Here is a 1,153,433-nt window from a genome sequence, read left to right on the forward strand (position 1 = left end):
AGCGAAACACTGTGTCAGGGGTTGCTTTTAATCATTTCAGGTTGGCTTGAGTTGGTATTTTACCAATTCAAAGCTGTAATATTGTGCCTGGAGTGATAAATGGCTTTTGTTATTTGACAGCTCGGCAAGGACTGCACTGTACTAGTCCTATGCTTAAAGACTTTGCTGTTTAAATGGCGAAAGACTTTGTCATTTTCTATCTCGGCATGGATAGCACTGTCTAATCCTATGCTTAAAAACTTTGATAGAAAAACAGACATTTGAGGTGAGCAGATCTAGAGTGTCGCTGGTGTTGAGAGTGCTCCAACAGGAGCTGCTTTCCACCTAAACTGAGACCTACCCAGAGTTCTCTCCTTCTTTTTTGCATAATTTATGCGTCACTCTATGCCTGAAAGGGTTTTGTTTTGACTTAATACTGGGTGCTCCCTTGTGTCTGGACAAAGCTATACCTCTCTGAAGAGCTCTAATTAGAGCGAAACACTGTGTCAGGGGTTGCTTTTAATCATTTCAGGTTGGCTTGAGTTGGTATTTTACCAATTCAAAGCTGTAATATTGTGCCTGGAGTGATAAATGGCTTTTGTTATTTGACAGCTCGGCAAGGACTGCACTGTACTAGTCCTATGCTTAAAGACTTTGCTGTTTAAATGGCGAAAGACTTTGTCATTTTCTATCTCGGCATGGATAGCACTGTCTAATCCTATGCTTAAAAACTTTGATAGAAAAACAGACATTTGAGGTGAGCAGATCTAGAGTGTCGCTGGTGTTGAGAGTGCTCTAACAGGAGCTGCTTTCCACCTAAACTGAGACCTATCCAGAGTTCTCTCCTTCTTTTTTGCATAATTTATGCGTCACTCTATGCCTGAAAGGGTTTTGTTTTGATATATATATATATATATATATATATATATATATATATATATATATATATATATATATATATATATATATATATATATATATATATATATATATATATATAAAATTTCTATGGCAAAATGAAACCCCTCATTTTGTTCCTTTTCAGACTAAATGTATTAAGTGTTACCACTTTATTCCAATCAAGATGACTTCAGGTGTGCCATACTTTTGTCATAAGTAAGACTGTTAGCGTTCTAGTTGTTCTTTAGAACACTCTGGGACATTCTGTCATTGGGCTATAGTTGGGCTACATCTGGCTGATATTTGGGCTACATTTGGGCTCTTTTGTCTCTGGTGGCCATCTTGGGAGACTGCATATCAGAATTTTTTTAATGAAATATAAGAGGATTTGAGAAGTCACTCAAAATGTGCCCTAATTTTTCTTTCTTCAGCACTCATCATAATTTCTATGGCAAAATGAACCCCCTCATTTTGTTCCTTTGCAAATTAAATGTTTTAAGTGTTAACACTTTATTCCAATCAAGATGACTTCAGGTGTGCCATACTTTTGTCATAAGTAAGACTGTTAGCGCTCTAGTTGTTCTTTGGAACACTCTGGGACATTCTGTCATTGGGCTATAGTTGGGCTACATCTGGCTGATATTTGGGCTACATTTGTTTTTTTTTGTCTCTGGTGGCCATCTTTGGGCTACATTGGGCTACATTGGGCTACATTGGGCTACATTTGGGCTCTAACATATATATAGCCCAATGTAGCCCAATATATATTTTTTTCAAAGTTAATTTTCGTAAAAACCACTGGAGCATATATCTTGAGACATAGCAAAGGCACATCGGGGTACCAGTCCCTACAATTTTGCCAAGTTTGGTGAAAATCCATTCAGCCGTTCGAGCTAAAAGTGCGACAGACCGCCCTATGGAAATTAACATGGGGAAAACACGTTTTGGAACCCCCCTTTTATCTCGGCCCCCGCTTGACGAATCCCCTCCAAACTGTCAGGGAAGGACCGGAGCGCCGCGAGGCAAGGTTGCTGAAAAATTCAGGCAAATTCCTCAACCGGCGCCACAGTTAATCCCAATAGAATGTTGCGATTTCCCTATGGAAATCAATCCTAACTATATATACCTACTGGCGACCGCCAGTAGGTAATATATATATATATATATATATATATATATATATATATGTATATATATATATATTACCTACTGGCGGTCGCCAGTAGGTATATATAGTTAGGATTTTTTCTCTATGGGTTTTTTGAAAATTCTATGTCTAATAACTTTGGCGTTTGTGGACGGAATTGGCTGAAATTTTCAGGACAATGGCACATTTTGTTTCTGAGCAGCCCTTGAAAATTTGGGGGGGGTTCGTCAAGGGGGGGCCGAGAAAAAAGGGGGGTCCCAAAACGTGTTTTTAACATTGAGTTTTCCATAGGGCGGTTGGCCTCACTTTTAGCCCGAACGGCTGAATGGATTTGCACGAAACTTGGCAAAATTGTAGGGACTGGTAGCCCGATGTGCCTTTTGTAGGTCTCAATATATGTGCTCCAGTGGATTTTGAGAAATTAACGTTTAAAAAAAGATATATATCTGTAACAGCGGACCGGGCAGCGCTCTGGTTCGCGGACTTTTCGCGCAACGGAGCTTTGTGAAGCGAAGCTGATTGGTTCTCCGGCGTCTGTCAACATTCCAAACAGTCCGTAGCGGCCGCCATCTTGTCTCTCGGTAGGATCGAGAGACAAGAGGAGGTCAAAACAAAGGGGGAAATAACTATAAGGGGGCATAGTAGATCCTCGCTGACCCCCTAGGTTTGATGTGGAGGTTTTAAAAGGGCCCCGCGGGGCAAAAAAAAAACAAAATAATAATAATCGAACGGCTGAATGGATTTGCACGAAACTTGGCAAAATATTAGGGACTGGTAGCCCGATGTGCCTTTGCTAGGTCTCAATATATGTGCTCCAGTGGATTTTGAGAAATTAACGTTCAAAAAAAGATATATATCTGTAACAGCGCTCCGCTTCGCGTACTTTTCGCGTTACGGAGCTTTGCGAAGCTGATTGGTTCTCCGGCGTCTGTCAACATTCCAAACAGTCCGTAGCGGCCGCCATCTTGTCCCTCGGTAGGATTGAGAGACAAGAGGAGGCCAAAGCGAAGGGGGAAATGACCATAAGGGGGCATAGTAGATCCTTCCTGACCTCTTAGGTTTGATGTACCATGTTGCCAAGTTTGGTGTAATTCCGTTCAGCCATTCAGGCTGTAGACGTATGTAAATGTCCTATGGAAAATTGCATGGGGAAAACACATTTGAAAGTGTTGAAATTTAGAACCAATTAAAATGTTACTTTGGTTTTGTATTTGTGTGTGATGAAAGTTAATTGGTTATGTATATATGTCAAATGAGAGGAAACCACAGCCATTTTGTGATACTACTGTCTGAGGTACATTTGTGAGGAATTTTTGGTGGTGAATTTCTGGTGTTTGATTTACACAGTACTAACACTTCTGCTACTTTTAAAAAGGTGAGTTGTTAATTTGTAAGGGGAACTATGTTGTACACTTGAAGATAATTTGAAAAATGTTTTCTGTTATTTATTTGCAGTCCTTCTGTTATACTAAATACTTGATAAAGTTAGTTTTATATTATGTATTACTAAAAACGATAAATGAAAGTGATTATTTTTTTCTGCAATTTACAGCAAGCAATTTCAAAATAAAATGGCTCACAATGAAGAGACCGTGGCAATTTCTTTTGAATTGTCCAACACATTGATTGAAATTGAGAGCGCCAATAATGGAATATTGTCACAAGGAGGACATGACTTGTATGATTCCATTAGATTGATTGAAATGGACAGCACCAAGAATGAAATATTGTCACAAGGAGATGACTTGAATGATTCCACTACATTGATTGAAATTGAGAGCACCAATAATGAAATATTGTCACAAGGAGGAGATGGCTTGTATGATTCCATTAGATTGATTGAAATGGACAGCACCAATAATGAAATATTGTCACAAGGAGGAGATGACTTGAATGATTCCACTACATTGATTGAAATTGAGAGCACCAATAATGAAATATTGTCACGAGGAGATGACTTGAATGATTCCACTACATTGATTGAAATTGACAGCACCAATAATGAAATATTGTCACAAGGAGGAGATGACTTGAATGATTTTTTTGATCAATCTCTTGATGGCGAATTTATCGAGTGTTTGGAGACCATAGAGTTACAAGAATCATCATTGGAGACTTTTAATGAGGACATTGCTGATGAGGACATGTTACTAGTTCTTTCAAATTTAGAAAATTCTGAAGAATAAATGTATATTTAGAATTCAAAAATTGTTTGAGACATTATTCATTTTTATTTTTAATTTATGAGGTTGTAGCGAAGTGATTGTAGTATAAAATGAGACTTATAGTATAGAGTGCAACATTTTTATGTTACATGGTAAGTTTACTCATATTTACTTCCCTTCTGCCACTATATTATCTCCAATGTGTATTTGACATGTCTTCTTCATCTCCGGCCTCCTTTCTCTCACTGTGTGTCTCCGATGCATCTTATCGCTGCTATTTTGTGTAATTACAGAAGAGAGTAAAATAAAATAGTTCGGAACGTGAAAAGGGGGCAAAGTAGAGTACTCCTCACCCCCTAGGCCTTTTTAGGCGGTCCCAAAAGGATCAGTTTCTGCTTTCCTGAGAGATTATGGTATGAGTTCCATATACCACAATAACTTGCATTACAACATGCAAGATATCTATCTCCTATTACCAACTTTTGGAGATATTCGCGCTAAGCGCGAATATCTCCAAAAAGTAACACCTGCCCTGAGCAGTTCTTAGCCATGTTATCCAATGGGAGGTGGATAACATGGCTAAGAGCATTAGCTCGGTAATGCATGAATATCGCTGAGTTTTTAGCGATATTCATGCATTGCGGCCGTTTATTATCGCATTTGCGATAAACCTTGATAATAGTAAGGTTTATCTTCGATAATTTCTGACGATGCTTAGTGGTAAAAAATTGGTTGGTAAGCATCGTTAGCGATAAATATCGCTTAACTTTGGTAATATGCCCCAACGTCTGTTAACGTTCGATTCGAAGGAAATGAGGAAGTGTTGAAAAACATTGTCTGCGCCATCTTGCCTTTTTTGAAATGCCACACTTTTGTCGTGCACGGCAGCCATTTTAGATGTCTTGACCAGACCCACTCTCTGCACGCTGTCGATTCGTAGCATGGCTCCTCACCCACGCAAGCATCTTCCCTAGGCACTGGTCACCACCGCTCTCTGTCTTATGCATGGGCAATAAACCTCTCCCCATCTGCGCTGCTCTTCCCTGAGAATCACACTCTGTGCCCGCCCGACACCTCCCTTTCGCCCTATTCACTACCGCACCCTCTGACACTCCTCTTTCTCTGTGTCCGATTGTCCAGGCTATCAGCTAGCCCTGCAGATGTAGTTTATGGCCCCAGCTGTAAAGAATCACCCCTCTTCAAAGGAGTTATAGTAGATCAAGGCCCACACCCGATGAGATCCGTCACACCACACGTGTTCCTACTATCTGAAAACCATCCTGTATTGTGATTGGGGAGGGGACCGAGCCTGAAGCGGAAGATTCCAGGAATGACTCTTTGTACATCAAAGTTTTTACAATTATGTGTCACATTAAAAATATATAGCACTCCAACAAAGTAGTAGGAATATAAAACTTTAATAACATATAAATATATACAACAAAACAAAAACAGTAAAAACATTTAAACAACGAAGAGACCGTGGCAATTTCTTTTTAATTATCCAATAGATTTATTGAAATTGACAGCACCAATAATGAAATATTCTTGTCAGTAGCGGTCTGTTGTGCGAATAGTTCCAAGGCAGCAGAACGCGCTGAAATCTAGATGGCACGAAAGTGATGTCTAGTAAGTTGCCGCCCAGCAAAAAACGGCGTGGGGCGCCGCGGGGGTGAGTGAGTCCAGTAGGCACCACAGCTATTCTTACCGGCATTGCAGAATTACTGCTGGGGACAATGCCTGTGCTGTAGCAGGGTCACAGCAGAAACAAAAAGGATTCTGTTGAAGATGTTGTTGGTTTTCAATTTGAAAACAGTTCTGGTGTCAACTGCTATGCTAATGTAGTGGTTAATGTTTTGTTTTCTCTAGAAAATGTAAAAGAGGGGGAGGCAGTCCAAAGTTCCGTTAAAAGGGCAAAGGAAAGGATCGGTGGTTTGAACTATCAGTCAAAAAGGGGAGGGGGTGCAATAATTTTTCCTACCGGGTCACACTGTGCTTTCACCGGAAGTGAGGTCTGCAGGATGCTAGTAATTCAAAGTGAGGCTGGCGCCAGCATGGGAGCGCCGACGTCCCGCGGATACAGTTTCGTCACTCCACGGGCGATCATGGCAGTCATTCCCCATCGGGGGTCGGAGACTCCCGCGGCTCCTCTAGAATCTTCAAGGTCGTGGAGGACTACGGTGGTGGAGTCAACCAGTGACCGGGCCATTTCTTTATGCTGGGCCCGCTCTTGCCAGGTCGACCGCCATTTTGAGAGTTCGGCAGCTACCGGCGATCGCGGGGTCACATGAGCGGACGGGCTCCACCCTGCCGGGCGAGACGTTGCAGCATGGCCACAGTGGAAGAACCGTTTTCCGGGCGCCTGGAGCGCTGAGGGTGCAGCTGGGAAGTCTCCACCTGGGGAGGCGGGAGAGGCCTGTTCGCACCGTCTCTCCCTCCCAGTGCACCCCACGGCGTCTCGCTTGAGATTTGTTATGGCCGGACCAGGCGATGAGGACGAGGGGGGGGTCGGAGGCATGTGCAAGACATCCCCCCCCAGTGTTGTCGCAGCCATTATAAAAGAAAGAAGTGTCCCGTCCGTCTTCGGGCCGGGCTTCCGGTGGATGTCGGCCGGACGCCCCTGGCTCTGGCCCCATGAACGGGTTTCTTGGTTTATCGGCTGCAGCCGGATCCCGTCGGCCTCGGCCCCCCGACCGTTGGTGGTCGGACCGGAAGAGCATGTGGCGGGACTACCTGCAACTCTCAAGGGCCACCGCGGCCGGACTGGGAGAGAGAGGGGAGGGTCGAGGAGACATTCCCCCCCCCTGCAACTGTTCAGCGTTGTAAAGGCAATCCCCTGGCCGGGTCCCGCTGGCCTCGGCCTCTCCTTCGGCTACACCCTACGTTAGGATCTCCTGGCCGAGGCGTGGCAGCAGGACCTGCCTTATATGGGCTGCTCCCGGCTGGGCGTAGCCGGAACCCTGCCACACCTTGGAAGTTTCCAGAGTGGGGGTGGATGTTCTACTGACTTGCATTTTCCCTAGTCTATCGATTTTTTTGGCGTGGCAGGCGGTGGGACAGCGAGGGGTGATTTGGTTTCTCTTACTGTTTTTCTGGTCTCTCACCACTGGCATATTTTAACGTTTTCTTGTTTCTAGGACATTAATAGGTTTTATCATTACGTTATGTTATCGTTTCTTTGTTCGTTGTTTAATAAAAGTTCATGTTCATCAGTGGCCTACTGATTTTCGTTTTCCTATTTTTTTCTTTCCAGGTTGTTTCATGGTAAAGTTTCTGTTACAGGATACAGTGATCACTTCGTTATTATTGCATATGTCCTTTTCACTAGGGGTGCTCTCTGGTCGGGCCAGATGACGTATCTCTAGTAAATGGTCCGGGTGAAAAAGGTGCATCAATCAGTGGGGAGTAGATAGGCATGACAGATTACAACGGGGGAGAACGGTCCGCATTACGTACCCTTTCACTACTTGCAAAGATTTTCCTACGTTTATTTGCAAACAGGGAATACCTCCAAAAAGAACTAATTCCCAAACAGTCAATGTTCGGACAATCAATCAATCAATGAGGAATGAAATAGGTACGACGTGTTAAAGGCTTGCGTTACCTACCCTTCACTATCTGCAAAGGGAGATAGAATATTCCTATTCTTCCTCGTTTGCAGGTAGAGAAGATCCTTAAGAGAATTAACTTCGAACAATTCAATGCTCGATTGAAACAATCAACAAGGGGTACTGTGAACACAAATGAACGCCGCTTATATACATACGCATTGCTATTTTCAACAGGTTGTTCCTAATGTTTCTATTTTAGCGAGGTCAAAAGAGATCCCATTAGTGGCCTACTGATTTTGCTCGATTCCTTTTGTTTTTTTACACGATTTTTCGCTATCTGCAAAGACTAAACAGAGTATTGCGACTCTGTGCTTGTTTGTAAATAGAGAATGAACCAAAGAGAACAATCAATCAAATGGAGAGAGAAGCAGGCACGACGGATTACAAAGGGGGCAAAGGGCTGCGTTAACTACCCTTCACTATCTGCAAAGAGAGAGTACTCCTAATAGAAATGAGGGGTGGGGGGCAGCAATCAAAGCAGATCAGTGTGCATAAACACGAAAATGTTTTTACTTACCACGTACTTGACATTCGACAGCTTATGATATTTGCTATTAAAAAACCATTGAAATTCACTGAAAAAACCATAGGTTATAGACCATATATAGTTAGGAATTAGCATTTACAAAACCTTGAAAATTCACTGAAAAAACCATAGGTTATAGACCATATATAGTTAGGAATTAGCATTTACAAAACCTTGAAAATTCACTGAAAAAACCATAGGTTATAGACCATATATAGTTAGGAATTAGCATTTAGAAAACCTTATTTTACTCACACAAAACCATTGAAATTCCATATATAGTTAGTTGCACTAACTATATATCGCGCACCCGCAATCCACTGCTGATGATGTCACATATTACATCATTCATGACATGGTCAGTGACATCACTGATGACATCACTGATGACATCTCAAATGACATCACTGATGACATCACTGATGACATCTCATTTGACATCAATGACCACATCACTGATGATATCATTCATGTGACAATACAATGCATCTCCTCACACTTTAATATAACCTCTGTTACACCCAGTGTTAAATACAGAGTATAATTTTTGAAACCATTGACACACCAATACTAGTTACTACATACGCACTCAGTGATTCCTATGTTTACACACACATTCACTCATTTACCCATACAATCATTCATACATACAATCACTCATCTTTACAACACTATCATATGCACTCATACACCTATACAGACTCTCACACTCTGTCACTCATCCATGGAGTTACTCACACACCTAGTCAGTCCTGTAAAGAATCAATGACACTTCCATTTTCTAATCTATACAGTTAAACATAGAGCACCTTACATTTTGAAACATATACTAACACATAATTACTCTCTTATACAATCATTGATACAAGTACACATTGATCTGCACAGAGTCACACACCTCCCAGCCAGCCACACACACACTCAGTCTCCCATACAAATACTTGGGCAATCAATCAATAACCCATATAGTTACTCATATAGCTACTGATCAACACATGCAGCAGTTTACAGAACAACAGACATAATGATGCACAAATTAAGACAGTTTAGTCACTAACCCATGCACTCAGTGAGACACATTTAATCACTCACTCATACAGTCAGTCACGCACCTACTAAATCCTTCATCCAGACACTTCTACATCTACTCATTCTTCAATATGTAAAACATATTTAAACTTTACAGAAACACACAGTCACTGGATGATGTCATCAGTGATGTCATCAGTGATGTCATTTGAGATGTCATCAGTGATGTCATCAGTGATGTCACTGACCATGTCATGAATGATGTAATATGTGACATCATCAGCAGTGGATTGCGGGTGCGCGATATATAGTTAGTGCAACTAACTATATATGGAATTTCAATGGTTTTGTGTGAGTAAAATAAGGTTTTCTAAATGCTAATTCCTAACTATATATGGTCTATAACCTATGGTTTTTTCAGTGAATTTTCAAGGTTTTGTAAATGCTAATTCCTAACTATATATGGTCTATAACCTATGGTTTTTTCAGTGAATATATATATATATATATAAAATTTCCATGGCAAAATGAAACCCCTCATTTTGTTCCTTTTCAAATTAAATGTATTAAGTGTTACCACTTTATTCCAATCAAGATGACTTCAGGTGTGCCATACTTTTGTCATAAGTAAGACTGTTAGCGTTCTAGTTGTTCTTTAGAACACTCTGGGACATTCTGTCATTGGGCTATAGTTGGGCTACATCTGGCTGATATTTGGGCTACATTTGGGCTCTTTTGTCTCTGGTGGCCATCTTGGGAGACTGCATATCAGAATTTTTTTAAGGAAATATAAGAGAATTTGAGAAGTCACTCAAAATGTGCCCTAATTTTTCTTTCTTCAGCACTAATCATAATTTCTATGGCAAAATGAACCCCCTCATTTTGTTCCTTTGCAAATTAAATGTTTTAAGTGTTAACACTTTATTCCAACCAAGATGACTTCAGATGTGCCATACGTTTGTCATAAGTAAGACTGTTAGCGCTCTAGTTGTTCTTTAGAACACTCTGGGACATTCTGTCATTGGGCTATAGTTGGGCTACATCTGGCTGATATTTGGGCTACATTTGTTTTTTTTTGTCTCTGGTGGCCATCTTTGGGCTACATTGGGCTACATCGGGCTACATTGGGCTACATTGGGCTACATTTGGGCTCTAACATATATATAGCCCAATGTAGCCCAATATATATTTTTTCAAAGTTAATTTTCGTAAAAACCACTGGAGCATATATCTTGAGACATAGCAAAGGCACATCGGGGTACCAGTCCCTACAATTTTGCCAAGTTTGGTGAAAATCCATTCAGCCGTTCGAGCTAAAAGTGCGACAGACCGCCCTATGGAAATTAACATGGGGAAAACACGTTTTGGGACCCCCCTTTTATCTCGGCCCCCGCTTGACGAATCCCCCCCAAACTTTCAGAGAAGGACCGGAGCGCCGCGAGGCAAAGTTGCTGAGAAATTCAGGCAGATTCATCAACCGGCGCCAAAGTTATTCCCAATAGAATGTTGCGATTTCCCTATGGAAATCAAGCCTAACTATATATACCTACTGGCGACCGCCAGTAGGTAAAATATATATATATATATATATATATATATATATATATATATATATATATATATAGAGTCATCTTTATAACAATAATTCATTATCAATATTGCCTTTTAACATATATTTAAATAAAGTAACAATTTTGTTGGAGTTTGGATTTGAGTGGTCTGTGAGGGTTCAGCAGGAGGTATTACTCTTCTGAGAAGCACAAGCTCTTCAATATTTCTTTCAAGGATTCATACCGTTTCCCATTGTCTCCTAATAAATTTGAAGGGCTGGCTACAAGTCCTCATAGAGGAGATTAACGGCATTTCAAAGGATCGACTTATCTTTGTAATAGCCCAAGAATAAAACTGAAAGAAAACAAATGTGATCAACAGACGCTTTAAGCTTAACTGATAGAATTAAAATCCTGAAAAGAGATTAGCGCACACAGAGACAACATTCTCGTGTATTACAATTATAATTTCCACTCATTTTATTAAAGAAAGGTTTCTTAGCACATGGCATCAATATGCTCACCACACCAGCTATAGTAGAAATCAAGTAAATATGTGCACCCTCTTCAATAAGCAAGAATACCTTGCAAGCAGAATCATTAACTCTTGAATAGAAAGGCATTCATCTTTCTCTAATAGTTAGCTTTGTGTAGAGGGACAAGAGTCATAGGTGCTGTAAGTGGGGGTGCTGCAGCACCCCCCCCCTCCCGAAATAACCATTCTGGAGTTCAGAAGGTCAATGAGTAATGAAGATGCCTTTAAATGTTGAGTGTATCTACTTGCATTTGTTTCGCCAAATTGCTGCTGATTCGGAAATTGGAGTGTACTTTTATTTGTGGGAATGCAAAGTGAGAGCATTTTCGAAAAGAAAAGGTATCTAGGTGATAATCCTGCTGGGGTACAGGAAAGGAAAGGCTGTAGCATGTCAGTGTTTTGCGCCACACAGCAACATTTAAATATCGGGAAATAGACCATACACATATTTTAAATTATATCAGCTATTAGGAAAGCACAAATGAAGCACTTTTTTGTGATTCTGAAGTGTGATGGAAACAAAGATTTGAATAGGATCAAAGGAAATCAAGACACTTTACTTGGTGATGCACAAATCATAAATGTTCTCTGAAACCAAATTTCCACACATTCGTTTTCGAGCTATGCATTTTTACCATTAAACAGCATGCCTATGCAATTGACTGCCTATATCAACGGACAATGTGTTCGCTGTAAATGACAGTGGGCTACCTCACCAGTGCTCCAAAATACATCACCAGATACATACCACACCCTCACCACTCCCCTGCTGAATTGGTGCAGCACATTTGCTACACTTGGTTTTTTTTTAGGATGCTTGGATCTTTCATGCTCTCTATGACTTCAATTATATAAAACTAATGGCATCAACCCCACTCTAAAAATAGTTCCAGCAACACTGCAGGAAGTATGTCACTTAAAACATGCCACTTTAAATCAAGGCCTGAAAGCAGTAACAGAAGGTATGTCTCTGCTCTTTAACTTGGTAACTATGGGGCATATTACCAAGGGCCTTATTACTTTGGGAAATAATCGCGCTAAGCGCGATTATCTCCAAAAGCTAACGCCTGCCCAGAGCAGTTCTTAGCCATGTTATCCAATGGAAGGTGGATAACATGGCTAAGAGCATTGTCACGATAATGCATGAATATCGCTGATTTTTCAGCGATATTCAAGCATTTCGCACGATTTTTACCGCTTTTGAGATAAACCTTGATAATATCAAGGTATCTCAGCGGTAAAAATCGTCGGAGCGCAGCAATATTATTTTACCCGCTAACCAAGCTTAGCGATAATTATCGCTATTGCTTGGTAATATGCCCCTATGTTTTATTGTAAATATGTCCATTATAGCCTGTACCATAACATAAAAATGCAATGCCTAGCACGTGTATGCCAAAGTAAAGAAGTAAAATGTGTTTAATGTTTAATACTGGAGCAATCATAGGGTTTATCAGAGTAGTTAGCAGTCATTCACAGTATAACTATAGCGAATGTAAATTTCCACTGATCTGATGTATGACGGTATTTGCAGACTTAATTTAATTTTAGCCAGTGGATTTATTTTTGAGGACCAGCGCTTATTTTTCTGCAGCAGACATTTGCTGAGAGCAAGAGAGGGAAATACACACAGATCAGAAAGACGGAAGAAGAGAAAGATGGCAAACCTTTTACAAAGGGAGGAAGCAGGAACCTTGTGGGAAAAAGGGCAGAGATTGTCTGGTTGTGGATGAAGCAGGCATCAGGTGGATTTATGCCTACGTAGCCTTCTGGAGGAACGCTCCAGAGGATAGGCAGGAAAGTCAAAAAACAAGTGGAGATCTTAAAGTTGGGCAATCTAATGTCAAGAAATTCTAAATAAAATAAGGAATGCTTTGGAGCCTAAAGAGAGTACTCAAAACCACAATGGAGCATGTGTAGATATCACTGGCGATGTTGCACCTGTTGTTTTATGACCATTTCGTACAACTCCAGAATCCTGGTGGATCACAGATGGACTTCCAAATAGTTTAAAGCATGAGGATAGGGTAAAGACTGTTGAGCAGTATGCACTTAAGGTGAGGAAGGATAGGGGCATGATTGAGACATTGAGGGTATTGCTGAAATGACTTCTTAGGCAGTGTTGGACTGGCCTGTAGAACAATCTGACTCTGCCCAAAGGGATGGTCTGCCAAGTTAGTGTATGGGCTGGATTTTTCGCTGTTAGTGGACCTGATTCATGGTCTGGTGGTCTTGCTTTTACTGTTGATTCCTCTGATATTACCACAAACATTACCTGCAGCAAGTACAAACATATGCAGTCTCCCATACCTGCAAAATACCTATATAGTGGGTCTTTACAGGTTTAAAATTGACCTGATTTTCAGAAGTGACCCACTTTTTTTTTAGCTAACTGGCTAATGGGGGCAACTTGTAATTTGATGCTCAGGGTGATTTTTTTTCCAGTCCGGTGCTGTTCTTGGATGGAGTGTCTAACCACATAAACAATGCCACCTGCTCTTCTTTCAGTTCTGCTGGCATGCAACAGGAAAAGTGCATGGGGACTAGTGGTGGGGGATACCACTAATGGAACCTGAGAGAGGAGAGGCTGATCCTCTGTTCACTAATTGGTGACCCACAAGAGCATCCAACGCTGGCGTGGTGAGATGGTTTTCAAACAAAATTATTTGATGTCTGCCTTAGTGTCTTGAAGGTAGATAACTTATCATTGTTGTCAATAGTGTATGACAGTCTAGTGTATATGCAGTTATTATAATTTGATGATTTGTAAAAGCAGCAAAGTTTACGTTCCAAAAACATACAATTAAAATATATGTCAACATGTCGTTCATTCCTGAGCACCTTGATAAACATTTGCCTAAAACGTAAACTTTAAAATACATAATAATGTTCCCATTCTCTTTCTGTAACAAACCTTGACTTATCCTTGTTCCCAGGAAGTAGCTAATTATTGATCTGTGCACACAAAGAGTTCTGGCACCACTGGAACTGTGTAAACAATTAACTGAATAATCCATCAAATTACAGGGTGATATGTCTTCTGAACTTGATGGGGAAGATGTTTGGTGGACTGATTTTCAACAGAATCCAACGTGTGTGCGTGAGAAAGGAATATATACTTTTACTTTGCATGCGATATATCGCATGCCTTTACAACCTGAACTATTACATCACAAGTCATTTCAATGACTTGCTGTAGGGGGCGCACTGGATTTAGGAATAGTATAATTTACTATTCCAACTCCAGTTTGTGCAACAGCAGGGAAGATATTGGATTCTAAATCCAACACCAGTGCTCCCCCTACAGCAAGTTGTTGAAACGACTTGCGATGTAATGGTTCAAGTTGTAACAACGCGGTCGTTGTAACAACCGCATTGTAAAGGCATGCGGTGTAGGGGCATGCGTTGTTATGACTGTTTCTCGTGAGGAAGGTATCATGATTGGCTGCCAATCTGCTTTTTGAGGTGGAACCAGTACTATTGGTCGCTGTTTAAAGTTATGTGTCATACTAGCGCTTTGTGATAAAGAAAATGCCTATATATTTTTACATATAAAAGCAGCATTTAACTTAGTCAAGAGCATTCTGCAGCACACTTAGAAAGAGGAGAAAGCCTCTCAGCATTGTTTTTGTGGAAGAATGTGCCCTTCCTGCAAAACAATTATCCTGCATGCAACGGAAGCACCCTTGCACCATGGTCCAAGGGTGCCAGTGTTGGCACTAGGCTGGTTATATAGAGTCAGAGCAGGAGGAAAGGCTAGGAATGCATCGTATTGGATAAATACAGCGCACCCCTGCCCTTTCCCAGTGAAGCAGGGCAACGCAGCAAGATGACTTGCTGTACTGCCCTGCGCCATTAATTTCATACATCTGCCCCCGAGTCCATACTGATATCTGCCTAGGTAAGACAGGGATGTATTATGGTCCCTGCACTATTCAGCTTGTTTTTGAATTACTAGAACTGCACTTACTTGATCTAAAGCTTGATCATCAGTTAATAAATTGCATCATTCAGTTTTATTATTCTAAGATGATGTAGTACTGTAAGCACGAACAGAAATATTTATGTACAAAACATTTTACTGGGAAATAACCCAGTGTTTGATAAAAGAATAAATATAAGTGAGTCCAAAATCAGGGTAATGATTGTTGAAGACAATGGAAAACCTAAAACTCAATTTGGGATTAATGGGTCAGTACTGGAACAGAGAAAATGTGTTTGGCATTTTAGGCACATGGATTGCCAGTTCATTAAATCAGTCTTCACAAATTGATAATCTGTTATGGTATTAATCCAGGTAAAAGGTGGAACCAAAAAAGTTAAGGTGAGACATGGCTGTTCCTCCTTAAAGATTGAAAAGGATATATATAATAATACTAAGGCAGTAACCTTTGCATTTTATGGAAGTGAACCCTGAGGCCAAAGCAACACAGACAAATTACAGGGTGCTGTTAAAGAATTTTGCTGAGAAAATATGCTGTTCGGTCTGATGACGCCACTCATGCAACTAAGAATTAAATAAGATTTTCAGGCAATTAAGGGTACTGTAATATTGAAAGTCTCATTTGGATGAAACTATGCATGACAAAGCCAACATCTGTGACAAGGACTGCACTGCTGGAATTCATTTAAATTCAAGCGAGCCACTAAAAGACCATGGGTTGCATATTTCAAGAATATGCTGCATGTACTTGAGTTAGACAAACGTAACTGGTTAGAACCAGCTGTTGTTTTAGCAAAATCTACTAAAGGAAGCTAAGGAATGATATTGTGAACTACAGCTTGAAAGTATCATAAAACATGCTCTTTCTGGAATAAAGCCATACACAGATCTGGAAGTGAAGGATGATGTAGACATTGGAATATAGAAAATATAAGATCCTTTCTGATTTGCTCATTGTACATCACATTTAATCTGAATAAACGTCCACTAAATTGTTTTGCCCCCAGATGCAAGACAAAATATGTGTACTTAAGTTAAGTAACTGCACTTGTAATCAGAGGTGGCTGGTGACATTTGAAAGTGGTGAGGCGTAAATACTGCACTGTGGCGAGAGAACAAGCCCGAACCACGTATGGGGTATTCCGGGGGTCACCCCCGAGAAAATTTTGAAAAAAAGAGAGGGCAAATGTTACATTCTCAAGCAAGTTTGAGAAAGAAAATAGGTGGCTTGGCGAACACATCTCTGGAAGTAGCCAGACAAGTCTCTTTGCACTTGCACAGATACATCACTCTCCCTGCATTGACATAGGCACAGTCACCCTGCACTCATAGACCCATTACTCACCCTTCTCTGACAGATCACTAAGCCAGCATTCACCCATCCACATCACTAACCCTGGACTCACACAGGCACACTGCTCAACCTGCAGTCACACAGACATCACTCACCCTGGACTCACACAGGCACATCGCTCACCCTGGACTCACACAGGCACATCGCTCAGCCTGGACTCACACAGGCACACTGCTCAACATGCACTCACACAGACATCACTCACCCTGGACTTCCACAGGAACATCACTCACCCTGGACTCACACAGGCACACAGCTCAACCTGCACTCACACAGCCATCACTAACCCTGGACTCACACAGGCACATCGCTCCCAAGCATGGGTTACCAAAAAAGGAATCTGCGATCTGTGTGCGTGAAAAAATAAAAAAAGACGCTAAAAGACCATGAGCTTCTCTGCACTCAATACCGCGCTGTGGCACGATGTTTAAAAAAAAAAAAAACATTTTGTGGTGGAAAAAGTTGAACAAAGATGCACTAGGCTTTGCGGGGATCGGGGGCTTGTCCTGTTATGTCTAATTGTATCTTACAATGGGCGTTTCAACAAGAAGCTGCGTATTGTGTGAACGCACTTTTGAGAGGAATAGGTAGACTCTCCAGGCACAACGAAACCTTCTGCCAGCCGGATGATGTTTTTTTTTCTCTTTTTTTTTACAAACATATCATTTAGTCTATGTGAGGTTCCGGATCTGATATTTAAGGACATTGATAGTGAGTTATGTTTACTCCTCTGGGACGGGGCTCATCCACATATTGCACTTTCAACTCTGCAGCGGAATCCCTATAATGGGGTGTTGGCTTTGCCAGACATTCGGTCTTATTACAGAGCAGCTCACCTTATTGCCATTAAAGAATGTCTCCATTCGCCTGGGGACCATCCAACATATAGGCTCAAAAGGCTGCAGTTTAGAGGCCACTCCCATCTTCACTATCTGTATGGGGTAAGGAATGTAGTAGATTACTCCAAGTGACCCAGAGAACGGTGGAGGCATGGAAGAGTGCAGAGCCACAAATGAAATTGGATAAAAAATGCTACAGGTAAACCCCAATGTGGGAACAGACAAGGCTGAAAGAGATTGGAAAGTTGAATGGCTTTGTGCAGTGGGATCTGATAGGGATCACTAGAATTGGCGATGTCCGTCACCATGGTGTATTGGCCTCCTTCCCCACACTCCAAGATCGGTACCAGCTACACGACACTGAGACATACACATACCTTTGTTTGCAGCATGCCTGGAGGGCGGAGCGGTTGGCGGGTATGACGCTGCCGGAGTGTGCCCCGCTAGAAGGCCGTCTCCTCCAAGAGGACATCCTGGCTAAAGCTCTTTCTTTAACCTACAAAACACTACTCAATAATATGCCGACAGTCTGGGCCCACTTCGTGCAAAATGGGAAAGGGTCAGTGGTGAGCTAGAGTACATTGATTGAGAAGCAGCCCTAATGCATCCAAGGGAAGTGGCAATTAAATTAAGATTACGCCTCATCCAATATAAAATACTACACCACCCATATTTTGACAGAGCCAAATTGCATGTGCCGAGAGCCGGAAGTGTTTACAATGTCATACTGATTTGAGGACGTTCATACATACCCTATGGGGGTACACTGAGATACAGGCTTATTGGGGATTGATCGTGGGGGTGCTCAATTGTATATTGGAAGTCCAAAACGAATTGGAGCCAAGGTTTCTCCTTCTGGGAATTCCAACAGAGGTAGACATCCTGAGCGCAAACTTGTCTTAGGATATAGCTAAATACTGGGGGGTTCCACAAATAGCTACTGTTGACGAATGGCGGGCAGGCCTGGACCTATATATGGTCGCCAAAGAAGTGACATATAAAGCCCGGGGCTGTCCCAAAAAAGTTTGGTAGATTTGGGCTCCGTGGATCAAATATTATGGTTTGGAGGTGGGGGAAGAAGAGGAGGATGGGATTCTGTTGTACGAAAGACCCGAGGTAGAGCATTGACCAATATACTGCTTGTGTCAATTATGTGTAACACTGTGAATTGTTCTATTGCTTCTGACTTGTCTTTGTGCCTGGTCTGTTTACACATATGTGTAGATTTGATCAACAGAGACCCTCTGCTCCAGGCCTACCCTGCGTGGCCAATGTGGATTTCTATGCAATGTGACTTAAGTATTCAAGCCTTGTTTTATGTTTTGACTCATTTGAAAAATTCAATTTAAAAAGTTTTAAAAAAATAGATAAAAGCCATTACTGTGTTACCACAAGTGCTCCATTTACTTTGACACAAAATAAACCAACGCACCAGCAACAAACCTTGAATTTAGAGGGTGGACTGCAGCAGAGGTGGCCCCACAGCACTCAGGAGGCCCATGTTCCAAACCATAAAAGAGACCCATAAACACTAAGGGGCCTATTTACCAGGAGGTCTGTGCCGCGTTTGCACCATGAAAATTGGTACATAGACAATGCAAAACTCAAGTAAGATTTATGAAGCCACTTTGAGTGGCCGAGTAGCTTCATAAATCTGGGGTAACACAACGCAGCACTAATCTCTGTGTTGCATAACTCTGCCCTGGGAAGGCATTCCTTAGGTGTTGTGTAGGTGTTCCCAAGCAACTCCCATGGTTTTTGATGCATTCCCAGATTTACCAGTGTTGGTAAACCTGGAAATGTGCCAAAAAGATACATCTTCCCAGGGGAAGCATAACAAGGAGAAATATCTCTATTTCTCCTTGTTTCTTTCACTTTCTACTTGTGTTGCATTAAAAAAGCAAAACATAAATAAACGGCATTGTCATATACAATGCCAGTAGCTCAAACTTTCGTAAATGGAGACCTATTGCATTGCAAATGCAAGGCATCATAGACAATGGGAGGGGAGGGAAGGGGACGGGGAGGGAGAAGCACGGACAATGGGCATGGGGGGAGTTAAGAAGACACCAATGCACGTTGTGCCTGCAATAGGAGAAACTAAATAAAGAAAATATTGCTTATAGCCTAAGTAACAGGTACTGTGTATCAACCGAAGTAAAGGGGCCAGTCGCCATGGGAGGTGGCAAATGAAGAGGAGGTGATACTAAGGAGCCTATTTCCAAATAAGAAGCCAGCATTTAGGACAGACACTGACACTAGCCAATGGCAAATATGGGCAAAGAGAGTGCAAGGCTTCTATTCCCTACTCCATCACAACAAGTCTCGCAGAGCAGCACATGTGCACTGCCTCTAGGCTTGACCTAAAAAAGGAATATGCCTCCCAGGATTGTTTTTGTGCAGGAATGCCCCTTCCTGCACATAAACAATCCTGCATACAACACCAGCACCCTTGTACCATGGTGCAAGGGTGCCTGCGTTGGCTCTAGGCAGTCCATTGCGCGCCAGCACATTGGAAAGCGCAGGAATGCACTGTATTGCCTGAAACGCAGCCCATTGCTGGCTGCCCTTCCCCTTTTAGGCAGCACAGCCCTGCATTGCATTGCGTGATTTACTCCGTAAAAAGGCCCATAAATGTCCTCATTGAGGCATGTGTTGTGTTTCATTAGCATTCCCTTTGCGGAACTCACATTGCTTCATTGCTGACGCAGTTTTGGGGCTTTTTTTTGCATAAATCTGTACTTATTTCTAGCAAAGTCAAACTGCAAGAAAAACCTTGAAACATCATAAGCCTTGCCCGAAACTGCAGATTCTAAGGGAATGGGACAAAGACAAGACTCTTTAATCAAAAGAGACATTGCAGAACAAGCAGCCACAATTTGTGGCTGGAGGAGTGAATTCAGGTGAATTACTCTCTTGAGTCTCCATCATGCGACTGCACTACCCACTAGCTGTAAGGTCCCTCTGCCCCAACCTACTCAAGTCCATTGTAACACCTTCCTCCCACTACTGCTGATTCTTGCCCGTAATTGTCCACCTACTTATTACATTTATGCCACACGAATTCATTCTGCAGACAGTTTACAGAAAGTAGTAACTTTATTCGACAAAAAAACACGAAATGCTTACTTGTGTAAATTTTTGTGAAGTCATTGGAATGCTGTTGTTCTACATTTAAAGGGGAGTTTTGCTCTAAAATAAAGACCCATAGGATTTTGCAGCAGTGCAAGGTAATCCTGTTGCCATCCTTGAGTTGGCGTTTGCATCAAATAACATAAAGATTTCATTTTATGTAACGTGGCTTAGTGCTAATGTTCATTCGGTTTTGGCTTTGAGCGCAAATGTCACTGCGCCGGTACAAAATCATGTTGTGCTGGTGCAATTCATGTACATAGGTGTAGACACTAATACGTATCTTTAGAGAAATGGGGTACTGATTTTACATGCAGTATCTGCTTTACTTGTCTAGCAACACCTATAGGAATCCATATGCCTCAAGGAAATGGATCATGTTGTAGCTGTCTAAACCTACCACATTGAGTCAAAAAAGAGCGCCCACATTGAGCTATGCAGCTAAGCAGTTTCTACAAACAAGCACATCACACCAGAATCATTGCTGGAGCAGAGTTTTTGCGACGTGATCCTAAATTCAAAGCACTTTTACAATTCAAACAATCAAAAATAATGCTAGATACACTTGGAATCATTGTTACAAGAAATACAGTTTGATTACCAAGCCATTCTGGCATGTGCCATTGCCAATGCGCAGAGAGGTATACACAATGTATGTCAGCATGGAGTGTGTATCAGTAGCACAATGAAGGGATTTTGCTCTATAACTTACTACACTGCTTTTCCCTTCACCATATGTGCCTCATACGGGGACCGTGGACGAGTTCAATCTTAACAACTATTAATTTCTATATATAATAGTCTACTATTTTCTTGTTTCTTAACACAAGAAGGCTCAGCCCCCAAAAACTTTATTGAAGAATATTTGCAGTGATTATTTCAAATGATTTTGGTGAATGTTGTGCTTTGTTTCACAGACAGTTCTTTGAGATTGAAACCGACTTTGACAGGAATCCATGCACAATTTTCAAACGTGAGTACAGTTGGTCGAGACTCCTGTTGTGTCCACGCGACTTTTAGTTTCTTTTGCGTCATTCTGTGGCGAGACATGGCCTATTTGGCACTTGAACACTTGCTTGTAGGACTTTCGGAAATTCTCAGAGAGAAAGGCATAAATAATGGGGTTCACGGAGGAGTTGCTGTACGCCAAGCAGTGCGCCGCTATCCTGAAGAGGAACGAGGCTTGTGTGAGCGGGAAAGCGCCGAATTCGACCCAGAGATGGATCACGTGGTGCGGCAGCCATGATATTCCAAAAACGATGACAACCACCAGCACAGTCTGGGCAGTCTGGGTAAAAAGAGAAATATTTACAAATTATTATCCAACGTAAAGATTGTAGAAACTTATTTGAAGATTATAGATTGCAAACTGAAGTTCAAGAAAAGTTCCTAGAATATTTACAGTTTGAACAGCTTTGAAATTGCTGTCATGACAGAAAAATTCTGATCTTAAATTAAATTCCCAAATACAGACAATAGCAGGAGAACTCGCAAAAATAACAATAATGGTATAAACATACTGGGAACAGAAAGAGGCAGTCTTCTCAGAGACCCAGCACTTGCTTGTGTCCACATGCATTAGAACGACAGAGACGGACATTTTGACTTTGTCAGTGCTGGAAAGAATGTAAACACATTACTGGAAAGAAAGATCTTAAATACTTTCAGCAAGTTCCTGATGTGCACAACCTTAAATAAATGAACGTTCTCATAGATTGATGTATTGCCAACTGTATTTTGTTCTGTACCATTTGGGAGGACCTTCTGGTCTGGAGTGCGAAGAACGCATCAGTGCCATGAGGTGTATTGTACACAAAGTCCCAGAGATACACTGTTGGCTAAGCAATTAGAATGCTACAAAAAATCATTCATATTAAATCTTCCCCTTTCAAAATATTGCTTTTACTATTGTTTTTATGAATTTCCACATTTTCATAAAATGTAAAGCCACAAAATTTCAATGTTAGAGAGCATATATCCTTCTCATGACTGGGATTCTCAAATCGAAGGTCATTTCTTTATCATTTAATAAATCCCCAATGCATTTTGGTCAAAAAGTCCTTCATAAGGGCTATATTTAATACATCTTGCACCAAATACTATTGAAAATGCATTCACGTTTTAGAAGCCAACACCATGCAAACAAAGATCAACGTGGTGTTCAAGAGTTGACCATGTCACTGAAAAATCATTTTCCTCCGGTCTTGTCCTCATGACCTGGAAGGCAAACCTGGCAAAACTCTAGCTAACCAATGCAAGAAACGGCAACATGAAAATGCATGCCTTATTGTTCTGCATTCCAAACTGTCCACCCCACCTTCTAAATCTAGTCCCCTCATTCAACACAATCAGCAATTAAAATAAAACCATACCCTTTGACCACTACTTCACTGTCCTCCATAATGCTAATCTACCAAATGCCTGCTCCGCCTTGATCTTGTTATTAGGTTGACCTGTCTGTGAGGGGTGTGGCCTGGGAGGATATCATGGCAGACCCATGAAACTAGAGCTCATGGCTCTTCAATCCGTCCAATGACTCCGACATCAGCTGAGGGCAAATTTTTACCCAGAAAAAATGTGCATAGCTCAGAATGAAGAAGACATCCCAGGTGGGAGTTAGAGGAGAGGCATGAATTAAACATGGAGAGAGACAGAGCTCTGACCCTGGGAACTCAACAAGAGAACAGAGCAGCACACCCTCCACCTGAGGAGGGTGGGGGTAGGTATAGAACATTTCTGAACTAGAAGGGAGGTTTCTGTGTGGGGTCCAAGCCTCACCATATCATCAACATAGGAGAGGGTCCGAACAGGTGATAAAAGATCAAGAGAGCCTGGTGCAGACTCAATTAATACACAGGAGAAGCAACATGGCACCTTTACGTGCACATGAGGAGAGCAGCGAAAAAGATGTCTGCTGCTCCCCCTGAATATGACGTATAGACAATCTGACCCCAAGAGAGACAGTGAACAATATGGAAGGCAAGGCCTTCATGCAACCATTTTGCCTCATGCTAGCCCTTTGAACTGAGTGGGAGGGCCTGTATGAATGGCCCTGATTGAAGGAAGGATCCTTTGAACCAGAGGACAAAGCTATTGTGAAGGACTGTATTTGTCACGGAGGGGGAGAGCCCAAGTAGAACTTTCCCTACATGCATGACTGCCTAAGAAAATGGAAGCGCTAGGTTAGAGAGAAACCAGCAGCGCTGCCCCAAGCCAAAGTGCGCCCGCTACTGTAGATGGGCACATCAGGGATCATCTATGTCCCATGGGCCCAGATGTATAAGGAAGGGCTCAGAACCAAACTGCCACCACTGATGGATGAGGCAGGGAAATGGATATCTGTTTTGAGAAGATCACCACAAGGATAAAAATAGCAATAGGCAATGTCAAAAGTCTGCTAAGCAGTCTCATCAGAGAGCATACTAACAGCGTTAGTCCGCATCCCAGCAGTCACGCTGACAAATGCAGAGCATGACGGTGCTGTATTCAATTCATACAGGCACCCAATATGGATGGCCCTGAGGGAAATATTCCCTGAATGCCTAGATGTAGAAGGATTGATGGCAGAAAGTATGAAGCCTGGGGAGGACCATAACCGACTTTGTAGACAGAATGAGGGAACGATGGGGACAAGAGGCAGGACTGCAAAGGTCTATGCAATATGTACCACCAAGTTGCATTTTTTCGACAACATCCTCAAAAAGTGGCTGCCCACAAAAATATAAAGTAGAGTGAATAGTGTAGTAGTGTTAGACACCAAACTCTGCCAGAAATTACAGGCCCACATACTACATTATTGCAGGAAACGGACAAGGAAAAACAGGTGAAAGCCCAGAGAGACACTGCCACGTCAGTCCAACACAATTTGAAAAAGACCTCCTTCGATGGGGCAGTGTAGGCCACCAATGTACAAATGGCACCTGTCTTGAAGGGGACTCCACCGGAAAACCCCAGAGTATTTCAACCCAGTTATAACGGCAGAGGTCAGGGAGGGTGGCAATAACTGGCCCTCAGAGAATGTTTTTATTGCCACTAAATGAGCCACTTAAAGGCATATCACGAGCAGAGACTGATGAATCTGGGCCAGTCTCAACAAATTTCCCATTCGTAAAACCAAGCCCAAGGTAACCCGAATGTATTGAAAACTCAGCTGCACGGAGGTCAGACAGCCACTGCACCACTGCAGCAGGGAGCACGTGGTTGGTCAAACACGTTGCAACAGCAGCAGCACACAGGGACCCCAGCCCAGCATGGATTGCAGCAGGAAGCTGTAACTGTCTGGGAAGACAATGACTTAACACAATCACAAAATGCACCTACGCAGTAAGTTTTAACCTCCAATGCAAAATACACACTTCACGCACACCTCAAAACACATTTCGAAATAAAGGCTAATAAGACATTAATAGGAATTCTCAGTGTTTACTTGCGTTCAGGAGACTCAAGACTCCGGTACATTGTGTCAATCGAGAATACGCACTAGAATTTGCCATATGGGTGCCTGCAGGAGCCTGGGCCCCACTCTGCTGCTGATCCCCGAGGGTAGGTTTGGTTGGTCATGCCTGAGGGGTGTGCAGTCTGATGAGGGGGCAGAATGGCTCCCATCCAAGCCCTTAAAAGCAGGTACGCAGGTCTGCTCACTCAAGTCCAATTGGAACAAATTACAAAAATCAGCTCAAATGGATCCTTCTCTCGGAACCCCGTCCCATAATCAAAATCTTTTCATGGCTTGAGGTCCCAAGTTCAGCCAGCATCCTCCAGGACAATGGAGGCCCCTTCTCAGTTCCAAAATGAGACAATGTTCCAATGTCAGGAACCAGGTTTCCTGCAAGTTAGACCTCGCACCTTGTCGTGGGTCTCCCTTCCATATTTTTCTGTTGCCTCATGTGTTTTTGCTGGTGTTTAATGCTTTGGGCACTGGCCACTGCTGACCAGTGCCACAGTGCTCCCTATTGTAAATTGATGTATGGATTAGTGATTCCATGATTGGCTGTTTTGGTTTACCTGTCAGACCCTAGTACAGGTCACCAGGAGTGCCCAGAGCTTGTAAACCAAATGCTGCTGGTGGGCTTGCAGCACTGGTTGTGCCACCCACAGAAGCAGCCTGGAAAATTGTGTCTATGCTTTGCCATTGCAGAGCATGTGTGCAGTCTGGTACTGCCATGTTGACTGAGCAAGTGCACCCACTTACCCGTCCCCAAACCTTCCCTTTTCTTCATATCAGACACCCCTATGGTAGGCCCAAGGCAGGGTGCATTGTAAGTATGAGGTAGGACAAGCCCTCATGTGTGTGGCATGTCCTAATAGTGAATTACAGCCATTTTTGTTTTTCACTTTTACAAGGTTACCTATTCCTCATAGGCCAGCATGGGCAGTTTGATTATTACCTCCTACAATCCTAACTGACTCAGGGAACTATGTAGAAATTCGAGTTTAGTATGCCTGAACTCAGAATGATAAAATATATCTTTTAGTGAAGTTGGTTTTAACATTCTGTGTTTAAAAATACCACTTTTAGAAAGTAGGTATTTTTTTTGTCTAACCATCCAAGCCTGCCTCTGCTAGGATGTGTATTCCTTGGCTGGAGTTTGAGTGACAGGGGCTGAGGGATTCCAGGAGACAGAGTGAGTCAGCCCAGTGGTGAATAGATGAAAGGGAGGAGTTGCACCTGGGACCTGAATAGGGCTGTTCATAGAAAAAGGAAGGTGCACTCCGATAAAGTCAGTTGCGCGAAAAGATTTTTGGGAAATTCTTCTCTTTATTCATTCTTTTTATAAATATGGCACAGCCAACGTGTTTCGTTCCCTCTGTGCCACGGGAACTTAGTCAGGGCTCGAGTAGAGAGCACCTTGTTAGAGGTGATCTGAGTTAGATAGATCTGAATCTTCACTATAATGCGACACCAGAATTAAATCGTCCCGAGTGTTCGCGTTCTTGAACTAATCACAAGGTCGGCAATCGTCCTGTATTTCTGGAAGCCGGCTTCCAAATATACGGGACGATTGCGCACTATTACAGGTGCTGGGACTCGCGTTATCGGCACCACAGACGTAACACTGATAGGGTGTACGTCAGGCTGCATTACGGGTGGAGGATACTGTTTATTTACCTTCTCCTTCTGAATGGTGCCCTACTTTACGCAACAATGATAGGATAGCCCTGCTATGGCGAATATTGGAATGGGTGCTTTCTTATGACCAACCCCGCTCTTTTGGAATATTATCTTGAGATACGGTTTACTATTATCGAGGCACTCTATCCGTGAACTTTATTTCTTCCATTCAAACTAGGAGCCTGCAATAAGGAGGCCTACCTTTGTATGAAGAAACTATCTATTCATGAGCATCTTACTGTTGGAACCATCGCTGTTGCTGACCTTGTGATTAGTTCAAGAACGTGAACACTCGGGACGATTTAATTCTGGTGTCGCATTATAGTGAAGATTCAGATCTATCTAACTCAGATCACCTCTGGGAACGAAATGCGTTGGCTGTGCCGTTTTTATGAAAAGAATGAATAAAGAGAAGAATTTCCCTAAAATCTTTTCGCGCAACTGACTTTATTGGAGTGCACCTTCCTTTTTCTATGAACATTCTGTTTCTTAAACATCCTTTGGCAGCGGGTGTTGGGAGAAGTTGCACCAATGTATATCTTTTGAAACAGACATAATTAATGTGCTTGACCTTGGTCGGCTGCTGTTCTTAGTTTTTGTACCTTTCCTGAATAGGGCTGTGCCTTCCCTCCACAATGCTGGCTTAACATCCTGTGGTGCGTCTGATGTCTCTGCCCTGCACTGTGAAAGGAAAGAAGGAGTCATATAAACAGAGTGCTCCAGGACTGACCAGAACTGGTTTTGACTAGGCAAAGGCGTCTCTGCCTTCAGAGAACAAAGAGAAACTGTGTGTAAAAGAGGGGACCCAGGCCCCAGAGAATTAGATCACTTTTGGAGAACAAGAAGAAACCTTTGCTGAGGAGTGGAACCAGAGAGACTGAGGAGAGACTATCCCTAAGCTGAAGTGCTGCTTGGGGGATTGGCCTGCAGTAAATATAAATGTAAATGTAGTTGAGCTTATATAGCGCACAGCTACCCGCAGTGGGTTTCCCGGCGCTTGCTTAGGGAACCCTTCCTGGTATTCCCCTGTGAGATAGCAGGGTATCCACAAGGTGAAAGTCAGGCATCCCGCCGCGAGGGGCCGTTGTGGAGATTAAGCAAGCTATTGCCCAGAGTCGCAGAGTGTGAACCCGTGAGTCGAGGAGGCACCGGGGCGAGAATTATCGAGTCCGTGGAATTTTTAGCCCAAGACCCGCCGAGGCGGGGAATTGAACCCTGGTCCAGGACTGATCTCAGCTTCCGGGTCTGCTGCCTCTAACCCCTGAGCCACACTTCACACTGCAGTGGTTGCCTGACTGCCAAAGAAAGGAGAGAGGAACTTTGTGTGTACTTTCATCAACTTGTGTAAGGATCTCTAAGGGCTTGAGAACAGAGCTTGCCTCTTGCTGAAGTCTCGGGGACAAGAGACTTCACCCACCAGCTCCCCAGGAGTTCTCTTGAAATACCTGCAGCTGTGCTGGACTTTTTTGAGGACATGCGTGTCGCAAGGAGCTGGAAGCGCGACTCAAGAACAGGAAGGGTGTCGCCGAACTGCTGCTGTGGCTTCACAACACGAAGCGCCTCGCATTGCCAGAGAAGAGGATCGACGTTGCAGCAGACGCCACCGCATCACCGGGAAGCATGTCGCAGGAGAAGAGGATTGACGTTGCATCAGATGCGGCCGCATCTCAGAGAAGCGTGTCGCAGGGCCTGTTGCGGCTCATCGCCGGAGGAGAGAATCGACGTCACAGCAGACGCCGCCGCATCACTGGGAAGAGTGTCGCAGGGCCTGTCACGGCTCGCATCTTTGTGGAAGCAACTCGCATCACCAGGGGAGAAGATCGACATTGCAGCAGACGCCGCCGCATCACTGGGAAGCGTGTTGCAGGGCCTGTCGCGGCTCGCATCATGTAAAGCATCTCGCATCGCCGGAGAAGTGGATCGACGTCGCAGCTGACAGCGCTGCATCACTGGGGAGCGTGTCGCATCAAGGAGAAAGCGTCATCTTTGTTTCTTTGCACCAGATCTTCAACGCATCACCATCCTTGCGTGTAAGGGAGTGCCACATCACCTTTCCTGCAACACTTTCGTTGCCCTGCTTGTTGTATTTTAAGGTACATTGACTCAAAGTGTCCCATTTTAAGATCCAAAAAGAACTAAACAAATTCTACCATTTTAAGTACAGTATTGTGGATTTTTGTCATTTATGGTCTTGTGTTAAATCTATATAAAGATTTACTTATTTTTTAATATACAACTGTGTGGTGTCCATCTGTAGTGTTGTCACTAGGTTACTGTATGTGTTCACAAATGCTTCACACACTGCCACTGAGATGAGTCTGTCTGCTTGTGCCAAGCTACCAATGGGGTGAGCAGGGATTATTTTAGGAGTGTACCCCCTTACCCTGACTAGACGCAAGGGTCCCTATTTGTCACAGGTACCTACCTATGCCAACTAGAGACCCCCAAATCCAACATTGGTGGTCCGCTGTGAGGATTCTGGACTTGCATTTGTGACTCATGTACAGTGATTGGTGAACACTACTAGTGAGTGCAGACCAAAACGCGACCACATACTTTTGGTAAAAAAAAATTCTGGGACTTTCTATTTTTGCAAAGAACTGCCAGGTTTAACAACCATGGAGAAAGCAGCATCCATTACATCAGTTGATAATGATTGGGAGGAGGAGAAATTGGAATGCTACACTGTTAACCAGCTCAAGCACTTCTACAGGAGGGTCAACATTTCTATGGTTGGTATAACCAGAAAAGAGGATTTCCAAAAGGCGCTGAGGGCCTGGATCGAAGCTAGGAATACCCCTGAGAATGAGGAAAGGGATGAGAATGCAGATGGACAGCTGGAAGGGCAATTGGGTCCAGGAGGGAGGAGATTAGTCTCCCCAGCAGGTAGCAGAATTTCTGCCAGAGGACTGTCTCTAGAAGAGTTGAAGGACAGGAAAGAGAGTAGGATGCATGAAATGGAGCTGACCAAGCTCAAGTTAAATGGGCAGTTGGAATTTGAAATGCAAACTAGGAAATAAGCCCTGAAAAAAAAGAAAATGCAGTTTGAACATGAGAAGGTTTTGAGGGAGTTGGATTTGAAGGCCAAGAGCTTAGAGATTACTCCCTCTGGTGGCAGCACACCGTCAGCTCCTGTAGAAGCTAGGGTGTATATTCATAAGGATGTGGTGAAAGAATTTTATAAGAATGATGATATTGGGCAGTGGTTCAGAGCCTCTGAGGTAGCCATGTCCTCTCACCGGGTCCTGGGAGAGATTGGGGGGCGGGGTTGTGGGGGCGGTTTTTTAGTGAGGGGCGGGATACACTGTTAGACTTGGCTTCTGAAGTCCATAATTCTTATATCTACATAAAAGATGCATTAATGTCGAGGTATGGTTTGACCCCTGAATTCTATAGGTAGAGGTTCAGGAGTTGCAAGAAGATAGAGAGCAGTACCTGGGTGGAATATGCCACTTTCTTTTGCAGAGCATTGGATGGCTGGGTAAAAGGCAGCAAATCATTTTCAGGGGCTCTTTGATTTGATTGCATGGGAGCATTTGTTCAGTAATTGTTTTCCAGAGCTCCACCAGCACCTGATTGATAGTATGCTGACTAACCCTAGGAAGCTTGCTGAAGAGGCGGACCGCTGGGTGAGCACCCGGGTCCACAAGGCTCACATGGGAGATTCAACCAAAGGTGGGCAGGGTCCCCAGCAGAAGAGTGAGGGGGACAAGGGTAAACAGAGGGAGTTCCAGAAAGGGCCCAAAAGTAATTCCCAAGGGAACCAACGGAAGGGTTTGCAGCCTCCCCCTGAGAGAAAGTAAAGGGCCCAACAGGTAACTCTGTTCACAAGAGACCCCTGAGGTGTTACAAGTGTGGGGACCTGGGTCATAAGGCAAATGATCCACCGTGCCCCCAGTTTGGAAAAACAGCACCCCCTGGTGCTCTACCCCGGCAGATGGCGAGTGTAGCCTTTGTGGAGGAGATTGGTGTTCAAGGTGGGTGGGGTCCCGCACAGTAGTCCTTTGTCTCTTTAGGAGACTGTGAGGTGGTCCCTGGGACACAACCGCCCAACAACACTAAGAAATTTGGGCAGTGGGTGACCATCAATGGCCACAAGATGGAGGCTCTTAGAGACACAGGAGCCAGTGTGACAGCTGTCAAGTGTCACCTGGTGTCTCAAGAGTAGATTTTCCCTCATGCATTTTGTCGAGTTGTTGCCACCGACAACACAGAGAGCCATTGTCCAATGACTCAGGTGCCCTTTGAGTGGGGGGTCTCTGGTACTCTTCAGGTAGCTGTGAGGCCCGCCATACCTGTTGACTGTTGGGGAACGATTTGGAGAGCTCACATTGGGGAAAGGTGGATTGGAGTACTCACTTGGAGATGTTGGGTCTGCCTGACTGTGTGTGTGTGACCACCGGTCAATGGCAGCCCGTAGGGGTACTCAAGAGGACCTGGAGCCTGAGAGGGAGGCCCAGGGACCTGCCTTAGAGAGAAGAGGCAGGGGACATGGGAAACTGTCCCCCGAAGTTCCCACAGTCCAGGAGGAGGTAGACCCTGAGGGGGATGCCCTGTAGCCTACAGGGGAACAGGTAGCTGAACTGGGGGACCTGCCTGAGCTGACCCATTGGCAGCAGGAAGGTGGACCCTCAAGGGAAGAATTCTGCAAGGAGTAGAAAGAATGCCCTTCTCTTGCGGCAACAGGCTGCAAGCCAGGCAGCAGGTGATCAGTCTGGATCACATTGGATATACTGGGAGAATGGTCTCCTGTATAGTGAGCCTAAGGTTGCTGAGCATGGGTCAGCCCATGTGCTGGTGGTACCCCAGCGCTTCAGAGCCTTCCTACTGGGGCTGGCTCATGATGTGCCATTGGGAGGATATTTGGGGCAGGACAAGACCGTTGAGATGCTTGTCACCCACTTTCATTGGCCTCAAATGCGCAAGACTTCAGACACTCAATGCAGGACATGTCATACTTGCCAGGCAAGTTGAAAGAGTGGGGGGAAGCAGAAGGCTCCTCTCCAGCCATTCCCAGTGGTCAGCGCCCCCTTTGAGCGGGTGGGTATTGATATTGTGGTGCCACAGGACCCCAAGACAGCCATGGGCAACAGGTTCATTCTTGACTTGGTGGACCATGCTACCCGGTACCCAGAAGCCATACCTTTGAGGACAGTGACGGCCCCCGTGGTGGGAAGAGCACTGATGGGAATTTTTTCCTGAGTGGTATTCCCTAGAGAGGTAGTGTCTGACCGGGAGACCAACTTCATTTCCAAGTATATGAAGTCCCGGAGGCAGGAGTGTGGTGTAACATACAAGTTAACCACTCCTTACCACACCTTGAAAGGCATGATTATGGGTCTTGAGGAACCTATGAGGCGTAAGTGAGACGTCCTCTTACCATGCCTGTTGTTTGTATACAGTGAGATGCCACAGAAATCTCTAGGGTTCAGTCCCTTTGAGCTTCTCTATGGTCACCCAGTGAGAGGACCTCGGAGTCTGGTCAAGTAAGGCTGGGAGCAATCTCCCAGGAAACCTCCCCAGGATGTATATAGCTACATGCTGGCCTTATGGGACCAGACTAGGTATTTCAGACAACTCGCTAAAGCGAATCTGGAAACCAGACAGAAGGAGATGAAGCAGTGGCACGACCAGAATGCCACTCTGGTAGAGCTTCAGCCTGGTCAGAAAGTGTGGGTCATAGCCCCAGTGGAGCCCTGCGCACTCCAAGATAAGTGTACCAGACCATTTGAGGCTGTGGAGCGCAAAAGTACGGTTACCTACTTGGTGGACTTGTGCTCTCCCAGGAACACCTTGCGGGTCCTGCATGTCAACCGCCTGAAGCCCCACTTGGACAGGTCCGAAGTGGGCATGCTCCTAGCGACAGATACTGGAATGGAGGAGGAGACCGAGCCTCTTCCTGGCCTCCTGTCTGCAGCAGAGCAAGATGGGTCAGTGGATAGTGTGAACCTCTCTTCCACCCTGACCCCTGAGCAACAGAATGACTGCCGCCAGTTGCTGGGACAGTTTTCTGATCTGTTCTCCCTGGTTCCTGATGTCACTGATTGGTGCGTCCATGATGTAGACACTGGGGATAGTATTCCTGTGAAGCACAAAACATACATGGTGACTGACAGGGTCAGAGCTTGCATCAAAGAGGAGGTCTCAAAGATGCTTGCGTTAGGGGTGATTGAGCTCTCTAACAGTCCTTGGGCCAGCTCAGTGGTCTTGGTCCCAAAGGCTGCCGCACCGGGTGCCACACCAGAACTCAGGTTCTGTGTGGACTACCGATGACTCAATTCAGTCACGAGGACTGACGCGCACCCCATCCTCAGAGCTGATGAGCTCATTGATCGGCTAGGGCAGCACGGTACCTCAGCACACTTGACCTAACGACTGGGTACTGGCAGATCGCCTTGACTGATGGGGCAAAGAAGAGGTCAGTATTCTCCACACCAGATATGCACTACCAGTTCTGGGTTATGCCCTTTGGGATGAGGAATGCCCCTGCCACCTTTTAGAGGTTGGTTTAACCAGGTGTTCATTGGACTGGACGAGTTCAGTGGATGACATTGCAGTGTTCAGCACCATTTAGGAAGAACATATGCACCACCTCTGAGAAGTGTTATTAGCACTGCGGAAGGCAGGCCTCACGATCAAGGCGAGTAAGTGCCAGATCGGGCAGGGTTCTGTGGTGAACTTGGGACACCAGGTTGGGAGCAGCCCAAGATTGAAAACATACTGGCTTGGGAGCCCCCCAAGACCCGGACAGAGGTGAGAGCCATTTTAGGACTCACTGGGTATTACAGGAGGATTGTCAAGGGGTATGGCAACATTGTTGCACCCTTGACAGAGCTGACTTCCAGGAAGCAGCCCAAGGAAGTGAGTTGGACTGAAACCTATCAGAAAGCTTTTGAGGCCCTGAAAGCTGCCATGTGCACAACACCCATGCTCCTGGCACCCAATTTCTCCAGAGAGTTTATCATTCAGACAGACGCTTCAGAGCATGGTGTGGGTGCCGTTTTGTCACAGATGAATGAGGAGGGCCTAGATCAACCTGTAGCCTTCATCAGTAGGAGGTTACTTCCACGGGAACAGAGGTGGAGTGCTATTGAACGTGAGGCATTTGCTGTGGTCTGGGCACTGAAGAAGCTGAGACCATACCTGTTTGGAAATCACTTCCAGGTTCACACAGACCACAAGCCCCTCATATGGCTGATGCAGATGAGGGGTGGGAATCCAAAGCTGTTGAGGTGGTCCATTTCCCTACAGGGGATGGATTTAACAGTAGAACACCGCCCTGGTACAGAACACGCCAATGATGATGGTCTGTCCAGAATTTTCTGCATTACTGAAGAGAACTTCCAGGAGGTAGGGTAGTTCTCCCCACATTTCAGCTGAAGGGGACACATGTTAGACCTGGCACCTTGGCGTGGGTGTCCCTTCCATATTTATGATGTTGCCTCATGTGTTTATGCTGGTGTTAGATGCTTTGGGCACTGTGCCACTGCTGTCCAGTGCCACAGTTCAAGTGCTCCCTATTGTAGATTGATGTATGGATTAGTGATTCTATGATTGTCTGGTTTGGTTTACCTGACAGACCCTAGTACAGTGCACCAGGAGTGCCCTGGGCTTATAAACCAAATGCCGCTGGTGGGCTTGCAGCACTGGTTGTGCCACAGACAGAAGCAGCCTGTAAAAGTGTGTCTAAGGCTTGCCATTGCAGAGTCTGTGTAGTCTGGTACTAAATGTATATGGTATTGTGTGGCACTCTTTGCTGTACGTGGATGGTTTGCACACGGTAAACGAGTTTATCTCTTTTGGGTATTTGGTTGCTGGTAGGTTATCCCTCTGACCCAAGGGAGTTTAATATGATATCCAAATGCAGTTACACTGTTACCTCAATAACACTGTGCCTCCTTGTAGAGCGTATTCTTTCCAATTACTCAATGTTTCTTTGTGTCTTCATAAAATATGAATATAAACCATGAATCTCTGTATATGTCTTCTTTTTTATTTGATCAAATTCACCATTAAACATTTTTCTTACGATATCCTTAATTGTTACTTCACAATTATTGCATTCCAGGTTTTTTCATGAAATCAATCTTTGTTCGCCAACTGGAATTGTCAATCATACGTATTGACTGTATCAACCGCTGTATATCCCATTCCTATGCATTTCGGGACTGAGCCTTTCATCAGGGGAGGTAGATTAAATCTATAAATAAAAAGGAGGGTGTTGGATTGTATAAGGGGTATGTCTTAATGACCACAACTAGACACAATCAGAGAATGTGAGTGACGTTCTGTGAAGTCGAAATAAAATGCCCTATTGACGTGCATTGGTGATGTGTGTAAAATCTTCCAAGAGTCTTATTGTCAAAATACTGTATACAACTCTTTCTGGTGATAGATAACACGTGGTGTTATCTTGACGGTCTGAAGCCTGTGAAGGAGGGTGAGGAAACCAAGTATAATCTGTAATTAAAGCGTAGTGCCTAAAACGGGCTGGTGATAGACGAAAAACGAACGTTAAAGGTGATACTGAAAACATGTTCGTGAAACATGGTGCTCTTCAAAATGTTTGACCGACCGATAAAAAAGACCGCAGCTTATTGTGAGCGAGAAGTGCTAGAGTCTATGTGCAGAAACAAATTTAAACACACGTAAATTGCATGGGTGGCGATCAGTAAACGTGCTACCGTACAGTGCATTTACGGGGGTTTAAGACCCGTGGATTGCGTGTCTTACCGGTTGATAGTTTCATCTGGCACTGTCCGTGGGAGCAGTAATATTGATGTCGTTTACGTTCGTGACGACCGTTGACAACGTATGATTTAAGCGCGCTTGTGTGCTCAACATCAAAATGAGACTGGGGCATGTGTCGGCCATCTTGAAGAGGTGTGTAATGCCGATATTGGTTTCACGGCATAAAAAAATTTAAATAAACGAGCTCTCAACAGGTTGTGTTGAAAAGAGTATATTATAGAAATATATGTGAGACGTGGTGTGTGAAGAAGCCTTGAAAAAGGGAATATTAGTACACTATTCAGGAGGAAAAAACAATGATTGTGAAAGGTACTAATGTCAGGGAAACATAAAAAATTTCACAGAAATTGTAACAAATACAAAACATGTTGATGTAACTGTTCATAGGAAGCAACTGTATTCCATCCGTTCGTTGAGACCGTTTGGATGACAAGCATCCAATTATTTAATCCAAAACATTTCTCGTTGTAAGAGTTTTTTGCTGTTATCCATGCCCTGTTTCACAGGGACAACCTCCAAAACCATGAATCTTAACTGGCTGATGTTGTGTTTATGTATTGCGAAATGTGCAGCTACGGGTTATTTCATGACTTGGTTTCTAATGGTACTCTTGTGTTCTGTCAAACGTACTTTAATTTTCCTTTTTGTCTTGCCCACATATGGGAGGCCACATGGGCATTTGAGTAGATAAACAAGGTTCTTGGTGTCACAGGTGGCATTCGTGAATAACTTCATTTTTTTACTGGTTGTAGGGTGGTTCAAGCTGTTACCTTGTATGATGCTATTGCAATGGCTGCAATTTAAGCATGGTTTCGTGCCATGGTATATGGCTCCTTTTTGACGTGGTGTTGAACCTTGAGGTTCTTGGATCTTTGATACGCAAACAGAGGGGTGTAGTTAAAAATCCACACAATCAAATAAAGTTCAGCAAATTGTGAGGAAACATTGGGCAATCCTCAACACAGGGACGGACAGACTACCTCCACCACTTTTTTCTTGGAAAAGGGGTCAGAACCTGAAGGACCAATTGGTCCACACAAGACCAAAAATGACTATTCCACGAGTGGTGGGAACACTGTGGGACATGCCAGCAGTCAGGGGTCACCATCCTTGTGGCAATTGTGCTGCCTGTCCACAAACCTCGAAAACAACGAGCATCGATATAGGCACAGACCGTCCGTGGTTACAGCGACGGTTCACAAACTGTAATAGTTTCAACCTAGTGTACCTTATTACATGTCCCTGTAATATGAGGTACGTATGGGATGACCACAAGGAAAATAAAGGTTCCAATTTCAGAGCACAAAAGCTCAATTAGGTGCCAGCGACAAGCGACCAAGATGACGAACCATTTTTTGGAAATAGGTCATGGGCCTACCGATCTAAAGTGGACTGTGATCGAGCAGCCAATAATCCCCACTCATGTATCAGATGTGAATACGTTTCTGTTCAGGCTTGAGCAGAAATGGGTATATAAATTAAACTCGGATAAAGTTGGATTAAACGAGGACATTCCATAGATGTCGCTGTGAGGAACGTGTTCTTTGGCATTGAGATATTCATTTCTTTTTTCTGACGTTCTGACAGTTATGGTAGACCAAAGGTATATATGGGCCCATGAGTAGACAATATGTTCACCGTTTGAGGTGTTCATGACAGTGACATTACTGAGAGTGACGACATATTGAGGTGTCCTGTGTACTTCTAATACATAAGATGTCCATCTAGAGTCCTCTGTATAAAAGTGGACTATCAACTTTATATCCACATCTTTTATTTAACACTCAATGAAGGGTATGCAAGAAAACATAGAGCTGCGATATACACACAGCACTCCCCACAAGCCGCAGTCATAGTACATTTGTGACGTGGCTGTCTTCTTCATGCTGCGCTTTATTAAAGAATGACTGGGCCTCCGTGGAGATATATTTCACACAACAAGTTCTAATTATCCGATACCTACATAATATAACACCGATGAACATCAATATAGATGACACATATTGTATATCACATACATTCTCCAAATTACGATGAGGAAACACTACTCTGTAATGTTATAAACTACATTTCCCATAAACCCCGGAGACGGCACACGGATGTGACGCGCCTCACGCGACCAATCTGAGGGGAAAGCGAGCTTTAAGACCCGAAGTTTGCTCCGGTCGGTACCTCCCCAAGACAGCCCAGAAGGACTTCTGGAGTACCGACCGGAAGGTAAGCCTGAGCGTACGAAGAATCAATTTACGAACTATGGCTTAGGTTGCAAATCCCGAGTTTTGACTTAATTTGATTTTTTAATGAGTGCGCTATGGCGCTAGTAACTCCATCGCAATACCAGCTAGTGATGAGATTTTTTAAGGGAGATCGAGTCCCTGAATAGCAGTAACAGGGGTGAATCTGTCTAGGTTAGCGGGCGGAGTTGCGGCCTCAGTATACCACCTTTTCAGTGAAATTATACATGAGTGATTTTTTGAAGGGGTGAGGCGTATGCACATAATTATTAATAAATACCTGTGAACAGTGGTATGATGCTTTAAAGGAGGATTAGCCACGGTGATCGGGAGAGCCATAGAATATATATTTTGAGACACTGTGTTGACAATAAATATAGTACATGAGATAAAATCATTCAACTGTTTGCTGCCTTGGGTTGGTGTTATGAAGTCAGTTCTTCTGACATGTTGGAGTAACCCTTCAGTTTTAATGTTTCCCTTTTTGCTCACCAGTGCGGGGCTCAATTTACCTGCGCTGTGGCCAGGTGGGGAGGAGTTTTTCTCTCCTACAAATTAGGTAAGTGAGAGTGGACACACTACCGTCGTGAGAGTGTTGGTGTCATTTAAAGACACTGGATAGGTATTTTGTAAACCTATTATTGGTTCATATAACTAATGGATCGTGTGACCAAACTCACTTTTTGTCGTTTTGGTTGTCTGTCTCCTTTTTTTTATCTGTTTGTGTGTATTCTCATGCTTGTGACGATCTGGAAATCACATAAGCGAGGAGAATGAAGACCTACTGAATATCCAGGTGATAGTTTTCCTTTTTTTCACCTATTTATTGAGCAGTTGCGATCATGGTCCTGAAGAAAGCAGCAGGATACCTTATAGGCTCCACTTTAGTCTGCAGAAACATGTTGACCGCATACAAGAATTAGTGGTTATTTGTTGAAGCCACTACTATTGCACGCATTTTATTGATTAATAAAGTTCTTTATCCTTTCTACTACCCAATTTTACTGTCTATATCACAGTTCACTTTTTCACTTTTTATTTGCACTGCTCTACAGTTGTCTGTTCATACCTAAGCACAGGATAGGATTCACTGGGCCCCACTGGTTAGACAAGTTGTTATTTCTGGCTGTCTACAGTGGGTACTTAAATCTTACCTTCCCAGTGTGACGGAACCCAGATGATGAACAGGGCGGCAAGAATCGACAACTGATGGGTATTTTTCCACAAAAGAAAGGTACCTGTATGTAGATAGCGTCCCTACACCTAGTATTGGGTTTAGGTTCACTATTTTCTGTTGGGTTTCACATTTTTCAGATACATAGTTTGAGTCAGTTAGTTAGTGACCCACTGCTACTCTTTGTTGTTATATCCCTGACATTGGTACCATTCAAAATCATTGTTTTTTCCTCCCGAATATTGTACTAATATTCCCTTTTTTAAGGCTTTCCCCTTTTTCAAAGCTTCTTCACACTCCAGGTCTCACACATCTTTCTATAATATACTCTTTTCAACACAACCTGTTGAGAGCTCGTTTATTTACATTTTTTTATGCCGTGAAACCAATATCGGCATTACACACCTCTTCAAGATGGCCGACACATGCCCCAGTCTCATTTTGATGTTGAGCACACAGGCGCGCTTAAATCATACGTTGTCAACGGTCGTCACAAACGTGAACGACATCAATGTTACTGCTCTCACAGACAGTGCCAGATGAAACTATCAACCGGTAAGACACGCAATCCACGGGTCTTAAACCCCCGTAAATGCACTGTACGGTAGCACGTTTACTGATCACCACCCATGCAATTTACGTGTGTTTAAATTCGTTTCTGCACATAGACTCTAGCGCTTCTCGCTCACAATAAGCTGCGGTCTTTTTTATCGGTCGGTCAAACATTTTGAAGAGCACCATGTTTCACGAACATGTTTTCAGTATCACCTTTAACGTTCGTTTTTCCTCTATCACCTGCCTGTTTTAGGCACTACACTTTAATGACAGATTATACTTGGTTTCCTCACCCTCCTTCACAGGCTTCAGACCGTCAAGATAACACAACATGTTATCTATCACCAGAAAGAGTCGTAAATAGTATTTTGACAATAAGTAAGTAAGTTTATTGGCATAGTTAATTAAAACCATTGCAAAAGGTTACACTATAAAATTCATAATCCATGGTTAAAAACATTTTAAGAATTAGAATAAAATACTGCATTGTGATAATACATGGTCAAATTACGGTGTTTGGAGTAGTCAATGGGTCACGCGTGCTTGGATATCATGGCGAGATTGTCTCTGCTTGTTTCGGTTAAGTTCCCGCCATAGCTCCTTGTCCACTTCCGGTAGCTGTTTCACACGCAGTCAGAGAAGAGACTTTAGCCCCGTTTTTTTGTTCGGCCATCCTTAGATATTTTACCAGTCTGCAATTTAATTGGATGTTCGCTGGGTTAAAGCAGGCCAGCACTGCTTGCCTTCTGGTGCGGATCCCTTTCTGGTTGAATGAATCTTTTAGAAATTGAGACCGTACTTGACGCAGTTCTTCACATAGGCAAATTACGTGCAGAATGTCACCATTCTTGTTGTTACACAGTCTGCAGGCAGCTTGGCCTTTGGTCCTCAACCATGGTGGTAAATGTTGAGTACATGGAAGCATCCCCAGTCTGTACTTTAGGAAATTCATTTTTGTCACCCTCGAGTAAGGCTGATTGAAATATGGTTGTGGGGTGAGCGATTTGTACGAGCTGAGGGTCATCCAGGCGTGGGATCTTTTCGAGAAGGCTGCCTTGTCGTTAAGTAAGGAGGATAGTTTTATGCTTTTCCACACCAATTTTTTGAAATTATGTTGGCCGAGTTGCGCCTCCCATAGTCCAGACAATTTGGTGGAATCTATGGCTGATTTAAGGTAGTTTCTTGCTTGGGAAAACTCCCTATGTTGTAAGTCTTGCCAAAGCAGATAGTTCAATGTGTCTGGATTGGCCTTGCTTATCTTATGCCAGCATATGATGTAAGCCCCGTATCTAGCCAAGGCTTGTTGTTGGAGGCCAAACTCCAGCCTTATTTGTGCTGCTGACGTATAAGACGGAAGACAAAACATAGTTCGATAGGCTTTGACCAACGTCCTATCCAGCTCTTTAGCATCTCTACCCCTCATTGCCTCACTACCATAAGTTAGCGAGGGAAGAAGTTTAGCCTGAACTGCCTTCAATAGTGGGGTCAATGTCGGTCCCATTAGTTTGTTTGCCAGATTTTTCATCGTTAAGGCAGTTAGCAGACCTTTCCTTTTTATTTCCTCTTTTTGGCGCCAGAATGAGCCTTCTCTATCGAATACAACCCCTAAGTACTTGTACTCGCTTACATGTTCGATTTTGATGCCACCAAGGAACCAGTGTTTCTGTGAGCTTTTTTTGCTGTTAATTGACATTGTCTTTGTTTTGGACAAGTTTATTTTTAAGTTGTTTTCTTTTGCGTAGTTTTGCATTTCAGTTAGTAGATGTTGCAGGCCAACGTGAGTATGACTTAGCAAAACTACGTCGTCAGCGTACATGAGGTTGGTTATAGTTTTCCCTCCCAACCTGGGGGCGTGGGAGTTACAAGCATCCAGCCGATTAGGAAGGTCAGCCATGAATAGATTGAACAAGGTTGGAGCAAGCACACAACCTTGCTTCAATCCCCTCGTAGTTGGTACTTTCGAGGAGAGATGAGTCCCTCCACCTAGTTTTACCTGCACCCAGGTGTCCGTATGTAGGAGCATTAAGATGTTTAGAGTAGACTGCGGAATGCCCCATCGTGTCAATTTCTCCCAAAGTCTGCCTCTCTCGATGTTGTCAAAAGCAGCACTAAAATCAATATAACATAGATGTAATGGTAAGTTGGAAGTTTTTGCTGCGTCAATTGCTAGAGAAATTGCGAGGATATTTGTAGCTGTGCTGGTTGCTTTACGGAAACCAGTCTGATTCAGTGGTATCATATGAATCGTCTCTGCCCAAAGTGTAAGCTCCTCTAGAATAGTTCCCGCAAAGTACTTCGCTTCGTTGTCAATTAGCGCAACTAGGCGGTAGTTGTTAGGCTCGGCCTTGTCTCCTTTTTTATGTATTGGAACTATTGTTGAGCCCTTCCATTTTGACAATAAGACTCTTGGAAGATTTCACACACATCACCAATGCACGCCTATAGGGCATTTTATTTCAACTTCACAGAACGTCACTCACATTGTCTGATTGTGTCTAGTTGTGGTCGTTAAGACATACCCCTTATACAATCCAACACCCTCCTTTTTATTTATAGATTGAATCCACCTCCCCTGATGATGGGCCCAGTCCCGAAATGCATAGGGATGGGATATACAACTGTTGATACAGTCAATACGTATGATTGACAATTCCAGTTGACGAACAAAGATTGATTTCATGAAAAAACCTGGAATGCTATAATTGTGAAGTAACAATTAAGGACATCGTAAGAAAAATGTTTAATGGTGAATTTGGTAAAATAAAAAAGAAGACATATACCGAGATTCGTGGTTTATATTCATATTTTATGAAGACACAAAGAAACATTGAGTGATTGGAAAGAATACGCTCTACAAGGAGTGCTGGTTGGGCACAGTTTTATTGAGGTAACAGTGTAACTGCATTTGTAGTCTGGTACTGCCATGTCGACTGAGCACGTGCACCCACTTTCCAGTCCCTAAACCTTCCCTTTTTTCATATCAGACACCCCTATGATAGGCCCAAGGGCAGGGTGCATTGTAAGTATGAGGTAGGACAAGCCTGATGTGTATGGCATGTCCTAATAGTGAATTACAGACATTTTTGCTTTTCTTTATTGCATGGCTACCTATGCCCCATAGGCCAGAATGGGCAGTTTGATTATCACATCTTATAATCCTAACTGACACAGGGAACTAGGTAGAAATTCAGGTTTAGTATGCCTGAACTAAGAATGATAAAATATATCTTTTAGTGAAGTTGGTTTTAACATTCTGTGTTTGAAAATACCACTTTTAGAAAGTAGGTATTTTCTTGTCTAACCATCCAAGCCTGCCTCTGCTAGGTTGTGTATTCCTTGTCTGGAGTTTGAGTGACAGGGACTGGGGGATTCCAGGAGACCGGGTGAGTCAGCCCAGTGGTGAATAGAGAGATCTGCATCTAGATGGAAGGGAGGAGTTGCACCTGGGACCTGAATAGGGTTATGCCTTCCTTCCACAATGCTGGCTCCACCTCGTGTGGTGCCTCTGATGTCTCTGCCCTTCCCAGTGAAAGGAAAGAAGGAGTCATGTAAACAGAGTACTCCGGGACTGACCAGAACTGGTTTGGACTAGGCAAAAGCCTCTCTGCCATCAGAGAACAAAGAGAAACTGTGTATAAAAGAGGGGACCCAGACTCAAGAACAGGAAGTGTTTCCCCGAACTGCCGCTTCACAACATCAAGCGCTTCGCATCACCAGAAAGGGAAGCGTGTCGCAGGAGAAGAGGATCAACGTCGCAGCAGTCACCGCTGCATCACCGGGAAGAGTGTTGCAGGGCTTGTCGTGGCTCGCATCATTTTGGAAGCAACTCTCATCGCCAGGGGAGAGGATCGACATCGCAGCAGATGCAGCCGCATCACTGGGAAGCGTGTCGCAGGGGCTGTCGCAGCTCGCATCGTGTAAAGCATCTTACATCACCGGAGAAGAGGATCGACGTTGCAGCAGACGCTGCCGCACCACCGGGGAACATGTCACATCAAGTCCTTGTGTTTAAGGGACTACCGCATCACCTTTCCTGCAAGACTTTCATTGCCCTGCGTGTCCCATTTTAAGGTACATCGACTCAAAGTGTCGCATTTTAAGATATAAAGAAAACTAAGCTATTTCTACCATTTTAAGTACAGTAGTGTGGATTTTTGTCGTTTGTGGTCTTGTGTTAAATCTATATAAAAAAAGACTTATTTTTAATATACAACTGTGTGGTGTCCATCTGTAGTGTTGTCACTGGGTTACTGTATGTGTTCACAAATGCTTCACACACTGCCTCTGAGATAAGCCTGTCTGCTCGTGCCAAGCTACCAAGGGGTGAGCAGGGGTTATTTTAGGAGTCTACCCCTTACCCTGACTAGACGCATGGGTCTCTATTTGTCACAGGTACCTACCTATGCCAACTAGAGACCTCCAAATGTAACACTGCACACTTGGGATGATATAGATCACAGAATGTTCACAGCTTGCATAAAACTCTGACAGATCACAAACCACCGCATGACACTGAGTCAGTAGGGGAGCTCACCAGAACAATCGGTCATCCCATTTCATTACCCGTATTAGGGGCAATTTGAAGAATTCTGGCCTCACACCAGACTCTCTATTTAGCAACATTCTGCCTCCTCTTTTCCCTCAAAGTTCTCGAAACAACCACAGCCTGGCCATCCAGTCATGTCCCTCCAAAACAAAGAAGGTAGCATTTCCCCATTTGGAAGTCCGACCATAGCCCGGGAGAGCAGAATCAAAAATTCCTGGATAGGATGCAGTTGAAGGGAAAAGAAGGTGCCGAGAAGGAGAGAGTCTTCAAAAAACCATCACAGCTCCATGCAGGATACTCAAAAATAGGCTCACTACAGTATCCAGCCTAGCGATCAAGCTGACAACACACAAGGCCTTACGCACACCATTTAGGAAAGTAAATAGGCCCAATCTCGGACATCACCACTTTAGAAACAGATGGGGCCTCGGGACAGCTCTCCGATCCCCTTCGGTACACGACAATAGAAATAACCAAATCACATGAGAACCTAGGAAAACACCCAGGATGCCTGCAAAAAGAAGCCCAAAGCTATCCCAAAAAGAGCCCTCTAAAAAAAGTATGTAGTCAAGATACCTGGCACTGTTAGGGAGGGTCCCACTGCACACCACATGCTGGGAATAGAGGGGTATACACATGACCCTAAAGCATGTTGTGATCACCCACAACACTTAATTACATCACGCCCCATCTTTTCACATCACCCTGTGCACACGTAGGTCAAAAGGCATGCCTGCACTCCCTTACTATGGAAGGTAGGATATTAGACATCTAGCGACACCCATAAAATGTTAGTTAAAGAGCCCAGACCATCCAATGGCACACAAACACCACAATAACAAAATATTTCCTTTCCTGTCATGGTGAGGGGAGAAAACTGATGACCCGTAAGCAAGAATTAAGGCGACCCATGAATAAACACCTATTGTCTACAAAAAAGTAGACACTCTGGGCCCGATTCACAGAATGAACTTAAGACTAAATCCTAAACTTACTACTATTTGGTATTCACAGAATGCACTTACTACTTTCGGGATTCACAGAGTGAACTTACTACTTTCGGGATTCACAGAATAAACTTACTACTTTCGGTATTCACAGAATAGATTTAAGACTACTAACTCTAAGTCCGAAATCGGGGAGTAAATTACGGCCCGGAGGCGGAGCTTACGGCACAGAGGCGGAGCTTACGGCCCGGAGGCGGAGCTTCCGGCCCGGAGTCGGAGCTTGCGGCCCAGAGTTGGAGATTTCAGCATGGCAAAAATCCCCACCTCCGAGCCGGAAGCTCCGCCTCTAAGCCGCAAGCTCCGCCTCCGGGCCGTAAGCTCCGCCTCCTGGCCGTAAGCTCCGCCTCCGGGCCGTAATTTACTCCCCGATTTCGGACTTAGAGTTAGTAGTCTTAAATCTATTCTGTGAATACCGAAAGTAGTACGTTTATTCTGTGAATCCCGAAAGTCGTAAGTTCACTCTGTGAATCCCGAAAGTAGTAAGTGCATTCTGTGAATACCAAATAGTAGTAAGTTTAGGATTTAGTCTTAAGTTCATTCTGTGAATCGGGCCCTCTGATTGTGGGCCACCTTCCGGTGCCACAATAAAAACTAAATATATGAATGTAAAAGAACACCCCTAAAAAAGAAAGGCAGAGGAATCCCCAAGAAAGGTTGATGATGATACGTAAGGATCCACATTTTTTTCAAAACTTAACCAGCAAACAGCAGCTCTTATCCTACAGGTCCGGACCTAAATTGCAAGTACTAGACCTCAAACATTGATCATGAACTTTTCCACTGAACTCTTTTGTACCTCTCCAAAGTAATGATATACCCCAATCACCAGAGCACCACAGACATCTTCCCTGGATCCATCCCCAAGACCTGCAATGTTCCACAAAATATGCATTGTTTTTCAATTGTATACCCTCTGTTTACTATGGGTGGGGCCCCATCCAAATGTTGCCAAAGATCTTTCTAGTCAAATGGAGGCTACCCCAGCATTTGCACTGTGCTTGCGTAGGGACCTCTCTCATCTCACTAATAATTACACTGAACCCATCGCTAGTATTCCACATGCACTCCACAGTGCACTCTTAGACAACACTTGGTATCAGTCTTTGACTGCTGTGGGTGCCCAGGCATCAGCCAAGTCATGCTGCATCTGTTCACTGACACCACATGCGGGAGGTGCAGACAAGCTTTACTTGTCCCAATAGATAGCTTCTGAAAAAGCCAAATGCCTTCACCACATGTACCTATGTAGGATTAGGGCCAAGATGCAACCCAACAGAGTAAAACACCATAGAGTAGTAGGGAATGTAGCCCAATAAAAGACCAATCAAACAGCACTGTGCCTCTTCACTGATCCTAGCGAGATTCAAACATAGCTAGATAGGATGCACAAGCAAGCACTATAGGGGATACTGTTGGCCCCAAGACTATCCAGAAAACATATTCTTGGTGGTAGCAATACTACTGCACAGGTACATAAACACATCTCCTCCTGCTTCCGTCTGTGGTCCCAGGGTGGCCCTTAGCATGTCTGGTGCAGTCTTCTTTAATAACAAATGGACACCTGACATGGAGCTCCAGTGTAGGGCCATCGACCTCAATGGTACAAAGGGAAATGAGTCTCCTAGTGGAGGGATAAACTCCACCATAGATAGCCCATGAGACACTGAGATAGATAGGTACACGTGGTTGGAAGGAAAGGGCCAAGCCCTAATTGTACTGAAACGTACACTGTATACCTTGTGTTTTTGGGTAAAGGAACAATTACACTCAGTACAAATGAAAACTGTGGCACAATACTACACGTACTAGACATGCAGTGGGGCACCTCCATGCTGATGGATACCTTGGGCAGTGCAGTAAATTTGCCTACACCCAGCTCATTCACAGATGGTGGGGTTTGTGCTCCTGGTCACCATACAGACCCATGCCTTGGTCCTTACTAGAGAAGATCTGTCAGAGTTGCACCAATATCCGCTACAGAAGAAAACACCTCTATTGCATCAGGCTCGAGAAAAAAGAACTGCTGATTATTTTGCTGGGCTCAGGTTAAGGACATTCTAGAAGAATTCAGATTGTTTTCTGACATACAAGTCAATGTGGGAGGGTTCACTGTGCAGATGAAAGCCTGCGCTCACTGGTTGCAAATAACCAAATGAGAAATGATGAAAATGATGAACAGTACTGGACTCTGCCTTAATGCAATCAAGGAAGAACGAAGAGCCATCCGCCTCATGTTTATTCAACATCAATATGTGTTGGACTTGATGACTGCAATGGTGGGAGGGGTGTGTGTCAAGATCTGTGCATCCTGTTGCACGTTTGTCCCAGAAATAGACAGTAGGATTCTGACTCTTGTTATCCAAGCACTGCATGTTTTACAAACCGAAATGCATAAGGAGGGAGGTACCCCTAAGCAGGACTGGTAGATCACTTGGTTTTCCAGGCTCCCCCGCTGGATGACAGGACTGTGCACGTCCCTGCTGCCCATTCTCATTTTTGTACTGTTTTTGTGTTGTTTCCTACAAGTAGGGGTTTCCTGCTGTAAAATTGCAGTCCTCAAGAAGAATGCAATTAACTAGGAAGTAGTAATAGTTTAGAATGAAACACGACAAGCCCCTAACCATGTGACTGTCTTGAAGTATGGGTTAAATGATGGAGTTGAATATTCAACTAGAGGGTTGAATTTTAATATTGATTTCAATATATGCAATTATACATGTCTATTTGAAAACTAAATCAAATCACTGTTATCGAAATCTCCAAATATGACCTCTCCATCAACCCAAGTCAGACATACGTGGTCAGGCAGGCCCGGCGACATAGGCCTGAGGCTACTGATTGACAGATCACAGGTGGGGTAGCACATAGCCAGCAGGAAAATACACAAACAAGAAAAACCCAGATTAGTCCCACAGATAAACATTGACACCACAATGGTCAAGGGAGATTGCCCCAATAAAACGCATATCGCCAGAGGGGTGCTCATTCCCAAATACCCTATAGCAGTGGTTCCCAAACATTTTTGACCCAATGCTCCTTTGATCTATTAGCCATTGCCCGTGGCTCCCCACTGTTACTTTTTTTGGAGGGTGGGGTGGATGTAAGCCCGGCTTCAGGAGTACTTGCATTTTTCTCCCTGAAAATAATTGAGATGAAGATGATAAAGGTATTATAATCTTATACGCAGGGTGTTTCACATTACTAGGGTGGAGCCTCTAATGAAATAATACTAGTTACACTTCTTTGCCCATGGTAATTTTAGAGTACCCTCTCAAACTTTTTCACCCAAATTACAGTGCTAGATAGCACCCCTATGCATGAAGGCCCATTGCCAAAGTTTGTGCGCTTGAAGAATGTTTGCATGCACTCCCATTTCTCCCCATGTTGTACGTGTCAACACACCTGTCTCAGCAGGGTGACTCACGATTTTTTAAACCACATACAGCTTTATTTTTGCTGTCTCCTCCCTAAAAAGTAAAATTAATTCCTCAGGTTTATTTTTTGCAAAACATCCCCTTTTTCTTGCTTCCAAATGTTGGCATTATGCTGTATATGGTGTTTTACTATGGTCAAGGAGAGAGCAGGCCTGTCTGGAAATGTGTGTGTACTGATAGAAATGTATACGGGAAGTACCTATGATTTAAGTACAAATGTCAATACCTAATAATACTTTGTTCTTAATAGACAGGACAACTGTACTTTCCTGATAGCTTGCATTGGTGTAAAATGCATTTGGAAAAAAAAAAACTATTAACGAGTCTAACAAAATTATTCAGGCCTCTTCCGCTTACTTTAGAAGTGTTGGAATGTGGGGATCCAGTGAAATATGGAGGTCATCTCCCTCAACATGCATGTCTAATTAGTTTACCTGAAGCCAACAGACCCTTCAACATTAAATGCATTAAAGTGATTGGTGCACGGCTCCCCTGGCTAGGTTCAGGGCTTCCCAGGGAGCCACGGTGCACAGTTTGGGAACCTAAGCCAGATAGCTGGATGCCACATGAAGTTAGGAATACCCAGCCAATCAGGACACAGCACACACAGCACATGCAGTGCTCCTGCGTTCACCATGCCGGACATCTGGACATGTTCGAGACTCACCTGCATTTCTCATCCGGTGGGAGTTATTTATGGTTTCTTGACTAGGCCACATTCCTCTCCTTAAACAGGATCTATGAATTTTTTATGATGCCTCAAGAAATGTATAAAAAATGCTGAAATCTATTGCACTTTGAGACAGTCCTCAGTCTTCAGACTAAACCAACTGTTCTTGTTTCCCCACTTTGGCAAAGTGTCCTGGTTAGGTCCTCAAATGCAAAAACAACAAGGTGATGGATGGAATGCTTAAATGAATCTCAGCCACAGGCAATTGCCTGGGCCACATTCCAAGCAATCAATTTTCACCCATCATGCCACCTAATTTTGGACCCAGCCAATTGCAAATCAGTCTTGGCCCTGTTCCTCATGCCATGCCAGGTCCTTCCTGAACCAGAACACAAGCAACCCAGAACCAGTTACATCCTTGCTATGGTCTCTGAAGCAGGGTATAGCTTAGCTCCAACGGCACTGTAAGCCTTGACCCAAGTCTGGGCATGCCCAGCACGCCTAGGTCATCAAAGGCAAAAAAAAAAGGTGATAGGTTGCTTGTGTTCTGGTTCATGGAGAACTTGGTTTGGAAGTGTGGGCTGGACAGTTCCCATTGGAGCAGGGTCAAGAATGAGTTGCTTATTGCTGGGTCCAAACTGTTGTGGCATGGTGGGCAAAATAACAATGGATTATGATGCGGCCCAAGTAATTTCCAGTGGTTGAGATTAATTCAAGTGCTTCATCCATCGCTTTTTGTATACTGTAGTATGATGCCCTAAGAGGAATGGGTTTGCCCAGATGTGGGTCCCGTGCATACTGTGTCACTGGAACCAAGCTATCCGCAAACGATGAGCATATAACAAGGGCCCGGGCCACATTCCAAGCAATCAATTTTCACCCATCATGCCACCTAATTTTGGACCCAGCCAATTGCAAATCAGTCTTGGCCCTGTTCCTCATGCCATGCCAGGTCCTTCCTGAACCAGAACACAAGCAACCCAGAACCAGTTACATCCTTGCTATGGTCTCTGAAGCAGGGTATAGCTTAGCTCCAACGGCACTGTAAGCCTTGACCCAAGTCTGGGCATGCCCAGCACGCCTAGGTCATCAAAGGCAAAAAAAAGGTGATAGGTTGCTTGTGTTCTGGTTCATGGAGAACTTGGTTTGGAAGTTTGGGCTGGACAGTTCCCATTGGAGCAGGGTCAAGAATGAGTTGCTTATTGCTGGGTCCAAACTGTTGTGGCATGGTGGGCAAAATAACAATGGATTATGATGCGGCCCAAGTAATTTCCAGTGGTTGAGATTAATTCAAGTGCTTCATCCATCGCTTTTTGTATACTGTAGTATGATGCCCTAAGAGGAATGGGTTTGCCCAGATGTGGGTCCCGTGCATACTGTGTCACTGGAACCAAGCTATCCGCAAATGATGAGCATATAACAAGGGCGATACCAGTCATGTGTTGCTTGTGTTCCGGTTAAGGGAGGGCCTGGCTTGGCAGTTCGGGCTGGACTGTTCCCATTGTCGCAGTGTCTAGACTGATTTGCACATAACTGAGTCCAAACTGAGGGGTCATGATATGCAAAATAACTATGGATTGGGATGCTGCCCAAGTAATTACTAGTGGCTGAGATTAATTCAAGCATTCCATCCATCACTTTTTGTAAACTGCAGGATGCCACCCAAGGTGGGACGGGTATGTTCAGACATGGGACCAAACTACAGCCATCTAATGAGCCCATAACATGATCAAAACTGGTCCTGGGTTGCTTGTGTTTCTGGTTCAGGGATTAGCTGGCTTTTCAGTTTGGGCTATACTGTTCCGATTGAAGATGCATCAAGAGTGATTTGCATATTGCTGGGTCCAAGCTTAAGTGACATGGTGTGCACAATTGTGATTGATTGGGAAGTGGCCTGATTAATTACTAGTGGCTGAAAGTAATTCAAGCATTTCATCCATATATTTTTGTATACTGTAGTATGTCACCCTAAGTAGGTTTTGGTAGACATTTATTCCAAGTGGTTGGATGTAATTTTCATGAAGGATGTGTCTACTAGGAGTACTGTTAAAAACTTGTGAGACATTTTTAGGAAGGATGGTTTTCCTCATATCATGATAACAGACAATGGTACTCAATTAATGTCTTGTGAAATGTAGGAGTTGTTATTGATGCAAGGTTTCAGCATCATCACACAGCTTTCTATAACACTTAAGGCAATTGTATTATGGACCAGATGAATCGCATGATCAAGGGGACTATTCAGTTAGCCATGCAAAGTGGATCTGATGTGGGTGAGGCAGTTCAGGAAACTGTCTGGGCGTATCGCACCACTACAAATAAAGCACTTGACAGTGCTCCTTCTGAATTGATGAGAGGTCCCAAAACATCCAGGACTAAATTGGATCCTAGTTGGTTGAAAGATAGTGATGAACCTTATATTGCGTGGCAAGGGCATAAAGATTAAAATATTTAGGTTGGTGATTCGGTGAAAGTGAAATATGTACGTGTAGGAAGAGGCCTTTTTAAGTTTAGCGGTCCATTGAAAGTCAAGCAAGTGTATGAGTGTATGAGATTGGAAATAAGTGGAACTGACACAGAGTAGCTTTATATCAGAAAGGAGGCATATGTGAAAAGTCAGTACTGGAGAGTAGTGAGGGATGTAGTGGATTTATGCTTGCTGGAGATGATGTGTCTAGTTCCATGGATAAGCGAGGCCAAGGACGTAGTGGTCTGGGATGCAGGAGTGTGGCAGGGAAGTCGGTGATGAAAGGGTGATGAAATGTGAAAGAAGGGTTGGTTGTGTAATGAGAGTGAGAAAACGCCCCGCTTATGTGCAGGACTGTGGGAGAATCAGCTTGAAACTTGCTATTTTTATTCTTATTATTATTCTACCGTGATCAGCTGTATATTGCAATTTATTTTTGAGTAGCATGTGTTTCATGATTTAAAAGATTTGTTTGTGGTTTCTTAAATTCATTTGTACTTTGTTATGTACTGTATTATTTCTTTATATGTGGGGGATTTAGTTTAATATATTGCTATGATATTATTGTTTTATTAGAGGTGAAAGATGTGTGATATTAATAATGGTGTAGTTGAACCTATGTTACAAGGTTTCTTTGGAATTGTAGGAATTTAACTTCTGGTCAGTTGATGTGAAGGCTGGCAGGAGAATGTTGTGTTGTTGCAGGCTGATTAAAGATATCCTTCGTTCAAGTTAAATATTCGGGCTGTGAGCTGAATCTGTGAGAAGGGAGCCTTCATTTACAATACATCTTCAGCTTTAGGGAGAAGAGCTGTGCTGTGGAGCCCTCATTATTTTTTTATTTGGGTCATGTGACAGAAATCTGCAGGAATCTCAGACAAGTGGACATGAAATGTTATATCAAGGAGGGTCTTGCAAGGATCATTATGAGATGTATGAGACAGCAATGACAAAGTACTTCAAACACCTAAATGATTTTTTTTACCTTGCTGGGAGGTCTGCTGACCTGACAGGTCACTAGATGTAAGAAACACTGTCTTGTATGCTAGTCCCACGCAGGGAAATCTAGAGATGGCCACCTTGACCTAAATAGTGCGGAGCAATCATCAGCGTGATCTGATGTCACTGTGACAGAACAGCCTTAGGCCAAGAGTTCCCAATGGTCGAGCCAGCTGATGCTCCGCCATCTGAAACCATGCGGTTGCCCACAACTTAGTGAGTTGAATAAATGTTGTTCTTCCATCTGAGTCCTAGGTCTACCCCAGAACCCGTGGCCTCCCTTACCTATGGGACTCCGTGGAGTCCGCTACTCCTCTTCCCCTTCCTCGTCCGATGTTGTTTGATCGTCTTCCAGTAAGGGCTCACAGATTTCCCCTCTATACACATTCCATGGGGTCCAGATTTTATTCCACTTCCCCGGACAGGCCCGGCCAGAGTATACCGCCCTTTCTGTCACCATCACTCTATCCATGTTTAAGCACCATTGTGCCTTCGTTGGTACTTCTGCTGCCCCCCAGCGCTGCGCAATATCTCTCTTAGCTATTAACATACCTAAGGTAACTCAGAGTCGACCGTGCCTGGACAGATCGTTGGGGTCCCATATATTGAGCAGACATTTTCGTGGCTCGGGAATCAGGGAGGTCTCTAATGTCTGTGACACTGTACGCAGTATTTGCCTCCAGTATTCCTGGATACGTGGGCAATCCCATATTGTGTGGAAGAATGTGCCCTCCTCCCCACACCCACGAAGGCAGTAAGGATGTTGTGCTCTGTGAATGCGGTGCAGTGTCGTTCTGGTGTAGTACACCCTATGTAGGACTTTTAGCTGTATGAGTCTTAGTCTTGCGGAGATACCAACTTCTGTTAGTGACGCCATCGCCTCATTCCATTCGTGTTCATCCATAGCATTTATGTCACCTTCCCATTTTTCCTTCAATAGAGTCATTGGATCCGGTAAGTTGTTAAGTAGTTTGCGGTATGTAAGTGATGTCGCACGTTCAATCATGAAATCTGTGAGGAGGCGATCTTCAAGCGGGGAGGATTCCGGTACTTCCATTTCAGGGGGGGTGGCAGCAAGCAGTGCGTGCCTTATCTGAACATATCGGTACGACTCCCTCACTCCCGGGTCGTATAGTTCTCTCAAACGGTCAAATGGAACCACCTCTCCCCGCTCCCACAGGTCACCTACCGTGGATATCCCTATAGCATCCCAATGTGAGAAGCCTCTACTGTTCCTCAAGTTTCCTAGGGCTCGGGAGTCCCACAATGGCGTAAGCTTTGTTATTTTCCCTTTCCAGCCTAGCGCAGCTGTCGCTGCATGCCATAGCGCTGCAGTAAGTCTAGTGGGACCCTCCAATTTGCGCACCTTTCTCTGGTCTTACAGCGGGGCCAACAAGCTATTTGTGCCGACTTGTGCCCTATCAGCCCGGAATGCCGGGTCGTTTTGCGGAGCATATATCCATTGGTAATGGGTTTCAGTTGTGCTGCCCAATAGTAGAATTTTAGATTAGGCAACGCTATTCCTCCGTCAAACCATCCCCTATGTAGTTTGGCCTGTGCAATGCGTGCCGGGAGGTTTCCTCACAGAAGATTGGACACCAATGCCGCTACCTTCTTGAAGTAGCCTGGCGCCACCGGATATGGCGTGTTCTCAAGTATATATAAGAAGCGGGGCAAAGACATCATTTTATAAAGTGCTGCTTTTCCCAACAACGTCAGAGGTAGCCCCGCCCAGAACTTAACGTCCTGCTTAAGGCGCTCCAGGGGAGGCGTCAAGTTTTTTAGTATAAACGCCGTTGGGTCCCTTGTAACATGAATGCCCAAGTATTTAAAGGAAGAGCCAGCTGCTCTCAGGGGGCATTCCGCACTCAATGTCGGGACAGGGCCCTTCAGGACATACATCTCCGATTTGTTCCAATTCAACGTGTATCCCGATGTCTCGCCGTGGGTATTACAGAGAGTCAGGAGTGCCGGCACCCCGTGTTCTGGGTCTGTTAGGTACACCAGCATGTCGTCCGCCTAGAGGGAGAGCCGGTCCTCCCATCCCTCCGCCCAGCGTATTCCTTTCAGTAGCGGTGTAGTTCTTATCAAAGTAGCTGATGGTTCCAATGCGATTGCAAAGAGTAATGGTGAGAGGGGGCAACCCTAGCGGGTGCCCCTCCCCAGAGGGAACGTTCGCGAGATGTGCCCATTGGCCACTACCTGTGCAACCGGGCTAGTGTACAGCAGCCTAACCCATGCTATGAATTTGGAGCCAAAACCCAAACAGGCAAGGACTTCAAACAGATAGTTCCATTCTACTAGGTCAAAAGCCATCTTTGCATCCAGGGCCAGTATAACCGCTTGCTCAGGGATCGAATCTGCCCTTGCCAGCACTCCGTGCACTCGGCGTAAATTCAATGCCGTATTTCTGTGAGGCATAAATCCGGACTGGTCTGGGTGTATGAGGTCGGGCATGAGCGGTGCAAGTCGGGCAGCGAGGAGTTTGGCCAGGATTTTAACTTCTGCATTGAGTAATGAGATGGGGCGGTATGAGGAACAATTCCTTGTACATTGCCAGGAGGTGTTTACTTAACCTCTCCGGCGTTGCCTGGTACCACTCAATAGGAATGTCATTTGGCCCAAGTGCCTTGCCGGGCTTCAGTGCACTTATAGCCATGTGGATCTGCATCTAATTCGGCTGCTGCCTCAGGACTTAGTGTCTGTACCCCGATCGGCTCGAAAGCTGCCCTAGCCACATCTGCTGTTACTTCCCGCCCTGGGGTATATACCTCTTCGAAGTGTGCTGCGAGCGCCTCTACTATTCGTTCAGGGCTCGTGTGTACCTCTCCCAGTTCGTCCTTCACTTGTTGGATACCTCTGGAACTTCCTCCCCTCTTGTCAAACCAGGCCAACATCCTACCCGCCTTATCCCCCACCTCATAAATCCTGTTCTGTGTGTCAGTTATGTGTCCCCTAACTTGATTCCGAACATGGTCCGTGTACATTTGTTGCTGGAGGTGTAGTGCGTGGGACGTGTCTGGGGTGGGGTGGGCCTCATGCGCTGCTGTCAGATCTCGCAATGTCAATTCTAGTCTAGCTAGCTCGGCTGCTTTCTCCCTTTTGTAGCCCGTGATCGAGTTTATGGCCTGCCCCCTTAGTACGGCCTTATATGCTTCCCATAGAACCTCCGGGGAACGCACCGAAGCAACATTTTCCGTGAAGTATTGTGTTGTTGCCTTTTTGAGGGCTCTCCTAACCTGAGGGACCTTAAGATACGCGGCTTGCATGGGGTAAATTCGTTTACGAGACGTCTCTTGAGTGGAAATTGTTAGGGTGATTGGGGAGTGGTCTGATATACCCCTCGGATGAATGTCTATGGCGTCTACGTGCTGTACACCATGGCCCAGTGCCAGGAAGTAGTCAATTCTCGACAGGCTGCCGTGGACGATGGAGTGGAAGGTGTATTGTTTCATCTGAGGGTGGGCATGTCTCCATATGTCGACCAGCCCCATAGCTGTCAGGAAACGTTGGAGACGGGTAGGCCCTCCCGTGGGTGCTGTCGTCGGGAATCTGTCCATCTGCGTATCTATAGTGGCATTAAAATCTCCCCCGATAATAACATCTCCCTCGGGAAGGGTCAGTAGAAATTCTCCCAGTGCTGGGAGCTTCATGGAGTGGAGCGCTGGAGGGATGTATACTGAGACTAGGTTCAGGAGCCGCCCCTCCCACTGTCCCTGCAGGGCAGCGAAGCATCCCTGTCCGTCAGTCTTGGTACTCAGTGGAATGAACTGTGAGGATTTCTGTATTAAAATGGCAGTACCCCGGGACCCTGACGTAAATTCTGAATGAACTATCATTCTATACCCTCTCCTATCCAAGGCTTTGGATGCCTCCCCCCATTAGGTGCGTCTCTTGCAGGAGTGCTAGGACAGGCTTCTGCCTCTTCAGCGCGGTCAGTACCAGTCCGCGTTTCACCTTATCTCCCAGGCCCCTTACATTCCACGTCAAGATACACAGTGGGGAGCCCTGCGTTCGTGCCTCTACCCCTTCCGTTCTACGTACCGGGTCTTCCGCCATATGCAGTTATGTAGTCATTTGTGTGTCTAACATGGATCGTGACCTGAAATCTACGCTTCCTCCTGTTAGCTAAGTGGTGCCGAAGGAAAACAACATATCTCGACCTTACTTGTGAATTCCGAAGTAATGCTAAACATCTCAAAGTTAAGACAGTACATCTTGACCGTACATGTGTGATTCCAACAATCCCAAAACATCCCCACCCCTCTCCCCCCCTCCCTGACCCCCTGCCTAACAGACTTTCAACTGCCCACCACCCAAACTGAGCAGAGTGCTTAACCCATCCCAAAACCAGAGTACTTGCGTGTTGGGGGAGAGTGTCTCCCCGAGCAGGCGGCATCCCTGCTCTCATCTGGGCTACCCGGGCCAGCGTCCAGCCGCGACAATAAAGTACTTAGATCAACTATCAAGAGACAGCGGCCATTTTCTCCCCCGTCGTTCTGAGTCATTCTCCTCCTTCGGCCTCAGCGAGTTCTCGTGTTGGTGACCTGTTCCCGCCCCCTCTGCCTGATGTCTGTGATCCGGTCCGGCTGCCGTCGCAGTGTCCGTGGTTCGACCTATGAGATCTGCGTGAAGGTTCCGCGATGCGCCACCCCTCAAGCCAGTCCCTGGCCGCCTCGGGAGTGTCGAAGAACCAGACTTTCTTGTCAGCTACCACCCGAAGTCGGGCTGGAAACAGCATTGAGTAGGGCAGTTCTTTTTCTCTTAACGTCTTTTTAACCTCGAGAAAAGTCCTCCTTCTCCGTGATACTTCCGCCGTATAGTCCGGGAAAAAGGATACCTTAGAGTTTTGGACCTGGATGGCCGGTGCCACTCTAGCCGTCTGCAAAATGGCGTCACGGTCACGAAAGTTAAAGAGTCTCGCTAGGATCGGCCTCGGCGGGCCACCCGTTTTCGGCTTCCCTCCCGGCACTCTGTGGGCCCTTTCCACAGAGAAGAAATGCGAGAGACCTTTGGGTTGGAGCTGGTTCTTGATCATATCCTCCACATATAGGTCCATAGCTCCCCTGGTTTCCGAATCCGGTACTCCTAGTATTTGGACGTTGTTCCCCCGGTAAACGCCCTTCCTGATCGTCCAGCTTCTCCCGGAGTATTTTGTTGTCCGCTTGCAATTTTCCCATTTCTATTTGTAGCTCAGACACATCTTCGACCAAGGATTTAGTCACAACCTCGACTTGTTTCACCCTTTCGTTCATCTTCTGGAGGTCTGCACGTATAAGGATTACTTCGGTCGCCGTCGCCCCCACCGTCTCTTGCACCTGAGCCAGGGCAGTAAGGACATCCTCCAGCGTGGCTTTCTTTGCCCCTTCGGTCTCCACCGCTTTCCCCGTCGACTTACGTTGTTCCGTCAGGGGGGGATTCTGTTTGTCGTAGGCAAATTTATCAAGCTTGGCTTGCGTGGAGTTGTGTTTAAAGCCTCTGCCCGTCATGTTTTATGATCTAGGACGCTACTCGTCCCCAAGGGGTGTGCTTGTTGAGGTCTGCGCTTCCTTTTGGGTCCTGCGAGTCCACCCCCAGGAGTTGGGTGCAACGAGCTTCCCTTCGTATGTGCACGCACACCGGCCAAGCCGCCGTGGTCAATGTTTGTCCTAGCCGGGCCCCTCAAGAGGTTTCTGTTGCTATGGTGGCTCTTCCTCCCCTTATGGCGCGTCCAGCATGGTGCACTCCGCCCGCTGCTCTGCAAGGCGGCCCGGGAGCCCCAGGCCTATTATTCAGAAGAGGAGGGTGGGCGCTATCTCACCACCCTCTTGTTCATCCGTTTGCCCCCACAGGCCGATGCACGTGTTGGTGTACTCGCACGTTGCCGGTGTTTGTAGATGCACTGCGGGCCGTCACTTCGTATGACCAATGCGTGCCCCCCCCGATCCCCTCTATCTGCTGCCACGCGGCCGAGCGCCGCCACGCTTACACCAACAGGGGGGGGCGCTTGTTATTACTACTCACAGCCAGTCCAATGCCCGCCTCGCCCTCTCTTCGTTTGGCCGATGATGTGGCCCGGTGCTCAGAGGGGGGGGCGCACCCTTTATTGTTTGCCACTATGTCCGGTAGTTATAAACTATTCCACATCAGGGTCACCAACACAAGGATCCAGTGCTTGCCTCCCTGGGTCGTCTTACCCGGGATGTCTCCTCCTCTCAAAATGGCGGCTCCGACACCCGTGTTGCGGTGTATGTCGGTTCGTCTCTTTGCCGCCCCCTGCAGTGGTTCGCAGCAGATCGGTCGCCCGCAATCCCCTCCTGTGGATCGCGAGGCCTCCCGGGCTTTCTTTTCTTTTTTTCTTTTTTTTTAATTGTTTTTCCCCGATGCTCGCCGATGTTCCCCCACTTCCGGTGATCGGCGCCCGCCGATCCCGCACTTCCGTCCGGGTCCCGTTCACAATTTATGCCGCTGCACGAAGGAGGATACTAGGCCCCTCCCTTCGCGTCTGTTCCCCGCTGGTTGCCAAAGCGCCGCCGTCCCCAAAACCGCTCTTCCAGCTGCCGCTCGGTCACCAGACCCGGTGCGCCTCGTCCGAGTTATCAAGTGTCGGATTTTGCCTGCGGATTAATACGGGATGCCGCCTTACGTCAGGAGCCTCCCTAGGTTGCTGCCGCCATCGTTGGCTGCTAGCCACGCCCCCTCTTGAATATATGTTTTGTTACATTTTGCTCACAATAAAAATTATCTAAAGGGCAAGAAACTTTCAAAAAGGAATGTAAAACAGAAAAGGCTGAAAAGGTGACTGCAAAATAAAAAGACACATGCATGATGTTTCCAAATGCTACCTCCTTCCGAATGCCTAACTGCTCATTTTTTAAACCAAATTAGTAATTTAAAATATGAGACCTATCTATATACTTTGTCCAATACTTTGTTAATGTTTTACAATGATAATATGAAACGTCCTTCTTTGCCTTAAAAGTATCCCTATATTTAGATGTTAAAACCTAGAGGGTATAAAGGAGGAGAGAATGCATATGCTGAAGTAAGGTAAGGTAAGAGTAGAGCATTAACAAAAAAAATGCAGTTCATTTCAGCTGTGCTCTCATCTTGCATTTCCCTCTCAACGAAGTAAATGAAATGCCACAGATCTTATCCCAGCACATGGCATTTGGTCTGGCTTATTTTCACCAATATAGAATATTAGCACTCCAGACCTCAAATAGAGGACTGCAGTGATCTACGGTGGTCCACATTTTTACTGACAAGTGGTTGATGAAAGTGTATGTATTATTTACAATGGCAGAGTTCTGAGAGTAGTTAGAAAGTGTTTAGAACTTTACAGATAATGGAGTCAGTTCATAAAATTTACCTTAGAATTTATAAATGAAAAAAAAAGATATGAGCATCAATAATCCCATTTTATGTCACAATCTATAGCTCTATGATAAACACCAATCATATACTTAGGTCAGGGACTCTTGTCATTCAGTTTCACTGCTTGGATCCCTAACAAAATCAATGTGGATACGTTGCAGCATAGGGGCTGTGCATTTGCTAATCGAAATGGCAAAACCTCCCTTACTTCAGTCGTGCATATTTGGAGCTACCTCTGTCAAGAAGGAAGAGAAATCTGAAGTTTCAGAACCTCTGCTGGCCAAAGTTTCACCTAATTTTAGGACACATATTGAAATAAATATCAGCTTGTCAGATTGTTCAAATCAAGCAATGATTTATGATATAACTACATCGCTCCTTCTGCCTGATTTACCATATTTTCCTGTCTCATTGAGTAGCTAATCAATGATAAAATTGTAACTGGTAAGTTGATCATATGATTGTTTCTTTTTTGAGTAATGTCTGTTGTATGATATTTTGGTTTTGCTGGTCTCAAGAATACAGATCTTCCCAGACAGGGGTGGCTCTTCCGCTAAGGCGGAAGAGCGTCGTCCAACTGCATTAAAGCATCGCAAAGAAGGAAAAAGGAAAATGATAATAATGAGATGATATTATCATTTTATTTTTCTGTCCTTGGGCAGTTTTGTGGCGAGGGGCTTGGCTGCGCAGGGGGAAGGAGTAGTGGAAACCTCTTAAGTGCGGTTGATTGTTTCACTGGCCCTCTGGGGCATTCCCGCCTGGCTGGAGAAAATGCCCAGGCTTCTATTCCTCATCTGAGTGCCGTACCACAGCGCTCAGACTAATCACAATGCTATATTGCAGCATTGTGATTGGCTTAGGGGAGCCTATCTTGCTTCCTGCTCCAACAGAAGCCAGGAAGAGGACGGCAGAGAAGTGTTTTTTGTTGTATTTTCTCCCCCCTTCCCCACCAATCCCCTCCCTGCCCCACAACTAATTTGCGGAAGCAGCCGCGGCTAACTGTTTCACTTCTAGCTTCCTATAACCAGATCATGGTACTTATGTGAGCCTCATTGTATTTAAATGATGGCTCTTCTGGATTCACTGATCACCAGTTCACGGGCTCTTCTTGTATTTGCGATATATAGAAATCCCTGATTTCATGTCTCATTGGTATATATTCCTCGTTCTTCAACATGTATCTCTACTTTGTAAGAAAAACATCCAGCTGAGTCACTTTCAGAACGAAATGCATGGACTTCTAATTGAGTTACTTTGTAGCGTGGGAATGCCCTTAACTGCTGATATTTTTGGGAGAATGGAGATTTAGTACCAGCTGCAAACAATTTTTGACAATTGCCTGAAACATCTCTTCCTTGGATCGTGTCTCCAAGTCTGGCGCACCCATATCAGAGTGAGTCAAATGTAAGTGTTTGTAGAAATTGCTGGGACACAGACACATTAATGGTTTCTGGGCACAGCCCATCCATCAGCACAGATGCTTCAAAATGTTAGATGTGACATACCTATGCTACATAATTTTAACTCTTAGATAAGCAAGCAAATGCCATCTTACTAATAAGGGTATCAAATACAGTTGTGGCCCCATGGTGAGAAGTGCTACTGAATTTGAGATCGGTAATTCTCATCATATAATCTTTCACTACATTTTCGATTTGGAATTATTCGTTCTGATGGGTACCCTAGATGCTTCTAAAGGTGTTAATCCTCTCCCATATAAGTGCAGTTAGATTCTAAATGCTCAAAGAGCTGATGTGGCCGGATACAATGGCGTCCCTCTGCTAGTCTATATTCACAAGAAGCTCCTATGCATTTTCAGACATCAATTTTCAATGTCACCCCTGAAGGATATGAGAACATCTTATTATTACTGTGCAACCGCCATGTGACCCAGGATTGCTGCCTTTATCGGGGATGTTGAGATTCGACACCTTGTTAATCTGAGCTTTAGACCGATGATTGGCTGCAATTTCCATTACCATTACAGAAGGCCACTTTAGTACTGGTTAGGGCCACACAGACAATGATTTGCTAATGCCTTACAGATAGGTTTGTGGATGGGCTTCTCCATGTCCCTTTAGCTGTCATTGTTGAATGCTCAAGGAAGTCTGGGGTGCCCTACTATTGGTGGCTTCTAGCAAAAATTTAGATTTTAAGAGTCCTTATCTGGCAGTTGTTGTCTAATGATTCCGTTTCAATTTGCAAAAAGTGCTTCACTCTTACTTGTTTGAAATAGTTTGCAGGCTCGTGCCAGGGCTAGCAGCTAAATGGAAGGCAGTCAAAAAGGATTATGAATAGTCTTGCATCAGTACCTTACACATCTTCAACAATAGATACTACTAGTGCTGGTGATACTGCTGCTAGGGGCTGCATCAATTATTGTATGTCACATAGCTGTGCAAATATACAGACAGCAAGGCTACAATGAAAGCCTTATGAAAACTGTCATGTACATCAGGGTGCCTCACTTGCTTGTTCATGAGCCACAAGGCTTTTCTTCTCCTTCACAATGTGAGAGAGAAGGGAGAAATTGCAGTCAAGATCTCATAAAAACACTATTTTCATTATTCTTTTTACAAGGTGTTTAGTTGTAGGGCCTTCTCGCTGCCAGCACATTCATTGAAGTGTACCTAAGGATTTTCATCTCGAATTTGAATGGATGCTGTCAGACCCCATTCAGGGGGTTCCGGGGCAATCAGGGGCTACTAGCCCTCAAGTGTGGGTGTTGAGGTAATTTACATTTAATGTCCCATGGCATTTTCCACTGCGGCTCTGTAAATTGGGCCAAGTACACTCCTTTCAACGCTGGAGTGCCCTTCATAGCAATGACGAGCAGTCACAGGCTTCTCAGAGAAGTAGTGTGGGGGGTTTTAAGTTCAGCACTCAACAAATAAACTTTAATAAATGATTATCCAACCTTGTGCTTGATTTAAAAAAAGAAACATACTTTAATGTACACTATAACTAAATGCTAAACATAGGAAAATGAACACTATGACATTTTGTGTCATAACATTACAGTAGGTGAATGCCTCTTCTATTATTGACCATGGTTCCCACCTTATAGCCGCTGCATTTCCCTCCCTTGGTATGCTACAAGCATGATTTGTCTGTGATGAAGATTATAACTGTATAAGTCTCAGGTGCACATTATATCTGTATTCTTGTGTTAGCATATAGTCTTTTGACTAAGATCAATGATTCTCACTATATGAGTCTCTTTCAGTCCATGAATAGGTCTTCTGGAGCAGGCGCATTACTTCTCCGATGTTCACTCATTCAGCCTCATCTGGGCAGAGCACGAAGCTGCAGTTCCTATATGCATCCTGGGTAATGCCGATTGCGAGCTGATCGACTTGTCCCCGCAGGGGACCCTCATAAGAGGGCGGCCCCCTTAGTGCCACAAGATGGCACGCGAGACAGCCCAGGGTCTAGGTCGCCCCTTCCGTGAAAGCGCATCACTTCTGGCTGGGTGGGGGGTGGGGCGGAAGTATTTAAGGCCCCCCCCCTTACTTGTGGCCTCTTTGGCCTCTTCACCTCTTCGATGTTTGACGTGCCGAGGAGTGCTGCTCAACTCGGTGAGTTCGTGATTCGCACCCCCTCGTGCCTGCTCCCCCCCTTCTGGGGGTCGCAGCTGGGCCGGGCGGCCTGCTTAGCGGGCCGCCGAGGCTGGGGCAGGCCTGCGGGCAAGCTTACAGGGGCTAACAGTAGCCTGTGAATTGACCTCTAACTTGCATCTCTCAGGAAGCGTGTCTTCATCAAAGCTGCCTGCTGTCGCATCACCGGAGAAGCGTGACGCCATCGAGAGAGTCGCCATCACATCACCAGAGATGCATGTTGCAGGGCCTGTTGCGGCTCCAAAGTACAGAGTCATCGCAAGGCTGCCAGGGCGCCTACGCATCGTCATCGCATCATCATCGCATCGTCGCATCAAGGGCGCCATCTTCTCGCATCGCACCAGGATCATCGCATCACATCGAGGCGCCATCTTGCACATCGTAACCGGACCGCTAGCCGAGAATCTGCGCATCAACCCCGCACCGGTGAGGATCACAACGCATCATTTACCCCGGATCACGGAACCAACGCATCTCCCCATTTGCAAGCCTTTTGTTCACTCTACGTTGCGCTTCCAGGTACTTTGTTGAGAACTGTGTCACATTTCTCATCAACTTGAACTAAGCAACTTTTATCATCTTTAAGTCAACTTTAAGTATAGTATTGTGGACTTTTGTCGTTTGTGGTCTTGTGTTAAGTCTATATAAAGAATACCTATTTTTATTAAACCTGTGTTGTGTCCATCTGTAGTGTTTTCACTGTATTACGGTGTATATTCACAAATGCTTAACACACTGCCCCTGAGATAAGCCTGTCTGCTCATGCCAAGCTACCAAGGGGGTGAGCAGGGGTTATTTAGGAGTGTAATCCTCTTATCCTGACTTAGAAGTAAGGGTCCCTATTTGGACAAAGGGGAATACCATTGCCAACTAGAGGCCCCCAGATCTAGCTTCAGCAATACAGTTTCACTGTCTTGGAACAACCTCATCTATATCTGCAAGGCCAGACTTAGGGTATTTGAAATGGAATCCCATGTACATGCATTCATTTCAAACACTTGGTGATCCCCTCCAGTATACGGGTTAGGTCCAGGGCCTCACTCATGTCAAGGGGCTGTTCTAAGGCACTGCGCACACACTAGATTGGTGTGAGGCTATGGTCAAAATAAAAACCAGGATACCAGAGACATGGAATCAGGCACTCAGGGTAGGGTAAAACAACTGTACAACATGCAAATGACATTCCCATCCCAACAGTTGGTGATAGTGAGCTCCTAGCACTAAGGGCTGCACCTATCATACTCATCAAAAAAACACCTTTGCAGAAACCACGCTTTTGTCTTCTATTCTTTTCCTCCTCTACAAACTCTCTTTGCAGCCCTTCCCCATCCCACTTTATTGCCCAGGCTTGTTGTTTCTCTGAAGAAGATCCACCAGTCCGGAGCCCTGCATTTTAGGCTGGGACTTATGTGAGCTGCTCAAAGGACCTTCTCTTCAGCAGTTAAGTGCAAGTCTACTTACTCATGTGTGCTTCAAATGCTAGCTTAACACACTGAACTTTCAATGTGTTCTTCTGACATGCTGATTCAAGGCCAGGCACCTTTCTAGCATTTTTACAGACTAGCTTATTATACTAACAAGTCATTATTAATAAAGTTCCCAAACAACATTTAAATTCACAATATTTAAACAACACAATTTTAACATTACAATCTTGTTATGTCACTGATTTTGACTGCAAACAGATTTCCTACAGCCAAGCCAATGGAAGATTCTCTGGTGTAAGCAGATACATAACTGACTCTTTCTCCCTTCTTAACTTACTGTTCCTGAACATGGAACTCAGATGGAAACTTCTGTGGATCTAATGCTAAAGACACATCAGTAAAAAGTGGTTCAGATTGTCAAAATTGAAAAATGTGCAAGTACATTGATGTGCTCCCTCTCCGCCCAACAGCCTGTATGCCTGCCCTTTTTTTTTAAAGCAATATCAATCTCATCCTTACCTGTCGAGGAAGCATGAGTTAATGGGTGAGTAGTGCATAACTAGCAAGCCTATATACATCTCTTATCCTGCTTAATATTACTATTGAAACACTGCAGGACAAATTACACAGATTGTCAAAGCTAAGTATTGACAGCAACACCGCTTTTGACTTAGCGTTTTTTTAATATTAAATGTTCATCATGCAGTATAGGGTTATTACAGAAAAGGAATTTCCCAAACAACTTATTAATTCTAGAAACAATGCTGCAGCTCAATAGAGAGGGTCAAAAGAGAGACCCCTTTATACAACCCCTTGCTACCAATTTGCCTATTCTCTCTATCAGTTTTGAACAGAACTTAATTTCAAGGACTTTAGTTGGCATATTAAGTAAGTTCAAACATGAATGCAAGCCACTTTAGGGCATTGTGGAAGGCAAAAACATATCTCGAAGATTCACCTTTTCACTTAGAAAAGTCATACCGACCAATAATCCAGTTCATAAATGCCCATACATACAGAGATGTGGGCTTGATTCTTCACTGATAGCACTCAACGGGGAAGAAAATATTCCTCTTGCCTATTATTGAAGCTGTTAAGGGTTTGTATGGTGCTAAAGGCACTGATCTTCAGTGTTTCACTGTGAGTCTCCAAAGATAAGTTGTAAAAAATATAATGCCTACCTACTTGTAGCAATGAATGATCTCCAGATTTGCTTACCAGGTTCCAAACAAAATATATATTTTACCAAACATAGTGAATTTAGTTTTACAAGTATTTATAAGGACCCTGTTGTTTTCAGAACAAACAGAGAAATCGTCTATTTGGTACTGCAGTCTAATTGGTGCCGCCCTGCACTTAATAGAAGTCAGGTTATAACAGTATATTAAACACAAAAAACTTGGAAGAATCAGATGGGTCCACTCAATCACAGGACTTCAGACCACTTAAGGGGACAAATCTGTTAAAGGTGGGCAAAAAGGGGGGGCGGTCTAAATACAGAGCACTCATTAGATGGGCGAGACCCTAAAAGGGCCTTGCAATTCTACTGATTGGGCTGATCTTCCTGGTCTATAAAAGAAACCCAAAGAGAGGGCAACTATCCCTTGGCTGCCTAACATAGGTCAGGAATCAGCTGCAAGGAGTTCAGCCACCTGCCGGGGATTGTTAAAATGAACCACCACGCAGTCACCAGCCCATGGTTTCCTGTCCTTGCCTATCCAACCTACTCTACGGGCCATAATGATGGAATCCGCTAACCCCCCACTACAAGACGACTGCACACTGAACCAATGCACCACCTTATTCTTAAGCTCCCGAAATGATTTAACAGTAGAATTTGAGCAAGGGGGAGACATTCCCAAAGACAATGACATAGGGGGTTGCTTCAGGTGGCAAACTGAGAACAATCCCAGAGTTGGAAAGGGAGGAAAGGTGCAGGCTATCCCCTTTGTTCACTACGAGGAGGGGGGAGCCAATTACTCCGTGTGCTTCTGTTGCGTGCCCTACCCTTGTTGCAACCGGGGAAGTGCCCACAACAGTAGTGACGTGATTTAAGGTGGGGTCCATACCAGAGCAAATGGGATCAGTGGGCCTTCTAATTTCATATAAAGAGCCCTGCTTCCAGCGAATCCCCCTTGTTTGATAATGATAATATCTCCAAACCCTATCCTCAGTAATGGAGAGTCTCACCAGTAACGGAATCCAGTATGTTATTTAACTATGTCTCAAAATCCCTCAGAGAAACACTCTTATACAAAGGACCTCCCTCATCACCAGTTGGGTTGATATAGTGTTGATCAACCAACTTAGTAGTAACAATATGAGAGAGAGGGAAAAGGGGCACCCTCAGTCCCCTGAGCTATCTTTTTAAAACAACAAGAGAGTGTCGAAAACACAAAATAGATTTAACACATGATCAGAGATCGATATGTTCCCATCAAGTACACATTGGAAATTGTTAGGGATTTGTTAGAAGTTTATTTAGAAGCCCTCACTCACCACCCTGGGTGGTGACATGCTTCATCATCGGGCCCACCAGGAGAAGCCGAATGCCTCCCTGGTGTGCTACAACGCCAGATTACTGCGGAGCAGGTTTGTGACAGTGATGTGAAAAACGTGGTATTAAAATTGTCAAAAGAGCTGTACCCGAAAGAAAAATTGTATTCAGTGGTCAGTCTGACAAAGTTAAAATATGTGTCAGGAAATATGCCAATTAATGTATTGGTTATTTCCCCTTTAAAGTGGGGTCGACATGTTTCAGCCCTTATGTGTAAGATTTACTGGGCTTTCTTCAGGACCATGTTGTATGTACCTCGGTGGTGTGGGCGCGCTAAGGTCCACCCTACCAGAGGACGTGAAAGTTAAAAACGGTAGTGTAAAATTAGTGCATAAAAAAACCAAAACAGACCACCAAGTAGTGAGAATTACCTCTGATTTAGAGGAACCTGTATAGTTTGTGTGAAAAACGATCCACTCCCCATAGGTCTCGGGAGGTGGGTGGGGCGACAATGGCACACCGCCCGCAACACCCTGCACCCGCTTGGCACCTAGCGTTCCCTGCTACCGGACCTCGTGGATCAGGCTATCCCCTTTGTTCACTACGAGGAGGAGGGAGCAAATTACTCCGTGTGCTTCTGTTGCGTGCCCTACCCTTGTTGCAACCGGGGAAGTGCCCACAACAGTAGTGACGTGATTTAAGGTGGGGTCCATACCAGAGCAAATGGGATCAGTGGGCCTTCTATGTTCATATAAAGAGCCCTGCTTCCAGCGAATCCCCCCTTGTTTGATAATGATAATATCTCCAAACCCTGTCCTCAATAATGGAGAGTCTCACCAGTAATGGAATCCAGTATGTTATTTAACTATGTCTCAAAATCCCTCAGAGAAACACTCTCATGCAAAGGACCTCCCTCATCACCAGTTGGATTGATAGCGTGTTGATCAACCAACTTAGCCAAATCAGAAGGCTGGGCTGAGGCACAAGTTGTTCTCTTCCGCTTGCACCTACGACTAATAACCTATGTTGTAGAAATTAAGGATTGACCAATGCCATAAACACCTCCCCCCTGGTCTTTACCCTGACAGCCCTGTAAACATAAGCCATGAGGCAACCCCCATTCCATTACAGGGAGGTGACTCATGGGAAAGTGGAAGGAGACTGTCGCTATTCAGAGAAAGCCTCCTTTAAGCCAGCTCTATTTCCTAAAATACAACCCCCACCACCCGTTGAAGAAAACCTTCTATGGTAGAGACTTGAAGGGCAGCTGGTGGGGGCAGGTTTTTAGGAAAAGGCTTTTACTTCTTCCCCATGTTTGTGGGGCCTTTAAGTACCATTTAGCCACCTGAGCAGGTGTCCAACTAGGGTAGGTGTTGGTATCACTCAAAGAATGAGTGGAACAACAAAAAGTACCTTGACGTTTATGCAGAACCCGTGCTATGAGTATTTTAAGACAGTCAGCCTCTCTTCCACTGCAGTCAAAGATGGAAGCCTAGGAGGGTGGCCCTGTTCCGCCTCTTCTAGCTGCTTATGGGTGCAGATGGGCCCTACCTTGACTCGGGCTTTGCCCGAGCATAGCTCGGACATGCCAGCGCGAGTCCTGTGCTATGGGAATAGGGGACGCACTTTGTAGCACAAAGCTGTCCTGCCCACTGCTCCTCCAGTGGCGCCTCTTGGCACCATGATCTTTGGGGCCTGGAGTCCCCATAACAGTCATGGTGTCCCGTGCTGCAGGAATAGGGGCCTCGCTTTGTTGAGCGAAGCTGTGCTGCTCCCTACTCCAGAGATTGCACCACCTGGCGCAAGCTTCTCTGGGGCCTGGATTACCCAAAACAATCAAGGTGTCCCCAAGGTTCCTATCAATATTTATGCATTTATAAACTATTACACTGCTATCCTATTTGGCTAGACATCTACTATGGGAAAACTGCAGTGTGCAATATCTCCAGTATCTGGATATATGAAAATCTTCTTTCATAAAGGCCCTCCTTACAGTTACATGACCCCCCCACCCCTGAAACAAATAGAGGAGATTTTAGGGGTCCTGAATATGTAAAAGTAGTGTAGATCCTAACTTCACAGTGTCCCAAGCACCAAAGTCGATTTTGGGAAGAACTTTTCTACAATGAGGGAAATTAAATGTGCAATTTTATATCACCAGGGCATTTAAAACATAATGTATAAGGATCCTCCTTAGAGTGACATAGCCCACCACCCCATGGACACCTAGGGGAGATCCTGGAGGTACCTAATATGCCAACATACTGTAGAATATCCAGTGTTAAGTGTCCCTACCACCAAAGTCGTAGTTGAGCACAGTTTACATTTATAAGCAATCCTGCAACACAGGGCTGCTTTTAAAATGACATCAGGCTCTCAGCAGTGCACGCTTGGAAGTGCAAAAAGGGCTGCTGACCTCTAATCTGTCATATCCTATTATACACTAGGGACCTAAATGTAGTTTCAATCCCCCTGCCCTATTATGTACTAGGGCCTTATAGTGTAGGTCATGCCAATTAAATGTGTACCTAATATATAGTGTACCCTAATGTATGTAAGTATCTTTACTGTATGTTCAATGTGTTTTCACATTAACACTGGTCCTGGACCTGCTATCAGAACCCAGGATACAGTCAGAGTCAATTACCACCAGTACCAGTCAGTTAAAAATGGGGATGCACAGGGCACATAGAATGACTTTCCAACATGTTGGAATTAGGACTCTGCTAGCTAGTGGTACAGTGCTTGTGCTCTCACCCTAAAACATGGTTACATTTTCTACACTTTATTGCCACATTTAATTCACGTAAATGTCTATAGTATATAGTACGACGTGGCACCCTCGGCCTGTAAATTAAATGCTACTAGTAGGCCTGCATCACTAATTGTGCCACTCACTGAAATAGCACTTTAAAACATGTTTCAGGTCTGTGACTGCACCCTGTACTGCTATTTTAAACTGCCAATTTGACCTGGCATAAAGCACCTTTTGACAGGCTTACACCATCATTTTTAATACATATGTCACCCATAAGGTAAATCCTAAAGACTCAGAGAGCGGGGTGCATTGTATTTAGAAAGTAGGACATTTGGGTTTCAGTTTTACAAGGAGTGGTAGTTAAAAATATCTACATTTATTTTTCACTACAGTAAGGCCTAGCTCTCCATTGGATAACTTTGGATTACCTTAATACCTTAAGTAACTGTTAATTATTGACAGGGAGCAGGTACAAATATAATGTTTGGATTCAATTTTGTTGTAATTTAAAATTCTCTTTATTGGTAAAGTTAGGTTTTAAGTCACAGTCCTGAAAACGCCACTTTTATAAAGTTGTCTTATCCTAACCATTTGGTGCCTGCTGCTAGTGTCTTGGGTCACATGACTGTCAATGGCTCTGCTGTTTGAGTTTCTGTATTCCTGCGAGACAGTGAGACAAAGGGAATTGGGCATTGGCAATGTGAGCCATCCTGCCTAGATGGCTAGGGAGGCAGCTGTACCCTTCACCACTTACATCTCAAAGGGCTTGTCTCCAGCAGACACAAATCTACCTGACACTAGTGTTTTCTCCCTAAGATGTCTTGGACCCTTGACAGGGGAAGAGGAGATTTTTTCAGAACCAGATATAGGGGTTGTATAGGGAATTTCCCCAATTCAAAGGCTAGCACCAGGTATAAATATTGGCCTTCTAGAGCTCCTTTTCAGTACACTCGTGGACCTGAGGACTTTCCTGCTGCTTGAGGCCTATCTTGTTTCCTAGAGGTCACTCCCACTGCGAAAGGAACTTTTTGCGTCAATTTTTGGGAAGGTTATTTTTCAGTGTAAATAACCTAGTACCTGCATCTAGCCCGTGCTCCATCACAGTTGACCTGAACTTGTGATTTTACCCCAGTCCAGCACAACCAGATGACTGCAAGTGTAACTTTGTGCTTTTAGGTTCCATATCTACCTAAAACATTGAAATTGCATTTATTCGGTTCTGCTAATTTGATGTTTGCTTTTCTGGTCTCCTTTTTTTCATTTAAATAAAATGTACTCTGTTTTTCTTTATTACAGTATGTATGCTGCATAAATACTTTACTATTTGCCTATAAGCGAATTCTGACTGCTTTTGTGGCAAGCTACTAGAGAGTTATGTAGTGGTTAATTTAGTGACTTTTGTGGGTCCTCCTGACAAGGATTGTGGTTGTTGCATGAGTGGGGCTTTCAACCCCCTAAAACAATAGCCTATGTTCTTACAGTTTTTTTAATGTAATTAATTAAATTAAAGAATAATGCAGTTTTATATCATATCTATGATTGTGCCTGTACCCTAACCCTTTCCATAACGTCAAACTAAATTAATTAAGGTACCATGACAACAACCCTACTGCTCATCCTCGCCCGGTTCTTTGTTTTTCTAATAACCCTATGTACAATATTTTACGCACCCCAAAATGTTCTTTACGCTACTCATTATTTAGTATTTCTTTCTTATGTAATAGTAAATGTAGTTATGTTATTATAACTTAAATGCATTTTATGTAAATATATTGTTCTGATTTTAGTGATAATGAACCTTTGCTGTTTCTCTAATGCTATGCCTTACATTAATCATCAACCCACGAATGCTTAGCACTTTGAAAGTTATTAATTAAATATTTAAATATTACAATTTTAATGTGTATTATTTCATTTTAACAAATAATACATCTCAATATTATTCCTTACTCTGAACACAGTACATTTGAGTTACGGAGCAATGTTATTTACATTGGAAAATTAAATGTATTAAAAAGGCAATTTGGGTATTTTTATATTAATTTTACTAATTATGGTTAACTCTGGGTGAAGTACTACGCTACGCTGGCGTTGTTTGCGAAGTTTGTGCTACTTCGCACTACGCGAATTGCACGTAGCACAGTGCAAACACGCGTAGCTGTAATTTTTTGCTTGTTCGCGGTCCTCAACGTCAAGTTGGCGCCAGCGAGCGAGCAAAATGACAATCCGGCAAGATTTTGTCCTCATTCGTGATCAGCAACATCAAGTTGCTGATCGCGACCGTGGAAAATAAACCTCCCGGCGAGATTGTCAACGCAGGGAGGTCAGGTTTCTCATTGCGAGTGGTCGCGTACGCTCGCGACCGCTTGCGATGAGAAACTACCAGTCCGCATTGAGAAAGCTGCCGCTCGAGTAGAAATCTACTTGAGCGGCAGAAAACGACCGCTTGCACTGTGCAAGATGTGGTTTGCACTGATTGCAGAGTGCGGACAAGCATCCGGCAATGTGCAATCAGTGCGAACAGCATTTTACACAGTGCTCTATGCAGTTTGCTTAGCTACGCGTAGCTCGCGTAGTGCGAAGAGCACTTCGTGTAGCTACGAGTAGCGCTACTACGCAAACTACGCCCAGGGTTAATTATGGTATGAGGTGGTGTTGGGGAGGTGTTGGTTAACGAGGGAATGGTATTAAATAGGCAAATGGAAATGGTAGCAACAGGTGACATTCATAATTTAATGGTAAGTAGTTCTTAAAAACAATGCAAAATAAAGCTGATTACATTAATTTAAGTTCGTTTGTAATATTCTTTTAGCATGTATTTCATAAGAAAGTGGCTATTTAGCCAGGCACCGGTCCTACAGAACATAATCTCTGCTTTTTAACCAGTAGCTGGCAAAATAGCGCATTTGTAAACATTTTAGTATGTATTTTTAAAGGAAGTGGCTATTTACCAAGCTGCCGGTCAAATGGTACATAACCTCAGCTATCTAACCAGAAGCTGGCAAAATAGTACATCATTTCTGCTGTTTAGGCTGCCACATGAAAGTAATAGAAATGATATACAATTTGACTAGTGGCAGGATAAATAGCCTGAAGGAAGTCTTTATTTAGCGGCTCATAAAGAAAAAAGGGACTCCAGGACATGGTAGTGTGGTGGTAATCTTGTGAGGCATTGAAATGTAATTGCACATGCAAATGTACAACATTTTGTGCCAAGGTGCTAAAATGTTTAAAATAAAAAAAAGGAAAATCAATTTTGAATAAAAACACTGTTATTTTATCATTCTAATAAGAAATGTAGGAATCAGATTTCCATTTCGGAGGCTTGAGGATATGCCACACAGATAGATAGTCCTGCAGTCTAGGAGTATTTGGCTATCTGCAAAGAATAATACCTATGTTTTAAAGCATGTTACATAAATGTTCTATTCACTAATGGGAATACATTGCTTTTTGAAATGTTCATGATCTTGCTTTTGATGATTTTTGGGGGCTGGGCTCTTTTTGGGCTTAATTTGGAAGACCTTGTGCTTGCTTAGTATTTCAAAACTGACAACAAAGCAACAGGATCATGATCAAGGGAACCAGTGTCAGATGGACAAGATCAAAGTGAAACAGGGAAACCAGGAAGCCAGGACGACTAGAAGGACTAGATGGACAGGAGGACTGGGGTCCAGGAAGGCTAGGAAAACCAAGGCCAGTGGGACCACCTGATATGTGAGGACCGGAAAAAGGAATATCAGAACTATGACCAGCACTACCTTGACCAGGAAAATCATGAGCAGAATGATTAGGACCAGGCAAACCAGGGGAGGGTGAGGGGGATGAAATGGTCCTTGACAGGGACCCTGTGAAACAGGAGATCTAGGATGCAAAGAACTGGGTGCAGGAGTACATTGGAATGATTAGAGAGAGTAGGAAGTACAGGCCCGGGAAGTTCTATGGTTGGCATAAACCGGAGGTCAAGGAACATCAGAAAAATTAAGGGCTAGGATGTTCAGTGGTGAGCCATATTAAGTTGTTGCAGAACCATGAGGGCAAGGAGCAGAAGAACTGGGGTCAGAAGGATCAGGACCAGATTGAAGGGGGCTGCGAAAATCAATACCTTGAGAGAAAATCCCACCAGCACCAGGAAACCAGAGTAAGCTGGACAGGGAACCAAGGAGAACAGAACCAAGGTCACACAGAAGGGCAAAGAGGACAAAGTGAACTAAAAGGAGCATGACATGGAAGACGTGAAACAGGGCTAAAAGAGCCATGCAGATCTGTACCTAGAGGACCACAGCTCGGATTACCAAATGGGGCAGGGCAAGGGAACTGGACACCGGTTGCCATGAGGACTAGGACCAACATGACCAGGAGGATCCAAGCAAGGAGATCATAGACATTGAAAGCCAGGATCATTCAATGCACTACCAGTAGTACTAAAAGATCAAGGACCAGATTCAGGAGAACCAGAATATACCAAACCAGGAGAACAAAGACTAAGACAACCAATATATGAGTGACCAGATGGACCAGGACAATTGGTACCAGGGCTAGGAGGCTCAGGGTGAGAAGAATCAAAACAAGGTGACCAGGTTCAAGATGACCAGAGAGGAACATGGCCAGAGGGGCCATGGCTGGGAGAACCAAGAAGGTCAGGGAAGCCAAAATGCAAGATTTATGATAACTAGCACAATCAGATAAAAAGGGCGACCAGTACCAAGGAGACCAAGGCTAAATGGTCAGCAAAGCAGGTTAATGAGAAATAGACACTGGAGAAACCAAACTATAATGACCATGACCAACAGGATCAGGGTCAATGAGCGAATAGTATTGAGTAAAAAACAATATTAGAACATCCTTGGCCAGGAAGATGAGACCAGGGATACAGGCAACCAGAGCCAGAAAGAAAGGTTCTAAGAGGACCAGGAAACAAATGACTAGGGTGACTTGAAAGATTAGGGCAATGTGTATCAGGAGCTTGAGTACAAGGAACAGGAGGACCAGCATGAGGAGCAAAAGGAGAATCAGGAACAGGGAGATCAGGACTGGGATGACCACACCCTACAGGTCCAGGCTACAGGGCTATGAACAAGATGACCAAAAAGCTGAGAAACAAGATGGCTAAGCCCAGGACAAAAAGAGCAAGAAGGACAATGATCAGGAGGTGTAGAAACATGAAGACAAAGAACAGGAAGATCAGGATAATATCCTGGAAGACTTGGAAGATTAGAAGCATAATGATTATACCCAATAGGGCCAGGGGACCAGAATAAGCAGGGAAGATGAGGGGGACAGTCCCATGAACACCAGTAGGACCAGAGCCAGAAGGACCACGACTAGAGCAAGGAGGATTTGAAGGATCAGTACTACGAGGACTAGGAACATGCCTTGGTGTGTCAGGGAGACAATGAACATAGGACCATGGCCTAGAGCATGCCATGGAGCAGAAAGAGGAGCAGAACAGCCAAACACAGGACGACTAAGGAGACTGGAGCTGGATGTCCAATAGGCCCAGGATTGAAATGGTGAGGCTGTAGATGACCCAAAGAAAACCAGGAACAGGAGATCCCAGACGATTAGGTGCAGTACCAAAAAGATTATGAGGACAAGGCACAGACCCAGGAGGAAGAGAAGGAGCAGGATGATTTGAACCAGGAGACCATGGGGTAAGAGGGCACGGTCTAAAAAAACAAGGACACAAGAGCCCAGGTGGACTGAGAGGACCAGCAAGACAAGGAACTGATGTATTAAGAATTGGATGATCACAGTGAGAAGGATCATAATGACCATGTCAAGGGTTGAGGTTCAAGAGGATCGGAAAGGAAGAGGAAGAGCTAAAAGAAGGGGACCTAGAAGGAAGGACCAGGATGGCCAGGGGGACAAGAGCCTAGAGGATTAGGCAAACAAGGAGGACCATAAATAAATTGATTACGTGTAGTGGACATAAAATTAAGAAGAGATCACAAACTGTATGGACCAGGAATAGGATAACTAATATTAGGCAAACCAGACTGAAAGTGAGGAAGAGTAGGAGAACATAACCTGGAGAATCAGAAGGAGATGGCCAGGCAACCAGAACCAGCAGGACAAGAGCTAAGAGGACTATGACAAAGCGGATCAGTGGCACCACAACCAAGGCAAAAATGAAGATTAAGTCACAGAGGCCCAGGAATATCAAGAACTTTTATATGGTGACAAGCTGGACTAGGACGAGGCAGAAAAGGAAGATAAAGACACGGTGGGCCAAGATGACAGGAGCCAGGATTACCAAGCTGTGTGGCTAATGAAAGGATGACCTGAGCAAGGAGGATTAACATTAAGTGGACAAGTTAATGCAGAATCAAGATGACAAGGAGCGCAAGTACCGGGGCCAAGTGTATCATGACAAGTTGGAAGTGGACCAGGAGAACTAGTCAGGGCAGGAACAGATGCACTAGGGCCATTAGGACCAGGGACCATATTTGTGGGATTAGGTGACTGGATGGATCAGACTAAGCAGGACCAGAAACAGGGCTAGAAGGACCAGAGGGATCACAATCAGAGAGACCAGGACCTGAAGGCCCAATGGGAGTAGATAGGCCCTTGAAAGGGAGGATCAGGAGCATAATCAGGACAACCAAGACAACAAGAGTTGCTAGGACTAATTGGACCAGACTAGGATCAAAAAGAACTTTCCCAGCCCATGAGGACCTAATAAGGAGGACCAGAACCTGTGGATGCAGTACCACGTGGACCACAAACACGGGAACCAGGCAAGGATGACCCAATCCAGGAAGATTAGGAGTGCCATGTCTAGGAGAACTAGGACAAGGGTAGGAGGAGAAGGACTCATAAAACCAACAGATTCAGAGTGAGGATCAGTAGTACTAGGACCAGGAGGCCCAGGAAGTGCTAATACAAGAAAAGACCAGGAGCAGGGCCAAGAAGGGCTAGGAACAGGAGCTCCAGATTCAGGAAACGAGTATCAGGTTGACCAAAACTAGTTGGACCATGCCCAGGATGAGGATCAGGAGGACCAAATCAACCCAGAAAAGGAGTACATGGAAGAGGACCAGAAACAGACCAACACCAGAAGGCACAGAAGGACTTGAGGGAGAAGGAAGACTGGAAGGAGCAGGACACCTAAGCAATTCTACTCCATATGTATTAGGATATACCTTTTATAAAGAGTTCTTATTCATGATTCCTATGCTGTCAACCCTCAGAAACCTCCACCTTTGTTTAGCCCATGTAAAGAACTGGTAAGTATGTGTTGAAAAATCAGAGCATGAAAAGGAAATGAAAAGGCAGGACTGTTACACTCTGTGCGATGCTAACAAAGTAGTTTGAGGGTGGATCTGTTGGCAGAGGGACTGAGATTTGGCAAAGGGGTCTAAAGGTGGATGGGTAAAAAGGAGGGTGTATTACAAAAAAAGTAACTGTGGGTCTGAAAGAGAGAAATGTCTATGCGTGCCTTGATGACTCTGTGTTTACCTTAAACAGGGGGCATACAACCGAATATCTATACAGTGTGAAAGAGTATCCTTCAGTTACTTTTCCTGTACCGCCCTTTCATCATCTGGACCACTTCACAGAGTGGGGAGTCCATGCTGTAACCACCTCAAAAGATATTGTTATGAAATGGTTAACTACAATGATATTACGACCCAAGTGACCAGTGGCTGGTGTGTAAATGTAACTGAAAGCAGTGCATAAAGTGATAAAGAAAAGTGCTCTTGTTAAATTTGGAGAGTGAACGCAATATTCACTTTATTCTGGAGCCGTCCACTTCCAAGAGAATAAAAACAATTAAGTGCAAATAGGTCAGTAGATTGAACAAATAACTACCGACTAGATCTTTTGGTCGACATGTTTCTGCGGGAATTAAAGATCCACAAAGGTATCTACCGCTTCTTCAGGACCCAATAAGTATTTGCTACTGCTCAAAAAAAATGTGTTATATAGAAATATGGTGAACACAAAAAATGATCAAGTATCACCTGTTCACTCCTGGTAATCCTCCTGGTTAGATAGAAGATGTCCAGATTTCGAAAGCACCAAGACACAGACAAAACATAGACAAAAGGACAAAACAAGGCAGGATAACAAAACCAACATTAGTATAAGTTATCACAAGCTACAACATTGTGTGAAATGATTTCTCTTATTATATATGGGTTTGACTTAACCATATAATAAAGGAAATTTGGCCTCAGGCTCACCTCTGATGCGAGAGGAACGTGCTTCTCCTCACCTGGCATGCAGCTTAGGATGATGAGGCACCGCTCTGTGGTATAGAAAAAACTTAGTCATAATTGTCTTCGCGACCACTGAACAGATAGAGGCTCTGTCAGTAAACTAGATTAAATAATGGACCGTAGACCCATCTCTTTCTGCTAGGTACTCTGTATATAAAACCGTGTGCGCAGATAATGCCTTCCCTACCTCTACATTAGAACTCTGCTTAATGTGGCAAGGATAAGCATACATTCTCACATCTAGAGCAAGTTTGGTATATAGTTTTACAGATTTAAAGTTGTAAGCGCCAAATGGCACTGTTATATTGCGCGGTACGACTTAGCTCCTCTCTGCTAAAACAGCAACCGCTACCGCTTATCTCCGTATTGTTAAGAACAAGCGCACCCCGTCTAAAAATGTCATTTTTTCTAGGGGCAAGGCCATTACCAACAGTTGCTTGGTGCCTAAAATAGTTAACCGCGGTCTTAATTGAAGACGTAAACGGCCTTGAATGGTAGATACTTGTGGGTAGAAATTATTATGCAATTTTGTAAGCGCGTATAAAATAGTGAGCTGACGCGGAAGAAAGCCGCTCTATGTCGCGTGCAATCTACCGTGATTTAAAGAGTGAAAGGGCTATGTGGCGCGCAAGCGGGCTAGAGTCCCTACGCTGTACTGACCTGTCCGTCGGTACTCCTGGCAGCCTTCTGGGCTTTATGGGGAGGTACCAAACAGAGACTGGAACCATCTTTGTTTACTCCTGTTGTCACGTAATTGGATGAGGATGACGTCATTATTCTGCGACAGGGAGTCATGGGAAATGTAGTCTCTGGTTCAAACTTATGGCGTTCAGTATGTGTCGCAAGAATCTACCATTCGAGGCCGTTTACGTCTTCAATTAAGACAGCGGTTAACTATTTTAGGCACCAAGCAACTGTTGGTAATGACCTTGCCCCTAGAAAAAATGTCATTTTTAGACGGGGTGCGCTTGTTCCTTACAATACGGAGATAAGCGGTAGCGGTTGCTGTTTTAGCAGAGAGGAGCTAAGTCGTACCGCGCAATATAACAGTGCCATTTGGCGCTTACAACTTTAAATCTGTAAAACTATATACCAAACTTGCTCTAGATGTGAGAATGTATGCTTATCCTTGCCACATTAAGCAGAGTTCTAATGTCGAGGTAGGGAAGGCATTATCTGCGCACACGGTTTTATATACAGAGAACCTAATAGAAAGAAATGGGTCTACGGTCCATTATTTAATCTAGTTTACTGACAGAGCCTCTATCTGTTCAGTGGTCGCGAAGACAATTATGACTAAGTTTTTTCTATACCACAGAGCAGTGCCCCATCATCCTGAGCTGCATGCCAGGTGAGGAGAAGCATGTTCCTCTAGCATCAGAGGTGAGCCTGAGGCCAAATTTCCTTTATAATATGGTTAAGTCAAACCCATATATAATAAGAGAAATCATTTCATACAATGTTGTAGCTTGTGATAACTTATACTAATGTTGGTTTTGTTATCCTGCCTTGTTTTGTCCTTTTGTCTATGTTTTGTCTGTGTCTTGGTGCTTTCGAAATCTGGACATCTTCTATCTAACCAGGAGGATTACCACGAGTGAACAGGTGATACTTGATCATTTTTTGTGTTCACCATATTTCTATATAACTTATTTTTTTTGAGCAGTAGCAAATACTTATTGGGTCCTTAAGAAGCGGAAGATACCTTTGTGGATCTTTAATTCCCGCAGAAACATGTCGACCAAAAGATCTAGTCGGTAGTTATTTGTTCAATCTACTGACCTATTTGCACTTAATTGTTTTTATTCTCTTGGAAGTGGACGGCTCCAGAATAAAGTGAATATTGCGTTCACTCTCCAATTTTAACAAGAGCACTTTTCTTTATCACTTCATGCACAGCTTTCAGTTACATTTATACACCAACCACTGGTCACTTGGGTCCTAATACCATTGTAGTTAACCATTTCATAACAATATCTTTTGAGGTGGTTACAGCATGGACTCCCCACTCTGTGAAGTGGTCCAGATGATGAAAGGGCGGTACAGGAAAAGTAACTGATGGATACTCTTTCACACTGTGTAGATATCCGGTTGTATTGGAGTTCTGGACTTTTTGGTTCCGTCCAGAGGTGTCAGGGACAACACCCGAAGACCCCGGAGTTCAACCTGTCTCGGTGCACAAACAAACAGAAACACGGGCTTCTCGATGGTGGCGTCAAAGACCAAAGGTTTATTACTGCAGGGACACAGAAGTCACAGAAACTGCACACGGGCAGTGTCTAGGAGCCTGTTCGATTTGTACAAAGAGGGTTGCTCCTTATATACTAAATATTTGGCTTCAGGCAAATTCTTTACATGTTACCACAGTTCTAAACATTCGTGTCTTAAACAATAAATATTTGGCGTTTGCACAGGGATCGTCAACAGTATCTGATGTCAAAACATTACAAATGAGGGGTTCCCACTAGTCCATCATAATCCCATGTCAATTCTTCATTCAAGACCCGGACCGCCTCATCGTAAATTTTGTTACCTCCCCCTAATAAAGGCCCAGAAGGAAAAGAGCAGAGCCAGGTGCAGAAGATAGAAAGACAGGATAACAAATGTTTGTGGGTCGTAAATGGGCACGGTTACCAGCTTCGGCCGCTTAATCATGATCAGGCCAACGAACACAAAAACCAGTATAGCAGGACTGGCCTCAGGCTGGGGAGGCAGTTCTTGCCGAGTCATGCTGCTACAGCGTTGCTGGCCTAAGGTGCACGTGTCACTAGCAAGGTGAATCGCCGGTTAAAGCCTACGTGTCCTTTAATGAAAAAGAGGTCATTGCGTGTCCATTGACTATGTGAGGGCAAGGAATACAAAATGGCTTCCGTGTTCTAAGATGGATGCCACGGGTAGAACACAAATGTGTTGGTAACAGGAGTGCTCTTGCTCGTAGCATAGCGAAAACACCAGGATATACTAAATGGATCATTTGCGGTTCACTGATACCAAAATTGTGTATTTACGACAATGTTACAAACACGAGTAAAATCGTCACGGAACCTCAGACCCTCCTTTTGCCCTTACATAGGCAATTACTCAGTCTATATCAGAGTCAGAGTCTAATTCTATGCTCATTAGGTTAGTGACATGTTGTTGTATCATCATCCTGTCTCGTGCCTTTTCTCCTAATGCAGGTGGTTTTCTGAAACAGGTTGCAGCACAGAGGCTACACAGAGCGGGACCACATTGGATAATAAGACAGCACGAGAACAGAAACACTAGGATGACACCAATGACCATCAGAACCTTCCATCCCCACGCTGATACCAGAGTCCAAAACCACTCCATGAAGGACCAGTTTCCCTTATCTACGTGTATAGAGTCGGAAATCTTATGTAGCTTAGAGATTGCTTCATAGACTGTTGGAGCATTATTTGGAATAAAGACACAGCAGCTCGATTGGATCATTCTGCATACCCCACCTCGATCTGCAAGTATTACGTCTAGAACCATACGGTTCTGCAACGTCATGAGACGATCCGCCTGGAGCTCAGCTGTTAAGTTACTAAGGGCACCAGCAGTTTCTGTAATAGTAGATTCAACTACCCGTGTTAGTTGACGAAGATTTCTACTATTGGCCATAGGCCCCCAAAACGGAAGAAAACCTTTGAAGAAGTCTCCAGCTTCTTGACCAGCGGTATCTTCCTTGCTGAAGACACCTCTTGCTACTCTGGTTTTGTGATAATCTGAAGAAGCAGTGTATGTCGGGGGTAACAATCGGGCAATATAACATGAACCTGAAAAGTCAGCAGGCAGCCATGTATATGCTCTGTCCTGACAAATGAAGTAGGTACCCCTAGCAGTCAGAAAGGCAGGGGAGGAGTTAGACGGAAATACGTAAGTCTCAACGCACTCACTCCTCCCTAGCTGAGCTCTCGGATTTCTCCCATTTCCTTGCAAACAGACCTGACCTTGGTGAGGCACGACCCAAACTGAAGTGGAGCTTTTACGCTTGCTTTCTCCCAAACTAAGGCGATACTCTGTAGAGTTCCAACTCAAATACACCAGTAATTCATCTCTAGGATAAGATGGAGTATTATTGACGTCTTTAATCATATCAATAATTCCCTGGACTAAAGCTTTGTTGGCTGAGTTGTATTTAGTGGACCGTGGTGGACGCGGAGGATAGGTCTCAAGGGCATATGAAAAAATGGTCTGAAAGGCCTGAAATGATCCATTATAGCTGAAAGGCAAGACTAGATAGGGAATGCCTTTATCCATAGTGTGAGGTATCAAGCCACACACCCAGCAGTCTGTGGTATTAACTATCAGTTGGTGTTGATGCAAGAGCTGTACAAATGTATTGTTAATAAATTCTGAGCGTCGAGCTTGTTCGTGTTCAGGAAATGAGTGAAAAGAATGCATAGAAGAAACCGTAGAAGTAGTAGGATCAAGGGAAGGTACTGTAGTTACTGGCATAAAAATCAAATGTACACCAAAGACGATTCCACCCACCAACGTTATCAAAACAATTAAAAATGTAACTGCACATTGCATTAGAAAGCATTTGCTGTGTAGTATTCTGTACAGTCTATTTCTGCGAACATAAATTACATTTTCTCGTTGCAGCTCAGGAAGCTCCATCTTCTACGACCGTTCGCGACCACTGATGATGTGTACGTAGATGAAAATGCCTCTATCAGCCCTGGGAGTTCCCAGAACTAACAGAAAGATCGACCTTGTGTCGGACCCCCGCAGATTCAACTAGGCACACAGCCACGACCCTACGGCTACCCAGACGGCAAGGCAATTTTAAAATAAAAAGAAACAATACAAAGTATTAGCAAACTTCCTGGCTGGAGGCAATGTATAGCAAATTCAAATCTGAAAATAGGCAGTTTCCTGCTTTATTTGTCCATATTGCGAGAACGTAAGTTGTATCTCAGTTTTGCAGGAGCTGTCTGATCTGGAAACAATGTATTTTCAGCTGACGTTGCAATGTTCACGTTCGCAGATGGCAAATGTTCTTTTGGTGCAGATGACAAATGTTCAGGGTTCAAAAGAGCAGTTTCAGGAGGAGAGTCAGAATTTGGTGAATCCGTGATCAGTTCTGCATCGCTGAAAGGTATGAACCTGGGGACTTGCTCCGTTTCAGAGGCACCGATTCCTTTCTTTACCCAGTTGTCGTAAGGAAGTGGCAGAGGCACACGTTTAGCATGTGTCGTATGGATCCAATTTTTCCTTCCGGCCACACGAATAGCAGTTCTCGTTGCTAGCAGGACTTGGAATGGGCCAATGAATCTGGGCTGAAGATTTTTTGTTCTTGCAAAATTTCTGATGACCACCTGATCACCCGGTTTCAGCTGATGGCCTGGACTCTCCGGTGGCTTTGGCAATGCATCGAAAACCTGTTGGTGAATAAGACTCAATTTAGCAGTCAAGTCGAAAAGGTAATCAATTAACATTGGGTATTCCAGCTGCTTAAATTCTTTCGGTCTAGGTACCCCCCAAACATTTGCAGGACGGCCAAAAACTATTTCGTAAGGACTAAGCCCTACTCTAGAATGTACAGTTGCTCTTGTTGATAGCAAAGCCAAAGGCAATGCGTCTGGCCAGGACAAACCCGTGGATGCTTGTATCTTAGCGAGTTTCAGTTTAAGAGTGCCATTGTAACCCTCGACTAAACCCGCGGACTGGGGATGATTCGCACTATGAAATTTCTGTCTAATCCCTAGGCCGGCACACACACTCTGCATAACTTTCCCTACGAACTCACTTCCGTTGTCTGACCATACAATCCGTGGCATTCCGTATCTGGGGAAGTATTCTTTAAGAAGAATTTTGGCAGTGGATAAGGCAGTATTGTCCTTCAGTGGGTATGCTTCGATCCATCTGGAGAAAGCACAAACTACCACTAGGACATATTTCAGATTATTGCAACGATCCATGTGAATGAAGTCTAGCTGGATCACCTAAAAGGGGCAGGAAGGAGGAGCGAAGTGACCTGCAGGTGTGGGGATTCCCTTGCCAGGATTATGCATCAAGCATACCATACAATTTCTCACCACTCTCTCTGCACACTTACTAATCCTGTTATTCTTCCAGACCGGAGCCAACATCTTACAAATCCCTTTTGAACTGATGTGCGCTGTTCCATGTGCCATCGTCACTACTGCAAGCACATACGCATCAGGCAACATCCAACGCTGTTGTTCCGACAAGTCAATCCAACACCCACTCGAGTCCAATTTACCCGTGCTCTCTCTCCATGCAAGTTTTTCCTCCTCAGTCGCCTCTTTCTGAATTTCCTTCACGCTTTCCACTGTGTTCTCACACATTCCAGATTCAGAAATCCATCTTGCAGACGTTGCAACATACATTCTACTCATCATATTTCTAGCTGTCTGTTTTGCGATCTCATCAGCAAAAGCATTCCCACGACCAACATCATCCGTGATTGCTTTATGAGCACTGCATTTCACAATCGCAACTTCAGTCGGCAAGGTTAGAGATTCCAACAAGTCATTAACTAGCTGACCATGTTGAATCTTAGTCCCATGGGACGTAATGAAACCTCTTTCTTTCCACAAACGGCCAAAACTATGGGCCACGCCGAACGCGTACTGACTATCTGTGTACACATTCACTCTCTTTCCCTTAGCTAAAACGCACGCTCTTGTTAGCGCGATCAATTCTGCGGCCTGGGCAGAATTCTGACTCACTCTTGCAGTCTCCACAATCGTACTCAAAGTTGTTACTGCATAAGCAGCAGTCACATCACCATTCTCCAATTTGAAGCAAGACCCGTCAACATACAACGTGCCATCTGGTTCTGACAACGGAGTGTCTTTTAGATCGATTCGTCCTTTTGTTTCTTCCTCAGTTTTGAAACAACAGTCGTGTGGTTCGGAATCACTCGACTCTTCGCTAGTCGGCAACAATGTTGCTGGATTCAATACATTGCATCTTTTGATCTGAATATGACTAGCTAACAGTGTCAGTTCATAACCTGATAATCTAGCACTGGTAAGGTGTTGCGTCTTGGTTCGGTTCATGAGTGTATCCACAGCATGAGGAACCATGACTACTAGCATGTTGTTCATCACTAAACCAGCAGATTGTCGAATGGAAGCTGCAGCTGCGGCTGTAGCTCTCAAGCAACTAGGCAACGCTCTAGCTACCGGATCTAATGTTGATGAAAAATACGCACAAGGGCGTTGTTTATCACCAAATTTCTGTGTCAAAACACTCAATGCACAACCTTCTCTCTCGTGGACATAGAGCGTGAATGGTTTACTGTAGTCGGGTGTACCCAATACAGGTGCTGAACACAGTGCATTTCGTAACTCAGAAAAACTCTGCTGACATTCAGCAGACCATGGTACCGGACTCGGAACACCTTTCCCAGTCAAGGCTACCAATGGTTTTGCTAGAAGAGAAAAATTTGGGATCCATTGCCTACAATATGAGGTAATACCCAAAAAGGCACGTACTTCTCTCTGCGTGCTAGGAACGTTCATCTGTGTAATTGCTTTTATTCTCTCTGGGGTCAACTTCCTTCCCTCCTTTGACAAGAGATGACCTAGGTAGGTCACTTCTTGGCAGCAGTATTGCATTTTTGAAGGTGACACCTTGTGATTCGAATCTGACAAGTGATGCAATAAAGAAATCGTAGCTGTTTTGCAAGTTTCCTTGTCATCGGCAGCCACTAGAAGATCATCGACATATTGTACTAAAGCAGAACCACTAGGAAGTACGAAGGAATCTAACTGGCTTTTTAATGCTTGACTGTAAATGGATGGGCTTTCACAATAACCTTGTGGAGCGCGTTTAAATCTAAAACTTCGTCCTCCTAGAGAGAAACCGAAGATATCTCTGCTTTCCTCGGCTATCGGAATGCTGAAAAAGGCATTTTTCAAGTCGACAACCGAAAACCATGCTGCTGTAGCAGGAATCAACGTTAACAATGCAGTAATGTCTGGAACCACAGGAAACTGTGGGATCACAATTTTATTAACCTCTCTGAGATCAATTACGAACCTATATACTGGAGGCTTTGTAGGGTCAGTTCGTTTCAAAATAGGCAGTACAGGACTATTACAGACATTTCCTCTAGTCTCTTCTATAACGTCTTTCTTGATCAGGTCTTGTACTATCAGTAGGAGCGCACGCTCACCTTCACTAGAGATTCTGTATTGTGGAATTCGTGGAAGTTTGACATTTGCTTTCAAAGTTACTACATAGGGTGGAATTTCCAATAGACCTACATCATTAGGACCAGTCGCCCAAAGAGTATCAGGGAGTGAACGCAGCTCTGGTGGGAGCGCATCCATCGACAAGTACATCGGAGAGATTATTCTTTTACCCAACGTAAGCTGTACTCCTGCTGGAGAACAGTACAATGTCGCGTACAGGCGTTTTAACAAGTCTAAACCAAGCAGATTTTCGTTGCAACCTGTCGTCAAAATCAGGGGTGCTTTCAATTGACGTGGTCCAACAGAAATAGACAAAGGACCAGAAACAGGGTTGTGAACAGGGGCGCCCGAAAAACCTACTGAAACGTTTGTTGAGCCAGACAAAGGTGCGCCAGGGAGTTTCGCATGTATGATAGAACTTTTTGCTGCACCAGTATCCAACAGAAACGGTTCGACTATACCTGATGTTGCTACTGCGACATAAGGCCCACTCTGATCTACTGGAACTGATACTACTCCCTCTCTTTGTCCATGGCTGTCCTAGTACTCACTTTGCTGAATTTCCTCACTAGTTTCATAATAGTCTTCGACATGATACTGTGGAGACCTATTCTGTTGGGCAGATTGTCCATTTCGCTGATCGAATAATTAGAGGGGCGATCACTCGTCTGCGGAGGCATAGCACCTCGTCCTCGGCCTCTAGAGTTTTGCATAGAACTACCACGACCTCTCTGAGCTGCCGCAGCATTATTTTGCGTTCGAACTGGACATTCACTTTTGTAATGACCTTCCTTTTTGCAATAAGCACATTGATTCCATTGGTATTGTGGCCTTTGAAAATTATAATCCGTTCTTTGATATGACCCTTGCTGCATATTAGTTTGATTCATGCGAGGCGGATAAGCTTGCTGTAAAAGTACTTTAGTTTTTAAATCTTTCGTCTTTTTATCTGATTTTTCCTTCTCTTCTTTATCCCTATTTTCATAGTACTGAGCAGTCGCAAGTATTTGCGCAGTCGTAGAGACAGCCCACGCACTTTCAGAATTCTTTAATTTACCACTAAGTTCTGGCAACAGATTGTGCACAAATTTATCAACAAATAATCTCTGGCCTCCTTCTGTGCTCATATCCTGACCACTATGATCCACGAAAGTCTCTTCGAATCTTGTGAAAAAGTCGGAGACGCTTTCGTCTTTCTTTTGTTTGCACGCGGACAATTTGTCCCAGTTAACGCGCAATGCTGGCATCAAGGTTTTCATTAAATCGATTATTCTACCAGGCAAATTAGCAATTAAAGGTTCAGGTTTGGAACCACCTATTTGTTGACCATCCGCTGCAATTATAGCTGCCCAGTCACCACCTAGGGCAACTGGATGATTCTCTTTACGAATTTTAGCCCAAATTGGTTGCGGTACTACATTACCAAATAGCAGATCTATGTCAGCAAGATTCAATACACAAGCGTCAACTGTTTGAGCCAACTCTTTGTAGTACCCTGCAGGATTTTTACGCGGATCTGGCAAGGCCTGTTTCACTGCTAATACTTCAGCTCGCTTCCACGGAATATGTATCCAGACTCTCTGGAATTGGGCCGGAGCGGCTGCAATACCAAGGTTTGCATTAGCTTGCACAGCTTCACGCCAAATTGGTGGAACCTCTCTCATTGGATACTGACGATTTCGTTTCGTACTACGTTTCTCCAATTCTCTCGGTGAACGAAGGGATGAGTCATTCCTATAACTTAAAATCAGTTCCATCGCTTCTTTTATATTTTGTCCAACTATCATACCTGCAGCAAACTCTTTCTGAACATTAATTAATTCTCCTAGATTTGATTCAGGGTCATCCTCTTCCAATTCCTCACGTAGAAGGAAACACATTTCATCGAACACATATCGTTGTGTCGGTTCGTTCCATTGCATAAATGTATCTAATACATTTTGTACATTATATCTTCCAACTTTCGAAACCCATCTAAGAGCAGTGGAATCTAATATTCCTCTTTCTTCAGTACTGGGAAGCTGACTACGTCTCTGTACAGAGTCAGAGGTAGGAGTCTTAATCAGAGTTTTATAGAAGGGAGATAGAATATTAGAGACAGAATCAGTGATTCTTCGACGAACCGAAAGCGGAGTCATAATATTAACAGAGGCAGTGAATAGAGTAGTAGTTGGAACAGATAGATCAGGAACAGTAGGAGTAGCAGGAAAAATAGCTTGTGAAGTAGCAGGTGTGAGCGACACAGGCATAGGTAAAGAAGCCGGCAACCCTAGATGAGGGGTTGTCGAAGGAACATTAATATTGACCACAGGAGGTACAGGAACTTGATTCAGGGGAGCGGGAACAGGGACACCAGGTTGTCCAGCAACCGGCAATTGAACGTTCGGTATAGGTGGAGCCGTAGCACCCTGTGCATACGGTGGGGGTGATCGTAACAAGTAAGACAACAGGGGATCCTTTTCAGGGTCCTCTACTATCTTAGCCGTACTCGATGGCAAAGCAGGATAGCACTTGTCTATCGCTAAATTACGCTCTCTATCGGCCACCTCCATCGCTTTCTCAGACTCGTTGAGTTGCAGCTGCCTAGCAGACTGTTCTAAAGTCAACTCTTGCTCTTTCTGTTCTTTCTTCAACTTTTTAATTTCTCTCTGTTTAGATTCTTTTCGCCAATAACGGAAAGAATCAAACATTGCCGGCCGGGCTTTCTTCTTAAACAACCTTCTTTCTAGATTATCGAGAACTTCAGGTTCAAAACTACCATGTAGTGGCCAACTAAGGACACCATCTTTCTCTGTGTAGCGGATCCATATCTCGTTATAAGAGATAGGGCCCACACCAAATTTGCAATATAGATCATAAAGGGGAGTTCCAATCGGAGGAACCAAACACGAGTCCTCCAACTGGGAATCACTGTTGCAACTAAAACAAGACAACATACAATTTTTCCGACTTACCATTTTATAATCCGGAACACAAAACAAACAAGACACAAACAGAAAAGATGCGCACTCGAACCAAGAACTTAGGCCTACCAGAACTGACAAATGTATCGATACCTGAACTGAACAGAATGATTATCGTAACCAGAATAACCAGTGATAACCTTACAGAACTGAACTGAACTGAGAACTAAAAGGATTATCCAAATAGGAGCAACCCTTACAAAATAACCAACTAGCAACCACTGAATACTTAACTGAGGCACTGAAGACGTCACCAAGGAGAAACCCGTCACGTTTCGCCGTACTGAGGACTGCACCTCGGGTCCAAGACAGGGCGACGGTCAAGGCAACGGACCACTGCAGCCGTCTGAACGGGAACCCTCGTGGAAGAGAACGTCGGGGCCACTTTTGCGATATGCCGGGATCGATGAAGTGGGGCGCCTCCCTCTGAAATCTTCACACGAAGCTCCTCGAACTCTTCAGGCTTTTGGACCGGTACCGAATGACGTCGCCCCACGTTGGGCGCCAATTGGAGTTCTGGACTTTTTGGTTCCGTCCAGAGGTGTCAGGGACAACACCCGAAGACCCCGGAGTTCAACCTGTCTCGGTGCACAAACAAACAGAAACACGGGCTTCTCGATGGTGGCGTCAAAGACCAAAGGTTTATTACTGCAGGGACACAGAAGTCACAGAAACTGCACACGGGCAGTGTCTAGGAGCCTGTTCGATTTGTACAAAGAGGGTTGCTCCTTATATACTAAATATTTGGCTTCAGGCAAATTCTTTACATGTTACCACAGTTCTAAACATTCGTGTCTTAAACAATAAATATTTGGCGTTTGCACAGGGATCGTCAACAGTATCTGATGTCAAAACATTACAAATGAGGGGTTCCCACTAGTCCATCATAATCCCATGTCAATTCTTCATTCAAGACCCGGACCGCCTCATCGTAAATTTTGTTACCTCCCCCTAATAAAGGCCCAGAAGGAAAAGAGCAGAGCCAGGTGCAGAAGATAGAAAGACAGGATAACAAATGTTTGTGGGTCGTAAATGGGCACGGTTACCAGCTTCGGCCGCTTAATCATGATCAGGCCAACGAACACAAAAACCAGTATAGCAGGACTGGCCTCAGGCTGGGGAGGCAGTTCTTGCCGAGTCATGCTGCTACAGCGTTGCTGGCCTAAGGTGCACGTGTCACTAGCAAGGTGAATCGCCGGTTAAAGCCTACGTGTCCTTTAATGAAAAAGAGGTCATTGCGTGTCCATTGACTATGTGAGGGCAAGGAATACAAAATGGCTTCCGTGTTCTAAGATGGATGCCACGGGTAGAACACAAATGTGTTGGTAACAGGAGTGCTCTTGCTCGTAGCATAGCGAAAACACCAGGATATACTAAATGGATCATTTGCGGTTCACTGATACCAAAATTGTGTATTTACGACAATGTTACAAACACGAGTAAAATCGTCACGGAACCTCAGTATGCCCCCTGTTTAAGGCACACACAGAGTCATCAAGGCACGCATAGACATTTCTCTCTTTCAGACCCACAGTTACTTTTTTTGTAATACATATCTTGATAAGGGGGTTGTGACTGTGTTGAGGTCGTTAAACATTCCCTTGGACCCTCCACCTATCTGTTTGTTTTTGATAAAAAGGAGGGTGGTCTATGAAGAATGGCAGAAAGGATTTGAGAAACTCACATGGCTGAAGTCAGCAAAAATGATTAATGGGTAACAAAGGTTGTCATAGGGCTATGGCAATCACCAAAGGACAACTCAGGATCAGATCAAGGGTCAGATGAGCAAATGAATGGGAGTAGAAAGCAGCTGATACCTAATCTCATATGGCCTAAAGAGGGATTCTGAGTAACAAAAGGCTCTGATTCCCAGCTCTGACAGCACTGGGAACCGGGGCTAGCTGTAATAGCTTCAGTACCAGACAAGTGGTCTGTGAAACTTTAAGGGCTAGATGAAGAGTGGTGGAGATACATATGTATCAGAAGTGCTTGGAAGGTCAGCAAAGAGGCCATTCCAAGGCCAGTACAATAGTCTGTTGGACTCCTAGACCGTTGAGTTGATATTCCATTTGCCTGTGTGTTTGGGGGATATGTAGCAAATTTGTAGAAATAATACTCCATATGTGGTGAAAGTCTGAGGGGATTGAACAGTGGGGAGCATTTTGTATGATGTGATGAAGAGTAGCTACAGCTTCCCTAGAGAGTGGAAGTTTATTGACTACAACCCTATGGCTAGAGGGCGGGACCCAGACATTGAAGTGAGTGAGGTTGGATAAATGGCTACCCACAGAAATTCAGTGAGGTCCTTGATGCCAAAGGCATGCGGATTAGTTCTTCCTGAGTGATGATACAGCATAGAGTATGAGAGACAGGTAGGAAAGAGGCTTCTCCTGTTAAAGGTGACAACATTTCTAAACCGGGACTGCCCTTTTTTCTCTACCAAATGACTGCCCAGGAAGGCTTAAGTCATCGAGGTGCTGTGATCTCAGACATTAATGTGCCCTTGATTTGGATACTTCTGCTTAGAACCAGCACTATTGCTTCTTCTGTGAGAGCCATCACCTTGCACAAAGGGTGTGCCGGAGCTACAACTAGAAAATAAATGACATTTAAAAGAGAATCACCTCAAATCAGTTATGATACCTCAACAGTGGATCCACATCCCTTGTCTGGAAAATAAGTATAAAAGTGCAACTGTGAAATGATCCATCCTATGTCACAAGAATGGAGCTAACAAAATGTCTATGTTTATTCAGTGTCTTATTTCTCACAACATTTTCAAAAAGTCAATTAATAAAATATCTCTGTGAATTTCATTCCTTTTGTGTCTCTTAATGCCTATATGTCTTTTTGTGATTTTCTGTGACTATTTATTCATGTCACAGACAGCTCTATAAAAGGCTCCCAAGTCTGTGCCATGCCTGCCAAATAATTTAGAAACATGCAAACATTTGAGACCTTTAATCCTATTAGTAGGGGTGGGTGTAACTTGTGTAATTTGCTGTAGGGTAATTATATGAAATTACAGTAAAAGTATGAAGAATTATGCAAGTAGCATAACTCAGCATTTAGATCTATTTCTTGGAGGAAATGGCACGGTTGCATCAAAAATGGACCCAAGGACGCATATTGTGCTGAGAAAGAAGTCCTTAATGCAAGAAAAGAGCAACATCTGCTCACACTGGCTAACATGCTATTATGGTGCTCCTGTGGTACTATCTTTGCCCCAAACAGGTGTAGTCAGCAAGATTAATGCAGAATGATCAAAATTACACTAGCATAACTTAATTTTTGTCCAGACCTAGCTATAGGTTGGTGCTTGCATCTAAGCTAGTTTGAGCATGTCTAGCCTCATGTCTGCAAAATCTAGGGGGTTTATAACCACAAAAGTGCTTGTCATTATGCATAAACCCCAATTTTTAAGTTAGAAAACTCTTTCAAACTGTAAATTAACTTTTGAGATCATGTCTTAATTGAAAAAAAGAGGGTTCATAAAAAGGGGTTCCCATCTCCCCTTTTCTTTTCCAATTCGGAAAGGAATTTATTGACAATTTCCAACTAAAATCGCTATCACAATCCGTTGCTGATCTAATGAGCCTTGAGTTGGGGTTGGTAACCAATATGCAAAGGACAAGTGGTCTCCTTAGCAGCCATTTTCCTTTGGAATCATGTTAGGAGCTTCAGGGAGGAGAATTTTCCGAAACTGCTAACTATTTTTTAAAAGCACTGCTAGTTCCGCTAAGGCCACAGGCTGCTTAGAATTTCTTTTGGGAATGCAGTCACAGGGATGGTGGTGTGCTGAATCTTGCATGCCCTCATTCCTGTGTTAGAGCTTAGAGGGTCTCAAAGATTAGGCAGGTCAGTCCTGAACTCCCTCTGATTCAATATTTTGAAAACTGACCTACTAGTCCATAGGTCAATTTGTAAAATACTATTCCATTTGCAAAACGTATTTGTGCAATTTGTGACCACATTTTAAGAATACAATAATAATACATCAGCACCCTAACTTTAATAAGGAGATGGATGCTAATTATCTTTAATCCTTGGTTGCAGATCTACATGGTGGTGAGTGCCTGTTGAAATGTCAGCTGTTTAGATGCAAGCTGAATAAATAGTGAAGTTCCTCTGCTATTTGCACAGATACTGGCCAAGTTTTGCATATTGTCTGCCATTTAGGAAGCCACCAGGTAAATAATGAAGTCTCTTGTCTAGTATTCAAGGCCACTGGCTACACAGTATATCATTTTAGCTATGTAGCTAGCAGCTGAGTAAATATTGACTTTCTTTGCTATTTGCCAGGCTACTGGTGAAATGGTATATAATATCTGCTATTTAACCATCCGTCAGGAAAATAATTTAGCATATTTGCTATTTGCCTGGCTTGTAAATATTGTCTGCTCTTTTGCCGGCAGCCAGGTAATGTGTGAATGTTCTTTGCATTTGCTTGAATGCTGGCCAAAGAGTACATAACATCTACTAATTAGCCAGTGGCCAGGAAAATAGTGGAGTCTCCTTATTATTTGCCTGGCATTTGGCCAAACTGGGTAAACACTGAAGGATTTCTGATACTTGCATTGTCACAGGACAAACTATGCAGAATCTCTATTATTTAGCAAGAAGCTGTTTAAATACCAAAGTTTCCCCGCTATTTTCAAGGCCACCAGCCAAATTGTACACCATTTCAAAGATGTGCACAACAACCAAATAAATGGCAGAGAAAATGCATTATTTGCCCGGTGGCTGGCTAAACAGACGCCACTGAATGTTTTACATAACAGGGGTTACTGCTGAGCTCAATTGACGAATCTGAGAAGAATGAAAGGATGAATCAGCATTTATTGCCATCAATTGGCCTGCAGTGATAGCCATATCTTGTGTTAAGCACCCAATCTCACCACAAAGACTTTGAGTTCAAATATGAGGTAGGGGAGCAGGTACAATCTGGAACCATCACAAAATTGAAGGGGATCAGAGGTTACCTTTTAGTGAGAAATAAGGCATGTTATGCAGAGACTGCCAGGGGTAGCTTAAGATGGTAAGGAGTATGAGAGAGTCCGAAACTGAAGAAACAATTCAGTAAACAAACACTGAGGAAATCATAGTGAACAGATTGTATAACAGTGTAGGTGGAGACAGTGTAGGTAGAGCAAAAGAAATACTGTCAGAGCCAGACTGAGACATTGCATGATCCACAGGGATCTCCAGAGGCTGGTGAGTGCAGAGGTAGACAGAGGCCTGTGGAAGAAGAGCAGAGACTCAAACAGGAATGAAGAGCCCAAGGCTGCCACGTATGTGAATCATGCCCCAGCATGTTAAGAACCATCCCTGTGGCTGTCACTTAACACTTCCACAACACCCTTCCTCCCCCCACTTATTACTACTAGTCACCAAGTACACCTAATCTGCTGTGAAACTTCAGTCATTATCTGGGAACAGGGTTACTGGTTCAGTATGTTTGCTATTGAATCAGCAACATCGTAATTGTAAGGTTTCTTCAAAAAATGGTGCTTAATTTCTGTTATATTGCCGATGTCCAGGTAAATAGTAAAGCTTCTTTGGTATTTGAATTCCCCCCAGCCAAATAGTATGCGTTCTCTACCATTTAGTCACCGACCCAAAACATATTGAATTTTGTTTGCTATTGTATGATTGCCGGCCAAATAGTACGTAATCTCTACTAATTAGTCAATGGGCAGGTAAATAAATTATGCATTATTCTTTTAATGCAGTCCAAGCAGCTGCATACATCACAATATTAAAAGGTTCTAGAACAGACGATTAGTAACACATAAAAGGCATGAGCCATAAACAATCTGCCTCTTTTAACGCCTTAACCACGGCGGCAATTCCGTTCTATTGAGTGGGCGGGGCTGCAACGGCCGTTGGCCGTTCGCAGCACTGGGGAGGGAGTGCTCCCGTCGGCCAACGGGAGCACTGAAGGGGTTAAATGCAGCTCCAAGCAGATAAGTTCAATTTTTCTTCTTACAAATAATCATTTTTTATCTCTATTTTGAAGTACCCTCATGTGTGGCTTAACCCCACCCCCCTTCCCACTGCCTCTTTACCGACCTCCAATTTATGAAGATCTCCTTACACCTCTTTTCCCTAATCCCACCTTCATGTGGGCACCCCCCACCTCCCTAGCAGTGTCCAGATTCATCTGTCTGTTCTTTTTCAGCCTTTCATGTAATAGATTTTACAGTTTAAAAATGTTTATAGATTTTGTTGACCTTAAATTATTACGATGTTCACTTACTATGTTTATTTTCATTTCCTTCTATTTACGCTTCCTTGCTCTGGTATTTATGCCTCTGAAGTCAATCCCTTACACCATAATGACCTTACCTAATGTCGTGTTTCAATTCGCGTAAACTCCTCTCTCCCCCGATGCAGGCTGCTCACTACAGCGCGGCTCTGCAATGCTTGGAGGATTAGAGGAACGCTCCTTAGCAACAGGGACGCAACGTCCACACTTTGCTAGGAGTCTTTCCTTACGACGTCGTCTCCCGGCCTCTAGTTGATCGTTTACACGATCGCGCTTGAGGCTGAATTTCAAAATAGAAACTTAGCGGCAGCTGATCACGAGCAAGCGAGTGTCAGTTACTCAACGCTAACACGATCAGCTGCTGCTTCAATAATTACCGCAAATTCACTCTATTTTACCAACTCAGCAAAATAAAAAGGAGGATTATAACTAAGAAAGGTTCATTTGAATGGCATTTTGAACTAACAAAAAAAAAAGAAATCTACTTTAATTTGGCATTTCATCACCCTACCATATCATTTTGTTTAAGAACTTAATTACTCATTTCAAAGGGGAAATCCTACCCTATACTATATGCCTTTGAAGGTCGATATTACTAATTCACAAGTTAACGCTTTTGTCTGTGCCATGTCTGACTCTGGCTCAGATGACGCTTCTGCCCCTATTCCTAACATAGACAATGAAGCCCTCAAAAAATCCTCCATAAGGAAATGAGGTCCTGCATGATTGAGACCTTGAATCAGGTCATGTCCTCAAAAAGGTCACTCCCTGAGGAGGACGAGATCACAGAAATGTGGAACCCCCATTACTCTGATGTTATTACTGAATTAAGGGGTAAAAGACTAGATACAAGTAAAAACATTGATAAGAGCAATATGGGAGGTCCTAGCATCTCATCAAATCAGGGAGGTCTTAGCACCTAAACTACTAATGGAGGTCCACGCACCTCGAACTCCCTGGATGTCCCTGGCGGCACAAAACATCTAGGTGTCCCTAGCGGCACACATATCATAATGCTCTTTATAATATTGGAGATAACAGGTTTAATGATGTTGAATTCTCAGACATACCCGATAAGTATGTCCTTGATCTTGATGAAGACGATCAAGAATGTTACAATCCGGAAGAGGAGCAGCCATCATCCTCAAAGGACATTATCCTTGACCCCTTGGGGGAACAAATGTTTTCTCCATTAAACCTAAAACACCCAAGAAGTGAGAACACATTGCAAAATTCATTAAAAAATGGTTAAGAAACCTCTTAGAGAGGGCCACTCGTAACATCCTTAGAGCCGAATGCTCTAGATCCTCTATCGAGGATTAGACCTGCTATACCCCTAACTTGGTCCTCAAACTGATTAAATTCCTCTTCAAACTTGGACGTGATCCAAGCAAAGGAATGAAAGATCCCTGAAAGGGTACCAGGACCGTCTACTTGATGTACTGGGACCATTAGCCAGAATCTTAGATTCCGCTGAAGATAGCCACATCAATGGCACTCCTCTCAACACTGATCTGATTAGAGGCTGGGGCCAGAGGGCATTAATACTACTGGAAAATGCTAACGCAAGCATGAACGCAGAAAGACGAAGAGTCGTTCTGACTAAAATATATCCAAAACTAAGTGATATGGCGGATAGAGAACCCTCACAAACCCCAAAAGTATTACTCTTTGGAGAAGATCTTATTAAATCCTTGGGGAAATACGTCTCCACATATTCTGCATTGGACAAGGCACAGCACAATATGCGTAGAGTGTTTAATCCTAACCTTTTTGGACTGGCCGGAAGACGGGGTCTATCTTCCGGCCCTTTAATCAAAGGCCCTATTCAAGATCTAGTGGTTACGGAAGAGGATACCAGCAGTATAACGTACCTCAATTCTACCCCCAGAGAGGTAGAGGACAACACAACAGAGAATTTAGATCCCGTGGAATCTCCAATTGAAACAACCCTACAAGTAAGTACTCTTCCCCCTTTTTCCCCAAAAAAGTGTGTCGCAGACTCAAATACTACCTTCACAATTGGAGATTGATCCCTCAAGATCCTTGGGTCTTAAACACCGTCAGGGAATTTATGATAGACTTTACTCATATACCTTCACAAACTTCTTTCCTGAGAGATATACCTCTCTTTCTAAATCAACAAGCACACTCTTTCTTGTGGAAAAAAAGGTCAAGCGTTGGAGACCTGTGATAAACTTAAGGGAACTAAACAAATATTTGGTCTACAGGCACTTCAAGATGGAGGGCAACCACCTCCTGAGGGATCAACATTTATAGGGAGACTGGGCAGTCAAACTAGATGTGAAAGACGCTTATTTCATCATTCCTATGGGCACTATCTACCAACCCTTTCGCCAATTAATTTGGAAAAAACATCTATACCAGTTCCAAGCCCTTCCCTTCGGACTATCTTCTGCCCCTTGGTGTTTCACCAAGTTCTTGAGAGCAATCGCCTCCTCCGTGAGAGAAAGAGGTATTCGCATGATCATTTACCTAGACGACATTCTTATAATGTCGCAAGACCTTTCACAAATAGTCCAAGACCTAAAGACCGTGATGGACCTCCTAGAAAGCTTAGGTTTTATCATAAACAAAGAAATATCCATCTTGACTCCTTCCAGAACTCTGGAGTTCCTAGGTTTCACAGTAGATACATCAAGATGTCTCCTTTTACTCCCTTCAAAAAAAATTGCCAAAATCAGGAAGGAAATAAGACATGTCCTGAAACAACAAGATTTACCTCTGAGAGAGCTAGCCAGACTACTGGGTCTCCTCTCCTCCTCCATCCAAGCCATCTTACCCGGTACCCTAAACTATCCAGCCTTCCAAAGGGTAAAAGCAAAAGCCCTGCGATCTGGCCTCTGGTATGGAGATCGGATTACTCTGGATCATGAAGCCCAATCGGAACATTCCTAGTGGATCGAAAACCTAGACGCATGGAATGGCAAAGTGATCTTTATGTCAAAACCAGAATTTGTTTTATAATCGGATGCGAGCCTCAATGGCTGGGGAGCTTGTCTTCTCGATCAGAACACAGGTGGCATCTGGTCACAGGAGAAATCCTCTCACCACATACAATTCTTGGAACTAATAGCTGGCCTGTACACCTTGGTGAGCTTCAAACACTCTCTCCAGGGCAGGAAAGTCATCCTAAAGATGGACAACATGTCAGTGGTAGCCTATATAACTCGCCTGGGAGGCACCAAATCTGCGGACCTATCCAACTTAGCCAAGAAACTTTGGATGTTCTGTCTGGAGCACAAGATCGCTCTCAAAGCGGAATATGTTCCGGGGAAATCAAACATCTCTGCAGTCTGGAACTCTAGATTCCAATTAGATCACAGTGATTGCAAACTCAACGTTTCAGTTTTCAGAACCCCGAACAAGATTTGGGGTCCCCTAGAGATAGATCTGTTTGCGAGCAGACTAACCTTTCAATTAGAGAAATATTTCAGTTGGAGGCCCGACCCGGGTGCTCTGGCAGTCAACGCCTACCTACGGTCTTGGAAAGGAGTCAAAGCATACGCCTTCCCTCCTTTTGCCATGATTTGAAGAGTTCTTCAGAAAGTGAGACAGGATCAATGCTTCCTTGTCCTAATAACTCCCTTTTTGCCATCACAGGCATGGTTCCCCACCTCTCTAGAACTAGCTTGCAATCCCCCCTTCTTAATTCCTACCAAGAGAATCTTCTAACAGACATAGATGGAGGAAGTAACCCCCTAATTCAGAGTGGGAGTTTATCCCTTCTTGCCTGGAGAGAGTCAGGAGATCCAATGAAATCTCAGGGCGTTTGGCAACTACTGCAACTCTCCTTGGAGAGTCTTGGGCCCCAGGCACTCACTACAGATATAACAACATATGGAGAATCTGGCTACATTGGTGCCTCGAAAGGAACATGGATTCCTTGGAGGCACCTATTGTTGACATAGTTAACTTCCTTGTTGAACAATTTGAAAGAGGTCTCAGCTAAATAACTATCAACTGCTATAGATCTGCTATCTCTGCTGGCCTTGTCCTGTTAACGGTAAAACGGTAGGTAAAAATGTCATTATTTTCAGAGTGATAAAAAGCATTTGTTTAAGAAGGCCTCCTAAACCTAAATATGAAAGTCTCTGGGATGTCAAGTTAATCCTTGATCTTTTCAATAACTGGCCTGATAATACTCTCCTGAATAGGAAAAACCTTTCAATTAAGCTTGCTACTCACCTATACCTAATTTCATCCAGAAGGTTCTCCGATGTTAAAGCACTGGCGTTTACAAATAGATCCTATAATATGCGTTGTGTACTGCATGAGAAAGTATGATCAAAGAATATTTGCTCTTCGTCCCCAGGGTGTGAACAAATAACTTATATCGTTTGTTAAACCCCATAAAGGTATAACTTCAACCTCTATTGCTAGATGGGTTAAAACTGTTATGAGTTTGGCTGGTATTGATTTAAAGAAATGTCAAGCTCACTCCCTTAGAGGTACTATGGCCAGGAAATCTCTCTGGTGTGGCGGTAAGTTTGATGGCATTTTCAAAGCGGTTGACTGGTTGAACGCTAGCACCTTTGCACGTCACTATTGCAAACCTATTGAACATATGTCTGATGTAGTTTTACAAAGCTACCAACATGCATAATGTAGCCATTGTTCTTGTAATGAAATTGCAATTCTCCTATTACCATGACTAGAAAATCTGGATTTCATTAAAGACACGGAGGCTGACATTATCCCACCCATCCCACCATTTGGTGGTCTTACAGTGAATTAATTTTCAATGTTCTTTCTATTAATAGTACTTGTATTATCTCTTACCTCTTCTATTAGCTTGTTAAGTTTTATACAATTTGTTGTGTTCAAGAGGTATTTACTATTCTCTCTTTCAGGTAACCCTTCTTAACTGCGAGTCGTCTGGCCTTTGAATTAACTCGCGTTCTTCCTTTTCCTTAATTGTGTTCATCAGGGGATCATTTTGAAGTTTAGAAGTTTCAAGTTTCATGGACTTATTCTTCTCCACATTTGAAAGGGGCAGATTGTTTATGGCTCATGCCTTTTATGTGTTACTAATGTTTTCTTCTGGAACCTTGTATTATTGTAATGTATGCAGCTACTTGGACTGCATTAATAGAATAATGCATAATGTCAGCCTCCGTGTCTTTAATGAAATCCAGATTCTCTAGTTATGGTTATAAGAGAATCGCAATTGTCTATGATATTTGCAAAGCCATTGGGCAAATTGTACATGATCTCGGATATTTAGCCAGTGGGCAGCTAAAAGGTAAAGCTTCCTTGCTATGTGCACAGCTTTGGGCAAATAGTACATAATCTCTGATATTTATTCACAGGCCAGAAAAACTGTAAAGTTTCTTAGTTGTTTGCATGGTAGCTGATAAAATAGTCTATGATCTCTGCCTCTTTAGTAGGCAGCCAGATAAATAGTAGGGTATCTTCGTTGTCTGGACCGTCACAGGCCAAATAGAATATGATTACTCCTTCTCTTTGAGAAAGTAAAAAAAAAAATCTTTAAAGCAGGCAGTGAACCACAGACCACTGCCCTAATCTTAAAAAAATAAAATGAAACTTTAAATGTTTTACTTAAAAAAGATCCCTTTTACCTAAAGGATTGCTTTATTTTAAAGTAACAACTGACATGGAGGTCTGCTGACCCCAGCAGGCCACCATCCCTGTGATGGCAGCGAATCCTAGTAGGTCACAAACTGCAACCTACGTAATTAATATTCATGAGGTAGGCCTATTTGTCACCCACTACGAATCACAAACAGTATTGCTTTTGTATATTGGTGATAGCAATTAGCAAATAGTGATTCACAAAAAAAAACCTATTTTGTAATCGCTGTTGCCAATCTTCATACATCTAGCCCTCAGTAACATGTTACTGAATTGCCATTTGGAATTGCAAATACATACTGATTCAGTATTTGGAATGGACATGTTGAGGGCGTCCTTTCCAATTACTAAATCAGAATGGGATGCATGAATGTTTTGCAACGGAAATGCAATTGCAAAATATTTGCACCTTACCGCCAACTCAAAGTTCCCTGTAACCCTTTCGCAAATGGGAAGAGGCCCACAAGAGACATCTTTCAATTTCAGAATGGGTGAAAAAAAACATTAGGAGCAAGCAGTGGTCCAAGGGACTGCTGCCTACTCTTACAAAATGATTTTGAAACGTAAAACATTTTTCCTTTTGAATGCATCCCATTTTACTTTAAGGAATATGGGCTGCATTTAAGAAAATAACTACTTTATTAAAAAGCAATCACAGACCTGTTTGTCTTCTGACCTCAGCAGACCACCATCCCTGTGATGGCTGCAATTCATAATGGGTTGCACATTACAACCTACCACATTAATATTCATGATGCAGGTAGATTTACGATCCAATTGGAATTGCTAAATGAAACTCAATGGGTTTCATACATTAGGAATAGCAATTTCATAAATGCAATTTGCAGAAAATCGTAGTTAGGTTATCGCTTTTCCTCATACTGATACATCTAGCCATTTGTTCTCAAATTCGATGTTCATTTGCTACCTCGATGTCAACCTACACTATTCCCTCCTAATCATCACTGTAGTGAACCCCTACCCTCAATATTGTACAGCCTAAGTAACAGTGGCAGTGAAAGGACCTACCTTCATAAAAAAAAGTACACTGGGCATTTCCAAAGAAATCAGTTGTAGATGCACTAACATAATTCTGCGAATTCTTGTTAAATTTCAAAAGAAAATGGAATGCACTTAATTAACTTTGCCTGAGTTATGCATAAAAATAAAATAGGCTGTTAAACTTTTTGCTTCAGGCAACGAAATTCAAAACACAACACGCCGATTATACATCACCCTATATCATGACATTATTTTACATCCCGTGTAGCAGATTTCAAAGCAACGCTGTTGGAAGTTCACAGATTCTTAAATTCCACCATTTTGAACTATGAAAAGTCAGAAGATAATTCGTTCAAATACGGTTCCATCTAAAGCACATCACTCACTCACTGTTATCATACAGATGTCAAGCCAAACCTCGCCGAATGGGCTGGGTCACGCAATGACCCCCAATAGGCTTTGGGTCTAATAATGGAAAAGATATTTGAGCCCGTACGATCAAGAACCCCTCCTCCACAACGCGCAACATGCTCAAAGTCAGAGGGGCATATTAACAATAACTGGCGCATCCCTGCAAATCAGCAGGGATGCGCCAGTTATTGTGCGCCACAGCTCCGCCATCATGGATGCGCCACATTTACAATGCGGCGCACCATGGTACAAAAACTGCACAGATGCTTGACGCATCTGTGCCGTAAAAGTGACGCATTGCTGGAGTTGCGTCACAAGCGCGACGCAGCTCCAGCAATGCTCTGGGGGCCCTATCTAGTTAATGCTGCGTCAATCCTCACGCCTGCTTCAGGCAGGCGCAGGGTTTTGAGGCAGCATGGGCCTAAAAGTGACTGAGTGAAATCTTGCAGATTTCACTCAGCCACTTTTAGGAGGCGTTCCTGCCCCGGAACGCCCCCCGCACAGGAACGCCTACATGTGGTGCAGGGCATTACAACATGACGCATCTCCCAGATGCGTCATGTTGTAAGTACCCCTGCACCATGGAGCAGGATTTGCGCCGCCGCTGCGTCACAAAAATGATGCAACGGTGGCGTAAATGAGGCGCAAGGGGCTTGAAAATCTGCCCCAAAGTGTGGTTGTCTCTGGCCGTGGCTGTGTAGGACCAAACGTCTCTGGAGCGAATTTAAAAGGTGTATTCAAACATTTATATACACATCGAGTAGTTTTATCTTAGATATGTCCCCTGGTATCCTAACATTTTCGGTTTGTTTAAAGAGGGATTACAGCCATTCAAGACATTGGCTTTACTTGAATTAGATCTCGGAATCATATCAAATAAGACATGATGCCATAGGTACACTATGTAAGCGACTTCTACATGCAGTAGTAATAATGTGGTCAAGGCCATAATACGTATAATGGATCATTCCCACTAAAAATCAGTCACGATAATCTGATAAAAGCAAAATAGTCAACAGAAAGCATTCCAGTGAAAGCATTCCCACGTAACCAATGTGTTGAGTCATAATACTGTGTATTGTGAAAGCATTGAGAAGTAGAGATGAACACAAACACACTTAGTCAAAACAGCGTGCGTAAAATGATTAAAAAGATATAGTCATTTATTACGAAAACACAACACTTGGGTATTCTTAGTTGGCTCATTCCTAGTATTTGCCTTTATCAAGTCACTCGGTCTTATTCAATTCATTCGTCAATAATATTGCAATATAGCCCCCTGAAGAGAGGAATGGTGGTTATTAAATGCCCTCCTCTGAGTTATTAGCTTGATCTGCACCCTGAGGCAGAGGAGCTATAAAGCTCTTAGAATATTCCACCCAATGAGCATAGAATGTTTTGTATTCGACAGTAGGAAATCAAAACACAAGCATTGGTTTGTTGAAGCAGAAGGGCTGTCAGCAGTGGCCTGACCTTAAGGGTGTAAGGGCTCTTTCCTAATACCTTTCAGTAGACATAAAGATTGTCTGTCATGCTGAGCAAAAGCAGACACTCTTTCTGTTCAGGTCAGGCAGGCAGGAGCTAAATATACACTAAATGTGCAGGTGCCTGGCTGTCAGAGCTGAATTTGGCCAGGTTGAAGATGCTATGGTACAGCGGGTGTGACCTCCTCATGCCAGTAAAGTGCTTAGTAGTCCGCCCACTCATGATAGAGGGAAGTGTCACTGATAGCTTTGGATCTGAGTGCTTCAATTTTAATCCCTGAAGTGCTCAGGCCTGAGTGTCAATCAGTGACACCTTGACACAGAGTGGGGTGGGGTCAGCAGTCTTACTGACCCCATTCCACTTTGTGATGAGCAAGTGACTGCAACATCTTCTCGATGGCGGCCAGCCAATGGGAGGAGGAAGCAGTCCCAATCCTTCTTGAAGCTCAGCGGCTTGCCACCCGAGATAACTGTTGCAGCCGGTAAGTTTTCTTTTAATGTTTTGTGCGTGCATGCTCACGTACATATCTATGAATGTATGTGCATTTGTGAGTGCATGCTGTGAATGTTTGTGTGTATGTGTGTGTGTGTTTGTACACGTGAGGGATCAGCAGATGTGAGTATGCTTTTGGATGCATGGTGAGGAAGTGCCCCTGTAGATTGGTGAGTGCATATGTGTGAGGTGTGAAACCGCCTGCCCCCTCCTGCTCGAATTAACAGATGCCACCGATGTCTCAACAAGCCTCTATTGACCCTGAGCCAATCCGTTATCTTCACTGAAGCTATCAACATTCCAATGTTCTAGTGAGCCTTATTTGTTTACATTAGGAGACGCTTGGGTGTAGAAAAGGGCTTTTAGCTAAATGTATCGCTATAGTTATCTTTATTTTCTGGTTAGGTTTTGCATATTGTAAATATGTTCTACATTTGCAAAGTGAAAGCCAAATCACACCACCTAGAGTTCTTGTACTTGTGACTCCTCCAAAATTGAAGGAAATAAGTGTAACTTCCTGCTTTATAGACAAACAGACAATTTTACTGCTATAAGAGATTCAAAGACAATTGCTTTGTGGAAATTCTATGGATAGATTCCTTTTTATTTAGTACTTCGCTCCTATCATAATATCTTTCTATTGTTAATTGTCCCATGCCTCATATTAATTGTCTTATATCTATCCTTGCATGTCCAGTTCTTGATTTAATTGTCCTGATGTTCTTAATGACTCACTACATCATGTTAATCACTTTATTCATATCCTGCTGTCTCACTGACATTTTAGTCCAACAATCTCCTCTTCAGTTCTAAATTTGAGTCTGTGGTTGTGGGTGGGGGGCACTTGCACTCATTTTTGGGATAGCTACTTATTTTTCCTTCAGGAGACATTTCGCGAGTTCAACAGAGGGAAAAACACACAAAGCAGAAAGATGGAGGAAGACAAAGACGAAAGAACCGTCACAAAAGGAGAAAGCAGCAACCTGCAGAAGTATGATGAAGGGATGCTGATTGTCTGATAGTGGATTGAAGTGGTCTGCGGTAGATTTAAGACTAAGCAGCCTTGGTATTTAGTACAACAACATTACATTACACCGGCTTGGGATTTTAGGCAGAGCTTTAGGCATGGCATTCAATCTGCTGCAAAGTAAACACTGCTCCTCTTGCTCTTTGCAAAGATGTTCATGCTAATTTTTCTGTTGCAAACTCATTCTACAACCATATTTGTACTCTATTGGTCCTTTTCCCAGTGCTTAATTTGAGCAGGAGCTTTCAGGTGCTCAGCACCTGCACCTATTTCACAGGGCCGGAGCTACAATTTCTGACCCTGAAGGTGGTGGTCTCAATTTTATTTGTTCAAATTCAAAATAAAAAGAATAACATACATTGCATGGTTTCTGGCTGGTAAATGTTCATAGATAGGCCAGCATACGCCTGTCCAGGCAGGCATGATTGTGTATCATCAAGTTAGTGATGATGTTATCTCGCCGATCACAAATCCAAGAAGTCATCGACAAACTATGTCTTGCTTTCTATTTCCAGAGTCTGCTGCACCCCGCCACTGCCTGAGCCAAAGCCTCCTATTGGATAATTGTAGCTGGGGGCTGGCTCATGGCGGAGATGAGGCAAGGAAGCTGCGAGAGCCCATTTGGAACTTGGGAGCGAGGGCTCTTGAGGAAGAATAAACAAAAGTAAGTGTGGACTTTCCACTTGCTGTGTAGCCAGAGTAGCATATCCTGCAGCCCTGCATTGCTGCTATCCTCAACGTGCTCGATGCGGCTGTGGCCCAACACAACTTTTGTGCGCCGTGGCGTCACCTGTAGAATCTGTGCGCTGCACCCCAGCATGGTAATTGCTGAGTGTGCATGAGTCCAGTAGGCACCACAGCCATACTTACCGGCATTGGCAGCATTACAGCTGGGGACAATGCCTGTGCTGTAGCAAGCAGGGTCACAGCAAGCTAAGCAGTGGATGCCAATGCCGAACACCATCCCTGGACCTACTAATTACAGGCAGCAGTAGTAGTGACATGACCTGCTGTGCTCGAGCAGCTACCTGTTCTGCAAATAATAACCCAGTTATACAGCACTGATAAATATATGCAAAAAAAGAATTTTCATTTGGTGTACATTTTGTTTTTGCACTCGGTGTAAGTAAGAAAGTAAAACACATGTCATCTTCCTCTTCTTTAGGAAAGACAACAGGAAAACGCAGAGTTTAAAATAGCAGGGACATGTACAGGCTGAAGACAGGGCTCACAGGTAGCAGCAGTGTTATAGATGAGAGAGAGAGCAGGAGTAAAGAGGAGAAAGAAACAACAGGAGAGGAGAGAGATAAGACAGAGCTAAGTAGTAGAAAAGGAGAGCAAATCAGATACAAAGAGAAAGCAGCCACGTTGTGAAGAAGAGAGCATGAAGAAGAGAGAAGATAGAATGAAAGGATGTAGAGGACAGGACCGAGGAAAAAAAGCAGACAAATGATAAAACGGAGACACAGCTAATCACTGCTAGAAGAGTGATAGTAAAGAGCCTAGATCGAGGGAAGACAGAGCAGAGCATGGATAAAAGTGAAGAGGAAAAAGGGCAGGGATAGAATGAATAGAGGGCAAATCAGAAATGCGGGGAATAAGGTAACACACCAGGTGTGACAAAGATGATAGAAAACAATTAGAGAGGTGAGAAGATAGACTCTTAGATCAAATACATAGGGGACAGATAACAGATCAAGGTTAGAAGATAGAGAGTGAGGCAGTGAGAGTGTTGAAAGTGGGGCTCACCGGAGGAAGAAGTGAGCTGTGTCCTCCTTGGCAAAATTTTCAGCACCTGCACTTCTTTTTTTACACATTAAGCACTGCCTTTTCCTCCTCCATCTCCTACTCATGGTTACATTCGCTTTTTCTGTTTTCCAGTTTCTCTTCTTTAGTAACATACTCCTATTTAAAACTCTTCACTTTTGATTGCACCATCATCTTCCACAATTCTTTTTAAATTGATCTTCTCTTTTCTTTTGACCTGTTTCACATATTACCAACTTTAATATATATATTCACTTTAGAAACCAAAGGTTACAGGCACATTATAGTTAGAAAAATAGATTTTGTTAAAACTTAGAAATTACTGAAAAAACAAAGGTTAGTTATAGTTGGACTAAGATTTCACTCGTGCAAAACCATAGAAAGTCAGCAGTTATAGTTACCTGAGCTAACTCTAACTTAATCCCTGCAATGCACTGTTTATGACCTCACATATTACTTCACTCATGCCATAGTTTTTATTATTACATTTTTGGGGTGAAAATGTTGCAAATAAGTAGTCACACATTTTTTTTTCTTTAAGCCGAAAAAATCAACATGTCTCTAAGTCTACCAATTAATATTTTACCCTTTAGAAAATGCACTCATAAAAGTATTTATAAAAAGGCCTTGCATTTTATTTGATACATCTTCAGGCCATATATAATACAACCTGCCCCTAGGTGACACTGTAATCCCAGTGGTCAAGCAAAATCTTCAGCCTGGTATACGCTATTAAAAAATATGGTAAGCCCTGCTGGGGGTCTTGATATCAATGACCCAGAAGACACATTTTTGTTCTAGTGTTGCGGGGGGGGGGCTGCAGAAATCCCTGAAGCTTTCCCACATTAAAGAAAATGTGTGGTGATGTCACTGCCCATTTTAAGGACATCACCAAAATCAGCATACGTGTAAATAGTGCTCACAGGGCATTATGGGGCCCACGTTGAAGGAGCAGTGACTAATAAATGAGTGGCTATGGCTGCTCATTTATTATTCACTTTTTCATCTGGGTGTCCAATTCCCACCTGAGACACCCATTTTTTATTGTGTCTATAGAAGGCTGTGGGGTGCCCCAGGGCCCGGGTAGCCTGAGAGGCTCCCTGCAAGTGGCCACATAGGATCTGGCAATTCTTTCTATTTTTTTAAGGGTGCTCTCTTGCTCACCCGGGCAGTCCAAATCAATATTTTTGGGGGGCCAAGGGGGGAGCTTCTGCAGGAGCTGGCATTACGTTTTGTAATTATATTGTTATGCCCCGGAGTCCACCCAGGGAAAGTCATCGCTAGTGCCACATTGGAGTCTGCGGGGGAGGCCCAGGGCTACAGCTGCCCGCTGGCATCCTGCAGAAGCCAACATTACATAGCTTTATTATACTGGCATGCCCCAGTGCCCACCCGGGGCACGCTAGTGCCACTTTGTAGACTGGGGGAGGCCCAAGGCCCCTGCAACCTTGCTTCTTTCATTAAATTGGTGTCTCTGTGTCTCTCTAGTTTGATAAATTTGACCCTTGTGTATGTAATTTCTTTTCTTTTGTATTTATTGTTGAAACACATGTTTATAAAGTGATTTTGGTACAGTAATGTGCAAAATATATGCTAAATAAAATAATTGATGGCGTAGTAAAAAGTGCGGACCTATATGTTTCATTCAAAGGTTTTGGCTAAGAATATAACATGCTAAGTGAAATCACTTATGACATCACTGATGAAATTTCAAATGACATCATTGCTGACATCATCCACAACCACTCACACACCCACTCACACCCTATAGAACCTCTAATACACGCACACAACCACTCACCAACCATTCACAGAGCCATACAAGTACTCTCACAACCACTTACTCATCCATATAGCCACTCATGCACCCGCTCACTAACTCTTACAGCCATTCATACTTCCACTCACTCAGCTACTCATACAGCCACTCACTCACCCATACAGCTACTTATATAACCATACACTCACCCATACGGCTACTCACACATCCACTTGTTCACCTATACAGCCATTTGCACACCCTCCCCCTCACACATACAGGCTCCCAACACAGCCACTCACCCATACAAGAACTCGCCTACTCACTCACACACCCACACAACTAATTACATACCCATGCACAAATCCATGCAAGCACTCCCACATCTGCTCACTCACCCATACAGTCATTCACACATGGAATCACTCTCCAATACTGCCACTCACACATCATCTCACATAACCAAACACCCACCCAAACATCCATACAGCCGCTTACACACCCACTCAGTCACCAATACAGTTACTTACATACCTAGTCACTCAGTCATATAGCCATTCAGACACCCACTCAACTCATCCATACAGCCACTGACACACCCACTCACTCTCCAATAGAGCCACTCATACAGCCATCCACTCACCCACAAAGGTACTCATCACACCCACTTATACACTCATGGAGCCACTCACTCACCCACTCACACACCAATACAGCCACTCAGACACCCACTCACACCTGGGGACACACAATCACATAGCTACTCACAAAAGTATTATCACTCATTAGTAGTGTACCTAGTATATTAATTTACCTTTTGTAGTAGCTTAGGGCCATATGTATCAACAACCTGATTTGCGATTCTCAAATAGCGATTTTTCAGAAATCGCTATTTGAGAATCGCAAATAGGGATGTATGAACAAAATGGCAATTTTTTGCGATTTTTTAGAATTCCTTAATTGTGATTAGCAAATTGCGAATCGCAATTAAGGAATACTTTCCAATTCATTTATATGGGCCGTTAGGGCGTCCTTATGAATGAATGGGAAGTTATTCTCAATTTGCGATTCTCAATTTGAGAATCGCAAATTGAGAATAATTTCAAGAGTGCACCCCTGAAATAAGCATTGGCGCACATGTGGTCACATGCATGCTCTAAGGACATGTATGTGCTTCACATTGCAATTTGAAAAATGCAAAAAAGTGCATTTTTCAAGGAATTCGCAAATTACCACCAACTTGAAGTTGGTGGTAATTTGCGATTCCTTAGGGCCAATTTGCATTTTTTTATGCTTCTTACATTGCATTTAAGGAATCACAAAATGTGCGATTCCATAAATGCAATCGCAAAATAAGGAATCGCAAATTTTGCGATTCCTTATTTTGCACGCAGATTTCTTTGATACATACCATTTAGCACTAATGCATTTGCAAACGCTGAAATTCTGCGAATTTCGGCGTTTGCTAACGCATTAGTGCTTGATACATATAGCCCTTAGTCTTTAACAAAAATAAACTCTTACAAAAAACTTACACTCACTGGATGAAGTCATCAATGACATTTGAGATGTCATCAGTGATGTCATCTGTGATACCATGAGTTATGTCACTGACCATGTCATGAGTGATATAATAGTGAGGTCATAAGCAGTGCTCAGTGCTGAGAAAAAAAAGCAAAAAAATGACAATGGAGACAGGGATACCCTGACCCCTATGCCAGCTGGCAGGCTTTTTTAAAAACATTTTGCCACAAAGTCACAATGGATCTGCAAATCAGCAGCAAAACATTTCAAAAAAAGCTCGGGCTCCAGTGTCTTTTGTAAAAATACTCACCGGGTTGATCTGGTTCCGAGGGCAACATTAACTTTATATTTTCGGAGAGGGAGGAAATTGGCCTAATTATTCCTGGAGACCCCACCCCCTGGGGCTGAAGTGAATAATAAAAGATTAGGGAGTCTGCACAACCCTCTCCCTGAGCCTAAAAAGCCCCATGGACCCCCTCCCCCTAGGCTTTGTAATTAAATTAAGGGAAGGGTTGAGAGCCCCCCCCCACCAGATCCTAGTTAGGCACCGTGGACCCCATATCCAGGGTGTAAAATAAATGAAAGGGGAGGGGAACACACGCCGCTCTTCCCCAAGCCTTAAACAGGCCCTGGGGAACCCACTTCATGGCCGCCTTGCACTTGTTAGAAGGAAGGGGGCGCACGGTCCCTCTCCCCAACCCCTTGAAGGCCCGGAGACCCAATTCCACTGAAGAAGGCTCAGTGACTGTGTATCGGGGTGCCCGCCCATAGGACACAGTAGTTTCCTTCCCTGCACTACTGTGGGCAGAGAAACATATGCTTGCTCTCATTTGGTGAGAGCATTTTTTAATCTTCTACCAAACAGGAACAAACATGGAGGTTTGCTCCCAGGTGTAGGCGGTCTTAAAAATGCTCCTGCCCACTGGGAGAAGACTTCAGTTCTGTTTCCCTGCCCTAGAAAGTTGCTCCTGCCTGGAGGGAGCATGCAAAGATAGCTGCTTCATCCGGGTGGGAGCTATGCAGGATCTTGTACCAAGATGGCTGTAGGCTGGCGTCACCGGGGCCCCTGGGGCTTACCTCGAGGCCTCCAATGTGGTACTTGGTCGGTGTCCTGGGTGGGTACTGGGGCACCCATCTATAATGTAGACATACCACAGGAGATGGGGTTCCCGGGACAAAAATAGGCTTGGGGAGGGGAATGTGTGGCCCCCTCCCCTTTATATTAGCATGCGACCCCAGGGGATGGGATATCCAAGGCCTAATAAGGCTCGGGAGTGTGGCCGCATGTCCCCCTCCCATGTTTAATTGCATTTGGCCTGGAAATGGGGTCTTTGGGGCTTAATGAGGCTCGAGAGAAGGGCTCTGTGGCCCATCCCTTTTTAGGTTTCGTAACCTGGCGAGGGGCGAAGCCACTCCCAGATCGAAATCTGTTGTTTCTAATAGTGAGGTTAGGACAGCCTCTGTTTCCAATTGGCTAGCTCCATAAATGGAGGCTAGCCATTGGGAGGCAGAGGCTGTCAATCGCGCTTTCTCCTGAAAACGCGATTCGGGGGCGTTTCTGGTGCTTTTTTTAAGCCCCGCCCCTTTGTCCTGGGCCGCGCTGCCATTGGCTGCCGGCCCGGGACACCCCCGTGACGTCATTCCCGGGCCGCGCTGTGATTGGCTGGCCGGCCCGGGACCTGACTGCCTCTGCAATTTGTGGCTTCAAAAATCGGGAGATTGCCGCTTGTTTATACGACTTGTGTCCTGATAAATCCAATTACAGCACCTTAGTGAAGCTAGCCAAAAAAAACCTGTGACTTCAAAAACTTTGCATAAGTAATGTGTCATGACAAACTTTGCTAAAACCATTATTAGAAGGTAGTTAGAAACAGCTGGACAGTCAGATCCACTGATGGACATTTAAATGCGCTGTTTATTGTGGGTCTTTTCTGCTTATTTGTCGTATGATGATGGGAGAAACTGACACAATAACAGTTTTCGTAAATATTGTGGAAAACTGAACGACCGCGGCAAATGTAAGCAAAGTTAACAGGTATGTATTTACCACGAACAAAATGACTAACGTTATCACACCAGTAAGCAATGTTTATATTTATAGGAAATAGTCGCACATTTTCGGTGCGCCCGTCTGGGTTTAAGATATTGAAATAGAAAGCTAAGTAATTACAAAACCAAACGCAAAGGAATAGAGCCAAAGCCAATCAGAATGGGCTGCTCAGCGGCCAATGCTAACAGGCCTGAAGCGCACGAATCAGCGGCTTCCTTACAGACTGCAGCTGCAGCTCTGGCGGCTGCAGGCTGGATGGTTTAGTGAGTGGATCGGGGAGGAGACGGTGGAAGTGCTACTGCTGCCTGCCCTGCTCTAAACAAGTACCCTGCCGGTAAGTGGCACCCTACCGCATCCCCTGTTTCCGTTTGGATTCCTGAGCCCCCAAGGAGTACTTGCGGCTTCTTCCTGTTCACGCGTGTGTAGGTGTCCCGGCTGCAGGCCTTCTCATTGTCCTCCTACCCCTGCATACCTTGTAGGCTGTGTTATTGTAGCACACTGTTCTGTGATTGGTGGGTGGCAGGATAAGCCTAGGGCTATTGTGACTGCTTGACCAGCGGGTGCCGAGGTGTGTAAGACTGATGAGGGCAATAAATGAATAGCTTTAGTGCAATGAAATCCAGCTGCATAAATCTGTGTTTTTTCGGCATTGTCGGTTAGTTTCCAGAAAGTTTGGTCAGTTAATTCCGAATGTTTCTGGTCCTTTGGGCTTCGTGGGCAGCCGGATTACTTCTGGAGAGGGAGGAAGATGTACATAAATGTATCTGATTTACTCCCTCACTTAAGAAGTTTGTAAGATTGACACATGAAACCCTTGCCGGCCAATATGTGAGGATTTCTGTTGACCAGAAAGTCCTGAGGAGGGGCACAAGAGATTTGGCCATTTGATCGTTTTATTTATTTTAGATATCAAGTTATTTATATTATCTGTAACGTCAGTTTTTTCCCAGAAATGTTGGTCATGAAAATGGGCTTGTGTCGCTGTATAACCATGCGACCCGTTAAGTCGGGAGAGGAAAAAGGTTTATCTGTGTGTTTCCGTGTCTGCTTATCGTATCTTTAGTCCGTGCGGGACAGTGACCATAGTAGAAACACTTATTCTTTACGCCTTATCACTTCCTTTCCAAAACGCTACTGCAGATAAATCAGTGCTGGGCAGTGCTTGTTTTTTTTTTTAGAACAGGGTGTTACGTTTAAATTAATGTGGCGTACTCGGTTTAGAAGTACAGTCCAGGGAAAGAAGGGAAGGGTGCGTCGAGAGTAAAAGGCTGTTGAGAGTAGAGTGAAGAGGGGGATTATTTTTTTGTTGTTGCAGATTTTATATAGCATAGGTATTGGAGTGCTTTACATGAGCTCTTGTTATGTTACACAATCACACATTCGATTTTTTTTTTTTTGGTAGGCACGGTGAGATTAAATGATTTGCCCAGAATCACAATATGTGGACTCGAGGCACCAAGGTCGGCAGTCTAGCCGCGAGACCACACCCTCTCCCAATATTGGGTGTTGTATGGTAATGAGAGAAGTTGTTTATTTTAGTGTCATGACTGACGCTGTTGAAATATTTGTTTTGAAAGTTTCTCGTTTAAAAAGTGCCGTGAAATATGTAACTCAATAATATGGGTGAAGTCAGACTTTTTAAGAGAGCGATCCCATCAAGGTAAATGGAGAATTTACACTTTTTCATAGTACAATAAAGGTTTTTATATATCGCACTTCAAAGACACATTTTTCTTTTACAAAACGCAGCACACTTGATGATCATGTAAGAATCGTGTCCAGGGCTGTCGTTGTTGTCCCTGTATGTCTCAGCCACCCAGATCATTTGCTCCAAACCTCATAGTTGTGGGGGCAGCTACGTGCTGTATAAATTGTTCCTTTTTAACACACCACTAAATACCCTTCTTCCAGCTCGTGATGGATGGCTCGTTGGGGGCTTTCCACTGCTTAGAAATATCACATTGACCAGAGGGTGCCAAACCCCACCAGTATCCTGTCCTCTAGGAACACTTTATTTGCATGGCTTGCAGTGCAGCTGCAGCAAGACAATAATGTGAGTACCACTAGAGAGAGGGTTAGCTCCGCCCACTTGTTGAAAGTTAGGATTATATGTTGGGGCAGAAATGATGTGCTTCCACATAAAAAGTGCTTACCCGTCACCAGCTGTGCTCATTTTGTTTATTTATCCAGCTCACTAAGCTTGAACTTTTAGGGATGCACATTTGACATTGTAATGTTGTAAAAGTGTCCTTGATAACTAGATAATTTATGGTATTTGTCTTTCTCTGGTAGCAGCACCAATTGGAGGAGAGCAGTCATTAACCTATATGGATTTTTAGGTCTGGCTTGACAGTGCAACTGTCACTTGACCTTTTAACCTACACATATATTCTACAGTTCTGGTCTTTCATACAAATACATATGCTATTTACTTGTAATGCTACATTCCTTTAACCCAGACCTATTGGCATTGCCATAGGTTTAAAAGAAAAGCGGATGACCCATTAGTCAATGGAGGCATTTTGTTTATCACATGGGTGAATAGAAGTAAAAAGTGGGTGGCAGCCGACAATTGCGGATGAGTTGACAGGTATAATGTCCATGCTTGAAATACTTGTTATTCACTTACCATACTTCTGCATTTCTCAACATATATTATGTTGCCCTTGTAAAAACTATGCTGACACGGCACGATTCACTCTATTTTGCTGCTCACATCTAGCTGCCTGGGTGGACACCTCATGCGACCTGGCAATGTGTCCACATGTTATTATTTGACCCATATAGAGCTAACTAAGAAAGCAGCTGGGAGGCAGGAGATGCAGTACAGTAGGTTACAGCTTTGGGCAAGGTCACCTCTAGAAATGCTAATAGGGAATATGGACACCTACAGTTGAACAACTGTGAATGTCTGAATAAAAACCATGTCACGGTGTATGCAGAGAAAATGCCTTTGGTGTTATCACAGAGAAAAGACACGCTTAAAAAAAGAGAGAACGCTCATGCAAAGCCGCCTTTTAAGTCGCGCTGCAGCCGCGGTTCAATCAGAGCCGCATTATTCGCACTCATCAGACGGAAAGTGTTCCCCAGCAGTGGGGGTATAGACTTTAAAAATTCACTGGCGAGGCGTTTAGAGCCTGCAGGAATGTCAAAACTCCAAGCTGCATTCTGATGTTTTCGCCTCAGGTTAGCCTTGACTGACATGCTCGGAGCGCCCATGTTTGTGCTCGGGCATCCATTAACTGTCCTTGACTCAATGTTAGGCGGCCCTAACGGTCACCTCTGCGCCTAACGGCGCCACGAGGCGCGAGGACAGCAGTACATACGCCTCACTTTAGGAGATCACATTGGCCGTTCGCGGCTTCATTAAGGGAATGGCATTTGATCCCAAATTAATGAGAACCTGTTAATTAAAGACGGCTCAGATGATTTTGTGCGCGCAATATCTTTCATATGGTTTCTTTGCCTTTGATTGATCTGGTACTCCAGCCGCCTGCACGTGGTAACAGTTTGTGGTGATTGACGTGTGATGCCGAGCGCGCCCCCTGCGCGCCCCTGTTGTCTGTCATGCTTGCCTCCTTCACGCCCCCTGCGTGTCCATGTTGTCAGTCCTGTGTGCCCCCTGCGCGCCCATGTTGTCTGTCATGCTTGCCCCCTGCGCGCCCATGTTGTCTGTCATGCTTGCCCCCTGCGCGCCCATGTTGTCTGTCATGCTTGCCCCCTGCGAGCCCATGTTGTCAGTCATGCTTGCCCCCTGCGCGCCCATGTTGTCAGTCATGCTTGCCCTCTGCGCGCCCATGTTGTCAGTCATGCTTGCCCCCTGCGCGCCCATGTTGTCAGTCATGCTTGCCCCCTGCGTGCCCATGTTGTCAGTCATGCTTGCCCCCTGCGTGCCCATGTTGTCAGTCATGCTTGCTCCCTGCGTGCCCATGTTGTCAGTCATGCTTGCCCCCTGCGTGCCCATTTTGTCAGTCATGCTTGCCTCCTGCGTGCCCATGTTGTCAGTCATGCTTGCCTCCTGCGCGCCCATGTTGTCAGTCATGCTTGCCTCCTGCGCGCGTGTGTGTGTGCGTGTGTGTGGCTCTGTGTGTGTGTTTGTGCTCTGTGTGTGTGTGCAAATGCAATAGGTTTCGCATTTGTGAGAGATTAAGCTATTAGCATTGTAAATGACAATGCCATTTATTTATCTGTTTTCAAAACCAACACATAAATACAAAATTTGTCATTTACAATGCCAATAGCTCTAACTTTTACAAAGGCGAAACCGTTGCATTGTAAATGCTTGTTTTAATTGAATTTGACATGGAATGGGATACCAGTAACCCTGGGCGGGCGGCTACGTTCCGTGCACGGAGTGTGCGTAGTGCCGGCTTCTACGCATTTTGCGTAGCAGGCGTAGAATCCGGCACTATGCACGCTCCGCAGAGGGAGCGTAGCTGGCCGCCACCCACCTCCCTCCCGCCCTCCCTAAATACTTTAAATTAAAAGCGGAAAAGAATTAAAAGGCACTTACCTTGCCCGCCGCTGCCCGCCGCGTCCCCGGGGCTCGCTATCTTCATGGCTTCCGTCTTGTGTATCTAATGCGCATGCGCGAGCGGCCGCGCATGCGCATTTCTCACGAGAAATGCGCATGCGCGGTCGCCCGCGCATGCGCATTAGATACACAAGACGGAAGCCATGAAGATAGCGAGCCCCGGGGACGCGGCGGGCAGCGGCGGGCAGCGGCGGGCAAGGTAAGTGCCTTTTAATTCTTTTCCACTTTTAATTTAAAGTATTTAGGGAGGGCGGGAGGGAGGCCTGCGGTGCGTAGTGGGGCTACGCGGAGTGCGGAGGTGGGCGTAGTTTCTCGCCCACTTCACGTAGCTCCACGAAGCCCCACTACGCCCACTACGCCCAGGGTTAGATACCAGTACATAATGAGGCTTGGTAAGGGGGTTGGATTCACAGGGTATATTAAGAGTTGGGGAGGGGGCTGCACAGCCTCTTTGTGGTTTGTACTGACTTTCTGCCAAGGATCCCCTTTATTTTGCTTTCTTTCCTGGTAAGAAACGCTCCTTGCTGGCTCCTTGTCAATTTGTGGTTGTGTATTTAGTTCTAGACCCTTGCTGTTACCACCTTGCATGTTACTGTTTGAGTGCCAGGATCCCTGGCCACAGCTGACAATCTAGGTGGTGTTTCTTGTCCAGTGTCAGTGTTGTTTTTGAGTTACTTTTATAACATCACCATAGGTACTAGCTCCACAGAACCTGCCTTTGCATGTATATCCTATATGGGGATATTTGCTGTCAGTATCTGTAAAAACAATAGTAGGTGAGGAAGTTACTGAACTTCAGTCTTACTGTGTCGAGCTCCTGAGTGCTTTACCCCACATTCGCCTTATTTTAATGTGGTTATATATATGTCTTGCACATCTGTCCTGGGTGTAAGTCTGAGTGTCACATTTCATCTTGCGGGTCTGTCCTTTCTGAGCAGTAGATTTCTTATTCCCTTGTGCAGAGCTTCCCTTTCACTTTGGATCCCCTTACTACTCTCACTCTCTGTTTGATCTTGGGCTGCTCTGTACCCAATGTTCCAACTACTTGCAGTCCTTGCCAGATTCCCTGAAATAGAAATTCACTGAAAAAAACAAAGGTTAAAGTAACATTATACTTAGGTGAAATGTACAGCAAAAACGTAACAGTGAAAACTAAAACCTATAGCGTTCACCAGTTATAGTTATCTCAATTAACTATAATTCGTTGCCAAGGGTAACTATAACTCATGCTCCCACCATGCACAGTTTTCTCATCAATAATTTAATTGCAAATGTTTTAGTGATATTATCAATGATCATATAGATGATGTCATGAGTGATGTAATATGTGGGGTAATGAGCAAGTGCTGGATGAGGGCACAAGTTATAGTTAACTTAGGACACAAGATATAGTTACTTGAGATAACTATAAATGGTGACTTTTGTGTGTTTTTTAGAGTTTAAAATGTTACGTTGTTACTGAAAATTTCATCTAACTACTACGTTACTTTCACCTTTGATTGATTTTTTCAGTGAATTCCTAGGTTTTAAAAAAAGTAAATGAATATTTTCTTTCCATACATGAAGCCAATCCGCTCTTCGGCTATGCATGACGGAGGGTTGGCTGTAGGCAACCAACCCCATGCTGCGCATGACCATGTGGTAAAGGGAATCTGGCACAAGGCCTTGCCTGCAGCCAGGCCCTGGGGTCAACCCCTCCATCCCCCACTCAACACTCTACAAGCTATATATTAAGCACTTCTATCATCTTTCTCCAACATTAACAATGATTTAACCAAATGTATATTTCAGTAAATCACACAATACTATTAATAATTACTTAAGAAATATTTCATAACGTTTAAGTAAACTGCAAGTCTGTGACTCTTTCTTTTTACATAGTTTTTATTATTACATTTCTGGGGTGAAAATGTTGCAAATAGGTAGTCACAGATTTATTTATCTTTAAGCCGAAAAAATCAAAATGTCTCTAAGTCTGCCAATTAATATTTACCCTTTAGAAAATGCAATCATAAAAGTATTTATAAAAAGGCCATGCATTTTATTTGATACATCTTCAGGCCATATATCATACAACCTGCCCCTAGGTGGCACTGTAATCCCAGTGGTCAAGCAAAAGCTTCAGCCTGGTATACGCTATTAAAAAATATGGTAAGCTCTGCTGGGGGTCTTGATATCAGTGACCCAGAAGACACATTTTTGTTCTAGTGTTGCAGGGGGGCCTGCAGAAATCCCTGAAGCTTTCCCACATTAAAGAAAATGTACGGTGATGTCACTGCCCATTTTAAGGACATCACCAAAATCAGCGTCATTGAAAATAGTGCTCACAGGGCATTATGGGACCCACGTTGAAGTAGCAGTGACTAATGAATGAGTGGCTGTGGCTGCTCATTTATTACACACTTTTTGGTCTGGGTGTCCAATTCCAACCTGAGACACCCATTTTTTATTGTGTCTATAGAAGGCCGTGGGGTGCCCCAGGGCCCATGTAGCCCCACAGGCTCCATGCAAGTGGCAGGATCTGGCAATTCTTTCTAATTTTTTAAGGGTGCTCTCTTGCTCACCCAGGGCAGTCCAAATCAATATGTTTGGGGGGGCCAAAAGGGGAGCTTCTGCAGGAGCTGGCATTATGTTTTCAATTATATTGGCATGCCCCGGAGCCCACCCAGGGAAAGTCATCGCTAGTGCCACATTGGAGTCTGCGGGGGAGGCCCAGGGCTACAGCTGCCCACTGGCATCCTGCAGGAGCCAACATTACATAGCTTTATTATCAAGGCATGCCCCTGTGCCCACCCGGGGCACGCTAGTGCCACTTTGTAGACTGCGGATCAGATTTGGAGGCTGAATTTACGTCTGAGTCGTACACGGATCCAGACGTTGAACTACGATGCGAACAAGCGCGAAATCTCTGTCCGAACCGTTTCCGGGTCCGAAGCGCTCCGTACGACGCGGTCACAAGCAAACCGTGGCGCGCTATGTAGACGTTTCACGACCGAACTAGTACGATGCTCGATTCGGACAGCCGGATCGAGTCAGAGTGTCCGGCTCACAATAGCTCCCGGAGTGGGACTTCGGGGGTCTGTGTCGGACCCCCTATTACCCGCAGCCTTACGACACTGACACAGGGGGAGACCAATGGGTCTCCCCCACACAGGCATGTACTGTGCGGATGGCACTGCGACGTACCGATTTAGTCAATGGAAGCCTATGTACGCATCTTACAACCGGCTCCCATTGACTTCTATGGGAGTCCGACCGAACGAAGTCCGACAGCATACAGCCGCATCGTACTCGCTCCGGCAGACTGCAGGAGTCCGAGTTGGATGGAAAACACCCTGGATCCGGCTCGGTCGGAGTGCTTTCCAACCCAGATTGGAATCGGCCCCTTTATGTTAAAATAAATTAAACATATACATATAAAATATAATATTCCAGGAAAGACGCTTCTACTGAAACACTGTGACCCATAGGAAAGTGGCGTACACTCCGGTGAAGCACGCCGGTATTACTAGTTCCAAAACGAGAAAGAATTCGTACGCTCTCATTCGGTGAATAAACCGAAATTATAGCATTTCCTGGATTTGGTGTGGTTCCTGAGAGCGTACGAATTCTTTCTCGTTTTGGAAATAAAATATAATATATATACTTACTTAATAATATTCGTAAATAATTATTGTAATAACTTATACATTGTTAAAAAATATTTGATAAGTTATAAATACATATTTATGTATTTATTTATGTTAAATAATACCAATATTAAAAATATATATAACAAATTAAAAAACTACAATATTTTTAAACTTTTTAAGATAAATTATACACAACATTAACTAAAGGAATACAGAAAAATATTGGATAGCGGAAGGAATAAGATTACTATTCCAACTCCAAGAGAGTGCAACTGTAGGGAAAGTGTTGGATATCGTAGGGGTAAAAATAACATACTTATCAATTAATTAATTTTTTTAATTAGATAATAAATAAAATATAAATTAACAATAAACTATTTATAACTACCAATAAAATAAAATTAATAATTACTTTAATAACGTTAAATTACTTCCCACCTTATTCCCCAATAAACCCCCAACCTGCTATGCATACAAATTAACAAAATTAATATAATTATCAATTATTCAATTATACAAAAATGAATTACCAATTAATATTTACTGCACAGCAAATTAATTATCAATACCAATAAATATTAGAAATAAAAATGAATTATCCATTAATAATTAATGAACAATAAATTAATTATCAATACTAATAAATAGTAATTAATACATTCTGCATTATAACAAATTACTTTCCCACCATATTCCCCTAAAAAAAATCACTACCCACTCCTGAACTAAATTAACACAATTAATATATTCATCAATAATCAATTAACAAACATTAATTGCCAATTAAAAAATAATATACAATGATTTTAATTATCAATACTCCCCAAAATATTAATTTATTATAATAAGTTTACTTCCAACCCTATTCCCCTATAAACCTACAACACGCTCCAATAAAAAATTAACACATTTAATATCATTATTAATTAACCAATAAATACAAATTAATTATTGATTAACAATAAATTCATTAATTAATTACAATTAAATTACTTCCCACCCTATTCCCCTATAATCCCACAAGCTGCTATGGAACTAAAATTCAAAATTTAATTAAAAATAATTAATAATTTCTAAAAATGATGCTTTAATTTACTATAATTAAATTACTTCCCACTCTATTCTTCTATAAACCCACAACCCACCACAAATCTAAAACGCAAAATTTAGTTTAAAAAAATACTAACTGCTAAACATTTAATACACATATTTAAAATAAAATACAAAACATGTGAAACACATACATATAAAACACATACTAAAATACATAACACTAACATAAACATCGATGTTATTAATATCAATATTTTTGCTATCAATATTACTAACTTCGATATTAATGAAAACGATATTTCTTACCTTCAGGTTGATATTCTGGTCACCGATATTCTTGATGTCGATATTCTGTCCCTACGATATTTAAAACTCGATATTTATGTAGGTCGAAATAAAAATGTGATATTCTGTCTGTGCACCTTCGAAATTACACAAGCAAGATTGAACATACATTCACATTGGAAGTAAAGATAAATTGGCATATAAAATGCAATCTGAATTATTTACCGTGTGTATATTAGGTTGAGTTTTATGTATTTAGAAATAAGCTTTGGTAGGGATTTCGGTTCGACCATGGCTGAACCAGATGGGAGTTCCCTGTTTTTGCCAAACCGGGACCTTCTGATTTTTGTTGGAGGTCCCTGTTTTAGCAAATCCAGGACCATCTGATTTTGTTAGTTTGCATAATGCATAATGTAAGGGTTTCATACAACCCCTCACAGATTGCCTTTAACAAGCATGCTTGAAATGCGTGCAGTAATAGGGAGATTAGGTAATGAAGGACAGCGCTTGCACTGTGCTTCCTTTTATGTTTAGCCTGCACAGCACTTGCACTGTGCTTGTTTACATAATCTATCCGTAGCTGCACTATTTTAAGCTTGCTTTTTCTTTAGGTCTCGCTTAGACAGCGATTGCACTGTCTCTGAGAGACATGCTGTATTCAGGATATGGACTTAAAAGCTCCGCCAATTTTTAGGACTTCCCCTGTTACATGTGTTGTTACTCAGTGCTTGTGAGCACTATTTCTTTCTTTAACGTGGAGCACTCGAGACAACAGCTAGTGGTTTACAGGACTCTGTTGTAAACAGGGCTGAAAATAGTGCTCTTATCTTGCCACATTTGCTGTGCATTCAAAGAGCGAGGTCTGCTTTGGCTACAGCTGCCTCCTCATCCCTCTTGCTTTTAAAACCCACCACCTAGCATCATGGTCCCTGCCATCCCATGGCTGCTGCCACCTCCATCTTTTTTTTATTGTTTATTGCTTTCTTTGGCGCTTGTTTAAATTTCTACATATGATCCACCCATCTGCCATTTCTCCTATCCTTAATTCTCATGTAATTCTTCCCCTTCTCTTTGGTTTCTTTCTTCTTATATATTGAATTTCTCAAGGAAAAAAGCCATAACACTTTTACAAAGTTTTTTTAATGATATTGAACAACTACTCACCAGGCTAAAACACAAATTAATAATCAGATAGGTGAAACATATTTCAAGTGCCGATGCTTGTTTTCAACAGTAATTAAAGCCAGGGCTCAATTTCTTCATATCGGTCAAGCCTTTTGTCCAGCCTCACAGTCTCTCTGGGCAGGACAGGAGGTCAGCAATGAGTGACCAGGTGAACAATATGAACAGCCAAATCATCATTTGGTTAGTTTGCCACAAAGAAAAGCTCTGTAGATGGGCCAAAAAACACTATCGGACAACACTCAAGGCTAAAACAAGAATAACAAGTAAATCAATCCCAAGAATTAAAGACAGAACATTCCTGACGCAACTTGTGACCTATTTAATTATTTAAAAAACGACTCTAATTTGCATGTTCTAAAATTAACTTCTTTAAAATCTGTTTAATAGTTCCTCTCTTTGCATGAAAGGTGTAAGTGCACTTATTTTTTCAATCAGATGGCTTAGTTTTGGATACTATGAACCGTTTGACTGACATTTAAACGCATACTCTTTGGGCCATGTACCTCAGTCAGAGTTCTTTTTTCTCAATAAAACTTTCTGGGGATCAAGATTAATTTTGACGTAGGTCCCCCACTCTCCCAGTCCTCCAACAGTAGCACATAGGCAAGTCACACCTGACTGATCTCTAAACTTGCATTAGGTTATATGATTTATTTCATGCTCCATAGACTGACCTGCCTTGAATTGTGGACATAACCCTCACAATAATAACATTTTGTAGAGTGAATTGTACCCTATGCCTTCCATTTCTAGATGAAATAGGTTTCTTCTCAAACTGTGAGCCAACAAAAAGATCTTCCCATTGCAAATCACTTTGCCATGGTTTATGAGGTGCCACAAATGCTTCAGCTTAATCCCATTAGAAAACAGATGTAGGTTGCAGACCTGGCATGACCACTTCTGCATTGTTGCAGCTTTCTTTAATACTGTTCATTTACCATTACAGTGCAGAGAAAATTTGTGAAATGTAAGTCGTTACATGGGCATGGCTGCTTTGCTCCTCTCACAGGTCACTCAAAGTGTGCCACCTGAGAAGTTGAAAAGTCACACATAATCATCCTGAAAATATAGAAATGTCACTCATGATCAAAATGAAAACTTGGCAGCTATGGAATACCAAGGCAGGCAAGAACTCATTAGGCACAGGTGAGATTTGTCATTTGCAGCCCCAATTCCAAAAATCACAGCCGGCATTTAAAGTGCAGCATGCAGCAGTTGATACAAGTAATTAGATTCCATTAAAAAAGCAATCAACAACCAAGTCAGTATAAAATTCACTGGGAGGGGGAGAAGTATTAAATGCACTTAAGTGCGCATGATGTTTTGGCTGGCCGTCTTGGGCCGGGCTAACAGTCATATGCACTATGCATGTTCTCCACTGGGCTGTAATACACAGCCTGGGAGGAGAACATGTACAGGCTTCCTGTCCCTGTCTGAGGGCTGAACCACAGTGCTCAGACCAATCATGATGCTGCATTGCAGGGTTGTGATTGGCTTAGGAGAGTCTATGTGCTTCCTGCTTCTTCTGGATTCAGAGGGAGGAAGAGAAGCAGTGAGACAAGAAGGAGGGACGGCAGAAGAGGTGTTTTTTAAAATATTTTTCAAACCACCCCCTGCCTTCCACACCCAATGCCTATCAGCTGCCACTGAAATCACAGACATAAGTAGAGAAGAGCTACCTGCCACCTACGCATCTATCACCTCAACAACACAAAGACAATTAGCAAGCCTAAGCATTTTGCAAATACTCCACAATTTCCAGTGTGATTTGTAGCTCTGTGGTAGTTGGAAATCCTGAACACACTATGATCCCTACAGAAAGGGAGGTGTTGAACAAAGGGGTTAGATTCGTTCCTACAGCCCGTCTTGACAAGTTCCGCCTTCACTGTGAGATGGCAGAGTTTTTCAGGAAACTAAAGCTCAAGGCTTTCTTCAAAGACCAACCTACAGACGAAAATACACAAAAAAAGGTGACACAGGGCTCAGAATCAAATCTAACTTCCTACCACCTCCTAACATCATACCGGTCGAGGTTGCTGCGTTTGAACAAGCCGGGTTCAAGAACATTGAAGCTCTTGAAGAAGGAAAAACATTTAAAAACACCAACAAGATGGAGTTTGAAGCACTAGCAACTTTAAGAAACAACAAAAAAATTGTAATAGAGCCTGCAGACAAAGGCGGAAGAATTGTGCTCCAGGACAAACCCGCCTACCAAGCTGAATGTTTACGCCTTCTCAGTGACAGACGTAACTACTTGCCATTGCAAGACAATCCGACAGAGAGACTGAAGACCACAATTCAAGATATTGTAAAGGAAGCTGAAGACAACGGACAAATCAGCAGGAAGGAGGCTCAATTTCTTACCAACTCCTCAGGCAAAATCCTCTATTTCTATACCATACCAAAAATACACAAAAACAAAATACCACCACCAGGACGCCCGATAGTATCTGGCATCGGATCTGTCCTAGAACCTCTGTCCAAATTTTGCGACTTCTACCTACAACCTATTGTACAGGCCACCACTACTTATCTTAAGGACACTAAGGATCTTCTTGGCAAAATCAAGGATGTTACCTTTGATCCAAACACATCGTTTTTGGTAAGCCCGAACATAGAATGTCTATGCACGAGCTAACCACAAGATGACACGCTCGGAGTACTGGAAATTTCTCAAAACGCCACCAACTGGGAACAAAACCCCAAAATCCGTTGTCCTAGCATGTGCAAACCTGGCACTTAAAGAAAATTATTTTGAATTTGAGGGGCAACTATACCTGCAAACATACGGTATATATATTGGAAGTGAACCAAAAAGAGAGTATGCAGTTCCCCAGTATTAAAAATTGACAGATGAAACCAAGTGAGTGAAGGCACAGAGGAGGGGAATCCTCCTTGTTGGAACTAGAGTCCTCACACACCCAGCAAGCTAGGTGTCATGCTTCATCATATGTGCTCGCTCCTCATCGGGATGGCGATGCAATACTCGACGGGCACCCATAAAGGGGCTCTTTAGCGGAGATCTTTTGTTCCTGCCGTATGGTGCCGTGGGTGTGAGGGCCCTAGGGAAAGAAAGGGCAATGTGTAGATGTGTGCGGGTAGTTACAAAAGGTTGGGTTGTCCACAGAGGAATTTTTAATAGAGCGGTAACCCACCTTCCTAAAAGCAAACAGAGCGGCTGCTCTCTGGCTTAAGGGTCCAGGGGAGCAAGGCCCTACTCTATATCAGTGGTCAACATGTTTCACGCAATGTTTTCTAAGCGATACAGTGCATTTCATCAGGACCAAATAACTATCTACACTAAGTGATAAGGGTGGAGAGTGCCTACCCACCACTCAATCAGTGTGTGAGCACAGAGTCCCCCCAAGGCCAGTGGAACACGGCTACTAAAAAGCGCCTGCTTCAGCGGTCTCCCTGGAAATTGACACCTCAAAGTGGTTGTCCTGTCCTCGTTGGGACCAGCGCTGGTAATCTACCCCTGTGCCGACCACCAATACTAGGCCAGTTATCATCGGGCTTTCACACGTTTTTAAGCACCGCAGGAATCACGTATTCAACCACGATGGAAGTGCCTTTTCTATCCCTGTCACAAGCATGTTGTTCCTCACATACAAATGTTTATGGCATGCATGACTTGTGAATGAGTGGTTCAACATGTCTGAATGACACTGCGTGTTCTTTTTTTTAAAAATAACCATCATAACCCAAATGAATGATTATTTCATATGTCTAAATTTTATATGTTACAGGTTGTATTGTCTTGTAACAATTTCCTTTGCAGGTATTTTTCAGAGGTGGACGTAAATTACGGTCAGTCCACACAGCATAAACTAGCACACCCTAGTGCGTGGGCTAAAAAATGCATATACATGTGGCGTAAATATTTTTTGCCACTCACTTTTCACTTTTTCACCTACACCACCATTTTAATTCACTGTGAGAAAGGTCCTAAAGAAAGTACCACAATTGTTTACATGGGCTGAAACATGTCGACCTAGCTGATAACTGATACGCAATTAACTGTCTCTTCTAGTTATCCACTAGTTTTTTATTATACCCTGGGCCACTGGGAATAAAGTAATCATCAAGTAGAGACCCAGAGGTATTTTTAACACACCACTTCATCACACTCTCACCAAAAAAAAACCAGATCCACTGTAATCAGGTGTTGCAGCACAGCTGAGTAGCATTCGGCTACTCAGCTAGGAACCCGATGATAAAGCATGACACCAACTAGGTAGGTGTGTGAGGGTTCTTCTAACAAACCTTGCGGTGCCGGGCACTGCACTGTTGGACAAACTGCTAGACAGGTCCGTCCTAGTTGTTTTTCCAGTATTTACCAAGGGACAAGGACAGCCCAAAAATAGACCTAGCTCTCCCATTTGTTTATCGTAGTAGTTAGAAATCCTCCAGTTTCTGGAGTAAAAGTTAAAGCTGTAGGTCAAACAAGCTACTAAATTTCTTCCACAATTGTATAATGCAGGAAATGATGTTAGTAATTTCTACTTTATAGTTAGTGTTTCGTAGATTAATTAGAGAATGTTCTGTTAGCCACACATTCTAAATCAGACCCTTGGGCAGTCTGCTACCTTTTTAGGTCGTCATTTTACCCGTTACCCAGGGCTAATTAACTTAGAAACATAACATACCAAGGGGAAGATTTACTAAGATTTTAGTCTGTGTTTGTGTCACAAAAGTGAAGCAAATCAGTGCAAAATCTTTTTTTGGATTAACTTTTCCAGCGCTAAAGTTGTTTACCTCTGGAAACAACGTGAAAGTAACGCAAAGAAGCACATACAGCCGCTTTGAATTTCTTTGTGCCAAGGGGGTGTCCCATGGGTGGAGCATGGGTGTTCTCATGCAACCACCAAAGGTTTCTGACTCTAAACCCTATTACTGAATAAAGTAGGCAGAAAACTGCGCCCTTATGAATGGAGGTCCAACAAAGGAGAAATGCTTTCATTTGTCCTTCTTATTCCACCTTTGTACATGTGCTGCACTGTAGAGCACAAATACAAAGAGGGAAAAGGGTTAAAGTCAGTCTATGTATAGTATATTGTACTGGAAGGGTATCCTTCCAGTACAAAATCTATGCTAGACTCATGAAGACACCCTTGCACTATGGGGCAATTATGTCTCTGTGGCGCATAGAAGCTGATTTTAGTGCCAGAACTAGGGAAAGGTGAGAAGAGTGACATATTTCAGTAAATTTGGCGCTCTCCTTCTCTCTCCTTCTCATGCAGTTCAGCATTTGCGGCTGTTGCACTGTGCTGCATGATTAAATGGAAAATGTGGCCCCAAATGTCTGTGATGCCTACAACCAAAAAAAGTGAAACATTTTCTTGTTGGTACTGTTAAATATACCTGTTATTGTATTTGTACATCAGTGCAACTCCTTTTGTGATACAATGATGAGTAGTAAGAACCAATGCTCTCGCCTTTTCCAAGGAGAGTATCCACTAACAGTACTTGCCAAACCGTCTCCCCCCAACATCTGGGTTCAGAACATGTAAACAGTTTTGTATCTGCAGTGAAGTTGTAAAATTTATTATCAGTGCAAAATATTATTTATTAAGCTACAATAGCAACAATACAATTACATATATATGATGATAATATCATGTACTGTATGCTTTAGCACTGATAAACTAAATTACCAGTGTAGCTTTTTACCACAGACATATTTAAATACCACTGACACAAAGTTGTTTGAATACTCAGGGCCCTACCTCAATGATTGACTGTTTCTACCAATAGTAGTTTCCTTCGCTTTTCTTCCTCACTCACAGCCCCCACTTCGCCTCCACTTTGTCTTTTTTTATTGCTAGTGCGCCTCCACCAAAGCTCTCACAGCCTAGGGAGAGAGGTGCACCAAGACCCAGATTTATTATCACTTTGCGCTAGGTTTGCTTTACTTTTTGTAATGCAATCCTGATACAAAGTGTTATGCTGGGATTTACTATTTAATACAAATCAAGATTTGCGTTGAATAGTTTTTCAAAGTAACGTAAATCGTGCTATGTGCTGCTTTGCATCACTGCATCAATGGAGTGATCCGTGGGTGGTACATGGTCATTCCCCTCCAACCACCCATGGGTTCTGATACAAATTCATGTCTGTAATGAGCCACCTGGGCTCACGGTCACAGGGTGTGATGTCAGCATACAACAGTTTGGCAGGGCGTGGCTGAACTGATAAATAAATGGGGCCTCGACCGCTCAGGGTCAGTCCTGTGCTGTACATGTGGGCATCAGTGTGTTTACTGCCACTGCATGCTGTGCAGGACCTGGCAGCCTCATGGTCCTCACTCGAGCATTGGCTCCACCCATCTACATTGATGACGAGAATAGGATCGTCCATGGACCCCACCTGGCATGATCACGTCACATCACAAGGAAAGGCGAAAACCACCTCCCCCGTGGCACATTGTTTAACCGGCCGCATGTCCTGGCAAGAGTGCTCCCTTTGACAAGAGAGAAAAACGCCACCTAGGGTCACTCACAGTGCACCACACACAGCGATGAAAACTGAATGCCTGCATCTGACCCATCAAAGTCTAGACGCTGAGCATGAGCATCATGGCATTTCGACGAGGTGAGCCCTGATAGTTCTGTAAACAGCAAATATCGCCACAGCGGCTGGGTTGAAAAGAAATAAAATACCACACATAAGATGCAGCATGTGGGCATATAAAGGCTGAACAGACAGTGTAAACCCCCTCCGTTGGGAAGCCTTACAATACAACCACGTTGCATGGGCTGCATTCAAGGCCGATCAAGTGACCACTGAGACTCTAATGCTCAGCAAGGGAAGGACATTGTAAAACACACCATTGAGTGTGACACTTTGGGCAGAGAAAGAAAACAGCCAGTATGGTAGACAATGCACAAGATGGAGGAGCCCAGGGGGCATACCCAACTGCCGCAGCAGCTCCAGCACATATGGCCACATGGGTGTTGCATTATTCATTGATCTAGCAGACCCTGCCACAGCTGCCCACAGGTGGCGGATATGGGTGGGCATAGAGTACAACCTCATAGCCACCAGGGAGATCAACAACAAAGTCAAACAATCACTACTACTTCACTTTGGGGGTTGCGAAATCTACAAACGTTCCATTACCTTCCTGCCACAGTAGGCATTGATAATTATAACACAGCAATCACCGCTCTGATTGCTCATTTTAAACCCCAGTTGAATTGTGATTTTGAATGCTTTCGGCTGCGCCAAGCTAGACAGAGACAAGGGGAATCAGTTGACCCATTCTAAACTCACCTGCAAGCCCTCACAAGCACGTGCACAGACAATGATCAGTCCAAGGAGGTCAGAGCTCCGATAAATCAAGGGTGCATGTCAGCGCACTTGAGACGACTAATACTGTGACAACCTGATATATCGATCAAGGACATGCTGATCCTAGCTCACACTTGAGACCTGTCCAGCACAAGGGCGGAAGAGATGGAAGTGGTGCTCAACAAAGGGGCTGACCGAAGTTCATCACAAAAGATCCCAACAGTCATGACTGAGGCAGTGGAGGCAAATCGAAGCAGACCAGGGAACCACAGAGAGAAGGTGGGTTCAGCCATTGAGGTATCATGCATGAACTGGGGTGTGGAAAACCTTACGCTAGAACGGTGCCCCGCAGTAGACCACATGTGCTCAGCTTGTAGCAAACCAAATCATTTTGCAAGAGTCTGCAGGGGGAGTGAGAGAGGGCAAAGAGGACGGTTGTGACTGTACCAGTCAGGGTGCTCCAACAGCTGCCCATCAGTGAGGACCTAACACAGCCAACATGGACCATAAGAGGTGGCAGCAAGATGGAGCAGTAGATAAAGATGATAAGGAGAAGGACGATTCCTCATATCATACATTGCCCCTCCCAGCAAGGGTTGAAGACCCCAACTTCGGTGCCATGAAGGATCATTGGCACATCAGTGTCCATCTTGATTGATACTGGGGCATTGGTGAACATTATGAAACGCAACCAATACCTGCTGTTAAACCCTTGTCTGCCCATCAGCCCCTCACAGGCCTGGATATAATCCGTTTGGAAGAAAAGAACCACTTACACTGTTGGGGACCATGGACATGTAAGTCTGACAAGGGGATCAGGATGTAAAGTCCTGTTTGCACATCATGGAAGAAGGAGAGGGCACATTAATCAGGTGCCACACATCCGAAGACTTCGGCCAGGTGTTCTTTGTGAAAGAGATACACAACCTGCAGGTAGATTACATATTGGAACAGGTCCCTGAGTTGCTCACAGGACTAGGGTGATGGAAAGGCCCCCAATCAAGATGCATTCAGACAAGACAATAGAACCAATAGTCCTGAATTATTATTGTGTGCCATTTCACCTACATCAGCAAGTGGAGGCAGACCTAGAAGAACTGGAGAAAATTGATGTCATCGAAAAGGTCTTGGGTCCCACCTCGTGGGCATTCCCATTCATAATTACGGAGAAATCCAGACAGCGGGGAGCCACCTGGCTGTGCACCGACATGAGGCTACATAAGAGGACAATCCGCTGAGAACGCCACATAACACCAACAATGGATGATGTCATGGCTGATCTAAATGACGCCAAATGGTTCTCCAAGCTGGATTTGAATGCTGGATACCACCAGTTAGTACTCCACCCCAAAAGCAGATACACCACCACTTTCACCACGCATTTAGGGCTGCACAGTTACAAATGGCTGAGCTTTCGGATTAGTTCAGCAACTGAAGTCTTCCCAAACACAATACGGGAGACCCTCTCAGGCTTAGAAGGGGTGTTGAATATTAGTGATTATACTCTCATCTACTCGTCCACCATGGAAGACCACCACAAACATCTCAAGGCCACCCTGCAATGCCTAAAAGAAAGTGGACTAACCTTGGACAGGGACAAATGCTCTTTCTTCTAGCCAAAGGTGGAGTTCTTCGGCTTTGTGATCTCTTACGAAAAACTGCAAGTAGATTCTAGAAAGCCAGAAGCAATCAAGGAAGCACCAATCTCAAAAAACATGACCAAGGTCTGCAGCTACTTGGGCATGGCGACGTACTGTGCACGCTTCCTCACAAATCTGGCCAGCCTGCCGGAGCCCCTCAGGGCACTCACTAAGACGGGAGTAAACTGGGGGCTTCAGGAGAAAGGTGTTTTCGAGAGCATCAAGATGGCCTCCTGCCAGATGCCACCATGGCTTATTTTGAGCCAGAAAAAGCAACATAGCTGGTGGTCGATGCCTGCCCAGCGGGGCCATGATCCATACTGACGCAAGAGCCAGGAATATGGGGACCTCTCAGGTTTGCAAGTCGACCCTTGACCACCACAGAAGCCCACTAGGCCCAGATTAAATGTGAAGCGATGGCAATAAAGTGGGCATGTCAATACTACCATTTATACATCTACTGGCATGAATTCAAAGTGGTCACTAATCACAAGCCCCTGGTCAGTCTTTTTGCGGGTACCCTTCCCAGCAGATTGAGCAATGGGCAGTACAACTACTGCCTTACCATTTAACTCTGTGAGTTTGCATGTGCTCAGGTGAGACTGTAACCACACATCTAAGGTTGGTTGGGATGTAGTGAGCCACCAGGGCTCATCCTCACAGGGTGTGATGTCAGCATGCAACACTTTGGCTTGGGTGCGGCTGAACTGATAATGGTCTTGACCACTCTGGATCAGTCTCGCACTGTACATGTGGGCATCAGTGTGTTTACTGCAGCTGCATGGTGCACAGGGCCTTGTGGCCTCAGGGCCCTCGTTTGCACATTGACTCTTCCCATCAACTCTCTTTACAGAGATTCATAGACAAGGATTTGCAACAAAATCCTATGCCTCCTTGAGGCAGTCATAAGAAGGAGAAATGTTTTCACTTCTCATTTTTCCTACTTTGCATGTGGACCTCATTGTACAGCACACACACAAACCAGAAAAAGTGTTAAAGGATAGTTTGTGTACTGGAAGGGTACCCATCCATTAGAAAAAAAATAATTCCTTACGAATGCACATGTTCATTACGGTATATGGGCGTGTGCCTTGGCACATGGCAGTCTAAACCACAGCCTGCCAGAACTAACTGTATTTTGGAGAATGCTTTTCTCTGTTTTTGACTTGTTCTTTCTGACGTTCAGGCAGAAATTACAAGGCATATGTATGAACTTTAGATGTTTCAAACACAAACAAATAGGTACTTGGCTCTGCGCTGGCCTCATGCAGGTAATCATGATACAGTGGCAGACGTTTACTTGGGAACATGCAGTTCCAGGAGTACTCACATATGTAGGTATTTTTGCATACAGAAATATAGATGTGTACGGATCTGTTTTGGAAATATCATGAAAAAGAGTTTTCACACATTTAAAAGTATCTTAAGAAGTGAAAATGTTTTCCAGTACAAAACCCCCTTCTCCGAAATCCCGAATAATTTTGGGAGTGTTCCCCTACACGTTGATAAAATCAAATTTCCTCTTGCAATTATCAAGGAAAAATGTTCAACTGATTTCAGAGTGAGAAACTGCCAACACCTTGTTCAGGCATACCTCCCCTGGAGCGCCCTAAATTCTACACACACAGGAAGATTTCCTGAAATTGAACATTCCTCCATACTGGAAACAATTACTATGTAAACGCAATTACTTTACAAGTGCAAACTCATTCTGTGAATGAGAAAAATTAATTTAGACTCTTATGAAGGTTGTGTGCACTTGGCTGCCACTTCGATGCTCAACTACCATACAGACATGGGAACATGTGAGTTTTGTTTTAAGTTACGTTTCCTTTAGATACAGATGGGCTGACGAGAACATAGATTTACATGTCTCACTGGATGCAGACTGTGATTGTCGTGGTTTTCATGGCAGTGGCAATCAAATATGAATGGCCGTACTTTAATCGCTGATGGGTGTTTTGCAAAGAAAACTCGTTCGGAAAGTTCATCTGTTCAGGGAAAAAAGGGCGTATTGCTTCTTGACTGGCCTGGGCGAGATGGAGTATTATTTCAGCTGGCTGACCGCAGTGCCCTGGAGTTCTTTGTGTTTTGTAAACTATGTATTTTCTCCTCTGGGCCATCAGTGCCGTATTAAATTACTTTAAAGGCCATCCTGACACCAATTACTTTTGCGAAATCCATCAGGTTGAACTTTCTGCTGCGGTTTGCAGCACGGCTTATCTTTTATTTTTATTTGTCACATGGGAATCAACAGCATTTTCGTGTTTTGTTGCGTTCGAGGTAGAGCTGGTAATAGAGCCCGGCAGGTCACTAAAGTGCATTGACTAAATGTGACACACAGGTCTGGTTCACACCAAAAGGTTTAGCTGAATCGGGCATTTGGCAGAGGACACCAGCTCCTGAACTTAGTCCTTTTAAATCTATTTTTGTCCTTTTTAGGGCTCGGACTCCTCCCCCTGAAGGGGAGGAGTTAGAGAACTAATGTTAAAGGAGAAAAAAAAGAAGAAGAGGGCCTTGGAGAGAGAAATTCCAGACATTCCGTAGGGTTTTCTGGCATCTGGTCAGTGATTCGTCTTCCCTGTGCTGTGTATGTAGTAGCCTTGAAGTGATAGGCTGTAAGTAATGTACGCGTGCCCGATGTGGCATTTTGTGTGCGAGAGCGAGCATGGCAGAGTGATTAATCTTAATTACGAGCAGTCAGAGTGCCCGTGTAATGCAAGCCAGATGATGCGAACGCGTTCACAGCGGTGAGCGCGTTCAATGTTAAATGACGAGAGGCAGCAGGCGAGGCTCACAGAAGATGACTCATACATGTAATGCAATCCAGATGGTGCGAGCGCGTTCACCATGGCATTGCATACAGAAAGTCATAAACACACACACACATGGCCGTGGCATCATGTTACAGTTGGCACGCGCACCGGGCGGGAAGCGGTGGAGGTCGTGCAGCTTTAAAAGTGGTTTTAAGGGCCTCGGTGTTTGTTTGCGCCTCCTGTGGGTGGGTGCAAGTCCGAGCATATTTATTCAGGGCGGGCTCATCGTTTGTGCATTGACACGTTTACAAGGCAGCATTTGGTGGGAGAACTGATACAGACAATTAATCCGTGACACTGGGTGCCCTCCCGAACCCCCAATGCACATTGCCAAGTCCGCTCCAGGGCTCGAGCTGGCAGCTACACCCATGTGCAGCTAAAGGGGCTTTCATGGAGCAAGGGGTGGGGGTGAATGGGCCGGTTCAGGCCGAGCCCCCTCCTCTGTGGCGCTCAATGACGGAGTGAATTTTACAGCACTTAAGCAGCGCCGGGAACGGCCCTCTGAATGGGCCGACAGAGTGGGAGGGGGCGGCGGGGCTGGGGGGAGGCAGAGGGCACCCTTTATAGAAAAGCAATCGTTTGTACACATGAAAGCCGGGGGTCGCCCCGCGGAGGCCTCAAAAGGAAAGGGCATGAGAAAAAGTCCAGCCGGACTAGACGCCCAGAAGCGAGAGAGGCCGCAGAGAGAGCTATAAATAAACTCAGATCTGGATTAAAACATGATATTGTGGGTGTGTGTTCCCTAAAAACTGGAAGAGTCGTCAGAGGCGTAATTGAAGAAAAGACACATTTCGGTGATGTACGAATGATGCATTTCATGGAGTGACGTATGGATAATCATCATTTTCACAGCCCTGCTGGTAATGCGGCTGCACGTAATGCTGTAAGTGCTTTAGTTACCTTTGGTTTAGTGGAGGAAATTTGAACGCAATGGTCTGTGACTAGGTGACGTTGACTATTAGCGCTTGAATCTAGAGTGCCTGGGCTTCGAAGCGCTGCTTTGTGCGTCACCTGCATGTTTGCCGCGCATAGATCAGGGCTGACACATGTTCGAGATGAGGGGGCACTGCGGGTCCGAGGGTGACCCTTGCGGTCTAGGGAGGGGGTCACAGTAGGGAGAGACGTAAAGAGAGGCTGGAGAGACAGGCAGAGTCAGTCCAGCAGAGACTGTATATTGAATGACTCTCTGTTTTCAGTCTCTCTATGAGAGCCAAGCTCAAAGGCAGCAGGAAGGCCGAACTGCAGGAGCACCGCCCCTTACCGGAGATGACCTCGGTCCAGAGGACTCTAGTGATTGGTTGATGATAGTTCTGGCATCCATAACTGTGATTGCAGGTGGCAGACAGACACCTATCTAGGAGGACAGTAGAATATATCACAGAGGGACTCTCTTACAGGTCAGGGGCTGACACCTCACATGTGAGGCAGAATATGCTTCCCAGCTCAAGCAGCAGATAGCTCCGAGGAAGAGGTGTGGCGCCGCGGCCAGGGCGACTGACGCTGGAATCTGGGGACCACGGTTCGATCCCCGGCTCCGGCGGCAGGTTAGCCCAGCACCATGTGACTCTGGGCAATAGCTCGCTTAATCTTCCCGACGGCCCCCAGCGCCTAGAGACCCTTACGGGTGATTGTGCGCTTTACAAATGTGGACTTTACTTTACTTTAGTTCAGGAACCAGACACCTTACATGTGACACAGCAGACAGCACACAGGTAAGACCGCAGATGCCTCATAGGTGAGGCAGCAGATACCTCACAGGTCAGGGACCGGATACATCACAGATGAGACAGCAGATACTCACAGGTGAGGAGGCGGATACCTCACAGGTGATGCAGCAGATACCTCACAGGTGAGACAGAAAATACTCACAGGTAAGACAGCAACCACTTCACATGTGAGATAGCAGATACCTCACAGGTGAGACAGCAGATACCGCACAGGTGAGGAGGCTGATACCTCACAGGTGAGACCGCAGATGCCTCATAGGTCAGGGACCTGATACATCACAGATGAGACAACAGATACTCACAGGTGAGGAGGCGGATACCTCACAGGTGAGGAGGCTGATACCTCACAGGTGTGGAGGCTGATACCTCACAGGTGAGGAGGCTGATACCTCACAGGTGAGACAGAAGATACTCACAGGTAAGACAGCAACCACTTCACATGTGAGATAGCAGATACCTCACATGTGAGGCAGAATATGCTTCCCAGCTCAAGCAGCAGATAGCTCCTAGTTCATGAACCAGACACCTTACATGTGACACAGCAGACACCACACAGGTGAGACAGCAGATACCTCACAGGTCATGGACCTGATACCTAACAAGTGAAGCAGTAGATACTCACAGGTGAGACAGCAAATACTTCACAGGTGAGATAGCAGATACCTCACAGGTGAGGCAGAAGATACCTCACAGGTGAGGAGGCTGATACCTTACAGGTAAGGGGCCTGATACCTCACAGGTGAGGAGGCAGATACCTCACAGGTGAGGAGGCTGATACCTTACAGGTAAGGGGCCTGATACCACACAGGTGAGGAGGCAGATACCTCACAGGTGAGAAGCCTGATACCTCACAGGTGATGCAGCAGATACCTCACAGGTGAGGCAGAAGATACCTCACAGGTCAGGAGGCTGATACCTCACAGGTGAGACAGCAGATACATCCCAGGTACTGGACCTGATACCTCACAAGTGAAGCAGAAGATACCTCACATGTGAGACAGACAATATTTCACAGGTGAGATAGCAGATACATCCTAGGTCAAGCACCAGACACCTCACATGTGAGGCAGCATATACCTCACAGGTCATGGACCTGATACCTCACAAGTGAAGCAGTAGATACTCACAGGTGAGACAGCAAATACTTCACAGGTGAGATAGCAGATACCTCACAGGTGAGGCAGCAGATACCTCACAGCTCAGGGACCGGATACCTCACAGGTGAGGCAACAGATACCTCACAGGTGAGGCAGCCGATACCTCACAGGTGAGGCAGCCGATACCTCACAGGTGAGGCAGCAGATACCCGGAGGGAGCAGATATTTGACCTGGCAGGTGGCAGGCGCATAGCAGCTGCCAGTACAGGCAGCATGAACCGCAGATGGCAGTAAAGTTAGATACTTCACAGGTCAGGCAGGAGGTGCGGAGAGCAGGCAGAGGAACCCGCAGATGACAGGCAGTGGACAGAGCGCAGCCCCGGCCGCAGACTCCGCCCTGGGCAGTCAGTGGGTACCGCACACGTTGCAGGGCTCACAGGGGCACTAGGGGCCCTGTTGGGTATACAGTGGTGAGGAGTGGGAGGCCCCCCTCTACAACCTCCCCCCCACACACACACTGAACCGGGAGCAGGCAGCCAGTGAGAGTGACAGGGGCCTGTTGTCTCTTTAACTCTCCTCTCAATGTGCCATGCGCCTCCAGACACCAGGGGCTGCTTTAACCCTGTCAATTACCCCCCGCCCCGCCCACCCCCGGTGACCTCTCACCCCGGAGAGCGCGCAGGGGACTCGCAAAGTTGTTCCAGGCACAATGAATACTGAGGACTTCAGATCAAATTACTGACATCACTTTTCGTGGGGGCGTCAGGGTCGATCGGCAGCACGTCTGGGGCGAGAGGCCTTGCAGGCAGGGAGCGGGGAGGACTGCTGCTAGACAGCGCAGCGAGTCAATGCACCAGCTGCGGCGATCTCTATGTAACCTTCCTCAGAGGTTTACTTCCTAGCCAGGCCGACTCAGACTTTTATCCTTCAAATGGTGATAAATTCAGCCGTGTAGAGGTGTTTAACGGCTTCAATTTAAGCACCTGTAGTGGAACAACATCCTGTTCGCGGCGAGCGGCTCCGGTGTGTGAGACCCCCATTATCGGAATTAGCGTCCCGTTATATTAGAGCATCAGAAAGCTTTTTCCCGTACGTAATTAGAACCTTGGGGTTGGACTACTAAGAAAAAATATCCCATATATTGCAGCACCACCGTGTGACTTTCAGTAGGATGACATAATACGAAGCCTTAAGCTGGTTTATATTTTCGGCATCTGCAACTTGGATCTTTCCAACAGTACCTGTTCCTCACCGTCATAATGTTGAATTTGCCGTTTGCCAGTGATGGAAATGAAATGTCACTTAACCACTTTTCTCAACTGAATTGCATTCAGGCAGTTTATCCCTGCAAAAGCAGAACCTTCGTGTCACCTGCAGTGCGCTGCAGGGGGCGCATTACCCTGTGAGTTATCTTAACGGATGTTCTGTTGAAAGGAGATACTGCAGGCTTGGTATCTTTATGTTGTCCGTCTGTAGGGCTGTAAAAACAAGTGTGGACAGTACACAAAGCCTCCGAAACGGCGAAGGTGGGTTCCTCGGGATAAAACGAACACGACATGGATGACTCCGCCTGCTGTTGTAAATGCGTGACACCAACCTCAAAGAGGAATCAACAGACAGCTGACTGCCTGCATGTCACGCGCGGTTTGATAGGTGAGCGGTGTTTGTTGTGTTATTGGGGTCGAAGATGCTACTTCTGCTACACACATAACATGCTAGTTTTGCATCAGAATCAGACATCTTCACTCTGGTCTACAGATATGAATCAACTCCACGTGTCACTCTTCTTCACGCTTTTGGTACATAAGTCACGCTTCAAAATATGTTTTTTTCATTTTTCCAAACGGATTTTTTTACATTGAACATAGTAATTAACATAGTGGACTATGTCGTTTGGTTGCTCGCAGTAAAATGACAGAACAGTCCTTCATTATATAGAGAGGGGTGTATAATTTTTACTAAAATAAAAGGTACAGTTTGCACTGTCAAAAACAAGTTCTGTTCCCAGAAGGGAGGCATTGTTGGAGTTGTTCGTTCAAGTGTGCGGCTAACTATGGACATTGTTTGAAACTAGAATGTTCACGTTTTGTTTGCCTTTCACAAATGGCATGTTAATAAAGCAATAGAAAATTGCGAGGGTCAGAAAAATATGCAATTCTGTCACTTTGGATGCAGGGTTTACAGCATAATTATGAACTTGCCACATTGGCCACATAATCTGCCTCATAATTAGCACTTTTATCAAAAGTAGTGAGTTCAGAGTAGTGAGTGCAGAGTAGTGAGTAGTGAGTGCAGAGTAGTGAGTAGTGAGTAGAGTAGTGAGTAGTGAGTAGTGAGTAGAGTAGTGAGTAGTGAGTGCAGAGTAGTGAGTAGTGAGTAGAGTAGTGAGTAGAGTAGTGAGGTGAGTAGAGTAGTGAGTAAAGTAGTGAATGCAGAGTAGTGAGTAGAGAAGTGAGTAGTGAGTAGAGTAGTGAGTAGAAAGTAGAGTAGTGAGTAGAGTAGTGAGTGGAGAGTAGTGAGTGGAGAGTAGTGAGTGGAGAGTAGTGAGTAGAGTAGTGAGTAGTGAGTAGAGTAGTGAGTAGAGTAGTGAGTAGAAGGTGGAGTAGTGAGTAGTGAGTATAGTAGTGAGTGGAGAGTAGTGAGTAGTGAGTAGAGTAGTGAGTGCAGAGTAGTGAGTAGTGAGTGCAGAGTAGTGAGTAGAGTAGTGAGTAGAGTAGTGAGTAGAGTAGTGAGTAGAGTAGTGAGTGCAGAGTAGTGAGTGCAGAGTAGTGAGTGCAGAGTAGTGAGTGCAGAGTAGTGAGTAGTGAGTGCAGAGTAGTGAGTAGAGTAGTGAGTAGGACATCACAGGGAGCAGCTGTGCAAGCTTCTTACACTCACAAGGAGACCACAGGCAGCTGAGGTGCAATCTTCTCCCACTCACAAGAACGACATCACAGGCAGCAGCAGTGCAAGCTTCTTACACTCACAAGGAGACCACAGGCAGCAGAGGTGCAAGCTTCTCACACTCACAAGAAGGACATCACAGGCAGTAACGGTGCAATATTCTCACACTCACAAGGAGATCACTGGCAGTACACACCACATGAACACACTCCATAACACATAGCAACAATACATTGGCATTTACAATGCCATTAGCTCAAACTCAAATAAATCCGAGCCCGATTGCATTTCTAATGCTTGTTCTTTAAAGGTGACACAAAACTGAGGAAGCAAAAGCCGATTTGTAATGTTAATGCCACTGCGTGATGTGGTACTACTATGCCCGCAGCTTCGTGCACGACCCACTTAACCTGCAATAAAGTGTACCAAAAGTGAAAAGAAGCCAAGAAAAGATGCTTGCCAGTTCAAAAGTAGACAATACTTTTATCCTTACGGACTGTACACAGTACCACACCCAGCTGTGCACAAACGGACAGGAGTGAAATGGATGTATGGCAGAACAACGCGCCGGTTATTACGCAGGTACAGTGACCACGCATTACCTTTATCAGGGACGGATTTACCACGCCTATGCCTTTTTCACGCTCGTCTTTACAATGAAATTAGGAGCATATTTACATGCACCTATCATCAACACAACGTCACTTTTCAGGACGTTGTAGTGGCGATAGGGGCTCCGCCTTATTTACAAGGTAGTGTTAAGCCACTTAATGTGGCTTAACACTGCCTTGTAAATAAGGCCCCCTTTCACGCGATACTTAGCAAGAAAGGGGAGGTGAATGGGTGTTTCGGTGGGCGTTCCACTGCATCATCCAAAGATTTTGACACTGCCTTCTATTTACAATGGTAGCGTAAACAGAACGCATCACCAAAATTAAGACTATGGAAAACCTGGTCTTAACCTGGCGAAACAAGGAGAAATGTTTAATTGCTCCTTGTTTTTGCTGCTATGGGAACAGCAAAACACCATTGATTGTTTATGTGCAGGAAGGTGTCCCTTACTGCAAATAGACAATCATTTTTGTAAAACAACATTTTGCAATTTCTATATGTGCTGCATTAAGCAGAAGACATAGATTTGCCAATACATTTGGCATCATTTGACAAATGTTTCAAAACTAATGGGGGATTCAGGTCAGCTGTTGTGTTTAAAGTTCTGCAGTAATTCGTCAAGCAAGGGCTGAGAAAAAGGGGGGGTGTCCCAAAACGCACGTTCAACTTGCTAATTTCCATAGGAAACTTTAGACATGGCTACCGCCTGAACTGCTGAACGGAATTACATCAAATATGGCAAAAAAGTAGCTCTTGATTCAGAAAGCACACTTTAAGTTAAATGTTGTAAATCCGTTCAGTAGTTCCTAAGAAATTTAAACATTTCTCAAATATACAACTGGGGATGCAGAGGATCCGCGAACCCTCCAGATCTTGTGGCTGAGATCTGATTGGCTGCCTACACTTCAAACTAGGAAGTGCTGGTAGCCATCTTGTGACTTGGTTGAACCGAGTCACAAGAAAAAAGGTTAAAAAAACATGAAAAAACAAGGAAAGGGGTCAGGGTAGAAACACCCGACGCCCTAGGCCTGATCAAGGGGTCCAACAGGGACCCCAGGGCCAAAAAAACATTTTCTTTTTATTTTCTACAGGATTCTTGGTGAACCAGGGTATCTGGCTGGAAAATAAAAATGAAGCCCAGAAGTTGTCAGAGGCCATGCCCCCTTTCTACACCACTCTGCAAAGGTACCTCCTGGTGCACTACCACTTGGGGGATAACGTCCCCTTGGCTCCAGAGGGACCATGGGGGCCAAGATGCCCTTCTGCTATATCCTGTAAGCCCTACGCAGCAGAATTCCTGAAAGCTGGTCGACGAACCGGCTACCATTATCCACCACTCTGCAACTCGACTGCTAGTTAAAAAAACCTTAGAAATTCACTAAAAAAACAAAGGTTACAAGGGCATTAATGTTAGGAATTAGCATTTAAAAAAACCTTGGAAATTCATTGAAAAAACAAAAGTTTCAGGGACGTTACAGTTAGAAATTAACATTTTTAAAAAGCTTAGAAATTCACTGAAATAAACTAAGGTTTCAGGATTGTTATAGTTAGGCTGACATTTTACCCATACAAAACCAGAGAAATTCAGCTGTTATAGTTGCCTGAGTTAACTATAACTCGTGCCCCCGCAATGCACTGCCTATGACCACACATATTTCATCATTCATGACATGGTTAGTGATATCACTGATGACATCTCAAATGACATCACTGATGACATAATTCACAGAATCTCTGATGCACCTTCTCACTCCCCCGTAAAACCTTTCATACACCCACTCCAACTTTCACACTGTCATTCTCGAAACCATTTAGACACTCATCCCAGTACTTACATACCTACTCACTGATTCATAGGTCTACACACACTTCCACTCACTCACGCATACAGCCACTCATACACCAACTCACTCACTAATACAGCCACTGATATATCCACTCACACAACCATACAGCCACTCACACACAGATACTCGTAGAGCTACTCACACACATACTAAGTCACCTATGAAGTCAATCACACAGCCATTTACTCACCTATACATTTATACACATACACACACTCATTTATTCATACAGATACTAACACATACTCACTTACCTATACAGTCACTGACACAACCACACACTCATCCATATGGCCACTCTCGCAATCACTCAGTCACACATACAGTTATTCACCCATATCCCACTGACACATCCATTCATTCACTGACACAGCCATACACATACTCACTTACCCATACAGCCCCAAACACATGCACTCACTAGCCCATACAGGCACTGGTTCACCCACTTGCTCATCACCCACCCACCCAGACTCTTAGACCCCTATAGAGGTACTCATACAACCAATCACTCACCAATACAGAAACTCACATGCCCAGTCACACACCCATGCAGCCACTTAGACACCAACTCACAGATACAGACATTTACACAAGTCACTCAAGCATACATTCACTGAGATGCTCAATTATTCACTTATACAGTTACTCACGCACACACTGAATCATCCAATCCCTCTCTTTTTTGCAGCCTCTTTAGGCCAATAGGTGTGGCTCACAACCCATACTCTAAGCATTTTGAAGTGAAGGAGTAATAGTAGTCAGGAGAAGGTTGGATATCAATGAGGTAGTTTTCCAAAGGAAAAACAGTTAAAATGTATTTGTTTAGAAAAAATAAAATATATATCTATACAAATATATTTTGCCATTTCTACAGCAAAGTCTTTAAGCATAGGATTAGCACAGTGCTATCCATGGCAAGCTGTACAATGGCAAAAGACTTTGTCCCTTTCTATCTTGGCATGGATGGCACTATGCTAATCCTATGCCTAAAAACGTTAATGGAAAAAGAGACATTTGAGGTGAGCAAATTTAGAGTGTCACTGGTGTTGAGGGTGCTTTATACAGGCGCTGCTTTCCACCTAAACCTGAGAACTACCCAGAGTTCTCTGCTTCTCTTTTTGCATAATTTATGTGTCACTCTATACCTGAAAGAGTTTTGTTTTGACTTATACTGGGTGCTCCCTTGTGCCTGGACAAAGCTGTACCTCTCTGAAGAGCTCTAATGAGAGTGAAACACGTGTCAGGAGTTGCTTTTATTAATTTCAGGTTGGCTTGGATGGTATTTTACAAATTTAAAGCTGTAACACTTTGCATGGAGATGTAAAAGGATTTAGCCATATTACAGCTCGGTTAGCACTGCCAGTAATACTGTGCTGATCCTATGCTTAAAGACTTTGCTGTTAAAGGTGCTCTGAACTTGTAACCTACTGGTTCCATTGGGTTGTTCGGTCCACTGAGATCAGACTGTATGGGGAAGGGTGTTAAAGAGACAGAACATTTTTTTTAAAGTTAAAGACTGATGACACAATTTAAGTAATGGCAAGCTTTATTTGCGAAATCATCACTATGTAATAAACAGTTGTGTAGTATTTAGATTTTTTAAAATGAAGTTAGATATAGGTTTGAACTCCTGTTTAAATCACGATTCCTCCACGATCGTGATGAATACCACGCAAATGCACATAGATAGGAATCTCTTTTTGAAAGGGAGGGAAAGGGTTAACAGATACTAACCATTCACAAGTGGGGAGTACAGTATAAAATGAAAGATATGACTTCATTTGCTGCCTTTCTCATGATCACATAGTGCAAAGTTGAAGAGGTTGCCATTTCATGGTTCCCTTGTATGAGAGTGGTGTACCATTTTTGTGCTTAGTTTTGAGGTACTACTTATCCATTCATCTAATCACCCATACAGTAACCATTTACTTATGCATTTGACAAGGCTGTAACTATGCAGTCATTGTAACACCTGCACAGAAGCTATGCAGTCATCTAAGCACACACTTACAACCCATACAGTCATTGAAATACTGAGGCGCATGCATGAATTCATGCAAACACTCAAGTTCTACTCATGCACTCATCTAATTATGTAGAGAGAACTATTGTAGTTCAGCTGTTACTCATTCAGTAGCTATGTACTCATTTAATTAATTAGGGAATACTCTTGCATTAATACAATCACCCCAGTAGAACACTTACTTTCATCCATTCAAGGATCTGCAATGGAGTCATGGAATCACTCAGACACTGATCATGCACTCATGTAATCAGTCAGGCAATACTGATTCACGTATTCAATAATCCAGGCACTACCTAGTAGTTCTCATCATTATCATTATGCTTTATTTAGACTGTTCAAGTCATAAAAGCTACACAAAACGTACATAGTGAACACAGTCAACCCACAATAGACATGCAGAAACTTATATCTCAAAATTGTGATTTGACAGCAAATTACGTGCATAGATAACCCATGTTAGACCAATGTGATGAAAATTGCATGGGGTGCTCAGGTGAGCTACTCACAACAGTGAGAATAGAAAGCACACCCCAGTACCAACCGTCAAATGCATACCTTATCTGTCCGACAGCAGGCAGTTGGGAGTTGTACATCATAAAATCTTTCGTACATTTAAAAATAAGATTCAATAATTAAAAACAAGTGTGGAATATAAAAACTAGTGAAAGATGGTAAAGGCATCTAGCAGATGATGTCACAGGGTTGACCTTAAGGTCCACCCCTAGCAGTCAGGTTATGCAATCAATCAACAATAAAGTGCTCGTGCAACGTCTAAAACAAGTGGGGGTGACCTAAGTTTAGTTACTGGAAACCTAAAGGCAACTCAAACTACTGGTCAGCATAGCCATTACTAAGATGATCTTATAAGTGCCTTCCTTTAATGACCCACATGTGGCTTAGGAACTTAGCCATAGTACAGGCAAAAAGGGGCCTGGCATCCGACTTCAGTATGCAAAGTGCATCCCAGTGGTTCTGTTTTCCTAGTTGACAACGGACTGGTTTGAGCCACTTGTCCCTGGGGAGGGGCGCTGTAACTGGGGCAATTGCTTAAACTTGAGGAGTTAGGGTGCCACTAAGCTGTAACCTTGCCCACAGGAAGGGTACCAAACCTGAATTGAATGCATAACTTTCTGTCCTGGGGGGGCCTGTATTATGTCTAGTTAGGATTCCAAACGATCTCACCTGTTTATGGAGCAAAAAATTCATCTGTAAATTTCCCCTGAGTAGGCTTGGTAAGCTCACTTTGCTCCACCCAATTCCAGTAGTATTGCTTCAGGGCCTCTTTTCATAGCAGGGTGGGATCTGGTTTGTCCCAAAGACCCTTGAGCCCGACATCTGACAGCAAATTCCTGACATTTTTAATCCACCCTACCTTATTGCACGTGTCAAGACGGGCGACCCCTGCCAGGGGTTCCGCTAAGGGCAGGAGCTCCGGTGTCCTCATAGTGCGTGCCCAGTAAAGCAGCGGGCAGAGCTTCGCTCTGTCACTAATAGTGCTTCTGCCCATATCGAGCATTAGAGGTGTAAGCGGGGTACTTTGGAGAAGCATCACGAGGTTCCTGAGAAATGTATTCTATGATGTACTAAGCTCGGGTGTCTTATCAAAGCCCCACAACTCTGCACCATACAGCTCTGTGCTAACCCCCTTCAGATCATAGACCTGCAAGGTGGCAGTGACCGGTCTACTGTGCAAGGAGAGATGTTCCCTCCCTAGAACTCCTGTGACAGGCTTGTGTCCCAGTAAGATCTTGATTATGTGGGGATTCTGGGACATTCTATCTACGAGGCGGACACCCAGGTAGTCGAAGGTACCGACTCTTTCCGGGGGGACCCATCTAGCACTGCACTGCCTTTGAAGGACTTATGCGGGTTAAAGGCCATGAATTTGGTTTTGGGAGTGGTAATGACTAGATTATAGACAGTAGTGGGGCTGGAACGCCCGAGGACTACAAGGTGGTGACCATGTGTGCGCCGCTCAAGAAGGTCGGCGGTGCAGTGGAAGTGGACACGCCGTGGATGATGTCACCAGGGAGGGCCGAAAAGGGCGAGGAGAGACACGAGGAAAGAGAGAGAGAGCGCGCAGAAGGGTAGAGCGTCACCAGGAGGACGCGAGGCAGAGGACTGCAAGGAGGAGAGCCCCGGGATTACAGAAGACAGAGGAGCACCGCAGAAGAGGGAGGTTTCCCCAAAACCCACTGCTGAAGTATCCGGTTGACCCCAGGAGAAACAGGACGCCGAGATACCTCTTGCTAAGGTCCCGGAGGAAAAAAGAGTTACAAAAAAGGGTAAACCCGGAATCACTGGGACCTGGGTACAAGACGATGTGTATAATGGTGGTTCCAATGTGTTAATTACTTGGGTGTGGGGAGATAAAATTTTAGTAAAGACATCTAGTATAAAACCATAACAAAAAAGGAATGGAAGGGAAAAATCAGTCACCAATGTTGTTTAATCACACCCCCCCTCCCCTGACACCGCACAATTTAATGTGATATTTGACTAAAGTTTGTTTGCAAATCTGTTTATAAAATGTGTTGTCCCAGTGTCTTTAAACAACACTGGTGACTGATTTTTCCCTTCTCTTCCTTTTTTGTTATGGTTTTATACTAGACATCTTAACCAAAATGTGATCTCCCCACACATAAGTAATTAACACATTGGGACCACCATTATACACAAGGTTCTGGAGGGCCTGAACTCTAGGCAAGTGTCCCTATTGGAGGAAATTTGAGGGGAGGGGATATATAAGGGGCTACTGCACGACTGAGAGGGGCACACCTTTGTATCACAAGTTACAACCATTGCACTGGGTCCCCTCCTTTGCCTTTCCCCCCTCACAAAACCCCAGTGATAAATAGACGATGGTGAAGGGATAGCACTGTAGTGAGACACAAAGCTAAGGACTGACCAGTGATTGTTGTATATTTTCTGTTTCTCTTTTGGGGACTCAGGGGCCCTGGTGGAGGAGAAAGACGGAAGGACTACTGACCTGAGGAAGAAGGTCTCTCGAGTGCCGATAGAAAGCTGGAGACGCTCGCCCCCCCCCCCCCACCTGTTGTGTTTGGGCTAGTCTTTGCCAAATGAACAGACTTATGGACATTCCCTGTTAAATGAAATATCATTCAGTACTCTGGAACCTCATGTGTTACAGTAGTATACCTCTATTGAGCCTAAAGTCCCTAACCAACTCCTTGGCTAGTAGGAAGGATTACCACAGTGGTGTCAGAAGTGGGATAAGTCATCTAAGGCATAAAGATGTCGCAACCTGTGACCCTACAGGACATTATAACCCAACGAGCTGAAGGACAGAGACACTTCCAGTTGGTTCTAGAGCAACAGAACCAGAACGCCCAGAAACAAAGGGAGTCTTTTCATGCGGCCATGAAGGAGCAAGCAGTGCTTTTGAATACCAATCAAAAGGTGCAAGATACAGCTATTCTGCGCCTTACGGATGCCATCTCTAGTGTTAGGGTCGGTACAAATGTTCCCAGGAGTTTTCTTCAGAAGTTCCAGGAGGGTGAGGACCCAGGCTATTTTTTACCAATTTTGAAAGGGTAGCTACCACAGCCACTTGGCCTCCTGAGAGATGGGGTCAGTACATTGCGCCGTTATTGTCCAGAGAACTCGAGGCTGCGTATCAAGCTGCTAACCCTGCCGGAGTCACCCTCTACCAGGACATAAAAAAGGCCATACTAGAGAGACTGGGATGTGACCAAGAGTATTATAGTGCTCGCTTTGGCAAGGAGAAGTGGGGAACTGCAGATAACCCCCGGGCTCTCTTTTACCGGATCAGGGATTTGGGGAACCGTTGGATCCAGCCCATTCCTCCTTCATGGAGGATGTCACTGAGAAAATATTTCTGGAACAATACCTAGAGGCCCTACCCAGCAATACCCGAGCCCCAGATTAACCTCACAATTGGCCATCGAATTAGTCTGTGCTTATCATCGATCCCCAGACTTCAAAGTACAAACAGGGAGAGCCCCTATCCTCTTTCCTAAACCTGTTCCAAAAACTCCAGTGGAGGCGGGGGCAGAAAAGACCCTTTACCAGCCCTAGACCCACCCCTAAACCTCTCCCAAAACCTCCTCCAGTCCATATGGAACCACACTGATTTAGGTGTGCGGAATGGGGACACATAGCCTGCAATTGTCACTTAAACACTGACAGCTCAGAACCCTTGGATGTGGGTTAGTCCTGAGGCAGCTTTCTAGTCACTGGAGCAAACAGACAAAGATACAGGAAAGCAATCAGGCTAAATGGCAGATCTGTGTAAGCCTTGCTGGATATTGGGTGCCACCATACGGTGGTAGCGAAGGTACTGGTTCCATTAGCAGCAGTATGTGAAGGGGAGATGGTACATTCTGTGTAGCACAGATTTACCTCACTTTCATGAGTATCTGACCGAGTTATTCAAACAACGATCTGAGGTGGAATGGTTGCAAGAGGTGCCATTCTGCAGTGGAAATATATTCAGTCCCAGAGACAGGGAGAAGAAAACCAGGAATGAGAAAAGAAGAGATAAAGAGAGATACATGTATGTCTGTCAAGCTATTTCCTCATGTTTACTCTCTTCCCGAGAACACGGAAACACTCCTGCCCAGAGCTTCCGAACCGCCCAGAAAGACAACGGCACTCTTATGAATGCTTGGAGCCAAGTACAGTCGACCCAGATAAGGTAGGCTCATATTTTTTCATTAAAAAATGTCTGCTGTACAGAGCAAATGGAGTACCCGGTAGTAGACTGAACAGCTACTATTTCCAATAGCATTCCGAGAACAGTCCTTACAGTTAGCCCACAATCAAGCGGGAGGGGGTCATTATGGACAGGAGCTCACTCTCAGATAGCTACTGGAAAGGTTCTACTGGCCAGGGGTGTATCAAGAGACCACCAGATTCTGTGCCGCCTGCCCTAAGTGCCTGTTAGTAAACCCCTCAAGAGAAAGGAAGTTGCCTCTGCAACCCCTGCCGATTATTGACATTCCGTTTCAACAAGTGGGGATGGATCTAGTGGGACCCTAAATCCCTTCAGCCCAGGGACATCAATACATATTGGTTCTAGTTGCTTATGCTACTTAATATCCTGAAGCTATACACCTCACTAGTATGACCACTGTAGCTCAGGCCATGATTTCTTTCTTCTCCCAGGTGGATTTTCCCTTGTAAATACTAACCAACCGGGGGACGCCTTTTATGGCCAAACTAATGAAAGAGATCTGTAAACTCCTAGGGGTACACCAAATTCGGACAGTCGTGTACCACCCCTAGACGGAAAGGTCGGGTGGAAAGGTACAATAAGACCATCAAAACCATTCTCAGAAAATTGAGAGGAGATACAGGGAAAGATTGGGACCAAAATTTACCTCTGGTACTTTTTGCCATTTGAACACATGAGCAAAATTCAACGGGATATAGTCCCTTTGAACTCCTGTTTGGACATAAACCCTGTACATTGTTAGAAATGGCTACCGAGCAGTGGACAGAAGAGGAAGATGAAGGGAGACCTCTCCTGGGATATATGCAGGCCCTAAAAGAAACGCTAGCTACACTCTGGGGCACTATGCACAAAAATATGGACAAAGCACAAGCTAGGCAAAAAGAGCAGTATGGCTGTACCAGTCACATGAGGGAACTGACCATTGGGGATAAAGTTCTGATACTCCTCCCATCTCAGACAAGAAGTTGTTGGCCCCTTGCCAAGGACTGTATGTTGTTACCCAGAAAGTGATGCCAGTCACCTACAGAGTAGCTGTTCCTCATACCAACAAACTAGGGCAAACGTATCACCTAAATCTCCTTAAGGAATGGGAGGAGTCTACTACACCCTCCGAAGACAGGGACAAAATACGGACAGTAAGTCAGGTGACTCTCCATAAACCTCTGGATATTCCTATAGGCCTAGGGAGAAAAGGTAAGGCAGAAAGACCCCTGATGGGGCCTAAGCTCTCCGAAGATCAACAACAGCAATTATGGCTTAAGTTCAGGCAACTCGGACGTAAATCCCTACAGGCTCACGATATTGTAACTCAACCAGGGCAAGTGGTAAACGTCAAACCATATAGAAAACCCGAGGCTAGAAGGATAGCAGTAGAACAGAAAATAGAGAATATGCTCAAAGCAGACATAATTGAACCATTCAAAAGCAATTGCCGCTCTCCCATTGTGTTGGTACCCAAGCCGGATGGAAGCCTCTGTTTTTGCATAGACTTCCGCCAGGTAAATGCCCACTCCAAATTTGATGACTACCAACTGATCGAGCGACTAGGAGAAGCCAGGATAATGTCCACCATTGACCTGACCAAAGGTTATTGGCAAATTCCTCTGACACGGTCGGCACGCGAGAATACTGCCTTTTCCATGCCATCTGGTCTCTACCATTTCAAGGTGATGCCCTTTGGTCTCCATGGAGCCCTGGCAATATTTCAAAGGTTAATGGACATTATACTACAAGCACACCAAAAATATGCGATAGCACATTTAGACGATATAGTAGTGTATAGTCCAGACTAGGAGACACACTTAGAGCACCTCAAGAGCCTTTTTGAGACCTTGACACAAGCGGGCCTCACTCTGAATCTGAAGAAAACCACGTAGGAACACACCAGATACATTATCAAGGGTACACCGTAAAAGAAGGGACCATACAACCACAACACAACAAGTTAGAGGACATTCAAGAGATTCCAAGACCCACTAGCCGGAAGGAGGTACGAGCCTTTCTAGGGCTGGTGGGTAATTACCGCAGGTTTATTCCTCAGTTTTCCGAGGTAGCCAGCCCTCTCACAAATTTACTCAGACAAAAACACAGTAGGGCAAGGATAGACTGAAGCACCGACCGGAAGAGAGTTTCTGTTCCTTAAAAACATTGTAGTGTAATGCCCCTGTGCTGACCTGTCCAGACTACCAAAACTCATTTGTCTTGCAAACAGACACCTCCGATACAGGGACAGGAGCAGTGTTGTCTCAAACTGATTCCCAGGGTTTGCTTCGACCGGTGTTATTTCTGAGCCGAAAGCTGTTTCCCAGGGAAACACAATATGCCACCATGGAAAAAGAATGCCTAGCCATCAAATGGGCCATGGAGTCACTACACTACTACTTACTAGGGCGCTCCTTCTTTCTGTTAATGGACCATGCTCCCTTGACCTGGCTAGCCACCCACAAGGATACTAATACTAAAGTACTTTGATGGTTCTTAGCCTTACATCCCTTCTCGTTTCAGACTCTGCACATCCCAGGAAAGCTGCAGGGAAACGTTGATTACCTCTCTCGCTTTCCCATATCGGAATGGCCTGATCGTCCATCCCGGGAAGAAAGGCAATTTGATATGGACAGTAGTGGGGCCGGAACGTCTGAGGACTACAAGGTGGTGCCGCTCAAGAAGGAGGTCGGCTATGCAGCGGTAGTGGACGCGCCTTGGATGACGTCACCAGGGATGGCTGAAAAGGGCGAGGAGAGACAAAAGGAAAGAGTGAGAGAGCCGTGGAAGGGGGAGCGGCACCAGGATGACGCGAGGCAGAGGACTGCAAGGAGGAGAGCCCCGGGACTTCAGAAGACAGAGTAGCGCCACCTACTACTGAAGTATCCGGTTATCCCCAGGAGAAACAGAACGCCGAGATACCCCACGCTACAGTCCCGGAGGGCCGTAGCTCCAAGCAAGTGTCCCTATTGGTTTATTGGAGGAGGTTTGGGAGAGGGGGTTAAAGAGGCTCCTGCACACTGAGAGGGGCACACCTTAGTATCACAAGTTAAAAACCTTGCACTGAGTCCCCTCCTTTGCCTCCCCCCTCTCACAAAACCCTGGTGATAAATAGACATTGGTGAAGGGATAGCACCATAGTGCGACACAAAGCTAAGGACTGACCAGTGATTGTTGTATATTTTCTGTTTCTCTTTTGGGGACACCGGGCCCCTGCTGGGGGAGAAAGACGGAAGGACTACTGACCTGAGGAAGAAGGTCCCTCGAGTACCGGTAGAAGGCTGGAGACGCTCGCCCCCCTACCTTTTGTGTTTGGGTTCATCTTTGCCAAATGAATTATTGACAGTCCAGGTTAAATAAAATATCATTCAGAACCCTAGACCATCGTGTGGTCCAGTAGTATACCTCTATAGAGCCCAAAGTCCCTAACCAAATCCTTGGCTAGTAGGAATGAGTACCACAATGACCAAACCCTGGGTATCACTGAACGATTGAAATCTATTGAGCAGAAGCTGAAGTCCCGCTGGAGTCTTAGACACCAGCAGGGTATTGTTTGCAAACAATAGGGTTGGTACCTTGTCCCTCCCCCTAGGTTGGTGCGTCTGCAGGTTCTTGTTGAAGAAAGCTGACAACCCGCTCATGTACAATGAAAAAAGGGTTGGAGCCAAGAAAGCAACCTTGGCGCACTCTCCTACTAACTGGTGGTATTGTCCCAATGGCCCCCATCGGACCTGTGCATAATTCCCCACATGCAGTCGAACTAGCAAGCTGAGGATAGGTGGCGGAATCCCCATGTCGTTAGCACAAAGCATAGCTTATGCCTGGGAACTAAGTCAAAGGCAGTCTTTAGATCGATAAAAGCTAGACTGCCCCCACCGATCACAACCACTTTCTGGTAATGAAATGTTGTTGTGTTCAATTTGGTATTCATTACTAGTTATTGACTTTTTAAGCAACACACATTTCATAAATTAAAGTTTATTTCTGTTCTAAAGCAGTTACGGACCACTTGTTTCATTATCGTATTGCACCCAGGTCCGGTGGCGATTATTGGGTTACCCCATTATTTTGTTAAACTAAGGAACGTGGCTAGGTTATACCTTGCGCAAACCAATTAAAGAGTGATAGATTTCATAACAGATTGCTCTGAGGGAACACAAGGCAACGGCCACTAGCTTCCCTAGGATCTTCTGCGTAGACACAGAGGATAAATAGCAGACTTATTATTATTCCCGCAAACACAACAATGATGGACAGAATGTGGATCAATGTCACACATTCACCCCAGTCCAAAGATCTGGGCCCAAATCCATCGTTTTTCCACTCCACACCACCCTGGGTTAGACAATGGCGATATGCAAATCAGCGCTGACCCTGTGCCCCATGGGAACAGTCCAGTCCGAACTACAAAAGCCATGTCCTTCCCAGAACGGAAACAAGCATCCGAGGACCGGACCGGTTTCGAGGTAACACCTCTCATCAGCCCGGCTAGCTTGATTCCAGTGGTGTGGAGTGCCTGGGACTCACGTCTGAGCATCCCCAGTACACTTAGAGCGGTACCTGCAAACACAACAATGATGGACAGAATGTGGATCAATGTTACACATTCACCCCAGTCCAAAGATCTGGGCCCGAATCCATCGTTTTTCCACTCCACACCACCCTGGGTTAGACAATGGCGATATGCAAATCAGCGCTGACCCTGTGCCCCATGGGAACAGTCCAGTCCGAACTACAAAAGCCATGTCCTTCCCAGAACGGAAACAAGCATCCGAGGACCGGCCCGGTTTCGAGGTAACACCTCTCATCAGCCCGGCTAGCTTGATTCCAGTGGTGTGGAGTGCCTGGGACTCACGTCTGATAGCCAGAAACCGGTCCTTGGATGCTTGATTCCGGTCTGGGAAAGACATGGCTTGGTAGTTCGGACAGGACTGTTCCCATGAGGCACAGGGTCAGAGCTGATTTGCATATAGCCAGTGTCTAACCCAGGGTGTTGTGGAGTGCAAAAAAACGATGGATTTAGGCCCAGATCCTTGTACTGGGGTGAATGTATGACATTGTTCTACATTCTGTCCATCAACTGTGTTTTTTGCAATTTTCACCCCGAGTGGGCTGGGTATGCTCAGACGTGAGTCCCAGGCTCTCCACACCACTGGAGTCAAGCTATCCAGGCTGATAGCCAGAAACCGGTCCTTGGATGCTTGATTCCGGTCTGGGAAAGACATGGCTTGGTAGTTCGGACTGGACTGTTCCCATGAGGCACAGGGTCAGAGCTGATTTGCATATAGCCAGTGTCTAACCCAGGGTGTTGTGGAGTGCAAAAAAATGATGGATTTAGGCCCAGATCCTTGTACTGGGGTGAATGTATGACATTGTTCTACATCTGTCCATCAACTGTGTTTTTTGCAATTTTCACCCCGAGTGGGCTGGGTATGCTCAGACGTGAGTCCCAGGCTCTCCACACCACTGGAGTCAAGCTATCCAGGCTGATGAAGGCTGATAGCCAGAAACCGGTCCTTGGATGCTTGATTCCGGTCTGGGAAAGACATGGCTTGGTAGTTCGGACTGGACTGTTCCCATGAGGCACAGGGTCAGAGCTGATTTGCATATAGCCAGTGTCTAACCCAGGGTGTTGTGGAGTGCAAAAAAACGATGGATTTAGGCCCAGATCCTTGTACTGGGGTGAATGTATGACATTGTTCTACATTCTGTCCATCAACTGTGTTTTTTGCAATTTTCACCCCGAGTGGGCTGGGTATGCTCAGACGTGAGTCCCAGGCTCTCCACAACACTGGAGTCAAGCTATCCAGGCTGATGAAGGCTGATAGCCAGAAACCGGTCCTTGGATGCTTGATTCCGGTCTGGGAAAGACATGGCTTGGTAGTTCGGACTGGACTGTTCCCATGAGGCACAGGGTCAGAGCTGATTTGCATATAGCCAGTGTCTAACCCAGGGTGTTGTGGAGTGCAAAAAAACGATGGATTTAGGCCCAGATCCTTGTACTGGGGTGAATGTATGACATTGTTCTACATTCTGTCCATCAACTGTGTTTTTTGCAATTTTCACCCCGAGTGGGCTGGGTATGCTCAGACGTGAGTCCCAGGCTCTCCACACCACTGGAGTCAAGCTATCCAGGCTGATGAAGGCTGATAGCCAGAAACCGGTCCTTGGATGCTTGATTCCGGTCTGGGAAAGACATGGCTTGGTAGTTCGGACTGGACTGTTCCCATGAGGCACAGGGTCAGAGCTGATTTGCATATAGCCAGTGTCTGACCCAGGGTGTTGTGGAGTGCAAAAAAACGATGGATTTAGGCCCAGATCCTTGTACTGGGGTGAATGTATGACATTGTTCTACATTCTGTCCATCAACTGTGTTTTTTGCAATTTTCACCCCGAGTGGGCTGGGTATGCTCAGACGTGAGTCTCAGGCTCTCCACACCACTGGAGTCAAGCTATCCAGGCTGATGAAGGCTGATAGCCAGAAACCGGTCCTTGGATGCTTGATTCCGGTCTGGGAAAGACATGGCTTGGTAGTTCGGACTGGACTGTTCCCATGAGGCACAGGGTCAGAGCTGATTTGCATATAGCCAGTGTCTAACCCAGGGTGTTGTGGAGTGCAAAAAAACGATGGATTTAGGCCCAGATCCTTGTACTGGGGTGAATGTATGACATTGTTCTACACACTGTCCATCAACTGTGTTTTTTGCAATTTTCACCCCGAGTGGGCTGGGTATGCTCAGACGTGAGTCCCAGGCTCTCCACACCACTGGAGTCAAGCTATCCAGGCTGATGAAGGCTGATAGCCAGAAACCGGTCCTTGGATGCTTGATTCCGGTCTGGGAAAGACATGGCTTGGTAGTTCGGACTGGACTGTTCCCATGACGCACAGGGTCAGAGCTGATTTGCATATAGCCAGTGTCTAACCCAGGGTGTTGTGGAGTGCAAAAAAACTATGGATTTAGGCCCAGATCCTTGTACTGGGGTGAATGTATGACATTGTTCTACATTCTGTCCATCAACTGTGTTTTTTGCAATTATTATTATTCCCGAGCACAGCACAAAACAATTTTTTAGGATGAATCAGTTCATACAATCTACAGTCCAGAGAGATTTCTATTTTATCCTTATATTCAAATTCTTTTATTTTCTTTTTCTTTTCTTCACAAAAGAAAGATGAAAATTGTTGATGAGTTGATTGACATCATCAGTAATGTCGCCAGAAAGCCGACACGTGTTTCGTCTCTGGGAAATCACCCGATGACTTCATCAGGGCAATGCAAATCTTCACGGAAGAGTATACCACATCCTAGTCACAGCCTGTTTGTGGTCCCATGTAGCATGAAACTATAAGTAATCAGATATCCCAATACAAAGTACGTATCCTTCACTCGTTTATCCTACTATGCGTCCGAATTTCTCAAAAGTCTATATGTCAGGTCCAGGTCAAAGAAATAAGACATTTTCGAATCTCGGAGAGTACTCCTATCGTCTTAGTTCAACGTTTCAGAAAGTATAGAGGCGATTATACTTTCTGAAACGTCAAACTAAGACGATAGGAGTATTCACCGAGATTCGAAAATTTCTTATTTCTTTGACCTGGACGTGACTTATAGTCTTGTGAGAAATTCGGCCGCATACTAGGATAAATGAGTGAAGGATACGTACTTTGTATTGGGATATCTGATTACTGATTACTTCCGTGAAGGTATGCTTTGCCCTGATGAAGTCATCAGGTGATTTCCCCGAGACGAAACACGAGTCGGCTTTCTGGCTACATTACTGATGATGTCAATCAACTCATCAACGATTTTCAACTTTCTTTTGTGAAGAAAAGAAAAAGAAAATAAAAGAATTTGAATATAATGATAAAATAGAATCTCTCTGGACTGTTTATTGTATGAACTGATTCATCCTAAAAAATTGTTTTGTGCTGTGCTCGGGAATAATAATAAGTCTCCCATTATTTTGTAATGGCACAACCACTTCCCAGCAGAGGAGCAGGAGCCAAAATACTTGGTTGATAGTCCCTGTCATTTTCCTAAAACCTGCTTAGTATTGGGATAAGATGGCATTTTCTTCCTCCCAAGCCTGGATTTTGTGCAGAAGGGCTCTACAGAAGACCTTTTGGAGGGCATCTAGTAAGCTGATAAGCCTGTAATTTGAGGGTTCACCTCTGTCCCCTTTTTTATAAATTGGGCCCCCTTCCATGACCCTGGAACTGGATTACCATTGGCCAGAGCATTGGACAGGAGTAAGTTGTAATTAGCCCAGCTTGGAATATCTGATAAAAATAAGTCCCCCGGTATGCCATCAGGCCCTGCCGCCTTAGACTGTATTCTTCTCCTTAGAGAAGCCTCGATCTCGTTTAGGGTGAAGAATTCATTTGTTGAGTGGTGGATAAGGGGCCTAACTTCCTCCGTAGTGGACGTCTCCCCAGACGCTGAAGAAAGCTTCAAGAAATAATAAAACCAGGCCTCGACAGTAATATAAGTGTTGGTGATTGGGCCCCTCCTTGGTTACCCCAGGCAACTAGGGACCAGAAAGATTTGGAATCTGTATCCGTGCACGCTTCTTTTCATTGCTGCCACTGGGATTTATCCCAGGCCCGTCTCACCTGATACAAGGTTGACTTATAGCTCACCCTAGAGGCTTTAATTAAGTCACTATCTTTCACTTTGATGGATAGAGCTAGAGTTGAGAGTGCACATTTACAATCTTTATGTACCACAGGACTGTTCCCCCTTTGAAGAACATGGCCTTCGGTCTGTTCTTGAATCAATGAAGTGGGAGCTGAGATGAGTAAATATACGTGTATGGGCGGTAACTATCCCATCCTCCCAACCTGGACACGTGGCCAGAGACTAAAGCCGATAGTGCCCGCTTCCAAGTCGTTATGTATGTTCCTGATCTTATCTTCCTGTAAGACTATCTTCCACCATCTTAGTTTACGCCTGTCATTAGATTGATGAACCTCCTTGGTGTTACTCAATTGGGTGCCTCTCATAGAGGTAGGGAGATCGTCCCACAGGGGCTTCATAATGAGACAGAGGGGATTGTGAGCACTGTCTGTTGTAACACCCACGTTCATATCTTTCACATTCCTCTAAAGCCCCACATCGAGGAGGATGTAGTCGATGCGGGATAGACCGCCAGGCTTATTGAACGTGGTCGCACCCAACCTATAGGGGTTCCTTCATTCACTGCCCTTAGTCAAATTCAGCGCTTATGGCATTCACTTGGAGTGCTACCTTTGTCCATTTCCTAAATGGAGGAAGGTCTAATTGGGGGACAGCCCATCTAGAGTAATCTTCATTCAACCATATTAAGTCCTCTATGACTAGGGGCTCCAAGGAGGTGTTGAAATTGCCTGCCAATAATAGTCTTGAATTTGATGGGCACCTATGTAACTCTCTCTCCAGAAGTGTGAGCATGGGCAAGGGTCTCCCCTCTTTGGTTCCCCTCACAGATGTTAAGTAGGTTGATGAAAAGGCCCCCTCCCCATATTACTTTTATATCAGACCCCCCAGGATATCAGAACTGGGGCTTGGGAGGAGGGTGATCTGACATCCCGGTGCGATCCCCATCCATATTATCAACCCCCCAGCTGGGTGCCCTCTTCCTCTAGTGGTCGCTGGAGAGCAATAGCATGCAAACCTAGATTTGAACAAGCGGACCAGGTTCCAGGTCTCCTGGAAAATACAAATATCAAATCCCTCAATTAAGGGATTCCAGTGAGGGAGTGACATTTTACTTCTTAACCCTACCACATTCCAGGACACTATTCTAAGCTGCCGGTCAAGTTCTGGTCTGGGAAGCTGATCAGATCCTGGGTTAGCGGAACAGGTGCTGGTGGGGGACTGCATTATTACATGGTGGTCGATATTTCTACCAGGGTTGGGCACTCTGGAAGTAAAACAGGATCCTCCCACCCGTCTTCCTGTGCAGTTTCTTCCCCCGCCCTATGGTCCTTCTCTGAATGGTCGGTGGACTAGCCCTCATGATCATGTTTGTTTTGTGTGTCAAAAAAGCACAGCGTTGTAACACTCCTCCCTCTGGAATCAATCGTTCATATCTAAATGAGAACCCCAGATAGCCCCACCACGGTCAGCAAAGGAGCCAACACCTCTTTGCATTTGTGGGCTGTAGTGGTTAAAGTCTATTTGAGAATCAACAGGGGAACAAGTGCGATATTCCAAAGCAAGAAGACCCTCAGCCAGATGTGAGTCCTTAAGAGTTAGTTCAATGCAGTCATAGGGTTGATCAGTAGATGTAAGTCTTCTTGCCCTGATAACATCATCACAGATCACTGAATGACACCCTCTGACATGATGAATCCAATGAATCACTTCTCCCTCATACCCCACTCTCCCATTAAGTTTGGGGGCATTAACTATATGAATTGTCTGGCCTAATGCTGAGTTAATGGGGGTGGTTAAGTTCGGATTTGGCCTGTAGTGGTTTGAATGTACTGAGCCTTGGTGCAAGATTATACTTCTTACACCTCAGTGTTTGGATGGGCTTTTTCTGGACATTTTAGTGGGGAAATGATTAGTTGGAGAGGCATTTTGGTGGGCTGGTCCCTGGATATGAGAAACACCAGCACAGTGTGGACAGGGTTGCCTGTGGGAAAGGCAAACTCCTTCCGATATGCCAGTGAAGCGGGTCCTGTACTAGTTGGATGGTTGAGTGTTCCCTGGGCGGGGTCAATGGGCAGTTGAGATTAAGTGTCATTCTGTAGCAGTTGTTTGACTAAAGTTGTAAGTTCATCAATCATAGATTTTAAAGTACCTACCTTGGTTCTAAGGTTGCTGATGAGCTGATAAGAGCACTAGTCTTACACCTGTGATGAGAGACAGGTGCAGATACTGGTTTGCCTAACCCATCTTGCGACTGATGGTCCAGCGAATCATCAATAAGGTCAGAAAGGGGGGCGAACATATTGGTGCACTCAGGTGCGGGCTCAAGCAGGCTTATATGGTGAGTAATGGAACTCAAGGGTGGCGAGTGCACCCTCACCGTATGAGACAGTTCCCCCTGTTTGCTCAACTAAGCCCCATTGGTTGGTAATCTTCTGAACGTATTCAGGATGGAATGTGGGCCACTGGGGCTGGTGAAACCTGTTCAAGGTTGTCTAACAGTAGGACAGGGATCTGGGCCTGGTGAGGCAACTAAGGCACCTTCGGATTCAATTATCAGGCAATCAATGCGATCCATGACACAATTGTTGCCTTTGTGCCTCAGCAGTTTGGTGGACCTTTTTGCTTGCTTGCCTTTAAGATGCCACCGTGCCCTGAGTAGTTTTCCTTTTCCCAATCCCTCACTGGCGCGAGCAAGTAACAATCTCTACTCTGAATCTGGACACTATTTTACGGGATAAATATCATGAGGGATTAATTGAGAATGCTTAGGCAGCATGAGTTTAGGTGTCACAAAGATGCTGGGGCCCGCCCAATATGACAAGTACAAAACAAGAAGCCCTTCAGAATACACACAATAGGGAGAGGGGAGAATTAACAATCAAAATGGACACAGCTTGTAATTAGTTCAATTCAGTTAATCAATCATACAGGAAGAGGCGAAAGTCCAATTCAGTGTCCAATCAAAAAAAGTCAGTGTCAAATCACAGTGTGAGGGGCTGGTAAAAGCTAGTCATGGACCAGTAGGAAAACAAACGGGAGAGTTACGTACCTTGAAAAATTTGACGTGACTCCTAATGCAGCTGTCCTGAACCGAACGCAAGGGGGGTGGCCCTGCCCTGCTTCTTCCTGGCAATGACGGTCAAGGATGGACCTGCCCTCGGCCCAAGGGCGTTCCACTTCACGGGAGTCAAGACGCGCTTAAAAGCACTAGAGTGCTGTCCTTGGCCCCTCCTTTGGGGGCAGACCAGGGAGTCTGCCTCCGGCAGGCCCCGTCTGCCAGGTAGTGGAAGGAAAGAGTCTTGGTGTGTCCCGCCTTGCGGGAGTGATGACTCGCTTAAAGCGATAGAGTGCTGTTCTTGGCCCCTCCATCTGGGGCAGTGCACACTGGGACCAGGAATCCCCTTCCAACAGGTAGTGGAAGGCAAGAGTCCTGCGGTGTCCCTAGTAGTTATCTAAATACCCAGGCGCTACCTGTTCACTGATCCAAAAACACATGGGCAGCAGCCAAGTAGATATTCAATCACTGAAACACCTCTAATGCACGCATCCAATCTGCTAGGTGCTATGTATGTATTTAAACAATCATGTATGCACTCTCCATGGACTGTATAAACCACTTATATACTATCTATGCACTCCTGCAATCATCAAGGCACTAAAGTTGCTCTCATTTAATCATCCAACCAGTATCTATGCATGTATTGAATTATTGAGCCATTAGTCATGCACTCAGGTACTACTCATGCACTCATCCAAACACCCAGACAGTAGGGACATACTCATGCAAGCAGGCAGGCAGTAACAATTCAGATATGGAACAACCCATGGAGTTCAGATATACTCAGGGGATCGTCTAGGCACTACCTGCTTCCTCAAAGAATCTCCTAGGCACTATTGATGCACCAATTCAATCATACAGAGAGTATTCATGTATTCAACCACAAACACATGTTTTTACAAGTTTTACTGAGGAATATGTAGTCTTTTAGACCCATCTGGTGGATTATATATGCAAGAACTGACATACTCTTTCCATTTAGTTGGATGAATTAGTGAGCTATATGCTTTGATAGACATTAACGTGCAGATTGTTATATGAACTGTTTCCCAAAATGTTAATCTGATACATTTTTTTTTTCCTTTCCAATACCTTTATTGTTGGTATGTGCATATTGTACACAGCTTAGTGCCCACAACCCTGAATAGGCCGGTGCAGCTTAAAAAAAAAAAGTGAGCAAACGTTATAAACAACAGTTGGTGAAGTACACAGCAAGTCGCCTACAACCACTGTGGGCCGGCCGCGTTTACAATATCAGTTGGTCTCGGTTTTTACAGTTTAATTTAAATAACAGACTCATAACATAACCAGATCAGCCCACTACCGCATTCCACACCCAGCCCCACCAATCAGTGTTTCGATGTAGGTGAAACCTCTTTTCAGTATTTCTTATGCTAATTATCCATTGTGGTTAATAGCGCCGTGTGTCCCTTAACCTTCTATTTGTGCGTTTGAGTATGTCGTGAGATATGACCAGTAATCTCTAGGCCTAGATCTCAGGGGAAGGGACTCCTCGTATGTCCGAAGAGTATCCTGACAATATGACATGTCCTTCATCCATTGCTTTAGTAAGGGCGTGTTTGGGCTGTCCCAGCACATAAATATTCTGCGTTTGGCTATTAATAATGCTATAACGCAAAATGTACGTTTCGCCGCTTTCACATTATATAGTAATCCCAAGAGACAGCATGCAGCTGTGCACGCAATCTGTACTCCCACCATTTCAGTTAACTTTTCCACCACTTCCACCCAATAGGCCTGTATTTTCGCACAGTACCAAGCTAAGTGTATAAAATCTGCTTGGTCCTGACCACATCTCTTGCACCTTGCTTCCTCACGTAATCCGTATCTATATAGCTGGGCTGGTGTGTAATATACCTGGTGTAGGTATTTGAAGTGGATTATTCGTAGATTTCCATTTGATGTGAGCAGTGTCATGAGTGTGCATGTTGTTTCCCATTCTTTCTCTGTGAGAGGTGTGTCTAGTATGTCGTTCCACTTGTCTTGTGCTTTGGTCGCCCTGTGGTCTAATTCCGTTTGCGCTTGCACATAAAGTCGTGATACCAAGTGTGATGTGTTCGTGGAGGTAATCAATAGTTGCAGAGTGTCCATTGTTGGCGGTTCGCTCTGGAAGGTCGGAAAGTGTTGTTTTAACGCCCCTTTAAGTCTGTGGAATGTGAAACGAAAGAGCATTGACGGGTTCTGAATAAAGTTAAAAAACAAATGGTTCTGTCGGGGATTGAACTATTCTTTTGTACACAACATGTATTCCATACAACTTTTCTTATTTAGTTATATCTATGCTTAGTCATATACAGAAATATATCACACTCCACACATTTTTGAAATATCAAAAAAAGGCAAAAAGTTCTGATTAAACAATCCCTTTATACAAATTAATTATTGACATTTAAAAAAAGGCAGTCCATACATAAGAATTACAAACGCAAATACATAAGTGAATAAATTGTGATCACGTGTTATTTAGTGTATAATACAATGAAACGATTTGCTGCTAAAGTTAAAAAGAATATAGGTCCAAAATTAGTTTCTTTCTACAGACAGTACAGTTATTTTTGTTTTCTGCTGTAGTAATACAGGGACCAATTCATGAATTTTACGTCGACGTTTCGACCCAGGAGGTGCGGTGCTGTCTTATTAGCGACCAGTTCGGGTCTTCATCAGGACGAAGAAAAGGGGGGGACAACCTACAATTAAAAGATGTGCCTGTTTTAGTGTGGAGTGTGGAGGAATAATAATTCAATGGTGACAAGCTTTGTAAATTGGCTCACCTGAAGTTTCTTTTTAAGGAAAGGTTGGGGCGTCCTGTTTTTGCCTCAAAGTAAGGTATTCTTTTGTTCTAGCGTGATTTCTGTAAGTTATTAATCTCATTTTAATATCCCACAATAATTTGCAGAATAAACATAAACTGAAAGGTTGCTCTGGACACGTACCTCACGTTTTTGTCACCAGCCGGTGTACAAATCAATCCGTGAATGTGCCGAAATTTTGCTATCTTTTTGGTTTCACCGGGCGTCGGATCTGCAATTTATTTAGACAATACTCAGTGAACTATTCACATGTAAACTTAGATCTAAATACCTAGATCTAATTACACACGTACCTCTTTCTCTGATTCGCCACCCTTCGGTGAAACTTTCGGGTCCGTGGTGCCGCAGCCGCGATCACCTAGACAGGAAAGTTATTTTCATTCTATTACTTCACTCTTTTTTATATATATCAGGACGTTTTAGATTAGGACTCGGCAAACAGCCGGTTCGCCTGGATATACATGTTCCACTTACTTGTTGGACAATAACAGCAACACGTCTGCTCAGGAAACCGCGGGACAGGCTTTACTTCCTGTTCTGTTGGGTTACGGCCGGTTTGCGTGTACCGCATCTATAGACCGTTCAACGGGCCGTGGCCTAGCCTTTGGACCAATCGATGTCTGAACCGCATCGTATATGCGTTTCAACACTCACCCTAATCTAGTTGGCGACGTGTAATGCGCTGCATTGCACTCTGGTATTTGTGTACCTGGTTTACGTGCAGACTTATCATCAGAGTGGTATATTTACATTTACACCGGCCCACATGTCATTTACTTTCCGGGGCAATCTAGGCAGTATGTCATTAATGGCCTCACAGTATCTTGTTTATGTATACGCCCCATGCTGTATACATTTTATGCTCCTTGAGACAGTTGCATCAGAAGGCATTCTATTACCATTCTTCGTCGATAACGTTATTTAAGCATTCTTTCTTTTCTTTAATACAATTACAGTTGGTTTTCGTCAATTAATTTAACATATTGAGGATTATTCAAGCTAATACAAAAACCATATTCAATGTTTCATGTACCTCATACGTTCTTGGACACCGCTATTGGTAATATTTTCTAAAGGCATGCATGCTTCACATATTCGATTGACATTTTTACGCTCAAGGTTGATTCTAGTTGGCAGCACAGTAGATCAACATTTCATTTGCATTTTGTCCTGACAGTATATCCACACATACAGGTTGACATTTTAAACGCTTATGGTTGGAGTACAATAGAACAGGTTTCATTTGTACCTTTTTAGTAGTTTTCCCACAGGTACAGTTCACATTTTAATAGTGACTACAGTTTAGCATGGTAACAGTTTATCAGCAGTTGGAAAAAAGCAGAGGCGAGATTACAATCTACTCATTTGCATGCAGGTCTCTTCCTGACTGTTCAGTCCATTGGCTACTGAGTCTAAAATGTGTATCCAGAGACACTCTTTGTAGTTTAGTAGGGAGGCCATGTCGCCTCCTCTTTGATGTAACTCAATCTTTTCTAGGACCCACCATTCTAGTTGCTCATGTGTGTGGTTGGACTTATTGTAATGTTCGACTAGGGGGGCGCCTTGAACTTTACACCTAATTCTACTCTGATGTTGCAGAATCCTATTTTTAATGCGTTGTGTGGTTTGACCCACATACAACCTATGGCAGGGGCATTTGATGGCATAGATCAGGTTTTGACTGTTACAATTAGTGAAGTGTTTTGCTGTATATGTCCTATTGCCATGGCTGAATGAGTTGCCTATTTTAGTATATTGACATGCTTTACACCTCCCACATCTATGGTGTCCAGTGATGGGTGGCAATGTCAACTGGCTCCTAATGTCTGTATTCATTGGTGCATCCAAGAATGATGAAACTACAATATCTTTTATGTTTTTAGCCCTCTTGTAAGCACACATAGGGGTTTCCTCTATTCCAATCTCTGGTCCCACCAGGTTCCAGTACTTTTTAATTATCTTATTGATGTCATGACTCCGTGTATTAAAGGTAGTCACACAAATTAATCTTTCCTGTGCCTGCGGTCTCTCCACTGGTTCAAGTAGTGTTTCCCTTGGTCTATACCAAGCCCTTTTGCGTGATCTATTTAGTAGGCCCCTTGGGTATCCTCTGTCGCGTAGTTTCACGATCAGGATGTCTGTTTCTCTGAAGTAGTCTCCTCGCTTGGAGCAGTTTCTACGTATACGCAGAAACTGCCCATAAGGTAAATTGTCCCGCAGATTCCTTGGATGATGTGAATTGTATCGTAATAAAGTATTACGATCAGTTGGTTTTTTATACAAATTCATTGCTATCTTGTTATCATCTCTCTCAAGTTTCAGATCCAGAAACGGCAATGATTCTCGATTCCATGTCATCGTAAATTGGATATCCGTTGAGCGTTCGTTCAACCAGATCAGGAAGGTGTTTAGGTGTTCCTCAGTTCCATCCCAGACCATGATCACGTCGTCTATATACCTATTCCACTTTGTAATGTTATTGTAATATGGATTGGTTTCAGGATAAATGTGTTTCCACTCGAAATCATTCATATACAAATTAGCCAGGCTAGGGGCATAGCCGGCGCCCATCGCCACGCCCTTGCATTGGACGTAGAACTGTTTTTGAAAAATAAAGTAGTTCTTTGTCATTGCTATTTGTAATAGATTAATCAGGAAGTCCGTAGGCACCCAATGAGGGGCCTCCCTGGTGTTTAACGTCTTCTTTATTACCTCTATTGCCTCTTGCTGTGGTATACTCGTATACAGGGAGCATACGTCTAACGTTACAAACAGTTGTTCTTGGGTGAGTGGCAAGTCTTCATAGATTTGGATTGTATGGGTTGTATCCCTGAGGTATGCAGTCGTTTCTAGGACAAATGGCTGGAGAAATTTGTCAAGATATTGATTTATGGGCTCCAGAATTGATCCACATCCCGACACAATAGGTCTTCCCGGTGGGTTAGTTAAATCTTTGTGTATCTTTGGTATTGTATATATGGTTGGAATTCTGGGGTGTTGATTATTCAGAAATCGAAATTCAGGATCTGTCAAGAAACCATTCTCCAGGCCTTGAGTGGTAAGGTCTTTTATCAGTTTTGCAATCTCCTTTGTTGGATCTCCTGGAATTTTGGTGTAACTATCTTCGCAACACAATTGGCGGTGAATTTCAGATATATAGTTCACTCTGTTTTGTACCACAACGTACAAAACAGAGTGATACACAAAGATTTAACTAACCCACCGGGAAGACCTATTGTGTCGGGATGTGGATCAATTCTGGAGCCCATAAATCAATATCTTGACAAATTTCTCCAGCCATTTGTCCTAGAAACGACTGCATACCTCAGGGATACAACCCATACAATCCAAATCTATGAAGACTTGCCACTCACCCAAGAACAACTGTTTGTAACGTTAGACGTATGCTCCCTGTATACGAGTATACCACAGCAAGAGGCAATAGAGGTAATAAAGAAGACGTTAAACACCAGGGAGGCCCCTCATTGGGTGCCTACGGACTTCCTGATTAATCTATTACAAATAGCAATGACAAAGAACTACTTTATTTTTCAAAAACAGTTCTACGTCCAATGCAAGGGCGTGGCGATGGGCGCCGGCTATGCCCCTAGCCTGGCTAATTTGTATATGAATGATTTCGAGTGGAAACACATTTATCCTGAAACCAATCCATATTACAATAACATTACAAAGTGGAATAGGTATATAGACGACGTGATCATGGTCTGGGATGGAACTGAGGAACACCTAAACACCTTCCTGATCTGGTTGAACGAACGCTCAACGGATATCCAATTTACGATGACATGGAATCGAGAATCATTGCCGTTTCTGGATCTGAAACTTGAGAGAGATGATAACAAGATAGCAATGAATTTGTATAAAAAACCAACTGATCGTAATACTTTATTACGATACAATTCACATCATCCAAGGAATCTGCGGGACAATTTACCTTATGGGCAGTTTCTGCGTATACGTAGAAACTGCTCCAAGCGAGGAGACTACTTCAGAGAAACAGACATCCTGATCGTGAAACTACGCGACAGAGGATACCCAAGGGGCCTACTAAATAGATCACGCAAAAGGGCTTGGTATAGACCAAGGGAAACACTACTTGAACCAGTGGAGAGACCGCAGGCACAGGAAAGATTAATTTGTGTGACTACCTTTAATACACGGAGTCATGACATCAATAAGATAATTAAAAAGTACTGGAACCTGGTGGGACCAGAGATTGGAATAGAGGAAACCCCTATGTGTGCTTACAAGAGGGCTAAAAACATAAAAGATATTGTAGTTTCATCATTCTTGGATGCACCAATGAATACAGACATTAGGAGCCAGTTGACATTGCCACCCATCACTGGACACCATAGATGTGGGAGGTGTAAAGCATGTCAATATACTAAAATAGGCAACTCATTCAGCCATGGCAATAGGACATATACAGCAAAACACTTCACTAATTGTAACAGTCAAAACCTGATCTATGCCATCAAATGCCCCTGCCATAGGTTGTATGTGGGTCAAACCACACAACGCATTAAAAATAGGATTCTGCAACATCAGAGTAGAATTAGGTGTAAAGTTCAAGGCGCCCCCCTAGTCGAACATTACAATAAGTCCAACCACACACATGAGCAACTAGAATGGTGGGTCCTAGAAAAGATTGAGTTACATCAAAGAGGAGGCGACATGGCCTCCCTACTAAACTACAAAGAGTGTCTCTGGATACACATTTTAGACTCAGTAGCCAATGGACTGAACAGTCAGGAAGAGACCTGCATGCAAATGAGTAGATTGTAATCTCGCCTCTGCTTTTTTCCAACTGCTGATAAACTGTTACCATGCTAAACTGTAGTCACTATTAAAATGTGAACTGTACCTGTGGGAAAACTACTAAAAAGGTACAAATGAAACCTGTTCTATTGTACTCCAACCATAAGCGTTTAAAATGTCAACCTGTATTTGTGGATATACTGTCAGGACAAAATGCAAATGAAATGTTGATCTACTGTGCTGCCAACTAGAATCAACCTTGAGCGTAAAAATGTCAATCGAATATGTGAAGCATGCATGCCTTTAGAAAATATTACCAATAGCGGTGTCCAAGAACGTATGAGGTACATGAAACATTGAATATGGTTTTTGTATTAGCTTGAATAATCCTCAATATGTTAAATTAATTGACGAAAACCAACTGTAATTGTATTAAAGAAAAGAAAGAATGCTTAAATAACGTTATCGACGAAGAATGGTAATAGAATGCCTTCTGATGCAACTGTCTCAAGGAGCATAAAATGTATACAGCATGGGGCGTATACATAAACAAGATACTGTGAGGCCATTAATGACATACTGCCTAGATTGCCCCGGAAAGTAAATGACATGTGGGCCGGTGTAAATGTAAATATACCACTCTGATGATAAGTCTGCACGTAAACCAGGTACACAAATACCAGAGTGCAATGCAGCGCATTACACGTCGCCAACTAGATTAGGGTGAGTGTTGAAACGCATATACGATGCGGTTCAGACATCGATTGGTCCAAAGGCTAGGCCACGGCCCGTTGAACGGTCTATAGATGCGGTACACGCAAACCGGCCGTAACCCAACAGAACAGGAAGTAAAGCCTGTCCCGCGGTTTCCTGAGCAGACGTGTTGCTGTTATTGTCCAACAAGTAAGTGGAACATGTATATCCAGGCGAACCGGCTGTTTGCCGAGTCCTAATCTAAAACGTCCTGATATATATAAAAAAGAGTGAAGTAATAGAATGAAAATAACTTTCCTGTCTAGGTGATCGCGGCTGCGGCACCACGGACCCGAAAGTTTCACCGAAGGGTGGCGAATCAGAGAAAGAGGTACGTGTGTAATTAGATCTAGGTATTTAGATCTAAGTTTACATGTGAATAGTTCACTGAGTATTGTCTAAATAAATTGCAGATCCGACGCCCGGTGAAACCAAAAAGATAGCAAAATTTCGGCACATTCACGGATTGATTTGTACACCGGCTGGTGACAAAAACGTGAGGTACGTGTCCAGAGCGACCTTTCAGTTTATGTTTATTCTGCAAATTATTGTGGGATATTAAAATGAGATTAATAACTTACAGAAATCACGCTAGAACAAAAGAATACCTTACTTTGAGGCAAAAACAGGACGCCCCAACCTTTCCTTAAAAAGAAACTTCAGGTGAGCCAATTTACAAAGCTTGTCACCATTGAATTATTATTCCTCCACACTCCACACTAAAACAGGCACATCTTTTAATTGTAGGTTGTCCCCCCCTTTTCTTCGTCCTGATGAAGACCCGAACTGGTCGCTAATAAGACAGCACCGCACCTCCTGGGTCGAAACGTCGACGTAAAATTCATGAATTGGTCCCTGTATTACTACAGCAGAAAACAAAAATAACTGTACTGTCTGTAGAAAGAAACTAATTTTGGACCTATATTCTTTTTAACTTTAGCAGCAAATCGTTTCATTGTATTATACACTAAATAACACGTGATCACAATTTATTCACTTATGTATTTGCGTTTGTAATTCTTATGTATGGACTGCCTTTTTTTAAATGTCAATAATTAATTTGTATAAAGGGATTGTTTAATCAGAACTTTTTGCCTTTTTTTGATATTTCAAAAATGTGTGGAGTGTGATATATTTCTGTATATGACTAAGCATAGATATAACTAAATAAGAAAAGTTGTATGGAATACATGTTGTGTACAAAAGAATAGTTCAATCCCCGACAGAACCATTTGTTTTTTAACATTGTGTACCCAGGTTCTGAGGGTTACTGGGTTACCCCATTACAATTAATGGGTTCTGAATAAAGGCTAAGTCACGCTCTGTAATAAAGGCACCGTCCTTATAGACGTCACCCATTGTGCATAGGCCCACCTGTTTTAGCAGATTCATGCCCACGTCTTCCCTAGTGACAGATAGATTCGGGTGGTAATGAAGAGGTAGCGCTGGAGCATAGAGCGGCAGCTTATGCATCATTTGGCCTAAAGTTCTCCAAGCTGAGTTCGTGGTGTCTATCGTGTTTATGTCGTTGCCATGAAATGGAGGTCTGGCATGTGTGATTATGGCATCTAGCGGGATTGGAGCTGCATCACCTTCCTCTACCGCTACATGGGTTAGATATGGAGTCGTGTGGTACCAGTGTGCGGCAAATTGGGCCTGAGCGCAGAGGTAATATAACCAAAAGTCAGGTACTCCCCAACCTCCCTTGTGAATGGGTAGCGTTAATGTGTCTAGTTTTATACGCGCTTTTTTGCCCGCCCATATCAGCTTCAGTACCATTAACGTGATGCGTTTGAACACCTCTCTTGGAGGTTGGATCGGAATGTTATTGAAAAGGTAGAGTAGTTTAGGGAGTATCACCATCTTCACGATAGCCATCCTATCGGCCAGCGATAGTGGGAGTTGGATCCATCTAGTGACTTTGTCCTCGAGTGTGTCAATTGCTCTGCCATAATTAGTTCTGATAACCACCTCGGGGTCTCGGTGAAACCAAATGCCCAGATATCGTATGGGATCTGTCTGCCACTCTAGCGGGTATTCAGTCGTGTGTTGTCGTGTGGAGTCAGTCAGTGGGAATATGGAAGATTTGTCCCAATTGATTTGTAGGCCTGAAAACCCCCCAAATTTGATGTACACTCTTAGGAGTGGGTCTAGGTTGACAGCTGGGTCTTTGACGTACAATAACATGTCGTCTGCATATAGTGAGATGTGCAATGGCCTATTTGGGTATTGGATTGCCAAGTGGTGATGTTTCTGTCTCACTATGCAGGCTAGTGGTTCCAGCGCCAGTGTGAACAGTAAAGGGGATACAGGGCATCCCTGCCTCGTCCCCCTTTCAATGCTAATAGCCTCTGATACGTAACCATTTATTTTAATCCTCGCTAACGGTTTAGTATACAGTAATTGTATCCATTGAATAAATAGCCGAGGAAAGCCCATACTATGCAGGATCGTTATCAGGTATGACCATTCAATGGAGTCAAACGCTTTTGCAGCGTCCAACATGATCGCTGCTGCTTTAGCGGACGGCGTGAGATAATGTGCTGTGGCAAAGAGCGTTCTGGTATTGTGTGTGGTGTTCCTAGAGGGGTTAAATCCTGATTGATCTGGAAGAACTAGTGAGGACATAAGTGGTTGTAAGTGCGTGGCAAGCACTTTAGCTAATATTTTTGAATCCACATTTATCAGTGACAAGGGCCGGTAGGAGTTGCAAGCGTCAGGGTCTTTACCTGGTTTTAGTAATGCTATTATCATTGCCTCTCGCAGCGTGGTTGGAAGAATCTGAGCTTCGAGCGCCTCACCAAACATATCAACTAGATATGGTGATAATAGGTCGCTGAATGTTTTGTAGAATTCACACATGAATCCATCTGGCCCCGGTGCTTTTCCATTTGGGAGTGATGCTATGACTTCAGTTATTTCCTCTCTTGTTAATGGTTGGGCTAGATACTGTCTTTGGTTGTCAGACAGCCAAGCAATGGCAATATCATCTAGGTATTGTAGTGCTTCACGTTGTGTGGCAACTTGGCGTGATGTATATAAGTCTTGGTAGGTGCGTACGAAGCTTTGTAGAATGCCCGCCTGATCAGTGTGTGTTAGACCATCAGTCCCCACGGCCTTAGTGAGTACGTGTTGTTTGTGTCCAGTGCATATTTTAGTAGCCAGAGCTCTACCTGGTCGACCACCTTCTCCGTATGATCTAGCCACATGTTTTTTGCTTAAATATTTGATTTCATCCGCCGCAAATTTTTGATGTTCTGTGAGCGTATTTGTAATGTCCCTCAGTATTGTCGGGGTTGGGGTCAAATCATATTTGTGTTCCAAGGTACGGAGTGAGGATTCGCAACGTGAAATTTGTGTTCTGATGTCTCTTAGAATACCAGCGGTCGTGCTTATACAAACCCCCCTTATAGTTGCCTTGAACGCTTCCCATAAGAGTCCAGTATCTTCTGTGGTGTCTGCATTAAGTCGGAAGTATTCTTTGATCGCCTTTCCAATGGTGTCTACATATAGGGGATCTGTGAGCGCACCATTATTGAAACGCCAACTGTAGGGTGGAGGTACTAATTTGGTATGTGTAACGACAATTTGACGGTGTTGTGATCTGATAGTGTCCTGGGTAAGTGTGTTATGGCGTGTGTCCATAATAAGATGTCGTCCGACCCTAACCAGTAGTTTATTCTCGACCACCTGGCATGGGGTACAGATGTATGTGTCGCTTCTTTGATACCGGGGTGTCGTAACCTCCAGATATCTTTCAGGGACAGGTCGGACATAATATCTAGTAATTCGATCCTGGCCCGTGTGTGATGTTCTGTCGTGCTCCCTGATCTGTCAACTGTATCGTCTAATGCAATATTAAAATCGCCTCCCCATAACAGTATCTGATCAGCAGCAGTATTTAGGTGCTGCCAAACTTTCCGGAAGAACTCAGGTTTATCTGTATTTGGACCGTATGTGTTTACCAGTGTTACCTGCCTGCCACGTATTTTGCCCTTCACTATCACATATCTTCCATTGGTGTCCAGTGTTGTGGTGTCCACTCTAAAGTTTGTGCCTTTTTTTTACCAATATAGAAACTCCCCTAGCATAGGATGAATATTTAGAGCAGTGTATTGATTCAGCCCATCGTCTCCCCACCTGTGCATGCGAATGTGGTGATTCATGTGTTTCCTGAAACATGACAATGTCAATATGCCATCTGTCTAGACAAGCAAATATGTGACAAATTTTCTTAGGGTTGGTATATCCTCTAATATTCCATGACAAGACATTCAATGCTTTGATTGGAGATATAGGATCAGCCATAAGAATTGCTATAAACAGGTATAACAGTCTCCCCATCTTGACAGAGGAGGAGCCACGGTGCATTGTAGAAACAGTACAGTAAGGTTACGTGTATACATTGATGGAAGTGGCTCGGCTGAACGTAGGCAATGCATCTCAAGTAGTCTGATCTATAAATAACAGTAACAACCCCCCCAACCTCCCCCGAACCCCACAACAGCAGCCCAATTCTGCTGATGCCATACCCTCGATGAACATCCCATTTGTATTCAAACTGTGTTGGGGAACACCCATTTGGGGGTCCGCCTGGACTGCACATCACCATCCGACCTAGCGGATGTGGACGGTTATAGTGTCTCATACAGTCACCAGATGTTTGTTCTGTGTATCCCATCAGCGTGCATTAGTCGCTCTACACCGGGAACGTTGTGAAGTCGTAGGGACAGTTGTCCATATTCGCTCCTGTACGTGGTCAAGTACTCAACTACAACTTTAATACAGCATGACAGTTCCTGTGTAGACAGTTAGTACGAATCAATGGCTATGTGTGGTTCGCACACTTCCACATCGCGCGAAGAGCATGTAATATGTGAAGTCGATCTATTTAAAGAAATGGGAGTAGCGGGTGCTTTCAGGGGAAAGTAAGACACAGCCCTGTATTTTAAGCAATTATCTGGGTGCATTTTTTAGAAACAGTTAGTAGTTCTGATAGGCGTGCTTCTTAGTTGGTCAGCGCCTGTCTCTTCCACCACATTGATAAGTAGTGAACATTAGTTCTTAGTCACATTTTATGATGTAGGTGAGCATCTTTGTTCTAAATAGTAATTGTTCGCAACACACATCATAACAGTCCATGTGAGAGCATGTGGTCATTATAATCTTATCTAGACAGAGTCCTGACATTGCTGCTGTATCTTACCATGCGCTCTCCCCATATCGTGCTGTATGCATGAATCAATACAAATATAACATTCCACACCTTGGGGGGGTCGGTCCACTCATCAATAGTCAAGAATGAGCTCCAGCCAGGCCTTACCCACCGGTGGTGTGTCCGTGTCTTCTCGCTGATACTGGGAAGAGGCGTTGTCGTTAACAAGCCAGGTCTCTCTCATCCCAATAGATGTAAGATGTAGAATGTACCAGATCACCTACTTTCAGTTGTCCTCTTGAGCCTGGTGCTGACGTTGACAGTCTTTGCGGTGGTTTGTGATTTTCTTTATGAAGTCGTTCGCCGCCTTGGGAGAAGTGAGAAGTGTCGCTTTACCTTCCCATGTCACTTTTAGTCTAGCTGGGTAGAGCATGGCATATTCCACTTGAAGTTCTCGCAATTTTGTCTTTGCTCCATTGAATTCTCTTCGAGCTTGTTGGAGTGCTTGTGTGTAGTCGGGGTAGAATTCAAGTTTGTTGGATTGGTATTGAAGATCTTTCTGCTCCCGTGCCATGCGCAAGATCGCATCTCTGTCACGGTAATTTAGTATGCGGGCTACTATCGGTCTTGGTGGCGTACCTGGAGGTGGTCGCGGTGCCAGCGTTCTATGTGCTCGTTCAACAATGAAAACATGGGATAGTTTGTCTTTGCCAAACATGGAAAGGCACATTTCTTCCACATACGCCTCCATGTTACCTATGTTCGTCGATTCCGGTACGCCCGCTATGCGTATGTTGTTCCGGCGTGATCTCGCTTCCAAATCTTCGGACTTAGACTTGATAACTTCCAGAATCTTCTCGAAACCCGTGCATTTAGAGGTGCTGGTACGTGATTCATCTTCTACTGCAGATATTCTGGTCTCTGCCTCGTCCAATCGTTCGCCATGTCGATCTACTTTGGCTGCCATGGTGTCCATGCGTGTTGTTAAATGGTCCATTTTACCATGCATATCTTGCAGACTGTCTTGTATTGCTTTCAGCATAGCCTCCATGCCTTTGGGTGGGGTGCGCCCTTATTCAGCTTCTGTATCCGAATGTGGGTGCAATCCTCTAGTTGGCCGTCGTTGCTCAAAGTTGAGTTTTGGTTGTTGTTTGTCAGGTTTCCCCATGTTGCGGAGGTTTCCCCTCTTGCAGCGCTGTGGCGGCAATGGCCGCTATCGTTTCCCGATCGCAAATCTGGAGTATATAACCAGCCCTACAGTGTGGAGCTGGAACGTGGAGCCGTGGTCGGTGTCGCGATCTTTATATCATTTGCGGTGTCTGTAGTTGCGCTTGTTCACTGCAGTTTGTTACCGGAAGGTGTTGTGCAAGTGCGTGTGGAAGTGCGTGCCGCACAAAGACGTTATGCGTTGCGACGTTGATTCAGTGTTTGGCGCGTTGGTTGATACTGCCATGCACGTTGCTATATTAAACCAGACGCCTTTTCGATAGTGATCATCAGTTGCTGGCACAGTGACATTCCTCCCGCCATATATATGGTCCACACATACTAAAACGGCTGCCACCACTGGTTAGTCGTGCAAATTGCGAGACCCAAACAATGCCGTGTGTTACTGTGGCCGTATTCAAGAACACCGATCAGTACACTATTACACAGCGCAGCAATAGTCTAGGCATGTTACGTGCATCATGTGTTGCAAAGCGTGTCTTGCGATTGCAGTTAAATGCAGTGGACGTTTTTGTGTTCCCTCGCCGTGGCAAACGGTGGTGTGTGTTTCGCCCCTTTAATCTGGCATCATCACACTGGTGAAGGGATTTGTGGAGCCCAGAGTGCCTTTGGGTCCGCGAGATACAGCTAGGATGGGCAGTAACACGGCCTGTGCGTGGTCCGAAGAACAATCAATTTGTACATATATGGTAACCCATGGATCCTCTGCTCGAATCAGTGCCCATGGATCTCAGAGTATTTAATGCGTGTGCAGTATAGATGCCTGCGGTGTGTACGCTAATCCTGCTCATATTTAGCTCCCGCAATGAATGATTCGGTGTCAGCAAAGTACATTACAGGTCTGGGCGCTGCCATCTTAGTGCTCCTTCTTCGCGCTTTTATACACCCAGTGCCGCACTGAGTTAAGATTGTTCTGCGCCTTCGCTGTCACCAGCATAGCAGCGTACATCAAGTGCCGCGGGTCCATGCGTTACTGTACAGCACAAGTGTGTCGGGTGACAGGACGCTCGTACCCCTGCGACACACACGGCAACAATCGCCTGCAAGTCGCCACCAAGTTATCGCAGAAATGCAAGTATCGTACACTTCGTATCGCAGCTTGTTCTGCTCAACGCGGTAACTTCCAGCACAGTATTTCGGCGCATTTACTCACAGGTTTACGTTTGGGCATCGGCGCGCTTCTGCAGGGAGTTGTCCGGGAGTATGATTCATCTATTACTCCGACAGGTCCCGCGGAGCCGCCATCTTGTCCACTCCGATCTCGATCATCGGCAATCCTCACGGGACAAAATTCTTCCGTTCTGTGGCTCGTACAACGTCCATAAGTACCTTATCGTGTTCTGGATACCTTCCGCTCCCGTAATTTCTGTTGTGGCATCAGATTACGTGCCTGTATATTCGTTATTTTAGCAGAGAAATGAGCCGTCCGGCGGAGCTGTCTAGTTAGCCAGCCATTCCGCAGTGCGCCCTCTAGCGCCCCCCCTAATCTGATACATTTAAGTAGAACAGTACTGTAATAGTAAATAGGCCACTAGAACAGTGGTAGATTGGCATCCAAAGCTCTTATGTTGTCTTTTTGTATTTATAGTGTTTAGACATTGTATGTATTTGTACACTTGGGGCTAAATTTAGAAGAAAGTATTGCAGTGCGGAGCTGGAAGGGTTTGGCGGCATCATGCTGCATTACTTTCAGAGCACATGGATGCACATATTTACAACAATATGATGGATCCCTATGCTGTTTCCTTTGCTGGTGTACACCTGGCTGTCATGCGCCAATGGAGACACCCTTGTACCATGGTGCTAGGGTGCTGTGTAGTGGGGCAGGTTGTTTTTGTGCAGGAAGGGAGGCCTTCCTGTAGAAAAACAATTATATGAGGTATTTTCCTCTTTGTATGTGTGCTGCAGAATGCAGCATGCATAGAAACAGGAAAAAAGCAGGAGTGAGAAAAGTACTTTTCCTCATTGCATCTCCCTACACATTCCCTGGGGAGGTGTAGGATTCTGACGCATTGCCAGGTTTACGAATTGTTGTACATTTGGGTATGTGGCAAAATCCATGGCATGCTTCTTTCATGCAAACTACTGCCTGAAAAGGGGGGCTTGGCCAAGATTGAGGACGCAATTTAGCACAGCTTCGCTGCCTTTCCTTATTGTCCTGAAAAATCCCTGAAAATGGACACGATCCACACGCAGCTGACGAGCGCAACCATCCCACACTGCTGTTGGCCCTGTTGGTGCTGGAAAAAATGAAGCAGGAGAGCCGTGGCCTGACAAACCCAGCAGAGCTGCGGGCTGTACTGGGGCAGAAAACCCCAGAGGGCTGAAAGTGTGCTGCCAACGTGATGCTTCGCGGGGCTCCCGGGCCCGCAGATGGAATTGGCAATGGCGAATGAACACAGGCAGAGAGAGACACTGATGCAGCGGTGCCTCCTGTTGCTGTGGGGAGGCTTCTGAGTTGGACCCAGAACGGTCTGAGTTGGGCAGCTGCGCTGCAGTGACACAGCACAATAGCTGGAGACAGGAGCGACTAGTGATGGGTAGAAGGCCTATCCCGACAAGAGCAAAACGCGATCCCCGCCCTCCGAGGCATCTCCGTGACCAAGCCGAGATTGGATGTTCGCCAGATAAGTTCCCTCAGCTGTTTGGACCTGAAGTAAGTAGTGGGGAGGCCAGAGAGATGTGCTGACAACAGCTGGGGGGCTGCATCAGGGCCCGGCCTGAAGGTGTGCAAGCGCCCAAAGGAGGCCCACCCCGCTCCCTTAACATCTACGCTGGTTGCCGCTGCACTTACTGAGCCTACAAGCCAGCATAATACTAATTAGACAGCTGAACCCACCAGTGTTCCCCCTGGTGACGGTGGTCTTCCATGCTGCCAGCCTGCCTCCTAAAACACTACCATTGGAGGAGTTGCTTTTGCCACAGGTGGTCCGGCATTCAACCGATGTGGGCACAGGCTGTGTTTCCCATGCAAGTCTTTGCTACTGGGGTAGCTGAGAGTGGTCTAGAGACAATTAGAACAATAAGGAGAAAGGGGTGTGGAGAGATGGGGCTCCGATGCTGGTCTTGTTCAGGAAACAAAAGTGTTGCTTGATGGCCTTCCCTCACCTTGCTTGGCTCCCGGATTCAGAGGGAGTATGAAAAGACAATAGACCACAGCTTACTTGAGCCTGAGGTCACAACTTGCGCTGGGTTGTCAGACACCCTAGAATCCAGCACAGAGAACCTACCCCAGGAGTCCAGGGGTTGGGCATGATTCTCGCCCCCCAGATCCCCCACATGGCACACTCGCACATCAAGGTTTCCCTTGTGATCGGAGAGACCGGCACAGGGGATGTGCTTCCACACCACCCCTACTGCATCGGATCCAGCCCCATCCCTCCCTCATTGGTGACCCAAGACTCGGCAGACCTTTGCCTATAGCTCAACAGCTAGCCATGGGTCATCTACAATCCAACACCCCGCAGGCAGTGAACTGCCCAGACCCAGATGGACTCCCTCAGACACACATGGCCCTGAATGCAGACTCTGTGCACTAGACATTATCCACAACAAAAATTGACTTGGTTCTGAATGCGGTATAGAAGCTTGGCACATCACTTGAACAAACTCACTCTTAGAAGCAAAAATAGACAAGTTCACCACAGACTTTACATTATCGCATGTGGATCACTAAAAGCTAGCAAACAAGGTACAAGCTCACAAAGTCCCACTCATGGAACTCTGCCCCGCTGCTAGCTCCAACACGACTACCCTCAGCCTTACAGCAAAGGTCCATGCGTTGGAGGAGAGGCTAGAGGATGCAGAGGGCCGATCAAGACACAATAATATCCCATTGGTGGGGTTGCCAGAAGATGTCAAAGGCCAGGACTAGGTGTCCTATGCAGAGCTCTGGATATGAGGGCAACTAACAGAGAACGTGGTAATTCCTCAATTTGTGTTGGAGCAGGCACACAGGTTGCCAGCCTTCAGGCCTCCTCCGGGCGCGAGACTCAGGCCCTTCCTGATTCAACTGCTGTACTTTAGGGACAGAGACGCTATACTAAAGGAAATGTGGAAATCACTGGAAATATTGGTACTGAACACGTGTTATGCTGTTCCCAGTCTACACTGCCCAAGTGCAGAAGTGTAGGGTATCCTTCCAGAAGGTGAAGAGAAGCCTCCGTGATCTGGAGATGCGCTACTCCCTTTTGTTTCTAGCATTACTTCAGGTGGTGGCTAAAAGCACTACGCATTTCTTTGACTCTCCTGCAGAGGCCGGGGGTTGACTGGAGGGCCTGGGACTGGCGCCTGATTACATGACATCTGATGCTCAGGTGGAATCGGCCGTGACAGAAACGATCGAAAATGTAATAAACACAAACCGCTCCAGTGCAGATCGATGAGGTCGTCAGGGCTGGAACTATCTGTTCAAAGACACAATCTTGCCGCGGTGGCCTACCGTACACCAGGAGGCAGCGATACCACAGTACCACTCTGCAGCAAAATTGGGAACACTGTGAGTTTATCTGACACTCGCCGGCTAGTGTAAGACACCATGGTTGCCATATCACAAGGGTACACAGGAATCACCAGCACTGCATGAGAAAGTCCTGACCCAAACTGACATTGTTGGACGCAGTGTGCAACTGTAACAAGGTTTGGGAGGGTTCTCGTCTGAGACCTGCCCTATTACTGCCACACATTTATCCACCCTACGCTATGGCAAGCATCACCCAGAACTCGCACACTCAGTCAGGCACATCTCTAGTAGATCAATAAGCTATCTGCATCTTAGATACAAAGCACAGACGCACAATCAAACCACATGGCATGAATTAACATAATTACTTGGAACATCAGAGGCATTCATACCCCGTCCAGGCGATACTCTATATTTTCATAACTGCAATGCAGGGCCACCAACATAGCATTATTACAAGAGATGCACATAAGACAGTTAGAGGCCACCCGACTTTGTCGACGCTGCAGTGGGCAAGTATTCAGCATCAACTTCTCCACTCAAGCTACAGGGAAACTGATATGGGCCAGTGCAGGGACCCCTTTTGCAGCTGAAGGGGTGAGGTCAGACCAAGATGACAGGCATATCCTTGTGAAAGGTTGATTAAATGGTCAGTCCATTCTAATAGTGTCTATATATGCCCCAAATATGGACCAAACCGCCTTCTTGCATCGCCTCACACAGCGCTTGCATCCTGCAGATAGATTCTGTGTTTGCTGGGGGGACTTCAATTCTGTACTGGACACTGTCCTAGACCATTCCTTCCCTTGCTTGACACACACAACGGCCTCCTCAAATGCATTAGCCCTGAACACTTGACTTACGCACTGGTCTTTGACAGATATATGGCATGACCATAATCCAGATAGCCACATATACTCCTTATATTCCCATGTATATGATCTCCATGTGAGACTGGACCGGATTGTAAGCTCTCCCTCACTTTTACAGTTTATTAGACACACGGAATATCCAGGTCGAACACACTCCGATCACAATCCTCAACTGATGCAACTGAGCTGGGAAGCTGGCCCACCCCCGGTCCCCAACTGGTGTCTCCAGCCGGCGGCCCTGGAAGGCTCAGTATTTCGAACATCACTGAAGACAGCCACCGCAGAATTCTTTGGCAGCAGCATAGATACTGCACGTGGAAGGTCTATCAAATGGGAGGCATTTAAAGTGTTCATTAGAGGGCATAGCATTGGACTCGCCTGGAACAAACTTAGGCAGCAAACCTTAGAAATAGGAAAGATAGAACAGGAGATATTACCCTGTGAAACGCAAACGGCATCTTGAGCAGGAGACCCCCAATGTCTACATAGGAAACGCAGTGAAAACATACAACTGTTAGAGCGACAGCAATGCTTAAATTACACAGCACACTCGGCACGCACGCACATGATATCGAGAGGCCCGTAAGATTGGTGACATTGCTACAGCTTCAACACCCAATACACCCTATATGCACCGCAGCCGGCCCCATAGTGTACACCCAACACAAAACACATACTGAGCTGGTAAAACACTATACAGCTTTTTACAAATCCACCAACCCCACACAACCGTGCAAGAACATATGCCTTCTTGACCACGATACGCCTGCCCACCAGAACACCAGAACAGACCGAGGCACTAATTGCTCAGATAGAACAAGAGGAGATCAAATGGGTCATAGCGACACTGACAACCGGGAAAACCCCTGGCCTAGATGGGCTCCCGACAGAATTTTACAAAACATATGCAGCAACATTGGTACTGCACCTGCATGTGATCTATACTGCCACTATAGAAGAAACCACCCTCCTAAAATCAATGAATGAAGCGTGACTGGTCTCGCTCCCTAAACCTAACAGGACCCCTATGGAACTAAGCTCATACACACCTTTGGCATTATAGAATACCAATTACAAAATCCTAGCAAAACTCCTGGCTGATCGGCTAGCACCACTGGTTTAATCTCTAGTTCATGACGACTAGAATGAATTTGTCCCAACGCAAAGTACCTCACTGAACCTCCAAAGTTTTTCAGGGTAGCTAAATGTGCACCGGACCAATGGCCTCTTTCAGGCTATCTGATCACTAGACCGAGAGAAGGCCTTTGATACTCTGGAATGGGACTTACTGTTTGCGGTACTGCCCCTTTATGGACTATGGGAAATATTCATTAAAATGATCCGGCTCCTGTATCAAGAACCAGGGATGAAGGTACAGACAGGCCCATATATTTCTGCCCCAATTGAGGTGCGGCGGAAACCAGACAAGTGTGTCCACTATCCTCATTGTTGTTTTCACTAGCGGAGGAGCCACTGACAGCAAAATAACGAGCGAGGGGCGCTGGTTGGGGAATCTCTTTGGGAGATGGCATACACACCATCTCTCTATATGCTGAGGATCTCCTCTTATATCTAGAAGACGTGCATCCAATCCCAGGAGATGTGGAACACATCCTGGGGGAGATCGCTACCCTATCTGGGCTATCAATAAATGCAGGGGGAGACCGCTGAATCTACGGGGTGTTGCCGCACTTCTACCTGTGGGGTCAAACCGTTGTGGAGAAACCCAGAAGCACCGTTCCAGCCTGCCTCCCGCCGCCGCACTCCCTGCCATCGAGTGCCGCCGCAGAGTGGAGAGCAGGACTTGGGGACGACGGGACTACCTTTCCCAGCACCCTCAGCGGCCGGAAGCCGCGCACCGCAATTTCCCGCCAGGAGGCGCATAAACAGCAGCGCTACTCCCCTCGTCGCGGGAGAAGCCCGGGACAAGGGCGGAACAGTCTATGACAGTCATAGACAGGAAGAGACAGGACAGGCCATAGACCCTATCCATTTCGCGTCAGCTTTGCTGGAGATTCAGGACAATGACATCTGGTAAAGTTTTCACACGGTTGAGGGTCTGGTAACCGATTCCCCTCTTGTTTTGTTTTCATCACTGTACAGCACAGGTCACATACCCTGCTTTATTACCCTGAAGTATATTTAATCTGGGAAAATTGGGAAAACTATGCCAAGTGCCTCAAAGGAGAAATTCGTATCGGGGGTAGGCCCCATTGATAACTACCTGGTAAAGATGGTTAACAAAATAAATAATGATAGAAGGGCCTCGCTAGGCAGGGGAAGTCCATCTGACCCTGCCCAAGATTCTCTGATTCCTTTGGAGGATCCCCCAGAGGTTGCCACCCCTGACATGGGTCCCACTGTGGTAACCACGGTGGTAGCCCAGGTTCACACAGAGCCGCATTTAGAAGTCTTAAATACTGCAAGTTCTGAAAATGAGGAGGCACTGCCTAGCAATAGACCAGTTAGAACCTGCAGGAAACAACAAAGTAAAAGAGGGGGGAAGCATACAAAAAGAAGGGTAGATACCTCCATACCAGCAAAACACAACATTGTTGAGTCTATTATAGTACAGGAAGAAAGTAATGTGGCTAAAAATAAAATAAATCCAGACCTATTTGCCCAATTACTTTGCTCCCTGGAAGCCAAGTTCGAAGCAAAATTAGAAGAGTATGTCCAACCCCTAGTGCGTAAACTTGACTGTGTCACTGCCGAAGTAAAGAGGCTAGGAGGCCTGATAGCAAAACAATTAGCAGAGGCGGATAGTATAAAACCGGCTGGGAAGGGGACAGGTGGGGCAGAGCAGGAAGCTAGGGCTAAAAATCAGCAGCGCATAATTAGAACTGATCCAGTTACCCCGGCCCCTACTACAGTAGGGAGTGTAGCCTCACGACCGACAACAGGGCCTGATGGTACATCTAGCAATAACCCTGTTAGGAGAAGTAGATTTATAAACCTTCCCCCGGATTGTACCCCCTACGTAGTTGTTTTAACCAACGTTCTGCCTCATGATCCGCACTCGGCCCAGACATTTGAGGAATCGCATGATTCCCTCAAAAACAAAACTGTGTCGTGGTTGAACAGGAGGTGTGGTTTCCCTATAAAATTTGCTTCTGACATTTTAACAACTAGAAGGGCCAACTGGATTGGCCCCTCCAGAAAGTTGTGTAATGGGGACTGCATAATTGTACATTTTAGATACCCACAACATGTGGCCACAGTTTTGCTAAGGGCAGCCTCTATGACGTACGATGCCAATAGTATTTGTGTGCGTCCACTTGGGTTCTTCTACAATCAACAACCTAGAGCCCCCCCACTTAGTGCGAGACTGAGACCATACACAGCTGTCATGGCTCAGACGCCAGGCCCAATGCAAGGACCCGGTGGAGAGAACTATTTCAAATATGGGCCCAACATTGTCACACATAACAGATTTGATGCACTCTCTGGCCTAGAGATGTGCGATTGACGAGAGGCCTGTGAGGGACCAGGAGACGAGACCCCTTTAAATCTGGTCCCCTTGGTACCTGATTATATTTTATTGATCTCTCCAAATACCAAATGTAACCCAGTAAATGTGTGCAATACCTAGGGGGAAATGGTTAAGATGATAAGCTGGAACGTTGCTGGTCTGCGTTCCAAGAGAGATGAAAATAACTGGTTAAATTTTGTTAAACAACATGATATTGTGGCCCTCCAAGAGACTTGGGATAAGGACTATGATTTTTGGGTGGATGGTTTCACTTCGTATTTTGTTCCTGCATTGAGATCGTCAGCAGGGAGAGATAGAGGGGGCCTTGTGCTATTGGTCTCTGTGAATGTAAGGGGGAGAGTTAAAAGGGTAGATAGTGCCTCCCATAATTTTCTTATTTTGGAATTATGTCTGACAAATAATACTAAATTAATTCTAGTGAACTGTTATAATTCGCAGCAGGGGGATTCCCCAAATGAACACTTGGTTTGGTTGACAGACTTTTTAAATACTTATAACGCAAAGCAAACCACTTTTTGCCAATATATCTTGTTGGGCGATTTTAATGTGCATCTATGTAGTCAGAACTGTCTATTAATTGATAATGATGGCCCAGATTTCACATCCCCGCAGCATAATCTCAAGGGGGAAGCACTGGAGAAACTCCTGTCTAACAATGATCTGTTTGAGGCTGGGTTTTTTGATAAAAGTACCCGTGTTGCCACGTATATAGGAAGGGATTGTGAAACAATTATTGACTACATATTTCTTTCCTCAGGACTTTTAAAATATGTAATTTCATATAATGCTATACCTTCTTCCTTTAGTGACCACAATCCTGTGGTGATCGAGTTAATAAATGTTTTTTTTCTTTTAAATAAAACTGTTCCGACTCAGGCTGTAGTGGAGGTTAAAGCCAGAGATCAGGGGAAGAGGTTAAATTGGAGTAAGGTAGTGCCAGAGGACTTTTTCCATAATATTACTGTCAAGGCTGCCCAGGAATTGGATATCTGTGGAGATCCCCTCTCTAATGGGGTAGATATAATAACCTCATATGAAGCCATCTGCTCCCAAGTGGCCAAAGAACTCACGTCCAATTGTCAAGTAGCAAAAAATAAACCGGCAATGGGCTGGTTCGACCACAAATGTACTAAATCCCATAACCTTCTCGAAAAAAGCTCTTCAGGAACAACCTAGCAAAAAAGTTCAGGTGGCTCAGCTAAGGAGAGAGTATTCAAGAGTAGTGCAGGCAAGGAAAAACGAAATTAAACACGAAGCATGGGCTGAGCTTATGGATAAAGCAACCCTAAAAGATAGTGCCAAGTTTTGGTCTATTATTAATACCGCCTTGTTTTCCTGTACTCAAAATACTATCTTAGAAATAAATATTGCTGAGGAGGATTGGCTGAGCCACTTCGAAAACATCTATGGTAGTCATCTAGAGCTGGAGACCTTTGTGGCCCCAACCTCTAAACCCCCTGTTATGCCCGTAAGGTTTAACTAAGCTGAAGTTGCTAAAGCAATTGAGGGCACAGCAGGACGAAAGGCACCAGGCCCGGATGGGGTACCCCCAGATATGTATAAGGCTAACTCGATGTACTGGGCAAATATCCTGACTAATGTCTTCAATACCTCGGCCAGTGTAGGATCCCCTAAGTCATGGTCCCGCTCGATAATAATTCCAGTGTTAAAGAAAGGTCAAAGGGGAGACCCTAGATGCTATAGGCCTATATCTTTGCTGGATTCTTCCATCAAAATCTTAGGGAAGGTTATTCTAGCAAGGATAACAGGGTGGGCTTCGGACAACAACATACTGTCCGACGCCCAGTACGGCTTTAGAGCGGGGAGGAGCACGGAGGACCAATGTCTGAACCTACACCTTATTATAGCTAAATACACGAAGGCGTCAAGGGGCTCTATTTATCCGGGCTTATGAACTTGTCCACGGCCTTTGATCTAGTTAATAGATCAAGGCTGTGGACAATGCTCCTGGAGTTGGGCCTCGATCGGTCCCTTGTGTATTTTCTGGCCGAGTTACACAAAGACCTAAATGCCTCAATTAGGATGACGAACGAGGGGAAATGCACAGCAAGTTTTAAATCTGGTAGAGGGGTGCGTCAGGGATGCATCTTGGCCCCCATGTTGTTTACGTTGTATGTAAACTCGCTGGAGGTAAATTTGTTAACAGCCACTCCTGACATCCCGCGCATGGGAGGAAGACTGATTCCGGTGCTCCTCTATGCCGATGATGCCGTCTTATTGGCAAGGACGCCGCTGGGCCTACAAAGACTGCTGGACTCTTTCGGGGATTATATGATAAGCCTGGATCTGGTGGTAAATAAAGCCAAATCTCATGTTATGTCGGTGGGTGCCTCAAAAAATAAAGTTAAGACCTTCTACTGTGGCGGTTAAGAAATCACCAGAGTAAATGTATTTACCTATTTGGGAGTAGTTTTTGATGATAGGGGAACATGGTCCCCACAGCTCTCAATAAAGGTAAACGCAGTGAGAAATTCTTCTGCTGCAGTGTTAGGATTCGCTAACAGATTGGCGGGGAAACCCTATGAGGCGATCCTGGCAATCTATAAAGCCAAGACTATTTCAATCGCAAGGTATGGTGCAGCAATATGGGGGTTTACCAACCCCAACCGTATTCAAACAGAAGAAAATAAATGTTTACGGTCCCTCTTAGGCCTTCCACAATCCACAGCTACTCACTCTGTCCATCTTGAGTTGGGGATAGGATATATAACAGACATAATCAAGATAGCTCCTATCCTGCTATGGATCAAAATTTTGTTGAATTCGAACCTTTCACTAAATCACAAGATTCTAAAGGACTGTATCAAATTAGGCAACATGAAGGAAATTCAGTGGCTGTCCTATATAAAAATGTTAGCTGTGTATATGGGGCGCCCTGAGATTTTTTCCAAATCAGAATCTTTATGTAAGGCTGACTTAGCGTGGGTAAAAACTAATTTTACCATGCTAAGTGAGGCAGAGCGGGAAGCAGCAGAATTATGTAAACCATCGGTCAGGGGCCATGTTCTGGTTACTTTGTCATCAGCGATGTCTCCTTATTTGTCCATAGTGACTAACCCTTTTCATAGATGGCTGTTGACAAAGTTCCGGTTCAACCAAATACATATGGTACTATGGGATTTGCAGGGCTGGAGTAGGCTCGAGGACGCCGCTCCATGCAAATGTGACGATTTTTCTTCCCAAGACACCCTGCACTTTATGATTTTTTGTCCTTTGTACCATGAGGCCAGGAAAAGGTTTATTCTCCCATTATTGAAAAAGATGAATTTTATCCAGTGTAAACCTGCTTTACTATCTTTACAACTGTTGGAATCCCCTGAAATCATGTTCTGTGTTGCCAGTTTCCTTGCAGTGTCCGTTAGAAACAGGAGGGTTAGACAGGAAGCTGCACAAGTAATTCAATCCTCTTAAAACAATGTTTATGTATATCGATTAATGGTTTTAATCATGGAATTGATTGTTAATGATTTTTAACTGTTTTTGTACTGCGTTTTTACCTTGTATAACATATTTTAACAATATTTTTAACTGTTTTGTATATGTATAGCATACTTTTATGATTTTAATTAATCGAATAAAGTGGTTTGACTTGACTTGAATAAATGCAGCCAAGTCCTGTCTTTAACTGTTTTACAACACATGCCCCAATCCGGATTAAGTGCTCAATAATGCCAGTATAGATTAGCAAATGAACACCTCCTGCTATTTAGGGTTTTGTATATATCATCGGCAGGATGATCTACTTGAAGGCAACCTGGGCAAGGCGATGAACTCCATTTGTTCTCAAATTTAATTCTGGAGCACACTCCCTCTTTCGACTATGGGTTGTGTAGCTCTAGTTAAAATGATAGTTTGACCGCAGCTTTTATACTTCTTTGCCAACCTTCCTCTGTACATTCCACCAGCTTTCTTCAGGAATTTGGAGGGAGTGATGAGGGGACTCATCTGGGGGGCCTCATGTAACAGAGTTGCCCTCTCGAAGCTCTATTTGCCGACAAACTAAGGCGGGCTCGCCATTTCTAACTTATGACAATACTACCTAGCAGCGCAACTGCTTTGGGTAACCCAGTGGCTTTCTGCATGTCAACTGTCAGACATGGCAACACACCTACTGCCCTTTCCCATCAGTATTACAATGCCTAACAGAAGACAGTATTCACAACACTGGGGATTTAAACCATGAGGGCAACCTGATGTCTTCTGCCTTTTTGGCAGAGAGGAATTTGATCCAACATGGGCAATTCCTAATACACCAAACTATTATAGCCACTTTACATCAACACTGGGGTGACATGTCGCGAGACCCACCCAATGCACTTGACTATCCAATATTTGACCGTCACGGTACGGGGCTCCCACATGATTAACCACCTCCCTCACCCTTCATACAGTGATTACATTACTCCCCTTATGGACAAGTTGGGAAAGGGATCTACAATGACCCTTCACAGACTCTGAGTGGAGAGGGTACTGGAAGGACCAAATATTGTCCCACGTAATATGCGATTTCACCTAATACAATATTATATTACCCAAAGGGCATACCTCACCCTAGTGAAAATTAATAAATACTATAATTACACAGATGCCGCCGGCCAACAATGTCAAGCAGCAGATGTGGATTTGTTACAAATGGTGTGGAGCTGCCCATGTTGGAGGCAATATTGAGAATAAGTGGTGACCTGAATGAGTCGCTTCACAGACCGTGCGATACCCCTGTGCTGGGAAACCTGTAAACTGAACCTCCATGCTAACACCAAAAGCTTAAGATTCACTTTCCAATTTATCACTTTGGGATTAATCTTAGCAAAACGATTGATCAATAAAAGATGGTGCTCCTCTGAACCCCCAGCTCCACTCGCTTGGAAGTGTTCATTGCAAGTGTGGGCCAATACAGAAAGTGTTGCGCTACATAGAGAAGACATGCTTGGGCTGCACAAAACACCAAGTGCAGCACACTGGGACACAATAATACAAGAATTGATAGACAAGGATGAGGCGCCTGAGACCGTATCTGAGAACACGACAGACATCCTCTCACACAGAACTTACACACACACGTACACAATATCAAAATGGACGCACTCATTGAGATGACTATCGAGCACACATTAAGCAGAGCCTACACCAGATGAAGCGGATGCATATTCATTAACCCTGGGCGTAGTGCCTCTACACGTATTTCCACTGAGTTTTAAAAAACCCAGTGAAAATATGCTATGCTATTTTTTCACAGGGTTTTTTAAATATGCTATGCTGGTCCAAGATGGCGGATTGACACCCCTGTGTGGAGGAACGCCGATCGAGCTCTGAGCTATTCACTGAGCTATTCACTGAGTGAGGGGGGCGTGTCTATCCATCATATGTGGCCGAAAACTGGATGATTTGGCTGTCCTGGAGGAGTAGCTGGAGGAGTAGCTGATAAAAAATTTAAACGAGAAGCTGAAAACTTACCGGCTGGCTGTGCTGACTGAGCGGGGCTGAGCTGCTCTGACGCAGGCTGGGCTAAGCTGCGCGTGGTCTGGTAACGCAGGTCAGCCGAAGTCGCGGGCAGTGTGGGGGGACGGCGTGCTGAGCGACGCGGTGTTTGGAGCCCAAAACTAAGGCGGAGTAAGACGCATGCTGTGGCCCCCGGCTGATTAGGAGCGGGGTCAGGGGGATTGACTCGGTGTGTTTGGAGCCAGAAAATTAAGGCAGAGTAAACGGATGCTGCGATTCCGGCTGATCGAGAGCCGGGTAAAGGGAGTGCTTCGCTTTGTACAGCTGCAGCGGCGCTTTCTTCCGGTAGCAGTGAGCAGTCGGGCTGTAATCAGCTGGTTCAGCTCTAAGGTTAACCGGCGCTCCTCCTCATTACTTTCCCTAAGATCGACAGCGGAGTGTGGAGAAATGGCACCGAAACCCCAAGGGAGGAATACGCGATTGACGGCAGCGGCAACGACAAAGCAGACAGCACCGACCAGCCTTGCTGTCTCCACCCTCGCTGAGAGCACACCGGAAACTTTTGGTAGGCAAGAGAGAGTGGAAAAATGCTCTGTGACTGACAAACTAGCACCTCGTATGTCTATTAATGCTATTAATGCTAATAGTGGTAAAAATGACTTTGCCTCAGATACATTACCACCAATGATACAAAGTAACCCTATGATTCCACAGCCAAACAGTTCTCCTGAGGTTGGCTGTATCATTGTAAATAATCAAGAGATGCAGCATGATGTTGGTAATAATGGTACAGGCATTCCTACCCCTGCATTGATTACAACAGAGATTAATACCACTACTGAGACTCCTCTACTAATTATTTCTGAAAGTAATATGAATCCGAATATTACTCAGGCTACACATTCCACTACTACTTTGGCGCCACGAGATGAGGAGATACAAAGTCACGATTCAATGGGGTGTAAGGGGAGTACAGGGGTAGAGCACATGGAACATTTGGAGCATACGGATGGAGTAGAAACTGATGAGGAATATTATGACATCTCTGACATGGTAAATAACAAAACCTCACCCTCTATTAAAGATAAAGTAGCCGGCATCAAGAAAGGAAGAGGTAAAATCAAGAACAAAACTAAAAAGGTATTAAACAAACCTAAAACTGCTACTATGAAATCGATTGCGGAAAATAGTCCGATAAGACAATGGGTACAATCCAAGGGTGGAGTGAAATCAATGGCACTTCGGCTATCTGGAAATAGCCCAGTTGAGTTAAGCACTACTTCAGCAGTTGTCAGTGACTCTACTACTACGATGGATGTGATTGCTAATAAAAATCCAGTAAAAGGGACAACTGATGGTGGCGCTCTAGCGCAGACATCACAAATCATATCAACTCCACCCTCTTGCATCTCTATTTCGGATTCGGAAGGGATTGTCGAGTTGAATTCATCACGGGAGATCTCACCCCCTCCTTCTTCCATTCCTAATACAGAGACTGCAATGAATCTTAAAGCACCAACTATAATATCTGCCTCAACAGCAGTATCTTCTGAGATAACATCAAACATAGGACTATTAAATGAATCGGTAATTACTGAAGCTGCTGAATCACAGAATTCTAATGATCAATACTCAGCCAGCACTTCGTATAATAATGCTTTTTCAACAGACTGGACACTTCAAGGGGAGGTATCCTCCTCATTTCAGATGATTCTACAGCTATTGAATGAGCAACAAAAAGAGGCTCAATCTCATTACCAACAGATGAGGGAAGACAATAATAAGACCCAGTCTTCCCTGCAGGAAATGTCATGTAAACTTGGCACTATCTCTCAAGAGATGGCAGAGCTTCAGCAAAGAGTTGTGTTAACAGAGGAAAAATCAGTCCGTTCCGAGATAGCTGTAAATACACATGGATCTCAACTGTGCCAAATGCAAGCTATGCTTGAAGATTTGGAAAATAGGCAGCGACGACAGAATCTACGCTTATTTGGAATTGCGGAAGGAGCTGAGAGAGCTGATGCTAGGGCATTTATTGTTCATTTGCTTCAGAAAGCATTTCCTGAACTATCTGATTGGGACTGGGACTCACAGGTACAACGTGCCCATCAACTTCCTCTTTTTCAAAGAAATAAGAACAGTAAATATCCTCGCCCAATCTTGATATATATTGGTAATTTTTTGCTACGCCAGGCTATTTCGCTAAAAGCAAGACCAAATACTCCTGTTACTATTGATTCAATTACTTTCTTTGCAAGATCTGATTTAAGTAAACTTTCCATGGAACGACGATGGAAACTGAAGCAATATATAGATCCAATAAAGGAGCTAGGTGGCCAAGCTTACCTGCAAAAACCAGCTAAACTGAAAGTGCTTAAAAATGGCCGAAGTTATTATTTTTTGGAAGAAAACGAAGTAGAAAGAGCATTGGCTGAGTGGAAATTGGAAAAGAAAGCTATTACTGAATAACTCTTCTTTATTCCTTAATTCTTCTTGCTTTGTTGACTATGCTATAAGAAAGATGTAGGCAACTGTATGGGATCAATGGACAAAGCAGGATTGGTTATATAAGGTCTTAATTAATATAATAGATAAGACAGAAATGTTTAAAAAAAAAAGAGAAAATCTACTTAAAATTAGACATGGCCTTCAATAATTTTCTATTATTATTTGAATGCCCAGACCTCGAGGTGGTTAACTCCGCGCTAAAGCTGCCAAATAGAACGGCAGCTGCTCACATGGGGGGACCTGTAAGTAGGGGTGGGGTGGGCTGGGACAGGTTGATGCCTGGCAAGGGAAGGGTGGGGGGTGGCTTATCTTGGGGAAAAATTGCATCATGGGGCTAAGAAAACTATATTATTTGGAGATACAACAAGATGGATATGAAAAAAAATTTGGGGAATGCTTTAAGAATAGGGATTTATACTTTTTGCAATGCATTTAGTAAAATGTTTAGTATGGAATGTGGCAGGCCTAAATAATAGGAATAAAAGAAATCTTGTATATGAAGAACTTAGGATGTACAATCCACAGATCGTGGTCATTACGGAAACACATATAGCCTATAAAGATAGAAAATTACTAAATCAACTTGGATATGACACTATAGTCTGCACGGAATTTAATGCTTCTATCCGGGGGTGGCAATATTAAAACACAGACATTTTAAAGCAGAAATAAACAAGACATTAACTGATAGGGCTGGTAGGTGGGCAATAGCACAGATAACATGGGAAGGTCACAAATTTACTATTTGTGGGGTGTATGCATCAAACCAGGATGAACCATATGTTATTGATCAAGTGAATCTGGAATTGCTGTCATGGGATGGGGAATATATTGTACTTGGTGATTTTAATTGTATTATGAATTATAATTTAGATATAACTAGAAAAGGTTTAGTTCAGAGAATGAAGAAGACTAGGGCAGCAATTCTAGATCTAGCTACAATCCATTTACTTAAAGATGCGTGGCGATGCTTACACCCTCGGGTACCGGGTTATAGTACTATTCTGCCACACATAAATTATGTTCACGGATAGACATGATATGGATTACAGATTCTATTTTGGAAACTAGCAATATCACAATATGTCCAAGAATCACTTCGGATCATAATCCAATTATTTTGACCTTTAAGATATCTACAGAGCGACCCTTACCCCGCTCTTTTTCTTTTCCTAGACATCTATTCACAAACATTAATTTTATTAAGCAACTAAAGGATCAAATAAAGGAGTTTATAGATATAAATATTTGCTCAGCTTCACCCTCAATAGAGTGGGATACATGTAAGGCCAGCATACGTGGATTTACACAGCAATATATATGGCGACAAAATAAAGAACTTCAATCCCGAAACGAGCAAATGATTACCGAAATACTTAATCTTGAACATCAACTCTCTGAAACTTTATTAGTCGGGGTAGAAAACTTAGAAGCTCTAAATTTTAAATTGATTGAACTAAAGGTAGCGATGAAAAATATCTTTAGGGAAAAAAGTATTATCAAATTAAAAAAATATCAACTTAACCAATACGAAAATGGGGAGAAAATTGGTAAAGTTTTAGCTTATAAAGTGGCTGAAGACCGTGCTCAAAATGCTATTAAAGAAATTAAAGGGGATAACAATCAGATGTTTCAGGATCCTAAACTAATATTACAACAATTTGCATCTTACTATCAAGAGCTTTATACGCCAGAAGTCGTAGCTAAAGAAGATAATATTAGAAACTACATAACACTAAATAAAGTCAAAACTCTGGAGGTTGAACAATCTGATCAGCTGGGGGTTGATATTACAGCAATAGAAATAAAAACAGCAATTAATTCGCTAGCAAATGGCAAAGCTGTGGGAGAGGATTGCATCCCATTAGAGCTATATAAAAACTGTATGGAAGAGCTAATTCCACTGCTTATCAGAGTTATCCAAGCAATTGGTAATGGAGAACAGGCCCCAAAATCGTGGAACCTCACCCAAATTATCTTTTTTTTAAAGAAGGGTAAACCATCACAGGAGAGAGGTTCCTATCGACCAATTTCGCTTATTAATAGCGATGCAAAAATGTATGCAAAAATATTAGCAACCCGACTTGCACCATTAATGTCTTATATGGTTTCACCCCAACAACATGGGTTTATACCTAAAAGAGACACCACGGCACATATCAATATGGCCATTTCTGCGATTGACCTGGCAAGAACTAAACCCACCCCACTCGGTATGATTCTATTAGATGCAGAGAAAGCATTTGACCGAGTGGGGTGGGATTTTATATGGGCAGTGCTGCAAGCGTTTGGCATACAGGGCCAATTTTTTTAATGGATTCAATCATTATATGGTCAAATGTTCTTCCACTTTCATGATTGGGTGAGGGACGCGACAGGGGTGTCCTCTATCACCCTTATTATTTGCTTTAGGTATGGAACCCTTCTTAATTGCACTTCAAAACCAAGCTCTTATTCAACCTTTTGTAAATGGTTTAAATTATCTTGATATAACTGTATATGCGGATGATATTGCCGTCTTTTCCACGAATGTTCCTGAAACTATGACAGGCATCTTGGTAGAAGCGGGGAAATATGGCTTAGTGTCTGGCTATCGCTTGAACACCAGTAAGACTCAAATCATCCTGAATCATCAATTACCATCGTCGATGACAGGGATATGCGAAGTAGCAACTTACCTAGGGGTCAAAATTTCGTCAAATATAGATGAAATTGTAGCATTAAATTACGAACCGTTATTAAAGGAAACTGCTATATTATTTAAGAAATGGCATAAGCTTCCATTGAGTATTATTGGCCGAATAAATTTGGTTAAAATGAAAATATTGCCTAAATATCTTTACCTTTTTCGTTCTATTCCCTTAAGGGTAAACAATTCTTATTTTTGTAGGCTTGAGGGTGTTATTAGTAGCTTTATTTGGGGCTACAAGAAAGCACGACGAGCTATATCTCTTCAGAAAGCCCCTTATGATCAAGGTGGATTGGGCCTTCCAGATGTTAGATATTATTATTGGTCCTCTTTTATGACCCGCTTTCGTAGCTTGCTGATCCCTGATAAATGTCTATATTTTCATAAGTTTTTGTTAGGAGCAGACACAACTATGTTTTTCTATAGACTAAATGACCCCAATTATTTTAAACGAGTTAAATTTAAGACGGTGCGGGATACCACTTACATTTGGTGCTCCATTCTAACTAAAAGCAAGATATCTTTATTTCATGATAAAACTCCTCTGTGGTCTAATCCTGGCTTTCCGGAAATATTTCAAGACACAGTAGGTGGTGTATTTTCCAAATCTGGCATTAATTTACTTGGAGACTTATATGATCATAGGGGATTTTTGTCGTTTGCAAGATTGAAAGCTTGCTATAAACTGCAAGAAGGGGCAAGATTTAAATATTTTCAAATTAGGGATTATTTTTTGAGGAAGATAGAACTCACTTCTTTGACTGAATCTGAAGTATGGAATTGTATGTATAGGGAAGAAGATAAGGCATTGATTAGTATAGGGTACAAAATATTCTCTGGATATAATACTAATGACATACAAAAATTGGCTGAAAAATGGACTAACCAGCTTACAATGGAAATAACAGAAGACTTTATTATTTCCTTTTTAAACAGCCTCAATCTTGCTGTTCAATCCTCAAATCTTAAACTACAGTTATTTAAAATCATATGTCATTTATATTATACACCGGATCGGATTCTCAAATGGGCATCGAATAATAACCTCAGTGATCGTACAAAATGTCCCAAATGTGATTTGAAAGGAGCTGATATTATTCATATGCTTTTTTCGTGCCCAAATCTTGTTGAATTCTGGAATGGAGTAACTAAAGTTATCTCTGCTAAACTTGGTATTCCTATTATGCTCTCGTTAAAAGATGTATTTATAGGAACGTCAGGGGAAAATAATGTACTATGTGATTTACTGAATATCTTAATCACTTGTGCCAGACTGACTATTGCTAGAGATTGGGTTCAACAAAATTCACCAAAGGTTACTGAGTGGTGGAGTCTTGTTAAAGAGATACATAATATGGAATACGCTCTGGCAAATACTAGGGGTCTGCAGGCTAAACGGAAAGTGGACAGAATATGGGGATTAATTATATCATAAAACTACTTTTTTCTGTAATTTTTTGTCACTTATGTTTATATCTTGTTGTATAATTTGTTTGATGTACCCCCTTGATGCAAAATAATAAAAAGATTTAAAAAAAAAAAAGAAAATATGCTTTGCTAAGCTCCCTCCCACCTCCCAAAGTCTTTAAAAATGCACGTCAGACGTACAATGTAGTGTTGTTTCAATTACAGAAGGGAACACGAGGGCTGAGGAGCAAGACGGAGAGCAGCCACACAGGAGAGGCGGCAGGCAACAGGTAAGTGGCTTCTTTTTAAATATGTTAAAGACTTTGGCAGGTGGGACGGAACTCCGATCCGCCACAGAGGCAGAGTTTTTTGCCTACCCCTCGTCGCCACGGAGCACAAAGTACGCAAATCTCCGCAAACTCCGCTGGGGGTGGGGAGTTACCCGCCCCAAACACTGCAGAGATCCGAGAAACCCTGTATCAGTTATTTTTTAATCGTCCCTGAAATTATTTTCCACCTCTTTGTTAACACCCACACTAATTGTACACACATGGCTAGCCAACAAGCAAAGCACTCTACTATCAACTGTAAGCATGCAAAACAAGATAATTCACTGTTTGAGAAGACGCGAGTCACTGTGCCACGCATTGTAGCCTAAATCATCGATGAGGAAGCACTATATGCTTTGTCACATGCATGCTATTGTTGTAACCAAACTATGTGATGCACTCTACCACATGAAGTAGAACTGTTTTGTTAAATGTTTAGACAAATAAATACAATAGAAACACATTTAAACAAAACTGCTGCCTAAAAAGCACCTGTATTTTTAAGACCATAAAAAGCTACACAGAGTTGCTTTGTAAATTTGAAGCACTACATTACGCTGCTGGTGTGTCAAAAAATTTGACGCTCAGGAAAGTGCATGGGCCTTGTAAATAGGTCTTCTTGCCTTGATGTTCATTTTAAAATTTACTACAAAAGAGATAACCTGTTCTTCCTAGATGTATGAGTGAAAAGTGAGATATGCTGCAGTACAAGATGATGCTAAAATGTTGAAAGGTAACTAACAAATACATTTTTGTGTTTTGCTCTGGGGTTGTTATATTGAAGAAAGTGCATGTAGTAATATATCTATGTTCATCTGTAGATTTAAAACTGCAACATAACATGAAAACAGTCTTTGTATTATGTGTAAGTCAGTAGTAAAGTAGTTGTAGACTGGCTAAACATGTAAATGCACTTGCTTTTTTGTTTTACAGAACAATATCTACATATCTGAACACAGTTACAATGCCTACAAAAACTTGGATGAAAAACAACGAAAGCAACTACAGTATGTTTGCAGAAATTAGTTACAAAAGGGGCAAAATGCGAAACAAGTGGTGAAAGAAAAAAGAGCTACTGGAAAGAGGACAAAGTAATTTCTTACAAATATATGCACACATTTGCAAAGATTACAAAATGAATCAAATTAAATTATGACTATGAGAAACAATAAGAGTGGACAAAGTGTACATTGCATGAACAGAAACAATTGTAGAAGACATGGATGCACTTTAACCAGGAGATAGAAGCAGTTTAAGGAAATCAGAGCCAGAATGTTTTGTACTAGAGTGGTTATAAATCTACGAGAACTTTGAAGAATTAAAGAAGGAGAGAGGCACTGAAACAGAAAGAACGAGTTGAGAGAGTAGTTGATAAGGTCTTTGCTTTGAAGAGGATGATTTTGATTTTGATTCTAAATAGAAGGAAGACTCTTGACAAAATAGTGTTGTGCATGAACAGACAAAAGGAGAAGAGACGAGTAGTGAATGGAAGTAACTTTTGTACAGTTTTTAGTGGAGAATGGATGCTTACTTGTTATACGTCGCATGTCTTTAATGAAGAAAGCTATCTCCAGGATAACAGATAAGTTCATGCTATTGATGTTATGAAAAGAAGAATGGCAGTCCTATCGCAAAAAAAGGTGATGGTACCTAGAAATGTAGAAGAAGTTATTGAAGAAGAGGTACAAGGGAGGCATAGTCAAGCCCCTGTATACAAATTGAATCATAGTAGTGTTTGTAGCATTAGGCAGCAATACATTGATACATTAAGGAATTCCCTAAGAATATTTCCATTGCAAAGTTTAAAACACAAAATAAGTACTTTACAAGGCCTGGATCCTTGCAAGCTGAGAAAAGCATACACATTTGCAGGAATACTGAGTAGCTTGTTTATCAAAGAAAGTGTGCCAAAGCACCTTTCATCATTTTATGATGTTAGCTTTACACCACTGAACAATGTAAACTTTAGTTAGGAGGCTGTACTATGTGAAAACGCCTGCTTTATGTATAGGAGAAATGGATAACACACGTTTGCATGGTACTGTGTCAGAGGTAGAAAAAGTTTGTGATGATGTGCAGTTTTGTTTCTTTGGTCCAGAACAGGATTGTAGGGAAATTGAAGAGTTGAAAACAGGAGGAGTTGTTGACCAGGATACAGGTACTACAGTTGATAGTTTTGAAGCAGAGATTACAAAATTTAAGATAGTATGTGCTGAAAATACGGAGTATGTTTGTATATGCAGTTGACGCAATCACTACAAGAATCAAACCCGAACTGTTGACTGAGTGAAGTGGAGAATAATGATAAGTGGCAACAAAAAATTGCACTATACTTATTTGTAGAAGAAAGATATGACTTGTCCACACGACAAGTTATATGTACTTCTGCAGAAAATTAGAGGATAATAAAATGCCTGCTAGTTATAATTAGTTCCCATTCCTGAAGCGCTTCAAGATTTAAATATTTATGAGTCCATTCTTATCCAAACTATACATCCATTTCAGGCTATGGTATGTATGGAGCCAAAGACAGAGAGGTTACCCCCAACAGAGCTGCAAACGGGTCTAAAAGGTGGAATAGTGTATATGCCATTAGATATGAAGAAAAACATTGAAATAATAGGGGTAGATAGAGATAGAGATTTAGAGGAAGGCTAGTAATTCTTGTAAATGGTGTGCATACCAAGAACGAGATGGCTGGAGGTAGTCGATGTTACCAAAGTTGAAAAAAGCAACTTTCTATCAGGTACAAAACTACGTTGACTACTGGAAAGTCTGCAAGATATCACACATATGGAGGATCAGACATTTCAATTAACAGCTCTGATTGAGAAGGTGGATCAGTCCAGGACAGAAGAAATTTACAAACAATATAGCATTCTTCCATTGTATTCTAAAGAGGTTATTGGTGATGCCATTGAGCTGTTTCAAATGAAGGAAGCAAAAGGAACGCCATTAAGTGTGTGGGTAAAAAAGTTTAGAAGCTCATTGTTTCCCACATCCTTTCCTACTGGAGTAGGTGACGCGTATGATGAGGGGCCTGTGCAAATACCTGCAGCTGAGTATGAATGTAGTTGACTTCATTCAGAAGATCCTAGATTTCATCAGTGTGTTCCATATATATTTCACCTATTATTTGAGAGTGACTTGTCTGGCCTCTCGTATGTCATGCATCATATTCTAAAAACAGGGGTTAATGTGCATAATATATCAGGAAGGTACTTTTGGAACAAGTTCAAGGAAAAGATGAGCACTTGGAATATAATTTATTTAACCTAATGGCATGTCAGCGTGGGACTAATGAATATTGATATTGGCCTCATAGTGAACTGAAGTCCATGTTGATGAACCTTGGAGCACCTACTTGGTTCCTGATGTTGAGTTGTGCTGCATATGCATGGGATGACCTGCTAGAATTCTTGCAGTAGGCAAATTCAAATATAAAAGACATTAATCTGAAGAAGCCAGGAGAACTGTGCTCACAAGACCCTGAAAATATTGCTAATATTTTAATTACAGATTTCAAGCAATGATGGCTTTCATCTCGGAAAAAAAACCTCCTCTTGGTAAAGTGATTGATTTCTTGTGGTGTAAAGTGTACAACGCTGGATGTGCTCCCCATTTTCACATGCTGTTGTGGGAAAAAGCTGACCCAAAGTTTGGAACAGACAGTGATGATCCTGTGTTGTCTTTTATTGTGCAGTATTCAACTTGACCCATCCCAAAGGATCTTAGGGGCACCATATTAAGAGAGGAAAATCATAGATGCCAAAAATATTGTCAGCGAAAATACAGAGCTAAAGGGCAATTTTACACAAGATGTCGTTTTGGATTCCTACGACCTGTCATCTCACAAGGAAAAGTCAAAAGCTTTTTGTCTGCAGTCAGACATACACTTACAAGGAAATCGCAGAAAAATACATACAACCCATGAAGAACAGATGCCTCCGAGTACATTAATGACTACAACCTTTTCATTCTGAAGATGTGGAATGCAAACATGGATGTGCAGTTTGTTGCAGACAACTCCATTGCTGTTGCATGGTACATTACATCTTATATAACAAAGTCAGAGAAAACTGAGATAAAAGAGATGTGGGAGGATATTTCAGTAGAAAAGAGTCTTATGTAGAAATTGAACTGTTTTTGGTTGAAAACACTTTCTCAAAGAGAGAAAGGCTCCTATGAATGTGTAGACTGGTTAAGCTTGGCTAGTTTGTATTAAAAATCTAGAGGAGTTCTATGGGTGAATTTAGAGCTTGCTATTGCTTCTAAAAGAGTACTGAAGTATTTTCCTGTAATTCAATATCTTGAAGAATTAGAGCCACACAATATAGATATTCTGAAGAGTAACATGCTGGATACGTACTATCCAAGAAGAAGTTGTCATTTGAAAAGAATGTGTCTTTATGAAATACTTCAACATTATACTTTCAGAAGTAATGTCAGTGAAAACATAGATGGAGGTAAATTTGCTGTGGCTAGATGTGAAGGATGTTTGGTGATACATAACAAAGGACATTTAATCAACTATTGAAACCTAAGTTGCCAAACTCCAGACAAAAGAGATTTTTTTCTATTTATCCTTGTTACAGTTATTTAAGCCACCATGGCAAACTGAAAGTGAGCTACTTGGAGAATGTGACTGTTATGAAGACTCATTCAACACTGTAAAATACATCATTGAGTGCTCTGTGTTTCCAGTGTATCTTCAAATGTTGAGAGATGTGATGGAACAAGAAGAACAAATTGCTGTTGAGATAGCTAGAGAGCATCCTCACAGCAGTCAAAGTTTACCACCTGGAAGTCAAGATCTTCTTGGACAGCGAATCATTGAAAATGAAGCTGCAATAGCTATGACTGAAGTGGAAAATGCAATGCAGCAAGTAAGACTGCAAACGAGCTCGAACTACTAATACAGCAATTGAATGCAGATCAGAAATAAATATTTGAAGAGCTAAAAGGTAAAGTGGAAAACAGATTTCTCCATGAGAAAAAAGGGTGCATGTTGTACATTTTAACCAGTTCTATTGTATATTAGTGGTGAAGCTGGAACTAGAAAACGCTTCTTGATTAAAGTTCTGACAAGTTACCTACAGAAAACAACAGATTCCAATTTGGCATGTGTAGTCACTGCACCAACTGCCTTAGCTGCTCATAATGTTGAAGGAGTTACCCTTCATCGATTATTAATGAGGCCTGTTGTACATTACTACAAATTACATTACAACACATTACCTGATGATGCTTGCCATGAAGTGGGAAGAGTATTAAAGAAATTAAAGTTACTAATTATTGATGGAGTCAGCATGGTGTCTAACCTAATGCTAGATTTTATACATTTAAGAATGCAGCAAATATTAAATACTGACTAAGATGTACTCTTTGGAGGAAAACACTTAACAGTCTATGGAGACCTGCTACAACTAACTCCCTTAAAAGGTCAACCTGTATTGAAGCAACTACTACATAATGAAACAAGGAATTCACCAGGTAGTACTGGGAATGTAAACATTTGGGAAAATTTTCAATACAAGAGTTAATCCAAAATATGACCCTAGTGTCAGATATTCATTATGGAGATATACTAAACGACATAAAAGTGAGAGTCTTCACAAAAGCTGGAAAGACGGTATTACAAACCCGTCTCATCAAAAAAGTGTATCCAGGTAATGTTTCACCTGCTGAAATAAAGAATGATTTTGTTAAGGAAGAGAAGTCTATTATTTGTTTGATGTAAATCAACACAAGGCCTGTCCCAACAGGAATACACCTAAATCTGCAACTCCAACACTGGAGGGGTCCCATGAATTTATATAACTCCCTCATAGATTTTTAGTCAAGGTGTTGTGGTGGATTTTAATTAAAGACATATACCAAATAACATACCATCATTGACCGACCCTAGCAAAGGAAAAAAAGGTGTGGAGCAAAGAGAAAGCATCTCATGGTTGCAACACCAGGGGGACCGCTGGCTGGTACTCGCCAGCAGTTCCACTTATCATCATTGGTAACTTTCTCTCTGATGAAAAGAAATGTGTGTGCTATTTTAACCCAATGAAATCAAAACAAGATGGAAAACCTAAATGTGAGTGTACTATCTACACATTCTACTATAATGCATGCCCTTTGGACCCCGTGAGAATATAAACAATATAATCCTCACCCTTTAAAAATTGGTAAAGCTTAAGGGCACGACGTAACTTTATTCAGTGCTGTAAGCTATCTCAAATTAAAAATGGTTCCCATAGAACCATAATCAATCATTGTAAGCCAACATGTTTTATTGCCAAAGAACAATTCGGGCAACTTCTTCAGGACTAATGGGGTTCCAAATTAATGCTTCATGGGAGGTTCACATCAAACCATTTGGTTGCGTCTACACTGCATACCTGCAACCGTCATTAGTGAGAGACGCGTCAGCTGATCGCGTGCCCCCTCGGTGATCGCCAGGAAATCCTGTCACCGCTACCGAGTCCCTTTAGCAGCTAGAAATCATCCAGCTCCTCTCTCACTAATGACGGTTGCAGGTATGCAGTGTAGACGCAACCAAATGGTTTGATGTGAACCTCCCATGAAGGATTAATTTGGACCATCATGACCACACCCATTTTCGTTGCTGTCCAGCACAGCAGGGGAAACTCTCAAGCAGCGATGAGGTTAATGTTGAACATTCATTTTGACTGGTTATATATTTTCACCGTGGTTGGAGGTCGAGATATTTTATGTGTGTCAAATCACTAATCTAGTAATGGAGTCATTGAGTTACTACTCATTTACTCATCCCATCTCTCAGGCACAACAGTTGCACTTGTCTGTTTCACCCAGCCACTAACTAAGCAATCATCCAATCACTCAGATACTGCACCTCAATTCATCCAATCTCACAGCCACTACTCAGGCACTCATCCAATCACCCAGGTGCTACCCATGAAGTAATGTCTTCACTTATTTACTAATAATGCAGTTATGGATGGAATCATTAGGCACTACACCCCTTTATTTATCCAGGCACTACACTTGCAGTCATCCATTCAACCAGGCACTACCCATGCACCCTTCAAACCACCCAAGCAGTACCCATGAACTCATCCAATCACCCAGGCACTACCCTTGCACTCATCCATTTACTCAGACACTAATCATGCACTCATTCAATGACCCAGGCACTACCTTTGCACTCATCCAATCTCCCAAGTACTACCCATGCACTCATCCAATCACCCAGGCACTACTCTTGCACTCCTCCATTCAATCAGGCACCACTAATGCAGTTACCCAATCACCCAGGCACTGCCCATGCACTCATGCATTGACCCATGCACTACACTTGCACTTATCCATTCACAAAGGCACTGTATTTGCACTCACTCATTGATCCATGCACAGCACTTATACTCCTACATTCACCTAGGCACTACATTTGTACTCATACATTCACCCAGGCACTTCACTAGTTTTCATCCATTCATCCTGGTACTGCACTTGCACTCATGTAACTATCCAGTCAGTGCACTTGTACCCAGGCAGTTATCATGCAGTCATGCAATAACCCAGGCACTACATGTGCCCTTATCATTTCACCTAGGCACTGCACTGGCACTCATCCAATCATTCAGTCCCTGCACTAATACTCATACAATCACCCAGGCACTAACCATGCACTCATCCAATCACCTAGGGGATTGCATGAGTGCATAGGTAATGCAGTCATGCAATCCCCCAGGCACTGCACTTGCACTTGTCTATTCACCCATGCACCACACTTGCACTCATCATTGACACAAACACTATACTTGCACTTATCCTTTCACTGAGGCACAGCATGTGCACTCATCCAATCATGTAGGGAGTTCAATTGTACTCATACAATCACACTGACACTGCATTTCCACTCATCTCATCTCCCAGGCATTATATCTGCACTCATCTAATAACCCAGGCACTACACATGTACCCATTCAATTACCCAGGCACTCAACACGCAGTTATCCAATCACTCAGACACTACCCTTGCAGTCATCCAATCACTCAGGCACTACCCATGCACTTATAAATTAAATCAGCGTATCTGTTTTCTTTTTAAAAAAATGGTAAACATGGTATAAAAAACTAAAAAGGAAATAACTGCTCTCCAACAGTAACTAGTTGAACAGTCCATGCAATACATAGCCATGCTTCTAAATTCTGCGACCAACTCCACATGATGGGTTTGTACTTCAGCTGGCACCTTTTCTCCAGGAACAGGTGGAGCATCAGATGATATTGATGGTGTCAATGCTTCTATGGCTTTCTTTGTTCTTTATAAATCATTATTATGATATGTTTTAACAAGATATAGCATAGATGTAGTACCACATAAGTACTTTTTGTAGGAGCCTCTAGACAATGTCTTGTTGCAAAGGGAACATTAGACAAATTGTGCAACTGTCTTAATTTCCAAGCTATACTGCTCTTCTTCAGCAGGAGCTCTTCCTCTTCTTCTTCTCCTTCTTCCACCTCCTCAATATACCGTTCTGCCTCTTGTTGGAGCTGGTTCTCCTCTGCACCTCCTGCTGATATTTTCTCTTAAAAATTGAAAAAAAGCAGCCAACCTCCACAATGAGTTCTCCACTGCACAAACACCTGCTCAGAATGATTCCCCAATGAATGGAACAAAAAATATGGGTGGGGACTTCCTATTGATATAGTTGAAATCTGTTTTATCCAATTATATCACATTCTTTTCAGGGCAAGTGATCGTCACAACTACGAACATAATCAAGAACACCGGACATGGTACCGAAAAGTAGGTTTGAATAATGTAAATATAAAAGCATAACTTTAAATGTGTGGTATTTAAGCACCTACTGTCCCAATAAATATGTGTATATATGTTTTTAAACTTTTCAAAAACACGCTATGTTCGCAAAGACCAGCGTCATCATAAAATTAGAAAAATAGATTTCAACCTTAGTTTTAAGCTAAATAGCTAGAACAACATAAGTTCAAACAATATTCAAATTCAAATTTAGATTTATTCGACCATGAATGTTACAATCATAAAAGCACATATCATAATCATTATAGTTAAAAACGAAAGTTCATAGTTAAAATATTCAAGTTAAAATATAGGATAAAATAAAGGAAACATCTTACATAAAAAATTTGTTTTACATAAAATCCAAACATTATTCAAGTCCCCATAATTCACCTAAGAGGTAGCCTCCCAGAATTCAAATGACATGCTTTTCAAAAAAGTTGATACCCTCCAGGCAACGTGTTCATTTCTCTAAAAATTGTAACCGTACGGATGCTGGGTGGCATTGCCTGAGACCCTGGTGTCTTAAAAGGGGAAGTAACCAGACTTTCCTTAATTCTTTAAAAAATGTACAAAAAAAGACTAAATGGATTGTGGACTGCTCTGAGTGGGTGTCACACGGAAATAGATGTAACACTATTGACCAATCATTCATTTTTGGTATGGTCACTAGTCTGCGTACCATGCCAAGCCTGAACCTTATCAACAACATTCTATCAAAATTTAAATAAGTTTCAATGCCCAAAGAAGTACGCCTTAACTGATGTCAGATGACTGTGGGTTTAGAAACTTCATCTGCTAATCTAACAGAACCCAACAGTTCAAAGCATTCCTTCTTCTGGGTTTTCCTCTACACACGAGCCATAGAGCTGGGATTGAGTAAACCTATAAATAAACCTGAACCAAGGTATCTTCATAGCCCCATCCAATTTATGACAGTCAAGCAGGATATCTCTATCTAAGTGGGTCTGCTCACTAATCCAAATCCTATGCCATAGGAGAATTGGCTCAAGTTTGATAAGATCCTCTAAATACGAAAGGCCCAACTCCTTGTGGCACACAAAGGAGTTCATACCAGGAGGAATAGAGAGAATATACCGGAGGAAAGGATTTTCCACGGTTTGTAAGGGAAGAGAATTGGCAATGCCCCAATTTATTTATTTATTTATATGCTTATATAGCGCAGGACTCGAACCCCGAAGGGGTATCTCCGCGCTTGTGCTGCAGCTAAGGTGTCACACCTAGGTCCATAGGCTATACTGTATTTTAAGATGCCGAGAACAAATATGTTTTGAGTGATTTCTTAAAGGACTGAAAATTAGTGTTTTGTCTCAGAGTGAAAGGGAGCGAGTTCTAGAGTGTAGGGCCCTTATAGGATAGAGCTCGGCCGCCCTGTCTAGCCTTCCTGATCTTGGGGACCTGAAGCAGCTGTTGGTTGCTGGAGCGCAGAGAACGTCCAGGACTACAGAGATTGAATTTTTCAGCTAAATATTTGGGACCTGAGCCAAAGAGGCACTTATGTATTGTGTAGCAGACCTTAAACTTAACACGTTGCCGAACAGGCAACCAGTGGAGTTTGTTCAAAAGGGGGCGTGAGGGAGATCCGTCCGGGGCGTTGAGGACTAATCTTGCCGCGGTGTTCTGGGCCACTTGTAGTCTGCTGAGCTGTTCCTCATTAGCTGAAATAAAGAGGCCATTACAATAATCTAGCCTACTGACCACAAGGGTCTGGACAAGAGTCTTCCTGTAGCTGTCGGGCAGGAATGTGAATACACGCCTTAGGAGTCCGATGATCCGGAAACAGGACCCGGTAACCTGGTTAGCATGTTCTTTTAATAATAGTGCTTGATCTAACCGTATACCAAGATTCTTTACTGCCTGTTTGGGGCTAGGTATCGGCCCCAGATCCAATGGCCACCATTCTGGAGACCACAGGAGGGGGGCCTCCCCGAACAACATGACCTCAGTTTTGGCCACGTTGCATTGGAGGCAATTATGGGTCATCCAGTCAGACACCGCTCTCATACCTTCAGCAAAGGATTTTTTAATTGCAGGTGTGAGAGTCTGAAAAGTGAACAGAAGCTGGGTGTCAGCATATGACACCGGGGTGAACCCATGCACTCTCACAATGTCAGCCAAGGGGGCCACATACACATCAAAAAGTGTGGGGCTTAGACATGAGCCCTGTGGCACTCCCTTGGTGAACTCCCTAGAGATGGAATGAAGGGAGCCCAGTCTGACGTATTGTGAGCGGCCCGAGAGAAAACTCTCCAGCCAGGACAAGGCCAAGCCTCCTATCCCCACCTTCCTTTGACGACCGAGAAGAATGTCATGTGATACCATGTCAAAGACAGCGGATAAATCTAACAGCACCAGAATCATGGAGCCCCCTCCATCCAGTGCCATCCTGATGTTATCAGTCACGTAGAGGAGGGCAGATTCGGTGCTGTAGTTAGGTCTAAGCCCAGATTGAGAATAGTCTAGACCTTCCGCTGCCTCGATGTATTTAGACAAATGGGTGTTCACATGTTTCTCGGTCATCTTGCTAAGGTATGGCAGAAGGGAGATGGGGCAGAGGTTAGAGAGGTCCGTCCAAGGCATTGCCGCGTTCTTCTGGTTGGGATTCACCACTGCTTTCTTCCACTCTAGAGGCACCAGTCCCTCCTTGAGGGAGAGATTTATTACAGACTGAATTTCGGGTCCGAGCAAGGTGCTCAGGGAGGCAACCATTTTAGCAGGTAGAAAGTCAACAGGGGACCCTGTTTTAATTTGACTGGTGAGGGAGTTGAGATCAGAGTCATTAACTTCAGGAAACGTCATTAGTAGGCTATCACCATGTATTGTTGGACTGGGGCGGGCAGGAGTGATGATCGAGCCCAGGCTTCCCAATTTCTTTGTGGATACCGCCCCCCCCCCCCTTTCAGCTCAGGTAAGGGAGGAAAGTATTGCCCACAACTAAATCGCGGCTGAAATGCTTTCTGTCAAAGTGCGCGAACAAATTGCAGCTTCACTTTCAAATTGCCCGATTTCAGGTCATAAAATGCATCAATACATCAGCACATTAGTAGCGGTTAAAATAAAGTTAAAAATTAGCACAGCGTTCAAACAGGTCATGCACCTTAGTAGAGCAAGCGGGTCTGGGAGACTCTGCCACCGTCACCCTACCGCAGCTCACCGCAGCACAGGCTCAGCCTAAATAGCCCTGGGGAGAACAACCACTAGAGGGCTAACCGCTCCAGTGGTGAAGAGGAAGTGCCTGGCTCTCCCTGACCCGCCCTCCGCACAACGGTACTAGCTACCTCGTCGGACCGGGGCGGGCAGGAGTGATGATCAAGCCCAGGCTTCCCAATTACTTTGTGGATACCGTCCCCCCCCCCTTTCAGCTCAGGTAAGGGAGGAAAGTATTGCCCACAACTAAATCGCGGCTGAAATGCTTTCTGTCAAAGTGCGCAAACAAATTGCAGCTTCACTTTCAAATTGCCCGATTTCAGGTCATAAAATGCATCAATACATCAGTACATTAGTAGCGGTTAAAATAAAGTTAAAAAGGAGCTCAGCGTTCAAACAGGTCATGCACCTTAGTAGAGCAAACAGGTCTGGGAGACTCTGCCACCGTCACCCTACCGCCGTATAGTGCTGCTGCCGTACACTGGGCCTTGTAGATTTGCAGGAGTTCACCTGGTGGCTTCCTACCCAGTCTCTTAGCAAATGAGGCCAAGGCGCTAGTTGATCTGCTGAAACCCATTTTTTTCTGTTCAATTGCTCGGGTCCCTGGGTCATTATGACTAAAGAGGACTCGGGATACGAAAAAGTAGTTGTAGTTGCGTACTTCCTACTATCCAAATAGATGTCCAGGCCCGTAGTTCTCCTAGTTCCGGTTGCGCAATTCATTATAAAAGTTTTAGAAAGTTAAATTTTTAGGCCCAGGCCAAGCATAAAGGTGTTAAAACTGGCCAGGACCCTTTGTAGCCCATTGCCTGTGTGCGCCATTAAAACGGCATTGTCTACGTAGAGGAGTGCCGGTATGGGTCTCCCGCCTACTTGGGCAAAGTCATGCCCGCTCTTACGGAGTGCGTCAGCCAGACCATTAATGTATAAATTAAAAAGAAAGGGAGCCAGGACTCAGCCCTGACTGACCCCTCTTCTAACAGGAAATCCTGCTGAACACTGCCCATCCACCCCGTATCTTACACTGGCTGTAGATCCCTCGTAAAAAACGATACAGGAAGACAATAATATTAGGATCCACACCAAGGTCGGCAAGGGTCCCCCATAACCTTGCATGGATTACAGAGTCAAATGCTGCGGTCAAGTCGATGAAGACTAAGTATAGTCTCCGTTTTTTGTAACCCTGGGCGAAGCACTACGCTACGCTCGCGTAGTTTGCGAAGTTTGCGCAACTACGCACTACGCGAGCTGCACGTAGCACAGTGCGAACACACATAGCGCAGCGTAGTGCAGCGGTCATTTTTTGCTTGTTCGCGGTCTTCAACATCATGTTCGCGGCCGCGAGCAAGCAAAATGACATCCCGGTGACACTCTCAACGCAAGGAGGTCAGGTTTCTCATTGCGAGTGGTCGTGCATGCTCGCGAAACTACCAGTTTGCATTAAGAAAGCCGCCGCTCAAGTAAAAATCTACTCGAGCGGCAAAAAACTACAGCTCGCACTGTGCAAGATGCCGTTTTCAATGATTGCACAGTGCCGGATGCTTGTTCGCACTGTGCAATCATTGAAAATGCATCTTGCACAGTGCGAGCATGCTACTACGCAGCTCGCGTAGTGCTACGTGAAGTTCGCGTAGTGCTACGTGAAGTTCGCGTAGTGCGAAGTGCACTTCGCGTAGCTTCGCGTAGTGCTACTTCGCGAACTACGCCCACCCTTACTTTTTTGGCTATTGTATATTTCCCGACAATCATTGCCAGGTTTAGACTCTGTTCCAGGGTTTCCATACCCTCCTGAAACCCATACTGCAGATCAGAGAGAACATTATTTTCTATTGCCCAGTCCTGTAGTCGCTGCAGGACTACTCAACCTGCAACCTTCGCCATGGAGTCAAGAAGGGAGATTGACCGATAACAACCAGGATCTTGACGATTTTCCTTCTTGAATATTAGGACTATGATGGACTCCGACCAAGTCTTCGGGAAGGTGGTACAGTCATTGGCGTTAACCATCTGGGTTAATAGTGGGGCCCAAAGCGGAACATTAGACTTGAACAAATCAAGCGGTACACCATCAGGGCCTGGAGCCTTGACCCCCCCCCCCTGCTGCAGGCAAGATCCAGCACCATTTCATCCAGCTTTATAGTTAGTTTGCCATTGTGAACGTAGTGAGGACCCTGAGATGGCATCATCGGCGGCTGGACCGTTGTATAAAGCAGAAAAGTGTGTTATTCAATCCTTATCTGAGATTGCAATCTCAATGGAAGGTCCTCCACCCCCACACAAAGGCGGGACCCTTAAGATCTTCCAAAAGGTTGCGGAGTCCTTATTTTGGGCTGCAAAAAAAACAGCCTGGGGAAACTTGATTGCTTTCTGCCACCCAAGAGACTACGGGGGAGCAGGAACCCCAACCCCGCACTGTGGTGTGGACACCACCAACGCATTCTCCACATGCCAGGAGGCGCTTAAAAACTGTCCTGGGCTCACGCAGCATGGGCAGCATGTGTGCGTGCCTGGGCTGCGCCCGGGCAAAACCAGGGCCTAGGGTGGGCCCAACTGCACCTGTCAGCACATGGCAGAGGTTGGGCTAGCTCTCTTTCATCTGAAAATAGTCATGGGTAAGCGAAAATTGCCTTCTAATTGCGACGGCTAAAGTGAAAGCTAAGATCCAGAGAAATTGTGCCTCCATTATCTCATATTTATCAACAGCTGTTGGGGCGCTAAATGAGGAAATTCCTGATGTACAGGAGCAGTTGGGGTTAGGGGGATGATCTAGACTTGAAAATACCTCACATACCTTCCCCACGGAAACTTCACAACATGAAATACCAGGTGTTAATACCGCTACAGACTTTGAGGTGGAGGAGGGCATTTCTACCGGGGTGACACAATACTAAATATGGGCGAATTTTGCGGATTTGCGGTCCAAGAATTTGCGCAATATCACGGATTTGCACAAACGTGTGTCTGTAACTTTGCCACTGTGCCGATAGGTGCCGAGGTCCCTCGAGTGAGCTGTCCATCATAGTGAGGAAAGGGCGGGAAGACGTTGCATACCGTAGTATGTGTGTGGCGGGCCCAACGGGCGGGGCTTCAATGCAAGTTCACATGCCTCTTGTTTATAAAGGGTCAGAGACCGAGCAGAGCAGCAGATGAGAAGAAAGCAGCCTCCTGGTCACAGGAAGTACACAGGGATTGCGCTCGAGAAACTCGTGGATGAAAAGACCTCCATCAAGGATTATATCTAATTGTAGGCGGTAGATATGGGGAGTTAGCACATTTGGACCGTGCTCACTAGTTGTTTCGGCTGATTATAATGCGCAACTGAATTTGAGCTTCAACTCGGGCACCTGCTTATATCTGTAAGTGCTTCCAGTTGAGGTTTAATTTTTGTGACAGGAGCATTGTGCCAGAATGAATCCTGCCTACATATTTATCCACGAAGATGCCACAGTGTTGTGCCATACCTCTACTCAACTGGAGTACTTTCTACTGGCTAATCAGTAAGTGCTACCTAGTTGGGTAAATGTATAGTGCTTTTGCTACACTACAGCTGGGTAAAGGGCTAGAAGAGTTGTCTCCAGTGACCACGTGTGTTTGTAACTTTGCCACCGCGCCAAAAGGTGCCGAGATCCCTCGAGTGAGCTGTCCATCATAGTGAGGAAAGGGCAGGAAGACGTTGCATACCCTAGTGTGTGTGTGTGGCGGGGCCAAACGGCAGGGCTTCTATGCGAGTTCACATGCCTCTTGTTTAAAAAGGGTCAGAGTCCGATAAGAGCAGCAGATGAGAAGAAAGCAGCCTCCTGGTCACAGGAAGTACACGGGGATTGCGCTCGAGAAACTCGTGGATGCAAAGACCTCCATCAAGGATTACATCTAATTGTAAGTGGTAGATATAGGGAGGAAGCACATCTGGACCGTGGTCACTTGTTGTTTGGGCTGATTATAATGCGCAACTGAATTTGAGCTTCAACTCGGGCACCTGCTTATATCTGTAAGTGCTTCCAGTTGAGGTTTAATTTTTGTGACAGGAGCATTGTGCCAGAATGAATCCTGCCTACATATTTATCCACGAAGATGCCACAGTGTTGTGCCATACCTCTTCTCAACTGGAGTACTTTCTACTGGCTAATCAGTAAGTGCTACCTAGTTGGGTAAATGTATAGTGCTTTTGCTACACTACAGCTGGGTAAAGGGCCAGAAGAGTTGTCTCCAGTGACCACGTGTGTTTGTAACTTTGCCACCGCGCCAAAAGGTGCCGAGATCCCTCGAGTGAGCTGTCCATCATAGTGAGGAAAGGGCAGGAAGACGTTGCATACCCTAGTGTGTGTGTGGCGGGGCCAAACGGCGGGGCTTCTATGCGAGTTCACATGCCTCTTGTTTATAAAGGGTCAGAGACCGATCAGAGCAGCAGATGAGAAGAAAGCAGCCTCCTGGTCACAGGAAGTACACGGGGATTGCGCTCGAGAAACTCGTGGATGCAAAGACCTCCATCAAGGACTACATCTAATTGTAGGCGGTAGATATAGGGAGGAAGCACACCTGCCGAGCCTAGACCATGCTCACTAGTTGTTTGGGCTGATTATTTGAGCTTCAACTCGGGTATGTGCAAAAAAATCCGCCCGCAAGCGAATTTGCGAATTTTTCAGTAATTTCGCATGATTCGTGGATCTCTAAATTGCTGAAAATTCGCAAATCCCGTGAGTGGAACGGATTTTACGCCCATACTTACACAATACCCCTTGTCCTCCGATCAGGATCCTGTGAAAAACACTGGGGGAAGACTGGTCAAGATGTATCCTCTGCTTCGATTGTGGCCCCAAACAAAAAAAAGTGGAAAAAAGGCATGAAGAAGGGGGCCAATACAGCTGACTTTCAGCCCCAGGTGGAGAGTGAAGGAGTCTCGGGCATTAGGCCTGGGCCAAAACGCATCTCACTGCTGTAGTAGGAGACTCTATTCATACGCGCCTTGAGACTTTGTTTGGGACTCTTAAAGAGGACTTGACTACTTGCATTAAAAATGTTCTTGATGTCATGCTGATCAAACTCGCCTCCATAGAGTTATATCTAGGCAAGCTGAAGGAGTGTAAACTGGGGTTAAATGACAATACTGTATTGAGTAATGTGCCGTATGGTGCTCAAGCTGGTTTATGTCCTTCACAGGCAGGACCATCGAACTGGAGTACTTTCTACAGGCTAATCAGTAAGTGCTACCTAGTTGGGTAAATGTATAGTGCTTTTGCTACACTACAGCTGGGTAAAGGGCCAGAAGAGTTGTCTCCAGTGACCACGTGTGTTTGTAACTTTGCCACCGCGCCGAAAGGTGCCGAGATCCCTTGAGTGAGCTGTCCATCATAGTGAGGAAAGGGCAGGAAGACGTTGCATACCCTAGTGTGTGTGTGGCGGGGCCAAACGGCGGGGCTTCTATGCAAGTTCACATGCCTCTTGTTTATAAAGGGTCAGAGACCGATCAGATCAGCAGATGAGAAGAAAGCAGCCTCCTGGTCACAGGAAGTACACGGGGATTGCGCTCGAGAAACTCGTGGATGCAAAGACCTCCATCAAGGATTACATCTAATTGTAGGCGGTAGATATAGGGAGGAAGCACACCTGCCTAGCCTAGACCGTGCTCACTAGTTGTTTGGGCTGATTATTTGAGCTTCAACTCGGGCATGTGCAAAAAAATCCGCCCGCAAGAGAATTTGCTAATTTTTCAGTAATTTCCCGTGATTCGTAGATCTCGAAATTGCCGAAAATTCGCAAACCCGTGAGTGGAACGGATTTTATGCCCATACTTACACAATACCCCTTGACCTCCGTTCAGGATCCTGTGAAAAACACTGGGGGAAGACTGGGTCAAGATGTATCCTCTGCTTCGATTGTGGCCCCAAACAAAAAAAAGTGGAAAAAAGGCATGAAGAAGGGGGCCAATACAGCTGACTTTCAGCCCCGGGTGGGGAGTGAAGGAGTCTCAGGCATTAGGCCTGGGCCAAAACGCATCTCACTGCTGTAGTAGGAGACTCTATTCATACGCGCCTTGAGACTTTGTTTGGGACTCTTAAAGAGGACTTGACTACTTGCATTAAAAATGTTCTAGATGCCATGCTGATCAAACTCGCCTCCATAGAGTTATATCTAGGCAAGCTGAAGGAGTGTAAACTGGGGTTAAATGACAATACTGTATTAAGTAATGTGCCGTATGGTGCTCAAGCTGGTTTATGTCCTTCACAGGCAGGACCATCGAAGGGGGCTCAACATATCGTCCAACACTCCAGGGACCCAAAATCTGACTACAATAAAATAGGTAATAATAACAAAGATTCCTAGCAGCTGGTTGCTAAACTAAATTACATGGGGTCCCACTTATCTCCTGCACAGTTAGAAACTCTTGTTCGTAGAGAGCAAAGTAATCTTTCCTTGTATGGGGATGGAAATGAATGCAGGCTCTACTGACAGTGGTGTTAGTAGGTGTTCACCAACTTAAAGATAACATAAATGAGACCCCTGATGGATTGATCCATAAAGTCAAATATTGGTGCACAAAACTGTCTGATGGTGGGGGCAAAGCATCATCTCATAATGGCTAGGCAAGTGGGATCGGTTGGTCAGGGTATGAAGGCAGATGACGGCGAATGTGTTGTTATTAATTTTAAGAAGGTTAATGTAGCTGGTCTCCTCTTTAAAGAGGGTTGTAATCATGGTGCGGAGGACGTTAATGCATTCCCTCTGAGGTTCTTCCTTCACCCACCTGTGAGAAACCAAGCTAGTAATCCTACGTCTTTGTTTGGTTAACCCGCAGAGAGAGCATACATAGGGGTCGATTAGGATCGCGGACGGACTTGAGTCCGTCCGCGACCCCTGAGGAGGAGGGAACGTCCGCATGGGCTGCGGCGTTCCCTCCGATCAAATTAGGATGTGACCGCCAGGGTGGCGGTCACATCCTCTATCTCTAACATTGCGGCGGGTGCAGCTTCAAGCTGCACCCGCCGCAATGTAAAAAATCCATGCACAGCATTTGCGTGCACAAAGCGGCAGGCACCGCGCGGTGCCTGCTGCATTGTGCACGCAAATGCAGGGGGGTACCATAGGTACCCCCCATGTGCACCCCCCACCCCACCTTCACCCAGGGGGTCCGCAACGGGCCCCCGAAGTGAAGGTCCGTATGCTTTTCCACGGCGGTAAAGCCGCCGCGGAAAAGCATATATTTTCAGACATCCTAATATGCCTGGCGGTGTCTGATAGACACCGCCAGACATGTTAGTGCTTTTCCGCCGAAAAGCGGCGGACAGATTATCAGACCCACCAGCCATCCTAATTTGGCGGTGGGTCTTTGGAGTCTCCGCCGCGGTTTTTCCGCATCCTCCAGGCCGGCGGACACTTCCGCCGGCCCGGAGGATGCGGAAAAACCGCCATCCTAATCGGCCCCAAAGTGTTGGGCTTTAGGCTTATTAACAGGGCAAGCCATCTTTTCACTCTGAATCCAAATCCACAATCCTTAAGTTTGTCAACACCAGAGGTTGTTACGGTGAGAGAGTAGCAGAGAACACCTTAGAATTGGCAAATAGATTTTTCCCTTCGAGTCAGTTAGATTCTAACGTCTGACTCTCAACACACCCCGTACGCCTTGTCTGAAAGAGCCAAATTAGGGCATTTCTATCCCGAACACACCAATGAGGGAAGAAGAAAGATCAATAGAAACTTCGAAGGTACTTAGTTGGAATATAGCGGGTTTAAAGCGCAAGAGAGATGATCCTAGGTGGCTTGGCCTGGTAAGGGAATATGATGTAGTGGGGTTTCATGAAACATGGGAGTCTGTGAATATATTCTGGCTTGGCGGTTATACAACTTAATCGGAGGCCGCACGACGTTCTGTAGCGGGCCGTTCAAGGGGCAGTTTATTAACAATGATCTCCTTAAATGTGAGGGGTAGTCATGGTAAATTGGATTCTGGGTCTACTAATTGCTTAGCAGTTGAGATTAATCCTGTGAATGCATCCAAGATACTTCTCTTTAATTGTTCTAATTCTTTTGAAAAGTCGTGTATAAATGAACAACTATGCAGTTTAAATCACTTTTTAGACTTATATAGAGAGAAATATTTTACTCAGTTCTCGATGATCTTACTGGGAGATTTTAATATTAATTTGTGCAAAAAACATTGTCAGGTCTTTGACGAACTTGGTTCAGGTTGTAACTTAGAGACAGCCTTTGAACACACCCAACCAGTGGGATATTTAGAGGATTTTCTAGCTGAATTCAGATTGGTCTATCCACACCCGACAGAAGATGGGGCAGGTATTCCCTCCTTTAAGGGTAGGGACAATTGATTACATATTTGTTAACACAACCTTACTCCCCCTGTGTTTGGATTATGCTGCTCAATGGTCACATTTGAGTGACCACAATCCCATTCACCTCACTTTACGAGGGTGCCTGAAGGATACGGTCAAAGTGGAAAATATCGACCCAGCTTGTACAAAAATACCAGGGCTCAAGGTTGTAGACTGAAATGGGCCAAGGTTGTATCAGATCTCTTTATAAATTACGTATTAAATAGTGTAGGGAACAATATAGCCATATGTCAAGAGCAGGGGTCTCCAAACGTTTCTGTAATAGGAGCTATTTATGTTCAATGAAAATCATCCAGAGCTACTAATAATTGTGAGCACACAATCCAAGATTGTCAGCAGTGATCACATCAGTGTATTAGGGAGGATTGCCAGCAGTAAAGCAGAAAAGCACTATCAATTTGGAATGCATCTACATGGGTAATACATAACAGTCGTAGCTGCAATCCCAATGGCAGCAAGGATAACTCAAATAATAGCTTCACATTCATTGTGAATATGTAACTATTTTCTTCCAAACATCAGTATGTGAGTTCTGAAAATACACACATTGTTGTCTCAAAAACACGCTGGGTACCCAAGGGGGAATTGGGATTATTACAGCATTTGATAGGATTTAAAAGCAGGTAGTCAGTGCCCTCTCCTACCCTATTAAGGATTGTATCAAAAAAGGAGAGAGCTGGTTTGATCATAATTGTACCCCAGATAGAACCCTAATAGCTGCCGCAAGGCTAGAGTATAAGCAGACTTTGAGTATTCGCAAATCAGAGATTAAACAGAAAGCCTAGAATGAACTGTTGTCCGTAGACGTTATCAAGAACAGTGCGGACAATAAACCTTTTTTTTCTGGTCTTGGGGGTACCAGTGTTGAGTGTAATATTTCGGAAGAGCTGTGGTTTAACCATTTTAAACACATTTACAGTGATCAGCCAGACCAGGTAGATACAGATCCCATGCATATGGGTGCAGCATATAGCATGGATCTTTCAACACAAGGAGTGGCTGCGGACATTGCCCAAATGACATGCAATAAAGCACCGGGTCCGGATGGGGTCCCTACTGATCTTTTTAAGATGGATATCATTCTATGGTCAAAAACATTGGCTAATGTATTAAATACGGCGTGTCCACAGGGTCTGACAAGATCCTGGTCAAAGTCAGTTATCGTTTCAGTTTTTAAAAAAGCCCAGAGAGGAGACCCCAGGTGCTATAGGCCAATGTCTTTGACTCTGCAGTCAAGGTGTTGGGCAGAGTGGTCCTTAGTAAATTAACAGGTTGGATTAACGAATGCAATGTCTTGTCAAATCTCCAATACGGTTTTAGGAAAGGCAGGGGAACCTTGGATCAGTGTCTTAACCTTCAGCCTCTAGTAGGGAAATATACTGTAGCGAAGAAAGGGACACCTCATCTTGTTTTTATGGATCTATCCTCGGCTTTTGACCGAGTAAACAGATCCAAGCTTTTGGGACCTACTGCTCTTAATGGGCATGCATGAAAACATAGTGTATATTTTGTCAGACTTGCACAGGGATCTTTCGGCAACAGTACGGTTTGATCAAAAGGGCAACCTTACGCAAAAGATTGATATCATATGAGGAGTCAGACAGGGAGTGCATTTTGGCTCCCTTGCTGTTTACCCTTTATATTAATAATCTAGATTTGGTCCTGTGCGGAACTAGTAAGGATATTCCTTGTGCGGTGAATCGATTTATTCCGGCACTGCTATTTGCAGATGGCGCTGCTTTGCTAGCAAGCACAGCGGTGGGTTGCCAGAGCCTTCTGTACCCCTTTGCTGATTTTATGGGTTCATTGAACCTGAACGTAAATTTCTCAAAATCACTATATGATTATGGGAGTGAAGCCAAGAAAACCCAAAACGCATTATTGCAAAGAAATTAAATAACTAGGGTTACCACATTCCCGTACCTAGGCGTCCTATTTGACGACAGGAGCTCATGGACCCCGCAAAGGAAAGCAAAGAGAAACCCCATGTAAGATCTACAGTCGCAGTGCTTGATTTTGCCCGAAGACTGGGTGCAAGCCAGTGCAAACAATGTTAAATGTATACAAAGCCAGCGAAATAAGGTTCTGAAATCTGGGGATATAAGGACTGTGCAGAGCTTCAAATTGTGGAAAGTTTTTTTTTTGACAAGCCTGCACTCAGTCCCACAATCAATACCCTCTTATATTATTCATCAAGAAGTGGGTATTGGTTTTGTGGTAGATTTGATTAGAATGTCCCCCTTTCTTAAATGGATCTCGATTTGGACCCACTCGGAATTAGTGATAAATCAGGAGATTATATGAGACTGTACCTCACTGGATAGGGTAGTAGCATCCATTGGCTTAGTTACGTAGAAAGTATAGCAGGTTGGTAGGTCGCAAAGAGGTATTTGATAACCTGGAAACATTATGTAAAAAAGATCTGGCGTAGGTCAAGACTTCATCTCTATGTCTAGCGTCTGTAGAAAGCGAGGCTACAGAGTTATTGAAAACCACTGTACAGGCTCACCAAATTGTAAAAACTACTTATATTAGGGAGTCTAATCTAGATATAGTCACCAAGCCCAAATATATTTTCCTTTTAACAAGACTGAGGTTTAACTATCTGCACGTTTTATTGGCCAAACCCCTGGGATGGAGAAAGATAGAGGATCTGGGACCCTGTTCTTGCGATAATTTCTCGAGTCAAGATAATTTTCTCTTTGTCCTATTTTGTGAGCATTATTTGTACATTTGTAAACTTTTTATTTTTCCTATTTTAAAAGACAAAGGCTTCTTGCATGCTAAGCCAGCCCTAACATACTTGCAGATGCTGAATAATCCTTGGGAAATGTTTAACGTAGCTAGCTTTCTAGTAACGGCAGTCAGAGCAAGGAAAGAAAAAGAGGGCCAATGAGATCTGAGCTATCAAATGCCTATCCTTTTTTAATGTGAAATGATTTTCTCTCTTATAATATGCACTTTATATTACATTATATGAACTTTTTAGAAATTTTTTCTAATTATGTGTATATTTAACCGGGACTGTATATCAACTATGATTGATTTTCGTTTTATGATTGGGTAATATTTGGTTTTTATGTAATGGATATTTTAGCATGCTTTTATGGTTTTAAATAATGGAGTAAAGTGAATTTGACTGACTGTATATTAGTTAACCATTTAGGTTCTAGCTGTGTTCCTCATCTTTATTTTTTTTACTTCTGTTTGTTTGCAAAGCAAGGAGATATGTTGTGGCTTATGTATTGATGTTTTTTATCACAAGGAGTGGAGGGAGAGAGAACCAATAGTCCATTCAGCTTCCATATAAGGTACAAAGATCAAAAGGTAATAGACCACTTGTACCTGGTGACCAGGGTCATTGGAGGTTGGTACCTTTCATAAAAACCCTCATACATGTACGTAGGTGGACAGGCGGTATATCTTGGTTCTCCGCCTAATAGTAATGTAAAAGCATCATAATCGTTTTTTTTTTGCTATGCTGACCTCCTCCAGGAGGTAGACCCACTGGTACTACAGTAGTGTCCAGAGACTAAAAAAGGGGGTAATGAAGTGCTCAGTGTGAAGTGAGGTTAAAAATGTCTACATCCTCATTATTGCAGCTTCATTTATTGTACAGGGATGTGAACAAATATTAAATAAACCAAAGGTGTGCGTATAAAGATAGCCTTACTAATCTTGCACACTAGTGTAGCCCATAAGTGAGGGTGACATGTTTCAGCTCCCTTCTGCCCAGCCGGGCCTGGGGGGCTTTCTTCAGGACCAATAGAAGTGAGCTGTCCCTATTTGTGCAACAGTATGAAAGTGGATTATTGTGTTGCCACTTAATATAAGGCCAATCGTACCTGAAGGAAACCTATTGTCCACGGGGGACCTGCGAGATTCTCCCAGCCTTCTGCCACCTCTGGAGTGTTTGCTTGTGCACCTATGGAATGTTCTCGCACCAGGCTCCTCGTGACTGGACTGCCAGACTCAGAGTGCAGACAGCGTGGCAACAGTGCTTCACACTGAGCACTTCAATACATTATGTATTGATGTGCCTGTCCACTCTGTAGCCCATGACTGTCTTGTGTGGTGTTGTCAGGGGACACATGGAATGCCTCACCGGGTGTTCCATGTGAGCTCATGAGGATGCGGTGAGAGATGGTTTGTGGACATAGCAGGCGGGTGACCCTCGCACTGTGATGTGAGAATAAACAACCAAGCACTACAAGATTTGCCTATATGTATTTTATCTGTCACACTGACCTTAAACCCAACCTTACCTCTAAAAAGGATTGTAAATTACAGTTAATTTGAGTGTAAGCAGCATATCTCTATCTGTTCTCAATCCAAATGTAGCACTTATTAAATGTAATAAGATAGCTCAGTGTTAGTCAATGGTAGAGATAGGCCTTACAACAGTGAAAAACGAGTATAGGAATTTTTACTGCCAGGACATATAAAACTTAAACACACATGTCTTACTTTTAATATACCATATAGTCTGCCCTAAGAACCTTTAGGACCTACCTTAGGGGTGATGTTTAAGTATTAGAAAGAAAGGCTTAGACCTGGAAAAAGGCTTATTTTGCCAGGTTGAAATGGCAGTATTAAACTGCACTAAGGCTGCAGTGGCAGACCTGACACACGTTTAAAAAAAGCTACTTTGGTAAATGATTGCCTGTATGAAGTATTGTTTTTTGCAATAACCTTAATTTCTAAATAAATCTTTACTTGAACTTAAAAAAAAAAGCTACTTTAGTAGGTGGCTCAATGAGTGCTGCAGGCCAATAGTAGCATTTAATTTACAGGCTCTGGGTACATGTAGTACCATTTACTAGGGACTTACAAGTAAATTAAATGTGTCAATTAGGTATAGGCCAATTCTGACATGTTTGGTTGAGACAGTATAAGCACTTTAGCACTGCTTACCTATGGTATGGTGCAAAGAGTCCAAAAGCCAACAAAAACACATTCAGCAAACAGGACGGGTTGAGGCAAAATATTTGGGGGAATAGCATGCCAAAGATGTCAGGTCTAACAATGTTGATTTAACTGAAAGTGTCTTCTCCCATGGACATTTATGGCCTGGCTCAGACCCTAATTGACCTCCAGATCTGGATGTCTCTACACCATCTCTCTTTATATCCACTTAAAAGAGAATTCCTCCTGCTCCACATACCTCACTTATTCCATATTAATCTGCTTGACTGCATGTCTTCTACTTCGAAAAGTACTAAAGATAATTATTCATACTTGACAAAAGCCAGATTTGCAAACCCACATCAATGCTATAACAAAAGCAGCCAGTACCAAATCATACGGCTCAGAGGCATGAAGCCATTTAATCCAGTACATGATTTCAAAACTGAGATTCAGGTGTTAGGCCTCTCAAGACATTATTAGAGTAACTCCCTACTTGTTGGCATACCCAGACCCCACCTACTCCTTTAAAAGCAGCCCTTAATACCACAGATAAACTTTGTTCAGGTCCTTTCTTAAAATGATATACCCCAATTCTGTTCACCATAAATTAGGTTCCCACAGATGTGAAAGCTTATTTAAGCTGGCCTGCATATTCATAAAGACCATACACGTTTTAAAAAGAGCCTAAAAAGGCAGTCTTCCCACTGCTCTTCCAGATGTGAAGGCCCGAATGATGGCACAGAATCCAAATACTGGGCAAATTAACTGGGGACCTCAGACTTTGGTTTCATATTTTGATGCTCATTTTATGAATTATGATGTGTAATTGTGTCCTTATTGTGCCTACCACTTTTTTTGCACTACCCTAGACTTCACTTGTGACTGACAATGATTTATGTTATCAATGTTGAATTTTAAACTGTGGTGATGTTCTGTCACAATGTTTGTTTTGCTTAGCATATATATTAATCTGTGAATAATATGCAGATGCATAAGGTGTAATGTTCATTTTAAGCTAGCCTTAGGTAATATAGGCCTCAGTTAAAGGACTCAAGTTAACATGTAAATGTACATTTGGCTGCAATGTTCTTTCTCTCTTTCTTTTATTTCAAGAGTCAAGTTTCAGTAGCTTTAATTACTTAGAAAGTTAAAAAATGTTTTGACTTCTGTGAGAATTGTTATCTTTATGCGTCCATAGAGAGTGAAAGGTGAATTTCGACACCTATACCTGAGAAATGCTGATCGTGATGTGTCATCCTCCTACGAGATATCTATTGAAGCAGAGCACCAGTAAACGTCTACAGTGTATGGGTGGGAAAAAGGGTGAAATCATCTTATCAGGGAACATTCGATCCTACTGGGTCGAATCTCCCCGAGAAACGCGGGGAGTATTGCATCTTTCGAATGTTGTATGATATGATTTAATTGTGCATTGCTGGAATAGTTAGATCCGGCTGCCCCTTTCCACTCTGTACGGTGCAAAGCCCATCCCTGCTAAACAGCTGTTTATTCCAAATGCCATCATCTGGTTTTAGAATCTTTATATCTTCCCTTACTGAGCATATCCCTCTCATGTGTGTACTAATTTTCCCTCGTGGTCCTATGTAAATTGCCCAGCGACCCTGGTTGGCCTGCAAAAAAGAAAATGAATAAATATGATTATATACATTACAATGATAGTTGTACCATTTCTGTTTTTCTTCTCCAATATTTTGGTCTGCTATTTTCTACACAGCGTTTTCGAGATTTCTACCCCCTCTTCCCCCCCAAATAATCAAATGTTGGTTGATAGTGTCGATCTCGTGTACAGCTATATGGCTATTATAAAACGAATGATATGTTGACCCATTGGTTTGCTGTCTAGATTCAAAAGCCCTTTTAAGCTTGCGGATTTTATATTGCAAGTCATTTTTCACAGTGTATGCCAGTTTCAAATGTATTTACCATCACTGGCAGAAATGTAAAATTGTTTCAACCCCGTTTCCAACTAAATTGACAATGATTGATTAAGCGAGTCGTGAAGGATTACGGGGCATATTATCAATAAATAGCGATATTTATCGCTAAGTAGGGTTAGCGGCAATATTTTTATCACCGCGCATCACGGGATTTTATCACTGAGATAACGTGCTATTAGCAACGTTTATCTCAAAAGCGATAAAATTCTCGGCGATAGCGGCAAAATCTGTGAATATCGCTGAGAATACAGCGATATTCACGCATTATCGCTAACAGGGTCTTAGCCATTATATCCACCTCCCATTGGATATAATGGCTAAGAACTGGTCTGAGCAGGTGTTAGTTTTCGGAGATATTCGTGCTTAGCGCGAATATTTCCATCCCTACGCCTGTGTTGGTAATAGGCGATAGCGATGCTAGCGACTGCTTTCAGTCTCTAACAGGTTGGGTACGCCCACTTTGCATGTCATTAGCGATAAATATCGTTGACATGCAAAGCGGGCCCCAAACCGCTCGCTATCACCTACAAGCTGTCGCTAACTGCTGTTAGCGACAGCTTGCTAAAGGGCGATAGTATTATCGCCGCTTAGCGGCCGAAAACGGCCGCTAAAGCGGTGAAAATTGCCTATCGCCCCTCTTGATAATATGCCCCTACATTCTTCAATAAAATTCAAAACACCATGTTGTGAAAAGTTTGTTAGTTTGGGTATTGAAAGACCAGAGTATTGAAAAACGTGCGATGATGGGCTTTGCTGGCGCAGCACAGACCCCAGAGTCTGCTATAGGTGCCTGCAGTGATCAATATGAATTCATTTAAAACCTATATTTCTATGAGATAGTGCTTTATTTTCAAACAGCAGAGCTCAGAAACTGAAAGAGGCACACTTGCTCACCTTTTTAAAAGCTGTACTACCGGAAAACAAACCACTTAGAAGTACTGGGTTAAATGAAGTCACTTTATGCACATGAAGCGTGGCTCTGCAAGCGCCAGTAAAGACCATGATGATTAGGCCCCAGAGGTCTGCTCTTGGGAAATCTAGAGAATGATGGAGCAATATAACAAGGTTTGAGCAAAAACTCCCATCATTTATCGCAAACGCAGCAAAGAGCTTAAATGCTCTCGAAATGCAAAAGGTACCAAGCTCATATTCGGGCCCAAGATGTACATGAAACGATTTGCGCATCCTCGGCCTGATGCATCAAAGAATTTCCCTGATGTATCACAGTTTTATTATTGACTGCTATGAAACATGAGGAGTGGGGAGTGGCACAGCGAACAGCAGAAAACACCCTCAAATGTATAGGATTTCGGTGTTCACAACGAATTAATTACTGTCCCACCCACCCTGACAACCTCATACATCTATTCATATGAAAGGCTGGCGTGGGCGTCTTACAGTGCGGGAAAGCAAAGGGAACACCATAGTATTTTTACAGAGAGTAGCAGAAGGGTTTCGCCGTACTTAGCAATTTTTCCCATGGGGAAAAAACGTTTTAATGTGGAAATGTACATTTTCTCACAAATTACTCATACAAACAAGGTTACATTTCCGCTGAGATTTAAGACTGTCAAATAATTCCATGAGTACTCCTTTGATTCTTAGCAAATCCCCATAACATTGTAAATCTATAACAAGTGTACTGAAACCAGAAGAGTAATCCTAATGAACTCTTTGAACAAGGGCACACATTGGGAGATATCGGCAGGAGACTGATTTGAACAAAAAAATGTCTCTTGGTGAGGTATTTTTTGCACAAAGGAAACTCATGTGAGCAAAAATTACATAAAATTGTGCAATGCGAGATTTGAAGTCGTTTTCGGAATCTAGCCTGATATAAAATTCAGGTATTGCACAAATTTTGCTAGGATAATAAAAATGTCTTCCGAGTCTAAACATTTAGTTGTGCCTGAACTTTCACAGAGAACATGAACTTAGTGGCATATTTATCAAAGGTTTAGGTTTACCATTGTGCCACGCAAGATGAAATAGAGTAATGCAAACCCTAGAATGAAAATGATCAAGTGACGCAAGGCAACCCTGCAAGCTTTGTTGGCTTTGTGAATCTGGTAACAGCAAGGCAGCACAAGGCACTGACTTGCACAACCCTGCCCTGAGAGGCATGTTTTAAGCATTCCCAGATTTACTAAGAGTAGTAGACTTGGGAATGTGTTAAAATGTTATGCCTATCTACGAGAGGCATAATGAGTAGAAATATCTTTATTTCTCCTCGTTTTTTTCCTTTTTCTACATATGCTGCATTCTGCAGTACACATAGAGAGCAGAACAGCCTCAAAGGATTGTTTTTGTGCAGGATGTGTCCCTTCATGCACAAAGATAATCCTGCCTGCACTGCAGGCACCCGTGCACCATGGTGCTAGGGTACCTGGGTTGGCTCTAGGCATCATACAATGCACCAGTGCAAGCAGAGGACAGGAATATGCCATATAATGTTAACTATGGAGCATTTCTACCCTCTACCGTTCACACGATGCAGCAAGTTGTCTTGTGTGTGCTGTGTTGCATGACATTTTGATAAATCTGCCTCTTAATTTGTAAAATCACAATGACAAGGAAACCATCCTTAATCTTCTTATGTCTTGAGAATAGTGATTCTCTCAGGGCTAGTTGTATCACATTTGATAGTACTAATGAGCTGGTGTGTTACTATTTTCTACATCAGTACTAAGTGTATGCACACCTATACGAATATAAAAAAAAAACATTTGTAAACCAGTATTGCACACATATATATATATATTACCTTCAGGCAGTCACCAGTAGGTAGGTATAGTTAGGTCCTAGCAATTTTTGACTTGGCTATAACTTTGGCGTCTTTTGACCAATCTGCATGAAATTTTGCCAAAATTGTGTCACAGTGGGTACTATTGATTGGGAATGTTTGGGGGTGATCCATGCAGTGTGGACAGAGAATTTGGGGCACAAAATAAGGTTGGATTTGTCACGGTAATTTCCATAGGTAATTTTAGCCACCTCTACAGCCGGAACCGTTGAATGGACTTATACCAGATTTAGCCGGGAGGCACATGCCGGTTCAAAGAAGTGCCTTTTGCTTATTTGGTGTAATTTCATTCAGTACTTTTTGAGAAATATAAGTTTAAAATTATAGTGATATCTCTGGCCACAAATGTTACTGAGTACGCGGTGTATGTGCTGGAGTGTCCGTGTGGCCTGCGCTATGTAGGGAGCATGAAGCTGCAGGCACACAAGAGGATACTCCAGCACCTACGTGCCATTACCAACGGCGACACTGCGTACCCAGTAGCAAGGCACTTTGAGGAAACCCATAATAAAAACCCTGCTGATCTGAAATACTTTGTAATCGATACATTTCCTCCATTTAGGAGAGGTGGTGACCATGAGGCACTATTACGCAAACTTGAAACAAGACATATCATATTACTCGATTGCAAAGTACCTAAGGGATTAAATGCTAGGGAGGACTGTTTTACTTATCTGTAAGCGTTTATCAAATACTTTATGTACACGTATGCTGCTATTTGCTCTTCCGACCAAATTGGTCTTTTAAATCTATTTAGTATTTTTTTACACTTTAATATTTTTTAACACTCGGTTTGCAGAGCATGTTATGATAATATTTATTTTGCGGGATTTTGCAAAAAATAGGCATATATAAATTATGTGTGAGTTTGAAATGTGCCCACTTGGGCTGTATTTCAGGTGTCTATTATACATTGCTCAAATGAATTGGAAATGATAAGGCAGGCTGGAAGGGAAATTGGAGGTCTGGTTTTTATTTGATATATATGAATTTTAAAGTCTATATGTTTATATATGGTCTTTTATATTTATTCATTATGCTGTTATATTATTTAAACTAATTGTGTTTATGATATGCTCTGTAAATATTGTATTATACAATTATTTATTCTGTTAAAACATTGTGGATACCGGTTCTCTGGGATGAAGAAAGGAGGTAGTATGCCTTCTATGTCCAATGGCAAAGTGATTACGTCATATATGCTTTTATTTTAAATATAGCACTCCGCCTTCTCAACGTTGTCATGTGATCAAGGCCCTTTGTGGACTGAAACGCGTAATGGCGGTTTAGGTAGTTATAGTTAGGATTGTTTTCCATAGGAAATCCGCAACATTCTATTGGGAATAACTTTGGCGCCGGTGGACGAATCTTCGCGAATTTTTCAAAGAAGATGGCCCGCTCCGCTCTGCTCCTTCCCCGAAAGTTTGGGGGGGATTCGTCAAGCATGGGCCGAGATAAAAGGGGGCTCCCAAAACGTGTTTTCCCATGTTAATTTCCATAGGGCGGTTGGACTCACTTTTAGCCCGAACGGCTGAATGGATTTCCACCAAACTTGGCAAAATGGTAGGGACTGGTAGCCCGATGTGCCTTTGCTATGTCTGAAGATATGTGCTCCAGTGGATTTTGAGTAATTTAGGTTAAAAAAAATATATATATCTATAAGCGCGCCCCGGTACGCGCACCAGGGCGCGTACCAGCGCGTAACGTGAGTTCGCGAGCGGAAAGCTGATTGGCTCTCAGATGTCTGTCAACATTCCAAACAGTCCGGAGCGGCCGCCATCTTGTGTCTCGGTAGGATCGAGACACAAGAGGTGGCAAAAACAAAGGGGGAAATGACTAAAAGGGGGCAGGGTAGACCCCCCCTGACCCCCTAGGTTTGATGTGGGGGCCATAAAAGGGCCCCGCGGGGCAAAAAAAAATGTTTGCGGGGGGAGCGCCCGGTACGCGCACCGGGGAGTGTACCGGGGAGCGTACCATGGGGAAAACCCAGTGAAACAGTAAAATAATAATTTAAAGTGCTTAGAGGTAGGGTAGCTCTGAATAGAGTTGTTGTGTTGTGTGGGTGATTTAAATACCAAGATGTAGGTACCAATGCAGAGTCTTAAATTCAATGTACACCGTCTCCTCTGTAGATATCTTGCATGTTGTTACAGAAGTTATTGTGGTATATGGAATCCATACCATAGTCTGTCAGGAAAGCAGAAACAGATCCTTTAAGCACTCCCTGAGAAGGCCTAGGGGATCATGGGTAGTCTACCCTGCTCCCTTATGATGTTTTCAAGTATTACATTTTACTCTCTTCTGAATCTACACAAAATTGGCGGTGATATGGTGCATTAGAGACAGACAGTGAGAGAAAGGAGGCAGGAGATGAAAAAGAGATGTCAAATACACATTGGAGATAATATAGTGGGAGAAAGGAAGTAACTATGAGCAAAATTACTATGTAACACAAAAAAGTTGCAAAGTATACTATAAGTCTCACTTTATATTATAATCATGTTGGTACTATTTCATGAATTACATATAAAAATGAATAATGTCTTGAACAACTTTTAATTATTAAATATAAATTTATTGTTGTGATTTTTCAAAATTTAAAAGAACTTCCAAGATTACATCATCTAGAATCTCCTCATCTTGATTCCATGATTCTATTTCTTCAACACAATTAAGTAACTCTTGGTCCAGAGACTGATCCATAGAGTCCAAGTCATCAATATTTTTCTCAGGATTGTTCTCCACAACAATTTCGAAAGAAATATTAATTTTGTTTTGTTCTCCTTCCATTTTCTTGCTGTAAATTGCATAAAAAATAAATATATCAGTAGAGTTAGGGCACTGTTGGGTTTAAGTTCAGACAGGTACTTCTGAGTTTTTAACAGTGAAGTTATCTTTGGGCAGTGTATGGTATCAGGCAGGAAGTAGAAATATAAAAAAGTGTATGTGAAGAAGCCTAAGTAAATTCATAATTATACCAGAGAAGCCTAACTCAATCTATAACTATAACAGAGAAGCCTATCTCAATCTAGAAGTATAACAGAGGGACAGTAAATAACTATCAGAAAACGTTTTTACAAATTAACTTAAAGTGCCCCTTACAAATTAACAACTTACCTTATAGAAAGGTGATGAAGATAAATGAGAAAATCCTTTAAAGATGTACCTCAGGTAGTTGTAGTCAAAATGGCCGTGTTTCCCTCTCATTTTTCATTTATATTCATGTACATAACCAATCAAATGTCAGGAAATAAAAGTAGAAAATGAAAGTAACATTTTAATTGGTTGTAAATTCTAACACTTCATATGTGTTTTTGTCATGTAATTTACCTCAGGATATTTAGACAGGGCTACAGCCCAAATGGCTCAATGGAATTCCACAAAATTTGGGAAAATGGTAGGGACTGGTATGTAGTAGGGCCTATTCTATATTTGGTGAAAGTCTCTCCAGTGGTTTTTATGTAAATTAACTTTTAACATTTTTGGGGAGCGCTTACCGGTGCGCGCCCCGGTATGCGTACCGGCAGCGCTACGGGAGTCCTCCATCTTGTGTTTCGGTAGATTTGAGGTAAAAACGGGAAAACGGTAATTTCAGAGTTTGTTTTGAGTAATTTGAAAACATACTGATACTTCTGACACTATTTGGCCTTAAGGAAAAGTGAAGGATTGAGCAAAGAGTCATGACTGAACACAAGGAGGAAATGAAAACATTGAAAAATATTTCAGATGTTCTTGGAGTTTTTCTTATAGAAAGTCGATGAAATGGAATTTTTAGAGAACAGCAGAGTACTTTCCAACGAAAAGGACCTTCATGATGTACTATTTGGCCTAAAGGAATAGTAAGTAAATCAAAGATTAGTGTACATATGTGATTTGTAAGTTTATATATTTTTTTTAAACACAATCTTTTAGATTGTGGTTTTTTTTCCCCGCTGTTATATGATGAATAGTTTGAACTCACTGTTTTTAGTGAAATTCAATATGTTCTGAGAACAGCAAAAATAAACTATCGAACATGTTGTACAAATTATTCTATAGTTTGTATTGTATAATTTATATTGTATTCCCATTGTCTTACACTCACTTTCCTTTTTCCACTCTCTTTCAGCTCTCTTTACTTACTCACACTGCCTTTCTCTCACTCTCTTTCACCCCCATTCGTTTACTCTACTTCTTTCACAACCTCTCATTTCCATTTCAACTATCTGCATCCCCTCTCTCCCTTGCACCACTTTTCAGCTATCAGTCTCTCTGCTTTACTTCCTTTTTCCGTCTTTTCCTCCATTGCTCTTTTAGTAATTCCTCTTCACTCACTCACCTCTTTTGTCGCACTCTGTCACTATAACTCACCCACTCTCCCTCACTTATCTTTCTTTGCTCCTTTCTTTTGACCTCCTCTCTCTGTTTTCCGTTCACTACCTCTATGTCCGCAGTCCCTCACTCTCCTTGTGTTATGCTAACTTGTGTTTATCTACCTTCTATCATTTCTCTTACAACAACTTCACTGCTCCTCTCTCATCGTTCTTCACCCCATTTCTTTTAGTCCGGTTCCATTACTACCCCTCATTTCCTATCTTTCAGTGTCCTTCTCTTTACTTTCATCACCGATTCACATTCTCTCAGTACCACTGCTTTAGTCCTCTTCCCCTATCTTTCCTTCTTTTGCTCCCTTACTCATTTTCCTTTCCTCACTCATTGTACTCCACTTCACTCAGTCCTTCCCTTAGTCCCTCTGTCTACTAACGTCCTCACTCCTTTTCCCTCAATCCTTCTATATTATCCTCTCTCCCTTCATCCCTTCACTCTGTGACTCCCCCTCACTCACTCTTAGTCATCTTCCATTCCTCAGTCTTGTAAATGCATCCTCAATCAGACTCCTTTCCCTCTCAGTCATTCCCTTTTTACTTACTCCTCTTTCCTGATTTAGTTTTGCTGACTCACATTCTTTTAGTATCTTTCTTACCTTCAGTTCAGTTCTCTCTTCTTCTCTTCCTCTCTGTCACTGAATGTATCTGCCTTACTCTTAGGAATTTGCTCTCCTTCTATTTCTTTTTCTCTCTTTTTGTCCTTCTACATTAGTTTATTTCCCTTTCTGTCTCCTTCACTCTTACTTTATTTCTTAGTACACTTTTATGATTTTTAACCTCTTGACCTATCTCTTCTATTTTGAAATATATAATTTACTAATTAAAACTTATTTTTTCTTCTCTCTTTCACAGATACAAAGTGTAGTAAAAACATGTAATTAAAGTTACATTAATTATATGGTAAGTATGACTAAAAAAATGTAATTTGTCTTCACCCTTTGCTTTAACCTCTCTACTATTCTCTCACCCTACCTCACTCCTGTTTCCTTACTCTGCTTCCCTCACTTATTCTTATCCTCCATGTTTACTCCTCTTTCCCTTACTCTCCTACCACATTCAACTTCTTTTAGTCCCCCACTTTACTTCCCTTACCCTCTGTTCCCTTCCCTCGCTCCCTCACTCATTCCGTTACTCATTCACTTCACTCCTCTCACTCCTTCTCTCAGTCCGTCTGTCCTCACAGTTACTCACTTCCGTTCCCTCACTCTGTCTCTCTTACCGTCGCTGTCTCTGTCCCTTCACTCTGTCACTACTCTTTCGTCATGCTCACTCCCTACAACTCACCCACACTCCCTCAGTTACCTTTCTTTGCTGCTTCACTCAGACCCTTTCAGTAACTCCTTCCTTTACTCTCTCTGTCCTTTCTCTCTGTCACTCCCCATGTCTTACCCTTATTCACTTTTATCCACCCTCTTTCACCCCTCTTTACTTACACTCACTGCTCTTTTCTCACCCTCCCTCACCGTTGTTTCTTTACTCCGGTTCCGTCACTACCCCTCATTCCCTATCCTTTACTGTCCTTCCTTTTACTTTCAACACCCACTCACATTCTCCCAGTACCTCTGCTTTAGTCTTCTTCCTCTCTCTTCCCTTCTTTCGCTCCCTTATTCATTTTCCTTTTCTCACTTACACCCTATTACACCTTCTCTCTGTCTTACTATGTAATAAACAGTCCCTCTGTGTTGCTCCCTCTAGCTCTCTTTCTCTTAACCCCTTCGATGCTGATGACGGAACCGTTCCGTCATCAGTCACGGCTGAGCTGTGCTGATGACGGAACGGTTCCGTCACGACCGTGCCCTGTTCTGGAATGTCCAGCACAGGGCGCGGCTACGGCGCCGCGGTCAAGGTGTTAACATCACTCTCTCTGTTTCCTTCCCTCATGCTCACTCCTTTATTTATTTTAATTTTTTTGGTGTGCGCGCCCCGGTACGCGTACCCTGGAGAAAAAAGAATGACAGAGTTTTTTTTTAAATGTAGCATTTTTTTTATAAATTAGAGGTAGTTCTAAAAAGAACTGTTTTTTTAATTCTTTTTGTTGTTTTATATTTTTTTATTGTTTTTTTGAACATTTTTTACTTTTTTTGGCTTTTATGAAGAATTTTATATTTTTTTTGTATTTTTTATGGGGACAAACAAAAAACAGGGAATTGTAAACGGCTCAACTGGAGCAAAAAAAAACAGGAAAAAATTAAGGTTTCTTTGGGCACTTGTGGTTGTCACCAGCAAGGTTGATGAGATTAATACTTTGTTCACCATAGGTTATTGTTTTCCACAAAATATACAAACGATATTGTATCCACCAAACTTGGTTTGTATGTTTGGGACCATCTCCCTTGCCTCTGGACCCGATGGAGTGGGTTCTTTGCTTGTTGAGGTTCTGGAAGACGATTGGGGAAAGTTTCTGCACAGTTCTCTCACCTCTGCTGCAGAATAGTTATTGGGGTGCAATCGTTGCATGTGGCGAATCATTGTGTGATTCCCAAATGAATATTTTTTGGCAGGGTTCCCCCTGGATAGTACAGCGCCACAGATGAGACAGGTCACCTTTGCAGCGTTTACTTTTTTGGAACCCCTTGGGATTTTATAAAACTCCCATATAAAGTGCTCCCTAGGTTTATATGGGGGATTGTCTTCAGGCAGGAACTGCCTTCTCTCTTCCTCCTCTTCCTCCTCCTCCTCCTCTCTCTTCTTCTTCACCACCAATGTGGTGTTGTGGTGGTCCTTGTGGTGGTGGTGGTGGTGGTGCAGATGCTCCAGCTGCTGACAGTACTGTAGCCATTTCTCTATGAATAGAAGCAGGTCTTCCTCACTCAAAGAACAAAGTGAGAATGAGGAAAAAAGGTGGGGGCTTTCATCATTTGGAAAATAAACTGTTCTGAACCAATGAAAAGTGTTATTTTCAGGTCACATGACCCGACGCGCTTACGCTACTCGCCCCGGTACGCACCGGGGGCGCGCCCGGCGGCGCTTACGTTGCGCGATCGTATGCGCTCGGGCGCTTCCGGGTGCGCTTACGCCGTGCGTCATAAGACGCATCGCGCGGCTACGCGATACGTCACGATGATGTTTTCGTTCGCGGCAATGGCGCTAACGGGACGCTTACCGGTACGCGCACTGGGGCGCACCATAACACTGCGCTTACCCGTGCGTTCACCGGTACGCGCACCAGGAGCGCACCAAAGCAAAAAAATAAAAAAATAGGGAAAAATATACATAAAAAAATAGTATTACATAAATATACAATATAGGATTTATTATAAAAAATATTATATTTCATAGCTATAGAAATTAGCTATTAAAAAACCTATGAAATTCACTGAAAAAAACATAGGTTTGCGGACCTATATATAGTTAGGAATTAGCATTTACAAAACCTATGAAATTCACTGAAAAAACCATAGGTTTCACACCAGTTATAATTAGGAATTAGCATTTAAAAAACCTATGAAATTCACTGAAAAAACCATAGGCTTCACACCAGTTATAGTTAGCTGGAAATTTTACTCGCATAAAACCATTGAAATTCCCACGTTATAGTTAGTTGGACTCACTATAACTTGCACGTGCAATGCACTGCTGATGACGTCACATATTACATCACTCATGACATGGTCAGTGACATCACTCATGACATCACTGATGACACCATCGTTGTGACAGAGTGACAGACCTCCTTTCACTGTAATGTAACCCTTGAAACACATATTCAAAAATAGAAACTAAAATTTTCAAAAAAATGGAGATACCCATACCAGTTACAACAACCAATTCAATAATTCCACCATCTATATACACATCCACTCATTCACCAACAGTTCTATATAGTCACTCATACATATACTCACTGTAGTGGTACACCTATACATCCTGTTACACACCGACAGTCATCCAAAAATTACTCTCACACATACTCACACATGCAAGTAAACTATTGAACATCCATTTATTTGCATATACAGCTATACACACACTACCACCTTACTTCTAAGGAAACTTACACATACTTACTCTCTTAAACAATCACTTATAGAAACACATACTTATTTAAACAGAAACTCTTACAATCTCTTACTCTCACATATAGTCACTTATATACATCAATATTCACATATACTAGATTAAAACATATGTAGTTACTGATAAAGACACTAGTGAGACAGTCATTCACTCACTAACACACACATATACACACTCATCCACCCATACAGTCCTGCACATATGCTGTCTTCCAAACACATACAAACAGAGAGTCAGTCATTCATGCATCTATGTGCTAAGTAATACCCCCACCAAACCATACAAACACTCACACTGATACTAAAAAAACATCTAATAACCCATATACATACACATGTAGCTACTCACCAACCCATGCAGCCACTTATACACAAAGTGAAACACTAATACATATATTTAAATATTTAAACATTACTCACTAATATACGTATTCACTAAGATACACTTAATAAGCCAGTTGACCAATCGATTTTTTTTTTAAAACATCCAATTAGACACTTACTTATACATTTATTCTTCCATCAACTTTTACATATACATATATAAAACATATTTATTTTTCAGAAAGACACACATTCACTGGATGGTGTCATCAGTGATGTCATGAGTGATGTCACTGACCATGTCATGAGTGATGTAATATGTAATGTCATCAGCAGTGCATTGCACGCACAAGTTATAGTGAGTCCAACTAACTATAACGTGGGAATTTCAATGGTTTTATGCGAGTAAAATTTCCAGCTAACTATAACTGGTGTGAAACCTATGGTTTTTTCAGTGAATATATATATATATATATAAATATATATATATATATATATATATATATATATATATATATATATATATATATATATATATATATATATATATATATATATATATATATATATATATATATATATATATATATATATATATATATATATATATATATATATATATATATATATATATATATATATATATATATATATATATATATATATATATATATATTACCTACTGGCGGTCGCCAGTAGGTATATATAGTTAGGATTTTTTCTCTATGGGTTTTTTGAAAATTCTATGTCTAATAACTTTGCCGTTTGTGGACGGAATTGGCTGAAATTTTCAGGAAAATGGCACATTTTGTTTCTGAGCAGCCTTTGAAAATTTGGGGGGGGTTCGTCAAGGGGGGGCCGAGAAAAAAGGGGGGTCCCAAAACGCGTTTTTCCCATGTTAATTTCCATAGGGCGGTTGGCCTCACTTTTAGCCCGAACGGCTGAATGGATTTGCACGAAACTTGGAAAAATTGTAGGGACTGGTAGCCCGATGTGCCTTTTGTAGGTCTCAATATATGTGCTCCAGTGGATTTTGAGAAATTAACGTTTAAAAAAAGATATATATCTGTAAGCGCGGACCAGGCAGCGGTCTGGTTCGCGGACTTTTCGCGCAACGGAGCTTTGTGAAGCGAAGCTGATTGGTTCTCCGGCGTCTGTCAACATTCCAAACAGTCCGTAGCGGCCGCCATCTTGTCTCTCGGTAGGATCGAGAGACAAGAGGAGGCGAAAGCGAAGGGGCAAATGACCATAAGGGGGAATAGTAGATCCTCGCTGACCCCCTAGGTTTGATGTGGAGGTTTTAAAAGGGCCCCGCGGGGCAAAAAAAAAAATAATAATAATAATCGAACGGCTGAATGGATTTGCACGAAACTTGGCAAAATTGTAGGGACTGGTAGCCCGATGTGCCTTTGCTAGGTCTCAATATATGTGCTCCAGTGGATTTTGAGAAATTAACGTTCAAAAAAAGATATATATCTGTAACAGCGCTCCGCTTCGCGTACTTTTCGCGTTACGGAGGTTTGCGAAGCTGATTGGTTTTTCGGCGTCTGTAAACATTCCAAACAGTCCGTAGCGGCCGCCATCTTGTCTCTCGGTAGGATCGAGAGACAAGAGGAGGCCAAAGCGAAGGGGCAAATGACCATAAGGGGGCATAGTAGATCGTCCCTGACCCCCTAGGTTTGATGTGGAGGCTTTGAAAGGTTCTCGCAGGGCAAAAAAATATATACCGTTTTTTTAGTTTTTTTGCGTGGAGTGCGCTCGGTTCGCGAACCGGGAAGCGTTCTGGGGAGCGTACTTTCTTGAAAATTAGTGAAAAAAGTTAGAGTACAATAATAATTGTGAGTGATCAGATGTAGGGTAGCTCTGAGAAGAGCTTTTGGGTTTATGGTACATTTAGGTACTTATAAGTAGGTACCAATGCACATTCTTAAATTCAGAGTGAAAACTCTGTTGCCCTCATCTGAGAAGTGAACTCCATCTCCTCTGTAGATATCTTGCATGTAGTAACGCAAGTTATTGTTGTACAGGGAGCCCATTCCATGGTCTCTCATGTAAGCTGAAACAGATTTGTTTACATGCTTCCTCGATTTCTCAATTTGTGGACAAAATTGGTTCGACCACCTCCATTTCTGTCTTTGGCATATATTTGAATATACCAAGGCAGTCTGAGGAAAAAGTGCCATCAATTGCTCAAAGGTGTCCTTTAAAAGCATTTCCAGACCTACCCCAGTCAAAGTGCCCAAATCATTACCTCCACAGTGCACAATTAACAGGTCAGGTTTTGGCAAATGCATAAAGGTTTTCACCAATGGTATTCAATTGGTGACATTTTAATCCTCTGTGACCAAACCACTTAATTTCCACATCTTGTAAATTGAGGTTAGGTAAATTCCTGTTTTCAGCGTACCTTTGAGCCCAATAGATGTAGCTATGTCCAACAATCCAGACAGAAAACATGGCGAGAGAAGGTTCTCCTGCAGTCAGATGAAGTGTGACAATGAAATGGCAGTTGAAAAAATGAGAGTGTAAAATGAAAAAAACTGAGGAGTTTCTGTGTTAATGAAGCAGTAAGAGTGATTGGTGGATTTTGATTGCTGAAAACAGAAAGTTAGTGTGCATGGATGAGTTCGTTGAAAGATGTATTTTGAGTGGCGAAGAAAAAATCATTAAATGAAAGAATGCTTTGGATATGCAGGTGCACTGAGAGTTCAGAGTTCAATTGCAACATTGTTGTGTGAGAGGTCTTGCAAGAGGTGGTTGCTATGCAGAAAAAGCAGAGAGGGGGCAGAGGGGGGAAGGGTTTTGCTTTGAAAAAAAGTGAGGGAAGAGTTTTGATTGGGTGACATGAGAGATCTGTGTGAGGAATTACAGCATTTCTGTGCTTTTGATAGCTGCAGACTCTGGAGTGCATACCTTTTGCTCTGCTGAAGACAAATTGGTGTGTTTCTGAGACTGTTTTGAAACTCAAAGTACTTGCTAAGGTGAGAAAAAATTTCTTTAATTTAGATAGAAAATAGTGTGCTTTAAGGAGAAAATTATGAAGAAAGTTGTGTTTTTCAAATGTTGCTTTGTCTCAAGTGTTTCACAAATAGATTTTGTTTGTTTGAGAAATTGTAATTGGAGAAAATGTGAAGTATTAGTACTGACAGGGCTTTTATGTGCATAGGAGCTGTGGAGTGTTTTCAAATTATGACTTGTAAATCGTTTTTGAGAAAAAGCAATGGTTTTAATATTGATGAGAAGGACATAATGGTGTCTGCTTCTTTATAAGGTAATTGAGAGTCTTTCCCATTTCAATGTAAGAAGTTTGTCTGTGGAGCAAATTGCTTGTAAATATGCTCCCACCTGTGCATGGCAAATTTAGATTTTGAATGTTTCCGTTACATAGGCATGTTAAAGGTGACTGAAACATGCTGCAAAGGCAATCAAAAAATGCTTTTATGTGTCTTAAGGACATTTTAAGTCATTTCCCCATGTGCAGTGTTTTCAAATTATGAGTTGAAAATCGTTTTTGAGGTAAAGGAATGTTTTCAAAATTTATGTGCGCCATATGACCCCAAATTTTTTTTTCAGGGGTGCAGCAGGGTGTTCTTGAGATACCCCTGCACCGTCGGAAAAATTCGTAATTTGCGATGAGGTAATTGCTAATCGCAAATTGCACCTTCATTCCTATGGGCCTCCTGCTGCGTGGAAATGAATGGGTAATCTTGCTGAAATGCAAAGTCGAATCTGTATTTAAAAGGGTCTGCACCTCTGTACGGGTGTTCGCTATGTGAAGCACGAAAGTTTCACGGGCCGAACTCAAGGCCACCTCTCTCTGAGACAAAAGAGCTCTTATTCTTGCCATGCTGTTGAAATGTGCTCCCAAGGTTGGTATTTGTGGCCAGATTGAAAACTCCCTATGTTCATGTGTGGGAGGAAATAGAACATTTCTGCAGCAAATAACCCGTTCATTTACTGTTACGATAAAATGAATACTTTTAATTAACCCAGAACAATCTTCATTATTGAGCATCAAATAACTACCATTTTCCAAGAACTTGAACGTGGGGATGATAGCAGGAACTGGCGTGCCTTGCAACACGCAAGCCATATTTGGTCGGTGTTTGTTGCATGAACCGTGTAACTGTCTGTGCCTACACATTAGTGAATGATCTGGCGTCTCAGTGCATTCCTCTCCATTCAGATAAAGTTCTTGATCATCTTTGAAAATCTGTATGTGTATGGAAGCGACCAGACTTGATGAAGAAAACCACTACCTAAAGGTTAATAACGACCTATTGGTATATATTTCATACAATTTGAAAACTTATATAAAGCAAAAGGCAGCGTTATTAAACCGTGGATAAGGCACGTTGCCAAAGCAGTCAACCTTTTGGATTTATACTGGAAATGTTAAAGGAAGAATTACGGAGTAGGGCCTGTAAATCTTTAATAGACAACGAGTAAAATTACTCCAACCATCGTATTCCTCTAACTCCGGGATAGTAGGGGTGTTTAATTTTTTAGAAGTAGCCAATCCAAAGCATTTGGTCTGGGAAATTGTTTCATTCACAAACAACATATGTTTTGGGATGAGACATGCACGGTGGAAAGCCTCAGTGCCTTGTACCTGCCAGGTTCGTGAACCCCAAACTGATGTAGATCCTGGATATTTTTACTCTGTATTACGTTAGCATGGTCTCATTACTGGTTTAAACGCCATTTTTCCTTTTTTGTAACTTCTGCACACGACACTTAGTTGTTGCTTTAGCTTTCAGCCTACCTGCGTCAAGATCTATGCCTGCTTCAAGCAGGCGCAGGGTTTTGATGTAGCTTTGTCCTATCTGATTGTAAATGCGGCACACCGTGGGTGGCAGAGCAGCGGTGCACGTTAACTGGTGCATCCCTGGGGATGTGCTAGTTAATATAAATCTGCCCCTTTACATTTAATTATGTGCAGGGGACACAGAGTAGGTGAGGTTTATCCAAGGTTAAGAAGAGATGAGTCCTGTTCAGTGAAAAATTGAAGATAGGCTTCAGTATATTATATACTTAAGTAGTGTGTTAAGTTTTTGATGACTGTTATTAATTTACTGTTGGGTAATAGTGGTTAATAACATTTTTTATTATATTTTACCACAGATTCAACTGCACATTATTTCAAGATTTTAGGATGCCTAGCAAAGAAAGAGTAAGAAAGGCTGGAAAACGTCAAAGACAGCAGGAGCATGGAATATTGCAGCAGTCCTCTAACAAAAAGATTTGTCAAGTCACCAAGAAAGCACCGGGTAAGAGTCGAAAAACAGTCATAAGAAATATGTGTAGTAAAAAAAATATTACTACAGAAAATGTTTCACTCCAGAAAAGGAGACCGAATTCAAATGGTAAGGAAAGGCCAATGAGAAATGTTACTGCTAGAGTAAGAGATAACTCTATGCATGAAAGTAGAAGGAAACAACAGTTTAGGGATATTCGTAAACGAATGTTCCGCAACAGGATAATTGGGAATTTGTTAAAAAATATTAAGAAAGGTCAGCAGAAAGTGGTTTTTTATAAGAGAAAAAAAATAGTTGAGAAAGTTATTGATCAGGCCTTTGAAATTAAACGTAAGTTATTTATTTTGACAATCAATAGAATTAGGAAGCTAAACAAGGTAATTTATGATTTCAAAAGAAATAGTAGATGGAAGAGAATAGTTAATCGTAGTAATTTTTGTGAAGTTTTTTCTGGAGAATGGATGCATAGTTCAAGCTCTGAGGCATTTTTTAATGAGGAGAGTTATTTCCAGGATAATGATTTGGTGCATGCAGTTGACACCAGTGGTCGAGCTTATGAAGTGAAAGATGGTTGTCCAGTTGAAAAAGAAAAACTTGTGAGAACAGAGATAGAAGAGGTGTTAGGTAATGAGGTTTTAGGGAGACGTCCTAAGGGTCCTGTGTACACCTGGAAGTGTAGTAGTATTTGCAGTGTACGACAGGATTCCATCAATTTGCTTTGTGATTTTATACGGTCATTTAGTAAGAAAAGTTTGAAGCAGAAAATGAAGTTGTTGCAAGAATTAGATCCTTGCAGAGTGAGAGAAGTGATAGGTTTGCATGGTCATTCACTGGCTTGTCTTTCCAGGAGAGTATGCCAGAGTGTTTTTCATCATTTCAGGATGCTAGCAGTGCATCATAATAAAGTGAGGAAATTAGTTAGAATGTTGTATTATGCTAAGAGTCCAGCAATTATGCTAAAACAATTATGCGCTGCTCTTTTGCATGGTTCTGAAATAGATGTGAAAAATATATGTGAAGAAATTGAGTTTTGTTACTTTGGAAGTAAAGAGGAGAATGTTGAAATTGACCAAGAAGAAGAGAGTAATGTGGAAGATAGTGTACAGGTTTCCAGTACAGATAATTTCCAGAGGGAAATTGCGACGTTTGAGGTGAAATCAAGTGAGAGGCCAAATTTCACTTGTGTGTGTTGTCGACGCACTTATTATAAGAATCAGACTAAGTTAGTGGATTTATATGGAAAAAGTGAAAGGGAAAATAATAGTGAATGGAAGGATTTTACAACATACTTGATGGTAGAAAATTGTTTTGATTTGGGATTGGATCAACGTGTGTGTACTTATTGTTGTAACAAATTAAATCAAAACCAGATGCCTGCTAGAGCAGTTCATAATAATCTGGAATTGGTTGAAATTCCTTCTGAATTGAAGGATTTAAATACTTATGAATCTATTTTGATTCAAAGTATCCATCCCTTTCAGGCTATTGTAAGAATGGAGCCAAAGACAGGGAAATTGCCTCCATCAGATTTACAGAGAGGATTAAAGGGAAGAGTTGTTTATTTGCCTCTAGATTTGAAGAAAAACATTAACACAATTGGAGTAGAAAAAGTGGAAGAGGAACCTCTGGTTATCTTAGTTAATGGGGTTCCGACAAAGAATAAGAAAATATGGCAAGATTTAGTAGATGTTAGGAAAGTCAAAAGGGCAACATTGTATTTGAAAAAATATAATAAATACTATAAAAATGTATATGTTGCAGAAGAGGAAGTAAGTGAGGAAGAGGATAGCGATTTGTGTGCTGGTCAAATTGAGAAAGTAGAACCCTGTACTAGTGAAGAAATATATGAACATTATAGTGTTCATCCTTTGCATTCCAAGGAAGTCATGGGGAATGCTATTGAGTTGTTTCAAATGAAACAAGCGAAAGGGAGTCCCATTAGTGTTTGGGAGGAAAGTTTGGAAGCTCGGTGTTTCCCACAGCTTTTTCCAACAGGTCAGGGAGGAAGATATGATGAGCGACCTCATCAAATTCCTGCTTCTGAATACCGGACTTTGCGATTGTATGCAGGAGATCCTAGGTTTCGACAATGCATTCCTTATTTGTTTCATCTCCTGTTTGAAAGCGATCTGTCTGGACTGTCATATGCAGTGAACCACATCTTGAAAAGTGGTATACACATGCAAAACATCTCGGCAAGTGACTTTATGGATAAAGTCAATGTCCAAGACAGTATTTTGGATTCTCACCTGATTAATCTCATGGCGTGTCAGCGTGGTACTAATGAGTACTGGTACCGTCGTCATGGTGATTTAAAATGTATGCTGAGGAACTTAGGAACTCCCACATGGTTCCTCACTTTGAGCTGTGCTGAGTATGGCTGGGAAGACTTACTTGAATTTCTACGAGAGGCAAATGCTAACGTAGAAAACATCGAATTCAAGACACCCGGAGAACTGTGCTCTTTGGATCCAGTCAATGTATGTAGGTACTTCAATCATAGATTTGAAGGTATGATGTCTTTCATCATGAATAAGAAGAATCCACCTCTTGGAGAGGTGTTGGATTTCTTCTGGAGGAAGGAGTACCAAGCAAGAGGTGCTCCTCATATACATATGTTGCTGTGGATCAAGGATGCACCTAAATTTGGAACGGATGCAGACGACTCAGTGATGAGTTTCATAGAACAGTATTCTACGTGTGCTGTTCCAAACGCAAAGGAGAAAAAAAGCCTAAGAGAAAAAGTTCTACGTTTCCAAAGCCATCGATGTGGAAAGTACTGTCGTCGTAAATTCCGGAACAAAGACAAGTTCTACACCAAATGTCGTTTCGGCTTTCCACGATCGGTGATTTCTAAAGGAAGAGTGAACAGTTTGATGTCTTCGCTGCGACATAATGTGATGAAGAAATCACCTAAAAACACATACAATTTGAAGAGGAACGAAGAGTCTAAGTACATCAACGACTACAACCCGGTGATTTTGTCCATGTGGAATGCTAACATGGATATACAGTTTGTGGCTGATAACTGTATGGCTGTGGCTAGGTATGTGACATCTTACATCACCAAAAAAGAGAAGACAGAATTGAAGGATATGTGGGAGGACATTTCCCATGAAAAGAGCCTCAGCAAGAAGTTGTACAGTTTCAGTCTGAAGATGTTGTCGCATCGAGAAATCGGAGCTTACGAATGTTCTGACCGGTTGTCTTCAGCAAGTCTCTATGCCAAGTCCAGGAGTATCGTTTGGGCGAGTGTTGGTCTTGCTGCAACGCGTAATCGAGTTCTGAAACCTGTGCGGGAAATTGAGTATTTGGCGGAAAAGGAGCCAAACAGTACCGACATTTTGAAGAGCAACATGTTGGATACATATTATCCAAATCGAAGCAGTCACCTCGAGAATGTTTGTCTGTATGAGGTTCTGCAAAATTACATATTCAAGAGGAACATCAAAGAAGATACTGAGAAAGGAGTGTATGCTGTAATAGGAAGTGAGGGATGTCTGGTCAAGCAAAGAAAATGCCACTTGATAAACCATCGAAAATTGAGTGGCGAATCTCCTGAAAAAAAGGAGTTTTTCTATTTAGCACTTTTGCAACTTTTTAAGCCTTGGCGTGCAGAAGAGGAACTGCTTGGAGATTTCCTCTGTTACGAAGACTCTTTCAATGCTGCCAAGGAGACCATAGAATGTCCTGCTTTTCCCAAATATGTAGAAATGTTGAATGTGGAAATTGAGCAGGAAGCAACGATTGCAGCCGAGATTGCCAGAGACAGTTCTCAGGACAGTCAGAGTTCTGCTTCATTGAGTCAGGATCCACTAGGAGGACCTCTTATCGAAAATGAAGCTGCCACTGCTATGAATGAAGTGGAAAGAGCCATGGCACATGCTCAGGAGGATGCGGTTAACTTAGAAGAGTTGGAAAGACAACTCAACGTTGAGCAGAGGAAAATATATGACGAACTTACCATGCAAATTGATCATGGATTAAGTCATGATAAGAAAGAGTGCTCATGTACGTCGTTGAAGCCTGTCCGACTGTACGTGAGTGGAGAAGCGGGAACTGGAAAAAGTTTCCTTATTAAAGCAATTTCATGTTATTTGCAGGAAAGGACAGAGTCATCGCTGTCTTGTGTTGTCACCGCTCCAACTGGACTGGCAGCACATAACATTAAAGGGATTACTTTACATCGTTTACTGATGCTGCCAGTGGAGCATGACAACAAATTAGAATATCACAAGCTATCTGGAGATGCTTGTTTTGAAGTTTCAAGAGTCTTGAGGAAAATGAAACTTCTTATCATTGACGAAGTAAGCATGGTTTCCAATGTTATGCTTGCCTTTGTGCATTTGAGAATGCAAGAAGTTCTCAAAACAGAGTATGATGTGTTATTTGGTGGCAAACACATCATTGTTTTTGGAGATCTTCTGCAGCTGACACCAGTGAAAGGGCAACCTGTGTTCAAAATGCTCACGCATGAAGATACCAGGAAGTGCTTAGGGAGTATTGGCAACGTCAATATATGGTTAAACTTCAATTATGCTGAACTGCATGAAAATATGCGTCAGGCAAAGGATGAAGTTTACAAGACTATTCTACAAGATGTTAGAATTGGAAAAGTGACCGAGCATGGGAAAGAAGCTTTACATGCACGATTACTGACAAATTTATATCCAGACGAAGATGTTGTGCCTGAGAATATTTTTCAGAAAGTTACTGAGAAAAAATCTGGAATATGTTTGATGCCAACTCTTGCAGAATGTGCCAAATTCAACAACAAAATGTTGCATTTAGAAAAGCAAGAGATTGTGAAATTGGAAGCTATTGACAGAGTAGAGCATATGGGATCAACAATTATTTTGTCTGAGAATCTGAAAACAAAATTGGATTCATTAGAGAAGAGTATATCTAAAACTGCGGGTTTTGAAAAGACTCTGAATGTGTGCTTGAACTGCCGTATAATTTTAAGAAGGAATTTACATGTTGAAAGAGGTCTGGTAAATGGATCAATGGGTAATGTTGTTGATTTTGTGAAATACAGAAATAGAGATGGAATTGAATTTTTAAAAATTAAATTTGATGGCATTGAGGAAGTACAGCTAATTGCTCGTTGTTCTGCTAGATTTTTGCTTGTAAAAGACTTATATGTTCGTCGTAAGCAGTTTCCTGTTTGCTTGGCATATGCGGTGACAATCCATAAATCGCAAGGTTTAAGTGTAGACTGTGCATTGGTGAATATTGGCAGTTCTGTGTTCAAGGAGGGTATGGCATATGTGGCATTGTCACGAGTTAGGACTTTATCGGGATTGTACTTGATTGAGTGTGATGTCACAAACATTTGTGCGGATCTAGATTGTGTTAAGGAATACAATAGGTTGAGAAGAGAGTATGCGCCACATTTGCCTCAGTATCCTTTGTTTGAGAAACGTGTGGTAGGCCGGAAACGAAGAAATGTGACCAATACTGGGGAGGTTGTAGCAAAAAGACGAAAAGTTGATGAACCTGAAATTATAAGCAGAAACAAAAAGGATTCTGTTGAAGATGTTGTTGGTTTTCAATTTGAAAACAGTTCTGGTGTCAACTGCTATGCTAATGTAGTGGTTAATGTTGTCTTTTCTCTAGAAACTTTAAAAGAACAGATTGTGGTCAATTCGGATCAAAGATTTTGCAGTTTGTTAAATTCTGTGTTAGAGAAATGTAGCACTGATAGAACAAACATAGAAAGTGTGTCTGAAATTCGAAATCTGTTAGACAGATGTTCAGGCCAAACACAATTCTCTCAAAATAGTCAGCAAGATTGTCAGGAGTTTTTAATGTATATGCTTGATGTATTGCATGATGAAGGTGTAGATGTAGATCACCTGTTTGGGCTTTCTTATCAATGGCAGCATGACTGCGAGAACTGTAGGGTATCAGCTACTACTAGTGTAGACTCAGAAAGATTTATATATTTAACTTTGCCAGACAGTAAATCAGTCTCTTTTAATAAGCTAGTAAAAGCAGCTGATCACAACATGGAGTGTAGCCAATGTAAATCTGAAATGATGTCCACTTTATTTATACGAACATATGGCCAGTATGTCATTTTAATGTTCCAACGATGTAGGCCTGATGGAACAAAATTGACAACTTTAATTAAAAATTTTGTGGCTTCACAGTTGTCAATATCAGGAAGGACTTTTGTAACTGTAGCAATTATATATCATGATGGTCCTTCAATAACATCAGGACATTATACAGCTTATTTAAAGTGTAGAAATGGCTGGTCATTCTGCAATGATTCTGTTTTAATTTTCAAAAAAAAATTGCCATATGACCTTAAAAACTCTTACCTGGTGTTTTTAAAACCAAAATTTTAGGGAAAGAATCTCGGGATGTGCTCTGAGGAATTTCAAGAAGTTCTTATGGCTCCTACACTATTTGGCCTTGAGGATAAGTGTAGTACAGAGACATAACTTTTTACCATAACACTGGACGTTATTGAGAAATACGTGCACTTTGAATGAGTTCAGAAAAACTATTTCTTTTTATAAGCTAATTGAAGCAGCGAATCAAAACATGGAGTAGAGGGAATGTAAGTCTGCAATGCTGTCTACTGTTTTACATTGCTTTGTGATTAAAAGTGATGTAGAGAATTAAATAATTGTACTAGTCATAAAGGTAGTGTAAGTCTGCTTCATAGTAAGCAGTATCAGTGTGATAGGAAATGTAGAACATGATTGAGCAAGAAGGGGAAGATATTACTAGTCCAGGATTGTGTAAATGATCTTCAACATTTTAATTCTGAAAGTTGCGGAAATGCGAAAAGACGGGATTGGCTTACAAGAAATCCAAGAGTTATACATGGCTCTGACACGATTTGGCCTTGTGGAATCGTGTGGTAGAGAGCGAGAAGTCATTTATTGTATGTAACATGTTTTTGAAAACGATGGAGGTTTTCTTTCAGAAAGTGGCGGGTTGAAAGTAATAACAGCACAACAGAGTGTAAGCTGTTCATAGGACATCCTTGGCCGTCATGGAAAGTAAGTTAACTTTAAGGAGTTCTGAATTCTGATTTGTAATGTATGGGTTTTTTAAACACAATCATTTTGATTGTGTTTTTTTTTCCCCGCTGTTATATGATGAATACCTTCAAGTCACTGTTTTAGTGAAATTTGATACATTCTGAGAACAGCAAAAATAAACCATTTAACATGTATAATTAATTCTGTTCTGTTTGCATTTATGATGTACATGTAGAACTGTGTAGGAGGCATGGAGAAGGTGAGGCTTCTGTCAGTGTCAAAGTTGTTGCATACAGTGCTCATATTCTACGTAGTCTTTTATATTTCATTACTTTCACTGTTTCTGACAGATCAAAAAATTTTTTTTTTAAAAGAACAGTAAGTATAAGGGAAGGAAACAGACAGTTATGTTAAAAGAAACACAGCTATAGGGAATAAACTAGGGATACTGTTACCCGCAATCCTCTGCTGATGATGTCACTGAGCATGTCATGAATGATGTAATATGTGACATCATCAGCAGTGGATTACGGGTAATAGTATCTCTAGTTTACTCCCCTATAGCTGTCTTTCTTTTAACATAACTGTCTGTTTCCTTCCCTTATACTTACTGTTCTTTTTTATAAAAAAATTTTTTTGGTTCGCTTCCGGTTCGCGTACCGGGGAGCGAACTGGGAAGCGAACTAAGAGAAATAGAGGTTGGCACAGTTGCAAATATTGTACCAATTTTTTTATAACGGGGAGGTAGTTCTGAAAAGAACTTTTTTTTAAATTGTTTTTGTTGTTTTATATTTTTTTTATTATTTTTCTGAACATTTTTTTTACTTTTTTTGAATTTTTCTGAACAGTTTTATATTTTTTTTGTTTTTTTTTCGGAGGGGGCAACGAAAACGATTCATTGTAAAGGGCTCAACAGGAGGAAGAAAACAAAAAAAAGAATTTATTGTTTGGGGAGTTTCGGACAAACATGAGCATGATTGTTAATAGCTCTGTTGATCAGAGTGATGCTACTTTCTGCGTAGCAAATGATTCCACTGCAATGTACGCAGACTTGTTTTACTTCACGAAATCTCGTTTGTATATTTGGCACCATCTCCCTGCCCTCTGGTCCCGTTACTTCCGGTACAACAGATCTTCTGGCCATAATAGGGAGATTATCTAGGTCGTCCTGTTCCTCTTCTTCCTCTTCTTGCTGAATTATAACTTTAGCAGGTGGTCCACTCTTCCTTGGATGTGGTGGAGGTGGTGGGGAAGCACCAGCTGAAGCTAGTAAAGAAGCCATTGCTCACTGGTAACAAAGGGTCTTTCTCTCACAATGATGAAAGTCAGAGTGAGGAAAGAAGGAGGGATTTTCACCATTTGGGAAAAAAAATAGTTCTCAACCAATGAAAAGTGTTCATTTTAGATCATATGACCTAGTCTTACATCATTAGGAAACCGAAAGTGAAATGAACCAATGAAAAGTGTTATTACCAAGTCACATGACCTGCTGTGTTTACGTTACGCGCTTTGCAGGGCCTCCCGGTTTGCTTCCAGAAACCTGTGCTTTGCGACTCGGTAAGCGTACGAGTTCGCTAACGTAGCACGTCATATGACGTATCACGCGACAACGCGAAACGTCATGCGGACGGGAGGCGTCACGATGTTGTTTTCTAACGCGGCAGTTGCGGTAAAGAAACGTTTACCGGCTCGCGGTCTATTTCGCGGCATCAAGGTCAGCTAACGGGAAGCTTCCCGATTCGCGAAGCGGGAACGAAGAAAAAAAAATATTTAAAAAAAAAAATTATTCATAAACATATAAAATATATTTTTGGATTTAAAGAAGAATACATTTTACAGCTACAGATATTAGCTGTTAAAAAACCAATGAAATTCACAGAAAAAACCATAGGTTATAGACCATATATAGTTAGGAATTAGCATTTACAAAACCTTGAAAATTCACTGAAAAAACCATAGGTTATAGACCATATATAGTTAGGAATTAGCATTTAAAAAACCTTATTTTACTCACACAAAACCATTGAAATTCCATATATAGTTAGTTGCACTAACTATATATCGCGCACCCGTAATCCACTGCTGATGATGTCACATATTACATCATTCATGACATGGTCAGTGACATCACTGATGACATCACTGATGACATCTCAAATGACATCACTGATGATATCTCATTTGACATCAATGGTCACATCAATGATGATATCATTAATGTGACAATACAATGCATCTCCTCACACTTTAATATAACCTCTGTTACACCCAGTGTTAAATACAGAGTATAATTTTTGAAACCATTGACACACCAATACTAGTTACTACATACCCACTCACTGATTCCTACGTCTACACACACATTCACTCATTCACCCATACAATCATTCATACATACAATCACTCATCTTTACAACACTATCATATGCACTCATACACCTATACAGACACTCACACTCTGCCACTCATCCATGGAGTTACTCACACACCTAGTCAGTCCTGTAAAGAATCAATCACAGTTCCATTTTCTAATCTACACAGTTAAACATAGAGTACCTTACATTTTAAAACATATACTAACACATACTTACTCTCTTATAGAATCACTGATACAAGTACACATTGATCTGCACAGAGTCACACACCTCCCAGCCAGTCATACACACACTCAGTCTCCCATACAAATACTTGTGCAACCAATCAATAACCCATATAGCTACTTATATAGCTACTGATCAACACATGCAGCAGCTTGCACAACAACAGACATGCTGATGCACACTTTCAGACAGTTTAGTCACTAACCCGTGCATTTAGTAAGACGCATTTAATCACTCACTCATACAGTCAATCACGCACCTACTAAAACCTTCATTGAGACACTTATACATCCACTCATTCTTCAATATGTAAAACATATTTAAACTTTACAGAAACACATAATCACTGGATGTTGTCATCAGTGATGTCATTTGAGATGTCATCAGTGATGTCATCAGTGATGTCACTGACCATGTCATGAATGATGTAATATGTGACATCATCAGCAGTGGATTACGGGTGCGCGATATATAGTTAGTGCAACTAACTATATATGGAATTTCAATGGTTTTGTGTGAGTAAAATAAGGTTTTTTAAATGCTAATTCCTAACTATATATGGTCTATAACCTATGGTTTTTTCAGTGAATATATATATATATATATACACGCATATATATATTACCTTCAGGCCGTCACCAGTAGGAAGGTATAGTTAGGTCCTAGCATTTTTTGACTTCGCTATAACTTTGGCGTTTGACGAATCTGCATGAAATTTTGCTAAAATTGTGTCACAGTGGGTACTATTGATTGGGAATGTTTGGGGGTGATTCGTGCAGTGTGGACAGAGAATTTGGGGCACAAAATAAGGTTGGATTTGTAATGTTAATTCCCATAGGAAATTTTAGCCACCTCTACAGCCGGAACCGCTGAACGGACTTACACCAGATTTAGCCGGGAGGCACATGCCGGTTCGAAGAACTGCCTTTTGCTTTTTTGGTGTAAATCCAGTCAGTACTTTTTGGGAAATATAAGTATAAAACTATAGTGATATCTCTGGCCACAAATGTTACCCAATGATTTGCAAATGCAAGCGCCACAGGGAATGCTCTGATCGGCTGGACGGAGCCTGAACAGAAAGTTGCGGCTGTCATATTATTGCTCGGGAACAGTTCCCGGGCTAAAAATCTGTGTGAAAGCCCACAGGGTGGAGATACTCTGACCCCCATGGTTGAGAAATGGAGGTATTAGTGACAGAAAGTATAAGTCCAAAATTCATTTTTTTATTCACACACAATATTCATGACGCCGCCACGAGCGCCAGCGCGGCCCCCCAGTGTACCATCGTGGAGACATTGCAACTATCGTCTTCGCGAATATTGTTGAAAATGTTTAATACATAAATCAATGAAACATTAGTATGCATTGTTATAGAAATATTGAAATATATGTATATAGAGTTATTTATATAGTGAGTTATCTACTGTGATGGTTAGAATTAATTAAATAGTTATCATTTTTAAATGTTGTGGTGGCTTTTGAATTTCTGCTGTTGCTTTCTGCTTTCGCAACGTACCCACAGTGATTGCGATTACCAATGTTATTGTGATCTCGGGCCTCACCGCAAAAACTGAAAATAGGTTCTAGAAATGGCTGTTCTAGAAATCCAGTCAAAACATGAGTTTGAAATGTACAGTAATAAACTAATAGTGTGTAGATTTCCTTAATGTGTGTACATATATGTGTTTTCACTTAATGGATAAGGCACGATCGTAGCAGATAAGGACGCCATTGCTACGGCCTGAATAACCGCGGAAACGGGAAATAGGTCTGAAAGATGGTTTTTAAAGAGACTTAGTCCGAAAATTTGAGTTTAAACATGTTTTGAAAGAAGTATATACGTAGTAATATGCGTAGGGCAATGTTCAGAATGTTTCTTTTTACATATTACTTTTGGATGTGATGGTCGCCATTGAATGTCTGATTTTGTTTTCCGTTTTCACGATGTGTATACGGAGATCATGATGTTTTCATGAAGATTCCCAAAAACGAAAGAAAAAAAAACTTGAGAAAAAAAGTGACAATATTTGGGGTACATGGGTGGCTCCGACAAGAGGTGTTGTGTTGGTTGTGTGCATATGGCTGCTACACAAAGACCGGATGCCGAGTTTCAGGTTACTTAGAAACACCCTGTTACCTTCATCTGTAAAGTGCGTTCCATCATTTCTATAAATTCCATGGATGTCAAAACGCAGACTTTTGTTATAGATACAGCCATACTGTGGTGTCTGAGGAATGCAGAAACAGTTTTATTAACATGTTATTGGCTTTGTCAATCTGTGGACAGAATTGATTTTACCACTTCCATTTCTGAATCTTGGCATATATTAGAGTACACCAAGACAGTGTGAGGGAAAAGTGACATCGGTTCCGCAAAAGTTTATTCTATTAGTATTTCCAGCCCTACCAGTCAAGGTGCCTAGGTCGTAGCCACCACAGTACACACTCATGAGGTGAGAATCTTGGGAATACACACAGGATTTAACAAAAGCTAGCAACTGATGAAACTTTAACCCTCTCTGACTAAACCAAGTAATCTGCACATTTCGGAAACCCAAGTCCCTGTCAGTACCTTTTTTGCTGCTGCCTCTTTAGTCCAACAGATATAGCTGTGGCCCACAATCCATACTCTAAGCATTTTGAAGAGGAGGAACAATAGTAGTCAGGGAAACGCTGGAGCTGAATGAGAAATTTTCCAAAGAAAAAGACGTTCAAATAGAGGTGTTTAAAAAAAAATATATATATATGTATTCACTCAAAAAAACATAGGTTTCAGGCCTAATATAGTTAGGAATTAGCATTTAAAAAACCTTTGAAATTCATTGAAAAAACCATAGGTTTCAGGCCTGATATAGTTAGGAATTAGCATTTAAAAAACCTTAGAAATTCACTGAAAAAAACATAGGTTTTAGGGGTGTTATAGTTAGCTGGACATTTCACTCGTACAAAACCATTGAAATTTCTTCAGTATAGTTAGTTGTACTCACTATATCTCGTGCCCCTGCAATCCACTGCTGATGATGTCACATATTACATCATTCATGACATGGTCAGTGACATCACTGATGACATCTCAAATGACATCACTGATGGCATCATCCAGTGAATGTGATTTGCTTTGTTATTTAAATATGTATTATATATATAGCAATTTGCATTGATGAATGAGTGGATATATAAATATAAATATCTGGATGGAGGATTTAATAGCAGTGTGATTGATTGTTTACTTGACTAATTTAAAGTGTCTTACTAAATATATTGGATAGTGACTAAACTGTGTGAACATCTGTATCACTTTGTCTATTGTTGTGTAAACTGCTTCTCCAGTTGGTTACTAGCTATTTGAACGTCTATATTAGTTATTGATTAGTTAACTGAGTATTTGTATGGGAGAGTGAATGTGTGTGTGGTTTATTGGGGGGGGGGGTGACTGCCCAAAGATGTGTGAATAGTTGATTCAGTAGGTATATGAAGTTAAAACTACATGTTATTACAGTTGTTTGGGTGAGTGAATATCTTTATGGGTGTGGTGATGAGCAAATATCTCTCTCAATGGTACATGTCCAACAAACTAGAAAAATAAAAGGTAGTGTATGTGTCAGTTGTTTTTAAATAGGTATACATAAGACTAAGTGATTGTATCAGTGACTGTATGGATAACTGTATACTTGTAATAGTGATTTTATAACACACTAAGTATGAGTTACTATCTATATGAATAGATAAAGTGGTGTTTGTATAAGTGTATAGCTAAGTAAATGGAGGTATGATCCATTGTTTGCATAAGTGAATAGGATGACTTCATAAGTGAATAGGATGTGTGCTGATGTGCAATGTCGATATAGGTGTATAAGTATATTTGATAGTGTTCTATTGATCATTGACTGCATGTATGAGTGAATCTATAGGTAAATGATTAGATGTGTGTATAGATCTAGGAATCACTGAGTGGGTTTTTAGGTCTCGCCTTAAACCATCGCGTTAGCGATGCTTTTTGGCGAGATATTAAGTATCCAAAAATGCTCCCAAAGGCTTTTCCAGGCGGATTGCCTACAGTGCATGTGTGCAGGCGCGTGCACATCGCACACCATTTAGCAGCCTGTGAGCCTCTCTACAAACACTTCAAAGGAATCCGCTCCCCCGGCCCATCCATTTCTGGCTTTGCTCACTGAGGGCTGTCATGCCCAAGATCACACCTGATTAAACAGCCGAGATAACGCGCCCATAAATTATATTGGACGCCGCCTTCGGCAATGTTGACCGCTTGTTCTTTAAGTCACGTGCTTCTCAGATGTCACACCCGTGTTTGATAAACATATTCGAAAGTCTCTTTTATTCCAACGTTTTCCTATTAACTACCTGAAACTTAATTGTCAATCCTTGTACTGTAAGGTCTAATACATTTTGTTGTAGATAGGTAAACATGTGAAACTTTCAGAACGCGTTAATTGGTCACTGACAGCTTTGGTTACTAGGCGGATGCGTCACCGCGCCACCCGCGCGCAGTGCTTCACCCTGTCACCGACGAGTATGTGCAGCTGCCGGTTCCGCCAATGACCCCGACGCTCCTGTGAGCACCAGACTTATGGCTGCCTCTGTGAACAGTGCTGCCCATTCATAATAGCTACGCGATGGGCTTCTGCTTTCTTTCACCCCTTTCAGAGAGCAGCTGAAACACACGCACTACCATTCTTTTCATGCCCCTGGTCTGAACTGATGCCTGATTGTCTGTTTCCATGTTGGTAAGCTCCCAATCAAAGCTCTCAACACTATCTTTGGTTTCCTATGGCCCCAAATCTCAACTGCACTATGTTCTAGGTCAGTGGGAAAATCAGAGAGATGGCAAACACTGAGCCAAGGACAGAGGGCCTTGTCTGTATTTACTGCTATGACATCGCTCGTCTTATGCCAATGCTGCCTTTTTTATCAATTCAAGTAATAAAAAAAATTATTTTATATACTTGCAGTTTCATTTTATATAGCAAGGCAAGATGAATAGTCTTTTATAGAGCCTCATTCTGTGTGCTACAGCAGAATCTAGCACACAAATGGAAAGAAATACCAACAGCTTTCTCTCCATACCCAAGTCTGACACATGTTAGTTATCTCAGTGTGTTGGGGGCTTGCTCACTCTATAAAACCGCTAGGCTTGGCGCTGGGGAAGTAATCCTTCAATACACACTGGGACTGTCCCAAATTGTGATTGCATGCGTCTGTATGCCAGTGCTTTGATGCTGTTAAGTATATTTCATTTTGTTGTCTGCGTTCCTGTTTGGTAATCTGTGAGTGTGCATGCGATGTTTGTGCACACAGAATGCAGTGCAATATCCTTTTGATGAAAATTGTTTGTGTTGTTAAATATACACAGGTTTTTTATGAGTATGGTGACATTGCAGGTTTAGTCGCGCTCAATTCGCCCCTGAAATACAACACAAATTTGCTTAATCCCTGGGGCCCCCTTCTCTCAGCTGCACAGACTTGTCACAGAAGCACTCTAAACAGAAGTCCTGCATCCTGCCCACTCTCTCGGCTGCAATATGTAGCGTGTGCAGTGTAAAAATAAATGCAATCTAAATGCAAATTATTATGCAAGTACACTGATTTGCAAAGTTTTAGAAGAGGCAGCTTTCTCAGAGTGCTTTGTGTGTACAATTTATGTGTGACTAGTAATGCTTTGCCACTGCCCCAAGTATTTACATGCTGGCACCGTGGGTTTACCTGCCATTGCCAGTGCACAGTGGGTGTTTCATTTGCACACAGTCACGATAACTGCATACACTGGGTGTGCAAACATGATGGTGCACAGAGTCACGACACTGGCACAAATCAATTTGTGCTTGTGAGTTAATACCTCTCCAGCCCTCTGTGAATAATGTGTGTATAACTGTGTATAACACAAGGTGTGTGTACCTGCCATTGCAGGGCATACTGGGTGCTTGAGTTGCACCCATTCAGAATACCTACATGCACTGGGTTTGAGAACGTGAGAGTGCAAACAGCCCGACACTGGCACAAACTAGATTTGTGTTTGTGAGTTAACACTCAACACCTCTCTCGCTCTGTGCACACTGTGTGTCTATGAAACATGCACACACTGCGTGTTTGTCTGGAAGCGTGTGAACAGACCCACAAGATTTGCTCACAGTAGGGATCTGTAGACAGTCAAATAAATTACAAACAGCAGGCGTATGTCAGTCATTGTGTACTGACTAAGTTCTGTTCATACTAAGTAGATGGCTAAGTGTACGCCATCCCAACACTGCACTAGTTGGGAGTATACATACAGCCAAAACAGTTGCATAAATATAGGTGACTGCACACTGCTGATATACTTACAAGCACTGGGTGTGTCAGCAAGCGTCCCTAGGCCCTTACTTGCATTACACCTGATAAGTGTCTAATTTTGAACAATCCTGCCTCTACACACATTGTGTGCCAACGGGACAGAGGGTAAGCACTGCTTACACCTGCATTTGTAGAGCGGATAAGGTGAACATCTATGCTACTCTTTGGAAACACATTTCATGATTTTAGTATACCTTTTTTATATTTACGTTCGGTTTTAAGTGCTGCTAGGGTTGCTCTGGGTTTACATTGAAGAGCTGAGTGCTGGCACGGAGGGGTAAGGTCAGTCAACTGCCAGGTTAAGTTTGGCCAAGGACTATCTCAGACTGTTAGAGCTTGGAAGAGCCAGTGACGTCAGGCTTGTGCTCCTTTTCGTGTTCATCACCATCTATAAATCTCTGGCAGTCAGCGCCCACCCGAGCCTTGTCCACATCTGGTATTGTTTGTTACTGCTAACTCTTTCACACGCATGCACACACACACACACACACACACACACACACACACATACACACATACATTCACAGCAACATTTTTCTGTGTTTTAAACGCTCGCTGCTGACATCTGCAGCTATGTAATGAAGATCATCAGTTCACATCCTGGCAGGACCAACTCACACTTCCATCTTCTAAGGTGTATGAATTGAGTACAGTTACATTAGGTAATATTAGTTCCTTTTCATTGGGTTGTGAGTGCGCCTGCTGCCCAAAATAGACTGCCACGGTAACGCATGCATGCAACACTTAGGGAGCCTGTGGTTCAACGGCTCCGGCTGAGGGGGAAATAAATGTATCACTTTGTGTGCAGACTAATTACTGATATTCACGTGCAACAGCTAAAATGGAGGCCTGGGGTCGACCAATTCTCATCACATTCTCTGCCTCTCTCGTCATCCCATCACTGTAAATTGCCTGGAATGCGGCTTGCACAAAGCCTCCCTTTACCTGGGGAATGCTTCTGAGGAGCACGCTGCCCACAGCAGAAAATCAATAACTCACTCTATCTGTCTGTCTGTCTGTCTATCGCACTCACTCTATCTATCCACATCACTCTACATATCTATCTATCTATCTATCTATCTATCTATCTATCTATCTATCTATCTATCTATCTATCTATCTATCTATCTATCTATCGCCCTCACTCTATCTATCTACCTATCTATCTATCTATCTTTCTATCTATCGCCCTCACTCTATCTATCTATCGCCCTCACTCTATTTATCGCCCTCCCTCCCTCTATCTATCTATCGCCCTCCCTCTATCTATCCATCGCTCTTTCTCTATCTATCTATCGCCCTCACTCTATCTATCTATCGCATCATCACAGCATCACTCAGCACCACCAGAGCATCACTCAGGGGCACCACAACATCACTATGCGTCACTGAAAGCCACAGCATCACTCGTCGCAACCACAACATCACTCAGCGCCACCACAGCATCAATCTGTGCAACCATTCAACAACAACTGGTTCAAATTTGTTCTCTCAGCGTTTCAAGCTTTATTACAAATGTCAAAAAAGATGTTAATATTTCACTTCTGTGTTTGGATTTTCGTCACAATAAAATACACTGAACATAATCTTCACAAAAGTTTAAGCTATTCCCATTATACATTACAATAACTTTTATTTAAGTATTAATTATGTAAACAAAATAAAAGCCATTGTTATATGTAATATCAATACTTCTAAGTCACGTAAAAACAACACATATTGCATTACAAATGCTATAGGTGTCACATTTGCGAAAGTTACAACTATTGGCATTGTAAATGACAAAGCTATTCATTTCGCTTTTTTCAAAACTAACACATAAATAAAAAATGTGTCATTTCCAATACCAACAGCTCAAACTTTCCTAATGCGAGACCTATTGCATTGCAAATGATCGTTAGAAACTTGTATTGGTGTGTCAAAGGATTCAAATATGGTACTCTGTATTTTACAGTGAGTGATAAAAGGTTATACTAGTGTATGATGAGGTGTATCTGATTGTCACATGGATGATGTCATCAGTGATGTCATCAGTGATGTCATTTGAGATGTTATCAGTGATGTCCCTGACCATGTCATGAATGATGTAATATGTGACATCAGCAGCAGTGGATTGCGGATGCGCGAGATATAGTGAGTACAACTAACTATATTGGAGGAATTTCAATGGTATTGTACAAGTGAAATGTCCAGCTAACTATAACACCACTAAAACCTATGGTTTTTTTCAGTGAATTTCTAAGGTTTGTTAAATGCTAATTCCTAACTATATAAGGCCTGAAACCTATGTGTTTTTCAATGTATTTCAAAGGTTTTTTAAATGCTAATTCCTAACTATTTCAGGCTTGAAACATGTTTTTTTCAGTGAATTTAGAAGGTTTTGGAAATGACAATTTTTAAGTGTATTAATTGTTATATTTATTTTTTGATACAGATTTACTACATTTTTTATACTATTTATTCTTATATATTTTATTTTTAAATTACATTATAATTACATTATACGTTACATTACAAAATATACTTTCTCAGAATGAAATACTTTAGTTTAAATACTTTGCAAATAGGCAATATAGTTTTAAGTACAGTAGTTACAGTTGTTGCAATGGGCAACACAATTTCAAACATAATGCAACATTGACCTCAATGTGAATTTCTAGTTAAATGTAATTAGTTACTTTATATATTACTTTTCTAACCACAGGACTGGATCCTAGATTCAGTCCTTGGACATCTCCTGTAAACGGTTGAGTAAAAGTGTTTTAGTTATAGTAGTGATTTTTAAGGAATATTATTGTATTTTAAAAGTTGACACTTAGAAATTTTTCACATAGAATCACCAATATTATCCTATGGCAGGACATTCCTTTAGGAGGTAAGCAGTGCTATCGTCACTTTTTCTTACTCAGTGGTGGATCCTGGATCTAGCACTGGTGCATCTGCTGTAAACAGTTAAAAGAATGCGTTTAAGTCATGCAGGCAATTTTTTAGGAATATTTTTAGTTTGTGAAAATAGACGTAAACTTTTTTGGTGAAAACAAGACAATGGATTCCTGTGGAAGGAAATACAAGTTACTGGTAAGTATGGTTAGACATTTTTTACAGGGTCAGTGCTAGGCTAAAAGATGCAGCACTGAGTTCTCTCCTGATAACAGGTGAGTAAATCGGTATTCGCTGTTCGGATGATTTTAGGTGAATATTTTAAAGTTCCAAAACCCCACACTTAGAAGAATTTCCAAGTGAAACCAGTCACTGTTAGCCTATGGAAGGAAATTCAAGTTACTGGTAAGTATAGTTAGAATTACTTTTCATGATTAGTACTGGGCTCAAAGATGCAGCACTGAGGTCTCTCCTGATAACAGGTGAGTAAATCGGAACTGGTAGTTCTGCTGATTTTATAGGAATATTTTAAAGTTGCAAAACTCCACACTTAAAAGAATTTCCAAGTGAAACGAGCCAATGTTACCCTATTGAAGGAAATTCACTTAGCAAGTAAGTAGTGTTATTGTTACCTTTTCTTATTCAGTGGTGGATCCTGGTGTAAAAAGTTGAAAGAATGTGTTTAATTCATAAGGCAATTTTTAAAGAATATTTTTAGTTTTTGAAAATAGACAGAAACTTCTCTGTTGAAAACCACACAATTGATTCCTATGTTAGGAAATACAAGTTACCGGTAAGTACGCTTAGAATTACTTTTCAGGGTCAGTGCTGGGCTAAAAGATGCAGCACTGGGTTCTCTCCTGATAACAGGTGAGTAAATAGGAATTCGTAGTTCGGCTGATTTTAGAGGAATATTTGTACGTTTTAAAAATCGACACTTAGAAACTTTTCTTGTGAAAACCACACAATGGATTCCTATGGAAGGAAATACAAGTTACTGGTAAGTACGCTTAGAATTACTTTTTAGGGTCAGTGCTGGGCCTCGGATGCTTGTTTCCGTTCTGGGAAGGACATGGCTTTTGTAGTTCGGACTGGACTGTTCCCATGGGGCACAGGGTCAGCGCTGATTTGCATATCGCCATTGTCTAACCCAGGGTGGTGTGGAGTGGAAAAACGATGGATTTGGGCCCAGATCTTTGGACTGGGGTGAATGTGTGACATTGATCCACATTCTGTCCATCATTGTTGTGTTTGCAGTTACCGCTCTAAGTGTACTGGGGATGCTCAGACGTGAGTCCCAGGCACTCCACACCACTGGAATCAAGCTAGCCGGGCTGAAGAGAGGTGTTACCTCGAAACCGGGCCGGTCCTCGGATGCTTGTTTCCGTTCTGGGAAGGACATGGCTTTTGTAGTTCGGACTGGACTGTTCCCATGGGGCACAGGGTCAGCGCTGATTTGCATATCGCCATTGTCTAACCCAGGGTGGTGTGGAGTGGAAAAACGATGGATTTGGGCCCAGATCTTTGGACTGGGGTGAATGTGTGACATTGATCCACATTCTGTCCATCATTGTTGTGTTTGCAGTTACCGCTCTAAGTGTACTGGGGATGCTCAGACGTGAGTCCCAGGCACTCCACACCACTGGAATCAAGCTAGCCGGGCTGAAGAGAGGTGTTACCTCGAAACCGGGCCGGTCCTCGGATGCTTGTTTCCGTTCTGGGAAGGACATGGCTTTTGTAGTTCGGACTGGACTGTTCCCATGGGGCACAGGGTCAGCGCTGATTTGCATATCGCCATTGTCTAACCCAGGGTGGTGTGGAGTGGAAAAACGATGGATTTGGGCCCAGATCTTTGGACTGGGGTGAATGTGTGACATTGATCCACATTCTGTCCATCATTGTTGTGTTTGCAGTTACCGCTCTAAGTGTACTGGGGATGCTCAGACGTGAGTCCCAGGCACTCCACACCACTGGAATCAAGCTAGCCGGGCTGAAGAGAGGTGTTACCTCGAAACCGGGCCGGTCCTCGGATGCTTGTTTCCGTTCTGGGAAGGACATGGCTTTTGTAGTTCGGACTGGACTGTTCCCATGGGGCACAGGGTCAGCGCTGATTTGCATATCGCCATTGTCTAACCCAGGGTGGTGTGGAGTGGAAAAACGATGGATTTGGGCCCAGATCTTTGGACTGGGGTGAATGTGTGACATTGATCCACATTCTGTCCATCATTGTTGTGTTTGCAGTTACCGCTCTAAGTGTACTGGGGATGCTCAGACGTGAGTCCCAGGCACTCCACACCACTGGAATCAAGCTAGCCGGGCTGAAGAGAGGTGTTACCTCGAAACCGGGCCGGTCCTCGGATGCTTGTTTCCGTTCTGGGAAGGACATGGCTTTTGTAGTTCGGACTGGACTGTTCCCATGGGGCACAGGGTCAGCGCTGATTTGCATATCGCCATTGTCTAACCCAGGGTGGTGTGGAGTGGAAAAACGATGGATTTGGGCCCAGATCTTTGGACTGGGGTGAATGTGTGACATTGATCCACATTCTGTCCATCATTGTTGTGTTTGCAGTTACCGCTCTAAGTGTACTGGGGATGCTCAGACGTGAGTCCCAGGCACTCCACACCACTGGAATCAAGCTAGCCGGGCTGAAGAGAGGTGTTACCTCGAAACCGGGCCGGTCCTCGGATGCTTGTTTCCGTTCTGGGATGGACATGGCTTTTGTAGTTCGGACTGGACTGTTCCCATGGGGCACAGGGTCAGCGCTGATTTGCATATCGCCATTGTCTAACCCAGGGTGGTGTGGAGTGGAAAAACGATGGATTTGGGCCCAGATCTTTGGACTGGGGTGAATGTGTGACATTGATCCACATTCTGTCCATCATTGTTGTGTTTGCAGTTACCGGGCTAAAAGAAGCAGCACTGGGTTCTCTCCTGATAACAGGTAAGTAAATAGAAATTCGTAGTTCGGCTGATTTTAGAGGAATATTTGTACAAAGGTAAAGGAAGGGGTGGGGTATGAGGTGACATGTGTACAAACACGCCCTGTGGTGCATTTTAGGTTGGGAAATTAATTCCTCTTCAATCCAGCGGTCCCCTGGGGGCCAACTAGCCCACCAGGTACCTCCAGTATGCGTCAGGGAGCTGCATTGCAGACAGGTGTTCAGAGGTCATGCCCCTTTTTACAACACTCTGCAGCACAGCTCCGTGGCACTTACTGGCGGTACCTGGTGGACTAGTTGGCCCCTAGGGTACCTCTGGATTGAAGAGGAATGAATTCCCCAACGTAAAACACGCCACAGGGCGTGTTTGCACAAATATCACCTCAGGCCCCACCCCTTCCTTCACCACTGTGCAAGCGCGCCCCGTGTTGTGTTTTAAATTGGGGGATTAAGTCTCCTTGAATCCTGAGGTCCCCTGGCGGCCAACTAGCCCACCAGGTACCTCCAGTATGTGCCAGGGAGCTGCGTTGCAGAGAGGTGTTCAGAGGCCACACCCCTTTTTACAACACTCTGCAACGCAGCTCCATGGCGCTTACTGGAGGTACCTAGTGGGCTAGTTGGCCCCCAGGGGACCTCTGGATTGAAGAGGAATTAATTCCCCAACTTAAAACGCGTCACAGGGTGTGTTTGCACACATATCACCTCAGGCCCCGCCCCTAACTTCACCACTGTGCAAACGCGCCTGTGGCGCATTTTAAGTTGGGGAAATAATTCCCCTTGAATTCTGAGGTCCCCTGGCGGCCAACTAGTCCACCAGGTACCTCAAGTAAGCACCACAGAGCCGCGTTGCAGGGAGGTGTAAAAAGGGGCGTGGCCTCAGAACACCTCTCTGCAACGCAGCCCCCTGGTGCATACTGGAGGTGCCTGGTGGGCTAGTTGGCCCCCAGGGACTCCTAGTATTCAAGAGGAATTCGTTCCCCCTCTGCAAATGCGACAGGGGCGGATTTGCAGAGGGGTGCAAGTAGGGAAATGGCCTCCGGCCTGATTCCATTTTTTTTATTTATTGGCCCTGGGGACCCCATCGCCCAGGGCCTGCCCCCAATTTTTAATAAAAAAAAAAAAATTTGGGAAAGGGGCCATAATTTGCTTTGGGGACCCCATCCCCCGAGTCATGGCCCTTTTAAAAAAAATGTATTCTTGAGGGGGCTGCCTTGCCCCCCTCCTATGGCCAGTTCCGGCCCCGGGGAACCCATCCCCCAGGGGCGTTTCTTTTTTTAATACTTTTTTTGGGGGGGGGACCACATGGCACCCCTCCTGGGCAACTAATGGCCCCGGGGACCCCTTCCCCGGGGCTGGCCCTCCTCGTTGGGGGCCATGGGAGGTCCCCAATCCCCCCACAGTCCCAGACAGGTTCCCGCATCCTGCGGGAGCCGGCATTGCTTTTCCACACGGAGAGCAGCTAACATGTTGGTCCCCCTGTGTAAAAGCAATCTGCTTTCCTATTCGGAAGAGAGAGCAGGTTTCCTGCTCTCTCTTCCAAATAGGAAAGCAGTTTGCAATGACAGGGTGGGAGCTGCAAGGCTCCTGCCCTGTCATGCAAACTACAATGAACTGGGGGTGGGCACCCCGGGACACTGCAGGAGCCGGCCCTGGGGGGTGGTGGTCCCCAGGGCCAAGACAAGGCTCCAGGAGGGGGGCTGTGCAGTCCCCCTCACACATTTTGAAGAAATCCCCGGGGGTGGTGGTCCCCGGGGCTGGGGGGCCTCAGAGCCCCCCTCATTTAATACTTTGAAGCCCCGGGGGTGGCGGTCCCCGGGGCTGGGGGGCCTGGGAGCCCCCACCTATTTTAAACAAGCCCCAGGGAGTGGCAGTCCCCGGGGCTGCGGGGGCCTCGTGAGCCCCCGCATATATTAAGTTAGAGCCCCGGGGTGGTGGTCCCCGGGGCAGAGTGGGGGGATTGGGACCCCCCACACTATTTTTTTGATAATGCCCCCGAGATTTGGCCCCCGGGGGCAAATTACCATATTTAGCATGGTAAACCGCGTTTCTTTTTTTTTTATCGTATCCTGCGTGCATCCTCCCGTTTAAAAAAAAAAGATTAATAATTTTTTGGGCCTTGTGGGTCCTTTTGGGACCCCCTGAGCAGGCCTAGGGGGTCAGGGGGTTTCTACCCTTCCCCCTTTATGCATTTTGCAACTTTTTGGGGGGTTTCTTGTGCCTCGGCACTACCGAGGCACAAGTTGGCTGCCAACACTTCCTGGTTTGGAGTGTTGACAGCCAATTAAAATACAGCTTGTGCATGGCAGGGTGTGCGTGGGCTTCGCTTAGGGTACGTGGATCCCTCCGCGGATCCCTCGCGCCCGTAGTTATACAAAATGACTTTAACTGTCATTTTCTCAGGAACTACTGATTGGATTTACACCATTTAAGCAAAAGGCACAAGTCTGAACTAAGGACTACCTCTGTGCCAAACTTGGTGTAATTCCGTTCAGCAGTTCGGGCTGTAGCTGCGGCTAAAGGTCCTACGGGAAATTGCATGGGGAAAACTCGTTTTGGGACCCCCCTTTTTTCTCGCCCCCGCTTGATGAATCACTTTCAGGATAGGAGCAGAACGGAGCTGGCCAAAAGTTTAGAAAATTTCGTGAAGATTCGTCAATCGGCGCCCAAATTATTCCAAATAGAATGTTGCGGATTTCCTATGGATAATAGGTCCTTACTATATCTACCTACTGGCAATTGCCAGTAGGTAATATATTTACATATTTCATTGGATGCTTTCAGCATTAAGGTGAATACAATTAGGTAGTGTGTTGGATGGCTCAGGAAGAAATATTATTATTGGATATTGTTTAAAAAAGGAATGTAATACAGACATTGATATGCTTTTTAATCTGTGAAGTAAATCAAACCTGCTGTATCTCATTTGGAAGTAGCATGTTCCTTCTAGAATGTGCTGTTAACTTATGACCTACTGGTTTCACTGGGTCGTTAGGTACACTGAGCTAAGACTGTATTGGGGGGGATGTTAAAGAGACCGAACATTTTTTTAAAGTTGAGAAGTGATGACACAATGTAAGCAATGGCAAGTTTTAATTTCCAACTCAGGACTATGTAACAAACTTGTATAGTATTCAAATTTCTGAAAAATGAAGCTAGATATAGGTTTGAACCCCTGTTTTTTCCCGATTATTCCACGATCATCGCAAAAATATCGCAAAAACGCGCTGACAGGAAACTCATTTTGAATGAGAGGGAAAGGGTTAAAAGATGCTAACCATTCACAACTGAAGATGCAGTTGTCTAAAATGAAAGTCATGATTTCATTTCCTGTATTTCTCATGATGATAGAGTAGAAAGGTGAAGAGCTTGCCATTTTAGAGTTGCTTTGTATGAGAGTGGTGTACCATTCTTGTGCTTCGTTTTTACAAACCATAACAGTGTCAAAACTATGCAGAAACAGCTAAAACAACAATATCATATTAAGACAGAATTTAGTGGTATGTATATAACTTTGTAATTATTTTAAAAATATACATTGGAAATGAAGATATATATAGGAGTCCAGTCTTGCGAGTCCTCCTGAGGCGGAAGCCGGGAGCAGACCTTTAGCAATTTTACCATGATTAATAGAGAGAATTGTGTGTATTTTACTCGTGTACTTGCTTTTAATAAAACCTACTTTACCTGCTCATTTCCGGTTCCCCGCGCAGCCGATTCATCGCTGCGGCGGGAGGTCACCGACCTTTGGACAATACTTCACGCCACTTTGGCGAGCGCCGAGTCCACGCCCCCTCTCGGAGGCCACGCCCACTTTCAGCGCATTTAAATAGACGCTGCTTACGAGCGTCCTGCCCAGTCTTGCGAGTCCTCCTGAGGCGGAAGCCGGGAGCAGACCTTTAGCAATTTTACCCTGATTAATAGAGAGAATTGTGTGTATTTTACTCGTGTACTTGCTTTTAATAAAACCTACTTTACCTGCTCATTTCCGGTTCCCCGCGCAGCCGATTCATCGCTGCGGCGGGAGGTCACCGACCTTTGGACAATACTTCACGCCACTTTGGCGAGCGCCGAGGCCACGCCCCCTCTCGGAGGCCACGCCCACTTTCAGCGCATTTAAATAGACGCTGCTTACGAGCGTCCTGCCCAGTCTTGCGAGTCCTCCTGAGGCGGAAGCCGGGAGCAGACCTTTAGCAATTTTACCCTGATTAATAGAGAGAATTGTGTGTATTTTACTCGTGCACTTGCTTTTAATAAAACCTACTTTACCTGCTCATTTCCGGTTCCCCGCGCAGCCGATTCATCGCTGCGGCGGGAGGTCACCGACCTTTGGACAATACTTCACGCCACTTTGGCGAGCGCCGAGGCCACGCCCCCTCTCGGAGGCCACGCCCATGTTTCCCTTCCCTCAACTCCCATAAATCATGTGCCATTACCGGACGCGCAGCGGACGAGCGCAGCGGGCGCGCCGATTGCGCGCCGAAGGCGCGCTTAAGGCAAGCCCGTCTGCGCCCGTCCGCGACCAAACGCGCCTAGGGCCTAGGCCCCTTCTCCTGCCCGGCCCATTACAATATTCATCGGCACAGCTACTCGCTCTTCAAGCCAGCAGGCCCATTGAAGCCTCTCTGACCATCCATATCAAGAATCTGGGCATCACAGCCGCAGCAACTCCGATCGCCCCTCTCACTCCGCCCCTCCCTCCCCCCCTGCCCTCTCCTCCCCGTCCTAATCCCCCAGCCGGACCCAGTCAGGTCCCACTTACCATATTCTACCTCAACACGCGGTCCGCGGTTAAGCATTGCCACGAACTATCAGTTTTGCTTGATATCCATAAACCAGACCTCCTATTCCTTACGGAGACCTGGTTTCGCGACAGCTCCCTCCCTAATCTCCTTGCCTCCCTTCCAGCCACCTACTATGCCCTCCGGGCTGACCGCCCAATGGGTAAATCCGGAGGGGGTGTCGCCCTGATCGCCAGAAAGGATCTACCATTCCAACCTATCAGTTTTCCCTCGATAGGCACGGCCGACTTTTTAGTCGCTCGCTCTCTTTGTTACCATACACCCCTCACCTGCCTTCTTATGTACCGCCCTCCTCAACCGTCGCCTACCTTCTTGGACGGATTTCAAGAATTGGTGGCCTCCCTAGCTGTAAACAATTCATCCGTCCTGCTCCTGGGTGATTTTAATTTCTGGCCTTCCGACCCAGCTGAATGCTCTACCTCTAAGGAATTTTCTGAAACCTTACGCTCTCTTAATTTCATCTCGCATATCAATACCCCGACCCATATTCATGGACACACGCTCGACCAAATCTGGTCTCTGAACTGCCCTATTTCTTCTCTGTCTATCTCTCCCTGCCCCTGGTCTGATCACTCATTGATCTCTTTCTCCTCTCAACTCGCACCGCCTATCAAGTCCTCGCACCCCAAAAACATCTGGGCCCGTTCCTGGGGGCGGGTAGACCTGGCTGCCTTAGCCTCCTCTCTCTCCTCCTCCTGCCCCGATCTGTCCGGCCTGCCCTCAGCGGATCAAGCTAATTCCATCAACTCGTGGCTACTCTTAGCCTGCGATTCCATCACTCCCCTGAGGCGCATTTCCTCCAAACGGACTAATGATTCCAACCTGTGGTTCAATAACGATCTGAAGGCACAAAAACTAGCGGTCCGCCACGCAGAACGAGCATGGAGAAGACAGTACTGCCCTCAGCTTAAATCACACTACACTTCCCTTTTGCAGCAATATAAGAAATCCATACTGTCCACCAAAAAAGAGTACTTCTCCTCCAAAATCCTAGTTGCGGAGAACAAATCCAGAGAAATTTTTGCCATCATTAAGAAACTCGCATACTCTGATCGAACCACCCTCACACCCTCCCCCTCTCAACCTCTTTGTGATACCCTGAACTCCTACTTCTTGGACAAAATTGCGACAATCAGGGCCAATATTCCTCCCCCTTCCCCCTCTTTCCGAGTCCCTCCTTGTCCCCCGACAGACGCCCGCCTTCACTCATTCCCTCCTTTAACAGAAGATTCTTTCCTTTCCCTCCTCCCTCTGGTCAAATCTGGCTCCCCTCACGACCCTTGTCCTGCTCATATTCTTGCTCATGTCTTCACCAACTGTCCGCTACCCCCCTCACCTTTCTTAACAGTTCCTTGGCCCAAGGCGTGGTCACCCCCGCTCTCAAATCTGCCATAATCCTGCCCATTCTAAAAAAACCTGGATCAGATCTTTCCGTCCCTGCTAACTACCGCCCCATCTCCCTCCTCCCCTTCCTAGGGAAAGTCCTGGAGCGGCATGTCATCAAAGCACTATCTTCCTACGTGGAAGCAAACCGAATCCTGGCGCCCCGTCAGGCCGGCTTTCGACCGGCTCACTCCACCGAGTCGGTCGTGCTTTCTGTACTGGACAACCTTAGAGAGGGAATGGACACTGGCATCCCCCAGGCCCTGGTGCTACTCGATCTCTCGGCCGCATTCGACACGGTAGATCACTCCATCTTACTCTCCCGTGTCGGAGCGGCGGGGATCGGAGGCACCGCCTTGGTCTGGCTGTCCTCCTTTCTAAGCGGACGCACCCAGGCAGTTCGCCTGGGGGACTTCTGGGCTGAACCACGGAAGGTAGTGTGCGGGGTCCCCCAGGGCTCCTCCCTTTCCCCCCTACTGTTTAATTTGTATATAGCCCCCCTCATTTTTGCTCTTCAACAGATGGAGGTCTCCGTATACAATTATGCGGATGACCTCCAGCTCATTTTTTCTTTGTCTCACTCCCCTGACTCCAAATCCAAATTCCAATCCACCATGCTTTTCATCCGGGACTGGATGAATCACAACCACCTGAAACTAAATCCAGATAAGACAGAGCTTGTTCTGACAGGTGGTTGCTCCAGTCCCTGGTCCCCCCTCTTCTGGCCCTCCTCACTTGGTCCTCCCCCACCCCCTACCTCCTCCGTCAAAACCCTGGGCATAAAAATCAATGATCAACTCACTATGCACTCCCAGATGAGCTCGGTGGTTTCCTCCTCTTTTCTATCCCTCCGCACTATCCGTAAAGTCTCCCGCTTCTTCTCCTTCACAGCCCTGAAACTTATTGTACTGGCCATGGTCATCTCCCGCTTGGATTATGCCAACGCTCTTTACCATGGCATGCCAGCCTATAGCGTACGTCGTCTCCAGCTGGTTCAAAACCAAGCGGCGCGCTTGGTATACAACCTGACGAAATCCCATCACGCCACTCCCCTTTTGAAATCCCTGCACTGGCTCCCTGTGCGCGAACGCTCCCTTTTTAAGGTGGGCTGTCTCGCCTTTCAGGCCCAGCTAGGCAGGTCCCCTGCTTTTATTTCCTCGGAGATCATACCTTATGTCCCCCCCAGGGAACTTCGCTCCTCTTCTCACCACCTACTCACAGTTCCTCGCTTCCGTCGTAAGAAATGGGGAGGGTCAAAATTCTCCACCCTCGCCCCTGTGTTCTGGAACTCCCTTCCGATGCAACTTAGAACTTCCAATCAATACCAGCCCTTTCGAAAGGCCTTAAAAACCTTTCTTTTTTCCAAAGCATTCCCCTCATAAATTCTCCTCATTTTCTCTTCCCGCTCCATGACCTTAGAGACTCTGCCTACTGTAGCGCCATGAAACCTTTGGGTGTACGCGCGCTGTATAAATATTTTAAAATAAAAAAAAATAAAAAAAAATGAGAAGAAATATATCAGATGAACTGTATGTATTAGAGGGCATGTGTTAAGAGGTTTGTGGTGAATGTTTTGGAAAGTGAAAAATGAATGAGGGCCTCTTTATTAAATTGTGTATTTTATTGAAATAAAGAGTATAGTCTTGTGGTAAGTTGCAATGAGGAACTAAGAATGTTTTAAATGTCTAATCATCGTGTGAAGAATAGATACATCTGTAATTTGCATTCTGGGAGATGTAGTACTTTTAGTAACTTTATGAAACAGGAATAGTGTATTGAGAAATAAAAGATGAGAACATTTTGTCCGCCTGTATATGAATTAGAAAGAAGTAATACTTGTTAGGTATGTATTGGGAAGTGTTTATCAATGTGGTTTTTAACTTATATGACCACTTTGCATATGCTTAGATGGTAAGATTTGGTTTTTGTGCTTGCACATAGTTATATATACAGTGGGACTTTTGAATTTCTTTAAGATGCATAGAGGTACATATTTTGGGATAGCTAGAAGGTGTTCATCTATTAATAAATCTCAGATATGTTTACATGCTGATCCATGTTTAGTAAGGCTGATAAAAATGCAATGTATATGGTGAGGGTAGTGTTTATCTTTAAACATGCATTGTTTAAAATTGAAAAGTATTACTAGTGGAGAATTCCTCAAGAATTCTTGTGCTAGCTTAATTTCGAGTGTAACGTTTGTTCGAGAAGCATAAGAAGTATTTAAGAAATCATGTAGGTATTCCATTTGCAAAAGGGTTATGGTTTGAACATTTTCAAAATGTTGCTTTCCATTTTCGAAACTTACTGGTGCATGTGCATGCTCAGCAGCAAATCAATGTATGTTTCTAGAGGTCCATGTATGCAAGTATACATCAAGTGTGATACCCAGATTTCACTCACACATAGCTTAGATTAAAAGCATGTATACAGTAAAACAGGTAGGTTGACACAGACAGAAGGAGATGACCAATGAGTCAGAGATATAGTGACACATAATGTATGTATCTAACAGCAATAAAGGTACTTTTTCAGTCAGTCAGGCACTATTCAGGCACTCGTGGAATCACCCAGCCACTGCTCAAGCAGTCATAAAATCAGTGATTCACTATCCATGGATTTATTCAATTATTCAGGAACTACACATGTACTCTTGCAATCAGGCAGGCAGAAATTATATAGTCATTGAAGTATGCAGGCACTACGTATACATACATCTAATCACTTGGTTTACTAACTAGTGACATTTGCGCTTAACCTATGCAGGCATCTAAACACCCACTTACAACCCATGCAGTCATTGAAATACTGAGGCACATTTGTGCACTGATGAAACACTCAGGCTCTACTCATGCACTCATATAGTTACATAGAGAGTAGAATTGTAGTAAACCTAACACTCATCCAGTACCGATGCAGTCATTTAATTACTGAGCTAATAGTCTTGCACTAATGCAATCACCACAGCAGTATACTTACTTTCATTCAATCTCTCAAGCTTTAAAAATGGAATCATGCAGTCACTAGTCATACACTCATCTAATTAGGTAGGCACTACTAATGCACTAATTCAATTCTCCAGGCACTAACCATGTAGTTCTGTAAGTATCCATGCACTACCTGTTCAGTCAACCAAAAAAGTAATGGGCAGTATCCAATTACTGAAACAATATTTATGTACTCATACAATAGGCTAGATGCTATGCATGGGCTTAAACAATCATGTATGCACTACACAGGCACCTATATACTATGTATGCACTCTTGCAATTATCCAAGTACTAGAGTTGCACTCAATTAATCATCCTACCAGTATCTATGCATGTAATGAATTATTGAAGCATTAGTCACACACTTGTCAAATCATTCAGGCTCTACTCATGCTCTGATCTAAACACTCAGATACTAATAGTATACTCATGCAGACATGCAGGCAGTAAGTATGCAGATATGGAATGACTCATTGAGGTATTACATAGTCAGAGAATCATCTAGGCACTACGTTTATCCTCAGGGAATTACCTAGGCACTACCTATGCACTCATTCAATCATCCAGGGAGTAATGATGTATTCAACCACAAGCTAATGTACTTACAAGTTTTAATGAGGAATTTGTCGTCTTTAGACAATATGGGTGATTGGTTTACTACAATGGTATTCTCTATGTAATTACATGAGTGGATGAGTAGAGCCTGAGTGTTTCATCAGTGCAAATGTGTGCCTCAGTATTCCAATGACCGCATGGGTTGTAAATAGGTGTTTAGATGGCTGCATCGGTTCTGCGCAAATGTTATAATAATTGCATAATTACAGTCTTGTAAATTTAGTGAGATAATTTAAAAAGTGTGGAAGAAGGAGAGATGCAGTGAAACTGGAAGAACGAGTAGTTGATAAGGCATTTGCCTTGAAGAGGATGCTTTTCATTTTGAATCTAAATAGAATGAAGATTCTTAACAAATTAGTGTTGTGCATGAGGAGACCAAACCAGAAAAAAATATTAGTGAATAGAAGTAACTGTTGTAAGGTTTTAAGGGGAGAATGGCTTTATACTTTCTAGTACAGATCCTTACTTTAATGAAGAAAGCTGTCTCCAGGATAACAGACTAATTCATGCTATTGAATAAAGAGAACGATGTTATGAAATGAAGAATGGTAATCCTATAGCAAAAGAGGTGATGGTACCTAGACATGTAGAAGATGTTATTGCAGAAGAGGTACACTGAAGGCACAATGAAGGTATAGTTAGGGTACTGTATACAAATGGGATTGCAGTAGTGTTTCTAGTATTAGTATTAGACAGCAATTCATTGATATATTAAGACATTTCCTAAGCATCTTTCCAAGGCAACGTTTAAAACACAAAATAAGATATACCCTAAACACTGCAAACTTTCGGTACAAGGCTGTGAAAACTCCGGCTTTATGTTTAGGAGAAATGAAGAGAGCACTTTTGAATGGTAGTGTGGCCGATGTAGAAAAGGTTTGTGGTGATGTGCAGTTTCATTTCTTGTGTCCTGAGCAGGATTCAAGGGAAACTGAAGAGTTGGTAAGATGCGAAGTTGCATAACAAGACACAGTTTTCAGTTAATTGTTTTAAAGAAGAGTTTACAAAATGTAACATAGTGTTGTCTAAAGAAATGGAGTATTTTGGTAAATGTTTTTGATGCACTTACTAGAAGATTTAAACACAGACTGTTGACATATTTATAATAATAACTGGCAAAAAAACTATGTATTTATTTGTAGAGGGACAATTCAACTTCTCTATACGGCAAGTTATATATAAGTAATGTTACAATAAACTAGAAGATAATACAATGAACAACACATAGTTATAATTCAATACCCATTTTGTAAGATAATAAAATGCCTGCTAATGCAGAAAAACCCTAAAGGTCCAAAAATTTTAAAAAAAACATCAACATTTATTATTCTTTGCTGCATTGCTAATGGCCACTATGGACTGCCCTCCAGCACTCACTACACCTCCAAACTCCATGCAGTATGGTGCCATTGGGGAAAACTGTGGAGCCAAATCTTGAAGTGGAGATTGTACTTTTGAATGGACTCTCAGCTTTGGTGTTGTTGTGCTGCTATTGAAGTCGAGGGTCCTTCAGATTTGTGTTGCCTCGTTGCTGATCACTATGAACTCATCTTATTTTTATTTATTTAAATTTATAATTTTATTTATTTAAATTTATAATGCCCAACAGCTACCCGCAGTGGGTTTCCCGGCGCCAGGGATAGACTAAAGAAGAAAATGAGGACACAACAGTAGTACCACGGACCAACTAGAGCAGGAGATGTGATTTATTGAAAAAGTAAAGTTTTCAATTCTTTCCGGAAACAAAACAGATCGGTCTCTGATTTCAGTGCAATGGGCAGTGGGTTCCAGAATTTGGGGCCTAAATGGGAGAAGGACCGACCCCCCATCTTTACAAGTTTGAATCTTGGAACAACAAAATCACAGTTGGCAAAGGATCTTAGTGTGCGAGAAGGCTTGTAGGGTTGAACAAGACTCTGTAAGTATTTCGGGGCCAAGCCCTGTTTAATTTTGAAAAGATAACACAGGGCTTTAAATTTAATGTGACTAGGGACTCTAAGCCAGTGTAGGTCGCGAAGAGCCTGTGAGGCCGATGATCTCCTCGGGATGTTACATAGGAGTTGTGCCGACGAGTTTTGTACAACCTGGTGTTTGTTAATGGTAGCAGCGTCGGCACCGAGATAGAGGACGTTTCCGTAGTCCAGGCGAGAAGTTACTAACGCCTGGACGACGGTTCTCCTGGTGGCAAGGGGCAGCATCCATAGGATTTTCTGTAGCCGTCTCAAGGTGGTGAAACAGATGGCGGCCACCCTGGTGGCCTGCTGCCTCATGGAGAGTTTGTCGTCTATGAGAAATCCGAGGTTGCGGACCACAGTGGCTGGCTGGGGGAGGGGTCCCATGTCACTGGGCCAGTGTTGCGGTCCCCAGAGATCTTTATGCTTCCCCAAAATGACAATCTCGGTCTTGTCACCGTTTAGCTTAAGGAGATGCCTCTGCATCCACTCGGCTACCCGTGACAATCCAGTCTTCAGGATCGATACACTGTTGCACTTGCTGCTGGAAAGGGAGAAGACAATTTGGGTGTCGTCGGCGTATGAAAAAATATGAATGTATGAAATGTGCAAAAAGTATAAAAGGGGGTAAGAATCACCAAGTATGATTTTTGGCGGCATTGTGAATAGCTTTAACACACTGCTCACCAGCTTTTATAACAACACTACAGTCCGTGCAATCCGTGGCCATTCTTGAAAACTTTGTGTCCGGGAATTTTTGCTTCTGCAACTGAAATTGATGATTTGTCAGCTTCCCTCTGCTAGTTTGCGTTAGAGATGTTTTCTATGTTAGGTTTTAAGATGATACACCATGGATGTTATCCTACATGAATAATTTTTATTTGTTTCTCTACAGTGGATTTTTTCACAGAGTGTGCGTTGTACTAGTTTTGGAGCACTTTTTGATTTCTGTTTTGTTTGGGTAAGAATGGGTAATTTTATGGGTGTTTTGTAGGTATTTTCTATTCATGAGTTCGGATATTAAATTTAGGAGAAATTGTTGTTTTTGTTAAATGCGTTGTTAAAATAAAGTTAACAATTATGTTACTTTACAGCTAGCCTCAAACTAAGTGTAAAATATGTTTAAATATCTGTTTTACATTTTGTCATTTGTATTTGCATACAAAGTGGAAAGCTAAATTAGTATCTTACTAAATAGGTACAGTGAAAGTTTATATATGATATGTCTTTATATGTGTTTTACACTATGTCAAAAACACCCAGTATTAGTCTGTCCTTGGCAATGACACTCATAGAATCATACAGGCACTTCCTGTGCAAGCGTCCTTTCCTTTCTCCATCACTCTGCATATGTGCCCACTGGCATACTACTAGTTGGGGGATGAAATCTCCTTGGCTATTGAGAACTTTCTATAAGTCCTACTCTGTGAAGACCATTCCTACTTAAAAAGTTACAGGGCTGTTATAATTAGGAAATAGGATTAAAAAAGCCATAGATATTCACTGAAAAAAACAAAGGTTACAGGGACGTTATAGTTAGGCTCATATTTCGCTGGTACAAAACCAGAGAAATTCAGCCGTTAAAGTAAGCCGAGCTAACTATAACTAGCATCCCCGTAAAGCACTGCTGATGACATCACATATTACATCACTCAGGCCATGACAAGTGACATCACTAGAGACACCACTGATGACATCTCAAATGACATCACTAAGGTTTTTTTAATCCTATTTCCTAACTACAGCAGCCCTGTAACCTTTAGTTTCTTTCAGTAAATATACATATATATATTACCTACTGGCGGTCGCCAGTAGGTAGTTATAGTTAGGATCGTTTTCCATAGGAAATCTGCAACATTCTATTGGGAATAACTTTGGCGCCGAATGAGGGATCTGCCTGTACTTTTCCTTAACTTTGCCTCGCTGCGCTCTGCTCCTTCCCTGAAGAAATAAAAGGGGGGTCCCAAAACGTGTTTTCCCCATGTTAATTTCCATAGGGCGGCTGGACTCACTTTTAGCCCGAACGGCTGAATGGATTTCCACCAAACTTGGCAAAATTGTAGGGACTGGTACCCCGATGTGCCTTTGCTATGTCTCAAGATATATGCTCCAGTGGTTTTTACGAAAATTAACTTTGAAAAAATATATATTGGGCTACATTGGGCTATATATATGTTAGAGCCCAAATGCAGCCCAATGTAGCCCAATGTAGCCTAATGTAGCCCAAAGATGGCCACCAGAGACAAAAAAAACAAATGTAGCCCAAATATCAGCCAGATGTAGCCCAATTATAGCCCAATGACAGAATGTCCCAGAGTGTTCTAAAGAACAACTAGAGCGCTAACAGTCTTACTTATGACAAAAGTATGGCACACCTGAAGTCATCTTGATTGGAATAAAGTGTTAACACTTAAAACATTTAATTTGCAAAGGAACAAAATGAGGGGGTTCATTTTGCCATAGAAATTATGATTAGTGCTGAAGAAAGAAAAATTAGGGCACATTTTGAGTGACTTCTCAAATCCTCGTATATTTCATTAAAAAAATTCTGATATGCAGTCTCCCAAGATGGCCACCAGAGACAAAAGAGCCCAAATGTAGCCCAAATATCAGCCAGATGTAGCCCAACTATAGCCCAATGACAGAATGTTCCAGAGTGTTCTAAAGAACAACTAGAACTCTAACACCTGATGTCATCTTGATTGGAATAAAGTGGTAACAAAATGAGGGGTTTCATTTTGCCATAGAAATTATATATATATATATATATATTCATTGAAAAAACCATAGGTTATAGACCATATATAGTTAGGAATTAGCATTTACAAAACCTTGAAAATTCACTGAAAAAACCATAGGTTATAGAGATGTCATCAGTGATGTCATCAGTGATGTCATTTGAGATGTCATCAGTGATGTCATCAGTGATGTCATTTGAGATGTCATCAGTGATGTCATCAGTGATGTCACTGACCATGTCATGAATGATGTAATATGTGACATGATCAGCAGTGGATTGCGGGTGCGCGATATATAGTTAGTACAACTAACTATATATGGAATTTCATTGGTTTTGTGTGAGTAAAATAAGGTTTTTTAAATGCTAATTCCTAACTATATATGGTCTATAACCTATGGTTTTTTCAGTGAATTTTCAAGGTTTTGTAAATGCTAATTCCTAACTATATATGGTCTATAACCTATGGTTTTTTCAATGAATTTCATTGGTTTTTTAAAAGCTAATATCTATAGCTGTAAAATGTATTCTTCTTTAAATCCAAAAATATATTTTATATGTTTATTAATAATTTTTTTTAAATATTTTTTATGTTTCGCTCCCGGTCCGCGAACCGGGAAGCTTCCCGTTAGCTCAATTTGATTCCGCGATCCGGTCCGCGAACCGGTAAGAAATCAACATAGTGACGGTATCGCGTTGCCGCGTAATGCGTCTTATGACGTACTGCGTTAGCGCACCCGGAAGTGCCCCGGGGCGCGGACCGAGGCGTGAAACGCAGCTCCCCGGAAGCGATCCGCGGCGCGAAAGCGCGACGTATCGCGTTGCCGCGAAATGCGTCTTGTGACGTATCGCGTTAGCGCACCCGGAAGTGTCCCGGGGCGCGGACCGAGGCGCGAAGCGGAGCGACCCGGAAGCTAACCGGGGAGCGTTCCGCAGCGCGTAACATGAGCGTGAGAGGTCATGTGACTTGTTAATAAAACTTTTCATTGGTTCATTTCACTTTTAGTTTCATAATTATGGAAGGCTAGGTCAGGTGACCTAAAAATAACACTTTTCATTGGTTGAGAAGTATTGTTTTTTCCAAATGATGAAAACCCCTCCTTCTTTCCTCACTCTGACTTTCATCATTGTGAGAGGAAGACCTATTTTGCTTGTTGGAAGACCTATTTTGCTTGTGTGAAAATGGCTTCATTGGTTGCTTCAGCTGGTGGACCCCCACCACCACCTCCACCTCCTCATGGGAAGAGAGGACCACCTCCCCAGGTGATTACCAACACTGAGGAGGAAGATGAAGAAATGGATGAGGAGGGAGAAGAACCACAATTCCTGGAAGAGTTGCCCCGGGTTTCCAGAAAGAAAGCCAGTTTCATCTGGCAGTTTTTTTCGATGCCTCGTGGACAAAAAAAAGTCAACGCGAGGTATGTCACCTGCCTCATATGCAAGGAACAATTGTCCAGAGGGACGGACAAAAAATACAGTTATGGTAATCACACCATGCATAGGCACATGACGAGGAAACATCCCCTAAATTACAGCCGGGCGGAATTAAGGGATATGCTGGACAATCCTAGACCAACTCCTGTGGCCAGACCAACAATACCGGTTTCTTTAACACCAGAGGAGGCACGGGAAACTGTGCCAAATATCCAACAAAATTTTGGGCATATGATACATTTATGTATGCACTGTCGTGCATTATTAGCTTGTGGCAACATGAGCATCAATGCACTCAACCTTGCATATGAACACCATGATTGCCCTAACCGCCCCCAGTAATTTTTTTTTGCTCCTGTTGAGCCCTTTTCAATGCCTGTTTTTTGTTGTTTCCCCCCCCAAAAAAAACAAAAAAAAATATAAAATCGTTCAAAAAATACAAAAAAAACTAAAAATGTTCAAAAAATAAAAAAAAATATAAAACAACAAAAATATTTAAAAAAAAGTTCTTTTCAGAACTACCTTCCCTTTCAAAAAAAATTGCTACAATGTTTAGCACTCTGGCAAGCTCTATTTCTTTTGGTTCGCTCCCGGGTTAGCTTCCCGGTACGCGGACCGGGAGCTAACCCAAAAAAATTTTTTTTTTAAAAAAAGTGTAAGTATAAGGAAAGTAAACAGAGAGTGATGTTAAAAGAAAGACAGCTATATGGAGTAAAGAAGAGATACTGTTTAATAGATCTATTTACCGAAGAAAAGACAGAAGAGGGTATAATTGTGAAAAACAAAATAGATAACGAAGTGAAAGAAAAACAAGCATTGGCATAGCCAATAGGTCTCGCCTTTGGGACCTTCTAAGTATTTAGTTATGCAGCATAATATCCTTGGTGCAGCAACATCAACTGTTGCATGGCTAAACACGTATAAGGTCCCAAAGGCGAGACCTATTGTCTATGCCAATGCTTGTTTCTAAAGTAGTATTGCAATACGTCTGACTCTTCCATGTGAAAAGATCTTATCTTGTGCTCTAAAGATTGCTAAAGTCTCGACAGAGAACAGGCTAGGCTGTAAGTAGGGTAAATTGCGCTTGGTGATCTGTTTGAGGGAGCGTCTGCTTTGCCTGGTGTCTTTGGAGAGCAATTTTGATTGGTATACTGGACAATGTTAGTTTTATTGGTCCAGTAGACAATTAAACTGCTGCATGACCACACTGTGTGATCCTGGGCACACTTTACAAATCCTACCTACCATCCAGCGGCTGAAGTGCAAATTGTAAAACCTGATAGCTGGGCACAATTACAGTGTCATTGCAGGCACACCCTGTGTGATCTTGGACATTTATCACATCTCAAAGTACTTTTAAATGCTTGAGCTTGGGATAAACCCTAGAAAAATACTCTCATGCATTTGACCTACCCAGGTGTTTGCTGCTACGTGCTTGATAAGAAATAATGCAACACACAATTGCAACTTCTGTGCCCCTTCCAAATAAACACTAGAAATCAGAGTTGTAATTAGTCTCTAGAATGAGTAAGATGCCCTCCAGCCTCCACTTGAAAGCAGGGGTGTATAGTTTGAGGGGAGTGAGGGGGGGGGGGCGAGGGAGGCATGCAATACTTTAACGCAGGTAAAAGTGTCCAAAGTCACACCATCTGCCCACTAAAGAGCGGCTCGCAGTGGCCGGCTGGCCCGGCTGATTAGGGGAGCTGTTGGTGCCGAGCCTGGTGGGGCAGGTCCCAGCTGTGCTCTGCCGGGCTGCAGGCAGCTCAGTTATTAGGCAGCTGGTGGCGTGGGGACCACTGCTATTCCGTCTGTAATGTGCCCGAGCCTCCCGGCAGGCGGGGGGATCACAAGAGCGACCGCTCCCACCCTCGGAGGCTAATTAATTGGCAGAACAAGAGCGCATTAAGGCGGATATAGGAGGGAGCCCTGTGCTGGCACCTTCTGAGTGTATGAGCTAAAGGCAGGTGGTTGTGTGTTTCAAATGCCTCTCAGACTACAAAACGCAGCGAATGCTACGTCCAAATCTGAAATCAGGAGTGCTCGTGTGCACGTGCCTAGGTATGTCTATCTAAGTGTGTGTGCTTCATAGTAATAGTCTATGTGTCACTGCATCTTAGACTGTGTGCCACTTTAAGCATGTAACAGTGTGAGGGTATGCACTACTGCGCTTGTGAGTCACGCTGTTTGCGAGTGGGTTTGTACCTGACAATTACTGACCTTGCAGTTGTGTGTGACTCACTCTGTGTCTGTGCCACTTTATGCGTGTGCATTTAACCTTGAGTGCCTGTGTATGTGGAGCGTGATGTACTGCGTGTGTGTGCGCGTGTGTGTACAGCGAGTTACTGTATGTGGCCTACTGTGAGTGTGCGTGTGTGAGCCACTGTGTTTGTGTGCGTGTCCCACGCTGTGCTGTGTATCTATCTATGTTTGTTAGTGTGTGTGTGCTGCTGTGTAGGTACCACTGTATGTGTAAGCGGGTGCTGGAGTGTATAGACAAACACACGTGAATCCTCAGTTTGTATGCAATGTACGTCACACGTAATTTACGGTCCTGTTCCGCTTTATTTTATTTTGATTGCAGTATAAATAATGCTTGTTTATATTAGACTGGGGAATACAAACAGGAATCTAGTCTTCAAAGGGAGAGCTGCATGCCAATGTAGAACAAGCACCGGCCAGCTTATAACCCTACTCTGCGATGTTCTTGACTCCCATGCCATTGTTCACCATTTGAGTGAAGTCATGACCCCGCCTACCGAGCGGGGTAAGAAATGCTGTTCACAAGTGTGGTTGTAGCTGTCTGGGCACTTAAATATGTTGCAGCTGTCACGTTACTTAAAAACATTGTGAGAGCCTAAGTAAAACTGTGGTAATGCGAGGCAAGCGGATGGTGGCATTGTGCACGCGCTTTCACGTGCACTGGAAGAAATCGCCTGGGAATCGCCTGATCTCGGTAAGCTCTGTTTAAGCTGCAATAGATCGAGCTCCCGCTCTCAATGCGCACATGCGCATTGAGATAGGTCGCTCGACCTAAAAAAGAGAGTATAACATTAACAAAGAAGAGTTTCTTGGAGAATGTGAGTGAATGTTCAAAATAAGATTAAAACATGGGGAATAACAGAGAGAAAAAATAGAAAACAGAAAACAAAAAATAACAGAAAAAGATTAATTGAAACAGCAAAGAAATGTAAGTAACATAGAGCCATATCATCAACATAGGCAATAAAAGTTTTGCAGCTTTTATTGGCAGAAATGTGTCGCTAAAGCTGCTTTTGCGGCAGAAAACTGCCACTAAAACTACTTTTGCACCAGTTTTCTGCCAATAAAAACAGCAATAATTGTATTGGCTGTGTTCATAATATGCCCCTTAGTGTGCTTCAACTACACAGAGAAAGCATTATGAACAAATAGTAATACAGTGATCAGTCAAAGACACTAAGAGTAATAGAGACGGAGTGAGTGAACAAGAGTGAGGAACTATGAGAAGAGAGGGACTGAGAAAAAGAGTGGAAGGAGTTGAGTAAGTAGGTAATAGAGAAAGGAATGAGGGAAGTAGCAAAGGCAGGAAACTGAGGATTAAAGAAATGAAGCAGTGGAACTAATAGTAGTTCAATGTGATAGAAATGTAACGAAAAGAGTACAAAATATTTACCTTATAATTGTCGTTAAATTACTCACTTTTTGTTTTTATACTTTCAATCTGTGAAAGAGAGAACAAACATTTGAAAAATATTAAAACATGTATTTAAAAATTACAAAAGACAAGGGCAAAGATTGAAGGACAAACAGTTTTTCAACAACTTTGACACTTACAGAAGCTTCTGCTTCTCCAGGCCCCCTACACAGTCCTAAAGATATACATTTTAAACTAACAGTATCTTGATGCAGATGAAGTGAGGCCTATCTTAAAACATGGTGCATATTTTGCATTGCTGTTGTTTCAGAAAAGTGTCGCAAGACACTAAAATTTTAAATAATTGCTTCAGGATGCCAATAAGATGTCTACTATCCAGAGTTTTGTTTCAGGTGAGGCCTACTCAGGGTTGCAGATGAAATTTCGAGTTGTTGAAGAGAATAGAGGACATAATACATGTGAAGGTCTACCAATGAAGTGAGTCATGTCCACTGCACTCTTCAACAAAGTCCAAACCTCCTATGTTTCCCTGGACAGACCTAAACTTGATCTGCACAATGTGATTCGTAATGATAGGAAACACAGGTGATGTAATTGAAATACATGCAATTTATTTTGCTCATTTCACAATCACATCACTTGTGTTTCCTTTGCTTAGGTATCTCATTGTGCAGATGTAGTCTAGCATATGAAAGAATACGCAGAAGTGCAGCACTGCATGCAACAACTTTGACACTTACAGAAGCCTCACCTTCTCCATGCCTCCTACACAGTTCTACATATACATCATAAATGCAAACAGTACAGAATTAATTATACATGTTAAATGGTTTATTTTTGCTGTTCTCAGAATGTATCAAAATTCACTAAAAACAGTGACTTGAAGGTATTCATCATGTAACAGCGGGGAAAAAAAAACACAATCAAAATGATTGTGTTTAAAAAACCCATACAACATCAGAAATCAAAATTCAGAACTCCTTAAAGTTAACTTACTTTCCATGACGTCCAAGGATGTCCTATGAACAGCTTACACTCTTTTGTGCTGTTATTACTTTCAGCCCGCCACTTTCTGAAAGAAAATCTCCATCGTTTTTAAAAACACGTTACATGCAATAAATGACTTCTTGCTCTCTACCACAATTTTCCACAAGGCCAAATCTGGTCAGAGCCATTTATAACTCTTGGATTTCTTGTAAGCCAATCCCGTCATTTGGCATTTCCGCAACTTTCAGAATTAAAATGTTGAAGATCATTTTCACAATCCTGGAATAGTAATATCTTCCCCTTCTTGCTCAGTCATGTTCTACTTTTCCTATGACACTGATACAAGCAGACTTACACTACCTCTATGACTACTACAATTATTTAATTCTCTACATCACTTTTAATCACAAAGCAATGTAAAACAGTAGACAGCATTGCAGACTTACATTCCCTCTACTCCATGTTTTGATTGGCTGCTTCAATTAGTTTATAAAAAGAAACAGTTTTTCTGAACTCATTCAAAGTGCACGTATTTCTCCATAATGTCCAGTCCTATGGTTAGAAGTTATGTCTCTGAACTACACTTATCCTCAAGGCCAAATTGTGTAGGAGCCATTAGAACTTCTTGAAATTCCACAGAGCACATCCCGAGATTATTTCCCTAAAATTTTGGTTTTAAAAACACCAGGTAAGAGTTTTTAAGGTCATACGGCAATTTTTTTTTGAAAATTAAAACAGAATCATTGCAGAATGACCAGCCATTTCTAGACTTTAAATAAGCTGTGTAATGTCCTGATGTTATTGAAGGGCCGTCATGATATATAATTGCTGCAGTTACAAAAGTCCTTCCTGATATTGACAACTGCGAAGCTACAAAATTTTTAATTAAAGTTGTCAATTTTGTTCCATCAGGCCTACATCGTTGGAACATTAAAATGACATACTGGCCATATGTTCGTATAAATAATGTGGACATCATTTCAGATTTACATTGGCTACACTCCATGTTGTGATCAGCTGCTTTTACTAGCTTATTAAAGGAGACTGATTTACTGTCTGGCAAAGTTAAATATATAAATCTTTCTGAGTCTACACTAGTAGTACTTGATACCATACAGTTCTCGCAGTCATGCTGCCATTGATAAGAAAGCCCAAACAGCTGATCTACATCTACACCTTCAGCATGTAATACATCAAGCATATACATTAAAAACTCCTGACAATCTTGCTGAATATTTTGAGAGAATTGTGTTTGGCCTGAACATCTGTCTAACAGATTTCGAATTTCAGACACACTTTCTATGTTTCTTCTATCAGTGGTACATTTCTCTAACACAGAATTTAACAAACTGCAAAATCTTTGATCAGAATTGACCACAATCTCTTCTTTTACATTTTTTAGAGAAAACAAAACATTAACCACTACATTAGCATAGCAGTTGACACCAGAACTGTTTTCAAACTGAAAACCAACAACATCTTCAACAGAATCCTTTTTGTTTCTGCTTGTAATTTTAGGTTCATTGACTTTTTGTCTTTTTGCTACAACCTCCCCAGTATTGTTCTCATTTCTTCGTTTCCGGCCTACCACACGTTTCTCAAACAAAGGATACTGAGGCAAATGTGGCGCATACTCTCTTCTTAACCTATTGTATTCCTTAACACAATCTAGATCCGCACAAATGTTTGTGACATCACACTCAATCAAGTACAATCCCGATAAAGTTCTAACTCGTGACAATGCCACATATGCCATACCCTCCTTGAACACAGAACTGCCAATATTCACCAATGCACTGTCTACACTTAAACCTTGCGATTTATGAATTGTCACCGCATATGCCAAGCAAACAGGAAACTGCTTACGGCGAACATATAAGTCTTTTACAAGCAAAAATCTAGCAGAACAACGAGCAATTAGCTGTACTTCCTCAATGCCATCAAATTTAATTTTTAAAAATTCAATTCCATCTCTATTTCTGTATTTCACAAAATCAACAACATTACCCATTGATCCATTTACCAGACCTCTTTCAACATGTAAATTCCTTCTTAAAATTATACGGCAGTTCAAGCACACATTCAGAGTCTTTTCAAAACCTGCAGTTTTAGATATACTCTTCTCTAATGAATCCAATTTTGTTTTCAGATTCTCAGACAAAATAATTGTTGATTCCATATGCTCTACTCTATCAATAGCTTCCAGTTTCACAATCTCTTGCTTTTCTAAATGCAACATTTTGTTGTTAAATTTGGCACATTCTGCAAGAGTTGGCATCAAACATATTCCAGATTTCTTCTCAGTAATTTTATGAAAAATATTCTCAGGCACAACATCTTGTTCTGGATATAAATTTGACAGTAATCGTGCATGTAAAGCTTCTTTCCCATGCTCGGTCACTTTTCCAATTCTAACATCTTGTAGAATAGTCTTGTAAACTTCATCCTTCGCCTGACGCATATTTTCATGCAGTTCAGCATAATTGAAGTTTAACCATATATTGACGTTGCCAATGCTGCCTAGGCACTTCCTGGTATCTTCATGCGTCAGCATTTTGAACACAGGTTGCCCTTTCACTGGTGTCAGCTGCAGAAGATCTCCGAAAACAATGATGTGTTTGCCACCAAATAACACATCATACTCTGTTTTGAGAACTTCTTGCATCCTCAAATGCACAAAGGCAAGCATGACATTGGAAACCATGCTTACTTCGTCAATGATAAGAAGTTTCATTTTCCTCAAGATTCTTGAAACTTCAAAACAAGCATCTCCAGATAGCTTGTGATATTGTAATTTGTTGTCATGCTCCACTGGCAGCATCAGTAAACGATGTAAAGTAATCCCTTTAATATTATGTGCTGCCAGTCCAGTTGGAGCAGTGACAACACAAGACAGCGATGACTCTGTCCTTTCCTGCAAATAGCATGAAATTGCTTTAATGAGGAAACTTTTTCCAGTTCCCGCTTCTCCACTCACGTACAGTCGGACAGGCTTCAACGACGTACATGAGCACTCTTTCTTATCATGACTTAATCCATGATCAATTTGCATGGTAACTTCGTCATATGTTTTCCTCTGATCAACGTTGAGTTGTCTTTCCAACTCTTCTAAGTTAACCGCATCCTCTTGAGCATGTGCCATGGCTCTTTCCACTTCATTCATAGCAGTGGCAGCTTCATTTTCGATAACAGGTCCTCCTAGTGGATCCTGACTCAATGAAGCAGAACTCTGACTGTCCTGAGAACTGTCTCTGGCAATCTCGGCTGCAATCGTTGCTTCCTGCTCAATTTCCGCATTCAACATTTCTACATATTTGGGAAAAGCAGGACATTCTATGGTCTCCTTGGCGGCATTGAAAGAGTCTTCGTAACAGAGGAAATCTCCAAGCAGTTCCTCTTCTGCACGCCAAGGCTTGAAAAGTTGCAAAAGTGCTAAATAGAAAAACTCCTTTTTTTCAGGAGATTCACCACTCAATTTTCGATGGTTTACCAAGTGGCATTTTCTTTGCTTGACCAGACATCCCTCACTTCCTATTACAGCATACACTCCTTTCTCAGTATCTTCTTTGATGTTCCTCTTGAATATGTAATTTTGCAGAACCTCATACAGACAAACATTCTCAAGGTGACTGCTTCGATTTGGATAATATGTATCCAACATGTTTGTCTTCAAAATGTCGGTACTGTTTGGCTCCTTTTCCGCCAAATACTCAATTTCCCGCACAGGTTTGAGAACTCGATTACGCGTTGCTGCAAGACCAAGACTCGCCCAAACGATACTCCTGGACTTGGCATAGAGACTTGCTGAAGACAACCGGTCAGAACATTCGTACGCTCCGATTTCTCGATGCGACAACATCTTCAGACTGAAACTGTACAACTTCTTGCTGAGGCTCTTTTCATGGGAAATGTCCTCCCACATATCCTTCAATTCTGTCTTCTCTTTTTTGGTGATGTAAGACGTCACATACCGAGCCACAGCCATACAGTTATCAGCCACAAACTGTATATCCATGTTAGCATTCCACATGGACAAAATCACCGGGTTGTAGTCGTTGATGTACTTGGACTCTTGGTTCCTCTTCAAATTGTAAGTGTTTTTAGGTGATTTCTTCATGACATTGTGTCGCAGCGAAGACATCAAACTGTTTACTCTTCCTTTAGAAATCACCGGTCGTGGAAAGCCGAAACGACATTTAGTGTAGAACTTGTCCTTGTTTCGGAATTTACGACGGCAGTACTTTCCACATCGATGGCTTTGGAAACGCAGAACTTTTTCTCTTAGGCTTTTCTTCTCCTTTGCGTTTGGAACAGCACACGTAGAATACTGTTGGATGAAACTCATCACTGAGTCTTCTGGATCCGTTCCAAATTTAGGTGCATCCTTGATCCACAGCAACATATGTATATGAGGAGCACCTCTTGCTTGGTACTCCTTTCTCCAGAAGAAATCCAACACCTCTCCAAGAGGTGGATTCTTCTTATTCATGATGAAAGACATCATAGCTTCAAATCTATGATTGAAGTACCTACATACATTGACTGGATCCAAAGAGCACAGTTCTCCAGGTGTCTTGAATTCGATGTTATCTACGTTAGCATTTGCCTCTCGTAGAAATTCAAGTAAGTCTTCCCAGCCATACTCGGCACAGCTCAGAGTGAGGAACCATATGGGAGTACCTAAGTTCCTCAGCATACATTTTAAATCACCATGACGACGGTACCAGTACTCATTAGTACCACGCTGACACGCCATGAGATTAATCAGGTGAGAATCCAAAATACTGTCTTGGACATTGACTTTATCCATAAAGTCACTTGCCGAGATGTTTTGCATGTGTATACCACTTTTCAAGATGTGGTTCACTGCATATGACAGTCCAGACAGATCGCTTTCAAACAGGAGATGAAACAAATAAGGAATGCATTGTCGAAACCTAGCATCTCCTGCATACAATCGCAAAGTCCGGTATTCAGAAGCAGGAATTTGATGAGGTCGCTCATCATATCTTCCTCCCTGACCTGTTGGAAAAAGCTGTGGGAAACACCGAGCTTCCAAACTTTCCTCCCAAACACTAATGGGACTCCCTTTGGCTTGTTTCATTTGAAACAACTCAATAGCATTCCCCATGACTTCCTTGGAATGCAAAGGATGAACACTATAATGTTCATATATTTCTTCACTAGTAGAGGGTTCTACTTTCTCAATTTGACCAGCACACAAATCGCTATCCTCTTCCTCACTTACTTCCTCTTCTGCAACATATACATTCTTATAGTATTTATTATTTTTTTTCAAATACAATGTTGCCTTTTTAACTTTCCTAACATCTACTAAATCTTGCCATATTTTCTTATTCTTTGTCGGAACCCCATTAACTAAGATAACCAGAGGTTCCTCTTCCACTTTTTCTACTCCAATTGTGTTAATGTTTTTCTTCAAATCTAGAGGCAAATAAACAACTCTTCCTTTTAATCCTCTCTGTAAATCTGATGGAGGCAATTTCCCTGTCTTTGGCTCCATTCTTACAATAGCCTGAAAGGGATGGATACTTTGAATCAAAATAGATTCATAAGTATTTAAATCCTTCAATTCAGAAGGAATCTCAACCAATTCCAGATTATTATGAACTGCTCTAGCAGGCATTTGGTTTTGATTTAATTTGCAACAACAATAAGTACACACACGTTGATCCAATCCCAAATCAAAACAATTTTCTACCATCAAGTATGTTGCAAAATCCTTCCATTCACTATTATTTTCCCTTTCACTTTTTGCATATAAATCCACTAACTTAGTCTGATTCTTATAATAAGTGCGTCGACAACACACACAAGTGAAATTAGGCCTCTCACTTGATTTCACCTCAAACGTCGCAATTTCCCTCTGGAAATTATCTGTACTGGAAACCTGTACACTATCTTCCACATGACCCTCTTCTTCTTGCTCAATTTCAACATTCTCCTCTTTACTTCCAAAGTAACAAAACTCAATTTCTTCACATATATTCTTCACATCTATTTCAGAACCATGCAAAAGAGCAGCGCATAATTGTTTAAGCATAATTGCTGGACTCTTAGCATAATACAACATTCTAACTAATTTCCTCACTTTGTTATGATGCACTGCTAGCATCCTGAAATGATGAAAAACACTCTGGCATACTCTCCTGGAAAGACAAGCCAGTGAATGTCCATGCAAACCTGTCACTTCTCTTACTCTGCAAGGATCTAATTCTTGCAACAACATCATTTTCTGCTTCAAACTTTTCTTATTAAATGACCGTACAAAATCACAAAGCAAATTGATGGAATCCTGTCGCACACTGCAAATACTACTACACTTCCAGGTGTACACAGGACCCTCAGCACGTCTTCCTAAAACCTCATTACCTAACACCTCTTCTGCCTCTGTTGTCACAAGTTTTTCTTTTTCAACTGGACAACCATCTTTCACTTCATAAGCACGACCACTGGTGTCAACTGCATGCACCAAATCATTATCCTGGAAATAACTCTCCTCATTAAAAAATGCCTCACAGCTTGAACTATGCATCCATTCTCCAGAAAAAACTTCACAAAAATTACTACGATTAACTATTCTCTTCCATCTACTATTTCTTTTGAAATCAAAAATTGCCTTGTTTAGCTTCCTAATTCTATTGATTATCAAAATAAATAACTTACGTTTAATTTCAAATGCCTGATCAATAACTTTCTCAACTTTTTTTTTTGTCTTATAAAAAACCAGTTTCTGTTGACCTTTCTTAATATTTTTTAACAAATTGCCAATTATCCTGTTCCGGAACATTCGTTTACGAATCTCCCTAAACTGTTGTTTCCTTCTACTATCATGCACAGAGTTATCTCTTGCTCTAGCAGTAACATTTTTCATTGGCCTTTCTTTTCCATTTGATTTCCTTCTCGTTTTATGGACTGAAACATTTTCTGTAGTAATATTTTTTTTACTACACATATTTCTTATAAATTGTTTTGTGCTCTTACCCGGTGCTTTCTTCGTGACTTGACAAATCTTTTTGTTAGAGGACTGCTGCGTATTTTTTTTCACCTGCTGTCTTTGACGTTTTGCAGCCTTTCTCTGTCTTTCTATTGTAGGCATGGTGAAATCTTGAAATGATCTGCAGTTGAATCTGTGGAAAAATATAATAAATAATGTTATTAACCATTATTACCAAACAGTAAATCAGTAACAGTGATAAAAAACTTAACACACTACTTGACATTTTAATTAGAAGATTTTTTAGTCGTTGGCAAATTTACAATACAGAAATACCAGAAAAGAAATGACATTTATATTTATGTTACCTATGCTATTTTATATGTGAATCTGATCTAATTTTATGAGCATATTTTAATATTTTATTGAAGACACTACACATAACCTGCTTTTGAAGGTGTCTTTATTTTTAAATTAAACGGTTTACCTTTTTACTTTTTATTAATTATAAATTTTAAAAATAAATGTTTATATTTCCAAAGGCTCAAGCAGGTCAGCTTCCCATCCTATATCATATAATTCGGACAAATCTGCATCCTCATCACGCTCTTCTTCATCCTCAGGATTTAAATCATCCAAGGGATCAACATCCACTGATGTTTCAATTACAAGTTCAATGATGAGGTCAAAATCAACTGATTGCAGATTGTCGCTCATGTTGAGGTTGTCTTTATCTTTAAAGAAAGATAACAACAATGAGATGTTGCAGAGTAAGAGACAAATCTCACAGATTATAATAGTAAAATTGTTTAACAAGAGTAACATTTTGCAGCTATTATTTAGCCATGTCCAGCGATGCTGAGCAGGTGAAGCCTATGTCTAATCTTTCACTGAACAGGACTCATCTCTTCTTAACCTTGGATAAGCCTCACCGACTCTGTGTCCCCTGCACATACTTAAATGTAAAGGGGCAGATTTATGTTAAATGGCACATCCCCAGGCATGCACCAGTTAACGTGCACCACTGCTCTGCCACCCATGGTGTGCCGCATTTACAATCAGATAGGAGAAACCTGCGTCAAAACCCTGCGCCTGCTTGAAGCAGGCATAGGTCTTGACGCAACATTGTGGAGATGGTGCACCCCTGAGCCTTGCTGGAGCTGCATCGCACTTGCGATACAACTCCAGCAATGCGCCACCTTAACGGCACAGATGCGTCAAGCATCTGTGCCGTTTTTGCCCCATGCTGTGCCGCATTGTAAATGCAGCACACCATGGGTGGCGGAACAGCGGCGCAAGATGACTGGCACATCCCTGGTGATGCGCCAGTCATCATAAATCTATCCCTAAGCTTCTTATCTTGTTAGAGATGAACTGCCATATGTATCATCAAAATATTTTGCATTTCCTAAATAGCGAATTTTAAGGAATAAATAGCGATTCTTTACCATTCCTAATTTGCGATGAGCAAATTGCTAATTGCAAGTTACCCATTCATTTCCATGGGCTAGGAGGCTCATAGGAATGAAGGTTTAATTTGCGATTAGCAATTTGCTCATCACAAATTAGGAATTTTTCCAAGGGTGCAGGGGTGCCTCAAGAACACCCTGCTGCACCCCTGAAAAAGAAATTTGGGGGCATATGGCACACATACATGCCCTAAGGGCATGTGTTGGCGTCATATGGGACCTTTTGTTTTTTTAAAAAAAAGCTTTTTGAAAAGAATTCACAAATTACCACCAATTTACCACAATAGTTTCCAAATCCTTAATGTCATTTTTTACATATTTTTTGTTTGATACATTGCATTTAAGTAGTCACAAAATTTGCAAATCCTTCAGTGCAATTGCAAAATAAGGAATAGCAAATTTTGCTACTCCTTATTTTGCATCAAACTTGTTTGATACATACCATTTGTCTAATTAACATTCGCAAAGGCCAAAATTCGTAGAATTTTGATCTTTGCGAATGCTAATTAGCTTGATACATATGGCCCCAAGTGAGGCCTGTCTTACGACATGGTGCATCTTTTGCATCACTGCTGCATCGGTTTCATGTGGTACGTTTTTTTTACACCATGACATATCTTCCTAAATGCATCAATTTGTAATGTTGTCGCCTCATAGCAAATCTTTTGCACCGCCGCTGCATCATAAAAGTGACGCACAGTGGCACAAAAGAGGCATACACCTATCATAAATCTGTCCCTAGCATTTTAAATGATTAATCCAGGATGACGATAAGGTGTGGCCTATCCAGAGGTTTGTTTAAGGTGAGGCCTACTCAGGATTGCAGATTAAAGTTACGCTTGATGAAGAATACAGAGGAGATAATACATGTAAAGGCCTACCAATGAAGTAAGTAATGTGCACTTTATTGCGCCAGTCATCATAAATGTATCCCTAAGCTTCTTATCTTGTTACAGATGAACCACCATATGTACCATCAAACTATTTTGCATTTCCTAAATAGAAAATTTTAAGGAATAAATAGCAATTCTTTACTATTCCTAATTTGCAATGAGCAAATTGCTAATTGCAAATTACCCATTCATTTCCATGGGCTAGGAGGCTCATAGGAATGAAGGTTGCAATTTGCGATTAGCAATTAGCTCATCACAAAATAGGAATTTTTTCAAGCGTGCAGGGGTATCTCAAGAACACCCTGCTGCACCCCTGAAAAATAAATTTGGGGGCATATGGCACACCTACATGCCCTAAGGGCATGTATGGGCGTCATATGGGACCTTTTGTTTTTTGGAAAAAAATGCTTTTTGAAAAGAATTTGCAATTTACCACAAACTAGAAGTTGGTGGTAGTTTCCAAATCCTTAATATCATTTTTTACATATTTTTTGTTTGATACATTGCATTTAAGGAATCGCAAATTTTGAATGAAGGACATTTTAAGTCATTTCCACATGTGCAGTGTTTTCAAATTATGATTTGAAAATCGTTTTTGGGGAAAAGTAATGGTTTGCAAATTTATGACAAGGACATAATGGTGTATGCTTCTCTATAAGGCATTTCAGTGTCTCTGATGTCATTTTTCCCATATTACATTATAAGACCTTTCCCCATGGAGCACATTCCTTGTAAATATGCTCCCACCTGTGCATGGCGAATTTAGATTTTGACTGTTTGAGTCACATAGCCATGTTAAAAGTGACCCAAAAAAATTGCAAACGTTTTAAAAAAACACATTCATGTGTCTTAAGGACATTTTAAGTCCTTTCCCCATGGACAATGTTTTCTAAGTGGCGCAAAAGAGGCATACACCTATCATAAATCTGTCCCTAGCATTTTAAATGATTAATTCAGGATAACAATAAGATGTGGCCTATCCAGAGGTTTGTTTAAAGTGAGGCCTACTCAGGATTGCAGATTAAAGTTACGCTTGATGAAGAATACAGAGGAGATAATACATGTAAAGCTCTACCAATGAAGTAAGTGATTTCTACTTCATTGCGCCAGTCATCATAAATGTATCCCTAAGCTTCTTATCTTGTTAGATATCAACCGCCATATGTATCATATAACTATTTTGCATTTCCAAAAAAGCAAATTTTAAGGAATAAATAGCGATTCTTTACCATTCCAAATTTGCGATGAGAAAATTGCTAATTGCAAATTACCCATTCATTTCCATGGGCTAGGAGGCTCATATAAATGAAGGTGCAATTTGCGATTAACAATTTGCTCATCACAAATTAGGAATTTTTTCCAAAGGTGCAGGGGTGTCTCAAGAACACCCTGCTGCACCCCTGAAAAAGAAATTCGGGGGCATATGGCGCACATAAATTTTAACAACATTCCTTTACCTCAAAAACGATTTTCAAATCATAATTTCAAAACACTACACATGGGAAAATTACTTAAAATGTCCTTAAGACACATAAAAGCGTTTTTTGATTGCCTTTCCTGCATGGTTGGGTCACTTTTAACATGGCTATGTAACACAAACATTCAAAATCTAAATTTTCCATGCACATGTGGGAGCATATTTACAAGCAATTTGCGCCACAGAGAAAGGTCTTACACTAAAATGAGAAAAATAACATCAGGGACAGTCAATTGCCTTATAAAGAAGCATACACCATTATGTCCTTGTCATGAATTTAAAAACAATTCCTTTTCCCCAAAAACGATTTTCAAATCATAATTTCAAAACACTGCACATGGGAAAATGACTTAAAATGTCATTAAGACACATGAAAGCGTTTTTTGATTGCCTTTCCAGCATGGTTGGGTCACTTTTAACATGGCTATGTAACACAAACATTTAAAATCTAAATTTCCCATGCACAGGTCGGAGCATATTTACAAGCAACTTGCGCCACAGAGAAAGGTCTTACATTAAAATGGGAAAAATAACACCAGGGACAGTCAATTGCCGTATAAAGAAGCATACACCATTATGTCCTTGTCATAAATTTAAATCAATTCCTTTTCCCCAAAAACGATTTTCAAATCATAATTTCAAAACACTGCACATGGCAAAATTACTTAAAATGTCCTTAAGACACATAAAAGCATTTTTTCATTGCCTTTCCTGCATGTTTGTATCACTTTTAACATGGCTATGTAACACAAACATTCAAAATCAAAATTTTCCATGCACATGTGGGAGCATATTTACAAGCAATTTGCGCCACATAATTCATAATTTTCTCCTTAAAGCACACTATTCTCTATCTAAATTAAAGAAATATTTTCTCACCTTAGCAAATACTTTGAGTTTGAAAACAGTCTCAGAAACACACCAATTTGTCTTCAGCAGAGCCAAGGGTATGCACTCCAGAGTCTGCAGCTATCAAAAGCACAGAAATGCTGTAATTCTTCACACATATTTCTCATGTCACCCAATCAAAACTCTTCCCTCACTTTTTTTCAAATGAAAACCCTTCCCCCCTCTGCCCTTTCTGTCTTTTCTGCATGGCAACCACCTCTTGGAAGACTTCTGGTGTTTGCAAGTTCACACAACTTTGTTGCAATTGAACTCTGAACTCTCAGTGCACCTGCATATCCAGTGCATTCTTTCATTTAATGATTTTTTATTGACCACTCAAAATACATCTTTCAAATAACTCATCCGTGCACCCTAACTTTCTGTTTTCAGCAATCAAAATCCACCAATCACTGTTACTGCTTCATGAACACAGAAACTCCACAGTTTTTTTCATTTTAAACTCTCATTTTTTCAACTGCCATTTCATTGCCACACTTCATCTGACTGCAGGAGAACCTTCTCTCACCATGTTTTCTGTCTGGATTGTTGGACATAGTTATATTCACTGGGCTCAAAGGTACGTTGAAAACAGGAAATTACCTAACCTCAATTTACAAGATGTGGAAATTAAGTGGTTTGGCCACAGAGGATTAAAATGTCACCAATTGATACCATTGGTGAAAACCTTTATGCATTTGCCCAAACCTGACCTGTTAATTGTGCACTGTGGAGGTAATGACTTGGGCACTTTGACTGGTGTAGGTCTGGAAATGCTTTTAAAGGACACCTTTGAGCAATTAATGGCACTTTTTCCTCAGACTGCCTTGGTATATTCAAATATATGCCAAAGACAGAAATGGAGGTGGTCAAACCAATTTTGTCCACAAATTGAGAAGTCGAGGAAGCATGTAAACAAATCTGTTTCAGCTTACATGAGAGACCATGGAATGGGCTCCCTGTACAACAATAACTTGCGTTACTACATGCAAGATATCTACAGAGGAGATGGAGTTCACTTCTCAGATGAGGGCAACAGAATTTTCACTCTGAATTTAAGAATGTGCATTGGTACCTACTTATAAGTACCTAAATGTACCATAAACCCAAAAGCTCTTCTCAGAGCTACCCTACATCTGATCACTCACAATTATTATTGTACTCTAACATTTTTCACTAATTTTCAACAAAGTACGCTCCCTGGGGCGCTACCCGGTACGCGAACCGGGAGCTAACCTCGCGAAATTTAAAAAAAAAATGTTTTTTTTTCGCACATATGGGCCTCCTCAGCCACCCTCACAAAACCTAGGGGGTCAAGATAAGTCTACCGTGCCCCCTTCTACCCATTCTGAACATTATTTGCCCTCCATCTTGTATCTTAATTCGACCGACACACAAAATGGTGGACTTCTGGAACGCTTAAGGTCCGCGAACCGAGGCGCTCAACAGTTCGCGTACCGGGTAGCTCCCTTGGAAGCGCACCATCAAAAAAGGTGGGAAAGTAGTTCACAGAAAAGCCACTGGAGACAATTTCACCAAATATAGATTAGCTCATACTACATACCAATCCCTACCATTTTCACAAATTTGATTGGAATTCCATTTAGTCATTTAGCCTGTAGACCTCTCTAAATACCCTGAGGTAAATTACTTCACAAAACACATCTGAAGTGTTGGAATTGACAACCAATGAAAATGTTACTTTCATTTTCTACTTTTTTTACCTGACATTTGATTGGTTATGTACCTGAATATATATAAAGGAAGAGAGAGAAACACAGCCATTTTGACTACTACTTCCTGAACTACATTGCAAGATCATTTTCACTCACAACTTAAACTTGTTTTTAGAAGGTGAGATATTATTTTATAAATTTGAAAACATTTTCAGATAGTTATATACTATCCCTCTGTAAGAGTTAGACATTGAGAAAGGCTTCTTTATTATAATTATGGATTGATTTAGGTTTCTGTGGTATAATTATGAATTTACTTAGGCTTCTTCACAGGCACTTTTTAATAGTACTACTTCACGCCTGAAACCATACAGTGCCCATAGATTACTTCTCTGTTATAAACTCACAAGTACCTGTCTGAACTTAAACCCAACAGTGCCCTATCTCTACTGATATATTTATTTTTTATGCAAATTACAGCAAGAAAATGGAAGGTGAGCAGAATGTTTCCTTTGAAATTGTTCTGGAGAACAACACAGAAAAAGATATTGAGGACAATGATGACTCAGATTTCATGGATGAATCACGGGACCATGAATTAGTTCAATGTGTAGAATCTGTGGATCATTTACTTCATTATGATGACGGTCAAATGTGGGAACTTATGTTCACTCAACAAGAGGACATATCGGACAGTCAAATGCTAGACGTTCTATTAAATTTTGAAAAACAATCCGAAAAATAAAATTGTATGTAATATTAAAAAATTGTTTGAGTCTTTAATCATTTTTATATGTAATTAATAAACTAGTTAAATGTTAGAAATGTTATTAAATTTTCAACCACAATCACAATAATAAATAATTGCTTAAAAAACTAAAAAAAAATAAAAAATAATCAACAAAACCAACAATCAATTAACATACTGCATTTGAAAAGTCTCTCATTCATTTTTCATTGCAGTACGCTGCCCAGAACGCTTCCCGGTTCGCCGACCGGGCGCTACCCACGAAAAAAAACAAAAAAAAATGTTTGTTTTTTTGCCCCGCGGGGCCCTTTTAAAGCCTCCACATTAAACCTAGGGGGTCAGGGAGGATCTACTATGCCCCCTTATGGTTATTTCCCCCTTTGTTTTGGCCTCCTCTTGTCTCTCAATCCTACCGAGAGACAAGATGGCGGCTGCTCCGGACTGTTTAGAATGTTGACAGACACCGGAGAGCCAATCAGCTTCGCTACGCGAAGTTCTGGTACGCGCCCCGGTCCGCGAACCGGGGAGCTGCCCGGTCCGCTGTTACAGATATATATCTTTTTTTAAACGTTAATTTCTCAAAATCCACTGGAGCACATATATTGAGACCTACAAAAGGCACATCGGGCTACCAGTCCCTACAATTTTGCCAAGTTTCGTGCAAATCCATTCAGCCGTTCGGGCTAAAAGTGAGGCCAACCGCCCTATGGAAAACTCAATGTTAAAAACACGTTTTGGGACCCCCCTTTTTTCTCGGCCCCCCCTGGACGAACCCCCCCAAATTTTCAGGGGCTGCTCAGAAACAAAATGTTCCATTTTCCAGAAAATGTCATCCAATTCCGTCCACAAACGCCAAAGTTATTAGACATAGAATTTTCAAAAATCCCATAGGGAAAAAATCCTAACTATATATACCTACTGGCGACCGCCAGTAGGTAATATATATATATATATATATATGTATATATATATATATATATATATATATATATATATATATATATATATATATATATATATAGATATTCACTGAAAAAACCATAGGTTTCACACCAGTTATAGTTAGGAATTAGCATTTAAAAAACCTATTAAATTCACTGAAAAAACCATAGGTTTCACACCAGTTATAGTTAGGTGGAAATTTTACTCGCATAAAACCATTGAAATTCCCACGTTATAGTTAGTTGGACTCACTATAACTTGCGTGTGCAATGCACTGCTGATGACGTCACATATTACATCACTCATGACATGGTCAGTGACATCACTCATGACATCACTGATGACATCTCAAAGACATCACTGATGACATCATCCAGGGAATGTGTATCTTTCTGAAAAATAAATATTTTTTATATATGTATATCTAAAGGTTGATGGAAGAATAAATGGGTAAATAAATATCTAAATGGATGTTTTTTTGTGTAAAATTGATTGGTTAACTGACTTATGCAATGTATCTTAGTGAATACATATATTAGCGAGTAATGTTTAAATATTTAAATATCTGTATCTGTGTCTCACTTTGTGTATAAGTGGCTGCATGGGTTGGTGAGTAGCTACATGAGTGTGTATATGGGTTATTAGTCGTTTTTTTGAGTATCAGTATCAGTGTCTGTATGGTTCGGTGGGGGATATTACTTAGAGCACAGATGCATAAATGAGTGACTCACTATTTGTATGTATTTTGAAGACAGCATGTGTGCAAGACTGTATGGGTGGATGATTGTGTGTATGGGTGGGTTAGTGAGTATGTGTTTTTATAATTGATTGTTTAAGAGAGTAAATATGTTTCCGTTTCTGTAGAAGTATGTGTAGTGGTGTGTATATAGCAGTATAATCAAGTAAATGTTTTTTTGATAGTTTATTTGCATGTGTGAATTTGTGTGTGAGTAACTATATGGATGAGTATTAGTGTCTAACAGGATGTATAGGTGTATGAGTACATATGATGAGTAAGTACATGCATGAGTGACTATATAGAACTGTTGGTGAATGAGTGGATGTGTATGTAGATGTTGGAATTACCTAATAAGTTGTTGTAATTGGTATTGGTTTCTCCTTTTTTAAGAAAATGTTAGTTTCTATTTTTGAATGTGTGTGTCAAAGGTTATTTTATGCTGATAGGAGGTCTGCCACTTTGTCACAAGGATGTTGTCATCAGTGATGTCATTTGAGATGTCATCAGTGATGTCATGAGTGATGTCACTGACCATGTCATGAGTGATGTAATATGTGACGTCATCAGCAGTGCATTGCACGCGCAAGTTATAGTGAGTCCAACTAACTATAACGTGGGAATTTCAATGGTTTTATGCGAGTAAAATTACTACCTAACTATAACTGGTGTGAGACCTATGGTTTTTTCAGTGAATATATATATATATATATATATATATATATATATATACTAGCAGCCCGTCCCGACGTTGTCCGGGTATGAAATAGAATGTGCGTAATGTGTGTATTCAGATACGGTCATTTGCGTGTTCCCCTGCTTGAGGCCCAGCTGCAGCCTTGGTTCATGTTAGCAGGCGCGTGTAATTAGTGTAGTGATCCTCCATCTGAGCCCGGCTACAGCCCTGGCTGATGTTAGCAGGCGCATGTAATTTGGTTTAATGTGATAGTTCAGTAACAGCGCGCATGAGAGGCTGCAGTAATTGTCCCTGCAGACACGCTCAGTCGCGTGTGCCCCAGCTTGAGGGCCAGCGGCGACCGTCTAACAATTAGAATTGTGTGAGTCTTGAATGATTATTTCCCGCTGTTCTTATTTTTTTATGACCCACACCGACGCTCTTCGGCCCGAGTGCTTTTTAGATGCACCAAGGCCAAGCCACACACTGCGTTCTGCCCTTTCAGACGCACCCAGGCCAAGGCACACACTGCATTCGGCACCCCCAGTATGCGTGAGACAACAGGCAATCCCCCAAGGGAGTCTTGCGAATGGTTACTTACCACGCTTCGAGGTGAACACCTTTGTGACGCCCCTAGCACACGGCCACAGCAGACGATCTGATTAATGAACGACCCAGAGGGCATGAAGTGGGGAACATAGCACATGCCCCCAGCATTTGTCACGCCCCCAGCATGCCCCTTGATGCGGCGCAATTGCGTAATTGGCGCTTCACATGGCATGAAGGGTGGACACAGGCCCACAGCGCGGACACACGCCCACAGCGTTTGTCACGGCCCCCAGCGTGCCCCTTGATGCTGCGCAATTACGACTCACATGGTATGAAGGGCGGAATGTACCACACGCCCCCAGCGTTTGTCACGCCCCCAGCACACGCCCACAGCAGAACGCAGACACGCACACAAGGGACTACTTTGCTGGGACGGTTCTTTTACCTTTTAAATGTATATTGTGGCCGTCTGCATAGCCTATGTCCTTCTGCTGCAACTGCCCTTTCCAATGCTGTATTGGGTGTTGTGATTAGTGCTGTGGTTACTGAGATTACCTGCCTCAAAGGTTTGGGCTCTCTCTTTATAATATTAGTATGGATATATATATATATATATATATATATATATATATATATATATATATATATATATATATATATATATATATATATATATATATATATATATATATATATATATATTACCTACTGACAGTCGCCAGTAGGTAGTTATAGTTAGGACCTATTTTCCATAGGAAATCCGCAACATTCTATTTGGATTAACTTTGGTGCTGTTGACGACTCTTCGTGAAATTTTCAAACTGGTGGGTCGCTCCAGTCCGCTCCTATCCTGAAAGTCTCGGGGTGATTCGTGAAGCAGGGGCTTAGAAAAAAGGGGGGTCCCAAAATGTGTTTTCCCGTCCTGCAGTGTAGCAGGGGTAACATTTGATTATCAAGTGACACTGGAACAAAGGTAAATGATTTTTAAATGAGCACATAATTAACCTGTTATTAATCAATAACTGTATTTGAATTATATGTTGACTGGTGGTAATGTGCAGCTATGTTTCCCTGAAATGTTTCTTTGAATTATATGTAGAGTAGTGTATTCATTAGATAGCGGGCTGTTTATGTGTTGACTCTGAATTGTCAACAGGTGGTAATTTTTCTTTCTCTCTCTCTCTCTGTCCACCACCTAACAACATTTCTTGCAGGCTACAATTGTTGTATTTATCTTTCAGGGTGTAAATTATGAGTAAAGGGCACATTGGGTAATGGAAATTCTGAAGAAAACGAGAAGGTGGTAAGCCCTCATATATTGGAAAAGACTAAAAAGCTACTAAGTAGGAACTACCAACGGCGGACAGTGATCGCGCACTTCGCTCTCCTGTTTCCTTTGTGTAACAATGATTAGTACACGGATAGTCCTGCATCCGCCGTCGTTAGGTGCAACTGCAGATGCAGAACAACATAATAGAATTAATGGAATGGTGCACTATAGACAGTAATCAATTCACTGCTGTCCAGATAATGAGTCCTGCCAAGTATTAAGTTTAGTCATCAGTTTTATTTAGTTGCTACAAAAGAGCATCATCCAGCCAACGCGTTTCGTTCAGATCGGTTGAATGAACTTCATCAGGGTTAATAATCAGTAATTCACATATACGTGATCCAAAGACATCATGTGCCTCTTACACCAAGAAGCCATGTACCAGAGGAATAAACTTCTAATTGTGAAGAAGTAAATAGAGCGCTTTTAAAATCTTAAGCCAGTTATTTTCTGACTGACAATGTGTACAGGTAATTGTTACTTGGGCTATTATACTGGTGGCATTATCATGTGGCCATCTGCCCTGAGATAAGAGAAATGCTCTATTTACTTCTGCACAATTAAAAGACTAAAAAGCTGTTTAAACAGCTGGCAGGAGTGAACAGTTTTAAATCACTGCCTGATAGTCCTGCTGGTCAGCTTGTAGAAGAGACAAATTGTCTAGAATATTTAAGCCCTGGTTGCACGCTAGTATGGACATGGACTGTAAATTAGAGGTGGCCTACATTTGGCTCTCTTGAGATAGAGGGTAGTAAATATTTGACAGAGACCATGGAATTACGAGGTGACCAATCATGAGATCCGCATTATGTGAGTGATTTTTTTGCAGCAGTGACTTTCAACGGCTAAGAAGAGAGCTCACCTTTAAAAAAAGAAAGGTCAAGGAAAAGCCTCTGTTTTGCAGTAGCAATGGTGAATAGTGAGTGCGCAAAAGCTAAAAAAAGGAAGCTAGGAAAGTATTGGGTCACAACCTATAGCTAATGTTAGTTATAATTAAGTAACTGTGTGAAAACAGAGCAACATTTTCTGTCACTGTGCAAACGCTGTGACTTTACAACAGCCGAAGTACACAGGGTTAAAGCAGTACCATATGCCACTACTTCTGGAAGGGTTTCCACTCTGCTGTGAATTTGGACGCATAGACAAGTGCACATTGACAAAAATAAATTGAAGAAACTACATATCACTTTTAAGCCTCTAGGCCTTTATGTCAAACTAGGGGAAGGAGCAGATTGTGAGCAAGTAGCTAAGAGTGCATTTACTGAGGAGGAGATTGTGTTGTTAGCTGAGGAAGAAAGCAAAAGACAGAAATTGAATCCAAATGGTGAATTCAATTTCTGGGTAGAGACAGCAATGAGAGCAGATAACCGACACTGTGACAAAGCATCCATTCTTCAGGGCCTTTTCTACCTGCAGCTTTTTTTTCAGCCCCTCTTCAAACAACTTCAATTTACCCATCACTTTCATACCTCTACATGCACTGTGAAAGCAATACATACACACGAGCAGGCACTCACTCCAAATTAAGGCTTATCATGTGTCCCATATATTCATATATCCTTGGAATGAGATTTAACCAGGGTATCTGACATGCCAACTAGCCCCAGAGAAAGTGGTTTCAGAACACTGGTCTTAAATGGACACCTATCGTTTGGAGGGTACGTGCCACATGCTTTTGAGACCCCGGCTTGAACTTCGACTTTGGGCCTGAGGGAGAATTTAGGGCAGAGTGCAGAAGCAAAAGACAAGGAGGAACTCAAACAGTTAGCTCACCTGAAGGGGGAGGCAGACAAGTTCCAGGAAGAGGTAAACAGTGAAAGGGAGGAAATACAGCATCCCATTAATAACAGGGTAAGATAGATAACAGGGAATGGCTAATACTTACACGGTCACGGATACGGGTGCTAAAATGAGAGGGTTAGAACGCATGTACCGATGAAATACAATTGAACACTAAAAACTGTACCAAAAAAGCTTTTGGGGGACAGCCATGTTAAAGCCATGGACCCCCTTGGAGGCAGCTCAGAGGACTAAGGATGCTCCCGACCCATTCACAGCCAGTGTGAAATATTGTGAATACCTCCATAAAATATGCATTCTCTACATCCCCCTTCCCCGAGATGTACAAATGTTACGTAAAACAGGACATGATACAAAAATTGTGTTCCAAATTCCACCAGTACCAGATTAGACAATACTAATAATGTGGATGTCACAGAAAATAGATTGATAAATTGGTTAGAGTCTTTTAAGGACACAATTACTGGCTTTGCAGTGAAACATGGTGATTCTTCTCAGGTTAGCGCCACGTTGAAGAAGTCAAGTGTCTCAGTGCCTGGTTATATTTGAAGGTACCATGAAGCATAGGATAATAGTGCAGGGGTACTATGCACTACAGATACATATAAAGTATTAGGTACACAGACACTTATGAATGGACTCTTAGCTTCTGTGCCCCATAGTTGTAAACTGTGCCACCCTGAGTGGTCTAATGAAGGAAATCAGGAGTTGTGCACCCTTCTGATAAATATGGAAAGGTATGATATTTTCCAGGTAAAGAAGGACACAGCTAAAAATAACAAAATGATTATGTGACATGCCCAGAGACATCAAGCAGACACAGCACTCCATCGGAAACCTGTTCCAAGGACAGCAAGGATCAGCCTAGGACAACATGAAGAGAGAGACGGTGACCCAAACTGCAGAAACCCTAGCCCAGTGTTTTATGATGAAGGTATCAACATACCCAAGTAGAATCCTATAGAGGTAAAGAGATTAACTTCCTAATAGCCAGCAGTGCGACCCTATCAGCAGTAAGAAAGAAGGTAGGTCCCAGCCGTGGTGGAAAAGTCACTATTGTAGGTGTGAATTGAACGCTGATGCAATAAGTGTTAACAGAACCCCTACCAATATTTGTTGACGATTATAAAATGACCCATCAGTTTCTCATATCACCAGATGTGCCTGTTAATTTGCTGGGAAGAGACCTCTTGGAAACTGCATGCAACAGTATATTTTTCACAAAATGGAATTTACTTACAAATACCTGAGGAAACGTTAGAATGAGCTACTAGAACACAAACTGCTTGCAAATTAAGTGAGGATTATGTGTTATGTGCAACCCCTGTCTTGTCTCTCTCTCTCTCTCTCTCCAACACATTACCAGTGGACTCCGTTACTGGGAGATTTCTATGATGACATTTTTTAAGAGCTGTTTAAATACATCCCTGACATTGAGAGTGATTTGCACACCCATTTAGGGTATATGGTCAAATATCGAGTCCAAAATATAGATTAACACAAATATCGAGTCCAAAATATAGAATGGACAAAATATCGAATGGACAGAATATAGACATCAAAAATATAGTTTTTAAGGTAAGTAATGTAATATCGATTTTAAAAATATAGAAAGTCAAAATATCGAAGTACATAATATAGGTCATTAAAAGTATAGAATTTTTTGAAGTGTTTTGTATGTTAGTATATGTGTGAAAAGTGTATAATTTATTTGAAGTAATTAATTTTATGTTATTTAATTTTTGCGTAATTTAATTCTGTAGCGGGTTGTGGGTTTATAGGGGAATAGGGTGGGAAGTAATTGAATTATAATTAATTTAATATGCTAATTAATTTTTTGTTATTTTTTAAATAAATTGTTAATTAATTTTTAATTGGTAATTAATTAATTCTTTATTGATAATTAATTTTTAATAATGTATTAATTGATAATTATGTGAATAATATTAATTTATTTTCTGTAGTGGGTTGTGGGTTTATAGGGGAATAGGGTGGGAAGTAATTTAATTATACCTAATTAAATATGTAAATTTATTTATTGGTATTTATTTCGAATAAATTGTTAAATCATTTTTAATTGGTAATTAATTAATTCATAATTGATAATTAATTTTTATTAATTGATTAAGTGATAATAATGTGAATTATATTAATTTATTTTCACTAGAGTGGGAATAGTAAAATGTACCCCTATGCTATCCAACGCTTTCCCTACTGTTGCACTCACTGGAGTGGGAATATTAATTTTAACCCTACGCTATCCAACGCTTTCCCTGCTGTTGCACTCTCTGGAGTGGGAATAGGAATTTTTACCCCTACGCTTTCCAACGCTTTCCAATACTGTTGCACTCTCTGGAGTGGGAATAGTAATTTTTACCCCTACGCTATCCAACACCTTCCCTACTGTTGCACTCTCTGGAGTGGCAATAGTAATTTTTACCCCTACGCTATCCAACGCTTTCCCTACTGTTTCACTCTCTGGAGTGGGAATAGTAATTTTTACCCCTACGCTATCCAACGCTTTCCCTACTGTTGCACTCTCTGGAGTGGGAATAGTAATTTTTACCCCTATGCTATCCAACGCCTTCCCTACTGTTGCACTCTCTGGAGTGGAAATAGCAATTTGTACCCCTACACTATCCAGCGCTTTCCCTACTGTTGCACTCACTGGAGTGGGAATAGTAATTTTTACCCCTACGCTATCCAACTCTTTCCCTACTGTTGCACTCTCTGGAGTCGGAATAGTAATTTTTACCTCTAAGCTGTCCAACGCTTTCCCTACTGTTGCACTCTCATGGAGTGGGAATAGTAATTTTTACCACTATGCTATCCAACGCTTTCCCTACTGTTGCACTCTCTGGAGTGGGAATAGAAATTTTTACCCTTTACGCTATCCAACGCTTTCCCTACCGGTGCACTTCCAGGAGTGGGAATAGTAATTTTTACACTACCGCTATCCTACGGTAATAATATTGTGTATTTTTTATTAATATTATGTTAATATATATATATATATATATATATATATATATATATATATATGTATATATATATATATTCACTGAAAAAACCATAGGTTATAGACCATATATAGTTAGGAATTAGCATTTAAAAAACCTTATTTTACTCACACAAAACCATTGAAATTCCATATATAGTTAGTTGCACTAACTATATATCGCGCACCCGCAATCCACTGCTGATGATGTCACATATTACATCATTCATGACATGGTCAGTGACATCACTGATGACATCACTGATGACATCTCAAATGACATCACTGATGACATCACTGATGACATCTCAAATGACATCACTGATGACATCACTGATGACAACATCCAGTGACTATGTTTCTGTAAAGTTAAAATATGTCTTACATATTGAAGAATGAGTGGATGTATAAGTGTCTGAATGAAGGTTTTAGTAGGTGCGTGATTGACTGTATGAGTGAGTGATTAAATGCGTCTTACTGAATGCACGGGTTAGTGACTAAACTGTCTGAAAGTGTGCATCAGTAAGTCTGTTGTTGTGCAAGCTGCTGCATGTGTTGATCAGTAGCTATATAAGTAGCTATATGGGTTATTGATTGGTTGCACAAGTATTTGTATGGGAGACTGAGTGTGTGTATGGCTGGCTGGGAGGTGTGTGACTGTGCAGATCAATGTGTACTTGTATCAGTGATTCTATAAGAGAGTAACTATGTGTTAGTATATGTTTCAAAAATGTAAGGTGTTCTGTGTTTAACTGTATAGATGAGAAAATGGAAGTGTGATTGATTCTTTTCAGGACTGACTAGGTGTGTGAGTAACTCCATGGATGAGTGGCAGAGTGTGAGTGTCTGTATAGGTGTATGAGTGCATATGATAGTGTTGTAAAGATGAGTGATTGTATGTATGAATGATTGTATGAGTGAATGTGTGTGTAGACATAGGAATCAGTGAGTGCGTATGTAGTAACTAGTATTGGTGTGTCAATGGTTTCAAAAATGATACTCTCTATTTAACACTGGGTGTAACGGAGGTTATATTACAGTGTGAGGAGATGCATTGTATTATCACATGAATGATATCATCAGTGATGTGATCATTGATGTCAAGTGAGATGTCATCAGTGATGTCATTTGAGATGTCATCAGTGATGTCATCAGTGATGTCATTTGAGATGTCATCAGTGATGTCATCAGTGATGTCACTGACCATGTCATGAATGATGTAATATGTGACATCATCAGCAGTGGATTGCGGGTGCGCGATATATAGTTAGTGCAACTAACTATATATGGAATTTCAATGGTTTTGTGTGAGTAAAATAAGGTTTTTTAAATGCTAATTCCTAACTATATATGGTCTATAACCTATGGTTTTTTCAGTGAATTTCAAGGTTTTGTAAATGCTAATTCCTAACTATATATGGTCTATAACCTATGGTTTTTTCAGTGAATTTCATTGGTTTTTTAACAGCTAATATCTGTAGCTGTAAAATGTATTCTTCTTTAAATCCAAAAATATATTTTATATGTTTATTAATAACTTTTTTTTTAAATATTTTTTTTTCTTCGTTCCCGCTTCGCGAATCGGGAAGCTTCCCGTTAGCTGACCTTGATGCCGCGAAATAGACCGCGAGCCGGTAAACGTTTCTTTACCGCAACTGCCGCGTTAGAAAACAACATCGTGACGCCTCCCGTCCGCATGACGTTTCGCGTTGTCGCGTGATACGTCATATGACGTGCTACGTTAGCGAACTCGTACGCTTACCGAGTCGCAAAGCACAGGTTTCTGGAAGCAAACCGGGAGGCCCTGCAAAGCGCGTAACATACACACAGCAGGTCATGTGACTTGGTAATAACACTTTTCATTGGTTCATTTCACTTTCGGTTTCCTAATGATGTAAGACTAGGTCATATGATCTAAAATGAACACTTTTCATTGGTTGAGAACTATTTTTTTCCCAAATGGTGAAAATCCCTCCTTCTTTCCTCACTCTGACTTTCATCATTGTGAGAGAAAGACCCTTTGTTACCAGTGAGCAATGGCTTCTTTACTAGCTTCAGCTGGTGCTTCCCCACCACCTCCACCACATCCAAGGAAGAGTGGACCACCTGCTAAAGTTATAATTCAGCAAGAAGACGAAGAAGAGGAACAGGACGACCTAGATAATCTCCCTATTATGGCCAGAAGATCTGTTGTACCGGAAGTAACGGGACCAGAGGGCAGGGAGATGGTGCCAAATATACAAACGAGATTTCGTGAAGTAAAACAAGTCTGCCTACATTGCAGTGGATTCATTTGCTACGCAGAAAGTAGCATCACTCTGATCAACAGAGCTATTGACAATCATGCTCATGTTTGTCCGAAACTCCCCAAACAATAAATTCTTTTTTTTTGTTTTCTTGCTCCTGTTGAGCCCTTTACAATGAATCGTTTTCGTTGCCCCCTCCGAAAAAAAAACAAAAAAATTATAAAACTATTCAGAAAAATTCAAAAAAAGTAAAAAAATGTTCAGAAAAATAATAAAAAAAATATAAAACAACAAAAACAATTTAAAAAAAAGTTCTTTTCAGAACTACCTCCCCGTTATTAAAAAATTGGTACAATATTTGCAACTGTGCCAACCTCTATTTCTCTTAGTTCGCTTCCCAGTTCGCTCCCCGGTACGCGAACCGGAAGCGAACCCAAACATTTTTTTTTTTAAAAAGAACAGTAAGTATAAGGGAAGGAAACAGACACTTATGTTAAAAGAAAGACAGCTATAAGGGAGTAAACTAGAGATACTATTACCCGTAATCCACTGCTGATGATGTCACATATTACATCATTCATGACATGCTCAGTGACATCATCAGCAGAGGATTGCGGGTAACAGTATCCCTAGTTTATTCCCTATAGCTGTGTTTCTTTTAACATAACTGTCTGTTTCCTTCCCTTATACTTACTGTTCTTTTTAAAAAAAATTTTTTAGATCAGTCAGAAACAGTGAAAGTAATGAAATATAAAAGACTACGTAGAATATGAGGACTGTATGCAACAACTTTGACACTTACAGAAGCCTCACCTTCTCCATGCCTCCTACACAGTTCTACATGTACATCATAAATGCAAACAGAACAGAATTAATTATACATGTTAAATGGTTTATTTTTGCTGTTCTCAGAATGTATCAAATTTCACTAAAACAGTGACTTGAAGGTATTCATCATATAACAGCGGGGAAAAAAAAACACAATCAAAATGATTGTGTTTAAAAAACCCATACAACATTAGAAATCAGAATTCAGAACTCCTTAAAGTTAACTTACTTTCCATGACGGCCAAGGATGTCCTATGAACAGCTTACACTCTGTTGTGCTGTTATTACTTTCAACCCGCCACTTTCTGAAAGAAAACCTCCATCGTTTTCAAAAACATGTTACATACAATAAATGACTTCTTGCTCTCTACCACAAGATTCCACAAGGCCAAATCTTGTCAGAGCCATGTATAACTCTTGGATTTCTTGTTAGCCAATCCCGTCTTTTCGCATTTCCACAACTTTCAGAATTAAAATGTTGAAGATCATTTACACAATCCTGGACTAGTAATATCTTCCCCTTCTTCCTCAATCATGTTCTACATTTCCTATCACACTGATACTGCTTACTATGAAGCAGACTTACACTACCTTTATGACTAGTACAATTATTTAATTCTCTACATCACTTTTAATCACAAAGCAATGTAAAACAGTAGACAGCATTGCAGACTTACATTCCCTCTACTCCATGTTTTGATTGGCTGCTTCAATTAGCTTATAAAAAGAAACAGTTTTTCTGAACTCATTCAAAGTGCACGTATTTCTCCATAAAGTCCAGTGTTATGGTAAGAAGTTATGTCTCTGTACTACACTTATCCTCAAGGCCAAATCGTGTAGGAGCCATGAGAACTTCTTGAAATTCCTCAGAGCACATCCCGAGATTCTTTCCCTAAAATTTTGGTTTTAAAAACACCAGGTAAGAGTTTTTAAGGTCAAACGGCAATTTTTTTTTGAAAATTAAAACAGAATCATTGCAGAATGACCAGCCATTTCTACACTTTAAATAAGCTGTATAATGTCCTGATGTTATTGAAGGACCATCATGATATATAATTGCTACAGTTACAAAAGTCCTTCCTGATATTGACAACTGTGAAGCCACAAAATTTTTAATTAAAGTTGTCAATTTTGTTCCATCAGGCCTACATCGTTGGAACATTAAAATGACATACTGGCCATATGTTCGTATAAATAATGTGGACATCATTTCAGATTTACATTGGCTACACTCCATGTTGTGATCAGCTGCTTTTACTAGCTTATTAAAAGAGACTGATTTACTGTCTGGCAAAGTTAAATATATAAATCTTTCTGAGTCTACACTAGTAGTACTTGATACCCTACAGTTCTCGCAGTCATGCTGCCATTGATAAGAAAGCCCAAACAGGTGATCTACATCTACACCTTCATCATGCAATACATCAAGCATGTACATTAAAAACTCCTGACAATCTTGCTGACTATTTTGAGAGAATTGTGTTTGGCCTGAACATCTGTCTAACAGATTTCGAATTTCAGACACACTTTCTATGTTTGTTCTATCAGTGCTACATTTCTCTAACACAGAATTTAACAAACTGCAAAATCTTTGATCAGAATTGACCACAATCTCTTCTTTTACATTTTCTAGAGAAAACAAAACATTAACTACTACATTAGCATAGCAGTTGACACCAGAACTGTTTTCAAATTGAAAACCAACAACATCTTCAACAGAATCCTTTTTGTTTCTGCTTGTAATTTCAGGTTCATCGACTTTTCGTCTTTTTGCTACAACCTCCCCAGTATTGGTCACATTTCTTCGTTTCCGGCCTACCACACGTTTCTCAAACAAAGGATACTGAGGCAAATGTGGCGCATACTCTCTTCTCAACCTATTGTATTCCTTAACACAATCTAGATCCGCACAAATGTTTGTGACATCACACTCAATCAAGTACAATCCTGATAAAGTCCTAACTCGTGACAATGCCACATATGCCATACCCTCCTTGAACACAGAACTGCCAATATTCACCAATGCACAGTCTACACTTAAACCTTGCGATTTATGAATTGTCACCGCATATGCCAAGCAAACAGGAAACTGCTTACGACGAACATATAAGTCTTTTACAAGCAAAAATCTAGCAGAACAACGAGCAATTAGCTGTACTTCCTCAATGCCATCAAATTTAATTTTTAAAAATTCAATTCCATCTCTATTTCTGTATTTCACAAAATCAACAACATTACCCATTGATCCATTTACCAGACCTCTTTCAACATGTAAATTCCTTCTTAAAATTATACGGCAGTTCAAGCACACATTCAGAGTCTTTTCAAAACCCGCAGTTTTAGATATACTCTTCTCTAATGAATCCAATTTTGTTTTCAGATTCTCAGACAAAATAATTGTTGATCCCATATGCTCTACTCTGTCAATAGCTTCCAATTTCACAATCTCTTGCTTTTCTAAATGCAACATTTTGTTGTTGAATTTGGCACATTCTGCAAGAGTTGGCATCAAACATATTCCAGATTTTTTCTCAGTAACTTTCTGAAAAATATTCTCAGGCACAACATCTTCGTCTGGATATAAATTTGTCAGTAATCGTGCATGTAAAGCTTCTTTCCCATGCTCGGTCACTTTTCCAATTCTAACATCTTGTAGAATAGTCTTGTAAACTTCATCCTTTGCCTGACGCATATTTTCATGCAGTTCAGCATAATTGAAGTTTAACCATATATTGACGTTGCCAATACTCCCTAAGCACTTCCTGGTATCTTCATGCGTGAGCATTTTGAACACAGGTTGCCCTTTCACTGGTGTCAGCTGCAGAAGATCTACGAAAACAATGATGTGTTTGCCACCAAATAACATATCATACTCTGTTTTGAGAACTTCTTGCATTCTCAAATGCACAAAGGCAAGCATGACATTGGAAACCATGCTTACTTCGTCAATGATAAGAAGTTTCATTTTCCTCAAGACTCTTGAAACTTCAAAACAAGCATCTCCAGATAGCTTGTGATATTCTAATTTGTTGTCATGCTCCACTGGCAGCATCAGTAAACGATGTAAAGTAATCCCTTTAATGTTATGTGCTGCCAGTCCAGTTGGAGCGGTGACAACACAAGACAGCGATGACTCTGTCCTTTCCTGCAAATAACATGAAATTGCTTTAATAAGGAAACTTTTTCCAGTTCCCGCTTCTCCACTCACGTACAGTCGGACAGGCTTCAACGACGTACATGAGCACTCTTTCTTGTCATGACTTAATCCATGATCAATTTGCATGGTAAGTTCGTCATATATTTTCCTCTGCTCAACGTTGAGTTGTCTTTCCAACTCTTCTAAGTTAACCGCATCCTCCTGAGCATGTGCCATGGCTCTTTCCACTTCATTCATAGCAGTGGCAGCTTCATTTTCGATAAGAGGTCCTCCTAGTGGATTCTGACTCAATGAAGCAGAACTCTGACTGTCCTGAGAACTGTCTCTGGCAATCTCGGCTGCAATCGTTGCTTCCTGCTCAATTTCCACATTCAACATTTCTACATATTTGGGAAAAGCAGGACATTCTATGGTCTCCTTGGCAGCATTGAATGAGTCTTCGTAACAAAGGAAATCTCCAAGCAGTTCCTCTTCTGCACGCCAAGGCTTAAAAAGTTGCAAAAGTGCTAAATAGAAAAACTCCTTTTTTTCAGGAGATTCGCCACTCAATTTTCGATGGTTTATCAAGTGGCATTTTCTTTGCTTGACCAGACATCCCTCACTTCCTATTACAGCATACACTCCTTTCTCAGTATCTTCTTTGATGTTCCTCTTGAATATGTAATTTTGCAGAACCTCATACAGACAAACATTCTCGAGGTGACTGCTTCGATTTGGATAATATGTATCCAACATGTTGCTCTTCAAAATGTCGGTACTGTTTGGCTCCTTTTCCGCCAAATACTCAATTTCCCGCACAGGTTTCAGAACTCGATTACGCGTTGCAGCAAGACCAACACTCGCCCAAACGATACTCCTGGACTTGGCATAGAGACTTGCTGAAGACAACCGGTCAGAACATTCGTAAGCTCCGATTTCTCGATGCGACAACATCTTCAGACTGAAACTGTACAACTTCTTGCTGAGGCTCTTTTCATGGGAAATGTCCTCCCACATATCCTTCAATTCTGTCTTCTCTTTTTTGGTGATGTAAGATGTCACATACCGAGCCACAGCCATACAGTTATCAGCCACAAACTGTATATCCATGTTAGCATTCCACATGGACAAAATCACCGGGTTGTAGTCGTTAATGTACTTAGACTCTTCGTTCCTCTTCAAATTGTATGTGTTTTTAGGTGATTTCTTCATCACATTATGTCGCAGCGAAGACATCAAACTGTTCACTCTTCCTTTAGAAATCACCGGTCGTGGAAAGCCGAAACGACATTTGGTGTAGAACTTGTCTTTGTTCCGGAATTTACGACGACAGTACTTTCCACATCGATGGCTTTGGAAACGTAGAACTTTTTCTCGTAGGCTTTTTTTCTCCTTTGCGTTTGGAACAGCACACGTAGAATACTGTTCTATGAAACTCATCACTGAGTCTTCTGCATCCGTTCCAAATTTAGGTGCATCCTTGATCCACAGCAACATATGTATATGAGGAGCACCTCTTGCTTGGTACTCCTTCCTCCAGAAGAAATCCAACACCTCTCCAAGAGGTGGATTCTTCTTATTCATGATGAAAGACATCATACCTTCAAATCTATGATTGAAGTACCTACATACATTGACTGGATCCAAAGAGCACAGTTCTCCGAGTGTCTTGAATTCGATGTTTTCTACGTTAGCATTTGCCTCTCGTAGAAATTCAAGTAAGTCTTCCCAGCCATACTCAGCACAGCTCAAAGTGAGGAACCATGTGGGAGTTCCTAAGTTCCTTAGCATACATTTTAAATCACCATGACGACGGTACCAGTACTCATTAGTACCACGCTGACACGCCATGAGATTAATCAGGTGAGAATCCAAAATACTGTCTTGGACATTGACTTTATCCATAAAGTCACTTGCCGAGATGTTTTGCATGTGTATACCACTTTTCAAGATGTGGTTCACTGCATATGACAGTCCAGACAGATCGCTTTCAAACAGGAGATGAAACAAATAAGGAATGCATTGTCGAAACCTAGGATCTCCTGCATACAATCGCAAAGTCCGGTATTCAGAAGCAGGAATTTGATGAGGTCGCTCATCATATCTTCCTCCCAGACCTGTTGGAAAAAGCTGTGGGAAACACCGAGCTTCCAAACTTTCCTCCCAAACACTAATGGGACTCCCTTTCGCTTGTTTCATTTGAAACAACTCAATAGCATTCCCCATGACTTCCTTGGAATGCAAAGGATGAACACTATAATGTTCATATATTTCTTCACTAGTACAGGGTTCTACTTTCTCAATTTGACCAGCACACAAATCGTTATCCTCTTCCTCACTTACTTCCTCTTCTGCAACATATACATTTTTATAGTACTTATTATATTTTTTCAAATACAATGTTGCCCTTTTGACTTTCCTAACATCTACTAAATCTTGCCATATTTTCTTATTCTTTGTCGGAACCCCATTAACTAAGATAACAAGAGGTTCCTCTTCCACTTTTTCTACTCCAATTGTGTTAATGTTTTTCTTCAAATCTAGAGGCAAATAAACAACTCTTCCCTTTAATCCTCTCTGTAAATCTGATGGAGGCAATTTCCCTGTCTTTGGCTCCATTCTTACAATAGCCTGAAAGGGATGGATACTTTGAATCAAAATAGATTCATAAGTATTTAAATCCTTCAATTCAGAAGGAATCTCAACCAATTCCAGATTATTATGAACTGCTCTAGCAGGCATCTGGTTTTGATTTAATTTGTTACAACAATAAGTACACACACGTTGATCCAATCCCAAATCAAAACAATTTTCTACCATCAAGTATGTTGTAAAATCCTTCCATTCACTATTATTTTCCCTTTCACTTTTTCCATATAAATCCACTAACTTAGTCTGATTCTTATAATAAGTGCGTCGACAACACACACAAGTGAAATTTGGCCTCTCACTTGATTTCACCTCAAACGTCGCAATTTTCCTCTGGAAATTATCTGTACTGGAAACCTGTACACTATCTTCCACATTACTCTCTTCTTCTTGGTCAATTTCAACATTCTCCTCTTTACTTCCAAAGTAACAAAACTCAATTTCTTCACATATATTCTTCACATCTATTTCAGAACCATGCAAAAGAGCAGCGCATAATTGTTTAAGCATAATTGCTGGACTCTTAGCATAATACAACATTCTAACTAATTTCCTCACTTTATTATGATGCACTGCTAGCATCCTGAAATGATGAAAAACACTCTGGCATACTCTCCTGGAAAGACAAGCCAGTGAATGACCATGCAAACCTATCACTTCTCTCACTCTGCAAGGATCTAATTCTTGCAACAACTTCATTTTCTGCTTCAAACTGTTCTTACTAAATGACCGTATAAAATCACAAAGCAAATTGATGGAATCCTGTCGTACACTGCAAATACTACTACACTTCCAGGTGTACACAGGACCCTTAGGACGTCTCCCTAAAACCTCATTACCTAACACCTCTTCTATCTCTGTTGTCACAAGTTTTTCTTTTTCAACTGGACAACCATCTTTCACTTCATAAGCTCGACCACTGGTGTCAACTGCATGCACCAAATCATTATCCTGGAAATAACTCTCCTCATTAAAAAATGCCTCTGGGCTTGAACTATGCATCCATTCTCCAGAAAAAACTTCACAAAAATTACTACGATTAACTATTCTCTTCCATCTACTATTTCTTTTGAAATCATAAATTACCTTGTTTAGCTTCCGAATTCTATTGATTGTCAAAATAAATAACTTACGTTTAATTTCAAATGCCTGATCAATAACTTTCTCAACAATTTTTTTTCTCTTATAAAAAACCACTTTCTGCTGACCTTTCTTGATATTTTTTAACAAATTCCCAATTATCCTGTTGCGGAACATTCGTTTACGAATATCTCTAAACTCTTGTTTCCTTCTACTTTCATGCATAGAGTTATCTCTTACTCTAGCAGTAACATTTCTCATTGGCCTTTCCTTACCATTTGAATTCTGTCTCCTTTTCTGGACTGACACATTTTCTGTAGTAATATTTTTTTTACTACACATATTTCTTATGACTGTTTTTCGACTCTTACCCGGTGCTTTCTTGGTGACTTGACAAATCTTTTTGTTAGAGGACTGCTGCATTCTTCCATGGTCCTGCTGTCTTTGACGTTTTGCAGCCTTTCTTACTCTTTCTTTGCTAGGCATCCTAAAATCTTGAAATAATCTGCAGTTGAATCTGTGGTAAAATATAATAAAAAATGTTATTAACCACTATTACCCAACAGTAAATTAATAACAGTCATCAAAAACTTAACACACTACTTAAGTATATAATATACTGAAGCCTATCTCCAATTTTTCACTGAACAGGACTCATCTCTTCTTAACCTTGGATAAACCTCACCTACTCTGTGTCCCCTGCACATAATTAAATGTAAAGGGGCAGATTTATATTAACTAGCACATCCCCAGGGATGCACCAGTTAACGTGCACCGCTGCTCTGCCACCCACGGTGTGCCGCATTTACAATCAGATAGGACAAAGCTACATCAAAACCCTGCGCCTGCTTGAAGCAGGCATAGATCTTGACGCAGGTAGGCTGAAAGCTAAAGCAACAACTAAGTATCGTGTGCAGAAGTTACAAAAAAGGAAAAATGGCGTTTAAACCAGTAATGAGCCCATGCTAACGTAACACAGTGTAAAAATATCCAGGATCTACATCAGTTTGGGGTTCACGAACCTGGCAGGTACAAGGCACTGAGGCTTTCCACCGTGCATGTCTCATCCCAAATCATATGTTGTTTGTGAATGAAACAATTTCCCAGACCAAATGCTTTGGATTGGCTACTTCTAAAAAATTAAACACCCCTACTATCCCGGAGTTAGAGGAATATGATGGTTGGAGTAATTTTACTCGTTGTCCATTAAAGATTTACAGGCCCTACTCCGTAATTCTTCCTTTAACATTTCCAGTATAAATCCAAAAGGTTCACTGCTTTGGCAACGTGCCTTATCCACGGTTTAATAACGCTGCCTTTTGCTTTATATAAGTTTTCAAATTGTATGAAATATATACCAATAGGTCGTTATTAACCTTTAGGTAGTGGTTTCTTCATGAGGTCTGGTCGCTTCCATACACATACAGATTTTCAAAGATGATCAAGACCTTTATCTGAATGGAGAGGAATGCACTGAGACGCCAGATCATTCACTAATGTGTAGGCACATACAGTTACACGGTTCATGCAACAAACACCGACCAAATATGGCTTGCGTGTTGCAAGGCACGCCAGTTCCTGCTATCATCCCCACGTTCAAGTTCTTGGAAAATGGTAGTTATTTGATGCTCAATAATGAAGATTGTTCTGGGTTAATTAAAAGTATTAATTTTATCGTAACAGTAAATGAACGGGTTATTTGCTGCAGAAATGTTCTATTTCCTCCCACACATGAACATATGGAGTTTTCAATCTGGCCACAAATACCAACCTTGGGAGCACATTTCAACAGCATGGCAAGAATAAGAGCTCTTTTGTCTCAGAGAGAGGTGGCCTTGAGTTCGGCCCGTGAAACTTTCGTGCTTCACATAGCGAACACCCGTACAGAGGTGCAGACCCTTTTAAATACAGATTCGACTTTGCATTTCAGCAAGATTACCCATTCATTTCCATGCAGCAGGAGGCCCATAGGAATGAAGGTGCAATTTGCGATTAGCAATTACCTCATCGCAAATTACGAACTTTTCCGACGGTGCAGGGGTGTCTCAAGAACACCCTGCTGCACCCCTGAAAAACAAATTTGGGGTCATATGGCGCACATAAATTTTGAAAACATTCCTTTACCTCAAAAACGATTTTCAACTCATAATTTGAAAACACTGCACATGGGGAAATGACTTAAAATGTCCTTAAGACACATAAAAGCATTTTTTGATTGCCTTTGCAGCATGTTTCAGTCACCTTTAACATGCCTATGTAACGGAAACATTCAAAATCTAAATTTGCCATGCACAGGTGGGAGCATATTTACAAGCAATTTGCTCCACAGACAAACTTCTTACATTGAAATGGGAAAAATAACATCAGAGACTCTCAATTACCTTATAAAGAAGCAGACACCATTATGTCCTTCTCATCAATATTAAAACCATTGCTTTTTCTCAAAAACGATTTACAAGTCATAATTTGAAAACACTCCACAGCTCCTATGCACATAAAAGCCCTGTCAGTACTAATACTTCACATTTTCTCCAATTACAATTTCTCAAAGAAACAAAATCTATTTGTGAAACACTTGAGACAAAGCAACATTTGAAAAACACAACTTTCTTCATAATTTTCTCCTTAAAGCACACTATTTTCTATCTAAATTAAAGAAATTTTTTCTCACCTTAGCAAATACTTTGAGTTTCAAAACAGTCTCAGAAACACACCAATTTGTCTTCAGCAGAGCAAAAGGTATGCACTCCAGAGTCTGCAGCTATCAAAAGCACAGAAATGCTGTAATTCCTCACACAGATCTCTCATGTCACCCAATCAAAACTCTTCCCTCACTTTTTTCAAAGCAAAACCCTTCCCCCCTCTGCCCCCTCTCTGCTTTTTCTGCATAGCAACCACCTCTTGCAAGACCTCTCACACAACAATGTTGCAATAGAACTCTGAACTCTCAGTGCACCTGCATATCCAAAGCATTCTTTCATTTAATGATTTTTTCTTCGCCACTCAAAATACATCTTTCAACGAACTCATCCATACACACTAACTTTCTGTTTTCAGCAATCAAAATCCACCAATCACTCTTACTGCTTCATTAACACAGAAACTCCTCAGTTTTTTTCATTTTACACTCTCATTTTTTCAACTGCCATTTCATTGCCACACTTCATCTGACTGCAGGAGAACCTTCTCTCGCCATGTTTTCTGTCTGGATTGTTGGACATAGCTACATCTATTGGGCTCAAAGGTACGCTGAAAACAGGAATTTACCTAACCTCAATTTACAAGATGTGGAAATTAAGTGGTTTGGCCACAGAGGATTAAAATGTCACCAATTGATACCATTGGTGAAAACCTTTATGCATTTGCCAAAACCTGACCTGTTAATTGTACACTGTGGAGGTAATGATTTGGGCACTTTGACTGGGGTAGGTCTGGAAATGCTTTTAAAGGACACCTTTGAGCAATTGATGGCACGTTTTCCTCAGACTGCCTTGGTATATTCAAATATATGCCAAAGACAGAAATGGAGGTGGTCGAACCAATTTTGTCCACAAATTGAGAAATCGAGGAAGCATGTAAACAAATCTGTTTCAGCTTACATGAGAGACCATGGAATGGGCTCCCTGTACAACAATAACTTGCGTTACTACATGCAAGATATCTACAGAGCAGATGGAGTTCACTTCTCAGATGAGGGCAACAGAGTTTTCACTCTGAATTTAAGACTGTGCATTGGTACCTACTTATAAGTACCTAAATGTACCATAAACCCAAAAGCTCTTCTCAGAGCTACCCTACATCTGATCACTCACAATTATTATTTTACTCTAACTTTTTTCACTAATTTCAAGAAAGTACGCTCCCCAGACCGCTTCCCGGTTCGCGAACCGGGCGCACTCCACGCAAAAAAACTAAAAAAAACGGTATATTTTTTTTTTGCCCTGCGAGACCCTTTCAAAGCCTCCACATCAAACCTAGGGGGTCAGGGAGGATCTACTATGCCCCCTTATGGTCATTTGCCCCTTCGCTTTGGCCTCCTCTTGTCTCTCGATCCTACCGAGAGACAAGATGGCGGCCGCTACGGACTGTTTGGAATGTTTACAGACGCCGAAAAACCAATCAGCTTCGCAAACCTCCGTAACGCGAAAAGTACGAGAAGCGGAGCGCTGTTACAGATATATATCTTTTTTTGAACGTTAATTTCTCAAAATCCACTAGAGCACATATATTGAGACCTAGCAAAGGCACATCGGGCTACCAGTCCCTACAATTTTGCCAAGTTTCGTGCAAATCCATTCAGCCATTCGATTATTATTATTATTATTTTTTTTGCCCCGCGGGGCCCTTTTAAAACCTCCACATCAAACGTAGGGGGTCACCGACGATCTACTATTCCCCCTTATGGTCATTTGCCCCTTCGCTTTGGCCTCCTCTTGTCTCTTGATCCTACCGAGAGACAAGATGGCGGCCGCTACGGACTGTTTGGAATGTTTACAGACGCCGGAGAGCCAATCAGCTTCGCTTCGCAAAGCTCCGTAACGCGAAAAGTACGCGAAGCGGTGCGCTGTTACAGATATATATCTTTTTTTGAACGTTAATTTCTCAAAATCCACTGGAGCACATATATTGAGATCTAGCAAAGGCACATCGGGCTACCAGTCCCTACAATTTTGCCAACTTTCGTGCAAATCCATTCAGCTGTTCGATTATTATTATTTTTATTTTTTTTTGCCCCGCGGGGCCCTTTTAAAACCTCCACATCAAACCTAGGGGGTGAGCGACAATGTACTATGCCCCCTTATGGTCATTTGCCCCTTCGCTTCGGCCTCCTCTTGTCTCTCGATCCTACCGAGAGACAAGATGGCGGCCGCTACGGACTGTTTGGAATGTTGACAGACGCCGGAGAACCAATCAGCTTCGCTTCACAAAGCTCCGTTGCGCGAAAAGTCCGCGAACCAGAGCGCTGCCCGGTCCGCTGTTACAGATATATATCTTTTTTTAAACGTTAATTTCTCAAAATACACTGGAGCACATATATTGAGACCTACAAAAGGCACATCGGGCTACCAGTCCCTACAATTTTGCCAAGTTTCGTGCAAATCCATTCAGCCGTTCGGGCTAAAAGTGAGGCCAACCGCCCTATGGAAAACTCAATGTTAAAAACACGTTTTGGGCCCCCCCTTTTTTCTCGGCCCCCCCTTGACGAACCCCCCCAAAATTTTCAGGGGCTGCTCAGAAACAAAATGTGCCATTTTCCTGAAAATTTCAGCCAATTCCGTCCACAAACGCCAAAGTTATTAGACATAGAATTTTCAAAAAACCCATAGAGAAAAAATCCTAACTATATATACCTACTGGCGACCGCCAGTAGGTAATATATATATATATGTTTTAACATATATGATTGTATGTTTTTTTTATAAGTTAAATTAATTATTTAATAATTGAAAGGTTATTTAAGTATTTTTAACTATATTTTAGCTATTTATTTTTAATATTTTTTTAATTTTACATTATTTTTAAGAAATTCGATATTTTTACAAAGTATACATTTTTAAACGATATTTGGGATTCAATATTTTGGTACTTACCTGTTTGTAGATAGGAATTCGATATTTTGTTTGTCGATATTTTGGCATCGATATTTTGGGTAGTCTATATTTTGTCCCTCGATATTTAGTCAGTGATCCCTCATTTAGAGCAGTAGACGTTAGTACCTGGGCTTGTACACTGTACTGCATCATTTTTCACAGGGTCAGTACCTGAATGGTACAACTACAGGGTGGCCAAACATTCGTACTGGACAATGGAGTTGCTCAAGGACACATTGTAAGAAGGCAAAGAAGGGTGTGCAGGGAGCACTGGGGTAGGGTTACAGGAAGAGAGGTTATTTCAAGTACCAGCTTTAGAAACACACGTCTATAGCTTTAGCACCAGGGTTTTACCCAAAAGATTTGAGCTCCGTGGTCAAACGCCTTCAGGATTCACCAAGAACTAAGAATTTTACATTTCCATTAGGAGGTGTGCCAGGGTTTGGAGATGTTGAAGGTTGGCGTTGGACCTTGTGCAATGCTCAGAAATCACAGGATTGCAGTTTTTGACAAGCTTAAAGGGAAATTGGCTTTACAGCTGACAAAAAAACAAAGTTCTTGCACAAGTGAACTCAGAAATTTGGACAAAAGATACCAATTAGGCAGGATTATTGAAACATGCCTTCCCCATAAAGAGCCACTGAAGGATACTGCAAAATTACCTTATGTGCGTCAGTACAGACTGTCACCTCAGGCAAAGGGAGGAATAAAACCTGTGATTGAGTCTCTCTTACAACGGTGTATCATTATAAAGACTACAACCCTCGCAATAGTCCCATCATTCCATTGCTCAATGACAATTTATTTATTTATTTATTTATTTAATGCCATTTATAAAGCGCGTGCAATTACCCTTAGGCGTCTCGGCGCTGAAATTGCATTAAAGTCTCACCCTAGACAGAAAAAGCGGAAAAGTGAATTACTGATTAAAAAGCCATGTCTTCAGTTTTTTTCTAAACTGAAGAAGAGTAGAACTAGTTCTTATATAGATGGGTAGGGTGTTCCAAAGTCTGGGGGCCGCGATTAAAAAGCGGCGATCACCCCAGGAAACTGTACGGCTACGTTGAACCACTAGCTGGTTAAAAGATGTGGATCTGAGCATTCTCGCAGGATTGTACGGAATCAGTTGTTTTTTAAAGAATCGAGGTCCTAAATCCTGAAGTGATTTAAAAACAGTGCACAGAGATTTAAATTTGACCCTATTGTGAATGGACAGCCAGTGGTATTTTTTAAGCGTGTCCGAGATGGGTGCAAATCTGGGTTTTTTTGCAAGTACGCGGGCAGCAGCATTTTGAACGGTCTGTAATTTTTTGATGACTCTGTTCTGGGCATTAAGCAACAGACCGTTACAGTAATCTAATGAAGACAACACTAGCGAGGAGACTAGTGTTTTTGCTGCTGATTCAGGTAGGTAGGGTATGATTTTCCTTACAATACGTAACTTAAAGTGAGCATTAGCAGCCACTTTATTCGCATGGGCCATGAAGTTGAGCTGGTTGTCAAAGGTGACACCTAAGTTTCTAACTTTGACCGTGGGGCAAGGAGGTGTACCCATGGCCGCTGGCCACCAGGTTGCCGACCAGGCTGGGGAGAGCTTACCGAAGATAACCACCTCTGTTTTATCAGAGTTGAGCTTCAGGCAATTTCTTGCCATCCACTCACTGATTGCAGTCATCCCATCTTGGAAACTCTCCGCCATCTTCTGTCCGTCACCCTTTATGGCCAGAACCAGCTGGGTGTCGTCAGCGTATGAGGTCAGGCCCATCCCGTAGGCTTTGATGACACTAGCAAGGTCCGACACGTATATATTAAATAGTGTCGGACTCAGGGATGAGCCTTGTGGGACCCCACACGGCAACGACAAGTCGGCAGATTGAAATGGGCCCAGGGTAACCGCCTGGGTTCTATTGGCCAGAAAGGAGGCCAGAAGATCTCTAGCAGTAAGCTGAATGCCCATCCTCTCGACACGGTCGACCAAGATCTTGTGGTCGACCGTGTCGAAGGCAGCAGACAAATCAAGGAGGACTAATACAGCAGTACCTCCTTGGTCACGGATGACTCTTATGTCGTCGGCTGCTTTAATGAGAGCGGTTTCCGTGCCGTGATGTTTGCGGAAGCCGAACTGTGTATCATCCAGCAAATGATTGTTCTCTATATAAGCTGACAACTGCTGGTTCATGGCCTTTTCTATAACCTTCGCTAGGAAAGGGAGACTTGCAATCGGGCGATAATTTTTTAGCTCGCTTTTGTCTAACCCCGGTTTTTTAAGCAGAGGTTTGATTAGTGTGTTTTTCAGGGAATCGGGGTAGGATCCGGATGCCAGAATAGTGTTACAGAGGGTGGTTATAATGGGGATGACTATATCTGGTACTGTGGCAAGTACAGAGGTAGGGCAGGGATCCAGAGCTGATCCAGCTTTAATCGTGTTAAAAATGCTTTTAACTTGATCGGTGGTAAGGGCATTGAAGGATGTCATAGTGGTGCTAGCCGGAGTCAATGGAGTGACCGGAGGAATAGTGACACTACTGTGGACCTGGTCAAGATTAAAAGCTTGATAAATATCATTGACTTTAGTAAAGAAAAAGTCTGACAAGGCATCGCATAAGGTTTGTGATGGGGGTGGATTAAGATCCGGGGCATTACCCGCAAGGGTTTTAGCGACGTGATAAAGCTCTTTGCTGGAATTTTTGACAGATTCTATATGGCGAGTGTAGTAATCCTTTTTTGCTGTTATTATCATTGATTTATAAGTAGCCAGGGCTTTCTTATAATTGTCCTTGGTTTCAGTATCATAAGTTCTACGCCATTGTCGTTCCTTATTCCTAGTAAGTTGTTTTTGGTCTTTTAGTTGTTTCGTATACCACTGAGCTTTAGGCCTATTTCTATTTTTAGAAATTGATTTGGTGGGTGCCAACTGAGTTGAAGCTTCACCCAACCATTTTTGAAATTGATTAGTGGCAGTCGTTGGGTCAGTGGATAATTCTGGGGTTGTAGTGTTGAGAAGCAGCATTAAATCATTGGGGTTAATGTCCTTCCACGCTTTGAACGTGCCCTTTATAGCAGGAGACATTTTTTTACTCTGCGGACCTTTGATGGTAAGTTTACTAATGATAACTGAATGGTCTGTCCAGGTCATTGGAAGAACAGAGGTGATGGACAGTCCTTCCACATTAGTGAAGATACCGTCCAGCGTATGGCCTGCCTGGTGAGTAGAAGTTGTAACCAACTGTCTAAGGCCCATCGTGTCTAGGTCTGATACGAGGGATATGGTATCCCTATCACTGTGCAGCTCTAGATGAAAATTGAAATCACCCAATATCGTGGTGAATTCTTCTGCCGCTATAGATTCGGTGATATTGGTAAGATTTGTGAGAAACGCGGATCTAGTACCAGGGGGTCTGTATATCAATGTCCCCTTAAAATTATACGTGGGAGCCAGATTAATATCAAAATGCATGGCTTCGCATGCATTGATAGGGATAGGTGAACAGCGCGTTTTATATAAGTCTCTTGCTATGATGGCTATTCCACCTCCTTTACCTTTGGGCCTATCCTGCCGATAGGCACTATAGCCAGGGGGAACTGCTATAACATAGTCAGGGGCAGATGCTTCATTGGACCAAGTCTCTGTGATAAAAAGGATATCTAAGTTATGGTCATTAATAAGGTCGGCTATGTCCTGGCAGTGCTTACTCAAGGAACGCGCATTGACAAGTGCCATGGAAATATGTGTGTCATCCTCAATAGCTCGTGTTTTGATATGCAGCGTGGGGTTAACAAGCATGGATGGAGAGTTACAATGTAAACACCGTGTACCTGATGCCAATGGAGTGAGCGATACATCAGCTTTAGTACATAGCGGAGCATAAGAAGGGCACAGCTCCATGAGTTCGTTGCGAGAGTAAATGGTGCGAGAAGCAGGGGTTATGGCCCTGGGCCCGGTCCCGGCGCGGACGGGCGCAGACGGGCCCGCCTTTGGCGCGCCTTCGGCGCGCCGCCGGCGCGCCCGCTGCGCCCGCCCGCTGCGCGGACGGGCGGTGTTGTTGTTTTTATGCATAATTTGGGCGGGGTGTGAGGAGGGTGGGAGGGGCGCAGAGCTCTCGGCCAGCCTTCCCAAACTAAGATGGCGGCCAAGTTCTGTTCCAAGCTTCCCTGCGCCTGACTACAGCGGCGCTGAGGGAGGGCAGATCGAGTCTAGGTGAAGTAATCTCACCTCAGGGGACAATGTGCTAAAAACGGAGCTGTTTAAAATATGTACAGAGCATAAAACAAATTATTGTCACAATCGTTTTTCACCTGTGTAAAATATACAAGAGGTGCAAGGGAGCACAATAAGACCTCCGGCTTCCGCCTCAGAGGGAAACAAATAGCAATTAAACGCGTTAGCTGAGAAACGCGGTTTAAATACCCTGGGAGGGCGGGAGGGGCGCAGAGCTCTCGGCCAGCCTTCCCAAACTAAGATGGCGGCCAAGTTCTGTTCCAAGCTTCCCTGCGCCTGACTACAGCGGCGCTGAGGGAGGGCAGATCGAGTCTAGGTGAAGTAATCTCACCTCAGGGGACAATGTGCTAAAAACGGAGCTGTTTAAAATATGTACAGAGCATAAAACAAATTATTGTCACAATCGTTTTTCACCTGTGTAAAATATACAAGAGGTGCAAGGGAGCACAATAAGACCTCCGGCTTCCGCCTCAGAGGGAAACAAATAGCAATTAAACGCGTTAGCTGAGAAACGCGGTTTAAATACCCTGGGAGGGCGGGAGGGGCGCAGAGCTCTCGGCCAGCCTTCCCAAACTAAGATGGCGGCAAAGTTCTGTTCCAAGCTTCGCTGCGTCTGACTAAAGCGGTGCTGAGGGAGGGCAGATCGAGTCTAGGTGAAGTAATCTCACCTCAGGGGACAATGTGCTAAAAACGGAGCTGTTTAAAATATGTACAGAGCATAAAACAAATTATTGTCACAATCGTTTTTCACCTGTGTAAAATATACAAGAGGTGCAAGGGAGCACAATAAGACCTCCGGCTTCCGCCTCAGAGGGAAACAAATAGCAATTAAACGCGTTAGGTTTATACAGGATGTATGCCAGATTAACAACATTGTGGTTTACTCAGCACCTGTTGTGCCTGACACCAATACACAGGATAGCTGTATTAAAATATGAAGCCCATACAGGAGCTAATAATACGATTGCCAGAGGTAACGCCATGGCTGAAACAGCAGTAAGAGAGGTATGTTAGAGATGGCTCCTTCAATGGCCAAAAGCATACAAAAAATTCAGCTCATACAGAGTCAATTTGTGTTTGCTTATTTGAAGGAGTCACAATGGTCTGCAACACCAGATGACGAGAGGGTGTGGATTAATGCTGGATGTGAACAGAATGATGAGGGATTATGAATCTACCAGGATGGGAGGCCTGTGGCCCCACACAGTATGTTCCTTCCCCTTACAAGGCTTGGGCATGGATCCACTTACATGGCACAATGGAGGTTGAATGTGCTAATTAGACAGGATTGGTTTGAACCAGGGATTATAGCTGTTACAGCACAGTTCTGCCCCAATGTCTTGTCTGTGCCCAACATTCTAAAGGTCGGTCCCATGTTACACATGATCATTTGCCAGTACCACAGGGTGCTATTATTAATGTACAGATTGATGGTGCTCATATGCCCGTAGTTAATGGATTTAAATATTTGCTGATGTGTGTGGATCAATTTTCAAAATGGATGGAGGCATTTCCCACAAGAAATAAAGATGCAGCAACTGCTGTGCGATGCTTGATGAAATATATCATACCCCAGTTTGGAGTCCCACAGGGAATAAATAGCGATAGAGGAGGTGGGTTTATGGCTGTAGTTGTGCAAAGATGTGTGATCGTTTGGAAATAGGTTGGGAACTGCATGCCCCTTCCAACCCCTAAGGTTCAAGCTAGGTAGAGAGTTTGAACTCAACAGTAAACACTAGATCAGCAAAGACCACTCATGCAACAGATCTGAAATGACCTGATGCTTAACCTTTTGTGCTGCATGCCATAAGGGCGATGCTGTCTAGAACAACTCTTTTGTAGCCCCATGAGATACTAATGAGACGGCCTATGTCAGTGGGAGTGAAGTTGCCTCTCACAGCATCCCAAACAGCACAGCTGTGGACTGATGAAAACATTTCTGACTACATTGTACAGTTGTCAGTGGTCTCGAGGTGTCACCATCTACAGGATAAGATAGCCTAGCCCGATCCGTCCTCAGAACCTGCACTCCCTTTCAAAGCTGGTGACATAGTCATGGTGAGAAAAATAAAAGATGTTTATCTTCGTTCTAGGTGGACTGAACCCTACATCATGCTCCTGTTGAAGTGGACAGGTGCAGGGATGTCCTGAGTGGATTCATAGAACAAGATGCAGAGCTGCCCCAACAACTCCTAAGATGGAGGAACCTGTAACTGACGAGCACCTGCCACCCATGAAACAATGCAACATACTATAAAAGGAGGTGTCAGACCAGACCGTTCCAATGGGCCACACTGAGGGCCCATCATCAAATGTCACAGGGAGGGTGACACCAACTGATGCTGTTGGGTAAAGCACACAACAAAGTCTTGAAGAAAGGTGATGGTCTGCACCTGCACTAAAATAGACACCACAGGGCAGGTCAGTGAAACTGCACCTCAACAAGAAGATGACGGTGGACCATAAGGAGAAGCAGATGACAGCACACTGTGTGCCTTTGCATTACCGAGACTTAGATAAAGTGTCTTGAAACTGAGTGACATAAAAACCCTGTATCAATATGCATCGCCTAATGCACACAATATTATTTAGTCCCTTAATTATGTGTATGCTGCCTGTATTACGATCACCAGCTTACCATCCCCTCCTTGCAGTACATTAGAAAGCATCCCAGGTTTTAGGTCTTGAAAATTTCTGGATTTGTAGAGAGTTATTCAGACACCCCAGCAATCCTAGTGGCTTATATGTGACACCCGTGCCCGTAGAGAATTACTCACAAGCAAAAGGATGCATTATATCCAATGTAAATTGGGATTGTGTAGAAAAAAGGGTTGGATGGTACCCATGTTGTACCATTCTGACAAATATTCAGGCCCAATACCTAGTGCCATATATGGTTGAACCCATGCAGAGCACAAAGCATTTCCTGTATGTATTAAGTATCTTGTTACAGGATGTAACCCAGATTCCTGATACTTATGATATTTAGCAAGTAGCAAGTATCCTAACATATTGAAATTTGATAATACCACAGGTAATTGGAATAGAGACAGACAGTTAATGAGCAGGAACTGGACCACTGAGGTACACTGGAAGCAAGTCAACTATACTGTATGTTACTGGAACATCCCTATTAAAGGGGAGACATTGTTGATAACACCTGAAGGTTTATATGAGCAACTAATTGAGAGAGCGAATGATTATGCTATTGCACCAAACATGATTTCTAAAATATTAGAGTATCCCTTATAGGTGCTTCCATAGCACTGGGAAGGAATGTGTGCTATTTCTTATCTTACACCAAGCATTTCATTCTTGCCACATACTGCAGCACATGAGCAATTAAATTTGGGGAGTTCCACTCATAGGTATAAAAGAGATATAAATGCACCTATTCTGGAGATTAAACTAGGTCTATTTTTTTTAGTTAATGCATATGTTAATTCCTGGATATGGTGTATTTGATTTATAATTGGACCTTGGTCACATACCTACTGAGTTATCTATAGCCTTCAGTGCAACAAAAGATGCACTTCAAGAGTTGCAGGCGGAAATTAATTCAGTGGCTGCCATGACTATACAAAATAGCATTGCACTTGATCTCCTGGAACTACAACAAGGAGGACTGTGTGTTTTACTGAATTCCTCTCCTTTTTTTTTTAAGTGGAAACATAGAAAGGGATGTGGCACAATTTAGGCATGTAGTTCAAATATTCAGTTGCGCAGAGAAAATTACAGATTCTGGGAGCTGGTCCTGGCTATGATCGTGGCTACCAACAGGATGGTTAAAAAGCCTATTTCAAGCACTATTTGGTATTTTTGTAGCAATAGTGGCACTTTTATGTTTTCTTCACTGTTGTAGTTCCATGGGAGCCGTTATTGTCTCTCACTTAAGTTTAGCTTCTGTCTCTCACATTACATTTAGCTCATCAGCACAATCCACAAGCAAAGTCATAATTTACTTCACCGACAACTGTCACCTCATTTCTAATTTCTTTTTTGGCTACACTGCCTTTATACATATTTGACACTGTGATATTTTAGTTTGTGCATCTATGGCAATTCTGTTTGCCTATGATTAAATGCGTTCTATTTGGCACTGTGTTCGTTTAGTTTGTGCATATGTGGCAATACTGTTTGCCCATGTTTGGATTGTGACCTTTTTGGTATCCTCTGGTGGATGCATCTCTGTAAAGTATATAAAGGCCCCAGCAGAGTGACTCAAGGCAGAAGAAGCCAGTTTCTTAGTCGTAACACTTGGATGTGCATCTGCCTTCTGCCTTGACTATGCAATAAGCATTGATGCCTTTAAATCTATTTTTATCTGTCTCTGAGCATTGGTGTCTAAGTTGTCTTTGCATCCTTTGAGGAGGGTTGGAAAAGTTGTTCCATGACACATATCACTGGTAATGGGTGTAAATCCGCAGCTGCGAACACCAAGCTAACGTTGATCCTGGGAGTTGAGTCAGGAGGTATTGAGGATCCTGCTTAACAATTAGCGTTCTCCTGACTGCTGACCTAAGTGATGGGCAGAGCACGGGAGGTGATGGATTGGGGGATGAAACATGTTATGTGTTTATTTTTTATTATCTCAAATCAGTTTAATACAACAGTAAGATGAAATGCATGTTGCAGGGACAGGAGTCCCCACCAGTGACACGAAATGGATGAACTTATTGAAGGATGATAGTCAGCCCACAGATGGGAATTTGGTAAGTTCTATCACTGACCCACTGGCTGGAATTGTGTATTATTTTAATGCTAATAAAAAATATATAAAAATTAAATAAATGCATTAAAAAAGTGTCTTGTTTTCAAAACTCAGTCTTCTAAACTCAGAGGTGCAGAAGTAGTTGAAGATTGATGGTGACGCTTGATAAGCACTCCAACTTGGTGGCACAAGTTTGAACTTCTTCACTGTATGGTCGCCATATCCAGGTCATGCTGGTCTTTAGGCTCAGTGATGTTCACCTTGAATGCTGACATACACGGTGTACTGTAGATATTTTGGGAGAAATTAAGGGGCCTATTAGGATGGCGGACGGAGTGGAGTAGTGTGGCTCGCTGGTTAGAGGCGGCAGGCCTGAGAGCAGAAGTCATCCCGGGACCAGGGTTCAATTCCCGACGCGGCAGGGTCGTGGACCTTGGTCAGCGGACTCGATAATTCTCGCCTCGGTGCTTACTCTAATCAGGGGTTCCACTCGGCAACTCTGGGCATTAGCTTGCCTAATCTCCACAACGGCCCCACCAATTCCGGGGATGCCTGGCTCCACCTTGGGGACTCCCAGCAAGGGACCATCCCACAGGGAAAGCCAGGACGGGTTCCCCAGAGTTATACAGCGCCGGGACGCCCCGTTGCTGGGGCAGCTGTGCGCTTTACAAGTATACTACTACATACTACCTGCGTCCATCCGCCACCCCCGTGGAGGGACCGTCCGCAGGGGCAGCGGCGGTCCCTTCGTTGCAATTAGGATGTGACCGCCACCCTGGCGGTCACATCCCATATCTTTAACCTTGCGGGGGGTGCTGCTTGAAGCAGCACCCGCCGCAAGGTTAAAAATGGATGATTTGCATTTACATGCACAACGTGGCAGGCACCGCGTGGTGCCTGCCGCTTTGTGCATGTAAATGCAGGGGGTACCATAGGTACCCCCCATGTGCACCCCCCACCCACTGACACCCGGGGGCCTGCAGGGGCCCCCCAGAAGCTATTGTCCACATGCTTTTCCACGGCATTGAATCCGCCGTGGAAAAGCATGTTTACAAACACATTGTAATTTGGCTGGCGGTGTCTTGCAGACACCGCCACCAAATTGGGTCCAACACCCCGCGGTTCTGCGGAGGACGGACCGGCCATCCGCCGCTAATCCCACCGCCATCATAATCTGGCGGTGGGTGTTTTGAAGGTCCGCAGCGGTGATTCCGCATCCTCTGGGCTGGCGGTGGCTTCCACTGGCCCGGAGGATGCGGAATCACCGCAATCATAATCGACCCCTAGGTTGGAAACTCCACTCACTTAGGTAGATTCTTCCTTCTGGGTTCTTTTTAAGAAGTTAAAATACTTTCCAATATGGCTGACCATTTTGCATCTGACTACTGAGCTATAATTTAATGTGAAATGCTATTTAGGTCTCTCACGATGGTGCAATAACAGAATACCTGCAGACACTCAAGAGGGGCACTTTTTCCTTGGTAAGAGACCTTGGGGTTACCATGATACTATTTCAACATGTTTGCTAGCTACACATTTTATATTACTTGTGTGCTGATATGTTTGCAGCTTTTGCAGGAACTGTTTTTTTGCTTTATTTCTAATTATCTTGTTAACTGTTACTCACAATACACATGATGAAGCACCCCATCTCTTGACAGTACTGGCATATGCTAACATTTGGATCACATCGACCCATTCTGAGTGACTGTGGTTCCCTAGAAGCATATTATATGGATTTGTTGGTAACTTTACATCACTTTGTTCATGAATCTTCATGTGTGGAACATGATATTTTGGAGGCTGATTGATGTGTCATTCCTCTCCCCTCCTCGTGGTGCAATCCTGCATTCTATTCCATGGCGGTGCTGGCACATGCAATAACTGGCACACACTGGCCATTTGCAAAAGACTCTGATTTCCTGGTAGGGTTTTTATGTAGCAAATTGATTCACTCCCTTCAGAATTCCAGTGTCAGTTATCAGATATGTGTGAGATTATTTCGTCATGATTGATGAATATTGTATAAAAGGCCTCTCCTGTACTATTGAATTGGTGTACTAATATTAGATAACCATTGTCATCATTAACTGATTGCGCTCTTTCATCTTTTCATTCTATTACTGTGGTTTTCACCAATTGTATGTCCACTAGTTTATAAAATGCACGTCATAGAATGGTCACTTATGCTGCCTTCTTTTACCACCTGCTCTACAGACTACTCTTCTACTCTTCCAGGGCCTCAGTCTGACCTGGATTTGCCTTAAACTCCCTTCCATCTTACAAACAGTAGATGAACTCAATACATGGCGGATATTCTGAAAATAGTTTCTCATTTGACCTTAGGGTCCGCTTAGATCTGTTCCTCTGGTAACAACCACTGCCCTAAATTACCCAGTTGACTGCTTGAATTGAGGGTATTTTTCCATTGCAGAATGCATTTAGTTGTTTTGTAACTACACTCTTTTATTGGAGCGACAAATAAAATCCAAATAAGGTAGACACACATTTTACATGCACGTCTGTTACTTACTTGCATGCTTTGTGCTGAACTTTAAAAAAAGCTGGAAATGCTCATTTGAAATTGTGGTGAACAAATCTTCTATGCGACTACTCATCCCATTAACCTTGGTAACCTTTGGATGAATGGGCACCCATAGCATACATTCTCATGGACTTTACACTAGGGATGTGGGAAACACCTAATTTGCTTTTGTGTAATTACGTGAAATAACAGCAAAATTACGCTAATTATGAAACATACAAATCGATAATTTTGTGCTATATTTTAGCATGAAAAGCATCCTTCCATGAGGAAATATTTAAACAAAAGCAGCACCTACAACATCCACTCGCATTCTGTTGTGTCCATGCATTCAGTCCATTTTTATGGAAAATTACTCACTTTCAGTAAATTCGTTACCTAGAGTAGCATGTATTTACTGAAAGTGGCATAGCAGTGCATTTTAGGGAATTTTGTGTAACAAGAGTAACACAAAATTCTCGAAATCACGCAAATTACACTGTGCAGTATACATTTCGCCCAGGTCTACTTTGCACACACCTGCGAATGGCTGCACTTGCATTCCTGTATACACCCTTTTTTGAGACTTTGATGGTATCATTCTGAACTAGTGTCATTACACTTACCAAGGTTACACCGTTTCTATTGCTTTTAGCTTTGACCAAGTTCCATAAATGCCCTCCTAAAGGAATGACACATATGTTGGCCAGACGTCTGTAAATATGAGAATAATAAATAAAATGACCTAATTCTTGGAACTCGTTTGACACTGAATAAAAGGATGAATAAGAATCTGGGGGCCGATTCACAGAACTAACTTAAGACAAAATCCTAAACTTACTCCTTTTGGTATTCACAGAAGTTAGGATTTTGTCTTAAGTCTGTCTTAACTTTGTCTTAAGTCTGTCTTAAGACAAATTTAAGACAAAATCCTAACTTCTGTGAATACCAAAAGGAGTAAGTTTAGGATTTTGTCTTAAGTTAGTTCTGTGAATCGGGCCCATCGTTGTCACAAAACCGGTAATTGACTGACTCTCTTTTTTTTAAGTGTGACTATTTTTTTGGTATTTTTTTTATACTGTATTATATTGGTGCTGTTATATGATTGTGTAGTGTTTTGAGTGTACTTTGTTGTGTTGTGTAATTGTTGTTCCGTTGCATCACTACATTGCTGTGTTGCCACATTGTGTTGTACTATATTTCAGTTCTTTTGGTGTGCTGTTGTAATATGGTGTTATGCTGTTGTGGTTCTGCTGTTACAAACTAGACTCCAGGGCCCTCATTTACGGGGATTTGGTGTAGGGCAGCATAGCCAGTCATCTTGCTGGGCTGCCCTACGCCAAATTGAAAGAGCAGGAATGCACCGTATTTATGCAATAGAGTGCATTCCTGGCCAGAATGTAACACACAAAGAAAGAGAAAAAAACAAGGAGAAATGAAGATATTTCTGCTTGTTACACCTTATATTGGGAGGTATAGGGATTTGGCACTTCCCCAGGTTTACATGAGCTTGTAAATCTGGGGCAGCATAAAAATTCATGGGTGTTCAGTGAGAAAACCCACCGCAACATCCCATGGAACGACCCCTAAGTGCAGAGTAAGGCAAGGCATCGCTTTGCGCTACCTTGCCTTACTCCATATTTATGAGGCCGTCCAAAGCCACACATAGATGCTTTGTGTGGCCTCATATATATGATTTTGCAATCTGCGCCGCCAGAGCGTAATAAAAGTGACGCTCCGGCGGTGCAGGGGGGTGAGTAAATATACCCCTAAGTGCTAGATTCATAAACTCTGCTTTGAAGTACATTTTGTAGAACTACAAAACGTACTACAAAATGCAATTCGTAAACTATGTGCAGAGTTGTATGACTCCAGACTCCCTATAGGGTGTGGAGAACTCCCCACACTTAAGTGTGCACAAATATTCTTGCTTCACTTTAGCAACGCCGCAAATCTACTTTCAGAGTACAGTTATGCAGGGGGCTTGCACCAAAGACTTAATTACTTACCACCAACCATGTAAGAGAACTAGCACAAAATGATTTGTGATTGGCTATAATCACATACGTTTAGTGAACTCAACAGACACGTTGAAAGGTATAAATCAAAGATATGACAAACACTCCTGTGAATACCTGTGGCTGTCTGTGGCACTGGGGTGATTCATTTATCCACATACAAAACTGTTGAAAAACAGTGAACGCTTCTGTTATTATATGCTCAATGTAATTACAGCTGCCTCGGTACATTTAAATTAACATAATTTCCAAATGTAATAACCCTTAATGACAATCCAAAGAACAGACATGAAAAGAAACACGTATATAATCTGCATAGGAACAATGAGCATTGTGCCGTAATAAACCAAATTGCTGCCTTTCATGTCTTCTTCACCTACCTTTTGCCTGCCCATGGACAAAGGGCCTGTGTTTACTGAACAATTAATAAATAAAGTCTTACTAGTTAATAGAAGTCACAATCTGGATAAATATGTGTCCAGCTAATGGGTCTTCCGGGTATTTGCTGAAACCTTGCCTTTGTGAATCTGTTCTATTTAAATTGTACCTTTGAGTAATTGCTCCTAATAGGGCCTGCAACCTGAACATTCTTGCGACATCTGTTTTATTCTGTCGTCGTACCTTCCGTGCCTAATTCCAGAGCTCACCTCTCACTGGTTTATCAGTGTCGTTTGTAACCAAGGAAACACATCAAGGCAGCTCTTCTTTGCTTAATGGGATCACTACAAAGGTTATCTATGTAAGTAAACAAATGGCCTTGAATACAATTTCAAGGCCATTAGCATTAAAGGCATATTGGGTTTGTGGTCAATAAATCAGTAAATTGCTGTTTCGGCCAATACGTGTGTTGCATTGTTTCAGATAATGTCATTATTTTAATTCAATTTGTGAAATTTTCTCCAGTGTGGTACTGAAGAGAAATGTATTCTTGTATAAAGAAAGGAAGAGCTGTACAAATGAGATGGTGTAATAAAAAAACACAGTGAAATGACGTTCAGGAAAGCGCTCTAGTGTTGATGTCTAGCTTTCAATGAATCATCATTTGGTAGATCAGTACCTTATTTTGTATTTTGTCTATTAATGAATAGAAAATGTTTTGAAGGAAAAACGTGTAGTGTATGTTCAAAGTAGTAGGGGCGCAGCCATTGCCCAAAACATTCTTCCGATACTGTACCATTGGAGAATTTTCCAAACAGGACTACAATGAGACAGAAGGTTCTATTCCACCATCATCTGGCAGCAGCAACTAGAGGGGTGCGAAGCAGCGAGCCCTCTGCACATTTTATTTACACCAGAGAGAGATTCAAAGTGTGAAAATTGCTATAGTTTAACATGCATATTCAATGAATAGTTCTCGCATCTTTGGTTTTTAGGTTCTATTGGCATTTTAGATAACAATGTCTTTTATTTTGGGTTCGGCTCAAGTTATCAGTGCCCATGTTCTATACTGTAAAATAATCGATTTGCATTTTTTGCGTGACCGCTGCCTAACTTCCAAGACTGTTGTATGTTCCACGGAAAACATCACAAATACCTGAAGTTGCGTCGAGAGTAGCTTATTGCACCTTATTTTCTGTGCCTTTTTGTATGTAAATACATTTAAGACTTCTGAACGTACAGGGAGGGTGCTGGTGGGAAGCACTGCTACTTCTGCTATTGTTAAAGGGGGCTGATATTGCAGCACTGCTGCAAAACCGGCACCCTGTGCAAAAAACTGCCCTCACTGGTCCAAAACCGGTCCCCACCTTTCGGCTCATTGGAGAAATGCCCAGTGCACGCTATGGCAAGCCCGGCCCTGTTAACCAACCATCTGACTTTTCGACTGACATCTTTTTAAGGCTTCTATTAATAAGTCCCAGTACTTAAGGCAGTGACAGACCACTATGAGTTTCGCAATGGAAAGTGGTCGGATCCCGAAAGACAGGGAAAGTTAGGAGGCAGACTGAGCTGTAAGTGCCATAGGTACATGAGGGTAAAGGAGTAGTCAATGGGGCAGGACTTTATTTATCAACATGGGCATCTGCTGAGTTCCCCTCAACAAGGTTCGGCAATAACAAACAGATGCAATGGCTTTCTCGACCAGCAGTAATATGAATATACCATCCTCTTTTTACCCTCGATAGAAACAAGCCACATGGAGTCAGTTTACGGTTGGGACTTCATAGAATTAGTGGTGGCATTGTAGTGATATATTAAATTAAGTCAATCCCAAAAGCCACCCCACAGTGGAGCCGAATCTCGGGCATGCCTGCTCTCAAAGGCCGGTTTAGGCTGTTAGGGGGGTTGAGTTAACCGGACTCATAAATGTCCTGAGTTTTTCAATTGACATGCGGGTGCCCTGCAGGGATGTGGGAGAGCGTGGCATCACGGCCCTAGGTGGTTGCAAGGTGCCGCCATTTTAATTCCACTCAAGAAGAAGAAGAAGCTCTAATGGCCTTGTGGCATTCCCGATTGGCACACTAGGGGCTTGTGCAAATATTTGCAGCTTGTGAGATTAATTTACATAGAACGAAGATGGTGAATGTGAGCATAAAACATTATTTTATCTACAAATTTACTCTGCACCTATGTCACATCCTTGAAAAATCGGAAGGAAGTGATAATGAACACAGCAATAGTACCTGGAAATGGGGGGAGAATGGGTGCCCAGAGTCGTGCCTGGAGGTAAAATAATCTAAAATTGCAACTTCCCAGTTAACAGTGAGTGTCTTAAAATGTGGAATGTAGCCAACAGCCGCATGGCGGAGGTGTGGTCAACTGAACATTGTTTACATCCTAAGTGTAGGGGTTCAAAACAAGCCCAATACACCTTAAAAGGAAACCCAAAACTAGTAGTTTACCTAAAGAAACGCAACAAGGTTGACATGACAAAGTAAAAAAAGGCTAAAACAAGCCCAATCCCCGTTAAAAGGTAGCCCAAAACCAAACAAATATCTTACCAAAAGAAGACCAATTGACGGTTGACATCCAAATTGCAAAAAAAAGCTAAAAAAAATATCAGCAACGGAGAAGGAGGCATCACTAACACAACTGTGGCATTAAGAGGCGGTGCGAGCTTGGAATGCTATATTAAAATGTAAGCAGCTATGATGCTGAAGCTGAACACAGACAAACACTAACAGAGCAGGAAACCAAGAAAAATATAGTCCCCCAAAGAACAGATAAGCAACCATAACGTAAAGCTACTGTACTTAGTCTCTGCTCCATGGGAGGGACGGAAGAGAAAAAGGAGGAATAAAAAGGCACTGACCACTAGCAAGCAAGGATTTTTAAAGGACACTGACATCGACAAATGAAACAGCAGTGGCAAGTTGAACTCCAGAAACCATATATAACAGGTCGCTAAGTGACAGCGCAAGCGCTGTCTAGGCTTGACCTAAAAATGAGAGGCTGTGCCAGCTGCCTTCCTTTGTTGCAGAGTGAAACTGCTCCCTCTGGAAAGGGCCGATAAGGGTATCTGGGTGATGTCCCTGCTCTATATTCATCCACCCTGTTTGGGCTCTATGTTTTCAGACCCCTACACATAGATTACAGATTAACAGTCCGCCTACCCCACTCTCTAACACGCTATATGGCTCCTTACACATGGCTCTCATCTCGCTTTTCTTTGCCATCTTATGTCATGGACTGGTGGTGCCTATTTGTCCACCATTTTACTGCTCGAGGATTTCCTGCAAAGCTTGTAAAATTTCATAGCTTCAGAAAAGCAAATTTAGTGGTAGTGTCAGCTTGGCAACTGTTCATCCCTTCACTCACTCTGAGACTTCTGCTCTGGACCAAAAACATTTCAAGCCAGGTCACACCCCGCCTGCTAAAGCTAGCTACATCTACTTGCATTCTGCATTGCTCACCTTCCAACCCAGTACCCACATGAGACAGCTTCATGCACCTGCCTGTGGTCATGGTCAGAAACTGCATTTTTTATACACCATGTTTATGCAACACAATGTCCCACAAAGGGGCATCCTGGATTGAGGTAGGAAATGGTCTTGGGAGGGGGGACATTTGTGGTCTTTATTGTCTCATGCTGTCATCTAAGTTTGGAAAACTGTCTATAGGCTAAAATCTTTTGATTTTGCCCTTATACATGGGTCTAATAAAATATGCAAACAACTCTGGTAGCAAGAACAGGTTACTTGCAATAAACTATCACTTTCTCCAGTGAGATACTACTGTCTTGCTAACCAACTCCAACCATAAGGCACCCTCCATATCCTCTCTATCTTGTCCTCTTCATTCCTATTTTCTAGTTCATTATTCCACCTTTCCTGTCCCCCCAGTTCCTTGATGTCACTTTAGAGTTACATAAAGCTGCTTACAAATTACAACATAATGCACCATAAGAGAACATGCAAATCCTAGGTGAGGCAACTACAGGGACAAACACCTGGGGCCATATTACACATAGGGCACACTTTCTCTGTTTGTACCACAGCGCACCTTAAACCAGGTGCGCCAGGCACAAACAGAGAAAGTACACCCTATTGTGATGCATGTGCTGCCCTTAGGGGGCAGCCCATTCAAGTGAAATACTGAGCAGTAGCTTCAAATCTGTTCTGTGTTTTACTGTGCAGTCAGCAACATGTCTGTACTTTAAAAATGGGAAAGAGATCTCCTTGCAGGCAGGTGCAGTGAGTGATTTCATCCTCCTGTAGGGGAATATATCTGGTGAGTTCACGGGCACCCTTTCTCTCCTTCAGAGAGATGCCTTTAGGAGGTTCACTGAAAGTGTGCCACCTTTTTGTGGTGCACTTTCATTGTGCCTTTCTAAAGGCATGTTTGCCTCTGTGCCTGCATCCATAATACCAGCTACCACTAGAAGTTTCGGCCCCTCAACAGCAAAGCTAGGCCCATTAAAGAAAACACCAATAGAAATGCCAATGCTGTCATTGATTTCCTTCCCTACTTTCTAGATTGTGCACATCCCTGATTCAATGTGACACAGTGAATTCGCTTCTTTTTCTTTTTATTTCTTCCTTCAAAAACTTTGATCCATTTTTACAAAAAATTCTTAGTATACTATACACATTTCATTTTTACAACGCATACCCATTTTTGCACATTTATACAAGAAACAACAATTGTTTTTTTGACATAAAGAAAACCAAAAACCATTCAATGTACAAAAAACAAACGACATATATGATGCAAAAAATATATATATCCTTATTTGTACTCTTACTGAACACAATATCTAAAACCAGCAGTGCCTATTGTTTAAACTCCCTCGTCTCGCCAAGACTAAATCTCAGTGCACAATTTGACTTGGTAAACCATTATTGCGAGATACGGGGTTATTTTTCTTTTTTTGCTGCACTTGTTGGATAATGCGTGGTAGACGCGTTTCAAACCCACACTATTGAGGGGTTCTCATCAGGACCAATTAGCTGAAAAACCAAAATATGGTGTCATAATGCCAGTAATCCAAACAACAAAACTAATTCCTATTTGCACTTCCAAAGATCACCTAGTTACCTCTTTAACATAAGATCAGCCGATCTCCTTATCCAGATAAATTACTGTCTCCACATATTCATTTCTGTTATCCAATCAGCCAAGGAAAGGAAAAAAGAAAAATAAATAACCGTCAGTATCTACATAAACCGTATAACATGCTAATGCCAGGGGTACATTATTATCCACTTATTTAAGATCCTGTATTTAAGGGGCATGGATAGCCATCCTTGCTTGCTTATGCTGTCTCTCTGAAATATAGAACATGAAACTGTGTCTGTTTCTTTAAAAAAAATGATTACCTCAATTGTCCAACTATTATTTCCAAACAATTACCTTTCTTCCATTTTTCTGTCTTTTGTTTCCTCTGTTAGGTGGTGTAATGTTAACCTAAAATTGTCAGAAAAAGGCAACGCTCATTAGTGCACAAACGTGCATCCCTGTATTCAAAATAACTCGGCACCGATGAATTGGATGCCAGTTCAGTGTCCAGAATGTAATACTTCATCAGCACAAAATGTCCGTTTGAAATCCTGTGCCTTTCAATATGCATTTTTTCAAAAGGTGCTCGATGTTATCATCACGGAGTTTTTTCTTTTTCAAAGGACAAGTTTGTATTATATTTATCTCGCCAATACCAGAGAGACAATGCGGTAAATTTCCGATGCCCAAAATCGTGGTTTGTTTATCCTCAAGCGTTTTGCTCTTTAATTAAATCCTTCACCTAAGAGCGCGCCTACCAATCGGCTACATTATCTTTTCACCTACTTGTGAAAGTTTGTTTGACAGCTACGGATGGCTTCTTCAGTTACACTGAAGTTCAAGTTAGGTTCTTCTCCATTTTAGTAGCGTTTCTCAAGCATGTAACGATTTCCGGTTTGTGTCCCTTGTGCAAGGTGGTATGGGAATTGTAGTCAAAAGCGCTAATCATTCTGGGAGATGTAGGTTTTAGCGAAAATTGAGAAACTTCGATAATTTATTTTTTAAAAATCGGGGGTCAGCGTGGATTTTTTGCTTAAACATGAAAAAAAAACAATGCGCTTGAATTACAAAAGGCTGCAAACAGTTTGTGAGCAGATGTCATTCTTAAATAAACGTGTTTGCGGAACAATCAACGGTCAACGTCCCGAGAATGGACTAGAGGCCAATTATAAATACAAACACATCTTGTGACCCGTTTATAAGGTCTTATCCAAGGTTATAAATCTCTGATAGCTCATTCAAACCATCAGTGGCAGTATCAAATTTAATGATCAATAATGCTTCCCTTTGTGTTAGTTTCCTTCCAGATCAACTCCTCGTGGATCTGCATCCAATTTGGAGATGAAAGTCCAACGTAAGTCCTGTTCTCCATGATTGATATTGATCCAATGGTGCACCAACGGTGCCAACAGTACTTTATTTCGAATACGTGATTCATGCAGAGTAATCCTATGTCAAACTTCTTTACTTGTCTTTCCCACGTAAAGTTTGTTACATGGACATAGAATCCCATACACAACATTCCTGGATTTACAATTACTGAAGGTGTCATGTTTCCAACTCACCTGTTTGTGAGAAAAAACAGAACCTTCCAACGTTTGATTACAACACAGACATGTGCCACATTTATAGTGGCCCTTGATTGGAGGAGACCTAATTGATCTCGCAGGGTACTTCTTTGACCCATTTTTTGCAATGCTGCGCCTACCACCTGATTCCCAATGCTTCTTTCTTTTTTAAGTGCAAATAATGTGCGTTGGTTCAGGCTTTCATCTAAATCTTGCACTAAATGCCAATTTTGGCAGATGATCTTTTTTAAGAAATTCGTGCTTCGGCAATATGTGGATACGCATACCATGCGGTCTATCTTCGTTTTTTCTCTCCTCTGCAACAACTCTGGGTGTCCACCATGCTCTCCTCATCGCGTGTTTCAATAACTTTCTCGGATAATTCTGGTCTTTCAGTCTATCCATTAGTTGGCTTGCGTGGAAGAAATATTCATTCTTGAAGGTACAGTTTCTTTTGATCCTTAAAAACTGTCCATATGGGAGGTTATCCCTTAAACTCCGGGGGTGATGGCTGTTGTAATGTAAGGTTTTATTTCTGTTAGTTGTTTTTCTGTATAATGTTGTCACTAGCCGCCTCTCAGATGCGTAGACTTCCACATCCAAAAAAGTCATCATTTTTGGTGCATGATTTATGCTGAATTTAATATCTGCTGATTTGTTGTTCAGCCATCCAAGGAAGAAAAGCAATGTCTCCTCACTTCCAGTCCATATTAAAAAAATATCGTCAATTTAATGAACCCAATTCGAATCAGACTTTTATTTTCAGATAAAAGGTTGTGCTATGGGCTGTCCATTTGCTCCTAAATCGGCCATTATTTATATGGCTAAATTCGAAGAAAAATGTGTATATAACAATGACCCTTTTTTCCAAAACATCTCAAATTGGGTTCGTTACAAGTAATTTTGTGATCTGTTGGGCAGGTGGCTCATATGTGTTTCTCTGAACTTCAGCGCCAAAGTAGCTCCAAAACAAGGTCCTGCATGGAATGAACTTTGCAGTCCATGCTGTGCAGGAACTGGGGTTCATGCACTCAGGAGAAACACAATGTGCCCTCTGCATGTACCCCCTGGCCCTGAGGCAACAGGGGGCCTCTAGAACACCCTTAGTTTCCTCACCACCAGCCTTTTCATGGCCTGAACACTGCCATAAGGCCCCTAGGGGTGAGGAAACTCGTAATATGCTTGACAGAGCCGCAGCGGCACCGCCAAGCATATTGTTGACTCAGACCTGTGCACCACCCCCAGGGATCGTGGATCCCCTGCAGTTTCTGTGGTCCTATGGTGGTCTGGCTGCCATAGGTATAATACGGAGGTCAGACCGCCGATGCAGCAGTCCCCTACCGCCACTGCACCTCCACCCAGTGTTTATCGGTCTGATGTACCACCAAAGTCGTAACTAGGCCCTAAGCCTCTTTACTGTTATAGACATTTTCCTTTTGAACCTGGTTCGAGATTTATTCATAATAAAACCTCAGCTTAGCAATTACAACCTGGTCCTCAATAATAACTGATGTATGTTTTTCCCCTCCTTTATGTTACCGATCTAAGTTCCAATATGTTACAGAATAAGGATTAAGTCAAATATCGCCTGTCAGTCACATCTTATGATGACAATCTCCCCCAACCAGTAAATCTTGCTCATCGTGCTCAATAATGATTGATGTCATGTTGAATCTAAGGAGCAATTGATATATTTTCTGTGTGTCTTGGATTATAGATATTAGAAGTTTTTACACAATGACATGGCTCTTGAATTCAATAAAGTGAGAAAACCATGATGGCTCAACTAGAAGGATACTAACATAATGAAAGAAAATTGCCACAATAATCTTATATTGTTGAATGTATTTAATGTCTGTCTGTCTAATTGTAGGTTGTTGATGCAATAGGAACACTGCCAATGTTTCTAGATGTCTTCGCTGAAACAGTAAAGTGGTCAACAGGTGGAATATTTCCCCTAATAATGAACAAGGAAAGTAATAATGTATAATGTATTATTTTATTTGTTGATTAATTAAAATCATTACAAGCAAGGAAAGATAAAAGCAACCGAGTAAAACAAGCATATACTATTAACATCTTAAAATGATCCTCCAATAATACGTTGATAGATGACTATTCCATCAAAACATTAATACATTACACAATAATAAAACTTACTAAAATGCCTTATAATTGCCCCAAGAACTATTATAGCAGCATTTACATAAAATGACTTGTGTTTGAAGTTGCAGTTCCAAATACAATTTTTTTTATTGTATTTATTTTTATTGATTATAAAAACAAGCAAGGCATAAACAAATACAGAGTGCTGTCACGGGCGCGAGGCCAGACAGTGAATAAGAGAAAAATCAACATTACATGCAGGGGGGGGGGATCGGGATTCATAGGGGCAAACAATAAATCAAAATTACAATCAGTGAAAACAGAGCTAGGGAGACATCGGAGCATCAATGTTATCCATCATTGGGGGAGTGCATAGATCTCCACGGTAAGCGTTCCACAGTCCCCACACACTCTGCCATTTCCGTGGACGGCCCCGGGCCACATACACAGTTTTTTCACGAAACATGCACCAGTCCATGTTTTCCTTCCAAAGTTCGACCTGAGGTGGTCTTTGCGAACCCCACAATTGTGCAATATCACGTTTTGCTATCATGGCACCCAGGGTCGCCCACTGAGTTTGGCCCGCATTATAATCGGTGGGCTCCCAGACATTCAAAAGACAGCGCCTAGCTTCCGGTAGGAGAGAGACACCTGTAACTTCCTCCATCACCTTATATACTCCGTTTCAATAAGCAACAACCGCAGGACATTCCCAAAGAATATGAAGAAATGTCCCCACCGAGCCACAGCCCCGCTTGCAGAGCCCCTCCTCAGAAAAACCCATACGCACTAGACGGAGACCAGTGACATATACCCTGCGCAGAATCTTAAATTCGACCAGTTGGAGTCTCGCAGGGATCCCAATCTCCTTAGGTGAGGAGACAGCAGATTGCCAGTCCTCATCATCTAACTCGAGACCGTTTTGGACCCACCGGTCACGTAGTGGTAACAGGAGATCTGCTCTGTCATTAATCAGTTTGTTGTACACCAGGGAGATTGTACTGTCTGGAACGTGACCATCTAGCAATCTATCCTCCAGTGGAGTCGATTTGGGAACCGACTCACCGCTAGTGAAAACCGACATCAAAGCATGACGGATCTGTATATATCTAAAATATTCCGAGTCCCCCAGCTCAAATTCCGTTTTCAAAACATCAAAAGATTTCACCTGTCCCTTAACCCACAAATCTCCCACCTTGCTAAGTCCAATGAGATCCCACTTTTCGAACCCCTTGGATTTCCACAAATTACCAAGCCTTTCAGAGTCAAAGAGTGGGGTCGCCAGAGTCAGTCAGCCCCTCCAGCCCAAGGAGGCGGTAGCATCATGCCACACCCGGATGGCCGCCCTAGTTAGCCCAGACAATGACCTGATCACCGATGTTGAGTATAGAGCTCTAGAGTAGCTACCCCCCGGAAGCAACAGTTTATCCACCGCATATGCCGGGTTCAGTGCAGGGCCATACATGCCATGATTGATGGCACTAAGTTGGGACGCCCAATAATACCTCCTGATGTCCGGGAGTGCGATGCCCCCGTCGTACCACGGAAGAGTTAACTTTGCCAGGGCAATGCGTGGTCAGCCATCCCATATCAATTTCCTCTGGAGGCTCTCAATCTTACGAAAATAACTGGCGGGGACCACATCTAGCGTGTTTTGGAAAGCGTATAAGAACCGAGGTAGGGACATCATCTTAAAAAGGGCCGCGCGCCCTAGTGGAGAGAGTGGGAGCCTACGCCAACCCAAGACATCACGCTGTAGCCTAACCAGGAGCGGAAGGAGATTGCGTTTGTATCTAGCCACGGGGTCTGCGGTAATCCAAATACCAAAATATTGAAATCCTGCCTGTGTCACCTGAATGGGGCAATTCCGCGGAGGAAGGGGCGGGTCCCCTGAGAGCACGTATAGGTAGGACTTCGCCCAATTGATCATCAAACCCGAGTTCCTCCCAAAGGAGGCTAGGACATCACAAAAAACCATTAAGGATTTCCTGGGCGAGGTCAGATATAATAGAATATCGTCTGCATAGAGCGAGATGCGATCTTCGTGCTCAGGGGACCACCGAATTCCTCTTACAGATGGCTCCCAACAAACCCAGGCGTCAAGGGGCTCGAGGGCCAAGGCAAACAGAAGGGGTGAAAGCGGGCATCCCTGACGGGTGCCTCGCCCAAGATCAAAAGGAACCGAGACGCGACCATTCACCACCACCTGCGCCAGGGGTTTCTCATAAAGAAGTCGCACCCATCCTATAAACCCGGTACCAAAACCGAACTTGGCCACTGCTGCCCACAGATACGGCCACTCGATAGTATCGAAAGCCATTGTAGCGTCCAAGGATGCCAAAATGGCCGACTCACGCAATGACGCCGCCCCCGCGAGAACTCCATGAAGCCGTCTGAGGTTAAGGGCAGTATTCCGGTGTGGAATAAAGCCGGATCGATACGGATGGACGAGGTCCCTAATGACCGTAATCAACCAGTTCGCAAGAACCTTAGCTAGAATTTTTGGCTCGGCATTCAGGAGCGATATAGGCCGATACGACCCACACTGGTCTCTTGGTTTTCCCTCTTTCTGAATAACAATAATCGTCGCCAGCCGCTGGTCCCGAGGGAGAGTGCCACATTCACGAGATTCCAAAAACATATCTCGCAAATAGGGGGATATCTTATCAGGTCGCAACTTATACAGTTCTATCGGCAATCCGTTCGGTCCCATGGCCCTACCAGAACGCAAGCGATGGCAACCTCCTCCGCGGTTATCGCAGAGTCCATAAAATCCCTGTCTTCTTCAGTAATCTTGGGGAGGGCTATGTCTCGCAACAATAAGTGGGAGTCCTCTTCCGGTCTGTCCGAGACAGAAGAATACACAGCTTTGAGGCAAAGCACTCAACAATCTTAAGCGGATCAGACACCCGCGAACCACAGGCCATCTCAATCACAGGCACTGCGCGATGAATTCTCTCCTTTTTGTCCAGCCAAGCAATCAATTTCCCTGCCTTATTTCCCACATCATAGAGGCGGCCCTGTTGCTCACGGAACATAGTCCTAGCCGCTTCAGTGACCAATGCCTTGTAATCTAATTGCTTTAGTCGCAGTAGATGCATGTTCGCGCGGGTAGGGTCATGCTCCAGAACAGACTCCAGGTCTGCTATCTCCGTTTCAATCTCAACTACAGCCTCATCTTTTTGTTTTTTGACACCGGAGATCAGCGACAAAGCCTGTCCCCTCAAAACCGTCTTAAAGGCCTCCCAAAGCGATATCGCAGATGACACGCAACCCTCATTTTCCAAGAAGTATAAGTCAAGTGATTTTACCAAGGCAGACCGTGTTTTAGGATTACGAAGGTACCAGGGATTAATTGGCGCAACCCTCCCTTTCGGTACCACAGAGAGGTCAATTCGAAGCCAAACAGGAGAGTGGTCAGAGATTCCTCTAGCCATGTGCCTAATTTCCACCACAGATGCCGCTTGTGCGGCAGGCACCAAAACATAATCAATTCTCGAAAGACTACCATGTGCACCAGAGTGAAATGTATACTGTTGCTGAGAGGGGTGCAACAATCTCCAGCAATCAGCCAGACCCAAAGTACCAATAAAGTCGTGTAGCCAACTCTGTGAGCCCTTGAGGTCCCTCGGTGGGTGTCTATCAAAGGTACCTGAAACGACCGCATTAAAGTCACCACCCAGTATCAATGGCCCCACAGGGAGATCTTGGAGAGTCCGCCCTAGGTCCGTAAAGGTAGAGGATTGCAACCCGGGGGGGAACGTATACTGATACCAGGGACAGCGCCTTATCCTCCCAACGGCCAGTAAGAACAACATAGCGGCCTCTATCGTCCAGCATCGTTGTGTCGACCTTCAGAGGAAATGAATTTTTAAGGAGTATACCAACACCTCGGGAGCCCGATGAGAACCCCGCATGAGCAACCAAACGGTAACCACTCCTATTCATTGCATGACACGTGTTTCCGACCAAATGGGTCTCCTGAAGCAGGACAACATCAGGGGAATGGCGTTTAATCAGTTGCAGCACTATACCCCACTTGATCCTATCTCCCAGCCCGTTCACATTCCAACTCAATAGTTTCAGCCCCCTACCCCCATCCCATACAAAGTGGACAGTCCAGCCACACGTAACAGTCTGGTCTGCCCTGTTCCCATGATGCACTGGGCCAGGGACAGACTAATTTGCATGTAGCGAGGTTCTGAACTGGGATGGTGCAGTGAGCTAAAACATGGTGATGGATCAAGCCCTGATCTTTTGACTGGGTAGGAGTGTTCTGCTAAATTCAGACACTTTGTCCATCACCACCCCCTTTTTGAACACGTAACAGTCAGCACCTGAATCAGACATGTAAACGATGCATTGCCTTGCAAAAACAAAACTCCAAAAACAAACACACCCCACCTCCCCCCAACCCCATCCCGTTACAACACCCCCCACTTTGCACCCCTGCGTAAGACCAAAAAGCCACCCCAACTTGCAGTGTGCCTGTCGCCCCCACATCCCAACTATTCTACGGAAAGTCTAGATGGAGGAAGAAAACGACCCCCCGATTCCCCCCACCCCTCCACAAGTGTCTCCGTGAATCTTACTACACAGTCAACGAATCATAGTTCAAAGTCTGCAGGAGCCCAGGAGCCAAACAAACGCAAAAGAGTCATTCTTTTTTTTTTTTTTTTAACTGTATTCACGCTTCCTATGCGGCCTGCCATGGCATCAGTAGCGCAGTAAGATCTTGTGTCTCGGGTGCATAAAGCAAGTGTGCTGGTAGTAAGGTGCCTCTACGACAAATGTAGGCTGAGGTATAAGACTTCGTGTCTAAATCATTCATCACGGAGGTTGGTGTGTTTGCGTCGGAACCTAAACATTTCCCCGTCCAAAGAGTCCCCCCTCCCCCTCCCACAGCAGACCAACCCCAACTCGGCCTCGCATGTCATAATACCACCCCTCAAACAATCCCCATCCCTCAAAACTGTCCCCAATTGGAACCATTAGTGCTGACAGCGCTGGGGCAGAGGTAGCTTGTGAAGCAAAGAACAACACTGCACCAGAGTGCACCTCGTTTTCACCCCCAGCACCGCCACCCTTCTCATAGCAGGTAACAGCAATCCAGCACATCTCACAGTGCGCTCTCAAGTACCCCCCCTCAACGTAACTGTCCTTTTTTCCAACAATCGTCCAGGCGAACATGCAACTATGTGGCCATGGGGTGTAGAGTCACTGCCGCTCTCGGCACAGTTAAGGCATTAATCGGTGGACTAACGAGTAAGCAATAGAAAGGTCTCACCCAGTGGCAGTTCACAGGAGCCTCCGTAGTCCCCAGCAGTTCTCACAGAGCAGCAGGGGGCCGCTAGTAGAGTCCCAGGCAAAGTGGCTTCCAGACACTACCGCAGTACAGTCAGCGGAAAAAGCCGGCTCTCGGTACAGGTGGGTCACTCTTGTTCATCTAGATGGCTGCTTTGTTCCTGGACCTCATCCGTCCTCCCAGGGCCAGGTCTGTGTTCCTTAGCCCACACTTTCAACGAGTTTTGGAGCTCCCTGGGGTCCGTGAAGAAATGCGAGTGTCCTTGTCTATTGATTCGTAGCTTGGCGGGGTAGAGCATGGCGTAGTCTAGCCCTAAGTCTCGAAGCTGCTTCTTGTACGGGGCGAAGCGCCTCCGCTCCTCCTGCACTTTCGCTGTGAAATCCGGGTAGATAGATATCTCAGAGCATTCTAACTGAAGCTTCCCTTTCTCTCTGGCTACCCTCAGCGCCGTGTCTCTGTCCCGGTAGTTCAAAAGTTTGGCAATGATGGGCCTTGGAGGGGCCCCTGTGCGCGGTGTAGGGCCCAAAGTGCGGTGCGCTCTTTCTACGATGAACATCGGTGAGAAGATGTCGTCTCCCAGTAGGGTAGTTAAAAGTTTCTCCACAAAGAGTTCCATTTTGCCTGTTTGCGTCGTCTCCGCAATCCCCGTGATGCGTATGTTGGAGTGTCTCGAGCGGGCCTCCAAATCTTCTGATTTATCTTGGATGACCTGGAGTAGCCTCCCCATCTGCTTCCAATCCGTATCAAGTTCTGTCTGCGCTTCTTCCACTTCTGTTAGACGCCGTTCGGACATATCAAGCCGGTCCACGTGCTTGTCCACCCGTTCAGACATGCAATCCATGCGGTACGTGAGGGCGTCGAGTTTCGTGCCTATGGACGTCATGCTGTCCTGCAGGCCCTTCTCCATGGTCACCAGCAGATCTTTAATGCTTTCATACATGGAGCCCTCCTGCCCCTGTGTCGGCGGCATCGGGTCCGGTTCTTGAGATGACGGAGTCCGCGACCGCCGTTGGTCAAATGCAAGTTTTGTCGCCTTTTCCCATGATGGGCCGCAAGGCTGCCGGAGCGGCGAGCGCCACGGCACGTGGTCTGGGGCTGTCCGCAGCGCAGTCCGCACTTTCGAATCTCGTCGCAAAAACCGGATTCCTGGGCTCACAGGCCGTCGTGTTGGGTCTCTGTTTGTGGCGCTGGAGGTAGCGCGCGTTTACTTCACCCGTCGCCCTATGTTGCCTCCGGTCGTTGGCAGACGTAACCGCGCCACACCAAGCAGCAGGCCCAAAGTGTGGGTAATCTCGCTCTCCCCTTGTAAGCAGCTCTGCTTGTCCACTCGTGCGAGTTTGGGCATCGGTGGGGCCCCACCGACGGTCGCCGCTCCGTGTACCCCGTGTTCGGTCACTTGACGCTGAGCAGCCGCGAGGGGCAATCGAAGTGTCTCCGTGGGCCGTTGAGTGGTAACACACAAGCGCTGGAGCGTCGGATCTCGGCTGGCACTCCTACCTCCGTATGCCTTGCAAGGGTGCTGGTGTCTGCTCCAGGAGGCGCAGGTCTCGGGGGGTCACGTCAGTCCTCCGAGTTCGCTGGGACCGCCGCGTCTGCTGCAGCCGCACGTCGGTGCACGCACTCGGGGGCGCAGGCTAGGTCAGGTCGCTGCTTCACGGCCCAGTCCGTCCGGGCGCCCGCTCACCCGGGAGCTCCGAGTAGATGGATGTGCCCCGCTATTGCCGCACACCTCCGATGGCAACAGTCCCAGGGGGTCTCGAGGCACCTCTGTTGCTGCTTAGATCTCGCTGTTTGTAGGATTAATGAACAGGATCGTCGGCGACGGTGCGGAGCTGTGCTATCAGGCGTCCGCCATCGTTGCCGGCTAGCTCCGCCCCCCAAAAGAGTCATTCTTGATCCGGCATTCCACCCTCAGCCCCACCGCTCTGCCCTTCATGCGGGTGGTGGGCCGGGAGTGTCTCAAGCCAGTCGGCCACCACTTCTGGTCGGTCGAAAAAAATAAGTTCGCTCAGCATGTTCAATGCGCAGTTTAGCCGGAAAAAGCATGGCATATTTGAGTCCCATCTCACGAAGTCTCCTCTTCACCCCCAGAAATCCGAATCTCTGCTTCTGGATTGCCTGAGTAAAATCAGGGTAGAAGCTGATGGCGGTGTTCTCAAACTTCATGGGCCCACTCAAACGCGAAGCCTGCAGGATAGCGTCCCTATGACGAAAGTTGAAAATCCGGGCGATAATAGGCCGCCGAGGGGCCCCAGTCTTATACCTCCCACCAGGGACTCAGTGGGCACGGCACGTTCCACAGCAAAAAAGTTACTGAGCCCTTTGGGGGCGAGGCGGTTCGTGATCAAGTTCTCAACAAAGAGATCGGTCGCAGAATCTTCGGCCTGTTCCGGAACACCTATGATGCGAACGTTGTTCCGTCTAGATCTCCCTTCGAAATCCTCCAAGCGACGCACAAGGAAATCATTAGAGGCCCTCAAATTGCGGATCTCCGTTTGAATCTCAACAACATCGTCCGTCAGGGCAGAGGTTTTAATATCAAGTGATTTGACCTTCTCGTTAGTTTTCGCTAGGTCAGTGCGTATCAAATTCACATCTATGGCAACAGTGTCGAGTTTGTGAGCTAGCGTCTCCATCTGTTTGCCAAGAGACGATTAGATCCCATCAATAGCGACCATCACGTCTTGCAGAGTGAGGTCTGCCATCGGGGTCGACGATTCCTTTGTTCCCTCAGGCGTCTTGCTCGTCCCACCGGGTGATACCTTCGCCTGAGCATAGCGATCCATGTTGTTGGTTTGGGTGTAGCCACCTCGTCGAGTGGGCTTAGACCTCTGCTTGTCCCGCTCTGGCTTGCCAGCCATGGCGAGGGGTCGTGTAGACGGTTACTACAAAGGTCAGATGGCGACGACACACAAGAGCCGAGTAGTAGGCCACATCCAATGTACAGGCGAGGTCGAGAAATATGATTCACTAAGCCGCTGGCGAGGAGTCCAAAATCGACCCAAGAGTCCGGCTTCGGATTCGCTGTGAAGTCATGCAACTCATAAATGTTAACACTGGAGCGCAGGTCAAACCACAACGGCAGGAGACTGATGACTACTCATGCGGGATCGTCTCATCCAGTAGAAACGAAAGTGAAAGTAGGCCCACCCGGTCTTCTCCTTTACAGCTGGCCGATGTTGTTCAACTCCAGCTCGGGCATCACACCTACACCACCGCCGGGCATCGTGTGGGTAGAAGGCCGCAACTCTCAATCGGCACAGCTTCGGCACCCCGGGTCCGATTCGAGTTCTGATTGCAGTGTTCGCGTCTACCGTAGTTCGTCTTCACGGAGACGTAAAGAAAGTCAGGATTATCCTCAGGATATATGCCGGAGGTTGCGAGGGTCTCCGGAGCCCTAAGCTCACGCGGCCATCTTGGTTGCGCGCGAAGCTCCTCCCCCCACAAATACAAATTTTAACTATATTCCATTTACAAGCAATAATAAAGTGCAGTATGCGCGACTATAATAAAATATACTCAAAGGAAAGTACTTCACTCCCTATTGTGTCACAAGGTGTGTGGATGATGATATGAATGCTAGGCTTCAACAAGAAATTTCCACATCCTTTAACATGTCTGAGGATGGATGTTATCTGTAGTATGAATTCGCGATTTCACATGTGTGTCTTGTCTGTCGGGCGGATTGGGGATCCCCACATGATAAGAGCCCGGTTCTCTTGGCTGCCCCGCCCGTCTGAAAGGGTGACTTCTTGTCTAGTGGTCACCGGCTGGGGTCCTGAGAAGGCGAAACCTTGGAGTTAACCATTTGGTCAGAAGAGTCGGCAGTGGAGAATAGCCTTGTTTAACCTGAGTGCACCAGGTGAGTGATTTGATTCTTGGAAAAATCGCTCCGTTCTTGAATGGCACAAGCCTACTTGGTGTGTCCTGGTACAGTCTCTGGACTGTCTTGGTGCGGTTTTCGGGCTGCCTTGCTTGAACAGGACTAGCCGACGGGCTGTGTCTTGGTACGGTCTTCGGACTCTCTTGGTTTGAACTTGGTGGGTTTGCAGACCCTTAAAAGACACAGAGTGTTTGCAATCTGCCAGGCCAACTGGAAATTCGGCTTACTCTTGAAAAGGTCTGGGGCTGAAGTCTGTTCTCTTGAACATGGTGCAGTCTCTGGACTGCAGGGTGTGGTCTTCGGACTGTTCTTGGCTTGGTTCTCAAACTATTTTGTTGGTTGGGGTTATATTTGTCTGTTGGGGACAGTGCATGTGTCTTATGTTAAGTTATCTTGTCTAAGTAAATTAGGGTGTTTTGGATGTCAGTGTTGTTCGACTGAGACTCGACTAGAAGATCCAGCCTGTGCCTCCAGAGGGTGCCCCAAATGTTGATGTATAGGTCAAGCACAGCATTGGCCCTATTATGTATAGCACGTTGTGGAATAAATATACCAGGGACAATGCTGCATTACAGTGGCTGCTTACTGGCTCATTTGATGAACAAAAATTTAATTTCTTTCAGCACAAATTGTTCACCACAAAGAGCAGGCAGTCGATGTTTGATTCTGGCAGAAGGAAGCAAAGCAATGTCATATGAGAGCAGAGAAGAAAGTCCGGAAGAGACAGACACAAAAAATAACACAGAAAGCAGTGGCCTATGATGGTGAAAAGATAGAAAAGGGCATAGAATGTGCAGATAGGAAGTTTCAATTGCAAAATGATAAGTGTTATGTTTCTAGAGAGGAAGGGGATGTTTCCTTTGGGGAGTTATTAGATTCTTGATCCTCACCTCCTTATGCCCCATAACAGATATATCCAACAGTTCCGACATCCCAGTCTTTGGCCCATAGTGCCGCCCTCTCTAGTGTTTCTGTTTCTAGCCCTACTGCCTCAGCTCCGGCCCTGCCTGCTTCTTATTTACTCACCCAAGTTGCAGGGGTGGGAGCCGCCAGCTCTCATATTCTGTCTACTGCCTCTCCTGCTACGCTCCCTTTTACCCCTACAACGCAGTCCTCGTTTGTTATGGTACCTGTCGCTTCCTTTGCTCTCTCTCCCTTCAATGTGACATCTCAAACACTTCAAAATGGTGAGACGCCTATTTGTGGGGTGCATGAAGCAAATTGGGCAGCAGCGCAAGATCGCATGGAAAAAGTGTTGGTGCGCTCTGCTGTGGGTGATGAGGAAAAGCAAATGGTGGCAGGCGGCTCAGTGGGCTCGGAAACCCGACTATAGTGTGGAAGATGTGTGGAGTGTGATGAAAGATTATGCGCCCTTCATACAGCAGCACACTCTCATGCATATGTCGGCTACGCTGGTAGGATCGTGGGAAGAGTGTTTTCAGGGTGTTGCACCGCAGATCATTTATGACATACTAGACCAGGTATATGCTACAGGTATGGCCCCAATGAGGTTTTTAGGAATGTAACAACACAGGTGGGTTATAGGGGCAGATTACTCCAAAAGATCCCGACGATAGTGGCACAGTGTCCGATGAAGGAAGTCCATCCCATTTACCATCCTGAAATATCAGAACTGCGCGACTCAACGAATACTGTGATTATACAACGAGTTGGTGCTTGGTTTCAGGAACTGTGGATTTATACTCCTTGGAAGAGGAGTGAGGTAATATCCCTTAAAGCTCAGTTGCCGGACCCTCTAAAAATGTGACTGTGTACTGCAAGGAGTTGACAGAAGCGGCCTCTTCCACGGTGATGATGTTAGCTGATATTGAGTTGTTTTTGGCCTGTTGGTACTGGTAGACATATGGAGGCAAGTGCATACACAGGATCATGTAGTGGAATTGGGTGGAACATGGGATCAGATTAGGACGCGGGACATGGAACCCAAGCCCGGCAAGAAGCCAAATGTGGAGTTATTAGCCTTGCCCGGTTGCATTATCACCCATATGCATTCCCTTATCCCACCGAGACAAGTGGATGGGGACAAGTTGACTGCATGTCATCAGAAGAAGTACAAGAGTGTGTCTGATTTCTTTACTAGGTTTGAATGTGTGTTTCTAGACTTTAGTGGTCAGGATCTCTCATTGGAGGGTGGTGACCAGTTGTTTGTCAGCATGTTTGTTAATAACTTACTCCCCGAGATTGCAACCAGTTTGCAGGCTTTGGAAAGTACTTGGAGCACCTTCTCCCCGTCAGACATATTAAGTATGACACTGTACTATGAGCAAAGGGAAAATGAGGATAAAGAGAAAGTGGAGAAAAAGTCAAAGGAATTGAAGACGAGGGTGTTGATGCAGCAAGTAGCAAGGGGAGGTGGAAGAGGCAGAGGTTTGGGTTCGGCCCAATGGTTGCCCCGGTCTAACAGGGGTTATGCTTCGGGTGCGCCTATTGGGCCCAACCAATGTGCATATTGTAAGCAGGAGGGACATTGGCGGAATGAGTGTCCGGAGTTTTCGCAGAAAGGTGAGGCCCGATAGATTAGGGATTTAGATGACATGGAAGACGAGGAGCAGGCCGAGGGGAGATGCAGTCAGAGAATACATTGTATACTCGACAGAGCGGGAACTATTTTGACTACCCCTGAGAACGACAGGACTATCATGATGACTGTGACATGGATGAAGTGACAGAGATGTACCACAGCAAGGACAGCCAGGGACAGGGCAAGGGGCCTGTTCCGGTACCTGTAGATCAATGCGGTCCATATGTCACTGCGGATCTGCAAGGCACGACTAAGACATTTTTGATTGACACGGGTGATTTGAATAGCTGTTTCTTGTTCACTGGTCCCAGGGGCAGCTCTGTCTGGCCAAATAATGTGTTGGTAGGTATTTCTGGCATGCCAGTTTTTAGCCCCATTTCCAAACCTCTTGCTTTGAGTATTGGCCCCTCTACGGTTGATTCACCATTTTTGTTAACGTCAAAATGCGGGGAGAATTTGATGGGATTGGATTTGTTAAAAAGATTACATGCGACAATATTTTGTTCTCCAGACGGCGTATACATGACTATTGGACCAAAGGTGACCTGGGCAAAACAATGCTTCGCAAAGATGCCCCCTCCCCACTGAGTTTAAAAATGTGCCACGCACATTGTGGGCCACAGTAGACATGGATGTGGGGTTGTTCCAGATCCCACCGGTCTCTATCCAGATAAAGGACAATGCCAAATTGCCACATATTCCCCATATAAGGTATCACAGGCAGGTGGAAAAGGCTGTATTGCAAATAATACAGGCTCTCATTGATTCTGGTGTGATTGAGGAGACAGTGGCGAATGTGTGTAATAGCCGTATTCTTCCTATTCTTAAAAAGGCACTATCGGATTTTCTTGATGCTCATCCTGACACTTACTGCTTTGTAATTGACCTTAGAGAGATTAACAAGATAGTGGTTCCCCAGTATCTTGTATGTCTAGACATTACCACGATCTTGACAATGATTACCCCCTCGGTGAAATTCTTCTCTGTGATTGATTTGAAAAATGCTTTCTTCAGCATACCAATCCATACAGATAGCAGATATCTGTTTAGATTTGCAAAAACTGTCCGGAGCTTTAGATTCTGTTGTGCTCCACAAGGCTATACAGAAAGCCCTCGTATCTATAGTCAAGCTTTAAAAACACAATCGGATTCTTTGGAACTTCCCCCTGGTAAAGTGCTCTTGCAGTGCGTTGACACCCTTCTTGTGGATTCTGATACTGATGATGGTTGTAAAGGTGCTACAGTTAAATTGCTGTTGCCTTTAGCACATCATGGGCACAAGGTGTACCTTCCAAAATTTCAATATTGTCGACAGGAGGTCACCTATTTAGGTCACCTACTGTCGAAGGAGGGTCGCAGACTAACACCAGAAAGCATAGCTGCTATCACTAATATGCCTGTTCCTAAGACCCAACGTGAGGTGCGTGCCTTTATTGGTATAACCTCGTATTGTTGTCACTGGATTCCCAATTATTCCTTACTAACAAAACCCATCCTTTACCTGAACACCAAAGAAGTGCATGAACCCCTGCCGTGGACATCTGCATTGCAGCAAGCTTTTGAGCAATTAAATGTTGCCCTTTGCTCTGCTCCTCTGCTTGGTACTCCTGATTACCAGAAGCCTTTTGTGCTCTACGTAAACGAAAATTAGAAATAGGTGAGCAACCCAATATACCCTTGCGGGCTTGGGCAGACAAACAGTTATGAAATTGGGCCAGCAAGGGATTTTGTTTATATTGTTGAAAATCAGCTGCTATGAGACTTAAATTAATTGAGAACTCACACTGTTATAAACTAGTGGCTGGGGTAAGTGAATTTAAAGACAAACAAATAATGTTACCACACTAACATTATCAAAAATAATACAATAACCAGGTTTTGGAAGTCAGAAAAGTTTTTGTTTACTTGAAGACACAGGAATTAATCATTTATAAAAACGGGATACAGAAGAATGCATTAGAGATATACAGGGAGTGTATTGAATATTCCACAGGTATATCAAAGAGAAAAAGTCTAAACTGCTAACAGATGAAACATAAAGATTTCAAATCAAAAAGTAAATGAAAATCAATAGTGGGTGAATCCCATGCAGAATTAGACACAGTTGTCGACGTTTCGGTCTTTGTGTTATGCTTTCATAAGACCATCATCAGGACATAAACTTTAGTGCATTTGGATGTGGACCCTCTGGAAAAATGTAACAAAAATAACATAATATTATAACCTGGTCACAAGATTTATATTTCATTTTACAATTCATTAATCAAAAATACATTTAACATATTGAAAACTACTGTTCAGTTTTGATTCAGGCTTCAGACTTTTGATTACTGAAACAGTTTTTGCAAGTCGGTGTGGCGACTTACTGTCAAATTTAAAATAACTAATCCATCATAGTGTGTTATGGCAAAACGTTTGTGAATGGATCACACTTACTTAAAATCAAAAACACATGCACTTCCTAGCCAGGTCAGTGATGTTGATTGAGAAAGTATCAATTGTTCGGAACCCTTGGTCGAAGTTAAAATCTGCGACTCCACTTCAACAAACGCTATGGAACAAGAGTAACTAGTTTGAGTCAAAGGTATTTTATCGTTCCTACACCCACTGGACTCTACTAACAATGAAAGTTACCTTTAGATGTTGGTGAGAGAAGGCGTAGGGAAAAGCGTTTACGGTTCATGCAATAGCATTCAATGCGTCGTCACGTTTCTGTAAAGAAGGGAATGGTGGATTAAGGGTCTAGTCTAACTCGGGTTAAATGTCTCAAAGCTCTCAAATACGTGCTGGGTTTGGCTACATAATGTGTCTTGACCCATTAAGACTGCAGGGTCGCCGCTGGCTGTTTATTTTAGTTAAATGCTTATAGTCATGAAAAGGGAATATACATTCTTTGCTAACAATGTAGCTGAATCTGGCACATGCTCTAGGTGCAAGTGACGAATTACTAGCTCGCTCGAAAGCATGCATTAGTCGAGGACTGCCAACGGTGGTGCAGGATTATTTGGTGTTAAAAATAAACCAGCTAAAGGGAACTATTAGTTTTACAAGCAGGCAAATCAAATATTAGACGAACGTATAGCTAAGGATAAGGCCGAAAAGCAGGATATGCAATACCTAACACTTACTTGAATAATCGTGCGCTTTTGAAAACTTCGTTAACTGGGTCGGCCACGGCAGCGTATTCAGACAGAACAGCTGATCGCTTCCGGTTGACCCTGCCGTTTTTCATACTGATAGAGAGTGGCGCGAGAAAATAACTCACGCGAGATTACATTTAGGAAAGCCGATTTTGGAAGCCATATTTGAATAGGCAAATCAATATATAATAATACCCATAAAATGACTTTCTCCTAAATTAAGCTAGTTGATCTACGATAATCGATTGTTAGGATATACTTTAAAGCAAACTGGTTTATTAAGGGCGTGGGATGGTTGAAACTCTTGGCACGATAGGGCTGGATAATCGTTATTTGTGTTTCTTTACCTATAGTCAATCTCCATGTCAACAGAAACATCGTAAACAGACATTATTTTCATGAACAATTTCAAGAGGTATATACATGTTTTTGAGTATGAAGACAACATGTTCTTTGAAAGGGAGAGAGATAACTGTCGCAGCCAGGATGCGCGCACAATCTTGGTGTTTACACTAAAACAAACAACAATTCTAAGATGTTTGACATCAAAGTACATTTCTACAACGCATTACTTGAAAATCATTTAAGCTTGTATTATACCTAAAAGATAACTTTTAAATTTCTCAGCTGCGTTTTATCTAAGAGGTCATTTTAGATTTCTCAGCCTAGGCAAGATACTGAATTCTCGAGAGGGAGCTGAATTATTAAGAAAGCATCAACTGAGGCACGCCAGAGAGTGCCACTCGGTAGATGAATTCATTCCATTCTTTATACTGTCTGCGGTTTCAATCCAGCGATTCTCTTTTAAAGTCAGGATATTGTCTACGTTTTTGTGTAGGATTGTGGGTTTGACCAATTCAATGACCCACCAGGTCATTTCTTTTTCGGAATGTTGGAATTGTAAATAATGGTCTACAAGGGGAGCATTCTCAACCCTGCATCGTTTGCGGGACTGCTGTTGCAAAATCCTTTGCTTAACCATTTGTGTGGTTTTGCCGATGTAGAGTTGATCACATGGGCAGCGAATACAATAGATCACGTTGGTGGTTCTGCAATTAGAGAAATGTTTAATTAGAACTTTTTTGCCATTGATTTAAAAAAAATGTATGTTGTTGGTTGTATTGCATGCAATACAATTGTTGCATTTGAAATGGCCATATATCGGTGTCAACTGTCTCATGTTGTCCACAATGTTAGGCTCCTGTTTTTCATAAGCATGAACCAGCCGATCTTTAAGATTAGGTCCTCGTTTGAAGGCAAATAACGGCCTTTCTTTTAGCTCAGGTAGTTCATGTAGAAGAGGCCAGTATTTCACAACAATCTTTTTGACCTGTTGGCTCATAGTACCAAAAGTTGTTATACATACTAAAGGAGCTTCTGTCTTTTTCGGTTTAGTTTCCAGTAAAGCGTCACGGTTGTTGTACCATGCGCGTTTTAAAGAATTTTTCAGAAGTTTTTTGGGATAACCTCTTTCTAGCAGTTTCATTTTCAGAATTTTTGCTTCTTGAAAGTAGTCTGACCGTTTTGAGCAATTTCTTCGGATTTGAAGAAATTAGCCAAATGGTAGCCCATCACGCAATGCTTTAGGGTGATGGCTATCATATTTCAAGAGAGTGTTTCTTGCCGTCGGTTTTGTATATAGAGAAGTATAGATCGTATTATCATTGTTTACTTTGACAGTGATGTCAAGAAAGTTCATCTCGCTGGTGTTGTAGTCAAGAGTAAATTGTAGATGTGGATTAATGTTATTAATCGTTCATGAAATTGTTTTAGAAGATTGATGTTGCCTTTCCAAATTAAAAACACGTCATCTATATACCTGAGCCAGCTGGAAATGTTGGCTAGAAATGGATTCAAATGGTGATAGATGAAATTCTGTTCAAAGTTCGACACATAGATGTTCGCTATGTTGGGGTCGTAAACAGCCCCCATAGCAACGCCTTTGAGTTGTTGGTAATAGTCTTTTTCAAAAAGAAAGAAGTTTTCACACATAGAGAGACGAATACACTCAATTATGAATTCAGTAGGTACATTATGTGGCCTTACACGGCTATCTAGTATGTCAGTTAGTATTACTAGAACATCCTCTTGAGGGATGTTGGTGTAGAGGCTTGTGATGTCCATCGTTACTAGGTATTCTTCTTCAGGATTAAAAGGATGATTTTCAAGTTTGTTTATCACTGAAGTAGTGTCTTTAATGTACGTTTCTGATTCATTGACAAAGGGTCTGATAAAAAAATCTGAATATTGGGCGAGGGGTTTCAGGATAGAGTTACACCCCAAGACTATTGGTCTCCCTGGATGTTTCTGTTGACATGGAGATTGACTATAGGTAAAGAAACACAAATAACGATTATCCAGCCCTATCGTGCCAAGAGTTTCAACCATCCCACGCCCTTAATAAACCAGTTCGCTTTAAAGTATATCCTAACAATCGATTATCGTAGATCAACTAGCCTTATTTAAGAGAAAGTCATTTTATGGGTATTATTATATATTGATTTGCCTATTCAAATATGGCCGCCAAAATCGGCTTTCCTAAATGTAATCTCGCGTGAGTTATTTTCTCGCGCCACTCTCTATCAGTATAAAAAACGGCAGGGTCAACCGGAAGCGATCAGCTGTTCTGTCTGAATACGCTGCCGTGGCCGACCCAGTTTTTCGAAAGCGCACGATTATTCAAGTAAGTGTTAGGTATTGCATATCCTGCTTTTCGGCCTTATCCTTAGCTATAAGTTCGTCTAATATTTGATTTGCCTGCTTGTAAAACTAATAGTTCCCTTTAGCTGGTTAATTTTTAACACCAAATAATCCTATATATACTATCATGCCAATAGCTCCTTCGAACAAACACACTGCGACCCAAATTGTCTTTCAAGTGTACTTTTAATTATGCAAGGACAGCTTTTTATGTGCTATACATTTTTGAATAATTGTTATTAGTTATTAGTTTTTTTTAATATGGTTTGTATTTTTAAGTGATTTAGACTCTTTTGAGTGAATTGCTGATAGTAGCTTTGGTGTTGTAGAGGGTTGTTGGGTTTGTAGGGGTATGTGCTGGAAAGTTCATTAAGTAATGTAAAAAAATATTATTATTAATGTATAATTATATATTTATTTAATTATTAATTATGTACAAATATGTAATAATTGTATTTTATGTGTGGGTGCTGGATTTCTAGGGGTGTTTGGTGGGAAGTTGATTAAGCAATTATTGGTAATTAATTGTATACATTGTGCAATATTCATATATTTTGTACAATTAATTAAATAATGATTAATTGACAATTATTAATTTACTATTAATAATTGTAGTACTTATCTATAATGTACATTATATACTATTGATTTATTTTAGCTACATGTTTCTAGGTATGTAGGGGTATGGGGTGGGAGGTTACATGAGTAAGAATTAGGGAACTAATCATTAATGTATCATTAGATATTTAACTTATCATTATTTATGTAATTTTTCAATAATTATATGTTATTTTGTGTGGGGGCTGGGTTTGCAGGGTTAATGTTGGGTGGGAAGTTAAATAAGAATATTTTCATTATCAATTAAGTATCAACTGTTAATTAGTAATATAATTGATTATCAATTATGTATATTGCGTTACACCTATGTATTTATATTTAGGTGTGGGTTACTAGGTTTGAAGGAGTAAAGGGTGGTAATTTAGTTAAGTAATAATTAAATAACAATTTAATATTGAAAATTAGTTCTGACTCTCTTTATGAATATTGGTTAATTTACAATACAATACAAAATACTTTTATTGTTGAATTAATAAAAATCCTTACAATAAGAAAGGTAATATTAACCAGTGTTTGCAATGCAGGTTACATTATAGAAAATAAGAAGATAACAATTTAAAAAAGAGTTAAAACCAGAGCTCTACTCAAAACCCGCCCCCTCTTACAAGATAAGGATTTATAGAGTGGGCTGGGGGTCACTAGCAAAGAGGATAAGGGGCAAGGCAATATGTAAAATGATCATTGGGAGGCCTGTAGCTGCTTTCTAATTTCCATCATAAATTTGAGACCCCGACAGGTCAGGATTGGAGATGAACCTCCCAGCCAGAAAATAACGGCCTGGCGACATGTTCTTATTTTCAGGTTGTTCAATATGTCCTGTATAAAGCGTCTTCTAGATACCATAAGGGGTGGACATACACAAAACAAATGAACTAGAGATTCAGTATGATATCCGCAGAGTCGACATTTTGGGCAATCATCTTGGGGTTTCCAGGAAGGTAGTAAGTCCCTAGATCTGTGAAGGCCCATACGGAGGTTGATAAGGTATTTTTTTAAATAGTGACTAAAATGGGTTGCCAAATAGGCCTGAGGTTGTTGGAGTGAGTAAGAAGAAATGACTGACCAGGCATGACGTCGATGGGACAATGTTTGTTTGTCTTCTAAAACAGACTTCCTTTTAGCAATAGAATTTACTATTTTGCAGAAGCTGGCTTGATCAACTTTTTTATTCCATGTTACTGGCAGATCAAAGTCCACAAGGCATTTCTCCAAATGAATGGCCCAGGGCTGAGTGGGATCTGTATTAATTGCTAGCCAAAAAAGATTATTTAGAGTGTCTGGGTCGGCGGCACGAAGTTTGTGGCAAGATTTAACAAATGTTGACTTGGCCCTGAAGTTTTGATTTTGAAGCCCGAATTCTAATCTCACCTGCGCTGGTGAGGAGCATTTAGGCAGTTTGAATACTTCTTTATAAATTTTGTTTTGTAGAGTATTTAGTAGACCAATCTCCCCTCCAAGCCATGTTACTAGCCCATACGATAATGTGGGTAAAACCTGAGCGGCCATTACTTTTAAAAGATGGGTATAATTTGGACCATCCAGTTTTTGCAAGAGACGCCTGTATCCGTAGATTAACGTCTGGGACTTAGCTTTTAACACCGCAGAGTGTTGTTTTTTTGAATTATCTTTGCCGATGGTGACCCCCAGATATCGATAATGCGGCTGTTCCCCTATTGCAAGGTGGTTACATGTCCAATTGTATTTAATTGATTTTGGCTCTACAAGACGTATTACTTTTGTCTTGTCTCTATTAAGTTCCAGATGTTCTTCATCTAAGTAGAGTTGTAGAGCATTTATCAGCCTTTGCAGCCCGATTGGAGTTTGGCTTAAAAGGACAATGTCGTCTGCAAACTGAATAATTGGCATTGGGATGTTGCAGAGATTCGGAGCATGACTTACAACTTGACCACGTTTTTCCCCTAGATCGGCGAGGTATAGATTAAATAAGCAAGGAGCCAGGACACAGCCCTGTTTCAGTCCGTCTTCAGTTGGAATTTTTGACGTGAGACTTGTGCCCTGTCCTTGTTTAACCCTTGCCCAAGTGTCCGTGTAGAGGAGCATTAGAGAGTTGAGAAGGTTTGTTGACAGCCCCCACTTCTTGAGTTTTGCCCAAAGTCTCCCCCTACTAACTCGGTCAAAGGCGGCTCTGATGTCCATAAAGCAGCCGTATAACCGGCTGTTCTTCGTTTTGGCTCTTTCTATCAGGAGTGCTAGGGCTGTGAGATTTGTTGTTGTCCCTGTCCCTTTTCGAAAACCTGTTTGATAACTGGGGATTAGATTGGTATTATCCACCCATTCCTGTATTTCCTCCAGAATGCAGGATGCGTATAGTTTGGCTTCCACGTCTATCAAAGATATTAGACGATAGTTCTGTGGCAGTCTCCTGTCGACCTATTTGAAAATGGGGTGGATGATATTACCATTCCATGATGGAGGCTGCTGCTTATGGGCAAAAACTTGGTTAAACAGGGCAGACAGCTGGAGGGCAAAAATATGAGTTTTAAACATAGTTGTGCCATTTTGTCAAGAGGGGTTACAAGAAATGTTCCGCACCGGGTACTACCTGACCTTGCTACGCCACCGGACCTCGAGCCCCCAGTGCACCTGCTGTGCGCCCAAGAAACCAAGACACCTGAGATGAGAGAGGGCTCACAATGTCCATAAATGCATCCTGTGGCCACCTTGAAAAAGAGACATAGCACCTGTGATGGTTTAGCACTATTTAGCCTCATGGGTCACCAACGACCTCAAAAACTCCAAGAAAACCTGCCGTACCCTCGAGAAAGCCTGGTGCCAGGACCAGACAACGGAGAACATGACAGCCCTCAAGAACGCCACCCGCAAACACCACCAGCTGATCCGCACCACCAAAAGGTCAACATTCAAAGAACGCCTGGACAACAACACCCACAACAGCAAGGAACTCTTCAACATCGTTAAAGAGCTCTCCAACCCCAGCGCCTGCAACAACGACATCACACCCTCGCAAGACCTCTGCAACTCACTCGCCTCGTTCTTTCACCGCAAGATCGCCGACATACAAAATAGGTTCAGCGCACAGACCACGCACCTAATCACCGAACCAGCGCCCCCCAAAAGCTTTTTGTCATTTCTAAAGGCAGGAGTCTCTTTCTGGTGACGACTTACTCTCATATATAAAAACGAATGTATGTCTGTCTGTCTGTCTGTTTGTCCTTTATGCATTACTACACCATTCATCTGATCGCCATGAAACTTTGGGAAGTTGTTGAGTACACTCCCGCGAAGGTTTCTGGCATAAAAATATTTTAAATATCGAAGCAAGATTAGAAGCTGTTCGAATACAAACTGATCAAGTCCGTTCTTCTCAAACGAACGAGCATCGAGAATCGCTCCGAAGGTGAATTCCTCTAATGTAACCCGGCCCTCCTCGAGCGCAGCTACACGCGTTGAGGGGGCCAGAGAAGCTGCCCAAACATGTTGAATCCGTCTTCGTTGTGCGGAGACGGAGTGTTGGCGAGACGATGCGGGATCGGGAATGAACCCGAGTCGTGATGGGGGCGCAAGGTATGAGCATGTAAGCGCTGTGCTCTCGCGCTCGCGTTCAAAAGTATAACAAATGTGATGAGGCCTTATCTGGTTCGAAATAGAACCGGAGGGGAAGTAGTCTAGGGTGAAAGACACAGGGGCAAATATCGAGTGCGAGACACAAGTATCATTAGAAAGTGTACACAAACCAGAGAAAAAAGTTAAAATGTCACCTGAAAATGCCATTCTGAGGTATTCAGAAGATATAGCAGCAGCAACATTCCTTTCTTCTGAGATCGCAGCAACGCGCAACGGGTAAGCTAGTAACTATATATATCGAACAAAGCTGTCTTCGGAGAAACAATTATGAAAAATATAAAAAGCTAATTTTATATATATATGCATATACATATATATACATATATATATTTAATACATGTGTATATAATTCGATATAAATATATATATCTATATATATATATATATATATATATATAGATATATATATATATATATATCTATATATATATATGTTCAAGCAAATGTCCCTTCTGGAGGAGGAGCGACCATTCAGCTGGTGCCGGTGCCGAGTCAAGGACAAGACTCGTTACAATTTTCCAAAGCAAATTTGAAATAAAACACCGCACTCTTCTAGGTTTTGATTAAGCTTGTTTAATCCATCAAGGAAACGACTTCCTCACCTACGCGTTTCAAACAGATTACTGTTCTTGCTCACGGTAGTTACAAGTCCATTTTTTCTTTTTACTATTTATACCCTCCTGCCCATGTAGCACTTAGGATGCATTATGGGAGGGGTAGTTTTTAGTGAAAACACACCATGTCAGGTCTCTTTTGCAAGATATAACAGTCTAATTGTTTGACTTTCGGATGACTTGATGGCTGAGTGCCTATGGTTTTATTGAGATAAAACCATTATATTGCGGGTCGAGTTGTTATCTCGCTCGCTACATACATGTACAATTACAGTACATTGTGGGTGATAGCTAAGTGCTAATTGCGAAAGTCAATGATTTATAACTTGGTCCAGGACTCTGACATTGTTTAAAATAAACGCTATAATTAACAAACAATAAGTTTTTTCTACTTATACATATGTACTCAGTTTAACCCTATATATTTCAAACTTATAAGCATTGTGTACTCAAAGGAGTCAAGACGTTTGGTTCAAGTTTCAAGTTTCAAGTTTTCATCATAGATTCAAACACTTTTACATGAGAAATGATCTTTAAGAAGATTATCTTATTTACATGGAGGTCTTCGTACATCTAATCATGTGAGTATGTTGGACTACTAAATAATCACAAATGTACATAAAGTTCTTCGTCCCCGTTCAATCCTTGCGGGGTCTTAGTTTTGAACTTTATTATTAATTTAGACTCCAGACGTCTGAGTTTCTGCAGGCGATTGCCGCCTCGCTCATTTTCCGGTATCATTGCCAGTCCCGAATATCTTACATTTAGCCAGGTTTTGTTTCTGTGCGTCATGAGATGTTTTGCCATGGCGTACGTTTGGTCCTTGTTTTGCATGGCTCTGATATGTTCTAAAACCCTTTTCTTTAGGGCACATATGGTTGATCCAATATATCTCTTACCACACTCACATTCCAGGAGATAGACAACATAATGGGATTCACAGGTGATCTTGGTCTGAATTTCAAAGGGTTTGCCTTTCGGATCAGTTATGGCTTTGAGATTTTTTCCGATTTTACACGCTTTGCAAGACAAACATTTGGTGAACCCTTTTTGTCTTTTTTCCAGCCATGTTTCTTCTCTTCTGTTTACGAAATGGCTTTTGACCAGAATGTCACTAATTGATGGTGCTTTTCTGAAGGAAAGAAGGGGGGCATCTCCTATTATGCTTCCAATGTCAGGATCCTTTTTCAATACACTCCAGTATTTTGTAACCGCTTTTCTTATGTTTATACTTTCTTTTGAGTATGTCAGGATGAGGCGTGGCTTTTCTTCCTTTGTTGTTTCAATAGCCTCTTTTTTCTTGACTATCAGTGTCTCTGTTCTCGTTTTTTCTCGTGCTCTCATTTCTCCTCTTTTGATTGTATTCATCTTGTATCCCCTATGGGAGAACCGATTGACTGTCAGAGAACGTGTATAAACATAAGAAAAGCGGTTACAAAATACTGGAGTGTATTGAAAAAGGATCCTGACATTGGAAGCATAATAGGAGATGCCCCCCTTCTTTCCTTCAGAAAAGCACCATCAATTAGTGACATTCTGGTCAAAAGCCATTTCGTAAACAGAAGAGAAGAAACATGGCTGGAAAAAAGACAAAAAGGGTTCACCAAATGTTTGTCTTGCAAAGCGTGTAAAATCGGAAAAAATCTCAAAGCCATAACTGATCCGAAAGGCAAACCCTTTGAAATTCAGACCAAGATCACCTGTGAATCCCATTATGTTGTCTATCTCCTGGAATGTGAGTGTGGTAAGAGATATATTGGATCAACCATATGTGCCCTAAAGAAAAGGGTTTTAGAACATATCAGAGCCATGCAAAACAAGGACCAAACGTACGCCATGGCAAAACATCTCATGACGCACAGAAACAAAACCTGGCTAAATGTAAGATATTCGGGACTGGCAATGATACCGGAAAATGAGCGAGGCGGCAATCACCTGCAGAAACTCAGACGTCTGGAGTCTAAATTAATAATAAAGTTCAAAACTAAGACCCCGCAAGGATTGAACGGGGACGAAGAACTTTATGTACATTTGTGATTATTTAGTAGTCCAACATACTCACATGATTAGATGTACGAAGACCTCCATGTAAATAAGATAATCTTCTTAAAGATCATTTCTCATGTAAAAGTGTTTGAATCTATGATGAAAACTTGAAACTTGAAACTTGAACCAAACGTCTTGACTCCTTTGAGTACACAATGCTTATAAGTTTGAAATATATAGGGTTAAACTGAGTACATATGTATAAGTAGAAAAAACTTATTGTTTGTTAATTATAGCGTTTATTTTAAACAATGTCAGAGTCCTGGACCAAGTTATAAATCATTGACTTTCGCAATTAGCACTTAGCTATCACCCACAATGTACTGTAATTGTACATGTATGTAGCGAGCGAGATAACAACTCGACCCGCAATATAATGGTTTTATCTCAATAAAACCATAGGCACTCAGCCATCAAGTCATCCGAAAGTCAAACAATTAGACTGTTATATCTTGCAAAAGAGACCTGACATGGTGTGTTTTCACTAAAAACTACCCCTCCCATAATGCATCCTAAGTGCTACATGGGCAGGAGGGTATAAATAGTAAAAAGAAAAAATGGACTTGTAACTACCGTGAGCAAGAACAGTAATCTGTTTGAAACGCGTAGGTGAGGAAGTCGTTTCCTTGATGGATTAAACAAGCTTAATCAAAACCTAGAAGAGTGCGCTATATATATATATATATATATATTCACTGAAAAAACCATAGGTTATACACCATATATAGTTAGGAATTAGCATTTAAAAAACCTTATTTTACTCACACAAAACCATTGAAATTCCATATATAGTTAGTTGCACTAACTATATATCGCGCACCCGCAATCCACTGCTGATCATGTCACATATTACATCATTCATGACATGGTCAGTGACATCACTGATGACATCACTGATGACATCTCAAATGACATCACTGATGACATCACTGATGACAACATCCAGTGACTGTATTTTTCTGTAAAGTTAAAATATGTCTTGAGTGGATGTATAAGTGTCTGGATGAAGGATTTAGTAGGTGCATGACTGACTGTATGAGTGAGTGATTAAATGTGTCTCACTGAATGCATGGGTTAGTGACTAAACTGTCTTAATTTGTGCATCATTATGTCTGTTGTTCTGTAAACTGCTGCATGTGTTGATCATTAGCTATACGAGAGGCTATATGTGTTATTAATTGGTTGCCCAAGTATTTCTATGGGAGATTGAGTTTGTGTGGGGGTGGCTGGAAGGTGTGTGACTCTATGCATAGATGTGTGAGCAGTTTATTCACTAGGTGTATGAGTTCAAGAGTGCATGTGGAAACAGCTACATGGGCAGTTGACTGTGTGCATGAGTGTATTGATGAGTGAATGGATATCTCAATGCTACATGTCATAGTAAGTACATATGTAAAACACAGTACATGTGAGAGTTGGCATATATAAATAACTGTGCATGAGAGCCACTGAATGAGTGAGTGGTTGTATCGATCATTGTGAACTTGTATCAGGGATTGTATAAGAGAGTAAATATGTGTTAGTATATGTTTCAATAAGTAAGGTGTGTTTAACTGTATAGTTGAAGAAATGGAGGTGAGATTGTTTCTTTGCATGACTGACTGGGTGTGTGAGTAACTCCATGGATGAGTGGCAGTGTGTGAGTGTCTGTTTACACTGAGTGTATCTAAGGTTATATTAGAGTCTGAAGAGGTTTATCGTATTAGCACAAGAATGATGTCAAATGAGATGTCATCAGTGATGTCATCAGTGATGTCATTTGAGATGTCATCAGTGATGTCATCAGTGATGTCACTGACCATGTCATGAATGATGTAATATGTGACATGATCAGCAGTGGATTGCGGGTGCGCGATATATAGTTAGTGCAACTAACTATATATGGAATTTCAATGGTTTTGTGTGAGTAAAATAAGGTTTTTTAAATGCTAATTCCTAACTATATATGGTGTATAACCTATGGTTTTTTCAGTGAATTTTCAAGGTTTTGTAAATGCTAATTCCAACTATATATGGTCTATAACCTATGGTTTTTTCAGTGAATTTCAATGGTTTTTTAATAGCAAATATCATAAGCTGTCGAATGTCAAGTACGTGGTAAGTAAAAACATTTTCGTGTTTATGCACACTGATCTGCTTTGAATACTGCCCCCCACCCCTCATTTCTATTAGGAGTACTCTCTCTTTGCAGATAGTGAAGGGTAGTTAACGCAGCCCTTTGCCCCCGTTGTAATCCGTCGTGCCTGCTTCTCTCTCCATTTGATTGATTGTTCTCTTTGGTTCATTCTCTATTTACAAACAAGCACAGAGTCGCAATACTCTGTTTAGTCTTTGCAGATAGCGAAAAATCGTGTAAAAAAACAAAAGGAATCGAGCAAAATCAGTAGGCCACTAATGGGATCTCTTTTTGACCTCGCTAAAATAGAAACATTAGGAACAACCTGTTGAAAATAGCAATGCGTATGTACATAAGCGGCGTTCATTTGTGTTCACAGTACCCCTTGTTGATTGTTTCAATCGAGCATTGAATTGTTCGAAGTTAATTCTCTTAAGGATCTTCTCTACCTGCAAACGAGGAAGAATAGGAATATTCTCTCTCCCTTTGCAGATAGTGAAGGGTAGGTAACGCAAGCCTTTAACACGTCGTACCTATTTCATTCCTCATTGATTGATTGATTGTCCGAACATTGACTGTTTGGGAATTAGTTCTTTTTGGAGGTATTCCCTGTTTGCAAATAAACGTAGGAAAATCTTTGCAAGTAGTGAAAGGGTACGTAATGCGGACCTTTCTCCCCCGTTGTAATCTGTCATGCCTATCTACTCCCCACTGATTGATGCACCTTTTTCACCCGGACCATTTACTAGAGATACGTCATCTGGCCCGACCAGAGAGCACCCCTAGTGAAAAGGACATATGCAATAATAACGAAGTGATCACTGTATCCTGTTAACAGAAACTTTACCATGAAACAACCTGGAAAGAAAAAAATAGGAAAACGAAAATCAGTAGGCCACTGATGAACATGAACTTTTATTAAACAACAAACAAAGAAACGATAACATAACGTAATGATAAAACCTATTAATGTCCTAGAAACAAGAAAACGTTAAAGTATGCCAGTGGTGAGAGACCAGAAAAACAGTCCGAGAAACCAAATCACCCCTCGCTGTCCCAACTCATGCACTCTGAAAGTTCAAAGTTTTGAGGAGTGCTTGTAACATTGTCTGAAGCCTATTTGCAATTGCTTCATCTTCACTATTCTTAAAGTAAGTGGGGGCTGTTGTGATGCGGTGCCACCCTGAACCGCTTGACGGAGGCCCCCGAGGGACGGTGTCATGTCGCGGACTCGGAGGGGGCGCTTGGCTCCGGCCCCCTCCCCAAGTCGTGTTGCCCTGGTGTGGCCTGAGATCGCCCCCGACATAGGTGGCCGGCTCCCGGGGTCAAGCGGAACTTTTTTCCTTTTGGTGACTCTTCCATTCTTCACCTTGTCCCACAATCCGTTTCACCTAAAGACACGCTGTAGTGGGGCACCCCTTTTCCGTTTCATTTGCCATTCAGCCCGCTTTTGCTACACTGTGCCTCTTCCGCTATTCAGCTGTTTACCGCCCGCTCTTTCGACTACAGCGTCTCGCTCACCATGTACTTGAGTTGCTCCCGCTCTTGCGGTGCAGCGATAGGCGGCTGCCACAGGACTCTCAAAATGGCGGCCATCTCTTCAGATTTGGGCGTGGTCCACTAAAATGGGCCTGCGACACCTTGGAACTCGGACGCTTGTCTGCTAGAGCTTGGGCTCCATTCTCGAAAGCGTCCCCTCATCCTTGAAGATTCTACAAAAGTCTTGGGGGCCCCCGACTCCCGCAGGCTTCTGGTGGGGAGCGCCTAGCATGATTGCTCGTGGAATGGCCACGACGGAGCTACGAAATGGTGGTGCTCTCATGCTAACGCCAGCTTCAGTCTGAAACATCCAGAAACACTGTAGACTACCAATTCGATCAGTTCCGGTAGCGCTCCAACGTGACCCGGTAGAGAAGAACTTGCCCTCCCCTCTTTGACTGATGGTTCTTGTTGCCTGTCCCTTCTGTTGTCATTTAACAGAACTATTTAGCCTGCTGAAAGGGGTTGTGTGCCGTCCGCTGGTTGGTGGAGACATTTTGACTATATTCTGGACCTGCGTTGTCGCGTAATGCGTCATATGACGCGCCGCGTTAGAAAGTTTAATAAATTATGAAACACAATAAACAATCCTTAAAAAATCAAAAAAAATAAAAAATAATCAACAAAACCAACAATCAATTAACATACAGTATTTGAAAAGTCTATCATTCATTTTTCATTGCAGTACGCTGCCCAGAAAGCTTCCCGGTTCCCGGACCGGGCGCTACCCACGCAAAAAAACAAAAAAAAAATTTTTTTTTTTGCCCCGCGGTGCCCTTTTAAAGCCTCCACATTAAACCTAGGGGGTCAGGGAGGATCTACTATGCCCCCTTATGGTTATTTGCCCCTTTGTTTTGGCCTCCTCTTGTCTCTCGATCCTACCGAGAGACAAGATGGCGGCCGCTACGGACTTTTTGGAATGTTGACAGACGCCAGAGAACCAATCAGCTTCGCTTCACAAAGCTCCGTTGCGCGAAAAGTACGCGTCTTGCGCCGCTGCCCGGTCCGCTGTTACAGATATATATCTTTTTTTAAACGTTAATTTCTCAAAATCCACTGGAGCACATATATTGAGACCTACAAAAGGCACATCGGGCTACCAGTCCCTACAATTTTGCCAAGTTTCGTGCAAATCTATTCAGCCGTTCGGGCTAAAAGTGAGGCTAACCGCCCTATGGAAAAATCAATGTTAAAAACACGTTTTTGGACCCCCCTTTTTTCTCGGCCCCCCCTTGACGAAACCCCCCCAAATTTTCAGGGGCTGCTCAGAAACAAAATGTGCCATTTTCCTGAAAATTTCAGCCAATTCCGTCCACAAACGCCAAAGTTATTAGACATAGAATTTTCAAAAAACCCATAGGGAAAAAATCCTAACTATATATACCTACTGGCGACCGCCAGTAGGTAATATACACATATATATATTACCTACTGGCGGTCGTCAGTAGGTAGTTATAGTTAGGACCTAGTTTCCCTAGGAAATCCGCAACATTCTTTAGCGCCGGTTGTTGAATCTTTGCAAATTTCTCAAAGAAGACGGCCCGCTCCGCTCCGCTCCTTTCCTGAAAGTCTTGGGAAGATTCATCAAGCGGGGGCCGAGAAAAAAGGGGGGTCCCAATACGTGTTTTCCCCATGTTAATTTCCATAGGACGATAAGACACAGCTAGAGCCCGAACCGCTGAACGGAATTACACCAAATTTGGGAAAATTGTAGGGTCTGGTACGCAGATCACCCTTTTGGTTAAATGGTGTAAATCCCTCCAGTAGTTCCTGAGAAAATCAAAAGAAAAAAATTATATATATCTGGGCGGAGGCTAATCACACATCTCATCGTGAGATCTGATTGGCTGTCAGCACTTCATCCAAGAAGTGTTAGCAGCCATCTTGGGACCAATATACATGATAGCACCTCATTAAAAAGCATTGCAGTTAATAGAAGGTTTTAGGACTTTAGTTACATTATAAATAATTTGTTGATGGTACCATACACATTTTAGGAATTGTGGTGTGTTTTAAGGTGATTTTACCATGTGAAAAAGCCTTCTGCTGGGATATCATGAATCATGTTTGAAAGAAAACTATTATCTCATGCTTTTCCCACAGTGGTTTGGAAGGGGATCTATAAGCTAAACTGAAAGCATACTTTCTGTAAATTCACATTATCTTTCTCAATCATGTGAGAAAGAAGCCTGACATTCTCAGTAAAACATGTACATCCAACAAGGACAGAGACTGTCAGTTGATTCCTTTGTGTTCTACTGCAGCTTCCCAGAGTGTTCTAAAGAACAACTAGAGCGCTAACAGTCCTACTTATTACAAAGGTATGGCACACCTGAAGCCATCTTGATTGGAATAAAGTGGTAACTCTTAAAACATTTAATTTAAAAAGGAACAAAACGAGGTGGTATATTTTGCCATAGAAAGTATGATTAGTGCTGCAGAAAGAAAAATTAGGGCACATTTTGAGTGACTTCTCAAATCCTCTTCTATTTCATAAAATAATTCTGACATGCAGTCTCCCAAGATGGCCACCAGAGACAAAAGAGCCCAAATGTAGCCGAAATATCACCCAGATGTAGCTCAAGTATAGCCCAATGACAGAATGTCCTAGAGGGTTCTAAAGAACAACTAGAGCGCTAACAGTCTTACTTATGACAAAAGTATGGCACACCAGAAGCCATCTTGATTGGAATGAAGTGGTAAGTCTGAAAACATTTAATTTAAAAAGGAACAAAATGAGGGTGTTCATTTTGCCATAGAAAGTATGATTAGTGCTTCAGAAAGAAAAATTAGGGCACATTTTGAGTGACTTCTCAAATCCTCTTCTATTTTATTGAAAAATTCTGACATGCAGACTGAAACATGCACTTTCAATACCAGCAGCAGACTTCCCTGGTGAGCAGTAGCTTTACCACAGTGATCTAATTAGCAACTAGCGTGCTAACATTCTGAATTTATGGCAAATGTGTATCACATCTGAATGCCTTCTTGATGCAATCAAAGTAGAAAACTGAAAGTATTTCCTACTGAGGAGACTGTAGTAAATGAGGAAATTAGGAAACTTCATAACAAATAAGTCTCCCAAGATGGCCACCAGAGACAAAAGAGCCCAAATGTAGCACACATATCCCCCAGATGTAGCCCAAGTATAGCCCAATGACAGAATGTCCCAGAGTGTTCTAGAGCGCTAACAGTCTTACTTATGACAAAAGTATGGCACACCTGAAGTCATCTTGATTGGAATAAAGTGGTAACACTTAAAACATTTAATTTGCAAAAGAACAAAATGAGGGGGTTAATTTTGCCATAGAAATTATGATTAGTGCTGAAGAAAGAAAAATTAGGGCACATTTTGACTTCTCAAATCCTCTTCTATTTCATTAAAAAAAATTCTAACATGCAGACTGAAACATGCACTTTGAATACCAGCAGCAGACTTCCCTGGTGAGCAGTAGCTTTACTACAGTGATCTAATGAGCAACTAGAGTGCTAACATTCAGAATTTATGGCAAATGTGTGACACATCTGAATGCCTTCTTGATGGAACCAAAGTAAACAAGCATTGAAAATGCAATAGATCTCACCCTTGTTTAAGTTAAAGCCATTCTGTTTGTAATGAGGTGGCTTTTAAGCTTTGCTTTTATTAGTGTTTTTCAAACTTTCATGTAAATAACATGCATATGTATGCATATATGTATATGTATTCATGCATTTATATTTGTATGTATATAGATATGCAGATTATATGTGTTTATATATGTATGTATATATATATATAGATACACATACATATATATAAATGCATATGCATATATATGCATATATATATGTGTATATGTGTGCGTGTAGCGAGAGGTAGAGGTGTAGAGCTAGAGAGGTAGAGGTAGAGAGGTAGAGACTAGTAGAGAGAGAAGTAGAGAGAGGTAGAGAGTAGAGAGTGAGTAATAGAGAGTAGAGAGTGAGTAGTAGAGAGTAGTAGAGAGCATTAGAGAGAGTAGCAGAGAGTGAGTAGTAGAGAGTAGTAGAGTGAATAGTAGAGTGAGTAGTAGAGAGTAGTAGAGAGTGAGTAGTAGAGAGTGAGTAGTAGAGAGTAGTAGAGAGTAAGTAGTAGAGAGCAGTAGAGAGTTAGTAGTAGAGAGTAGTAAAGAGTGAGTAGTAGAGAGTAGTAGAGAGTGAGTAGTAGAGAGTACTAGAGAGTGAGTAGCAGAGAGAGAATAGTAGAGAGTAGTAGAGAGTGAGTAGTAGAGTCAGTAGTAGAGAGTAGTAGAGAGAGAGTAGTAGAGAGTGAGTAGTAGAGAGTAGTAGAGAGTGAGTAGTAGAGAGTGAGTAGTAGAGTAGAGAGTAGTAGAGAGTGAGTAGTAGAGAGTAGTAGAGAGTGAGTAGTAGAGAGTAGTAGATAGTGAGTAGTAGGGAGTGAGTAGTAGAGAGAGAGAGTAGTAGAGAGTAGTAAAGTAGTAGAGAATGAGTAGTAGAGAGTGAGTATTAGAGAGTAGTGGAGTAGTAGAGAGTAGTGGAGAATATTCCAAAGTCTGGCACAGCACCACTTGCACAACAAGTCCAATCAAATCATATCACTTAGAGTCCTTATTGAAGCGCTGAATCTTGGTGTATATTCAAATGCTTTTATTTTCCCTAAGTTTATGTAGAATATATGACGGTACCACGCGTACTTTTACAACGCGTACCGTTACAACGCTACTTTTACCACGCAAGTCGTTACAACGACTTGCGTGGAGGGGCGCTGGATAGTAATTTTTTTAATTTACTATTCCAACTCCAGTCCCCGTGGACTCTAGGGAAAGGAGTTGGATAGTAAATTAATTTACTATCCTGGAGCGCCCCCCAGCGCAAGTCGTTGTATCGACTTGCGAGGTAAAAGTAGCGTGGTAACGGTACCGCGTTGTAAAAAAATGCGTGGTTACCGTTGTATACCGTTTATGTACCACAGCCAGCCAACGCATTTCGTTCTGTACAACAGAACTTCTTCAGGGCGTTCTTATTTCCTTCAAGTTATGTCGGTATCCTGTTGTCATATAACTAGATATTTCTTCCAAATGTTAGACGAGTCGTAAGTACATTCTTATTCAAAGTGACTAGGTATCAATTTTACCCACACAATTCGGGCAGACTTGAGTAATTTATAGCATCCTCAAAGTCAGTCTTTCAAAAATTCCAAAGTATAGGACATGATAATCCAAATCCAAATGTTTCTAAGAAAAGTCATTTTCAATCGTTGGGAATATCAGCGTTTGGGCAGATATGACCCACGGACACGGTTTATGACTTTTCTTGAGAAACATTTGGATTTGGATTATCATGTCCTATACTTTGGAATTTTTGAAAGACTGACTTTGAGGATGCTATAAATTACTCAAGTCCATGGATGCTGCTGGGAACGCCCCCAGCAACACCCATTGCACGCCCCTTTTACGCAGGACACCTCGTTAAAGGGACTGATATTTATCAGGCAGGATTACGCCACAAAAAGTGGCTTAGTCCTGCCTGATAAATATCACTCAGTCTTCTGCGCCACCGGAACGTCACAAAAAGTGACGTTCCGGAGGTGCAAGGGGTTCGTAAATAAGGCCCCATAGGTTTCACACTCGTTATAGTTAGGAATTAGCATTTAAAAAACCTTTGAAATTCACTGAAAAAACCATAGGTTTCACACCAGTTATAGTTAGCTGGACAATTTACTCATACAAAACCATTGAAATTCCCCCGTTATAGTTAGTTGCACTCACTATAACTCGCGCACCCACAATCCACTGCTGATGATGTCACATATTACATCATTCATGACATGATCAGTGACATCACTGATGACATCACTGATGACATCTCAAATGACATCACTGATGACATCATCCAGTGAATGTGGTTTGCTTTGATATTTAAATATGTATTATAAATACACTACTTTGCATTGAAGAATGAGTGGATATATAAATATAAATGTGTGGATGGTGGATTTAGTAACAGTGTCATTGATTGATTCCTTGACTAATTTGTAGAGTCTCACTATATATAATGTGTAGTTACTAAACTGTGTGAAAGTCTTTATTGCTTTGTCTTAATTGCTATGTTAAAGACTATATTTGTTATTGGTTTCTTAACTGAGTATTTGTATGGGTAAATGAATGTCTATGTGGTTTGGTGGGGGGTGTGTGATTGCCAAAAATGTGTGAATAGTTCATTCAGTAGGTATATGAGGTTAAGACTACATGTTATAACAGTTGTTTCAGTGAGTGTATATGTTTATGGGTGTGGTGGTGATGAAATATTTCTCTCAATGGTACATCTCCATTAAACTTGAAAAGAAGGCAGTGTATGTGACAGGTATATCTAATTAAGTGTGCCTAAGACTTAGTGATTGTATGAGTCACTATATGGTCAACTGTATACTTGTAACAGTGATTTTATAACACACCAAGGGCCCGATGTAGGTAGGAATCATTTACCGATTTTTAATTACCGAATTTTACTGATTCGGTAATTAAGAATCGGTAAATATGAAGGGTGGACATGTAGGTCCATCCAGATGTTTTTCTTACCGAATCGGTTAAATTCTGTATTTACCGATTCAGTAAATACCGACCGGTAATGCTCCATTCATTCCTATGGGCTTTGAAGCCCATAGGAATGAATGGGGCATTACCGGTAAACCGGTAAATCGGTAAATTACACCCTCTAGCACCCCCAAAAAAGGTTCGGGGGCCATGTGGCAGGCATACCTGCCCTAAGGGCAGGTCTGCCTGTCATATGGCACAGGTGTGCATGCACACATGTGCATGCACACCTGAATCGGTATTTTAACATCAAATTGAATTTGATGCTAAAATACCGAATCGGTAAGGCTTGTGGGACTCAGAAGAGTCCCACCTACATACCAAATTTACCTAATCGGTAGAAATACCGATTCAGTATTTTACAGAATCGGTAAATTTACCGATCGGTAAATTTACCGATTCTGTAAAATATGTGTCCCTACATACCAAAGCTCAAATACCGGTCGGTAACGGCCGAAAATACCGATTTTCGGCCGTTACCGACCAACCTACATCGGGCCCTAAGTGTGAGTTACTATCTATATAAATAGATGAAGTGGTGTTTGTATACGTGTGTAGGTGAGTAAATGTAAGTATAATCAATTGTTTGCATAAGTCAGAAGGATGTCTTTATAAGTGAATACAATGTGTGCTGGTGTGTAATGTTGAAATAGGCATATAAGTATATTTGATAGTGTTCTGTTGATTATTCACTGCATATAACACTGAATCTATAGGTAAGTGATTAGATGTGTGTATAGTTATATGAATAACTGAGTGGGGTTTCAAATATAGCACTTTCTATTTTACAGTGAGTATTGAAAGAGTATACTAGTGTGTGATGAGGTGTATTTGATTGTCACATGGATGATGTCATCAGTGATGTAATTTGAGATGTCATCAGTGATGTTACTGACCATGTCATGAATGATGTAATATGTGACATCATCAGCAGTGGATTGCGGGTGGGCGAGTTATAGTGAGTACAACTAACTATAACAGGGGAATTTCAATGGTTTTGTATGAGTAAAATGTCCAGCTAACTATAACTGGTGTGAAACCTATGTTTTTTTCAGTGAATATATATATATATATATATATATATATATATATATATATATATATATATATATATATATATATATATATAATATGCTATTTTTCGATATTTTCAGACTTACTATTATAGGGAAACAATATTTTGTAAAACATATTCTTGTTACACAATATTGTTGATTAAGTTACTGTTTCAGTCATCCTTCCCAGTTATCACCTTTTACCTGTAAACAATTTCTTCTCTTTAAATGAATTCCACCACCAACATACACCACTTTAGATCATTTTTCTTTTTGTGTTTGTACCATCTGTACTTTATTTAATACCATTTGTTTCATGCCATACCCTTCAGGTAATTCTTGTATTTAGTAATCATGGTTAAAACGACTTTGAAAGGCGTCTACCTTTTTCTTGGATGCTTCTGATTTCTTCGACATGTTCCTCAATTTCTTATGCAGGTGATTAAGAACCTAAAAAGATAAACAGGATACGTTTTAACGGTTAAACATTGGGTAAAATGTGCCAGGTTGCTTTCCTATATACATTTTTTTCAATTTTAAAAATGACTGCTCTCTGTTTGAACTTCAAGTAAGAGAAAAATCAAAAAGCATAGTTGATTTATCAACTACTAATCAAAGTTTTCAGCACACTTTAGAGCACGAAGGCAGATTATCACAATGGGATGCTACACCCTTTGGTGAAGGATTCATGAGTTATTTGTGTTGTTTAGAGACTCTTTCCTTAAGGTGCCCTCATATGCGTTGTGATTGCTAGAGTGCATACAATGAGGACCAGATTGAAAGACAACCAATATTGAAGATTATTTAAAGCAAACAGGTGTACCAACAAACTGTTGGGGCAGAGAACAATAATAGCCACACGCTTCACAATAAGACTATATTGAATGAGGATGATCGAACTTGAAAGAAAATAAAAAAGGACAATCATTCACAGGGACAACTCCTGGCTAAGGGCGTCTGGGCCCCTCCCACTCAGCTTTGTTAGCTGTGGATGTTAATTGCTCAGAGCAATTGCCATCCACAGACCACATACCATTTTCTATTCTTTGTTTTTCCGATTAACAGGAGGTCTTTTCGAAATAAGGATAAACAAATCCCAGTCCGGGTGCTGCCCTCAGTGTCTGGCTGCCTTCCTTTCTCTTTGCTGACATGAGAGTCAGGCAGGCAGGCACTTTAAAAGAGAGACATGCACTAGTGCGCATGGCCAAATTGGTCTTGATTTTTTTTTTCGTACTGCAGCAAGCTAAGGACTGACCTAGTGCCAGCACTGACCTTCAATTCTTGGGGGTCTCAAGAGACCATCCACTAATGATGTGCAGCAACATCATATTCTAAAGCAGTACCGGGCATTTAGGGAATACGCCCTTTATATCCCATGGTTTCTTATCAATCACACAGTCTGTAGGAAACACCCACTGTTTTCCAAGTCGTCACATGATCGGGTGTGGTTAGTAAGCATCACTGATGCCACCCCACCCTTTGAGGACATGAGAAGGGGTGGGCTTACAGAAAGCTCCCTGTATGATTGAGGGCACATGACCTGATGTCACTGAGTCATGAGACTCTGTGACCTTAGGTTGCACACAAATTGTAGACAGAAACACTGTGCATGCGTTACCATGTACAGAGTATCTATTTACAGCATATTGTCTCATTTTCGTGCTCTGAGAGGCTCATTAGTGGACTCTGAAAACACTGATGCCTGGGGCAGCAATGCTTGGCACCTTACTGGCACATGCTTCTAATGCCAATGTGTGCCAGTCATGCCTTTATCAGGACCAGCTTGTTTCCGGTCCAGGGAAGGCATGGCTTGGCAGTTCGGGCTGGACTGTTCCCATGAGGCACAGGGTCAGACTGATTTGCATATAGCCATGTCTGAACTGGGGTGGCAGAGTGGGCTAAAGAACGGTGATGGATTAAACCCAGATCTTTTGACTGGGTGTGAGTGTTTGATTGATTCAGATGCTCCGTCCATCACCACCCCCTTTTGTACCGTTTATCAGGACCAGAGCAGCCCAGGGCCTGCAGAAAAGCCAGGACTGGAACTGAGCTGTTGACTGATAGCTTATGTTTTGTGTGTTTGCATTTAACCTCAGGAAGACCCTGGCATCTTCTGATCTAGCCTCGAGGCTCAAAGTAAACACGGAGGACCTGTCGGAGAAACACTCATATGTACCAAAAAAGTCCTTAGCACTTATTAGAGTGGCTTGAAATATGCAATTTCTGGATGGGAGCATTACAATATGAAACCTTTTTGTATGGAGCACATTCTGAGCTCACGTATTTCAAAATGCTTTAATATGTGTTAATGAAGTCACTGGCACCTGGAAACCTTTTTTATGTATAGAGCACATACCGAGCTCATGTATTTCACGGTGCTCTCATATGTTATATATCCTTGCACAGAAATGCTTGCAGCTCTGCACAGGTTTTCTATGCCCCACCCCTCCTGACATCATTGTTCGAAGAATCTGGACAATTGCTGCATACAAAACTGCTCATTATGGGAAAAGTGACCAAACTGAATGTTAATTCAACAAAACACTGATGTCTTATTGATATTTAACCCCTGAGTATGTCCTTCCCTTTAAAGTAATAGCACCTAATAGAATTCACTCTAGAAACTATAAGTTTAGAAAGGGGTGGAAATATATAATCAACATGACTTTTCTGTGAAGTCTTTGATTTGAATGAAATGACTAATTAGGCGCTCTATTTAGTTCCTTAAGCTGTATATTTTCAATGAGTGTTTCCATTTGTCGACAGATTAAACAAATATAAATATTTTTGCTTTTATATACCATATAACCAAATTACTCAAATGCACCCCTCTCTGTTACAGACCACATGTTGAGGGCCAGTTACCTGTTGCACAACAACAGGTAACTGGAACTCAACACGTTTTCTGTTTGCTTTCAGAGGCTCCTTAAAACACGATTAATCAAGTGGTTAATACATGCCCCACATATAATTCCTGTGCACAAGGGGAGTTAGGTCCTAAATAGGGGCTGAGGGAGGGCTGGACCGTTTAAATACCAAACAAACAAGAAGTGCCCCCGTCTCACATTAATTACATAGAGATTTTTTTGCAAAGACCGAATGAACAATTTAATTAAATCTGGTCTGGTATATTTATTTATACCTCTTAATCCTGTATTTTTTCAAACGAAACAATTTTACAATGGCAGAGAGAGAAAGAACTCTCTCAGATTATTCTCACAATCATGGTAAATCATTAACTTTTGTTACATAAAGACATTACATTACATATATATCACAACTAACGTAACATTACATCCAACCAACAATTCAAATTACAATACAAAATTACAATTCATCAATTTTATAATACAATAGAGCTTTTCAAAATCACAATTTCTGCACAAAAAATTAAATTCAATTGTAACAAGAGCTAAGTATATTGTCATTTATTCGAAAGACACTAGATGTATCGACTGGCTCTTGATGGAATTGCCGACGCGTTTCAGGTTCGGGTCATTAGTCCCCCAACCCTCATCAGGGCTCTATTAGTCATCTGTTTAGGATGCAAAAAAACATGTAGTTTTATTGACAACCTAATCGCCTCTTCTCTAAAACAAACCATTTGGACAGGTTTTATATCTACCTGTATCTTTCTGTGATGCTTGCTCACTTGCGGCTTCTATTTGTGATGCACTCCTTATTCTGATTTCGGACGGTGCACCATCAGTTTAGATTTAACGAAATCTAAAAATCAACAAATTCTTATTTGTATGTTTTCAGATTACTCACATCTTTGTAGTAAAACTACTAAAGTTGGCTGAAAAAAACATACCTTCGTATGTACGAGATAGTACTGCGGTGGGGGGAGGAGGAGTGTCTTTGTTTATTTACTTTTACTCCTAATTAAACAAAAGACATCAAAGCGCTTTTTAGTAGCATCTTCACTGGAAATCGACATATGGTATCAAAAAAATTGACTAAAGACGTTCCTTACCTGTCTTCTAGTACAATGTTTATTCTAGAAGGACTGCCTCGTCGATTTTTCAACTGGGGTCTATATTCCTATTTATGCAATTATAAACATTGAGAGTTCACGTATTTCAATCATCAACATGACTGTTTTTTAAAAAATTGATGATGACTCGTGTTCTGTGATAGCACAACGGCCTACCTGTTTCCTTCAGGGGAACGAGGTGGCGCCTCCGCCTCCCGTCCTGTGGCCCAGCCGGGCCTCCGCGATTTTCAATCTCGCCTCAATCTGTATTTTGTGCTCGCTTCTTTACCGGGCTTTTTAATTGCTCTGCGGGGGAAGCGCGAGAGTCATATCAATCGCGGTTCTTTGCCGCAAAGCGATTTCTGACATACTTTTGTTTTTATATTATTCAAATACCTGTCAATGCGGTTTACTCCGTTAATGCGAGTCTGCCATGCACGTCCTTTGCTAATCTTTACAGAACACGGCCGCCATTTTCGGATGAATAAAAAGACCCGGTTTACCATTAGATGCATAATGGGAGATCGAGTTCTCGAAATCAGTAAGCAGTGTTGACTAATCACAATTTGTTTAACCATTGTTCAGATGCATTAGTTTGAGCGCAGCTAGGAGTTATTTGACAATATCGCAATCCTCCCTTAACTCACCAAACATGAATTTGGCATATTTATATGTTTATTAAGTACTTAAACCACAGCATGAACAACTGAGCAGTTTGACACCAAGGCTCAGATCCTTGACAGCTCGGACATGCTGTTCAGTCCGGTTGTTGTACAATTAAATTTCAAAATAAAATATGCTTCTTTCTCAAGAAGCATTTTGTCAATGTCTGCAGGGCGCTGTACATTATTCATTGTCAAGAGTACAGACCATTTCAAGTCATTCTCATTGTGCGACATTTCCAAAAAATGCTCGACTATGGGGGCAGCTAATGTTTTGTTCTTGATTCTAGACCTGTGTTGTCCTATGCGAAGGTTAACTTGCTGGTTTGTTTTGCCAATGTAGATCTTCTGACATGGGCAAACGACCACATAAATGACGTTTTTTGTCCTGCAGTTGGAAAAACCGAGATGTTTCCACTTCACTCCCTGATGTTGGAACTCAGTTCCTTCAATAGTGCTGCCACATGAAACACAGTTACCACACCTGTGGTGTCCCTCCACTGGTTTCATTTCCCACAGGGCTAGAAGGTCGTGTTTGGATTGGGGCTTCACCAGATCAGCCCTCACGATCTGCTGTCCTAAGCTTCGATTCTTTTTGTATGCGAACATTGGTCGCAGAAAGGGGCACTCGAGGTTCTCGAGTAGGTGCCAGTTCTTGAGCACCGTTTGTCTAAGCTTGTGCGTGTCAGGCCCGAAGGTTGTGACACAGACTAATCGGTCTAGCTCCTTCTTTTCTTTGGGTTGCATTAAGGTTTCACGAGGGGTGAACCGGGCTCTCTTGTAAGAATGTTTCAATAGTTTCTTTGGATACCCCCTATGGATCATCTCATTGCAAAATGTCTGGGCATGGTGGTCATAATCCCCTATGTTAGAACAATTCCTTTGAATGCGCAACATGTGGCCATATGGTAAATTGGCCTTCAGGCTTCTAGGGTGGTAGCTGTTATGATGTAGGATGGTGTTTTTATCCGTTTCTTTCTTATAGAGCGATGTTACCAATTCCCCATCTTTGCTAGTCACCTCAACGTCCAGAAACGTCATTCTTACATTACTAGTCTCGATCGAGAACTTTATGTCCCCATGTCTCGTGTTAATCCATTGGTGGAATGCCATCAACTCGGTCTGGCTCCCCTGCCACAGGAGCCAGACGTCGTCTATGTAGCGCCACCATTGCAAGATGTTTTGGATATATGGATTGTTGTTCTCCACAAACATGATCTCATATTGTGCCATATAGAGCACTGCCATCTCCGGGGCATAAGGACAACCCATCGCTGTGCCCTTAACTTGCATGTAGAACCGATCGTTAAATCAGAAATAGTTCTTTTTTAATGCTATCTCCGCAAGTTTTAAAATAAATGAAGTCGGCACTCTGTGGGGTTTCTCCCTCTTCTCTAGATATAACTCAATGACCTCTAGAGCTTCCTATAAGTTTAGAAAGGGGTGGAAATATATAATCAACATGACTTTTCTGTGAAGTCTTTGATTTGAATGAAATGACTAATTAGGTGCTCTATTTAGTTCCTTAAGCTGTATATTTTCAATGAGTGTTTCCATTTGTCGACAGATTAAACAAATATAAATATTTTTGCTTTTATATACCATATAACCAAATTACTCAAATGCACCCCTCTCTGTTACAGACCACATGTTGAGGGCCAGTTACCTGTTGCACAACAACAGGTAACTGGAACTCAACACGTTTTCTGTTTGCTTTCAGAGGCTCCTTAACACACGATTAATCAAGTGGTTAATACATGCCCCACATATAATTCCAGCAAACTATGTGTTTAAAGACCAGAGTCTCGCCATTAAACTATAAAACCACAGAATCTTGGACTTCTCTTAAAAATAAGTCACTAAACTGGTTGGGGGTAAGATCGGGACTGACCGAACAGCAATTGGCTGATTTAAAGATGGTTTGATGAATTAAATGGGTGGGCAGATCACAGAAAACTCTACCAGGAGATTGTGTAGTATTGTCTTTCAAGACACCAAAGCTCATGGCGACCATGTTAAACAGAACAAGGCCCAATCATATTACTACAAACCCGATCTCTGCACTTCCACTGGGTTACTTCAACCAAACCAGGAGTATTAGGGCCCATTCATCAGCCAAAAACTCTAAGTACTGCACTACCTGTTACTCTCTAAGCCTATAATGTTCCAACCTTTAACAGATAACAGGCACTAGAAAATTTTGAGGATATAGATTGACCACCAGTGATGTATTGTGATGGAATTAAGTGGAGATATGTGGGGACAAAAGTACTAGATCATTCAGGAAGGGGGTTGGGGAAAGAGTCTAGTAACAGCTAGTCCAACTAATCTACCTGGTACTGATCCTTTATGGCATGTTGCCAGGTGTATTGAAGATGTAAGGATACACTCAGATGTAGGGGATTCCTCCCACTCTCCCAATGAATGTATTGACTTCGTATTCTGGAACGTACCAGGGCACAGGAATAACATTAACAGCAAAGAGTGGCTAGATTTGGTAGCAGCTTATAATTTTATGTTTGCAGGAGACCTGGCTGGTAGAACTTGTCCATATGAACGACTTTAGAACATTCTTTGTCCCAGTGAGTCATGGTAGATCTAAAGGTGGATTGTGTATTTTCATCTCTAATTGTCTACCATCTGTTAGATCAGTCAAAGAAATAACTAGCCCCTATTACCAAGCAATAATATGTCAAGGGTCAGGTCTTGCTAGGATGGTAGTGGTGAATGTGTACAATAACCCCCAAAGTGGCGATATGGTGATCCATTTGAACAAATTATATGAGTATCTGGAAAAATGGGACAATAGTCATAACAAACAGATATCGATTGTGTGGGGTTGGCGATTCAACTTGCAGCACACTTACCGAGAAAGTAAAAAATAAAAAAAAAGACGGGGTCTCAAAACCGGTCCTGGAGGGCCGGATCCATGCCAGATTTTTAAAATAACTACATGTATCTCAATGGGGATATCCAAAAAATCTGGTATGGATCCGGCCCTCCAGGACCGGTTTGGAGACTCCTGGTTCAAGTAAATCGCACTTTAGTCATAATAGCTATGGAGACAAGCTAAATGAATTGACTTACATGTTAGACTTATCATTTTCAAATGAAATGTCAGTACCCTATGCTCCTTTTAAATGTACTTTTAATGGTTGTTATAACTTTAGTACTATTGATTATGTTTTAACTTCTAACAATCTGAGCTCCCATGTTTATCATTTTATAACTCATTCAACACAGTTAAGTGACCACTACCCACAGTCTGTACAAATCACAAAGTCCATACTAATTAAAGATCAAAATGTGCCTGTTGAGGCTTTTAGTGGAGACTTACAGCCAGATTCATGAAGGAAAAATCGCCTTGCAAAGGGACAGATTCTGCGAATCGCAAATGCAAAATTCGCTAATTCTGAAATCGCTAAATTGCGAAGAATTGCATTTAAGGAATCTTTATTTGAGATTCCTTAAATGCAATTCATGAACCATTTTAGAATTGAGAAATCGCAATTTTTGGCCGCTATTTACCGCGATGTCTGACTTCGTGGTAAATAGCGAAAACTTAGAAAAATGCATTTTAGGGCATTTTTCTAAGTTGTATGTTACACACACACATGTCCTTTGGACATGGGTGTGCGCAACACCAGTGTACATTTGCATTTCAGGGGTGCATTCCTATGGGACTTTGGCCCATAGGAATGAATGGGGAGTCATTCCTTATTTGCGATTAGCAATTAGCGAATCGCAAATAAGGAAGATGTAGAAATCGCTATCAATTTAGCAATTTCTACATGCATCCTGTTTTGCGAGTCTTTAATAGCGATTCCTTAATAATCGCTATTAAGGACTCGCAAAAGAGGAGCATGATGAATCTGGGGGTTAGAGCTAGCCACCCATAATGGCTTCTCACTGCAATAGCACAAGGTTATCCCAGAGGATTTTCTTGGAAACTAATTTGAGATGCAAGGGATGCCTTTGAGACATGCTTGGATGATAATGCACACCCAAAAGAGATTGTAAACTTTTTTTTTGGTTATTAGTAAAACTGTGAAGGAGTACATGCATTTGGTACCAAAAAGGAATAAAACTAGAAATGGCTTGTCTGATGCACATTGCACTAAGGCACATAAGAGGCTCAAAGAGACACTTCATTGAAATCCCAGGTGTAGAGCTGAGGTTCGGCAGTGTAGATATGACTATAGGCGGGCCCTGAACCAGCAGAGAACCAGGCTTAGAGAAGAGCCTTGGGTAGCGTTATGTGAAGCAAGTAGTATGAATGATAATAACACATTCTGGAGGATAGTAAACTCTGCCCCGTTGAGAGAAGATGCTGGTCCTGAAATTGTGGTTGCAATCCCTGATGATGATTGGATCAAACATTTCTCTGTCATATATGCTGCACAGATCCCTAAACCCGTTACTATTGGTTATTCTAATATTAATGGCAATATAGATTTGGAACAGTCACTTAGCATTGCCCCATTTACCCTAGTTGAAGTGATAGAGAGGCAATAACCTCTAACAAAGGGGGTAAAGCACCTGGCCCAATGCCATCCCAGTGGACCTGTATAAAGCCAATACCCGGTTATGGGGGCCGATTTTAACAATTGTATTAAAAGCATGCTGTACGTCAGAATTTTTTCCAATATGGGAGGAATCTACAATAGTACCCATTTATAAAAAAGGGGATCAACACAACCCTGCCTGTTATAGGCCTATCTTGCTGCTCGACTCTCTAGTCAAAAAAGGAGTCAGAATAATCTTGAATAGACTGCAAGAGTAGGACGAATCCTGGGGCATGTTGACTGATGGGTTTTGTACCGGGTTGGGGATTATCGAACAGAGTCTCAATTTGAGCAACCTAGTAAGGAAATAAATGAAAATTAAAGGTGGTAACCTGTAACTGGGTTTTGTAGCTCTTTCTTCTGCCTTTGATTGTGTTAACCACTTAAAGCTATGGGCAATCATGAGTGAGATGGGTGTGGACCCCTCGATAATCTCCTTTTTGAGGGACTTGTATTCAGGAGCCAAGGCTAGGATTATATATGGAATTAAGGGTGAATGTACCCAGCCGTTCAGCATACAGAAGGGGGTGAGGCAGGGCTGTGTCCTTGCACCTTTTTTTATTTTTGCTCTATATGAATAATGTAGGCACTGCCTTGACATTGCAATTGAAAGATCTGGCTCAGGTGAGACATCGCCCTGTGCCTGCCCTTCTCTATGCTGACGCTGCTGTTTTGTTGGCACATACCCCAATCTCCAAGCAGCTGGTATTTAACGACTTTGTCAGTTATATGCAGGATCTTGATTTACATGGCTAAGACATTTATAATGAAGTGTCGGAGGAAAACAGGTAAATGCAGTGCAATTAGAATCCAGGATTCTGCCATTGAATATACAAACACGTTTTCATACCTTGGTGTATTATTTGACAAAGATGGTACATGGAATCATGCCATTAAACATAGGTTGCTACTCTTTAGAAGTGCCTGCCTGGCCCTATGTAAATTTGCAATAAGATTGGGCACTAATCCGCTGCGGGAAATGTTCACCATTTACAAGGCAAAGTGTGTCAGCAAGGCAGTATATGAGGTGGGCATATGGGGTCATGTAAATTGTATGGGAATACAACTAGTGGAGAATGAATTCTTAAGATATCTACTTGCCACTCCCCAGTCTGCCCCAACTTTTGTGTGTCATGCAGGGCTGGGAGTACTGTTTCTTGTGGATCTAATTAAAACCCAACCGATCCTGCTCTAGCATAAAATATAGTCATCAGAGTACTGCTCTAAATTGCCTGTCATCAGGGACTGTTTATATTCAACCCAATATGCACAAATCCTCTGGTTCAATACGTAGAGTGTTTATGTCAGTACCTTTTACTAACCCTGAAAGTTTAGTCAAATTAAACAGGAAATACCTAAAGGCCGACTGTTTGGCCCATCTCAAGACCATTAGGATGTCTGCCGAACTGTTGGAACCCTCTGTCCTAAGAAACCAGCTTATTTTAACTAGTTACAACAGGCAATCATATCTTAGACATGTTCCACATCAAAAGCAAAGACATGTTTTAACTCGTTTTAGAATGGACACTTTCCATTGTATGGTAATATTTCCTGAACCAAATGACTGGTCCCCTAATTTATCAAACTGCCCTTGTCATAATGTTTCAACACAGAGGACAATGCATGTTGTACATTTTTGCAAATTCTATAAGAAGTGGATGAAACTTTATATATTAAGTTACTTAAAGCCAGATGTACGACCTGCCAAAAAGCTCCTCGCAAATTGCGAGGCACTATTTGGCATGTACAACAGTGTGTTTAACACTGTTTGCGATTCCCAATTGGGTCGCAAATTGCGAGGCTCATGAATATTAATGAGCCTCTCACAATTTGCGAGTCCATTAAAAATGACAGGACCTCACAGGTATGGTGGCCTGCTGGGCTCAGCAGACCACCATGTCTGGGACTGCTTTTAAATAAAGCAGCTTTTTTGTTTTTAAATGCAGCCCGTTCCCTTAAAGGAAAACAGGATGCATTTAAAAACAAAAAATGAAACGTTTTCGTTTCATTTTTTAAGGGCAGGCAGTGGTCCCTCGGACCACTGCCTGCCCTAAAAATAATATTGCATGCCTTTGCAAACGGGAAGGGGTTCTTTGGGGACTCCTTCCCATTTGTGAATGCATTACCACCTACTTGTAGTAGGTGGTAATTTGCAAGTGTTTTGCGACCTCAATTGCGGTCGCAAAACATTGGTACATAGCTTTGCGGTCGCTATTAGGAAGGGAACACCCCTTCCTAACAGCAAGGCGCAAAACAGTATTTTGCGAGCTGCAATTTATTTGCTAGTCGCAAAATACTGTTTGTATATTGTTAGAAATGGGGGTCTCTAGTTGGCTGGGGTAGGTACCACTGTCCTAATAGGGACCCTTGCTTCTAGTCAGGGTAAGGAGGAAACCCTCTAAGATAACCCCTGCTCACCCTCTAGGTAGCTTGGCACGAGCAGTCAGGGCTAACCAAAGGCAATGTGTAAAGTATTTGTACCAAAACTCACAGTAACACAATGAAAACACCACAAACTGACTCCACAACAGTTTAGAAAAATAAAGGTAATTAATCTAAACTACACAAGATCAAAACGACAAAAATCCAACATACACAGTTCAAGAATTTGGTTGCAAAAGAGTTCTTAATGTTAGCGATAACTTTATCCACAGTTGCGTCACATTTTAGCCACAGTGCCTTTGTTAGCGATAAAAGGTTCCAAGCACAGAAGCTGTAGCGGTGAACAACAAGCGATGCGCTGCTCCTGAGACCCTGGGGAGGAGTTAGCGACAGCCCCGCTGCAGCAGTGGGCGTGTTGCGATTTATCCGGTCTGTATGGGGAGGAAGGCCACTTGTATGGAGTCCAGTGCGTAGGTTCTGTAGGAAGTTTTCTCCTGCAAAGGCACGATGCGACGATTCTCGGGTGTTGCGACGATCTCCGGGGTCTATGATGCGTGATCCAGCGGCGATCTTTCTCTCGCAGCTCCTCGTTGCAGTGGCTCTGCGATGATTCTCGCAACGACGTGATGCGATGGTTTCACCCAGCAGCAGCAGGCTCTGCGACGATGTTCGCAGCAGAGGAAATCTTCCCGCTAGCGAAGGATGCAGAGTCTTTGGGCTGCACGGCAGGTGCTGCGACAATCTCGATCTTCGTAATGGTGGGAAATTTCACTCTCTGCCGGGTTTGCGATATATTTTCTGTAGCAAAGTCTTTAAAAGCGTGATTTCCAGCTCCCCTCCACAGGTACAACTTCCAGAGGCACCACACATTGGCCAAGCACTCCAGGAAGGACAGAGCTCTCTCATCAGAGCTCAGGGAAGCTGGGGTTGAAGACCTTTTGTTCCTGGGAATTCAAAAACAGGGAGACAGCTCTTCTCAGGCCCTTGGAGATTCCTTCAAGACAGGGGACACAGCACAACAGCAAAGTCCTTCCCCTCTCCTTGGCAGCAAAGCAACAGCAGGTCAGTCCAGCAGAGCAACAGCAGGATAGTCTTCCTTCTTCAGATTCAGCTTTCTCCTTGGCAGAGGTTCCTCCTTGATTCCTGGATGATCTAATTTTCTGTAGTCTGGGGTCCTGTACCTATACCCCTAAAAGTCTTTGTTCCCTTTGTGCAAGAGTGCTCTGAGCCTGGTCTGAACAAGTTCTGGGTGTTGCTTGAGCACTTTGTTTTCCTGGCCTCTCCTTTCCATTCAGAGAGAGGGGCATGGTCATCAGCCGCCCAGCAGGAGGTGGAGCCAGCATTGTGGAGGGAAAGCAAAGCCCTGGAGCACTTTGCTGACATGAATCATTCTCTCCTTTCACAGTGCAGAGACATCAGACGCACCACTGGGGGTGGAGCCAGCACTGTGGGGGGCAGGCACAATCCTATTCAGGTCACGGTGCTATTCGCTCCCACAACTCAAGATGCAGATGCAGTCATTCAGCCTAGGGCTGACTCAGCCAGTCACTTGGGGAATCACTAGCCCTGTCACTCTCAAACCAGACAGTCATTTCACAAACAGGCCAAGGCACACAGAAAGGTCAGACAAGAGAACAGCAACTTTCTAAAAGTGCTGTTCTCAAACACAGGATTTAAAAACATCCTTTCCTAAAAGCTGTGTTATTAAATTCTGAGTTCAGGGATACCATACTTTTATGCCCTATCTTGTTCCTATGGGAAGATATGCTGGTAGCCACTGTAGCCAGCATCCCCCATGATACCCTATGGAGCAAGATAGCCTTGCAGCAGTGAAAAACGAAAATGACTGTAATTCAGTACCAGAGCATGTCACCTGCACAAGTACATGCTCTACCTTTCACATACACTGCAGCCTGCCCAAGGGGGTACCTTGGGCCTTCCATAGGGGTGACCAATGTGCACAGAAAGGGAAGGGTTAGGCCTGGTCAGTGAGGACACTGACCAGGAGGACATGGCAGTTCACAGACTGCACACAAGCACTGCAGTGGCAGGCCTGAGACACCATTTTAGGACTACTCATGTGGGTGGCACAATCAGTGCTGCAGGCCCACTAGTAGCATTTGTCATCACCAGCCCTGGCACACCCAGTTCACTTTACTAGGGACTTCATGATGATACAAGTATGCCAATCATGTATATCCAATCACAATAACAATTTTACACAGGTAGCACTTACACTCTGACACTGATCAGCAGTGGCAGAGTGTCCAAAGCATCTAAACCAGCAAAAACGAAATCCAGCACAGCATCAAAAACTACAGGAGGTAGAGGCCCAAAAGACAGGGGAAACCATGCCAAAGATGCCAGGTCTAGCACGTGTCACCTCCAGCTGAAAGTGGGGAGAACTGCCCACCCTCTTGGGAGCTCTCTTCACTTAGGCGGAAAAATCTGGACAGACCATCAGCGTTGCCGTGTTCTGTACCAGGTCGGTGTTCCACCGTAAAGTCCATTCCCTGTAGGGAGATGGACCACCTCAACAGTTTTGGGTTCTCACCCCTCATCTGCATCAACCATCTGAGGGGCGTGTGGTCTGTCTGAACACGGAAGTGAGTCCCAAACAGGTAGGGCCTCAGCTTCTTCAGGGCCCAGACCACAGCAAAAGCTTCCCTTTCAATTGCACTCCACCTCTGTTCCCTGGGGAGTAGTCTCCTACTAATGAAAACTACAGGCTGGTCCCAGCCCTCCTCAGTGATCTGTGAGAGTACTGCTCCCACACCATGCTCTGAAGCGTCTGTCTGCACTATGAACTCACTGGAGAAATCAGGTGCCTTGAGCATCAGTGCTGTGCACATGGCAGACTTCAGGGTATCAAAAGCAGTCTGGCAGACTTCAGTCCAGTTCACTTTTCTGGGCTGCTTCTTGGAAGTCTGCTCTGTCAAGGGGCAACGAAGATGCCATATTCCTTGACAAACCATCTGTAATACCTGGTGAGACCTAAAAAGGCTCTCACCTCTGTCTGGGTCTTGGGGGGCTCCCAAGCCAGAATGGTATCAATCTTTGCCTATAGGGGCGCTACCTGGCCGCTCCCCACCTGGTGTCCCAAATACACCACAGATCCCTGCCCTATCTGGCACTTGCTGACCTTGATAGTGAGGCCTGCCCTTTGCAGAGCCTTCAACACTTCACAGAGGTGTTGCAAGTGTTCTTCCCACGTGGAGCTGAACACAGCAATGTCATCCAGGTATGCAGCGCTGAATTCCTCCAGCCCGGTCAGTACCTGGTTAACCAGTCTCTGGAAGGTGGCAGGGCATTCTTCAACCCAAAGGGCATGACTCGGAACTGGAAGTGCCCCTCTGGTGTTGAGAATGCTGACCTCTCCTTGGCCCCATCAGTTAAGGCAATCTGCCAGTACCCAGATGTTAAATCAAATGTACTGAGGTACTGGGCAGCTCCCAACTGATCCACGAGCTCATCAGCTCTGGGGATGGGGTGTGCGCCAGTCTTCATGACCGCATTGAGCCCACGGTAGTTCACGCAAAACCGGAGTTCTGGATTGGCACCGGGCGCAGCAGCTTTTGGCACTAAGACCACTGGGCTAGCCCAGGGGCTGCTGGAGGGCTCAATCACCACTAGCACCAACATCTTGGAAACCTCTTCATTGATGCTGGCCCTGACCTTGTCAGCTACCCTGTAAAATGTTTGTTTCACAGGCAAACTATCTCCAGTGTCCACATCATGGACGCACCAATTGGTGATACCTGGCGACAGGGAGAATAGGGAGGCAAACTGACCCAGCACTTGGCGACCGTCCCACTGCTGTTATGGGGTCAGGATGGGCGAGAGGACCACACCATCCACTGACCCGTCTTGCTCCTTAGCTGTCAGGAGGTCAGGGAGAGGATCACTATCCTCTTCCCCTCTAGCATCTGTAGCCATGAGCATTGTCACTTCAGACCTCTCAAAGTGTGGTTTGAGGCGGTTCACATGCAAGACTCCCAGGGGTTGCCTGGGGGTCTTCAAGTTAACCAGGTAGGTTACTTCGCTCTTTTGCTCCACCACCTCATATGGCCCAGTCCACTAGTCTTGGAGCGCAAAAAGGCTCCACTGGCGCCATCACCCACAATTTCTGCCCAGGTTGAAATTCGACCAGAGTGGTATTCTGGTCGTACCATCTTTTCATTTCTTCCTGGCTAGCTTCCAGGTTCTCCTGAGCGAGCTTCCTGAAGCGTTGTGTCTGGTTGCTAATGGCCAATACATAGCTGAACACATCCTGGGGGGTCTTCCCACTGGATTTCTCCCATCCCTCCTTCACCAGTGTGAGTGGTCTTCTAACAGGGTGGCCATACAGGAGTTCAAAGGGACTGAACCCTAAGGACTTCTGAGGCACCTCCCTGTAGGCAAACAACAGGAATGGTAACAAGACGTCCCACTTCCGTCTCATGGGCTCCGCTAGGCCCATAATCATACCTTTCAGGGTGCGGTTGAACCTTTCAACCAACCCATTTCCTTGAGGGTGGTAAGGAGTGGTGAACTTATAAGTTACCCCACACTCCTCCCAAAGAGACTTCATGTACCTTGAGACAAAGTTGGTACCCCGGTCGGTGACCACTTCTCTGGGTAACCCCACACGGGAAAAGATCTCCATCAATGCACGGCCCACCACGGGTGCTGTGATTGTCCTGAGAGGGACTGCTTCCGGGTACCGGGTGGTATGGTTCACCAAGACCAGGATGAACCTGTTGCCTAAGGCTGTCTTGGGGTCCAGGGGCCCCACGATATCGATGCCCACCCACTCGAAAGGGATGCTCACCACAGGAAAGGGTTGGAGGGGTGCCTTGCACTTCACTCCAGTATTGCCACTGGCCTGACATGTTTGGCAAGACCTACAAAAGGAACCATCTGGGGCCAGTGGAAGTGGGTGACAAGCCTGTTTAGGGTCTTGTCTTGCCCCAGATGTCCTGCGAGAGGCACGTCATGAGCCAGACCCATTAGGGAGTTCCTGAAGCGCGCGGGTACCACCAGCACACTGGCTGCACCGGGCTCAGCAAACTTAGGCTCGCTATATAACAAGTCATCTTCCCAGTAGATGAAGTGATCTCTGGCCGCTCCACCTGCTGCCTGGTCTGCAGCCTGTTGCCGCATACCAACGAGAGAAGGGCATTCTTTCTGCTCCTTGCAGAATTCCTCCCTGGAAGGCCCACCTTCTTGCTGCCAATGGGTCAGCTCAGGTAGGTCGCCCAGTTCAGCCACCTGTTCCCCTGTAGGTTCCAGGGCATCCCCCGCAGGGTCTGCTTCCTCCTGGACCGTGGGAACAGCTGGGGCTGGTTTCCCGCACCCTCTACCCTTTCCTCTCCTGGCAGGTCTCTGGGCCACTGTTTAAGGCTCCAGTTCTGCTGAATCACCCCTACTGGCTGCCATAGCACGCGTGGTCACACAGATCCACGCCGGCAACCCCAACATCTCCAAATGAGTTCTGTGTTCTACATCCTTCCATGGAGAACTCTCCAGGTCATTACCTATCAGACAGTCTACAGGCAAGGCATCACTAACAACAACTTCCAAAAGACCAGAGACTCCCCCCCACTCAAAGGGAACACGTGCCAACTTGCAGAGGTGCACTGAGCTGTCAGCTGCCACTACAGGGCGGAGTACATCAGGGATGACCTGTTCTTCAGACACCCACTGACACCTCATGGATGTCAAGCTGGCTCCTGTGTCTCTCGGAGCCTCTATCTCCCTCCCATTGACGGTCACCTTCTGCCCATATTTCTTAGTGGTAAGGGGCAGTAATGTTTCCTGGACCATCTCTTGGTCTCCTAAAGAGACAAGGGACATAACTGCTAAACCCTCCTTCCCACTGGAAATCAAATCCCTGCCCAAAGCTACACTTGCTAACCCTGGGGCTGGAGCACCAGTGGGTGCTGGATTCTTTTTGGGACATTTAGGAGCTATGTGGCCCACCTCGTTGCAGTGATAGCAGGTAGGCTGCGCCCTGTTGTCTCTGTCATCTCTATGGTCCCGCCTGCCCCTAGGGGGCCATGGCTGTCTAGGTTTGGAGGTTGGGATGCTTTTCTCTGGGAACTATTTTGGGGCACTGGCGAGAACTCCTTTTGGTTACCCTTGTCCCCCCCACTCATCTGCTGGGGACCCTGCCCACCTTTGGCTGTGGTACCCACAATTCCTCTGTGGACCCTGGTACTGGTCCAGTGGTCTGCCTCCTTAGCAATCTCAATGGAGTCTGTCAGCTTGCTGTCTAAAAGATGCTGGTGCAGCTCTGGAACACAAAGACTACTCAAGTGCTCCTAACTGATTAAATGCAACAACCCCTTAAAATCAGTTACTTTACTGACCTTCATCCAACCTTCCAGTGCACGTGAGTACAAATTCACACACTCCATCCAAGTCTTAGACTCTTTCTTCTTAGAGTTTCTAAACTGCAGTCTGTACTGCTCTGGAGTAAGGCCATACCTGAGACATAAGGTCTCCTTCATAATGGGGTAGGTCATGGCACCTGTCATCTCTAAGGGCTCTAGAGCACTCCTCCCAGAAGCCTCAAAATGTTTCCACAGGCCCGCCCCCCAATGTTGTTCAGGCACACCATTCATTCTCAATGCAATCTCATAAGAAGTAAACCAGGCATAAATATCCTCACTCCCAGGGTAATTCTGTACCAGATCCTTGGGAATATATGCTTTACCCCCCTGCACTGGCTGTGCGCTGCCACCATTTGAACTGGCATCCACCTCATTGGCTTTGAGATCCAGTTCTCTCATGCTCAACTCATGAGACAAAAGCAATTTCGTTTCCTCCAGAGCACGGGCATTTTTATTTTCCTCCGCCGCCCTTACTTTCTCCATTTCCAATTGCTTCATTTTCAACTTCAGGACTTCTAAGTCGTGTTATCTCACTCTTTGGTTCTCCTCTAACTCTTCCTGAGTGAAACCTCTATTGGAATGGTTGCTACCAGTCCTTGAGCCTACTCTGCTCACTGGCAAATCTGTGACTTGAAAACCATTCCCTGCACTTGCATCAATTCCCTCTTGTGCCTCCCAATGGGCCTTCAAGATTCTCTGCAGCTCATCCTTCCTATAGCTGTTCTTTATGGGGCACTCAAACTCGTGGCAAAATTTCCTAAGCTCATCAACTGTGGCGACAATTCTCGGGTGTTGCGACGATCTCCGGGGCTACGATGCGCGGTCCAGCGGCGATCTTTCTCTCGCAGCTCCCCGTTGCGGTGGCTCTGCGACGATTCTCGCAGCGACGTGATGCGATGGTTTCAGCCAGCAGCAGCAGGCTCTGCGACGTTGTTCGCAGCAGCAGAAATCTTCCCTCTAACGAAGGATACGAGTCTTTGGGCAGCGCGGCAGGCTCGGTCTTCGTAGCGGCGGGAATTTTCATGCTCGGCCGGGTTTGCAATAGATTTTCTGTAGCAAAGTCTTTAAAAGCGTGATTTTCAGCTCCCCTCCACAGCTACAACTTCCAGAGGCGCCACGCATGGGCCAAGCACACCAAGAAGGACAGATCTCTCTCAGCAGAGCACAGGGAAGCTGGGGGTGAAGTCCTTTTGTTCCTGGGACTTCAAAAACAGGTAGCCAGCTCTTCTCAGGCCCTTGGAGATTCTTTCAAGACAGAGGACACCGCACAAGAGCAAAGTCCTTCCCATCTCCTTGGCAGCAAAGCAACAGCAGGTCAGTCCAGCAGAGCAACAGCAGGACAGTCTTCCTTCTTCAGATTCAGCTTTCTCCTTGGCAGAGGATCCTTCTTGATTCCAAGATGATCTAACTTTCCGTAGTCTGGGGTCCTGTACTTATACCCCTAAAAGTCTTTGTTCCCTTTGTTCAGTAGTGCTCTGAGCCCGGTCTGAACCAGTTCTGGGTGTTCCTTGAGCACTTTGTTTTCCTGGCCTCTCCTTTCCATTCAGAGAGAGGGGCAGGGTCGTCAGCCGCCCAACAGGAGGTGGAGCCAGCATTGTGGAGGGAAAGCACAGCCCTGGAGCACTTTGTTGACATGATTCCTTCTCTCCTTTCACAGTGCAGGGCAGAGACATCAGACGCACAACTGGGGGTGGAGCCAGCACTGTGGGGGGCAGGCACAATCCTATTCAGGTCCCGGTGCTATCCCCTCCCACCACTCAAGGTGCAGATGCAGTCATTCAGCCTAGGGCTAACTCAGCCAGTCTCCTGGGGAATCCCCAGCCCCTGTCACTCTCAAACCAGACAGTCAATTCACAAACAGGCCAAGGCACACAGAAAGGTCAGACAAGAGAACAGCAACTTTCTAAAAGTGCTGTTCTCAAACACAGGATTTAAAAACAACCTTTCCTAAAAAATTCTGAGTTCAGGGATACCAGACTTTTATGTCCTATCTTATTCCTATGGGAAGATATGCTGGTAGCCACTGTAGCCAGCATCCCCCATGATAGCCTATGGAGCAAGATAGCCTTGCAGCAGTGAAAAACGAAAATTGCTGTAATTCACTACCAGAGCATGTCACCTGCACAAGTACATGCTCTACCTTTCACATACACTGCACCCTGCCCAAGGGGGTACGTTGGGCTTTCCATACGGGTGACCAATGTGCACCGAATGGGAAGGGTTAGGCCTGGTCAGTGGGGACACTGACAAGGAGGGCATGGCAGTACACAGACTGCACACAGGCACTGCGGTGGCAGGCCTGAGACACCATTTTAGGGCTACTCATGTGGGTGGCACAATCAGTGCTGCAGGCCCACTAGTAGCATTTGTCATTACCAGCCCTGGCACACCCAGTGCACTTTACTAGGGACTTCATGGTGATACAAATATGCCAATCATGTATATCCAATCACAATAACAATTTTACACAGGGAGCACTTACACTCTGACACTGATCAGCAGTGGCAGTGTGTCCAAAGTATCTAAACCAGCAAAAACGAAATCCAGCACAGCATCAAAAATACAGGAGGTAGAGGCCCAAAAGACAGGGGAAACCACGCCAAAGATGCCTGGTCTAACATACATGAGCCCATGCTTTTTAGCATGTTCAAACGGGTAAGAGAACCGTTTGCGCAAGCTAGAAAGCGTTGTACATCTGGCCCTTAAACTTCAATCAATGCCGTCCAGACTATCTATCCCTACAGTCCAAATCTACAATCGGCATCTGTGTAAGAATGTCATCCTTTTTATGGAGTGCTTTTTATGCCAGGAAGAATGGTCCATCCACTGAAAGAAAATACTAGCTATTGTAGTTCCATATGTAATTTTAACAGTTAGGTATTAGATTGGGCAAGTGGAACAGGATCGTATGGGGGACCCAGATCTGTGATCTGGGATTCTTACCCTCCTGTACTTTGTTCCACGATATTATACATAGAACTTTTCAATAGTCATAAGCCAATACAATTGACAGATGATTTTGAGGCTGGTATGGATTGAATTATTTTTAAGATTGAAATATGATTTATTAGCATTTTGTACTTTGTGTTACATATATGAGTTGATGTGATATGAAATAGGATTGATAATGTTTAATATTATGTACTATATATGTTTGTTTATGTCTAATGTGCTTTTATGGTCTAATATAGTTTGATCGAATAAAGATAAAGATAAAGACCCGAGTCTCATTTAGTAGAGTTTGGATAGCGGCAATCTTCTAAACACTATGGCCCTGATTATATGGTATCGGTCAGACAAGCGTCCGATCGGCATCGTGTCAAAATGGAAACCGACCGACTAGTAGTCACGGTCCCATCTGATTAATTTAGACGAGACCGCCCATGAGGCGGTCGAAAACATACATTTTTCCATTGCGGCTTGTGCAGTGGCCAGAAAAGGGCCGCAGCACAAGCAGTAATGGGAAAATGGATGTTTACAAACATTCATGCATTGTGTGCCAGCCACCATGTGGTGCCTGGCACACAGGGTACGGATGTTAGGAGGGGAACCACAGGTGCCCCCAGGCTTCCTATTGGAGGCCGTGGAGGGACAAGGGCCCTGCTAAGGGTCGCCGAAGTCTGTTTCCAACAGCTTCTCAATGGTGAATGGACCACCATTTAAAGGCTGCCTGAAAGGGGCATCGTAATCCCAATGGCAGTGCCTGAGCAGGTACCACCCCATTGTAGATTATTACTTCCTGACCGATGTTCGAATGGGCTCCTTGAGCCCGTCAGAATCGTCAGTCGGTTCCGATGCATGCTGCTTTTGAGCACCGTGCATCATATTGCGCAGGTCAGACTCCAGCAGTAGATAACGGTCAGACCTCAACCGACAGGCCGTTGGTTGCAGTCCAACCAACATCTTAATGAGGGCCCATGTTCTGTCAAGAACAAAATTGTATAGGAGTTCTTCAAGTACTGGCTCATTACATTTATCACAAGTTGACCATTTTCCAACACCTGCACAATTAATAACTACCTAAGAAAAAAATATTATGTCTTTTCCTCTCAGGTGTATAGGACTTAGCCCAATACATGCTTTCCACTGCAAAAAGTGTATTCATTATAAGAGGATTCAATATGCATGTGACCCTCAAAATGCCGGAGCTCAAGTTTGCTTGCACAGAGTACCTTTTTACACCATATAGCCTCACCATCATGCTCAGAGGTGGACTAGAGCACTGGAGGAGCAATGAAACCTTATTTGTTTTATCGGGACCAGAGCAGCACAAAACCAGGAAGCCGGAGATCGGAGCAGAGACCTGTCCTAGTGCCTGCAAGCCTGTGTTGAGTGTTTGCTTTCAGCATCTTCAGGACATGGTGACTGAAGAGATGCTAATGTGAGACTCCTGTACAGAGTTTCTACACTAGTCATGGGACTCGAGCAATGTGCAGATACAGGAGAATAGGGCAAGAGGCAGTAGAGGAAAGGAAGGGTGGTAGTCTCTCACACTAGAGCATTAAACACTGCAACTGCACCAGTATTTAATGTGTATCAATTATATGTTACACTCTTCAGTTACTAGGTACCCCTTGGTCACACCATTGTGAATCACCCACCTTCTTGTATCATGAGTCCCACTCTAATCAGGGCACCAGGATTCTGCCTTCCGTTAGGTATGCCTGATGCCCCCAAATCTGAATAGCGCTGTGCTACCTCATACAATATAAAGTCAACTGACAGGTCACAGATGTATGTAGCTGGTGACGAAAACTATTAGTATGGTAGACGAGTCTGGGTGGCCAACACGATCCACAAACTTGTGTAGTGAGTCTTCACATGCCTACTTTTACAATGACTGCCTCCTCAGCATGGCTCAATGCTTTGGGTGACATCCGTTCCGCAAAGTCCTGAAGAGGCCACAAAGCATAAGGATGAAACGCGTCATCCTATATCTTCCAGGATCAACGCCTTATAAGAAAAGCAGACACAGAATCTAAAATGTTTAATAGACCCGTGTCATAGCCACAGTTTTATGCAATTCAGTTGCATATTGTATTGGCAGGTCTACTTTAATTAGGCATTTTTACCTGGAGACAGTTTTTATTTGGTCACCATCAATAAGGGTTTATTGTCCGTGATTGCGGATACACTACCTACCTCAACTCTACTGTTTGTTTATAATTTCTGTGTTTATTCATAACATCTATGTTTTTCCAAAACTATCATTAACCCTCATAAGAAAAGTTGATTTACCTTGCAAATTTGTTTCGTTGTCGCTTTGTTTCCTTTTTCTGCAAAAGTATGCAGATAAAATGTGGAACAAGCAACATTTGTTTACAATCTATTTTTGCTGGTGCCTTTCTTTACTCTAGTACAGCAATGCCTCTTTGTTAAATCTTACATAGATCATCTAAATAGGATTGATTAAATTATTAAGGTGTTATTTTACACCAATGAGATGACAAATAATACGTTGAATTCATTTTGGAACTGGATTGATTCGCTTTTTCCCTTAGTTACTGTTTTCAAGTAGTGTAGCTTAGGCTATAGTGCGGAGGTTATCAAACTTTTTGATGCTGAGACCCCCTTGAAACATTTCTTTAACTGTAAGGATCCCCTTGTGACGAAAATTTCTAGAACCTGCTACTCCTCATTCTTGACAACTATCAACGACCACAGTAAATCATTTTTATGGTGGGAACATAATATTATGAAACAAAACAAGGACCCCCTGATTCAGTTCGATTTCCTGGGTCAGGGCAAATTGCATATGTGAGTAAGCACCCAGGCAAATTTTACAAAACAACTAACACATATAAAGTGGATGGACCACAAAAAGAATTACATACCACTACTCATTGTACATATCAAATTACACATTTAATACACGTTTGAATCATATTCAATAAAAAATTGATACATTATTATACACACACTGATAAAAAGCATTATAACATATGCATAACTTGAATCATAAAGATAATCGTTTTTAAAAAAAGTTTTTTTTGGTCAGATGGTTTCCTGTCTCCTGTCTACGCGTTTCGACACTGTAAAAGTGCCTTCCTCAGGACTGTACCATCGTGCTGTAAAAAACATTATAAAAAAGGATTCTTATTATTTTGTATTTCTATGTACATATTAAATAGTGGTATAACTATACCGCATGTGCTAGTTGTTATAGTCATGGCTAGATAATACCGCTTATACATATCTCATAGTGTTTGCAATACACAGCTTTGCCATAGTTAGTACATATTTCATAGATATTACATTACACATAGTTTTCAGTTTTATCGATGCAACACATTATACATGGCTAAGGACCTGATGATAAATTGATTTGTCTATTTCAACATTATATACGGATAGCGTCCTTTTCCCAGTGTTAACACAGTACCTTGACTAATACATTTATTTATAAGTTTATTTAGTTAATTCTTGCTTCATGTATGGGTGGTCTAATCCCACCAAGGTAGAGATGAGAAAGAAAAAAGAAAGAAAACGGGAGGAGGAGGAGACATAGAAGTCGCAAAGAGATGCGGGTACTCTGTTTTTGCATTTTCATATATGACTAATATACTGACTATTAGCTTTTTACATTATTTAATATTTAGGGGATCTTTTTATCGTTCTAATTTTATTGGATGAGCGTCCTAGGTGTTAAGATTATATCGCATATGCTTACCGGTTGTGCAGACAGAAATGAATTAAAGATCACTTGTCACTACGGTTAGATGTCACAAAAAGGTTGGTTTAAAAAACGGGATATGCCGAATCTGCAAAGTTGAAACAATAAACATTTATTATTTCTTGGTTACCTTTAAATGGTAACATCCATAGTTCATGCATATATAGATAGCATTCTCCTGATTTTTGACTTTTATGTTAGGGTATATATATCATCACTAAACAGATATATTTTAAGAAAGGTGCAAAGTTAGTTTTTCGCTGCATATTCTGGATCTTAGGCTACATTTCTAGCATTATTATAGTTTTTTGGTTACCATTTGCTTAACCTAGGTCCCTCATTACTCTTTGTATTAGCCTACCCTTATAAATTTGGGGTGTTTCTTACCGTAATCGTGGGCAGTTCTTTAATTGATACTGTTGTCAGGTAGCTGGTCAGTTAGGGTTCAAAATATATACGGTCAACGATCTATCAAGAGAAGTGGGTAGTATTTACCTTTCTAAGTATATAATGGTATTTCCTTATTATTAAAAAAGATTTTACTTGATTTACCTGAATAGTTTTTTCAGATAGGCAACCTGCCAGTAGTCTGTGTTAGTAATATACTCCCATTATTCCTGCCAATATATTGAACCTAAAGCCAGAACGGAAGAAATGTACATGGGATTATGTTCCAAACTATGTATCATCAGAGTCACTTAACGTGCGCTTTATTGGCGACTGCTATAAATTTACCTCATATGTTCTTGGGGACAGCCTAACTAGAGCAACCTCTCTGTGGCTGTATGGCTCGGTCTACGTAGTGCTGACACAAGGGTAGTACCTCGCTGTGAGGCAGCTGAAATAATTCAAACGAACAATGCTTATATTAAAATAGTGGTTCGCCAGTATACTTTTTAGGAGGGCGCTAAACATTTAAATAACGGTTATACAAGTATATACCTGTAGTTCTGAATTACTTAACGGACCAGTTGGAGCGGCGTCTTGGCGTTTCCGTTGTTGGTGTCAGCGGTACGCTAAAAGGGTTGAGACGAACATCGCTACCATTAGAATTTGATTTGTCAGTTTTACATTAGAAGGGCCCTAGGTATCTAAATTTCGATTATGTACCTGTAGTTTTATGTTCCTCTGCGGACCGGCTAAGGCAGCGTTTCGGCGTTTCCGTTGTTCAAAAAAGCGAATTGCAACGCGCTTTCCTATTGGTTTATTTATTTGGAACGCCTAATTGGTTTAGCTGTGTTTTCCATGCCTTTTAAAGCAACAGGCATTATCATGTCCCTAGTTACCTTCTAAGTAGTTGGTGTAATACATCTACCTATCATGTATGCGCCGTCATTCATGATTCAATCACAATGTATATTCTGTTAGCCACACTACCAATAAACTAAGTAGGCAATCGACGTGAGTTGTTTATAGCGACTTTTATGGTTATCACGAAAAAGTTCGATCCTACGAGATATTTTATTAATTGAAATGGATCTACCTACTAATAATTTGGTAGTGGTAGGATAGATTTTATCTTACCAGATATTTAATTACGTTAAGTTAAGGGGTCTGTCTGTATCAGTTATTAAGAACTGTTGGTATACATAGATCAAGTAATTGTTTTTCAGAATTCAAGAAACATGGATATTCATCTTAGAGGATGGCATTAATCCATGGTAGATCGTTGTTCAGCCCATGGGCAAATGTATTAAGAATAAAAATCCAGTACATTTCTCTTTTCTTCCTAATTTTATCTCCACCATTGTTATTGGCTATATGGATTTTCTCTAAGATCCGCCATCGAATTTGGGATGGAGAGTGATGGAACTCTGAAAAATTAGAGGCCAGTGGTGCAGTTAGTCTTTTTGTTTTGATTGCCGATCTGTGTTCCGTGAGGCGTAATTTCATGGTCCTCGCGGTTTCTCCAACATAGCCTAAGTTACATGGACACAATAACAGGTATACAACATTAGTTGTATTACATGTCCACAACTCCTTTGCTTGATCTATGTATACCAACAGTTCTTAATAACTGATACAGACAGACCCCTGCTGCGTGACCTCTTTAATATGTACTCTGATCATGGCAATTTCCTTACCTTTGGTCTATGCAAAAGAAGGCAGTACATAGGCCAACATTTAATTATCTGTAGGCAAACTTAACTTAACGTAATTAAATATCTGGTAAGATAAAATCTATCCTACCACTACCAAATTATTAGTAGGTAGATCCATTTCAATTAATAAAATATCTCGTAGGATCGAACTTTTTCGTGATAACCATAAAAGTCGCTATAAACAACTCACGTCGATTGCCTACTTAGTTTATTGGTAGTGTGGCTAACAGAATATACATCGTGATTGAATCATGAATGAAGGCGCATACATGATAGGTAGATGTATTACACCAACTACTTAGAAGGTAACTAGGGACATGATAATGCCTGTTGCTTTAAAAGGCATGGAAAACACAGCTAAACCAATTAGGCGTTCCAAATAAATAAACCAATAGGAAAGCGCGTTGCAATTCGCTTTTTTGAACAACGGAAACGCCGAAACGCCGCCTTAGCCGGTCCACAGAGGAACATAAAACTACAGGTACATAATCGAAATTTAGATACCTAGGGCCCTTCTAATGTAAAACTGACAAATCACATTCTAATGGTAGCGATGTTCGTCTCAACCCTTTTAGCGTACCGCTGACACCAACAACGGAAATGCCGAGACGCAGCTCCAACTGGTCCGTTAAGTAATTCAGAACTACAGGTATATACTTGTATAACCGTTATTTAAATGTTTAGCGCCCTCCTAAAAAGTATACTGGCGAACCACTATTTTAATATAAGCATTGTTCGTTTGAATTATTTCAGCTGCCTCACAGCGAGGTACTACCCTTGTGTCAGCACAACGTAGACCGAGCCAAACAGCCACAGAGAGGTTGCTCTAGTTAGGCTGTCCCCAAGAACATATGAGGTAAATTTATAGCAGTCGCCAATAAAGCGCACGTTAAGTGACTCTGATGATACATAGTTTGGAACATAATCCCATGTACATTTCTTCCGTTCTGGCTTTAGGTTCAATATATTGGCAGGAATAATGGGAGTATATTACTAACACAGACTACTGGCAGGTTGCCTATCTGAAAAAACTATTGAGGTAAATCAAGTAAAATCTTTTTTAATAATAAGGAAATACCATTATATACTTAGAAAGGTAAATACTACCCACTTCTCTTGATAGATCGTTGACCGTATATATTTTGAACCCTAACTGACCAGCTACCTGACAACAGTATCAATTAAAGAACTGCCCACGATTACGGTAAGAAACACCCCAAATTTATAAGGGTAGGCTAATACAAAGAGTAATGAGGGACCTAGGTTAAGCAAATGGTAACCAAAAAACTATAATAATACTAGAAATGTAGCCTAAGATCCAGAATATGCAGCGAAAAACTAACTTTGCACCTTTCTTAAAATATATCTGTTTAGTGATGATATATATACCCTAACATAAAAGTCAAAAATCAGGAGAATGCTATCTATATATGCATGAACTATGGATGTTACCATTTAAGGGTAACCAAGAAATAATAAATGTTTATTGTTTCAACTTTGCAGATTCGGCATATCCCGTTTTTTAAACCAACCTTTTTGTGACATCTAACCGTAGTGACAAGTGATCTTTAATTCATTTCTGTCTGCACAACCGGTAAGCATATGCGATATAATCTTAACACCTAGGACGCTCATCCAATAAAATTAGAACGATAAAAAGATCCCCTAAATATTAAATAATGTAAAAAGCTAATAGTCAGTATATTAGTCATATATGAAAATGCAAAAACAGAGTACCCGCATCTCTTTGCGACTTCTATGTCTCCTCCTCCTCCCGTTTTCTTTCTTTTTTCTTTCTCATCTCTACCTTGGTGGGATTAGACCACCCATACATGAAGCAAGAATTAACTAAATAAACGTATAAATAAATGTATTAGTCAAGGTACTGTGTTAACACTGGGAAAAGGACGCTATCCGTATATAATGTTGAAATAGACAAATCAATTTATCATCAGGTCCTTAGCCATGTATAATGTGTTGCATCGATAAAACTGAAAACTATGTGTAATGTAATATCTATGAAATATGTACTAACTATGGCAAAGCTGTGTATTGCAAACACTATGAGATATGTATAAGCAGTATTATCTAGCCATGACGATAACAACTAGCACATGCGGTATAGTTATACCACTATTTAATATGTACATAGAAATACAAAATAATAAGAATCCTTTTTTTATAATGTTTTTTACAGCACGATGGTACAGTCCTGAGGAAGGCACTTTTACAGTGTCGAAACGCGTAGACAGGAGACAGGAAACCATCTAACCAAAAAAAACTTTTTTTAAAAATTATTATCTTTATGATTCAAGTTATGCATATGTTATAATGCTTTTTATCAGTGTGTGTATAATAATGTATCAATTTTTTATTGAATATGATTCAAACGTGTATTAAATGTGTAATTTGATATGTACAATGAGTAGTGGTATGTAATTCTTTTTGTGGTCCATCCACTTTATATGTGTTAGTTGTTTTGTAAAATTTGCCTGGGTGCTTACTCACATATGGGAACATAATATTAAACAGTGTTTAGAAAACCAAAGGTTAGTGAGCATTAGAGCATAGTCAAAAGCGTAGATAAAAACAAAAGACCTTGTTCATGAGGAATTGGCATAGGGCAGTGCTGCATATCTTGTTGCTGCACTGCCCTACGCCAATGTGAAAGGGCAGGAATGCACCGTATTTCTGAAGTACGGTGCATTCTTGTCCTCTCTCCTTGCATTAATGCACAAATTGCTGCATAGCACCAACATAAGCAGGATTGCTCATTGCTTCACAAAAACAATCCCAAGAGGTGTTTTCCTCTTTCTAAGTGTACTGCAGAGTGCAGCACACATGGAAAGAGGAAAAAATGAGGACAAATGAAAACATTTCTCATTGTTACACCTTTGCTGGGGATGTTTAAGGGTTTGGCACTACCCCAGGTTTATGTGATTTTGTAAATGTAAATGTAAATTGATACTTGTATAGCGCACTACTCACCCGCAAGGGTCTCAAGGCGCTTGTACGAATACCGCTGTGGAACCCATCCTGGCTTTCCCTGTGAGGTGTCCACTCCTGGGCACCACCAAGGTGGAGGCCAGGCATCCTTAGCGTTGTGGGGCCGTTGTGGAGATTAAGCAGGCTATTGCCCAGAGTTGCAGAGTGGGACTCCATGATTGGAATAGGCACCGAGGCGAGAATCATCAGGTCCGTGGAATTTTGAGCCCAAGACCCACCGAGGCAGGGAATTGAACCCTGGTCCCGGGCTAGACCTCTGCATCAGGGTCTGCCGCTCTAACCATTGAGCCACACTTCGCCACTTTGTAAATCTCAGACAGCATTAAAATCATTGGGTGTTGCTTGGGAACACAGTGGCTTGCGCTTCTTTGTCTTACTCCATATCTATGAGGATATGCAAAGCCATGCAGGGTGACTTTGTGCCACCTCATTGGTATGGTTGATATACTTGCACCATTGGAGCATCGGAAAAAGGGAATGAATTAATGAAATTCAACTTATATAGCGCATGGCTACCCTGAGGCCTCCCAGCGCAAGCCTCTCATAAATAAGCCCCAATGTATTCTATATGTGTTTAAGGGCTTTCACCATCAGGTAGCTACATATAAAATATTGGGCAGCTTAAATGAAAAATAAATACAAAAAGTTGTTACTCAGTGTGAAATGCACTGTCGTACATTATGAAACCTCTATTAGTTAATGCACTGCAGAGGTCATTGTATAACCAGAGAGCCACAGAGATAAATATTGGTTGATGCAGTGGAGAATAGTGACTTGTGCCTTTTTAGTACTACAAGGTCACAGCCTTTGACAGAAAGCATTGTAATTATGTAAGTCATTAGTTTATGCCTGCATTACACACAGTATAAAATAGAGTGCTAAAAAATTGTTCTAAGATAAATTGGTGCTTCCAAATATAGATTTTAGTGATACCAGAGTGTATCTAATGCAATTTCTTTTTTTTTTTACATAACTGTCCCTTCAACACTTCCTTAGGGGTACTAAGGGCTGTGTAAATGCAATTATGATAGAAAAACACACTTCACAGCCCAGTTGTTTACTCTTTGCACTACCACTCAAAAAAACAAATATTTGTCATCACACAGCATGGAGTGATTCGATCACTTAAAGCCAGAACCGGCTCCCAAGCACCCTTTACACTTGCAGATTAACTAATAGCCCACATTTCCATTTCATTCAGGCAAGCAGGCAGCCTGGCACAAAAGCTTTTCACAGCACAGGAGACTCAATTAATGAAACTTAAGCTGAAGAATTTTAACGATCAAAATCAGCCATCCCGGGACAGTTGTCTTTTTCCAAAACAAAAGTAAATGTTTTGGATTCCACAAATGAGGCTGGCCCCCCTTCCCAGGACTGCACAGCCCCCTGGGGGTCGTGCCCCCCTGGATTGAAGACCTCTGCTCTAGAGGGTTATACAGGCTCTTCCCCTCCTTTTGTAACCTTACATAATTCGGCAGAATTTCATACTTTTGTTGTTTTAGAGACATTTTGAAAGCATCTCATCATTTTGTAATGTTTGTTATTCACAAACCATCATGAAGCATTGCATCTTTCACAGCATTATATGTTTTCTGGCATGTCTTAAGCAGAGTTGTATCTGTTATGCAGAGTGCAGAAGAGAAATTTCATGAAGTATAATTGCATTTGAAGTGCACTCTAGTGCCTAGGCCCAAATCCCAGTAACATCCTTCCCTCAAATTTCCCTCCATTAAACTTGCACCTAGATGCAAATCTAGTGACATTGTATGGCCAGGAATACCCAAATGGTTACTGGATGCAGCTAATCCGACAAAAGCCATGTCACATCCATATTGAAGTTACCCTTCATATCCTATTGAAGCAGGTAGCAAAGTCAGACAGCCACTAATGCATGGTGAGTTGGTTTGGGAAAACGTTGTTCCCTAAGATGGTGTTCTTCATCTGGGCCACACTGGCTACCGGGCATTTCTAAGTAAACAATGCAAAACCAAATTGTTTTAAAGTATACTTTAAAACCATTTGATTTGCTTTCTTTATTTAGAAGTACATACAGGTCCCCATCCACAAAATCAGCCCCACTGCAGTGAAATCGGCCACCAGCTTGGCAGCCCATCAAAACGGCCAGTAGCCAGTCCAACCCTGTTCTTCATTTAGCAGGACTTCATGTGATGTGATATCACCAACATGGGGCGTGGCAAAGACCAATAATGACCTACCTTGGGACGTTGAATGACGAATCGTAGGACCGCAGCCATATGTTGGAGCATGAATCCAGATGATGTAGGACACTTTGGAATTGCACAAGCAATATCTCGAAATCATGAAGGAAGAGAACCGCAGGTGGTATTAGGATGTTCCCCAGGTTATTTTAGACCTGACTGATAGACCACAGGACACTCTTCCAGGAATAAGTCGTGTGCCTGTTACATCTGGTGAAAAACAACTATCTGCAGTGTGCCACAAATCCACACACCCATACCACCAGTAAAGAGTTGGTTCCTGGTCCAAAACTAGGATATGCACTGTGTAGCCCGAAATTTGATTGTCTGCCTCACAATGTGAACAGTAACCACCGGCTCCTAAAACATATATCTCTCACTATCAACAAGTACTATCCTTTCACATGCACACCTCATCCCTTCAAAGATATACACATTTTACCAACATGTATACTTCTAAACTTACCTACTACAATGCTCTTTCACAGTGAGTAATATTTGAACTAACCTACCAGGTGTTGAACACCTATTGTGACTATTGTGGCTGCACAAGATTAAGATTGTGTGGTATATATGGAAAACCGGTTGTATGTCAATACAATGCGGGCTTTTACCCCGCATGCCATTACACCGAGGGGATTACAACGAAAGTCGTTACAACTACTTTCGCTGGAGGGCGCTGGATAGTGGAATAGTTTAATTTTCTATTCCAACTCCAGCCCACGTTGACAGTAGGGAAGGTGTTGGATAGAAAATTAAACTATTCCCTATCCAACAGCGCCCTCCAGCGAAAGTCGTTGTAACGACTTTAGTTGTAATCCCCACATTGTAATGGCAGTGCGAGGTAATCCCCGCGTTGTTATGGCTGTTCTCCGGAAAACCTATGGTGATCCGCACACAGTAATGACAAGAATGCTGTCACACGACAGAAACAAACATTGCCATGCAGCATGCATACAAGGGTTGTCAAAACAAAGTTCAAGTTGGTTTACAAAAATCAATAAAAAATGTAAGGGTGGAAAGGCATTGACCCTAAATAATGGGATAGGCCATGGCAACCCAAGGCAATTAGAAACATATAATCCCAAAAATAGAAAAATTCTGCATGGTTCCAAGGATAGATCATCAATTTGGAGGGAGGAGTGGAGATTGCCAAAACATTTCTAAGCACACCATAATCAAAAAACAACTGAAGAAAAGTACAAAGGGGAAAAGTAGAGCCCAGAAATACAATGCAAGAATTTAAAAATATTGAAATCAAAAGCAAAGAAAAACAACTCCCCTAAACCAATTTTGCCTTTCTGACTGTCCTGGATTGGGGTTCAAAGTTCTCTTGAAATCCATTTCTTCATCTTATAGGACTGTACCCAGAAGCACCTACTTGGGTTCGGGAATATTCATAAGTGAAGCTGGGCCAGACACTTCTTGAGGGAATTGTACAATGTGAATGGTACTAGGGTAAGACAATGGATGGGACTGACAAGGAAAATCAGTGGGAAGGAATTGGACATCTCAGAGAACAAACGAAGGCAGTTTATGAGGAGAGGAAACAGGACATCCTGTTGTGGTTGACAGCATGAACACCTTCAGGGCTCCAAACCCCTTCTCTTTGAATGCAAAACACTTCTTCAGGTCTTGTAGGATGGGATTCTGACCGGCTACCAACTTCCTCAACAGCTCTTGGATGACAGCAGCGTGCTCAGGAGCATCTGTTGCAAGACGAACCCTCTGTTATTGTTGTTGTGTTGGGCAGGGTTGAGAGCAGAAGTGATAACTAAAGAGATAGTATAAGCCTGGGATGTTGGGGGAGCCAGAATCCCGGGCACTTGATGTTTGTGGTCAAGAGGACTTGCTTGCTGCTGCATTCTGCATCATTTGCAGGTGTGACAGGAGAGACTCATTTATGTCCACAATCAATGGTCTGGCATAATCTAAACAAATGGCTATAAGCGCTTGTGTGACCAGTTGTTTGGATTATGACAATGCATTGTTGCTGATTGTGCCTTTTGTGTATTGCTATCACATATTCACTGCAGTGGTATGCTTATTGAGGAAAAGCACCAGCATGCAAATAGATTTGTGAATTGCTCCCATTGTGTGTTTGAGTGCTAAAATGCCCACAGTACTGGCAAGAGTTGTCTATGTGAACAAACAAGTTCTAAATTTACACAAAATTATATTATATCTGTTCACTCTTAATATAGTTTCCATTTGCCATTTTTATCTAGTGTGTTTTTGAACTGGCAAAAAATCCTTTCACTGAACAATTATAATGATAGATATGAACAATGGTGCTTTTTTGACTGTGGCGCTAGTGGAGTGCACTCACATCCAAATAAATAGCCATTAATTAGCTAAATAGGTTGGCAGGCAATTTCATCAAACGTGCATACTACTCATTAGTGTGGGTCACTGTCAGCTTATCTCATATATGCAGTGTAAGCATAGGGCAATTTGGAAAATGTTAACATTTTCCAAGACTGATAATTTTCTCATCAAATACACTACCAAATAAATGACATCCATTGGTGTTTACCTCCTTAAGCTAATTGCTGCCAATCAGTCTGCCCACCACCCTAGCGGTGCTGTGACCGGCCATCAGTGGTGCTGCGGCCCCGCACTGCCATTTAGGAAGCAACTGGCACCCTGGCGGTTGCATCCTGCATCTCTGACATTGCGGCGGGCGGTGCTGTAAGCAGCACCCACCGCAATGCCAAAGAGGCATGTTGTGCATTGCCATGCACAACATGACAGACACCGCGCGGTGCCTGCTACCTTGTGCATGGCAATGAAGGGGGTACCATAAGTACCCCCCAGTGCAGCCACCCACCCCCCAAGGACCCCAACGGGCCCCCAAAGTCATTTTTCGCATGCCTTGGAGAGGCATTCCCACCGCAGCCATCATTATATGGATGGCCATATTGTGGGCTTTTTCCGCCCGGCCGGCAATCATGGCGATTGCCGACCGGTGAAAAAGTGGCGGACTGACTTTCTGTCCGCTGCGGTATGGTGATGTGATGGCGGGCGGATCGCCACCGCGATCCGCCTGCTATCATATTGGCCCCCTCAGTCTCTCTCTTGCCCCAAATGACGGTGCTCAAAAGAGGTTTAGCCAATAGGGAGAATTGTCCAGGCATCAAGAAACAGGTTAACATCCCACACCATGCACTCTGCCTTTTTTGCTTTCCTCCCTTATACTTGCTCATTCCCGGACCTCCCTACTGACACACCATGCACATCTCAGAAGTACTGCTGTAGATGTGTGAACAACACAAATGATGTAGCCATGGATGTTGTGAAGCACTAAGCACAAGAGAGAAGTTACAATATCCTTCCCTAACATCTGCACCTAGGGTGAAAGATTAATGCTAAAGAAGGAGACACCATGGATCCATAGGTAATCGAGACTTGTGAGATTTGGTATTATGTGTGTCAGAAAGTTTATCATTTTGTTTGTAAGTGCTGGTTTGAGTGAATGACTGAATGCATAAACAAGTATGTGAATTTGAAAGGAAAATTACTGGTATTTGCAGACCAAACAGACATCTAATGGATATACCTGGCATCTGTTGAACATGTCCAGCATCTAATGGTCACTACTGTGTAAGGTAGATGTGAAATACCACAGCTTGTACTTTTTAGGTCAATTGATACAGTTTAATTGTTGCTTTAAAAACGCATCTTATCAACAAAACTACATTTACCTATTCATGGAGACCTGGCCTCGTGCTATGGTTTACCTACTTGCCAAAGGGTTCCTGGTTAAGCACTCCAGGCATTTTTGATGGAACTGTAGGAAAGACAGGAAGAGTTAAACTTTCATGTGAGCTTTCATGACCGCTCTAGCACCTCAATGCTTATTGTGTGTTACCCTCAGGTTAAGTGATAAATACTACTGGCATGATACTTTGGAGGCTACATTTTGCCCAGTAAATAGGTAAGAAAGAAAAACATTGGCGGTATGCTGACTCAGGAACAAAACAAGTAGGGTCTGATGTGCATTTCCCATATAAACGCTCAAATTGTTTGTGAGTGACCCACCTTTTTGATTTCATGTAACGAGCAAGATGGATGACAAACAACTACTGTCTCTGTAACTGTCCATTTGCTACTTACAATAAAGAACAGAATTTTACATCCTTCCTGTATGTTTATTGATTCTTTGATTGATGTATGATGTACATACGTTAGGTACCTAAATACTGAAACCCAGTTGCAGAACAGTACACACACTCTTGTTGATGAGATGATCCATTGAGCAGAGGCTGAAAAAAAAGGGGAACCCAAAATTCTTTTCCCATGCAATTTTCCATCGATAAATTAAACAGTGATAACGCAAAAACAGCTCAACAGAATTGCACCAAATGTGGCAGAAAGCTAGGTCTTGGTCCAGTCAGCATGCATTTGTGATTTGGTGTAAATCCATTCAGTAGGTTTTGAGAAATTTAGGTTTAAAATGGATGTGAATATATGGGGGCAAAGATCCTCCGCGGGTCCAACAAATCAAAAGATAAGATTTGATTGATTGCCACAACATCAACAAAGATGTTACATCAGGCATTTTAAGACTCTAGGACTCAGTTCCTAGTCCTGCAAAAAAAATTAAAACATTAACATGAACAGTGAATTCCGCGAATCCACCATGGATCTGGTGTACCATCAAAACATTTTTGTGGGCTGCAGGTCCCCCTTCCCAGGTCTAAGGGGACAGGGTACCCCTGTACCATCAAATGTTTTGATGGTACACCAGATCCGCGGTGGATTTGCGGAATTAACTGTTCAGTTAAAAAGGACCAGCTCCCTGAAATATAAGCCCAAAGGATGTGAAAAAGAGTATTGAGCTCCAATGTATTGAAAGGAATGTCGTAAAATGGTATGAATAAATCAACGCAGAATTTAACAATTTTTTTACTCTCCACCTAGTCTAACGTCTATTCTTACAGTAGTAACTTGATCTATTCTGAATAGCAAAGAGGGAATATGAAAGAAACCGACAAAAATATTGTCAGATTCTTTTCGTATTTGTAGAGTTACAGAGTCAAATAGAGTACAGAGCTGAATCCATAAAACCCAATAGGAGGTGACTTAGTCCCCTTGATCGAATGGGGAATGTCTACCAGCTAATGCAGAATAGCCTTTTACATTACTTACCGAATGTGAGCATTTGCCCTTATAAAAACAAGGATATTCTTCATTGGAATTTCCTTAGAAAGACTGGAGCTACATCACCGGATATAACGGCAATTGATTGAGGAGACAAAACTATTCTCATGATGTGGGACATGCACGTATCATGTGGAGTGTGTATGCATTAATTAGGTGTAGTATTGTGGAGTATATTCATGGTTATTATTTATTAAAGTTAAATACCCTGAGCATTTTACAAAAAATTGCAAGTTTTCAAATGCAACTTTACAGTAATCTGAATATGTCTTCCATTGGTACATATTGCGCTGTCATAAGATGAAAGGATGAAATCCTCGATCTTTTGCATCATATTTCTGTACTTAATACTTAATAAAATGAGTATTTTCGCATGTTTGTTTAATTTTTCCAGAATTTTGGGAACCATTAAATGATTACTGTTTTTTTATATTTCCCAGCAGCCCTGAAAAAGCTGCAAATAATAAAGCAGCAAAACATGTGATGGCTGTATTGTGGTACCAATTTAGTGGGCAGAGTCCATTGGCTAAACCAAAATTTCATATTATTAAATTAAGAACGATGAATAATATTAACACAAAACACATTTTGGCTGAAATGTGGTATCACCTTAGTGGGAAGAGTCTGTTAGATAAATATGAATTTAATAATATTAAATTAAGATTTGTGAAGAACAGAAGGGCCTATTTGTATTGAGAGATATCAAAAACGTTTTTCTTCTCTAAGATTAAAGTTATTTTGACAAATGTTTACTGACAATGAATTGATAGATGGAAATGTTATATGTTATGTAGGGTATACTAAATTGATTCTTTGTATGAATGATGATTGTTAACGAAGGGTAGGAATTAAATGTACAGTTTGTAAATAATATGAATAAAATTGATTACTACAGAATATAATAGAATATTATTTTTTTTTACTCTCCCCCTATTTTAACATAAAGGGCTGATTACAATGCCGGTCAGACTGCCAGTCTGACCACAATGGCCATGGTCCAATTTTGACCGCCAAGGCCAAAGATCCACCCGCTGTATTACAATGTACCACTGCTACCGTGGATGTCTTATCAACAGCGGGGCCCCACTCCCCAAACATGTAGCTGCAAGGAAGTACAAATGCACAGGAAACATGTGCCGTTGTACACACATGTGGTGACATGCCTTGTGCATCATGTACTCCACTGAGTCTGATGATCTGTGCACAGTCCAGTCAATGGAGATACATGCCACATGAGAACTTATCAGGATGCCGCTACCCAAAGGACTGGAATGTAGCTGCTGAGGTGCAGGGGGGACTTGGAAGAATGGATCCACACTGGAGTCTGCCGGGAAGATGGAAAATCAGCTGAGTAGTCACCCATTTCTCTTTGTTTTCGACAACTCGAGGCATCGTAATCCAGATGGCTGTACATCTCTATGGATGTAGTTTGTCTCTGACCGCCATCTCGGTGGTCGGAAAAAAGCTGTTGGAGTTGGCGGTCTTTCAGCGGTTCGACGGAGTACATGATGCATGCATCGTAATCCGGCGGTTGGACCGACTGCTTTCAAGGAGGCCTTTGATGGTCCAACAGCCTCTGACAGGACCATGGAATTCAGTCCAACCAATATCGTAATGAAGCCCCTATTGCTACAGAGATGATTTGATCAATTTTGAATAGTAAAGAGGAGGGGATATGAAAGGTTGTCCAGCTGTTTGCAGAAAGCCCCGCATCAATGATTTGCACAAGCACTTGTAGTGCCAACCCATTAAATAATTTCAGACCCCAGACTTTGGGTGGAACCCGATTTGCAAATGGGAAGCTGTCCCAGTGGGACAACTTCTTTGTGTATGGTGAGAACTGGCCTCATAGACAAGAAGTGTGGTCCATGGGACAGCATAATGCTGCCCCAATGTATTTCCCTGCATGTGAATTATTATAACTTTTGTAATTATCTCATTAGTGCATATAAAAAAGACACCACCAGAAAAAAGGTAGGCAATGGGAAGCAATCAATCAATCAATCAATCCGTACTCTTGTAAAGCGTGCTACATACCCCTGAGGGTCTCAAGGCGCTGGGGAGGGCGCTGCTACTGATCGAAGAGCTAGGTCTTGATGAGTCTTCTGAAGGTCAGTAGGTCTTGGGTCTGCCTAGGTTGGTAGCAATGCATGTTGGTAGTCTCACAGAAACAAAGTTGGTCTTGCTGTAATTATTGTCTATGCTGGGTCAGGGCCCCATGGGACTAAATTCTGTTATGGATAAAGCACATGACTAACTAAACACTGATGAAGGAAAACAATTTAATTTTGATGGGCAAAATGTATGTGTGTGTTCTGAAGAACAGATGACCTCTGGCTAACGTGGGAATGGTCTCTCAAAGGATTATTGTTAAAATAGTTTTGCGAGACCTATGTTAAATCTCCATCGTTTCTCCTTCTATATGTTATATGTTGCTGTTGTTGCTCTTTCTTTTTCTCATACATTTTTTTCACATTAAAATGGGAAACCAAATGTTTTGTACACTGATTTGTGTGAAAAAGATATTGTTTTGAATAAATGTCCTTCTATGACCAACTTTACATTTGTTTAACCCCCAGAGGCAGCTCCTCCGCTATGGCAGAGGCCCCCCCCCCGCCCGCCAGCACTTTAAAAATTGTAATTTTAAAACGATAATAAAACAGGTTTAAAACCCGTTTTATTATCGTTTTATTTAGCTTGTCCCAAGGCTTGGGGCAGGGCCAGGGTTATGATAGCCTGTAGGGGGAGTGGTGGGCTACACCTACACTGTGCATGTGGGTTTGGCCGAATGTCTCAGGCTGGCCAAAAACCACATGCGCAGTGACCCTTCTCCATCCCCAGCTGCATTGCTGGGGCTGGAGAGAGCAGGCACAAACTCCCAGTCTGTCCTGGAGCGCACATCATCAGCACTCAGGCCAATCCTGAAGCTCCTCTCATGTGAGAACATGTTCAAGATTGGCCACGGGGCAAGCTGGGAGCCTCTGCCTGCCTACAGGGGGAGGTCTTGCTATCATCTTGAAATCTCATCTTCATTTGACTATCAGGAAACTTACGAATATCGGGCTGATCAAAGCCATGTATTTCACCATCTCTGACTCGACTGCTGTTATTCTGGCTGGTGTTCTAGTGTATAACCCCCCCAACGCTTCAGCCTCCTCCTTAATGCTACTAGTACACCTGATAGCGGATCTTTCCCTTAAACATCCGCACTTTATAGTGCTTGGGGATTTCAATCTTCATGCTGAAAACTCTTCTTGCTCTCAGGCTACTCAACTATTAGAGACTCTGCAGGGCCTGAACCTGAACCAATTAGTTCAGGGCCCGACTCACGCTGCGGGCCATACTCTTGATTTAATATTTTCTAATCATCCCGTTATCATAGTACACTCCTCCCTCCCCCTCACTTGGTCGGACCATCACCTTCTCCCTTTTGACCTCACGCTTCCCTCGGTATCTAGCCCGGTAGCGCTTGGGAGGGAGTGTGGGAGAAAATGGCATAAAGTTACCTGTACTGCCTTAGATCCTCTATTCGCTTTTCAACCAGACCCACTGTCTAATTATATTGATACTAGCGTGGCTCAGCTTAATTCTGCTCTGTTGCTTGCCATTGATGCCATCGCACCCTTACAACGTATTACTTCCGCAAGATCCCGACCATCTGCCCCGTGGTTCCCTCCTGCCCTGCGTGAGGAAAAGTGCTGTTGCAAAAAATTAGAACGCAAATGGCGCCAAACCTATGATTCAGAGTCTAAAATTATTTACAAGTCTGCTTTGAAAAACTTTTTAAAACTAAAAAGGTCCACAATGAGAGACTTCTTTGCCTTACAAATCAAGAAGGCAGATAACTCCTCAAAAACTCTTTTTAACATTGTAAAGGACTTTGTTAATCCCCCCGCTATGGTGCCTCAGAATGTCTCGAGCCAGGCTTTATGTAATGGTTTGTCGGTGTACTTTCAAGACAAAATTGACAACATTACGTCTTCTTTTCCTTCTATTTTGACCCCCCCCCTATTTCATGTGCTCGGGACCCTGTGTTACCGTCATTGGTGTCCTTTAAAGAGCTTACTTCTGAGTCTGCATTGAATCTGTTTACTCAGTGCAAATCTGGCTCCCCTTTAGACCCGGTCCCTGCTAAGGTCATGGGCAACTTGGCTCCCCTTTTGGTCAGACCACTTCTCTCAATCTGGAACTCATCATTGCGAACTGGCCAATTTCCGACTGTTTGGAAGGAGGCCATGTTAGTTCCCATTCTAAAGAAAGTGGATGCGGACCCGGCACAATTTTGCAATTATCGCCCCATCTCCCTTCTCCCGAAACCGGCGAAAATCCTGGAAAAGGCTGTGCAGCTACAACTGGCAGACTTCTTAGAATCCAACTCACTGCTACACGATTCGCAGTCGGGATTCAGAACTGGATTTAGCACTGACACTGCTCTTTTAGAGGTCTCTGAGACGATCCGGGAGTGTGTGGATAGGGGCGAGGAGGCCATGCTGGTCCTCCCCGACCTATCCGCCGCTTTTGACACGGTATCCCACGAGATACTTTTGGATCGTCTGAGGCAGATTGGATTGGGTGGCGCCGTTCTGTCTTGGATTGGCTCCTTTCCTAAAGGACGAACTCAGAGGGTTCTTCTCAAACCTTTCGAATCAGAGGGTAAACCCCTCCTTTGTGGCGTGTCGCAGGGCTCTGCGCGGAACCCCTTGTTTTTTAACGTGTATCTTGCCCCACTGGCTAAGGTGGTGGAATCCTGGGGGGTCAGAGTGATCTCTTATGCTGATGAAACCCAGCTTGTGTTTTCCTTTAGAGATCACTCTGACTCCAGCTTCGCCAGTTTTCGCCATTGTCTTGGCAACATATGCTCCTGGATGACCTCTAATCATCTCAGGCTCAACACTGATAAGACGGAGGTCTTATTTTTTAATCAGAAAACTACCCTTCCTGCTATTTTGTGGTGGCCAACTGTGCTCAATCCTCCCCCTACTCCTGTCCAAACAGTTCGCAATCTGGGCTTTCAATTCGACAACGCTCTTTCCTGTAAAGCTCAAATTAATAAGGTCACGGCAGCCTGTTTCGGGAAACTGCGTATTATTAGAAAGATCTTTCCGTACCTTCCTCTGGACGCCCACAGAACTGTCATTCACGCCCTGATCACGTCACATTTGGATTATGCCAACAGTCTCTATGCCGGTGCCCCCTTGTACCAAATTGAACGTCTACAGATCGTTCAGAATGCGGCGGCGAGACTGATAGGCAACATCCCCTACCGTCAGTCGGTCGCATCCTACCGTAAGAAGCTACATTGGCTTCCTATTTCCCATCGCATTCAGTTCAAGATGCTGACTCTTGCTTTTCGGGCCCTTAATGGGTTGGGCCCGGGATACTTGAGAAAGAGACTTGTACTATCCCAATCGGTCAGATCCTTGCGGTCGAACAACCTTCGTCTTTTGACTGTTCCTCGCGTCCGGCGTTCCAGAATGGGCGGAAGAGCTTTTACTGTCATGACTGCTAAACTCTGGAACAGCCTCCCTCTAGATCTTAGGCTCACTACATCTGAATCTCTCTTTCGTAGTAAACTGAAAACGTGGCTGTTCTCTCTCTCTTAAAATGCTTTTCCTTTCCAAGTCAACAGTCTACAGCGCCGGGACACCCCCTTTGGGGGTAGCCGTGCGCTTTACAAGCCTCATAAATAAATAAATAAATAAATAAACAGCAGCGGAGAGGGGCGGAAGAGCACAACCCACTGCTGGAGGGCAGCAGGTAAGTTTTATTTTTTGTCTTTGTTGTCCCCATGTTTCCCATCCATTCCCCTCCTCTTTTGTAATTTTATTTTGTCTCCGTTGTCCTCCTTTACCACCCCCCTCCCCGGACCCGCCTCTTGTCCCCAATACGAGCCACTCCTGTAAACCTGTTAAATGAGTTCCACGCCATCAGTGCATTTGTTTTATTTTATCTCTTAATTAACTTTGTTGTCTAATTTGCATATTAGTCAGATAATGTAATTAGCATGCATTACACGATGATTAGTACATTATTTATTATTCGCAGATTATCTATCCACACCAATCTGCACTTATAATTCTGTAATTGCACCAGTTTATCAGCTCAAAATGGCACAGTCATTTTCCAGTAAATCAACAGTGATTTACCCGGCAGAAGAATTTAGAAAATCTCTGAGTAGATTAGAATATCTGGACCATTGTTGAGCATGGAGGCATTGATGACGTGTGTTCTCTTTATTGTTGCAAAATGATAGCGGCAAAAGCAAAAGTCAAATCTAAGTAAGAAAACCCTCAGAAGAAGTACATCTTCAGTGAGTCCGTACATTTCAAGGCATAGGGCTTGATGTACAAAGTGATGTTGCAGTTGTAAAATGTGCGATTTGCGAAAGCACAGGACATGGGCTGCTTTTAAATAAAAGGTCACGTACAAACGATATGAACACTAAGGCTTGGATTCAAAACGGTACATTTACAGTTTGTAGTAAGTTTACTACTCTTTTGGTACTCACAAACTAAAAGTGCAATTTTACTACTAGTAATTTTACGGTTGCGGAGACTCCATTATCAGTGCGGAGTATCTGCAGTCGTAAAATTTACTATTAATAAAATTGCACTCATAATAATTAACTCTATTGAATAATCCTGTACTATGTCCCACAACAGAAACAAAAGCACATTCAAACTAAAAACAGCATATCCGTTCTGCTACAAGAAGTGGGCTTCAATTGTATCTAGTTGAAATTCATCCTCTACTCCGGAAAAACACGAACAGAAAATACGATATTTAAAATGTTACAGTGCTAACAGGACAGTAGAGCTAACGGAAATTCGCCTTGTTATGTCAACTATAAAACTTTGCTGTATTAAACACAGTAGAAAACATAGTATTCGCGCCTCTCTGGTATTAATTAAAACACAAAATAATCAGCTTTGGAATTCGCTTCCACAGCTGCACTTCCGTTCCATTAATATAATCATGATTGTCACGCATTTTCTAAATGACGTTTGACAATATAAGGAAGTCACAAATCTGAAGAAGAAAATAGTCAAGTTCCATATTCCAACAACAGTACAGTGGTATAGGTTGTTTTACATGGCCCATGTCTAACAGCCGTTATATATTTTTGCGTACTTGCTTATAAACTGAGGGCTTTATTTATGAGGTCTTGTGACACTTTTGCACCACCATTGCCTCACTTTTTGTGACGAAATGGCAGCAAAACAAAATGCACCATGTTGCGCCCTATTTAGAAAGTGATGCATCTAGTTAGATGCGTCACATTGTAAACCTCTACGTCACTTTATACCTGTGCCATGTATAATGTATGCAGGGTGGGTGTTAACCCGCAAAAAGCCTCATAGAAGTGGCGCATTGAAATCTATAAGATTTCAGTGTGCAACTTCTAGGACGCTACTGCGTCAATATCTTACACCTGTCTCACAGCAGGCGTAAAACTAATGTAGGCCTTTTCACATGGGGCTTGCCCCATGTGAAAGGACACATTGCTGGAGTTGTGTCTGTTTTCAGACACACCTCAGCAATGCTCCACTTTTGCGCCTAGAAATAGTCAGAAATACTAACGTATCTGTAACTCCTTGCAACATGGAGCCCCATACATTAAATAGAGTGCATCCATCCTGTCTCAAGGAGGGTGCAGTGAAAACTGTCACATCGCTGTAGTCACCCAGCGATGCAACAGTTTTCATAAATAAGGCTCGGAGTCTGCATGGCGCTGCTTAGCGCCTTTATTCAAAATCTCTGGTTGGTGGGCTGGTAATTACAGTTCCCAATATCCACTGGAGCAGTTAATTGGTGATACTGAATTATTTTCAAGTCAAGGATATTGATGTCATTTGTGCACCCAAAAGTTACAGGAATATGATTATGAGAGATAAAAAAGCATTTGGTCATAGCTTGCCTCCCTATGGCTGCTCTGAGGCTGCAGCTGTATTATAATGCCACTTCTATTTATCCCTGCAGTCCATAAAGATACATTTGTATTTATATGTGCAATAGGTGTGTGCGTTATATTTGTGCTCATTTAGTTTGTTTGTATGATATGATATTTCGATAGCACGTACCTCTGAGTAATGAGAAAAGAAGCTGGGTTGTGGACGGTTACTGCATTGACGATCTTCAAAGTGGGGAGTCCTCCTAAATTGTACCAACATTGGGTTGGTCCTGATGAATACTGAGATGTTGTCCCAGATCCTGGGTGCACAGACGGAAAAGACCTGTTGTTATTTAACATTTTTACACTATTGAGACTACAGTCTGAAGATGTCCTGATTGCGGGTGTGCCGAGAACACCAGACATAGAGAGTCTGTCTGCAAGATAAGCGAGGGTTCTGGCCATGATGGCATTATAACCGATGCAGCTGATTTTGAAAATGGTGCGGACCGGCAAATGGTCAAACCATCAATGAGGCAGATGGGAGGTCCAGCAATATTAGGAAGCAGGGGTCATCTTTATCTGTGGTCAAGACTGCATTGCCTACAATGTATAAGATAGCAGTCTCCATACTGCAAATTGATCTGAAGCCAGACTTGTCATTGAGCAGGAGATGCTCAACATTGATGTGACCTTAGAGTTGAACATACACTGCTTTTTCAATAATCTTGCCTAAGGATGATAGGTGAGTGATGGGCCAGTAGTTGGCAAGGTCACCAGGGTATAGTGTAGGTTTCTTTAGAAGAGGGAGGATATGGACTCTATTGAGAGAGCTTCAGGGAAGATGCCTCAAGTGAGGGAGACATTGATAAGTAAGGATAAGAGGCACCCCCACAAAGAGATCTTTGTTGGAGGGTGATAGTAAGGCATTCTCTTCATACAACGTGACTTTGAGGAAGCTGAGTATGTCAGCAAGATCTGGAAGAAATAGGGCTTTAAAGACTGGCCATTGCTGGAATCTACAGGAAAAACAGAACAATTGATGGACAGAATGCAGAACAATGTCATACATTCACCCCAGTACAGAGACCTGGGCCTAAATCCATCGTTTTTTTCTCAACGTGCCACTCCAGTTTGAACCCAGCCATATGCAAATCTGACTTGACCCTGCACCCAATGGGAACAGTCCAGCCCGAACTGCCAGGCCAGGTCCTCCCTGGACTGAAAACAAGCATCCTAGGACCAGTTTTGGGGTTTCACCCCTCATCAGCCAGGATAGCTTGACTCAAGTGGCATGGAGATCACAGGACCCACGTCTGGGCATACCCGTCCCACTCGGGGTGACAAATGCAAAAAGAACAATTGATGGACAGAATGCAGAACAATGTCATACATTCACCGCAGTACAGCGATCTGGGCCTAAATCCATTGTTTCTTTGCTCCCCAAGTCATTCCAGTTTGAAGCCAGCCATATACAAATCAGTCTTGAGCCTGTGCCCAATGGGAACAGTCCAGCCCAAACTGCCAGGCCATGTCCCTGGACTGAAAACAAGCATCCTACGACCCGTTTCAGGGCATCACCCCTCTACAGCCAAGATAGCTTGACTCCAGTGGCATGGAGTGCACAGGACCACGTTTGGGCATACCCGTCCCACTCTGGGTGACAAATGTCATAAGAAACAGGGTCAAGACTGATTTTCATACGGCTGGGTCCAAACTGGGGTGGCACGATGAGCAAAATAATGATGGAATAAACCCAGATACTTGTGACTGAGAGTGAATGTTTGCATTGTTCAGCATTCCATCCATCAATTCTTTCTCTCATATTTGTCGCCCTAAGTGGGAAGGGTATGCCCAGACATCGGTCACATGCTCACTGCCCCACTGGATTGAAGCTAGCCTGGCTGAAGAGAGGTGATGCCCCGAAACCGGTCCCAGGATGCTTGTTTCCAGTCCAGGGAGGACCTAGCTTGGCAGTTCGGGCTGGACTGTTCCCATAAGGAACAGGGTCAGGACTGATTTGCAGATGGCTAAGTCGAAACTTGGGTGGCGTGGTGAGCAAAAGAATGATAGATTAAACCCAGATCCTTGTGACTGGGTGTGAATGTTTTCATTGTTCAGCATTCCATCCATCAATTGTTTCTTTTGAATTCTACAGGACAGCATGGGTGTTTAAGAGATGAAGCAGGCTTGGTGCCATCGGTGTGCTGTCGATTCTTCAGCATTTTTTCACAGAAGAGGTTGATGGCTTTGCACTTTTCTGTGGAGTGTGTCTTGAACAGTATTCTGCTTCTGATTGTGAGATAGATGAGGCATTATCTAACCACCCACCATCCCACACCTTAACCTACCAACCCATTCCTGATTAGTGAACAGCTGGATGCCCTATTTCTGATGGAAACTTGGTTACAGGCTAGCTTGGGTCCGGATGTAGCTGCAGCTTTGTCTTTTAACTATGTTATAGTACGGAGAGATAGAGATTTTAAAAAAGGAGGGGGTATTGCTATCATTTTTAAAAAGTGTTACACATGTACATTTGAAGGATTATATTCTGTGGGTTGTGAAGCGGCCCTATTTAAACTTTCTTTAACTCTTTCAATTTCAACCTTTCAGAGATATTGGCCTATCACCCCCCTGGGCCGTCTGGTCCATGGGTCTCATCTCTCCCAGAGTTAAATGCCTCTTTTTTCCTCACCACCGCTAATTTTTCGATATTTGGTGACCTCAATTTACATCTGGAGGATTCTGAGTGTGCGAGTAGCAGTACTCTAATCTCGAATTTAGCAGCAATGAACATTGATTTGTGGAACTCTGGTCTGACCCATGTCGCTGGTCAACTGCTGGACCCCATTTTTTCTAGTTTAGCAAATATTGCCTGCCCGCAGCTGTGCCACTTGAGTGGTCTGACCATTTTGTGGTAGGCTTTCGGCTCGAGCCACTGAAAAGCTTGTGTACAATGGCATCTGACCATAGAAAGCCAACTAGAAACTGAAGTAAATTGAATATGGAAGCTTTTAATAAACTTCTGTCCTCCAATGCTCCTACCTTCAGACAAATGTCGTCTCTGCCCTGGGTGCCATTCAGAATTGGATTCAAAAAGCGATTGGGGATTGCCTTCCATCCTCAACCAAGAGACTAAATAATCCTTGCCCTCTGGCCCCCTGGTTTACAGCAAGACTTAAAACTGAGAAAACTAAATGTAAGGTCTTGAAGAGACGGTGGAGGAGGGACTATGAGTCTAATGCCAAACTTGCTTATAAAGAAGCTAAAAGTGACTTTCATTTGCTCTGTCGATCGACCCGGGTGGAATATGTTTCTTCTATGATTACTGGAGCACAGAATTGTTCAAAGACCCTGTTCAATATGGTTAAGGAATTATCTGGTTCAGAAACTCAGCCCACTCCTCCTAGCCTCAGCGAGTCACAATGCGATGACTTAGCTAAATTCTTTCTCAATAAAGTAGAAAAAATGTACTCCCACTTGAACAAAGTTAAGTCTGCAAATACCTCTTACCTAACACCCACACTACCGCAAGCAGCCGGGAAGGATAGGGTTCTGACACCCCTGAAAACATTGGATTCTTTGTTGCCTTTAGACATGAATCTATTCATGCGGCATCTTGGAAGTATAAAATCTGGTTCCCTGTGCGATCCTCTCCCTACCCAAGTGCTACTGCAGCTTGAGAAGCCCACTCTCACAATAATCATGGAGCTTCTGAATGCCTCCCTGCAGGAGGCATTCGTTACCCCACAATGGAAACATGCCATGGTCCTTCCTTTATTGAAAAAGGCCAACACGGATCCAGCCCAGCCAGCTAATTATAGACCAATCTCTCTACTTCGGGTCTTTTAAAATTTTTTAGAGAGACACATTAATAAGCAGCTATCCAATTTTGTGGAAACTCAAAACTTTTTACACCTTTCTCAATCCGGCTTCAAGGAAGGTTTTTCCATAGAAACCACACTCCTGGGAGTGACATAAATGCTTCGACGCCGCCTGGGCGGAGGAGGTACCGCTGCTCTTATACTATTAGATTTGAGCACGGCTTTTGATACAGTGTCTCACACCGTATTATTAAAAGCTTTAAACTCTCTGGGCATTTCAGGCTCCGCATTGAATTGGCTCACCTCTTTCCTCACACATCAATCATTCCAAGTTTTTTCTCCCACGGCCAGCTCAAAAAACGATTCCTCTCCCTATAGAGTACCCCAGGGCTCTATTCTTAGTCCTTTGTTATTTAATATCCATGTCAGACCTTTGGCAGATATTGCAGAAGAGGCTGGGTTGTCTCTGTTTTCCTATGCTGATGACACCCAGATCATCTTCTCTCTCTCCATGGAAAGTAAGGCCTTCCGCTCTTCACATAGGAATGTGTAAAATTGCATCTTGGATGCAAACAGACTTACTTAAATTGAACTGTGAAAAAACAGAGGTCTTAATTCTGGGGAAAATAAAGATCTCTGGGGCAGTCAACATTGGCCTGTAGAAATGGGTAACCTGCCTCAGCCCGTTCATCATGTCCACAACCTTGGCTTTATTCTTGACGACCAACTCACTATGCGTCAACAAGCCGTTAGGGTTGCTGCTACTTGCTTTAACATCTTGAAATGGCTTAGGAAAATTGTGTGGATGCTACCGTGCTACACCCAAAAATCCGTTGTCCAAGCCATGGTCACCTCTAGATTAGACTTCAGTAACATTCTATTTCTTGGATCAAATAAGGACGTGATTCGTAAGTTACAGGAAGTACAGAACACAGCGGCCAGATTGCTCTGTCAGCTTCGTAGAGGGGCCTCTGCTTCTGGCGCCCTAAGAGATCTCCATTGGTTCAGGGTGGAGAACCGGATTAAGTTTAAGGCCCTCACTTTTATGTTTAAAATCAGATCTGGTACAGCCCCTCAGTAACTACAAGCCTTAGTACATTTCTATCAGCCATTGCGCTTACTCAGATCCTCCACTCAGGCAAAATTTTCACTGTCAAGGATCAAGCTTTCATGTATGGGGGGGCCGCTCCTTTTCTTCTGATGTGTCCTTCGTTAGGGAATTCTCTTCCCCTGTTTATTCGCACTGAAACTGCCTATGCGAAATTTAGCAAGTTGGTAAAGACGTGGCTATTTGTTCAATAACTGGTTCTGCTTACTATTCAAAATTCTCTTTTCTATTTTTTCTTGGTCTTCTCTTCTCAGGCTGGCGCCGGGAAATCTCTGGGTAGTTGTTACGCCTTACAAATTAAAATATAATAATAATAATAATAATAATAATCACCTATCTCCAACTACATCAATTCTCTAACACTATTGTGCTGTTAAGCAGGTGCAAAACCGCAGTAGACATTAGTTGCGCTCTACGGTGTTTAGCAGAAAAGGAGGTGAGAGAACTTGGCAGCAATTTTATGCCTAACCTTGCCCTCACACTCTACTTAGCCATGCCTCTAATTATAATTAAATGACAATGTAAGTGGAAAGGTAGTGCACTCAAGAGAACGCAGCAGTGCACAACCGAAGGCAAGGGTATGAGCCTGTTGCTCCTTCTCTAAAGTAACTGTGTGTATGTGTACTTGTGTGTGTGGTTTGTGGGTGGTGTGTATGCATTGGTGTAATCTGTGTGTGGTGTATGTGTGTTTGTGGTGTGTGTGTGTGTGTGTGTGTATGTGGAGAATGAAAGGTTCATGTAGAAGTGGACAGTCATTTGGTGTAAAATAGCACAAGTCCTTTTCAATGCATCTCATGGATTGCCAGCCTCATTAAGAGTTGTAGAACCAGCTCCTTTCCAATGGCTGAGCCCTGTTTTTTGTCCTGAGTTGTTTCCCCCAGACAGCACTTTCTGGCATTCAAAATTACTACTTTTCAACCCTTCCTAGAAATACTTGGGGAATGTATAACTTTCTCCAACACATTCCAGGACTGGAGTTGGAATACTAAATCAGCCTCCTGGAATATTTTGGGGAAAGTTGCTCTTTGCCCGAATATTCTAGGACTGGTGTTAGAATAGTATTTCTGAGCTTCCAGGGTCCACCACACCCACTACTGCCTTAAGGCGGCAGTTCAGGGAAAGAAGCACAAAGAAGCATTCTTCACGGGAATTCAGAGGTTTCTTATTTGAAGGCCTGCTGTATTTCGGGTAGAGGTTAGGAAGCTGATTTTTCAGCTGTGGTCAAGAAAAGGTGTGGTTGGGAACATAAACAAAATGTCTCTGACATGCAGGGTAAAATTCCCTACAGGTCAGCAGCACTGTTTTTTTGTTTTTCCAAAACAGAATCCAACTGTTGAGATATGATTAATGTTTTCACAAAACAAAAAAAAACTAGTTTCCCAACCATAATTTGGCGGCCCAGCCAGCACTGACATTTTTTGCAGAAAGTGTTCCCTAACATTTTAGCAGGTGGCACTTATATTGATCATTCCCCGTCTGAGTAGTGAGTTACTCTAAATTTAGCAGGTGGCGCATCTCAGGAGTCTTTCAGGTCACAGCAGACTGTAAAATTGAAAACTGCCCCAAAATATCAGCTACATTTATATAACATTTCACTCTCCCTTTTATATGATCAGCGGATAAGAACAATGACAGAGCAACTGCCAGCTAATAAGCCATTAAGGTTACGAGAAACAACCAGTAGAGCATATATGGGTTAGCTTATCAAATGTGATCCCTCTCTTTTATTAATCTAGTTTATTCAATATTTTTGCTATCTTTTCATTCACGTATGTTGCTAGAATAATTACAGAGTTCTGAATAAAACTTCCTTGTTAGGCTTGACAACCTCACATGTAAAAAGGGTCAACATTTAGAAGAGACTGGCTGTACTCAAATCTTAAGTTATCAGTAATATGTATTGGTGCATGGGCGTAAAGAAAGATTGCGCAGGGTCTGCAGTGCAGGGTGTCCTACCTTTCAGAAACCCTCAAACCTTCAAGGGGACCTCCCACACAGCCCAAGGCTAATCAATATCTGTGAGAAATGAGGGACCAAGGGTCACTTTTTCAAGTTCTGCAGGTGTACCCTTCATTTTACGTTACGCCACTATATTGGAGAACACATTTCTTTACAAATAAATTAATTATAAACGTTTTATCTCAAAACACAAGATGTAAAGCGATACATAGCTAAAACCGCCCAGGTTGCTGAGGCGCATGTAAACGTACTGACCATCTTGTTGTAATGTTTGGCTGGTTCAGACTGCAAATTACAGAAAGGAACACTAGTCTGTAAAGTCCAGGGCCCGTCAACAGGCCCTCCCAATGTTCACCAGGACTCACAACTCCCCCAAAATCCACCCTGGTCATATCACTTCCTCAGCAACCCACTGATGCCATATCGATTCCTCCACCTGCTGCACCACTCCATATTAGCCTCCCAGGCCTGCAGAGTCAAAAGCGGTGCAGAGCCCCATTACAGCAAACCATTCCTCCTGGCCAGCGGCACATTGAGGAACAGGAGTGTATATAAATCTCCATCGTCACCTCAACCCAGATGCCCATGCATACCAACCGGGGAGTGAAAACCATCGAGATGCCAATCAAATACCAACACATGTACCCTGACACCTTGTGGATCTCTGCCAGCACCCCAGAGTCCCATAACAGCATCCTGAGTGTCACCGACCCTCCCTGCCCAACAGGCATATCATATACTACCATGTGCGCATAACTGTGGCAGTCGGCTCCAGGAGGTCAACACCCTTCCTACCCTACAAATCCACTGTATAAAGCCATATCATTCCAGCACCCACGTCAGCCTTCAGGGCTGGTTCCCCTTGATCTGCAAATGTGGAGGAGTAATTCTCATCCAGAGTCCTGCTTCAAGTGAGCACGCCATGTGATCTGCTGCAGCTGCCGGTTCCCTGCCAAGAGGTAGTGCTGCCGCCATAGTGCCTGAGTCCTCCCGCTGCCCGTGAAGCACACCGAGGGTGAGGACTGGGGAAGGACTCCAGCTACCAGTGTGCCGAGTGGCGCGCCGGGCAACAACTTCACTGCACGCGCCAGGAGGTGCATAAGTGCTGGCAAGGGCTCCCACAGCGCGGGAGCTTTTTCTCACTCTTACCTGCTATTGACCTGGAAACGTTTTGCTCCAACAGCTACCTGTTCCCTGTCAGGAGGTAGTGCTGCCGCCATAGTCCCTGAGTCCTCCCGCTGCCCGTGAAGCACACCGAGGGCGAGGACTGGGGAAGGACTCCAGTTCCCAGTGTGCAGAGCGGCGCACCTGCCAACAACGTCACTGCACATGCCAGGAGGCGCATAAGTGCCAGCAAGGTCTCCCGCAGCGTGGGACGTGCACGGGCATGCTCGGGACATGCCCGGGCAAAGCATGGGCCAAGGGCGGGCCCATCTGCGGCCGTCAGCAACAGGAGAAGACTGAGCTGGGCCACCCCCTTTGGCTGTGACAAAGGATCTCCTGTAACACACTGGTAAGGAGTATTAAAGACCGCATCGATATATATATATATATATATATATATATATATACACCTGAACTCTTAAGTATAAATAAGATGGGCAAGAGGAAACAACCACAATCCCAGGGAAAGATCCAACCTGCTAACACACCTATAACCAAATATTTAAAGACAGCAGTGGGAATGATTGGCAGTTAAATTGTACTGGTGAAAGAACAGTTGGCAGCAACAACATCTGCACTAGATGCCGCCCTTATGGTACTGGACCCTGAGGATAAGCAAGAAACCTTGATAACTGAAGTAACTGAGAATGCATCGGAATCTGAGATAGCACTATCGGGTAACAATGTAAGTAGGGGGTTGGTGCAATGCAGAAGTGACAATCCATGTGTTTTAACAGCGTCACTGGAGATATCTGAGTCAACAGATAGTTCAACTCTAATCTCACCGCCAGCAAATAAGGTTAAGCAACTGCCTAGAATGAAGAACATTATTGATGAAGTTACCAAGACAAAACCTAGTGCAAAACAGAAGGTAAAGAAAGGGGGAAAACTAGCAGGAACATCAAAAAAAGAGACCATTGCCACTGATAGTCAATTTGGGATGTTTAATCTTGAGACATTATTTAAAAACGTGCATTCAAAATTGGATTGCATTGAACGTCGTCTTATGTCTGAAATAAAGCTAGTTTAAAGGGAGGTAACCTCATTAACTGATCTGGTAGCAGGCCTCCTTATATCCAAAAACACGAGTAAATCAAGTATAGCAGAGAACTTACAAACTAGGTTAACAGATGGCGGTGGAAGTAGAGTCACCCATGAAATTAAACAAGCAAATGATTCCACTAAGCCTGCATTAGGGGGCTGAATGTTATCGACACAAAGCCAAAAGTTGTCTATAGGAAATAAAACAACTTCTAGTATAGTGAAAGAAACTAATAAAATAGGCACAATAAATAGACCTAAGAATTATGAGAACACCATTGAGAATACAATAGATGAGCCATTACATCTTCCACCTTAGGCGACACCCTATGTTATTGTGCTTAAAAATGTCCCGAAGTTACAAAATAAGCTCTCTCAAGCATATGGGAAACTAAAGAACCAGGTGATCCACTGTTTAAATATAAACACGAACACTGACACTACTGCCCTATAACAGAACATCATAATGCTGAGGAGAGCAAGCTGGGTGGGGAGTTCTAGGAAACATACAGCACGAAATTGTGTGGTGGTGATTTTTCGTAGTAGAAAATTGGTTGAAGACCTGTTAGGGATACTCAAGAATAACAATATGGAAGGTAATTTTGCGAGGTCTGAATATATAACTGCTGTTCTACTAGGATATTTTTACAGGCCAAACAAGGTTCACCCGAAGTTTAATGGTGTTATCCTGGGTAAATCATTTTTAAATATCCCCATACACTATAGGTATGAACCGCTCAGATCATGTAGTGAAATCGATTGACATAAGAGAAACAGTGAGCGTGTTGTGGAGGGAAATACAGATGATATGTCACTTGTATGTAGGAGAGTAGGCAATGAAAGAACAAATGGACCGATTGATTACATGAGCGTACAATCATCGTTTAAGGACTGTAGTAATACAGCAGAGCATGATACAGATAAAAGGCTACATTCCTATGCTTAAAAGATCGCTGGTAGTCTATGCCCTCAAACAATTCGTGGGCATTACCATGAAAATCTAGATAACACCAGTGATATTGTCGATTGTGATAGGGAAGTAATGACCGCACATTGCTTAACTACTCAAGACTATATGTCCCCGACTATTACATCCTGGAATATAGCTGGAATTAAGAATAAGATAAATAATGATGCATGGCTCAAGTCCCTAGAAAAGTTTAGCATAATCATGATCCAGGAAACATGGAATGTGGAGCCCTTTTTTTAAATGGTTTTAAAGAAATTTGCACTACTGCCAAACCATCTAGAAGAGGGAGAACTAAAGGTGGTTTAGCAACATTAATAGCGGTTACTGCCCCGCTGTCACTAAAAGTCGCAAACACTAATTCACAATTTATCAGTTGATACAGCTATATTCGGAAAGGAAACAAATAATCATTCTGATTAATTTTTATAATAATGTGTTTGATGGTACCAAATTAAGGGTGATCAAGGATTTAGAGGTTGACCTAGAAAAATGTGAGAGAATTGGATGGGTCATATATAAATTTGTGGGGGGGTGATTTCAACTCTGAAATTTGTGGTATCCCAATAGGAGAACAATGCGGATTTATTGACAGTTTTCGGGATCGGATACCACATTTTCCTCACAAGCCGTTTTGTGAAGCTATAAATATTATTATCTCCAAATATAATTTAATTGTCCTGGAACCAGAAAATGCAGAGGGTGATATTGCCATTCCAACCTATGTAGGTAAGAGAGGTTCGTCAAATATAGATCACTTTTTTATAACAGCAAATTGTAAAGGCTTGGTCGAGAATATTATAATTAGCAAAAATCTGTTTAGTGACCATCACTCTCTTAATTTGAAACTTAGACTTGGTTTGGGTCATCAACAAAGGGGTAAGCCCACACAAATGGACATAACACTACAGGGAAATAATGGACTATCCATTAAATGGGCAGGTGGAAAATCTAAAAGGGAAAAATCTAAAGGATATTGATATCTGCTTAAATATTTCCATCCCCGGATTTGCTTATTGTAAAAGATTTTCATAGTACTACATCTGAAATAGTAAAAGATCTAACTAGTAAAAAGAAGAAAAAATCCTGTGATAATAACCCCAGATGGTTTAATGAAAAATGTTCAAGGTTAAATAAGGCTTTAGAAATGTTTTTTAAAGCTAAACCTAGGCATTGCAGCAAAAAAAGAATACTGAGGAAATATATAAAATAACTTTAGGTTGCAGGAAAAGAGAAATCCGAGAGGATGCTTGGGCGAGCCTTATCCAGGCAGCAGAGAGTAGAAATGCAAGTTTATTCTGGCATACTATTGACCATCCTTATTTTAAAGATAACAGAACACCGAAAATTGTAATTGCGGTCTCTCCGCAGGACTGGATTTCACACTTTGAGTCAATTTTTAATCCAAGTGCGTGTAAAGCTTCCTCAACACAAAATAGCACCCTCATATTAGTAGAACCCATCAACTCTGTACCCATTACTTCGGCGGAAATTAAACTAGCCCTTTTAAAGAGGGCCAGTTGGAAAGAGGGAGGACCGGATGGGGTACGGATTGATGTTTTTAAAAGTAAATATGGAATTTTGGACATCATGGTCCCAAAGCATTACTGTAGCCATTTTTAAAAAGGGAGATAGAGGAAAGGCTAACTGTTACCGTCCAATATCTCTTCTGGACTCTACTTTAAAATTAATGGGAAGGATTCTCCTGGGGAGATTAGAAGACTGGGTGGATGAGAATAACGTTCTCTCAGAAGCCCAGTTCGGGTTCATAAGAGGTATTGGTACTGTGGAACAGTGCCTAAATTTGGAACTTCTTATAGGAAGTACACATTGGCGAAGGAGGGGGTCCTTCTTTGTCAACCATGCATTCGACTTTGTCAACCATGCAAAGTTGTAGCAAACTCTAAAAGAGTTAGGAGCACCAAATGAAATTTTCATATTCCTATCCCAAATGTATAATTTTTTATCCTCAAGAGTTCGTTTTGGGTACAAAGGAGAATGTACACTGGATTTCATGGCTACAAGAGGCGTACGTCAAGGATGTGTATTGGCTCCATTGTTGTTTTCCTTATATATCAATAATGTGGACTCTTTCCTGCAAAAGCAAAAAGCTGATTGCCCAAAAGTAGGAAGTCGTACTACCCCAGTACTACTCTATGTGGATGACGCTGTCCTCTTGTCAAGGGCAGCGAATGGATTACAATGCTTAATCGAGAAGTTCGCCCAGCACATGACAGAAAAGGACTTGCAATTAAATCTCACTAAAACCTTTGTTATGACATGTGGTAAGACCAGAATGAAAAATAGACAGCACAGTGTGTGGGGAGTAGTTATAGGTAGAGCGCCAAACTTTGTTTACCTGGGCCTCCTTTTTAATTGAATGGGCAGCTGGAGACCACCAATTGATACTAGTAATTTGAAATTTTTAAGAGTAGTTGAGGTAATTTTTAGAATTTGACCCAAAATGGGACACAAGCCTGTCAGGGAGATAATTACTTTGTATAGAACAAAGTATGTGACTGGGGCCTGCTATGGAGCTGAAATATGGGGAAGAGCAAGTACTGACTCTCTACAAATACAAGAAAATAAAGTTTTGGCAGTACCTAGCTTTACAGCCAACTATATCGTACATAGGGAATTGGCTGTACCATATATAAGCAACACTATCAGAATAGCTGGTCTTACTTTCTGGCGAAGGCTGTGGGCAAAGGTTGAGGTAAAATTTACGACTGATATAATAAAAGATTGCCTGGCCCTCGACAATTGGAAAAAAATCCCATGGCTTCAGAACATTCAAAATGTATTGATAGACTGCAAGATAGATTTTAATAAAGGGGATTTAATATCCATACGAGATATTAGTAAAAATGAACTGAAGCTGAGATATATCTCGATAATGGATTGTGTTAGAACTGAAGAAGTCAAACATAAACATAGCGTTACTGCCCATTGTCATATTCCTTCTCTGACGGGTATTCAAAGATATCTTATAATGATAGCAAATGCCCAGCGCAGATTCTATTTAACTGGGTTAAGAATTGTTACTGTACATTATCTTGTAGCATTTCGTGATAGGGAAAAAGGATTTCATAAGCTGCCAAATTGCCCTTGTAATGGGAAAACCCCTCAGTTTACGCTACACGTTATATTATTATGCACTTTGTATAGTGATATAAGGAAATCAATCATAAAAACCCCTTTTTCTTGCTAATAGATTGTATAACTACAAAAATGCTTTTAATTATTTATGTAGCCTAGAAAATATGAAGACTATGTGCACTGTTGTACACTTTATTGTATGTGCAATCAGGAAACAAAAGGAATTGGCGCATTTAGACATATTATTATCCAAAAACACTGATGAGGACAATTAGAGCTGTCACAACATACGTGTAGAATTTACATTTTACAGTGATTTTATTTATGTGCGATTTTTTGCACATTATGCATCTGTGTTGCACTATATAATCATTATATTCTTGTGAAAACTAATAATATGAAATCAGATTGAAAGTAAGCATGAAACATAGATTTTCATAATTCCCTAGACTAATATATTGTATATAGAATTGTTTTAAATACACAATGATAACATTTGTATTTAATAAGGTCTTAAGAAATGTAGCAATTCATTTTTTGTAACCCGTCCCCCACTTACCTTGATTACTGATTATGTAGTTTCTTTTCAAATACCAATGGAAAATGTTTGAATTTTTTAATTTATATATTGTACTTTGGATCAATTTAATTATGTTTTTTTTTAGAATGCTTTTATGGATGTACATTTAACACCAAATAAAGCTGTTTTGAATTGAATTGAATTGAATTGCTCTGCAAATGACCAATCATTGACCAACAACCAGCAGGCTGCCCAGTAATAAAGTTGTAAATCCAGAAGGGCATTGCCCACATCATCAAGGCAGTGTGCCAATGTCCCAAGTGGGATCTTTGTGATACCCTCATTCCAAAGAAGAACCCATACCTCCCCCTCCATTGCAGAGAAGAAACAGTCTTGAACATCAAGCAGAGAACTTTACACCATGTAGAGGAACTTGGGGAAATAAATAATTTTGTAGAGGGCAACCTTACCCACTGGGGTTGGGGCAGCTGCTACCTGTACTCTACGTCCATACCAAAGTTCTACAGTATCTGGCTAGCATTCTTCTCATAGAACAAATTGCCATTAGCAGTCACATAGATCCACAAGTATTCAATTCAATTTTTATTGTTTGATTACTAAAAACCATGACAAAATGTTAAAATCGTGTAACTCGTGTACATATACAAAAGTTTAAAACGAAAGAAAAAAAGGACCCAGGTTAGTGCAAAAACAGTTCAGTAACCTTGCAATAAAAATGGGTTAAAATTAAAAATTGGCCGAATATTCGTGTCTTTATTGTTCAAGGTCGTTGGATAACATAACAGTTAAGGGGGAGTTTTATGAAAGTTTAAAAAAAGAGACAAATAAATGTGACCGCTAGTATTAAAACACTGAAGACAGTGTTCAGGTAGGCCAAGCTGAAGGGGCCGGTGGCCGCAAAAAATTTATTACAAAGAGGTAGCAAGGCCAACAGGCAGAAGATTTGCTGCCTTCTCTTTCCCCAGCATTTTAGCAGCTCTGATGACAAATTTGGTGAACCAAATGTTCAGCTTTATATTTTCTGGGTCACAGCCACTATTATGGCCTGACGACATGTGCAAGCACCTAGTTTGTTCCACTCCTCTCACAATAAAGTCCTTCTGTCATTAACCAGAGCTGGGCATGTGCAGGCTATATGCTGCATGCTTTTGGAGTGGTAGCCACATTCGCCGCATTCAATATTGAGAATGGAGCGCCACCATTGTGGCAGATGCTTTAAAAAGGGCCACTCGCCCAGTCTTAGGGCCATGAACTTAACCTTCCAAAAGAGTGAGTATGTACTCGATAGGTAGGATGACTCAACCCCTGGTTTGTAATTGGAGACAGCAGCACAGGCGTGTTTCCTTCTGGATATTTTGCCCTGTCGGAGTGATAAGACCAGAGTCGAACACTTCGCTTGATTACGGTCTTCAATGCTTATTGTGATGGGTTTGTTCCCCAATAATCCGTGACTCTGAATGGCTGTAGGGAGTGGACCAAGTGGTGTCGATATTTTTGGCTAGATACGCTGGTCGACATTTCTTTCCAAAGTTTGGCCTCAAGACTGCCGTCCTGGAAGTTGCGTAGTCTATTGCAGAACTTAATAAACGCGCCAGCCTTGACACCGTTATGATCTAGCAGGCCAAGTTCTAATCTGACTTGTGCTGGGGATGAAGACCTCAGCAGGCTCCACGCTCATTTAAAGACTCTGGTGGTTGATTTTTTTTAAAAAGATGTTTGTTGTGCCCATCATAATCTCTTGTCCGTATGATAAGGAATTGGTGATCTTGGCCTTCATCACCTTGAGCAGTCGAGTCAGGCTTGGCCCTAGTAGATGTTTTGAGAGTTTTGCCGATGTAACCTTTAATGACAGTGCTTTAGCCTTGACGGCATCTTTTTGTTTAGTGAAGGAACCTTGGGAGTCAATGATGATTCCCAAATATTTATAGTTTAGCACTGTGTCGATGCTTTTATTGTTGAAAAACCACCTACTTTTCTGCAGCTTCTGTTTGCTCAAATGAATTATTTTTGTTTTTGACAGATTCAATTCGAGAGCACTGTCAAGTGTGTAGGGAAAGAGTTCGTCGAGTAGCCTCTGCAGGCCTACCTTTGTGTGGCTCGGTAACACAAGGTCATCATCGTATAACAGGTTGCTGATGCAGGATCTGTCCAGTTGAGGAGGATGGGAGTTAACCTTATCAAGTATGGGGGATAGGTCAGAGATGAACAGGTTAAAAAAAAGGGGCGTCAACACGCAACCTTGTTTAACACCGCTTCCTGTTTGGATCTTTTTTGAAACATGGGACCCAACTTTATTCTTATCCAGGTTTGTGTGTGGAGTTGGATTATGGCTTGTAAGAGGGCGGGTGGTGTACTGCAGAGCTCTAATTTTTGCCATAGGCGGCCGCGTGGCACCCGGTCAAAAGCCGCCTTGAAGTCGACGAAGTAGCGGTATAGTTGGATACTACGAACGTCTGCCTTCTCCATCAAAACAGTTAATGTCAGTAGGTTGCTGGTTGTGCCTGAATTAGCTACGAAGCCGGTCTGATTAAAGGGGAGGCGCTGTGTTGAATCAGCCCAGGCTGACAGTTCTTCCAGTAAAATGCTGGCATAGTATTTAGATTCAATATCAAAAAGGGCTAGCATTTTGTAATTTTTTGGGTCATTTCTTTTACCACTCTTGTAGATGGGATGAATGATAGCACCTTTCCAGGAATCCAGAATGTCGTTATTGATCCTGATTTGTAAAAGCATGGGAGCAAGGAGACCTGACCACAACGTTTCATCTGACTTGAACAAGCCCTGGGTTTGTCCATTGGGGCGAGGGGCTCTGTCTGACCTGCCTTTCCTAATTATCCGGCCAATGGTGTTTCTTAAAACTCATGGTGTCATCAGCATCTCTGGAGTTGAATCATTTCGTGGCTCCCTTCTCTCAATTATTGTTACATCCAGGGCGTCTTCAACTGTGGTAGTGGACCCGATGTTGCCTGTGCAGCAGCCTTCAGTAAGTGGTAGCCAAGATTTGGATGTCGAATGGGGGCTGAGGTGCTCTGTCCTACTTAAATGTTCACTAAAGTGGTTGAATAGAAACTCGGTCCAGTCGTCAGCACTTATGTTTGCGCTCCGGTGTTCTCTGCCTTCTAATGGGCCTCTGTTCACGAGGGACCAGACTAACTTTGTGTTATACTTTTTGCTGGAATAGACTAACTTCAACCAGAACTGGTCTGACACTGATTGTTTGTCTCTGTGCACGAATGCCTTAAAAAGCTTTTTGAGCTTGCTGATAGAGGTTCAATAAAATTGCACTTCCTGGGCTCTTTCTGGCCCGATGTACGGCAGAGTTTCTTTGAGATTTTAGCATTTTTGTTGCAGGTGAAATGTGAAGTTGTGTTTTTTCTTGCCAGGGGTAAGATTTGGATGGAAATTCGTTTAATATACTTGTCACAAGCGCTTCCCAGCTGTCGATGAAAGGTGCATCTTTTTCGAATTGTAAACTTTGAAAGGCACCGCATTTCCCTGTAACTGTGGGGACAGCGCTGGACGACCATTTACTTCACCTTAGGTTCTCCGAATGAATGTCTGATATCGTGTGAGTGAGTGCCTGATGGTGAGGCATGTTGAGAGATAATGTTATTATTTGGGGTCAATGGTCACTTTCCCCCTGTGCTGCGATGTAGTGGCACTCGATTAAGGTGAGCATTTTTACTGTTTTCTAATGTAAAGTCCAGAAATTAGTGGGTTCTGCCATTGGTTCTTGTCCAGGCCGGGGGCGTATCTGTAGATGAGCGGCCGTTTATTGCTATATAACCTATTCCCCTGAATTGGAGGATTGCATATTCGCCCAATTTAGACGGTTCTGATGGTAATGTTTGTGTGGCAAGATGTGAGGGGACCGCTAGATGGATGATCGCTAGGTCCTCAAACTGGCTGTGGAAGAGGTTGGTATTTTAAAATCTCCAGAGATTAAACATGGTATACTGCCATATATGCTTAAGATGTTGCATAATATTTCGGTCAGGCAGTCCAGTTTGGATTTTTTCTCACTGGTGCACTGAGAAATGTAAACATTTAGCAGTAGTAGCTTGCTCTCTGCTGAGAAATTTTTGACCACAATTCCAGTGACCCAGTCAACTTAAAATTTTAGCTGTTTGATGCATGCTGACAGTCTAGTAGCCGCGTAGATAGAAAGTCCACCGTACAGTCTGCCAAACTTGCTCTGACTTGTGGCGGACAAGGTGAATTCCAGGTAGCCTTCAATTGGGTTGCTGGTTGATAGCCAGGTTTCCTGGAGAAGAATAATGTTGTTGTTTTTTTAAGAATCCAGGTGTGTTTGGAGATTGCAATTTCGATAAAAACACGTTGATATTCCAGGAACAGATTATTAAACCATGTTCCAAGTTATTTCAATTGATCCTACTTTGGGATAGGGCTGCTGGCAGCCATGACCAGTCTGCACTTCTGGTGGCTTGCTGTACTTCACTGCACTCGCTGACTTTAGGTTGGAAAAAGGGGTGTGGCTTATACTTGATGCTGGGGCCTTGCTAGATACGATTATAGAGGATATCGGGGAACTTGGGGCGTTGCTATGATTATTCCCCAGTTTTTTAATTGGTCAGCTTTAGATTGAACCAGTTCCCTTATGGCTTTAGATGCTAATGTAATTAGGGTTGATTCTCCCATTCGGGGGCTGCTACTGGGTTTAAATTCGATGTCGGGTATGTCTTTTGATTCCAGCTTACACAGGTCCGGCTTCAATTGAAAAAGCCGGATTATGTTCCAGCGATTTAATATGTTGTGCGGGCCTTGAGAGACGTACTCTGGTGTTAACAGTAATTTGGTCTCATTTGTATCCTTGCTTCCCGTAGTGGTGGGTGCGGACTTAGGTGATTATATACATTGGCAGCCATTAGTTCAATCGAGGCCCCAGTGTCAATAGTGGCCCTCACATCCTCGTGGTGGATCTTGATTCTGCACCGTGGAAGCCACTGTCTCTTCCGTTGTGGCTGATCAACTGCGAATACGTAGTGAACCAGGTAGTCTCCCGCATCATCATCCATGTCCACACTGTCCTTCTCTTCAGCCACTGTCTGCGCTGCTTACTTCCGTGATTTCGCAGACCGGCATACCACCGCGAAGTGGTTCATCCATCCGCAGGCACTGCACTTCTTCCTTCTTGCTGGGCAGTCTTGCATGTGATGGGGTGTGCCTCTGCAGTAACCACATTCCCTTTTCTTGTCTTGCTGTCTTCTCCCTGTGTTTTGGCGTGCTTTGGGCCTCACCACGTTCGCCTTTTCCACCACGTTGACTTGTTCTGTCTTGATCGGTCGGTGTAGGGATGCCTCCATGTGGGATGCTCTGGCTTGCGACAATTCCTTTGACCGGTCCAGGGTGAGTATGTCCGCTAGAGGCTTGCCCTTTTCCTGAAGAATGTTGACTCTGAGTTTGGACGAGTAGCACTCTTGTATTATCTGACCTTGGATTTCTTCCTGTTTGTCGTGGAATCCGCATATGTGCTGGCCAATTCTTTCAAGCATGACACTATGGGAATCATAGTGTTTGAGGGGTATTTTAAAAACGCATAGTGCTTTTCCTTGTCATCCACAAGGATCAGCAACACTCACTGTATTTACATCTCACTATATCTAAAAATAACAATAAAAAAAAATTTGATAGAATCTCATTGATTGTAAACAATATAATTGGAGGTTGATTCTATCATACTACCTCTACCCTCCCCCTTTTGGGTTATTTTGATAATATTGGCAGCGCACAGCTGTGGGAGTTTTTCATTGTCTGCAGACACACACTACACACATTTTTTACCTTTTGTTTGAACAAGACACCGTACTATAACATACCAACATCATGGCTACCAACTTAGGTCTAACCTTCCCTGAAGATGAAATTGCAAACATCATGTCATCCCTTGGTACATTTGAGGGCCTAAACACAGTAGAGCCTTCCGCAAGTAATAACGATTGGGATAAGATGGAAGAGTTGAGAAGAACCCAAATAAAAACTGCCCTACATGGGTTTCTAATGTCTGAATACTTGAAAGTTAATGCTGCACCGCCAGGTTTATTAGTTCGCAACGAACCTTATATTTTCCAAAATGACAAGAGTTTCAAAATTGATTGGTCCCAGATATCATGGCATTGCACAAGAGACTGGATCATGTTAATAATAAAAACTGCCAGCAGACTGGCACAAGAATTAAAAATTAAAATCCAGGCCATTGAGGTATGCCTGACAAGTTATGAAACACCGGCCAATTTGAGGAAACACCTGGAGGAACTCAATAAAACACTCAATGACTTTGAAGCAACACGTAAACAAAGCAAATATAATAAACTGAAGAAAGATACAAGCTGCTTCAGCCATGAGAAAACATACCCATATATCAAAGAAGACTACAGTCCAAACCGTGAGGAAGCGACTGATGATCAATCATCTGACACAGGATCAAACAGTTCTGATGCAAGCCGTGGTAGAAGCCCGAGATACCAAAGCTCACACAGAAACTACAGACGTCCATACCAACATGGACCAAAAGGGTGGGGCAATTTTCAAGGTCAACAGATGTATCCACCACAACATTATGGACCTCCTCCTTTTCCACAACCCCAAGGAATGTACCCACCCTGGACCTATCCACCTCAAGACTATCCCTACTATGATCAAACTCATTTTTTAGGATCACGCCAAGGGAGGAACAAAGGAAGGAATCGGAGAGGCAACAACGTCCATTGGACACCGAGAGAGGACGAACAACCAAGGGTATCTACCAGGAGCATGACTGGGCTTCAACAAGCCAGAAATGAATCTGGTAGTAAACCTAACAGATTTTAACCTCTCTAATGCACAGATCTCAGTATTGGAAAAAGGCCTTGGTCACGTACCTAAATGTAACATGGACAAGTTCCTACTCTGTAAAGAGGTTCAGGAATTTATGAGAAGACTTAAATTACAAGTGTTTTTCAAAGACAAAGAAACAGACACACAACAAGGCGATACAGGCCTCAAACCCAAATCAAAATTCACCCCTATGGCTAGTTCCCTACCCATAGAACTGCTCGCCTTTGAAAAAGCGGTGATGAAAGACCTTAATGATCTTGACCCACAAAACAAACAGATTTTTCAGAATATCACAAAAGAAGAAAAGAAAGCTATACAGGAACTCAGCAGCAATCCTGAGTTGGTAATAAAACCAGCAGATAAAGGAGGGGCATGGCCATACAAACCAAAAAACAGTATGACCAAGCATGCAAAGGACTCCTACAAGACCAACGCAATTATGAGGTTCTCCATCATGATCCCACGGAAAGGATCAAAACCAAAATCACTTCCATGGTAGAAGAAGCATTGGCACACAATTGGGTGACCAAAAAAGAAGGAGAATTTCTATGTCAAGAAAGCCCGACAACACCGTATCTATATACTATACCCAAGATTCACAAGCGCCTGGACAACCCACCAGGCCGTCCAATGGTATCTGGCATAGGATCAATCTTAGAGCCAGTTTCAAAATTTGCAAATGCAATCTTGAGGCCCATGGTGCAAAGAACATCTACCTACCTCAGAGATACCAAAGATGTCCTGATTCTTCTGTAAGATCTCACTTTTGACCCCAACAACCAACTACTAATAAGTTGTGATGTCAAAAGCCTATACACAAGTCTCCCCCACAACGAGACATTAAACATCATTGAAGATGTACTTTTTGAAGATGTTTGGGAATACCAGACACCCAGAAATGTCATCATGGAGTGTTGTAACTTGGCCCTTAAAGAGAACTTTTTTGAATACGATAACATCCTGTATCTCCAGAAGCATGGGACCAGCATGGGGAGCACATTTGCTCCCAGCATAGCTGGTCTCTATGTGTACCATCTAGAAATGACAAAAATACTACACCCCAGTAACCCCTTTCGAAAACACATCAATATCTGGAAAAGATATATTGATGACATTTTCATCATATGTGATGGGGATGAGACAACAGCACAACAGTTTATCTCTTGGCTGAATTATCAAGACGACTTTCTCAAGTTCACCAGCACAATCTCCAATGAAGTCTTAGTATTTCTAGACCTCAACATCTTTCCAAAAGATGGCAGGTTGATGACAACTACACACTTCAAGACCACATCCAAGAATTGTCTCCTCATGTACCAAAGCTTCCATCCCAAACATTTGAGAGACAATCTTCCATATGGACAATTTTTACGACTGCGACGCAATTGTACGGAGATTGCCAACTTCAAGTCCCAGTCGAAGGATCTGCGAAAACAACTTGAGATGCGACAATACCTGGATACAATAATAAACCAAGCTTACAAATGGGCACGCAATAACTGCAGGGAAAGCCTACTTTAAAAGAAAGACCCAGTCCAAACAAGAAGACAAACAACCATTTTGTATCACCAAGAATAACACAAACTCCAACCAGGCGACTAAAATAGTTACAAAACATTGGAAAATTCTAAACAGTGGAGGTCTAGACATACCCAAACCAATGTTCTTGCACAGAAGAGGCAAAAGCATTCGAGACATGTTGGTTCACACCAGACCAAAAAGGAGGGAGGAATCACACCTATCCACAAGTTTGGGAAACTTACAAGGCCATCACCCCTATGGTAGGTGCAAAGTGTGTCACCTCTCCACAAAAAGTAAGGATCTTACATTCCAAAATGGCACCTCATGGGAACAAAGGAAGTTCACCACATGCAACAGCCACAATGTTGTTTACCTAATCACGTGCCCATGCAAACTGTAATATGTTGGCATGACCACGAGACCAGTTAAAACAACAATAGGTGAACACAAGAGCAACATTAAATGTAAAAAAAACAGCACCAAAATGGCTTCACATTTTCTTGACAAAGGCCACAAGCCAGAAGACATCTCATGGACTATAATTGAACAAGTCAACAACGACAAATACCTCTCCGAAAAAGAGCAGAGATGGGTATTTCGTCTGAAAACCAACCTCATGGGCTTGAACGACGAAATCCCGTGGGGGCAACTGTGATCCCAGTAGAACCCAGAACCAACACACACGGAATTTGATAAACAATAAACAAGACAGCAAGCATTAGCAGGATCAAGAGTACAGAAAAACTCAACAAACACTTTTACCTCATTTCACAATGAAAAAATTAAAGACCTAGCACGTTGTTATAATGTACATCAGATGATAGAAACGAGTTAAACCAGAATGAATCATCTTTTAACAACCCCTTTTTTTTATCACCTTAATTAAAACCGACCTTTGACGAGGGAATAAGATCAGGAAATAATAGTAAGTAGGTCATACAAACAATTGACAGTCCTGGCAGGACCTGTGTATATGTTAGGCAATCAACCCTGATGCAAACGTGATATTGTAGATCGATATGCCGATATTGTCGGCCATTTTTGTTTACGCACTAGCTTTTGGAGCAAGACAACACACTTCCGCTTTCCCAACGGGTGTGGAGGCGTCTGACCGGCTTTCAGAGACGACTCTTTTTTCGCGGGTCTTTCCTTCACAAATGAACGATAAATACCTGAGATTCAGTTACATGAAGGTAACCCACGGAGCGGCACTGAGGCGCATTGGGGAGGTATCACCGGCGGACAAGTTAGTAAGACTACGGCCAGAAGTCTCTAATCTATGGCCCGCTTTGCCCTGCAACTTAGACTTACCAGTAATGCTTACTCTTCACAGTGACCGCATGAATAATCCCCCGATGTTAAAGCTCATGGGGTGCGATTACAATTAAGAAATGTATGTATAATAATAACCTTTTTTTTGGGAAAGTCTTGTGATAATCAAACTATGTTGTTTCCTAACGGTTTTCTACCATTCTAATTTGACAATGTGCTGCTTTTTCTGCACTCTACCGGCTGTACGCAGACTTAAGGTACGCCGCCCATGTGTATATATATATTTTTTCGAAGTAAAGGCTGCTTTAAGAGAAACAATCTGGTACAAAAGGGGGGTGGTGATGGACGGAGCATCTGAACCAATCAAACACTCACACCCAGTCAACAGATTTGGGTTTAATCCATCAACGTTCTTTAGCCCGCTCTGCCACCCCAGTTCAGTTTGGTTTTGCTTTAAGAGAAACAATCGGCACTAAAGGCAATTGACAATCCCTTTCGAGTTGCACCAGTATTATTGTGGGTAGCCCTCAGCACCCACAACTAACAAAGTCAAAAACATCCGGTCTTGGTCACAAAAGTATGAGTGAATTGTGTGTGTGTATGAATCCTTTATCACAACAAAACCAACGGCAAAATTACCTAAAAAAAATGACGAATTACGCCAGCTTAAACACATGGATCGCATAACATAGAATCAATAAAAAGAAAAAAGACTATGACAAAAATATATCACTTCTTTCTACAGGTCGAATATATATCCACGTGATGGTGATGTGTTATTTAAAAAAGTTCATAAAAGTATTTTGAACCTTTATTTCTAGTTTTCTCCCATTTCTTTCAGAGACCAGACTGGGTAAGTTTTCTAAGGGCCTACTCAAGCCCAGGAATAAATAGACTAGCTTATTTTTGCAAGTCTATATTAGGAAAGTAGGCATATGACACAATAATTAGTTTACTGAGTGTAGTAGGGATTAACATAGGTCCTGATGATTAAAGCAGGGGGGACTGCTAAACGAAACATGTCGACCAAGTAGGGCATAGCAAATAACCCTACCACAACCCCTTTTTAACATTTCCAGCTAGAGAAGTGAATAGATTGTTTTTTTCTACTAGCCATGGAATTTTTAATATTTCACTTTTTTATCTTTCACATAATACTTTCACCCCCTACCACTCACATTGTTTTTGCACCATACATAGCCTATCTTCATAACAACAAGTGCTCCCGCATAGTCCATAGGTGGTAGCACGCCCCGCCCCACCCCGTAGAGAGACGGGAAGACCCCCATAATGAAGCATGACACTATGGGAATCATAGTGTGTGAGGGGTATTTTAAAAACACATAGTGCTTTTCCTTGTCATCCACAAGGATTAGCAACACTCACTGTATTTACATCTCACTATATCTAAAAATAACAATAAAAAACAATTTTATAGAATCTCATTGATTGTAAACAATTCTTTCAAATGCCCATGGAATGCGTCGAACGATTCCTCCCCTTCTTGCATGGCCTGGCGAAAAATGAATCTTTCGTAATCCCTGTTCGCCATTGGCTCGAAGTGCGCATTTAGGGCGTTGAGGAGCGTGACATACGTTTTGGGTGTAGCCTCTACCAGGGTATTGTGGATGCGGTGGATATCTTTGCCTCCGAGGTGGAGAAGTACGGCTCTGTGCCTGTCCCGGGTTATGCCCGCCCCTTCAAAGTAGATCTGGAGGGGATCGGTCCAGTCTCTCCATCGCTGGGCAAGGGATGAGGGGGTCCCGTCCACCACAAAGGGTTCAATGGCGGGGATCAACGCCATCTTGGCGCAGACGCAGTAGCACCTCGCAGCACATGTCATGCTTACCTCCTGAGTGCAATAGCAGCCGCCTGGCTGAGGGTAATGAAAATGCTGTCAGGGTCCTCTGCTGTGGCCTGTAAGTCCTAGGCCTCACCGTAGTTTCCTCCCCATCCAGGATGCAGGGGCACACTCCTGCGTGGGCTCCACTGGGTGTGCAGGAAAGGCCTCCCTTTCATCCAGGCACTCTCAGGGGCTGCAGGGATTTCCTTGGAGGGAGCAGACTCGCCTGGGGGCACACAGCAGGCCAGCACAGTCTAGGCAGCACTTCTTGAGTCCAGGGCCCTGATCAAAGGCTCACAAATCAACAGACTTTCAGGCTTATTAACCTGCACTGCATGGGGTTGTTTCTGCCCCTCGTCGCCAGTGTAATGGGTGAGGTGCCGCTCATGCACGTGTGAGCAGCGCTGCGGCCACAATGAATACACAAGACACCTTATTATGCTTTGCTCCTGGTCCCGACTGCTCTTCTCGGGCCGCGCCCCTTTATTTATAGCTGGCGGGTGACGACACGCGCCAGCACTAGCGCAACACCTCCGGCGCGGGTAGACTGCACCGCTACCCCGCGTTGGAGAATACTAAACAGAGCCCTCAATGTGGCCTGGTATAAACAATGTTGTAAACAGAACACGACTGAGAGCTTTGGCATTGAGTTTAAGAAGAAAACTGCTGGTTTCTAGCACTGCCTGTCAGTGGGTCGAAATATTCCTTCCACCACTAAAAACGCCGCCCCTGAAGCAGATGTCTACATGGTGTACACATTAGATTGCCTCTCGTACTCCTGGAATAGCTTTGAGAGTGATATACTATATTTTCCAGGATTTGCTGGGAGCACGTTAGGTCCTTTTGAAATAATTGTACGTCTAAAATGTAATTAGGTACAGAAATGAAACACCTTTGTGAGACAAAATGTCATTCCCGGTTCACAAATGTTTTGGCGAATACACAAATGTAGTTTTTTTTATTACTGTATTCACAGATTTAAGTTTGGGAGGTTTATGAGCCTTAAGAAAACAAGTTACTTACCTGTAACTACGGTTATCCAGTATTGGTATCTTTCATAGATTCACATGCCTGAATCATTCCCCGTCGTCGAGGCGGGAGTCCCACTGTAAAAATATATACAATAGCAGTGCCTAAAAATGTCTTGTAGTAGGCTGGAAAAGCCAAAAGGCCTAACTAGGCCTCAAAACTTAGCAGCCTATCTACATCATTATGTAAAAAGACCTGAAATAGTAGCCTCAGCCAATCAGCTGTCCTCACCCTCTAGAACCTTCCCAGCTCAGGCAGTTCTCCTCAGATTTTCCCAGCACAAGTGAGAATGAGTATCCATAAAAGAGAACTGCCGTGCCGGGAAGGAGGGTGGGTGCATGTGAATCAATGAAAGATACCAATACCGGATAAACGTAGTTACAGGTAAGTAACTTGTTTTCTTATCCAGTATTGGGGTATATTTCATAGATTCACATGCCTGAATCAGAGTAGCAAGCAGTGACATCATGTCTGTCGTTAGAGGAAGGTGGGAGACAAAATAAATCATATACACCCCCACACAACCAGGAAGGTAATAGAGCACAAACTTGTTTACATAACATATGCATCAAAAACCTTCACAAGTACATTACATATAGGATAGCGTTTGAAAATGCTAAAACATCATAATGAAATACAGATGCTTAAAACAGTCAAATGAATAAGAAAAGACTATAAAGGGTCTAACCTTAGTGAAGAAGATGCTGCAGCACCGCTTCTCCAACTGCTGTATCATCATGAGCTGCCGACTGCAGACAGTAGTGCTTCGTAAAAGTGTGCACACTTTTCCACGTAGCAGCTCGGCAAATGTTCTCTAGCGTCACTCCAGCGAAAAGGGCAGTTGACGCCGACATTGTTCTGGTGGAATGCGCTTTAACCTTTCTTGTTAAAGGTTTGTTAGCTTTGTCATGACAGAAGATATTCGTAGAAGACAACCATCTAGCTATAGTTGCCTTTTTCAGAGCTTGACCCAAGGTGGCTCGACCATAAGCAACAAAAAGTTGATTAGATTTGCGGATGTCCTTTGTTTTTTGAAGATAAAACTTCAGGCACCGTTTCACATCCAGAGAATGTAAAACCTTCTCCGCCGGAGTTTTAGGATCCGGGAAAAAAGTTCTGAGTTTGACCGGTTGATTGATGTGGAATTGAGTTGGTACTTTTGGAATGAATCTTGGGTTGGTTCTAAGCGTAACAAAGTCTTTAGAGAATTGTAAGAAAGGCTGTGCAATAGTGAAGGCCTGTATTTCACTGACTCTGCGGGCTGAAGTGAGAGCCAGTAAGATAGCCACTTTCCAAGTTAGAAACTTTAGCTCCGCCTTGTGAATAGGTTCAAAAGGCCTCTTTAGAAGTTGAGCGAGAACAATATTAAGATCCCACTCAGGAGGAGGAGGACGAACTGGTGGAAAAGCTCGGAATAGCCCCTTAAGGAATTGTTTGATCAAAGATGATGAACATAAGTATGGTTTGTTGGAACTCTTCCTGAACCTGGATATCGCCACCAGATGCACCTTAATGGACGAAAAAACTAGTCCAGCCCTAGCTAAAGACAGCAGATATGGAAGGATGGCTTCAGGAGGAGCTTGAAGTGGATGAACATTATTTTCTTCACACCATGAGCAGAATCGTTTCCACTTAAAACGATATGTCTTGATGGTACTTTGCGCACGGGCCTGTGATAAGATCGCCCTGCAGTCTGAGGAGATGTTAAGATCCTTGAACTCTAGGAAGTCAGGAGCCAAGCGTGCAAGTGCAGTGATTGAGGATCCGGATGTTGGATCTGGCCTCCCTCTTTTGTTAACATTGACACTGTCGGCTTGAGACGAAGTGGAGGCTGCTGAGAGAGCAGAAGGAGCTCCTGAAACCAAAACTGCCTTGGCCAACGGGGAGCAATGAGGATGAGAGTGCAATGTTCCCTCTTCATCTTTTGCAGTACTTTCGGGATGAGCGGAATCGGAGGATAAGCGTACGCAAATATTCCGGACCATCTCATCAAAAGGGCACTTCCCCTTGACCCCTGTTGAGGAAACCTGCTGGCATAAAACAGGCCTTTGCTGTTCTGCTGTGTAGCGAACAAATCCAGCGTTGGTGTTCCCCATGTTTGAAAGACCCTCTGTACTTGATGTTGTTCGAGCTCCCATTCGTGACAGCCCGTGAAAGCTCTGCTGAGGTTGTCGGCTAGCGAGTTCTGGACGCCTTGCACATGTTCTGCTCTGAGGGATATGCCGTGGCGTAGGGCCCATTCCCACATCTCCTGAGCCTCCAGCGACAGGGTGAGAGATTTTCTTCCTCCCTGTTTGCTGATATAGTACATGCTGGTGGTATTGTCCGTACGCACCAGCACGGACGAATTCGGAATCCTTGGAAGGAAGGCTTGCAGGGACAGAAAAATGGCCCTCAGCTCTAGGCTGTTGATGTGTTTCTGCCGGTATTGACGAGACCATCGTCCCTGGATCTGAAGGTCCTGAAGGCGACCTCCCCAACCTTCCATGGAAGCGTCCGTAGTTAGGGAGAACTCTGGAATGTTTTGGAGAAAAGTGAGGCCCGGTGACAAATTGTGCGCCTTCGACCACCATGTAGTGTAGTTCCTATCTTCCCAATAGGCTCTGCGCATTGGAATAGTGCCTACAGCAGTAAAGGCCTAGGCCAGACGTTAACTAGGTCTACTACTGTCGATACTAGACTTAATTTTTGGGTTTGCCAGCTAAGCTCAGAGTTCGCTAGAAACTTTCTCGAATGTTCAAGGAAGGATTAACTCCCCTGATTAGACAAGAAGGGATTTAGTTTCTGACAACCATAGAACATGACAACTTTGCTCTCCCCTAATCAAGAGTCAATCTCGAGAGTCGTGTGAGCACAAGGCAATTATTTTACTCAGTCAGTACGTGCATTCTTAGTCTCATCAGAATGTAGAGAAAAGGAAGAGACGGGCGTGTTCAATAAAAGATGTTATTTATTGATCAGTCTCTTTTCTCGTACAAGAGAAATGGATCGATATTATTGCAATACTTATAGTTAAGTAAAGTGCATACATTAGAAGCAATAGTATAAAATAATACTGTAAAAACATTGATATGGTTTCTGAGCCATATGATGTTTAAAATGATTAAAATATATTTACATACACATATACATTTGACTAAACGTACTCAACTGGTGTTTCTAAATACGCCTACCCCGTGTACCTGACCTAAGTCTAATGCGTGGGCGGGAATAGAAAGTTACAGTTTTAAGTTAAGTTTGTTTTTGCCAAGTGAATAACTAAAGAATTCTCTGTGAGGGGTTATTCAGTTCTGTACCTGGAATTTAGGATGAATGAGGAATGGTATCTCTTTCTCTGCTCTCGATATTCCAGGCTGCCTGCGAGGGCTGCCCAGAAGCGCTGGTGCTGGGTCTCTCGGCTTGAGATAGCAGCGCGTCTCTCAGCGCGTCAGGAAGGCGGGGCTGCTGCCTGCGGGGTCTGCTTCTGCTCTCGGCTTCGGCAAGTATGGCTGCTCCGTCTTGTCACCACGCGTGTGTTTGCATAGGGCAAGGTCGGCAATATTTATACCTTAAAGGTGCCGAGATTGACGTAAGGATGGACATAGGTACGTCAATAAAGATGTCATACGACTTGCTCGTTAGCACATTCTTTACTAAAGTTCTCTGTGAAATCAAAACAATGGCCGCACGGATTATCCAGGTTGTCATAAGTTTGATTTGTTATGAGAACGTCGTATGCCTTATCAGGGGCTGGAGGAATGTCGCTTGTCTAATTAGATCTCAAGCGTTATGACCTAATCAGATAACACGTTCCTGTGCCGTAGTGTGACTGCGTCAGATAACGGTATCTGCATCATGGGGGATTTCTTGCCTCATGGGCTGACTGTTAGTTAACTAGCTAGTAAGTTTAACCAGAATAGGGTCAGGAATAGAGGGATCGAATCAGAACCTATAGAAATACACGACACCCACTCCACGCTAACTATGGTCATATCTACTAATCTATGCATAGTATAACATAGTACAACATACTATAGAGTATAGTGTATACCTTACCACCCCAAAATACATAAATGCATTTCGAAATTTTCAAATATACTGAAAAATTGCAGTCATATATATTGTATGCACTTAAGCTATGAATTAGATGCAAAAGTGAACACGCATTGTTATGCAATATTGATTGTTGGTATATGAGAAATACACATGAAATGGCTCTTAATATGGCTATACAGAAAAAAAGTCGAAACCATTCCATCACATAAAATCTATTGCGAACATACCAGCGGGCAGCTAAAGTCTATAAAGTCTATAAAGTATCTAAAATAGAAATCTTAGTTCTCTAGGAATAGTCTCTTACTTTAAGCAGAAAATCAGTGTCCCGGGAAAAAATATATAGAAAAATATTTTAGGGGCTTGCTGAAAAAAGTTGCTGTCCGTGAACTGGATTGTAATTGTTCATGTGACTTTATTTTTAAGTTGAAGGCCGAATTCAGGGAACGCCGTGTGCGAGTTTACTCAAAAGTCTCTATTTCTGTTCCGGAGAGAACATCATATCATTCAGGCTTTCGAAAAAACTGTCAACAGCTTCATGGGAAAGTTCCTCTAAGTCGGAAATAGGGGTAACCATGCATTCATGCGCATGATTGTCTCCATTGACATTCTGATTTGCATTGCTGACAGAAGGTCGTACCTGTTCGATGCTGCTTTCATCTTGAACTTCACTACTCTTCAATCGCAGTGGTGAAGATTCCAGGAATGCCGTCATCAGAATTGGCAGCCTTTGAGGGCAGCACAGTGGGTGAACCTTGGTAGGAACCAACAGTGTATCTGCATCCACCGGCGCATCCGATTGTAGCGTCAGACAGGTGTCTAACACGCATTCTTCTCCGCATAGCAGACACCTTAGTACAGGTAAAACACACCTTTGCCACATTGGTCGAAATGATAGAAACCAAGTCATGTTTAGGTCTCTAAGCCGGGATAGTCCCAGGATTTTTGATATCCGGTCCCGGTATCCAATGGCTAGGATCGTATCTTCCATTGTCGCGAGAGTTTGATCTGTGACATGGGTTGCCATAACGAAAAATAAGGACTAGGAATAGGATTCCTGCAATTAGTCCTAGGATCAGGGGAAGTCCGCCAAAAATCGAATGGACGAAGTCTGGAAAAATACCCAGTATGGCTTTGAATGGTGTTAATGCCATCGAAAATACTGTCTTAAATACCTTTGAGACCCCAGTGGTATCAGAAATATTTAAGATTTCGCTCAGGATTTCCGCGAAATGTACGGGGGAATTAGTTGATAATAATGTATGTATCTCTGCAGTCGTCCTTGCGACTTGTAGATCATACGTTTCTTTAGATGACGTGAGCCTTGTAGGCGTCTGAAGAAGCACTGTTTTCATTCTGCTTAAAGTGTCTATTCGAATAGAAGTAATTTTCAAACTGGGCCATGCCCTTGCCTCCCTGTCTGGAAAGGAGCTGGGAAACAAAGAACGTCCACAGCACTTGACCTTCGCCGTCGTAGTGACGAGATAAGGAGTCCCGGGCATAAGACTACAGCATCTGCGGTCTACAATAAGAATGTAACTCCCATTATAGAGTCTTTGAAAGAATGGTTCTATTTCAGTTGCAGGTGCGCCTTGCTGGTGACATGAAAGGTTGTATGAATTCCCTTCACAGGCTCCGTGCAAACTAATACCGTTACACAGAAGCGTGCCGCTTAGTGACATAGCACAATTGTTGCCACTAAGAAACACTTTCTGTCCTTTGTTACTGACACATGCATGTGAATAGGGCAGGTTCCATGTTGTTTTAAGGTACCCCTTTCCCAATTTCTCGTACATGCCAGCCTGTATATATTTTTGGCAGTATTGAAACCTGAAGGTTGAGATTGGAATATTTATGATTCCGTGGATTATCCATTCACTGACAGGTCGTTCTGACATTGTCAACGGTAATCTTTCTAGTTTTTCAATGCTCAAGATTGTATAATCAGCACCCTTCTGAGCCATACCGATTTGTCTATCAGTAAGGTTAAAGATTTGGAATAGTGACGTTGTGTTGATTAAACGCCAAGGCACATAGCCTGAACGCAGATTTTGTAAAGTCCAGCCAAGCTGTACAATAGAACGCAATTGTGACTGACCATGTTGTAATAACAGTAAGTCTTGCGATAATATATCGATTGCTGAAGACACAATGCTGTCCAATGAAAAAATTCTGGAGGACAGAGTCATTAACCCATTGTCCACTACAGAAAGTGATTTTTCCAAATTAATACGGTCAATTTCCCGTATTCTTTCTGCTGTCTCAATTTGAGTAACCTTCCAGGCCTCATTGTATGCTGCATATACAGAGGCTGCTATGAAACGCTTTTGACGCTGTTTGCGTGGTCCCATTATGAAATCACGCAAGTCAGCACCATCAGTAAGTAAAGTTAGGTGTTGCTTAATTTCAGGCAGTGTGGAAGTTTGTAGCCATTGAAGGCATAATTTGCCCACACTGTAGGTTGTTATTATCCCTGGGTGATGTCTTTGGGGATATCTAGGGTCTGGCCTGGTCATTTTGAAACCCTGTGTTTTATTCAGGAATCTATCTTGACAGTTATTTGTATCTGTGGGCCAGATCAACCATTGTTTCCAATCAGGATGTGTTCTGTTTTGGTTAAGTATATGGTTTATGTCTATTTCTTCATCTGTTTCAGAGTTATTGCTAAACATTGTTGGCTTTGGAATAGACAGGTTATTTAAATCTTTGATTTTGGCTAAGCCAAGACAGGTGGTTTGTTGAACGGTGTCATTTAAAAATATCATTTGTTCTGGGATCATGCAGGCTCTAAACAAAGCTTCTAAACCCTGTACTTGCCATTCTTTTGTGCCCCAAACACTTTTCAAATCAACATGTTTGTCCCAATAATCAAATCCAAAAGTATTCATTTTTTCAAAGAAAGAATCTGAATATATCAATTTTGTGTTGGTTATCATGGTTTTCATCCCTGTCTTGTTTGACAATTTGTAATAAAATGTTTCAGCATTAGTTATGTTAAAACCTGAAAAATATGAATATTTGCCATACACGGTTCTAGAGCTCCCTTTTGGAGGTGTAGCACAATGTTCCCATTGATTAAAATTTAAAACATTTCTAGGTTGTGCAGATTTATGCAAGAAATGGTTACCATAATGGTTATAGCAGTACATGCTGTCATAATTTGTAGAACCCTGCAAATAATCATGTTTTGTAAATTTAGCAGACATTACTAAGTCAGACATCATATTGTTTATACTTTCAAAGTCCCAATCATCAGCAAATGAGTTTGGTTTTGCAAAGTCACTCAAGGAGATCTTGATTTGGTGTGGATATTTCAGGATCTCGACCGGACCATAAATTTCATAGTCAGTGTTGTCCCAGGCTACCCCACCAGATATTGGAATTGCTGTGAAGTTGGCTGAAGAAAGTTCTGAAGAAAGTTCTCTTTTCTCGACGTGTGAAGATGTGTGTGGTTTGAGGACCAAGTTGATGTTCTGACTTGCTGTGTCCATTTTAGCATATTTTCCCTCAATGAAGCGTCCCAAGGTAAATACCATGATGAGCCAAAGTATGAGGATAAATGCACCAAAACCCACCCAAAATTCAATCCATGGAGAAACTAGATATGTTTCTTTCAGTTGTTTCAAAAGTTCCTTAGCTTTGTCTTTAAAGGATTTTGATGATGGCTGTGTCTTTTGTTCGCTGAAGCCGTCAGAGGAATCATCGAAGTTGATGAAGTAACCGAATGCAGTTCTGTCAATTGTTCCAATTGGTTCAGGATTTTTGTTTCTCGCATTTTCACTTGGTACTTCTGTATAGATTGGTGTGTCTCTGCTAAATGTCTTTATTTGGGTTTTCAGAGGTCTAAGTTCTATTGCAATGTTGCATAGTCCTTGTTGTTCTTCTGTAGGCGTTTCGAATGTGATGAGCCTCTTTGATAGGACCTCTGTACTGGTAGCAAACCTTGGTGTTCTGCTACTTATTGGGAGTCCACTTGGCCTACTGTTTGTTATCGGCCACATGTTGTGGTTTTACCAGGTCGATGGATACAACTCGGTTCTCCTTTTTTCCAGCAAGTGGCGGTAGTACAACTGATCTTGTCCCGTTGACAGACAATACAGGAACTGCTTTTCTGTAAGAAGGCCCAAATTCCTTCTTTACCGCGATCTTCTCCCTGACTAGATCCCCGACTTTTGGAATCCAGACAGGTCTTGCTGGGACAGGTGGTGATTCTTCAGTGGTCGTTGGCTGTTCTTTCAACTGTATGTTGCTCAGGTCTTTTCTTGTTTTGTTTAAGTCCTGCAAAATAGCCAAACGGTCTTTGACATCAAAGCTTTTTTCTGTTACCACTGAAGTCTGACTATCAAGGTCAGAGATCAACATCCTAGTTCCGAATAATAATTCGTACGGACTGAATCCCTTCAGAGAATTTCTTGGCAAGTTATTAAGACTACGTTGGACACTTATTAGATGTTTGACCCACCCAGCTCCCGAACCTAATATCCTTTCTATTATAGATTGCTTTCTGTCTTGGTTTTTTCTTTACACCATCCCATACCCTCAGGAAGGAAGTGAGAAGATTCCCGCTGGGCTGTGCTCATTTGGCCATTCTTTCCCCCCCCAGGCTGGATTGCCTGAGAAAAGGAAAAAAAAATTGGTCGAACGTAGCATGCTCTTAGCGTATATGCCATTTAGACTCGCAAATATTGTATAACAGTCCGGACGTCAGCCGAGTGTTGTGGATCTACATTATAAGTGGGAACTAGCCTGTATATGTTAATCGCAAGCCATTCTTTTTAGTGGTGATGTTATCTGCCTTGATACGACGAGGTATTAAACTGCTTCTCTCCCCACTGCGATCTCTGTTGCAGTTTGGGCAGTTTTTTACAAACATGGTGTAGTGCAGGCTCATGCCTGGCCACCAGTACCGTGATTGTAATTCTTCCAGAGAATCTTTTAATTTAAGGTGTCTGAGACCCTCGCCCATGTGTGCGTCTGCGATTAACAAGTTTCTCCTGTCCATGTTTGGAATCACTCTATCCCCCACTCCAGGGATTCGAGCAAAAGGAATGGAGTTTGCATCTATGATGTATGTGTAATTGAGTGGATAGTTGATCGGTAACGCCGAGCAGTCGCCTTTTGATGACGTTTTTACTGCCAGCAATGTTTCGCCGTCAATGTATTTTAATGTACGCTTTTTCGATCTACGGGAGCCGGTTTACTGGCTGCCGCTGCGGCTGTTTCAGCCAATGAATTCCCTACAACGTGAACGCCATCACGCTGGTGACTCAGTGAGTGTGTCACGTGAGTCTTTGGTAGTTCTTTTTTCAAAAGAGCTACCTGTTCCCAGAGCAGTCTCTGCTTTATTGGTGCATCCGTGTCATCTTTGTAATCGTTCTGAATCCAGGTCTGCAAATCCTTGTTATATGCTTTGACGCAGAAATATGAATCTGACACTATAAGTGTCGGGAATTCGCGATCCGCATTATCTAGCGCCATTTTCAAAGCTAATATTTCAGTTTGTAGTTCTGAATTAGTTTCTACTGAGTGTGATTTTGTTAATAGAGGTCTTAGTTTACCTCCGTGCCACACTTCTTTTGTAATCTCACATGTGGGATTGTATGCATGTTCTCCCCAAACGGAGGGTTGAGCATGTCCGTCTGTATAGATTACACAGGCGTAATGTCGTAGAGGCAGAATGTCGATTGGCAGAGGATACGTTTTTTCATATTTTAGATTTTTTAATTCTTCTAGTTCTGGATCAAAGACGTAATATACTTTGTCCGTTGTGATTGAATTTACCCATTGTAACCATTCTGGATCCAATGTTGTTGTTGGTAAATTACACGGTGTTGTTAATGCCTCAAAAGCTGATTCTGCTGTTCTGACTGTGATATGTCTACCGTCAGCTATGTCTTTTTCTCTAGCTATTGCGGTTTGAACTGCTTGAACAATTTTTCCTTTGTTGTTGAATCTCTGTTCAGCTTTTGTGTACAAATGTGATTTGAATGCAATTGGTACCTTATCTCCCTCATTAGAGGTTAGGTATGTGAATCCGTATCTCCCTGGGATGACTCGGATCACAAGGTTGCGTGTATTATCACGGGTTTCTAATTTTGTTTTAATTAGCATGTCTGTTTGTAAGGATCTCAAAATTTCTGTGTGTGCTTGAGTCCAACTGGATCTTTTAAAGTCTGGTTTAATTAGATCGTAAAGGGGTTTGACCCTTTCTGCGTAATTTGCAATGTAAGTTCTTCCGAAATTTAGGAAGCCTAGAATTGACTGTAGGTTTTTTAGTGTTTTAGGAGCTTGGATTACGGCACATTTCTCTAGGAAATTGTCTGCCAGGCTTTTGCCTTCACTTGATAACTCATATCCTAAGAATAGGACCGTCAGATGGGCAATTCTGGACTTTTTGAAGTTGAATTTGTAACCCTCTGCAGCGAAACCAAGTATTATGGTGTTCACTCTTTTCAAGTGAGTCTCCAAGTCATCATCTGTTAAGTAAATGTCATCGACATAAGATAATGCTTCATCATCATATAGTTGTAGTAATTCTGTTACTCTCGCTGAGAATACCCCCGGGCTGTTCTTGTACCCCTGGGCTAACCGACAGAATTGTTTTTGAGTGCCATTTACTGAGAAAGCTGTTAAATATCTGCTCTCTGGTGCTATGTTTTGACAAAAGAATCCGTTGGAGATGTCCAAGGTTGTTTTGTATTTTTTGCGCACTATGTTATTCATTAGTGCAGCACTGTGTGAGTTTTGCACTGCAAAAGTTTTGCAACATGTGTTAAGGTGTCGGTAATCCAAAACTAGACGGTACGAATTGTCTGGTTTGGAGACCGGAAATAAAGGATTGTTCATTTGTGAGGTGCAAGTTTCAATCACCCCTTGGTATTCTAGCTGATCTAGTATTTCATTTACTTGTTTTTTAGCTTCTTGCTTAATTGGGTACTGCCTTTGTGCAGTAGGTTGTGATTTTAACTGGACTTTGTGAGGAGGAGAATCCTCATCCCACCCTACATGATTTTTATATAAAGCAGGTGCTAAGGCCACTGCCCACTTTCTAGCAAGTGTATATTTTTTATGAATCGGTATTTGATTCGAGAAGGCAGGCATAATTACTTCTTCGCCATGAGGGCACTCCCTGACAAACTCTGGTGGCCAGTCTTTTTCAGCTAGAAGGATGTCATAGCCCTTGGATAGGTTATCCCAAAATAGTCCCCTTATTTTCCTAGTCTTATCTCCCTCTATACGTAATGTTATCTCGTATATTTTGTGGGGCTTGCTAACTCTGGTATCTGCAGTTTCCACTTGAAGGTATTCATTCGTGTCCACTGTCTCCAGATGATTCATAAGGACTTTGCGAGCTATGCTCACCTCTGCTGCGCTGTCTAGCATTGTCTGAGCCCATTCTCCGTTTTTCAGTTGTGTCCTCAGTATTCTCGGCATTGTTAACTACCTTGATACTGGCTACCTTCTTTTTTGGAAATTGTGATTTCTTTTTCAGTTGAGCAGGTTCCTTGTCTTTGGACTTGGCGTGCTCTTCTGATCGTCCTCTTCTTTCCGATTTCTGCGAGGAATTCTGAAAAGATTGAGACGGACGTGTATCAATGTCTTGATATCTATCAGGTTTTTTAATATTATCCCTATTTCTAAGGTTATATCTATTCCCAGAGGGTTCACTCTGAGGTGACCTTTGTCTCGGGTTCGGAGATTTCTCTCTTCGCCTAGGAGACCTTCCTCTGGACTGGAATTTCTTTTCTTTAGGATTGGATTGTTTATTTCCATCCCAGTTCTTTTTTGGTGAATTATTATTAAAAAATATTTTTTCTGGACTTGTAGTCAGTTGCGGTTTTACTGGTATTCCACCTAGACTATCTCTGCCTAGTTCTTCATAGGATTTTTCTATGATTCTGGCAATTTCAGCTGGTTGGTCTGCTATATCTGTCTCTTTTAACCTCTGGCGGATCGCCACGTTTGCTGCTTCACCCTTTATGTTGGCTAGTAATATAGCCGAGACCTGCTTGAAGTCTTTCAGTAATTTCATACCAAGAGTTAAAGCAGGTTCTGGACCGTATTCATCTTGAATTTGTTTTAGCACATCTGGTATCACCGAAATGGATGGAACACCGTGCGTTTTTGTATAGATGGAAGCAAAGACTGTACCCCAAGTGTCACAGTCCTCAATGTGTGGTGCGATTCCCATTGGGAGACATATAGTCAGAATCCTGTGTTTTTCTAATGGGGTGGTGTCAGGAAACACCGCCTCTATTTGGGTAATTTTCTGTGCCAACCAGAATGGTATTTGTTCCCGTTTAGCTGGAACCTTACCTAGGCAGGATTGGATGTTCTGTGGTGTGATTTTATTTGTGTTCCCCTGGTGAGGGGTCAGCTGTGGAATTTTAATCGCTGGCTGAATTGTTGAAGTCCGCATTACATACTGAACTAATTGTCTATGAATTTTTAGTAGTTGTTTTAGCTGTATTAATAGCTCTGCTGCAGGCATTCTTTCGATGTCTGGATGTGGTGTGTATCCGGCTAGGACCGGCCACGTTGCTCCTGGTCTTCCTAAAGGACCGAGCCTTGTAATGTGATTGTTATGTATTAGGGCGCCATCAAATAAGAGCAAATGCTCTTGGAATTTGAGTGGTACTTCCACCTCCTCGAAAGGAGTGTACGTTTCAGGAGGTTCCTCTACTTTGTAATAGTGGAAGTACTTTGTTACAGCATTTGCTGCTGGAAAATGTATCCATGTATAGTATACCTCTGTCTGCCGATATTCGTGTGCCTCAATTACGAATATGACTGTGCCACCTCTAGGTGTCAGTCCATTTTCTATAAGTTTTAAGGTTATAGATCTCCTTTTAATGACCGGAATAAGTATTATATCCGCGTCTGCTGCTTGCATGGTAGCATCAGCATCTGCTATTTCAGTAGCTAATCTAATTGCCTCTCTTTCTCCATCGCTGTCTCCCATTTTACTGACAGGATGGTATTATTTTTGTTTGCAGATCAGGTTTCTTTATGGAAACAGAGATTAGATGCACAATATTTTGGAACTGTTTTATCCTTCAACGTTGACTAGACCAAGAACCATACATAGGAGTTCCCTCCTGCGAGGTTTTGGAGGATATAATAACCTTTCACCCACTCCAGACGTCTTTGGAGTATTTGGGAAAAGGGGTCTGAGTGAGAAAGCACGACTGAGTTACTCTAAATGTCTTACGTTAGTTTTATCGCCCTTTCCAAACGCGTTGGGCGCCATGTAGTGTAGTTCCTATCTTCCCAATAGGCTCTGCGCATTGGAATAGTGCCTACAGCAGTAAAGGCCTAGGCCAGACGTTAACTAGGTCTACTACTGTCGATACTAGACTTAATTTTTGGGTTTGCCAGCTAAGCTCAGAGTTCGCTAGAAACTTTCTCGAATGTTCAAGGAAGGATTAACTCCCCTGATTAGACAAGAAGGGATTTAGTTTCTGACAACCATAGAACATGACAACTTTGCTCTCCCCTAATCAAGAGTCAATCTCGAGAGTCGTGTGAGCACAAGGCAATTATTTTACTCAGTCAGTACGTGCATTCTTAGTCTCATCAGAATGTAGAGAAAAGGAAGAGACGGGCGTGTTCAATAAAAGATGTTATTTATTGATCAGTCTCTTTTCTCGTACAAGAGAAATGGATCGATATTATTGCAATACTTATAGTTAAGTAAAGTGCATACATTAGAAGCAATAGTATAAAATAATACTGTAAAAACATTGATATGGTTTCTGAGCCATATGATGTTTAAAATGATTAAAATATATTTACATACACATATACATTTGACTAAACGTACTCAACTGGTGTTTCTAAATACGCCTACCCCGTGTACCTGACCTAAGTCTAATGCGTGGGCGGGAATAGAAAGTTACAGTTTTAAGTTAAGTTTGTTTTTGCCAAGTGAATAACTAAAGAATTCTCTGTGAGGGGTTATTCAGTTCTGTACCTGGAATTTAGGATGAATGAGGAATGGTATCTCTTTCTCTGCTCTCGATATTCCAGGCTGCCTGCGAGGGCTGCCCAGAAGCGCCGGTGCTGGGTCTCTCGGCTTGAGATAGCAGCGCGTCTCTCAGCGCGTCAGGAAGGCGGGGCTGCTGCCTGCGGGGTCTGCTTCTGCTCTCGGCTTCGGCAAGTATGGCTGCTCCGTCTTGTCACCACGCGTGTGTTTGCATAGGGCAAGGTCGGCAATATTTATACCTTAAAGGTGCCGAGATTGACGTAAGGATGGACATAGGTACGTCAATAAAGATGTCATACGACTTGCTCGTTAGCACATTCTTTACTAAAGTTCTCTGTGAAATCAAAACAATGGCCGCACGGATTATCCAGGTTGTCATAGGTTTGATTTGTTATGAGAACGTCGTATGCCTTATCAGGGGCTGGAGGAATGTCGCTTGTCTAATTAGATCTCAAGCGTTATGACCTAATCAGATAACACGTTCCTGTGCCGTAGTGTGACTGCGTCAGATAACGGTATCTGCATCATGGGGGATTTCTTGCCTCATGGGCTGACTGTTAGTTAACTAGCTAGTAAGTTTAACCAGAATAGGGTCAGGAATAGAGGGATCGAATCAGAACCTATAGAAATACACGACAACCAAAGAAGGGCTTGCTTCATTTTGGTAGTTACTTTGATGCGGTCGTCGAACGATCCGTCGACTTGCCTCCACTGGCGAAGTAATTCCTCCTATAACTGCCTCATTCTGAGTCTCGCCATAGGGATGAGGCTGATTGCAGAGGAGCACATCCCCAGAAGGGAAGCAAACGTCCGAACTGAAAGTGACCTTCTTGCAAATATTTGTTTTGCTAGTTTTAACAGTTTGTTTTGACGCTCCTGAGTCAAGAACGCCTTGCACTGGCATGTGTTCAACACAGCTCCCAAAAAGGTCAACTCCTGGCGTGGTTGAAGCTGAGATTTGTTCGAATTGAGAGTCAGTCCCAGATTTCAGGAGAGGGAGAGGGAACTCCTGAGCGCTTCCATTGTGGAGTTTATCGATGGTCCTTTTAACAGCCAGTCGTCGAGGTATGGGAAAACCTGTATTCCCTGTGACCTCAGCATTGCTGCCACCGGGGCTAAACATTTGGTGAAGATTCTGGGGGCCGATTTGAGGCCGAATGGAAGCACCTTGAATAGAAAGTGGACGCCAACCACTGCAAACCTTAGGTATTTGCGCTGTTTTGGGTGAATAGGGATGTGGAAGTAGGCGTCTTGCAGATCCAGAGAAGCCATAAAGTCCCCTCTGTTGAGAAAATTCAGAATGTCCGTCAACGTTACCATGCGAAAACTCTGTTTCTTTAGATATTTGTTGAGTTTGCGTAGATCCAGTATTGGACGCCACTCTTCTGAATTTTTCTCTACGAGGAAGAAGCGAGAATAAAATCCTTTTCCTTTTTGAGAAGGAGGAACTCGTTCTATCGCATTCTTGTGTAGCATCTTTAAGGCCTCTTTGAAGAGTAAGTGAAGACGAGGCGGAGGGGGACCCCTGGGCGGCGCTGTTGGTGGCTTCTGTAAAAACTCCAGAGTGTGTCCATTCCTGACAAGATCCAGGACCCACTGACCGAAGTTATTGTCCGCCATTGTTGGTAAAAGGCTGAAATCTTGGTGCCCACGGGAAGGGGAGGATGAATGGCTGACGTCCGGCAAAGCTCATTGGCGCTTGTTGGAGTCACGCCCTTGATTGTTTGAGCGCCGTTTCCCTCCTTGACGAGAGAAAGAACCGGAGGCAGGCTGTCTGTAAGAAGATTGATAGTACGGTTGTTTGTACTGAGATTGGTATTGGCGATTTTGCTGGTTGGAATAGTTTCCCCAGGAGGAGTAACCGCGGCCTCTAGCTCCTCTAAAGGATCCCCTCTTGTATTGCAGGGTACCAAGGGATTTAGCTGTGTCCGTATCTGTCGTTATTGCCAGCAAAGCGTAATCGATGTGTTTTCCAAAAAGGGAATCCCCATCGTACGCCATGTCCAAGATTTTTGTTTGGACCTCAGGCCTGAAGGTGGTAGCCCTGAGCCAACCTTGACGCCTGAGGCCTGCTGCTCCTGCCAATTGCCTGAAGTTGGTGTTTGAAATATCAAGGGCGCAATCAATGATCTCTGAAGCTGCCCTTTCTCCCTCCAGTACGATCCTGCGCACCTCCTACTGACGATCCTCAGAGACCAAATCAAGGAACTCAGACAGATCGGACCACATCTGCCTGTCATAACGGGCCAGGATAGCCAACGAATTAGCAGCTTTATTGGAGGCTGCTGCATTTGCAGAGAACTTCTTCCCAATGGCATCCTATCTCCTGCCTTCCTTGTCAGGTGGTGTTGAAATGGGAGCAGAAGGATTCTTGGACTTCTGCTGTGCAGCCTGGGATAGGACAGAGTCTGGTCGAGGGTGACCTATTAAGCAAGATGGAGTATCCGATGGTGCTCAATACTTTTTCTCTATTCTTGGAAGGACTGCAGGAATGGAAGCGGGCGTTTTCATGATGTTGAGGCCCTCCTTCCATATATATTCAATAATGGGGATAGCTCTGGTAACTCTGCGATATCCCTCTTTAAAGTCATGTAAAAAGCAGTCAGACTGCTCAACTGTGACGGTCAATTCAAATCTATTAGCAGCACGCTGCATAATGTTATGAAATCCGCCAATATCCTCAGGTGGAGAATCTGATGGGTGGGCGGGGCGCAGGCGGTGAAGGCATAGGAATGACATAATCCTCCCACGCATCAATAGGTGTATTATCCGGCGATTCACCATCTTCCCTGCCATCATCGTCATCATGAGAAGAAGTATCCGTGTCATCTTGAGGTACAGGAACAGTATCCTGTCTCGGTGACAATGATGCTCGCGGTGACGGAGGCCTTGGCAAGTCAATTGGGGTAGGTGGCACCGCAGGTGCAACTGGAGTTGGAGGAAATCTCTGGCGATAGTCGGCCAACATTGCTTGTAAATCCTGAATTAAAGTAGATGGCAGTTGACTAGTGTCCTCCGATAGAGGAGGTCTGGCATGGGGCGATTGATATGGCGTTGACAAATCCTCATGCGCATAATGACCATGGTCATCATCCTCATCGTCCTCCTGATATTTGATATTTAATTGAGATGGGTGACGGGCAATCCCAAAAAGACCCTCATCCTCTTCACCATCATCTGAATCTTCCTCCACATATGTCTCCAAAAGGTGTGATGGTAAGAGTGGAGAAATGTGAGAATAATCTCGCCTCTGATACGTTTTCATTTGAAAATGCGTATATTGGACCCTCGTCGGGGTAGAACTGGGCAACAGATGAGCAGATGCCACTGCTGTCATCGTAGTCGATGACGATGAAGCCATTGTTATTGGATTCTCCGTCGACGGAACCGTCGATGGCTTGTCCGTTGACGGAACTATTGATTTTGCCGTCGACGGGGTCGTCAATGGTGTCTTCGTCGACGAACCCTTCGTCGACGAGGTCGTCGATGGCGTCTTCGTCGACGAGCCCTTCGTCGGCGAGGGCGTCGATGGTGTCTTCATGACGAGTCCTTCGTTGGCGAGCCCTTCGTCGACGAGGGCGTCGATGGTGTCTTCGTCGACGAGTCCTTCGCCGACGAGGCCGTCGATGGTGTCTTCGTCGCCGAGGTCTTCGTCGACGAGGTCGTCGATGGTTTCTTGGTTGACGCGTCCTTCGTCGACGAGAGCGTCGTTGGTTTCGGCGACGGGATTGTCGTCGACGGACCGGAAGTTTTGGTAGACGGGGCCGTCGTCGACGGAGACGTCGACGACGGGACAGTCGGTAACTTGGTTTTCGTCGTCGAAGACTTCACAGGTGATGTCAAAATTTTTACAGACATCAGAGGTGAGGTAATAGCCGAAGTGGTGACCGTAGAAGTAGTTGTAGAAGTAGAAGTCAAAGTAGTAGTATGAACAGACACCAGAGAAACAGTTTTAGCCTGGGCTGTACTCACAGTTGTCGTCCGTGAAGGAGAAGATGCACTCTTTGAGGGTTCCGAGGCTCTCTGAGAGAATTTAAGTTTTTTCTTTCTCTCAGGAGAAGAGCTTTCCCTGAATCTGGCTCTCTTGCTGCAGGTAGAGGCTTTGTCCTCATCATCAGTGGAAGAAGATTTCAACCACAAAAGAACCCTTGCCTCCCTATCCCTGATTGTTTTTGGAGGGAAGGTACGGCAAATTCTACAGTCCTTCACAACATGTGAGGGGTGCAGACAATAAATACAGTCAGAGTGCTGGTCATCCACATGGACCCTCTTCTTATAGCAGGTTCCACAAGCCTTGAAAAGAGCCTTCTTTTCAGACATTTTTGAGGAAAAAAGCCAAAAAACTGAGTAGGCACTCAGGGAGACTCCCTTACACACGAAGTGCGGTGAAAATCTGAGGAGAACTGCCTGAGCTGGGAAGGTTCTAGAGGGTGAGGACAGCTGATTGGCTGAGGCTACTATTTCAGGTCTTTTTACATAATGATGTAGATAGGCTGCTAAGTTTTGAGGCCTAGTTAGGCCATTAGGCTTTTCCAGCCTACCACAATAAATTTTTAGGCACTGCTATTGTATATATTTTTACCGTGGGACTCCCGCCTCGACGACGGGGAATGATTCAGGCATGTGAATATATGAAAGATACCCCAATACTGGATAAGTGAACATACATGTTGGTGCGCATTTACGTTCACAGATACGCTCTACACAAGGGCAGGCGAGAGTGTGTTTGCAGATGGGAAAGAGCAGGGAAGGCATCCATTTTCAATATGGATGTTAAGGAAGAGGGTGTGAATATAACACATTGCAAAAAGTTCCATTTCTTATTCTCCCTACTTTTATGTTCATCGGGCAGATTGTAAAAAGGGCAAGCAAGTGGAAAGGCCAGTTGGATCAGACTAAAACAGCTCCAGGATTTAAGTGCTTCTGAATCGACCCCAGTATGGTCCTTCTGCTAAGCTGTGTTTCAAATAACCAAGATAGAAAATCTTTGCGCAGCAATAGATTCCTTCACTCAAGGTCTTGTAACATCAAAAAAATGTGCACGGTCCTGCTGAACGAGTTTGAAAAAAACGAAAGCCACCGCAAAGTTTGACTCATAAAACATACCTTGATACCTCCCTCTTCTGTTAAAATCTCTATTTCCTATTATTGATGTTGCACTGCTGTATATTCCCAGCCACAGTCTTAATACCGCTTTTGCTTGCATGGAGTCAGGGACAGGTCATGAAAGGAAAATGTGTTCCTCGCTGCACACCTACTCACAGAAAAGATTGATTTATTGACTTGGTTCATACCAGAAACATCTAGTATCCCTTCATAAAACACCAAGCTGGCTTGAAATTTTACAAGATCTTTACAGGTAGAAAAATGTGTATCTAAATGGCCTAATGTTACAATTGGATTTCATAACTTCCGCTTAGCTTGCTTCACATATGGATTTGTGAGAGCTGCAGTTAACATCAAAAAGGGGTTTTAGTATTTGGTTCAGAATAGATTGACAATGAAAATAGAAAAAAGAAAAAATATTAAAAGACCAACGATTCTGCTTGGCCTTTTGTTCAATACGAGCACCCGTGCCGAATCCTTTTAGCTTAATGGTTTATCCCAGCTGCTTTCCTCGAGTGAAACTTAACTTTGCAGTACGAACTGGAGCGTCCATTCTGTGCAATGTGTTATATTCATTGAATTGGTAAAATGTCTCTGCATGCCTGTTTAGGTTTGCCATACTAACCAGTTTAGAATTTGTTTTTAACAGGTCCGCCGGCCTCAGGCATCAGTCAAACCATGCAATCAGTGCCCCAGATTGTTTATGTTTTAAGATTTTGGGGGCATTTTATGAAGACATTTATGAGCATGTGTAGTTGAAGTCCCGCAATTCTCAAATGTATAGGCGCAGATCTATGACCTACATTGGTCCTGACTTTTATGTCCAGACATTTCTGCTGAGTCTGTGCAGAACTACATCAGGGGTCTCCAACCTTTTTTTTTTAATAAGGACGACGTATGTTAAAGAAAAATCACCACAAGCTGCTAATGTTATTAGTGTTTTACAGTGACCACTTTAGACAAGATTACAATAGTGACCGCCATGCCCAAGTATACAAGCAGTGATCCCCTCAGTGCATCAGGAGGGTTGCCAGCAGTAAAGTAAAACCGGCTTTGTCAATTTGGAATGCCTATACATATGAAATGTATTCCAGCCACAGTGCCCCTGGCACAAAATTAATTATACTAGTAAAAAGTCTCCACACATGATTTACTACTCAAAATCACCATTGAATATATTTGTTAATTCAGCCTTTTTTCTCCAAATACCAGCTTATGTTTTCTAAATACACACCTTGTCATCTTGGAATACACTGTTTTGTCATACATATGTTAATTTAACCAAGCACAAAGTTCAAATTTAGAAGGCTGCTATGTATACTGGAGAGCGAATCAACGGTAGCTGGAAAACTACCAGTAGCTCACAAGCTACTAGTTGGAGATGCCTTCTCTACGTATTAGGTGTATGTGTGAGAGTGGCAAGGAAGAGTGCTGGAAAATGGGTCATATTTACCATAAAATAGTAGGAGAAAAGTAAAAATTAAGTAGGGGCACAAAGAGACGTGCAAAAACAAAAGAAGATATATTAGGGTACATCAATTGTAATTCACAAACTGTACACCCACAACTATCCAGTAGTAATAAAGTTCAAATCTACTCCAGCCAAACCTTGAAGCACCAGAGGTTACTTACAGTATTTGCAAGGGACTCACATAAAAATCAGTAGAGACAGGGAATAAAAGAATATAGTACAATTTCAAACAGCCAAACGAAAAACAATTTAAAAAAGATAAAAATGACCATTCAACTTTAGACTCAGCAGGCACCTCTATGAATCACATTGTAAAAGTATTAAAATATAAAAGAAATTCAATCATAAGATATTGAAATATTAATTTACAGACACCCATACAGGCCAAGTAGTAAAAATGGCATACTTAGAAAATTGCAATTATGCTTTTCTAATGAATTATACATAGAAATGACATCACAGGTGTACCTGTGCTTTACACTCTCTCAAAAATAAATCATAATATATTACATATCCCAAACACAAACATACACACACCTATACACACACACATACCACAGTGACACACAACACATCTATAACTGATAACTGGCTATGCATCATCTCGCAACACAAGTGGAAGAGGGGGTGGGCTACATTTGTGTAGTTCCACTTGTGGTGATTGTGAGGGGTGTATTACTCTCATTAGGTGTTGTCTATTTCCAGAGTCTTTGCAACTTGCAGTTCTAGAAAGCATACATAGAAAGCATACATGTTACATTTGGCTAGTTTATGTCTAACATACACTGTAGAGTTGCTACAAGTAAATTATTTGGTGTATTTAGACTAGAGTTGTACATGTCCACACCTTTCATGTAAGTGGGTGGGGAAAAGTATGCCCATTTATAGGCATAAATCTCTTCCTGGAGTCACTGAATAGTATGGAAGTATGAATTAATTGCCCCATTTGGACCGCAGGGGATGCTGTTCACGTCCTGGCAAAAGCGTGGGGAGGGCTTACCCTTAGGCACTGTTGCAGGTTTGTTGCCCATGGGAGGGGGGGAGCTTTAGGGTTTGTTTGCATTCTATGTTATCAGTTGTTTTCTGCGCATATAAAAGGCAGGATTATTGTGCACAACAAAGGGCTGGGGAGTACAATGGCAGAACATACCCATGACAATGGGGACTAAGTTAATTAGCTGGAATGTAAGGGGGTTGGGTACATGCATCAAGCTCTACAGAGTATTCTTGTTCCTCTGGAGGCACCACATATCCGTAACCTGCTTACAAGAAACCCACCTCGATGACGCGGGAGCCCAGAGTCCGCGAGAAAGTCAAGGGGTCAGATTTTTCATTCCTCATACTGTACCTACGCAAGAGGCGTACTGATATGGTTAGCCCCTGGCACGTCGTTTACACTGCAATATATGGAAGCAGACATTAATGGTAAATACATCCTACTCATGGCTAAACTAGATGGTCAAGACATAGTAATCCTGAATATATATATGCCCAATACGTGGATGACCCCAACTTCTAACTGTCCCTGCATGAGGTGTTCACGTCAGACCTGGGTAACCTGATTCGCTGGGTGGGAGATTTCAAGTGTATGTTGGACCCTGACTTAGATAGACACTGTCCTTGTCAAGGCAGAAAGCCATGAATGACTCAGAAACTCCGAGAGATAATGGGGAAACCTGGGAGTGCAGGCCATTTGGAGGGACAGACACTGACTCAGAAATTATACACCTGTTATTCCCCTACCCATAACGCACATAGTAGTCTTGACAGAGTCCTGGTATTGACATCAGACACTGGCCTAAGTATTAAAGTGACCCACCAGGCCCGCTACTAATCTGATCATTCTCCGGTCACTTGTACGGGATAGTGGGGCTCCCCGCGCACCTCGCAAGAGTGTGGTGGATGCCAGTGGGCATACTGGAAGACACAACTATATGACAATTAATTAGGAGGGGACGAGCGTTGCTAAAGCCACAAAATGGGAGGCTCTAAAAGCGGTGACACATGGGGCCTGTCTGAGTCTAGTATGTGGGTCTGCAGGCAGTTGCAACATAACCTCGCCATTGACGAGTCAGAGCTAGCAGATGCTCAGATGCAGAACCGAGCAATTCCCTTCAATTCAGCCGGAGAATGGGAAATACGAACATGCATCTGTCATATCTGGGACAGGCTAGACAAAAACACACTTACCCAAAACCGACAGCATTTACATAGGGATGAAGACAAATCTGGACATCTATTGGCATGGATCCTCCATAGGGAACAGACCCCAGCCCAAATAGTTGTGCTGCGTGTACCCTCAGATCCGGTGGCACACACTAGGTCAGAAATATTACAAGAGCTGCAGTGACATCTCCAGATAGTGTACACAGCAGAACCCACAGTGAGGAAAGACTGTTATATCCCATATCTGCAGACCACGAACTTGATACGACTCCCCACACATGCCAGGGAGGAGCTTGAGGCCCCCCTCACTACTGAGGAAATACAAGCAGCATTGTTAATGTTCCCAAGAGCTAAGTCTCCGGGTGGGGATGGATTCCCACCCAAGTTTTACCAGACATATTCAGAAAAAGGGAAACCAGCGCTAATGCAGGTATAGGAGGACACCTTTGACAAAGGAATCCTCCCTCCTACTATGAGGCAAGGTGAAATTTGTATGGTGTGGAAACCAGGAGGGGACAGGTGTGAACCCTTCTCCTATCGTCCATTCACAATGATAAATTTGGATGTCAAGATTTTACCAAACTCCTCCCCTCTTGCCTTGGACACCAGTTGCCACACCTCATACATGAGGAGCAATGTGGTTTTATTCCGGGCCGCAACACAAGCATGAGCTTGCTTCGATTAACCCACATTATGCATGAGGTGAAACACCGGAAGGAGGAACTGACACTCGTCTCAATAGATCTGGCAATGGCTTTTTATAAGTTTGATTGGGGTTACATCCTAGAGGTCCTCAAAGCAGTGGGATTCGGGGCCCGCTTCCGCTGATGGCTTACAATACTATATACTGAGCCACTTGCATGGGTGAGGCTAGGAGGAGCTCACTCTGAGGAATGGCTTTTGCAGTGAGGCACAGGCTAGGTTAGCCCGCTTTCCCCCCTCCTCTTTGCCCTGGCCCTTGGCGATCCGGATGCAGTCCGAGATGGAACAGTGCGGTATCCAGGTGGGAGACACAACTCGCGTGATATCCCTATACGCCCTTTCTACGTGGCTTCGCCCAGAGAGGCCATACCCAAACTCCTACAGCACCTGGAATGAATTGGGGAGGTCTCCGGACTGCGACTCAATTGCAATAAATCCCTGATTTTCCCCCTGGCGTGCTTGGCCACAGTGCCCTTGGAGGGTCTCCCAAATTTAGAACTCAGATGGGAGCAAGCGCACTTCCGCTACCTTGGGGTCCAGGTTGCACTAGACAATGCCCAGTTCATAGCGCTATAAGGGTCCAAGTAGCCCTGAAACGCTCAGTGTTCTTCTGGAATAACTTACCGCTCTCCTTAATGAGTAGACTCACGGTGTCCAAGATGGTGATGCTACCTAGATGCCTCTATGCACTACAGAATTCACTCTGCCTGATCTCTACATGAAGTTTCAAGCAGTTGAACACCATCCTCATCTCCCTTCTGTGGGCGGGATGCCGTAGTAGGGGGGGCCTTAGTACTCTGACATGCAGATATAAAGATGAGGGACAGGAGGCTCACACTTTGGCAGACTACTTTGCCGCCTAGTTACAGCATGCACCCAGAGGGTTTGAGGAAAGGGTCAACTGAAAAAAGCCTCGTAGCCGGCTACGTAGACCCGGAGACTTTTCGAGTAGTATTGATGCGGGGAAGAGGAGTCTGGGGTGGGTATCTTTCTTACATAGTGCACCAAACTGCTAATATATGGCAGCAATATGTGGAAACGGTGCTGCAACATCCACCGTTCGACAGAGAGCTCCCCATATGGATTTTGGCCCCTATTAGAGACATGGGTGCCCATATGTCCTTCCAGGCTTAGAGGGATGGCAATCCAGTGCCTTCTGGCCCATGTACGGAAACCCAAGAAATGAAAAATAGCATACAAAGTGCTGCAGCCAATGATAGTCCTGGCCAGGTGTAGGGTAGTTATAACCTGGATGGGGCACAGAAGTCTGGAACTATCAACATTGGCTCAGGGATGTAAGGGAATGGGCCCTAGCGGAGGAAATACATGTGAAGCAAAGTCAGACAGATGATAAGATCCATGCAGATCTCACTGAATGGAGGGAACTGTGCAACACTGCCTTCAACTCTGATGGGTCTGAGCGGGAATAGAGTGATAATGAATCCATAAACAGTGGCACGGTTGCAGAGGAGACTGAAATGCGACAGTAGTATGAGGGAGCAGATTAGATGGAAGCCCGCCCTATTGCTTACTGATAAATAATACAATGGCTTTCTAATATTCCTCATTATCACCTGTTATATTGCATGTACAAAAAAAAACAGTGGCTTCGGAACCTTACCTGGTGTGCGCATGATTTCTGCGTATCAATGCCTGCAGCAATACCAGTTGTAAAAAATATCAAAAATAAAGTTTACAAAAAAAAAGTACAGATTAATTTCCAGGTGCATGTGTACATCTACACACATTGAGATCTTTGATCCTAAATTTACTTTAGTGAATCTGGACTATTATTTTACCTCCAGTATGGTGAGCAATTTGTTTGTATGTTACAATATTGTACAGAAAAAACATTGTTCTACAAAAATATTGTAACCAGAATGTTGACCACCATATTATCATGAAGATGACAGTCAGAAAGTGGGTTATTTATTTGGCAAGGAGGAAAACTGGGCAGTTTAATAAATACACCTGGGTATCAACAGAAGTCTATGTAAAATGCTGTTCAACGCATCATATCAAACATGTGACAATCAATTAACTCAGAGAAGGGGACTGGAGGTAGAATTGTTTTAATTATGGCAAAGGCCAGCTAGAAAAAGCAGAGTGCCAAAATAAATTCTCAGTTTTCAGCAGACAGCCACCTAGGCTCAATTTCTGGATGACCAGCATGGCGTGAGCACAGGTGCACAAAGCAGGTTACACAGGTCAAGGTTTTGGGAGCTTGATTTAAAGAGCAGAGTGCAGTATTTATTCTATTACGGTGACAGAGTAAACTACTCCATTGCACTGAAATAGTTCCTGTACTCTGCATTAAGAGATGTCACAGTAGGTAAGAGGTCTTCAAACTTTTTAGAGCTGATACCCCCCATGCAAAATGTTTTGAAGTTGGGCCCATCTATACACCATATGGCAAGGAGTTGAGGAGCGGGAGGGATGATCACAGGGGGGCAGGGATCATGAGATTAGTTCAGAGGTGCTTTTCTGTTGCTCGTAATCCACAATAAATGTGGGACTTATAAAAAAGCAACAGCCTCAAAGAAGAACAGAATTGACCAAAAACACTACTGTCCATAATTGGAGTGTTGTGGGCTCTAATGCATTCAACCTGCCTCACTAATGATGGCCGTAGCCCTGAGAAGCAGTCTGTCTCTTCTGCTTTCATTCCCTCCCCACCTTTTTTGACAACCACTTCAATCTCTTAGCAAGTCTGTGAAAGAAAATGGGCTATTGCATGCTGCCCCCCCCTTTTGCACCAAGGGCACCATCTGTCCTAGTCCCTGTTCCCACTTTTTATTGTAAAACGTTCATGATTGTGATGCAGTAGGTCCCTGGGCAAAGGTCTCACTGCACCCGTATCACTAATGATAGGTACTGCCTTGCTGTCAGCTTTGACATTTGCTAATAACATGGGCTCCTACCTCATACCATCCCCCTCCCTCCCATCTCTCATCATTCCTCTCCCTCCTATCTCTCAGCATCCCTCTCATCTCTCTGATGACCACATCAAAGTGTTTCCGCAGCTTATTTTTTTCTGCTCTGTTGGGCCATTTCGCCAAGATCAAAGAAACACTGGCCCAGCAAGTATGCCATGGGAATCTAATGCAGACAGCAGCACCAATAATACCTACAGCTCTGTGAAGCAGGCTGTCTTCTCTGCCCACTCAACAGGGCCATTACTTCTAGGCCAGGTTTTCCAAAGTAGGCTGTCTGCCAATTTGTGTACAAAAAAACAATATAAAAAGCACTTTTAGCACCCGCTACATGTTGCTTGGGCCCTTTGCCCTAATGCTAGCAAGTGAAATGCACCCTAAGTCTTTTTCATTGTAAGACTGCCATAACTGGGGTCAGTGCTCACTCACAAGGGGGTTTTGGGGGTGCTCCTGTGCTGTGAAACAGATAGGAGAGAACTAAAGAAAAAACATGCCTTATCATCAAGGGGTAGGCTGCCGGAGAGAAATGCAAATATGTGCAATGGCTAATCAATCACCAAATACAAAGGCTGCTCTGGAGCCAGTATAACTTTTAAATGATGGAGTCACTTAGCTTCATTGCGACAAATATTTATTCTTTTTGAGAAGTAATATATGAGTTAGTTAAAAGGAGTGCACCCTTTTAACAGACACATATAAAAAGATTTACAATAGATATAGTCTGAATGACTATCACTAACATGTATATTTTTAAAGCACTTGTTTTATCATAAACAGTAGTTTGCAACAGCCAGTTGTATACAGTGTAATACAATTTTAAAATAATTACATTCACAGTGCTATCTGTCACAGTCCGGTACCTAGTAGCGGTATGAACAAGTCACTATTCCTCACTGTACCAATCAGGATTGAATTCTGTGACTCTCTGGTCCCACATGGTGACATCTGCAGTGATCACATTAGCCAACTGAGCTTTCATAAGGTAAAACAGTATATTTCCCTTTAATTAGTTTAAATTAATTTATTTTTCATTTGAGGAATGTGCAAATTTTTATATGCAGTTACCCGAATGTGAAAAAAAAGCTATTTAAAAAAATGTGAATTGTTGAAACGTTTAGCCATGTCTTTGACCGTGACTATATACAAATATACTTATATATATAATATTTATAATATATACTATATTATACTTATAATATATATTGTATATATACTACTATAGCCATGTCTTTGACCGTGACTATATACAAATATACTTATATATATAATATTTATAATATATACTATATTATACTTATAATATATATTGTATATATACTACTATATATACTATATTATACTTATAATATATATTGTATATATACTATATACAAATCCAGTCCAATCCTAACTTACTCTCATTCCGCAAACAACTGAAAACCTATCTGTTTGCCAGGCCCACTTAAAGCTCAGTATCCGCTACCCCCCAGCTCTGTCTTCATGCTTCAGCGCTTGGACGCCCACTGGGCAGCAATCGCGCTATACAAATCACAATACAATACAATACTATATACTCAATGATCGTGCCCCATGCCGCTCAGCAGTACCGTCTTCACCCTTTTTTGGGGGGATTTAACTGCTGCATGTAAATGAAGACAGCCTAGAAACATGCCTTAGCACTTCCAGGCTATCTTCATTTACATGTAATTGCAGACCCATTTGCACCCCTTGGAACACGCACTCAGCCCTCCAGGGGGCGTGCCCTACAGTTTGAAGAGCTCTCGAGTAGGCTCTGTTGAGACACGCCTGAGGTTTGCCCATCTGTAAATGAGGCAGGCGGACCAAAGTATTGGTGGAGAAGGTACTCTGTCGTAGTTGCAAGGATTACTCTCTCCACCAAACTCTAATTCAGGCCCTAAGTCTATTTTTTGGAGGTCAACATATTCCAGTCTTGCAAGGCTCAAGACTGAATTCAGGAAGGGTCCCTTGAAGTCAGATATGCTTTCTTCAAACTGTCTGAATCTGTTCATTTTGGCTGCAGAAACCTACTTAGCCAATGGAATGGATTTGCCCATTCTCCTGGATCAAAGCTTTTCACTTCAGACTTACTTCATAGTTTTCTAAATCTTCCAGCTGTGCAAACGTGGAAGCCTTAGCTGGACACAGCTGCACTTGACTCGATACCTTTACCATCAGGCTCTGCTGAACTAGTGTTCAGCATGCCAAAAGCTCCAAATGGGATAAATCTGGCTTTCTTGCCCAGGTAGGGTGCAACCTACTGGGTCAAGTTTCAGTGCCTTGTGCCTGTCCTCTACAGTTATAAAACATTGCTAAGTCCCACTTTTTTTCACCTGCTGGAAAAGTTCCTCTTGAGCACTCCTGAAGCACTTGGATCCTCAAGAATGATTCTAGATACCAAGAGTGCCTCCATCCATGACCTCTGCATATTTTACTTCTCATTGGCCCGCTGTTTCTTCTTGGAGTTAGGGGTCCTTCTATTGTTTATGGAGCAGGCAAACAGGCTGGCATTCATTGGACACTTGGAGAGCAGTACCAGTTCCTGGCTGCCAGCAGGAGGCGCATATTCCTCTGTTCTTTTCTTCCAGTAGGGTCCTCTTTCTTCAGGTATTGTCTTTCCAGGTCTAGGATGGTAGTGAGGTGCTATTCATATCCTATACATTAGCCACCAGTGATTACAGAATTTCGCCTACCCACCGTTGTCTCTTTTGTCAACGTATGTCCATCTCCTCTTCTAGCAATTCCTATTTGCTTTACTGTGAAAATTCCCAGAAGCCTTAAATTCAAAATGGTTTTCACTACGTCTTTCTGACAGAGTACTATTTTGGGGTATTTGTTCAGTTTGGGGGGTGCACTATTTTCAATAATTTAGTTAGCCACTTTTTTTATATGTTTAGCACCCAGTACTTTGAGCTTAAAAGGCACACTTGGGATTATAGTCATTTGTAAGAATAAGGATTCCTACCTGGTATAAACAAGTATATTTTCCATGTGTTTCCTGCAGTGTTTTAAACTGTAGCCCAGCAGCCATATCTATTTTGTTGTATATCGGGTTTTTAGAAATGCACCTAGCGGCTCACATATGGCATTCACCTTCTATGCCATTGGTGAATGTTTTGCCATCTGCCTTATAGGAAAGATAAGTAGGTTAGTTAGGTCAATCCAATGTATAGTACATGTTTTAGGAGGAAAGCATAGCTGACTAGCAGAATCAATACCCGTGTTTTGCAGGGGCATAGAGCACAAAGACCTGAGGCCAGCAAACCAGATGGGAAAAAATGTGGAGACAGAACAAAAAGGATATTCTTTCTTACAAGGGCCCCCTCCAGCTTGATGACAGTGAGGAGTACCTAGCCTTCTTCTTGGGAGTTCTCATCACCAAGGCAGATAACCAGGAAAGACAGTCTGCATTGGCATGGTCAGCCCTGGCTCTGTGATCCACCATAAAGTCTATTTCAATAAGGGAGGCGGCCCGCCTCAACATTTTACTGCTCCTCTACATCTCCATTAGCTCTGTGGGTGGTCAGTGGTCAATCTGAACAAGAAAATAATACCAAACATGTATTGATGTCAGGGACCTCATCGCCACAAGTTCCTTTTTTCAAGGCTGTTCCTTAGCTAGTAGTCCTCTGTTAAATACCTCAACTGGTTGGTCCTGTACTTCATCATAAAGCTAGGAAAGTACAGCCTCTGTGCTATTCTATGAAGCATCAGTCTTCAATTTGTTGATGTCAAGTGTCTTGATCCCTGGTACAAAACACAGTGCTTACTTCAGGGTGTTAAACATATTCTGTCAATCTGCTCTCTAGATAACCCTATTGGGTGTGTTAGACATGACAGCCGTAGGGTGGTCTTCCCCAAACATTTTGCCTGTTTGCCTCACCTTTTCGCTGATTTCTTTTTGTTGGCCTTAGGTCTCTGAGCATTTTACCACTGCCAACCTGTATGAAAGTGCATGTGCTTCTGTTCTAAAACATGGTGTGATTGACTTGTCCATATTTGACATATCTAATTTGTCTATAAAACCCTTGTAGAATGCCCTACACGTAGGGGTGAGCAGAACTTGCTGAGTTTTACTCAGTGGAATTCCGTGGAGTCACATAAAACCTCCAAGAGATTCTGCAGAGTCCAGCCTACCACTAAGCTCACATACTAACAAAAAATCTGTTTTGTATGGTTTGAATTTAAATGTACAAAAGCTGCACCACAAGATGGCAGCTACATATGTTTACATGGATATAGAATGTTATGAGAGAGGCCCCTCACATCAAAGGGACAGGGCTCTATGTGAACTGTAACACCCAGTAAATGCTGTTTTTGTTGTTGTATGCACTTTATTCAATATAAAAATATCATAAAAGCATGTACAAACGTGATTTAGCAATCAAAGAAATCCTTTGTTACATACAATTAATGACAATAATAATTTATCTAAAAAGTCATTAAAAAAATTAATAGAGTATATACAATAAAAACACATGTCATATAAGGGGCGCAATAATACAAATTTGGGACGGATGTATGACGTTGCAACGCAGGCTGTTACAACGCCTGCCTTTACAACGTGGTTTTTACATCGCAAACCTTTACAACGCATAGTGCTTTTAGGCGCTGGATAGTGATTTATTTAATTTACTATTCCAACTCCAGTCCCCGTGGATAGTAGGGAAGGTGTTGGATAGTAAATTAAATATATTCCCTATCCTAGAGCGCCCCCCAGCGCAATGCGTTGTAATGGTTTGCGTTGTAATGACTGCGTTGTAATGGTAGTGCGTTGTAAAAGTTTTGTTGTAAGTGATGTTTACCATTTGGGACCATTGAATCACTAACTCTTGTTGTGTTTTAGCAGCTTAGTACGTATCAACCAGGCACTGCCCAAATATTTGGATACTGCACAGGTCATACTGAGAGAAGAAGGATCTGTTTTAAATGCTTCCTTTAGTTTCAGACTTAACCAAACACTACTAATCATGCAGTTCCAATTTCAGTCACACTTCATATATTCATCAAACCCCACTTACAGTTATAGTGCCACACAACAAGCAAATTCTTAATATCAAAATATTCTGTATTTATTAAAACTAATGTGACCCAGACCATCACAACGAAATGCTAAAAATGCTTTAAAATTACAATAAATAGATATAATTCTATATACACAACCAATTGCATTTCATAAGTATAAAAAACCACTGCAATCTACAGACAACATATTCTCAAACACTTATTTTCAAAATGTATATCATATTCACAAAATGAGAACACTACGAATTTGTTTGAAAAATGGAAGAGAAAAAGAAAGAAATCAAACACATACGACAATACACTTTGTTTTTTGTTTGTTAGCTAATCCATATGATTAATCATGACAGGCATCTGATTAATGTAAAATTTCCAACAAGCATGCCAGAATGTCCAACAGATTTACCGCCACATGCATCAACAGAAGGAATTGCGATTCGGGGATGCAAAGACTGGAATGGGCTATGCCGGTGAGCCACACCTCCGGATAGCCGATAGGTGACCACGCCCACGATGGTAATGACGATGATTTCCTTCTTACGTGGCGTGCTCCGATGGCAGCGTGTGTGAGCGCTGCAGACATCGAGGGAAACAGAACATCGGGAAAGCCGTGAAATAAGAAAGCCTCGGGTTGCCACTGCTCCTGCTGCTGAGTGGAAGTGCGGTGTTTTTCGCTCTATTTCGAGAGCAGAGCAGATGAGGAGTGATTTATTCATCCGGTGTCAGAGCTCTGGCTGCCAGGTGGTTTGAACGACGATCGGATGAACAGACGAGCTGAGAGGGAATAGAGAGGTGAGGAGGCGAGGAGTGGCAGGAGAGGTGCGGTGAGGAGTTCGAGTTAAAGACTTGAATTCAGATAAGGAATTTTAAAAAAAGAGTTAGAACAAGCTACAACAAGTATATTGTGCTTCCATAAATAAGAAAGTAAGAAAGCTCGGAGTGGAGCAGCTTTTTTTTTCTTTTTTCCTCTTAAATCATTTGCCTCTGGCAGAGGTCGATATGGGGAGTCATAACAGATTGAACCAGCCAGCCACTGGACTAAAAGCAAAAACCTGCTTGGCTCTAGCGCAGAATAAAAATGTGTCTGTGGGGGGAGGCAAGGCAGGACTGCTGGGGAATCGTCAGGGACTGAATTCTAATTTTGAGAGCTCAGAAGAAGAGACAGTGCCAGTGTCTGAATCTACGGCAGAGTCTTCTGGGGCTCTCCAGTGAGCCAGTACCCCCCCAGCAGTATCGCTGTCTGGTTCACCTAGCCAGGCAGGGACACCTGAAAGTGGCAAATCTGGGGAAAAGCTGAAAAAAAGTTTGAAGAAGTTTCCTCTTTTTGAGAAAAAATTAGCACCATCTATCTCCACCCAGCCTAATACAACCAGAATGTGGTTCCAGATCTTGCCTTCCTCGGGCAGTTACCACTGGATTTAAGCTCTTCATCATCACCTGCTAGCTTTGTGGAGATTTCAGCTCTCTCTCCCACCCAAAACCTGCCAGCCTCTCTCCCAACCTCTTTGTCCCAAGAATTGGAATCAAATCAGTTACACTTGGTCTTGCTTTCTGGTTCAGACGCTGTGCAACAGCCATCAGCTCAGCCATTAGACCAGTCAAACAACATGGACCAAAACCAGATCTCTAATGGGAGCAGTCCGACACCTTCTACGGGGTCACAGGGTCAGCAAAATCGGCAAGTGTCACTTCCAGAGCTGGAGCTAGTATCCCTTAATGCCCTAATAGAGGATCCAGCTGTTGATGCCACTACCAAGCAGTTGAAAATTAAAACACTACTCAACCTTATTTTGGAAGAGATTAGGGACATGAAGAGATCACAGGAGAACAAAATTGCCTCTCTTCATTCAAGATTAGATAAAATAGAAGAGGCAGTTTCATGTTTTTCCGGAAAAATTCAGGAAGCAGAGACAAGGATCTCCCAGTTGGAAGACCAGATGTCTGGACTGCTCATCAAAGTGCGTGAAGCAGCAAAGGATAAAGTTTTATTAGAGAACAAGCTTGAGGAGGTGGAAAACCACTCACGTCGATCAAATTTACGTATAGTGGGTGTACCCGAGAGAATGGAGGGGGCTCAAGCGCCACAATGGGTGGAGTCCTTCATCAAGGAAAAGGTTCTCCCGGAGTTCAGTGGAGATTTGACAATCACCAGAGCCCATAGAGTTCCTTTTCATCCTTTGCCAAGCACAAGTGGCCCACGCACAATCTTAGTCAATTTTCCAGACTATCGGATCAAGGAGAAGATCCTCGCCAAGGTCACACAACAAAAACAGTTCCCAGTGAACGAGAATTCTAACTGTAGATTTTTTCCAGATATGTCCCCAGCTGCAGCCCGGAGGCGAAAGGAATTCGTTAAACTGCTTATCCTGTTCAAGGCACAAGGGGCACAGGCATCGATTGCCCAACAGTCAAAACTAAGTGTCCTTGTCAAGGGGAAGTTCCATATGTTTACTAATATAGGAGATGCACAGGAGCTTCTCAAATAGATGGCAGGGCCTCAATAAGTTGGTAGACAGTTGTGTGGACAACGGCTGGTTCCGGTTGAACGGTTTGGTGGGGGCCTTTTTCCCAGAATTTAGTTGGAGATGAAAATTAAAATATGATTTAAAGGTTTAGCCAGATGGTTTATAATATATATACCACGGGGGTGAGGTTCAACCTGGGTGCAGATCCAAGGCACCCCTTAAATTAGTTGGGGAGGGTAAGAGGTGGAGTGTGAGGAGAATCTGGGGGTCCACTTCTAGGGGGAGGAGGTTCGGGAGGGTTGGGGTAGGGCCAAGGGGGGTAAAAAAAATTAGCAGTAAAAAGAGCAGTAGCAGAGGCATTGGACTAAAAGAGTTTGAGAAATGGAGTATAGAGATGTTTGAAAACCAAGACAAAAATGAATAATAAGTGTCATGTTTTATCGATTAATGTCAACGGTATGAATAAATCCAAATATGGAGCTCTAATAAGGTGGCTGGCTTTCTGCTCACCACAGGTTTTATTGTTTCAAGAAACCCATCTGAAATCAAATTGTCCTAAATTATATCTTCCCAGGTGTTTTTCCCATGCTTTTTTTGCCTCGGCCTGGTTAGCTAAAAGAGGAGTTGCCATATATTTCTGTCGTAGTCTTCCATGGGAGTTTGGACAAATTAGGAGGGACCCAACGGGGCGATGGATTTTGGTAGAGGCCAAGCTAAATGGGATGTGTTTAAATTTTGTAAATTACTATGGCCCGATAAGTGACGATGTTACACCACTACTAGGATTACTGAGCTACTCAGAGGGACCCCGGAAAAATAGTCTTGGGTGGGGATTTCAATTATATCCAAGATTTTAAAAAGATACCTCTAATAAAAACAAAAAAGAGTTGTAGCCCCAAACTAGGAAAGTCTTGGAAGCCCTAATACAGGAACATCAGTTAGTTGACCAATGGCGAAATTGTAATCCGTTAGGGGCAGAATTTACGTGTTAATCTAGCCAATTCCATACGGCCTCAAGGATTGATTTCTTTCTTAATTCACGATCTTTGTTGGTGGCAGACACCTCTATAGGAATAAATCCCTTCTGAGATGATTCTTTAATATCACTTGAGTGTGTGATTGATGGGGGAGGAAAGGCCCAATCCAGGTGGCAGAGGGATCGTCTACTCCTCCAAGACAACATCTGGGTGACTCTAACAAAAGATTGGATATTAGAATTTTTTAACCTAAATGAAGGCACTGCAGAAATCTTCTCAGTCTGGGGCGGGTTTAAAGCAGCTATCCGAGGTCAGATGATCACACGAACAGCTGCTCAGAGGAGAGAAAGGCGGGATAAGATCAACAACCTCCAACAGAATGTGTCTAATGCTATGAATAATAGTAATTTGGGAAGGGAGGATGAAGCATTACAATTGGCAAGGGCAATGGCTGCCTTAAAAGAATTTTTTGTAATTGAAGAAATAAACAACTCTAGAATGTATCAACAGAGAGTTTATGAGGAGAGCCAAATGGTGGGAAAAATGCTAGCAGGGCAAACTAAAACCAAACAGGAGAAAGCCACTATAGTCGAGATTTTCGATCATATAACGAAAAATATTGTTGGAGATAAAAATGACATAGCTCAGGTATTTTTGGACCATTACTCTAAGTTATATTCTACAACATACAAGGTAGGGTTAGATTGCATCTACAAGTATTTTGATGAAGTTAATCGTCCCATTTTACCTGGACCGTCATTGGTTGAGTTATAGAGCGAAATTTTAGCTTTGGAAGTTTCAGATACAGTGAGATTAGTTGCCGGGGCAAAAGCGTGTGGCTCAGATGGGCTTCCAATTGACTTTTACAAGACTTTTGTTAAAAATTGACCCCTTTTTTGGTTACGTTATTTAATTTTGTTCGATTGGGAGGAGTGGTTCCTTCGAGTTTTAAAGAGTCCATTATTGTTAGTTTTGTCAAAAAGGGTAAAAATTAGAAGGATGTCAACTCATATAGACCGATCAGTCTTCTTAACGCTGATTTTAAGATACTAAGGAAAATATGGGCCCAGCGGTTTACACCAATTGCTCATGCGCTAATTCACTCTGACCAGTCAGGTTTCGTTTCAGGAAGGTCTATGTCATCAAACATGTGATTCAGGCATGAGATTTTGTTTTGGTCAATAAAATTCCAACTTTAATTTCTATGGTTGAAGCAGAAAAAGCTTTCGACCTGGTCAATTGGGAGGCAATTTTTATTGGCTTGCAAAAATTTGGGTTTCCAGCAATGATAATTAGTATGTTGAAAAACATATATCATGATGCGCAGGCAAAAGTGGTAGTCAACGCTAACTTGATAGGAGCGATTATTATCAATCGTGGCACTAGGCAAGGCTGTCCGATGTCCCCTATCTTGTTCATCTTTTTTATTGAGCCTCTGGCAATAAGAATACGCAGTAATCCTGATATCAAGCCACCTATAAAATGAATGTCAAAAGTTAAATTATTCGCAGATGATATCATCTTATACCCTATTCCGATAAATTTAATTTGGATAAAGCTTTCCAAGAATTTAACCAGTTTGAACGGATTGGTGGATATAAGATTAACTAGAATAAAACTGAGGTGTTGGTACTGAATTCAGACTGCAACTTTTTAACATCAAATTTAAGATTGCAAGCATTAAAGAACGAACCAATCAGATACCTAGGTATTTATGTCTCCAATCAATTTGATCAACTATTTACCTTGAACTATCTAACAACTCGGAATAAAATTAGAACTTTACTCGAGAGATGGACTGTACTGCCTCTAACCTTGATTGGTCGGGTCGAACTTATTAAAATGTCGATCCTTCCTTTGCTGGTCTTTCTTTTTGTAAACGTTCCATTAAAAATCAATTTGCGCTATTTTAGCGAGATTGAATCGATGATTAGGGACTTCGTCTGGAACAAGAAAGTTTCAAGGGTGAAATTAAGTTACACTACAGCTAGGAACTACACAAGGGGGCCTAGCGCTACCAAATATACGAACATATTACATGGCGGCAATAATGGACCTTGCAGCTCGCTTATCGGCACATAATAGACAGCTTGACATGTTTTTTTTACGAAAAAATGGTGCATGAGGCAGGCTCGCAAGTCCCGACATTTTTACAAACAGCAAAATTACTAAAGAAGACAAGATATAAGACCATTCAAGATATAACATAAAGATTACAGTCTTTTTTAAACAGGAAGTTGGGGGTGGTTTGTGAATTTTGAAAATAGAGGAGTGCAAGAGCCTGGGGCTTCAAATCCACTCAAGTAAACTTCAAGAATGCATGGAGGCAGGCTTTGGGGATTTGGGGGTCCTTCTTTGTTTCAGGGAGGCTCATTACTTGTCTAGAAGTTCTGGCTAGGTCCGATAATAAACTAAAAACAGGGTTTCTGGAATTTTTTCAAATTATAAATTTTATACATACATATAATGTGTCGGCTGGGGAAAGGCCCCTGGCCAGTGCCCTGTACAAAGCAAAATTAACAGGTCTAGGGAATTGGTATAAACTTCTTAGGAAGTGGGAAGCCTCTCCTTTAGTGGATGGTATCTTGGCCAAAATATCCCAGGAAACCAATTGTTACTTTTCGAGGCAGGAGTGGGAGCGGATTACTGAAGTGGGTCATAAGTCTCTCAGAGCGGGCAATTTTCAAAGAATGGCGTTCCTATCCCGTTGGCTGGCCTACCTCACTCCTAAAGCATTAAGCAAACGCTTTTTAGGAGTAGAAAACAAATGCTTTAGATGTCAGCTACATGAGGGGGGCGATTGGTTGCACATTTTTTATACATACCCGAAGCTTTTGGATTTCTGGAGTAAGATCTTTTCTTCAATAAGCCAGTGCATAAACAAAGTAATTGAACCCAAAGCCGAAAAAGCCTTGTTTGGCATCTCAACAAGTTGAAAGGATTTGTTTAGTGCAGAAGTAACTTTCACTGCAATCTGCACTTTAATCGCCCGTTCTCTAATCCTTCAAAATTGGAGGTCAGAGGAGGTACCATCTTAATTTAAATGGGTAAACAAAATGACACAGACAACAAAAGTTTGAAGAGGCGTATGCCAAAAGAGTGGGGTCAACGAGAAAATTTACAAATATTTGGAAATATTTTCCTAATAGTGCATCCACCACTACCACATAGCATTTCACATTGGAACACTAATAACACGAGGCCTGAGGTAGAGAAATGAATACTATTTACCAAAAAAGCTGCGCTTTAGTTAAAATTATAAGGCACGTTTGCACTTTAAAAATGTCAGCACTTTAGCACTTTAGCACTTGAGCACTTTAATCTAAAGGCTCAATTGGAATAGAGTATTCAGTTTTTTGCACTAGCCATATGTTAACTATTGAAGCTGCTAAACTGTTAAATAGTAAATGAAAAACTGAATGGATCTTTTGTGTTTAGCTATTTTTTTTTTGTATTTCCATTTTAATGGCTCATAAATGTATATTAATGATTGTTGGTGAATGATATGAATTATTAGATTGCATTTGAATTCATTCTGATGTATAATTATCCCTAGGTATTTTTTGTATTTCTCTGCTCTGCTCAATAAAAAAAACAAAAAAAAGGAATTGCGATTCCTAAATAGCGATTTTTAAGGAAGCGCTATTTAGGAATCGCAAAAGCCTATGCATGTAGGAATCGCTATGAAAACAGCAATTCCTACACATTCCTTAATTGCTACTCACAAATTGCTAGTCGCAATTAGCGAATGCTGTCCCATTCATTCCTATGGGCCTATGAATTGGAGCTTGCATGAGCAATTTGCGAGTGCCAGAAGGTACTCGCAAATTGCTCACGCAATTTCAAGGGTACAAGGGTGTCAAAATGACACACTGTTGCACCCCTGAAATTGATCTGTGCACATATGTTGCACACACACATGCCCTAAGGGCATGTGTGTACGCAACAAGAAACTTTGAAAAATGCACAAAAGGGCATTTTTCAAAGTTTTTGCAAATTACCAAGAAGTTCAACTTCATGGTAATTTGCTACTCCTATTAGCGAAATCGCTAACTTTTTAACTTTAATGCATTGCATTTAAGGAATCTCAATTTGGGATTCCTTAAATGCAATCGCAATTTGAGGATTCCTTAAATTGCGATTTTTGCATTTGGGATGATGCATCCCAAATGTAAAAATATCAGTCGCAAAGAGGCAGAGTTTGCGACTGGTTTTTCCTTTGACGCATGTGTGCTCATTTAAATGCCCGCATGAAGCTTTACTTGTTCGTCCACAAGCACGAAGAATATACTGAAGTTAAATCTTATTCTTTATTATATAGGGATTCCTTCTTTAAGGATCGATAAATACTTGTTCTTAACCTCTATGGATATGTTTTCTCTTCTCTCAGGTTGTATGCCTTATCCCTGTGGATTGCCTTTCCGTCTATCAGTTTACCAGTTCTTGCCAGTCTGTCAGAAATACAAATGACCGGCTGGTCATCTCACCCTTCTACATCCTTAGGAGGTTGGCCTATTGAGTACCAATTTCTCGTGTGATATTAAATATATGTTATTTACAGCGCCGCGCATCACCATACCACGGCAACAAGCGGTCAATAAAATTAAACGTATTCTGGGCTTTTTTATTTGGCTCACACTTGAAGTCATGCCAATTAGTGTTAATCACCTTGTGGAGCAATGAAACTGAAAACATGTCAACAGATAGCGTAAACGCAACTAAGTGTTAACAAAAGCAGAGCAAATAACAGTGTTAATTGGTCACCCTAAAAAAGTGCCCCTCTGCGAAAATCTGGGTGATAGAAATACAGCAAAATATTGTATCCGTGTAGCACTGAAACACAGCGAGTTTAGCAAGTTTGAAGGCACAATGTACGCACGCGTGCCCAAACAAAGTAGGTTGTAGGTTTACATCCATTATTTATATGAACTGCATAAAGAACTTCGGGGCATATTATCAAGCAGGGCGTTAAAAATTATCGCAGTTTTAGCGGCAGAAAACTGCTGCTAAAGCGGCGATAATGGGCTTGATAATATGGCCATGTGGATTCCAATAGATACTCATGTTCTGGTGTGAACATGGGCTTCTATTGGAATTCTCCAGGGTATATTATCAAGCTCATTATTGCCGCTTTAGCAGCTGTTTTCTGCCGCCAAAATGGCGATAATTTTAACGTGCCTGCTTGATAATATGTCCCTTCGTTCTTGTGACACATGCATGTTTCACTGAACGACTCAGAGTACCATTAACAGTTTCAATTTACATGGCTGGTCCTCTATTCCCTCAGGCCATAATACATTTTTTGGGCCCTTATTTCTCCTTGTCAGATAAAGTTTGGGTTCCTGCATTCAGTTTTTTTCCCTTAAACGGTATGCTTTTGTTTGTGTTCCTAGTTCATGAAGTGATAGCTGCAGGACATCTCTTACTCGTGTCAATCCTGTGCATTCACCTACTTGGTGTTGTGTTGCATTTCTTTTAATTTTCTTTTCATAATCTTGAGTCCTGCTGTGGTGGCTGCCTTTCTTCAAGCTGAGTAGTACAAGACATCTTCACATATTGTTTGCCGTCTTCGTCCATGAAGTGCTCATTACAGATTTTAGAACAATTCATGTAATTGTGTAAAAGGAACTTCCAGGAAAATGACATATGTCCCTTTTGGCTTTTCGAACTGTTTGATGGAGACTTATTATGTTACAAGAGGCTGTTCTGGAGCGATCAAGACATGAGCTTACAGTGAAGTGTACATCCATGCTTCTGTTCTTAGTCTTAACCGTTCAGTGGACGCATGCATCCATATTACTGTGGAATGCTTCTGGCAGACAGACCGTAGTGGTGGTTAATGAACTAGAGGAAACTGCAAGATGGTTGGTTCTAGCAGCTAGTGCAGTAGAACCGAAACTATCAACCTCATTTTTCAAGTTAATAGCATGCTCCACGACAGAAATAGAAAGAGCTGTCCAGGTAATTAGTAGGGTGAGTGCCGGTACACTCTGCCATGCAGCTTAGGTGTGACTGAGTGACAATCCACACCCTGATGGGACATGCTGGGCAGGTTGGAAGGGAAGACATGGCTTGGCAGTTCGGGCTGGACTGTTCCCATGAGGCACAGGGTCATACTGATTTGTATATGCCATGTCTGAACTGGGGTGGTGGAGTGAGCTAAAGAATGATGATGAATTAAACCCATATCAGTTGACTGGGGGTGAGTGTTTTATATGATCAAGAGCTCTGTCCATCATCCCCTTTGGTATCGCTTTGTTCGCCCTAAGTTGACATGGTATGCCAAGACATGGGTCCCTTGCTCACTTTGCCACTGGATTCAAGATAGCCTGGCTGATGAGGGTTATGAACCCGAAACCGGTCCCAGGATGATTTTTCCGGTCCAGGGAAGACATGGCTTGGCAGTTGGGGCTGGACGGTTCCCATGAAGGACAGGGTCAGACTGATTTGCATATGGCCGTGTCTGAACTGGGGTGGTGGAGTGAGTTAAAGAATGATGATGGATTAAACCCAGATCAGTTCACTGGGGTTGAGTGTTTGATTTGCTCAAGCGCTCTGTCATATAGATATGCTTTGCCTACACACTGTAATAAGTTAGCATGAGCTTATTTGGAATTTAAACACCATTTTACCTTTCTGCTGCTTCTGCACACGGCACATAATTGTTACTTTAGCTTTGAGCCTAGTAGAATGTTTTGCTTCACACAAGAATAATATGTTGTTGCTCTGATATCAGCTTTGCTTGATGAGCTGTGTCTGTACAGTGAGTGCCGAGGCCTTCAAGGATATCTCAACACAGTGGTTGTTGTGAGGTCTGATCTTCGCACGTTCTAGACATAACATACATGCAGCTGCGGCCAAATTCTGGCTTTAGGCGCGTTTAATATTGCAACGCACAGAGAATACACACACTTGATGTTGCTTCGCATGCAGAGAGCTGGTGGAAGATGATGTGATCCCTTACCACTAGGATCTGAGGTATGGGGCCGCCCTGCTAAAACCCAAAGAGACCTTCTTACATATAATATAATATACTAGCAAGGGAGGGTGAGAATTAGGTGTCTTTTAGCCTTCTTCCCTCTAGCATTTTAACATGCTTTCACCCTTTGTATTCTATGGACTAGTAACTATGCTGATTAGTTTGTTTCTTATAATATGTTTGCTTGTATTAGCTAAGAAACTGCGCTTGAGAATGCATTAGAAAATAAATATTTCAAATGTGTACGCGTCCTCATTTACTCCTTGTTCTGGATTGAAATGATTGTATAACGAAAGAGTTTTCATGTGTTCCACGTTACCTGAGGTGTTTTAAGTCCATGTTCTGAATTGTCTAAACATTGGGAGTTTGTAAGAACCAATGAGACACTGTTGCAAATCTGGTAGGGGATTTTGGGTACTAAGGTGAGTTTTGGCACACCCTAATTCACAGAGGTTCCAAGTGTCTATGCACAGTTCTGTTTGAGAACGGAATCCCTGCGACAGCTCTGTCCATCAATCCCTTTGGTATTGCTTTGCTCGCCCTAAGTTGGCAGGGTATGCCCAGATGTGGGTCCCTTGCTCACTTTGCCACTGGATTCAAGGTAGCCAGGCTGATGAGGGTTATGAAACCAAAACCGGTCCCAGGATGCTTGTCTCCGGTCCAGGGAAGACATAGACTTGGCAGTTCGTGCTGGACAGTTCCAATGAGGCACAGGGTCAGACTGATTTGCATATGGCCATGTCTGAACTAGGGTGGTGGAATGAGCTAAACAATGATGATGGATTAAACCCATATGAGTTGACTGGGGGATGAGCGTTTGATTTTCTCAAGCGCTCCGTCCATCATTCCCTTTGGTATTGCTTTGTTTGCCCTTAGTTGGCAGGGTATTCCCAGACGTGGGTCCCTTGCTCACTTTGCCACTGGATTCAAGATAGCCTGGCTAATGAGGGTTATGAACGCGAAAACGGTCCCAGGATGCTTGTTTCCAGTCCAGGGAAGACATAGCTTGGCAGTTCGGGCAGGACTGTTCCCATGAGGCACAGGGTCAGACTGATTTGCATATGGCCATGTCCGAACTGGGGTCGTGGAGTGAGCTAAAGAATGATGATGGATTAATCCCAGATTAGTTCACTGGGGTTGAGTGTTTGATTTGCTCAAGCGCTCTTTGGTATCGTTTTGTTCACCCTAAGTTGGCAGGGTATGCCCAGACTGGGGTCCCTTGCTCAATTTGCCACTGGATTCAAAATAGCCAGGCTGATGAGGGTTATGAACCCATCCCAGGATGCTCGTTTCCAGTCCAGGGAAGACATAGCTTGGCAGTTCGGCTGGAATGTTCCCATGAGGTACAGAGTCAGACTGATTTGCATATGGCCATGTCTGAACTGTGGTGGTGGAGTGAGCTAAAGAATGATGATGGATCAAACCCAGATCAGTTGACTGAAGGTGAGTGTTTGATTTGCTCAAGTGCTCCGTCCATCATCCCCTTTGGTATCGCTTAGTTTGCCCTAAGTTGGCAGGGTATGCCGAGATGTGGGTCCCTTGCTCACTTTGCCACTGGATTCAAGATAGGCTGGCTGATGAAGGTTATGAAACCGAAACCGGTCCCAGGATGCTCGTTTCCAGTCCAGGGAAGACATAGCTTGGCAGTTCGGGCAGGACTGTTCCCATGAGGCACAGGGTCAGACTGATTTGCATATGGCCATGTCCGAACTGGGGTCGTGGAGTGAGCTAAAGAATGATGATGGATTAAACCCAGATCAGTTGACTGGGGTTGAGTGTTTGATTTGCTCAAGCGCTCTGTCCATCATCTCCTTTGGTATCGCTTTGTTCGCCCTAAGTTGGTATGGTATGCCCAGACATGGGTCCCTTTCTCACTTTGCCACTGGATTCAAGATAGCCTGGCTGATCAGGGTTATGAACCCAAAACCGCTCCCAGGATGCTTGTTTCCGGTTCAGGGAAGACATGGCTTGGCAGTTTGGGCTGGAGTGTGCCCATGAGGTACAGGGTCAGACTGATTTGCATATGGCCATGCCTGAACTGGGGTGGTGGAGTGAGATAAAGAATGATGATGTATTAAACCCAGATCAGTTGACTGGGGGTGAGTGTTTGATTTGCTCAAGCGCTCCGTCCAGCATCCCCTTTGGTATCGCTTTGGGAGGGAAGAATTGACACACCTGAACAGGTGGTGTCCTGTCCCCACACAAAGGGCTGCATAGCCCCCTGTAGTGAGTTTGGAGGCAGAGCTGGGAGGAAGGACCTCTGTGCACTTCAAACCCCTCTTTGAAGTCAGCTCCACTTTAAAGGCACAACTGGGTTAAAATACTGGGTCTCTGACCCCACCAAATCAGACAATACTGGACCTGTGAAGAACTCTGCAGGAGGAAGGACTGGTGTGCTGCTACAAAGCCTGCCACTATGCCAGACTGCTGCTCTGGAAGAAATGTGTTTCTGTTGTGCTGTGATGTGCTGATGCCTGCTACCCTGTTGCCCTGCGTACAAGAACTAGACTAACCTACTTAAACCCAGAGTGATCTGCAAGGACATGATGACTTACCTCTTGTTTTTAGAATCAGGGATATCAAAGTCTTACCCCCTGCTCCTGTGCCTGGTTCATTGGAAGTGCATCCAGGTGCTTGCTATTGTAGAACCGATTGACCCTCTGCTGTGTGAGCAGGACTGACACATTGCTGCTGTTGCTGGAGCAGAACCAGCACATCACACTTGAAACCAGCACCTTGCCGCAGCTGAAGTGAAAGTCGCTCAACCCATACCCTCGAGTACGGGGAGAAACCCAGGGAATGTGCTTCAAAACCAAGGCATCTTGGAACAAGCGCTTCGTCTTCGGAACCAGTGCATCACCATCATTGTTTGTAGAAAATCAATGCATCACCTAGACTGTGAGATCAACACCGAGGCATTGCTCAGCTGCACTGTCCAGCTCTCAGTTACGACCAAGATCAAGGTACTTTTGTTCAGCTGGCTTTGCATAGCTCATATCTCGACTCCTACTCTTTGGATTTTTATCTTTATGTTCTTGTTTTATTTATAAAATCATACTCTATTATCATACTCTATTATCCTAACCTAGTCTTTTTGTAGTGTTTTCACTGGGTTACTGTTTGATGTGTTGCATGAATACTTTACAAATTACCTCTTAAGTTGAGTGTTACTGCTCTTTGTCAAACTACCAGAGGGTGAGAATAGGTTAATTTAGAGTGTGTATCTGACTTACCCTGACTAGGATTGTGGATCTTGCTTTGACAGGGTGCATACCTCTGCCAACCAGAGACCCAATTTCTGACAGGTTGCTTTTTAGATGTCAGCTCAGTGAAAGGTGCAACAATATTCTACTACCCCTAAATAAAGCCTCAGGTTTGAGAGGCTTGCAAATGATAATAGTCTGGATCCTTCAATGGTGAGGATGAACTTGCCCCACACTATCTTGATGGCCGTAGTACACCACAGAACCCTGCCTTATCGGGTGCTTCTTATTTTGATAGGTTAACCTGTTGCCAGACCTTAAGCACTTCTTTCAAGTGTACTAGCAAGACCTTCCACTAGGCACTGTAGATAGCAAAATCATCCAGGTAAGTGGTGCTGAAGCCTTACAGTCCAAACAAGACTCAGGTAAACAACCTCTGTAAGATATCAAGAGTATTCTTCAACAAAAGAGTCATCACATGGAATTGGACTGGACCTTTACTGTAAAGACAGCAGACATCTCTTTGCATATTCTGTTTGTACCCAAAATCAGATTAAAAGGGCTAAGTAATTTGGCATTCCCTAACCTGTCAATGAGCTCATCAGCTCTTGTTAATGGGAGAGTATCAGCATCAGTGACTGCATTGAGGCTCCTATGGTTGACAGATAACATTTGCTCTGATCTTCCCCTTTGTGGGCCGGCTTTGGTAACAGAACCACTAGGCTGGACCAAGGGCAGCTGGAGTGTTCAAGTTCCCTGAGGTTCAAGATCTTGAAGACTTCTTACATAATGGTAGACCTCAGCTTATCTGTCCCCTGTGTCAGCACCATGGGTGCACCAGGAGGAAAATCTTCCCCAACAGCTGGCAACAGTCTTATGCTATGCTATTCTTCAGTCAGAATGGAAGAGTGCAGCGGCTTTCACTGAGCAATCCTTCTCATTGTGAGACATGAGATTGGGAAGGGGCTCTCTCTTCTCCTCTTCTTTACCTTCTGTCAACATCAGCGTAGTCAAATTTGCAGTACCATGGTGGACGTCATGCGGCTCACCTGCAGGACCCTCAAGGGATCACTAGGTATGGCAAGGTCCACAAGGTAAGTCACCTCACTTCTTCTTCTCCTGATATGCCAACCCTTATGTGTCCAGGCCTCCACTGGCTTCATCATCCACATCATCTATCCAGGTTAATATTCTAACATAGCTTCCGTCTTAATATATCCTTGTTTGAGCAGCTTTAACAGAGTAAACATAGTCAGGTGTTCCTTAGTCACCATGGGTGTAGTTACTTTCCTCAAACAAATGTCGTGTTGGTGGCATGGTCCTCGTATTGACCTTCTGATTTACCATTGGCCTTGCATGTCATTCAGGAGCAATACTACTCTCACTGTAATGTCCATTTGGAGCAGTAAAAGTAACAAACCTCTCTTAGTTTTTCACATGTACCAGATGTCCAGGCAAGAGGATGTCATCAAAGGTAGGCAAGTCATGTTGCATCAGGCATTATAGCACTCCTGGCTACCTCAGACTTACTGTCTCTATGTTCATTATACAAGGTGTCCATTGGCCTTTAACTCACTCTGTTTCCAGTGGCATTCAAGAGCAGAAGTCTCTCTGAGTAGGTCCTCCTGTAGCATGCAAGTCAGCTAGCTCAGGCAGGTCTACCCTCAGCATTAGTTTCCTCCCAGAGAGTGGGAATTATTGAGGGTGGTCTCCAATGACTCTTGCCCCTGTTATTCCTTGTGAATGAGTGTTCTGGCACTTGTGGCCAGAGCACCCACTAAAGCAGACCATAGAAGATGCATTGAGCTTTACCTTTTTCCAGAAAGAGTGCTGCAAACCAGTCCAGCAGATAGTCAAGAGGAATGGCAGGGCTTACTGCTACCTTCAAAGGGTTTGTGAAACCCCTCTACCTCCCTCCTCAGAAACTGTCAACACAGGATTGAAACTGACCTGATTGTCAACATTCTCCAAAGGGTGGTGACAATTAGGAATTATCTGCTCTGGGCACACCAGCTGACATCGGCAATAATCATGTTGTCTTTTGTGTCTCTCAGGCCCTCTGCCGTTTCCCTTTGGTGAACAGCAACTGCCTGTACCACTTAGTGTTGAAATGCATAATAGCCCTGCATTCAATTGCTCCCTCACCCATGGAACCAGTGTAACCTCTGTCCACCTCTCTCACTCTTCTGCCAAACTTCCATACCCAGCCCTACACTGGTAATACCACTTCTGATAATAGTATGTAAGCAATGAAAGCACCAACTTTCATGGATGGGTCCAAGACATTCTTCCCTATACATGCCTTCTTCTGTGGCCCCTGCCCAGAATCAATTGGGACACCCTGCTCCTTTGACAGTTTATGAGGCTCATTAGAGAGCTAGCATGTATTATTCTTGAACATCCCTGCCTTTTGCTATTGGGAGCCCAAACAACCCTTCTTGTGGTCCCCCTAAATACTTTCATTCACATTTTGGTACTGAGACAGCAATCAGTCTCCTTCTCAAGCTTCCTCTTATTAGTGAGTTTAGTATCCATTTGGTGCACGTATGTCTATGTAAAACAAAAACTCATAACGTATTCCTACATAAACAAATTGTCCAGCTCACTGTAGTCATTTACTTAGCTGTCCTTGACAAAACCTTAAATTGATTTTGATAATTCATCCACATACTCTTCCCAAAACTACTAAAATTCCCTAGGGGTGTCCTAACCCAAACATCTTGTGGTGATTCTCAGGGGTGAGACTAAACTTGCAAATTAAGGTTCCCTTTATGTGAGTGAATTATACCTCCCTGAATCATCTAAGTACAGTTATCCACTAGGTAGGCATGTTAGCCCACAGGTCACTCCCCAATGCTTCTTGTCTACCTTATGTATTTTAAGGCAATCTAATTTGCAGTAGAAAATTGATTTCTGGAGGTGGCAACGTGTGACTAGCATGCTTGTTTGTTATGTGACATTTTGTTATGGTGGTGGCGTGTTCTGCATTATTCTAATAGATGTTGTGTACGACTATGTGGCTGTTCAGGCTGTTGAGTGTTCACAATGTTGTTGTTGTGATGTTGTTTTCTGTATGCTTTTGTGCTATAGTCTGTTGTTTGATTTAGAAATATCAATAGCTGCTGCAATATTTCCAGCCAAATTCAACACATGAGTTTACAGTTCCCATTGCAATTAAATATTTGCTTCTGTCTTAGGTGGTAAAAAGAGAGCTTGTGCGGGGACCATATCATTATGGGCTTTGCTGGCACAGCACAAAGTTTTGCACTCACTGTGTGTAAAGTCAGTTATTTAACCAGATATTTCTCCAAACTTATTTATTTTTATTTATTTATTTATTTAAGAAGTTTTATATAACGCTGGCCTGACCCGAGGGTATTGGAGCGCATTACAGAAGATACATTGCAGAGATTACAACAAACGAGACAAGAAAGGACTGTTAAGTACATGAGTCAGCCCAAAATAATGGCAGAGACCTGACTTAAGTTAGCACGTGCAGTTTTGGGGCACATCACGTAAGCCGAGCATATCGAGCGGTAAGTTCAGCCTCTGCCTCAGTTATAGGCTGACTCATGTCTTAAATAGTTGAAAAGTTCAATTACAATTATACCACTTTACACAGTGTTAAATGGTTGCTTGTTACATGAACTTTGAAGGCATGTGCTGTTTTTTTAATGGAAAAGTAGAAGCAATTGATTGTGTATCTAAACTAAACAATACACAAAGCAACATGACAACACATTTAAAACATAAAAGAACACACCACAACAGAACAGTCAAAATGACAACACGACACAAGTACAACACAATAAAAATCACATTGCAATAATGCAACACAAAAACAAATCATCATAGAAAACAACAGAACAAATCACCACCAAAACAAAAATACACACCAAAAATATGTACATATGGTCTTGTCACACATTACTACCTCCAAAATCCTGTTTCCATAATACGTTGTTAAAAGGCATTTGCAGCAAGCACTGGCTTAATTTACCACCAAAGACGTGAAATAATGCCAGTCAAAATGTTTTGTGATCCAGACCTATATATGAAACCGCCCAGATCCTAAATGTTCTCTAGGAAAATCACTTAAAGCACAGTACTTGGACTGCAAAGAGCAATTGGACTTATATGAAAAATATTTCAAAATGTATCCCATGTCTACTCTGATGGTAAGTCAGTACAATGTATTGAATCCTCCTACTTTGACTTGTGAACATTTTTCGAAATCTTGTGAATTTAATCTATTCACAGATTCTCCCCAGCTGCTACTATGTATTAAAAGTTAAAGGAAAAACACACATTTGAGTGTGCTCAATGAGATATGATAACTTCAGGGAGAAAATAAATAGGCTAAATAATCAATTTAGAAATAAGTTCAGATGGAAGTAGAATGGATGCGCTTTCCGCAATTACCTAAAAAAAAAAAAAAATTCGATTGTTTTCTTAGTTGAGAGGGAATGGGTTGCCTAAGGTTGGCTGCAGTTCAATAAGGAACTGCTTCAGTGCTAAAGAGGTTGGAATATTTATGAGAAGTGGTGGAAGAAGGCATTAGAAGCTAATAATTATGATAATAGTATTATTAGTAATGATACTAACAACAGTAGCTGCAATAATAATAATACAATTACTACTAATACTATTATCTTTATTATTATCGTCATTATCATTATTGTTTCCATGTGTACATTTTATATTCTCCTTATATGGTAATATAAGCACTTTGTAAAATACCACTGTTATTAGATGTGCTCCAGCGGTTAGTTGCTATGTTTTCCATCTGTGCACCTGTGTTCTAATCCTGCCTTCAGCTCTTGACCAACAATTGCGTAATTCATGAGTGCCTCAAGTTGAACATATGTCAAATGCAAATATTTGGAGTTGTACATGATGAAATGTAATAACAATGAGTTTTACCGTTCATTAGCATTTATATTCATTAATATTAACATGAATTTCAAAGAACATATCAGTTCAATGAGAAGCATCAATTTGCTAATCTCCATAGTGCTTAGGAATAAAGTTCAAACACCATTCCAATAGAGGGGAAAACAATTTAATGCCATTAACAGGCCACGGTCAGACACGCAGTAGGAGTTGAACCAACTTAATCGTCTGGTTATAATAAACATGGAAACTAGTCAATCAATTTTATTACTCAACATGAGGTTTCAAATTGTGTCAAACAATCTGACAACAGCAAAGAAGAATGCAAATAACATAAGTTGAAAAAGAATACCTTTAGTCGACCACAAGTTAGTGAAACTCTTAAACTCTTATAGTATAATGTAATGGCTAACTAATGAGTAAAGACAACCTTCTGTTTCTTTGTAACATGATTAGGATTTTCCATACTATCTCTAAAATCCCCAAAATAAAACCATATGGCATCAAAGGCTCCAATTGAAATGAAAATCGAAAAGGAGTGTTAAAAAAAACCCTAGCAAGAAACAGAAAAGAAAATGGATGGAGCAATATAAGCACCTGTACCTTATAATAGATATCAACCTTTTCAGGCAATATAATTTATTTTAGAATCAAATACAAATATTGTGTAAAGAAGCTTGCATAGTCCCACCTACAGCGTTTACGGCACTTGGTACTTCCACAATAGGAAAAGAAAATATACCACTTAGAACTAAGAACTTCCCCTAGCGATCACGTAAAGGAATACTTCTGGGTCAACATAAGCACTAGCTGAAATCACTCAGATAAGTAAGTACCCTGGGGCTACACACACCAGGAAAACCAACTCACCCCACAGCACATTCTCAGGACCCTGAAGACCATAGTACAACAAACACCTCTTCTCAAGAATCAGGATTCTCAGGGAGACGTGCAACTTGACCTGTGAAAAAACAAATCTCCTGACTTCATGCTCCGTGTGTAGCTTCACTGAATCTCCCAAAGACACCACAAGGTCCTCTCACTACCATCTCCTGCTTTATGTCCTATGATTCCCATTTTCTTGCCACTTTGTTAGAGTGTAAGTCTGCAAAGAAGAGAAGTTACTGTTTTCCTAATATCACCTCCTTCTTGCAGATAGCCGTACATACAATTTCGGCTCCATCACGGTGCCAAATATGTACCTCAATCGCACTACTGAAGGGAGGCCAGTGCCGTGAGGGGAACGGCCTCACATTAGCTGCTAACACCTCACCTCCACTGCTGACGAGACATCCAGCCTTGAGGGGAAGGGCTCCGGTGCACTTCACGCGATTTCCGCCATGAGGGCAACTGCGTTTTCATCCCGAACTACATCCCCCAGCTAGCACTGCCTAACGCTTGCTGGGGATGTCACTGCAGGGCACCTGGAGGTTCGATAACAGCGGGGAAGCCCTCCTGCAGCGCAGGACGTGCGCGGGCGTGCCCAGGCAAAGCCCGGGCCAAGGGCAGGCCCGTCTGAACCCGTCAGCGACCGGAAGAGGCCGGGCTGGGCCACCGCTCTTACACTTGACATCTATAAGGGGTAAGCGGAAACTTCTTTGTACCCAAGACCAGGGGGGGCTAAAAGCGAAAGTACCCAAAAAATCGGCAACTATTATCTCATATTTAACCTTGGGGTGAGGGTACTAAATAAAGAAATCGCCAATGCAGAAAAGGAACTGGGTTTGGGAATGAGTCAAGAATCAGTTTGCTGGGACTGTTACATCTGATCCTGTGGTAAAAAATCGTGTCCCACTGGAATTGTTCTTTTAACAACCCAGATAAGTGTTCAAGAACCCATTGCCGATGCCACTGAGGCAGGAGGCACAGGGAAGGCAACTAAAAATTCCTCACCAGTCCATGAACCGGAGCAAAAAGGTCATCCCCAGAGACATATTGTAAAAAAGAGATCTACTAGAAAAACGTGCAAAAGGGATAAAGTCCTAAAAAGTAATAATTCTTCCCAAGGGACTGCTGCAAGTGAAACTATAGACGTGACAGTCCGGAATATGGTGGAGGAGATTTTTACCTCTCGTTTGGAATCTGTTCTGACCAGTATTGCGAAAGATATCATTGATACGATGAATACTTGTGTAGCTGGTATTTTGGAAAAATGTGAACGTATTAACTCTTTTTTAACTGCCCCAAACCCTTTGCATGTCCCTTCTAAATCAATTGAGCCTCCTAAATCTAAACTAGACACTGGGCTATGCACTGGAGAGGATGATGGGGGTGATCTTTTAATTCACCCATCACAAGTGAGAATTGATTCAGGGCTCACAAGAGTTAGGGAACGTCGGGGCACCACTGGGAGTGGGGGGAACTACAGCAGTAGTGATAGGAACCCTGTGGTTGTAATGGATTATGCCCATACCCTGGGTAGCAGGGAGCTCCCTGCCCAATAAGAGAGGTGCAAAAAATGAAACAACTTAGTATCAATCTCCCTCCAGAAGCAACCCCACTGGTTGCAGTTCTTGTAAGGGTTCCACCACTGGGTGCCAAAGAGGAAGAATCCACTGCAGCCTTGGTATTGAAAACTAAAAATGGTGTGATCTTTACTGCTCTGGAAATACTGAAATTTCCTCTAGTATTATAATGGCTAGGCGGGTAGGGTGGATAGGTAACTCCCCGAAACAAGTAGAAGGGGATTGCGTTATTGTTAATTTTAACAAATGAGGTACTGCTGACAGACTGTTCCGGGATGCCTCAGACCTGGAGAAGGGGAAGGGGGCCATTAGGACCTTGCCGTTGGGATTCTTTTATCCCCCACCTAGACCCCCAAATGTAGTTGTTAAGACCAACTCAGAGGTGGTTTCGAGGAGGCCATTTCAGGCTCCTCAAAGCCTTACAGAATACAATGACCCTGAACTCCAATTTGAAAGTCCTAATGATAGAGGCACGTTCCCTTAACAAACTTTCCACACACAGACAGGTCATATAGGGGCAGGCTTAGTTTTATCCAACAGGTTCTCCTTATTGTCCCAGCTAGACGAGAATGACTGACTAGAGACTTCTCACGATTGTCCCTTGGAACCTAGTCATAACCCTCGAATTATTGATACTGATGTTGGCCCCAACTGTAATATTCTTAGCTGGAATATCGCAGGGCTTAGATCAAAAAGGGAGGATTTGAGCTGGGTAAAGTTTGTAAAAAAATATGATATTATTGTTTTCCAGGAGACATAGGAGAGGGAGAGCAATTTCTGGCTAGATGGATTTAAATCATGTTGTTCGCCTGCTTGACCGACGCCAGCAGGTAGAGCTAAGGGAGGTTTAATGCTCCTCTTCTCCCTAAAGATAAAAGGGTCTGTGAAGCTGTTGGAGGTAACTTCTCATAATTGTCTGATAGTTTAATTAAATACCCTCAATCACCCTAAAATATTGCTAATTAACTTTTATAATTCTGGGGAATGTGATTCCAGAAACAAACACCTTCTTTATCTGAAATGTTTTTAGAAGCATATAGCTTACAGCAACCCACTTTTTTCTACACCATACTTATGGGCGATTTTAATGTTCATTTGTGTGATCTGAACTGTCGAATTGATGCTGCCTTTGGTCCACATTTTTCGTCGCTACCCCATTTTGAGCATACGTCTAAGGGGGAAGCTCTGCAGGATCTCCTCCTAGGAGCCGATCTCTATGAACCAGGTTTTCATGATTCAAGGGAGAGGGTAGCAACTTTTAAAGGCTAGGGGTAGGGAGACCATTATTGACTATATATTTGTGTCCCCCTATATGTTAGGGAATGTAGTATTCTATAATGTGAGGCTGTCTCCATTTAGTGACCATAACCCTGTTATCCTGGAGTTAGATAAAGATATGGACCTTTTAATCTCCCCGGATAAGGACAGGGGGGCCAATTCTGTGATAACCAGAGACCATGGGAGGTGGCTAAAATGGTCTAAGGTAGTCCCTGATTTTTTCTTTGCTAATTTATGTATGAAGGTTAAAAACGATATTGCAAAGTGTGTGGACTATTCTACCCCTAAGGATATGGTCATGCGAGCCTTTGAAGTTATCTGTGGTCAGGTTGCAACAGATTTAACCATTATAAGTAAGCCCAGGTCTAACCCAGGGGAAAGGTGGTTCGCCTCTAAATGTTCTAGGGCTCATCAAAATTTAATACAAGCCCTGAAAAATAAACCTAGAGACAGGGAGCAGTTAGTCAGTCTCAGAAAAGAATATACATTTGCAGTATACACCCGCAAAAATGAGATTAATTCAGAGGCCTGGAATGACTTAATGTCCGTAGAAATATTGAAGGATAGCGCAAAGTTTTGGGCTATTGTTAATAGTCCTCTTTTTTCGGGGCAGGAGAATGGTAGCCTGGAAACTAACATCTCAGAGGACCAGTGGCTATCACATTTTGAGGGTATCTATGGGTCAAACGAGCCACATGAGTGTTTTACAGCTTTAGATACCGGTAATGACTTACCTCTGTTCGTCTTTAAAGAGGATGACATTGAGAGGGCAATATTAGATTCATCTAGTAATAAGGCACCAGGCCCTGATGGTGTCCCTGTTGACCTTCATATGGGTGACCCTAAATTCTGGGCTAACATTTTAGCAAATGTTTTTAATGCTACAGTTGTCCAGGGGTTCCCTGTTTCATGGACCCAGTCCACTATCATACCAGTTTTTAAAAAGGGGCAGAGAGGGGACCTAAGGTGTTACAGACCCATCTCATTGATTGACTCTGCCGGCAAAATTTTAGATAAGGTGATTTTGGTCAAAGTCACTGATTGGGTAAATGATAATGGGGTCTTATCCAATCTTCAGTATGGTTTTAGATCAGGCAGAAGTACTATGGACCAGTGCCTTAACTTATATTTACTGACAAGCAAATATACCGTAGCGAATGAAGTTTCCATGTATATGGGCTTTATGGATCTGTCGTCAGCTTTCGACCTTGTGAACAGATCAAAGCTTTGGTCCATTTTACTTGACATAGGGATTGATCCTCGTCTGGTTTATTTTTTAGCTGACTTACATCTGGAACTTTTTGCGGCTGTTAGGGTTACTCAGGAGGGCAAATGCACACAACACTTTAAGTCTGGTAGCGGTGTTCGCCAAGGCTGTATATTGGCCCCTTTACTCTTTACGTTATATATTAATGCCCTAGACAAAACTCTGGATAAGGCAAGTCTGGACATCCCGCGCGTAGGAAATAGGACAATTCCGGTCCTCCTATACGCGGACGATGCCGTGCTATTATCACAAACCCCGCTAGGCCTTCAGAGACTCCTCGATGCATTTGGGATCTTTATGAATTCCCTGGATTTGGAGGTAAATATTTCTAAATCTCATGTCCTGACTGTGGGCCAACGAAAGAACAAAGTTAAAACCTTTTTTTGTATTGAGGCTGAGGTAATCAGAGTGACTGTTTTGACATATTTGGGGGTTTTATTCGATGACAGATGCTCTTGGTTCCCCCAGCTTAAAGCCAAAAAGAATGCAGTAGTAAGATCGTTGTCAGCGATACTGGGTTTTGGGCGGCGACTTGGGAGCTAGGCCTTGTGATGCAATTCTCGCCATTTATAGGTCGAAATGTTTGGCTATCGCCACATATGGTGCAGCCATCTGGGGGTACAAGCAAGTGGTGGGGGTACAGATGTCTGAAAATAAATGTTTCCGCTCCCTCCTGTCTGTCCCCCAATCATCCCAAACCTTCGCTATTCATCAGGAACTGGGGATGGGTTACGTGACTGACTTGGTGAGATTGGCTCCCCTGGTCTGCTGGATAAAAACTTGGCTTAACCCAGAATTAACGTTCAACTACCAGATTTTAAGGGACTGTGTTGTTTTAGATAAACTTCTAATCAGAAGTAGGGGAGATGGAATATTGATCCATTCACTTTCCAAAAGATTCCGGTTCGGTACGAGCAGAGCAGCGCGCACACAAGCAAGCTGAGGACGAGGCGCAATAGCCCGCTCCAAAATCTCTACCGACTGAAGGAAGTGTGCAAAAATAATGCGCGAGGTACCATAAGACCTCCAAGACATAGGAACAGGTCAATAACTTCTTTCCTTTCACTTCTTGTCACTATATTTAACAATTTTTTGCACGTTACTTCACGGTCCTGATGAATGCCCGTAAGTCCTAGAACACAGGCTATTGAGGCAGAAACATGTCGACCAATTTTTAACTTCCTGTCACCAGTTTTTATTTTTATTATTCGATACTCAAAGTGCAACTACAACTCATTATCCAGTTAACAAGATGCACTATAATTGAGCTTACCAGACCCGAAACCAGACCTAATAAAAAAAATTTGACTCCCTGGTTTTCGGTTTTTTAACGAATTCTTTATTACTGGCTCACTACTGCACCAACCTTGGGTAACAACCTCCTGGTGGAGGCTGCATAACCTAATAGACCTCATGATTATGCACACACGTGAATTATAAGCGGAGAATCAAGATATACCGCTTAAGACACCACCACACCCATCACGTGCCTGAGGGTCTTAATATTGGGACTTCAACCCCCCCCCATCCTGTATACCTAAGGTTGATCAGGACAAGTGATCCTTTCTCCTGTGATTAGACTTTGTTTTAGATAAAGCCAGTAATATCCAGTGGTTGTCATATGTCAAGGGTATGTTCACTAAACTAGGGCATCCAGACATTCATAATGCCCCTGAAGGGATCAAGAAAACTGATCTGAAATGGGTGAAATCGCAGTTTTTGAATATACAGAGGTTGGAACGGGAGGATCAGGAAATAAAAAAACCTTCAGGTCAGGGCTCATTATTTGATAACTTAATCGCCATCAATAGAGCCTTATTTAAGAATTGTGATAAAGCCCTTCCATCGTTGGCTTCTGACCAGGTTTCGTTTCAACCTGATCTACTTCTCTCTGGGTAACTTCCCTGGTTGGTGTAAACCAGAAGATATAGCCCAGTGTAACTGTGACAGCTTCTCAATTCAGGACACCATGCATTTTATAATGTTTTGTGATTTTTACAGTGATATTAGGAAGAGGTTTTAAATTCCGCTCCTGAGAGGAAAGGGTTTTTTACAGGTTAAACTAGCCCAATGTACCTTCAACTGTTAGACAATACTTTTAATATCGCCAGTTTTCTTGTTGCTGCTGTTTGCCTCAGGAGAAAAAGATTCCCTATGATGATTGAACTTTGAATATTTCTGAATGTTATTATCATGTAACTGTTTTTATCTGATATATTCTTTTAGTTTTAATTATTTATACTCCTTGTGTAGAAACTGTTTACATTTTTGTGTCGCCCATTTGTATTGGAAAGTGCACATGGTCGTTTTGTGTCTTGTGTTTTGTATTGTACTTTTATGATTTTAATTAATTGAATAAAGTGGTTTGACTGACTGACTGTGTACCTCAATCTGTGTTTTTTCCCCTGGAAGTGAAGTGGAATGCACTATTCACCGCACTGCCCACCCCAGTAGGTTGCAGGCCCAGAAGTGCAGTCACCACTTCAGCCAAAACAGACTGCAGACATTTTGGGTAAACTCAACGGGAAGTCTCAGAACTCACAGATGATTCATAAATTCCCCAACATCCCATAGTGCTGCCAGGCCTTACATTTCCCTCCACTGCATTCATTCTGAAGGTCTGTAGATCCTTCTTCTCTTTCTAGCCCTCTAACAATCATTGCTCACTCGTTTTCGATATGTGTTCCTTCTGCTCCTGGGAACATTCAGCTTACAGAACTCTGCCTGCAAGTCTTTCCAATATCCACCCCACATTCTTGATTCAGTGGCTATTGTTGAAATGTTACAGTTCAACTCCAAGTACAGAACATGTATAGTGAGCAAAATGGCCTGTTCCCCTTAGTTGTGTGCATCTTCTCCCAGTTATAGCAATGAACGATCTCAAGCCTTATTTCTGCGAAGCCCAGCAAGTCTGCTACACAATGAAGCCACTAGGGCCAACCAATTGTCTGAAGTAAAGGCACAGTGTATATAAATAACATATTTTCATGAGAGTTGGATTCTTTATATCTCCCCCAGGAAAACACAGAGTGATTTTGTAGCACACATTAAAGTCTACACTGAGACCTACAAAGTGTGCCCATTCATGCTGAAGTCAGCATTAAGCCTAACAAAATTGTCATGTATGTTATATATTCCACGGTCAATAAATACTTGATTGTGACCTGTCTTAAGAACCAGGCTGGCCAACGTTCCAGTGCAAATGTGCTGCCAGACAAGCTAGATTGACAGTATCTTATATTAAAATGGATAGATTGCCCAAAACCACTGTTCAGATTAGCTTACCATGGTTTTAATGCTCATTGTGAAGACCTAGGCTGGCAACACAATCACACTCTCACAGTGACTCTTCTATACATTCTCCCAGCTATGAAGCTCCAGTATTAATTAATCCAAAGTCTAAAAGCTCAGAAAAGTGAATACATTAATATGGAGCTCTTTAACTAAGATCAATAGATTTCTCCATGACAAAGAGACAAATTCAAGAGAACTGCCTCTGCTGCACTATCAATGTAATGTAATCGTTTCACAGTTTTGAAGGAAAGTTTTATTAAAATGCAAAAATGAATCTAGTTAAAAGTCACATGTGTAATGTTAACGTGCAATTCATATTGAATTAAAATGTGAATGAAATGTGAAAAATCCAGTATGTAACTATACCTATTAGTACTAGGCCTCAGAATGTTTAAACACGTTTTCACTTTACAATCAACTAAACAAATGTGCTGAGACTGCAAAAATTGCTTAAAAGTTGACCTTAGCTTGACATGTCTTTAATAAAAACTTCACATCATATTGGAGAATATTCCTGAATAATAATAACATTTTGAAATATTTGCTAGAAATGCTTAATTGTTAAATAAAATTAATCTTTATTTCACCCACTGAATACAATGCATGAATAGATAATGTTGATCCATTAATTTATTTTTTTCTCATTTTATAACGAAGAGATGTGGTGCTAAATAATATTCTTTGCAGCTGATGTTTCTAATTCACATAACCTATTGTTTAGCTAACAAACAATTTGTTTTATTAGAAGGTTAAGAATGTCATCATAACCATGGGAAAGGAGATCTAAGGCTTGATTAGGCCTCGAATGTAGACATAATTTTAATAATGTTGGTAACCTCTTTGTGTGAAATTGAGAGAGGGCAAAAGGAGAGCCTGCTTTCAGAAGAACCAAAAGTTGATTAAAGGGGAGGAGAAGAAGAGACAAGTGCAACTGCAACATTTCTTTTCAACTGTTTATATTAGAGTAGGTTTATACAATGCCTTTTTCCCAGACCCTTGCTTCACACCCTTCATGCTGGAGGCAAACTGCTTAATGCTGAAGGAGAGCCGTACTAAATTTGAAGACCTCGAGGGACCCAAGTGCCTTGCCGCCACGCTTGCCGTACTTGTGGGGAGATCGCTGGGGAGAGCTGCAACTGGGCATCTGTTCCCCCCCCGCCGCCGCCTACAAACCGCGGCCACCGAGCGGGGGGACTACAGCCCCCACAATCCCTCCAGGCCCGCCCCATTGACGTTGCCAGCCGCGCCCGGAGGCGCACAAAACGACCGGAGCTCCGCTAAAGGAGTCGGAGAGCCTTACTAAATTGGCCGATCTTGAGGGACCCAAGTGCCTTGCCGCCACGCTTGCCGTCCTTGTGGGGAGAGCTGCAACTGGGCATCTGGTCCCCCCCGCCGCCGCCTACAAACCGCGGCCACCGAGCGGGGGGACTACAGCCCCACAATCCCTTCAGGCCCCGCCCATTGACGTTGCCAGCCGCGCCCGGAGGCGCACAAAAAGACCGGAGCTCCGCTAAAGGAGTGCGAGAGCCTTACTAAATTTGCCGACCTTGAGGGACCCAAGTGCCTTGCCGCCACGCTTGCCGTCCTTGTGGGGAGATCGCTGGGGAGAGCTGCAACTGGGCATCTGGTCCCCCCTGCCACCGCCTACAAACCGCGGCCGCCGAGCGGGGGGACTACAGCACCCACAATCCCTCCAGGCCCCGCCCATTGACGTTGCCAGCCGTGCCCGGAAGCGCACAAAAAGACCGGAGCTCCGCTAAAGGAGTGGGAGAGCCTTACTAAATTTGTCGACCTTGAGGGACCCAAGTGCCTTGCCGCCACGCTTGCCGTCCTTGTGGGGAGATCGCTGGGGAGAGCTGCAACTGGGCATCTGGTCCCCCCCGCCGCCGCCTACAAACCGCGGCTGCCGAGCGAGGGGACTACAGCCCCCACAATCCCTCCAGGCCCTGCCCATTGACGTTGCCAGCCGCGCCCGGAGGCGCACAAAAAGACCAGAGCTCCTCCCGCATTGCGGGAGCGCGCGGGAACACCGGACTAAGCCCGGGCAAATGGCGGGCCCTCTGTGGCCCCTCAGAGGCCCTAAGAGACTGGGCTGGGCCATTCCTCTTGGTCCCATCGCGCCCCCCGGACTCTTACCAAGGTGACTCTTTGTTAACATTCTTGACTGATTCATGGTGTCATTAGAGATATATTATTTTTATTATTAGACACATCTATTTGTACCATCGGTTTAAGTTCTGTAAATTGCACTTCCCTTGACCAGGATAAATCTATATTGTCAGTAAGACGTAGTACCACCATAATGAACAAAAGCAAGACCACCCCAATGTCGACTCGGTGTACCTCTAGGCAGAAGACCCAAGTTACCACTCCCCTCCCAACCCTCACCGCGATTGACAGAATGCTCCAACAAACAATAGGAGTCGTTGTCAACGCGATAGAAAACACGGAGAGGCGCCTCTCACTGCCCCCAAGTATGTGTCTTTCCATGCAGAAAGCCCAGGATGTACTTATAACAGCTAACTCATCCACACACACAGCATACTCCCAAGATTCCATCATTATGGAATCATTTGCGGGCTTCCCGGATACAGAGAACAGGCAGTTAGTACCTTTAAGTATTACCCCTCCACCTGACTTTGTTATCCGGGCAAGCAGGCTATCCATGACACCTAACATCCAGTCAACCGCAGAATCTTCAACACATACCGATGCTTCCGTAGTAGTAGTAGCGGAAGCCTCTCGAACTCCCAACAGCATAACTCTCCCAAATACTTGTACTCAAGGGATAGGGAACATAGGCACCACGATAACCAGGAGGAGGGTGAGGATGATCCAGAAACCTAGGGCAAAATTGAAATACAACAAACATAAATTCAGGCATAGTCAGAGGGTTTTTAACCCTGTAGTAAAAAAAACCATACCAGCACTTCAAAGCCAGTTGCTATTTGCAGAGAATAGTATAGACCCCCAAATAGTCATTACCGTCAGCAAGCTGACCAACAGGGCAAGTGACAATGACACCTACTTAGACACTATTGAGGGGAAAATCGAGGACCTGATGAAGTCCCTCATGCTCCCCCTGACACAAAGAGTTAAAATGATGGCCGAGAAAGTAGATAAGATGGAAGAAGTTCTCTTGCAGAACAATGAAATGTTGTTAAAGTATGCTAAAACCCTTCAAATCCAGGCTATTCAAACAAATACAACTAAGCCACTGCGATCTGCTGCTAATAAGAATACCCGAGTTGTAACACCAGGCCAAAGCAAACTGCCTAAACCCTTACAGCCACCGAAAACTATGGCTAAGGGACACATGGAGCCATCCAAGTTCTCATCAGCGGCACCGGGTATGAGCCCAGATTTGACAGTTACCTTAAGTGTGCTACCAAGTAACATTGGGCCAGATACCATAGGGGGGGGCGAGAGCGAGTGGGCAGCAGAGGTCCTAAATAATGACAACAGTAACAGCCGACAGGATCACCCCATTAGCCCAGTCCCAGTCAGTAAACTCCCATGTATTGACCTACCACCAGAATCCTATCCCTATACCGTGATCATGATAGGAGTTCCAACCTTAGGTATAGGGAAATTTGAGGGCCAACTAGAGTTAAAAAACAAAGTTAGTCATTGGCTAACTAGACACAGACCTATCCCTCAAGCCCTAAGTGGTCAAATCCTACAGGTCAGAAGAATAGATTGGTTGGGACAGGGGAAAAAGGATTACGAGGGTGACTGCATAATTATAAATTTTAAAGATCGGCGGGTGGTTAACTACATCAGCGGTTGGAGGGACGGCGATTTAGAAAGTAGAATACAAACTGTAGATCTCAATTACTTTTATTCGCCGCCCTCCACGGCCCAAAGGAACCCAAATCGACAACCACCTCAGAGAACCAGGTACTACACCCCACATGATAAACACCAAATGGCACATGGTAGTATGTACCCCAATTACATCTCTGGACAAGGGCACCTTGATTACTATAACAGCCAGTACAGGGTACCCATCTCTAATTGGTTTGCTGCCTTCTATCAGCAGGAAGGTCTTGAGGGAGTGGATTGACTTTATGAAATACCGCTTACACCAGCTAAAGATATCCTCCCACACCCCCGACAAAGTGTAGACATCAGGGGGTTGGTACAGGAAGCCGAGGTATTTAATCCAGCCACAGGGGATACTAACAACCATCAGCTGAATAACATACTCAAGGAAAAAATCGTCACTGAGGGACACCTGTCGTTAATCAATGGCCCACCGACACATAACGAGTCAGTTAGCATCTTGCTCCCACAAATCCATGAACATATTCAAACCCACACAAGTAAATGGAATTGTAATACGGATCTAAGATCAGTGGTAGCAGATAGTCCTGAGCCAAGTCCTGCTAATTCCATCAGCAAAGCCTCAAGGGGCGAAGTTCCTGCTCCCGAGGAAACAACTGTAGCGAGGCATAATGTAATTTCATGGAACATTGCTGGTTTAGCCAGTAAAATCAACGATCCATCTTGGGTGTCCTTTATAAAATCCTATCCCCTAATCTGCCTACAAGAGACTTGGCTGGTAGGAAACAATGTATTTATAGAAGGATACAAAAGTTTTTTTGTGCCAGCAGAGCCCTCGAGGAGTGGCAGAGCTAAAGGGGGTCTTGTTGTGAATATCGATCTAGCACTAACATGCTCTGTCAAAAGATTTCCCTCTAGTGATAATTAGTTTCAAATATTGACGATCAAAAAGGGGAAAGAGTCACTAGCACTGATTAATTTTTATAACGCTGTTAACCTTAAAGGGGGTTGTAAGATCATGGATTTAGATCGTTTTCTTAGGGACAATATGGAGAGACTCCAACATCAGGTTGTCATCGCAGGAGATTTAAATGCACACCCCTGTGGGAATCCAGCAACTACACCAATAGGCTTAATGGGTTGTAACAGACTCGAAGGCTTTCACTTCGACCATACCCTTCGCGGCAATTTGTTGAATGCCTTTATGGATGATTTTGATTTACTTACTGCCATGTCCCAGGTGGATGATCACACTCTCTATGAAACCCCTACCTTTAAAGGATGTGCGGGGGGTTCTTACATTGACCATATACTTTACACTAGCAACCTTAGTTCCAATATGTCTGACTTTGAAATTTTAGAGAACTCATTGAGTGACCATAATCCTGTTTGTATTCATTTTTGAGGTATGTTCCTCAATGTACAAGAAGAAAGGCCAGACAGTGGGGTTTTAAAATGCACGGACGGTAATAGACGTCTAAAGTGGGAAATGGTGAACTCGGCCCAACTTTACGAAAAGATTAACAGGACATGTAATGTTGAGTTATCCACCTGCGTTTCTCCCGCACCATCAGCACAGGAAATCCTATCAGCCTTTAATGGCATAGTCATTAAAGTCGGGGAAATGTTAATAGTACCCTCTACAGGTCGGACTTGTAACGTGCCAAAGTAGTTTGATCACGCTTGCTCTAAGGCAAGCCGCGATCTAAAGTCAGCCCTAAAAGCTAGACCAAGGGACCCGGTAAACATTAGGGCAGCTCGGCTTGCCTACAAAAGGGCCTTGGTTAAACGCAAAGCGGTAGTAAAAGCGTCCATTTGGGAAAACCTGCTAGACCCTGTAACACTTGCTAATAGTACTAAATTTTGGGGTATTATAAACAAACCCCTGTTTGAATCCCCAGGTGATTCCCCTCTAGGCACTAACATATCAGAAGATGATTGGGTCTCCCATTTTAGCTGCATTTTTAATAGTGATATATCTCAGCCAATACATGACAAAGGTGACCCTGGGACTAGCCCCCTGCGCTTCACCATTTGTGAGGTGGAGAAGGGCTTCATGGGCCTAACCAGTAAGAAAGCACCCGGGCCCGATGGTCTGACCCCGGACCTCTTTAAATCAAGGACATAACTGTGGGCACCCATTCTCTCTGCTGTATTTAATGCAGCAGCTGACCATGGATGCCCAAAGTCTTGGGGGTTGTCCACAATAGTCCCCGTTTTTAAAAAAGGGGACCGTAACAGCACATCCTGCTACAGGCCAATATCCTTAATCGACTCGGTCGTAAAAGTAGTAGGTGCTGTAATCCTGAACATGTTAACAACCTGGGCTGACGAAAATAACATTATCTCCCTAATCCAGTATGGCTTTAGACCAGGCCATTCTACCATCTCTCAGTGCCTCAACTTATACATGGTTTGGGGGAAATACACGTTGGAACATCAGGGCACAGTCCACATGGCTTTTATGGACCTCTCGTCTGCCTTCGACTGTGTCAACAGGGCCAAACTATGGGAGGCTATGAGAAACATGGGGGTGGAACAGACCCTGGTCAATTTCTTGGCGGATTTAGACCAGGACACCCGAGCTAATGTGCGATACACCCAGGACCTGAAGGTGACCAGGGGATTCGGAGTACACCGGGGTGTAAGACAGGGAGGCATCTTGGCCCCGTTTCTTTTTAATTTATATATTAATAACTTGGAAACACTCTTTTAAAAACATGTGCTGACTATCCCTTTGTCGGACGTAAAGGGCTACCCGTTTTACTTTACGCGGACGATGCCGTTTTGCTGGCAAGGACCGCAAAAGGGCTTCAATTGCTGCTTGACACCTTTTTTACCTTCATGAAATCCCAGGATCTCTCCATTAATAACTCAAAATCATTTGTTATGAATGTAGGTAGAGCACATAAGAAGGAGTTACCATTCTATGTAAATAGGGAGAAGATTCCCACAACGAAAACTTTTTCATACCTGGGGGTCCTGTTCGATAACCAACTGAAATGGGGCCTTGCTGTACAGAAGAAAAAAGGGGAGATAACACGGGCAAATGCGGCAATTTTAAATTTTGCGAGGAAAATGGGGAATCGGCCAATTGCCGCTCTTTTAAAAGTCTATCAGGCCAAGAGTGTGGCAATAGGCTGTTATGGAAGTGAGTTATGGGGGCACTCAACTGTTAAGTACTTGGTGGTAGTAGAAAACAATTTCATGAAACAGCTCCTGGGGGTCCCGAGAGGAACTGCAAATTTCATAGTGCACAAGGAGCTAGGTTCTCCTTATTTAGGTGACATCATTGCACTTCGGCCTTTAACATTCTGGCTGAAGTGCTGGCTAAATAACGACCTCCCGCTAAACCACCAGCTCCTGAGAGAAGCACTGACATGGGATAATATGTTAAAAATCCCGTGGCTAAAATATCTGAAAAAATGTTTCTCTGCACTGGGGCGTCCTGAACTTTTCTCAAACCCCGACTCCATCACTGTAACTGACGTCGAGTCCGTGAAAAATACCTTTTCTCTTTTGCATCTTTTTCAGCGGGAGGAGGAGGAACTAAAGGAAAGCAGTAATAGAAATTATGTTGTCCTACAGACCACACTAAGCATGGAACCTTACTTGACTTGTCCAATGTCGAGCTATGACCGTTTCTTGTTAATTAGGTTTCGGCTGGACCTCTTTCATTTGCTGCTAACTGTTCCAAGAGGCAGCCACCAAGGCCAAGTGCTACCTTCCTGCGGCTGCGACTGTGTGTCTACGCAGGATTTGGTGCACTTTTTATTTTTTTGCCCTTTTTATGATATTCCCCGGAGGGTTTACCTCAAGCCTCTCCTCAATAGACTGAACCTTATCCAGGTTAAACCCGCCCTTTGTTACCTACAGTTGCTAAATAATGAATGTACCTTATCTGTAATTAGTTTTTTAAAATTAGCCTTAAAATTTAGAGTCAGCATGGATGGTTAACGTTTGATAGTGATGTACATATTTTTTAACAGATTAACTGTGTTTTATACCTGGGGACAGTGTGGTTTTTAATTATTTAGTTTTTATGATGTTATTAAACTGTGCTTTTATGGTTGTTTTCTGCAAATAACCGAATAAAGATCTTCTGAATCTGAATCTAATGCTGAAGGCTGAACACTGATTTGCTATCCCTTTACGACTTTACTGCTGAATGTTGTTGATATTTATACTGTGTGACTATTTTGCTTAATTGCTGAGAGATTTATTGAGTTTGGTGTACCTCTCTTTATGGGATGGGAAGTTCAGCCATAATTTACCTATTGAATTTGAATTTGAAATGTATGCCCTAGCTCATTCTTGCCTTTTGTACCTGAACTCTTTATGGGAATATGCTAACACTATTCCACCCCATTCTTTATAAGAGGGATTCTTTCCTTTATGGAATGCCTTGTATGTAGTATTTGGTATTATTTGTTCTACCCATTTTTTTATAATCAATTCTGTAATTTAACAGATACATTTAACTAATGTAATTAAAATAACCACAATTTACTACACTTTTAATGGAAATAATGGTGTGTGATAGAAATGTTAAAATCCTTCTATTTATATTGATTTTTGTGCTACCAGTTCAACTGTTAAACAAGTACATTAAGAAGCATATTAAGACCACATGCTGACATTTCATTTACAATGTTCTATTATACATTATTGCAATCAACCTTCCTTTACTCAACAAAGATACGTGTATTGTGTATCACAGTACAGTCTATGCTTAGATATTTGTATTATGAGTATGTTGTTTACATAGACAGCCAGTAGGCCCATGCAATTGGCAGTAGTTTAGAAGTAGGAAGGTCCAAACAGACATATGCAATGCATTTGTTCTTGAGCAATTGAATACAAATATACACAACCAAACACTGTAATTCAGAAACACTTATCTGCACTGCCTATTGAAGGCCAGAAGAACAATTCATGTCCTACCACATCTATAGCAGAGGTGTTCTGATCTAACAAAGTATGAATGTTGCTATAAAGAGGGAAAAATTATTGCCGGCTGCACATGGGAATCCCATCTCTTATTTATGAGCAAAACGTTAAAGATCTGACAATAGGTTAACGCGTCAGATCAATTCACAGAAACCATAAGATGTAGGAGCAGCTGATGTCATTTCTTATTTGACGCCACTGATCAACCAAGACTTAAAAAAATCAGCTTAATCATCTGCAAATCATGTCACATCTATGCTATGTTGCCAAAAACAGGGACGTAGAGTTAAGCTAGCTAGATCCTTTAATCCTGCATGGTTTGTGTACACATAAAAGGAGAATGACATTGGTAAATTGTCCATACTTTCGTAAACGTATGTTGATTTATCTTGTGAATATGTTTATGAACATCTAGCAGCAAAAGCTGTATTTCAACTAAGTGAACCATGGATCACAAAAGGCTTAAGAAACATATTTCAGATACCGGCTTACCTGCGAGAGCCCAAAGCACTTCGCCGCCACGAGTCACCAGAAGCCAGGAATCGCGCCGCAGCCCCGGGACTACATTTCCCGGTAGGCTCAGCGGCGGCATGCTACACAGACTTCTCAGGAGGGATTTAAACCGCGCACAGACCGGCAGGAGCGGGGGAGATACCGGCTTATCTGCAAGAGCCCAAAGCACTTCGCCGCCACCGCCAGGAGTCACCAGATGCCAGGAATCGTGCCGCCGGGACTACATTTCCCGGTAGGCTCAGCGGCGGCGCGCTACACAGACATCCCAGGAGGGATTTAAACCGTGCACAGACCCCCGTCTGAGCCCGTCCGAGGACGAAGGAGGACGGGACGGGACCCTTCTCTTTGATGTTCGCCCCGGACCTATTGAATAAGGTTAGTGTGCCACTTGACATCCCTTAATATAGCATTTAAGTATTGTAGTAACACCTGAGTCGACATCGACTAACAAACGGACTGTAAAGGTACCCCTTATTGACTTATTAGCGCTATGGCTACAAAAGGGAGGAAACCAGTGGCAGGGAGCGTTGTGGGGACTATTGACCAGTTTCTGACTAGGGCTACATCAATGTTACAGTGGGAAATTGACCTGGCAGAAAGAAGATTGTCCTTGGGTCCAACTTTTGATAAACGCTCTTCGCTGGGGCAATTAGCCACAGCCCATTCACCAACCCAAGGACCCCTCCCCACGACACCTTTTATTTTGTGGGTTTATAACGCGCTAGGATCACCTCCCAAAGGAGTATCTCCGCGCCTTTGACAACCTTCCAGCGTATACCAGTAAGTATATAAAATTTACACTAGTTTTGGAATAGAAAGGTTTTTAACTGTTTTCTGAACGGGAGATACTCCTTACAAAGTCTTAAAGAAAGTGGGAGGCTGTTCCACAGCGTTGGACCGGCAATTGAAAGGGCTCTACCACCCTGTCTAGCCTTCTTTGCTCTCGGGACCTGCAACAGAGCTTGTTCACTAGATCTCAAGGATCTCAAAGGTTTATAGGGGAAAAATCTGCTAGACAGATACACAGGGCCTTTCTTCTGGAGACACTTGTATATCATGCAACAAATCTTGTACTTCACCCTTTGTTTAATAGGAAGCCAATGCAGGGTGTTCAAGAGGGGTTTGGAGGGGGTGCGAGGGGGCTGATTTAAAACAAGGCGAGACGCAGTACTCTGGATTACCTGCAATCTAGCAGTTACTCCCTCATTTACTGATAGGAGCAACCCATTGCAGTAATCCAAGCGACTCAACACTAAGGCCTGCACTAGCGTCCTCCTGGTTGAGTCAGGGAGCAAGGGAAAGACTTTCCTCAGCAGTCCGATCACGTGGAAGCAGGACCCCACCACTTGATTGCCATATTGCTTCAGGGACAGCTCCTTGTCCAGACGCACACCGAGATTTTTAACCACCTGCTTGGGCTCTGGGACTGGGCCAAGATCTTGTGGCCACCAGTCGGGGGACCACAGGAGTTTGGCCTCACCGAACAGCATCACCTCCGTTTTTGCAACATTGCATTGCAGGAAGTTAGATGCCATCCAATGGGCCACTGCCTTCATCCCCTGGGAGAAGGAGTTCCTGACCTCATCCGTGATGTGTTTAAAAGGAAAGAGGAGCTGGGTGTCATCCGCATATGACACGGGGATAAACCTATGGGATCTCATGATGTTCGCTAGGGGGGCCACATAGATATTAAAAAGAGTAGGGCTCAGACAAGAGCCCTGTGGTACCCCCTTCGAGATCCCCAACTCCTCTGACTGATAGGCACCCAAGGTGACTGTTTGGGTGCGATCCTTTATCCTGGAACATGTGTAGATCGTCTGCGACTGACAGCAAGGTGGTCTCGGTGCTATGTCTCGGCCTGAAGCCCGACTGGGAAGGATCCAGTCCATTTGTCTCCTCAATGTATCTAGACAAATGCCTATTAACAAATTTCTCTATCACTTTACCCATAAAGGGAAGGAGAGAAATAGGTCTTAAGTTGGTAAGTTCCATTCAAGGAATGGTGGTATTCTTTCTCAATGGTCTCACTAGTGCCCTTTTCCAATCCCTCGGGACCTCTCCCGTGCTTAGTGACAGGTTAATTAGCTGCTGGATATCTGGGCCCAGGACTTCAGCCAGCATGGGCATGATGTGGGCAGGGATGATGTCCTGAGGGCTGCCACTCTTAATCTCGGTCACTAAAGCAGTAACTTCCTCTAAGGAAATAAGGGGAAAACTTCTTAGGCCGTTAACTTGTGGCTTCTGTTGTGTGTTGTTACGGAAAAGGTTGTTAGGATCAACCACCTCAGTTGTCTTTGAGGCCGTTATCTTTCCGTAGGTCGCATCTATCTTCTTCATGAAGAATTGTGAGATCCCGTCACATAGATCTTGAGATGCAACCTCTACATGTCTCACATGCCGCAGGCTTAGTGAAAGTTTGTAAGATTTTAAATAGAACTTTAGAGTCTTTCCCTGCCTCTGTGAGTTGCATTGCAATATGGCTTTTACGAGCTGTCCTTATGGCCTTATGATATGACCTAAGTGAGGTTGTGTGATGTTGCTTGTCCTCCGGTCTCCGAGACTGTCTCCACACTTTTTCCAGCTTTCTGGTTTTTTGTTTCATCAGTCTCAGATCCTCGGAATACCAAATTTCTTGCTTGACTGCCTGACGAGGTTTATACGTTTTAAGCGGGATGGTGTAAATAATCGCTTCGCTGACTGCATTTTCAAACCGCTTAAGTTCAGTTGATATTTTTCCCGTATAATCATTAATCAGGGGGGCTTGGTAGACTTCTCAGAAAGTGTCCACCGTTAATTTGTGCCAGGGTCTCCTTTTAGTGGCCAAGGAGGTCTGTGTGCGTGGCTTATTCATAGCCTCAGTATAAAATTTTAGGATAAAATGATCAGTCCATTTTACCTGGGTGGGGGATATACACGTGGTTAGAGGTGAGTTGGAGAACACCAGATCCAACGTATGGCCTGCCTCATGTGTAGGCCCCTGGTTAATCTTTTTAAGACCTAACTGGTCCATGTCCATTAGGAGGGTTCTAGCCTCCATACATTTCTCTGAGTCGCTATGCATATTGAAGTCCCCTACTAGTAGGAAATTCTGATTTTCTTCTATATATGGTGCTAAAGCCTCCATAAGGGAGATGGAGAAATTTCCACTTGAACCTGGGGGTCGATACAATACTGCACCCCTTCTATTTTCCCTAGATGCGGAGGAAAGTTTAAAAATCAGTAATTCCATCCGCGGGGTACTAATTTCCTCCAAGATTGTAATGTTTAGCTCCTCCTTATATACAATGGCTACTCCCCCTCCTGATTTATTAGGGCGGTCCATTCTGGTTATCTTATATCCCATCGGGATACCTAATGTGATGGCTGGGACTGAGTGAGGCTTGAGCCAGGTCTCTGTTAAGAAACATAGGTCAGGCTTCTCTGTGGATATCAGGTCCCATACCTGTATGGCGTGTTTTACCAGCGAACGCGCGTTACATAGCAGATTTTTGCTCCCCACAGGGGGTATGTCCTCTATGCTCTGAACTGGGGCAGTATTATGTGTTCTACATTGCCTTGTGGCTAAATCATGCTGATGGCTATTAGCCGGTACCTCAAGTCCAAACTGTGTATGACAAATATAACACGTAAAAGGTCTTTCTAGGTCAAATTGTAAGGTGGCATCACATATATTTGATGAGTAATTCCGTAACCCTAATAATACCTGTGAGTTATAGGTTAAGCGCCTCATAGAGGGATTCCTCATGGTGTTAGGGGATAAGGCCATGGTCTCCTGCCCCTGGTCCCGTCCAGTCACGGACGGGCACAGACGGGCTTCTCTCTGGCTTGTCTCAGGCGCGTCCTCAGGCGCTCCCCTGTGCGCGACCGCTGCGCGCTCAGGGCGACGAGAAAGCTAAGTAGCCCCTCCTTGTGGATCGAGCGCCGACTTAGCAGTGCAAGTGAGTTTTAAATCACCCCCAATACACTGAACAGCATATGAACAGATTTTTACAATGAGAGGCAGAAACGAGTGTTTTTAAGATTAAGCAATAACGTGATTAAAATTATCAGTTTCCTGATATCAGGGAGATTAAAAGCTCATTACTTTATACCTAACCTGGTACAAGTTGTCTGGCGTCAAGCAGAACGGGGAGACACTGCCACTGTCAGCCCTATCCGCTTCTATACAACTATTCTATATTTGGCTTCTATACAACTAGTAGATGACATCCTGCCAATTTAGTTCGGCGGGAGCCAGTAATAATGTCTCAAAAGTGGTAGCTACAGTTCATAGCCCGCCACGAGACCAAAGACTAATCATCTCTGAACCAGCAACACCACTTCAGAGCCCGTGAACTACTAGATCAGGACAGTCAATCCGGATGGCCGCACACTCTAATTTAGGGGTCAGGACTAAAGTTCCTGACCAAGCAGCAAAAAAAAAACGCGGGGGAACTACAGTAGCAAACTCAAAATAAAAAAATAAAAAAACTGACTACCATGGAGAGTGATACCCCAATAGAAATACTCGAAGAGGCACAGCATGAAGTGCAAAAATCACCACCCCCAGTGGCCAATGAAGATTTGTTACCATCATCGCCAGGGAAAGATGGGGAGTCTTGGGCCAAAATGGAACGGGTATTCATGGAGTCCTGCCTTCCAATTCCCAAAAGACTGGCCTCTATTGAAAAAAGACTGTCCCATCTGGAATCACTGTGTTTACCTAAATTGGGAGGGTCGGGCGCTAGGGGTTTGGAATCTAGCAGTAATGAGATAAGACCAACTGTCCCTATCCTCTCAGGCACACAGAGTGCAACCCCGGTGATTATAAATATGGATGGGACTTTATTAGACCAAATTGGCACGGCAGCGCCCTGCCCAAGTTCCAACTTAATTACGCAGCCAGGGTTGGCCGCACCTAGTGGTTTGGCCAGTATAGGGAATGGGGGGGGAAGGGGCAGCATGGGGCCAGCCTCTTCCAATAAAGGTTCGATCCAGGCAATAAACAAGGAACAAAGGCGGAGACTAGTTGCTCCTAGTAGGCCCGTGCTTCCTAGTTTAGCTCTGCTGTCGGAATCAGTTTCCTTTGTAGTTATTCTTGCGGGGGGTCCCCACTCTAAGTCCACGAATGGTGGAGAACTATAGTGATCTCAAGAACAAGTGCATTCACTGGTTGAACCAGCTAGACCCCTTCCAAATGGGGGAACTAGTGAAATTCTATTTGTCAGGCGAGTTGATTGGGTGGGGCCTAGAGGGAAATGTATAGAAGGGGATTGTATCGTGATCAATTTTTGGAATAGGTGAACAGTCAGGCATATTTGCAACTTTGAGCTAGGCGGCACAGATACATTAATAAAACCTCTGCCACTAACATATTTTTATCCAGGAACCCAGAGTAAAGTTTGTTTTGCACAAAATTGGGAGAGGACTAACTGGGTGTTTTGAAGCGCCTTATTATTGTAGCAGGAATTATGCCAGACTCCGTCACTTATATGGCTAAAGTTGATCAAAAGAAGAATGAACGGAGGGTTTGGATAGTAGGTACCTCGCCCAATGGAGGTGGCAGGTTAGGAGTGTCTGGAGGGGGAGAGGATTGTAGTGTTATTGATGGTACTACTCAGGTGGCTGACTGTGAGTCCACATCTACAGACCTTGACTTTAATGCCAGCCAAACACATAGCGTTGCAAACGGGAATATTAACTTACTTTCCTGGAACGTTGCGGGACTGAAAAATAAATTAACATCGGAGGACTGGGGTCTGTTCATGGATAAACACGAGATATGCCTCTTACAAGAGACGTGGGCCATGGACAAGCTCCAGCGAAGTGGCTTCGCTACTTTCAGTATCCCCGCCATGAAAGGTGATAGAGGAAGACCGTCAGGAGGGCTAAGTACCTGGGTAGCTACCCATCTGGGTGTCACAGCTAAGGAGGTAATAGTTGATTCCCCTGATATCTTATGTGTGATGTTATCCCTCCCAGGAAATAAGTCTCTAGCTATTATTAATGTATACTCTAGAGCTACAAAGAGTGGACAAGAGTCAGTAATCTTTAAGCAACTGAGGGAATTTGCACAGACTGTTGATGCTGGGATTGGCTTAGTCATTGGGAGGATTTTAATTGCCAGTTTGATCGCCTTACAAAATCAGGTTTGGAGGACATCGAAGAGGAGAACCTGTTTTGGAATATCCCCGAATCCACTATCCCTCCAGTGAAAGCGTGGACCCCATTTGTTCTGCAAATAACATGCCTTACTTTGTCTTTGTCTGTAAGGCCTTGTAATGGTCGGTTAAAATCGGACAGCTCGGGAAACGTGACTTTTAACAGAGCAGGTCAATTATCCATTATAGATTATATCTTGATGGAATTAAGGTCATGGGGTAAGATCCAGGATTTTAAGATCCATGAACGGACGGACAGCAACCACAATGCCCTGGTTTTGTCATTGAAGCCAGGGAGTTGGGGCTTAACTATTCCACTAACTGAGCAGAACTGTGTTCAACAGCCTCTCCTCCTCCATAGCAATAGGCGGAAAATAAAATGGCCTCATATAAGGAGCTGCCCAAATAAATATTCTCAAATATATCTCCAGGTGCTTCCTCATCTTATAGATATGGCTGAGGTTGAGCATCTGGGCCCTGTAGAGGGGATGATCAATAGGCCTGTTGAAATCCATAATCAGCTAGCCCAAAAAATGTTAGTGGTTTTTTTCCCACTGCAGGTGAATAGGGAAACACAGGCGAAAACCCATCCTTGGTATACTGCTGATTGCCGCAAATTGAAAGGGGAATTGATTAAAGCAATTAAGGCCAACAACAGACCACAAATCAGGTCTTTAAGGGTCCAGTATAAGCGAGCAATAGAGAGCAGAAAAGTGGGATGAGCTAAAGAAGGCACTACAGTGCAGAGATCTTAAAAGATTTTGGACAATTGTCACAAATGTTGGTGGGGGTGAGAATAATGCAGTTAACCCCAACATAGCTCCAGCTGTTTGGGAGGAAAATTTTGGTAGCCTTTACACTCGACCGTTACACTGGTGACTCCGAGTTGGTTCCCCTGAGTCTCCCCCACCAGTATAGACTGGGGGGGCCCAGGAGATATCAATACTCGAAGTGGAACATGCCAATATGAAGTTGCTGCCTAACAAAGCCCCAGGGCTTGATAAAATCCCTGGTGACTTGTTCCGGTTGGAACCGCAAATATGGGCCCCTTATCTCTGCGTACTCTATAATTCAATCTAGATGGGGGCGGACCCGCCAGTGACGGGGCGGAGGGCGGAGATTGTCCTAATTTTTAAAAAAGGCTGCCCTCTGCTACCCTCAAACTACAGGCCAATTAGCTTGATAGATATCCCACAGAAAGTCCTTGGATGGGTACTTTTGGAAAGGATTCAGATATGGGAAGAGGAAAACAGCATCTTGAGCCCGCTCCAGGCAGGCTTTAGAACCGGCATCTCCACAATCGACCAGATCTTCCGACTCCAGGTCCTATACTGGAAAACAGTGACTGTAGAGGGTGGCAGTCTCTACCTCATTTTTGTGGCCCTGAGGGCCGTGTTTGATTTGGTCCCCAGAGACAAATTAAGGAAAGCCCTCCATGAACTGGGCCTCCCACTATATCTCCTGGATCTGTTGAGGAGACTCCACCAAGATAACTTTGCTCAGGTTAGATGCGGAAAGGCAGGAGAATTGTCCGCAAGAGTTAAGGTGCAGAGGGGGGTGTGTCAGGAAAGTGTGATGGCTCCCACTCTCTTCTGCCTTTACATCAACGGGCTTATTAAACATCTCCTAAATACAAAGGATACAGATGCCCTGAGGTTGGCAACTGGTAGGGTGCCCGCACTAATGTTTGCGGAGGACACCCTCCTGTTGTCTCGAACAGCCACTGGTATACAACGTATTCTTGATGGTTTCGCAGATTTCTGTGACCAAAGTGACCTTGAGATTAACTTGGCTAAAACCAAGTACATGATTCTTAATCCTCCGAGGCAGACGCGGCCAAATCCGGCTCTGAGGGGTACACCCCTCGAGAGAGTAAAAACGTTTGACTATCTTGACATTACGATAGAGGAACACCTGGGGTGGAATGTACAGATAGCTAAGTCGACCCTGAAACTGACCCAGACTGTGGGTGGGATTGCCAAAATGCATAGTACATTAGCCTGGAAGCCAGCCTCTCCTGTTATAGAGATATATAAGGTTCAAGCCAGAACAGCTGCTATATATGGGGCGGAATTATGGGGACACCATCGGCCTAAAAGCCTGGCTAGGGTAGAACATACTTTTATGCGAAGTCTGTTTGCCCTGCCAGTTAGCACCCCCCTGGTTCCACTAAGACTAGACCTGGGGCTACTTCCTGTGGAAGAAGAGGTGGCCCTTAGACCACTTACTTATTGGCGAAGATTCTGGTCTGTCCCAGAGTTAGTGTCTGACCGTGTTGAGTTCCAGGAGGTTTGGCCCTCTCTTAAATCAAAGAAAGTACCATGGCTATCCCACATCAAGGACTTGTGTGCTGGGCTAGGTCTCCCAGAGCTATGGGACTCTCCGGAATCAGCTTGCCCTGTACATGCCAGGGTGGATCTGATAAAAAGATACAGGGCACTTAACCTGATGATTCTACAAACTAGTAGCTCAGTTGGTAGACTAACAACCCAATTCCTCGACATTAAAGCAGATTACAAGAAGGAGGAATTTCTTGACATGGTACATCCTCCCCAAGCAAGAAAGCTGTATTTACAGTTTAGATTGGGCACATTACCATTAAGGTCATTAACTAGCAGCTGGGACGCCAATAAATGTTCTGTGTGCCCGGTGTGTGAACACTCCTTGGAAAATGAAAGCCATGTGTTCTTTGTCTGTCCGGCCTACATGCTGGCACGTCGTCGCTGGGTAAATCCTATCTGTAAGAACCTGGGTTTCCGTAAGTGTGATCAGGCCCTTCAAGTCCTAAAATACGACACACATCCCCCTGTTGTTTTCGCTGTCACCCGTTTTTTATACTGTATGTGGATTAAACGCAGAAACCACATTACCTCTTGAAATAGATTAATTGTTTATTTTGAATGTTCTGCATCGCATTGATAACATATTAGATGGTTTAATTTTGTTCTTAACAATGGTAGAATTGGTTGTAAATAGGTGTATATATATGACATTCATTTTTTACTAAATTTTATGAACCATTTGACAGTGGATTTTTATGCTATGCTATGTTGTCTGTTTTAATATGTACTTTTAAGGCCCACAGTGGTCGAAATAAAGTTATCAATGATGATGAATACTTGCCAGCTGAGAAACAGGGAATGTTTTTTTTTAACCAAACCAGTTACATGCTTTTTGCTGACAGAATCAACAAAGGTACGCTTCAGCCGTTATTTGAGGTAGCAGGAAGGTGGTCAACTAGTGAATCTGAATTGGAGGTATGATGTTTTGAACCAGACAATTTGAGGAGCAAATTAATGTGTTGCTTGTATAACATGTGTATTTAGGTCTGGGAGTAATTTCGATTACATTGGAGTAATGGAAGAAACTTCAGTAATTCTGCATTACTCTTTGAGATAGAATTACCAACAATAATGTAATTACGCCCGCTTGCATAATTAAGAGTAACTCCGGGGGGACAAATCCTAACACATAAGCACATTAGCTGAGCGGCTGCTCATGCTAGTGTTAATGTTCTGTGGCATTTAGCACTATTTTCTTAGCTCAATATGCATCCTTGCATCTATTTTGGATGCAAGATTGTATTTTGCTATAAGAAACTATAGCTAAATGTTAGGAGTACGTTGTGGAAAAATCTTGCCTCACGTGCACATTAAGGGCCAGATGTAGGAGGCCTAATACCGGTCGGTAACGGCCGAATTCGGCCGTTACCCACCGGTATTTGGGTTTTGCAATGTAGGGGGCTTAAAATTACAGAATCGGTATATTTACTGATTCGGTAAAATTACCGATTCGGTAACTTACCGAATCGGTAAATATACTGATTCTGTAATTCTAGATGTAGCTAGCACTTCAAAGTGTGCCACAGGCCCTTAAGAGTCGGTATTTTACCACACAATCCTATTGTGTGGTAAAATACCGAATTCAGGTGTGCATGCACATCTGTGCCATGTGACACACAGACATGCCCTTAGGGCATTTATGTGTGCCACATGTCACACAAGCCTGTACTTGGGGTGCTAGAGGGTGTCAAAGTGACACCCTCTGCACCCTTGCAGGATTCGGTATTTACCGTTTCGGTAAATACCGAATCGGTATTGCCCATTGATTCTTATGGGCTTCAAAGCCCATAGGAATCAATGGGCAATACCGATTCGGTATTTACCTAATCGGTAAATACCAAAATTTACAGATTTGGTAAATGTAAAATGAAATTTACCTACATCTGCCTACTTCTAATTTACCGATTCATAAATACCGAATCGGTAAAATTCGGTATTTGTGAATCGGTAAATTAGAATTACCTACATCTAGCCCATAGTGCGCGCAAGGAGCTACATTAACTATTCATGTTGTGTCACATTTAGCGCTATATCTTAGTGCAAAATGCATCCTCTCATCCATTTTGGATAAGACAGGGTATTTTTACACTAAGATAATAGCGCATAATGCATGATTGTGCTGCACAGAATTGCTTGACTGGCGGCCACCCCCTAGTATATTTAAGCAGGTCTGTAGCTCCATTATTCCTTGTTGCTTTTATCCCATGTACAAACATATTTCTCCAAGAATAAGCTCACTGGATATATAAGAATATGTGGACCTGTCTCACGTAGAGACTAGAGGTATTTAGAAGGACATGTATTTCAGGTAAAAGCTTTAAAAATGTTCTTAAAGCTGGGTATCAAGATCTGCAAGTATTCTGGTAGACTTAGTCGTTGGTAATCAAGAGAGCGTGACACCGGCTTCTTTTAGCAAACACAGAGCACTGCATCTTTGCTCAGGTAGGAGAGGAATGGGAAGAAGAGTTTATACTATAACGATCAGACAATCGAGCAAAACACCAGATCTCAGATGTCACTGTAGGCGATGTTAAGCCATTAGAATAAGTTTGTAATTTTGGCATTCTACCTCTCTATATTTCAAGAATAACTGATCAATACTGTGAGAAAATTGTACTAGGGAAGACGGAGTAATATTGCAATCCCAACAATTGTACAAAAGGCAACTGCACCATCTATAAAGTGAGATATACGCTGGAAACAATAATTCGACACCCTGCTTGAGATTCTAAATCCAAGCTCCAATATCTACTTCTGAGCTCTGTAGCCTGCTGCTTAACAAGCAAGACTGATCCTTACTCGAGGCGGTTTGAGAAAAGCCAGCAAATATTATAAATATCAAATCCATCCAAGATGTTGAAATTCCCTCTGGCAATAGGCACATATCAGTATAACAACATCAGACTTCTAATCACTAAGGGATAACTGGGCTGCCTTTATTTTCCTGTCCAGCAACTTGTTCACATTTCAGGGCATACATTTTAGCATAAAGCCAGCTGTAAGAAAAATAAATCTAAAAGTCTATGCCCAATTTTCTACCTTTCATGACTCTGAACCATGGCTTCATGACAATGTTTTGTAAAGTTGATATAGATATGAGTAATTTGTATTTACCTGTGTTTAAATAGTAGTTTCCTGTTATCATCATAGATGTGTGCATTGTAATGTTGATGTAGCAGCAACCAGCGGCATTTGACAGTGTAATAAATAAATGATGTATCACATTTTGTAAATTCTTAAAGAACATTTTTCCCAAATGAGGGATATGGAAATGATCTTCTTTCCTCAAATTGTAACTAAGTGAACAATTAAGTGAACGAAATTCGACTTTTTGTGTACCTGGAAACGTTTTCATGTTGAGTTAGATTCTGAAATACACTTTTTTGCTAAAGACATGGGTAGTGCATATTTTACAGAGAGAATGTTATGGCAATCATAAAAACGTGCTTTTATATTGCAGCTCATACCAGGCTATGTCTATGTGCTGTCAAAGCAGCTGTTAATATTACTGAGTTTATGGAACTCAAATTAAAGTAATTCATTTTTATGTCTGGGTCTGGTTTGTCAAGATTCAACCACGTTACCTTCTGATCTGCTTGTGTCAATCACAAACGTTCAACTCACTGAGCAATCCTCAAAGCTGTATTCAACCTGTCAAGAACGTTTTTATTTGGTTAAAAAACATAAAAGAAAACTCATAGTTCATTGTGAGCAAATTCTTTGATAAAAACTGTTAAAAAAAATATATCTCCATATAATAAAATCTCCATGCCATAACATCATGATCAGCATTTCTGCATAGTAAAACATTAAATGGGTAGACCCTGTGCATTATAAACAAATTCATTGGTCAATGCTGTGTAGAGTCTCCGTATGTTGAACTCTTCATGCCATAATATCATGGTCAGCGGTTCCGCATATCAAAGACAATTCATCAATAAACCATATGTAATATCCACAGAAGGCATCTAAAAGTAGCAGCATCAGATAGTCGTAAGATCAGGGCTCGACAGATAAGGCGAATGCAAAATAAACAAAAAGAAATCATACTTATATTTTCCATATAACTGATACCCTCTGCCTCAGATACAGGACCATGCCTTCCATGGGTGTAACGCTATTTATATCAGGCTAGGATTACTTGCCCGTCAAATTGTAAAAGTAGAAGGTAATATAAGGCTGGTCTGCATGTTCTGATGTTGAGGATTCTGAGTAAATGAACTAGAATGCTCTTCATTAGTGCCCTGTGTAAGTCGCAGAAAAAGAAGAAATGTAACTGTGATAGGGTATATGCTGAGTTGCAAGGACAGGGCACGAGGTCTTTGTAGCAGTAAGCCTCAGAAGGATAAGATACCAGTGGATGGGTCATATAGATGTGAAATCGTACCAGATAGTGTATCTGGTAGCTTGGTATATTACACAAATATGGCTCCATAGATTCGTCGTAATTAATGGGGTATAGGCCTCCATCATCCTCTTGCCACAATCAGCTGCTGCCCTTTTCCTTGTCAGTTGAGCCAATAAATCAGCAATAACAAAAGCTCTGGCTGACAAGTAAAGATTCTGTGGGTTATCAGAAAGATCCGGCTGTCCAATTGAATACAATTGAGACTTCACATAGAACAACCACTTCATGTTGCAAGCTTTGTCTAAGTTCAAACATTAGCCAATTGCCAGATTGACAACCACAACAGAGTTGGTTCTGTCTTTATGGAGTCTCCTAAATGTTGTAGGCATAGTTCATAATGACATATTGAGTGGGTGAACTCCTGGGGAGTTTTCGCAGTCTGCACAAAACATAATTTCCATCTGTCTGCAATGTGCAAGATCACAGAGTCCCCAGGAACCTGCATCATAAGAGGCCACTGAGGTACATCCAGCCTTGCAAATTTTTATTATCACCTCCAGAGGTGATGAACTCATTTTGGTTGCAAACTTGAATAATGATGAGATAGTCTTCTGAAACTGTACAGATCTCACTCTCAGCAAGTGCTTCCAGGTGCAGTTATTATCAAATGGGATCCCCAGGTACGTGAAGGACGGGAAACATTGCAATTTGATGCCACTAATATAGAGCTGGCTCAGGTTGCTAGATGGTCAGCCACAAACCATAGTGAGCGATTTCATTTTGTTGGTGGACAGCCCCAGTTCATACATGAACACAACAAATCTGTCCAAAAACTTTGAAGGCCCAACCCAGTTCTGGGAATTAGGACACAGTCTTCAGCATACATGAAATCCTGCCTTTGGTGGATCTACCTCTCTTTCCAGCAGATATGTGTCGAGGTGGTTGATATGGAGTCTAAAACACAGTCTTGTCTGACTCCCTGCCTGATCTTAATGGAAGGTGCACGTTCACCTTTTGAACCATACCTGATGCATCCCTCTACACCCTCATGGAGTTTGAAAAGCAAGTGCATGATCTCAGGATCAGCACCATTTTCCGACATCCTCTTCCATAATTTACATCTGTCGACATAGTTGAATGACGATTTGAGGTCCATGAAGGCAAAATGTAGGCATCCCCCATCCCTGACAAGCACATATTTGCAAGTCAGGAGATGTCGGTTTAGGCACTGAGCTGTTGTTCCTAATCCTTGCCTGAACCCGTACTGCAATGCCAAGCTGTATTATTTGCTGTGTTCTAATAAACACTGGAGTGACAAAGTCTTCACTATCGTGGAGTGTCATGGAGGCAAATAGTGTAGAAACAGAGATATATGTCAGTCTCGAGGGTAAACGCTTTCTAAATGTTTCACTTATTGTAATTATGGGTAGGTTATCCTTTCTAAAAGGGAGTAAGAACATACATTTGTATAAATGAGGATAAATCCACCTCCTTGTTTTTTTTCTGCCTACCTATCTTGAGAATAGCAAGTTGAAGATTGTGGTGGAGGGATTCTGGAAAAAGATTTAAATGATAACACATAATCTAGGTTGTATTTTATTAATATATGCATACAAGCTACATCCTGAGCAGGGCGGGAAATGGTCAAGGGGAGGAGATAAAATAGCACATGAAAAGCAAGGGGCAGCCAGTTGCGAAAACTGCAGTATATGTCAATTGGTATTAGAGTGATAGACAAGCAGTGATCGTGCATCAACAATTTGATTTTCGCATGAGTTTGAGGCCTGGGAGGAGAGTATGATGAAATTAAGAAAATGAGTCATCAACAAGGAGATAGTAGGGTAACCCAACAGAAAGAGTATATTTATAGAGAGAGGGTTACAGGACTGAGGACAGTCTTAAGAAGTTGAGGAGAGAGCAAATTGGAAACAAACCTTAAATCCTGGACACAGCAGAGGCTGTAGATACAAGATAGGAATAAAACTAAGCCAGGAGAGCAATTTTACATTTGTTTCCCTTCAAAACTGCTTATTGTTTCATATTAATTCGCATTTGGATCAACCAAGCTTCGACATTGAATTATAGCATAATGGTGGATATTCCCAGTAGAAAGAAGGTTGTCACCTTGCATCACTCTTTCTTAAGAAATGCTAATTCACTCTAATTTTGTTTAATCTTATTGTAGGCTTGGTGCCAGAAAATATCACACCACCAATTGGGTCTCTGCTGAGCAAATTAATGAGCATCCTGTGTTTGGGAAAATGGCAAAACACCTAGGGGCATATTCAATAAAGAGTTGCATCACCATTGCACCAAACAATGGAGTACAAGAGTGAAGCAACTCTTAAGTTACATGTATCAAGCCACGAAAGGCCACCTTGTGTAGCCCTGCATGGCTTGTTAAATCTAGAAAAACGCAACACAGTGCAAATAACTCTACTAGATGACTCTGCTGGGAAGGTGTTCCATGTGTGGAGAGCGCTTATTCTCACGCATCTACTCATGAATTTCTGGTGCATTTCCGGATACACCTACACTGGTAAACCTGGGAGTGCATCAAAATGCTATGCCTCCCCAGGGAAGGCATAACAGGAAAAATATCTTTATTTCTACTTGTGACTTCCTTTTTCTTTGTGTGCTACAGCAGCACACATAGAAAGAGGAACATGCCTCAGGGAACTACTTTTGTGCAGGAAGTTGCACCTTCCTGCACAAAAACAATACTGCTTTCAACGCAGGCATGCTTCCACCAAGGGTCAAAAGTGCCTGCATTGGTGCTAGGCAGTCATATGGGTGCCAGTACAAGAAAAGTAGAGGAATGAGTCATATTATGTGAAATACAGTACATTTCTGCCCGTTCAGCAAATTAACATTCAAATACCAATTTTAAATATGTTTTGCAAAATGCATTCATCTGTCCCCAAACATCAGAAATACACTTTCCGAAAATACACATATTTTCTTTTCAAATAGAGACTTTCCCTTTTGGATAAACTGGCTCAATTGTCACAAACATGAGCTTGTTAACTAAAAGAACAACCTACTTGTTTTCATCATCAAATGCCAGCTTTTCAGTTTGGCTGAATATGTGTAGGCCCTCTAAACCGCAGTGTGTAATGTTCAGTGTTCGAACACAGTACAGCCACACACAAAACAGGTTAAGACTTTCATGCCCATCAATCATCCTCAAATACCATGGAAATTCATCATTCACCTGTGATTTCCACGATCATTATGCCAGGGATAGTTAGCATCGAGTTATGAATACCCACAATAACATTGACAAAATCAAACAGAACAATTGATGGACAGAATGCTGAACAATGTCAAACATTCACCCCAATACAGAGATCTGGTTCATCCATCTTTTTTTGCTCCCCATGTCATTCCACTTTAAACCCAGCCATATGCAAATCAGTCTTGACCCTGCTCCCCCTGGGAACTGTCCATTCCGAACTGTTAGGCCAGGTCCTCCCTAGAATGGAAGCAAGCAGTCTGGGACCAGTTTCGGTGTATCACCCCCTCATCAGAGAGGCTAGATTGACTCCAGTGGCATGGAGAGCATGGGACCTACCTCTGGGCATACAAATCCCACTCAGGGTGACAAAAGCAAAAAGAACAATTGATGGACAGAATGCTGAACAATGTCAAACATTCACCCAAGTACAGCAATCTTGTTCTAAAATCCATCCTTTTTCTGCTCCGCAAGCCATTCCAGTTTAAACGCAGCCAAATATGCAAATCAGTCTTGACCCCGCTCTCCATGGGAACATGCCAGTCCGGTCCTCCCGGGACCAGAAACCAGCATCCTGGGACAAGCAAACCGGTCCCAGGATGCTTGTTTCTGGGAGGACCTAGCTTTGCAGTTCGGCTGGATTGTTCCCACGAGGAGCAGGGTCAAGACTGATTTGCATATGGATGGGTCCGAACTGGGGTGGGGTGGGGTGAAGTGGTTGGCAAAAAAAGCAATGGCTTAAACCCAGATCTGTTGACTGGGTTGAATATTTACATTGTTGAGCATTTTCTCCAGACTTGGGTGGTGAGGTGGGGACTGGGGCATGGGGGCGAAAAAAACTTTTTCAAAACTCACTTACCTGCTCTGGTCCTGCAGCAGGATACAGGAAACAGCAGGAAGAATCCGGATCCCAGATTCCCACTAGCAATCACAACGCAGCAATGCAGTGTTGTGATTGGTCTGAGCGCCGTGGATCAGCGCTCAGCCAGGGAATGGGGGCCTGGACATGTTCTAAATGCAGACTGTAACACAGCCTGCATGGAGAATATGGGAGACCAGCATTTTGGGTGGCCAGAGAGAGCTGACCAAACGATCATATTCACTTAGGAGTGGACAAATCACTCCTAGCTGCCGCAGCAGAAGGAATCATAAAATAATAATACCGTGAGTTACTATCATCTTATGTTTCCTGCTGCGGAGCAGTGGGGTGACGCTCCTTCGACTTAGTGGAGGAGCCGCCACTTCCAGATGCTTGTTTCCGGTCCAGGGAGGACCGTGCTGGCCTGTTCCCATGCAGAGTAGGGCCAAGATTGATTAGCTTATGGCTAGGTCCAAACTGGGGTGGCGTGGTGGGCAAAAATATGATGGATTAAACCCAGACTTGTTGACGGGGTGAATGTTTGCATTGTTCAGCATTATGTCCCTCCTCTGTTCTTTTTGCTTTTGATATCATTGTCAGCAGCACCTTTATGCCACAACCTTATTTTACTGTGAACAGCTACCCATAACATAACATAGTATATATTTATATAGCACATTTGAGTGAATCTTGCTGCTGAGTACCGGACATTTATTGTCACCCAGGACATTGGCACTGTAGACCAACCAGGACACAAACCTATGCTCATGAGGGTCAAATAGTGATTTCTATATTGGAATTCTATGTCAGGACTGGAGGTTAGGATTATGCCTTCTTTCTTCACTTTAATGAACAGCAGCGAAGATACAAGAAACTACCTTTTCCCTGAAACAAATGAAATGTGTAGTCAAAACAAAAGAACATGGTAACAACCAATCACAGCCCTTAGAACCAGTGTCCAATCAGGGCCTAGGGAGCTCCAACATATTCCATCAACAGTGTCCTATCTTCCTCTTTCTTCGCTGGTACGCGGCAAGTTAAGTACTTATTTTATTGATGTTTTATGCCTAGCATGACTTCGCGCTGTGTGTTTAGATGCTGGTTATGTAATTGTGTGATTTGCGCTGCGTTGCGCTGTTATTTGTGAAGTATAACTGTTTGTCACAGGTTTTTTCCCCTTCCCACCGCATCCCGGCTTTATGCGGGCTCATTAGCGACTTTGTTTGCTTTTGTTTACGGTGCTCGGGTGTTTCTTATTAGCTCAGCTGTAGCTGTCTAACAATGTTTATGAGCCTTGCCTCAGCGTAGGGGCAACACTGTGGAGGCTGGTAACCGCATGCACAGTCTTCCGTCCCTACGGCTGGTGGTTCCCCGGCCTCCCTCCACCAGAGGCCGGGGCAGGCAGCGCCGCACGGCGGCGTTTGATCTCTCTTGAGGAGATTGCAAACGTCGCGTGTGACTTTCTGGTAGAGAAACAAGGTCAGAGGGAGACGCCTTGTAAGGTGTACAGCGGCAGTTGGGAGATACTGACGGCCAAAATATACCAGTGCCCACGCTCTGTCCTTGGCCCAAAGCTCCTAATTGAAGGCAGAGCCAGTATCCCAGAGATTATCCTGACGCCTTATCTAAGGTCCTGTACGATTTAAGGGCACTGGTGAGGGACACTACCCAGACCTATTACCCTGTGAAGGGGTTGTTTGATTTGTTTAACCGGCATTGTCCCTGAGCTTGGACCCATTAAACATTTTGCGGTTTATCCGCAAACTTAATAAATTTGTGGGGCTGCCCCACAGCCCGATAGAGCCTCAGCTTGTGGGGCCAGTGACTAGAAACTGTGTTAAGGTGGGATGCTTATTAAGGCGTCATTATGGAATTCTCTGACAATGAATATCAGGAGGAAGAGGATCCCCTCGCTGACATGACATGGGGTGATGCTTTCTAAGAGGCTGTAGATACCTCTATTTACAAGGCTGTGGACAAGGCTATCTCCCCTCTTGAGGATAGGCTTTCACGGCAAATTGAGCAAGCCTTCGCCAAAATCTCCCAGCAGATTACTCCTACTGTCCCCTAACGGCCATCTACTTATACCCAAGACCCTCTCAGCCCCCCACCACCTAAACGTTCCCGCGAGGCAGGTGTTGATGAGGATGCATTCGATTGCCTTAGGCAGGCCTTCATGGCTAGTCGGCTGGTGGTTCCGCCAACTGTTCCCCCTGCTTTAGACACAGGGTCCTCGTCAGGTCAGGTTCCCCCATAGCTGTTCCAGTCCCTCAGGTTTTTCCTGGGACTTCTCAGGATCCCCCTAGTACCGCGGATATGTTGGACCCTAACGACATGGTCCACCCGCGTTCGTCCGTATGGTCCCCAACAGATAGGGTTGCGGCTTATGTGGCCGCCAACACTCGACGCCCTCTAGAGAAGGAAGCTCTTAATTGTTGGCAAGGTAGCCTTGACACCGGATATTGACCTGCGGATGGGCACCTTTCTCCAAAAATTCATAAGGGACCCCAAGAAGGGGATTGATAGATCCTGGAGGGCCTGCCAGGATAAACTCCTGGATGCCCTGGGCCCCATTACAAAAATCTTAGATATGGCTGAGGAGGGCTCTATTATTTCCCCTGAGACCCTCTCAGGCTGGGCACAGCGAATTGTCATTTTTATGGGAAATGCGAATTGTGCGCTTTCCACAGAGTCCGCCGGTCCCTTCTTATCAAAATTGACCCGAAGTTGGGGGACCTGGCGGATTCGGAGGCGGGCGCTGTCGCCCAAGGTGGCCTCTTTGGAGAGCCCTTCGTAAAGGAGCTCAGCAAATTTGTGAACACCTTTACTTTGCTGGACCGGGCCCAGTCTACCATCAAAAAGGTGTTTCCTCGTGTTTTTCGTGAGGCCGGCCGAGGGAGGGGCCGCTCGGCCTGTCGCCTGCAACGTCAGAACAACCAAAGAGGCTCTCACCAATACCAGGACCAGTCAAGGTTCGGAAACTTTTACACCGCACGAGGAAGAAGGGGTAAAGGGAGAGGATACTGTGGAGGAGCTGCAGCCCCCAGCCCAGGTGAGAGTTCTCCCTTTTTCCCCACACGAAATAGGCGGGCGGTTGGCTCAACATGTGCAGGCTTGGTTAGCCATCGCACGAGATGCTTGGGTTCTCCAAACAGTGAGGGGTTTTCATATAGAATTCGAGGGCACCCTGGTGCAAACTTCCCCTCCCCGTCCTATCCAGTTTTCGGTTCAGGACTCCCTCCTGGTGGACGAAGAGATTTCCTCTCAACTCAGGAAGGGAGCTATCACACTCACTACCCACCATACCCCGGGGTTTCTGAGCAATATTTTTCTGGTCGACAAGACCGATGGTGGCAAAAGGCCAGTGATCAACTTGAGCGATTTCAAGCAATGGCTGGTTTGCCACCATTTCAAGATGGAGGGAATCAATCTTCTCAGGGACCTGTTTGCGTCCAGGCTGGACCATCAGATTCCACGTTTTTTCAGCTGGTGACCGGATCCTCTGGCGGCAGCTACAGATGTATTCCTCCAGAATTGGAGCGTGGAACAGGGGTATGCGTTCCAGCCCTTTGCAATGATCACCAGAGTGAGTAGTGGGAGTACCTGTAGGGCGGTGACGTGGGGCGGGGCAGGGTGGGGGGTAGTAATGTATGGATTACGGAGCTTCCCAGGTAAGTAAACAATTAAATAAATAAAAAGAATTTCGTTGAGTGCACTGCATCCCCAAATGCGATGCAGTGTGCGCAACGAAATTCGTTTTATTTATTTAAATGTTTACTTACCTGTAAAACTTCGTAATCCATACATTACTACCCCCACCCTGCCTCTCCCCCTCCCCACGTCACCGCCCTGCAGGTTCTCCCACTACCAGCTGTCGCTGAGAGTGATGGCACAGGTTCACAGGCAAGCGGCAGACCTGGTGGTGCTCATGCCATTGTGGAGGTCTCAAGTGTGGTTTCCGGTTCTTCTGGAACTTTCTTGGGATTTTCCAATCCTACTCCCCCAGTTTCCGACTCTCCTAGTGAGTCCGGACGGGTCTCCTCACCCAGTAGTGGTCAACAACTCCCTGAGGCTCATGGCGTGGCGGATTTCAGGAGCAGATTGGAAGCCACTGGCCATTCGCAAGAGGCTGAGTCCTTTATCTCAAAGGCATGGGTGGACAGTATGGTCAAGAGGTACAGATCCGCATGGAACAGATGGACCCGTTGGTGTGTGCGACGGGGTCTTGATCCCTTGGTCACGGAGGTGGTCCATATCGAGAATTATGGGGCACAATTCGCCTCTGATAGGCTGGCTTATCGGTCAGTTAATACCTTCAGGTCGGCTGTGTCTTCTGGTCACGTTCCCCTGGATGGCTCCCCAGTGGGCGAACACCCTTTGGTTTGTCGTTTAATGTGGGGCATACACCTCTCCCTTCCTCCGGAGCCACGCTACTCCGCTCTATGGGATGTTTATCAGGTCTTGAACCTGTTCCTGTCCTGGCAACAGAATAGGTACCTCTCCAGAAAGGAGTTGTCGTCAAAATTGGGCATGCTTCTTTGCATTGTCTCGTGTAGAAGAGTGTCAGACGTGCGGGCGCTTGACGTTTCGAACAGAATTTTTACTCCGTATGGGGTTACATTTACGTTGCTTAGACACACTCAATGCCATACCAGAACTATTTATTATCTTGAGGTTCCAGATTCCCTGAAACTTTGTGTGGTTCATTGCCTCAAGGCTTATGAGGAGATAACTGTGGAGTTTTGTCCCCCGGGGGAAAGACAACTCCTCATTTCACTTTGGAAACCCTCTAAGGCACTTTCCTCACCTACCATTGCCAGATGGGTCCTTTGGGTGATGCAAGAAGCTGGTATTAGCATTAATCAGTTTGGAGCTCACTCTGCGAGAGGAGCCATGGCTTCGAAAGCCTTCAGTCTGGGAGCGCGTCTGGAGGATATCCTCAACGCGGCAGACTGGTCCTCAGATTCCACGTTCAAACGGTTTTATTTTAAGCCAATTTTGAACATGGCTCATTTGGTTGAGGGCAAGCTTTAAACAAGCATAATCCTCGCCTCCAGTCCTGACATAGAATGAAAAATGTCCTAGCTAATGTAACGGAAAGTTTCAATTCTATTAAGGAGTCAGAGGCGAGGATTATACCGCCCTTGCTTCTTGGAGGAGACCCCTCCCCGTATGACAGTAAGTAATATGGTTCTTGCCACTGTTAACATTTTGACTTGTTTTGCTCTGTTCTTGCTTGTGATGATTGCTCAGTGCTCCTCTGGTAATTGGTTTCCCTTGTCCTCAGGCTCAGACGCCAACAAACAGGATTCCTGAAGAGATAGAAGAGGCTGACTGCACGCTCAGAAAAAAGAGAGGACACTGTTGATGGACTATGTGGGGGCTCCCTAGGCTCTGATTGGACACCGGTTCTAAGTGCTGTGATTGGTTGTTACCATGTTGTTTTGTTTTGACTACACATTCCCTTTGTTTCAGGGGAAAGGTAGTTTCTTGTATCTTCTCTGCTGTTCATTAAAGTGAAGAAAGAAGGCATAATTCTCGCCTCCGAGTCCTTAATAGAATTTAAACTTTCTGTTATGTTAGCTAGGAAATTTTTCATTGCTAATGAGAATAAGAACCATTATGCTAATAAGAAGCATTAAGTGAATTGCCCAATATTAGCCCTGGGGTAGCAAAAATATTGTCATAAATTCAAATACTAAATTAGGGATGAACCATTTGTTCCGATTCAAAGATGCCCAGCTTACTAGCTTTGCTCACTCACTTAGAGCTACATCTATTTTTTCTGTGTGCCAACCATCTAGGAAAAAGCTTTGATGCATGAATAAATTCATTATTTTAGGAGATCTGCACACAGGCCCGTTTTAGAAACAAAAAAAGTGTAATGTAACTTTCATACATTTTACTAACAATAAAAGTAATTATGCCACATCCCGAGACTGCCAAGCAGGCACATTTATTCTGTGACCAGAGCCTGTTGCGTGGGACATGCTTGAGGAGTTTCTTGGACCAGGATTGCAGGGATCATAATTCAGCTCAGCAGAGGAGGTGGGCCACATCCTGACACCGCCGAGCAGGCACATTTATTCTGCGGTCAGTGCCCAGGGCATTGGGCACACTCAGGTACATGCCCCCCCCAAGACCGTGCCAGGATCAGGCTTGTCTTTGTCCATTATCAACATTAATAGTCCAGGCTGGGCCACCCCTTGTTGAAGTTGAGGTTGCCACCTCTTGCTCCAACAAGGTGACACTTTCGTTTTTACTTTACCTGCATATAAACTATTCGTGTGTATGTGGGTGCTAGCAATGTCTAGTAGTCAGCTACCATGAGGAAACAGAAACTGGGACTCTCCAAACAGAATGTTATAATTGCCCTGTCTGGAAGCACAACCCCTGGAGGGGTGTTTCATCCGGATGGTGGAGGTTATTGATAAAGAGATTCAGGTTGAGCGATGGCTTTCTCTCACTGCTGATCTCTTTGGCCCAAGAAGAACTATCCTCAAGTCCCCCCAAGGCAGTTGCGGTCAATCAACTCTCCATTGCAGAGAGGGGAGATGTGGTTGAACTTACCCATGCTGCTGATGTAATTAATACTTTAACTACTCCATTCATTCACACCCAACTAACTCTGGACCATCTGCTTAAAGGAAATTAATGGCCCTCGGTCCTAAGCTTCTGTAGCCTTAGCCCCTCCCCATTCACTTTGGGGATATGCTATTGAAGAGGTCAAGTCTTACATGGTCTTGAGGATTAATTTTCATATAATAAACACCATTGAAACCTGCCTTTTGTGCTCAACTTGAGTAAATAAACTATTTCTATCATCTAATATGCACCCTGAGGGGATGATTGGCAAAAATACTGGTAGAGTATTCTGACCACCGAGCCACTAAATCAAGCAGATCATGCAGTGCAGTCAACTAACAAGAAGACCTCTAAGGCACCTAGGGGGCATATTTAAAAGGATTTAACATCGCTGTAGCTTCATTTTTTTGACACTACAGCTGCTTTTTTTATCGCCATATTTAGAGTCACAAAGCCCCTTTAGCGACATTTTTACACAGTTAGGGGCATTTTTTACCAGGAATTGACGGTAAGCAGGTTTCATGCTGCTTAGAGTCAAGCTTGTTACCGCTGCCGGTCGCCAAATCCTAGTGCCATGTTTGCAATGTATTTACAATATGGTGCGACATGGCGTTAGACTCAGCTAGCTTCTGTGAAAAATCATGCTAACGTTAGTGTCAAGGCGTAAGAAAACTGCACGTTAGCGTGAAAAAAGGTAGTTAGCCTAAAGTCACTTTTCAGGATCTAGTGGGGAAAAAAAGCTTACAAATACCCCACTAATGAAACAAAAAACAAAAAAAAACTGAATGCAGAATGGAGCAATATCAACAACGAGAGAGAGAGGGAAGAGACACTCTCAGTCCCCCAGATTATTTTCATTAACAACAGAAGAGTGTCTGCAAGGGGAAAAGCAAGTATCCAGCACAGGATATCGAGAGAAGAGAAGAGAATCGACCTAAGTAGGGATCACTTAGGGATTTTTGGGAAGCCCTCACTCACCACCCTGGGTGGTGACATGCTTCATCATCGGGCCCACCAGGAGAAGCCGAATGCCTCCCTGGTGTGCTGCAACGCCAGATTACTGCGGAGCTGGTTGTGTGACAGTAATGTGAAAAAGAATGTGAATTTAAAAATGCCAGCAGGCTATACCATGCAAAAAACTTTATTCCGTGGTTAGCTGGGCATAGGTTAAAATCAATGTGTCGGGAAATTTACCAACTATTGTGTTGGGTGTTTTCCCCTTTAGAGTGGGGTCAACATGTTTCTGCCCCTATGTGTATTGATATTACGGGGCATTCGTCAGGACCATGTGATCATGTACCTCGGTGGTATGGACGCGCTAAGGCCCACCCTAGCCAGAGGACGTGAAAGTTAAAAATAAAGTCTAAGTGTAAAAAGTAGTGCAAAAAACAAACCAAAAAAGTGGTGGTTCGCAAAATTGTGCGAAACCTGTGGTCTGTAAAGAAATGACAAACACACATAGAAAACAACAAGGATGGTTTTAGTAATTGGACTGGAAAGTATTTTGCAAATACTGATCTCTGAGTTCTGTGCTGGGGCCGTTCAGACGCATGCCTGTGGAGAATAGCCATATTTTATGCCTAACGGGGTGTTGATGTGAATCAGGCCGTGGCTGGGCATGCAGTTGACAGAGGGGTGCTATGTCGAATAATATAAGCCTATATATCACTCGTGATGATGGGATCAATGTGCCCAAATGGAGGGCTGGTGGAAAGGAGTAGCCCAAGACAATACCAAAAATAACAAATAAATAACACAAAGTATAAGCCCAAGACAATACCAAAAATAACAAATAAATAACACAAAGTATAAGAAACATAAAGAACACGGCGAATTTCTCATTTGTTAGTTAAAAGATCCACACTTCATGGGTCTCGGGAGGGGGGTGGTGGCGACAATGGCACACCCTAGATGGGATTACAATAGACAGAGACCTGTTAAGTACGAGGAGTAGCCAGAGGCAAGTTACTTAGCTGTGCGCAGATCGTGCTCGCCAAATACAATCAGGCCTTACGCCCGCAACGCCAAACACCCGCGAGAATGAGCCGCTAAGTACGGTAGCGTGGGAGGGCGCGGCCCCGCGCCCTCCCACGCTACCGTACTTAGCGGCTCACTCTCACCGAGACACCCATCCACGGGGTCCGGCAGAGGAGTCCGCTAGGTGCCGAGCGTGTGTTTGGCGTTGCGGGCGTAAGGCCTGATTGTATTTGGCGAGCACGATCTGCGCACAGCTAAGTAACTTGCCTCTGGCTACTCCTCGTACTTAACAGGTCTCTGTCTATTGTAATCCCATCTAGGGTGTGCCATTGTCGCCACCACCCCCCTCCCGAGACCCATGAAGTGTGGATCTTTTAACTAACAAATGAGAAATTCGCCGTGTTCTTTATGTTTCTTATACTTTGTGTTATTTATTTGTTATTTTTGGTATTGTCTTGGGCTTATACTTTGTGTTATTTATTTGTTATTTTTGGTATTGTCTTGGGCTACTCCTTTCCACCAGCCCTCCATTTGGGCACATTGATCCCATCATCACGAGTGATATATAGGCTTATATTATTCGACATAGCACCCCTCTGTCAACTGCATGCCCAGCCACGGCCTGATTCACATCAACACCCCGTTAGGCATAAAATATGGCTATTCTCCACAGGCATGCGTCTGAACGGCCCCAGCACAGAACTCAGAGATCAGTATTTGCAAAATACTTTCCAGTCCAATTACTAAAACCATCCTTGTTGTTTTCTATGTGTGTTTGTCATTTCTTTACAGACCACAGGTTTCGCACAATTTTGCGAACCACCACTTTTTTGGGTTTTTTTTTTGCACTACTTTTTACACTTAGACTTTATTTTTAACTTTCACGTCCTCTGGCTAGGGTGGGCCTTAGCGCGTCCATACCACCGAGGTACATGATCACATGCCCCGTAATATCAATACACATAAGGGCAGAAACATGTTGACCCCACTCTAAAGGGGAAAACACCCAACACAATAGTTGGTAAATTTCCCGACACATTTTAACCTATGCCCAGCTAACCACGGAATAAAGTTTTTTGCATGGTATAGCCTGCTGGCATTTTTAAATTCACATTCTTTTTCACATTACTGTCACACAACCAGCTCCGCAGTAATCTGGCGTTGCAGCACACCAGGGAGGCATTCGGCTTCTCCTGGTGGGCCCGATGATGAAGCATGTCACCACCCAGGGTGGTGAGTGAGGGCTTCCCAAAAATCCCTAAGTGATCCCTACTTAGGTCGATTCTCTTCTCTTCTCTCGATATCCTGTGCTGGATACTTGCTTTTCCCTGTGCAGACACTCTTCTGTTGTTAATGCAGAATGGAGCAGCCAGTACCAAGTTAAGCTTAGGACAACAATCACTCCAACCATCCCAAAAGCCAGGATGACAAGCTTGAGTGCATGGGTAACAGGAAGAGGAAATGCAGATTTAGTCAGGAGGAGAATGAGATCCTGATTGCGGAGGTGGTGGAGAATCATTACCAGGTCTTTGTCAACTCCAGGGTGTCACTGGGGAACAAAACTGCTATATGGCAGTCTATAGTCAAGAAAGTGAGCTCTGTCACAGAAGTTAAGAGGACAGAGATGGACTTCAAAAAGCGCTTGCATGATGCAATGCAGTCACCCTTGCTACATGGCGCAAGTGTGCCTGTCCTGGCAACGCCCAGACTTGTTGGCACCTGTTCAAGTGTACACACAGGGATGCGCCGTAAATATGTTACATGTGGATCATCTCTGAGTGTTAAGACAAGACAGAGTGAAGTGATCCCAATTTTTGCACAACGGCACTCTCAAGCCTTTCTTCATAGATTACTCCTAACAATTCTAAATGGCAATTTCCTGTTTTAATGTGTGTAGCAGCATACATCACACATTTCAAGAGAAATCTACAAAGGAAAATGCGATGATTTATCCTCGTATCACCTTTCTTAAGCCTCCTTTACAGAGGCATTAAATACAGATTTGTAATTCTGGGCAGGATCATGGCTAAGTATGTTGCAGCAGAAGACCCACTGCAACAACCTTTGCACCCTCCTTTTACGCTAAGTGGAACATGTACATGTGCCCCAATTTCGATGCAGAATTCAGCCATGTTACGTGGCTTGACACCACTGTGTAAATCAGGAGAAGGGGAGATCCCCAGAAGAACACCACTAGAGTGATATTCTGTTGGCGGTATCCCCTAGTAAATATGTCCCTAAGTAGTTTTGACACATTAGACATGTCCTTTTACATGGTGAAATACGTAGATTTGTGTCCTGCATGCTATTGCAAAAGTTGCTTATGTCCCACTTTGGGCCCATCTGTGCATGGATGTGTGAGGAGATGGTAGCATAGGAGGATGTGACACCCATATGATGTTTGTTTGTGTTGAAGTGCAGATTCCCAGTGACACACAACACTATGTGACATGAATATTTCCTAGAAGTGCATGCTCCTATATGTTTTTGACTACTTTGGAAAATATATATAGATAGATTGACAGGTGTAGTGCTAACAAGTACCTGGATTACATCTATTAACCAATCAATGTTTCAAAAGGTTGTGTTGCATGTTTGACCTAGGTGATGCTTCTTCATTGTGAGACAAGTTGCTTTTTGAAATTGCTGACGACATTGTATTTGCCTTTGAGGATGTGATTAGTTGTAAGTCACCTTGCATGTTTTGTACATACTTGTTAGGATCCCCAACTCACTCTACTCATTAGACTTGCATCAGTTTTTTTTATAGATTGACACACACAGTAAGTGTGACGTGATGAGCATAACACCTGTTATCAAATTTGAATGGCATTGCACATTCATGGTGGCCATAGGAGATCCGCACATTGGCAATTTATGGTTACTACAGTGTGGAAAGATGAGGCATACACAGTGTAAGACATTTACCAAACAGTTACACATATGTGAGGTTTAGCAAAAGTATTATCTGCAACACCGTACTTTATGTGAATAACTGGTGAATGATGTTGTCCCTCCACTGTATTGCTGCAACAGTTTGTCTTGCTACCTTATCGTTTCTTCTCCTTAACTCCTTAACTCCTACAATACCTTCACCAGCTGGGCGGGCATGTGCATGGTTGACCGCCTAGTTTAAAACTAATTTGCAATGCTCTGTGAAGGCAATCTCTAAGAGTCTGATGTATTCCACTCCTTTCAAGTGGTATGGAAAGATAATTTTAAATCGTGTTTTATTATTCATTTTTATAATGCAAATTTTTCTTTAAGGGCCAATCCAAATATTGACAAACTTTTTGATTTTATAGATCATTATACTAGAGTGTCTTTTTCCGTGAATTTGGACCCTAATGCGGTGCTAGTGTGCGATTTTAATGCCAGGTAGTCAGTCCAATCTCCCCACTTGAGGCTATTTGAAGGTGGTGGAGAGGGACCTGGGAGCCCAAGGGCAGGACTGACGAGGAAGCCTGTTTCTAATTATTATTTTGTTATTTGATCTTTTCAGTGCCATTGAGGTTTTGGATGCCTCCCCTAGAACTCCTGCCTATGTTTCTGAAAGGAGTCAGTCAATAATAAATACAATTTTTCTCTCTAGCCACCTACTGAATCGACTAGTGAAGGGAGGTATTGAGCCCAGTGTCTATAGTGACCACAGTCCCTTATATATTACTATGGGAGTTCCTGGGGGGAATGTGGCTATGATAGGGAGAACTGGGGAACTCACAACCAAAGATAATAGGTGTAGGCTAGTTTTGAGAGTGGTATATTGAACATGGACTGGGCGCAGGCTCTATGCAGACCAGCTGCCTTTGGTGAATAAGTGTCTTACATTTGAGCAAGACCTCATTTGAGCAAGACCTAACACTGACAGCCAATGACTTTGAAAAGCTGGGTCAACTGATAAGAGACTATCTGATGAAACCAGTTGGGGTACAAGTAGAGGGGCCCCAGCACTGATTTGACAGAGGATGTAGACTTGCATGCACCCGTTTACACCAAGCCCTACAAGCCGCCCCCAGAGATAGTGTTAACATTGCCAGCTGAAGGAAAGAATATAAGTTAATTTTGAGGGAAATGAAACTGGAGTCTCAATTTGAAATGTGGGAAAAGTTAGTTACTGCCTGCAGGGAGAAAAATGCCAGGGAGATCTGGCACACAGTAAATTATCTCATGGTAGCATTTCAACTTTAGATACCCACATAAGTTCCAATAAATAGGTTGACCATTTAGCTTGGGTGTATAATCGGATTGATGTAACTGAAGATGACATGGACCAGCAGCTGCCTAGGTATCCACTGGACATTGAGTTCTCGCTAGAAGAGGTTATTGCGGCAATTAATGTTTATTCCTCGGATAAAGAACCTGGACTTGATGGGGTCCCCAAGGAACTATATAAGTCAAGTATGGCACTGTGATCTCCCCTTATAACACATTTGATCAATTTGGTGTGTAAGACAATTTTGCCTCTGTCTTGGAAAATGGCAATCATTGTACCAGTGTTGAAAAAGCTGTTATTGATCGATATCTCTTTTGGATTCTACAGTAAAGACAGTTGTAAGGATAATTTTGGAAAGGTTGCTAACCTGGGTGGAAGACAACAGTGTTCTCATCAGACTTCAGCACTGGCTTAGGGCTAATTTGGGGACCATGGTACACTGCCTCAATCTTCACCTCCTAATTGGCATATACACCATAGCAAAGCAGGGATCTTCTCTCTAGTATTTATGGACCTCTACTGCACCTTCAACAGAGTTGTGAGATCCGAATTGTGGAATAAGTTGGAGTCTGTGGTGATAGATAAGGGCCTTGTGGGGTATGTGAGAGCCCTCCATTAAAATCTTTTTGCCACTGCCAGATATGGGTCTGACAGTGATTGCACCAATTTGGGGTGGGCCTGTGCAGTGCGCCAAGGATGTGTCCCTAACAGGGAGGTGATTAAGGACTGCTTGTCTTGTGATTTGGGTCTCCAAATTGCTTGGCTGGGTTATGTAAAACAGATGTGCAGCACAACTGGGTAGGCCATAAAATATTGCTCAGACTGGGTGGGATGTGTAAGGAGGACAACTCTGGATTGAAAAAGGTCATTTGGGGACCCGAGGCAGAGGGAAAGGGATGTGGAAGAGTTATCAAAGAGGCAGAACCAGGATTACATTTGTATTAAAACCAATGTAGGATTTGGATTTTGTGATCACCTCATGGGTTAGGGCCCTTCTAACGAAGTTTAAGCTTGGGTGTGTTAGATTGCAGCTACGTCTCCCACTTCAGAAATATGATTCTTCCTCCATCCTTATTTGTCCTTTGATGAACGATATTCACAGTGTTTGCTGCATTTAGTTTTCTTCTGTAGATTTTACTCAAGTCTTACAAGACATTGTTTGATCCCAGTCTTGAGCGGTTCAAGCTCATTAATTGTAAATATCTTCCTCAGTGTCCTCCAAGGTCCTCCTGGGTCTATCAGTGGCAGATCTCGATGCGGGGCCTAGCCCTGATGGGCGCAGTCTCGCTCTTCTCCGGGACAACGGTCCAAACAACTTACTACCAGCAGCCTCTCCTGGCATAAATGGTTGCTGCAGTATCTCCAGACACAATGCATACTCCTGCACTGCAATTGCCCATACCACGGCAGGCCCTCCTGGCATACAAACAGACGACTAAGGTGTTCATCAATTCTGGTATGCTGGTCATACAATTACTTCAATGGTGACCCCCTCTGGCATACGGGTTCACCGCACTGAGGCAGTACAGGCTTGGCACTCACGGCCCAGTGCTCGATGTAACGCTCCGTTTCATGGCATCCCTCTTCTGGCATACGGGGGTCGCTGAATCAATGCTGCATTCAGGCAATGGTCTGATCAGTACACAGCTGTATCCTCACACCTCGCACAGGGAGTCTCTCTGTAGGGCTCTCGACTGGACCTCCAATGCTCTTATCTTCCTGGCAGGGCACAATGGTCTTGGGGAGCAGGCAGTTGGTCCTAATAGAGGGGTGAGAGCCTTTCACAGGGACGGGCAATGACCTCCATTACCTTCAGTTGATCAAAAGGGACTCTGGTTCACATCCCCAAACCTGGAGTGGAAGAGATGGGCACCCTTGCGGCATCCAGTGCGGTAATGCAAACCATTCTGGAAAGCTGACAGAAGCCCTGGGGAGAGTTCTCTTTTCTTTATGAAGGGCAGGGCACCCTGAAATGGGTTTGCATGAGAAAGAGGCCCGAGCCTTAGATAGCGATGTGGTACCAAAATAAAATTCTTAGAGACTATTGTTAAGAGTAGGTGTTAGGCTCGTTTTCTTTTAGAAATGAATTACAGGGAAATAAGTTTGAGAACTGACTACCGATAATGAGTTTTCTGCTTGATTGTAAGCAATATATATTTTTTAAACGTGGTAAGGAAGAATAATCAAATGCATGATCCATTTGAATTGATTGGACAACTAAACACAATTGATGTTTGTATAACTTGAATATAAAAGATTGTAATATTAACCACATTGGTGCTAAGGCTTTTCCCGCTGGGTGCTGACAAGTCAGATTTACCATTGTTCATGACAAGGTCAGCTCGTCATTAGCACAGCTCCAGTGTACTGCATGACGAGCTGACCTTGTCATGAGCATGGAAGGGGTTAACATGAAATGTTTGATCGAATTTGGAGTTGGTGATAGTACAAACTCAGGTTGACCATGGCAGCTCATACTTTAAAAAAAAAATGCTCACTGATTATTTTTTTGTTTGTTGATGATATGGTATCACAAAATTAATGGTTTTAATTGGTTTTATTCCAAACAAAGACTATTTTGTGTATAATTGTATAGGTCCTATTGAAGTACCATGGGGGGGACGAAATGCATTCGCTTGGCCACTGTTGCCCATATTGATCTTCGAAAAGGAGGATGAAATAATATGGTATGTTTTGGAACTAATGGAAGAATCCAGAATAAGTGCTTGAAAAAAGTTTCTTGATTTGGAAGCTCCCTTTCTATTGATGAGCTGAGTGTAAATACACCTGACTATCACCAAAAGATCTTTACTGATTCAGTCTATTCATACTTAAAATTATATATTATTGGTTATTTGGGGTTCCATCACTACATGTGATTAAATATTATTGTGTTGTAAATGGTCTGGGGGCAGCCGGACCTCTAGGGGTGTGCAACTACTTCTGAATTAAGGGACAGACCTGTGCTGTTAAGTGGAGTCACAACTGCCGCCTTTTTCATCTACTACTATCACCAAAACATCCCTAGGACTCTTGATCATTAGCAGCCTTAATATGCTGTTCCACGGGGTGAAGATTTTAAGTATAGAACTACACAAACTACATCTAGTCAAAAGAATAAAGCCACCTATTCCACACAGTCTTTCAGCCAGCAGTCTGGACACTAAGGATATCACCCTGATGGGAGAAAATGCATTGCTAACAGGTCTACCAAACTCACAACTGTAGTTCTTAGAGATAATCTCAATACAGTTGGAAGCCTGGTTGTGGGTGTCAGAATATTTTAGAACATCACAAAATCCAATCAAATTTCACAAGCTGTCTCTTGAAAAAAGAAAACCTTTTAGAATCCTAAACTTGCACATAAGGCATTAAACTTGGTCCAAAATGTCTACTTTTATGAACATGCACTAGCAAAGCCAATAGATCTGGCTTTAATGTGTCAATGGATATAATCAAAGGCATTAATAAACCAATCAAGAATTTGTAAAGCCCAGCAAATCACCCTTGAGGGATCAAGGTGCTGGCATTGCTAACTGCTTTCTGGTGATCTGTTTATCGAACGGCCAGGTCTTGAGTCCCTTTCTGAATTGCTGGAGCGATGAGGTGGGTGCTAGCTGAGGTGCAGAGGAAGGTAATTCCAAGCTTTGGCTGCCAGAGGGAAGAAGGAGGGTCCTCTGCTTTTTCTTCAGCTGATCCAGGTGTGTCTGTGAGGAAGAGGGAGGAGGATTGTAGGAGTCTGGTCGGTTGGTGTAAGATCATGCATTTGCTGATGTAATGTAAGCTGGTCCTTTGTTGCGCAGGGCTTTGTATGTGAGGGTCAACATCTTCAACTGGCATCAATTGTTGACTGGGAGCCAATGTAGCTTTGTAAGGTGGGGTGTGATGTGGGTTCATCAGGGGAGGTCGAGGATGAGTCTGGCCACTGAGTTTTTTTATTGTCTGTAGTCTCTTCAAGAAGCATGCAGTGATTCCTACATAGAATGTTTCCTGTAGTCGAGCCTGCTGATGACGAGGGCCTGTGTGATAGTCCCTCTTGTGTTGGCTGGGAGTCACTGAAAGATCTTGAGGAGCATGTGTAGGGTGTGGAAACCGGTGGATGAGACTGTGTTTACCTGTTTCTTCATAGATAACCTGCTATCCAAGATGATGCAGAGATTGCGGTAACGGTCTGTATTGGTGGGGGATAGGCCAAGGTCAGCAGGCCATCATGCTTTGTTCCATGGAGAGGTGTTGTTCCCAAAGATGAGGACTTCCATCTTGTCCGTGTTGAGCTTGAGACAGTTGTCCTTCGCCCATTCTGTGACATTCATCATAATCTTAATACAGATTGACAATATCCCAGGAGGTTGTTGTGTTCCAGGTGTTTGGTGCTGGTTGATTGTCTTCTCAAGAACCTTCACTGGAAAGGGGAGCAAGGAGATGGGCAGGCAGTTCTTTGGCACTAATGAGTTGGCAGATGTTTTTTTTCAAAAGAGGCTGATATAAATGGCCAGATTCACCAGCAGAGAACTTTCTCTAATTGCAACTCAAAAAATACAGTTTACTGTATTAAATGTCCCTGCAATAGGTTCTATATAGGACCAAATACACAAATTTTGACGAAACGTATTTTACAACACAAATCACGAGTGAAATGTAAAGTGCAGGGAGCCCCACTTGTTCATCATTTCCAAACGAATAATCATTCAGAAAATGATATTGAATGCACAGTTGTATGCACCTTGGGTAAAGCAAATCTGGAAGAAGTTGAAACCAAACTAAACGATTGGAAGCAAGATTAATCGAAAAGTATCATACAGCGGTATCTGGCCTGAATGACAGAGATGAAATCTGGCCATTGATATAAGGAATAATGTCTGTAAGGATAGATTTGCTTAGCTGACTGCATGTCTTGAATTATTCAGATTGTAAGGAGTGGGGGCATTTTTCTTATTTATAAAGTTGATTTATTTCCTATTTACCTATTTTGATTTTTGTTATTCCAATCATTTATGCTTTATTCTTATATTTCTATTCATCGTGATTCATTATCCTTTTTTCTGTATGAGGTACACTGGTTTGATACATTTCTAACTGGGATTGACGTCATAATGAGAAGTTTCATGTTTTTGACGGGACATACATCCATTGGATTAGTACGATCGGCCCTATGGAAATGTACCGGTAGACATTAATTTCCCTTACTATCGGGCATTTTTTGAAGTCACCTTTTTTAGTCCTATTACACTTATGCACTACGTGATATTTAGGGTCGTCCCCTGTTTATTTCGCCATATTTGGCGAAATTTACTTATTTAAACCTCCGCATCACGTGATTTGTTACATGTGGATGGAAAGAGAATGGCATTTTGTCTACACGCGAACCCTTAGTCCCCTGTTTGTTTCGCCACACTTCGCGATATAGGCTTATTTAAACTTCCGCATCACGTGACTTGTCATACTTTGATGGAAAGAGAATGGCGTTTTGTCTACAAGCGAACTCGCGGTAGGAAGGTGAGTGCTCGGGCCTCTGTTAGGCTTTGAGGAAAGAATATATTCAATTGAGTAGCCTTCCCCCTTCGCTCCCACCCTCTGATAGCCTTCGTATTCGTTTTTAGAAAGCCAGAGGATATTTAGGATCCCGAACCACGTGTGCAATTTGGAACTTCTAAAATGGGGTAAGATCCTAGGCGAGATATTCCCTCTCCCCTTGTTTTGCATGCCATTTTCGTCCCGTCATTTATATGATATATGTATATTTACTTTTAGAAAACGCGGGCGTTCAATTGACAATAATTTGCTACACACATAGAAGCGGCGAACCACAAATACACAGAGCTTCACCTGGTAAGCTTTACCCGAGCCGCATGCTTTTAGGACTGCACTTATATTAATTATTTTTGTAAGCATAAGACTAATAGCGCTTTACTTTTCCATAGCTGTCGCCAACAGAAGGAATCATATGCAATCCTCAAATGCAGGATGATGGAAACCCTGGTATAAATAGGCATTAGCCCCTCAGATGCCACTATTGGTTGGGGTCTATTCTTAATCACCCCACCCCCTTTTTAAAAAAAAAAGTTTTTTGATGCTTGCTAATAATACACACTTCGCCTCTGGATTTATTCTTCACTCTGCCTGGGTGCTTTTTAGTTATTTCTTATGCCAGACCACTCTAAGGAAGTTTTGTGAGGGGAACATCACTTACAACGCAACTTTTACCACGCAGTGCTTTTACATCGCAGCTTTTACAACGCAAACCATTACGACGCATTGCGCTGGGGGGCGCTCTAGGATAGGGAATATATTTAATTTACTATCCAACACCTTCCCTACTATCCACGGGGACTGGAGTTGGAATAGTAAATTAAATAATTCACTATCCAGCGCCCCAAAGGACTATGCGTTGTAATGGTATGCATTGTAAAACTCGCGTTGTAAAAGCATGCGATGTAAAAGCATGCGTTGTAATGTCGTACATCCGTTTTGTGAATATGTGTATATAGAAGATGTATATATATAGAATATATCCTCTGTTTTTATAATAACACCATGGAGTACTTCATATTAGGGAACATGTACATATAAATGTTTTTATTGGTTTTGATTTCATAGATGGACCTTTAATAGCCCTTGCCCTGATGAGGCCCGTAGTTATTGGGCTGAAACGTGTCGACTTTTTCAAGAAGACACCACCAAAAATGTATGTTACAAAAATAGTTGAAGAATGAGTGCCCAAATAAGGTTTAAATAATATATACCTTCTAGGCCCCTGTTTTTGCTTTGTGGTAGATCTTGTAGTGTAGGAATTCTTGTTTTATTTTAGTAAGCATCCTTTTTGTTAAAAAAATGGGCTATAATACATACAAAGGTTAAAAATATATTTGCGTTAGTATGTCAATGTAAATATTGTGTACAGTTTTGTGACGAATATAAATGTGATGTATGTATATGTATGTGTTTGTGTATATGTAGTAAATGAAGTTTTTCGGTCTATGAAAAAATAGATCACTAATCAAAAGAGAATAACAATAAAAAAGAGCTACTAAGTAAATTATTTTTGTGTCATGAGTTTGGCCTCAGGTGAACATGAAATACAGATTGGTTTAGATTAGATTAAATTCTAGTAGGAAGAGATAATTCATATTTCTCTTTCCTGGAAATAGATGTATTATTATTTCCTAGGCATCACTTTTTGACTAGTTTCTTGGTCCGGATGCCATAGGGTTACTTGAGTTACCCCCTCTTTATAAAGAGTTTTTTTCACGAAGGGCTACACTTCAGTGTGCTTCCAATCCTCAGGTAAGTAGGCTGAGGTGATGGAGGTGTTCAGGACCTTCTTTAGCTCATCACCATTCATCTTGCAACCAAGGTTAAAGACGTGGTGGGGGCAGGGGTCCGTGGGTGCTACCGAGTGCACGGAGTTCATGATGGAGATTGTTGTTGAGACGTCAAAGGGTCTCAATAGGTGAACTTGTGTTCAGGGTTTGTGTTTGTGGGTGTGACCAGGCTGGTGCTGTTGACGGCAGTGGGGTGGAGTTTGACTTTTTTGCAGATGACTGAGCTCTTGTTGTGAAAGAAATATGCCAAGGTGGCACACAATTATTGGGAGGAGGTGATGTTGTTCCTGGCAGCTGGGCTGGGAACACAAATACAGTGTATATGCACTGCATGTGCAAATGTTGTTTAATCACATTCAAGCATGCAAATTGACTTTGCCAAAGCTGGGACCATAGCAGAAAATTATGGTTTTCTGTAAAGAATGCATTTAGGATATAACGAACTGAATGGAACTAACAGTGTGATCATAGAGTGTACTTTTCTGATATAGTAAAGTCCCTCATACATTCCAATGGAAGCATTTCCTGGAAGGTACAATGATAGCATCAGCTAAGAGAGTGACACTCATCTGGGTAAAGCTAAAGTCCAAACTTTGTGTATTTTAAAGAATTGGTAACAATATTTGTTCCAGACAGTAGTACTGTCAAGCCAGACCGAAAAATGACCACTGCATGATGGAATTAATAATGAGAAGCAATCAGGATAATCCCAATTGCATTAGATGCAGTGACCCAGGATCTGGCTTTCCTCACCTGGCATGGTAGTGCCCACTAACTGCTGACTTCTGAGGGGAGGTGATGGGTGCTATCATTAATATGAATGGGATTGGTATCTGACTTTTTTCGCTCCTAGTCCTGTGGGATACGTTAAGGACTTTCCATTCTTGGAGAGCATACTCGTTACCTGGTCTGTGCCACTGACCAGGAAAAGAGGAACGATTTATTGGAGGATCACGCCCCCCCCCACAAGCTAACAGCCACATTTTAGTCAATATTGCTAAGAAATGGATTACTATTGGATACCCTATAGGACTTGGTGCCTGTTCTGGACATCTGTGATTCCCATACAACCATATCTCCTGCAACATGCTTAGAGTCAGCCTATAAACATAGTCAATCAAGGGGCTTCTACAAAATCGCCTCCATCTAATATGGTTTGGTTTTGCCTATTGTGCTACCCTCAATTTCTAATGAACTGAACAACTATCACAAGATGTGTAGCAATATTTCAGGTCCATTTGTCTTAAATATTGTGGGAGTCAGTCTGTGTAAATAATAGGTGCTATAGACATCTGTTCCAGGTGTACTGATCATTACACTTTAAGAAAGGAATTATCTTTTGACTCTCTATGTGGGGTGGGTTATGATGGTATTACTGTAGAAACCATACAACAAATTACAAAAAAAATGAGACACAATTCTTAACTACCTCTAAATACACCTTGGGTAAGGAAAGCATATATTACGAACAATACATTCTTTTGTTTGGCCATCAAACTCCTGAGGTTTCTGTAATGTTGCCCGTAAGTGGACCAGCCCACCTAGCACCCCTTGCGAGGGGGGCGGCGGCTGATGACCCCGAGGGCATGCAAATAATCGGCTGGCCCAGCGTCTGCTCGGCCAGCATGCGTGAAGGTTAATAAATAGCACAGGGACCTGGGCGTGGTTCAGTTAGAGTCTGGCCATAAGTACGACACACGTGTGCCTGTGTCTCATTCCAGTAGGCCTGCTACTCAGGACGCTACACTGGCGACGAGGTGGTCTCGCCGTCCCCTCGACTCTCGCTGCTACCGCTGTGCCTGCCACCAGCACGGCCTTCGTGGAAGCGCCCCAGCCGCGTCTCCTACACAGCTAACCTTGTCTTCAGTGCCCTGCCTTGGCACTCACGGCCCCACAGTGTCCTGGACGGGTGCCTGCGGCCGCGCATGTGCCCTGCATCATGCCTCTGCTGCCTGTAAGCCTGCCGCTGGAGCCCTCCCCGTCTTCCCAGTGCGGCGCTGAACCGCGAGTGTCCTGCTGCTGCCTCCGGTCTGTTCCAGGCTGGCCTTGCATGCGTGCTCGTGTCCGAGGCCCCGGCTGATCTCCGGCTCTCCGTGCCTGCCTTTCATATGCCGGTGAGTGTGTTTTCAAGCGCGCTCCACCTGGGAGCCGCCAGCCAGCGCGGCACACGCCCCTGCGCAGACTCTTCTGACTCTCCTGCTGGGACCACGCCCCAAACCGGTACATCGGCTGCAAAACCATCGGGGTGTGTGGGTACATGGTGCTTTTTCCCCCCCACACCAGGAAGACTCAGCCCAGCCCTACCCTACGCCTGCAAGGTGCGACCACGTGGTGCCCCACGCTCCATCCGGCACACGCCCTGCGATCACGCCTGGCACTGCTTTACGGACTGCGCCACCGGTCAGCTGTGATTTTGTGCCCTGTCAGCCCTGGCCTGTTCTAGAGCCACTGGTGATTATCTTGCCTCCATCGGCCTGGCCCTGCCTGGCTACACGCCACCATGACTGCGGTGATCCAACTGGAGCCCTTTGCGGTCACTGGACCCCCGCCATCCCAGGCGCCAGGCTGGAGAGAGTGGGTGGAGCACCTAGAGAATTTTCTCGAGGCTGCTGAGATTGCGGCTCCGCGGCGGCGGCCCATTCACAACATCTTGAAGCAGATCAGGGAAGCCGGCCCGCCCAGAAACTACGCCACAATGCGATACTCTATCACCGCTTACTTTGAGCCCTTCGTCAGCCCTGACTACGAACGGTTCCTGCTACGCCAAGCTCGCCCATTGGAAGTGTTCTATGCCAGGTTGAAGGAGTTAGCAAGCACGTGCACCCTCCCGGATGAGGATGACGAGGTTCGAGCCCAATTTATCCAGGGCTGTGCATCCTCCAAACTACGCAAGCGGGTTCTCAAAGAAAACGACATGCCGATGAGGGACATCCTGACGCTCGGCCGCTCCAAAGAACTGTCGAAAGTCAGAGCTGCGCACATGGATCCTAAGCCTGCCATCTCTGTTATGACGGAGCCGGTGTGTGCCATTGGGACCGATTCCCAGGAGCCACGTCCCAGGACCGCCCGGCAAGCAGTCTCCAAGCCCGCACAATCGTCTTGCAGATGCACATGTGGGTGGTGCGGCGGCCCTACACCTCATGACGGAGCCTGACCAGCGCAAGGCAAGACCTGCAGTGCCTGTGGGAAAGCGAACCACTTTTCAAAGGTGTGTAGACCAACACCGAGAAGGAAACAGAGCGGCCCGCCCAGGAGGGTACGTGCAATAGAACCATCCCCCGACAGCCCGACCAGCAGTGACATGGATGACGACGAGACTGACGCCGCCACCGTCCACGTGGTCCAGATGCTGAACACTCTTTCAGCCGCACAGCCTGCTGCACCCATGTGCACCGTCAATGTGCAAGACCAAGCGGTCGCAGCCCTCATCAACACAGGAGCCACCATTACCCTCATGGCTGCCAGCGTATATAGAACCCTGTCGAGTCCTCTGACGCTTTGCCCCACCAGAGTGCAAGTCTACGCCTACGGCACCAGGCGCTCACTCCGGCTGTGCGGGGTATTCCAAGCTAATCTCTTCCACGACGCAGCCCATCAGCGAGTCAAAGTGTATGTCTCACAAGAAGGCTCAGAATTCCTGCTAGGTTGCAGGACGGCGCAAGACCTCAGCTTGATCCACTTTGCTCTCACAGTCCATGCCAATGACTTATATGACCTGCTACAAGGGTTTGCAGACCTTTTCGACGGGATCGGATGCCTGAAGGGCCCTGCTATTCACCTTCAAATCGACAGGTCAGTCGCCCCGGTTGCCCTCCGCCACCAGAGGTTTGCTTTTCATCTTTGACCCAAGGTGGAAGCAGACCTGCGCCTCCTGGAGCAGGCGGGAATCATTAAGAGAGTGCTCGGCCCCACCCCTTGGGTGTCGCCTATCGTCGTCGCAAAGAAGCCTAAGCAACCCGATGCTGTCCACATCTGTGTGCACATGAGCATCCCTAACCTCGCCATCAAGCGCGAGCGCCACCTAACCCCAATGGTGGACGACATTATCGTAGAACTGCACTGGCAAGCAAGGATGGCTGGGTGATAACTGCGCTGGGTTATTAGTGATGAGAACAGTATTATGACTATTACAGAAAGCTCTAAGGATAAGGTCTAGGCCACCCATCTACAACCAAATAGGCATGATCCAATCAATACCTTACAAACATAAACATAATGTATATCCTGAGCTAACAAAGATAGAGAGATATAAATAAACAGTTGACAAATTCTGTGTGTCTTCTCTTCTTCTTTTTTATTTTTGTGTTTTGCAGTAATTCTTCTTAAAAGCCTCTAGCCGTTACCAACATGTGTTTCGTTTGGTGGTAATATACCACAGACTTCTTCAGGGCTAGAACAGTACAATATGTGTCTATCAGTCAAAATGTTTGACATACAACAGACTCACAATAGTTACCATCTGTTCAGTTAGGTGAATCCATGCCATAATCATAGGTGTAAAACAACAGTCTGTTTAAGTAAAGGATTTCAAATCCAACGCTTTTTAGAAAGTGCTGTTAAGACAAGATAGCAGATTCTAGGGCCATGATCTGTGAGTTATAACATCACAAAGAGTGAAGCAAATAGTAGGAGACACCAAGATCCAAATAATACATAGAACATCCACCTCTGTGCACAAGTTCCAAATGTTTAAACTAACCATAACCAACCCTTGTGAGAAAGTAAACCCATGTGAACAAGTTCCAAAATCAAAATAAAAAGCAAAAGGAAAAGATAAAATTAAATTAGGTCTGTCTCACCTAAACCAAGTTTTAGGTCTTATTCTTGTAACCCAGGTAATAGCGTGCTTAACTGTACGGTCTCAATAGCCTGCCAAAATCAATATTAAGTCGACATTAAAACCATAAAGCAAATAGACCAGAAAGTCCCATATAGTTCCATCATCAATTAAGATCAAGACTCACTCAAAATTGTGTCTCTCCAGCTCCATAACACTGCAAATCAAAATCAAAGGTCAAACTCCAAGTGTGAGGAGTAATTATATGTTTTTCCTAAGAGGAGGTAGGACAAGGAAAGCAAATAGATAAATGCAAGGAGTCCAATCTCCATTCTATTTTTCCAGTTAGTGTTCACTCTGGATATTAGCTTAACGTTACTCTAACGACGATACTTTCATTCTTGTTTGTCTAAGGTTTAGCAATTCCCATATGTACATAACTATATCTTCCCGTTCTGTAACTCCTGGAGACGTTCTTACCCGCGTCAAAAATGCCCCAAAATAATGTAACAGCTTTGGGTCATGTCTTATACCACATATTAAACTCTGTTTTTAATTTCTAATTCGTCATTACGACCATTATCTTAAACATTAACCTGGTTCATTTATCTCTCCCTTTCCAAGGTTGACAGAAAAAGTCACCATGATAATCAAATCTAGGGAACCTACTGTCATGTAAAATGGATCCGGTATGTGAGCATTATCGCACGGACTCGACACTATTATCCGGCAACCGTAAATCTAAACCCGTAAAACATTTACAAGTCTATCTTGGAATTAATAACTGTGCAAAGTCTATTGTGCGACAAATTCAAACTCACCGGCAGACAGAGTATCGTCTAGTGTAGGAAGGAAAACTGGCGTCTAGCATCCGCGCCATGTTTTCAGATGTTAAAGTACCCGTATCTTCATCATAAGCACTGAAAACGGACTCCACGCCCGAGCTTAGTAAAGTAATCGAAGATCTGTGCCAGCACACGCCATCTTGTGTAAGGCAGTGTAATACTAAAAACCTATCTCGTAATCTATTCTAAACGTTTAATTCGACTATCTATATTATTAAAACAATTTCGTGTCATTATCCATAATGATTTAAAATTCAAAATTTTATGTACCTTTCCCAGAATCTATATTATAAAATCCGTTTTTAACTCCCAGACTAATCTGTATTCGTCCGATACGCTTTTACAACCAAGTTCAAAATGGTCAAAGCTGTTACTTTTGAATCATATCTATGAAGGCATCTCCAAGTATACTCGTTGGTAAACATGAGTCACCGCGCTCCAATGGGTCAGTTTCTCACAAGTGCTGTTAGAAGGCCATCATTACACAGCTTCTTTGACGAATTTCATACACATATCGAAGAGGTCAAATCAGACGTGAGAGCAAGAATAAAGAAAAAAGAAAAAGAAGGAGTAACAGAAAAGAAAGAAGCACCCACATCCATCACGCTTGGGTGTCTGTCCACTATTCTTAACATTTTCATATGATATCAAATTCGAACATGAGTAAGGTCGACATCTCATAGCAATCTGTTTCAACATCTGGTCAAATTTATTTCTTACAGTATCAACAAATCATTTCTGAGTCTCATTAGTAGTCTTACACATGAAATTAATTCTAAAGTTGTTCAGTGCGAATCCACAGTATATGCAGTGGTACCTTAAATGTTACATATATATCATTTTCATCTCTGAAATTTCTGTTACATATGTTGTGTTGAAATTATAATCCCAAATTGTATGTAAGGCAGCATTATTTAAAACAAATCCTAACATTCTCAAAACAATCCAATCCTCAAGTTTTGTGTCAATACACACCCATTTTTGGGAAAGAATTTTTTCATATAATACATAATGAACATCATGCTAAAATTGCATCATGTTATCTTTGAAAGTGGAATACATATTCCTGATAGCATTCCTAAATCACATTCTATTGTCATATTGATCATGACAATGTGTCCAACTGGCAATATTGTATACAGCAAAACCAGAAATGACATACGACTGAATGAATCCAATTAATCCCCCAGAAAATATTGGAGTTCATCGTCAAAATTTCGGCCCCTCTCCACTGCATGTACCCGCATTATCCACCTCGCTTCTAATTGGAGGAGTTTGAGCTCCCAATTTCCACCTCTTATATCAAGTAGCATTATCTCAATCCCATGAAACGCCATTATTAGATGTTCTGTTTGTGATTTACATTCCAATGCATGTACTCTAAGTGGGTACTTTGTATCTCTGTTTTTGAGTGCCCTGAAATGTTCTGCCATCCGATCCCTCAATCTCTGAATGGTGCTACCAATGTATACCATGGTGCACCTACAAGTCACAGCATATACCACATAGGTGGTATTACAGTCAATGTGCGTCTTTATGTGGTAAGTCTTTGAACCATTATAGCTAACTTGCAGTGGAAATAACGGGTGGTCATGAAATACAAATAATTAATTTGTCCAATATTGAGTTGACTAATAATATGTCTTCTGTCTTACGGAAAGGGCTCAACTTCTGTCCAACAAGTAAATGTAACATTAATGATGTTAAAATTGATGTCAATAAATTCATTCGACAACTGAAAATAAAAAAATAATTCTCTGCAAATGTTGTTACAAGAGATTGTTACCCACCCTCTGCTGTTGGAGATATTTCTGTTCAAGATGTGCATGCCACTAGATTATTACTGTCCAGTACGGAAGATGGGAATGACCCTGTGACATTACATCAAGTCTTACAGGACCTAGAGTGTTGCACAAATCTAACAGAAGATAGTGGACTGAAAAAGAAGTCTAAGTGGATTCCACAACTAGGGAATGGTAGTAACATAGATGCATTCTACAAAAGTGTTAATAAAGAACTAGACATCCTTGAGGACAGAATAAATAGTACTAGATCCTCCCAATTCTCCAATAATTTATAATTTAGAGAGAGGAATGTACTTAAGATCATTGCAGAGGATCCCTCCCTTGTTGTCAAAGAGGCAGACAAGGGAGGGAATGTTGTTTTGATGGAGAGGACAAAGTATGAAGAAGAGATCTTTAGCCAACTGACAAATGAAGTCTGGTATGCTAAATTACCATATAATCCCATTTTTTCAATTGTTGCTAAAATTAATAATTATTTGAAACAATTGCACCAAGAAACACTTTTGAACAACACTGAATTTAAATATCTTACTGTTGATCGTCCCCGTTTCCCGTGTTTATATACCTTGCCGAAGGTTCATAAAGACCCCTTATCTCCTCCTGGAAGGCCCATAATTTCGGGTATAGGGGGGCCAACGGAGAAACTGGCAGAATTTGTAGATGTATTTCTACAACCCTATGTCATGAATTTACCCTCCAATATTAGAGATACGAAGCATGTACTCACTGTCCTTAATGATTTTATATGGGAAGAAGAAATTATACTTGTCACTATGGATGTGAGCTCTTTATATACTAACATCAATCATGAATTGGGTCTACAGGCCTTGGCGTATTTTTTACATAGGGGACCTGTTGAATTTTTGGAACATACTAACATGATACTAACTATGTCCAGATTAATTTAGGAACAGAATGTGTTCTTCTTCAAGAATCAATGGTACAAACAGACGTGTGGAACCGCGATGGGTTCCAGATTTGCGCCGTCTTTTGCCTGCCTCTTTATGGGGTGGATGGAGACGGTGCATATCTGGGGCCCGGGCGGAGCACGGTGGCATTCCTGTATTAACTATTACGGACGATATATAGATGATTTACTCTTCATATGGATGGGAAGTGAGGTCGGATTATTTGACTTCTTTACATATATGAACAGAAACTCTTACAATATGTCATTTACCATGGCCTACAGTAGAGAGAAAATTACATTTTTGGACTTGACACTATTTGTTGACGGTGGGAGATTGTGCAGTAAACTGTTCAGGAAGCAAACATCCTGTAATGCGGTGTTACACAATGATAGCGCACACTCCAGATCAACTGTAAATGCCATCCCATATGGTGAATTTTATAGAGCACGACGTAACTGTAGTGAAGAGTCTGACTTTTTAGAAAACATAGTTGACATAAAGAAGAGATTTATTTCCAGGGGATATGGACAAGGAGTCTTAAATAAGGCTAAAAAGAGAGTTCTTGGACTTGTTAGAAGACAAACACTTAAGCCCAAGACTATTACGAACAACACAGGTAAAAACCCGGTGAGACTGATAACCAACTACAATCCCTGGTCTTCTAAGGTATACCAGATTTAAAAAAAGTATTGGTTCATGCTGAGCTCGGATCCTGCTTTACGGCAACATATTGATTCCAACCCCTCCATCACATATCGCAGGGGTATGACCATAAAGAATATGATTAGTCTCAGTTATCCCATAGCGATAGAACAAACTCCAACATGGTTACACTTACTGGCCAAGGGTTCCTTTCGCTGTGGTAACTGCAGTATGTGCAAAATGTCAATGCATGGGACACTGCAAGTTAGCTATAATGGTTCAAAGACTTACCACATAAAGACGCACATTGACTGTAATACCACCTATCTGGTATATGCTGTGACTTGTAGGTGCACCATGGTATACATTGTTAGCAACATTCGGAGATTGAGGGATCGGATGGCAGAACATTTCAGGGCACTCAAATACAGAGATACAAAGTACCCACTTACAATACATGCATTGGAATGTAAATCACAAACAGAACATCTATCTATGGCGTTTCATGGGATTGAGATAATGCCACTTGATATAAGAGGTGGAAATAGGGAGCTCAAACTCCGCCAATTAGAAACGAGGTGGATAATGCGGGTACATGCAGTGGAGAGGGGCCTATATTTTGACGATGAACTCCAATATTTTCTGGGGGATTAATTGGATTCATTCAGTCGTATGTCATTTCTGGTTTTGCTGTATACAATATTGTCTGTTGGACACATTGTCATGATCAATATGACAATAGAATGTGATTTAGGAATGCTATCAGGAATATGTATTCCACTTTCAAAGATAACATGATGCAATTTTAGCATGATGTTCATTATGTATTATATGAAAAAATTCTTACCCAAAAATGGGTGTGTATTGACACAAAACTGGAGGATTGGATTGTTTTGAGAATGTTAGGATTTGTTTTAAATAATGCTGCCTTACATACAATTTGGGATTATAATTTCAACACAACATATGTAACAGAAATTTCAGAGATCAAAATGATATATATGTAACATTTAGGGTACCACTGCATATACTGTGGTTTCGCACTGAACAACTTTAGAATTAATTTCATGTGTAAGACTACTAATGAGACTCAGAAATGATTTGTTGATACTGTAAGAAATACATTTGACCAGATGTTGATCCAGATCGCTATGAGATGTCGACCTTACTCATTTTCGAATTTGATATATGAAAATGTTAAGAATAGTGGACAGACACCCAAGGGTGATGGATGTGGGTGCTTTTTTCTTTTCTGTTACTCCTTCTTTTTATTTTTTATTAATTCTTGCTCTCACGTCTGAATTGACCTCTTCGATATGTGTATGAAATTCGTCAAAGAGGCTGTGTAATGATGGCCTTCTAACAGCACTCGTGAGAAACTGATCCATTGGAGCGCGATGACTCATGTTTACGAACGAGTATGCTTGGAGATGCCTTCATAGATATGACTCAAAACAGCTTTGACCATTTCAAACATGGTCGTAAAAGCGTATCGGACGAATACAGATTAGTCTGGGACTTAAAAACTGATTTTATAATATAGATTCTGGGAAGGGTACATAAAATTTTGAATTTTTAATCATTTTGGATAATGACACGAAATCGTTTTAATAATATAGATAGTCGAATTAAACGTTTAGAATAGATTACGAGATAGGTTTTTAGTATTACACTGCCTTACACAAGATGGGGTGTGCTGGCACAGATCTTCGAATACTTTACTAAGCTCGGGCGTGGAGTCCGTTTTCAGTGCTTATGATGAAAATACGGGTACTTTAACATCTGAAAACACGGCGCGGATGCTAGACGCCAGTTTTCCTTTCTACACGAGATGATACTCTGTCTGCTGGTGAGTTTGAATTTGTCGCACAATAGACTTTGCACAGTTATTAATTCCAAGATAGACTTGTACATTTATACGGGTTTAGATTTACGGTTGCCGGATAATAGTGTCGAGTCCGTGCGATAATGCTCACATACCGGATCCATTTTACATGACAGTAGTTTACCTAGATTTGATTATCGTGGTGACTTTTTCTGTCAACCTTGGAATGGGAGAGAAAAATGAACCAGGTTAATGTTTAAGATAATGGTCGTAATGACGAATTAGAAATTAAAAACAGAGTTTAATATGTGGTATAAGACATGACCCAAAGCTGTTACATTATTTTGGGGCGTTTTTGACGCGGGTAAGAACGTCTCCAGGAGTTACAGAACGGGAAGATATAGTTATGTACATACGGGAATTGCTAAACTTTAGACAAACAAGAATGAAAGTATCGTCGTTAGAGAAACGTTAAGCTAATATCCAGAGAGAACACTAACTGGAAAAATAGAATGGAGATTGGACTCCTTGTATTTATCTATTTGCTTTCTTTGTCCTACCTCCTCTTAGGAAGAACATATAATTACTCCTCACCCTTGAAGTTTGACCTTTGATTTTGATTTGCAGTGTTATGGAGCCGGAGAGACACAATTTTGAGTGAGTCTTGATCTTAATTGATGATGGAACTATATGGGACTTACTGGTCTATTTGCTTTATGGTTTTAATGGCGACTTAATATTGATTAAGGCAGGCTATTGAGACCGTACAGTTAAGCACGCTATAACCTGGGTTACAAGAATAAGACCTAAAACTTGGTTTAGGTGAGACAGACCTAATTTAATTTGATCTTTTCCTTTTGCGTTTTATTTTGATTTTGGAACTTGTTCACATGGGTTTACTTTCTCACAAGGGTTGGTTATGGTTAGTTTAAACATTTGGAACTTGTGCACAGAGGTGGATGTTCTATGTATTATTTGGATCTTGGAGTCTCCTACTATTTGCTTCACTCTTTGTGATGTTATAACTCACAGATCATGGCCCTAGAATCTTCTATCTTGTCTCAACAGCACTTTCTAAAAAAAGCGTTGGATTCCAAATCCTTTACTTAAACAGTCTGTTGTTTTACACCTATGATTATGGCATGTATTCACCTAACTGAGCAGATGGTAACTATTGTGATTCTGTTGTATGTCAAAATTTTGACTGATAGACACATATTGTACTGTTCTAGCCCTGAAGAAGTCTGTGGTATATTACCACCAAAGATGAAACACGTGTTGGCAACGGCTAGAGGCTTTTAAGAAGAATTACTGCAAAACACAAAAATAGAAGCGGAGCAGGAGGAGGCGTTCCAGAGAACCAAGGACTCCCTCTCGACCGATATGACCCTGGCATACTTTGACCCTTGGCAAGAGCCGCAACTGGTGGTGGATGCCAGCCCAATGGGCCTAGGGGCAGACTTGGCCCAACAGCAAGCCTGTGGTAAGTGGGCCCCAGTCGCCTACGCCAGTAGAACCCTCACACCCACGGAGCTGCGCTACTCGCAAATTGAGAAGGAAGCCATTGCGATCCTGTGGGGGTTCCGTCATTTCCACATCTACCTGTATGGACACCCGTTTGTGGTAATAACTGATCACAAACCCCTTATCCCGCTTTTCCAAGGATCCTCGTCAGGTCCTCCCCAGAGGATAGAGAAGTGGGTGTTACAACTCCAAGAATTTCAGTTCACGGTGGAATACAAACCAGGCACCCGCAACCCAGCCGACTTCCTGTCGAGGAACAGCCCGCCCAGTCATCCGAGCCAGAAGCGGTGGAAGCCACAGAAGAGTATGTCAGGATGATCATCGAGAGGTCCAGACCCCTCCCCTTCTCCCTGGACGAAGTGGCACAGGCTACAAAAGACGACGACTGCCTCCCGTTTGCCATCCAAGCCCTCTCCTCAGGAGATTGGAAGCCGCTCCAAAGTCCAGCACCATTTCGCACCACGGAAGCGCAAGCCACGCTGAAAGCCCTGTACCACGTGCATAATGAACTGTCAATCTCCACGGAAGGTTGCCTCCTAAGAGGTCCTCGCCTTGTCCTACCTGAGCACCTGACTCACCAAGCAACCCTCCTAGCACATGGTGCGCATCAAGGGATAGTGAGGTCAAAGAAACGCCTTCAGAGCAAAGTTTGGTTCCCAGGCTTAGACCAACAAGTCGAATCCATTATCCAGCAGTGTCCTGTGTGTCTGGCAACCAGCCTCCCAAACCTTCTGGCGCCAGTGATTACCGAGGATGTCCCCACCTCCCCATGGGAAAGAGCCAGCGCGGATTTTGGTAGCCTTCCGGGCATAAGATACATGTTGCTAGTCGTGGATGACTTCTCACGATACCCTGAGGTTGAGATTCTATCCTCTACAGCAGCTGTTGATGTCATACTCAAACTGGAAAAGGTGATGGCAACTCAGGGCCTCATTGGAGAACTTCGCACAGACAATGGCCCACCCTTTACCAGTACTTAACTCTCTGAGTACCTGCTGTCCCACCGAGTTAAGCACCGCCGGGTGACCCCCAGGTGGCCCTAAGCGAACAGAGAGGTGGAGCGGCTGATGCGAACTCTAAACAAGACAATCCAAATAGCCATCACCAATGGCCAAACCCTGGAGCTGGCTGTATATCAATTCCTCTGAGAGTATCGCCTCACACCACACTGCACCACCGGCATCTCGCCAGGCTGCATCTGTTTTGGCAGAGCCGTGACGGATACCATCTCACACCACCCGGCGTGGACAACATCTCATAATCCTCCAAATCAGTCAAAGACCAACCAAGACGCGTCCAAGGTGAAGAGGGCGGAATATAGCCCTATTGTGGTCGGCGACCAAGTGCTAGTGCAGGACCGCCACCTAGGTGGGAAGTTCCGGATGCCTTTTGAGTTAGACCCATTGACAGTGACTGAAATCAAAGGCACCATGGTCACCGCTTCTTGAGGAGTGGAGAGGGTGACCAGGAACGTATCATTCTTCAAGAAGGTCCTCGTGGACGACTTTGAGGAATTCCCTGAGCCCAGCGAGCATAGCATCGCGGAGCCAGGCCGCCTGCAGGACTCTAGAGGAGACAGCGACCATCACCCGGCCACGAGTGGAGAAGACGGCCGAGCCACCCCGAGTCTGGAAGGACTGCCATACCATGAAGACCAAAACAGCCAGGGGACACCCGAGGCGGATGGCTCGGCAGACACGTCTCTGACCCCTCGGCTAGAGACAGTCACGTCCGGTACAACCTGCAGCCCCATCCACGGCCATCCCAGAGGTACCAAGACTTTGTTGCCTGCTGCCGACCTCTGTGAGCTGGCGAGTGAAGAGTCACAGCGAACCAAGTAAGACTACTCCACTAATGTTTTAGTTGCCAGAGACTAATGGTTATTTTTTTTTACAGTTTTGAAGTGTTTACCCTGTGAGTGGTATTTGTTCCTTTAGGTAAAGGAGGAAAGTAATGTTGTCCGTAAGTGGACCCGCCCACCTAGCTCCCGTTGCGAGGGGGCGGCGGCTGATGACCCCGAGGGCGTGCAAACAATGGGCTGGCCCAGCGTCTGCTCGGCCAGCACGCGTGAATGTTAATAAATAGCCCAGGGACCTGGGTGTGGTTCAGTTAGTGTCTGGCCACAAGTACGACACACATGTGCCTGTGTCTCATTCCAGTAGGCCTGCTACTCAGGACACTACAGTTTCCTGACCAAAACATTCTTAGGATTCATGAAATTATGGGCATCTGTAAGTTTTGTGTACAGAGTTTAAAGTCATACACAGCTGATTTTTCGGATAATTGTATTATTTTGCACACAATCGAGATTGAGTGAAAATACCACTCACACCTGGATTTTCATCCAGGCTAATTGTAGGAAATTATACAGTCAAAACTGTAGCGTGAACATAAAACATTGCAAAAACTGCTTTCAGACGTTATTCCACATTGTATACCACCGACTGACCCAACACCATTCGCACATTGTATTTCTACAGTGGGACAGAGGAAGGAAGGCTGTACTTTAAACTTAAACCCTTTAAAGTTCGACCCATTTTCTAAATCTTTTTTTATTCATCCTGTTGTATGTTGCCTCAGCCCTATGGAGCTCTGATATTGTACTACGAGAGAGTGCTTTATACATACGTAACAAATAAAACAAACAAGCAGTTTGAAATATCCATTGGCTGCTATGGATTCTTGCCTGGAGTGGGACATGCAAGCACGGCCGGTGATGCCTCAAGGTCACGCTCAAACAGCATCCTTGTCGTTGACAGTGTAGCACAAAAGGCCATGGAACCCGTGTCACGATGATCACTTCTGCCTCATTTTAGAGCTTTGACGTTAACTTTGTTCTTGCACAATTCATCAGTAATGACGTTCCTGTCCTTATCTCCGGCTCCGTCGCTCAGCTGGCATTTCATCAATGACAGTGCAGATGAACTGATGGAGCCATTGAAGAATAGATTTGTTTCTCGTTAATAAAATATATTTGGGTAGAAAGGAATTCATATTTTCATACACCGTAGAGTAATGAATCCGAGTAAATAATATTTCTCCGAGTTCAAAGCAGGCTTTCTAAGTTTGGAGCAATTTTTTTTTTTTTAAAGTTACCCTTTTCTTGTTCTCTGTATCATTACTCACTTTTACCACATAGAGTTTAGCTGCCTGTAGCATTGTTCTCATTTTTTACCTTTTTTTCCTGGAGTCTTATCTTTTTGGTTCAAGGATGAGCAGTAAGTCAGCGCTTTTCTCTCGCTGCCCCTGACACTGTCTAACTACAGTACAATAAATCATTGGCGCTCGCCTTGTGATTTATCGACTGTTTTTAAAGACCCTGGAAATCTACTGCAGTACAAACATTGGAAGAAAAAAAGAGGCCGGTTAATGTCAGCACTTGCAATGCCAGTTAAAATGTATACATACATGTGCAATCATCTACTATTAAAATGGTGTCCTTTAACACACTGTTAGAACTTTTTAATTTGAAAAAAAACCCTGCGGTCTTTAGAATGGCTCTTATAGGAAAAGGACATAACTGATAATGTCAAAACGTGTTCAGACTAATTCAGGTGTTTGAATTCTGAAGAGATCTTAAAGCAGCAGCATTACCTCATGAGTATTCAGATGTGGCTAAATTGTATATTCTGGCGGCTTCCCTGAAAAAATAGACCAATGGCTCTGTGTAGAGCAATGGTCTGTAGAGCAGAAATGGCTATGCCTATTGAGGTTTGACTAAATCAAAAAGGTATGTTTGTGTAAGGAATGCCACTAAATTCTAGAAAAGAGACGGTCTTGATTCTCCGAGAGAAAAGTGTGATGGTACGGGTGGAGTACCACGACTGTGTGCAAACATGCTTTTTATACTTTCTTACCATTCACTAATCAGGTGCACGCTCGACACAGGTGTCCAGGCCCTTTGTTGCACAGACATAAGACTTTTTAAAGCTGGCTGTTCCCGCTGTGCAGAATTGTACATATGGAACATTTCCACACCGAGGGATCAGCCAATTGTGTAAAAGCACATTATTTAAAATCCCAATAGAAGAACATGCTTCCCAATTGGGAAAATCGTTCACCAACATGCCTAGTAAAAATGTGAGTGATCCAATCTTCTTCCCATTCTAGAAGCGAGAGAAACTTCTGAAAATTGCCATGGTAGGAAAGGCTCAGATTTCAAATTATGAATGCCCTAATCGTATGCTTGTTGTCATTCACAAACTTACAAAGCCTTGTAATTCCCACTTCCCACCATTTGCTTTAGAGTTACTACTGAAGATTTCTCCACACTCGCTGTAGAGACATCAGCAGTTGCAAATCCATTTACACCTGCCAACAAGACTTTTGACAATTCCTGGCAGGCTCAAATAATGGTATTTATTTAGCAGTAAACGTACAATTATTGCTGAAAATACCCATGCGAGTCTCATTGATGTCAGTGTTGTGTGGTGGTAACAGCTGCCAACTGCTGCTGGTGACCATTGTCCAACATGTAACGAACAGGAGGACCACATGTGGCACACTGGCCGTAAATTGCATATTACTGGCCAATACCAATGACATACACATGTTAACTCATTGCTATCATCCTGTATACTTGAATATGGACATGTATGTCTCAGAACAGCTGCTGGCAGTATTTCCCCAGTGCTGCAGACAACACCATCCCGGGGTATGCAAGACATCCTGGCTGCAGCAGTAAAAGCCATTCACATCTGTCCGTCAGGTATGCATACCATATACTGTTCCAAATTACTGTTTCCAAATTATTCAGAAGCCCAAAAATCTTTGGGGGAAGGATTTTAGCAGGTTTAGACCCTTTGGCATAGCATCTGTCATTGGTGTGTAAAACATGCCATACATAATCAATTAGCGGTGTGTGTCATGTTTGCCTGACTGCATATTAATCATGCAGATCATTGATTATCGTGTCACTTCCTTCTCAAGCTGCTGGATCAAGGACCTCATCTTCTGCTACACATACAAGGAGCCAGGTTCATCTGCTGACATCACGGGGGGTCAAAAAACGTCACAGAGCTGTGGCTGGATCTTATGAATTTGCTTTTGCATTGCACATCTCCATTCAACACCTCAGTGCTACGGTGTGAGCTGTCAAGTGTAGGTGTACCCAAACCAGGCCACACGTGCATCATCTGTTGATGCAAAGTTCATTTTAATCAATCTTTGTGTTGCACCACATAATATACTGGGTCAATTATTCATTCTGTTGCAACCTTGGTCTTCGTGATACTGAGGACAATGGACCTTCCACCAGTAGCGGATGACTGGCAATTGAAGGGGAGAACCCACTTCTCTTAAAAAGCAGTCATTTCATCTTCCAGTAAAGCGCAGAAGGAGGAGGAGGAGGAAGTAACGGAGGAGGCAGAGGAGCTGGAGAAAGACGGAGACTATCTGGCCCTTTATACAGAGGATGAGAAGTCAGATCCCCTGACCAAACTATTAGGTCCACTGGGCAAAACATCAAAGGCCGCCAAAGCTCTGTACAGCAAAGTGCCTCATACTCCAACCTCCAGGATTGGCTTTTCTCAGCAATGTGCCAACCAGCCACAGCTCTCACATACATCAACACAGACATCACTCCCTCACAGCCCTTACATCCAGGACAGACATGATGGTTCTCCTACACACTCCTCCCAATACAATGTATTCCAGCCATTCTCTCCCCCATCTGAGGGACCTACCCCCACTGGTGCAGTACAGGAATTCCCTGGACAGCAATCACCTGTCCACAGCCTACCACCTCCCACCCCCCACTGCTGGTGGACCTGAAGGTAATATCCAGGGCTGTCCCATGTGGAGGGGACTAGCAGATGGCCATGGTGGCCAGTGGGAGGAGGAGTTCTTCTAACAGCAGGCTGATGTAAGGCAGGACATTAGTGCAATAGGAGCTACCCTGTCAGACATGTCAGAGGCACTACAGGACATGCACCAACATTGTTAGGCAGTAGACAGATTGACCCAGGTTTCAGACAGGATGGTTAAAGCTTGGCAAGACATGTCCAAGAGGATAAATGACATTATATCCATCCATAGGGAAAGACACCAAGCCTTTGCCATGAAGAGAATGAAGGGCATGCTGAAATTGATCCAAAGTTTCCCTTCAAGGTTAACACAGGGAGAGGAGCCTACACATCTACCTGCAGCACAAAACACCCATCCACCTGTACCACAACCTGCCCAGGATTTCCGCAAAAGTTCACAGCCACTATCAAATTTGCACCCCCCCCCCCACTATATATCCACCATCACCCCTTGTCCAGGCACTTACCAGGTCTGTAACAAATCTGAAAATTTCCCCACCTGTACAGCCACCAGCAGCCCTTGTCCAGGCACCTCCACCACCTGTACAGGTAGATGCACCACACCAACCTGCACCTCAGCAACAACACAGCAAATGCACTTACAGCGATCATCATCACCACTTTTATGAAGTCGCAAGCAAGATCCCTCATAATCACTAGAAAACATGTTATCCACAATATACGTAAATTAAATATACATTTCCTCACAAGTCAAGACTAATTTGTGTATTATGTATTGATGGTCAATTGTTTACCCTTGTGGTACCCTATAGCTGTGATGCTGAATGTGTGTGAGTGAGACATATAAAAGTGATAGACCATCTGTGTGACAAGCTATCATGAGCAACACATTTAACTACTCCCAAAGTATATGTCCATACTCTGAACACAGTATGTACATTGAAGTAAACAAGATAAAGAGAGTTTGATACAATGATGAAACTTTATGTATCATAGAATGGTTTTAAGATAAATATGCAAGAAACAGTCCATTTGGAAGGGTGAAAGGAAATCAAACAGCGTTTGTGAGAAAGTGCCATCTTTTTTGCATTGGTATGTCCCCACTTAATTCTGAACTGCTGATGTGCTTTGACTGAGTGTGCCCTGGGCTCCTGCCAACCAGGTACCCAGGGCCTGTGTTCCTTCCCAAAAAAACGTGTTGAAACAAAACCCAATTGGCCTCTCTGGCCACCTATCAGCCCCTAGTAAATGGTACCCTAGGTACCCAGGGCCTGGTGACCAGAGAAGACCCCTAAGGGCTGCAGCACCTATTGTGTCACCCTTAGGGGCCCTGTTCCTTGGTACCCACACACTGCCTTTGCAGGATGAGTGCCTAGGTACAGAACTAAGCAAAGAGTCGACATGGCACACATACCTGTGTGCCATGCCCACAGACCCACTGCCCTGGCATACATCAGTCACCCCTCTAGCTGGGTGCCCTATGCCAGAAGTGCGGGCAGAGGTGCATGAGCCCTGTGCCCCTACAGTACCCAGGGCCATTCCTGGGCACTGTAAGTGCAGTGATGCCATTAGGAGTATATGGTGCTGGGAGATTGTCATTACGAACTCCACAGCACCATAATGGCTACACTGAAGACTGACAAGTTTGGTACCAAACTTCTCAGCACATTAAACCCACACTGATGCCAGTGTGAGATTTAATGTAAAATGCACCAGAGGGCATCTTAGAGATGCCCCCCTGAAAACCTAACCTACAATCCACGTCTGGCTGAGTGGCTGCAGAGGCTGCCACACAGCAGACATGTTGCTGGACCCCTGGGTAGGAGAGCCCCGCTCTCCTGGGCCTGCAACAATGCACATCCTGGGCGAGGTGCTAGGTCGCCACCCCCAGGATGGGCAGGGGGAAACTTCAAAGGCATACCGCCTCTGTGAGCTTTTCCGGAACATTTGCTGTACCCAGCAACCAGCCCCCAACCACCCTGACCCCCACTCTGGTGGGAAGACTGGCAGGAAAAACTATGTCAGGAAGGGGGTGTGCCAGCCTGTGCCAACCCCACCCCTCAGGTGGGGGAGGCAAGGTGAAGCACGACCCCGGGCCCCAACCATCTTGTAGATGGGGAGCCCTGCCCAATCCCAGCTAGGCTCCTGACCCCCTCCCACAGGAGAGGAGCAGGCTAGGGGGTGTACTTACCCCAGGACAGGGACCCATTGGTCCCTGTACTTGCCCTACCTGTAACACCCCTAAATTTAGTATTTATGGGCTCCCTGAACCTTCCTTCCTCAGATCTCGATATTAAAAAGGAGAAGGAAGATCAAGAAGAAGAAGACCCTCCACGCAGCTGCTAACAACAGGACATCAACAACTAACTTGGCCCCGACCCTAACGGCCTGTTGATCCTGGAACCTGCTCCTGCCTAATCCCGGCGACCTCCGTGGAAAGCAACCTTGGGACACCCAGAGGACCTGCCTGCCTGGATCCTCTCGAAGATTGGGACTCCCATCAGCAGAGGCTCTGTTGCAAAAACCCACCTGGTGCTCACCAGGAAGCTCCGGACTAGCCGACGCCTGCTGACTCAGAACCAGGGGCCACCCCAACCACGACCAGCAGAGGGTAAGCTTTTCCGACACCCAAAGACACTCCTACACCCGGCGCCCAGCGGCCCCCTGTGCCTCTCTTTGGGGTACCTACCTGTGCTCCAAGATCCCAACTTACCTCTCGAAGTGCTGGTCGCCCCTGGAGAGTCTCCGTGCCCAAGCCTGCAGCCTTTGTTCCCTCTTCAAGATCCTCATTGGATAACATTGAGCGCCCGACGGCTCAAAAGCACCCTGCACCCAGCCGCCCGAGTGCCACTGACTGTGACCCCTTTGTCCTATCCTACTTCCCCCCTTGCCCTGAGCAAGTGACCAGGAGCCCAGCTCCCAGAGCCGCGTACCTGCTAGCCAGCAGCCACCAACCGAAGGCCCCCTTTCCCTCATTGGATATCATTGGCCCTACCTACCTCTGCACCCAGACGCCCCTGTGCCGCTGGGACTGAACTAACTGTACTCACCTGACCCTGGGGGACCCCTGAGTCTATACCCAGAACCTTAACTTCACCAACCAAGTACTCTCCTGGAAACCGGTAACTCACTTACGTGCCATTGGATAACATTGACCCATTTTGACTCAAACATTTTCTGTGTGAAGTTTTGAAAACTGGAAATATTCCTATAAAATCAGCCGATGTCCGAAATCCAAAGTACTCACCTGTGATCAGGAGAGAAGCCAGTACTGTACCTTTCAGCCCAGTACTGAACCGTAAAAGTAATCCCTCACGGGTTTACTAGTAATCTGTATTTTCTCGATAGGAACCCATTGTCTGCTGTTCTATGAAATGTTTTCTGTCTACTTTTGAAAACTGCAAATATTCTTTAAAAATCGTACGAAATACTGAAACGCAATTACCTACCTATTTTGAGTTAAGCCCCCAGTGGTGGCCCTAGGAGACCAGTGCTGGGTTACAAAAGTAACGAGGTCATACTTTACCTGCAACCTGAATTTCTTCCCATTGAATAACTGTCAGATTTACATTGAAAAGCCTCTAAGTGTGAACTTTTAAAACAGCTTTATATTCATGAAAATTCATCACAGTAACTAAAACGTTTTTGCTAATCTGGTTTCAGCTTAGACCCCAGGACTGAATCTAAGATCTAGTCCTGGAACTACGAAAGTAATCCATAAAGTAATCAACTGTACTTATCTGTGAAAAACCCATTGAGTTCAATGCTAGAGTGTGCTTCAGAACTGTGTTGCTTACTATCTAGCCTGTAATTATTGTGTGCACAAACTTTATTGCTCTTTTGCAAAGTTTTTACATGAGAGTACGCATAACTTGAAAAGTATATTTTTATAACTGTTGGTTCTAAAAATAAAACAACTATATTGGAGGATATAACAACAATTGGCCTGGAGTTCAGTTCTTGAGTGTGTGAAACCTTTTGCTGAGTGAGTGTGTACAACAAATGCTTTACACTGTCCTCTGGTACTGCCTTACTGCTCGACCAAGCTACCACTTTGGAGAGTAAGGTAAGTTCTGACTTTAACCTCTGTTATACCTCTGGGGTTGGTGGACTCTAACACTAACACTGCTAACACTGTATTAGGGGGGAAGAGTGTTAAAGAGTAAGCACATTTTCTTTTTAAAAATGAGGCGTGATGACAAATAATGGAAGGTTTTAATTTCCAATTCAGGACTATGTAGTAAACTGTTGTGTAGAATTTACATTCCAGAAAAAGGGGCTAGCTATACATTTGAACTCCTTTTTATTTGCAATGTCTTCATGAGTATCCCATGAGTATTGTGCAAACATCAAGAAAACGCTCCAACAGTAACCTCATTCTGAAAGAGAGGGCAAGGGTTGACAGATGCAAACTATTCACAAGTGGAGATGCAGTAGTCTACAATGAAAGACATGATTTAATTTGCTGTCTTTCTCATGAATAGTGGAAAGTTGAAGAGGTTGCCATTTTAGACATGCTTTGTGTGAGAGTGGTGTACCATTCTTGAGCTTAGCTTTTACAAATCTTACCAGTGTCCCAACAATGTAGAAAGAGCTAAAACAACAATATAATCCACAAACTAAATATAGCGGTATGTATATAACTTTGTAATTATGTTATAAATGTACATTAGAAATGAAGTTGTTAATGGGAGTTTGATTAAAAGGAGTGTCACAGTAATGAGAAAAAATATATGAGATGAACTGTATCTATTAGAGGGCATGTGTTTAATAGGATAGTGGTGAATGTTTTGGTAAGTAAGAGAGCAATTAATTAGTGCCTGTTTATTGCATTTGTATTTAATTGAAAAATAACAGTATCATTTTGTGGAAAGTTGCAATGAGGAGCTAAGAATGTAATAAATTAGTAACATCATGTGCAGAACACATACATCTGTCATTTGCATTCTGGAAGTTGTAGTACTTTTAGTAACATTATTAAACAGGAATACTGTTGTGAGAAATAAAAGATGAGAATATGTTGTCTGCATGTATATGAATTAGAAAGAAGTAATACATGTTAGTTAGATATTGGGAAGTGTTTGTCAATGTGGTATTTAACTTATATGACCACTTTGCATATTCTTGGATGAGATATAGTTTTTATACTTGCAAATAGCTATATATACGGTGGAACTTTTGAGTTTGCTTAAAGATGCAGAGAGGTATATATTTTGGGAAAGATGGCTTGAAGGTGTACATCTATTAAGAAATTGCATATATGTTTACATGGGGATCTATGTTCAGTAAAGCTGATGAAAATTTCATGTACATGGTGGGGGTTGTATTTTTCTTTAAACATGCTTTGTTTAAAATTGTGTAGGAATAATAGTGTAGAATACCTCTAGAGTTCTTGTGCAAGCTTAATTTTGAGTGTAACTTTTGTTTGAGATATGCTGAATATATATTTTAGAAGCAGAAGAAGTATTTAAGAATTGATGTAGGTATGCCTTTCGCAAAAGGTTTTGGGCTTTGAAAAATGTCAAAATGTTGTTTTCCGTTTCAGAAAATTACTGATGTATGTGCAAGCTCAGTAGCAAAGAAAGCCTTATATGTTTCTAGAGGGCCTTGTATGCAATTAAAACATTTGATACCCAGAGTTTACTCACACATAGCTCAGAAGAAAAGCATGCAAACAGTAAAATAGGTAGTTTGATACAGACAGGAGATAACCAATGATTCAGAGATCTAGTGACAATTAGTATGTATCTAACAGGAATGAAGGTATTTTCACAGTCACTCAGGCAGTATTCAGGCACTTGTGGAATCACCCAGCCACTACTCAGGCAATCATCAAATCAGTGATTCATTATCCATGGAGTTATTCAAATATCCAGAAACTATACATGTACTCTTGCAATAAGGCAGGCAGAAATATGTAGGTATTAAAGTATGCACGCACTACATATACATTCATCTAATCACCTAGATACTATCTATTGGCTTATGCAATTAACAGGTTGTAACTATGCAATCATTATAACATTTGCGCAGAACTTATGCAGCCATCTAAACACCCACTTATAACCCATGCAGTCATTGAAATACTGAGGCATACGCATGCACTGATTAAACACTTAGGGTCTACTCATGCACTCATGTAATTACTTACCGAGTACCATTGTGTTAAACCTATCATCCATCCAGTACCTATGCAGTCATTTATTTACTTAGCCAATAGTCTTGCACTATTATGATCACCTCAGCATTATACTTACTTTCATCCAATCCCTCAAGCTTTAACAATTGAATTATGCAGTCACTCAGACACTAGTCATGCACTCATCTAAGTAGGTAGACACTAATGATGCACCTATTCAATTCTCCGGGCACTACCCATGTAGCTATGTAAGTTATGTAAGCATCCAGGCACTTCTTGTTCAGTCAACCAAAAAATCATGGGCTGCATCTTATTGCTTAAACACTATTCATCCACTCATCCACTAGGCTAGGTGCTTTGCATAGGCTTAAATAATCATGTATTCAATATCCATTCATTGCATAAATCACCTATATACTATGTATGCACTCTTGCAATCATTCATGCACTAGCGTTGCACTCAGTTGATCATCCTACCAGTATCTACGCATATACTGAATTATTGAAGCATTAGTCATGCACTAGTCGAATCATTCAGTCTCTTCATTCACTCATCCTAATACCCCAATACCTGTGGTATACTCATGGAAACACACTGGCAGTAATTATGCATATATGGAATGACCCATGGAGTTATCACACAGGCAGGCAATCTTCTAGACACTACTTGTATCTTCAGGGAATCATCTAGGCACTACCTATGCACTCATTCAATTCCCCAGGAGTATTGATTTATTCAACCACAAACCCATGTATTTACAAGTTTTACTGATGAATATGTAGTCTTTAGACAATATTGGTGATAGGTTTACTACATTGGTACTCTCTACGTAATTACATGAGTGCATGAGTAGAGCCTGAGTATTTCATTAGTGCACACATGTGCCTGCGTATTTCAACGACTGCATGGGTTGTAAATGGGTGTTTAGATGGCTGCATAGGTTTTGTGCAAATATAATAATGATTTCAAAACTACAGCCTTGAAAATCTAGAGTTTAATTTAAAAAAGTGTGGAAGAAGGAGAAATGCAGTGAACCAGAAAAACAAGTTGAAGGAGTAGTGGATATGCCTTTGATTTGAAGAGGAAGGTTTTAATTTTGACTCTAAATAGGATGAAAACTCTTGATAAAATAGTGTTATGCATGAAGAGACAAAACCAGAAGAAAAGATTAATGAGTAGAAGTAATTGTTGTACAATTTTTAGCGGCAAATGGATATATAGTTCTTGTACAGAGCCTTTGTTTAATGAAGAAATCTAACTAGGGATTACAAATCAGTTCATCCTATTGATTAAAGAGGTGAATGTTATGAAATAAAGAATGGTAGTCCTATAGCAAAAGAGGTGATGGTACCTAGAAATGTAGGAGAATTTATTGAAGAAGAGGTATAAGGAAGGTGGAATCAGGGTACTGTATACTAACGTAATTGTAGTCGTGTTTGTAGTGTTAGACAGAAATCCATTGATATATTAAGAAAATTCCACATATCTTTCCAAGGCGAAGTTTAAAACACAAAATAAGTTATACCACTGAGCAATGCGAACTTCAGGTAGGAGGCTGTATTATGTGAGAATTCCTACTTTATGTTTAGGAAAAATAAATAGAGTACTTTTGCATGGTAGCGTGGCAGACATAGAAAAGGTTTGTGGTGATGTGCAGTTTTGTTTCTTTGGTCCTGGGCACTATTCCAGGAAAAATGAAGAGTTGTTAAGAGGAGGAGTTGCAGAACAAGACACATATATTACAGTTGATAGTTTTAAAGAAAAGATTTCAAAAGTTAAGACAATGTTGTGTAGAAAAACAGCGTATGTTTGCATATGTTGTAGATGTGCTTACTAGTAAGGGTGGGCGTAGTTCGCGAAGTAGCGCTACGTGAAGCTATGCGAAGCTACGCGAAGTGCACTTCGCACTACACGGACTTTACGTAGCACTACGCGAGCTGCGTAGTGGCATGTTCGCACTGTGCAAGATGCATTTTCAATGATTGCACAGTGCGAACAAGCACCCGGCACTGTGCAATCATTGAAAACGGCATCTTGCACAGTTCGAGCTGTAGTTTTCTGTCGCTCGAGTAGATTTTTACTCGAGCTGCAGCTTTCTCAATGCGAACTGGTAGTTTCTCATCACGAGCGGTCGCGAGCATGCATGACCACTCGCAATGAGAAACCTGACCTCGCCGCGTTGAGAGAGTCTCCCCGGGATGTCATTTTGCTTGCTTGCGGTCGCGAACATGACGTTGAGGACCGCGAACAAGCAAAAAATTACCGCTGCACTACGCTATGCTGCACTATGCGTGTTCGCACTGTGCTACGTGCAGCTCGCGTAGTGCAAAGTTGCGCAAACTACGCGAGCGTAGCGTAGTGCTTCACCCAGGGTTACTTACTAGAAGAGTTAATTACAGACATTCACTTTTATTTAAAAAGTGTAAAAGGAAAATCTGATAACTTGTATAGTTACCTGTGTATTTATGTGTACAGGGACGGTTTGACATGTCTAAATGGCAAGCTGTATGCAAGTGGTGTTACAATAAATTAGAAGATAATAAAATGAAAACACATAGATATTAGACACCCATTTTGTAGGATAATCAAATGTCTGCTAATGTAAAAAAAACTATGAAGGACCAAAAATAAAATCAACATTTATTATTCTTTGCGGCATTGTAAAGGGCCATTATGGACTTCTCTCCAGCACTCACTACAACTCCACAATCCATGCAGTATGATTCCATCTAGGACCTCTGTGGAGCAAATTCTTGAAGCTGAGATTGGACTTTTGAATGGACACTCTGCTCCGGTGTTGCTATTGAAGTTGAGAGTCCTTCAGTTCTGTGTAGCTTTCTTGCTGCTCACTATGAACTCTTCTTTTGAATGTGCAAAAAATATAAAAGGGAGAAAAAATTTACTGTGTATGATTTTTGGAAGCATTGCGAATACCTATAACACACTGTCATCAGCTGTTAGAACAACTGTACAGTCAAGGCAATACTTGGCCATTCTTGACAACTCTGGAGCCATATTTGTTGTAGAAGTCTGTACCTCTAAAGGGACTTTCTGGACGGGAATTGTTGCTGCTGTCACTGACGTAGATGGTCCTCCAGCTTCCTTCTGCTTGATCAGCAGTTGGAGATGTTTTCTACAATAAGTTTTAAGATGATAGAACATAAACGTCGTTCCACAGGAGTCAAAAATAAGTCTCAAGCCAAAATCTATCACCTGCTCACATTAAACGTCTGGAAAAGAAGATTCAAGAAGGAGGAGCGGGTGTATACTTCCTATTAATTTTCCTTATCAATATATTATCCAATGATATTCCTTATTTCCCCGGTCATCTGATGGTTTAAGATTGTTCATTGCACTAGTTTGGCAACAGTTTTTAATTCCCCATCAGTTTGAGTAACAATGGGTAGTTTGATTGGTGTTTGGTAGGTATGTTGTATTTGTGAGTTCAGATGTTTAGTTATTTATACATATATACACACACACATATATATACACATATACACACACATCTATATACATACTTTTTGAATGTATATATATATATTAAGACCACCGCATTGTAACAATATACTGCTGTTCTCTTCTGATGCTACCATATGAGATGATAAAATCAGAGAACAATTATATAATACTGGAAACATATATTTGAAATCCACTATCTAGTTTGAATTGCCCTTTTTTTCATTGACATCTATTAAGAAAGGGCGAAGACACTTTCTAAATTCCATTTCATCCAGGGGCGCTGTTCAATTTCTACATACCAATGAATGCTTGAATCTCAACATAAATGCATTTCTCACGCTGCCTGCTGTGATTTCTACTTAATAAATGGTTCTGACAGTGATGCCCATTTTTTTTTATACATCACAAAGAGATTTCCTCTGCTATAGATAAGAAAACCATGTTGGTTGAGAGATTTTTAAGACACATTCCACTCTCGGAAAAGAGCAAGAAAAACAACATAATTCTTAATAGTCTTTATATTGTTTCAATTTACAAAGTTTAACAGTTCATGCTTGGAACTATATCACTCACATAGTCTGAAATAATCACACTAAAGTCCTCAGTCACACTGTGCTGCACATTTGTTTGTCGCAACAAGAATTGCTGAGCAGTTCAATTTACATTCTCAGACATCTCAGATGATGAATTATATGAGGTGACCATTGCGCCCCTGCACCTGGTCCAGTGATAGTGGACATCACCTGACTTCACATTGACTGCCCTGATAAGTAATGTATGCTTGGATCAGTGGCACTAACGCATTTCTACTGAAATGTGTATCTGAGCTTTGTCCATAGACATCAAGAGTTGGTCATCAGTATGCAGTAGGGTTCCACTTGGTGTTTTGAGGGAGGGTTGAAGACAGTATCCCCATTACAAGGTGGCAGTGCGGAATTCCCGTGTGGAACTCTGCTCCGCACAATCATAAGTTAACCGGTGTTCGCAAGACTGATTTTTGGGTTGCAGGAAAAGTGAACCTAATTTAACTGTCCCGAAAATCCAGCCTATAAGATTGCAATGGCATAGAGCTGAATTTGGATCCAGCTCTGTTCCTCGGACCCTGACCAAACCTCTGAATAGGCATAGGACGGCTTAGCATGGAATGCTGTCCCGTGTCGGGCAACAACCTCCCTTTACATCTCTTGTCACTCTCTCTCTTCTCTACACTCCCCTGTCCCCATACCCCTCCCCTCTAAACACTGACTTTCCCCAAACACATTTACCACCAGCTTAGGCTTAGAGCAGCTGGTAAATGTTTATAAAAACACAAGGTATCCCATGCAGAATTTTGCTTCTAAATCCATGTCCACACACTTATTCCGTCTTCGATGGGACTTACCACTTACTGGGAGGAAATATGCGTGAAAATGCTGGGCTGTATCGAATATTTCTCCCACCAGGAATTTCCACACATATTTTCAAAGACTAGGGAGACAATTCTGGCAAAAATAAAACCAGAATGTTTTGGGTCAAGGTGTCTGAGTCTCAGTTCCTTCTAATTACTTTTACTCTATGTGCATAAATAGAAACTTTGGAGCATATTTACGAGCCCCGTTTGCATAACTCTTCCACCACAGAAACATGGTGCTAGAGCAACCCAACTCAAAAAGAGATTCATGAAGCCACGCAAGGCCACCTTGAATGGCCTTGAGTGGTTTCCTAAATCTGGAGAAAGGCACCACAGCACAAATTGCTGAGTTGCCTTACTCCATACAAGGGAGGTGATCCATGGGCGTTGCATGCGTGTACCCAAGCAACTCCCATTGTTTTTGACAAATTCCCAAATTTACCAAAACTGGTAAACCTGTGATTGTGTCAAAAAGATACGCCTCCCCAGGTGAGGCATAAAGAGGAGACATATCTTTATTACTCCTTGTTATTTCCTCTTTCTATGTGTGCTGCATTCTGCTTCAGGCACTCCACTAAAAAACGAGTATTGGTATATTTTACAACTACAAAGGAAGTCACAAGTGTAGTTATCTTTCAGGCACTAGGGTCATCATTTGAATGGTGCAGCAGATACAGTCGCACCGGGCCAAAAAGTTGCCAGAACTCCTCTAAACACATATTGTTGCTATATTTTACTTCTATACAGGCAGTCACAAATCCATTTACCTTGCAGTTATAAGGGGCTTGATTTGAATGGTACAGCAGGTGCAGTGGCACCGGGGCCAAACGCTCTACGGACCCCACTAAATGCAGAATATTGCTAAACTTTACTACGAAACAGGCCTCTACAAGTGCAGTTATTGAGTAGGCACTAGGGGCATGATTTGAATGGTGTAGCAGGAGCAGAGGCACTGGGCCCAATAGTTGTCAGAATTCCTCTAAACACATAATATTGATATTACACCAATTCATTTTATTATTTCCCTCTTTCTTTTCATTTTCTCAGGATCTTGCTATTACTTACCCGCTCTCTACCACTAGTTACAGCACAATATATTGCCTTTTTGTACATAAAAAAAGTCATAACACTTGAACATACTTTCTGTAAGTTATATTATACAACTGCTCAGCAAGCTACAACTTACAACAAAAACAACAACTTATTATTAATCACATAGGCGAAACCTAATGCATTTACAATGCTTGTTGGCCTGTGTCACTGGAGTGAGGCCTACAGGCTCACTCAATTAAAGTTCCTTCCTCTTCTGTATGCTTAACTCATCCTTGGTCTACATCGCTTTTTTGTGTAGTGCTGTGCAGTGCATGAGTGGATTATCTGCACTGGGTGTATGTGTGCCTGGGAAGGGTGCAATACAGGGATAATGCAGTGCTGTGCAGTGCCTGCATGTTGAATGTACATGCTGAATGTATGGGTGCCTATGAGTGGTCCAGTACATGAAGGATACAGTGTTGTGCAGTATTTGTAGGCCGTATACTTGCACTGGGTGTATGTGTGTATATTAATGGTTCAATACATGGAGGGCCCTGGGTTGCATTTTGGGAGATCCAGGCCTGCATGGTCATGGACAGAAAGAAGAGAAATCCACTTAGGCAGCTTATTGTATTGCTGCATTCCTGCAAGTTGGGTAGGACACACACTGGAGAGGGGATAGTCAGGCTTTCCTTGCGCACTTCAAAGGGTGCTCTATTATTCAGTGAGAGGTCACAAGGAAGGGGCCTGGGCACATCTCAGGAAGGAGACGGGCTGATAATAGAATCATAAAGAGTAGGCCTGGGGACCTGGGCTAACCGATTGGTAACATATCACAGTGCCTGACATCCAGGTGTGAACCCTAGTAACTCCCATGGGCTTTGCTGTGGGGTTATCAACTTAGAGTAGCATCTGCTGTCACAGACTGCTTTCAGGACAAAGAGAGGGCAGAAATGTGGGCCCTTCAAAAGAAGCAGACCTCCAACATAAACTTCAAAGACTCATACTCTAAATCACATTTGGTGAATGGAAATGGTATATAAGAAGAGGAGCTTGAAACCCCAAATATTGTCATCTGAAAAGCAGTTAGATGTGCTGTGTGAGGAGGAGAAGCTCTGCAAGACTTCTGCCTGCCTACCAAGACCAGTGAGCCCTCTGAGGAAGAGGAGAGCATTGAGTGTAACCGATTCCAGTGGAGAGCCCTGTCAAGTCGACTCCATTTGCTGGGTATGAGGAGATGGCTGGTGCCCTTGTGCAGAACGAAATCATGACTCTCGTATGCTGGAGGAGGGCTTCCATAATCATCTCTGTATCGAGTAGGCCGGAGCCCATACGAAGTGAGGAGCTGAGACCCGGTATGCCAGGAGGGCACACCACAAGAAAATTACCATGCGGTGAGGGCAATCACAATTGTGCCATGGTGAGCTGTGACCCTGTATGCCAGGAGAGGCTGCGGCTAATGGCTTTGCTGTTCCGAATTGGCCAGAGTCCATGCACAGAGATGATACAGTGACCCTGTATGCCAGAGGGGGTCACCGGGTGCAACAAGGCATGCAACCTGTTCAACATGCCCGCTGGAAAAGACAGGCTGCTGTGGGAGTACTGAAGCACCGCCATCAAGGCGAGGGACCCACTTCAGAATCATTGCAACACCGCCCACCTCACTGTAGGACAGATCAGACACTTGCACTGAAAGGATGAGGCGCAGAGAACCTATGGTCCCTTTGGTGGTGCAACCACATGTCAGGAATTCTGCTGCCATCTGTGTAGCTCACCTGATTCAGCTGCTACTGCTCCAAGTGCCCATGGATGGGGTGCTCTCAAGACCTCCAGGTGCTCCAAGACCGGAGGTATGGATAAGACTGATTTCGGGCCAATCGACCCTGGGAGAACTTGCTTGCTAGTTTGCCCTGTAGTGCTGGAACACTGCTGAATTTAAAATTGAGTTACAGTTGACTCTTGAAACATAGACTACTTGTGGGACTTGGCCTGGATGTTGCCTATAGTAAATGGGGAATAACCGCTATTTCTAGGAGTGAGGAGGGAATGATAACCCAGGGACTGCCTAGAGATACACTAGAGCTCTGCCTCACAGGGACTGTGTCGTTGGTTGTTAATGTTGTATTTTTCCTTAGTGTTAACAATGATAGAAATAAAATACTTCTCTTTTTTCATAAGGGTATTTGGTTGGACAATGATTTATTGCACCTGCTGCACGCATTTTGAGTTGTTAGTCTTTGTTCATACCCTTGTATCTACCTCCCCCACTGAGGGAACCTTGGACTACCCGAACCACGCTATTACTGAGGGTCAAGTGCTGAAGGGGTACTTGGATCAGTTGCTCGGAATCTATAATAGGAATGTCCCCTAGACATCAGGAGTAAAAGGCCTCAACCCCCATTGTTGGGCCCATTAGCTCCTGCTTGCCCTTTGGCCCTCTGAAAGAGGTTTTGCCACAGATATTCTACATGTTATTACCAGTCTGTCTTCTACAGAAGCACTCTCTAAGACCAGACAACAAGCAAATGGTTAATTAAGAATGAATGAATGAATGAATTATTATATTCTACATTTTATCAGCGTTATATTTTCTATTGAAGCATGCTCCAACCCAGATGATGAGCAAATGGTTCATGAAGAATAAAGGTATGAATGAATGCTTTATTTCGATACGTTAGTTAACACCCATCACCCAAATTATATGATAAAGATGCATTAAGAAGAAAGAAGAAATACTATTTGTGCTGGAGGAATGAAAGCTCCTAAGTGCATATTAAAGATTAGTGCAGCTCTGTGATCCAATTATCCCCTCGCTGGAAACTATAGAAATAACTGAAGAATATAGCAATGTCAGGTAGCTGAGGTCAGAAGGAACTTAGAATAATAATACAAAGGCTAAGAGAATCCAATGACCTAATTGCCTAGATTTTGGATCTTTACCCCTGAAATGTCCCAGCAGAGATTTCTTTTGTGTGCACTTTCCAAAAGCCAGTAAAAGGAATGTTTGTGGAAGTTCTGCCTCCATATTTCTATAAACACCCTACTTTTATTTGAATACATGTTTTAGCATACTTTTTTAGCTCCATAAATTACAAAGCCATATATCCTTCTTGTAAATAATGAATGCGAAATGCTTCTAAGAAAACTAAAAACAGATACGATGAATAAGACTGGTGGTGTAATGAGCCTGGAAAAAGAGAGATTTTAACAACGAAGGTCGAGATCATCTTGTTTATATGAGGGGTGAAAGCATCAACAGGTTTGCTGGTAACGAGGTTGACTTCGGGTTTGTTTTTAGGATATTAGACAGACGAAACCATACACATTTAGCTCAGAAATTCTCTAAGGTAGCATGAGAATGGCAGACTGCACAATTCAAAAACAGGAATCAAAGGTTGCTTTACAAAACTGGTTTGGCAAGGTTAAAATTACCTCGTTTTGGGCATATCTTGGTGTCTTAGTTTTAAAGTTTCCGAAGTCTATCAATCACATTCTTTGGCAAGACTGTGTAAATCACATTGCAGTAGTCAATGTGTTCTAAAATCAGACACCTCACCAGTTCAATTCGTTGAGGGGGTTGCATAAAATAGAGGATTTTGCAGCCTGGCGGGGGGCTGTAACAATCATGCGGTTATCTTCTGGTCCTCTATCCCATGCATTATATGCGAGCTCTTTGGGTCGGAGGCCTGAGCTATTCATCGCATTGGCCATTGTAGCTGGGCCGCTACATAGTACAGTTCATGGTGTGGCTCCCCCATTCCGCTCCTGTCCATCTGGTTATACAGTTTGCGATGAGCAAACCTCTGGTGTACCGTCACCCATATTAAATCGGACAGCATTTCATTTACGACCATGAAGAAGTTCCCAGGTAGTCGCACTGGGATTACTGAAAATGGTACATTAGCATATATTGCATAGTAGGATTAGCATCTAAGCAATTCCCATCCTCCCCAGCAGGTTCTTCCAGAAGGCAAGCAAGTGTCTCGCTCCTGCCAACTCCTCCCCCAGGTTGCCCCGTATGTTATCCTCACTCATATGGTAAACATTCACCCTGAGGTAGCGGAGTACATCGGTGTTCCATTTAGCACCTAGTTGTGGTAGGGATTTGTGTTCAGCCGTCGACATTCACCTGAGCGGGAAACGGCACATTTTGGTTCGGTTTAACTGCAGACCCGAGTGGATGAGAACTTTGTCTAACAGATCCATTATGCTGTGAAAGTCCCTTTGCACATTCCTTAAGTATAGCAAAGTTTCGTCTGCATATAGAGATACTATTTCCCAGTAGTTGCTGCTCAATACCCCCGTTCGGTCCATATTTGTTTGAGTAATTCCGGTAAAGGTCTCATGGCGAGGACAAATAGCATTTGGGAGAGCGAGCGTCCTTGACGTGTGACCCCTGAGATCTCAGCATCATACAGACCCTCGCCCTGAAGCCGGCATACATTAAGCATATCCACTGCATTACGTTGCTTCCCAGCCTCATGCACTCAAGCACCGCCATAATATAGGGCCATTCCAGTGTGTCAAAGGCCTTTTCAATGTCCCTGGACCTGTAAATCCAAGGGCGGCCCTTCTCAGTGGCTTCCAACAATAGTCAAAACAAATGCCATAGATTTAGAAACATATTTCAGATTCAGATTTGGTCAGATTGGACTAGTGTGGGTAGGCACCAAAGTAGTCTATTAGAGATGACTTTCAAAGGATTTTGAAATCCAAATTTAGAAGTGAGAATGGTCTTTAGGATTCGACTTCAAGTGTGTTGCGACCAAGTTTATGAGGCAATCAGTGTTTCTTTAGTGGATTTATTGAGGGTTCTCAGTTCCTGTGCATTTTGATGCAACAGGAGTAATTTAGGGGCAAGCATGTCATTATACATGGAATAGAATTCCATGGAAAAAAACATTATTTCCTGGAGTTTTCTTACCTGTCAGTTGGTCAATGGTGCTTCGGATCATTTTCACAGTGCCAGGTTCATCATGCTCCTGTCGCTCGAGAGGGTGAATGATGGCTTTGGGATCCCTGCCACATATCCTTGGAGGAACAATCTGTCCACCCTACCAGTGTAGTGTACAGCATTGTGTTGTAGTTCAGGAAGGACTTCTTAATGCCTTACTGTGTTTTTATGACTTCTCTCCGCAGGTGGAATAAAGAGCAGTCAGTGGTGTTATATCCTCGTCCAACCATACGAGCCACGCAAGCACTCAACCAGCCTTGTCTTACTGTGCATGTTATCGGGCTATATATTCTTCATAGTTCAAACCAAGCAGTCTATTTGTTAGGGATTTGTGTTCCCTCCCAAGGTTATTCATTCATTCATCAAATACTTTATTCGGGATATCTGCCCATAAAAGTACTTAAACAGATACAATACATATATAAATAAACAGGCAACAATAAAATGCACTATAAACCTACCAATAATAAATTTTTTCAGTCATCAACAACATTACCTTTGGGATATAATAAATAGCATTATCTAGTCCCCTGAGGTTTGTCAGTAATAATCAATTCTGGTAAAAAATACATTAGTAAAGAACACAAGCTAAAAACTTCATATTTCAAGACTCCATAAGAACCTATACTAAGTGAGGAGAAAAATGAGTAGACCGGCTGTGTTAGTCATTCAATTACCTTGCTTCTAATGGACCAGCTCCAATGTATATATTTTGATACTGCACAGACAACTGTCTGCGAAGATTCTGTACAGAGGAGCCATGTGGCAACCTCAAGTTTTCGACAGCCCTGTTGCCTGCATAAAGGTATAATCAATGTTTTCCTAGGGCAGATACAACCCAGACAGAAAAAGCTCAAATGCACTAGTGAGTCATCAGCTTGTTGGTAAACTGGGCATACAGTACTTGTTATATGCAAAAGGCTCCATTTTGCCAGTAGAGACATTAATGATATAGCGCCATAATACAATTTAAGAAATATGATCTTTGCAGGAAATGGGTTAATAAAATCGCATAAAAGTTCCCATTCAGGGTTGGGTTTGAAATCTAAAAAAAGAGAAGTGACCCCTCAGTTAAATTCTGGAATTCCCTGTAGTGGACATAGGTCCAATATGCATCCATAAGTGCAGACCTAGACAAAGTAATTGTGGTAGCCGCAGAGGGCCAATACTCCCCTAGACTAATTTGAACCAACAACTTTTGGACATAGAATAGCCATTTGATTTTTGGACAACCAGCCAATGATGCCACCTCTTCCAGGGCTTTACGATAATTCTCCAGGTCTCCAGAATATTTCAGCCTTCTCCAATAGTGTAGAGGCCTTAGTTGAGCCTTGTGTTTTATTGAGTTAAAGCCTGTGTCCCTTCTTAAAGGTATTCGAGTAGTATTTTTAGGAAGGTTGGTCAGTGCTCTTAAAAAATTATACTCTACTACTCCAAGTCTAGTCAGGCTCAAGGTTCCGCATACTTCAGCCCCATAAGGTGCACTGCCCTCTATTTTTGCTTTATAGAACTTAGGCGCAAGAGAAATAGGTCTAGTCTGGGACATTCTATAATGTCTCAGTATTACAGCAGAATGGAATGGTGGGTTACATTTAAAATACTCTTTTCCACCTAAAGGGTCCATGCCAGAGTTTTAGAAAGCCTTACCCCTAGATAGTCAAACTCACAGACCCTTTCTAAAGGGCATCGCTCCAGCATGATCGATTCCTTAATGTTTTATGGGGACTAAGAGTCGTATTCGTATTCGTATTCAAAAACTTTATTTGATTCATAAAATGGATCATAAAAGTACTGAACATACAATATTTCATACCTCATAACAAAGAAAAGTTTTGTTTAAATACACATTTTTCCCAAATTTAAAAGACATAATAATGACTGTTATAAAAATATATAATACATGATTTTCACCAGAGGATATTCTATACAATGTGATGCTAACCATAGGCCTTCCTGATCTTTAGCGAAACTCTTATAAAATTTAGCATGGCACAGCAAATTTCTACAGAGGATAATGCTGACAAATAATCATACCCTTCCTTATAGGTGCAAGGTTGCCTCCCCTTCAAGATTGGTTTAATAAACCGGAGTCTTGGCTCTTGATATAAGGAGCAAAAAAGGACCATGTATAGTGCTTTGGCTATCCCTATTATTACATGGACAAGGGGGCAGCCTCTCACACCAACCCCCTTGTTTCGGGAAGGCAAGCAAAAAATGCAAAATGTCCAGTCTAAACCTTGTTAGTAGGAATCGCCATTGCACATTAAGGGTAAATGTTAGGTAAAGCTGAGGTTGGAGCCTACAAGTATAAACATTAACATTGTCCGAGGATGGTGGATTCAATGATTTCCAATACATTGCCTTTATGTCCACCTTATGATTTCCCTCTATTTTTTCAGGATTGTCATAATAGGAACCCAATCCAATTTTGTTTAACATGTTACAAACATAGGACAACCAGGGGATCTGTTTTGAATTTTCCAAAGCCATGCAATCAGTGATAATGTCTTTAGTAAGTTGCAGGTCATCAGATTGCCATACTTTGCCCCATAACAATAAAGGGGACAAACGAATCGTGTCCGAAACACTGACCTTTCCAATTTCCTTGTGGCAGAAGATGTTTGGGCAGCCTTTGGGAACTGATAAAACCCTTTTTATAAAATTATTTTCCACCACCTGTATCACAGATGGTGTTTCAGTCCCCCACACCCCTGCCCCATAGGTGGCCACCGACATACATTTTGATGTATAGAGAGTTTTGAGGTGCGTAACATGTTTTTGCCCCAGTTTGCTACAGAAACGGAAGATGCCCTCTATAGCCCGTGTCGCGCTCTGGGCTCGAACCTTCATGACTGGCGTCCAGCTTAATTTGCTATTAAACAAGTTACCAAGGTAGTTAAAAATTTCCACTTTTCCAATTATGCGATTATTTACCACAAACTTCCTAATGTTTGACCCTTTAGGGCCACAAGACATTACAAAGGATTTATCAAAGTTCACTTTTAAGTCAAGGTCAAGCATGAAAGTATTGAAGGCATCTAGACATACTTGCATGCTATTTCCAGTTAATGTCATTAGAACAGTATCGTCTGCATAAGAAAGCATGGGAATACTTTTGCCTTTAATTTTTGGAAAGTCACAACCCTGGTTTAGTAGATACTTTTCTAGCCCATTTGTATAAACCAGAAAAAGAAAAGGCGCCAAAATGCATCCTTGACGCACACCCTCAGTAGAAGGAATTGGTTTTGTCATTTCACCTCAGGAGCCGAATCTAACTGATACAGTTGTTACTGCATGTAACCTACGAAGCAATGTGACCAAAGGTTCCTCAAAGCCCATGTCATCCATCATCCGCCACAACTTATGTCTACAAACAGAGTCGAATGCACTTGTCAAGTCCATGAAGGCAAGATGTATTGAGGACTTTTTTGCCTTCGTGTACTTGCCAAGAATTAGTGCCAGGTTGAGACACTGCTCGTTGGTCCCCTTTCCACGCCTAAAACCATATTGGGAGTCAACTATAAGTCCTGTAGAATCCGCCCAACTTTCTAATCTCGCTAGGATTACCCTACCCAGGATTTTGCATGAAGCATCTATTAAGGAAATCGGGCGATAGCAACGTGGGTCGCCCCTATCACCCTTCTTAAAAATCGGCACTACGATTGCCTCCTCCCATGTACCAGGGATGCGCCCGACCACAACAGCCTTAAAGACATTCAGTAGTATGGGTGCCCACAAACTAACATTAGATTTAAAAAGGTCCAAAGGGACAGCATCTGGGCCTGGGGCTTTTAGTGATAATCCCTTCCCTAAGGCTTCCTCAATCTCTATCAGTGTAAGTGAAGAGCTGAGGGTCAAAGCCGAGGGAGGTGCCACCAATTCCCCTGTCCTTTCCGTACTTGCCATTATTGAAATAGAATTGGGATTAAAAATCTTAGTAAAATGTTGAACCCATTGTTCAGCGGTGACCTGCATAACTATAGATTCTTTATTGTCGCTCTTAAAAAGGGGGCGATTTAGAACCTCCCAAAAGAGTCTACTATCTTTTAGTTCTGCAGCCTTTTCAAGGTCTTCCCAGGCAATGTTTTTTAGGTCCTGCTTTCTTTTTGCAATAGCCTCCCTATAGGCCTTTCTGCTAGTTCTTACAAGCTCTTTGTTTCTTGGTTTTTGACGCAGAGCTACTTTTAGCGATCAGTGTGTGACAGAACACACGGAATCAAACCATCTAAAGGCCTTGTGACCACCCCTTCCCCTTGGGTTTCCTAAGGTGCTTTGCTGCATGACCACACAATTTCTCAAAGCTCTCAATAACCTCATGGGGGTCAGATACTGGAGCTAAACATGATTCTATTTCCATTTTACAATTAACAACAATATCTTCCTCCAATTTTATCGCGTTTACCTTCCCCCATTTCATGGTGATGCCCTGATTCTTACTGTACTTAATTGACTGTTCCCAGATCTTTGGTGATTCTTGTGCTGGCACGCACAATGACAACATTAGGGGGTTATGGTCACTTGCGGGATTGGCCACCACCTCCAACTTATCAACATATTTGAAGAAGCTGCTGGATACCAGGACAAAATCAATTGTGCTCATCTCCCCCCTCGTACCCTGAAAAGTTGGTATATGCGGTGTATCGGGGGCAGACCCAGGATCTACCACACACAAGTCATTCATGATGATAATATTGTTCAGAGCATCCCCCTGAGGTGTGTGTTTAAAGTGGGTCAAGGGCTGAGCGTTTGAGTCCTCCAGACCACACACGTTCGAGCCTCCAAAACTGCACAACGTGCAGTTGAAATCGCCAACTCAAATGACAGACGATAAAGGGTGTCTGCTGCGTGCTTTACCGACTGCATCCTCCAAACTTTTAATTATCGATATATCATGTCCATTAAAAATGTTATAATACCAGTTGATTAACAACACAGATTCTGGGAAAAGATGTTCTAATAACAGCAGTTGGTACCAGTTTGTGTCCACCAGTTTCGAAGTTTTCAACTTCTGTAGTTTTATAGACAACGCTGTCGTTATACCACCCTTTGCCCTCCCAGATGTTGATGGAACAGCCAAGACAGTAAATGATTGAAAACCCTCAATGTCACAGGTAGTCCTAGTCCAAGTCTCCTGTAAACACAGGATTCCCTGGGCTCCCACAAAGTCCAGCCATGCCTCGTCTTCCAATCTGGCTGTTAGTCCGGCAATGTTCCATGATATTAAGGATATTAAAGACGACCCCTGTATCCCATAGTTGCTTTCCAGAGCATCTCTTGTACTTGAGGGGTCTTGTTCAGGTAGTAATGTGTGGTTCTCACAACCCAAAGGAATATTTCCCCCAAAAGTAACAACATTATCTACATATGGGGGGCCAATACTCACAGTATCGCAATCAACATTCACCAACACTGAGTCATCATTGCAAGATATCCCTAAGTTTTCCCTCTTTCCCGAAACTAGGACGGTAGGCGCATTGCCCTCAAACCCAGTTGGTGGTCAGTCTACCCCGTCCATACCCATTAATGGGTCAAAGCGATTCATCAATGGGATATTATTATTATTTGAGATCCATCCTGGATATTCTACGCCCTGAAACCTTGGTCTTCGTGGGTTAAACGGGACTTGTGTAAAAGGGCCCATACTTGGTGGTCCCATAAAGGGGCCATTTGTCTCATGCCAAGGGGCATAATAGTTTTGGGGGCCTTGATTCATGTTCAAATTATGTGCCCAACCCCCGTGATTTTTACCATTTGTTCTATAGCCGCGGCGGTTGGGGTTTGGGGCAGTATGATAAAGGTTGGGATAGAAATATTCCAGACCCACACACTGGATATCCCCCATCCTACCAAACCTCGCTTTACTGCAGATAATATCCTTAACCCAGATGTCTCTAAAGTTAATCAGGATGCAGTCTCCCTCCAGATCTTTTTTGCTTGGCCCAACCCAGGGAACCCTCCGCACACTTAGAATTTTTGTAGCAGTGTCTTCGGATAGGGGCCTGTTATTATTTAGCCAAAATTTTGTTTTATTTAAAAGGTCCTCCATTTTCTCATATTTGTTCTCTGCAATTAATGGAACACCTGTCAAGATTGCCATAAACGGGGCAGCCTCAGGGGGTATGTTTACATAGATCTGTTTACCATGTAGGGGGGTTTTACTAGGAACTAGGGGTTTGCTAACTGGAACTTCTTTCCCTTCAGTATTTGGCAGGATTGGGGCAGCTGTGTTTATTGGTGTAGCCACAACCATAGAGGTGTTTAGCTTATATCCTGCAGTAGTCACCAGCTTAGTTTTAGACAAGGTAGCTGGTGCTATACAAGGGATAATACCGTTAGGGTCTGCGGACACTGCAGTTTTAGGTTGCTGTGCTTGCGTCTGGTTATTCTTAGCACCCTTATTAGCTAAACTAGTATTACTAGTATTATTACCCCCAGTAGCAACGGGTTGTTTGCTATTCCCTACAAGACTCTCCAGCAAAGCAGTGTTTTTAGATGTTAAGAACTCTAGTTGGTCTAGTTTTAGATTAACAATTTGGGTTTTTTCCATCAAGGGATTCAGCAGGCTTTTTATCAGCTTCTCAAGGCTGGCCATAAGGTCCTTATCTTGACTATGGGTTGGTTTTTTATATAAATTCGAAATACTTTTTTCCATGTCCAAGAGCTGGGATCCTATCTGTGAAAGTCTCTCTTCAAAGGGATTTAGGAGCTTTTTGATTGTTTCCCATACCACAGTCAGGAAATCTACGTCTTTCCCTTTTATGACGCAGAATGGCACCCCATTGGTTTCATTCTCTATTACGAGATTCTTATTTTCATGAGTTACCACCAGCAAATCTGTATCAATTTCTGGTGTTAGATCAGATGGCTGTGTGTTGCTCATTAGAGGTGAATGTTGGGGTAGCGGAAATAGCGCCTTGGTAGGTAACTGTGCCTTCACAATCTTAGCCTTTTTCCTTGCGTATGCTGTCAAGTAGTTACGCTTCCTTTTATTTTGTGGCCCTCGTTGTTTAATACAAGAATTTCCCTCACCCAGTTCTATGGGTTTGGGTCTTAGCGCCATTTCCGGGGGACCGCCCTCACCCTCCATCCCTTCCCCGTCTATCCCGACCATAGAAGATTTTAGGGAATTAGAGGATACTAATGGTGAGCCCCCCTTTGATATGGATGTAGTGGGTACTGATGGCTGGTGAATATCTGCCTTGGTTTCAATCAAGATGAGAGGTGGGCCAATTAAACGATCAGGAGTTTTAGCGAAGGCTATGGGCCCTAATGAAGATTTTTTGGCCGCTACTAACTCCTGTGACAGTCTCCTTGCGGCATCTAGTTCAATAGAGACTCGGTGCTGCATTTTGGCAATCTCTGTGTCAATGGCTGTGTGGGTCCTGGTGATAAAATCATCCAGGGTACCATTTTTCAGTCTAGACTTAGCTGCCCTCTCTTTGTACTCACGGGATGACATATTGGCTAATCAAATGAACCGAAGGTTAGGGCCAAAGAGAGTGGCCCAGTCCAGTCTCTCCCAGCCTCTAACGGCCTCAAACGGCCCGCTCTTTGCCCAGTCTTCGCCCCGAGCTGCGTCCCGCGCTGCGGGAATCCAGAGCTAAGAAATAGGGGGCGTGATGGGCGGGGGGCGGGCCAGCAGGGAGAGCGGACCGGAAGCTGGATGTCGGTCTCGCAGGGACTCCTGGATGTTGGAGTCCCCGCACGGTCGCAGCCCCGCTGATGCCTCTCACCCGGTGCCGCCTTGCTTATCACTCCGTTGCAGATGCAGCCCTGGAACCCACAAGACGATGCAGCACCCGCAGAGCGGGTGCGGCGAGGTGTGGGCGGGATTGGTGCAAGAAACGCTGCTGCACTTCTGTGCTCGCTGTAAAAAGCCTCCGTGAAAACTGTCAGGCCAGGTAACCCACAGATGAAAGGGGAAGAGAGCTTTTAAAAATCCTCCGTTGGGCGGGCCAGCAGGGAGAGCGGACCGGAAGCTGGATGTCGGTCTCGCAGGGACTCCTGGATGTTGGAGTCCCCGCACGCTCGCAGCCCCGCTGATGCCTCTCACCCGGTGCCGCCTTGCTTATCACTCCGTTGCAGATGCAGCCCTGGAACCCACAAGACGATGCGGCACCCACGGAGCGGGTGCGGCGAGGTGTGGGCGGGATTGGTGCAAGAAACGCCGCTGCACTTCTGTGCTCGCTGTAAAAAGCCTCCGTGAAAACTGTCAGGCCAGGTAACCTAAGAGTCATAAACTTGGTTTTCAAATGGTTTATTGTAAGCCCTCGTTCAGTTCAAAAATCTTCAAATGTATTCACCAATTGTTGAAGACCACTAGGGGTCTTAGATATCAAGAGGGTGCCATCTACAAATAGCAGAAGGGGAGTTTTTTTTACCACCCAAAACAGGGAGCATTGTTTAGATCATCCTCTACATAGCATTTTATATTGTTAAGATATGAAGAAAGGGGAGTTCTGGCAAGGACATAGCCTTGCCGTACTCCATTCTTGATATCTATCTGTTCTGTCAGCGCCCCTCCCCGGCCCCATCTCACTTGGGCATAAGCATCCTGATGGAGACTAACCAGCACATTCAAGATGCCAGATGGAACTCCACTATTCTTCAAGACAGCCCATAGGTTTGCTCTAGGGATTAAATCGAATGCCGATTTAACGAAGACAAGATAAAAATGGGCCTTTTACATGACAACAATTTTCCAATAAATAAATAGAAATCTAAAAATCTGGCCAATCGTACTGAACCCTCTTCAAAAACCTGTCTTCAGAGGGGCAAGGGCATGGTGTTCCTCAATCCAGGAATTCAATTTTTCCCAATAATTGTATGGCAAAAACATTTTGGGCTACATCTATAAGGCTAATAGGGTATTAGTTCAATGGGGAATTGAGCAGGCCTTTCTTATAGACTAACACAATTTGGGCCACCTTCCAACTAGCAGGGACACTCGTCCTTTCAAAATGTAGTTTGCCAGTTTGTTAATCTAAAGTACCCAAGTCTCAATATCTGCCAGAAAAAGGTCCCCCGGGATCCCATCAGGGCCAGCAATTTTTCCTGGGGTGATGGTCTTGAATGCCTCCGATGGGCCCCTCATCAACATCTCTAAGGGTCTATCAAGGGATACTTTGCAATATAAGGCAGCATAACTCCAACAACCACAGGACTTTGCTGTAACTGATAAGGGTCTGTAAAATGGGCATTCCAGACCTCAGGTGGAATTGTATCTGGAAGAAACCTCAATGGATTCGTACATATTTCCCCATACTTTTGCTTCCCAGTCCCAGAGTGATTTTGCTTGAGTTTCTTTATACTCCTTCCTTTTAAGTATGAATAAAGATGCTTCACCCAGAGTAAGAGCCAAACGAAGTTCATTCTTTTTGTTGTTACACAGCTTATTATACCAAGAGCATTTAGGTTTGGTATCCGCCCTTAATGTCTTATAAGCATATGTGAAGCACTTACCCAAAGTTCCAAATAAGCCACAATTTATCCTTATTATGCTTGAGGTCCAAAGATAGTCCCTGGGATAGAAGGGACTTAACCTGTCTATCTCAAGCAATGCTTCCCTAATCTCTAGTGACCCATTTCTGAGCTACTTTGCCGCATTTAATCCTATGCCTAACATTGGATGGAAAAAGATTGGAGGCAAGAGATATGGAGACATTTAACAAGTGATAAAAAAGATCACACAGTTTGCAGTGGAGGGCATTGTGATCACCATCGTCCCTGGTTAGTATTTTAAAATCAGCCACATTTTTTCTAAGCTGGACAGGAATCAGAATATAATCAATTCTACTTGAGTATCCTGGACAGTTAAAAGTATGCGTAGCATGCAGGTCAGAAGGCGAGCAGCCATTACATGACCTATAACCACATGTCAAGGTAAAGGACAGGAGTTGATATACTGCTCCAGTTCATCGCTTTACTGGGGCACCGTTAAGAGCTGGTACCCCCCACGTATTGTCTTCTTCACTTAAGGGGGATCGGGTAACAATATCATAGGGTTCATATGTAATATTGAAGTCACCTGCAAAAATAACAGTATTGTGGCAATCAAAAGATGCCCTGTGTTGAGCGAGGTCCCAAATTGTCACAGTTTCCCCCATCCCTAGTCATCCTGTTGTAAACATTGTACAGATAGTAAGTACGAGAGTCAATACCAGAAATAGATATCCCCATGATGTCATGTGAAATTGGAGGGAGGGGACGCATGTTAGCGTTAATATTTGTTTTGGCCCTGATAGGAAACCCACTTGATGGTTGACCCTTTCCAGTACTATGAGCAGCAACATAGTAAGTTAAATATCCTGATCTCTAAAGGGGTTCCCAAGTAGCCCACGTTTCTTGGGATAGAAAAGATCACATTGATTAATAAAGGTCCCTCTAGACAAGTCCTCCAGCTTGCCCCTAATTCTCTCAATATTCCACGAAAGCATATTAAAAATAATATGCGTACAGGGAGGGGGGTGGAGGATTGTGGCTGTACAGCAGTAGCGGTCGGCAGTAGGAGTTACTGCAGGGCGGTGACGTGGGCAGGGTGGGGGGTAGTAATGTATGGATTACGGAGTTTTACAGGTAAGTAAACATTTAAATAAATAAAACGGATTTCGTTGCGCGCACTGCATCACCAAATATGATGCAGTGCGCGCAACGAAATTTGTTATTAGGAAGGGAATGCCCCTTCCTAATAGCGAGTCTCAAAACACTATTTTGCAAGTCGCCAATTATTTGCGAGTCGCAAAATAGTGTTTGTGCATGGACCTATCAGAATTAGCATGCACAAACGAGTCGCAAACCAGTTTGCGCATGCTAATTCTCATCATACATCTGGCCTCAAGACTGTCGGCGCATTCCTTGACAATGACACCCTACTTACCCAAGGGTGACCACTATCATTGTATCTCACTGGAACGTGCACATAGGGCTGGAGCCACCCAACCCATTCTGGCTCATATGTTTACTTTCGAGAATTTTACCAGTACTCCTTGTAAGTATAGTTTGTGACAGAAGAGCTGGACGTGATACAGATTTAGTGGACAAGGCTGGAGCTTTAGGTAAATAAGTGTTATTCATAGGTAAGGGATGGGCCAAGACCATTTGGTTTCTTGCACTATTTCTCTCATCATCATGTAACTGGGACAGATACCAGACTGGGAATTTGTAGATTGTGTTGTCTCCACCACTAGTCATAGCTCTTCCAATTGGGAGGTGAAGGATGATAGTTGGGAATTTAAGTTAAGGACCTCAGCCTGCAAGTTTTTTTATCCGGGTCAACAATTGGCTACCCTCATTACTGGTGTAGGTATTGGAATTAAGGGGTGCTAAATCTATAGAAGGAGCATGGGAAGAGGACAATATCAAAGAACCCCCAACATTTAATGTGATCATAGATGGTTCCAAGTCGGGAGCAAGTGATGCCAGAGGTGAAAATCTCTTTCTACATATTATTTGAGGTGATAGTGGTATTGTCATTTTCTTGACAATAGAAGATTTAGATGAAGAAAAATATGAATCATTGCTAGTATCAACCGGAGTAAAACCCTTTGAACTAGAAGTAGAGTTTAAGCAGTCCTGTAAGACTGGTGGTGTTTTATTTTTAGCTTTCCGCTTCCTAGTTAAGCTAGAGGGGATTTTTTATGTACTTACAAAGGAATGTATACCAGACCCTTTGCTCCCCCTCAAAAGAGTTACAACGCCTTCAATAAGTGTGTCAATTTCCTTTAATGTAACATTATTCACTGGCTCATTTGTAGAAGTCAGAGAGGCTGGCTTGCAATTCTTTATCTTCTTCCCTTGAGGGGAGACGTTTGTTTTTCGCTTCTCAATGTCCTATCTTCAAGTTCACTGTAAAGCGCCATTATAGCAATTAGGCACTGGGTATACAGAAATAATTCAACTTTATTGAGAGCTCCAGATAGCCAGGATGATTTCACTGACCCAGGTATGAAGGCAAGTAACCTCAGGGAGAAAAGGATGTATTTATGGAAAGGCTTCAAACGCCAGGAATCTCTCCAAATGCATAGAGGACACAAACCTTACTTAGTCAGCAAGTTGGAAGGGGGGCATTGAAAGGGGTGTGGCCTCACCCTGGCTCCTCCTGTTGCTGATGGGAGCAGGACGGGTCTGCTCTTGCCCTGGGCTTTGCCTGGGCGTGGCCCACATGCGTCCCGTGCTGCAGGACTGGCTCAGTCCTCAAATAGGCTGATGACGATCAGGTGGTAATGCACAGCGGGTTGTGGGACACTGAGTCCCCAGCAGCTGCGAAGTGACCACGGCAGCTCCCCCGTGCTGTCTAAGCTATGCAGGACTCTGGCAAAGATGGTCTGAAGAGTGATTAAAGCCCAGGTTCAGTGTGGCAATTCCCAGAAGAGCATCTCCGTGCACTGCGGGACTGGTTCAGTCTTAAAATAGGCTGATGATGATCAGGTGGCAATGTGCAGGGGGTTGTCGGACATTGAGTCCTCAGAAGCTACAGAGTGACCGTGGCAGCTCCCCCCTGCTGTCTCAGCTATGCAGGACTCTGGCAAAGATGGCTATTGCGAACTCGGGTATCTCCTGTCCTTTGGATTATGGCAACTTCCGTCTCTCCTATGTTGTGCTGGAATGTAGATAAATGTGTTTGAATAGCAGTGTGACTCCTGTAGGCAGTTTTAATGCCCAGCATGCAAAGCTCTGCCTTAAAGAAATCCCTCTCGATCCTCCATCAGCCGCTGATCACTAGTTATCTTCAGAGTAATGGTTAATGTGCGTCAAGATGGTCTCATGAAACGTGGGTTAATGCAGTGCTGTTGCGTGTGCCTCCATGTGGGTATTGGCACCCATGTTCTACCCCATAATATCCTAAGCTTGAGGGAATTGAGATATGATGATGTATGCCATAAGTATTCAGTGGTGTGGACATATGGAAAACAGATCTATGTGGGGGTGTGAACAGTGCACATGTGAGTAATATAAAAATTCCATCATCTGTGGGTGCATGGTGTGCCATATATCACGTAGTTGTCTGTTGGCCAGCTATATTTGCAGAAAGCCATTAGTCCTGGAATTAGCCTCCCCAGTTATGTGAGGGTTCAACCTGTCCTTGCAATATTGGACACACAATTAAAATCACCACCCGCACAGATATAGGGTGCCTGCAAGCCATATACCAGAACAGGAGGAAGACAGTCAAAGAATTGAGTGTGGTTCGAGTTAGGGGCGAACAATGTCACCAGGGCAATTGGGCGCACATTCATAGTCCCTTCTATTAAAGCTTATCAGCCCTTCACATCAGTCAGCCTCCTATTAATCACCAGGAGCACCCCAGGTGTGATGCAGACCAGGACCGCCTCTCACATTTGCCAAATAGGCAGTACATATTATTTGGGGTCGCCATCATTTCAAGAGGCGGAATAAATATACGGCAGTCATGAGGGCTTCCTGTAAGAAAGCTATTTTGATCTATCTAAGTTTTAGATAGGTATGGAAATAGTGACACCTTTAAGGTATTGCCACCCCCTCACATTCCAGGCTAGTACATTAAATCTCATTAGTGTGTATGTATGTTATCATGTTTTGGGGCATGTAGTCCCCATATCTCCCCAGTCTCCCCCGCACCCCTCCGCAGACCACCAAACCTTCTAGTTAGTCCTCATTATATAGCACAGCATTATTTAATATAGGTAATCCCTCAACTCCCCCCCAGGCCATTACTAGAACTTGTCCATGACCACCAAGAAACAATGAACAATAAAGTCACAAATTGCTCTATTTCAGTCTCGGGGTGAAGTGCGACCTTTGTCTTTTGAGTCCGCACAGAGGCAGTGGCTCTCCATGCCACACAGAATCATATTGGTTCACCTTGCCTTACCACACAATCACACAATATTCACTACCCACATGCATGTGCGAGCCCCTATCCAGCCACCCTCCACCCCGGTACCCTTGCAGTTGCATAGCACCACAGAGTAAAATAATACAGTATTACCGGTCTCAAATAACATGGTCAGATGTCATTGGGGTGGCATCTTGACCATCGCTGAGCTAATTTGCAATATCCACAAGCATCTCTTCCATAGATCATCTACGTGAACTAGTTTTGCTCCACATTGATCTCAGCCCTGGGTGAGTGCGGTATGTCAGTTCGGCAACCATCTGACCTCTCTCCCACATCACCTGTGCACTTGTGGGTCTGTCATGTATTTACCAATGTTGTTGTCTTCCAGATCACCTAGAGTGACGCTATGCTTCAACGTGTCATCTGAATCCAAGTTCAGGACACCCTTGGTTTTGAGCCATTCATACACATCTTGGATGAAAAAATAAAATGAGCCCTCAGTGGCTTTAGAGACCAGCTGTTAGGCTATGTACCTAACTACATATTTAAGTTCAGGCTGTCATAGTTTTCTTTTTACAGCCAGGAAGGGTTCTCTGCGTCTTTGCACTTTGGATGTATAGTCGGGGTAAATGTTTACCGTCCCATTTTGTATCTTCTATAGCCCTTTGGTTCTGGCCACTTGCAGGTTTTGATCAAGGTATCTATAGTTAAAGAGATGCACCACAACTGGCCTCAGTGGGCCTCCGGATGAGGGTTGCCTGCTCGGTACACTTTACACCTGCTCAATCAAAAAGAAGGTAGACCTCTTGACATCTAAAACCTCTGCAAGCAGCCAGTTTTCCCAAAACAGTTCAATGCTAGGCCCTTCAGCTCCTTCTGGTAGGCCCCCTACACATACATTGTTGCACCTTGACCACCCTTCTGTATCTTCTGATTTCGCCTTTAAGGAACTGATCTTTCTTTGAAGGATCCTGACTTGTTTTTGAAGGGCCTCTAAGGTTTTGAGAGCAGATTCGGTGCTCTTGATGTGTTCTTTCAACTTAGACTGATCAGCCCGTTATAGGCCAATATCTATCGCCAACACATCTGTTTTTAATTGCAAGTAGGCCTTAACATCTCGATGGCTTGCATCAGTTTTTCAAATTGGACGGTTTGTGGGAGCAGTTCATGTGGGCCTTGGCTTGGTTCACTCACTGAATGGGCTTGTATGGTTGTCCAATTGTCAGCCTGTTCACCCCGCACTTTAGTCAATCACTGCTTGACCATACTGCAGTGCACACCACTAGGTGGAGAGGGGGGCAAAAGTAAAATCTAGTAAGTACTAATTTCATACCCACCCTCCATTGCAGCCTCTGGGTGAGGGACCATCATCCTTCCCTGTGGAAAATATATCCGAGGGAGGGGGCCTTGATGCTGTAGTCCACACCCATGCAGTCTGTTCCCAGGGTCCACCCGGGCCTACCTCCGTACCAAGGTGGAACACCCCTAATCCCAGTATCTCCACAGTTCAGCCTCCTTAGTCTCTAAGTATAGACCTGGTCTTGAATAATTCACTCCAGCAAGGAGGACCTTAAAGGCATCATGTCAGTGGGTCCTGCGTTACAGCCATTACATCACTCTTGTGCTGCCCCACTCACTAGCAGTCCAGGCAGCACAGTCTAGAGCATGTCATCCTCCTCGAGACCTCCTGGTGTTGACGCTCCCAGGCCAGGCCTCCAGTGTCCCAAAGGCCCCTGTAGCAGCCACAGTCCAACAGTAACACAGCGAACCGTGTGTTCTCCTATGGAGGTAGCACCTCCAAGGGTTCCACTCTACTCCAATACACAGGGGAGCCTCCATTTATACATGTGCCTGGGCCCCTTCCATCTCTCAAGGGTGCTGTCCTGGCAATTAGCGCCCAGCGAGCCTTGGTTTTAGCACTCTGCTGCCTAAAACTTTAGTTCAAGGAGCTGCGGCTTTGTCTGGACTCTGCCTGTCCTGGGTGAGAGGCAGGGGGATCCCCATTCCACTGTGCCCCAATGGGGGTGTTAAATGCGGTCAGGATACATGAAGGCGCTCGGCTGCAGTGGAGATACTTCACTGAACGTCCATCTCTATCACTATCTTGGCTCCTCCCCTCCATGATGGGGTGGTATTAAGCAGCAAGGCCTACAAGATGGGTGAGTACACATATTGTGTCTACCTAGGACAAGAATTAGGACCCAGGACCATGTTTCCATAGGGAAAACCTTTGTTGACTTGCCTATTTCTTTGGCGCACGTTGACAAATCTGCACAAAATGTACCCGTAAAAGTGCCCTGGTGATTCTTGCTGTTCATGGTAAGTTTTGGTGCGATCCATCAAGCCAGGATCTAGGAAAAGAGGGTCAAAAAACATACAGTGCTCACGTTAGTTCCCATAGGACTTTTATACCCGGCTGCATCCTGCACCGCTGAATGGAACTACACCAAATTTTGGAGAAAGGTGGCTGTTTGTCCAGAAAGCCTTCTTTTTGTGAATTGGTGTAAATGTGTTCAGTAGTTGCAGAGTTATTAAAAGAAATTCAAATTTAGGCATATAGGGACCCAGATCTTCCGAGGATCTGACAGTTCTAGTGCTGAAATCTGATTGGTTGCCAACACTCCAACCAAGAACTGTTGGCAGCCATCTTGGGACTCAGCTTCTGACAAGTCCCACTAAAAATGCTTAAAACAAGACAAGGGGGCGGGGTAGCAATACCCTGACCCCCATAGACCTCTTGGGGGTTGTGGGTCCTGTAAGGACCCCACCTTAAGCAAAAAAGCATTGTTTTTTATTTTGCATGTTAATTCCCATAGGAAGTTTAGACATGATTATAGCCCGAACCACTGAACGGAATTATACCAAATTTGGCAGAAAGGTGGTTGTTGGCCCAGAAAACCCCCTTTTTGTGAACTGGTTTAAATCTGTTCTGTAGTTGCAGAGATATTAAAAGAAATTCTAATTTGTATATATTGGGACATGGATCCTCCTAGGATCAGACAGTTCCTGTGCTCCAACCAGGAAGTGGTGGCAGCCATCTCGGGACTCGGCTTCTGACGAGTCCCACTAAAACATTTAAAAAAGGGAAGGGGGCAGTGTAGGAATACCCTGACCACCAAGGCCTCTTATCCCACTGGATAAAATGATAAAAAGCCCCCTTTTTGTGAATTGATGAAAATCCATTCAGTAGTCTTCGAGATATTAAAGGAAATTTGGACCATATTAGCACTGTCCACCCAAGCTAAATTACTTCTCTAATGATCCAAAATCACAAATCAAAAATGAAAATCTCTGTACAGCAATTTTTTTACGGAGGCATATCAGGGGACCAGGATTATTCTCACTTTGCAGGCACTCATGCACTATTGAGCAAGGGTGTCTGTGTTGGTGCATGGCAGTCAAAAAGGTGCCGGCTCAAGTAGAGAACAGAACAGTGCCACATTTTGGTAAATATGATGCTGTTCTGCAATCTTTCTTTCACACAACGCAGCAAGGCTACTTGCTGCACTGCATTGCATGACTTCTACCTAAATTTGGGCCGAGGTACACCCTTACTGTAGATTTTTCCTGCTGGCAATCAGTGGATGTATTTCTTGTAACACTTATAATTTTCATGAGAATTGTGCAAAAAAAAGTGGCAAAGAAAAACATGCTATTTCTATGGAAGGCATAACATTGTATCATGAAAAGTGTATTTTAATATCCTTTAGACAGGCCCCTGACTCTTCGCAATTGATTTATTCCATGCTGGAAATAATATGTTCTCCCCCGCAATAGGAGGCCATTTGCACTTCAGAGTAAGATCATATCAAACTGAAAACTCCGTATTGAACTTATCACAAAACGTTTCTTAAGCAGAAAACTAATCACAGAGGTCCCGCTGTTAATCATAAGTTCAAATACTGCAATTGAAAAATCACAAACCTCCATCTCATGAGTAAACACGTTTCTAATTTATTTCAAAATGATAATCCAGTACTTTGGGAAATACACGTCATGCAGGTATTAAGAAAAACAGGGTATAGTAAATACCTTGCGTGGCATCAGGGCAGCATTGTCTTCATTAAATAAGAATAAGCAAAATAAAGATATCTGAAAAGGGTGTCCAAGAAAAGGATGGAATATGGGAAACACTATATCAAAATAAGAGCGACTTTGATCTCTATCTACGTCTCAACTAAATATTTGTGTAATTTCCTGGAGCACAAGTGTACTATAGACAAGATGAAAACAAACACGATACATTGCCACTTATCTGTATGAAGTGATGAATGATAGTCTTTTAAATCAAACTTATCGGCAATTCCATGTCTGGAATGTGAACTGCAGGTCATTTATGGTTCAGTCTATTCCCACTAAACTTAACTTCTTGCATTTCCTCATTTTTCGTTGTTTAATAACCTCCCGAAGGTGTCCCTTCTGGCTCTTGACAACAGCGTGTCACTGTTTGCATACTTCCAGGGAAGGAATCTGGTTAGAGCCTGCATTTTGTTGTGCTGAGTCTTGAAGTTGTGGGTAACTCAAAGAAATGTAATTATATGTGGTGAAGGATAGGGTTCCACCAATATTTTTAGCACTTCTGTTAGTGAAAAAAAAATAAAGCCAGCTTTCAAGACACCTGGAAGATGACTTAGGCACTGGTAAATTCCCATCCTTGCACAATCTGGAGTTTGCACAAACAACGAAATTCTGATTAATGCTGTAATAGCCATATTCCCACCAATTTTCTCCATCAAGATTTCACAGATCACATCCTGGTCACATTTAGAGAGGAAAATATGCAATAAATGTTGATACATTCGAAAATCTGCAAACTCCCTAAGCCGGTTCCAAGAAACAGACTAATCAGCACAAAAGTCGAGTGCATCTTGGTCTTTACGGAAGATTTCCAGGATGTCTCCAGGTAGAAAGCTCGGAGCATAAGCTGTCTAATTTGTTAATGGTGGGTGCTAAAGGTGATCAGCTTTAATAGTGCTGAGATATTTTAAGGGCCCATGTTTGCACTCACTTGGAGCAAATTAATAAATCAGGGTTCTAAACTTGCAATACACTCTCACAATACTAGAAAGGTTTATTTTCTTCAATGGAATTGAACCGGGAAAAATCTTTGGCTCTTTGGAACAAATGGCCTAAAGATCCATTATTTCTAGCACTGGGCGAGCTAACCAAAACAGGAAGTAGCCACGAGCTAACCAAAACAGGAACTGGCCTCGAGCTAACCAAGGGGTCGATTAGGATGGCGGGCGGAGTGCCCCTGCTGGGCTGGCAGTAGCCACCGCCGGCCCGGCGGGGGCAATCTGTCTGCCATCCTCACTCAAATGACCCCTCGCCACATTAGGATGGCTGGGGGGTCCGCGGCGAACGGGAAATGTTTATTTTCTTCAATGGAATTGAACCGGGAAAAAACTTTGTTTGGCTCTTTGGAACAAATGGCCTAAAGATCCATTATTTCTAGCACTGGGCGAGCTAACCAAAACAGGAAGTAGCCACGAGCTAACCAAAACAGGAACTGGCATCGAGCTAACCAAGGGGTCGATTAGGATGGCGGACGGAGTGCCCCTGCTGGCCTGGCAGTAGCCACCGCCGGCCCGGCGAGGGCAATCTGTCCGCCATCCTCACTCAAATGACCCCCCGTCACATTAGGATGGCTGGGGGGTCCGCGGCGGACAGGAAGACCGTCCGCCTCTTTTCCGCCGCGGTCGCCTTGCGACTGTGGCGGAAAAGGTCTAATATGGTGGCAGTGTCTATCAGACACCGCCAGCCATATTAGGATGGGCTTTGGGGAATGCCTTTCTGTGGCGGCAATGCCGCCATGGAAAGGCATACGGTCTTTGCTTTGGGAGCCCGTTGCGGGCCCCCAGGGTGAAGGGGGTGTGGGGGGTGCACATGGGGGGTGCCTATGGTACCCCCTGCGTTTCAAAGTACAACATGGCAGGCACCGCGCGGTGCCTGTCATGTTGTGCTTTGAAACGCACAACATGCATTTTTAGCATTGCGGCGGGCGGTGCTGAAAGCACCGCCCGCCTCAGTGTTAAAAATGTGGGATACACCCGCCACTGTGGCAGGTGCATCCTAATTCGAAGCACGGGACCTCCGCCATTAAGGCGGACGGTCCCTTGCCACGACAGGATGGCGGACGGACAAAGTCCATCTGCATCCTAATCAACCCCAAAATTAGGAAGGGGCTGCTGAGTCTACTGTAGTTGGCTTCCACTGTAGTCTAAAAAACAGACCCTAAGTGCACTACATTTTAAAAGAAAATATCTAAGCATAGGAAAACTTTGTCTGGGTCCTTTTGCTTGTATATCTAATTGGGTTGCTCATATTTTATGTATTTTCATTTATTTCCAAATAAGCATAAAAAACGAACATAGGGCCATATATATCAGTTTTGGAGCATGTGACTCTAGACATACTAGTATGTCCTAGGGGCCAGAAAGTCCTAGAGCAAAGGTGGAGTAAAAAGATGGTGTGGCGTCATTAAACTGACCACTCATTCCCTTCCACAGAATGCTGCATGTTTCCGGTTTGTCTTTTTCTATCCACACCAGTGGCGTAACGAAGGTTGAGAGGGTCCCCCTGCAAAGTACATGAAGGGGCCAGCACTACGGATTAAATCAGGAGTTCTCAGGCCAGAGTACTGTGCTGTGGGGGCCCCATGCAGCTTAGGGGGCAACCCCGCACTGCAGAGGCTGCGGGGGCCTGTGTTATGCCGCTGATCCACACTGTATTGAAAGTGGGTACAGCGCAGTGATCCTTTGATCTTAAGATTTAATTGGAGATGAGTGGGAGACCTGTGAGAGCCGCAGAACAAAAGTGCAGCATTTTGGTGTCTAAAACTCTGAATAGAATCAGACTCCTCGGTAAGGGTAACAATGCAAAGAACTGGCCTGATTCCTTGTGCTTCTGCACTGTGCAGGAGTGAGGTGCATTGAGTGGTCGTATGAAGTGCCTTGTGCATATTGAAGATTACAATGTTGAATCAAGTTTCAACACAAAGGAACGATACTGGAGCCCAGACAGCCGAGCGACATGATTGTAGGGTCATTAAATTCTTGGAGGGTCTGGTAGGGTGGGGGAGAGAGCCAGAGCACAGATAGACCACTGTGGGAGCTGTGGGTGGTCTATCTCTTTTTATCCTCTCCTCTCCTTCTATTGATTTTCTCTTTCGCAGCTCCTCACTAATCAGGCTGATTATACTTTACTGCCTTACCCCAATGGGATGGAAAGGTAACCTGACTCTTTAGATAAGGGGAACTGATCTGCGCAATGGACACTTCTTATGCATCGAAGTAAGAGTAGAGTGAGATTAGGTAGAGTTGTCAACGGATCTGTAACTGGGCTGCTGCTGGATTTTATAGTTCCTATCCGAATGACATTATAATTTGAGTTGTGGCCTGCTCTAGTGCAAAAGTGCTGGATAGACTTAATCTCCTGTTGTCCTATTGCCCTTGCATGTATTGATGGCTGAACACTTCCTAACATTACCTCTCGGCTGTCTTCTACTTGTGACCCTCTGCTAGGGTCAAAACATTTGAATTGTTTATCTGCATATAGTGATAAGGCTAAATCACCAGCCCACATGCCTGTATCAAAATTCATCGGCCAGCTGTCCTTGGCTGAAGACCTTTCCAGTGGTATACTTCGCATCAACCATAGAAGTCTAGTACAATGCTGAAGAAGACTCTATACACCATTCTAAAAGCAATTACAACTGTGAGCTCAAAGATTTCTTCTTTTGATGTAACAATGAAAGATTATGCACAGATATTGATGTTAAATATCTGTTAACTAACTTCACATCTATTCATGGCTTCCTGGATGCAAGAAACGAATAAATTATCTAAGACAATCTGATAGGTCAGCAATCTACTGGGGCACTGACATTGAGTGGTTGCACCGCAAAGTAATGAGTATTCTAAATACTGAATCCTATATGTTTTAACCTGGGTCTTGCAGGTTTATGTTTCTAACTGTGATTATTTTATACTGAATCCTGATGCTTGAATTATCGGTTTATCTTTTCACAGCTCTCCTTTCCGCTTCTCATATGGCAGGGAGGTTGAGAATGTGGCTTTGGTAGCTCAGAAGGTGGGAGAGGCTGAATGCAGACCATATAAACATGTCTGACTTGGTACCTTTGTTGTAAGTAAGCTAGGGAGAGAAACCGGCACAAATGCACTAGAGGAAATTAGAGTTGTCTCCTGGGGCCATGAGATTGTTGACTTGTGAAACCCTATGCAATTTTCTTTCTGGAGGCTTTGGATGTCGCCCAGGTTTTATAGTTAGTTTATTCTACTGTTCTGATCATAATTGTGCACCAACATGCTTTTTATGTGAGGTATTACCCAGAGGGTTGCATAGGAATACAAGATCTATTACAGCTGCCGCAGCGTTTTGAGGACCGGATTTGCAAGTCATTTAAAAAAATGCTTGGGCTTACTATCTCAGTATTTCAAAAAAATTGGTTTTCTAGGAAGAATGAATAAGGAGGTACCAGTCTTCAAAGAAAAGTAGGAGTGTGTAACATTTGCATAATTTGCTTTTGCGTAATTATGTGAAATTACAAACAAATTATGGAAAATGATGTGTAATTACATGGAATGCAAATCTGTAATTTCGCGCTATATTATAGTGTGAATTGCATCCTTGTGTCAATTTTTGGTGAGAGTGTGTTTAAACAACAGCACAGAAAACAACAGCTACTCTCTTACTCCTGTGCATTCGTGGTAAATTATTTACCCTACATTACAGCAAATTGCACCATTTGTTTGAAATCTTTTCCACAAATAGTTGATATTTACACAATGTGGTATAGGTGTGTAATTCTAGGAATTTGCGTAACAAGAGTAATGAAAATGTACCAAAATTATGGGTATCACTCTAGCATAATTTATCTTTTGCCCAGACCTAAGGAAACCCCAGTTACAAATGACATTTGGTATCAAATTATTCCTGATAGGCAGAGATACAGACAGTACGAAAAACAGCTATTCTTGAGATTTAGATGAAGAGCAGCTTGGGTCATTTTCTAACTCACATGTTAATGTATTAGGGAAAAATAATAGTGATACGTTTATTTCGAAGCTGGCAAATACGATAGCCTCAAAGGTACCATTTAAATAAACAAATGTGGTCTCTCATAATCTGTGTGCTCTGTAAAACAATGAGTACTCAATTGGTCAGTAAATGCACCTCTCCTACAATGAAATATGAAATGGAAAAAAGAAGGGGGATCTTCTGCTTCCATGTCTAAAATAGAGGCCACTCTAAATCATTTGTCTCGGTCCTGAGAAATTGAGAAAGGAGCTTGGGGTTTTTCTTTTTGGCCAAGCGTGTTGTCTTTCCAACAAAATCTTAAGACAGAGTATGCTATAGTAAGAGGGAGTGCTCTGTACATACTAACCCAAAAGATGGTCTATGGACCAAGTCTAGGAATACATTCAGTTGTGGATCTGGAACCACATTAATAATTAAATCTAGGATTATTCAAAAGTGAGTTGCTTGACACTAGTTCTATTACACATAGTATGCTCCATTCTAGAGACTGATCCAAAAAATACTAACTGTATTATCTGAATGAGATAAAATAGAAAGTATAGAATAGAATGATTTCTGAAATATTGTGCTGATAACTTTGAGCAGAGGGATTAATTTCGTCCAATAGTGGTTCTGAAAAAGCAAAACATTAATTTTATGAGTATTTCCTGTTGATGTTACCATTTTAGAGGCTTGGCTTTGCATGTAGTTTGATTCCTAAGAAAATAAATCCCCCATCTCAACAAACCATATGCAAAATGTTCCCCCTTTTACTGGCTTTCAAACTCCAAAATATTTTTCCCTGAGAGGGACAGGGACAGAATATACTGGATAAAGGGCAATATTGGTGCTAGGCAATCTTGCTGCATATGGACGTAAGTTCAAGTACACCGTCTTTCCTGAACATCCTGGGGAGGCGATAAGGATCTTTGCACATAAGTGAGAGAACACTTTGTCAGGAGTCTGGGGTATATTGTATCCATGATGTAACCATGATGTATTCAAGTTGTAAATCCATGATGTAGTTTATTCAAAATAAAGAATTTACATTTTATGTGGTGGATGAATAAAACACTTTTTACACTTTGGGGTATCTTGCAAGAGCAATGTTCTTTCATGTCCTTTTCATTTGAGAACATTGTAACAATTGGACATGTACCACTTGAGGTGAGGTTGGTTGAATGAGCTAAATTTGACTGCAGAGGAAGATCTTTAGTTGTGGTTGTGAATCACTGACCAGGAATTACATATTTGCATTTTTGTGTTTTATCTGAATTTTGTGATAGAGTCGGTGTGAGTCAAATTGGTCAGAGAGATGTGGAGGTCCTCAAATATAGCAGAGGAATGACACACAAAAGAGATATCTTTGAAAAATGTAGAACACCAACTATTTTCTGATCCACAATAGGTCAATGGGGGATGTTTGTTTTAGTACAAACATTAACTGTCTATTACCATAAGCAGGGTCCTTGTCTATCAAGGGTTTGATCAGGAATAGGACTAGGTTTCCAATTAATTTGTAAAACAGCACATGCCATAGGACCCTGCCTCAAATAAATTAGTATTGCACAATCAAAAAGAATAGCTAAGCTGACCCAACATCTCTGGTATGGTAACATCGCAACGGGCCCCCAAAGCAGGAACCGTATGCCTTTTCCGCCACTGAAAGGCATTCCTCTCAGCCCATCCTAATAAGGCTGGCGGTGTCTGATAGACACCGCCACCATATCAGGCCTTTTCCAAGGCAAGGTGACCGCGGTGGAAATGCGGCGGACGGTCTTCCCCTCCGCCACGGTCCCCCCCACCATTGTAATATGGTGGGGGGAAGAAAGGTGGCGGACGGGCAAGGATGGCGGTGACGATCCGTCCGCCATCCTAATGGACCTCTAGGTTTCTATCCAAACAAAGGCAGATCTGGAAAAGGAAGAGTTGGTAGAGGCAGAGGACAGACTTCTTCAAACTTCCAAGGTGTGTAAAGAGAATGTTTTTGGTTTTATCCCAGAAAGAGTGGGTGGTCATCTGAGGTTTTTTGCAAATGAATGGGAGAAGATAACTCAAGATCAATGCGTTTTACAAGCAGTAAAAGGATTCAAAATAGATTTCGAAGAGGTACCGATATAGGTGAAAGAGCCAAATACTATACAAATGTCAAAAGAACAGGAAAAAGTAGTGAATTCAGAAACAGAATCTTTGATTTTAAAAGCTGCAAGAAAGCCGGTGGAGGAAGGTGTGAAGAAGTCCGTAAGCACTAATTTGGAGGCTGGTGAAAAAACAGAGAGATTTTAAAGGTCTTTAATTTACAGACATTTCAAGATTGAGTGAATCCATCTTTTGCGGGACGTGTTTTTGCAAAAAGACTGGTTAGTGAAAATAGATCTGAAGAATGCTTATTTTTCAATCCCAATGGGGAGGAGAAGACAGGCATTTCTTCAGTTCAGTTGGCGAAAGCAGTTGTATCAGTTTTTTGCCTCCAATTCGGTCTTTCATTGGCACCATGGTGCTTTACAAATGTTTTCAGAGTGGTAGTTGCACATTTGAGGGAGAACGGAGTACAGCTTATAATTAGGGCTCCTGGTTTTATGGTATTTATTTTGTTAATAGTTCCGCCTTTGTTTATCCATATTTATTTTTTGGTCATCTTATTGCTATTTATCCATATTTATTTTGGGTTTCAAGAATAAATGTTGCTGTAAAATGGTATATATCTGCGTTTCTATAACTCTTCGACATGCACTCAAACATAGATGCCGGTCACGTTTTAGCAAACTAAACAGCCACATAAAACAAAAGCCAACACTCACAGGTACATATTAGCGTCATACTAATAATATATGTTAACATATGCCTGTATTTAAGGAAATCTCATCCTGTATTTTAACCTTCCATGCTGTCTCCCTGCTCAGCTGTTGCCTAGAATTCATGAAAGACAGCATGGAGAGTTTCTCACAAGAAGCACCATTTTCAGTATTTTTCTGCTTTTAAAAATAAATACAAACAGGAAACATGTTGTTTTCTGTCTGTATTTATCTGTAAAAATCAGTAAAAATGGAAAACCGGAAGCCTTACTTATAATATATCTGAACGTTATATTGATAATGTTGTAGGAGAAGGAAGAGTTGGAGAGGAATCTGTTGTTGGTAAAAAAAGTGTTGGAGACTTTAAGGCTCATAGCGAAAATGGAGAAATCGGTCTTGTGTCCTTGCCAGCAGAAATAATTCTTAGGTTTCCGTATAGATTCAGTAGAGGCTGTGTTGCAGTTACCAGGGAAGAAAGTGAAGATGATAAAGAAAGAATTAGTTCAGGTTTTATAAGAAATCCATGTTATTATTGAGAGATTTGGCACAAGTGATTTGTTAGCTTTTATCATCAATCCATGCCATATTCCCACAGCTGTTACATTATTGAGCCTTATAGGGGGTGAAAGCAGATGCCCTATATCAGGGGTTCTGGTATGAAGACAGTGTGCAGTTGAGTCAGGTAGTGAGGGAAAGTTACAATGGTGGTTGGACAATCTGGAGGCTTGTAATGGCCGGGCAATTTTGGACTGTGCTCCTGAGTGTGTGTTAGAGACAGATGCCAGCCTGGTGGGAGTAAGATTAGGGGAAAATCAGTCATAAGGGAGTTGGTCAGATTTGAAGAGATAACAGCATTTAAATTGTCTGGAAGTGCTGCAGGTGTGTATGCATTACAGAGTTTCAAGATGCCAATTGAAAGGCCATTCTGTTCTTATGAAGTTGGACTGTGTGTCAGCTGTGGCATAAATAAACAGATTAGGTGGAATGAAATCCAAGGGTTTGTTGGATTAGGCCACCGAGCTTTGGTACTTCTGCTTAGAACACACAATTTGTGTAAATGCAAAGTACTTGCCAGGACAGATGAACAAGACTGCAGATTGGAACTCTTGCGATGTGATGGATTTCAGCAAGTGAAACTTGTGTCCAGAGGTCTTTGACAGGATAAGGAATGTGTGGGTCCCAAAGAGATGGATCCTACTGCAAGCAGGTTAACACTACAGGTGGACAGATATGTGAGTTGGAGGCCGGACCCAGGAGCTTGGGCAGTGGATCCATTCCAACAGAGTTGGAAAGAGTTGAGAGCTTATATGTTTCCTCTATTTGCCACGATACAGAGTGTATTGTTGAAGGTACATAAGGAGAGACGTTGTCTCGTTCTAGTGATTCCATTCTGTGTTCTGCAGGCATGGTTTCCAACACTTTTGGAGTTGGTTTCCGAGGACCCATTTTTTATTCCGGCAGAGGAAGGTTTTCTAAAAATGTAGAAAGAGAGGAGCATCCTTTGGTGCAGAGTACAGTGTTCAACCTATTTGTTTGGAGGGTTTCAGGGGATATAGATGTGTTGAGGGACTTTCAAGCTAACTTTTGAATTTTGCAAAGAATCTCAGTTGCCAAGATGAAGGTGCAGATATAAGGGAATTTTGGAGAGTATGGGTTTTGGTGCATGGAATGGAATCTGGATCCCATGGCGGCTCCTGTGATAGAAGTGGTACATTTTATGGTGGAACAGTTTGACAAAGGTCTAAGTTATAGGAAATTGAATTACTCTAGATTAGAGATTTCTTCAGGTCATGCACAGATTGGTGGAAGAACTGTAGGATGAGATATAATGGTTTGTAGGGTTATGAAGAGTATGAGACTGAGAAGGCTGCCTGGTGCAAAATATGAGTTTCTCTGGGCTTTTAATCTTATTTTGAATTTGTTTCAATCTTGGCCTGGGAATAGGTATTTAGATTTAAAAAGAATCTCAGTTAAGTTGTCTAATTTACTGTATCTCATATTCTGCAGAGAGATTTTGAATGTAAAGGCACTGGAAGTAAATAGGAACATGTATGGTCCTGATGGAGTTTATTTTGACGATTGCAAAAGAACAAGAACGATGTCACAAGTGATTTTTTTATCATAGATATGATGATTGTAAGAAGTTGTGTGTGGTGGATTGTTTGATGTATTTTGAGAGTAAAATAATGACACATAAGAAAGATGGGGAGAATCAATTGTTGTTGTTCTATGTAAAGTTGTTTGAAGTGGTAAGTACCACTACTATAGCAAACTGGATCAAGTGGAGCATGAGACAAGCAGATGTTGATGTGGGGAAATCCTTTTTAACAGGTGCGCAATTAGAAGAGATAATGACGGCTGCTGATTGGTCCATTGCAAGTACTTTCACAAGACTTTATTTTAGAGGGGTGGAACATATGTCAAATTTGGTGTTGAAGGGCTTTCCACATGTATAATGGTAATCTCTGGTCTTATAATGAAATAGCGATTCTCCAAATGAAATGAAATGAGAATCAAGATCTCATGAAAAGACTCAGAAGCTAACATTATTCCACCCTCCTCGCCCTTAAAAAGAAATATGGGGGACATTATTAAGAAAGGGAGTGGGAAATAAGACTGTGATTAATTATTTTCTTCTTTTCAGCTTGTGTATTTGGAGTTTTAAAAGCATCCCAATTTTTCATGTGGGCTTGAGGTAGTAAATGCTGTTTGATTTATTTATTTGCAGGTATTAATTAACTGGAGGATGTATTTTTAGGAAGTTTGGATAAAAGTATTTTAGGAAAGTTCAATTGGATACTGTTAGATCTGGCATAATTGGCATGGGTTTCCCCTGTATGTATTTTTTGCCTTTGCCTCCTGTATTTTTACTGTGTGATGGATTTTGTTTTGCTGGTCTAGATTCTTGGGGAACGTTGTCACTGCTGTTCAGTGCCAAAGTGCAGGTGCTACCTTTATAAATAGTTGTTATGGATTGGTGATTCCATGATTGCCATATTTGATTTATTAGTCAGTCCCTAGTACAGTGCAATATGGGTGCCCAGGGCCTGTAAATCAAATGCTGCTAGTTGGCTTGCAGCACAGCTTGTGCCACCTGCACAAGCAGCCTTGCAACAAGGTCTCAGGCCTGCTGTTGCAGTGCCTGTGTGCAGTCTAGTACTGCCACGTCGACCTGGCAAGTGCACCCACTTGCCAGGCCCTAGCCTTCCCTTTTCTTACATGTGAGTCACCCCTATGGTTGTCCCAAGGTACCCCTGTGGGCAGGGTGCAGACTATGTGAAAGGTAGGACATGCCCTGATGTGTGTGGCATGTCCTGCCAATTTCGTTTTTCACTATTGTAAGGCTATCTGTCCCATAGGATAGAATGGGGAGTATGCTCATACCATATTATGAGCATTACTGCCCAGGGGAACAAGATAGGCAAATAAAGTGTGATATGCCTGGACTAGGAATGTTGAGATGCATCTTTTAGTGAGGGTGATTTTTACATTCTGGGTCTGAAAATACCACTTTTAGAAAGTAGGTATTTTCTTGCCTAACCATCCAGTGTTTCTCTGCTAGGTTGTGTATTGACTATCTGTTTTTGGAGTGACACGGGCTGGGGATGTGCATTGTTTTCAGACAGCCACTTGGGGGGTTGAGGTGTGTCCTGCCTTTCTAGGGTGAGTCAGGGCTGGGTTGAATAGACCTGGGCTGCATTCAGAGTAGAGGGAGGTTTCTTTTGCACCTGAATGGGCCTGGTCTGCCAAGGAGAATGCTGTCTCCACTTTCTGCCAGGAAGCTGCACTAGAGAGGACAACCCTGTTTTTGGCTGGGCAAAGAACTTCTTTGCCACAGAGAACAAAGGATGTTGTGTTATAAAAAGAGGAACCCAGACATGTAGATCACTTCTGAGATATCAAGAGGAACCTTTGCCAAGGAGAAGAGCTGGAGAAACTGAGGAGGAATACCGCCCCTGTGCTGTTTGCTGTCTGGAGTTGGCCTGGAGTGGCTACTTTCTGCCAAGGAAAGGGAAAAGGACTTTGCTGTATGCTGTGTCCGCTGCTCGAGGAAGATCTCCAATGGCTTGAAGAGCTTGCCTCTTCTTCTGAAGTATCAGGGACACAAAGACTTCAACCCCCAGCTCCCCTGAACATCCTTGCTGGGATTTCTGACCTGCCAAGAGGTGCTTGTAGCTGTTCTGGGCCTCTGGAGGTTGTTCTGGCTGTGGGAGATGGAAAAAGCAATGCAACGACGAGAAGCGCAACACATCTGTACCTGTTTCTGACGTTCGTCAAAGAAAACGACAGAGTGCCTTCACGCGGCTCAATAAATCGCTGAACAACCCATTGAGTGCACTGTCCTCCGAAGACCGAGATCACCACACTGATTCCAATGCAAGCCCTGGCTACTTTCTGCCAAGGAAAGGAGAAGGAATTTGCTGTGTCCCCTGCTTGAGGCAGATCTCCAAGGGCTTGCAATTGAGCTTGTCTCCTGTTCTTGCCTCCTGTTCTCATGGACACAAAGACTTCACCCCAGTCCCCTCTGAACTCCTTTGCTGGGAGTTATGACCTACTGCGAGGTGCCTGGCAGTGTTCTGGACCTCTGGAGGCTGCAAGAACTCGCCTCTTTCCGATGCATCGCAGCCGTGCAAGAAGAATTTTCCAATGCATCGCCGCCGGAGAATCAATGCAGCACCTGCTCGCGGCTGAAGTGTCTGCTGTGCGATGAATCCTGTGCACCGATCTCCGACGTCCAAGATCACCCCACCGATTCTGACGTAGGCCCTGTTGCAGTGCATCCTGGGTCTTCATGTATCGCATCGTACCGGATTGCCACGCATCGCATCAAAGCGTGAAGTGTGTCGCATTGTTGGGGACGCAGTGAGAAACCAATGCATCCCCTCCGCATGCAGTAAGAAACTGATGCATCACATCCTCTCCGGTAAGGAACCGATGCATCACCTTCCCTAGAGCAAGAAACCAATGCCTCCCCTCCCCATGCAGTAAGAAACTGATGCATCACATCCTCTTCGGTAGGGAACCGACGCATCACCTCCCCCGGGGCAAGAAACCGATGAATCACCTTCCCTGAATGTAAGGATCCAACTCATGCTTTACACACTGCCTCTGAGATAAGCCTGTCTGCTTATGCCAAGCTACCAAGGGGGTTAGCGTGGGTTATTTTAGAAGTGTTTCCCCCTTACCCTGACTAAGAAGAATGGTCCCTACTTGAACAAAGGTACCCTCCTCTGCCAACTAGAGACCTCCATTTCTAACAGATACTTTGTGCTTTTGGAGAAGAGTTGACTTGCTTTCTCACATTTAAAAGAGGCTGGACATTCTATATGGGTCATTTATAGCCTATCCTGTGTTCTGGTTCTAGAGTTCTTTGTGTAAGGTTCTTTAAAGGAGCTGCTTGTAGTGGCAATTAAAAGATGTATGCATAAAGTTAGCCTCAGAGTCTTTAATGGAATCTTGATTCTCATTCCATTTCATTTGGTGAATTGCCATTCTTCTTCAATGATTTTGTAGGACACATTTGGATAAAGTGGCGAGCAGGTTTGATTTGGTGTTAGCAATACAAAACAACTGATACCTTGGAGATTCTCTGGAGATCCACACAAGTCGAGAGCCTTTTGTATCAAAGCCTCAAATCTTTTGTTTGTGTCCTGGTGATTCTCATACTTGTGTATTGGCCAATAACAAGAAAGGGAAGATCTATATCAACCTGAACTATGTGGTTTCACTGGTGAATATCACCACATCGTGATAGCATTTAGCTGTGCCTAATAACTCACTTATTGAATTTACAGTGGCAACTAGACAAATGTTGATTTTGAGAGAATTACTAGTTAAGCACCTGCAAGATCGTGGACATTTGAAGAAAATTGGATTGAAAACAATCCTGAAGGTTGGATATTTTCATGCACAAGATGCCAATGATTTGTAGGGTTTGTTGATTCATTGTATCTAGCATTGCGTAGGTGTTTAGTAAATGGAATTTTTCATTAGGAAGAATATTCTTTTTATGTTGTCACATGCAAAAACCCTCTTGCCCATTTGTTTGTGTATGTGTAGTATGGTATCTGAAGTAATATGACATTCAATTATCAGTCATGAAAACAACTGGCCCAGTCTAGCTGTGTATCTTAGAAGCCATTCAAACTAGTTTCATAAAAAAAAATACTGAACCATACATCTGGTTATGTAGGATGCAAGTAGACCGTTAGCACACATAAGAGTTCATTTAGTAAAGGGGCAATGGAATCAAAGCTGTTTTGTGTGTGATGAATCAGGCGTTCTCATGCAACTAGCAAGTTTATTGAATTCTTAATCTCTAAAATGTTTTCACAAAAGCTGATAGTTTATGGATGACATGTGATGCAAACACTTCAAACATGACTATAATCCTCCAGTCCTGACATAAATAAGCAATTCTTGCAGTCTTCAGATAATGTAAATGTCACCTATGACAAAGATAGACGTGCACATGGAGTCCCCAATACAGGTGAATATACTACTATTTACAAAAAGTAATCAAATGAGGCATTAGTGAGTAACTTTTTCTTCATGTACCACGAAAAACATAGGGACATGCCATCAATGCCACCGGGATAATATTCGGAGGGCCTTTGTCTGTGTCAAGGGGGGAACGCTCATGGCATGCCCTTGAAATTGTTTCCCTGTGGATGAGTGCTACACCTATTCCCTTTCAGCATGAGGCGGGTACCACTACTGTAGGCTACCATCCTTTAATTTAACTTCTACTGGAAGAGGCTTCTTCTGGTGATCTGTTTGGGGAGTTCTATCCTACCTGTAGCAGCCTGCTGAAGGTTCTTTTGCCAGGTGGTCGGATTATAGACCACACTACCTCCCGCTAGCCTTCTTTCAGACAAACAAGTATCAATGTCCTGGCTACCCGCTTCATGAACTAAGTGGCTCTTGATGGTATAGTTGGCTATGATAATGGACAAACATATGGTACTCTGTGATTTTATGCTGCTCTAAAATGACTTTAACTTGAGGTGCAGGCTGGCAGAGTAGAAGCCTCTCTCCTTTTACCTGTAGGAATGATATCACTATGGTGTCTTCTGTTTCTTGAGAAGTTGTGTTCAGGCATGCTCATGAGTGACCCTTCAGTTTCTCTGACATCCGTTTCTAAGTTAATGCACAAAGGGAAGAACTGATAACATAATTTATGATGAACATGTAGTATTGTGTCATGTCCCATGATATATGTTCATCATTTAAATGATGTTCATCATAAAGTGCATGATGTTTATCACAGGTCAGGGTGAATACCTTTTACTTTTCATTAGATCGTTTGGACCCTGCTTTGCAGAATCTGGAGATAAGGCTGCAGAATGTTCAAAAACTGTTATTTTGCTGCTAAATAATGATTCCTCAATTTGGTCCAAGACACCCCAACCTAGAACGCTAGGTGACTTACCTATCATGAATTCCCCAGGAAAACAAATTTAGACATCTGGTTAGAAAACAACACACATTCTGACATGCAAATCCAGAAACGTATGTACCTGTTTCGTTTAATTTATTCCTGAAGAGAAATAGCCCTCTGTCATGGAACTGACTTTATCCCACCTAGATTACAGGAATGCAGTCGCCATATAGCTCAGGAAACTACAGGACATTCAACATGCTTGAGTCTGACTGGTTACCGTTCCATCAAAGTATGGTTACATCTCAGAGGACCATGGGTATCATTCCATCTTGAAATCCCTTGCTTTAGGAAAACTCAATGTGGCGGAAGATCATTCTGAGTAATGGGTCCCCATTTTTGGATCGCTCTCCCCTTTATATGCTTATCATGTTGGATTATTTCATAAAGCACTGAAAACTCCTCTATTTTTAAAGGTCTTTAATTTCTGGTTCGTCCACCCTGTCGTGTTGTCTGTTGTGTGCGGCATTTCAGCACCATGATGCTTCTGGTGACAATGTGCTTTAAACTGAATAAAAAATAAAACAAATACATACACACACACACACACGCACACGCACACACAACCACATGCACGCACACACACACACAGGGACACACACATGCACACACACATACACACATATATATGGCACAAATAGACACTTGATCAATTTTTGCTGCTATCTATTTTTTTTTTCAACTTGAAGAGTTGAGCTGGGTAGTCAAATGTAGGAAATTGTACCTATGGGGGAAAGGTAAGCACTTGTTTCTAGCACACTGCACACATGTGCAAGAGACAATGTGGAGAATCCGCCTGCACATATTCCGTTAGTGTAGTGCCAGTCACATAGAGATGCATCAACTGACGGCCTCCGTCAGGACATGGGGCAGTCCTCCTGGTCTGTAACTTGTGTCAAAGAGTGTTCCTCAGATGCTAGATTGTCCCTCTCATGTGAGCATCAGGGGATGATTCAACTACAATATACATTATGAGATGCAGGCATTTATAGTTTGCTCCATTTGCAAATGAGGGAATTACCCTTTTCAATGTCTCATTCTCTGTATTCTGTATTACAGTCTGGGTATTAATAATAAGTAATGATATGAAATACCACTCTCTTTCCGTTGACTTTTTTATAGGCCTTTATGAATGACATGAAGTACTGCGCCTTTGGGCAGTCAGCAACATTAGGGGGAAGAAGCAGATAAAGAAACCTCTGAAAGGGGAGGAAGGTCAGGCAATTAGTGTTATCCGCACAAACAGTAAGTCCTTTACGTATGAACATAAAAGACCTATTGTAATACTTGCAAATGTCGCTTTTTTTGTTGCTATGGCAAATGGAATGAGGCCTTATTACTGAGAAATGGTGAAAATATGGTATATAGAAAGGCTTAGGAAGTGAGTGATGGTGACATTTTCAAGATGCAGAATAGATTGCTCTGTGATAGTGCAAACTTGGACATGCACCGGGATTGCTGAGTAATGATAAAAATATTCTGTGCAGCAATGTCTTCTAGGTAGCAATGCAACTCTAGCTTGAAACACAATATTTCTGACTGTAAGTCTGTCTGAGCAAGCATTTGAGATGAATGAGTAATGTTGAAATCTGAACATGCCATAGGGTTTACCAGCCAATATGTCAACATTAAACATACACCAATGATTACTACAACAAACCTTATCATACAGTTAGAATAAAGGAATTGGGGTGGCAATCTGAACATGCAATACAGTATTGCTGTATGATCAGGCACTTCTGGACATGTATAACGGTGGTAAAGGTAATCTTTGACATATGTTGAGCATTCTTGGTGCAATGGTGTCTACTGCTGTGCCTTGCGTGTACTGGTATAATAGTGGTATTTGTTGACATATTGTATTAATTCCTGAAATCATTGTGTCTTCTCTTAGTTTAGTGTCTACAATGACATATAACATTGTTAATTCTTTATATTTATATTGGGCATTCTTAGTCCAACATGTCCAAACCCTGGTGTAATACTTACAAACGAATATGATTGGTAATTCCTGCCATTTATATAATACTGTTACTACTGCTGGTCGAGGTCTCAAGCTGCATGACTGATCTAATCTGTTTACATCTACCATGCATCCCCTCTTTTACAAATTCATGTACTCACACAACTCACCCGGCCATCCATCAGTACACTTATTCAAATATTCATCAATATATGCATTCTCTCAACCTAAATTTACACATTTACACCCTTACTTACTCATTTATTGATCCATGCACTCACCCATTCAATCAGTGACACCATATCACAGTGACCCTCTCATACAATCACACACATGCTTGTGAATCAATAATACACATTTTCACTTAAAAATGGGCAGTTTGGATTTCATCTCTTAGAAAATATAATTTTTGAAATGAGACTTTTGGCTATATCAGAACAACTTTCCAAATCCTCACATAAACTTCATAGGAGCTGGAACTGATGAGAAAAAGTGTTACAAAAGGTTCAGGTGGTTGAAGGAACCCTCCAGGGGGCAATGGCCATTGCAAGGTCATTGGATCAAATTGGAACCCTCTTGAGGACACTTCTTCCAGTCGCGACTGCTATGGCTTGCGGGTGGGGGGTTGGGCACGAAGGGAGTCGTGCGGGGCTGTGGGGGGAGTCGCAGGGGGGATCGCACAGGTTGGGGTCAGAATTAAAGAAAATTAAAGTTCTTAACACGAGTCGGGTCCCGCGTCTTCTCTACTTCTGCTTCTCCTGTCTCTGACATGAACAGGAAGTTTCAGCCGGGCTCGCTCTCCTTACCAATCCCAATGCTGAAAAGCAGCAGTGTAATTGGTCTGAACGCCGTGACATGGCGCTCAGCCAGGAGCTAGAGGGGTGGACAAGTTCTCCTTGCAGGCTACAATGCAGCTTGCATGGAGAAAGGTAAAATGTGCATGACTTGTTTGGGCAGCCCGAGAGGGCCGACCAAAGAGTCATTGCACAGTCAGTAGTGGGAAAACCACTCCTGCCCTGACCTGCTTGGAGAGCAGAGCAGCCCCACCCACCCATCTCCCGCAAAGCAGCAGGACATGTAACAAAAAATGACAATAACTTTAAGTTATTGCCATTTTGTGTTTCTCACTGCTTAAAAGTAGTGAGGCAACGGTCCTCCGCCATAGCAGAGGAGCCGCCCCTGATTACTCCTGCAGACTTTCTGGAGCTCATGCAGTCTCTGTTAAGAGTCCATGGGGATAAAGATAAATAGGTACCCTCAGGCCCAGGTAGAGGGTTAAGGAGCTCTATGTTTACTTGAATTTCCTTCCACAGATTAGGCAATTTGTCCGGGCTTCTAGTTTGTGCACTTTATTGTAGATAATATTGCCTGTTGGCAGGAATCCATAGAAGTGTATTTCATGGCTTTGCTTCTGACAAATTCAAGCAGGATTCTCAGTCAAATGTGCTTTTCAAATTCAAATTCAAAAGGAGCTTTATTCGGTTTTCATTTCATAATTTAAGAACCATAAAAGCACAGCATATAACAACATTAAAAAAACTCATGAGACTTTTTCAATAAATTTAAAAAAGTTCAATTAAAAAACTGTATAAAAGGTTATTCTATTTCGGCAGAATTATGTTCTCAAATTGGTCAAATCACTTATACGATTGAAACAAGATTGTTTTATCAAGAGATAACATTGTTAATAACAGTTGGCCTAGAAATATGCCCTTCTAAAAAGCATTTTCCAAAGAAGCTTTCTACATCTGATAGCGCTTTTCAGAAATTGTGCCAAGTTTCTCGTAACACTTTCTAAGTCCATGAGCTGCAAGGCAGGATAAGCTGGGCGGCATTGTCTCAATCCCCATAATTTCAGAATTGATATGATCCACTTTTTCCTATATTCTTTATAAAATGTACAGAACAATAATACATGCATTGATGTTTGGGGAGAGACTGTATCACAATGGCAATTGGATAGACTTTTTCCCCAATCATTTATTCCTGGAAAGCTTACCAGGCGAAGGATGTCCAGTCTTAGACGAGTTAGTAGGAATCTATTGTAACACCGTGTGTAACTTAGGTATTGTTGGGTACTAGGGGGCCCATTAGGATGACAGGCGGACTTTGTTCGCCCGCCATCCCATCCTTGAAAGGGACTGCCCACCATTAGGGAGGGGGTCCCGTGGGGGAAATTAGGATGCGCCCGCCACAGTGGCGGGCGCATCCTGTATTTTTAACATTGCGGCGGGCTGTGCTGAAAACACCGCCCGCCGCAATGCTAAGAATACATGTTGTGCATTTCAAAGCACAACGTGACAGGCACCCCGCGGTGCCTGCCACGTTGTTCTTTGAAATGCAGGGGGTACCATAGGTACCCCCCATGTGCACCCCCCTTCCCCGGGAGACCCTGGGGGCCTGCAATGGGCCCCCGCAGGTAGACTCCGCATGCCTTTCCATGGTGGCAATGCCGGGGCGGAAATGCGGCGGACGGTTTTTCCGTCCGCCGCGGACCCCCCAGCCATAATAATATGGCGGGGGGGTCTTTCCTGCAAGGTTGGCGGGCTGATCGCCCGCGCCAGGCCGGCGGTAACTACTGCCGGCCTGGCGGGGGCGATCCGCCCACCATCCTGATGGACCCCTAAGTGTGGACCTCATAATTTGGTTTCTTTGCACCATGGGTTTTTGTGCCTCGTGACTAATCTAATTTCCTCCATATGAGTCAAACATTGCTTTTAAAGGTTTTTCTTGGGATTGACCCAATCAATGTGGGGGTTTTTATAGAACACAGGTAGGTTTATATCCGTCAAAAAATCTTTTATGTATTTAAGCCACCCAACTTTTTAATGCTTTTTCTAGCTTGAGGCTATTATTTAATACATTCCGTTTACAAAATGTTTAGGAGACGTCCATATCCGGTGCCATGATAATAACGATTGGATTTTTATTATATCAGCAATGTGAGGTATCCCACCTCATTATGGCATATGAACATTGAGGTACTTTGTGGGACTGCCAGTAAGTATCTAAGAAAGGCATTCTCCACTTTCTGAATTTCATCCACGTTACTGTGTCCCCAAACCCCTGCCCCATAGATCACCGTGCTAACACATTTAGCCGGATAGAATTGGAGCATCTCCACTGGGGGTCTCTTACCTAATTTATGTGAGAAATTCACTAGGGCCACTGCAGTTCTCATAACAAGCAAATTCCTCGCTTTGATTGCTTGATGCCAAGAGTTCCTATTGTCAATTAACATAGCTAAATAGGGATAGCATAATGTGTACTCCACTTTTTTTTATATATATAGAAGTCCTTCTGCTGTGTTTTACCTTTCCCACAACTCATTATAAAAGTTTTGAGGTATTTATTTTTAATCCTAGATCATTCATAAACTCATTGTAACTGTCTATTGCTTGCTGTAAGCCCAGTGGTGTCTGTGCCATGATTGCAGCATCATCCTCGTAGAGTAGGGCGGTATGGGGAGTTTCTGTAGATGTGGTAAGTCCCGGCACTCTTTCAGCATGGCTTGTTCCAAGCCATTTGTGTATAGTGTATATAGAAAGGGTGCCAGGACACAGCCCTGTCTAACCCCCCTCTCCACTTGGAACAAATTGGAACAACTTGGTACACTCTCGGTTCTTACTGTAGCGGACCCGGGCTTTTGCGTTTGTATACAGTTCTCTTAAGTAATTAAATATAGTTGTCTCAACCCCTATTGCCTCCAAGATACTCCACAGTTTAGCATGACATACGCAATCAAACGCAGCTGTGAGATCAACATAGGCTAGGTACAGTCTTCCTTTTCTAGCCTTTACATATTTCCCCATCAAAATAGTTAGATTAAGGCACTGTTCGACTGTGCGCAACCCTTCCCTAAACCCAAATTGGAGGTCTGATAGGATGTTGGTGTCCCCCGCCCATTGCTGAGGGCAGTTAAGGACTATGCGGCCTGCAACTTTGCCCACTGAATCCAGCAATGAAATGGGGCGACAGCAAGCCGGATTCTATCAGTTGCCCTTCTTAAAAATCAGTACCATTATGGACTCCGACCATGACTCTATCTGTCCTTCTGCGCAACAAGCACCTACCACTCTCAATAGTAGACGGCTCCATAGTTCCATATTATGTTTAAAGATGTCCACTGGCACACCATCCGGACCCAGAGCTTTTCCCCTTTTACTCGCCTTTAAGGCACCTTCAACCTCCGCTAGGGTAATATCTATATCTGATGAGAAAACTGTCAAAGGTGATCTGTGGCCAAGGCTTGTAGTCTTCAGTCATGTATTGTTCGCCTCATTTAATTGCCCGAAGATCTTAGAACATTTTTCCACCCAGTGTTTCTCATCTATTGCTATTTCTATGCTGGGAGTGTCTTCTGTCGCTAAAAATGGGGATTTTACTACCCGCCAGAAAGCAGTACTGTCTTTATTAACATATGCCATATGTAAGTCATCCCAAGTCTTTTTTCTTAGTTCTCTCTTCCTTAATTTCACTGCCTGGTTATATGCCTTTCTTCATTGAATAATCTCAAGTCTATCCCTTTGCTTTTTCTTTAACGCACGTTTTAGTTCTTTATAAGCTTTTGTACAATTTTTATCAAACCACCCTATGTTATTCCCATTCCTTTGTTTAGCTTTGAGTGTCAGTGTTTCACTGATTATCTTCGTAATTTCTAAGTACTTGCTTAAAATTTCCTTGTGCGAAGTACAGGGATCTAAACACTTTGTAATAGGACTAAGGGCTTTTTTGACTGCTTTTTTAGTGAACTCCTACGAGTCAACTTTCGCCCATTATAATCAGTAACCATTTATTCTATCAATTATTAGGTTTTGTGGGCCGTAAACCCTTCTATTCTTTGTTCTAAAGCTTTTTGTGGTAAAAAGTAGGGACACAATCATCGGGAAATGATCACTGATGGCATTCTTATGGGTTTTATACCTCAGCAGGCGAGATGCATGCCTATTGGTAATTAATATGAAATCTATGAATGAGCTCAGACCTCTCCTGTTGAAGGTCTGTGAAAAAGGGATTGGTGGTGAGCACATTTCATTCGCAAAACCCATTTCCAAAACAAAAAGAATCTCGTTTAAAGAGTCTCCGTATGCAGTGTGAGGGAAATGGGTTAAATTACCATTTTCTTTCTCCACCAGGCCTCATGTTTTGTTTTTATTTGTGGTACATAGAGTCGTATTGAAATCTCCCCCCATATAAATAAAACATTTCATGTACTGCCATTCTGGATTTCCTGTAGAGTGTTTCTAAGTTGTTTCAAAGTATCTTTCAGTAAATTCTTCTGTATATTATTATAGAAGTTTGTCAGTAGCAACATGTTTTGATTATCCATATCCAGGGTTATTATTTGGCAATTGGGTTAAATTTTTACAAGGGTAATTTTATTTATTATTACCAAGTTTGAAACATATATACTCAGACCACCCCTTGGTCTCCCTGATATGGACGGTATGGCTGGTGAATGATAAGTCTTGTATCCTTCTATATGGATTTCTTCTATGGACCAAGTCTCTTGGGGACAAAAAACATTAAATTCCTACACAAAATTATACCATAGTTGATTGGTTAATTTATTGTGTAGGCCAGCTATGTTCCAATATAATATGCTGAGGCTATTTTCATTACCTATTGAAACACTGTGAGTGTCCGGTGGAGAGGGACTATAAGAGCAGGTGGATGGACTCATAATCGACTTTGTTTCTTGATCTATCACTGCTTTGTTATTATAGCTAACACCCGTGCCAGTAACACTGTTATCCTCATTTACATACTGTAAGTCTGTTATGTTATGCCCTCCCTCATCTACTCCAATCAAAGTTTGGTTAAATTCTTGGATTTGATTCACGTGTTGTGGTTTAGTTACTTTTGAGGTTGCCTCTTTCTTTTTCTTTATTTTTAAAAGGTGGTCCAGTCAGTCTATCTGATTCAAGGAAGGGAGTAATGCAAACCGGTTTTCAACTGGTATGTTGTATGTGTACATATTTCTTGCTTCAATATTTATAATCCTCTCTTCTCCTCCCTGCATAGCTGAAGGTTGATAGAAGAAACCCAGCGGTAGTATGTCAATACCTCCCATTATCAGTGTGTTGTTTCCGGCCTTCCTTAAAATAGTTTCCACTAGCAGGGAGGTTTTAAACGTTAAGACAACGCAATCACCATATAATGATTTTCTATCTTTCTCCACCCATTTGACTCTACGCGCCATCTTAAACTCCATAAAGAGCTGTTCTCTGTGACCAACCTTCGTACCTAGCCAATGTAAGGACGTATTTCTTAGTGTATCCCAGGATTCGTTTTCTAAGGATCTCAACCTGGGTACATTTGCTAATACAACCATATATGGTGTGACTGCTGGTGGCAGATCTAGATAGGGTTGTACCTTAGGTGATTCATTAGATCCAGTAGAATATGGTCTAGGTGGTAAAGGTGCAATTGGTTGGTTAATGGTAGTCTTATTTGCACCATGGTCTACACTACCCGTATTTGTTATAACACTAGTGATCTGACCCATGCTATTTTTTGCCGTTGTGTGTAGGATAGCTGGTCGATGTGGTGAGTGAGACTTACTTTGGCTTGGTTTTCCAATCTCACTGTTCTGATGTCGAGTACTACCCGTGTTAGTGGCCCTAGATGTTTCATAGGTACCCTTATTCCCCTGACCGAAGTCAGTACCTGTATGTTTGGTGCTCCCTTCCCTGGCTGTAAAATTTGTTAAATGTACCTCTATCTGGTCTACTCTTTCCCTAAGTTTGTCCAATGAGACCCATACAAATATCTAGCCTTTCAACTAATACAGTTCGATTTTTTAGATCGTTCCCCATATGGTCACTCTTTTTACTTACGTCTTCTTTAGACTTTGTGGTACCTTTCTTCAGACTGATGTTTTTTTTTCCCTGATTGGCCAACTTAGGAATTCTTGCTACAGTTTTCCTTGCGGTTTTTATACACTCTACTACTCCCTCACTCCCTTTGCTCGATTTATCTTTTGGGGTCGGGTTTTTTTGCCACTTCTGTGGTGGTTGGGAAAAAGAGTCAGGATGCCTAAGTATTGTTTCATTGGTTATATTCTCGACGCACCCATTCTGTGATGTTTTGTCATCTGTGCGCGCTCTTGGCATGCCAAAAAGTCCTACAGTTGTAATACCTGACTCAATAGTGATGTTTGATGTACCTGATACTATTGACTCTTCTACTGACGATATTTGTTTCTGGAGTGCCCCCATTGCTCCTGTGCGGTAGCTTAGTAAAGTTTGATGTGTTTGTTGTGTAATACCCAGGGTTCTTTTTTCTGACGTGGGCTGCGTGCTTGTTGCCTTTCTTTTCCCCATTTTTAAGTTAAAATGTTTGACCTACAATCCGTCATAACCAGTCGCAATTAGTCCCCGATCCCAATCTCTCCTGGCTACACAGAGAGTTGGTAGGTCCCAATATGGCTCAAGTGTGATCAGTTAGGCCCTCATGTAAGCATACATAGGTATACAGAATCCATCTTATATATCATAAAACCCCTCCCTTCATAGCTCACTGCATAATAGGTTGTGGGGTTTAAGTTCTTTAACAATAAGTCTTTTTTATACTTAACAGTCTGTAGGTGATATAGGCCTGGCTACTTACTACTTTGCCAATAGTATCTTATATCCAAGTCACACAGCCAAGAGATGGGGCCCAGCCCAGCCTCACACAGGCTCAGACGGGCTCATACAGGCCTGTCTTGGCCCGGATTTATGGAGCTCCTGCGCCCGTAGCTCCACCTCACGCAGAACGCCGGGGACTGGATGGAAAATTTAGGCTACAATCTATCCAGTGTTCAGAAAAAGGCTCCCGCTTCACTGGGTTGCTCCGTTAGATTAATGGCGTTCCTGCACCCGTAGCTCCACCTCACGCAGACCGCCAGGGACTGAAGGGAAAGTTCAGGGTACAATGTATCAGTGAGAGTGTTCAGAAAAAGGCTCCCGCTTCACCGGGTTGCTCCGTTAGATGTATGGCACTCCTGCGCCCATAACTCAACCTCACGCAGACCTCGAGGGACCGGAGGGAAAGTTCAGGCTACAATGTATCCAGTGACAGAGTTCAGAAAAAGGCTTTTCAAAACCAGGCCGTAAATACTTTCTTGTTCTTGGTACTCCAAAAGCATGTGGAAAGGGCAGAAATGTCAGACTGATCACTCTGCTGATCTTAGAGGAGAGTTGTGAATGTGTTAATTAACCCTGGTAAGAAAGGTTTAGTCTATGAGATGACATTGGTGGAAAAGAGACAATCCGTTTTCTTCTTGGTTGAGGGATTTTAGAAGGATTTCAAGAACCAAACTTTCTATTAAGAACATAGGCCCTAACCTGGCATTATGTAAGTAAACCTCTGCTCTGATTGGTAGCAACCTAAGGTTTACATGTGCTGATGTTAAGCTTTGTCTAAATTGATAAATATCCTTTTATACTGCTGCATGCAACATCCAAATAAAGAGAAGTATGTTTATGTGCACTCCGAATTTCCATTTGTTAGTTAAAGCACTCTTTGTATTTTGCTCTCTATTTTTACAACTTGTAGGGAGCTATCTAATGAAGGTAAACAAGAGTTCCCCTACATGGGTGCAATGGAACCAAGATTACTCTGCTCTCTTTCAAAAAATGTATATCACTTAAAGTAATAAAAACAATTATGGCTCTCCCAGTTTGTGTTGGCAGTTAGATTCCAACAAGTTGTTTCGCAAACAGGCTCACTTGCTTTTGTATCACTTATTTACATATGTACAAGTCAAACATTTGCATATTGGCCTCACGCAGACTGAAATATAAGAAAATTATATGACTTCTCATAAAGGTATCATTTACAAACAATATTTCAACAAACGAGCTCCAGATTTAAATTTGTCGTATAATGTTACACATACCTTTCTATTTTACAGTGTGTGTCATGGCCTCAAGCACACAGCAATCCCAGCAGGGTAGGTGGGGCATGCTCAGCAAAGTAGCACCTCAAGCTAGACCTTTATGATTACTAATCATGTTGTGAAGCAAACTGAATCGGGCCAGGAACATGCCAGAGGTCTGCCAGCAACAGGTAATGAAAACGCCCAAATCAGTTGAATCAGGTGCACCCAACGAAGATTACAGCAAATCTCAGGGGTAACACCTCCTGTGTGCGCCATCACACAATACCACATCTGGAAGGCAAAGTTTGTTACCCTTTAAACAAAGCCATGACCCAAAGCTTACCAGTCTCAACATGCAGGAGCTGACTGCACTCCAAAGGACTTCTGATTCCCCCTTGCAAAACCTCTCCCAGCTCCTGGAGAATACAATGCTGTTACTCCACCTCCAGCTTCTCCTTGATGGCATTGGAAGCAGACAGAAAGCTATACCCTTTTCAGTACAGAGCGTGGTCAAGTAGGTGTGACATTAAGGCCACAGAAAAAAACCTGTGGATTTTAACGTGCTGACCTCGCCACACACTGAAAAATTAATACATCATAGAAGGGCCTTGGTAACTTTGGTGCAGAGAATCTGGGTTGCACAATGCACTGAGTGCTGGCCAACACGATCGCATACGAAGAGCTGTGCCATTACTTGCTCGGGGTGAGACATCATGTCACTGTCTATAACAAACATTTCAAAAATCTGTTTGTAAAGTCAGCCCAAGGCTTATCAGCCTGACAGCTCTGCCGATCTCACTCTTTAAGGACTTAAACAGTGTCATATCTTCTCCTTCAAGGACTATACCTGTGTCATAACTTACCAAACCTTGTCATTTATAATGTTTAAGAAATCAGGCAGTCGTACCCCGATTGCATCATGTTTGCTGATATCACGCTGCTTCTCCAAGGCTATACCCGAACGATAAACATTTAGCCCACAACGATGCCATGCCTCCAAATGTTGTCACAAGGTGGATGGCAACATGGTTACGCTGGACACATAATTCATGATTTCCCTGTACATGAGCACAGCGTATATACCTGGCTACTAAAGCATTGTCACGACGGAACTCTCTTAAACTGAGGGAACCGACGACGGAACACCTAGTGACACTGACGGAGTAGGTGTTTTCAGCAAATTGACAGATTGTGTCATCTGTCCCTTATTTTTCTTCTTCTGACGGGAATGGCGCCCGCCATTTTGAATCTGCACAGCAAGTTGAAGAGAACGGCATTACCACGTAATCTGTCTTATAACTTCACACAAATACAGCGCTTTCTGTAGAGAGTCCGAACAGCGAAAATTGCACTAAATACTACTGAGGCAATTGTAAAATTACATTTTACTCTCTTTTTCCTCACATATAAGGCTGACAGAATTTGTGGCTTCTGTGCACTTGAATATAGCTCAACTTTCAGCCAAATCATAACTCGCTCTGTTTTCTGAGACGCATTTCTTATATCTCGGATGCCAGTCATGGAAGTTAATGATTTCTGTACCTTTTCTTATGCTTTCGGAGGGAGAATTAGTTTTTTCTATTTCCTCCTATACGCCAGCTGTTTCTTCTTATCGAACATACATGATGCCCATGCTCACCAATTGTTTTATTGCTCTTATGACTCTATTGGATCATAGCAATGTGTGAGCTCTCATTTTTCAGATGGCGTATCTTTAATTGTTAATAGCATATAGGCTTTAGTATTCTTAACACTACTAATATCATAAAGGCAAGGTTCTTTATTATCTTGAAATTTCATACCGTTTTTGAGGTAGTCAAGATCGCCACTGTGTTTTATGGGCAGATTGAAGAAAGCAAAACCAGTGTTGGCATCCACAAGTCACACATTTATTGTTCACTCAAAACTACGTGCCACTCACATCCTAAAGGAAGAATCTGCGACCCCACCTCCTAAAGCAACCTCTTCATCTTCATCATCCCCCATGAATGCTTCCTCTGCAATCACTAAAGCACTGTCTATAAGACTGAAAAAGGATCCTCCATCTCAACTAAAACAAGCATCGTCTGTATCCATGGATTTGCTCTTGGAGGAGATTCGGGCACGGCGTCCTTTTGTCGAAGAAACAAATTCCAAATTGCAAATCTTAACGGTTGGATGGACAAAGATGGAAGAAAGAATATCCAACGTAGAACATAGTGTGGAAGTGATGGACTCATCCTTAATCAAGGAAGAGAGTCTTCACACACAGATCACCCCTCTGCAGAAACAGGTTAAAAACCTCAAAAACAGAAACCGGTGGAATAATCTTCGTATTTATGGTCTAAAGGAGGGATCGGAAGCAGTTCTTGCCAACAGTGTTACATCTACCTGAAGATACCCCTCTCAATATTCAACGTGCCCATAGATTAGGTCCTCCACATTCATCATCTTCTGGCACGAGGAAAACAAGAGGGATTATATTATACCTCCTTGAATACACAGATCTCCTCAAGGTGTTAACAGCGGTCAGATCCAGCAAACGCATCTCCTCCTCCTCCTCCAGATCTCAGCTTTTCTTCTCACAGGATTATGTGAAATCCACGGCTGACAGACGCAAAGAGTTTCTAGCATTGAGACCAGCCCTATGTTCAGTTGGAGCTCGTTTCGGCTTATTCCACCCTTGCCTTTTCAAAGCCACTTGTAATATTAACACCATCACGTATGAAGATCCAGTTAAGCTACAAAGCTTTCTTAACATGCATTGTCCGGAGGAGATGGATATTCCCAGGTCCCGTTTCAAGTGACTTTCTTCCGGCTTCATTTGACTGCATACACCTCCTCTATTGACTTTAGATATTTGTTATAATGACCTAGATTAAGATAAAGTATAGTATACTTGTTCACTTGCCTTCATGACTTTTTCTTTTTAGATTAATCTTTTACAGCATTTGCCTTAAAGTTCTGACAAATGTTCTCATTCAGTAATATTTTTTGAATATTATTAATGCACTTTTTCTCTTTACAGGACCCCAGTCTCGTATGTCTGCTGTATCCGTCTAATGTATCGTCTCTTCTTGCAATCTTTCTACCCAACCCCATGGAGTCTGGAGGTGTCATCCTTCCATGTGCCCCCCCCCCCTTCCTTACAGGTTTTGGATTTTTTGTAGGTATATTCTTTTTTTTTCTATTACTTCTCACACCATGTTTTTTTCCTCTGTCACTTTTTTGTTCCTTTTTTTGACTACATCTTCTATCATACTTTCTTCTATCACTTCTCTCCTCTTTTCCTCTTTTATCTTTTCAACTCTTTTCAAATGGTTTTTATATTTCTCGTCTTCGTACTCAATATAAAGATTGATCAGATGGTTTTACTGTTTACTATAATTCTTGACTTTGTACTTATAATAAAATTTACCCTAATGGCTCTTACAATTCATATGTTTGTGTTCATTGCACGCTATATATGTCATCTATATATTCTCAGAACTTTTTTCTCACTGCTCATTATATGTTTTCTATTTGGAAATGTATATCCTACGACTCGTTCAATTGAATTTTCAATTTACTTGATTTATATATGTTCCTAAAAATTGTCACTTGGAATGTCAGAGGGTTAAATTCTCCTACTAGAAGACAGCGAGTTCTTTCCCATTTATCTAAATTAGATGTTAACATACCTTTGGTACAGGACACACCTCACTGAATGCGAATCATAAAAACCTAAGAGGAATTGGGTGGGTGAAATATTTTTCTCACCAGGAGATGGTAAAAGAAAAGGTGTCATAACCTTATGTCATAAAGCACTGAACTCCAAACTCATCTCACAGGAATTAGACAATGAAGGTAGATAGGTGCTTACCAATCTTTTGATAGGAAAAACTACCATATCCATATTTAACATATATGCTCCGGGGGATGTTTCCTTTTAGACCCATATTTTCCAACTACTCTTGCAACATCCCACAGAGAACCTCATTTTTGCAGGCGATTGCAATCAAGTAATGGATCTATTCTTTGAACGGAATTCCAAGGTTTCCTTCATACTGAACAAATCACACAAAGCTTTTTTGCGAACTATAGAACTAAGAAATTTGTTTAATGCCTGGGGACTTTGCAACCCAACCTTAAGCGAATACTCCTTCTTTCCTCGACCACATCAGCGGAATCCAGAATTGATCATATTTTCACCACACGTAATATCTTTCAATCTCTACTCTCAGCAGATATAAGACCTATCCTCATCTCCGATCATGCGTTTGTTACGATTCAAATAGATATCCTCCAACAGTCCATGTCCCCCAAGATATGGCGTTGCAACAACTCCTTACTTCTTGAATCCAACTTTAATACCTTTGTTACCACTTTTATTCACAATTTTTTTCAAACCAATCAGTCTGACGATATTCCTATTTGCACAATCGGGACGCTTTTATTCATCCGCTCAGGATTTTATTATTAGGTATTCGTCAAACAAACGCAAATCATTTAAAACAATCCACAATGCACTCCTTTTATAACATTAAAACATTAGCACATGTCTTTTACACCTCTAAAACAAAGGCCAGCCTGAAGGATCTTATCAATGCTAAGATAGCTTTTAATAAATCTTCGACTGAGAGTGTCTCTTTATTTTTATTGAAGAAGAGGCGAAATACTATGGTGGCCAAAATAAATCAGGCAAACTATTAGCCAACTATCTTAAGATTATATTGATTCCATTATAGATGATAATCAAAAAACAAAGCATAAAGATTCTGAAATCCTTCAATAATTTGTAAATTTTTATGAATCTCTTTACACACCAGATAATATACCTCCGGACATAGCTATATTTCAATATTTTTCCAATATTCAGAAACGTGATACTCCCCTTTCTAGTTAAGACACTTTGGAATCCGACATTACACAAGACGAACTACTAGCTGCACTCAAGACTCTCAAAAAAGATAAAGCTCCACGCCCGACGGATTCACAGCTGAATTTTTCTTACTCTTCGCCCATTTACTTATTACATACTTACACACTCTCATCTCTTTCATTTCTTCCTGCAACTCATCAGGTTCATTTTTAGAAGCAATGACATGTTTAATACCGAAAGATGGCAAGGACTCCAGATATTGTAAAAACTATAGACCCATCTCATTAGTCAATGTGGATTATAATTCTTTTTCAAAAGCATTAGCTATACGATTGGAACCTCATCTTCCTTTGTTGCTTGGTAAGGAGCAATCATGTTTTGTTAAAGATCATAACATTACAGATAACACAAGATTGTTCTTAATGTATTTTATCTAGGATGTCTCACTACTCAGATTCATTAGCTGCAATTGCCCTTGATGCGGAGAAAACCTTCGATAGAGTCTCTTGGCCATTTATTTTTCATACCCTTAAATAGTTCGGCTTCGCCCCAAAAATTATTTTCCTGATTGCTTTACTCTACTCAGAACCCAAGGTGACCATTTATGCCAATGGTCTTGTTTATTCTTACTTCACACTTCACAGAGTTGTCTGCCAAGGCTGCCCTTCATCCCCTTTTCTTTTTAATTTAGCGTTAGAACCTTTTCTTTCTCGAATACGGCAGAATCACTCCATCACAGGTTTTACATTCAAATCCCAACACATCAAACTAGCTGCCTATGCAGATGATATACTGGTCTTCCTTTCCCAGCCACAATCCTCACTCCCTGAATTTTTACAAGAGGTTCAAGCTCATGGTTTAGTATTGGGATATACATTAAATACTGACAAGTGTGAGATCATGTCCTTAACCAAATACACGTTTAAGGAAGATTTTTAGATCTCCAAATTTACCTGGAACTCCAACTGTATAAAATATCTCTGACTTTGTTTCTCTCCCTCCATAGTCACAACCATATCTCTTAATCTAGATAAATGCATAGACAAAATAAAAACGCTCACTGCAAGGTGGTATACGCTTCATCTCTCTTGCTGGGGTCATTTGGACACCATCAAGATGATGCTCACTCCTCTACTCCTCTATGCCATCTATACTATACCGTTACCTATATCAGCTAAATAATTTCACAAGATCAATTCTATACTGCCAACTTCTTTATGGAATAACAAAAAAAACAAGGATGGCATTACAAAAATTAATATGACCTAAATCAGAAGGAGGCGTTAATTTCCCCCACTTCTCCAGCTATCATAAAGCGTTTCAACTGAAGCATCTATCTCACTGGATCGCTGAACAATCACCCAATAGCCCATTGTGGGTTGACCTTGAAGCTTCTTTTATAGCACCTTTTTAATTTCAAGAATATCTTTCTTTTACCCGCAAGCCACAAAAGAACTAAACACCAGTAATTAAACATTCATGCAAATTATTACAATCCACTCTTTCTCTGGTCCCACACGATCTTAGTACTTTTCTCAATTCCACAGTTTGGCATAACAAACTAGTATTAATTAAAAATAAACCTATATACTAGGAAATATGGAGAGCCAAAGGCTTAATTGGATACACCAGTTATTTGACCAATGCACACCTCTTCAAATTTCACAAGACCTGTATCATTTACCGACTTCCTTCAAACATACATTTTTATTCTTACAAATTGCGATTTCCAACACTTACGCTCAGTTCTCACATACTTCTTCGCCATCCTCTTCGTCTAATAACATTTGGAACAGTTTTTTATATGCACATCCTCGTAAGGCCTCTACTACTTATTCTCGCTTAACACAAGCTCCTACAAAAAGGGATACATCTAAATAGAACTCTCTTGGGAGACTGACTTGGGAGTTGATGGGCCAATATCTTTATGGAACAAAACATGGCTAAAAATAGGAAAATGCTCCAGAGCAGCAAATACCATCCAGACAATTGTTTTTATTTATAACAGACTGCTTTTTACACCTGCACACTTACACAGGATACATTCTGCTACTCCTAGTACATGTTGGACTTGTTCTCATGATATTGCTGACTTAAAACACATTCTATTTACATGCCCATATGTTTTCAAGTTGTGGAATCTGGTTTGGGCTCAAATTACTACCATTTTCAACACCACAATTCCCTTATTCTTTATTAATATTATCTTAGGTAGCTTGTCCCTGATTGGAAAAAAGTAATGCACAATTATGAATCATTTATTTACCATTAGCAGTTGCCTTTCAACGGATAACAAAGAATTGGAAAGACACCTCAAAACTACCATACCCTGCCTGGTGGTATGCTATATGCCACAACCACAGATTAGACACAACTCTTGTCCATCCAGTTTCCCTTGCCGCAAAGCAATTACATCTATGGTCTCCTGTCACACAATTTTTAGATGATAATGCAAAAAATTATTTTATTCCCCAATCCTTACTGCAAGAAGTTGCTAAGCCTCCTTGACTTCCTTTATCTTGCACTAGAATTCCGTAATACCCCTTTTTAGTAATATGTGCATGACAATGTATTGAAATAACATTATTTATTCTTTTTGTTACATACTATGTTTAACATGAACCGGACTTTCTTTGCATTTTGATTTGCATATCACTTAATTTGCTTTTCTTTTCATTTCCAATGTAACCATGCATCATGAATATCCTTTATTTCTTTCTTTCTTTATCTACTTCCTTTCTCCTTCAATTGATTACCTTTTACGAAGAATTGCTGACTATTTGTTATTCCTAAATAAACATACTTTTGGAACTTAAACAAGGGTAACTAGACATAATATCGAGAAAAATATATAGAATGGCCATAATATTGAAGTAAAAATATAGAACGGACAAAATATAGAATGGACACAATATAGTGGTTAAAAATATCGAATTGAAGGTAAGTAATATAATATCGATTTTCAAAATATAGAAGTCAAAATAATCAAAGTATATAATATAGGCATTAAAATATATCAAATTTGTAATAATATTGAATTTTTTAAAGTGTTTTGTATGTTAGTATATGTGTGAAAAGTGTATATTATTTTTGTAATGTATGTTTAATTTATTTTAAGTTATGAATTTTATGTTATTGAATGTTTGCGTAATTTAATTCTGTAGCGTGTTGTGGGTTTATAGGGGAATAGGGTGGGAAGTAATTTAATTATATTAAATTAATGATTAATTTTTAGCAATTATTAATTATTTTTAATTTAATTTTGCTTTTTAGTTCTGTAGCGGGTTGTGGGTTTATAGGGGAATAGGATGGGAAGTAATTTAATTGTAATTATTTAAATATATTTATTTATATCTTTATTGATATTCATTTTACATTTATTGTTAATTAATTTTTCATTGGTAATTATTTTTAATAATTTGGTCCCAATTTTTTTTAATATGCTTGGCTGTCTTAAATTTCACTCGCTTGAAGTAGTTTGGATCTTGCAAGCGATGCAAGAATTGGTTGCTATCCAATCCCAACATAAACCGGTGGAAAAATAATGGACTGTCATTTTTTAGCAAACTTCTGATACGACAAAAAAAAGTGGCTAAAAAGTAAAACCTAAAGTCAGGAAATGTTAATCCACCCTTTTCAGTAGTCAGTGTTAGTAGTTTCAACGCCCTTCTCGCTTTTTTGTATGCCCATATGAAGCTACTACATATACCCTCCAATTTTTTGAAAAAGATGTTGTAGGGTTGCAAAGGAATAGATCTAAATAAATATAACACCTTTGGCAAAATTTTCATTTTTACTAGATTAATACGTCCCAAAAGACTAATCGGGATCTTGTGCCATTTTTGGAGTGTCTTTGCAGTTTCTTTTAGAAGAGAATCATAGTTTAGTGTTATCATTTTATCGATATTAGTTGTTAAATTGATGCCTAGATACGTAGCGCTTGGACATAAGCCTGAGATAGGTACCAGAGGTTTATAGTTGGCTATTACCTGTGTTTTACCTACATTTAATTTGTAGCCTGAGACATGGCCATAATTTATAGCTTCTTTTATTATTTCGGGTGTAGCTTTTACTAGGTCTGTGGTAAACACAGCTATATCGTCTGCGAACACAGTGATTTTCAAACTCTCTCCACCATGTACAAATGGTTGAATATTTCCTTGCTTAGTTAGTGCATTTAAGAATGGCTCCAAGGAAAGAGCAAAAAGCAAGGGAGACAGGGGACACCCTTGTCTGGTTCCCCTCCCTATTACAAACCTCTTTGATTCCCCCCCCCCCATAGCTAATTACAGCCTGCGGGCAGTCATATAGTGAACAAAAGCACTGTAGGTATTGACCCTGTATGCCTATCTTCTTTAATGCCTCCCACAGATACTCCCACCCCACTCGGTCAAATGCTTTTTCGGCATCTAACTTTACCATTCCGAGTGGGGTGAGAGTATTCGAGGCGACATCAAAGGCTGTGATCACTGTGTTAACATGGGCAGTTGTGTCTCGCCCTATCACAAAACCATGTTGTTGTGGGTTGACCAAATTCGGCATATTGGGTGCTAAACGATTTGCTAATATCTTAGAAAAGATCTTAGCATCTGCGTTAAGCAGTGAAATCGGCCGATAAGAGCCACAGTCTTCCGGTGGCTTATTTTTTTTAAGAAAGAATACAATTTTAGCTATTTTCCATGATATAGGTACTTTTCCCAAGTTTTCTATAGAATCGATGACATTTTCCAACAAAGGTAATAGTTCTTCTGTGCATACCTTATATAGCTCCATGGGCAAACTATCCTCCCCAGCTGCTTTTCCCGATGGTAGGGCTAAAATCGCTATTTTTATTTCGGATTGTGTTCTTTTTGAATTAAGGAGTTGTAATTTTTCCTTGACTGTGTCTTTGAGTTTTGACATATATTTATCCAGATACTGCGTAATTCTGGTTCTAGAAGGGGTATTATCAGGAGTATATAGGCCCTGGTAGTAATTGACAAACTGACCTAGAATTTGTTCTGGTTGATCATATTCTTGTAAATCCGACCCTCTAATTTTTATGATATTAGTTCTCGCCTTTTTATCCGCAACTTTGTATGCGAGTATTTTACCTATTCTGTCTCCTCCTTCATATTGATTTAATTTGTATTTATGTATTTTAGAGCAATATCTATCTCTTAGCGTCTTTTTAAGAGATGATTGTAGTTTTAATAGTTCAAATCTTATCTCCTGAATATTTCCATTTTGTGCCTTAGTTGCTTCAGCTAGTTTCAGTTCCAATAACAATATATCTGAGGTAGCTTTTTCAGTAGTCCTGCGCTTTTCGGCATTAAGTCTATAAATAAATTGTTGAGTAAACCCCCTTATGCTGCACTTGCATGTGTCCCAGACTATATCAATTTTAGCTGAGTTAATATTCAATTCAATAAATTCCTTAATATGTTTCTTTAATGAAGTGACAAAGCCTGAATCAGTTAGTAAGTATCTGGGGAAGGTAAATTATCTTAGATCTGGCCTCAACTCACCATTCTCAAATTCTAATAAAATAGCGTTGTGATCGGAAGAGATCCTTGAACACAGTTCAATATTACAATTATTCAGTATTCGATCAGTTGCCCATACCATATCGATTCTCGAGCAAGATCTATGGGGCGATGAGTAGTATGTATGTCCCGCTAATTGTGGGTGTTTATGACGCCATATGTCTTTTATGTTAAGCAGTCTACCTAGCTCGAGAATCGCCGATCTGACCTTACGCATCCTGCGCGGTGAGCCATGTCCAGTAGAATCAATATTATAATCTATTACGCAATTGAAATCTCCCATCACTAATCTTTCTCCCTCCCATTCTAGTAATCCAATACTTAAATATTCAAATAGTTTGGGGTCATCAATATTAGGGCCATAGAGCAAGCACAGAACGAACTTTTGATGTTCCATCTGTACTTGTGCTATCGCCCACCTCCCCCGTATATCCGATGATGTTTTTGTAATTTCTATCGCTAATCCTTTCTGTTTTAGTATGGCCACTCCCCTGATTGAGGCACCCAAAGTTGAACAAACCACAAACTCATAACCCATTTGTGAGAGCAATTTCCTATCTTGATAACTGATATGGGACCAAATAATGACTATTGGGGAAATTACATATTACAACGCAGAGCTTAGAATATGGGACAACCCAGGGCTTCCCGATATCTTCTCTGATGGAGCAGGCTTTGTTTGGAAGAGAAAAGGTATCCATCAACTAGGGGATCTTTACGGTCAGAATGGTTTTCTGGATTTTGAAGCACTTAAAATTATATATAGCTTAAGTGATAGTATGTATTTTAAATATACTCAGATAAGGGACTATCTACTTTCTAAAATGAAAATCACTGAAACGATTGAATCAGACATACTTAAATGATTATATTCTAACAAATTAAAATCACTAATAAGTTTAGGGTATGGATATTTGATACAAGGGAAAATCGAAGATTACACGAAAATAGCCGCTAAATGGTCTCTTCGATTGGGAATGACTATTAATCCTCTACAGATTTCACACTCTCTACGTCATATAAACTTGATCGTGCAGTCCACAAGCTTGAGATTACAGACGTACAGAACCATCACTCAACTTTATTTTACACCACAGAGGATAGCTAGTTGGACACGGGGTAATCAACTCAATAATAAAACTAAGTGCCCTAAATGTGACCATGATGCGGCAGGTATAGAACATATGCTTTACTCATGCCCAGCGCTCTCGTTATTCTGGAAAGAACTGTCTGAAGTAATAAATAATAAACAAATTGTCATACCACCACTCTCAGCACAATTGGTTTTACTAGATATCCAGGAAACGAATTGTCCCTATAAAGAATTAATAACTATCATCTTTGCTTGTGCTAGGTTAATCATCGCTAGATTATGGATATCGAAAGATATCCCAACCGTTTTTGATTGGTGGCTTCTGATGAAAGAAATTAATTCCATGGAACTGTCATTAGCAAAGCACAGGGGCCCCAAATCTCTACAAAAGAAAGAAAAAATATGGTTAAATTTTTTTTGAATCATGATTTAATTGAATTAACAAGAAAATGAGGCCAGCTCAAATATTCGAATATTTGTATATTATTGGTCAAAGTTATTTGTAAATCTTTATTTATTTATACAATTATTTCTGTTAAGGCTTAGTATTTGTCAGATCTCTGTTTCTAACGTCTCTCTGCTATAAACTGTTTATTCAAATAATGTTGTAATTATCCAGATATATTGTTTTACTGTAAATGTACAACAAATGTGTACTTTTTTTGTACTTTTTTTTTCTTCCTTCAATAAAAATTTTTTTTTTTAAAAAAAGGTAATTATTTTTAATAATTGGTAATTAATTTGTATTAGTTGAATACTTGATAATTATGTTAATTGTCTTAATTTATTTTCCTTAGTGGGTTGTGGGTTTATAGGGAATAGGGTGGAAAGTAATTCAATTGTGATTAAGTAAATATTTTTTTTTATTTATTGGTATTGATTTTTAATTTATTGTTAAATATTTTTTAATTGGTAATACATTTTTATGAATTGGTAATTCATTTTTATTAATTATTTATTTGATAATTATGATAATTTTTTTTCTGTAGCGGGTTGTGGGTTTATAGGGGAATAGGGTGGGAAGTAATGTAATTGTAATTAATTACATATTAAAAATACTTTTTGTGTATTGATAATTTACTGTTAATTATTAAATGGTATTAATTTTATTATTAATTAGTTTTTGTTATTGAAAATTAATTAGTTGTTAATTAATTATGAATAGGTAATTAATTTTTAATAACTAATATTTATTTGTATTTCTAATTAATTAATTGTTACAGAATATTACATTGGTAATTAATTTTAATTAATATTTTACTGGTATTGATATTTAATTTATTTTTATTAATATATTCATTCATTCATTGAAACTTTATTTTGGCTATTACAGCCATAAAAGAACATTAAAAAAATCAAAATGTGCCAGTCTCGTTTTCAAGTGCTTTACCATCCTTCTGAGAAGGGTGGTAAACTGCAATTGCAAAACATTCATGCATAGGTTTTTGACTCGCTATTAGGAAGGGGCGCCCTTGGCATGCTCCTTCCTAATAGCGAGTCGCTAACCCTATTTTGCGAGTCGCTAATTGATTAGCTACTCGCAGAATAGGGTTAGTACATTGGACACATGTTTTTTGAGGTTGCATATGGGTCTAAAACCCCTTTGCGACCGCATAAAATGGTCGTACATCTGGTCCATTATCTGTCCTCTGATATGGTATCAGACCATGGACTCCATTGCGCTTTTATATTTTTGGAGCCTTTATGTTTGGCTTTAAGAATAATATGGAGACTTTTCTCTGCCTATTGTCCTCGTACAGATGGCCAGACTGAGTGAATCCTCTAGGAGATAGGATTTTTTAAAATTGTTTTATGATTGCTCCTGAGAGGTGGGTAGAGAACCCGTGTTTGGTAGAGTTCTGACATTATAGCCACAGACACTGCTTCAGGTATTGATCTTCCTTCTTCTGCCTACAAGCTTTCATCCACAGTTCTTATCCACAATACTTAGGGCCTCATATACAAGAAGTGATGCATCGCTGCGCTGTATCAGCTCTGCATCAAAATAACTTAAGAATCACAACGTAATTTCTATATGCCTTGGGTGAACCATATATATGGCATGGTGCAACATTACATAAGCTTCGGGCTACGTGAAAAGATAATGGCGCTGGTGCGGGTGTTATTGCCCAGCCAAAAGTGACATATTGGCCAGAAAAGTGCTGTAAGGCAGATTTGTGCCACGTAACGTGACCCAAACCACCTCATTTTACCTTTTCAGTGGGTAAAACATTAAAAAAGTATCCACAATGACACCAAAAAATAAAATAATGGTGTACTTCACAAAAAGCAACCATGGAGCAGGGAGAAGAGAGCACCAGCCAGGACAAGAACCCCAACAACTACAGAACCAGCTTGGATATCCAGACAGACTCCCAGAGGAAGAGGAAGTGCAACTTCGGTGAGGAGGACAATGAAATCCTGATCACTGAGGTGACAGACCACCAATATCAGCTATTTGTCACTTCAAAATTGCAACTAGGAAAGAAAGAAGCCATTTGGCAGTTCATAGTGGACAAGGTCAACAGCATGGGAAAAGTGAAGAGGACATCACCGACTTCAAAAAAGGCTGGAATGACATAAAGAGCAGGACAAAGGAGACACTGGCCAACAACCTGAAGGCAGCAATGCAGACATGAGAAGGAAGTGCAGAGCAACAGGAGAAGGTGGATGACTTGTTACAGGGATTCTGCGGAGTGGCAGAACTATGCTTGGGAATATGGAACCTTAGTAGGAAGGGACTGAGCCATCCCACCACCTGAGTATCCATGAGCCCTGGCCCGACAAACTATAGTGTCTCACTTACCCTCCTACTCACTCACAGAGGAAAAAGTGATTAGACGCCCCAGAGCTCAACACTCCCGACCCTCTCAGGAATCGCAGTTACAGGACACACCCTTTCACTCTCACACTCCTACTAGTCCACAATAAGTTCTGACAGAGACACTAGAAAAGTGTAAAATGTTTATTTGAAACATTGTGCTATAGTATGCAGTATACCTGCCAGAACAAGTAGGAAAATGCCTAACACAAATGTGGTAAGCATAACAAGTAGTCCGTAAATCATAAATGGAGCTATCATTACATACAACAGTATAACGTACTATTCGTCCCCTTCTACAGAATTTGAGCTCTAAGTTTTAGCAGCAGACCCCGTACTTTAGTATACACAGACGAAAGTTCTACATTTCATGTGCTGCCATGATCTTTTTTCCTGAAAAGGCCCCTTTGCAAGTGTGTGTTACCTATCTGTGCATATCTATATGACAAAAGTGCTTGTTCCCAAACAACAGCTGCATTTGTGTGTTTGTCTAAGTGCTACGGAACAGAACAGAATACTTACCAGAACAGAATAAAAAGTGGCATTGTTGTTCAACCATGTTTACATGTTCAGACTAAATCCCAGAAAGAACAGGACACAAAAACAACAGCGTGTTCTGTGTGAAAGTAGAGTGTGGCAATAAATCAAAATGTGACTGTGGAGTGACATGCGCAAAGCAGAGGGCAGTCTGCAACATGCTTAAGCTTACATAGAGAAAAAGACAATGGGCATTCATGGGACATATGACAGCCTTGGAGGAGCTGGTAGCAGCTGTCATTCCAGAGGAGTTGGTGGCAGGAGTGCCAGGACAAGACAGTGCAGTCCATTAGGAACAAAAAGACCTACTGGGTAAGTCGCTACAAGGGGTAATGTGGGCAAAAAGGTAATGCACCTGGCTAAGTACCAGCACACCACTTCGCCATGTGCAGGGCAAAGACAAGAATGTGGATCATGTACCGTTAAGCATGTTAAGTTATAAATGAAAGTCACACTGCCCAGTTACATGATGTACAACTCACTCCAGCTCAGTTATGTTTCTCCCATCCATGTGTGAAATGCAGCATGATCCACGGTCACCTATGTAAACTAGCACTTAAAGTTGAATTTATAGCATGAGTCACCCACCAGAACTATAAGTCCCACAATACCAACCAAGAAACATGGGAACTTAGTTACAAGAGGCCTGTGCTGCCGGACCCTCAATTTTAATGACACTCTTGTGGTGCAGGCATCTCTATCACATCTGTGAGGTGAGGCAAAGCCACCTTGCGTGGCTTTGAATGGCCTCATATGTATGGATTAAGGAGAAGCAGTGCAAGTCTCTGCCTTGCCTTACTCTATGTCCATGAGGCTCTGCATGTGCTCCCAGAGATGGGTCTGCACTGTGAGCCTCCGTAATATCAAGAAATGTGACATTCTAGAGAACAATGGGCTTGTAAAGAAGCACCTGGTTGTGGGGGTGAATGCAAGTGTTGCACTCCAGAGGACCATGTGTGTTGAAACAAAAGATGGTGTGTGGCTCAGGTGGGCCTCCGAGAGTGCATTGTATGGTAGTTACTGGCTACGCATGTAAAACTGCCAGTGTGTGTGGAAGGGCAGATTGTCCTTCAGATTTCTCGGATGGCTGCTGGTATAGTGTAATAGAGAGTTTCCCTCAGTTGGTTTTCTGTAAAGTGATACAAAAACCTTATCTCTTTCTATTCCGTCGAGGTCAAGAAAGGGGATGTTGTTTGTGCTTTGTTCCATTGTAAACTTGAAATCTCTTTTCTCTATCTGCTAATGATGCTTCTAAACCATCATCCTTACAGACTGGGTTGAACAAAATAGCCAGTTGGATGCATACTAACTCATTAAAATTAAATGGCGAAAAAACTGAGGTTTTAATCTTGGGTAAAGATAAAAACCTCTGGGGCCCACGTCATTGGCCTCAAGAAATGGGACTCTTCCCCAGCCAGTTCAATCTGCTCGAAATTTGGGGATAGTGATCGATGATCAACTGTCCATGAAGCAACAAGTAACCAAGACAGCTTCTATCTGGTTTACCATTCTGCTGTGGCTCCTGAAGATAATATGGATGTTGCCAGACCCTACGCAAAGAATTGTAATCCAGGCCCTGATGTCTAGATTGGATTACAGCAACATCCTGTGTCTCGGAGCAAACAAGGATGTGATACGCAGACTACAAGTAGTACAGAACTCAGCTGCGAGATTGTTATGTCGCATACCTAAAACATCCTCCATTTCAGGCTCTTTGCGCGACTTACACTGGCTGAGAATCGAGAACCGGACTAAATTTAAGGCCCTATGATACATGCATAAAATTAATTCAGGCACTGCCCCCGTTACTTATGTTCGTTGGTCCAGGCATATCATCCAACTCGTCTGCTTAGATCCTCTTCCCAAGCTAAATTTTCAGTCCCCAGATTCAAATTAGCACGCACGGAAGGATGCTCCTTTTCTTATCTGACCCTTGTGCTATGGACTTTACTCCCATTATGCTTCAGTATGAAACCAACCACAAAAGCTTTCGTAAAAATCTTAAGACCTGGTTGTTTAATCAGTAAATCTTGTCTTCTGTTACTTTCGTCCTTGGTGCCGGGAAACCTCCTGGTAGCTGTGCGCCCTATACATTTAATTTAATAATAATAATAATAATGATAATCTGCGGATCTCGTGTTGAGCCATCTATGGAATGCGTTCAAGCCATTTAGGGAACCCATTCATAGCATAAAAACATCATGAATGTATTAATGTATCTTGTCCGTTTTAGTATGTTATCAGTGAATTTATTGTCAGCTGTGAAGATTCAATGTGTCTCATAGTTGGACATGTAAAGTTTTTCTGGATAATGCGCAAAGCCTGCATCAATGGCTACTCCCTTAGTTTGAAACTAGACACCATTGTCAAATTGGAAATAATTCTTTCTCATGGCAATCTCCATGAGTTTTTCTATGAACCAGCCCAGCACTTGTATAGGCTCTTGACATAAATCCATCAAGTCTGTAATTACCTTAAGTGTTTCGACTTGACAGCTGGTAAGAGGTTTCGTTGAATGCTATGCCTTCAATCATAATAATGAAATGCATACTATCTCTGATAAAAGAGTTTGTCAGAGACACCCAATATTTAAGGAACAAATCTGAGTATTGGCAGAGAGATTCCAGAATAAATCCACATCCAGATACGAAGGGTCTCCCTGGAGGGTTGTTTAATCTCTTTTGAACCTTTGGTAGATTATATATTACTGGTACCCTTGTCTGCATTCTGTTAAGAAAAAGGTGGGGTTTTTTTAAAACTCAGTTCTTAGCCATTTTGCTTGGTTTTGGCAATCATAGATCTCAAGTCACTTGTAGGTTCTTTCTTGATCTGTTTGTAGCAGGTCATGTCTCTCAGTTGGTTAAGTATCTCTGTTCGGTAATCTGACATTTCTTGGATGGCTTGTTCCTCTGCCTTAATCAGCCGATTTGATTACTATGTCTGTGTTCTTGCTTAGATCTCTGATGGCAATGCTTTAGTTATAGGTAAGGTTGTATTGTATGTATCTCCTTTCATTGCTTAGGGTATCAATGTCTCTTATGACTATCTTTTCAAAGCTAGTGATTCACTGGGCATTGTATACGATGGTGGCATGAAGGTAGAGTGAGGTCCAAGACCAGTGGTGTCTTGCATGTGCTATGTGGTCTGTCCTGGAAAAAAGTGGTTAAGTGAATGTTTCTAAGTAGTCTCTGCATCTCCAACTTAATCTCGAAGAAGTTTGGCATGGATGTCGGGACAAACAAGAGTCCCCGACTAAGTACAACGATCTCTTCGAAGAAAGTGTGTATTTAGATAGGATAAAAATAGAAGCCATGTTGTTTTGTATATTTGTGCTGTTTGTCGGTGTGTGGTAGTGTCTACCAGGAGTATTACTGGCATCTGGTCTGCCACTCTCCGTGCGTCTTCTGATTAAACACTTTTGGCCTCCCCCCTTATCCCTTGCTCTGCCCCTCTTGTCTCCCTAGGGCCTTCTCTCACCTTGTCCCCTGACTAAAATAGTGTGTTTGTCCATGTGGCTTGGACAAGCTTGATTGGCTGCTGAACTCTAACCTGCTGCCTCATTGCCTGAGCTCTCTGAAGTAGGGGTATTTGAGATGGTAGTGCTTCTCCTGTATTCTCCAAAACCCCAATTTATGTTTCCCCCTGTCTCATTCTGCTTGTAGAGGTCTTCTTTGAGATAAGGGGATGTGAGATTCGTATTGTATTTTGCTATGTCCTTTGCTAGTGTGTCCAATTCTTTATGTCGTGTAATGTGGCTAAATTCTTCTGTGGTCATTTCTAAGGCTTCAAAAACCATCATCGTCGTTGATTAGTGCTGTGTCATCCGAGGTTTCTCTCCTTAGAACAGTAATCTCCTTTTCCAGCTGGTTTATGTGTTCAAAGACTGTCTCTATCCCTAGGTCCATCCAATACCAAGAACAGTGTTTAGTCACAAAACTGAAAGGGTTCCTGAATTTAGGATCTTCTATGAAGATCGCCGTTCGTTCCTGACTTGTAGTCCTTTTGGAATTATGTTGGAATGTAAGTATTGTTTCATTAGGTGTTAATGTAACTGAGTGAAAATCAATTTGTTCTTGATTTGCTCTAGTCTCGTTATTGACAGGTACACACACAGTCACATTCACAGTGCAGAAACCCTTTTTAACCTACTTTTCTTCCTGACTCCTGCTGCTACTCCAGTAGGCCTGTCTCTTCTCTCTGCCTCACACAGCTTCTGACCAGTGCTCCTAGGAGAGGTGTGTAAAAGCAATGGTGGTAGCATGGTAGAGGAGTAAGGAAAGAAGGAGATAGGGGAGTTGGTATGAATGTCTGGCAGGGCCTGGGATTGGGAAGCAATGAGGACTCAAAGTAAATGTGGGACGTGAAAGGTTCAAATGAAATGCTGAGGAGAGAGCTGGTGCAAGTGCCTGCTGGGGCACAAATGCCAAGAGATGTGAGGTGGGGATGGGGTCATCAAGCAGGAGTGAAGCGATGGGAGAGAGGAATGGGTCACACTGCTTAACGGAAGGTAGTGGGAAGGACAGAAGCAAACCCACAGGGGTGGTGGGTGTCAGCAGGCCTTAGCTATTCTGGGAAGTTGAAGGAATGCATGTTTAAGGCCCTGGTGTAGGGATTTTCTTCCTTCTACCAGTCCCTCTACATGGCCAGGAAGAGGCAGTGCTGGAATTTCTTACAAGGGACTCATTGCTATGTGAGAGTAAGATTCTCTGACCAGCTTGCATAGCAACAGGTTGTGCATTATGCCTAGTATTGTGGTGATTAACCATTTTTCTCTCCCTCAACATCGTTTTCCACTTCAATTAGCTGCTGCATAGTGATATAAAGGTGAAACCTAAAAGTGAGGGCATGAGAAATACAATTATCTGCGGCGATTACTTCCTGAAATCCTTGATGCCTGTCTTCAACTGTCTCTCCTTCCAGGTGTAAATGCCAATTGCTCTTGTGACTTGTGGTACAGACATCCAATCCTAACTTGTAGAGTTGAATTTCACATTATATATTTGGCCTCCAAGTCCCATAATGCAAGGTGCTTTTCGTTCATTAAACTAGAACTAGCAGAAGGCACCACAAAACATGAGATTATTTTGTACCTATCAAATACAATGCATTTTAAAGACTCGCATTCCCCTATTTGTAGGTTAAAAGGAATTTAATTGGTCTTTGTGATCTTTAAATTGCACTTCTCTGTGACCTGCAAAATATTTGTAACATACACTTGTTGTTATTTTAGTCCTATTCGTTGTATCTGTATTAGTAGTAGTCGTAGTAATAGTAGCATCAGCAGTAGTGGGGGAAAGAGTAGCAGTTGTAATACAAGTATTGTTACAGAAATAAGAGAAATACTAAGAATTATAAGATGCACAATGATGACGATTCTTATTGTTATTATTATTGTTGTTGTTGCTTGACGTTATTAATAGTAGTAGGGTTCTATTATTATAATTAATATTATTATGTTTTTCGTTAGCATGACTAAAATTATTATAGTCATTAAATTACAGTATATGTATATTATATTTAAAGAGTTTATTTTACTTTCTCTCGGAAAAGAAGTGGAAAAAATCTAATGAATTATCTGATTTTTGTCATTTCTTTACAAATTACACTACACCAGCACTACACGTGCTGGCAGTAGGCCCATAACCTTTGGAGCTCCAAGCTACGTGTCGGCTTCCTCCATTCATGACAAAAGGACACCTGCTATTACCTGGTATTAGTCAGCAAGGGTCATGGGCCATGGCTAAAGTCAAGTAACATTTTTAGAATTGACCATCTGCATTCACCCTCAATATATCTTGGAGCAATCCATTTTCCAAATGGGTGTATACATTTAGGCAAAACCTAGAATTACTTGCACTTTTCTTCCATCTGGTTGAGCAGTTTATTCCAGCGGAGCCGTCTGAATCCAAGTTGCAGTGCATTATGTTTTACTTTCTCCATGAGTCGCAAATGTTTTTAATCCAGGGCATTTACAAGCTTCCTACGGCCATGCTGTATCATCACTTATACTTCATCAGATTCAGTCAACATTGGCAAGTGAGTAAAATTGCCCTGTCATTTTAAATACTTTACACACACATTTGGGGAATTCATAAAAAGTGCCACCCTTAATACGAGCCTTAAGGCATTTTTTTTTTTAGGAAGCGTTTTCCTTAGCCCGAGAATATGTCTGGAGCACCCACTACCATGCTGAAAGGGACTAACCCCATCATGTGTCATCTGCAGACTTTCAAAACATCAAGATGTCAAGGTTGGAGATGACAGACACACCGATCATTTCCCTGCAGTTTGGTCCCTTTTGGGGGAGAAACCACATAGAGTTCTACTGCTTCAGACTTTTAACATCTTAGAAGCAACACTAGGCAACAAGTCAGCACTGCAAGAAACAATAACATACATTCAATGAGATATTTTAGTCTGAAGATTACATTTAAAAATATCTTAAAAATGCATAAAGGTGATTCAAACAAACTATCCCAAACTAGCAATTAAATATTTGGTACCCAAAAATATTACAATCAGTCTCCTCCACCTGTTCAGGTTCCCACGGAGCAGTACACCAGTGTGTAGAGGAAGAGGAAGCCACGCATAGTGGCCTTATTCCCAATTGCATGTTGTGCTATGCAAAGAAGTACTACAGTCGTATTAGTCATGTGTTACAGAATACCATTCACAAACCTACAGACACAGACCTCTGCTTCAGTCTATCTCATTTTTTCTGTGCGGAAGTATCCGCCTCATATGCCGAGATTTCCACTCATCTAGAAATACATGTTTTTGTAGTAAATGTGGGAAGGATATGGCTAGAAAAAGGGGACTCCTTATTATTGGTGGGAGTGGTTTAGGGAAATAGAAGGATGGATTTAGGGAGGGAAACGCTAATATAAAAACACACCTACAAAGAATAAGACAATTGCAAATCACAAATTACACTTCTGAAGGAACTACAGCCCCACAACTATACTCCAGCCCAGTCTTCGAGTAAATCAAGTACTAAACATGGCCAATTACAGGTACTGTGTAAAGGATTGACCCCCATCCTGAGTCATCTACAGACTCAAAAAGAAAACAACACCTCATAGGAACTAATGTTAAATACATTATTGAATAAATAAATTACATATATTCACTGGAAGCACCAAAGGTTAAAGTGGAGTTATATTTAGGTGAGAATGTCAGCTTAAACGTAACAATTTAAACTAAAAACACTAAATTTCACAAGTTACAGTTCACTGCAGTAACTATAACTCACATTCCCTTCACGCACAGTGTTGCATTCAATGATGTCATTTCAGAGGTCATCAGTGACACTATCAATAATGTAATCAAACATGTCATGAGTGATGTAATATGTGAGGTTGTAATGTTCACCATTCATAAAGAGATCTCTTGCCTGGCCAATGTCGCTGCATCTATCATGGGCTCAGTGGAGTCTTACGACCGGGTGGCAGAGTTCTTTGCCAAAAAGGTTGAAAAGATATATTCCACCTTCCCGGCTTCAGCAAGGGTAGGACACGCTGAGGGTCCAGTCCCCAGCAACATAAGAGGAGTAAAAGGGCTGGTCACCTTCACCATTCTTGACCACGAAAGCCTAATTAAGATAGCGAGCAGCATTAAGTCCGGCTCCCCCAGAGATCCGGCTAGGCCCGAGGTGCTGGAAGGGAGTATGGAGGGCCTGGAACCTTATATCAGGCATTTGTTAGATCTCTCATTCAGCTCAGGCATTGTATCTAAGAAATGGAAGGCAGCAGTGGTCTTACCGCTGAAAAAAAGCCGAATATCAGCGCAGACCAGTTAGACAATCTGAGGCCGATCTCCTTACTTCCATCTCTCAAAAATTGCAGAGAAAGTAGTGAACAACCAGTTAACGGCTCATATTAACAAACATGGCCTTCTCGACCCCACCCAGTCCGGTTTCCGAGCACTTTACTGGACCGAATCGGCCCTGCACCTCTCCACCGAGACTATTGGAAAGCACGTTGATGAGGGACAGCCTTAATTTTACTAAATCTAAGTGCCGCCTTCGACACGGTGGCCCATCATACGTTGATACAATGTCTAAGAAGGGGAGGAGTGGGTGGCAAAGCTCTGGAATGGATGAATCTTTCCTGCGGGACCGCAGTTTTCGGGTAGCTCAAGGACCCCATCTCTCGAAGAGCATCGGGCTGAAACAGGGGGTGCCCCAAGGATCTACCCTGAGATCAACGCTATTCAATTTTTATGTCACTCCTGTGGCAGAGATTGCAGGGAAGTTTGGCGTTGAAGTCGTGTCGTACGCTGATGACACGCAATAGGTTGTATCCCTTGCGCAGGATGACAATAGAGCAGCCTGCAACTTCAACTCATGCATGAAGGAACTAGCAGTATGGATGGCCAACAACTGCCTCAAACTGAACGGGAGCAAGATGGAGGTGTTGGTGGTTGGTAAAGCTCCCTCTGTCTGGACATCAGCTTGGTGGCCACAAACCCTGGGCCCGACCCCTGAGCCTAGTAAACAGGTCAAGAACCTAGAGGTGTGGCTTGACCCCAAGCTCTCGTTCGAGCACCATACAAGGCGGGTGGCAGACACATGTTTTGGAGTCTTGCGTGGTCTCCATAAGACACCGGACCTGCTGCCCACTACAGTGAGGAAAACCATGGTCCATGCCTTGGTAACCTCTAGGCTGGACTATGGAAATGTCCTTTACCTGGGTGTTAATGTCAACTGCATACAGAGGCTGCAGCGTATCCAAAATGCAGCGGCCCGCATGGTTCTGATGTTACCCAAGAGAGCCTCCTCCAGAAGGGCCCTGGCTACCCTGCACTGACTGCCAATCAATGAGCGAATCCTGTTCAAGGCTCTATGTGTAAGCCATAGAATTCTACACAGGAAGGGGGCCACTTATCTACATAACCTTCAGACCGCGTATACCCCTTCACGCCAAACTGAGATCCTGCGGAATTGGGCAGGTCAAGATTCCCGCTATCAGGAGGGCTAGAATGGCTGCCGCTCCTTGAATTTTCTGGCGGCTCAACGGTGGAACAAACTCCCAGGGTACCTTCGGCTGGAGGCCTCAGACGGTTTTCCACAAAAACTTGAAAACCTTCCTTTTCCCCACTTAAACTCCTTCCCAGGCCTCACTGAATAGCTTATGGGTGGCAAGGTTTTGAACGGTGGGGGGAGGGCATTGGCAGCCTGCCTCTTGGTGGACGATACCTCAGCGTGGAGACACACGAGCCTAGTGTAACAGGCTCTCTACAAACTTGCATATTATTATTATTATTATTATTATTATAAGATGTGCAAGGCCAGGGAACTATGGCCGGCATTCCAGCATGAACCGCCGGTCATAACAGTATTGCAGATGATAATTACCCTGTCAGGGGGACGAAGACTGTTTTTGCACTTATACAAAACACTACGGGAGGATCCACCTATTACTCCCCTTTCAATACATGCAAAATGGGATCTTGTACTGGATGAGCCCCTTACAGTAACAGAATGGAAGAAAATACATAAAGGGGTCAAACAGATAAGCTCTAACACAAGGTTTAAATTGACCCAATATAATATGATTTATCAGGCACACCTAACTCCCCGAGTACTCCATAAAATGAAAATCTACCCGGACCGTGCAGACTATTGTCCTAAAGGTAGACAAGCAGATGCACACTTTGTCCATATGGTGGGAGACTATCCCAAACTGGTATACCACTGGGGGAAAGTGAAAGACAACCTTCAAACTGTCACAGGTTGGACAATATCAGCCACTATTACAGGGGTGGTGTTGGGGCTTCGTCCTGCACCAAAAAACAAAAAAACTCACTAGGAAATTCATTCAATTGGGTTTAGTACTCGCAAAAAGAAGAATCGCAATCCGCCGGCTGAGTCCAGACACTTCCACAGTTGAGAGGTGGGCCAAGGATATGCAGGAATGGGCCACCGCAGAATTAGTCATAATGAAAAAAGTCAGAGAGGACGACAACTGGAATAGGATTCGAGGGCTTGGTACGTAATGATGACGGAAATAAACAACCAAAGGTAGGGACCCCCCCAGAGGGGGAGGTAAACCCATCGCAGTCCATTCAGGGTAGAAATGACACACTGGCAACGCCTGAGGTTCCTCCTACACCAGCTAACAGCTCAGACAGGTGAGGTATAAGATAAGAAGGTGGTTCCCCAGTTCCTGGGAAAGCAGTCCATGACAAGGTTATAAGTTATAAGTTATTGTTGCTTATATAGTTGAGAATCTGACGATGATATATACAATTTGTGTGATAAATTGGAAGATAGTAAGAGAAGTGAATAATAACATGATAAGTGAAATTATATCCTCGTTGGATGGAAATGAGTATTCTGTAATTATTGTGCTACACCTGTATGAAAATGTACTGTTACACACATGCCAATAAAAACATTTAACAAAAATAAAAAATGTGCATAGGAGGGGCTTAGGCCCCTAACTGTGTGCGTGTGTGTGTGTGTGTGTGGAGGTAGTGTCATCTCTGAAAAGAGTATGCATAGGTCGAAATGTGTGCATAATAGAAGCTTTACTACCTTATGTGACTTCTGCGTCAAGAGGGACTGGCTTCTCTGTGAATAGTTATACCCCGGAGAATAGCTGTGCACAACAGAGATTGGCCATCTAATGACACCTGCATGTGCAGAGAGAGTAGCCTGTTTTTAAAGAACTGTGCACAGGGTGAAGGTTGTGCGTAGTAGGGGTTTCCTACCTGATGATGTTTTTGTTGAGGGAGTTGGATGCAGTACAATTACTTCATACAAGCACATTCATCATGTAATTTAAGCTTTTCATGTTTCTGTCACATGTAGCAGTATTTGTCAGATTTGAAAGGCTGTACTGGTTTGTACAAAAAATTGAACAGCATTAGGATGGATGATTAAATCAGTGATGTTGAAAGCGGTGGATGATTAATGAATGGTTCCAGATGTTCATTTATTATTCTTTTTTTTCTCCTGGGACCGCCGCTCTTCCTTTCATTGTTGAGGGTTACAGGAGGGGAGCCCAAGGCCCCCAACAGCCCGCAAACGCCCTGTCCTATGGGGTCATCCAGGAGATGGCACCATTTTCTGTTTGCTCCCACCATGTGGGAGAAGCATTTTTTCTTGGCTCCCGATGGTGGGAGCAAAGCAATGTTTCTCTACCTGCCCTGTGGGTAGGGATCTAATGATTCACTCTGCCCTAGGGGATTGGTTCCCCTGAACAACAATTCATTGGGGCACCTGAGGAAGGGAACTTGGGCTGAAAGTCAGCAGAGCATGGGGGTCCCATGCACGCCCTCTCCCCATCATTATCAAAATATATAGCACGAGGACCAGGCCCACCCAAAGGGTATTAGAAAACAAAATACGACATTCTTTTTGATTTCTTTGTATTTTGTTGGCCAGCCCAAAGTGAATCACCCAAGACAGCACAACAAATTAAAAAAAACTGTTTAGGATGAGGACCCACAAAGTCTAGGGGGTCAGAGCATCAGTACCCTGTTCCCTTAAGTCCTTCACTGCATCAGCTGATGTTGAATAGCAAAGATAATTTAGAATAAATCAGAGTGACACTGTACAGTGTTGTGAGTATGTTCCTTTCCTTAATAGGATTGTTAGAGGGATCTGGACTGTATATGACGGGCTCACACATGTGAATGCAACAAAGCTGTCTGGACCCAGGGGATACCAGATAGAAGACATATATTCATTTAATAAATGTAATGTTAAAATACATTAAACTTTAAAAATTAGAAATATTTTTAAATTAATTATATATTTACTGTTTTTATTTAATGCACATTTCATTTGAGGTGTTTAATTGCTGTGAAACTTAATTTTAATATGTCCAGGCAAATAATAAATATTTGAAATTAATTTACACGGATACTAAACATTCAAATATACTCATACATTGTTTGCCTTGAACGAGCAAATCCACAGAAATTCACTAGTTATAGTTTGCTGCGGGGATTCTGCACACACACAGAACTATGCGCAGGAAACCAGGACCTCGGTAGATAGTGGTGTACTACCCTATCCCCTCAGTTCCCAAAAACCGACTAGCAATAGGTTCTCATTCGTTCTCGAACTAACAGCGAAGCTACCAATGATTAGACAACCCGAAAACGACACTCCTGACTCTCTCAGGAATCACGGGAACAAGACAACTCTTTCGCTCGCTCACTCATATTTGTCCACAATAAGAGTATTTAGAGTCACGGTATAGTTTAAAATGTTTATTTTAACTAACGTGCTGTATGGTACATTCCTCTTGTCATTAGTAGTAGCAAAATGCCTAAAAACAATATAGTCATCATTGTCACAATTCCATAGAATACAAAGGAGGATATCATTTTATAAAGACAGTGGAAAAGGGCTACAGTGCCTGACCACCCTCCCTGTGCTAAGATATAGTTTATTATAAAAAAGAAGACCTCTGGGCTTTGTCAACAGACCCCATAGCTCAAGGCCTAGATGAATGGTTTACATCTCAGGACAAGCACAGCTTTTCCTCTGGATAGGTTCCTCTCCAAGTGCCTGAACGACATGCTTAGCTTGCAATATTAAAGCATACGATTTTCCGTAGTGCAGCTGTGTGTCATGTTATGTCTAGTTGCGAGGGACTGACCAGACAAAATAAAAAGGGGCATTGTTGATCGACCTTGTACATTGTGTGCAGACTAAACCTCAGAGCACAGCAGAGAATGCGAAAAGCAGACAGTTCTTATGTGAAAAGGGTACAAACAAAGTATTGCAAAATATATGTATGTGGTGCCATGCACAAAAGCAGCCTAATGGCAGCGAAGCTCATGCTAACTTAGCAATGTCGACAATGAACCCACTACCCATACTACAAGTTACATCAAGTAACTATAACTCATGCCCTAAAGTAACTATAACTTGCACCACCACCATACACTGCTAATTACCTCACATATTACATCGCCCATGACATGTTCTATGGATTAATTGATATCACTGCAGGATCTGAAATGACATAGTTGATGACAACACAGTCCAGTGTAGTGGGCACGCTGTAAGTTAGTGTTACTTTAGGACACACCATGATAAATGTATCAGTATCAGCTGAAATGGATTGGGTATAAGATGTTGTATTGTTAAGATTATTTAGAATAAATCAGTGTGACACTGCACACAGTATCCTGAGTATGTTCCTTTCTTCAATATGAACGTTTAAGGTATCTCGACTGTATCAGATGAGCCGGCTCACACGTGTGAAGGTACCACCACCATCTGGGCTCCGGGGAGACCTCTGTTTGGCCTAGTGAAGAATTTTTTATATATATATATATATATATATATATATATATATATATATATATATATATATATATATATATATATATATATATATATATATATTACCTACTGGCGGTCGCCAGTAGGTATATATAGTTAGGATTTTTTCTCTATGGGATTTTTGAAAATTCTATGTCTAATAACTTTGGCGTTTGTGGACGGAATTGGCTGAAATTTTCAGGAAAATGGAGCATTTTGTTTTTGAGCAGGCACTGAAAATGTGGGGGGGGTTCGTCAAGGGGGGGCCGAGAAAAAAAGGGGGGTCCCAAAACACGTTTTCCCATGTTAATTTCCATAGGGCGGTGTGTCCCACTTTTAGCCCGAACGGCTGAATGGATTTGCACGAAACTTGGCAAAATTGTAGGGACTGTTAGCCCGATGTGCCTTTGCTAGGTCTCAATATATGTGCTCCAGTGGATTTTGAGAAATTAACGTTCAAAAAAATATACATATCTGTAAGCGCGCTCCGGGCAGCGCCCCGGTTCGCGTACTTGACGCGTAACGGAACTTCGCGAAGCGAAGCTGATTGGCTCTCCGGTGCCTGTCAACATTCTAAACAGTCCGGAGCGGCCGCCATCTTGTCTCTCGGTAGGATCGAGAGACAAGAGGAGGCCAAAACAAAGGGGGAAATGACCATAAGGGGGCATAGTAGATCCTCCCTGACCCCCTAGGTTTGATGTGGAGGCTTTAAAAGGGCCCCGCGGGGCAAAAAAAAAATAAACATTTTTTTGTTTTTTTTGCGTGGGGAGCGCCCGGTTCGCGAACCGGGAAGCGGTCCGGGGAGCGTACTATAAGGAAAAAAGAATGATAGACTATGATATTTTGAAATATTGTATGTTTATTGATTGTTCTTTTTTTTATTTTTTATTTAAGTAGCAGTATTAATGATTATTAAATATAAATGTATTTTTGGAATTGTGCACAGTATACTATAAGTCTGACTTTACATTATAATCAATTTGGTACTAGTTTATGAATTACATATAAAAATGATTAAAGACTCAAACAATTTTTTAATATTAAATATAATTTTATTTTTCTGATTCTTTTTCAAAATTTAATAGAACGTCTAACATTTGACTGTCCGATATGTCCTCTTGTTGAGTGAACATAACTTCCCACATTTGACCGTCATCATAATGAAGTAAATAATCCACAGATTCTACACATTGTAGAAGTTCATGGTCTCGTGATTCATCCATGAATTCCAAGTCAATGGGTTCAATTATTTCCTCATTATTCATGTCTAGGACAATTTCAAAGGAAACGTTCTGTTCTCCTTGCATTTTTGTGCTGAAATTTGAATAAAAAATAAATATATCAGTAGAGATAGGGCACTGTTGGGTTTAAGTTCAGACAGGTACTTTTGAGGCATGAAGTAGTACTATTAAAAAGTGCCTGTGAGAAAGCCTATGTAAATTCATAATTATACCAAAGAAACCTAAATCAATCCATAATTATAATAAACAAGCCTTTCTCAATGGCTAACTCTTACAGAGGGATAGTATATAACTATGTGAAAATGTTTTCAAATTTATGAAATAATATCTTACCTTTTAAAAACAAGTTTAAGTTGTGAGTGAAAATGATTTTGCTATGTAGTTCAGGAAGTAGTAGTCAAAATGGCTGTGTTTCTCTCTCTTTTTTTATATATATTCAGGTACATAACCAATCAAATGTCAGGTAAAAAAAGTAGAAAATGAAAGTAACATTTTAATTGGTTGTCAATTCCAACACTTCAGATGTGTTTTGTGAAGTAATTTACCTCAGGGTATTTAGAGAGGTCTACAGGCTAAATGGCTAAATGGAATTCCAACCAAATTTGTGAAAATGGTAGGGATTGGTATGTAGTATGAGCAAATCTATATTTGGTGAAAGTGTCTCCAGGGTTTCTTCTGTAAATTACTTTCCCACCTTTTTTGATGGAGCGCTTCCCGGTGAGTGCCCCGGTACGCGAACCGGCAGCGTTACGGGAGTCCACCATTTTGTGTTTCGGTCGAATTAAGATACAAGATGGAGGGCAAATAATGTTCAGAATGGGTAGAAGGGGGCACGGTAGACGTATTTTGACCCCCTAGGTTTTCTGAGGGTGGCTGAGGGGGCCCATATGTGCGAAAAAAAACATTTTTTTTTTTAATTTTCGCGCGGTTAGCTTCCGGTTCGCGTACCGGGTAGCGCTCCGGGGAGCGTACTTTGTTGAAAATTAGTGAAAAAAGTTAGAGTAAAATAATAATTGTGAGTGATCAGATGTAGGGTAGCTCTGAGAAGAGCTTTTGGGTTTATGGTACATTTAGGTACTTATAAGTAGGTACCAATGCACAGTCTTAAATTCAGAATGAAAACTCTGTTCCCTTCATCTGAGAAGTGAACTCCATCTCCTCTGTAGATATCTTGCATGTAGTAACGCAAGTTATTGTTGTACATGGAGCCCATTCCATGGTCTCTCATGTAAGCTGAAACAGATTTGTTTACATGCTTCCTCGATTTCTCAATTTGTGGACAAAATTGGTTCGACCACCTCCATTTCTGGCATATATTTGAATATACCAAGGCAGTTTGAGGAAAAAGTGCCATCAATTGCTCAAAGGAGTTCTTTAAAAGCATTTCCAGACCTACACCAGTCAAAGTGCCCAAGTCATTACCTCCACAGTGCAAAATTAACAGGTCAGGTTTAGGCAAATGCATAAAGGTTTTCACCAATGGTATCAATTGGTGACATTTTAATCCTCTGTTGCCAATCCACTTAATTTCCACATTTTGAAAATTGAGGTTAGGTAAATTTCTGTTATCAGCATACCTCTGAGCCCAGTAGATATAACTATGTCCAACAATCCAGACAGAAAACATGGTGAGAGAAGGTTCTGCTGCAGTCAGATGAAGTGTGGCAATGAAATGGCAGTTGAAAAAATAAGAGTTTAAAATGAAAAAAACTGTGGAGTTTCTGTGTTAAGGAAGCAGTAGCAGTGATTGGTGGATTTTGATTGCTGAAAACAGAAAGTTAGGGTGCATGGATGAGTTCTTTGAAAGATGTAATTTGAATGGTAAATAAAAAATCATTTTATGAAAGATTGCACTGGATATGCAGGTGCACTGAGAGTTCAGAGTTCAATTGAAACATTGTTGTGTGAACTTGCAAACATCAGAGGTATTTCAGGAGGTGGTTGCTATGCAAAAAAGGCAGAAAGGGCAGAGGGGGGAAGGGTGTTGCTTTGAAAAAAGTGAGGGAAGAGTTTTGATTGGGTGACATGAGAGATATGTGTGATGAATTACAGCATTTCTGTGCTTTTCATGGCTGCAGACTCTGGAGTGCATACCTTTTGCTCTGCTAAAGACAAATTGGTGTGTTTCTGAGACTGTTTTGAAACTCATAACGTATTTGCTGAGGTGAGAAAAGATTCATTTAATTTAGATAGAGAATAGTATGCTTTAGGGAGAAAATTATGAAGAAAGTTGTGTATTTAAAATGTTGCTTTGTGTCAAGTGTTTTACAAATAGATTTTGTTTCTTTGTGTTACATAGCCATGTTAAAAGTGACGCAAAAATAGTGCAAGGGTCTTACAAAAATGCTTTCATGTGTCTTAGGGTATTTTAACTCACTTCCCCATGAATGTATGATTATAATTTGTTTACAAGATGTGTTTAAAAACGTTTTTTGAAATCAATTAGGTTTCTTGATATGTACTGCTAGAGTTTCATAGGTTGCTTGGGGCATATTTATAAGGCCTTTGAGTCTCTCTGATGTTATTTTTACCATTTTAATTTAAGACCTTTCCCTATGGTGCAAGGTCCTTGTAAATACGCCCCCTATCTGTGCGTGGCAAATTTAGATCTTGATTATTTGACTAACATAGCCATGTTAAAAGTGACCCAAAAATGTTGCAAGGGCCTTAAAAAAACGCTTTCATGTGTCTTAGGCCATTTTAAGTCATTTCCCCTTGAATGTAGGTATATAATTGATTAAGATGATGTGTTTAAAAACGATTTATGAAAACAATTAGGTTTCTTGATATATACTGCTAGAGCTTCATAGGTTGCTTGGGGCATATTTATAAGGCCTTTGAGTCTCTCTGATGTTATTTTTACCATTTTAATTTAAGACCTTTCCCTGTGGTGCAAGGTCCTTGTAAATACGCCCCCATCTGTGCTTGGAAAATTTAGATCTTGATTATTTGACTTACATAGCCATGTTAAAAGTGATCTAAAAATGGAGCAAGGGTTTAAAAAAACGCTTTCATGTGTCTTAGGGCATTTTAAGTCACTTCCTGATGAATGTAGGTATATAATTGATTTAGATGATGTGTTTTAAAATGTTTTTGGACATCAATTAGGTTTCTGGATATGTAGTGCTAGAGTTTCATAGGTTGCTTGGGGTATATTTATAAGGCATTTGAGTCTCTCTGAAGTTATTTTTCCCATTTTACTTTAAGACCTTTCCCCGTGGTGCAAGGTCCTTGTAAATATGCCCCCCTCTGTGCTTGGCAAATTTAGATTTTAATTCTTTGACTAACATAGCCATGTTAAAAACGACCCAAAAATGGTGCAAGGGCCTTAAAAAAACGCTTTCATGTATCTTAGGCCATTTTAAGTCATTTCCCCTTGAATGTAGGTATATAATTGATTTAGATGATGTGTTTAAAAACGATTTTTGAAATCAATTAGGTTTCTTGATATGCAGTGCTACAGTTTCATAGGTTGCTTGGGGTATATTTAAAAGGCATTTGAGTCCCTTTGATGTTATTTTTCTCAGTTTAATTAAAGACATTTCCTCGTGGTGGAATGTCCTTGTAAATACACCCCCATGTGTGCTTGGCAAATTTAGATTTTGATTATTTGACTTACATAGACATGTTCCATACAGTTCTCACCTTCTGCGTAGTCTTTGATATGCTAGACTTCATCTGCACTATGAGATACCTAAGCAAAGGAAACACAGGTGATGTGATTGTGAAATGAGGAAAAGAAACCCTAAATTTCATCTGCAACCCTGAGTAGGCCTCATCTCAAACAAACCTCTGGATAGGCTACACCTTATCGTCATCCTGAATCAATCATTTAAAATGTTAGGGACAGATTTATGATAGGTGTGTGCCTCTTTTGCGTCTCTGTGCGTCACTTTTGTGACGCAGCGGCGGTGGAAAAGATTTGCTATGTGGCGACATATTTACAACTTGATGCATCTAAGCAGATGTGTCATGCTGTAAAGTCCAGTGCCACATGAAACCGATGCAGCAGTGATGCAAAAGATGCACCATGTTGCAAGACAGGCCTCACTTCATCTCCAACAAGATAAGAAGCTGAATTTTCTGTAAATGTCAAAATTGTTGTATACACTGCTGAACTTTGTGTACTCTTTGATATGCTAGACTCCATCTGCACTACGAGATACCTAAGCAAAGGAAACACAGGTGATGTGATTGTGAAATGAGGAAAAGAAACTCCACATTTTTCAATTACATCACCTGTGTTTCCTAAGTTTATGAATGACATTGTGCAGATGAGGTTTAGGTCTGTCCACGGACACAGAAAAGGTCTGGCCTTTGTTCAAGAGTGAAGTGGATATGACTCACTTCATTGGTAGGCCTGCCCATGTATTATCTCCTCTGTATTCTTCAACAACCCTAAATTTCATCTGCAACCCTGAGTAGGCCTCACCTCAAACAAACCTCTGGATAGGCCACAGCTTATTGTCATCCTGAATCAATCATTTAAAATGTTAGGGACAGATTTATGATAGGTGTGTGCCTCTTTTGCGTCTCTGTGCGTCACTTTTGTGACGCAGCGGTGGTGGAAAAGATTTGCTATGTGGCGACATATTTGCAACTTGATGCATCTAAGCAGATGTGTCATGCTGTAAAGTCCCGTGCCACATGAAACCGATGCAGCACTGATGCAAAAGATGCACCATGTTGCAAGACAGGCCTCACTTCATCTCCAACAAGATAAGAAGCTGAATTTTCTGTAAATGTCAAAATTGTTGTAATACACTGCTGAACTTCTGTGTATTCTTTGATATGCTAGACTCCATCTGCACTACGAGATACCTAAGCAAAGGAAACACAGGTGATGTGATTGTGAAATGAGGAAAAGAAACTCCACATTTTTCAATTACATCACCTGTGTTTCCTAAGTTTACGAATGACATTGTGCAGATGAGGTTTAGGTCTGTCCACGGACACAGAAGAGGTCTGGCCTTTGTTCAAGAGTGAAGTGGATAGGACTCACTTCATTGGTAGGCCTGCACATGTATTATCTCCTCTGTATTCTTCAACAACCCTAAATTTTATCTGCAACCCTGAGTAGGCCTCACCTCAAACAAACCTCTGGATAGGCTACACCTTATCGTCATCCTGAATCAATCATTTAAAATGTTAGGGACAGATTTATGATAGGTGTGTGCCTCTTTTGTGCCGCTGTGCGTCACTTTTGTGATGCAGCGGCGGTGCAAAAGATTTGCTATGTGGCGACATATTTACAACTTGATGCATCTAGGCAGATGTGTCATGCTGTAAAGTCCCGTGCCACATGAAACTGATGCAGCAGTGATGCAAAACATGCACCATGTTGCAAGACAGCCCTCATTTCATCTCCAACAAGATAAGAAGCTGAATCTTCTGTAAATGTCAAAATTGTTGTATACACTGCTCAACTTATATGTACTCTTTGATATGCTAGAGTCCATCTGCACTATGAGATACCTAAGCAAAGGAAACACAGGTGATGTGATTGTGAAATGAGGAAAAGAAACTCCAAATTTTTCAATTACATCACCTGTGTTTCCTAAGTTTACGAATGACATTGTGCAGATGAGGTTTAGGTCTGTCCACGGACACAGAAGAGGTCTGGCCTTTGTTCAAGAGTGAAGTGGACATGACTTACTTAATTGGTAGGTCTTCACATATATTATCTCCTCTGTACTCTTCAACAAGCGTAAATTTCATCTGCAACCCTGAGTAGGCCTCACCTCAAACAAACCTCTGGGTAGGCCACACCTTATCGTCATCCTGAATCAATCATTTAAAATGTTAGGGACAGATTTATGATAGGTGTATGCCTCTTTTGCGTCACTGTGCGTCATTTTTGTGACGCAGCGGCGGTGCAAAAGATTTGCTATGTGGCGACATATTTACAACTTGATGCATCTAGGCAGATGTGTCATGCTGTAAAGTCCCGTGCCACATGAAACTGATGCAGCAGTGATGCAAAACATGCACCATGTTGCAAGACAGCCCTCATTTCATCTCCAACAAGATAAGAAGCTGAATCTTCTGTAAATGTCAAAATTGTTGTATACACTGCTCAACTTATGTGTACTCTTTGATATGCTAGAGTCCATCTGCACTATGAGATACCTAAGCAAAGGAAACACAGGTGATGTGATTGTGAAATGAGGAAAAGAAACTCCACATTTTTCAATTACATCACCTGTGTTTCCTAAGTTTACGAATGACATTGTGCAGATGAGGTTTAGGTCTGTCCACGGACACAGGAGAGGTCTGGCCTTTGTTCAAGAGTGAAGTGGATATGACTCACTTCATTGGTAGGCCTGCACATGTATTATCTCTTCTGTATTCTTCAACAACCCTAAATTTCATCTGCAACCCTGAGTAGGCCTCACCTCAAACAAACCTCTGGATAGGCTACACCTTATCGTCATCCTGAATCAATCATTTAAAATGTTAGGGACAGATTTATGATAGGTGTGTGCCTCTTTTGTGCCGCTGTGCGTCACTTTTGTGATGCAGCGGCGGTACAAAACATTTGCTATGTTGTGACATATTTACAACTTAATGCATCTAGGCAGATGTGTTATGCTGTAAAGTCCTGTGCCACATGAAACCTGCGTCAGGTTTCATATAGGTGTTTTGTTGCAGGGTGGGCATTCATTTGCATGAAAGCCCTGTAAAACTAACACAGTGAAATTTAAAAGATTTCACTGAGTCAGCTTTATAGCATTGCTGAATCAAATCCTTATGCCTGTTTGAAATAGCCTAAGGAGTGATGCACCATGCAATGTGTGGCTTCCTCCTGTGCATTGCAGTAGACATGTCGTGCTTATGACGTGTATGTATAGGCATTTATATAGCGCACTACTTACCCATAGGGTCCCAAGGCGCTTCGACCGCTGCGAAACCCTTCCTGGCTTCCCTGAGAGATGGTCCCTTAATGGGTATCTCCAGGGTGAGACCAGGCATCCCCGGCGGTCTGGTGGGGCCGTTAGTGAAGATGAGGCAAGCTAATGCCCAGAGTTGCCGAGTGTGAACGCTGATCAGAGTGGGCACCGAGGCGAGAGAATTATCGAGTCCGCTGACCCTGGTCCAGACGTGATTCCTGCAATGTGCTGCTTTTGCGGCACAGATGCGTGACGCTTCTGTGCTGTTTTTACTCAATGGTGCTCCACATTGTAAATGCGGCACACCATGGGTGGCAGAGCAGCGGTGCACGTTAACTCGTGCATCCCTGGGGATGTGCCAGTTAACATAAATCTGCCCCTTTACATTTAAGTATGTGCAGGGGACACAGAGTTAAGAAGAGATGAGTCCTGTTCTCTGAAAACTTGGACATAGGCCTCACCTCCTCAGCATCGCTGGACATGGCTAAATAATAGCTGCAAAATGTTACTCTTGTTAAACAAATTTACTATTATAGTCTCTGAGATTTGTGTCTTACTCTGCAACATCTCATTGTTGTTCTCTTTTTTTAAAGATAACAACAACATCAAGCTTGAGTGATAATGAGCAATCAGTTGATCTCGATCTTATCGTTGAACTTGTGATTGAAACATCAGTGAAAGTAGATCCCTTTGATGATTTAAATCCTGAGGATGATGAAGAACATGATGAGGATGCCGATTTGTCAGAATTGTATGACATAGGGTGGGAAGCTGACCTGCTTGAGCCTATGGAACTATAAACATTTATTTTTAAAATTTAACGGAAATAAAAAGTAAAAATGTAAACCGTTTCATTTAAAATTAAACACAACTTCAAAAACAGGTTATGTGTAGTGTCTTTAATAAAATAGTATAATATGCTCATAAAATTAGATCAGATTCACATATAAAACAGCACAGGTAAAATGTAGAAGCATTCCATTTCTTTGGTACTATTTATGAATACTGAATTTGCCTATGCACTAAAAATTATTCTAAGTGAAAATGACAAGTAGTGTGTTAAGTTTTTGACGACTGTTATTGATTTACTGTTTGGTAATAGTGGTTAATAACATTTTTTATTATATTTTACCACAGATTCAACTGCAGATCATTTCAAAAGTAGAGAATGCCAAGTAAGGATAGAATCAGAAAGGCTACAAAACGTCAAAGACAGCAGGTTCACAGATGTTTGCAGCAGTCCTCTACAAAAAAAAATCGTCAAGTCACCAAGAAAGCACCGGGTAAGACAACTAAATCATTCATAAGAAACATTTGTAGAACAAAAAGTATTACTACAGAAAATGTTTCAGTCCAGAAAAAGAGAAGCATTTTAAACGGAAAGGAAAGGCCAATCAAAAATGTTACTGCTAGAGCAAGAGATAACTCTGTGCATGATAGTAGAAGGAAACAACAGTTTAGGGACATTCGTAAACGAATGTTCCGCAACAGGATAATTGGCAATTTGTTAAAAAATATTAAGAAAGGTCAACAGAAAGTGGTTTTTTATAAGAGAAAAAAAAAGTTGAGAAAGTTATTGATCAGGCATTTGAAATTAAACGAAAATTATTTATTTTGATAATCAATAGAATTAGGAAGCTAAACAAGGCAATTTATGATTTCAAAAGAAATAGTAGATGGAAGAGAACAGTTAATCGTAGTAATTTTTGTGAAGTTTTTTCCGGAGAATGGATGCATAGTTCAAGTTGTGAGGCATTTTTTAATGAGGAGAGTTATTTCCAGGATAATGATTTGGTGCATGCAGTTGACACCAGTGGTCGAGCTTATGAGGTGAAAGATGGTTGTCCAGTTGAAAAAGAAAAACTTGTGACAACAGAGACAGAAGAGGTGTTAGGTAATGAGGTTTTAGGAAGACGTCCTAAGGGTCCTGTGTACACCTGGAAGTGTAGTAGTATTTGCAGTGTACGACAGGATTCCATCAATTTGCTTTGTGATTTTGTACGGACATTTAATAAGAAAAGTTTGAAGCAGAAAATGATGTTGTTGCAAGAATTAGATCCTTGCAGAGTGAGAGAAGTGACAGGTTTGCATGGTCATTCACTGGCTTGTCTTTCCAGGAGAGTATGCCAGAGTGTTTTTCATAATTTCAGGATGCTAGCAGTGCATCATAATAAAGTGAGGAAATTAGTTAGAATGTTGTATTATGCTAAGAGTCCAGCAATTATGCTTAAACAATTATGCGCTGCTCTTTTGCATGGTTCTGAAATAGATGTGAAGAATATTTGTGAAGAAATTGAGTTTTGTTACTTTGGAAGTAAAGAGGAGAATGTTGAAATTGACCCAGAAGAAGAGGGTAATGTGGAAGACAGTGTACAGGTTTCCAGTACAGATCATTTTCAGAAGGAAATTGCCACGTTTCAGGTTAAATCAAGTGAGAGGCCTAATTTCACTTGTGTGTGTTGTCGACGCACTTATTATAAGAATCAGACTAAGTTAGTGGATTTATATGGAAAAAGTGAAAGGGAAAATAATAGTGAATGGAAGGATTTCGCAACATACTTGATGGTAGAAAATTGTTTTGATTTGGGATCGGATCAACGTGTGTATACTTATTGTTGTAACAAATTAAATCAAAACCAGATGCCTGCTAGAGCGGTTCATAATAATCTGGAATTGGTTGAGATTCCTTCTGAATTGAAGGATTTAAATACTTATGAATCTATTTTGATTCAAAGTATCCATCCCTTTCAGGCTATTGTAAGAATGGAGCCAAAGACAGGGAAATTGCCTCCATCAGATTTACAGAGAGGATTAAAGGGAAGAGTTGTTTATTTGCCTCTAGATTTGAAGAAAAATATTAACACAATTGGAGTGGAAAAAGTGGAAGAGGAACCTCTGGTTATCTTAGTTAATGGGGTTCCGACAAAGAATAAGAAAATATGGCAAGATTTAGTGGAGGTTAGGAAAGTCAAAAAGGCAACATTGTATTTGAAAAAAAATAATAAGTACTATAAGAATGTATATGTTGCAGAAGAGGAAGTAAGTGAGGAAGAGGATAGCGATTTGTGTGCTGGTCAAATTGAGAAAGTAGACCCCTCTAAAAGTGAAGAAATATATGAACATTATAGTGTTCATCCTTTGCATTCCAAGGAAGTCATGGGGAATGCTATTGAGTTGTTTCAAATGAAACAAGCCAAAGGGAGTCCCATTAGTGTTTGGGAGGAAAGTTTGGAAGCTCGGTGTTTCCCACAGCTATTTCCAACAGGTCAAGGAGGAAGATATGATGAGCGACCTCATCAAATTCCTGCTTCTGAATACCGGACTTTACGATTGTATGCAGAAGATGCTAGGTTTCGACAATGCATTCCCTATTTGTTTCATCTCCTGTTTGAAAGCGATCTGTCTGGACTGTCATATGCAGTGAACCACATCTTGAAAAGTGGTATACAGATGCAAAACATCTCGGCAAGTGACTTTATGGATAAAGTCAATGTCCAAGACAGTATTTTGGATTGTCACCTGATTAATCTCATGGCGTGTCAGCGTGGTACTAATGAGTACTGGTACCGTCGTCATGGTGATTTAAAATGTATGCTGAGGAACTTAGGAACTCCCACATGGTTCCTCACTCTGAGCTGTGCCGAGTATGGCTGGGAAGACTTACTTGAATTTCTACGAGAGGCAAATGGAAACATTGAAAACATCGAATTCAAGACACCCGGAGAACTGTGCTCTTTGGATCCAGTCAATGTATGCAGGTACTTCAATCATAGATTTGAAGCTATGATGTCTTTCATCATGAATAAGAAGAATCCACCTCTTGGAGAGGTGTTGGATTTCTTCTGGAGAAAGGAGTACCAAGCAAGAGGTGCTCCTCATATACATATGCTGCTGTGGATCAAGGATGCACCTAAATTTGGAACGAATCCAGAAGACTTAGTGATGAGTTTCATACAACAGTATTCTACGTGTGATGTTCCAAACGCAAAGGAGAAGAAAAGCCTAAGAGAACAAGTTCTACGTTTCCAAAGCCATCGTTGTGGAAAGTACTGTCGTCGTAAATTCAGAAACAAGGACAAGTTCTACACCAAATGTCGTTTCGGCTTTCCACGACCGGTGATTTCTAAAGGAAGAGTAAACAGTTTGATGTCTTCGCTGCGACATAATGTGATGAAGAAATCACCTAAAAACACATACAATTTGAAGAGGAACGAAGAGTCCAAGTACATCAACGACTACAACCCAGTGATTTTGTCCATGTGGAATGCTAACATGGATATACAGTTTGTGGCTGATAACTGTATGGCTGTGGCTCGGTATGTGACATCTTACATCACCAAAAAAGAAAAGACAGAATTGAAGGATATGTGGGAGGACATTTCCCATGAAAAGAGCCTCAGTAAGAAGTTGTACAGTTTCAGTCTGAAGATGTTGTCACATCGAGAAATCGGAGCTTACGAATGTTCTGACCGGTTGTCTTCAGCAAGTCTCTGTGCCAAATCCAGGAGTATCATTTGGGCGAGTCTTGGTCTTGCTGTAACACGTAATCGAGTTCTGAAACCTGTGCGGGAAATTGAGTATTTGGCGGAAAAGGAGCCAAACAGTACCGATATTTTGAAGACCAACATGTTGGATACATATTATCCAAATCGAAGCAGTCACCTCGAGAATGTTTGTCTGTATGAGGTTCTACAAAATTACATATTCAAGAGGAACATCAAAGAAGATATTGAGAAAGGAGTGTATGCTGTAATTGGAAGTGAGGGATGTCTGGTCAAGCAAAGAAAATGCCACTTGGTAAACCATCGAAAATTGAGTGGCGAATCTCCTGAAAAAAAGGAGTTTTTCTATTTAGCACTTTTGCAACTTTTCAAGCCTTGGCGTGCAGAAGAGGAACTGCTTGGAGATTTCCTCTGTTACGAAGACTCTTTCAGTGCCGCCAAGGAGACCATAGAATGTCCTGCTTTTCCCAAATATCTAGAAATGTTGAATGCGGAAATCGAGCAGGAAGCAACGATTGCAGCCGAGATTGCCAGAGACAGTTCTCAGGACAGTCAGAGTTCTGTTTCATTGAGTCAGGATCCACTAGGAGGACCTGTTATCGAAAATGAAGCTGCCACTGCCATGAATGAAGTGGAAAGAGCCATGGCACATGCTCAGGAGGATGCGGTTAACTTAGAAGACTTGGAAAGACAACTCAACGTTGAGCAGAGGAAAATATATGACGAAGTTACCAAGCAAATTGAACATGGATTAAGTCATGAGAAGAAAGAGTGCTCATGTACGTCGTTGAAGCCTGTCCGACTGTACGTGAGTGGAGAAGCGGGAACTGGAAAAAGTTTCCTCATTAAAGCAATTTCATGTTATTTGCAGGAAAGGACTGAGTCATCGCTGTCTTGTGTTGTCACCGCTCCAACTGGACTGGCAGCACATAATATTAAAGGTATTACTTTGCATCGTCTACTGATGCTGCAAGTGGAGCATGATAACAAATTACAATAACACAAGTTATCTGGAGATGCTTGTTGTGAAGTTTCAAGAGTCTTGAGGAAAATGAAACTTCTTATCATTGACGAAGTAAGCATGGTTTCTAATGTCATGCTTGCCTTTGTGCATTTGAGAATGCAAGAAGTTCTTAAAACAGAATATGATGTGTTATTTGGTGGCAAACACATCATTGTTTTCGGAGATCTTCTGCAGCTGACACCAGTGAAAGGACAACCTGTGTTCAAAATGCTCACGCATGAAGATACCAGGAAGTGCCTAGGGAGCATTGGCAACGTCAATATATGGTTAAACTTCAATTATGCTGAACTGCATGAAAATATGCGTCAGGCGAAGGATGAAGATTACAAGAATATTCTACAAGATGTTAGAATTGGAAAAGTGACCGAGCATGGGAAAGAAGTTTTACATGCACGATTACTGTCAAATTTATATCCAGAACAAGACGTTGTGCCTGAGAATATTTTTCAGAAAATTACTGAGAAGTAATCTGGAATACGTTTGATGCCAACTCTTGCAGAATGTGCCATCTTCAACAACAAAATGTTGGAATTAGAAAACCAAGAGATTGTGAAACTGGAAGCTATTGACAGAGTAGAGCATATGGGATCAACAATTATTTTATCTGAGAATTTGAAAACAAAATTGGATTCATTAGAGAAGACTATATCTAAAACTGCAGGTTTTGAAAAGACTCTGAATGTGTGCTTAAACTGCCGTATAATTTTAAGAAGGAATTTACATGTTGAAAGAGGTCTGGTAAATGGATCAATGGGTAATGTTGTTGATTTTGTGAAATACAGAAATAGAGATGGAATTGAATTTTTAAAAATTAAATTTGATGGCATTGAGGAAGTACAGCTAATTGGTCGTTGTTCTGCTAGATTTTTGCTTGTAAAAGACTTATATGTTCGCCGTAAGCAGTTTCCTGTTTGCTTGGCATATGCGGTGACAATCCATAAATCGCAAGGTTTAAGTGTAGACAGTGCATTGGTGAATATTGGCAGTTCTGTGTTCAAGGAGGGTATGGCATATGTGTCATTGTCACGAGTTAGAACTTTATCGGGATTGTACTTGATTGAGTGTGATGTCACAAACATTTGTGCGGATCTAGATTGTGTTAAGGAATACAATAGGTTAAGAAGAGAGTATGCGCCACATTTGCCTCAATATCCTTTGTTTGAGAAACGTGTGGTAGGCCGGAAACGAAGAAATGTGACCAATACTAGGGAGGTTGTAGCAAAAAGACGAAAAGTCGATGAACCTGAAATTATAAGCAGAAACAAAAAGGATTCTGTTGAAGATGTTGTTGGTTTTCAATTTGAAAACAGTTCTGGTGTCAACTGCTATGCTAATGTAGTGGTTAATGTTTTGTTTTCTCTAGAAAATGTAAAAGAAGAGATTGTGGTCAATTCTGATCAAAGATTTTGCAGTTTGTTAAATTCTGTGTTAGAGAAATGTAGCACTGATAGAACAAAAATAGAAAGTGTGTCTGAAATTCGAAATCTGTTAGACAGATGTCCAGGTCAAACACAATTCTCTCAAAATATTCAGCAAGATTGTCAGGAGTTTTTAATGTATATGCTTGATGTATTGCATGCTGAAGGTGTAGATGTAGATCACCTGTTTGGGCTTTCTTATCAATGGCAGCATGACTGCGAGAACTGTAGGGTATCAAGTACTACTAGTGTAGACTCAGAAAGATTTATATATTTAACTTTGCCAGACAGTAAATCAGTCTCCTTTAATAAGCTAGTAAAAGCAGCTGATCACAACATGGAGTGTAGCCAATGTAAATCTGAAATGATGTCAACATTATTTATACGAACATATGGCCAGTATGTCATTTTAATGTTCCAACGATGTAGGCCTGATGGAACAAAATTGACAACTTTAATAAAAAATGTTGTTGCTTCGCAGTTGTCAATATCAGGAAGGACTTTTTTAACTGCAGCAATTATATATCATGATGGTCCTTCAATAACATCAGGACATTACACAGCTTATTTGAAGTCTAGAAATGGCTGGTCATTCTGCAACGATTCTGTTTTAATTTTCAAAAAAAAATTACCTTTTGACCTTAAAAATTCTTACCTGGTGTTTTTAAAACCAAAATTTTAGAGAAGGAATCTCGGGATTTGCTCTGAGGAATTTCAAGAGGTTCTAATGGCTCCTACACGATTTGGCCTTGAGGATAAGTGTAGTACAGAGTCAAAAGTTATTTTTGAGTTTTAAATAGTTCCTGGAAAAAAAGAAGATTTTCTTATAGAAAGTGGTGGGCAGAGATTAGTTGAAGGACAACAGAGTATTTCCCAAAGCAAACGGTGTTCTTACCATAACACTTGACGTCATGGAAAAATAACTGCACTTTGAATGAGTTCAGAAAAACTGTTTCTTTTTATAAGCTAATTCAAGCAGCCAATCAAAACATGGAGTAGAGGGAATGTAAGTCTGCAATGCTGTGTAGATTATTGGTCCAAACTTTTGATTATAATGTCATTTTAAAAATCCAACTATATAAACCTGATGAAAGTAAGTCTTCAACTTTAATTACAAATGTTGTGGCTACACAGTCGTTGATTTTAGGAAGAACATTTGTAACTGCAGGTATTATATGGCATGATGGTCATTTGAAAAGATCCGCTTATTACACAGCTTATTGAAAATGTAAAAAAATTTGCTGTTTCGGAAATTATTCCCATTTGACTACGATACAATGTTGCCTTTTTACTTAAAAATATTCTTATTTTCTGTTTTCAGAAAAGAGAATTTAGGGTAGGTAACTGGCATATAATGATTCTAGGGGTTGATATAATTTTATCTACTGTTTTATATTGCTTTGTGAATAAAAGTGATGTAGAGAATTAAATAATTGTAGTAGTCATAGAGGTAGTGTAAGTCTGCTTCATAGTAAGCAGTATCAGTGTCATAGGAAATGTAGAACATGAGTGAGCAAGAAGGGTAAGATATTACTAGTCCAGGATTGTGAAAGTGATCTTGAACGTTTTCTTTCTGAAAGTTGCGGAAATAGAAAATGACGGGATTTGCTTACAAGAATTCCAAGAGTTATAAATGGCTCTTACATGATTTGGCCTTGTGGAAACGTGTGGTAGAGAGCGAGAAGTCATTTATTGTATGTAACATATTTTTCAAAACAATGGAGGTTTTCTTTCAGAAAGTGGCGGGCTGAAAATAAAAACAGCACAACCGAGTGTAAGCTGTTCATAGGACATCCTTCGACGTCATGGAAAGTAAGTTACTTTTGAGGAGTTCTGATTTCTGATTGGTTATGTTATATGGGTTTTTTAAACACAATCATTTTGATTGTGTTTTTTTTTTCCCGCTGTTATATGATGAATACCTTCAAGTCACTGTTTTTAGTGAAATTTGATACATTCTGAGAACAGCAAAAATAAACCATTTAACATGTATAATTAATTCTGTACTGTTTGTATTTATGATGTACATTTAGAACTGTGTAGGAGGCATGGAGAAGGTGAGGCTTCTGTAAGTGTCAAAGTTGTTGCATACAGTGCTCACATTCTACGTAGTCTTTCATATGATAGACTACATTTCCACAATGAGATACCTAAGCAAAGGAAACACAGGTGATGTGATTGTGGAATGAGCAAAAAAAATTGCACGTTTTTCAATTGTATTACCTGTGTTTCCTAACATTACACATCACATTGTGTAGATGAGGTTTAGGCCTGTTCCAGGAGACAGAGGAGGTCTGACATTTGTTCAAGAGTGCAGTGGACATGACTCACTTCGTTAGTAGGCCTGCACATGTATTATCTCCTCTATACTCTTCAACAAGCCTAAATTTCATCTGCAACCCTGAGTAGGACTTACCTGAAACAAATCTGTGGATAGGTTACACCTTATCAGCATTTAGAAACAATTATTTAAAATGTTAAGGGCAGTTTTATGAAGGCTGTGTGCCTCTTTTACGCCGCTGTTCCGTCACTTTTGTGTAAAAGATGCACCATGTTGCAAGATAGGCCTCAGTTCATTTCCAGCAAGATACCGTCAGTTTAAAATGTATATAATTAGGACTGTGTAGGGGGTATGGAGAAGCTGAGGCTTCAGTAAGTGTCAAAGTTGTTGCATGCAGTGCGTACTCTTTCATATGCTGGACTACATCTGCACAATGAGATACCTAACCAAAGGAAACACAAGTGATGTGATTGTGAAATGAGCAAAATAAATTGCACGTTTTTCAAATACATTACCTGTGTTTCCTAACATTACGAAACACATTGTGCAGATGAAGTTTAGGCCTGTCCAGGGAAACAGAGGAAGTCTGAACTTTATTGGTTGGCCTGCACATGTATTATCTCCTCTGTACTCTTCAACAAGCCTAAATTTGATCTGCAACCCTGAGTAGGCCTCACCTGAATCAAACGTCTGGATACGACACACCTTATTGCCATCCTGAAACAATCATTTAAAATGTTAGGAACAGTTTTATGATGATTGTGCACCTCTTTTGCGCTGCCATTGCGTCACTTTTGTGAGACAACAGCAGTGCAAAAGATGCACCATGGTCCAAGATAGGCCTTACTTCATCTGCATCACGATACTGTTAGTTTAAAATGTATATCTTTAGGACTGTGTAGGGGGCCTGGAGAAGCAGAAGCTTCTGTAAGTGTCAAAGTTGTTGAAAAACTGTTTGTCCTTCAATCTTTTCCCTTGTTTTAATATTTTTCAAATGTTTGTTCTCTCTTTCACAGATTGAAAGTATAAAAATAACAAGTGACTAAGTTAACGACAATTATAAGGTAAATGTTTTGTACTCTTTTCATTACATTTCTATCACATTTAACTTGTATTAGTTTCACTGCTTCATTTCTTTAACCCTCACTTTCCTGCCTTTGCTACTTCCCTCATTCCTTTCTCTATTACTTACTTACTCTACTCCTTCCACTCTTTTTCTCAGTCCCTTTTTTCTCATAGTTCCTCACTCTTGTTCACTAACTCCGTCTCTATTACTCTCACTGTCTCTGACTGATCACTCTTTCACTACTTGTTCATTATGCTTTCTCTGTGTAGTTGAAGCACAGTAAGGGGCATATTATCAACACAGCCAATTAAATTATCACTGCTTTTATCGGCAGAAAACTGCTGCAAAAGCGGCTTTAGCAGCAGTTTTCTGCCGCAAAAGCGGCTTTAGCGGCAGATTTCTGCCAATAAAAGCAGCGAAACTTTTATCGCCTATGTTGATAATATGCCCCTATGTTATTTAGATTTCTTTGCTGTTTCAATCATTCTTTTTCTGTTACTTCTTCTTTTCTGCATTCTGTTTTTTCTCTCTGTTATTCCAATGTTTTAATCTTAATTTGATCATTCAGTCACATTCTCTGAGAAACTCTTGTTTGTTATTCTTCTACTCTCCTTTTTTTTCCTCACTTCTTTATCTATTTTGTTTTTCACAATTATACCCTCTTAAATCTTTTCTTCAGTAAATAGATCTATTAAACAGTATCTCTAGTTTACTCCCTATAGCTGTCTTTCTTTTAACATAACTGTCTGTTTCCTTCCCTTATACTTACTCTTCTTTTTTTTTTTAATTTTTTGTTGGTTCGCTCCCGGTTCGCGTACCGGAGAGCGAACCGGGAAGCGAACTAAAAGAAATAGAGGTTGGCAGAGTTCCAAATATTCTACCAATTTTTTTATAACGGGGAGGTAGTTCTGAAAATAACTTTTTTTTTATTGTTTTTGTTGTTTTATATTTTTTTTATTATTTTTCTGAACATTTTTTTACTTTTTTTGTATTTTCTGAACGGTTTTATATTTTTTTTGGTTTTTTTTGGGGGGGGGGGAAACGAAAACGATTCATTGTAAAGGGCTCAACAGGAGCAAAAAAAAAAGAATTTATTCTCTGGGGCGTTTCGGACAATCATGATTGTCGATAGCTCTGTTGATTAGATTAATGCTACTTTCTCTGTAGCAAATCAACTGACCGCAACGCACGCACACTTGTTTGATTTCCCCGAACCTCATCTGTATATTTGGGACCATCTCCCTCGCCTCTGGTCCCGTCACTTCCTGTACAACTGATCTTCTGGCCATAGAAGGGGGATTATCTTGCTCGTCACGTAACTGCGCAGCACTGTAGTTGATAGGATGCCACCTACTCATATGGCGATGCATTGTGTAATTGCCGTAACTGTACTTCTTCTCGGTCCCTCTTGATAGTCTATCTTTACATATAAGGCAAGTTACGTACCGTGCATTGACTTTTTTTTGGCCCCGGGGATATGTAAAAAATTGCCAAATATAATTTTCTTTGACATGAGACCTCCTGGGCTCCTCACGCAAAAAATGCCTCTCTTCCTGCTCTTCCTCTTCTTCCTCTTCTTCCTCTTCTTGCTGAATGATAACTTCAGCAGGTGGTCCTCTCTTCCTTGGATGTGGTGGAGGTGGTGGGGAAGAACCAGCTGAAGCTCCTAATGAAGCCATTGCTCAGTGATCACAAAGGGTCTTTCTCTCACAAAGATGAAAGTCAGAGTGAGGAAAGAAGGAGGGGTTTTCATCATTTGGGAAAAACAATAGTTCTAAACCAATGAAAAGTGTTAATTTTAGATCACATGACCTAGTCTTACAACATTAGGAAACCAAAAGTGAAATGAACCAATGAAAATTGTTATTACCAAGTCACATGACCTGTTGTGTTTACGTTACGCGCTTTGCGCCGCGTCCCGGTTCGCTTCCGGGAAGCTGCGCTTCGCGCCTCGCTTCGTGTACCGGTTCGCTTCCGGGTACGCTAACGTGGCGCGTCATATGACGTATCACGCGACAACGCGATACGTCACGCTGACGCGACGCGTCACGATGTTGTTTTCTAACGCGGCAGTTGCGGAAACGGAACGTTTACTGGTTCGCGGACCGGGTCGCGGCACCAAATTGAGCTAACGGGAAGCTAACCGGTTCGCGGACCGGGAGCGAAACAAAAAAAATAATTAAAAAAAAATTGTATTAAAAACATGTAAAATATATTTTTTGATTTAAAGAAAAATACATTTTAAAGCTTTTGTTATTTGCTATTAAAAACCATTGAAATTCACTGAAAAAACCATAGGTTATAGACCATATATAGTTAGGAATTAGCATTTACAAAACCTTATTTTACTCACACAAAACCATTGAAATTCCATATATAGTTAGTTGTACTAACTATATATCGCGCACCCGCAATCCACTGCTGATCATGTCACATATTACATCATTCATGACATGGTCAGTGACATCACTGATGACATCACTGATGACATCTCAAATGACATCACTGATGACATCACTGATGACATCTCAAATGACATCACTGATGACATCACTGATGACAACATCCAGTGACTGTATGTTTCTGTAAAGTTAAAATATGTCTTACATATTGAAGAATGAGTGGATGTATAAGTGTCTGGACAAAGGATTTAGTAGGTGCATGACTGACTGTATGAGTGAGTGATTAAATGTGTCTCACTGAGTGCATGGGTTAGTGACTAAACTGTCTTAATTTGTGCATCATTATGTCTGTTGTTCTGTAAACTGCTGCATGTGTTGATCAGTAGCTATATGATTAACTATATGGGTTATTGATTGGTTGCCCAAGTATTTGTATGGGAGACTGAGAGTGTGTATGGGTGGCTGGGAGGTATATGACTCTCTGCATAGATGTGTGAGCAGTTGATTCACTAGGTGTATGGGTTCAAAAGTGCATGTGGAAACATCTGTATGGGCGGTTGACTGTGTGCATGAGTGCATTGGTGAGTGAATGGATATCTCAGTGCTACATGTCAAAGTAAGTACATATGTAAAACACAGTACATGTGAGAGTTGACATATATAAATAACTGTGCATAAGAGCCAGTGAATGTGTGAGTGGCTGTATGAATCATTGTGAACTTGTGTCAGGGATTGTATAAGAGAGTACATATGTGTTAGTATATGTTCGAATAAGTAAGGTGTGTATAACTGTATAGTTGAGGAAATGGAGGTGTGATTGATTCTTTGCATGACTGACTAGGTGTGTGAGTAACTCCATGGATGAGTGACAGTCTGTGAGTGTCTGTTTAAACTGAGTGTATCTAAGGTTATATTAGAATCTGAAGAGGTTCATTGTATTATGACATGAATGATGTCATCAGTGATGTGATCAGTAATGTCAAATGAGATGTCATCAGTGATGTCATCAGTGATGTCATTTGAGATGTCATCAGTGATGTCACCATTGATGTCATCAGTGATGTCATCAGTGATGTCATCAGTGATGTCATTTGAGATGTCATCAGTGATGTCATCAGTGATGTCATTTGAGATGTCATCAGTGATGTCATCAGTGATGTCACTGACCATGTCATGAATGATGTAATATGTGACATGATCAGCAGTGGATTGCGGGTGCGCGATATATAGTTAGTACAACTAACTATATATGGAATTTCAATGGTTTTGTGTGAGTAAAATAAGGTTTTGTAAATGCTAATTCCTAACTATATATGGTCTATAACCTATGGTTTTTTCAGTGAATATATATATATATATATATATATATATATATATATATATATATATATATATATATATATATATATATATATTCCGCTCCTCGTCCCCTCCCGTTACCAAAAGAGACACAGCACTCGCGGGGGGAAAGCCATCGATTTTATTTCGACTTTCAAATGCACCAGACGCGTTTCGGTATACGCCTTCCTCTGTGGTACCACAGAGGAAGGCGTATGCCGAAACGCATCTGGTGCGTTTGAAAGTCGAAATAAAATCGATGACTTTCCCCCCGCGAGTTCTGTGTCTCTTTTGGTAACGGGAGGGGACGAGGAGCGGAATACATTGCGATAGCACTTCCCGCAGTAACAGCACCCGTGTACGAGTGCGTTAACCAAGTGCAACAGGAGCGAGGATATATATATATATATATATATATATATATATTCACTGAAAAAACCATAGGTTATAGACCATATATAGTTAGGAATTAGCATTTAAAAAACCTTATTTTACTCACACAAAACCATTGAAATTCCATATATAGTTAGTTGCACTAACTATATATCGCGCACCCGCAATCCACTGCTGATCATGTCACATATTACATCATTCATGACATGGTCAGTGACATCACTGATGACATCACTGATGACATCTCAAATGACATCACTGATGACATCACTGATGACAACATCCAGTGACTGTATTTTTCTGTAAAGTTAAAATATGTCTTGAGTGGATGTATAAGTGTCTGGATGAAGGATTTAGTAGGTGCATGACTGACTGTATGAGTGAGTGATTAAATGTGTCTCACTGAATGCATGGGTTAGTGACTAAACTGTCTTAATTTGTGCATCATTATGTCTGTTGTTCTGTAAACTGCTGCATGTGTTGATCATTAGCTATACGAGAGGCTATATGTGTTATTAATTGGTTGCCCAAGTATTTCTATGGGAGATTGAGTTTGTGTGGGGGTGGCTGGAAGGTGTGTGACTCTATGCATAGATGTGTGAGCAGTTTATTCACTAGGTGTATGAGTTCAAGAGTGCATGTGGAAACAGCTACATGGGCAGTTGACTGTGTGCATGAGTGTATTGATGAGTGAATGGATATCTCAATGCTACATGTCATAGTAAATACATATGTAAAACACAGTACATGTGAGAGTTGGCATATATAAATAACTGTGCATGAGAGCCACTGAATGAGTGAGTGGTTGTATCGATCATTGTGAACTTGTATCAGGGATTGTATAAGAGAGTAAATATGTGTTAGTATATGTTTCAATAAGTAAGGTGTGTTTAACTGTATAGTTGAAGAAATGGAGGTGAGATTGTTTCTTTGCATGACTGACTGGGTGTGTGAGTAACTCCATGGATGAGTGGCAGTGTGTGAGTGTCTGTATACACTGAGTGTATCTAAGGTTATATTAGAGTCTGAAGAGGTTTATCGTATTAGCACAAGAATGATGTCAAATGAGATGTCATCAGTGATGTCATCAGTGATGTCATTTGAGATGTCATCAGTGATGTCATCAGTGATGTCACTGACCATGTCATGAATGATGTAATATGTGACATGATCAGCAGTGGATTGCGGGTGCGCGATATATAGTTAGTGCAACTAACTATATATGGAATTTCAATGGTTTTGTGTGAGTAAAATAAGGTTTTTTAAATGCTAATTCCTAACTATATATGGTCTATAACCTATGGTTTTTTCAGTGAATTTTCAAGGTTTTGTAAATGCTAATTCCTAACTATATATGGTCTATAACCTATGGTTTTTTCAGTGAATTTCAATGGTTTTTTAATAGCAAATATCATGAGCTGTCGAATATCAAGTACGTGGTAAGTGAAAACATTTTCGTGTTTATGCACACTGATCTGCTTTGAATGGTGCCCCCCCCCCTCATTTCTATTAGGAGTACTCTCTCTTTGCAGATAGTGAAAGGTAGTTAACGCAGGCGTTTGCCCCCGTTGTAATCCGTCGTGCCTGCTTCTCTCTCCATTTGATTGATTGTTATCCAAGTATTTACTGTTTTAGAATTAGTTCTCTTTGGTTCATTCTCTATTTACAAACAAACACAGAGTCGCAATACTCTGTTTAGTCTTTGCAGATAACGAAAAATCGTGTAAAAAAAAAGAAAAGGAATCGAGCAAAATCAGTAGGCCACTAATGGGATCTCTTTTTGACCTCGCTAAAATAGAAACATTAGGAACAACCCCTCATGACAAATACAAAACTAGTGAGATGAACTGAACTCCACACAATGATGGCTGCAAAACAGCTCGGCTCCGCCACCCACCCCGCCCAAAATAACGATAAAGAACGGCTGCCATGATTGGTTGCGGAATGACCACGACGGAGCTACGAAATGGTGCTGCTCTCATGCTAACCCCAGCTTCAGTCTGAAACATCCAGAAACACTGTAGACTACCAATTCGATCAGTTCCGGTAGCGCCCCAATGTAACCCGGTAGAGAAGAACTAGCCCTCCCCTCTTTGACTGATGGTTCTTGTTGCCTGTCCCTTCTGTTGCCATTTAACAGAACTATTTAGCCTGCTGAAAGGGGTTGTGTTCCGACCGCTGGTTGGTGGAGACATTTTGACTATATTCTGTACCTGCGTTGTCGCATAATGCGTCATATGACGCGCCGCGTTAGCGCATCCGGAAGTCATCCGGGGCGCGCAGCGCGTAACGTAAGCATAACAAGTCATGTGACTTGTTAATAAAACTTTTCATTGGTTCATTTTACTTTTCTTATTGTAATGATGAAAGGCTTGGTCATATGACCTAAAAATTACGCTTTTCATTACTTCCGAACATTATTTTTTCTTAAATATATGTTATAATGTTCCAGGCTAATGTACTTTCCCGGAAATTTTACAACTGTCCTGCAAGTAAAATATATTCTTTTTTCGAGAAAAAGAGCGTTTCTTCGTCCCATGACGGAGCCGTTGAGCAAAAGAGGGTCGACCTGCTGTCTTAGTCGCCGATACGCCTGAATATGAGATTCTTATCGATCACTTTATGTTGCAGGAATAGAAAACACAACAGCCCTTGACCATTTATCTTTACTGCGTTCCTTCGTATTATACCTTTTACCCTTCATGTAATTGGTCTGCTTTATTTCACTTGCCTTTTAATGATTCTAAAACAGTCACTATTATTAAAAACTTTACCAATGTATATACTACTACCATGTTTTCTTTTAAAAACCTTTATTGTGAAAATGTCATTATACAAATACGAGCCTATAACCACGTGGGCCTGCCACAGAGCAAACTGTAATCGTATATGATGAATAGACATTTACACTGTAGAGGAACGTAACGGGCGGGCCATTAGGTTGCAAGAACTAAGGTGTCTAACAGTTACGGAATCGGTGGACGTACATTTTATAATTAAAATACGACAGGGCCAGTTACAATAAAATTATCTAGATATACATTTGCGGGCAAGTACCATGGGTGACGTTAATTTGAACTTTCAACAGTACAGTAATCAATAACACATCAGAACTTAATATCAATAGGGATGTCGAAATAGTCAATCAATTCTCGTCCCCGCCCGCCATGTACTTCAAAACTGCATACGTATCTCGTGATTTCAAGGTTCTGCAACCAGTACACAACAAGGAGTTACGAGTCCCATTTATTCCGGCGCCATTTTGGGCGAGGACGGGCAGGTCCAGGATATAGTCAAAATGTCTCTACCAACCATCGACTATGATGATGTTCATATGCTGTATTTATTAGAGTAACACTCATCTGTCCACATGAAATTAATTTGCCACAATCTAAACATGTCATTTTAATCTTTCCAAAGTTCTTCTAAATATTTGGGACCGTTTCCCTTGCCTCTGAAGCTCTCAGTGCCACTTCTTTGATGAATGTACTAGCAGGTCAGGGGTTCTCCTCCAAATCTCTCTTTTATGCAGCACTATAATTAATTGGTGCCACCTCTCCATATGACGATGCATGGTATAGTTACCACAACTATATTTTTTTCGGTTCCTCTGGAGAGTTCATCGTGGCAGATGAAGCGTGTAACGTACCGGGCATTTACCTTTTTTTGCATGTACAGGAAAGGAAAAAAAAATCGAGCGTCCGAGTTCTAAGGTGTCCCAGGGCCATTTTAGTGGACCAGGCCCAAATCCAAAGAACAGGCCGCCATTTTGAGAGTCCTCTTGCAGCCGCCTGTCGCTGTAGCATCAAGAGCAGCCGAAACTCAGCTGAATGGCAACTGAAACGGTAAAGGGGCGCCCCACTACAGCAGACGAGCCTCCACCTAGGAAGGCCCATTCACGCCGGCTCCCCCCCCCTTCGGGCACCCCACGCCGTTATTCGGAGCAGTATTGTAGGATGGCCACACCAGTGCGGCAACTTGCTAGACATCACCTCGGTAGTAACCGAATCTCAACGCCTTGTGGTGTCTTCTATTCAAAAAACATTGTTATGCTGCCTTCGACCTATTCGCCGCAAGTGCGCACACAACTCAACTGCATAGCTTGCTAGACACCACCTCGGTGCCATCCGGATCTTGGAATGTCAGCACCTTTTGGTGTCTTCTCTTCAGAAAATATTGTTGCGCTGCCTTTGGCCCCATTCGCACATCAGTCCGCTACTGACGCCATCTCACAGGCTAATGGGGCGCCCCACGCCGACTTTCAGCATTGTAGAATGACCACACCAGTACAGCAACTTGCTAGACATCACCTCGGTGCCATCCGGATCTCGGCGCCCCACTGCAGATGAAGTGCCTCTCAACTATGAAACCACCACGGTGACATCCGGATCTTGGCGCGTTGTGCTGCCTTCGGCCTATTCGCACATCGGTCCGCTACTGACGCCATCTCACAGGCTAATGGGGCGACCCACGCCGAGTTTCAGCATTGTAGGATGACCACACCAGTACAGCAACTTGCTAGACATCACCTCGGTGCCATCCGAATCTTGGCATCTCAACGCCTAGTGGTATCTTCCATACAAAAAATATTGTTACGCTGCCTTTGGCCCCATTCGCACATCAGTCCGCAACTTAGACATCACCTCGGTGCCATCCGGATCTTGGCATCTCAGCGCCTTGTGGTGTCAGTCAGAAAATATTGTTGCGCTGCCTTTGGCCCCATTCGCACATCGGTCCGCTACTAACGCCATCTCACAGGCCAACGGGGCGCCCCACGCCGACTTTCAACATTGTAGGATGGCCACAGAAGTGCGACAACTTACTAGACACCACCTCGGTGCCATCCGGATCTTGGCGCGTTGTGCTGCCTTCGGCCTATTCGCACATCGGTCCGCTACTGACGCCATCTCACAGGCCAACGGGGCGCCCCACGCCGACTTTCAGCATTGTTGGATGGCCACACCAGTGCGGCAACTTACTAGACACCACCTCGGTGCCATCCGGATCTTGGCGCGTTGTGCTGCCTTCGGCCTATTCGCAACATCGGTCCGCTACTGACGCAAACTCACAGGCCAACTGGGCGCCCCACGCCGACTTTCAGCATTGTAGGATGGCCACACCAGTGCTGCAACTTGCTGGACACCACCTCGGTGCCATCCGGATCTTGGCGCGTTGTATTGCCTTCGGCCTATTCGCACATCGGTCCGCTACTGACGCCGCCTCACGTGCCAACGTATTTTCTACGCATTTTATACCCTATGCCGCATAACAGGTCATGTGACTTGTTTATAAAACTTTTCATTGGTTCATTTTACTTTTGGTTTCCTAATGATGGAAGGCTTGATCATATGACCTAAAAACAACACTTTTCATTGGATGAAAACTTTTTTTTTTTCCCAAACGATGAAAGCCCCACCTTGTTTCTGGATGTTTCAGACTAAACTGGCGTCAGCATGAGAGCACCACCATCTCGTAGCTCCGTCGTGGTCATTCCGCGAGCAATCATGGCAGCCGCTCCCTACCAGAAGCCTGCAGGAGTCGGGGCCCCCAAAACTTTTGATGAATTCTCAAGGCGGAGGGGACGCTTTCGAGAATGGGGTCCAAGACCTAGCAGACAAGCGTCCGATTTCCAAGGTGTCCCAGGGCCATTTCAGTGGACCAGGCCCAAAAAGGAAAGAGCCTGCCGCCATTTTGAGAGTCCTGTGACAGCCGCCTATCGCTGCACCGCAAGAGTGGGCGCAACTCAGCTGAATTGCGGCTTTTGACACAGTGGACCAAAAACGGACGGAATGGCAACTGAAACGGTAAAGGGGCGCCCCACTACAACAGATGACACTCCACCTGGAGAGGCCCGTTCACGCCGCCTCCCCCGGGGCGCCCCACGCCGTTATTCGGAGCAGCATTGTAGGATACCAAAACCAGTGCGGCAACTTACTGGACATCACCTTGGTGCCATCGTTCTGCTGCCTTGGAACTATTCGCACAACAGTTTGCTACTGATGACCCACCCCCCGCGACGCCCCACGCCGTTATTTGCTGGGTGGCAACTTACTAGACATCACTTTCGTGTCATCTAGATTTCGGCGCGTTCTGCTGCCTTGGAACTATTCGCACAACAGTTTGCTACTGATGACCCACCCCCCGCGACGCCCCACGCCGGAAATCTGGACGTTGTGCTGCGTTGGGACTATTCGCACAGCCGACCGCTACTTCGTTGTTTTTCCCTAAAAATGTTTATATGTTATTACTATTTTTGTTTTCTTGTATATATTTATAAATTATTAAAGTTTTATAATCTTACTACTTTGTCGGAGTGCTATATATTTTTAATGTGACACATTATTGTAAAAACTTTGATGTACAAAGAGTCATCCCTGGAATCTTCCGCTTCACGCTCGGTCCCCTCCCCAATCACAATACAGGATGGTTTTCAGATAATAGCAACGCTTCTGCTGTGACGGATCTCATCGAGTGTGGGCCTTGATCTACTATAACTCCTTTGAAGAGGGGTGATTCTTTACAGCTGTGGCCATAAACTACATCTGCAGGGCTAGCTGATAGCCTAGGACCGGCCTGGACAATCGGACACAGAGGAAAAGAAGTGTCAGAGGGTGCGGTAGTGAATAGGGCAAAAGGGAGGTGTCGGGCGGGCACAGGGTGTGATTCTCAGGGAAGAGCAGCGCAGATGGGGGGAGGTTTATTACCCATGCATAAGACAGAGAGCGGGGGTGACCACTGCCTGGGTGAGATGCTTGCGAGGGTGGGGAGCCATGCTAAGGATCGACAGCGTGCACAGAGTGGGTCTGGTCAAGGCATCTAAAATGGCTGCCGTGCACGACAAAAGTGTGGCATTTGAAAAAAGACAAGATGGCGCAGACAATGTTTTTCAACACTTCCTGATTTCCTTCGAATCGAACGTTAACAGACGTTGGGGCATATTACCAAAGTTAAGCGATATTTATCCCTAACGATGCATTGCAAAGATTTTTTTACCGTCAGAAATTATCGCAGATAAACCTTGCTATTATCAAGGTTTATCGCAAATACGATAAAAAACGACCGCAATGCATTAATATCGCTGAAAACTCAGCGATATTCATGCATTACCGAGCTAATGCTCTTAGCCATGTTATCCACCTCCCATTGGATAACATGGCTAAGAACTGCTCAGGGCAGCTGTTACTTTTTGGAGATATTCGCGCTTATCTCGAATATTTCCAAAAGTTGATAATAGGAGATAGCGATGTTAGCGACTGTTTCCAGTCGCTAACATCTTGGCATGCCCACTTTGCATGTCATTAGTGATAAATATCACTCACATGCAAAGTGGGGCCCAAGATGGTCGCTATCTCCTACTAGCCGTCGCTAACTGGTGTTAGCAACAGCTAGGTAATACAGATATAATTTTATCTCCGCGAAGCGGAGCGCTGTTACAGATATATATCTTGTTTTTGAACGTTAATTTCTCAAAATGCACTGAAGCACATATATTGAGACCTAGCAAAGGCACATCGGGCTACCAGTCCCTAATATTTTACCAAGTTTCATGCAAATCCATTCAGCCGTTCGATTATTATTATTATTTTTTTTTTTTGCCCCGCGGGGCCCTTTTAAAACCTCCACATCAAACCTAGGGGGTCAGCGAGGATCTACTATGCCCCCTTATGGTCATTTGCCCCTTCGCTTTGGCCTCCTCTTGTCTCTCGATCCTACCGAGAGACAAGATGGCGGCCGCTACGTACTGTTTGGAATGTTTACAGACACCGGAGAGCCAATCAGCTTCGCTTCGCAAAGCTCCGTAACGCGAAAAGTACGTGAAGCGGTGCGCTGTTACAGATATATATCTTTTTTTGAACGTTAATTTCTCAAAATCCACTGAAGCACATATATTGAGACCTAGCAAAGGCACATCGGGCTACCAGTCCCTACAATTTTGCCAAGTTTCGTGCAAATCCATTCAGCCGTTCGATTATTATTATTATTTTTTTTTTTTGCCCCGCGGGGCCCTTTTAAAACCTCAACATCAAACCTAGGGGGTCAGCGAGGATCTACTATTCCCCCTTATGGTCATTTGCCCCTTCGCTTTGGCCTCCTCTTGTCTCTCGATCCTACCGAGAGACAAGATGGCGGCCGCTACAGACTGTTTGGAATGTTGACAGACGCCGGAGAACCAATCAGCTTCGCTTCACAAAGCTCCGTTGCGCGAAAAGTACGCGTCCTGGAGCGCTGCCCGGTCCGCTGTTACAGATATATATCTTTTTTTAAACGTTAATTTCTCAAAATCCACTGTAGCACATATATTGAGACCTACAAAAGGCACATCGGGCTACCAGTCCCTACAATTTTGCCAAGTTTCGTGCAAATCCATTCAGCCGTTCGGGCTAAAAGTGAGGCCAACCGCCCTATGGAAAACTCAATGTTAAAAACACGTTTTGGGACCCCCCTTTTTTCTCGACCCCCCCTGGACGAACCCCCCCCCAATTTTCAGGGGCTGCTCAGAAACAAAATGTGCCATTTTCCAGAAAATTTCAGCCAATTCCGTCCACAAACGCCAAAGTTATTAGACATAGAATTTTCAAAAAACCCATAGAGAAAAAATCCTAACTATATATACCTACTGGCGACCGCCAGTAGGTAATATATATATATATATATATATATTTATATGCATGGGGTACACCTCCCAGCACTTCCTTTCGGCGAACTGAAAGAAAACCGACCACCAGGACAATTCAAATGGCAATATTCTTTATTCCTCACTCCTCATCTCCATGATAGGTTTCAGGCATCCAGTGCCCTTGATCACATACGGAGGCTGCATTACGCAATATTTTTTATATATGCCTTGTGAATGCTACACCCACATGATAGTAAACAGTGAAGAAACACTCTTGTTTGCATATGCGCTCATTCAAATTACATAGGCTGATGTTAGTAGCATTTCTCTCATTTTGGGCACATTTTGCGAGACTAATTTGATCACATATATTTATAATGTTTAAAATATACATGTAAACTCGCATTTATAATGGTGTGTGTTTAAATAAATATATACAGTAAATACATTATTTAAAACTGAATAAATATGTATAAATACTTTAAAATATACACATTATCACACATCAGTAAATATAGATATTAATATCAAAAAATTGTGCAAGTTCTTTCATCACGATAAACATATTCCTGCATAAATGAATTTTAGCCTTCCTGTTCTGACTTTTTGCTATCAGCATAATACATTGTTGATTTTTTCATGCAATTTTTTAGTTCTGTTAATATCTTCCTACATGCTTTCATGGTCAGAATCATATAATCAGAATATATATACATTTCTTTTCAATGTATAAGTTCTTTTATGAGCAATGTTTATATAAAGGTGCTTCATAAGTATCTGTGCAAAGATTGTGTGTTATTTATATACTAAAGTGCCTAGTGCATACTATAAAAATAAATTACCCAAAAGATAATAAATGTAGTGATTTTACTTATAAAAATAATATAAAGGGTGTTTAAAAAGAGAAGCATTCTGTAAATACTATTTACATTTCTGTTGGCAGCGGGCGAGATTTATTTCTAAAAATATTGATAACGCTTGATGATTGTAATAGATTTTGAAAGAACTTCGATAAATACAGACCTATCGATTTTATAAATTAGTTCTATGGATAAAAATACGTGATTAGGACATCCAAAGATTACAATGCCATTACTTGGTTTGAAATCTTAAGATTTAACATATAAATAATCCATTTAAAAACCAGGTTTACAAAAAAGTACGCATGTCTTCTGTGTTATTCAATCCATTCGGGAATTTGCTGTCAAGCTCTAAAATAAATTATGTTTCACGGTGTCTAGCAGTTTTTCCAGATTTTCTCCTCTACATGGAGCTGGGATTGAGTCAATAACAAAATACGATAGACATTTGACATCATTGTTGTGACCTTCTTTAAAGTGTCGAGCAACTGGATTGGCCAGATCACTATTTATAATTGCTCGTAGATGTTGGAGTATTCTCACGTGCACCTGTAGCTCAATACTTCCCACGTATCTAAGCCCACAAGTGCACGTGAGAACATATACTGCATGATCGGTCCGGCAGGCATAATTGCCTTTAATGATTGCCTCATTCTCTCTAAATGGAGTCCTATACTTTGTTGTAATGACTCCAAATTTACAGGCTCGGCAAGATGTACATTTAAAGAAGCCTTGTCTTGGTTTTAACCAGGTTTCACTTCGATCTAGTTCTGGGCTATTTCTTGATAGTTTAGATCCCATGTATTGTGTTTTTCTAAACGTAATCACTGTATTATTTGGGAGTCTAGTACTGAGAGCATTGTCAGTGAGGACTATAGGCCAGTTTTTATTGATTATTGACCTTATTTTCTCTCTTGGCGACTGTACGATGTTATAAGTCTAGGTGTACTTTCAGGTATGTCTGCAGGGATTGCATCATTCTCATCCTTTTTTGGAAGCAGTGACAATCTTGTATGATTATCATCTTTACTCACTGCCTCGGCTAATATCTCATTATTGTATCCTCTCTTTCTTAATCTGATGAGGGCCTCCTGTTTGCAGCTTTCAGACTCATCTGATGTGCTGCAAATACGTTTTAGTCTCAGGATTTCCCCATACGGGATACTGCTAATCAAGTGTTTAGGGTGTGCACTAGTTGCATACAATATTGCATTTCCTGCTGTCGGTTTTCTATATGCAGTAGTGGCCAATCTTCCTTCATTGATAAAAACACTAACATCTAAAAATTCAATCTTGGATTGACTGATATGTGATGTGAAATGTAGATTCATTCTGTTGATGTTAATTATTTCCACAAACGTTTTAGCACTTTCAATATCGCCATTCCATATAATAAAAACATCATCGATGTAGAGGACCCAATGAACAATTTTGTGTGCGGAGATCTCAAGGTGTTGCCTCTTGAGGACCTGCTCCTCCCAATAGCCCACGTGCAAACACGCGTAGCTAGGGGAGAAGCAGGCCCCCATAGCAACACATTTCGGCATAATGTAGCCTTCTTCAGCACCCAATGCATCCAGGAAGTAATGCAACAAGCTGATGGTAAGTCCTGCCTCCTTTTACCTTGATGTTACAAGCCCGCTCCAGCCCCTGTAGATTGACTGCACACCTGTGTAGAGTCCCGTGGGTAGTGGAAAACTACATGTCCCAGAATCCAAAGTTGTGGATCCTTGAAGGTGGTGCACGGGGGAAAAAATATAATTACCAAATGGTTGTGCGGGGGTGCAGGGATCAGCATGTGCCCAAATAACCAAAGATGTGAAAATCCTGCTTTGAAGTCCAAAGAAAAAGCGCTTCCTCAGGTCCCCTGTAATGCTTCAGCCCCAGAGACCAGGAGTTATTGTGGCAGGGGCTATTGTGACAGTGCACACTGCCCGGCGTGAGGTTAGATACCCCACAACTGCCATCTCTTTATCCCGAAATCCGAGGCGGGCTCCAGACCGTCCAACAGCATTTGAGAGAGAAGGAACTGCAGCAGTTCGGAACCAGTGAAGTCCGGGACCAAAACGAAGCGGGGGTTCTCTGTTAGTGCGTCTCTGGCTGACGCAACGATTTATGCACAGGAACTCCTTCCGAAAAAAGAGAGTAGAGACCCAAGGGGAAACAGTTGGAAGCATTTTTAATGTGGAGGTGGCGAATGCATATCGGCATAATGTAGCCTTTTTCAGTGCCCAAAGCATCCAGGAGGTAATGCAACAAGCTGATGGTAAGTCCTGCCTCCTTTTACCTTGATGTTACAAGCCCGCTCCACCCCCTGTAGATTGACTGCACACCTGTGTAGAGTCCCGTGGGTAATGGAAAACTACATGTCCCAGAATCCAAAGTTGTGGATCCTCGAAGGTGGTGCACGGGGGGAAAAATATAATTACCAAATGGTTGTGCGGGGGTGCAGGGATCAGCATGTGCCCAAATAACCAAAGATGTGAAAATCCTGCTTTGAAGTCCAAATAAATAGCGCTTCCTCAGGTCCCCTGTACCGCTTCAGCCCCAGAGACCAGGAGTCATTGTGGCAGGGGCTATTGTGACAGTGCACACTGCCCGGCGTGAGGTTAGATACCCCACAACTGCCATCTCTTCATCCCGAAATCCGAGGTGGGCTCCAGACCGTCCAACAGCATTGGAGAGGGAAGGAACTGCAGCAGTTCGGAACCAGTGAAGTCCGGGCCCAAAACGAAGCGGGGGTTCTCTGTTAGTGCGTCTCTGGCTGACGCGACGATTTATGCACAGGAACTCCTTCCGAAAAAAGAGAGCAGAGACCCAAGGGGAAACAGTTGGAAGCATTTTTAATGTGGAGGTGGCGAATGCATTTCGGCATAATGTACCCTTTTTCAGCGCCCAAAGCATCCAGGAGGTAATGCAACAAGCTGATGGTAAGTCCTACCTCCTTTTACCTTGATGTTACAAGCCCGCTCCACCCCCTGTAGATTGACTGCACACCTGTGTAGAGTCCCGTGGGTAATGGATAACTACATGTCCCAGAATCCAAAGTTGTGGATCCTCGAAGGTGGTACACGGGGGAAAAATATAATTACCAAATGGTTATGCAGGGATCAGCATGTGCCCAAATAACCAAAGATGTGAAAATCCTGCTTTGAAGTTCAAATAAAAAGTGCTTCCTCAGGTCCCCTGTACCGCTTCAGCCCCAGAGACCAGGAATCATTGCCGCAGGGGCTATTGTGACAGTGCACACTGCCCGGCGTGAGGTTAGATACCCCGCAACTGCCATCTCTTCATCCCGAAATCCGAGGCGGGCTCCAGACCGTCCAACAGCATTGGAGAGAGAAGAAACTGCAGCAGTTCGGAACCAGTGAAGTCCGGGCCCAAAACGAAGCGGGGGATCTCTGTTAGTGCGTCTCTGGCTGACGCGACGATTTATGCACAGGAACTCCTTCCGAAAAAAGAGAGCAGAGACCCAAGGGGAAACAGTTGGAAGCATTTTTAATGTGGAGGTGGCGAATGCATTTCGGCAAATGTAGCCTTCTTCAGCGCCCAAAGCACCCAGGAGGTAATGCAACAAGCTGATGCTAAGTCCTGCCTCCTTTTACCTTGATGTTACAAGCCCGCTCCACCCCCTGTAGATTGGCTGCACACCTGTGTAGAGTCCCGTGGATAATGGAAAACTAGATGTCCCAGAATCCAAAGTTGTGGATCCTCGAAGGTGGTGCACGGGGGAAAAAATATAATTACCAAATGGTTGTGCGGGGGTGCAGGGATCAGCATGTGCCCAAATATCCAAAGATGTGAAAATCCTGCTTTGAAGTCCAAATAAATAGCGCTTCCTCAGGTCCCCTGTACCGCTTCAGCCCCAGAGACCAGGAGTCATTGTGGCAGGGGCTATTGTGACAGTGCACACTGCCCTGCATGAGGTTAGATACCCCACAACTGCCATCTCTTCATCCCGAAATCCGAGGCGGGCTCCAGACCACCGTCCAACAGCATTGGAGAGAGAAGGAACTGCAGCAGTTCGGAACCAGTGAAGTACGGGGCCAAACTGAAGCGGGGGTTCTCTGTTAGTGCGTCTCTGGCTGACGCGACGATTTATGCACAGGAACTCCTTCCGAAAAAAGAGAGCAGAGACCCAAGGAGAAACAGTTGGAAGCATTTTTAATGTGGAGGTGGGGAATGCATTTCAACATAATATAGCCTTCTTCAGCGCCCAAAGCATCCAGGAGGTAATGCAACAAACTGATGGTAAGTCCTGCCTCCTTTTACCTTGATGTTACAAGCCCGCTCCACCCCCTGTAGATTGACTGCACACCTGTGTAGAGTCCCGTGGGTAATGGAAAACTACATGTCCCAGAATCCAAAGTTGTGGATCCTCGAAGGTGGTGCACGGGGGAAAAAAATCATTATCAAATAGTTGTGCGGGGGTGCAGGGATCAGCATGTGCCCAAATAACCAAAGATGTGAAAATCCTGCTATGAAGTCCAAATAAAAAGCGCTTCCTCAGGTCCCCTGTACCGCTTCAGCCCCAGAGACCAGGAATCATTGCGGCAGGGACTATTGTGACAGTGCACACTGCCCAGGGTGAGGTTAGATACCCCACAACTGCCATCTCTTCACCCCGAAATCCAGGGCGGGCTCCAGACCGTCCAACAGCATTGGAGAAAGAGGCAACTGCAGCAGTTCGGAACCAGTGAAGTCCGGGCCCAAAATGAAGCGGCGGTTCTCTGTTAGTGCGTCTCTGGCTGACGCGACGATTTATGCACAGGAACTCCTTCCGAAAAAAGAGAGCAGAGACCCAAGGGGAAACAGTTGGAAGCATTTTTAATGTGGAGGTGGTGAATGCATTTCGGCATAATGTAGCCTTCTTCAGCGCCCAAAGCATCCAGGAGGTAATGCAACAAGCTGATGGTAAGTCCTGCCTCCTTTTACCTTGATGTTACAAGCCCGCTCCACCCCCTGTAGATTGACTGCACACCTGTGTAGAGTCCCGTGGGTAATGGAAAACTACATGTCCCAGAATCCAAAGTTGTGGATCCTCGAAGGTGGTGCACGGGGGAAAAAATATAATTACTAAATGATTGTGCGGGCGTGCAGGGATCAGCATGTGCCCAAATAACCAAAGATGTGAAAATCCTGCTTTGAAGTCCAAATAAAAAGCGTTTCCTCAGGTCCCCTGTACCGCTTCAGCCCCAGAGACCAGGAATCATTGCGGCAGGGGCTATTGTGACAGTGCACACTGCCCGGCGTGAGGTTAGATACCCCACAACTGCCATCTCTTCATCCAGAAATCCGAGGTGGGCTCCAGACCATCCAACAGCATTGGAGAGAGAAGGAACTGCAGCAGTTCGGAACCAGTGAAGTCCAGGCCCAAAACGAAGCGGGGGTTCTCTGTTAGTGTGTCTCTGGCTGACGTGACGATTTATGCACAGGAACTCCTCCCGAAAAAAGAGAGCGGAGACCCAAGGGGAAACTGTTGGAAGCATTTTTAATGTGGAGGTGGCGAATGCATTTCTTTTACCTTGATGTTACAAGCCCGCTCCACCCCCTGCAGATTGACTGCACACCTGTGTAGAGGCCCGTGGGTAATGGAAAACTACATGTCCCAGAATCCAAAGTTGTGGATCCTCGAAGGTATTTATATGTATATATGTATATATATATATATATATATACGTCATGTGTATATACGTCATGCGATGTGCTTGCACTAATTAAAATACTTGCACGAAATTGGACCTTGTCTGCGTCGATCTATGGTGTGTGGGGGACCCCTAACCTATGGAGACAGAGCGCTGTTCTACGGATATATATATTACGCCGCCACTGGATTTGAACTGAGAAAATAAAGCCTCCTCGTCAAGTTTCTCCTCTGGGCTTCTGCTTCTTTCTTTGTTGGAGGGAGGTTCCTGTTCATATATATATATATATGTGTATATATATATATATATTATCTCACAAATGCCCCAGCTTTGAGAGGTCACACGCACTGCTCCACCATCCGGCTATTCAAAGCAGCCTGCCTTCCAGCTTTTGTTTTACTGTATGTGCCAACGCGTTTCACGGCTACACGCCGCATCTTCCTGGGCTTGCAACATCAAAACGCTGAACGCACACCTCTCGAATTTTCCTTTTTATTGACATGCTCGCATAGGTGGGCGTTTGCTTACAAGTTCCGTTTCAGGTGCATGATGGACTTTATAGTCCTGTAGTTGTGAGTTCAGAAGAAAGTTTTTAGCAAAATGTTAATTCCTTATAGTAAGGTTCAAGGCTTTTCAGCAGGCCAATTATCGCTCCTTGAACAGTGCACTTGAGTATTCACGAACAGTTCGCAAAACAAGCTTTCCCCTGCAGGACCTCATTTCATTACCTGCAAGGGACGGTGCTCCTCTCCACGGCAGGACGGCCGCGTTGTAAACATTATCTCACAAATGCCCCAGCTTTGAGAGGTCACACGCACTGCTCCACCATCCGACTATTCAAAGCAGCCTGCCTTCCAGCTTTTGTTTTACTGTATGTGCCAACGCGTTTCACGGCTACACGCCGCTTCTTCCTGGGCTTGCAACATCAAAACGCTGAACGCACACCTCTCGAATTTTCCTTTTTATTGACATGCTCGCATAGGTGGGCGTTTGCTTACAAGTTCCGTTTCAGGTGCATGATGGACTTTATAGTCCTGTAGTTGTGAGTTCAGCGTCTAGAAGAAAGTTTTTAGCAAAATGTTAATTCCTTATAGTAATGTTCAAGGCTTTTCAGCAGGCCAATTATCGCTCCTTGAACAGTGCACTTGAGTATTCACGAACAGTTCGCAAAACAAGCTTTCCCCTGCAGGACCTCATTTCATTACCGGCAAGGGACGGTGCTCCTCTCCACAGCAGGACGGCCGCGTTGTAAACATTATCTCACAAATGCCCCAGCTTTGAGAGGTCACACGCACTGCTCCACCATCCGGCTATTCAAAGCAGCCTGCCTTCCAGCTTTTGTTTTACTGTATGTGCCAACGCGTTTTACGGCTACACGCCGCATCTTCCTGGGCTTGCAACATCAAAACGCTGAACGCACACCTCTCGAATTTTCCTTTTTATTGACATGCTCGCATAGGTGGGCGTTTGCTTACAAGTTCCGTTTCAGGTGCATGATGGACTTTATAGTCCTGTAGTTGTGAGTACAGCGTCTAGAAGAAAGTTTTTAGCAAAATGTTAATTCCTTATAGTAAGGTTTAAGGCTTTTCAGCAGGCCAATTATCGCTCCTTGAACAGTGCACTTGAGTATTCACGAACAGTTTGCAAAACAAGCTTTCCCCTGCAGGACCTCATTTCATTACCTGCAAGGGACGGTGCTCCTCTCCACGGCAGGACGGCCGCGTTGTAAACATAATCTCACAAATGCCCCAGCTTTGAGAGGTCACACGCACTGCTCCACCATCCGGCTATTCAAAGCAGCCTGCCTTCCAGCTTTTGTTTTACTGTATGTGCCAACGCGTTTCACGGCTACACGCCGCTTCTTCCTGGGCTTGCAACATCAAAACGCTGAACGCTAACCTCTCAAATTTTCCTTTTTATTGACATGCTCGCATAGGTGGGCGTTTGCTTACAAGTTCCGTTTCAGGTGCATGATGGACTTTATAGTCCTGTAGTTGTGAGTTCAGCGTCTAGAAGAAAGTTTTTAGCAAAATGTTAATTCCTTATAGTAAGGTTCAAGGCTTTTCAGCAGGCCAATTATCGCTCCTTGAACAGTGCACTTGAGTATTCACGAACAGTTCGCAAAACAAGCTTTCCCCTGCAGGACCTCATTTCATTACCTGCAAGGGACGGTGCTCCTCTCCACGGCAGGACGGCCGCGTTGTAAACATTATCTCACAAATGCCCCAGCTTTGAGAGGTCACACGCACTGCTCCACCATCCGGCTATTCAAAGCAGCCTGCCTTCCAGCTTTTGTTTTACTGTATGTGCCAACGCGTTTCACGGCTACACGCCGCTTCTTCCTGGGCTTGCAACATCAAAACGCTGAACGCACACCTCTCCAATTTTCCTTTTTATTGACATGCTCGCATAGGTGGGCGTTTGCTTACAAGTTCCGTTTCAGGTGCATGATGGACTTTATAGTCCTGTAGTTGTGAGTTCAGCGTCTAGAAGAAAGTTTTTAGCAAAATGTTAATTCCTTATAGTAAGGTTCAAGGCTTTTCAGCAGGCCAATTATCGCTCCTTGAACAGTGCACTTGAGTATTCACGAACAGTTCGCAAAACAAGCTTTCCCCTGCAGGACCTCAATTCATTACCTGCAAGGGACGGTGCTCCTCTCCACGGCAGGACGGCCGCGTTGTAAACATTATCTCACAAATGCCCCAGCTTTGAGAGGTCACACGCACTGCTCCACCATCCGGCTATTCAAAGCAGCCTGCCTTCCAGCTTTTGTTTTACTGTATGTGCCAACGCGTTTCACGTCTACACGCCGCTTCTTCCTGGGCTTGCAACATCAAAATGCTGAACGAACACCTCTCGAATTTTCCTTTTTATTGACATGCTCGCATAGGTGGGCGTTTGCTTACAAGTTCCGTTTCAGGTGCATGATGGACTTTATAGTCCTGTAGTTGTGAGTTCAGCGTCTAGAAGAAAGTTTTTAGCAAAATGTTAATTCCTTATAGTAAGGTTCAAGGCTTTTCAGCAGGCCAATTATCGCTCCTTGAACAGTGCACTTGAGTATTCACGAACAGTTCGCAAAATAAGCTTTCCCCTGCAGGACCTCATTTCATTACCTGCAAGGGACGGTGCTCCTCTCCACGGCAGGACGGCCGCGTTGTAAACATTATCTCACAAATGCCCCAGCTTTGAGAGGTCACACGCACTGCTCCACCATCCGGCTATTCAAAGCAGCCTGCCTTCCAGCTTTTGTTTTACTGTATGTGCCAACGCGTTTCACGGCTACACGCCGCTTCTTCCTGGGCTTGCAACATCAAAATGCTGAACGAACACCTCTCGAATTTTCCTTTTTATTGACATGCTCGCATAGGTGGGCGTTTGCTTACAAGTTCCGTTTCAGGTGCATGATGGACTTTATAGTCCTGTAGTTGTGAGTTCAGCATCTAGAAGAAAGTTTTTAGCAAAATGTTAATTCCTTATAGTAAGGTTCAAGGCTTTTCAGCAGGCCAATTATCGCTCCTTGAACAGTGCACTTGAGTATTCACGAACAGTTCGCAAAACAAGCTTTCCCCTGCAGGACCTCATTTCATTACCTGCAAGGGACGGTGCTCCTCTCCACGGCAGGACGGACGCGTTGTAAACATTATCTCACAAATGCCCCAGCTTTGAGAGGTCACACGCACTGCTCCACCATCCGGCTATTCAAAGCAGCCTGCCTTCCAGCTTTTGTTTTACTGTATGTGCCAACGCGTTTCACGGCTACACGCCGCTTCTTCCTGGGCTTGCAACATCAAAACGCTGAACGCACACCTCTCGAATTTTCCTTTTTATTGACATGCTCGCATAGGTGGGCGTTTGCTTACAAGTTCCGTTTCAGGTGCATGATGGACTTTATAGTCCTGTAGTTGTGAGTTCAGCGTCTAGAAGAAAGTTTTTAGCAAAATGTTAATTCCTTATAGTAAGGTTCAAGGCTTTTCAGCAGGCCAAATATCGCTCCTTGAACAGTGCACTTGAGTATTCACGAACAGTTCGCAAAACAAGCTTTCCCCTGCAGGACCTCATTTCATTACCTGCAAGGGACGGTGCTCCTCTCCACGGCAGGACGGCCGCGTTGTAAACATTATCTCACAAATGCCCCAGCTTTGAGAGGTCACACGCACTGCTCCACCATCCGGCTATTCAAAGCAGCCTGCCTTCCAGCTTTTGTTTTACTGTATGTGCCAATGCGTTTCACGGCTACACCCCGCTTCTTCCTGGGCTTGCAACATCAAAACGCTGAACGCACACCTCTCGAATTTTCCTTTTTATTGACATGCTCGCATAGGTGGGCGTTTGCTTACAAGTTCCGTTTCAGGTGCATGATGGACTTTATAGTCCTGTAGTTGTGAGTTCAGCGTCTAGAAGAAAGTTTTTAGCAAAATGTTAATTCCTTATAGTAAGGTTCAAGGCTTTTCAGCAGGCCAATTATCGCTCCTTGAACAGTGCACTTGAGTATTCACGAACATTTGGCAAAACAAGCTTTCCCCTGCAGGACCTCATTTCATTACCTGCAAGGGACGGTGCTCCTCTCTACGGCAGGACGGCCGTGTTGTAAACATTATCTCACAAATGCCCCAGCTTTGAGAAGTCACACGCACTGCTCCACCATCCGGCTATTCAAAGCAGCCTGCCTTCCAGCTTTTGTTTTACTGTATGTGCCAACGCGTTTCACGGCTACACGCCGCTTCTTCCTGGGCTTGCAACATCAAAACGCTGAACGCACACCTCTCGAATTTTCCTTTTTATTGACATGCTCGCATAGGTGGGCGTTTGCTTACAAGTTCCGTTTCAGGTGCATGATGGACTTTATAGTCCTGTAGTTGTGAGTTCAGCGTCTAGAAGAAAGTTTTTAGCAAAATGTTAATTCCTTATAGTAAGGTTCAAGGCTTTTCAGCAGGCCAATTATCGCTCCTTGAACAGTGCACTTGAGTATTCACGAACAGTTCGCAAAACAAGCTTTCCCCTGCAGGACCTCATTTCATTACCTGCAAGGGACGGTGCTCCTCTCCACGGCAGGACGGCCGCGTTGTAAACATTATCTCACAAATGCCCCAGCTTTGAGAGGTCACACGCACTGCTCCACCATCCGGCTATTCAAAGCAGCCTGCCTTCCAGCTTTTGTTTTACTGTATTTGCCAACGCGTTTCACGGCTACACGCCGCTTCTTCCTGGGCTTGCAACATCAAAACGCTGAACGCACACCTCTCGAATTTTCCTTTTTATTGACATGCTCGCATAGGTGGGCGTTTGCTTACAAGTTCCGTTTCAGGTGCATGATGGACTTTATAGTCCTGTAGTTGTGAGTTCAGCGTCTAGAAGAAAGTTTTTAGCAAAATGTTAATTCCTTATAGTAAGGTTCAAGGCTTTTCAGCAGGCCAATTATCGCTCCTTGAACAGTGCACTTGAGTATTCACGAACAGTTCGCAAAACAAGCTTTCCCCTGCAGGACCTCATTTCATTACCTGCAAGGGACGGTGCTCCTCTCCACGGCAGGACGGCCGCGTTGTAAACATTATCTCACAAATGCCCCAGCTTTGAGAGGTCACACGCACTGCTCCACCATCCGGCTATTCAAAGCAGCCTGCCTTCCAGCTTTTGTTTTACTGTATGTGCCAACGCGTTTCACGGCTACACGCCGCTTCTTCCTGGGCTTGCAACATCAAAACGCTGAACGCACACCTCTCGAATTTTCCTTTTTATTGACATGCTCGCATAGGTGGGCGTTTGCTTACAAGTTCCGTTTCAGGTGCATGATGGACTTTTTAGTCCTGTAGTTGTGAGTTCAGCGTCTAGAAGAAAGTTTTTAGCAAAATGTTAATTCCTTATAGTAAGGTTCAAGGCTTTTCAGCAGGCCAATTATCGCTCCTTGAACAGTGCACTTGAGTATTCACGAACAGTTCGCAAAACAAGCTTTCCCCTGCAGGACCTCATTTCATTACCTGCAAGGGACGGTGCTCCTCTCCACGGCAGGACGGCCGCGTTGTAAACATTATCTCACAAATGCCCCAGCTTTGAGAGGTCACACGCACTGCTCCACCATCCGGCTATTCAAAGCAGCCTGCCTTCCAGCTTTTGTTTTACTGTATGTGCCAACGCGTTTCACGGCTACACGCCGCTTCTTCCTGGGCTTGCAACATCAAAATGCTGAACGAACACCTCTCGAATTTTCCTTTTTATTGACATGCTCGCATAGGTGGGCGTTTGCTTACAAGTTCCGTTTCAGGTGCATGATGGACTTTATAGTCCTGTAGTTGTGAGTTCAGCGTCTAGAAGAAAGTTTTTAGCAAAATGTTAATTCCTTATAGTAAGGTTCAAGGCTTTTCAGCAGGCCAATTATCGCTCCTTGAACAGTGCACTTGAGTATTCACGAACAGTTCGCAAAACAAGCTTTCCCCTGCAGGACCTCATTTCATTACCTGCAAGGGACGGTGCTCCTCTCCACGGCAGGACGGCCGCGTTGTAAACATTATCTCACAAATGCCCCAGCTTTGAGAGGTCACACGCACTGCTCCACCATCCGGCTATTCAAAGCAGCCTGCCTTCCAGCTTTTGTTTTACTGTATGTGCCAACGCGTTTCACGGCTACACGCCGCTTCTTCCTGGGCTTGCAACATCAAAACGCTGAACGCACACCTCTCGAATTTTCCTTTTTATTGACATGCTCGCATAGGTGGGCGTTTGCTTACAAGTTCCGTTTCAGGTGCATGATGGACTTTATAGTCCTGTAGTTGTGAGTTCAGCGTCTAGAAGAAAGTTTTTAGCAAAATGTTAATTCCTTATAGTAAGGTTCAAGGCTTTTCAGCAGGCCAATTATCGCTCCTTGAACAGTGCACTTGAGTATTCACGAACAGTTCGCAAAACAAGCTTTCCCCTGCAGGACCTCATTTCATTACCTGCAAGGGACGGTGCTCCTCTCCACGGCAGGACGGCCGCGTTGTAAACATTATCTCACAAATGCCCCAGCTTTGAGAGGTCACACGCACTGCTCCACCATCCGGCTATTCAAAGCAGCCTGCCTTCCAGCTTTTGTTTTACTGTATGTGCCAACGCGTTTCACGGCTACACGCCGCTTCTTCCTGGGCTTGCAACATCAAAACGCTGAACGCACACCTCTCGAATTTTCCTTTTTATTAACATGCTCGCATAGGTGGGCGTTTGCTTACAAGTTCCGTTTCAGGTGCATGATGGACTTTTTAGTCCTGTAGTTGTGAGTTCAGCGTCTAGAAGAAAGTTTTTAGCAAAATGTTAATTCCTTATAGTAAGGTTCAAGGCTTTTCAGCAGGCCAATTATCGCTCCTTGAACAGTGCACTTGAGTATTCACGAACAGTTCGCAAAACAAGCTTTCCCCTGCAGGACCTCATTTCATTACCTGCAAGGGACGGTGCTCCTCTCCACGGCAGGACGGCCGCGTTGTAAACATTATCTCACTAATGCCCCAGCTTTGAGAGGTCACACGCACTGCTCCACCATCCGGCTATTCAAAGCAGCCTGCCTTCCAGCTTTTGTTTTACTGTATGTGCCAATGCGTTTCACGGCTACACGCCGCTTCTTCCTGGGCTTGCAACATCAAAATGCTGAACGAACACCTCTCGAATTTTCCTTTTTATTGACATGCTCGCATAGGTGGGCGTTTGCTTACAAGTTCCGTTTCAGGTGCATGATGGACTTTATAGTCCTGTAGTTGTGAGTTCAGCGTCTAGAAGAAAGTTTTTAGCAAAATGTTAATTCCTTATAGTAAGGTTCAAGGCTTTTCAGCAGGCCAAATATCGCTCCTTGAACAGTGCACTTGAGTATTAACAAACAGTTCGCAAAACAAGCTTTCCCCTGCAGGACCTCATTTCATTACCTGCAAGGGACGGTGCTCCTCTCCACGGCAGGACGGACGCGTTGTAAACATTATCTCACAAATGCCCCAGCTTTGAGAGGTCACACGCACTGCTCCACCATCCGGCTATTCAAAGCAGCCTGCCTTCCAGCTTTTGTTTTACTGTATGTGCCAACGCGTTTCACGGCTACACGCCGCTTCTTCCTGGGCTTGCAACATCAAAACGCTGAACGCATACCTCTCGAATTTTCCTTTTTATTGACATGCTCGCATAGGTGGGCGTTTGCTTACAAGTTCCGTTTCAGGTGCATGATGGACTTTATAGTCCTGTAGTTGTGAGTTCAGCGTCTAGAAGAAAGTTTTTAGCAAAATGTTAATTCCTTATAGTAAGGTTCAAGGCTTTTCAGCAGGCCAATTATCGCTCCTTGAACAGTGCACTTGAGTATTCACGAACAGTTCGCAAAACAAGCTTTCCCCTGCAGGACCTCATTTCATTACCTGCAAGGGACGGTGCTCCTCTCCACGGCAGGACGGCCGCGTTGTAAACATTATCTCACAAATGCCCCAGCTTTGAGAGGTCACACGCACTGCTCCACCATCCGGCTATTCAAAGCAGCCTGCCTTCCAGCTTTTGTTTTACTGTATGTGCCAACGCGCTTCACGGCTACACGCCGCTTCTTCCTGGGCTTGCAACATCAAAATGCTGAACGAACACCTCTCGAATTTTCCTTTTTATTGACATGCTCGCATAGGTGGGCGTTTGCTTACAAGTTCCGTTTCAGGTGCATGATGGACTTTATAGTCCTGTAGTTGTGAGTTCAGCGTCTAGAAGAAAGTTTTTAGCAAAATGTTAATTCCTTATAGTAAGGTTCAAGGCTTTTCAGCAGGCCAATTATCGCTCCTTGAACAGTGCACTTGAGTATTCACGAACAGTTCGCAAAACAAGCTTTCCCCTGCAGGACCTCATTTCATTACCTGCAAGGGACGGTGCTCCTCTCCACGGCAGGACGGACGCGTTGTAAAGATTATCTCACAAATGCCCCAGCTTTGAGAGGTCACACGCACTGCTCCACCATCCGGCTATTCAAAGCAGCCTGCCTTCCAGCTTTTGTTTTACTGTATGTGCCAACGCGTTTCACGGCTACACGCCGCTTCTTCCTGGGCTTGCAACATCAAAACGCTGAACGCACACCTCTCGAATTTTCCTTTTTATTGACATGCTCGCATAGGTGGGCGTTTGCTTACAAGTTCCGTTTCAGGTGCATGATGGACTTTATAGTCCTGTAGTTGTGAGTTCAGCGTCTAGAAGAAAGTTTTTAGCAAAATGTTAATTCCTTATAGTAAGGTTCAAGGCTTTTCAGCAGGCCAATTATCGCTCCTTGAACAGTGCACTTGAGTATTCACGAACAGTTCGCAAAACAAGCTTTCCCCTGCAGGACCTCATTTCATTACCTGCAAGGGACGGTGCTCCTCTCCACGGCAGGACGGCCGCGTTGTAAACATTATCTCACAAATGCCCCAGCTTTGAGAGGTCACACGCACTGCTCCACCATCCGGCTATTCAAAGCAGCCTGCCTTCCAGCTTTTGTTTTACTGTATGTGCCAACGCGTTTCACGGCTACACGCCGCTTCTTCCTGGGCTTGCAACATCAAAACGCTGAACGCACACCTCTCGAATTTTCCTTTTTATTGGCATGCTCGCATAGGTGGGCGTTTGCTTACAAGTTCCGTTTCAGGTGCATGATGGACTTTATAGTCCTGTAGTTGTGAGTTCAGCGTCTAGAAGAAAGTTTTTAGCAAAATGTTAATTCCTTATAGTAAGGTTCAAGGCTTTTCAGCAGGCCAATTATCGCTCCTTGAACAGTGCACTTGAGTATTCACGAACATTTGGCAAAACAAGCTTTCCCCTGCAGGACCTCATTTCATTACCTGCAAGGGACGGTGCTCCTCTCCACGGCAGGACGGCGGCGTTGTAAACATTATCTCACAAATGCCCCAGCTTTGAGAGGTCACACGCACTGCTCCACCATCCGGCTATTCAAAGCAGCCTGCCTTCCAGCTTTTGTTTTACTGTATGTGCCAACGCGTTTCACGGCTACACGCCGCTTCTTCCTGGGCTTGCAACATCAAAACGCTGAACGCACACCTCTCGAATTTTCCTTTTTATTGACATGCTCGCATAGGTGGGCGTTTGCTTACAAGTTCCGTTTCAGGTGCATGATGGACTTTATAGTCCTGTAGTTGTGAGTTCAGCGTCTAGAAGAAAGTTTTTAGCAAAATGTTAATTCCTTATAGTAAGGTTCAAGGCTTTTCAGCAGGCCAATTATCGCTCCTTGAACAGTGCACTTGAGTATTCACGAACATTTGGCAAAACAAGCTTTCCCCTGCAGGACCTCATTTCATTACCTGCAAGGGACGGTGCTCCTCTCCACGGCAGGACGGCCGCGTTGTAAACATTATCTCACAAATGCCCCAGCTTTGAGAGGTCACACGCACTGCTCCACCATCCGGCTATTCAAAGCAGCCTGCCTTCCAGCTTTTGTTTTACTGTATGTGCCAACGCGTTTCACGGCTACACGCCGCTTCTTCCTGGGCTTGCAACATCAAAACGCTGAACGCACACCTCTCGAATTTTCCTTTTTATTGACATGCTCGCATAGGTGGGCGTTTGCTTACAAGTTCCGTTTCAGGTGCATGATGGACTTTATAGTCCTGTAGTTGTGAGTTCAGCGTCTAGAAGAAAGTTTTTAGCAAAATGTTAATTCCTTATAGTAAGGTTCAAGGCTTTTCAGCAGGCCAATTATCGCTCCTTGAACAGTGCACTTGAGTATTCACGAACAGTTCGCAAAACAAACTTTCCCCTGCAGGACCTCATTTCATTACCTGCAAGGGACGGTGCTCCTCTCCACGGCAGGACGGCCGCGTTGTAAACATTATCTCACAAATGCCCCAGCTTTGAGAGGACACACCCACTGCTCCACCATCCGGCTATTCAAAGCAGCCTGCCTTCCAGCTTTTGTTTTACTGTATGTGCCAACGCGTTTCACGGCTACACGCCGCTTCTTCCTGGGCTTGCAACATCAAAACGCTGAACGCACACCTCTCGAATTTTCCTTTTTATTGACATGCTCGCATAGGTGGGCGTTTGCTTACAAGTTCCGTTTCAGGTGTATGATGGACTTTATAGTCCTGTAGTTGTGAGTTCAGCGTCTAGAAGAAAGTTTTTAGCAAAATGTTAATTCCTTATAGTAAGGTTCAAGGCTTTTCAGCAGGCCAATTATCGCTCCTTGAACAGTGCACTTGAGTATTCACGAACAGTTCGCAAAACAAGCTTTCCCCTGCAGGACCTCATTTCATTACCTGCAAGGGACGGTGCTCCTCTCCACGGCAGGACGGCTGCGTTGTAAACATTATCTCACAAATGCCCCAGCTTTGAGAGGTCACACGCACTGCTCGACCATCCGGCTATTCAAAGCAGCCTGCCTTCCAGCTTTTGTTTTACTGTATGTGCCAACGCGTTTCACGGCTAAACGCCGCTTCTTCCTGGGCTTGCAACATCAAAATGCTGAACGCACACCTCTCGAATTTTCCTTTTTATTGACATGCTCGCATAGGTGGGCTGGGGCATTTGTGAGATTATATATATATATATATATATATATATATATATATATATATCGTCGCTCCTGGTACACAGAAACTGCGAGGCACTCAGCAGGCGAGTGCTACCACGCGTCGGTGTATCGCGTAATATGAAAGCTCCAAATTTCTCCCAATTCGTAGGAAAAAAGGCAGCACTCGCGGGAAAATGTGCAAAGCGGTGTTAATTCACGGACAGACGCGTTTCGGGCAACTCCCTTCTTCTGTGTCAAAGCATAACACGCTGCGCGGGGCCATTTTCATTCATGACATCATGAAAACAGAAAAGGGACCCTGTTTATAATTTTTTTTTTTTTTTTTTTATAGGCTTTATTTCGACATAAAAAATATCTTAAAAAGCATACATACATAGTAAATTAAATTTTTAAAACATTGCTAAAAAAACCCTTACTACTAGGTGTAAACGTTTTTTCCTACAATTTCTGGGGGGGGAATTTGTATAAATTATCTAAAAAGAGATAGGCCATAATACAATTATGAATTGGGGCGTTGTGATTTCATCAAATGCTGTTCAGGGTATGAACTTGACTTTAAATTGTAATGATTTGGGAATACGTCCAACATGGCGCACGCTATTTCGCAGGGCGCCCAGAGTCCCTTTTCTGTTTTCATGATGTCATGAATAAAAATGTCACCGCGCAGCGCGTTATGCCTTGATACAGAAGAAGGGAGTTGCCGGAAACGCGTCTGTCCGTGAATTATTAAACACCGCTTTGCAGATTTTTCCGCAAGTGCTGCCTTTTTTCCTACGAATTGGGAGAAATGTGGAGCTTTTATATATATATCAATTAATCAATTAGTGGTGAAACTTAGGAAAAACAATGATGTAATTGTGAAGCAGGCCGACAAGGGCGGCAACGTTGTCCTGTGGCCCAGGGCCCTGTATTTACAAGAGGCGGATGCACAACTTAACGACATTTCCTGCTACCGTAGAAGTAACATTCAGATTATCAAAAACACATGGACCGAACAACGTCAAAAACTACAAGTGTGGAGAAGTGCGGGGTTGCTTACACATGAGGAATTTCAGTACCTAAAGAAGGATTATCCGGTTATTCCCTCGTGGTATCTGCTCCCTAAGATCCATAAAGACCCTTTAATACCACCAGGCCGTCCGATCATTTCGGCCATTGACAGCTCTCTGGAAAACGTGTCTAAGTACATCGACTTTTTTTTGCAAGGTCATGTAAGAAATCTTCCATCTTATGTTAAGGACTCTTTTGATTTTCTTGCGAAAATTGAACAATTCATTTGGGAGGACAACATGATACTTGTAACTTTGGATGTTTCATCCCTCTACACCTCAATCAAACATGAGGATGGACTCAGGGCCTTAGATTACTACCTGAACAAAGACTTACCTCTCCCGACAGCACATAATAGAATGCTGGTCGACATGACCAAAATGTGCTTAGAACAAAACTTCTTTATTTTCAATGGCGTAGTCTACCATCAAGTCAGGGGTGTGGCGATGGGGGCCTGTTTCTCTCCCAGCTACGCGTGTCTCCACGTTGGGCTGTGGGAGGAACAGGTCCTAGTCGGTCAACACCATGATTATTTTCTTCACAATATTGTTTTGTACTTACGCTACATTGATGATGTGTTCTTGATTTGGAGGGGAGGTGAGGCAGAGGCCAGGAGTTTTGTGAATTTGATTAATTTAAACACCGTTAATCTGATTTTCACAGCAAACTTTAGCCCCGAGTCCATTTGTTTCTTGGATGTGGAGGTATTTGTGGAGGGTAATAGCCTCAGTACCAGACTGTACAGGAAGCCGAGTGCTGGGAATACCATCTTACACTCCAATAGTCAACACCCAGCACATCTAATTCGGAGCATTCCCTTTGGGGAAAGGCTCCGAATTAGAAGAATCTGCAGCACCGACGCCGAATGCGCGGCTGCGGAAGAGGCTTGCAGATTACGCTTCCTGGCTAGGGGCTATTCTATTGAAATCCTCACTAAGGCTATTTCACGTTCTAATTCGGTGAGCAGGCAGGAAGCTCTCATAACCAAAAAGAAAGATGTGCAACTGAATAGCGAGGCAATCAAGAACGTCCAGAAAAGTTCTCCTAGAGCCATTTTAACATACAATAGGCAACATGGGGCCCTTCCAAAAATATTCACCAAGAATTGGAATTTGGTCCGCAGTGACCCGGTGATTGGTCACATGGTGGACACCAAACCGATTCTCACTTTCAGAAGATCTCCCTCAATGTTGAAGGCCTTAGTTAATAACACCCTAGAACCGAAGATTTCTACAACTTGGTCAGCATTGAGGAAGGGTTTCAAGACTTGCCCCCAGTGCAAAGCTTGTCGGTTTGGCTCTAATAGGACTCATTTTAAAAGTCCTTTCTGTGAAAGTCCTATTGCCATCTCAAAATGGCTGACATGTAAAACAGAATATGTTGTTTATGTGTTGGAGTGTCCTTGTGGGCTCCAATATGTGGGCAGCACTAAGCTGCCCGCCCACAAGAGGATACTCCAACACATAAGAGCAATTTCTGGACATGACCAGAATTATCCGGTTGCCAGGCATTTTCAGGATAAACACCTTGGTGTCCCTGATTCATTAACATTCTTCCTTATTGATTGTGTTGAGGCTTCAAGGAGAGGAGGTGACCGTGAGGCCAAGCTCCGTCTCCTTGAGACCCGTTACATATTGGAATTGAATTCTAAAAATCCAAATGGCCTAAATGACAGGGAAGACCTTTATACTTGCCTTTAAAAAACTTCAAATATTTCAACTTTTCATGGTTATGACTGTAAATTGCCTGTCCGGATATTTTAATGATTATGGATTTATTTCCCGTAAAAACTGAAAACCTGTTTCTTGTTGTATATATGATGAATTCTCTTTTTTATCCTTAGCATATAATTGCTTTTGATTTTAACCTTGGAATCATTAATTGTTAAGCACTATGCACTTTCAAATTTTGCACTTTAAATTTTGCACTATAATTGCCTATGACCATTTAAGTGACTTGCCCACTGTGGCTTTATTTCGAGAAAACAAAAGAAAAAAAAGAATACATTTGGATTGTGTTATCCATTTGCTGCTATTTGAAATTTTCTATTATTTACACTACTTGTAAATACTAGATATTCTTTACAACAATGTGGGTTCAATACACTTCTGAATGTACATAGATGAATTTATTTATCATGGACACTTTTCTGATAGTGTATGTTGTTTTATTGATCAAGTTTTGTAATTATTACATATTTCTACAGTCTTGCGGTTATTTTTTCAGTAAGATGTCATTGGTTGTAAATATGTATATTACTTAATTTTGAATCTTGATGTCCCACTTGGGCTCGATGCAGTTTCCCACTATATTTACCTATGTGTACAGCAATTAGGCTTTGAAGTATTTTCTTCATTTCTATAACACAATTCAATGCACTGCCACTCTAAAAGGTCGAGTTCGATGCTCGCTGCTTTGTCATGTGATCAAGCCTCCTTGGGAGGCGAAACGCGTCATGGCGGCAGCGCTGGCTTTGAAAGAATAAACCACTGTTCACCAGCACTTCATGGGTCGGCTCTTTGTTGCTATTATTGGACTTCCCTGGTTCGGTGTGACAAGCTACGCCATATATATATATATATATATATACATACATACATACATACATATTATCTACTGGCGGTCACCAGCAGGTGGTTATAGTTGGGACCAAGTTTCCATAGGAAGAGCAATTTTTGTTTTGCTTATAACTTTGGCGTTGTTTGATGAATCTTCATGAAATATTCCAAACTAATTCTTTGTTCATATCAGCTCCTGTGTTGCAAGTTTGGGAGTGATTCGTAAAGGGGGGGCCGAGAAAAAGGGGGGTCCCAAAACATGTTTTCTCCATGCAATTTCCGCAGGAAACTTTAGACAAGGCTACAGGTCAAACGGGTGAACGGAAATACCCCACATTTGGCTGGGAGAAGGGTCTTGGCCTACAAAGTATGCTTTTGTTTATTTGGTCAAATCTGTTCAGTAGTTTTGGAGAAATATCAACATTTACAGATATCAATATTTGAGAATTCTGCCATCTGATTGGCTGAGGCATTACGAGCACGAGCTTTCTGGTTATTGGCTGCGAACGGTTGCAACCAGGAAGTGTTGGCAGCCATTTTGTTATTCTGTTGAACCGAGTAAGGGGAAAAAAGAGCAAAAAAAGTAGGAAAGAGGAGGGTAGGAGCGCTGTGAGCTCTGTCGGGTGGTTAGGGTGTGCTATACAGGGAGTGTGAAGCGAAGTTTTCACCCCTACATGTCTGAAAGTGCTGTTTTGCCCAGAGTGAGATGGTGCTGAGGTGAGGTGCCTGTACACTCGGAATGAAACCGTGCGCCTAAACCATGAGCTGATTGCTGTAAACTAATGTGCTCTGGGTGCTGTAGCATACTAGCCTCTGTAGCATAGCTGTGCAGGTAGTGTTAGTATGTGTTTAGACTATAGCGGGAGAGGGAAGAAAACTACTCACTCCTACCGGTCTGTAGACTCAGGGATGAAACCGTGAGCCTAAGCCGTGAGCTGATTGCTGTAAAGTGATGTGCTGTGGGCCCTATAGGATAATGGCCGCTGTAGCATACCTGTGTAAGTAGTGTTAGTATGTGTTTATACTATACAGGTAGTGGGAAGCAAACTACTCACCCCTATCGGTCTAAAGACTGGAATGTAGTGTTTTAGCAAGCAGGAATAAAGAAATAATTGTGAAGAATATAATGTAGAATGTTGCAATGTCACAGAAGACAAATTGTGAAATCAGGTGTGTCTAAGAAAGTGGTTATGTGTAATAAAGGGATGGAGTCAGCAAGTTATATAAAAAGTGTCTTTATTTAAGTGCCATAAATGGACCCACTGGTGTAAGAGCTAGGGCATCCAGCTGAAGCAAACTCCAACCGCTTCTGCTGTATTCAAACGTAAGCTCCTGCATCAGTGAATTCCACATTACATGTTACAGTTCAAAGTGATATAAACAATACCTATTAGACATGAATGGCTCTAAATTGTATAATGAAAATAAAGGTAGGATACGATTACCACAAGTATCCTTTAAAAAAAAAAAAGAAATTGCAAAATGTAATCGTGAAACTTCTTAGGTACCCTGGTAATCCTTTTTTGTAACACAAAATTATCAACAGCAGAACAGTCAGCAATCTCTTCTACAGTAGATTCAATCTAGTGCATATCAGAAGTGGTAATAGTTCGATCCACATCGGAACTTTGAGGAGGAACACAAACATTGCACTTCTTAGAAGCACATTCGGTACCCTTCTCGTCAAACTATACATTATTGTCTTCAGCCCTTTCAAAACAACATTCTTGTGCAAGAGCTAAGGCATCGAGCTGAGGCAAACTCCAACCACTTCTTCTGTATTCAAACCTAAACTCCTGCATCAGTGAATTCCACATTACAAGTTACAGTTCCATGTGACATAAACAATAGCTATTAGACATGAATGACTAAATTCTATAATGAAAATAAAGATAGGATACGATTACCACCCTGTGCCAACCAGTATCTAAACAATGTCGTGTTTTTGGATCTTAATCGCCAACTCGTGAGCAGAGGCTGAGGATGAGCTCATTTGTGTGAAAGGTCTTCTTGGATAAGAGGCAGGCAGGGAGACATGTGCACAAAAAATAGACATGGTTTTAAAATGGATGTCGTGTTTAGGCTAATTTAGCAAGTAGAGTAGAGGCGTTTGTGTAGAGGCGGTGGCAGCACCTCGGAACAACACTTGAGAAGGCGAGCAGATTGCGAGGGCTCTCCTCTGCTCCCACCTTATTCCCTTTGATGCATTTGAATTGACTCGTTTTTAGCAATTTTTAAAACATTTTATACATTGCTGTGTTGAATACTGTGTGTTCTTTTAAAAACCGACCGCTACCTGCACTTCACTAATTTGGTCCCCCTGAGCCCCGTTCCACCGCGGCTTCACGTGCCGTTTGTTGTGGAGGGCTAGGACGGCCGCCATCTTTAGTGTGGGTCGGACCCTGCCGGACCAGAGTTAGCGGTCCAGCGGAGGTTGGGGTTTTTTTGCCTACAAATAGCCATGCCCTTTAAGACGCGCAGCGGCCACGCACAGCGGGCGCGCCGTCTGCGCGCCGAAGGAGCGCCAAAGGAGGGCCCGTCTGTGCCCGTCCGTGTCCCGGACGCGGCCAGCGCCAGCCCCCCTGTCGGTGCACCACTAATACCCCACAGACCCAGGACTCGCTACTCCCGTGAGTACCTATTGGCACTTAAATTGGCTTCCTGCCCCTGCAGTAACACATGGGAAGCAGCTGGCGATCCCTCGCGGGTCTGTCAAGCTTGCAACTTTTGCTATCAGCCCACTCTCTCATCCCCAACTCAGCTCCCCGGCGATCCGTCACTTATTCGGGCAGGCCTGATCAATGCCAGATCACTGGTTAAGCACTCTGAGGACATTTTTGAAATACTGAGTGACAACCAGTTTGATCTCCTCTTTGTCACTGAAACCTGGCTAAATGAGACATGCGGACCGGTGGTCGAATGTGCCATCCCACGGGGTTTCAAAATTGCCAGGAACGACAGCCCATTAGGCAGAGGTGGTGGCCTAGCAGCCATATTCAGAGAACAATGGACTCTCTCTCTAGAACCCCAAGGCCCCCCAGCGGATGCTGAGATATTGCATTTTTCACTTTCACTTGGGGCGCACTTCACTCTAGGGGGTACCCTGATCTACCGACCACCAGGCCATGTTGGTAGATTCCTAAGTACATTGGAGGACATAGTAGTCCCACGGGCATTGAGATACTCCAGATACCTTCTTCTGGGGGATTTCAATATACATGTGGATAATCTGGACCTCCCTGACACGTCCCGCCAAAGTGAAGCTCTTGCCATGGCCCAGCTCAAACAATGGGTTAAAACTCCCACTCACTCAGGTGGACATGTCCTCAATTTGGTCTGCACTAATTTCGACATTAATCTATCCAATCCCGAAATTGTGCCCTGGTCCGACCACATGCTGATTAGATTTTCTTGGACCCTGACACGCCCGGCCAAGACTAACGACTCAACTGCTCATAAACAAAAAATCACTGTAGAGATCATGTCTGAACATCTTGACACCTCCCGCCCCACTCTACCTATGGAAATTGAGTCGGCCGTTAGCACATTTAATTCCTGGGTAGAAGGTGGGTCGGCCGCATCAATAAAAACAGGTCGGGTTTGCCGACTGCGCACCACTCCTTCTAAACCCTGGTTCACCCCTACCCTCCGTGATCTTAAGTCAGGTTGTAAAAAACTTGAACGGGCATGGAGACAAGCCTATCTCCCCGAGGCTAAAAAGAACCTAAGGACGGCGCAAAAGAAATATTATGCGGCGATCAGATCCGCAAAAAGCCAATATTTCGAAGGGCGCTTAACTAATGCCAATAACAATAGCAAAGAAATCTTTGCTATAGTGAAAAGTTTCACCTCACCCTGCGCTGCCCAACCCATACTTGCCTCCACGGAGAAATGGTGCGAAGAACTCTCCGTTTTCTTCGTTGACAAAATCTCCAAAATCCAGGACGATCTACTTACTGTATGCAACAGTTTTCCACCCACACTGGTCATCCCGTCTCCTGTGTTACCTACCCCCACGGAACGGTTTCACCAGTTCACCCCAGCAGAAAACACGGACATTGTCAGTATCCTCGCCTCCCTACATTCAGGATCCCCTTCTGACCCTTGTCCTGCCAGAGTGCTTGCACGTCTCGCAGACACAGTTGGCAATGAGGTAACGCATATTATCAATTGCTCTTTCCTCACTGCCACGGTCCCGACCTGTTGGAAGCAAGCAAAATTGCTCCCACTTCTAAAGAAAAATGGATCAGATCCTGCTATCCCTGCTAATTTCCGGCCTATATCATTGCTGCCGGCTCTAGCAAAAGTATGTGAAAAGGTCGCCTTCACTCAGCTAGACAAATTCGTCGAAAAATCCCAGGCTCTTCATCCAGCACAGTCAGGCTTTAGAGCAGCCTACAGTACGGAGACGGCGTTGGTGGAAATGTCCGAGGCCATCCGGGAGTGTTTGGACGAAGGTGGCAGAGCGGCTCTGATTTTACTAGACCTCTCTGCCGCCTTCGATACTGTCCCTCACTCCCTTCTGCTTACCAGACTAGCGGACATAGGCATCACAGGCTCTGCCCTTGACTGGTTAACGTCTTTTTTGGACAACAGATTCCAACAAGTCTGGATGCCGCCTTTCGCCTCCTCCCCCAAGAAACTTGCAACGGGTGTACCCCAGGGCTCTACCCTTAGCCCCCTGCTTTTTAATATATATCTAACCCCGCTCATTTACCTCGCTGAACAACTGGGAGCAAAAATAATGGCCTACGCTGACGACACTCAACTCCTGTTCACGTGGCCCAAAAACAACCTGGATACATCTGGAGCCCAAACCTGCTTGTCATCTGTCTTTCGCTGGCTTGCCCTCGCACAATTAAAATGCAACAAAAGCAAATCTGAAATTCTGCTATATGGCTCCTTCCCAGATAACTTTGGCAACTCTCTTTGGCCGGCCGATTTACTTTGCCCTAAATCCATCGGAGGCCCTGCTAAAAATCTTGGAGTCTGGTTTAACAATGACCTCAGATTCGAGGATCATTTTAAAAAAACTCACCGGGATCTGCTTTTCTGCACTTAAAACTTTACGCAGGTTCTTTCCACTCCTCCCGAGAGCGGCCAAAGAGACCGTCATCCGTGCCCTTATATTATCCAGACTGGATTACGCAAATGGCCTCTTCTGCGGCCTTCCTGCCTATCTGATCCATCGCCTCCAAGTTATACAAAATGCCGCTGTACGGCTTTTGTTTAATATCCCAAAAAGTTCAAGTGTCCGTCAACCTCTCCGCACCCTACATTGGCTCCCGGTTGCCCACAGGATTTTATTTAAAATCCTTGTCCTCGCCTATCGAGCTGTCCACCAAGCTGGTCCAGTTTACCTGGGGAAAAGATTCTCCATATATGTTCCCAACCGCCCCCTCAGATCAGCTAATCTGCACCAAATGACTGTCCCAAAATTCAAATACAGCAGGCTCGGCGGCCAATCCATCTCAGTCAGAGTGGCGACAGCATGGAACACCCTCCCGCAGCAGTTAAGAACAGCTCCATCCATCATTCTGTTCAAGAAGGGATTGAAGACCCACCTCTTCAACTTCAATGTATAGAGTCCCCCTCTGCCTTGCCTCTCACTTCCTTCGCGCCAGGATACTATTTTCTTAGTAACAGAGCGCGCTATAAAAGCCTATAATAATAATAATAATAATAAATAGGGTATTTGCATAGGCCATACATCACCCATCCCTGCTTAGGCTGGAGACATAAGGGGCAATAATGAAACAGAGTTCAATTGCCTGAGCATACTTAGAAAGTTATTATATGAAAATAGTTCAATTGAAGTGTATTAAAATATATTATAGGAAAAAGTAAAAAAATGTTGGAAAAAATCAATCCAAGACTAACATGAATTTCTTACAAGTCTTGGGGGTTGCAGTCTGGAAGTTCTTCAGCGGCTTGAGATTGGCAATGTTCCAAGAGGTGATTGTTTCCATCGTATGAGAAAAGCGAAGCGATCCAATTCATATCCTCGAAGGGACAGTAATGTTCCTCGAATGTTGGAGGGGCAATTTAAATTGGCAAGCAATCTGCGATATTGTCAAAGGTCTCACGTTGCAGGAGATCTTTCGCGGCTGCGCAGAAATCCCATTCCGCCAGGATACATTTTTGCATTGCATCCGCCATTTCTCTACTGCCCAAACAATCAAGTTCATGGTTTTCAAGATACTCCCTTACCTGCTGGATATCGGGAGCGATTGTTGGGATGTTGGCAAGGCATAGATCTATTTGCCAGTCAAATGGGCACGTTTTGCAATAGAAAGATGGTTGCACGCAGATTGCATACGTGTAAATAAATGTCATGTTGTAGCTGGCTCCTATAATAGATAGAGGCAGGCAGCCGAAAAGTTGTTCAATTTTTTCACGGTATTGATGTACCTTTGTGCAGAGGCATATTCTGTCTGACATGCTTGTTACCACAGGGAGCGAAGCCATTTTTGACAAGAAAAAATAGTAGGATGGCCGCAAAGAGAGTGAGAATTATGGGCACTGTTCCTGTTATTACAGAGATGATCGAATGCATCGAATGCATGAAGTCTGGTCTTATACCAAAAACAGTTTGAAAGCCTGTGACAATGCCAGAGAAGACAGTGTTAAAAAAGTGTGCCAGAACTTGAGTGTCAGATGTGTTGAAAATTGTGTAACAATTCACAAAGTGTAATGGGAGGTTTGTATTTAAAAGGGACTGTATTTTACTTGAAGTTAGTGCTATATGCAGTCGACAAACTTCTTTTGCAGAAGTGAGGGACACTTCTGTTTGAAACAAAAAAGCTTTCAGTTTCCTCAGTTTAAATAAATCTGTTTTCAAAGTCTGCCACACAATGCAGAAGGGAGGAGAGATGGGAGCAAAGTATGTGGGAAGGTGACAAGTGATTCTCGATTATAAAAGTATACAATGCAAAGTGTTGAGGGGATGTGCCGGACAGACTTGAGTATGCAGAGCACAGACATGGACATGTCAACCTAAACTGATGGTCTATTGAGTGAAGTGGACAGTGGACGCAACCATGATAGTACAGTCAGTAGGGAAGATTACAAAAACATAGGGCGTACATGCCCCCCCACCCGAAATCTTTAGCGTAGTGGGCTGCCTCGGCGTACGCAAGGCTAGCGTAGGGTATGAATAAAAGGGACTTTCTCTGGGTGTGGCTCTATTCCGGAATGGCAAATGTGTCTGCCAGGTCTGCACAGTTTACACCGCCATGAGGCTGACGCCCTGAGCGAAGGTGGCTGGGTGAATGATGCTCTCAGCCTGCTGGTACCCAGAAATTATGGCCGCTGTGACGCATATATGCCCCACAGTTCATCTTTCTACACTGCCGTATGTGAAAGAGGGCCCACCACATGCTGGGGGAAGCTCCTTGGCCGAGGTCTATGAGCTCAGAAGGCTCCTGAGATCAACGCTGGCAACCGCAACACAGGCACACAGCACCCAGCCTGAGGCCCAGCACCGTGGAGTGCTCTATATACTACTAACACAGTAGTCCAACAGGTACCAACAGTAGAACGGTGTCTTAATCCCACAATGGACGATGTTAGAACTGCATCTGAGAGTAGAGATGAAGGTACTCCCTTCGACCTGGTGCAACCAACCCTAGGTCCCAACAGTGGAACGGTGTCTTGATCCCACACTGGACAATGTCCGATATTACCTGCTGCTTGGTTTTGATACAACTCCCTCCATTGAGGTGCGTCACACTCTGTGCTTCCGCAGCTAACTGCTGCACATGATTATTGGGCTTGGCCGACTGCAGTCGCTTGACTACACCGCGGTACAGCAGGTCCGTACAGTGAAACGGGGTCTTGATTCTGTGATTGAGGATGTCAGAAGTTAAAGTCTTTGATAATTTCTGTGTACCCTCTCCATTCAGGTGCAACCTACTCTGTGCTTCCAAATCCAACGGCACGTGGCTGTGAGGTGTTAATGACCACTGCCTCTGGCCTACACTGCGGTCAGCAGGGATCATAATTCAGATCGTGTGGTAATTGTTTATTTACAGAATCCAATAGGCAACTCACTACAACGTCTATTGAAATATACACAATATCCTTTTAGTATACTTGCTTGAAGAACTATTTTTAGATGAGTTATAGGTTTACTACAATGACTAAATTCTTCTTGGCAGTGGAAAAGAACACTGAATAACAGTCTACACTGTGGACAGCAGAGATCGCAATATGAATTTTTTGATTTATTTATTGCAGAGTTTTTTGTAATTTATGTTGTATTTTGTGAAGAAGAAGTGAGAAAAAGTATTCATGGATGTCTGTGTCGACTACTGCCTTCACAATTCTGATTGAGTCGCTATTGTAGATGACGCAGTACTGTAGGCGAAAGATATTGCTCCAGTGCGCTCTGTCCGCACCACGCATACTCATCATCGCAGGCTCTGTACACACTTTTTGTTGCTTCGTGTATTACAAACTGGCCAGCTCAAGTCAACGCCACGTGGCTGTGGGCCCTTGCTGACTGCTCTCTCTAGCCTACACTGCAGACAGCAGTGTTCAAAATTCAGATTGAGTCGCTATTGCAGATGATGCAGTGCTGTAGGCAACAGACATTGCTCCTAGTACAGCCCGCCCGCAGCATGCATCATCGCTGGCTGTGCACATGCTGAATGCTTTTGTTGTGGCTATCTGAGTGCACTAGAACTGATGGACTCTTTATGATAAAATGTTTTTGTGTATTATTTGAGATCTATTGCCTGTGTCTCAGTATACCACAAGTTATGGTTCTTTTACAACAGAATCTTTTGTGTATTATTTCACATCTACTGTCCCTAACTTACTGCAGCACAAACTATTGACCCTTTTATTATTGAATCTCTGTGTGTTATCTAATGTTTACTGTTGTAGTTGATGCTAGCAGCAACCAATCTCTGAGGGCTGGTTTACACTCACCCTACACGCATCCAGCACAGACGTCACTGGATATTTGACCCTGATAATAAAAAGGAGTCGAGCGCACGTTCCCATACCCACTTCCACTATCTATCTGTGTCTGTGTGTTCATTATCTATGCATGATACTGCCCCTGGGCCGTACCACATTACATTGTGCTGTGGACAGCGTTTGCAATCATGTTACCTCTGGTAGTGGGGAAAACTTTGGTTATGTAACTTTTAGGTGGATGGCTATCACAGGTGGAAGGCTACTTTACAGACCATGAATATTGATGAAGATGATGGTTGCATGTTGTGTTTAGTATAAGATATGTGTACATAGCAAAACGTTTTCAAAAAAGCTCTCTAAGCAGAAGAGGTGTGGCTCATCAAATGCTGTATAGAGAATGACTAAAATGGGTGGCCTTCACCAACTGCTACAATTGGAAATGTTATGAATTAATCAAATGCTTTTTTTAAGGTCACATGGCAATCGCGCATCCAGTGCGCAAGGAGGCCGCACCCGATGCGATTTTGAGAAAATATATTTACCATAATATAAGTTTATTACAGTTATAAATATATAAATGTTTAAAATATTTTAGATTATTGCTTGCACTCGTTGCATACGCAACACGCAGCGGGCGCGACCCCATACCTACATGACGTAACATGCGGCTTGGTACTGCATATCGTTGCATACCAAAGTATCAGCTGGGGCGACCTAATACGTATATGATGTTACGTGGGACACGGTGCCACGAACCCGTCAGATACGAAATGTGCATCATTTATGAGTTTAGCAATATGGCGGATAGGATTCGCGTGCTGATGGAGCTTGGTACACTACCGGTACGGGACTCCAGTTTCCTCCCCCCCCCAAAAAAAAGATATACATATTTTTTTTTAAGATATAAAACATTACACAATTTTTAAAGTAAAAAAAAAAGGATAATAGAGTTCCAAAATAGTACAAGAAAAATAGAAAAAATATATATGTTTTATAAATATTAAAATATGGAATTAACTTTTTTTAAACTTTCGAAATTCACTGAAAAAACCATAGGTTTTACAGACGTTATAGTTAGGAATTAGCATTTAAAAAACCTTTGAAAGTCACTAAAAACCATAGGTTTCAGAGACGTTATAGTTAGTTGGACAGTTAACTCATATAAAACCCGTGAAATTTGCCCGTTATAGTTAGTTGAGCTAACTATAACTCGCGCACCCGCAATGCACTGCTGATGACATCACATATTACATCACTTATCACATGGTCAATGACATCACTGATGACATCTCAAATGACATCACTGATGACATTTCTGTTGACATCATCCACGTGATAATCTGATGCACATACTGATGCCCTAATATAAACTTTGATACACCCGCTCTAAAATACAGACTACTATTTTTGAAACCATACACACAACAATGCCAGATACTACATACCACCCACTATTTCCTAGGTCTACACACACATCCAGTCACTTATACATGCAGTTACTCATCAATACAGTACTATAATATGCACCAATACACCTATACATACAGTCACACTCTGCCACTCATCCATAGAGTTACTCACACACCTAGTCTGTCATGCAAAGAATCAATCACATACCCATTTACTCATGTATACAGTTAAACACACCAACTCAGTTATTTATACACACACCACATCACTTATTTATGCAGATACTAACACATACTTACTGTCTTATGCAACCACTGATACAAGCAGATATTCATTTATACACCCACTCCTCAAATAACTTACTCTCACGTATAGCCATTTATGTACTCCAACACTCACATACACTGCCTTAAAACATATGTAGGTACTCACACATATACCACTGAGACATTCATTCACTCACCAACACCCCCATACACACACTAACTCACCCATACAGCGCTTCCCAGATGCACTTTTGAATCCATACAACCAGTGAATCACCCACTCAGACATCTATGCACAGAGTCACACACCCTCACATCCACCCACACAGACACTCAAGCTCCGACAACAAATCAATAACCCATATAGACACTCATGTAGCTACTCACCAACCCATGCAGTTGCTTACACATAAACTGAGAGACTAATACAGACTTTCACACAGTTTAGTCACTAGCCCATGCATTCAGTAAGACAGGTTCAATCACTCACTTATACAGTCAGTCACGCACCTACTAAATAATCCCTTCAGGCACTTGTAAATCCACTCATTCTTCAATATACCTTGGCATAGATATCTATGAAAAATATTTAAACTTTACAGAAACACACATTCACTGAATAATATACTGCACGAAGGAAATTTGGTGTCCGTTTCCGTTTCTGGCTCTGTGGATATGGAGTGATGAAGATTCAGATGTTTGGATCTATATATATATATATATACATACATATATATGTATGTATATATATATATATATATATATATATATATATATATATATATATTACCTACTGGCGGTCGCCAGTAGGTATATATAGTTAGGATTTTTTCTCTATGGGATTTTTGAAAATTCTATGTCTAATAACTTTGGCGTTTGTGGACGGAATTGGCTGACATTTTCAGGAAAATGGAACATTTTGTTTCTGAGCAGCCCCTCGAAATTTGGGGGGGGGTTCGTCAAGGGGGGGCCGAGAAAAAAGGGGGGTCCCAAAACGCGTTTTTCCCATGTTAATTTCCATAGGGCGGTTGGCCTCACTTTTAGCCCGAACGGCTGAATGGATTTGCACGAAACTTGGCAAAATTGTAGGGACTGGTAGCCCGATGTGCCTTTGCTAGGTCTCAATATATGTGCTCCAGTGTATTTTGAGAAATTAACGTTCAAAAAAAGATATATATCTGTAAGCGCGCTCCGGGCAGCGCTCCGGTTCGCGTACTTGACGCGTAACGGAACTTCGCGTAGCGAAGCTGATTGGCTCTCCGGTGTCTGTAAACATTCCAAACAGTCAGTAGCGGCCGCCATCTTGTCTCTTGGTAGGATCGAGAGACAAGAGGAGGCCAAAGCGAAGGGGCAAATGACCATAAGGGGGCATAGTAGATCCTCCCTGACCCCCTAGGTTTGATGTAGAGGCTTTAAAAGGGCCCCGCAGGGCAAAAAAAACAACAATTTTTTTTGTTTTTTGCGTGGGGAGCGCCCGGTCCGCGAACCGGGAAGCGTTCTGGGAAGCGTACTAAAAGGAAAAAAGAATGATAGACTTTTCTAATATTGTATGTTAATTGATTGTTTGTTTTGTTGATTATTTTTTAATTTCTTTATTTTTTAAGCAATTATTTATTATTGTGATTGTGTTTCAAAATTTAATAAAATGTCTAACATTTCACTGTCTGAAATGTCGTTATTTTCATTGAACATAGCTTGTAATGTTTGAGTGTGTAAAATGTCCTCATTTTGAAGGAGGACATCTACTGCTTGCACACATTGCAGTAGTTCTTGGTCCCAAGTTTCATCCATAAATTCTATATAATTTGGATCAATTATTTCTTGGTTGCTCTCTTGCAGGACAATTTGAAATGAAACTTTCTGTTCGCCTTCCATTTTGCCTGAAATTTGGATAAAAAAATATATATTAGTACAGATAGGGCACTGTTGGGATTAATTTTAGATAGGCAGTTTTTAACAGTGAATTTATCTTTGGGCAGTGTATAGTATCAGAGTGGAAGTAGGAATATAAAAAAGTGTATGTGATTTAACGTAAGTAAATTCATAATTATACAAGAGAAACCTAACTCCATCCATAACTATAACAGAGAAGTCTATCTAAATCTATAACTACTACAGAGGGATAGTATATAACTATCAGAAAAAGTTTACCATATTAACTTATAGTGCACAATATACTTCAGTTTTTAAAATAACAACTTACCTTCACAAAGAAGTTGAAGTGATTAGTGAAAATCCAATTGAAATGTACACCAGGAAGTAGTAGTCAAAATGGCTGTGTTTCCTTCTCTTCCTTTATATATATTCAGGTACATAACCAATCAAATGTCAGGTAAAAAAAAAATAGAAAATGAAAGTAACATTTTAATTGGTTGTCAATTCCAACACTTCAGATGTGTTTTGTGAAGTAATTTACCTCAGGGTATTTAGAGAGGTCTACAGGCTAAATGGCTAAATGGAATTCCAATCAAATTTGTGAAAATGGTAGGGATTGGTATGTAGTATGAGCAAATCTATATTTGGTGAAAGTGTCTCCAGGGTTTCTTCTGTAAATTACTTTCCCACCTTTTTTAATGGAGCGCTTCCCGGTGAGCGCCCCGGTACGCGAACCTTAAGCGTTACGGGAGTCCACCATTTTGTGTTTCGGTTGAATTAAGATACAAGATGGAGGGCACATAATGTTCAGAATGGGTAGAAGGGGACACGGTAGACGTATTTTGACCCCCTAGGTTTTCTGAGGATGGCTGAGGAGGCCCATATGTGCGAAAAAAAACCATTTTTTTAAAAAAATTTCGCGCGGTTAGCTTCCGGTTCGCGTACCGGGTAGCGCTCCGGGGAGCGTACTTTGTTGAAAATTAGTAAAAAAAGTTAGAGTAAAATAATAATTGTGAGTGATCAGATGTAGGGTAGCTCTGAGAAGAGCTTTGGGGTTTATGGTACATTTAGGTACTTATAAGTAGGTACCAATGCACATTTTTAAATTCAGAATGAAAACTCTGTTCCCTTCATCTGAGAAGTGAACTCCATCTCCTCTGTAGATATCTTGCATGTAGTAACGCAAGTTATTGTTGTACACGGAGCCCATTCCATGGTCTCTCATGTAAGCTGAAACAGATTTGTTTACATGCTTCCTCGACTTCTCAATTTGTGGACAAAATTGGTTCGACCACCTCCATTTCTGTCTTTGGCATATATTTGAATATACCAAGGCAGTTTGAGGAAAAAGTGCCATTAATTGCTCAAAGGTGTCCTTTAAAAGCATTTCCAGACCTACTCCAGTCAAAGTGCCCAAATCATTACCTCCACAGTGCACAATTAACAGGTCAGGTTTTGGCAAATGCATAAAGGTTTTCACCAATGGTATCAATTGGTGACATTTTAATCCTCTGTGGCCAAACCACTTAATTTCCACATCTTGTAAATTGAGGTTAGGTAAATTTCTGTTCTCAGCATACCTCTGAGCCCAATAGATGTAACTATGTCCAACAATCCAGACAGAAAACATGGTGAGAGAAGGTTCTGCTGCAGTCAGATGAAGTGTGGTAATGAAAGGGCAGTTGAAAAAATAAGAGTTTAAAATGAAAAAAACTGTGGAGTTTCTGTGTTAATGAAGCAGTAACAGTGATTGGTGGATTTTGATTGCTGAAAACAGAAAGTTAGGGTGCATGGATGAGTTCTTTGAAAGATGTAATTTGAATGGTCAAAAAAAAATCATTTAATGAAAGATTGCACTGGATACGCAGGTGCACTGAGAGTTCAGAGTTCAATTGAAACATTGTTGTGTGAACTTGCAAAAACCAGAGGTCTTCCAGGAGGTGGTTGCTATGTAAAAAAGGCAGAGAGGGCAGAGGGGGGAAGGGTTTTGATTTGAAAAACGTGAGGGAAGAGTTTTGATTGGGTGACATGAGAGTTATGTGTGATGAATTACAGCATTTCTGTGCTTTCTATAGCTGCAGCCTCTGGAGTGCATACCCTTTGTTCTGCTGAAGACAAATTGGTGTATTTCTGAGACTGTTTTGAAACTCATAAAGTATTTGCTAAGGTGAGAAAAGATTTATTTAATTTAGATAGAGAATAGTGTGTTTTAAGGAGAAAATTATGAAGAAAGTTGTGTTTTTAAAATGTTGCTTTGTCTCAAGTGTTTTACAAATAGATTATGTTTCTTTGAGAAATTGTAATTGGAGAAAATGTGAAGTATTAGTACTGACAGGGTGTTTTTGTGCATAGGAGCTGTGCAGTGTTTTCAAATTATGACTTGAAAATCGTTTTTGAGGAAAAGGAATGCTTTTAAAATTTATGACAAGGAAATAATGGTGTCTGCTTCTTTATAAGGCATTTGAGTGTCTCTGATGTTATTTTTCCAATTTTAATTTAAGACCTTTCTCCGTGGGGCAAGTTCCTTGGAAATATGCTCCCACCTGTGCTTGGCAAATTTAGATTTTGAGTCTTTAAGTTACATAGCCATGTTAAAAGTGACCCAAAAATGCTGCAAAGGCAATCAAAAAACGCTTTCATGTGTCTTAAGGACATTTTCAGTCATTTCCCCATGTGCAGTGTTTTCAAATTATGACTTGAAAATCGTTTTTGAGGAAAAGGAATGCTTTTAAAATTTATGACAAGGAAATAATGGTGTCTGCTTCTTTATAAGGCATTTGAGTGTCTCTGATGTTATTTTTCCCATTTTAATTTAAGACCTTTCCCCGTGGTGCAAATTCCTTGTAAATATGCTCGCACCTGTGCTTGGCAAATTTAGATTTTGAGTCTTTGAGTTACATAGCCATGTTAAAAGTGACCCAAAAATGCTGCAAAGGCAATCAAAAAACGCTTTCATGTGTCTTAAGGACATTTTAAGTCATTTCCCCATGTGCAGTGTTTTCAAATTATGACTTGAAAATCGTTTTTGAGGAAAAGGAATGCTTTTAAAATGTATGACAAGGAAATAATGGTGTCTGCTTCTTTATAAGGCATTTGAGTGTCTCTGATGTTATTTTTCCCATTTTAATTTAAGACCTTTCTCCGTGGGGCAAATTCCTTGTAAATATGCTCGCAGCTGTGCTTGGCAAATTTAGATTTTGAGTCTTTGAGTTACATAGCCATGTTAAAAGTGACCCAAAAATGCTGCAAAGGCAATCAAAAAACGCTTTCATGTGTCTTAAGGACATTTTCAGTCATTTCCCCATGTGCAGTGTTTTCAAATTATGACTTGAAAATCGTTTTTGAGGAAAAGGAATGCTTTTAAAATTTATGACAAGGACATAATGGTGTCTGCTTCTTTATAAGGCATTTGAGTGTCTCTGATGTTATTTTTCCCATTTTAATTTAAGACCTTTCTCCGTGGGGCAAGTTCCTTGTAAATATGCTCCCACCTGTGCTTGGAAAATTTAGATTTTGAGTCTTTGAGTTACATAGCCATGTTAAAAGTGACCCAAAAATGCTGCAAAGGCAATCAAAAAACGCTTTCATGTGTCTTAAGGACATTTTAAGTCATTTCCCCATGTGCAGTGTTTTCAAATTATGACTTGAAAATCGTTTTTGAGGAAAAGGAATGCTTTTAAAATTTATGACAAGGACATAATGGTGTCTGCTTCTTTATAAGGCATTTGAGTGTCTCTGATGTTATTTTTCCCATTTTAATTTAAGACCTTTCCCCGTGGTGCAAATTCCTTGTAAATATGCTCGCACCTGTGCTTGGCAAATTTAGATTTTGAGTCTTTGAGTTACATAGCCATGTTAAAAGTGACCCAAAAATGCTGCAAAGGCAATCAAAAAACGCTTTCATGTGTCTTAAGGACATTTTCAGTCATTTCCCCATGTGCAGTGTTTTCAAATTATGACTTGAAAATCGTTTTTGAGGAAAAGGAATGCTTTTAAAATTTATGACAAGGACATAATGGTGTCTGCTTCTTTATAAGGCATTTGAGTGTCTCTGATGTTATTTTTCCCATTTTAATTTAAGACCTTTCTCCGTGGGGCAAGTTCCTTGGAAATATGCTCCCACCTGTGCTTGGCAAATTTAGATTTTGAGTCTTTGAGTTACATAGCCATGTTAAAAGTGACCCAAAAATGCTGCAAAGGCAATCAAAAAACGCTTTCATGTGTCTTAAGGACATTTTCAGTCATTTCCCCATGTGCAGTGTTTTCAAATTATGACTTGAAAATCGTTTTTGAGGAAAAGGAATGCTTTTAAAATTTATGACAAGGACATAATGGTGTCTGCTTCTTTATAAGACATTTGAGTGTCTCTGATGTTATTTTTCCCATTTTAATTTAAGACCTTTCTCCGTGGGGCAAGTTCCTTGGAAATATGCTCCCACCTGTGCTTGGCAAATTTAGATTTTGAGTCTTTGAATTACATAGCCATGTTAAAAGTGACCCAAAAATGTTGCAAAGGCAATCAAAAAACGCTTTCATGTGTCTTAAGGACATTTTCAGTCATTTCCCCATGTGCAGTGTTTTCAAATTATGACTTGAAAATCGTTTTTGAGGAAAAGGAATGCTTTTAAAATTTATGAAAAGGACATAATGGTGTCTGCTTCTTTATAAGGCATTTGAGTGTCTCTGATGTTATTTTTCCCATTTTAATTTAAGACCTTTCTCCGTGGGGCAAGTTCCTTGTAAATATGCTCCAACCTGTGCTTGGCAAATTTAGATTTTGATTATTTGACTTACATAGCCATGTTCCTTACAGTTCTAACCTTCTGCGTAGTCTTTGATATGCTAGACTCCATCTGCACTATGAGATACCTAAGCAAAGGAAACATAGGTGATGTGATTGTGAAATGAGGAAAAGAAACTCCACATTTTTCAATTACATCACCTGTGTTTCTTAAGTTTACGAATGACATTGTGCAGATGAAGTTAAGGTCTGTCCACGGACACAAAAGAGGTCTGGCCTTTGTTCAAGAGTGAAGTGCACATGACTTACTTCATTAGTAGGCCTTCACATGTATTATCTCCTCTGTATTCTTCAACAAGCGTAAATTTGATCTGCAACCCTGAGTAGGCCTCACCTTAAACAAACCTCTGGATAGGCCACACCTTATCGTCATCCTGAATCAATCATTTAAAATGTTAGGGACAGATTTACGATAGCCGTGTGCCTCTTTTGCGCCGCTGTGCGTCACTTTTGTGACGCAGCGGCGGTGCAAAAGATTTGCTATGTTGCGACATATTTACAACTTGATGCATCTAGGCAGATGTGTCATGCTGTAAAGTGCTGTGCCACATGAAACCTGCGTCAGATTTCATGTGAGCGTTTTGTTGTAGGGTGGGCAGTCATTTGCATGAAAGCCCTGTAAAACTAACACAGTAAAATTAAGAAGATTTCACTGAGTCACATTTATGGCATTGCTGAATCAAATCCTTACACCTGTTTGAAACAGGCATAAGGAGTGATGCACCATGCAATGTGTGGCTTGCCCCTGTGCATTGCAGTAGACATGTCGCGCTTACGACGTGATTCGTTCAATGTGCCATTTTTGTGGAACAGATGCGTGACGCATCTGTGCTATTTTTGCTCAATGGTGCTCTGCATTGTAAATGCTGCACATCATGGGTGGCAGAGCAGCGGCGCACGTTAACTGGTGCATCCCTGGGGATGTGCCAGTTAACATAAATCTGCCCCTTTACATTTAAGTATTAGCAGGGGACACAGAGTTGGTGAGGCTTATCCAAGGTTAAGAAGAGATGAGTCCTGTTCACTGAAAACTTGGACATAGGCCTCACCTCCTCAGCATCGCTGGACATGGCTAAATAATAGCTGCAAAATGTTACTCTTGTTAAACAATTTTACAATTATAGTCTCTGAGATTTGTCTCTTAGTCTGCAACATCTCATTGTTGTTATCTTTCTTTAAAAATAACGACAACATCAACATGAGCGACAATCAGCAATCAGTTGATCTTGACCTCATCATTGAACTCGTAATTGAAACGTCAGTGGAAGTAAATCCCTTGGATGATTTAAATCCTGAGGATGAAGAAGAACATGATGAGGATGCAGATTTGTCAGAATTGTATGACATAGGGTGGGAAGCTGACCTGCTTGAGCCTATGGAACTATAAACATTTATTTTTAAAATTTAGAATAAATGAAAAGTAAAAATGTAAACTGTTTAATTTTAAATTAAACACACCTTTAAAAACAGGTTATGTGTAGTGTCTTTAATAAAATATTAAAATATGCTCATAAAATTAGATCAGATTCACATATAAAACAGCACAGGTAAAATGAATATGAATTCCATTTCTTTTCTGCTATTTCTGTATTCTAAATTTGCCAAGCACTAAAAAATATTCTATGTAAAAATGTGAAGTAGTGTGTTAAGTTTTTGATGACTGTTATTGATTTACTGTTTGGTAATAGTGGTTAATAACATTTTTTATTATATTTTACCACAGATTCAACTGCAGATCATTTCAAGATTTCAGCATGCCAACCAAGGATAGACTTAGAAAGGCTGCAAAACGTCAAAGACAGCAGGTCCATGAAATAATGCAGCAGTCCTCTACCAAAAAAACTTGTCAAGTCACCAAGAAAGCACCGGGTAAGACCACAAAAACATTCATAAGAAATATTTGTAGTAAAAAAATGTATTACTACAGAAAATGTTTCAGTCCAGAAAAAGAGAAGCAATTTAAACGGAAAGGAAAGGCCAATCAAAAATGTTACTGCTAGAGCAAGAGATAACTCTGTGCATGATAGTAGAAGGAAACAACAGTTTAGGGACATTCGTAAACGAATGTTCCGCAACAGGATAATTGGCAATTTGTTAAAAAATATTAAGAAAGGTCAACAGAAAGTGGTTTTTTATAAGAGAAAAAAAAAAGTTGAGAAAGTTATTGATCAGGCATTTGAAATTAAACGTAAGTTATTTATTTTGATAATCAATAGAATTAGGAAGCTAAACAAGGCAATTTATGATTTAAAAAGAAATAGTAGATGGAAGAGAATAGTTAATCGTAGTAATTTTTGTGAAGTTTTTTCCGGAGAATGGATGCATAGTTCAAGTTGTGAGGCATTTTTTAATGAGGAGAGTTATTTCCAGGATAATGATTTGGTGCATGCAGTTGACACCAGTGGTCGAGCTTATGAAGTGAAAGATGGTTGTCCAGTTGAAAAAGAAAAACTTGTGACAACAGAGACAGAAGAGGTGTTAGGTAATGAGGTTTTAGGAAGACGTCCTAAGGGTCCTGTGTACACCTGGAAGTGTAGTAGTATTTGCAGTGTGCGACAGGATTCCATCAATTTGCTTTGTGATTTTGTACGGACATTGAATAAGAAAAGTTTGAAGCAGAAAATGAAGTTGTTGCAAGAATTAGATCCTTGCAGAGTGAGAGAAGTGACAGGTTTGCATGGTCATTCACTGGCTTGTCTTTCCAGGAGAGTATGCCAGAGTGTTTTTCATCATTTCAGGATGCTAGCAGTGCATCATAATAAAGTGAGGAAATTAGTTAGAATGTTGTATTATGCTAAGAGTCCAGCAGTTATGCTTAAACAATTATGCGCTGCTCTTTTGCATGGTTCTGAAATAGATGTGAAGAATATTTGTGAAGAAATTGAGTTTTGTTACTTTGGAAGTAAAGAGGAGAATGTTGAAATTGACCAAGAAGAAGAGGGTAATGTGGAAGATAGTGTACAGGTTTCCAGTACAGATAATTTTCAGAGGGAAATTGCGACGTTTCAGGTGAAATCAAGTGAGAGGCCTAATTTCACTTGTGTGTGTTGTCGACGCACCTATTATAAGAATCAGACTAAGTTAGTGGATTTATATGCAAAAAGTGAAAGGGAAAATAATAGTGAATGGAAGGATTTCACAACATACTTGATGGTAGAAAATTTTTTGATTTGGGATCGGATCAACGTGTGTGTACTTATTGTTGTAGCAAATTAAATCAAAACCAGATGCCTGCTAGAGCAGTTCATAATAATCTGGAATTGGTTGAGATTCCTTCTGAATTGAAGGATTTAAATACTTATGAATCTATTTTGATTCAAAGTATCCATCCCTTTCAGGCTATTGTAAGAATGGAGCCAAAGACAGGGAAATTGCCTCCATCAGATTTACAGAGAGGATTAAAGGGAAGAGTTGTTTATTTGCCTCTAGATTTGAAGAAAAACATTAACACAATTGGAGTAGAAAAAGTGGAAGAGGACCCTCTGGTTATCTTAGTTAATGGGGTTCCGACAAAGAATAAGAAAATATGGCAAGATTTAGTGGATGTTAGGAAAGTCAAAAAGGCAACATTGTATTTGAAAAAAAATAATAAGTACTATAAGAATATATATGTTGCAGAAGAGGAAGTAAGTGAGGAAGAGGATAGCGATTTGTGTCCTGGTCAAATTGAGAAAGTAGAACCCTCTACTAGTGAAGAAATATATGAACATTATAGTGTTCATCCTTTGCATTCCAAGGAAGTCATGGGGAATGCTAGTGAGTTGTTTCAAATGAAACAAGCCAAAGGGAGTCCCATTAGTGTTTGGGAGGAAAGTTTGGAAGCTCGGTGTTTCCCACAGCTTTTTCCAACAGGTCAGGGAGGAAGATATGATGAGCGACCTCATCAAATTCCTGCTTCTGAATACCGGACTTTGCGATTGTATGCAGGAGATGCTAGGTTTCGACAATGTATTCCCTATTTGTTTCATCTCCTGTTTGAAAGCGATCTGTCTGGACTGTCATATGCAGTGAACCACATCTTGAAAAGTGGTATACACATGCAAAACATCTCGGCAAGTGACTTTATGGATAAAGTCAATGTCCAAGACAGTATTTTGGATTCTCACCTGATTAATCTCATGGCGTGTCAGCGTGGTACTAATGAGTACTGGTACCGTCGTCATGGTGATTTAAAATGTATGCTGAGGAACTTAGGAACTCCCACATGGTTCCTCACTCTGAGCTGTGCCGAGTATGGCTGGGAAGACTTACTTGAATTTCTACGAGAGGCAAATGGAAACATCGAAACCATCGAATTCAAGACACCCGGAGAACTGTGCTCTTTGGATCCAGTCAATGTATGCCGGTACTTCAATCATAGATTTGAAGCTATGATGTCTTTCATCATGAATAAGAAGAATCCACCTCTTGGAGAGGTGTTGGATTTCTTCTGGAGAAAGGAGTACCAAGCAAGAGGTGCTCCTCACATACATATGCTGTTGTGGATCAAGGATGCACCTAAATTTGGAACAGATCCATAAGACTCAGTGATGAGTTTCATACAACAGTATTCTACGTGTGCTTTTCCAAACGCAAAGGAGAAGAAAAGCCTAAGAGAAAAAGTTCTACGTTTCCAAAGCCATCGTTGTGGAAAGTACTGTCGTCGTAAAATTCCAAAACAAGGACAAGTTCTACACCAAATGTCGTTTCGGCTTTCCACGACCGGTGATTTCTAAAGGAAGAGTAAACAGTTTGATGTCTTCGCTGCGACATAATGTGATGAAGAAATCACCTAAAAACACATACAATTTGAAGAGGAACGAAGAGTCCAAGTACATCAACGACTACAACCCAGTGATTTTGTCCATGTGGAATGCTAACATGGATATACAGTTTGTGGCTGATAACTGTATGGCTGTGGCTCGGTATGTGACATCTTACATCACCAAAAAAGAAAAGACAGAATTGAAGGATATGTGGGAGGACATTTGCCATGAAAAGAGCCTCAGTAAGAAGTTGTACAGTTTCAGTCTGAAGATGCTGTCGCATCGAGAAATCAGAGCTTACGAATGTTCTGACCGGTTGTCTTCAGCAAGTCTCTATGCCAAATCTAGGAGTATCGTTTGGGCGAGTCTTGGTCTTGCTGCAACACGTAATCGAGTTCTGAAACCTGTGCGGGAAATTGAGTATTTGGCGGAAAAGGAGCCAAACAGTACCGACATTTTGAAGAGCAACATGTTGGATACATATTATCCAAATCGAAGCAGTCACCTCGAGAATGTTTGTCTGTATAAGGTTCTACAAAATTACATATTCAAGAGGAACATCAAAGAAGATACTGAGAAAGGAGTGTATGCTGTAATTGGAAGTGAAGGATGTCTGGTCAAGCAAAGAAAATGCCACTTGGTAAACCATCGAAAATTGAGTGGCGAATCTCCTGAAAAAAAGGAGTTTTTCTATTTAGCACTTTTGCAACTTTTCAAGCCTTGGCGTGCAGAAGAGGAACTGCTTGGAGATTTCCTCTGTTATGAAGACTCTTTCACTGCCGCCAAGGAGACCATAGAATGTCCTGCTTTTCCTAAATATGTAGAAATGTTGAATGCGGAAATCGAGCAGGAAGCAACGATTGCAGCCGAGATTGCCAGAGACAGTTCTCAGGACAGTCAGACTTCTGCTTCATTGAGTCAGGATCCACTAGGAGGACCTGTTATCGAAAATGATCTGCCACTGCCATGAATGAAGTGGAAAGAGCCATGGCACATGCTCAGGAGGATGCAGTTAACTTAGAAGACTTGGAAAGACAACTCAACGTTGAGCAGAGGAAAATATATGACGAAGTTACCAAGCAAATTGATCATGGATTAAATCATGAGAAGAAAGAGTGCTCATGTACGTCGTTGAAGCCTGTCCGACTGTACGTGAGTGGAGAAGCGGGAACTGGAAAAAGTTTCCTCATTAAAGCAATTTCATGTTATTTGCAGGAAAGGACTGAGTCATCGCTGTCTTGTGTTGTCACCGCTCCAACTGGACTGGCAGCACATAACATTAAAGGGATTACTTTACATCGTTTACTGATGCTGCCAGTGGAGCATGACAACAAATTACAATATCACAAGCTATCTGGAGATGCTTGTTGTGAAGTTTCAAGAATCTTGAGGAAAATGAAACTTCTTATCATTGACGAAGTAAGCATGGTTTCCAATGTCATGCTTGCCTTTGTACATTTGAGAATGTAAGAAGTTCTCAAAACAGAGTATGATGTGTTATTTGGTGGCAAACACATCATTGTTTTCGGAGATCTTCTGCAGCTGACACCAGTGAAAGGACAACCTGTGTTCAAAATGCTCACGCATGAAGATACCAGGAAGTGCCTAGGGAGCATTGGCAACGTCAATATATGGTTAAACTTCAATTATGCTGAACTGCATGAAAATATGCGTCAGGCGAAGGATGAAGTTTACAAGAATATTCTACAAGATGTTAGAATTGGAAAAGTGACCGAGCATGGGAAAGAAGCTTTACATGCACGATTACTGTCAAATTTATATCCAGAACAAGATGTTGTGCCTGAGAATATTTTTCAGAAAATTACTGAGAAGAAATCTGGAATATGTTTGATGCCAACTCTTGCAGAATGTGCCATCTTCAACAACAAAATGTTGCATTTAGAAAAGCAAGAGATTGTGAAACTGGAAGCTATTGACAGAGTAGAGCATATGGGATCAACAATTATTTTGTCTGAGAATTTGAAAACAAAATTGGATTCATTAGAGAAGACTATATCTAAAACTGCAGGTTTTGAAAAGACTCTGAATGTGTGCTTAAACTGCCGTATAATGTTTCGAAGGAATTTACATGTTGAAAGAGGTCTGGTAAATGGATCAATGGGTAATGTTGTTGATTTTGTGAAATACAGAAATAGAGATGGAATTGAATTTTTAAAAATTAAATTTGATGGCATTGAGGAAGTACAGCTAATTGGTCGTTGTTCTGCTAGATTTTTGCTTGTAAAAGACTTATATGTTCGCCGTAAGCAGTTTCCTGTTTGCTTGGCATATGCGGTGACAATCCATAAATCGCAAGGTTTAAGTGTAGACAGTGCATTGGTGAATATTGGCAGTTCTGTGTTCAAGGAGGGTATGGCATATGTGGCATTGTCACGAGTTAGAACTTTATCGGGATTGTACTTGATTGAGTGTGATGTCACAAACATTTGTGCGGATCTAGATTGTGTTAAGGAATACAATAGGTTAAGAAGAGAGTATGCGCCATATTTGCCTCAATATCCTTTGTTTGAGAAACGTGTGGTAGGCCGGAAACAAAGAAATGTGACCAATACTAGGGAGGTTGTAGCAAAAAGACGAAAAGTCGATGAACCTGAAATTATAAGCAGAAACAAAAAGGATTCTGTTGAAGATGTTGTTGGTTTTCAATTTGAAAACAGTTCTGGTGTCAACTGCTATGCTAATGTAGTGGTTAATGTTTTGTTTTCTCTAGAAAATGTAAAAGAAGAGATTGTGGTCAATTCTGATCAAAGATTTTGCAGTTTGTTAAATTCTGTGTTAGAGAAATGTAGCACTGATAGAACAAAAATAGAAAGTGTGTCTGAAATTCGAAATCTGTTAGACAGATGTTCAGGTCAAACACAATTCTCTCAAAATATTCAGCAAGATTGTCAGGAGTTTTTAATGTATATACTTGATGTATTGCATGCTGAAGGTGTAGATGTAGATCACCTGTTTGGGCTTTCTTATCAATGGCAGCATGACTGCGAGAACTGTAGGGTATCAAGTACTACTAGTGTAGACTCAGAAAGATTTATATATTTAACTTTGCCAGACAGTAAATCAGTCTCTTTTAATAAGCTAGTAAAAGCAGCTGATCACAACATGGAGTGTAGCCAATGTAAATCTGAAATGATGTCAACATTATTTATACGTACATATGGCCAGTATGTCATTTTAATGTTCCAACGATGTAGGCCTGATGGAACAAAATTGACAACTTTAATTAAAATTTTTGTGGCTTCACAGTTGTCAATATCAGGAAGGACTTTTGTAACTGCAGCAATTATATATCATGACGGTCCTTCAATAACATCAGGACATTACACAGCTTATTTAAAGTCTAGAAATGGCTGGTCATTCTGCAACGATTCTGTTTTAATTTTCAAAAAAAAATTGCCGTATGACCTTAAAAATTCTTACCTGGTGTTTTTAAAACCAAAATTTTAGGGAAAGAATCTCGGGATGTGCTCTGAGGAATTTCAAGAAGTTCTAATGGCTCCTACACGATTTGGCCTTGAGGATAAGTGTAGTACAGAGACATAACTTCTTACCATAACACTGGACGTCATGGAAAAATAACTGCACTTTGAATGAGTTCAGAAAAACTATTTCTTTTTATAAGCTAATTCAAGCAGCCAATCAAAACATGGAGTAGAGGGAATGTAAGTCTGCAATGCTGTCTACTGTTTTATATTGCTTTGTGATTAAAAGTGATGTAGAGAATTAAATAATTGTAGTAGTCATAGAGGTAGTGTAAGTCTGCTTCATAGTAAGCAGTATCAGTGTCATAGGAAATGTAGAACATGAGTGAGCAAGAAGGGTAAGATATTACTAGTCCAGGATTGTGAAAATGATCTTCAACATTTTAATTCTGAAAGTTGCGGAAATACAAAATGAAGGGATTGGCTTACAAGAATTCCAAGAGTTATAAATGGCTCTTACATGATTTGGCCTTGTGGAAACGTGTGGTAGAGAGCGAGAAGTCATTTATTGTATGTAACATATTTTTCAAAACGATGGAGGTTTTCTTTCAGAAAGTGGCGGGCTGAAAGTAACAGAGTGTAAGCTGTTCATAGGACATCCTTCGACGTCATGGAAAGTAAGTTAATTTTAAGGAGTTCTGACTTCTGATTTGTTATGTTGTATGGGTTTTTTAAACACAATCATTTTGATTGTGTTTTTTTTTCCCCGCTGTTATATGATGAATACCTTCAAGTCACTGTTTTTAGTAAAATTTGATACATTCTGAGAACAGCAAAAATAAACCATTTAACATGTATAATTAATTCTGTACTGTTTGTATTTATGATGTACATTTAGAACTGTGTAGGAGGCATGGAGAAGGAGAGGCTTCTGTAAGTGTCAAAGTTGTTGCATACAGTGCTCACATTCTACGTAGTCTTTCATATGATAGACTACATTTCCACAATGAGATACCTAAGCAAAGGAAACACAGGTGATGTGATTGTGGAATGAGCAAAAAAAATTGCACGTTTTTCAATTATATTACCTGTGTTTCCTAACATTACACATCACATTGTGTAGATGAGGTTTAGGCCTGTTCCAGGAGACAGAGGAGGTCTGACATTTGTTCAAGAGTGCAGTGGACATGACTCACTTCGTGGGTAGGTCTGCACATGTATTATCTCCTCTGTATTCTTCAACAAACCTAAATTTCATCTGCAACCCTGAGTAGGACTTACCTGAAACAAATATGTGGATAGGTTACACCTTATCGGCATCTTGAAACAATCATTTAAAATGTTGGGATCAGATTTATGATGGCCGTGCGCCTCTTTTGCGCCGCTGTGGGTCAGTTTTGTGTAAAAGATGCACCATGTTGCAAGATAGGTTTTAGTTCATCTCCAGCAAGATACCATCAGTATGAAATGTATATAATTAGCACTGTGTAGGGGGCATGCAGAAGCTGAAGCTTTTGTAAGTGTCAAAGTTCTTGCATGCAGTGTGCATTTCTGGGTACTGTTTCATATGCTGGACTACATCTGCACTATGAGATACCTAAGCAAAGGCAACACAGGTGATGTGATTGTGAAATGAGGAAAAGAAACTCCACATTTTTCAATTACATCACCTGTGTTTCCTAAGTTTACGAATGACATTGTGCAGATGAAGTTTAGGTCCGTCCACGGACACAGAAGAGGTCTGGCCTTTGTTCAAGAGTGAAGTGGACATGACTTACTTCATTGGTAGGCTTTCACATGTATTATGTCCTTTGTATTCTTCAACAAGCGTAAATTTGATCTGCAACCCTGAGTAGGCCTCACCTTAAACAAACTTCTGGAGAGGCCACACCTTATCGTCATCCTGAAGTAATCATTTAAAATGTTAGGGACAGATTTATGATAGGTGTATGCCTCTTTTGCGACACTGTGCGTCACTTTTGTGACGCATTGGCGGTGGAAAAGATTTGCTATGAGGCGACAAAATTACAAATTGATGCATCTAGGCAGATGTGTCATGCTGTAAAAAACCCGTGCCACATGAAACGATGCAGCAGTGATGCAAAAGATGCACCATGTTGCAAGACAGGCCTCACTTCATCTCCAACAAGATAAGAAGCTGAGTCTTCTGTAAATGTCAAAATTGTTGTATACACTGCTCAACGTCTGTGTACTCTTTGATATGCTAGACTCCATCTGCACTATGAGATACCTAAGCAAAGGAAACACAGGTGATGTGATTGTGAAATGAGGAAAAGAAACTCCACATTTTTCAATTATATCACCTGTGTTTCCTAAGTTTACGAATGACATTGTGCAGATTAAGTTTAGGTCTGTCCACAGACACAAAAGAGGTCTGGCCTTTGTTCAAGAGTGAAGTGTACATGACTTACTTCATTGGTAGGCCTTCACATGTATTATCTCCTCTGTACTCTTCAACAACTCGAAATTTCATTTGGAACCCTGAGTAGGCCTCACCTGAAACAAACCTCTGGATAGGACACATCTTATTGGCATCCTGAAACAATTATTTAAAATGTTAAGGGCAATTTTATGATGGCTTTGCACCTCTTTTGCGCTGCCATTGCATCACTGTTGTGAGACAGCAGCAGTGCAAAAAAATGCACCATATTGCAAGATAGGCCTCACTTCATCTGCATCAAGATACTGTTAGTTTAAAATGTATATTTTTAGGATGTGTAGGGGCATGGAGAAGCAGAGGCTTCTGTAAGTGTCAAAGTTATTGAAAAACTGTTTGTCCTTCAATCTTTTCCCTTGTCTTTTCTAATTTTTAAATACATGTTTTAATATTTTTCAAATGTTTGTTCTCTCTCTCACAGATTGAAAGTATAAAAATTACAAGTGACTAAGTTAACGACAATTATAAGGTAAATGTTTTGTACTCTTTTCGTTACATTTCTATCACATTTAACTTCTATTAGTTTCACTACTTCATTTCTTTAACCCTGACTTTCCTGCCTTTGCTGCTTCCCTCAATCCTTTCTCTATTACTTACTTACTCTACTCCTTCCACTATTTTTGTCAGTCCCTCTCTTCTCATACTTCGTCACTCTTGTTCACTCACTCTGTCTCTATTACTCTCACTGTTTCTGACTGATCACTCTTTCACTACTTGTTCATTATGCTTTCTCTCTGTAGTTCAAGCACAGTAAGGGGCATATTATCAACACAGGCAATACATTTATCAGTGTTTTTATCGGCAGAAAACTGCCGCAAAAGTGGCTTTAGCAGCAGTTTTCTTCCAGAAAAGCGGCTTTAGCGGCAGTTTTCTGCTGATAAAAGCAGTAATTATTGGCAGAAAACTGCCGCAAAAGCGTCTTTAGTGTCAGATTTCTGCTGATAAAAGCAGCAACATTTTTATCGCCTATGTTGATAATATGCCCCTATGTTATTTACATTTCTTTGCTGTTTCAATCATTCCTTTTCTGTTACTTCTTCTTTTCTGCATTGTGTTTTTTCTCTCTGTTATTCCGATGTTTTAATCTTAATTTGATTATTCATTCACATTCTCTAAGAAACTCTTGTTTGTTATTCTTCTACTCTCTTTTTTTTTCTCACTTCCTTATCTATTTTGTTTTTCACAATTATACTCTCTTAAATCTTTTCTTCAGTAAATAGATCTATTAAACAGTATCTCTACTTTACTCCCTATAGCTGTCTTTCTTTTAACATAACTGTCTGTTTCCTTCCCTTATAATTACTCTTCTTTTTTTTAAAAAAAATTTTTTGGTTCGCTCCCGGTTCGCGTACCGGAGAGCGAACGGGGAAGCGAATCAAAAGAAATAGAGGTTGGCAGAGTTCCAAATATTCTACCAATTTTTTTATAACAGGGAGGTAGTTCTGAAAAGAACTTTTTTTTATTGTTTTTGTTGTTTTATATTTTTTTTATTATTTTTCTGAACATTTTTTTACTTTTTTTGTATTTTCTGAACAGTTTTATTTTTTTTTGTTTTTTTTGGGGGGGAAACGAGAACGATTCATTGTAAAGGGCTCAACAGGAGCAACAAAAAAAAAAGAATTTATTGTCTGGGGCGTTTCGGACAATCATGATTGTCGATAGCTCTGTTGATCAGAGTGATGCTACTTTCTCTGTAGCAAATGAACCCATTGCAATGCACGCACACTTGTTTCACTTCCCCGAATTTCATCTGAATATTTGGGACCAACTCCCTCGCCTCTGGTCCCGTCACTTCCGGCACAACTGATCTTCTGGCCATAGAAGGAGGATTATCTTGCTGGTCACGTAACTGCGCAGCACTGTAGTTGTTAGGATGCCACCTACTCATATGGCGATGCATCGTGTAATTGCCGTAACTGTACTTCTTCTCGGTGCCTCTGGACAGGCTTTCTTTACATATAAGGCAAGTTACGTACCGTGCATTGACTTTTTTTTGGCCCTGGGGATAACTAAAAAATTGCCAAATATAATTTACTTTCACATGAGACCTCCTGGGCTCCTCACGCAAAAATTGCCTCTCTTGCTGCTCTTCCTCTTCTTCCTCTTCTTCCTCCTCTTGCTGAATAATAACTTCAGCAGGTGGTCCTCTCTTCTTTGGATGTGGTGGAGGTGGTGGGGAAGCACCAGCTGAAGCTACTAATGAAGCCATTGCTCACTAATCACAAAGGGTCTTTCTCTCACAAAGATGAAAGTCAGAGTGAGGAAAGAAGGAGGGGTTTTCATCATTTGGAATCACAATAGTTCTAAACCAATGAAAAGTGTTACTTTTAGGTCACATGACCTAGTCTTACATCATTAGGAAACCAAAAGTGAAATGAACCAATGAAAAGTGTTATTACCGAGTCACATGACTTGTTGTGTTTACGTTACGCGCTTTGGGTCGCGTCCCGGATCGCTTCCGGGAAGCAGCGCTTCGCGCCTCGGTTCGCGTACCAGTTCGCTTCCGGGTACGCTACCTTGGCGCGTCATATGACTTATTACGCGACAACGCGATACGTCACGCTGACGCGACGAGTCACGATGTTGTTTTCTAACGCAGCAGTTGTGCAAACGGAACGTTTACCGGTTCGCGGACCGGGTCGCGGCACCAAATTGCGCTAACGGGAAGCTAACCGGTTCGCGTACCGGGAGCGAAACAAAAAATATAATTAAAAAAAAAAAGTATTAAAAACATGTAAAATATATTTTTTGATTTAAAGAAAAATACATTTTAAAGCTTTTGTTATTTGCTATTAAAAAAACCTTTGAAATTCACTGAAAAAACCATAGGTTATAGACCATATATAGTTAGGAATTAGCATTTAAAAAACCTTTTTTTACTCACACAAAACCATTGAAATTCCATATATAGTTAGTTGTACTAACTATATATCGCGCACCCGCAATCCACTGCTGATCATGTCACATATTACATCATTCATGACATGGTCAGTGACATCACTGATGACATCACTGATGACATCTCAAATGACATCACTGATGACATCACTGATGACATCACTGATGACATCTCAAATGACATCACTGATGACATCACTGATGACATCTCAAATGACATCACTGATGAGATCACTGATGACATCTCATTTACATTACTCATCACATCACTGATGACATCATTCATGTGATAATACGATGAACCTCTTCAGACTCTAATATACCCTTAGATACACTCAGTGTAAACAGACACTCACAGACTGTCACTCATCCATGGAGTTACTCAGACACTTAGTCAGTCATGCAAAGAATCAATCACACCTCCATTTCCTCAACTATACAGTTATACACACCTTACTTATTCAAACATATACTAACACATATTTACTCTCTTTTACATTGCCTGATACAAGTACACAATGATCCATACAGCCACTCACACATTCACTGGCTCTTATGCACAGTTATTTATATATGTCAACTGTCACATGTACTGTGTTTTACATATGTACTTACTTTAACATGTAGCACTGAGATATCCATTCACTCACCAATGCACTCAGTCAACCGCCCATACAGGTGTTTCTACATGTACTTTTGAACCCATACATCTATTGAATTAACTGCTAACATCTATGCACAGAGTCATACACCTCCCAGCCACCCACACACACACACTCAGTCTCCCATACAAATACTTGGGCAACCAATCAATAACCCATATACTTACTCATATAGCTACTGATCAACACATGCAGCAGTTTACATAACAACAGACATAATGATGCACAAATTAAGACAGTTTAGTCACTAACTCATGCACTCAGTGACACACATTTATTCACTCACTCATACAGTCAATCATGCACCTAATAAATCCTTCATCCAGACACTTATACATCCACTCATTCTTCAATATGTAAGACATATTTTAACTTTACAGAAACATACAGTCACTGGATGTTGTCATCAGTGATGTCATCAGTGATGTCATTTGAGATGTCATCAGTGATGTCATCAGTGATGTCATTTGAGATGTCATCAGTGATGTCATCAGTGATGTCACTGACCATGTCATGAATGATGTAATATGTGACATGATCAGCAGTGGATTGCGGGTGCGCGATATATAGTTAGTACAACTAACTATATATGGAATTTCAATGGTTTTGTGTGAGTAAAAAAAGGTTTTTTAAATGCTAATTCCTAACTATATATGGTCTATAACCTATGGTTTTTTCAGTGAATATATATATATATATATATATATATATATATATATATATATATATATATATATATATATATATATATATATATATATATATATATATATATATATATATATATATATTACCTACTGGCGGTCGCCAGTAGGTATATATAGTTAGGATTTTTTCTCTATGGGATTTTTGAAAATTCTATGTCTAATAACTTTGGCGTTTGTGGACGGAATTGGCTGAAATTTTCAGGACAATGGAACATTTTTATGTTACATGGTAAGTTTACTCATATTTACTTCCCTTCTCCCACTATATTATCTCTAATGTGTATTTGACATCTCTTCTTCATCTCCGGCCTCCTTTCTCTCACTGTCTGTCTCTGATGCATCTTATCGCTGCCATTTTGTGTAATTACAGAAGAGAGTAAAATAAAATAGTTCGGAACGTGAAAAGGGGGCAAAGTAGAGTACCCCTCACCCCCTAGGCCTTCTCAGGCGGTCCCAAAAGGATCAGTTTCTGCTTTCCTGAGAGATTATGGTATGAGTTCCATATACCACAATAACTTGCATTACAACATGCAAGATATCTATCTCCTATTACCAACTTTTGGAGATATTCGCGCTAAGCGCGAATATCTCCAAAAACTAACACCTGCCCTGAGCAGTTCTTAGCCATGTTATCCAATGGGAGGTGGATGACATGGCTAAGAGCATTAGCTCGGTAATGCATGAATATCGCCGACTTTTTAGCGATATTCATGCATTGCGGCCGTTTTTTATCGCATTTGCGATAAACCTTGATAATAGCAAGGTTTATCTTCGATAATTTCTGACGATGCTTAGCGGTAAAAAATTCGTTGCTAAGCATCGTTAGCGATAAATATCGCTTAACTTTGGCAATATGCACCAACGTCTGTTAACGTTCGATTCGAAGGAAATGAGGAAGTGTTGAAAAACATTGTCTGCGCCATCTTGCCTTTTTTGAAATGCCACACTTTTGTTGTGCACGGCAGCCATTTTAGATGCCTTGACCAGACCCACTCTCTGCACGCTGTCGATTCGTAGCATGGCTCCCCACCCTCGCAAGCATCTTCCCCAGGCACTGCTCACCCCCGCTCTCTGTCTTATGCATGGGCAATAAACCTCCCCCCATCTGCGCTGCTCTTCCCTGAGAATCACACTCTGTGCCCGCCCGACACCTCCCTTTCGCCCTATTCACTACCGCACCCTCTGACACTCCTCTTCCTCTGTGTCCGATTGTCCAGGCCGGTCCGAGGCTATCAGCTAGCCCTGTAGATGTAGTTTATGGCCCCAGCTGTAAAGAATCACCCCTCTTCAAAGGAGTTATAGTAGATCAAGGCCCACACCCGATGAGATCCGTCACACCACACGTGTTCATACTATCTGAAAACCATCCTGTATTGAGATTGGGGAGGGGACCGAGCCTGAAGCGGAAGATTCCAGGGATGACTCTTTGTACATCAAAGTTTTTACAATTATGTGTCACATTAAAAATATATAGCACTCCAACAAAGTAGTAGGAATATAAAACTTTAATAACTTATAAATATATACAACAAAACAAAAACAGTAAAAACATTTAAACAACGAAGAGACCGTGGCAATTTCTTTTGAATTATCCACTACATTTATTGAAATTGACAGCACCAATAATGAAATATTCTCACAAGGAGGAGATGACTTGAATGATTTTTTTGATCAATGTCTTGATGGCGAATTTATCGAATGTTTGGAGACCATAGAGTTACAAGAATCATCATTGCAGACTTTTCATGAGGAAATTCCTGATGAGATGATTGAAGAGGAAATTCCTGATGAGGACATGTTACTAGTTCTTTCAAATTATGAAAATTCAGAAGATGTTGCCTGGGTGCCGCACTGATTTGGGTATCCGGCGTGGGGCGTCCCGGGGGGTGGGTTGTCAGTAGCGGTCTGTTGTGCGAATAGTTCCAAGGCAGCAGAACGCGCTGAAATCTGGATGTCACGAAGGTGATGTCTAGTAAGTTGCCGCCCAGCAAATAACGGCGTGGGGCGCCGCGGGGGGGGGGAGGCAGTCCAAAGTTCCGTTAAAAGGGCAAAGGAAAGTATCGGTGGTTTGAACCATCAGTCAAAAAGGGGAGGGGGTGCAACAATTTTTCCTACCGGGTCACACTGTGCTTTCACCGGAACTGAGGTCTGCAGGATTCTAGTCATTCAAACTGAGGCTGGCGCCAGCATGGGAGCGCCGACGTCCCGCGGCTACAGTTTCGTCACTCCACGGGCGATCATGGCAGTCATTCCCCATCGGGGGTGTCTGCGGGGGTCGGGGACTCCCGCGGCTCCTCTAGAATCTTCAAGGTCGTGGAGGACTACGGTGGTGGAGTCAACCAGTGACCGGGCCATTTCTTTATGCTGGGCCCGCTCTTGCCAGGTCGACCGCCATTTTGAGAGTTCGGTAGCTACTGGCGATCGCGGGGTCAAATGAGCGGACGGGCTCCACCCTGCCGGGCGAGACGTTGCAGCATAGCCACAGTGGAAGAACCCTTTTCCGGGCACCTGGAGCGCTGAGGGTGCAGCTGGGAAGCCTCCACCTGGGGAGGCGGGAGAGGCCTGTTCGTACCGTCTCTCCCTCCCAGTGCACCCCACGGCGTCTCGCTTGAGATTTGTTATGGCCGGACCAGGCGATGAGGACGAGAGGGGGGGGGTCGGAGGCATGTGCAAGACATCCCCCCCCCAGGGTTGTTGCAGCAATTATTCAAGAAAGAAGAAATGTCCCGTCCGTCTTTGGGCCGGACCTCCGGTGGATGGCGGCCGGACGCCCTTAGCTCTGGCCCCATGAACGGGTTCCTTGGCTCATCGGCTGCAGCCGGATCCCGTCGGCCCCAGCCCCCGGCCGTTGGTGGCCGGACCGGGAGAGAGTGTGGAGGGACAACCTGCAACTCTCAAGGGCCACCGCGGCCGGACTGGGAGAGAGAGGGGAGGGTCGAGGACACGGACATTCCCCCCCCTGAAACTCTCCAGTGTTGTCAATCCCCCTGGCCGGGTCCCGCTGGCCTCGGCCTCTCCTCCGGCTACACCCTACGTGATGATCTCCTGGCCGAGGCGTGGCAGCAGGACCCGCCTTATATGTGTTGCTTCCGGCTGGGCGTAGCCGAAAACCTGTTGCCCTTTGGAAGTTTCTAGAATGGGGCGGATGTCTGCTGACTTCTATCTTTCCCAGTTTGCCGTTATTTGGCCGTGGCAGGCGGTGGGACAGACACGTTTTGGGGCAGTGAGGGGTGATGTTTTCAGGTTTCTTATTACGGGCTTACTTCTAACGTTTCTTGTTTCTAGGACAACAATAGGTTTTATCTATTTAATAAAAAGTTCATCAGTGGCCTACTGATTTTCGTTTTCCTATTCTTTTCTTTCCAGGTTGTTTCATGCTAAAGTTTCTGTTAACAGGATACAGTGATCACTTCGTTATTATTGCATATGTCCTTTTCACTAGGGGTGCTCTCTGGTCGGGCCAGATGACCTATCTCTAGTAAATGGTCCGGGTGAAACAGGTGCATCAATCAGTGGGGAGTAGATAGGCATGACAGATTACAACGGGGGAGAAAGGTCCGCATTACGTACCCTTTCACTACTTGCAAAGATTTTCCTACGTTTATTTGCAAACAGGGAATACCTCCAAAAAGAACTAATTCCCAAACAGTCAATGTTCGGACAATCAATCAATCAATGAGGAATGAAATAGGTACGACGTGTTAAAGGCTTGCGTTACCTACCCTTCACTATCTGCAAAGGGAGAGAGAATATTCCTATTCTTCCTCGTTTGCAGGCAGAGAAGATCCTTAAGAGAACCAACTTCGAACAATTCAATGCTCGATTCAAACAATCAGCAAGGGGTACTGTGAACACAAATGAACGCCGCTTATGTACATACACATTGCTATTTTCAACAGGTTGTTCCTAATGTTTCTATTTTAGCGAGGTCAAAAAGAGATCCCATTAGTGGCCTACTGATTTTGCTCGATTCCTTTTGTTTTTTTACACGATTTTTCGCTATCTGCAAAGACTAAACAGAGTATTGCGACTCTGTGCTTGTTTGTAAATAGAGAATGAACCAAAGAGAACAATCAATCAAATGGAGAGAGAAGCAGGCACGACGGATTACAACGGGGGCAAAGGCCTGCGTTAACTACCCTTCACTATCTGCAAAGAGAGAGTACTCCTAATAGAAATGAGGGGTGGGGGGCAGCATTCAAAGCAGATCAGTGTGCATAAACACGAAAATGTTTTTACTTACCACGTTCTTGACATTCGACAGCTTATGATATTTGCTATTAAAAAACCATTGAAATTCACTGAAAAAACCATAGGTTATAGACCATATATAGTTAGGAATTAGCATTTACAAAACCTTGAAAATTCACTGAAAAAACCATAGGTTATAGACCATATATAGTTAGGAATTAGCATTTACAAAACCTTGAAAATTCACTGAAAAAACCATAGGTTATAGACCATATATCGTTAGGAATTAGCATTTAAAAAACCTTATTTTACTCACACAAAACCATTGAAATTCCATATATAGTTAGTTGCACTAACGATATATCGCGCACCCGCAATCCACTGCTGATGATGTCACATATTACATCATTCTTGACATGGTCAGTGACATCACTGATGACATCACTGATGACATCTCAAATGACATCACTGATGACATCACATATGACAACATCCAGTGACTGTATGTTTCAGTAAAGTTAAAATGTGTCTTACATATTGAAGAATGAGTGGAAGTATAAGTGTCTGGACAAAGGATTTAGTAGGTGCATGACTGAATGTATGAGTGAGTGATTAAATGTGTCTCACTGAGTGCATGGGTTAGTGACTAAAGTGTCTTAATTTGTGCATCATTATGTCTGTTGTTCTGTAAACTGCTGCATGTGTTGATCAGTAGCTATATGATTAACTATATGGGTTACTGATTGATTGTCCAAGTATTTGTATGGGAGACTGAGTGTGTGTGTGTGGCTGGCTGGGAGGTGTGTGACTCTGTGCAGATCAATGTGTACTTGTATCAATGATTGTATAACAAGGTAAGTATGTGTTAGTATATGTTTGAAAATGTAAGGTGCTCTATGTTTAACTGTATAGACAAGAAAATGGAAGTGTCATTGATTCTTTACAGGACTGACTAGGTGTGTGAGTAACTCCATGGATGAGTGGCAGACTGTGAGTGTCTGTATAGGTGTATGAGTGCATATGATAGTGTTGTAAAGATGAGTGATTGTATGTATGAATGATTGTATGGGTGAATGAGTGAAGGTGTGTGTAGACGTAGGAATCAGTGAGTGCGTATGTAGTAACTAGTATTGGTGTGTCAATGGTTTCAAAAATTATATTCTGTATTTAACACTGGGTGAAACAGAGGTTATATTAAAATGTGAGGAGATGCATTGTATTGTCACATGAATGATATCATCAGTGATGTGGTCATTGATGTCAAATGAGATGTCATCAGTGATGTCATCAGTGATGTCATTTGAGATGTCATCAGTGATGTCATCAGTGATGTCACTGACCATGTCATGAATGATGTAATATGTGACATCATCAGCAGTGGATTGCGGGTGCGCGATATATAGTTAGTGCAACTAACTATATATGGAATTTCAAGGGTTTTGTGTGAGTAAAATAAGGTTTTTTAAATGCTAATTCCTAACGATATATGGTCTATAACCTATGGTTTTTTCAGTGAATTTTCAAGGTTTTGTAAATGCTAATTCCTAACTATATATGGTCTATAACCTATGGTTTTTTCAGTGAATTTTCAAGGTTTTGTAAATGCTAATTCCTAACTATATATGGTCTATAACCTATGGTTTTTTCAGTGAATATATATATATATATATATATATATATATATATATATATATATATATATATATATATATATATATATATATATATATATATATATATATATATGTATGTGTATATATATTACCTACTAGTAGGTATATAAAGTTAGGACCTAGTGACCATAGGAAATTCCGAACATTCTATTGGGAATAACTTTGGCGCCGATTGAGGGATCTGCCTGTAATTTTCCTTAAATTTGCCTCGCTGTGCTCCGCTCCTTCCCTGAAAGTGGGGATTCGTCAAGCGGGGGCCGAGAAAAAAGGGGGGTCCCAAAACGTGTTCTCCCAATGTTAATTTCCATAGGGACATTCTGACAAGGCTACAGCTCGTACGGCTGAACGGAATTACACCAGATTTGGCAAAATGGTAGGGACTGGTATGCAGCAGTGCCTTTTGTATGTTTGGTGTAAATCCCTCCAGTAGTTTTTGAGAAAATTGAATGTGAAATTGAGTCCAATGCAATTTTCCATAGGACATTTAGACACGGCTACAGCCAGAACGGCTGAATGGAATTACACCAAACTTGGCAAAATGGTAGAGCCTGGTATGCAGAAGTGCCTTTTGTATATTTGGTGAAAATCCCTCCAGTAGTTGTTGAGAAAATCGAATTTGTTCAAATTATATATCTATATGTGGCACACGTGAGTGCACTGTAAGCTTACTGTACTCTGTACCTTCCAGAGTACGAGCTGCATGCTGATTGGCTGCTACTGTCTGTGAACATTCCGAAACAGAAATTGTTGGCAGCCATCTTGTGCCTCGGTAGACTGAGGCACAGGAAAGCAGAAAAACAAACTTGTAGAACTCAAAAAGGGGGCAGGGTAGAAGCACCCTGACCCCCTAGGCCTGCTCAGGGTGTCCAACAAGGCCCCCCCAGGCCCCAAAAAATATTTTTTTTCGGAAAATCGCGGGGGTACAGAGTACAGTAAGCTTACAGTAAGCTTACCGTAAGCTTACTGTACTCTGTATGGTGCGCGTACCCTCGCGACTTTTTTTTTTTTTGGCCTGGGGGGTGCCTTGTGGGGCCCCCTGAGCAGGCCTAGGGGGTCAGGGTGCTTTTACCCTGCCCCCTTTGCGTGTTTTGCACCTTTGTTTCACTGCTTTCTTGTGCCTTGGTTCTACCGAGGCACAAGATGGCTGCCAACACTTCCTGGTTTGGAGTGTTGACAGACAGTGGCAGCCAATCAGCATGCATTTCACAGGAAAGCAGCATGCTCATTGTCTGTCTACACTTCTAACCAGGAAGTGTTGGCATTCATCTTGTGCTAGGTAGACCGAGACACAAAAGAAGCAGAGCTCACAGCCCACACAGCTCTCACAGCCCACACAGCTCTTACAGCCCACACAGCTCTCACAGCCCTCACAGCCCTCACAGCCCCCACAGCTCTAACAGCCCTCACAGCCCTCCCAGCCCTCACAGCCCACACAGCTCTCACAGCCCACACAGCTCTCACAGCACTCACAGCTCACACAGCTCACACAGCCCACATAGCTCTCACAGCCCACGCAGCTCTCACAGCCCACACAGCTCTCACAGCTCTCACAGCCCACACATCCCACACTCTCACAGCCCACACAGCTCTCACAGCCCACACAGCTCTCACAGCCCACACAGCTTCCACAGCCCACAAAGACAATATCGGCAGCAAAGAAACACAGGCAAAGGCAATACCAGCAGCGAACAAACACTGGCAAAGATAATACAATCAGGGGGGCAGGGGCACGAAAAACGGCACAATCAGGGGACAGAAGGCCTGACAAACGGCACAATCAGGGGGCAGAAGGCAAGAAAAAATGGCACAATTAGTGGGCAGAAGGCAAGAAATACGGCACAATCAGGGAGCAGAAGGCAAGAAATACGGCACAATCAGGGTGCAGAAGGCAAGAAATATGGCACAATCAGGGTGCAGAAGGCAAGAAATATGGCACAATCAGGGGGGCAGAAGCCAAGAAATATGGCACAATCAGGGGGGCAGAAGCAAGAAATACGGAACAATCAGGGGGGCAGAAGGCAACAAATACGGCACAATCAGAGAGCATCTTGCTCCGATCCAAAAATCGGATCGCTAGGGCTGCTCAGGTGGTCCCACAAGGATATTAACATATTTAAACGTTATCCGCTAATATAATTAGCATTTTAAAAACCTTGCAAATTCACTGAAAAAAACATAGATTTCAGGCCTTATTTAGTTAGGAATTAGCAATTAAAAAACATTGCAAATTCAGTGAAAAAAGCATAGGTTTCAGGCCTTATATAGTTAGGAATTAGCATTTAAAAAACCTTGCAAATTCACTGAAAAAACCATAGGTTTCAGGTCATATATAGTTAGGAATTAGCATTTAAAAAACCATTGAAATTGCTCCTAAATAGTTAGTTGTACTAACTATATTTCGCGCACCTGCAATCCACTGCTGATGATGTCACATATTATATCATTCATGACTTGGTCAGTGACATCACTGATGACATCACTGATGACATCTCAAATGACATCACTGATGACATCACTGATGACATCATCCAGTGACTGTGTGTTTCTGTAAAGTTTAAATATGTTTTACATATTGAAGAATGAGTGGATGTATAAGTGTCTGGATGAAAGATTTAGTAGGTACATGACTGAATGTATGAGTGAGTGATTAAATGTCTCTTACTGAATGCATGGGTCAGTGACTAAACTGTCTGAATGTGTGCATCAGTATGTCTGTTGTGTAAGCAACTGCATGTGTTGATCAGTAGCTATATGAGTGGCTATATGTGTTATTGATTGTTTGCCCAAGTATTTGTATGGGAGACTGAGTGTGTGTGTGGGTAGCTGGCATATATAAATGACTATACATAAGAGCCACTGATTGTGCGAGTGGCTGTATGGATCATTGTGTAAATGTATCAGTAATTGTATAACAAAGTAAGTATGTGTTAGTATATGTTTGAATAAGTAAGGAGTTGTGTGTATAACTGTATAGTTAAGGAAATGAAAGTGTGATTGATTCTTTGCATGACTGACTATATGTGTGAGTAACTCCATGGATGAGTGGCAGAGTGTGAGTGTCTGTATAGGTGTTTGAGTGCAGATGATAGTGTTGTATTGATGAGTGACTGTATGTTTGAGTGATTCTATGGGTAAATGATTGGATGTGTGTATAGACCTAGCAATCAGTGTGTGCGTATGTAGTAACTGGTATTGGTGTGTCAATGGTTTCAAGAATGGTAGTCTGTGTTTAACACTGGGTGTATCAAAGGTTATATTAGAGTGTGAAGAAGTGCATCGTATTATCACATGAATGATATCATCAGTGATGTGATCAGTGATGTCAATTGAGATGTCATCAGTGATGTCATCAGTGATGTCATTTGAGATGTCATCAGTGATGTCATCAGTGATGTCACTGACCATGTCATGAATGATGTAATATGTGACATCATCAGCAGTGGATTGCGGGTGCGCGAAATATAGTTAGTTCAACTAACTATATAGGAGCAATTTCAATGGTTTTTTAAATGCTAATTCCTAACTATATATGACCTGAAACCTATGGTTTTTTCAGTGAATATATATATACATATATATATGTGTATATACACACACACATATATACACACACATGCACAGATTCAGTATGATATATATAATTATCTATTTTTCATTTAATAAACTTCACTTATTGTTAAAATACAATAAATGTTTATGTGTAGAAAGCTTTTTAAATTAATTATATGTGGCGAGTATTTATTTTCAAATTATTGTTCAATAATAAATATATGTAAATGTAATTAATATATTTAATATTTTTTATTCAATACACATTTCATTTGAGGAGTTTAGTTGCTGTGCAAATTAATGTTATGATATCCTGTGTCAACAATAAATGTTTTAAATTAATTTACATGTATAATTTACATTTTAATATATGCATTTTAAGTTTTATATTTTTTTAAGAATCTTTATTCAATTTCCCTATCCATCTCTGTGGTATAGATCTCTGCCCTGATCGCAGACATGTCTGCCAACTAGGTGAAACATAAAATACATTTGTAAAGTTAGTTGTTGTCACTTTAAGTTAGTGTTCCACACGGCAGCAAGCTCACGATCGCACCTTCCGCAATCCTGCGTGCTGACCTCACCATCACCCTATACAAAAATGGCATCATCCTGATCCAAGCTTCACCAAAAGACCTCAACAAATTTGCGGACCTCTTCCCAAAAAACATGTACACGACCCCCTGCATCCCCGCTCCCCCTGTGCCTTCCCCCGTTAAAACCTCCAAGGGAACATGCCCTCTCTCCAGCCACCCACGACAGGGCTCCAAACGCAGACCGACAGAGCACCCCTACTATGCATCCAGCGCCTACCAACGCCGGAGAGCCCATACCCACTGCCTCCACTCCACATTCCCTTCCCTATCTTACGGATCCTGACACCATCCCCTTGGTCCAACCCTCTAGACAGCCTAGCCCGTCTACATGCCCACCTACACAAGCCATCAGTAACCTCCCTAAACCTTCTACCTTTAATCCACCCGTCCGGGGGGATACAGGAACTCTTATCTCTGGTTGTCTTAGTCACACCCCTAAACCTAATCCCACTACCTCTAATCCACCTAACCCTAAGGATACTGGAACTCATGACGCTGGTCGACTTACCCTCCAGACCTCATAGCTCCTCTTCCAGGTCACACTCACAAGCCATCAGTAGCCTCCCTAAACACTCTACCCTAAGACCTCCCTACCACGGGGATACTGGAACCCATGACTCTGGTCGTCTTAAGCACACCACTAAGCCCACTGCACTCTCCACCAAGTCAGTGCCATCACCGCCGACCCCTTGCCCACAAGAGCACCCTTCTTTCAGGGTTTTGGACACTCTCCACCGCAAAGCCACTGAATTAACCTTGAGCATATACAAGTCCGCCACGGACCTCAAAAACCTCCTGCACCTCTCCAAGCTCACTCTCTCTAAGATCAGGCTCTCACAGAACCCTACCCCCCACATCCTACTCCAAGCCCCTTCTCCACCCTTTCCCGTTACCCCAAGACACCTGCGCCCTCACAGGTGGCCCTGCGACCACTCAGAGAAAGAAATACAGGCCCTCCTCCTATCCTACAAACCTACCCCTGCTATGACTAGCACTATGGAACTCTCGGAGGATGAAATTGCTGACCTCCTCATTAGCTATGATCACCCATGCCCCTCTGTCCTGAAGACAGATCAACCCATACGCACAGTTGCAATCAATCCTTGCAGAACAGAAACTCTCCACAACAGAGGAATAGTTAACAGTAACCTAGCGCCAGTCCCAACTTTGGCCCTAATCCCGATTCGCATACCGTCCCCTCTCTATCTGGTCTCCTTATCAACTGCCGCTCTGCGGTAAAGCATGCTGCTGATGTCGACAATCTCATCTTGAACTTAAACACAAATGTAGCAATCCTGATGGAATACTGGCTAAATGAATCCTCTTCGCCCTGCCTAGACCTTCAAGTCCAGCCCAACTATCTCATCGTAAGGTAGGACAGGCCATCTAAAAAAAAAAGGGGGAGGCATTGTCTGCATCTACCGCTCCAACCTCCTTATCACTGAACTTCTGGCCGAACCGACTGACTCCTGCGAATATCTTGCCCTATCTGGCTGCAACAACACCTCCCTTCAGTGCAGGCTGCACATCTTTTACCACCCTCCAGGCAAGAATGACACCTTCATAGACTACCTCATGGAAATCATCACAGCCAATGCCTCTCAGAACGCCAATGACATTTTTCTTGGCGACTTCAACTTGCACTGGAACGACCCTAAGGACACGCAGGTCCACGCCATCAGTGACTTCCTGGCCGACCAAGCCCTTACCCAAGCCTGCTCCCTCCCTACTCACTCAAAAGGGGCCACTTTAGACTGGATCATCGCCAAGGAATCTGCGGTCAAACTCATTTCCATAGATCCCTGCGACTGGTCTGACCACCACGCTATCACCTTCTATCTTCCTGGCACTCACAAGACATGGACACCGCAACCGGTGATCCCCAAAAGATGGATCAGGGACACCAAGAACCTGGATCACGAGAAATTGGCTGCCCGCTGTGCAACTGACCTCCCCCCCATATCAACTTAGTCGACAACCTCACTGAACACTATTCCTCAACGATAGCCAATATAATTGACGACCTTGCCCCTCTTAAACTGAAACAAACACAGATCAAAGACAGAACCCTTGGTTCAACAGATCCCTTAACAATGAGAGGAGGTCTCTCCGACAAACAGAACGGAGCTGGAAAAAGCACCCTACCGCCGACCATCTTAAACTTCTCCGTCTGGCCAGAAACGCCTACAACAAAAAAATCAATAATTCTAAAAAAGAATTCTTCAGAGCTGAACTGGATAACGCTAAGAATAGACCTCGCAAATTATTCGAGCTGGTCAAACACCAATCAAACAAACTTACTAAATCATCCAAAGAAAGCCTCTATTTCTACAATCCCATGCAAACAATTCTCCTCCTTTTTCTGTGATAAAATCTCTGCCCTAGGAAAGAAACTCATATCTGCTACCAATTCACAAACCCCTCCTGTTCCACATCCCCACTCAGCGCTGCCCTCCCAGTCCTCCCCCAAAAACCAAGCTTCATGGTCCAACTTCAAAGTCTATGATGAACACTGGATCTCAAAAACTCTTTCCTCCTTAAGCCCCAACAATCACTTCAACGACCCTCTCCCTTCAAACTGCCTTGCTTCTGTTTCTCAGGCTATCATCCCCTCTTGGATGACTATAATCAACTCTTCTCTCCTATAGGGATCAATTCCTGACTCTCTCAAAGCCGGCCAGGTGGTCCCCATTCTAAAAACAAAACCCTTTAGATCCTGCCTCTCCTGACAATTACAGACCTATCTCTAACATCCCTCTCCTAGCTAAAGTGCTGGAAAAATGTGTACAGCAACAATTAAGCCAACACATCTCTAACTTCCACCTTCTAGACGACTTGCAATCTGGTTTCAGACCTGGGCACAGCACGGAAACCACACTCCTCCACATTGTCGATGATGCCCTTCAAGCCCTTGACCAAGGCAAAACCTGTCTCTTGATCCTCCTTGACATATCCTCGGCTTTTGACTCGGTTAACCACGAAATTCTCCTGAATAACATCAAACTTAGGATGGGCCTGGATGGCACTGTGCTGGCTTGGTTCTGATCCTTCCTCCAGAACCACTCACAGAGAATCCTGATCAACGGCAACCTATCCTCCTCCTCTCCGATCACAGTTGGAGTCCCCCAAGGATCAACCTTATCCCCTACCCTTTTCAATCTATACCTCGAACCGCTCTCAGAGGTGCTGCGCACTGCCAATATCTCCTAACACTTGCATGCCGATGACACACAGCTCTACATCAATATCTCTTCTCCAGAGGATATCTGTTCCCTGAATGAGGCCTTAAAACTAACTGTTCACTGGCTCACATCCAACCAGCTCAAACTCAATGCCAAAAAAACAGAGTTTCTCTTAATCTCGCCACCCAACGCCAATACAGACATTCAAGCTTGGACCAAGGCTATCACAGCACTAAACTGCTCTCCTACCAACGTGGACTCTGCTAAATCCCTGGGAATTACCTTGGACGGCAACCTGAACATGCGGGGCCATATGGAGTGGTGTGGCTCACTGGTTAGAGACTTGCAATCTGGTTTCAGACCTGGGCACAGCACGGAAACCACACTCCTCCACATTGTCGATGATGCCCTTCAAGCCCTTGACCAAGGCAAAACCTGTCTCTTGATCCTCCTTGACATATCCTCGGCTTTTGACTCGGTTAACCACGAAATTCTCCTGAATAACATCAAACTTAGGATGGGCCTGGATGGCACTGTGCTGGCTTGGTTCTGATCCTTCCTCCAGAACCACTCACAGAGAATCCTGATCAACGGCAACCTATCCTCCTCCTCTCCGATCACAGTTGGAGTCCCCCAAGGATCAACCTTATCCCCTACCCTTTTCAATCTATACCTCGAACCGCTCTCAGAGGTGCTGCGCACTGCCAATATCTCCTACCACTTGCATGCCGATGACACACAGCTCTACATCAATATCTCTTCTCCAGAGGATATCTGTTCCCTGAATGAGGCCTTAAAACTAACTGTTCACTGGCTCACATCCAACCAGCTCAAACTCAATGCCAAAAAAACAGAGTTTCTCTTAATCTCGCCACCCAACGCCAATACAGACATTCAAGCTTGGACCAAGGCTATCACAGCACTAAACTGCTCTCCTACCAACGTGGACTCTGCTAAATCCCTGGGAATTACCTTGGACGGCAACCTGAACATGCGGGGCCATATGGAGTGGTGTGGCTCACTGGTTAGAGGCGGCAGACCCGGAAGCAGAGAACGGCCTGGGACCAGGGTTCAATTCCCGACGCGGCTGGGTCATGGACCAGGATCAGTGGACTCGATAATTCTCACCTCGGTGCCTACTCTAACCAGCGATCACGCTCGGCAACTTTGGGCATTAGCTTGCCTCATCTCTACAACGGCCCCCCACATTCGCCGGGGATGCCTGGTTTCACCTTGGAGATACCCAGTAGGGACCATCTCACAGGGATAGCCAGGACGGGTTCCCCAGCGGTCTACAGCGCCACGACGCCTCAGGGCAGCAGTGCGCTTTACAAGATACATACATACATACATATCAACGCAATGGCCAAAACCGCCAGATTTCACCTGAACTACCTACGAAATTTGAAACCTTTCCTCGACCCCCCTGATCTAAAATCGGCTATCCAGGCCTTAGTCATCTCTCGACTAGAATATGGTTGCTCCACTCTCGCAGGCCTAACCAAGACCTCTCTGGCAGCCTTGAAAGCCTGCCTCAACGCCGCCGCCAGACTCCTAACTTGCTCTAAGAAGTTTGACCACATCTCGCCCCACCTTAAAGTTCTGAACTGGCTTCCTCTTGAGGTCAGAATCTAATTCAAACTGGCTTGCATCAACCACAAGGCTCTCTATTCCAAATACCCTGCTTTACTTGCACAGAAACGTGTATTATCCGGAGGAATCAGAAACTCCCGGTCCGCCAGATCCCTTTTGCTCCAACCCGCACGCTTCAAGAAAAAAAGAACATACATTCGGGCTTTCTGTGGGGCCGCCCCAAGAATATGGAAATCACTCCCATCCGCCATTGGAAGGATACCGTCTCTAGCCCACTTCAAAAAAAGAGACCAAATCTTTCCTAATGGGCAAATCCCTCCCCTAAAGCTCACACTACAATCACCCCCTCAACCTGACTTTACCTATCATCATTGCACTATTCCTTGACTGCCTTCCCTTATGTTACCCACTCTGCACTTTGAACAATCCTTCTGGGTGATGAGACTGCTTTTCTAGTTTATTGCATCATTTTTGCTCCTATCCCTTATAGTAGTCGATCATTATGACTGTTTTGTTTTACAATATACTGTTTCTATTTGTTCCCTTATCCCTGGACTCTCCTCCCCCTTTGTTATATATTCCCCTGATTTTACTGTAAAGCGCTCTGATACCCTCACGGGTATGGTTCGCGCTCTATAAAAACACTAAATAAATAAATTAAAAATTAAAATAAATATGATTGGAGGAGGCTTCGACCCTCAGATGGGGTAAAACCATTTACACCTAGGGTTTGATCTCCCCTCGAAAATGACAAATAGCAAAAAAGTGTAGAGTTACATTTGGGCTTAGTCGTAAATATACACTTTAGTAAATTTGCACATGTATATTTACCTTTGTGAATTGGGCCCAGAAAGTCTGCAGATAAGAGTTTGATCCAAATGTTTCTTAAAATTTCAAATTCCACCACAACCAAGAACAAGTTAGACTCGTACCTGTAAATTGTAGAAGAGTGTGTGCACACCCTAGAGGTGCTCCACATTCTGAGATAATGGCAGAGAAGAGCTTCCTCGGGTTACCTCTCAGCAATATCAAATGATTTTGCCACAGTCATGTTGCATATATGTGCCATGTATTGGTATTTAACTTTAGATCTATTTAGCGCTTTGGAAAAGAGGGAATAAAGCCATGCTGGTCTGAGAACCAAAGTTAGACGAGGCAATTTGTCATACCAGACTCACATTGTGTAACGTGAGTGAGCGCATGGGCGCTGCTGACTACTGAAGAGAGATCGAGGAGTGGCCCAGGAAATGCCTGAAAAAATACTTAGAATGGTGCATTTTCCCTTAAGGTACTGGGTTAAGCATGTCAACTATGTACGACTATTAAATGAAACGAACCAAATTCCTTTCCATCCAAGAATAAACAGTTTATGGAGGAAAACGATAGACTTGCTTTTGCTTAAAAGAAAAAATGACGTTCCCATTTATTAATAAGTTAAAACAATGTTCATTCATGTTCAACGCCGAATAAACAATATTCATTTATTCCATTTCAGGATCAGAAACTGTGCAGGCTCATTTTTCATTACTAAATCAAACCAGTACAGGTTCCCTTCATATAAAACTTTTGCACAACTGAAAAGTAAAGATTATTGAGTCTGGAAAACCACGGAGGCTGACCACACCAAGCGGGGAGGGTAGCCAATGCATTCAACAGCAAATCACTACCAACAGCCTAAAAATGAAGTATTTTGAACTGTGTCCTTATCCCCAGAGCATCAGATTTTTGTGTTTTTGCTATTTTCCATAGAGATGAATGTTAAGCATGGTTTAGATGTAACAGTCTGATTTTATTTTACTGGAACATATGCTGCATATGGTACACAACAAACAAAATGAACTGTATGTCATGTATTATGATGATATACATGCAAGTGATTTTATTTATTTATTTTTTTGATTATAAAGCACTTAGTTGTTCAAAGAGTATCATGGTGCTAAAGGTATATAGTCGGTACCCATTGGATGGGATGGATTGGTGAGCAGGATTAAGTGGAGGAGGTCTTAGGGATTTTGGTGGCCTGGGCAATACTCTTTTTTCATGAGTCCCTCTAGAGAACACATTTAAACGTTATTCCCCATTTTCTGCTATTGCAAGCCTTCGTGATGGCATTCAATACTAAATTAAATCTCGCGCTTGTGAGAGATAGGCAGTGAGGAGCTACGGCGAATCCCGTCTGCACGTAGCCTCAGGTGACCACTGACGCGCCCCGCGCTATGGAGTTCGTTGATCGTTGACTGCCGACCTGTAAGCTGTGTAAGGCTGGCTGCTGCTGCTGCTATTTTCTGTCTGCTGTGGGCAACGCACCACGGTTGGGACTGCTCCGTGTGCACTTGGCTTGCTCATGGGACAGTGTCTGCCGTGGTGATAGCGCGGTTTCCTTTTTGTCCCCTGGCATTTGCTCAGCACACACCGGGCTCCCCCGTGACCGGAGTGGAGCCCCGCTTTTGGGAGCCGCACTCGAAAGTCCGCTACTGGTAGTGAAAGTCAGCACTTCTCTGCTGCAAAATAAGGTATGGGAGAGTGCAGTGCCATTGGGGGCAGCCGATAAAGCGTAGAGAGTAAAGGCTGAAAATAAGCTAAAGCTTCAGCTTCAACAAAGAAGTAAGCAGAAAAGCTCGAGGGAGAGGGATTTTCCCCCTTTTTTATGTCTTACAGGTTTTAGCTTAAGCCTCTCTTTTTAATTTGGATGCGACTGAATTCGCTGGGGCTCCTGCTGAGAGGCATCTGCCCATATTAAAAGAAGGGGGAAAAGCTGAAATGCTGAAGAGGGAGGAGGGAAGAAAAAGGAAAAACAAGCAGCTTAAAACACTTTTTTGAATTAGGCTGTGCTGTGCTGGACTTAGTTGTGGAAGCAAATATTCTACTAGGATGGGGAAAAATCTAAAAATCACCATAGTACTGACTCAACCTGATTCAAATATGGCGCCCAAGTCTAAAATTTGAGCAACACAGATGAAGATTGCTTCTGCAACTGCAAGAGCTGAGTGTGCGCAGAAAGCTTGTTGGGGTCAACCCAATTTCTAGCCCCGTGAGTTCTGAAGATGATGTCTTGGAGCATGGTGCGGGGAGTCAAGGGGCCATCAATCAGGAGAGGGCTGAAAATTCCAGCCAGAGAGGAGCAAATTTAATTCCAGGGGCTGAAGAACGAGACAGTGCATCATCTGGCTCAGTATTGTATGGGGAAAGCCTGATTAATATCTCACCAGTGATGAATCAAGAAGTAACGGCGAACCAGGAGAACACTCAGGAAAACCCCTCCAGTGCATCTCAGAGTAAAGTTAAGGAATATTCGTTATTTCTGAAATCCAAGATGCCTTTACTCCCTCCTCAGCCTCTACTGCCTCTACTACATCAAGTTGCAGAACATGATTTATGTGGGAAGGCTCAAACATGTGTTTTGCTGGCTGCTCAGGATCTCCCTTTACTTTTTAGAGCACTGGGGAGCCCTTCATCATCATCAACTCCTGTGGCAGATAAAAACTTAGCAACAGGTCAACAACCACCGCTAGGATCAGAAGATCCATTTGGTGCCCGGCTTCTAGAGGCCGGGACAAGCTTCCAGTTCGATATAAAAGCCATGTTGAATCTTATCCATGACGAGATAAGGGAGATGAAAGCAATGCAAGCATCCGAGATAGCAGCACTTCATTCACATCTAACAAAAGTTGAAGAAGCAGTTGGATCTTATCCGGCAAGACTCCAAGAGGCTGAATCAAGTATCTCTCTCCTGGAAGATCAGATGACCTCCACACAGCAGCAGGCCTCAATAGATAAAAATCAGAACAATGTGCTGGAAACTAAGCTAGAAGAGTAGGAGAACCACTCTCGACGTTCAAACCTGCGGCCAGTGGGGGTCCCTGAAGGTTGTCAAGGGTCGCAAACACTCCAGTGAGTCGAGTCCTTCATCAAGGAGAACGTACTGCCCGAGTTTTCGGGTGACCTCATGATTACACGTGCACACAGAGTACCAGCACAGCCATTCCAGAACTCAAAATTGCCTAGAACAATTTTAGTCAACTGTGCGGATTTTCGACTGAAGGAGCAGATTTTGACCAGAGCAATTCAGAAGAAGCATTTCTCTACTCCGGAAGTTCCTAGTTGCTGCATCTTTTTGGATTTGAGTGCAGTAGTGGCGCATCGTCGGAAAGAGTTTGTTAAGCTTCTTTCTTTGTTCAAAGCACAGGGAGCTCAGGCGGCTATTGCTCAACAATCGAAATTACGAGTTTTGGTTCAAGGCAAGATTCACATGTTTGCAAATATTGTCAAAGCCCAGGAACAATTGCAGAAAATCACTACAGATAAGTAAAGAGTCTGAACTGACTGGCATGATGGACATGTTTGACATGAATTTCTTTTTTTTCCATTTTCTATTAATCATGGGGCGGGGTAGGGTAGTAGGTCACACTAGGGTGCAATAACATGGCACCTGACTTAGGGGATTCTCAGGGAGGAAGGCAAGGGGTAGGGTGGGCTATTCCCCATCTGCCAGGGGTGGGAAGGGCCACAGGAAGGTGGAGAGGGCTGGGGGGTAGGTAGGGCACAGGGAAGGGGATGCAGGGAGATAATTGCAAAAATAGAGAGCAGAATACGAGAAGAAAGGTTAGCTATCAGATCAACTACAGGAGTAGAGCAATGTGCAGGGGAGAAACAAATGGTATGGCTTTGGTTTTTATGATGCTAAATGGATTCTAATTTAACCACATCGCTGCTTGGTAGTTTCCCCTGCTGTGCCAGACAGCAACGAAAATGGGTGTGGTCATGACGAGCTCAGCTCGTCATGAGCACCTGAGAGGTATAGGCCATGATGAGCTGAGCTCGTCATGAGCATGGAAGGGGTTAAGGATAGTATCGATAAATGTTAATAGAATATCTAATACGAAAAAATATGGTGGGCTGATTAGATGGCTTACTACTTTTTCTCCTCATATTCTGTATCTTCAGGAGACCCGTCTAAAAACGAACACAACCAAACTCTTTATACTTAAATACTATTCTAGAGCCTCGGCAGGGCTAGCAAGGGGGTAGCTATTTATTTTGGGCAAGGAACTAACTGTGAGATACATCAAGTAATGAGAGAGCCTCAAGGGAGGTGGATCTGGGTTACTGCTAGGGTAAATGGGGCACTGTTCAATTTTGTAAACTATTATGCACCAATTAAAGATGATCCAACAGGTCTTATAAAGATTAATGAGCTGGTTAGAGGCAAGGAAGGCTCGTTAGTGTTAGGAGGAGATTTTAATTTCATCCAAGATCTGAAAAAGGATACCTCTAATAAAGGGAAAAAACAGTTAAGACCAAGGACAAAAAATATATTATGCTCCATTAACCATGATTATCTTTTTATAGATCCATGGCGGGAGGTACATCCAGATGATATACAGTTTACTAGTTACTCCCAGCAGTTTAAGACAGCTTCCCGTATCGATTGTTTCGAATCCCTTGTTATATTAACTGTGTTAATGCTGAAATTAGAGCCAACTCCTTTTCAGATCACTCATTGGTTATTATTGAGATGAGAATAGAGGCGATAAGGCGGGAGAGATCCAGATGGCAGATGGATCGGCTCCTCCTTTTGAACCGCAAATGGGTAGAAGATATGAAAGAATGGACCAAGACATTCTATCAGGAAAATAAGGGCATGGCGACTCTTTTTTCAATTTGGGGTGCTTTCAAGGCTATATTAAGGGGCCAGATGATAGCCTTCTCGGCATCACAATCTAAGATGCGGAGGCAACAAATAATTAAATTGCATCAAATTGTTGATCTAGCTTTACTGCAGAGGGATAGTGGTAGGGGGAGCACTTTGAGCTAGAGCAACAACTAATCAGACCTAAACAGGAGTTAAGGGCATTTTTTACACTCGAAGAAAAACCCACCACCCGGGCGTATCAGCAGCGTGTATACGAGGAGAGTCAGTTAGTGCAGAAACTTCTAGCCTGGTCAAGCAAAATCAAGCAGGAGTCTATGATAATTTCTGAACTGGGAGAACCAGAGTCAGGGGCACTGATTTTTAATAAGGGAAAAATTGCAAAACTATTTCTGAATCATTATCACAAGCTTTATGCAAATAAGAATATGGTATCAAACGAGGCAATAACCCAATTACTGGGAGACATCAATCTTCCGCTTATGACAATTGATCAGAGAGATTAAATAAGTGGCGAAATCACCCCAAGCGAAATCAAGAGTGTCCTTGCTTCAATGCCGGGTGGCAAGGCCTCAGGAAATGATGGCTTACCCAAAGAGTTTTATAAGGTATTTTTAGAAGAATTAACACCTTTTTTGTTGGAGCTAATTAATCTCGTAAGAGTGAGAGGGGAAGTTTCCTCTATTTATAATGAGTCAACGATGGTAAGTTTTATTAAAAAAGAAAAGAGCCCTAAAAATGTCAATTCGTACAGACCAATTAGTTTGTTGAATTGTGACTATAAATTTGTAATAAAAATCTGGGCATATCGCTTCTCCCCAATAGCTCAGAAGACCATCCAAAAGATCAGACTGGGTTTGTCTCATGCAGATACATGTTATCAATTACTGGGTTTCTAGTCCAAGCGCTTAATTTACTTAACTCGAACAAACTACCTATTTTGATAATGATGGTCGATGCCGAAAAAACATTTGAACTAGTTAATTGGGAAGCTCTTTGTGCAGTTCCTACAAAGATTGGTTTCCCAATGCAAATAACACAAATGTTGGCAAATTTATATCAAGGGGTTCAGGCCCAAGGTTTTTAAAACTCGCAGTTAGCAGGAAGAGTGGATACAAGGCGAGGAACCTGCCAGGGATGTATAGAACCTCTGGCTGAAAAAAATAGGGCCAATGTGCAGATACAAGGGCCCTTGAAAGGAATGCCCAAATTAAAACTGTTCACAGATGACATTATTCTTTACCTTAGGCCAGAGGAACAGAACATCAGAACATGAGGACACATTTCACTGAATTTATGCAGTTCAGAGCTATTGGAGGGTATAAAATTAACCATAATAAAATGGTAATGTTATTACTCAATGCAAGTTCTGCCTGAGTTTTTGCAACAACAAGCCCAATCTCCTGATCCTATTCGCTATCTAGGGATCTAGGTTACAAATAGTTATGAGGAAATTTTTTAATTAAATTAAACTATCTAGCAATGGCCACCAAGATTAGAAATCTATTAGACAGATGGACTTTTCTTCCACTCACAACAATCGGCACGGTAGCCCTTATAAAAATGTCCATCCTACCATTATTAATATTTCTATTGTCATGTTCTCATAAAAATTAATATCTCATATTTTAAACAGTTGGAAGTTATGATTCGACAATTTACTTGGAAGAAAAAAGCATCATGAGAGAGACTTCCAGTGCTTCAACTCGATATCAGAGAATGGGGGTTGGCACTTCAAGAGATACAAACTTACTATGAAGCAACTTTTGTGGATTTAATGGATCGAATGTTAGATAGTAAGGAATCAGTTGATAGCGTTTTTCTGGATAAGATGGTGCAGGAAGCAGAATTGTGGACTCCAGTCTTTATTAAAACAGCCAAACTTCCGAAAAAGACTCACACTACAGGGGTTCGGGAAAAGAATATGTCCATTTTATCATATGAAGGCGAATACAGGGGGTATGAGTTTTTGAAAACTCACGGAGTGTAAAATATTGGGCCTTTATATCAGAAATATTCAGATAAGATTTTGGGAAAGTAAAGGCTTTAAGGAATTATGCCATTTTGTGGTCGGGGGAGATGTTTAAAATGGCAGGAGATTCAGGCTAGATGTGGAACCAGCTGCAATTTGTATTTTTTTGGCTTTCTCCAAATTACTCAATTTGTAAAGAAATGTTGCTTACCTTTGAGTATAGCTTCGGTATCCCTATTACCAGCCCTTAATAGAGGTAAATTAAGGTGTGTCGGAATTGGTATAGATTATTATGAGATCAAAGGGAAAGCCTTTTTGTATCAAAGTTTTTAGATAAAATCTCCCAAGAAACTCAAGGGCCGATTCCGATGTCGGGCGGACTCAGGTCCGTCGAAGATCGGTCAGGAGCTGTAACCGACAGACCTGCTCTGGTCGGTTACGGCCCTGAAAGTACGATGCGACCGAACACTGTTCGGTCGCACTCGTATACTTCACAATGGGAGCATGCATTCCAAGTGGAATGCATGCCGCCATTGTGAAATGCAGGGGTGCAGTCCATCCCTGCACCCTGTGGCCAGCACCCCACCATTTGATGGCCTCACACCCATGGGGGCCCTGCTGGGGGCCCCCAGAGACAGTTTCCGACTACCTTTTCATGCCGGACACACCGGCACGAAAAAGAAGTGAAAAACTGCCATTGTACTCCCTCTGTCGTAAAGAGGCGACCTGGGGCGTACTGAAGGATTTCCGGATGGCAGATGGCCTCTCCGAGCCGAGCCCATCGGAATGGCTTGGTCAGAATGGAATCCGGCTGACACGTTCCGATTCAGTCGGAAGTGCTCAGAACATGGTTTGGAGTCCTTCCTACTAGAATCGGAATCGGCCCCTCAGTGTACTTTTTCAGAATCAGAGTGGCAGGAGATTTCGCTGCATACTAATAAAATATTAAGAGCTGCTCATTTTAAAAGACTGGCATTTTTATCCCGTTGGATGTCTTATTATACACTGAGGGCCTAACACAAGATGTATCCAGAGGTAGAGGACAAGTGCTTTCGCTGTGAGCAAATGGGTCAGGGGGGCTGGATATATATTTTCTTTACATACCAGTTTTAAACTCAGTTCTGGCAGGAAGTGTTTTCCACTTTTAATAAAGGTTTGCAGAGAAAATTAAAACCAGAGATTGCATTGCTTGGGTTTATAAGGCAGAGTTGAAATACTCCAATCTCCAAAGAAGAGAAAGCATCTAAAGCGGTTTCTGCTTTAGTGGCTCGCTCCTTGATTCTACAGAATTGGAGGACAGCGAAAATTCCAACCTACCAAGATTGGTATAGAAAAATGCAACGTACTAAAACGTTCGAGGATGCATATGTAAAAAGGGTAGGGGCTACTAGGAAATTTTTGGTAGTTTGGGAATTTATGGACAAGATACAAAGTAAAAGGCTCAGTATTTTAGATTTAGGTGGGATCTGAAACGTGTATTAATTATGTTTTATTATGTAAAAGCTGCTATGCAGTGCACTTTAGTCTATGTATCTAGGACGGATGAGGGACTAGCCCCCCATTAGCAAGCCTGAATATAACAACTTGATTATGGTAAAATGGTTTTGCACAAGACTTTATTATTGTTTATTTGCACCTTGCACTTTTTGATAGGTGCAGGATTTGTATCTGCATGCAATAAGGAGTGAAGGAAATTGATTCCAGCTATGAGTAAAGACTATATATTGAATTTTAATTGTATAAAGTAATATTAACTACTTGTATTGTTAAAGTTGCTCTTTGTTAGTTTTAATTCTGCTCACAATAAAACATTTCTTTTAAAATAGTATACTAAAATTAAATGTTAAACTTTAACAGGATCACAAAAAAACAGTTGAAATATGTCTTGACTGGGACTTCAAAATCCTTGGGATGACATTGAATAGAAAAACAGAAGATGTAGGCAGAAAGCAGGAGATTTAAATAGAGGAATTGAATTAGAGGTAAAATACAGACGAAGTTCACTTTCCTTCATGACCCCTTGGATGGTGGAGACCCTGAGCAATTGTCCACTTTGCTCATGTCTTAAAACATCTCTTAAAATTAGAGCACAACAGAGTTGGACTGTTGTTTGTAAATCTGAAAGCTGTATCATGAAGAGCTGCGCTGGCCCATTGCAGAGAGTTGTGCTAGATGTGCACTAGGGGCAGAGATGTGCACTAGGGGGCATATCATGAATGTTGCTCTAGCTCCACACTCAGCCCTACACCTGTTTATTCATTTGAAAAATCGACACTTTATACATATGTATGATTCAGAACGTCTCCTAGAAAATGCGTGAAATGCAGACACCACAAGGCCAAAACAGGGATTAGAGATTGCCTCTTTCTGTTTCCAACGTGTTTCATCTAAAGTTCATGTATTTACTCAGAGGAATTCTGAATAATATTTATGAACTGTAAATGCCTCAAGTGAAAAAGGGTGCTTTGCTCTGTGCTGAGACAGTGCAACTCCTCATGTTATGGACCCAGAAATATAACTCAGAAATTATTATATTTAAAGGACGTACTTTAGGCAGCAGAAGCCAGAATCAGAGAGAGACAATCCCTGCTCAATATTTAAGTTTTGTGCCGTGTGTATTTTATGCATTAATTCAAAGAAATTTTTAGCTACATGTAATAAATCAAAAACCAGGCTCTTGGCTCTGCGCCGATTCAATATGCTTCTTTATGTTATGGACCCAGCCCCTGAGACTAGAATTTTCCAATACACAGCAATTCCTGTGCAAAACGCATGGTATTTTGAAGCAGCCTTTTTGTTTCCCTAGGAGCCAGTGCAGTTGTCTTTTAGCCTATGACACATGGGCAGACTTCTCAAATGCAGCCGCTTTCCTCATTGCAAAGTTCAAATCAGCTGAGATGTGACTAATACTGAGTCGGTGTGGCCCAAACAGAGGCCCTTAGAATAGTCTGTCCAAGTCCGGACAAATGGATAGGTGACTTTCTCATTGTAGGCCTTATCAATCCATGGACGAACTTTGCCCAGGATGTAAAGAGGCAAAAGAGATAAGGAGACAATATGATGTTGCTCTCTGTGGATAAGATTGACAACAAATCTCATACCCAGCGACCTCCCGTTGCCCACTCTTAAAAGCTCAAATTTCTACCATGTTCCTTTAAAATGATATTGCTCATCCAAAGCTTGGAGTTGTGTTGGTAACATGGAGAAAAAAGCTGTGTATCATCAGCATTCATTATCTGTGAGCGTCCACTATTTTTAATTAAATTTGCCTGTGGCCTTTCTTAAATAAAATGGGCAAATAAAGATTCATCGTGAGTGCAAACCACATTGTGCAATAAAACTACAAGAGCGAAATGGAGGGATAGACGCTGACTGCAAACTTCTCATCACAAATGAGTCAACCAATGCTCAACTGATCCAGAGTTGCCCACTTCTTTAAGCCTGAGTTTTAAGGTGGCGTGGTTCCCCTTCTCAAATGCGGAGGGCATATCAAAAGCATCAACAATTCATCGACAATTTATTTTTATTTATTTATTTAATGCGATTTTATATAGCACGAACATTACCCAAAGGTGTCAGAGCGCTTTACATAAGAACCAGTTGCGATACATAAGGACTTAGGATTACATGAGTTACATAAAAGATACAAACAGAATAATTATCAAATGTACAAGTTGTAGAGTCACACAAGGAAGAGATACAAACAGAAAACTAAAATTGTAAATGTACAACTTGTAAAGTCACTCAAGGAAGAGATACAAATGGATAAACTCTAAGAGTCACATAGGAATGGTAGAGAGTACAAAGGTCTACTATATATACTAGTGGTTAGAGGTATCTCTATATACATATATACACATTTAGTAGATTTTCTCAAGTCAAGACCCAAAAAACCAGAAGAGCAGAGTTCTATTAAGTTGGGTCGGAGGGGGGACGCAGTCACAGCATCAAGGGAGGGCAGTAGAATGTTTGCTGTTTAGCAAGATGGTGGACCAAGGACAAGAGCGACAAAAGGAGACGGTCCCAAAATACCGGGGCGCACACGTGTTTCCAGTCCAAAAGTTACGAGTGCCAAGTCCCAAGAAAACCAGGGATCTGAACCAACGAAGAAGGAACAAGAAGGGGAAAGGAGCCAGACAGTCAAAAGGGGGGTAGGCGGTCTCCAAGCACAGCCGTGCCGTCCATGTGCACAGGTCCCGGGCAGCAGTGGCAACAGTGTCCAATCCATTATCACAGGTTGGAGGGAGATCAACACAGGCTCCAGGGCAGCAGTCTAGAGAACGGGACGCCGCAGAGTCCGAGCCAGAGGGAGCGCCTCACTGGCAGGGATTGAAACAGACAGGCTCAAAAAATCCCAGCTCGGAAAATCTCAACTCATACATGGGCAAGAACAGCACTGTCTCAATGCCCCTACCAGGTCAAAACAGCAGCTGGCAAAGACCCAGATTATCCTATTCTGCTAATAACAGTATAATTGCTCAGCCACAATTTTTTCCAGAATAATTCCTAGTGTGAAGAGCAAGGTGATAGGGCTGTATTTTCTACAATTGTGCTCTCGAAGTCATCCTTGCATAAGTACTGCAGAAGTGCGATAGCAGTTTAAATGTTGTTTCTAGATCATCAAATTACACATATTTGGGATTTTCCCTTGTTTATGACTTTACATGCATGTTCTTTGAGACAAATGCTGCTGTGTTGAAACTGAGATTGTGAGTGACAGGAGAACAAAAGTTTCAAATTATGGGTTAACATTTAATTTGTGTTAGTATTGATGAAGCTTAAAATCTGATCATCCCTCTCATATGGAAAACGCTTGTATTTATTTTGCATCTGTCTAGAAAATTACACAGAAACCCAGAAAAATTGAAACACCAGCACAATAAAAGCGTGCTTGGATAGGTAGAAACAGTCCCATTCATAAAAAATGAATTTACAATGTTTATTAATTGACTACCTTATAATTTTAACAATACTGAATGATGACACTTAGCATTTCTATTAACGCCACTGTAGTGCACCATAGAAAGTTAGAAAATGGTGCATAAAGTTCATGAAATGTGTTATCTCAATGAAACTTTGAGTATAAGTGCTTAACATTATAAAGATCTTATAACCATAGAACATTTTTACTTTAATGATTTTTAGAAAGAGTTTGCATGTACGCACTTTTTGGAATGATGGTGGTAGGCCTTAATTGAGGTTCAACATTTCTGTGTAACAACAATTGACAACATTACAGATATGCTCATTCATGTTATGCTTGATTTATTTCATTATGCTTGAACTAAATTTTAAGTTTATTTTACTAAATAGGAAATACTAATGCTAACAATGCATTGAATTGCCTTTTCCTTTGGCTGCTTTATTTCAGAGCCTTATGTAAAGAGCCTGTAATACACTTCTTCAAATGTTGCTTTATTTGTTCTGTTCATGTGACATTGTTTTAGTAAGAAAAGTCACTTTTAAAGTAGTTCTTTCTGTGTGAATTGATAGGAACCTGGCCATTGGACTATATCCGTGAAGAGTAACAAAGTAAATAAGCTCTTTGTCAACTAACGTGTGAGGATGGAATGAACAGTCATATCTCATAATGAGCATGGGAAAAGTATACTATAGTATCAATTTGTACCTGGAGAACAGAAGAGTAATCACATGATGATCAGACAATTGTATGGTGACTATCGATGTCACAAGCAACCAATATGGAGTATAAAAAGTGACTTTCCTAAGAGGAGGGAGCCCTCTTTTTACATTCTCCCTCTCCTGAATTGTTGGCTGCCTGTCAGACCATCTTTTCATGATCCTTCCCTTTTACCCTTGCTGATGAACTTGCCTGCTGGATTATTTGTAGCTGTCTAGTGAGAGGCCAGACTTGAACTTTCTTTATTAAGGCTCCATTCCTCTTTCTCATGGACTTTCCTTAGTTGACTTTAACTTGATCCCTTTACCAATGCTAAAAGAACTCTTGCAAACCATCCTTCTACCTTTCTTGGTGGTAGGAATTATTAATTCCAAACCATCGGTGTTAGACCTGGCATCATTGGTGTGAGTTTCCCCTGTATTTATGCCTTTGCCTCCTGTGTTTTTGCTGTGTGTTGGACTTCGTTTTGCTGGTCTAGATGCTTTGGGCACTTTGCCACTGCTGTTCAGTGTCAAAGTGCAAGTGCTCCCTTTGTAAGTTGTTGTTATGGATTGGGGATTCCATAATTGGCATATTTGATTTACTGGTCAGCCCCTAGTACAGTGCACTGTCTGTTTCCAGGGCCTGTAAATCAAATGCTGCTAGTAGGTTTGCAGCACTGATTGTGCCACCTACACATGCAGCCTTACAACAAGGTCTCAGGTCTGCCATTGCAGTGCCTGTATGCAGTCTAGTACTGCCATGTCGACCTGGCAAATGCACCCACATGCCAGATCCTAACCTTGCCTTTTCTTATATGTTAATCACCCCTAATGTAGGTCCATGGTACCCTTGTGGATAGGGTGCAGTGTATGTGAAAGGAAGATCATGCCCTGATGTGTGCGGCATGTCCTGATGGGGAAATACTGTCAATTTTGTTTTTCACTACTGTAAAGCTATCTGTCCCAAAGGATGGAATGGGGAGTTTGGCCATAACATCTTATGAGCATTACAGCCCATGGGAACACAATATGAAAATAAAGTTTGATATGCCTGAACTCAGAATGTTAAAATGCATCTTTTAGTGAGGGTGATTTTTACATTCTGGGGATCTTTTCTTGCCTAATCATCCAGTGTGTCTTTGCTAGGTTGTGATTTGACTGTCTGGCTTTAGAGGGACAGGGGTTGGAGATGTGCATTGTGTTCAGGGGTGAGGTGTGAACTGCCTTTCTAGGGGTGAGTCAGGGCTAGGCTGAATAGACCTGGGCTGCATTCAGAGTAGGGTTGAGGAGATTTCTTTCACGCCAGAATGGGCCTGGTCTGCCAAGGACAATGCTGTCTGCACTTCTTGCCAGGAAGCTGAACTAGAGAGGACATAACTGTTTTTCACTGGGCAAAGAGCTTCTATACCACAAAGAACAAATGTGTTTGTGTTCTAAAAAGAGGGGCCCAGACCACAGACATTTAGATCACTTCTGGGCAATCAAGAGGAACCTTTGCCAAGGAGAAGAGCTGGAGAAACTGAGGAGGAATACTGCCTGTGTGTTTTTGCTGTCTGAGGTTGGCCTGCAGTGACTACTTTCTGTTAAGAAAAGGGCAAAGGACTTTGCTGTGTGCTGTGTCCCCTGCTTGAGGAAGATCTCCAAGAGCTTGAAGTAGAGCTTGCCTCTTGTTCTGAAGTCTCAGGGATACAAAGACTTCACCTCCAGCTCCCCTGAACTTCCTTGCTGGGATTTCAGTCCTGTCAAGACGTGCCTGTAACTCTTCTGGGCCTCTAGAGGTAGTCCTGGCTGTGGGAGCTGTAAAATGCAATGCAACTATGAGAAGCGCGATGCATCTGTACCTGTTCCCGACACATCGTACAAGAACCGATGCAGTGCCTGCCCGAGGCTCGAGAAATTGCCACACAAAGCATCGAGTGCACCGGTCTCCGAAGTTCGAGATCACCACACCAATTTCACGCAAGCCCTGCGGTGTGGCTGCAAAAACACACACACCATTCTAGATCATCGCACCACATTGAGCCGCCAGTTCTGTCACATCATTGGGGGACACAGTAACAAACTGATGCATCACCTGCACATGCAGTAGGAAACCGATGCATAACCTTCTCTTTGGTAAGGAACTGACACATCACCTTCCCTGCGCGGCAGTAGGGAACTGCACCATCACCTCCCCCAGAGGAAGAAACCGATGCATTACCTTCCCTGAGTGTAAGGAACCAACGCATCATCTTCCCTGCGACCCTATTTTTTGTGTGCGCGAGCCATCCAAGGTACTCCGTGTGAAAAGTGTTGCATCAGAAATTTGCTTTGAACTGAACTATTTCTACCACGTAAAAATCATATTTTTATTTCTGTATTGTGTGTTTTTGTTGTTTTGGTCTTGTTTGGTTTAGATAAAGATTACTTATTTTTCTAAACTAGTGTGGTGTTAATCTGTGGCTTTTTAACTGTTTTACTGTATGTGTTCACAAATGCCTATGTGATAAGGCTGTCTTCTTGTGCCAAGCTACGAACGGTGGAGAAGGTGTTATTTAAGAATTGTATCCCCCTTACCCTGACTAGGAAAAAGGGCCCCTACTTGGATAAAGGTACCTACCTCTGCCAACTAGAGACCCACATTTCTAACACTCTGTTTATGGATTCTTTTAACAATAGATTTATTTTGACTAAATGTGCGGTTTTATACTACAAGCTGTTAAACTTATTACTGAGCTCCTAAAACGTTTTCTTATATGCATTGATTTTGGATCCCTAATACAATAACCAAATTATCTAAATGTGTCTGAGTATTTTATTGTGTCTCAATGTTCTTTCTACAGAAACTGTGCTTTTAATTGTATGATTTCTAAATGACTAATACAGAAAGTCATAGATTTTTTTCAGAACATCAGGTTATTTTGTTCTTGTTTTGTTGAGCAACAGCAGAGCTCTCAGTGTGCATAATGCTTGTTAGACTAAACCTCTTTAGGCGGTAGGGTCTTCCAATTGTACAACTCTATTTTTATAGGATTGTTCTGAGAGTAATATATTTGAACCGGGTCGCCAATTTGTAAGTTGGCTGCCAATTATTGTTTCTGATTAGGTGGCCGACAGTGGGACACCTGATTCCTCACCCTTCACTACGGCGAAGAAAGGTCCATCGTAGGACCATCCCCTCTGTGGGTGAAGTATAGAATCTGAGTAAAAACTGTAACTCATACGGGCCCAGTGCTTGGAAACCAGTATAATGCTTTCACTGCAACAATACACAGACAGATTATTTGCCCGATTGATCTTAACATTTAATTACATAAATGTGAAATGTTCTGATTGTCGTGTTTAAGTTATGCTATGCACATAAACGTGGAACTGCATGACCCCCTGATCTTGCCGATGCAGTGGTGTTGAGCCAGTGCAAACGTGCATCTTAGTTGGGCAGCATCAACATTTGGGGAAAGAAGAGCAAAGGTGCCCTGCTGGCATTCGTTCTGTGACACATTAATGCGTCAAAGCCCAACCCATTGACATGTATAACACAAGAGTGACTTATGATCCCAGACTTTTTTGTACCACTGCCTGCTGCCTGACTGCACAGCACCACTTCAGTAATGAGACAGTGGTAGTTTACACTGTATGGCTCAATATAAACATTACAGTTCAGCAACTCTACCCATGGCATTGACTTACCTTGGTAGTGTCAGAAATGGGGGCTTGGAGGGCAGCATACCGCAGAGAGGAATGCCCCCTGAGGTTTTTGGGAGAGCGGAGCAGTCCAGTGACTGCCATTTTGTGGTTTGGGCTATAATATAGCCCAGTTTAGCCCACGGGATATATAGAGACTGTTCTGGGGCTCTCTGGCACCATTTCTGGTACAGGTGACCTGGAGGCGGGGAGGACCCTTCCACAAGGGAGGGTCTGGTTCTCGTTACAATGCAGCAGGAAGCAGGATTGCGGGGTGAGGAAGGAGTTATGGAGCTTGCAGCAAGGCAGCTGCACACCCTGATGTGGCCCCGTCTATGGCAGAAATGGCAGCGTCATGACCCTGTGAGCTGTGTGTGTATGGAACCACAGCCATGTACAGGAGACAGAAGCGGGAGGCCACTGCAGCACCTCCCACTACATTGGTCCTGAGTGGCACGGATGGAGGAAGTGGGGGGGCCTGGGACATGAGTCCTGAGTAAGAGGCCCCTGTAGCAGCTCCCACAATGGTTATGTTAAGGGGCAGGGGCGCAGAAGGTGGGTGGCTGCAGATATGGAGGAGGGACACGAGTTTGCTGGGCCCTCACGGGGGACAGTTGGGTTGGGGAAAGCAGATGCCCTCAGGGAGTCAGTGTGGGGATCTTGGCTGAGGCCCTGAGGGCCCCGGAGAGGCTGAGATCACATTGGATGGTGGGGGCCCTTTGGGCGAGGTGGGCTTGGGGGAGTGTGAGCAGCAGGGTCTGGCGCAGATTCAGTCATTGGCAGGTATTAGCTGACAAGGATTTGAGGTGGCAGGGTGCCCCCTCCAGCACTGGGCACCATGTCTGCACTATTTGCTGCCATGTTGAAGTGGAGTGAGGAAGCGAATGAAGGGGAGCCGGTGGACCAGGAGTTGTCAGATGGTGAGATGGAGCAAGTTTGCAAAAGGGAGATCGGTGGGGTGGGTATTATGGGGGAGAGGCCTGAGTCAGCACAGACCGAGTTGACTTGTCCTGGGTTCCTGACGGAGAGCGGGCCCTGGGCATGCTGGTGTAGGGAGCCAGTACACCAGCCATATCATCTTTTTTGCAGAGCGAGGAGCTTCACAGGTTTCAGGACTCCCGAGAGCATGGTGCAGATCATATGCGCCGAGGTGAAGAGACAGCAGGGCCCAGGGTGGTTTGCTGGATGCCTGCTGGGCACCCTGTCAAAAAGTCAGCAGAAGTAGATTTGTTCTATCCTCGTCAGCTCCACCAGCGGGAAGGTCACAGGCGGCCTCCGGTGTCAACAGCGGAGAGACGGGTGGTGTTGGCAGAGTGGTATAGTGGTCTTATATCACCGCCATGGATGCCGTGTGATGGCCCATCGCACAGGTGATTCATTGGTAAGACAGTAGAGTGTGCGTGTAGGCCTGGGCTGGGGCACACTGGAGGAAACTATGGGTGTGAAGCTGGTGGATTAGGAGGCTAACAGCCTTGAGGGAGGTGAGGTGCAGGATGGATAGGAGCCAGTGGAGGGAAGTGTGGGTAAATGGAATGAAGATCCCGAAAATGTATCCTTGACTAATGTGCTGCAGACAGGTGTGGCTCGGCAGACTGTAGTGCTGGGGATTAGGAGACCAATTGTCAGGCAGCAAGCATGTATGGGCACTGACGTTGGAGCCAGGTCCTTACCTAGGATGCTGGTGTGGTTCCAGGTGTGGAAGCGGGGATGAGCGGGGGAAGGAGTGTGGCTGCCTAAGGGCATGTTTGTAGAAGATGTTGGGGTAGGTACAGAGGCTCATAAAGGGCATAAGGAGTGACGTCAGCAGTAGTGGGGGTAGTAGTAGGGGGGAAGCAGAGAGAGTGTGGAAAGACAAGGAAATAGGAAAGATGGACTGGAGAGCAAGGAGCTCAAGATTCAGTGGTTGCCCTATATGGGTGTGACGAAGCCTTTAGGGCTATATTTGATGTTGGCAAGTAAGGAAAGAAAATGGGAAGGGGAACATGTTGAAATGCTCAAGCTAGTACATAGGGAGAAGCACGCAAGGAGGGTTCAAAGGAAGATTAGTATGAGCTTGCAAAGAGACCGAGGGTGCCCTTGACTATGGACAATTGGACTGTGGTGTTCTGAATTTACACCAGCATATACTTTGAAAAGTATCCAAAGCACCATGTGGCTATTTTGCAGTATATGGACGTGATCTATAAGGCTCAGATTACTGGGAGAGGCTACACCCTGGCCCAATACAATGAGTGATTTAGGGATTGTTGGCTTGGGATGCAGAGGTGGTGTGGTGGGAGTTGGACTCCGATCTTTGGCAACACAATGTTAACTGTGAAGTCAGAGAAGATGTTTTTTACAGCGAGTGGTTTGCAGATTGGCTACTGGCCCTTTCAGGGGTGCCCGACCCGGGGAAGAGTAGGCCAGGCATCAAGAGGGCAGAGCAGGCAGGGTTGACTGTTGGCACTATAACAAAGGGTTCTGTATTAGAGAGTACTGCAAGTTTCAACCAGCTGCAGCAGCTGCAGGTAAGATCGGTGGTGCCAGCTGAGGGGGATTTCGAGAGACGACCATGAGGGAAAATGATTTATTTATTTAATTTTCCCTTCTGGTCGCCTCTCAAAACCCTCCCAAACCACTGCCCCATCCGCTTTTACCTGCAGCGGCTGTGGCTGATTCCGACATGAGTAACGCAAGTGCTCGAGCAGGAACAACCCTCATACATTGTCTCGGGGCAGTAGATGGTTATCAGGGATAGAATGCAGGACAGTGGCATCCTTACAATAACAGTCAAGTGACACATATACTGCAGCAGTCATAAGGTAACACAGGGGGTAGGGGGCACAGGGATCTGGTGCAAAAGGTCCATACTCCATTTCAATGGACAAGTAGAAGTACTGGCTGGGATTTTGTGATTGACCAGAGGAGGTGAGGGCTTTGTGGGATGGTTTCAAATGGGATTTTCAGTTGAGGTATGACCCATCAGGGTTCGGAGATGGGCAGAAAATTTGCAGTCTGTGAAGGAGCACAAATAGGCTGTTGAAGACAAAGCGGACGGGGAGGTTCTTGAAGGCAGGATGGTGGGCCCCTTCGAGGACTGGCCAATGCACAATTCGATTGTGTCACCAATTGGTGTGGTGTCCAAGAAAGTTTAGGTTGATACAACACATATATTGGCTGAATATATATGGCCGAAAGGGGGTATCTGTTAATGATTCCGTCTTGGAGAACATGGCATCAGTGTCATATTTTTCTGAAGGTGCGGCCATGTCACTGGTGGTTATGGCAGGCCCAGGGGAAATGATGGCCAAGTGCAACGTGAAGTCAGATTATGGCTGCTTCTGGTACACCCGGATGAATTTCAGCTCTTGGGCATGCAATCTGAAGCATGATGGTATATGGATCAGGCAATGCCCATGGGCTGCTCAATATCATGCGCACTCTTTGAATGTTTCAGTTAATTTTTGCGTTGGTTTTTCATATGGCATATGGGCTACAGGTTGGTGACTTACTACTTGGATGTTTTACATTTCTTTTCATGTGGGCACTTGGCTGAATGGACTGCCAGTAGATGCTGGTAAGTTTCAAGGAGTTCATGGGTGAACTGAGTGTTCCTTTGGCGCCCAAGAAGACAGTGGGCCTGGGTAAACTTTTATTGTTCCTGGGGAACAAAATTGATTTTCAGAAATTGGAAGCTAGATTACCACAGGACAAGAAGGAGGCTGAAATGTCGGCAATAGAGAAGATGAAAGTAAGGGAGGTTCAGGTGTTGCTGGTGTTCTACAGTTCATTCTTTCTCAGTAAAAGGGTGTGTTTGTTGGAGAACATAAATGTCAAAACTGTGCAAGACTGATTCTACGCACACCATCAGGATATGTTGGTGTTAGTCCTGGCTAGCTCACAGTGCACTACTGGTACCCCTAACCTAGCAAGGTAACAGGTGGTATATGCAACCTCAGAACATGAATACCCTGACTTCTCCAAGGAAATCGCAGAAGCAGATCTGGAACCCTTTGGTTTGGTAAGTTATGCATGTCCAAAGGGAGACACAAGAAATACTAGAATTCGCATTTCGATATTTATTAAAGCAATCAAATTCTTGTGTAAAATCTAGTGTGTCAAGGGTGGGTGAATCTGCAATAATTCTTGTAGGGTGATATAACGCCCCAGTTACCTGTGGGTATGTTTAATCTGGTAGACAATTTTCGTGTAGGGCTGGGCATTATCCTTCTTGCCATACTACAATGCTGAAATCCTAGTAAAGCTGTCATTACTAGTTCTATCCTGACAAAACTGTTGGTGAGCGAACAATAATAAACAACATTATTGTGCGCAGTAAACTTTAGCTTTCATACAAAATGTTCAAGGCTCTGATAATATGCCTACAAAGATGTGTACATTTAAGTAAACTTATTTCATGGAACGTTATCCATACAAACACAGAAGCAAATGTGTGTCTAATGTCAATGTTCAAGAAAAGAAGTCAACTTTAAACATGAACATGTAAAGTGGTGGTGTTATTGCCCGAACCTAATGTAACTGCATGGCACTGGGGCATCTAAATTTCGATGGCAGACAGGTCAGGGCAGGAGGACATCATGCAGGAGGATCAGCCTGGCCCTATTGGGTGTATCGTTGATGCATCATGTGCCCTTGTCAGCTGGGGTCAAACAAGATCTCAGGATGTGCAGTTTTTTTCTTGAAATCTTTAATGGGATTCCATTGGCTAGGCAGGAGGATTTAGATTGGGATGTACAGATATTCTCAGATGGAGCAGCAGGTCTGGGCTTTTGCTAGATTGGTAGGGGTATTGGTGTGCAGAAGAATGGTCAAAAGCAGGGGGACAAAGCATCACATTTTTGGAACTTTTCCCTTTGGTGGTGGCTGTTACGCTGTGAGGAGCAGAGCTGGCACACAGGAGGGTGTTGTTCAGGGTGGACAATATGTCTGTGGATCAGGTTCAGAATAGACAGTCTGCCAGGCAGGCACAGGTATGGAAACTGATGAATGTTTTCGTGTTGGGTTGCCTGCAGCATGATATTTTGTTCAGGTCGCAGCATGTTCCGGGAGTGCACAATGACATTCCGGATGCTTGGACTCATTCACAGTGGGAGAGATTCCACTGATTGGCCAAAGAAGCAGACAGCTGTATAATGCCCATGCGGGAGTAGTTGGTAGGCAGCACAGGATGGTACAACTGGTGGTAGGGTCTCTAGCTAAATCAACAAGGAGAGCATGTGGTTAGGCATGGTCTGAATTCTTGTCATCAGGGGCACAGCTTGGCAGGATGGTGTACAACGGAGAATGTGGTTCAGTTCATATTGGATTTGACGGGCAAGGGTTTGTCACAGGTGACACTTGCAAGTAAATTGGCAGGTGTGGCGTTCATGAAATGTTGTAGTGGGATATGAACCCTCAGTGGGGGAATTGGGTCAGAGGATGCTTGAAGATTGGGTGAGAGAATAAGGATGAGCAGAGGGACTTAGGAGGCCATTGACATGTCAGTTGTTTTGTGGGGTTCTGGGATCTCCACCTGGGGTTTGCCAGGGAGATGAAGAGGTTTGTCTGTTTTCACCCTTATTTCAAAAATGTTCTTTAGAGCCTTTTATGTGTTGGAGTTGTTTGGTTGCATGGGTCGGACGGGGGTACGAACGGAGGACGTCACAAGAAAGAGAACAGGTTGGAAGTTTGCCTTTAAAGCTCCAAAACAGAACAGAAAGCGCAGGGTAGGAATGTGCTTTTACACGCTCTGTCGGAGCACAGCCCATGCCCAGTGGCATGGGGCAATAGGTCGGCTATGCGCAACAAGGCGTTCAGTGGTGTAGTTTTTAGGCACCAGTCTGGGGATCAGGTTACAGCCTTCAACTCCTATCATTGTTGCACAAAGCGCTGGCAGCACTCAGGGTTCCCCTTTGAGGCTATGGAACCCATTATTTCCATATTGGTGCAGTGATGGTAGCTGGCAACAGCAGCTGGGTGCAGGAAGATTTCATGTGCTAGAGCAGTTGGACATCTGACTGCTTTAGGAGATACGTGTGAGGTGCTGAGGGGGTGGAAGCACTATTTTACTGCCATTCTCTATTTTAGGCTCCGTGGCTGGCCCAGTGGCAGAAGTCATGGCTAGCGGCAGGAGACACAGAGGGTTTATGGGATGAATTTGGCCTTTGAGGGGCAGTTGTTTCCATCCACATGGAGAGTAAAAGGGGGTACGCGGTGGTGCGAGTTGATGAGGTGTTTGAATGGTATGCTGGTGGGTGGCAGATGCCGAGATGTTTTGGTTATACATCTGGGGGAATGTGATCTTGTGTTGGTGCACGGTGGGGACAGGGAAAGTTTAGCATGAGTTTACAGATGTTTGATTGTGATCCAGCGGCTTATAAGAAATATGTCATAAACAACGTTACCTAATTTCATAACCTATAAACAAAATTCTACACTAACTCATGGACCCATTTATAAACCTGACATATTTGGGCCTACTGAATCAGGTGGTCAGATCAAATCTATATACACCTTATTTACAAACTATATACAAATTTATACATTTGTGGTAAGAATGTTGTCATTATAACAAATCCTATCTATTTAAACGACCACCATTGGCGACGTGATCTAGCTAATAGTAACCTGCACTTCTGAATAATCAAGACCAGCTTGTTTGTCAAAAGTAAGATTTTATTTACTAAATTATGGTATTTCAAATTGTAGTTTTATAAATGCAATTTTATTAGCATTAAGGTAAGCATGTTTGAAAAGCTTCATGAGAAAAATACAGTTTAAGCAAATGAATCAAAGTTTAAGTAAGTATTTAAAAGTTTGGCATTTCTAAAACCTAAGTCCCTAGCTAAGCTAAATAAATGGAAAATAAAGTAAAGTTCTTTGAGGATTCTTACGTGCTCCACGCAAAGTCCGACAGCACTTCACCCTCATCGGAAAGTCAGAAAGCAGCAGCCAGCCCATCCCTAAGGGCATGACTTTTTATACCTTTCTATGCTAGCTAATCTAAGCGAAGGAAAGTTTTCAAAAATCCACGATGTCCCATTGGTTGAGAGTGACAAGTGACATGTCACCCACATTTCAAAACTTCCATTAGGTCACATTTCTTAAGGACCATTGTCTTTTCCAAATGCAACCAGGAGCTTCCTTGGTTTGCAACATTTGTAAATTAATGTTCTCGCAGCGTTCATTTCACTTCCGCGGGTGCCAAGTTAGAGCTGACAAATTTGTCCTTTATCACTGGTTTCCGACCTTGGCCACGTCCGACAGAATGATGACAGCACGTCAGATTTGCTTAGTGAATGCAGCTTTGACGAACACTTTTTCAGAATGGGCATCTCGTGACTTTTGCAGAAGTAAAATTCAGCTTTTTAGCAAACTCGAGCAAACTAGGCCCAAAAGCAGGCAACTTATGCTTTCTAGTAATAAACAAACACAAGAAAAGTATTAATGTAAGAAATAATGTTGATTCTGTATCCGCCCTAGGTTTACTAATTAATTAACCCTCCCGATTAGTCTAATGTTACCTAGCAAATGCAAACAAATAAAGCAGCGTTTATATCTACCAGTCTTCATGAATCCATGAAACTTATGTGCACCTAGAATAGTAGAAATGACATCACATAGACAAGGAAAAGCAAAATAAGCACATGCTTCTTTTAGGTTTGCTGCAGTTAGTAATGACAAAAACAAAAACAACAAATTATTTTATTATTTTGCACGAACAAAAAGATGCAACACTTATGCACGTTTATGAGCACACATGTTAGTCCCCTCATGTGTAAAGTTTAATCTAGATTGAATTAGCATGATACATCACAAATCATTAATTTTATTATTTATGTTATGGAAATGTGACTTCGCGAGTTTAAACAAAATTCTGTTTTCTATCTCGCTCCATCAACTCCCTCATCTGGTGATTAACAAATCACCACACCATCACCCAAAATTTGGTAATTTAAACTTCCGAGAAAGTGATTCAAATTCATTTGTGTCAGTAATCCTAAAAACCTGTGTCTGCATAATCCTCGGAATTTGCATAACGTTCTCTGTGTAACTCCTGTAACTCAATCTCTCTTTCTTCTTCTTTTCTAAGTTTATAGATCCTTCTCTTTTCTTTCAACTGCTTCTTTCTTTTATGCAACAAACAACCTATTTTGGTCAAAATAAAAATGAATACTATTATAATCAAAGGTGCCAAAATCTTGCCAAGAATTGAACTTCCAATGTCATGAAACCAATTTTTAATTGCTTGGAATCTTTTTGAAAGTTTTTCTGTGAAATCATCTTCTTCTAAAGGGATTATCTCTGAATGCATCTGTGTAATGTTCTTAATGTACATCTCAATATTCTTACTTTCATCAGGTATATATGTGCAACAATGTTGTACATGTAAAATGCCACAGACTCCTCCCTCTTTTGCTAGGAGTATGTCTAAAGCAAGGCGATCTTGAATCACCATGGATCTGATTGCAACTACTTCAACATTCACTAATTGGAATCCATCAGCTGTGTCTGTTGATAATCTATCAACAATTGTGGACAATTTTCTGATTCTCCCTGCATTTAGGGTTATACCAACAAAAGGTATCACTGCTTGAAAAATATCTCCCAGAACTTCTGTGAAAGTTTCTCTTTTGACTCTATTTACATAATTATGAATTTTAAACAATCCTTCTGAATCTCTGTCAACATGAAACACTTTAGGAAAAACAATTCCCACATAACAAGTTCCATACCAATGGTCTGGAAGGTTGTAGTAGGCCTTGTCACCACAAACAAAATAAATCCTAGGAAAGATTGGATCCTTTCCACCTTTAAATCCCCAAACTCCCAGAATCTGATAAGTATCTTCACAGTTACTTGCACCTACGAAATAATTATCAAAAAGTGTATTATCACTTCTAATGCAAAGCTTTCCACTAACTGGTTTATCTATATGAATTGCAACATTTTCAAGCATTTTGCCATTTAATTTCTCATCCTCTTTCTGCCAAAATTTTGACTTAGTCTGCTTGACTAATTCATTCCTTTTGTAAATTGCTCTCCTCTCCTCAACCATATTCAAAAATTTCTTTCCCTCAGCACTTAATTTGCAAGTTAGATTATTCTTGTAAGCATACTCATAAGTGAGTTCATTAGTAACAAGGAAAAATTCCCTCATGTGTTTAGCTTTCTTATGCTTATTTAAAGCATTCTCAATCTTTACATTTGCAAAAATTTCGTCAAAATCTGAATAATAATATTCTAAGCGTCCAGTTTGATAAAATAAGCTAGCTAACACACTACATGTTACACCATATGTAAGAGGAAGCATATTGTATGTCACTCCCTCAGAAACAGAAGCAGGTAACTTGACACAGACGTAGCAGTCTTTTGCATCCATTACCTTGACATATTCACTCAAAAGCTTTGTGAATGTATTGCTTGAAAAATCACTAATAGATTTATCTTGATGAATGTTAGGCTGATGATCAATAACTTTTGCAGATGCACTATGTTTAGTTTGACTAACCAAAGCTTTGCTTGTCATATTAACTTTGTGTAATTCTCTGTTCATCTCTAAAGGGATAATTACAGCTAAAACTAACCAGAGCAGAATTAAAATGAGCAGACACACCAGAGTCATCTTACAGCATCTCTTAAAAACAGAACACCTTGAAGTGCTCTCCTTAACATAAGGCATTTTTGGTTAGTTTTGCCTCAAAAAATAAAACAAACATTTTTTTAAAAATCTAAATTTATATTTACACCCCCCTTTTAAAATATATATATATATTTTTTAAAACCTTAAACAAGATTTCTTCGACCTTATGTCATACATAAGTTTTCTTCAACTAAACAGTTTTTCTTCGACCTTGTGTCAACTAACAAAGTTTCTTCAGCCTTTTGCCAAATTAAAATTTCTGTACTTCAATCATTGTCACTAATTTCCTCGATTTCGTTTTCTTCTTCACTACTACCATAAATATCAATAACAGGTGGAATTACTAAATAAGTCCACTCAGGAGACTTGTATTTCTGGTTTGGTCTTACTATTCTTTTTCCTTTTCTCGACACCACTTCAATTTTCCTTCCAACTCCAACTTCTTTTCCAGGACTCTTTTGACTACTGATTTCTTCAACTTGCTCTTTAGGTTTCTTGATCAACCTGACTCTCAATCTTCCACCAGGCCAGTAGTCTGCTTTTCTCACGTATTTCTTCTTTGGTTCAGAAGCATTTGATTCTGACTTCCAAGTCCTTTTCTTTCTGTTTTCACTTTCACCATCCACGTCACTTTCTTCAGTTTCGTAGTCTGAAATTTCAATTGACTCAGGAACTTCTCTATTCGGCAGTTTTACTCCTTCAAGAACACCACTTTGTTTTCCAATACTGGTACTTGGTAATTCGTCTTCTTCCTCTTCTTCAATTACCTCCAACTTCCCAGACTTTGGATTTCTGTTCCTTACTCCAGAGCTTGTTTTCTGCTTTTCGATACTTTCCTGGTCTGAAACTTCTTTTTGTTCTGCTTCTCTGTCTTCAACGGAAACAACCGAATCCTCAGTTATCTTTCCTTTTAACAGATTCTCTTCACCTTCAGAATCTATTTCAATAATTTCCAAGTCTTTTCTTGTCAGTTCTCCATTTACATGTACATGTTCCAGGTGTCGACCTCCCTGTCGATCTTCAGAATCTGGAATTGTTTCACCTTCTGCTTCAGAATCAGAATCATCTGTTGTATCACTTTCAACATCAGAACTTTCAGGAGTTGGTACTGGAATTGTATGACTAGGATGAATCCAACGTTTCAATCCTTTGCATTTTACAGCATTAGTAGTGATCAAAATTATTTGCCTAGGCTTCTGCCATCTAGGAGCCAGACAATTTCTTCTCCGATGTACTTTTGTTCTGACCCAATCACCAGGTCTCAGATCATGTGTCAAAACTTTTTCATTTGTTTGTGCTTCAGTTCCAACCTGATTAGACACAGAAGTCACTATATCAGATAACCTTTTACAGTAATCCAAAATAGCACTGTCATTTATGCTCAACAGTTTACCTACAGGTACAAAAGCTTGCCTCATAACTCTTCCCATTAAAATTTCATGAGGATTCAAACCTGTCTTTTTATCTGGTGTACTTCTTAATGACATCAAAACAAGTGGAAGAGCATCTGTCCACTTTACACCTGTTTCAAGACACATTTTTCCAATTCTGTTTTTAATTGTTCCATTAATCTGTTCAACTACCCCAGATGCCTCTGGTCTGTATGCACAGTGTATCTTCTGCTCAATGCTCAAAGCTTCACAAATTAACTTCATCAGTTTGTTATCGAAATGGCTTCCTCCATCACTTTCAATAGTGACTGGAAAACCGTACCTTGGGATAATTTCTCTGAGCAGCAGTTTTGCTACCGTAATTGAATCACAATGTCGTGTAGGAAATGCTTCTACCCATCTTGAAAATAAACAAACAATTACAAGAACATATTTTAAACAATTGTGTAAGGGCATTTCAATGAAATCCATCTGTAACCTGGTAAAGGGACCACCCTCTCGACCAATTATTCCTGTTCCCACCACTGATTTTCTGTTTGGATTCATTTGTTGACATGATAAACACCTTTGACAAAAAGATTCTGCAATTGTTCTAAATTTAGTATTGAACCAAGTTTCTCGGAAAAGTCTAATCATAGAATCTCTTCCAAGATGCGCTGGACCATGATATAATCTGGCCATATCAGCAATCAAGCAATTTGGTAAGACCACTCTGCCATCTTTGTAAACCCACACTCCATCTTCTTCACGTGGTCTACAATCTGATCTTAACCACAGATCTTTCTCCTCATCATCTGCTTCATTTTGTAAATCCCTAATCTCATGCCATGTTTCTACAACTATTGTTAGCATTAATGAATTTGAATCAGTTTCTTTACTCATTTCCCGATTGTATGCATAACCTTTTCTTGCACAATATTTTGCCGTTTCATCAGCAAAGACATTGCCTTTTGAGATATAATCAACTCCTTTAGTGTGCGCTGCACACTTGACAATTGCGATTTCTTTCGGCAATTGTATTGCTTCAATTAATCTCCTAATGAAAACTGCATTTTTAATCGGTGACCCTGCTGATGTCATATAGCCTCTCTGAGACCAGAGTTGTCCATAATCATGCACAACTCCATACCCATACTGACTATCAGTAATGATGGTAACTCTTATATCCTTTGATATTTCACATGCACGAATCAAAGCAATCAATTCAGCCACTTGTGCTGAACGAACTCCTTCAAGACATGATGCTTCTTCAACATCTGCAACTGTACAGACTGAATATGAGGCTTTCAAGACACCTCCTTCAGATCTTAAACATGAGCCATCTACAAAGTAGACAAAATCCGATTCAGACAAAGGTCTATCTTTGATGTCTTTTCTTGGTTTAGTGCAGAATTCCATAACATCTAAACACTCATGTTCTATTTCAATGTCATCAATGATTTCAGAATCAGGCAGTAATGTAGAAGGATTCAGATTCAAACATCTTGAAATCGAAACATTATCTGCTCCTAGTATGATTTTCTCATACTTTGTCAATCTGCTACTTGTCAAATGCTGAGTTTTTCCTCTTGTCAGCAATATTTCAACTGAATGAGGCACAAAAACTTTCACAGGAAATCCCATAATGATTCCCTCACTTTGTTCAAGACTGACACTTGTAGCTGCAACCGCTTTCAAGCAACCTGGTAACGCCTTTGCAATGGGATCAAGAACTGCTGAGAAGTATGCAATAGGTTTCTTTAGATTTCCATGTCTCTGAATCAACACAGACAATGCACATCCTTCTCTTTCACTGCAATACAGCTCAAAATCTTTCTCATAATTCGGCATGCCTAAAGCAGGAGCTTGGCATAAGCTCTTTTTCAAGTTCTCAAAAGATTCCATCTCAACTTCATTGAGAATAATCGGATCTTTTATATCAGACTTTGTCAGTCTCTGTAGTGGTTTTGCAATTACTGAAAATCCACTTATCCATTGTCGACAGTAACCAACCATTCCCAAGAACATTCTGACCTGCCTCTGTGTCCTTGGAGGTAGCATCGCTTGAATCATTTTTATTCTCTCAACTGTTACCTGCCTTTTTCCCTTTGCAATTCTGTGACCAAGATATTTTACTTCTTGCTTGCAAAACTGTAATTTTGCTGGAGACACTTTATGTCCCTCATCTGCAAGATGATTCAACAGTATTATTGTGTCTGTCACACAATTTTCTCTTGTTTTTGCAGCTATCAACAAGTCGTCAATATACTGCACCAACGTAGACCTACCAGGTAAGTCTAGATTTTCTAAAGATCTTTTTAACAATTCATTGAAGATTGAAGGACTCTCTGTATAGCCCTGAGGGATTCTACACCATCCGAGGGTCCTACCTTGGAATCTGAAAGCGAAGATTTCATGACTATCTGGATGTAAAGGAACCGTAAAGAATGCATTGCAAAGATCGATGACAGTGTACCATTCAGCATCATGTGGAATATGGTACAAAATTACTGCTGGATTTGGAATCACAGGACAACATGGAACGACAATTTGATTAACCTTTCTCAAATCTTGTACGATTCTAAATGTTCCATTTGACTTTTTAACTCCCATAATTGGTGAATTACAAGGACTACTCTCCATTTCTTTTAATACACCTTGTTTGATGAATTTTTCAATTATAGGCATAACACCTTCGATTGTTTCTGCTTTCATTTTATACTGTGGAATGTTAGGGAATTCTATTCCCTGTTTCAATGTAATCTTTACTGGATCTACGTTTTTCATCAGACCCATCTCATTCCCAGTAAAATCCCATATTTCAGATTTCACTGTTTCTTTGAGCTCTTCAGGTAAATCTTTCTTTTCCAATGCAGGAAACAATTTTGTTTCTTCTGCTTCCATCATCATCATTGTCATCCTGTACAAACCATCTTCCTCCATTGTTTGTAATTCAACTCCATCAGGAGAACAATATATCCTGCAATTCATTTTACACAGAATGTCTCTGCCTAATAAATTTACTGGACTACTATTACAAACCACAAATCTGTGTTTGTCTCTGTAATTTCCAATTTCAACTGGAACTGGATCAGTTAAGTCAGTTTTAATTTGCTGATTACTTACTCCAACAACTTGGATGGTATCCCCAGAGAGAGGTAGGTTTTCAATTTCCACTGATCTAACAGTAGAACGGGTAGCACCAGTGTCCACTAGAAAAGTAATGTCTACATCATTAACTTTCCCGTTTACAAATGGACCAGACTGTTCAACCTCAAGAGTGGCTCCAACGACACACTCTTCCTCCTCTCCCGGGCACCGTCAGCAATAATCATCAGAATCACTGACTTGACTTTCTGTTAACAAAAATTGTTGAGAAGCATTTTGAATTTGCACTCTTTGCTGCTTTTGCTGTTTTTGCGGTTTTATTACCTGTTCATTTCCCTGAAATCCCACGTTTGGATTATATTTTTGAACTCCCCCACAATTCGGAAAAGGTGGTTGTGGCACTTGATCCTGACGATTATTCACCTGTTGCTGCAACTGTCGTTGAATGTTTAATTCGTTTAACCCCTGTTGCATCTGTAGCTGTTGCTGCAGGTCAACACCATTCTGCATCTGTGGATTTATTAATGGATTCTTTAAGTTTTTAGGAGGTTTAGGACACTCGTCTCTCCAATGTCCAATTTCGCCACAATTAAAACAAGGTAATCTCTGTTTCAACTCCTCAATTTTTGGGCTAAATTTCCTCGAAAAAATATTACCTTTAAGCTTTCCTTGTAACTGGTTTGTATTTCCAGTTTGAACAAAATTTGTGTTCTTATTACCCATGCTGGCAATTTGTTGCTCAGCCACTTTTACCTGAGCCCACATAGCTTTCTCTTTGAGCTTCTTTTGTCTCACTTCCAACTCATCACTGCAATACTTAGCTTTTCTCAGAATATCATCTACAGAAAGTGATTGCCATCCTACAATGCTATTCCTGATCATGTCAGCAATTTCAGGTTTCAGTCCATAAACAAATCTATAGACAAAATGACTCATATCTTTTTCATCCAGCTTTTCATAGCCACTGTATTGTTTAAAAATTAACAGTAGCCTCTCATAAAAAGAATGAACTGATTCTTTTGTTTCCTGATTTGTTCTTTCTATTTTAACCCAATCAACTTCTTTGGGTGGAATTTTGTTTTTCATCCAAACGATCACTTTTTCGTAAAAATCCATTACAAGAGGATTTGAAGCACCTGTTTCTTTTATTCGCTCAGGTTCTGTTTTTGGCCAACTTATTGATATTTTACATTCTGTCCAAAGATCTGATGGAACGACAATGTCGAAAAATCCATCTAAATCAATCCACAGAACTTTTGAGACTTTGATAAATCTATCCACTTGTCTATACCACTCTACTGGTTTCTCCCTTAATTTCGGAAAGTCATTTGTAAACAACAGTATGTCCTGTCTCGACCAAGGGACATGAACATATCCTCCACCTGCAATCTCTCTCATTGGAAATTGTTTTGACAATTTTTCCAATCTTTCATCTTCCTTCTTTTTTGCCATTTCACTCTCCACTTATTGAGTTCTCCCAGCTTTTTGATGTAAACAATCAAATCTTTTATATGTAGTATTCTTCCCATTGAGTTCAAACTCTCAATGTCACTTTCTGAAAAGTCTAATCTGTAATGCTTTGCAAAATTCTTTTGTTTATTCACATCGATTTCAAGTTCCGCTGCTAGATCCTCTAATTGATCATATTTATTCTTTGTTTTCCACTGAATACTTTTGCAAATGAATAGTAGTTCATCATCTCGATAGTAATTTAAACTATCTGGACCAATTGTTCCAATTATTAATTCTTCAATATTTGCTTTTAATTTGGCCACATCAAGTTTTGGTGTGGTCACCCTGACTTCAGGACTCCCTACATCTGATATAGCACCCATTGGTGTTTTTGGAGATAAATCCTCATTAAAGGTTAAATCTGGCATTCTTGATTTCGAAGAGTTTATTTCAGATATGTCTGAATAAAATTTTTCAGCAACCTTTTGAATTTCTGCATTTAAAGGAATAGTTAACCCTGTCTTGCTTGATTCTCTTTGGTCAAATACAGGCTGAACAGGACCAATCGTTACTGGAACTGTCACAGCTTCCATGCCTTTTGTCATTCTTCTAATTAATTCTTCCTTAGATCTTAAATATTCAGCAGAATCAACAGCTTCAACATTTCTTGTCTCTCTTGTATATTCTTTTGGAGCTTCTCTTGCTCTTGGAGTCATTGAAAAATGTCTACCTTCATTCCGAACATTATCAAATTCTGGCCTTCTTGGAGTTTCAATAATTTCACAATTATTTGGATAAAGTTTAGGAGTTTCATTAATTGGAGGTGCACTCGGTGAAGTTTCTGTAGAAACTACCGGAGTAGACCATGATCTAGGAGGTCTCAAAGGCTGATTCTTTCTAGCTGTAGTGTAAATTTCTTCCATAACTGCATCTTCAGATTCACTTTCTATAGATTTCCCAGCAGGAGTACCCATAACCATTTCCTGAATTAAATATAATCCTTCACTCATGTTTCCCTGCCTCCACATTCGCAACCTGTCTTCATGAGTATCTCTTCTCCAAGCTGGAGATTTAGAAGGTCTTTTAATTCCACTGGCTTCTCTTTGTAACTGATACATCTCATCTTCCCACTCAACTAAAGCTTCAAATTGAGTTGGTCTCGGTTTTGGAATAAGAGCATTCATTTTCTCTCGTAAATTTCTCAAGACCTTTACATTAAATGAACCATCATCAGGCCAAGTTAAAACACCATCGTTCTTTGTATATCGTTTCCAGCTATCAAACCATAAAACAGTATGATATCCATATTCACCTTCCATGTACGCTGCAGGTGTTTTATACTTATGAAGTAATTTACCACCTCGCGTTTCGATTTTCTTGTCAGGCGAAAATAAATTTTGAAATTTTTGAAATAATGTTGGCTTTTTCTCAACATGCTTAAATTGATAACTCATTTTTAAGAGTTAAATCTAATTCACAAAATCGTTCGTAAAATATTTCCGGGATGTTCCGCAAAACAACCAATCCGTGCGCGAAACACACCAACAAGCCAATGACAGTTGAGCTACGTCACTTTTCTGCTCAACTAATGAAAATGGAGTTTTCCTGAAGAACCAATTAGCTTACAGGTCGTCGGAGACTCAGGAGCCAATCAGAGTACAGTCTGTGACGTAGGTCACCCAATCCCAGCGCGGCTCCGTGACGTACACAGTAGCTGCGGTTTCTCGTTTCTCACTCCTGGCGCTTACCCCTCCTTCACAAAATCTTTTCACAGCGCCATTTTAAGAACACTTTTCAGTGTAAATTAATTCTTAACAATGACAATAAGGACCCATCTGTTTGTTTCACTATTTAGGATAGTTTACATACATTCAAGTATCCACTCTTCGGAATAGTCGGCGCTATTCACACTAAGGATAATTTTCAATTGTCAGTAGAGTAACTCTTACCCCACCCTTCTAACACGTAAAATTATGAACTCGTTTTCCTCTGAACGCACCGCGAAGTGACAGTTCTAAGAGTTCCACTTGAACATAAATTACAAATCAAACTCGCACTTTCACACGGAAAATTCCCTAATTTCAAACACACATGAAATCCGTACAGGACTCTCACCTGTTTATAGAAATCATGCACCGTTAGCAAAATAACGACGTTATCCGTACAGGGCTCTCACCTGTTTTTAGATATAAAACATGTACCCCTACAGGACTCTAACCTGTTTATAGATAATCATGCACCGACGCTACCTTACCCTTCACTCAAGCTCGGATATAACTAATACTCTTATCACAGTGAGTTTTATGGAAGGCGCTTTGTCCCTATTCTCATGCTGCTCTAATTTCTTAGAAAACCCTCACTATACAAGATTCACACCTAGCCCTAACACTGTGTTGCACGGCGACAACACTATGGTACACGGCGATACCACTTGTGATACTCGGCGATATCACTGCAAACAGAACAGATGACTTGCGTGACTAATTTCTCGTCACACAATCTATACCGGTATAGCTTACAGATAGCACGAAAAACAAACTCAACATGTTTTAAAACATCGATCCTATTTCCATACCATAACACCTTAGTAATCCTTAGCAACCAACATATTACCTTGGTTACCCTTAGCAACCATCAATTTCTGCTACCAGAGAATTGATCCAGCGGCTTATAAGAAATATGTCATAAACAACGTTACCTAATTTCATAACCTATAAACAAAATTCTACACTAACTCATGGACCCATTTATAAACCTGACATATTTGGGCCTACTGAATCAGGTGGTCAGATCAAATCTATATACACCTTATTTACAAACTATATACAAATTTATACATTTGTGGTAAGAATGTTGTCATTATAACAAATCCTATCTATTTAAACGACCACCATTGGCGACGTGATCTAGCTAATAGTAACCTGCACTTCTGAATAATCAAGACCAGCTTGTTTGTCAAAAGTAAGATTTTATTTACTAAATTATGGTATTTCAAATTGTAGTTTTATAAATGCAATTTTATTAGCATTAAGGTAAGCATGTTTGAAAAGCTTCATGAGAAAAATACAGTTTAAGCAAATGAATCAAAGTTTAAGTAAGTATTTAAAAGTTTGGCATTTCTAAAACCTAAGTCCCTAGCTAAGCTAAATAAATGGAAAATAAAGTAAAGTTCTTTGAGGATTCTTACGTGCTCCACGCAAAGTCCGACAGCACTTCACCCTCATCGGAAAGTCAGAAAGCAGCAGCCAGCCCATCCCTAAGGGCATGACTTTTTATACCTTTCTATGCTAGCTAATCTAAGCGAAGGAAAGTTTTCAAAAATCCACGATGTCCCATTGGTTGAGAGTGACAAGTGACATGTCACCCACATTTCAAAACTTCCATTAGGTCACATTTCTTAAGGACCATTGTCTTTTCCAAATGCAACCAGGAGCTTCCTTGGTTTGCAACATTTGTAAATTAATGTTCTCGCAGCGTTCATTTCACTTCCGCGGGTGCCAAGTTAGAGCTGACAAATTTGTCCTTTATCACTGGTTTCCGACCTTGGCCACGTCCGACAGAATGATGACAGCACGTCAGATTTGCTTAGTGAATGCAGCTTTGACGAACACTTTTTCAGAATGGGCATCTCGTGACTTTTGCAGAAGTAAAATTCAGCTTTTCAGCAAACTCGAGCAAACTAGGCCCAAAAGCAGGCAACTTATGCTTTCTAGTAATAAACAAACACAAGAAAAGTATTAATGTAAGAAATAATGTTGATTCTGTATCCACCCTAGGTTTACTAATTAATTAACCCTCCCGATTAGTCTAATGTTACCTAGCAAATGCAAACAAATAAAGCAGCGTTTATATCTACCAGTCTTCATGAATCCATGAAACTTATGTGCACCTAGAATAGTAGAAATGACATCACATAGACAAGGAAAAGCAAAATAAGCACATGCTTCTTTTAGGTTTGCTGCAGTTAGTAATGACAAAAACGAAAACAACAAATTATTTTATTATTTTGCACGAACAAAAAGATGCAACACTTATGCACGTTTATGAGCACACATGTTAGTCCCCTCATGTGTAAAGTTTAATCTAGATTGAATTAGCATGATACATCACAAATCATTAATTTTATTATTTATGTTATGGAAATGTGACTTCGCGAGTTTAAACAAAATTCTGTTTTCTATCTCGCTCCATCAATTGGCAGTGCCATTGGTTAATCATGTGAAAGAAAGGGTAGGCAGGAAGTTCAAGGTTAAGGATAGGAGTTTGGTTGTTTAGAGGTTAATGCATTCAGTCATTGGTTATAGGGGAAAGTTAAGGTTCCATATTGTTAAAATGCACTGCAATGCAAATTAGATAGTTTCAGTTTGGGGGGTGGGACGTTAGGAATGGGGGTAGGATCTTGGATAGTTCAATTGATACATAGTGAGGTTTTATTTCTGTAAGGCATATTGCCCAGGTAACATTTGTTATGTTTCAAAAAACCAGCCTTCTTCACACAACACAAGTTGTCAGTGGTCTATGCTGCGCCCTCCCTCCCAATACACAAGCAGAAGAATCATTTGCACATAATAATCAAAGACCACTTTTTGAGGGATTTGTTTAATAAGTGTTATGAAAAACATACTGGCTATAATTACCTGAAAAATGTAACGCCTATCACAGTCAGATAACACAACAGACAATACAAATGTTTGAAACTGCCAGAGGGGGGCTTGTTTCCTGGGAATTGAAAGTAACCTACCTCATCTGGATGCTACCATGCCAAAGGATAGACTGACACAGTTATACTGTCTCATAATAATAAACATGGATGTTTTACAACAAAATACCCTGCAACGCTTGCTTGATTGGGAAAATGTGCTGCAAGAGTCGAGGTTTGCAAAAAATAAAACTCCACCATGGTTCAAGCTCCATTTCAAAATATTTACATTTGCTGAAATGGGAATCCTGCACAAATGGATTAGGCTGGGATGTTTAGTGCTTCCATGCTGAGTCAGTAAGAGAATATGGAGCACCTCTGACCTAGCAATGAATTATATATCAACATGGCTGGGGCCATTGCATGGATTTGCGTGAATTTTGTATTCTGGTTTAAAAAGCTGCGTAGTTGTAGGATTTTTGCATGAATTGCTCTCTACACAGTTTTATTTTGCCCTCAATTGAGTGAGTATTTTCTTTCTCGTCATGAGGACTATAACCTATATCAACGTCAATTCACCCAAAAGTCAGGGGTTTCAGAAGTGACATTACACCCCCTTTGACCTCCACTTTCACGCACAGACATACTTACACATTTACACAACTTCACATACATACAATCTCTCACACATAAGCACACTCTCACCGGCAAGCATGCATGCAAAATAGATTTTAAAGCTATGTTTACTTACCTCAGCTGCCATGGAAGGGCATATTCCAACTCATGGTGCTCCATTTTCATTTCACTATCAGTCAATAATATGTTTTATTTATTCACTATTAGTGCAATAAAAACATGACAGAAAATAAGGGGAAGGGAGCCCCAGCAGCCCCTTTGTTCTTGTCACTGAATTTGCCACCTCTGAGACCAGGGGTCGCAAAGGCAATGCTAGGGGTAGCAAAAGACAAGCCAGGAGGCACAGCTGCGAACTCTGTTTAGCCTTAAATACTGTCCATTTTAACCTACTTCATTTTATGTAGCTTAACATGCAAAGGTTTAGTGTTCTGCAAGGCTCTGTTTACAGGGGCAGCTCCTCCGTAAGGGTGGAGGAGCATTGCCCCATTGACAGCAGATGATAAATAAATCAATAACAACAACACATTGTTATTATTGTTTGATTTATCTCTGTAGGAGTTACTGACGTCTGACAGGAGGGGCCGGGCCATAGCAGAGAAGAGTACTGTGCACTTATAAGTGTGCATGTGTGTTTTGCGGGCTGTCCTAGGCCGGCCAAACACACATGGGCACTTATGTTTCTCCATTCCCGCTGTATGGTACAGCCAGGTTGGAGAAACCCCCCAGGCTCCCAGGCACCATCTGAGTGATTAACGGGGCTGCTCAGACAAATCCTGGCACTGATCTCTTGCTAGAGAGCAGTGTATCTGGATTGGGTATGGAGCTGTGCCTTTAGACTCATTCTAAAGGCTTCTGGGATGAGAGGAGCAGGAGGAGGAAGGCTGTCGGCAGTGGGAACAGAACAGAGCAGAGCTGCAGGTAAATGATTTTTTAAAACAATTTCCCAACCTTTTCTCTCCCACACTGCCCCCGCAGCCTTACCGGTTTGATTGGTGCCGGCCGCCACTGTCTGATTAATTCAAAGCCGTGCAGAGATTTAGCAATGTTTTGCGATAGTTGACATAGCGCTAAACATTTAAGAAGCGTTTGTTCAATGGGTGCCAAAACTCTGAATGATATTTGCCGCATGCTTGCAATCCACTGGTCACATTTCTGGATGATACTGACTTGAAAGCAATTATAATTGTACAATAATACTGACATTGTTTCTAATTGACACTGTTCAACGTTCACCATGGCGTAAACAAATCTACTGCATTGTCTAGGCAAAACTGCCTGATGCACTAGGTGCATTTGTGCAAAGTTTTGGTAACTTTTATATATTTCTATGTTACAGTTATACAGAATACTCCAAAAAGTAGGCTGCTACAAACGTATGCAGCTCATTCTATAAAAAGAGTGTGAGAGAAGAGAATTTGCGAGGTTTCCTGTGAGAGTGCTGCGGTTCACACCTACTACGATAGTCACTATTCAGAAGTAATGCCACAAGTCTCTCTATATAATCATGTCCATTCCCACGCTGTGGAAACATAGATGTCCCCTGTGCAGTGTTCAGTTTGTGTTGATCTTTACAGGTGGTGGTGGGCACAGGCTGTCTTATTTGGTCCTATCTTTCATCATCAGACTTTGACACAATGCAAGAGAGAGAAAGGCAGAAAAGGAGTGTTAGATTTGGGGGTCTCTAGTTGGCAGATGTAGATACCTTTGACCAAATAGGGACCCTTGCGTCTAGTCAGGGTAAGGGGGCACTCTCCTAAAATAACCCCTGCTCATCCCCTTGGTAGCTTGGCATGAGCAGACAGGCTTATTTCAGAGGCAGTGTGTGAAGCATTGGTGAACACATATAATAACCCAGTGACAACACTACAGATCGACAGCACACAAGTTGTAGTATAAAAATAAGTATTTTTGCATAGACTTAACACAAGACCACAAACAACAAAAATCCACAATACTGTACTTTAAAATGGTAGAAATAGCTTAGTTCTCTTTAAGTTCAATGTACCTTTGGATGTGTAACGCTATACAGCGAAAGTGTTGCAGGGAAGATGATGCGTCGGTTCCTTACACGCAAGACCAGTGATGCGTCAATTCCCTACTGCTGCGTAGGGGAGGGTGATGCTACGGTTCTTCTCTGCATATGGAGGTTATGCGTCCGTTTCTTAGTGCGCTTGTGGCAATGCGGCCCGCAACGTCGTGATGCGATGAAGATCCGGTGCAATGAAATAAAATGGCGTCTTCTTGTTGATGCGACAATTATGTGTTCACGCCCGACAGCCGTGCGGCGACTCAAGGAATCTTCTGAGCCGCAACAGGCCCTGCGACACGCTACTCCGGTGATGCGACAGCGTCTGCTGCGACGCCAACACTCTTCTCTGGTGATGCGATCTGCTTCGGTGATGCGATCTGACAGTGGCTGCGGTGGCAACACGCTTCTTCTTCGTGAGACGCGCTTCCAGCTCCTGGCGACATGCAGCTCCCCAGAAGGCCCAGCACAACAGCAGGCACTTCAAAAGAGCTCTGGGAAGCTGGTTGGTGAATTCTGTTATCCCTGAGACTTCAGCAGGAGGCAAGCTCAATTTCCAAGCCCTTGGACCTGCTTTACAAGTTGATGAAAGTAGCAAAAAGTTCCTATCTCCTTTCTTTGGCAGTCAGGCAACCACTGCAGGCCAATCCCCCAAACAGCACTCAGCTTAGGGATAGTCTCCTCCTTCAGTTTCACTCTGGTTCCTCTACTCAGCAAAAGTTCTTCTTGTTTGCCAAAAGTGATCTAATTCTCTGGGGTCTGGGTCCCCTCTTTTATACACCAAAATCCTTTGTCTCTGGTGTCAGGGAGTGTCTGTGCCTAGTCCAAACCAGTTATGTGCAGTACTGGAGCACCTTGTTGACAAGACTCCTTCTTTCCTTTGACAGTGTGGGCCAGGAACTTCAGACGCACCACATGAGGAGAAGCCAGCATTGTGGAAGGCAGGCACAACCCTATTAAGGCTCCAGGTGTAACTCCTCCCACCCTCCTACATGCAGATAGCTCTAGTCAGCCCTGTGCTGACTCACCCTGTCTCCTGGAATCCCCCAGCCTCTGTCACTCAAACTCCAGACAAGGAATACATAACCTAGCAGAGGCAGGCTTGGACAGTTAGGCAAGAAAATACCTACTTTCTAAAAGTGGTATTTTCAAACACAGAATGGTTAAACCAACTTCGCTAAAATATGTATTTTATCATTCTGAGCTCAGGCATACTAAACTCGAATTTCTACCTAGTTCCCTGGGTCAGTTAGGATTATAAAATGTTATAATTAAACTGCTCATTCTGGCATATGGGGAACAATTAGCCTTGCAATAGTGAAAAACTAAAATGGCTGTAATTCGCTACTAGGACATGCCACACACATCAGGGCATCTTTTACCTTTTCCCTACAATGCAGCCTGCCCTTGGGCCTACCGTAGGGGTGACTAATATGCAGGAAAGGGAAGGTTTAGGGACTGGCAAGTGGTGCACTTGCCCAGTCAATATGGCAGTACCAGACTGCACACAGGCTCTGCAATGGCAGACCTAAGACGCACTTTACAGGCTGCTTCTGTGGGTGGTACAACCAGTGCTGCGAGCCCACCAGCAGCATTTGGTTTACAAGCCCTGGGCACGCTCAGTGCACAGTACTAGGGTCTGACAAGTAAACTAAACCAGCAAATCATGGAGTCACTAATCCATACATCAATTTACCATAGGGAGCACTTGCACTGTGACACTGAATAGCAGTGGCACAGTGCCCAAAGCATCTATAACCAGCAAAACACATGAGGCAACAGCAAAAAATGGAAGGGAGACCCACGCCAATGGTGCCAGGTCTATCAAGGAGACAGAAGGTGGAAAATAAGTACAAGAACATGGTACTGAAGGGAGAAGCAGGAAAGGAAAAAGAACCTGCAAGAGTGAGATAGGCATAATGGAAGTGTAATGTGAGGGAAGAAAGATGCATTAAGTGGGATCAACACTAGACAGCCTAGGTTTTTAGTAACCCGGAATTTCACATGCAACGGTGGTGGACTCTTAAAGAAAACTTTAGGCTCTGCACGTACTATTATGCTACCAGCCTCCAGAGATTTGCCAATTCATTGCAAACAGAAAAGGCTCCAAACAGAGAAAATGTAATAGTGGGGTAAGGCGTCCTCATGCAAGATGATCAACCATATTCAACATTATGGTACAGTTAATTTATAGGTAAAATGATTTCAACCATTCCACAAACATTGCACTTAGCCAACATCATCACATAGATCTACTATATGCAATCAGGTTTAGGATGATACCTAGATCTTTCCCTATGTAATCTCACAATACATATCAAGATCTTTGATAGAAGTCAAGCTTAAAGCAGACTTCCTTCAAAAGGAGTAAGGGATCTGTCACAAGCTTCCAAAAGAACCTGCTTCTCAGACCAGGCGTTACTGCTGAGCAGACAATAGGTAAATAGAACATTAACAACGTAGCTACAACGTTACAATCTGCATTTAGGACTGTGATGGGACTCTAAGTCTTTGAATCAGACTTTGGCAGTTCAGCTTAATTTATCAAGAAACAAGACTCTTTCTCATGTGGATACTATTCTCCTAAGCAAAGAAGCTTCCAATATGAACTGCTTCCAATTCACCCTTCACCAGGTCAAAAAATGGAATTTAATGCTCAAAGGGCGCTGTTAGACTGGTCATCCTTAGGGGGGTCTTTCCCCCAACAGTTTGTCTTTTGCTGCCTATTGTTGTTATATCTTTTGTTGGCCTTAGAACTCCGAGAAATTTACCACTGCTAACCAGTGCTAAAGTGCATGTGGTTCTCCCCTAAACAGGTTGGCATTGGTATATACCTAATTGGCATTTGCAGGTCACATGTAAGCCCCTTGTAAAGTGTTATGCCATATACCCAGGGTCTGTTATCTAAATGCTACTAGGCCTGCAGAACTGGTTGTGCCACCCACACAAGTAGCCTTTCAAACCTGCCTCAGGCCATCCACTGCACGGCCTGGGTGTGCAATTCATGGTCACTTCGACATGGAATTTAAAATCACTTGCCAAGCCACAAACTCCTGTTTATTACACAGACGTTACCCCTAAGGTTGGCCCTAAGTGACCCTCAGGACACGGTGCTGTGTAACTAAAAGGCAGGACAACCCGCTAAATTAATTTTTCACTGCTGTGAGGCCTAGTCCTTCCTTAGGCTAGCATTGGGGATTCCTTAAAATACCTTTTAAGCTGCAATTCCTGATGGGAAAGCAGTAGACACTTCATGTTTAATATCTTTGGAAAGGTGTTGGTAAATCTTCTTTGTAGATAGTCCAAAATACAGGGAGAGGGTGAGGTGGTTCACACTTAATTTTGAATAGGTTGTGTCCTGCCCTCATATAAAGGGCTGATTTACTCCCTACTAGTAGTCTGGAGCCGGGGCTGGGCTGAAATGGATCCTTGTGCATTTCAGAGGGCTCTTTTGAAGTCACTCCCTATGTCAAAGCCACTTTTGAGTATAAGTACTAGGGCTCTGGCCCCATCAACTCAGTACTCTACTGGACCTAGAAAGAAACTCTGCTAGAGTGAAGTCTGCTGTGCTGAAGGATTGCCACTCTGTTGTGACTGACTGTTCTGAGGAACTGCCTCCTTGCTTTGCTGAGCTGCCCTGCTGCCTGCTGACCTCTGCCCTGCTGCTAAAGGACCAAGAACTAAACCCAGAGTGATTCCAATGGCTTACTGGCCTGTCCCTGTTCCAGAAATCTCAGGGCCATAAAGGATTTCATCTCCCTGCCATTAGACTCTGTCATTTGTGAGTCCAGCAGCTGGCTGGGATCAAGGATCAGAACATGTCTGATCATCAGTCTGGCCTCCTCCACAATCTGCTCTGTGCTTAAAGAGATCAAGTGCCCCATAAGCAGCTCTGGTCTTCAAACACTTTAATAAAGAGAAAAATGTATGAAAAGGATGAAAAGGATGAAAAGGATTCTGTCCCTGTGTTTGCCAAGTTCATCATGTTTCCCCTGAAGCCCCCACAGCTGCTCCTAGAGTGGCCCTCTCCCTTCATGAACATTGCCTCTGTAACTAAGGCTGGGCCAGAGACGCAAGGACTGTTTGCCGTCCCCACCCATCCTTGCAGAGGATACCAGTGCATGATGATGCAGGCCCCGTGTCTGTGGCCTGCCGACCCCCTTGCGGACTGTCTTTGATTTGGGCACTGGTTCTCAAAACTGCCCGATGTCCTCAACAGACTCCCAACAAAAGGTACTGTGAGACCGACCTGCAAGGTCTTTTTGCAAAGCTAAGCTAGCTGCCCGCAGGTGGTAGAGACTCTTCCAACTGTTCTGAGGCACATTTCCTGACTGGTGCATCAAGGCTTAACCACCCTTTCCTTTAGTCACGATACAGCGGGGAAGCAACCACCCCTCACCTCCCCTTTGGGGGTGTCGTTTCTCGTCCGTTGTATAGCGTGACCTGGTACTCTCAAGTGCTACTTAGCACGGGGAGTATTTGTAAACCTGTGACATGCATCTCTCCTGACCTCCAATCTCATTGGAGGAGTGGGGTAACTATACTTATGTACATCTGGAAAACACTCATGAATTCCAAAGCACTGCTTTTACTTTTATTCCTGTAATAATTATATCTCTTGATACACTGATTGGATTTTTGTCATTTTGGTCTCATTTTATGCAGATAAATGTTTCTTGTTTTTCTAAACCTGTGTGGAGACTTTTTGTAGTACATTCATTGTGTTACTATGTGTGTGTGTTGCACACATACTTTACACATTGCCTCTCATGACAAACCTGTCTGCTCTGCACCATGTTACCTGCAGGTGAGCACAGGTTATCCTGATAAGAGTGGAGGGTTCTGCTTACTTTGGTGCCTACCATAGCCAACCAGAAGCCCCATTTCAGGTGCAAAGACTTTCTCCCCAACACCCAATTCATTCTGACTTTCACCTAGAGCTATGTCCTAGTGTTCTACCATAAATGGGTCCCACACTGATGACCATTATCTCTGTTTATAGGTCTCATCTTGTGTTTGTTCCTATCCCCAGGCATAGCTTATTTGACATTCTTTTTGATTGGACTACTTGTATATTTATATGGCTAAATCAGGGAACTACTTTTTGCCTTTTCTTTTAACATTCCAGGGGAGTGCAAGCACGGGCGTAGCTTCAGGGAGGGTGTTTGGGGTGTTAAACCCCCTAATAAATATATTTTCTGATAATTATTTGGATATAGGCTTTCTGTCGGGAATGGTGAGTTTTCTGCCTGATTTCACCTTGGATTTTTACATACACACATTCAAAAACGCACACAGTCTCTCTGTTTTGAAAGTCCTCAAAAATGTTGCTTATTTTACAAATGAGTGCGTTTTCTTTCACTTAGTACTCCTACTAGGCGACATTCCTCTCCCTTTCCCCTGGCCCGTAAGCCCTTCTTCTGACCCCTGCATGTCGTATAATGTATTTTAAAATGATATGCCGGCGTGATTGATGGAAAATCTGAAGCTCACAGCCCCCCAGTCTTATTGACCAAGCTACGCCCCTGAGTGCACGTTTTCCGTCTCTCTCCCCGAGTTCTGCTTTCTAGTTTCCCCAGCTTCTCCAAGGCTTTCTCCGTACCTTCCCATCCAGTTCGGCTAATTTTTCAAAACCTCCCCCATCTCACTCCTCTCTTCCATCCCTGCCCCTTTCTTCTGGGTTTTGTGGCTAACCGCAATTGTGCATTCAATTTCTCACCTCTCGTCCCTCTTCTCATCTATTCTCCCCCACCAGCTCATGTTATATTCTTTGCATAAGCACCTCTCCTGCTGGTAACGCCACGTAACAAATGTAAAGCAATGTGATTGCTTTGGTGATTTCTCTCAAGAAAAGCAAGTCATTCCCTGCCACCGTAGTTCTTAATTCGCACTAAGGAAATAAAGAGAAAGGGCATGTACTGATACGGAAGTTTGGATAATTACATTTTCTGTTAAATAATTTTCATATTCAGTGATTTGTTTGTTTTGTCCATGTCGGTTCCCCTGTGGGATGTGGTTTGTTTTAGGTGTCCTTGCCAAGAGTTGTTCGATTCTCTCTTCAGGACTGTGCTTACTGTAAACGGACCAAATACACTCCTCTTGCATGTGAAGTCGTCAGATTTTTCCGTGCGCAGAATTGAGGCAGGAGTAGGGGTAGCGAGGCAGTGGAGGTGGGCGAATTTAGGAATGCAAGCTTCTTTTCGCGGCGTTCATCGCTGTCGGGCCTAACATATGTCATTTCCTTATCTTGCCCTGTGACATTAGACTGTTATTCATTTTGTACTTTTCTTGCATTGACAGAAGATCTTTGCAGTAACTGCCTATTTTGGATCGTATAATTGTCCCGACCGTACATGCCATAACTGGGTAGCAGTCTCCCTTGGTGATTGATCACACCCAAACTATTGCTTTTGCTGATGCTCAAATGACCTCAAATTAATGCATCGTTTGTATTCTTCATCACACACAATGCACTTGGGAAATAGTATCGAATAGCCCAAACCGTCAGAAAACTGGCTGAAAGTAAAATTGAAAAATGCGAAAACCCAATTAATTGCATAGTATAGTATTTTAGTGGCTTCTAAGTCGTTAATTTTTACTCTTAATAAAGTAGGCAATTGCAAGCTTTTGTTGGGAGTAAAGGGTTCAAGCATGATACATTTCACTAAGTATGAGTCATGCCTTCATTTCAAAGTATTTAGACCATAACTTCAAATGTAAAAACAACAGTTCATGGACAGAATGTAGAACAATGTCATGCATTCACCACAGTAAAGATATCTGGGCCTAAATCCATCGTTTTTTTGCTCACCAAGCCACCCCAGTTCAGACATGACCATATGCAAATCAGCCTTGAGCCTGTGCCTCATGAGAAAAGTCCAGCCCGAACTTCCAAGCCATGTCTTCCCTGGACGGGAATCAAGCATCCTAGGACCGGTTTCTGGCTATCAGCCGTCATCAGCCAGGATAGCTTGACTCCAGTGGCGTGGATATCACGGGACTCACGTCTGAGCATACCAGTCTTACTCGGGTTGACAAATTCAAAAACAACAGTTGATGAACAGAATGCAAAACAATGTCATACATACACCCCAGTACAGAGATCTGGGCCTAAATCTATTGTTTATTTGCTCACCAAGCCACCCCAGTTCAGACATGGCCATATGCAAATCAGCCTTGACCCTGTGCCTCATGGGAACTGCCCAGCCCGAACTGCCAAGCCATGTCTTCCCTGGACCAGAATCAAGCATCCTAGGAACGGTTTCTGGCTATCAGTCGTCATCAGCCAGGATAGCTTGACTCCAGTGGCTCACTCTACCACTGTATTCAAGATAGCCTGGCTGATGAGGATTATGAATCCAAAACCGGTCCCAGGATGCTTGTTTCATGCCCAGGGAAGACATGACTTGGCAGTTCGGGATGGACTGTCCCCATGAGGCACAGGGTCAGACTGATTTGCATATGGCAATGTCTGAACTGGGGTGGTGGAGTGAGCTAAAGAATGGTGATGGATTAAACCCAGATCAGTTGACTGGGGGTGAGTGTTTGATTTGCTCTAACGCTCCGTCCATCATCCCCTTTGGTATCTCTTTATTTGCCCTAAGTTGTCAGGGTATGCCCAGACGTGGGTCCCTTGCTCACTTTACCACTGGATTCAAGATAGCCTGGCAGATGAGGATTATGAATCCGAAATCGGTCCCAGGATGCTTGTTTCCAGTCCAGGGAAGACATGGCTTGGCAGTTCGGGCACAGGGTCAGACTGATTTGCATATGGCCATGTCTGAACTGGGGTGGTGGAGTGAGCTAAAGAATGGTGATGGATTAAACCCAGATCAGTTGACTGGGGGTTAGTGTTTGATTTGCTCTAACGCTCTGTCCATCATCCCCTTTGGTATCGCTTTGTTTGCCCTAAGTTGGCAGGGTATGCCCAGACGTGGGTCCCTTGCTCTACCACTGGATTCAAGATAGCCTGGAAGATGAGGAGTATGAATCCGAAACCGGTCCCAGGATGCTTGTTTCCAGTCCAGGGAAGACATGGCTTGGCAGTTCCGACTGGACTGTTCCCATGAAGCACAGGGTCAGACTGATTTGCATATGACAATGTCTGAACTGGGGTGGTGGAGTGAGCTAAAGAATGGTGATGGATTAAACCCAGATCAGTTGACTGGGGGTGAGTGTTTGATTTGCTCAAACGCTCCGCCCATCATCCCCTTTGGTATTGCTTTGATAATTTCAAATGTAGCTTAGCCCTTTGAAGGAAACATTTGAATCTGTTTAAAATCTGTTGATTCTGACAAGCAACACTACACCTCAACATTCTGAAGAAATCCGAGATAATGTAGCCAATTTTATTCACATTGTTATCCATCATAAGAGAGAACTTGTAAAGATCTCAAGCTTCTCTGCCAATTTGGCCTTGTGTGTTAATGTTGTTCAGCATTAGCTACAAATACTGGCAAGGCCAAAGGGCAGGCAAATGCCTTTCACAGGTGAAACTTCTTGCTTTGCCAGTTCTTGTTTAATCTAGCGATGCCTTCGTGTGCCACAATGGGTCAATATTCTAATGGTGCTCGCACTTTGGAGTATATTTACATAAACACTAGCCGTAACATAAAACTAGTAGGAACTCAGACTACACTGCAAAGAATGCATTGCCTACTGAAATCCTGTGAAGGCATCTTGAACTACAACTGAGGGCCAGATGTACGACCGCTAATAGGAAGGGATGAACTTGGCTTGCACCTTCCTAACAGCGAGTCACAAACCCTATTTTGCGAGTCAGAAATTGGTCACTGACTCGCAAAATAGGGTTTGTACATGGGGCAGACCAATTTTGCGGTCGCAAATAGTCCGATTTCCCATTTTCAACTGCAAAAAACATTTGTACATTTGGCCCTGAATCCCTTGTTTAACAAAAAGAAGAAGAGCTTGGTCATGCAGATTTCTCTTTACGCAAATGAAATCCACTCTTCAAAAGTTTTATGATTTTCACAACAGCGATGGTACAAAATCTAGTGTAGACAAAATCAAAATAACAGAATATGATAGCCAAGATACTGAGAACCAAAATATCAACAGTTTGATATATGTAGATAGGCTTATGGTTACTATATTTAGTTCTACATATATGTACCTTGTAAAAAGATATATAACTAAAAGGTACTTAAATGTGTAGTTAAAAAAAGCAAATCAAAACTTACATATATGCACTAGCCTCCTCAATATTTTGGCTAGCTATTCAGAAAATTCGATACTCCCTAATCGATATTCTGACCTGCAACTAATCAGAAGCAAGAGGAAGAGAAATGAAGTACAAGTAAAGAATACATAAAATAAATTACATTTGTGAGTATGTTTACAATAATGACACCTAGCATTAAGCACATTATGGTTACAAGTTTGGTATCATTTTCACGCAGCACGGAAGGCAGGAAATAATTTGCAGATATTAATCAAGATAGGTATGATTAATGTATTAGATGAGCAGGGATATTCAAAAACACTGACAAGATGCAGATTCCTTGCTTCGGTTGTACGCTTAGTAATAGCATAATTAATGGAGCCCTGATGATTCACTACATAAGGCCAGGCAAAAATATGGCCATAATTCATTATGCGAACTGCAAAGTCTAATATGGGGTATATTTGTCAAAATGTCAGTGCTATAAAGTGTTAATTGGGAAAACAGCCTGCATTGGGTAAGTTTAGGAGTGCTATTTGATTAAAGAATATTGAACAACCCTTACCAAGAGATTTAGTAGAATGCAGCCATGTATTGCCTCAAGTACATTTTCAGCTTTTGGAAATGAGACATTAAGATACCATCAGGGGATGTAAAAAAACGTACAGATCATATTAGGACCGCAGACAAACTTAATCTCAAAACTGAATAGTTTAAATCCTCATGTGTTCAAGGGGCGTGGATGGCCAGGGAATGGACTAGTCATGTCCCATCGGCATGCCTCTGTTTACAATGACATTACCTAATACTGAGAACCACTATGCCTCCTGTCTGTTAATTCCAACCTTGTGAAGACAAGGCAACGTTGTGCTCTCACTGATTTGGAGAACTAACTGTAATCAATAGCCCCCATTATGATTCCTCCAAGGTGCTTTGAGCCGTCCTGCATGCACAGTGAAACGTGTCCAAATGGACAAGAAGGCGAGAATACCCCTATGGCCAAGCATTTGTTCCTGATCCTCAGAGAGTATGAGAGGTAGGAGGGCTCCAACGGTGCCCCAGCTGATGGAGCGTATTCTGATCAAGAAGGAGATTGATAACAAGGCAGGTAATATGGGGGCACTTTTAAGAAATTTCGACCAGAGGGGATGAGGACCCTATCTTGCACCCGTACTACCCTGCTTGGACAGAGTGGCCCCAGGGGAAACATCTCTGCCATTTCTGGCTGCACTGACTGATACACATAAATTACAGTATGTAAAGGCAGGGATGTGCCTGAGACTGACACATGAAACAGCACTGTACATGCCACACCCGCCTGGGAAGAGATATGGGTGTACTGCATTTAGGCTTGTTCTTGGGTATCCGGTGGGGCAGGTGAACTGGCACTATGGTCTTCTGGAATGGGAATCACAGTTAGTGAGCCACAGGAAAAATGAGAGTCCTCTGTAAAGGAAATGTATGTGTCCATGTGTAATGCAACTGGTGCTGATGTAAAGCACTCTGATACCTTTGGTGGAGTTTGCGCTATATAAAACTACAAAAAGAAATACAATAAAAAGAAAGCCCTGACTTGGGTCTAGTTTTTGGTATCCTCCAACTCAATTAAGGTCTGAATCTTGGGTTGGACAGATTGGGCTGGGTGGCCTAAGTACACGCCAGTGCTCTGCACTATTTGGCATGTACTGGCCATGATAGTTGGGCCTGCTTGCTTCAGGGACTGTAAAACATTCCTTAGGAGGACCAGGTGATCCTCCCGGGTGGAACTAAATTAATCGATATCATCCAGATATGCTGATCTAAAGTTTTCCAGACCTGAAATAAATCGATTCACCAACCTTTAGAAAGTGGCAGGTGTTTTTTTCAGACTAAAAGGCATCACTTTAGATTGAAAGTGACCTCCAGGGGTTGAAAATGTTGCTTTCTCCTTTGCTTCCTGGGGGAATCCACTATGCCAGTAACCTGATGTTAAATCAAAAGTAATCAGGCTGCACAAAGCTTGCCAATGAGCTCATTTCCTCCTGGATTGGGGGGTACATCAGTTTTAATGACTACATTTAAACTCCTGTAATCGACCCAAAAAGTCATCTCTGGTTGTCCCCCCTTTGAGTGAGGTTTTCAGACCAGTGGCACTAGGCTAGCACAGGGACTGACCGAGGGCTCAATTACCACTAACTCTAGCATCTTGCAGGCCCCAATCTTGATGCAGACTTGGACTTGATCAGACTTTTGTTTTTGACAGAAAGGCTTTCACCAGTGTCCAAACCATGGACACACCATGCTGTCTTACATGGGGTCAAAGAAATAAGAGCTCAGTAACCTGACCTAGGATGTGGCTACTATCAAATTGCTGTTGCACAGTAAGAAAGTCTAATAAAACAAACCCTCAACTGAACCACCTTGTGGGTTATTTGATAGTAGGTCAGGGAGCGGTTCACTTCCTAGCCTCCATCACTGACCATAAGCATGGTCATGTCAGCTGTGACCTGGTGTAGCTTTGGGCGATTTGCATGCATAACTGTATGAGGACTCCTACGGATGCCTAAGTCCACCAAGTAGGTGACTTCCCCTTTCCTCTTCAAAATGGAATAGGACCCAGTCCACCTGTCCTGTAGGGCCCTGGGAGTCACATGCTCCAGCATCTACACCAACTGACCCAGTTGGTATTCAACCCATGCTGACTTTTGTTCATACCAATGTTTGATACGTTCATGGCTGGCTTCTAAATGTTTGTTAGCTTTCTTCATGCTTGATCGCAGGACTAGTACATAATAAATTATGCTGGGTTTGGGCTCCTTAAGAGGTTTATCCAATCCTTCCCTTACCAAACTTAGAGGAACCCTTAAATTGTGGCCAAATAGAAGTTGAAAGGGGCTGTAGCCAACCCCCTTCTGTGGCACCCCTCTGTAGGCAAACAAGAGGGAAGACAACATGACATCCCATCTAATACTGAGTTTCTCAAGGAGGCCCATTATCATGCCTTTCAAGGTTTTGTTCTATCTCTCAACTAAAACATTTATCTGAGGGTGATAGGGGGTGGTGAACTTGTAGCTTACACCACATTCATCCCACATAGATTTTAGGTATGCAGACATGAAGTTTGTCACTCTATCAGTTACTACCTCTTTAGGAAACCCCACTCTGGTAAAGATGCTAAGAAGGGCCTTTGACACTGCAGGGGCATTGTATGTCCTGAGGGGAATTGCCTGTGGTTACCTTGCCGCATGGTCCACCACCACCACTAGAGGGAATCTTTTCCCAGATACAGTTTGGGGCCCAAAGGAACCAACAATGCCAATCCACGCCCTCTCAGAGGGAGTCCCAACCACTGAAAATGGAATTAAGGGAGCCTATGGCTGCACCCATGGTTTGCCACTGGCTTGACAGGTGACCCAGGAGTGCCAAAACTCCTTCACTTTTTAAGACATCTGAGGCCAAATAAATGGGCAACCAAGCTTTCTCAGGTTTTGGTTTGTCCCAGATGTCCAGCTAAGATGATGTCATAAGCTTTGGTTGGAATAACCTCTCCGTACACTTGTGGGAACACCACTCTCTTGGCTGACCCAGGATTCAGGATCCTGGCCTGAGTGTTCAGAAGCTCATCTTCCCAGTAGACCGTGTGAGTTCCACTGACATCTCCCTCCTCTTGCCTTGCAGCCCTCTGCCTAAGGCCTTCAAGAGTTGGGCATGACTTGTGTCCTTGGTATAGGTCCTCTCTGTATGGTCCTCCGGCACTTAGGAGCTCTCCCAGGTCAGGCCAGACTCCTTCGGCTTCAGTTCCCTCCTCGGGTACCAGGGTATCTCCCTCAGGAGAACACTCCCCCTGGTCCTGTGACCTCTTTGAAGCTGCCACCATACTGACACTGGCACCTGTATCACTCAGAGCCTCTACCTCAGTCCCATTTATCTTTGGCATTTTTCTATAGTTCTTCAGGCTTGGAGCTAGGACATAGCAAACACAACAAGATGATGGGCGGAGTGCTGATACAGTCAACAGATCTGGGTTAAATCCACCATTCTTTTGCTCACCATGCCACCCCATTTGAATCCAGCCACTTGCAAATCAATCTTGCCCCTGCTCCCCATAGGAATAGCCCAACCCATACTGCCAGGCCAGGTGCTCCCTGGACTGGGAAAAGCATCCTGGGACCAATCAGCCAGGCTAGCTAGAATCCAGCTCCATGGAGAGCAAGGGGCCCAAGTTGGGGCTGACCCGTGGCAATTTAGGGCTTAAATAGCAAGCACAACAAGATGATGGATGGAGTGCTGAAACTTTTCAAACATTCACCCCAAGTCAAGAGATCTGGGTTAAACCCATGAGTCTTTTGCTCACCAGGCAACCACAGTTTGGATCCAGCCATTTTTGCATTTGGAGCTAAGACAGCAGGAGATTCAATACCCACCCCACCCAGGGAAACTAAAGTAGCTTCAGTGTAACCTCTGACCTCTACAGAGTATGCTTCCATCCCCACTCATATTCTAGCCAATCCCTTGGATTGTCTACCATTAGGGGACTTTTTGAAGCATGCTGCATATCCTTTCTTATTTGCAACCAGTCATGGCATACTCCAGAAGCCTTTGATGTGTCCCAATTCTTACCCTGATACCTCTACCTTAGGTCTAGGAGGACTTTTTGTCTTTGTTGTTGCTTATATCTTTTCTCTGGTGGAATGTCTGAGCACCCATTTTCTGGGCACTCCCACCATGGGTCTTTCTAGACACCCTAGTTCCGACCCATTCGTCAGCTATCCCCCTCAGCTCTCTGGGAGAGGACAATGTGGAATCCTGATGCAATTCCTCCTGTTAAAGATTGGAGGGATTTGTTAGCATGAGCTGAAAGCCATTTTAGGTAGCCATGTGCTTTAATGCGCTGTTTCCCTCTTTAGAGCTTTGCACATGCTCAGAAGGGCCTAGCTAGTAGAATGCACCTGCTCCTATTGTATAACTGTCAGGCTATTTTTGCTGCTGTATGGAGAAGTAACTCTCCTCCCACTTTGTTGAGCAAGCAGATTTTGCATGCCCATATTAGGCATTTTGCATGCTTACTTGAGCCAGGACCTCCCCTTGGTTTTATGCTGACTATGTAACCCTAAGTATATATGAGGCCCCTGTTTTCTGTACTCCTTAGACTGCCTCATACAGTTGCTAAGGGTTCTGTGTGACGTAGTCTCCCTCATCTGAGGTTAATAAATATGTATTTTATATTTCAGCTTCTGTGCCAATTTCTTCTATGTTGGTTTAAAAGGACCAAGGTGTATCAGTGAGACCCCTGAGAAGGTTTCTATGTTCTTCAAATGGCGATCCAACTTGGACCTCATCAGAGAAGTGGCTATTCAAGGGAGTGATCTTGTCAGGAGACAGGAATCTACTGAGGAGGATAGGACAGGATTCTACTAAGGAGTTACTCTGCGCACGGAGAATCTGGGGATTCTCTGTCTCTGCAACCCGGTATATTTCTGGATTTCCTGATTTTGATCCTCCACATGTTTACCGCTCCTGACTGAGAACCTTTTTGGTGTGAGTATTCTAAAAAATGACTGTTAGGTCATTCAGAACTTGGCAGTTAGAATTTGGACACCAAGTGATTGGTAAGGGTTGTGTTGATGCAACACTTGCTGTTGGTTTGATGCCTGGGATTGGTAATGTTGTTTTGCGACGCTTGCTGTGGCTTTGGAATTTGTATTGGCCAATTTAAGTTTCTCTACCTAGTTTGTATAAGATTTGAACGGCACAACGCACAAGCGTACTTTAAGTGCTACTTTGCGTATAATATTTGCATATGTTGCAATATTTTTGGCATGCCTGTTTCAAGCGCACATCGAAGAATGTGTTGCTTTTGGAGGTACCATAGTGAGATGTGAAGTGAATTAGCCGGCTCCCCTAGAGGGAATACCTAAATAGGTTTAGGTATAAAAACATATTTCTTCCTTGGTGATTCTGTACCCCATGGAATTCAAATATGACAACAAAACAAACAAGGATCCTTTTCTGCGCACTTTTATAAATGGATCAATTTTTCGGTGTTCTGCTAGCCAAAGCTAGTGAATTGAGTGTATTTGGCTTCTTAAAAATAAAACAGTTTATTGGGCTGTTTTTTGCAGTCTTTTGGAATACTATTGAGAAGCTCTTCTTGTAAATATGACTTACAACTAGTATTTACAAATGGTTTGGTTTAAGTACAGTCTGTGGGCTGTCCTTTGTTTCTGTCCTAAATGCTGATCTGTGGGTTAAATGTGTGTTTAAATGTCTATGTGGTTCGTGGTTTCACATTAGTGGTACTTCTGTGAGTAAATAGCGATTGCGCTCTTTGTGAAATAATGGCTAGCTTTAAGCGCGCTGTATTATGTGTTCTGAGTGTATGACCCCTTCTCTACATGTCTGGAATGAGCTCAATGAGTGTGTTTGTGTTTTTTTGCTGTCATCCTTCTGTTATGCAAAATGTAATTTAATTAATATTAAATAAAAATTAAATAACAATCCAGAATTAAATTATATAACATATGCTACATAACTATATATTACTATTAAATTGATAGAGTAAGCAACTATGTGCATGTACAAACTGCCAATGCTTAAAATATAAAATTAGAATTCACATTCAATAGGAATAAAATAGGCCTCAAAAACGAAATTGTGTGTTTTGCAATAAATAAACAACTATAAAATGTTACAGCATTTTCCTTAGATACATTGTGTTAGATATAAACAGACAAACACATTATCTGAGTAAATTGGATGCTGCTGAACTAAACACATATTATAGACCGATACATTGAAATGCCTCAGTTTTAACCCCTTCGATGCTCATGACGAGCTCAGCTCGTCATGCAGTACACTGCTCGTGTGCTCATGACGAGCTGAGCTCGTCATGAGAAATGGAGTAAATGAAAAGTCAGCACAGAGGGGGAATTGCCTTAGCACTGATGGTGTTAAATAGACTGTCACCGTGCTTACATTTCAACACTAAAAAAGGTTCCCAACAGCTGTGTCAACTGTCATTAAGCAGCAGCTATCGTTTTGATTGTAGGCCACGGAGAGGAAGGGTTGTTGACTCAGCTAGGATTTTGTCAGTGCAAACACGGGGTAAAATCCTGCATTTCAGACTGCTGTTTTAAAAAGTTACAAAAATCAGGTTCATTATTTTGGATAATAGGAAAACATTTAAAGTAGGGATTTCCTTTCCTAATGCCTTTTTACATAAGGATATCCGTGGTTCTGATGTTAAATAATGACTGTCCTTTAAAAAGTGGCGCAACATTTTTCATGTTTCAAGTTAGGCTTCTGAGCTTAGGCTTATGAATGAATATGTTTAAATATGATAGGCAAGGAATGCAGCTTGCTTTTCCTATGTGGAATTATCAAAATGATTGGTTTTATTTAAACAAAAAAAAAATATGGAAGAAAAGTATTTTTGAAAATAAGTGTTTTTAAATTCGTTTTTTAATATTTATAAAGATTAATGCTCATACTGTGACCTCCTATCATTAAAATTAAATTCAAGTTGTGTTGTACCACATAATGAGGACACTTGCATATGAAATATCACTCTGCGCAGGCATAAAAAACTCATTCTTATTTTTATAAGGGTATACATGAGATATTTCTAATGTCCCATCTCTGGAATGTGTAGAAAACATTCTGAGGATGACTATTATGCAAAAAAATGATATGACATTCATTTTTAATTGCCCCAAATATCAAAGTCGAAATTGGGTAAAATCCACTATTCAAAAAGCAATTCTACCACTTAGAGCAGTTTTTAAACGGCCGTAGGCTTCAGTAAATGCATAAATTTAGGTATACAACAAATAGCTGACCTTTATGTTGCTAGAAAAGTATACTGCACACTGCTTACAATTGAAAATATGTATTAAAAACCAGCAGAAGTTATTCTCTTAACTCTAAACTGACAAACAGGGGAATGGGTCTGCATTCCAGCTTTCTGTCTTTAGGGTGACTTTGAATTGGGAAAGCCGCATGGGAACCCTTGCACACAGAATAGGACAGCTGGGAAGAGTTAAAAGTCAGTTCTGTATTTAGAAGCATAGCAGGGCTCCCAGAGCGAAGGATTGGGGGTTGGGTATTCATATTCTTTACCTCCTCAAATGTGCTATATACCTCCTATAACTTTGTTTATGCCCAGTTGCTACAATTAGGGGTTGATAGTGTTGACAGAAGTGAAATCTGTTTCAGGTTTCCTACTGTCAAAATGGGGGAAGGAGGCTGGCTCCTCTACAAATTAAGGGAAGGCAAAATGTATGTTTTTCTCTCTTTTTCTCAATTATTTTTAGCCTGTCTAAGCTGTCTGTGAAATAGCAATGAGACATTTAATTGGCTATTCAGTAATACTGTTTTAAACATTGTTAGCATTAATAAAATGAATAAATATATATATTATGTTAGGTTACTGGCCATCCTGTTTGATGAAATTATGACAGGATGATTAGTCAAGATTGTTGTTCCCTTATTTTGACCTTTAGGAGGAAGTAGATGTGGGTAGTTTTTATTCTACAAGTCTTAAGGTGATAACACCAGTATTGTATGTTATTCTCATGCTACATAGTTTTGCAAGGGCATTGCTAGTTTTTTATTAGCTAGTCTGTGTAAATAAACTGACAGTCCTTATTAGAGCTGATGTTGCATAGTTTGGATCATGAAAAGTAGAACGCAGGGAAGATGCCCATGTGATCCTTAGAAAAAAATGTTTTGAAGGAAATATTGTTTTATAGGTAAGAACTCCTGTTAAATTAGCAGTTTTAGATTTTCCTGTTGCTCCTATAACATGAGAGCATGGTCCTAAGCGCACAATGTAGGTGCTTTTATTAAGAAGAATCATGTTAGAAGTGTCTGCAGTCCTGTACAAGTAGTTTAAAACCTATAAGTAAAAGTGTAGAACATTTCCTTTTTTTTAGGGTTTTCAGATTAGTACACAGGAATACACCAATGTAAGGATTTAGGGTATGTCTGTGTTGTTTTTCTCTTTTCCTCTGAGTTTAGTTAATGAACACAGACTTCCTTGGCTGCTTGGGATTGGGTGATGTATTGCTCTTGTCAGTTCACCAAAGAGTTCCTTTTATACTTGCCAATAGGTCCAGGATGTTGTTTTGTTTACTCTCACATAGATAAAGTGGTTCTTGGGTGCTAATATATGGGGCGTCCTGAGACTAGGAAGTATTCTGAGACTATCCTCTCTGTTGACAGACTGTTTCTGTGCCTTGACTAAATACCTTTTGTTCTGTTCACCAATAGATATTTGCTGCCTTACAACCATTGCCAGAGGGGCCCGGACATCAAATTCAGCTTGGGGAGTCAGCGTCAGCACCAGTCCAGCTTGAAGCCAAAGTGAAGATAACCAGCACAGGCATTGCTGGGAACTAGGACCTCAGTGAAGGCGGAAGCCCAGGGATGAATTGTGTACCCCTGCCACTGTCTTGGGCGAAAGACGGGGTCACAAACCAGAAAGGAGAAATTGTGGATCAAGTTTTTGATGCCCAGCTGAGAGTCACAGACCGACCAGAATGGCGAGGAGGCTTTGCTTGAGGTGACCCCTTTTGAAACAAGGGTTGCTTCAGAGATCCTAGCATCAGGTCTCTGAATCCTGGCCCCGAAGTGAATGCAAGTTTGCTCCTTTGTCGGTCAAGAGATACTTGGGCACACTGGATGCAATGTGTGGCTCCAACGAATGAGCAGTGCACCAGCAGAGCAATACAGGGGTTAGGGAAGGACTTAAGTTTAGGGTACAGGTGCTGTGTCTCTGGTGCCTGTTATATTGAAGTGAAGAAAACTGGTGCACTGCGTGAGACACTGGACAGGATCATTGAGAGCATTTGCCCTGGTGGGTGACTGCCCTATTCTGAAAGAAGAAACTTTTTCCAGGAAACTGGGCTGTGATTCTTGAATTGCGAGTTTTGCAGCTCCACCGTGAAAACAACAAGAGCCTGCCTGTGAGGCTCAAACGGACACAGGGAGAAGACTCCCCTCTGGCTTGGTTATACAGCGGCTTCAATTTCCCCAAGGACTTCTTCTTTTTCTTGTTAATAATGTACCCCCTTTGGTCGTCCCATTTTTAAGAAGGAACAGCCATTTGTAGCTCTTCGTCCTAATTCCTATGGCCCTGTGTGGTCCTCCTGGTCCCAGATATAATTGATGTTCTAGCCCTCATAAAGGAAACACTGTAAAAGTCTTGTGAAAATGTTTTTATTAGATATGTGCTGTTAGCTATTCTGAAATTGAAATGGATGGTCACTGAAATACATAGGAGCCCTGACAATGTTTACTAGATGATCCTAGGATTTGCTTTTGCTTAGGGTTGTGAAAAATGATAATTCTGTTTGTGATAATGGTCATTATTCTCTCCTGCTATCTATATGTTAATTGTTACCCAATGCTTTGTTCCCTTTATATTCCTGCTTATACCCGCTTAATGAAAAGTTTAGAATGGAAAATGCCCACCTAGCAATGAATTAGGATATTGATAAAAGAAAGCATTAGCCAAGGATTGCAGTTTCTTTGTCAGACCTGATTTTTGTCAGGCCACTGTCTCAAAGCGATGGCACCTTCGTCAATTGATTCCAGATTTTCAGAATAAGGGGGCAGTGGTGTATCTACAGAATCCGGCTAAACTGAAGGTTATGTTTAAGGGCCAGACGAAATTCTTTTTGTCTGCAATACAGGCCAAAGAGTTCTTGAACACATTGGAATGATATAGGGTTGAGATTTAGTCACCCCAATGTGGGATTGGGATACATTTTCTGGTTTTACCTTTTGTTTCCACTTTCCCATGGGTTGGGCCTGGTGTTTAATGCTTTATGGTGGAAAAATTATTGAGACTTCTCTTTTTTTCTTCTGGGGTCCCAGTGTCCTCATTTATTTTCTGTTTTTTCAGTGGCAGTGTAATAAGTGTGCCTGTATGTTTTTGGTTTTTGGAGCTGGGGGGAGGAGCACGGCAATCCATTTAAAGCAGGGGCTGATGGTCCCATGGCCTCATAGGAAGGGGTGGTGGGGGGGTGAGGGTGGGAAGGGGGGTTTTAGTTTGGGGGGTGTGGGGGGGGGTCACTGGGCTTTGGTGGTGGTGGGGGGTAGAAAAAAAATCAGCAGACCGGAGGGAGTTAACGCAGAAAGATACTAAGCAGCAGGAAAGAATGTTAGACATATTAACAAAAGAAGTAAAAATATTTAGTAGTTTCTTTTATGTTCTCGATAATTATTATAAGCAGAGGCAGCTTATAGTGGAAATAGCCATTAGGTATGTCATCGTTTAGGAAAATTAAGATTTTCTCTCTAAATGTCTGTGGCCTTAATGATCCTAAAAAGCGACAGGTCCTGAGAAAACGTGTGCAGATACTACAGATAGACATACTGTGCTTACAAGAAACACATGTTCCATGGCATAATAGAGGGTATTTAAAAATAATGGGCATGGAACTGGTAGTCTGCTCCAAACAAACGGGTATGAAAAGAGGAGTTGCGATCCTGAAAAGAAGAGGGGTTGGAATCAGTCTTAATGCTGCGGCTGACAAATGGGGTCATTGGGCTATTTCAGTGATTAAACTGGGTCAAACGAGATTTACATTGTGTAATGTTTATGGACCAAACTTAGATGATGCTGAGCTATTTCACCTTTTAAATTTAGAACTAGCTCAATGGACTTTGCCTATGGTACTGTGTGGAGATATGAATATAAATCTGGAAGCAACTGCGGACGTTAGATCTAATTATGTTTATAATGGAAGAAAGAGGATGGTTTTTAAGGCACTTCGGGCCTTGATCTTGGATCATGGCTTAAATGATGTCTGGAATTTAAAGCATTCAGAGGATGACAGATTTACATTTTATTCTGCCCCCCATGCTAAATATGTGCGTTTAAACTACTTTTTTATCACAACCTCATTTATGGCAGGTGTAAAAATTGAGATTCATCCTAAGTTGGTCTCTGATTATAATCCGGTGATACTGGAGCTTGATGTTGATCAGGAAGAGAGGGTAGAACCTCAACAGTGGTCGTTTGATAGAAAACTGCTGGTGGATGGTGAATATTGTCAGTTTATGGTCAATAAGATACAGGAATTTTTTGAGTTTAATAAAGGCACTGCCCCTATAGCGACGGTTTGGGATACATCAGTGGTCCGTGGTGAAACCCTAAGTTTTTCTAAATTTAAGTGCAAAAAGAGCCTGCTAAAACACCTGCAGGATTTTGACCAGACGTTAATGGCGGAGAAAAAGTTGGCAGAGGCATTAAGGGTTGGTGTGGAAGCAGATGTATTTAATCTAATTCAGAAGGAACTTACTATTTTAAGGTCCAGGGCTTATGCGAATATAGCTGACAATATAGCAGCACAATTTGTTTTATACAAAGAAGAAGCGTATGAATTTGGTGAGAAAACGGGCAGAGTATTGGCCAAAAGGGTTAGGGAAAAAGCTGCTTATAATGACATTCCTAAAGTAAGAGATCTGCATGGGGTGCTTCAAGAGACTAAGGAAGGCGTTTTGATCGCCTTTCAAGGATTTTACCAGGATTTATATACTGATGATATCGGGGAGGTTTCTTCTGATGAGTATTTAAACGATGTAATCCCAGCAACACTGTCCGAAATGCAAAAAACTAGTCTACAAGAGCCACCAGAATGGGGTGAAATAGAGAGGGCAATATTAGGACTTGCCCAGGGGAAAGCAAAGGGCCCAGATAATATTCCCTTAGAATTCTACCGGCTTTTTAGGGATAGTTTGAGAGCGGAACTGATTGAAATCTGCCAAGAAGCTTTTATGGGGAATGCCCCCCAGTCCTGGGCTAATGCCACGATAGTGGTGTTTAAAAAGAAGGGTAAAAAAGATACTGAAATGTGGTCCTATAGACCAATATCCTTACTAAGGGGCCGATTATGATGGCGGACGGACCTGAGTCCGTCCGCCACCATAGCGTAGGAGGGAACCTCCGCATTGCCTGCGGAGTTCCCTCCTGTGCAATTAGGATGTGACCGCCACCCTGGCGGTCACATCCTCAATCTTTAACATTGCGGCGGGTGCAGCTTCAAGCTGCACCCGCCGCAATGTTAAAAGTGCATGCACAGCATTTGCGTGCACAAAGCAGCATGCACCGCGCGGTGCCTGCCGCTTTGTCCACGCAAATGGGACCCCCCATGTGCACCCCCACCCCCCCCTTCAGCCAGGGGGCCCGCAACGGGCCCCCGAAGTGAAGCTCCGTATGCTTTTCCATGGCGGAAAAGCCGCAGTGGAAAAGCAAACTTTGTACTCCATCATAATATGGATGGCGGTGTCTGATAGACACCGCCAGCCATGTTAATGCTTTTCCGCCGCGGGCGGAATCTGCCCGCGGCGGAAAAGCGGAGGACAGATTGTAAGACCCACCAGCCATCCTAATATGGCGGTGGGTCTTTCAAGGCTCCGGGCAATCCACCATCGTAATAGGCCCCTAAATTCGGACAGTAAAATTTACTCAAAGATGATAGCCAATAGGCTGAATGATATGATGCCGGGCCTGGTTTCATTGAGACAACACGGCTTTATACAACATAGGGAAACCACGGACCATATGAGGCAAATTATCTCAATGCTGGACTGGGCACAGGGGAAGAATTCTCCGGTTGGTGTGGCCCTGTTGGACGCTGAAAAAGCGTTCAACAGGGTCTCATGGAGCTTTTTGTGGCTGGTCCTGGCGAGGAAGGGGTTTCCAAAGGCCTTAATTAGAGCAATTAAAGTGCTATATAAAGAACCAGCTGCATCCATCCGGATTGCGGGGAAAATATCAGGGAAGGTGTTGATAGAAAGAGGGACGAGGCAGGGCTGTCCCTGCTCCCCCCTCCTTTTTGCTTTATATATTGATCCTTTTATTTTGACATTAGAGAAAAATCAGGATATTAAACCTGTTCAGATTCAAAATAGCGAGTTCAAAGTTTGTGCGTATGCAGACGATATCGCGGTGGTTTCATCTGACATTGCTAGTTCATTACCTAATATTATAGAGGCTGCAGAGGCATTCGGCTGGCTTTCTGGCTATAAACTAAACGTAGCAAAGACTCAATTTATACATTCCGAAGCCGGCCGACCAGGAAATATCAAATTTGAACAAGAGGCCACATACCAGGGTGTAAAACGTATGGCTAATGTCGAAAATATTATTTCTGCCAATTTGGACCCAATAATAGCTTCCTCCAATAAAACATTAGAGAGATTAGATAACCTAAAACTCTCGCTTGCTGGGCGTAGTAACGCACTGAAAATGCTTATTTTCCCCAAATTTTTATACATATTTCGGGCTATTCCTTTTTTAATATCTTAACATTATTTCGCTCGAATAGATAGAATGTGCTCAAGATTCTTATGGGGATATCATCGAGCTCGGAGATCTTTTAAAAAATGCACTTTACCAAGAGATAGAGGAGGCTGGGGCATTCCCAATTTTCAGTTTTACCACTGGATAGCAATATTACAGCATATGGGGGTTCTGGTCTTATCAGATGATCCTACTGAAAAAATTTCCGCTCCATCTATTTATGAGATGCTCTTGGGCGAAGAGGCTAAACAATGTTTAAATAGAATTGTGGAACCAAGCTACTATAAGAAGACTACATTTAAAATAATCCACACAGCCTATCTGGTCTGGAGGATAATTAAGAAAAAATGTGGAATTACCCGCAATTTAACACTATATACACCTCTTCAGAACTACTCTTTCTTCCCTGAAACTTTCAATGATCAGGTGATGTTAAGATGGAAAGATCAGGGAGTGCGGGAATTGGGAGATTTGTTTCAAGGGAATAGTTTTGCCTCCTTTGATTTTCTTACGAGGAAGTATAAGTTGCAACGTGTTGATTTTTTTAAATACCTCCAGCTTTGGAGTTTTTGCGAGCAGAAGTTGTTAGGAAATATGTTTTTTTTAGAAAAGATAGAGATTATTGAAGCAATTAAGGGTAAGCTCAAAATGGGCCCTTTGTATCAATTGCTTCTGGCAACAGAAGAAGATGATCTTCGGGCAAACAAAGACAAATGGCAAGAGAAGTTAGGTGTAGAAAGAGTCAAGCTGGAAAGAAGCTTGGAGATAGCTACCACTGTATTACTAAATGGATCTCTTCAAAGCCAACATTATATGTCGGTGTTTGATCTATACTATACACCAGCTAAATTAGCAAAATGGAAGTCGGGCGTGGGAATTATTGCAGTCAATGTAACCTAAATGTCGTCGATACTGCCCATGTATTTTTCTTATGCCCAAAGCTTTCTAAGTTTATTGGAGATATTGAGCTTTATATTACGGAAAGCTTGGGCATCTGTGTTAAACTAACTACACAACTGGTTATATTTGGTGTGGAAGAAAATATGGTGTATAAATGGTCACCTGCAGAAGAAGCCTTCATATTTATATGTATGTCTGTATATAGATTTTGCATTACATCGCAATGGATTGACCCGGAACCACCAAACTTCATAAAATGGCAAGCTAAATTATTGTCAATATGCCACCTTGAATCCTCTTTGTACAAACTCAAGGGCATAAGGCAGAAAATGTATGGGTATAAATTATGGCTACCAATTGTGAAATGGATGGGGCCTTGAGGATTATGCAGGCTATATATCTGCTTTATTGTTGCCCCCGTTGGTTTATCTTCTCTGACTCTCTCTCTTTTTCTTATTCTTTTATTATTGTTATGAAGTATTTGATCCAGCTGCCCTGTGCTATTTAAATCTTTGTTATGACCCATGTAATTATAATGTATTTATTTGCATATCTCTCTCCTGTCTGTCTGCTGTGGGAAAAAAACTCAATAAAAATATATTTTTTTAAAAAGGATATTGATAAATTTATGAAAATTAATATGCAAATATTTTCTAGGTTCCTACTGGATCATAGGAATGTATTTAGCTCATGCTAAAAGGACCATCTGTTAAAGCTTGGAGGGATTTGTTAGCATGACCTGAAAGCCAATTTGTATTTGGCAGCCATTTTAGGAAGCCATGTGCTCGCCATGTGCTGTTTCCCTCTTAAGAGCTTTGCACATGCTCAGAAGGGCCTAGCCAGTAGAATGCACCTGCTCCTCTTGTATAACTGTCAGGCTATTTTTGCTGCTATATGGAGAAGTAACTCTCCTCCCACTTTGTTGAGCAGGCAGATCTTGTATGCCCATATTAGGCCTTTTGCATGCTTACATGAGCCAGAACCTCCCCTTGGTTTTATGCTGACTATGTAACCCTGAGCATATATAAGGCCCCTGTTTTCTGTCCTCCTTAGACTGCCTCATACAGTTGTTAAGGGTTCTGTGTGACATAGTCTCCCTCATCTGAGGTTAATAAATTAAATACGTATTTTATATTTCAGCTTCTGTGCCAATTTCTTCTATGTTGGTTTAAAAGGACCAAGGTGTATAAGTGAGACCCCTGAGAAGGTTTCTATGTTCTTCACTCTGTAGTACAATTAGTCAAAATGTGCTCTTTCATAATTAAATTGTACAGCTCATCATAAGTGCCCACCTCATTGCATTTTATCCAGCCTTCTAGTCTAAAGACTACAAAAAGTCCACCTATGTCTGATATTGAACTTCATGTGTGTTCCTAAACTTCAATCTGTATTCCTCTCTGGTGTCCAAATCCTTCTATCAAGGTCTTCTTCATATGCGGATAGAACTCAGTCATATACTCATTAAGGGTCAGAAGTCTATCTATGCCTTTCACTGAGAATAACACCCACAGTAGAGATACCCAGTGCTGGTGACTTATCCTGCAGGCCCTCTCAAAGGTTGCAAACTACTTGTCAGTATCATCACCATCACTAAACTTGTGGACAATTCCTTTTAGGAATCCTAGGGTCAAAGGTTTCCTCTTTTTCCCTATTACAGTTGCTGCCACCACTATCTTTGGGTATCAAGCCTATCTTGACCCTTCTTTCTTCAAAGTTTATTCTCCTTTCTCAGAGTTAAATCTTTTTTTCTTTCGGGGGAGAGGAGATCAAGATTTTCCTCAATGCTTACTACCATCTTACTAGGGGGTCTGCTAGAGGGACTTCTGCCATTTCCTGCTGGTGGAGGGGATCTAGGCTAGGGCCTCATCCTCACCATCTTCAGGGTTGTCTTCTGAGGACTGGCCCTACCACTCTAGTTTTTATTTCTCATGGGAGCTTAGGGCCTTCTCAAGATCCTCCTTTGTGGCTGTTACTCTATGGCTAATGCCTTTAGTTTTGCACAAACCCTTAGTTCACTGATCTACAGGGCTAGGATTACGGACAGTTCGAGACTTTTGCTAGCCTCCATTGTGCCTAGCCTTTCACCTGAAAGTTGGGACCTTTTTTAACTTGAGAAACGTTTGAAAGGTTTTCCTAACATTCTATGTCTTTTATTTTACTATTGGAATCGGGGTCTACACAGGGCCCTGAACTTCAAATTAAAAAGTTTTTTAAAAAAGTCTGAAACAATAATTTTTGTGTCTTAAGTCAATAGTGGATTTCTCATGCACAAATCACTAATGACCAATTAGTATTGTGAAGCACAAGTTTGGGAACCCACCGCTGTAATGTCAGGTGCAAAAAGTCAGCAATTGGGCAACCGCTGTGGTCGGCTGAAGGTGCTGCGGAGTTCCCTCTAGTTGTAGAATCAAACAAAGGCAGTGGTTGCTGGACTGGCCACCAACAAGCCTTGGCAGCAGTAAAGTCAGTGAGAAGTTATTTGAAAATCTACCTGCAACTTGTTGGAGGTCAGGACTATATTACTCACAAGGCACTGGAACATCTACTTTTGGGTGATCCCACAGAGAGCCTGATGGCCAGCGATTCTTTGGTTCCAGTATCTTGCTTTTACCTGTGGACTGCAGGAGACTAGTGCCACTAGTCCAGGGGAGCCTGGAGTTGATTTTGGCTCTCAAAGGGGTGCTTTTGTCTGGGGAACCAGTCTTTGGCCTAGGACGAGTTGCAGTTGTGGAGTTTCAGGAAGGTTGCTACAAGTGCAGAGTAAGGTTTGGGCAGCTCTTTTTGTTGCATACTCAGGTCTCTACTTTGTCCGATATTGCAAGTGAAATCAGATCTGAGGTTCTGGTGTCAGGCGTACCCCTTAAATCCTAGAGTTAAGGGAATTAGAGGTGTGAGTGCAAGTGGCCAATGGGTTTCTTGCCCCAGCGGCTAATCCACCCCTGAGGTGACCACATTGGGGGTTGGATACCTTTTCTACTTTGAAACTTCTATTTTGTTACTTTAAAAAAGGGCAGAAACCTTTCTTAGCTGTACAGACCCAACCATGAGGTGTGCATAGCCGTTTGGGGGTGTTCAACTCCTGACTACATACTTTCCCCACCTGCCCAGGTGCAAATGTGCCTGGGGGCAGGGGGGGGGGCTGCTTCCTCCTTTGGGAGATAGCTGTTTTGCATATCACTGGTGGTGTAACCTTTAAAGCTCTCCCCCTTGATGTGCCACTTCACCAGCCATTTTGTCAGGGAGGGAGGTGTGACCTCCTTCCCGTCGAGGCTATTGTTTATGACTCCTGGAAGAGTACACATGTACTGGCAGGGGATCAGATTCCTGTCTTGGAGGAAGCAGCTGGGCGCTGAAAGCCAAAGCACAGGAAAGACTGGGGTAACCAGGTAAGCAGTCTCCAAGGTAGCCTCCTGCGTGCATGTCACATCAACCTTGGCAAAAGAGTCATGTCAGGGGTGATGAGGCAAGTTGTTTGAAACCAAACACAACATATTTTGATGGTACAATATGGAGCTGGCGACCTCTGGCTGCCCAGGTGCCAGCAGATGTTATCCTGTAGACCGCTGATCCCTTACAGTAGCCCTTAATAGAACAAGCTACTATATGACCTAAAAGCTAGCACTTAAATGTCCTCAATGTTAATATAATGCGCATAGCCCCTGGGCTCAGGAGGCCTTCCTTAGGGATGACTGGAATATATCACAAATAGTGCTTCGACCTTGCCAAACATGGTGAGGGCAAAGTCGAGTTTGAGCAGTGTGTACTGCTCCAGCAGTCTGCAATGGCAGCACTGCTGTCATCTGTTTTTCTTGGGCCACTCAGGGTGGCACAAGCAAGACTTCAAGCCCTGGTGACCCTCTTAAATCTAATGCCCTGGGTACCACTGGTACCATTTACTGGGGACTTATAAGGGTGTTAAAGTCCTTGGAAATTGGGGTTACCAATCTACATGTATCAGTTTTAGGGACCAGAGCACCAGGCTCCAATTCACTTTCACAGGCATAACGATCAGCATTGGAGCAATAATTACGGGGGGGAGGTGACCATACATAAAGTTTAGTTTTCTACAGCTGGCAATGACATCATCAGTGCACAACTCTTCATAGATTTTTACACAGCACGACGTTTCCTAATGTTCGTAAAGCAATAAAACGTAGTGGTCAAGGCAGTTTTTGTATATTATATTGTTTCCTTTGTCATCTCAACCTCTCATATACGGCTTGCTTTAAGTATTTCATTAGTACCACATAATTTTCAACTCCCCAAAAAATTGAATATCAAATGTCAAAAGATACCTGACATTAAAAAAACCTTAAGCACCCAAGGCAGATTCAATCTTTGATATTCGATCCTACATTCTCTTACCAAGCTTATATTAAATTATAGAGCATGATTACATATTTCATTAAATTATTACTGTAAGTGCAGGATAAAACTGATGTGGGAATTAGAATAAGTTCTGGCTCTATTAGATATGGTCTCATTATCTAATGGTAGACTTTGCTGTTTCGTACCACTGAAAAATAACAGATGTTAAAATTGATTAATTGAATGCACTTTACCTATTTTAGAAAAATGAATGACTGGATATCACTCCCCCGAAAATTAAGCTGTAACCTTAACGTTTGACAGAGATTCCTCCCTTTGGATTTACTTCTCGTTATACAATTACGTTTTACCAACGGTGGAAGAAGACCCCAAATTCCAAAGGAGAAATATATTCAATCCCCAAGTTCCAGGGGCGTAACACAGGCTCCTGCAGCCCCCGCTGTGTGGGGCGCCCCTCACCCTCCAGGGGGCCCCGTCAGAACCGCACTTCTGCTGGGGAGCTCTAGATTGAGTCCGGAGGGGGCCCCTTCACGTACCCTGCAGGGGGGCCCCCTCAAGGTTCATTACGCCACTGCCAAGTTCCACAGGTAAGAATGAGGGATACCATTCTGTTCCAGTTTTCCCACATGTTTTTCCTCTCTCCGGCCTGTTTTCAGCAGATATTATCTAGTGAAATCTGCACAACAGAAAATTGAGGATCGGTACAAAATTGCAACACAACTCAGAACATCCAATCGGGAACAAATACCATATGTGTTTGAGTTGACATTCATTGCTCCGTTGAGGATGAAAGGCTATGTCAGTTACATGTTAATCGGTTCAAGGGGAAGCAAGTTGACTTTAGTCAGTTTTTCTCTTTTAAAACGCTGCATGTAGGGCACACATTTCAAGGCTTGCCTCCATACATGTACTTTCGAGATTACCCCTCATGTAGAGAATATTTTGAATCATACGACCTTCAGAGAAACCGTATTATCAGCCTACTATTTGGGCTTATGGTATGCTAGTCTTGTTTGCCTTACTACTTACATAAGCTGCTACGAGTTCATGATGAAAAACCATACACTAATACCTAATTTTGCATTTATTATTTTTAAAAGGTACACACTCATACTGATAACATTTACATGCACAGTGTCAACACTAGAAGCAGCCTGGTAAATTATCTGAACTTTCTCTACCGCTATAGATACCCAGGTTGCTAGAAAATCTAGGGTTGGTGAAAACTTCTTCCCATTACAAGTTGGACCCTGAGACCCACTAAGAAATGGTAAATTACAGGAGTATTCACTAATTCCAGGTCCAATTCCCCAGCAATTCCTCTTTTTCCTAAGACCTTCACACCGCGATTTTGGCTACTTTCAGCATTTGAAATCTCTGGGTGAAAGTAAATAGATCAACTGTGTTCCTATGTATCTCATAATGGCAATGGACCTCTAACAACTGTTACTGGTGGCCACTCATAATGAAATCCTAAGAAGGATCTCAGACATTAGAAACAGAGCAGCTCATTTAACAAATCAGATCACTGAATATTATGTTGTGGATTAGTTAGAATCCAAAGTCCAATTAATATAAAAATAAAACAAACAGCCCAACCCAATATAGTAAGCATTGAGACTCATTAAAACATATAGAGGATCTACTCATTGTTAGGAATAAATATGAATAAATCAAGTGTTCAAGCTCAACAGGTGATCACACAGTGGAACCAAGAGGAAAAGTGAGCATCATGTATACAGAAGAAAAGTCGATTTGGAAAAGGCAAGATTATGTCCTGAGAGTCTAAGTGTATATTAGTAAATGGAAGTTTGACTGTACCAAGGATTAGTAGGTCATCATTAGGACCAGCAGAAATATGTAAACTAAAGATTATGGGAAAATAACAAAAAAGAATATAAGTGTGGGAAGGCTTGAAAAAGGCCAACATCCAATATCTGAGAAAATGAGAAAAGGCCATGACACTATAAAATATAACATACTCATTGGGAGAAACACGAGAGGGACAACCAATAATTATTCTAAAGTTAATCTTCAAGAAAATATATTTAATTTAATTTAATATATTTAATTTTGAATAAATATTTGAATCAAAATTAATTTTGAGATCTTCCTATGGTAAAGCATGTGGACAATGTTTACATTTTAAAATTTCCTCTGACCTTTACCATTTGGAAATCTAAGGAGACAGCAAGGCAGCCATTGTGCTCAATCCTAAACCAATTATGGAAGATAACTTATTATCAACACTCCACTACGTCACCTCATCCTCCAGTTAAATTAACATTGTACTATTGCAGATGCGCTAATGTCCCCCAGATGAGATCAGTTACCTAAATTTGTATTTATTTGCAATTAATGAATTTTGGCTCATTAACTCATTGCAACCCATTATGGACATCGTCATGCCTATTGGATTTTCAATTATGAGAGTAGACAGTAAACAGGGTCAACGTGGTTGCTCACTATTAATCCATCAATCCGTAGTCTCTTGTAAAAAAAAGAGAGATCCAATCACACGCATCTGTTGAAGTACTAAAAGTTGATTGGTCTTTTCCTCATCAACAAACTTTCTATGTTCACATTATCTACCACTGAATTAGACCACATAAATGTGCCCTAGCAGAGTTTGTCAAATATCTCATGGATCAATAAACACATTCAAGACAAAATCTTTAATTGGGTGACTTCAAGGAGACACTGGAAAAAACAAATGATTCACAATCAAAAACATTTACAATTGTTACTGCTCATCATCTGGTTCAAATATCTCCATATCATATGCATAACAAAAAGAATACTGAATTTAGTACATACAGCATGTAATTGGTCTGATCTCCACATGATCCCACTGGAAATTAGTTCAAAATAAATATGCAAATGTCAACACTCCTTCACAACCAAAAGCTCCTGTGAAACATGCAAAAAGTAATTATGGCATCCGGAATAAAACTGTGAGTACCAACACTATTATCTAAAAGGAAGCAAAACACTCTTTAACAAGTTACAAATCTATAGACGATATGACACCTCTTCCGCAAAAGAAATCCTGTCTAACAAAAAACAATCTATGGTTCCTAAATGAAGTCTTTGGGAAAAGGAAAGAATATAAAATACTTTAAAGATGTTGGAGAATGAATGAACACTGACATTAGAATTAAAATGTTCGCGGAAACTTTGTAAGTACGACATTAACAAAGCTAAATCAAATCATCTGAGGAATTGTATCAACATTGCTCCTAATGAACCAAAGGACTTTGAAACTTGTTGTGATTCAAACCAGAACACAACTTCAAGTAAATCTTCACAAAGTACTTTGATCGTCAGAGAAAAGCCCAAACGCTCCCTGCCAGACACAGCTGGGCCAACTGTCATAAATCCCAGAGCAGATGACATCAATATGGAACACTGAATGCATCACAGGAAAGCGTCATCCCAGCCTGGCAGGAAGAGCTGTATTACATTATAACACATCTCCAGATCTTATCTTAAAAGAAACACAAAAGCAAACAATAAAGAATGAAGCAGAAATGAATAAGGAATGAGTGAAAAGAAAACAAAGAACAAGAGAGGAGAGGGGTTGGCCTAACGGCTAGGGCGCTCGACCTCGGACCTGGGGATCTGGGTTCGAGTCTCGGTAACGACGCCAAAAACCCCCTGTGATTCTGGGCAAATCACTTAATCTCCCCGTGCCTAAAATGAAAAGTGTGTCCTCATGTAACGTAACTGGTGCTATGTAAAGCGCTCTGATAACTGATTCGGTTCGGTTCTAGTTCGCGCTATATAAAACTCTGCAAAATAAAAAAAAAATAAAAAAATGAACGAATAACAAAAAGAAACAGGTACAAGTCAAACAAGCTGTTACAGAAAGCACAAACAAACTCTCAAGCTACATAGTCACTCAAATAAGCCGGGGCTCTTCTTTCCCCCGCCTCCCTCAAGACACGAGATGAGCCACTCAACCCACCCCCCTCCCTTCCATCAATAACTTCCCCATCAGACCCAGCAATAGCATTCAATGGCAAACTAAGATCATGTTGTCCCTTTGAAAATTCCGAATCATTCATCAACATCCACGAAGAAGAGACAGCAGAATCCAAAACCTGTTCTGAAAACTCTCCTAACTTCCCATTATGCCTCTGATACAATGCAACACGTCTCAAATTCCAAGTCTGACCATTAATCAACTTGACCCAATTACCCCCAACACCCTTCACTTTGAATGGGACTCTGAATGTATTTAAACAATTGCTGTGCACACCAGGCTTGACTTTCACCCAATCACCAACATTAATGAAATGTTTTGCAAGTTTCCGCTTATTCCCACAATCTCTTATATTTCATCGGTGTCTGACTTTCCACGCACCCATGATGGCACTAACTTAGTACCAGCTTCCCTTCCACGCATCAACCCAAATGGACTCTCCCCCAAAATGGTGTTAGGAGTTGTCCTATATGCCCAAAGCATTTCACTTACAGATCCAACTACCGACAACCCTGCACTATGTGCTAATTGCATCGTTCCCTTTACCATTCTATTTATTCGCTCAATCAGTCCATTTCCTTGTGGATTGTACAATGAACAACACGAATGTTTAACTCCAACAGAATCCAAAAATTCTTTCATCTTACAAGATGTTAATTGCATGCCATTATCAGTAAGAAGTACTGATGGAAATCCTTCCCTCTTGAACACCTCACGCAACACACCAACTCGTGGTAATGCAGCTCATAAAGGCTAGCTCAACCCACTTAGATTGAGCATCAACCAAGACCAACGCATATTTCTGATTTTCCGGTAGAAATGTAAATGGACCTATAAAATCTAAACACACCTTCTCCCAAACTTTCCCTGCCTGAGAAACATGCTGTGGTTCTTGAGAAACTCCCAAACCTACCCTCAATCTTTTCTCCGATTCTTTGCAAGCTTGGCACCTCTCTACCCAATCTTTTACTTCTCGGTTCATAGTTGGCCACCAATACTTCTCCCTCAATCTCTTCAAAGTCATCGTTTGGCCTAAATGACCCTCATGGGCTAAACTAATCAATCTCGTGTGCAAACCATATGGTGGAACAAATGTGTCACTACGCATGATAATACCATCCTCAGTTAAAGGCAGTTCATCCACAACCTTGAAAAATGGTCTCACACCTTCAGGTATGTTGCTCTCTCTTCGGACACTCCCCTTCATCATAGGCACAACCCCAGTAAAAACTCCATCCTCCTGCATATGCATGAACCATGTACTTCTTGACACAGCATTGGCAAATCCTTCCATGGCATCATCCACATTCGCCACCACTTCTTCAGTAGGTAAGTCCATTACTATTCTCTTTTTATCAGGCAAACGTGACAAACAGTCGGCAACTTTGTTTCTCCACCCTGGTACATATTCAACCTTGCAGTCAAAGTCTTGCAATCTAACCACAAGCATAGCTAGTCTTCCAGAGCAATTCTTAATGCCCCCAGGACCCAGTACTCTTAACAATGGTTTATGGTCCATACGCAATTTAAATGGACTTCCCAACAAAAACACTGTGAAATAGTTTGTGGCCCAAGCTGTCGCCAATACCTCCCTCTCAATCACTGAGTAATTCCGTTCTACCTCAGACAAAGGACGCTCCCTGTCAGAGGCAGCTGGGCCAACTGTCATAAATCCCAGAGCAGATTACATCAATATGGAACACTGAATGCATCACAGGAAAGCGTCATCCCAGCCTGACAGGAAGAGCTGTATTACAATATAACAAAACTAAAGACTGGGTGGCAGATTTTCTCTTTTTTTAGTTCAAAACAGGACAGCAAAGAAAGTTGTGTAAGGGGTAGAATGCAGTGTAGAGCCACATTCAGTAAAAGGGGATGCCATGCACACTGTTAAGGCTGCCTAGCAACATTCTCAAGCTTTGCACAATGTTGTAGAGGCGTGTGCCTGCTGTCTACCATATTTATTGAAAGCATACCCTTCCAGTACAATGTCTTATTGCTAGACAAATTCTCAAACATTCCACACATTGCATGATTGTGGTGAAGTGCAGTGCATCACATCTGTAATGCGTGGAATAAATGGAGAAATGAAAAAATTTCTCTGTGATAGTGCTTGTGTCAAGTATGTTTCAGTTTATAACAAAAAGGCTGGTCTGCCTATTCTAGTAAATAGGGCTTTGCATCAAAAACTAAAGGTGTTTGTGTAGATCAATTCCAGTACCTACCTCCTTAATGCAAAGTTGGCCAAAGCAGTACTATTTGAGCTGCAAAGGGGTTCCTTTCCAGCACAAAATATGTTTTGCACTGGAAAGTAAGCAACCTTGCAAGACTTTACATTGCTTTGCTTCATTTTGTGTGACTTTCCGACCTTGCAAAGTCTTTGTAAATTTCAGCTTAAATCTATTATTGATACTAATTTTCCATCTTCAGCCTACTAGTGCACTAATTGTAATTGCTGCTTTACTTTAAAAATGTGTTCCCTTAGAGAATCCATCATTTAGAAGATAGGTAAGGCAAATGTAATCTTGGGTGTCCAAGCACAACATTGAATGCATTATCATGGATTTGGCCCAAATTCTGGAGAAAATTGGACTACAGCTAGAAAGATTGCGCAACTGAAGTTATAAAAAAAAAACCTTACTTTTGAGATTTAATGCCAGTCAATCTAATTAAGTCAAATTTACATCTCTTCAAAGAATTATGGTATATCTTCATCAATGTGTCCCCAGATAATGGCATCTTTCCTGAGACACAAAAATCGGTCAAGGTTATGCCAATTACTAAAAAATCGCTGTACAACTTCAGACCATTCGCAGGATTACCATGGCTGAGCACAGTGATTGGTAAATGTGTCTCTAATCAATTCTCTGCCTATAGACAGATTCATCACACACTTGAGCTTACTAATCAGAATTTTGCAAAGCTTTTGACACAAAAACAGCTATTCTCAAAATACTCATCAGTGATCTATCCATCATTGACAAAGGAGACATCTGCCTTCTCATTCTCCCATATGTGCTAGCAGCATGAAATGCCATAGACGACCACATTTAATCACCACTTCTGATCGTCACATAAACATCAATGGCTCTGTTCTCCAAAGGTTCACATCTTGTCTTTCTAATTGAAAACAGCTATTAAGGATCGGCAATTTCTGCTCCAACATTTTTCCTATTGTATGTGGCAGCTTTTACGTCTCAGATTCTCCCTTTTCAACATATATATGAGCTACACATAATACTGCTTAAACAAGATGACATCAAAATGTATCTATATGTAGATAAACAGTTGTATCACACAGTTGTATGATATTGTAACATAGAAACTCTTAAAGCCTGCCTATTAAAAATTAAAGAACAGATAGCTGTATCTAATAGTATGTATTGTTATTTTTTTCTTCCCCAGTGGTGCACTTTGGGCAGCCATGCACCAACGAACAAACCCTTCCATCCAAGATATTTGCCTTTTGTAAAGCTTAGGTTTAGTACTGGCAAGTCAAGTCAAGTCAAGTCAAAAGATTTGTATAGCGCGCTACATACCCCGAGGGTCTCAAGGCGCTTGAAGAAGGGTGGGGAGTTACTTGTCGAATATCCATGTTTTGAGTTGCTTTCTGAATGCTAGGTGGTTCTGGGTAAGGCGGAGGTGAGTGGGAAGTGAGTTCCAAGTTTTAGCTGCTAGGTAGGAGAAGGATCTACCTCCCATGGTGGTTTTGTTGATGCGAGGTACAGTGGCAAGGGCTTGGTTGGAGGATCGTAGCTGGCGGGAGGGGGTGTAGAAGGATAGTCGTGTGTTGATGCATTCGGGTCCTATTTCGTAGAGTTCTTTGTGTGCGTGGGTTAGGAGCCGGAAAGTGATCCTCTTGTTGACGGGGAGCCAGTGGAGGTTTTTCAGGTGATCAGAGATGTGTTCTTTACGCGGGATGTCTAATATGAGCCTGGCTGAGGCGTTCTGGATGCGTTGTAGTTTTTTCAGGAGTTTTGCGGTGGTGCCGGCGTAGAGGGTGTTTCCGTAGTCCAGTCGGCTCGTGACCAGAGCATGGGTGACTGTTTTTCTAGTTTCGGTAGGGATCCAGCGAAATGTTTTTTTGAGAATGCGAAGAATGTTGAAGCAAGATGAAGAAACGGCGTTGACTTGTCTGTTCATCGAGAGTGCGGAATCCAGGATGACGCCCAGGTTCCGTGCGTGGTCCGTCGGGATGGGTGCTTTTCCAAGGGCCTCTGGCCACCAAGAATCGTCCCAGGCGGAGGGGGAGGTACCTAAGATGAGGACTTCTGTTTTGTCTGAGTTCAGTTTCAGACGGCTGTGCTTCATCCATTCGGCTACTTCTTTCATTCCTTCGTGTAGGTTGGTTTTGGCCGTGTTAGGGTCTCTGGTGAGTGATAGGATCAGTTGAGTGTCGTCGGCGTAGGAGATGATGTTGAGGTTATGTTGGCGTGCGATGGCCGCGAGGGGGCTCATGTACACGTTGAAGAGGGTGGGACTGAGTGAGGACCCTTGAGGTACGCCACAGATGACTTCAGTAGCCTCTGACTTGAATGGTGGAAGGCGGACTCTCTGGGTTCTTCCGGAGAGGAACGAGGTGATCCATTCCAGTGCTTTTCCTTGGATTCCGATGTTTTTGAGGCGCTGTAGAAGGGTGCTATGGCAGACTGTGTCGAAGGCTGCGGAGAGGTCGAGGAGGATGAGGGCGACTGTGTCTCCATTGTCCAGTAGAGTTCGAATGTCGTCTGTTGCTGCGATGAGGGCTGTTTCGGTGCTGTGCTTGGCCCGGAAGCCAGACTGTGAGGAGTCGAGGGATTTGTTGGTTTCGAGGAATGCGGCGAGCTGGTTGTTGACAGCTTTCTCGATGACTTTGGCCGGGAAAGGAAGGAGTGAGATAGGGCGATAGTTTTTGAGTTCGGTGGGGTCAGCTGTGGGTTTCTTCAGGAGGGCGCTGAGTTCGGCATGTTTCCAGCTTTCCGGGAAGGTTGCGGAGTTGAGGGAGCAGTTGATGACGTCTCGGAGGTGCGGTGCAATAATGGAGTCTGCTTTGTTAAAGATGTGGTGAGGGCAAGGGTCAGTGGGGGATCCTGAGTGGATAGAGTTCATCAGACGGATGGTGTCCTCAGTGGAGATTGGTTTCCAGTCATTGAGGATGTTCAGGGGGGTGGGGGTCCTGCAGGGGATTGGGTGGGTTGGTCTCCGGGTTGGTTGTCGAAGCTGTTGTGGATGTCTGCAATTTTGTTGTGGAAGAATGAGGCTAGGGAGTCGCAGAGGGCTTGAGAGGGGGTGATGTCGTTGGAGTTGGCTGAGGGGTTGGTAAATTCCTTGACGATGTTGAATAATTCCTTGCTGTTGTGGGCGTTGTTATCAAGACGGTCCTTGAAGGCTGTTTTCTTGGCATTTCGGATTAGTTGGTGGTGTATGCGGGTCGCGTTTTTGAAGGCGTCCTTGGTGCTGGTGGTTGGGTCTTTTTTCCAGGCCTTCTCGAGGGAGCGACAGAGTTTCTTGGATTTCTTAAGGTCATCGTTGAACCAGGAGGCCTTCTTGCTGCCTAGTTTGATTTGTCGTTTTTTCAGTGGTGCTAGGATGTCGGCGCTGTTGGATAACCATTGGGTGAGGTTGGTGGCTGCTTGGTCTGGGTTAGAGGAGTGGGCGGGGGGATTTTGAAGAAGCGATGAGGAGATCTGGTCGATGGTGATTTTGTTCCAGTTTCTTTGCAGAGTGGGTTGGGGGTGGTTGTTGGATGTGGGCTTGTTGTAGGTGAAGTGAACGCAGCTGTGGTCAGTCCAAAGGAGAGCTGTGGTGTGGCTGAAGGAAACATGCTTGCTGGAGGTGAAGATAGGGTCGAGTGTGTGACCTGCGATGTGGGTGGGGGTAGTGACAAGTTGTTTAAGTCCGAGGTTTGCGAGGTTGTCCAAAAGGGTGGTGGTGTTGCTTCTCCAGTATACAAAATGTAGCTTGAATGCATTTCCCACTTTCGATGTTTGCGTTACAGTACAGCACACATGCAAAGTTGACAAAACCTTGAGAGCTTTCTAACTTGCTACACTGCTACACATGCTCCGATTCTGCATACATTGTTTTGTGCACATCTCTAAAGACTGAAGCTAGTAAATAGGTGTTTGCATCAAAATCTGTGCATGTTTCCATGGGAATGCCCATGTACTACTATGCATGCAACTTTTCATTATTTTAGGTTATTTTCCAAAGCAAATCAAGGTTTGCATTGGAAAGTAAACCCCACCACAACACTTTGTGCTGGGTTTGCATCCCTTTTGGGGTGTAAACCCAATCAACATCGTAGCACATCTGGCCTGAATGAAGGCAGAACGAATTTATTTTCCTAATTAGATCAAACAACATCATTAGACATGTCAATTAGCACTCAGATCTGAAATCTATTCTTTTTCTCTAAATTGCAGTGGAACCTGTCTAGATAACCAGCTCGCCTGGTCATTCCACATGGTACACTCAGTTTCTGAGGCAAGAACAACTCTGTACTCTCCAAAAAAGATATAACATTTTCGTCATCAATTTAACTTTACACTGGCTGTTCATCTTCTGTTTGTATCTTGTACTGATTATGGGAACTCAACCCTGTTTGGAGTGCCATGGTCCAACCTTGAGACAATAAAAATAATGTTATACTGAGCAACCAGCCTGGTGTGCGATATGTGGACATTTGTTTGTATCACCCCTGTTTTAAATTAGCTTTATTGGACGTACAAATTAAATTGAACATAACTTGCGTTATTCACAAAGCAATCTACGAAAAACAGCCAGATCATCCACAATTCTATAAAAATCTACAGAGGTTTAAGGGTTGAGGAGAAAATACATATTCTAATTGGTAATCAAGAAGCTCTCACATCACTGGACCACTATCAGACTTTCTTTGGTGCAGGCCATCCACCTGGAATTCGCTGCTTGAAGACGTCGGATTCACTAAGAACCAACTTTCTTTCCTGAAAACTACCCAAAATACACCTTTTCTGCTTCACCCGAACCAGTAGTTTTCCTCGCTTATTCATTCCTTAAAGATAATGAATTTCTTCTTATAAGTTTGATTTATGCGTGTCAGTGTTTCAACTAGGTTACCATTAACCTTCTCTATACAGCTTCTCTTTCGAAGGTGCAACATAGTAGTTAGGAGTGCAAAAGAAAGAATGCTGCTTTGCCAATTTTGTCGCTTCCTGTTTTTCAGTCTGTAAATCCACCTCTGCCAGCTTCCCTCTGTAACTAAAGCCTCCCATTCTTTAATCTAATTTTCCACAATCTATGCACTCCTCTCTCTCTGTTCCGTCACACTTCAGAGGCTTTAAACTTTTTGACATATTGCAGAATTATGTGACTCAATAAGCGCCCTTTTCACTGGTGAAGACTCCTTATTGAATTCTTCGTACGGTCTAACCCTGCCATTGTAATGCTCTCACTCTCCCTTTCGTTCCCCTTGTTTTTCCGAAGGATGGATTAGAAATGTTATCAGAGTTTATTCACTTAATCTTTGACAGTTGTATATGACTTAATAATTCAAAGTGAATTATTTAACTTCTTCAGGAAAACTGTTCAATTTGTAGCTTTCCAAGGAGTAATATCAAGCGGTATAAGGGAAAGCTTTGTTCTTCCATGTTTGATTCTCTTTAAAGCACACTAACACGGTATTTATTTTGATGTGCTTGAAAGAAATACATAAATAAATGATATTCAACTACAAATTGGCCATTCCAGTACTATAGCAAAGCCAAAATGCAAACTGATAAGTCCCTATGGGCCTCATTTACAAGATTTTGACGCAGGGCAGCACAGTAAGTCACTTAGCTGCTCTGCCCTGCGTCAAAGAAAAAGGGCTGGAATGTGCTATATCTAAGAGATTACATGCATTCCTGTCCTCTTCCAGTGCGCTGGTGCACAAATGGCAGCCTTGCACCAACTCAGGCTCTCTTGCACCATGGTGCAGGGATGTCTGCGTTGTTAAAATTAAGGTTTTTGTGCAGGAAGGCACACTTTTCTGCACATTTGCGATCAATTGAGGTGTTTTCCTCTTTCTAAGTGTGCTGCAGTATGCAGCAAACATAGAAAGAGGAAAAAACTAGGAGAAATACAGTTATTTCACCTCGTTATGCCACCCTTAAGGAGGTGCACTAAGTTGTGAATCTGGGAATGTGTCAAAATCCATGGGTGTTGAATGGGAAAACCCACAGCAATGCCCATGGTACTTCTCCCTGACTCAGTGTGAGGCAACGCAATTGCCTGCGCTGTCTTATAACATATCTGCAAGGCCATGAAATGCCAGGCAGGGTGGCTTGCATGGCCTCGAAGATAAGATTGAGAGGCCTGCTCTGCAGACAGTCATTAAAAGGGCCACTCCCACAGCACGAGCCTCTTGTAAATGAGGCCCAAATATTTATTCTGGGCAAAATTGTCATTTAAAAGGCAGGGCCATTTTGCTTACCAATAAATAATGTTCAGATTGTACTTTTATTTAAAAAATGAGAACTTATTGCTTGTCCTTTATCAAATGAGACAGATAGCTACACATCATTCAACATCCTGCTAAACAAATCCTTCAGAAAGCATCAATAAGTACCTATAAAAGAAATGTTATAGCTAGCTATAAAATGCTGCGTCCAACCAGATAATAAAAGTAGTGGCGGGGGAACTTGAGATCCCCTGGAGCTTGCAATGCTATATTTGCACATTACATTGTACTGAAATGTCCAGGGCGGGCATTACTTTCGGCCCAGTTTAGAGTTTGGGAGACAGGGTACTCCATCACAAACACAACAGTGTAGCTAGTTCACCAAACACTAGGTTTTCCCACCTCCTTCAGAGAGAGGCAATCAATCAATTAATCAATCAATCAATCAATCAGGTGTTTGTAAAGCGCACTACTCAAAGGTCTCAAGGCGCTGAGGGGGGTACAGCTACGGATCAGCTCTGGATCAGTCGAAGAACCAGGTCTTGAGGTCCTTCCTGAATGTGTGCAGGGTCGGGAGACATCTGATGTTCACTGGGATCTTGCTCCAGGTTTTGGCTGCAATGTAGGAGAAGGCCCTCCCACCTGTTCTGTGTGTGCGGATGCGTCGGACCACCGCCAGGGAAAGGTCTGTGCAGCAGAGGTTCCTCTTGGGTGCGTGGAAGGATATTCTCTCGTTGAGGTATTTGGGTCCGATGTTGTAGAGGGATTTGTAGGTGTGGGTGAGGAGTTTGAAGGAGACCCTCTTTTCAACGGGGAGCCAGTGGAGGTCTCGTAGGTGACGAGTCATGTGTCATGTGTCAGGCAAATCTCAAGCATTCAATTGAAAGAGCTCCTGTTGGCTCTGTAGATGGAATATTCTACTGATGTCTTGATGGAGTAGGGCCCAACAGGAGAAGGACAATTCATTGTCTGGACAGAAAAATAGACACCATGGTGCAAGGGTGCCTGCAATAAGGGAAGGACTGTTTTAGTGCGGGAAGGGGCACCATCCTGCGCAAAACCAATCCATACAGACATGTTCTTCTTTCTATGAGTGGTGCAGAATGCGGCACACATTGAAAGAGAAAGTAACAATGACAAATGAGGATATTTCTCCTCACTACACCAGTTTCTGATAAGTGCACCATTTGGCGTAAACCCAGTTTACTATATTTAGTAAATCTGAGTTTCCATCAAAATCCATGGATGCATTCATGGGAACACCCATGCTCCACCCATGAAACGCTTTCCTGATGCCTTGCTTTATTTTATTTTACTCAGTTACACAAATTGGGCTTTGTGTGGCTGAGTAAATCCCCCAAAAAGTTTGTGCTGAGCTGTGTTAAAAAAACGATGAAACCCTGATGCAAAATGTTAGTAAACCTGGGTCATAGGATGAAAACGAACTAAGCAAGAGAACAATGATCTCTCACCTTAACACAATTTGTAACTACACAAAACTAGGAAAATCTCGGAAAGAAGGAGGTACTGCTGTAGGTACAAGATTTTGAGAGAGCTCTGGTCTGATAGGGAAAGGACATTAGGACAAAGAGCATACAGCTGAGAACTAATTTTGTCTCATTTGTAATACAGACCTAAACACTGCCTTTAAGAGCAATGATTCTTAGGATCTATACCCCACCCAAGAGACACTTTCCTGGAGACATAAAATGCAATTAAAAAAAATACTACTTTTGATATATTTTATGTTATGTTACTATAACTTGTCGCGTGCACTTACATCAGAGGGTTTCTGGAGCTAAAGGAGTCACAAAGGTATTGGGCGGGGGTGATGGGTAAGGTAACTCTATCCGGTTTTAAAAGCTTTGTCACAATTTCGAAAATATAATTTGATTTGTTAAAGGAATCCAACATTTCATTTGTAAAAAAGGATGCTTTAGCTTGCCCGATCATCCCTTTGTACTCTTTGCGTTGTCTTACAAAGGGTACCTTGAGAACAGGGGAGGATTTTTTCACCATTTGCATTCACCACACCTGCGCTGAAGGTCCAGTTTGGCTGATTTCAGCTCTTCTGAGAACCATATAATGGCATCTTGAGGCCTCAGCTGTTTGGTTATTCGCAAGTAAGTATATTCACTCACCACTCTGCGTCAGTGAGCATACTCTGCTTATGACTGGATAGTGTTATAGGCACAGATTTTGGCCCATAACTTTACAGAGGGGTTCACATTACCCTATGGGAATTAATAGGAGAACAACAGGAATGTTAAAGCCTCGATTGGAGCTGTCTCCACCAGAAGTGCCACTGGAGAAATACCTCTATCAAGTCATGAGCATAATATGCTCCATGACAAAGAGTGGTGAGTGCTATACTTGTCTGCATGGTATGTGGAATGCTTGAAGTTTTTCCGTTCTATTTTCTTCGGTCCTGATAAAGGTCGGAAGACCCGTAGGGGCAATTCATGTCCGAAACATGTTGACCTGACCACTATGTGTTGTGGACCAGTAACTTACCCACTTAACACCAATTCTTTTATGTTCATCTAATCTCTATCCTGGTTTATTTTGTTCAATAAAGCTTCTGGCACAGCATAGGAAATAATTTTAACCTATATAAACACACAAACCCTTGGAATTATCAAAGGGAGGGAACTAGAGGCTACGGGATTTTCAGGGTGAACAGGCCTTCAAACCTATCAAATGCACACGCAATAAAAGCTACCCTGAAAACTTGGTTATTAACATAATGTAACCATATACCTATAAATCATTAAGTCAGTAAAGTGCTGGACATCTCAAAAATGTTAAGGACTGTCCTCACACACCACAAGGTGTCATGCTTCATCACTGGCAGTCCTCGCTCTCTAAAAAGCACATTTGATAGAGAGCGGGCCTACACCTGGAGACAGGTAGGCACTTCTAATAATCTAAGTGGGGGCACGTGAACAAGTGATTTAAAAAGCAATATATTACCACAAAATATATTAAATTGCAGGGTACTATTCGGTGTTAAAAACGAAAATGTGGGGATTAGGGGAACTATTACCCCATCACCACCCTTGTCGTCAACATGTTTCTGGCAAGTGGGTCCGTGACATTCATCAGGACGAATGTCGGGCTCCTATCTTACGAAGTTGGTTCCAGATGTTACCACTATGTTAGGGTGACCTGTGTCATCCTCTAACTAAACTGGTGTTCTTTATACCTGTATAACAAATATAGGTTTTCTTTGTTCAGTTAAATGCGTGGTTATATAAAAAAAGGAATAGGAAACATCATACACACTAAGCATATGCAAAAAATGCATGTGATTGTGAAAATCACGTGACACTGAAAATGTGGAGTATATTATTAAAAGCGTGGATGGATTTCATTAGTTTTGTGAGACCAGCTCACAATCTTACCCCAAAAAGGGTCCTAATTGCCCCCTGGGAAAAGGGTAAAGGGACCCCTGTAGTCACACTCGGTTGCCCCTCTTTTTTTTAAGTCCTGACAAAGGTCAGAAGACCTGTAGGCGCAATTCATGGCCAAAACATGTTGACCTGACCACTATGTGTTGTGGACCAGTAACTTATCCACTTAACACCAATTATTTTCTTTTTATCTTATCCCTATCCTGGTATATTTTGTTCAATAAAGCTTCTGGCACAGCATAGGAGATAATTTTTACCTCTCACTGCTGCCAAAGCCCAGACAGTCTCCCTCCTGGTGGAAGACAATAGGGATACATAGAGAACAGAACACTCAAGTGACAGACCCAATAATCACACCATTCACCAAACCACACAAGAGGATATAATACACACCGCAAACTGTGAAAGTGTGGTTAAGGGTCTCGAAGACAATCTACCTGAGACGTTTGCTTATTGACACTAGTGATTCATTCTTCCTCCTCTGATCAATAGATTGTTGTAAGAAATTAGATTTTTGGCAGGCTTGGGCATGTGCCAAAGCCAGGCAGAAACACCACTCTAGTCAGGGTAAGGGAGTTACACCCCTATAATAACCCCTGCTCACCCCCTTAGTAGCTTGGCATGAGCAGTCAGGCTTATCTTAGAGGAAGTGTGTAAAGCATTTGCACATAACCCACAGTAATACAGTGAAAGCACTACTAAAGGACACCACACCGGTTTAGAAAAATAGCCAATATTTTTGTATACAAGACCAATAACGATAAGAATCCACAATACAGTACTTAAAAATCTACAGTTATCAAAATACGCTTTAAAAACAGTTCCTTGATGTCGATAGCTCCGTCCAGGGCTATCACGGCATCGTGAGAAAACAAATCCAAACAGTTCACTCTGGTTGCGGCGTCAGGGGCTGGCTGCTGCGTGTCATTGCTGGACCCTAGATGGAGGTCTGGAACCCACTCGTCTTCAGGCACTGCTCAAATCGATGAGGAGAGATGCTTAGACTCTGAGCGGCCCCTGACGACCCGCAGAACAGAGCGAAGAGCGAAGCGGCAAGACCCCCCTGCGGAAAGCGCTGACGAGGAAACGGCAAGCCCTGGGAGCCTCCCTGTTGCTACGGAGGCCCCAGATGACTGATCCCTGGTGCTGGAGCGCCAAGCCCTGGATCACACGGCTCGCAGCGGAGGGACATCTTGCCTCCCCCCTCTCGCCGGAGTGCCCGCCGGGTGCTGTGGCGGTGGTTCGCCGGAGCAACCAGATAGCGACGGAGCCCCTGGACAGTAGTGGTTGGGCTGCGGTGCTGCTACGGAGAACTGGGCAGCAGGTCGGCTTGATCGCGGCTTCGGCAACCACCTGGAAAGCCACAGTGCGATCACACATGGAGATAAGTCGCTTCACAGCCCCGCCCTCTCAGGAAGTGCACTGAATAACACAAAACAACGCTGATAGCACAACCATCGGCTATCATGTATTAATGGAGTTTTTTTTATTTTTTATGGAGCCTACAATTGGAAAAGAGGAATGTACACACCGACAACTTGGAAAAAAGGGCGTGTTGAAGCCAGCAGAGCAATCCTCTCATACAAAAAACGACCCCAGTACTATGGCAAGGTATCGTGCTTCTTGCTCAGTTTTTCATTTTTAATTTGCACCACTTTTTAATTTGATTTACACGACTTTACTTCTGAGATCCTTCTGCCCAAAATGGCTGGGGCCATAAAATTGTAGTATTTACTCGACTCCATTTCCCTGAATTCCTCACAAAACCAGATCTATTACCCAAAATGGCTGGGGTCATAAACCTGCAACAACAAATCGCCAGACCCTCACAAAGCTAATTTAAAAGCACTGCCTTCCCCTTGACTCTCCAAAATAGACATAGGACTCCCCTCTACCCTCCCAGTAAGATAGAAACAGGACTTCCTCGACCAGCCCCTGTTTAGTATATGAAACTTGTCTGCATCCCTGATCTCAGGACATAATAACAAACAAAGGACTACTGTACTCTTTGCTATCTCTCTATCTTGGCGGCCATCTTAGACTAGTCAATCCTCATTGCTTCACCATGCCTAACGAAGCGGCCATCTTAGGCTAGTCAAAATCTCTACCCTTCCATACACACTTCTTAACTTTTTCACCCACACCTCCCTCGCACACACCATAGCTCTTTTCTTACACCTACCCACACAGCCCCCCTCACCTACCTCTTCCCCTTCATCCAACATGGAACCCATGGGCAAACACACATATAAAGCTCTCCAAAAAAAACGCAAAACGTTTTAAACACAACTTCTGAAACCCCCTTTTTAGACACCTACTTCTCTCTTATCAATGGAGCTAAGAACACCGATATCATTCTATACACTATACGCAGAGCACAATGGAGAAAAGCATTCCTCACCCTACTCACCATCTCGACCACCAGGAAAACTGCCCATGGCATAACACTTTCCACCACACCATCCCAACTCTACCCAGCTAGAGCAACCATCACTATCTACAACAACGGCACTATCTTAATTCAATCCACAGACAGAAACCTTGACCTATTTGACAACCTGTTCCCCACTTTCAAAGAATACATCTCCAACGCTCAGATCCCACACCATCCGGCCTCCAATCCCAACATCCTCGACTCCACAGCACCTCCTACCACTAACACGCACCTCCTCCCTCCCCCCAGTACTCTACTCTATCACCCCCCAGCTACAGACACTTCACACTCCTCTATCCCAGACGCGGATCTCCCCTCCTCCACCAACACCCCCACCCCCACTCCCTCTACCCCACCCCCACATAACCAGCATCCCACACTTCCGACTAGCTTCTCAGAACAACCCACCTCCCCTGACTGCACCCCACACAACATGATTCTCTCCCAACCCATCTCCCCCCCACTCTTTGCACTCCCGCCACTCCTAGCTCTCACTCTTCCCTCAACCTCTCCCCCCCACTCTCACTCCCCACTACCACACCGTCAACCCCCAGCCTCCACACTTCCCCCAATTGCCCTACCCCTCCTATCACTGATTCCCTGTCCAATAACACCAACACCATCATTAATACTTTCACTCCCCTCACCCCCAGCCTCCCTACCTACCCAAACATCAACACACTCACTAACACCTCCAACTCCAACTCCAACCACTTCACTAACACCCCCACCCCTCTCCCCCCTACTCCAGTAACTTAGACAGCTGCCCTCCTTCAGTGCCCACCTCCAACTCCTTACCCAACCCCACGCTGGACATGATTATGTCCACCCTCCTCCAAGTGAGAGAAGAACTCCACACCCTCAAAGAGTTACTCCTCACACACCCCAGACACCCCCTTCCCACCACCACTTCTCCACCTAACAACATATCCCCATCACATCCTACTCACCCCCCACATTGGACCTCTATCCCCTCTCGCATTACCTCCAACCGCCCCTGACGCACTATCAATACACTTTCGGACCTCGACATACACACCCTACTCCGCACATATGTCCCGGTTCGCCAAAACCTCTTAGCCACCACACACCTGTCCATTCCTACGATTCTCTCCAACCCCCTCAGGCACCCCACGCAAAACAACAGAGGCTCCGTCCCCAACAACCTCACAAAAGTCCCCCTCACTCTAGATCCCTCCTCCTCCCTCTGCACCCCCAGACTCAAATGCACTCTTCTCAACTGTAGATCGGCCCAAAGACACTCCTCAGAGGTCGCTGATCTCATCATTACTTTGAACATTGACCTAGCCATCCTAACTGAAACATGGTTAACTGAATCTTCTACTCCTATCATGGATATCCTAGTCCCCCCCAACTACTGCATCATTAGACTTGACAGGTCCAGCAAGACAGGCGGTGGAATCGCATGCATTTACAGGAGCAACCTATCAGTTAATAAAGTCACCGGCCCCTCTCTTACCTCCTGTGAATACATCTGCCTTGATGTAATCAGCGAAAACAAACCTGTATGTTCACTACACATCATCTACCACCCACCCGGGGACAACCTCACCTTCGCCCAACAACTCATGGACACATCTCAACCAATTCAGGATGGCAAAAACCTCAAATTTTCCTTGGCGATTACAATCTGCACTGGAATGATTGCAGTGACTCAGTGGTAAATAGCCTCAAAAACTTCCTTAACGCTTTTGACCTCACCCAAATATGCAACAGTCCGACCCATGACAAAGGCTCTATCCTCGACCTCATCAAAGAAGGCGCTATTCAACTTGATTCAATCCAACCCTGTGACTGGTCAGATCACCATATTGTCACATTCTTCATCAATGAAAAAGTTAAACTTAACCCGGTTCAATCCTCCAAGCCCAAAGTTTGGAAAAGAGACCTGAAGAAACTCAACCCAAAGTCTTTACCCCCTAACAGCTGCAATCTCCTACTTCCCCCTACCGGCGTTACTGACGTTCAATACTTAACTGACCACTATCTCAACGCTATGACCTCAATAATCAATGAGGCTGCACCGATGCAACTGAAAAGAGTCTCCACTAAGATCTCCATCCCATGGTACGACGGGAGTCTCAATGAAGATAGACGAGCCATGCGAATGGCAGAGCGCACCTGGAGATCAGCTCCCTCGGCACTGCACCTAAAAACTCTGAAGAAAAAGAGAAACCCCTACTTCAGGAAAATAAAACGTTGAAAATCAGATTTCTTCAGACTCCAGCTCGACCAAGCAAAAAACCGTCCAAGAAAACTGTTTGCGCTAATCAGAACACAAACCAAGGAACAACCCCAATCAGTGAGCACTATGGGCGATGCACCTTCCTGTGAAGACTTCTCTGCTTTCTTTAACCAAAAAACTGACAACATAAGAAGCGATCTCCTCATTGACGCAAGCCTTTACTCCAAACCCCAATGCATAACACCCACTGAACCAAAAAACAATGCGACATGGTCATCCTTTGACACTTACTCTGAAGAAGAAATTGACAGACTACTCAGCACCTTGAAACCATCCAATCACCTCACTGACCCTCTTCCTGCTAGCGCTGTAAAAGACTTCACCCCTTTGCTCCTCCCACTCTGGACTAAAATTATCAACAGCTCACTTCAACAAGGAACCATCCCTGACTCCCTCAAAGTGGGACAAGTCACACCTTTACTAAAGAAACCAACAGCCGACCCCACCGATCTAAACAATTACTGTCCTATTACCAACATTCCCATTCTCGCCAAACTGTTGGAAAAATGCGTTCAACTGCAATTGACAAAGCACATAGAACAGTTTGATCTCCTCAACCCTCATCAATCAGGCTTCCGAGCAGGGCACAGTACCGAAACTGCTATGACTCACATAATTGACAACGCCCTCCAAATTTTAGATCAAAACGATACCTGCCTCCTCATCCTTCTTGATCTCTCTTCAGCATTCGACACTGTTAAACATGAGAACTTACTCGAACTCTTAAACACAAGAATGGGTCTTTCTGGGACTGTTCTCCAGTGGTTCACTTCCTTTTTACACAACCGGTCTCAGAAATTCAAGAGCAACAACTTGATGTCCTCTGCAGTACCTGTATTGTTAGGTGTCCCCCAAGGAGCCTCCCTATCCCCAACTTTGTTCAACCTAGTTATGGAACCTCTCACCACCTTGCTACAAGCATTCAATGTACACTTTCACATGTACGCCGATGACACCCAACTATATCTCAAATTACAATCCCCTGAAGACATTATGCTTCTGAACTCAACGATCAGAAGCACCCAATCCTGACTTGCCGATAACCACCTCAAACTCAATGCTCTGAAAACTGAGTTCCTTCTGATCTCACCTCCCGCGAAAATCTCTACCACTCAAACTTGGCTTAAGCACCTAACTGCACTCAATGTCCAACCGACCATTGTGGATTCAGCAAAATCTTTAGGCATAACACTTGACGCCAGTCTCAACATGCAGCAGCATATCAGCAAGGCAACTAAGGGAGCAAACTTCCAAATAAATACCTTGAGGAAACTTAAACCCTTCCTCCCAGCCAAAGACTTCCAAACTGCAGTACAAGCACTAGTCATCCCTCGCATAGACTACGGCAGCATCGCCCTCTGCGGTCTCCCCCTAACTACAACTGCACCCCTAAGAGCTTCGCTAAACGCGGCTGCGAGACTCATCACCGGATCTAAAAAACACTCACATATTTCCCCTGACTTTAAATCCCTGAACTGGCTGCCTTTTGAAGCCAGAATACATCTGAAAATTGCCTGCATGACGCACAAGGCTATACACCTGAACTCACCCGGCTACCTCACTCAGAAGCTGACAATTTCTGGCGGCTCCAGAACCACCAGAAGCACAAACAATCTTCTGCTGAAGCCTCGAAGATTCCGGAAGGAAAAAACTTACAAACGCTCCTTCTCAGGAATGGCGCCTAGGATCTGGAACTCACTCCCTCCTGAAACCAGGCTCATCTCCTCCACTCCTCTTTTTAAGAAAGAAGTAAAAGCTATCCTCATGGCTAAATACACTTGAACTATTACTTTGGACCTTTTAAGACTCTGCGTCGATCTGTACTACTTGTTTGATCTCTTTGCCCATTTGTATTACTTGTATTATCGACTTACCTGATTGTCCATGCTCCCTCTTATTTGTACTATTTGTATTACTGACTTACCTGCCCAACTATGCTCCCTCGTGTACCTACCCTACCACTCACTTTTTACCTACAATTACGCTATGCCCAAACGCCTGTTAGGCACTCTCCTGTTCTTACCCCTTGCCTTTGTAAAGCGCTCTGATATCTGCAAAGATATTGTTCGCGCTATATAAAACTTTCAAAATAAAAAATAAGGAACCAGCTACAGTGTCGGGAAGATCAGCAAACAGTACCTGTTAGAGTTGCAGGGCGCCGAGGCACTTGAAGTCACTCACGTTGCAGGTTGAGCTCCTTTCTGTTGGGATCAGGAGCACTGGCGTCGGCAGGCGTCGAGTGCTGTGGTGCGAAGTGCAGCGGTGCGGCGTGCGGTATCATCAGGTCAGGGTGCGAGCAGTGGCTTGGTGGCGACATGAGATGAGATCAGGGTCGCGGTGCGAGGTGAAAGGGGTGCTCGTTACGGTGCTGGCAGGTCACAGTGCAAGCAGCTGCGTCGTCGTTGCTGAATTGCTGTTATCGGCTGACGAACGGGTGTCGATGGTGTCGGCATTGGTAGGCCAAGGCTTCGATGTGGGATGAGGGCGGTGCATCATGTAACTTTACGAGTGGTGTCCTCGAACCACGTTGCAAGCAGCGGCGGCGATTTCAGCGTGGAGCGTCGGGGAGGCCGAGGCGTCATCGTGAAGCAAGGCGGGGCAGGGTGCGGTGCCCACAGGTCACGTCCGAGCAATGGCTCAGTGGCAGCATCAGCAGGCATCGTCGGTGAGACCAGGGTCGATGTGCGGCGTTGCAACGGTGCTCTCTGCTGTGCCCAGGCTTCAGCGCGAGGCAGTGCGGAGTTCGGTGCCCATAGTTTGCGGTGCGAGCAGCGGCTCAGTGGCAGCATCAGCAGGCATCGTTGGTGAGACCAGGGTCGCGGTGCGGCATTGCGGCAGTGCCCTCTGCAGTGCATTCAGGACATGGAGTCAGCAGCGGCATTGTAGATTTCGTCGAGTTGCTTTTCTTCTGTCGCAGCACAAAACACACAGTCCCTTGTGCTGAGGGCAGAAGAGCTTGAAGTCTCTGCTGTTCCTGAGACTTCTTGAACTAGGGAAAAACTCTACCTCAAGCCCTTAGAGAAACTCACAAAAGTAGGTTGCAGAAAGTTAAGTCCAGCATTTAAACTGCCCAAGACAGAAGCAGCCACTGGAGGCCAAAACAGCAAAGCACACAGCAAAGTGGTAGTCCTTCCTCACAGCTTCTCCAGCTCTGCTTCTTGGTAGTCTTCTTGATCGAAAAGAGTTCTAAAGTTCAGGGGTCTGGGCCCCAGTATTTGTATAAAAAAATCCTTTGATCCACTAGGCAGAGGGTGTCTGTGCCCAGACAGGACCAGTTCTGCCTTCTGTGGTGTGATGTCCCGGCAGGGGGTGAATACAGCATTGTCAGAGGCATTGTCAGAGGCAGGCCAGGCCCTTTGAGGTGCAAGGAAATCTCTTCACTCTTCCCCCATCGCAGCCCAGGTCTATTCATCCCTTTCCTGAGCTACCTAGACTATCAGCAGCTACCCTTGCTTCCCAGCCATCTGTCGTCCAAAACCCAGACAGGCAATCCACATTCCAGCAGAGGCACACTGAATGACTGAGCAACAAAATACCTACTTCCTAAAAGTGGTATTTTTAAACACTGAATGTAGAAATCACCTTTACTAAAAGATGCATTGTTAGATTCTGAGTTCAGGCATACTAAATGTTATTTTCCCACCTACTTCCCAGGGCCAAGTATGTTTATAAGATGTTATGAACAAACTTCCCACAATCATTGCTGCAGACCCACTAGTAGCATTCAATTTAAAGGCCCTGGTACACTCAATGTACTTTACTAGGAGCTAACAAGTAAATCAAATATCCAATCATGGAAACGCCAAACCATAACACAATTTACACAGAAAGCATATGCACTTTAGCACTGATTAGCAGTGGTAAAGTGCCCAAAGTCCTAAAACCAACGCAAACAGAACAGGAAAAAATAGGAGGAAGAAGCAAAAGGTTTAAGGATAACCCTGCAAAAAGGGCTATTTCCAACACAACCCCCTTCCAGCCTAAAGCTAGTGTAGGCCAATCCATACCTCAATGGGCTTCCCTGCTTGGGGCGATAGAACAGGGAACATGGCCTGCAACAGCAGGGTTTTCTTCCAGTTCTACACCTCCCTGCACCTAGTTGGATCCCTCCACCCATACTCGGTGCCCACTATGCTGACCCATGAGAGACTCTTCTCCTCACCTGTGGACCCCATTTGTGCAGCACCTAAACTTACTTGGCTCACAGATGTGTCCCAACAGGCAGACAGTGCCCACATGGCCAACACAATAGTGTGGCCTAGTCCACCTCTGGGGTGTGACTCCATTCCCCCTACTAGGGGCAACTCCGTCCCTCTGGACAGCCAGCCACTGAGACCACGGACAACTGTCAGTGATGAGAGCCAGGCCTCATGTCTTCCAGGCTACTCCAACTGTTGCGGCGTCAGAGAGTTTGGGGCGGTAGCCCCTGGTGCCTGGCACCCTTTCTCCACTCTCCCCCCTGCCAAGTCAGGGATGGCATTCTGACACTTGACCACCAGTTCAGGGGTGCTTTCCTGCAACTGGTACACCATCCCAGGGTCTGTACCCTGGGGCTGAACAAGGGACTGGGGAGGGCTCTCCCACACCCGGTCTTCCTCCCTGGGGCTCTGTATCCTCCCACCTGGAGCGGTACCCCATTCCAGAATTGTAAGAACACTGGTGGCAGGTGTCCTGCACAATTCACTCACCAGTTCAGGGGTGCTATCCTGCAACTGGTACACCAGCCCAGGGTCAGTACCCTGAGGCCGAACAAAGGACTGGGGAGCGTTCTCCCACACCCCGTCCTCCTCCATGGGACTCTGTACCCTCCCACCTGGAGCGTCACCCCCAGAAGACAAACTGGTAGGGGCACTGTTGGCAGTCGCCCCTTCCACCAGGTTGGGGGAAACCCGGAACCTGGTCCTCCAACCTAGGGTCTGTACCCTCAGGCTGACTTGAGGTCTCGGGTGAGGTTCTCCTCCCCTTACCTCTCATTCAAGGGTTCTGCACTCTCTTCCCAGGAGAAGCACCCCAAGAAGCAAAAACTGTCAGGACAGTGGAATCGGACCTCCTACACAATTCTTCCACCAGTTCAGGGCCTTGGCCCAGCAACTGGTCCACCACCCTAGGATATCAACCCTTGGATTGAACCGGGTCAGATGTGAGGACCCCACTCTCTGCACCCCCTTCTAGAGTTCTTCACCCTCCCACCTGGAGTGGTACCCCTAGAAGATTAACCGGTCAGGACACTGCTTACAGTCAGCCTTACCTCCAGGTCAGGCAGGACCTGAACCTGGCCTGCCAACCCAGGGACTAACCCCTGTGGCTGAGCACCTGCCCGGTGCACTAGGACTTCCTTGGAAGCATGCATGCCCCCCTGAGGGTAACACATGACTCATGTGATGTGTGATAGTCTGCCTGGCGCAGATCTCCCGGCCCCTGTCCATCTCACAGTGCGCGAAGATCCCCCAGGACAGAAGTGGAGTCACCATGGTCACTCCTAGGAGGCTCAGCCCTCCTGGCGGGCCCTGACCCACTGGTTCTCCCACTGGGGAACTCATCCCCCTCTCACCCCTCCGTATGGGATTCTGCACCCGCCACTCAGGTGCAGCACCGCCAGACACCAGAACCATTGGAGCTCTGTTTACAGACACTCCACAATCTCTTGCCACTAGGAGATCCCCTCAACATACGGCCTACCGGTGCATCCCAGGCTCCCCACCTGGTGTTCCCTCTTGGAGCCACCCAGGCTCTGGGACAGGGTTTTGGGCACCTTGGGCCACAGCCTATTCCCATTCCTTCTCCTCGGAGACAGGGGGTGAGTCCCTACACCCTTCCCACGACACCAGGACCTATCCGGGCTACCACAAACCTTTCCCACCAACCTCGGTTGGGAAATACCTAAGCCGCTGCCTTCTGGGTCACCCCCAGATTCTTCTCCCGACCCACTGGAATCCACCAAAAGATCATCATTCAGTGCAATCTCCCAGGGTTCAGAGAACTCAAAATCCACTGGGTTTTGGCATAGCTCTGGAAAACAGGGACTTTAAATATGTTCTCCAACAATTGAATCACACAGTCCCTTACAGGTGTTGACCAAACTACCCTTCACGCAAACATCCAGTGCCTCAGAAAAGTACCCCACATCATTCTCACAAGACTGGTGAGACAGTGTCTGGCTGTTGCGGTCTCTGAACCCATACTCTTCTGGCTGGGCTCCATACTCACTTTACTAGGGCTTCTATCATGGAGGAACCCCTCCCCCTACACTTCTCCTCTAGAGTCAGTAGAGTGTCCCTCCCACTACCAGGAAAATGATCCCCTGTGCCAGTTCCCCAACCCACCTCAGGGACACTGCGCACCACTGGAGTAACCTCATAATCATGAACCCCTTAGTGTATGTCAACCCCCTCCTTGAAGCAGGGCCTCACATCTGTGTGTGTACCTCATCCTCAGTACTGGACCTCACACTGTTGCTGCCGCCATCTTGGCTGGGTCTAGCCCTACTGGCTTTCCAGTCCAGCTCTCTCATTTTAATGTCATGGTCTAACATCATCGTCCTTTCCTCCATGGCTAGTCTCTTGTCTTCCCTCTCCCTTAATATCCTGAGTTTCTCCAATTCATTCTCCCTTGTTTCCTACCTGTCCTCCAGCTCCTCTGGGGTCAAACTGCTGCTGCCTAGTTTAGATGGTGCCCACCCTCACAAAAGCACATCCACCCTTGGAATAGGCTCCTCTGCCTCCATGCCAAAATCCCCAGACAGCTCACTAGCATGTCTGGCTGCTGTCCAGGCCCTCAGTGCCTTATGTAGCTCCTCTTTTCTGGTGAGGCCCCAGATTTGGATTTTGAGGTTTTTGCAGATCGCCTTCAATCCCTTCACATTGTAGGTTTCTAACATTTCCTCCTCACAGGCCACTTCCAAGGATGCAACAGATGATGCAATTGATTCAGGCATGACATAGTAGCAAGTTCAAACTGGCCAGATCAAAAATAAATAGGCCAAAAAGAAAAAGAACCAGTATGTGGCACATAATGGTCTGCGATATGGTAGTCGTACACCACAATCACTGTAAGTCAAGTGCAAACGCAAGTCCTATCGTCACTGCTGACAACCAATGTTAGAAATTGTATTTTTGGCAGACTAGGGCATGTGCCAAAGCCAGGCAGAAACCACCACTCTAGTCAGGGTAAAGGAGTTACATTTCTAAAATAACCCCTACTCACCCCCTTGGTAGCTTGGCACGAGCTGTCAGGCTTATTTTAATGGCAGTGTGTAAAGCATTTGCACATAACCCACAGTAATACAGTGTAAGCCCTACAAAAGGACTCCAAACCAGTTTAGAAAAAAAGCCAATATTTTTATCTACAAGACCAAAAACGATAAGATTCCACAATACAGTACTTACAAATCTACAGTTATCAAAATACGCTCCAAAAACAATTCCTTGATGTTGATACCTCCATCTGGGGCTATCATGGCATTGTGAGCAAACAAATCCAAACAGTTCTGGCTGGTCGCGGACCAGCTACAGTGTCAGGAAGACCTGCAAACAGTACTTGTTAGAGATGCAGGGTGCCGAGGCCCTTGAAGACATTTGCGATGCAGGTCGAGCTCCTTTCTGTTGGGATCAGGAGCGCTAGCGTCGGCAGGCATCAGGTGCTGCGGTGCGAAGTGCAGCGGTGTGGCGTGCGGGAGCCTCAGGTCACGGTGCAAGCAGCGGCCCTGTGGCGGCATCAGATGGCGTCATCAGTGAGACCACGATCGCAGTGTGAGGCGAAGGCGGTGCTCGTCACAGTGCTGGCAAGTCACGGTGCAAGCAGCAGGATAGTTGTTGCTGAAAAGCTGTGGTTGGCTGAGAAACGGGAGTTGATGGTGCCGGCGTTAGTAGGCCAAGCGTGCGATGCGGGATGAGGGCGGTGCGTCCTGCAAATTTACGAGCAGTGCCTTTGAACCACGGTGCAAGCAGCTGCATAGATTTCGATGTGGAGCAGCAGCGTCAGGGAGGCCAAGGCATTGTAATGAAGTGAGGCAGCTTGGAGTGCGGTGCCCACGGGTCATGGTGCGAGCAATGGCTCATGGGGAAATCAGCAGGCATCATCAGTGAGACCAGGGTCATGGTGCGGCATTGCGGCGGTGCTCTCTGCGGTGCCCAGGCTTCGGTGTGAATCGAGGCGGTGTGGAGCCGGTGCCCACAGGTCACAGTGCGAGCCGCGGCTCGGTGGCTGCATCTGCAGGTGTCGTGTGTGAGACCAGGGAAGAGGTGCAGCGTTGCAGCGGTGCTCTCTGCGGTACCTTCAGGACACGGAGTCGGCAGCGGCGTTGAAGACATCATCGAGTTGCTTTTCTTCTGTCGCAGAACAACACACACAGTCCCCAGTGCTGAGGGCAGAAGAGCTTGAAGTCTTGGCTGTCCCTTAGACTTCTTGAACAGGGGGAAAGCTCTATCTCAAGCCCTTGGAGAAACTCACAAAAGTAGGTTGCAGGAAGTTCAATCTAGTCCTTTCACTGCCCACGACAGAAGCAGCCACTCTAGGTCAACACAGCAAAGCACACAGCAAAGTGGTAGTCCCTCCTCACAGCTTTTTCAGCTCTTCTTCGTGGCAATATTCTTGATCTAAAAGAGTTCTAAAGTTCAGGGGTCTGGGCCCCAGTATTTGTATCAAAAGTCCTTTGATCCTTTAGGCCGATTGTGTCTGTGCCCAGCCAGAACCAGTTCTGCCTTCTTTGGTGTGATTTCCCGGCAGGGAGTGGAGACGGCATTGTCATGGTAAGACCATGCCCTTTGAGGTGCAAGGAAATCTCCTCCCGCTTTCTCCATCGCAGCCAAGGTCTATTCAGCCCTTTCCTGACCCACCTAGACTATTGGGAGCCACCCTTGCTTCCCAGCCATCTGTAGTCCCGAACCCAGGCAGTCAATCCACATTCCAGCAGAGGCACATGGGATGACTGAGCAAGAAAATATCTACTTCTAAAATGGGTATTTTTAAACACAGAATGTAAAAACCACCTTTACTAAAAGATGCATCATTAGATTCTGAGTTCAGACATACTAAATTGTATTTTCCCACCTATTTCCCAGGGCCAGTTATGGTTATAAGATGTTATAAACAAACTTCAAATTCTATCCTATGGGGAACAGGTAGCCTTGCAATAGTGAAAACTAAATGGGCTGTAATTCACTATCAGGACATGCCACACACACCAGGGTCTGTCCTACCTTTTACATACACTTCACCCTGCCCACAGGGGTACTTTGGGCCTACCTTAGGGGTGCCTGACATGTAAGAAAAGGGAAGGTTAGGGGCTGGCCAGTGTGTGCTCTGGCCATGTCGACATGGCAGTTACATCTGCGTGCAGACTCTGCAATGGGAGGTCTGAGTTTCCTTTTTAGGGCTACTCACGTGGTTGGCACAATCAGTGCTGCAGGCCCACTAGTAGCATTCGATTTACAGGCCCTTGCACACTCAATACACTTTACTAGGGATTAACAAGTAAATCAAATATCTAATCATGGAAACACCAATCCATAACACAATTTACACAGAGAGCATATGCACTTTAGCACTGATTAGCAGTGGTAAAGTGCCCATAGTCCTAAAACTAACCCAAACAGGTCAGGAAACAATGGGAGAAGAAGCAAAACGTTTGGGGATAACCCTGCAAAAAGGGCCATTTCCAACAAGTGTTGCTTCCGGTAGCTGAATGAATCTCTGCCCTCGCTTCTTATTCTTTTTTGAAATGACAACGCTTTACAGCACAACCAATTTTATGGGTGGAAATATAAGTGGTTGATTAACAGTAAACCCCTACGTATTTGACATAATTGGAGGGCATTATTTAAATAGTAACTACTGAAAAAAAACACTGCCTGCTTGCAGGTAGCAGCTAGAAAACACGAATAGGCACAACAGTTTAAGGGCTTATTTCGGCCTGCAGGAACTGGGAGAGGTGCCCTTAACTTCGTTACTAATGACTGAGTCACTGGTATGTCTTTTTTGTAGGTACTGGGACAGGTAGTGATTACGAGTTAATATTCTCTGATCCATATACGCGGTGGGGTTGTCATTTTTCACTGGGTTCCCATGGCCTAGGGTGTGAATGATAGCCAAGGCTCCATTTATAATCTGAGTCCTAGTGAAGCTGAGCAGTTGATCCTTACTTTGGTGGTTGGATGCTTACATCTCAAAAATAGTATAGTAAAGGATTGGGACACACATTGCTGACATCAGAAAAATGAGCAACGGTAATTCACTTGACCTTTTACTAAAGATAGCAGTTAAAGTAATTTCCTCCAACTGGAAATAAATACACAAAGTCTCATACACAGCCTGGCTAAAATAGGTATCACACACCAGAGATGCAGAGAATATTGCTCTCCAACATTCTCTATGGAAGAGCCAACACGGGGCCTAGCTAGAAGTCCTTAGATACCAACTGCAATACCATCAACAATATTGCCATTTTTGTTATAAGAAAATAGGAGCACATTTCCTGACCTTCCTACTTTAAACTCTCATATACATGATCTTTTCGCTCACCTCTTTCTTTAGACTTTTCTGGGTATTCATTTAATGGTATATGTATATGAACGCTATCTAATAAATTGTTTCTGTGCATATCTGGAATAATGATTTATGTAGCAAACTGCGAACAGTTAACTGGACACTCAAACTTTTCTGTAAGTTCCATATTACAGTATGATATCCATCTGCCAAGGTTTACTTTTCTTCCTTTGTATTTTATTACTTGATGGCTTAGTATTTTAATCCATAAAGGTTATTTGAAATGTAATAAAAACAGTATCGCACAGTGAGCGCTCATGAAATAAATAACGCCGGACGTATAGCTAATAGAAACATTTGTATTTATAGTAGGTAAAGTTAGGGCAGATAAAATTGGACTCTCAAAAGAAAAACAAAATGCTCCGACATCGTTTGATGACCAAACATTATCCCTGCACATTTTAACTGTTTTTATATAGTGTTTTATATCGTATTTCTTCCTCTTCTAAGCAATAACATTTAACGGCACTTAATTTACTGACCTATGGAGGATGGAAGCTAAAGTGCCCTTGAGAGCCTTTGAACTCGTGATGTGAGCATATTAGTGGGTGTTAGGTGCAAGTGGTCAGTTTTTGAGCTATCTGGAGGTTCCACCACGTTTTCAATAACACTACGGGCCTGCGCTACGTAAAACATGCGGTTTGACCAGTCAATCACATGATGGGACTACGTTCTACGTTATTTCTTTTTTTTTCTTTATTTATTATTTTCATAACCAGTATACAGTCATCATTAGCAGATTACAGGGTGCATCACATCTGGCAATAGTTTTTAGTACACTGTTATAACTGTGATTACCCACATGATGGCTTATGGATTGCCAACTGTGGGTTCCATGATGAGCACTGATCTGTGAGCCCCGGGGAGGAGGGAGGTTTTGGAATCAATGGCACTGGGCTGTTGTTTTATTTCGTGATTAGCCTCTATATCTCCGCCTTTTAAGTAGAAGATAAGCGGGTACTGCCAACAGGCATTATACAGAAAATGGGTTTTAAGGATTTAACTACAAAATAGGAATCAATTAATTATAGTTTTGTGTACAAGCAGATGGTAATATGTTGCAAAACCATCAATATTTCTGTATGCAGATAAAGAGAATGAGACAAAAATGAAGGCTTTAAAAACTATTTCAGTGTTCTTTTAAGATATCAACTTTTATTTAGTTTTGAAGATTAAAGGGGCTCTCAACAACATTATGAGCAAAATCGCTACCACTTGTCAAACTAAGGGGAAAATATACAAGCCCCTATCGCCACAGAAATGTCACTTTTAGTGACGTTCCTGTGGTGATATGGATTCGCCTCATTTACACTTGACGTGGCCTAACACTGCCTTGTAAATAAGGCCCCCTTTCACACTATACTTAACGTGAAAGGGCCGGGCAATGGGTGTTGTGTTGGGCGTTCCACCGCAATACACATTGATTTTGATGCTGCCCCCTATGTACAAGGATGGCATGAATATGGGGCAGCACCAAGATTAAGACCAGGGAAAACCTTGTCATAACCTAGCAAAACAAGGAGAAATGCTTCATTTCTCCTTACCGATGGTTTATGTGCAGTAAGGTGTCCCTTCCTGCATATAAACAATCATAACAAAAATGAAGAGTGGCAACTTGTGTGTGTGCTGCACAAAGCAGCACACATAGAAGTTACAAAATGCTATTTCAGAATGTTTATATGCAGGAAGGGACACCTTCCTGCACATAAACAATCCTTCCCCTCAACACAGGCACCCTTTCACTACAGTGCAAGGGTGCCAGGCTGCTAAATTTAGTGCCAGTGCAGGGAGAAAAGCAGGGCTGTACCGTATTCTTTTAAATACGGGGGCAGCCCGGCATTTCAGACATTGCGTAGCACAGCGTTAAGTCAACTAACGCCGGGCGCCGTCCCTTCTTTTTTAAATATGCCCCTAATTTCTTTAAGGACAACGTATTATTCATGTTTTTGAAAACATGAATAATATGTATTTCCAGTTTTATGCATCTGATCTCCGTTTTCTGGTTAGTAGTTCAATTAAGTTGTACCTCTTATAGAACAAAGACGTCTTATTCCTAGTCATTATCTTGTAAAAGAATGAGTGTCAACGCCCAAAGCTGTGCTCGGAAGCCCGCAGCCTTGCTATAAAATGTCAGTACGCCCAACGGTAGTCTTTAATCCCGCTCAAACCACTTTAATGCACCACTAGACACACCCTGCCCCCTTCATCCCACCTTTGCCACTTCCTGCTTTCTCACTTTCTGACGGGTTTTCTTTACCCTTTGTTTTTCAATTTTTTGATCTTCGTTGATGAAGGTTGAGAAAAAAGAATTGGCGATCCCCAGAACTGCTCTACTTTGTCCTAAGGTTAAGGGACAGAGTGGAATGTATCTGTACTTCCTGGGCTTGTTTCCCTCGGGATTACTGTGCGCTGGTGCTTTGCATTTTGGAATATTCTGTTTAGGCCTAACTAAGGAACGATTTATCTTTTGTACCAGATTAAAGCAGGGGTTAAAAATGACTCAATACAATTGCAAATGCAATTTGATGCAAGAGAAAGTTTTGTTCAGATGTTTGCACTGGCGTTCCCTTTTGACTGGCAATTGTTATACCTTTTATAAATAGACTAAATCCGGTACTATCAGAGTACTTTAATTCACTGGCAGTGGACACCATTGACTATTTGCAAGAGCTCATCTAATCAACATAAAAAGAGATATACAGTTTCCATGTTTTACAGATAACCAGTAAACAATATAATCTTTAAGGATACAATTTTTTTTAAACCTAACCCACTTCAAACAAGGAAAACGTTGGTCAATGTGAAAAATGTAAGGCACTTTCTTATTACCAGTGACCTGGCCGGTCATACTTATACATATTTGGGTGCCTTCACTTGATCCTACTAGAACACACATGAGATGCACGAAGAGCAATGAGAATGACTACTGGCATAATACCATACATTGGCATATTGATTTAACTCAGTACCCGACATCGCCATCGCCATCCCAGAGGGCTACAAGATCACCCGGAGGGACCGCACCGCCAACCAGATGGGAGGAGGCATCGCCATCATCCACAGGGACACCATCCGCATCACGACCAACACCGACGACACCCTAACCACCGCCGAACACCTGCACTTCCAGATCCACACCGACCCGAAGACCACCCTCAGAGGCACCCTGATCTACCGACCCCCGGGACCACGCACACAATTCAGCGAGGACATCGCCGACTTCATCAGCCCGCATGCCCTCCCCTCCGCCGACTACATCCTCCTGGGGGACCTCAACTTCCACCTGGAGAACAACAGCGACCGAAACACCATCACCCTGCTCGACAACCTCGCCAACCTCGGACTCAAGCAGCTGGTGTCCACCCCCACCCACCTCGCCGGACACACACTCGACGCCGTCTTCTCATCCAGCAAAGACATCGCCTTCAGCCACGCCACAGGACTCCACTGGACGGACCACAGCTGTGTCCACTTCACCTTCAAAAGAACGACGATCCACCACCACCAGCAACAGGTTGCCCGAAGAAGCTGGAACAAGATCACAGCCGACCAGCTCACCGCTTCCCTGAGCCAGCACCCTCCTGCCGGCTCAGCGAACCCCAGCCAGGCTGCCGACAACCTCACGAAGTGGATCAGCAACTGCGCGGACGAACTCGCCCCTCTGAGGACCCCGCCCAGCAGACCCGGAAGCAAGAAGGCCCCGTGGTTCACCGACGAACTCAAGAGCTCCAAGAAGAACTGCCGAGCCCTCGAGAAAGTATGGAGAAGGGAACAACATGACCAACCTCAAGCTCGCCACCCGGAAACACCACCAACTGATCCGCGCCACCAAGAAAAATGCATACAAGGACCGGCTGGACAACAACGCACACAACTGCAAGGAACTCTTCAACATCGTGAAAGAGCTCTCCAACCCCAACGCCGGAAACAACGACATCACCCCATCGCAAGACCTCTGCAACTCCCTCGCCTCCTACTTCCACAACAAGATCGCGGACATACACAACAGCTTCAGCATCCAACCGACGCACGCCACGACCGCAGCAACGCCACCCACCACCACCCTCCGCGCCTGGACTCCGATCAGCACCGAAGACACCGTCCGCACAATGAACTCCGTCCACTCCGGATCTCTGACCGACCCCTGCCCTCACCACGTCTTCAACAAGGCCGACGCTGTCATCGCACCCCACCTGCGGGACATTATCAACACCTCCTTCGACACCGCCACCTTCCCTGAGAGCTGGAAGCACGCCGAACTCAGCGCTCTACTCAAGAAACCTACAGCGGACCCCACCGAACTCAAGAATTACCGTCCCATCTCGCTCCTCCCGTTCCCGGCCAAAGTCATCGAGAAGACCGTCAACAAACAGCTGGCCGCCTTCCTCGAGACGAATGGATCCCTCAACCCCTCACAGTCTGGCTTCCGAGCCAACCACAGCACCGAGACCGCCCTCATCGCTGCCACCGATGACATCCGAGCCCTGATGAACAACGGAGAAACAGCGGCCCTCATCCTCCTGGACCTCTCCGCGGCATTCGACACTGTCTGCCACCGCACCCTAGTGCAGCGCCTCGGCAACGTCGGAATCCAGGAGAAGGCACTGGAATGGATCACCTCCTTCCTCGACGGAAGAACACAGAGAGTCCGCCTACCACCGTACAAGTCAGAGGCCACCGAAGTCATCTGCGGCGTCCCTCAAGGATCCTCGCTGAGTCCCACCCTCTTCAACGTCTACATGAGCCCCCTCGCGGCCATCGCACGCCAACACAACCTCAACATAATCTCCTACGCCGACGACAACCAGCTGATCCTCTCCCTGACCAACGACCCCGCCGCCGCCAGAGCCAACCTGCACGAAGGGATGAAAGATGTAGCCGAGTGGATGACGACCAGCCGCCTGAAACTGAACTCAGACAAGACGGAGGTCCTCATCCTGGGCTCCTCGCCCTCCGCCTGGGACGACTCCTGGTGGCCCCCCGCCCTGGGCACCGCACCCAAACCGACGGACCACGCACGCAACCTGCGCTTCATCCTGGACTCCTCCCTCTCCATGACCAGACAAGTCAACGCCGTCTCCTCGTCATGCTTCAACATCCTGCGCATGCTACGGAAGATCTTCTGGTGGATCCCCACCGAGACCAGGAAGACTGTCACCCAGGCCCTCATCACCAGCCGACTGGACTACGGCAACGCCCTCTACGCCAGAACCACCGCCAAGCTCCAGAAGAGACTCCAGCGGATCCAGAACGCCTCAGCCAGACTCATCCTCGACATCCCACGAAACAGCCACATCTCCGGACATCTGAGAGACCTGCACTGGCTCCCCGTCAACAAAAGAATAACCTTCCGTCTCCTCACCCACGCACACAAAGCCCTACACGATCAAGGCCCGAGCTACCTCAACAACCGAATCAACTTCTACGCTCCCAAGCGCCACCTCCGATCAACCAGCCACGCCCTCGCCGCCGTCCCCCGCATCCGAAGAGCGACAACAGGAGGAAGGTCCTTCTCCTACCTGGCCGCCAAGACCTGGAACTCCCTCCCGACCGACCTGCGCCTGACCCAAGACCACCTCTCCTTCAGGAAGAAGCTCAAGACCTGGCTGTTCGAGCAGTAACGGCACCCCCCCCCCCCCTAGCGCCTTGAGACCCTACGGGTGAGTAGTGCGCTCTATAAATGTCTTTGATTGATTGATTGATTGACTCGCAGAAAAGAAGCAAAAATCATTAATTTAGTGAAAGTGAATATGCAAATGTTTATTGTGAAACTGCACGCACTCTATCTATGATCTCCCAATTTCAAAACAGAGACAGGCAAGATTATTTTCCAGAGCTCCATAACACATGTTCCCAACTCATAAAGTCCAAAAATGGATTGCCTTTTGATAAATCATTTTCAACACATTCACACCTCTACATCGAATCTTAAACCAATATTATTTATTAGCCTCAACCCCGGTTATATTTATGGTACCATATAATGATATATATTTAAAAAACGTTTTTTTTATTTGTTACTAAAATGTGACCAGCATCGTTATTTTACAATTAGATTCTATCCATCATAAAAACACTAAACAATTCAAAGCTATACTCAGTCGTAAAAAAAGATTCATAAACAAAATAATCTTTAATAGATCAGTGCGAATTCCCAGTAGCATAGCTCAACCCTAAAGAAGGGAAGAAGAAAAGAAAAGGAGGAAGAGAGAGAAAAAAACATGTACGGCAATCAGCTTATACTTCTTGTTCATTGACTAATCAGTTGAAAAGATCAAAATTGGCATGTATTTGCTAATTCCTTTCAAACATGATAATATGTCCACCCAATTTAGTGCATTCAAATTGTTGACGCGTTTTGGTGGTATCAGCCCAATCTAGAACACCTTTTTCAAGACCCGATTTGTTCATAAGGGACATTTAGAGATGGCTTGCAGTATAACACCTTTGTGATGAAACCTTTGAGGGCTTGGCTCAATTGACATAATAGGGGCAGTACAGTGGTAAAACGCAAGTTTTTTACAAGTGTAAAATCCTCTCACTTCCCAACTTAAAAAATAACATATTGTCCCTGAAGAGTTTTACCATGGTCTGAAGGAAGGTGATCATCATATTTCTGTAATGTTGCAGTACAGGGTCCCTGTCATTTAAGATCAAAGAAGACTACATCTTGGAACATATCTGTGTGCAATCCAAGGCGAGAATGTTAAGTTCTGTGAAGTCTAAGTTTCTCTAGTTTAACTTATAGTGAATTGCAGTGCATTGGCCATGCTGGGATTTCTTTCATGTGATTGGCCAAATTCTACCTTGTGAATTTCAGTGGTTTTGTTTATATAAAATTGCATGTTTTAACTGAAGTTTTCACCCAACTATAAAGCTCCTTTAACCTTTGTTTTTTCAGTGAATGTCTAAGCCTGTTTCATGCAAAGTACCATATTATTACAACTCCTAATGATAAGGTCACTTTAACCTTTGTTTTTTCATCGAATTTCTATGTTTTTATAAAGTAAAGTAAGATGTTCATCACCCACAGTGCTTGGCATGGGTTTGGGGTCCCTGTACCCACCCTCCTGTGAACACCTACCCCCCTGTTGGTCATGGCTGACTATGTGTTGTAGCAATATTAAGATTCTCGTTTTAAGTAAGGCAGACTTATTGCTGGGTCAAAGAGTCAGCAGGCCAAGGGTCAGCACATCAACATTTATGAAACTGACTTACTGATTGTCTCAAAAAGTTACCAATAAATATAATCAAATGTATAAAAGCATTATTTAAAATATAATGAAGCATGTTTATGAGTCTTTTTTACATTTTTCAGGCCGCCAAATATAGCCATAGAACAAACCACAAGTGGTTGCTGCACTCCAGCTGAAGATCATACAGCTCCAGCTTAAATTGGTTTAAACAAAATATGGCAACTCTCCTAAGGTCATCACTTCAAAGACCAAGGAGACGTACTGTGCTTTTTTATGTTGCTGGGGGGCTGCTGCGCTACTAGCAGCCCTCCAGAACATAAAAGAAAATGCTTGATGGTGCCTCTGCCCCTTCTACAGGCACAACCAATATCAAAACATATTATTAAAATGCTCTTGCACAGCATTATGGGGTGCTCCTTGCATGGGCAGTGAATAATAAATGATCAGCTACTGTCACTTATTAAGTAATCATTCTATAGTACTCTTTCATTATTTTTAGGTGCCCCTGGTGCCCGTGGCACCACCAACATTACCAGTTGTTTGCGAGCTGTGTTCGGAGTTCCAAGGTCACTGTGGCCCCTGCCTCTTACCTAGCCAGCACCCATAGAGGGTGCCAGCAGGTGCTAGCATTTATTTTTAAGTGGGTTCTCCAGTGCCCATCCAGGGCATCCACAATATATGCAAATGTTGGGGGCCATGGGGATGCTCCATGGTCCCCATAGCAACAGCCACCTCCCCAGCAAGCACCTACTGTGGTACTGGGGGTAGAGAGTATGTTTTTTATAAAGTGAGTGCCCCCTGGCCCACCTGGGGCACTCACAACAAATACTAGATTTGGGTACAATGGGGGCCTTGTGTTTCCTCCATTTGGTTCCCAAATTTGGCACATGTTGTCCACTGTGGTGCTGGTGGGATGTGTTTTTTTTTTTAAGTGGGCTCCGCCTTGTCCACTCTTGGCACTCACAGCACAGATAGTTGTTAGGGGGTGCAGGGAGAGCACCAAGGCCGCAGGGCCCCAGCCAGCACCCATTGTGCTGCTGGGGGGAGCTGGCTTCTTTGCTTTGTTCCCGTCTGGGCTTTCTAAGATCACACTTGGGTGGGAGTGAAGTTACGTTCCCTTCCTTGGAGATGTGGGCAGGGAAAAAAGAATATATTCCCTGCCTGCACTGTCCTGGGCAGGAAACACCAGTATCCCAGGGTATAGGTTCCCTAGGACACTGCACTGGTATTGGGCCCCTGGGAATGAAGTCTACAAGCCTAATCTAGAGCCAGGAGCGAGGCCCGATGCCCCACTCCCCCCGTGGGCCCATATTTAAATAGGACAGGAGCTTTTTTTTTACCAGAGCCTTGCATCCTCAGATCGTACACAGTTCAATGATGCTGATAAAGTAAATATCTTACCTTTTGGCCCAGGGTGGTCCCAATGCAACATCTTCAGTCAGACTAGGGTGGCAAAGTATCCCCGATATGTTGTTTTTATATTTGCCACCACATCTTAGTTGATGTGGTGGCAGCCAAATAAGTCAAGTCTTTTGATCTGTTGGATTTGCCGATCCTCCACGGCATGATATATACAGACATTTTTAACGCAAGATTCTCAAAAATTCCGAACTGTTTTTACAGCAAATCACAAAAGGCATGATTTCTGGACCAAGATCTAGCTTTCTGCCAAATTTGGTGTAATACCGTTCAGCATTTTTCTGTTTTTCCTATGGAAAAATGTGTAGAGAAGCTATGTTTTGGACCCACCCTTTCTCTTGGACCCCATTTGACAGATCACCCGAACCTTTCCGGGAAACACCTGGGGTAGATAATATTTTGTGGGAAAGTATTGTGACGATTCGGCACCCAAGTTCACAAAACAGCCCCAAAGTTATAAGCAAAACAAAAAATGCTATGGCGGTGACAGCCACTGGTATGTATATTTATAAATGAAAAACAGACTAAATCACTATGAAAAAAACGAGAAGTCAAAACGCGTTGGTGTTTCTGACCCAAGATTCATTTTGCAAATACATGACATTTACCTAATATAACTTCTGGGGGTGCAGTGTTATCTTTAACTGGCATTCAATTTACAAGAGTTGTGGTTTAACCCTAATGCTAGCACCAGCAGCTAGAGCGTGCCTCCTTTGAGACCAATAGCTTTGGAATATATATATATATATATATATTTCCGCTCAGTCATACACGGATCCCTCCTCCCGTTTGGTTGGCGCTCATAGCGGAACAGCACTTCCGGGGCAACCTGGAAGTAATTTTCGTCCGAGAAGGAATTGAACGCCTAACCCCCATGAACCTGAAAATGTCCTGGAGACAACCAGAACCTTCCCGAGTCAGCTGACGAGGAAGAAAATCTGAAAGATACAAGGTACCAGGTAGGAATACGCGGGTATCCTGGGTTGGAGGAGTGTGCCCTGATCTCCGGCAAGGCTATGTTTGATAAAGCCAGCGGTCGGGGATTGGACAACAGTGTGCATAATTCCCGAAAATGTCATCCGACATGTTGTGAGAGAGGGAGGTGGCGGCTACGGAGATGTTCTCCGATACCCCTCAGGCGACATAGAGCGTAAGGGACAAAGAACCAACGCGCGATGCTTACACCAGCTCAATACAATACAAAATGAAAACATTGGAGAAAAAAATGAAATTAGAACAGAGCAAAGGGTGGGAGTCGCGCTCGCTTCAACGATATATTGAGGTGGGGCGCATTCCACATGGATTGAGGATATAAACGGCCCCCACATATGAAGAACCGAATCCCGACTTGATGCGGGAATGGGCTGACTGCAATTTGGACACATCGCGAAAATTAACTCTCATATTGATTAAATACGCTGATATCGATAGGGCGCGTCTACTAACTGAGATTGACACAATCAATGAGGAGCTAGAGTCAATGGGATCAGCTGAGGAAATAGGCAAACTTCGCAAAGACATGTTGGTTCACGTCAAAAAAGAAGAGGAAAAAATAAAAGAACGTAAAACCCAAAAATTTCAAAGAGAGAAAAATACGATGCCATGCGTAAGTCTCACTATAAGAAAGGAACATCCACTACCACAAATATAATTAGTAATCAAAGAAGAAATGTTGGTAATAGTGAGACATCATCAGTGGGTCAATGCTCCTCAACGAGCAGTGAATCTGAAACGGAAATGCACGATTTCAGTGGGTGAGCCACTAAAAATAAACCATCCCCAGGCGAGGAAATGAATTTTTTATGTGAAGAGAGGCTGGCAACTCTCAGACCCAGAGGTCCACGGAACACAACCGCAAATGGACAAACTACAAACAGGGTCAGAGGCGCAAAGCAAACAGAAAACACCGGTAGCATCTACAAAAACAAAACGATGGACTATTGGAGGAAAAGGTAAATCAAACAGTTGTGAACTTATCTTTGGTCACTCTAACTGCAGCAGAAACTAAAACTTTGAGCCTAGGTTTATCATATTGCCCTACCCATAACTTTGATTATGCTAATGTCAGGATGGACATTTACAAAGGGATACGTAAACTAAAATGTAAAAAATTTCACACGTTGAGTAAAGCACAAAACAGTGAAGGTAATTCTATACACGAGACAACGTCATCTAGTCAGTTATCTGAAACCATAACTGACTCAAATCTCATCAATGGATTAGAGGAACTATGGAAAGAGACAGCTAGCCTAGGCAAGACGGAAATGCAATCATCCACTGCAGTTACATCTGAAGGGGACATCAAGAATGTTGGGTTGACTAACTTTAAACCTAAATCCACTTTCACACCCATTGCTGTACATGATTCAATAGACACATTCCATGATGTTATGACTATTAAAATAAAAAATTGAACAAAAAGATAAACATGACAAAAACAAATTACCGTATTCAAGTCTCCAAATTTCACCAACTCATGACTAAACTGAAAACCAATAAAGAAGTTGTCATATGCAACAGCGACAAAGGTGGCAATATCGTTTTATGGTCGCAGCAGGACTACAAGGCAGAGGGGTTCAGCCAGCTAAATGACAGAAGTTGCTATATACGCACCAACGTAACCAGCTTGAAAGCAACATATCAGACCTATTATAACAAACTGTCTACATGGCGCCAGAAGAATCTCATTAGCGACGAGGAATATAAATACTTGAGAAAGGATAATCCCACCATTCCATCAATACATTTCATTCCAAAAATCCATAAAGACGCTAAGAAACCTCCAGGTCGCCCAATCATCACTGCTCGTGATAGCCTACTTGAGAATACCTCTGTGTATGTGGATTTTTTCTTACAGGGATTTGTAAAAGCGCTTCCGTCATATGTGCGGGATACCAGTGACTTCATCAATAAAATCAAAGACATTCCATGGGGTCAAGATTTGTTACTTATCGCACTTGACGTATCAGCGCTAAACACGTGAATCCTACACGATGATGGCATAAAGGCCATACAATTGTACTCGGCCCAAAGATCTACAGTACATCGGCCACACAGTGAAATGTTGATTGCTATGATTAATTTTTGCCTGCGCAACAATATGTTCATGTTTAATAACTTGCTGTTCCAACAGATCCAAGGAGTTGCAATGGGGGCCAGCTTCTCCCCCAGTTACGCCTGCCTTCACATGGGCAGGTGGGAGAAGATGGTCCTCAGGGTGCAATATGCTGAAATTATGGAGACCAAGATTAAAGTCTGGCTCTGTTTTATAGATGATTTGTTCATAATTTGGCAACGAACAAAAGATGAGGCTGAACAATTTGTCACTAAAATCAATCAAAACTCCTTGAACCTTAGTTTTACAGCTACCATCAGTGAGACCATGGTTAATTTCTTGGATACCCAGGTTTTCGTTCAGAACAATAAATTAGAAACCAGGCTCTCCCGCAAAGAAACGGCAGGCAACTCCATTTTACACGTTACGAGTGCCCACCCACGCCACCTGGTCAATAGCATTCCCTATGGTGAAATGCTCAGGTTGAAGCGTATTTGCAGTACTGATAGTGAACTCACAGCAGCCCAAGAACAGAGTAGGCAGCGATTTCTGAATAGAGGTTATTCATCAAAAACTTTGGAACAAGCTATCACCAAGACCAGATTGCTTGATCGTGACCAATTACTTGGTGCCAAAAGACATGTAGAAACCACTCCAAGTGTCAATTTAGGTCGGGAAACAGCTAATATACCAGAGTTCCGCCTGATAAAGGGTTATAGTAGTCAGCACAAAGAAATCAATAAAATAGTACAGACTAGCTGGCCGCTTGTGCTCAATGACCCGGTAATTGGACCCCTGCTACCGCAGAGGGTGTCCATTACCCATAGTTGTACACCATCCATAAGGGATTGTTTGGTCACTATAAACCCTGAAATTATTGAAAATACCTCTTGGCTGCAGACACACAAAGGGTTCATACGCTGCAAAACATGTATATCATGTACAGACGGAGTCAATACTACATCCTACAAAACTCCTTTCAGTCAAAGGCCTTACAAAATAACCAAATTACTAAACTTTAAGACTGAGTACACCATTTATGTTCTTTCATGTCCATGTGGCCTTCACTACATTGGTAGCACTAAACTTCAGGCCCACAAAAGAGTCCTTCAACATCTCCGTGCTATAACGAATGCAGATAACACTTACCCAGTAGCAAGGCACTTTAAGGAATTTCATCAATCCAACAATAAGAGCCTCAGCTACTTTCTGATCGATGCTATTCCACCTCGCAGAAGGGGCGGAGACCGTGAGGGTAAACTCAGAAAGCTAGAGACAAGGTACATCTTACAACTAGATAACAAACATCCAAATGGACCGAACATTACGGAAGATCTATATACATGTCTTTAACCATCAGTACTAGAACCCTTTTGTCCACCTTTTCAACTTTTCAACTCCCTTTAACCCTTATATATCAGTCACACTAATTCCTTTGCCAGTGATCTTATTCCAATACAATTGCGAAATATTATGGCATGTGATTTAATTTAGCTATTTCAACATACATAGATCGGGCATTGGTAAGCAATTTTAGGATTATTTTACAGATCATATATATATATATATTTATTACTATTTTAATATTTATATATTTATGTATGGAGTATTTAATTTCTAAGTACATGAGTACTGTATATGTCCAACTGGTTTTATGAGGTTTTATAGCAAATGATTCATAGACTGGGCGAACATCGGGGGGATGTTGGAAAGCAATTTGGTGTATCATATTTATCTCTACCTTTAAAATGTATTTATACTGTTTTTGTTACACATTACGAAGTCACGATCTGCTACTGTATTTTACCAACATAAGAATAGTGCAACACAGGTGCAATATCCAGAGCACGATCGTCTTTAATTGATGATATAGGAAAATGAATCATATATTCAATGCAGAGCTTTATGATATATGTGTTGTTAGCAGAAGCTGAATTTTTTAGAAATTTTAAATGATCAATTTGCACTTTAGCACAGAATTTGCACTTTTGCACTATGGTTTTTTAATCCACGCGAGCCAATATATATATATATTTTTCAGAGAATCCCATTAGGTCATCGCCCAAAAATTGAGAATGAAAATTGTTGGGGACTGTTTTCATATTTACACTATTACAGTGATAATTTTATATGTTATTTAACATTATAATCAGCCTCTTGGAAATGTATTGTACATGCATAGCGTACTGTTTTGTTGGAGGCGATGAGTATGTTTTCTAGCTCTATTAATGGGCTAATCACGTGGCCGCGATGGAAATCATGCACTGTCACTTTAAATAGCACTCTTTGAGCAACACCCATTGTCGAGTGAGCAAGCGGCTGTGGCTGTGAAACGTGTCTAGGCATAAGGGAAAAATAAAACATCCTTGAAGCACTTACTTTGGGTCTGTGTCCAGATTGCGGCGAGCGGCGCTTATCATCAAGGCAGCGCGAGTCGAACTTTGGAGTTGTTCCACATATACATATATATATATATATATATTTCGAGACTTCGCAGGGGTGGCAACAGAGAAAAGCTACTAAGGCAGTTGGAGACTACCATGATTTTACAATTCGATAGTAAATGGCCGAATGGGCTCAATAATTCTGAGGACATGTATACTCATCTCTAGTATTGTTGCTATATATTCCCCTTATTGCTCCCTAAGTTGTCCCTGTCCCATTCTCTTTCGTGTGACCTATGATCTTATAGTGTTTAGTAGTTTTGATTTCATGTTACCCAGAACTCTCAGTAGAACATCTATGTCATTTCCTGTGTGTTCTGGTATACCTAATCTAGCCAAGCTTATAGAGGTATTCAGGTTCCCTGTTGCCTCTATATTGTCTTCATTTTGCTCTGTATGTATTGAATATTTAAGACCTTTTACAACTGCTCACTTTTTCAATTGGTGTTCACTTTTTATGAATTTTGATGTGACCGGATACTTTTAACATAAGTGTTATTTATGTGCCTTTAACAATGAATTTTGGCTACAACCGATCTTTTATTGTTATGGCATATCTATACATTGTGGTTTTTAGACCTCTTTACATCATGCACGTGGCACTTTAATACATCTATTTTTGCACTATACATACAGCTCTGTTTGCACAGATGGTTAAGTTGTATCCTGTTAATACAACAGGTCAACTTTGTTGCCTTAGGTATGTCTTTATCAACTTGCTTTGGGTATTTCATATTGATATATATCGACAGAGATGTCATTTTCGTCTTTATTCTACATTAAGATACTGTTTTATGATGTATTGCAGGAGGAATGGGAGCCAATAGGGATTTATCCTGGAAGGCCACGGCACCTCTTTCTCTCTGTGTGACAATTCACAGCTTCAGCATTACGCATCAGCTGAGGGTCTGCTGCATCGAAGAATCAGCATTTAGGCTGTAATACGCAAAACTTTGTATTTTACTTTTATTTTTACTCAGTGATTTACATTTTAGTGCGCTTGCCTTTGTGCACTTTATATTGTAACTGGGTAACACTGATCGGTTGGTGTACTTACGAGTTACCTTTCTATGTTTATGATCATGTGACTGTAAAGACTTGAGTATCCAGGGGGCGTGTCTATACTTCACTAAGCATTTAAAAATGTAAAAAAATGTTACAACTTTGCATGTGATCAAGGGCCCACGGGCCCGAAACGGGTCGTGCTGCTGCTGTTTCACTTGCACTATTAAATCACCTTAAGCTAGTTCTGGTGGTCCGTCTCTCTTTTCGCTTCGCCGATCTGATCGATTGGAGGTGGCGTGTGGAGTTTGTTCTTGACATATATATATATATATATATATATATATATATATATATATATATACATATATATTTTGTTCAACAATGTGCCCATGCGCACAGGAGCACACACGACATCCCTTCACCATCCGGCTTTCACACTGCAGCTCGCCTCTCTGCATCAAATTTATAAATATGCATATATATATTTATACTTTGAAAATAAAACCTCTGATGCAGTATTGGGCCTCACTACTTGTGTGCTTACAGTGGTGTAATGATGGGCTGCTCCGTGCCCATTGCGTAAGGTAGCCTTGAATGGTCCTGGGCTCCGGAACGGGGACTTGTTGTTTGGATATATATATATATATATATATATATATATATATATATATATATATATATATATATATATATATATATATATATATATGTATATATATATATATATATATATATATATATATATATATATCAACTGACGAAGGTGTCCCGCCGAAACGCGTTGTGGCCACACATGACCAAAGCACCAACACCCCTTATTCTTTTGGGCAGTTAGAGGTTATATTGACGGCAGAGATGGAGTAGTCTCTGCTTTCTACATAATTAAGGACATTCCAAGTCTAAATAAGATTGGCGTAGAGGGTAATCTGTCACTGTTACTATTGAGTACCCTCTCTACTATGCTCTAAATAGGCACCTTGATCTCCCTATGCATAAAAAGATTATGCAGTCTTGTGTAATGTAACTGGTGATTATGTAAAGCACTCCATTCTCATTGGGTGAGTTTGCACTGTATAAAAATGCAAATAAATAAAAACACCTCAAAGCGCTGCATCCCATGGAACCCAATCAGTAAATGCTATACTACATCCTAAGAACACTGACTCACGACCCTGCACCTCATCTTAGGGACGCTAGCCCACTGCATTGTTTTGCGTTTGTCAGAATAATCCATCACAGTACACAGTACTCTCATCATATTAGCCAAATGAATTGGATCTTGTGGACACTAAGGGCTTTATTTACATTTGGAGGATGATATACTCTGTCACAAAAAGGGCAGATGGCCACTTGCCATATTACATGTGCGCAACAGCCTATGTGTGGTACTTATAATACAGAGGAAGGAATATCTGTACATTGTAATGGAGAATCCTTTTTGCCAAACTCTAAATAAGGACCTTTAACACTTAACTGTGTCCTCACCCACTAACCCACAACACTACATGCATGCAAGGGCATTAGCCTACCATGTTACACTGAACCCATGTGCTGCTAAGCAACCACATTCCACTTCTTTCTAAGGACATCAGAATTCCATAGTAGGTTCTAGGAGATAAAAGGATTTTCAGAACGTTTTCTTTGGTGGCTATACAAAAACATTTAAAAAAAATAGTATCATCATTTTTCGGTTGAAATATTTTGATGCCATTCTAGACACTTATCACAGCCCACAAACTAGATAGTTCAAAAGGGAGAAGATACTAAATATCACCATGTGCTCTTCATGCTGGAACACGGGGAAAACTTGTCGCACAAATATATTAATTGGAGGGGATCAGGTAATTAATAGATTGCTTTTAAAAGCCTATTAGGCTTGAAAACATTGTTTGGGGTAGTTTATAGACAAAGGGGATTTGAGCCTCATCCGGGAAAAATAGTGCTATTTCGCATCTAATTAACGTCTCAACGTTATGAGATCTTAAAAATGGCTTTTTGAACATAGGGGCATATTAGCAAGGAATTGCGATATTTATCACAAAACGCGTTTAGCGCGTTATTGTTATCGCTGCCTATCGCTGGATCTGTTAACGACGAAAACATGCTATTAGCAACGTTTAGCTCCATTGTGCTAATATATACAGCGACTGTGGCAAAATGCCTGAATATCGCTGGAAATCCAGCGATATTTACGCATTAACGCCAATGGGGACTTAAATCCACATACCATTGAAGAAACAGGTAAGTCATGTTTTAGCAGCCGTTAGATTCTAACGATAATCACGCTTAGCACCACTTTTTTTTATTGCTTCACCTGCGTTGCTAATAGGCGATAGCTGTGTTAGCGACTGCTTTCAGTCACTAACAGTTTGGGTATGCCCACTTTACATTTCATTAGCGATAAATATCGCGGACATGCAAAGCTGGCACCAAACCGGTCGCTTTCGCCTGAAAGCTGACGCTAACTGCTGTTAACGACAGCTTGCTGATAGGGCGATAACAATATTGCCGCTTTAGCGGCAATAAGTGCCGCTAAAACTGCGATATTGCCCTTGCTAATATGCCCCATTATTCGCTCTTACTGAAGTTGGTTAATGGACCACATAATTATTTGATGATGTAGCTTTCTTTTTATTGCAGGGCTAAGATGCCATTTTTCTGATTGAGATCAATATCAAAGACAATGGCAGCACCATAATAAGAATCAACAGTGCTGGCCAGAGGGATTTTCATCTCTTAATTGGTTATTAAATTGAAAGCTTTTATTAAATCTCATCCAATTTCTCTCAACGGTCTGTTTCATATCGTTTTCCTCTGCGTATAAAACAATAACTAACAGACTGTACCTGAATAAATGTACATGTGATGCATTTTACTTTATTAGTATAGCAACAAAAATACAAATTTTCTTTGGTAATGTTCACACTACACAGCCAGTCCCATATAGGGGAAGGTGGGACGTGAATGAATATAGACTACTTCTGTATCACTGGTTAGATACGTTATTTATTATTCAATCAAATGTACATCATTGCTAAAAAGGAAAACCGAAAAAGTGTCGATCCTCACCCCACCTATATATATATATATATATATATATATATATATTCACTGAAAAAAACATAGGTTTCAGGCAGGTTATAGCTAGGAATTATCATTTAAAAAACCTTAGAAGTTCATTGAAAAAAACATAGGTTTCAGGGATGTTTTAGTTAGCTGGACATTTCACTCATACAAAACCATTGAAATTCCTTATAGTTAGTTGTACTAACTGTAACTCTCGCGCCCACAATCCACTGGTGATGATCTCACATATTACATCATTCATGGCATGGCCAGTGACATCACTGATGACATCACTGATGATATCTCAAATTACATCACTGAAGACATCACTGATGACATCATCCAGTGAATGTGGTTTGGTTCCATATGTCAATTTGTATTATATATATATAGCAATCTGCATTGAAGAATGACTGGATGTATAAATGTCTGGATAGAGGATTTAGTAGAAGTGTGATTGACTGTTTACTTGACTAATTTATAGTGTCTCACTATATATATATTGGATAGTGACTAAACTGTGTGAATTTCTGTATTATTTTCTCAGCTGTGTAAACTGCTGCACCATTTGGTTACTAGCTACATGAAAGTGTATATTAGTTATTGATTAGTTAACTGATTATTTGTATGGGAGAGTGAATGTGTGTGTGGTTCGGTGGGGGGGGGTGACTGCCCAAAGATGTGTCAATAGTTGATTCAGTAGGAATATGACGTTGAGAGTACATATTATAATAGTTGTTTGGGTGAATGAATATGTATATGGATGTGCTGATGAGCAAATATATCTCTCAATGGTACATGTCCAACAAACTAGAATAATAAAAGGCAGTGTATGTGAGATTTGTTTTATATAAATAAGTATACATAAGACTCGTTGATTGCATGAGTGACTGTATGGATAACTGTATACTTGTAATAGTAATTTTATAACACACTAAGTTTGAGTTACTATCTATATGAATAAATGAAGTGGTGTTTGTATAAGTGCGTAGCTAAGTAAATATAAGTATGATCCATTGTTTGCATAAGTGAGTAGGATGACTACATAAGTAAATAGGATGTTTGCTGGTGTGTAATGTCAATATAGGTGTATAAGTATATTTGATAGTGTTCTATTGATCATTGACAGCATGCATGAGTGAATCTATAGGTAATTGATTAGATGTTTGTGTAGATCTAGGAATCACTGAGTGGGTTTTTAGATACTTGTATTACTGTGTCAATGGATTCAAATATGGTACTCTGTATTTTACAGTGAGTGATGAAAGATTATAGTAGTGTATGATGAGGTGTATCTGATTGTCACGTGGATGATGTCATCAGTGATGTTATTTGAGATGTCATCAGTGATGTCACTGACCATGTCATGAATGATGTAATATGGGACATCATCACCCGTGGATTGCGGGCGCGACAGTTACAGTTAGTACAACTAACTATAACGGAGGAATTTCAATGGTTTTGTATGAGTGAAATGTCCAGCTAACTATGACATCCCTGAAACCTATGGTTTTTTCAATGAACTTCTAAGGTTTTTTAAATGCTAATTTCTAACTATAACCTGCCTGAAACCTATAATTTTTAGTGAATTTCGAAGGTTTTTTAAATGACAACTCCTACTTATAATGTTGACCACTTCCCCATATTTTCAACAACAAACAAAATCTGCAATGCCACCTAAAAAACCAGGCAATAGTGCCACTTACCACTAATAAATTAACATCAACATTTAAGTACTGTAAGAACGTTGATATGTAATGCATGAATTACATTCAACTCACACCCATGTTTAAAGAGCAATATGTGATAGAGGTTCTAATTATGCACTTCCGACACCCAACAAAATCACAATACCCAGCGCCACGATCACCACAACCATCCCCACAGACCCCTCCCCCCTACTACCTCAGAGGCAGCGCAAAACAGTACTAAAGACCATTCCAAAATAATATATCTCCTCAACAGTAGACTACCTTAATCTACAGAGACGTGGCAATCAAGTATGCATAAGGGAAAGAAATCGAACATCAACAATAATGCATACAATGCTAAGACTACTGGTGAAATACTATACACAATTTACTATAGAAATCAAATACTTTTCAGTGTGTACATATATCATTGATACGTGTAGTGTACTGAATAGTGGACACAACCATATTATCTCAGACACTGGGGAATCTTTCGCTCATGTAGCTGTTTTCACCCCTCCCCCCTTTGAAACAGAAGCGGAGTGGGCTACTCCAACATACACAACATCAATGTGAGACTATAAATAATTAGGCTACGCCTTGGGCGTGGTTCACTTCTGCAAAGAAAAGAGACCCTGCCACAGCGAAGGTCCACACCCTGCCACGTGGCTGCCGCCATGACCGCGTGCTTCCTTGATACAGGCCAATTGCAAACTCAGTGCCACAGCACCGCAGACTTATGTCTGCATTGGCTTCTGCCTTCGATCTCCATTGCGGACAGCAGTGTTCACAACTTGAATTCAGATTTGCATCTGTACTACGGACAACATTGAATCCAGCCTTGCTTTATTTAAGGTAGAGACAAATGGATTTTATGTCTTCCGATTTTGTAAAAGAATGTGGCAAAAAGCATTCATCTATAACTGTGCTCACTACAGTCTTCAATCTACACTGCGGCAGCAGGGTTGCCAACTTGAATTCAGCTTTGCATCAACACTATGGACAGCATTGAATCCAGCCTTGTTTTATTTAAGGCAGAGACAATTGTACTATGTCCTCAGATTCTGTTAACTGTGACAAAATACCATTCATCGATCTTTGTGTCGACTACTGCCTTCAATCTACACTGCGTACAACAAGGTTCACAGCTTGAATTCAGCTTTTCATCAACACTACGGACAGCATTCAAGATATCCTTGATTTATGTAAGGCAGAGACAATTTTGTTAATGAATGCCACAAAAAACATTCCTCAATGTCTGTACTAAGTACTGCCTTCAAATGTACACTGCGGACAGCAGGGTTCACAACCTGATACCAGAAGTGGAGAAGCACTACAAACAACATTAAATTCACTCTCGATGTATTTAAGGCGGAGACAATTGTACTGTGTCCTCGAATTCTGTTAACTGTGACAAAATAGCATTCATCGATCTTTGTGTCAACTACTGCCTTAAATCTACACTGCATACAACAGGGTTCACAACTTGAATTCAGCTTTCCATCTCACTACGGACAGCATTCAAGATATCCTTGATTTATGTAAGGCAGAGACAATTTTGTTAATCAATGCCACAAAAAACATTCCTCAATGTCTGTACTAAGTACTGCCTTCAAATGTACACTGCGGACAGCAGGGTTCACAACTTGATACCAGAAGTGGAGAAGCACTACAAACAACATTAAATTCACTCTCGATGTATTTAAGGCAGAGACAATTGTACTGTGTCCTCGGATTCTGTGAACTGTGACAAAATAGCATTCATCGATCTTTGTGTCGACTACTGCCTTCAATCTACACTGCGTACAACAGGGTTCACAACTTGAATTCAGCTTTCCATCTCACTACGGACAGCATTCAAGATATCCTTGATTTATGTAAGGCAGAGACAATGTTGTTAATCAATGCCACAAAAAACATTCATCAATGTCTGTACTAAGTACTGCTTTCAAATGTACACTGTGGTCAGCAGGATTCACAACTTGATACCAGAAGAGGTTAAGCACTACAGACGACATTGAATTCACTCTTGATTTATTTAAGGCAGAGACAATTCTACTCTGTCGTCAGAGTTTGTTAACGTATGTGACAAAAAAGCATTTGTCGATGTTTCTGTGGACTACTGCCATAAATGTACTCTGCGGACAGCAGGGTTCACAACTTGAATTCAGCTTTCCATCTATACTACGGACAGCATTCAAGATATCCTTGATTTATGTAAGGCAAAGACTATTTTGTACAAGGATGCCACAAAAAACAGTGAGTTCTGTTTTCAAACGTACACTGCGATCAAAAGAGTTTATGGCTTCATAGCAGTGGCGCATAAGCACTACAAACAACATAAAATTCACTTTCGTTTATTTAAGGGAGAAAAATACTACTGTGTTGTTAGTTTTATGTCAGCAATGAGGCATACTATCACTTTTAAGTGGAATTCATGCAGAATCCAATCAACAAAACACATTACTTCCGTTACTTTCCCTCCCCCAGACCACGCATCATCGCAGAATATGTACACGCTAAGCACCAAAGATACTAGTAACTCAGTGCACCAAAAATGATTATCACGTGGCCTTACTAAGGCACCATTCACAACACAAAAAACATTACTATCAATACAGCCTGCTTGGACCACGCATCATCGCAGGCTCCACATAACCTTCTTGTTTTACATACCTCTAACTCAGTGTAAACCAAAGTAAGTATAAAACTTATCAAACTCTACACAATATCTCTTTATTATGCTTCCTACAAAAACTTATTTTATATCACTTATAAATTTAGTTCAATAATAAAATGCACACTGCATACATATTCTATCTTCCACTTCAATCATAGTTGCAGATGATGCACTCCACCCTAAGATGTACACTGCGGACAGCAGGGTTTACAATTCAAATTCACCTTTGCATATACACTACAGACAGTAGGAAATTCAACCTTGATTTATTTAATGCAGAGTCGATTATACTGAATGTATTCAGATTTTGTTTAAAAAAAAGTGAAAAAAGCATTGTTCAATAACTGTACTGACTACTAGCTTCCATGTACACTGTGTACAGTAGGGTTCACAACTTGTATTTACCTTGTCATCTACACTATAGACAGCATTAATTTCAGCCTCGATTTATTTAAAGCAGAGAAAAAATTGTGCTGTTGCACTGCTAGTATGCGCAACCACCTTCAATTGTTGCATTCTGTGAACTATGATAACAAAGAATGTAGAAAATTGCGCCAAAATGTACCTCCACCACAAGCAATATCAAGTCCCCTTGGGGTTTCACCTTAAACATCGCCACCAGACATACGTCCACAATTTGAGAAAGTTAGAATGCATGCAACTATGAATGAATATAGAGTCAGTGGTACCCCGTACCTTCCATGATGGCCAAGTTCTGGAACTTTACAGATATAATGACACATTGCGTTTAAGACCCTGGTGGCGTCAGCACTACAAAACGGACACCCGAATCACATGATTTTTCAATAGCTCACGACGGGACCATGCCAATAGCTCCAGAATCATGGTTCAGAGCCTTGCGCAGCACTGGCATACGTCAGGCCAGCCCACTCCACTTACGCTACCAGAAACAAACAAAAACGCAACATTTCCCAGATTTCCTTTGTAGTGATTTCTTAGTTCCAGTTCTAGTTGTCAAAACAGCACACACACACTCCCTCATGGCTGGTATACACCCACACCACACCCATCTAGCACAAGCGTCACTACACACATGACCCTACCAATAAAAAAGACGGGGCGCACGTGCTCTACGCCATTCTGGAGTTGCTCCCTTCGCAAGCGCTGTGATGGCCCGTCCTGGTGATTCGGATGCCTCATGTAGGCCCGAACCACCGTACAGTTGGCCCACCACTACGTGCATGGCTTTTTGGTCACTGAGTTAGTGGTACAGGAAGGACTGAGCGGGTGAAGAACCTGCGATGATGATGATGGGAGCAAGAGTATGTCATTAGCCATACCGATATCAAGACTCGGCACCATACGTGAGACTTCTTAGTGGCAGATCAGGACTACATGATGTAGAAGGTGTCCTGTCCACAAAAGGGTGAGCAGTGAGGCCTGGGTGCGCATCGGAGGGAGTCGATGGGGTGCAGCAGACTGGATACAAATAAGCGACGCAACGATTTAGACGAACGTAGTCCTATATAATGTATTAAATTATATGTATTTATGTATTTTCCAACAGCAGGAACGTTTTTAAAATCGGTCAGACGTCCGGAATATAAACTATACAAATAGTTCTTTTACATGTGAGAGGGAACGTGTGTGAAAGGCCGATGTTATTCAACTCCACATTAAGATAGTAACAATTACCAATAATAACATCTTTCTTTCACTATCTTTTACATGTACAGCTTCAGGGTGCATTATGTCCCGGCACGTGGTGAAAAACACACCGGTGACAGAACGGTGAGCTGCAAATATTCTTTGCAGTCGCTCTGTCACTTCCTATATCCTTTGATAAAAAAATTACACACAATGTCAACTTCCTTTTTATCTTACAGGTTGTGTTTCACAAATTAGCGTCCCCCCAACACCTCTAACACTCAACGTACGGGGATTCTGCAATGATGCGTGGCCATTGTAACAACTTCTGAGAAAGCTGCTTCGATACGTAGTGCACTCTCTTTGAAAAAGGCCAATGGCACAAGGTGAGCAAAAAAGCTTGTTTCCGAAACAACGACAAGTCATTAGAAAAAGGATAAAGTGCATAGTGTGCAGCAGCTTCAGTGCGTAGGAATGCACGATTATCTCCGGCCAGTGAGAATAGATAAGTTACAGCAGTTTGAAGGGCAGATGTACGACCCCTTGCGCCACTTTTGTGTCACTTTTTACATGAGAAAAGTGGCGCAAGTAGCCTCCTAATCTGCCTCTGACTTCCCAAGAAAAACACTCACCTCCGTACTCTGCAAGTCAATGGGGTGCAACAGTGTAGATACCCAATATTGAGAACTCACCGCTATGCAGTGGGAATGCATGGGACATAGTACTTTGGAAAAAAACACAGCACAGACACCTCCTTACAGTGGAACTTGTTGTAATATAGTATCCTGAGTGTACAAAAAAATAAACCAAAAATATACGTGTGCATTTGTATGTACTATGCTATTTCTAATTCTATATACTATCTTTCAGATCACTAAACTGGATGGTGCACTATAAACCAGCACCTGCTTGGACACACAACGGAGGCAAAAGTTGAGCTACGAGTATTTTCTCCAGTATTAACTGCTCCATCTATAAATTTCTCTCTCCCACATTTTAATGTTTTTTCTCTCTTTCTCAATCTCTCTCACATCGTTTCTCTTTCTCTTTTGAGTTATGGACGCTGCTGTCCACTCTACCGTTGTGAACTCTGTTGGTCACAGTGTTTACACAAGGTAAGCAAAGCGGCCTAGATATACAATGCCTTCGATTAAATGCATTAGAAATAAAATACCTTATTTACAAGCCCCTTGAGCCACTTTTGCGTCACTTTTAACATGGGAAATGTAACACAAAAGTGGCACAAGAGGCTTGTAAATAAGCCCTAAAGAATATTGTCCTGCATAATGACTTGATTTCTCACCTAATTCTGTCTCATCTCTAAATCTTTTTAAAGACCTGTTGGTCCATACTGTAAATCTGACGCAGTAGGCACTCCCGTACAGACACCTCTTGAACGCAGGCCTATAAGAGAGGTGGAAAGTATCAGGCACACTGCAGATGTGCAAATTAAAAATTATTGCCAAGTATTACCTTAACTTGTAATGTTTAACCTCAAATTAGTCACATCGATCTAATTTTTAACACTTATTTTCATTTTTGTTTTGCAGATTACCTACCCTACTTCTATTGGAGTCCATATCACATTTTGTTTAATTGTTTTTTTAAAGTTATGTTTTTAGTTATTTATTGCATTGTTATCTGTAAGTTACGTTTCCAGTTATTTATTGTTGTTTCAATAAAAGTTAATTTTAAAAAGTATGTACCGTACGTCTTTTTTTTCTATAATTTGAAGTATAATTCTGAGGCTAACTCTTTACCAGATCTTTATCAAAGTCTATAGCTACGACTAACGGTTCCAATGGCAAAGATTTAAAAGTCCAGCACAGTAATTTTTTCCATAAGCAACAGAGTGTGGTGAACTTCTAACCTCTGTGCTCACGTAAGTGTTCCACGAACTGTTACTGTGGTAACAGGCAGAATGCCATTTGGGGGCAGGGCTGAAAGGTACTGGCTGCACAAAAAACGTTATATTAACCCTGGATCCTCTACAAGACAAAAAGGAAAGCAAAGTAAAACAAAACACTGTATACCAGATTTACAACCCCCTTGCACCACTTTCGTGTCCAATGCCCCCCCCACAGAATTAGAAGTGTGTGGGCCTCAACGACGCCCCTCAAGCCCCGGGAACCACCACCCTCGGGAATTTGTTTATTGTGGGAGGCAGGCTGCGTGAGCCTTGACCTGGTGCCCTTGAGTGCCCTGGGGACCGCCACGCCTGAGGGCCGGCTCCTGCAGTGTCCCGGGATGCCTACCCCCGGGACACTGCTGTTTGCTTTGACAGGGCGGGACTCTCACAGCTCCCGCCCTCCCATAGCAAACTTAGTTTGCATTTTGAAAGACAGAGCAGTGAAATCTGTTCTCACTTTCAAAATCCAAAGCAGATTGCTTTTCCACGTGCAAGTTAGCATCTCCCCTTGCGGAAAAGCAATGCCGGCTCCCGAAGAACGCGGGAAGCCGGCGGGACCATGGGGGCATTGTGGCTCCCCAACATTTTTTAAAAGACCCGGAGGATATGATCCCCGGGAATATTAGAAAGTACTGATAGGGGCTATTTTTTTATGGAAAAAGTAAAAGTTGCGCTCCCACCACAGTGCTCAGTGCGGCCCCCTGGTGTGCACGCGCTGGATACACGATATATAATCTGTTGGCTGCGCGACTCCAGCGCCTTTGGTGCGCAACTTCTACGCGTTTGCGAGCCGTCATTACTTTTCCAAAGCAGGAGCTACTAGCATGCAGCTCCTCATGTGGAAAAGCAATCTGATTTAGATTTTGAAAAAGAAAACATATTTCCTTGCTATGAGAGGGCGGGATGGGCACCCTGGGACACTGCAAAAGCCGGCCCTCCCACAAGACATAAAGCCCCGGGAAGTGGTGGTCCCCGGGCTTTAGAGACCTTACAGCCCCCCCTCCCCAGCCATGATTTTTTTTGTAGCCTAGGGGTGTAATGAGGCCCTTGTGTGCTCCAGGAGGGGAGCCACATAGTACCCCCACCCACAATACATAAACCCCTGAGGGGTGATGATCCCCACGGCTTTCAGGACCTTCGACCCCTCTCCCCACCATTTTTTTCTTTTTAGCCCCAGAGGGTGACGACCCCCGAGGCTGGGGGGCCCCTCTGGGCCCCACATAAAATGTAATAATCTTGCCCCCGATATTTTACCCCCCGGAGGCGAATTATTAAAACAAACTCTTTTTTATTTTCTTTATTTTACGGCACAGTCCACGCACCCTACACGCACCTACCGTTTTTTTTTCTTTTTTAAAAGGTGAGCCCAGGGGGTCCTTCTGGGACCCCTTAAGCAGGTCTAGAGGATAAAATTATTTCTACCCTGACCTCTTTCTCTGTTTTAACACATATTCCACTAACTTCCTCAGCCTCGCTTCTACCTAGGCACAAAATGGCTGCCAACAGTTCCTGGTTTCGAATGTTTACAACCGCTTGATAGCCAATTAGCATTGAGCGCGTGATCAGGACAGTGCGCTTATGGTACGATGACAATCCTCGCACAATCCGCGAATCCACCGCGCCCATAGATATATAAATGACTTTAACCATAATTTTCTCAGGAACTACTGAACGGATTGGCACCATATGAGCAAAAGGCACAAATCAGAACGGAGGACTACCTCTCTGCCAAATTTGGTGTAATTCCGTTCAGCTGTTCGGGCTGTAGCCGTGTCTAAAGGTCCTATGGGAAATTGCATGTGGCAAACATGTTTTGGGACCCCCCCTTTTTTCTCGGCCCCCGCTTGACCAATCAACCCCAATCTTTCAGGGAAGGAGCGGAACTGAGCTGGCCAAAAGTTTGGAAAATTTCAAGAAGATTCATCAATCGACGCCAAAGTTATTGGCAGTAGAATGTTGCGGTTTTCCTATGGAGAAGAGGTCCTAACTATAACTACCTACTGGCGACCACCAGCAGGTAATATACACAAATACACATACACTCACACACTTTTCACACTTCCCATATTAGGTCTAGCCTCGAGGGAGCTTTAGTTGTCTCGCCCACCTTGTGTTCTACAACAAAAACTAAAAATAAAAGATACATATACATTCATGGGGGGCCCTCGGTCAGCCTTTTAATGCATTGGTCAGTTCCAATTATATTCAGATTTTGCTTCCCACCCGCCATGGCCTAGAGCACGGCAAATTAGTCACACCCCTTCTTCTATTGACTATTTGAACAGTAAGTGGTTTAATTTTGCCTGATCAGATGTGTGTGCAGCCTCCGGAAAAAGCAGTAAACATTTTACCTATTTTTCTTTGAAAACATATTTCTGCCACCTATAGATGGCAGCATTATTACATTTGTTCCCTTTTAAACTTTTGTTTTCTATTGCATATGCTTGCGTCAAAATAAGTAAAACATGCAATGCTTCTCACGGCTACCCATACTGCCTGTTTTGTGAAAAGGAGTACTCTATCTGGAAAATCACACGCTTCATGTATCGCCGCGTGCATTTTTCTGAAGAACTGTTAAAGTGAGGTCAATATTCTTGTGTTTCCAATTAAGTTGCTGGTCTGTGCTGTCAGAATAGAGAATTCTATAGCAGAAACCTAACAGGAATGTCAAACATGCATGCAATCTCGTATGTGCGTGTAGATTTGTGAAGAAGGCACTTAACATATTATAGAACGCTAAACACTCATGGTTTTTAGAACAGAAATAGGCTGTGGCACATAAATAAAACGTGGACATTATTTTAGGGCGAGTTGAGATATCTTTTGCAAATCTGAAAACTGTTCGGATTGACCAACTCCAAATTATGCAGCAGTTACAGGGAGTCTGCTGTCATAGCAAAGAGCAGCGGTGCGGGTTCACGTTTCGTGCAGTTGCCATTTCTACAACTTGCGCTGATCAAATATATTCATTTGGGTTCGTCAGCCTAGCAAACGTGGAATGCCAGACAGCACCCCTAGCCCTGACTTGTCACCAAGCACGTGTGAGGTGAAGTTGTATCACAATGGCAGCCAGTCGGGTCAAGCTGTCAGTGGCACAGTGAAGGCAACAATACCACATAGCGCTGATTGTCTTGCTTCCAGCAGCTGTTCCATTGCCCAAGTCCTCAAGCAACAGAGTCAAATAAAATTGTCTCCTCATGATACCCATAAAGAGTCTGAGAGTAATTACGAGTCTCCAGGACCTGATGCATTTTAGAGAACATATTTGAAGTCGAGCATATTGCGGTCAATATGGAAAAGTATGCAAGTGCTCACAGGGGCATTGGGGTCTTTGTAAAGTCTGCATAGATGTCATAGAGGGGTCATGTGGAAACAGGTAAAGTGTTATGACTTCATGGAGTTTGCGTGTTGCACATATTGAGTGTTTGATGGACAAATGTAAGGGTTAGAACTTGAGCAAATGAAAAAGTGAGCTGTGCGCTAAAGTGGAGCATTAGGGATCCATGCAACATATGCTCACTGAGGTGTAATGGAAACTCCCAATGTGTGCTAAATAGAAGGGCGATGTATGTGAAAGTATACATGTTTAATGATAATACATTGTGCGTATACGTGGGCTGAAAACTTTGCACTCATAAACAGTGGTACCGTGCAGTAGCAACCCGATAGTGCCGTTGCATATTATTCTAATAGAATGGGAATTGATGTGCATACTCATGTTGTTTTAGGTTGAAATGCAACATGGGATACCCAATTTGGTAAGTATTAATGCTGTCACTTTGCACTTGCGCCGGAGCAGGTATTAAAATAGAAGCACGGGGGTGGCGTGGTGCAAGTGTTAGGGGAATGGGGAGGGGAGGGAATGAGGGCGGTGGTAAAGAATGTGGTCGCAAAAGTAAACACTCACCCCGCCCACGTCTTAGAAGGGGGACAGGTCAGGCTGAGCTGGATTTACAGCCCAGTGCGAAACCAATGTTGCTGGCTGGATTATCTGTTCAATAAAATAGGGTTCAGTGTTCCCGCACCTGAGAAATCCGGGTGCAGATATACTAAACCGGTTATAATTTGGCAGGGTAATTATACGACCCACAATACTACTTTCTTCAAATTATAATCTGGGCCAAAGTGTACTAAATTGGGCTACACTGAAAACATTTTAAAAGTACGCTTTTATAATTGATAATAATAGGAACAGCTTTCAGAATTGCTGAAAAGTCATAAACATGAGTGTAGCTGAAAGGGTGGTTTGCTAGGCTGGCAGAATGGCATGGGGAGCAAATAGACTGTCAGAGTTTTGGTAATCTGTGTATTTTTCACACAAGTTATTGCAAGCAAGTATGCTGCTAGATTTTCCCTATTAAGAGACAATGACCTACAATACCATATTTGCAACAGTTTTATCCAAAATTAATCACCAGCTACATTCTGCACCATTATTGCTCTCTTGCTGAACAGGTTAGGCTCATTTGCTACACATGTTCTTTATGCAAAAGCTGGACTTTTCACAGTCACAGTCCCTATTAGTTCATTCATGTTAATTTAGTGAAAGTTTCCCCCTCCCCGTTATGAAATTGTTCCAGCACCACTGTATTAAATGCTAGAACTAGCGCATGTGCACTCAAAGCAGTTTCCCGAAAGTTTTATCTCGTCTGATACATTACAGAGTGGTCCAGCCACAGGAGGGAGTAGTTGCAATGGAGACTGGGAATGTGAAGGATGCGGAGATCTCCAATTATACCTGTCTTCTCCTACTCATCCATGGCTCAGGAAGGCTTCAAAATACACTGCACAGAGTGACTTACGAGTAAGTCGGTGGGTCTCCTTAGAGGGAGAGGTTGCAAGTGACTGGGCAGCATGAGGGCAGACCTGGTTTGTGGGTGTTGGAGCTGGTAGGGCCGAGTATAGAGCAAACAGGTCAGCCGGGCATCGTGCGCCTTGAGGTTCTCGCGGTCAGGAGCGGGTAACTTGGAGAGGCGATCTAGGGATAGCTGGGCCATTTAGGAAGTGGATCTCGGGTGTCTCAATGTCTCTTGAAGGGTGGGTGCTTCTGGTGCTTTAGGAGTCTGGGAGGACTCTTTTTTTCATGGTTTGCCGTTGGGGATCAGGTACCCAAGGTATTGGTAAACCGTGGCTCCAGTAGGTCCTGGTGTTTCCAAACTTGGTGGGGAGACAGATATGACAGTCTGAAGCTTTTGTACCGTCTCTTGCTTTGGTGCTGCATCAAGGTCTTCGGTGAGCAGCAAGTCGACAAATTGGACCTCATGGGATTGGGGCCTGTGGTGTGGAGGGGAGTTATACCTTCAAACCAAGGGAGCTTCTTGGCAATTTCTTGAAGGCTTAAGGTGCTCTTAGGTTTCAGGATGACACAGCAGCAACGAGTGTTGACTCCCAGGAGCAGCAGGCAGGGTTTGGTTCCTTTTTCTTCCGCAGCTGGGCTTCAGTTCTCGTTCAGTGGTTCTTCTTTGACTTGGTCTTCTCTTATCTGTCAAATCTGATGTTCAGGTCTCGGGCCCAACTCAATACTGAATATAGGGGCATTACAAGGGGAGACAGGTAGTAGCCAATGGGCTACCTACCGTTAGGGTGTCTACACCCTCTAGTGACCACTTCCTGTGGAAAGAGGCACTAACCTAGCCCCAAAATGATTTTTTTTCACCATTCCAAGTTGGTGGAATTTCAGGAGAGGGGTTCACATCCCCTGCCCCACCCTAGGGGTGGTGTAGGCTAAGTGGGTACCCTCGTAACCTAACTAATGTTCCCACTCTTCCTCCTGCCAAAAGTGGAGCAGGAGAGGGGGCTTGGCTTCCCCTACTATCTTGAGGTTACTAGGTTGGTTTTCAAAGGTGGCATCGCCTTTGAAGCTTCCTGCCCAGGAAGGTCATCCTATCATGGAGGAGGTGTGAAACACCTCTGCCCAGGGCAGGTTTTGTCTCTTTCCTCTGCGAGCACAGGCTCTCACCCCAGGAGGTCAGGAACATGTCTGGTAGTGGCAGGCTGGCAAAAACAAGTCAGGAACCACACCTGCGCTTGGTAGGTTTTCAGGCGACCCTCTAAAAGGGTCTCCTGTGTGAATTTATTAATAAATGCAAGACTGGCATCAGTGAAGATTTATTAAGACAAGATGTCTGGTATCAAACATCTTAGAAATCAGTGAAGCCATCATGGAACTAGGAAACTTGTGTTGACAAGTATCTAGCCCATGCACCCTTCATGGCTTCCCTGTGCGCTTACAACATCTCAGAATAGACTGGATCTTGTAGTGGCATATCTGCTCATGCTGATATGCCCTCACATACGATATAGTGCACCCTGTCTTAGGGCTAAATTCATGCAGTAGGGGTGACTTACCTATACCTTATACAGTGTTTGGGAGGCATGGCACACAGGGCTGTGCGCATTGTCAACTCTTCGGAATTCTCTGCACCAAGACATGCACTCTGCAATGGCAGAGAGCATAGGGGTCTATGGGGTGGCACAAGCAGTGCTGCAGCCGCAGAGGACCCTCTTCACTACTCATGCCCTAGGTACTATGGGTACCAGTTACTAGGGACTTAACGGGGTAATTGAAATTGTGCCAAATGTAGTATAGTTTTAGAAAAAGAACACTGATACTGAAAACCTGGTCAGCAGGGACCCAATATTCCTCATTCAAAGTTGCATCAAAACCAGGCAAAAAGTGGGGAGTACTGCAACAGAACCACAGTTTCCTACAACAGTGTTGTCATGAATATTTCAGCTTTTAAAGACTATGGAATTCTGGCACACCTACCTTCTGGGCACGCGAGTCAAAATCACAGAGGTCCGGTATGAATTTCAGCTTTATTGACAGCAAAATTAAACCATGCAAGTCCCTTTATGAAATATCCCTTTGTCATTTTTTCTAGTTGTATAGCTTTTTGTGGCTATTTATGCTGCTTACACATTTTGATTTTACATATTAGTGGCAAACGCAAAACATTTTATTGACTTCGTGAAGATAAGTGTTTTCGTCATCTCTGGGGATTCGAACTGCTTACTGGAGGTTACACTCTCCCACAAATATGTGGTGACTTTAAAAAGCATGATGTCTTTTCCACTTACATTCCAGGTGGCTTTGCCTCAGCTGTATAAGTTTTTCTGCATTGTTTCCAGTAATTGCAATCACTGCACCTGCGTCATTTTTGATAATTACATAACCGCTCTTGCACAAGCATCAGTGTAAAAATGTTGCAATGCTTCCAAAACTAGCGTTAGAATTAGAATAGCTGAACCGCTAAATTCAGTGTTTAGTGCTACATTGATATGGTCCCACATTTCAGACATTTCGAGTACACATTATGTTTCTTCCATTGTTCATAAGGATGATACTGTTCAGCGTTCCAAGTGGTTTATCTTGTATGACGAGAGTGAGCAAGACACTTAGGAAAAACAGTAAGTTATTTCACAACATAATCAAATATTTATGAAGAGGTTCTTAAGAAATGCACACACGCTGGAATAGTTTTAGAGTGAGGGTTTTACAATCCCCTCCCGCCGCTACCCCTCCCACTCAATTTGAAGCTCTTTTATCCTGGTGAATCGTCAATATTAGAGATGTGTAAGCAGGGCCGGCTCTAGGGAGATGGGACCGGTGTGACGGCACCGGGTGCTTACTTCAAGGTGCACGAAGTTTGCAATTTTATTTTGGTTTTAAAAGCAACTGCTGCCATGTTCCTTGTCTCCAGCGATTTCCGAGCAACAATACAAATGTTAAGATAACTCTGATGATAAATGTTCTTCAGTGAGTGAGATCAGAGCTAGAGGTTCCGACTGATCACAAAGTAGCACTGAGGGTTAATATGCTTGCTGCAAAGAACGTGCACCATGCAGATCACATAGGGCATATAATGCAAATAGGTCAGTGAGTTACTGCTGTTCTAAGAGACATCCTTTTGTTACTTACGGTAGCGGCTCCTCCGCTAAGGCGGAGGAGAGTCGCCCCACTGCTCTTAGAGCAGTGAAATAGGGAAAAATAAAATTATAATAACAGAATATTATTATCATTTTATTTTTGTTTGCTGCGGGCAGGGTTAGGGTGGGGTGGGGCGGGTCTGGTGGTTCAGGGAGGAGGAATGCACATCACTGCTTGGCCAGCTGTTTTGGCGCACTTTGCATATTCCACACCAGGCTGTAATGGATAGCCTGCAGGGGAATATGCACAGGCTAAGTTTCCCAATCTGAGTGCCGATCCATGGTGCTCAGACCAATCACAGCTCTGCTTTGCAGTTCTGTGATTAGGTCAGGGGCAGCCTGTGAGCCCGGGTGCTTCCTGCAGCGTCTTCTGGACTGGACTGAAGACGAGAAGTGGAGACGGAGAGGTGGCTGAAAAGGGAAGTTTTCTTGTTTAATATTTTCATTACGCCCCTTATCCCTCTGCTCGCCACCCCAGCACCTCAGCCGCCACTGATTACTTGGAGTTTATAAGTATATTAGAACAGTGAATTATTAACCGTCATCAAGGAACTGCATGCACACTACAAAGTAAAGATTAGAGAACAAATTCATGTTTCTAAAATGGATCATTCGTGAAGAAATCGATTCAATTTTTAATGAGGACCCACAACTAAGTGTTACATTTTCAATTCTGATTTTGTGCTTCTCCAGACAAAGCACACTTAAACTTTGAGGCCTATCAGTATGGATGGCATGTCACTCCTACACCTTGTAGTCCTTTGTCTTATGTAACATTTCCTATAAGCTTATTTACACATGTATGATTTATTGTCTCTGTGTTATGTGTGTGTGATGTAAGGTGCTCATACACCCTACATTAGTATGAGTGTCGCTTTATAACTAACTAAATACGTCTGAGAGAGAGAGTGGGTATGGAGACTTCAGGGGCACTGTTAAAAGGTGGCGGTGAGCGAATCTGTGATCGAGGTGGTCATCACGGATGGGGGCACAAACAAACATTGTCGTACTGGGCGCCACCATTGCTAAAGACGCTCCTGTGCGCGAACTGAACCAGAGCTGTAAGCTAGTGCCAAGCCAGTGGCCTGGTTGGCTCTAAGATCCCGTGCTTGAGCTGTGCTTTAACAATATTTGGCATGTAAATCTAACAATAAATATAATTAAAAAATATGATAAAATCACTTTGAAATCTAAAAAAGGGTATTTTTTAACATGCTGAAGCGTAACAACTAAGTATATCATATTATATCACTGCTTTGGGAGGAATTTATTGAAAGTTTTTAAGCATGAACTTAGAAACATTTGTGCCATCTCCACCCCCATGACAATACTACTAGTGAACTAAGAGGCAGTTGCCACTTGTACCACATCAGTGGCCCATTCTTATTATGCGCAAAGCAGCAGTATAGTCTATTAACTCAAACCAAACACAAGAGGTGTTTGTACAGCGCACATCCTGAACTGATGTATTTGAAGATGCTCTCATATGTGATATGAAGAAAAGGAGGCTCAGTGATCTAAGATCACACAATTTGTTCATGCAGGAAAGTCAGGTTTTGTAGTTTCACATCGTTACAATCAGTGCCCTGTTATGGGCTGGATTGTCCAAGAGAACCTCAAACTGAGGCAGAGCCAGACATCTTGCTCGAGCCTGGCTCGAGCTTTCAGTGGCCCATCCGCCAGTAGGTGTAAAAAGCTCATTCAGTCTCTATTTTTGAATGGGAGGAAGGAAGTTTAATATAAATTACATTTTACTCTCCATTAATGTTCCATTAATGTATGCACACAACTTATATGTCTTGATGGAGGGCCGGCTTTAGCGCTGGTGGCACCTAGTGCAAAGATTGTTTTTAGTTGAAGTATATTTTAGGAGTCCCACCATCCAACAATTCCCCTTATCTTTTCATAACCCCTCTCTCACATACATTTCTTTTGTTTCAAAGAGCTGGTTAGGGTTGGGTTTACTAATGAGAATGTGTATCTACCCAAACAAACTCTTTTCAGAAACATTCGGAATAAATGATAAAAGACTGAGGAAAAAACATTACATCCTGGCATATACTATGCAGTAGGTATGCTTCTCTGATGACAGTTTATAGGTCACTGTGCTATTTTAGCATTGTAACTCATGAACTGCAAGTAACAAAAGAAAGTCCATTACAAAATCAGTAATCCACTAAGCTAGCCACAAAAATACAGTTATGTGATCTGCCTGGTACACGTTCTTTGCATCCATGCACATTAACCCTCTGCGCTACTTTATGATGAGTCAAAACTGCACCTAGACAAAACTCCATCTCTATCCAGGAGGAACTTTAATCACCAAAGATTTCGTGACATTTATATAGCTGTCTGGAAACTGCTGGGTGCACAAGAAACTGCATCAAGTGCTTTTTAAATCATAGGTTATTCTAAACACAGCCCATCTCCTCGCCCCATTGTTAGCGCAGGTGCGACTGCACCGATTGCACCGCCCTAAACTTGGCCGTCTTGGCGTTATAATAATAAAACAACCATTACATTTGTCAATGCTGATAAATATGAATTTCCCAGTTCCCTCACAGCTTCCAAGAGGTCTTCTAGTAAAGTGGTCAAGATAGTTAGAAATCAATCTCTTCTCTTAGTGGTGTGGAGAACCTCCCACACTAGCAGCTTTAGCTGGGGCTACCACTGGGCCCAATGGGCTGGGGAACTGGGTCCTAATACAAACTTAATTAGTGGTTTGTGGACCTTAATACTATTAGGCAACATTATGACACAGAGTTGTGGAAGCTGGGCTGGCATGCAGAGTAAAGTATACAGAGAAATGATGACATTATGAAAATAAGGGAAAAGGCTGGGAGAAGGTCAGATAAAAAGTGTAATGAGAGAGAATGGTAAAAAAGAAAAAAAGTAGAGACAAAATTTAGGTAGATAGAAATAGGAAAGAACGAACTAGTGGAGCATGGAAGGTTGAAAGGAAAGAAAGACTTGAAACGATATAAGGAGGGAAAGGTGAAAGGTTGGATAAAAGGGTGATAAGATCGATAGAAGAGTGAAGTTATTGATAGGAAAGAGGGTGGATGGATGGAAGGATGAAGAATGACCAGGTGTGGAACAGTAAAAGAATGGATGTGTGAAAGGATGAAGAGATAGATATGTTGATGGGTGCATGGTGAAACAGCAGATAGATGGATACATGGATGTTTTGATGTGTTTATGAGTGAAAGGATGGATGGATGGATTGATGGATTGATTGATTGATTGATTGATCAATCCATCGAATTGTGAAGGAAAAGACAAATGAATGGATTATTCGATAGAAACAGTACTGGAAATGTGGGGAATCCATTTGAATCCTGGATCCAGCAGCTATTACTGAGCTAGATCCGCGATCTCGTCGGCACTTGTGAAAAGTGGGAACCTTGCCCGGGTGCAATCTCCCGACACTGGGGCCTCTTCGTCAGCACAGCACAGCATCTGAGAGACCTGCACTGGCTCCCCGTCAACAAGAGAATCACCTTCCGTCTCCTCACCCACGCACACAAAGCCCTACACGATCTAGGCCCGAGCTACCTCAACAACCGCATCAACTTCTACGCTCCCAAACGCCACCTCCGATCAGCCAGTCACGCCAACGCCGCCGTCCCCCGCATCCGAAGAACGACAACAGGAGGAAGGTCCTTCTCCCACCTGGCCGCCAAGACCTGGAACTCCCTCCCAACCGACCTGCGCCTGACCCAAGACCACCTCTCCTTCAGGAAGAAGCTCAAGACCTGGCTGTTCGAGCAGTAGCAGCACCCCCCCGCCTAGCGCCTTGAGACCCTCCGGGTAAGTAGTGCGCTCTATAAATGTCCTTGATTGATTGATTGATTGATTGATTGACAGATAGAAGGAGCAACATCCAGGGGGAAGAAAAGCATTTTATTTCAAGCTCCAGATGGATCCAACATAAATGCCTTGCCTAATGAGCCTTCAGTGCTCTCTTTGTTCGAGTCTCATCTCGGCTGGGAACAGTATGGCACCTAACCCTTTAATGTCAATGCCATTGAGGAAACAAAGACACTCAGCATGTTGTCACTTCACAAGCATTTTAATTTCAAGGCTTTGTAAGAAAGAGAAATGTATGGACTGTAAGAATGTCAGATGTATCTGAATATCGTCCGAATTATACCAATAACCACTTACTTTGCACTTACAATAAGTTTTTATTACTAGCTAAAGGAATCATGCTTTGCATTATTTACTAATATTAAAAAGAACAAAATGTGTATAAACATAAGCATGCAACTAATGTTCTAGGTTCATATTTCATTATGCTCACTCGGCTATTTTACAAGGAATTGTAACTTGTGACCTACAAGTAACACCAGGTTATCTGCAATGAAAGCATAGCAATTTCTACCATCTAGATAAAACACAAATCTGTGACCTGCATGCTACATCTTCTGCTTTCCAGTAGGCACATTAACACTAGTGTAAGACAGATTGATAGAGTTAGTCTGTCGAATATGGTGATAAGCTCCTGGCACCTTTATCTTACAGATATTTATAGGTGTAGGCTGATGGGGCTTCTGAAGGGTGGGGCCTCTGCACAGATGCCCCTGCACATTAACCCGCTATACAATTTCATGATGTGGCAACCTAATTACAAGCTGAAGACAAATCTCTTAACCAAGTACTCTATCCACCAGAACTGTCTTAGTACTATTATATTGGTGACCTTGATGGAAACACAAAGATCTCTGCAGAAGGTCCCTTAATCCGCGAAGGTACTTCAAGTCTGTTTGTGATCAAATAAATACTCCAGAACAGATATACTATCACTTTTTATGTTGTCCTTGTTGCCAATTTCTTTAAAGGGAGACTTTTAAAGAAAATAAATGTGTAAGTTGGCTGTTGAACTCGGCTCCACATGAATCCACCTCATGTTAATCCTCCTGTGCCTCTTTCATCCCGTTATGCCCAATACATTAGATCCCAGAGTAACATTTTCCACTTCTAGAACTGCTTAGAAAGGTAAGAAGATGGACGTGTACATGTGATTGGGGTATGGTTCAAGTGGGGTTATTTACATTGTCTGGCAACTCCCTTGCCTTCTCTTTCTTTAGTTCTACCTCCCTTACTATACGTATCAAACCATCCTGGATTTGCCGGGGCAGTCCTTGATTTTTCACCCAGTCCCGGCAAATTTCACTAAATTTAGCACATGTCCTGGGTTTCAGAAAGAGTCAACTGAACACAGAGGATGGCACGTTTTCCTGTGTTACAGTACACAATTAATTAACTACTTTTACCATAAAGCAACTTAGTTAACACAGCTGATATTGTGTTTAAAAGTGGAATATAATTTCCCGTATGTCTCTGTTGGTCAGTCGATGCACAATTGTACCCCCATTTCTATGTGTGTGGAATATCAGTTTTTAAGTTTCAAAAACTGGCCACCCTCTCTCTCTTTCCCTCTGTCTAGATCTACTCCTGACTTCTTGTCCTTCTACCTATCAGTACCTCACCACCCTATACTTCACTACCTTTCTTTTGGTATCCCATCTATCTCTGGTTCGCTAACCTCTCTGACTCCCTACCTTGCATATTCCTCTTTATGTCTCTTTACTTCTTTGTGCCCCTCCGACAAACTTACTCTTATCTCCCTCCATACACCTTACCTCTCTCTCTACCTCTCCCATCTTGTTCTATACGAATGTTACCTATATTCCCTATAATGTTGCATCTTATCAATACTTCAGTCACTAAATCCCTGCCATTCTCTTCAGCTCACTTCTATGTCTACGACTCTGACTACATCTGACACCTCTCTGTACCACCCTTGACCTCCCTGTTTTTGCTTCCCCGTTCTTTCTGTCTTATACTTCTCTCCTTACTTCAACTCTTCAGACTCACCTCTGTCTCTATACCTATCTCTACCTTTCTGTGTATCTATCCCTGATTTCTATCTCTATTCTTTACCTCAACGCTGTCCACGCCACCTCTCTTTCAATGCATGTCCCTCTATCCCACTTATCTCTACTGGTCTTTCGCAGACTCACTATTCTGTGTAAATCTGTGCTTAACTCCACACCTCTACCCCTATGCACATGTCCCAACACTCAACTCTGCCTATATCACTCTTTTTTTCTACCACCTTCATCGTGGCACCCAACTGCCTTTTTTCTACCACATGGTGCTGTGTCTGTTCTCCATCTACTTCACCTCTCTTGGAACCTCTTTACCTCACCTCTCCCTCTACCTGACATTTCTCTCATTACCTTATATTTCTATCCCCTCTCTCAATCAGTGTCTATCCTCTCGATATACGTCATCAGCCAATCACTACCTCACCTCTATGCCTCCCATGTGTTTCTTCCTGTTCCTGTTCCTCTACCTCACCTCTCTCATTGCCTCATTCTTTGTTCAGACTTCTTTCTCCACCTCTAATGTTTTCCCTATCATTAACTCCACCCTCTTACCTTTCTCTTTACTACATTCTCTATTTCAAATCACACTCTTGGCCGCACCTCTCTCTACCTCTTTTTATACATCTCTATACTTCAACTATTTCTCTATCTCTCTACACTTTATATTGCTTTCTAAACCTCATCCTCTTTCTACCATTCTCCTTGCCTCACTACTCTGTTAATCTTTCTATTAATCACTTCTGAATGTGCCTTTGAAGCTACGTCACCGCCAACTAATTACCTTGCAACTCTCTTTTATTCTCACAATCTCAACTGTCTACTTATATACTTCTGTGTCTAATGAATGCATCTTTCTTTCTACCTTCACTCTCTCTCAGCCTCACCCTCTCTGCTTCTCCTTCTCAATATACAAAGCTCTATCTACCTCTCTTCCATTTGTACAAAACCTTACATTTTTCTAACCGTCTTTCTCTGCCTATCTTTAACTCACCTTTCTCTCATTACCATATGCCTCTCCCTACCTCATTTACCTCTCTACCTCATCTCTATATTTAACTCTATTCTTCATCTTCTTTACCTCTATTACTACATGGTTCGTTTTATCTTTCTGGTGTTATTTTGTCTTTTACCCTATCCCAATTCTCTAACTCTGCACATCGAGAAGTTACTATCTGGCCAGAGATGTGTACACACAGTAAGATGAGAGGAGAGATAAGACAGGGGAACAGAATTTAGAAAACAATTATCATATATTACAAGAGGGAATACTGAACATTCTCAAAAAAGTGATTTGATTTTCACTGCTGCAATGAGAACGATAGTTTAAAAGGGATTTATTTGTAAATATAGATATTTGCCAATTGAAGCTACGATTTCAAGTACAATTTTTATGCGTCTTATTGTAATACTACCAGTGTAGGAAATGAAGAGGGACCAGCTGAATCCTTGATCTTGCAGCTATTGTTGAGCTGGATATGTGATCGAAGCTTCTTCCCATGGAAATATGCTGAATTTGTCGCAAGTGTACTTTGCTGGCATCCGCACATATTCAGCAGCACCCACATGTTATCTATTATCTGTTAGGCGTTAGGCATAGAGTTCTGCGAGGGCTTAAGGGGAGTGTATTATTTTCACTTCCAGCATGGCCCAATCCAAAGAACTCACCTAAAGGGCAACAACACTCCTTTTATGGAGTTTTATCCTGGCTGAGAGCTATCTGAGCCTAATGCCTGGATGCAAATGCAATGGAAGGAAATACAAGTATTCGACTTGTTATCACTTCACAAGTGCCGAAGATAAACTATGGCTGTAGGCAGGTGTTTTACTTTGTTCAGATTCTCTCTGTGACGTATGCTTGCACTGTAAAAATATCAGATATATCTATCTGTATGGGTAACTATACTCAATACAATTAGAATATCACTCAGTAATGAATTTGTGTCTTTTTTTTCTTGCAAAGAGCTGTCTCTTTCAATGTAGGTCTCAGAGCTCTTTACATCATACACATATTATACAAACACAGTTATTCATAGAAATGTGTAAATAAATGTACAGCAAATGTTACAGGAGAAATTGAGGCTTACAAAGGTGCAGGAGTTGCATGTCATCTATGCTGGTAGGCATTGAACGTTAAGAGTGCTTTGTGTGGGGAGACAAAAAGTCACGATTTCAAACATAATACAGTTGTTGGGGCTGTCTACTAATAACATTTTATTACTACCCAAATTAAACCTTTTAGCAAAATAAGAGCAGTGAGAGATTCAGAGAAACCTATGCTTTGTAATTTCCATGCATATTCTTGATACCGGTTCATAGCTCATTGTATTATATTTGAAGGATTGTACCTCATGAAAGCCAATTAACCAAAGGCTCTCTGTGACAAAAAGCACCTGCTGAAATACCAGCATAGCATGCAAACCTTTGATCTGCTTGTTAGTTGTTGTGCGTTGCATCGGGGGCATTAACAGACTATGCCACTTTATGTATGTCAAAACTGTGACTAGATAAAACACAAATCTCAACAGCAAGTGCATTAACCACCAGAGTTTGTTTTCTTACCAGTATTTTATCACCTAAAAATTGTTGGGCACACAGAGATCCTTAAACCGAAAAAGATACTTTAACATGCTGTCTATGTGTCACCAATTAAGTAAGCGAAACCAGGTTTAATGCTACATTTGTCCTTGTTGCCAATTTCTTTGTGGCAGAGATTTTAGAAACATACATGTATAAGTTGACTGTCAATCACTGTTTTTTCCCTTGTGAATCCACCCCTTTTCTGCTGCAACACCTTGGCCCCCAATTTATGGGATCCCTGGAGTTTTTTTTTGTATTCCCTGTACTGAATTGTATCCTCTAATCCACTAAACATTCACCAAGTCACTCATACCATGTTCTTCCAATAGTGGGAGGAACGGCATGGTTATTCACTGAGTACCATTCAAAGTGTTATTGCTAGACAAAACAAACAGTTCCTAGCAAACAAAGGAATGGCTTCTTCAATGGTTGATCAACCTTTCTTTTGTAATATTTGGCTGGTGGACTGCAGGCAGCTTGAGCTTTCTGCTGTTTTTTTTAATGTATTATTCAGTATTATTTGGCAATACAATGGCTCAAATCGGCTGAAAGTGGGCAATTCATTTTAAGTTCTTCCGAACTTGTAGACACCCAAGTATGCATTGTCTTGGACCTCAAAACCCCTAAATTGGCCCTGTCAAGGTAACCCACATATTTTTGGTAAATATAACAGTACTAAAGCCTATGACTACAAGGTTTTGGCAATACCTGTAAGCCAGTGTCAATAAAGCATTATTAAATTGTACATAGAGGAGCTCTAATGTCCATGAGTGAGTGGTTCATCCATGCCCACTGTTGCTGTACATCTTGGGACTTGCAGTCCAGTTGATCACATAATAAAACCAGGACGAGAAGTCCTACAATGTAAAGCAAAAAGTCTGGACCGGATGAGTTACTCATGCAACGACCTGGAAGACTTAAAAGCTCTGGGAGGGGTCTTGTAAAAACATGGTCTGCATTTCTATTAGAAATGTTAATTATCAGATAAATACACGTAGACCAAATTATTGAGTACAATTTCTCGATGTCCCAGGCACCGTAATTTTCATTTAAAACATATTGCGAAAGGGTGTGCATCACTATGGTCCCACCTATATACAAGGGACCGTAAGTTGCCCAGGGCCGGACTGAGAACGCAAACCAGCCATGACAATTAAGTCATACCGGCCCGGGGTGGGGGGTGGTGAGAAACACTGCTGCTGCTTTTGTTAGGGTGCCAATATTGCATCACTGTGGCAATACCAGACCCCAGTAACAAAAACGGCCTGCACAGGTCCAAAACAGGACCTCACCGGCCCACTGGGAAAACACCCAGTGCCCCCTATGGCCAGTCTGGCCCTCAAGTTGCCCCAGGATGCTGAATTACCAATCATAGCTAAAGTTGGTTTCCTGGGCCGAAAATTCAGAGAATATACATATGAAAGGAGGAAAGGTGCCCCAACGGTGAGAGATGCCGTCTTTTCTACAGGCATTGCATTAAGTGGGACAGTGCTGTCAGGTTTGGAGTACCTGCACGTTTTTATTTTAAGAGGGAGAGTACCTGCACTTCTCAGCAGAGCTGCAACACCTTTTAATTGGCGAGTACCGTCACTTAGCAGAAGCAAGTAGGTATTCTGGTACAGGGTACCGCTACTTCTATTTTTTCATTTTAAGCACTGGCTACAGGGGGACCAGGCATCAATTGAACATATTTTGAGTCTGGGCAAATCCCTTTACCTCCCCAAGCCATAAGAAAATGAATACGACCTTGCGTAATCTAATCTGGTGTTCATTTAAAGTGATCTAAATGCCTTGGGACGAGTTTGCGCTGTGTAAAACTGCAAAACACACAAAAATTAGAGGTGTTTTAGCCATAACACTCTATCTTCAACACGAATCCAGGGTCACGAAAGTGAACACAGCACCTTCATATGAGCAGCTACCTACATTAGGTCCAGAGAAAGAACTTCACTTCCCAAGGGCAATGAGACACACGCCCAATAGCAGGTTACACGACTTGATGTGGATCTTCAAAACTGAATTGATATATGTATATATAAATGTAAATTATAATTATTATTGTTATTGTTATGGTAAGGCTTGCCATTAGCCAATAAGATATACTCCTCAGCCCTGGTCCTTAATGCATTCAGTGTGATGTGTCATCCTTTGTAAAAACTTGGGGGCTTATTTACAAGCCCCTTGCGCCACTTTTGCGTCATTTTTAACATGGGAAAAGTTATGTAGGGGTGGTGCAAGAGGCTTGTAAATAAACCCCAGGATACTTTTCTCCGACCCACGGCTTGCGTCAAATCATTTGACATATCTCCCCACTAGATTATAACACACCTTGCTCCAAACCATTGCTTTCACTAGATACTGTGGACTATCCTCCTCTAATGTGACAGGACACCGTCTTCTCAGACAGCACTTCATCTCCATGTGCAATAAGGCACTTTCTTGTTTACAACACTTCCTGTGGACATCTTATTCTAAACATTTGTCTGCTTTACTTTAAGTGAGATACTTTACCACAGGCTGAGGACATGCTCCACTCAACCATTTCTTACATCACTTCCTGGGAATAATCGAACTCGTGTCCTACTCCATAAGGCACGTTTCTCTGAGCCCATTTCTACCTTAGATCCTTCAGGTTAATTTACACTAATCTAAGAGAACACCTCCAGCTGAGCAACTACTTACACTACCTCTAGTAGCATTTCAAGACCCTGGTGGTGCTAAATGTGTGCGAGTGGTTGCATGAGATGGCTCTCATATGTTGGGATCAGACTTTGACTCACAGCAAGAGAGAGGGAAAGGAAGAAAGGGATAACAAAAGGAGGAACGGAAAGATAGGGAAATGATGACAACGGGTGAAGGCAGGAATGAAAAAGACTGAAAGAGTGAGAGAAAGAGATAGGAAGTGTAGGGTGGTGGAAGAAAGAGGCACGAGGATGAATGCGCCAAGATAGTCCTGGTGTTTTGCCACCTTAGTAAGTGGCAGTCCCAGTGAGGGGTTCCTAGGAAACACTGTATGCATCAGACTTTATTTTATTAAAATTATTCATTTAATTTTCAAATCAAGCACTGCCCCTGTGCATGTTTTTAACAACTTAAAACAAAAAAAAATACTTTCAATAGTATATCTCCCTAATATAAGGCATACATTATACTGATCAGACCTTTCATCACTTCTGGTAGAATTTGTTACCTTCCAGATACTACCCACTTAACACCACTAATCATCCTGCTCTCGAACCTACAAGCAGGGTTTGTGGATCCACCACACAGATCCCATTGCACTCAAAACAATAAGCACTGCCGGGTCAATAGAGAACAAAAGCAAATAAGAAGGTTGAGTGAACACTACCTTGGCATAGCAGAAGGAGATGAGGAGCAGGGGTAACAGGTAACCGAAGACGAAGGTGCAAACCACGTAGATCTTCTTATGCCGGGGGTTAGCCCACAGCTCCCAGCAGAAAGTTTGGTTGTCTTCCCGATAGATAAGCCGCTGATTATAGGCCACAGGTACAGTCATGGCCACGGAAAGCGCCCATATGAGTCCCACCCCTAGCAGGGCATTGCGAGACACGCGGATGGAAGAAGAGCGCCGCGAGTGCACAATGGCCACGTAGCGGTCCACTGACATTGCCGAAAGTGTGAAGATGCTGACCAGCATGGAAAGTGTGAAGAAGAGGTGAATGAACTTGCAGATGAAGGCACCTAGGACCCAAGTAGGCAGGATGTAGACGGTGGCCTGAAACGGGATGCAGAAGAGCAGGTAGGCCAGGTCAGCAATGCTGAGGTTCAAGATGAAGATGTTAGTGGTGCTGCGAGGTTTGCCTGGCTTGCAGCGAGCCAGCACCGTAATGACCAATGAGTTGCCTAGCACGCCTAGGCTGAAAATTAGGCCGAAGACCACCAGGGTGATGAAGTTGTCCACACCAATGCCAAAGAGGGGCTTGGGCTGTGGTGGTAAGGGGGCTGAAGTGGTCAAGTTGCTGGAGTCCGGCCATCGTTCGCTGTAATTGAGAAAAAGTGTAGATTGATCCATCTCTGTGGGATCAGCTGGATTATTTGAAACAGCAGTGGAGATGGGAGATAGAGCACGGTTGAAATAAACCCAAGTGGTAGAATAAAAGGTTTAGTCAGTGTTTTCCTTGTCCATTAAAAATGATGCCCTTCGGTTCTATCAGGGCACACAGCAGTGGATGCAAAAAGTGATACAGCACCAATCTGTCACTGTAGCTCAAAGTCCACCAAAAGAGTCTGATGAAAGTACGCAAGAAACAACGCAGATTTAAAGGGTGTGATGAGGCGACGATTGTTCAACAAACTTTTCTGAGTGGTTGGCATTGGCAGGTGGCGGGGGAGCCCCGGCTGGCGAAGACTGCTACTTTCTGGGAGGGGAGCATAGAGCAGTCACCGCTTGAGGAGTACTGTTGGTCCGTCCTCCCTGCATCCGTATCTCCCCGTACACAGGCGCGCCTGGGAAAGGACTAGAAGCCGCCACTAGGAGGAGGGTAACCCCTGCACAGCCAGCTCGGCTCCTGCAGGTGCTGCTACCTGTTGCCTATGCGCCCTGTCCTATGTGCACTGGGCACTGTGTGTTGTCCTCCGGGGTTGAAATAAGACAGCAGGAGGCGCAGAATCGCGTCAAGCTCCACTGCGAGTGGAGAGTGTTCGCAGGGCACTGCCTAATCCCCGTACCCCCACACACAACACCCTCCTCTCTCTCTTGCTTGCCGACACCCCCTCATTATCCGTCTTATTCTCACTTGTCTTCCTCTCTGACTGATTCTGCGCACCCCCCTCTACTAGTCGCTCTCAGTGCCTCTAGTCTCTTTCTTTGCATAAAGAGCCCTTTTCTCCTATTTTCTTACCTCTCCCAATTCGCCACCCCTTCCTCCCTTGCTGTTACCTTTTAGCTTGTTTCCCTTTCGCCGTCCGCAGCCTTCATTCTCCTTCTGGTCTACTCTGCGCGCGCGTTCTCGCCGCCGCTCTCTATCCCCGTTTCCCAACCCCTCTCTATCTCCTCTATCCCGTTTGTTTTACGCGCTGCCCCTGCGTCTCCCTCCTCCGCGGCTCTGTCCTGCTCCTCTTGTTCCAGGGCTCTTGCGCCCTCTGGCTCACGGTCACCCGGAGTCACGACTGCTTCCTCTGAAAGAATAAAAAAACATAAGTTGAGGGGACGAAAGCAGCGAGCCGCAGCGGTCACCGCTCTGTGGAGAATCAGCTACAATACATCCAAGCGGACGGAGATTTCACCTAGAGTTACACGTCATACAGATTAATTTGGCACAAGCAATACCTCGCACCAGAGCTATCCGTGCAGAGAGTGCACGGGACTCACAGTGCCGTGCTCGAGCCCTTCCGAGCGCTCACCGTTCGGCGCGCGCCTTCTCAAAGTCTGATTATACGAGTCAGTGCACCTGTTACACACGCAGACGTTGGAGGTTAAACGGCGCAGCGAAGCACGCCATTTACACCTCAAATCATTTATTTGAGGAACTGTCGTACATAAAAAAGCATAGGGCCACCCAATTAATTGAATAATACAGTTATACAGAAAGCACAACTAGGCAAGCAAAACGGTGTTCTTAAAGTTGCAGCACTGAAACCCAATATTTTGAATGTACTATTATTTCACCTTGAATCAGGGTGTGGTATCTTGTAGCTGTCTCTAGACAAGAGGGTTCCGGCAAGGGAAAGCTTTACTTACCAAGGAAACCCTCAGGTAACATGGACTATCATTCCCAAATCTATGTGGTCAAGAAACAGAATTGTAAACTCATTCGTGCTCTTTATTGACGAAGTACACTTGTGCCAGAGAAATCTGTTCTACTTCTCCACCTGAAAGGTTATTCAGCTGAATGATATGCATCATTCTTCTGGTTCCAATTAGAAGACATAAGTAAATCATGCTGGAGCAATCCAACAAGCCGGAAGTGTGATACCAGAATATCGCATTCAGAATGCCATATAACATAAATACTGGATCTTAAACATCATTAAAAAAGTATTCGCCTCATCGGAGCTAATACTAAACAGATATTGGCAACGCCGATATGTCTCACACTTATGAGAGTGTTAAGCTATTGTTTCTGCCAATGCTAGTTTTTATAAAAAATAAAATGAACTATTTAATAATACTGGAGATAAAGCAAACACATATCTTAAGGTATATCAGAACTGTACACTAAATTCAGTATTTTCAATATTTATAAATGGAATGTTTATTTTTCAAATACTTTTCATTCAGTAATTCCTAAAACGCATTAAAAAAGAATAAGCAAGATTAAAGGAAAATGCTTGCCAAGGCCTAATTTACTTTCCACAGGACTCAAAACACAAACATGCTTCAGGCATTTGGTCCTATGCAGTAGCACAGGGAGTAGGTTTATGGGCCTCTAGGAGAAGAGACATCTCCTTTTCAGTAATGCTAATTACACTCTATATCAACTAAGGGAGAACAGCAGTTGGCCTCTCCCCAGCACAATAAAACCCTTTGAGTGCCAAGGCCTGAGCTTTTGTGCAATATGTATAATGCATGAGATAAAAACATTCCTTGAAGTCTTTCATTTACTCATACGAAACGAGTCTGTTGCTGTCCTTTTACATATAAGCTGGGAGCAATAGGGAGCAACACTGAGCACATAGGTGAGTATTTGGGGGGCGGAGTGAACAAGAAAACACATAAACTGTCAAGGTGAAGGCCAAGGTCAAAGGTACTTTATTCAGCCACTGAAAAGAAAACATTTAAAAATTACATTTCATCAAAGATACAATCAATTAATAAAACCAAGATCACACAGATCAATATACTAAAAACAACTGTACAAATCAATACAATGGCCAACATTATTGTTTCCTGGGCCAATTTTGTAAACAGCAAAGGATAGAGTATATATGGTGGTGCAGTGCTAAAACATAAAACCATTTCCTATGATCGATATAACATAAAGAGCGAGAGCGCATTTCACGCGGCGCTTGTTTGTGGCAGCTCCTCTGTTTTAATCTACCTGTTTTGTCCATTTGCGTTTATTATTTTTTTCACTTACCCCCTGGTTTTAATCGCCTGGCTTCTCATACTCCCACCTCTGTCCTCTCACTCGCATTGTAATCGTGGAAGCACCGCGCTTTGCGGGTCCCTTGCCCTGACTTGTGGCGGCCATCTTGGGTGAGTGGGGCAGCGCGTGTGTTAGTCCTTCCTCTACCTCGGTAGGAAAGTTTTTAGGTAGGCAGTTTTTGGCTGCACGCCCTATTCTGGCGAGAGCGCATTTCACGCGGCGCTTGTTTGTGGTAGCTCCTCTGTTTTAATCTACCTGTTTTGTCCATTTGCGTTTATTATTTTTTTCACTTACCCCCTGGTTTTAATCGCCTGGCTTCTCATACTCCCACCTCTGTCCTCTCACTCGCATTGTAATCGTGGAAGCACCGCGCTTTGCGGGTCCCTTCCCTGACTTGTGGCGGCCAATCTTGGGTGAGTGGGGCAGCACGTGTGTTAGTCCTTCCTCTACCTCGGTAGGAAAGTATTTAGGTAGCCATGCTGACGCGCAGCGGGTACGCGCTGCGGGGACGCCGAACTGACGCCGGAGTTACGCCAGAGTTCAGCCCGTCTGTGCCCGTCCGGGCCCAGACGGGCTTAGGGCTGGTTTCTATGCCAGATCCGTTGGAGTCACCACGTACGTGTATCAGGTATGGGAGGGAAGAACTTATGTCATGCCGGACTCTCCACCCGACTCCTTGTAAATTTGCCCAGGAAGGACCCCCACCGTTTCTGTCGTGTAGGGCTTGTAATGTGGGTCAGAAGACGATCTCCGCTAAATCAGCGCTCTCCATCGCGCTGTTGAATTGTCGGTCGTTACCTAGCCATGCTATTGAGATTAATTCCCTTATATTGGACCACGAGCTGGATGTGTTATTTCTAACCGAGACCTGGATCTCCTCCAGCTCGGGTCCCGATATAGTTAGAGCACTCCCCCCTGGCTTTCTTATTTCGCACCAGGACAGGCCTGTAGGGAGGGGAGGAGGAGTTGCTATCCTCTATAGGGACTCATTAGTCTGTAAGGCCCAGGAGGGAGGGGTGAACGATTGTGAGAGCTATCAGTTCTCCCTTCACCTATCCCCTACCGCATCTATGGCGGGTTTGCTTATCTATCGCCCTCCGGGCGCCCGGGGAAACTTTCTCAATTCTTTTTTGGAAACCACTGCTCCTCCACGGGTAACTTCGTTACGTTAGGCGACTTTAATATCCACCTTGGCGACCCTCTTAATCCCCTGGGAGTAGATCTGCTAGGTGACCTCAAAGTGTTTGGGATTCACCTGGCCAACTCGGGTGCTACTCATGAGAAAGGCCACTTGCTGGACCCCATATTTTCCAACTCGGTGGGCCTTAGAGCATCTCCATCGTTGGCTCTACCCTGGACAGACCACTTTTTGGTGCCTGCCCAGTGGCAGTTTGACATCTCAGCTGCGCCGGCCCCCAGGGCTTATGTCTTAGACAGAGCCTGGTCTAGGCTCCCAGTGAATACATGGGCGGCGTATCTGGAGGCGTCACGACCTTCCCCTGGGCCCAATCCGCTTGTGGCGGATGAGAACCTTAATACCTGGTTCACCAACTCATTGGATGCTCTCCTTCCCAAAAAAAAAAACTTACTAAGGGTAGGAGAGTAGGATCTGCACCCTGGTATACACCTGAACTGAACGTTAAGGAAGGGCTACAAGAGGCTGGAGCGGTCCTGGAGGAAAGACTGGAGCGAAACGAGCCGTAGAGAATATCGGGCGGCTCTTAGTACCTACAAGTCTGCTATTCGGGTAGCTAAAACTGTATTCTTTACGGAGAGAATTGGCTCTGCGGCCAACTCCTCGAAGGAATCGTTTAGGGTCATTAAAGAACTTTTGAAAGCTCCCGAACCTCAGGTTACTCACGAGGACCCACGTGAGAAATGCTCAGAGCTGGCCACTTTCTTCAAAACCAAAATTGATAACATCCTTGCTTCCCTTCCCCGGCTAACTGAGGATGTCTCCTCGAGTGACAGTGCAGGGCCCCAGTCTAGGGTGCGACCTGTGGAGTTGGACTCTCTTGGTCCGGTCACCGTGGAAGAAGTCCTCACAGTCTTAACATCTATGAAAAGTGGCTCTCCGAAAGACCCTGTTCCCATGAAATACCTGAAGCAGGTAGCCCATACCATCGGCGGGCCGGTGACGGACCTTATAAATCTGTCTCTTGCCCAAGGAGTAGTACCCCCTAGCTGGAAAGGAGCGGTTGTGAAGGCTCTTTTAAAGAAGCCTAACTTGGATCCAGTCGACCTTGCCAATTTTAGGCCTATTTCCCTGCTCCCCGGCCTCAGCAAGGTGGCCGAGAAGCTGGTGAATAGTCGCCTTTCAGGCTTCCTGGAGTCTAATTCCCTTCTGGGTAATTCTCAAACTGGGTTCCGTCCCGGTCAGGGGACCGATACCGCATTGCTGGCAGTCGTGGAGAATGCAAGGAGCATTTTGGATTCAGGGGGATCAGTGGCAGTGATCCTCCTGGACCTCAGTGCTGCCTTTGACACCGTAGACCATCAGGTGCTCCTCCGACGGCTGTCAGGGGTGGGGGTCTCCGGGATGGCCCTCAAGTGGTTCGTCTCCTTTTTGGAAGGCCGGTCATTTGAGGTATGGGAAGGCCCCGAGAAATCAACCTCAGTACCTCTCCAGTGCAGTGTGCCACAGGGCTCTTTGTTGAGCCCTACCTTATTTAACATTTACATGGCCCCTCTGGAGAGTGTGGTACTGCCTCTGGGTATTAAGATCATCAGCTATGCTGATGATACCCAGCTGGTAGTAGGTCTCCCACAATTGACTCACCATCCCGACCGGTTGCACACATGCCTGGAGAAGATCTTTACATGGATGTGTAGCTCAGCCCTCAAGCTTAACGGCTCTAAGACGGAACTGATGCTGCTGGGGAATTCTTCGCCTTCTCTATCTCCTAGCAGCTGGCCCAGTTGTTTGGGACCTGTGCCCACCCCCAAGCAGGGAATCAAGAGCCTTGGGGTGTGGCTTGAGCAGGACCTTTCTTTTAAAACACACGCGAAAAAGATCTCAGGCGTGTGTTTTGGCCTGCTCCGTTCAGCCCGGAAGATCTTACCTCTCCTTCCAACAGCCTCTAGGAGGCTACTCATTCAGGGGCTTATCATCTCGCGGTTGGATTTTAGTAATGCCCTATTTCTGGGTGCCCCAGAATGTACATTAAATAAACTGCAGCAAGTGCAGAATGCGGCCGCCAGGCTCCTGACGGATATCCGTAGGCGTCAGTCTGCTCGCCCTGCTCTAAAGGCGTTACATTGGCTCCCCGTCAGAGAGAGGGGCAAATTTAAGGCACTCTGTATAGCCCACAAACTTCTACAGGGGAAAGGGCCACCTATCCTTGAGGATATGGTCCAATCTTATAAGGCTCCCCGCTCTCTCCGCTCTGACCACCAACACCTGCTGCAGGTCATGAGGGTGAGGAAAGAAAGAACTGGCGGAAGACGATTTTCCATAAGGGTGGCCACCCTGTGGAATTCCCTCCCTCTGTACTTGCGCTCGGAAGCAAGTTTCTTACTGTTTCGTAAACTCTTGAAAACTTTTTTGTTTCCTGCCTGATTTCTTGTGCTGGTATGACGTCGCTCTGCTCTGGATGAGCGCGGGGATGCCTAATGGTAACCAGGCACTATATTAAAATTCGTAATAATAATAATAATAATAATAATAATGATCCCTAGGCAAAACCTGGTAAAACAGACTAGCTAATGCAAGGACAGCTTCTTACTGTGTTAATGGCCCCTATCAAAAAGCTTGCAATCCCAAAACAGACCATGGGAGAAGATAACATTTGAAGATATAATAGTGCAGGCCTGACTTGGGCAAATTGACAGTTCCTGAGCAGCGAACGTATACATTTTCTATGCAGAGGGTCATAATAGTCACAGAAAAAAATAAAATGTAGTGTGTCCAGCTCTGAGTAGTTGTCACATGGACAAGGTTTTAATGTGCCTGGTTTTGCATATCCTTTAGGCAACGCCAATAGCCAGGGGACCAAATGCAAAAGGAATCTAGTTAGCCCAAAACGATGATATGCATTGCTACCGAGGAGTAATTACGGTTGTACCTGTTGGCTAAAAAACAATGTGGCAAACCTTCTCACAGAAGGCTTGGCTAACTCCTTCTCCTCCCTGAACCCCTGCTATTTATCCTGGAACTGCTGTTTGATAGCTCTAATGGCTACCTGTCCCAAGGGCATATGGTTCAGATACAGGTCAGGGCAGACAAGTCATTTTGTCTGTTCCATTATATATTTTAGCCAAGGGATGTGTAAGCCCCCCTTGAGCATGGTACAATCGATGATGATAAGTTGATTTAGAGTAGGGGTAGAACAGGCGCAGATTCTCAACCAGCACAACAATGGGGCTACAGCTATCAATTCTGAGATATACCCCACCCCCAATTCCTCATGGATAATGAACGCTGGAGTGGTGCCCGGGACTACCTGGAGCTTGCACGTTCATTTATTCTCTGTCCCCTGGATGTCCCTCACATCCTTGTAGCCCCAGACATCACACCTGTATATGGCCAGAGGGATACATTTTTTCTTTATAGATCTTCAACAGGACTGGGATAGGTTTTGACCCTAGTCTTTTAGCAAAATTCAGTGTGGCCCCAACCACTCTGGCTAAAACGTTCTTTTTGTCAATTCTTTGTGCACACCAAGACCCTTGTTCATCAGTTAGCACCCCTAAATATGGGAAAGTTGGCACTTTAGTTAGTTCAGCCCCCTTTCAGAAAAACCTAGCCTTGGCAGCCTTTCGGGGACCTATTGTCATGGTGTGTGTTTTGGTAAAATTAGTAGTCAAGTCGAGTGAATCCATAAAAACTATAAAACAATATAAAATTTGTTGGAGACCCACAGCGGTTCTGGCAAGTAGGACTGCGTCGACTGCGTACAGGAGTGCAGAAATCATCTTAGACCTAGCTCTAGGGATGTCTTTGCAGCTGGATAATAAAAAGTCCCCTGACTTGTTGATATACAGCGGGAACATCAAGGGGGCTAAAATGCACCCCTGCCAATCCCCTCTCTAAACTGCCCAAGAATCCACCAGGCTGCCATCTTCCTTATATCTAACCGCGTTGTAGTGTTTTCATGGGCAGTATGTAAAAAAGCCACCATTTCTCTTTCCAATCGCATATCACATAGGATCAACCATAATTTGGGCCTGTTTACACGGTCAAATGCAGATGTTAGATCCAATAAAGCCATATGTAAAATCCCCTTGTTAGCAATAGTGTACTTCCCAATCACTAGATGCAGTTTAAGGCATTGATCCAACGTCCCTTTACCCTTCCTAAAGCTATATTGTAGGTCTGAAATGACATTAAAATGATCATGCCACACTGTTAAGAGATCCAATATCACTTTCCACATGATTTTGGTTGCCAAATCTAAAAGCGAGATCAGTCTATAACAGGCGGTGTCATCACAAAGGCCCTTTTTAAAAATGGGGAAAATAACAGCCATTGCCCACAAAAGGGGGAACGCCACTTGAACAGCAGGCTGGGTTAAAAGCATGAGCCAATATTGTTGCCCAAACGACAGGATCAGCCTTGTACAGGTGTGCGGGTACCCCGTCTGGACATGGTGCTTTCCCTCTAGCTTACGAATTGATGGCTTTGTGGACCTCGTCTGCACTAAAGTGAAGGGGAGTGCTGGCTAAGCCAATAACCATTTGTGCCTCAGATTCTTCTCGATTGACTCCACTATAGAGTTTTTCAAAGTGCTGTACCCAGTGCTCAGCGGATATTATAAAGTTAGGCGTATCGAAGAAAAAAGGGCTATTAACCACAGTCCAGAACTTGGAGCTGACAGCCAAGGAACTTGCTTGACAGAGGGCCTCCCAGGCCTGTTCTCTAATCAACTTCTTCCTCTCACAAACTGCAGACTTATAAGCCTTCCTACAGCTTCTAACTACTGCTTCTTCCCTCGGGTTATACACTATCAGTTAGTGCAGAATGAATAAGTAAAAGTAGCGCTCAAAATGTGAGTAGTGGAATGAAACACCTCAGACAGTTAAAAGGAAGGTAAAGAGACTGTGATGTAAGCAATAAAACAGGAAGCAATCAAATGAAAGTGACAATAAAGTCAGCCAAGGTAAGCAATGGATGGTCTATAGGACCACTGTAAGTTTTTACTATAGTCCACATATGTATTCCACCTACCTTGCACTAAAAAGTGGGTCTGGCAGGAGACACCTAAAAAGCTACACCCAATTGGAAATTATTTTGTTATACAGTATTTTGGATACAATACATATGTTAGGCAGTACATTTTGATACAAACTTCTGTCAACGACCTATTATAAAAGAATCTGGATTTTGGTGGTCAAATATTACAAGAAAATTATATCAGTGTTTATATCACAGCTCATGCTGGATAATTTCTGACCATTGTCTGCTCATAGAGAGGCCTTGGTCGATATTACCTCTTATATTGCTACCTATTAGAGATGGCTTCATCACATGTATATATAAATATTAAGGGAGTCACCATTACAAAACAAAATCAAATGATAAAGTTTTCCATAAAACTTATCTGGTGTTCAAACAATCCATTGTGAGTTGACACCAATGTTATGCATGAATAGTAATCGAAATAAAATATAGAGGAAATACAATTACAAAACAAAAAAACATAGATTGTCTTCCATATATTGTCCAAAGTGCAACAGTACAAATGAACAAACGCAATCAGTCATTGTTTTTTGGCCAGTTTCCTACTACTTAAGGTCTTCACATGGCTTTGTTTTCCAAGCTAGCTTTTTGGAGGACAGCACCAGGAGTTTCACATGTAGATATAACTCTGTATTTCATCACAATTAGTCTAAATAACTGTCCTCATGGTGTAGCTTCCCTCAGCCCAAAAGTTTAAAGACTATTGTCATTTGTATTACTTTCCTTCTATATTTATAGAGTAGCAGTCCCTAATTAGTCCATATTATTGGTTCAAACTCAATGAAAAATCCAGTCACCACAGGAGTAGGGTCTGTATGGGAAGATGGTGATGTTAATAAATTGACAGATAATGAGAAAGAAATTCTAGATAGTCCGTTCTCCATGGAAGAATTAGAGATGGACGTTAAAACTATAGCGAATGGAAAAGCGGCAGGCCCAGATTTTATACCTGGAGAAGTATATAAGTGTTTTTCGAACCACTAAAAAATCTTATGTTGGAGACTTTTAGAATGGCACAAACTGGGAAAGCCCACAAACCTGGAATGACGCCTCAAGTGTGGTGTTTATTAAAAAAGGGAAGCCACCTGAGTTACCTGGGTCCTATCGAGCAATATCCTTACTCAACTGTGACAGCAAGGTATATTCTAAAATGATAGCGAATCGTCTATCTAAAGTAATTACACCACTTGTTTTAATTAATCAACATGGATTTATTCCAAATAGAGGCACCGTTACGCATATCATTAAGGTTATCACCCTATTTGACATAGCACAGGCAGAAAAAAGAGATCTGGCGCTGATATTACTTGATGCCGAGAAGGCGTTCGATCGCGTAGAGTGGCAATATTTATGGGAAGTTATGACAAGGATGGGATTTGGAAATAACTTTTTGACAACAATCCCGGTTTTATATAAGTCACCAAGTGCGAGAATATTGGCTATGGGTAGGAGATCTGAGAAGATTATAATAACTAGAGGGACACGACAAGGATGCCCATGCTCCCCACTTCTTTTTGCTTTATTTATAAATTTGTTTATTATTAATTTGATAAATTCACCTCGTATTAAACCATTCATTGTAAAAAATATAACATATTCAGTATTTGCATATGCTGACGATATTGCCATTACTACGGTTGATCCTGGGGGAGCAATAGTCGAGATCGAACGACTAGCCAGTGATTTTGGCGCTATTTCTGGCTATAAGTTAAACTCAGCAAAGACTCAAGTGCTGTGCACAGATAACATACAATTTAATGACCCTAGGGTTACATCCGAAGTAACTTATTTAGGTATAAAAATTAAAAATCAGATGCAAGAGATAATAGATACTAATTGGGAAGAGACTATACAACAAATAAAGCAATCACTTGATAGGTGGGGCCGGCTACAGCTATCTATAATTGGCAGAGGGAATATCATTAAAATGAATGTTCTAGCCAAGATATTATATTTATTTCATAGCATTCCACTGGAATTTCCATTGAAATATATACAACAACTTCAGTTATTATGTTCAAAGTTTTTTTGGGCTCCGGGAAAAACCAGATGGGCAATGAAATGGTTGACTCTGCCGGTGGAAAGGGGTGGGCGAGGGATACCTGACTTTGTATTTTACTATTATGTATGTTTTTTGCAAAGAATGAGATTTATGGTGACAGGGGAGCCCATTGAGGAATCAGCGGAAGCTCCATCAATATTCTTTTTGTTATTAGGGTAGCATGCAAAGGGTTGTTTACTAAAGGAGTTGGAAGGAAATTATTACAAACATACACGTTTCAAGGAACTAGATTCGGCCTTTAAAGTATGGAGAAAGGTATTCAAATTCATTAAGTTTGAGAAAATTACATACTACACTCCATTTAGCGCTGACAAATTACTTCCTTCTGTCTTCTGGTATGGAATGGCTAAGGAGTTGTCAAAGAAAGGTTTATGTAAAATTGGGGACTTATATGAAACCGATGGGATATTAGCTTCATTTGGAACGTTAGCTGCTAAATATAAGCTACCCCAATCTTCTTTTTTTAAATATCTTCAAATGTGAGATTTTTGTTTAAGAAAGCAAATTAAACCCGCTCCTAATAAATTAGTGGAGGCAATTCGCCTTAGGAAAAGGATTGGTACATTATATCAGATTATGATGGAGTATATAACTGATGACATACAGAAATATAATACTTATTGACAGAATCAACTAGGGGAATCAGAATTTGATATTCAGGATACTATATTGATGGCCAAGGAGACTTGCTTATCACCTAATTTAAAGACTCAAGTCTATAAGACAGTGTTTAGACTTTATTACACTCCTAAAAAGATGGCAACTTGGGGCCCACCACATGATGGTAAATGCTTCCGCTGTGGTGGGGCGGATGCAGATATATTGCATATTTTTTTTAATTGCCCTAAGTTAGCGTACTTTTTAACTAGCATAGAAAGTTTTCTTTCCATGGTCCTTTACAATCCGGTTAAAATATCTCCCGCTCTTATGGTATTAGGAGGGGGACAAGTTGTTGGAAAGGATACAGTACTATGCAAGCATAAATATTTTTTATTTTTAGCTACGACCGTAGCGCGTTTGTATTGCAACTGAATGGTTACAACCGGAGGCACCAACGTTTGAATTTTGGAAAGCTAAACTATATAATATATATGAAATAGAATGGATTCTGTATGTGTTAAAAGGGGCTAGAAAAAAACGATTAGGCATACTAATCTGGGGTGTCATTAAAGATTATTTGGAGGAGATATGAATGAGAAATATTATTGGTTGCTTAAATGTTCAGAATTGGCGGATTTGCCTTTTGTGTTACCTTGTATTTATAGTAATTGAATGAATTTAACTGGTTTTGTCACTTGATACAACTGTGGAAAAAAAAAAAAACAGTCACCACACTTTCAGGCCATCTTTTTCCTAGCCATTTATTGTCCATATATCATTCTGATAGCGAAGATACATAGATGTTGTGATTTTGATTTGGATGGGCACACCTGCACAAAAGAAAGAGTATTGGGAATACCTGAACAACAATACATACACTGTAAAATTCAGTGCCCATGAGTAAACAAGAGCTCATGAGTAAAACAACATTACTTTCTAGGATGTTGCATGTTTAATTGTACCCCACAGGCAATAGGATACAGTGCAGTTTGTTCTGAAAGGAAACTGCTACCAACAGAACGCTGCGAACAGATAGTGCCCACCCAGAAACAGTGATTAAGGGATACTCTATGCAAAAATGACTTTAATACGGAGACATTGTTGTTAAGGCAGGTTCCCTAAGATAGACTCCATATTAGAGTTTATAACAATGTCACATTAAAAAGGGCAGAATCACAGATATGTCAAAAGACCAAGTAATTTATTTGAAAAGATAATGGATTTCAAAATCCATAGCAAAGTATCATTGATCACCACATATATCTGTACCTGGAAAGATATTTACAAATTGCCTAATAGACATTAGAGATTTCTGGAAACGGTCCTTGGCTTGCGAATTTTATTACCACAAAGCCAAAGAAATCATTCTTCAGGGGCATCAGTATTAGGAATAAGTTGGGCTTGAGTTCCCTAACACGTGTCAAACAAAACAAAGGTTGGCTTTCTGCCCCTTCAAAATACTTTAAAAAAAGGAAAAACTGTGCTGACTATTAAATGGGAATGACAACTTCACTTCCAAATACAAGATAAATCAATTTATCAATTGTAAAAGTACCTATATAAAATATGCAATTAAAATCAGTTGTAAAACAATATATGGAGGGAGCACAATAAAACAGCCGAGAGGGAGAATACCAGGAAATGTGACGACAAATCTGAATGGGGTTGTGAGAAACCCGCTAGCAGTACACATACGTTGAAAATGCCCAGAACTGACTGATTTTAGATTTAATGGGCCTGATTAGATTAAAAGCCATCCAAGAAAAGGCGAAAGAGAACTCTCTTTAAGACAAATGGAAGCCATGTGGATTTGTCACTTAAGAGCAGTTATAGAGGCCTTAAAATTAACAGTGAACTGCACTTTTTCTTTTATGTTAGACATATACCTGGATGATAAATGCATTAAAGTTTAGCTTGCTCCTCTGGATGTAATAATCACTAAAATGTTCAATATGCAGATTAACAATGCTGGTTATGAAGAGGTCTTTCATCAACACCGATATATAGAAAGTTAGGTGCCGCTCCTGTCATCAGATACAAATACAACTCAAGGCTAGATGAAATTACTATGCCGCTTTTTGGTCACTTCAAGATGGAGGACACTTGAATATTGTAAAGTGTTCCAGACATGAATAATTTGGAACACAATACTTGTAACTGAACAAGAAGGACACATGTTATTATAGTCACTGCTTTTATATAATAAGTACACCTTTGATAGATTTTTCATGTTAGACCTGTCAGTCTTAGGGTAGACTTCCCCCAAACGCTGTGCCTTTTGCTCAGCCTTTGTGCTGAAATTCCTTTTTGTTGCCTTTAGGACTTTGTGCACTTTACTACTACTAACCACTGCTAAAGTACTTGTGCTCACTCCCCTAAACATGGTTAAATTAGTTTTTACATGAGTGCCATATTTAATTTACTTATAAGTGGTTTTATGACAGAGTCACGCTTGGCTAAACCGCGTGTGCCTCTACCTCGTAGCCTGGACCACAAATGCATCTTAACCACGCATTACTTTACCACGTATGGCTTTATCAGGCAATTTTGTGGTAAAGGCATGAATGAAAAAAAGGGGTGTCCATGTCATGACCCCCCTCCCCAAGCTTCAAACCTCCTACCTGTCCCCGTTCGGTGATCAAAATACCCCAAAACCCTTGTTCACCCCACGCAGTCCCTAAACCTTAATATACACTATCCGACCTCCTCAAATCCCCTCTGCTTTCTCTAATAATACCCTAACCCCTTCCACTGCCCTTAGGCCTAAAACCCCAACCCCTAATTTAAATAACTACCCTGACCCCCAGCCAGAACCCTAAAAAACCTACCCACCACCCCAAAGCCCTCCCCTATGCCCTAAAACGACCCCAACTAGCCATTGCCTTCCCCTGACCTGAGGTCTAAAATTCTGTCCCCCGACCCCCTCCCACCCTATGCTATCACTAAAACTACCCTCTCACCTTCCACTGCTCTTAAACTCAATACCCTAACCGCTAATTAAAAAGCTATCCCAACCCTTCCCAAGCCCTGAAAACTACACCGACCCTCCCAAAACCCTGAAAACGACCCCAGACTCCCATCCCTGAAAACTACCCGACCACCCTCCCCAGTCCTGAAAACGACCCAACACTCCTCCTCAGCACTTAAAACACCCCTGCTCCCCTCCCCAGCCTTGAGAATGGTACCATCCCCCCCAGCCCTGAGAACTCTTCCCGACCTTTCTCCCCAGCCCTGAAAATAACCTGACCCCCCAGCTCTGTAAACAACATCCATACAAACTACCTCCACCAAACCCAGCCCCACCCCCTCTTACCTCACTGCGTCCTCTCTTTCTGGCATCTTCCTGCTTTTGCCGAGCTGCAGGCAGAAGCTAGACCGTGCACTGCCTTAACCTCGCATATGCGGGGTTAAGGCATATGCGTGGTTAAGGCATACATTGTAGGGCTTGCTTAGTCGAAACAGAAGTGTCTCTCCCTGTCTTATTATGACTGTTTCTTGTAGAATGGAGTACCATTTACCCAGGCCCTGTAAAATAAATGCTACAAGTGAGCCTACAGCACATACTGTACCACCCACTTAAATGGCCCACTTAACATGTTCTAGGTCTGCCATTTCAACCTGAATGTAGTTTTAAATTGCGCGTATCAAGAGAGAGTACCGGAGTACGAGGACGGTGCAACAGGTACAAGGCAGGCTCTGACCATAAAAGCTGGTCAATCCCTTACCGCTTCACTCCTGGAAGAATTGGCTGCAAAATCTAAGCGCATATATGAGAAGGGAATCCCCCCTCTCACACTTAGAGAAACACCTTAGTGAGTGTAACACATAGCCTGGATTACACTCCTTTTTAACCTGCACTACACTCTATTTGAAAAAGGTCCTGAGGAAAGCCAGATTTAGTTTAAGGCACTGGCTGAAACATGTCGACCAACTGATGGATGTAGGAGGTAGTAACTCGCCTCCCTTAAACATCCCCAAGCCTTATTTTAACCGCTGACGGGGGCCCAGTTATTAAAATTTAATTTACCCTCGGGTACTGGGACCCTCGCCAAGCCGTTTTAACTCACACTTCATTTTACACCTCACACTGCACTCTCAGTAAAATACTAGCTCCGCTGTAATCAGGCGTCGCAGCACACCCGGGACACATTAGGTGTCACTGGGTGGACCCGATTATGAAGCATGCCACCAACCAGGTTGGTGGGTGAGGGCTTCATGAACTCACCAACGAGGTGCCCATGACAAATATAATCAGAGTCCTAACAATATTGGTCAGATTTAAGCTAGTCTCTTTTGATAACACATGTAGTTTTAAATTGCCAATTCGACTTGGCAAATCTAACCCCCTTGCCAAACCTTAAACTTTCTTTTTATCGCATATAAGTCACCGCTAAGGTAGGAACTATGTAGACCATAGGGCGGGTTGCATTGTAAGGACATGTACTTTTAAGTTTTATGTGTCCTGCTCGTGAAAAACTCGTAGATTTATTTTTCACTACTGTAAGGTCTAGCCATCCAATAGGAAAGCATTGGGTTGCCTTATTACTTTTAATGGGTGCTAAAGTTTGATTGGAGACAGATAATCATTTCATGTCTGGTATCAGTGAAACTGTAATTGAAAAATCTCTTTAATGATAAAGTCGCATTTTAAATTACAATTTTGAAAATGCCACTTTTAAAATGTTGTGTTAGAATATGTATACCTCCTACACCATAAATCAATTTTATTTATAACAGATTACTCTGATTGTTCGTATATGTAATTTTCAGTTACAACTTCATATTCTTTCTAAACATTTTTAGCCACTCAGCTCCCACACATCTACCTTTAATGCGGATACTTTACACGAGACAAAAAGAATACATGGCATTTACATAAAGCTATATTTCACTTGGTTAAGTGTCTTTACTTTGGGCACTACATGTAATGCATTCTGTGCTGTGCAACTAAAGTCCCTTTACCCCAAAGGCATGGAAATAAGGGGGGGCAAAACTCTTTCGGACATAATAGTTATGACTGTCTAGGCTGGGACGAGGATGTCAGGGAGGTGCTGGGACAATATGAGTAGTGTAGAGTAGGGATGGGAATCGATGAACAGCATTAACTTGTTTTCCTGGCATACACATGGCTTCAGTAATGTATGGAAGCAGCACAGTTTTGAAATAATAGCCAATCAGTCTTCAATTTTGTGTCTCTATGAAACATGGTTGTGCATGGAACCCCCAGAGCTAGATGGGCTTTTGAAAGTCAATAAGGGTGCGTTAAATAATGCCCGAGGTCGTACCTCAGGGGGGACGTTAACGCTGATATCTGCTAAAATTGGCTCAAGGATGTGGGAAATTAAGACCTGCAGTAAATGGGTCCTAGCTTTCGGTGCAAAATTGTTAAACGTTGTGACAGACCCGAATGCATTATTGTTATTAATATCTATTTTTATGCAAGAAGTCTACTCTATTACAATGAAAATATGGAGTTTTTTTAAAGATGATGTAGTCCCCATAGGTGCTGTGCATTCACAATCTGTGGGCAAGTAAGACATGGTTATTAAAGGAGGAATGTTGGAAAGTTATGCTGGAGACAAAAGGGTCAAATTACATCAAATAAATAATGAGGTTGGTACAAAATGGGACAGCAAAAGCCCAGGGGAAATTAACATGTGGCTCAATTTCCACCTTAGCCGGTCATAAAAATCTCTGAACGTGATATACCTTTCAGGGTACTATATTTATATGAAACATGATATCTAACACTTTTTTGTCTCATGTTCCATACATTAAAGTTAACCCACAAATGTGAGCTTGATGTCCTCACCCATCACTTCAATAATTTATAATGGCTCACATAAGGAATGTAACCCCATGGTACAGGTACTTTTACCATACCAGTTTTTTGCAGTCTCGCTACAGACTACTCCACCTATGTATCCTATACTTTAACATATACAGAGAGTTGGTATGGATCAGCCCTGTTCTGTCAATTGGACCAAAGGTTGCAGGGGATTTATAGTTAGGAAATCAAATTAAAAGAACATAGAAATTCACTAAAATGAACAAAAGTAACAGGGACGCTATATTTAGGCTAACATTTCACTCGTCCAAATCAGAGAAATTCAGCGGTTATAGCTACCTGAGCTAACTATATCCTTTGAGACCAGCAATGCACTACATATGACCTCACATATTACATCCCTCAAGACGTGGTCAGTGACATCACTGATTACATCATTCAGTGATTGTGAGTGTTTTCTAAAAGTTTTTGTGTATTAAATGTATACACTAAGGTACCACAAAAGTACTTTGTGTACTACTAATGAGATTTATTTTAACATAGTTAATGTGAGTCGCTGTGTGACTGTGTGCATCTGTGTGTGAGTGGGTGTGTCAGTGACTGTACAGGTATATGAGTTGGTGTGTGAGTGGCTGTATAGGTGTATAAGTGGGTATCTGAGTAGCTGTGTGTGTGACTTCATTTTTGTGTGAGTGCCTGTATTGGTGAGTGAGTGAGTGTCAGTGGCTTTATAAGTGGGTGAGTGAGTGACTGTTTGAGTGGCTGTATGGGTAGGTGAGTGGCTGTGTGAGTGACTGTATGGATGAGTGAGCTGGTATCTGAATGGTTGTATGAGTGAGTGTTTGGGTGTCTAAGTGGCTCTATGGGTGAGTGAGTGAGTGGCTGTTTAGGTCAGTGTATGAATAAGGGAGTTGGTGAATAAGTGGTTGTATGGAAGAATGAGTGTCTGTGGTATTGACTGTATGGGTGAGAAAATAGTTGTATGTGTGGTTGTATGATGTGTAAATGGGTATGTAAGTGGTTGTGTGAGTGTGTAGGTGAATGTGGGAGTGGCTGTATGGGTAAGTAAATGGCACTGCTGAGAGGCTATAGGAGTAAGTGAGTAGATGTGTGAGTGAGTGGCTATATAGGTGACTTACTGGGTGTGTCAGTTGCTGTATGGGTGAGTATCTGGCTGTGTAATAGGCTGTATGGCTGAGTGACTGGTTGTATGATGAGGCTGTGGGAGTGTGAGTGGCTCTATGGATAAGTGAGTGGTTGTGAAAGTACTTGTATCGGTCTGTGAATGGGTATAAGAGGGATGTGTGAGTGTGTAGGTTGGCATACCAGAGGTTCTAAGAGTATGTGACTGGGTGTGTGAGTGGTTCTGTGGACACTGTAATCCGTGCTGTCACTGACCATGTCATTAGTGATGAAATATGTGAGGTCATAAGCAGTGCATTGCGGTGGTGCAAATTATAAACAGCCACTAAATTATCTGTAATGGCCAAATGCCAAAATCGGACGATCTGGAGCTTCTGCTGCTGGGTCGCCGATACTTCCAGCGGCTGCTCTGCTGTGATATCGGCAATATTCACCCCAGGCGATAACACCTCAAGATGGCGCCTGAGGTGAAACGGAGGTAGAAGTGGGGGGGGGGCACGGTGAAATGGACCCACGTTATGAGGTAACAATGCGGGGGCCGCGACATCAGGAGCGGGCCCCCTGCTGCCCTTTCATCTTCCCCGGCGGGCGCCCGCAGATGGTGCAGCCCATGATCGCCGGGTCTGCAGCCTCCATCCGCCTGTGTGGCCCGACCGCAGTGTGTGGATGGGGGTCAGTGGCCACAAAGGACGGGTGGGACAGGTTACATGACCGGGAGAGGATTTTAATTACAGCGCTCACCCCCTTCATATGACGAAGCCGCTAATGCCCCCCTGGGAGAGCTAAGATAGACATCAACTTTTTGTCGAGCATGAAGGCTGGGTGGAAACCTGGGGATTTGTTTTAACACCCCTCCAGCTAATGACATAGGTGGACTGTGGTGCCCAGTACAGGATTGTGGGAGAATTTAGACCAGGGATCATGTGTGTGCAGCAGTGGTGAAAGGAGGTGCAAATACTGAAGATGCCCCTTCTTTTGACTGTCTGGCTCTTTTTCACCTCTTGTTCTTCCTCCATTGGGTCGGCTCCCTGGTTTTCTTTGGACTTGGCCCTCATAACTTTTGGGCTTGAACTTGTGTGCGCCCCACCATTTTGGGACCCTCTCCTGTTGTCGCTCTTGCCCTGGGTGCATCTTGCCATGTTGCAATCGATGCCCACGACCCGGGTTCACCATTTTGTTGATTATCCTCTTTTCCTTTGGTCCCTTGGATTCCATCCTGCTGACCTTCAGACATTTCACTCACGCTGGACTGCCTTATCTCTTTTTCCCCCTTAGGTCCCCCTCTCTCCTCTCACCAATCTCAGCCTCCAACTCTTCTCCCCCACATACCGCTCTCTAACCCTTTTTATTTTAATTTTTAATTTTATTATTTCTCTTTTTACTCAGTAAATGTATTATATACTTGTCCAAGCCGAATCACTGGTAAAATGGAATCCTGAGAAAATCTACTATTATATATATATATATATATATATATATATTATATATGTATATAGAGATATAGAGATAACTCTCACCACTAGTATATGTAGTAGACCTTTGTACTCACTACCATTCCTATGTGATTCTTAGTGATAATGGATAGATAGATACTTTATTGTGCATGGTTATTTAAAACCTTTATAATATAAGAGAAAGAAAATTTGGTTAATAAAACATGAGTCAAACTTGAGCAGTTAAAACGAAGGTTCCGTCCATTAAAAAAACATGGTGAGGTAGCAGCAACACGATTAAAATAAGCTTAACATCATGTTGAGCGGCCTGTTTATCATAAAAAAGTTAAGCAATAGATTCTTCCTCGATGCCGGCCAAGGGGAAATATAATAAAGTGCCAGTATGCAAGAGAGAATGGTTAATTTATAATAACAGTTCGGGGTGTCCCTGTTGTATAGTCAGTGATAGTCGATGTAAGGGAGAGTCAAGGTGTCACGCTAGAGCTTGGTCTTCAGGGGTACCATTGGGTTCATCCTTTAGTCCTTTTGCTGCAGTACTAGATTTTATTCGTTTCCTTCAACATTTTGAAGCGGGCCTCAGCAGTTTCAAGGAATTTTACCATTCGACAGCTCAGTTGGATATCATCTCCTTTGAAGCAGGCGAGCACTGCTTGCCTGCAGGTCCGTATCTTACGGATGTTAAAAAGTGATCTCAAGAAGAAGCGTCGTTCTTGGATGAGTTTGCTACAGATAGTGATCAAATGGACTGTGTTTTCTTTGCCGTTCCCGCAAAGTCAGCATGTTGTTGGTAGGTGTGGCTGTAACCATGGAGGTAAGTGGGCCGCTGACGGCAGTAGCCCTAGGCGAATTTCAGGTACTTCTCTTTTATTTTTTTTAGTAAAGCCTATCTGCAGATAAGTTTGAGGCGAGGGCATGGTATACGATGGAAACTGTAAGCCAGCAGTGAGCCCACTCTGATAGAGCAACTTTGTCCAGCAGCAGTGATTCCTTCCGGACTGTCTTGTTGACCACCTTTTTGAAGACTGCTGTGGAGCCTGGAAGTTCCCAAAGTTGCTGTAAGCCAAGGTCCTCGATGGCGGCCTCCAAATACCGCCTTGCCGGAGAGGTTTCTTTATTTTGAAGTTCTTTCCACAGTAGCGCATTTAGGGTTTTCGGGTCTCCCCTGCTTACTTTATGCCAGGTTTTTATGTAGGCTCCCTTGCGTGCCAGTTCTTCTTTTTGTAACCCAAATTCTAATCTCATTTGGGCAGGCGATGTATACCTTGGAAGGCCGAAGATCATACGAAGCGCCTTTGCTACCGTTCTGTCTACTAAAGAAGCGTCCCTCCCTCTCATAGATTCGCTGCCGTAAATGATGGCCGGGATTAACTTTGCCTGTCTCACCTTTTTGGGAGGAAGTAAGCTTGGGCCAGTAACTGTGTTTTTTAAGTTTCTAAGTGCCGCCGCAATCGTTAACTCCTTTTTATGGCTTCACATTGCGGCGTGAAATTGCCCTTGCGGTCTATGATGACCCCCAGATATCGATATTCACAGACCATTTTCAGCTTTCTGGATGACAAGAGCCAGCTTCGTGTTGCTTTCTTTTTAGGAAGGTTAGATAATGCGCATAACTTTAGATTTTTCACCGTTGATGGTAAGCCTGTTAGCAGCGGAATATCTTGAGGTAATGTCCAGCAACTGCTGCAGGCCAACAGGGGTCCGGCTGATGAGTAACAAGTCATCTGCATAAAATAGATTCGAGATCTGTGAGCCCCCTAGCTTTGGTGCATGCGAGTTGCATTCATTCAGCATTGTAGATAGCTCTCCCATAAAAAGATTAAAAAGTATTGGGGCAAGTACACAGCCCTGTTTTCCTCCTGTGTTTGTTGCAATCTTCCTTGTTAGGTAATCACCCGTGCCCAGCCTGACTTGCACCCATGTCTCGCTGTGTAGGAGGATTAGTTGGTTTAAGAGCAATGGGGGAATGTTCAGCTTGTGTAACTTTTCCCACAGAAGGTTCCTATTGACATGATCGAAAGCTGAGCTATAGTCAATATAGCACGGGTAGAGTGGATGGTTCGCTTCGAGGGCTGCATCGATCAGTAGAGAAAGTGCTAGAATATTAGTAGAGGTACCCATACCTTTGCAAAAACCTGTTTGATTGTATGGGATTGCTGAAACGTCAGCTGGCCAAGATGACAGTTCCTCTAGAAGGAGACCCGCAAAATATTTTGCCTCGTTGTCGAGCAGGGCCACTAGCCGGTAATTTTTAGGATCGTTTTGGTCTGCTTTTTTGAAGATAGGTGAAATAATGGCTCCCCTCCATCATGATGGGATTATTGATGTCTGCAGAAACTTGTTGAACATTGGTTTGAGGCTAGCGGCCCAGTAGTCCGGATCTTGTTTGAACAGTATGGGGGGAATCCCGTTTGGTCCCGGGGCCCCCTCGCGTCTTCCCTTTGAGATTCTATTACAGATCAGTGCACACTTAATTACAATTGTCTGATCTAGCTGCTGAGGGTCGTATTGTTCACGGCGGCGCGTTAATCGATCCTCGGTGTCTTTTGTGAGTTTAGACATTCCTTGGATGTTAGTGTCAGTACAATTGAAGTGCGTGCTGAGAAAGGTTATCCAGTCGTCTTCTGGGACATGAGAATTAATGCCTTGACTCCGCACCATGGACAAATTGTTGAGCTTGCGCCAAAATTGGGCGCTGTTATTAGATTTGGTGTTGTGTAGAAGTTTGGCCCACAGGGACTCTTCTGCTTCTCGCTTAAGTTGCCAGACCAGCCTCCTGCGGTCACGCTTTAGCAACCTCAGTTCTTCCTTGGCAGCAGGGTCTGTCCTTACCCTTCGTAACTTTTGGCCGATGAGAGTTTTTAAATTCTTTAGATGAACATTGTTTATGAAAGTGTGATTATGATACAGTGTTTGGTACGCAGCATTGCCCCCTCCTTCAAGCTGGTTTTTCATCTGTGTTTTTCCCATATTATTGCGTAATGTTTCTGCAAATTTCTCCCAGCTGACAATTAGGTCTGTTGTTTCGTTTTGGGCTTCACCGAGTACTTGCTTGGAGTAGAGCAGGAGACCCTGAGGATCATCTGTTATGCACTTTAACCGCCTATCGTTTGCAGTGTAAACTAGTTCATGCCCAATGGCGCATGCTGGATTTAGAGTTGTAAAGGCCTCTAGTGTCACTTCTTGGGGTAAGTGATCACTAAAGTCTAATGAACCGATGTGGAAATCTGTTGTCAATTGAAACAGATTACCGGAGAGGAAGGTAAAATCAATTGTTGAGCTGGTCGTTGTACTATGGAATGTTGCCGCTTGGGGACGATCCCCTGGGAATCTCCCATTTAGTGCTCGAAGACCTAGTTCTTCAAGTGTCGCTAGAAGTCGCTGTGCTGCTTTTGTGCTTCTTCCTCCTGAAGAATTATCTTGAGAGTATTGTGCCAATGCAAATGGGTCCTCGTCGGTGCTGGCTTCTGTGGCCGGATTGTTGAGAATGTTCTGATTAAAGTCGCCACTAATAATCAGACTGTTTGTATTTTCTGCGGTTAATAGTTTTATGAGCTCTTCTTTCAATTGCTGGGCTCCTTGCTTCTTGCCTCGGGGATGTAGATAAAGGTTTATTAGAATTATCTCCTTGTTCTTTCCCTGTTCTCGAATGGAGATTAGTAGTACTTGCATTGCGTTCGGAGGGTCTAGTTTGTTTGGTAACGGCACTACTGTACACAAGCTTCTTAATGAACTGCATGTAGCAAGGCCTCCTTTTTTGTGGCCAAATCTTGCGGTCTGTATTGGAGAGATAACACTCAGGGTAATGCCTGGGAGTGGTGGAGGAGAGTCTGACCAAGTTTCTTGCAATGCTATGAGGTCGAAGATTTGCATGTAAAGTTTTAGTTCCGTGTCCATAAACTTATCTCCGAGGCCGTTGATGTTCCAGGAGCAGAATTTGAGGTTTTTAAAAGATTTCCCAGTAACGGACTTGTTTTGTCAACTTTTTTCCGACTTGTTGTTTGAGGTCCTGGACAACCATGTCCAGTCTGGGTTAGTTGCCTCTTTCACAGCATATTGCTTTCTAAAGCCTTGTTCTTTTCGTTCTAGACTGTCAGGGGTGTTGCTGCGAGCCCCTCGCAGTACAGAGAGCGACTGAGGGTCCTGGTTGGCCCGGTTTTGTACATTCCATTGTAGGAAGTCACATGCCAAGGGATCTGGGTATCTAGGTTTTACAAATGGGCGAAGAATTATGCCCCAGCTATTGAGCTTCGCTTGTTCATTGAGCACCCTCTCAGCCAACTCCGTTGTGGCCCATACTGTTTTAGTAACTTCCACCCCTGGATGTTTCGGTGAGACTATGAATTCCACTGACTCCAGATCATTGGTGGATATGTTTGTTAAGCAGTCAATAGAGTTCAGCAAGCGTAGTATGTTGCCCCTATTTAGGATGTCAAAAGCGCCCCTTGATGTGTATTCCGGGATTAATAAAATTGTGGGGTTGCCTAAGTGCACTTTTTTCCTGTTAGGGCCGTTCGGTGAGGTTGTTGGAGTGATCTCGACCCTGGTGGGTTCCTCTGCTGGCATTCTCTGGTCAGGGGCCTTTGGTTCATCTGCTCCTATTGAATCCTGGTTTGCGGAACTTTCTATTGATGTGGCCTCTGGGGGGTGGTCTGATTGTACCCCATTGCCTACATTGGGGGGAGGTTTATTGTTTCTTGTGGCGCTCAAGTTAATAATAATTTTTTCCCCCGTTCGTTCGAACTCTCGCTAGCGTTAGATTTTGTGACTTTTGCACTACTACTCATGGCGGGGCCGTCTTCTTTTTTTTTGGAGTTGCCAAGTTGGAAGTATTTCTTTTCCGATTCTTTTTCCTTTGGATCGTATACCACTGATCCTGGTTGGGGACGGGGCATAAATCCAGATCCCTGTCTGTTTCGCAGCTCATTTGAGCTGACTTATCAAGCATTGGGTCTGGAAACAAAATGCTGGCTTGGTTGTTCTTGTACCTTTAGCGGGGGTGTTTAGCTTTTGTTTGTGTCCCTTCCTTCTTTGTTTTCTGCCCTGCTTTAGGGAGCGCCCATGTTCCCGAGGGTCATCCTTCTGGGGGGGTTCCGTGTAGCTACTAGGTCACTATTTGTTGGCGATAGGAATGTCCATTTGCTCTTGATAGTGTTGTATGCTCCTTTTCCCTTGCCCGCTGTTCTTCTTGTACTTGGGGTAAGAGCCCCTCAGTTGATGTCAGAATTCCCTTGTTGTTTGTTTGACGAGCACTGTTTTTCCTCTCAAGTTGTCCGGTTGATGAACTGTTTTTTACAGCCTCCCTGATGCCTGAGAGAAGGTTATCCATTGCTGCGGGAGTGTAGCCAACTTGTCCACGATTGCTATGCCGGTACAGTTCGATTGTATGAGTGCTGTCTCCTCTTGTGCTCTTTTAACCAGACTGTTCAGTTCAGCTATGTGATTCTTAGAGTTTATCCATTTGCATCTCTTCCTTGAGTGACTTTACAACTTGTACATTTGCAATTTTTTCTATTTGTATCTCTTCCCTGTGTGACTTTAAAACTTGTATTTTTGCAATTTGCATTTTTTTTCCTGTTTGTATCTTTTATGTAACGTTTATGTAACTTTTATGTAACTCATGTAATCCTAAGTCCTTATGTATCGCAACTTGTTCTTTTGTAAAGCGAACTGACACCTTCGGGTAATGTTCGCGCTATAGAAAATCGCATTCAATAAAATAAATAAAATAAAATAAAAGTAACTATAACAACTGAATTTCTCTGGACTTGCATGGGTGAAATGTTAGCCTGACTATAACGTCCCTGTAACCTTTGTTTTTTTCAGTGAATTTCTATGTTTCAAAAAAATTCTTTCTTAACTATATTGTCCCTGAAACCTTTGTTTTTTTCACTCAATTTCTATGGTTTTTAAAACCTCTATTTCCTAACTATAATGTTTCTGTTTGCTTTTTAGTGAATTTCTAAGGTTTTCATGATTTTTCTTCCTAACTATAACGTCCCTGAAACCTTTGTTTTTTTCAGTGAATTTCTATGTTTTTTAAGTTCTATTTTGTCAGTAAAACATGCCCGTAACCTTTCATGTATACAGTGAATTTTGTTTGGTTTTGTAATGTTGTTTTGTAACTATAATGTCTCAATATTCTATGTTTTTTCAGTGAATATGTATTTTTTCTTATATTTATAAAAGTAACACTGTTGCAGCTTTTGATTTTTCATGTGAATTCCATTGGTTATTTTAATTATATATTCTATTTGTAATATGTAAGATATCAACCAACAGTTTTGTTGTTGAATGCAAAATTATGATTAGGGGTGTTCTGTTTTTTTCTCTAATAATTCGTTATTATACGCGATGACAACGGTAACACCAACAACATCGATGTCCGTGGCGCCACCGAATATTGCTTTGCATAGTATCTGGTGATGCGTTTATTGCGAATATAGCATTTTTTATCAAAGTTTTATAGACATATAAACAGTCATTGTAATTACAGATTGATGGCAGTACTTTATTGTTATAGTGTAAAACATGCCTTTTTCTAACTACTTTTATGATAAAGTAGTTTTTAATTATATGTCTGAGTTTGCGATGGCACTGATCGCCACAATGACATTGTAGATCGCAATTATGCCAGTATGTGCAACAATAACGTGATCTTGAAATTAAGAGATCTCATTGGAGGATTCACTTTTCATTACTGCTAAAAGGAAGTTCCCACCTGTTTCTTCCTTCTTGAAAGTTGCTCTTTGCAATTTGAACAATTATGGAGCTCTGGTGGAGAAATCTGAGAGAAACAGCATTTTTGAGTCTTTTTTGTGCTTTATTTGAAAAATAAAATGGCATTAGGGACAAGTAAGGAGCAAGAAATCTGCTCAACTGCTGAAGAGCAGGAGGTGCCAGCAGGAGAGGAAGAGACTGATGATGAAGAGCCAATACTCAAGAAGCAGTATGGCTTGGGTTTTGTTTACAATCCCTTCTGTTGAGAGCATGACCCCTGAAAAATTAGAAAAAATATCCTTGTGCAACAAAACTCTTTTGCATGGTATTGCAAAAAACAACTCTTGTGGTCTTACTTCAATGCTACACCACTTCAAAACATGCCAACAAAGACAATTAAAAATGAAAAAAAGGGGGGCGTGGCCAAGATGGCGGCTTGAACAGACGCTGGATTCTGTGGCTCCCCGTCCCGATCCCCCTTACAGCCATCTAATAGCAGTTTCGACCCCCTAAAACACCTCAAAACCTAGCTGCCTCACCTGACCGCACTGCGGCCGCTCCGGGGTGCCGATATCCTGGCCCGTGCGGCCCCCGATCTTCACCCGGGCTGTGCGAGACTCATCGACCCGTGGGTGGAGGAAATGGCGGCCGGTCTCGCTGACTAAATAAGGGGACACACCGCTCACCGACCACAAGCCGGGCCCCGCCGTGGCCTCACACCGGCCAGGACCCAGGCCCAACTGACCGTGCCTGGAGGTGTGGGAGAGCGTTGTCGGACAAGTGCAGCTGCCGCTACGGCGCTCCCGGGTGCGTGGAGTGGAGCTCCCCGGGAGGTGCGGAAATTGAGGCCCCGGCTCCGGGCCTGAGCAGAAGCAGCGGCGGGAGGCCCCGAACGCGCTGGAGCACGAGGAGGTACAGCACGCTTCATTCCTGGGGGCCCCGGGTGGGGCGAGAGAGGCTGTGGCCCTGGGAGCCCCCGCGGGGGTGAGGAGGGCTGTGCGGAGCAGGGAGGCACTGAACACTCGGGAGGCATGCTCGAGCCTCCGGCGTTGGGCCTAGCGCAGCCCTCATACCACACGCCGCCTGCGGAGCGGCAGCCGGGAGGGCCTGCGGGGTCTACACAGGGCACATAACCCGGGGGGCACGCTCGGGCCTCCGGCGCTGGGCCTGGCGGGGCCCATCATCCCAGCATTGCCAGAGTTGCACTATCCGGAGGAAGCACACTGAGCCTGCGGGGAGAAGCGGGATTTGCGGCCTCAGCCTCAGGCCCACAACTCTGCAGATAAGGACCCTCAGGGGCACTGCATCATCGGGGGGCACACTCGAGCCTCCGGCGGTGGGCCCGGCGAGGTCCAGACACTTAGCACCACCTGCGTGGCTACACCCGAGGAGACGCGCACAGAGCCCACAGAGGGGAGAGGGAATTGAGGCCCCGGTTTCCTGCCCGGACTTTGAGGCCCCGGTTTCAGCCCTACATAGGTGGCACAACGGGGGCTAGGCAGCGCCCGACAGAACTGGCCAGGGTGCAAGAATATGACACGGTGCCACTGACTGGAGGTGGTGTGGCCCAACCGGATTGCGGTGATGACACACACCGAGGCCCCACGGACGCAGACGGGGTGCCTCTGCAAGAGGCCCAGATAGCGGCGAGTAGTTTCCCGTAACCACTGCGTCGAGGACCTCATGCTGTCGGCACTCGGGTAAGACAGGATTCTACCCCTGAGGGATCTTGCCACTCCAACGGGGAGGGAAGGAAGCCTGGCGCTGTTGGTTTGGACTGCGACTACATAGGAGAGTGCTGCGGGGGACCTGGGACATAATAGCGAGGCTCCGGACGCTGGGCTCGGGGGCCCTGGGGGCACTAACAGGACACTACTCCTCACGCCTGCAGAGATCGTCTGGAGACACCGCGGTGACCCAGGCCTGGGAGAGGAGGGGACTCGCTGTCGGCGGTGCCATTCCCCCAGCTAGCTCCCTCACGAAGACGGTCAGGGGCACACGGCGGTGGCACCATGGCGACGAGGTCACGCAGAGTTGCCCGCACAATACCGGATATGCTGGCGAAGGGTGCTCCTAAGACTGAGAAATGCCCATCCCCGCCGGCAGCAGTGAAAACAACGGCAGAGCAGGAGGACGAGGGGTCCCCCAATACAAAAGCATTCCTAGAGACCCTATTTAACTCACTCCATGATGATTTCCAAGCTTTGAAGCAGGACATGGCCGGGGATTTCCGAGAAATGCGCCGGGATGTAGACGGGCTTGGCGAGCTAGTAGCGGCAGTGAAGGAGGCGGACCTCACCAGAAGCACTGAAATTGAGCAACTGTAACAGGAGGTGATCCGCCTCCGTGAACAACAAGTCGACTTGCAGGCTCACGCGGAAGACCTGGAAAACGCTCCCGAAGAAACAACATATGGGTCCGGGTTTTGCCATCTCAAGCGCAGGGGGACAAAGTCTCTCACTTCCTACAGGGGTTATTTCACGAGATCCTGGGGGAAAAAGACGACTTTGTGATCCGCATCGACAGGGTGCACAGAGCAGGCCTTGTGTGCCGAGCATCTGCCCCACGCCCGGCCATTCTTGCCTTCCTACCAGACTATACTTTGAAGGAAAGAATACTACAAGAAGCATGTAAAAAACAGCCCTTCCACTATCAAGGCGCACCAGTGGCCCTCTTTCAGGACCTGTCGGCGATCACCCTACAAAAGAGGAAAACCTTCCGACTAGCCACCACATTCCTGCGAAACAAAGGGATTCCTTACTCCTGGGGTTACCCGTTCAGGTTGATTTTTAAGTGGAATGGGGCCTTACAGCAGCTCAGGTCCTTCCGGGATACTTGTACATTGCTAGGCATTGACCCTGACGAGGGCGGCCCTGATGAGGATGCGGGCCCTAGTTCCCCACAGCATACCTCGTTGAGACCTCCTGGGGATGGCTGGCAGAGAGTGCGCCGTAGACGCTCCCCCAAGAAGACGACGTCTCTCCGCCCGGATCTGGCAACGGTGGCACAGGAGCAGGGGTCAGCAATCCAGGAGGTGTCCAAGGACACGGCAGCAGCAGACTGACTGGTCTCCGAAGCGACAACTATGGGGGTGTTTTCTGCACTGACGTCGCATGGGGCTGGGGGGGCGGGGCAGGGGGCCAACGGGGCTGCCACTGCCACTTACTCCTCCTTTTTGTGACTTTACCACGGGTCTGGTCGGTACTTGAACAGGCCTGGGACAATGACTGTTTTGGGGGTGTTCTTGATCCGCGCTAGGGAGGGCAGTGTTGAGGGAGGGGGTTTGGGGGGCCAGTTGGAGTTGCAGTTGGGGAGGGGGGAGGTGGCGGGGGAGAGATGGGAGTTGGGGCTGGGGGGGAAGGGGGCTGGGGGTAGGGTGGGATTTGGGGGGGTCCTCCTTGTCCACTTACTTTTGAGTTTCCCTTTGCTCCGTCGCGCTTTGATCAGTGCAGCGCAGATCCTACTACTCTCCTATGGCGTCTCTCCGATTGAAAATCCTCTCTCTTAATGTGAGGGGACTGAACAACCCTATCAAACGCAGGGCGTTACTTTCCCTCCTAGAGCACTCCACAGCAGAAATCTGCCTCCTACAGGAGACGCATTTGCTGCCAAAGGACCACCATCGACTTAAATCCCGGGGCTTCCCCCTGCAGTTTTTCTCGTCCGCATCCAAGAAGGTGGCAGGTGTGGCAATCCTAGTGTCCAAATCCTTTAGGGGCCAAGTTTTTCAGAGGGAGGCAGAGATCAAGGGCAGGTTGCTGATACACCGCTTTCTGATTGCTGGGCAGACACTGTTGGTAGGAGCCATATATGCGCCTAATGAAGGTCAGGAAAAATTCCTGCACACAGCCTTGGAGACAGCCACAGCGAACACCCAACCACATTTGCTACTGGGGGACGACCTCAATTTAGTGCTACACAACACGGCAGATCGTTCTTGCCAATGCTCGGGGCAGGTGGGGTCACTCTCCATAGCGGGCCATGCACATCTCTCAGACCGTGGCCTAGTAGACCTGTGGAGACACTTCCACCCACACTCCACGGCATACTCATATTACTCGGCAGCCCATAAATCCTACGCCCGGCTTAATTATTTCCTCTGCTCCTCGCAGCTGGTGCCTCGGGTGACAGATGTGGATATCCTCCCGGCCTCCCTGTCGGATCACTCCCCGGTTTTGACCACCTTCCTCTTTCCTCACACGTCGGCTCCACCTCGGCATTGGCGCCTTCGGGAGGCCTTGCTACAGTGCCCTACCGTAGTGGAGCGGATTAAGGCTGCCATCACCAAGTTTATAATTCACAACGACAACGCTGCTACCACTAAGGCCACACAATGGGCTGTGCTCAAAGCAGTCCTGCGAGGAGAGTTCATCTCTATCGCCACAGCCAACAACAGAGAGCGCGCCCAGAAGAGGGCTGAAATAACTCTACGGGTAGCGGAGTTGGAGCAAATGCACCAACGTACGGGGGCAGCACGTGCGTGGCGCCAACTCTGTTCAGAGAGGAAGATGCTGGCAGCCCTAGACCAAGACGTGGCGGAATATGCTGCTCTTCGCCTCCGACATGCGTATTACAGCCGGGGTAATCACTGCGGGAAGCCATTGACGAGTACATTGAGAGAGCAGCGTCAACAACAGGGTATAAGAGCCATACAGACCAGTCGGGGGGACCTCGCCGTCGACGTAGCCGCGGCTTTTGGGGACTTTTATGAAACTCTATATGCAGGCAACACACTCGACCTCCAAGCAGGTCGGGCATATCTGGGAGGCACGATTCTCCCGTCCCTGATCGAGGCGCAAGCGGAGTTCCTCGATCAGCCCTTCGGCCTGGAGGAAGTGATTTCGGCGATATCTCGCCTTAAGTCCGGGAAATCGCCTGGCCCAGACGGCTATTCAGCGGCCTTTTATAAAACATTTTGCCATCAGGTTGCCCCCCTACTGCGGGACCTTTTTAATACATTCGACCAACCCGACGCCATTCCGGAGGACCTTCTGGAGGCGGCGATAACGGTCATACCCAAACCTGGCCGAGACTCCACACGCTGCAGTTCCTATAGGCCGATATCTCTCTTAAATCTGGACCTCAAGCTCTACAAGGGCATCCTCGCGAGCAGGTTGGCACCGTACATGCAGCAGCTAATGGAACCAGACCAAGCAGGGTTCATTCCTCAACGGCAAACCAGCGATAATACCAAAAGGGCCCTCCACCTCATTGAGGCCGGGTCTCGGAAGAGGCCGGACTGTATGCTACTTACCATAGAAGCCGAAATGGCCTTCGATAGGGTACACTGGCCCTATCTGGAACTAGTGCTGCAACATTTCGGTGTGGGAGAGGCTCTCCGCAACCGCATACTGAATTGCAGTCACTGGCCCAACGCCACTGTCCATGTTAATGGACACACCTCACCGTGCTTCCCGATCGGTAGGGGCACCAGGCAGGGTTGCCCTCTCTCTCCTATCCTTTTTGCCCTGTAGATGGAGCCATTGGCACAACGGATCAGGCAGCATTCCCTCATCAAGGGCATCCCCTTTGGCGGCGACGTGCCCAAGATCAGTTTATACGCGGACGATATCCTTCTCTCCCTTACGGAGCCGATGCAATCGCTCCGAGCGCTCTTTATCGAACTCCATATCTTCGCATTGGCCTCGGAGTTTAATATCAACGTGGAGAAGTCAGAAGCCCTGAATATCTCCCTGTCACCGGAGATGCTCATCGAGGTCCAAGCCGAATTTGATATGCAATGGTCTAACCCACAATCCCCTATCTAGGAGTTCTGTTGGCGTCAACCGTCCGAGCCACCGCAGAGGCGAATTACGCCAGGCTCCGCTCGCGCCTTAGCAACGAACTCCGGAGATGGAAGTGCCACTCGCTCTCCTGGCTGGGGCGGATCGCAGCCACTAAGATGACCCTGCTACCACAAATCCTTTACGTGTTCCAGACTCTCCCTCTGCCCCCCCCAACGGGCTGGCTCCGGCAGACACAGTCTGACCTCGCACGCTTTATCTGGAACGGTCGCGTCCACGCTTCAAGCATGAGATTGCAATCCTCCTGCCTGCACACGGTGGGGTTGGTGTGCCTGACCTCCTTCTGTACTATCAAGCGACACAGCTCCGCACCTTGGTGGAGTGGCACCAGCTGGAATTGGGCAAGAACTGGCTTTTTCAGGATCAGGCCGTAGCTGGCAGGCCCTTACAGGGGGTTCCTTTCCTTCCCAAATGCCACCGCCCTCCCAATCTATACGCATCACTGATTACAAGCACCGTCCAGGAGGTATGGGACTGGGTGGCGGTCCGACATGATCTCACCTTGTTTCCCTTCCTGATGACCCTGATTTTCGATAATCCCGACTTTTCCCCGGGCCTGGACCCCAAGGCATTTGTGACTTGGAGACGTTCGCCCTGTAGAGACCTGGGACACATGTTTGACCTAAATGGTATCCTTTCCTTTCAGCGGGTGAAGGAGGACTATGGTATACCAGAGTCGGATCGCCTACACTACCTGCAGGTCCGACACTGGGCTTTGCAGCCGGAATTTAGGCCAGGAGCGCAACGTTTCCTCACCCCGTATGAAAAGTGGCTGCTCACCTGCACCTCAGATCAGAAGCTGATCTCCGACCTGTACCAACAGCTCCTCCTCACAAACATCTACACACATAATGCAGGACGGATCAGGTGGGAGCGGGACTTGGGGAGATCACTCACGCACAAAGAATGGGGCGGCATCTACCATAGGGCCAGACACTCGGCTTACAATATGGGTCTCACTGAAACCCTAACCAAAGTGGCCACCTATTGGTACCATACACCTGAGCACCTACATCAATGGGATCTGCGCATTAGTGACCGCTGCTGGAGGGGGTGCGGGGGGGCTAGGCACCTTGGAGCACTTACTTTGGAGCTGTGACCGTTTGCAACCCTTCTGGAGCTTGATTTTAGATGACATTGACTCCCATCTGGATACTCAGCTCCCTAGATTCCCCGCGTACATTCTGCTGGGACTCCCTAATGCACTGATGTACCCCTTGAAGTCTAGGAGGGGGAGGCTTATAGCGATTGCACTGGGGGTCGCCGTGCAGAACATTCTGGCACACTGGAGGACCACACTACCACCCCCACATACTGGTTGGCTCCATAGACTTTGGATGGTTCTGGGGATGGAGAAGCTGTCCTGGCGAAGGCGGGACGGGGAGAGGAGTTTGCAGAACTTTGGTGACCATTTTTAACTCTGCTCACAGGGGAATTTAGGGAATTGAGCTGCCCTCGCTATTTGCGCTTACTGCGCCTAGCAGACACTCCGATCGAGGAACGGAAGGCCCAGACGCGCAGGCGTTAGTCATAGGGCTGATGTTTGGCTTACTGCCTTCCCTAAGGGGAGTGATATTTTCCCTTTCCGTTTTCTTTTGTTTTGTGGACAAGGAAGGGGTGGGGGGGAGGGGGTTGGACAATATTTCCCCCTTGCAGAGACCCTACAAGTCCGGCATTGTCACTATTCTCACTGCCGCACACCTTCGCTTGAGTCGCCCAGGAAGTGCTCGGCTTTGCTACACTTGATGGGGAAATGTGGTCTATATGTTTTTCCTTTTTTGAAAATTCAATAAAAGATTTAAACCATAAAATTGACAAAAAAGAGAGAATGACCAGCCAAGTACATCTATAGCAGCAGCACCTGCGACAGTAACTAGAGTGTCATCTAAAGTGCAGAGGTGCCATACTGAAATCTCTCCTCAAACCGTTTGGGTAAATACTGTTTGAAATGCAATGCCACTCTAACTGCTGGAGAGCAGTCAGTTGACATTTTTTAGGACATTGCGGAGATGGGCACATTCATTGTTTATATTATTTTCTCCAGTTTTTCAATTACTGATCTGTTTGAACGTACAATTATTTTCCACTTGCTGCCATCATATATCTAAAAAAAAAATGCAAAATGTTTAAAAATATATAAGAAATAAAAACGGAGTTCCAAAAACATAAAATAAATAAGGTTCTTTTCAGAACCGCCTTTCATGGTTAAAAAAGATAAATTGTACATGAATGTACTCACTGAGTACATGAGTGGTGTATGGATGATTGAATTAGTGCATAAGTGTTGAAAGGATGATTGAAAGAGTGCATGAGTGGTGTTTGTATGTTAGAATGAGTGCATGAGTTGTGCATACATGATTGAATGATTGTGTGAGTGGTGCATGGATGATTGAATGAGTCCATGAGAAGTGGATGGATGATTCAATGAGGGCATACATGGTGCTTGGATATTTGAATGGCTGCATGAGAGGTGTTTGGATGATTGAATGTAGTCAGGAGTGGTGCATGGATGATTGAATAAGCGCATACGTAGTGCATTGATCATTGACTTAATGCATGAAAGGTGCATGGGAGATTGAATGCGTGTATGAGTGGTGCTTCAAAGGTGGAATGAGTGGTGTATGGATAATCGAATGAGTACATCAGTGGTGCATACTTGATAGAATGAGTGCATAAGTGGTTCATGGATGTTAGAAGGAGTGAATGAGTAGTGCATGGATGTTAGAATAAGAGCCTGACTGGGGACTGTATGCTAGAATGAGGGCATTGATGTTATAATGAATAGACGAGTGGTGCATGGATTTCTGAACAACTGTGTGAGTCGTGCATGGATGATTGAATTAGTGCATGAGTAGTGAATGGATGATTGAATAAATGCATGAGTGGTGCTTGGATGTTAGAATGACTGCATGAGAGGTACATGATGATTGAATGAGTACATGAGCAGTGCATGGATGTTAGAATGAGTACATGAGTCATGCATGGATGTTATTGGAATGAGTGCATGAGAGGTTTATGGATGATTGAATGAGTGCATTAGTGGTGCTTGGATGTTAGAATTAATGTATGGATGATTGAATGATTGCATGAGTGGTGCATGGATATTCAAATGAGTGCATATGTGGTGCATGGATGTTAGAATGAGTGCATAGGTATTGAATGGATGTTAGAATAAGTGCATGAGTGGGAATGGATGTTCGAATGAGTGGATGAGAGGCGCATGGATGACTGAATGACTGGATGAGATTTGTATGGATGTTAGAATGAGTGCGTAAGTGGTGCCTGTTCAATAAAGAACAAACCATACAATGTTCTAGTTTGTGACAATGCTACATATGACATTACGTCTTTGACTAACAAAAGCTGCATCTACACTTAAACCTTGTGCTATGTGAAAGTTACAGCATATGCTAGAGACAGTGGAAATTGCTTTTGCTGAACATATAAGTATTTCACTTGCAAATAACTTAAAACACATTGACCAATCTGCTTGACACCATCAATGTCATCAACTTTTATGACCAAGTATTCCACCTCATTTCTGTTTGGGTAATTAATAAAATGTATAACTTTAACCACTGCACCAGTTACTAACCCTACTTCAACATTTAAATTTCGATTCAAAATTGAACATCAATTTTTGTAGACACTTAACCGCTTCTCTAACACTGCCGTTTTTGATACCCGCTTCTCCAAACTATCCAAATTTGCTTGTACTTTATCTGAGAGTAGTATTGTCACTCCACTATTTTAACACTAGCTGTAGTTTCCAAATATATGAAATGAAAATTGTATTTATAGAGCGCATTCTACCCTAAGGCCTCGTAGCGCTTATGGATTGCAGAAAGATGGACAAGGGATCAAGGGAGATTGCAGAAAAGATAAGTCTTAAGAAGTTTGCGAAAGATCAAGATTTTGGATTCGCAGCGCAGAGAAAGAGGCAGTGAGTTTCATAAATTGGAAGCATTCAGGGAAAAAGATCGGCCGCCCCACTTGGCCCAGCGGACCTTCCTGGTAGTGGTAATGTTCTTTTTCTAGTTGCAGTAATTCTTTACTGAATTTGGAGCACTCTAAAAGGGATAGCATTAAACACACTATAGACATCTCTTCTTTAATGAAATTACACATTACTTCTGCTGCTGTAATATTAAATGGAAATAGTTTCTTGATAAGGCGAGTTTCCAAAACACCTTTTCCATCTTTTGTAAGACTTCCTACTTAAGTGTCCTTTAGTATATCTCCACCTTCCACATCTGATGCTTGATGCATATTTCTCACTAATTCTTTGTATTCAAAGTTTTGCCAAATATTCACCCTGCCACTACTTCCAAGAGAATTTCGTGTTTTAATATGTAGAATTGTTTTAAAAACAGGTTGTCCTCCTACAGTTGTTAGTTGTAGTAGGTCGCCAAATAAAATTACATGCATCCCACTAGCCAGTATTTCCGTGTTTGTTCCTAATATGTGCTACATTCTTAAATGTATGAAAGATAGCATTAGGTTTGAAACCTTACTCACTTCATCAATATTCAGAAGCTTCAGTTTTTTTCAATACTCTTGCTACCTCATGACCTGCATCACCTCATATTCTAGTTTATTGTCATTTTCCACGGGTAGCAATAATAGTCAATGAAGAGTAATTCCTTTAATGTTATGTGCAGCTAATCCTGTGGGTGCAGTCACCATACATGACAAACTTGAATCTGTAGTCTTCTGTAGATAACCGGTAACTACTGTAATCAAAAAATATTTTCCAGTACCAGCTGGATCACTTATATATAGTAAAAGTGGTTCAAATGAAGAACATTCACACTGTTTCTTCTCATTCAGGAATCTGTGCTGTATTTTATCTTTAACTTTGTTGAAAATGTCTTTCTGTTCATTATTCAGTTGTTGAACTGACTGTTCAAACCCTAGTTTTCTCTCTTGCTTGCTGTGCTGCAGTCTCAATCTCATTCATAGCTAGTGCTGCTTCATTTTGAAATATTGACTCTCCAAGAGGATCTCGACTTGCTGGGACAGAACTTTGTTTGCTTTAAGAACTCTCCTTGGCTATCTCAGCAGCCATGTTTTTTCCAGTTCAATTTTATCTCTCAACTTTTTCAGGTAGGTTGGAAACATCGATCATTCAATTCTGTCTTTCACAACATTGAAAGAGTCTTTGTAGAGTCATAGTATCCAAGTAAATCTGATTCTGCACACCATGACTTGAACAACTGCAAAGTGCCAAGCAGGAAAAATTCCCCTTTCTCTGGAGTTTGGCTACTACGTTTTCTGTAGTTAATACCATTTCCTTTGCTGTGTCTCACTAAACAACCATCACATCCTGCATATCTTCCTTGTTCTATATTTTCAGATAAACTACTTTTATATGCATAGTGCTGAAGAACTTCATCTAGACACATGTTTTCAAGATGAGGACTCCTTATAGGGCAGTATGTATCCACCATGTTAGTCTTTAGAATATCTGTACTCTCTGGCTCAAATTCTGCTAGGTACTGTATTTCTGGAAAATACTTTAATACTCTGTTACAACTACTTGTAAGGCCTAGGTTTACCAAAAGATTTCCTCTTGACTTGGAGAATGAACTAGCCAAGCTTAACCTCTCTGAGCATTCATACAACCCTAATTCTCTGTGAGAAAGTATTTCCAAGCTGAAACAGTAAAAAGTTTCTGCAGAAATTTCCTCTCACATCTCTTTCATCTCTGTCTTCTCTGATTTTGTGATGTATGAAGTCACATTGCGAGCAGCAGCGATACAGTTGTCTACAACAAATTGTAGATCTATATTTGCATTCAACAGCTTCAGCGTAAAAGGATTGTAGTCATTGATATATTTGGAAGCCTCTGTTCATCTCAGGTTGCATGTATTTTTGGGTAATTCCCGTGTCAAGGTGTGTCTAACTGCAAACAAAACGCTGTTAACTCTTCCTTCTGAAATCACAGCTCATGAGAATACAAAACTACATCTTGCGCCGAGATGGTTTGCTGGGCAATGTTCGCAGGACCTTAGAGCTTTAAGGGGGGTCTTTAAAAAATCACCCAGCGACAGGGGATGGATTGCATCCTGCGGCAAAGGGTATACACAAGCAGTTAGGACACGGAAGCGCCAACTCCAAATGAAGGCTTGGGAGGATCTAGAAGAGGCTGCTGAGATAAAGGACTCTACTAATTTTTGGAAGGTCATCAACAGCCCATGTTTTAAAGATTCTAATACTCCAAGCCTGGCCCATAACATTTTACCCAAGCAGTGGCAGGCTCATTTTGAGAGGCTGTACAATCAGCCCTTAACAGTGGACAAGCCACAGACATTATCCCTCGACCAGAGCAGGGACATTATCTCTTTTAACTTAGAAGAGGTAAGACTTGGAAAAGACTGTCTCACTTGAATAAAGCCACGGGACCAGACGGGATTCCACCTGATGTATTCAGAAGCAATCCAGAGGTATGGGTGCCGATTTTGGTAAGGGTATTAATTAAAGTGCCTCCCTCATGGTCCAAGGCCACCATTATCCTGATATTTAAGAAAGGGGATTGGGACAATGAACACTGCTATCGCCCAATACCGCTTATTGATGTGACAGCAAAAGTTTTGGGCCGAGTGGTACTGAACAGGTTGGCAGAATGGACTGCGTCCCAAGGCATAATAACGGACGTGCAGTATGGGTTCCGTGGGGATAAATCTACGGTTGACCAATGTTTCAATCTTTATCTTGTTACCGCAAAGTAAACAATAGTCAAGGCTGGGGCGCTTTACTTAGTCTTTATGGATCTTACAGCGGCTTTTGAACGTGTTAATCGTAGTAAACTTTGGAACATCATAGGATCACTGGGGGTAGATCCGACCTTAATTAACATCCTAAGGGTATTATATTTAAACACTTCTGCTGTAGTAAGATACACACAAGAGGGGAAGACCACCAAATATTTTAAGGGTCTGTGTGGGGTCAGACAGGGATGTATTTAGCCCCTTTTTTATTTACAACATACATTAATGGCCTGGATTCTGCATTAACCGTAGTCCAAGCAGACACCCTAAAAGTTGGCCCAAGACCAGCCCCTGTTCTACTTTATGCGGACAGTGCGGTCCTCCATTCTCGTACACCTAAGGGTTTGCAGGTTTTATTAGATGAGTGCGTAGGATTTATGAACGAGTTGAATTTGTCCCCTAATTTAACAAAATCTTACATAATGGAATTAGGGAAGAAGAGCAGTAAGCCAAATGCCTATAAAGTAGGCACACATGCCCTTGGGAAAGTACTGCCTTCTCATACATTGGCATTATGCTCGATGACAAACTGAGTTTCAAACAGTTATCTGAGGGAAAGTGTCTAGGTCTGACAAAGACTACTGGAGTGCTTACAAGCTATGCTCACAGATTAGGTAGATGGTCCACAGGGACAATTTTAAAATTGTATAACTTTTTTGCAGTTCTAAAGTCTTATATGGAAGTGAGGTGTGAAGGTTTGTGAGGACAAACAAAATCCAAAATGAAGAAAACAGTTATTTTAGGCATTTGTTGAAAGTCCCCCAGAGTACCTCTGCTTTTATTGTACACGAGGAGTTGGGGTCTAAATATATTTCTGACCTGGTGGTGGTGAAACCCCTCTTGTGTTGGGTAAACATATTGTCCAATAAGGAGACAGGTTTTAACAGGCAAATAATTGAGGACTGTCTCTCTCTGGACCATGCGTTGACAATTCTGTGGCTGAAGTATGTACAAGACAACTTCACCACGCTTGGTAGATCAGATTTGTTTCTCCATCCAGATACTGTGTGTGCACAGGATAAGGTGCTTATCAAAGATCTATTTTTTAAATATGCTGTGGCCCGAAGGGAAGAAACCGAACTGAATGAACCCAGGATTAGAAATGATATTTTAGTTGTGTCAACACAAAGCATAGAACCATACCAAAGCCTCATAGCCAGTGCCCATGATAGATTTTTAATTATGAGGTTTAGGTTGAATTTGTTTTACGATTTACTGGCTGTACCTGCTGGGTATGTGGCACATCCTGAACAATAAGGGGCCCTGTGGCTGCGACACTAGGTCTCCACAGTATACCCTACATTTTGTTCTTCTTTGCCCTTATTACTCATTTCCGAGAAAAGTGTTTCTTAAGGGGCTTTTAAGGAAACTCAGATTCAAGCAGGCCCGTGTGGCCCTGCTGTTTTTAAAACTGTCTGTAGATGTTTTTACCTTATTTTGTGTCTCGAACTTTCTAAGATCTGCTTTAAAGCTAAGAAACACCAGGGTATCATAAAAGCAAAATACCTCCCATTGAATCTGTGTATTAATTGGGATAGTTGGTAGAGTCTGCTAATGCTTTTTAGTAACCATTGAGTACTGTTTTTACTATATTACCTTGCCCTGAGAGTTTATTTTTTACTTTTATGATCACTGTTTTTAGAATGATGTGTTGATGAAATTGTATCTTTTATGGCCATATTTTCTCATATGCTGAATAATTATTATTATTATTATCGTTAAATCTTGTGTAATATCTTCCTTTGGATTTGTGTTTACAATGACAGTATTCTCCACAGTATTGATTTGAAAATGTAAAACTTGTCTCAAACCCTTGTCAACAGTATCTTTTGGGACAGCACATATCACATACTGCTGTATGAAAGACAATACAGGCCCATCAGTGTCCTTTCCAAACTTCAGGGCATCTTTTACCCACAGCAGCATGTGAATTTGTGGAGCACCTATAGCTTGGTTCTCCTTCCACCAAAAGAAATCAGTTACTTTATTGAGAGGAGTATTAGATTTGTTGAACTACAAAAATCACCCTTGCTTGAAACCTGTGGTTAAAATCTCTGCAAACATTTGCAAGCTCCAAGGAACAATGTTTTCCTGGTGTGTTTAGGTTGATGTCCTTTAAGTTTGAGTTGCTTCTCGCAGGAATTGGAGCAGGTCATCACATACATCCTCAGCACAATTGAGTATTAGAAACCAAATTGGTGCTCCTAGGTTTCTCAACATGCATTTCAGATCACCATGAAGATTATACCAGTATTCATTGGTGCCAGTCTGGCATGCCATCATTAAAGAAGTTGTATTCTAGGTTTCCATCTTTTCATTGAACTTTGTTAACAAATTCTCTTGCTGTTATGGAGATTCACTCCTGTCTTCAGAATATGGATTACTGAATAAGATTAACCTAACAATTGGCTCTGAAATAAAAGATTTAGGGCCAGATGTAGAAATACAAATTGCGATTGCAAACACTGAAATTCGAAGAATTTCAATGTTTGCGATCGCAAAAGACCTATGTGAAATATAGAGAGGGAAAAAGGCAAGCACAGTATAAGGAATCGTAAAAAAAAGCAAAACCAGTTAGAGATTCCATATTTTGTGAATTTGAGCCACCGATTTAAAATTAGCGCCTCACAAACTGCGAAATCGCAAAAAAAATCGCAGACCAATGTAAGAAAAATCGCAAATAGTGATTTCCAGAAGAATCGCTATATGCGATTCGCAAATTACCACCAACTCGAAGCAGATGGAAACCAGGTGCACTCCATATAAACAGCCCTAGAATGCATCTGTCTCAACACAATGGCGGCCCTCTATGTCACTGCAAGGCAGATGAAGGATACAAGCTACAGCACAGAGAACGAGGAGGCGACAGGAATGCATATACAGAGTGCGCATTACACTTTTTGAACTCACACAAGAAGAAATACATGAGAGGTACAGGCTTCACCCCACTACCATCCTAGACCTCATACATGGCCTGCGCCACTTCCAGGACCAGCAGACATGCAGGGCGCACGCAATTCCACCACATGTGCAGGTCCTTTGTCCCCTGCACCTACTTGCATCAGGTAGTTACCAGGGGGGGATAACTGTGGCTGGAGGTGTCTCACAACATTGCCTGTCACGCTTCTTTAACACCTTCCTGGATGCCATGCTTCAAAGAATGCACCATTACATCTGGTTCCCCCCAAAGCAAATGGAACTGCATAAGACCAAGATGGATTTTTATCAGATGGTCCAGTTCCCACATGTCATAGGGTGCATCGATGGGACACATATCGCAATCTGCCCCCCCTCTGCTACTGAGTACATATATCGGAACAGGAAATCATATCATTCGATCAACGTACAGGTTATTTGTGATGCGCCTCAAATCTTAACTGATATAGTAGCGAAATTCCCAGGGAGCACGCATGACTCTTACATCTTCGGGCACAGTGGAATCCATGCACGTCTGGCTGGGGGTGAATTTGGAGAAGGATACCTGTTAGGTAAATGCATGTGACACCCCGTGATGTATACCTTGGTTGTATCTGTTGTTGCCTGTGATTGATGTTATATCCTTTCCCTCTTAGGTGACAGTGCCTTTGTGGTGCGTGCATTCATACTCACCCCATTTCTAAACCCATCAACCCCAAGTGAGAGGAGATACAATATTGCCCATAAGTCCACGGAGAATGTGGTGGAGCAGACTTTTGGACTCCTGAAGAGCAGGTTCCGCTGCCTTCACAAGAGGGGAGGTGCATGGCAGGACGCGACGAGATATGCTGCAAAATCATTGAGACCTGTGCCATACTACACAACCTGGCCACAAAGAAGGGAACCCCAGTTGAAATCACTGATTATGACTCAGAGGATGAGGAATGTCCATGTCCACTGCACCGTGCAGCAGGTGTTGTAGGAGTGGCCGGTGGGATACACAGAAGTGCAGAGATCACACGCAACTAATTCTGAGTAAGTAATGAGACAAAGCGATTAATTACAATTGTGTAACAGTGTTTTATTGACCTTACATCTGTCAATAGGAATGCACACCGCCTCACCATAATGGCCTCTGAGTGCCTTCAGTCGCCCAGCATGGCATTAATACACTGCATGCTCCATGTAATCCCTAATCAGTGGGTTACATGGGTTACCCCACCCATCTGCGAATGTCAGCAGCAGCATGTGCTCCTTTCCTGCGGCAACGCACAGCAGTGCCCCGCTCAGTTTGCACACTGCCCTTCGTAGAGGACTGTCCTGCTGCTGGCCCTTGCCTTGCAGTAGGCCTCCTGGGCTCAGCAACAGGTGGTGTAATGCTGCTGCGGCTGGTGACCTCCTCACTGTCACCACCATCCCCAGACCCTGTGGCAGCGATGGTGGCTGTCTGGAGCAGTAATACCACAGTGGTGACATGCACCAACCCACTAGCGACATCCTGGCAGCAGTGGGCCATTTCCAACTGCATGGCTACTGTGCGTCTTCTGAGGACAGAGGTGGCATTGCATATTCGGTTCACCACCTTTGTGTACCCCTCCATGCACTATTTTTCCCTACACCTTGCCCCATGTTCACTGTCCATTTTGCTGCACAACAGCCTTACTTTCTCAGCCATGTCCCGCATGCCCTCTGCAACAGTGTTGTTCAGACCATTGATGCCCTCCTAATGTCCCTAAGGTTCTTGTTCATGGACACCATCTGGCATTGCACCTTCACCATGGTGCCATCAAGACCTGCGAAGACACTGGATCCAGCACCCTGTGCATCTGGACTGTGTGCCCTTGGTCTGAATCTAGGACCACTGATGTGGATACACTGCATGGGGGACTGTGTCTCAGAAGACTGTGCTGCCTCTTCCTGCATGGTCCGTGGGGCTCCCCTGCTCTGCTCCTCTGACCCCTACATCTCCTGCAGGATATTCATTGGGTACCTCCTGGGTCTGGGTGGTGGTGGTGGTGTGACTTCTGCGGGTGACGGTGTCTCCTCATCCTGAATATGGTATTCCCTAGGTGCCTTTTCTATCTCCCTCTCAGCAATCTGGGGCGCAGGTTCGCCTGTGGATACAGAATGTCCATTTACTGACTTGCCTTGCAGCATTTGTGTTACATTAAATACATGAGTTGCTATTCATACTAACAGTCCCCTGCATGCTTATTGACTGATGTGGGGCCCCTGAACTTGTTTTCAGTTCACTCACTGGTATGCCATAGGGGGGTTGGGACTACATCTCCCATGATGCATTGCTGGTTGTTTGCAAACTATGGACTGGACTGAGACTTTAACTTGCTCATGGGGGATTGTTTCTTTTTGGGGGGGTCAGACCATGATGTGCATGCATCTTACCTTGTCTGTTGTTGCCTCGCTGACCTGTCCACGTGTCCTATGCCACTGATGGTCTGAGGCTGGAAGGTGGACTCCACCAATTCATCCAGGGGTGTGGTTGCAGGCACATTAGATGGTCTGCCACCTATCTTCTTTGCCTGTTTTAGCCTGTCAGCCACCCTCTCCTTAGCACGGGAATGGAGGTTATACCAGCGCTTCTTCAGCTCATCAATGGAATGCTGGATGACACCAATGGCATTGATTTTGCCTTGTATTTCTAGCCAGATCTTTATTTTCTGGGTTTCTGGAACATGCAGCGATTTCTTCCCAAGCAACTGGTTGTGAGTCTTTACCACCTCTTCAATTAAAACCTCCAACTCCTTCTCGCTAAATGTATGCTTCCTCTTCCTCTTCCTCTCTGCAGGCTCCTTTCCCTTCTCCTGTATGTCCATCCTGGGGTTTGGTGCCTGCCTGGTAACTCCTGTACAGCTCCTGGGCGTGTGCTCCTGCTCTCTGCCTCTTCCACAGCCTCAGGCACAGTGAAACACCATGGGTGTGACCACTTCCTGTGTGTGATGTCATCAGGGTGCACCTGAATGGCAGATTCGGTAATTTGCGATTTTTGAAATTGTGACTTCGCTAATTCCCAATAGGTAATACCAATTCAGAATGGAGTTTACGATTATTACCGATTTGCAAACTATTTGCGATTTATTTTCTACATAGAGGTTTGCGAGTTTTTAATAGCCATTTGGTAAAAATCGCTATAAAGAACTCACAAATATCTTTTTATCTACATCTGCCCATAAATATATACAGAATACACTGGTGAAATCTAGGATCCTCTCAGTATAGTCCGGTTTTTAGACCTGGTATTTCCTGGCGTGATTTCCCCTGACTTTTTGCCTCTACCTTCTCTATTTTTGATGCTGTGGTGGATGGTGTTTCACTGGCTTAGATGCTTTGGGCACTCTGCCACTGCTGATCAGTGTCAAAGTGCAAGTGCTCCCTGTATAAAGTGTTATGGTAATTGGTTGTCCCTAATTGGTATGTTTGGTTACTAGTAAAGTCCCTAGTTAGGTGCACTATGTGTGCCATGGCTGGTAATGCAAATGCTACTCATGGGCCTGCAGCACTAATTGTGGCACCCACACAAGTAGCCCTAAAAAGAGAACTCTGGTCTGCCATTGCAGTGCCTGCATGCAGTTTGCTAATTGCCATGTTGTCCTGAAAAGTGCACCCACTTGCCAGGCCTTACCCTTTCCTTTCCATACACATCAGACACCCCTATGGTAGCTCCAAGGTACCCCTTGGGCAAGGTACAGTGTCTGTGAAAGGTAGGACATGTACTGAAATACTCTCCATTTTGTTTTTCACTATTGCAAGGCCATCTTGCCCATGGACAGAATGGGGAAGGCTATGTAATATGTTTCCAGCCTATCTTCCTATAGGCTTAAGATGGAGAGGTGAAGTTTAGCGTGCCTAAACTCACAATTTAATAACACATATTTTTGTGAAGGTAGTTTATGCATTGTGTGTTTAGAAACCTTGTTTTTAGAATGGCTGGTTTCTTTGTTCTAACAATTCTGTGTGTCTCTGCATGGTTGTGGATTGACTGTCTGGATTTGAATGTGATAGGGTCTGGGAAATGTCTTGACCCAGCGGAGGAGTGGGAGACAGCAACAGGCTGGCCTGCACCTGGAGTGTAGGGGAGGAATAGCCCCTGGTGGTGCAGAGGCCTGGGCTGCTACCATAAAAGAATGGCTCCACATCCTGATGAGTGATTCAAGAACTAGACCCCCACTAATCTAAGGAAGGTTTCACTGGCAGGGAGACACTCAGTACTGGTTTGGACAGGGGTCAGTGCCCCCCCTGAACACATAGACTTCAAAGACATTCAGGGGTATAACTATGAGAGCTGAAACCCCTGAACATTGGACTGATCGAGACTGAAAAGGATTGAAACACTTCATGGTCAAGAGGAACCTCTGCCAAAGAAGAACAGCTGAAAAGACTGAAGAGAAGGACTGACCCTTGCTGTGTGTTCTGGGGCTGGCCTGCAGTTTGCAGATTTAACTAAGGAGAGGCTAAGGGACTTTGCTGTGTTCCCCTGCTTGAAATGACTTTGCTGTGTGCTGTGTCCTGAATTAATTTGTCGCCAAGGGCCAGAGCAAAGCTGTCTCCCTGTTGTGCAAACTCAGGAACATCAACATTTCCAAGTGTGTCTCAGCGGCGCTGTGTACGTGTGCTTTTTGCAGTCTGAGACCGTCGTAAGCTTTGCCCCGGGACTGTGTGGCATGAAACCCAACCCAGTCTTAGTAACGCTTTGTGCTTGTGCAGCCTGAGACTTCATGTGGTCCATAGTGCTATTTGGAAAGTGCCCCGTAACTGCTGTGCCCTTGCAGCATGAATCATAGTCCACACTGCTGTGAAGTTTCATGGGGCCCGAACCGTCACTGTACCAGAGGCTGCGGATCAGGATCACCGCCACGGCCTGAAGGATTTCATAAAGCGAAGGAAGTTGTGAGGTAATCGTAATCGTGGTTCATAAGAAGCCCAAGATCGTCAGCAACGGAAAAGGCAGCACCGTAACCTGTCAGGCTGTAGCATCGCCTTACATTGGAGCTGCGTCCTCATCAGGAGTGCTCAGCAGGACGACCGACGAGCGGGGAGAGAGAGAAAGAGAGACATCATCCCTCAGGTAAGGCTTGTTCTCCGGTTGGGAGCCGCAAGCGTGTATGGCCTGGGGAGGCGTGCAGGAGGAATACAGGAGTGCTCCTGTCTCTTTCCCGCTACATTGCGTTAGACGCGCTGAGTCCTCGTGCGGCCTGGACCTGCCCGGCAGTACCGGGGCCGCCCTCGGAATTTCAGGACTGTTGTCTGTGGTTGGGGCCTAGTGGTGTCCGTGCTAGTTGCGTCAATTGGCCTAGTATTATTTCTGCATTACGAACTGCCCTATTACGTACATTAGGGAGTGTATTATTTCTGCATTACGAACTGCATGATTATGTTCATTAATGAGTGCGTTATACTTGCATTACGAACTGCCTTATTATGTGCATTGAGGATTTAATTATTATCGCATTATGAACTGCCTTATTGTGTGCATTAAGGATTGAATTATTCTGGCATTACGAACTGCCGTATTACTTGCATTAAGGAATGCGTTATGCTTGCATTACAAACTGCCTTATTATGTGCACTGAGGATTAAATTATTCTAGCATTACAAACTGCTGTTTTACTTGCATTAAGGAGTGGGTTATACTTGCATTATGAACTGCTTGATTACGTGCATTGAGGATTGCATTATTCTTGCATTACGAACTGCCTGATTACTTACATTGAGGTTTGCATTATTCTTGCATTACAAACTGCATTAGTCTGACTATACAAACTGCATTACGAGCTGCATAGCATTGCACTAGGACTGCATTTGAACATCGAGAACTTCTCATGAATACCGCAAGAAACTACAAGCGTTTGTTGGCCTAATAACCTGCAAAGAGAAATATTACGAATATGCATATGTTGGATTTTTATCGTTTGGTCTTATCGTATTTTTCTTCTTGATAAAGATACCACTATTTTCCTACATCAGTGTGGTGTCCATTTGTGGTGTTATCACTGTGTCACCGGGAGTGTGGTTGAAAATACTTTACACATTGCCTTGAAGATAAGCCTGGCTGCTCCTGCCAAGCTACCAGGGGGTGAGCAGGGGTTATCAAAGAGGGTGTCCCTCCTTTCCCTGACTAGAAGCAAGGTTCGCTATTTGGACTAAGGCAACGGCCTCAGCCAACTAGAGACCCCCAGTTCTAACACCGGTCATCATATCTACCACCTGCTCCAGTAGGAAACAGATGTGGAAAATACAGAGCTTCTAAACTACTCTCCCACACACTCAAGCAATCTTCTCTTGCATCTTTCATTTGAAAGAGATCAATAGCATCACCAATGATCTCTTCGGCATGGAGTGGGTGAATACTGTAGTGTTCTAAAATTTGTTCTGATCAGGATCAATTAACTTTTACAATATGACCTATTGATGATGATGTATCATCCTCCATGTGTTCTATATTCGGAAGAATATCTATGTCTTCATAAAAAATATTACTTTCTACTAGATATAATATTGCATTTTTTACCTTGGTAACATTGACTAACTTTTGCCATATCTTTTTGCTCGTGGTAGGAACAGCATTCACTAGAATTACAAGTGCTTCTGCGAAATCTCTCTGTACCCCTACCGTTTCAATATTCTGCTTCAGATCTAATCACAAGTATACAACTCTACCTTTCAGACCTTTCTGGAGCTTAGTTGAAGATAGCTTCACTGTCCTTAGTTGTGTATGGACTATAGTTTGGAATTAGGCCTGGGTGGAGTTCGTAGAGTTCTGCTATGTGGAACTCTGCGAAATGACCCCCAAACTCTGCAGCAGTACGTGGCGTTCCGCAAGCGGCGGAGTGCATTACTTCACACCGTTCCCGCTTATTTTTATCGCCGGGTGGTTGTCCCATGTTAAAATTGGGGTTTCTGATTAGCTAGGGTATGGACCTAAGCCAGGCAGAACCCACCACTCTAGTCAGGGTAAGGGAGTTACACAACCAAGATAACCCCTGCTCACCCCCTTGGTAGCTTGCCAAAGCAGGCAGGCTTATTCCAGAGACAATGTGTAAAGTGTTTGCGCAACACACACTATGCACACCGCAAAAGAGACTTCACACAAAGTTATATCAAAATATCTCATATATTGTAGATAAAACACATAGACCACAATCACATACATCACTTTGCCACTAGGCAATGGTCACAATAATGCATAGATCATAAATCACCTTGCCTTAAGGCAATTGTCATAAACATAACAGGTAATGAACTAGGTAATTAGCTATAAGTAGCACATGTCATGAACACAATAAAGAAAACAGCACCCTCATTGTGCTGCTCATGCCATCCCAATATACATCATTACACCAGGTCCCCAAAACATGAATCAGCTGGATAATGTCCCCAACAGTGAATCACCTAATAGCATTAGGACATAACATGTCATAATTCCTGCCATCAGAATAAAAAAAAATCCAGTTATTATAGACAAAGCAAAATGGACAAATGCAGTTATTTGAACAAAATGCCCCAACACTGAGAGGCAGATGTCCACAGGTACATGGCATAGCCACTGAGACAAATGCAGCTGGGGCCCAACATGGGCTCACCCGCAATAGCCACAAGCGCAAAAAAAGCACCCAAAGGTATGAAAGCGACAGTTGCTTTTGATCTTGCGGTGCAGCTGAGAGTAAACAGAACGCATAGGAGACCTCTCCTGGTCGTGTGCGTCCCACCCCAGCAATGCCTGCCCACCTGTGTAGGCAGACCACCATCACAGCGTTGGGAGCCCTCCTTGTGCCTCCTATGTGAAGGGCACGAGGTTCTTCGGTTCTTGCTGCTGTCGGTCTGGTGTGGCTGGGAGCATCCTACTTCCCTTTGCCCCGGCTGCACCCAGGGTCTGTCTTCCACTGCCTTCTACACTCTGCCTGGTTAACAGATACACCGTAGGGGGCTCCTGCCGGGCAACAGAGGAGCTTCCTACCTTCTGGCGGTGCTGGCTTGCTTCCATTGAGGCTCCCTCATTGCTATGGCATCTGGCAGGGGCCGTGTCTAGGCTTCTTTCCTTGACCCAGCCTTTGTGGCTGATGCCAGGACAGTGCTCCTCACACCGGGTTCTGCACAGAACAGGGTCACTTTGGCAGAGCCCCAGCTATATGTTGATTTTGAGGAGTTTAGCACCTGTGGTGCAGCACTGTACGTGCTGCAAGGACCAGTACCTGTATGTTTTTTTTCTTCAGAAAACAGCACTCATCTCATGCTGATCAGCGGGCAGAACAAACAGCGCTACTCCCATGTGTTGAAATGAAGTGCTAACCATGCGCTTCCTTTTCCAAGCTGATGAATACAGTGCTCAGTATGCACTTTTCTGTTTTTTTTAAAAAGGTGAAGAACAGTCCAGTACTTTGCTTGTTACAACCAGGGGCAGGAACTGCAGGCTGTCCCACCCCACACACATCAGGGCCAGTGCCCTTCCCACAGTTCTTTAGCTCTCCTACTAGGCAGACCACCTTTAGACCCAGCAAGGATATTTTTCCATGAAGTCTTTTATCTCCCTGAGACTTCAAACAGGAGGCAAGCATACACAAGCCCTTGGAGATTCTTCACAAGCAGTATGCCACAGCAGGGCAAAAAGAGTCAGTCCTCTTCCTCCAATACTTACAGAAGCAGCAACTGCAGGCCAAACCACTTCGTCACTGAGGAAAGGTGGCGCTCCTCACTCAACACTTCAGCTGTTCTTCTTGGCAGGGTCCTCTTGTTTCTTGAAGTAATATAATGTCCTGGAGTTTAAGGTCCAATACTTAAACCTCATGTTGCCATGTTCTCTTTGCTTCAAAGTCTATGAGCTCAGACCAAACCAGTTCTGTCCTCCCTGGTCCACCATGACCACATGGGGTGGATACGGCATTTTGCAAAGGAGACACAGCCTATTCAGGTGCTAACGAAACTCCCCCCACCACCTTAAATGCGACCAGGTCAATTCAGCCCAGCGATGAGTCACACAGGCAAGGCTGTACACACCTCAACCCCCCCCCCTTGTGAGTGTCTAGAGTGAAGGCACATACCCAGCACCTGCCACTCCAAAACCAGATGCTGAATACACAAACAGTCAGAGGGACACAGAATGGTAAAGCAAGAAAATGCACACTTTCTAAAAGTGTAATAGCAATAAGGGGTTTGGCCCTAGGCAGCTGGACAGGGCCGTAGTTAACTAAGAGAAAGGGGGGGGGGGGTTGTCCTAGCCGTCACATTCAAATGCTGCTAAACCAATTTAACAGACTAAAGGCCATCAATTCAATTAATATGGACTCTAAGCAATTATTTGCTACTGCGTTCTGTGCACTTTACTCCACATGTAATCAAAGGTCAGGTAAGTGTGGATACAATTCAATTGAGAACAAATTATACATATTAAGGCAGCAAATAAAACAAAGACATACACTTTGTGATGAAACAATATGATGTAATAAACAATACATGAAGTGTGATATATTTATCTAAACATAATAACACAAGTCTTAGTTCACAAACTGTGCAGCTTTCTAAGACAACCGTTAGCATCCACATTGTGTAGCAAATTCATGGACCTGCAACCCACAGGGAAAAGAGAAACATTAGGCCCTGTAGTGAGACAATTCCAATAGCATTTCTACTCGGGCAAACGTAATTAAAAGCGAAAGCTTCCAAATTGTGCAATGCCGATGCGTTTCGATTCCCAAGGGGGTTTGTGGGATTCTCTTCAGGGCGAGGACTGGTTTATCTAAGGAACAAGAATGAGGTATGGATTATACATGAGGAAGGACTATACACTTCCCAATTACTAAAGTTATGTGGTGATTTCTCAAAAGTACCTGATTGAAAAGAGAAATACATTTGCACGTTGCAGGCGACAAGAGGCAGGTTAAAATGTGGGTAGCAGCTCTTTGGATTTGTTACACAACATAGCTACTCCTTCCAAAACCACATGCAGGAGTTGACGGCCAGGGCCCGGCAAAGGAAGCCGGAGGCCATCCAGGATGAATATAGCCGGCTGCTTGTCCTGGTGGAGGAGGTGGAGCTGGCTGCTGCAGCTTCTTCCTACAATGCCCCGGGGCCCAGCCAGCACAGCTGTGACCCTGGTGGTACAGTGCCATGTTCTGGGAGCCACCCGCAGCCCACCACCATTGCCAACAACATCAACTTTGCCCACCCCTGTTGTTCCTGCAGGAACGGCGCTGTGTGCTCCCCACGGTGGCGCGCCTTGAGGCCCAGATGGAAGAGGTCCTTAAGAAAACTAGCCAGCAACCCCACCGCTAGATGTCAGACTCAGTCATCACATCACTGACTGCAGTCTTCTTTGACTCTTGTCCCTTTTTAAATCTTTTATTTGTTGGGTGGGATGTTGGGATTAGTAGGGGAACCTTGGGGTTTACTTTCTGTTGAACAACTAACACTAGGACATGCACCTTTATTTAATTTATTGGACATTGGTTGGGGTTAGGGAGAGGGTGGGTCAGGTGTGGGTTTTTCTTCTAGTTTATATTTGTTAGGTAATAAATAATTTATAGTTTTTCAATACATATGATATGATGCAAATCTTTTCTGGGGTACCCTTTTAAGTCTTTTTGTTTGTTTTTGTTTCCTCCTTTTGCAGCAGGGCCGCAGCCAGTTTTTAAAATCTGCCAATAGTGTAACACACCGACAGATAGATGCAGTACCCTCATTTGTCCTACTACTATCAGTCTCTCCTCCTACTCTATGCATTCTGCAACATCTAATCCCTCTCTGTAGTATGTACTCAGAAGGATGTGGGTGTGTGAAATAATTCATTTTCATAGGATATACATTATTGACTCCCCCATACTTTTTCGCTTACCTGTGATTGATGTTTAGTCAAAGCAATGGCCTGCATGGTGATGGTTTATTTTCCTAAGGTTCTATCCATGGTGGGTGGTGGTAGACGTAGTAGACAGTTACATTTGCAAAAATAGAAAATGAGACAAGTCAGTCACCTGAGGGAGACTAGGGAACAAGTAGTAGAAGTACAGTAAGTACACAAGAAGAAGACTGCCATTCAAGAAGAAAGCGATGATGAATGATATTGATATTATTAATGCTAAAGTAAAATAAAACATTATGGTGGCAGGGATAGCCTAGTACAAGTTACAACAAACTGAAGTAGTGGACTCAAGCTATGAAGTGGACAAGCGGGACTTTTATTGCTGGAAGGATGAAATCCATGATCAAAAATGTATAATGGGTTTATATAATTATGTTCCTCTGGAAGAAAAAGAGAGTAGTGAATACTACTGAGCATGGTTGGGCGCTGGGCAATCTAATCTGTTGCCAGTGTGGTCCACGATACATATACTTAGAGCAGAATTAGAAGATCCTCGCTCTGTCTTGAATTAGTGTTGCTTGCTTGCCTTAACCACATCTGTCCCAGCAAGTGTGTGATCAATTATTGGTGTACATTTAATTTAGTCACTCCTCAATAAATCACACAACCCGGGGTAAGAGGGTTAGGGTTTGATGAATGGTTGGCAAGGGGTAATTGAGGGAAAGGTTGACGAAGACAAACACTACACATGGACAACACACAATCTTGGCACACGACCATCATATTCATAAATCTGTTAAGGGAGAAAAAGTTAATGCATGCGTGATGTGGTTAATGAATCATGATAAGTAGTACTATTACTAAGTAGACAAGTAGACAGTACAGTGCAGCCATATATTATTAATTACTATTATTATGCAATTGCATTGCCTGCTGCCCTCAGAGACACCCAAATGACATACATTTTATTTATGTTATATTGAACCGGGCTTCCTTTTAAAGCTAGCAAAGAAAAATAGAAAATAGCTGTAGGGATATAAGCAAAAACTAAGAGCAGCATAATAAACAACAACACACAGTCGTAATGATTGAAGAGAAAAAATGAATGAAATTAATTAAAAGATGATGAATAATACAAAGTTACTGTATTATCCTGGACAAATTGGGAAATTGCATCTCATTATTCCTCTTGGTCCTCCCTTCCATGGACGCTCCATCCGTCAAACTCGGGTGCCCCACTACCTGCCTGGTGGATGCGAATTGGTAAGGTAAGTCTGAGTTGTTTTTCCCAGTATAGCACAGGGTAAAGGCCGGCTTGTAAGTGTAGATGGACAAACCAAGGGGATATTGAATAATCAAAGAGAAAAAAAATGCATAAATTACAGAGGAGTGCAACAAGAACAGTTTCAGAGACGGCATGGCTAAATCATGTCTACTCTGTTTCCAGCATTAACCACGGAACAACAAGAACAGGACAGAGCAGGCCCACGGCACCCTCCCAAACTCCAGTTAGCTTAGATTTTGACTGAGCCAGACAGAGCACACATATTTAGCAACATAGCATTTTCCAAAATAAGTAACTAAATCAATGCACCGCTGTCAGTCATAGCAATCCACTATACTGACTCAACTCCACCACTACACAGAAATGTAGGTCTGCTGTGGTTGTTGTTGATTGACTTGTTTACCTTTATGCCACTTCCTGAAACGCCCCGAGTTATTCCATCAGTCATCTCCGATCCTACTGACTGACTGAATAGAGTATAGAGTATGTGGTCATCATCATCATCATGGTGTCCAATTCAGATTGTAGTGTTGTACATAGTGAATCCAGATTACATATTAAAAAATGCCTTGGAGACGCTACACTGGCTACCGATCAAGGAGCGTATCCAGTTCAAAATCCTTTAAGTAGGCCATTGGATCGCTCATGGGAGGGGCCCCAGTTTCCTGCGGAACCTGCTCACACTGTATAAACCCACACGACTTCTGCGGTCTGAGGGTACTGGGCTAATGTGTATCCCAAAGACCAGTAGGGCCAGGATGGGCGGCAGATCCTTCCGCCTTTTGGCGGCCTGGAGCTGGAACGCTCTCCCTCTTAGACTTCGGACAGAGCGTTCGGAAAAAGTTTTCCGCAAGGAACTTAAAACATACTTGTTCCCAAAATGCTAGCTGCATTATCTTCGGGAGCTGTACTGGGGGGTTGCCTAAGCCACTGAATAGCGTGGGGACACACTGGCTAGTGTAACCAGGCGCTCTATAAACTCAGAATAAATAAATAAATAAATGGATCGCCCTGCAGCAGAAGTACAATATCTTATTAAACAACAAGAAGGGAACTATTGACTTGAGTCACTTTGTTTTAGTGTATAGATTAAATACTAGTACACTTAGTTCATGTACAACAACAACAACAACACATACACTAATCACTCAGAGTCAGTGCCCAATACATGCCATCATTACCTGTTCTCATGTTAAGGGGCAATCCCTCTCAACAGGGAAAGGAGAATAGCTATAGTCATGTTCTTTTTGAGGGATTCGACAAGGTAGGCACACATTTCTTGTACTATTCTCCATCCAATGTCTGGCTTGAGGGAAATGGATTTAGGCCGAGTCAGGATGGAAGGAGCAGGACTCAGAGGAGTGGACTTTTTTAATAAATGCACACAGTTGCAACTCCAACACGGCATTAAAAAGACAAGGCAGTGGTGATGGATTTGTTGTGATTCGAACAACAAAAACAGAGACACACTCAAAATAATAAAAGTAAAAAAGGAAGAAAGAAAGTAATAAGTTGAAAGCCTAGATGTGAGGGAAGTAGAGCTCTTCCTCAAACTCTGGCGGTTCACCCAGAAGTAGTTTATCTACCAAACTACTTTCGTAACCTAAGTCACTGTCCTCCTGTGCTTGCTGTGCTTCAGGTATGGTGTAATCCGGTGGTATAAAGTGCTGATTCATTTTGATTATGGTTAACCTCTCCACGTTTTGGGGGGCAAGAGACTGGTCCTTTTCACTGTTACAATGGCACCACCAGCACTGAAAAGATGCTCAGAAGAGACACTTGTGATGAGGCAAGCCAGATAGTTTATCGCCAGCCTGCTGAGCACTGGCCAATGGCGACTATTCCCATACCAATACAGCAATGGGTTTGATCAATGTAGACCTCTGTTGGGTCGTCCAGATAGGCCCGGACCATCTGCTCAATGCTCAGTGGTGCAACTCTGTGCCCGGCCTCTTTTGCTTTTGCATCAGCACTGGACCTAACAAGCCCTTGCTGTAGATACCATTCCTGTGCCGATTTTACTGGGGCTGGTGATGATCCTGTTCTTGCTGTTGTTGGTGTTGGTGGTTTTGACTGCTGTGAGCTACCAGCACTGCCCTCAGGCTCTGAAGTTGAACTTGACGCAGGCTGCCCTGCAGTACTTGTTGTGGGCTGGAGTAGCGGGCCTCTAATTTCCAGCCGGTCTTTTTCAAAGTCACTGGCTACCACAGCTATCCAAGTTTTGTACTTGGCAACATCCACTTGTGAAAAAGGAATGAATGTGTTATTGTTCATTACTGATTTGTACTGTGGATCCAGAATTGTGGCAGAAATGTAATGGTTGGATGACATAATCTCGGTTTGCACCCTTCTATTTTTAGCTAAGTGAAGGGATAAGCTCTCCACCAACTCATGTGCTTCTTTTTTTCCTCCACACCTGTGTACATTGCAGACACCCCCTTCAGCTGTTCCTGTTGCATGTGCAAAAATGGGATTGCTTGGCCCATAGTACAGTCCTCCGTACTGACTTCACACGTGAAGAGCACGAAAGGAAGTAGCATCACTGTCAGGCATTTAACTAGGCCCCATTGGTCCATCTCAACGGTCATGCCTTTCACACCAGCTTCTCTTAGTGTTTGCATGACATATTTATTGATTGGTCTGTACTGCTTAAACAGACGGTCAAGCATGTAATAAGTTGAGTTCCAACGTGTTGGCACCTCCTGGATGAGTACTTTAACTGGCACTCTATACTCATGTTGAATGATATTCATCTGCTTCCGGACTTTAAAAGAATGGCTGAAATGTGTACATAGTCTTCTGCAGGTGGTCAGTAAGTTGCTGACTCAGTTTTCTTTTTTCAGAAAGTCTTGAACAATGATGTTAATGCAGTGCGCAAAAAACACTGGACCCTGAAATAGCCAGTATTGCCAAGTGGCCTTAATTATATTACTGCCATTGTCCTTGGCAACAAAACCAATGTTAAGCTCCCTTGGGTGCAGCCATTCAAAGACCTTGCTGTTAAACTCTTTTAAAATGTTGCAGCAGTATGAGATTGCTCCATGGTGAACATGGCTACAGTTGCATGTTTTCGAGTGGCATTAAAAATCTCAGCAGTGTAAACACCTGCAGATAACTTTTCTCTAACCCCCACAAAATAGATCCAGTGTGCAGTGATGCACATGTAATCAGTGGCTTGGCAACTGGTCCACATGTCTGTTGTCATGTGGATAATGTGAACAGCACTCTGCCGCAAACATAGCACATGCAATTCAGCATGTCGTGATATAGTGCTGGAACAGCAACTCTGGAAAAATAGGACCGGCTGGGTACCTTCCATTTTGGGCAGATGGCTGTCACAAATTCAAGAAAACCCACCCATTCCACAAAAGAAAAAGGGAGAAGGACCAATTCTAACATTTTAGCCAGCTTCGCATTGTACAAACGTGCCATTGGGTGGTTGCTTTCGTACTGGCCCTCTGACCTAAACATGCTGAGAATGGTAGGCTGGATTTTTTTCCTTTCTGGTGCCACTAATGTAGGTGACTTCTTGACACCAGATGTTGTTAGGCTCAACACCACCCTTTTTTCATTGCGGTACTCTGTTGCCTTGGTGTCTCACTCAAAGCCTGACTCTTACTCTTGTGCCACTGAGATGTTGCTGAGGTTGATGAGGATGTGGGCGGTACCACTGCACTGCTGGGGACAGGGCTCCTTTGTGTTCCAGAGAAAATGTCTCCTTCTTGTTCACCTTACACCGCAATCGTATCTTCTACTTCTTCATCAGCATCAACAGCAATGGGTGCAGTTTTACTTTTTTGGACTTTAAGGTGTTCCCCACACTGGATCAAGTGTAATGTTTTCATATGGGTTGTTTGGCTTCCGGTACCATGGTTTGTACCAATCTTACCCCGACTAACAACTTGTTTACAAATAGAGCATATAGCAACGTTCTCCTCCTTACTGCTAACCAAACAGAAGTCCCAAACTGGGGAGGTGAACTTTCTGGAGCTGCTGGCGGTGCCACTTGCAATGTCAGATAAACTTAAGTGTGGGCGTGGAATTTGGCTCTGTGCACTACCACTAACTATTTCTACTGAGGTGGTTGTGCTGGATGTAGGTTGTTGCCAGGCCTTTGCAAATGCAAATATGAAATCTGTAGGTGGTGTTGGTGTTACCTGTGTTGGCGGTATCCATGCCACATCCCTCACAGCAATTTGGGATGGGGTAATGTTGTCTGCACTGGAGCGGTACTGATGTCCATGATGACTTGCTTGTCATCATCCTCCTCTTCCACCTACATCAATCTAAGGCTTTCTGGAACCTTCCTTTTCCCTAGCATTGTCTTGTGGCATCTCTCACTCTCAGACTGAGGTGGTGCCTTCAAAGTGGTATCTAGATCATCAGAAGGGGGTTTTGCAGAAGAACTCAATGGACTAACCTCCCTTTTTCTTGCTGGGGATCTGGAAGACAATGGATCTTCTGAAAGAGTGGCTTGCTCTTTTTCCTCTGCAGGAAGCTCAATAGCCTCTGCTTCGGGAGGAACAACTACTATTGTGGACAGTGGTTGCAGCTATTGTTGTCAACTTATCTGAGTTTCTTGCGTTGATTTAGTGCTACCTTGCAAAAACAATAAGTCAATTTGAACCTCGTTTGGTGTTGTCGTGATGAGACTGGCTGCCTGTGCGACAGACATGGGCTTGAACATAGGTTGGTGAGAAGGGTCCACTGATGCAGAGGTGCTGCTCCCAGCTTGCTCCCCAGACACCGCTGCTACAGGCACAATATTTGGTTTCCCAAAAAAGATCTTGGTCGGCACACCAGAAGTGGTAAGTGGCACTTCCTACTTCTTCTCACTGGAAACTTTCTTGGTACTGGAGGACCTGGTACTTTTCTTTGAGGCCATGTTTTTTAGATGTCAGCAGCACGCAGTGGCACAAGTTAAAGAGATATCTGTGGTCACACACCACTTGATGTCGTGCACAGCAGGACTTCTGTCTGGCAGTACAATGGGTGATGATGACTCCTCTTCTTTTGTGCACCTAAATGCAAAGAATCAAGAAGAACATCAGTGAAACTGTGGTAAATAAAAATATTACCCTGGCATAATTTCTAGGCATTAACAATTAGCATGTATCAAATGAGAGGCAGAGAGTCCGTGGTGTCCAAGTTAAAAGGGCTTTATTCCAATAACTCGAGTTAAGGGAGAATCTGTTCCATCACCACTGAGGTTCGGGAAGGGTCTTCTAACATTATTTACAGAGAACAACACATATATACATTTTTCCTTGTACATAGGGAGGAGCGCTCCAGGCAGAGCATGAAAGAAAGAGATAAGAGCATGTGGGCGTGCATGAGGGTGTACACTTGATGAGTCACAGGTGGGTGATAGGTGGGTGGCTACATAGAGGAGGAGTTACATGGCAGGCTGGAACTTTGCCCTACTTGTGCACGCAATTTGAGCATGACGTGCAATTGACGTGTAACTGGGAGGAGAGCTGACTTTCAGTCTAGTAGAGAGATCTTTAGTGTCAAGGCGACCAGCACATCTGGTACTAACTGATATCTTAAGTCAGGGGATGTATTATCTGAAGCAAAAGTTGCTCGTCACTAGGAATCAGAAAAAGCATATATTTCTTCGTTCATTGCGTGGGGCTGTGAGCAAGCACTGTGATTTACTTCAATGGAGACAGAGTGGCTAGGCCCTATCTTCCGCGGACGGGTTCTGTTTACCTTCCTCACTGTGCAGGAATGTGACTCTGTACAGCAGGCAGATAACTGTTATTCATAATACTATCTTGGCAACCCTTGCTGGGTCTCTTTCAGCTGAGCTAGAAGTATGCGAGGTCAGAGATACGTAACTGCAGTTTTCAGTGTGTCAGGAGTCATGAAAACCCTGATTCAGAAAGTGGCTCAGACTGAACCACAAAAAGGGTTTGTCGTGCTTTATTTAAAAGTGCACAATGCAAATACATGGGCTTTATGCTAACTTAACATTTCTTACATGGGAGACTTGATGACTGGCATCCTTAATGCAGGACGTGATTGCAGAGGCCTTGTGATTCAGGCCACTGAGAGAAATATGCATGGGTGACATGCACACATATGTAACATAGGGTACACATAGGGGGCATCTTGGTCAGGCAAAATTTCATTTTCCTCATTCCCTCCTTGTCCCCTACGTAACCCTTCAGGATACATCTATATTCATGAGACCGTATAGTTGATCATACAGCATCATTTGTTCGTCCTTAACCCTTTGTATACTTGGATGTGGAACACATGCAGTTGCACACAGGCCGCAAATGGCCGGGCCACACTGCAGACAGAGACAGCAACCAAATATCATGAGTAGGATCATTCCTAGGAAGGACAACACTTTCCATCCCCAAGCAGATATCACACCCCAGAGCCAACTGGACCAAGTCCATGTGCCTGGGTCTTGATGTATATCATGAGCGATCTTGTGGAGCCTTGTTATCGCTGCATACACAGATGGCGCGTTATTTGGGATGAAAACGCAACAACTAGATCGGATCACGCTACAAGCCCAGCCCCTATCCGCCAAGATGACGTCTAGAACGAGGCGATTTTGAAGAACAACAAGTCTCATAGCAGACTGTTCCTGGGTCAAGTTCGCCAGGGCAGATGCAGTCACATTCACTACTGCTTCAAGAGTCCTTGTTAACTTGCGTATCAGTTTACTGTTTTGGACAGGACCTATGAAGAAAAAGAATCCTTTGTTGAAATCTGTATATTGCTCCCAAGCTGTTTCAGTCTGATCAATCCCTGAGGCATCTGTCTCTCTCCTTACTCTAACATGTTCTAGTCGTGAATCTCTATGATAATGGGATGGGGCCAAGAATACAGGTGGCAATAAGAATGCTATATAACAAGTCCCACCCCAGTCTAAGGGCAGATGTACATAGGCTGTCTGACCGCAAATGAAATAGGTATGGCGTGATGTTTTGAAAGAAGAAAGTCCTTCATCATTAAACTCTACTACAACTTTACACTCGCTGTGTCCCATATGTACTGAACCTTTTTTTCTAACACATAAATCACCTTTTGCTGGTAGAACTGAAATAAACGGTGGACCTGTATTGTGCTTGGGCTGAACATTTAACATTATAAAATTAACGGATGCATTTCCCTGCTCGTACTCTTCATTCTCTAGATCGGTTCCCTTCCTTTGAGGAAATCCGTCTTTGTCTGGAAAACATGCTTCATTCATTACTTTATTCAGGTTTCCATATATCCAGCCACCTGGATAAGCTATGTACTTTCTATCTATTGAGGTCATTAAGGCAAACCATGCTCCACATGAACCATTGTGTGAGAACGGCAGAGGATAGTAGGGCAGAACTCCCTTTGCCTTTTGATAAGGTGGCAGTTGGCCACATACCCAGCAATCAGTCGCATTGCTGGTCTGATGAGAATGGTGTAACATTCGAATAAAAGTATTGTTACGCAATGCAAGTCGATATGACAATTCATGAGGTGGCAGTTCACTAAATGTATGCTCTATGGTGCTGTTACTGGAAGAGTGTATATGTGAGGAAATAGGAAAGAAAACATGTAGTAATAAACTGACACAGATTATAACAATGCACAGAATAAAAAGAATGATCAAAGTAACTATACATCTACTGCGTAATAACTTGCAGTACTTTTCTCTCATTTTGCTCTTCTTACTATTCTCGTATGTGATCTTATACATGTCAGAAATCTAGTCTAACTGATTCACCACCGAGTGGACTTAGACAATTAAACTATGTCTGACTTACTAGATCTTAACTTAGATTTATACTCCTGCTGTGGAGTCTTTTCTAGTAAAGGCGGCGCAGGCGGCGCAAGCGGCGCAAAGTCTGTATTTTCCAAAGTTCCAGATTGTCCAAAGTGTCTTTTACAGTGTTGAGCGTGAAGTTTCCCTTGCGTCCTTCGACTTTTATTGCGGTCCTCGTGGTCAGTAGCACCAACTTCGGCGTCTTCCAACGTGGCTCAAGGGGGCTTGATCGATCAAAGTTCCGCACAAAAACGAAGTCCCCAGGGACTATGGCGTGTTCCTTGACCTGGGTGTTATCAGGGAAGGCGGCAGCAACCTGTGAACGACAAGAGAGTAGTGCAGACATCAAGGAAGCCAGGTAATCTGTCAGCATGTTACTGTCAACATCAGTTATTTTTTTTATTTTTTTTTAGGCATAGGCGTACCCCACAAATCTTTGCTAGTTTCGTCTTGATTATCTGATTATGTCTTTCTACAAGGCCTGCTGCTTCAGGGTGTCGTACACAATGGAACTTCCAATTATATCCGAACAGAAGAGACACTTGTTTCATTAATTCAGAGAAAAATGGCTGACCATTGTCTGAGTAGATGAAAGAATTCGCGCACCAATTGCCTGGCAGTTGTCACAGCAGTATAATCTGGAACTGGATATGCTTCTGTCCATCTAGATAGTGCACACACAACTACCAAGACATACTTGTAACCTCTACATCTGTTCATTTGGATATAATCCATCTGGAGGACCTCAAAAGGGTGGTCAGGAGGATGAAATCCGCCTTGTTCCACTGGAATGCCTTTACCTGGATTGAACTGGCAACAGATCATACATGGTCGTCCTTTCTGCTTCGCTGCTGCACGCATGTGCTTGTTAAACCAGATATTCTGCAAGCTGTCTATCATTGCCTTTTCTCCCAAGTGTGCTGGACTATGTGTTGTGTTTATGATTACTTGTACCATGGAATCTGGAAGAAACCATGTGCCTTTTCCCTTAGTCATCCAACCTTGGTCAGTCTGGACCCCTCCTTGTTCAGTCCATTTCTTTATCTCATCTGCAGTGGCATGTGTCTGTATGTCGAGTACATCTTGAGTGGGATCCCTGACTGTCATACATGTTGTCAGTAATGGTACCTCTGTCCTTGTCGTGTCTGTTGGTGTCTGGGCTGTCTGGGCTGTAAGTTTAGCAGTTCGGTCTGCCAGGTCATTACCCTGGGAAATGGTGTCTGTAACTTTGGTGTGAGCTTTGCACTTCAGGATAGAAATGGCTGTAGGTAAATGTATTGCTTCTAACAAGGCTTGAATGAGCTGGCCGTGCTGGATCTTGGTCCCATGGGAGGTCAAGAAACCTCTCTCCCTCCAAAGTACCCCGAAATCATGAACTACGCCAAAGGCATATTGTGAATCGGTATAAATGTTTACTTTCAAGTGCTTAGCTCTTATGCAGGCTTGTGTCAGAGCGATGAGCTCTGCTGCTTGTGCTGATAGTGTGTCTATTTTCTGTGTCTCTATGACATTAGTAGCAGTGGTCACAGCATATGCTGCTGCTACTAACTCTCCTGCACTCGTACTCATGCATGATCCATCTACATAGAGTGTTAGGTCAGGGTCTGGAAGTGCAATATCTGTCAGGTCTTGTCTTGGTTTTGTCACTATATTCATTACTTCCACACAGTCATGTGGTGGTGCTTTTACTGTACTTGAGGGCAAAAGTGTTGCAGGATTTAGAATATTACAACGTCTGATCTCTATGTGTGGTTGAAATAATGTCAGTTCATATCCTGTCAGTCTTGCTATAGTCAAATGTTGTGTCTGTGTCCTGTTTAAGAGAACTTCCACTGCATGTGGTACACTAAAACATGTGGTCGCTAAAACTGGCGCTTGACATAATGCTCCTTTTAATTCCTCAAATGCCAAGGTATGTTCTTGTGTCCAAGGGAGGACAGTCGAAGTGGCTGCCTCCTGTGTTGTCAATTGTATGAGTGGTTTGGCTAGATAGGCATACTGGGGAATCCATTGCCTACAGTATGAAGTGAGGCCAATGAATGCACGTACTTCTTTCTGTGTCTTGGGCTGTGAAAGGCTAGAAATTAACTGAATGAAAGGCTTGTGTTAGCTGTCTACCCTCCTTGGAAAGTAAGTGTCCAAGGTACACCACTTGCTTTTCACAGAATTGCAACTTGGAAGGGGACACCTTGTGCCCCTTGTCAGCCAGAAAAGTATAACTGTCAGTGATGCAATTGCGCATTCTGGTTCTGAACGTGCTGTAATTAGGATGTCATCTACATACTGTAGTAGGGCAGTGTTGGGAGGCATGTGAACACTGTCTAGCTGTCTTTTCAGTGCCTGCCTGTAAATGCTAGGACTCATTGCAAGAGCGAAACTCCTGCCAATTATTCTGTTTACACTACGAGGGAAAAACAATTCATTTGCAAGCATGCTCTTATCTGAAGTCAATGAAGCTTTCAGTGCTGGCTGTAAGGAAGAGCAACTTGACCCCCCCTTATATAAACAATTTCTCTGCGGCTCATCAAGTTTTTTTTTTCTCTACACTGCCTTCCCCTTCATAGTGATGTCACCCACAGGGCTGTCAGTTTATATCAACAAATGTCCGCGGAAAAGAATTGGAGTAATGCCAATGATAACAAGACAGGCACTGCTCGGTGCTCCAAGAGGGAAAAGCCCTCCCTTTACAAAATATCTTTCTCTAGGAACCAGGCCACTTCAAGGTCGAAAAACACATTTTCTGTAATTCAAAACATATCTGTACCCAGGCCAGAGAGCTAACCAACATTCACTAACTTAACTGAAGCAAATTTAAAACGTGATAAAAAACATCCTAAAATCAGTAATTAATAAGGACATATTTTATTTCGTAACCTAGACACATGCTAGCATTTAAAAATAATTATATCATAAAATATTGTTACTAGCTGCAAAGAAAAAAAAGAAACAGAACAACATGACATGGAAACACATCACATTTTACTTTATGAAAATAACATGTGAAACACTATAATCTTGCATTGCAGAACCAAGAGTTTCATAATTAAATGTGCAAGCTCTTCTACTCTACCTATTAAAAGGGCCAGATTCATCATTTTTCAAAAAGACCATGTTTTCTAATTGATGTTAAAAAAAAACCATGTTGTCTAATTGAGTGGATTAACTGTCACACGCTATTCTAAAGGGCAGCTTGCATTGGGAAAAAATAATAATGTATATTTTGTAGAACAAATTTTAATTTAAAAAAAACAACACACGGTTGCATTACACTAATTAAAAGCACATTCTATGATGGGTCTGTTTTATATTTCCTTCTCAACCGTGAAAACATTAAAGCACCCTCCGTGCAAACCCTTATCTCAATCCGACTGGTTTATTTACAGCTTACCGACCTCTGAGTCAAAACACATTAAATCAAGTGTTCCAAGGCAAACCTACACAAATACACGGACACATTTGAAATAGAATGTTAAATGAACACTTCTTTACTCTCCATGCAAGATGTTACCATTTCAGTCAGCAAACTGACAAAGCACATAGGCAGACCCAGCAACCAATGAAAAAGTTAAATCAAACCATCAATCAACTAAATACTCACTGACTTTTAGTGTCAGCTCACATAACCATGCATGTGAGCTACACAGCCATGAAATCGTGCCAAAACGCACTTCCAAACTACGCCAAAAAGACACCTTCCCCTCCACCAATTTCCTTCAAACTACTTTGCCGCAAAACTAGACACTCCCAAGTTTCAGCCGATCCCGCAGACTCAGTTAAGAACTACTTAGCACACCACGAAATCTCGGCCTAAAAGCACGCACAAATCAAAACAGCTCCATTTTCCAAAAATACACATTAGCCAAACACACCCTTCCGCCCAAGCCAAAAATCCCCAAAATTCAGCACACCTGGCCATCCACCTCCTCTACCGCTGATCCAACCCCCGGGCCCCTAGCGCACCTGGAACACCCCAAAATAATTTCTCAATTTTCAGAAAAACGCCCATTGGATAACATGGCAAATCGCACCTCCGCACAAAACATGCTTTATCTGAAAACAAAACTTGCTTTTTCCACCACTTCCACAGCTCAGATCCACTGGAACGGGTACGAATTTCCGCTCAAAAACACGCCCCCCGCAAACACCAAAAACGGCCATAAATCGGCCAAATCTCGACCAAAAACGCCAAAACCCCTCAACACTTTGTTAAACAGCATGTTAAAACCAATACTGCCTTCTCAATACAAGATATTAACTCTTTGGCAGCTGAAGCACAATCTTTCCCCAATGACTGCAGTACATGGGAAAGTCATGAACTCATCTCTCCACGTTATCACATAAAACGTATATCTCCAAAACGTTTTCTCCAAGCACTTGAAAGAGATCCAGCTCTCTCCTGCCTAACGTAATGATAACAAGCTCTGCACAAACCATAACCACATGGCGCTATTCACAAGCCATATTCACAAGAAACTCAACAAGTTATAATAATGACATGCTCTTCATAAACCATATTTACAAGGAGCTATTTACAAGGAACTCTGATGCTGTCAGCTTCTTTCTACATACTCTAAAGGGTACAGGTGGTGGTGTTCGCGACCTACTGGGTGTTTTCTGAGGTGGTCACTCTAGCTAGTTCTTTTTCTTTCGCTTTTTCCGCTGCTTGTTTAGTTCTCTCTACTTTATTAAATTCTTTCTCTATTCTCCTATGTGACTCTTTGCGCCACAATTCGATGGCATTTTTCTGAGAGGGTCTTGACTTCCTTTTCCATAGCGCTTCCTCTACTCTCGTAATGCATTCTGAATCCCATGTTCCTGAGATAGGCCATCTATACTTTTCCTCCAGGTCCTTTGTATAGTCTACCCATAAATCTAAAAACAAGATGGCGTCTAATCCATGCTTATTATACATATAATGACCAGGTGTGTCTCTAGGTGAGATGTTAACTGACTCTTCTAGTATACCTTTTCTGGTCCCTATCTGACGCAATTTTGAAAACAGTGGCATGTTGAAACCAACACAATGGATATACAATACACAAAAATAGACTGAAACAATCAACAATCATTCACACTAAAACATCATAACATTAAAACAAACATGATCTAAACCAATACAGAGAACTAAACATGTACTTGAAAAACTATATGCACTGGAATACAGTACAACCATACCGGTCTCAAAAATGAGACACGTCTTGACCGTGCTCGTGTGAACGAACCCGTCTTTACCGATTCCACGAATAACGTGGACCCGTCTTGACCGTGTTCATATAAAATGAACCCGTCTTGAAACTTTATGCATTCCCCATAGTGGTACTCACCGGGAAGCAAAACTTGAAACTTGAAGGCCTCGGACTTCTACGCGTCTACGTCCACGTCTACGCATGCGCCTCGGAACGGGTGGACCTCTGGAAACCTCGGACCTTGCTTTCTCACAAGTCGGGCTCTGGTTGAGACGATCCGCAATCCTCACCGCATCGTATGGATGCCTGGTCACAGTCCGTCCTCCTCCTGGGCCTGAGGGAGTAGCGGGAAATCCCGATGGCGTGTACACTTTAAAGTCCGTCACGGCTGTAGAAGGGGGCAAAGCTGGACCTACAACTCCGGCGCGTGGGGAAAGGGATATGTCCCTGTTCGGGCGCCAAATTAATGTGGTAAATAAAAATATTACCCTGGCATAATTTCTAGGCATTAACAATTAGCATGTATCAAATGAGAGGCAGAGAGTCCGTGGTGTCCAAGTTAAAAGGGCTTTATTCCAATAACTCGAGTTAAGGGAGAATCTGTTCCATCACCACTGAGGCTCAGGAAGGGTCTTCTAACATTATTTACAGAGAACAACACATATATACATTTTTCCTTGTACATAGGGAGGAGCGCTCCAGGCAGAGCATGAAAGAAAGAGATAAGAGCATGTGGGCGTGCATGAGGGTGTACACTTGATGAGTCACAGGTGGGTGATAGGTGGGTGGCTACATAGAGGAGGAGTTACATGGCAGGCTGGAACTTTGCCCTACTTGTGCACGCAATTTGAGCATGACGTGCAATTGACGTGGAACTGGGAGGAGAGCTGACTTTCAGTCTAGTAGAGAGATCTTTAGTGTCAAGGCGACCAGCACATCTGGTACTAACTGATATCTTAAGTCAGGGGATGTATTATCTGAAGCAAAAGTTGCTCGTCACTAGGAATCAGAAAAAGGATATATTTCTTCGTTCATTGCGTGGGGCTGTGAGCAAGCACTGTGATTTACTTCAATGGAGACAGAGTGGCTAGGCCCTATCTTCCGCAGACGGGTTCTGTTTACCTTCCTCACTGTGCAGGAATGTGACTCTGTATAGCAGGCAGATAACTGTTATTCATAATACTATCTTGGCAACCCTTGCTGGGTCTCTTTCAGCTGAGCTAGAAGTATGCGAGGTCAGAGATACGTAACTGCAGTTTTCAGTGTGTCAGGAGTCATGAAAACCCTAATTCAGAAAGTGGCTCAGACTGAACCACAAAAAGGGTTTGTCGTGCTTTATTTAAAAGTGCACAATACATGGGCTTTATGCTAACTTAACATTTCTTACATGGGAGACTTGATGACTGGCATCCTTAATGCAGGACGTGATTGCAGAGGCCTTGTGATTCAGGCCACTGAGAGAAATATGCATGGGTGACATGCACACATATGTAACATAGGGTACACGTAGGGGGCATCTTGGTCAGGCAAAATTTCATTTTCCTCAAAACGTGGCATTTAATGTTGCGGTTCAATTTGCTACTGTACAAACGAACAGATACAAAATATAACTTAGTGTGTGGTCAGACTTGATAGTGTTATTTAATATTAATAAATTGTATTAACTCAGTTAATAAAAAACATAACAACAGTGTAGCCATTTGTAAGACTTTGACAACAAGGGCATTCATGGTGTACAAAAATACAAACACAATGGAACCTGTTTGGCATTGTGATTTGTGAATATGATTGTGCATCACGTGGGACGCAGCATCATTCAGGAAGCTTCAGCTGGCAATAAAAATGGAAGCAGTAAGCCAAGAGAATCAAAAGAAAGACATGTAGGCCTATGGAAAAAGCAGCATACTAACTACCACCACCAAATTTTACAAAATGGCTACCAGCCACATGGTCACTCACACAACAACATGCAGGAGGCCTGTAGAGCAATGAACTCAAGCAGGTCTAAATGGCCAGACAAAGAAGGCATGCTAAAGAACTTAATGCAACAATGCAAAAACGAAAATCTACAGGGCTAAAACAGGTTTGCAAGTTACACAACAACCACACCAAACACATTCAACAAAGGCATTTTTTTAACACAAGGAGCCTGCTGGACAGGAACAGGACATTGGAGACACTGGGGCACTTCCTTCATCTTCAAAAAATAAGTAAAAACAAAAAAAAGGACTTCCTGCACAAAAAGTACCGCCAAATGTCCATCTAAGGAGTTTTTTTCATCCAAATCATCATTTTCGAGATGGTGTTATGCCGCTCGAGAGATATTCTTCTTCAGCTTGCAAAATCGGCATGTTCGGCATCGCGATCTTCCACAAACTTCCTCCGGAAGTCCGATTGCGCGTCCGAACTTGCGCAGGACTATGCTGCCGGCTACCAAATCTCGTGGAGCTCGCGAACAGATAGAAAATCTCGTCGGTGAACGCAGACATCACAGTAAGTTGCTCGCGCATGCAAAAATTTATTTTTAACGCGCAAACAAATAAATTCTGCTCTGTTATGGAGCGCGGAGTTTTCGGTAACTCTGCGTTTTTACGCGGAACACAGAGTTGTCAAAAATACGCAAACTCCGTGAGCTAAGCAGATTTTTCCACCCAGGGTTAATAATTTACATAAGGATGACTCTGACTTTACAGAGAGACCAATTATATCATAGAGGGGGTGTCTTTGGGACAATACCTTTAAATATATTGATTACTTCCAATGTCCACTTGTGACTGCTTTGCCATTTTACATTTAGGACAGTCAGGAGTTTTTATCACAGATTGAAGGCATACAATGGAAGGATGACAATATGTTGGTGACGTTAGATGTAGGTAGACTATACACTAGAATTAGACATAAAGATAGGATGCTTGCAGACATTTTCTCAGAGCAAGATCTGTGTCATTTTAATTCCATACTAAAACGATTGTAGAAATAATGGGGGCAGATTTGCAAGCCCATTGCGCTGCCAGTACGTCACTTTTTGTGACGCACTGGCAACGCATTTCTATGCTTCATATTTACAAGGACAGTAAAATGTAAATACGGCCCCTTAACACGCAGCACCTTGCGTTAAAGGGGCGTTTCATGGGTGTTGCTGTGGATGTTCCCAAGCAACACCCATGGAACCAAACACATTTCCAGATTTATGAGGATTCGTAAACCTGGAAATGCATCAGTAGCGCAACAAGGAGAAATTTTTTCATTTCCCCTCCGTGTTTTATTCTTTCAATGCGTGCTGCATTACACAGCATGCACTGAAAGAGGAAAATGCCTGTAATGATTGTTTTTTGTGCAGGAAGGTGCCCCTTCCTACACATAAAGAATCTCCTCCATGGTGCAGGTATCCTTGCTCCATGGTGCAAGGGTGCCTGCGCCAGAGCATGGTAGCTGTTTGTGCACCAGCGCAGGAGAGAGCACAGGAATGCAACATATCATTGTAAATATGTTGCATTTCTGTGCTCTGAAAGTGCTCCAGTGTGGCGCAGCCAAAGGGCTTGCGGTGGCACGCTTCCTTCTTGTAATTGTGTTCCAATAGTGTTTTGCCTTGTCAACATTCTTTTTATATTTGATGATAACTACTTCAGTTAGGTCCAGGGGACTACAATTCACCCCAAGGTTCCCCAACCTTCTAATTTTTTGGTGGGAATATCAAGTGGTCAGTGCTTTGGTTGAATTTAATGCACTTGTGGTTCCTTGGATTCGGTATATTGATAACTCGTTTATGATTTGAAAGGGCAACAGTAGTGAAGCTACAACATTTGTTGTCATCCCAAAAAATACCAGGTTGAATGTGAAGTTTACTAGCCACATGAGTATAACAAAATATTTGTTTTTGGATATTAAAGTGGTGAATAAAGAAAATAAGTTAACCACTGAACTGTACAGTTGAATATACTTCATGCCCAGGATAGTCATCCACGATCCCTCATACACAGTAGTCCATATGGCAAAACGTTAAGGGCTCGCCACTACTCTAGTACAGAGGAAGACTTCAAACAGGAATGTAACAAGATGATGACAAAATTCAGGGAAAGGCTATCCTAAATCCACACTAGAAACTGCACTTTCACAGTTACAAATGGTCCGTAGAGAGATATTCCTAATTTCAGGGCCATGCATCCCAGCAATAGAAAAAAGTACGCTTAGATTTTTCACCACCTATGACTAAAAGGCCAGAGACATCAGGCACAATTTCAGGAAGCACTGGCAAATCCTCACATTAGACACTAACCTTAATGGAATGATTGAGAATTTCTCTATGATGGCATACAGGAGAGAAACTACATTAAACGATAAGCTAAGCAAGACATATTCCTTACTTGGAAACGCTGCACAGCATGCAAAAATAACAAAACACATTAACAAGTACCACTCACCACTCCAAGACATAGAGAGAACTATTGTGAAACATCTTACATGCACCTCACATTTTGTTGTATATGTTTTAGTGTGTCCCTGTGAGAAATGAGTTGTAGGAAGCGCCATTCATCAAGTAAAAAAGCGAATTCTTGCGCATGTCAGAGCCATAAATCACAGCTAAAAACATTACCCTGTGACAAAACACTTTACACAGTTCCATGGAAGGGGGAAAAGCAGACTTTTTGGGGCATATTTATGTTGAAGTCAAGAAGCGCAGCCAGTCGTCTTGCTGCGCTGCACTGCGTGACAGGGAAAGGGCAGGAATGTGCTGAATTTAACACAATAAGATATATTCCTGCTTAGCGCCAATGCACGCACTCTTGCACCATTATGCAAGGGCGCCTGCTTTGTAAGCAAGATTATTTTTGTGTAGGAAGGGGCACCTCCTTGCACAAAAAGAATCCCCTTAAGCACTTTCATCTATCTATGTGTGAGAGGGTTAGATTTGGAAAGGTGGAAGTCAGAACTGTGACAGACAGATAGGACGGGTCATAAGGTGTACTCCTGTATTTTAAATGTACTTTTCAACAACAAAAAAGGCAGTTTTTGCTTATTGTTGTTTGTGATATGCTTCCAGCCCTACGCCTGTGCCCTGCTATCTTTACATCTTGCCAAGCATTTCTCCTTTACGAGCACTTATATGCATATTCTTCACTATCAAGCCTGGTTCCAGCCCTGTCAAACGGAATATTAAACATGTTTCCACCTTACAGGTTCTCCCTTCATCTCTCCAAAGAGATGTCATGCTTTTTAAAAGTGTCCATATAAATGGGAGTCATATGTTTATATAGTAGTTATGTATTGTATTGTATTGTCATTTTAATTACGTTTATATAGCACTTACTACCCTTAATGAGGCGACAAATTGCTTTTTTGTCAAGAAGCACACACTACTCCAGAATCCATAAAGGATTAGTGATGAATTAGTAAAGTGAAATATGAAAGTAATTAGGGTAGTGGATATGTTAGTCAGTTATTTGGATTGAGAAGGAAAGTGGAGGCATTGAAGAGGGAAAAAAGGTTTGCATGCATATAGCGCTTGCTACCCCTGATGGGGTGTTGAAGCACCATTTTGGCGAGTAGGACACTACTTTGGAACCCATAAAGTATTAGTGATGAATTAGTATAGTGAAATATGTAAGTATTATGAGTGGTGGATATGTTAGTCAGTTATTAGGACTGAGAAGGAGAGTGGAGGGACAGAAGAGGGAAAAAGGTTTGCATTTATATAGCGCTTGCTAACCCTGATAAGGTGTTGAAGTGCTTTTTCGTCGAGTAGCACGTTACTCTGGAAGCAACAATGGATGAGTGGTGAATTAGTATAGTTAAAATATGCAAGAAATTTGAGTGGTGGATATGATAGTCAGATATTTGAATTGAGACGGATAGTTGCAAGATAGAAGAGGGAAAGGTTCGCATTTATATAGCGCTTGCTACCCCTGATGAAGTGTTTTTTCATAAAGTAGCATGCTACTCTGGAGTCTGGAACCATAAAGGTAGTGTGTTTGGCTGCCCAGTTGTGCATCAGGTGGCAAATTAGGGGTGATCAAAAGTTGTATAGTGTGTTTTCCCATAATTGCATGAAATATTGGGAAAATTCAATCGGACCTTCTGGCAATAGGTAGCTTACATTAAAAGGTATGCTGTGGTTGGGGTACATGAAGAATGGCATCATGCTGATACCTGCAATTCAGGGATGAAACTGCTGCAGACCTGGCAAGAACTGTTGCACAAGGGTTAACTATTACAGTCACTAGTCATTGTGTAATGTAACTGGTGTTCATGTAAAGCGCTCCAATACCTACAGGTCGAGTTCATGCTATAAAAATCTGCAAACAATTAAAATAAAATTGAACCTTGAGCAGACCCAGGCATGATATGCAGCCAAAACATATTTCAGTAGTGCCATTGATACAATGAGCATCACTATTTTTTTGAGGATCCTTGACAAACTGTTTGACACAGTGACCATTATCTTATGAGTAGTACATATCACATTCTGAACAGCATAGTCACTACTTTGAGAATCACAGATGCATATTTGCAGTACACTGGATTCATTTTTATTGTATGCATACATTTGTCTAGAAGAAAACAAAATAACAAAAGATTTTCTTTTATATGCTAAAATGTTAAATTCCAATTATATTTTATTTCTGCCACACACATTGTGATGCCTAATATCTTGCCAGAGAACAATAATGGACATACAGTAGCAAATAGTGCACCTTCTGCAGTACAACTATTTGCCTTTTATGCATTCAATGTTTTTATTGGGTGCATCATTTTCTGAAAGATGCATAACTACAGCTTATAGGTGCGGTAGCACACTGATGTATTGACGCACCAAATGCCCCAATGTAGAACAACCTGTAAAATACAAGAATTACTAGATATTTATTTTCTGAAATTGTGTTGTAAATGGCACAGTTTGACAATATTTTCTTCCATCATTTCTTGAAAAGGGAGACCCTTCTGCCCCAGTCCTTTGATAGGAGAGTGGCTAACTTACTCATTAGGTATAGGATGGAATTAATTCTTTAACCATACACTGAATTGCCTTTAAGTATTACCAACTTTGTAACATGAGGCAACCAAAATAGTGGGAGCTACTGTTCCTACCTACAATTGCTGAGTTTGGTGGATTGCCCAAACCCAAGTCTCTAGGGTCCTTTGGCAATAAGGCAATATCTCATCCCAAACAGAAAGTGTTTCTTTACAAGACAAACTTGGGTTCACCACATAGGGTGGACAATGTATCTTTAGAAAGTAAAATGCAGACTGGAGACGGAAGGAACTCAAGTTGTCATTAGTTTCTGTACAAACCTCACAAAGTAAGGCCCTGAAGATATTTTTCTTAACAGATGCCTTGATATAGGTTTTTGTAATGACCAGTACCTAAACCTCAATTTTGTACATTAGTAACAGTAAAACATTGTATAAGTCCTTATGTCACCCTGACTTCAGAGCACACTGGTCTCCTTGCAGCTATTTAGATCAATGAAACTCCTGTGATATTTTTGAAGTAGCTTACAGGGGTAAGATGAATGAAAATGGCAGGTGATAGGGCAATTGTACATGGGGCCACCACAGTACCTTGCACCGGGGTCACCTAAGGTTTTGTTATGTCATGGTTAATTGAAATCCCTAGCAGGTTATCACAAGAGAGATTTTGCTACAGATGATACATGGTTCAGCATTAACAAATCTCTTGGTGAATAGTATTGAGGGGCTCTGCCACAACCAGAGATATTGTCTTCATTGCTGTTATGACCATTCATCATCTTGCATATACTTGTATATACTTTTATATAGCTTCAGTCATGTATATATGCACTGCACTACCAGCACTGAGCACCTGTGTCACTTTAAAACACTGGTCACTTGGTTGTGAAAACTCAAAAAAACCAAATAACAATACATTTTTGCAAGCAATTTGGAGTTTCTTGTTGTATTGTTGTGTTCCAATATTCATAGTGTTGCGCGCTGTGATTTAGCCCACTTGTACTCTCTGGCATATTGGTTACACAGAGAGGTTTATAAAGTAATCGCAACAAGATTCGTCTTTATCAGCAATGCAATTGTTGTCTCCCCAAAAGAACCATTGTAGCTCTGTTTACAGATTATACTAGACATCTAAAATAAAAACGAATACATTCGATAACAATTGATGAAGCAGATAAATTGCTGATTCCCTAGATGATTAGTAAAACCGATTTTGACACCATCTTGAGAGAAAAATGAGCACAGTTTATGCTCACTATGCATTGTATAAAATAAGAATTAGATCATGAAATGACTTAGGGGCCGAGTACGATGGCGGGCGGAAAATCGTCTGTACCGCCATGGCAATGGGAAAAGACCACCCGTATGGCTCGCAGCCGCACCGCCGGTCCCATTCCGATGCACTGCGGGAAAAAAACACCCACCATGGTCGGAATCCATGAAACACCGCCGTGCACGTGCGGAAATGCTGAAATACCATCCACTGTGGTCCTATTTGCCGCAGCAAGCTCACAAACTGCCGATACACCAGTAGAATTCCCTCTAGTGCAATTATGATGGCACCGCAGTGCTTGCGGTACGACCGCATGTTACCAACCGCCGTGATTGTCAACTATGATGAATGTGAGCCCCGGAGACCGGACCAGCGCGGTCTGTCCGTGGCAGTACATTGGAAATAGTAATGGCGGTCGAAGGCAACTACAGCACAAAACCAACTAATGTGGATTTGCAATTGGCTCAGCCAATAAAAACAAGTAACACATTCCATTGACAGATGCCCCTGGAACACATAAACTACAAATCCATGCTCAACACATACAATACACCTGACATGAATACTCCCTTAAAACACACCCTCATTGCTGAGCATAAAACCAGCCCCTGCCTTACCACAATCCCCAGCAAAACTCCAGCACCTCACCCAATCACAAACACACCCATACCCACACCACACACATCATCATCCCCACCCACAACTGCACTCCTAACCACTCAGCACATCACACAGCATGGCACAGAAAATGCCAAAATTCACTGATGGTGAGTTGTCAGTCATGGTGGATGAGATCATAAGAGTAGAGCCATACATCTTAGGAAGCAGGGTACAACAGACCCCAGCAGCCAGGCAAAGTCAAATGTGGCAAAGGATAGTGGTCAGAGGCAATGCTGTAGGGAAAGTTCCACGCAAAAGGAAGGAGATCAGGAAGAGGTGGACTGACCTCAAGAGCAAGGTCAAGGAGAAGAACAACAAGAACCATGAGCTGGCCAACCGTACTGGCAGTGGACCTCCCTTCCTACCAAGAACATTCAACCCATGGGAGGAGAAGGTGCTGGGTATACTGCACCCAGAGAGTTGCACTGGAATTGAGGGTGGATTGGAGTCTGGTAAGTACCGAATAAATCCTGCCATAACACTGCAATGTAGTATCTTGCACAACTTTAAAGCAACTGTTCCTAGGCCCAAATGCCCTCATGTCCAAAACACTCCCCCAAACAGGTCCACAGATCCCACATCAGCTCCCTCCCATTCAGCACAAATGTACCTAGCAATTTTTAAGTGGTGGCACATGTACAGGCAGCCGGAACTACAACCCCCACCAGGCCCCCTTGTCCCACAGCTGAGCAGGATGTAGCACCCCCAAGAATCATGTGGCATCCATTGTATCGTTCACCCTTACCTAACAGGTAGGTAGCCATCATCCCAGGGAGAGCTGTTTTGTGGTGGGAGGCCTGCACTACAACTCCCAGCAGGCCCACTTGTCCCACTGCTGAGCAGGATGTAGCACTCCCCCAAAAGCATGTGGCAGCCATTGCATTGTTCACCTTCACCTAACAGTTAGGTAGCCTATTTGCCTGGGAGGCCTGTTTTGGGGAGGGAGGCCTGTACCACTACTCCCACCATGCCCCCTGCCCCATACCCCAGCAGGATGGAGCACTCCCCACACACCACCCAGAAGCATTTGGAAACCATTGCATTGTTCACCTTCATCCAATAGGTAGGTAGCTATCTTGCCTGGGAGGCCTGTTTGGGGGAGGGAGGCCTGTACCACTACTTCCACCATTCCCCCTATCCTACAGCCTACCAAGATGGAGTACTCCCTCCCACCCCACCCAGAAGCACATGGAAGCCATTGCAGTATACCAAACAAACTAACAGGTAGGTAGCCATATTGCCTGGGAGGCCTATTTGAGGGAGGGAGGCCTGTACCACTACTCCCACCATGCCCCCTGTCCCACAACCTACCAAGATTGAACACTCCATCCCACCCCACCCAGAAGCACATGGAAGCCCTTGCAGTACACCAAATGAACTAACAGGTAGGTAGCCATCTTGCCTGGGAGGCCTGTTTTGGAGAGGGAGACCTGTACCACTACTCCCGCCATGCCCCCTGTCCCACACCACAGCAGGATGGAGCACTCCTCCCACACCACCCAGAAGCATTTGGAAGCCAATGCATTGTTCACCTTCACCCAACAAGTAGGTAGCCATCTTGCCTGGGAGGCCTGTTTGGGGGAGGGAGGCCTGTACCACTACTCCCACCATGCCCCCTGTCCCACAGCCTACCTAGACGGAGCACTCCCTCCCACCCCACCCTAAAGCACATGGAAGTCATTGCAGTACACCAAACGAACTAACAGGTAGGTAGCCATCTTGCCTCGGAGGCCTGTTTGGGGGAGGGAGGCCTGTACCACTACTCCCACCATGCCCCCTGTCCCACACCCCAGCAGGATGGAGCACTCCCCCCACACCACCCACAAGCATTTGGAAGCCATTGCAGTACAACAAACAAACTAACAGGTAGGTAGCCATCTTCCCAGGGAGGGCTGTTTTGTGGTGGGAGGCCTACACTACAAATCCCACCAGGCCCCCTTGCCCCGCAGCTGAGCAGATTGTAGCACTCCCCAAGAAGCATGTGTCAGCCATTGTATTGTTCACCTTCACCTAACAGGTAGGTAGCCATCTTCCCAGGTAGGGCTGTTTTGTGGTGGGAGGCCTTCACTATAACTCCCACCAGGTCCCCTTGTACCACAGCTGAGCAGGATGTAGTACTCCCCACACCCCCAAGCATGGGGAAGCTATCTCATTGCTATACTAAAACTAAGGTAGGTAGTAACTATGTGCAGCACACTCACCTTTCCCAAAAAGCATGTTGCCACATGCCCACAACAGCAATACAAATTATGTAGATGATGACAAGTCTGTGTTGTCACACCATGTGTACACTGCACCAAGTTCCAATTCACAACAGACACCATGGACTAGTAAGGTATGTACCGCAACATCATGTCATGGTGCACTGTCTTTTTGCAGACATACAAAGCCATTTCATTGTTAATCATCTGTTGCATGAAATGTCACAGATATTAGTGTAACATCAAGCTTGTTGCGTGCAACTCAATTACCATATGACCTCTGTCCAACAGGAGAACGACAACGAACTCCAGAGGATGACGCCAACATGCAGAGCCAGTCCCCACCACCAGAACGTGAGCACTCTGATGCAGATTCACTCACATTGCCAGGGAATAACATTGCTCGAGCCCTCACCGTCACCACGGCAACAACAACTGGGCTGGCCCCTGCCACCACAACCTGTGTGGCATCCACCAACATCCTCTCCCCTGCCACGGCAACAACAACTGGGCTTGCCCCTTCCACTAAGACCTGTGTGTCATCCACCACCATCCTTTCCACCACGGCAACAACTGTGCTGACCCCTGACACTATGACCTGTGTGGCCTCCTACAACACCATCACCATTGCTGCCTGTAACAATCGCCCTGCCACGGTGGTTACCAGCACCACCGCACAATCACAGCAATGCAGGGAGAGTGTGCCAGTGCGTCATGGGACAATGCCACAGGTACATGGCAGGAGGGCAGGTGGGAGGAGACATGGGGCAGAGACACAGGAGGACAATGACCCTGAATCCCTGGCCAACATTGCAAGAGTCCTCGGTTCCTACCAGGAGAATCATGGAGTAATGTGCCAGCTTGCCGAGGACCTGCATGAGAGCTGGATGCTGCAGCAGTCCATGGACACATGGAAGGGCCAACTGGTCGACCTTGTTGGCCAGCTAGTGGGTGTGCTGAGGGACAGGCTCCCAGGCCCAAGTGCAGATCAACCCCGCTCTAGCGGAACGTCTGCCAGGCAACACAATGATTGAGCTATAGCCACAGAGAGGGCTGTGCTGGAGGAGAGGGAGTCCTCAGATACCACTGACCCTGGAGCACGTGCACCTCCTGCCAAACACACCAGGGGCCGTCCGAGAATCCACAGGGGAGGATCTGGTGGCCAGTATAAACTCTGACAAAAGCTAAACTAAATTTATAGAAGAGCTATGTAGGGCATTTCCCTAGTTTTTTTTTTCTAGTGCTGTTTTTGAAGAAGTAATTAGATTATGGGCAGGTCTATAATGGCTTACTATTGGGAAGGGGGGGGGGTAGGGAGCCTGCAGTGACGACCCTCTACACAAGCTGCCTCACCAACGGCAGCTGAAGTTGAAGGGCGGTTCCACCCCGGCTGGGGTAGGCACCAGGGGGGGTAAGTGGGGAGGGACCTTCTCCGCAGGTCATGTTGGGTGGGGGGCCGTTGAGGGGAGAATAGCAAAAATCAGTTTACAGGCTGACAAAGATTTATCTGGAGATGGATTAGACTTGGATGTCACGACATTGAACGGGAATTGTATTAGACGATGTATCATTTGGTTGAGGAATCATGAATTTACAAAGCTTTTGTTATCTTTTTTGCTTTCTTATATATATAATCACATACGACTAATTATAATTGATTTTTTGGAATGGAGATCGATGTATTTGTTATATCTTTCTAATGCATGAATTAAAATGCCTCGCCTGGAATATAGCGGGTTTGAATAGCAAAGGCAAAAGATCTCTGGTTTCTGAAGAGCTGAAATTATATAGACCACATTTTTGTTTATTATCAGAAACACATCTCATTTGGAAAGACAGGAAACTACTTAATCAACTAGAATACGAAATAATGGTCTGCTCTTCAGCTGGTACATCAATAAGAGGGGTAGCCATACTTAAAGACCGGCGAGTTAGGTTAGAAGTGATGCAGACTGCTCATGATAAAGACGGAAGATGGGCAATAGCTCAGTTTAAATATGAGAATAACACATTTGTACTAGGTGTGGTATATGGATCAAATACAGATGAGCCAAGGGTTTTTGATCAATTGAACATCAAACTGTTGGATTGGGCTGGAGAACTTATAATTATGGGCGACTTTAATTGTATCATGGATTATAAACTGGATACAACTAGACCAAACAGCCATCAACGGATGCATAGAACGAGGACAGCAATACTAGATACTAGATATCTGCTATTTACATAATATTAAAGATGCCTGGCGGTACCTCTACGATAAACGACCTGGATGTACATACTACTCGGCACCCCATAAATTATGCTCCAGATTGGACATGGCCTTGGTGAGTGATAACATATTAAAAACTTGCTCTATGACCCTCTGCCCTCGTATCTCATCTGACCACAATGCAATAATTATATCATTCTCCACACCACATACTGTAGCCCCCCTCAGAATGTTCTCTTTTCCAAGATACCTTATTTCAGATCAATCTTATATTATGCAGCTGAAAGCCCATCTTGCTGAATTTATTAATATTAACAAGAACTCGGCCTCATGTCATATAGTATGGGATACCTGCAAAGCTAGTATTAGGGGCTTCACTCAGGCCTATGTGATCAGGCAAAATGCTGAACTTAAACAAAGCCAAGCGCGGGTAACATCGCAAATAATTAACCAGGAAGAGCAATTAGCTCTAGCATTACGACACAATTTGCCTACTTGTATGGATATTAATCTTAAACTTAGTAAATTAAAAAATGACGCGAAGAAAGATCTCTACCGGAAATACAGCACTAATATTCATAAATATAAAATAGCCCAATATGAGGGAGGAGATAAAATTGGCCGTATTCTGGCCTACAAAGTGGCGGAAACTAGAGTAGGCTCTCTAATCTCTAACATTCGGGGGTCAGATAACAACATATATAATAAACCACATGAAGTGTTAGAGCAATTTGCTAGCTTTTATAAGATTCTATACACCCCAGAAAACCAACCGGATTTAGATCTTATAAGGGACTATATAGATAAAAATACAACGAGATATGATGACAGGCCAGATCTAAGTTCTTTGTCGGACGACTTAACAATGACAGAGCTACACCAGGCTATCAACTCTTTGCCCGGGGGTAAAGCAGCTGGGGAAGACACCATCCCGCTAGAGCTATACAAGGCTTGTCTGCCAGAACTAGATCTACTATTATTAGAAGTTATGCAATCAGTAGGAACGACCGGAAATGTACCTAAATCATGGAATAAGGCGAAAATAATATTTTTTTTAAAAAAAGACAAACCAAAAGAAGAGATGGGGTCATACCGACCAATCTCATTGATTAACACTGATGCTAAGCTTTTCGCCAAAATTCTTGCACACAGACTGGCAATTGTTATGCCCCAATTAGTTAACACACAACAGCATGGATTTATTTTCGGGAGAGATACTACTTCACATATAAACATGGCTATCACGGCATTCGACGTTGCGGAGATAGAGTCCACCCCACTAGGTATGATCTTATTAGATGCAGAAAAAGCATTTGATCGAGTGGGGTGGAACTATCTCTGGTGTGCGCTGTCAAAAATAGGGCTAAGAGGGAGGTTTCTGAGGGGGATACAGGCTCTATATAATAACCCCATGGCCTGTACAAGCTATAATGGTTTAACTTCTTTAGATTTTCCAATTCTGCGTGGCACACGTCAAGGCTGCCCTCTCTCACCTCTCTTATTTGCTCTTTCTTTAGAACCTTTTTTAACGGCCCTCAATTCGCAAAACCTGATTGTTCCGCTTAGCTCTGGCTCAAAGGAGCTTAAATTGACGGCCTATGCCGACGATATTGCTGTTTATACACAGGATATAATTCAGGCTTTAAGAGGAATAAAAATAGAAGCAACTAAATTTGGGGAAGTGTCTGGTTACAGGCTTAATATACAAAAGACTCAAGTAATTACCAATTACTCACCACCTACGGCTATCCTAGGGATTTGTAAGGTAGCTACCTATCTTGGCGTTAAGATTACAGCCAAAATACAAGAAATACCTCACATTAACTATAATGAATTAACCAAATCTACGGCTTTAATTTTAAAGAAATGGCATAGGCTACCTCTGAATATTATAGGTAGAATTAATCTTATTAAGATGAAGGTATTACCTAAATTCTTATATTTATTTAGATCGATCCCGATAGCATTGAATAATCGTTTCTTTCAACAATTAGATGGTATTTTTAATAGCTTTATTTGGGGCTATAAAAAAGCAAGAAGATCACTGAAACACTTGAAAAACACCACGAATGAGGGAGGGCTTAATTTTCCTGATTTTAAGTTGTACTTTTGGTCTTCATTTGTCTTACGATTACGTTCTCTACTTCTTAAAGGGGAAAGTAATTTCTTTCACCAATTTATGTTGAAACAAGAGTCAAACTTGTTTTTGCTTAGAATAAATGACCCAAACTATTTCAAGAGGGTTAGGTTCAAGACTGCCAGGGATATAGTCAAGATATGGAAAAATATTTTGACTTATTGCAGGACTTCATTTTTTCATCCAAAGCTACCGCTTTGGGGCAACCCAGGTTTCCCAAGTTTATTTTCTGATATTGCTAATAATATTTGGTCCGAGAAGGGAATTAATACTCTGTCTGATTTATATGGCCCACAGGGGTTTGTTGACTTCAGCATACTTAAAACAATATATGATCTACCAGAACATTGCAGATATAAATACTTACAGATTCATGACTTTTTAATTAATAAAAATAAGATTCGAAATATTACAGAATGCGACATATGGACTAGTTTATACTCTAAAAAAAACAAATCAGTTATTAGTGGGGCATATAAGCTACTTGTAAAATATAAAACAAACGATCTGTCTAAAATAACGGAAAAATGGGGGGCTCAACTTGGCTTAAATGTCACCATGAAGCAAATAGAGAACTCGCTGTCTAACATTAATAATTTAGTCAGATCTTCTAGCCTTAGGCTACAGCAATTTAGAACAACTTGTATGCTATATTACACTCCGGCAAGAATTTCCAGGTGGTCCTCTAACCCTGACTTTACAGATCGCACAAAATGCCCTAAATGCTCTGAAGTAGCGGCCAACCTAGTACACATGTTATTCTCCTGCCCCAAGTTGAAGTCTTTTTGGGATAAGGTCCAAGATACATGCAGATTCAAGAAGTTCGGGCTGCCCACACTCTCTGCCCATTTAATCTTGTTAGATTGTAATACTTCTTTAACCCCTCAATCTCCCCTGGCAACTATATTAATTTCTTGTGCTAAACTAACTATTGCAAGAGCTTGGATTGCCACGGATCCACCCACTGTCTGGGAATGGTGGGCATTAGTTACGGAAATATATTCTATGGAACTTGCTTTAGCAAATACAAGGGGAGGACGCTCTCTGGCTAAATTTGAAAGAAAATGGGAATCTTTTTGCTTGACTTGATATGACTTTTTCTAGTCTTATTATTATTTGATTCATTACGAATTATACTAGTTACCTTCCTCCTGGTGTTTTATGAATTTGTGTGTAAATGTGGTGTTTTATTAATGTTATCAATGTTAATCCTTACATTTTCTTTTTTTTACTTCTTATATATTCGATATGTATATCGTGACAATTCCCTTTTTTTTTTTTTTTTTTTTTTCTCTCTCTTCCCGGATATTTATATGTATTGGAATCTTTTGTCAGCCTGTTTACAATAAAAAAAAATTAAAAAAAAAAAAAAAAGGAGTAATGTGCCAGCTTGCCGAGGACCTGCATGAGAGCTGGATGCTGCAGCAGTCCATGGACACATGGAAGGGCCAACTGGTCGACCTTGTTGGCCAGCTAGTGGGTGTGCTGAGGGACAGGCTCCCAGGCCCAAGTGCAGATCAACCCCGCTCTAGCGGAACGTCTGCCAGGCAACACAATGATTGAGCTATAGCCACAGAGAGGGCTGTGCTGGAGGAGAGGGAGTCCTCAGATACCACTGACCCTGGAGCACGTGCACCTCCTGCCAAACACACCAGGGGCCGTCCGAGAATCCACAGGGGAGGATCTGGTGGCAGGCCACCATACCAATGCCACTCACGGAGCCAGCCATGATGGTACCTTGTTGTTCTCCGTTGCATTGACTCTGTAGACTCTTTTAGCCCACATTGCCAAGTTGATGGCCTGAGTCTGTTGAACTGTGTGACTCCTGCTTTGTGCAGACTACTACATTTATCTCATCTACCATGACAGACAAAGAATGTATACACTCCTCACAATCGTGTACATATTCACTTCACTTGCACAAATCCTCTGTTTCAATAAACTCCCATCACATACCTATGTATGTGTTAGTGCCATGTTTATTTACGTAGGTACAATGACAATTCAGTGAATGTGAAGAGGTCTTGACAGTGTGAATGAACCTGGAAAGACACAAGAGAATGACATTTACTTCTCATGCTATGCCATTATTTTTTATTTATTTATGGGCTTATATAGCGCTATGAATAAACTCCCAAGGGAGTATCTCCGCGCTGTAACTGCCGGTACAGAACTGAAAAAGGAGCAGATAGTTAAAATACTGTGAGCAGGAAACCTTTAAAATGAACCAAACAGAAACGTTTTTAAATGTTTTCTGAATTGACGGTGGTCATTACATTGCCTTAATGACAACGGAAGCGAGTTCCACAATTTGGGACCCACGACAGATAAGGCTCTACCACCCAACCTGGTTTTAGTGATTTTTGGAACATTTAGTAGCAGTTGGTCGCTGGATCTAAGGGCACGGATGGGAACATAAGGAATAAATTTATTCGCCAGGTACTCAGGTCCCAATTGGTTGAGGCCCTTGTGGATGGTACAACAAGTCTTAAACTTCACTCGTTGACGTATTGGCAACCAGTGGAGCTTATAAAGTAACGGTCTGGAGGGAGATCTAGGGGGTGCATTTAGCACCAGCCTCGCTGCCGTATTTTGCACCACCTGCAAACGGTCCAAAACCTCCTCACTTGCACCTGCCAGGAGCCCGTTACAATAGTCGAGCCGGCTGATGATCAGAGCCTGAACAAGGGTTTTCCTATGGGAGTCAGGGAGGAAAGGGAAGATTTTACGAAGAAGGCCAATCACATGAAAGCAAGAACCTACAGTGATGTTAACGTTTTGCTTCATGGTTAGCTCTGGTTCCAGTCTGACGCCCAAGTTCTTGACTATTGTTTTTGGCACAGGGACCGGCCCCAAATCAGAGGGCCACCATTCAGGGGACCATTGAATCCTGGCTTCACCAAAGAGCATCACCTCTGTCTTTCCAACATTGCATTGTAAAAAGTTGGAAGACATCCACCTTGCAACTGCCTTCATCCCATCGGAAAAGGATTGTAAAATTTCCGGCAGAAACACATCAATAGTCATCAAAGGTACTTAGACAAGCACACATAGCAATGCACAATTAACTCAACATACACATGAAGTACCTGGAGACAAATACCCTGTGAAACACACATCAGACATCATCCCTCACACAACAACAGCCAGCAGTCAAGAACATCAATGCCTTCACACTGACATCCAACCCTAAACATGATCTCCCTGTCCTACGAAGTCACTTACATTCAAGGGAAGTAGTTGGCAATGAGCTGTTGCCACCTTCCTCTTCACCACTATAGTCATCATTGGTAGTGTGTTGGTTTGCAGGCGGGGCATCTGCCGCTCATCCTCATCCAGGATGAGTGGAACGGCTTTGCGCACGGCAAGGTTGTGGAGCATGCAGCATGCCGCTACTATCCGGCACACCTTTTGTGGGGAATACAACAGTGCACCTGTACTCTTGTCCAAGCACCGGAATTGGGACTTCAGCAGGCCGAAGGTGCGCTCAATCACACGGCGTGTCCTTCCATGTGCCTCGTTGTAGTTGACTTCACCCGGGGTACCTGGATTCCTTAGTGGGCTCAGCAGCCAAGGCCGGTTGGGATACGCTAAGCCACCTAGGTGTGGCATACACAGAGAAAGTTTGTGATACAAACAGTTGAAGAGAACAACATGTCACACACAGCACACTACTTGACTCAGTCTACTCACCTACAAGTCATGCACGCTCTGGATGTAGATCTGCCATCAACCGTGGTACCCTGCTGCTCCGCAGAATGTAGGAGTCATGGGCAGAGCCGGCAAATCTCGCACACACATGGCTGATGATCAAATCCGCTTGGCATACCACCTGCACATTTATGGAATGGTAGTGCTTCCTGTTCCTATACACCTGCTCACCACGTGCTTGTGGTGGTACAAGGCCAATGTGTGTGCAGTCAATGGACCCCACTACATGAGGAATGCGGCCAATGGCATAAAAACCAGCCTTCACAGTGGGCAATTCTTGTATACTTGGGAATGGTATGTATTGGTCCTTGCACAGCACCATTGCCGACACAACCTCCCACAGCACCATGCTGAACGTGCCTCGCGACATACCACCACCAATGGCAACCGTGTATTGGGAAGAGCCCGTAGCAAAAAAATGCAGGGCTGCCATGAGCTTCACTGTTGGGGACAGGGCAGTTGGATATGTCCCTTGAGGTGTCTGATGGGGCTCTAACTGAGCACACAGCTCTTGCAGTGTTGCGCGATCAAGACGGAACTTCCTGATGACGTCCACATTCTCCATGTCTGCCTGCACTGTGAAAGGACGGTGCACATTTGGTCGTCACCTACATGAAAAGGAAGAGGACTAATGTAATTCAGATAACGCTATGACAACACACCATATATTGACTTACGCAGCACAAACAATTAAGGTACTTCAACCATTGATAAATCCACAACTTAGATACAGGTACACATTGAACACATGTGGGGTTACATATGGTCATGTTGCACATACTGACTACCTGAGAAACAGATTTGGACATTGTGAATGGCACACCAATGCATCTTGTGTACCCAGCCCTAGGAGTAGGTGACACAGCAGATGTATGATACAGCTACACTGCTGACTTACATGTAGCTGCAGTGCCTGCCACACATTGCTGATCAACTTGCACAGACCACCAGTGTTCAACACAATGTGCATAGAGTGTGGAAGCAGATCAAATGTACTACTTCATTCAGATATGTGCACATAGAACTAATCGCAGTATATATCTATGCAATAATGTGTGTGGACTGATTAGCCCTCACACAGTGATTACATGGTAAACATTGGACCACATGACAAAAGCAAGAGATGTACATGCACACACATATCATAGCTGACAGGAGTAAGTGCATGTCAATGCATGTTACATTGCCCACACACATTGCATGTGTAGGCATCAGTGAGTTGTATGTCACACTAGCATTCATAGTGACATACAACTGCAAGAAGACACTGTGGTGGCATCTTGTCCAGGAAGAAAAGCCGCTGAGTTACATTGCTAGTGCATACCGTGTCCATATGTGCGGTAGGCGTGTTCCGCATCCGGGAGTCAGCTCATTGGATATACTTGAAAGATGCAACATGGCGGTAGCGACTGCCTGGCCTCCGCGGTGTGACACCGCCAATGCCATTGCAGCCAATGGTGTGATGCAATATGTGAAAACCGCGGTAGACCTGTTCCACAACCGCGGGTCACCTAATTGGACATACTTGAAAGATGCCAGCCAGGCAGCCAAATTACAGCAACTGACTATCACTGATACAACCCCAGGGGCCTATAAATGTCTGTGAGAGACCAACAGATCTCACATGCCTTCAGACACTGCTGACTGCCATTACTCCACAGCAATTGCTTGTTTCCCAGATTCCAGGTGTTAGAACTGGCTATTTCTGGTAGGCTAAGACTGACGCTAAAGCCAGGCAGAAACCAACATTCTAGTCAGGGCAAGGGAGTCACACGGCAAGATAACCCCTGCTCACCCCCTTGGTAGCTTGGCACGAGCAGTAAGGCTAAACTCGGAGGCAATGTGTAAAGCATTTGCGCCACCACACAACAGCAACAACATCCTAGGCACACCACAAAAGGAACTCCACACAAGGTTATGTAAAAATAACTTCTGTATTGTCAAAACACATCTTATAGAAATCACACATGTACATTGTGCCAACTGGCACGGGCAATATTCACAAGGGATTATGTACAAGACAGGGCCACATGGGCCACTGTCATAATCAACACTTTTAGAAATAGAAATACTGTCAGAAATTAGAATAAAAGGATATAAAATCACTGTAGCACAAATTAGCAAGTGTAGCACACAACCAGTAACTACTGGTAACAGGTAAGTACCACGTACACAACCCTAACCACCTTAGGAGAAGGTCACGCAGGGAACCAGGACCTCACTAGGTCCACCTGTACTGGAAAGAACAACCACCTAAGAATAAAATATATTTAGGGGTGTAAGCAAGAACACATTACACATGATGCATAAAAACATTCAGAGGTGCAACATAGGAAGAACACATGATGCATAAAAAACACATTCAGAGGTGCAAGAAAAGAAAACACATGATGCCTAAAACATTCAGAGGTGTAAGGAAAGAAAACACATGATGCATAAAAACATTCAGAGGTGCCAGAACACAACTCAATAGCGCAAAAACACATGATGCCTAAAACATTCAGAGGTGCAGGAATAACACATGATGCATGAAAACACATTCAGAGGTGCAATAAAACCACATAATTGCGCAAAACTTACATAAGCCACCACCTGTGGCAGTCCCTAGGCCAACTGGCCTTGTTGGGGCTAGGACGCCCTGTGTCCAAAAGTCAGGGGCCTAAACGGTGCAGCTGCCCACTAATTGCTGGGCAGCTGTGAGTCAACAAACTGCGCCAGGGCCCTCACTGACCCTAGAACAAAAGCTGCGCCAAGCTGGAGCCACACAGGCTCTGCAAATAACGTTGCCCCCTAAGAGCCCTCTCTGGGCTCGCAAACAACCAGGTAGGCAGGGAGCCTCTCGGGGCTCTAGAGCAAACATCACGCAGGCAGGAGGGGGCGGGCACCGGCAATGTGCCCCAATGCCCCCCCTAGCTAAAATGGCCCCCGGAGCCTTCTCATGGCTCTAGATAAATGTGGGCTGTAAGCCTCTTCGGGGCTTGTAGCAAGGAATGTCCCCGGAGCCTATCTAGGCTCTCCGAACAAATGTGATGCTTCTGAGCCTCTCGGGGCTCTGAGGACAAAAATCTTACAGGCAGGAGGGGGGGCGGGCACAGGCAATGTGCCCCGACGCCCCCCTAACTACAAATGGCCCCGTAGCCCTTCGGGGGCTCCAACACAACGAATGCCCTGAACGTTGGAGTCCTTCCTGGACTCGAGATACACACAATGCCCCCGGGGAGCCTTCGCGGCTCTAACCAAGAAATGCCAGGAACGTTGGAGTCCCGCTCGGGGGACTCTAAATCAACAAATGCCCAAAAGCCTCTCCCGGGCTCTGCATCACAAGTGCCCCACAGGCAACACGGCATCCGCCCGGAGCTTCCCGCCTACCCCCCAGCCCTTCAACACTCACCGGGCTGGTCGGGGGTGGCTCCGCTCCACTCGCGGCTTCCTCTCCTCTCCGGGCGGCGGTGCTTGGCAGCAGGCAGGGCTCTACCGTAGCACGGGAGCCCCGCGGACTTCACTTGATCTTCTCCCTCGGCCGCAGCATCTCCGGTCTCCCTCTCCTCACGGGAGACCGGACGGCCACCGCATGGCTTCCCCCAGGCAGGGGGAAGCGGAAACAACGTCCTCCCGGCCCCGCCCACAACCAGGCGGCGGGCCGGACATCTCCTTCCGGCGTTCTCCCCCGGGCTGCGGCGGTGTCTTTAACGGAGGCAATAACGAGGGGTGGGCACCCTCGAAGTTCAAAATAAACATAGAAGCAAGGTGGGCACTCGCTAAATAATTAAATAAATGGGCAAAGTCGCAGGGTAGGCACCTGCCAAACCTCACGCAAAATGCGTGAGTGCGACACGCTCGCTATGGGTCCAAATAAGGCGCTCTCCCAGCGCTATAAGTAATATACAGCGCTCCCAGGCGCTATAAATACCAATCAAGCGCTCCCAAGCCCTTAGGCTTCAACAAGCCGGGGTAAAGGCAAGAAAAAGGTCTCTGCAGGAAAATGCAGCTTCTCCATGCTGCCAAAGGTCCCAGAGATTCCAAGGGGCAAAGCAAAGCAAATCAGCCCAGGCAAGGCAGAGGGGTCCCCCAGAGGTCCTCCAGGCGTCCAGGAAAGTTTATCAGGTGTCCAGGGGCTGGGCAGGGCCCAGGGATTCCCCTGGGCCCAAGCAGCAGCACGCCCCTGGCAAGATTCAAGTCCAAAAACAAGAACAAATTGTAAGGGGACACAGCCCCTTTTTATACTGTAACTTCCTTTGTCTAGCAGGGTGCAGGCAGTGTGACAACCAGCTAGAACTGGTTATAGGGAAATTCTTTCAGGGTGAGGGGCATAGGCGACAGTCGCCCAGCAGGAGGTGGAGCCTATATTGTGGCAGGCAGGCACAGCCCTATTCACTCCTAGGTGCCATCTCCTCCCACTTCCCTGGCAGCAGATGCAGCCTTTCATCCACGGGCTAACTCAGACATCCTCCTGGGGGCTCCCCAGCCCCTGCCACCCTCAAGCCAGACAGTCAATCCACAAGCAGGTCCAGGCACTCCTGGAGCCAGGCTCCAGCCAATCACGTGCCAGCAGACTCACTACACATGTACCCACATGTCTAGAAGTGGCACTTCCGCACTAGACACATTCATGCCGCTTACATCATTACGCAGCATTCAATATCACGAGTTCGTACATACCAAACTCGACCCTGCACTCCCCACACATCAGGAACTACCATGGTCACACATATTCCCCATGCATTCCTATGGGAGGGCAGGTCACTCACCACACATACACAGAGAGCTCACACACTTTACACTGTACCACAGTGAAAAAGTGCGCAGAGACCTAAAATCACTAACACCAGGTCACAGAAACAGGCTAGGCAAAAGCAAAATGTTTCGGGGTGAACCTGCCAAAAAGGGCCAGGTCCAACACCAGGATACCGTGATGTTGAGGACGGAAGAAGTCAGGGCCAGTCCCTTCACCACAGAGGAGCTTGAGGTTCTGGTGGACGAGGTCCTTGGACAGTATGGGAGGCTTTTTGGTGCGCCAGGTGTACTGGTAAGTGTGACTGAATACAAGTGTGATAGTACTCAGAATGTTACCTTGATGTTCCTGTGCACTAGTATGTGCCTGTGAGTGCAAGTTCATGTGCAGGCATCCATATAGTTACCATAGCATGGGCCGTGTGAATTGCATTGGGATACATTTGCTGAGGAGGGAATTAGTACACCTCTCCAGCCATTCCTGCACTACCTCAATGAACATGTTGTTGTGAGATTAGCTATTGTAAATATGTGTCACACTGCCATGCAATGTAATGTAATGTAAATGTTGTCTGTAGACTCATTACGCAACATACCTGACAGGGCTGAGGGTAGGGAGTGCCTTGCATTTTTCAAACTGGCACATGGACAAATGTTGTTTTGATATAGTCCAAGTCAGAACTTTGACTGTGCCATGTGATGTCATTGCCCACTCACACGTGACAAATTCACTAGTGGATGTTCATATGTATATTGTCATAGGCCAATGGATGATGTGTGTTGGGAAATGCTATAGTGCATGATGTTGAGGTGTGCAGCATGCACAACAGTCCTATGCATGACTGTACCCCAGTTTTTTACGTTGCAACTCCACACACCTATTATCCAAAGAGCCATCATAGGACTGAGTATTGCACAATACAGGTATTGACATTGTGATAAGGGCATGCTGACTCTGAATATGTCCAAAAATGCATCTGACACGATGCAGTGAGGCATCATCATGCCAAGGGCATTGGGGTGTGGGTGGAGTGATTGACACAGTCATTAAGGTACAACACATCTTTTGCACTGTGTTATATGTCTTGCTCACTCACAAACTGTGTCACCGATGGGTGCCTACTGCACATTGCTTTCAGTGCTGCCATTGTGCCTGTGAAGGTGATGGCCATGTCCAGTGTCCTGCATCATACGTACATACCTATGTAGTTATGTTATGCTAATGTACAATGTGTCATGCTGTATGGCCTGTGATGAGGATGGGGCTCTTTGTGAGGGATGCATTTCCGTTCTCCTGTAGTGACACATGGTGTGAATTTACACAGGGTGTCTCATACTTCCTTTTCTTGTCTCCCATGCCTGCAGTTGAATATCAACCAACATAAGGCCACATGGAAGGACATTTCACGGAAGGTGCGGGCCTTGGGTGTATCCAACAGACGGCACACAGATATGGGACGACATCTCCCGTCTCAGCAAGACCGTGGGAGAGATGACATTGGGGCTGGCACCTCGGACCGGCAGGCTGCCGCGACGGACCCCGACTCCAATAATGTCCTGCATCTTGTCTGTGACACAGCCCGAACTGTATGGACGTTTGAGGGCCCATCAGCAGGATATTTGTGGTGAGTATTCTGAGAAGGCTGACTTTGTGTGTAAATGACTGACTGCATGAATGGCATCCGTGAGCCTCTTCTGTTCTCGTTGATGGTTCAATTCCGATGAGGTTTCTACTGAGTGGCCTATGTGTGGAGTGCAGGTGTCATGGATCTTCCATGGATGTGAATTCACATGTTTAAGATACAATGGCACTTGATGTTGCGTCATGACATGTGGCCTTATGACAAGTTGTGCATTGTTCGTGTTAACGACATCAGCAGGCAGTCTACAGCAGTGTGCAACATGTAAGTGTGCATTTGATGATCTGTGCCTTGCAGGACTTTGTAATGGTGTGACCTACACATCTGACAACAAATTGCAAATGTTTGTGTGATTACTTGCACAATGCGATATACATCATTAGCTCTGGTACAATGTAAGATGCATTTACTAGTATTTGTGTTGTCTCCTTACAGTCTACTTAATGTCTACTGCATATGTGACAGGGTCAACATGCTGTGTTGTATGCCTGTATCACATACAGGCACGTGGGTTTGCTTACAGGGATGTCCATTTTGGGTTTCAATGTAGCACGGGCCGGATTTTTACCTGTGTGTACGTCAACTGGGACTTTGCTGTCAACAATTCATGTTTACATCAGCCTCTGTGTCTAGCATTATTGTTACAAATGCGCACTGCACAGGGTGTTGTGCAACATGGGGTTGTCATTATGTACTTTGGTGTTGTGCATGCATACGTTCTTTGTGTCTCTTGCACTGTACTTAACCTATGTCTCTGTCCATTGCAGAATCTACTGAGTGCACAGGAGGCAATGAGACGGACATCAGTGCTGAAGCATCTGGCACGTATGATTCACATGAGGTCACTGACACAGATGTCTCCAGCGCCTCGGAGGGGGACAGGAGTGTCCATGAAGAATCGCACGCAGAAAGCTGTACATCTACATCCGATGACTCCAGTGGGGAGTCCGCAGCAATGGTGGCCACAGGGAGCGACAATGCAGAATCTCCATCCACCACACATCGGCCAGTGCCCACCATCCTGCCTACTACCACTAGTGCATTCCATGCATGCAGGGCTGTTAAGGGTAGAGTCGCATTCACACCAGGCACTGCTGCCCCTGCCCCAGTGTCTCCTGCTGCCCTCAGTGTTGAGGCGGTAGACCTCTTGCGGAAGCTGTGTGTGAGGCAGACAGCTCTCCTAAATGCTTACCAGGATCAGGACAAGAAGTTGGGACAGGTTCTGGCATTCATGGAGGGCATTCAATTGGACGTGGGTGGGCTACACAGGACTCTCCAGGGTTTGCCCTTGACCGTGACTGCTGCCATTCAGCTGTCACAGCCTTAAAGCCCGCTCCTATTCCTTCAACAAGTACCCTGCCAGTGGCAACACCTGTGGAGAGTGAACACACAACAGAGCCCTCAGGCCCCCAGTTGGTGAGACGCAGCACACGACGGCACCACCCCATGCGTGGCAGACCACAAACACCAGCCCCTAAACTGAACACAGGGAGACAAAGAAACAAGCCCTTCAGATGAGACTCTGGGGCATCAGGCAAAGAAGCAGGCCTCTAGCTCACGTCCAAATAGATCACACCCAGCACAGGAGCCTCCCATCCACAAAACTGCTGCAAAAGACACAAAGACAGTTGCCATCCCTGCTGTGGTGCTGGTGCCTAGGAAGGCGAAGCAACAACAGCTCCCTAATACATCCTCACCACAAACCTCCACTCCCACCCACAACCCTGTGAAGCGTAGTCAGGAGAGCAATGTGCAGGGGGGCACCAGGACTACAGGGGATGGGGAGCAAAAGTCAGGCCAACACCAAGGCTAAGTCCAAATCCGTCAAATCCACACAGGGAGAGACACCTGCACCTGTGACACCTTTGTTAGAGGGTGAATCTGTTGTGCCCGCACCACTTCCCAATCAGCCCAAGGCGATTCTGAAATATCATATCCCAAAGATGTGTAGAGTCAGCCCTCCACATTCTCCCTCACTCACCCAGTCTCACGGCAGCTTATGCATGCCTCCCCGTGCCACTATGCCACCCGGGCCTTTCAGCCCTCCGCATGGCACATCCACTACTGCCTCTGCCTCTGCTGGTCCTCTGTCTCCTAGGTCAAGTCCTACCACTGGGCAGGACACTCTGCCTCCTCACGGTCCAGAAGACAGACAGGTCTGATGCCAAATGCTTCCCCCATTCCCATCTCTCCCACAGCTTTGCCTGGACGGAGCTCTGGTATCACCGTAGCATTTGGATTCACATGTCAGTGCACTGTGTGGCACATTCACTGTGTACATTCTCATGCACACATGTGCATTGTTTGAACTATGGACTGGACAATGTAATTTCCTTTGTTGACAATTTGATGGCTATCATGTTATTTTGCAATTAAAATTGTTACTACTGCCGTATACTTAATTGGTGCACTTGCTGAACTAAACAGTTTTGTGGGTGTGTATGGGTTAATGTGCAACCTGCTCTGCATGTCACTTCCACATTGCTATTTCATTGATTACGTTTTAAATTGTTTGACTGACAAAACACTGACTTTTTGTTATGATTAACTATGTGGCTTGGGAGTGCAATGATGCTTGTTTGTGTTGATGTACTCTTACACTCATCGATTTACCTTGAGATTAATTCAATTGTACACATGTAATGTTAGGAGGCTCTGCCACAACTGAGGTGTATTGTACACACAGTCTAACTTGTGGGGTGACCATGGTTGGTGATATCTGTGTGATGGGTTTGGATGTGTGAACAGTAGTGTGTGTTGTAATCTTGTGTAGGCCTGTCTGCATACTCACATGGGTATATTTGTATGTGTGCACTTGAGTAGTCAGATAGTGTGCTTGGCCTGTCCTTGTCAGTGTTGTTGATGTGTATGTGCCACTTAACGTGCTAAATACACACGTGTATGATCCTGGTATGCATTGCCTGTTTGTTAATTTGGTCTGACAAGTGCCTTTAATTGTTTGTTTGCACATGGATGAGTTTGATGTTGGGCAGTGTGTTCTTGCACTCCTTGGGGACACATTCCTGTTTTTGCTGTCAGTTGAGAGTGTGCAGAGTGTGTGACTGCACAGTCTGAGTTGTGTATTGTTGTTAAGCCATGTGTAACATGTAATCGTGAGCTACTTGTGCTGTCCTACTCAGCCAGACTGACATGTTAATGGCCTTTTCACCTGCCTTGCTGTCACTTGTATGATTTTCGTTACTGATGCAGTGTTTGTTGTGGGTAAACATGGCATCCCCTATGTGTGGTTATGATGTCTACACATTGTGAATAACTGGTTGATGTGTTTTTTAATGTACAATCATCACCGGTACAATCCTGATGTATTCACCACTTCAGTCGCATGTGTTCCACCCCATGCCTTCACAATGTGTGACCCTCACCAGTACTTCATGGTGCGAAGTAGTGCTGTCAGTAGCTGCTCGGTGTACTCATCCTATGTGCCACTCAGGACACTTTAACATGCATTTGTGTGTCATTGTAAGGTACCTGCTTGCAGGCATGGTTGCACATGTGCAGTGCATGTGTTTAAGCAGCACAGTCCTCTAGTCATGTTGTTTGCATCTGTGTTTTGCTTTGTTGTTCCGCTGTGGTTGTGGTCAGTGCTGTACGTGTGTTTGAAGAGCTACAGTTACACTGGCTGTGTGTGATGTGATGTTTGCACTGTGATAACTTGTGTTGTGTATTCACAGGCTGGGGCAATCAGATAGGTGTGATTGTGTTTTGGTTGTTGCCAGACTGCTTACTGGGCATGCAGTGCTGTCAGTGTATTCTATCCTCTGTTTGCTGCCACATCAAGCACATCTGTTGTTATTCATGTATTTGTTATGGTCACATGTCAATATGTGCTTTTACACATTGCTGGGTGTCTGATCCACACAATGTCAATTTTCTGAGCACATGGCTTGGGTGGTGTTTTTCCAACTACTGTTGACTCTGCCTGTCATGTGGTTCACACACGATTACCTATATGGCACCAGTATGCTGGTGGAGTTTGATCCCTGACACTCACCTTGCCAATAGCAGGGAGGGGGGCTGAAACCAGGGGCACCTTTGTGGCACAAGTATGCTGGTGGGGTTTGGTCCCTGACACTCACCTTGCCAATAGCAGGGAGGGGGCTGACACCAGGGGAACCTGTGTGGCACCAGTATGCTGGTCGGGTTTGGTCCCTGACACTCACCTTGCCACTAGCAGGGAGGGGGGCTGACACCAGGGGCACCTGTGTGGCACCAGTATGCTGGTGGGGTTTGGTCCCTGACACTCACCTTGCCACTAGCAGGAAGGGGGGCTGACACCAGGGGCACCTGTGTGGCACCAGTTGCTGGTGGGGTTTGGTCCCTGACACATTGCCAATAGCAGGGAGGGGGCTGAAACCAGGGGCACCTGTGTCACACCAGTATGCTGGTGGGGTTTGGTCTCTGACACTCACCTTGCCACTAGCAGGGAGGGGGGCTGACACTAGGGGCACCTGTGTGGCACCAGTATGCTGGTGGGGTTTGGTCCCTGACACTCACCTTGCCACTAGCAGGGAGGGGGCGGACACCAGGGGCACCGGTTTGGCAAGACAACACAGGTGTTGTTTTGCCACATTACACCTATGACCTGGTTGACAGACATCACTTTCCCTGATTGTCAGATGGGCACACATTTGGATATGGTGCAGGTTGTGATGGCAGTAGCTGTGATTGTATCAGGTAATGAAAGCTGCTACCAATAGGGGCACACTATTTACTTTGGGCCCAGGTCCAACTCAATCCTTACCCCCTCACTGACACTGTGCATGCGTGGCGCTGGCCGTGCCTACTAGGTTGTGCGAAAGTTTTCCCACGTCCTCACCGCTGCAGAGATTTGAAGGGGATATGGCGGCGCTTACTTTGTTGATGGATGATACCAGTGCATGGCAGTGTGTTCTCAACTTGCGGGGCCTTGCAATGACACTGGTGGATATGGTCCTGTGTCCACCAGAATGTCTGGAGTGGACAGGAAGACATTTGCAGGTCAGGTGTAGTGTGTTGATGTGTGCGGATGTGTGTCATTGACGTACCTGCAGAGTTGTGCACGGGTGCGGTGTCTTTGTTGATGACGGATCAGGCACAGCAGCGGTAGGGCCTGTAGAGCAGGATCCATTCTGGTAGCGACCGCGTGGAGCACTCTGGGATTCCCGTATTGCTCCGCTGTGTTGCTTCCGCCGTATTTCAATGGGTGGTTTCTCCGTTGCGGTCTGATGACCTATTTGGGGCATTGTAATTGGTACGGCGGTCTCACGTCATTCCGCCTGGTGGTCTCTCGCTATTACCTACGTCCACCCTCGTCTCGGAACCATACTTCTGGCGGAACTGGAAAAACCACAGCGGACGGAAATTGGGCTATGTCTGCCCATCGTAATGTGGTGGTCGGGCATTCGCGGCCGTGGTTGGCAAAACAACACCCGCCAGGCTGGCGGAAGGCCACACAGGCACAGCGGTGGCGATCCGCCCGTCATCATAATCGGCCACTTAGTTACTGCACATAAAAGCATGCAGAAGAGTGTAGGGTAGACAAAAACTACACTTGCAATAACTTAGGCTCTTGTTTACTAAATTGTTTTGGAATATTCATATAAAATGTAATATAAACGAGAAAAGTGATAACTTAAGTGTTATACTGGTTTCATTAATCATCCTTTTTATTAATGAAGTACGTGAACATTTACGAGTAACTAATATAGCATTAACAAGAATTATGTGCAAATGGGGAGTTTCATTTCAAACTCCATCTTATACTTATGTGAAAATGTGAACCAATTGAGAGAAAGTAAAATTGGTGCTGCACTTATGCACTTTTTAATAATGACTTGAAACTTTCACAGTATGATCTTTACATATGTACAAATGTAGTGTGCCGAAAATGAAAATAGGTTTTGATTTTTTGAGATAAAGTTACATGTTGGTACTTTCAAAATGTAGTTGTACTTTATAGTTACAAATGTCATTGACAACAGGAACTAACTTGCCTCACGCATATATACACCACAAATCATATCTAAATGTCATGATTCATAATGAAAATGCATATTTGAATGCTTATATATAATGTCATAATTCATAATGAAAATGCATATTTGAATGCTTATATTCATGCTTATATTACCCCAAAATCAAATACACCTTTCTGCTTATTTCTGCATATTTTTTACCTCTTGCTTGACTCTGTCACCATGATAGAATATCTCATTATTTCAAATGTATTGCACCTGTATCCTGTTTTTGGAGTCTCCATGTGCTTGTAAGAACTGTTTGATACAATTATTGTTACATTAGGAACATCTGCCTGAGAAGCTGTCCTTTCGAACTTGTTCATGTGCCTTGTTAAAGGATCTTTGTATAAAGGTTTACCTCTACCGGATGATCTGATAATTTACGTAACCTGGAACACCTATATCCCTATACAAGTGCCTTTATTGTGTTTCATGACAAGCATCCTATATAAACTGACCAATGGACTGAGTGCTCTGACCAGATAAGGTGACTCGGGGGGGGGGGGGGGGCGTTCACCCTGGAACTTGAAAACTTATTTTATACTTTTATACCTTGGAATGAGGAGAACTGGGGTACTACTCTTTTTTCCTGGCATTTTGCCACAGAAGAGCTACTCCCAGACTTTTCCCCGCTTGGGAAAGAGAACTTTTGGGCTAAGATAATTTATGCCCTTTCCTGATCATTTCCGCTAGAACTTTGGTGATTGATGGGCCGAAATACATTAATTCAAATTCTGTACTTTTAAATTCAAATACCTGATGTTGATGTATTTACTTCTTAAATTTACTGATAAAATCTAACCATTCTTAAAGTCCTGTTTCACTCTCTTTATGACTTGCCTCCAGTTATTGATTGTGCATTCCAACCTGAGCATTGATGAGGGATAGAACTTTGAATAGCGAGATCTCTGGTCAACGGATACTAATGTTACTATTTTGCATAGCTCTAACAGAATTATTGGTTTGCATGATTCTAGTCCGAGATTTGGTCTAGCTGTGGTAATTCTTTATTTGTATAGCTTACTGTTGAGAGTCATATATATGAATCTGATTGCAAGCTTATAAATCAGCTATCCATTTCATAGTCCTCATTGGACAGCTGGATTGGATCCCCTATAGCCGATCCCTCTTGGCATGGTTCAAGATCCATCGGAGGACCAAGTGAATGGCTCTGAGGTGTAGTGCCAGGTGAACTTAAGATCAAAGTAAATGGGCCCAGTGATGCTACAGCACAATATATCAATGCTGAAAATGTGGTAAAGAAGTAGGCCTCTTCAAAAATGCTTCCTAATGTTTGCAACTTGAGATTTTTGGATTTAACAAAGACTTAACCAAGGTTAATAATGGAGGAGTCAGTAGTTCTAGATGATTTTATTCAATGATATTTTCAAACTTCACATACAAAGCTCACCAACCAAGATCCAAAGAAAGCAGTAATGGTAGGAAAGAAACTGATTATATGAAACTAGAGAGGATCTGCAAATGCTAATAGTAAATAACTAAATGAAGGAATTATTTAAGCTGCGAGCCTTGGAAAGACTAACCTTTACAGCAAGGAATAAGCTTCATCACTTCGTCAGCATCTGAGAAATGTTTTTATCCAGTAACTTTTGGAATGTAAAAGGATAACTGAAAAATAGCAGATTGTATCTGTGTGCTGGATCATGATGGTTACTAGGACCAAGCGATCTTTCTAGAAAGTTTTCAGCCTACATATTTTCTGTTATGTTGATATTTGACTTTATCTACACACAGCAAGTGCTTTAAAAAGGAAACAATAAGCGCAGGTACTTAATAAATTGAGCTCTGTACTATGGGTGAGTTTGGGGACGGAGCAAGGCAGTAAGAACTAAGAGGCAGGATGGGGCGAACACTTAATGGAATCAAGATTTCCTTAGTGTGGAGCTGCGCATGATTATAAAGAGGCACTTCTGGGACCTGGAGGATTGTTTTGTCCTTATATGTACAAGAGGGTACATTTAATATTATGTTTCTAATTTTGCATGTGAACAGATTACTTTTGGCATTGGCATATGACATACAATTAAACATTTTTTACCATGCACAGTAACAACTAATGAGATCCTTTTAAAAAGAAAACTTGAAAACTATATACCATGATCTCATAATAACATCTGCGGTATGTCAATGTATTATCACTACAAGTGTCCAAAAAACTTCAAACCACTTTAGGCCAACCACAGTGCAGTTTACTCTATGCTATAACCTCTACATTTGGGCGTTATTAACCAGAGCAAACAGTCGAGTAATACCACTGACCTTCTCTCTAGAATTAAACTAGGCTATTTGCAATCAGGTCTTAGCCTAGCTACTAGGGTGGGTTAAGCAAAATGGGCGGTTTGAAATGGATACCTGCAGAGCAGTTTTGTAAAGGTGTGTGGCGTGTACAAACTATTTTCCCTAACTTGTTTTATACATGTTTGATCAACCTAGCATGGGGAGAATGACATTTATGAACTTTGCACAGTGAATTACAATACTCTGCCCCAGAGAAGCTTTTCCTAGGTAGAGCATAGGTGTTCCCACGTATCCACAAATTAATTTTGGTGCATTCCCAGATCTAGCATTAGTGGTAGACCTGGGAATGCGACAAAATGCTAGGCCTCCCCAGGTGAGACACACGAGGGGAAATATTAATATTTCTCCTTGTTTTCTTCCTCTTTCTGTGTGTGTTGCATTCCAAAGCACACATAGAAAGAGGAAAATGCCTCTCAGTGGCGTAACGAAACTTGAAGGGGCCCTACCTGCAAGGTACATGGAGGGCCTCCTTCAGTATTAATCAGGCGCTCTCAGATCAAGGTAATGTGCTGAGGGGGCCAACCACAAGAAAGGAACCTATGTTATGCCACTGATGCCTCTCAGGATTGTTTTTGTGCTGGAAGGTATCCCTTCTTGCACAAAAACCATCCTGTCTACAAAGCAGGTACCCATGCATCATGACACAAGGGTGCCTGCGCTGGTGCTAGGCAGCCAAATGTGCGCTAGCGCTAGTAAAGGAAAGTAATGCAACAAATAATGTTAAATAGGGCACATTCTTGCCCTTTGCCTATCATACAGCGCAGCAAGGTGGCTGGCTGTGTTGCATGAAAAAGTCTTTTCTATGAGCCTGAATGCTTGGAATATAATTCAATCAATCAATCAATCAATCAGGCATTTGTTAAAGCGCAACTCCTCACCCGTAAGGGTCTCAAGGTGCAGGGGGTGCTAGCAGGTTCTAGTCCATCAAGGGGGTGGTCTGTCGAAGAGCCAGGTTTTGAGGTTTCTTGCAAAGCTGGGAAGTGATGTTGTCTGTCTGAGGAGGAGCAGAAGGGCGTTCCAGGCTCTGGCCGCAAGGAAGGAGAAGGAGCGGCCTCCCGATCCGGTCTTTCTGGTGCGGGGGACCATGGCGTAGGAGAGCTGGGATAATCCTAGGGTCCTGTGTGGTGCGGGGAATTTGAGTCAACTGTTCGGGTATGCTGATCCGGTGTCGTGGAGGGCCTTGTGGGCGAGCATCTTTAAGGTGACTATAGATTTGATTGTGAGCCAGTGGAGTGTGTGCAGGTGCTGGGAGACATTGCAGGTCGCGGACTAGTCTTGCAGCAGCGTTCTGGATGTTCTGTAGCTTGCAGTCAGGTTTTTGTTTATTGTTTATTCCGGCGTAGAGTGTGTTGCCATAGTTGAGTCTGCTGGTGATCAGGGCCTGAGGGACAGTCTTTCTGTGTTCGATGGGGATCCATTTGATGGTCTTAGGTAGGAGTCAGAGGGTGTGGAAGCAGGAGGATGAGACAGAGTTGATCTGGCAGTCCATTTTGAGCTTGGAGTCCAGGACGATTCCCAGGTTGTATGCTTGGCCTGTGGGGGTGAGAGGCTTCCAAGGGCAGGGGGCCAACCTGTGTCATTCCGGGCATCGGGATTTGGGCCCATAATGAGTACTTTTGTTTTGTTGGTGTTTAGTTGTAGGTGGCTGTTTTTCAACGGCTTCCATGCCTTCTCGAACGTTGTGTTTGGCTGTATTGGGTTCACTGGATAGGGAGAGGATGAGTTGGGTGTTGTCTGCGTATGACACAATGTTGAGTCCGTAGGTTCTGATGATGGGGGTGAGCAGAGCCATGTAGACGTTTTAGAGCTGAGGGCTGAGGGCGGACACCTTGGGGTCTCCACAGGTGGTTGCTCTAGGGTCCGAGAGGAAAGGAGGGAGTCTGGCCCACTGCGTTCGGCTGGAGAGGAAGGAGCAGATCCATTTAAGGGCAATGTCTTGGATCCCTGAATCATGGAGTCTGCGTATTAGGGTGCTGTGAGAGACTGTGTCTAATGCCGCTGAGAGGTCGAGGAGGATGAGGGGCTGTTTCTCCTTTGTCCAGTAGGGTGCGGATGTCATCGGTTGCGGCGACGAGGGCGGTTTCCGTACTGTGTTTTTTTTTCTGAAGCTGGATTTGAGGAGTGGAGGATGTTGTGCTCTTCGATGAATGTGGCGAGTTGGCTGTTGATGGCTTTCTCGATGACTTTCACTGGAAACGGGAGCAGGGGGATGGGTCTTAAGCTTTTTAGGTCAGTGGGGTCCGCCGAGGGTTTCTTCAGGAGTGGGTTGACCTCGGCATCTTTCTAGTCATCGGGGAATGAGGCGGTTGCCAGGAAGAGGTTGATGGTGTGGCAGAGCATGGGTGTGATGGTGTCGGCGGCTCTGTTGAAAATATGGTGGCGCAGGGGTCCGTGGGGGCCCCAGAGTGGATTGACTTAATTGTCTTCAAAGCGTCATTGGTGGTGAGGGCTGTCCAGTTGTCGATAGCTGGCTTGAGGATGTCAGGGGGGTTGGTGAGGTTCAGTGTATTGGTTGTCGTCGAAGTTGTCATAGATACTCTTGATTTTGTGGTGAAAAAGGTGCTAAGTTTGTCGCAGAGGTTTTGTGAGGGAGGGATATCGGTGGACTCGCTGGTGGGTTGGGCTAACTCCTTGATGATGTTGAAGAGTTCTTTGCTGTTGTGTGCGTGAGTGGAGATTCTGTCTTCAATCGCTTTTTTCCTCGTTTTTCTAATGAATTGTTGGTGGGCGTTGGTGGTGGCTCTGAAGTTGTTGTGGGTTTCTGTGGCTTTTGTGTTCCTCCAGACCTTTTCGAGGCAGTAGCAAGTGCGTCTGGACTCTTTTTGAGGGTAAACCATCTAGCTTTCCTGGCATGGGTGTTGTTGTTTTTCTTGAGGGGGCTGTAGTGTTGGAGTTGTTGGAGATCCATCTGTGCAGGGTTCAGGCTGCAGTGTTGGGGTCATCGTTTTCCATGATGGTTGGGGTGGAGTTGCTAAGTGATGAGGTTAGCTGGCTGTCGGTTATTCTGCGAGCAGGTGCCGGTATCTGTGGATGGTGAGTGTTCTGAAGGTGAAATGAACGCATTGATAGTCATTCCATGGCAGTTTGGGGGTGTGGTTGAAGGTTGTGTTAGCTGGCTGTCGGTTATTCTGGGAGCAGGTGCCGGTATCTGTGTTTGGTGGGTGTTCTGAAGGTGAAGTGAATGAATCGATAGTCATTCCATGGGAGTTCGGTGGTGTGGTTGAAGGTGATGGAGTTTCCTGTTGTGAAGAGGGGGTCGAGGGTGTGTCCTGCTGAGTGCGTGGGTTCAGACATGATAATTCTGTCTCGTTGGCAGCTAGCTCTTAACTGGCAAATCTCTGCCTCATAGCCACTTACCACGAATGGCCGATATCCTTTTCCAGAGTCATCCCACCAGCCCAAATAGACAAAAGGCCGATATTATATATACCCGAGAATGGTTTTATCGAATCAAGGTACATTTCTGATGATATGGCGGCCCGCAACACAGAGAAAGGCAGAGCCACTTTGGTGAGATCGGTACTAGTAAACCCTGGTAAGTACGATTCAGAGTCAGGACAGGCTGTCCTGATGCTGGGCTTTTGGGGAAGACAGCCAGTGCTCTCCTTGGCCGAGGAGATGTTCCGGTACTGAAGAGGTGAAAATTCAGAAATGCCGGTACTCTCGACGGGTGAGTACCGGTGGGTTCAAAGCACTTCCTGCACACACATTTATCTTTTCTAATTTGTGTTCCTGTCTTTTTTTGGGCCAACACATTTTCATGGATCCAGAGCCACTCTCAGCAATCTTTCATGTCTCACCAGGTGTCTATGATATTCTCTTTCTATTAAGCTAAATCTCAAACAAACTTATCTACAAAAATAGTCATCTTTTAACATATACTTTCTATGCAAACGTAGGAGACACACGAAGACAAGTTTTCGCAAACATTATGTGGAGCATGACTTCAGTAAGTTAGGAGTGTGTTAAGCTCTGTAGGTTTTATAACGAGTATAGTAAATAGTTTTCCATCCAATTCTTTTATGTACAAGTCAACAAACCTAATTGTCAAATTATCTATAGACGATGTGCACTGCATATCGTTGTTCATACTATTTAGAAAGTCATGAGAGGTGGAAAGTTCTATGTTATCGACTTTGCAGTTTCGAAAATTGTAATGAATGTATCTCAGCCACGTAAGAATATTATTCGTAAATCAACTGGGGAAATGCGTCATCCAAAAACAGATTTGCTAATATAGACGCAAAGCCTTCGAACACTGCTACAAATTGTATTTGAAAGTACAATATCAAATAAAAAATTCAAGTGAGTTTTTGATAATATAATCTCTGGGAGTTGCAGTATATATGAAAAGTAGGACTGCGTGGCTGCCAGATTTGTTTATTACTTCCTGGAGAACCATAAGTGCCTAGATTTGTGAGTATAATGGTACTTAGTGATTGAATATCCTTGGTGATGAGCAGTTATGGTTTCACATCAAAATGTAGTTCTTCAATATAATTAATCAGATCAGAATTGTCCCTAATGAAAGCTGAAGACGATACAATGATTTGATGAGGGTATCAATGTATACACTGACATGTATGCCAGAGGGTCTAACTATGAATTTTAAGTAAATTGTAAGTGGCTGTCATCTGTGGAAAGTTAACATTCTGCTAGTGATTTGTTGGTCGCTTGAGAAATTAAGAGCCTGATTTCTTTGATTGGGTTGCTCTGTAGTTCTTTTTCTATTTTGGCAATTTCAGTTGTCTCAGGGCCTCTCTCTCTCTCTCGCTCTCTAACACAAACACACCCCACACATGCACACACACACACACACACACACTATCCCCCTTAATGACAAGAGGGGGCCTCATTTATGAAAAATGCCTCATCGCTGCGTGAAACAGCGATGCGTCACTTTTCATTGCGCCCTTCTTGCGACATGCTGAATGCATCATATTTACAATATGACGCATCATGTCGCAAGGAGTTACAGGTACGTCAGCATTTCTGCAGCATTGGTCTTCCTTCCAGGGTCGTATGTCTCTAGATCTAGAGACATACGACCCTGGAAGGAAGACCAAATGATAATATTGATCATTGCAAGATGTTGATTGGAATCCTACATACCAGTGGATGGTTCGATTCACAATCACTGATGGTCCTGTGTTATTAGCTGTCCGACTTTTGAATTACTTGGAAGTTGTTCTCCTAAACCCAAACAAGTCACTGCTTGTGACATTTGGGTTCCAGTAAGAGATCTTCTCTTTTTTAGGTTTCGTTGTTATGTATTAATGTTCGGGGGAGTTTCACCTAGGCGGGTCTTAAAAATATCCCTCAGACCCTCAATCTATCGTTTTGTTTTGTAATTTACTTCATAGCCACTTTGACCCCCGAGGATTCAAAGGGGCACATTAGCAAGGGCCTTATCTCCGCTTTTTTGGCTTTAAAAGCCAAAAAAGTGGAGATAATATTATCGCCCTATCTACAAGGGGATGCTAACATGCATTAGCGCATGTTTGCACCTGCTTTCTCAACGCCTCACTTTGCATCTCTAATGAGATGCAAAGTGGGCGTCACTGGGCAGTACTGCCTGTAAATAATCGCTGATGTGCACATCGAAACCAACCTTTTTTCCCTAATATTTCACACGGGTCTGCAGTTCCACAGGCTCTGCCTAATTGTTTTATTGAAATTAATAGGACCATCAACTTGGGCTACTTGAAGACAAGTTTGAAGTCAGCAAAGATGGTAGGTACCTGCGCGCATGCATGAATGGGTAGGTCTGAACACTTATAAATTAAAAAAGAGGCTGCAGTTCCCAATCCATGGGAGTCAAAATCAGCGCTATGACAAAAATGTTCGGCAAATGATTTTACCTTTCCTGAAATTTCCTGCTGTGATGCCATTTCTAACTTGCAGCACAAGCAGTGATAGAATGCTGCTTTGTAGCGGACCCACATTCAACCTGCAGGAAATTTGTTTGATTCTAGGCCGGGTCATCTCAGAATTTCATATTCTGAGGCAGATGAAATTGGTGTCACTTGGTCAGCTAATAGGAACACTTATTGCTTGCAGTGCTACAAAATGGCAAATCAGGCTGCAACAGGTTATACATTAACAAGCATTGGCAAATCCAATAGGTCTCACCTATGCCATTTTCCACATTCGTGTGTCTCTGCAGCATGGCAAAAATTTCGGAAAAAGCCATATGAGCATCATGGCTGTGCAGCATGGCTAAAACTTATAACATGCTTGCACTTTGTTTCTAACTTTAAGTCATGCAGCCCAGCCACACTGCTGTACAACGTGGCAAAAATACATTGTAAAAGCAGCAAACTCTTGCATAGGCAAGACCTATTGGCTTTGCCAATGCTTGATGCTCAAATTGTTCTTTTAAGGGGGACTGTGGTGGAAAATGAGAAAATGGCAATGTTGTAGAAATCTGTCATGGCCAGCCAGGTGGGGAGCTTGGCTCTTCCTAGAAGCGTTCACCTTGTTTTTAGACTGGAGCAGTAGGAGGTGTCTTTACTGAAGGGGGGTTGTATACTCTGCTCTACATACTAATAAACGGATTTGGCTCTGACATATTTTTTGTGCTCCTGGTGCAGATGTGAGCAGAGCAAGTGGAGATTATCACGTGATCTTCTACTGGCTTATAAAATAGCCTATTTGGTTAAGTGCCTGCTCCAGCAATCTTTGTGTAACCTTGACTAGTTCTCAGGCTCAAATACTGGTCGAGAAAATGTTCATCCTTGTGAGGAAGATAAAACAAGGCCCTTTGCATTTTATAGCTACACTGTAGTCTAAGTGACAGTGAATTGGTTCTTGGGATATCCTTTACATACCGACAGCTTTCTACTGCAGGTGAATCCTTGCATATAATAAACCGGATCAAATGGTTGCAGTCATTCAGACTAAAACCCATCCAACTCTTGGCCTCTCACCTGAGAACACAAAACAAATAGCACTGTGTGCCAGTTGTAATTGTTTTGAGGAACCGTACGGCAGGAATGAAATTAAAGTAGAAGTGAACACTTTGCAGAAAGGGAGGTGAGGCAATACGGACAATGAGAGTGAGGGTGATGGGGAAGAAGCAACATGAACAATGGGGGGAAAGCATCATAGAGAATGGGAGGGCGGGCGGGAGGGAAAAAGCAACATGGGAAGAAGCATCATGGAGGAAGAAAAAAGAAGCAACATGCAGGTAGAAGAAAGAAAATGAGAAGTGGGAGAGGAGAAGCAACACAGGGAAAAAGAAAGAAGCAACACAAAGAAAAGAAAGAACATGAGAGGTGGGAGGGAAGAAGCAACACAGACAACAGATGAGTGGGAGAGAAGAAGCAACACGTACAAACTAAGGAGGTGGACAGTAAGAAACAGCTCAGGAAAAAAAAATGGGAGAGGAAGTACTTGGTCCATGAACCATACAAAAGTAGAGAAAGTGAAAAAAGCATGCACCAGACAATTAGAAGTCAGCAAATAGGAGTGACAATGAAGCCAGCAAATGGTAAGCAATGGGACGTTTCCACGCTCCTTTTAGTGAATAAAATTTCTCTGAAGCCAGAAAGCATGCGCTAGTGCATGCACTGTCCCAGGCAAGAGCTAAAAACAAGTAAATATATAATTATTTTAAAATAAAAAATCAGAGGTTTCAATAGATGTTGAAGTTACGTATGAGGCAGGCTACAACACTTAAGGAACACATTGTAAAAATTTCCGAAACACATCAGTTGAGTTAAAAAAAAATACATTATAACTCTATACAATGTACCTTAATCATTCCTAAATTATGTTGGAAAGTTTACACTGTAATAGTGAGAATCATTCCCAATAAGTTAAGCATTTTGTATATCACTATTTTTTTTTAGAAGCACCTTAACTTGAGGAAAAGTCAGCCCATAACACACCTGATGCCCAGGCTGCTGGCGCAGGACGCCTCTTAGTTCCCATCTTGAACAATTACCAAATAAAGAGACGGGCGCTGGCAGCAGGAAGACAAGAATAGAGTTTTATTTCTCATGAGGAGAGCCTGTCATTTCGGACACTCGCATAGTGTCTTCGGAAGGGGCTCTAACAAGTTCTCTGACGCTTCGTCTTTTATACACATGTTTATGATGCACAAACATTCCTTATTACAATAAAGACGCTTTGAAGTAAAAAAAGGCATGCTTGGAATCCCAGCTTCAGGCCTATTCCCATACCAGTCGCTCAGATGTCATCCTCCCCTCCTGAATGTAACAAGAGATTGTGACCTCTCAGCTGGACATTCCTACAGGGCACGAGGGCAGGAGGGGGATGATCAGGTCAAAGGTTGGTCAGGTGATAAGGTCGGACACTTCGGTCGGTGTATCACGGTTTTGTTATGCTGGGCAGGGAAAAAGGGGGATGTACATCCACGAGGCTTGGTCTTAGGACTTGGGACCGGGTCGAGAGGTCAAGTGCAGCCGGGGGGGTTGTCAGCTGAGAGGAAGGGTGTTCCTGGGAGGAAATGGGGGTGTGTGGGTCAAGCAGGAGTGCTATTTCCAGAGCAGGGTCACGCAGAGGGAGAGGGTCTTGTGGCCGTTGCATGAGCAGTGCGCGCGGGGAGGGGTGTCGGGGGTTTTAGCAAACGGTCAGAGAGGCCATGGTGCCTAAAATAGCTGTCGCGCACATATGTGCATGGGTCTTATGTTGGCGGGATAACACAGTCAGTGTTTCGTAATTATTCGTTCTGCTAAAAAGGGGTACAGTGAACACAAATGAACGCCGCTTATGTACACATACATTGCCATTTTCAACAGTCGCCGCTTTTTTACATAAGCAAGTTCATTTCTATATAGTCGATACGATAGGCAGAATGCAATACATGTTATTTTACATTTGTTGGGTTCTTCGTACAAGTCTAGAGATCGATATTATACTTTAGTCGGGGTTAATCAAGAAAAACGTTCAGACACATTATTGAATCATGCTCTGGCTTTCTCTCCGCTGACATCAAAATACAGTAGAAAGAGCTCTGATACCTTCGGTCTTGTCAGTGCTATAAGAGACTTTTGGAAAACTAAATGCATGAGTGATCGATGAAACATTTTAGAAAGCAATACAAAAATGGCTGAGGGAGGAGTTCAAGTTGATACAAGCAATTTGGTCAAGGGGTGAGTAGAAAGTTCAGGAAGGGGGGGTGTTCGTCACAATTTTTTTTTTTCGCAGAGTCCGTCTTCTTTTGTTGGCGCTGTTGAGCACCGGCGGTGGAGCTATAGGTCCAGCTCGGATTCATCCTTACACGTTGCAGGGTGCGATCAGTCCTTTGCTGTTTAGATCACAGTCCTGTTTCTTAACTGATTTTCTTAGGGGTGCCTCATGCTGGGCACCTGCGTGTCTTTCTTTTTCCGTGGCAAAACCTCATTCTATAGTCAAAAGTTATGCGAAAAGTGTGATGTTGTTGAATAATCAAGGGAAGAGAGGGCGGAGTGGGATCAGATCTTTGAGCACATCAAGGGACCAAAAGGAGCAAAAGATGACGAGCAGGCAGGCCCAGTAGTCGGGCTCAAAAAGGGACGGGGACTTCAGGCACGAGTGGGTCAGCAAATCGAGGGCTTCAAGGCGGCCCTTTATTCCTTCATCTGCCGAGTTTGAGAGTGGTCAAAATTATTTACAACAAGGGGTGGTGATGGACAGAGTCTATGAATTAAGCAGAGTACTCTCACCCAGTCAAGAGATCAGGGCTAGATCCAACACCGTTTTTTAGCTCATTGCACCATCCCAGTTTCAGAACCTGGCTGTATGCAAATTAGTCTGTCCCTGGCCCAGTGCATCATGGGAACAGGGCAGACCAGACTACAAAAGCCAATTCTTACACTGGGAAAGAAACAAGCTTCCGGGGACCGGTTTCTGCCATTTCAGGCGTCTTCGGCCCGGCTTGCTTGAATCCTGATGGTGCAATGAGCAAGGGACTCACATCTGAGTATACCCTTCCACGCTTAGGGTGGACAAAATTATTTACAACAAGGGGTGGTGATGGACAGAGTCTCTGAATTAAGCAGAGTACTCTCACCCAGTCAAGAGATCAGGGCTAGATCCAACACAGTTTTTTTAGCTCATTGCACCATCCCAGTTTCAGAACCTGGCTGTATGCAAATTAGTCTGTCCCTGGCCCAGTGCATCATGGGAACAGGGCAGACCAGACTACAAAAGCCAATTCTTACACTGGGAAGGAAACAAGCTTCCGGGGACCGGTTTCTGCCATTTCAGGCGTCTTCGGCCCGGCTTGCTTGAATCCTGACGGTGCAATGAGTAAGGGACTCACATCTGAGTATACCCTTCCACGCTTAGGGTGGACAAAATTATTTACAACAAGGGGTGGTGATGGACAGAGTCTCTGAATTAAGCAGAGTACTCTCACCCAGTCAAGAGATCAGGGCTAGATCCAACACCGTTTTTTAGCTCATTGCACCATCCCAGGGTCAGAACCTGGCTGTATGCAAATTAGTCTGTCCCTGGCCCAGTGCATCATGGGAACAGGGCAGACCAGACTACAAAAGCCAATTCTTACACTGGGAAGGAAACAAGCTTCCGGGGACCGGTTTCTGCCATTTCAGGCTTCTTCGGCCCGGCTTGCTTGAATCCTGATGGTGCAATGAGCAAGGGACTCACATCTGAGTATACCCTTCCACGCTTAGGGTGGACAAAATTATTTACAACAAGGGGTGGTGATGGACAGAGTCTCTGAATTAAGCAGAGTACTCTCACCCAGTCAAGAGATCAGGGCTAGATCCAACACCGTTTTTTAGCTCATTGCACCATCCCAGTTTCAGAACCTGGCTGTATGCAAATTAGTCTGTCCCTGGCCCAGTGCATCATGGGAACAGGGCAGACCAGACTACAAAAGCCAATTCTTACACTGGGAAGGAAACAAGCTTACGGGGACCGGTTTCTGCCATTTCAGGCGTCTTCGGCCCGGCTTGCTTGAATCCTGATGGTGCAATGAGCAAGGGACTCACATCTGAGTATACCCTTCCACGCTTAGGGTGGACAAAATTATTTACAACAAGGGGTGGTGATGGACAGAGTCTCTGAATTAAGCAGAGTACTCTCACCCAGTCAAGAGATCACGGCTAGATCCAACACCGTTTTTTAGCTCATTGCACCATCCCAGTTTCAGAACCTGGTTGTATGCAAATTAGTCTGTCCCTGGCCCAGTGCATCATGGGAACAGGGCAGACCAGACTACAAAAGCCAATTCTTACACTGGGAAGGAAACAAGCTTCCGGGGACCGGTTTCTGCCATTTCAGGCGTCTTCGGCCCGGCTTGCTTGAATCCTGATGGTGCAATGAGCAAGGGACTCATATCTGAGTATACCCCTCCACGCTTAGGGTGGACAAAATTATTTACAACAAGGGGTGGTGATGGACAGAGTCTCTGAATTAAGCAGAGTACTCTCACCCAGTCAAGAGATCAGGGCTAGATCCAACACCGTTTTTTAGCTCATTGCACCATCCCAGTTTCAGAACCTGGCTGTATGCAAATTAGTCTGTCCCTGGCCCAGTGCATCATGGGAACAGGGCAGACCAGACTACAAAAGCCAATTCTTACACTGGGAAGGAAACAAGCTTCCGGGGACCGGTTTCTGCCATTTCAGGCGTCTTCGGCCCGGCTTGCTTGAATCCTGATGGTGCAATGAGCAAGGGACTCACATCTGAGTATACCCTTCCACGCTTAGGGTGGACAAAATTATTTACAACAAGGGGTGGTGATGGACAGAGTCTCTGAATTAAGCAGAGTACTCTCACCCAGTCAAGAGATCAGGGCTAGATCCAACACTGTTTTTTAGCTCATTGCACCATCCCAGTTTCAGAACCTGGCTGTATGCAAATTAGTCTGTCCCTGGCCCAGTGCATCATGGGAACAGGGCAGACCAGACTACAAAAGCCAATTCTTACACTGGGAAGGAAACAAGCTTCCGGGGACCAGTTTCTGCCATTTCAGGCGTCTTCGGCCCGGCTTGCTTGAATCCTGATGGTGCAATGAGCAAGGGACTCACATCTGAGTATACCCTTCCACGCTTAGGGTGGACAAAATTATTTACAACAAGGGGTGGTGATGGACAGAGTCTCTGAATTAAGCAGAGTACTCTCACCCAGTCAAGAGATCAGGGCTAGATCCAACACCGTTTTTTAGCTCATTGCACCATCCCAGTTTCAGAACCTGGCTGTATGCAAATTAGTCTGTCCCTGGCCCAGTGCATCATGGGAACAGGGCAGACCAGACTACAAAAGCCAATTCTTACACTGGGAAGGAAACAAGCTTCCGGGGACCGGTTTCTGCCATTTCAGGCGTCTTCGGCCCGGCTTGCTTGAATCCTGATGGTGCAATGAGCAAGGGACTCACATCTGAGTATACCCTTCCACGCTTAGGGTGGACAAAATTATTTACAACAAGGGGTGGTGATGGACAGAGTCTCTGAATTAAGCAGAGTACTCTCACCCAGTCAAGAGATCAGGGCTAGATCCAACACCGTTTTTTAGCTCATTGCACCATCCCAGTTTCAGAACCTGGCTGTATGCAAATTAGTCTGTCCCTGGCCCAGTGCATCATGGGAACAGGGCAGACCAGACTACAAAAGCCAATTCTTACACTGGGAAGGAAACAAGCTTCCGGGGACCGGTTTCTGCCATTTCAGGCATCTTCGGCCCGGCTTGCTTGAATCCTGATGGTGCAATGAGCAAGGGACTCACATCTGAGTATACCCTTCCACGCTTAGGGTGGACAAAATTATTTACAACAAGGGGTGGTGATGGACAGAGTCTCTGAATTAAGCAGAGTACTCTCACCCAGTCAAGAGATCAGGGCTAGATCCAACACCGTTTTTTAGCTCATTGCACCATCCCAGTTTCAGAACCTGGCTGTATGCAAATTAGTCTGTCCCTGGCCCAGTGCATCATGGGAACAGGGCAGACCAGACTACAAAAGCCAATTCTTACACTGGGAAGGAAACAAGCTTCCGGGGACCGGTTTCTGCCATTTCAGGCGTCTTCGGCCCGGCTTGCTTGAATCCTGATGGTGCAATGAGCAAGGGACTCACATCTGAGTATACCCTTCCACGCTTAGGGTGGACAAAATTATTTACAACAAGGGGTGGTGATGGACAGAGTCTCTGAATTAAGCAGAGTACTCTCACCCAGTCAAGAGATCAGGGCTAGATCCAACACCGTTTTTTAGCTCATTGCACCATCCCAGTTTCAGAACCTGGCTGTATGCAAATTAGTCTGTCCCTGGCCCAGTGCATCATGGGAACAGGGCAGACCAGACTACAAAAGCCAATTCTTACACTGGGAAGGAAACAAGCTTCCGGGGACCGGTTTCTGCCATTTCAGGCGTCTTCGGCCCGGCTTGCTTGAATCCTGATGGTGCAATGAGCAAGGGACTCACATCTGAGTATACCCTTCCACGCTTAGGGTGGACAAAATTATTTACAACAAGGGGTGGTGATGGACAGAGTCTCTGAATTAAGCAGAGTGCTCTCACCCAGTCAAGAGATCAGGGCTAGATCCAACACCGTTTTTTAGCTCATTGCACCATCCCAGTTTCAGAACCTTGCTGTATGCAAATTAGTCTGTCCCTGGCCCAGTGCATCATGGGAACAGGGCAGACCAGACTACAAAAGCCAATTCTTACACTGGGAAGGAAACAAGCTTCCGGGGACCGGTTTCTGCCATTTCAGGAGTCCCTTGCTCATTGCACCATCAGGATTCAAGCAAGCCGGGCCGAAGACGGCTGTAATGCCAGAAACCGGTCCCCGGAAGCTTGTTTCCTTCCCAGTGTAAGAATTGGCTTGTGTAGTTTGGTTTGCCCTGTTCCCATCATGCACTGGGACAGGAACAGACTAATTTGAATACAGCCAGGTTCTGAAACTGGGATGGTGCAATGAGCTAAAAAACGGTGTTGGATCTAGCCCTGATCTCTTGACTGGGTGAGAGTATTCTGCTTAATTCAGAGACTCTGTCCCTCACCACCCCTTGTTGTAAATAATTTTGTCCACCCTAAGCGTGGAAGGGTATACTCAGACATGAGTCCCTTGCTCATTGCACCATCAGGATTCAAGCAAGCCGGGCCGAAGACGGCTGTAATGCCAGAAACCGGTCCCCGGAAGCTTGTTTCCTTCCCAGTGTAAGAATTGGCTTGTGTAGTTTGGTTTGCCCTGTTCCCATCATGCACTGGGACAGGAACAGACTAATTTGCATACAGCCAGGTTCTGAAACTGGGATGGTGCAATGAGCTAAAAAACGGTGTTGGATCTAGCCCTGATCTCTTGACTGGGTGAGAGTATTCTGCTTAATTCAGAGACTCTGTCCCTCACCACCCCTTGTTGTAAATAATTTTGTCCACCCTAAGCGTGGAAGGGTATACTCAGACATGAGTCCCTTGCTCATTGCACCATCAGGATTCAAGCAAGCCGGGCCGAAGACGGCTGTAATGCCAGAAACCGGTCCCCGGAAGCTTGTTTCCTTCCCAGTGTAAGAATTGGCTTGTGTAGTTTGGTTTGCCCTGTTCCCATCATGCACTGGGACAGGAACAGACTAATTTGCATACAGCCAGGTTCTGAAACTGGGATGGTGCAATGAGCTAAAAAACGGTGTTGGATCTAGCCCTGATCTCTTGACTGGGTGAGAGTATTCTGCTTAATTCAGAGACTCTGTCCCTCACCACCCCTTGTTGTAAATAATTTTGTCCACCCTAAGCGTGGAAGGGTATACTCAGACATGAGTCCCTTGCTCATTGCACCATCAGGATTCAAGCAAGCCGGGCCGAAGACGGCTGTAATGCCAGAAACCGGTCCCCGGAAGCTTGTTTCCTTCCCAGTGTAAGAATTGGCTTGTGTGGTTTGGTTTGCCCTGTTCCCATCATGCACTGGGACAGGAACAGACTAATTTGCATACAGCCAGGTTCTGAAACTGGGATGGTGCAATGAGCTAAAAAACGGTGTTGGATCTAGCCCTGATCTCTTGACTGGGTGAGATTATTCTGCTTAATTCAGAGACTCTGTCCCTCACCACCCCTTGTTGTAAATAATTTTGTCCACCCTAAGCGTGGAAGGGTATACTCAGACATGAGTCCCTTGCTCATTGCACCATCAGGATTCAAGCAAGCCGGGCCGAAGACGGCTGTAATGCCAGAAACCGGTCCCCAGAAGCTTGTTTCCTTCCCAGTGTAAGAATTGGCTTGTGTAGTTTGGTTTGCCCTGTTCCCATCATGCACTGGGACAGGAACAGACTAATTTGCATACAGCCAGGTTCTGAAACTGGGATGGTGCAATGAGCTAAAAAACGGTGTTGGATCTAGCCCTGATCTCTTGACTGGGTGAGAGTATTCTGCTTAATTCAGAGACTCTGTCCCTCACCACCCCTTGTTGTAAATAATTTTGTCCACCCTAAGCGTGGAAGGGTATACTCAGACATGAGTCCCTTGCTCATTACACCATCAGGATTCAAGCAAGCCGGGCCGAAGACGGCTGTAATGCCAGAAACCGGTCCCCGGAAGCTTGTTTCCTTCCCAGTGTAAGAATTGGCTTGTGTAGTTTAGTTTGCCCTGTTCCCATCATGCACTGGGACAGGAACAGACTAATTTGCATACAGCCAGGTTCTGAAACTGGGATGGTGCAATGAGCTAAAAAATGGTGTTGGATCTAGCCCTGATCTCTTGACTGGGTGAGAGTATTCTGCTTAATTCAGAGACTCTGTCCCTCACCACCCCTTGTTGTAAATAATTTTGTCCACCCTAAGCGTGGAAGGGTATACTCAGACATGAGTCCCTTGCTCATTGCACCATCAGGATTCAAGCAAGCCGGGCCGAAGACGGCTGTAATGCCAGAAACCGGTCCCCGGAAGCTTGTTTCCTTCCCAGTGTAAGAATTGGCTTGTGTAGTTTGGTTTGCCCTGTTCCCATCATGCACTGGGACAGGAACAGACTAATTTGCATACAGCCAGGTTCTGAAACTGGGATGGTGCAATGAGCTAAAAAACTGTGTTGGATCTAGCCCTGATCTCTTGACTGGGTGAGAGTATTCTGCTTAATTCAGAGACTCTGTCCCTCACCACCCCTTGTTGTAAATAATTTTGTCCACCCTAAGCGTGGAAGGGTATACTCAGACATGAGTCCCTTGCTCATTGCACCATCAGGATTCAAGCAAGACGGGCCGAAGACGGCTGTAATGCCAGAAACCGGTCCCCGGAAGCTTGTTTCCTTCCCAGTGTAAGAATTGGCTTGTGTAGTTTGGTTTGCCCTGCTCCCATCATGCACTGGGACAGGAACAGACTAATTTGCATACAGCCAGGTTCTGAAACTGGGATGGTGCAATGAGCTAAAAAACGGTGTTGGATCTAGCCCTGATCTCTTGACTGGGTGAGAGTATTCTGCTTAATTCAGAGACTCTGTCCCTCACCACCCCTTGTTGTAAACAATTTTGTCCACCCTAAGCGTGGAAGGGTATACTCAGACATGAGTCCCTTGCTCATTGCACCATCAGGATTCAAGCAAGCCGGGCCGAAGACGGCTGTAATGCCAGAAACCGGTCCCCGGAAGCTTGTTTCCTTCCCAGTGTAAGAATTGGCTTGTGTAGTTTGGTTTGCCCTGTTCCCATCATGCACTGGGACAGGAACAGACTAATTTGCATACAGCCAGGTTCTGAAACTGGGATGGTGCAATGAGCTAAAAAACTGTGTTGGATCTAGCCCTGATCTCTTGACTGGGTGAGAGTATTCTGCTTAATTCAGAGACTCTGTCCCTCACCACCCCTTGTTGTAAATAATTTTGTCCACCCTAAGCGTGGAAGGGTATACTCAGACATGAGTCCCTTGCTCATTGCACCATCAGGATTCAAGCAAGCCGGGCCGAAGACGGCTGTAATGCCAGAAACCGGTCCCCGGAAGCTTGTTTCCTTCCCAGTGTAAGAATTGGCTTGTGTAGTTTGGTTTGCCCTGTTCCCATCATGCACTGGGACAGGAACAGACTAATTTGCATACAGCCAGGTTCTGAAACTGGGATGGTGCAATGAGCTAAAAAACTGTGTTGGATCTAGCCCCGATCTCTTGCCTGGGTGAGAGTATTCTGCTTAATTCAGAGACTCTGTCCCTCACCACCCCTTGTTGTAAATAATTTTGTCCACCCTAAGCGTGGAAGGGTATACTCAGACATGAGTCCCTTGCTCATTGCACCATCAGGATTCAAGCAAGCCGGGCCGAAGACAGCTGTAATGCCAGAAACCGGTCCCCGGAAGCTTGTTTCCTTCCCAGTGTAAGAATTGGCTTGTGTAGTTTGGTTTGCCCTGTTCCCATCATGCACTGGGACAGGAACAGACTAATTTGCATACAGCCAGGTTCTGAAACTGGGATGGTGCAATGAGCTAAAAAACGGTGTTGGATCTAGCCCTGATCTCTTGACTGGGTGAGAGTATTCTGCTTAATTCAGAGACTCTGTCCCTCACCACCCCTTGTTGTAAATAATTTTGTCCACCCTAAGCGTGGAAGGGTATACTCAGACATGAGTCCCTTGCTCATTGCACCATCAGGATTCAAGCAAGCCGGGCCGAAGACGGCTGTAATGCCAGAAACCGGTCCCCGGAAGCTTGTTTCCTTCCCAGTGTAAGAATTGGCTTGTGTAGTTTGGTTTGCCCTGTTCCCATCATGCACTGGGACAGGAACAGACTAATTTGCATACAGCCAGGTTCTGAAACTGGGATGGTGCATGAGCTAAAAAACGGTGTTGGATCTAGCCCTGATCTCTTGACTGGGTGAGAGTATTCTGCTTAATTCAGAGACTCTGTCCCTCACCACCCCTTGTTGTAAATAATTTTGTCCACCCTAAGCGTGGAAGGGTATACTCAGACATGAGTCCCTTGCTCATTGCACCATCAGGATTCAAGCAAGCCGGGCCGAAGACGGCTGTAATGCCAGAAACCGGTCCCCGGAAGCTTGTTTCCTTCCCAGTGTAAGAATTGGCTTGTGTAGTTTGGTTTGCCCTGTTCCCATCATGCACTGGGACAGGAACAGACTAATTTGCATACAGCCAGGTTCTGAAACTGGGATGGTGCAATGAGCTAAAAAACGGTGTTGGATCTAGCCCTGATCTCTTGACTGGGTGAGAGTATTCTGCTTAATTCAGAGACTCTGTCCCTCACCACCCCTTGTTGTAAATAATTTTGTCCACCCTAAGCGTGGAAGGGTATACTCAGACATGAGTCCCTTGCTCATTGCACCATCAGGATTCTAGCAAGCCGGGCCGAAGACGGCTGTAATGCCAGAAACCGGTCCCCGGAAGCTTGTTTCCTTCCCAGTGTAAGAATTGGCTTGTGTAGTTTGGTTTGCCCTGTTCCCATCATGCACTGGGACAGGAACAGACTAATTTGCATACAGCCAGGTTGTGAAACTGGGATGGTGCAATGAGCTAAAAAACGGTGTTGGATCTAGCCCTGATCTCTTGACTGGGTGAGAGTATTCTGCTTAATTCAGAGACTCTGTCCCTCACCACCCCTTGTTGTAAATAATTTTGTCCACCCTAAGCGTGGAAGGGTATACTCAGACATGAGTCCCTTGCTCATTGCACCATCAGGATTCTAGCAAGCCGGGCCGAAGACGGCTGTAATGCCAGAAACCGGTCCCCGGAAGCTTGTTTCCTTCCCAGTGTAAGAATTGGCTTGTGTAGTTTGGTTTGCCCTGTTCCCATCATGCACTGGGACAGGAACAGACTAATTTGCATACATCCAGGTTCTGAAACTGGGATGGTGCAATGAGCTAAAAAACGGTGTTGGATCTAGCCCTGATCTCTTGACTGGGTGAGAGTATTCTGCTTAATTCAGAGACTCTGTCCCTCACCACCCCTTGTTTTAAATAATTTTGTCCACCCTAAGCGTGGAAGGGTATACTCAGACATGAGTCCCTTGCTCATTGCACCATCAGGATTCAAGCAAGCCGGGCCGAAGACGGCTGTAATGCCAGAAACCGGTCCCCGGAAGCTTGTTTCCTTCCCAGTGTAAGAATTGGCTTGTGTAGTTTGGTTTGCCCTGTTCCCATCATGCACTGGGACAGGAACAGACTAATTTGCATACAGCCAGGTTCTGAAACTGGGATGGTGCAATGAGCTAAAAAACGGTGTTGGATCTAGCCCTGATCTCTTGACTGGGTGAGAGTATTCTGCTTAATTCAGAGACTCTGTCCCTCACCACCCCTTGTTGTAAATAATTTTGTCCACCCTAAGCGTGGAAGGGTATACTCAGACATGAGTCCCTTGCTTATTGCACCATCAGGATTCAAGCAAGCCAGGCCGAAGACGGCTGTAATGCCAGAAACCGGTCCCCGGAAGCTTGTTTCCTTCCCAGTGTAAGAATTGACTTGTGTAGTTTGGTTTGCCCTGTTCCCATCATGCACTGGGACAGGAACAGACTAATTTGCATACAGCCAGGTTCTGAAACTGGGATGGTGCAATGAGCTAAAAAACGGTGTTGGATCTAGCCCTGATCTCTTGACTGGGTGAGAGTATTCTGCTTAATTCAGAGACTCTGTCCCTCACCACCCCTTGTTGTAAATAATTTTGTCCACCCTAAGCGTGGAAGGGTATACTCAGACATGAGTCCCTTGCTCATTGCACCATCAGGATTCAAGCAAGCCGGGCCGAAGACGGCTGTAATGCCAGAAACCGGTCCCCGGAAGCTTGTTTCCTTCCCAGTGTAAGAATTGGCTTGTGTAGTTTGGTTTGCCCTGTTCCCATCATGCACTGGGACAGGAACAGACTAATTTGCATACAGCCAGGTTCTGAAACTGGGATGGTGCAATGAGCTAAAAAACGGTGTTGGATCTAGCCCTGATCTCTTGACTGGGTGAGAGTATTCTGCTTAATTCAGAGACTCTGTCCCTCACCACCCCTTGTTGTAAATAATTTTGTCCACCCTAAGCGTGGAAGGGTATACTCAGACATGAGTCCCTTGCTCATTGCACCATCAGGATTCTAGCAAGCCGGGCCGAAGACGGCTGTAATGCCAGAAACCGGTCCCCGGAAGCTTGTTTCCTTCCCAGTGTAAGAATTGGCTTGTGTAGTTTGGTTTGCCCTGTTCCCATCATGCACTGGGACAGGAACAGACTAATTTGCATACAGCCAGGTTCTGAAACTGGGATGGTGCAATGAGCTAAAAAACGGTGTTGGATCTAGCCCTGATCTCTTGACTGGGTGAGAGTATTCTGCTTAATTCAGAGACTCTGTCCCTCACCACCCCTTGTTTTAAATAATTTTGTCCACCCTAAGCGTGGAAGGGTATACTCAGACATGAGTCCCTTGCTCATTGCACCATCAGGATTCAAGCAAGCCGGGCCGAAGACGGCTGTAATGCCAGAAACCGGTCCCCGGAAGCTTGTTTCCTTCCCAGTGTAAGAATTGGCTTGTGTAGTTTGGTTTGCCCTGTTCCCATCATGCACTGGGACAGGAACAGACTAATTTGCATACAGCCAGGTTCTGAAACTGGGATGGTGCAATGAGCTAAAAATCGGTGTTGGATCTAGCCCTGATCTCTTGACTGGGTGAGAGTATTCTGCTCAATTCAGAGACTCTGTCCCTCACCACCCCTTGTTGTAAATGAGTTTGAGAGTGGTGCCTCGTCCCGCGTCTCGTTGCTCGGTGGCTCCACCTTTGGTCGCGGTCACACGTGCTTCATGATCCGTGGCCAGGCTGTGCGTCACGTCCAGCTCCTCTCCTCCGGTGATTGTATCTTTGAATGGGTACAAAACAAGTTTTAGAAAAACTGGCAGGAGAAGACATTTATACATCTCAATTCCGTCCCCAATCCTATGTGGGTGGGTGATAAGGTCATCGGTCACAGTCAGAAGTCATCACTTATGGAGTAAGTAGGAGGGCATTACCATTGAATCCATAAACCTGTTTGGCGTTCATTTGTGACGTATGTGGAGAGAAATTGGACCTTTATACACAGTGTATTATATCAAACTCAAAATCGAGTCCTTATATAGAGACTCGCCCTTTTTCTTTTTTAACCCAAGTACCGACAATCTTACATTTTCCTTTGGGGTCGGCTAACTCTTGCAAGCAGGGGCGTTATCGTCATGAAGAAGGGGGAGGGGGCAGATGTTAAACATGCTTTTCTTGGGGAGCGACCGTTAATCAAGGTCATCTATTACGCTTCGAGGGTAGCTGACATGAAGCTGGGGTTAATCGGGGAAACGGGGACGCTTTGGACAGGGAGCTGGGGTCAATCGGGAGAATCGGGGGGGGGGGCACTTTGGACATCCGCACTTAAGTGCAGAGGAGCGAGGTAATCTGTGCATTGGGAATCGTATTTCTAGCAAATTGAAAAACAGAAGGCCATTGACGTTATAGTCCCTCTATAAAAAGCCAGATTAGGGGACATCAGTCGTCCTACCTGTCCTTTCCTTCATTACCAACTCGGGTTCTATCGTTTTGCGGAAAGGAGAGGTAGTAATATGGCAAGTCACAATCGTTTTTTTTTTTGTTCCTGTCAATTTTGCCGAACACCTTTGTGTTCGAGGAGACCCAATTAAGTTTGTGCCGGGGGGGCACAACGCTACCATACAAGGGAGGAGGGACCAGGGGGGCTTAGAGAGAGAGAGAGAGAGAGAGAGAGAGAGAGAGAGAGAGAGAGAGAGGGAGAGAGAGAGAGAGAGAGAGAGACCGCACTCTAAATGGTCCATTTGGTACACGTATGACATGGAGAGAGAAAGAGAGAGAGAGAGAGAGAGAGAGAGAGAGACGTGTACAATAATGGGTCATTCAGTGCGCGCACAACACAGAACAACAGGGGTTAAGTAGTACGGAAACACAGGCAGAGGGATCACGTAGATCCATACATTACGTACACACATACTCAGGTGAGGGAGACAGTACATGTATTATATACAAAAATCCAAGACACGACATATAACCGTTATTGGCCATAATGATCTCTTCCTGTATGCTGCGCATCCCTAGCATCCTACGCTCTTTTTACCCTTTTCTTTTCTTTTATTGTCGGCTGCCTTTACTGGTCTTTGTGGTTGCACACACTTACGCCTTTGGCAACCAGTCAAGAACTAACCTGGTCAGGCTAATGTGTTTCCAGGCTGAGGCAACAGTGGGTGTCAGTTGGGGGAACAATAGGGCAGCTTTGAGTTTCCGGTCCATGAGGGCGCGGAAAGGATGTAGTAATTTTCTAAACACTGACAACATTCCTAGTCCTCCAAACGGAGGGTACTAGAGTAAACCTCACCTCAGAATATTCTTTTAAACTTTCCCTATTTAGTTAAGTGTAGAATGCTTAATCATAAGTGCACATTATTTTTGGTTGTATTATTCGGGGTGCGTAGGCACCATAATCGAACGCCTTTTTCCCGTCTCTTCGTCCGTTAGATCACCATTTCTTTTTCGTATTTTTAATCGATGTTCCAAAGTGACCTGTAGAAAGAGGTAAAAAGAAGGGGGGCGGGGGCAGCATTTAAAAACACATCAGCGCGCATAAAACCCGAAAAGGCTTTTACTTACTACATACTCGGTTTATCTCCACGGAACGTAGTTCTTGCCAACTCGGCATTTAAAGCCAGATGAACCTTTTAGTGTGGGAGGGATGATTATCGGAAGCCGGTGGATGGCATAGGTCACCCAAGTGTGGTATTACGGACCGTATGTAGGGAGGCCAGGTGGCACTCCTTCGGGGCGACTTAGGGACATTTTAGCACAATTTTCCTGATACAGGTAGCATATAAAGTATAGACTGAATTCCAGGGTCTTTTAGCGGTTGCTTTAGGCTGTACAAAAATGTGCAAAGTACATACAACAAAAACCTGGACCATTCATATTTGCAATATTTCTGCGCACTATACTTTTCAACCCTTAACTAATCGGGCTGAGCCATTTCACCTGCAATTCAGTTATATCGGAAACAGTGGTCAGTTATTCGAGACTTACCAATTCACACGTGACAACTACGTACGTTTTTCTCCAAAAATCTTTAATAAAAAATGTCGGTGCATAAATATGGGCCTACAACCCTGTGGGCCGGCCAAAACTGTACATGTGGGGGTACTTATCAGTGCAAAACCTAATGGAGTCGGTGGTCATTGAAAAAAGTGCGACAAGTGCAATAAAATCATATCGAAACTTCAGCGTAAGCGAGTATCATAAGTGTTGAAATTTGAACTTTCAACAGTCATGATGCGCCAAACTTAACAACAATTCATTGTCCGAATGTTCAACCAGCACCCATCTCACTTTAATTCATTGTGTTTAAGAACTGTATACATATTTCACGACATCAAGGCTGCACAATCGGGGTACAACAAGGGGTTGAAAGTCTCATTTGTACCAGCGCCATTTTGGGTGCGGCCAGGCAGATCCAGGCACAGTCAAAACCTCCACCAACTCGTGATTGGCCCAGAACCTCTTTCGGCAGTCCAAAAAGTTCCTCCGTTAAAGGGCAACAGAAAGGGATCGGCAGTATGAACCATCAGTCAAAAAGGGGGGGGAGGCAACAATTGTTTCCTACCGGGTCATACTGCGTTTCCACCGGAACTGATCCAAACTGTAGTCTGCAGGATTTTAGTCATTCAAATTGAGGCTGGCGTCAGCATGGGAGCGCCGACGTCCCGCGGCTACATTTTCATCGTTCCGCGGGCAGTTATGGCAGTCATTCCCCATCGGGGGTATCGGCGGGGGGTCGGGGACTCCCGCGGCTCCTATAGAATCTCCAAGGTCGAGGAGAACTTTTATGATGGTGGAGTCAACAAGCAACCGGGCCATTCCTTCATGCTGGGCCCGCTCTTGCAAGGTCGACCGCCATTTTGAGAGTTCGGCAGCTACCGGCAATCGCGGGGTCAAATGAGCAGACGGGCTCCAACCTGTCGGGCGAGGCGTCGCAGCATCGCCACAGTGGACGAACCCTTTGCCGGGTGCGAGGAGCGTTGGGGGTGCAGCTGGGGAGCCTTCACCTGTGGAGGTGGGAGAGGCTCGTTCGCGCCGCCTCTCCCTCCCGGTGCACCCCACGGCGTCTTGCTTTGACATTTGTTATGGCCGGACCAGACGATGAGGACGGGGGGGGGTCGGAGGCATGTGCAAGACATCCCCCCCCAGTGTTGTCGCAGCCATTATTGAAGAAGTGGGGACGCATGGCAGGTTTCGGGCCGGGCCTACAGCCGAGGGCGGCCGGACGCTTCTTCGCCCTGGCCCCAGGAACGGGTCCCTTGGTTCATCCGGGGGACAGGTCTTGGCGCGTGGTGCCGCCTTCGGGCTATTCGCGTAGTGGTCCTTCCACCCCACCGCCCCTGACGGTTTTTGTAGACTTTAAAACGCCCAAAAACTACTAGAAAGTAGCCCAAAGTAGCCCAACATTGCTACTTTGGGGAAGGAAGGGCTGGAACGGCGTCAGGCAGACGGCGAAATGCATTGTGGGTTTCGTTTGCTGTTGCAGCAATTTGTCATGTAAATAGTTGCTTAAATGTTTTTTTTGTTTGTTAAAAAATAAAACGTGTTCACCTGTTACTTCGCTAGAGTGTTATATATTTTTCTATTATTCGCCTAAGTTTTGTCGTTAATTGGGCGGGGTGGGTGGTGGAGCCAAGCTGTCTCGAAGTCATAGCGTTAAGTTCGGCTCTCCTCACCAGTTTCATATTTCCTGAGGGGTTGTTCCCTATGTTTCCATTTCAGCGAGGTTGAAAAGAGATCTCATCAGCGGCCTACTGATTTCACTCTATTCCTTTTCTTTTCCCTAAGGATTTTTTTTAGATATATTTTTCTCTTTTATTTGCTAGCACGATACAGCGGCTAATCCGCATTTTTATATTTGTCCTTTTGTATTAGGGGTACCCTCCTGGCCGAGCCAGATGACCTACCTCCAATAAATGGTCCGGGTGGAACTGGTTTACCAATCAGTGGGGAGTAGATAGGCATGACAGATTACAACGGGGGACAAAGGTCCGCATTACCTACCCTTCCTTACTTGCAAAGACTAGACAGAACATTTCTATTCCACGTTATTTGCAAACAGAGAATGCCTCAAAAGAACTGTTCCTTGAACAATAAATGTTCAGACAATCAATCAATCAGTGGGGAGAAAAACAGGCATGACGGATTACAACGGGGACAAAAGTCTGCATTACCTATCCTTCACTATCTGCAAAGGGAGGCAGAATATTCCTATTCTTCCCCGTTTGTAGACAGGGAATATCTCAAAGAGCAATAATCGATAAAAACCGATAACAAACAATCAATGGGGAGAAAGATAGGCATGACGGATTACAACGGGGACAAAAGTCTGCATTACCTACCCTTCGCTATTTGCAAAGGGAGACAGAATATTCCTATTCTTCCCCGTTTGTAGACAGCGAATGTCTCAAGGAGCAACAGAGCAACCAATCAATCAGTGGGGAGAAAAATAGGCATGACGGATTACAACGGGGGACAAAAGTCCGCATTACCTATCCTTCACTATTTGCAAAGAGAGAGGAACGTTCCTATTCGTCGCTGTTTGCAAACAGAGAATGTCTCCAAGAGAACCAATACTTCAAGTAGCAACCGAGGCTAAATGAACCAATCAATGAACAATACCAGTATTTTAAATACTGGTTTCAAAACAATCAATCAATCAATCAATCAGATGGATAAAGCCATCCTACCAATCGGACGTAAAGACGTCCTACTTAACCTTACCCGGACCGGACCATGTGGGCAATTCTTCGCCTTCCTTTCTCCAGCGCCCCATCGTTCTCTTTCTCCATGTTTTTAGCGCAGCATTCCTGTGGGATTCCAGTCAGGACAGTAGGTCACTTGAGAGAGGTCCGTTCAGAATCGGTGAAGTTCATTCAATCGGCAGCCGGACGAGGGCCCTCTCAAGGCAGGTATACTCCAATCGTTTAGATGTTCACCCCATCGTCTGGACCTCTCTTACCGGACCTTATGTCGCTGATGGACCCCGCGTTGGGGCGCCAATTGAGGAAAAGTCAGCCCATAACACACCTGATGCCCAGGCTGCTGGCGCAGGACGCCTCTTAGTTCCCATCTTGAACAATTACCAAATAAAGAGATGGGCGCTGGAAGCAGGAAGACAAGAATAGAGTTTTATTTCTCATGAGGAGAGCCTGTCATTTCGGACACTCGCATAGTGTCTTCGGGAGGTGCTCTAACAAGTTCTCTGAGGCTTCGTCTTTTATACACATGTTTATGATGCACAAACATTCCTTATTACAATAAAGACGCTTTGAAGTAAAAAAAGGCATGCTTGGAATCCCAGCTTCAGGCCTATTCCCATACCAGTCGCTCAGATGTCATCCTCCCCTCCTGAATGTAACAAGAGATTGTGACCTCTCAGCTGGACATTCCTACAGGGCACGAGGGCAGGAGGGGGATGATCAGGTCAAAGGTTGGTCAGGTGATAAGGTCGGACACTTCGGTCGGTGTATCACGGTTTTGTTATGCTGGGCAGGGAAAAAGGGGGATGTACATCCACGAGGCTTGGTCTTAGGACTTGGGACCGGGTCGAGAGGTCAAGTGCAGCCGGGGGGGTTGTCAGCTGAGGGGAAGGGTGTTCCTGGGAGGAAATGGGGGGGGTGTGGGTCAAGCAGGAGTGCTATTTCCAGAGCAGGGTCACGCAGAGGGAGAGGGTCTTGTGGCCGTTGCATGAGCAGTGCGCGCGGGGAGGGGTGTCGGGGGTTTTAGCAAACGGTCAGAGAGGCCATGGTGCCTAAAATAGCTGTCGTGCACATATGTGCATGGGTCTTATGTTGGCGGGATAACACAGTCAGTGTTTCGTAATTATTCGTTCTGCTAACAAGGGGTACAGTGAACACAAATGAACGCCGCTTATGTACACATACATTGCCATTTTCAACAAACTGATGTGTTTCATTACAGTTATGTTATATGTTTCACAGCTCATAGTGTGCACCCATTGTACCCTTAAATACTGATGAATTCGGTATTTTAAATGAGTGGCAAAAACAAGCTATGGAGTATGCAGTATGGTTCCACGTCTGTTTAATGTAGGACCCTGCAATATTGTTCTCTGGAATGAATAAAGGTTTTTTTATGCCGAGTTCAGCTGGTAAATGTTAAGTACCATTTACACAATTGCAAACCACATTCAGGTTACAAAACACCCATATATCTAAATACTAGCAACTCAAGCATAATGTCACTTCCTCCATTATTAGGCTGATAGGAAAGCTTGAAGTGCCACAGTGCATTCTCTGGGGCAATTTACAAGAAACTGACGCATTCTGTATAGATGTGTCAGTTTCCCTGTGCTCGAGTGAAAAGCCCTTGCGCCACCATAGATGCACTATATTTAGAATACGGCGCACTATGACGCAAGGATTATCAGACGCATCAGAAATTCTGCCGTATCTGTTGGTGGAAAAGTCACTCATTGAAGGAGTTGTGTCGCAAGCACAACGCAACTTCAGCAATGCGTGTTGTGGCCTATTTCCAATACACTGCGTCACTTTTTGACGCAGTGGCGTCCTAAAAGGCACTAAGTGAATTCTTGTAAATTTCACTGCGTCACTTTTACGAGACTTTCCTGTGTAGGAACGCCTACCCTGCATACATTATACCTGACGCAGGTATAATGTCACGCAGGGCTTTACAACAAGACACATCTCCCTAGATGCTTCACGTAGTAAATTTGTTGCATATTTAATACCGCCGTTACATCACAAAAGTGACTCAACAGCAGCGTAAATGTGATGCAAGGGGCTTATAAATCTGACCCTCTTGCCTCTCTGATGCTGACGTTTTCTGGAACTGTTAGTTTCAGCGCTATTTTATTGTTTAATGTCTTTGAAAAAAGTCGTACTGCTGCACAATATCATCAAGTGAAAGGGAATTAAATCAATTTTACAAATTAGATTGCACAAATTACAAAATCAGACTGCATGAAAGCTGGTAACAGCATACACGTAAGTAATGAAAGCTGGTCGAGGGATAAAACTAAATAATGCAAAGGAAGCCTATTGTAATTGCTTGTGGTCTAAAATACCAGCTTCAGGTACCACGCATCCATAAGTCTAAGAAATCCTGCTGGAGACTGGTACCTAAAATTGGCATGAAAGTACAGGTAAGCAGCAAAAAATGCAGTTTTCTTAATAGGTCGGGAGTGCTCCACCAGCAAATCATTGTCTTCTTAGCCTGAAACATTAAACAGCCTTGCACTACGCCTGGTGTGGTAATTTGCTTGTGCATTATAAAGCAATCTCTCTTGTTAAAGATAGGCTCGGATATTTGTTGTAATAAGGAATCTTCTTTGGAATCACTGAGCCGGATTATTTTGGAAACCAGGAGACCAGCTAGATCCTTGAAACTAATACTTGTCAGTTTATTGAAGTCCCCCGATTGCCTTATTGCCATCAAAAACAAAATATGCTTCCTTCGCCTTTCAGTCTTTAGATTGATTTTGAACACTGAAGCATTTTAGGTACTGGACAATGGGCAAGGTTGTACCAAGGGTTTGGTGTTGTATTAGGGATGGTACATAAATGTCAGTGCTTTCATTCTTTTTTATTCTATTTTTAGGATACCTTTGAGGTAAATGAATAGGTACTGGTATGTGTTTGAATATTTTAAATGTTTGATTATTTTGATTGCTTTTTGTATATTTTAATAGCAGACACTATGGGCCATATGTATCAAGGCTTTTTGGGTTTGCAAACAAATCGACGTGTTTGCAAATGCTAACATGCCTTTTGCAATGTACAACATTTTTGGCATTAGCAATAAGGGTAATCGCCCTTTTTTCCGATTACCTAAATTGCAAATACAGTTAGGGAATCAGAATTTGCGATTCCCTAAATGCAATTCATGTAGCAATCGCTAAATGTGAATTTAGATTTAGGAATCACAAATTGCCACCAACTTCAAGTTGCTGGTAATTTGCAATTCCTTTTAAAAATGCACAAAAGTGCATTTTTAAAAGTGCCATGTGGCGTGCAAACATGCCCTATGTGCGCCATATGTGCACACTTACCTTTTCTGGGGGGTGCATCAGGGGGGCCTTTAGGCCCCATACCACCCTTCCAATTGCATTCGCAATTTGTGATTACCAATTTGGTAATCGCAAATTGCGAATGCATTCCCATTCATTCCTATGGTCCTGTAGGGTCATAGGAATGATTGGGAATGCATTCCCTAATAGCGAATCGCAATTTGCGTTTCGCTAATAGGGAATGTTAAAGATTCACAAAAAAAGTGCAAATCCTACATACATTGCATTTTGCAATTTTAAAATAGCGAATCAGTAAATTCACTATTTAAGAATCGCAAAAGCAGTTCTTGATACATCTGGCCCTATATTCTTTGGTATATGTGAATAGCACTGTGTATCTTCTTCGCTTATCTTTGTATTCTGTATGCTGGATGTTCTTGGCTAGAAATGGAAAGAAGCTGCAATGGCTTATGGGTACATCAGCGTGTGCCTATTGTAACTGAGCTCTTAGGAGAATCGAGTTAGAAGCACACATGTACAGCAAACATAATTGAAAGAAAGTTGAAAAGGCAGGACAAGTTAAAAATACTTACTTTAATCCAAAGCTGGTTTCATTCAGAACAATGTGCTGAAAGATGTTGAAACATAAAATACCATACCCGAGAAGAGATTTTAGAAGTATTACTTCTTTCAATGAGGCTGCGCAAAGGAAATTCTGCCTCAAGTAGTGTGAGAGCAGGACCACAACAAAAAAGTAAAATCCCTGAAATTAGATAAATCAAGCAAGCATCAGATGACTCCTGTAGATCATAAAAATAAATCCGCACAATTGAATGAAGCTGAAACTAAACTAAAGTATTCTGAAACCATATTAGATAATGTGCCCTGGCGGTGCAAGGAACATGTGCGCCTGTGTTCTGTCCCCCCATTGATCTTTGGTATTATAGAAGGGTCCGTAGATGCTTGTGTGGCTGCTCCTGAAAAAAAGATTACAGCATTGCACATGTAGCTCTGAAGCATTCCTAAAGGATTGTTTCCATGTTTACAAGGGGCTTAGCCCATGCAATTAAGGTCAACACTTTTCCTCTGTGCCTGCAACTCATTATGGACAGAGGCACAGAAGCTGTTATGGACATCATAAACGGGTGACACCCAGTCAATGTGTCCATCTTGAGTAAGGCCAAGGTCTCCAATGAACATCCCCCAGACACCTTCTGCAGATTAGTGTAAACACTAGTTGCTCGCACCCATAGGGATTTCACTGTCTTTCTTTGCAGTTTTATATTGTGCAAACTTGGCCTAAGGGTATTAGAGCACTCTACATAAGCCAGGTCTTCCCTGAACAGGAAACAAGCATCCTGGGACCGGTTTCTGGGTAACACCCTTCATCAGCCAGGCTAGGTTGAATCAAGTGGCAAAGTGAACATGGGACCCACGTCTGGGCATACCTTGCCAACTTAGGGCGAACAAAGCAAGCAAAAGGAGATGATGGACGGAGCGCTGAAACTCTGGAGTATCTTTGCGCGTTATACATTTAAATAACATAACATAACATATAGCTGGGTCTGAACTGAAGTGGCGAAGTAAACTAAAGAACAATGATGGATTCAACCCAGATCTGTGACTGTGGGTGAGTGTCTGTAACGTTTCAGCGCAATCTTTATCCAGCTCATAATCATAACATGTGTATTTGCAAAGCACATGTTCATCCAAGGGTATCTTGGTGCTAAATAACAGATGTTTATTGTTACCCAATGGCAGTAATTTTATCAATCTCAGAAGGATGAAAGGCTGAGTAGACCCACTGGGATTTGAAACCGTGGCCATGAGTTCAAACTCAGGCCATTACAGTGGATGCATTAGTACACTAAGCCACCAGACCCAGCTTACATTCTAGGAGTACATAACACATAAATCAATAATATACACTCATTAACCCCTTCGATGCTCATGACAGAATGGTTCCGTCATGAGCATTAGTGCCCCTGTGCTCATGACTGAACCATTCTGTCATGAGGCCAGGGTCACAAAATCCCTCTGCTGCAGACAGCATAGTGATTTCTATTTCATCCCTGTGACCTTGGGAGCTGAGGAAGAGCTTCCCCAGCTCCCGAGGACCCCTCCCTGGTTTCAGTGCCATGAATATCAGCGCGCACGTTGCGCCGTCGTCATTGCACAGAAACCAAAACTGAAATGAGCCTTTAGGCTCATTTCAGTTTTACTTTCTATGTGCTCAGGGGCCTATCTCAGCCCCCCGGGTACGTAGAAAGACGGGAGAGGTATCATTGGAAAGGGGAGAATCTTTTTATTGAGAGACCGGGGGGAACGCTGAGTGGGAGGAAATTTGTGGATCCATGCAGATTCCAGAACATTCCACCACAGAAATGTGAGGAAATTTTTTTTTTTAACATTTTGTAGGTTTGCAAGGGATTCTGGGTAACAGAACCTGGTGGGAGGCAGTCAAGTCACCACATCCTAGATTCCCCTGGGTGTCTAGTTTCCAAAAATGTATAGGTTTGCTAGGTTTCCCTAGGTGCTGGCAGTCCTATGGTTCAAAAACTACAGCTAGGCACTTTGCAAAAAAGGCTCATTTTGCACTGCGAAAATGAGGTGTGTCACATTGCGTTTCGCGCTGTTTTCTGTCACGGGCACTAGGTGGACCCACACAAGTGAGGTACCATTTTTCTCAGAGACTTTTGGGAACGCGGGTTGGGTGGAAATTTGTGGATCCACGCACGAACTTTCCACCACAGAAATGTGAGGAAAATTTGTTTTTTTGACAATTTCTCAGGTTTGCAAGGGATTCTGGGTAACAGTACCTGGTGGGAGGCAGTCAAGTCACACCATCCTGGTTTTCCCTGGGTGTATAGTTTTCAAAAATGTATAGCTTTGCTAGTTTTCCCTAGGTGCCGGCAGAGCTAGAATTAGATAATTATAGCTAGGCACTTTGCCAAAAAGGGTCATTTTTCATTGTGAAATTGGGGGGTGTCCACATTGCGTTTTGCGACATTTCCTGTCGTGGGTACTATGCCTACCCACACAAGTGAGGTAGCATTTTTATCTGGAGACTTAGGGTAATTCAGATTTGTAAAGCAACTGTTATTGTGTATTGACTTTCGGTGCATTTCTGCCTTCCAAATGAAAGACATTGTGTAAAAAAGAAGTCATTTTGAAAAACGACCGATAATTCTCATGCTAGTATGACTATTCCCAATTTCGGAAATGTGCAAATATCTACTGTTTTTAAACTCCATATTTTGTTCCCATTTCAGAAATACATAGGTGTCTTTCATACACATTTTTTCATGTGTACATTTTCCCACAATATTTGCCATATACCTAGTACATAATAAAAGCCATTGCAAATTGCTGCTCAGTTTTTGACTCTGGGTTCGTCAGGTTCTTGGTGAACCTATAAGTCCTATATATCTCCACAACCAGTAAGGTTCAGTGGATGTAACAGTATATTGCCTTCAAAGATCTGTCATAATTAGAAGAAGTTACAGGTGAAAACGTTGACACAAAAGACTGTTTCTTTTCAACTAATTTTCAATTTTTCCTATATTTAACTGTTAGTTTCTATACAGAAACCTTAATGGATCTACACAAATGACCCCTAGCTGAATTCAGAACTTTGTCTACTTTTTCTCTACTTTTGTCATTCCAGGATCCATTATTGCTTTCATACCCATTTCTACCATTAACTGGAATGAGGTTGAAAGCACAAAAAAATAGCAAAAATAGGCCATGTCCCAGAAAAATGCCAAAACTGTGTAAAAATGTTGGTTTTCTGATAAAAGTCTGTCATTCCCTAAACGCTGGCAAAATGGTGGTTTCAGTCCCCCAATCCTTTTCTGATACCATTTGCAGGGAAAACCCCAGCCGCTTTCATTTGCAGCCCTTTTTCCCCCAAACAACTACATTTAGCTGTATTTTGGCAAATTTCTGGAACCCCTCCAGGGGAATTCACAAACTCTGGGTACCTTTAGAATCCACATGATGTTGGAAGAAAAGGGCACAGATTTGGTGTGGATACCTTATGTGGTCAAAAAGTTACAGGGGCCTAAGCTCGCACTACCCCAAATAGCCAAAAAAAGGGGTTACAATTTAGCAGCAATTTGGGCAAAGATTAAATAAGTTGATTCATAAAGTGACTTTTATATAAAAGGGAAGTATTAACAACATACATAGTGACTTGTTTGTAATAAAGGGGAAGTACTTAGGCGACATGCAAATAATACAGAACCTCGTACATCAAACAACTCTTTTATATTTAGCTCATAAGAATGCGCAAACAAATTAAAATGAATAAAACAAGGTTATAACTTTACTTGGCTCCTAAATTTCTCAATCTTACAGCAGCCGAGATGAATACATGAACCATTATGCAAAATAGTTCCAATTGCAGTAATTGGAGGAGAAGTAGAGCACGCCTGCATCTTCTGATGTTCGGGGATCTCAGTAATAGTATTAAAAACTGTTTCCAGGGTGCAGTACACCATAAAAAAAAAAAAGCATGGAATGTGCTGACCGTGAATTGCAAGGAAAAGGAGCAAGGCCCACTTATCCAATAAGGCCATTTAGATAAAAACCAGGAGATGGCTAGATTAAGCATTACCTTACTCCCGTTATGTGGCTCATTTTTATCTGATTATGTTTTCATCGGTCTTCCCTGACCCTCCACACTTGTGTCATGCTGTCGGCAGGCACCCATTACTCTTACTGTTTATCCTGCTCTGGACTAATGTCACCCTACTGTCTGAACCTGCCTAGATCTAACATCACCCCACACCCCCCCACTCACACACATCAGTATCCTGTACCGTTATTTATTTGGTCAAACTTATTTGCTCCCACTTACTCTACCTATACTTTTAATCATGCCTCCTCGCGCGCCCCCCGCTGTCTCACCCTCACCCATTTCTAAAACCGGACTGTACTCTTGGTCTATCCTCTACCCCTCTCACCTCTCCAAACACGGTAAAAAACCCTCAAGCACAAACTTCTCTGTCTTCACCCTCAAACCCTATTTGCGGACCATCATAATACCCTAAACTCCTCCATCATCACCAACTACATCTTCTACACTAAACGCACTTCTAAATGGAAAAGCCTTTTTCTCCGTCACCTCCCTATCACTAATTCCCGCAATATCCCATATGGTGTGAAACTCTCCACGTCTCCCTCACCCTCCTTTCCGGGTGATATCGATATCTCCATTTTTAATATCCAAGCCTCTGAAAACCACTTACTCATCTTTGGGCTCCACTTCAACTCTCTATCACAATCCCTCTCACAATCTGTTCCGGCCCCCCTGTCTCCCCTTCCCACCCAACTTACAGCTCCTTCCTCTCCCATCATCACTCCCACCCCCTCTCTCCTCCCCTTGATACGCCATCCCCCTCTCCTACACCCAACCTCATCGACCCCTCCCAACATCTCCCGACCTCCCACGTCCCTTTCTATATTTCAAATACCGATCCCCCTCCTCTCCTCATACCTCGATCCCCTCCCCATCACACTCTCCCCCACCCCCAAGCAAGTTGACTTCCCTCAACCACCACCTACCTGCTACGACAACCCTGTTCCCCTATCCCCTAACATCTCCCAATCCCTGATTGTCGCCCAATACCTAACTTTCTCCCTATCTTTGAATGTCTCCCAGCCCTCCAATTTACTTGTCCCCCTTTCCCCTCCCTCAACTCTAGTCCCCCCTCCACACCCTTGACTTCCCCTAAATCGCCACTACCTCCTGATTCCTCCACACCTTCTCAGGCCTCTTCCCTAATCTCTAATCTCCATTTCATGGCCATTCACTCTCCACTTGTCGATCTACTCCCGATTATTCCACCCGCTACCTCCTCTCTCTCCAACACCTCAACCACACTCCAGCATCGCCTACCGACCCCCTCTTACCCCCCTTCTCTAACAAAGCTCTCTCCTCTACCCTACCCCCTCCCTCCGACTCACCCCTTGTTCCCCCAAGCTTACTTATATCCCCTAATACCCCCACGCCTACTCAGGCTCCCTCCCTAACCCCTTACCTCCTATGCACACCCACTCCCGCACCGCCTGACGATCTGCTCTCAACCATTCCCCCATATCCTCAAGCTTATCCAACCCCGCATCTCCTCCTCCAGGTTCACCTAACTGCCCTCTACCATCCCCCTTTTCTAATATTTCGCTCTCCCTTAACGCCCTCCCTCCAACCAACTCCCACTCTCCCTCACCCTTTGATGCGCCTCATTTCCTATCCCCCCCAAAAGCCCTCCCTCACCTCTCTACCTCCTCCCCCATCGGTGCCCACCATGCTCCCTCCTCTGTCCCCTCCTTCTTCCCACTTTTCTCCATACACACCATCCCTTACTGACTTTACACCTCACTCACCTATCGGTCCTCTAAAAGCTGGTCATCCTATGCCTACCTCTGATATACCCACCACCTCTATTAACAACCATAGTAAATTGAATTCCCCCCTTACACCTACTTCTAATATGTCCCCTACCTCTATTAATGCTCGACCACCTCACTACATTCCCCTCCCCCCTCCAGGCTTTCCCCCCCTTCCGCCCCATGCTTCCCCCACCTTGATAACCCGTACCCTACCAATCTCTTTAATTTATCCGATACACTTTACGCCTCAATTCCATCCCAATCACTCCTTAAAGTCGAACTTTTACTTTCGTCCCTCGTCTCAGAACTCTCCTCACTCAAAATTGATATCTCTCTCCTCCTTAAAGCTCACCCGTCTATTTCTGACCACACCTCTATGACATCAGATTGCACCGTCCCGTCGCAAGATGACACTCTTCTCATACCACCCCCTAACAGACCCCCTATTGTATCGACCTTCATCGACTCCCCCCTCCTCCCCTGTAAATTTACTACCCGAGCTAAGCAGAATGTTTACCCCTTAAGCACCCCACCCAGCAACTGTAACTCTTTCTCTCCACCTCATCGTGATACTAGCAACTTAATCTTGGGAACCAACTCTCTTATTAACTCCCCTGACTCCCCTTCTCCATCGTCGCCTACCATCCCCTGCTCATCCACAATACCTGTTCTCTTAAACACGAACAGACTCCCCCCTCAACCGACATCTCCTAGACCCCCCAACTACTTAGATCTATCCCCCCCTGTCCTCCCACCCCTCCTCCTGTCCCCTCTCCCCTTCGCTGTATGTTGATAAACTGTAGATCTGCCTCCTGCCACGCAACTGGGATTTCTGAAACCATCCTCTCAGTGAAAACATTGACATCGCTTTCCTTACTGAAACCTGGCTCATCACCCACTCCACCCCTATCCGCGACCTGCTTATCCCTCCAGGATTCACTATTATCAGGAAGGACAGAATCAAACAACTAGGAGGAGGCCTTGCCCTTATCTTTAAGGAGAATCTCGACATATCACCCGTCCTACTCCAAGACCCTTCGTCTTTTGAATACCTCTGCGCCGACCTCTCTTTTCCTGGCTTTCCCACCACTCGGCTACACACCATCTAACACCCCCCAGGAAATTGCCTCCCCTTCACAGAAGAGATGACTGATCTTATCATTCAAGCTTCAATCTCTCACCCCAAAAATCTCTTCCTGGGTGACTACAACATCCACTGGAATAAAAAAGATGACCCTGTGGTCTCCCTTTTTAATGAAACCCTTGACATCACTGACCTGTCCCAACTCTGCCTAGCCCCCACTCACATCAAAGGCGCCACCCTAGATGCTATCCTGACGAACAAGGATGTGGCCTCTCTCTCAAATATAACACCTGTTGATTGGTCTGATCATCACCTCATCCTCTTCACCCTGAACAGCCCCTCCACTCCCCCCGCCCCTATCAGCACTCTTCCCAGGAAAGTAACCTTCACCTCATCCCACCTGACGAACTGGAATCGGCAATTAAAACTCGCCTACTCCTTCCCCCCCTCTCTTAGCACCAATGATCTCACTGATCATTATAACAATTCCATTCTTGATGCCCTTAACTTTATTGCCCCCATTAAACTAAAAAAACAGAAAAACATCCCTCCAAAGTCCTGGTTCAACGCTGAGCTCAATAACGAAACACGGACCCTCAGAAAATCTGCACGCGCCTGGAGGAATCATCCCTCCTCTGAAAACCTGGCCCTACTGACATCCAACAGAGCACATTACAAAAAACATATCTTTAACGAAAAAGCCACCTTCCTCCGGTCTCAACTTGACCAGGCCAGAAACCGCCCCAGAGAACTGTTTAAAATTGTTAAAAAACAAACTTCCTCTTGCCCTCCTAAACTTGCAGCCTCTGTAGATAGATGCAAAGAAATTGCCAGTTTCTTTTCGAACAAAGTCAGCTCCATTGAACAATCCTTCTCTTCCCCTCCTCTCTCTCCAACCTCCCTCCATCCAACCCACCTTACCAAATAGGCCCAACTCACCTCCTTCCCCCTCCCTCTCTCCTTTCACCTATCAACCTCCCCCCATCCAAATCTCATTCCCCAACACTCCCAATTCACTTATTTCCTCCTCCCCCCGCACCCTGACCCTACCCTACTCCTCCCTTCTCTCACCCTGCAGGATTCATCCTCTACCTTTTCCCTCCCTAAAAATAACGCTTCATGGAGTGTATTTAATCCAACTTCTGAAACCACTATCATCAACATCAACGCCAAACTCAAACCGTCCTCACATTCTAAAGACCCCCTTCCCGCCCACCTAGTTCAAGAACTTAAATACATCATTGCCTCAATCTGGACCGCTATCATCAACTCCTCACTTTCTTTTGGCTGCGTTCCTGCCTTCCTACAGCTAGGTCAAATCTCCCCTATTCTAAAAAACCCCACTGCCAACACTAACGATCTGAACAATCTACGCCCTAACTTCAACCTTCCCTTCCTCTCTAAAGCCCTTGAAAAATGTGTTCTGTCACAGCTAGACAACCATATCTCTTCCTTCAACCTACTGGACATCTTCCAATCTGGGTTTAGAAAAGGATGCAGCACAGAAACAGCCATGCTCAATATTACTGATGATATTCATCGCTCTCTTGACAAGGGCGAATCCTCCTTACTAATCCTCCTGGATCTCTCGGCGGCGTTTGATACGGTACACAATCCCACCCTGTTGAACACCCTAAAACTTCACTTTGGTTTTAAAGGTATTGTACTCCAATGGTTCACCTCCTTCCTCCAGAACAGATCCCAACAAATTAAACTCAGTCACTGCCTTTCTAAACCTCAACCTGTCGCTCTCGGAGTCCCCCAAGGGTCTATCTTCTCTCCAACCGTTTTCAACCTCTTTATGGAACCCCTCACTCTCATTCTCAAACAAGCCAAAATCAGTTACCACCTATATGCCGATGACACCCAACTATACTACAAGATTAAAACCCACAATGACATCCTTCACCTCAATGACACTCTGTTGAAAGTCCAAGCTTGGTTCCACCTTAATCATCTCAAACTCAATCATAAAGAAAACAAAATTATCATTTTTATTCCTAAATTCAACTCCCTACCCATTCAACTCTGGACTAAAGACATCACAGCCCTTAATTGCTCCCTCTCCACCTCCAATTTGGTCAAATCCCTGGGTATCAGCATTGATCTGAACCTTACCCTCATCCCCCACATCAACAATACAGCAAGAAGTGCTCTCTCCACCCTATACCACCTCAAAAAAGTTAAACCTTTCATTCCAGCTGATGATTTCAAAATCGTCGTACAATCTCTCGTCCTATCCAGGACTGACTATGGAAACGCCACTCTGGCAGGCACCCCCAAAGTCCACCTGGCACCAATTAAATCTGTCCTCAACATAGCCGCCAGACTTATTTCTGACTGTCGAAAATTCGACCACATTTCCCTTGTCCTCAAAAACCTGAACTGGCTCCCAATTGAAGGACGCTCCACCTACAAAATTGCTTGCATTACCCATAAAGCTCTTCACCAAGACACCCCCTCTTACCTGTCAAGTAAACTACAAAAAGCAGGGAGTAATAGATCCCTGAGAAGTACTAACTCCCTAGTCCTTATCCCTCCCAAACTTAAATGCAAAAAGACCCAATCTCGTGCATTCTCTGGTAATGCCCCCACTATCTGGAATGCACTACCCAAAGACCTTCGCTGCAAACCCTCCTATCCTCTCTTCAAAGCTCTTCTCCTCAATAAATACTGGGGTTCTTAATTTTTACTGACCTGAACTTCCTCATCACCCTTCTATCACTCTTTCTCTGTCACCCAACATTCTCCCCCTTTCATCTCACCCACCCCCCTCCTCACCCCCTCCCTTAGCGTTATCTTCAACTCCCCCTGCACCGCCTCTACTCTGCTCAACCGACCACTTTCTCTAACTTACCATTTTATACATTTTATTTGCTTTTTCTCTCAATTTCTCTTGCCCATTTCTAATTGTATATTTTACTTAATATGTACTTGCTCTGTTCATGTGTCATCACTATGTAAAACGCTCTGATACTCTCGGGTCCAGCAGCGCTATATAAAACTTTTTAAATAAATAAATAAAATAAATCTGAACCTAACCAGGAATGTCTCTGATAGTGACAAGGTAAAATATATGGATAGGGCTCCATGTGGTCTTTGGTAATTAAAGTTTGGTGGGCAAACACTCTCTTCTTGCTACATTTTAGGGCTTCTCTTCTACTTTCTAACATGGTAAAGAATCCAGTTTTAAAATGGGATGTAGTCAAATTACTGATATTAAAAGGTTTTGGCCTTCCTAACATCTTAAATTGGTCCTTTCCATTTTTCAAGGATTGACTATTACATGCATAATCATGCTGAAGGCAATCAGTGATTACATCTTGGGGCCTATCATGTATAGGGTGCACTTTCCCTGTTTGCACTCTGGAGCTACTTAAAACAGGTGTGCCAGGCTCAAACAGGGAAAGTATGCCCTATTACATAGAATGCACTTCCCCAGGGCAGCCGCAAACTCACCCAGGGCAGCGCATTCATGTGAAAACGAAACGGCTGCTTTAAAGCAGCTCCCTGTTTTCACTTTGCAGGCGGCATCCGCCTGCAATTTTAGAGGGGATTAGAAATCCCCTTGCAGGTGGATGTGGTCATCTAAGGGTTTAGAACCTAAATTTGCAGAGAACCTAAAGATTGCATCTGTGGTTAGTTCAAATTGGGTTTTCCTTATTTTCATTAAATGCGGGCAACTACACTTATTATCAAAAGGTACCCCAGGTACGGGATAGTTGGAACACAAAGTTTAATCCTATTATTATAGTGTGATTTCAAATTACTTGACACATGCCCTCAAAGCATCTTAGCTATATTAGTTGCCAAACCTAAATCACTCATGAAGAAAACAAATCTGTACAATAGCCTTTGAAGATCCACTCCAGTTCTTTGCAATAGAAAGAAGTCATCTGCATATAACAAAGCAGGGAGGCTCTTTGCTCCCACCCTGGGCGTATCTATCACTCCTTGTGACAGAAATAAATCAAGATCATTAATATGCAAACAGAAAAGAAAGGGCACAAAAACACATCCTTGCCTTACATCACGCTTGATCTTGATCGGGTCCGTGCATTCACCATTCGGCCCATACCTAATTCACCCAGTAACATCTGCATGTAGTTAACATAATTAATCTTCCCCATAACTTTCCTCGGTTAACACAATCAAATGTGGAGCTAAGGTCCATAAAAGCTAAATATAAGCAGTCAATCTTCATCTTAGTATACTTACTGATGATTAAAAAGATGTTCAGAAACTGAGCTATGGTCCCCAGACCCTTTCTGAACCTGTGCTGAAAGGTGGAAAATATTTCCTTTTCTGTGACGCAGTCCTCTCGTCAACATTGTAAAATCCTGCCTAGTACTTCCCTGTTGATTCAATTAATGAAATGTGTTTATAGCAGTGGAGGTAGGTTCTGTCTAGTGGGGACAACAATGGGATTTTACCAAGACTTAGGAGGGCCTGCTGTAACTGTACTCCTCAGTATATTAACAATTAAGGGGGCCCATCATTCTATATTATCTTTTAATAGATTTAGTGAGATCCTATCTGTGAACCTAGGACTTTAATCTTTGGACTGTGTTCAATCATAGATTTTACCTCCTCTAAGACAATATGTGCAAAATCACTACTGCCCCGTATGCAGTCACCCAGAGCTGAATTGTATAAACTATCTAATTTGATATTGCTATTGTACACCCTTGAAAATGTCAATCCACAAATGTGGAGGGATGATCATATTGACAGTGGTATGGTGATGGTCTCCAAAAAAAAAGAGACATTTGCTGTTTCTCAAAAATGCAGGTATTATTCCTACTGTTAGCCTTGTGTAATTGCTCCCAGATATCCTACTGTATATCTATATTTTACTTTATTATTGCCTGCTTGTGATTCAGTCTAAAACCTTACTTCCTCTACATCACTTGGTGACCTCTTGAGAACATATATCAGACAATAATGTGCATCGGACCAAGTCCTATCAACCATTTCTGGCTTCTGGCCTCCCTGCAGGACACTATAACAGTTAAAAGAATAGTCACAGTTTTACTAGTCGCCATGTATGCCATCAGCAGGCAAGAAGAATCTGCCCCTAATTCCAAACACTTCATCAACTGCTCCCTATTCCTAGCCACAAGATCAGATAACAAAGGGTATAGAATCTGCAGCAGCCGTGGCCTGTGCAGGTAAGAGAGGTGGGGCAGTGTGGCCAGGTGGGGGGATTTTGACTGACTATGCGGAGGGAAAAGTAAATAAATCATTCATTTTCCCTTGTCTTCATCTGTCCAAATCCCCACCCACCCGATTCCACTGCCCACCACTCCTACCTGCATGGGCCACAGCTGGTCTGCAGTACCCTTGGTGTTACTGGCTTCCAGTGGTGAAATGGATTGAGTATACTCTGCTGTGCATGACCCATGAGCATACATAGTGCTAGGGGGTTGTGGTCACTCTTTCAATTTTTGAGCAGGGAAAAGTGGGCAACCTTGTTACTACACCTCTCTGAAATAGCAATAAAATCGATCATGCTAACTAACCCTTCCCAATGAAAGAACTATATATCCATACTGGAGCTGATGTAAGATCTAATGCATGAGGCAGTGCGTGACCATGATTGTGTTAAGAACTTTACCACATGGATTATGTTCAAAGGGCAAGTGATCCACATTCTCACGCCCGTCATGCCACAAACAGAATTTCTTGAGATTAGGCAGAGCCTGCTGTTGCAATGCCACCCCCCTAGATTACTCAAAACAAATGCGCTCCAGATGCACTGCCTAATTTTATAATGTAGATAATATTATGGTATCAAACTCAACGTTCGTGAATCTTAGGTGCTCTTTTGGTAGCGTCTCCCGACCTCTGACGCTTCAATATATGACACCTTAATTGTGCCCCCAATGAATCATTAGTTGCATCCCAAAAGGCACGCTGTAAATCTCCTTTGAAAGCAAGGTTTCCACTCCAAGGTATCTTAATCATTCTATGATTTTATTCTCATAAATTTTCATCCGTTATTTTCATGATTTTTCTTTACTTTTTAGAAACATCATATCCATTAGATTATCATTGCATTAATCCATCACTCCTATGCATTTCGGGCATTATGACGCCCTTCTTCAGGGAGTAGCACTGCAAATTCAGAAGAAAAACATATGCACTGATAGTAAAAGCATATGTATTGATAGTAAGAGCAACATGTACCATTAATGATGGTCGTAATGTATTAAAATTGTGCCGTAAAGTCATGCAGTAAGTGTACGAGACTAGTGTTAGCATGCTTCAAAGCGTGAAAACGATAAAGCAGTATTCAGCAAAACAAACACTTACATGATAACACTGTTCGCGATATGTACCTCGCAATCTGAAAACAAACATCCCAAATGAGTCTCAAAGTAACTCTGAAAGAACACCAACATATTTTAAATGCCTTGCTGTCAATCACACTAACCTAATTCCATATATACCGCCGAGTATTCAGTATTCCATGTTCTTCGGTCCTCATTAAATCGGACGCTAACCGCGTTTCCGTGTTAAATCTCACCTTCGGTCTCATTGGTTAATATAGCGATCACGTGATCCAATGAATATAGACAACAAACTCTCCTCATAAACGAAAGGTTACCACTACTAACTCTAACGATGCTACAAAAATACCGTTTAAATGCCGGTAATCATGACATGAAAAGGGCGAATGATCAAACAAAAATATCAAGCAAAATATTAAACAAAAAATGTGACCTTAAAAAATATACGCCGTCTGTACATCAATGTGATGTGTGACTGTGTTTCAATTTTAAATAAAGTTGCATTTCAGAAAATACACAAAGTCATAATTTCTCAGTATCATGTTACAAATTTTACAAATATTTTTTCTAAAAAACTATTATAGAAAGTCTCAGGCATATAACCCAAACCATGTCAAGGGAGGCAAAAACCGTCAAAATTACAAAGTTAATCATAAGTAACATGCAAATTCAATTCTGTCATTTAGCCCATGGGGCTTGCTTGAACATAATTTTTGAATCCAATAATGTTCACGCTGTAACAAATATTTATTGTTGTCTCTTCCTTCTCTTGTTTCAACACATTCTAATATTAGAAATTTCAATTGAGAAATGCAGTGGTGTGCTTCCATGAAATGAGTTGCTACAGATGATTTAATATTTTTTGTCCTGATGTTTGATTTATGTTCTATCATTCTTGTTTTAATTTTTCTTTGCGTCTATCCAACATATGGTTTCCCACACAGACATTTAAGAAAGTAAATCACATTTGATGTGTCACAAGTTGCAGTGACCTTGAGTTTATTTTCATTCCCCTTCATTCGATGATTAATGACGTTTCCCTTGATAATGTTATTACAGTTCCCGCAATTTAGACATGGTCTTGTCCCTTTGTATGTTTTGGTGTTATCTGTCTTCTGTTTCAAAATCTCTCCCAAGTTTTTCCCTCGAGTTTAAGCAAAAAGTGTTGATTTTGAAAAGATACCATTAAAATCTGGTTCCAAATTTAGAATAGACCAATGTCTGATTATAATTTTTTTTAATTCATTACTAGTTGTTGAATATTTGGACACAGCCGCTATCCTGTTTTCATCAATTTTTATATTAAACTTTAGTAGATCTACTCTTTTGTTTTCTGGACCTTTCTTTTCGCTTCCTCCACTATGTGTGTTGGATATCCTCTGTTTAAGAAATGTGAAATCATCTCCTCAATACCTGATGTTGCTTTGTCATTATCTGATGTTATCCGTTTAACTCTGGTCATTTGTGAAAAAGGAAGATGTAATTTTAATGAATTTTGGTGAAAACTAGAAACATGTAAAGTATTGTTCTAATCTGTAGGTTTTCTGTAAATCTCTGTTTCCAAACCTTTCGTCGTTATGCTTACCTCAACGTCCAAAAACGTGACCATTTTCTCTGAAATTTCCCAAGTCAGTTGAATTCGTTCGTCGATGTGATTTATCTCATTAAGTGCATTTTCTAACTTATCTCTCGAATTCTTCCAAATTATAAAAATGTCATCTATATATCGAATAATGAGTTTGCTGTTTTCTCTCCACTCATCCTTTGATAAAATGTTGGTTTCTTCAAACTGTTGCATGAAAATATTGGCATACGCCGGTGCAGCCGAATTTCCCATCGCAGTTCCCACTAGTTGTTGATACTATTCTTCACCGAATTTGAAATAACTATGATACAATGTGAATAACATTATTTCCATAAGGAAAGTTTTCATCAGAAGTTCCAGTTCCATGTTCAAAATGGCCTGTTCCACAGCTTCTATGCCTGTAGAATGAGGAATAGAAGTATACAATGATCTAACATCTGCAGTGCACAGAAGTAATGCTTCATCATCTTTGATTTCCACCGATTGTAATTTCAATAAGAAATCTTTGGTGTCCTTGACGTATGTTGTCATTTTCTTTACAGTTGGCTGCAGATATTTATCTATCAGTTGCCCCAATGGTTCATGTAAACTGCCACATGTAGAGACAATTGGTCGTGGCGGTGGGTCTATAAGATTTTTATGTACTTTTGGTGTCATGTATAGCACTGGGCTTTTCGGATGTTCTTTAGTCAAAAATCTTCTGGTTCTCTCATTTATAGTACCCATTTCATATGCTTTATCCAGAATTGTTTTGAGAATTTTCATATATTGCCCTGTAGGGTTTTCATCCAATTTAATAAGTATTTGAATCCGATATATGTTCCATGCCCTTGTTTTCATACATCCGTCTATTCATAATTGCTAGGGCTCCACCCTTATCTGCCTTTGTACATACGATTTTGTCATTGTTAGCCAATTTCTTCAAGGTATCCAAATCCTTTTGTGTAACCCCCCTAGATTACAACATAATCCCCCTTTACCTCTCGCAGTGCCTTACTGAGAGTACAGTCAAGTGAAATTACAATATCTGTATTATGAAAACAAAAATGATTGTGATAACAGTTAATATTAACAATGTGTTTGCTTAGCAGCAAATGTCATGGATATAATTTGAACATGGGGTGACTTACAATAGGTTTTAGAAATCCTGCATTCTGTTGAAAACAGAGAATAAAGTTAACATTCCTCCCCTATGATTCCCTAATTTGGAGTGAATGAAGGACTCCGTAGGAACTAATGAAAAATTACATTAAATTTAATTATTGAAAATAGTTACAAATATGAATATATACAACATTTTGTTGACAGAAATCTATGAAAATAGTACATATTATTTAAATATAAAATATTTTAATAACCTATTTTGAATTTCAAAAATAAAGTACCAATGAAAGTCATTACAAATTAATTAAATCCATTTTAATTAAATCTATAAATCCATTTTAATCATTGTGAATGCATATATTGTTTAATTTAGGTGGAAATGACATTTTTAATTTGAACTTCAGAAAAATAATTTTAATTTAATATAATTCTGATAAAAATTGGATTGTTAGTTGACTGGGGAGTGAGACCACGTCAGTCTACAGCCACAATCCCTTGCAGGGAGAACCACACATAGTCACTAAATTAACTTATGCTTAGCCCTGGGTAGCTTGGCACAAAAAGCAGTCAGGCTTAATTTAGAGGCAATGTGTAAAGTATTTATGCAGCACAAAACCAGCAATAAAGTGTAAAATCCCATAAGAATTAAAAAAAATTGAGTACATCAAAATGACAAAAATTAAATCAGTAGAACGAGAGTTATACATTTTTTCATTTTTAGTAAAAAGTAGCTCCTAAATGATCAGAATGCCAACCACGGACGCGCAGACTCGGTCAAAATCAAAAAATATGGCTGATTTTGATGGAGGATGGTTCGGATCCAAGGAGTGGATTGAGCCTGGTCAGCACTTAGCTTCGGATATCGAAAATTATTGAGAACATTTTACTGAGAAGGTAAAGTTCAGCAGGACAAGATTTCGGGAGGTGTCTGAAGAGGGAGCAACATCGCCAGATAGCCTTGGGTCAAAGCCGCACTGAAGACTTCTAGATTCTGACTTAGGGCCTGATTACGATGTCGGTCAGAAAGTCAGTACTTTTTGCCAAAAAACATATAAACAATATTTACTACAGAAACAGGTCTATAATTTTGATATTAAGTGTGATCTTTCAGAATAGGACAATATTTAGCCCCCTAAAATGAGCCATTTCCAGAATTAATGGATAAGAAGAAATTGAGAAATAATTGAAAATTCAAACAATTTAGGAAATAGAAGAGTGGGAAAATAGTGAAAATAACATTCAAAGCAGAAACTGCTATGACTATTTCCTCAAGGGTGATTAGTTATAAATAATCCATGACAGGTTTTTGAATTGTATGCTTTGAATGCAGAAAGAATTCATTAAAAATATCTTTGTCCTTATAAGTAGCTTCTCCTTAATCATATTGGGTTTTGTTTATATTGCACAGAGCAGATTCTTTTTATTGGTTTTGGTCACCTTTAATGGGTGAATTGTACTTTTCCATGTACCATGAGGAACTTAATCACCGAGAAGGAATCTCATTATCTCACCCTGTCTCCTGATTGGAGAAGTACTAATTTTGACTTTAAACAGGCTGGAGTTTTTACTGACAAAGCTGATCTTCGCTAGGGCTGCGGCGTTTGTTAAATGAGGCAACTGAGGGCTTATTGGCTAATTTAGTCTGGTCTGAAATAAAATTTCAAAGGAGGAATGGTTAATGTAAAAAGTATCTCAAAACAAGCATTGAAAAGGTTGAACTAGGAGAACCATGGAAATTAAATACACCCTGCCAAACCTGTAGAAGAGCAGTAAACAAATCTGTCAAGCTACAAAGTTGGTTGGATGACAAAGATAAAGTGGCTAATCAGTCACATGGGTCGCTGCTGCTGAAATTCTATGATGTCCAAAGTGATCTCCCACTCTTGACAGCCATTTACTCCCCGAAGATCAAACAGAAATTATTGACTCTGAGACTTAGTGACATTCCAACTTTAGGCATTTTACAGGGAACAAGGCCAAAGGGCGACTGCTGATTATGTCTTTAGGCAGATGAAGCCCTGCAGCATGTTATCTTGACCTGCCATGCTCTAGGTCATCAGCAAAGACGTTTGTTGAAAATGAATTTAATACACTTGGAATTAGGTCTTGTAGATAAGCACTAATTGAGTGATTAGACTAAAGAACCACAATGCTTGATATCAGATTGGAACAATTCTTGGACATTTTTAAAACCCTTGCCAAAGTGAACACTCAGACCTAGGCGGGGGTCAAGGTGGATGTTAAGGAAGGCCTTGCTAAGAATTCTTACAAACCATCCACATTACAACGGGCTGCTAGGGATAACCTGTGCTTGCTGATTTCCTATCCCACCAGATTGGACATTTACCCAAGTTCATTTGTACTTCCTCCCCTAACAAACTATTAACAATGCTGCACTTTACACTTAATCTTGCACACATCATAACAATGTGTCAAGTTTATATTAGTGCATTGCCATTATGGGTTTCCAGGTGGAATCAGGACTTATCAGCTTCCAATTTTACATTGGTTACTGATTAAATAAGACAAAAGTCCCACACTGTTGCACTTTATGCGTTATTCTGCTAACGTTAGTCAGCAGTTAAAACTGCTCCTGTTCACAGTGATTTGATGTAACTGCTTGTTCTCCCTCGAATTCTATTTACTTATATTTAATGTTGATTGTATTTTTATGTTTTTTATTGACTAATAAACATATATATTACTAACTTCAATGAAGCTCTTTTCACTTCCTACTTTCGGAGGGAGTTCACCAATAGAACATTTGCCCTATCATCGTTCACATGTGCTCAATACTAGAAGGTTGATTCTCATGGAGGTAAAGTGGGATCTCATATCCTGGCACTCCAGAATTCCAATGTCAGAGTACAATGTACACAAAAAAAATGAAAACATGGTTTTAGTTTATCATAAACAGTTGGTGTGTGGGTCATTAGACTGGTTCTGGAATTTTTGTCTTTGCTGCTTTTCTCCTAGTGAATCTTTTATGTCTTGTTTTTATTTGTGTATGGGGCAGTTCTATCCAGCATGCATTTTCTCGATGGATTGTTGTAGCCAGCCTTCTTTCTTCAGGTTATCTCAGAACACATTTACTGCCCTCATATTTAAGGATTTGATAAGTACATTCTGATTTCAAGATAGGTAAAAGAAAGGCTGTGACATAATGGAGCACTTTCTGACAAAGTTGGCAATAAAGGACTCTTACATGTTTTTTGCCACCTTCAAATGCTCACGTTTCAGGATGATGAGATCAGGTTTAGCCTGTGATCCAGCGCCCCTATAGAAAAACTGTCTCCACAACGCTACCCAATACCATGATACTCACCATTAATCATAAATCACTCACAAGGCCCATAAACCAACTAGACAATTTTGGGCAACTGAATCATGTGACCTAATTAATCAGAACCTATTCACAAACTATTTCCACATTTATATACATCTGCAGTTTATCATCCCTGACCATGGTTTTTATGCATATAACATTTTTATTAAGTCACTAAGGTAAATGGATCAACTAATGGTAACTAGACCATGAATAAACAAGACCAGCTTGTCAGATCCAAATCTAATTTATTAATTTTATTCTTCAAAGAAAAAGCATTTTATTTGATAAATCAATATTTTATTAGCAAATAAGCAGCATTTAATGAGGAATGATCAATTAGATTGACATTTAACAACGAATCAGTAAGCATGTTTTAGGCAAAATAACAGTTTCCAATCCCTCAAGCTATTTCCCTATCTATTCTTTGCTCCACCTGTAAGGGAAAAATCATTTAGGCCTATTATCCTTACGTGCGCCAAAAGTGTCCAACGGCACGACACGCCCTTCAGGAATCGGAAAGCAAGAAGCGCCCTCCTGACAAAGGGGCCACATTTTATACCTTTTCTGTCTAGCTAATCTCTCTAAAATGTATTCTTTCTCTTGCCATCCAGAGTTCTTATTGGCTGACAGATGTCAGTCCATGTCAGCTCATCACATTTTCATCCCAAAACCGAGCCTTTTCTTTGACTTCATTGTCTAACTAAAACATGCCTCTTGGCTTCCTCGGAAAAGCAACATTCTTCAAGTAACAGACCGTTACTTCCTTAGCTTGGCAGATTTGCCGCATCCTGTCCTTGATTTTGTCACTCTCAGAGCACGTCCTGCACAAAAGTCATTCATCAGTATTTCTTTGACATCTGTCGATGTGGTAAAAGTTTCCACTTCAGAATACGTGCAGGGATCCACTCTGGACAGGATTCTAAACACCATATTTTAAACGCTAGGCCTTAAGCCTCTCCCTTGGTAACTAATATTCAAACAAACACAAGACATTAATTAATTAGAGAATTGAGACCCATTCTGTTACCCACCCCCTTTACTAACTATTAACCCATTAATCTATGTTACCTAGCTGAAGCACATGAAGCTGCGTTTCATATCAACCTTCTTCATTTAGGCCGTAAAGAATCCTCCATGAGCTAATGCCACATAAAGACGAAAAGACATAACATAAGCACACAAAATAAGCACATGCCATTAGTTAAACAGCCGCATTTAATACTGACAAAGACAATAGACAAGGTTAGTTTATTATTTTCAACACACTTGCAAGTGCACCATTAAGCATATGAATTAGTCCCTTATGTCGTGTAATGCATTTTAAAACTAGGTTGATTAGTACTTTTCAACATACACTTATTAATACGGTCATGATATTATGGAAGTTTAACTTTGCAAGTCAGAACAAATTTTTATTCTAAACCTCGCTCCATCAACTCCCTCATCTGGTGATTTCAAAATCACCAAACTACACCCAAACTTTTTAGCAAAAATTTAAACCCTTGAACATGTTTTCACTTTCACTGTTTTAGTGTTTCTAAAGTTTTGATTCTGCTGTCTGCTTGTAACTCTCATACTGTGATCTACGAAACGCTTCTAAATCCATTTCTTTATCTAGTTCCTTTCTGAGCTTATAAATCCTCTTCTTTTCCCTTAGATATTTCTTTCTTTTATGTAGCATGCAACTAATTTTCAACAAAAGTATCACAAAGACTATGATTAATAAAGGTGTCAGTATTTTGCCTAACATTGAACCACCAATCTCTTGAAACCAGGTTTTGATTGCTGCAAATCTTTTGCTCAAGCGTTCTGAAAAATCTTCATCTTCTAAAGGTACAATTTCTGAATGTAATAATAATAATAATATTTCTTTATTATTCGGTTAATTACAATTCTGAATGTAATTCTGTTATATTTTTAATGTACATCTCAATATTCTGACTCTTGTCAGGAATATATGTGCAGCAATGCTGGACATGTAATATTCCACAAACTCCTCCCTCTTTTGCCAGCAGAATATCAAGGGCAAGACGGTTCTGCATAACCATAGATCTCATAGCAATAATTTCAGTATCCACTAGCTGGAAACCGCCGGCAGTATCAGTAGACAATTTGTCAACAATTGTAGACAGTTTTCTGATCTTAACTGCATTCAGGGTTATACCCACAAAAGGTACTACTCCACCAAAAATATCTCCCAAAATTTCTGAAAAACTTTCTCTTTTGAATCTATTCAGATGATTGCTAATTTCAAATGAATCCTTTACATTTCTGTCTACATGAAAAATCTTTGGGAAAACTAAACCAACATAACAGGTCCCATACCAGTGGTCTGGGAGATTGTAGTAAGCTTTGTCCCCACATACAAAATAAATTCCAGGGAAAATTGGATCTTTGCCACCTTTGAATCCCCATCCACCCAAGATTTGATAAGTATCCTCGCATTGACTTGCACCCACAAAGTAATTATCAAAAAGCGTATTGTCTCTCCTAATACAAAGCTTTCCACTAACAGGTTTATCTATGTGAATAGCAACATTTTCTGATGATCTACCATTAAGCTTTTCATCCTCAATTTGCCAAAACTTAGATTTGGTTTGTTTCAGCATCTCATTTCTTTTATAAATTGCTCTTCTCTCTTCAACTAAATTTAAGAAAGACTTCTCTTCAGCTCTCAATTTACAAGTTAAATTGTTTCTATAAGCATACTCATAAGTAAGTTCATTAGTTACAATGAAAAATTCCCTCATCTGTTTAGCTTGTTTATGTTTGTTCAAGCTTTTATCAACCTTTAAGTTTGCAAAAATCTCGTCGTAATTAGAATAATAGTACTCTAAACAACCTGTTTGATAAAACAGACTAGCTATTACGCTGCAAGTGATGCCATAAGTAAGAGGAAGGATATTATATGTCACCCCCTCCGAAACAGAAGCAGGTAGTTTCACACAAATGTAGCAATCTTTAACATCCATGACCTCAACATATTCAGATAGAAGCCTTGAAAAAGTATTACTAGAAAAATCACCAACAGATCCATCTTGGTGAATCTCTGGTTTATGATCAATAACTCTGTTAGTTTTGCCTGCTGTACCATGATTATCTTGTTTAGCCATAGTTTTACTTGTCATATTAGCTTTGTACATCTCCCTGTCATCTCCAAAAGGGAAAATGACAGCTAAAATTAACCAGACCAAGATTATTAAAACCACACAAATAAAATACATTTTGCAACATCTTCTTAGGATAGAACATCTTGAATTTCTGTTAGTAGAAGGCATCTTTACTCTGTAACAAGAGCCTTACAAAAAAAATAAAAAAAATAAAAATTACTAAACTACCCCCCTGTTTTACTTTTTTTTAAAATAGAAAACCCTACTTTCTAACAGCTTTTCTTCGACCTTACGTCTTACATTAATGTGTTTTTCCAGCTAACACAATTTCTTCAACCTTGTGTCACCTAACACAATTTCTTCAGCCTTATGCCAAAAACAGATTTTAACTTTAAATTGAAACAAAATCAGTCATTATCTCTTGTGTCATTTAAATCTTCCTGACTACTGCTATTTACCTCCACTACTGGTGGGATTATAATATAAGTCCACTCAGGGGACTTGTACTTCTGGTTAGGTTTTACAACTCTTTTTGCCCTACTGCTAATTACTTCAATTTTTTCCCTGCTTGAATTTTCTTATCTGTGTCTCCTTTTTGACTTGATATTTCATTAATTTGCTCTTTTGATCTGTTGACTAATTTGAATTTCAGACTTTCATTCTCATTAGGCCAGTTATCTCCTTTTCTTGATAATTTCTTCTTTGGTTCAGTCGAGTTACACTCTGCTCTCCAAGCTCTTTTTCTTGAACTTTTCACTTTGGATTCTTCATCACTTTCATCTGATTCAGTATCTGAGATTTCAAATCTAAATCTAGGTTCTTCTTTACTCAGCAGTTTCACTCCGTTAGGAACATCATTCTTATAGCTCGGAATTTCGTCTTCTTCTTCTTCTGCAATAGCTTCCAACTTCCCAGTTTCAGTATTACCGTTCCTGCCTTCAGAGCTTCCAATCTGCTTTTCAATACTCTCCTGATTTTGAATCACCACTTGATCAGACTCTTCTTCTGCTTCTTTTTCTAGCAGATTCTCATCATCTTCTGATTCTATTATCACAATTTCTTCAGTATCTTTATTCAATGCCTCATTCGCAATTTAATTCTCCAGATGTCGACTTTCTTGTCGATCTTCAGTATCTGGATTTCTTTCAGGTTCTTCTTCAGAATCTGAATCAGTTGTAGTGTCACCTTCGTCAGGATTTTCAGGTGTTGGCACACGAATGATGTGATTAGCATGAATCCACCTTTTCAAACCACTGCACTTTACTGCATTTGTTGTGACAAGTATCACCTGTCTTGCTTTCTGCCACCTGGGTACTAGGCAATTTCTTCTCCGGTGTATTTTTGTCCTCACCCAGTCTCCTGGTAACAGATCATGAGCTTGTTCCTTTTCTCTCGTTATTACTTCAGTTCCCACCTGATGGAACACAGAAGTCACGATGTCAGAAAGGTTCCTACAGTATTCCAAAATGACGCTATCATTTATACTCATTAATTTACCAACTGGAACAAATGCTTGTCTCATGACTCTGCCCATAAGTATCTCATGGGGACTCAAACCTGTCCTTTTATCAAGAGTACTTCTCAAAGACATCAAAACAAGTGGAAGTGCATCAGTCCACTTTACTCCTGTAGCTAGACACATTTTAGCTATTCTATTCTTGATTGTACCATTTATTTGCTCAACAACACCTGATGCTTCTGGTCTGTAGGCACAATGCAGCTTTATATTTAATGCTTCACAAATCATTTGTAATAGTCTGTTTTCAAAATGTGTGCCACGATCAGTTTCAACAGTCACTGGAAAACTGTACCTAGGTATGATCTCCCTTAAAAGCAATTTTGCAACAGTAACTGAATCATTGTAAAGTGTTGGGAACACTTCCACCCATCTTGAAAACAAACAGACTATCACTAAGACATATCTCAACTTGTTATGGGGTGGCATGTCAATGAAATCCATTTGCAATCTAGTAAAAGGACCACCCTCCCGTCCTATGGTTCCCATGCTCACAACTGTTTTTCTGTTCGGGTTGATCTGCTGGCTGGTCAAACATCTCTGACAAAAAGATTCTGCAATTAGTCTGAACTTTGGATTGTACCATGTTTGCCTAAACAATCTAATCATTGAATCTCTTCCAATATGTCCTGGACCATGATACATTCGAGCCATGTCAGCAATCATGCTATTTGGCAAAACTGACAAATCTACATAAGTGTCCTCTAAGGAATTATTTCTAAATTATTTCTTATTTATAAATAGTCACAGCAAGTGAACATATGTTAAACAGTACATGGGATTCTTCTCAAATATCATTATTTATTCTGATCAAAATTCAGTATGGCAACAACAATACTACTAACATTTCAAATCTTATTGTAAGTAGTATAAAACATATTTTGCTTCATTTGTATGGACAAATAGAATACCATACATCACAGATTTTTCCAAAGAACATGTGACCATTTCAAAATAACACAAAGGTTCATTTGTAAGCAAATCGATGTTTAAGCGTCGACGTTTCGGTCCAATATTGGTTTAAGAATTCCCCAGGACCATATTCAGGACGAAAACGTTGCACATCCCTAATTACAATGCAAAGTAAACATAATCAATAAAAACCACTTTATATCCCTGTAAAAAGTATCGCCTGTTTACCACAAAAGACACCCAAAAGGTGAGAATACAAGATATGAATCTTGCGACACCGTGTGCACATATATTCAATCGTCTAATTAGGGAGTGCTCCCCAAAAGTGTGACTCATAACACGTATAAGCCAGGAACCAAGTGTTTACTAAAAAAAGTATTCACTGAAAACTTACCTAATACTTCCAGCCGGAAGTTCCAATTAGCCAAGTGGACCTCAATGTCCATACATCTAAAAATACTGAAAAAGCCACCTACTAATTATAAAAGAGCTTTTTCATATGCTTAAAACTAATGTAACTCAAACACCTCAGTATTATACTCTTTCTTCGAGCCGATGTTCTCAATCGTCGACCCTATACAATGAAACCACAGATAAACAGTTATACTCTACTCATAAATGACCACTCCTGAGATAACAACCCGAGGAACCCAAAACAAGAGGTACTTACAAACTCAGTTCAGAATTTTCAATCTGCAAATCAAATAAAATGACACACAATTAATATGGAGTGTCCTACACCTGTTGTTAATAGCTATAGCAGCACCCAACAGCGTGATTATGTAACGCAAATCACTTACTATGCACGTCTGTGTATCCTGAGTTGTACACCTACAAACAATAAGATGGCATTAGCTTCCTAGACTTAAAGGTAGATTCTTTCCATTTAGGATAACAAGGCATTTGAGGACAGGGACTTACTAGAGAAGGTAACTGCTGCCGCCAAAGTCCGACCGATATTCTTCGTCTGAATCGGATCGGAGAAACGCCATCTATTAGAACAGCTAGGCTGGGCTAGGCGTGGTGACGTCAAAGAACGTTGTAATATCGCAACCATCTTGGAATGGTGTCAATAAACGTAATATCGAGTCTTTATATATCACTTACTATTGTACATAATGACTCATATGATGTCGCTGGTCAAAATATATAAATAAATACAACACCCATACAAATATCGGCCCGGATTGAGCTCTCAGAATAACGATGGTTGTAAGAACCGGCTGTCTCGTTATACATCTGATGGTATTATGCATACTATTCAAGCCCCATAGATTTACATTTATTAAAATCAGAAATCCAAAATAAGAGTCAAAATACACTCAAGCTCACTCTCGATGGTCACATTCTATAACCACATCTTAGAACGGTAACCAACAGGTATCGGACAGTCTTTATATGACTGGGGTACAACCAAAGATCAAAGTGCATCGCCATGAATCGAGTGTACCACTGTCAAAATATTATAACTTGATGTTGGTACACAAAGTCATATCTCCGAGTTATAAAGTTGCCAAGGTATGCCATTCAATAAGCGAGTTTAACCCCTTAGCCACAGTGTCACAAGACCAAATCCACCTATTCTCTTTTAAGGTGAGCAGTTGGTCAACGTTGTGATATCGTTTGGTACTCTTGACCACATCCAAGACAAACCATTGCATATCAGACGGTAGGTGTGCTTTATGTTGGTAATGTTCTACTAGTGGAGCAGTAATCACATTGCAACAACAAATGTTACAAAGGATTGTGTTGTTAATGGTAGAAAAATCAAATTGTATCATCACTCCAATAGTCATACGAAAAACGTCATCTACTATCTCCAATGTCCATGTGGGCTGAATTACATCGGAAAAACCACACAGGAGGTTAAAAAATGAATTTTACAGCACCAATCCTGTATAAGATGCAATGTGATACTGCTCCACTAGTAGAACATTACCAACATAGAGCAAACCTACCCTCTGATATGCAATGGTTTGTCTTGGATGTGGTCAAGAGTACCAAACGATATCACAACGTTGACCGTCTGCTCACCTTAAAAGAGAATAGGTGGATTTGGTCTTGTGACACTGTGGCTAAGGGGTTAAACTCGCTTATCGAATGGCATACCTTGGCAACTTTATAACTCGGAGATATGACTTTGTGTACCAACATCAAGTTATAATATTTTGACAGTGGTACACTCAATTCATGGCGATGCACTTTGATCTTTGGTTGTACCCCAGTCATATAAAGACTGTCCGATACCTGTTGGTTACCTTTCTAAGATGTGGTTATAGAATGTGACCATCGAGAGTGAGCTTGAGTGTATTTTGACTCTTATTTTGGATTTCTGATTTTAATAAATGTAAATCTATGGGGCTTGAAGAGTATGCATAATACCATCAGACGTATAACGAGACAGCCGGTTCTTACAACCATCGTTATTCTGAGAGCTCAATCCGGGCCGATATTTGTATGGGTGTTGTATTTATTTATATATTTTGACCAGCGACACCATATGAGTCATTATGTACAATAGTAAGTGATATATAAAGCCTCAATATTACGTTTATTGACACCGTTCCAAGATGGCCGTGATATTACAACGTTCTTTGACGTCACCACGCCTAGCCCAGCCTAGCTGTTCTAATAGATGGCGTTTCTCCGATCCGATTCAGACGAAGAATATCGGTCGGACTTTGGCAGCAGCAGTTACCTTCTCTAGTAAGTCCCTGTCCTCAAATGCCTTGTTATCCTAAATGGAAAGAATCTACCTTTAAGTCTAGGAAGCTAATGCCATCTTATTGTTTGTAGGTGTACAACTCAGGATACACAAACATGCATAGTAAGTGATTTGCGTAACATAATCACGCTGTTGGGTGCTGCTATAGCTATTAACAACGGGTGTAGGACATTCCATATTAATTGTGTGTCATTTTATTTGATTTGCAGATTGAAAATTCTGAACTGAGTTTGTAAGTTCCTCTTGTTTTGGGTTCCTCAGATTGTTATCTCAGGAGTGGTCGTTTATGAGTAGAGTATAAGTGTTTGTCTGTGGTTTCATTGTATAGATTCGACGATTGAGAACATCGGCTCGAAAAGAGAGTGAGTATAATACTGAGGTGTTTGAGTTACATTAGTTTTAAGCATATGAAAAAGCTCTTTTATAATTAGTAGGTGGCTTTTTCAGTATTTTTAGATGTCTGGACATTGAGGTCCACTTGGCTAATTGGAACTTCCGGCTGTAAGTATTAGGTAAGTTTTCTGTGAATACTTTTTTTAGTAAACACTTGGTTCCTGGCTTATACGTGTTATGAGTCACACCTTTGGGGAGCACTCCCTAATTAGACGATTGAATATATGTACACACGGTGTCGCAAGATTCATATCTTGTATTCTCACCTTTTGGGTGTCTTTTGTGGTGAGCAGACGATACTTTTTACAGGGATATAAAGAGGTTTTTATTGATTATGTTTACTTTGCATTGTAATTAGGGATGTGCCACGTTTTTGTCCTGAAGATGGTCCTGGGGAATTCTTAAACCAAAATTGGACCGAAACGTCGACGCTTAAACATCGATTTGCTTACAAATGAACCTTTGTGTTATTTTGAAACGGTCACATGTTCTTTGGAAAAATCTGTGATGTATGGTATTCTATTTGTCCATACAAATGAAGCAAAAGATGTTTTATACTACTTACAATAAGATTTGAAATGTTAGTAGTATTGTTGTTGCAATGCTGAATTTTGATCAGAATAAATAATGATATTTGAGAAAAATCCCATGTACTGTTTAACATATGTTCACTTGCTGTGACTATTTATAAATAAGAAATAATTGAGAAATAATTCCTGAGAGGACACTTTTGTAGATTTGTCAATATTGTACCCAGTCCTCGCGGGATAATTGGGTGGCTCTGTCTCTTTTATAATTTGGAATAACTGGTCTGTCATCTTTGTAAACCCAAATCGCATCTTCTTCTCGCTGTCTGCAACCTGCTTTTAACCATGTGTCTTTTTCCTCATCATCTGCCTCATGTTGTAAATCTTTTATTCCTTGCCATGTCTCAACTACAGATGTTAGCATAAGTGAGTTCAAAACATGTTCATTGTTTTTCTCCCGAATGATGGACATATTATATTTCGCGCAAAACTTAGCAATTTCATCTGCATAAGCATTTCCTTTAGTTATATAGTCATCGCCCTTTTTATGCGCTGTACATTTCACGACAGCGATTTTCTCTGGTAGCTGAATGCCATCGATCAACCTCTTGATCAATTTTGCATTCCTTATCGGTGTTCCCACAGAAGTTAAATAACCTCTTTGAGACCAGAGCTGGCCATAGTCATGAACTACGCCATATCCATACTGACAATCAGTCACTATGGTAATTCTTAACTCCTTTGCTCTTTCACATGCACGAATCAAAGCAATCAATTCTGCTACTTGAGCTGAATGAATTCCTTCGAGACAGGAAGCCTCAACTACATCTGCAACTGTACAGACACAATATGCTGCTCTCAGAACACCTTCATCTGTTCTTAAGCATGAACCATCAACAAAGTAAACAAAATCTTAATCAGTTAACAGGACATCTTTAATGACCTGTCTTGGTTTTGTACAATATTCTAAAACATCCAGGCATTTGTGGTCAATGTCATTTTCATTTCTGATTTCTGTTACTGTACCATCAGGCAATAATGTGGAAGGATTTAAAGTCACACATCTTGCTATCGAAACATTATCTGATCCCAAAATTACTTTTTCATAATTTGTTAATCTGTTACTTGTCAAATGCTGTGTTTTGCTTCTGGAAAGAAGAATCTCGACTGAATGGGGTACATAAACTTTTACAGGAAATCCCATTATAATTCCTTTGCTCTGTTCAAGGCTTAGACTTGTTGCAGCCACTGCTTTTAAGCAGCCAGGTAATGCTTTTGCAACAGGATCAAGAACTGCTGAGAAATAGGCTATTGGCTTTCTCAGTTTTCCATGTCTCTGAATTAGAACTGATAATGCACAACCTTCCCTTTCACTGCAATACAGCTCAAATTCTTTCTCGTAATCGGGCATACCCAATGCAGGTGCTTCACACAGACTTTTTTTTAACTGCTCAAAAGCTTCTAACTCAGTTTCTGTTAGAGTAATCGGGTCTTTTATATCTGCTTTTGTCAGTCTCTGCAGTGGTTTTGCAATAACTGAAATTCCACTAATCCATTGATAACCAACCATTCCTAGAAACATTCTGACCTGTCTCTGTGTTTTTGGAGGTGGCATTCCCTGAATCATTTTAATTCTCTCAATTGTCACTTGCCTGATTCCTTTTGCAATTCTGTGACCAAGATATTTCACTTCTTGTTTGCAAAACTGTAATTTTGCAGGAGGCACTTTATGTCCCTCATCTGCTAGATGATTCAAAAGAGTTATGGTATCTGTTACACAATTATCTCGTGTTTTTCCAGCCACAAGGAGGTCCTCTACATATTGCACCAACGTTGATTTTCCAGGCAAATCTAAGTTTTCCAAAGATTTCTTTAACAACTGATTAAAAATAGATGGACTCTCTGTATACCCTTGAGGAATACGACACCATGCTAAGATGCGATCCTGGAACCTAAACGCAAAAATTGGTTGGCTTTCTGGATGCAATGGGACAGTAAAGAATGCATTGCAAAGCTCTATAACTGTATACCATTCTGCATCATGCGGAATCTGATAAAGAATTACCGCTGGGTTTGGAACAACTGGGCAACATGTAAAAACTATCTGATTAACCTTTCTCAGGTCTTGAACAATCCTAAAAAATCAGTTTGGCTTTTTAATTCCCATAGTCAGTGAATTACATGGACTGCTTTTAATTTCTTTTAGAACACCTTGTTTTATGAATTTTTCAATTACAGGTATAACACCTTCAATAGTTTCTGCCTTCATTTTATACTGAGGAATGTTTGGAAAATCTACTCCTTGTTTCACTGTAATTTAAACTGCGTCAACATTTTTCATCAAACCCATATCACTTCCTGTCAAATCCCAAATTTTAGCATTAACTGTCTCTTTTAATTCTTCTGGAAGATTATCTTTATCAAATGCAGGAAATAATTTGCTTTCTTCTGCTTCAACCATTAACATTGTTAACCTGTAAAGCCCATCTTCCTCTTGAGTTTGGCGCTCTATACCATCCGGTGAGCAATATATTTTGCAATTCATCTTGCATAAAATGTCCCTCCCTAACAAGTTTACAGGACTGTTGTTACAAACTACAAATCTATGTTTGTCTTTAAATTGACCAATTTCAACTTTGACAGGTTCTGTTAAATCTGTTTTAATTTGTTGATTTGCTACGCCAACTACTTGGATGGTATCACCAGAGAGAGGCAGGTTTTCTATTTCCACTGATCTAACAGTAGAACGGGTAGCACCTGTGTCCACAAGAAAAGTGATTTCTACATCATTCAAATTACCATTTACAAATGGACCTGATTGGTCTACCTCAAGAGTGGCTCCAAGCACACACTCTTCCTCCTCTCTCAGGCACCGTCATAAGTAATCTTCAGTATCACTCCCTCCATTTTCTTTCATCAAATACTGTTGAGAAGCATTTTGCACATTCACTCTTTGCGATCTGTTTACCTGCTCTCCTCCGCAGAATCCCGTTTCTGTATTATATCTCTGCACATTTACACAATTTGGAAGTGGCGGTTGTGGAATCTGATTCACTACATGTTGCTGTAGCTGTTGCTGTAGCTGTTGCTGCAGATTTATCTCATTCTGCATCTGCGTATTTAATGATGCATTTTTAAAATTTCTGGGCGGATTTTTACATTCGCGCTTCCAGTGTCCAATTTTGCGCAATTAAAACATGGGAGTTTTTGCTTTAACTCTTCAATATTACCCATCAATCTAGGCTTATTAGCCTTAAATTTTCCTTAATTCTGATTTACGTTTTTGTTTTCCAGGGTTGCTATTTGCTGTTCAGCTACCTTCACCTGTGCCCACATAGCTTTCTCCTTTAGCTTCTTTTGTTTGGCATCGATTTCATCACTACAATATTTAGCTTTTCTCAAAATTTCATCAACTGATAGTGATTGCCATCCAACTATACCGTTTCTAATAATTTCACCAATTTCAGGTCTTAAACCATAAACAAACCTGTATATAAAGTGGCTCATATCCTTTTCACTGAATTTTTCATATCCACTGTATTGTTTAAATACCAACAGTAACCTTTCATAAAATGAATGTACTGATTCTTTTGGCTCTTGATTTGTTCTGTCTATTTTAACACAATCAACTTCTTTTGGGGCAATCTTGTTTTTCAACCACACAATTACTTTGTCATACAGATCCATAACATCTGCTGATGGAGCACCTGTTATTCTATCTTGAGCAGGTTCTTCTTTGGGCCAACTTACAGAAATCTTACATTCTGTCCAAAGATCCGATTGGACAACAATGTCAAAGAATCCATCAAGATCAATCCACAGAACTTTTGAAACCTTAATAAATCTATCCACCTGTCGATACCATTCCACAGGCTTTTCTCTCAGCCGAGGGAAATCATTTGTAAACAGAAAAAATGTCCTGTCTTGACCAAGGAACATGTACATATCCACCACCAGCAATTTCTGTCATTGGAAACTGACCTGTTACCTCTCCTCTTTCTCTTCTTTCTTCCTCTCTTTTCTTTGTCAATTTCACTCTCCACTTACTTAATTCACCTAATCTTTTTAGGAACACAATTAATTCTTTTATATGAATTATTCTTCCTGTAGTATTCAGGTGTTCAATGTCTTTTTCAGTAAAATCTACTCTGTAATGTTTTCCCAAATTCTTTTGCCTGCTCAAATCAACTTCTAATTCTGTAGCAGTTTCTTCTAACTGTTCATACTTCGTTTTAGTTTTCCATTGTATGCTTTTACAAATAAACAATAACTCTTCATTCTGATACAGCTTTAAATTGTCAGGTCCAATTGTGCCAATAATCTATTCCTCCAAATCTGCTTTCAATTTTGCGACATCAAGTAATTTAATTTCTGGAGTCTTTGGGGTATGCGTTAAATCTATTTTATTTATGCTCTTTTTTGGCGAATCAGCATCAGATTCTGCACCTGTTGGTGTTCTACATAACGGACTTTGATTAAAAGTTAAATCAGGCATCATTGTTTTTTCGCGGTCAATTTCTGATAAATCTGAATACAATTTTTCAGCCACTTTCTGGATTTCTACATTTAATGGAACAGTTAAAGCTGAGTGTCTAACTTCTCTTTGATCAAATACTGGTTGAACAGGTCCAATCGTTACTGGTACTGTTACTGCTTCCATGCTTTTAGTTAACTGCTGTACTAATTCATCTTTTGTTCGAAAATATTCTGAAGTATTTGGCATTTCCCCACATCCTTCTGTTCTCATTACATTTCTTGGAGTTTCATTTCTGTGAACTGGGGTTTCAACATCATTTCTGTTTTCTCCTTATATACTGGAGCTAGATCTTGTTTCTACTCTTTCAGGAGTTTTTGCATTATTCGGGTATAATCTGGGTGATGTCTCATCAATAATTTCTCTAGGAGGTGCACTTGGAGTAGTTCCTGGAGGAACTCTCGGGGAAGAAAATGAACAAACTGGTTGATAAGGAGACTGTCTCTGTTTAGTAATATAAATTTCTTCTAAAACTGGATCTTCTAATTCACTTTCTTCAGCATTATTATTTTTCTTTCGGACATTGTTTTGTCTAGTTGCCTCACCAAATCTTGCCTCACCAAATCTTGCTGGATACAGACCCTCACATGCACTACGTCTCCATCGACGCATTCTATCGTCATGATAGAATTCTATCGTCTTGTTATACCTTTATTCTCCCGTTCCAATTGAAACATCTCATCCTCCCATTCAGCTAAAGCCTCAAATTGTGTAGGTCTAGGCTTTGGTTCAAGTGTCATCATCTTATCTCTTACATTTTTCATAACTTTAATGTCAAACGAACCATCTTCTGGCCATGCTAAAACTCCATCATTCTTGGTATAATCCATCCAATTTTCAAACCAAAGGCAAGTATGATAACCATATTCACCTTGCATATAAGCTGCAGCTGTTTTGTACTTATGAAGTAACTTTGCACCTCGCGTTTCAATTTTCTTGTCAGGTTTCAATTTATTTTTCAATTTCTGAAACCATGAAAGTTTCTTTTTCTGCTTAATATAATAATAATCCATGTTTTAAATCTGTTTCCCTTGCTTTAGTTAAGATTGTATCAAGGAAGTTAGTATTCCGCTGCACCAGCCAATCCGTGCGCGAAACTCACCAACAAGCCAATCAGGTTAAGCTACGTCACCACCTTGCTCAACCAATAATTGCTGTTTTCTGGATAAGCCAATCAGCTGTCAGCTCGTCTTAGTCACATGAACCAATCAGTGCGCTTACTGTGACGTATGTTAGCCAATCACAGCGCGGACCCTGTGACATACAGCTTCTCGTCTCTCGCTCCTAGAGCTCACCCCTCCTTCACAAAATATTTTCACAGCGCCATTTTAACTAAACTTTTTCAATGGAATTTAGTTAGTAACTCCAGATAAACAAACCATTTGTCCGTTTCACTAAAATAAAGTGATAGCTTTTGCAGTCACTCAAGTATTCTTTTGCGTGAAATAGACGACACTATTTTCACAGAATATTCATTTGTTGATAAAGTAAGACTACTCTACCCTTCTAACAGGTAATAATGAACTTGTTTCTCTCTGAATGCACTTAAAGTGACATTTCAAAGTTTCACTTGATTGTATATTACAAAATTCATTTACGCACATTCAAACGGAAAATATCGCTAACCATACATACATGAATCTTGAATCTTGGTAGGACTTTAACCAACCAATGAAACCTCACTCGCTAGTAAGAATAGGCGACGCTACCTTACCCTTCACTCAAGCTTGGATAAATTCTATTACTCTTTTCACAGTGAGTTTTAAAACAGGCACCAAGTCCCTATACTCGAAAGCTTCGATTTCATAGACAACCCTTACTATACATTTTACCTAGTACACCTAGAATCCCTAAACTTGTGCTGTACGACCACAATACTAGTGATATATGACAATACCACTGTTTTGAAACAGAACAAATGCACTGTGCAACTTCACCTGTTACACAACTCTTATGCCGGCACAAAACCTGTAATTTTCACACTACTGGAAAAAACCTTTCGACTACATATAACAACTGAACAAACTTAACATATGTTAAACATCGATCCTATGTAATTACCATGTAGCATGACAGTTACCATAGCAACCGTAACTCTGCTACCAAGGAGTTGATCCAGCGCCCCTATAGAAAAACTGTCTCAACAACGCTACCTAATACCATGATACTCACTATTAATCATAAGTCACTCACAAGGCCCATAAACCAACTAGACAATTTTGGGCAACTGAATCATGTGACCTAATTAATCAGAACCTATTCACAAACTATTTACACATTTATATACATCTGCAGTTTATCATCTCTTACCATGGTTTTTATGCATATAACCTTTTAATTAAGTCACTAAGGTAAATGGATCAACTAATGGTAACTAGACCATGAAAAAACAAGACCAGCTTGTCAGATCAAAATCTAATTTATTAATTTTATTCTTCAAAGAAAAAGCATTTTATTTAATAAATCAATATTTTATTAGCAAATGAGCAGCATTTAATGAGGAATGATCAATTAGATTGACATTTTAAAACAAATCAGTAAGCATGTTTAAGGCAAAATAACAGTTTCCAATCCCTCAAGCTATTTTCCTATCTATTCTTTGCTCCACCTGTAAGGGAAAAATCATTTAGGCCTATTATCCTTACGTGCGCCAAAAGTGTCCAACAGCACGACACGCCCTTCAGGAATCGGAAAGCAAGAAGCGCCCTCCTGTCAAAGGGGCCAAGTTTTATACCTTTTCTGTCTAGCTAATCTCACTAAAATGTATTCTTTCTCTTGCCATTCAGAGTTCTTATTGGCTGACAGATGTCAGTCCATGTCAGCTCATCACATTTTCATCCCAAAACCGAGCCTTTTCTTTGACTCCATTGTCTAACTAAAACATGCCTCTTGGCTTCCTCGGAAAAGCAACATTCTTCAAGTAACAGACCGTTACTTCCTTAGCTTGGCAGATTTGCCGCATCCTGTCCTTGATTTTGTCACTCTCAGAGCACGTCCTGCACAAAAGTCATTCATCAGTATTTCCTTGACAACTGTCGATGTGGTAAAGGTTTCCACTTCAGAATACGTGCAGGGCTCCACTCTGGACAGGATTCTAAACACCATCTTTTAAACGCTAGGCCTTAAGCCTCTCCCTTGGTAACTAATATTCAAACAAACACAAGACATTAATTAATTAGAGAATTGAGACCCATTCTGTTACCCACCCCCTTTACTAACTATTAACCCATTAATCTATGTTACCTAGCTGAAGCACATGAAGCTGCGTTTCATATCAACCTTCTTCATTTAGGCCGCAAAGAATCCTCCATGAGCTAATGCCACATAAAGACGAAAAGACATAACATAAGCACACAAAATAAGCACATGCCATTAGTTAAACAGCCGCATTTAATACTGACAAAGACAATAGACAAGGTTAGTTTATTATTTTCAACACACTTGCAAGTGCAACATTAGGCATATGAATTAGTCCCTTGTGTCGTGTAATGCATTTTAAAACTAGGTTGATTAGTTCTTTTCAACATACACTGATTATATGGTCATGATATTATGGAAGTTTAACTTTGCGAGTCAGAACAAAATTTTATTCTAAACCTCGCTCCATCACCTGTGAACAACTGGCCGCTATTTTTATGCGCTGTCACTGAATTTTGACAGAACCTGTTTATTCTCTTCCTCTTCCTAATTTGAACTGCTGAGCATCTTCAAGACAAACCTGCAAATAATGCATAATCATTTTGCTGTAGATCCTTACTTTTAAGTCGATGACACTAATTGACCTGTTTGAACATCAATCATGTTTTTCTTTGTTGTAGCATTGGTGTATGATGGAATTAAGGCTCAACATGCGGAATTTAGTATGTCCAGTAGTTGTCTGAATTATTGTTTTCAGTACCAATAACACCCCACCAGGAAACTTTAGAAGACTGTTTAGCAATAGGTCATGCTGGGTTCTTTCTCATTCTTCAGAGAAGTTATGACTGTATTGATCTGTTTGCTTGAGAACCATTGCAAAATGTTTTATTCTCTTCCCCTTCTGCATTACTTTGAGGGCTGGTGATCTAGGGGCCTAATAACAAGCCCAGTGCCGCCAATGCATTACTTTTTTTGAAGCACAGGTGGCTCAATGGGCTTGCCCATATAAACAAGGCCATGTAAAGTCACCCTGCTTGACATTTCATGGCCTTGTAAATATAGACCTCTTTAAAGCATTACTCTGCATGAAAGGGGCATTCATCGGGTGTTGCTGTGGTTGTTCCCACACAACATCCATGGATCTTAGGGGCACATGCATCAATATTGCTTTTTGCGATTCCTTAATTGCGAAAAATAAGGAATCGCAATTAAGGAATTGCAAACTGCAATGCATCAAGAAATCGCTAAAAAAATAGCGATTTCTTAAAATTCCTTAATTGTGATTCTCTAATTGAGAATCGCAATTAAGGAATACCTCCCCATTCATTCCTCTGGGCCTTGAGGCCCAGAGGAATGAATGGGAAGACATTCTCAATTTGCGATTCTCCATTAGAGAATCGCAAATTGAGAATGCAATTTCAAGGGTGCAGGGGTGTCCAAAGGACACCCTGTTGCACCCCTGAAATCTGCCTATAAGTACATCTTGCACACACACAGGCCCCAAGGGCATGTGTGGGTATAAAATGGAACTTTGAAAAATGCACTTTAGTGCATTTTTCTAAGTTTTCGCAAATTACCATGAAGGTCAACTTCATGGTAATTTGCTCCCCTTATTAGCGAAATGGCTAATTTTTTAAGTTTGATGCATTGCATTTAAGGAATCTCAATTTGAGATTCCTTAAATGCATTCGCAATTTAAGAAATCGCAATTGTGCGATTTCTTAAATTGCGAAAAGTACAAAAATGATGATGCATCCCAAAAGTTGAAATTGCATTCGCAAACGGCCGAATTTTGCGATTCGCACGATTTGCGAATGCAATTTACAATGATGCATGTGCCCCTTAATGCATTCCCAGATTTACAACATTTTGTAAAACTGGGAATGCATCAGAATCCTTTTATTTCTCCTTGTTTTTTCCTCTTTCTATGCGTGCTGCATTCTGCAGGAAAATGTCATCACTGATTGTTTTTATGGGGAAAGGTGTCCATTGTGTGGTGGGGTCTGCATCCGAGTAGTGTGCTGTGTGCCATTGGAAGATTTGTGATGTAGGTGATGCTGACACACTGCAGAGGACAGGGCTTTGTAGTGTTTGGATGTCATTCTTTTCTTCCTCATCACCTTCTTCTTCTATTGCCATGATCATGTCTGCTTCCCCCCTCCTGTCACCACCAGCTATCTTTTTAAGGTGCTATTCCCACAGGATTGCATGAGGCTTTTCATATGGGACATTTGACCTCGAATACTACAGTGTGAACCTGGCTTACCTCGATGAGCCTAGCATGGCAAATGGAGCATATTACAATGTTGTCCTGTTGCTTGCTTACATTAAATATAAAGTCTCACTGCTCATCACCATGACTGCAGTGACTGCCAGACTGTGAGACATGCGATTGGGCTTAGTTTGGGGTCATGCCATTGATGCAAGAGTGCTGTTCCCAGCTATTTACTGACCGAAGGAGAGTGCAGTAGGCACCACATTTCCATAAAAAAGGATGAGAGTGGTACGCCAATGATGTGCACCTAAAAAAGCATACAAACAATAAAAACATTCAGTGAAATGTGGCATTTGCAGTTTCAATATTCATATAGACTAATTTACTGAGGTTATCCCAAATAATTAACAATTGTGTATCCATTCCAATCCAAACCATAACATAATATTTCAATAAGCTACAGATTTCAAAATGTACTTTATGTGCTTCTAAACTCTAAGGCCCGTTAGACACTTGTGGCAGGTAGGGGGTGAAGGGGAAAATGGAACAATAGTTAAAGGAAATAATGCTTGTGTCACCTATGGAAGGCAGGAGGGGCAGGGGAAAATGGAACAATCCTTAAAAAATGAATGCTGGTGTGCACCTATGGTAGGAAGGGGGAATAGGGGAAAATGGAAAAATTCCTGAAAAAATAATGCTGGGTGAACTTATGGAATGCCGGGGTTGCAAAGAATTATTGAAAAAACCTTTTAAAAAATTAATGCTTGTGTGCCTAGCGTCTATAGCACTCAGGAGGTGCCTGGGGAAAATGGAATAATCCTTAAAAGATTAATGCTGTTGTGTGTCTATGTTCTAGTATACATATGGGAGGCAGGGGATACAGGGAAATATTAAACAGTGTAAGAAATAAAAATTGCCCGTGTCACACCAGGGACTATGAGAAATCCTTTGGGAGGCAAGGAGGTTCAGGAGAAAATGGAACAAATTAAAAATAATTCATATTAGCACTATTTGTGCATACCACAATCCTTCTCAAGTACATTAAACTGATATCTGGGAAAAACAGAAAAATAAACAAAAAACAAAAAGGCATAGACAGCTTCTATCAATGTCCCCGGAAAATAGCTTTGAAATCCGGATAAAAGGATTAAACACACTGGCTGGCTACCGGCCACATGTCCAAACAACAATAAACAGGAGACCATGGACAACAAAGAACAGATGCAGACCTATGGTAAAAGCACACTGGCTAGCTGCACAAAATTGCTGCCGCCAACATTTTTAAACGACAACAAGCAAACAGGTACAGCCAACAAAGAACACATGCAGGCATATGGCAAAAGCACTCCTGTTGGCTACACAAAATGGTCGCCGGCGACATGTTCAAACAACAGGCAAGAAGGTATGGACAACAAAGACCACCTGCAAGCCTATGGCCAAAGCCACTGACTACTACATGAAATGGCCCCAGGCAAATGGTCAAACAACAACAACGAGCAAGGAGGCATGGACAACAACGAATGAATACAGGCAGGCTTATGAACATTTACTACACAAAATGGCCATTGGCTACATGGCAATTAGAACAAATACATAATGGTGGCCTATGGCACACACACATACACTGGCCAGACGAACAAATGGCCACTTGGCCGGCAAATAAAAGAGGCATAGTAAACAAGAAAACACTACCATTAATTCAGCAATGCTAACAATGAAAATTAAGTCAGCTATAACATTTCTCCAACAACACACATCTTCCCAAGGCCTAAAAACTTACCCCACCAAAATACACTTTATTAGCTTGTAGAAAAGAACGTGAAATACAAAAAAACACATTTTCCTTTTTAATCCAATGCTATCCCTAAATCATAGATGTTTTGAAACAACATATACCACCGAAACAGTTGTTTTTTAGGCTCACTACCTAGTACTGGCTGGATAGCCCATGGGCAGACTAGGCCATATGCTAAAATAAATTAATCGTCATCATCATCATGAAAACATTATTTGGACAAAAGAGTCATAAAAGCTAATAAACAATAGTTACATTACCGTTAAAAAAAGTTACATAAATGTTGATAAAAGCAAGTACAATGATGGATTTACACATAATCATCCTAAAATCCGATTAAAAACAGACAGTATTTCATCATTTTGAGTGAGCGCAGTACAGTACATGGAAAAACGTTCAATTTGCTTAGGCTGACTACCGGAGTTAAAAAAATAAAGTGCTTGTGCATACTAATTCTAACGCCAATACTATTATAATTTAGAAGTCCAGACTATCATGTGTGTAATAAAAGCTATGTCTGGATCGAGAGTGCTTTCCACCGTATCAGCCAAGCTTGACCCAAGTACTTCGCTACACAGCAGGATAAAAAAGGTCTGTAGTCTGACTTGAGAATGCGAAGCCCGACATGGTGGGACCGTGTGCCAAGCTGCCGGAAAAGCATTCTCAGCCATTTTCTGCGAGGTGTTTTGTACGCCGGACACGCAAACAATCAGTGGTCAATGCTTTCTTTCGGGGCTTTGCAGCTTGGGTAATTTTTTCCATTATTTGCGGACCAGTTTACTGTTGCTTCACCCACAGGAAGGGTACCCTACCTAAACCGCATGTACAGTATTCTATCTCTCTGCACTTTAATTAGGTATAGGTAGGGCTCATTATATCTGATTTCTTTGTGGGAATAGAATTCTGTTATCAGTTTGCCCACATTGGATCTATTGATCTCTCGTTGGTCGGCCCATTCCTAGTATAGGCGTTTAAGTTCCTCTCTCCTTGTGGGTTCCTGACTTTCCCAACAACCACAAAGCCCTATTGCTGACAACATTCTCTTGATGTCACGTAACCAGCCTATTTCCCCCCAGTGTCTAGGATAATCTCGGTAAGGGCTTTTGCATAGGGGGAGAGCTCAGGGGTCCGCCTAGTGCAAGCCCAGTAGATTAGGGGGCCCAGCCTTGCTACGTCGCCTATTGATCGTCTACCGATGTCCATTAATAGAGGGGTAAGGCGGATGTATTTAGGTGCTGTGACTAGGTAAATAAATTAATAGTGCAAATTTCATAAACATCGAGAAAAATACTTAACTGTGCACCCTTTTCCCCTAATAAAAGCTTAAAAAGTGAATGCAAAAAATGGCCCTTACCGCTACTCCAGGCCACCCTCCATCAAATTTTAAATATGAATTAAAAATGAGCAAAGAACAAATATATACTGGTGCATGCTCTCTTTCAAACAACATCCTTATTCAAAAGTATTTTAACTTACTTGATTGTGATGTCACAAATACAAAGTCCTTAAAATCCAATGCTATATGCAACCAACAGGATTTGCAGACAAAGAGAGTGATCTTTCACCTCAAAATCCAAACGAAAATTGACCTGGAGATGGACAAAGCACTTGGAGAAGCCTTCTGGACAGAAAGAGGATGTTGAAGTCTATGTGGCACTTCCTTCCTGTTTAAAACAAGGAAAATAAAAAAAAGTTTGCTGTGCACTAAAAAATGACTGGATTGCTCGTTTGGGTAGAATATTTACTCAAAAGGGTATTTTCGAATTGATTTAGCTGCTGTTTGAGTTGAAAATCTACTTGAGAAGCAGCCCTACCACTCACACAACAGGCACCCTTGCAGCTAGAAATCGCTCCAAGGGCCAGCAAATCTTACTCGGGCTCGCAAGCATGCTTGATGGAGCCTTGCATGGGTCTCATAAACATCACGGTGCTCTAAAGGAAAAATAATTCCACCACACTCCAATTGACAGAATGTGGTAGGAAAATGACTTTCAGGTTTTTCCTGGGTCAGTCAGAGGGCGTAGTGAGACAATCAATTACTGCAAACAAATATGTTGGTGACCTGCAGGCCATAAAATTTGACCCTGATAGGGTCCAGCACAGCCGAAGGTGCAAAACAACTTTGGCTCAAACTAGGCAGTCATAACGCGTTATTTACAGCAGGGTCAAACTGCAAAAATTGCAGGAGGAAGTAAAACAAAAAACAAGTTGTTATTATAAACCATTTCTCATATTGTATGAATAGATTTTTGATTCAAGATAAATATGTTAACAAACCGAACTCTAAAAATGTTTTACTTTGCACATCATTATATACTCAAAATATCAAACCCCCTAAATGGTAAAAAAACCAATGACCGAATTTAAATCATTTTAGTGAATTCAAACCTATGGACCTCAACAGCAGTCTTCCATTTACAACTATGTTCCAGATACTCTGACTGATGATACACTGCAAGTCAGATGCAGGGATTCCGTTGTGAGATATGGAAAAATCTGTAATCCATATAAATAATTTCCAAGTCTATTGACAAAGACAGTCATTCTTTAAGGTAACAAGCAAGAAAAGGAAAAATGGTTTGCATAAGAAATAGAAGGAATATTTGTACAGCTTGCACCTGACTATTGAATGTAATGACAGGTTATATCATCTAAGTGAAAAATGTTTTGTTAAACAGCACAGCATTTAAGAACTAATTGCTGACAGGTTTATTATGTCTTTACTTCTAGACCGCATCTAAAAATATACGCATGAATCTAATTATCTTTAAATGACAGTGAAAGCATTATATAGAAGAAATATCAAATTCATAAAACACCAGTACTTGAAAAATGCCCCAGGACTATAACACTAAGCAAGTAAGTGCTCAATCTAAGTGAAAAAAATCTAAATGTATTCCTGATCCTCAACTTATTCTGAAATTAATAGGGATGGATGTCTGTAGGCCTGCATAGTAGATAACACAAACTGCACGCATGACATGGGTGCCAATTTAAAGTTTTAAGGGTAACAGAGGCCCTGGCCTCACCTTCTTGCAGAGGCGTTCTCAGTTGCCATATTTAGAGATGTCCTGCTGCCTGGCAGGGTTTTCTGTATTTGAAGTGCATCTCTCGGTACGGTGACGCACTTTCACTATTGTTGAGTGCCGAGCTGCCCGCCAAGAAAAGCAGAACATTTGCTTTACTGCTTCAAAGCAAAAGTCAATTGTCCCTGATGTGCAAGGAATTTTCACTTTGCATGTCAGGGACAATTGAACATTTTCTGTACCGGTACCACCATGTCTGGTATGGCAGTCCCAGAAATGAAAAACAATGATGTCACACACCTCTAAACATGGCAGTGTAGCTACCACCGTGATCGAGTGGATCTTTAGTGAACCGACTTCTAGGTCAAGGGATTGCACGGGCAACTGAATTTCTGCCAATAAAACTCACTGGTTCCCTTCATCTCTGTATTAGGAAGGAAAACTGAGTTTGCACCAGTTTCCCTATTGGATTATTCCAATTCTGATGGCGCCTTGTAAGATTATTCATATCAGTTATTATGAAATTCTCTAAATTCATTTATTTGATCATTTCTACCAATTCTTTAACAAAATATGCCATATGTTACAACACTTTTTTCACGAAACAACTTGCTCTATCTGGGAAAGGTTTTGCTTTGGTATTCCAGTCAAACATACAATTCTATAGAGAAAAAATAACAAAAAAGCTGCTATTCTAGTAAATATTACCTCTAATTAAAAGTTCCAAAAAGTATTTTTTAAATATTCAAAGACATTTCGAGGTATAACTATGAGAGCTGAGACCCCTTTACGTGGGAATAGAAATGGATTGAGACTGAAAAGGCTTGGACCCATTTCGTGGTCAAGAGGAACCTCTTCTAAGGAAGGAACAACTGAAGAGACTGCTGGGAAGGACCTACCCTTGCTTCGTGATCTGGGGCTGGTCTGCAGTTTGCTGTTTTAACCAAGGAAGCGGCTGTTGGGACTTTGCTTCCTGTGCTGGGTCCCCCTGCTTGAAGAAGACTGTGCTTTGTGCTCTGTCTTGTAACTCCAAGGGCCAGAGGTGCGCTTGGCTCTCTTTTTGGAAGCACAGGAACATAAAAGTTTCCGGAGAAGTTTCAAGCGACACGGTGGGTGCGTGTTGTGGCAGCTTGAGACCCTTGGAAGGTTTGCCCTGTGATCTTGGACACATGGAGGAGAAGTGAGACTCAGACGCACTGGGTGTGAGTTGTGGTACACAGGAGGCGTTGGTGAAGAGGGCCTGGTCAGTGTGTGCATCGAAGATGAAGTGAGTCTCGGACGCGCTGGGTGCATGTCGTGGTGCACTGCAGGTGTTGGTGAAGAGTGTCTGTTCAGCGTGTGCATCGGAGATGAAGTGACACTTGGACACACAGGGTTAATGTAGTAGTGCACAGGAGACGTTGGTGAAGAGCGCCTGGATATCGGGGCACCGGAGTTGGAGTAAGTCTCAGTGAAGCAGTGTGCGTGCTTTGGTGCAACCTGGGACTGTGGAGGGGATCGGCTGATCATCGTTTGCACCAGAAGAAAGTGAGTCTATGCAGCGTGGTGTGCTTGTCTTGTGCCAACTGAGACCGCAGGAAGGAGTGCCTGGTGAACGTGCACTCAGAGTGGATGAGAAGTCCCATCAGCGTTTTGTGTGTGGCTTCATACCAGAGGAGACCCGTAGGGTGCTGTGGTGAACATGCACCTGGAGTAACATAATCTCAGAGGCGTGGCGTACGTGTGCCCTGTAGCGGCCTGAGATCTTCTTAACAGTCGTGGCCCGGACTGGCACCAGGCCGAGCTGCTGAGGCCTATTGAGAAAGTTCTGCATGGGAGGGCCAGTTCGCTGAAGGAGGAGAGGAGAGTGGGGTCACGCCCCCAGGTAACGTGGATCACTACCTCGGTGGAGTGCGGGCTTGGTGGGACACTCTCTCGGCCTCTCAGTCCTTCTGGTGACGTGAGCCTTTCCTTCGGCTCAGATTGGGGCCCGTACTGACCAAAGGAGTGCAAGTACTGGGGCCAGAGTGAGAAGCTGTACTTCATATAATCGTTGATACTTGTGGGGGACAAATGTTATCGAAGAGGCTGATTGTAGTAATACACATTACCAATATTGCTGCTAACAAACTTCCGGACTGTCTTATGTCGACTGACATTATTTCTGCATAACGAAGTACGCGATTCTAGCGCTACGCATTGCATTATTTCTCCATTGCAAAGTACAGTATTGTAGCGGCCCGCATTGCATTATTCCTTAATTGCAAAGTACATGATTGTAGCAGTGTGCATTGCAATATTTCTACATTGCAAAGTACATTATTGGGGTGTGACGCATTGCATTATTCCTTCATTGCGCAGTACATGATTGTAGCGGTATGCATTGCATTATTTCTCACATTGCAAGGTACCGAGGTGTATCGTTACGCATTGTATTACTTCTCCTTTGCCCAGCACAGGATTGGATCATTACGCAGTGCACTATTGTTTGTCCATTGCAACGTGTGTGATTAAAGCATTGCGACCAGCATAGAATTTTAAAAGCGGTGGTTGGGATTAGAACCTACCAGCCAGCCTGAACAAATATTACCCTTTATTATATGTTGGCTTTGGTTCGTGTGGTCTGATCGTACATCTTTTTATATAAAGTCTATAATCGTTTTATCAAACTCGTGTGGAGTCCATTAGTGGTGTCACCAGTGGGTTGCTGTGGGTTTGGTTGCACATACTGTACACTCGTGCCTTGGAGACAGGCCTGGCTGCTCATGCCAAGCTACTAAGGGGGTGAGCAGGGCTATCTCAAACAGTGTCCTTACTTGGCCTAACATTGAGTGAGGAGTCCCGGGTCTCGTATTTGGTGACAGTGGTGCGGGACTGGGACTCCGGCTTCCAACAGAGAAATATTATTAGATTGCATGAGCTTAGAACATATGCAGAAGACCCTGTGGCTCACTTACATCAAAAACCAATTAGAGCAAGTAGGGAGAATGGACTGCTTTAGTCCGCAGTCCTCTGCAACAATCCACAAGCTTCAGCTAAAAAAGGATTTGGTATCTATGTCAAAAATTAATTATGAGCGCATGGAGCTGGGCAAGAAGAGAGTTGAGGAATACCGTTTATTGGTCTGGACTGAATGCATAGAACCATATTTAGTGTTTCCCTTTGCTTACTGGGAAAGGTTTTATCTTGTTAGATTCAGGTTCAGAATAGCACACCTGTTGGTCTCTTATCCTTGAAAGTCATATTGTGATTCTGAGCTTTATTTATATCCCTATGATTCTGTGTTACAACAGAATATAGTGCACTTCTTATTCATTTTTCGGTTATATTCTAAACAGCTGAGAGATTTTATCATCCCACTACAAAGGGATTTGAACATCAGAAAATGCAGGCGGGCCCTGCTTCATCTACAGCTTTTGAAAACAGAATATATATGTCAAATGGTTTATAAATGTATCTCTGATGCAGTTTGTTTAAGTAAGCAAGTAGGACAATGATTAACATGTCATCCTGCTTAGTGTTGATACATATATATTTTGCACAATGCACCACATTCGTTGTGTCTGATGTGTTTATTTATAATTTATGTGCTGTTTATTGATATATGGTGCTTTTTTATAGGCTTAAACGGTTTTATATGTATTGTATGCTTATTATTCTGTATGATTATATCAAGAGTTATTGTCCCCTTGTAAAGGCACTTCGGCATGTGGGAACTTTGTTTCCTGACTCTCTGTAATATCAATGTGAATTTTTTTTAATTACGGACAGTGATTATTTATTATTTTATTTTGTATGTTTAAAGTACTCTTTTATGACTATGGAAAATAACCGAATAAAGAATAGCTGACTGACTCAAATATATGTAATTTGTTTAAACTCCATTTTAACTGCTTTTGCTTTGGCAAACTACTTCATTGAGCTCCAGCCTTCTCCTGACTGCTATTGCTCCTTCACTTCAAAATGATTAGAGTATGGAATGAGGGCCATAGCTATATCTATTGGGCTAAAGAGGAGTCAAAAAAGAAAGGTATTGAGAGGGGCTTAGGTTTGCCAAATGTGCAGATTAATTGGTTTGGCCAGAGAGGGTTAAAGTTTGGCTGCCAACACTTCACACCAGGAAGTGTTGGTAGCTATCTTGTGACTCGGTTGAACTGAGTCACAAGCAAACACATTTGAAAAAAAGTAATGGTGGCAGGGTAGCTCAGCTAACTATAACTACTCAATTTCTCGGGTTTTGTAAAAGTGGAATTTCAGCCTAACTATAATGTCCCTGTTACTTCTGTTTTTTTTCAGTGAATATCTAAGGTGTTTTTAATCCTATTTCCTAACTGGAACAGCCCTGCAACCCTTGTTTTTTTCAGTGAATTTCTAGGGTTTTTTAAATGTTAATTCCTAACTATAACATACATGTAACCTTTGATTTTTTCAGTGAATTTCCATGGTTTTTTAAGTAGAAATTGTCTTTGCAGAATGGCGATGATAGCAGGCGGGTCCTCTGACCAGCTCTCAGAAATCCAACTGAGTAGGAATTATAGCAAGTACCAGGATGGCTTTTTGGTCCCCAAGATCCTTTAACATTCAAGAAAACGTTATTCCCCAACCAGTAGTATGCCAGGAGACATGCTTGCAGAGTGGTGCCGAAAGGGTTTGTGGCCTCAGAAGACCTCTTAGCAAACTGACTGTGCGGAACTTTCCGGAGAAAACAAGAGGGATACTTGGCCCCCAAATACCCTCAATAGCCAAGAAGACTTCATCCCACAAATAGTACTATGCCAGGAGGCGCGCTTGCAGAGTGAATAAGAAAGGACATCCTTGATGATTTCACAGGTCGAACCTGTATGTATCTATGATGCAATTGCCAAGGACAGACTGCGGATACCAGGTGCTTGTAACAAAGAATAAAACACGTATATAGACATATTTTACATGAGGATTCAGTGTAGCTATTTAGTAAGACACTAATTTAACTTTCTGCTTTGTATCCACTTGTCGAAATAACTAAACAAAAAATTGATTCTCCTTCTTCACAGCAACACCTGAGATTGCAATGACATCAGTAGTTTTAAAAACAAATGACAAAGTGAAAAACAGATACATAGACATATTTGACACAAAGTTTGAGTCTAGCTTTTTAGTAACATATTAGTTTAACTTTATTTTAACAACACGAGCAAAAAAGAACAGTTTGAAAAAATAGCTCAACATCTAAACTCACAAATAGAACATTACTACCAAACACTCATCAAACTACCCGTTATTACCCAAACTCATGAGGAATTAAAAACTGTTGCCAATCTAGAGCAATGCACAATCTGAAAATATCACATGACTGGGAAAGTAAAGAATATCATTGGATAACATACTGTTCCATAAAATGAATAGGAAGTATACACCCACTCCTCCATCTTGAATCATCTTTTCCAGAAGTTTATTGTTAGCAGGTGGTAGATTTTGGCTAGAGGCTTTTTTGGGACTCATGTGGGATGACGTTCATGGTATATCATCTTACAACTTATCATAGAAAACGTCTCCAACTGCTGATTAAGCTGAAGGAAGCTGGTTGACCATCTTCAAAATTACAACAGAGGGTCCCCTAAGGCTAATACTCGGAGAGGGAGGCAGGGAGTAAGACAATAACGAGAATAGAACCTCTCACTAGTATTCAATTAGATCTAGGTATTATATTCTACATCAATTCAAATAATAACATTGTCCCAAAACAGAAATTATTGAAAAAAACATATTTTTCTTTTTTATTCACAGTGTTTTCTAATAAGTAAGAACATTACAGTAACATTGTATTATAATCGTGGCACCAATTTTGTATGTACATGCTATACACATGTATTTATACTATATACAATAACCCCAACAAAAGAGAACATCACACATGAAGGCCCAATCAAAACAGCCACACAAATCATCCAGACACAGAGTATTACCAATCTCACAGACTCTCAACACATGAATCCAATACCAGGAAAAACAATAGGGAAATTTTAAAAAGACAGGTACAATATATACAACACAACACAACAAAAGTGAAGCGCCGACGCGCGTTTCAGAAAAGGAATCTTGTCCTAACTTCCTTCGTCAGGGCGCATTAGATCAATATTTCCATGTATCATAATCTTTTTCTTGAGTCTATAATAGTGTGGTTCCAATCCAACAATATATTAGCACGAGGGCTAAATCTTGAGTCAGTATAAATAGCTGACAATATTCTCCTTTGTCTCTGTTAATATCCCGAGACAGATTAGAGGGAAACGCCAGTATATTTCACGGCAGAAAGTAATATTGGTCCCACGAAAACACTGGGTAGGGACATCAAAGTGGACCCATTGCTCCGTTAGATAATGGCGCTTGTCCCTTCCCAATGCCGCTCCTGATTGCGCCGCCACAATAGGTTTCTATTAGGAATCTCTTTAAAGAGTGTATCCGTTCGATGAAGCGATAATATGGGGGGCAGATAAGGCAGAATAATAACTCTCTAATTCCGGCAACACTGCAAGCTATCCAGCGGTACGTCCGGGATCTCGTCTCGTCTTGGTGGACCATCTACATCAGTGGCAGCAGCAACAATTCCCAGCCACAAAGTCCCTTTAGAGGTACAGAGTACTACAACAGATATGGATCCAAAGTTTTCATGAAGGGCTGACAGCTGATACATTTGAAGAAGAGATTACAAAATGTAACATAGTGTTTTCTAAAAAACAGAGTATGTGTGTACATGTTGTCGATGCACTTACTAGAAGATTTAAACACAGACTGTTGACTTATATTTAAAAAAGTGAAAACGTAAATCAGGATAACTGACAAAAGCTACCAGTATATTAATTTGTTAAGGGATGGTCTGATTTGTCCATACAGCAAGTTATATGTAAGTACTGTTACAATACATTAGAAAATAGTAAAATGAACGGCGCTCTGGGCCAATTCACAGAACTAATCTGAGATAAAATCCTAAACGTACTACTTTTGGTATTCACAGAAGGCATTTAGTAGTAGTAAAGTTAGGACTCCTAACTTTACTACTACTAAACTGAGTAGTAGTAATGTTAGGACTGTAGTGTTGTTATAACAGCTGGTGAACAGTGTGTTATAGCTATTGGCAATTCTGCCAAAAACCATATGTGGTAATTTTTCCCCTCTTTCATATTTTTTGCACATTTCATAAAAGGAGTTCTTAGTGAGCAGCAAGAAGGCAACGCAAAGCTGAGAGTCCACTCAAATGTCCAATCTTAACTTCAAGATTTGGCTCCGCAGTTTCCCCTGATGTCATCATACTGCATGGATTGTGGAGTGCTGCAAAGAACAATAAATGTTGACCTTCATAGTTTTTTTCTACTTTAGCAGGCATTTTATTATCTTAATAAATGAATATGTAATATCTATGGGGCATATTCACAGGACTAATCCGAGATAAAGTCCTAAACTTCCTACTTTTGGTATTCACAGAAGGCATTTAGTAGTAGTAAAGTTAGGACTCATAACTCAGTTTAGTAGTAGTAAAGTTAGGTTAAGTTGTTGTTGTTGCGTGGCATGGCCATGTGGCTGGTGGCCATTTTGTGAAGCCAGTCACTGTGCTTTTGCCATAGGCCTGCATTGTCTGTTTTCCCTTTCTTGTTGTTGTTGTGGCCTGACCATGTGGCTGGCAGCCATTTGTGAAGCCAGCCAGTGTGCTTAGCCATAGGCCTACATTGTCTAGCATTGTCTTTCTTCCCTTTATTGTTGTTGTGGTGGCCTGGCAAAGTGGCTGGCGGCCACTTTGTAAAGGCAGCCAGTGTGCTTTTGTCATAGGCCTGCATTGTCTAGCATTGTCTGTCTTCCCTTTCGTGTTGTTGCGGTGACCTGGCCATGAGACTGGCGGCCATTTTGTACAGACAGCCACTGTTCTTTTGCCATAGGCCTGCAATTTTCTTAGTGGTGGCCATGGCTTGCCCTTGTTGTTGTTTTGCATGAATCTAATTTCTTTTTTACCCAGCAACAAAATGCAGGACAGTTCACTACATTTTCTAATACATTTGCAATATTATTGATTTGAATTGATTCACTATGTGGCCTAGTCTGCTGATAGACCTTTTATAGCCAGTAGACCCAGAGCTACTCATGTGTGCATGAAACAACTGTTTCTGCAGTGTCTGTTGAATGTAAACTTCATTTAGGGCATGGATGGCATTGGATTGAATTGCAAAATGTTTTTGGAGGGTATTTTGCTTTTTTTGTGTGTGTTAAATAAATGCATTTGTTGATATGTGTGGTGTGGTTATTGTGTAACTTGCAAACCCTTTTTAGCTCTGTGGCTTTTCTTTTTTGCATTGTTGCATTAAAGCTGTGTTGTTCCTCCTATGTCTGGCCATATAGGCCTGCTTGTGTTCATTGTTTTACAGGTCTCCTGCTTGTTGTGACTGTGAGTGACCATGTGGCTGAGGGCCATTGTGTGGTGGTAGTACTAGTTAGTATGCTGCTTTTGCCATAGGCCTGCATGTCTTTCCTTTGTTCCTTTTGGCTTACTGGTTCCAACCCCATTGCCAGCTGCAGCTTCCTGAATGATGCTGCATCCCACGTGGTGCACAATCCTATTCACAAATCACAATGCCTTAGAGGTTCCATTACATTTGTATTTTTGTTTTTGTTCTTCTTCTTTCCTATCCTTCCTGAGTGTACACAGGGCCCCATGAAAGCCCTTGTTGTCAAAGTCTCACAGATGGCTACACTGTTGTTGTTTTTTTTTAATAACTGAGTTGCTACAATTTATTAATATTAAATAACACAAACAAGTGTGACCACACACTAAGTTTATATTATATTTTTTTGTTCGTACAGTAACAATAAATGCCACATTTCACTGATGTTCTTCTTGCATCTTTACATTTAGGTGCACAAAAGAGGAGGAGACGTCATCACCCATTGTACTGTCAGACAGAAATCCTGCTGCTCACAATGTCATTTGGGATTGTGACCACAGATATCTCTTTAACTTGTACCACTGCGTGCTGCTGACATCTGAAGAAGATGGCCCCAAAGAAAGGTACCATGTACTCAGTACCAAGAAAGTTGCAAGTGAGAAGAAGAAACAAGTGCCACTTACCACCTCTGGTGTGCCGACCAAGATCTTTTTTGGAAAACCAAAAATTGCGCATGCAGCAGAAGTGTCTGGGGATCAAGCTGGGAGCAGCACCCCCGCATCAGTGGATCCACCTCACCAAACTAGGCCCAAGCAAATATCTGTCGCAGAGGCAGACAGTTTCATCACTACAACGAGAGCAATGTTTTGACTTATTATTATCGTAAAGTAGTACCCAATCAATGCAGGAAACTAAGATAAGTGGACAACAACTGACGCAACCAACGCCCACAATCGGAGTTTCTCTTCCCGAAGTAGGGGCAGTTCAGGAAATCGAGCTTCCTGCAGAGGAAGAAGAGCAAGCCACTCTTTCAGAAGATCCATTGTCTTACAGGACCCCATCAAGGAAAAGGGGGGTTAGTCCATCAAGTTCTTCTGCAAGCCCCCCTTCTGATGATCTAGATGCCACTTGGAAGCCACCAACTCACTCTGAGAGTGAGAACCGCCACAAGTCAAGGCTAGGTAAAAAGAAGGTCCAGAAATCCTCAGAGTTATGGAGGTAGATTTAGAAGAGGAGGATGATGATGAGCCAATCATCATGGATATCAGTCCCGCCCTACTGGAGAACGACATTACCCCATCCCATATTGCTCCAGCTTCCATATTTGTATTTGCAAGGGCCAGGCAGCGACCTACATCCAACACAACCACCTCAGTAGAAGGTGTTAGTGGTAGTGCACAGAGTCAAATTCCACGGCCACCCTCCAGTTCATCAGGCATTGCAAGTGGCACCTCCAGCAGCTCCAGAAAATTCAGCTCCCAGTGTGGGACTTCTTTTCGGTTAGCAGTAAGGAGGAGAATGTTGCTATGTGCTCCATTTGTAAACAAGGTGTTAGTCGGGGTAAGCTTGGTACAAACTATGGTACCAGAGGCCAAACGACCAATATGAAAACACACCACTTGATCCAGTAGAAGGCACACCTTAAAGTCCAAAAAAGTTAAACTGCAGCCATTGCTGTTGGTGATGATGAAGGAGTAGAAGATACGATCACTGTAGAAGGTGAACAAGAGGGAGACATTTTCTCTGGAACACAAAGTAGCCCTGTCCCCAGCAGTGCAGTGGTACTGCCCACATCCTCATCAGCCTCACCAATATCTCAGTGGCACAAGAGTAAGAGTCAAGCTGAGAATGAGACACCAAGGCAACAGAGTACCGAAACAAAAAAAGGGCGGCATTGAGCCTAACAACATCTGGAGTCAAGAAGTCACCTGCATAAGTGGTACCAGAAAGGAAAAAAATCCAACCTACCATTCTCAGCATGTTTAGGTCAGAGGGGCAGTACGAACACAACCACCCAATGGCATGTTTGTCCAATGCGAAGCTGGCTAAAATGTTAGCGTTGGACCTTCTCCCTTTTTCTTTTGTGGAAGGGGTAGGTTTTCTTGAATTTGTGACAGCCATCTGCCCAAAATGAAAAGTTCCCAACTGTTCCTATTTTGCAAGGGTTGCTTTCCAGCACTGCATCATGACATGCTGGAATTGCTTGGACTAGCTTCGCGGCAGTGTGCTGTTCTCAGTATCCACATGACAACAGACGTGTGGACCAGTTGCTAAACCACTGATTACATGTGCATCACTGCACACTGTATCTCTTTTGTGGGAGTTAGAGAAAAGATATCTGCAGGTGTTGAATCTGCTGGGATTTTTAATGCCAATCGGAAACATGCAACTGTACCCATGCTCACCATGGAGAAATCTCATACTGCTTGCAAACATTGTGGAAGAGTTTACCAGCAAGGTCTTTGTATGACTGCACCTAACATTGGTTTTGTTGCCATGGACAATGGCAGTAATATAGTTAAGGCCATGGGCGAAGATGGCTATTTCAGGGTTCTGTTTCCTTGCACAAAAAGGCTTTAGTATCAGAAACAAAGTTACAAACAGTGAGCAACCCAGACTACCCTTGAGGGTTTGGGTGATTATGATAGAAGGGTGAGAGTGCCTTCAAGGGAATTTGTTTAGAAAAGCTTGAATTATTTAAACCAAATTAGAGGGATGAATTAATAATCCCTATGTGAATTCAATCTTTCTGTAAATAAATAAAACTCACATGACAACATGAAACAATTGAAAACTACAATTACGTTAAACACAAACACAAACAAGGTGTATAGAAAAAAGTTTTTATCAGAAAATAATTCAATCGATATATACAGTAAAAATAGGTCTGTAGGTCTATAAATGATATGTAAATATGCAACACAACCGAACCTAAAAACACCTATCCACAAAGTACAATAAATGATACAGAAGGAAGAGGTGGAGGTCGACGTTTCGGTCTCTTTAGAGGATGCTTATTGAGACCATCTTCAGGACTGGAGTCAATTAAAAAACTGTATAATGACAGAATGTACCCTTAATTGAAATCAGGATATTGGAGTTTATTCAAAAGGACGAACATCCAATCTGTAGGGGATCTCAGAGTCTTAAGTAGACTACCGCAGCTACACCACATGGAGGGTCGTGCACGTATATCATTCGTGATCCGACGTCAAAAAACAACAAGATGGTATACACCCGTCTTTCGGTGTACTTTAATTTTATAGAGCGTGCCAGATCTTAAGAAGCTGGAATGTTAGGTAACGATGCAATCGTCTACCGATGCGCGCAAATCTCCGTTTTAAGCGGGCATTCAAATTAATTACTTCCAATATAAAACTCAGTCCAAGCTCGCATGTGGTGGAGGTACGTGATTATTCTAACGCAGTTCCGCAACGAAGTCCTGTATGAGTCACAGAAACTCATACAGGACTTCGTTGCGGATCTGCGTTAGAATAATCACGTACCTCCACCACATGCGAGCTTGGACTGAGTTTTATATTGGAAGTAATTAATTTGAATGCCCGCTTAAAACGGAGATTTGCGCGCATCGGTAGACGATTGCATCGTTACCTAACATTCCAGCTTCTTAAGATCTGGCACGCTCTATAAAATTAAAGTACACCGAAAGACGGGTGTATACCATCTTGTTGTTTTTTGACGTCGGATCACGAATGATATACGTGCACGACCCTCCATGTGGTGTAGCTGCGGTAGTCTACTTAAGACTCTGAGATCCCCTACAGATTGGATGTTCGTCCTTTTGAATAAACTCCAATATCCTGATTTCAATTAAGGGTACATTCTGTCAGTATACAGTTTTTTAATTGACTCCAGTCCTGAAGATGGTCTCAATAAGCATCCTCTAAAGAGACCGAAACGTCGACCTCCACCTCTTCCTTCTGTATCATTTATTGTACTTTGTGGATAGGTGTTTTTAGGTTCTGTTGTGTTGCATATTTACATATCATTTATAGACCTACAGACCTATTTTTACTGTATATATCGATTGAATTATTTTCTGATAAAAACTTTTTTCTACACACCTTGTTTGTGTTTGTGTTTAACGTAATTGTAGTTTTCAATTGTTTCATGTTGTCATGTGAGTTTTATTTATTTACAGAAAGATTGAATTCACATAGGGATTATTAATTCATCCCTCTAATTTGGTTTAAATAATTCAAGCTTTTCTAAACGAATTCCCTTGAAGGCACTCTCACCCTTCTATTAGTATCAGAAAGGCACGGGGCACTCAGCCGTAAGTGGACGGATAAGTAGTGTAATGCACTGTGATGGGGTGGTGCAACTGGATGAGTGGAAAAACCATTGTAACCATTCTGAAGTTAATCAGCGCGGCTGACCACCCAACTGAAAATAATAGAAATACCTTATGCACACACGTGATAATCAATTCAGTCATGTACGAGTTAGTATACCGGGTCGGAATTATCACCGGCGGAGCAACCTTATTTCCCGACACAGCCTATTACTGAGCCCTGAGGATTCGCAGAAGCGATGAAACACGTGTCGGCTGGCTGTTTTCTGAAAGAAAATTAAAGAATTGTACTTGATAAATACTGTACAGGAGATCCCTGATTACTCTGTTGCTTTGTTTCTCTCACTTGTATACTAACTCATACATGACTGAATTGATTATCACGTGTGTGCATAGGGTATTTCTATTAATTTCAGGGTTCTGTGTTTGGTGCACTGCATTAACATCATTATTCAAGACTTTCTGAAAAAAGACCACAGAGTCAGCAACTTACTGCCCACCTGCAGAAGAATATGAACTTATTACATTCATGACCGCCTGTTGGAGCAGTACAGACCAATCAATGAGAATGTCATGCGAAGACTAGGGGATGCTAGTGTGAAAGGCTTGACCTTTGATATGGACCAATGGGGCCTAGTTAAATGCCTGACAGAGATGCTACTTCCTTTCAAGGTCTTCACTCGTGAAGTCAGCAGGGAGGACTGTACTATGTGCTAAGCTATCCCATTGTTGCAAATGCTACAGGAACAGCTGAAAGGGGTGTTTGCAATGTACACAGCTGTGGAGGAAAAGAAGAAGCATATGAGTTGGTAGAGAGCTTATCCCTTTGCTTACCTGAAAATACAAGGGTGTAACTGAGTTTGTGTCATCCAACCATTACATTTCTGCCACAATTCTGGATCCACAGTACAAATTAATACTGAACAGCAACACATTAATTCCTTTTTCACAAGTGAATGTTGACAAGTACAAAACTTGGATAGTTGTGGTAGTCAGTGACTTTGAAATAACACGGATGGAAATTAGAGGCCCACCACTCCAGCCTTTAACAAGTACTGCAGGGCAGTCTGGGTCCAGTTCAACTTCAGAGCCTGAAGGCAGTGCAGTTGGCTCACAGCAGTCAAAACCACCAACATCAACAACAGCGGGAACAGGATCATCACCAGCCCCAGTAAAATCGGCACAAGAATGGTATCTTCAGCAAGGGCATGTTAAGTCCGGTGCTGATGCAAATGCAAAGGCAAAAGAGGCTGGGCAAAGCGGAGCACCCCTGAGCATTGAGCGGCTGGTCCAGGCATATCTGGATGACCTAACAGAGGTCTACATTGATCAAATCCCATTGCTGTATTGGTGTGGGAAGTCACCATTGAATAGTGCTCAGCATGCTGGCGATAAACTATCTTGGTTGCCCTGTCGCAAGTGTCTCTTCTGAGCATGTTTTTAGTGCTGCTGGTGCCATTGTAACAGTGAAAAGGACCAGTCTCTCACCCCAAAATGTGTAGAGGTTAACCATGATCAAAATGAATCAGCACTTCATACCACCAGATTACACCATACCTGAAGCACAGCAGGAACAGGACTTAGGTGACAAAAGTAGTGTGGTAGATGAACTACTTCTGGGTGAACCACCAGAGTTTGAGGACGAGCTCTACTTCCCTGACAACTAGGCTTTCAACTTGTTACTTTCTTTCTTCCTTATTTACTTTTATTATTTGAGCGTGTCTCTGTTTTTCTGGTTCAAATGATGGTAAATCCATCACCACTGTCTTGTCTTTTTATTGCCGTATTGGAGACGAGATGCAACTGTATGCATTTATTGAAGAAGTCCACTCCTTCGAGTCCTGCTCCATCCATCCTGACTCACACTAAATCCATTTCCCTCAAGCCAGATATTGGATGGAGAATAGTACAAGAAGTGTGTACCTGCCTCGTTGAGTCTCACTCCCTCCAAAAGAACATGACTATTGCTATCCTCCTAACCGAGCCGAGAGGGACTGCCCCTTAAGATGAGAACAGGTAATGAATATGATGGAATGCATTGGAAGCTGACTCTGAGTGATTGGTGTTTGTTTTGTTGTTGTGCATGAAGTTTACTAGTATTTAATCTATTCTACACACTAAAACAAAGTGACTCAAGTCAATGTTTCCCTTCTTGTTGTTTAATAACTAATTGTACTTATACTGAAGTGCTATCTATTGCATTTTTAAATATAGAATCTAGACTCACTCGGTACAACACTACAGACTGAGTTGGACACCATGATGACAATGATTAAGTCTATACTTTTCGCATCAGTCAGTAGGATCAGAGATGATTGATGGAATAAATCGGGCATTTCATGAAGCGGCATAAAGGTAAACAAGTAAATCAACAACAACCACAGCAGACCTACATGTTTGTGTAGTGGTGAAGTTGAATCAGTGTAGTGGATTGCTATGACAGACAGGGCTGCATTGATTTAGTTACTTAATTTGGACAATTCTATGTTGCTGTACATGTGTGCTCAGTCTGGCTCAGTCAAAGTCTAAGCTAACTGGAGTTTTTGTTGGTGCCGTGGTCATGCTCTGTCCTGTTGTTGTTGTAGCATGGTTAATACTGTCAACAGAGTAGACATGATTTAGCCATGCCTCCTCTGAAACTGTTCTTGTTGCACTGCTCCGTAATTATTATTTTTTTTTCCTCCTTCATTTTGCAATATTACATATCCCTACAGCTACTTTTTATTTTTCTTTGCTAGCTTTAAATGGATGCCCGGAACAACATAAAATAAATAAAATGTATGTAATGTTTTTCTCTCTGAGCGTAGACAGGCAACAGGCAATGCAATTGCATAATAATAATTAATAAGATACTGCTGCCCTTTACTGTCTACTAAACTACTTAGTAGTAGTACTACTTATCATTAATCACATCATTAACATTACACATCATGCATGCATTTCCTTTTTCTCTCCTAACAGATTTATGAATATGATGGTCGCCTGCCAAGATTTTGTTTGTTTGTCCCTGTCACATGTGTAGTGTTTGTCTTTGTCAAACCTTTCCTTCAAATACCATTTCCCAACCATTCATCGAACCCTAACCCTCTTCCTCCGGGCTATGTGATTTATTGAGGTTTGACTAAATTAAACTTACACCAATAATTGATCACACACTTGCTGGGGCGGATGTGGTTCAACTTCAAGCAAGTAAGCTAAGCAACACTAATTCCGACATGTCGAGGATCTTCTAATTCTGGCGCCGGTTGAGGAATCTTCTTGAAATTTTCAAAACTGGTGGGGCGCTGCGCTCCGCTCCTATCCTGAAAATCTCAGGGTGTTTCGTGAAGCGGGGGCCGAGAAAAAAGGGGGTCACAAAATGTGTTTTCCCCATGCAATTTTCCATTGGAACCGTTCATCGCGGCAACAGCCCGAACTGCTGGATAGAATTACACCAAATTTGGCAAAGCAGTAGTCCTTGGTTCAGACTCTTGCCTTTTGCTTAAATGGTGTAAATCCCTTCAGTAGTTCCTAAAAAAATAAAAATCAAATGCAGATATATATCTATTGCCTCGGTGGATCCACGCACCGTGCCGTGCATGAGCTTCATGCTAATTGGCTGTCAACACTCCAAACCAGGAAGTGTTGGCAGCCATCTAGTGCCTTGGTACAACCGAGGCTTAAGAAACCTAATAAAAAAACATGCAAAACACATAAAGGGGGCAGGGTAGAAACACCCTGACCACCTAGGCCTCCTCAGGGGGTCCCACAAGGACATCCAAGGCCCAAAAATAATACTAATTAAAAAAAATCTGCAAAATCCACGCTGGGTGCGCAGATCCTGCCAAACAAAACAAAACAAAGTGCGGGCTCCCACGCTTCAATGCTAATTAGCCCCCAAGGGTCAAAATCCCAGAGGCATGAAGAAGAAAAGTGGGGGGCAATCCCCCCACACTGCCCCGGGGACTGCCACCCCGGGGCTTTATGATAGTATAGGCAGGCAGGCTCACGGCCCCCCTGCATCCCTGAGGACTGCCACCCCCGGGTCTTGGTTAAATTGGGTAGGGAGGCTCTCAGACCACCCCAACCCTGGGGACCGCCACCCCCAGGGCTTTAAAAAATGAATGGCGGGGGCTCATGGCACCCTCATGGCCCTGGGCACCGCCACCCCCTTGGGCTATATATTTTTTTAAAATACCCTGTATGGGGGGGCTCAAGCCACCTACACGCCCCAAGGACCGCCACCTCCCCAGGTCACTAAATATTCAAATTGGGCAGTCCGTGATGGACCCCCAGCCCAGGGGACCACCACCCCCCAGGGCTTTGTAAAATGTGGGAGGAGGCCGCGCAGTCCCCATCCTGGAGCCCTGTTATGGCCCTGGGGACTGCCACCCCGCAGGGCTGGCTCCTGCAGTGTCCCGTAGTGCCCACCCCTAGGACACCGTAGTTTGCAATGACAGGGCGGGAGCCTCGTGGCTCCTACCCTGTCATTGCAAATTGCTTTGCTATTTGGAAGAGAGAGCAGGAAACCTGCTCTCTCTTCCAAATAGCAAAGCAGATTGCTTTTCCACAGGGGGAGCAGCATGTTAGCTGCTCCCCATGTGGAAAAGCAATGCTGGCTACCGCAGGACGCGGGGAGCCGGCTAAGACTGTGGGGGGATTGGGTACCCCCCGACGGCCCCCAACAGAGAGGCCAGGCCCTGGGGTTTATTATCATTACTATGATGTCACTGACCATGTCATGAATGATGTAATATGTGACATCATCAGCAGTGGATAGCGGGCCTGGAGTTATAGTGAGTCCAACTAACTATAACGTGGGAATTTCAATGGTTTTGTAGGAGTAAAATGTTCAGCTAACTATAACTGGTGTGAAACCTATGGTTTTTTCAGTGAATTTCAAAGGTTTTTTAAATGCTAATTCCTAACTATAACGAGTGTTAAACCTATGGTTTTTTCAGTGAATTTCAAAGGTTTTTTAAATGCTAATTCCTAACTATAACGTTTGTGAAACCTATGGTTTTTTCAGTGAATTTCATAGTTTTTTTAAAAGCTAATTCCTTTGTATATTGACTTTGTAACCTATGTTTCTTTTTTTTTTATTAGCTGTTTTTTACAAATAATAATTATATTTAAAAAAAATAAAATTATTTGTTCAATGTATATATATTTTTTTTAATAATTTTTTCCTTGTGCGCTCAGGGTGCGCGCACCGGTAAGCTTACCCGTATCATTTTGACTTGGAGCGCTCAGGGTGCGCGCAAAGGTAAGCTCTCCCGAGAGCGCAGCGAGAGCGCTATTTCTGCGTTCGTAAAAAAAAATATGTATGAAAACTAAATAATAATGCAAGACATTCTGTACCATACTTATAATGCAGTATTTTTGATTTTCCGAATGAAAATAATTTTGCATTTCCGTAAAGCTACCAAAACGTCATTTAGACGCGCCGCGTAAGCGTCCCCGGAAGCGCCTACGTTCGCGCCGCGTTCGCGCCCCCGGAAGCGCTCCGGTGCGCGTAGCGTAAGCGCGTCAAGTCATGTGATCTTAAAATAACAATTTTCATTGGTTGCTAACAGATTTTTTTCCCAAAGAATGAAAACCCCACCCTTTTCCTTCACTTCTTCTTTCACTTTGGTGAGAGCAAGACCTCTTTTTTTCTCTGCTTATAATCTGTGGATACAATGGCTGCCAGAGCATCCAGCAGCAGTGAGGAGTCAGATGGATTCATAGATGAAGAGCCTCCTCAGCCGAAGGTGAAAGAACATTTCATTTGGAACTTTTTTGATATACCTGAGGGACGTAAAACAGTAAATGCTCCAAAGGTGGAGTGTAAGATCTGCCATTCTGTACTTTCCCGAGGAGACCCCACAAGGAAGTACAGTTTTGGTAATTCTACCATGATTCGCCACGTCCAGAGAAGGCATCCCCAGAACTATGCCCAGGAGAGTGTCAGGGCTCTGGCACGAGAGGCTCCAAGAGATGGTGCCTCTACTTCGACTGGAGAAGCAACTGCATCGGTGAGGGGGCGACCAGAGCAGCTGATCCCAAATATTCAGCCTATTTTTAATGAGGCCTCCATCAAATGCAAACATTGTGATTCCCTACTTTGTTACGGCGAACAAAGTATTTTGATCATTGCTCGAGCATTAGAGAACCATCGATGCCATCCCCAGCCCTAATTTTGATTTTTTTTTTGCTCCTGTTGAGCAGTTTGCCATTCCCTGTTTTTGTTTTTGTTGAAAAAAAAGAAAAAAGAAGAAAAAAAAAGTTCTATTTAGAACTACCTCCAATTCTCAAAAAAGAGCTGTATTCTTAAAAAATTAAAAAGAGTAACTGAAGTGGAGTGCAGTGAGAGAGGAGAGGGAAATGAGTGAGTAAGCAAAGAAAGAGGCGAGAGTGGAAGGGAAGTGAAGTAGGGGGACTGAAAGAAGGTGAGTGTGGGAGGTGAGTGAGGAGAAGGAGAGTGATCATGGGGAATGAGGATTAGTGAAGAACATGTAGTAAAGGAATGGGGGCGTGGAAGGGTAAGAAAAGAGCAGTGATGTTTAGGAAAGAGTGGAGATGCAGACTGGATAAAGGCAAGTGAGTGCGAGACAAGGTGAGTAAGGGAGTAAAGAGACAGAGAAAGTGAAAGAAAAAGTGAGAGTAGAAGACTGAGGGCCTCATTTATGAGGCCATGCGTCACTTTTACGCCGCCGGTGCGTCACTTTTTGTGACGCACCAGTGGTGTAAAAAAAGGGCCTTGTTGAGTCATATTTACAAAGTGAGGCATCTAGGTAGATGTGTCACTTTGTAAACCCCTGCGCCACATTATACCTGCGCCAGGTATATTGTATGCAAAGGGGGCGTATTGACGCAAGGAAGGGTCGTAGAAGTGACGCAGTGAAATCTATGAGATTTCACTGCGTCACTTTTATGACGCCGTTGCGTCAAAATCTTGCGCCTGCCTCACAGCAGGCGTAAGACTGACGCAGGCCCTTCCACATGGGGCTTGCCCCATGTGAAAGGATGCATTGCTGGAAATTATTTTTTTACTATAATATTTTACACTGTTTTTCCCTGTGGTGCGCTTCAGGGCCTCATTTATAAGGTCATGCGTCACTTTTACGCCGCCGGTGTGTCACTTTTTGTGACGCACCAATGGTGTAAAAATTGCACCTTGTTGAGTCATATTTACAAAGTGACACATCTAGTTAGATGCGTCACTTTGTAAACCCCTGCGCCACATTATACCTGCGCCAGGTATAATGTATGCAAAGGGGGCGTATTGACGCAAAGAAGGGTCGTACAAGTGACGCAGTGAAATCTATGAGATTTCACTGCGTCACTTTTAGGATGCCGTTGCGTCAAAATCTTGCGCCTGCCTCACAGGAGGCGTAAGACTGACGCAGGCCCTTTCACATGGGACTTGCCCCATGTGAAAGGATGCAATGCTGGAAATTATTTGTGGGTAACAGAGAAAGAGTGAGAAAAGGGGAGTGAGTAAATTAGAGGACAGAGGGTTTGAGAGAAGGCGTTACTGAAGTGGAGTAACAAGAGTAAGGTAAGGCAAAAGAATGAAGGAGCAAAGTATGGGAAGAGAGAGCAAGGGAAGTAAAGGAGAAGGTTTCAAAAAAGTTGAGTATGGGAGTGTGGCTGAGTTATAGGGAGTGAACGGGACAGAAGAGGAGTGAGAGTCTAAGGGGACGGAGAGAATGAGGCTAACACAGAGAGAATGAGGGAAGGGGAGTGTAGAAGTAAGGGGACAGAGGGAGTAAGAGAAGGAGTTAGTGAAGTGGAGTAAGGAGAGCAAGGGAAGGGAAAACAGTGATGGAGCGAAGGATGGGAAGACAGAGGAAGGAAAGTAAAAGAAAAGGTCTGAAAGAAGGTGAGTGTAGGAGTATGGCTGAGTTATAGGGAGTGAACGTGACAGAAGAGGAGTGAAGCATGATAGAAAAGGAGTGAGAGACTAAAGAGACTGAGAGAATGAGGCTAACAGAGAGAGAATGAGGTAACGGGAGTGTAGAAGTAAGAGGACAGAGGGAGGAAGACACGGAATTAGTGAAGTGGTGTAAGGAGAGTAACGGAAGGGAAAACAGTGAAAGAGCGAAGGATGGGAAGACAGAGGAAAGAAAGTAAAGGAGAAGGTCTAAAAGAAGGTGAGTGTAGGAGTATGGTTGAGTTATAGGGAGTGAATGTGACAGAAGAGGAGTGAGGCGTGATAGAAAAGGAGTGAGAGACTAAAGAGACGGAGAGAATGAGGTTAACAGAGAGAGAATGAGGTTAACAGAGAGAGAATGAGGTAAGGGGAGTGTAGAAGTAAGAGGACAGAGGGAGTAAGACAAGGAATTAGTGAAGTGGAGTAAGGAGAGTAAGGGAAGGGAAAACAGTGAAGGAGCGAAGGGTGGGAAGACAGAGGAAGGAAAGTAAAGGAAAAGATCTGAAAGAAGGTGAGTGTAGGAGTATGGCTGAGTTATAGGGAGTGAACGTGACAGAAGAGGAGTGAAGCGTGATAGAAAAGGAGTGAGAGACTAAAGAGACGGAGAGAATGAGGCTAACAGAGAGAGAATGAGGTAAGGGGAGTGTAGAAGTAAGAGGACAGAGGGAGTAAGACAAGGAATTAGTGAAGTGGAGTAAGGAGAGTAAGGGAAGGGAAAATAGTGAAAGAGCGAAGGATGGGAAGACAGAGGAAGGAAAGTAAAGGAGACGGTCTGAAAGAAGATGAGTGTGAGAGTATGGCTCACTAATAGGGAGTGAGCGTGATAGAAGAGGAGTGAGAGACTAAGAGGACGGAGAGAATGGGGGTAACACAGAGAGAGTGAGAAAAGAGGAGTGAGTAAGTTAGAGGAAGAGGGATTGACAGAAGCAGTTACTGAAGTGCAGTAAGGGGAGTAAGGGAAGGGAAAAGAGTGAAGGAGTGAAGGATAGGAAAAGAGAGGAAGGAAAGTAAAGGAGAAGGTCTGAAAGAAGGTGAGTGTAGGAGTATGGCTGAGTTATAGGGAGTGAGCATGATAGAAAAGGAGTGAGAGACTAAGAGGACAGAGAGAATGATGCTAACAGAGAGAGAATGAGGGAAGGGGAGTGTACAAGTAAGAGGACAGAAGGAGTAATAGAAGGAGTTAGTACAGTGGAATAAGAAAGTAAGGGAAGAGAAAAGAGTGAAGGAGCTAAGGAAGGAAAGATAGCGGAAGCAAACTAAAGAAGAAGGTCTGAAAGAAGGTGAGTGTGGGAGTATGGCTGAGTTATAGGCAGTGAGTATGACAGAAGAGAATTGAGAGACTAAGGGGATGGAGAGAATGAGTCTAACAGAAAGAGATTGAGGGAAGGGGAGTGTAGAAGTAAAAGGACAGAGAAAGAAAGAGAAGGAGTAAGTGAAGTGGAGTAAGGAGAGTAAAGGAAGGGGAAAAATTAAACAATGAAGTAAGAGAAGAGAGAGGAAAGAAAGTAAAAGAGAAGGCCTGAAAGAAGGTGAGTGTAAGAGAAGAGTGTGAAAAAAGAGAGTAAATATGGGGATTCAGAATAAGTGAGGCAAGCGCAATAAGGGAACAGAGGTGTTGGAGTATCAAAGAAGAGTAGTGAGGTTAAGGATAACAGTATAGAGAAAATAAATATTGTACATCAAACTTACCTTATAAGTAATGTAAATTTAATATCATATTTCCATTAAAATTTATATCTGTGAAAGACAAAAAAATATTAGAATATTATTATATATATTTTACAATACAAGCAAATGAGCTTGAGACAAAGGAAGTGAAAGAGTGAGAACATAGAGGTAGTGAAGGACACACTGGCAGAAAGAAACTGAGTAAGAGATCAAAGAAAGATAAGTAAGGGAATGTGAGTGAGTTTTAGGGAGTAAGGATGACAGAAGAGGAGTGAGAGAGTAACAGGATCGAAAGACTGAAGCTAAGAGACAGGGAGTGAGGGAAAGGGAGTGAGGATGTGAGAGGACAGAGGAAGTGAGAGAAGGAGTAAGTGAAGTGTAATAAGGTGAGTGAGAGAAGGGGAATTATTGAGGAAACAAAGAAAGAAAACAAGGGGAAGGGGAGTGAAGTAGAGTGACTGACTGCTTTAAAATAGTGAATGGGAGAGAGTGAAAAGGCAGTGAAGGAGTGGTTAATGAGAATAAGTGAGGAAAGTGGAATATGGGAAGAGAGGTGAGGGAGAGTAAAAAAAGGCCTGTGAGGGTGAGTTAAGAGAAGTGATAGAGGGTGGAAATAGGTGAGTGAGCATAAGAGAATGGGAAAATAATATATATTTAATAATAATTGAAAATACAAAATATTTTCAACATCATGTTAAATGGTTTATTTTTTCTGTTCTCAGAATATATTGAATTTAACTTAAAACAGTGACTTCAATAGTACTCATCATAGAACAGCGGGCAAAAAAAAACACAATCAAAATGATTGTGTTTAAAAAAAACATTGAATAATTTCTTAAATAATGTAAAATTTTAAAAACCATATCTAAACTCACTTTTGATCCATCCACTTTTCCACGAGGCCAAATAGTATATGGAAAGTCCTTTTCTATGTAAATTAGTCCAGAGTATTCTTAATGTCTCATTTACCCGACTTTCTGAAAGAAAAGCTCCAACACCTTTTACATTATGAAACAAGAGTTTTACTTCCACCTCTAGCTTACTTTTTATAAATAATTTGTATAATACTCACAGCACACACTATATGATAAACATATACTATCTCTATGAGAACTACATGTTTTTTAATATCTTCATCACTCTCATTTAGAAAGTAATTTTGAAGAGCAAACTAAGTTATATTAACTGCTGCAATCTTCATAGGCCAATTACCTTCCCTAAAATTTCGGTTGTAAGAACACTAGGTAAGAATTTAGTATGTCAGAAGGCAAACATTGTTTGAAAGTCAATTGAGTATCATTACAGAGCTTCCATCCTTTTTGACATTTTAAATAACATGTGTAATGTCCTGATGTTGTTGAAGGACCATCATGGTAAATAATTGCTGCAGTTATAAAGGTTCTTCCTGAAATTGATAATTGAGAAGCCACAACATTTTTAATTAATGTTGTCAATTTAGTTCCATCAGGTCTACATCATTGGAACATTAAAATAACATACTGTCCATATCTTCTTAAAAATAAAGTTGATAGCATTGCAGATTTACATTGACTACAGACCATGTTTTGATTTGCTGCTCTAACGACATTATTAAAAGACACTGATTTGCAGTCTGGTAAAGTCAATTATATAAATCTTTCAGTGTCTACTGTAGTACTAGTTGAAAAGGAGAAATTGTCACAGTCATGTTGCCATTTATAAGAAAGGCCAAAAAGATTTTCTACATCTACACCTTCATCTTGCAAAACAACAAATACATTAGAAATTCCTGACGATCTTGCTGAATATTCTGTGTAAATTGATTTAGACCAGAGCCTATGTCTAAAACCTTTCGAATTTCAGAAACACTTTGTATTTTAGTTCTATCACTGGTACATTTCTCTAATACAGAATTTAATAAACAACAAAGTGTTTGATCACGATTTTCAGCAATCTGGTCTTTTACAGTTTGGAGAAAAAAACCAACATTAACCACTACATTAGCATAGCAGTTGACAACAGAACTATTTTCAAACTGAAATCCAACAACATCTTTAACTGAATCCATTTCATTTCTGCTTACAATTACTGTTTCATCTACTTCAATTCTTTTTGCTACAACTTCACTACAATTTTTCTCATTTCTTCTTTTTCGGCCTACCACACGCTTTTCAAACAGAGGATATTGAGGTAAATTTGGAGCATACTCTCTTCTTAACCTATTATATTCTTTTACACAATTTAGTTCTGCATTAATCTTTGTCTCATCAAAATCAATCAAGTACAATCCAGATAAAGTTCTGACTCGAGATGCCATGCCCTCCTTGAACACAGAATTTCCAATATTCACCAAAGCACTTTCAACACTTAAACCTTGAGATTTATGAATAGTTACTGCATATGCCAGAGGAACAGGAAACTGTTTTCTGCGGACATATAAATCTTTCACTAGCAAAAAACGAGCAGAACAACAACTGATTTGTTGGACTTCTTCAATACCATCAAATTTAATTTTTATAATTTCAATTCCATCTCTATTTCGGTAATTCACAAAATCCACAACATGACCCATTGCTCCATTTACTAAACCTCTTTCCACATGTAAATTACGTCGTAAAATTATACGACAATTTAAAGATGCATACAGAGTCTTTTCCATACCAGCAGTTTTAGATATTGTCTTCTCTAAGGAATCCAATTTTGTTTTCAACTTTTCTGACAAAATAATAGTTGCTCCTTCATGTTCTATTTTATCAATAGCTTCCAGTTTCACAATCTCTTGATTTTCAAACTTTAACATTTTGGTGTTGAAGATTGAACATTCTTGCAGAGTTGGCATCAAGCATATGACAGATTTGTTTTCAAGAACTTTCTTAAAAATATTCTCTGGGAGAATATTTTCCTTTGGAAACAAATTTGAAATTAATCGTCCATGTAAGCTTCTTTGCCATGCTCAGTTAGTTTTCCAATTGTTACATCTCGTAGAATATTTTTATAATCTTCATCCTTTGCCTGTCGCATATTTTGAAGTAGTTCTGCATATTTGAAATTTAACCATATGTTAACATTTCCAATGCTTCCTAAGCACTTCTTGGTATCTTCATTTTAAACACTGGCTGTCCTTTCACTGGAGTTAGTTGCAGTAGATCTCCAAAAACAATGATGTGTTTGCCTCCAAATAATACATCATAGTCTGTTTTAAGAATTTCTTGCATTCTTAAATGCACAAAAGCAAGCATTACATTTGATACCATGCTTACTTCATCAATGATAAGAAGTTTCATTTTCTTTAGGACTCTTGAAACTTCACAACACGCTTCTCAAGATACTTGTGGTATTGTAAGTTGTTATCATGCTCCACTGGCAGCATCAATAAGCGATGTAAAGTAATCCCTTTAATGTTGTGTGCTGCCAACCCAGTTGGAGCAGTAACAACACAAGAGAGCGATGACTCCGTTTTTTTCTGCATATATGTTGCAATCGCTTTAATCAGGAAACTTTTCCCAGTTCCTGCTTCTCCACTCACATACAGTCGGATAGGTACAAATGATGTACATGAGCACTCTTTTTTCTCATGAGATAAACCATGCTCAATTTGTTCTGTGACTTGATCATATATTTGTCTCTGCTCAACGTTTAGTTCTCTTCTAAGTCAACTCCATCCTCCTGAGCTTGTTCCATGGCTCTTTCAACTTCATCCATGGCAGTAGCAGCTTCATTTTGTATAATTGGTCCTCCTAGTGGATCCTGACTCAATGAAGTGGAACTCTGACTATCTTGAGAACTGTCTCTAGCAATCTCTGCTGCAATTGTAGCTTCTTGCTGTATTTCCTCGTTCAACATTTGAAAATAATTTGAAAAATCTCCAAGTAGTTCCTCTTCTCTACGCCAAGGCTTAAAGAGTTGTAAAAGAGCTAAGTAATAAAATTCCCTTTTGTCTGGAGAATCACAACTCAATTTTCGATGATTAATCAAATGGCCTTTTCTTTGTTTTACTAGACAGCCTTCACATCCAATTACAGCATATACACCTTTATTGATGTCTTCTGTGACGTTCTTTTTAAAAATTTAGGTTTGCAGAACTTCATAGAGACAAGCGTTCTCAAGGTGAGTACTTCTATTTGGATAGTATGTATCCAACATGTTTGTCTTCAAGATATCTGTACTGTCTGGTTCTTTCTCCGCCAAATACTCTATTTCTTGTACAGATTTCAAAACTCGGTTTCGTGTTGCAGCAAGACCTAGACTCACCCAAATGATGGTTCTAGATTTGGCATATAGACTTGCTGATGACAACCGATCAGAACATTCATATGCTCCAATTTCTCGATGCGACAACATCTTCAGACTGTAACTGTATAATTTCTTGCTTAGACTCTTTTCATGTAAAATGTTCTCCCACATTTCCTTCAGTTCCGTTTTTTCTGATTTTGTGATGTAAGACGTCACATATCGAGCCACAGCAATAGAGTTGTCAGCCACATATTGAATATCCATGTTAGCATTCCACATGGACAAAATGACTGGGTTGTAGTCATTTATGTATTTGGATTCCTCATTTCTTCTTAGGTTGTATGTATTTTTGGGTGATTTCCTTGTCACAGTATGTCGCAGAGAAGACATAAAATTGTTGACTCTTCCTTTCAATGTTACTGGACGTGGAAATGCAAAACGACATTTCGTGTAGAATTTGTCCTTGGATTTGTATTTTCGACGACAGTATTTCCCACAACGATGGGTTTGAAAGCGTAAAACTTGGTGTCTTAAATTGTTTTCTTCTGTACTTTTTGGAACAGCACATGTAGAATACTGCTCAATGAAACTCATCACTTTCTCATCTGAATCTGTTCCAAATTTAGGTGCATCTTTAATCCACAGCAGCAAATGTATATGAGGAGCACCTCTTGCTTGATACTCCTTTCTCCAAAAGAAATCCAACACCTCTCCAAGCGGAGGATTTTTTTGTTTGTAATAAAAGACATCATAGCTTCAAACCTATGATTGAAATACCTGCATACATTAACTGGATCCAAAGAGCACAGTTCTCCAGGTGTCTTGTATTCAATATTTTCAATGTTTTTATTTGCCTCTCGTAGAAATTCAAGTAAGTGGTCCCAAGCATACTCAGCACAGCTAAGAGTGAGGAACCATGTAGGAGTTCCTAAGTTTCTTAGCATACATTTCAATTCCCCATGACGACGGTACCAATACTCGTTAGTACCACGCTGAAATGCCATGAGATTAATTAGCTGAGATTCCAAAATACTGTCTTGCAGTTTGACTTTATCCATAAAGTCCCTTGCCGAAACATTTTGTAGATGTGGTCCACTTTTCAGTATATGGTTTACTGCATAAGAAAGTCCAGACAAGTCACTCTCAAACAGTAGATGGAACAAATATGGAATGCATTGACGAAACCTTGGATCTTCTGCATATAATCTTGAAGTCCGGTATTCAGATGCAGGAATTTGAACAGGTCGTCGTCATATCGTCCACCTTCACCTGTTGGAAATAACTGTGGAAAACAACGAGCTTCCAAACTTTCTTCCCATACACTAATGGGACTTCCTTCGGCTTTTTTCATCTGAAACAAGTCAATAGCATTCCCCATTACTTCTTTGGAATGCAATGGATGAACACTATAATGTTCATAAATTTCTTCACTTTTAGAGACATCAACTTTTTCTATTTGCCCAGCAGAGACATCATTGTCCTCTTCTACAGTTGTTTCTTCTTCCCCCTCATAAACATTTCTATAGTACTGATTATTTTTTACCAAATACAACGTTGCCTTCTTGACTTTCCTAACATCCACTAATTCTTGCCAGATTTTCTTACTTTTTGTCGGAACACCATTAACTAGAATAACCATAGGTTCCTCCTCTACTTTTTCAATGCCGATTGTATCAATATTTTTCTTAAAATCTAGAGGCAAATAAACAACTCTTCCCTTTATTCCTCTCTGTAAATCTGAAGGAGGCAATTTCCCTGTCTTAGGCTCCATGCAAACAATAGCCTGAAAAGAATGCACACATTGAATCAGAATAGACTCATAGGTATTTAAATCCATCAATTCAGAAGGAATGTCTACCAACTCCATAATTTTATGAACAGCTCTAGCAGGCATTTTGTTTTCATTTAATTTATTATAGCAATATGTACAAATACGTTGATCAGAGCCCAAATCAAAACAATTTTCAATCAACAAATAAGTTGCAAAATCCTTCCACTCATTATTATTTATCTTTTCGCTTTTTACGTATAAATCAACTAATCTAGTCTGATGCTTATAATGAGTTCATCGACAACAAACACAAGAAAAATTAGGCCTTTCACTTGAATTGACTTTAAACTTTATAATTTCATTTTCAAAATTTTCTGTACTTAAAATCTCTTCATTCCCTTCTACATTACCTTCTATTACTGTATCAATTTCTGCACTGACCTCTTTTTCACCAAAGTAACAAAACTCAATTTCATTACAAATGTTTTTGACATCTAATTCAGTTCCATGCAAAAGAGCACTGTTTAACTGTTTTAGTTTAAGTGCTGGACTTTTTGCATAGTACAACCTTCTCACTAATTGCCTCACTTTATTATGATGCACTGCTAACATCCTAAAATGGTGAAAAACACTCTGACATACTTTTCTTGAAAGACAAGCCAATGAATGCCCTTGCAAACCTGTTTTTTCTCTCACTCTGCAAGGATCTAACTCTTGTAAAATTTTCATTTTTTGTTTCACACTTTTCTTAGTATATGTCCGTAAGAAATTGCCAAACAAATCAATTGATTCCTGTCGGACACTACAAATACTACTACAATTCCATGTATACACTGGAGCCTTAGGACATCTCCCTAAAACTTCATTTGGTAACACCTCTTCTGTATTTCTAGGCACAATCTCTTCTTTTTCAACCGGACAACTGTCCTTCACCTCATATGCTCAACCACTGGTGTCAACTGCATGCACCAATTCATTATCTTGAAAGTAACTTTCTTCATTAAAAAATGGCTCAGAACTTGAACTATGCTTCCATTCTCCAGAAAAAACATCACAGAAATTAGTTCGATTATTTACTCTCCTCCACTTACATTTTGATTTGAACACATTGATTATCTTATCAAGTGTACGAATTCTATACATTACTAAACAAAACAATTTATTTTTCACTTTAAATGCTTCCTCCACGATCTTAACTATGTTTTTTTTCTTGTAAAAAGCAGTCTTTTTTTTATACCTCTTTACATTTTTTATAAATTTGTTACTATTCTGTTGTAAAACATTCGTCTACGTATTTCAGAAAATTGCTTGCTTCTTCTTTTGGTATGCAAAGTATCATCTCCTTGTACAGGTCTAACATTTTTAGAAGGACATCCTGTTTTCTTTGAAATTACAGGTGTTTCATTGTTCTTTCTAAAAAAAACTTTTTTTTTCTTGACATTTCAATAAGTTCCTGAGAAATTTTTTAGATTGCTTACCAGGAGCATTTTTCTTTTTCTCTGAAGATTTTATTTTGGTTGGTTGTTGATTTTCTTTTTTCTTAGTCCTTAATTTTCTTTTATACATTTTTTCTCTTCTTGCCTTAGAAGGCATCTTTTAGTTTGTTTGTATAGATGATTATAATCTGTAGTAAAGAAAAAATAACATATTATAGACCACTACAAACACATTACACATCAATTGCAATAAGTAAACAATATAAACACTAGTATAAAACGAAAGGCTCATTTACATTACATGTGCTTTGCTTTCTGTCAAAAACGATTAACTAATTAATGTTATTTATTTATTTATTTATTATTTATTTATTTATTTATGGGTTTGTAACGCGCCGGAATCACACCCGAAGGTGTATCTCCGCGCAGTGCTGTAAGGGGATACAGGTCCAGGCTGGCGCTAATACTGAAACAGAGTTGTCTTAAGACTCTTCCTGAAGGCTAAGTGGCTAGAGCACTGTCTAAGGGGAAGGGGGAGGTTGTTCCACAGATGTGGACCCATAACAGAAAGAGCGCGTCCTCCCTGTCTGGTCTTGTTATGTCGGGGAATCTGCAGTAACAGCTGATTACTAGAGCGCAAGTTACGAGAGGGGCGATGATGGACAAATTTTTCGGCCAGATAGGGCGGCCCTAGGTTATGGAGACTATTGTGCACCACGCAGCAGGTCTCACATTCCACCCGTTTCCGGATAGCGAGCCAGTGGAGCAGTTTAAGAAGGGGCCGGGATGGTGTTCTGGGGGGGCATTTGTCACCAGGCGTGCCGCGGTATTCTGTACCACTTGGAGTTTGTTTAGCACGCCTTCATTAGCCGCTAAGAGCAGACCATTGCAGTAGTCCAGGCGACTCAATACGAGGGCCTGAACCAGGGTCTTCCTTGTGCTGTCAGGGAGAAGAGGAGACACTTTCCGAAGGAGGCTGATGACATAGAAACAAGACCCCACCGTGGTGTTGGCATGATGTACAAGAGTGAGGTCGTGGTCAAGACGGACCCCCAGATTTTTCACCACCTGTTTAGGGGAGGGGGCCTCTCCCAGACTAGTAGGCCACCAGTCAGGGGTCCACAAGATTTTTGCTTCCCCGAACAGCATGACTTCTGACTTTCCCACATTGCACTGGAGAAAGTTCCTGGCCATCCAGCTGGCGACCGCAGTCATGCCATTCGAGAAAGCTTGCCTTACCTCGGGAGTAAAGGTTTTAAAAGTAAACAGCAGCTGAGTATCATCAGCGTATGAAATGGGTAAAAACCCGAAAGACCTCATGATATCAGCCAAGGAGGAGACATAAACGTTAAACAACGTAGGGCTAAGACAGGAGCCCTGCGGGACTCCTCTGGTAATTTTAGTAGAGATGGAGCTAAAGGTGCCCATATTAATCTGCTGGGTACGCTCTGCAAGAAAACTGGTGAACGACGCCAGGGCAGATCTTTCTAAGCCAATCTCCTTTAATCTTCTTAGAAGAATGGTATGAGATATGGTGTCGAATGCTGCGGACAAGTCCAGCAGCACCAACACCACAGATAGACCCCTGTCCAGAGACATACGTATAGTATCCGTGACAGAAAGAAGAGCCGTCTCGGTACTATACCTAGGTCTGAACCCTGATTGAGAGTGGTCCAGACAGCCGGTCTGCTCAATGAAGCTGGAGAGGTGGAGATTGACGTGTTTCTCCATCAATTTGCCGACAAACGGCAAAAGGGAGATAGGCCTCAAGTTGGTCATATCCGACCAAGGGATGGAGGTGTTTTTCCTTATGGGCTTGACCAGGGCCTTTTTCCACTCCAGTGGGACTAATCCTTCAGAGAGCGAGCAATTAATCACCGTCTGAATAGTGGGACTAAGAACATTCCCTATAAGATGCATCACTCGGGCAGGGACAAGGTCCGCCGGGCTGCCCGATTTAATAGTCCCAATCAGTGAGTTGACATCATCCAAACTAATCTCGGGGATAGAGGACAGTACAGATGAGCCGAGTCCAACTGTTCCAAGCTGAATGCTAGGAAAGGAATCCCTAATATCGACCAAAGTGGTGGATTGAGCGATATTTTGGTAGATAGAGTCGATCTTATTTGCAAAAAACCCAGCAGTATCATCACACAGTTGTTGGGACACCGTCTCTGGACTTTCACACGCGATAGGCTTAGTGAAGGTTCGGAGGACCTGGTACAGTATTTTAGGGTCATTGCCTGCCTCAGATAATTGAGAGACAATATGGTTTTTGCGGGCAGCTCTGATATTTCTATGGTAGAATCTCAAGGCCGAGTGATAGCGAGATTTATCTACTACATTCTGAGAGCTTCTCCAGACCTTCTCCAACTTCCTACATGCTTTCTTTTCTGCACGCAGTAAATCAGAGTACCATAGTTCCTGCCTGCGGTTAGACCGTTGGTTACAAAGTCTTAGAGGGGCAATGAGATTAACTGCAGTGTTCAGGGCAACATTATATTTAGAGAGGGCCATGTCAGGGGTGTCTGAGGGAGAGAAGTCCGGGGGGATAAAAACATCTTTAAAGGTCTCTGCGGACACCTTGTGCCACTGCCTGCGCCATAAAGGGAGGGGGGCAGGTTGAGGGCGATCCTCTGTAGGGATAGGGAGGGAGAAACTTATCACAAAATGGTCGGTCCACTCCACCTGTATAGGAGGATAACAGGTCAGAATGTGCGAATTAGACAAGATTAGGTCAAGAGTGTGACCAGCACGATGAGTAGGGCCCTGGTTACACTGTTTGAAGCCCAGAGTTGCTAGATCAGCCAGCAAGGTATGGGCTTCTACATTATCGACCAATTCTCTGTGGATATTAAAATCTCCAAGGAGTATAAAATTAGTCCCGATACTAATATGTGGGGCCAGCGTCTCCATAAGGATAGTAGAAGCATCTGAGCAAGGGCCCGGGGGACGATACACCAATGCCCCCTTCCAGCTGGCCTCCAGGTTAGAGCCAATTTTAAAGACCAGAATTTCAATGTCACTGGTACTGCATTGGTCCAGAATGGTGACGGTGAAGGTATCCTTGTAAATAATGGCGACCCCTCCGCCGGTCTTAACAGGGCGGTCCAGCCTAAGTATCTTATTTCCCAAAGGGGTCCCCAATGTGATCGCAGGAACCAGATGGGGTTTGAGCCAGGTCTCAGTACAGAAACAGTAATCAGGGAGGGCAGAGTGAATCAAATCCCAAACTTCTGAATGGTGCTTTGAGAGAGATCTTATGTTACAAAGGATACTATTTCCCATCGGGGACCTGGGTCTAAGATCGTCAAATGACAATATGTCAGAAGGAAATTTACAGGGGTATGACTGGAAATGGCAACATTTGCACGAAAACGGGCCTCCAGGACATGGCCCTGAGTCCTGTACACAGCCTTTGTGGGGAGAGATCCACAAATTGCGTAGTTCATAAGAGGAGTACCTTATTCTGTTCACTACACTACGGGTAGATGCAGCTGATGTAGGGATCATGGCCCCTGGCCCCGTTCGGTCACGGACGGGCACAGACGGGCTCCTCTCTGGCTCGTCTCAGGCGCGTCTAAGGCGCTCACCTGCGCGCAACCGCTGCGCGCTTGGGCGACGAGAGGGCTTAAATGCCCTGCCTGCTGCTAAAACTAGAGCGCTAACCGTGCGAGAGGCTGGGTGGGGTGACTGGCTCTTCCTGTCCCGCCCTCCGCTCAAACGGCACTGGTTGCCGTGTCGGAACGGGGCGGGGCAGGGGAAGGAACGAGCACAGGCCCTCTAGATGACGGAAGCTCCAACAAAGTATTAACAGACAGTTAAAACACAATCTTAAAATAGGAGCGATAACAATTTAAAATGTGCAAAGGCACAGCACACAGGTATCAGGCAGTATGGAGCGCAGAGCGCTGTAGCACTCACAGCACGATGTAAGGAGCGGGTCGGGGAGACTCTGCCACCGTCCTCCCTACCGCAAGTTCCCGCTGCTCCTCGCTGCCTTAAATGCCCTGCCTGCTGCTAAAACTAGAGCGCTAACCGCGCGAGAGGCTGGGTGGGGTGACTGGCTCTTCCTGTCCCGCCCTCCGCTCAAACGGCACTGGTTGCCGCGTCGGAATGGGGCGGGGCAGGGGAAGAAACGTGCACAGGCCCTCTAGATGACGGAAGCTCCAACAAAGTATTAACAGACAGTTAAAACACAATCTTAAAATAGGAGCGATAACAATTTAAAATGTGCAAAGGCACAGCACACAGGTATCAGGCAGTATGGAGCGCAGAGCGCTGTAGCACTCACAGCACGATGTAAGGAACGGGTCGGGGAGACTCTGCCACCGTCCTCCCTACCGCAAGTTCCCGCTGCTCCTTGCTGCCTTAAATGCCCTGCCTGCTGCTAAAACTAGAGCGCTAACCGCGCGAGAGGCTGGGTGGGGTGACTGGCTCTTCCTGTCCCGCCCTCCGCTCAAACGGCACTGGTTGCCGCGTCGGAACGGGGCGGGGCAGGGGAAGAAACGAGCACAGGCCCTCTAGATGACGGAAGCTCCAACAAAGTATTAACAGACAGTTAAAACACAATCTTAAAATAGGAGCGATAACAATTTAAAATGTGCAAAGGCACAGCACACAGGTATCAGGCAGTATGGAGCGCAGAGCGCTGTAGCACTCACAGCACGATGTAAGGAGCGGGTCGGGGAGACTCTGCCACCGTCCTCCCTACCGCAAGTTCCCGCTGCTCCTCGCTGCCTTAAATGCCCTGCCTGCTGCTAAAACTAGAGCGCTAACAGCGCGAGAGGCTGGGTGGGGTGACTGGCTCTTCCTGTCCCGCCCTCCGCTCAAACGGCACTGGTTGCCGCGTCGGAACGGGGCGGGGCAGGGGAAGAAACGAGCACAGGCCCTCTAGATGACGGAAGCTCCAACAAAGTATTAACAGACAGTTAAAACACAATCTTAAAATAGGAGCGATAACAATTTAAAATGTGCAAAGGCACAGCACACAGGCATCAGGCAGTATGGAGCGCAGAGCGCTGTAGCACTCACAGCACGATGTAAGGAGCGGGTCGGGGAGACTCTGCCACCGTCCTCCCTACCGCAAGTTCCCGCTGCTCCTCGCTGCCTTAAATGCCCTGCCTGCTGCTAAAACTAGAGCGCTAACCGCGCGAGAGGCTGGGTGGGGTGACTGGCTCTTCCTGTCCCGCCCTCCGCTCAAACGGCACTGGTTGCCGCGTCGGAACGGGGCGGGGCAGGGGAAGAAACGAGCACAGGCCCTCTAGATGACGGAAGCTCCAACAAAGTATTAACAGACAGTTAAAACACAATCTTAAAATAGGAGCGATAACAATTTAAAATGTGCAAAGGCACAGCACACAGGTATCAGGCAGTATGGAGCGCAGAGCGCTGTAGCACTCACAGCACGATGTAAGGAGCGGGTCGGCGAGACAATGCCACCGTCCTCCCTACCGCAAGTTCCCGCTGCTCCTCGCTGCCTTAAATGCCCTGCCTGCTGCTAAAACTAGAGCGCTAACCGCGCGAGAGGCTGGGTGGGGTGACTGGCTCTTCCTGTCCCGCCCTCCGCTCAAACGGCACTGGTTGCCGCGTTGGAACAGGGCGGGGCAGGGGAAGAAACGAGCACAGGCCCTCTAGATGACGGAAGCTCCAACAAAGTATTAACAGACAGTTAAAACACAATCTTAAAATAGGAGCGATAACAATTTAAAATGTGCAAAGGCACAGCACACAGGTATCAGGCAGTATGGAGCGCAGAGCGCTGTAGCACTCACAGCACGATGTAAGGAGCGGGTCGGGGAGACTCTGCCACCGTCCTCCCTACCGCAAGTTCCCGCTGCTCCTCGCTGCCTTAAATGCCCTGCCTGCTGCTAAAACTAGAGCGCTAACCGCGCGAGAGGCTGGGTGGGGTGACTGGCTCTTCCTGTCCCGCCCTCCGCTCAAACGGCACTGGTTGCCGCGTCGGAACGGGGCGGGGCAGGGGAAGAAACGAGCACAGGCCCTCTAGATGACGGAAGCTCCAACAAAGTATTAACAGACAGTTAAAACACAATCTTAAAATAGGAGCGATAACAATTTAAAATGTGCAAAGGCACAGCACATGTCTTGTTTATATATAGGTGGTCTGTTTTTGGCCTGTAGATACTTTGAAATAATATCAGCAGAGACACACATACTGCTTGCAGAGAAAGAGATGGTAGATTACATGTAATATGGTGGACATGTGCCTAAGATCGCACCAAATCTATTGTATTTTCAATGCTTGTTTACTTTGGTTCCATCAACAAGGCATTCAGATGTGTCACACATTTGCCATAAATTCTGAATGTTAGCACTCAAGTTGCTCATTATATCAAGCTGCACTCACAGTGTGATCTTAGGCAGATTAATAGGATTTTCGATATAATGTACCATGTCTGTCCCTGCTGACAGTATATGTGACTCTGCCTAAGATCACAGTGATGGGTGAATCAAGCTTCAGTCACAGTGTGATCTTAGGCACATGATCAGAATGTTAAATATAATGTACCATGTGTGTCTCTGCCAACAGTATGTGTGACTCTGCCTAAGATTACAATGATGGGTGAATCAAGCTTCACTTACAGAGGGATCTTAGGCAGATTAATAGGATTTTAGATATAATGTACCATGTCGGTCTCTGCCAACAGTATGTGTGACACCGAGGGCGAGATCTATTGCATTTTCAATGCCTGTTTACTTTAGTTCCATTAAGAAGGCATTCAGATGTGTCACACATTTGCCATAAATTCTGAATGTTAGCATTCTAGTTGCTCATTATATCAAGCTTCACTCACAGTGTGATCTTAGGCAGATTAATAGGATTTTAGAAATATGTTTGACACATCTGAATGCCTTCTTGATGAAACCAAAGTAAACAAGCCTTGAAAATGCAATAGATCTCGCCATCGGTGTCACACATACTGTTGGCAGAGACAGACATGGTACATTATATCTAAAATCCTATTAATCTGCCTAAGATCACACTGTAAGTGAAGCTTGATTCACCCATCATTGTAATCTTAGGCAGTCACACATACTGTTGGCAGAGACAGACATGGTACATTATATCTAACATTCTGATCATGTGCCTAACATCACACTGTGAGTGAAGCTTGATTCACCCATCACTGTGATCTTAGGCAGAGTCACACATACTGTTGGCAGAGACAGACATGGTACATTATATATTATATTGTGCACACGGCCCCTATAGGCACTGTCGTGTGCCGTCTTGAAACATCTCCCGACCTCTGCTGCTGCATGAATAAATAAGGTGAATTTGAGCGTTGCGTGGGTGTCTCTAACTGCGAGCAGTTTATGTTTGGATATAATGTGGCCGTGCTCAGGTCAGGGAGACAACCCCACCGCTGCCTGCGGATCCATGCGCCTGGTAATAGCGGCGCACTAAATGGAGAAAATTACCTGTCCATGTGCATGAAAGAAGCAAGGGCCGCGTTTTGCTGAAGCGGGGCTCCCAAAGGAAGTGTCACAGTGGAGGGCATGAGGGAAAAGCGGCACCCATTGCGGATGAACATTGTTTGTGACTACGAGTACCATGATGCACAGCGAACGTACCTGCCCAGGGGGCGGAACTAAGACTATAAGAACAATTGAAACTTTGCACGCTTTACCTCATTTATCCCCCAGAATGCCGTGCCATGATTAAGGACACACTCCGAAACGCGTAAGCAATTATATGGCACACAACAGCGCCGTCTTGAAGCATCTCCCGACCTCTGCTGCTGCATGAATAAATAAGGTGAATTTGAGCGTTCCGTGGGTGTCTCTAACTGTAGGTTTCAGGCCATATATAGTTAGGAATTAGCATTTAAAAAACCTTGCAAATTCACTGAAAAAACCATAGGTTTCAGGTCATATATAGTTAGGTATTAGCATTTAAATTTGAGATGTCATCAGTGATGTCACTGACCATGTCATGAATGATGTAATATGTGACATCATCAGCAGTGGATTGCGGGTGCGCGAAATATAGTTAGTCCAACTAACTATATAGGAGCAATTTCAATGGTTTTGTATGAGTAAAATGTCCAGCTAACTATAACACCACTAAAACTTATAGTTTTTTTAGTGAATTTCAATGGTTTTTTAAATGCTAATACCTAACTATATATGACCTGAAACCTATGGTTTTTTCAGTGAATTTCCAAGGTTTTTTAAATGCTAATACCTAAATATATATGACCTGAAACCTATGGTTTTTTCAGTGAATTTGCAAGGTTTTTTAAATGCTAATTCCTAACTATATATGGCCTGAAACCTATGGTTTTTTCAGTGAATTTCAAAGGTTTTTTAAATGCTAATTCTATTAGCGGATAACATTTAAATATATTAATATCCTAGTGGGACCACCTGAGCAGCCCTAGGGGGTCAGGGTGTTTCTACCCTGCCCCCTTTTTGTGTTCTACACGTTTGTTTTTCTGCTTTCTTGTGCCTAATTCCTAACTATATAAGGCCTGAAACCTATGTTTTTTTCAGTGAATTTGCAAGGTTTTTTAAATGCTAATTCCTAACTATACAAGGCCTGAAACCTATGGTTTTTTCATTGAATTTGCAAGGTTTTTTAAATGCTAATTCCTAACTATATAAGGCCTGAAACCTATGGTTTTTTCAGTGAATTTGCAAGGTTTTTTTAAATGCTAATTCCTAACTATATATGGCCTGAAACCTATGGTTTTTTCAGTGAATTTCAAAGGTTTTTTAAATGCTAATTCCTAACTATATAAGGCCTGAAAGCCCACCAGGAATCTCCAGTATGCACTAGGGGACTGCATTGCAGAGAGGTATAATTAAGCCATGGCCCTTTTTACACCTCTCTGCAACGCAGCTCCCGTGCATGTTTGAAGAGGGGGAACTCATTCCCCCTGCATACTGGGGTCCCCTGGGGGCCAACTAGCCCACCTGGAACCTCCAGTATGCGCCAGGGGCTACATTGCAGAGGTGTAATGAGGCTATGCCCCTTGTTACACCTCTCTGCAACGCAGCCGCCTGGCGCATTTGCAGAGGGGGAACTAATTCCCCTTGCATAATGGGGGTCCCTGGGGGCCAACTAGCCCACCAGGAGCCTCCAGTATGCGCCAGATGGCTGCATTGCATAGAGGTGTAATGAGGCCACACCCTTTTTTACACCTCTCTGCAACGCAGCCCCCGTGCATGTTTGAAGAGGGAGAACTAATTCCCCTTGCATACTGGGTGTCCCTGGCAGCCATCTTGTGCCTTGTTAGAACCAAGGCACAAGAAAGCAGTGACACAAAGGTGTGAAACTCGCAAAGGGGCCAGAGTAGAAACACCCTGACCCCCTAGGCCTGCTCAGGGGGTCCCACAAGGACCCCCAAGGCAAACAAAATATATATATATTTATTTTAAAGTCGCGGGGTACAAAAAAACAATAAAAAAATATAAAACAACAATTAGAATAAAAAAACAGTTCTTTTCAGAACTACTTCCAATTTATATAAAAATGCTACATTCTTAAAAAACTCTGTCTTTCTTTTTTTCTCCAGGGTACGCGTACCGGTACGTGTATCGATACGTGCACCGGGGCGCGCACCCCCTCAAAAAAGAAAAAAAAAATAATGAGTGTGTGTGTGTGTGTGGTGTGTGTGTGTGGGGGGGTGGGTGTGGGGTGTGTGTATGGGGGGGTATGTGTGTGGTGTGTGTGTGTGTAGGATGTGTGGGTGTGTGTGTGGGGTGTGTGTGTGGGTGTTTGGGTGTGTGTGTGTGGGGGTGTCTGTGGGTGTGTGTGGGGGTGAGGAATGTGTGTGTGGGTGTGTGTGTGTGTGTGTGAGGTGTGTGTGTGTGTGGGGGGGTGTGTGTGTCAGAGGTGTGTGTTTGTGGGGGGGTGAGGTGTGTGTGGGGGATGTGTTGGGTGTGTCTGTGAGGTGTGTGTGTGTGTGGGGGGGAGTGAGGTGTGTGTGGGTGGGGGTGTGTGGGGTGTGTGGGTGTAGGTGGGGGTGTGGGGGTGTATGGGGTGTGTGTGGGTGTGGGTGTGTGGGGTATTTGGGTGTGGGTGGAGGTGTGAGTGTATGAGGTATGGTGGGGGGTGTGTGTGGGGGGGTGGGTGTGTGTGGGGTGTGTGTGTGGGGGTATGTGTGTGGGGCACCCCCTCAAAAAAAGAATGAGTGTGTGTGTGGTGTGTGTGTTTGGGGGGTGGGTGTGGGGTGTGTGTGTGGGGGGGTATGTGTGTAGGGTGTGTGTGTGTGGGTGTGTGTGGGGGGTGGGTGTGTCTGTGTGAGAGGAGTGTGTGTGTGTGGGTGTGGGTGTGGGTGTGTGTGTGAGGTGTGTGTGGTGTGTGTGTGTGTGTGAAGTGTGTGTCAGAGGTGTGTGTGGGGGGGGGAGGGGTGAGGTGTGTGTGGGGGATGTGTGGGGTGTGTCTGTGAGGTGTGTGTGTGTGTGGGGGGAGTGAGGTGTGTGTGGGTAGGGGTGTGGGGGGTGTGTGGATGTAGGTGGGGTATGGGTGTGTAAGGTGTGTGTGTTGGTGTGGGTGTGTGGGGTGTTTGGGTGTGGGTGGAGGTGTGGGTGTGTGAGGTATGTGTGGGGGGTGTGTGTGGGAGGGGTGGGTGTGGGGTGTGTGTATGTGGGGGTATGTGTGTGGGGTGTGTGTGTGTATGAGTAAAATGTTCAGCTAACTATAACTGGTGTCAAACCTATGGTTTTCTCAGTGAATTTCAAAGGTTTTTTAAATGCTAATTCCTAACTATATAAGGCCTGAAACCTATGGTTTTTTCAGTGAATTTCAAAGGTTTTTTAAATACTAATTCCTAACTATATATGGCCTGAAACCTATGGTTTTTTCAGTGAATTTCAAAGGTTTTTTAAATGCTAATTCTATTAGCGGATAACGTTTAAATATATTAATATCCTAGTGGGACCACCTGAGCACCCTAAGGGGTCAGGGTGTTTCTACCCTGCCCCCTTTTTGTGTTCTACACGTTTGTTTTTCTGCTTTTTTGTGCCTCAGTCTATTAAGACCCAAGATGGATGCCAACACTTCCTGGTTAGAAGTGTTGACAGCCAATGAGCATGCAGCTTTCTCGGGAAGGCATGCTGATTGGCTGTCACTGTCTGTCAACACCAGCACAAGATAGATGCCAACACCTCCTGGTTAGAAGTGTTGACAGCCAATGACCATGCAGCTTTCTCGGGAAGGCATGCTGATTGGCTGCCACTGTCTGTCAACACTCAAAACCAGGAAGTGTTGGCAGCCATCTTGTGCCTTGTTAGAACCAAGGCACAAGAAAGCAGTGAAACAAAGGTGTGAAACTCGCAAAGGGGCCAGAGTAGAATCACCCCGACCCCCTAGGCCTGCTCAGGGGGTCCCACAAAGACCCCAAAGGCAAAAGAAAAAATATATATATATTTTTTTTTTGTAAATGTCGGGGAACGCGTACCGTGCGCGTACCCCGCGATTTTTTAGGGGGCTTCTACCCTGCCCCTTTTTTGAGTTCTACACGTTTGTTTTTCTGCTTTCCTGTGCCTCAGTCTACCGAGGCACAAGATGGCTGCCAACAGTTTCTGTTTTGGAGTGTTGACAGACATTGGCAGCCAATCAGAATGCAGCTCGCGCTCTAGAGGTAAGTGTACCGGTAAGCTCACCGGTAAGCTGCTATAGATATATAATTTTTTTTAACCTAAATTATTCAAAATCCACTTGAGCACATATCTTGAGACATAGCAAAGGCACATCGGGCTACCAGTACCTACAATTTTGCCAAGTTTGGTGAAAATCCATTCAGCCGTTCGAGCTAAAAGTGCGACCGACCGCCCTATGGAAATTAACATGGGGAAAACACGTTTTGGGACCCCCCTTTTATCTCGGCCCCCGCTTGACGGATCCCCCCCAAACTTTCAGGGAAGGACCGGAGCGCCGCGAGGCAAAGTTGCTGAAAAATTCAGGCAGATTCCTCAACCGGCGCCAAAGTTATTCCCAAAAGAATGTTGCGATTTCCCTATGGAAATCAATCCTAACTACATATACCTACTGGCTATCGCCAGTAGGTAATATATATATAGAGAGTACATCATAGCCAGATCATGTTTTTTGGTGCGGCTGTAATTTTGAACAAATTGTAATATACATGAAATTTTTACAGAAATTCGCAATGTTATGAATTTACATGCACTGTGGGAATTCTCAGGTGACCCTCTATTTTAGAAATTTACAATCTCTTAACCTTACATATGTATTCGGATAATAAGTACTGTATTGAAACAGATATTATTAAGAGTTGGCCTAAGATTGCCTTTTTTGCCCGTTCATGCGCCTTGAAATGATTAATTTAACAGTTGTGTTACATATTTCAATGAATTAAGTTGCAACCAATCAGTGATGTCGTTGTTACTGCACTAGCACTTTAAATTCACGCAACTCTTTCAGTGTGCCATGTGACCAAGCCCTCTGTGTAGGGCGAAACGTTATCCTGCCGTGGTGTGCTGTTAAATAAAAAACTCACTAGCACTCTGGGTCTTCCGTGTTCTTGCTCGTTTGTCAGCCGAGGATTGATGGCGTGGCGTGGCAGCAGGAGTACAAGTGCGGAAACATTTTGAGCCGGTTGAGTGTTGCTCCGGTGTTTGGAAGATCCCTCCTCCGTAAGTGGCCGAGCAGCAGGAAACTGCGACCTCCGCTCAAACGGAAGTCTTTACTTTCTCCCGTTGGGGAGTTACTGTTCAGGCCCCTGGACGTCTGGGACAATTGTTTGCTGTTGGCTGTTTGTCGAATGCCTTTTGGGACGGCTGTCTCAATTTGTGACATTCGCATTCCAGCAGCGAGCCACAAAGAACGTTTCCAGTGGAGGAGTTGTGCGTTATCGGAGGACGAGCAGCGATTACAGGAGCAGCCCCCGTACTGAGTGAGTACGACATCAGTTGTAAATTTGAGTATACGCCATGGCAGCGGGTGCACGCAAAGGGAGAGAGGTTGCCGCTTTGGAAGCGTTTGATGATTCCCCGGCTGGGGGATCCACAGCTACCGCTACGGAGGATTTGGGCGCCACCGGCGGAGATAATCTCCGTGTAAAATTTAAAACTTTGGAAAAATTGTTAAAACGGGAGCAGTCTAAGTGGTGGAAGCACCGCTCCCTAAGCCGATATTTAGAGGTCAACCGGATACCGCGTGGACTAAGGGTTATGCTGGCTCCGAGCTATGAGTATATGGACCCAGCATTGTTGAAAGATTGGGCTGAATGGAGCCTAGACTCATCTCGCCGATTAGTTACAATGCTTGTGCGTCATGCAGAAAGTGACAGATACAAATTACAAACTGAGATTGATGCACTAGAGGCAGAATTAGCGAATATGTGCGAGGATGATGCCAATATCACGCTGGAATGCAAGAAACTCAGGGAAACAATGGAACAACGAGTGCAGAAAGAAGAGGACGTTATCAGGAAACGAAAAGCATTCAAGTTTCAGCGTGATAAGAATGACTACAATGAAGGCAGAATTTTCACGTTTGCCCGCAAGTATGATGCAATCAAAGCATCCAAAATAAAGAACTCACGGGCAGGTGTCAGTGTCATGCAGGGCGTAGTACAGGCACGCCCTAACTCTCCTGAAAGCTCGAGTTTCACGGACCTTAGTTCCAATATCGATAGCGGGTCTGAAGCAGAGGCCGGTAGACTCACAGATCAATTGGCATTTACACGGTTAACTATGGAGCAGGAATTGGAATGTGTCCGGCAGGACAGGCGCGAAACATTGCGCCCAAGATTCCCAGCGTCCGCAAAACCCCAAACGCAAGGCGGCGGGAACGAAGAAAAAGCCGCAACCAACGAAAAACCAAAGAAAAGAAATTACAGACGGTGGAACGCCAACAAAAAGCAGTAACTAGCGCGACTCAAATAAATACTCTGGCGCAAACACAAGACACTGGCTTATCTTGCTTATCTATTATTAATCTGACTGACACAAATTTCTCTGATTTGGAAATCAGTATTTTATCTAAATGATTGTCGTACAGCCCCCCCAGTAGCTTCAATTATGTGGACACCAGACTAGATCTTTTTAAATTTAAACGTAAACTGAAGCTAAGAAATCATTTTGCCAACAACAAATCTCGCAATGCAGGTAAAAAGGCAGGGGCGACAGATACTGCCGGGGGTCTAGTGGTGAACGATGTTCCTCTTATGCAGGATCTAGCAGCCCTGCGTGCAGAAGCTCCAAATTCTCAGAACACACAAGGGCAGGAGAACATGCACACCGGTGGCTTAAGCAATCTTAAGCCCCGTTCTACATTCACCCCTGTTACCCCTTACGACAACATAGATATATTTCAGGATGCAGTTGTGAAGCAGGTGAAGGCATTACATGTGAAAACCTTGAAATCCAACTACAGCAAGTATCAGGGCAATAACAATTACCAGAAATCGGTCAAAAAAATCAAAGCGAATGGAAATATGATAGTCAGGCAATCTGATAAGGGGGGCAATATCGTGCTGTGGCCGAGAACATTATATCTTGAAGAAGCCTACCTCCAACTAAATGATCCGGAATGTTACAGACATTGTGATGTAAATGTACTCAGGAAAGCGCAAACAGACTTTCATTCTCTCCTGATGGGATGGCGTTCCAGCGGACTTATTAGCATGGACGAATTAAAATGTCTTAAAAATGACCACCCCATCACCCCTGTGTTGTATCTCATCCCAAAAGTACACAAAAACGCGAAAAAGCCGCCAGGTAGACCCATCATCTCGGCGTGCGGGGGTTTGTTGGAGAAAGCCACCACCTACATTGATTTGTTCCTCCAGGAGCATGTGCTGGCGTTGCCATCATATATTCAGGACTCCAGTGATTTGATGAGGAAATTAACTGATTTAGTGTGGTGTGATGATTACTTGTTGATTACCCTTGACGTGTCATCTTTATATACAAGCATAGTGCATGCAGATGGGTTGAGAGCGTCAGAGTTCTTTCTTGGCAAGCGACCAATAGAACTAGTTGAGCATAATAAGATGTTGCTTGCCATGATTAGTTTTTGTTTGCATCACAACTATTTCATGTTTCTGAATCGCTACTACCAACAAGTCAGAGGGGTTGCCATGGGGGCCTGTTTCTCTCCTAGTTATGCCTGTTTGCATATGGGGTACTGGGAGAGACAGGTCCTCTATGGCATTCACCGAGACATCTGCACCCGCCATATCATTCGATGGTACAGATACATCGATGATATCCTAATGATATGGCGAGGAACCTGTGAGCAAGCTGTCAGTTTCATTGATGTTTTGAACAATAATGCATATAACTTGTCCTTCACATCGCATATCAGTCAGACAACAGCACATTTTCTTGATGTTACTCTGGAGGTCAGTCAGGGCAAACTTGAAACCAAGCTTTATAGAAAGCCCACTGCGGGCAATACTATTTTGCATGCTGAGAGCCACCATCCCCCGCATTTAATTCGTAGCATCCCCTACGGGGAGATGCTTAGAATTAGGCAAGTCTGTAGTACAGAATCTCACTGCAAAGTGGCGCAAGCAGCGAGCAAACTAAGGTTTCTTGCTAGGGGCTATGAAGAACATCTCATTGACACAGCGATTAGGAAAGCTAATGCCCTATCCCGAACTGATGCACTGACCCATAGAAAACCCCAGAGAGCCACCGTAGCCAGCAGTGAACCACCGGTCAGACTCATCTGGACCTAAAACAGCCAGCATGGGGCGCTGAGAAAAATCATTAATCAACACTGGAATCTTATCAAATTAGATCCAGTGATAGGAGAACACATGCCTAATAGACCTGCGATCACTTTCAGGAAGGCGTTTTCGCTGCAAGATGCACTGGTTAAATCCAGCCCGGAAGTGATCCCACCCAAAAATTGGCTAGCAGCGAGCCGCGGGTTTAGGAAGTGTTCTAGCTGTAAGGCTTGCTCCCAGGGGCTCAACAAGACCGAGTTCTTGACAGCTTTCTCGACAGTGCCCCGGAAAATTACCAAGCAGCTAACCTGTAAATCAGAGTATGTGGTGTATGTGCTGGAGTGCCCGTGTGGCCTGCAATACATTGGCAGTACCAAATTGCAGGTACACAAAAGGGTGCTCCAGCACATTCGGGCAATTAACACAAATGATGCCACATACCCTGTAGCCAGGCATTTTAAGGAGTTCCATAATAATAACAGTGGTCTCCTTAGATATTATGCTATTGATGCTATAGGTCCACTCAGGAGGGGAGGTAACCGAGAAGGGATCTTAAGGGCTCTTGAGACCAGATACATCTTGGAGATGGACAGTAAAAGTCCCAATGGTCTTAATTCCACGGAGGACTGCTATACATGTTTATAGTTCGGTCTGTCTCCTCAACCTTCACTAATACCCCCCATTACTGTGCTACATGTCGCTGGCTGTATGTCTGAACCTTAGGCCATGAAGTTTTATCATCATATATATGCCTAGCCATGCTATCAGTTATTTTAACAGATCCTCACTAGTTGTGTTTAAGCTGTATCTTATAAATTTCAAAACTCAGTAAGAATTGATTCTTTATTTTAAATTTTCACTTGTTTATTACAGTGTTAGTAACAACGCTATGGGCATAGGTGGCACCAATAATCTAGTACAGGTGTTACTTTAGGCCTCTTTTCTTTATTATCCGGTTTCATATTTCCAGTTAACATTTTAAGTTTATTACTGGTAACATTGTGTAAGATACTTATTGTATATAGATGTATTTAGATGAAATTTTTGTATATATTTTACAATGAAGTTAGAGGGCTTTCACAGTGTGCACTAGGGGCTATTGCATTCATGCAGAGAGTACATCATAGCCAGATCATGTTTTTTGGTGCGGCTGTAATTTTGAACAAATTGTAATATACATGAAATTTTTACAGAAATTCGCAATGTTATGAATTTACATGCACTGTGGGAATTCTCAGGTGACCCTCTATTTTAGAAATTTACAATCTCATAACCTTACATATGTATTCGGATAATAAGTACTGTATTGAAACAGATATTATTAAGAGTTGGCCTAAGATTGCCTTTTTTGCCCGTTCATGCGCCTTGAAATGATTAATTTAACAGTTGTGTTACATATTTCAATGAATTAAGTTGCAACCAATCAGTGATGTCGTTGTTACTGCACTAGCACTTTAAATTCACGCAACTCTTTCAGTGCGCCATGTGACCAAGCCCTCTGTGTAGGGCGAAACGTTATCCTGCCGTGGTGTGCTGTTAAATAAAAAACTCACTAGCACTCTGGGTCTTCCGTGTTCTTGCTCGTTTGTCAGCCGAGGATTGATGGCCTGGCGTGGCAGCAGGAGTACAAGTGCGGAAATATATATATATATATATATATATATATATATGTATATATATATTACCTACTGGCCTATATTACCTATTACCTATATATATATATATATATATATATATATATATATATATATATATATATATATATATATATATATATATATCATCAAAGTCCAGCACTCCCCAACTCCGGAAGAAATACCACGGACACCTTGCAAGGATTGCAGGTAATTTATTCAAAATGTAATGCTGCACCGCAACGCGTTTCACCTTTCGGCTTGATCACGCTAAGGAAGCTCCGCAGTGTACACATTTAAATATTTCGTGATAAACATAATGTTCTGTTTATGTTTATCACGAAATATTTAAATGTGTACACTGCGGAGCTTCCTTAGCGTGATCAAGCCGAAAGGTGAAACGCGTTGCGGTGCAGCATTACATTTTGAATAAATTACCTGCAATCTTTGCAAGGTGTCCGTGGTATTTCTTCCGGAGTTGGGGAGTGCTGGACTTTGATAGTTTACAGGGCTGCCGGTGCCCTGCCCACGGACCGCCCTGCCTGTCGGCTTCTTTTACAACCGGAGTTTGTTGGCTCGCATCTAATCGAAAGAAGAAGGCTGACCGCACATTGCCCGTGTCATCGGTATCCAAGGAAGCGGAATTTTCCTTTGCTCCTTGATGGGACCGCTGGAAGGTAAACAACAAACCGGCGAGTTTACCGATTAGACTCTGCATTAAGAGCCGTGACTGAATCTGGCTGACCTGACTCTTGGGTTCCTGACACAGTGTTACTCTGGCCGTCGGCGAGGGAGCGTGGTGTTGGATGCACTCGAGATTCCGTTTTACCAGAGTATAGCGCGGCTGGGCATTGTGCGAAGGGAGCCACTGTTGCATTCTGGACTACGGAGTCCAGTTGGTGGCGTTGCACGGAACAAGCAGGAAACTTGATTGAATATGGCTGCAGCTTTGGAAGCGAAGAGGAAAACGGCAGCAGACAAACTTTTCTTTGCACAACAATCGGATTCAATCCCTGACAACACAACTGGGGATAAAGCAAATAGGAACATTTCCGAAGAAATAAAAGTACAGGAATTATTCATGAAACTGGAGAAACTTTACCGCAAGGAATTGGCTAAATGGTGGGAAGCAGAGTCCCTCCAGCGGTATATAGAGGCAGCACGAGTACCACGTGGACTTAGAATTTTTACAATCCCCACATATGAGGACCCAGACCCCGAGATGTTGGAGGACTGGTCAAAAAATTCCAACGCATGTTCAGTGGTGATGATGCAAATTCTCGTGAAATTTGCCCTGAAAGATCGGAAGAAGCTGCTTGCGGCAATCGAAGAAGTAAGCCTTGAATTGGAAAAGTTAACAACCAAAAAGGCGATTGACGGCTTTATGGTAACCTTGACCAAGCGCCTGGAGATCTTAGAGGCTGAAATTACTGCCAAAAAACAAAGAAAGTTCATGAGGGACTACAAGGATTATGAATCTGGACGCACGCTTACCTTTCATAAAAAATATGATCATCTTTTTGAGAAGAATGGAGGGGGGCTGAAGAAATTCGCTGTGAGTGACGTAAGCATTACCATCTCTGAGAGTGATGTTTCAGATGGAAATATCTCAGACAGCTCATCTAAAACCACACCTGCTACAAGCAAGCAGACAAAGATGCCGAATTTTTTAGACCAGTTCCAGGCGATATATCAGGGAAGGACAGAACAACACTCACAGCAACAAGGTCTAAACTTCCAGAGGGGAGGTGGACGAGGAGGCAGAGGCAGAAGCAGAGGAACAAACAAGCCAAAGCAAGACGTAAGAAAATATGCAACCCCAGTGGGAATGGTAACAAGGGGCAAGAAGGCTCAAGTATGACGGTGATGAACTTGTCAAAACGAATACTCACATCGGAAGAGACTGAGCTACTGGGACTAGGTTTGTCTTTTATCCCCTACCTCCAATTTGAACTTTCCCCAAACTCGTATTGATTTGTTCTATTTCTCCCGTAAACTTAAGTTAAAAAAATGGTTTGATACCAAACACCATTCTGGTAATGACAACATGCGAGAATTTGAAACATATAGTAATCTCAATAGTAATGATGTTGATTTGTTAAATATAATGACATCACAGGGAGATGTAAATAGTGATGATGTTGACCTGTTGCAATACAATCTAAGTGGTGACAAGAACCCCTGTAGCGGTTTTAAACCGAAATCGATTTTTCTCCCATTGGTGGAATGTGATGCTATAGATGTCTTTGAGCGGGGGGTACTTAAGGATCTGAAAAGAATGCGATATTGTAGAACACCTGGATCTGACAAAAATTTAACGTTAGTACAGTGCAAGCCTTGGATAAATTGAAAGAGGATACCTCAATTGTTATTCGGCCCTCTGATAAGGGAGGGAATGTTGTGGTTCTGGATAGAGATGCATATTTGAAGGAAGGTCACAGACAACTGTCTGATATCACGTGTTATGAGATATCCGATATGTCCCAAGTAACTGAATCTAACAAAATCTATGGTGAAATGCTCAGTGATTGGCAAGCGCGTGGTCTCATAGAATGGGAGGAATATAACTATTTGAATTGTCCATACCCACGCATTCCCGTTCTCTACTTGTTGCCTAAAGTCCACAAAGACCCCACTAATCCACCAGGGAGACCCATTGTGTCATCCATTGGGTCCCTTCTTGAAATGACATCTAGATTCATCGATCACTATTTAAGACCTTATGTTGTTAGCTTGCCCTCATACCTCAAGGATACCACCCACTTTTTGACAATCATTGAAGGTATACATTGGGAACCTAATTACATCATGGTCACGCTGGATGTGTGCAGTTTGTACACATCCATAAGACATGACTTTGGATTAAAAGCTGTAGAGTATTATCTGAGGCGACGCTCTATCGCTTTCCACTCCCACTCCAGAATGATTCTTCAGATGATGGAATTTTGCCTACGGAACAATTTTTTTCTTTTTGATGAGGACGTGTATCATCAGTCACAGGGCACAGCGATGGGCACCTGCTTTGCCCCCAGCTACGCCAATTTGGCGATGGGCTGGTGGGAGGAGCGGGTGGCCGCCCATTTGGAAAATCATGATCGCTGTGTCCTGTGGCTGAGGTACATAGATGACATTTTTTTAATTTGGGATGGGGATATGAAATCAGCACATGCCTTTGTGGAGCGTTTGAATGACAACGATCACAATCTAAAATTCACTGAACACATGAGCAGAACCAGAATTGAGTTTCTGGATGTGATAGTGGAAATCGTTGACTGTACCATGCAAACTAAATTGTTCCGCAAGAGCACGGCGGGTAACAGTATCCTGAATGCTGCCAGCTCACATCCCAAACAACTGATACACAGTATCCCTTATGGAGAACTGTTACGTGCAAGACGTAATTGTAGCTCTGATGACAATTACCAGTCGGAGAAACAGACCATGATTGGTCGGTTTCTGGAACGGGGATACAGTCCTAAGAATATCCAGGAAGCATGTGCCAAAGTTGACACCATGCAAAGAACTAAATTACTCCATCCCGAAATTGAGGCCAGTGAAAAGAACACCTTACGATTCATTACCAAATATTCAGGTGGAGCTTCACAAGTGCGCAAAATACTACACAAGCATTGGCACGTGTTACTGACTGACACACATTTGGAGAAACACCTAAGTGTCAAACCCCAGATCACTTTTCAAAAAAGCAATTCCCTACGGGATGAGCTAAGTCCTAACCTGATAAAGGGCAGTTCTAGAAAATTGAGACCTGTCTCAATAGGCTTTACTAGGTGTAGGAAGTGTAAGGCCTGCAGTAACAGTGTTGACTGTAAAGTTCTATCTATTGCAGGCACTAGGAAAAAACTAACGATCAGAAAAAAATTAAACTGTAACACCATGTATTGCGTGTATGCACTATTGTGTCCATGCAATAGAGCATACATAGGAAGTACCATCAAATGTGCCAAACATCGTGTGCTGGAACACATGAGAGCTATAAGACATAACAACAGACAGTATCCGGTTGCACGCCACTTTTATGAACCACACTTTCAAAATGAAAAATTACTGAGAATGGTTGTGATTGATGAAATTCCAATCAACATCCGTGGTGGCAACCGCAGACTGGCACTTCGTAAGCTGGAGTCCAAATACATCATCGATATGGAAACGATGATGCCACAGGGTTTGAACTCGAGTGAGGAATTGTCAATTCATCTACGTTAGGAATCGAGTAAACAATTATGTCCCAGCGCCCTTTTTTATCTGAATAATCTGCAACACTTGTAATATATGTAATATATGTATATAGTGTCAATAATCAGTATCACTGGCTAGTGGTATGATAGGTAGAAATGGATCTGTTCCTGGATTGGCTATTTATACAAATGTGTTACATTCAAGCGTGCTCTCTTTTTGGTTCCTGCCGTTTTCTGAATTGTTTTTTAGAAATTTGTATATATGTTTTTGTGACTGTATGATATTTTGATTATTTTTAGGTGATGGCACAGTTTTTGGTGAAGGTGGGACACGCCAATTGGATTTTGACCGGCGCAGCCAAACTGTTCAGTATACCCTTCTTTTTTGATGCTCATGCCCACTGGGGCCAGACTTTTATACGTTCTATGTTAATCTAGATTATATTAGATTTGCATGCAGCGCAGTTTCACAGTTATCCTTGAATAATGATGGCCCACTTGGGCGGTTATATATCTATATATATATGTTATATATATTTTTTGTTTACAAACAGTTTGATTGGAAACAGTTTGATCAACTCTGCTTTACAAGTAGGCAAAATATTACTGTGAAATGCGGGCACTAATTAATATTATGAACTGTAAATAGGGTGTACGACCATATATTGTATATATTTATCATTAACTGTGACTAGGCCAAAATGGCGGAACAAGTTAGTAAGTGGTTCACTGATACTGATTTCACTGTGGTTTTGAGTCCCTTTTCTATGTTTATGTTTATCACGAAATATTTAAATGTGTACACTGCGGAGCTTCCTTAGCGTGATCAAGCCGAAAGGTGAAACGCGTTGCGGTGCAGCATTACATTTTGAATAAATTACCTGCAATCCTTGCAAGGTGTCCGTGGTATTTCTTCCGGAGTTGGGGAGTGCTGGACTTTGATAGTTTACAGGGCTGCCGGTGCCCTGCCCACGGACCGCCCTGCCTGTCGGCTTCTTTTACAACCGGAGTTTGTTGGCTCGCATATATATATATATATATATATATATATATATATATATACATATATATATATTACGAACACCGGAATCCCTCAGTCCTCGGGATATACCATTAACGAGAGCACACAGAGCCAGTATCTCGTGGTTCAGCCAAATTTATTCGGATTTCTCTGCGAAAAAACAATAAGCTCACAAACGCGTTTCGGCGTTCCCGCCTTCGTCAGTGTGAGCGCGCGTTTGGTAGTTCACCATTTTTAAACACCACCACAGTGATCATCTATCACGTGTCAATTGATCAACAACACAAAGGAAGGCACACCAGGTTCGCCGGAATTTTCACGGCGGCCATCTTATAGTGGTAAAGCAAAGCAATATATACAGCCAAATTATAGAATCATATGACAATCAAATTATTCATATGTTAGATTCCACTTATTTACAAGTCAATTCAAAAAGTAATTTAAATTCATTCATTCTCTTTGAATACTTTTCGACTCATGATATGCATTGTACTATATGTCTCACATAAGTGAATTAAATGCACCTTAGGTGCCTTCTCAGCTTATATAGAACCATACATCGGTATATTCAGGAAAGGTTCACACACGAGGTTTCTCCATGCGTAACCTGCACCGTTATCCTGCCCTGAATGGGCTACAAATCATAAAAAATTCATTCAAAAAAATACATTTCACAGTGTAATGGGGAGAAGTAGACATTCCTCAGTTTAACATGCATCACATCCAGGATCCAAAATTTCAAGAAAACAACACCTAGAGTAGGGTGGGGTGATTAGATGTGTGTCCACATCTCCTCCTCATTATTCATCCCGCCCGGGGCCTTGGTCTGAAGCTGGATAATGAATCTTGATTCCAAGGTTCTCAATTTCTTCACCCAAAAAAAAACAAAAAAAAAAAAAAAACATATATATATATATATATATATATATATCGCCAGTAGGTATATATAGTTAAGATTTTTTCCCTATGGGATTTTTGAAAATTCTATGTCTAATAACTTTGGCGTTTGTGGACGGAATTGGCTGAAATTTTCAGGAAAATGGAACATTTTGTTTCTGAGCAGCCTCTGAAAATTTTGGGGGGGTTCGTCAAGGGGGGGCCGAGAAAAAAGGGGGGTCCTAAAACGCGTTTTTCCAATGTTAATTTCCATAGGGCGGTTGGCCTCACTTTTAGCCCGAACGGCTGAATGGATTTGCACAAAACTTGGCAAAATTGTAGGGACTGTTAGCCCGATGTGCCTTTGCTAGGTCTCAATATATGTGCTCCAGAGGATTTTGAGAAATTAACGTTCAAAAAAAGATATATATCTGTGACAGCGCACCGGGCAGCGCTCCGCTTCACGTACTTTTCGCGTTACGGAGCTTTGCGAAGCGAAGCTGATTGGTTCTCCGGCGTCTGTAAACTTTCCAAACAGTCCGTAGCGGCCGCCATCTTGTCTCTCGGTAGGATCGAGAGACAAGAGGAGGCCAAAGCGAAGGGGCAAATGACCATAAGGGGGCATAGCAGATCCTCCCTGACCCCCTAGGTTTGATGTGGAGGTTTTAAAAGGGTCCCGCGGGGCAAAAAAAAAGAAGAAAAAAAAATCGAACGGGTGAATGGATTTGCATGAAACTTGGCAAAATTGTAGGGACCGGTAGCCCGATGTGCCTTTGCTGGGTCTCAATATATGTGCTTCAGTGGATTTTGAGAAATTAACATTCAAAAAAAGATATATATCTGTGACAGCGTCCCGGGTAGCGATCCGGGTCGCGTACTTTTCGCGTTACGGAGCTTTGCGAAGCGAAGCTGATTGGCTCTCCGGTGTCTGTAAACATTCCAAACAGTACGGAGCGGCCGCCATCTTGTCTCTCGGTAGGATCGAGAGACAAGAGGAGGCCAAAGCGAATGGGCAAATGACCATAAGGGGGCATAGTAGATCCTTCCTGACCCCATAGGTTTGATGTGGAGGCTTTAAAAGGGCTCAGCGGGGCAAAAAAAAATAAAAAATCGTTTTTTTGGTGGGGTGCGCCCGGTTAGCGTTAAGGGAAGCGGACTGGGGAGCGTACTACAAGAATGATTGACTTTTAACTTATTGTATGTTTACAGACATTTTTTTTTCTTTTTTTTCTGCTGAGTGACGTCTCGGCCTATCTCCATGGGATGCAGTCCCTACCATCTCGGCGTTTAAGCCCAGGGGGACCGGTAGTGTGGGAGAGATAACGTCTGTTAACGTTCGATTCGAAGGAAATCAGGAAGTGTTGAAAAACATTGTCTGCGCCATCTTGCCTTTTTTCAAATGCCACACTTTTGTCGTGCACGGCAGCCATTTTAGATGCCTTGACCAGACCCACTCTCTGCACGCTGTTGATCCTTAGCATGGCTCCCCACCCTCGCAAGCATCTCCCCCAGGCACTGGTCACCCCCGCTCTCTGTCTTATGCATGGGCAATAAACCTCCCCCCATCTGCGCTGTTCTTCCCTGAGAATCACACCCTGTGCCCGCCCGACACCTCCCTTTCGCCCTATTCACTACCGCACCCTCTGACACTCCTCTTCCTCTGTGTCCGATTGTCCAGGCCTGTCCCAGGCTATCAGGTAGCCCTGCAGATGTAGTTTATGGCCCCAGCTGTAAAGAATCACCCCTCTTCAAAGGAGTTATAGTAGATCAAGGCCCACACCCGATGAGATCCGTCACACCACACGCGTTCCTACTATCTGAAAACCATCCTGTATTGTGATTGGGGAGGGGACCAAGCCTGAAGCGGAAGATTCCAGGGATGCCTCTTTGTACATCAAAGTTTTTACAATTATGTGTCACATTAAAAATATATAGCACTCCAACAAAGTAGTAGGATTATAAAACTTTAATAACTTATAAATATATACAACGCAACAAAAACAGTAAAAACATTTAAACATTTTTAGGAAAAAAGAAGGAACAATGGTCAGTAGCGGTCGGTTGTGCGAATAGTCCCAAGGGAGCACAACGTCCTGAGTTCTGGATGGCACCCAGGTGATGTTGCCTGGGTGCCGCACTGGTTTTGGGTATCCTACAATGCTGCTCCGAATAACGGCGTGGGGCGTCCCGGGGGGTGGGTCGTCAGTAGCGGTCTGTTGTGCGAATAGTCCCAAGGCAGCAGAACGCGCTGCGATGTGGATGGCACCCAGGTGATGTCCAGTAAGTTGCCGCACTGGTTTTGGTATCCTACAATGCTGCTCCGAATAACGGCGTGGGGCGCCCGGGGGGGGGTGAGGCGGCGTGAACGGGCCTCCCCAGGTGGAGGCTCGTCTGCTGTAGTGGGGCGCCCCTTTACCGTTTCAGTTGCCATTCCGTCCGCTTTTGGTACACTGTGTCAAAATCCGCCATTCAGCTGAGTTGCGCCCACTCTTGCGGTGCAGCGATAGGCGGCTGCCACAGGACTCTCAAAATGGCGGCAGGCTCTTTCCTTTTTGGGCCTGGTCCACTGAAATGGCCCTGGGACACCTTGGAAATCGGGCGCTTGTCTGCTAGGTCTTGGACCCCATTCTCGAAAGCGTCCCCTCAGCCTTGAGGATTCTACAAAAGTCTTGGGGGCCCCCGACTCCTGCAGGCTTCCGGTGGGGAGCGGCTGCCATGATTGCTCGCGGAATGATCACGACGGAGCCACGAGATGGTGGTGCTCTCATGCTGACGCCAGCTTCAGTCTGAAACATCCAGAAACAAGGTGGGGCTTTCATCGTTTGGGAAAAAAAAAAGTTTTCATCCAATGAAAAGTGTTATTTTTAGGTCATATGATCAAGCCTTCCATCATTAGGAAACCAAAAGTAAAATGAACCAATGAAAAGTTTTATAAACAAGTCACATGACCTGTTATGCGGCATAGGGTATAAAAAGCGTAGAAAATCCGTTGGCACGTGAGGCGGCGTCAGTAGCGGACCGATGTGCGAATAGGCCGAAGGCAGCACAACGCGCCAAGATCCGGATGGCACTGAGGTGGTGTCTAGCAAGTTGCCGCACTGGTGTGGCCATCCTACAATGCTGAAAGTCAGCGTGGGGCGCCCCGTTGGCCTGTGAGTTCGCGTCAGTAGCGGACCGATGTGCGAATAGGCCGAAGGCAGCAGAACGCGCCAAGATCTGGATGGCACCGAGGTGGTGTCTAGCAAGTTGCCGCACTGGTGTGGCCATCCTACAATGCTCAAAGTCGGCGTGGGGCGCCCCGTTGGCCTGTGAGTTTGTGTCAGTAGCGGACCGATGTGCGAATAGGCCGAAGGCAGCACAACGCGCCAAGATCCGGATGGCACCGAGGTGGTGTCTAGCAAGTTACCGCACTGGTGTGGCCATCCTACAATGCTGAAAGTCGGCGTGGGGCGCCCCGTTGGCCTGTGAGGTGGCGTCAGTAGCGGACCGATGTGCGAATAGGGCCAAAGGCAGCGCAACGCGCCAAGATCCGGATGGCACCGAGGTGGTGTCTAGCAAGTTGCCGCACTGGTGTGGCCATCCTACAATGCTGCGCCGAAAGTCGGCGTGGGGCGCTCCGTTGGCCTGTGAGTTCGCGTCAGTCAGTGGGGGTTGTTTGAGGATCTGACTGCATTGGAAAGCAATGTGATGCTGTGCGTCGCCCCCAAGATGAAGGTTCCTCGGCTGCAGTGGGGCGCCCCTTGGTGTTTCACTCGCTATGCAGCTGAGTTGCGTGCGCACTTGCGGCGAATAGGTCGAAGGCAGCACAACAATATTTTCTGAATAGAAGACACCACAAGGCGCTGAGATTCGGTTGGCACCGAGGTGGTGTCTAGCAAGTTGCCGCACTGGTGTGGCCATCCTACAATCCTGCTCCGAATAATTGCGTGGGGTGCCCGAAGGGGGGGGGAGGAGGCGGCGTGAACGGGCCTTCCCAGGTGGAGGCTCGTCTGCTGTAGTGGGGCGCCCCTTTACCGTTTCAGTTGCCATTCAGCTGAGTTTCGGCCGCTCTTGATGCTACAGCGACAGGCGGCTGCAACAGGACTCTCAAAATGGCGGCCTGTTCTTTGGATTTGGGCCTGGTCCACTAAAATGGCCCTGGGACACCTTAGAACTCGGACGCTCGAATTTTTTTTCCTTTCCTCTACATGCAAAAAAGGTAAATGCCCGGTATGTTACACGCCTCATCTGCCACGATGTACTCTCCAGAGGAACCGAAAAAAAATATAGTTATGGTACTATACCATGCATCGTCATATGGAGAGGTGGCACCGATTAATTATAGTGCTGCATAAAAGAGAGATTTGGAGGAGAACCCCCGACCTGCCAGTACATTCACCAAAGAAGTGGCACTGACAGCATCAGAGGCAAGGGAAACGGTCCCAAATATTTAGAAGAACTTTGGAAAGATTAAAATGACATGTTTAGATTGTGGCAAATTAATTTCATGTGGACAGATGAGTGTTACTCTAATAAATACAGCATATGAACATCATCATAGTCGATGGTTGGTAGAGACATTTTGTCTATATCCTGGACCTGCCCGTCCTCGCCCAAAATGGCGCCGGAATAAATGGGACTCGTAACTCCTTGTTGTGTACTGGTTGCAGAACCTTGAAATCACGAGATACGTATGCAGTTTTGAAGCACATGGCGGGCGGGGACGAGAATTGATTGAATATTTCGACATCCCTATTGATATTAAGTTCTGATGTGTTATTGATTACTGTACTATTGAAAGTTCGAATTAACGTCACCCATGGTACTTGCCCGCAAATGTATATCTAGATAATGTTATTGTAACTGGCTCTGTCATATGTTAATTATAAAATGTACGTCCACCGATTCCGCAAATGTTAGACACCTTAGTTCTTGCAACCTAATGGCCCGCCCGTTACGTTCCTCTACAGTGTAAATGTCTACTCATCATATACAATTACAGTTTGCTCCGTGGTCGGCCCACGTGGTTATAGGCCCGTATTTGTATACTGACATTTTCACAATAAAGGTTTTTAAAAGAAAACATGGTAGTAGTTTTTACATTGGTAAAGTTTTTAATAATAGTCAGTGTTTTAGAATCAGTAAAAGGCAAGTGAAATAAAGCAGTCCAATTACATGAAGGGTAAAAGGTATAATACGCAGGAACGCAGTAAAGATAAATGGTCAAGGGCTGTTGTGTTTTTCACTCCTGCAACATAAAGTGATCGATAAGAATCTGATATTCAGGCGTATCGGCGACTAAGACAGCAGGCCGAGCCTCTTTTGCTAAACGGCTCCGTCATGGGACGAAGAAACGCCCTTTTTCTCGAAAAAGGAATATATTTTACTTGCAGGACAGTTGTAAATTTTCCGGGAAAGTACATTAGCCTGGAACATTATAACATATGTTTAAGAAAAAATAATGTTCGAAAGTAATAAAAAGCGTAATTTTTAGGTCATAGGACCAAGCCTTTCATCATTAGAATAAGAAAAGTAAAATGAACCAATAAAAAGTTTTATTAACAAGTCACATGACCTGTTATGCTTACGTTACGCGCTGCGCGCCGCGCCCCGGATCGCTTCCGGGAAGCTGCGCTTCGCGCACCGGAGCACTTCCGGGTGCGCTAACGCGGCGCGTCATATGACGCATTACGCGACAACGCCGGTCCACAATATAGTCAAAATGTCTCCACCAACCAGCGGTCGGAACACAACTCCTTTCAGCAGGCTAAATAGTTCTGTTAAATGACAACAGAAGGGACAGGCAACAAGAACCATCAGTCAAAGAGGGGAGGGCAAGTTCTTCTCTACCGGGTCACCTTGGGGCGCTACCGGAACTGATCGAATTGGTAGTCTACAGTGTTTCTGGATGTTTCAGACTGAAGCTGGCGTTAGCATGAGAGCACCACCATTTCGTAGCTCCGTCGTGGCCATTCCACGAGCAATCATGCTAGGCGCTCCCCACCAGAAGCCTGCGGGAGTCGGGGGCCCCCAAGACTTTTGTAGAATCTTCAAGGCTGAGGGGACGCTTTTGAGAATGGAGCCCAAGCTCTAGCAGACAAGCGTCCGAGTTCCAAGGTGTCGCAGGCCCATTTTACTGGACCACGCCCAAATCTGAAGAGCCGGCCGCCATTTTGAGAGTCCTGTGGCAGCCGCCTATCGCTGCACCGCAAGAGCGGGAGCAACTCAAGTACATGGTGTGCGAGACGCTGTAGTCGAAAGAGCGGGCGGTAAACAGCTGAATAGCGGAAGAGGCACAGTGTAGCAAAAGCGGGCGGAATGGCAACTGAAACGGAAAAGGGGCGCCCCACTACAGCGTGTCTTTAGGTGAAACGGATTGTGGGACAAGGTCAAGAATGGAAGAGTCACCAAAAGGCAAAAAGTTCCTCTTGACACCGGGAGCCGGCTACCTATGTCGGGGGCGATCTCAGGCCACACCAGGGCAACACGACTTGGGGAGGGGGCCGGAGCCAAGCGCCTCCTCCGAGTCCGCGCCATGACACCGTCCCTCGGGGGCCTCCGTCAAGCGGTTCAGGGTGGCACCGCATCACATTGTTTTCAAATGCAGTCACGTCCTCAAACAGCCCCCACTTACATTAAGAATAGTGAAGCTGAAGCAAGTGCAAATAGGCTTCAGACAGTGTTACAAGCACTCCTCAAAACTTTGAACCATCAGAGTGCATGAGTTTCATGCTCGATCGATTGAGCTAGCCGGATCGGGCAACAAAAAGTATAAAATAGTTATGTAAATAGTTATTTAATAAAATGTTTTACCCTGTTACTTTGCTGGTGTGTTGTATATATTTGTAATATTTGCATAGAGTTTATCGTTATTTTGGGCGGGGTGGGTGGCGGAGCCGAGCTGTCTTGCATACATCATGGTGTGGAGTTCAGTTCATCTCACTAGTTTCGTATTTCTCATGAGGGGTTGTTCCTAATGTTTCTATTTTAGCGAGGTCAAAAAGAGATCCCATTAGTGGCCTACTGATTTTGCTCGATTCCTTTTGTTTTTTTACACGATTTTTCGCTATCTGCAAAAACTAAACAGAGTATTGCGACTCTGTGCTTGTTTGTAAATAGAGAATGAACCAAAGAGAACCAATTCTAAAATAGTAAATGCTTGGATAACAATCAATCAAATGGAGAGAGAAGCAGGCACGACGGATTACAACGGGGGCAAAGGCCTGCGTTAACTACCCTTCACTATCTGCAAAGAGAGAGTATGCCTAATAGAAATGAGGGGGGGGAGCATTCAAAGCAGATCAGTGTGCATAAATACGAAAATGTTTTTTCTTACCACGTACTTGACATTCGACAGCTTATGATATTTGCTATTAAAAAACCATTGAAATTCACTGAAAAAACCATAGGTTATAGGCCATATATAGTTAGGAATTAGCATTTACAAAACCTTGAAAATTCACTGAAAAAACCATAGGTTATAGACCATATATAGTTAGGAATTAGCATTAAAAAAAACTTTTTTTACTCACACAAAACCATTGAAATTCCATATATAGTTAGTAGTACTAACTATATATCGCGCACCCGCAATCCACTGCTGATCATGTCACATATTACATCATTCATGACATGGTCAGTGACATCACTGATGACATCACTGATGACATCTCAAATGACATCACTGATGACATCACTGATGACATCTCAAATGACATCACTGATGACATCACTGATGACATCTCAAATGACATCACTGATGACATCACTGATGACATCTCATTTGACATTACTGATCACATCACTGATGACATCATTCATGTGATAATACGATGAACCTCTTCAGACTCTAATATAACCTTAGATACACTCAGTGTAAACAGACACTCACAGACTGTCACTCATCCATGGAGTTACTTACACACCTAGTCAGTCATGCAAAGAATCAATCACACCTCCATTTCCTCAACTATACAGTTATACACACCTTACTTATTCAAACATATACTAACACATATTTAGTCTCTTTTACAATCCCTGATACAAGTTCACAATCATCCATACAGCCACTCACACATTCACTGGCTCTTATGCACAGTTATTTATATATGCCAACTCTCACATGTACTGTGTTTTACATATGTACTTACTTTGACATGTAGCACTGAGATATCCATTCACTCACCAATACACTGATGCACACAGTCAACCACCCATACAGCTGTTTCCACGTGCACTTTTGAACCCATACATCTAGTGAATCAACTGCTCACACATCTATGCACAGAGTCATACACCTCCCAGCCACCCACACACACACTCAGTCTCCCATACAAATACTTGAGCAACCAAACAATAACCCATATACTTACTCATATAGCTACTGATCAACACATGCAGCAGTTTACAGTACAACAAACATAATGATGCACAAATTAACACAGTTCAGTCACTAACCCATGCACTCAATGAGACACATTTAACCACTCACTCATACAGTCAGTCATGCACCTACTAAATCCTTCATCCAGACACTTCTACATCCACTCATTCTTCAATATGTAAGACATATTTTAACTTTACAGAAATACACAGTCACTGGATGTTGTCATCAGTGATGTCATTTGAGATGTCATCAGTGATGTCATCAGTGATGTAATTTGAGATGTCATCAGTGATGTCATCAGTGATGTCATTTGAGATGTCATCAGTGATGTCATCAGTGATGTCACTGACCATGTCATGAATGATGTAATATGTGACATGATCAGCAGTGGATTGCGGGTGCGCGATATATAGTTAGTACTACTAACTATATATGGAATTTCAATGGTTTTGTGTGAGTAAAAAAAGTTTTTTTAATGCTAATCCCTAACTATATATGGTCTATAACCTATGGTTTTTTCAGTGAATTTTCAAGGTTTTGTAAATGCTAATTCCTAACTATATTTGGTCTATAACCTATGGTTTTTTCAGTGAATATATATATATATATAGTGCCATGGCTTCAAATCAAGTCAGCGAACATTGCTACTCGGCTGCACGTTGGGACAATTAGTGCAAGCGAGTAAACGGACCACCGACCAGTAAGTGTGGAACAATGCCTGCGGGGTAACGTAGTTCTATGCAAAGGAACTTTGGTGTAATCCGTGCCATGTTTTGCAGACACCGTCAACACTACTTCAGTGGTTGAGTTAGAGACAGAAGCTAATGGCACCAGTGGAACTATGTCGACACAAAGCATCAGAAGAAGGTAGTAACCGAAATGCGTCATGCAAATGTGTTGAATAAATGGAATTCAAAACGTACCTTTGTGCCGCCTCTTCTACTTCCTACGAAGGAGAATGCTGTGGAATACAATGCGTGTAACCCATTACACGCGGGGCTGGCACCTCTCAGCGAGCGTCTTAAGGCAGTGAATGCTTAAAGGAAGGGTAAAATGGGAGTGACCCGGACCGCCGGCACATATCAATGGCCGCATGACGACGCTGTCAAACGCAGTTCATACTTCATGGAGGGGTCTCCTTACTTCATCGAGGTCCCCGAGCCTGCGAGCCGTTGATAATGTGAGGCATGAGAGCGAGGGAAATGAACTCTGTTTTCCGAGGACAAATTTAGTGCCATGGCTTCAAATCAAGTCAGCGAACATTGCTACTCGGCTGCACGTTGGGACAATTAGTGCAAGCGAGTAAACGGACCACCGACCAGTAAGTGTGGAACAATGCCTGCGGGGTAACGTAGTTCTATGCAAAGGAACTTTGGTGTAATCCGTGCCATGTTTTGCAGACACCGTCAACACTACTTCAGTGGTTGAGTTAGAGACAGAAGCTAATGGCACCAGTGGAACTATGTCGACACAAAGCATCAGAAGAAGGTAGTAACCGAAACGCGTCATGCAAATGTGTTGAATAAATGGAATTCAAAACGTACCTTTGTGCCGCCTCTTCTACTTCCTACGAAGGAGAATGCTGTGGAATACAATGCGTGTAACCCATTACACGCGGGGCTGGCACCTCTCAGCGAGCGTCTTAAGGCAGTGAATGCTTAAAGGAAGGGTAAAATGGGAGTGACCCGGACCGCCGGCACATATCAATGGCCGCATGACGACGCTGTCAAACGCAGTTCATACTTCATGGAGGGGTCTCCTTACTTCATCGAGGTCCCCGAGCCTGCGAGCCGTTGATAATGTGAGGCATGAGAGCGAGGGAAATGAACTCTGTTTTCCGAGGACAAATTTAGTGCCATGGCTTCAAATCAAGTCAGCGAACATTGCTACTCGGCTGCACGTTGGGACAATTAGTGCAAGCGAGTAAACGGACCACCGACCAGTAAGTGTGGAACAATGCCTGCGGGGTAACGTAGTTCTATGCAAAGGAACTTTGGTGTAATCCGTGCCATGTTTTGCAGACACCGTCAACACTACTTCAGTGGTTGAGTTAGAGACAGAAGCTAATGGCACCAGTGGAACTATGTCGACACAAAGCATCAGAAGAAGGTAGTAACCGAAACGCGTCATGCAAATGTGTTGAATAAATGGAATTCAAAACGTACCTTTGTGCCGCCTCTTCTACTTCCTACGAAGGAGAATGCTGTGGAATATATATATATATATATATATATATATATATATATATATATATATATATATATATATTACCTGCTGGCGGTCGCCAGAGGGTAGTTATAGTTAGGACCTATTTTCCATAGGAAATCCGCAACATTCTATTCCCAATAACTTTGGCGCCAGTTGACGAATCTCCGCAAAATGTTCAAAACTTTTGGACAGCTCCGGTGCGCTCCTATCCTGAAAGTCTCGGGGTGATTCGCCAAGCGGGCCGAGAAAAAAGGGGGGTCCCAAAACATCTTTTCCCCATGCAATTTTCTATAAGAACCTTTAGTTGCAGCTACAGCCCGAACTGCTAAACGGAATTATACCAAATTTGGCCAGGAGCTCGTCCTTGGTTCAGACTCGTGCCTTTTTATTAAATGGTGTAAATTTGTTCAGTAGTTTTTTACATATTAAATGAAAAATATATATATATCTGGGCGGAGCCTAACAACACATCCTATCATGAGATCTGATTGGCTGTCAGCACTTCATCCAAGAAGTGTTGGCAGCCATCCTGGGACCAATATACATGATAGCACCTCATTAAAAAGCATTGCAGTTAATAGAAGGTTTTAAGACTTTAGTTACATTATAAATGAAAATGTGAAAATGAAGTCTGACATTCGCAGTAAAACATGTACATCCGACAAGGGCAAAGACTCTCAGTTGATTCCTTTGTGTTCTACTGCAGCTTCCCAGAGGGTTCTAAAGAACAACTAGAGTGCTAACAGCCTTTCTTATGACAAAAGTATAACACACCTGAAACCATCTTGATTGGAATAAAGTGGTAACTCTTAAAACATTGAATTTAAAAAGGAACAAAATGAGGGGGTTAATTTTGCCATAGAAAGTATGATTAGTGCTGCAGAAAGCAAAATTAGGGCACATTTTGAGTGACTTCTCAAATCCTCTCCTATTTCATTATAAAACATTCCGAAATGCAGACTGAAACATGTACATTCAATTCCAGCAGCAGGCTTCCCTGGTGAGCAGTAGCTTTACTACAGTGATCTAATGAGCAACTAGAGTGCTAACATTCAGAATTGATGGCAAATGTGAGACACATCTTAATGCCTTCTTGATGGAACCAAAGTCAAAAACTGAAAGTATTTCCTACTGAGGAGACTGCAGTAAATGAGGAAATTAGGAAACTTCATAACAACTATGTCTCCCAAGATGGCCGCCAGAGACAAAAGAGCCCAAATATAGCACAAATATCACCCAGATGTAGCCCAAGTAAAGCCCAATGACAGAATGTCCCAGAGTGTTCTAAAGAACAACTAGAGTGCTAACAGTCTTACTTATGACAAAAGTATGGAACACCTGAAGCCATCTTGACTGGGATGAAGTGGTATCACTTAAAACATTTAATTTGCAAAGGAACAAAATGAAGGGCTTCATTTTCATAGAAATTATGATTAGTGCTTCAGAAAGAAAAATTAGGGCACATTTTGACTTCTCAAATTCTCTTCTGTTTCATTAAAAAATTCTAACATTCAGACTGAAACATGCACTTTGAATATCAGCAGCATACTTCCATGGTGAGCAGTAGCTTTACTTCAGGGATCTAATGAGCAACTAGAGTGCTAACATTCAGAATTCATGGCAAATGTGTGACACTTCTGAATGGAACCAAAGTAAAAAACTGAAAGTACTTCCTACTGAGGAGACTGTAGTAAATGAGGAAATTAGGAAACTTCATAACAAATAGGTCTACCAAGATGGCCACCAGAGACAAAAGAACCCAAATGTAGCACAAATATCACCCAGATGTAGCCCAGGTATAGCCCAATGACAGAATGTCCCAGAGTAGTCTAAAAAACAACTAGAGAACTAACAGTCTTACTTAGGACAATAGTGGGGAACACCTGAAGCCATCCTGAATGGAATTAAGTGGTAACACTTAAAACATTTAATTTGCAAAGGAAAACAATGAGGGGCTACATTTTGCAATAGAAATTATGATTAGTGCTGCAGAAAGAAAATTTAGGGCACATTTTGACTTTTCAAATCTTCTTCTATTTCATTTAAAAATTCTAACATGCAGTCTGAAACATGCACTTTGAATACCAGCCGCAGACTTCCCTGGTGAGCAGTAGCTTTACTACAGTGATCTAATGAGCAACTAGAGTGCTAACATTCAGAATTCATGGCAAATGTGTGACACATCTGAATGCCTTCTTGATGGAACCAAAGTAAACAAGCATTGAAAATGCAATAGGTCTCACCCTCATTTAAGTTAAAGCAATTCTGTTTGTAATTAGGTGGCTTTTTAGCTTTGCTTTTATTAGTGTTTTTCAAACTTTCATGTACATAACATGCATATGTATGCCTATATGTATATGTACTCAAAAGTATAGGAGGTTCCCCTGTTCTATCTCTCAGGGAAGGGGATCTTACATCAGAGAAAAATATTAATAAATCCCTATTAGAAACGTAGCAGGCTAGGATCGCTGGACACAAAATTGTTGGGCAGGACTTAGTGAAATGACGGAGTTATTACATAGACCCAGCAGTGAATTAATTACAAAAAAGGAGCAGGCAAGTAAACTAGTAGATACAGGGAAAGAGTATCAGCATACAATTTTTATTTTCCTCCCTATAGGGTTACAATCTAAAACATAATGATAAAAACCAATTTAAAAAATAAATGTTAAAAACCACCGACAGTGGAAATACAGTAAATATAAGTACAGTCAAAAAACAACAGTCGATGCGGCGTTTCGGTGCTATTCAATGTTGACACCTTCTTCAGGACCTTAAAAACATTTGACTTCGTATCTACAAATTAAATAACAGTATTTTAGTAATTATTTTTGTACATTTATTCATGCTTATTTACACCTGCCTTGCTCTTTTCTATATTAACTCAAACATTTATCAATCATGTTTTGCCTCTTACGTTGTTCTAAAGAATTACTGAAGTTGTGAACTCATTACACACATCATTGTATTACAACCCACAATCTCTAGGATTACTCATTCTATCAAATCCTAGTTATGAACTCTATCTGTAGTCAATTGATTCTAACCACCATCTTATTAGGTCAACTCACATTTCTTAAGTACACTCTAACTTAATGTACCTGTATATTGCGTGGGAGAGCCTTTCAATTGCTTTCCAGATATCTGTATGCTTCCTTGGTCAATACATGCAGATTATATATATGTTTATATATGTATGTATATATATATGAACATACATATGAAGAAGGACACATACACAGAAATGTTAAACAAGGTGTACAGAGGTTTCTCTGTACGAAACTTTGAAAAAGTGTTATTGTGACAATGTAAAATTGATATATTCAATATAATTCTAAAATAATGAGTAAAATTGCGATACTGATTCTTGAGAACATGCAGCGTAATCTAAGAATGCATAAAATGAGACATATCGTTATAAAATGTATCCCAAAAGTGAATGAGAACACTGTCTAACAAAAGTGGATTCTTGTATGTAATTTAGAACTACATATCCCAGAAGTCTATGGGAGTAGTAGAAACTAAAGAAAGTATAAACAGTTGCAGGAGAGTAATTGCACTTACCGTGAGCAAGGCCGTCAGGCTGAAACGCGTTAGTGTTAGACTGGCACTGAAATAAACCTGTGAACAGAAGTTGCTGTGTGCGGCGTCCTTTGTATAAAAAAAGAAAAAATGAACATACATATATATATATATATATATATATATATATATATATATATAAATGCATATATATTCATATATATGTGCATATGTGTGCGTGTAGAGAGAGGTAGTGAGAGGTAGAGAGGCTAGAGGTGTAGAGGTGGAGGTGTAGAGGTAGGGAGGTAGAGGAAGAGAGGTAGAGGTAGAGAAGTGGAGGTAGATAGGTAGAGGGTAGTGGAGAGAGAGAAAGAGAGGGGTAGAGAGGTAGAGAGTAGAGAGTGAGTAATAGAGATTAGGGAGTAGAGAGTGAGTAGTAGAGAGTAGTAGTGAGAGTAGCAGAGAATGAGTAGTAGCGAGTAGTACAGTGAGTAGCAGAGAGTGAGTAGTAGAGAGTAGTAGAGAGTGAGTAGTAGCAAGTGAGTAGTAGAGAGTGAGTAGTAGAGAGTAGTAGAGAGTGAGTAGTAGAGTGAGTAGTAGAGAGTGAGTAGTAGAGAGTAGTAGAGAGTGAGTGGTAGAGAGTGGGTAGAAGAGAGAGTAGTAGAGAGTAGTAGAGAGTGTGTAGTAGAGTGAGTAGTAGAGAGTAGTAGAGAGTGAGTAGTAGAAAGAGTAGTAGAGTAAGTAGTATAGAGTGAGTAGTAGAGAGTACTAGATAGAAGTAGAGAGAGTATTAGAGAGTGAGTAGTAGAGAGTAGTAGAGAGTGAGTTTTAGACAGTGAGTAGTAGAGAGAGAGTAGTAGAGAGTGAGTAGTGGATAGTAATAGAGAGTAAGTAGTAGAGAGTAGTAGTGAGGGAGTAGTAGAGAGTGAGTAGTAGAGAGTAGTGGAGTAGTAGAGAGTGAGTAGTAGAGAGTAGTAGAGAGTGAGTAGTAGAGTGAGTAGTAGAGAGTAGTTGAGAGTGAGTAGTAGAGAGTAGTAGATAGCGAGTAGTAGAGAGCAAGTAGTAAAGAGTGTGTAGTAGAGAGTGAGTAGTAGAGAGAGTAGTAGAGCGTGAGTAGTAGAGAGGGTAGTAGAGTAGTAGAGAGTGAGTAGTATAGTGAGTAGTAAAGACTAGTAGAGAGCGAGTAGTAGAGCGTGAGTAGTGGAGAGTGAGTAGTAGAAAGAAGTATTGAGCGAGTAGTAGAGAGTGAGTAGTAGAGAGTGAGTAGTAGAGAGTCGTAAAAAGTGAGTAGTAGAGAGAGTAGTAGATAGTGAGTAGTAGAGAGGGTAGTGGAGTAGTAGAGAGTGAGCAGTAGAGTGAGTAGTAGAGACTAGTAGAGAGCGAGTAGTAGAGAGTGAGTAGTGGAGAGTGAGTAGTAGAGAGTAGTAGAAAGCGAGTAGTAGAGAGTGAGTAGTAGAGAGTGAGTAGTAGAGAGTGAGTAGTGGAGAGAGAGTAGTAGAGAGTGAATAGTAGAGAGTGAGAAGTAGAGAGTAGTAGCGAGTAGTAGAGAGTGTTAAGTAGAGAGCGAGTAGTAGAGAGTAGTAGAGAGTGAGTAGTCGAGTAGTCGAGTAGTAGAGAGTGAGTGGTAGAGAGTACTAGAGAGTAATAGAATGAGAAGTAGACAGTAGTAGAGAGTGAGTAGTAGAGAGAGTAGTAGAGAGTAGTAGAGTAGTAGAGTAGTAGAATAGTAGAGAGTGGGTAGTAGAGAGTGAGTAGTAGTGAGAGTAGTAGAGTAGTAGGGAGTGAGTAGTAGAGAGTGAATAGTAGAGAGTGAGTAGAAGAGAGAGTAGTAGAGAGTGAGTAGTAGAGAGTAGTAGAGTGAGTAATAGAGAGTGAGTGGTAGACAGAGAGTAGTAGAGAGTTAGTAGTAGAGTAGTGGAGAGTGAGTGGTAGAGAGTAGTTGAGTGAGTAGTAGAGAATAGTAGCGACTGAGTAGTAGAGAGTGAGAAGTAGAGAGAGAGTAATAGAGAGTGAGTAGTATAGAGTGAATAATAGAGAGTAGCAGAGTGAGTAGTAGAGAATAGTAGCAAGTGAGTAGTAGAGAGTGAGAAGTAGAGAGAGAGTAATAGACAGTGAGTAGTAGAGAGTGAATAGTAGAGAGTAGTACAGAGTGAGTAGCAGAGAGATAGTAATAGGGAGTAGTAGAGAGTGTGAAGGAATATAAATCAATATTGTATAATGTTGGCCTAATGTATCCAATATATTAGCATGCCACCTTAGAAAAACCCCTCGTAAATACACTCGAACCATGCATACATTAAGAATCGGGCCTCGACTGAACAAATGCCATTTTGGCCTCATTTCCCTGTATCTCTTCCTCTTGTAGGAAAACGTGACCTGCTACTGTGTAGAGAGCCTGAGAG

At 42.9% G+C, this 1,153,433-nt stretch overlaps 1 protein-coding gene across 1 annotated transcript; it reads right to left on the reverse strand.

Annotated features, from left to right (window-relative positions):
- Positions 1 to 20,658: 20,658 nt before the first annotated feature.
- Positions 20,659 to 910,665, reverse strand: GALR1 (galanin receptor 1). The gene is made up of 3 exons (XM_078685787.1): positions 909,202 to 910,665; positions 381,694 to 381,759; positions 20,659 to 21,998 (listed from the first exon to the last, which is right to left on the reverse strand). The coding sequence occupies exons 1-3, from the start codon at positions 909,883 to 909,885 to the stop codon at positions 21,678 to 21,680; spliced, it is 1,071 nt and encodes a 356-aa protein (XP_078541913.1). The 5' UTR covers positions 909,886 to 910,665; the 3' UTR covers positions 20,659 to 21,677.
- Between the last annotated feature and the right edge of the window lie 242,768 nt (positions 910,666 to 1,153,433).

The sequence above is a fragment of the Lissotriton helveticus genome, chromosome 4_1 (assembly GCF_964261635.1).
Source record: "Lissotriton helveticus chromosome 4_1, aLisHel1.1, whole genome shotgun sequence".
Taxonomy (NCBI): domain Eukaryota; kingdom Metazoa; phylum Chordata; class Amphibia; order Caudata; family Salamandridae; genus Lissotriton; species Lissotriton helveticus.

Coding starts and splice junctions, on each gene's coding strand:
- GALR1 (XM_078685787.1), bottom strand. CDS start 909,885: ATGGATCAATCTACACTTTTTCTCAATTACAGCGAACGATGGCCGGAC. Junction 381,760..909,201: donor TCTCCTTCTGCTATGCCAAG/GTAGTGTTCACT, acceptor TTATCTTTTTAG/GTTCTTAATCACCTGCATAA. Junction 21,999..381,693: donor CAGAAGCATCCAAGAAAAAG/GTAGACGCCTTT, acceptor CTTTTTACCCAG/ACTGCCCAGACTGTGCTGGT.